The 1,153,433-nt window shown below is 35.8% G+C and overlaps 1 protein-coding gene and 1 long non-coding RNA gene across 2 annotated transcripts; one reads left to right on the top strand and one right to left on the bottom strand.

The window, feature by feature from the left end:
* Window positions 1-412,650: 412,650 nt before the first annotated feature.
* Window positions 412,651-966,254, top strand: CSMD3 (CUB and Sushi multiple domains 3; the record flags this gene model as incomplete). The annotated part of the gene is made up of 71 exons (XM_081116493.1): window positions 412,651-412,828; window positions 480,665-480,887; window positions 491,373-491,485; window positions 524,407-524,601; window positions 545,087-545,294; window positions 570,261-570,373; window positions 601,562-601,873; window positions 616,892-616,969; window positions 624,704-624,791; window positions 632,232-632,356; window positions 652,433-652,554; window positions 665,697-665,800; window positions 668,108-668,220; window positions 713,410-713,592; window positions 718,495-718,821; window positions 721,794-721,988; window positions 727,495-727,633; window positions 732,003-732,190; window positions 738,317-738,505; window positions 741,200-741,316; window positions 742,733-742,948; window positions 743,189-743,377; window positions 770,592-770,761; window positions 778,909-779,065; window positions 787,576-787,767; window positions 792,533-792,659; window positions 795,055-795,257; window positions 803,566-803,757; window positions 809,629-809,767; window positions 812,981-813,168; window positions 818,925-819,119; window positions 835,410-835,526; window positions 865,002-865,115; window positions 865,623-865,718; window positions 867,307-867,510; window positions 873,107-873,231; window positions 877,294-877,390; window positions 878,807-878,911; window positions 888,557-888,675; window positions 889,994-890,063; window positions 892,432-892,548; window positions 894,222-894,431; window positions 896,703-896,891; window positions 897,589-897,766; window positions 898,612-898,757; window positions 904,259-904,339; window positions 904,975-905,088; window positions 907,861-908,049; window positions 908,431-908,577; window positions 910,893-911,081; window positions 915,258-915,443; window positions 916,515-916,709; window positions 919,242-919,415; window positions 924,508-924,681; window positions 927,032-927,205; window positions 928,013-928,198; window positions 930,194-930,367; window positions 931,887-932,069; window positions 934,806-934,982; window positions 940,493-940,672; window positions 942,681-942,854; window positions 943,461-943,634; window positions 945,089-945,162; window positions 948,396-948,507; window positions 950,599-950,778; window positions 951,837-951,902; window positions 954,541-954,699; window positions 957,840-957,952; window positions 960,267-960,354; window positions 962,386-962,521; window positions 964,291-966,254. The coding sequence occupies 71 exons, from the start codon at window positions 412,651-412,653 to the stop codon at window positions 964,448-964,450; spliced, it is 11,124 nt and encodes a 3,707-aa protein (XP_080972619.1). The 3' UTR covers window positions 964,451-966,254.
* Window positions 966,255-1,080,055: 113,801 nt separating this feature from the next.
* Window positions 1,080,056-1,139,380, bottom strand: LOC308547107. Its single transcript, XR_013997447.1, has 5 exons — window positions 1,139,048-1,139,380; window positions 1,113,722-1,113,877; window positions 1,087,147-1,087,303; window positions 1,086,738-1,086,907; window positions 1,080,056-1,081,503 (listed from the first exon to the last, which is right to left on the bottom strand). It is a non-coding gene; the product is annotated as an uncharacterized lncRNA (long non-coding RNA).
* Window positions 1,139,381-1,153,433: the final 14,053 nt, after the last annotated feature.

Raw genomic sequence — 1,153,433 nt, 5'->3', positions numbered from 1 at the left:
TCATAAATATCCACTCCCTAGCCAATCTTCAGGCCAAGATGACCTTGAATATATCCACATAATTGTAAATCACAAAGTTAGTGTCCAAAGCCACTTTTCTGTAATATATTTTTAAAAATCTCCCTCTGCCACCATGATCTTATCCCTTCTGTGAAGAGGGAAGAGGGATTGTTATGCGTGGCCGCACTCACTGTTCTATTATTGATGTACTTTCTGATGCACAGACCTGCGATCCCAGTGCCCATGTTTGCGACCCTGTCTCTTTTCACTATCTGCTTGACTTAAGGTGGTTGTCTCTTAGAAAATCAGAAGACTGGGCTGACAACTTTCAAGCTTTAAATAATCAGAGCGTCTGTCACTCTAATAGCAAAACCAAAAGATATATATTGTGCAGGCTGTCACATTTCCAATCATGCAGAGGAAACTGACCTGAGAAAATCAGGCAGAAAGAAGAGATGAAAGGTGGGGAGCACAGGGTTTTAGAAGTTCCAGTTAGCCACAACACCTAACTAAACAGTAAGCAGTTATTTGAAATTCCCTCGACCTACCAAGAAAATTTCCTTCTCACCTGGCTTTCAGTTATTTGTATTACAGTGTCTTGGCTAATGCAACTTCCTTGATTTCTGGTGACAAAGGTATATTTTCCAGTTAGTTTGAAATATCAATGCTTTTTTCTCGAAGTCTGTTAGACACCCTTTTCAAAAGAATATACCTTGCTAGAATTTAGCTACAGAGCTATTTCATATTTTCTAAGTGTGGAGAAATAGCAATCAATATTTTGTTTATGGGCAATGACTATTTCACCTCATGGCAATTCACCTCAGCTCTTGGTCAGCAGAAATGCTTTATTTCTTAAAAATGATTCCTGTTAGTATGTGCTCTGCTATTCTATAAACATCTAAAAAGATTTTGTAATGTCATACAAATAAAATGATGGCAATAATATGTTTATATTAAAAATACTGAGAATAGTGAAGAAAATAACAAGCTTAGTCTGAAGCTCTGACATTGTCTGCCAGTCCTGATCCCAGCACATTTATGCTTTGAGAAAGCCACCTAACCCCTGGTACTGCATTGCCTCCTTTGTAAGGAAGGAACAGATGTATGATTTATATGGATAATAAATGAAGCTTGTGTAAGAATTGCTTGCAGAGAGAGTACCCCTTTTTATTGAGGGGGTGTATGATAAGGTTACTTCAGGTTCATGTGCAAGAGTTTGAGGATGACCCTTGATTCAGAATTTTATGGAGTCATTTAAATGCTTCACTCATTATTTAAACAAGAAAATTTAATTGTACAAGGAGATGAATTCCATTAAATAGTGTTTTAAATATAAAATCTAAGAATAGATTGGAAAATGAGGCATTATAAAAATAGCTATACACATGTATAATGGACTATACCAGCCAATGTACTATGGTATAATTCTAAACATAGAAAATTATTGCCACATAAGCACAAGCGAGACAGTCCTAGTATAACACTGTTTAGTGTCTTTATCGCCTGCGTTTCCTTTTATCTTCCCACCTTAGAGGATTTCCTACCACTATTGGTGCTGCTTTCTCTTGTGAGGAAGGAAATCACCGAGCTAACTTTGCTTCACACCAACAGGTTAGTTACGTTTTTTTCTTTCCCAGGACTATTTCTTTTTAAAAAGAAGACTTTAGGGATGGCACGACATTTTTCACAAAGGCTAAAATACAAGGAAGGGTAGCATGTCAGCTATTAGCCATAAATAAAGGGAGAAATATTTCTGCTGTCGGCCCCATCATTTGTTTCCCCTTAAATTGCCCTTTAGAGGCAACCATACATTCTGCCTTTTCAAAGATACCTATCAACATAAAAAATATGCAGACTTCTCCCATAGAAATGTGTCAGTTCTTTCCCCTCTGTTTTCTCCTCAGCCCTGGATGGCAATTCCCTGCTGTTCTCTCCCGCTTCGATGCATCTGGCGCGGGAGGCGCTGGCTCTCCCTGCTTTGGGCTGTCTTTTCCAGGCTGTTTACGTGGCACACGGTTCAGGGAGACAGAGGCGGCTTCTCATCTGGTGCAAGGGTCAGGTGGGCTTACATCTTTCAGAGACACAGAGTCGTCCTCTAGGCCAAAGGGGCAGCATCCTTACTGGCCCTTAAAAAGGACTCAGATTCCCTAAGCTCAGATTCCCTTCCCTGCCATGTCAATCACTGCATGTTCATGTGACATCTGGCTTTCTTTATAATGCCTTTTAGGAACTAGAGCTCAGGGAACCGGGGCAAAAATGTTAGTAATCTGCCTATTGCTATTGCTGTGAGTAATAAACCATCTTTCGTCTCTGACTAGTCAGAATCCATGTATTCCACTAGCCACCGTGACCTTCTGAGTTGTTAGCTTGTAAGTAGGCTGCAAGAATTTTTAAAACATGCAATACCTGACTATTTAGTAAGGGACACTGACCTCTTTTCCAAAAATGACAATAGCAAACACAATAACTGTTCAGTATGAATGAATCAAAATTATACTTTTTAACAGATGGACAAAGAGTATACATATATTTTGGTGTGCTGCAGAATTTCAGTAATTTATGTGCACCATGAGATGAAATAGGTTGAAAATCACTGTCCTTATATCAGGGCCTTTGCACACGTAGCTTCATCTGCACGAAGCCCTCTTTCTCTGTCTCAGTCCAGGTGACTCCTGTGTGTTCTTCAGCTCCCTGTGTGTCAGGGCCAGTGTTTGTACTGAGTAACTGCAATACATCTAAATACCGCCTTCCTGTTAAAATGTATCACGATGAAAATTCCTCCCCAAAGTGTTAATTGCCAAATTATATTTTCTCAGACATTTTTCTTTCTTCACTCGTATATGTTACAATTGCAATAGAATTTCTAAACTCAACTATAATATTATTACCTACTATATTTAATTCCAGATACTTCAGAAGAGACCTTCATATTGGACAATGAAAAACAGTGAGTGTGTTTTGGGGTAATATTCTTACAGCATATTTGACTTATGCTCATACTGAGAAAATTACCTGATTAAAGTTCTGAACATGTCCTGGGATTTTCATTAAAAGGAAGCCAATGAAGGTGGAAAAAATGATGCATGGGAGACAGAGTGAAAATCAAATCTGTTCATTGCTGGAAATCTTTTAAAATATTTTTATATGATAGAGACTCAATATTTGCCTCTTTTCCTATAATGTATTAGCCCATAAAATGTATTGCACTATAATTAAAATGTTATATAGAACAAATAAGAGTGCTATCTATATATTTTTTTGTTTTCAGTCCATGGATACACCTTATAGTTTGGGAATAATTTTCTTCCAAGTCTCTCAATCACTAGAAGATTTAATAAATGTTAAGTTTATTTTATAATATTTTTTATTTCTCCGTTGCCTTGTAACATATTTTTTATGATGTCAGTATTAACATTTAAAAAAAAAAAAGCATTTGGTTTTGCTTTTCTTTATCTCTTCTGACAAGACATGAAAACACATTTTAAGTATGTCTTTATATTCTCAAAATGCTCGTATCTTCAGCTGCAGTATATCCCATGTGAACTGAGCTATATTTAAACTACTGCTCTTTGAAAACATGAATTTTATTATCAGTTCATAATTAAGATTAGCATTTATTCAAGGTCACTGATGGATTGAAAGCTTTCTGGAAAATGTAGTAAATCTCAGAAAGGATAGAACTATACACATCAAGCCTATTGAACCTAGGAAGATAGGGCTAATTAAGCATTTTGAACTACTTATCACTTTCCTAAACTTGAAGTTGCATGTGCACCAAGGGTTTCAATGAATACTGTAGGTGACCTCAAATACATTTCATCACTGTATACAGTAGTAAGCTTCCTACCAATCATATATTACTGTGATCTTACAGAGTAGGGCAGACATTGCTGGGTTGACTCTCCAGGGAAGAGCACTGTTGTTTCATAAGTAGCTCTATTAGTCATATCAGTATATTGGAGTCTTGGCTAAGGAAAACATTCTATTTCACTACAATTCTTAATGACTTAGAAATATATTTCTGTCTTCCTATCACTCTATTGCCTCCTGCAAACTTATTATTGACAATATTCCTTATGCTGAATACTGCATCCCCGCAATTTATTTATTTTATAACTGGAACTTGTTCCTCTTACTTCCCTTCACCTCTTTACCCATCTCCCCACAACCCTTCTGGCAAACATCCGCTTGTTCTCTGTACCAATGAGCATGTTTTTGTATTGTTTTATTTGTTCATTTGCTTGCTTTCTTTTTAGGTTCCATATGTAAGTAAAATCATATGGTATTTGTCTTTTTCTCAATGACTTATTTCACTTAGTGTCATACCATCTACTTCAATCCATGTTGTTGCAAATGAAAAGATTTCATTCTTTTTTATTGCTGTGTAATATTTCATTGTTGTATATAAAATATGCCAAATTTTCTTTATCCACTGATCTATCAATGGAAACCTAGATTGTTTCCCTATCTTGGCTACTGTAAATAATGCTGCAAATAGAGGTGCATATATCTTTTTGAGTTAGTGTTTGATATATTTTAAATGTTTGCCTTGACAAGTGAAAACATTTAGTCATATAAAAGTTATATGATTATATTGGTTATATGCAACTTACATTTATTGGAAAATTAGCAAAAACTTTTGATTTGCATAAAATCATCATCTGTATTTTATTTGAAATACTTTTACAGTTGTAAGTTTAATAATAATAGTATACCTATTGAAAAATAGACAACAGAGAATCTTAGAAAAATATAAAAAGTAAAAGTAATGCAAAGGAAGTTTGAGCAAAACAACATGAAAACCAAACTTGGAAAATATAAAGTGCTCTCCATTTCATAATGTTGAAAATTTTTGCTGTGGAACAAAAGAAACCAAATTCAGAATTCTAATTTCAATGTGATAACTCACACGGTATGTTTTTTAGAATAATAAACTAAAAATTCACAGACATTTTCAGCATTCTTCAACACATTCAGCTGAAATATATCAAATATTCAGTAACTGGATAGCATGATATATCTTTACTGAAATAGGTGGCATTATTTCATGCCGAATTCTCCTTAGTGATTATTTTTAAATTTTTTAATGTACTGTGTACATAATGCTCAAAATCCTGAGAAATAATATCAGAAAAAAACCTTTAACAGATCATGGGGAGCATTATTTTCAAATCAGCTAGCTCAGTTTTACAGCAAATATTTCAGTCCTAACCTCATTAAACAATTAATTTGTATAATATGAAAATGATTCATATGATATGAATATATGACAATATGTTCTAATTATTCTTTCAAATATTTTGTTTGCTCTCTGTAACAAAGTTTGGAAAAAACAACAACCTTTTATTTTACACTTGTGGGTGTGAGTGTGTGTGCTGTCATTTCAGCTGCACTTTCACTTTAACTTCTAAATGTATAAAGTGATTTGCCATTTCTGTAATTCGTTTTATTTAAAATGGAATTTTAACCTATATGACACATTTTTTATAACTTGAAAGATCTTTTAAAAATCTTTAAAAAATTAATGTTGGTCCTGTCTTTAATATTGCATCTGATTAAAAGCATTACTTTTGCAGAATATTGATTTGGAAAAGTAAAGCCTACGCAAGTGAAGATAGAGTGTCTATGAAAGAAAATGTTCACATAAGAAAAAGATTAAGCCATAACATGTAATGATGAATGATCAAAAGGGACCTTGAAATTTAATTTTATTTTAAGAAAGAAAAAAAAGAAAGAAAGAAAAAAGAAAAGTAGGAATTGACTTCCCTTAATCACTCTGAAATATTTTTAGGCCTTTAGCCTAATCACCAATGGGAGACCCCTGGAGATTTCCAGAAGTTATATACATAGAAAAAAGAAAACAGCAAAAACTCAAGGAAAGAATGAAATAATTCAGTGAGTAAATGAAGCAAAATCAGTCCAATGCCTTCTTCAAAAGCGCAATGACTATAAGCAAAGTAAACAGGTATAAAAGGTCTTTTCAGCCCAGCTCATGCTGAGTGGTTGCCGAGTTCTTTGCATCGAGAGTACAATAGGAGGTCAGTGTCTGCATTCTACACACACACATGCATGCACATGCACATGCACACACACGCACATGCACACACACACACATGCATGCACATGCACACACACGCACACACACGCACGCAAGTAAAATAGGAAATCCTGAAGGCTGAACTCCAAGTGACCCCTGGGGGAAATTACCTTTATTTATTCAGGTTGGCCTGGTCCTTGTTTACATCTATTTTTATGGAGTTTCGTTTTTGGAGAAGGTGAGGATAGGCCAATAGAAGCAACAAAATGAAGTTTTGCCTTTTATTTGTCAGTGAAATCCAAGTGGGTGCTCAGTGGGCAATTTAAGTACCTGCAGGCACTGGGGTGGCCCGAGAGAGGCGGGTGGGGAAGGCACAACCCTTGCCTGCCCTGAGCGGGCTGTGGGAAGTCAGAAAAAGTAAATCGAAAGTAAATAACTTTTGTGTGTGACTATGATGCTAAAGGGTGCTTTGCAAACCCATTGGAGGTTTGCTTGATGATGGGACAAGAACAGAAGAGTCACATTCTTGTCCTAAGGGAGAAAATGGGCTAAAATTTGTGTTTTTTTCAGTATTATAAGAAAGTAAATTGTGTAAGTTTCATATTATATGTTATATACATAGTAGGATATAAGTATGTACATTATAAAATATAGGATATATATGATATAAATGATATAAAATACAAGATACTATTAAATTTTATACGTGTGTGTCTGCGTATGCATGTGTGTGTTAAGACAGAAAGGAGACAGAAGACTCCAGATGTGCGACACTCTAAGGGCTTTTAACTGAAGCGAAGGGAGTTACTGATAAGATTGGGGGCAAAAAAAAAATAAGATATTTATTATTTCGAGAGCCCAGGGGTAACTCTCAGAATTGATTAAAAATGAACACATTATAAAAAAGGAGATAAGAATGTTGCTGTAAGGCAGGTAAGCAAGGGTGAGGGAAAGATGCATCATTTGTTAAAACAATAGGAAGTGTGCAGAGTAACCAAGGAGCAGGGAGGGGTGGGCAGAGGCCTTGCCTGGGGCGATGGGACGATGCAGTGTGCAGGTGACGTTTTACTGAGCCTCACACCTGAAACCTGTACGGTTTTGTGAGCTAATGTTACCCCCATAAAGTCAATAAAAAAAGAAGTGAACTCGAAAGACAAGGAGGTGCTCGGAGGGGCATCGCTGTTTTTCTCAGGAAAGAAACAAAGCTGTTTTACTCATGGAGGAAAAGATGCAAAGAAGGTCCCACTTACAGCAACTACAGATTCGTTTCTAATGCTCATGAAAGATTTTTTATAATACCTTCTGCTCAGCAGGTTAGAGCCTCATAATTAAATGGTCCTTTGTGAACCAATTGGTATGTAAATAGGAAAGTAGATGCTGAAGACAATCAGGTTGTTTCCTGAAAAATTAACCATTAAACATGGTATATAATTAACATGAATATAGTCCAAGTAATAAAATGCTGGCAATGGAAAAGTTTCAAATTAGTCAGAGCCTGTGAAGCTGAATGAAAAGAATTTTTCAAAAGCCCATGAGCAAGATAGAAGGTGGCCAAACCCTTGGAAAACAGTTTTGCTATAAACTCTTTCCATCACCTCTTTTCTAGCATGTACGGTAAAATATTATACATGGCTTGCAACCTTTTTGATCCATTGAAACCTCTGGGCACACTGGGTAGGTCCTCACCTCTGTCTTGGCATGGGGTACACAGAGTTATCCATTTGAATATGTAGCACAGTTAATTCGTAGGTTACACTTGCTGCTGTTCTTATATATCTACTCTCCCAGCCTCAACTGTCCCTTCAATTTTCTCTGTGAGAATCTCTTATCTAAGGCTATAAACACAGCCAAATATCATTTTTTAGTCTATTTCCTGTCTTGTGTAGTATTCAGATTTGTGGTTCCACCGAACTCACTAGAAAAAAAATGTATGGATGTTATATAATTAATATCAATATAGTCCAAGTAATAAAATGCCAGCAATGGAAACGTTTCAAATGTTATAGGATAGGAAAAGTTTGGCCACTGCAAACTTCCTGCCACTACCAAATTATATATCCCCTCAGAACTAATTAAAATTAATCTCTCCTATCATATTCACACAGAGAATTTAATATCCAAAAATAAAATCACGATCTGCATTTCTGCATATTCTCTTGCTCCTTTGTTGCAGCCAAAGTGGCTTCCTCAGGAGTGTCTGACCAGAATAGGTTTCCTCGCCATCAGAGGCAGCCTGCAGCTTTTTTCCTAGAGCCATTCCTTAAGCCATTTCCAACTGGGATAGCTCTATGTCCTGTGTCCTTTCTTCAAAAATTTTCAGAAGAGAAATAGCACACAAAACAATATAAAGAACCACTTTCACCAAATTCGGAAAACAGAACCAGGTCCTCAAACCAAATGTGGCTACTGCATTATCATGTCAGCAATTGTCTTATATGACAATATTTCACTAACAAAAGAGGGGCTTTCAAAGTTAAATGTGTAAATTGCATCCTTGCACTCTGGGCCTAGATCGCTGTTGAGACTGTAGTCAAGATTGTTAGAGAAACATGAAGGAAAGAGAATAAAAACTGTAGGGCATACAAATCCTATGAGACATATAATGAGAGAGAGAGAGAGAGAGAGAGAGAGAGAGAGGGAGGGAGGGAGGGAGGGAGGGAGGGAGGGAGAGAGAGAGAGAAAGTGGAAAAACAGAAATGTCCCAGCTTGACTCTACCATGAGTGTATTTAAAGCTCATTAGAGAGAAATTCCCTCTCAAGGGGGTAATTATCTCCCTGAGATTGCCACACCTTAGGCAACAAAAAACCCACACACAACTCTTCTTAGGAGCTAATATAAAGCAATCTTACCTTGGGTACTTCTGCTAATTATAAACTTGCAACTAGTAGATAAATAAGTTCCGGAGATCTGATGCACGGCATGGTGATTAGTCAACAATGCTATATTTATATTTTTCAAAATTGCTAAGAGACTAGATCTTGACTGTTCTCACCACAAAAGAAAGAAATAATTGCATGAGGAGATAGAAGTGTTAAACTAAAGCTGCGGTGGTAATCACATTGCCATCCATAAATGTATCAAATCGATACGTTGTATACTTTAAACTTGCCTAATGATATATGTTAATGATGTGAAACATTCAGAAATAGCAGAAGTAAAACCACTGGATCACTAAAACCGTAATTAGTCCAAGTTTATTGTGCACATAAAAAACAGTTTGCAAACCGGGAGCTCTCAGATCAACAGCGGGAATGAGGCTCAGAGGTATCCTGCTGTAAAACAGTTTGTACAGTGAGAAGGCAGAGGCTGTTTATTCTTTATAGTGATTGGACAAAGGATTAGAGCCTCCCTAGTGATGGAGGATTGTTTAAAAGTGGTTACCTCATGTCAGTTTGGGGGAACAGTTTGTTTTGTTTACGATTTTCAGAGGTATTTACAAGAAGCAGCCCAAGTTCAGTTTTGCTTGCTTTGCAGTATAAGCGAAGATTTGCTTGTAGGGCTTAATTGGTTTTGGCTGCTCAGGGAATTTTCAAGTCTGGTCACCATTTTGTGTTTGATTTTAACAATTATATAACAATTTTAAAAAAAGGTTCATCTCTGATCCTTGGACTTTTCTGGAGGCTTACTTCTTTACACACACACACGTTTTTACTGATTTTAGAGAGAGAGGAAAGGAGAGGGAGAGAGAGAAACATCGATCAGTTTCTGATTTTTCTTTGTCATTTGTCCAAACCATGAACATCACATCATCAAAAATATATATTTCCCAATTTATGATATGCTTCCTCCAAAGCCAAACCAATAATATTGTTTACATTCTGATAACTGGAAACATTTCACTCACTGTCTGCCTTTGAGCAAACACGATGTCTAGAATTTTAGAGATAGAAGCATGGATTAGTTTTACTTTTTAATTAGACAGTGGATTTATGATAATGCCATTAGGTGTGTTCTTTACTACAGCCCAAGAAATTAAAACATCCCCATAATACTAGGCTTCCCCATTCCTTTTATCTATTTCATTGTTTCTTTATTTTAAACATTATAATTTCTAATACTTTTGGGGTGTTAAAGCATGTGCATGAACTAGATAGGATTCAATCCCTAACATTAAACCGGCACACTTTATTATTTACAAAAATTTATTTATGGATCTTGAAAAAAAAGCACTTATTAGCAATTTTGCATTAATGGTGTGTATATAGTAGAAGTAAAGTGGCTAAAAGGAAATAACCTCATTCTTTCATTAACTTTATTTTCTTAACAAGAATTACAAAATGGTTTAGTCATCTAAAAATTCATAAAGAATCGTATAATGAATATCTGTGTAATGATGACCTAGTATAAAAAAGAAATGAAAAATGCAACAGAAACTATGGGTGTTTCTCTTCCTACAAATTATTGTCTGCCCACCTAGTTCACAACTTGCACATATCTGTTCTCTTGAATTGTGTGTTTGCTGTGATATCTTAAAACTTTTATGTACACTGTGTGTGTATACATTGTATATGTGTATATATATAATATATTGTGATATATGCACATAAATGTATACATGTATATATGCATGCCTATTTGCAGCCTTCATTTTATATTATAGCGTGGGACCATAATAAGGACTATACAGGTTAAACCCATGCCGAACAATTTGAATGATCAGTGGAAACAATGACAATTTTCCAAGACCTTTAACTTTTTTTTTAAAGTCTTAAAGTCTTTCTTACTCTCAGTGACAATATACAGGAAAATAAAATAAACAGTAAAACAAATATTTACTTAGTGTCTTGTTATCTAAAATATTAGAAACATTGGCCATGAAAGTGCTTTATTTCTTCGTGGGAACAACAGCAGTAGGGTTGAACAGCTCTTGCCTTCTCCTGTCGTGTGGCTTCTGATACCGATGGGGCGCCTTTGCCGTCCTCACAATTGTCACACTCCTAAGTTTCAGCCAGTTATCGGAGCTTTCAGCACTCACCCTTTGTGCTTTTACTGTTGTGAGTTGTCTACAGCCAGGCCTTTACAGCGGACGCTTTCGCGGGGTCCCTCCTCGGGGCACCGTCATTCTTTCCCTCACAGCCATGAGTTCGTGAAGATCAGGCTCCCCTGCCTTTCAGAAAGGTCCCCTCGGCCAGGCGCCTCCGGCTGCGTTTCCCGGCCCTCTCCAAGGCGACAGTGCCAGCAGCTATTTCGTTATAACTCTATTGCCATTAGTTTGCATTCCACTTCCAGCGTTATCACATTTTATGTCTTTGCTGCACTTTAATCGTATTTGGCCAATTTCTTTATTCAATTACCCATTCAAATAATATATCATGTGGGTTTCTCACTGGGAGACAGAAGGACAACCGAGCTTGCACTTCGCCGCCCTGCATGAGCCGAGTAACAGGTGTGCAGCGACCAGCAGGGGACAGGCCTTGAGCGAAGCGACCCGGCTGGTCGCTGATGGTGACGCTGGTCGGTGGTGGATTCTGAGCAGCAGAGCTGGCGCGAAGCTTGTGCTTTGCATAGTGACTCACAGATAATATATGACGGTGACTAAAATTTGAATTGTGTTGTTGGGTGACTGATTTTTTTTAAACTAATTTATGTTTACTGAATTTCATGCATATTTGAACCATGCAACGTGAGTATTCTACATATTTTAAATGTTTGTAAATAATATTATATTCAGTATTCCTTTACAATTTAGGTTATCCTTATGAATGTTCGTATGCCTATATGTGTACCACTAGTTCATTATTTTTTATAGCTCTATTTAATGCAATTAAATAAATAAAATATGCCTTTAAGTTTAGTCATATATTGATAGTCAATTATATTTCCTCAAATATTTTGTCATTATTTACAGCGCAATTGGCCTTTTATACCCAAGGGTGGCTTCAACCAGCCAAATACTAAAAATATTTTAAAATGTTACATTGTTGCTGTTATGTGCTATGTAGCTAGGCCTAGGAGAGTTGTCTATCCTGATCACGTACAGACAATTTTCCCCTAGAAAATACAGCATAACAACTATTTAGATAGCGCTTACATTGTATTAAGAATTACAGTATTATATCCTTGATACTCATTAGCAGAAACAGTGTTACAATTTCCCACACTTGACTGAAAGTTCTAGGGTAGAGAAATTGAGGTTGACAGTTATTTCCTCTCAACTTTGAAGATATTATATCTTGGCTTTCTGGCATATAGTATTGCATTTGGAAAGTCTGCTGACAGTTTAATTACAATTGCTTCATAAGTAATCTGTCTTTTCTTCCCAGCTGTTTTCATTTAGTTGTCTTTGGTGTTTTGCTGAATCATGTGTCTAAGCCTGGACATCTTTTTACGTATTTTGTTTGGTATACATTGTGCTTATCAAGTTGAATACATATCCCTTTCAATAATTCTACAGAATCCTTAGTCTCTATATCTTCAGATGTTACTGCTAAATCTTTCCTTCTAGAACTCTGGTGGGATGAATATTAGTTGTATTCTATCTTCCAGATTCCTTTACCTCTAATTAATAACTTTGCGTCTTGCTTAGTTATGAAGCAAGGCTTCATAGGACTAATTTATTCACATCTCTCTCATAATTATTAGTTCTCCTTAAGCAATTTCTATAATGTTGCTTAAGCTCTCCATTGAATTTCTAATTTCAATGTCATACTCTTTATTTTTAGGAGTTCATTTATTTGTTTTTTATTTTGAATATTTTGATAAATGGTATCTTATGTTCTTCTATTTTGAGTAATTTCTTTACTTCTTAAATGTATTAAACATGCTTACATTATATCCTGCACCTGATAATTTTAACATCTGAAAATCTTTCCATCATAATTTTCTTGTTTTTTGTTGCTCTGTTACTAATTGTTTGCTAGAATGTTTTATAATTTGAGGATGTGAGTTTATGCTTATATGGTTAGTGTTTTATCTAGTTTAAGATACAAATCCAGCAGGAAATTGTTTTCGTTTTGACCTTGTATCTAATGACATCCCCAAATAGAACCATTTTACAGCAATTTATTAGGTTAGCTTTTCTGAACTATTTTGGTAGACGGCATATAAATCCCAAACCCTGTGAAATTGTCTGTCTTCTGAGTGGAGTTTTAAAATTTTAACACCATTCTCAGCCACATATGTTTTCTTGTCTGTTTTTGCCATTGCCATTTTTTATTTTATTTTTTAGTTCATTTCTTTTCTCCCAGTAAAAGCATTGAGGACGTTGGTTATGTGCGGCATTCTCAGTTACATCTCTCTATTTTGTTTGGGCTCATGGCCCTGAATCTTTTCTCTGGGAAATTAAAATGCAAGGCTCTTTGATAATGGGATAGTCAAATGCCAATAAATCAAACGAATCTTTAGTTTTATTTTACCCCTTTAACGCCATGTTATGGACTGGATCCTGTCTCTGAATGTCACATGTTGAAGTTCTAACCCTCAAAGTGACTATACTTGGAGATAGGGCCTTTATGGAGGTAATTAGGGTTAGATGAGGTCATCAGTGTGGGGTCCTAATCCAATAGGACCAGTGTCCTTATAAGAAGAGGAAGAGACACCTGAGATGTGGGCACAGAGAGTACAGGGTGAGAAGATAGCCTTCTGCGAGTCAAGAAGAGAGACTTCAGGAGAAACCAAACCTGCCAACCTCTTGATCTTGAACTTCCAGCCTTCAGAACTGTGAAAAAATAAATTTTCATTGTGTAAGCCACCCAGTCTGTGACTTTTACTATGACAGTTCTAGAAAACTAATATACCATTTATAGTTGGTTGTTTTTGTGGGTTTTTTTGGAGGAGGTGGTCACTGGGAACGATCACTTATCTTGTATGAGTTTAATTACCTATTTGAAATATTAAGAAAAAATAACAAAAACTTGGAAATAGCCAAAAGAATTTACTTAGTTTTATGTAGTGTCTTACTGATGATATCTCTTTTTCTAGGGTTATACAGTTCATTTGACATTTTATTTACTGTTGATTAGGATATTTTACAACTAAGTGTAGAGGGTCACTTGTGAAAGACGTGTTGCTATGTAAATTGTTCTTGTCTGAGACCAATGTAAATGACCACTGTCCTGTTAAAAAGATAATCTCAAAGGTTATCCTTTATTGTCCCAAAGAACATTTTCCATTTTGTATCTCATTTGGCAATCTTAATCCGCTGTTTATATAAAGTTTCTTCTGGAATATAAAACCTCTGCTCACAAATGCCTTTGAACCAGCTTTGTCATTTTACTGGTTCCCTCGTTAGTAAGTTATTTAACAAGTCTTTGACATGCACTAATTTTACATGTGTTGGAGTATCATGTTTCTAGCTTTTTGAATATTACACTTTAAACATTTTGGGGCCTTCCACTAAGATTCCCATGGGGACTAACCAGCCAGGGACAGTTAGCATGTGGCCCAAGTGGAACAAGAATATCCCCTGTGCGGCCCAATCCCAGGCAGGGCTGCTCTTGGCTCCCTGAGTGATTCCTGAGAGAGGCTGATAGCTTTTGCTGTTCTGGTTTTGATTGTTTGTGGTTCTTGGTTAAGTTTCATTCTGGTTCTGGTTTGTTTTTGATCTTTTGCTCCTTAGTGGCAGCAGCTATTGGAAATTTGGTTTTACGATCTGACCATCTGGTTATCTCTGCTAGTAGAAATGGGAATCTATTCTATGTTGAGTGAGAAAAGAAATAGGTTTTTCTCTATTTTTGTTATTGTTTGTATCATGTTTATCTTTTTTTTTTTTTTTAGCTCAAAGCAGTTAAGAAAAGATGTCAAGACTATTAAAAAGAACAAACCTTTAGAATTAGGCATTTTATTAATAAACTAGTGCTTCTTCCTATGTTCTGATTATTGCCTGAAAACTCTGCTGTATACTATAAGGTAAAAATTGGATATTCTGGAAAAATAATGATTAATAATTGATGCTTTAAATACTAGTTTTAGATACAGGCATGCATACTGACTTCTCTTAGAAAATTATCAGAGTATACTAAGAAACTGAATCATGATTTCTGCATTTCTTTTTGTCTAGACATAGACAACTTCATTAGCTGATTGCTGACCCAAGACTCAACAAAACAACAAATAATTATTTATAGTTTATAAAACACTGTATAAACTGATTAGAAAACTGTATTTGTACTTAATTGTTTTGCAAAATTGTTATTATATTTTTGTTATTATCTTAATAGTCCGTTTTCTGATGAGTAAATGAGGAAGTAGTTTATCTTTTTTATCTTTAATATACAAATTAGTAGACTGTGCTTTTACAAACTGAAATTTTAAAACCTAATACTGCATGTGACTCTCACTGACCACTCAAAATTCAAAATTAAATATTTTTACTGAGCTTTCTTCATTTTCATGACAATATAATTATACAATTTGTTTCAATGAGAAGATGTCTTCTCTTTAACAGGATATAATTGGACAGTACATTGTGTAACCAAGGCCATGAGTGTCATATTTGAGAATACAATTTATGTAATCAGGTATGTTAAGCCCACAATTAAGGATCAAGTGCTGTACTTTATATGTGCAGCAAATGCCAACATAGCCCTCAGAGAAAGCTGGCATGCTGCCTGCTTTATGACCCGTGGAGCCGAGCCTCATAGTAAAAAGTAACTTCCTAGAAGGCCAGGAACCTTGGCATATTTTGGGGACCTCAACAAGAGGTGATGGCATCTTTTTTGGTTTTGGTGCCTAGCCTGAGCCTCGTATAGAAGAGCAAATAATATATCCTCTTGAAAATAAAACCCTAGATTTCTTATATAAACTCCAGATGGACATTAATTTTCTGGTCTAATATTAGCTGAACACCAAATGGCTCTACATTTGCTGACCAATATAAGGAGATTTATACATGTTAATTAATCCTTCCCATGCCTGTACAAATGAATCAGGCCCAAGAATAATGAGGCCATCCTTCTACGATGAGTAATAATTCTTGAGAATTATTTATGATTACAAGGGTGAACACTATTAAGAAAAATATCTAAAACTTGGTAATCGACAAATGGACTAGTGGGGTATTTTTCATTATAGTGCTAGGCATTGTGTAGCAGGAATTACCTGTTTCTCTAATGTTACGTACATGTGTCAGGCATTCTATTTATTATTGATTAAAATATTTTACAACTCTGTAAGGATAGAGGGTAACTTACAGAAAATCAAAAGTAATAAAGAGAATTCTTGTCATGTAGCAATAAAAATAACTTCTGTTCAGCAGACTAGATAACCCCAAGGGCTATAATTTATTATTACATAGTATTTTAATTTTGTATGCCATGCTAGCAATGTTTAAAAAAATTCCTGTTGGAATATATAAATCATTCTTTCTAAAGTGTTCTTTGAACAATTACCAATTTACTACATCACTCAATCTGTTAGTTAATAAATTGTTGATGCCTGTTCATTTTATATATTTATTAGAGTTCTACTTTTACCTTTGGAAAATGTTTTAACAGAAAGGATTGTGTCCCTTGCTAGTCAGCATTTAAAAAAAAATAATTTCTCAAAATGTGTGGCGTTTCATGCTATCTAATCTTTCCTATTTCCAGGAATAGATGTTTTCCTTCTGTCTTTGGACTCCATTAACTTTTCTGTACAGTGTGTTGGAGTTGAAAGAGATGTGCATTTTCAGATTTCTGATTAATTTTGGAGTTCCTTTAGAAGTACTTTTCTTAGACACTGGCAGGGGAGAGTAAAGGGATTCTGAGGCCAGTAAGACACTAAAATAGTTTACTTGATTTTCTGAGGTTTTTGACTTAGGATGAAGGGCAAGAAATTTTCTGTGGACTAAGAGAAACAACAGATCTTTGATCAAGGTTCGAGAAAATGTGCTAAACCTCCTTATTCCAAATGTATTCACATAGCCTCATGGATTCCAGACACTGTGATGGTCCTATTACTCAGCCTCACAAAATGGAAATCCCGTCATTTGCAACAATGGGGATGAACTTGGAGGGCACTCTGCTAAGTGAAATAAGCCAGGCAGAGAAAGACAAATACTGTATGCTGTTACTTATATGTACATAGAATCTCAAAGGAAAAAAAAGTCCAACTCTTAGAAACAGAGGGTAAAATGGTACTTGTAGGAGCTGGGAGTAGGGGAAATGTGGAGAGGTTGGTGAAAGGGTATAAATGTTCAGTGATAACATGAATAATGTCTGAGGATCTAAAACACAGCCTGGCGACTATAGTTGATACACTACCCTGTATAATCGAAATGAAATGTGCTAACAGAGAAAATCTTAAGTGCTCACCCCCCCCCCACAAAAAAAGGTAAATAGATAGATGGATTATTTAACTCTAGTACGGGAATCCTTTTACATGGGTATATCTGCCTATATCTATATCTATCTATATCTCCATATATCAAATCATCACATTTTATACTTTATATCTGTTACAATTTTATTTCTCAAAAATACCTCAATAAATCTTTTTTTTTTTTACAATTTTTGAGGTAAAATTATAGATAATAAACCACACATTTTTAACACTATTCTTTTAAATCTTTGCTTAATTTATCAAAAATGATGTCTCATTGATTGTCTCATCGATTTCATTCACATTTCTTTCATTACAAGTCAGACTGACCTTTAAATAAAAGTCAATGGTACTGTATGATAATTAAAACAAGATTTTAAAAATTTAAAAAATAAACAGAAACTTCTAAGTATTAGTGGGAACAAGTATTTTAAAAATAAACATCCCCTGAAACCAATTTATTGCCTAAGTTATTTCTCCAAGCACTTAATATATCAGAAATATGTTTGCCCAGCTCAAAGTAGATTTTTTAAAGTAGAAAAAATATTTATTTGTTAATTACTCAGACCATTTTTATTTAAGACTTATATGGTTCCAGGCACTGGAAGAGATGTGGAAATCAGTGTTGAATAAAGTAGACAGATTTTCAAGTATAAAGATACGCAGAGGGACCATAACAACAGAGTGCTATCAAAGCGAAGGCAAAGGGGGGTTGCAATGTGTTATGGTACACACAGGATGATGGCAAATCCAAAATTTGGGGGTCAGAGAAGAATCCCAGGGGAAGGAATTGTTATCCGTGTATATTAAAGAATAATACAAAAGAAGGGGTAATGAGACATATGTCTTTAGAAATACAGAGAGTAAAGATCACACAAAGCTTCATAGGCCATGATAAATATTTCTAATTTTATCCTAATTATAATGACAGTCCACTAAAGTGTTTTAAAGAGGAGCACGACAGAACACAATCCAGATTTTCAAAGATTTATTTACCTGGCAATAGTTTAATGAACATCTTTGAGACAGTAGGACTAAAAACAAATATTATTGCAGTTGAGAGATTATAGCTTACACTGGTGAAATGAAAGTTGGAGTTATATAAAATAGTTGAATTAGATAAGTATGAAGTAGACTTACAGGAATTAGTGATGTGAAAGTCCAAAGAGAACCTGGGACACAATGTTAAATTTTTTGACTATACAACCAGGTAGATACAATGCATAACAATCTAATGTATTCATTTAATTATACCACCTTGCATTTTCTTTAGAGAAATTGCTGTGTTCTTTGAAGTCCTTTATACCTGGTTTTATTTAAAATAATAGATGTTGCACTGAAAAACTATTCTTTGGTATTTTATTTAGTTTTATAACAGTAGACAGGTTGCCTTATTATTAAAATATCTGAGTCATCGATTATATATGGCAGCAAAATGCTGCAAAAGCTATGATATTTAATGAAGTCTATTTGATAAAAAATTTAGAAGCTGGGACTTGTCAAATGGAATAGCAAATGAAAATTACAGTACAGATGACCTGATTTATGCAGTTGTCCTGTTAAGTACTTTTAAGAAAATACAAAGTGCAAACACTTTCAAATATGCTGATATTATTTTACATAACAATTTTATATGCAAATATCAAAGAAAAATAATATGCAATGATATGCAATGATATGTCCTTATTGTGCTAAAAAGCAATTTGTGTCTTTTTCCTATTTAAAGATAGATCTAGTAAAATTGGAAATATCAATATACTTTGAATTAGAGATCCTCCAGTTACAAAGAAGAGACAACCATTCAAACTAACTCAACTCTAGAGAATTTCTTCTATGATCTAGCAGGCAATATTATGAGTGGAAGTATTGAATTATATGCTTGTGTAATGAGAACTGGAGTCAGGGAGCCTCCAGGAAGAAAAAGAAAAGCTGCCCTGTATTCCTGTCTTCAGGGCCTCGTGATCTCTTATCTCAGCCATTCTACAATTTTCATTCCTATTCTTTCAAAGGGCTTCTTCGCGTCCATGCCCTGACACCGATGTTATCCCTGAGACTACCTGTTACAATTACAACATTATCAGCCACCGCTTGACTAACACATGTATTAGCACAGATTTTGGAGATAGACTGTCTCTGATTTCAGAATGGTCTCAGTTCAGGTGTACAAGTTAGCAATCTCTGGCCAGGGACACAAATCGTGTACTGTAAGTCATCAAACTTATGACTATGGTAATTTTAAGCCTCTTCACGGTTTTGTGTCTAAAAAAGAAAGAAAGTACTACTTACATGTAAGATGCAATGGGTTATATGGTGAATCCCAATCTCAGAAACAATAAATGCGATAGAATATGCACTTTAGAATCATTGACTAATGGTGGGACACGCTTCACTCTTTTAACAAAGGCTGGGAGAAGCAATTTCTAGAGAAGAAAAAATATGTGTGTTCAGGTCTCTCGCTCACCTTTGACCAGTCCTGCGCTTAGGACTTAGTTGTTTCTATAAGACTTTTAAAAAATTCTTTAATTAATAGAATCTGATCTGAAAGGCAGTCGGCCCTTCGTTGGGTCACAACCCTGTCCAGGAGCTGCCCGAGTATAATCTGAAACCAGCCCCGAAAAGGAGGGCAGGGAGAGACCTAAGAAAAAGGGAAAGCTCTCCAGATTAAGCTTTTGTTTACTACCAGAGCCTGTATTCCATCTACATTAAAAATACATAAATCTCTAACTTAATTTACCTCTGGCACATGTTCATCATCATAAGAAGCCTGCAGACACCCCCGTGTGGGTCAGTTCTGTGTTCCTGTTCTGCTGAGGCCCTTCACAGTGTGGAATAAGCACTCTAACGGGGAAGCCAGACAGGTCTGATGGGGTAGGAGAGGTTTTTAATACATTAGAACAAGTGCAAGTTTTCTTCAAGACCTACTCTACCGAGCAGATGCCACAGAAATGAATACTGGGAGGTGTTAAATTGAGGTGTGGGCATAAATTTAGAAATACCTCTGTACTTATTGAAAGTAGATAAAGCATTATATAACGAGGTAAAGAATACATAATTATAGCACAAAGCACAATGTAATCAAAACACAGAATATATCAGAATAACTTATCAGAGACCCAAAGCTTCATGAAGAAGTATCTGGAAGATTTAAAGAGAACTTTGATTTTTATATTTCACTTATGGTACATGAATCAGGAACATTTTAATAAATCTTTGTCTAATTAGAAATGTAAATAGTAATTACATTTTTACATATAATTTTCTTGATTGTAGAGAAAGTACATTGAAAATACTATTAAGCCCTTTTTTTTTTTTTTTTAAAACATGGTGCTAACAAAGAAAAAAATTCATACCCTTATAATCACAAACACACCACTGCTACTGCTTGTATTTATGACAGGATAAGATTGCATTTTTGAAATCATTCAAACACAGTGAAGGATAAATGAAAAATAAAGCACATGGTCAGATTGTCACAGGCAAGCTGACACTTGGGAAAGAAGGTTATTGGAGTCTAGAATGTGGACATGAGCTCCTAAGGGGACCAAGCAGAGCTTGCCCTGTGTCACACACATGCTTCAGCTGTCTGTCTCCCTCACCATAAAAAGATCTTGAGACCAAGGTTGTAAGTAGACTAATAAAAGCATTTTGCAATAGTAAAAGTTCATTTTGATCAATATTTTGCTTTTGCAAAGGTATATATATATATATGTGTGTGTATATATATATATAATTTGTCTGTTTTGTTATGATATCTGTTAGATCTTTGAAATGCTGATAAAATTACTTAAAAAAAAACATTAAAAAATCCACACCCAAATCACTCTACAGTCAAAAACACTGGCACATAAAAAAATGGATAGGATTAACTTCAGATGTTTTTATTATGGAAAGATGTCTGTGTACTAAGATTACATAGAAGCTCCAGATTCATTCAACTCCTAGGAGGCGGTGACTACAGAAAGGGAATGAACTTAAGCATTCAAAATTTAATACAACCATATTGAATTGGAAATGCAGTGTGTCATTACTGTCACTAGAGGGAAATCTGAGAGGGACTTAGGAGGAAGAAAGTTTATTGTTATGACTCTAGGTTGAATAAAAGATCCTGTGTGAATAAATTTTCTTAACAGCATGCTTACTTCAGGGAAAAATGAAGCGTAGGATGTCTGAGGAAAAGCCATATTGTCAAGCTATGTTGGAATAATTGTTTCTCAGCAAGGAACAAGATCTGTTAGATGCCCATGTTTAGGCTCCAGTACTCTATTGCCATATGTTTCCATAAAATGCATGAGATTTTATCAAATAGGAGAAAAATATCAATTAAAATCAGTGTTTTAAGGCAGATATCACATGATGAATAATGCTTTCTTAAAACCCAATGAAACAAACAAACAACAAACAACAAAAAAGCAGTATTGCCGTGGGTCAGTGTTCAACCCCAGAGTTAGGGCACAATGTGGTTCAGGCTGCTAAAAAGCGACCGTTTTCCTCCCATTATTGTTAGAATGAATACATGGAGAAATTGTTCTAATTATGAACAGTGGTAATTTCAATGACAAAGCATTCAGTTTAGCAGAAAAGAACATTGGGAGCGATAAAGGGAAGTTTAGGCGTCGTCCTATTACGATATCTCTTTTCTTTACCGAATGCTAAACGCCGGTCTTCTCGTCCAGGTAAATTGTCACTGTCTGGCTCTGTTCCCTTATGGAATTTTAAAAGTATTTGCTACTCAGTTTATTTAGAAGTTCCACAACATTTATTCCTGTTTGCGCTTGTTTTTTCTTTTCACATTGTGGCACACCACCAAGGAATGTATTAACCGGCTGTATATTTTAGGGTAAAGAAATAATTCAGTCATATATGGCTCTGATCATAAAGATTTTCATTGGAGAGTATCTTCTATATTTAAAAATAATTATACAACTCAGAAGTGTATGAGATGCCTATGAGCTCAGTACCCTTTTCTCACAAGGTAATCCTTTTCGATTTTTTTCTTTCTTTCTCAATGACATGTCGCATAAGTTATCCACTTATGCAATTTAGAAATCTGGAAATTAACCCAAACTCCTTCACTCCCATGAACAGCCTATCACTAAGTCTAGTAAATTCTATCACCCTATCACGCATCGAATCCATTTTCTTCTCTTTAGGTCTACACTGCAAGCCTGGTGTAAGCCTCCTTTCTATCTCACCTGGAATAACCTAGTTGGCTCCCACTGGCCTACCTGCCCTCACTCTCACTGAGATATAATCTCCTTTCCCTGATGCAGCCAAAGCAGCACTTCCAAACTGCAGATCTATTTGTCTTTCTTCCAAGCTTATAATCCTTCAGGAGCTTTTCAGTCTTTTGAAATTAAACCAAAGCTCCTTACCAGGGACTCTAAGGCTCTGTAAGCTGGATTCCCCTATGGAGCAACGTCTTTGCCCCACACTCACCTATTTTTCCTGTCCTCTGGTTATACTGGCCTTTGAGTCTCTCCCACATCAACTCTCTTCTCATGTTCTTTCTTCTCCCTTCTTTGGTTAATGATTATCATTCATTAGTTTCTCAAATCCATCTTTCATTCCTCCAGAAAATATTCGCTTAACCACCCCCTACAAAGGCAAATCACTCTTTTATAGTTCTTATAGTTTTCATACTTACTCATTACCTTTTCAAAAGTTACATTTTAAGATTTTTATTTGTGTCCCTTCTTGGCTGTCACATGGGATATTTTGCCCATTCTAACCACACCAAGTAAATAACTGTTGGGTAAATGAATGAATAAAATCTTGCGTGGACAAATAAACAAATTATCACTTCAAATAGAGTTTAAAGCAATTATTGGAGATTTCATGATCAGTAGAGAAAGATATATAGCCAAAAAGCTGGAGAAAGCTAAGTGAGAATGAACTAATTGCTGAGATGACCATGTATATCAATTACAGTGATTGCTTATGTTGAATAGCAATTAATTGCAAAATCTTAGTGGTTTAAAACATTTATATGTTCTCCCATTTGTGCTATATATTGATTATGAATTGGCTAAGATTCTGTTTCACATTGTTTGCTCTTTGGGACGCAAGCTGACAGAGCGACCACTGTCGGGGGTATTTCTTGTTTGCTGTGGCAAATAAACTGAGGTGGTGTCGCAAATGAAGCACCGGTTTATAAAGTTTCCACTCATAAGTGACATGCAATGCTTCCTCCACACTTCACTGACCAAAGCAAGTCACACTATCAATGCGAAGTGAACTTTTAACATGGACCAAGGAGTGGGAAGAATCAGGGAAATCTCTGATGAGACATAGGAAATACTTCCATGAAGGACAACATTTTCCTGAGACAAAATAATTTTAGAATTCAAGGATTAGGAAAGAACAAGTTCTGGTCATTAGGCAGCTATATAAATAAAAATATTGAAGTTAATAAAGATGAAGTAACAAGTAGGAAAATACATTAGCAGGTCGTTAGAAATATGTTAGGTGGGGCTCCATCAGAAATCCACTTTGGAACAGGGATGCCAGTGGAAGTTGCTTGGGGGCAGTGATCTCAGAAAAATGGGAAGGAGCCGAGGAGTGAGGCAGGGAAGCGAAGGCAGCTTGTACTATGGAGCAGGTGTCCTTTGCAAACCTCTGGGAAACCGTGTAGACCATGCCTCTGCGTCTTCTCAGCCGTGGGGGTGGTAAGCTAGAGTATCTGTTCATCAACTCTCAGTTCACCAGGGCTTAAAGGTTACATGGGGGCCTTAACTCAGCCATGCTCCACGCAGCAACACACTGGCAGGTGGAGGCACAGGCGTTCCCATAGAGAATAGGACAGGACACTCATAGCATCTGCAACAGGGGGTAAATTAAGGTTTTCAAAACTAAGACGTAAGGAAACATTGTGATTATGTCTGGATTAAAACCAGGTAAAGTGATTTTTTTTAAGTAAAACATGGCTATTTTTTCCCACTTCTGTTGGCCTTGCATGAAACACAAATTTCTTTTTAAACAGTAGGCAAGTTAGTCTGACTATTAATTTTTAATAAGGTTGATTTTAGAATTTTGAAAGTAATAGAAACTGAGATACAACCCTGAACGCTTTTGAAACCAAAAATCTCTCCAATTCTGAAAAAAATCAAGCAGCAGATATAAGCAAAGAACCCAGAGCTCCTGAAATGTAGCTTTATACTTTTACCAAAAACATTATTTTTAATTTAAAATCAAATTTTATTGATCATAAAAATATTTGCCTTGAGTTTGTTTCAAAATTTCAAAGGTGAAACTATTTTATCTGGAGAAGTTTGCCTCCCCTATTGGCTTCTCTTTTCTGTCATAGTTTAGACATTTTGACTTTTATTACAGCATTTTACATCTTTTATTAAATACATAAACCATTTTTATTTGTGAATTTTGAAAGGTCTGAATGAACCTGTAGATTGCTCTTTGAGGCATTCATAAGTAGAAATTTTTTCTTGCTTATGTTTGGCTTACTGACATTTTATTTCTATTTATTTTTAAAAATATTTTTACTGATTTTTAGAGAGTGAGGAGAGAAGAGGGAGAGAGAAACATTGATGTGAGAGCATGATATTGACGGCTGCCTCCTGCACGACCCCTCGAGCCTGCAACCCAGGCATGTTCCCTGACCAGGAATCAAACAGGCAACTTTTTGGTGCACAGGACAATTCCCAAACAACTAAGCCCCACTGGCCAGGGCTGCTTACTGACCTTTTAAATCAAAGATCAATATACCTATGATGGATTACATCATCGATGTTTATAACGTTTACTTAAAAAGACAAAATCGAATCAACAAACAGAACCAACAAATGACACAGACACAACACTAGGGTGGTTACCAGTCATAAAGCTGTAATGCAAACTAGTACTTTAAGTTCAAGTGTTTGTTCTTAAGGTTGATGCTGAAGCGAACACTCACTCTGTCTCTTCCAGGAATTGGATATTATTTAGGTATGTAACAGTGGGTGCCAGTGGCTGCTATATTGCTATGATCACATAGGTTTGTGTGTTTGTTTTTGTTTATTTATTTGGTACTCCATTACTCTGTTATCCAAAATGGTAAATAAACTTCTCTGGCTTTAGTAAGTTACGGGGGAAAAATCATGTAACCTATTACAAAACTAAAATTTTAGCTATAAATTGGGCAAATTATTGAATTTTATCAGTCATAAAAATCTACTCATCAAAAGACAACATTAAGAAAATTAACGAAAAGCCACAAAATGGCTGAATTTTGTGTGTGTGTGCATCTAGTTGTGAAAATTTATATCCAAAATAAATAAAAAGTCTCCTGAAAGTCAGTAATAAAGTAACAGACTAATATTTTTTTAAAGGAAAAAAACCCATGATGGAGTAAATAGGGCTGATTTTAACCTCAAGTAAAAAATAATTAGAACACTGAACAAAATATAGGCAAGAGCTGTTTTAAGACTTTCGAGAAAAGGTAGCACAAAATGAAAACAAAATGAACTCTGCAGTTGTCCTGGCTTTGTCTGGAAGGACGGCTTGGACTCCAGGTGCCGGAGGGGAACCCGAAAGAAAACCCTGGACTCCCTGACTGAGCATAATGAGGCTGGAATTTCCAGAGGCAGACATGGCTGTAAAACTGGAGAAAAGAACTCATCTACATGAAGAAGATACTAATTTTTGAAATAATATTCAATGTAATTTTAGGCAACAAATTTAGATAAGAAACAATTTCACCCTCAAAGTGCTTCAAGTAAATGTTCTGCCTGAGTCAATTTAGTAAATCTAAGCTGCCCATCTAGAGTGTCAGAATATATAATTAAGATCAATTTCCTCATTGAAGACAACTACAAATGCATAACAATACTTAAGAAAATCTTCTTCAAATATTTGAAAGCTAAAAGTAAAGATAAGGCTCACTAGGTCAATTGGATACAACTAAAAATACACAGATGTAAGTTGTGCCTTGGGAGCTCATTTTGTCCTGGGACTTTGCCAATTCTGAAAAAGGGCCAGGGAGTATGTGCATTGTTTTGGGTAGGTTTGTAGGAAATGAGAGAAAAAATAGGAGTCCAGGGTACACTAAGAGTACAGGATACAGGGATCTGCCCTGAGAGTAAGATATTCAAGAAATAAACCAGCCCTCCTTTGAACTGCTGTCTAGCTTCAAGCTCTCTTCAGTGGCCCCTCACAAAAATCTCCTACTCCGAAATTGGATTAAAATGATTTTAGAGAGTAAGTGCCCCATGCATCTGGCAGAAGCAAACATCTTGAGAAAAATAACATTATCCTTGGATTGAAAATATTTCTATAAATAGCGTTTACATACAAAGTCCATCACATAATTAAAGGTAATCAGCCCCATAAAGAGATAAGACAGTAGGAATTAAAAACATACAGAAATCACAAACTACAGAAAAGTCTGCACAGAGCCTCAGAGAGTGGAATTATCAGAGACAGATGGTTAAAACTAGGCTTAACGTGTTCAAAGAGATCAAATCAAGCTTGAAAATTTGGGCTGAGAACTGGAAAGAATAAGTGACTTAGTTGATGAGAAAATAAGGTTAGAAATGAAATTCTAAAATTAAAAATACAGTAATCGCATCATTATTTCAAAGGATGTGTTTAACAGCAAACCAGACACAGCTAAAGAGAGAATTAGTAAATTAACTAAGTCAAAATATTCATTAAGAAATTTGGAGAAACAAAAGAATTCAAGTAGATAGATGGTATAAGGTCAGAAGGTATGTGGTAGACTGTATTATTTTTTACAGTTAATTTACATATCTCCCTTTGATTAGGTTATTAACCTGCTGATGTAAACTTGGTTATGTGACTGGCTATGTGACCTTCACCTTTTTTTTCATGAACTCATCTGTGGGTGTGTGTAGACCTATGCAATTTTATTGCACTTGTCAATTGGTGTGACCACCACCACAGTGTAGATACAGAACAGTTCTCTCTCTACTCCCCACCCCTGCCATGCCTAACAACTACTAATCTGTTCTCCATGTCTGTAATTTTGTCATTTCAAAAACGCTGTATAAGTGGAATCATAGATTATGCAATATTTTGAGATATTTCTCACTCAGCTTAAATTCCTTGACATCTATCCAAGTTGTTTGCATCAATATTTTAATTTTTTTATTTCCAAATAGGATTTCAGTGTATGGATGTAGCACAGTTAGCTTGAACATTTATAAACTGAAGGGCATTGGGTGCTCATGGCTTGAGGTTATAATGAATAAAGTGGTTTGGATATTTGTGCACAGGTTTTTGTGTGAACTAAGTTTCAACTTCTCTGGGTTAAATGCCCAAGAATTTGCTGCATTCTAGGCTAAGTGTATGTTTAGTTTCTATAAGAAACTGCACACTTTTTTCTTAAGTGGCTGTTTCATTTAACATTCCCACCAGCAATGTATGAATGATTCTGTTACTTCGTAACTTTGGCAGCATTAGGTGTTCAAACAAAGCTTTAAGAAAACCATCATAACAACAAACCTGAGGGACTGCTCAGAAGAAAACTGTCAATGTTAATAAAATATTGTGTTGAAAAGACACTAGATATTCACAGAGAAAATATCACCGATATTTTACATTTAATCTTTAATTCATCATATTCTGTTCTCCACACTTTCCCCTTATATCACAAAGTTCCTGCAGGTTTTAATTGACAGTGTATTAGTCGCTGTTTTCAATTTTGGCCATTCTAGTAGGTGTATAGTGGTGTCTCACTTGCAGTCCTGTGATATGTGAGTTGAACATCTTTTATATCCTTACTTGCCATCTGTATGTCTTCTTTAATGAGGTGATTGTTCAGGTCTTATGCCCATTTTTTAATGGCGTTGTTTGTTTACCTATTGTTGAGTTTTCAGAATCCTTTGTGTCAGATGTGTCTTGTGCAGATATTTCCTCCCAAGTGGCTTATTTTAATATATATTCCAAAGTTTTAAACTCCATCCTATTGAAATTCTCAAATCCACTTGATTACCAAGAAACTATACTTTCATTTTTCTCTACCTCTCCATTCTTTTCTCAGTATTAAATCAGCTCCTTTACTTTTGCCTGTTTCTAAATTTGGTAATCATTTGTTCTCTGAACATTTGTAGATATATGAATCCTAAATTTGTGTGAGGCATCGTGATGGGAGCTAGACATCAAAATGAAAAATGCAGAATACCGGCCTATAGCTTCCCAAGAAAGTCACCCTTTTTTCTTCTAGAAAGATTTGGTCTGCTAAGTTTATCGCATTTATACTTTTGATTTTAAATACCGCATAAATGTTAATGATTTCTATCATCTGTATCTCCACTCTCATAATTCTTACTATCAATTGGACTTCATTGGGTTTCCTAATTGATTGAATTATCCATATTATATTTCATGTTAGTAAACTTCAACGTTACTTCATTTCTCTGACATAAAACTTTCAGTCATCGTAACACTGATGTAGTGCACTTCTAACTAGATTTTGCATATGTCCCTTTTCTCTATCACAATTTGTTCCTTTATTTACTATCCCTTGAGTTTTTAAGAATAGTTTTCTGTCTGATCTCCTGCTCCTTTTACTGAGACCCCATTTTATATAAAATCTTGTATATATTTTTAATTGTTTGTTGTTTAAAAAATGATTTTAAACCTATGGTATGCATATATATGATATTGGATATATACATATACTATAAATTTAACTATCTAATTTCTTTGCACTTAAATTTTGGAAAGAGGAATGAATAGTTATGGGTTCTGAACCTGTTAAATTATAACTGCACAATAGCTTGCAGATATTAGAAGGATTTACAAGTCATCCCATTCTGTTCAGATGATTTTATGAGTGAGACATGAGCAGCCTGCTTTCAACAGTATTTACCCTTCCTTATTAATGGATTTTTATTTTATTATTCAGCAGGAATGTATTTCACTTCTCCTGACACCTGTAATGTATTCATATATTAGCAGTAACTCCCGACTTTTGCTATGAAAGACATAAATCAGCGAAGGAAGTGTGCATAAACAAAGGGCTGCAGGCATCACTGCGTCGTTCCCCTCTTCTGTCTCAATTAAGAGAGAAGGCGCTTCTTTCCCCCTGTTTCGTGAATGTTGACAAATGGCTCACACCGCAGATTTGCCTTCTCAGTGATAAGAGGGTCCATATGTTTTCGAAAATTACTTTTATTTGAATTATTTATGCTAACACTGATGGCATAGAAGTGATCGTCTATGAAAAATATTTTTCATGTCTTTGGATTTTTATTTTTTACACATTTATTTTTCCCCCCTTTCATAATGTTTAGAGAATGTGGGGATAAGAAAAGGCAGGAGGATTTTTCATGTTAAGGAAGCATATCTGAGTGGTAATAAAGATCACCTTGAGAAATTCCAGCTGGTTTTTTTTCGGAGAGTTCCAAAGGCAATCTGACTTTGTGGGGGGAAAAATGTTTGCATAGATAACTGAAAATAGAAAACTGTGGGTATTAAATAAACAAGTAAAAAATATATAGTGTTGAAAAATGAGATGCTACTGAATTTTTACTCAGGAGACCTGGATATAAATTCAACTTTTACTATCAACCACAGAAGTCCTGATGGAAATGTCACATCCAGTAAATTATTTGATCCATATAAGCTTTATCCCCCCCCCCCCCCAAATGTGTAAAGTGGTTTATCTGACATCTGATTATCTTCTAGTTTGGTAATTTTTAACTTTAAGACTTACCACTTTTTTTATATTGTTAGTGTATAATAGACAGTGACAATATACTATTTCATTCCATACTTAAAATAAGTCTATAGGTGGGCACTATTTGAGTTAAATCTAAAAAAATAAATAAGTTTGAAGAGAGTAAGTAATGTGTCCAAAATCTCAAGGTCAGGAAATATCACCTGAATGCAAGGGCTCATGTTCTTTAGGTAATAAAAATGGCTTTGCATTTTAAAATATAATAGATTGTAGCAGTTAGGAACCTCTCTCCTTCGCTCTTCTTTGCAATTAACAAATTGTCATTCAAATTAGCTAAGGCTCTAAGAAAATTATTATTTTTATTGTCTTACCATTCACACTCTCATTCATCAAATGTACATTTAATACAAAATTTTGAGATTATTTTGAAATCATTCAGAGCTATAACCAAGATTACCGGTTCTATCTTGAAAACAGATGACTCTAGATTTCACCAAAGTGAATACTTTTGAGCAGTGCAGACTGTTTATTAATTCATGATACCAATATATTTGTTACTTTTTGAGTAATAAGAAACTTCACTAATCCAGAGAGTGACTTTTCTTCATTCTTCTAGAATAGTGTAAAATCCTGCCTAATGATTTACTTTAAGACAGACTTGCATATATGAATGTAAATCTGAAATAAAATTGCTTTAAATATTTCTTGATGCTACTGCACAATTTTCCAGCTTTAGGAGAGCCAAATACTTAAATGCTTTAAAGGAATTACAAGTCCTCTGTAATACATAAAGTCATGAAGAATATAATTGTTAAAAGTTGTGCTACTGTTTTTTTAAACTAGCTGAGGGGTGAGTTATTCTGTAAAAATCAAACACCTCTATCACATCTCCTTGCACTATTGGAACTGGCGCAATAAGATTTTTTTAAAAAGTTCAGGTATCGATTTCTAGATTTGTATGTTGAAAGCCTAATGTTCCTTAAGGAAATTAAATGACACAAGATAGTTAGGGAGATGTCGGTGCCTCTAGCCCTTTAGGAAGCTGGGAAGGAACCTTCTCAGACATCTTACATGCTAGCATGATGCTACCATCTGATCCAAAGCCAAAATGCAAGGCGAGTATAGCCCACAGTCCCATTTCTCGATTCTTCCCGATCGTCTCTCCATCTCAGGATTGGTGCATATCTCACTGTGAGTCCTGCAGGGAATTTCTGTATGTCAAAATTTGCTCAGTCCCTACGTCTTCATTCCTGGTGACTGTTTCTCTCTGCCAGTTACCCACCTTAGGAAGATTGTCTATACTGTGCCCCCCGCCCCCCACCTTTACCCCACCCCCCGAGAGCAGGAGAGGGGTGGGATCCTTCCCTGAATCTCTGTGCAGTTACAGACCACGTTTGCTACAGCATTTCCCTGAGTCCCAGCCCCCAAACCGCTCGAGTCCACTCCATGGTTTTCCTTGTTCTCGAATTCTTTGTGTCAGATTCAAAGTGTGTCCTGCCTTAGACCTAATTATGCTGACTTGCCACAGGTACCTTTTTAAATTTTATTTTAACAAGGGAATTTTTTGCCCTTAAGTTGTTTTCTTAGCTGCTTTTGTCTTGCAACAGCAGCCACTCAAATCTAAAATCACTTCATGTCTGGAAAAGACTGCTTTAAGACACTTTCTTTCATGTGTTTCCAGCTTTTTTTCCCCTTTCTTTCCTGAAAATGTTGACATTAACACATTTTATTCAAAACAATTAAGTGAGAGAATTTAGGATTCCATTCAAATGAGACTTTCTTTCTCATTACATAAGAACTTACATTCATAGAGAAGGTACTTTTTTGAGATATTAATGTCTGTTTTGTGTTCACCGTTGTTGGAAAGTAAGAGATAATGAACATTTTTATGTCTGTGATGTGTTGTTCTGTTTTTAGTTTCTATCTCATTTCTCTCATCCAAGAAATGAGATTATCATTTTGCTCAGTCACTTTATCACTTAGGGGACATTTTCAGAGAGTTCATAATTATAAACAAGAGAGACCCACTATAGCTAGTTTTAGCAGAAAATAAATATATGAACAAATATTTATAACTTTTAATCTTCTAAAAGCCCAACGACCAGAGTTGGAAGTTATATAGCTAGAATTGTCCAATCCAGAGCACGTAACCTCTTCAGCAATGACAATTGTACCATCATCATTGGGCACAGATACCACAGTTAATACTGTCTTCTGGACACTTTCTAAAACCTCTGATATTTTTAGAGTGGGCATCTTCTAAAAGCTTCTGGGCAGTTGAATTTGACATTACCTTCACCAGAGGAGATTCAACTACTAGCCTGCTTCTTTGAGTTCTTGCATCTCTTTTGAAGTTGGTATAAACAATTTGAATTGATGGAAATCACATCAATTTAAAAGGTGGGGAAAAGGGGGAACCTACAATTATGTCAACAATAAAAAAAAAAACTTAATAAAAAAAAAAAAGGCAGGGAAAGTACATTTCTGACTTCAAACAAAGGAAGACACTGTAATAAGATCTACACACTATTTATACTTGCACAAGGTGTTTCAAGAGTGTAGACAGCTAAAAACTATGAAAAATATATCCTATGCTCCACCATTTTGATGCTTCACATCAACATACACCTTATTCCATCTTCAAATATCCAAGCTACAAAAAACAATAATAATAGCAACAGCAGTGCCTCTGCCTAATACCATATAAAAATCTCTTTTGTAATTAAACATATCCTAATTCTGCCCAAAATGAGGACCACAGTTTCATGCAATTTCTTAATGAGCTCAAAGCCTACAATCTCTGGATGATGTTACTTCTTCAGAAAATTATCTAATTCTGTCTCACTATTCTGTAATCTATGGACTAAATTGCAAAATCAAATAGTTAATATATACAAACATATGAATAGCACCACATAGATAAAAATGAATAAATATTACATTCCTCCTTTTTGCAATTGATTTTGAGATTTTGTATCTATTACTTGTTTTTCCCACCACCTTCCTTGTTTCTTGTTTCTCTTACTGTTTGTTTCATCTCAGTTGATTTCTTTCTTTGCTTTTCTGTGTGTGTTTTTGTCTTTTTGTTTTTATGCTGAGGATGGACCCAACCTCTCCTAGGGGATCCAAGCCTTTGAAGATCTACTGTGTGACATTTCAGGCCCCTTGGTTCCTTACTTGCTTTCTGCTCTATTTTGTAGCATCCACTCTACTTCCTCAAGAAGTTCAGGCTCATACACCTACCACAACTCTAGTTTCTCTTCTTTTTTAATTCCTATCTTGTTCTTCCAATGGCCCAATAAGTACAAAAGTGGAATGGGATCATCTCAGCTTCTAATACAATGATAACATTCCTGGGTCCCGTGCTGGAAACATTCTCTTTCGAGTACTGAGATCTCAAACTCAGCAGAGCTCAGAACCATGAGGACAGAAAGAACCATGTTTGCTAGTGGTTCGTTATATACAGGGTGGGGCAGACGTAGGTTTACAATTGCTCTTATGAAAAATAATACAATAATTAACAAATATAAGAATGAACTCTGTGTTTCATGTACTCACAATTGTAAACCTACATTTGTCCCACCCTGTAGAATAGTGAGAGAAACCACTCTCAATTCTACCACGTTAGCCAAAAAGAGCTACTTTCATTTCCTAATTTCCCTGAGCATGAATAATTATCATCGTAGTCACTGATTCAGAGCATCCCGTAGTAAACACAGGACAAAGCTAAAGAAATAAAAACTATGTAATATACCCCTTTAAAATAACAATTTTCTACCCTTAAAACTGAGCTAAGTTTTTAACTTGTTTAAATAAAGAATCTTGAATTAATTCAGTCTCAGACAAGCTCAAAACTTTTTATGCTTTTATAGTCCTTGTAATTATTGTGCTGTTTTGTTTAATGCTAAAAAAATAAAATAAAAGAACTTGCTTTTTGTGTGTGTAATTATTTTACTTTTGGAGTTGTTATTACCCAACTTCACTTGAAACCCTCAAATGTGGGTGAATTGGTGGCATGTCTTAGATAATTTTGGGAATTCATGAAACTCAACTATATTGCAAGTAGTAATAATTCAGAATTTGTACTTATTGTTAATCTCTTTACTTGCACCTGAACTTACAGTGAACTCCCTGAGTTCTCAGTCTAGAGCTGCATTTGCTTTTCATATATGCTATAAAAACCTCAGTGTAATTTCTAGTTTTTGAAGAGCAACCTATTTTTCATGTCCTCTTTTTGATGTTTAATAAAAGTGCTTCTGACAGTTTCAAAATTTAAAACACGGGGAAGGATTTTGTTTAGTTTTCAATCCCTTTCTATACATGTGCATCTATTATCACATGTTTGCATTGTTTTAGACATTTTTTACATGTTTAGCAGAAGGTGAAGCCTAATAGGGGCTGGGTTCAGAGAGGAATATTCTTCCCTCTTCTCCACATGGGCACGCACAACATTTTTAATTGCATTTTCAGTAGGAGTTTGCTTGGTAACCATTTGGAACCCACAGAGGGCAAAGAAGGTGTATGCAGCAGAACTCTGGGCTCAGATGAAAAGAGAGATGGAAAGATGTGGTTCCTCTTTCCATGTCTGTGGAAATGAAATATACATCCAGCAGCAGAGTCCTTATTTATCAAAGAACCTTATACGGACTGTGCTGTGTCGAGGTCAAGGTGGCAAGATTCAACACTGACTGAGAAAAGGGACAGTAACCTCCTGTCTTTAGAGGACACACTGGAACACATGCTAGAGTGTGTGAACCAGAGGAAATGCAGACGCTGTCGCTAGGGCAGAAAGACCGTGTCCACAGAGGCACCTGCCACAGAGGCTGAGGGGCAGTGTGCAGGGTGTGTCCACACAAGGACGCTGAAGCAGATGGATGCGGGCGACACTCGGAGCAGCCAGGCCGGGATAACTTGGAAGCGTTCTGGGGATGATACTGTGTTACTGTGGAAGGACTAACCTGGCAGAACAGTTTGGATATGAAAGGTGAAAGACGTTTCATATTTGTACTCACAGGCTGATATAGCTTCAAGCCACTCCAGGTACATTTGGATCTTTTTTACACTAATTGGTGAAATAAAATTAGACAAATATAGGGAGTACAGGGATTTGAACTTTCCCTCCCGCTGATTATAGAGCCTATATGTTTAGCCAAATATAAGGTGTTAGTCATTATGACTATCATGAGAAAAGTCTAAGTCAATTTTCCTCTTTGCTGTTTCTGTTGTATTAGCAAGTTCCAAAGTTTGTACAGTGCACATGCATCACTCTTAAAATCAGAACATCTCTGTGTTCAAAAACTCGACATGCAATCATTTTGATCCAATACTCTATGAGCTTTTGACATACAGGACCAAGAAAAGCAAAGATTTGGGATCAAATCTGCAGTTCAGCTGAAAGCTTTTGTTAAAGGGGCCTGATTTCAATACAGGGAGCAGATGTTGGGTATTAAATTTTTGCATCATATTTTTGATGTTTTAAGTTCTTACTTCAGTGACTACATGCATCATCTATAGTGTTTCCATAGGGAAACGCTCTACAATCATTTGTGACTAATCAGAAAAATTCTCGTTAGAAAAACAGAGTCATTTAGCAAGAAAGTCATTTTGTATACTTTTTTTACGTCTGAGTTCAATTTTGCTCTCCTTTGGAAAGGTTTTTTGGATGCTTCTGTCTAGCTTGATGTCCCTCCCCCATGCTCTAGATTTTTTAGCACCTGTATGATTTACCTCTCACTATACACTAGTCATTGCTTTATTTCTTTGCCTCTTCAGTAAATCATAAAATTTGGGGTGGGTCTAGTATGTTGGCGTCCACAATACCTAGATCTGTGTCCGTCACATATGACAAACAACCCATGAGTATTTAACACATTAATAGAGTGAATTTTTTTTAGTACTCTAATTTGATTACTATGTAATAATGACCTTTTGCATCTAACTTCTGATGAAAGAACTATGCTTGGAAATACCTTAATCTTTGAATTTTATGTGTTTGGAAACAGAATATTAAGCTGCCCTTCATTTGTCCACATAGAAACAGGGCTTATAAAAAGTAAAATTGAGAGGTGGGTAATATAGAGACCATTTGTTACTTATTGTGTATGCTATTAAGGTGTCTAGAAATATTACTACAATACTATGTCTCAATAATAGCTCCTGGAGTGAATATCACTGTGGGGTCAATTGGATTGCGGGTGTAATTGAGAGACTTATCACAATTCTTCCCTTCGCTTTCATAAACATGGCTGGTGAGTTTGCTGAATTTGCCCATCTGACATAAACAAATAAAAATTAAGTGTTTTACAAATTATGCATAAGGATGAAGTTTCCTGATGAGACTGAGTTTTATTCAATATTGTGAAAGTCTTGATTAAATTTACCATATTCAAAGCAACAGATAGAAAATCCAAATTTTCTAATTCCCATGTTAAACATTTCTCATACAACAATACTTCTAGGTTTTACAAACAGTTTGTACCTGTCTGCATTTAGAAATAGAATTAACTTAAATTGCATCCAATGCAGTGAATTCACTTTGCCTTTTATAAAGAAGTCAATTATATAAATATATAATTGTCTAATATATCTATAATTTTCTCATCACCTGACTCCAATTTCCACTATAATATTTTCAGGGACCAATTTCCTCTATTACTGTGATTTTTATTAAAATCTATTATTACTGGAGAAAATCTCTGCTAATCAACCTTATATCTTCTGATCCTCTAACTTTATAACCTGTATACAAGGTATAACTCTTCTCATATTATTCCTTTATGAATGTTCAATACAAATGACAACAGAGATGATAATTCAGCAACAGCAAATATTTACGCAGCACCTATTATATATCAAGCACTGTGCTAGGTTTCATGTGTCTGCTGTGAGCTTATGTGAAGTCAGTGTTTTACATCAAATCTTGGTATAACTCCTTTAATAGCAAATAGATCTATAGTAAATATATCAAAGGTTCTTAAAATGTATGCTATAGCTAGTTCTGCTTTTTCTGAGTTTATAGGAAATTATTTAAGGTGTTCATCATGATACAATTCTTTCATGCTTTTTCTATTATGAGGTAGGAACTATGTACTCACCCCTTGATTCTCTCACTACTCTAACCAGTACTGTAAAGGTAATGCTAGGTGATTCCTGAAGCTAGGGAAGAAAAGGCCAGCAGTTTATCTGGTTGCCTTGGGGCACTTGCTTATGTAAGATGTCTGTAGGAAGTCTTTGCTGTAAGAAGTCAGAATACTCTAAAGTTAATATGCTGTGAGACAAGGCCACAGAAAGAGGCTATGGATTAGTATTCTGTTCAACAACCTCAGCTGAAGTTCCAGCCGACCTCTAGCATCAACCACAAGATGTGCGAGGAAAGATACCTACATAATTATTTCCATGCATCAAGTCTACCAAGTAGAGTCCTCAACATCAGGTAGATGGGGCAAGTCAAAGAATTACTGAAATTAATATATTTTTCATGCCACTGAGTTTTTGGATGGTTTGTTATGAAGCATTAGCAACTGGCAAAGATTTAGATTCAGAGGATCATATGAAAGAGATGGACAAAATGACTACTCTTTTGATGCCAGCAACTTCTTTCAATTGTCTTCATGTCTTTGCACAATGAACTCAAGAACAATGTGACCATGGTGGCAGGGATGGAGTTTATGAACTAAGCATGAACTAAGCAACCTGAGCATTAAACCAAGTACAGGTGAGGCCCTGTGCAACTGCGCAGTTCACACGTCCATGAAGCCAGCCTGATCACACTCTATGACAGAGTCAATATATTGTACTAGTTGAGTATGTAAGAAATTTTTAAATGTGTAATAGGCATATAAAAAGTAATAGATGCTCTAATAATTAAAACAAATAAGTTCTGCTATAAGGATGAATATATAAATCTCTAAGTCACATCGTACACAAAAACAAATTTAAAATTATTTAAAGGAAATCTTTATACATGTCTCCGTTTCTCTCCTTATATGTGCCCATCATGTGCTCTTATTTGTATTCCACTGAATTACATAAATAATAATACACACTGAGGAAGAAAAAAAAAAACACAAGAGAGGAAAATGAAAAATCAAGTGGAAAGAAAATACAATAATTGGGAGTCAGGAAAACCCCAGTGGAAACATGAAACAAGAATATTTTCTTTACCAGCAGTCAACCGTTTCCTGTCAATTGTTCGTTTTAGACTGATGTGCTTTGATTCTCTGAGTTGCTACTGAGGCAATTGTCTGACCAATTACATTTGAAAAATCTATCTGCAGATTGAGGATATGTTGCCAGAATATATTGCCGTCTGCCAGCCAGGAGGGGGCAGCCTTGCATAGCTTTCAAAGTGATGGTGTGGTTTATGCTTGGCCATTTAGAGGGGTGATTACACCAGAAAAGGAAAGCCTCACCACCTTACCAAGAAGCCATTGTATGTGCCGGATGGAATAGGGCTATATCAATGCTATCTCTTTGTATTTTAAACAGTAAGCATTTTGTATTTTAGCGACATTAACCCTTTATTAAACAGCTTCTTAATATGTGAATTGCATACGAAACAGAATATGAAAAGAGAAGCCAATAGAAATATGAGAGGGTTTACGAGAAGGCAATGTATGCAAGACAGGGAGTGCTCAACAAATAAATGAAAGTATGCTTTATATCACATATTTGGGATGTGATGCATGTTAAGATTTTAAAAATGGGCTATATTTTATGAATCCCTAAGCAAAAGTATTGATAGCATCCTATACTTTTTACAAATATACAAATACAAAAGTGATCTATGTTGATATTTCAAACATGCATATTCCTGGTAGGACTGGGGACTATATAGCCTTAAACACTCATTTGAAGAAATCGTTTCGAAAGCTGAATCGTATATACACACATACACCCATTTGAAAGAATGACCATGCTGTCATAAAATTAAGCAATTAGTAGAGGCCAAAACCTCAGTGAAACAGGGGTCCTGGAGGTAACTTAGCTCAAATCAGTTTTTACTTTGAGGATATGAGCCAAATCCTAGTAACTGAAAGCTTCTATTTTAACTGCTGTATATAATGTGAGAGGTAGGAAATACTCAGACTCACCCAAGAGGAAGAGTTTTAAATCAGGGATCCATGCATAATAATAGTGTCTCAAGGGGCCCCACCTTCAGAGAAAGAAAAATAAGCAACAAACCTGATACACAGGTGGAATTAATAAGAAAATTATAGAAGCTGGATCACAATGGGGTTGTGATAGGTGATCTTTGAGAACTGAAGTAAGTTGCCTGTCACTTTTGCATGAGTTTACCTTACCTCTGTGGTTCCAAAGCGAGTAAAGAAGATAGAGTAATTAATTTAGTCACAGGGCGCCATACTGATAATGCCAAGGCACTGATGGAAGCGTGGACAAACCATCTGGAGAAATCCCTTCGCACTAAAGCTCCAGTGACTTCCCACAGAAAATGTAGAGGTCCCAAGGAAAGCGAAAATTTTAGTTATTAAAAAGGGGATAAAAGTTTTGAGTGTAAAAGACGGGAATAAAAAACAATAACAGCAGAATCATATGCACCAAGGCTCCCTCTACTATAATCTTTGACACTAAATATATCTATATTTAAAATATTTAAAGAAATAAATAGAACCTTAAATATAATTAACAATAACGGGTGAGAAGATTGTACTGGAAAGAAATCTGAAATTAAAACTAGATACATTAAAAAAAAAAGATTAGAAATAGCTGGATAGAGAAATGATGAATTGGAAGATGGGATTCCAAAGAAATATCTAAAATGCATCACAGAGAGTGAAAAAAATAATAATACAAAGGAGGGATTAAGATAGGATTAGGAAGAGAGGATAGATTATGAAGGGTTAGCATCTGTCTGAATGGAATTTCAGAAGAAGTTAATAGATAGTGAAAAGATATAATAATCATATACTTAAACATAGACAATAAACACAATCAAAATATAAACAACACCCATTCAAAAATACTTCAGAGGACAAGCCTCTTACAAAGTAAACAAGCGAAAAAACAAAAACAAAACAAAAACTAGAGAAGGCAACAAACAATGTTAGAAATAAAAAAACATTTATAAAAATAAATGCTACAGAGTTATTCAGATAATGGGAAAATATTATGCTACTTCTTGTTAATAAATTACAAATTTTAGAAGAAATAGATAAATCTATATAAATCATTACAAATAAGTTAGGAAATAAATAAATCTATGTAAATCATTAGAAGTAAGTTGGGAAGAAATAGGTCCAACGGGGTGTGTGTCACCTGGCCGCTTTTGTTTCGGTGCCATCCTAAGGGAGGAAAGATAGGGCAGGGAGGTAACACCTTAGCTCATCCTGTTTTACCTGCCTATGCAAGTAACAGACTGGACCCAACAAGGAATCATTGTTTCTTTGCTGGTCAACTGCCAGCCTTATATGACAACTTTGTTATTACTAATTAGTGTTAGTACTACTACTAATTTTTATATTTATTAGAAGGGAGAGATGACTCATATTTTATAAAGTATTTTAAAATTTGTCCTCTTACACAACATTATTTTTTCTTTCTTATAATCACAAAAAAACACACCCAGGATCACTAGTCTCATAAATATGTAAAAATATCTAAATATAAAAGATTTTGGATACCACGAGATTCCAAATCCTATGAGAATTAATACTGTCAGAATTAAATGCTAACTATAGACAAGATAACAGACTCTCCCATAGTACTTTGGTAAACCTATTTCTTTATCATCATTGTCTGTAACTGGTTCAAACTGACTCTCTAGAAGTTTCCTTTTATTTGTAGGTCTCATGACCTACACAAAAAGCATATAACTGAAAAGATGCCCCCAAACTGTACAACTTTATTTTTATTTTTTTTATAACTAAAAAAGCACATAACAGAAAAGATGCTCAAACATGGTCTTTCTAATATTCCATCAACATAAAAGATAATAGTTGTTTGAAATATAAAAATTATATGCTGGCAATATCACTAATATAGTACTAAAAGTCCTGCAATTAAACACATCATGATATGAGATCTGTCCTATCCTGCCCTGAGTTGCAGAAGTTATAATTATAGATACCAAGAGTTCTTTGAAATTCAAGCGTCACATGCTTTTATTTGTAAAATTTGAGGAGCAAAAAGAAATGCTGCCGAAATCAATTTTATTGAAAGCAAGCAAAGTGGAGAACTTGTACTGTTGGTGCCTTGACTGACATTCATCATGCTGATAACTAGGAGCATCCTCTGCGCCAAGCGGGTGTGGAGAGAGCACATGCCATGCGTTTCAGAAGGAGGGGCTGCTTATAAGAGTATTTGCAGTCTAAGGGAGCGCGCATAAAAGGTAAGGTAACTCAAATATTAGAAGCTGCAGGAGGTCATTATCAACTTTTGAGACCAAACGAATAAAAACAGATGATTAACAGCAGTAACTGCACTTGCTGCGTGTACTGCTGGAGATGGCTGCTGCTGTTTAATCTCTGTTTGAACCGCTGATGTTTTGGGGACCTAGATCTTCCACAAGTCATTATCAAGTCATTGTTTGTTATCTTGAAAAGAATCACTGAGGCCTCTGGAGACCTAGCCACCTGTTTTTGCCAGCGATTCTTTGAGATAAAGAGATGAAAAGCAGTGTTTGGATCCCATCTTCTGCGTACTAATCCCTTCTTGATGCCATCCATTAATCCAACTAAACTGAAATCCAGTTGGCAACTGAACTTTATAGTTTTCGTGGTTCCAGGCCTTGCAGTACAGGACAAGAATGGACTTGAGAAACAATAAGTAAAGAATTGGCGTACCCTAAAGTTTTTCTTTGAGATTATGGCCATTGTGTACAGCCCAAGAACTCTAGATAGTGTTGCATTACTCATTCCTGCCATGGTGATTGGCTCAGAGGTGAGCACACACACTAAGAAAGGTTAATTATAATAAATGTCAGAACTTTTTCAAGAAGTATGAAACGTGCTTCACCTTTCTCTCTATTTGAACCTAAAAGTCTGTGGAATAAGAGTTGCTGTAGCTGAAGTTTTCCACATGCAGCCTGCTAAAGATGCCCAAACAGAAGTCCAGCCAAGAGATTGAGAAAAATAAATTCTTAATGAATTGGTTTGACTTTTGAAAATAATATTTGAATCTGGATTGTCCAGATACATGAAAACTGATTTTTAAAATACTGATTGATCTTTTTCTTAAAAGTTTAAAAAAATTATAGCTCAAATATTTCTAGCTGACACACCTGAGGAAGATGTTTTCAGAGGTCCCATAACTTGAAGATAATGAACAGAAATGATGGATGGTGACAACCTTTACGTACAGAAAAAAGAGTGGAGTGCATTTATACACATGTTTAGGACATTTCCCCGAATCTCACAGGGGGATTACAACCACATGCCTTTTTATAGCAAATCCCTCATTTAATGGGCTTTTTCTGGTGACTGCTATTATGTCCCCAGCAAATTTCTTTCTTTGACCACCAGGAAAGCTGTGCCGAATGAAAATATAAAACCCCTTTTTCAAAAAAGCAGGAAAAAAGTACCATTAATATTATTAAAATATAAAACTTTTCCTTCTCTTCCATGGTCTCTCTTGACTTTTCATGGTTTGTGTTTTGTTTTGTTTTTTAATTTTCTCTTTAATATACTTCTAAGTAAAAATAAGAACAATTTTAAATTATTTGCATGAATTTTATCTTCTGTATTTCTGTGGTTTAATGCCAGTTTTAAATACAAGTACAAGAGTATTTAATTAATGAGCAGAATTACCCAAACTATACAATTTTTATTTCTTGGCTTGTATATGCCTGTGTATTCCAATTGGATAGGAATGCTGATGAAAACAAACATTATTGATACTCACCCTTTATACCCACACTCCTTAATTTTCACTTGGTCATGGGTAAGAAATGACTGGAAGGAAAAGGAACTAGGGGTTGATCTATCTTTCCTTTTCTTCTGTGTCACCATTTTCGGCATAGGTGATTGGCTAACAGGAGTAAGAATATGATAGAGTTTCTTGTTTTGTGTTTGTAAAAGGTCATTGCTTTCTTTTGGAACTTTGAGCAAGTTTTGGTTCAAAGGGAAAGTGTGATCTCCCAGGGCTGTATGAGGCAGCACATTGCCCACCTCATGGATTTTTGTGGGTTTGCCTTAGCTATTTTCACATGTTTTTGGTTACTCAGTGTGTTCACTGCTGGTTGTGAAATTCAATCTTTCAGCCTCATCATGTAGCTCTTATCAAGAAGCTTAGAAATTTCACCTAAGTTGACTGTTGTTTTTTTTCCTGTTGACTCCACTAAACTTCTAGCAGTTTTTAGAGCTGCTTATCTCAAACAGTGATTGCCTCTTGTCCCTGGCAACAGCTGGGCTTCTCCTCATGCAATCTCCCCCAAATTTATCCATTCAACTTACAAATTACTGCTGAGTACCTACTGTGTGCCAGGGACTAAAAATTAAATTCTAGTAAAGGGAGACAATAAACAAGAAACATAGTAATTAACTACATAGTATGTTAGAATGAAAGGAGCTTTATTTCAAAAAACAGAGAGAGAGAGATAAAGAGAGGAAAAGGTATATGGAATGTCAGAGATGAGTATGTGATGAAACTTTTTGCAATTTTAAATAGGAAAATTAGGACAGGACTCATTGAGAATGTTAGAGTTGAATAAAGAGCCAAAAGAAATGAGAGAGTTAAGAATGCTGAAATTTAGAGAATTTCAGAAGAGCTGGCACGAAGGTCCTAAGCCAGAAGAATTTCTTGCATGTTGGCCAACCAGTACTAATGCTGGCCTAACTAGAGGGGAATGAGTGAAGAGGGCAGATCTGAGAGTTAATGGGTAGTGGGGCAGGTCACATGGGTCTTGTAGCCATTGAGAAGATTGCAGCTTTTGTGCTAAGTAAAATGGGAGGGAATATCCAGCTTTGAGAGGACCAGTAACATGATATGATTTACTTCTAAAAATTCACTCTGCTTTTTGTGTTGAAGATCCTCCATGTTATATAAAGGTAGAAGCAGGAAGGCAATTTAGAAGATAATTGTCCTGCTCCAGGTAGGAGATGGTGATGGCTTGAACCAGGGTGGTAACAGTGGGAGTGTGGAAAATGCTCAAGTTCTGGATCTATTTACCTACAGAAAGTTCACCTCAAAGTGCCCTTCTTTTTGTGGGGAGGCAGGAGTCACCAACCTATTCTTATCCTTTCCACATCTCTGTCTTCTCTTTCCTCATCTAGAGCTTTGCAAATTCATATATAAATCTGTCCCTTCCAAAATTATAGTGAATTATCTTGAGGGTATTTCAGCAAATGATAGTGACCAGTCTATACGTGCCCCAATCCTTTATGATGGGACATAGATAACATTTATTGTTCACTTAGCTGTGACTGCACTGGTTTATTTTTCACATTAGTCTATTTTTCTTTTAATAGTTTAAAATTGATTTTAGAGAGAGAGAGAGAAAGTGGCGGGGGACAGAGAAACATGTTTGTCATTCCACTTATTTGTGCATTCATTGGTTGATTCCTGTATGTGCCCTGATTGGGGATCAAACCCCCAACCATGGTGTATTGGGGTGACATTCTAACCAACTGAGCTACAGGCCAGGGTTACACTGGTGTGTTTTATTAACAGGTTCATGATACCACACTATGCTTTAAATTCCACATGAGAGTCCTGTAGGCTTTGGTCACCACACTATAAAAACCATGTTAAGACAATTGTAACAATGCAGACATTGGTGTTAAGAATGATTAAATAATCTGGGGAAATGCATATTATGAAAATGTAGAATGAGAGGGAACATTTAAATTTAGAAAAGGATTGTTACTTTCAGATAAAAACCATAAAATGAAGTTTTTATTAGTAGAAACTTGAGAAGGCATTTCAAAAATAATTATTATTGAATTAAGCACACATTTAAATAGGAGAGATTAAAGTCAAATAATGCTGAGCATTGTGAATTTCATAAATATGAAGATTATAAAAGTGTTGACCCTAGAAATCACCAGCAAGAGAGCAGCCATCAATTTTGTTGTTTAGATACTCATCTTATACCCACAAGGGTTTTGTTGGTCCCTTGAGGTTTTTTAGCTCTGGTTCAGTGATCCATGCTTAGTCAATAATTCATTTCAAGGCTCCTGAACTGATGTGTTTGGGTTTGTATTCTACAGGGCTTAAGTCAATGATATTAAAATTGCATTTACATGGAGAAAATTCAGAAGGTCCACAATACCTGATTAAAATTTCATTTAAATAATTTTCTTGTTAAAAATTACAACTGAAAACAAGTACACTTAATTGTACTAGTTGTACCGAATTTTAGGACATGAATGATTAAGAATTTTTTTTTTTTCAGTTATGAAATTAGCTCAATGCATTTGTGTGCTTATATTGGACTTAAACATTCCCCTGCCAACACTGGGCATATATTTAAGTCTTTCACTTTCATAAATAAGTACTTGACTATGGAGCTGATAGTTTTGTATTAACTTTTTAAAAATTCAAACAGGCGCAAAATTTCATGTAAAAGTGTATATAGTACACAGTCTGATAACACATACTGTCATAATCTACAATTCTTCAAAATGACTACAAACACTTCAGATCATTTGACTGATTTTTAAAACCTTGAGTGATGTAAGATTTAGATAAAATATTTCAGTTCATAATGATTTAATAGTAAGCTTTGCAAAATAAGCTTAAGCATAATAGAACATGGTATTACAATACACAGATTTATTGCTTCGTGTAAGTTTTGAATGAAACATATTAGTAGATATCTATAAAAATTGTTTAAATATTAGCATTATTAAATTCTATTCATGATCTTAGTTTGAATAAATGTTTTGCTGCTTGTTTCCCCAAGATTTTAGAATAATTTAATTGAAGAGGATCATGAATCACAATGTGAACTGTCAAAAAGATATTTAGCCCTGCGCAGTGCTGCTCAGTGGGTTGGGTATCGGCCAATGCACCGAGAGGTTGCCGGTTTCATTCCTGGTCAAGGCAGTGTTTTATGAACACCTTGATTCCAGTGCACATTCCAGTATAATTATCCCATCATTAATTTACCAAGACGGCTCTCAACGATTCACCAATTAGCAACACCATAAACTTCATTCTCATCTCAGGAGTACAAAGTGATCAGACACATCCGAGACTGAACCCAGCTAAGGAGTTAAATTCGGCCCCAATCCATTGGTTCCCTCCAGTCCAATGGGGTATATATATTCCACTGAAACCACAGAGCTCAAAAGTGACTTTAGCCTTAGCCATTCCAAATTTAAGAGACTCTACCAAGTGTAAATTTGTAACTGTAGTAACAGAGGAGAGGAATTGGAAGTATTTAGTGCCTATTATTTTGTGACTGAGCATTTTTAGGAAAGGGCAGGAGATGAGATGCTGCACTTGCACCACTGTATGTCCGAGCGTTTGCACACAGGCACCCCCCAAAACCAACTACCACTGCTCCCCACTCCCGAGGACCCCTCTGTTTCATCACTGCTCCAAGCAGCAAGCAGCCTGCACCCAGGCCTTAGGCCTTCGGAGGCGCAGCAGCCCTGACAGCCCGCAGCCTGCAGCCAGGCCAGCGAAGGGAGATGAGAGAGCCGCTGCCTCTCAACTGGAGTGTGCGAGAACTCGTCAGGATCTTTTTTCTGATGTTTTAGATATGTCCTTTTGCAAAAACAGAAAGCCACTGAACTGCAGCCAGTCAAAAAAAGTATTAGCTTTGAATTATGACACTGTTCACCTATAACAACCAACAAACTCTGACATTTGAAAGAGGAAGGGACTTAGGCATTCTGAAGCCAGTGTTGAAGAAAAAGGGTAGTACCCTGAAAATCAGTGTAAAAAGTCATGTAAACAAAGCAATAGGGCAACTTCTACACAGCATTTTCTTTAAACTTTTTCTCATTTTTTTTCTTGAGATTGGAAAAAGGTCTTTTCCTCTCATTGTTTCTTACCAACCACTGTATTTTGCATCCCCCCCCCCCCCCAGAAATGAAAACAGTTATCATTGAATCAATGAGGCTATGATTTTGCTTTCAAAAGAGTTACCTCAACAAATTAAAAATGGCAATTCCGAGCTGGCGGTGGGTGAAGTGGGAACTGCACTGACCAGCTAACCAGTGTTAACAAAAGCAGCCTTCTACCCTTTCCACCCTTCCTCTGAGGTGGAGTCCCGCCCTCACTAAGCTCGCACATGTTTTGTGCATCTTTAACTTCACATTGAACACCTTGATCTTCCCCAAACTCTGTACTTCTAATTTATTCCTTCTGAAAATTGCTATTGTCACTATGTTTCCATTAAAAAAAAAAAAGTGACAAATATTAGCCAGATTCAGTAGGTCACTGGCATAGTTCTCGCGGTGGCCTCCCCTCCAGGGCATCAACTTGTGTAGCATCAGCTTCGTGATGCCTTGTGGCTTAGGAATTGACTCCAAACCTGCCCCGCAGGGTGTCCGCTCGCCACAGGTTCCCTGGGCACCTGAGATAGGGCTGAAGCTGCCCTGGCTTCCCATCGCTCCCTTGTAAAAACCAGCATTGATTTAATAATTTGTGCTAGCTGTGTATGTCGCCTGGGCCCCTTCTTCAAGGAGGGTGGTCAAAAAGAGCAAAAGCAGAGAGATCCTTGGCTGAGATGTTCCCAACTGTCCCCCCTCCTCTTCTTACACCTACTGTGGGCCTTTTGCCTGCCAGTCATATAGAAACAGCCTTGATATTAATCAATATACAGTTGGGGGAAAACAAAATAAATAAGCTTAATATATCATTCTGGGAGCTGGTTAAAGCTAGTTATATTCATACTCAAATGTTAAGTCGATTTTCACCCCAGAGTAGCAATTTATAGACTTCTGCTCAGTGGCCTAAAAAAATAGCAAAACAGCCTACTTTTTGTTTTATGTCCAAGGCATAACCTTTAGGGTTAGGGTTATAATTTATGGGTGGAATATTGAACATAATTACATTTATATTCAATAAGGATTCTTTTTAGAAAATCACTGCTTGGAATTCAGTTCTATAAATGTTGTATCTCGAGCCAAATTAAACATGGAAAATGCCAAGTTCTCAATCTAAGGAAAAACGTTCCCATCTGCTATAATTATGTAGACTGAGAAAGATAGTGAATGTGTTCCCATTTAGTGAACACAAAAGAGACGCTTATTTTAAAACAAATTGTTGGGCTTTGTTGGTCCCGTTAGTGCTGTTTTCGCCCAAGCAGAATAATTTGTACGTTTACTCGGTGTTAAGTATGAGGAAGTTAACTATACTTACATTTTACTAAAACCTTGCAAATGCTTTTAGGCCAGAGGGAGGCTGCAAGGGGATATGGTTCTCTCTGTCATCGGTTAGAAATATCCAAACTGACGGTTTGCTTGGGTGACAGCTTAATGGAATTTAAACATTTCTCCAATGAGGTATAAAAGTAGTTTTGTTCAACTCACAATTTATACTTAAAGAATTTATATTTAAATTAAAAATACTGACACAGTTCCCCAACATCCCTTAAGTTCTGGAATTATATAGGCCGTGCACCTTTTTGTAAAATCTTCCAAAATGTCTTTGATAGACAATCTGTGCTCCCATCAAAATAGAAGAAATATACTATGATCAGATTCAAACCTGAATTTTGTTTACTTAGCCATAAACAAAAAAGTTATATCCAAAACTTTGCTAAAATAAGGAATAAAACAAAAAGAAAGGCGATGTTTATCATCGCGGAGGGAGTGCTCCCATTTACACATCTGTATCAAAATCAAGTGTGGATCTCGGCAAATCCACTCTGTTCTCGGCGCTACTGGGCATTTCTCACAGCAACCTTAGCTGCCTTCAGTAAGTTGTTTTTTCTGCAACATACACTTCTCTCTTTCATACTATAAAATGCATTATTTATGTGTATGACTAATTCTGTTATTGGAGAAAGTAAGTTAATCTCTAGAGTTATTGACTTTACTTTGTCAAACATATGTTGTTCTCTGTTTGTGACTAAAACAGAAAGACACATGAAAGAAACAAAAAATTCAATATTTCTTTTTAAACTATGTTACTTAAAAATTACATTTGGTTCAGAGAAATTCAGGAAATGAGGTAGAATTCCATGGAAACCTAATGTTCTGGGCTCCTTTCTCCAAGCACCTTTCCCTAATCACCTCCACCCTGCTTCTCTCTATTAAGTAACACGTACTTGTGCACTTCAATTTTACATTGTATTACACTTACCATTTATTCTAATTATTAGTGTGCATGTTGTTCCCATCAATTTTGGTAGCTTATTAAAATATTAGATTGTAATATTTATCTTAAAACGTGCTGCCCTGAGCATAAAAGAGAATACATTGCTCATTGCATCTGGGATAAACTTACTTTAAGGAGCAAAGGGCTAAATTGTTTTAGTTTCTCATATTGACCCACTGCTTTTCTGCATGAAGTTTGAGTTGTAGGAGTTCTTCCCCGTACCTGAGTGTAGAAGAGAAGGCTTTAGAAAGACTAGAGAGGGTTATAGAAACAAATATGTGGAATACACAACATGTGTAGGTCTGATGTAGGCCAAGGAATCGATCACAAAAGGTTAACAGCAATATTAATAATAAAAACTCCTATTTATTAGGTGCTACCATGAACCAAATACCTATGACATCTATTTCAAGTGATGCTAATGACAACCTTCTTAAGTAGGTGCTTTAAGGCTGAGAGCCCATCCTCACCACTCTTTTCACTCCTTCAGCAGAATCTGACATTTACTTGTTGTTTGTTTTTGTTTTTTTAATCTCTGGGACCTGTTCAATTTCTCCCTGCAGAAAACCCACCCAGATTCTCACTTGCTTTGTGCAAGGTCTAGAGTTCTGGGGCAGAGGGAATAAGTTTAATTCAGGGGAAAAGTTAGCATCTGCTGCATTGGGCTCAAGACTTTGAAAAACCTCCAAGGAAAGGGACTTGGTAGCTAAATAAGAATGGAAACTTCTGGTGGAGTCTTGATCAAGTGAGTTTAAATTTTGGTGATGATTTAATAAAAGTAGACAATGTAGATTTTTCACTTTGGTGGTTTGCAAGGCCAGCCCTGTGCCATGCTGCCCATTTTTCAAGTCATGCTTTAGTCTTAACTGTTATAGTCTTGATAGGTGACTCTAACAAATGAGACCTTGTCCACAGGTGAGAAGTTATTTTTATACAGGTGAATGGCCATTTTATAAGGTATTGGGGCAAAAGAGCAAATTAATTCAGGGGGAGAGTTAGCATCTGGTGCATTGGCCTCCAAATGCTAACATGTGAACTTCATCAAAAGCACTAGTTTGTAACTTGCTGCATCTTGACTTTGAACTGTTTATGTATAGTCATTAAATTGTATATGTGAATGCTAAGAGTTTTTTAGTAAGCATGCAATTCTGGGAAAGATTTAAAATATTATGAAAAAAAAGAGAGACTTTTCATATTTACAACTTTTAGGAATATCAGAAAATGGAATAGCTATTTGCTACTTTTATTGTGGTTTTCAACCCAATTTGCAGTCAGGTAGATTAAAGGGTTTGTGTTTTCCAGGGCATTAGTTTGTGAGGTTCTGGATTTCAGATAGCAGACAGCGCTTGAGCAGCTGAGTGAAAATTCCTTTCATTATTTGTAACCAAATTGGGGCAATTTGAGGAGTTATCCTTAGATTCAAGTAGTTTGTCCATTGGCTCAAGAGACATCTATACTCTCACCATATGGTAAAGTTAGCCTTGGGTAGTTCAGTTTTATATATTTGGACCCCTGACCACCTATACAGGTGGTCAAACTGTAACTTGGTTGTGTTAGTGGCTCACCAAGTGTCACTCACCTTTCCTTTCTCTAAATTTTGGATTATATAAATTGTATAAATTCTAAAGTGACATTCTGTCATAATAAGTAGAAGAGAGTGATTTCCAAGCCAAAGCATAAAAGTGAACACATGTGTGTATCTTTTAGATGAAATCTTTAAAAAACAAAACAAAACCTAAATCTACAGCAAGAACATCTCATCTATAAAAAATATTAAGTTGGATATTTTGTTCCTGACAAAATTCATATATTCTCCTTTGGTTAAGCAGATGGTTCTGCCTTCTTTTTTCTCTGCTTTTATACAAACTTTCTTTTATTATACAGACTAATGGAGGAATTAATCAGCATTTAAAAAAATCTTACCACTGCATAGCATTTACCTGTATTTCCTAAGAGCTTTCTTATCAAGAGTTTCATTCTTACTACTGGCAATAAAATATTACTTTAAAAAATTAATTTATCTAATTACTTTCACTCTTAGAAGATAACTCCTTGTTTTTATTTCCAGTAAATGTCAATATTTTAGTTACCAAAAACTTGGGGAGATTTTTCTTAAAGTTTAACTCACTGCTTCTGATCTATTCATCTGAAAATTCTCAGTCTGATAAACATGACAACTATCATTAAAAGAATTTCCAAGCATCGTTGGAACACAATATTTTAGGGAATTTATATGTTACTTGCTTTGAAGAAAGTTGTAGAAGATATTTCTTCCAGGGTTATGCCTGTATAAGACCCAAAAGACATTTATGGTGAAAGTTCTTAAAATCTTCCTTGGAAGAGAAAGCAAACATTTGCTTAGTTGAAGCTGTCAGTAGTAGTTCAATTGACTGAATAAAATTTTAAAGGGATTAAAGATTAATTAAGCTCATTGGGAGGAGAAAATAAGGGAAAGACGCAGGTGCTTATTTGGATGGGTGCAAAACAATTTGACTTGGGATAGTATTAGAATCACTTAATCTTTCCCCCCCCAGAAAGAAAGCATTACGTAAACCTAAACACTGTAGTACACTCTTGAGAACTCTGCTGGGAATTTCCCATCAATTGGGAAGAAGTGATCAACGAAGTAGATCTCATTTAAACATGTGCATATATTTAAAAGTTAGAATTCTTTAAAGAATCTTCTCTTTAATTGGTCCTTTAATTTTAATTCAGTGAGTGGTTATTTCTCTTTTTAAAATTAATTCACTTAAAAATAATTATTGAGCATCTTCTATATTCAAGCCCTGTTTTCTGGGTATGTGCAGATAGATTATGCAACCATTATTTCAAGAAATTCACAGCCAGTGGTGAAAATGGCTGAATAATACCTACAATACATTAATTACCTAGCCCTCATTGCTTTTTAAAAATCTCTCTGTGTCACTTTGCTTGTGAAGTAGTGGCCGCAGCGACCGTATGTAGAGTTTCCTAACCCCTTCGGTGCTCGTTTATATTGTAGACCCAGTTTCATGTTATTTATCCTACCCTCACTTAATGAGGAAGACCTTTCCCATCCACTGATTCCTGTAAGACCTTTGAGACATTTTCTTCACCAATGCTCTAGCCTCAATTTGATAAAGATTGGCAAGCACCAAAGAAATGGGGAAAATCTCTAAAAGAAAGCAAAGTCCATTGGGCCTCATTGTCCAAACATACAAATTTGGCAGGGATGCTGCTGGGAGGAATGGAGAAATCCTGTGGAAGGGTTAGCTTATGTGGAATCTGAGGGCAGGAGTAAACGCTTTCCAACCAGAAGAGGAGTTTGGGCAAGAGCAAGGAGATCTGAGCAAAGAATGAGCTTGAAATGCTGAGAATATGGCTAAAAGTTGGAGTGCCCGGGGTCACAGGTCATAGGAAAATGAAAAGCATAATAACAGGGGTTTAATTTATTTGGGGAATGCTTTATATAACTATCCAAGGCAACATGTCTGGAAAAAAGTTGAAACAAAATATAGAGCTAATCCAGTGAAACAGATGTATTGTCAATAATCAAATTCAATATACAGAACAAGTATATATCAGTTTTTGATTCTTATTATAAAAAGTCTAAGTGTAATAAATTCACTGAAATATATTTCCTAAGCAACAAAGAGAAACAGTTCTATACGGAGTAAAATAGTGGCATGTCAGTTTGCTAGCATCTATTAAAATATTTAGACCTGTGTCAGGGAGTCTTCATTTCTGAGTGTTATATGGGGGATAGAATATTTAAAAATTTACCCTCTTATCTTTTGCTAGTAAATTTTTCAGAGCATGCCATCTGTACATCTGAGCAGAGAAAAGGAGTTCTGCCATAAGGATATGTTACTGTGTACATGTTTGGCTAGAAAATAAAAGGTAGTAAAGATAAATAGAAGAGAAAAATATTCAACATTAACCAGCAAAACGCATCAGGGCAACAAAGAAGAATGAAAAACAACAACAAAACAGAACAGTTTGATTATGAAAGAAAATCAGAGGGTCAGACATAAGAAGAAAATTTTAAAAAAGCCTATCCCTTCATTTAATTTGCAATTAACGAGTCGTTTACTTAAATGAAACTACACAGAGGGAAACAGTGATGAAATACAGAAAACTGCTGGTATCTTTCTTAAATGTCCACTGCAAAACAAGTAAGTATTTTAAAAAACCTTGCCCTATGGATCTCTTACGTTTCATGGGTTTTGTTATCATGGCCCGAGAGTGCATTCAGTTTCTATTCTTTTTAAGAAACGTTTTACCACACCGCTAATTGCAAAGGGCACCGTGCAGGCTAAGGGGTGAGTGCAGCTAAAATACCCCGCCTGTTTCAAAGATCTCATTAAAATGCACCTACGCTGTTTCTCTGAGTAGCTATTTTATAACTAAGCGTATTTTGCATTAGCGGGAGCACAGCAGGGGTTGGGAAGAGTGACAGAGGCTGAGGAGATGTCTGATTTCTTTGTTCCTTCTGCCTGGCGGAGGTGCCCAGGGCACTGCGGGGAGCAGAGCTGCGCTAGGAGGGAAACCGAGTCTCCAGAGGCCGCGGCAGGGCCCTCGCCACCGCACGTCTGCACCCGCCGCCCCGAATCCTGTTCCTGCCGGGCGGCCTCCTCTGCTCTTTGCCCAGGTCAGTCACTCTCAGACTTTCTCTGTACTTAGGTAGACTTTCATCAACTGATCATTTTGAAGACATGATAATAGTGTCTGTTTTTATTATTTGGGGGATTTTGTGCATTTAATGGTATGATGGCTGGGGTTTGTTTTTGTCTTAAAGGAAGAGCGGGATGCATGGTGAATATCTTGAGCTAACCTAATGAGGATCTATCTATTCCAGTGCTACCTGCATTGATTTCTCTATAAATGGGATTGAACAAATAGTTTCCAACTCAGACGGGGCAAATTTTGCCTGTTGAATTTACGAATGACAGACATGCAGGTGTACAACTGAAAGGAGCAAAAGATGAGACTCTGATGTGCAGCTGGGCAAATTAATATAAATAAATACTGAGTCTGAATAAAGTGTATCAGGTGTAAGACTCAAAATCATTCAAATATAATGCTCAGTGACAATACTAACTACCAGTTGTGTGTGTGTGTGATGTTTTGCAACACACAGAACTAACACAACATTACTGGGATATATGGCCTGAAACAATAAAAATCTTAGAAGGAAGCATGGGCGGCAAGCTTTTTGACATCAGCCTTGGTGATGATTTTTTGGATTCAACACCAAAAGCACAAAGAACAGAAGCAAAAATCAGTAAGTGGGACTACATCAAACTAAAAAGCTCTGCACAGCAAACTATCAACAAAATGAAAAGGCAACCTACTGAAAATGAGAAAATATTTGAAAATCATTTACCTGATAAGCGTTAAATTGCAAAATAAAGTTAATAAACTCATACAACCCAAGACCAAAAAAAAAAAAGGAAAGAAAAAACTGATTAAAGTATGTGCAGAGAATCTGAATAAACATTTTTCCAAAGAAGACATACAGATGGCCCATATGCACATGGAAAGTTGTTCAACATCAGTAATTATCAGGGAAATGCAAATAAAAGAAAATGAAACCCACAATGATAGATCACCTCACACTTACTAGAACGGCTATTATTAAAAAGACAAGAAACAACAAGTGCTGACAAAGATGTAGAGAAAAGGGAGCATTTGTGCACTGTTGGTGGGAATATAAATTGGTGCAGCCACTGTGCAAAACAGTATGAAGCTTCCTCAAAAAATTAAAAATTAAACTATCATATGATCCAGCAATTTCACTTCTGTGTTTTTCTGAAGAATATGAAAACACTAACCTGAGAAGATATATGCAGACACATGTTCAATGAAGTATTATTCAAAACAGCCAAGATGTGGAAACAACGTAAATGTCCATCAATGGATGAATGAGTAAAGAAAAGAAAAAATATATATATACACAAGGGAATATTATTTAGCCATAGAAAAGAAAGAAAGAAATCTTGCCATTTGCTACAAAATGGGTGGACCTTAGGGCATTACACTAAGTGAAATAAGTTAGACAGAGAAAGACAAATACAGTATGATCTCACTTATATGTGTAATCTTAAAAAAGTAAAATAAAACTTCCCTAAAACAAAAAATGAGCTCACAGATACAGAGAACAAATTGGTGGTTTCCAGAGGCAGGGGGAAGAAGTGGGGCAAAATGCGTGAAGGGGCTCAAAGGGTACAAACTTTCAATTATAAAATAAAGAGTCATGGGGACGTAATGTATGGCATGATGACTATAGTTAATAATACCATATAGCATATTCAAAAGATGCTAAGAAGGTAAATCTTAAAAGTTCTTATCACAAGAAAAATATTTTAAACTACATATGGTGACAGATGTTAACTGGACTTCTTGTGGTGATCATTTCACAATATGTGCAAATATTGAATTGTGTTATACACCTGAAATTAATACAATGTTAAATGTCAGTAATACCTCAAAAAAGACAAGAGGTTTTCAGTCAAAATGGGAATACTGAGAAATGATCACAGATTGAAGAAAAGTAAGAGAACAAAAGGAGTAAGTGGCAGTGTTGGTTTCTTGGTTTTGATAAATGCATCACGGTTGGGTAAATTAGGAGAAGGGAGGGGAAGGGTATGCAGAAACTCTGTACCACCTTCACAATCTCTAAATTATTTCAAACTAAAAATTTTTTAAGTGATCATTTTCAATATTCAAATAACCTATAAACTTGTGAAAGGTCAAAGTTACTAGTAAATAAAGCACATAGGAGGAAAACTGACCTGTGACCTATTCAGTAATTCCTAATTACCGTCTCCCCAGACACAGCCTTAGCCGGTCTAACACTTCAGGCTCAAATTAGTATTCTTTTTGTTTGTGGAAAATATCGATCATCCTCATGAAAGAGGAAAAGAGAATAATGAAAGCCGGTGATACATTTATTCCCCTTAAACCACCATCATCAAAATTAATTAAAACTTTGAATTCGTTTTATAAGATGTTTGAGTAAATGTGAATAATTGATGCTTGTTTTAAAATAATCATTATCTTTTTATTACATAATTAATGGATGTTCATTAGAAAGGTTTAGATAATAACAAATGTAATGATGGGAAAATCATAGAATATCCCTTTGAAGAAAGCTATTGGCAATTTTTTATTGTTTATTTTTTCTCAGTAATTTTTTTCTTTATGACCAAAAATGTTGGTATTCATGTATGTGCATCTTAAAGATTGTATTTATTTCCATTAGCTATTTTTAAAAAGACCATATTTCTGGGTTTTCCTTTTTATTATAGAACATTTCACAGTAGTTCTTTTAACACAGTTCCATAGGAATATATGGATCTCCACTGAGAAGTTTCTTATCACTTTAAATGTTTTATCTGGTTGGCAATCTTTTTAAGTTATTCTCTTTGCATTTGTTGTTTAGAAGTATCCCCAAAAGGTCCATATGTTAATTTATGTGTATTCTTTTTCTTGCTATTCATTGACCTTCCTGAATAAAATCTGGAACCTTGGTTCTCATTATATCTTTGAATAGCATGTTTCACTCAGCCTCTCTCTTCCCGTGAATGTCCTATCAGATGAATTTCAAATCTTGCATTCTCTCCTGATTGTTTTTCATAGTTTCTGCCTCCCAGGGGATGCCAGTGCTGCTGGTCCACAGATCATACTTTGAGTAATAAAGTTCAATATTATCTTCTGTCTTTAGCTTTTATAATTATTAGTGGGATTTTTTAAAGGCAAGTGACACGCTAATTGTTTTCACCAAAACTGTTCGACCTCCTATAAACCCTATTAATGGAATTGTCATGTGAGTGAACTTTCACTCAAGTGGCTCATGAAATCAACAAGTTATACTGAGAATATCTCCCAAAGAATTTAACGTATTTTTCTATTTTCTTCACTCCCATTCATACTACATTGTCAATCCTTTATACTTTCATGGTTTTTTTTTCTCACTGAAATAGCCTCTTAATTGCCCCTATACTTTTACTCTAACCCCCTTCTAATGCAGCTTTGTCAATAGTGTGAATTTGCAACAATATATGATTTTACCAATGCTTAAAACTATCTCATGTTTCCCATTATTTACAAGGTCAACAACAATAAAATAATATGTCTTGCTTTCTACACTATTTTGGGTTAAGCTGCTCAGATTACCTCTATAACAGCTACTGTCAAAAAATAATAAACTGAACAAAATGTCATTTCACTTGAAGTTCTTTACCCATGCCAAATGTATACAAATAATTATCTTCAGGTGCGGGGAACAGAATGTCTTTAATGAGAACCACTGAAGGAACAGAGTTTTGCAAAAAGAGTATGCCACTGAAAATTAAGAATTTATTTTTGGTTTGCATATATGAATGTGCTTGTAGAAAAAGTTTCAGAATATCCTTACTTCTGCTGCTTGCATGGTTTATTACAGGATTTCCACATTTAAAAGTACAGCTAATTATAAAATTATCTTAATGAATCATGACTAAATAATCTATATAGCTGTGGGTGATTTTAACATCTTATCTATAATGCAATTAATAAATTGAAACGGTACTCTCAGAGAAAAACCCTCTGACTATAAGCTCAGAGCTGAGATCTACTCTGCTCATCTTCATTAAGCCAATTCAGCTCAGAAAATATCTTATCCTGAACTAATTTCTTATTACCGTGAAAGGGATTTCATATGTTGATCAAATCTAAAAGGGTGCATAGAGTAAAACTCATTATATGACTACTCATTCCCCAAACAAACTCACCTTGGAAATATTTCTTATATGGTTGTATTTATTACTTCTGTTGGCTAATTGTACTAGAGGGTTTAGTCTGTTGCTTTTTTCCTTTGATGTCTTGAATTTGGCTGAAGAACACCCCTCAGCGATCTCTACTTTGGTACTCCCTGTAATGATCACACTGAAATAGAATGTGAAGGGAGCCAAGAGACATTGAGACGTTGTACTTAGACGGGATACAGTGAATAAAGATTAAGGGCACAGTAAACACATAGAAAATCATAGCGCATTGTCCCAGGAAAGAGAGAGGCACAGGTGGGTGGTGAAGAGTGAGCGTGTGTTTGTTTTGCTATTTCAGAGGAGATTGATTTGGGTAGAGAGCCGAGCAAAGTGCTTTTTAACGTTCATTCCTGAAATAGGTCTCTAGGAAGCCATGCGCATCTCGCTCTTTATTAATAAATTGTTTTTTTAAGCATTATTAGAGATTTGTTTTTCAGGAGGTCCCTCGCACTCAGTCCGCAGCAGGCAATCTTTTCCTTTTAGCACTGACACCTTTTAGATCCCCCCGCCCGAGTTTCTCACGGGAATGATGTTAAAAACGTGTTCTCGCCCAGCCTGAATCCATGGTTCGCCCCGACGTCAGCGCCACGTTTCACAGACAGCCGTCCAGCCGTCCAGCTCCTGCAGCTCAGGCCTCCGGCAGTCGCCTTACAGAGAGGACAGTGTCCAAACTTCCCGACCTGTGCTTAGGGCTCCCCGCTGCTTGGCCTAACCTATGCTTTCGTCCTTGTCCTGCCACCTCTCCGCTCTGTCCCAGCAGTGACCTTCTCACTGCGCTCTGATGATTCTGCCCAGGCCCATCTCTCTTTTTTCAGTGCACTTATTTTCTCTGCTTAAGGTGCTTTTTCGCTTCCCTTCTCCTTCATCATTTGAAATCCAGTTCAAATGTCATCTCCCCTCCACCGTGTGTTACTAGTGTGCGAGATGGCAAAGGAGAGCACGCTTGCTTTCTGCTTCCCCTGCATGCTTAGGTATCTCTCTTGGTCTCTCCTCTGCCTCTCTCTCTTTACACACGTCGAATTAAAAATCTAGACTTCAATGCAATGTCAAACATTATTGAATTATGTAAAATGTAACTTTCCTTTAAAATATTATGGAAGGTTCCCTGTGTTTTATTTTTTATCACAACAATAGGAAAATATGCTTTGTGCTATACAATTTTAAACAACTATAAATTGATTTAAGTTAATTAATTTTGTTTCATCTTATGATTTGAATAATTAGTGCAACTTCTTAGATTCAAATATGAAACATCATGTAGTATATATGTATGAGATGTAGGAAATTTATAGCGATGACATCTTTCCAACATTAAAGCAAGTCATGGAATCCTCAATTTTCCCCTTAATATACATGAGTTTCTTGAGATTATATCTATTTCTTAATAATACCTGTATCTAGGTGTTAAAATAAAGTGACTATTAAAGTATCCGACATATGGTAAAAGTCAGTAAACATACATTGAATTTAGCTGAATTAATCTCCCCTAAAGAACCAGTGACAATTTGCAGACAAATATAAATATAGCAGAAAGTAATCACCCCTTCAAAATGCATGATTTGGGAAGATTTACTGCCCAAATATATATATATTTGGGCTTATTAGAACATATCTTTGATTTCATAATCAAAGTCAAAAGCCAAAAGAAAATTGGATTCACTAAAGAGCAAATTGTACATTTTAAAAAACATTAAAGAAACCAGGTATTTGCTAAGGGACAGCTAATTCTGACATTTCAGGATGTTCTTTGGATTTCTTCAGACTTGCATATTAATTATTTTCACCATCCTTGCAGCAAAGTAATAACAGTAAATTTGCAGTATAAGACAGAGAAAAACATTCTAGTTAGTCATTTCTTTTGCAGCTCCTCCAAACTCTTTTTTATAATTAAGTGTAATTTTGCATTGTATTTTTTTTCTGCATTCCCATATCTTTTTTTGATGGAGAAAGGGAAACTAGACTGATGCTTATTTATGCTCTAAGAGGTTCTATCCTTGGAGCTCAGTGAGTTCTTACAAGAAATTTCACTGTAAGAATTATCATCCCTATTTCATAGATGAGAAAACTGAGGATCGAAAAAGTAATTTCAGTTCAATAACCACGATATCTAGTATTTGATAACTTTAGTTTTTCCTTTTGCTTGCTTCCCCTTTCAGTCATTCAAAACTTCTAAATCAAACACAGAGAATCATTTATATTTATTTTTAAATGTGCATTTATATGAGCGTGGTGGTGGGCTCTTTTTCTCTCTTTCATGTGTATGTGCATTGAAAACCATCTGAGAATTTTTGTTGAAGAATGGAGATACTTCCTCCCCATCACCACCTACTGTATGTGGGCATATTGTGCAGAACTGTCTTAACAGGCTGTGCCATATTCTGCTGGCCTGGTTAAAGGTGGCTGCATTTGCACAAAAACCAACACCGCTTCCAGTTTTCTGTGTTCATATTTTTACAGATCCACCCACCTCTATGTAAGAACACCTCAGAAGGGGCTTTTGCACAAGGCCGACTCCATAAAACATCACAGAAGCTACGTGCCAGGCCATGACGAGGCATATTTTATTTATATTTTTTGAATTATCAACGTAATACTTCATTTCTCCATTCTTTCAAATATCAGTAAGCATAAATGATCGTGTGCTGGTTTTTTCGTTCCCTCTAGAAGTCTCTTTAAGCCTTGAGGGCCCAAGTGCTGACTTGACCTACTCTTTGGAACGTTTGCTGTTGATAACAGCATCAGGATTTATATGCTTTCTGGACAGTGAGTGGGATTCACAAATCACCGTTAGGTTCCTTTCGTGATAGGCAAACTGTTAGTGCATTTTCTGTCTTGACATCAACAATTGGCTGATGCCAATATCCCGTTGCCTCCTTGTAAATTAAATTCTGAATTTTGTGCCGCCACGTGGAACCACTTTAGCGAAAGAGAGGCTGTGCGAGATGCTGCGCGGGGCTGCCATTGGATGAAGCAGCTGGAGGATGGTTTGAATGCAGATGAAAGGACTTGCTTGCTTTGGTGAGGTTTCTTTCCAAGTAAATACAGAATAGCTTAAAACAGGATTTAAAATCTTGATAATGCTTTCTTTAAAAAAATTTTCCCCAAGCACTAAAAAGTCAGAGAAATATTGGCAACCTAAGCAATATTTTAATGTGGTTTTAAAAGTGGCATTATGAAATATTACCTTTCTGGAATCTAATATTTCAAAGAGCTAGTATGATTCAAAATTGTAATCAGGTGTTTAGAGCCAGTTTCCTTAGGATTTTTGCCTAATAAAATAAAAATCATTGGAACATGCTAGAAAATAAAGTTTGTTTTATTTTTTTAAGGACTCTACATTTCCCCTCCTCTGTTTTCAAAGTGAAGCTTCTACTACACATGCACGTGATAGAAGGGTGGTGATAGTTGTTAATCTTCTTAGTTAGAAAGAGAGAAAAATAGACCATTGAATGACTATTATAGAATTTAAATTTTTTTAATGCACAGAAATGAGAGTGGGTCATTATCTCATTCAATTCAGCATTGTAATTAAAAGTATCATTTAAAAATAAATGACTTTGGAATAGAGAGATGGCTTTATGTAAATTAAAAATCTTCATTTTCCAGGAAGTGTATCCCAGTTAATTCCTGGGTCAGGGTCTCCTTTATCTAAATGTCTGGTTGGATCCCAACTTCACAGTCCAGCACTAGAAGAAGCTCACTTTGATGGAAAGGTGATAGGTGAGAGTACAAGCTCACTGGGTGCCTGTACACAACGAGAGAGAAGACAGAATGCCAGAAGCGAAGCAAAGCATCAGAAACAGGCAGAAAGCGTCAGGGAAGTCGAACAGAGATTACAGGGCCCTGACCTGCAGACTCTTGACTAAAGGGAGTTTGAGGGAATTGGCTAGAGCAAGTCAGATCTTACCCTAATAATTAGCAATAGCAGCAGCAACGGCACAGGTGATGGCAGTGATTGTGACTACCATTAAGAGGATAAGGGACTCGACATGGCATTTACATTTAACTCTCACACTGCTCTTGAGACACAGGCTTGATCAACAGATAAAGGAACAGGGGCTCTCAGAGGTGAAATATCCTGTCCAACCGCACAGCTGATAATCAGGGAAGCTGGTGTCTCACTACTTTGTTTTGTCCCTGAGAAAATGCCAAGAGTATTGTTAATTGGATTAGACTACAAACTGGGGATTGACTCTCAGAATCTGAAGCAGAAAGATTAGATTTCCCCTGTAGGAAGAGATGAAAAGACTGGAGGTACCTCGGTTTATGGCAAAATGGTATTCCAAGTGTCACTCTTTAGGAAACTTTTGTCTTTCTCCCTGTCTCTCTCCCTCCCTCCCTCCCTCCCTCCCTCCCTCCCTCCCTCCCTCCTTCCCATCCTTCCTTCCTTTTTTAAAAAAAAATTCAAAAATATAGTTGGCATACAATATTCTATTAGTATAATATAGTATATTAGTATATTATTTTCAAATATGCAACAAAGTAATTCAATTTTTTATACCTTATGATGTGATGACCAAACTTTAGACTTTGCTCCAGAATTCACATAATGACTAGTGATTCAGCACTAACGTGGTCCAGAAATATATTAGTGTGTGTACATGTATGCACAAGAGTACTTCTTTCTTCTATTTTCACACAATAACTTCTAATTTCTTTTATAATCTCCATTCTGCTAAGGTAGCAGAACTTTTCTCTGTTATTGCATCAAAATTCTGAGATGATTAATGCTCAGTCAAGCGGGAGAGGATTTCCCATGGTGACTGACATCATTCAGACACACTGGCATTCACTGAGATGTACCCTGTCATGTCTGGTTTCCTGTGTTTTGTTTGTCTATAGATGTTCCTTGACTTATGATGGGGTTCATCCTGATAACCCTATCATAAACTGAAAATTTGTAAACCAGAAATGCATTTAATACACCTAACCTACAGAACACCGTAGCTTAGTCTAGCCTATCTTAAGCATGCTCAGAACACTTAACGTTAGCCTGTAGTTAGGCAAAATCATCTAACACAAAGCCTATTTTATAATAAAATTTGAATATCTTGTGTAATTTATTATGTATATTGACTTTCATCATCATCCAGTCCAAAAATCATTAAGTCAAACCATTGCAAGTTTGGGACAGTCTGTAGCTCATTCTTTATCCTTTCTTAACCAGCCTTCACTACTCTAGAAACAAAGGAAATTCTATTATGAAACCCCATGTTACTCTGTCAGGTTTTTAACTACTTCTTCCCCCCCCCCCCCCACTATATCTTCATTGATTTCGGAGAGAGGAAGGGAGAGGGAGAGAGAGAGAGAAACATCAATGATGAGAGAGCCACTGATCAGCTGCCTCCTGCAGGCCCTTGACCGGGGATCGAGCCCGCAACCCGGGCATGTGCCCTGACCAGGAATAGAACCCCTATCACCTGGATCCTAGGTTGATGCTCAACTGCTGAGCCATGCCGGTCAGGCTTTACTACTCTTAAGTAAGTAAGTGAAATTACTGGTGTTTTATCTGCTGTGGCTCAACAGAATTTTATAAAATAATTGTCAAAAATTCTATTTAGATATACTATGTAGTAATTTCTTCCTGTATTTTTGTAACCCATATTCTGATTCTTCAGGGAATGAGGCACACATATTCTTTTGTTCTTAGATCCCAGGTTACATGGTTCGATGGGAAAATTCTTTCTTTTTGTTAGTTTGTTAGTTTTAGCTTTCACCTCGCCTGCCCCAGGCTCAGCCTTTCCATCTCTGCACCTTTTCACAATGGACTGATTTTCTAGTCTCAGTAAGAGACTTTGCCATTTCTCACAGGGATTGTTTTATACACCAAGTATCTATAATGCCAACCTATTTGAGACTCATAATGTTTTTTGCTTTCTACTTCATCACCCCTTTCCTGAGGCAACAAGCACAGGAAGCTTTGTTCACTAAACAGTGGAAGTACCAATTGTACAAAGAAATATAAGTTTGAAAGAGACATATGATTAATATTTGAAAGTACTATCTTCCCTGACAGAGAATAGAAAAAACAACACTGGTCATGAGCATAAAAAAATTGTCTTTTATATCTATCACTAAAAATGAAACTTGCATGATGTTAACCTAAAGATTCCTATCTCGGAAATAGACATACTCATCTCTTTGTTCTGTCCAGCTAATTTATTTAAAATATTATTCTCTATTTTTTTCCCCCTCAAGCACTTATTTCCTGCAAAACATTTATTAAAACTATAATCATTTTATATATTTTTCTACCACTTTTTTTATTTCTCCCATTCTACTCTAATTTAAGTTTAATGAGGGTAGAAAAGTTATTTGTCTTCCTCATTTCAATGATCCCAGTGTTTAAAAAGTTCCCAGGAAGGTGATCAGAAGTGGTTTTTCAATGTGAAAATAATACATTTCCCCCTCATAGATACAGTCTTCAAAGTCGGAGAAATTTATGTCTTCTCTGGATACTTTACCCGGCTGCTTGTTTTTTTAGGTTCCTTTCCTTTCCTGGTCTCCTCTCTACCCTTCTTCAGAGCGCTCTGTCCAGTGGACTTCATCAGTGTGGTCACATCAACAGATTCCCTGTCCGCCTGGCTTCTGAGTGGGTCCAGCCAATGAAAGACTTCACAAGAGATTTAAAGTTGTATGAAGAGTGAAGTCAGAGTTTTAATTCTGTGAGCTCCTTTTCAGTCGTGTTGTTGGGATTTTGCTGCACGCCCCCAATCAACAGCCACAGTTTCATTAGGTGGCTCATTCCACTGAGATACCTTTTCCAGATTCTGGTACTATGAGCATCTTTAATTTCTTAGGTCTAGGATAGAAACTGTTTTTTTCTGTAACAAACCCTGAGAGTCTGTGCTCTCCCTTGTAGTTTCTACCTTCATCTTTGAAAACAAATCCTTTATTAAAGTGCCCTCAAATTATCCAATTTGAGCACATCTCATATTCCCTGGCAGATCTTAAATATATTACTGAATTTCAGGTTTCCATCTAATGAATATTGAGCCTCAGAACCTTCTAACTCAAGGGGTAGAGAAGGTGTCAACCAACCTAAGGACACACAGGTATAAACCAGAAAACAAATGGGGTTCCAATACTAGCTTATGAAAAATAAAATTATGGTAGCCACACACTCATCGGTAAGTAATTCCATAAATTATAAGACAGAAGTAAGACCAGGAGCAAAACCTGTCAAATGATTAGCCATATTGAATCTACAAATTATTCTGGATAAACAAGAACTACCTAGGGGTTAATCTGAGTCTTTCACTGGAGTATTATTTCAATGGCCAAGTTATTGTTATTATATTTATCTACCAGTTATTTATTTCATATCAGTATTGGTATCTGGAAGACATTTAATTTTTCATAACTTTTAAATAATCTTTCATAATTTTGTACCTTTGAGTTTTTCTTGCTGCTCTAATAATATTCACTTTAATTTCCACTTATCAAATAAAAAATTATTGGTAGGCTCAAATGTATATATATTTCAAAGACACAGAAAAATATATTCTATACATTAAAAAATAGGTTCTGGGTCTGTGAACTAAACAGATTTAAGAAATGTTTTATTAGCAATATTAAATCATATGTGTGCAAATTATTTCATAGTGTCAAAAATGTAATGCTGGGAAATTTTTAAAGAATATTCTATAAGTAATCATCTTCTAAAATATTTAATAAAGGCACCCAGGTAATCCTTTCCAGGTCCACTTCCTTCCTTATGACTTTATGATTCTGTTCATCAACTACACTGACTCTCTTCAATTCAAATTCCTGTGTTCAAAACTCTGATTTTTTTATTCATCATATTTCTTGGGAAATATAGTAAACTACTAGTCAGACTAGAGATACTGAAGAGAAAGAAAAGTAAAACAAAACAATACAAAATCTTCCCCTGAGAATTCAGTGTCAAAAGCCCATTCCATGGAAGCATACCATCCAGTTTGGAATATCTCTGAGCTCGGGGGAAAAAAAAGTTTTTTTTTGAGTGATCATTTGTTGTTAGTGCTCACAGATAACATGCAAAAAGTTACTATCAACATTTCCTTGGCAAAACAGCTTAAATTCAGGACTCAGGAAATTTTCACAGCCACCATTCCAATGGACAAATAAAAATACAACGAGAAAGAGCTACTGGGAACAACATACAGCCCAATGAGATCCATAAATACATCATAATGGGGTGTAGGGCCCATTAAGGGGAGCAGAGCTGAGTGAATGAATGCTGAGAATAATAGTAAACCTAAAATAAACAGGCCTCTCAGGGACTTGAGTGCCTGGTTCAAGCTGTTCAACTCTGATTGGATCAAGGTGATCTAAGGCTGCTGCTGCACATGGCCTAGGTCACGGACCTGTGCAAAGGTGAGTTCTTTCTGGAAAGAACAGAACTTGATCTGGATGTTATGCTTGCTTCGTCTGCAGTGTATATGGCCTGTGTGGGTAAAGATGCCGAAGGAGCTGCACACTGTTCAGCTTTTCGGTCTCCTGATGGGATAAAGAATCTGTACCTGTTGTAAATCCGACCTGGCGTCCATCTGTGAAGCTACATAAATATAGGATTTGGTCAAAACCTCATTGTGTCTGATGAACGTGATGGCAATCTCAAACCCCAAACTAGAACCGTGCTGCTGCTGTTTTTACAGCAGGTTAAAAAGAGGCGAACTTAGAATTAGTGATAGATGTGTGAAAGAATGTAGAACATAGCACAGAGAAGAAAAAGAGAAAAGTTTTTTTTTAAAAGTCATGAGCTATGGGAAATACAAAGGGTCTAAAATTTATCTAAATAAAGTTCCAAAGGAGATAAAGAGGAAGATATTATTGTGGCTTATTCCTTCAGCTGGGTGCCGGGCAAAAGGTGTCCATCTTAATGTTACTCTTTAAAGTGTGAATATCACTTACACATATATTTATAGCTATTCAATCTATAAAGATAATAATAAAGATTTAAGGTAATTTTCATCTGGTAAGTCACATAACCTAAGATAGAGTTTCTTGTTTAAACTTTGTGATTGTTTTTATCATGTTTATGAGCCTGTGTATCTCCACAGGAAAAAGCATACTCCTTAAACCCAACATTTTAAACATAACTTAGGAGGTTTATGTTCTGAACATCTCATGGAACAATGTATACAAAATGGCACTATTGAGTTTAGTGTTGGAGAAAGGTGAAAATTGGTGATAGGATATCATGGCAGTCTCTTGATGAATTTGACCTTGAAGAGTAAATAGTAGTTGCCACGTATATAAAGTAGAAAAATGCCCTTAAGTTATCAGATATATTCTATAAGTTTGTGTCTGTGTATAAATCATATCAAATACATTGACAGTTGACACAAAAGCTTATTACACCTAAATATGTATATATCGCCTCATTTCCAAAATCAGAAGAATATGTATTTAGAATTAATATCATCCAAGCATCCTTGCACAGTGTGCCAAAATTGCTATATTCCTAATACATTAAATTTTAAATATATTTATTTTATATAACTTCTCATTAGCTACAATCTAAAATGTACTTCTTTCCAGTCTTCTTGCTTTGGTACTTTGGAATACAATTACCCTGGAGCTACTAATGAAGTCTGTATTAAAGCACAAAAATATGATACTTAGGGTTTCCACTTCACATGAGAACTCATTAAGAATTCTTTCAACAAGTTATCTAATTAACATTCTCTAAAAATTAGTTGAAAGGTAGAAGAGCATACTTATCTATCTCTTCAGCAATGATATATTCCTTGATTTTTTGTTATGCCAAATGCCCTGGGCATTATAGTAGATGTGACAAAAGCTAGAATTGCTATCTGTAACATAAGAGCTAAATTAATTAGTTTGGAAACTTGTTTATTTTACTCATCAGCATAACTAAGGGCCTGTCAAACTATTTATTCTTTCATCTCCTCGGTGATGACATATCTTTCCCTCCGTTTTTACTTAGTGACGTCCATTGTGTATAGGAAAGTCGAAAAGGGAAGGGCAATTACACATACCAAGGTTCATTAAAAAAGATAGTTTCTTTCACGAACTCGAAGGATGAGCGTGATTTGATTGCATTGACTGCAGAATAGAGAATTATTGATTAGATTTTTAGCACAGTTCGGCAGATTTCCACCTTGTTTGCATGACTAACTCTGCACTAATAGATATTTGCTATAATACTGTGTTAAACTCATTTGCTTGCATATCTGTCCATCCTACTGAAATGCTAAGCCCTGGGTTGATTCGGCTGCAGCTTGTTCCCTAACACTAGAATATCACCCTTCACACAGCATCAGCCAAAGGTGTCAGGAAGGAAAACTCCTGCAATTCATCAACTTGGCAATGATAGGGCCAGGTGGTGATTGGTTTTCCAAGAAAACAGACACTCTGGAGGAAGAGAATGATTTTTTTTTTTTTAAGTTAGATTTTACACAGGGAAATCATTCATTTGCCTCCTAATGAGACAGTTCTCCTGGGAAGTATTTTCATGACACCCTGGAAATATTCTCAACTGTGTTGCAATTATTGTTAATGTTTATACACAGTGAGTTCACACTGTCTCTTTGCCCCCGATCCTCACTTTTGTCCACAGGATTGCCTCCTTCTGGAAGAAGCTTTACTTCCTGCTCTGTAAAGCTGAGTTTAGGCAGGAGAATTGCTATTCAACCCACTGCTCACTGAGGGAAGCTTAAACAAAGAACTGCCTTTTAAAATCAATAAAATATATCAAATGGAGTCTCATGTTTGCTTGGGCTAAAGTGGTGGAGATGTTCTATATGTCTTCTTGATAATTGCCCACCAGTTTACATTTAAATATCTGATTTGGATTATTTGTTTGAATCCTGTTATTTAGTCTGCTATGCTAAATCTATACCATACAGTCTCTTGGATTTCAATGCGGGATGCAGTATAGTAAATAAAACAATAAAAATATACCTTATTAGCTTCCCTAATGAATGGTGTTCTAACAATAACAACAAATCCATATTGCTAATTTCTTTGAATTAATTTGATTTTTGACAGTGCTTTAATTTTCTATAATTAAATTATCTATAAATGAAGGGGGAAGTTTTCACTTTTTTTCTGTATCCTAATATGAAACAATGAGGTTCTATGAATTGTTACGATAAAAAAAAAACATGAACAATTTTACTACCCAATTAAATTGAGTATTGGCTACAGGATATAGAAAGACTAAGGATTTTGCCACTGCTCAAAACTATCCTTAACTCCTGCTTTATAATTTCTTTTTGATCTAGTTTATAGCCACACTGATGTGATGGTGGTGATAGTGGTGGTGGAGATGGTTTGTGTGTTAAAAAGCCCCACACTGTTACTTTCCTAACAGAATATTTCTGAAACTGAATGTTGTTTTCTTGTGTATATGTCTTTTTCATACCAACCAATGCTCCAGCTCTCCTGATGACAGCAACCAGGTGTACCTACAATTCACTTCTGACAATAACTCTCTGGAGTTAGAACAGACTCCACAATTTAAGGGCTCAGTCTCACAAGACTGCCTCCCGCTTCAGACATCAATTGCAAGTAGTGGGTCCCCAGCCTAATCTCACTCACATCTGCTGGACTTGGCTGCAAGTTTGATAATTTGTGGCTCAGAACTCAGGGAAACATTTTAATTATTATTGCTGGTTTATAATTAAAAAATGGACAAATAATCTGAATAAATATTTCTTCCAAGAAGATATAAAAATAGCCAATAACCATATCAAAAGATTTTCAATCTCATTAGTGTTTATTGAAATGCAAATTAAACTTTTTTGAACCAACTAGAATGGCTATAATAATAAGAACAATAGCAGGAGTTGATGAGGACATGGAGAAATTGGAAGCTTCATTCATTACTCTTGGGATATAAAATGGTGCCTCTGCTGTGAAAATATTAATTGTGGAACTCAGTAAGTCAAACAGCGATTTCTCAGATGAAACAGTAATTTCATACCTTGGTATGTACCCTAGAGAAGTGACAACCTATGTCCACACAAAAACATGCATGTGAATATTTATAGAGGTATTATTCATAATAGCCAACAAGTAAATGTAACCCACATTTCCATCAGCTGTTGAATGATTAAACAAATGTGGTGTATCCATACAATGGAATATTGTTCAGCCATAAAAAAGAATAAAATACTGATACATTTAACATGGATGGACACTGAAAAGAGTAGGCTAAGTAAAAGAAGCCAGACAGGGCAAGTCACATACTGTATGATTCCATTTATGTAAAATGTCCAGAAGGGGTTCAGAGTAGTGAGCAATAGGGACTGACAGCCCGTGGGTATAGGATTTGTTCTAAGGTGACAAAAAATGTTCTGCAATTTGATAGTGGTAATGATTGCACAACCTTGTGTGTTAAACGTCACCAAAGAATACATTTTAAAATGATAAAATTGTAATGTGACATGTCTCAAAACAAAACTAAAGAAAAAGACTATGGAAGATAAAAGACTGTCATGTTGAAGAATTTGAAAACTGACCCTTGTTCATAAGGAGGAAATGTCACAAGGAAAATTTTGTAGTGATAACTAAGAGGTCACATAGGGTGCTGTAAAGTATATTGAGGAGTTGTGTGTGTGTGTTTTAATTTAATTAGAAGATATCTAACCGACTCATGCAGAGGAGAGAGAGGAGTGACTTGATGCCTGTGCAGATTATGCTGGCTCCCCTCTGGAGGAAAAATGGGAGGGAGGCAGTTTGGAAGTGGAGAGACCGTTTCGGAGAACCACCTGAGTGGTACAGGCGAGGCCACTGATACTGGTGACTAGACTGGAGGCGCAGGAGAGAGAAGGTGTGTTTGGGGCATGTTCTGGAGGCAGAAGTGACAAGGAGTTGGATGTGGAAGTGAAGGAGACAGAGGAATCAAGGATGATTCCTAAATCTCTGGCATGAGAGGCATCGCGGATTTTGTTATTTTTAACTAGGATACAGAAAACTGAGGGTTTTGAAGATTTTCTGAATTTCAATAAAGAAAGTCCAATGTGACCTTCTCAGTGTGCTGTGAAAATGTTCTAGTCCTATTCCTTTTTTAAAAACATCTCTTTATTTCCCCCCCAGTATTATTGGGATATAAATGACACATAACATTCTGTAAGTTTAAGGTGTACAACCTGATGATTTGATGCATCTATGTATTACAAAATGATTACTGGCCCTATTTCTTTTGATGTTGACAAAGGCCAAATGGGAAATCTATTAATAACTGGAAGTGTACTGTTTACCTGGGCACCTCACGAATACTGTGATGTATTCTTTACCTGCGCAGCTCACAAATAAGACTCTGTAAATTTATATATAGATTTCTGAACCTAAGTATGATTCAATATGTGTATAGCAGCTGTGAAATCTCTAAAGATAAACTTAATGAAAGCAGACCATTCTGTCAACATTGCTATACAAATTGTGCCATTAAAACTGGTGACAGTGATATAGGGGATTTAACAGTTTCATTCATTTAACAATTACTTTCTGAAGTCTACTATATGCCAAAAATTTTGCTAGGTGCCAGGAATTTAGTGTTGAATGAGAAATAGGCATTGCTTTAATAGGATCATTATTTAACGGGAGAGACAAATGCAAACAAATACAGCACAGTGAGGTAAGTGTTAAAATGAAGGATTGCATGAGGTGCCATGGAGGCACAGAGGAGGGACAACCACACTCTGCTTGCTTTTTGAAGGGAAGAAAATCATAAATTTAGCTTAATAATGTTCATAAGGCCTTTTTGAAGCTAGGGAGGGATTAATGAATGAAGACAGAAGCATGACTCATGTTTTAAGATAATTACAGAATGCTATGAGGCTTAAATGAAGACACATTGTATGAAAGGCATGGCCTATAGGTCTATAGGCATAAACATAATTTATACATGAGTAGTATTGCTTTTCCAATGTAGAACAATGACTGGAAGACAAAGGTAGAGGTAAATTACATGAACAGTGATCAATTTGAATGATAGGCTGAACTATCTGTGGCTTTTATGCCACAGAATAAAAGTTAATTTTCTCCTGTTACTATATTTTGGTCTCAATACGTTTAAACCCAATATAATCTATATCAATCTTCAGAAAAATGGTTTTACTTATTGCTTATCATTGCCTATAACCAAAAAATGTCTATCAATGCATTTTTGGTTGCTTGAACATATTTTCATTTATCTTACAAATGCACAGACATAAGAAAAAAGAGAATGGTGCACACCAAAATTGTAATATAAATTATTTCTTATTTGGATCATACATGACTTTTTTTCCTTTGTACTTTTTCTGTCCTATTTTTTTTTTTTTTTTGGTAATTAACATAAGTTGTTTTTATGACCAGGAAAAAATAAAACTTTTAGTAAGAAGTAAAAGTGGGTCATCAAAATTTAAACTGGGCTGTCAAAATGTTACACATTTCTATATAGAGTGCTAAATGGATATGACACATAATTAAAATCTATGTAAATGATTAGATAATTATTATGTTTCTACATGTTAAGCCTTTCTAACTTTTTAGAACTTTGGATTTATGTCAGGCCCAGGGAATGCTTCTCCTCACTAACACCTCTAAAGATTAGGTGATAGTAGGGTCAATTTCACTCTGACACTCTATTATGGGTTGAATGTTTGTGTCCCCATAGTTTTCGTTCCATGAAATGCTTACCTCCAATGTGATAGTACTGTGAGGTTGGACTTTTAGAAGATGATTAGGTCATGAAAATAGACCCTCAAAAATGGGGTTAATGCCCTTATAAAAAGAGGCGTGAGAGCTGTTTGCTTGCTCTGTCCCACCGCATAAGGATACCACGAGAAGATGTCCATCTATGAACCAGGGTGTGGGCTCTCACCAGATAAGATTTGCAGTCACCTTGATCTTGGACTGCCTAGTCTTCAGAACTGTGAGACATAAATGTTTGTTGGTTAAGTTACTTAGTCTACGGCATTTAGTTACAGTACCACAAACTAGCTAACACAGACTCCAAAGAAGTGTTAGCAGCCACATAAATCCTTTCTTCCAAGACAGTAAGACTATGCACCCAGCTAAGTTTCATTCAGAAGAAACATATTTTTATAAATAGATTGTAAGGGCTATAAAATAATATATTATAGAATTTCCTTTGGTCTCCCTTTATAGTATTCCCCTTCCAAAATTTGGTCATGCCATATTACAAAATTATAGGAAGAAAGCTTTCCAATGTATAATTCCAAGATACCTGGACTTATTATTCTAAGAAATTCAACCATGTAATTATTACTATCATTAAAAGTTGGTTCTAATCAGCACTAATCAGTACTTAGTTCAGAAACACAGAAAAAAATAAAAGGAGGCCATTAAATATTACTGGTCACTAAGACATATGCCCTTCTAGGAATCTTTTGTAATTACAGAAAATAGTGGCAGATTCAAAATCTTATTTGAATTATTTTTACTTTCAAGCACATTTATTATAATTAATGATGAAGAATTTTTAAGAATTAATGTTTCTGTTTTTGTGCTTTGTCTTTGTTGCTGTTTTTATCTTTGGAGAATTTATAGCTTCAACTTTTTTCCTTTCTATTTTAATATAATTAATTTTTGTTTTTTCCAAGATTAGCCTAATAAAGTTTTCTATTTTTTTTGAACTGTGCTAAATTGACTTATTTGTTATAACAGTTTTTTAAAGAGAATGTTTTAAATTCTATGTAAGCAAACATAACTGCAAACTGTCAATTTTATTTCTTCCTTATATTTATAACTTTTAGTTATTCTTTTACCTTATTGTGCTGACTCATCTGTCTAGTACAATGTGATAAAGTTAATTTTTATATCTAGACCCACAAAATGGTCTGGTGACCTGGCCTGCGTCACATATCTGAACCAAAATCAGCCTGCACTTACAGGAAACACCTGTCAAGGAACCTAAGGTACCTCAACCACAATCCTCCAATTCAACTTTAGCTAACCTCACCTTACCTGAGAAAACAGGACCAGGTAGCCTCATAAGGAAATCCCTACCTCTGAGACGATCACACCCTGTTTCCAAGTTGCCTCTTCTAATGCTCTATAAAACTCTCTTGCACCCCAAAAACCTCTTGGGAACAGTACCTTACTGCTTGTGAAACACTCTGCTTCCTCAATTCATGGATCCTTGTTTTCTCTTCAACAAACAACATCACACTTGCTACTAAATTGCCTTAGTTTTGTCATTTGACAAATGCTTAGTAGTAAAAGTGATGAGTTATCCTTGCCACACTCCTAATTTTAGAGGAATATAACTCAATTTTTTACCATTAAGTGTAATGTTGTAAGATTTTTTAGATGTCTTCAGAATGTTTGAGAATGTATTCTACTTTTTATAGTGTTGAATTCAATGTTAATATTTTATTAAGGGTCTTATGTCTATGTTTATGATATGTATACATATACACACACATATATGTTTATACCTATATATGTATACATATATTATACCTTGTTATATATTCACTTTTGTTACAATGACTTCATAAAATAAATCGTTCTCCCTGTCTTTTCTATACTATTTACTACTTCAACAACTCTCCACTGTGTTTCTACAATTTTTTCCATTTACTTATTTTTCTTTTTCGAGTTTTCCTTTTCCTGTGATATTTTATATTTAAAAGAACCCAAGAGGCTCCTAATGGTATTTTCCAAGAGATCGGAGGTTCTAGAGAAGGATCTGCCAAGGAAATTTTTTCCCCCGTCTCAAATTTTAATTAATCTAGACCCTTTTTCTAGTGGTAACACCACGTTCCTAAACCTTATCCTGAAGCAGAAGTCTTATTCACCTTCACTCTCAATCTCTTTTTTCTTTCACATTTTTATTTTTCCTTTCCCTCACTGAGTTTAAATTAATTACATCAGAAATATCCTAGTTTACAAATCATCACTTCTGTGGTATGTATTCTAAATTTTAATTCATCCAATACATTTGTTTTTCAACTACTAAACTTGTCATTGTTTTGTCCTGTGCACCAACTGTGGCTTGCTCCCAGAGTGAACAAATAAAATGTCTTTCTCATATTAAGCAATTTCATTTTGTAAAGTATAAATATCACCTCCAAAATTTGTCTCCTTTTGTTCACAACATGGAGCCTTCAGATTATTATTTTTTAAAACTTCGGAATTTATAGTCATCATGTGAGAAAGGGTTAGATCTATTAGGAGCTAGTCAGCCATAACAAAGGTCATGCGATAGTTATTTGAAATAACTTTGAAAGTATTTTTAGTGATATTTTGTCTAATAAAATGTATTTCTAGGACTAGATATCCTAGAGTGATCTTGAAAGGTTAAATTATTCTACTCACCATAGACTGATTTTCATTTAAATCTCATTATTGAGCACATTAGCTATATCATTTTAGATCTCAGGGACTCTATTAGCAGAGTTAGTTGATAATCTGGTGGTATTTTAAGGTAGTCCAGAAAGTTGATGAATGTCACTGTTCTCCGAGATGTGTTGGCTAAATTTCTAGATAAGAACTGTAAATTAGAGAGTCATTGGGGGTAAGGGATATCGATATATCTGTGGTAATTTAATAAAAATAAATGCTCATAGAGAATATCCAGCTCTACATGTAAAGTTTTGCTAAGAATAAAATATATCATCATATTTAATTTAATGAATATTCTGATATACAGAAATACAGATTCTTAGATACACTTTTTTAAAATCTTAACGTTATTAGGTGAACTACTTCAATCTACGTCTAGGATTAAAATAAATTACAATGTCTCTCAGATTATCTGTGGATAATTTCAAAAACAATAAAAGACCAAATTCTTTATAACAAATTTTCTAACCAAACTTGTATTGGGTTATTAAGATAATTAAAACTAGACTTATGAAAGGGCTGATATATTACAAATATTAATTCAAAAATAATGAGAGAGTACTCTGAAATTTATAATGCAATATAAAGTTCTTAATGAAGAGACAGTCTTTACTAAAAAGTAGCATAAAATACAACATTCCTCACTATGGTGTTAGCTTTCTAAGTTGAATGGAAATAACTTGATAACGGTTTAACATTCTTTAATTTTTGAAAAGAATAATTACAATGTTTAATTCTGTAGTATTTTGAGTTTATACAGAGAGGGGCAAAAGTAGGTTTACAGCTGCTTATATGGAAATAATAAAATAATTAATAAGAATAATACAAGAATAAACTCTGTGTTTGGCATAGTCACAACTGTAGACCAACTTTTTCCCCACACTATATGTGTTACTTGTGTTATTTTTATCATTTATATATACAAGAATAAATCAGAATGATCATTTTTACTTCCCAAGACTTCTTAAATAAAAATGCTTTTACTGTTTTTCCCACTAAAACATATGTTTTAGTGTTGTTCTACATAAAACATATTTAAAAATATTTAAATTAGGAAATTATTGCTACCTAAATGGAAACTAGTGATAAAAGGACTATTGTTTGGTGATCATGTTTATGAAGGTGATTTATATCACAGGAAGACTACTGACAAATCCCAGTATCTTTTCCATCGTTCTAATAAGACAAAATAGGAACCAAGTAAAAGTGTCATAAAGTAAAGGAATCATCCTTAAAGAAATAAAAACAAAAACAAAACTCTGACAACTCCCAAACTGCACAAGTAGATTTACTCTCTTATGTAATAATACTTCCTGCCACGATCCGTTCAGGCGGCTGTAAGAAAATGTCACTGAGTGGTTTGTAAACAGAAATCTGTTTCGCACAGTTCTGAAGGCTGAGGGGGTCCAGATGAAGGTGCCAGTGTGCAGGGTCCCCATTCTCGTTCACAGCTGGCACCTCCCCACTGTGCCCTCAGGTGGTGGAGGGGGCTGGGGGTCTCTCCGGGGCCTCTTATGTAAGGCCCTAGTCTCAGTCATGAGAGCTCTACCCTTATGGCATTATCCTACTTATTAATATTGTCGCACTGGGCATTAATATTTCAACATATAAACTTGGGGACAACACAAACATTCAGACCATAACACTTAAAAATTGTTTTTTCTTTAGAATTTAAAATTCATTTAAGACACATTGACATGTGCTTAGTATTTTCAATGAATGGTTTCACTGGCTTTTACAAATAATAACCCACTTAAACTTCCTAACAGCTCAGTGAATTAAATATTATTCTTACCCCAGTTTTGGAGATTGGGAAATTGGAACTCGGAGAAGTAAAATAATTGCCCAAGATCTCATAGTTACTAGATGGGAAAACGAAGATTTAAAGCAAATGGTTTGTCTTTAGAATTGTTTTTTAACCCTAGTGCCATACTGAAAATTCTTTTTATTTTCCTGTGAGTCATGGAGATGTCAGTCTATGGAAATGTTATGAACCACCTTCGTGCTAGTTGTTACACTCATTGCCATTACCCACAGGTGGTCAGCAGTGGAAACAGTGAAAACAGATTTTATTTAGGAAAACATAGTGCACTAGGGAAAAGAAGACCTCTGTAGAGAACGGGACTCAATTTCAAATGCAGCATGGGCAAGTGGGAATTTCTAGCCAAGGAGTAGGGTGAGGCGCAGTGGATGGAAATTATTAGGAGAAAATATCAGCGGTAAGGAAGAATTCTGGCTAAACTGACCTAGTAGGATTTTTGATGAAGGCAGGCCAGGAAGATCAGACATCAACTGGGAAATGGCGAAGGGTGAGGAACCCAATTAGATACTGAGAGCAATCAATTATGGAGGAAAATTGGGGATTCTGGCTAAACGGACTTAGCGGGATTCTTGCTAAAACTGGACGATGCAGAGATGAACACAAAAGCCTGACAGTCAGGCCTAGTTGAAAAAGAACTGAGGTGCCTCAGTAGAGTCTGGGAAAGGAGAGAATCTTTGCCACCATCTATCTCCCTGATTAACTACATCACCGTAACTATATTACTGAGGTGATTAAGATATTCCCATAGTTTCCCAACAAGGACAGAGATAAATTCAAACTCTTTAGCAGGCAAAATTCATGCTCAGTGGTAAAAGTAAAGTTTTAAAAATAATTTACAGCTCCCCACATTATCTGGTTGTTAATAAGCCATTCTGAATGAACAAATAAATGAGTGAATAAATGAATAGAAATATTTTATTTATTTCCTTTTTTCATGAATATGTAAAATAAATCTCAGTCAGGCATTTGAGCTTATAGTCGAAAGAGATTCATGTTCAACATTAGGAGGATAGCCTAACAAGTTCTGCTGCATAAGCAATTAAAATAATTTAGAAGGATGTCTGAATAATTGCAAGATATTCGTTAGACTTTGTATTTGAGTCTTGCAGAAATGTACTTTGCTGTTACTTGATTTCCTGGCATTGATTTTCACTACCCTCTGATTCTCATTGATAACCTATGAAGTTTTGGGTCACAGACTATGTTCCCATATTAGAGGGGAGCATGTAGCCTTCTATTTACAGAAAGAACACAGTAACCTTCCGATTAATTATCCCACATGCCTTTCTTAAGCAGTTTTGACATTCTAACATCGCTAAATTTCTAAGGTACTTTCTGTTCTTCTGCTTTCTCATATATTTGCTGGTTCATCTTTCATAAAGTTCCCTAAATTTCCATATGTGGTGCATATCACTTTCTCCCATTGATTAGATTATCTTGATGTCTGTGTCTCCTGTTATTACTCTCTCTAGGCTCTTGATGTGGTTTCTATCTGCTTCTTTCTGTTGATCAGTGTTTTTAGGTCCAGGTATGATAAAAACTGAAGCTGGAAAACTGAGGAAGCCGTCATGGTCAAGGATTCATAACTACTCTTTCTGATACCACGAATAATCCCTTCTATCTACAATCTGTACCAACAGAACCGTTGTTCTCTCTTCCAAGTTCTATGCCCCCAAGGCAAGTTACCAAACACCGGTACCTCTCCTTATGTTCATAAAAAAGAACCTAGTATCTTACCTGAGAAACAGAAGAAACACCTTAAAGGAACCTCCCACCACTATGAAAATGTCTCATCATTAAAAAAACTGCCTGGAGGCTCAAGTACTTTCCTTTTTTCCTTAAATTTTTTCTGTGTGCTACTTGAATTATTTACAATGAACACATAATACACCAAAAGTATGAAGTTATTTAAAATTCAGATAAAAGACCAGTATTTTATTTTAAAGCACACTTGTAAGATTTGTGTCTCGGGGTCATAATTCAATTGTACGATTACTACAATAAATCATTCTGACCTTTGCAAAAGTGAAACATCTTAAATAACCTCCTTAAAATTAGTTCCAGGTCATCTCATCAGGCCCCAGTAGAGTGCCACTGAATCTACTATTTATACTACAACAAAAGTAAAATTATGTTTGGGGGAAGTTTCTTCTCTCGCCGGAAAGAATTATTTGTTAATTTATGAAGACAAGTTAAAATTTTTTCCAAATAACGGGCAGATGTCATATTTACATAGGAGAACATTAGATATTTATGTGGACTGGCAAATCTGCCTCCTTTTTATGTAAAAATCACGCAGAAAATAAGTAGTGTGACTATTCAGTAAAAATAATTGCAATAACATTGATTATTTAATGACTGTAATAACCAATCATTAAAATTCACAGAGACTGTTTTTAAATATTTGAATATATTTTTGTCTCAAATGGTGCTGTTTTATTTTCTGTATGAACATTGGCACTTAGTATTTAAATTTTTTTTTTCTTAAAACTCCTGCTGCCATATAAAATACTGAGCATAATTCATAAAGCAACTCATTTCCTCTTCCTTCCTCCCTTTATTTTTTTTTCTGTTATTCATGAATGATTGGGCAAAACCTATGGGATTAGGTACAGTGTTTCTATAAAATGAAATGCAAAAGAGAGAGTGGCAAATATGAGGCTAGAAAGTTGAGCAAGAACCAGGTTGTGGAAGATATTGTGTTTTGTGACAGTAATGCTTTATTTTATGACAACGGGGAGTGTTTTATTTGTAGAGTTTAGCCCAAGTGAGGGCATTTTATATCAGCATTTTAGATAAATATATGTATCTATTAAAGAGGGGAAAATAAAGCAAGTAAGTTTGGGGGAGGATTTTGTAGTATACAATGCAAAAGTGAATTAGAACTTTGAACAGTAGAACATACCAAACAAATTTAAAGAATGAAATGTTTCAAGAGGAAGGAAATAAGGGAGTTAATGGTGAAATTTAATCACTGACTTGGATGTGGAGTATTGAAAATGAGAGGAGTCAAATGTGAGTGCTGGGGGAAATGGAGAGAGGAGTAGTGACATAGGTTAAAATGGAAAATATAGGTGCTCAGGGTTCCCAGGAAAAATAAAAGTACAGTAGAATGCTGTTATTTAAACGAATGATCTATCTTATTGAATATACTCTTCAGTATGCTAATACAGAGAGTGAAATTCTGAAAATCAGATTCACACAAAAAGGGTTTATTTATTTTTTCTTTTGTTTTGCTATTTTGATAAAAGTAAGCTATAACTTGTAAAGTTTTATGTTGCCGGGAGTAGTGATGCATTAATTAGCTTAAAGAAGTTCACAGATAAATGTTTATATAGTCCACATAGTTGCCTCAAGGAATCATACGGACGAGGCTAAGAACTGTGGACTGAAACATCGGAAAGGAGCAGAAACAGATGAGAGAGAAATGGATTGAAAGTGTTCTCAATTCCTGGTATTTTTTTGGACTGACGAAAGTAAAAAATTGTCAATTAATATTAGTCCTTTTAATCAAAGAAGGCCATTTTGGGTTTTAGAAACTTAATATACACAAGAAAAAATGGAAAGCTGAAAAAATCATCAAGACATGAGAAAGTGGGCACATATAGAAAGTGGAACAAATTAAAAGCACATTATAAATGAGAAATTATATTAAGTGTAAGTTTATTAAATGTTCTAAATATAATTAGGTTGCTAAACAAATAACACCCAAATGTATGCTACGTACAATAAATATATTTAACTTGAGGGTAAAATAATTGAAACTGATGTTTATAACTATGCTCTCCAAAACACAGCTGATATGTTCATGTTATAACATAGAAGAGATACCAAGGAAATTTTATTCCTAGAAATAAAGATGATTATTTGTAATGTTGAAAGGTCAGTTCATATATTCTAAATATTCTACACTTAATAGTATGGTTTCTAAATGTATAATTTTAAAAAACAACAAACATTTTTAAAAAGTAAAAACAAAAAAAGAAAGAAAACCATCACATAGGGTGATTAAACACAATTTTACCAGAGGTACACAAAATATGAAGACAAAATATGAGTAAAAATATAAAGAATTTGACAACAGTACCAATAAAATTCCCTTTATTTTTATATACAAAACTCCAAAACCCAAATATGCAGTTATGCATATATTTCATTCTTCTTAAAGTAGAAAGTCATCCTATTTCCTCTCATTATTCCACAATTGCTAAAATAAAGTGACTTTATTGAGTTACATTTAATATATTTGAGCTATCAAGTAAAGTACAGGTTCTAAGACATCAATAACTTTCAGGTGGGTTATAAAAAATATTTTGATAAAATTAAATTATTGCATTTTAATATTTTCAAGAGAGTAAAATTAGATAAATTTAATGCTGGAATATTTAGAATTGAATTACAGTAGTGAACAGAAATGTAGGCTCTAGCAAATCTTATTTTATAATAAAAGTACATTTTCCACTATGCTCTTTAGAATGTGCTCATGTAATAGGATTGCAATGAGTAAAAACTAATATGTGTTAGCAGTCCAGATTAGCTCCATAAACTTGAGTTAGAACTGACTTCTCTTTATAAGCTCTATTTTCAATATCTGTCTAGAAAGCATGACAAAATTGAACAATAAGTATAACTGTCACAGGTGTCTTGCCAAATAAATCAAGGAATGTTACTTCTCATTCCAGACAATTTAAATTCATTTTCAGAGAAAATAAAATAATTTGAGTAAAAGTAGACAGCTGCTGAATGAGTAAGCTACATGTCTATATTCTAGTTTCCTTGGCCTAATATAGATTTCTTAAAATGACACTTTTTTTTTCTTGTCATTCATTCATCAAATAATTATGGCACTTCCACTAAGTGCAAGGCCCTGTTCTGGGCAGTCACATTAATGAACAAGACTGACAAGAATCCCTGCTTTCATAAAGTTTACATTCTAGTGGGGAAAACTGAGAGAGAAAAGCAGCATAATTCCCAAGAAAATCATACAGTATATTGGAAAGTGATAATTGACATGGAAAAAATATATAGCAAATCAGAAATAGTTAGGGATGGAATCGGGCAGCTGGATGGCAACACTCCCTTGGGAAAGGAAAATTATATAGTGTGTTCAATAATTCTTAAAACAGCAACCAATATACGGTGCTATTTTCCCCTGTACTCAGCATATGAGAATTCAGGAAGCAAGTTTCCAACCAAGGTTGGAAACAGAAGCGTGATATGTGTGAGGAAATAAAAGGAGACAAAGGTGAATGAAGTTTTATAGGAGATGAAGAATAGAGGTGGACATGGGTAGATGTCAAATTGTGTTGACCTTACAAGAATAAAGACACTGTGGTTTGGTGTGGAATACCAAGATAAATATTTAGTTTTAGGTTAATTTGGGATTTCAAATGGAGATATTACTTAGATGTCTAGGAGATCAGCGATCTTACAGAGATACAATTTTGACTGTAACACACATAAAAGCATTTTTACGTTTTAACATATGGGCATGAACAGAGAGCCAACAATGAGGCTGAAAATTCCTTCATCCTGAAATTAAGTAGAGGACTTCAAAATAAACCAAAAAGCTTTCCTGAGGTGAAGATGCAGGTCAAGAGGAAAAGAAGGTGGGGGGAGAAGAAACGTGAAATAATGTAAAGTGGTCATATGTTTACTTCCTGAGCGTTTCAGTAAGAATCATTGGAAATGACATATATCGTTGATGATTCAATGACACAGGTCATCACTAATTTTAACAAAGGCATTTTCAGAGGACTTGTTTGGAGCCAGAGCCAGACTGAGGTAGATTGAATTATAAATGGGAAGTGAAGAAGGACATTATATCTTTAGACACTTTTTAAAGAAGTTTGGTAATTTATAAGGAGAAATATAGTGGCAATTAGGAGAGAATCTGGGGTAAAGAAATGATAACATTTGGGCTCTTGCTACAATACATTGCTACCTGAGAAACTTTATTCACAGTATGTTTGACAGAGAAGAATGTATAGTTGCTAAGTGTAAGGAGTTAGACAGCTGAGCCAGATTTCACATATTTTACCAGCTAGCTGCGAGATCTTGAACAAGGCACTTAACCACCCTAAAACTCAGGAGGTCTTTATCAATCATGTGTGTGCATATATATGTGTTTATATATAGACCTCACAGTCTCTTGTGAGGATTAAGTGAAAAAATGCATGTGGAATATTTAGCACAGTTCCTGATACGCAGCAAATGCTCACTAAAGTTTGCTTGTCTTTTTCATCTTTTAAAATACATATTATAATTTTATCCCTTCAATTTAAGATGGCCAACTAACTGGTGAAACCAACATACAACCCAGGGTAAATTTAGAAGAATCTGTGATAAAATTAACTTTTTATGATATTCTCCGAAAACATACAATTATTTTCTATGTGATTTTTTTGCCTACAGAATGTTTTCCACATTTCTTAACCCTGGCAGGCAGGATTTGGGACAATTGTTTTCAACGTAGGATGTTTGGGTCTTGAAATAAGAGTAATGTAATTCTACAGATTACCACCAGAGGACAGAAGAGAGTCAGGCAACACGTGAGAAGAAATACCCAGGGACCAGTTGTCCTTATTTCTAGGACAGGCTTCCCTACTGTGAGAAACTCAGACTTCAGAGCCAGATAATTGTTTTGATTAAGCTCATTATTTTTAAGTTAAATAATGGAGCATACATCTTTTCCAAAGTCCTTTTGCATTTCAAAGGTAGCAAAGAGACAATTTTCATTTTATCATTGTGTATTTCTATTTCTATTATAACTCTCACTTAATTATGCATTATATTATTTTTATTTTTTCCATGCTTGTCATCAAGTACCACTATGTGTACAGTTTTTAAAGGCCGGTCCCATGTCTCATTTGGGCACTTCTTTTGCTTAGTAGACTCTAGTGTTTCAGTATCAACATTCATCTTCATCGTGGTACAGAGAGGCAATAACAAGATATTCTTGGATTAATGATGAGGGAAACTGAGCCACAGATAAGGGGAATCACATTCCTTCATACATTTGATAGGCTCGGGTGTGCTGAAGGCCAAGATCAATGACAGAAAAATCAGTGAGTGGGCACTTAAGGTGTATTCTCTTGATAAAGAGTTGCTAAGGAAATATTTCTCCAATGTATAGTGTACATTAGTGTTACACACTTTGATGTGCTTTATTTCATTTATTTCTCTCAACAATTCTGTCAGATAGTCTTTTCTCCACTATGGCTGGCATATATCTGCAGCAAATAGATAATAATTTATATGTAGAAGTGGTTTACAGGGGGGATGGGTGAATCCAAGGTATTTGTGATTGTCACCAGCTGTCAACTTAATCAGTTTTGAAGACACTAATATGAATGGCAAAGATCAAGTCAGTTGTAATTGGAAGATATTTTTACAATTATATTATTTAAAATAATTACCATCCAGTTAATGTGTCTATAAAACTGCATAAGTAATATTCAGTTAAATCACAAACAAATATTAAATTGTGAAACTTTTATCTGCTTTCAATAAATGCGTATTTCTCATTACTAAATGATAAATAACTATGGATAAATAACAGCACCTTTTAAAAATATTTTACTTAGGCAAGGCAAATTTACATCTAGAGTGTATAAAAGTCAATATTCATATATATTGAGATAAAAAAGGAAATGCCCAGTAAACCAAAATATCATAATATATGTACAAAAATCTTGAGAACAACTTATCAAATAATCACTTCTTATGGTTTGAATTCTTTAGAAATTAATGTTAAATTTATTTCATTTCATGGTCTAATGAGAAAGCCTTTGCCTTTCTTGCTGTTTTGGCTTTTTCAGCCTCAGTAAGCTTTCTGTTGAGCACACTGTGAATTGACAAACACTCTATTTTCTGATCATGTTAAATGCATTGAGTCATCAAAACGAACGAACGCCTTTCATTCATTATGCTTTCACACAGCAAATGCCTCGGTGCACCGTGAACATCCACTTCTCACACTTTTACTGAATGGTTTTAACCTTTTGTTTAATAATATAGTCTTAAAACACACAGATAATCTTTATTCTTGTCTATCTCTACTGTGCCATTTTATTGCCTTCACTCACTAGAGGGTAAAATAGAAATGTCTGAGTTGATTTTAAATATACCAAAGGGTTATTATGACATATATAATGTACTTCTGATTAAAACAAACTAAATTGTGTTTTTTATTAACTTTTTGTTTGATGTAACATCTTGTTTTTTAATATAATTTATATGCAAAATATCCATTTAATTCACACAGGTTGTACTACAAACAGTCCTTTCTTTTTAAAATAATTTAATTTACTTTTTCCCATCACAGTTTATCCCCTCTACGCCCTCTCCCACCCCCGCAATCACCTCTGCTGTCCCTGTCCATGAGCTCTTTCTTTCTTTTTTTTCTTTTTTGCTCAATACCCCCCCCCCAATTACCCCCCTCCTCCCCCAGCTGTCTGCCTCTGTGCGTCTATTTTTCTTGGTAGTTCAGTTTGTTCATTAAATTCCACATATGAGTGAAATCATGGTACTTGTCTTTCTCTGACTGGCTTATTTTGCTTAGCATAATGTTCTCTTTCTGAGATAGATACTTAAATAATCAGTTTCAGTTGTTCATTTTATAATAGATACTATTCAAGTAAAAAAAAATCTCCAAGAATAGCATAGCATTACTTGCATCCTGAAAGGTTTAATATGTACTATTTATGGCATTAAGTTTAAAATGTTTTCAAATTGCAATTGCAATTTCTGCTTTGGCCCAGTGATAATTTTAAAGTGGATAGCTTAATTTCCAAGATTTCAGCATTTCCTAGTATATCATTATTAATATTTTATTATTATTCATTTTTTACTTATTTCTACTCAGATTAGAGAATATAGTCTAAATTACTGTTAAAACTTGTTGAGGCTCATAACTTGGCCCAGCATATGAACACTTTTGGTAAACATGTACACTTTAAAATTTGAAGTTTATGAATATATACACATTTATATATATAGTTAAATTGTTAAGAATTTTTAGTCAAATCATCCATGAACTTACTGATATTTTTCTCTGCTTATTTTATCAGCTAATGAGAGAGGCAGTGTGTGTGAAAGTTTCTTGCTATAATTTGAGGTATACATATGTGTTTTAATTACTTTTCAATTTTATGAATTTGTATTATATATTTTGAAGCTGTGTTACTAGGGAATACAAATTTAGAGTGATTATTTAGTGGAATAATTATGTAATCCTTTTATGGCGTTTTTCTTTATTGAAGACTTCTTCATATGTCTCCTTTGACATGTGTAAAACTATACAACCTTTCTTATATTAGAGTTTGTATGGTACACTTTTGTCCATTCTTTTACTTATTATCTATCATAGTTTATATAATTATATGTGTCCCCTGACATATTATGTAGTGTGTTTAAAATTTTGAATTGAATGTGTTACTTCTCATGCAGATAAAAATATTTAAATTCTTTCTATTTATGTTTTTTTTTCACTTTTTCTTTTACAATCTAATTGTGTTTTGTTTTTATTTGCTTCATCTTAAATATTTATGTCTGACCATACTTTCAGTTATTAGTCCTGTTTTCTGTTGTGTCCAATTTAATACCAACCTCATATTCTGAGACTCAAATTTTATTCATTGCATTTTCAAATTCTATAATTTTTATTTTATATAGTTTTATTGATCCTAGTTCCTTAGTACATTATATATCTTACCATTTGTTTTTTTTAAAAAATATCAGTCAGATGTTTTACAGTACATTTTCAGATAGCTGCTACAATGGGCCATTTTATTACCATTTTCTGTTGGTTATCATTTCTTTATTTCTTGATATTTGTGGTGGAGTTTGTTTGAATGATGGACATTTTGTATAAGAAAATATTTTAGAAGTTCTGAATGATGTAATTTACTTTACTCACAGTTAGATAGAGTAATGTCAGATTAATCGATAAGTAACTCACTTGAGATGAAATGAATGTTTATGCAATGCCCTGTCTACCTCTGATGCACCCTGATTTTTTTCTATAGCCTTTTAAAGTTCCATGTGGGATTCCAGGGGTACTAATCAGAGCACCCCCCTGTGGGCATGTCTTAAATGTAATATTTATCTTCTCATGAACAAGAGACTGAAGATACCCCAGTGTCTTTCTATGTCTTTCTGCTCCGCTCTTTATCATTATGCCTAGTTTACGTAAATACATTTATTCTCTAGGAGAAAAACCAACATAAGAATGGGATTAATTGCTAGTCACCAAAAAAAAAAAATGGTATCCCCAAATTTCTGTCTTCTTTAGCAATTCAAAACTCCAATATTGTACTTCATTTCTATCCATCATATATGACTCTTTATCAGGGGTTCTCCGGGACCTACACCTCTTTCTATTAAGAACTGGTAAGTCCTATGAAGTGCAACATTCCTCAAGGATATAAGCTTTCCTTTGCCTTCAAATATACTTTTAATTTATCGAGTTTCCTAGTCATTCATGGGAAAACTTCTGCCAGAATGAAAATTATAATCACATGTTTTAAATCTTATTTGGGTCAAACAAAGTGAGAGTTGAAGTGTGCTTTTGGAATTAGTAACAGGAATTTTTAAAGTGACAAGCAAGCACCATTTTAATGGTACCACAGTGTACTATGGAATAAATGACCAGTAAGTGTGGAAATAGCATGTGCAAAAATAATGTTTTGAAATGTTTGGGTGAAAAAGAGTGGGTGGGGAGCATGAGGGATATAAGAGGCCAGAGCTTTGGTTAAATTGCATATTTTGGTGTTAAAATCACTTTGGATAGACCAGGTGTGATATCTTCAATAAGTTAAGGTGTCAGAAATCAAGAGTAAGAGAGTGGTGCTGCCAGCTAATATTAACCTCAGCTTTCAATGGTTTTACAAGAAGGTGGACAAATAATGACCTGTATGTGGCACGGGGATCGGACAAAAACGGTTAGAAGTTTGGAAACAGGTTGAAACAAGCATTAATTGGATATGAGTGTCCCACTCTAACCAGGAGGAAGAAATATCACCTATGTCATAGAATTAGAACAAAAGTGGTGCACTAACAGGAAATTAATTAAGATTATGGGAAGACAGTGAGGGATAGGATTTCAACGTGTGAATTTTGGGGGAAACACTCATTTAGTCCATACTTGGATGGAGATACAAAGATGAATAAGAAAGGCTCGTGTGAAGCATTCACCGTAGGGTTTGACTAACTGCCCATCAAGAAAAACAATGCACAGAGGTAATAATAGCAATAATTTAACTGAGTAATCATCATCAATTCTCATAAATAATGAAATGACAAACAAATGAATTTATACAAACTGAATAATTAACATTCCCCTGGATTTGCCAATACTACATTTTAATACCTGGAGTCCTTTGGAAGAATATGTACATTTAAGTAATAAAAAATTGTGTCTGGAAGTTACTTAGCACAAAAAACTTCTATATTATTAAGTGAACATAATTGTATTTTTTTGCTCAAATGACTTTGCCACAGAACCAAGCGACCTCGTGTTATTCTGCGTGACTTCCCTGCGCCTCGGAGACAAGGGAAGCCTGAGGGGGCAGGTGGAGTGAGCGTGTCAGCTGCTAACCAGGGGGACCCTTGTCTCACCTGGACTGTCCCGCCTCCTCCACAGCACAGTGCCCTGGTGTCACTCCTTGCGGTCACACACCGCCCTTTGACTGTTTTCTCCACTTACTTAACAATACTATGCTTGTACAACACTTTCTTGGTCAGAAGTTGACTTCTGCAAATAGCATTTAGCACTTTTCTAACAAATCAGATACTTTGGGGCAAATATTATACATTAGCAAACTCAAATATCTTATGTATAAATGCATGTGTCTAAAATTTCCAAGGATGAACAGCAGGTTCTCACTTGATCAGAACACTTGATACAAAACTTAACATGACATTTTAATACAATCACAGAAAAGGCCCAAACTATTTAAATTTAGTCATCTTTATTTTATTGTGTGGATCTACAAGCATTTGTCAAAAGTAATATAAAGTATTGTAGAAATTGTGAGAGTAAATTTGAAATGATGCGATATACAAGCTAGAAAGAAAAGAGCTAGCCACTGAAAAAAAGAAAGCAATAAAAGTATAAGTTTTTGAAAAGGGAGAACAGTGTCTCTATAAGGAGAATGTAAATAAAAATTGATTATTAGTTTTGGCTTATCAATGAAACGATCCACGAGGTCAAAATAAGCATGTATCTCTCACCAAAGATTAATGAACTTATTTTAAAAATATTCATTGGGTATGCTCTAAGTGTTAGAGATAAAGACAGGCACTAGAGATACAATAATAAACGAAACCATAAGACCCATAATGAAGAGCAATAAAAGACAATAATTAGAGAAAAAATTAAGTAATTATCATGTATACTTAAGAAGAGAAGTATTGATTATTGTATAATTTTAGGACTAGATGCTTGTCCTAGTTGAGTGGTCAAAGACAGATTATCTTTGTAAGAAACACAGAAAATGGAAGTTTAAGGAATAGGAAGAATAATTGGAAAAAGTGTGACAAGTGAGCTCTTTCCAGGCAGATTATTTGAACAGGCCTAGACCTGCTAGATCAATTAAATTAACAATTAATACCCTTCTGCATAATGAAAAGAGGGGGTATTTGAATAGGCACTTCATCTAAAAAAGACAAAAATAGAAAATACAAGAAGCAAGTTCTTGCACACAAATTTTCATGTTTTATCTGTAATAATAAAAAAATAAAACAAACACAATGTCCGTCAATAAGTAAGTGGATAAACTGTAATATATACATACAATGAAATATCACTTAAAAAGGAAATGACTAAATAATTTGGACATTAGAAAATATAATTATTCTGAGTAAAAGAACTCAGACAAAAGTGCATATTTTGTTAGTCCATATATACAAATCTTTAAGTATATAATGACAAAAAGGTCAGCAATTGCCTCAACGTAAGGTATTCGGGTAAGATGTGGGAGAAGATTATAAAAGGGCCATAGGGAACTTTCTGGAGTGATGCATATATTCAATATTTTGATTGTGGTGATGGATGGTGTTATGGATGCATATGGATGTCAAAATTCAGAATAGTATTTACTTGAAATTTGCGCAATTTATTATTTTTTGTTTTTAAGTATGTTTTTATTGACTTTTATAGGAAAGCAAGGGAGAGGGAGAGAGAGATAGAAACACTGATGAGAGAAACATCAATTGGCTGCCTCCCGCCTGCCCCCCCCCAGGGGATCCAGCCCACCCGGGGGCATGCGCCCCGACTGGGAATCGAGCCAGCAGTCTCCTGGTGCCCGGGACAACGCTCAATCCACTGGGCCACACCATCCAGGTGCAATTTATTGCTTAACATTTATACCTATAACAATATAGCTATAATTGAAAAGCTAAACCTCTCGCCATTTACTCACGATGTGACATTTTGAAAGAACAGCATGCACAAAAATAAATTATCTGTAGCTGCTAAGGTTTATGAAACCACAGAATAAATCAGTACTGGCAAATGTACCTTGTCTCTTAATAAAAAATAAGCTTGCTTTTCTGGCTGGGGAAATAATAATAGGTAGTGTATAAAGTATGTGGTGACAATTCTCCTTACAAGATTTCCATATATAAAATTCAGTGAGCCTTTTGGTCATTCGGCAAAGATGACCACAAAACGCATGGCGCCAGGCTAGAGTAAGCCACACGAAATGACTCAGGCAGCAATCTGCCTTCAGGGAGATCTATGACTGACGAGAAAGACAAGACACAGGGAAAAATCACAGTACAGCGCAGTAGGTGCCATGACAGAGGAGTGATCGAGGGACAGTCACCGTCAGGGGTTTTGGAAACACAGAGGAGAGAGTACCCTTGGCCTCCCCGTGATGCTGGATGGTGCTTGCTGGGAAAGGTGGCATCGATGTTGGGCCTTAAAAGATTGGGATCAGAGTTGCCTGTGGTGGGGTAGTTGGCAGTGATTCTAAACAAAGGAAATGCTACAGGGAAACCAACACAAACATGAAATGTGTTGTTTATTTTAATGGATTCGTTGTTTAGACGCTGCGACGTACAATATCTTCTTTGTTACTGAAAGTATAATTTCATCCGTGGAATAAGAAGCACACTGGTAATATGTATTGTATTTTCAATTAAATGCAAGCCTGATTAAGTATAAGTTAGGATAGACTTGAATTAACATTTTGGATGCTGATTTAAACTTATAGTGTACACTAGCCTATTACGAATCATTAAAGTACGACAGAAATGTAAAAGGATGCCTAATTAGACAGTTTCAAGGAAAGGTTGAATGGGATATATTTTCTGATGAATATAGTTATATGTAGGTAAGATTTTACTATTCAATTCAATTCAATTTCTTACACTTAGCTACCATTATATGTGACTATGAACTACCTTCTAATAAATACCCTGATTTACACAAATATCTGGATATTACTAAGAGAACATTTTTGCTAACTAGTGCTGCTAAATGAAGACTAAAGTACATGCTGTTCCGATCCCTGCTGTTTTATGATTTTTATAATTGTACTTGTGCATAAAGATTTAAAGGAAGTATTTAACTGTATGATAATTAGCAATATAAAATTTTCCTTGATAAAACTTTATTGCATTCTAGTTCAGTATTTAATATTTTAAAGTATAACCTCAATAACAAGTAGGGTTAAAAATGTTTCGGTATGTGAAAGCAAAACTAATATTATTTCATCTTCCACTTAAACAAAATTAAAAATTGCCTTAATATTTATGCTTAAAATATGTTTGTTATTAAGTTATTCTTTGCATTTAACTCTCTCGATATTGCAATATAATTCCTTCAATATTGTAATTAAACAGCAGGATCTTCCACTATATCTATTTCTTAATAACTATAATAACTGACTCAAAACACCTGTAAGATAATTGATGTTGTTTTTGTTATTTCTATTTTTATCAACACTAGTATTTGTAATAGCAATGCTATTATATATTAGGCATATTAAGAATATGCCCTAGCCAGTATAGCCCTAGACAGTTTTGCTCAGTGGTTAAAGCATCGGCCCAAGACTGAGGGGTCCTGGATTTGATTCCAGCCAAGGGCACTTACCGAAGTTGCAGGCTCTGCCCTGCTGGGGCTCATGCGGGAGGCAACCAATCGATGTGCTTCTTTCACATGAATGTTTCTCTCTCTCCTCCTCTCTCTCTCTCTCTCTCTCTCTCTCTCTCTTTCTCTCTCTCTCTCTCTCTCTCCCCCTTCCACTCTTTCTGAAAAGCAATGGAAAAAACATCCTCAGGTGGGGATTAAAAAAAAAAAGAACCGTATAGTTAGGTCTAGTACGTATTAAGTAATTCAGTTAGCTTATTTATCCAAGGATGTACAATGACAAAACTTACTTCAAAGAAGCATGTGTCCTGAATGAAGAATTCCTTCACGTTGATCAGTTTGGCAATTTGCTCGGCATGAATATGCAGGATAATCTTTTCACACATCGAAGAATGAAGAGGAAGCTTTCATGAAAATAATTATAGTATAAGGCCTTTATATAACATCTGGCATTACTATTATGCTTATGTCACCAAAAAGGTGTCAGTGTTAAAAACCACAATAACAGCACCTCTCATGCTGACTTTGATCTTATGTTCCAACATCCCATACGGAATGAATGAGAAAGAAAAATTACCAAATAGAAAAATTATTAATGTCAGAGTGGTCAATCTATTTACTGAAAAACGTATTATTTATATGTCTAAAGTCTGTTTTAATGAAATTATTATACATTTAAACCATATATGATACTGATTTTTACCTATCAGATTAGAAAATATACTTTGCTAATTATCTAGTATAAAGAGAAAACTTGCAGTCACCCATTTATATTACTGATGGGAATTAATATTTGTTTAATCAATTAAGAAGATAAATTTTATATTGTCTATCAAAATTGGTAATGCTTATTATTAAGATAAATTTGATTTCTGGAGATTTATCTTTTAGATAAATAGTTAAGGTTATTTATATTGGCAAATAAATGATGGTACATTCATAAATGAATGAGTGTCTAATTATGTACCAATCTCAAAACACGATGTGTAATGCATTTTAATAAAGAATAAATAATCTGATGAACACATTATACTTTTAATTCAAGACACTTTCTTAAATTTAAAGATATGCACTTTTTAAATAAATAAATAAGATGGAGTGACCTTGGTATATAATTATAAATGAATACAGAAGGATTTATTATATTTTTAAATATGTTTTTATTGATTTTAGAGAGAGAGAAAGAGAGAGAAACATCAGTGTGAGAGCAACATCCACTGGCTGCCTCCTGCATGCCCCCTATTGGGGATGGAGCGCACAACCTGAGCGTGTGCCCTGGCTGGGAATCCGATGGGTGACATTTTGGTGCATGGGATGATGCTCATCCAACTGAGCCACACCAGCTGGGACTAGAAGATTTTTTTAAAGATACCGCTGCATAAAAAAAGTAAAAGATGCTGTACCTCATGCAGAATGCTCTGTATGTTTTCATGTAAAACAAGAGTATGTATATATAGCTGTATAATTGTAAAATACTTTGTAACGTGCATAAATACTTTTTTCATTACTTTGAAATGTTTTAAATTTCATTAACATGTATGCAGAACATTGTGCAAAAATCATGAAGAGCTCAATGCATTGATGCAAAATAAACATTTCTACACTCATCCGTGTCACAAATCAGATGTTATCAAAACTAAGCAATGTCCATGTCTATTTTCATAATTACCCTCACCTTTCTTTCCAGATATAATAACTTTTGAAGTTAACATAAGAAAACAATGCCATGGAAAATGGTATGTTACCTAGATAAACTGGGATTTTAAAAAAACAGATTTCTGATAAAAAGCTTCATCAGCCAAAGGTCAAAGGAGTAACATCTTAGATGTGCCTGCTTTGAATATAGTATATTAAAATTAATGTAGTAAGTATCACTATGTATTGGCTACTATGGGCACTTTTCAAGTTAGCTATAGTTCATATAATATAGCAGATTGATGCTTGGAAAAACAATTTAATTTTTCTTTTTACTTGTATTGAAATTGTCTTAATGAAACAGAAACTGCATCAAATGTTCACTATAATCAAATGAGTAATTAACTTTAATTGAAAGTCTGGGTACCAAAAACTACTTTATGATAGAAAGCTACACATTGGACAAAAAAATTACAATTTTTATTTATTACATTGTAACTCAGATCTAAAATTAAACCAATTGAAAACCTATTCACATTCTCTTTGTTTACTATCTAGAATTGAATTAGGTGGGTTAGAATACAGATAAATTGGGTCATATTATCTCATATTTGAAAGGAATAAAATGCACACTTTTATCAGTCTGAAATAATATTTAAAAGTTTTCATTGTCCCTTTTTCTAAGTATTTACAGCTGTGGATGTTTTTCTCAAAATAGTATATTTGTCAAGCACTTAAGAGGACATAGAATTTGGAAAAATTAAAAAAAAAAAGCATTGAAATTAAATTATATTTAACATAACATAATGCCATCAATCTATTAGGGGAATGTTGTGTTTGCTTTGGTTTTGTTTTCTTTTATCCTTTAGCCTTAATAGTTGGCATTCATCCTAGATAATATCTTAGGCTCAATTTAGATTTAGATACTGATGAGTCAATGTGTTGATTTATAAAATAATAAAGTAATATTTCATGTTACATTAGCTTTCCACAAAGATTAAGTGCATACATAAATATAAACATATATGCATATAAATAAATGAAATACATATACATATAAATAGAGTGCATTTATATTGCTTAAAGCCATTCATGTAGTAAGCATTCAATAAATATCATCACCATCATCATCATCATTATCATTTTTATTGGAACAGCTATCTGCTAATTGCTCTGTATGTAAAGTAGAGTAAAAGGAATTCAGTGGGAGCTAGGCAATATTTTCAGTAGTTCAGTTCTAGGTAAACTTTATTCTTAATTGTAGCAAGAACATTTAACATGAGATCTACCCTTTAAAAATCATTTATGTATAGAACAAAGTTGTGCAACAGATCTCTAAAACTGATTTATCTGAGTAACTGAAACTTCATACCCATTGAATAGCAACTTGATCTATAATTTAATTCTGCCACTGGGTTTTGCTTGGGTGAATGGAAATCCCTACACTCCTCTGTGTGTGTGTGTGTGTGTGTGTGTGTGTGTGTGTGTGTGTGTGTTTTCCTTTTTCATTCATTCTGTGGTCCTTGATGTCAGTTCATAGGCTCTGTTTAAGAAAATTACTATTTCCAAATCAACCTCCTTTCTTGTTGCTGATATCTAAAGGCAGAAACTCTTCTCAAAATCTTGATTCCAGTTTGTCGAGCCTACATATGCATTTTTGAATTGAATCCTCAGATTGCTGTCTGATGATTGACATGCCCCCTCCCCCAAGGAGTTTCATCAACTTTACCTCCATTCCAATTGCCATATTATATTTCTAAAGTAAGTATCCATACCTGATTTCTATATTTCACTTTCTTTACTTGACAAGACCTGATGTGATAATGTGAAATGCTAGATATAAGTTCAGTGGACAATGTCAACTAAATAAGACTTTTACTATGTCATAAAAGAAAATCCATTAATTTTCACTGTAATGAGGGTTATCTACCATCTGTAGATGAACATTTCCAGATGAAAGTCTGGGATCCATTCATTAACAAATGCCAACATTAATTTATTGATTAATCAAGTTACCAGAGTCCACATTTCTCAGAATGCAGGGTTGTTGTGTGTTGTTTTTTTAATTTATCATTATTTTTGAAAGTATTATAGATGTTCCATTTTTTCCCCATTGACCCCCCTCCATCCCACCCCCTCCCTAGGCCTTCACTGCACTATTGTCTGTGTCCATGGGTTATGCATATATTCTTATAAGTTCTTTGCATTGACCCACAGGAGAGCTAATGCATTTTAAGGCCAACTTCTTGACTGTATTAATGTGCACTGAAATTGGCCCATGTGCCCTGATTTTGGAAAACTTTCTTAAAAGTTATGGATCATCGTTATAAAAAATGATTATTATAGAATTTTTAAATATAGATACAGAATATTCATTTGTACTTAAACAACGTAACCAGTTATCATCACCCCTTCATTTTAATAATATTCTGAATTTTCAAAAGGAGCCTTTCAATTGTCTGTTAGGAATTTAAAAAAGTAATATCAAGGAAACGTTTGATTTTTATAAAAGATAGTTATTTTGTAAAAACATTCTGACAGAACATAAGTATGCAATCAGTGCATTCTATGCTTTTAAATTGGCAGGTAGCAATTTCATTTTCAAACTTTGGATATTACCATAATGCATGGTGATAAGAATAATGTTTCAAGGCCTTCTTCATATAACTGAGAAGCTTAAAATACCCTTTTATATGAATTGTCACTTAACGAAAAAATATCTTAGAGTGCTTTAAGAAATGGAGAAGAAAAGCAATGTAAAATACATATTAATTTAAATCACGATCAATCACATGGCAACATGATAAAATAGGGAAATTTGAATTTTAGAACTGAACAAGAAGAGTGATTTATAAAAGTTTAATACACAGAAGAAAAATAAGTCTTGAGAATAAACTTATATTTAAAATGCTAGTGTTCTCTCAATGTTCTGAGTCAGATTTCTCAAACTTTAATCATTCCTGCTGTGAACGTGCAGCTCCTACATATCATTTCCCCACCTTGGCCATATCTTAACCACACTACTATCTAAAAAATGTATTTCTTTAATTGGTACACATATTTATTTAAATGCAATGATATGATAAACTTTGTATTATCAATTTTAAGGGCAAACCAGCATCACATATTATAATAAAGATAAAAAGTGATAAAATTAATACTACCAAAAATACAAATATTGAGAAGCATATCATATTAAATCTATTCAATTTTCATAAATTTATAATTGAGGAAAGGTAACTTAGTGTAAATAATGGAGTATTTTTTATTATAGTCAGTAATATGAAGACATTTGGCTTGATATAGTTATGTTAAATGAAAAGAGTCAGTACTAAGGCTGTGATTTCATGCCTTAGATTTGATGCTATAAAATATCAGTATTCCAACATATTTGGGAACATATATGTAAAATACAAAACATATTACATGGGACTGTGAATTTAATATCCTAATCCAAATTATTTAAATAACTTTTATTTAAGAAATCTCTGGAATAGACTCTTCTGAAAGTGTCAGGGTATTTGGTAATATTTTCAAACTAATGGAAATATAAAAACAATTATTTATTAACCACTGTCCTGTGGCTTGGGAAATATTTATAAACCACTTTTTGTTTTTTATTTCTAAAGAAGTATGTTGATCTCAATTTAAAAAGAAAAGAACAGTTATATTTTTATTGGATGCAAATGATATGCTAATCTGCAGAGCCAGGACCAATTATGCTTATGTCTAAGTAACTGAACTGCTGTTCTAGAAATTGCTAAAGTTCATCTCACAATTCAATTAAAAGGATGAATCATGTTAATTGAAAACCAAAGACTTTCTTGATTAAAAAAATGTTAATTAGACAATGCCTTCAGAGGATGGATAATTGTTCAAAATTCAGTGACCGCACTGACCTATGTAACAATTTTAACAAATCTGTTATATATTTCTTTTAAATTTTTATGCACACAGTAGTAAGTATTGTAACAAGATAGCGGGAAGCTAGGAACATTCCTGGGAAAGTGGAATAGAGAAACTGAGACAAGAAAATTAAACAAGGCCAAACAGTTTAGGTAGCTTGCAGCAAGACCTTATCTTCCCCGCCAAGGACACTTGAGAACAAATGGTTAATTCCTCTCTTCCCTGACCAGAGAATACAGAGCTTCAATCACCCTGGAACTGCTAAGGCAGGAGGAGGGAAGGGGGAAGGGAAGAAGGGAGGACTTTATCTCACCCACTGAACAAAGACGTCAGCAGTCTTAGGACTTGCCAAGATGATCAGGTGTATGTACAAACATCCTAAGAAAAGCCACAACCAAGTAAGACGGGGGCTTTGTGCTGCTGTCTGGTGTCACTTGTTTGAAATCTTTTCTATGAGACTGACAAGAACTGAGCAGCAGACAGCCCTTTCCCTCTGAGTCAGCCAGCTGTCTGAAAACATCCTATCTGGTGTTTCTGGTGCCCTGTAACAGTATGTTGTGATTATAATTTGTAGAGTTTGCTGCTGGTGTAATGGCTTGTGTTCACTGAGAGGACTCATTTACTGAACCTGTGATTATTATTATGGTAGGCCTATAATTATTGCTTTCAAATTATATTAATTTGGTATCTCCTATATATGGGATCTCAAAGGAATGACTGAGGAAAATAGACTAAGTAAAATGTTTTATTGGGCAATATAAATATTAGCAAAATTGGCAGTATTAGTAAATATCTCAATTTGGCTTAAAAAGTAATGATTTTTGCCATACTCTAGTTAATCATTTTTGCTCATGTTACTGACAAATATCCATGCTGCTATGATAATCTGTGTTAGCCCTAGTGAACAACAGCAAGAGGAAGCCCACCCCAGAGAGCTGGCTGCAAACTCGCAGAGGCAATAATCTTGCCTTGACTTGTACACCAGGCGTCTTTGTGCTTCCACTCCAATAGATGGACATGCCGAGCTTCCTGCAAATTCTGACATGTTAATAATATCAGGTATGGTACTGATTTTTTCTGATCCTCTTTGGGCTTTTCCTTACCACCTCCCACAATGTTGTAAAGCTTAATACCTATAATAAAATTCATATTCCTAAAGGCTTCCCTTCAGTCTTACTGATACAACAAGCATATGTAATTTAAAAACTGTGTAGAAAAGAAAGGATATAATGAACCTAAATTAAGGTTTGTGGTTACTCCTGAGAAGGAAGGAAGGAAGGAAGGAAGGAAGGAAGGAAGGAAGGAAGGAAGGAAGGAAGGAAGGAAGGAAGGAAGGAAGGAAGGAAGGAAGGGTGCCATTGGGAGAGGCACATGGAAGGCTTTGGATATAACATCAAACTCAATGTCTTGGCCTGGAGAGCAGATATTTTGCATCATTTGTGTTTTTATTAATGTTTTAAAAGCACACGTATTTTTACATGACCTTTTTATGATATGCCTTACAATTCGCTGTGCAATATATTTAGTGGATTCTTGTGGCTTATTATTTGGGGGGGGGGGAATTTAATGGCCCAGTATGAAAAAATGACATATAAGTAACAACAATGAAAAGAAACATCAAAATGAATAACAGAAGCAAGTTGAAACTTTTATTCCTGCTGGATCCCTGGCTCTGGTCTAGGGGGTGGGGAAGGCAGCCCGTCGATGTCTCTCTCACACTGATGTTTCTCTCTCTCTCCCCCTCTCTCTGTTTCTCTCTCTCCCTTCTGCTCTCTCTGAAAAGCAGTGGAAAAGATGGAAAAAAAGAAAGAAATACAAACTGTGGCTTATTTTTCTGCTTTGACTAAGTATTCATAACAGCTCTCATGTTGAAACTACGTCTCCTATATTTACCTTAGAGGTACTGGGGCGATGAGCCACTGACGCAGCAGCCTCGGCTCTGCTCACCCTTTACTGCCCAGGCCCGCTCGTGTTTACCCAAGTCCCCTAAAGGCTTCTGGTCCTCCCAGCGGATTTCCTGAGTTTTCCTGCAAAGAGCAGGAATGGTAAGGAGTAAAGACGAAACAAATACGGGGAATGAGGAAAATTAAGTCTTTCCCTCGGCTCGTCTTGTTTCAAAATATTCATTAGGGATTCTCATGACAAGTCTGTAGGACATTTAAACCAAAACCTTTTCAAACTTTGGCATCCTTCCACACCGGTTTTGACACTCATTTTTAGGTCACTATTGCCTTTTATGGAAATTTTAAGAAAGGTACAGCATTCCCAAGTTGCTACAATTAACAATATAGCTTCCATTAAAAAGACCTTGGGAAGGAAAAGTCATATAATAAATCTCAAGAAACATTTGAAAGTTGATGGGTATAGTGCATTCTGTGTAATTTTGGTAAAAACAGAACAAACAAAAACAAATGAACAAAACTTTTGGTTTAATTCTAATGTCATTTGTCTCATATCCTGCTTCCTCTTTATTACTCTGGGAGATCAGAAATTATGTTTTCTTTGCCCATGCAACTGTAAAATGTGTCTGCATCTGTATTTTCTTACAAAAGTATATTTTACAAATAAAAACTATGTTTTCAAGCAAAACTTATATATTGTTAGTGGAGTTTCCCTTACTAAGTGTGTTTACCTCTGGCCTTATTATAAGACATAAAATACCATCAGGGACATCAGGTGGAAAACGATTCTTTCAATTGCCTCCACTAACAATTTCAAACACAATGACTGCGTTCTGTTCAAATTGTTTCGATCTGAAGCATCCTGAATCGAATGGCATGCAAAAGAGATGAGCCATAAATGTTCAAAGACTTTTCAAAGTTACTGCTACTACAGTATCTGACTTGGATATTGTCGTATTGATTACAGCTATACAATGAAACATACCACAAGCAATCAGATGTTTTTGAGTTGACAACTTACTTTGTAAGCTTCCCTTCCCTTTCATATAGTATTCAAATTTCTATATTTTCTCACCTATTTTAATAGCCTAGTATATTAAGACTTCGTTTCAAAAACTTTGATTAGTAAGTGCTATTTTAAGTAGTGACTTGTAATAAATATCATACTGCACCTTTGCATTTACTACAGTTTAAAATATATTGTGATAAAAAGCATAAAAGCATTACATAATGCTATAGAGAGCATAGCAGAACTGCAACATCACCCTCCAGTGCTTATAACCATTTAAAAAATTTAGTTTGAACTAAAAAATACTGTGAATCTACTATATAATATTTTGAATACATTAAAGTTATTCCCCATTTTACCAATAAATATAAAGATTACTTTTGTCATTTTTGTCTGCATGTCCCTATGTTTGCTTCTACTGCAAGAGATAACATAAAATAAAGATTGCCCAGCCAGTGTGGCTCAGTTGGTTGAGCATTCACCCATGCAGGAGAGGTCACCAGTTTGATTCCCGCACATAAGGGGAAAATTATGTAGTTATAAGAACTCCAGTAAGATTTATTTTGAAAATCAAGAATTAAAGGGGGTCCTTGGAAAAATAAGAAACTCTAGAATATTGTTGCAAAGTGGACTTCATATCCATTTTAGGAGAAAATCCACTGTAAGATAAAACAAGTTTTATTTTGCAATCATATTTTTTCAAAAAACTATTCAAGAAAGTATCAGCCTGTGACTTATCATTCTTCTGTTATAGCAAATTTATTAATTATATTAGTGGTATTTATGTATATATATGTATATATGCACACATATAAGAGATATTGAGCAATAAGTCTCTTTACAGAAATACTAATTTTATGAAAAATATATCAAAGAATTTATACACATATTTTTATGATAATAATACCTCTTAACTATATGCATTAAAATATATATGTATATGTTATATATAATGTATATACTATGTCTATAAAATACATCTATGGGTTTGTGCATCATATTTTCCACAGTATTAAAAATAATTATAAATGTGTAATACATACTAGGTGAATACATTTTTGTTAATTTGAAATATAATGTAGCAGAGGGGAGTAGAATGCTGAACTGTAGTTAATACAATTTAATTTCCTGTCAATCATTGTTATTGATTACTGTTCTCAGTTGCGAAGGCAAGAATCTGTATGCAGATACTCCATATATTTCATGTAGGATACAACTCTCACGTGTTATCTCCCAGCATATTTGCACTGCATTTTAGAAACTCAGATTCTTTTTTCAGAAATAGATTCACATATCAAATCATGCTCTTTTTTTGCATTCATTGTATATACCAGGTTTAGCTCAAGATATTTTTGCCTGCTCACTTTATCAATTTTTCCCTTGATCTATAAGATCAGTATGCAAGGCTATGACACTTTTCTATTGCACATTAATAATCTAAGAGTAGTTTTTTATGTGGGAGGTGTGTCAGGGCAATTTGACAAACAGTGCTTTGACGGATCATGACCTTGGAGGTCTCTAGCAAGCTAATTTTGAATTTGAAGAGGCTGTCCAATTGAATTTCAATGAACAGTATATTAATGTTCGTGATTAAGACTGGAGATGGCCGATGCAACAGTTTTTATTTTTTTAAAATTAGATTATAATTAGGTAACAAGGTCCATACACAACCAATTAGAATCAAATTGTCTAATGAAAGGCACATGGTGTGCAGAATATTATATATTTGTTCCTTTGATTACAAGTGTGTTTTTATGCGAGTGTTGGAAAAACCACAGATATGGTTCAGTTTTCACCCAGTTCAGTTTTATAAAATGATTGAAAAAGTTTATGGATATGTTATTCAAATCACAAGCCTTGCTACTGCAGAAGGTGAAGATGTGTGACAGGAACAGTTAAAGCTGAGAGTATTAGCTTAATCTTTTAGGATCAGACGCAAGCAATCTTAATTTCCTGCAACAGAAATGATAGTAAGATCAGTGTATGGTAAAGACATTGTGTTATAACTTCACAGTTAACATGAACAGTATTATTATAATTTATCAGTTTAAGGTAACTACTAGAAAATCTCTTGGATTACTTTAAAAATTACTCATTTTATTTTCAGAAAGATGAAAGAACGTTTTAGGCGGGCATGACAAGACTTCCAAATATCAGAGCTTCAAAAAAAAGTATGCCTACAGGGCATTTAAAACTGTTTTGACAATAGATTGGTAAAATAAATTTAGTATTTCTGATCATGGCTATATTCCCACTGAAATAGAGCGTGGGGAGTTGGGCAAGTCAGGGTGCACTTTGGCTGGATCGTCCTGCGTGAGAACAGAGGCGGGAAGGACGGGAAAGAGCCGGGATCGTCTATGGGGAGCATCATCAGCCGCAGGGAAACATTTGAACTTTATTCCCAGGGCAGTGCGCACGTCTTTACAACATTACATGATGTAAAGATTCAAAATGGAAATCTTCTGAGAGCCATCTTCAAAGAAAGCATGGAACAGTGTTGGGACACAGTGGAACAGTGGAACACTGAGCACGGCGATGAGCTGCTTACACTTTTGGGTCTGAGTGGTAAGGGAAGTTAGGAAGATTCACTTTGTAGTATGTGAGTCTTCCACAGACTACTTAATATTTTAAGAGAACCATAAGGTTGCTTCCTTTTAGTTCACTTGTCCCTTGAATAGGGCAGAATCTTCAACTAAACTGGGAACTTTGGATATTTTCTGGGCCACCTCCTTTCGAAGTTCATGGTGTGATATTATATTCCTTTCCTGGTTTATTTGTAGCTTGTAGTTTTTCTCTAGTTTTAATTACATTTTGTTGAGATTGTGTGATCATCTCAAGTTCCTCAAATAATTTAATGCATTTTCTTATATAGTAACTTAGTGACTATACGTCTTAAGACTATACAAATACTCCATTATGTATTTATTCAGTTTCTTATGGTCGTGCTATAGAATTTCCAGTGACTTTCCATCATAAGTAATTTTACAAAGAATGTTTTTTTTTAAAATCATATTTTAAGTTGAAAGAATAATATCAATTTATACTTCTATAAGTAACTTATGCAAAATCCCATCTCATTATAGTATATTGATATGCATACATAAGTAAGGAGGGAGGGAGGGAGGGAGGGAGGGAGGGAGAGAGGGAGGGAGGGAGGGAGGGAGGGAGGGAGGGAGGGAGGGAGGGAGGGAGATATATGTACATTTACAATATTGCAACTAAAATATTTCATTATTGTTTAAATTTGCATTTCCTTGCTAATAACTGAGATAAAATCTTGCCCATGCTAATTAATCATTAGTACTTTATTATCTATAAATTGTCAGGTCGTTCCTGTTGTCCAAACATTTAGGTATTTATACAGTATATCTTTTAGGTCTGTGTGAATTAATTATGCAAGCTGTATTTTTATAAAAGCATGATAACCACCGTCAAACTGTCTTCTTTACCCCTGTTTTCGTACATTTGTAACGGCCCCTTTTCCAAGACAATTACTGCGGGTCCCCCTCTGAGGGTCCCCCTCTTTCACACTGTGAGCATCCTTTGTACCCCTTCTTCCTCAGCTGATGACCTCACTTTGCACTCCACAGGGAACAGCCCGTGAATGGTAATTTCCTCAAATTTCTAACGTGACAGAAGCAAACAAATACTATTTTGCCCACCTTTACCTTACCCTCCTTTTCAGCAGCAAGGGCATGTTCCCTCGTCTGAGAGGTCAGCCCTCTCCCGCGTCCTCAAGCCCCCACACATTCCCGCTGCACCCGCTCCCTTTTGCTTCCATCCCCTCAGGCCGCCAGAGACCCCGATGGCCTTCATGTTGCTAATGTCAACGATCATATTTTGTAGTGCTGTAATTTTATTTTATTAGCTTTCAAAAACAAGCTTTCACTTTTACTTGCATTGATTTCCTTACTTCTTTTCCTCACATTTCTTTGGAAGAGTCTTATCTTATTCATATCTCAAATAAACACTTTATAACAATACATTATGATGTTTTAGATTAATTTCACTTAATAGGAGAGGTCCACATTCATCACCTGGATAAATGTTTACCTTATTTAGGTCTGGATGGCATGTAATCCTATTATAAATGTGTTCCTAAATTTATGCAGGTTGATTACTATCTCCCTGGAGATAGTGAAGTATCCTGAAGTATTTCACTTGTAAGCCTAATGTCACTGGACAAAATTTCACATAAATTAAATCAATACTAGTATCTTTTAAATAATGTAATGCACAAAATTAATGCTATTAATAATAATAGCATTTAATGATTGTAGGCTTTTAAGCTTCTTTACTATTGTGAATTACATTTTTATTGAATTCTAGTACATCAAAAGCACAGACTTCTTTACCAAAATAGCTTCAAGTTGATAACAGAGTTGCCAAAGGGAGCTGATTGTGGTCAGGGCCTGCTTTTTGTATTTGTCATATATTTTGCCGATACAAGATTATTTTAAAAGTATAAGAAGTTATGCTATGTAAGAACAAAGTAGAAATTTAAAAATCACCTATGTTTTGTAACTAAAAGGATATGTAACACATTTAGCATGTGCAGTGATTCAATTAATGCCTGGTTTATGGGGAAAATAAAATAAGATCAAATTATTTTATGTATAAATATAACTATCCAAATACATATTATATAGTTATATAACTATAAAATATGTATAATATACACCTACTCTGAATCCAACTATATATATTTAACATCTTAAGGTAGCACATAAACCTAGTAATACACAAATGACATATATTCAAATATATCCTTACTTTTCTCTATAAACTATAAAAACATTCTGACTTTTGAGAAAAATTATAAACATTTAAATTTTTTCTATATATTAAAACTTAAATTTTCCCATGGGCAACCAACATTTGAAATCCGTCCTGTTCATTTATTGTCTTCCTTGTTTGCCCTGTTTCCATAGAAATGTAGATGGGATGGGTTAGAATAAGAGAATATATTTTTTGAAAAGAAGGCGATGCTTCAAATTCTTGCTTTCCGATACTGAACTGCCAGTATCTACTTTCCCTGAAAGAAAATAAAAATCAAACTGAAAAAATGCCCCTGTGCTTCTGCAATACTTAAAGATTTCCATGATTGCCAGCCTTGCGGGGAGCATAAGAAGGTCTTTTGAGCAGGATCTGTCCCGATATTTGGACTTTTAGGGTGCCTATAATATAAAAGCAAAAAGAAGAGCAGTTTGTTCTGTACTTATGGGTATAAAACTCTTCAGCCTTCCCAATTATGGGAGGAAAAGAATATTGCTGAGTGAATATGTGCTATCATTACTGTGTTCACTGTGAAATGTGATCCCCCCCTTTAAACCTGGAGTAACTGGTTAAGTCATCATCTACTCTATAATTATCATACTTAATAATTATTTACTTCAGTAATTGAGAATGTGAATGTATTTTTTTTGAGAGTTGGCAGTGCAGGAAAATCTGTTTTTAAAGCTAACTGATTTTCAGTAGAAACACAGAAGAATCAACAGTGTTGTAACTAGTCTGGTAAAAGCCACAGGGGGAGAATCTAGGATACACATAAAAAGTAGTCCACTCCTTCCTGAAGATTCTCCTTAAAGCCTGTGAGTAATATTACTTCTAAGCAATCTTTCCTTGCTTTAAAAAATGACTTTCAAAAATCTTTTCTGTGTGTGTCTTCTTATTCCAATATTCTCTTCTTTAGAACTTATTCAGCCAATTCATGGCAATGATTTTGATGAAAAAATCCCAAAGACAGTTATATAACTATTGAGATTGGGTTCTTAAATCACTCTTGTTTTGTAACAGTTTCTTTTTAAAAAAAGGTATTCTGAAGAAAAGGGAATCCTTAACCCAAAGGAATGGATCTTTGATGATAGAGGGAATCATATGGCATAAAAATGTTGTTTGATAAACTATAAAAAATGTAAGAAATATTGAGTCAGGTGGAACTGGCTTTAAATAATTCCTCTACCACAAATGTAAGTTATTAAAGAAAGTTCATAATCTCTTTCAGCCCAATTTATCACTTTCTAATATTAATATAATAATAGTGTGTCATTAAATTTTTATTTAAGTATATGTGAAAAATCAAAGATGGACAACTTTATGTGGCAAACCTACCATCCCTTGAGATTGATTGTTGTTAAGGTCATAACAGAATCTTATACAAAGCATTGGCCAAAATGGAAACCCATTAAATTTGCTAGGCTCCTTAAGATCTAAAAGTGATTTTAGGTTTCTCAGTTTACCTGGTGTTAGCTGCTATCTTCTCATGACAGAAATGCTGCTTCTCAAGGAGAAGTAATTTTAAAGATGTGAATGAAAGCATCAAGACATCATGCTGCTCTCAAAGCAAACGAAAAATAAACAACATTTAAACGGAAGGAAAATGAAAATCTTGTTAGTAATATTTTAAAGAAATATTAAAATATCAGGACCAAGTATAGTTTGTACTTCAAAACAGTTTGTTTTGAACAACACAGCAATTTGTTTAGTTAAATTTTTTCCCTAATCTATTCTTCTGCGCTGTGCATTCATGCTATCTGGGCAGACTGAGAAGAGCATTATTTATTTTATGGATAAACATCCGAAGAAACCAAGATACACGGCTGCTGCACACGTCAGTTTCCATCATTTATGACAGTCACATAATGCCCATTATGTGCTGTCCTCAGAGGGGCAGGATGCAAGCGTTGCTCTCCTAGCGATAATACAGGGACATTGTAGGGGCTCCAGAGGAGGCATTCTGCTGATCATGACGGCATCCTCTACCTCAATTATGCACTATATTTGCATTATTGAGAGCACGATTGATGCCAAGGAACTGTTATGATGTCACTACAAATACACCGATATTATGCTGTTTCAGCATTGTTCAAAAACAAGATCCTTACCATGCAATATTTGATTAAAAAGGCAGTAAGATATATATTTGACATAAATTAAATGTGTACGCTTAAAGTTTGCTAAAAAAATTTAAATAGTTTCTTAAGTTTGGTAAAGAGGTAATATACATGCAGATTTTTTCCTGTACTGAAAGATATTTATTTTGAAACATATGAAATTGCTAATATTCAACATCTGTGACCACAAAAATGGCAATTTCATATGATTCTACCTACTTAAAAAATGGCTACTGAATTGCCTGTGTCCTGAAATACTGTATCTGAGAGCTGATATATTTGTTTATTGAATTTTATACCACTTGTTTATTTTTTTTAAATTTTTTAATTTTTTTAAAACATTGGTATGTCTTCAACCTCTTCTGTAGAAGTTTCTTTTTTTTTAAATTTTTTTTTTAATATACCTTTATTGATTTCAGAGAGAGGAAAGGAGAGGGAGAGAGAGAGATAGAAACATCAATAATGAGAGAGTCTTTGATGGAGCCCGCAACCCAGGCATGTGCCCTGACCGGGAATCGAACCATGATCACCTGGATCCTAGATCGATGCTCAACCGCTGAGCCACGCCCGGCCGGGCTATATCACTTGTTTAGAAATAAAAACAAAATGTAGGTTCTTAAGAAGACTTCAAATTTACATGAATTCCTTAAGTCTTTCAAGTTTATACATACCTCATTGCTACGTCACCCATATAAAACATATGCCTTGCCATAAAGCTAAATAATCCTTTAAATCACTCACACATTCAGCAGTCATTTTACTAAATACTTTCTATATTCAGAAACTGTATTAAGTAATATAAAAACAAACAGACAAAAAAAATCTCTTATTGATAAAACTGCAGGCTAGAGGACAAGACAAATATGTAAATTGATATAGCATGATGAGAGTCATTTCCAAAGCAGGAATATAAATAAAATTTTATATAGAGACAGACAGAGAGACAGCAAGACAGAGAGACAGAGAGAAATTAAAGAAATGGCTAGACTGAGGGATCTCAGAGGGAAGGTGGGAGTGGGGGAGTGGATGGAGAGATTAATCAAAGAACTTATATATTATACGCATAACCCATGGTCACAGACATTGGTATGGGGAAGGCCTGGGGCTGGGGTGGATGCGGGATGGAGGGGATCAATGGGGGTAAAAAGGGGACATCTGTAATATTTTCAACAATAAGGATAAAGAAATATAAAATAAATAAAATAAAATAATAAAATAAAATAAAATAATAAAATATAAAATAAAATAAAATAATAAAATAAAATAAAATAAACCACTGGCGGGGTGGGGGAGGGAAGAAATGGGGTAAACTTAGTTGACGCAATGATATTTGAACTGGGTTTTAAAGAATGATAGAAACTGATCAGGAAACAAGGGTAAGAATACTAGGAGAGAAATACAGTGCCTCAGAGGAAGGAGCCACTGGTCAGGCTAGCAAGTCACATCGTAAATAGATCAATGTAGAAAGGCTCACCCACACCCGTAATAAGAATGAAGTAGGAGGGGTGCAAAGGAGCTGCAGGTGGAAGGTGGGATGGGAATTTCTAGTCATGTAAGTCAGGGGCTCATTCAAGGACTTCAGTTTTACACTGCAGCCGCAGGGCTCTAGGGGAGCCTGGAGGCCAGGGAGTGCCGTGCCCACCACAGGGGCCTTCTGCTCTGGGGCACGGCTGAGCCACCTCACAATGAAGACTCAAACATCTTGCTTCGTCTCTTAAATGAGAACACGGAAAATGTCAGCCATGTGCCTATGGAGGTGGCAGGACGCAGTCACCACCTAGGCCCCGAGAGGCACGTGGCTGGTGCTGGAGGCAGGGGCAGCAAGGCGCTGGCCCACCTCCCCCTTCTGCCCCGGCTCTCAGGTGTCGCTGTGTCTGAAAATCCCACCTCGACGCCCTCTCCCCTTCTCCCCCAGTGTTCTCCCTAGGTCTGTGTTTTATCACAGAGAGGCCTGAGAACAGGGGTTACGAAATCAACTTAATGGGTAAGGAGCAGCTTATTTTTGGGTTAATGAAACAAAATAAGAACTGAATTGAAAATATCAGTGACCCTCACACACAGAAAGTGCATGAAATAAAATTATTTGACAATTAGACTGGGGCAGCTCTATGCTTTTATCTAAGAATGCCTGGGCTCTCCTATGAACTCTAGGTCAAGATCAGAACGAGTTTTAATAACTAGTTTTGCTTTTTAAGGGTGGGAATTCCTTGAAAGCATCCAGGACAAGCTTAGTTATGTTATTTACCAACATACAAATTGATAGCTTTCACTTGGCTTGACTTCTTACACAGTCTGTCTTGGGAATGTAACAGTGAGGTATGAGAGATGCCTGCGAATGGAAACTATTTCCTGGGCTCTGTTAAAATAAAGATTCCCTGTGCATGTCTTGGTGGTTCATAAACTAAAGATGAACTGCATCCTGTGTAGCTCTGAAAGGACGCTGGGGAGCTGTGCTGAGAAATCTCTCAGGCCACCAATAATTGCCTGTTATACTTCTTCCTGTTGTACTGCATGTTTTAACTTTATTAAAGCTTTAATGAATATCCAAGTCTTGTGAGTCCTTTCAAATATTCAGTCCTGCATAATATCAATGCAATTAATTTTGTGAAATTATTATTTCAGCATTTTTTACATGAATATGGGTTAAGAAGTAAAATGCTTTCTATTGTGGATGAAGAAAAGCTTGACAGGCATTGCCTTAGGTCTTTGTATCTAGTCTTATGATTTTAAATACCATTTAATATGTGGTGATTCCCACTTGTACAGTTCTAACTGCTTCCCCAAATTCTAGATTGGCATAGCACTCCGCATTTGACCTTGGATATATATTAGTCATCTCAGCTATGACATATCCTATAGTAAAATTCCCATTTCCTCTATCAACTCTTGTTTTCTGCTATTTTCCCATATTACTATATTACATCATTATGTTCAGTTGTTCAGGAACAAGACAGAAGGAAGGAAAAACTAGAAGTCACTCTTGTCTCTTTTCTCTAGCCACTCTCCCAAATCTATCAGCAAATTTGTTAGGTTAGAATTGGGTTAAAAATGTCTGAAATTTAACAGAGAGGGAAATTTATGTGGAAGGAATTTATTAGTTCTGAGGAAAACTTTAGTAAAAGGGAAAGAAAACAGGACCAGAATGGGAATGAGCCAAGCCAGGAAATAATACCAGAGAGGGTGCTCCATGGTTCAACTGTGCAGGAGTGCTCTGGAAATGGTACAGGTCATACCTTGGCATTGCCCCAGTCATTACAAAGGGATCTGAAATGTTAATAATGTCCACTCACATCTCAGTTATAATCTTTAGTTGTACTCTGCCACTTGTGATAGACATTCCTGGTCACAGGTGAGAAACACACACACGCAGTGCACACTGGCAGCCCTTCCTACAGACAGGGAGGGACAAACTCAGAGAAGTGCAAGGATAAAGGGTTTGAGAGTATATGGGTGGCGTCCTCTATAATGGGGTTTTTGAATAGAAGATTAAAAAGACATAAAGAGCCAGTTTTTCTTAACCAAACTGATAAATCAAATTCACTTCAAAGCCTATCAAAAACTGCAGTGTGGGACTAATGCAGATGTAAAGTTTAAAAATGAAACAATACTGATAAACATGGCCCAGCTACACAGGGCAATTTTATTCATGGTATAGATGGTGATTAACCAGCTGGAGGGAAAGGTTTCCTTTAATAAATGTAATTAGAAACAAGGAAGAGCCATATGGAACAAAAGATAAGCTTTGGTCACATGGGGGTAGCATTTACATGACCTCTATTGGACCGACAGGCATATGGACCTGTTTCCAAGGCACAGGACAAATATGCCACAATATTATTTCAAGCTAGAGCAAAGACAAAATATTAAAATATAAGACTAACATCAATGTACTAGTAGAAAGTGTGAAGACATGGTAATCTAAGATTGTAGTGCCTTTACTACACATATCACAAAAACTATATATATGAAATGTGACATTAAATTATAAATAATTTACATAAAATTAGAACCAAAACAACAAAAATTACAGTGACTACAAATTAAGAGTTGAAGGCATCTCATTGAGACACTTAAAGGTTCATTAATCCAAAGCAAGTTATTTATATGTAACTTATAGTACGTTATCTTCTCTTCCTTGAGAAAAATAAGGCGAGTCTACATTTGATATATTCCATTTTGTTCCCTTTTAGAAGTTTTCAAAACACAGCAAATTAAGTTTTCACTGGTGTTTGTTATAAAAAAGAAATATATCATGGCCTGTTCAAAAGATCCTACAAATGACATCTAGTTCCCTTCCTGAAAAATACCTTTTCCCCAACATTTTCATATTTTCTAGATTGCATATGCACATTGTAATTTATACACATGCATATACATCACTGTAAATTAAAAATTAAGGATGCCACAGAGGAATAGTTAAAGGCAATGAAAAAATGTTAATTAAAAAGGAGGGGCCTATGGGGCAAAACAATTATATGCAAATATCTGAAGGTTAGAAATGTTAAAAAGGCAATTGTCTTGCTCTAGGTGTCATAGAGAATTGTTTTAATTGACAGAACACAAATTACAAGTAAATGATTATTTTAAAGAAATAGTTTCACTACAAAGTAGAAGTAATTTCTTTTCTTATATATCTCCTTTTTTATAATAGCTGTGGACTGTTATTTCACATCTATTGCCAAAACAACATTAGTAAAAGAAAATATTATATCGATATCTATATAGGAATAGCTCATTACCCTTATATGCACATAATCATGATACTTGTATTAATAAAGTGTTTTAGTATTGTGAAATTTATTCCCAAACATTTTTTCCCTAACTATATCTGTGCCAAATTAGTATTGGACTGATAGCAAATTCCAACTAATTATTGAATTCTGTTCACATCTTTTTCAAAGCCACATCCAGAGAAAGAAGCTTCAACAACCATTTAGTAAACAAGCTAAATAAAATTTGAAAGGACCCCACCAGTTTAGAAATAGATAGTGTTCCCATCCATGACTCCTTCTATCTTTGCTGATAACAAATCTTTTAATTTGTGAGTGGGGGGAAAAAAAGCAACAAAATTGGGTGCATAACAAAGCAAAACAAACCTGAAGGGAAGTTAAAAGAAAACTACTCTAAATTAAGAAAGAACATGTGAACCTTACAAGATAATAATAACCAAAAAAGGACAATTCCATGTGTAACTTTGAATGTATAAGAAATGTTAAACAAATAAAAAGGGGAACAAACAACGACAGAAAATAATTCAAACTTTATCTAATCCATATGAATTTCTATTCCTGGATCTCATCAGTGGACAGATCAATATTAAGGGGGTAAAAAGGATTTCATCATAACTTCATTCCAGGGCAAATTTTATAAATAAATATATATCAGACAAGCAATCCATGTTTTAATATAGCAAAATATTACTGGGACTTATTTGTATACCTTTATCAATACTATTTCTGTTTCATAAACCTAGGTATTCTATAGTTTATAATGCGGAATACTGGAATAAACAAAATTGCTGTGGACGAAGGTGCTTTAAGGAGTAACATTCTGTGAAATGCTTCGGGAGCGCTCACTCTCTGGCTCCCTAGTGATATACTACCCAGCGAAACCAGGGGCGCTTCAATATATAACTTTAATTAGAATGCAGATGCATGAGCGTGCGGCTGAGAAACGCTGGGAGTCTGGAGGAAAATAAAATACCAAGCACTGCAATGAAAAACAAAGAAGCAGCGGAAAATCATAAATCTTACGGATAACAAGGGACGTGACCAAAAATGCTCGGCCTGCATGAAAAGACAAAAGAGAGTAAGTTGAAAGGGACAGCGACACGGGTGAGTTCAAAGGCTGAGCTCGGAAGGAACGGGTCAGGGGTGCCAGGCCAGATCAGGGAGTGAGCTAAACTCGGGGATGAGAAAAAGAGATGGCAGGGCGCAGGACGTGCGTGGTTAAAAATGCCATTAGACAGTAAACATATTATTTAAGTAAAGTCATGTTCAGTTCCCTTGAAGAGGAAAAGAGATCATGCCTGATCACACGTGGGTAGCATTGACATGGCCTCTATTGGACAGACAGGCAGGTAGACCTGCTTCTAAGGCACAGGACAGTTCGCAAGCTATTGTGCAGCACTTCTATTGAAAAGTGCTTCTTGTTTACAGAAAGACCCTTCTATGTTAAACTAAGAAGAAAAATGGACATAAAACCTGACCAATGCTTTATCAGTAAGCTAGTTGTAGAAACACAAGAAGAGACAGAGGCTCATAAGTATTAATTTTAATGAAATTCTATCACATTGCTTGAAGTGGTTTATCATAAATGCAAATCAATTTCCCATGTTCTTGCATATGCATGCATCTTATGTTTTAAGTTAAAAAAACATTTACAACAATATCTCTTAATGAGAATTAAGCCTAAAAGATTTTTTAGTAATTTCAGCCAAAGAAAAGTGTTCGAAGATTATTTACAATTAGAAATCAAGATCTTTTTGCTTGATTTTATCAGATATTCAAATTAAGCTTATTTCTTCTTTATACACAAAAGATTTTCATGGTCATATATGTTTTAATGTAGTCAGCATTCACTTCATTTCACTCAGTTATTAGGTTTGTACATACTACTTCATATTTTATGTGCTCAATTCTGTTTTAAGATTTTAAGATAAAATTGGTATGTGCTTTACAATGCTTTGTAGCTGTTTATATTATAGACATATTTTGCTTCATTTGGTGATATTTAAAATAATAAGTCTGCCTCTTTCTAAGCCAGGCATATTATATTGAAATTAATAACAGAAGAGAATATTGTTAACATGCTAAAATTTGCATTGATAATCAATTTGTAAAATAAATTACTTAATTTGTTTAGTTGCGCTTTGGAGAAAATGCACTTTAAACACCCACACTAAGAAAGGCAATTGTTAAATGGACAATTCACTACGCTAGTAAAACAGTAAAGCAGAACAAATGATAAGAGGAAAGGAAAAATACATAAACAGAAGGATAGTGCAACTAATAGTAAGTTAGTTTAAAAAATCAATCTTTATATAGCAGGATGTGTGAGTGTTAGGAGGGTAAATGTGCTACCACACAAAACTGAGGATTCTAAACGCAAAACGCTCACAGAAACAAAGGGAATTAAAATACCATGAGAAGCTGACAACGATTATGCAAAAAATGTATTAGTAATTTGGAAGTCTATATAATTAGTATGAAGATAGGATAAAATGATTCATTTTCTCAGAAAATATAACTTTCCATTAGAATTGGAAAAGTTGAAGTGACACATTTATATTTTAATTGATGTGTGACTTCATACTGCTGACAACTGTTCAACATCACAGCCCCTCCAGCCCCCACTCTCTTATTCTGACCCACATCTGGATATGCTGATAAGAAACCTTCTGGGCTCTCTGGTCTTGGTGGGTGGTTCAAACCACAGAAGCTCCTTCCTGTGTGCATGAGAGGGGTGGTTGGAGGGGTTCTACCCTAATCACAATAAAACACTCAAGCCAGCGTCCTTTTTCTGCCTCTCTCAAATCTTCTTCACACCTGCCGGCAGGTCACCCTACTCTCTCCAGAAAGCTTCCTTATGTTGTTAGTAATAAACTAGTGAAAGATATTTTTTCTCAGTTTTAGCTCATGTACAGTGTCATAAGTCTGGGGTTCTGAATTGCATTTTGGGTGGGAGTTCATCTGGTTTCTGCAGGTGGCCTCCTTATACAGTACATACATGCATTTGAATGTGTGTATTTGCATGGCACATATCATATTGCTCCCAACTATAATCTTTTTTAATGGAGAGACATCAAAGAGTTATGGCTAATGTCAGAAACAAAAATGTAACTATCATATGATCCAGCAATTTCACTTCTGATTATGTATTCAAAGAAAATGGGAACATTAATTCAACAAGATATATGTACCCCTATGTTCATTGCATTATTTACAATATTCTAGATATGGAAGGAACCTAAGTGTTCATTAATAGATCAATAGATAGAGATGTTGAGGTTATACACATATATAAAATAGAACATTACTCAGCCATAAAAAATAATGAAATCTTGCCATTTGCCACAGCATGGATGAGTCTTAAGGGCACTGTGCTAAGTGAAATAAGTCAAACAGAGAAAGACAAATACCATATAATTTCACTTATTCACTTAACATAGAATCTAAAAAAAACCCAAATAAACAAAATAAAAATAAACAAAACTGGAGTCATAGATATAGACTGATGGTTGCCAGAGGAGAGGGACTTTAGGTGGTGGGCAAAATGGGTAAGGTTCATAAAGAGGTACAAACTTCCAGATATAAAACAAAATGATTATATTGATATTTACAAATTGATCCTAAAATTTATATACAAAGACGAAAGACCTGAGTAGTCAACACAAGGCTGCTGAAAAAGACGAAAGTTATTGGATTGACGCTGCTTGATATCAAGATTTACTCTGTATCAACAACAATCAATAGAATATTATTGGCAAAAGAACAGACTCACACATGAATTGAACAAAATAAACCAATACAAATATAGTCAATTGTTTTTTCTACTTGATGCAAAAGGAAAATTCAATGGAGAAACAATAGACTTTGTACAAAATAGTGAGAACACAACAGAATGCCCATATAAAAAATAAATTAAGCCAGACTCAGATCTAACACATTATACAATAACTATCTCAAAATGGATCATGGATCTAAATATAGAACGCTAACCTTTACAATTTCTAGAAGTAATCATGGCAAAAAAAGCTGTATGATCTTGGTTTTGGTGATGAGTTTTTAGATATAAGACCAAAAGCACAACCCATGAGAGCAAATAATTTATGAGTTGATGTTGTTAAAATTCAAAACGATTTCTTTTTAAAGACACTGTGCAGAGAATGAAAAGAGTATCAGGAGCTCAGCTGAGATGGAAGAGAGATCTCAACTTCCAGGTGATGGGGTAGCAAGTTAAAACAATGAGTCAAAAAATGAAAGCCTTCAGCCTTTAATCATTTACTCTGATGGTGTAAGTAAGAGTCTAAAACCAGAGGAAGCACCGACTGCCCCTGTTCCATTTTCCCCGCGGAAGGGGACACCAGTAGAAGTCTGGAAAATCAGCACCGAAGCCAGGATCCTCCACTGCCGAGGGAGCCCCGAGCAAATGGCCCAGGCAGTTTGAATGACCCAGGGATGGGCGCCTGATGAGGGGTAGTGCTCGGAGTGGAAATGTACTAAGTGCTGAGTTAGGGTGAGGAAAAGTGTCTTTAAGGTTTTCTCCTCGCATACTGAGGTCTCAGCAAGTGCAAACATGCGAAGAAAAGGCTCGGGGGACCTGAGTCCTTGCTACAGCACACTTCAGAGGCCCTAATGCATTGGCTGTGGACCGAGTGGGGTGTGGAAAGGGCCACTTTCCCAGGGAGTCTGCCAGGTAAAGCCTTTGTAATTGCCTATGGTGAGGCCTGAAAAAGAACACACAGGTTTTTAAACAGGAACGGGACTCTTTAACCCAAAACTAAGGAAATCTGAACACAGTATGAACTTTAGTCAATAATTATGAATCAATATTAGTTCATTAATTATACCATACTGATTTAAGATGCTAATGAGAGCAAAACTGAGTGTGGAGTGTATTGAAAGTTTCTGTATTATCTCTATAACTTTCCTGTAGTTCTAAAGCAACTGCAAAATTAAAATATAATAAATGTTTAAAAATTTTTCAGAGAATACTCAGGTAGTATGTAAAATGCTTATTTCAAATGAAAAGTATCTAAATCACAGAGATAATTATTTGACTCCATTTAATCCAAGACTAAAGGATTCCACTCAATATTTTATTTTTGGTTAAACAAAACAATATGGTAGAAGGTTCTTCATGGGAAAAGATACTCTATATTCTGAAATATTTTCCAGGCTCAAGCACCTACTTCCCATAAAATATGTAAGATGTAAATAGTAACTGAAATTTGTTGGGATGGTTACTAGGTTACTATCATCAAAAGGGAACATAAATATGTATCTTGTATGTTTTCCAGGGCTCCCTTTGGCATCCTATAAAAGGATGTCCTTGAAGAAAGATGTTAAAACTTTCAATGACATTTTCAAAGCAGGATACTTGAAGTCGCCTCTCTGAGTGACAGCTGAACACAAATTTCTGACTATTAGAAGAGGAGTCATGTTCGCAGTACATAAATATTCACAGAGATGGTACCTTTAAATATAACTTGCAAATAGTCTGACAGCAAAATGTATTTTTATGTCCCCCTGTGGAATTATGGTGAAATTTTCTTCTTTCCATTTTCTTTTAGTTAATTTTTAAAAAGTTGCTTCCAATTACACTTCTATTATGTTGGTTTACATTTTCAAAGAAATTGCTTGGTAGTTTCAATCAGTTTTATGTTGGCCTTTACCAGATGGATTAAATTTATAATATGTTTAAAATCAGAACATATTTTTCTTTGCCCTTTTACATTCTATACACATACGCATGTATATATGTAAAACCCAGTGACATTGGTTAAGTAGTGATATACAAAAATATTGATTAATTATAATAGTACCTGGAATACTAGTACATCACTGGTATGGTAAGCCTGGATCATTATCAACTGTTCTTCTGTCTTACATCCCTCACAAATACAAGAATCTGAAACAGCTGGTGCCTCGACATTTAGTTCTTAATGTTACAAATAAAAGAGCATTTCTACTTCAGGACAATGTAGAATAAGAGAGATCAGATTTATCTTCTTAAATAAGCTACGGACTATCCTGGCAAAATATTAAAAATAAAATATCTTCAGTTTTCATACTTTAGATAGTAGGCAAGGCAGGAACTGATTCCTGGGATGGAGCAGAGGAATGGGATCGGCCCTATGATCCTCTAGCATAAGACCCTGGAATGTGTTTCTAGGCTGAAGCACAGGGAAAGGGAATTCATGTGGAGCCCAGGCATCTTACTAGTTCAGGAGATAAAGCTGAGTCTGGAAAGTCCAAGGTATATAGGTCTTGTAGGAAATCATACTGGAAAAAAGTAAGGTACAGAAAGAAGAAAGTGAGAGAGTGGCACCTCTCAAGATGTAGGTAAGGACTGGTTGGTATCTGAGTGTGAGAAAAAAACAAAAACAAAACACTACACAAGACCAGGAAAATAATCAGCTAAAAGAAGCAGAAGAAATGATCCCAGATGCTCACAAAAAGTGGAGAAGATTTACTGTTTCTATTACTTAGAGTGGAAAACTATAAATCACAGGGCATTGGATAGAGTACTCAGAAGGATATTGACTCAGTCATGGCAAAAATGAGCAACAAACTGATAGCTGCCTGGGTCCCAAAAGAAGCTTAAAAACAAGCCTTGAAAGAAACTAACTGTCTCTAAGAAATTTAGTGTGCCTCAGAACGAAACTCAATTATAATTCAGGAAATACACAAACATCTAGCAGCCAGTAGGGTAAAATTCAAAAATTCACAATATCTGACCCCTAATCAAAATGAACCAGGTATTCACACAGCAGAGAAACATAAACCTTAATGAGTAGAAGACTCAGGAGAATCATACCTAGAAATAACACCACAGACTTAGTTGACAAACACATTCGAATATTTATTATAATTAAACTCCTTACGTTCAACAAGGTAGATAAAAAATTAAGCATATTAATAAATATTAAAAATATTAAAGGTCAATAAAATTAAGTTTCTAGAGAGAAAAAAATGCAAGATCTGAGAAGCACACTGTCTGAAAGAAACTGGATTAGAAACAGGAAACAAAACGCAGTAATATCAGTGAAGTTGAAGTCAAGCAATAGAAAGTATCTAAAATGAAATACAGAGAGAAAAGAGGCTGAACATGAATAAACAGACTGTTAGTGAGCTGTGGGACTTTAAATGATCAAATATACGTATAATTTAGATTTCCAAAGGATAATAAAATAAAGAGTAAAACAAATTTGAAGAATTAATGGTGGGCATCATTTCATATTTTATTGAAACCGTAAAGCAACAAAACAAATTTAGCCAAACTCAAGTACAATAAACCACACTATGTCACATAAAAGTTAATTTCCTTAAAAACAGTGATAAATTGAGAATGTTAAAAGCAACGAGAGTAAAAAGGAATATTACATAGAGAAACAAACAAACAAAAAAAGGAATTAAATCAGACATCTTTTGGAATCAGTATAAGAAGACAGTAAATTGACCTATGTCGATTACTAAATAATAAAACTGTCATACTCGATTGCTATAACCAGCGAACATGTCTCTTAAAAGTAGCGGAGAGACTTTTTCAGATACACAAATGCTGAAAGAAATAATGAACTGTAGACCAGTACTATGTGAAGTCCTTCAGGAAAAACACATGATACTGTATGGAAATCGCTATCTATTCAAAAGAAATGAATATAACTGGAAATGCTAAATCTCTGTGCAATTATAAATATTATATTACTTAAAAGTGTTTAAAGGGAATTAACTAATACATGAATAATGGCAATATATTTTATGATTTATTACATGTGTAGCAGTATAATTTATGATAGCAACAAAGGCTGGAAGGCAGTTTAGGAGAATTTAATTGGGAGATTCTTATTCTACACATGAAGAGGTAAAATATTCAATAATCCAGATGCTTATTTATTTATTGCTTATGTCACTGACTACAGAATCTGTCCATTATAATGTTGAAGACAAGTGGTGAGAACAGACACCTTGACTTGCTGATACCATTAAAAGAGAAACTTTTAGTTCAAGATTGTGACGTTAGCCAGAGATTTCTTTAAAATGCCTCAAATTGAGGGAATTCCAAAATACTACTAGTTTACTGAGGGTTTTTATGAAAGGTGTATATTGGATTTGCCAGTTGTTATTCTACATCTTTGCAATGATTTTAGTTGTAGTTGCGGGGTTTTTTGGGGGGGGTTACCATAAAAGTTTGTTAAATATAGCAACTTACATTGATTCTCAAAGGTTAGAACAACCTTACTTTTCTGGAATAAGTACCATTATCATGTACGTGGAAAACCCTATAATTCTAGAGAAAAAAAAGAAAAGTTCCTAGACCTAATAATCTATTTCATTTGGTAGCAGTGTATAAAATGAATAAACAAAACCAATGTATGTTGTATATTCAAAATAAATACTCATTAAAATTAAACAACCACTTACAATAGTGATTGAAGTTAAAATTCTTAGGGACAAAAATATAAAAATTTATACAAGACCTACATATTGAAAACTATAAGATGCCACTGACAAATTTAAAGAGACAAAATAAATGGGAAGGAAAAACTAGATGCAAATTATAGAGGGAATAGTCTTTCAATTTGTTATGTATTTTGCACACAAAACCATGGACACAGATGAAGCCATCAATAAAAATACCAATCATAAGAAGGAAATAACATGTGCATATCACTCATCATGATGTTTTCAGGTCAATATTTCTTATAGGTTAGTATTATTTGTACCTCAACATTTCTATATATTCTGTTCCTCTATTTATATCATGATTAAGTACTTCAGAATAAAATAATGAATAAAATATAAGCTCCCCAGGAGATATAATCACAAATTTCTCAGGTTATTTATGCAATGACTTTGCATTGCAGCAACAGTCCCACCTCTGTAAATTCACTTCCTCTTTCTATAATGAATGCTCATCTCTTTTCAATCATTATGGGCTCCTTATTGTTTGTTCAAAAATCTAAGCCATGCACAAGCCTTCCTCTTGGCCTTTGCTCACTTTTTCTTTTAGTAATTACACCCTTTCTCCATTTACCTGCATGGATCACTTCCTCACTCCCTGCTCAAATGACACATTATGAAGGAATTACTCCTGGGTCTCATTCAAGTGGCAACTGCCTACCCCGATGTTCACTATCCACTCACCCTCTTTTATTTTCCCCCGCACCATTTATCAATGCATTTAAAAAAAAAATCACTGGTTTAGTTTTTAACTAAAAAGTAAGTTCATAAAAGCCAGGCAAGAAACTCATCTGTTTAAATCCTTACACTAATTCCAACCCTTAGGCAGTGCCATGCATATCTCCAGTGCTTGACATATAGCTGTTGGAACTGTTTGGAGAATGGGAAATAATGAAGGTCATATATTCATACATATTTTCTTCCTAAAACTCGATGCCTTAATATGTAATATTCATTTTCACATCTCTTTGAAATACTTCCATGATAAAAAATTTCCAGATAAAAATGATGAATTTTGATTATTGATTCCAGAATTTTTTCTGAGTTAAGCACACAACACTGCTCCAGAAGGCAGAACAAGCTGCCTTGATCTGCTAACCATTTGCACAAAGGGGCCTTCAATTTACAAGCAACTCAAACATGTGGAGTTTAACCGCCAAGTAGGAAGGATGATAAAGTATAACCTGAGTTTCCCTTAGAGATGGAAATTGTAGCATCAGTTTAATGTGTCCTGTAGAGGAGAAGATTTGATATTCCAGGTACAGAGTCTGAAGGACAATTAGATTTCCAACATATTTCAGCCTGGTTGTTTCCTCCAAAAATACATTTGCATCCCTATTATGTTTTCTCTCTTTCTTTAAACTAAGAGTTCCATGGGGACAAAAAGTGTTGTCTTAGAAATTCTGCCAAAATTATAGCAATTACCTAAAAAAGACTTGGCAAAACTTAAGGGCCAAGAATTTGAAAGGTAGATAAAAAGGCATATTCTAAATTATAGTAATTATTAAACATTTGTATAAGTATTTCAAAGTATGTGCATATATACATATCTATCTATACTCCATTATATGTAAGTTATATATATATAATTTTTATCTTTATAAAATCCCATGATTGAGAGGCAGGCAGAGTAGGAGTTTTTAGACTCAGTGAAATTCTCTTTTCTTTAACACATATGCTTATGGAATTTAAAAAAAAAAAAAAAATTTGAATGGGTTGCTCAGTTTTCATTTTCCTGTTATGCTTATTTTTATTGCACTTAAAACAAAGTTATGATCATTGATTGCTGTGGGGTGGTGTAACTACTTTACTTTGGTTGGATGGAGAGAAAATTGATCTCTGCGGAGGTGACACTGGAGATGAGATTTAATGAAGCTATCTGTCCCAGTTTGCCTGGGACTAGAAGAAATCACTTTTGGTTTTAGAACTGAGCAAGTTAGGGGCAAACCAGAAAAAGCTATGACCTGACTGAGAAGGGCCTAGAAAGGCAAAATTCTGATGGGCAAGGATTGCAGGCAGAGATAACAGGATCAACACCACAGTCAGCTCTCTGGAGCACACTTACTGTAACATTGGAGGCCAAAGCCATAACATAGAGGCTTATTGGTAAAATAAAAAATTGAGGCTATTATAAAACTATTAAGTAAGACAACAGAAAGAGAAATGGAAACAAAGATACCTGTTACTCGCAGATCTCTCTTTTGACAAGATTTCAGGATGAATCATCCTGACTCCCTTTTAGTCTTCCCACACGCCACCACCTTTTTAAGGCGTGCAACCTAATTAACAAGCAGATCTAGATGGATATAGGAGGGTATGTGCCTTTTTCTAATAAAAAATAAAGGTCTGAGAGCATGTTCGGCTCGGCCTCTGTGGGACGTTTGAAGGTATTGTGGAAAGCCACCTCCTCACAACCCTCCCGCACGACCCCATGGAGCACGAGAACAGCTGCGTTAAACGACTTGGCCAGCTGCTCTGTCTGCTCTGGAAGTGGCTTGCACATTCTTTTCTCAGTTTTCATTTCCCAAGCGATCCGTTTATCCATCTGTGCACCTTAGAACCATAATTTAACTTATCATCAGTTTCTCATTTGCAAAAGGAATGCCATGATAAAAACACATGTGGATAGTGTCAGCATAGGTGGAGTGAGTTAAATGGAATGAAGACACTAAAGCTTTCTTTTGAATGTTCGAAACAGGGATTACACAACATAGGAAAGAACTGCTCACATGCATGTGTATGAATTATTTTTCTACATTGTATAATCTTCATTTGAGCCATGGGGTAGGCGGGACATACATGCCTCTTCCCACCCCCACATGACACTTATCCTTGTATGATTTTCTCCCCTTAAGTGCAGGAAGACTTGTAATATGATGGGCTATTATTACTCTTGTGGTTCAATATCAACAAAATTTTTCTGAATGTAATTTGGGTTATTAAGTTCACTTGAGTATTTGAAAGGGGAGATTATACAGGTGGACCTGATCTAATCTCATGAGCTCTTCAAGTCTTGTTCTAGAAGACAGAGACAGAAGAAGAAAACATTTATTTAAACCCAAGAAGGATCTGACTTCCCATTGTTGGCTTTGAAGATGTCGGGACCTACATGTCATGGAACAGCTGACAGCTTCTAGGACCTGAGATGACCCCTAGCAGAGTGGATTCTGCCAATGACCTGAAAGAGCTTGAAGGACATGCTTCCCCAGAGCCTCCAGAGAAATGCCCACCCAGGTGTGATCTTGTGTGTGGGACGTTCAGCAGAGAATCCAGGTGAACCACACCTGGGCTTGTGACATGCAGGAATATGAGATCACAAATGGGTGTTGGTTTACATTTGTGGTATTTTTTTTTACATTACAAAACTAATCAAAGTGAAATTTTAAGTGCCAAGTTCTGGAGCTCCATGACATAGATAGAAGTATAATGTTCATCCATAACTCAAGGTGGTGTTGTTAAGGGTCTAGAACAGTGCTATGCAAAAGAAATAACATATGAAGTACAGATTTAAGATACATGTAGTTTTAATTTCTCTAATAATAACATTAAAAATAGTGAAAATAAACAGGTAAAATTAAGTATAACAATATATCTTATTTAACCAAATATGTCCAAAATATCACCACCACAGAACACAACAAAGGTAAACCTTAATGGGTTACTATAAATTCTGTCAGGCTTTTGTATTGTCCTCAAAATCCAATGTGCATGTGGCATTCACAGGGCATCACAATTTGCACTAGCTACATTATAAATGTTCAACAACAGCCCTCAAGTGGCTAGAAGCTACCTTACTGGGCAACACCAACCTAAAACCTATGAGAATCTCTCTCAAGTTCCTCATTCTTGTACATGTCTTCCTCTCCATCAACATAGTACACAGGAGTAAAAGACAACCTTATGTGTGCCAAGTATGTGTTTTATTTTTATGAACATAAACTCATTATGAAATAATGAGAGAGCATGGTACAGTAAGAGTACAGGGGAGCTCTGTGAAAAGTTCAGTTGCTCACACAAGTTAGCAGTCAAAACACAGAAGAATGAAGGGTTTGTGTGTATGTATTTGTTTAATTACTTTCTTTTTTTAATCTAGTAGGATATCTGAAAAAGGTTACAGAAATTCCTTGACTTTAATGATCAGATAGCTATTATTTCGGGATGTTGGATGTGATTCTTTCAGAGACTAGTTATATAAGATCCACTTGGTAATACAAGATTCATGACTCATGGAATTATGAAGTGGAGTTTTGCATATGACAACTTTCATTTCCCCAGTGGTGCTGACTAGTATGAAATGGTAAATTGGGGGGAATAGAGTACTACCAGTATTACTTAGTAATCAACAATAAGAAAATTTTGAGAGATAGAGAAATAGTGAGATAGATAGACAGATGATAGGTTTGCTAGATATCAAGTGCTGTGTTAACACAAATGTTGAATTGTCAAGTCAAATCACACATCGCAGATGCAGTACATTCCCCTTAAGACTCAAAGTCATATAGACAATATCTTCTTTAAGTGTTTAAGTCTATCAGATGCAGTTTCCAACAAAACATCTTTTGTGGTCTCTGCATAAGGACACATTATGGGTTATGTTTAATAGAATTTATCGTAGTTTTCGGTTATCTTTTTAAAGTACCTACTATATAATATATGTTTCATGTCTGTAGTTTTTAATACTAAGAACAAACATGAAAGGCTCAAAGAAGCTTATTAACATGCTCAAGGCCACTGAGAAAATGGTGATAGAGGATCTAGATCCCGGTCATCTGCCAACAAAAGTTTATTAAATGGAGCAATTTTAGTTCAAGTACTGTTCCATTTTATACACTGTTAATTACCAACTAGAACATGTATATGTGGCTACCTTCCACTCTTTAACCAGCAGTGCCCCTCCAGTACATAGATTCTAGCTCCCTTACAGCAATCGATTTAATCTGACCAGGAAGATCCTGTGATGTTATTTTATAGACGGGAACCCCCTTTTCTACTAGTAAATGCCATTGACATGTTTACAAAGAGGTTTACTTAGACAATTTCATGAAAGTCTCATTGATGTCATTTACTCAACTAGCCATCCACCAAACAGTGCTAGAGTGAGTTGCTTGTTAACTCTTACTCCTCCTTAACTCCATCTTTCTTAGGTATTATAGTCCAATTTTTGGCAATAGTTAATATATTTTTGTAGAGGCTTAAATATATGTTTATAAGTTATAAATGTAAATGAAAATATTCTGTGCTATTGAAATAGTAACCAAAATGATTAATAATCTGAAAACTTTGATTATAGATAATAGTTTTCATATAATTTATAATTTATTTAATTTTATATAATATGTTATGAACCTTAGTACTATGCACTGACAAATATTCCCTCATTAGATGTTCACAGCCACTATATAAATAAGAGTTTTTTATCCCTAATTCACAGATGAGGAACACAAGGCTCAGAGTTATTAAGTAATTTATCCACAGTCTCAAAGAGAGTGAATGGCAATACTGGTATCTAAACTGACTTTTATCGCACTCTAGTATTACTTACACTATATGTGTGTCTGTGAGAGAGGCTAGAGAAAGACAGAGACTGAGTAGACAATGAGATGAGAGAGAGAAAATATAAATAGTAAGCAAAAATTAATAAGCTAGCAGACTGCAAACAACTGCTTGAAAGATCAGCTACAGCATTTTGTAGGCAAACCACATGCAAGTACTAGCTGCTTTAAAATGTGTTTTGTTCACTTCAGAGAAAAATAAACCAAATCGATGCCATCCATTCTCATACTAAATGAGTGCTAATGTGTGTGTAGGACAGAATTGTACAGCAAGCGTCAGGGGGCAGAAATGAGCTGGGCATTTTCATGGCAAGAGAGAAAACCAATCTGGCTCAGGGCAATCTTTTGCTCTACTTATTTATGTGATCAAAATATGATTTAAAAAAAGAAATGGAAATAGCCAGAGCCTGTATTCTATTACTATGACAAGTTTAAAATGTAAGGAGTACAAGGTTTGGGCTCAAAAATGCCTAGCTGTTTAAGTTTGATAGCCTTGAAATGGAATTTTATGAAATTTTTCAGTGGAGAGTACTGAAAAAAACGTGAGCTCGAATGCTGAGTAAGATCTTATCCGTTGGTTTACTTGACTGATTCTGTGTAACTAAACATCTGAAGTTCGGTTGTTGTCTAAAGATTTTCTAAGTTTAATGCATAAAAAGAGACAAAGAGGAAGGAACATCAAATCATCTGGCTATTTGACCATAAAAGTAAATAAAATGTATATGTTACTGGCTAACAGGTATTTATTACTTACACTCTGAAAATTGCTGGAGCTGTACTGAATATTCCCCCTGTACCCATCTCATTTATTTTAATGAAAGCAGATGTACTGGTAGGTGTATTAGTGATGTAGAGATATTTATATTAAAGTGAAAACAATCACATTGCAATAATTATGATCATGTAATAATCACATCAGAAAAATACAGCTGTTAAATATAAAAACATTTTATGTTTCTAGGACAAAGAGGGGAATTTTCTTTTCTACTAAAATAGAAAATTTTCTACACAGACTATTCAACCAACACAAAGTTAATTTATGACGAAACATGGATTATGCTGGTTAAATTTTAATGAAATAAACATGAGGATTTTAAGGACATGAACAATCTACCCAAAATAAACCTCCCCAGGCATGAAATGAAAACATTTAATAATGTGTTGGGTTCATATAAAATTTCCCTTTATTTAATTTGTTGTACTTAAATTAAATTTTATATATCTAAAAAATTTAATTATATTTGCTTTGACTCTATACATTAAAAAATATAGCTTGGAAGTGTTATGGGTAAACTAGTACCACTAAGATTTTTACAAGCATTTTATTTTCCTTTAAAAAAAGAGAGAGAGAGAGAGAGAAGTTAATTCACATTAGCAATGAGAACAAAAAAATTGGCATATATACTAACCTCAACATACAATTCCTAGTAAGAGTTTAAACACACACACACAGTTAGATTTATATTTTAGTGCTGACTGAGCTCCTGGTGGTTAAAAGCTCCCGATCAGACCATGTGAGACCAGAATCCATCTCTGCATTTAATAGCTGTGTAGTCATGGACACCTTATTTCACCTCACTATCTGAATGGGTTTTGTTGTTTGGATTTAATGAGATCACATAAAGCACTTAAAAACTACCTGGCACATTGTCAAGATTTAATACATATTGGTTGTTATTACCTTTTAACAGTCTTTTTACATAGTGGCACAACCTTTCATAAAACTCATACCACTTCCAGATAGCATTGTAAAATTAAATTGGTCAAATTCAAATACTAAGAGAGAAGAAAAGGAATTTATAATAAATACCAGACTTTATGATGGAAGCTGTATATATAGTGAATCATATTTAGTTTTCAAAAGAAAACTTTTGAGATAATTTTTTTTTCTAACTTCCATATAATACTGAGGTCTAATAAGTTTAAGTAAATCAGCTAAAGTCACACAGCTAATGTATGTTGTTGACAAAAGTTCACATTCAGAGGTAGGAGGAATGAATGGGACAATGATAAAGGAATAAGGGTTTAAAAATATATGAACACTTTAAAATGCATTTTGTTATATAAAGCACTTAGCAGCTCATGGTATATATTCAGGGCTTTGTTCATTTTCTTGGTGTCTTTCTTAATCTTTTCACTGATCCTCGGTTGGTTTCTTGAACTATTTCTTCCCTCACTCTGCAACTATTTACTTCATATTTTCAGTGATCTACAAGAAATTCCACATATTCCTCTAAAGAGTTACTGTGTCAGAAGTTATAGACATATTAGAATAGGTACTGATTATCTATTGGCCTGTATTGGCACTCCGGTATTTTGGAAGATACCAGCTTGTGAATATACAGCTGTCTCATTGTTTATGGGTGACACACAGAGGCAGAGGGGGTAAAATGATGATGATGATGATAAAATCTTCCGCCACTGGGAATGGAGGGTGTGAAATTTATATCTATATGTTTTATCTATAACTCTAGATAGAGCTTGGAAAATGGTCTAACTCATTTCTGACCCTAGTCTAATAGCAGGCTGGTTGAAATGCTTTGTCTACAGGAAAAATAGTATTTTCCTGAAGGGAGAGAGAGAGAGAAACATCAATGATGAGAGTCATTGATCGGCTGCCTCCTGCACGCCCCCGAGTGGGGATCGAGCCCGCAACCCGGGCCTGTGCCCTGACCGGGAATCGAACCCTGACCTCCTGGTTCAGAGGTTGACACTCAACCACTGAGCCACGCCGGCTGGGCTGTTCTTTTATATTTTCATATATATGTTCACATATTTAGACACGTATACATGCATGTACACAGACACACAAGTATAGGACATAGTAATTGAGAAATTGTTGACTGTATAATAGGTTCCTCATCCTGGAATCCCTTTTATTCTGCCCAATAAGCTCCTCTGCCTTCAAAGCTAATCACTTGTCAGACTTGGAGACTCAGTTTAAGTGTCACTTTCTATCGATCCACCTGTTCCCATTGCCCACATCCATTCTTCATAACACGCGATGTTTTCGTACTTACTTAACAGGTGCATTCATTTAATAAGTATTTATGTCTGTGCTCTGTATGTTGGGATAAAGTATGATTTAACTAGATGATGTCCATGCCCTTATGGAGTTTGGTGTCTAATGGAGAAACTCTCATTAAATTTTCTGTGAAAATTCTAAGGGGTCCAGAGTTCTATGAAGGCTCATAAATCGAGAACCTTATCTAGTCTGCAAAGACGGCAAAAGTAACAGAGAATAATTTTATGATATAAATTTTCTCTAATAATTCAAATGCTTACAGGGAAGAGGGAACAATATCTAAGGGTTTGACATTCAGATATGTAATTTATGACTGAAGATATGATAACTTGTCATTTTGAGCTTTTTGCACATACTACTTCCAAATCTCTTCCCATGCTATCTACGTTTTTTTTACAAAACTTGCTTTTGTACAATAGGTGAGCAAAATAAACATGGGGGTGATTCTATGAAGGTTGTCTCTATCGTATCTTTAATTTTACTTATTAATTTGCTTTTTACCTTTTGCATTATGGGTAATTTTCACTAACTTTGCAATACAGCTTGAAATGACTCTCAGATAAAATTATTTAGAGATTAATAAAAAATAGAAGAAAGTGGAACCCACTCATTCAAATGTTAGGCCATTTTGAACTAAGGTTTGCAGGGGCTCAAGGCTGCTTTGTGACGCTCAGATGCAGATGTCCTCAGCATGAGGCCTGGGCTTGCTATGACTTCCACCAAAGAACTGGTGACTTGAAAAGATGAGAATGGTTTTATTTTAGGGAGATTTCTGAGGCCTTTCCCAGCTAGTGAAGCAAAACCATTTGAAACTCCAGTACTAGAAAGGCTTTTATTTTAGGAGAGCTGTCAGATTTTAACATTATAGTTACATAATCAGTTTATTCTGTAATGCATGCCAGAAAAGAATAGCTGGGAATTAAAGAGTGGATTCAATGGCTCAGTTTCTCTGGTTGTGGGCAGCTCTGCCAAGTCTAGGCTGTGCCCTCCCTATTCATTCATTGCAAAAATGAGACTTCTATATATTTTATCTAATATGATCATTTGTATATCTTTTTGTATTGCAGTGTTTTAAGCAGAGGTATTTCTCCCAGTTTATTTTTTATTGCCCTTAGTTTCATCTAAATTTGGGTAATCACTGTTTTCCGAGCATGCCACATGCACACCTGCTTCCTTTATTGTCATGCTGTTTTATTCTTCGGAACACTTTAATACTTATTCTCTGAATATTTTTTTCCAGTGGCACCTGGTCTCCATGGCCCAGCTCAAGTTCCTCTACTAAGCACTTATGGTGCTTTCTTCCCACATTTCTTCTACCACTGTCACCGCCACTGAGCAGTTATACAGCAAACATTATACAGAGCATGTAGAGTCTTATTAAATTGATGCAAGTATTTGGCAGGAGGTTCTACAACAGCATAGAATATTGTATATATGTACATATACATATGCATGAGTTTCAGACATATGACATACAGAAAAAATATAAACAGAGTACAAAAAGTGTCCAAAGCATTCAAAGCCAGAAAATTTAATTCAGTCTGAATCTTATAGCAATAGCTCAATGGTAAAAGCTAGCTTATATATGAAATTATTTTAAACTTGTTCATATCTTTTGCTTTATTAATTAAATTATCTCCCTAAGGGAACAAGTGTTATGTATCTACCGCCTATCCATAATTTCTAGACAAAGTTTTCTACAGATTCAACCAAAGTTATTATATATGTACTATAAGTAGAGTTATTCTAGGCAATTTCACAAACATTATGTTTTTTTAATTTTTTAAAATATTTTTTTATTGAATTTTACAGAGAAAGGAAGGGAGAGGGAGACAGAAACATCAGTGAGAGAGAAACATCAATCAGCTGCCTCCTGCACGCCCCCTACTGGGGATCGAGCCCACAACACGGGCATGTGCCCTGACCGGGAATCAAACCATGACCTCTTGGTTCATAGGTTGACACTCAGCCACTCAGCCACACCAGCTGGGCTAATTTTATTTTTTATTAAAGCATAGTTGGCACACAATATTATTTTAGTTTCAGGTGCACAATATCATGATTTGACATTTATATAACTTATGATGTGATCACCACACTAAGCTCAGTATCATCCGTCACTATGCAAAGTTAAAATGCTTATCACTCACTAAGTTCCCCTTCACCTTTTCTTTCCTGTCTATCTGCCCACCACTCCTCTGGCACAAGCACTCAATACATACTTGATTATAGTAATTTCAGTTTTTTCAGATTTTGCACAGAAATTGATTTTCTGTTTATACAAGGAGTTTTTATATCTTTGTAAATTGTACATGTAGTCATTATCTGCTATGCTCCTCCAATGTGTTTTAAACAAGTATACATGTAAATAGATCACTGAAAGTTAATTCTTGTCAAAAATTCTTCACAGAAAAATGCACTTATTTTTTGAGATTGTCGTACAATGAATTCTGAGAAACACAAAAGAATAATAAAGAGTTCAAGTTGGATTTTAAACTTGCTAATTAATCCATCAAAAATGCCTAATGCCACAAAATTTCTCAATTCTTATTAGAGTGATTCTGCTTTGTTTTAAACTTTAATCATTTAATTTTAGATTATTAAACTTTCCCAAGTTCCTTTAAAATTAGAGGGTATAAGTTGTTAAAATTTTTTTAAATACAATAATGACTAAATGTTAAATTGAATATTATAATTCTAAAGTTACGCCCATGAACTGAAATGTTTCCAAACAATAAGAAAATCATTGGGGTTTAATTAGAATTTTTCTGAACTGTTTCAAATCTCTTGTGGGAAAATAAATTTTATTTCACCTTATCTGTAATAAGTAACATTTTATCTATTTCTGTGTCACCAATAACTAAAAATAAATGTCTCCTTTTAATGTATGAGAATAGTGTTCTTATTTGTTTAAAAAACGCAATGGTAATGAGTGTTAACATCCATTCTGCTACATTTCAGAGTCCCTGGTAATCTGGCCTTTGAGACAAAATGATTGAGATTAAGTGAATCTGAGGAATCTGGTGCCTCAACCAGCTGTCATCTTAGGTATTTATAAAGATAACCAGATCATGGATTATTAACATTCTCACTGAGCTAACTTATTGAAAATTCTTACACCTTTAAAAATAGTAGTCAAAATCTTGAGAATTATCTAAGATTGGCAAATATTCATACGAGTTTAAAGACCATATTTGGGTTTGTTTTCTTACATCCTTGAGAAATTGTCAAATACTTAATGCTCAATATAATTAATGACTAATGTAGAAACTTGTTACATGACATTGATTCTAATTTCAATTCAATTTATATCCATAGAAAGTGTATTGTACAGCTTGTAGAAAAATCTGATGAGAATAGTTTATGAGAGTTCTACCCATACTTAAAAAATATTGGCATATGCAGGGTGTGGTAATAATTGCTAGGAAAGACCATACCGACTGATTGACCAGGCACCCTCCAGCAATTTTCTGATTGAGGGTAAGAATATGTAATTAAACTTTGTGTTTTGCAATCATTTCATATTTGTATTTTGAAATAAACTTGAAGAAAAAAAAAGAGGAGTTAAAATTGCAAAATAAAAATGAATTCGTGTCAATGAGAGGGATAAATGTATTTAATAATGAACTCTTTTCTATGTATTTGGCACTTCCTTTATAGTTTCAACCAGATTCACATAAATTTTAATTGAGAAATCTATATTGGAGAGTTTAACCCCCTGTTTAGTAACATTTAAACGCATGCAGTGGAATAAGAATATATAGGCTTTAGGTTCATTTTCTCAAATTTTATGAGTAAAATGAGAAATATTGCATGGACCGGCCCATTCATTTTTATTTAATTTTAATTTTATTTTATTATTTCTTTTCAAATTCCTTTTCACATATTACTATGTTTGGCAAATGATTGTGTATTGATTTTATTTCTGAAGAATTATCTGCTGGTGACACATTTGGAGTTCATTCAAATTTTAGTTTCATTTCAGTTAAAGAAGAGTATGTTATGGTCTAATCAGAAACAATGGTTAAGGCAAGTTTGATAGTTTTAATGAAATCAGTTTCTCTCTTAGTGACCTTGAGGGTGTCCTAAATTACTCTTCTCGATGGTGCCTGTCAATAGTAATAAAAGCAATAATTGTGCTTGACTGTCCACTTCCTTGTAGCTTCAACAAGGATTTACCCTGAGACTTAAAGGTCTTTTTATTGCTCTCAGTGAAATCAATAAACAAATTAATCCTTTCTTTCTGTATCTTCACTCACTTTCAGAAACAGGTTGCATTTGCTGAGTAAAGATTTCCCTGAGCTCAGTGTCGCCTAACAAAATAGCATTTGACAAGGGTCAAGCATAGTACCTAATATATATTAGTTACTCCATAAATACCTTTTCTTCTCATTAATTTCTATTTCTTTTTCTACAATGAGCAAAGGAATTTTAGAGAATTACATTTATAGAAAGAAGCACCTGGTTATCCACAGAATGAGTAATATAAAATTCATGTAGACTCTGATTATAGAGTGTCAGATTTTCATATACTTTCTGTGGAACTTGTTAAGTGAACTTTGCTAGAATTAGAATAAAGGTTAGAGATAGTAGATTTTAAACAACAAGTTCTGGGCTGTTTGTTTATTTGTTTGTTTGTTTTATAATCACAAATAGCTGCTAAAAAAAAGTGAGGCATCATTCAATCGTCAATAAATGTATAATTGACGATCTGGCAGGAAACAGAAGGGAATAAAGAATGATGACTGAGGAAAATTTAATTAAGCTTAATTTTGCAGAGATGTGAGCAGTGTTAATGAAAATTACTAATCTGAGATCATGAAGGGCCCAGGGCTAATCATAGTTAGGAGGCATTACCTCTGCTATGCCAAAATTTGCAAGAGAATAGTGATTATTAGAAAATAGACTGAACTTGTTTCTGTTTGGAGAAAGCAACCTGTTAAGAGCTGGTTGCCTCTGATTAGGAATATAGCTACCCTACCGCGGCACGAGGGGGAAAATCTCTACAGAAAATAAATAACTTTGCTCTTTTTTAACCTATTTTGCATATATTTTAGTTAGTTAAGAAAATGACCTGTTAAGAGTAACTTGACAGTTTGCTTTTTGAGATATGAAATAGATGTAAATGTAGAATTTATGCTAAGTGAAATAAGTCATATAGAGAAAGACAAATACTGTATAATTTTATTTATATGTGGAATCTCCAGGTGGGGTTGGGGGAAGGGGGAACTGAAGGAAAGTAGCCTAAGGATACAAACTTTCAGTTATAAGAGAAATAAGTACTAGGGATGCAATATACAGCATGACCACTATAGTGAAAATTGTTGGGTGATATATAAGAAAGTTAAGGAAGTATATCCTGAGAGTTCTCATCAAAAGTAACTTAAAAATTTTATTTTTATCATGTCTATATGAAATGATAGATGCTAACTAAACTTACTGCAGTAAATAATATTATATTTAAGTCAAACTAGTATACTGTAGATCTTAAACTTATACAGTGATGGTACATCAATTATATTTCAATAAATCTAGAAAACAAAGAATATATGCTACTTAACTTGCTTAAATAGTAAATTTGCAGTAAGAGGTTACTATTACCTATCATCATGTTTTTCTAGATTGTATATATTTATGTAGCCTGTTAAATATGTAGGTATTTAGCTTGTTAAAATGGTTATTTTATTTTCTCCCTATTTTATGTCTTAATTAAGATAGAAGCTAAATAACCAAACATTGGGGATCTTCAATGTGTCTTTGAGGAATCTACCCTCACAGGGCCATCCTCACTCTATGACTTTGACCTATTTTGGCACATAAATGTACATAGCTTTTTATTGGTACACATTTTTGAGTGATTTCCTGGCCTATCTTTGGAAGAACATACCTTTAACACAGTGAGACAGGATCTTGATTTCAGATTTACCAGGTTAACTTAAACAATAAAGATAAATTTAAAAAAACACACACACAAACAAAAAACCAGACTCTCACACATTACGGATTAAGTAGGGCAAGGAATAGCAGAGACTAAAAATGACTATTATCACAGCAGGATTTAATACACTGTTTAAACATTACTGGTTATTATTACATAACCAGTAATGCAAATCCCTTTGTTTGCAAAGCAAATCCCTTTGTTTTTATTCAAGTTGTCAGTAAGAATCTCTAATTGCTAATCTGATACTTCCTCAAATAATGAAAGATTTGTCAGCATGAGAACTATTGTAAAACTATACTACCAGTACCAAGTTAATCAAGTTAACATTGTCAGGCAAAAAGACCATCATTAGTTCATGAAACCACAGTGTTTTATAAGCCTAAGATATTTCACATTATTTTTAGAGTGTTTCTTCAGGGTATTTTGGGGTTCACTCTTTTTAAACATGATATTCATGTATTTATTTATCCTGTATATAAATATTCAGCACCTCCCATGTGCCCAGCACTGGCCTAATGCTACAGCTATAAATAGTAAGAAACTGCCCATGTCATGTATAAGAGTGAAAGGGGCAAGGAGAGATGGCTAAATATATAATTAAAATGCAAGGCAGTAATATCAATACCCAGGCTATGAAAACATTATGTGGGCCTACAGAAAAAATCAAATGCTTCCTTGATACATTTACACTTGAACAACTAATATCCTCCTTGTTCAAAATCAGGAGAAAAAAAAGTGTTATTAAAATAAAGGTATTATCTTTCCTTCTCTGTCAGCCTCTCAACTTGTCATGTTTTTGTTAATGTCACTCTAAGTAAACAATAATTTAAAATTTTAAATATCACTTAAGTTTTACTGTCCATTTTTATATTCTGAACGCCAGTTTCAATGCTAAGGTAACAACATTTAAATCATGTGCAGAAACACTGAAATGACACAATTGCTAGTGTATAGTCTGTGCATGTGGAAATGTTTCCTTCTTAGGGAATCATGGAAACTGCAGAAAATTGTATCAACTGTTCATTTCGCTTCTAGATTTGCTCTCGTTCTACTAACACTCCCTCCCTTCAGCTTTCCCCTGAGCAAGGAGGGACTAAAGAGAAAGGAGCTGTTGGTCGGCCTAGTTTTCTCTCCATTTAGGCCGTGGTTGCCAGGGAGTCGACGGCTAATACAGGGAGATAAATGCCTAAAACGGGCACGACGGGATTAGGAGGTTTCCTGCGATGTGCAGAACATTTTCTTTCTACATTCAAAGCAAGTTCTAATCTGAGAAGAAGGCCCAGCGCCTCCAAGCTGTCAGCGCCCCACTCGCTAAGTCAGGTGTCTCACGCTGCCTGAGCTCTGCCCTGAGCCCCGCTGCAAGCCCACGTCTTGGTGGCAGTCCCCTGGGATTCTGCCCTCGTGGGACGTTGTAAATGCTGCTCCTGGATGTGGCTGCAGGGACCAGGGATGTGCATGCTACAGGCATCTCTTCCCTCTCACAGGCTCCTTCCATTTCCCAGCAGACTTCACTTACAAGCCCAAGTTCAACAGCAAAGTTGGTACAATGTCAAAACAGGCAACATCGCAGCATTAACCCAAGGCCTGGGCTCTGGTGAAACGGGCTTCACGCACTGTGCCCTCCCCTCACGCACTGGGCCAGCAGCTGGGCTTGCTCACCACACCCGCTTACACCAGCTCCTCTTTGCCTCGGGTGTCCTCTCTCCCAGCCTTACTGCACCGTCACCTCAGCCTCCTCCCTCCTGACTGTCTTTCTCAGCATCGCATCTGCCTTCACCTCTTTCCATGATTACCTTTGCTTTTGCCTTATGAAGGGCCCTTATTTGCATCTAGCACACTGTGCCTTTTGTCTGTTGATCTTGTTATCTGGCTCTCTTGCTAGGATGTAAGTTCCCCAGAGTGAGGGAGACCTGCTTGTTTTTCTATTTGCTCTTTCTCCAGGGTCCAGAATTGTAAGCAGCAAATATAAAATGTCCCATAATTATTTAAAAAAATGAAGTCACGTCTCATATTTGGGTCAGTGCTAAAGTGGAATTAAAGCAAATAAATATTAAAAACACCAAGTCAGAAACAAGATAGGAGTGGGGATCAGACATTCAGCAATAGAAGTTTCAAGCAAGAGAGAGCAAAGGCAAATTTAGGCTCCTGGCCTTAGACACTGGCCGCTGGGACCCCCGCCTCATACTCCATGCCACAGTGGGTCCCAGCATGTGCTACATTTTTTTTCAAGCGTTTCTATGACCTGCCTTTTTCTGATTGCTGCCTCTCCCTTTGAGAAGTGTGGACCCCAGCTCCAGGAAACAGCCTACCCAGTGGAGATCTCCTGCTGGCAGTGTGGCATCTCTTTCATGAGACTGCATGAGAACAGACCACCAGAATGTTGTTTACGCACTGTTTTGAATCTCTCACTCATGTTAGATGCAGGAAAAACTCAGAGCTGTGGGTTACCAATGATCCAAAGCAACCACTGAATTTGAGCTCCACACACAGACCCACCCCCACCTGTCAATGTTCTGATTGTTGTGCCAACTCCAGCCCACAATACTCCAAAGTGGTTCAGGTGGTGGCAGGCATCATTTACCCTGAAACCCCACAGCCAACACCTGGGATAGACACCTAAGCTCTTTTTTTAACAATCTGTACCGTATCTCAGGCAGTAGCCCAGGATGACCATAGAATTTCTTATGAGAGCTTTGCAATATCAATGGACTATTCCAATCAACACTCGCTTTTTTACAATTTATGTTAATTTGTGTTTTCTGAGGTTGGTCTTATGCCATGCCAGGTGAGTTGCAGGCAGAATATAACCGCTCTTCTTGCTTGTCCCATCATCTAACCTTTCCACCCGTGGTGGTATATGGAAGTTTGGTATGCCATCAACTTTAAAGGAGATTAAATTCTGGAAACAACAATTATATCCTAAAGATTTCAAGAGAAATCTTGGTTGGAATGTGTGTCATTCTACCTTTATGTTACAAAAGTTAGAAGAGTATTTTTTTAATCTTTATTGTTGAGTATTACATATGCCCCCCCCCCCTTTATTTTAACATGACCAGAAAACAACATATTACATTTTCTTGCATTATGGTCATCTTCAATGATGCAGAGTAACAACCTTTGAGAAAGTCAAGGGAAATCAGAATTCCCAGGCAGCAGGATGAAAGATGCAGCATTATAAGTAATGATATAAGTGCAATTAAATAAATGGTACTAGGGAACTACAGAAGCAAAAACATTTACCTTGTTTCAGTACAGATAGGTTCTGAAAAGCCATGGCATTGTGAGTAGTAAGATCACTGTTCATTTTTTAGTGGAATAAATTAACGAGGAAGGGCATATTTAACAATAAAAACATGTTTCCTGGACTCCTGAAGAGGAGGGAATGGTGCCTGACCACTGAAGAATCTTCACATGCACTGAGTGGATAGTAAACAACCACGTAAGTATCTCTTCTCTACTCATTACTCCAAAACTTTATTAATACATCACTACACCTCAGATAACCCCATGACCTTTGTAATACATTTTTAATCAAACTGCTTATGTGAACAGAGGTTCCATAAGTAATGTTTGCCTGGAGATGCACACACTCTAGGGATGGCCTTTCTTTTGGAAACTTGCGGGCTTCATGGGAAGGAAATAGACTTCCCACATAAAGTGGATCAAGGCACTAAGTTTCAAGACACGGGGTACCCCAACTGACGTCTAGGATAGACAATCATGAGTTTTGTGCAAGAGGGTATGTCAGAAATATAACACCGGACACAGGCAATAGTGTGGCGAAGGCCTGGGGTGGGGAGTGGGTGCAGGGTGGGAGGGGTCAAAGGGGAAAAAAGGGGACATGTGCAATATTTTCAACAACTAAAGGTAAATTTAAAAAAAGAAAAGAAATATAACATTGCATCCATTCACTCCCTGTGCGTAAACTCTGCAAATTATTTAAATTCTCTTCACTTATGTGCTCCCACTTATAAAACTGGTTCATTGGATTAAATGAACAGTAAGATCCTGCCTGAGGTTGAGCCTTATTTCTTGCATTTCGCTTGACTCACCCTTGGAGTGCACTGCTGCCTCCGTTTCTTGAACCATATACTGGGAATGTACGTCCAATATACTTCCGTAGGACTCTGCAGAAAGCAGCTATTAATTTTGACACATGAGGTTTCTTTAGGCACAGAGATGACTAGGAAACAGTCTTTTTGAAAATTACGCACAAGTATTTATTCCCCCCCCCAATGTGTGGTTACGTGATGTTGTTAGTAAAAGAGAGGTTAATTTGGCTTGGCTTTAAATAGCCCTAAGAGGGTGCAAAGTCAATATCTAAAAAAAGGAACCTATTAAAAACACATATAGAGGGAAATTGCAGTCAAGCAGCTCCGCCGTCTGGGTCACACGCAATGAGACGTGGCGAGGGGCTGGCCCGCAGGCGCGTGTGGCCTCAGGGACGGAGGCGCCCCGCAGGCCTCCCGCCGACTTGCTGCAGGGAAGCTGTTTCGCTGCATCGTTGCCTCGGCTTTGCTTACAGGGTGGCAGGTTCACTCTAGCGTGGGCCTTGCTACTAACTGTTGTGACTAAATGAAGCAAAGCTCATGGACAAAGGTGCCAAGGACATCTGGTGGCTCTGAATCAGAATCAGTGTAGATAAACACTCCACCTGCCTTCTCCTCGGGGACAGTCATAGTCAGGGTGCTGCCACTGACCCAACACGACAGACGTGACCCACGGGACTACTCTGTCAGGCAGAAGACGTATTTATTTTACAGCTTTAAATGATGATTTCTGTCCTATTTTCAGGATCGTTTCTAAAGTCACTGAAACCCTTTTTTTAAAAAAAATCTGTTCTTTTCCAGTAGATTGTTTTTGTATCCCTGACCCCTCGGCTGTCTCAAACTTGGCCAGATAGTTTTATTTTCTTACAGTCCCGTCTTACACATAGGCATGTTAAAATAAAATTCATTAAATGCATTTTGAAGCATTGCAATATGTTTTGCCTATAAATTTCTGCATCCATTTGACAATTAACAGAACGTATTATCCTTAAAATTCAGAAGTCGATATTTAAAATTAAGGGAATTAAGAAGAACAAACTGCCAGCTGCATAATAAGTCATGGGGTGTAATGACCATTCCTGTAATGAATTTAGTCAATAATATTGCAATAACTATGTATGATGTAGTAGACTTGTGGTGATGACTTTGTAAGGTATATACATGTCTAATCACTATGTTGTACACCTGAATCCAAAATAATATTGGATGTTAATGATAATTAAACATAGTTTAAAAAAATGCTTAGGCACATGGGTACTTGGGCACTAGCTCCATGCTAAAACTCATCTATTTATAGCTGAACAGCAATTAGATATTTTGATAAAGAGAATAGCCTCCATATAAACGTATAATTTTTAGTACTTAAAAATATCAGTCACTTGTTGGGAATGACAAACAATGTTTGAATAAATACTCTGCTACTCTGAGCTCTGGCATGGATGTAATAAGGTTCTTTTAGGTTGGTATTCAATATAACCTAGTTCCAAAATATCCCCCTTACTATAATTTCACTGAGATAGAACTTACCATTACTGTTAGATTCTGCTACTTATTGATTCCTGAATATACCAAGGCATTTTTGTGCAAATTACCAAAAGACACATGAATTACAGGCCTCACGCTTTTCTCAGGGTTAGGGTATAGTTTTTGATAAATTAATCTCAGGTAAGAAGTCAGCCCCCAGCCTGCCAAGTCTTTGTATAGTGCATATCCTGAAAAGGTGTAGATGGGAGATTCCCTGATAAAATTTTATAAGATTTGTGGAGACCTGGGTCAAAAACAAAAATTATAGGCTGAGAGACAATAACTAAAACTTTAAAATCTTTTGTATATTTACAGATGATAGATAGATGATAGATAGATGGATTAAAATCTGCAATAAAAAGTATTTTTTCCTTCTGCCTTGGCCAATGGAGCATTAAAATATATACATACAGGTTTCATTACAAAGTGAGGATGTCGAATGAAAGACAATATTGACTCTTATTGGAAAAATAGTATGCAAACACAAATACTATTGGGTTTTCAAATAAAATATGTAATTCAATATTATTGTTCTTATAATTTTATTTTCCATTTAGAGAAACTTTGCACAATGCAAATTTTAGTGTACTGAAAATGTTATTTAAAAAATGAACACCTAGACATGGTCAGTGTGGCTCAGTTGGTTGAGCTTTGTCCCAGACACTGAGTGGTCAGCAGTTCGATTCCTGGTCAGGGCACATGCCCAAGCTGAGGGCTCCGTTCCCAGTAGGGGGTGTGCAAGAGGCAGCCGATCAATTTTTCTCTCTCATAAATGTGAAGAGCCCTTAAACCTATGACTGAAATTGTAAAGAACAAATACAGTGATATGTTATGAAGATAAGACAAGGTTCTATCTGACCCACTATACTTAGAGACAGATTTTTTTAAAAAAATGTTTCTATACTAAAATAAATTCTTTTTTATAGTTTCCATTTTTTTAAAATTTATCTTTATTGTTGAAAGTATTACAGATGTTCCCCCTTTTCCCTCACTGACTCCTCCCACCCTGTACCCACTCCCCGCCCCAGGCCTTCACCACACCATTGTCTATGTCCATGGGTTATGCATATATGCATATAAGTTCTTCTGTTAATCTCTTCCTGTCCCCCACCCCTTTCCCTCTGCTATAAGTCAGTCTGTTGCATGCTTCAATGTCTAAAAAATAAAAAATAAAAAAAATTCTTAGCTGTGACTTTTTTGTCTTCTTTCCTTCCTTTGTTGGTTTTATAAATGAAATTAAAGTGTGCCTAACTCTATAGCCACATACACAATCATTATATAATAAAATTGTTCATTCCCAGGCTACTGTATTGAACTAAAATTTATCTGATTCTTCTAATCCGAGTTTGCTCTACCTTGGGAATTTCAAAGGCTCAAAGTAGGTCAAATTTATAGGAAACTCAAAATAAAAAGAATATTTTGTGAACTACCACAGTGGTCAACCATATAGGCATTTCTCTGAAATTGTGTGCATGCTGATTGTGTGCAGTCTACATGTAATTTTATTGCTTAAATTGAACCTAGTTAATTCAAAGAAAAAAACTACATATTAATTGTAATAATTCAGAGAAAATTTAAAGTTCACAGATAGTTCAGGACATCTCCAACATGTGGCAATGCAAGATTAAGTGATTTCAACAATATTGACCGATGTGCCCATTTACTATTATAGCTGGAACCAAAACAATCTCTTTTCTCCTAGTATTCTGCTTTGGAAAGTAGTTCCTAAAATAAAGAACTGCTTTTCCATGGCAAACGTGTTGTGTTGCTTGGTTAGCTGGCGCTTTAAAAAACCCTGGGACTATCCTTTACACATTGTACATTTATGGACGCTTGTCAAAGATCAGTTGGTCATAGGTGCATGAATTTATTTCTATTTTTTTCTGTTTTGTTCCATTGGCCCATACGTTTATGTTTACTCCAGTATTATACTGTTTTGTTACTATAGTTTTGTAACATAATTTGAAATAAAGATGCCTTGAGTTTTGTCCTGTTTCAAGATTGCTTTGGCTCTTCAGTGTCTTTTGTGGTTTCATACAAATTTGAGGGTGGTTGTTTTTTTCTATTTCTGTGAAAAATACCATTGGAATTTTGATAGATCTTATATCGAATCTATAGATTATTTTGGGAGGTATGGACATTTTATCAATATTAATTCTTCTAATCCATGAACACAAAATATCTATTTATGTGACACATGGGTGAACCTGGAGGGCATTATGCTAAATGAATTAAATCTGATAAGAAAGACAAATACTGTATGATTTTATTTATATTCAGAATCTGAAATAGTCAAGTAGTCTCTCTCATAGAAGTAAAGAGTGGCTGCCCACACCTGGGGGAGAGGAATTGAGGAGGTAATGGTCAAAGAATGCAAAGTGTCAGTTTTTTAAGATAAATAATTATGGAAACCTACTATAGAACATAATGTCTACAGCTAATAATACTGTATTATATACTTAAAACTGCTAAGAGGGTAGATCTATTTTGTGTCCTTACCACAGAACATAGTAATAATACTAATAAAGGGGGCAGGAGGAAATTTAGAGAGGCAATATGTACATGCATGACCTTGATGTGGGTGGGTGATGGTTTTATGAGTGTAAACTTATCTCTAAACTCATCAGGTTGTACACATGAAATAATTACAGCTTTAAGAATAATACAAGGAAAAACCCTAAGAAATCCTTGCTTTTAAATTCACAGATTTTTCTCAACCCCTCTCATAACTTTAACGCTGTATATATATTCTGATGTGAAACTCTGAGCTTCTTTTCCCATAATTATACTCTTTCTCTCACTGTCTGTCTGTCTCTCTCTTAAATCAGAACAGTTTATTGTTTTTACCACCTGAAGTACATTTTAAAGCAGCAATCTAGAGAGAACATAAGATGTATAATGGCACACTTTAGTTTACTTGGATTCATTCGCAATGAATATAATTTAGGAAAAAAGTCTCTAGTGTTGAAAAAACCATCACAATTTTAATCAGATCTGCACAATTAAAGAAAAATGCAGAGCTGTGCTCAGGCAAATAGACTGGTTCCATCTCTGTATGCAAAACTGTTTTCTACCATATGTCCTCAGGAATGTGCAATAGTCAACTATAATAGATTCACCAGACATTCTTATTTGCAACATAAGTTTTCTATTTGCAAAAATCAACTTCAATGTTTCCATCAAACTTCTTAGTGCATTTTGACATATATCAGTTTAGTGCTGGATTCAAAATATAAAAATAAAATAACTTGAAAAAAGGAAAGAAATGCCTTTCTAACAGAATAATCTCAAGTTGAGAATAAACCAAATATTTTAAATAAAAATATATAACTTAATGATACAGACACATGCCTGCTTGGTAGATTTAACAGTATACTACAATAGTATCTTATTGGATTAAAATATACTACATTTGACTTCTATATATAAACATTGTACTAACTTTTAAGTTGCTACTGTTATCCTTAAGGGAATTTGACAGTACAATTATTGAATAAATAATTCCTAAGTAATTGATAATATAAATTTTATTTTATATCTTAAATGATAACTCATTGTAAATAATAAACTAATTGCTAATCAAGTAGTGACATTAATTAGATCAGTATAATAAGGATTGACATGTAATAGATCAGATATATTCATGTTAATTTAGGTAATAAATACACAAGTGGTTATTGTGATTGTTTTATTTGCAGAATCGGTAATAGTGTAGAAGCAATATTAGAGAAATAACATTATTTAGTGCTTTCTCTGCCCTGTTCATTATTTATTATGTCAGATTACCCTCATATCGCTGCCACAGATACATGAAAATGAGAGTTACATTAAATTACTTGAGATAAATAACATGCCTAAGATCCTAAAGTTAAACAGTTACAGAGCTGAGATCCGTAAGGAATCTAGCTAAATCCAGAACCCATGTGCCTTATTTCTAGTCTAAAGCATACGGCCACTTACATACATGCTCCTTTACATCTGTGTCTTACGATGAAGTTTACCTTCTATTTACTTGCTCAAGTATGTTTGTCTTTTAAAAGTAATTTTTAACAAACTTCCATGAATTGCTACCTTGAGAAAGGAATGGCTGTGCTAGGCTGCACCGGTAACTCATAGATGCCTCTTGGGGCTACTTAAACGCATCTTCATTTTTCAGATTTCAGGCACGTGTCTGAAATCCAGCCTCTCTGTGTAAGGGGAGGAAGCCTAACATTCCCCAGGGCCCGGCCGGGATTCCAGGGGACACGGGTCTGTAATTCATGGTGGCTGCCACTAGATGGTGAGCTTGTCATTATTCCCAAAGGACAATAATCGGGGACATTAAAAGAAATGTTAAATGACAAAATCACAGCATTTTAATTTTTATTGCAAAACGTATTTTATACAAAAATCACAGTTTTTCACTGCTTTCTATTACCTGGAATTACTGAAAATGTAAAACAGAATATATCATACTCTATGCTTTTATGGAGTGCTTACTATTTGCCCCTGTGCTGAGTGCTTGAACGTATTCTCATTTATCCTCTGAAATAAATATGAGGTGAATGCTAATATCAGCAAGTATATGTGGGGCCTACTGCAAGTTATAGAGCCCAAATAGTAATATAAATATTCCAGTCCAAGCCCAGATGTAAGTCAGCTTCCTCTGCTGTGTATATAAATGTTTGGGGGTTGTTAAAAACATTTTAATAACAAATATAAAGATGTTATTTGGCAATATATTTAGATTTCTTTTGTAAATGTCCTCATCACATGATAAATTTTTATGAACAGTAAATTTTATTTTAAATTGTTCCTTTGACAGTAAAGTGTCTGAAACTTTGTAGGAGCCTCATAATTATTTTAATATCTTCCCTAGAACACAGATCCTGCACACATTCAAAGAGGTGGAATATACATCTCTATTAGCCACCTTAACAATGCTTAGCAAGGCACTGTAGAAAAGACTTGAAATTTTCTGAGAGAACAGATCACAAGTGTTCTCACACATGTACAAAAAAATGTGAGGTGATGGGTATGTTAATTAGCTTGATTGGGGTAATAATTTCACATGTAGATGTATATCAAAACATCGCCTTGTACACTTCCACTACACACAGTTCCTGCCCACCATTTCTCAATAAAGCTGTGGATAAAAATTATTTAGGAATTTGAAATTTGTCTTTATTTAGTTATGATACTTGGTCTCAAGTGTACCTGACACCCTTTATAGTCCTATCTGCCAACCATTAAGTGAGAATTTGTATAGTCAGGAAAGAGTCCTCTTACTGTTTCAGGGAAGCGTGTGCATATTTCATTCCACTGTCTAAGAGTGGGAAAGAAACCTAATATGTAAATATCTTCAACGGATTCTAAGGAATCTCAAAAGCTATAAAACAAAATGTCTAAAGATAAGATATCATTGTGTTATCCTATAAAGGGAAGTCGTTTTTTTCTTTCCCAGTGTTTGGTAAAATAACAACAGTGTATTGTATAATCATTGGCATCCTGGGTCAGCGAACTAGGTCATGTCATGACCAAAATAAACCCAGGTGGCAAGTTAAACTCTTACCCTTTCTCTGACTCAAGGGGGGGGGGAACCTCTATGAGGAAGTAATAATATTCCAAAGATCCTTATAACAAGAAAGGTCTGATACGTGTAACTGCGGAGGCCCGATGTTGTCACAGGTGGAGCATGAAGAACAGCTTAAGGACTTTATGAAGAGAGGAGGGGGCATAAGCTCTGCCTGGGAGGCAGGCAGAGGCCAGATCAGTTCCACCAACGAAAGCGACGCGAAGGAGTCGGGGTTTCTTTCTATGTGATATGAAGAGACCTGAAAGTTTTCAAAAATCCAAATACCGTAGAACTGTGGGTGCCATTTTAAGAGTTTACTTCCATTATGAAACTAAGTGTTTCATTAATAAGAAAACACACAAAACTTTGCATCAAAGGAGAAGCGCGTGGATAATGTAAAAGCAAATCTTTCTAACCATCCTTCTCAAGCAAAATGAGTTGCCGTGTTTTGCTTCCATTTCCATTCCCTAAGGAATTTTTGATGAGGTTCTTTATAAAAACCTTACGTCAAAACAAATGGGACTGAATTTAATATCATGGTTTTTATTATTTTAAAGATAGGAAATTACAGGTAGTTACTCATGAGAAAATGTAAAAATCTGCTCACAGGTGTTTTAAACATTTTCCTAGTTGGTTAAACTATTTCCAGTGATTTTCTTTCTTTCATGCTTTAGGTCTCCACAACATTCAGATCCACCTCATCTATTAGCTACACACTCTGGAAATAAAAATACAACCAGTCCCATCTCCTCATAAAATCAAAATCAAAATAAAGTTTACTTTGCATTGAGCTACAAAATCGGCTTGAGTCCAGCCACAGACTTATAACACTGGGGAAATGGAGTTTGGTTTAAATTAAAGCTGAGAGAGGGGTGGCCCATGAACATATCTACTTTGGACACTGAAACAGGGGTGCACAAGGTGCATTCTTTTTTTACATTTTTTTGTTTTGTTTTCCCGGTGTGGTAAAGTGAACTTCCTGCAAAGACTTTAGGGTTGAAAACACTATAATATTATGAGATTGAAACAAAAAATTTAAATATCTGATAGTATAACACATAGAAACTCATATTATGATGGGATTCTAAATTTTAAAAGCACTTTAAAAAATTTGGCAATTTCTAGTAAATTTTGAAGCCATGTAGGAATATGTATGGAGAATCTATTAGCAATCCCCGCTGTCCCTACCTCCCCTCTCCTTACACTGAAGATACTGTGACTCACAGGAGGTTCGTTCCCCAGCGCTCAGGGCAGGGATATCCCTTCCCTGCAAAGGGGACTCCAGTCTAGTAAACTTTTCAGTTAATATCAGCAACAGCAAAGAGCACAGCAGGGTCAGTTGCCAGACCCCTGCCTGACTGGGCCAAGCCCCTTAGTAAGAAATTGGAAAATTCCCATATGACTTCTTCACTCTCTGGACACTCTTCTTATTCTTTCCCACAATCCTCCGAGTCAGAAAAACAGCAGATAATAATAATAAGGATGATTTATTATTTATTGTGGGTGTTTAGTTTTTCCTTTTGAGAAAGAGGAAAGCAGCCCCTCACACCCAGAAACGGGTCTGGTTTCATAGTGTTAGGAGCTGGCCTGGTGCTCACAGATAGGCCTTGGTGCTTTCCTATTGAAAAAAAGTCACAGGACACATCATATATTCTGTGACCAGAATAAAGTGAGACCAAAACAGCAAACAAACAAACAGACAAAAACAACAAAGCAAAACAAAACAAAAACAGACCTCTTCTCAATCTTTTCTAAGCACAGACAAAAACAAGATCATTGTGCAGAACAAACAAAAATTCCAAATACGTCCCATTCTGGCCAATATAAATGACTGCAGCTTCTCTTCCAATTACAGTTTTAGCCTCAGTCTATTTTCCCTCCTCTAGATAAGATCCATTAAGATACATAAAATTACGCTTGTTTCCTGACAGCATCCAATGCTGGCTAAAACCATGCTCCCTTAAGCCCTTCCAATATCGCCAAACAAAATCCCAATCCTGTAAATCCTTTCTACGACTCTTACTGAATCACCCAATTACCCAAGCACACATTTTCCCTCACTGCAAGAAATAATGGAACTAGCTTGTTCAATTAAAGGGGTACCCTGGGTAATCTCTGTCTAAAGGGCATTGGCATATTGCATATATCATTCAAGCTAAAATATTCACAGTAAAAACATGGCTCTCATACAAATTAGAATAAACATGTCAAATATATTAACTCAATCCATTAATAAACAAGAGAATTAGTAGATAATAGAGCTGATTAAAAAGAAAACATTTTGAGGAACTGGTTCTTTATACTCATTTTGGGGGGGAAAAGGAATTGTTAGAAAAAAAAATCTAATATAATACCTGCTCAATCAATGTAAAAATACTATAAGAAAAAATAAAGTATTAGTCCTATTTTTTACACAAAATGTTTAAAAACCCTTATATAGCTTAAACATATGTTCTAATAATATTTTACAGCACCAATTTCTTTGAAAATGGCTGTTTCCGTAGAATGAGCAAAGTTTAGGGATGTAGACACCTGTACCCTTTCAAAACTAAAACTAAAAGAAAAATGTTAGAACTCATTACCTATCTAAATTATGATAAACTCCAAATTATTGTCCCTCAAATAAAAGAGGTTTGACAGGATTTAGTTGTCTGGCGTATGGACGAAAAAAATCTGTTGGTATAAAAGCTTAAGGAAACTAAGTCTTCTACGTTCCATGAGAAGTAAATTCATCCACTAGGCCCTATAATATTCATCTTATTTTTCAAGAGAAGATGGAGTGAGTAAAAAGGATTTTTAAAAATAAAAACTAACAAATATTTTAGTTATATTTATGAGAAAAATAAGACTATTACCAAAATAATATGCCTTCCAGGACCACGCTAAGAATCAAATCTGGTTCATAACAACTCTGCAATCAATAGTAGAGTATAAGGTTGTTTCTCCTTGTTTTTTGGCAGCAGAAATTGCTGTGACCTTAACTCCCATTTAAAACACTAATCTTCCCGAGCAATATAGATAGCACTAAATAATTACATTTCTTCCCTTCATGCCACTGGGTTGGCAGCTGCATGGACAGTCCACAGAGGCAGCATGGCAGCAATTCTAAAGCAAAATAATCTTCCCTAATAAAATAAGTTCAATTTTTGCCAAGCGATGCAGTGCCAATCTATACATGCTTATTAATGAAATATGCCTATTCCTGCAGTTCACTGATTTGAAGGATGCATGCAATCAATAAACAAAAAAACCCACCGAAGACCTACATACTGGTAGATATTGATCAATTTGGGATTTTAGAATTTGCCATCACAAGCCCTTTTCATGGAAAGGTGGACCTGGAGAGCATTATGTTAAGTGAAATAGCTGGTGAGAGAAAGCCAAGTACCCTATGATTTCACGCGTACGTGGAATCTGATGAACAAAGTAAACTAACAAACAGCATTGAAAGAGACTCAGGGAGAACAGACTGGTGACTGTCAGAGGGGAGGGGTGTTGTGGGGTGAGTGAAAAATGTGAAGGGATTCAGCAGAAAATAAAAATAAATAACTCATAGACACCCACAAAAGAGAAGTAGGGGAGTTAAAACAAAGGTGTCTGGAGAATACTTGGCATTCAGCACGTTTAATACCAAGTTATGATTTAATGAATATAAACATAGATACATTCTGAAATATAACTTGGTAGATGTAGCATCTCTTTTATCTCTTTCACTGTTGCCTGAGTATTGCCATTCAGGCAACAGTCCTTATAGTTGTCCCATTTTTGTTGGCCACAAGGACATTTTTACAAGCTGGACAATGTACCAGAGTACTATGCCAATGGGTGAACTATGGTTAGGCCCCCTCTCCTTTAAAATTGGAGAAGAGCCCGGACAGCTTGGCTCAGCGGTTGAGCGTTGACCTAGGATTCAGGAGATCGAGGTTTGATTCCCGGTCAGGGCACATGCCCGGGCTGAGGGCTCGATCCCCAATGACTCTCTCGTCATTGATGTTTCTGTCTGTCTCTCTCTCCCTCTTCTTTCCTCTCTCTGAAATCAATAAAGATATATTTAAAACTGGGGAAGAAAATGTGGCCACAGGTACATTCTCTGGAAGATCTCTTTCAGCATATAATAGAGATAGATTTTGTAAATCTAAGAATTGGTTAACTTAAAATTATTTAGGAAAAATTTGGAGCACCTCTGGGCCATGGATAAGCCAGTTTGAAGGTCACTAACATAGAGAACTATCAAACTAGAAATGGCAGTCATTATTGATATCTCTACCCCTTCACACAGCTTCCCAGCTTTTCTCTACATCTAATTAATCTGACATAGAAATTATCCCATCAATTTTATATTTAAATGTTTGTCCTTTCATATACATGGATGAATAGATACATACATACCTACACAGAAGCATGCATACAAGTGCAAGGGAGACAGAGCAGGAGGCAGGGAGAGAGCAAATATAAACCTAAAGGTACATAAGTACCATTTCACCAGGTAAGTATAATTTAAGCAAAACCCCATAGATTTCTATTTACATGTTTATTTCATCAAGAATGCTTATATGTCATTGCCTAAAGTCTCAATTACTCTGTATAAACACTGAAATAAATACCTTATCTACTAATTTCACATGTAAAAATGTCTCATCCATTATCAAGCTATAATTCTTATATTACTTTGTACTCCTAATGAGTAAAAATTAAAAATAATCATTAGTAATATCTTAATAATTTATACTGCAGTAAGATTGCAATTTTACCATAAATGTATAATAATGAAATCATTTTAATGCATCTACTTACAGGAGAAAGCAAAATGACCTGCAGCTTCAGACCAATTATAGAGAAATAAATGGTTGTAATGAGTGGTTTTACTGAAAACAGCACATTTGCACCTTTGGGTTCATATTTGTTAATACAAATTTTCTTTAAAAATATCTATTATATAGATTTTGCTTTTATGACTAATAATCAAAAAATAAATATTCACCTGTATCAGCATTTACTGAAGAAAAAAATATATCCACCCATGTACAATAGGTTTTCAAAACAAATAAAATGCCATTGAAACAACATGATCAACTGGTCTGATGCACAGTGAGCCAGAGCAATGTGCTATGAACGGATCATGGAAGAATTATCTTCGAGTTAACTAAAACCACAGAGAAGAACATTGTTTAGGAATAATCATAAATTCTGTTTTCACAAGCGAAATGCACTGCCCCCCACCTAAATCTCACAAGTATTACTGCAGCATTATCTCACTTGCAATCTAAGAAACGTAAAATAAGGGGGATGGAGAGTTCCTGGCAGTGACATTTCTCATAGCATTTAAGAAGTGAATTATTTGAATATAAAGAAACCCCAAGCAAACATTTTACTCAGGTTAATGATCAGTGATACGCTGCTACGAAAAAATCCAGGGAAAATGCTGACACAGACCATGCATAATCCAGAAATGCCTTGAAAGTGAAAGTCACAAATATCCTCAAACACAAATGCTAATGAAAAATGCGCCGGGCGGGAACCTCTACACTGGACTTATTCAATTGTAAATGGCATTTTGGCAAAAGTCATTTCTATACATGAAATTCTTGTTTACAGTGGAGCAGTACATAGAAGATAGCACAGAAATCCAAGTGGAAAGTAATGAGAGTTGTTGGAGGGCTTTAGGTTTTTATCTCCCAGAAAGATAGAATTTGCGTTTGTTTTTCCTCTGCACAAAAATTTCCCTCCATTAATTTCTCCCTCCCTCCCTCCCTCCTCCCTCCCTCCCTCCTTTCCCTCCCCCTTTCTTTTTCATTTCCTCCACCTAAGTGCTACGCATCTTTAGCCATGAGCATGTAACAACCAATGCAGTTAAAACACATTTTTTGAAAACCTAGAAGATTCTAACATTAGCTTGCTTGCCCATTAAGCAAGCATCTAATGAGAACAATTATGAAAGAAAATATGAAACCTGGCAGTGAAATTATGAATAGAAATGTCTTCAGTGTGCAGGAAGCTTACAGGCTCTGATCTTGTCCTGAATGAGTAATTCTAGAAAAGCTGTCAAAGGCACTAGCAAACATGGTTTTAGGGTCCAGTCCTAGCACAATATTACAAAGAAACAACTGGCAACTCCCTCTGAGGATGTTGAGAAAATACAATAGGAATATTGTATTCACAAGGTGAGCAGGTCATTCCAAGATGAATATAAGCAAAAAAGAGAGGTTTGGAACATTGTGGTACACTAACGCCCAGCTATAGTAGGTCATTTCAGATTATTAGAGTAGTAATCTATAAATCGAGTTAGCCAGCCAAGCAAGTGCCTGATTAAAGAAGACTTTAATTTTAAGTGCCTGTGCTTCAGACTATAGAAAATCAGAACCAATGGATAATTAAAACATGGGGGTTAGAAAAATCGCATCTTTCTATAGAATTCCCAATAATGTTATTCCTCTCTTCTTGAGATGGGGCTGGACTAGTGACCGGCTTCCATATAAGAGAGGATAGGAAAGGAAAAGAGCAGTAACTTTACACTAGAAAAAAACTGGCAGATATGACCTTAATAAAGGTTAACATCACCAGTGATAATTCATATTAATATTATTTACGTTCTGATACGTGCTAATGAGAAGGCCACTTTACTTCTGCGTTAGCGTTCTCCCAAATGTACCCAAGTCTTGTCAAGAGAAAATATTTTTAAAAAAGATGAACATGCTGCAAAATACTTCACCAGTGTAGTTTAAATCTGTTACTATCATCATAAAAAATAAAAGTCTGAGACATTGCCACAAACGAGTGGAGATTAAGGAACTTGATAGCTAAATGCAATGTAGTGTTCTGAATGGGATCCTAGAACAGAAAGATGATATTAATAAAATAACTTATGAAATCCTAATAAAATGTTCAGTTAATAGCAATATGCCAGTATTAATTTATTAATTTTAGCTAAGATATTATGTGTTATGACTATGTAAATAGTTGGCATTAGGGGAAGCTAGGTGAAGGGTATAAGAGTGCTCTTGGAACTATCTTTGTAGCTGCTGTGTAAAGCTAAAATTATCCCAAAATTAGACTTTACAAAGAAAAGAAAAAAAAGCAAAAAAGAAACTATGGAAGCCAAACCAACAGCAAATGGACTGGTAGCTTGGTAGCAAGTTAGAAAAGTTTTAAGGTTTTACTAGGCCATGGATGGGGGAATGGATACATGAGTGAGAAGATGTGAGAAATATCCATGATATAGCACTTGGAGCCTGATAAAGTGTGATAAAGTGTGGAGGGTGAAGGTTCAAAATTAATCTTTGATCACATTGAATCAACCTCTGGTTGTCCGAGCAAGGTACCTAATAGAGGAGGGGAGTCATCTGGGACAGTAGGCGATAACCATTTCCATTTTAGACACAATTTTTCTTTCTGTATGATATCCATCCAAAGCTCTCCAGGAGATATCTTTAAATATAATTCTGAAGTTTAGACGATATAGGTTGTCAACTAATCTACAAAAGCAAGTCCAATGCCCCAAGAACTGGATGATGAGCTCACTCAGGAATGTGACTAAAAAGATATGAAAGCCAAGACATATACCCTCGTGACCACCACTAGTAAGAGAAAGAATGTAAGAGACCCCAAATCTATCACCTGGAAGGCAGTAGACAACCTACGATAAAACTGATATTATACAAACATAGAAAGAATTAATTATGCATTATTCCTTGATATACAAAAAGGCATGAGAGGTGGATTTACGGTAGTGAAATTCGGGGATTGAATTTGAAAACAGGTCAAGGGGCTAAAATAATATGACATTTCTTTTTATTAAATAATACATAAAACCAAGACCTGGCTTCAAGGAATCAATAATCTAAAGTGTATGGGCATAATCATGATTTCAAGTAAAATTAAATACATTTTATGAAAGTAATAATGTGCTAATAAATATCAATTAATCCTTTAAAAGGGGAGAATTCAAGTCTAATTTGAGTGGTTAAGGAATATTTTATGGCATTTGCTACATCTTGAAAAGGTAAGGAAACAATATGCTCAGAAAATAAAATTAAATAAGCAAAGAGAGAAATTGAAAATATAAATCTAGGAGTGCTCTTTCTCTCTCTTGAGCACACCCACACTTCCCCCTCTCCTTCTCCCAGGTGACTTCTCTCCGTCTTTGTTTATCCTAAGCTCTAAGGGCCCTCCTTTCGCCTTTGTAACTTGTTTCCTGAGCCCATGCAGACTAGCTGGCTCACTTCTTGCATGGCTCATTTCTTCTACCTCTATGACTTTCTAAATAAATTTTTGTTTATAAAAATGAAAAAAAGAAAAGAAAAAAGAAATTTAATTATAGTGAAAGTTCAGGGTATTTGAAAGTGATCAAAAGAATAGCACACCAGAAAAAATATTCAGGTAAAATTGTTAGAAAATCAAAAGATGTATTAGGTAGACTGTATTTTGCTGAAACTATAAACACAAGCTAAATACTGAGTTAACATTAATTTTGGTAAAATCTATGACTATAAAGTAAACTATGTTTTAGACCCATTTTAACTTTACATAATTTTGAGATGTAGAGGATACAAGAAACCACACAATGCACAAAACATGTTATTCGATAATTCATTTAAATTAGACTATGAAAACATGTTGTGAGGCAAATAATCACTGAAACTAAAGTTAAAACTAGAAAACTTAATGAGTACATAAGAATTAACCTTTAAACTCAGTGAATATAAGTCTTAAACTTTAGTGAAAATTACCTAGCAGGTCATCAATCTTAAAATAATTCTCATTAATTTTTAATGACAGTATTTCAATAAGATTTTTAAAGTTTCTAAAAGGTAATTATAAAGCAAGCCAATTTTTAGGAAAATGACACTACTAATGGATTATTAACTGAAATTATCAAAAATAGGAGAAATATTATACTTTTGCCGTTTTTTATTTTGTACTTATTTTCTATTGACTGCTATGTATTGAGTTGTTTAAAGAATAAATCTTGTGAGTGCATAATAAACATATGATGTTAGGCTAACTTGACTAAACAGTACAGAAATAAATTGAAAGCTTTAATGCATGCATAGAGTCCCTAACCAGCAACACATTTGTCTTTACTGTAGATTTATATATTTTCAAGTTTCTTCCTTCTCTAATACAATCTTATCCAAATGTAAATACATACTTTCCAAAACTTAATTACTTGTAATAATTTAAGGTTTTCCTTTTTTTAGTTTTAAAATCTAGACAAGCCAATTTTTAAAAAATCAGTATTTTCCTGCAAGAATAATTTTTTATTTTCAGTGCACCAAAAGATATAAATTAAGGAAAGTGCAACTATAAGATATAATAAATTTATCCAAACTTAGAAGTCCATGTTATTACTACTCAAAATTTCCATGGACAACTATTTTTATCATAACCCCAAAATCATGGTGACGTATAGTCAGATTATAAACTTTGCAATCAGGTAATATTAGAATTGGTAGCATATAATTTTCACAATATATTTTAAAACATATTCATATTTTCCATTGATCTCCCTCATATATGATGACACAATACAATTTAAATGTGGAATTAGAATTTCAAGTCATATTGTTTGGCATGTAACTCACCACAAAGTTCAGTATCAGAAATATAATACTACATCAAAACAACTGCTTTCCCGATGCTTAGTTGTCCCACAACCAACTTTATAAGTAAATCTGAGTATAATTAATATTCCTTGGGGATATCACCTAAGAAACATTGCTAAGCAACTTTTAATCATTTATAATTTGTATTTATTAAAGGAGATGGATATCTGCAATCATGTTATTTGTTTAATAATTACTTTATGTAATCCCAAGTGTTAGTATAATTTACATGTAGTGGTAATAAAAAAGTTGTTGAATTGCTGAAGAGAGCAGAAGCTTAATAAAGCTATAATTTTAGCACAATATCCATGTTTGACTCACCCATTGGTTCTGAAAATGTAAAAGTGGTGGAGGTACTGAAGTCATGGAAATAATAGAAAAATCAATAAATATGTACTATTCTAAGTGATCCAACAGCACAAATAGGATTTTTAACTGAAAGTTATTTTGTATCAGTGAAAGTCACTTGAGCAGCTTAAATCCAAAGTTAATGAGTCCTTAGATAATGGAATAGAGAGATAAAATAATTAGTAAAAGCCCATTATAGCCAATCGATGTGGCTGATTTTTCATGTCGCCAAGACTGCCCAAGAAGATAAAAACAACATGCAATTGTGAGGTAATTGATATTTTGGTAAGATTAATTCAGAATGTCCCTTTAAGCAACCCAAGGTAATCATTGTGCTGACCTCTAAAGTCATCAAATATTTGACAGTTTGGGACATTATGTAATGAAAGGGAAGAATATGTATATTTTAGTCCTCGCGTCATTTACTTAATATTATGTTTGTAAGATTCATGCATTTTATGTAAAAGCATTTTAATTAACTCAACATATCCTGGTTTATTAATGTAGTATACTATTAAACATTTGCACTATTTCCTGTTTTAAAGAAAAATTCTGGTGTTAAAAAATATTGTTATATACATTTTCTGGTGCACGTATGTTCTCACTTCTTTACTTTTATACAGGGTGGGGAAAAGGTAGGTTTACAGCTGTGAGTATGTGAAACAGGTTTTATTCTTGTATTATTATATATTAATTATTGTATTATTTTCCATACAAAGAACTGTAAACCTACTTTGGCCCCACCCTGTATCCATGCAGCCATATTGAGGTGCAATTGACACAAAAATAAACATTTCTAGTGCTCTTCATTCATGTTTCTATTTGGTATAACTTTCATCTGCTTTAATGACTTCCTTTAATGTTACTTGTAGTGCTTCTCTTACTAATTCTTATTCTTTCAACTTCTAAAGTCTGACTGTCTTTATTTCATCATTGTTTTTGAAGATATTTTGGCTTGGTTTAACTCTATACCTGGAGAATTTTTCTTTCCTTTCTTAATTTCAAATGTTGCTCCCCAGTCTCTTGGCTTGTATTGTGTCCGACCAGAGGTTTGCTGTCAACATCATATTAGAATCTTTGTAACGTGCTTTTTTTCTCTGGCTGCTTTTGATATTGGTTTTGAGTATTTTAATTACAGTGAGACTTATTTCTTTGTGCTTCTTGTGAGTGAGATTTGTTGGTCTTCCTGGATTTAGTTTTAATTAAAATTTGAAAATTCTCAGTTTTTTAAAAAAATAATAATTTTATGTCCCACCTCTCGTTTGCAGGGACTCCAGTTGCATGAATATGAGACTGACAGATATCCCATTGCTGATGATAATCTGTCTTCTTTCTCCTTAGGTTTCAGTTTGAATAGCTCCTGCTGTCGTCTCAAGTTCACTGTCTTTTCTGCAGTATGAGAATATGCTATTACTCTGAGTCAGTGATTTTTTTTTTTATTTCATATATTGTATATTTATTCTCTAGAAGCTTAATTTGGGTATGCTTTTATATCTTTCACCCTCTACTAATCATATTAATCTTCCTACTACTTACATAAAACAATTATAGTAATATAGTTATTATTATATCTTAATTATTATATTATTATAAATCTGAACCCTTTTAGAAACTAAATATCTTAACTTCTGTTGGAAAGATTAAGTTGAAAGTTATATGTGCAGCAATAAGGAGATTTCTTTTTATGTTCTAAGTGCTTTTTATACAGATCTTTTTAAAAATTGTCTACTTGTGTTTTCGTGTAACTCATTGAGCTTCCTTAAGATGATTATATCTCTCTTTTTAAAAAAATCAATGAATGCATTGGTTAATAAAATTATGTTTCAGGTGTACAATTCTACAATGCATCATCTGTATGTACATTGTATCGTGTGTTCACCACCCCAGGTCGCGTCTCCTTCCATCACCATGTACCCTCCCTTCACCCTCCTCTTCCTCCCCCACCCCCTTCCCCTGGTCATCACCTTACTGTTGTCTGTCTCTATGAGGTTGTTATTGTTTTTGTTGTTGTTTGGCTTAATCTTTTCATCTTTTTCACCCAGCCCCCCAAACACCGTCCCCTCTGAAAGTTGTCAGTCTGTTCTCTGCATCTATGAGTCTGTTTCTATTTTGTTCATCAGTTTATTTTGTTCATTAGATTCCACATATAAGTGAAATCATATGCTACTTGTCTTTCTGTGACTGGCTTATTTCACTTAGCATAATACTTTCCAGACCCATGCATTCTGTTGCAAAAGGTAAGATTTCCTTCCCTTTTTACAGCTGAGTAGTATTCCATTGAGTAAATCTACTACAGCTTTTTTATTACTCTTCTTCTGATGGGCACTTGGGCTGCTTCCAGTTCCTGGCTGTTGTAAATAATGCTGCAATAAACATAGGGGCGCATATATTCTTTCAAATTAGTGTTTCTGGTTTCTTCAGATATACTCCCAGAAGTGGAATTGCTGCGTCATAAGACAGGTTTTGAATTTCTTTGTCAGGCTACTTGTTGATATTTATTTCTTTAGAATTTGTTACTCAAGATGTATTTTGTTCCTTTCATTTCACCGTATTTTCCAGATTATTCATGTTTCTTGTAGCTGTGCATTGGTATTTGTGCACTAGAAGAAACAGCCACCTCTTCTGGTCTTTAAGGACTGACTTTAATAGAAAAAGATCTTCACCAATTAACTGAGCTAGTGATTTTAGATGCCCTTAAAACTTTTTTTATGAATGTTTGTTTTCCACTCCCCTCCCTCCTTCCTGGGGCAGAAGTCTCTGGTTTTTGCACCTTCTGCCAATCTTGCAGAGCTGAACTAGCCTTAGCAAGCCACCGACCCACATTTTCGCCAGGGTAGTGAACCTCCAGGGCAGGACTTTGGACGTGTGTTGAGCTCCCCCCGCTCCCTCCTGGGGTGAAGCTGCAGGACTGTGCCTGTCCCCAATCTTGCAATGCTGTGCCAGCCACAGTGAACTGCCTGGCCCTCTTCCGTAGGGCGGTGTGTGAAAGCAGGAACTTGGCGCATGTTTCACTCTTTTCCTTCTCTCTTGGGGGAGGTGATTCAGGGTAATGAGCTTTCTCCTAATCTCAAAGAACCAAGGCTGCACAGTAACCTGCCCCCCTCGCTTTCTTAGCTGCCTCCGGGCTTTCAGCTGATAGTTCCCTCCCCTCAGCAGGCCAGCAGAGGCAAAGAGGGGAGCAGCCTTTTGGGCAGCACCTCCAAAGGCCAGGGACCTTGGGTGCAAGTTGCATTTTCTCTTTCTCCAGAGAGAGACGTTTTTGGCCAATGCAATCTCTTTTGGCTCCGGGTTATGCCTGCTTGGTGGAACGGTTGACATGGGTAAAGTAAAATTGCTCTTACACATTTCAATGCGGCTAGTCTTAGCTTTGAGTGCATCTGAGCACTGCTATTTCTTAACTGGATTCTGTACTTCTCAAAATGTATTTGGGTCCATATTGTAGTTAACTGGGTGTTTTTATGAAGAGATGAGAGCTGGGACTCTCTATTCGACCATCTTGCTGATGCCAATCGTGATGCAGTTTTAAAAGGACATGGATATAAATGTAAATGCTCAACTCACCCTGTATAACTAGAAGACTCTTGTTTATTTATATTTTCACCACAAGGGCAATGCCTAGTACAAATGTGGCTCAATGAAGATTATAGCCAGTCAGAGAAATACAAATACCATATGATCTCACTCATATGTGGAATCTAATGAACAAAATAAACTGACGAACAAAATAGAAACAGAGGCACAGATACATGGGGCAGACTACAGCTGTGGGGGGGGGGGGAAGGGGAAGAAAGAATAAAAGAAGGTGAAGGGATTAGCCAAAGAACATATGTGCAGGACACAGGGACAGACACAACAGAGTGGTGATGACCCAAAGGAAGGGCAGGCAGGGGCTGGGTGGCAGTGGGCAAAGAGGGGGTGGTGGCGAGCCATGGGGACATCTGTAATAGTGTCAAAAATAAAAATAAAGTTAAAAAAGATTTTAGTTGACCCAGCTGTACTCAATTAAATTTAATAAAATCACAATGATTATGATTAGGGTAGGCAGTCAGAAATTTAGTCTGAGAATTATTTGTGGTTCTTCTGTCTACTGAATTATTCTTAGGCTATTTGGTAGTTTTAACACAGAAAAGCAATAAAACAATTGTGTTAATTAACATTTCACAAATTTTAAATATATGATAAATTATAACTTTTAGTGAAATGTCATGATTCCCTTACTAAACATCAGGGTAAAACTTATTCATTCATTATATGAATAAAAATTGTTCATTTTTATCTACTAATATTTAATGAGCATAACTTTTTTTACATTAGATCACATGCTTTTCTATTTGCGTTATATTTAAGCTGTTATATTTTCAGGTTTTATTCCTATACCTGAGCTGTAATAAAATTAGGTCAATGTTTTATAAATTATTATAAGGGGGTAAAATAATGATGAAAGTAAATAAAACATAATTCAAGATGATAGTATTTAATTAAGGAGAAAACAAAACTTTAATATAAAACTTTTTATCTTGAGTGGGGAGATAAGTGAATCTGTGAATGCATTGCTTTTGAACAAGTAACCAAAACAAAACAAAAGAAGTGAGAACTGAAAGTGTGATGATGAATATCTGAAATATGAAATTTATTGGACTTAAATTATTCTATTCCCCAGTAAGTTGTCTTTTATGAATCTTCAAATAGCAACATGAAGCGTCAACAATGTGAATCTTTTCTTTTTTAAAAACAAAGCAAAAAATATTACAGGAAACAGTGTATTTTCAGAATAAAACCAAAGTAAGGTTCACCCATACAAAATTGATTAATTTTGTTGCTAAAGGCAAGAATGTGCCCCAGAGCAGAAACATCATTCAAAGTTGTCCCACTTGTAGCAAAAACATGCCCAAGTCTAACTTCTTTTAAGGAGTTAGCAAAATCAGATATAATATTAATGAGAATATTATTCTCACAGAGAATGCAGAAAAAGCTTTCGGCAAAATTCCTTCATCAAATGACATTTAGGCTTCATATAAAATTAATGTATCTACTGTGGAAAAGCAATTATTATATATGCATGCTAGAAGATTGTTGAATTTTGCATTTGGACAAAATCACTGATTTAGAGACTATAAATTAGCTCTTGCCATGTGAGTAGTTCATGTAAAAAGAAAATGTGCTTAGATTTTTTTTCTTTGTCCTAAATGCAATGCTAGTCATGCGATTTTTACTTAAAGGCTATTTTGTGCACCACGATTTAGACTGTAAAATGATTAGTCTTTATGAAGTACAATCTCTATGCTTGACAAGGATGGGCTTTCCTAAAGTGCTGATATATATTTGCTTAGGCACAAAAAATGTCTGCTGCCAACAATGTTCTATTGTTATTCATTCAACTTGAAAAAAAAAAAAAAAGAGTAATATGAACACTGTTATTGAGTTTCAACATGGTTTATGAAGAAATGAGTTGAGTAAAAGCCCCCGCTTTGACATAATAAATTACATTAATTATTAAATAGAATGGTGCTCACATGATTAGCTGAAGTGAGAAATTAAAGGCAAACATTTATGACACAGATTATGCCAGAATAGACTTTTTAATGATAAGTGATTTTTTTTCAAGCTATAGGATATTATTAGAACCTTCAGTGAATTGAGCTTCTCATTTTATGATACAAATATAATGATTATTTCAAGATAATCTATGATGATTACAGCAAACAGCTTCACTGATGAAAGTTTGAAAGTTAACTAACACTTGATGTGTACTTGTTTTCATTCGTTAGATAAAGGGAATACTAGCATGTTATTTGGTATATTTTAAACCATGCTCAAATATTACAAAAAATTGTGAAGTTTTGTTTTCCAGGGCTGGATGCATCCAGAAAGAATTGAGAATACACAAACTTCAATTTCTAGCAAAGAAATTCAGTCTTGTAGTACTGGAGTGCAATATATTGGAGCGCAGGAAATATTCTTTGATGAAAAGCCTCACATGTTTGAGATCCCAAAACTACAGTAGACACCAGCTACTTGCTACCTTCCCAGATAACCTTTCATTGCATTGATATTTTTATATTTGTGTTATAAAGTAACCAAACCTTCCAAACAATTTCACGATTAAATTTATTCTAATTATTTTAACAAATATTTATTGGGCCTGTGAAGGAAAATGGATCTTGGAGCATAAGTGTGAGTTATTATGATAATATGACTTAACCATTTCATTAGTATTGTGGTCATGATGTGGCTTAACCATTTGGCGAATCTACTTGCAGCTTCTGTTCCAGATGTGGTTTCATTGTTTGAACAAAGTAACCTATCTCCTCAATAGCTGCCCAGCTATTGAGGTGCTTTTTCTCTAGATACCTGTTAGTAAGCGTGGCCAGAAGCAGTTTGATTTTAGCTGGCAAGGCCAGCGGCACACTCTCACTGTCCTACATCAGAGGTATATAAACTGCTCATTCCTGTGTCACGGTTTAGTCCACAGGGGGTTTGACTACCTTTTCCTTCCCTAGTACATCAGGTTGCTTTAATCCTTTGGTGATGTGCCCCAATTAAAGCTCATGGAAAACTGCAACCCAATCTAGGCAGGATTGCTATGGTACAGACCTGTCAGGAATAAGCTATGGATTAAACCACCAAAGAGCCATGCACGAGCAGAGGAGGTGCTCGCTGAGAGCAAAGGGGCTATTGAATGGGTAGTGGAGAAAGGTAGCTCTAAATACTAGGAATGACCATGTGACCAGTTGCAGAATGGTCTTTCATTACTATGAGTAACTCTTTCTTATTTGTTATAAAAATGCATTCAATTTGTTACAAATGCACTTATAAACTGTTTTCTTCCTTCTTTCATCATCTCATCACCGAAAATAAGTTGTGTTAATAATAGTTAAGTTTACACCACATTATTTCATTTACAGGACATGGAAGATTGCCTACAACCACCAGGGGCAAGGAACAGCTTCCCCAGTAGGGCTCTGGGAAGGAACAAGCCTTGCTGACACCTTGATTTCAAACTTCTCTACATCCTCTGACCTTGGTCTTGAACTCCTCCAAATCATCCTGCGTACCTTTGGCAGACTAATTCTCTTAAAACACTCTTTGCCAGACTTTTGGCCGAAAGTAATCAAATAAGCCAATATAAAATAACATTTTCATTATTTTACTTTCCAAAAGCCTCTCATGCAATTTAATTGCCATGAGGGTTATTTCCAAACCTTCTAGTTAATACTTAAACATTTCATGAGTCGGCCTCAATTTGCTTAAACATCATTGTTTTGCAATACAGTGAAAAGAACATAATTAGGAGTAAGAACACAGAAATTCTAGTATTGATTGTGTTCCCCTCCAGCTTTGTGACCTTAGTCAAAGTATAGAAACCCTCTGTAAATAAATATTCATGCATGCAATAAGGTAAAATAGGGACATTTACCTCGTTTACCACAAGGTATATGAGAGGAAAAGCATGAGATTTGATGTCAGTGGATCTGAGCTGGGATTCTAATACATAATTTACATCATTTATAGGCCATGGCTGTCATCAGTTACCCAACCTCTGTAATTTTATTTTCTTCATCTCTAAAATGCGCTATTAAAATTCCCATCTCAGAAAATTTTTGTAAGTATTAACTAAATAAATAGATGATAATAGATCCTTCTAAATATTAAAGTGTGCTTCAATTATTAGTTACTATTTTGTACTCTAAGCACATTCTGCACATAAAACAGTGAGGGAAAAGTAAAAAGTAAAAAAGTACCTCTCTCAATTTAAGAATTTCAAAAGTACATCCTGGGTCAAAAATATAAGTGAAGGAGTTTATTTTGGATTTAACCCCTCGAAACATTGCTAGGGAATAGGAAAGTAAGAGAGAAAAAGAAAGTAAAACTGGGTGCACTTTTAAAAAAGTGACTACTGTTGACAACTGGGCCTTAATGTTGTTGGGAAACCTGGGAAATGATTAGAACACATTTGTTACTTGTCTTCCATCAGATGTATTAGGAAGCTTCTTTTTTTTAATACACCAATTCTTTTATTCATTAGTTGAAGTCTGCTGTGGTTCTCTGGAGTGTTAATTCTCTGGCACTTCCTGCCCATACTGTACACTAATTTAACACATTTGGAAAGGCAAAAAATATCCTCAAGCAAATAGATGAAGTTTTGACAGTCCCATCAGCACATTCTCAAATGATAATAAACATCCCACCTACTTCTCATAGCCTGTGTATAGGTTAATTACAAGGCAAAAGGCACTTTGCAAACGTAATTTATTTATGAAGATTAAAATAGAGAGATTATCTATTTGGGTCCAATATAATTACATGAAACCTTTCAAAGCAATGCATGGTCTCAGTCTGGGGCCAGGATGGGAAGTCAAGGAGACTCAAGTTGTGAGAGCTTACTCCACCACTGATGACTATAAAAATGAATGGAACCATAAACAAAGAAATGCAGGAGACATCAAGGAGCTCAGAGAGGCTCCTAGGCAATAGTCAGCAAGGAACAGGGAGCTCAGCCCTACCACAGGAACCGCCAACAACCTCAAAAAGCTGGGAAGGAGATTCTCTCCCAGAGCATCCAGATGAGAACCCAAGCACCCAATGCTTTGATTTTGGCCTTGGAAGACATGAAGCAGAGAAATCAGTTGTGCCCACCTGGATTTATGGATAAGCGGGGAGATACCATGTAATTTTAAGATGCTAAATATATGGTGATCTGCTTTGGAAGTAATGGAAAACTAACACCACCGGACACAATAAGACACTCACAAAAAACACACACAGATATTTTTCTTAAATTATTCATCTTATAACATCCACTTCATTTCTTTCCAACATCCAAACACCAGGGCCTGTTCAGAGCCTCTCTTAAATTCCAATGTTGAAGCTGTCCCTCTCTTAACTCAAACAGCATTTACAGTAAGAGCTACAGAGTTTAGAATTCGGTCATGTTCTCTCTTGAATATTTCTGAGCTTCTGTATTGGAAAGTTGTCTTTCAGTAAGATTATGCATTCCTCCTGGGCATGGATACCCTCAATCTATAGAACTTTCTTTTTTATATACCTCAGAAAGATACAAAAGAGTAAATATTGAGAAAGACAATAAAATATTCATCAAGTCACTCCTGGGATACTAGTACCACCGTATATCCACAATTCATTTTGTATAATTTTTCCATCTATAATCATTAAAAGTAGCCTCAAAGACAAATACCATATGATTTCACTTATATATAGAATCTAAAAAACAAAATGAAAACAGAAACAGACACATAGATGCCTGCACGGGGATGTAAAGTACGGTCTAGGAGATATAGTCAATAACATTGTAATAACTACGTGTGGTGTCAGATGGGTACTAGACTTACTGGGGTGATTACTTCATAAGTTATACAAATGTCTAATCACTATGTTTTACACCTGAAACTAATATAATATTGTAGGTCAAATATAATTGAAATTTTTAAAAAAAAAACGTAAAAAAATATTTTTAAAAAAAAAAAAAAGAGTAGCGTCTACATGAAGAAACTTGAAATGACTCCCCTGAATCTTCCTCCCTTGTACTGTGGCTTTATTTCTCATTTTGCTTTGTGATTTCCTATTGCCACAGGGCAGCCCAGCTCTATTTGTTCAATCCTGTTTAAGAACATTTTCTCTTTTCATACTGTGGATTCACCAAGTTTTCCCTCCTTCCTGTTTACATATTTTTTTACATCAGGCATGATTTTTTCCGGATTCCACACCAAGAATGGTTGCCTCTGATTTCTATTTAAAAGTAATGGATAACTCCCAAAATAGAGACAAATTTTATCTGATTTGCACATTTCAAGTCAAATTTTGGCATAACAGGATTATTGCGAGGCTATCTGTTCTAAGAGAATTCTGATGATAGTTATTTAGCTTGTTGTTTATATTTGTGGGGGTATACCATTACTGTGATAAAGGAAGTAGCAGAAGGAAGAATGAATAAATAAAAAGATGAAACTAATAACAATTTTAAAAATTGAATACTTACAGCCTAACAATTGTTGAAAGTCTATATTGAAAGCATTGTTATAAAATATTTATTATTCACATTAAATGGCAACAAAGATACTTTTTAATTAATAAATGAGTTTTACTAGTTTGCTTGTTACCTAGGGGTTTTTACATATTAATTTAAAAGGCCACAGTTAATTCCCCAAAGACCCCCTGAATTATAAATTAATGACATAAAAATTTTCCTTTTAACTTTAGTTCTTTTCATTCCCTCATTTGCCATATATATTGTTGCAATATATTAAATCATCTGTCAATCTAAAATTATTTTAATATAATTAATTTCTTGGAAAGTTCTTAGATATAAAAGAAAAGTAATACTATTCAAAAACAATCCTTTTTCATAAAAACATGAAAAGTAGACCAATCTTAAAATAAATGCAGTGACTAAAACAATTCTGCCTCTAGCTAAATTTACCCTAAGTGAGATACTTGTGATGTGTGTTCTCTCAATGTTTTGTTGATATCATACTTACAAAAACAACCAAAAGTATAAATAAACAAATTATACATGTTAAATTAGATCATATGACAACTCTACAGACTTAACACTCACATGTATTTTTTTATATGAGCTATATATCATTTTGATAAAATTACTCATATAAAATCTGCAAGATAATAACAGTATTAGGAAAATAATCTTCACAAAGTGAACTGGGAGATTATCCTAATATGATCCAGTCCTCAGAAAGTGTAATAGATTAAATAAGGGAGAGAAAAAAAGAAGGGAGAAGAGAGAAAAACTGCCAGTGCAAACTGGTAGGGAAATATTTTTATCTGTAATACGTAACTTTTGTTCAAGAAATTACCAACTATGTGTTAAGATTCATGGCTGGTTTTCATCTGATATAAGATATCTTTATTAATTTTATAAGGAAATACAATCATGGTTCTATGAAATAAAGAGAAAAGTACTTTGGACATTAGTGACAGAATAATTTATTTTTTTTTCCTACAGAATGAACTTAATGGCCACCAGTGCCAACTGCAATTAATTTGTAATAATGATGATAAAGAGAAAATGGTAGCTAAAACTTCATAGGGAAATACCTTCCATAGAGTTTTTAAAAACTGTAAGTGCTGGTTAATATCCCAGCTAAAAAAACCATTATATTAAATGTTATTAGTACTGAGAGATACTTCATTTCAGTTGAGATTTTTTTTAAATCTCACCAATCATGGAAGTAGGAAATGAATGAGCTTTTTCAAATCATTTGTGAAGAGTGTGTTGAGATGAGACTAGAAAGGTGGTTTGGAAGCTGAGAGGGAAGATATTTAGCTGGATTTCAATCAATTTTCTTCCTGTACTAGAGAGACATTTCTGAGAAATTCTTGGGATAATCATGTTGGTGAAAACAGTAGTCTGTAAATTAATTTTTAGCAGCAAAATACATCTCATTGGAACAGGAGTCAGAATGGGCTGAAGAATTTTTGTGTATAGAGCAGGGTTTGGGATATTATTACACATCCAAAAGGCCCTTTGAAAAGGTGGGATGACATATAGGAAGCTGGATTCATATAGTTCTAACTTGGTGAAAAGCCTGCAGTTTAGCCTATACAACCAATGAATCTATCAATCATTTCCTAATTATCTTTCACCACAACTTTTACTGCATCTGGGAGCACCTTTATGTTGAACTTTCCACACTCTTGCAGATGAAGTCAATGCCTCAGGGGAGAGAGGCTGTCTTTGTTCCACAGTCTCTTACTCTCCTGGGGGGAAAAAAAAAATCTCTGAGTCACAGCTCTGCTGTGGTGGTAGGAATAATGATTTGCTTCTATTTGAGTGATAGCCCTCTTTAGGAGTTCAGCTCTCAGTGGTTGGTGGTACAACTAGCACAAGGCCTCTCCCGCTTTCCTCTCTTGGTGTGAAAGCCCCAACTCACAAGCCAAGGCAAAGAAAAAACAGCCCCCAGTATTGTCAGTGACATGGCACCTAAGGTAGAGCCTCTGTCCCATGACTGGGGGCTCTGAGGAAGAATGAAGCCCCCACCTCTCTGCTGCATGTGGATAAGAGGCTAAATGCGTGTGTCCTACCTTCTCAGGGAGACGGCCTCCCACCGGGACCTGGGGGCAGAGTGTGAGAAGCTGGTGTCTCAGCTGTCCCTCTCTAAGATGGAACTTCCATCTCATGGGGGCAGGGATGGGGGATACACATTGATTCAAATTCCACAGAATCTCATAGTTTTTCACCAAGTTTTAGTAGATTTTATTAAATAAACGTTTCTTCATTGGCTATAAGCTCGTAGGGCTATTTCTAGAGATTTTAAATGGTTGTTTTGGGTTTGCTTTTGAAAACTTTTCACCAGTTTCACTGACAATCAGGAGGACCAAGCTCCTTACACTTTCATGCCCCCCCACTATAATCTTGAACTCAAACCTCAGTTTTCAAATATATTTTACAAATAACTCAGGTCTTAGGGGCTATAAGATGTTTCCCCAGTCATAAAGTACTATATTTATCTATCTATTTGAATATTGTTTCATGATGAGTGTTTCTCTGAACATCTGAAAGGGGGAAAAGTGGTAAACAGGAGAGTTATACTACCAAAAGTCCATCATAATACGCAATATTTAAAGGACACCATGACTAGAAGACATAATAGCACTGATATTTACGGGCATCCGGGCAATACAAACCACAGAAGTGTAAAGAAAGCTTATGGGTTAAGTATATTGGAAACCCCAACTTTAACTTTTCCGCGATAGACACTAATGGAGAATCTATGAAGTTCCCTCATGACATTTATTCTAGCCAGGAGACTAGTCGCAAAGCATTTTCACAATTTCCCCAAATTGGTTGATCTATATATTCTCCTTGTGGGAAGAGAAACGGGAGCATCACGGGAACACTGTACTTTTAGAATGTGAATCAATTTCCCTGTTGCATCAAGGTCACACTCTATGCAATATACGTAAGGATTTTTAAAACCATATCTTCTATATTTCTGATTTAGATCTGAGTGGTTAGGCAAGCTACATAGAAACCACATTAGCTAGTTTACATTACTAAAACCCTATTTAATGAGTTATTATACTAAATAAATGCCTCAATGACAGTACACTGTATTATATAAGGGATACTATTTTTTAACATTTTTTAACTGGCCTAATAAATTTAATGTTCTTTTCCAAGAACAAAATTAATCCTGCAGAGATATGGTTCTTATTAACATCCAAATTCAATTTGATATAAAAAATTTTGGCAGTGAAACATCAGAATTAAGTACACTGTAAAGAATATACTCTAAATATCAAGTATGTCTTCCATAACAAAATAAAACTTGCATGGGGCACAGAGAAAACCCTGAAAGTTATTACTGCCATGTAAATTATATTGGTATTGGTGAGGTAATTTTTAAAACTTTTTACATAGAGCTCCAAATCATGTTTTCACTCCCATTAGTAATATCTTGCACTTTAACTCAAACTAGGTAATTAATGAAAACAACAACAACATAACAAATCAATTTTAAGAAGATGAATTTTCTAAGACTTTTATGAGGAATAATGGTATATGAAATCTAATTATCCATATTTTATTTGGCAAAAAAGTATGAAGTTATGATTTAAAGGCTGCTGAATGTTTATATTTTTTTCTCTTATAATGCCAAGTATATGTGAATCCCATTTTATTTCTTCAAAACTATAGCCCAGTGGTAAAAATCAATCATATATCTCTAATATTAAATTATAAATAACAGGAATAAGGTTTTTTCTCTCATCTTTAGAGTCCAGGATTTAATATTTTACAAGATTTGTATTGCATTAAGTTTTCAGAATTTGCTTCTGAGATAAAATTGTAATTTTCTGTGCTTCTCCTATTTTATGTTTTCTTAATGTCAGTTATTTTAAGTGATATATCAGAGTAATGAATATTAGCCAATTTTAGGTGTACAGTTCCTCTATAGCTTACAAATGAAAAATGTTAAATGACAGTTTTATGGGGAAGTCATCATCTTAATATATAAAAACAATTACAATTGACAACTGTACTTGCTTATTTAAAGTGGACTAATTTAATAAAGTGGTAAGTCCAACTCATTCAGTAAATATTGTGATTTAGGAAAGTACAATATTTTTTCTCAAAACCTCACGTCAACCTCATCATTAGAAGCTGTCATTTTTAATAACGTGTAAAATGAAAGAATTCAAGAGGCTAATATAGAATGGTAGCAAACATGGGTACAGGAGGAATAATAAATATATATGTCACATAAAATAAAACCGCTTGTTAGAATAGCATGTTATTTTATAATTTTGTTTAGATTCCTTAATGTATTTTATCATAAAACACTGAGGAAGGAATTTTGTCTTTATTTTAAATATAAGAATATTAAAGCAAAGTATTTAATACTACTTTGTCCAATGTCACAATTTGGTTTACACAGGGTTTCTCCTAGAAACCCAGGAGACCAGAGTTCTAATTTTATTGTCACTGCTCCATGTTGTGTTCTAAGCAGTATTTGGTAAAAAGCACAACTGTTGACACAGTAAATGCATTTGACAGTCTTCATGTCAGTCTGCTAAAATGTCTTCCTTAAGAGACCTATGTATTTTGATCATTTAAACAAAATTATTTATTTTACTGTAGAGCTAAAATATTAAAGTAATTATTCTTTAAATTGCCTATATTAACTCTGATAACAATAGAAAATATTGTACTATTGTTCATTATGTTTTCTGTACTATGACAAGAAATATTTTGGTCATTTTTTTTAATTCTTATGCAAGGACTCTGTTGTGATGGAGGAAGAGTAGTTCAGTAGTAATTGTGGGTTTTTTTTAATCATTGAAATAAGCCTACAACTTTTATTGAAGGAAATACAATTAAGGATGAAATAACTCTGAGTCTCTCATTTTGAAAGAATAAAATAAGCAACAGAAAATGGGGAGGGAGAAATAATGTATGTGGAATATGTTAGGCAATTGAGCTTAAAATGTCAGTGTGCTGTTTGGCTAGTAATGTGTGCGTGTGTGTGTGTGTGTGTGTGTGTGTGTGTGTGTGTGTCACTCAGACATGACTGCCTCTATAAGAACTTGGAAAAAGAAAAAACAGTGGCCATTTAAGTTTAGAGATGCACATCTGGAAAAATCAAAGCAAAAGAAATTATAGCTAAAGAGCATATTTTGTACACTCTTTAAATCTTTCTCAAGAAATAGGTTCCCTTTTCTATTCTGTCTTTCTCCTGCATTACCAATAGTTTCTTCTTTACTAAGTACTTCCAGTTAGCTTTATAAAAAATGTAATATCTAATGGAATCCCTTGCAGCATCAAAGACATATTTATGTCTCAATTGTTCTAACAATTATTACATACTTGGTAGATATACAGATTACATATTTATACATTAAACTCTCATTCTCCTCTGAACTGCTTTATATTTGCAATGTTTGCATATCTTTACCCTCCTGCACTCTTTAATTTTTCCTGATTTCTGAACCCACATTTTCAGGAAAGCTTCTACTACCATGATTATTTCTGACTTCCAAGTGGTAAGTCCAAGGGGCTCATTTTTCATTTTTTGTATGCATCTTGGCTTCTCTGACACGAGTGTCCTGATATTTATCCCTTTTTTAATCTCCTTCAGCAATTCCACCTCCTTCACAAACACCCAATTTATATCTCCATCTCGATCCTATCTACATATCTGTCTTGATATTCCACAAACTTGCTTTTCCTTTTATGCACCTCTCCTTTTAAAAGGTGCTGTTATATTTCATCAGCCCAGCCGCCGTGCTCCTAGCTCAGGAGAGAGCGTTACATCAAAATGTCAGAAAAGATGCTCCACAACTATTTCACTGTACTGATGTGCCCGCTGCTTCTCTCCACCGCAGCGGGCAGGTCCACTCCAGGCCTGCCCCGGGGTTGATGCTTCAACACTCCGTGTCTCCATGAATAAGTTAGAAGCTCAGGCTAATGTCTTGGCTTCTTGCAGGAAGCCTGGCTCCTTCCCATTTTAAAACTGGAGAACTCAGCCTGTGCATGAAATGACAGTATTCTTACAGCCGATGAAATTGGCATTTTGTGATATTCTGAGACTTAAAATATAACCTGTTCAGCCTTTTTGTGTTTTTAATATAAGCAGCGTTGAATAATCCCAGGTCGTTCAAGGAGAGCCTTCAGGTCTCAATACCACAAATGTGGTCTGGAGCATTCCTAAGAGAAGTGACTTAGGATCCTGAGTTCTAGGACCAGACATGGCTGAAACTGATTGTAAATAAAGTCTTGTCCACTAATACTACAGACTGTTGTTCCATTGTTAAGCAATCTTTTATTCCCCAAATCCTTTAAAATGATGGCCAATGTAATCCTTTTGTGCAGTCACATTGCTGCATTCATAAACCACTTCAAATTTACATGGCATTGCCATCCCACTTGGCTGCCGTCCCTAGATAATTACAGAAGGCCTCAATGTCTACTCTCTTTATTGCATGCACTTGGAAAATCTTTGTAAACTACCCCACAACAGCAGCAATGATGAGCTGCTATGTCAGAGGTCATAACCCTGAAAGTTAGGACAGGGGTTCAGACCAAAATTATGCATTCGGGCTGCCAGTAGAAGAATAATTTTTGAGTTCTCAAAATGCAGAACTTCCTCCTTTGTCAATAAGTGTCATGTAAGCCAAGTAAACACAAGGCACATAATAGTGTTTGTTTCAGCTTTCATAGATATTGTTTCTAAAACTAAATTCACAATTACAGTTATGCCATGTTTTTCTTTAAAATAGACATGAAAATTGCACACACACACACAAATAGAAAGACCACAACTGCCTTTAAGTTTTAGAAATTGTGGCATTTTAAATGCAAGTCAATCACAGTCCCATAATTTACAAATAGATTGACAACATATATTTCCCTTAGATCTTTTCTTAGAGAGAGAGCCTTTTCCAGTAATGTTAAATTATGCTTAGAAAGTAATAATTTGTTTTAAAAATAGCATCTGATACAGCCCTGTAACTTCCAAGAGAATTATGAACTCAGAGAAAAAGGGAGAAAGCACATAATGCAATATTTGGCCGAGACATACCAAATCTTTGCATCCATCTGGAAGGAGAAATTTTACTTAATGCAGGGACATAGGAACATTACTGAAAGAAGCAATTGATCACTCCCTGTGCTGCATGGCGTGGCATAAAGCAAACGCCTTGGCAGGGAAGTAGATTAGCAGGACAATTTGTCTATCTTCGCTTTCTATGGGCCTGTGGGGAAAATCTTACCACTGTCTTTTTTTCCAGTGTGGGTGCTGCGTTTTCAAGTAGCCACTGACAATATCTGTCCTCTTTGCTATCAGAACTTTAGATATAACAGGCTGAAGGCTGGAACATCTAGATAATGTCAGGTATAAAATAAATCTGGCCTTGGGTCAAAAGTAGCAGTAGGGGAATAACAATGAAATATTTCACATAGGTAGTAAAACTCCCATAATTAAAGCACAAAAACAAGTTGGGAAAAAGAGCTCTGAGAGTAAAATAGAGATTGCAATGGTTTATGTTTTTGACTTTTTTCAAATACAAAATCAAGCAACAGTGTTAGAAGACATCCTCAACTAAAGTTAGCAGAATCGAATGAAATAAATTGAGACACTGAACACATGGTTAACCACAGACATTAACACCCTTCAGGCAAGAGGGAAGGGATCAACCTGTGTTAAGTGTACAGAGCAAGGCCAAAGGACATGACCCGCCTGGCTACTAGTAGTCATTCCAATATGCTGGGGGACCAAACCAGAACACCACAAGGAAGGAAAATTTGCACTACAACCTCAAATTTATAGCACAAATCCTTACAGGGTTTCTCAAGTTAAATCGAAGACAGTTTAAGGAGCTCAATTGTCTAATAGATTCCACATACATTATTCCCTCTTGCCATTTTATGTTGCTTATTTAATTCTTTCAAAAGGGAAGAATCAGGGCTATTTCATCCTTAATTGTGTTTCCTTCAATAAATGTTTTAGAATTATTTCGATGATTTAAAAAAAAAAAACAAACTATGGAAAGTTTTCAATTCCTCCCTCTCAATAGAGTCCTTGCATTAGAACAAAAAATGACTAAAATACTTCTTGTAATAGTGCAGAAAAAATAATCCACAGTAGCACATTACTATTCTATTTTTTATCAGGGTTGATATAGGCAATTTAAAGAATAATGGCCTTAATATTTTAATTCTACAGAAAAATAAATGATTATAAAAATTATTCTCTATATTATATTGGTTAATGCAATTTGAAGTAGGAATATATTTATTTCATATATAATAATTTTTACCAACACTATTTATTGAAGAGATTACCATTTTATCCTACATTTGAACTTGCAATTTTATTTATCAAATTCCTTAAATGTTTCTTTTATGGTTTGATTCCACTTGTGTGAAATATATGTTATATTTGTTAGAATTGACATTTTACAATCCCGAGTTTTCTCATTCAGTAATATGAGTTTGTACTCAATAGTTCATCATTTTTATGCTCTATTACAATACATACTTTTAGGAGTCCAATGCAGACTGCAGATTTACACTTTGGTATTTCACAGGTTTAATATTAGTTAAAAATAAGTTATTCAAATATATTTTTTACTACTATTTGTAATAAATCTTTCATTTAAAATTTTAGCATAATATAAATTTGACCCCCTCATTAATTCTAGAATCCTTCCATTGTCTTCCCTTGGATATTCTAGGTAGAGTGTCATATTAACTATTAATAATGGCTGTTTAAGATCTTCCTTTCCAAAATACATTTTATATTGTTAGTGAAAGATTTTATCCTTACCTTGCTTTTGGTTTTAGAAGGGAGTCTTCTAATATTTCATGATTATGTTATTTTAGAAACAATCTATCAGGGCAGAAAATACTTAATAAATTATGACAATATTTTATTATAGTTTTGATTCATCTTGTAATGTTTGTATAAAAGACTCATGATGTAACATTAAATAGAAAATTTAGGTATGATTCCACTTCTGTAAAATATATTAAGTATATAAATAAAAAATGATTATATTTGTGGGGGAGTGTGTACAATTCATCAAACTATCATTGAAAACTACTAGTTAGAAAGATTTGATAATTAAAGTTTTCTTAGCACAGTTCACTCTTTTGACATCTTATGAAATGACTAACATACCATTTTATAATAAAAAAGAGGGTAGGCATTATTTTACTTAATATTCACTATAGAATAAAGATAAATGTCCAACTATCATATATTAATATTATTTATATATTATAAATTACATGTCTATTTCTAAATATATATTTTATATCTTTAAGAGGCCATGAAAATGACATAAAGCATACTTCTTTGCTAAGTGATTATCCTAAGTCACCCAATGCAAATTTCTTCTATAAATTTGTTATTTAGAAATAATATCATTACACCTAGCTTATTAAAGAGATTAAGAGAGTAGCATTTGGAGTGACATGGACTTAGGTTTTTGTTTGGCTTTACTATTTTGTATCCAGCTGCTCTTGGGCAAAAGATTTAACATTTCAAAGTCTGGGGCTCCTCTGTTTTAAAATGGAGATGAATGTGCCATGCTTCAGAACGATACTATAAGAACTAAACACAGTTCAAGGAAGAACCTAGCACTCAGTAAAAGTTCGTATACTGTTATGTGTATTATTATATTTATGGTTGTTATTATTGTGATTAGCATTACCATTGCTTTTGTTTTTAGGAAAATGCTAATCTCTGTTGATTCATTTTTCCCTCATCACCAACCCGAATCAAATAACTTTAAATATCGAGTGCCCCAAATGAGAATTCCCATTCTCCTAATCAGAAATAAAATGAAAACAAGGCTTTATTTAATGTTTTGTTATTTTGCTCATTGCATTGTAGTAAGTGGCAGGCCTTTGGCTGAGTATTTTGGAGGGAGGTAAATTTGGCACTATGATTTATGACATTTCTATACTTCATATATTTTTGAGCAAGAACAAAATCAGATTTACATATACCTCCCTTAATGCCGCCCAACACAGACAGAGGCATTTTAAAGCTACTCTTTTCCAAAATAACTATAGTATATTAGTATTCCCATTTTGTTTACATTCTCCGTATTATTATATCCTCGGAGGCAATGAGATTTGGCTGTCAGAATCTATGGCAGCTGTCACAGAAGGCTCAAGGGCTGGGATCTTTCGTATGCAAATGCTCCCAGCCAATGCACTATTCTGAGCTGACTGCATAATGTTTACTACAGCTTCTCTAACTTCCATTTAACTTGCACTCCAGCGGATAGCATAAGCCACAGTACCAAAGACGGGCAAATGTGATATCGCTGGACCTTCCACACCAACACAGGGAAAGAAAGGATCATGCTGTTAACTAAGGTGCAAGGTTTTTGTCTTGTCAGGACACCTCCACGGGGAAATAGGTCTAGCATTCTCAGGGTAAACATCAGCTGACAGTTAGGGATTAACTGAAGGTCCAAAGAAACACCTAAGTCACCTGAGATGACTAAAATGTGTGTAATGAGCAGCTGGCAGAAACAACTGCCAGAAGCTCGCTGCGGCTTCAGAACATTGAAGAGGTTGGGAAACACCCAAATCATCTGTATGTGGACCATGCAGTGATAACCCACAGTCCATGCAAGTTCCCATTTCCCAAAACACTTCCACCGCTCTCAATAACGGATGTTCTGGTAATAAAGGCCCTGATACAGGAAGCAATCTTCCAGCTCTGACCAACACAGAGAAGAATCACACAGCAAATGCAGAAAGGAACCTGAGAATCTTGAAAACATAACAGTGGAATCTAGCTCGAACCAATCAAGCAGTATTTCTCTTAACCATCACCTGTTTAAAGCTTTCAGGATTTTCTTAAGGAGGACAAGAGTACAAAAACATGTCAGAAGCCCATAACATATTATCTTTTTTACATAATTATGTTTAAAATGATGGTATAGGCCAATAATAAACGGATATTTAGCATCATAGGTTCAGTCATTTTCAATGAGACATTCCTTTGTCTTTATAACATTTCAATCTAAACAATATCTTGAAATTTATTTATTTTTGGTAAATAAATATCTGATGATCAAGCTTGTGGTGTCCAGAAGAGAGAGACTGTAAGCACTAGTGACCTACCTTCATGATTCAGAAAGTTACTTTAACAAGGCTTCTTTTTCGTTGAGGTAGGTTTACCTGCTACATGTCATAACAGTTTAATGGAATTGTAGGAAATTTCTCTTTACCTTCAGTTCTGCGTACCTCAGAATGTCCCAGCTATGGGGATCTTTGATTTACAACTCCTGCTCCATATATTCCTGCCCTGAATCCATTTTTTAAAATGTTCATACTGTGAGTTGTTTTATATGGAAAACATATGGGTTCCCCTTCCATGTATGGGTGCCTGCTTAATTTACTATGTAATAGCTCCATAGCATTTAAACTGAAAGGCAAAATAGCATTCATAAAAGGGGCATTTTTGATCAAACTACAGAGAGAGCTGAAAGTAAGTGATTACCAGGGATTGGGGTTGGCACAGAAGAGGGAGGGATGAATTGGTGGAGCACAGCAGATTTTTTAGGGCAGTGAAGCTACTTATATAATTCCACAAGGGTAGATAAATGGCAAAATTCATAGAGCTATACACACAGGAAATGATTCTAATGTAAACTTCTGATTTTAGTTGATAACTATCAATATTGTCCCATCAATAGTAACAAATGTACCATCCCGACGCAGACATCAATAATAGGGAAACTGAAGGAGGTAGGATAGATTGTGTGTGAGAACTCTGTATTTTCTGTTCAATGTTTCTGTAAACCTAAAGCTGCTCTTAGAAATACACCCTATTAATTTTTAAAAGAGGGGATGGGCTTTTCCGCACTGATAATGGACAATCCATTCAGTAAGGAATTCTAGTCATAACACCTGGCAGATGCGATTCAAGCACAGTTTAGAAACACGAAGGGGCTCAGTCTCTCAGAACTGGCTAATTTTCTTTTCCACGTATCTGACCACGTGTACTTCATTTCCCTGCCTTCATTAGGGTTGTGCATACAGGAAAGCTTCTGTAAGATTCCCTTCGAACTAAATAAATAGTGGAGCAAGATCTAAGTCAATGTGTGACCTCCTTTCAGACATACGCTTCTCTTAGGCTATGTAAATGTGCTCTTTCTCAAAAGGTCTCTAAGCTGAAATTTTAAAAGTGCTTATGTCGCAACATGATGCTTTGCATTCCAAAACAAATATATGTTAACAGAGAAAGACGTTAACAAAGCAAGTACGTAAGTGCGCAGGTGCAAATGTTTTGTATGTTTGCAACCAAGTTTTGCATTTGGTGAGCATGGTAATGTTGAACGATAAAAATGGAGTAATTTTCGTAGAAAGGTGCATTGTACTGAATACTGCATCCGAAGTTCCTATCATCCTATTAATCCTCTTATTTTGCCATTTACTGAAAAAAATCAGGAAGAAGCAATCACAACTACAGTGTGAATGATCTCTCTTGGGATCATATCACATTTGTGCAGCTTGCCCAGTCTTATTATGCTATATTGTCTTATTTTTTCCAAATGACTAAGTTCAGCTCTATCCAAAAATCTTCCCTCATATTAGACAGTACTTGCTCACTTAGGAAAGAGCACTGTTAGTTCCTTCGGACCTCTAAGGAACAATTCATTTTCTTTATTCATATCAAAATCTACTACTGCTTCATTTATTATTATTTGTTTGGTTTTTTTAAAAATATATCTTTATTGATTTCAGAGAGAAAGGGAGAGGGAGAGAGAGAGATAGAAACATTATTGATTGAGCCCGCAACCCGGGCATGTGCCCTGACCAGGAATCGAACTGCGATCGCCTGGATCCTAAGTCGACGCTCAACCGCTGAGCCACACTGGCTGGCCATTTATTATTTTTAATTACAGCTCAGTGCTTGCCCAGATCCAATAGAATCATACCTTTAAAGCTATAGTTCCACAATTATTCAAACTTGAGTTTAACTTTTGGTAAAAACTTAAAGAAAAGCAACCAATTCATTTAAAAGTTCTAATACAAAGGATACAATGATATGCATTTAGATATGTTCAGAAAATACTGGTCTTGTTTTATTAAATTCTAATTCAGTGAGTTCATAAAGCAGCCCACAGCATGCTTTTCTTTAAAATGGATTCAAAATATATCTATGTTTATGTCTTTTTCGTGCAACTTCATGGAAAATATGGCAATGAAATTTATTTAAAATATAGAAATTATAATTGAGTACCATTACATAAAAATAAAAGTGTCATATTTGATAGTCTGTGATTTTAAGATTAGGACATAAATACTTTTATAAAAATATAAAATTTCATTTTCAAAGGCATGTTACTTTTAAATTACTATTGTGTGCTTTCTTCCATTTTCATTGCTTAATTTCCCAATTTATCTTAATTTTAATTCTTTAACACTTTCACTTTTCAAGCTATTTTGTATACAAATCTGCATTAATAAAAGATTTACCAATATTCATGCCCTTAGTAAGAAAATATCAGTTAAATACATTTTTTTCTTATCTATACATGAGAAATTTTCATAGGCTTCTAAAGCTGAACAAGATTCCAGAGCCCACATTGCAATTACTCTCAGGGACATGCATTTTTATTCTGCGGCAATGACTGTGAGGGAATAGGTTTGTAAGGGTTAGGAATGTCTTATAAGCTGGGAACTGGAACATTTTCCTATGTCGTCTCCTAACACATACAATTTTTATTCCACTAACATTTATTTATTTTAAGATGTAACAAAAAAACTACTTACCGTTTTTTCTCATGTGTTTAGCAACATCATTCATATATGTGTGTGTGTGTGTGTGTGTGTGTGTGTATGTTGACTAAGTAATAAACATATAATGTTATAATACGTAACAAATTAAAACGATCCTGATTAACACATTCTTATCAATTATTGACTTTCAAAGATAAAGGAAACATTCCTTAATGGAGAACTTACCAATGAAATGAGGAAAATATCAGGTTTTCTTCAAGGCAGCAGAAAAAGCTGCAAGGAAATGGAACGATATTTGTCAGACTTTGAGAGAATAATTCGAGCCAGAAAATTATACCTAGTCAAATTGTCATTCGAGTATAAGGCGACTTTAAGACATTTTCAAAATCATAGCAGTCCCAGAATATAGCCACATTGAGCACTTTTAGAAAGAACTACTTAGTCTTGATACCCAACTAAGCAAGGGTTGGATTAAAACAAACTAAAACGAAACAAAACAAAAAGCTGCCACTGCTATAGTAAAATTAAGTCCCAGTTAATTATGGTAAGCTAGAGAGGTGTGAATGCATACAAGAAAGATAATCTTATTTATAGTTGAGTAATGGGAGTGTCTATTAAAGGAACAACTATTAATACAAAAATAAAGCAATGTAATAATCCCAAATAACATCCTACATTAATTCCAAGTGAATCTTTAAAACAAACATATTTTTAAAGAAATGCTTTCAATTTCAGTATTGTTCTACTTTATAAATCTTCCACTCTTAAACTCTCCAGCAGTTAAGTAGTATAATATAGAGTGAACCCTGATAATTTGAAAAACTCTTCCAAGAAGTAGTTTGGAGAAAGGATGCTGTTTTGCAATCTTGGGAGTTTGCTGATGAAATCAGAAACTGGGCCCCACACATAAAGGGCCAGGAGAAAGGGGAGAAAGAGGCACACAGCTCCAGATTGGTAGATGGCAGCTTTAATAATCAGTAATACAGGTAATACAAGGGGTAAAAATGTTTTAAAGGACACTAAGTTAATACAATAAACAGAGATCACATTTTAGAAAATGCTATTAGAAAATAACCTATACATTTCAAACAAATATTTTAAAAATAAAAAAAACCAACAATATCATTTTTATAAAGAAGAAAAGATAATCTATAGCTTAATGTGAATTTTATAACCTAATTTGTATCTTGATTCAAAGTATAAAGGGAATTGTGAAAGGATTAGGAATATTCATCGCTTGATGCTTGATAAATGATGTTAGGTAAATAATAACATTGAGTAATTAATGGTGATTTTGAAAATGTGATGATGTAATGTTTAAAAACATTTTCATTTCTAGATATAAACTGAAATATAGATGCATAAAATAACATGATATCTGGAATTTCCTATCTGGAAGATAGTAAAACCATTTGGGAAAGCCCTTGGTGGGACAATGTTTCATTGATTTTGAGGAATTAGAGGTAAATTGTACTATAGTCTCAACTATGAATTACTTTTAAATTTCTCCATAATGAAAGGTACAAAAGACAAGAAAAGGCAAACTGATGAATGAAGATAAACTCCATACATTTCTTGATGTAAGGGCTTACACACATAGCAGCCATAGAGAAATGAAGAGATAAGTCAATTTGTAATTATTGAAAACAGTTAGAGAATACAATTTGTGAAAACTAACTTTTGCTATTTTTATAATTTACTTTGTGACTTGGTGTTTTATATACTGATTATAAGCCCCTTAAATATTCGAAAGTAATTTTCCCTATGTAAAAATGTATTATGCTATTGTTTGTTTTAGTTTTTATTAAAATTCAACTTACTCCTTTGGTAATTTATTTATAAATGGGTTACTATCACTCTCTTATATTAGATAATAGGCTTTGTGAAGGACATGTCAGACTTCACGCACCATTTTCTCAATGCAAAGCCTAATGTCAGGTGGTGATGGCTGCTTAATAAATCTTTTAAGAATGAATTTGTAACACAAATTGCTCTAGAAAAGACATTAATGGGCAAAATGTTCTTAAGAGGCAAAGTTACTTTCTCATTAAGAGGATTGAGTTTTCATATATTTTGTAATTCTACTAAATCTTATGTACAAAGTTTATAAACTCCAATAAGAGTCTCCATTCAAGAAAATTAAGATAACATCAAGCAGTTCAATGAATAAGCTGATGCAGTTCATGGGTATGGTAATGAGGTTGAAGAGCGGACAAGGGCCATTTAAATTGAGTCATCATGTACATAGGAGAAACAATAAGAATGCATCAAGAAAGCACACAAACATAAATATCAGTTGCAGAATTAGAAATATGTAAATAGGACTAACCAAAGGCAAAGAAACAAATAAAAAGAATTAGATAGTTAGTATATGTGTATGTCTGTGTGTCTGTACGTATCTTTGTGCATTGAAAAGTAAATGTCCCATAAGATTATGTGGAGAATGGTTGAGCCCAAGAAACTGGACTGAAGGAGATAGTATATAATATTTAAGAGAGTATTTAACACAAGGGTGCTCAGCAGTGATAAAGAGAAAGCATAAACTCATAAAAGCATAAATCAATGATTTGAAGAAGAACACTTTAAGCCTCAAAAGTACAATCTAGTGTTCAGATGAGTAAGTGATCAATTTGGTTTTGATACACACAAGAAATGTTGTATTGGACACTTGCTGAGTTTTCTCTCTCTGTTCTTTCTAGTGTAAAAACTGTCCTTCCCTCACTCACACAAATCCACATGGACACAAAAGTGGATGTTGTGAATGTTCTACAACTGTTTGTGTAACTGTCATCCTACTTCCAGCCTACTTTTGTTGTTCCAGATTTTACAATTGACCCAGTATGGCCAATAAAGGCCTAATCGTAAGCAATTGAGAGTTGATGAATAAGTGTTCTCATTGTTATTTATCAGCAAAGTGCAGAGGTTTTCATGAAGAGATGCCAACAAAAATAATGAAATTATTCAGACTGTCTTACGTTTTTGTTCTAGAATTCTTTGAATCAATAATTCTAATGGAAATTATTTTTCTCTTAAGGACATTATACATGTGACTGAAAGAATGTGAATATATCATGAATGCCTATCTGGCAGGCATTCTTAATATCTTTGGGGGAATGAATAATTTGATTGACACTATGTGCCATCTTCTCAGAAATAAAAGGTATACACACTAAGTACTCCATAGCATTTAAAAGACATTAAATACCTTAAAATGAGTCAATGTACCCTAGGTTAAAAACTCAAATTCTATTGTGTGTCAATATATGTGTCAACATGTTTATTTGACAGAAAGCAAATAGGAATGGGAAAACTACTAAACATTAAAATAGGCCAATTCATAAACTGGAAGGGTCTTTAATTTTTTTCTAATTGACAGTCATGTGCAAAATTAAGATATAAGCAACATCTCCTACATAAGTAGTTAGAAAGGGTGTACCATCTCTCTGAAGCAAAAATGATTTGAGCTAAAATTATTTTATTTAACAAATTTAAGAAATAAATATGATCTTGGAGTGAGAATACTGTATTGCCTATGTTAGTTATATAGATACTTTGGCATTTTCTGTATTTTAGAAGGAAATGTACCAAAGATACAAGAGCCTAAAGAGAGAGCTCAAGAACTAAGGGATATGATGTAAAAACCTAGTAGTAATTTGCATGGCATATTAAATAATACATATTTTAGAGAGTCAATTCTTGTTGTGTTTTTCAGATGTACTAAATGAATACTTTAGTACTTTATTTCTTAGATGAAAGCCTTTTCCTTCAAAAAACTAGTGCAGTATCCTTAGCTACGGAATACGTAATATTCCACAAGTTTATCAGAAAGGTGATCTTCATGGTTTTCTCTGTTATCCTCTCCCACCATTCTGAATAAAAGAATTAATTTTATAGCAGTTTAAAAGGATCTGCTTTGGAAATAATCATCCAAAGAGTTAGAGCCTGTGGAGTGACCACCTCTACACTTTACTGGTCACAAGTAATTTTAAAGCAACTAGATCCATTGAAAGCCAATCTGACAGGTATGCCTCTCTGTGTAATCCCCAGGGGAGGGTGGGAAGTTAGTCATAAGCCTAGTGAAAGAACTGCCTGCCAGACAAGTCCATAGATAAATAGTCCCCAAAGGACCTTGAGGAAAAGGAAAGTCAGTCTATATATTACAGAGAGAAGCCCATTTTGCCTCAGAACGACTACATATTTTACACACTTTGGAGTTTTCTGTTCATTTAATAATTATATATGTACTTGCCTGAGCACTTCTCTTGTTTGAAAAATACATATTTTACCTCAACACTCCTCTAGCATTTGTTTAAAGCTCTTCTGATGACAACCCTTAAAAGAAAGAAGTATCTTGTCTCTCCTGCTTATGGAATCACTTACAGCAGGAGGCAGAGAGGCTGGAAATATCAGGAATGGAACAATGACTGACAGATGAATACAGCAGGAAACAGCAAAATCCATGAGATAACTGGGATTTGCTGGGCAACCATGTGTTTGAGAAGGAAGGTAGGGCTCACACAGCGAGTACCATATATGAATCACGGCGGGCTGTGCCGAAAACCCAAAGACAGCTTTCAAGACATGAACGGCACATTCAGTCACGTTGTCACTTTCCTTTCATCTTGGTGGCTCATCTACAGCTCTAGGAGTTAAAAAAGAAAAATCATGTGTCTTCCCCAGTTTCTCCCCAGTGATACAGTTTGACATGGTGTGACACTTTTTAAGTTCTTGTACTTTTCAAGATAAATAAAGTGGGATGGAAGACAGGAAGGAGGCAAAATTTCTGATGAAAATAATTCTCAAAAGAAGCATTTTTGTACTTAGAGTCTTTCTTTTATAATTGTTGAAGTTGTTGGAAACATTAATGATTTGTTTTGACATATCCTTGCAATGTAGTTTGCTAATCATCTTAATCAGAGTATTCGGAGCATAACTCACATTTCTCTTCTAACTGAGGCCTCCATAAGACTACCAATTAGCGTACTGCGCTAAGAGAGTAATGCCTTAAAGGACCATTAAGAGGTGGAGCCCGACTTGCCCTCATCTAAGTGGTGCCAGATGGCTGTCTAATTAGTTACTTTGCTGGATCTACATTTCTCTTCAGAGCTGCTATCTCCTGTGCAGAATTTTAGTTAATAGACCTGATTCGTTAGTTTTCATTTGTTTGACCTAGTGATTTTATAGTCTAAGAAGAAATAAAATTACAAAATTGATTGCATTTTGAGACCTAATTATTTTGATTAATGCAAAAGTCTGTCTTCAGTCTCACCCAAGGTGTAAAATGTTATATGAATATGACATTTTTGTGTGTATTTGTGTGTGCTTGTACCCACAATCTTATTAATGTACCTCAGAAACTGGAAGCTGATGTTTTTAGGGTTTAAATTTGCAATCCTGGTATGTTAATGAATATTTTCTTATGTATATATCTGGGCACTTTATATCAAATTTTAGTATATAGCTCACTCTTACATCCACAAGAAAGCTACACTATATATATTTTCAAGATACTGCTATTAAAGTAGGTAAAATCATTCATACTATATTCATACTGGTGTTACACTATGATGTTGCCTTTGTGAGTTTTAACAAAATGAGACGTGTGCAGAGTATACAGATCCCAATCGAGTACCCTCCTGAGCATAATAACCATGTTAAAATAGTCACTTATATTTTTCTTATAAAATGTCCTGAGATGAATTAGCAGTAGTCTCTTTTTATAACTGACGTAATGTGACTTTTACATCTGATGAAGATCTCACTCATACAACTTGAAGAAAAAAATCAAATCCTCAATAGGAGTAGAGATAGAAAGGAATGGTAAAATTCACATGAGAGGAAGGAGAGTTAGGTTTAACAGATACATTCTGTTCAGATGACTGTGGATGTACTAAAAGTTGCACGTGCATCTGACTTTGTCGTTCACTTCAGTTTGACTAATTAATTAGTTCACAGCACCACTATATATCCTCAATATCAAAGACTTGCTAGAGATGAAATGGAATTTTCCTGATCGCTTTATTTGGAGAGCATAGATGGTGATCAACACCTTCAAAGGATCTAGTGAAAATTATGAATATTGTTAAAGCATTGAGATGGAGGCAAATCTTCTCTGGTTCATGAGAAAAAAAATGAGCAGGTAATTCAAGGCTCTATTTTATTAATATGCAGTTTGTTCTTTATTGAGTAAAAATGTACTCACACAAAATTTTGATAAGAAGAATGAGATTTTTTTAAAAACCTACAAATTTCTTTGTCACACTGATGAAAGTCAAGACTATTTCTATATTTTAAAGTGTGTTGCTCAGGTAGTGTATTTAACAAAAGAGTCAGGATCCAGAATAGATTTAACATTTCGTTTCATGGCTGAAGGTTGTTTTTTTTGTTTTTTTAATTTTGCTCATATAATCAAGATGTTTGTTAAATGGCTCAAGAGCTTGTTGATTTTATAATAAAAAATATTTTTTTATTGATTGCTTTTGGGGGGGAGGGGGAGGGGAGACCGATTTGTTATTCCACATTGTTATGCATTCATTGGTGGCTTTTTACATGAGCCCTGACCAGGGATGGAACCCGCAACCTTGGCATATGGGGCCAATGCCCTAACGAACTGATCTAACCAACTGATCTACTTGTCCAGGGCCCAATTTTATAGTTTTTGAGGTTTTTTTTTTTCATTCACTACAGAGAGAAAGTCATGATATATGAATGGACACATTTCAAAGAAAAAATGCTAATACAAGTGTTTGATTAGTAATTTTGTTCACTAGTAATATTTAAAGCATCCATTTCTCCAAGTTTGTTTGTTTCATTGTTTACTTAAAAAGTAACTAAATCTTCATCAATAGTTTACCAGAATATCAGTATCAACATAAGCTTGCTTGCTATTGTCCCTGATGCCATTTGAGTTATTTTTTCCTAATTCAGCAGAATAAAGAACAAATTATATATGTATATAGTTTTAAAAAATCTAAAACAACACACAATCAATTGACCAAAATATTGCTCTGGAGTCAGTTGGTGTGAGTGGATACTCTTTAGGTTCCTATATATAAAGCTCATGTCACTGTGTGATTTAATTTAGCAATAAATATTTTGCTTCCCTGATTGTAATTAGATATTTGTATTTGAGAGGTTCTACATACTGAGACTGATCTACACACCAGAAAGAAGATATAAATGTCAATGCTTTAATACCCAAATCACTGCTGTGGAAGAGAGAGTTTGGAGAGCTTATTTAGTTGCACCAAGTTTTCCACTGGGTGAACTGATCTCTCCTCCAAGGCGGTAACGCTGTCTCCTTCCATTTCACAGAGGGGGACTTTCAATGTCAGCATCGCCTACTGTTTCTCTGACAAGGATCTGAGAAGAACAGGCTTTTCAAGCTGTAGTTACTCAACCAGGTTAATGTGCCTAACACGGAACTGATCCCAAATAAATATTATATGAGTCACGGAATAAAAGGTGGACGGGATGAAACAGAGTGAGCCTGTAGCATTCGTCCAAGTCAACGGTTTCCTCGCCGGCATCACTTTTGTGAAAATTCAGCAGGCTTAAGGAGAATCTTGCTCTACCTTTCACTGTGTGTGTGTGTGTGTGTGTGTGTGTGTGTGTGTGTGTGTGTGTGTTTGCCACTTCCTTTCATTTAGTGTAGGACAAAGTAGGATGTCTATTCATGTCCTAACCTCTCATGCATTTTGGTGAAGAGAAACAGAGCCAGAAATCAGAGTCCGTGATTGGGATGTCGAAGGGACTTGGGTGACTGCATGGCGAGGCAATGCTAAGCATTCCTAAGCCTGGGGGAAAGAAGTGTCACAACAGGAGGTGATGTTTCCTCCGGAGCAGAGACAACTGGTGAATGCATGACAAGCTCTTCTAACCTAAATCTGACTTAAGATGGATCCGAACCACCATTATTGGATCCCTCTCCAGGGCTTCTTGCTGTGGTACAGAGAAGACAAGATGTATTTTGGGGACTACTGGAGCCACGCCCCATTCAGTGAAGTGTTAATATTCAAACCATTTTCATAACGACAATAATTGAGTAATATTGTACCTTTCTAATACAAACTGTTTATCTAAAACAAACCCTAATTATAAATAGTTTATCATGTGTATAGGTTTTATAGTTTGCAAACCATTGGAGTTCCTTGCCACAAATAGCATGCCAAAAACAATGCTGATTTAATGGTAATAAAGTTACAATTTTAAAGCAGCTGGCATACATTCTAGGATTTGTTGTTACCTAATCTTTATTTATGTCTTTGCAACTGTCAGCCATCAAGGGGTGTAACTGCACTATGCAGATATGACTGCAACTATAATGCAGCCCTGCATCGTAGGTTTCTAATGGACAATAAACTTGATATATTAAACAAACTCTATTAATGTTACATCAGGGATAAAGTGATTATGAAGCTCTTTATATTGTTAGAATTTATAATTATCATTTCTTCCTTTAAAAAGAGCTATCTCTTTCTAGAATAGTCACTAGGCTCTGACACAGTGGGCTCTGTAAAACGGATAATGAGTTGAAAATGAAGACTGTCAACAGTATGTTCCGATACACAAGCAATTTGAATGGAGACAATAATAAAAACATTCTTCTCTTTTTTTCAGAAAGAAGTTGCTATTTAAATCTCTAGAATATATATATTCCTACAAATAGTGTGAACCAATGAAAGCACAAGGACTTTTAAACTTGAGGTTTAAAATAAATGCATAAAGTAAGTGTCAAGGATTTAAAAATCAACAATATAATAGACACTAAACAATTTTAACAATGCGGAAGACAATAAGAAAATATTTTTTAGAACCATGGAAAACCAAAATCTTTCATTTATAGCTCATCTCATCATATTCCTTTCTAGGGAATAAATTAAATAAAGATTGGAGAAATAATATGTGCATGGTTGAAATTATTTAATATAAATACACACTTATATATAATATTTTACAAGCTTTATTCTTTTACAGATTTATTGGGAAAGCACAGCAAAGGCAACCATTAACATGTCTATCGGTGCATTTAAAAATTTTTTTTTTGAACTTGATGAGCTCACATTGTTTTCTGTATACTCGGAGAAAAAGTTTGCTAAGAAAACCAAGTTTCTTTCCACTTTGTGATATAAGAAATCTTCCTTCCTTCATGCAACATATTTAGTTTAAAGAGTTTTGTTGACACTACCCTTTTTTATACACGGGGTTGGGTCCATGGACAAGGGCTGACCAAACAGATTTACTCCACCCTGCTTGTAATATTGGATGTGTGATTGTTGGATGTTACCCCAAACTGGCCAATTAACATTATCCTCTAGATATTATCAAATGTCGTTGGGATGCAAAATAGCCCCTGCGTGAGAAACACAGCTCTCACATAAGAGACCACACAAACACTCAGGGAGTTTTAATTATTTTCCTCAACCAACGTCTTGTTAGACTACATGATGAAGCTAGAACAAAAACCAAGGTTCATCTCACTCTAAAGGTGATATATTTTTCCATGAAACCTGTTATGGTTGGTAGGATTACAATTGGAAGAGGAAATGTGGTTAGAATGGGGCCCAGGGGTGAATGACTAGGACTAAAATGTACCTGAGAACATCTACCCTGATTCAGAGGCACTGTTTATAAAGCACTTCATACTACATCTCACATATAGTCTGAACTTAATAAAAATATACTGAATGATTAAATACCCCAAAGTACCATCCTAGTAAAATGCCATAAGAGGAAACAAAGAATCTATAAAACTAAAATGATTGAGAGATTACAAAATAAGCAGTTATCTGTGTCATGAATAGGACAGAAAATATTGAGCTTCTGGTACAAGGGAATAAATTAGCTAGAAAAAGATTTTTTAAAAAAAACTATCCACATTTTGCTGTCCAATCGAGTCTATCAATGTTTCTATATACATCTTAATGAACTGTTGGGAGTTCAGAATTGAAAGGATCCTGCTAAGGCAAAAATAAAGAAAGCTGACCAATGGTATTTATCTAGCAGTGTCAGCTTGGCTCCTTTTTGTCCCCCCCAAACATTTTAATGTTAATTTGTTAGAAAACAGTCTAGTATTCAAAGGACTGCAATAATTTTAATTATGTTTGGCCTGCAGCACATAGCTGCACAGTGAGTGGGAGTAAGCATTTCTAAAATTTCCCAATGAGTATGAAAACTGTATTGTAAAAAAATACATGTGAAAATCTGAAATTTAAGAAGGCCCAATACCAATACAAAAATGAAATATGTTTTTTAAAAATGCTTTGGAGACATAAAGAGCAGAGCAGAAAGAATTTATGGTCAAATGTGGGAGGGAAAAGTGACACAGGCAAGAGATAAGTTTACGAGTTGATAAAAAAAAAAAGTGCAGATTTCTGGGACTACTGCTATAGAGCCAAAGAGATGAACTCTGGTTTAATTGTGTATTGAAATAAAATAGTAGACGTGAAACAACGTGGATGAACCTAGAGGGTATTATGCTAAGTGAAAAAGTCAGAGAAAAATACCACATTATTTCACTTATATGTGGAATCTAAAAAACAAAACAAAATAAATAAATAAACAAACAATAAACAGATTCACAGAAACAGAGACAAAAGGATGGTTACCAGAGAGGAGGGATGTGGGGAGATGGGTGAAAAAGGTGAAGGAAAATATAGTCAATAATATTGTAATAACTTTGCATGGTGACAAACAATTACTAGACTTAGTGTGGTGATCACATCATAAGGTACATAAATGTCAAATCACAGTATTATACACCTGAAACTAATAAAATAGTCTATACCAACAAAACTTATATAAATAAAAATAATTTAATAGTAGACAATATTTCTACTATGTTTATACTTTGAAATTAAGATAGATGAATTTCTCACTTGGAACTCACCATTTAAAAAGTTTGTACTGTTACATTTAAAAAATATAAAGGCATTTTTTTCCATTCAACTTTGGTTACTTGGGAAAGAAAAATCTTGAGAATATCAACTTGTGTCTTAAGATAAAGTCTTTAATATTCATTGATCACTTGTGGTCATTCGTATCCTATAAAATTTCACCAGATTAAAAGTAAATATTGTTCTATTTCTAATAATAGCCTTATGAACATAATGGCTTGTTTAAAGCGGAAGTAATTTAGCTCAAAGACAAACAAAATGGAATAATCAGCTTGTTGAGGCTTTCAATTTTGAGTGTCCCACTATAAATTGCCATATTTTGTTGTGCTCCTATTTCATGATATAATGTCTTTTCTAACCCTTGTCAAAATGTCTAATTAAAACAATTGTTTTTCCTGGAATTAGATGACACATTAATAATCTCATGATAGATCTTTTAAATTCTTTTTGCAGAATATATGCTTTAAATTATTGGTGATCTTTGTCTATGAGAAAACTTATGAATAGTGTTTGACTAATTTTTTTCTCCTCTAATTCTAGCTTGGAGTATTTTTTAACTTTAATATTTCAATACCAAAGGAAAGCCAATTCTTGTTAATCCCACAAAATATTTTAATAAACTTTATTTAGAAGAGTTTAATTTGCATATATATCACTCAGAGTTTCCCTTATTATTAACATCTTATTACTATGGTACATTTTTCACAGTTAATGAACCATACTGATATGTTAGTATTAACTAAAGCCCATATCTCATTCAGATTTAACTATTTTTTACCTAATGTCCTCTCTTTTTGTTCCAGGATCCCATTCAGTTTACATTTTACCTAGTCTTCATGTGTCATTAGGCTCTCCTTGGCTGTGACATTTGCACATACTTTCCATGTTTTTGATGACCTTGACAATTTTGAGGACTATTGGTCATATATTTTATAGAAAAATGGACACTTGGGATTTGTGTAATATTTTTATCAAGATTATTTTAAAGTTATGGGTTCTGGAGAGGAAGACCATAGCAATAAAGTGTAATTCCCATTACATCCTATCAAGGTACATACTATCGATGTGACTTATCAATGTTCCATTATATGAGCCAGAAAATGAATTATTTTTTGTCACTAATGTCACAGCATTACAGTTTAGTCATCAATGTTATTATGAAAAAGTTAAAAGAATCACCATTGTTAACAATGTTGTATAATATTTCATCTATAAAAGAGAGCCTAACATATGTTGATTTATAAATTGGTAATCCCTACAGACTTGAATGTCTCTAAGAAAAGAATAGAGCCTGGCTGGGCGTGGCTCAGTGGTTGAGCATCGACCTAGGATCCAGGAGATCTCGGTTCCATTCCGGGTCGGGGCACATGCCTGAGTTGTGGGCTCCATCCCCAGTCAGGGGCAGGCAGGAGGCAGCAGATCAATGACTCTTTCATCATTGATGTTTCTGTGCCTCTCCCTCTCCCTCTCCCTCTCCCTCTCCCTCTCCCTCTCCCTCTCCCTCTCCCTCTCCCTCTCCCTCTCCCTCTCCCTCTCCCTCTCCCTCTCCCTCTCCCTCTCCCTCTCCCTCTCCCTTCCTCTCTCTGAAATAAATAAAGATACAAAAGAAAAAAGAAAAGAATAGTAGAGTGCTATTCCAAAAGGCTTATTTTCTAGAAGATTATTTCCGAACAATCTTCTTGAAAATGCTGGCAAATTTTCTTTCACCTTGACTTTTCCATTTACATCCAGGAGTAAGGTAATTTTAATCAAAACCATCTGGAAACTATGTCTAATAGCCCACAGACAGAACTGGGGGCTACTGATAGAATTAAAGTTAAAATATTTGAGTACATGCTGCTGTTTTATTTTATTTTACCTATATTAATATACCACACATTATTATTAATATTACTTAGCATAGTCTTCTCATATTATGATGGGGTCCAAATATACACACAAGTGCAAATTGTCACATTACTCATGACTCTTTGCCCATGCCTACTCTTTTTTTTTTTAAATATGTTTTTATTGATTTCAGAGAGAGGAAAGGAGAGGGAAAGAGAGATAGTAACATCAGTGATGAGAGAGTCATTGATTAGCCAGAAATAAACCCATGTGTACATGGGCAAATAATTTTCAACAAAGGACTCAAAAACATACAAGGGAGGAAGGAAAGCCTCTTCAATAAATGGTGCTGAAAAAATTGGAAAGCCACACACAAAAGAATGAAACTAGACTGCTGTTTGTTCCCATGTACAAAAATTAACTCAAAATGCATCAAAGACCTAAATGTAAGACCTGAAACAATAAATTTCATAGAAGAAAACATAGGGACTAAATTTATGGACCTTGTTCTTAGAGAACATTTTGTGAATTTGACCCTAAGTGCAAGGAAAGCAAAGGCAAAAATAAATGAATGGAACTATAACAAACTAAAAAGCTTCTGCACAACAAAAGAAACCATGAACAAAACAAAATGGTAACAAACTGAATGGGAGAAGATATATGCAAACAACACTTCGTTCATATCTTTTCTCATATAATGTAACAACAAAATATTTTTTTAAACACATACACATTTAAAGGCAATTTCCATGTATAGACATGGAGTTTACACATGTTGAAAGCATTGTTCATGTTTTTAAGGATTTTTTTTAGTAAAATAAAACTGATTACTTGTGGGACACGTTGATTAAAATTGTCATAGTTCTGGTCATACAAATATAATCTGAGATTAGACCAGGGATCCTAATAATATTAAGAGGTCAAGGTAGGCTTAAATCTCAGAAAGACTGTGGTTCTGAATGAGTTGTAAAGACAGGAAATGCAAATTGGTCACAGATGCTGTAACAACCCAGGAAAACATTTAATAGAACTCCAAATTTATAATATTATTCAGAGAGAGTGGAAGGGGGAGAGAGAGAGGGAAACATCAATGTGAGAGAGACACATCGATTGGTTGCATCCCACAGGCGCCCTGACCCAGAACAGGGATGGAGCCTGCATCCAAGGTACATGCCCTTGACCAGAATCAAACCAAGATCCTTCTTCCTGCTACGGGCCGACGCACTAACCACAGAAGTTAATATTTTATAGTGCTAATCATAATAGCTTCAACTGCCTCTTTATCTTCTGTTAGCATCATATACTGAGCTTCCCACTTTACATTTATCATTTTATGTAATTCTCCCTAAACCCTACAATGTAGCATTAGTATATCTTTTCCCGAGGAGGACTGTGGAGTTTATCAGTTTAATTATTCTACCAGGTACGGCTGGTAATTAAATGCCTTCATTTCTGGTGCTGAGCTCAGACTCTGCCATGGTTAATTGGCAATGACTGCTCCCTGAAAGAATGGGGACATCGGACTAGAGCAGCGTGAATTGATTGAGCACCAGGTCCCCCTAAGGGCTCCTGGCAGGAGTTAAGGACGGGCTCAAGGGAACAGCGGAGGCCGAGCCTCCGGACAGGGCCAGGCCCTCTCACCTGGAAGCAGGCAGGGTGCCTGGGTCAGGTCATCTGAAGGGCGGACGCAAGCAGAAGGGCAGTGAAACCAGAGTCAGCCACAGGCTAAGCTGCGGGAACAAACAGGCTTAGCCAGGGCGCTCGCTCAAGTCCAAATTTCAAAAAAGCTACCAGGAGTTTGAGGAAATGGACTCTGCTGGAGGTAGAGAGCTGAGTACCAAGAAGATCAAGTGTGAGATATATGAAAGCTGGATTTGACATGTGCAAAAGCATTTTGAAGCATTATTTTTTGTTTCTATAATGAGTTGTACATTCTTCTGATGATTAAAAAAAGCCATGAGGAGTAAATGTAATGTGGTATCCTGGATGGGATCCTGGCCCAGAAATAAGGCTTCAGGTAAAATCTAAAAAAATATGAATAAATTATGGGCCTTTGTTAATAAAAATATATCCTTATTGGTTCACTAATTGTGACAAATGTACTTTACTAATGTAAGATAATAATAATAAAGGAACAATGGGGTTTGCGATATATAGGATCCCGCTATACTTTATTAGCATTTTTCCTGTAAATCTAAAACTACTTAAAAGAAAATTGTTCATTTTAAAAAAACAACTTGTTTATTATGTCATCCCTGTTAGATTCTGTGATCTCTGAAGGTCAGACTGTGTCTGTTTTAATCACCTCTCTAGCCTCAGTGCACAGCACACAAAGGATGTGATAAATAATTGTGGAATGAGTGACTGAATGAATGAATGAATAACTGACTATAAAAAAACACCATAATTCCCCAAAGAAACTTCTATTTATATATGTAAGTAGCATTTCTTCAAACCATCAGTCAGGATGCAAATGAATGCCATCTGCCTCTAGCTCTCCCACAACCTCTTGCTCTTGGGTCTCTGCAGTTATTTTCCCTGAATGACTGCCCTAAATATCTGTTTGTTCCCAGAAGAATCCCCGTGCCCCTGAACTATCAGCATCTTTTGCTTTCTGTGCCAAGCTCGGTAGACAACTCTGTGAAAACCAGGAAGAGCTTAGGGAGGCCCCTCTAGGAACAGACGTTCGAAGAGCCTGGGCTGCTTTTCATGCTCTAATGCCAATAAATGACTCTCCTAAGACTCCTTGGCCACGGTCCTATTGTTGATATTAGCGTGTACGAAATATTAATATTTAGAGAGTCAATGTACTGACTAGAAGTTCTTTTGTTTTTAAGGGAAAATACCCCTGGATGGTTTAAGAGTTTAAAATCCCTCCTGCTTTTACCATGAATTAATTTTAGGCATATAGTTTTCTAAGATCTGCCTCGTGGAAATGATGTTTTTGGTCTGGGAGGGAGATAAGAAATGTAATCTGGAGACTGAAGCACTCTGGGGCCTACAGGGGATTTGCTATCACAGCAGATAGAGGGGGCACTGCCAGGGTATTGGTTTGTTGACAACTTGACAAAAGGTACCATAAGAAGTGTGAGGGGTTTGACCTTGGAGAGGAAACCAAGTCAAAGACTAGAGTCATACTCAGTAATAACAAGAAGATGAAGAAGAGAAAGGAGGCGGGAAAAGAGGGGTAGGACTCGGAACCGAGATCAATGCCATTGTTAGGATAATCAAGCAATGTCACCGAATACACTGGCTTTTGAGAGTTTTGGAAAATAAAAATACAGAGATTTACAATGTTACTTTTATGGAAAAATATTCCATATTCTATAAAACTAATTCAGAGGAGAAAGTGCACTGACAAGTTCAAGGCTGGTTAAGTTTTTTTAAAGTAAGCTACAACCAAACCTAAACAAGCCCCTTAGTGGACCAGACCAAATAATGATTAATGTAAATAATTTACATATGTGACATTCTTATTAATGCTTTTAATCCTATGTAAAGGTCAGACGACCTAATGATTAAAATATTGTTTCATGAGTCTGGCTGGACTAATTCGAGGACTCGCTATAAATTACTGGATTCCATTCACTGTGCTAAGTGCTCAGTCTGTGTCTTCCCATTAAATCTGACACCATCACAATGCGCCAGGATTAAAAATGGTGATGTGTTTCAGATGAAGAAATGTCTGCTCAGTGAAGTGACATGGCAGAGCTAAAATTTACACTTAATTCAGTTTGATTCTAAAGCTTGAGATTTTATACTCCACAATGAATAGACATGCCTTTCAAAAAGTAACACATATAATATCACAAATAAAATTTAGCAGATACCCAGGTATTTTTCACTAAAACGGGCATCATTCTGAATGTATACTGAAATTTTGTGATGGAGATGCATATCTAATCAGTGTTTTTTTAAGTGGCCAAATAGGCCAATCATTCACATATCATTCCTCTTTTTTATTAATTTCAAAAACCCATCTTACAAATTATAAATTAAGTGGCAGAAGTAGACATTCTTTATGTGATGAAATTATATTTCATGTGAAAAATAATGACTTAAGTTCATCCTTCTACTAAACACCAAATTATATAAAGCGAGTTCCTTGTCAGCTGGATGTTTCTATCTGTTCCCATTGCTTCCCACCCTGCTAAGAATCCACAGAATTCGAGACTGTCACGAGCCAAATGCTCACCACGGGGAGCTCAGTCCTGCTGGCAGTGAAGCAGTCTCACATCAGAGGAGCTCAGCTTACCTTCACATTCATGACATGATCAGATGATGCTTTTAACACTTACCAGAATATTCCAACTTGAAACTAAATAAAATATGTAATATGGCAACCCTTAACCTGAAAACAAATTATCTTGAGAATGAACCGTTTAACATGAAAGGAATATTTTGCTTTACAGGGAAAAATATTTAAATACAAATCACCTTTGTACTGTTTTAGGTTTGACAAAGCATTTGTATTAAAAGTGAATTGTCTTCTAGCTCATTTTCTAAAACAGAATTACACATTTCTGAATGAGTTAATTATAAATCGATAGATCATAATGAGCAATTTTGCACATTTTTTTCACTTTACAACATGTGCAAGTATTTATGAATAGAATTATTGTGATTTGGCAAATCTTTTAAGCAAATGTTATAATCCATGCAGCTATATAACAATCTAACATTAAATATTATAAATTTTAAAGGCTTTTTTACTATAGAAATTGATATATAAAATGTCCTAGACAAATGGATTAATGCCACGCATATAGGTGACCTGAAAACTTGTACTGTAGCAGAATCAGTGAGTGTGGCCTACTGTGAGGGTCCATAATATTTTCTAAAGTCCTTGCATAATACAATTTGTAGCAACAAACGAGTAAGTGAAATACAGTATATGAATCTCAGAGCTAAAAAAATATCCTTAGAAATACATTTGATCCAATTCTTATTCTTATATAAGACATGATTTTTAAACACATTTTAGTGCAACCCATAAAAGTTAGGAACCCAAATAAGGTTACAGAACTAGGGTCAATGTGAATTAATAAGAGGATATGTGCTTTGTGACAAACAGGTTATCTTAGTTTCTTGATAGAAAATAGGCCTGTTAGAGTTTTTTTAGTTAGTTATTTCTGCTTACTTTTGATTTGGTGACAATTCCATTGGAAGGGTAACGGTAGGAGGAGAGATAATGCGCTGAAAACATAATCTCACAAAAACCTACGGCGGTTCTAGGAACAATCTGAGCACGAAGGCTCACATGTCTTCTTAGTCTGTTAGGGTATGTGAGTGTCCTTAGCTGGGCAGGAAATATTTCTACCAGAAACGAGGACTTTGTGAAGGAGGAAATATTTATGTGTCTGGAAATACAAAAAATAATGCAGGGAGACAAGTTTTGGGAGAAAAAAAAAGCTGACAGACATCAGAATTATGTCAATGGTAAGAAGCCCAGGACCAGACGTGAGCAGAACCTCATGTAAGGATTGAATGAGGGAACCACACGCCTGATAAGAGAATGTGTGACATGCAAAATATACACTCAGAAAACAGACTACGAGAAGTGTTAAAAATTGGCTGAGGGGGTCCATGGGGGAGAAAAGGGGGACATCTGACTTTGAACAATAAAGATAAAAAACACTTTATTAAGAGAGAAAAAGGCTTGTCCTTCTTAGATGGACTAGAGCATTTTCTTATGAGCAAAGCTGCCTCCATTCAAGCCTTGTACCTTCTATTCAAAATAATCCTGCCCTCTGCTTACACCTCGGTAAAAATTAAAATAAAAAAATTGAACAATTCATACAATAATCATTTTATGATTTACTGTCATTTACAGTAAACATTCTTAAATTATTTCTCACACAATTCTATAGAGTATAGCCAATGAAATTTAGGATAACAAACAAACTTAAAATCATGTTTTCCACATACTGACTGTGAACCTTAGGCAAATTGTATAATCTTCCTCAGCCTCAATTCAATATATTTTTCATGTCACGAAGTATCACTAAATTGTTCATAAGAGTTGTTCTGACATTCCAGCAGCAATTTATGAGCATTTTCTTTGCTCTGTTTTTTCACCAATATTTGTGTTTTCAGGTTTCTAAATTTATGCCAACCCGATGAGTGAGCACAATTGTGTATTGTTGTGCTAATTTGTTTTTATAATTTACTGGCCCATTGGATTTCCTTTCATATTGTTTGCCCTTTACATATTAGGCTCTTTATCTTTTCTTGCTAAATTTTAGGATTTTTTTTATGTTCTGGAGAATAATTCATTAGAAGTTAGAGGCATTGAAAATGTTTCTTCTAATCGAATTTTCAAAAAAATGTTTGTCATGTAGGAAAGTAAATTTTAATTGTAATGTAGCAAAATGCATCCATTTATGTACAGTTTGCAGGCCTGTGTTTTGAGAAACCTTTCCTGGTGAAGACTATGATACTGTGCAATCTAATACTTTTGCAGTTTCTTTAACTCTTACTATTGTGTTCAGATTTTATAAATGTAGCATTATTCTTTTTTCCCTTTACTTTATATTTTAATATATATTTTTATCTTATTTTTGTCCATCACCATTTATCCCCCGTATACCCTCCTCCACCTTTACCCACACCCTTCCCCCCCCACAATCGCTACACTGTTGTCCATGAGTTCTCTCTCTCTCTCTCTTTCTTTCTTTTTTTATTTCTTACTTGACACCATTTTTTTAATAAACACTTGCAATTTTCACTTGCCTGAAAATATCTTTATTTTCCCCCTATTCTTCTATAATGGCTTATTTTTTACATACTGCATTCACAGTTATTTGCCCTAGAACTTTTTATATATTCTATTACATCTTTGTTCTCAAACTAGAATGTAATACGTTTCATGAGGGCAGGATTTCTATTTTGTTTATAGCTCTCTCTAGGGCATGAATACCAGTGTCAGGCAAACAGTAGAAAAATGATATTTGAATAGTAGATACATGAAATGTATTGCTAGTCATGCATCTGCTTCAGTCTACTTGCAGTTTTTTTGTAAATAATCTGCTCTAAGTAGTTTTTAGATTTTTCTCTTGTATGTGTTTTTTCCTGTTTATCTATGGAGTGGGCTGGTGTGGATTTAGTTTTTTCTGCACTTGAAATTCATTCCTCTCTCTCTTTTTTAAATTCTGCTAAACTCTTGGTAATCACTTCTTTAAACATTGTAACGCTGATGTTCCTTACACGCTTCAAAAAGCGTGTAAGTTCCTTACACTCATATCTGAAAAAATGCAGGCACAGTCCAGTCTCTGTTTCTCTTATCTTTTAATATATTTGATTTTTATCTCTTTGTGGAATTTTGAGTTAATTACTCAATATTATATTTTAATTAAATTCACAGGCAACCCAAATAAAAATAATTTTTCTATTAAATAATGATTTCATTGTTTATTTTTTTCATTCCTAACTGTTCTTCTTTCATATCTGCCTGTATTAGTTGCACCATTTATTTTTAATTACTTTAATAATCAATTTGAGCTTCTTAAATATGTGTATTTTAAATATTTTCCAGGTTGTTTTCTACACATTAAATGCATTTGAAATGAATTTGTCTCATGTTGATTTTGCAGGTTATATATGTAGCACTGTATTCCTTCATGTGCTATGTAATTTTTGGTTTGCAGATTCATTTCGAGTAGGAAGTGTTATTTATTGTTCTGTTTTGCTTTTATTGTTGTTATTTATATGTTTTCTTCATTTCCTTCCTGATAGCTGTGTTATATTTTTCTATCTGGCAAATCCCCAATCTAGAATAAAGTCTTATATATTTGTAGCCATTGGAGATCATCATGTAGTAGGAACTATTTAAACTCTTCTTTCAGGTCTGTTTTTGCCTTTCTCTGCTTGTCCTACATTATCTTATATTCACAGCTTCTGATAAAGTCAAAGCCCTAGGTGATAGCTGTCCTTTTCACCGTCACCCATGAGACCTTCTACTGCCATTTGCCTAAAGCAGTGAGTCTGGGTCCCCTATCCCATGTCTTATCTGCGGTACACTCTGCATATCTCCTGGCCCCACTGAGGGTCTCCAGCTCCGAGCCCTGCAGAGCATCACTTTCAGACCCATTCATTTCCTCTGGTTTCTGTTTTTACTTCTGGATCATAGAGATGCTTATCTTGCTTTTGAGCATATAACTGTCTCTTTGATTTTCTATTTTTATATTTCTTTTTACATTGCTTTGGTTTGAGCACACAGTATAATAAAATGGGAGGTGACTTCTCTGCCTTGGACATAAATGCTATGGCTTACTTTGTGTTACCTGAAACTATTGCATTAGAGACTCTATAAAACTTCCCAAGAAAAACTAAAATTTTCTGAGTATTTATTATATGGTTTGCATGTTCGAACTATTTCACACTTAAGAAATTCAATACCTAAAACAACCCAATGAGGTAGACACCATCAGCCCCATTTTCCTGAAGAGAGAACTGAATGATACAGTAATTAAGGAACTTGCCCAAAGTCACAAAATTGTAAGTTTTTTTGTTTTGTTTTTTACTTAAGATCAGAACTCTGATTCCAGAGCCAATGTATTTAACCACTTGGTTTAGCAAAGTGTTTAACCACCAGTTGAAAATCGCTGGTTTATGACACTGGCAGGTAACTCAGTATTCCTGATACACCAAGGCTGCAGGTTCGATCTCCAGTCAGGCACATATATGAACCAACCAATGCATGCATAAATAAGTGGAACCAAAAAAATCAATCTCTCTCTCTCTCTCTCTCTCTCTCTCTCTCTCTCTCTCTCTCTCTCCTTCTTTCTCTCTCCTCCTTCCTCTTTCTGAAAATCAGTAAATAAAATAATAAAACAAGAAGATTGCTCGTTTGCACCATAGCTTATGCCACCATCTCTAAGGCCCCTTAACAGTAGATGAAACACGGAGAAAGCAAGTCTGTCATGCCTAGGGGAAAATAATCTCTTTCTACTTAACTTCATCTCCTGATGCACATTACTTGTGGGTTGGCTGGTTGTTAGAAAGAACAAATTCTTCTTCCCGCTTTGTGAATCCATCTAAAGGATGCCTGGAGGTGAAGGTGAGTTATGCAGCGTATTCTGAAAGCCTAATACTTTGAACAGCTGCATTTTTGACATGCGCGGGTTCGACAGCCTAAGAGTTCATGTATTAAACATGGAGACACAGCCTCCAGTCCTAGTAACGATTGCTGGGTGAATGACAGCCATAAACACATTGCCTATCACAGACTTTCATAAAGTTTATTATGAGACATTTTCAAGGTAGGTATCTCAGCCTATATGTGGTCTATGAGCTTTCTAAATTCTGGGGTTGATTCACTTAAGAAGAACAGTTATTTTAAATTTATGCCTCTAAGACTGCACTGCAATATAAACTTGTATTTAAAAGAGAAAAGAGCCCTGCTGGGCGTGGCTCAGCAGTTGAGCATCGACCTAGGATCCAGGCGATCCGGGTTTGATTCCCGGTCAGGGCACATGCCCGGGTTGCGGGCTCCATCCCCAGTGGAGGGCGTGCAGGAGGCAGCCGATCAATGACTCTCTCATCATTGATGTTTCTCTCTCTCTTTCCCCCTCTCCTTTCCTCTCTCTGAAATCAATAAAGATATATTTTAAAAATAAATAAATGAAATAAAAGAGAAAAGAATGTAAGTCAGGAAAAATATTTTACAATTTTAACTTTGCCTACTAATTAACTATTTGGCCTTGGATGTATCACTACATATCTCTGAGATTCCTTTTTATTTGTAAATTACAGTGTTTTGACGTAGATCTCATTCAGAAATACTTAGGTAAGAATTCTATGCTCAACAAAAGCAGTCATTGAAGAGTAGATTAAGGTTTTCACAGTTACAAAATTCAAAATTATAGTACATTTTATTTCAGGTTTTTATGGCAATGTCTAACAAATATTCAAATCTACAATATGCAATACTATTTCCTTTCTTATTTTGAATGTTGGCTGACTTCTTGGTTGTAATCTCTAATCAATTCTAATAAGGAAAGAAAAAATAATGTATGCTGAGGTTGCTAAGATCTACGCTAAGAATGGATCCTCTGTCCTTGAAATTGTGAAGAAAGTAAAAGAAATGCATGCTAGTTTGCACCTCAAACTGCAAAAGTTATGGCCTCAGAGCATGAAAAGTGCTTAGTTATGATGGAAAAGGCATTGGATTTGTGGGTGTAAGACATGAACAGAAAATGTGTTCTGTTGACATTTTTGATTGACAGCAAAATGTTGTGCTGGAAAGCATTGGGCCTATACAAAGACTTCAGTTCAGCAGGGATCCCCTAAAATGAGTGACACTAAGCCACTTACTGCTAGTAAGGGATGGTTACATAGATTCAGGAATAAATTTGGACCGAAAAACAAATATTCTGAAGAGAGAGAGACATAGTTATATAATTTTATCACAGCATATTGTTATAATTGTTCTATTTTATTACTAGTTGTTAATCTCTTATTGTGCCTAATTTATAAATTAAACTTCATTACAGGCATGTAGTGTAGAAATAAAACAATATATATAGGGTTTCAGGCATTCACTTGGGGTCTTGGAATGTACCCTCCACCAATAAGGGGAGCTACTGTACATATGAATTATTCTAATTTATATAATTGAGGACAGTAAAGCAGATAGGACTTAAATTAAACAATTTGAAATGAACTCACTATGATCTATCACAGAAATGTGTTGCTCTTCTCCAAACCCACAATACCCTCTTCGCTTTTGAACATGCTGTGGCCTCTAAAAACCACCCATGCCTTGAATGCAAAGCACTTGTATACTTTAAAGTATAAAGTTTATACTTTATGACCAAGCGAATATACTTTTCCCTAACCTTCCCATGTTCTTCCTATAACAGAGCTTCAGCCTGTTCCTCCTCTCGCTTCCTTAACACCCTTCACACGACTCTCATAGAGCCCATATTGTTTTATTTGAACATGGCAGTTCTCTCCCAGGTTGCGTGAGTTTTTGAGCACATAAAATTTATTTCATTTATTGCCATATCCTTCGGCTTCTGAAGAGTTCTGGCATCTACTATAATATGTATTAATATTGGTGGCAATGGGTAGGTAATACTTCTGAACTAGGTTCACATTCAAATAGCCATTTCTGTTAGAGATGAAATGATATAAACAGACTAATGTTCTCAGTTACCAACTATACGTAGCTGAGATTTTTGATGCAGAGAGAATTATAAATAATAGAAATAAGTGCTGTTATTATCTTTTCACAGGAGAGGTCAGGTGTTAAATAACAGCTATAACAGACAAAAAATCCTAAACTAAAATTAAAATTAAAAAATAACCTATGATGTCAGTTGATAAAATTCCTTATGACAAGCATAGTAGTAAATTAATTTGCTAAAACTGTAATTTTCTATTGAAAATGTGAGATATATATTAATCACATGCTTTACATTTTTAATAGTGTGCATCTGAGGGTTTTAGTTTGAAACCTACTATTCAAGTCGACATTGGAGTTTATTGGAGTTATTTTGTGTTGGGTTGAATTGGCAGAATCTTTTTTCTTTTACACTTAAACCCTGCTGCCAGCAAACTGTCCAGCATATGACACAACATTACCCAACCAGCATTGCATTTTAGGATCTTGCTAGTTACAGGTAAGAGAAAAGTTGGTACATTGTGAGCTAGTCAATAAATGAGTTTAAGTCTTCCAAAGAGCAAATAGGCTCCCTATTCTTGACAATCATTTCTTCTCTGATAATCAAGGCACCATTAACATTTTAAGAATGCATCCCTGACAGTGAGCCTTCCTGTGTTACAGCAAGCCCATGAGTGCAGTCATTTTGGGTATGCAGATAGGAGATACAGGGGTACAGGAGATGAGAGGAAGAGGTGATTGAGACAGAAGGGTCTTAGAATTTAGAACTTTTGACAATTCTTTGAAAGCAGCTGGTTTTGAAGTTTAATCTTGCTCACCTTTGAGTTAAAATACAGTCTCATGGTATTTCAGACCTTTATTTTTTTCACTAAAAAAAAGTGAGAATCAGATTATTATTTTGCAGGGATAGGTAATACAGTATTGCAAGAAATGTGATATTTTCATTTTGATTGGAAAATCACAACTAAAGCCTAACAGCTCTTAGCATACTAGGGGGCGTGATTTGGAGTAGGGTATTGGGCCTTGGCTTTGAGCTATTTCCATCAGCTCTGTCGTCTCCATTTTCCTCTTTTGTCTGTTTAATAACTCATTTAATAATATCATCAAAAAGAAAACCCTTTCAAATATCTATGGGACACAATAGTGTTATTCAAATGTCTTTGTTATATAAGCTGTGTTTATAGATGAGTGATGGAAAAGAAACTTCTTTTTAGTTCCTTAAACCTTACGCCATTATTTTGTGCCATTAAACTCCCTGCAAGAAAAACTAATCTTGGGATGGCCTCATTGAATGAATAAATCAGATGATGAATAGAATTAAGGCGCCAAATATTTATTTCTATGTATATCACCTGTTTATAGATCTCTTTACAAGTAACTTTAGTGTCTCAAAATTACTCAGAAAAGCACTGTTGAAAGTTATTTCCAAAGATGCTTAATAGTTTTCAGAGAGATATTTTAGTTTTAGTATTCATGACTTTCAGTCACTTGAAACATGATAATTAAATGGCATAAAATATTGTCATCAGGAATAAAAGGAGAGAAGATCATGGATACAACAGCACAAATATCTCGGCTATGTTTAATTTCTTTTCCACGTGCTGTTTTGACGGTTTCTTTCTATCTGTCAGAGCTCTGTATCTCACTTTTCCTTTTCACCTTGAGGTTTTTGAGAGGAAATGAAATGCCTTACACTCTGCAGAGTGTTCAGTGGAAAATCCCGATAATCAGCCAGGGCCACTTGAGAGACAACTTCTTTCTAACACAGCTGCTGAATCATTTCACCAAGAGCTGTGTGAATGAGGTGTGATGTTTATCTCAGCTTCATCTAAAGAATATATGCTTTGTGCTTGGCCATGCATTATCTTTGTGAATACTGATGAACAATCCTCTTGCAGTTTAATATAAAGTCTGTGGGACTAGTATCTAATACTTAATATAAATACATATTGGTCCAAATTAGAAAACATTATATTTTATATTAATTTTTATATTAAAATATCCCCAAATGGGTAAGATGATGAAGTATGCCAACTAGATAAATTTCCATAAAAGTTTTATAATTTTCACAATTGAAATCAAATGCTTGTTGAGCATTAATTACCCACAAAACATTTTTCTTTATTAAAACAAACATGTAACCATGGAAGTCCCTGCCTTTTAGCATGGTAAAAATAATATATTATAAATTATAGTTAAAAACTGTATATTGCTTTTATAAATAAAACAAAATCTTGTATTTTACTTTCCAGAATCACTTTGGTACTTGTTCTAATGTGATATCACTGCACAGGACACAGACAGAAAAGCGAAAGCTCAGGGAAATTAATGAATTCTATGCCCAACTTTTCATTTTGTGAAAAGAATAAACTCTGTTCTTTTTGTGTGTTTTTTTTTCCCTTTTCTATATCAGAGGATATTATTAAACATTTAAAGTGAACTGCTCAAATGTATGTTGACATTTCATGCTTCTAATGTTCTAATTTTATGCCCAAATGGCAAAATAATTGCACATCATAGAAAATTGTGTAGTAGAAAAATGCTAAGTTACGGAATTGGAAGCTTGTTTTTGATTGGTCAATTACACAAGGGTTATCATGTTGTTGAAACATCGCTGACTTAAATAAGATTTAATTAAGACCTATTTAAAATTAGAAGCACGGACATACATATAGACATTGCACCATTTTCTGGTTGTTAGCAATTTCTGATAACCTTAGGAAGACCTTGATTTGATTCCCGGAAATTAATGTTTCCTCTTGGCAGGCTCTGGCATCCCTGGTGAGACTTTAGGGAAAGTGCAATGACACATTTGCTGACACCAGAAATAAAAACACTCATAAAAATTAGAGATAGTTAAGACCATGGTAAAGGGGACTGTCAGAAAATTGTTTCCTGACTTGTTACAATCAGTAATTCACCATAAACACACTATAGATTTTAAGAGATGACATTATAGTAACTTCAAAGTCTTTTCCTACCTTGTTAAAATGGATTTTAAAAAGTTATAATTATAATCAGAAAGATGGCACTGCTTGAAATAATGCTAATCTAATGTGAATATTATTTTATTATTTAAAGCATACATCATAATTTTTGAAAAAAAATCTTTGTTATATCACTGAAACACAGTAAGTGTTTTTAGCTCTATGTAACTGAAGAAAATATTTATAAGGGTTTTCAAATATTAGTGTGTCTCACTGTTCATATGCTAATAACAGCCCTGAATTATAAGAATCTCACATACAGAATGGTAGCCTGTCCATAAGTCTCGTGGAAAAAGTCCTTTAATAAAATAGATGGTTCTATAATGTGTTTTCTTTTGAGGGATTGTGAGAAAATTATTTGAAATGCTTTTTATATTATCATCACAGTAAAGATAATAGCAATTACCATCACAATAAAAATGTACCTATTAACTTAAGGTTTTACTCAAATTCCAGGAAATAGTTTGAAAACTTAACTTTATATGAATGTTATTATTTAATTTTCCCAGTAATCTCAGAGGTAAGTAACACAATTTAGTTTCTTTTTGCAGAAAAGGAATCGGAGGCATAGAACTAGTAGGTGTATAGCTCAAAATCACACACATAAAACTTGAAGATCAGCACATAACAAAAGGAAATATGTTTGTGCTTTCCCAGATATCAAGAACATGAACGTGCATCCATGCTCACACACACGTATGAGTATATAATAATTTATCCAGAATAAATGTACCAAGAAATTGGAAGAGTAATCATTTTTAGAAAGGAAACTGAAAAGCAAACATAAAAAGAAAAGATCTATTTTTTGTATTACTTACAATTGTTACTAAGTAAATTCAAATATATATCTATATATCTAAATATGTTATACATAAATATATTATATATATTTAAGAAATATCAAAAACAAGCTTCTAATTCCATAACAGCATTCTTCTACTACACAATTTTTAATATGTGCAATTATTTTACCATTTGGGCATAAAATTAGAACACTCAAAGCATGAAATGGCAACATACACCTGAGCAACTAATCTTAAATGTTTACTAATATCCTCTAATATAGAAAAGGAAAATATTGTATATATTATATATTTTAGAAATACTCTACTCACATCCTCTATTGATAATATATACATAAATATTATATATGAAATGTAACACTATACTAACATATAGCATACAGTGTGCATGTAAGAGAGAGGGAGAGAAGGGGGAGAAAGGTGAGAGGAAAGAGAGAGAACTACCTCACTAAGGAACTAGAGGGTTACATGAGTTAATGGTTATCAAAGCTTAGAACAGTCTCATAAAGAGTAAGTACTAAGTAAGCACTAGCTGTTACTGCTATTACCCAGATGGTAGAAATCCATCTGTGTCTTCATAGTCAGGTACATGTCTGGCTACCTTCTACTCATTTACACTATATTTCAATAACTACCTTTGTCCTATACAAAATGTATTTTATTGGGCTTTGTTACTTTCTTATTGAGCATTAGCATTTTAAAATTCCTAATGAGCAATGAGCTGACTCACTCGAAAATTCTAATACTCTTGGCCATTTAAACAGAAGTTGGTGTTTACGGGGAATGATCTGGAAGTTTTGCAGCCCCTGAAGATACGAGGGAATCTTTTTTAAGAGACTAACCACTAGATGGCAGTGTTCTCAGTGGACCCTTTGATTCCACATGGCCACTGGGCCTCCCCTCTGAAAACAAACAATTACATCAAAATGTGATTCCGTCGGACAGTGATATAGAGAAGAATTTGCCATAAAAACATATAATCTTTTCATGAAGGGTAATCAAATATTTGATTATTTAGGAAAAAATGGCTACCGGAAATTAAGAAATAAAGGAAACCGTAGTACTGTAATGCGGAATAATTCACATAGAGTGAAAACAGAAAACATCATAACTTATTTATAATTTATTCTGGATGAGTAAAATAATTAGAAGAGCTGATAAGAGAAACTGAGGAGATGACTGAGTGGCAGAGAGGACAGGCAATCTTTCAAGTAATGTTTTCCCCAACTTACACAAGAGCACATAATTGTCAAGTATTCAGATTCCATACATGTTGTAACTTTTAGTTAACAATTAAAACTGTTTGATAATTCACCAAACAGTTAAATATTAGTTTTCATTATTTAAAACCACTTCACTCCATACCCATGTTAATAACGTTTCTTTCTTTCACCCACATTATAACAATCTTCACAGAACAAATCTAAATGTAATTTCAAATGGAAAATACCTACTTTCATATTTATAAGAGGCCTGAGGCATTCTGTAACTTTTGTCTTTAATTTTACTCTTTCCTTCTTCCCTTCTGTTGGATAACGGACTTAAGGAGTTTCTCAGCTGACTTTCATGATAATGCCTGTTTGCTGTCTTCCTTTCACCCAGCCTTCATTTTCCCCACAGCCTTTTTTTCTGCTCATGAGGCATTAAGCCTCTGCCTCAGACTTCTCCATGTAGCAGCAAACTCACACCAGCACGACAGAGGACAGCCAGTCCCGCAGCCAGTAAGACGTTTTGGTCAGTGACAGACAACACATATGACAGTGTCCCTGTAAAATTATAATGGAGCTGCATGTGCTATAAGGAATGGAAGGGCATGTGGTTCAGGCAGGTACTTCTCTAATAGGAACAATATCTGAGGGGCTTGGCAATGGACTCCCTCTCAGTCCCAGCACCTCAATAATGAGTTTGCAGATGACACCCCAAGCAGTCAGCCACTGACCGGTTTCAGCGCAGAGGAGTCTGTCCCCCGAGTGCTACCGAGTCAGAGGGCAGTGCAGCCTTCCCAGATCTAGCCTGGCGAGCTGCAGAGCCCAGCGCTATAAATTCTTGAAGACCTAAGATCCTGCACAAGAACACAAGTCCATAAGCGCTACCTTAACAGGCATTAAGTGCCCCTGCCACAACAATAAAAGCTTTCTGTAGTAGTGTAGAGCCAGCCTGTCCCTGTGCTTTTAAAATATGTTCAGGTTTAATGATGTAAAGCATAGACGAGTTTTATTTCTTCCATCAATTCAATGCCAGAGAGAGCCCTTTTTTTGCCAGATCAGGTCAAAGGAACCAAAAACTAAATACTGAGTCCTCGGTTCTATAGCCTCTCCATGTTAAACTTTTTTTTTTTCATGAATACCAAAAAGTTTCTTAATCTGATCACTTCTCCAGCATGCAATAGCCAAAACCCCGCTGCCATGACAAGCCCTGTACAGTGGCGCACAGCAATGTCCTCGGCCTTCGCGTTCGCTCTCCTCTCAGTCACTGACTCACCCAAAGCAACTTTCAGGTCTGCAAGCTCCGTTCATGGTGAGGGCCCTCACGGGTGTACCATTTACATTTTTTAACCTGTACTTTTATTGTACCTTTTTTATGTTTAGATATATGTAGATACACAAGTGCTTACCACTGTGTTTTAATTGCCTGCAGTATTTAATACAGTATCTTGTACAGATATGTAGCCTAGGAGCACCAAGCTATACCATATAGCCTAGGTGTGTAGCAGGCTATGCCATCTAGGTTTGCATAAGTGCAATCGATGATGTTTGCACAACATCAAAATCTCCTAATGATGCATTTCTCAGAATATAGCCCCATTGTTAAGCAATGATGACTGCATAAATAATACAGGCACACCTTAGAGATATTGACCACTGCAATAAAGCAAGCTACATATTTTTTTTAATTTTCCACTTAACATAATAGTTATATTTACACTGTACTGTAGTCTATTAACTGTGCAGTAGGACTGTCTAGAAAAGCAATGTACATACCTTAAATAAAAGTAAGTTATTGCTAAAAAATGCTAACCATCACCTGAGCCTACTGGAAAAATGGAACCCATAAACTTGTTTGAGGCAGCATTGCCACAAACCTTCAATATGTAAAACAAAAATGCAGTAACAATCTACAAAGTGCAATAAAGTGAAGCACGGTAAAACACGAATGCCTGTAGCTGACCGGTTTAGTTGTTTTTTTGAAACCCTCCCAACTCAGTGGTCGACTCGACCACACACAGAGAGATAACTTGCTAAATGCAGTTGGCATTACATTTGAAAATATTATCAAATTCCTTCTCTTTTGTTCTGACATTTTTATACATCAGATATAATTTCCACTCAGTCAACTACAACAAGCTCCTAAAACTAGCCCTTCTATATCCACTTTCTAGCTGACACTTTCTACTAAATTGCTACTAAAGTTTTACTTCAGCAACTCAGCAACACGCATTCATCCAGCTGGCACTTTTGAGTGCTTACAATTTGCCAACCATGCAGCACTGTAAGAACATTACATGCTCCCTGTCTTCGTGGACATTAATCAAAACACATTAGATCATATCACATTATTCTTCAAATATTCTTAATCTGATTTTGTATTTTAATAAATGATGGTGTCTTTCATTAAAACACTGAGTCCTAAAATGTAGATACCCAGCTAGTGACCATTGATCTTAGTATACAACAGGGGCTCTAGCTCACTCCCTTGCAAATAATGTACACAATTTATTTTATGTAAAAGATTTTAAAATTATTTAGTTAGCTTTAATTTTACACTGGCAAATTCGAAGCACATGATTTTGAAGAACGCAATATTAATATTTTTATTTCTTCAGTTTAAAACAGATAATAATTTTTTAAATTTACTACTGTTGGGCTTATGCGAAAATTAAATATAGAGAGTTGTCATGTATTGCTTTTAAAAATAAACTGACCAATAAAATAGAAAGAGAGGCATGGATACTTGGAATAGACTGACAGCTGTCAGAGGACAGTGGGGAGAGGGGACTGGATGAAAGCAGGTGAAGGGATTAGCCTAAGGACAACCCATAGACTCAGGCAACAGTGTGGTGTTGGCCAGAGGGAAGGGGCAGGAGCTGGGTGGAGGCGGGCAAAGGGTGGGGAATGGGGACATCTGTAATAGTGTAAACAATAAAAGTAAAGTTCAAAAAAACAGAAAAAATGAAAAACACAAATAATAAATTTTTATATTGGACTCATATCAATTTTAAAATCAAACTGAAGAAGTCTAAAGAAATAATAAAAGTAGGAAGAAACAATTCACATGTTTTGGAGAATTAATAGAAAATTTGAGTCATGACCTTGTCTTCCTTTTCAGCCTATGGTGTAAGGCAAATTGAAATCACACTCAGAATTTTATAGTTTAAGTAGATGAAAGTGAAGATGCTGTTGGGGAAAAAAAAAAAAATCCCAGGAACTTTGCTGCAATACACAGGTGATCTATCATACAGTTGTACACTTGAAACCTATATTAATTTTATTAATGAATGTCACCTCAGTAAATTTAATTCAAAATACAATAAAAATAAACTCATAGAAATGGGCAAAACACACACACAACATTTGTCTAGGGGAAACTTGGCATGAGAAGTAAGTGATTAGCTTTCTGGGGGGAGTTGGCAGGGACTGGTGGGTGGGCGAATATTTTCAGCTGCAAATGAACCCGCCATAGTTGATATTTTTACTGTCTAGGCAGAACCATTAAGACAAACATTCTAAATACCACGGTAAAGGTTTTAGTTATTCAAAAGATAATACAGAAGCTTTTGTGAATGGGATATCATTTTGTTCATGAGAATACTTTTAAATGCCTCGTTTGATTGTCTGATTGTGTATACTTGCATAGTTGTTTAAATATAAATAACTGTAATTAAGATTCTTAAGCAGGGATAAGTGGCTAACAAGCAACGCTTTCAAAAAGAAGAGAAAGAAAAAATAAACTATGCAATTCCCTCCTGATGGTGATGCCAGCCACAGGATGACTCAGGGCCAAATTAAAAGAAATAAAGGGATCTGGATCTTTTTCCGATAATTAGAAGAGTCCTGAGAGGCATCAAAGTTCCATTCAAGATTATTAGACCTGGAAGCAAAGAGCCTGCTCTCAAAGTGAGGCTTCTGTTTGCTTGTTTTGATGGGTGAAGTGATATTGCAGGAGCCAATTTGTCTCTCTGGCTGGTGTCCCTGGCCTTACGTGGAGGACACGTTTGGTTATATCAGGAAGAGATGTTTGTGATAATGATGTATGTGAAAATATGTGATGATCCATTAAAGGCTATTAGTGATGGAAAATATGTTAGAGATAAGTTGAACAAGTTTTTGGATTGTTCACATTTCTGAAAATCAGTACCAGCAAAGACTATGACGCATCCCACCCCCGATTCTCATCCCTCCTCTGGTTTTAATAACATCAGTAGTCTCTTTAAGCTACAATATTGTGTGAAGCATCCCTGATGCTAGTTGTCATCATGCATCTGCAGCTCTCCAGAGAAAGGAGCATCCCAGTCATTTCTTATTAAGTTGGTTTTTGATTATCCAAGGTAGTGTCTGCCCCACTTATTAGAGATATAAAAGCTCTCTTATAATGGAAGAAAAAATGACCCAGTGAATCTCACTGTTTCATTTTTTTCTAAAATATTACATAGTCATTCCTTAAAACCTTTTTTAATTTTGACATTAGTTAAAAATAGAGCTCATGAAAATGAAACGTTTTAAATCAAAAGGAAAACTTGAAGAGGTAATTTTTAAAACCTATAATAATTTTAATAGTATTAAAAGAGGAACCTGAAAGTGTCCTATTGTGTAAGTTGAGAATCTACAAATGGAGAATCTAATACAACTTGCACACTTTATGGGAACAAGGACTGTGGGTAACTTACTAAAAATGAAATGGCAATTAAATAGAAGCAAAATCCAGATATTTCTTCATTATGAACTTCCCTTCTCAGTGTGTTTCTTGCCTTATTTTAATCTGTGGTAAGTCATTTCAAAAGTGATAGCATCAGAATGTCACTAACACATTATTTATTCGGTTTTGAGGTTACTGATATTCAATTAATGTTAAATCATTCATACAGATACTGAGATGACTGGCATTAAATCTTAATCAAATATTAAGTGCTTGGAAGAAAATTAACACTACTAGGAAAATTTACATGTTAAAAGTTTCATTAAGCTACAATTTGTGTTTTATTTTTTAAAAAGCCTTAACAATTTTTTTGCTTAATTTTTTTTTTAATTGAGAAAAAATACAAATTGACAAACAGGACAATTTGGTAAAATTTATGAAAATTTTTCATTAAGTGTATGTGTGTATATCTGTGTGTGTGTGTGTGTGTGTAACAGCATTTTCTAACTCTTCATCTTCAAGTACTATGCTCATTTTAAAGAATTTTGGAAATTTCACACTATATTTATTGCCTTTGCTTTTAATTCATTTGTAGCTAAATATTTTCTGATATTACCCTTTTTATCCTAAGTGTTCTGAAAACTTGAATGATTAAAAAGAAAACTATAAATAGTGAATGTTCAATGAAGAAAATTATTTGGAGTAGACTGATATTTGACAGAAATGGTGAGAAGGCACATTGGGCTTTACATGTATTCAGGAAAAGACCTATTTAAAAATTCAAATCCTTCTCATTTATTTTATGTATTATTTGGTTCTTTTATTACTTTTACAAAACAATGTCTTCTTTTATACAAAATTATAAAATTCATTTAAAAGGAATTGTCTCCCTGGGATATGTTATGAACTTTTTATTCCTGAAAGACCCTGACAAAGTAAAAATGTCCAGCAAAACCCTTGGGTACCCTTGGTCCCCAAACTATTCTTACCCACCTTCCACCTTTTTTGCTAAACCCAAATTGCAAATCAACAGCTGCTAAATTACAAGAACAGCCTGTCCCTCTTCTGAGAACTGTTTTTGAACAAGGATTATAAATACTGGCTGAACTCCAGCTGACCTACCTAGCTGAAGTCTCCCTTCTTCTCAAAGGCAGACCAATCTTTCTGGGTTGTTGTTAGCCCATGGAATTCTTGATAAAAGCATATGCTTAGGGGTGCTCTGGTTAATATGCTTCTACAGCTTTCCATGTGACTAGGAGGAGACTGTATCTGCTGCCTCTAAGCTTGATTACTTTTTCAAAGCTGGAGTGCACAGGACATGTAGCCTTATCTTCCTTCCTCATTGGTCATTCCATGACACTCCCACTGATTAGTCAGCATCATGCATGTACAAATGTTATGGCACCACAGCTCTTACAGGAATTCACTGACAATTTAGAATTTTTAGTGAAGACTTTGGGAAATTTCAGATGTTAATAAAGCAATTTACCTAAGTCATATCTTACATTTACAGTGTCACAGGCTCCAAGTATTCTATGGACAACATTATCTTTTGATATGAAGAAGCCTCTAAAAGACAGAAACGTTCTAAAATTGCTTCCCTGAAGGACACCTAATAAAAGGCTAATAAAAATATAAATTCAAAACTCAAACTCTCCTCTCCCTCTCTGACTGATCCCCAGCCTGCCCACCCACCACACCCACTGTACTTTGCCATTCATGTTAATTTTCCTCCCACTGTGTAACAACTTACCACACACTTCCCAGCTTCACACAAGACCCATTCAATATGTCACTGACATGGAGGTAAGAAGTACATGTGGGCTCAGTTGGTTCCTTGGTTTGCAGTCTCACAAAGCCAAAGTCAAGTTGTCTGCCAGGCTGCACTTCTGTTTGAAATCTTTAGGGAAGAATTCATTTCCAAGCTCATTCAGGCTATGGCAGAATTTGGTTCCTTAAAGTTGTAGAAATGAGATCCCCACTTGGTTGCTGTTTGTTATTACTGGGTGCTGCTTTTAGCTTCTAAAGGCTGCCTACATTCCTTTCTCAATGTGCCTTCCATTTCCAACTGAGCAATGGCACATCCATTTTCTCTCATGCTTCGAGTCTCTGACTTCCCCTTTGGTCACTGCCCCCCCCCCAAAAATTGTCTCTTTTACAAGGGCTCATATAATTAGGTTAGGCCCACCCTAATACTCTCCCTATCTTAAAGTCAACTGATTAGCAACCTAAATACATTTACAAAATTCCTTTTGCCAGGTAAAATAATGTAACCCCAGAGGTAAAGCCAGGAAGTCATGTGGGTCACCTAGAATTCTGCCCTCTACACTATAACTCCTGATCCTTCAGCACTTTCACCAAAAGATCTTCCTCTTCCTCCCCCCTCTCATTGGACAGTATCCTCTCTGTCTTATAATGTTGTCAGAGATGATGATCCACCTTGCTTGTCTTATAACATTAAATATTGGTTAAAATTAGATTTGTATAATTTAGCTAAGAACTTTCCAAACCCTCATGAGGAAGAATAGAAGTTCACAGGAGAATATAGAATTGTCCTAGCAGCTTATAAAAAAAAATTTTAAACTGAATTCATCATTGTATAGAGACAAGAATTAGGGGTGGGGGGAATTGTTATAAAAGGCAGGCTGGATTAAAAACCAGAATGACATCAAATATATATTTCAAAATTTGACCAAAGATAAATGTAAAAAGAGTATAAATGTAGAAGACCTCTTAGTATCTGACACTGAGATTTTTGCTGTCAATATTGATTGATCAATATTCAGTACTGTAAAGGGGGGAACGTAGCTCCCAGATTATAGAGGCCATCTCACTTCCATCCTCAGAATATTTCTCTCTCATTCAGGGAGGAATTATTACAAAAGGCCTATCTACTTTCTTTGTTGATGGTCTTAATCGTGACAAGAGATTCCTGAGTACTTTCAAGATACTTTAATTTAGAAAAAAAAGAAATATTAAACTCTACTTTAGAGCTCTTCTGTTTAAGCCTTTAGATAAACTCATGTACATGTCTAAATCAGTATAATCAAATATACCTCTAGTTATTGTAAAAACATCGTCATTGAAAGAACAATTATCCTGCCTTACCTTGAAAGACAAAGTAGAACAAACTTTGTCTGACAGAATGACACCCCTCTGAGGAATTAGCTGTTCTGATCAACCCATAATTTCCTTTAATAAAATAGAGAGACATTTCTGGGAAACTGCAAATACAAAATGTTCTATTTCTCTCTGATGCTGTGTCTACGTTCTCTACCATAAACCTATTGCTTTTCCATCATTTGTCCTTCGAATAGCAAACAGGTTTAGGTTTTAGAGCTAGAACTCTCAAATGACCCTCAGACTCAGCCATTCCTGCTTCCCTGGTTTCTGATTCATTCATATGCCTTATTCTCTGCTGAATCTTTTTAGAATAGGCCTATTTTTCATAATAGTGCACTACTATTAAATTTGGACCAGAAGGCCTCTTTCAGGATCATCCAGGGAAAGAATCCCTAGACTACAATTTGATAATATCACAGACTGATTATTTACTATCTGTTGCTTCCCCTATAATATCTCAGCATTTAAGTCTGACCATGATAGTATCAGAGCCTAAGGAAAAAATGTGTGAGGTATATAAGGGACAGTGAGCCCTTAAGGATTTCAACTAATGTATTTCTTTGCTGAAAATGGCCTAATGCTCATTTAAGAAAAGACTATTGAAGGACTGGAACCCGTTGCCTACGCCTCTCTCTGCCATACACATTATCTATTGGAGTTTTTCTTTTTGTTCAAAGATTGGATGCTTTTCTTGACATTTCCTGGCTAATTACCAAAAAATATCTTAGAGAATTGCTCAGTCTTAAAAGAGACTATTGACTTCTGATTTCTAACTTTTCTGAATTGGCTACGATCTGACAAAAAATGTCATAACCAAGGGTTTTCCCTGGACAGACTTATTAAAGATTGTATTCTGTAACACAAAATACTTCTTTTTAAAAACGCCTTACTGTTGAACTTTCCCATTGCCATGAGTCTTTCTTCCTATTTGTACATGAAAGATCATGATAATATTTGGTGTTTTATCTTATAGGACAATAAACATCAGAGACCATTGCTTATTGACCTCGTGGCAAAATCTATCCTGTTTATGTACAATTGCAGCAACTTCCCAGTTAACTGAGACTTCTGCCAACTAAATTCTTAAGATGTCCATATAACCTCTTAGTTTCTCATATCATTCAGACGTTTTCCTGCTACAAGACTGAACTCCTACAAATGCTTGTTAAATCACCATTCATGTTTCTATCCATTGCTGTAAGGTTCTGAACTTGACCAACCATTTTTCTCTCCTACTGGCAGACACCTGGGACAGTCAATGCATTTGTCAAGAAATTTTCTGGCTTCTAACCTCCTTGAACTCTCTTTATAAAACCCAGATTTAGAACTTATATTTGATGGCTTCTACTTGAAAGTTAAAAAAAGAGGGTTTTAAGCTAGATTTGCAAGTCCAACCCATTTAAATTGTTTGAATCTAGCCTTGCAGAGGCTACATCTAAATCATGTAGAAAGTTTAAATTTGCCAGATTGTATCTTTTACTATGATCATGATTTAGAATGCAGAGAGAAAATGTCTATACAGACATCAGATATCCCTTTCAAGTACAGAATGATTGTGGTATGTTTTGGAAGCAACACAGCCTCTTAATTGCAGCTGATATCCTTATTAAATATAACACCACATAAAACCCTACTAGATGCTTTTTCCAAGATCATTGACTATAATAAGTGGGAGGCACATAATAAATCAACAACTTTTTTAAAAAATTAACTTCCCCACTGAATTAGTTGACTTAAGAATTTTTATTGCTAAAGTGAGATGTTAAAAGTTTTTTTTTCATCTCAATTCTTGGGGTAAATCAAGAGAATAACCAAAGTTTTTGCAAATCAGTAAATATCAAAGTATCCTTCCCTATAGACTGAGGGTGGGGACAAGAATTGCTTCCCTACCTAATACCAACAGTAGCATGACTTTGGCTAAGAGCTGTTGTCCAAGACTTTCTGGTAATTCTAAAGTTAATACTTGTTTATTCTACTGTTAGCTTTAGAGTCTTCTCCGGAGGCTTAAATGCTTCTAGCCACCCACTGATACATGATTGAAATGCAACTGCAAAGAAAATAGTCACAAGAAGCCATGATGGTCGTCATCACCTCGTCATCACCAATGAGTTCTAGATGGCCATCAGCAATCTAGAGTTTTGAACAAACCTAAGTAAAATTGAGTGATGAGACTCAGTCTCCCTGTTAACCAAAGGAGATATCCCTGTGGCCCTCACATTCCCTTGCCCTCTGTACCTGCTCCTTCCCGTTCTTCTTGCACAGGACCCTAACTGTTGCAACTCCTTTGCCCCAAATCTCTCAATAAAGTCAAATTGCACAATCACCGCTGAATCCCAACAAGAATTTCTCATCTTCCAAAAACATTTGACAAGCTATTCCCAATATTAGCCAAATTCTTCCAAAAGCTTTAGAAAAGTTCTTTTTTACCCATGGTAGAACACTCCTTAAGAGTTTCAAAATTGCAGCACTCTAAATGAAGGCTTATGCTTAGCGCTGCTTTTGAAATCGTTCCTCGTACTAGTCATTCAGGAGTTTAATCAGATTATTATTTCACTCCTTAGCCATGATGTCTCTGATGATTTGCATTCTCTATACTTATTTATTTACCTCAAAAATGACTTTGGAATTAACTGATTTCTCTATTCTGTCTCCCTTATACTGCTGGGGTTCTGTATAGTGCAAAGAACATAACCTGCCCTATTAGTCATGCTATACACGCTAAATCAGCAATCTGCACATGAAGCCATTTATTGACTACAAAGCATGAATTTGAGAAACAAGAATCGTGCAGAATAGGACTTTCTTCATTCTTCTGTTTCTAGATGAGAATTAACAATGCGAGTGCCCTATTTTTGATCCATTACTGATTTGCTGAAACAGACCTATGTGGGATCATGGTAGAATTAAAAAATAGAATGACCTTTTCTGAGAACTTGTTAAAGCAATGGAACCACTCTTCAGAAAAATACACATAAGCATTTATTTATATCTAGAAATTATGCAGTTTTAGAGAATTCACAGTCTTGAAGTTAGGTTACGTATGCCTAGGTAAACACAAGAGTTTACTCTTATTTTTCCTAGAAGAGCCTCTAAGTATTCTTTCATGCACTGTGCTTCCATTTTGTAGTTGTCTTGTAAGCCTATTTTTTTTTAAATCCTGGGTTGACAGTAAATGAATAGTTTAAGCAAGTAACACCAGGAAATGCCCTATGTGTGTTCACTTCAAATGACTCAATTAATATTGCAATGAATATTTATTGATTCTCCCCAGAATTCATGGTGCTATCGCATAAAGGCTATTTGTCCTAGTACTCTCCTGTGCACATTTGGGCAGAGATTGATGAGAGACTTTAGTTAATTCAAGCAAAGCTTTTTTCTTCTTTTTTTTATAAACCCTTCCTGCAAAACTAGAAGTATGCACATTTCGAAGTCCACATTAACTAATTAAATCGTATGGCAAGTTTGAGATAATCTGACGGGTGATATTTCCAAATCTGCTTTGTAGATAAGGAAATATTTGAATAAGAGAAGTTCACACTGAGCCCCACTCACTTATCTTTGTCATTTTTTAATTATCTTTGTCATGTTTCTCTATTCTGACTATGCCAATTATAAAAACTGGTACAAGAAAGTGAGTCTAGCCAAAAGCACAACAGCGGATGGCACCTTGGCAGCTATTGTTCTGAATATATGAAATGTATTTAGATTCTCAGTTTAAACCCAAACTATATACTGTTATAATCCTACTTGTTGATTTGATAGTGAGAAGGCCAGTGTCTAAATGAGTAAGGGTCTGGATAGATAATTAGGAGAAAACTATCACATGGGTAGAGATAAGAGCACACATATCTTAGTTCAGCATGAATTTTGTATTCACAAAATTTAAGTATATTAGACATTTTAATTTCTTTTTTTGAGGGAGAGTTAATGCTTTTCATTAGTTGTGGGTGGATATGAGATCCAAAGATATATAGTTTATTAATTACATATATACAGCATGACACTTACTAGTTGTACAGATTTTGAAAAGCAACTTAAATTATCTGACCCTCACTTTTCTTATGGGTATAGTAATTTCACATAAGGTTGGTGTGGAATTAAATAAAATTGTAAATGTGACAGGAAATATATTTATTTATTTTGCCTTGTAAGAAGGTGAATCTTGGTACCTGAAATATATATATATATATATATATATATGTATATATATATAATGCCTAGATGCATTACTTAGGTGCCTGTACCTAACATACCACCTAGTGTGTAATAGCTACAAAGTAAATATATGTTGAATAAATGACTAAATAAGTCATTCATTGACTTAATAAGATTCTGCCTTTAATGAATTGTTAATAACTCACTATGGGTTTTCTTTTGAGGAGAATAAATTGAGAACTCTGCCATGCTTTTTAAATGAATGAGTTAATAAGTCATTCATTTAGCATATATTTACTTTGCAGCTATTATGCATTAGGTAGTGTGATAGTTACAGGCTGTGTTTTTTGTTGCTTTGTTTGCTTTTTTTTAAAGATGGGTAAGACTCTATTCTCCTGGATACTGTCATCTAGGATAGAGTCTGATGTTATGTAAGTGCAAAATATTCACCTTTAATTAATTAAATTCTATGACCATGATTCAGCATCCAGCTATAATATAACGGGTAGTGATTTGTCTTCCCATTATAAATAACTAGAAAACGGTTTGCACATATTGGAGATGTACCAGAGGATTTTGGTCCCCAAAAGAAGGGAAATAAACAAAGTAAGTACCAACTTTGCCACAGCTTATAGACTGGACGCGGACACAAGTACATAGAGAGAAAAACCAAGCAGAGTTCATCATGTGCTCTGAGCTGCTCACTGAGATGAAGAGACAGAGATCAAAGGGCATGTACTGAGTGTCTGGTGAAGATTTTGTCTTTAATGAATGGCTAAGTTAATAACTCTCTATGGGTTTTCTGTTGAGGAGAATAAATTGAGAACTCTGCCATGCTTTTTAAATAAAGTAGGATCCACAGAGGCATGAAATAGGAGATAGAGTTTCAAGTGAGAGTTGACAACCTTTGATCTTCTCCCTCAGTATATGCTTTGGAATTGTTTTAATTTTCCAGCTATTTTCCCCTAAATATGTTCCATTTTGTTATATTCCTCTTAAAACTTGGAATTTTAGCAGAAAATAGTGATTTAGTTTTGCTTAATTTTGCTATGCACAGTAGTTTGTTCCACAGTAGTTCCTAGGTACATGTTTTCTGATTTTAAAGGTTAAATACTCTTGGTTTAGAGTAACATAAGGGGATAGTTTAGACAGCAGTCAGTCTAGCACTAGGTAGGATGGAAGGTAAGTAAGCGATCACCTCCAATATGCTAGTCATTCCCACATAAGGGCTTTACCGCTGTGAGAGCAGATCTACATATTATTTATAACTTGCTGACAATATCAACCACCTATCCATTACATTGCTTGAATGGAGCAGATACTCTCTGAGGCCATGAAGGGAAGGGTATACAATTAAGAAAGCATGAGAGCAGCTCTTCTGGGTCATTTGGAAGAAACAGAAACATAAATACGTAAAAATAATAGAAATCGGTGCAGACGTCATTCAAGATATACGCAACTATATTTGAAATTACTGAGGAACTTTATAAAGGAACTTGAAATGATGTTGTAGAAGTGACAAATGAGCTGAAAAGTAATATGCTGAAATCAGAAAGTCCAAAAGCATAAATACGTGAGCAATCATGAAAGGATTACATTTTAGAACTGTCATGGGTGTGAGAGGTTTATAGAAAAAATAGAAAGGGCCAACAAAAAACTCTAAATACCACTAATTTAAAGTTTAGGAAGACAGAGAAAAGAGATTTTGAGAATAAGAGGTGAGATAGAGGAGTGTAGTACAGAGTGTAAATAAAATAAAGGATATATGTTTTCCAGAGAACATTTAAAAAGTTTTTCACTCTTTTCTCTAGGAAGAGAAGAAAAAACAAATAAACAAACAAAAAACTAATGATGGGCCAGAAGGCACACTAGACTAAACAACAGCCCAGATTAAACTCTGTAACATAGTATTTTGTAAAAAAGAGTCCCATTGGAAATGATTCACGTTTAGAGACTGCATTTGGTTCAAAAGCAAAGAAACAATAATAAATACATATTTCATGTCAACATGCACACATATGAGCTAAATCTATAGAAGAAATGTTAGCAAGGAAATAATAAAGATAAAATTTGAATAGCGGTTTCCATGAGAGATGCAAGGAGATGGTACAGGTGAGCACACAAGTACACATAAATGATTGGTCATACTTCAGTTTGGGGGACATAGGTGTTCGTTTTAGTATCAAAAAGAAAAGAAAAAATAAAACACATTGAAATATAACAAAATAACACCATTTATGGAAAATGAAGATTTCTTTCAGAAGAAGGAATTTTAATTAAGCCAATTTTGTACACCTGAAGTCCTTCAAAAGCAAATTTAAAAAGTACCGTGCAGGTTTTGTAAATTGGATTCTGAGTGGTTTTCTTTCCACAATTGATGTTTCCCAATACTCTAATGAATACCTGCTATAACAACAGGGAAATACTGCCTGATTACTTTAATTAAAATATTCCCTTTAATATTGAAATGAAAACTTAGTTCCATTGGAAGTCATCTTTGGCAAAGTGGACTAGGAAGGAGAAATACTCACTGCACCATAGTAGATTTATATCAGCTTGGGGTATTACAAACCTTAAAAGAGTGAACCGAGAAAAGTGCTTCAAAACCTAATGATCATTTACTAAGTTTCAGTGATAAAGTCTAAGGTTTTATATAGTGCAATACTGGATCAGGTGGAAACACAGATTCTAATACAGTTCTCCAAACCTTAACATGGGTTGATTTTTTTACTAAACCTTGATTCATGAATGTAAATATTTACACAGTTGACCTCTTGGCTAAGCTTTTAAAATAAGCTCCTTAGTAGAATTTTCAGATTGTCCTGATATGAAGGTGCCCAGCTGACATTTCTTGTGTCCCACCCTGTATCTCTTCCATATAATGAGCCTGTAAAACAGCCCTGGAGAAGGGCATGCATGAAAGTGATGCCAGTAAGCATTCTTGACCACCTCTCCTTTTGTAATTTTACCCTGGAGCCAGATCAGAATTGTATATATTATTCTGGTTGTAAAGTTTGGCTAATAGTGTATTTGGAGAGAGTTTTATTAAATGAGACTGAGAATAATAACGTAGAGCATAGTCATTCTACTTTGAAGTCAGTTGGACCTTCGTTAAAACGTGGGCATTCCCTATTACTGGCTGTATGCCTTCAGAAGTACCACTTAATCACTCTCAGCCTCAGTCTGTATTTCTGTCAAATGAAATATTAATCATTTATACCTCTTATGACTGTTGAAAAATCAATATACGTACAATAAAGCATTTACCTTAATAGGCAGCAGAAAATAATTAATGTCTGTTTTGTTATTACTATTTTATCAAAACCAGCTGACTAAACCTTTCATCATCAGTGTTCGGATTCTTGTCAGCTTAAGTGGTCAAGGAAGATATTAAGAGGGACATAGGGTGAATTCTAAGATCAGCAAATACAAATGAATTTCAATGAAACCTATTTATTATAAACAAATTAAACAATTTAACAAAATACTTAATATATTCAATTGTTAGTGCAAAACTGGACTGAACTTTTAAGAATGCTTGTATAGTTTGATCTGTTGCTCTGAGAATTAAAAATTATTCTAGGAGGCATTGAATTTTATTTCCCTGTAGAAACATCATGTACTCTTTCTCTACAAAGCACTCTAGCCTGCATAGAAATATTTTTACATCTTTATTTTAATTACTAATTTAGTTGTAAATCTTACATTAAATCTTTAAAATTCTGACAAATAATCAAAGTAGTATAAAGGTTGTAGAGACTATTTGCTTGGTCCCCCATCTATGTGGCTATATTTTCACAGCAATGAGAATATAGAGTTTTTAGAAGATGTTTTTTATGATCTTTTTACAACTCATTGGAATGAGTTACAAGGACTCTCACAGTAAGGAATGCCTTCCTTTTAGCTATCCTTTATTCTTCTTACTTCTTTTGAGTTTGTATTTATTTTGTCGATCCTCAGTAGACATGGAAAACAGATGGTCATCTCTTTCAGCTCAGTTTTATACACATCCACTTGAACCGTTAAAAAGTGAAAACTCAATAAAATCACCATTATTTTTGTCTCTTAATGGCCAGTTTGTCTTTTTTCACAACTTGAATAAGTAGAAGTTTATGTGGCTGAATTCAATTATGTGATTGCTTTTACGTAGTTATTTAACTATTCACAACCACCCTTGGACTCCTTTATTCTAGGTTGAATAGTTAAAATTCCATTAACTTTTTCCTCACAGAGATCTTATTTTCAGACCACTGAATCATGCCTGTGAATGGTCTATAAATTAAAAATATAAAATATCCTCTTGTCACTTGCAGTTATATTAATTCATCTTACCAATGTTTAGCGACTACCATGAGCTAGGTATACTGAATTTGTAGAATAAATTGCTGAACCAAAATAAGACACATTTTCTAGTCTTGAGATATTTGCATCTATTGCAAGAATATAATAATAAAAGTAATAGTTAAACGTAATATGCATTTAGTATATGCTATTCTGAGCATGCAGTTTACATTAACTAATTTATTCTTCCCGACAACCCAATAGGGTTGATATTATTATGTGTACTGAAGACAATAAACAGATACAGTAATTACAAATATTAAGACCTATGAAGAAAACAAAACAAGGGTTGGAGTGGGGGCTCTCCTATTTGGCTGACCTGAGACAGTGGCGCTACTGAGGAGGCTGTTGCCATAACACACAAATTAATGAAAAGGCCAACTCCTCCAGCTATGTGGGGCCTGTCCCAGAGCCACAGGTTCTCTACGGAGGGAAAGAGTGTCCCTCCTGTGAGAAAGTGAATCAAGGCCTGTGTGCCTTCACCTGGGAAAGGGTGAATGATGGAATACTGTTTTATTATTTCCTTTACCCCCAAAACATCTCTCTCCAGCCCAATCTTTTATCTATAATCCATTTGTATTAATATATACATGATTATATTTTCTCTCTTATCTTTAACTAAACAATATGAAATGTTTTAAATTTTATATATTCTTGCTTTTACACATCCTTTTACTAATTTTATTATTCATTTTTCTTATGTGTCACTGGTATAGACTCTTGTTACTATCCTTTAGGATTTCAGTAGACCCTACAGATGAAAAGTTATTTGACAGTTTTTTGTTAATTAATTCTCCCGACACAAATTATATTTTAATAAGAGTGGAGGCGGTTTTTATAATGGGGAACTGAAATGTAAAAAGCTTTAGTGATACCCAGAGCTAAAAAATAAAAATCTTTAACAAAACTTGATTAAGACTTGTAAATACCTAGCTTCAAATTTTAGTACTTACTGAAATCATAAGATTATCACATAACATTATTCCTCCTTTTAAATTTCACATTTTAGAAGAAAAAAACTCACTCATGAAAGGTGATAATAAATTCATGTCTTATTGGAGAATTTTGTGGAAACTAGCTCAGCTGCAGGCCAAGTATGAAGACATCTATAGGTTCTGTGAAGGTGAAGCTGGAATGCAGCAGTTGTTCTCACCATTTTTGTTCTTAGGAATCCTTTATACTCTTGAAATTTTTTGAGGACCTCAAAGAGAATTTTGTCTGTGGGTATATCTGTTGATATTATATTAGAAACTAAAAATGATTTAAAATATCAATTTATGACTTATTAAATATAATAATAAAACCATTATATTTTTGTAACTTTTAAAATGTCTAGCTTAATAGAAAGTAATTGGTTTATCATAAACATGTCTCATCTCATTACGTGATGATGTATTTTTGGAATGAAATATATGAAAATAATCTGGCTTCATATAGACAGGTAGTAGAAAAAGGAGGTGTATTATATTTTAAAGATAATTATCAAAAGTTCTCTTTGATACTATACCAACTAAATTCACTTAAGTGCAAATTTATTAAAGGTTTATTGCAATGTGGAATCCCAAATCATAAATATGATGGAAAATCTTGTCTTCCCCAACATTATATTTTACACTTTGACTGTGATGTCATGAATTGGTCATATGGAAAATATTGCTTCATTAAGTTATGCAGATCTTTCATATTTTAACACAATTCATTGTATCAAAAAATCACAATCATTATTATCACCACTGCTCTCATCAAAAGAGACTGTAAATATTGGAAAGTAGCCAATCTCCCAGTGACAAAAGTTTCACCAAAATCTAATTTTCTCTTGAAAGCTTGAATCTTATTGTTGGCAATAAATATCATAATTTGTTTTTCACAATAGGCTCATTTTTTTCACTTTTTTTTCAAAAAAAGTCAGTCGAATACCCAAGTCTGAATAATTACAGCTTGTCTGCAATTGTTTTCTAAAATAAAAATGGTGTTCTTTCAAAAATGGCTAATTCAGCTCACAAGTCTCACAATCACAGGAAAACTTTTATTCCAGACAACCATCATTCTTATCTATGATCAGAAATGCTTTATATGGACTTGCCCTTTTGTCACACAGAATACTGAAGAGAAAAAAAAAAACATTTACTCAAGGGTTGAGAATAAGTGCAACTGTTTTTCCTGTTTCCAAGGACATTCTTAATTAGAGTAAATGAAAAATTGTGTTCTGGCACAGGAAAGAAAACATGAACAAAATGTAAATTTCAATTAATTAACGTTTGCTTAAGTGGTCATTTTGTTAACATGAAGAATTTTTCAACATTGAAAACCCATCTTTATTGTTTTGCCAAAACTAACTTATTTAACTTTAGATTATCACTTAATCTTGATTAGAATTTTTCAAAGTAGAATCTCACAGTCCTTAAACAATGCCCTGAATATCCAGCCCCTCAACTTCCTCTCTCTCACACAGAGTTCTCTGAAAGACTGGATCTGGAACATGAATGGCATAGCAGCTATAAATATGACAAAGCTCTAGCTAGAGTTGAAGTGTATTGTATTATTTTATCCACATGCCAGTAACCTTTATTGCACGAAATGGAACACTACCTAATTAGAATACTTGTAGAGAATATTTTGTGCAAGCTTGTTTCTTCTAACTAACTAGCAAAGTCCCAGTAGAAATATCCAGATCCCTGTACAATTCGTCTTATAAACAATCACCAGATGGTGGATGACTGCAGTGCTTTCTTATTTAGCATGAGCTTTTTAGAGATATGTGCTATCAAATTTTATGCTTTGGTCTGTGGAACTTGTTTATTTCAGTATTTAAAATAAAAATCCTGCTTTTCATTTCATATCTTGAAATTTTTCCTAACCACATCATTGTTTTAAAATATTTTAATTCTTTGTTAATTTATATTATCCTATTATAATGTTGAACATGTTCCACGATGTGGGATTCAAACTATTTTGGCATGAAGTTTTAAATATATTTTATTCAATAAGTATAGTAGTAGGTAGTAGATAGTTTTTATATCATGTATGCTCTGACAGACACTATGGTTTAGGTGAGGATATTGAGGGTTTTTTTAAATTTTCAATTCCATTTGATATTCAATATCATATTACTTTCAGGTGTACACCATAGCGATTAGACATTTATACACCTTACCAAGTAAACATATATATCATCACCTTACTACTGCGAGTAATGTCTACAACAGCTATCACACTCTTATGGAGATTATCTGTTTTTCTTCCTAAAATAAAGCCAAATAAACAGTTGAGAGAAACAGGCTGTCCAATTTAGCTCCTCCAACATAACATGTCTAGGGCTTAAGGAATAAATGCGTGTTGATTTGAAACCATAATATCTAAGATAGGAAAGAAAAGGGGTATTTTAATTTTTTTAAATTTATTGGGGTGACATTAATAAAACTATACAGGATTCAGGTAAACAATGCTGCAATACATCACCTGTATATTGTATTGTGTGTTCACTGCACCAAGTTGAGTCTCCTTCCATCACCATTTATCCCCCCTTTTACCCTCTTCTACCTCCCTCACCCCCTTTCCCTCTGGTCATCACCACACTGTTGTTGTCTGTGTCTATGAGTATGAGGTTGTTTTTGTTTTGTTTTATTGTTTTTTGCTTAATCCCTTCAACTTTTTCACTCAGCCACCCAACCCCCTCTCCTCTGACAGCTGTCAGTCTGTTTTCTGTTACTATGAGTCTGTTACTATTTTATTTGTTAGTTTATTTTGTTCATTAGATTCCACATACAAGTGAAATCATATGGTACTTGTCTTTCTCTGACTGGCTTATTTCACTTAGCATAATACTCTCAGGTCCATCCATGCTGTTGTAAAGGGTAAGATTTCCTTCTTTTTTATGGCTGAGTAGTATTCTACCGTGTAAATGTACCACAGCCTTTTATCCACTCATCTGCTGATGGGCAGTTGGGCTGCTTCCAAATCTTGGCTACTGAAAACAATGCTGCAATGAACATAAGGGTGCATATACTCTTTCAAATTAGTGTTTAGGGTTTCTTTGGATACATTCCCAGAACTAGAATTGCTGGGCAGCTCCATTTTTAATTATTTGAGGAAACCCCATACTGTTTTCCACAGTGGTTGCACCAGTCTGCATTCCCACCAGCAGTGCAGGAGGGCTCCCTTTCCCCACACCCTCGCCAGCACTTGTTTATTGACGTGTTGATGGAGCCATTCTGACAGGTGTGAGGTGATACCTCATTGTGGTTTTAATCTGCTTCTCTCTGATGATTAGTGACTTTGAGCATCTTTTTATATGTCTATTGTCCATCTGTATGTTCTCTTTGGATAAGGGTCTGTGTAGGTCCTTTTCTCATTTTTTAATTCAATTGTTTGGTGTTTTTTTGGTGGGTGTTTAGTTGTAAACATTCTTTATGAATGTTAGACATTCATCTGTTATCAGGTGTATCATTGGTGAATATGTTCTCCCATTTAGTAGGTTGTCTTTTCATTTTGTTGATGATTTCTTTTGCTGTGCAAAAACTTATTAGTTTGATGTAGTCCCATTTGTTTATTTTTTCATTTCCCTTGCCTGAGGAAATATATCAGAAAACATATTGGTAAGAAAAATCTCTGTGATTTTACTGTATATGTTTTCTTCTATGATTTTTATGGTTTTGATTTCAACATGTAAGTCTTAAATCCATTTTGAATTTATTCTTGTGTATGGTGTAAGAAGGTGGTCCAGTTTCATTTTTTTGCACATATCTGTCCAATTTTCCAACACCATTTATTGAATAGACTATCTTTACCCCATTAAATGCTCCCTGTCCAAATATCAATAAGAGAACATTCAAAAATTATGTTGCTTAACTTTAATCGACCCCAAGAGTCATTTATCCTGAAAGTTTATAGCTATCACTTGCTGAATTATATGCTTTATGTTAGAACAAAAGGGTCAAAATGGATATGATACAGCTAGACATAGACATTAATTTTAAAAGTATGAGAGGTACTATATAATGTAATAGGAATAAAATGTACAACCAGAACTTATCATAATCCAACCTAAAACTTGTAGTTTGAGCCTTGGTACTTGTAGAATCCCAGAAAATATTTAAAAAATATATACAGAAAAGATTCCATTTGAAATGTATGGATTATGTCTTTAAATATATGATAATTTCTGGCATTAATTTCATTGTACTTTTCTGTCTTCTCAATTAACTTTTAGAAATTTGGAATGGTGTAATACTGATATATTAATATTATATGTATCCAATGGCTTTTAAAAGCTGTAATAAAAAGTGACCTTGTTGCCAGTATTTAAAAATAAATAGACATAAATCAACTGAGAATTTAGGCAAACATCAAATATTTGCACCTGTATATGTTGTCCCTTTCATTGTTCTTTTCTATTACTGTTAAGTGATTGCTATTCTTTGTAATTCTTTTATAGGGAATTTTGTTTTTCTAGGTGGGTAATTGATGCTGAAAATGATGCTAATGAGGGGTGTAATTAAACTATATTTTGGAGTCACCCTAATATTCTTGAACCAAGGGTCAAAAGGGGAAAATAATATACAGACTTTGGTTTATTTATTAAACTACGTTTTCTTAAGCGAGTAATTCAAGTAATCATTGTAATAGTGGTTTTGGCTCATGTCTGATTTATCAAAGTTATTTTTTCAAGAACAGACAAAACACCTAAACCTACTAAATCAAACCTACTTCCTAAACCTGCTAAATGGACACCACAATAATACTAAGATTAAATTTTAGGAATAAACTTAGAATAAATAGCCTAACTTATGTGACTGCTTGTGATACAGTGACCTTGAAAATGGACCTGTCTCCAAGTAAGCACTTAGACATGTTTACCTCTCATGTGTACCTGATGGGAAGCAAGAACATAACCCGAACCTCTAGAACCATCTTGAAGTGTCAAAAAGGACTGAGACTTTATGGGACTAGAAAAGGTAATTTCTCAACAAACCTAACAAAGTTGAAATAAATCAGCCAGATGGATATTACGGGGACTGGAGTCAAAGTAGATTCCCTCTCACTGACAATGCTATTGTATGTAATTCCTTTTCTGTAGATCCATTTTCATGCTGCTAAATTTTTATAGGGTTTACCTCCAGTACAGGAATTAGCATCCTGTGACTTCGCCTGCTGACATCCCTCTTACAACCCTATCCTTGTAACTGCTGTACAATGCTGTGTTCTCATTGCTTCTAATTATTTATATATTCTATCTCTTTATAACTTTAGCTAACCTTCACCACTCATGGCCTAAGATCTGCTTCAAGGTTCCTATGTGTGCATATTTTAGCACCAATACCCATTGCTAATTAATTCATCCAATTAACGTTTTCCATTTAAATCTTTGCAAAAGAAAAAAAAATTTTAGCAGATTCTCATTCCTCAACAGGTCATCACATATATTTCACTATATTAAATATTTTTCTATGTATTATAAGAAGTAGCTTCTCCAATATTTTATACTGTTTCAAGTTTAATATGCTGGAAATACTATCAGAGAAATGTCATTGCAAAGAGGCTGCAATAAGAATGGTTACCATGCATGACATATCTAATTCATTTGGATAACTGTGGGAAAGACTGCAAAATACTCCTGCAATCATAAATTGAGGCCAAAGATCCAATGACTCTGAATTTCATACTAAATCGAAATGGCTTTGCTTCATAGTCAAATTTGTGATATAAATACTGTGATCAGAACTGTGCTTTAATGAAGATAACCTGATGTAGATGTGATGGAAAGAAATTGAGGAAAGAGAAATCCAGTTATCACATGTCCAAAAGAAATCATAAAGTGTCGAATTAGAGAGGAAGTGCCTGGATTAGAGAGCTGTGTACTTAGAAGTGAGATTGATCTCATAAATTTGGCAATGGTATAGCTTGAGAGAGCAATCTGTGAACTATAGGAAACATGCTTTATGTGTTTATTGTTCATTCTAGATCTGTCTTCTTTACCTCTAGAAAGTGGCTGTATTTTCTGCTGATCCACATATCATACTAAATTAGACACTTCCCTATATTAAATATGAGTCCATCCATATTCAGACAAAATCCTAATAAGAAAGTGCTTAATTTATCCAGATTTCTTGATAAAGGCATGTTCCCAAACAATTGTATCTCATAAAATTTCCTTTTAGAGAGGTGCAAGTATTGAATCAAAATTGAGTCATAGTCCTACTTTCCTCAAAAGTCCTAGACCTCTCTACACATAATTGAAAAACTAATGACCCTATCCTTATCTTTAAATTAGCAGTACCCTTTAAATGACAGAAGTACCTATGCCACAATTAATGTGTACTTTGGGAAACAATCCACTGTTTAAATTGCATGATGCTAATTAAGTTACATTTTATTTTTTTAACTTTATCTTGCCAGTTAACAACGTCACCCTGTCTTCCAAAGATGTTTAAAAATTCTGTCTTATATAAGAAAGATGTTTTTAAAAAATCCAATTTAAGTTCTAAATTGTGGTGAACATTTTGTTGAACCTTGTGGATGACATTGTCACATCTCTGTGATCTTAGTTCATGAAAGAAAAAGGCAGAGCAGAATGCTTTATCAGCTAATCCTCACATTTTCCTTTCACACTCATGGGAAATATTTTCATTTGAGATGACAGCTGTAAATTTTTATAATCACCCTGTGATATCTAGTCCTTGCAGTTTGCTGGCCACTTTGTCAGCTGTATTGACATTTGATAGCCAGGATATACCTAAAAGGACTTTTCAGGGAGAATGGTACCTTTTTTACTTATTGACTTGAAGCAGTCCTCTGGTAGGACACTCAGATTCTGCAGAGCAAGCAGACTGAGCCTTGTCAAGAGAATTTCCATTGCAATCCATTTCACCTGTCAACAAGGACATTAGAGTATGACCCATGCGTGGTAAGCAATGCACATCATTTTCACAGAAATATTGTGTTAAACAGGGTCCATAGAAAATTGGAGCTCGCAAAAAATATTTTACATTTTCTTTCATAAATTATGTAATACCAAATCTAACTTTCTTCTTTTCATTTCTAGAATAATTTGCCCTCCTTGACACCAAAGAGGAAGAAGAATATTCCTATTAGTCAACTTTCAAGTTTCATTTCAACAGGCATTTTCAAACTCACTGTGTACTATTTATAATTAGGTATTTTTTAGATGTAGTATGAGAAAAAGATACAAATATAATTCCTTCTTTAAAAAATATTAGAATAACTTGCAAATATTTCTCCCAGACTCATTTTTTCATCCTCTTACCAAAATTCATGAGTCATGATTTTAGTGTCAAGTCTAAGAATTTTTTTGTCTACTCCAAGTCCTAAAGGTTTTCTCCTATGTGTTTCTCTTCTAAACATTTCACTTAGACTTTATATTTAACATTATGAACCATCTGAATTAATTATTTTATGAAGTATGAGATTTAGGTTGACATTATTATTTTTTTTTCATACAGAATGTCCAGTTGCTCCAGAACAATTTGGTAAGTCCATCCCTTTCGCATTAAATTCCCTTGTACCTTTGTCTATTGGACATATTTTTGTGAGTTTATTTCTGAATTCTCTATTCTGTTCTGTTAATCTATATATCTATCACTCTGCAACTACCACACTGTCTTGACTTGTATCTGTAATGTTTAAAAAACTCCCCCAAACAAAATTAAATAAAACAATAATCCAATTAAAAATGAGAAAAATATGAACATACACAGCGTCTGAGAGAACACACCAATGGCAAATAAACACTAGGAAAGATGTCCCACATCGTTAATCATTATGAAAATGTTAATTAAAGCCTCAATACAAGTCAAATTACAACCACACATATCAGAATGAGGGTGGAGCCCCTTTGATGGCATCAGTGTCCTTACAAGAAAAAGAGAGACCGAAGTTTTCTCTCTCTCTCTCTCCCTCCCTCCCTCCTTCAGTATAGATTTGTAGATATATAAATATCTGCAGTGTGAAGACACAGCCAAAAGGTAGCTGGCAGCATGCCACAAAGAGTGCCCTCACCAGAAACCAAATCAGCTGGTACTTTGATTTAGACTTGCCAGCCTCCATATATTTGAGAAAATAAATGTAAGTTTTTGAGTCACACAGCCTATGGTATTTTGTTATAGCAGCCTGAACTGACTATGACAGAGAAAATAACCTCTCAGAGAATGTCCCCATACTGTTCTCAGAAGACTTCCTAAAAATTTATCAGTCTAGGCATAACAAAGGATAATAAAATAGACTCTGCAATCAGGGTTTATCTGATTGGAAAAGGAAATATGTACACAAGTAATATTAGGGCATGAAAGGGGAGGAAATAGGATTTTGAGAAAGGTTCGTCTGTGAAGCTTTATATAAATTCAATGTTTCCTATTAATGGCCCTGCTTTTAAATCTCTGAACAATTGCAAGGTCAGTTGTTGAGAGGCTTTATTTCAGAACGGGGAAGGAGAGAACACCACAAAGGGTGTGAACTCTTTCATTGTTTTTTTTTACACAGTACAGACCTTGGACTGAGAATTCATAAATCCAAATGCATTATTTACTTAACTACCAGAACTTGAGCCAGTTTTCTCACAAATAAAATGTGAATTACAATGGCTACTTCAATATTGATACTATATTGATAAAAATAAAACAATAGATTTCAAGGCCATTGTGAACTCTAAGCTATACCACTATACAGCATCATCATCACCATCATGTTTTCTTAGGTCAGGGCTAAGATATATGTCTCTAAGTAGTATAGAAAACCCTTGATCAAATTCTTCTTTTGGGCCTGAAGCTTTCTCTCATTTGTATTTAATACTGCCTTACTTCTTTGCAGATGAACATAGAAATCATGACTTTTGACAATTATTTTTATGGAGTCACATCAAGATCCTTGTGTATTTATTTCAGAAAAATGAACATTTTTGTAAGATAAAGGTCAAGTAAAAATTTCGGAGTTCCTGTGAAAGACCTCTCTTCTCACAAAAACAGAAAGGAATATACCCAGGAAACTTATATCATATGAGATGGAATTGTGATTGGACCTCATTTCTAATCATCACTGCCCTAGCTGACCTTATAGAAAAAGTTTTAATACCACTCTCTTCTCTAAGAGATCCTAAAGTACTAGGGAGACACTTTGGGTCTGCTACCAAAAAATGTGAGTGACTTAGATCTGTTCAGAAATCCGGGGAGCGGGAAAAAAAGTCACACAAGAAGAATTTTGAGCACTCTGGCAAAATCTAATTCTGCACAATATTGTTTGGTGTGAAACACAAAGGGACTATAAAATTAGCCCTTTAAATGGTCTTTCACACTTCATGTGTTCTGAAAATTTCTTGTTTCTTATCCTGCAAAAAACTAAATGTATACTTCTTACACTAATGACATTAATTATCTTACATTAGACTACTGGATGTATGTTTCACATTAAAAATTATTCATGGTAATTACATTATGTATAATTATAATGCACTTATTTATTTAATGAATAGAATAAGTGCATTTTCTAGGCCTAATGTGTAGTCATCACTATAATTTTTAAACAAAAATTATCTCTGACTTTCAAATACTTGTGTTCTACAGTTCATTAATATGTTGAGGAAGCTTATAGAGATAAAATTCCATTACCATGAAAGGCAGTGCTTCTGTCTTGCTGTTATAGGCTTATCTTATAATGAATCTTTTATTTGATATGAAATTTTCTGTCAGCAGAATTAGACTAAAATTTGAATTGATGCCCAGTTTTTCTAATTCATTAGAATAGGAGAAAATAAAAATGAGTTTACTGTCATCCCAATGCAGTAAATGGAGGCTCTCTTTGCTACAGTTTCCATCTCATTCCCCTTCTCTCTTTTTTCAATTTTCCCCTCTCCTTCCTTACCACTTACCACTTTCTTTCCTGCTCTCTTTGGGCAAGATCCTGGACTTTTAGTTGGAATAAATGAGTGGTTTTAAGGTTGTAGGAAGCCTTTGGGGGATGAGAATGAAAATATTTAAGATTCAGGGCAATGAAAGTTAATGGAGAATTTTTTAGAAAGTTAATGAAATCTTTGCTCCAACTTCTTTTCTCTCAACATTTCTGAGCTTGGACCCATATGACTCACTCTGAGAATGCAAATTACACTTATATTTGGTTTTGAAAGTGGCTGCTGCTGAGTTAGAGACCATAGGAGTCATCCACAGCATAATTTGATTCATTGTAGAGGGTTCAATGCAATCCCATTATTGGAGTTCACTCAGTGTTGGCCATCTGCCCTTGGTCAAAATAACTTGGTTTAAAGGAACATTTCTCTGTAATGCTGTTTGCTACAAATGGGTTTCGGGAGGGAAGAGCACTCTTAATTATTGATGTGCTTGTTCAATATTTGGTTGTTCTTTGTGTCCTTAATGACGGGGATCATGCATCTAAAATGATGCTAAGCTAACCGACGTGCTTAAGTAGTTTGCTATTTGTTTATAGTGTTATTGGAGATGATGCTAATGGACATAATGATAATGATAACATGATAATAATGAAGATGATAACGAAGAAAAATAAAAGCAACTCAAACATACGAGGAAAAACGGACTCAAGGACCAGCTTTTAACTAATGAAAAACATAGTAACTCTCTATGGTTCTGTCTAAATTGGAAAACCCTGATTCTATATGTAGATTGTTTACTAATTAGAGTTTGTGTCAATTTGCAAATTGAAATGATTATTTTTTCCAAAATGCCAGTTCTAATTTTCTTAATTTGTATATTATTTTCCCAGGGCTTCTAGAGCAAAGTACTACAAATGTAAAATAACATAAACTTTTCTCTCACGATTCAGGAGGCCAAAAGTCTGAAACCAAGGTATCACTGTGGCTGATTTTTTCCAGAGGCTTAAGGGACAATTGGTTCGATGTCTCTCTTCTACCTTCTGGCGATTGCCAGAAATCCTTGGATTCCCTTGAATAGCAGTCTCATCACTGTAATCTCTGCCTCCATCATCACATGGCATTTCCCTGTGTGTCTCTCTGTGTTTTCACATAGCCTTTTTATAAGAACACTAGTCATTGAATTCAGAGCCTGCTCCAATCCAGCATGACCTCATCCTAGCTAGTTACATCTAAAGTTCCTATTGCCAAATAAGATCATATTTGGAGGTTCCTGGTGGTGAACATGAATTCCTTGAGATTCTCATATCCCTTAGATCTCCCCTTTGGAGAGATGACCTAGTTATTAATGATTTTTTAAATAAGATAATTAATAACAACTTTCAATGTTCTAATGTACATCTATACACTATTGATTTTATAGTAATATGTAAAATAGCTGAAATAGTAATAATTTTGACCGCTTTTTATTATATTTTGTAATTTTTCTTTTTTATATACAAATTTATTTTTCTGTTTGGTAAAACCAACCTTTATTAATTTAGTGGACATTAATAAGCCTACTAGGTTCCATTCACACTTCTAGATGCTTTGAAACATAGCTATATGTTAGTTATGGTTTATTGATTTTAACATTCTTAAAATAAGAATGATGTACTTTTCAACTTTATCAAAATAAATGCTACTTACCTTACACCAAAGAGTTTTGGTTAACTGTTTGGTTCAGCGAGACATTTATATCAGCCCAAAGACCATTAAAAGTGATGCCAATACTAATGTGTAAGGAAGGTTGTAACTCTCAAAAATTGCTAGAATATTCTAAAATCGAAATCTCAAATAATTGTTTTTCCAGACTAGGGGAAAAAGTTGAAAACCTGGTAAGTCCAACAGAAACAGGAAATAAAATCTCAGGAAAAGTCTGCTCTCTCTAGTAAAACACCCAGGAATGGGGCAGCCTAGAAATATGGGCAACTTTTACCTGGGGATGCAAACTCAGCTGAAATCAAACAGAACAACAATCAGGATTCTAAAACACAATAAGTCACTGAAATTACAAACAAATAAATGTACAAAGCCAGTGAAACGAAGAGACGGTTCATGGAAAAAAATCAACTAAATTGTAAGAGCAAGCAAACCAAGTTAAACATTAGTAAAGACATCAAGAAACAGTTCGGCAAAGAAGATATGCAGACGGTGGCGATTAAGTACATGAAAAATAAACACGAGGGAAATACAAATAAAGCTACACATGAGATACCACTATATACCTATAAGAATTGCTGCAATAAAAAATAGCGACAACATTAAAGGCTAGAGACAGTGGAGAAGCATCTCTCATACATTGCTGGTGGGAATGTCAAACGGCACAGCCAGCCCTGCTCTTGTGCCCATCTGCCGTCCTTGCTCAAGCACCTTCCTCCAGAGGCCTCTTTACCTGGAGCCTTCTGCCAAGGCCCCCCCGGGAGACTCTGGGGACACTGTCACACTGGGAGAAAGGGGGGAGCCTGAAGACACTTTCCCCCGTTCCGCTCAATAGACTTAATGCCTTTCCACTGTGCTGCTTTGCCTGACCCTTGCTCTAAACTCCTTCCCTGTTCCATTTTCCCCGTGAAATGCTGTGGAAGGCTGATTTATGGGAGAACATGGAACAGGGGAGGAGGTTAGCTTCTCCCTTAAAGATCACAGTAAGTGATTAAAGATTTGATTTTTACTTTCATTTTGGCTTCTGTTAATTGGCCACTCTCACACCTGGCAGCTCTGCTCTCTCTTAGCTCAGCAGAGCTCCTGCTAAGATTGTTCCACTTTATTCCAGTCAGGATAATTATCTATCCCAGTTTAGGATAAACTTTAAATGTCTGGGTCTTACCACTTTAAATTGCTTTAAAATATATTGTAATCCTCTAGCTCCAACATAGGTTATATTTTATTACTTGACTTATTATCATAATAAATAATACATTTTCTGCCTCCATCATTATGCCGCTATAATATGCCTTACTTATTATTTCTAATGTATAGTAGAACCTTTTAGAATATTGGCTTTGAAATGAATAGTTGTCAAAGTTTTATGAGTTATACACAAACACCATCTAGAAAGCCATAAAAAATAATGAATATCATTTTTACATATTAATACCAAGTTCTTTTTGTGGGATGGTTGTTAGAAATTTGTTTAAGAAAATCTCAAATATATTACAAATTTTTTCAGTAAACTCTTTGGCCCATGACAAAAGGGCACAAGGTGTTACATGGACTATTTAGTTTATTTTATTGGCTAAATATTTTGGAACCAAAGAAATATCATTAGATCCAAATATGTCCCATATGCTTATATGTCTAATGAGAGATGGTTTTCTCTCCACTACCCTAAGTGGGAAGGAATTAGGCCTTTAAATAAATGATTCATATAATTAAGAATTTATAACATTAACATTCTTTCCTTCAATAGAAGGCATTTTATCTCAGTTTTTCAGATACTTAATATATTGCTTGGCAAAATGTAGGTCATGGATAAATATAGATTAAAGAAAATAATTTAAGATAACTGAATTTATATACTGATTATATCTCCTAGGAGACTCAAAGCAATAGGTAAGGTAGATGTTAGAATCTTGGAATCTATAAGAAAAATTATAAAACAAAGTTATAATTCTGGCATTGAAATTCTAAATCCTGTACAGAGATATAATTATGTACTATAGTCTGGTCTGTACAACTCTTCATTGTTCTGAGTTAGAATGCTAGTGATTAGTGACAGTAATGGTACTAAAAATTACTAGTATTAGCAGTATTAAATTAGTCGTACTAAATAGTTTGCCTATAAGTACTAATGCTAGTGCCCACCTTGTTGGGAAGCCTCCTCTACTAGAGCACCCATGTTAGCTTTGGATACCGTACATAGGAGCAATATTTTAGGTGAATCTATCCTAAAGGTCTCCTCCTCTTGTGATGTGGTTATTGAAGGGCAGGGGACAGACAGATGATGGTTTTCTTAAACTAATTGCAAGAAATACTAAATTCTGTAGCTGTTGTTGGAGCTTGCTGCAAGACCACTTTAAGTACAGTCTTTATAAATTTTAGATTTGACACAATGTGTTTCCACAAATACCCTTTGCCAGATTCATTCATCTATCCAGGTGCTATTAACCCCAGTAATGGATTCCTTTTCCTCCGACACAGCTCTTCAGTTTTGTTTTCTCTCTCTGACCTTGTCTGAACACATTCTGACCACTCTCTTAATATGAAAATTGTAATTTTTTTTTCTTCTGTTGGATGAAAGAAAACTTTCCATGTTAATTTATTTTGATAAAATTTCTTCTATTCAGCAAAACAATGAGTCCACTTATGAAAAACTAGTAAGCATGTTGTCTTACAGCATTTGCAGGTTTTCTGTTTAATAACTTAGTTTGTAACAACATGGAGGCCACAGCAGTTAGAAAAGTGATAAGTCCTACCTTTTATTGAGTGTTAACTCAAAAGTGTTTGTGCCTAACACTTGATTGGCATTTCTTCAATTTGAAGTACAAAATATAAACTGTTTGGAAAACCTGTTAATTTTGATGGTGTGGTGGTTACAAAGAAAAAAATAAAGAAAAGGTAAAAATGAGGAAATTTAATGGACATATTAAGTTTGAGATTTTGTATTTCCATTTGAAATAACTTACAGTCCAGGCTGTATGAATGTATGTCAGATCTGAAAGTACATCAATTTTAGTTGAACACATTAGAATATTACTTAAAATTGTAAAATTGCAATTAGTACAAACATTCTGTTTAAGAAAATAAAGTAAATGCATTCTGAGAAAAAATGTTTTTCACAAAAATTAAAGAAAGGAATCAAAACTTGAAGAGATAACAGATACCTAAGAAGCACTGTCTATATTTCTGCCTCTTCTCTTCAGTCCTTCCTTGGCATCTGCTAAACTGCTCCTTGATCTATTCATCAGCTTTTTCTGCCTCTCCATCTCTCCTGTCAGAATTTAATAACCTACATTATCAAAATTTGCCTCTCACTGTTCTGGAAGAAAACAAAAGCTAACTCGCTGCCTCTCATCTCTGTCTTAATTTTGCTGAGAGAGAGATTGTTCCAACTGGGATGGATACACAATTTTGATCTAAGTAAACATGGCAAAGACGAGTGAACAAGGACATAGCTCTTCTTGAGGGCAGTAGGGGAGAAAAAAGTAGATTTCAAAGCTGAGATGTCTAAGGAGTTGGGTGGATACACTACTCCAATGAGAATATAATCACTGAGAAAAAGAGCAAAGGGTAAAAGTGGCAGTAATGATGGCAGCGGAAAATGAAAAGAGATTGGCAAGTAGTGAGCATTAGCAGCCAGTGATGGAAGTTTCAGTGGAATGGGGTGTGGGCAGTTGTTGGATGGGTATGACTTAGGAAGAAGATTCTAGCAATGGAAGTAGAACACAGTCTCCAGAAGGTGGCAGTTAAAAATAAAAATTAAAAAAAGTCTATGTATTGAGAGTTTAACAATATTCACATTTTGCACAACTCTAGTCCCTTCATTGGGTGGGGGCAAAAAAGATAAAAAGCAGCCCAGTGGTCGAGAGGAATTGCTGGTAAGGAGAGTACAACAAATATAATTTATTTGTGTGTTTACATTTGTTGAGTCTCTTTTTGGAACTCTGATTTGAAAAACATCAGAGTTAGCTGAATATCACTTAAACACCTTAAAACTATAGATTATTTGTACCTCACACTGCGTGCTTTATTATACATTATGTCACTTGATCATCAAAACTATGATTTAACTGTGATTGATTCCGTAGTTAGAGATAGCAGAAATACAAGTAAATCAAAGTGACTTGCTCAGGACACTTGATAATAAATGGCTCACAGGAACACACCCAGAGCTCTTCAGTCATATTTCAATTTTCCTTCTTTAGGACACAAAATAAAAGAAACCCCAGGCAACACAAATATTAACAGGTTGGGGATAAGCACCCTCTTTGAGCTCTCTGCGGATGGAAACAGTGTGCTACCCCAATCACCAAATTTAGCTCTAATGAAAAGAGCACGTGATTGGAATTCGAACAGGCCTGCGCCTCACCACTTTGTGCATGTGTGGCCTCAACCAAAGCATCCTATGCCTACCAACTTCAGTTTATTCATCTGCAAAATGGAATCCTGGTACTTATCTGCCAAGATTGGCAATAGAAAGCCTCTAACACACACTGGGCATATTGTTGTACCGAACAAAAGCGCAAATCGCCAAAACAGGAAAGTGTCTTGCATGCGTTACACTCAAGTGCCAATGATGCTAAGAAAAAATTGCTCTGAGATATTAGGAAGGTGAAAATGTGAAAAGAATGTGAAGCTCACGCAGCTTTTTAATCACTCCATGTATCCTACTCTGCAGGTGACAAGCTAAACAAGGCGCAGGTGTTGGCTTTAATAAAACGGGAGTTAATGGTATATCCCTGAGTGCGGAATGTACTCTGTAAGCAGACAGGAGTTAGCCAAGTCTTTCACAAGTAGTTAAAGAAAGGAAACAGAAGTGCATCCCGGTGCCCTGGAGACTCAGTGCTGCGCAGAAACTTATCAAGATGGCAATACCAAAATGGGATTTAAAAAAAGGCACCTAGAATCTACACGGTTTATCGAAAGTCACAGCTGCGCAACCTCATTGTTATTTATGCTTCAATGTCTTTATTTCATTCACCTGCAAAATGTTTCTACTCACCTTTCTCACAGGCTTTGAGAAACATAGTGCTCTGAACAATGCTTTGGAAACCCATAATAATGATAATAATCTGGCAGCAGTATCAGAACGAAAGTTAAAAATAAAAGTGTGGTGAGGCTGGAATATGCAGTAAGAACAGAGAATAATGTTGGAGTCTGGCTATGAAATGTAGCTGTTCAAGAGTTTTTCCTGGGAGTCGTCATATCAAGTTTGGTATCTATTTTTACTGTTTTAGTAAACAATTTTCATTTTCTGAGAGTTACTTGTCCACATTTAATATATATTATATACATTTATCAGTTATATTCTCTCAGACATGTCCTGAGGGGATGTCAATCTTTCAGAGTTAGTTGCATGCCTTAACTGATTTTACAAATGCTAAATACTAAAACCCTTGAAAAAAACAAAATCCAATAGCACAAATCTCTTTGCCACGATCATGCACCGCACCTATTCTTGCTTTTCCACATATGTAAACTTTGCAATGTGATCTCCTTCCTTCTGGAGCACGCTTCCCTTTCCTGTGTGGCCTTCTCACCTTTCAAGGCCTTGTTCAAGTGTGAAGCTTTATGTTAATCCTCAGAGCATAATTAATAACTCTTTCCTTTGTAATCCAATTTATTTTACTTATAGCTCTATCTGTTTTACGTAATCCATTTTTTCTGATATTACCTGTCTGTTTCTCTGACTGCCTAATAAACTCAGGGAGAAGATGGAATATTTCCATTCATCTTTACATCCAGTTGACTTCTGGGGCACAGGTTTGATGAAAGAGCAATAATATTTTACGGAAGAATCTCGCGTCATTCTTATGACAAATGTGTATAAATCCCATCTTTATGGGCTCCCAAAGGAGGGAAGAATAAAATCAGTCTTCTGGTGTTTTTGTTTTTTGTTTTGCTTTGTTGTTTATTAAAAATGGGCTAGCTCTAAGCAGGAGAGAATGAATTTCTTGAACAGGCTTGCACATAATAGGCGGCCTATAAAGATATCTTCTGAATCAGGATTTTAAGATAAATGAGCAAGGATTAAAGTTTTAGTGACTTTCATTCATGACTATATAAAAATCATTAAAATATATAATTTAATTTGTATCTTATATTTGTAAAGGGATTCTAGGAATAATTCTTTTAAAATAGTTATGGATTTTCATTTTTAAATATTTTATTTTCATAGAACTATCAGAAAAATCTTGGAAACAGTAAAGATAACTATAATCCCTAATTTTGCATAAGCAAAGCAAATTGATTTAAGTATATAAATAACTAAAATTATGTCCCACTAAACAAAAAAGTAGAATGGTCAGTAATGAATAGCTTATAACCCTAAAGTTATTAACTGGTGTTTGTTTTGTACATGAAAATAATGTTACATAACTAGTATTTATTAAAATGTTTGTTGGAAACTTCAAAATCTAGGAAGACTGTTCAGTCGTTTCCCTTTTTAAAGATGCAATAAAATCCTTAAGTCCATTTGTAGCCTTTACGTGTCATAGCTCTGTTCTGGTAGAAATATAATTTCAGTATTGAATCTCCTAGCAAATGTTTTTATTCTATATCTCTGACACCAAAAAATGTCTTATCATAAAATTATTGTAAATGTTTTGTAGAATTCACGTAAAGGCAAGACATATAATTAAGTTGCACTAGGGGGCCATATCTGGACTCTTTACTTGTGTATTATGCATCCCCACACAGGTGGCACAGCTAGTTGGGGACTTCATCATAGTACAATAAGCTTATGAAATGCAGTGAGAGATATTTGGCAGCCACAGAAGTTTCATTATCTCTGAAACATATTGACATTTTTAGTAGCGGCCCTGAGATTTACTGGTGTCACTTCCAATAAAATATTATTTGGTAAACTCAATTGAATTATTAACATAAATGATGAGACATCTTAATCCATTGTTTAAATGATTGATCTTAGTGGATTATGCTGTCAAAATTTTGAGTTTCACAAAGACATATATGCTAAATGCTTTTTAACTCAGTGAGATATAAATCTGATGTGACTTGCCCCATTCCTTCAGTATATTTATCAGGTTTTGCTTATGTTTTCTACAAATAGTTTCAAATCTAATTATATTTTCTTCAATATATTATCCCGATTTGTTTCTCTCAAAAATTCAACTCTTCTACAGGACATTATTTCACAATATTTTCCTCATGCACTCACTTTTCTTAGCAAAGATACCTCAAAATAAACAGACATCCTTTTCATTCAAATGAGTAAACATTTAATGGTGTCTCAAGCAGTGGGACAGGGGCTTCATGTATGTCCCCTCCCTTGCAGACACACACCCAGGCATGTGGAGGCCTAATGAAATCTGTAGTTGATTGATGATTCAAACAAAGAAATATATTGTATAAAAACTTAACACATTTAGAAGATACAATAGATATTCTCAGTATTTGGAAATTTCATGGTAGTTGATCTTACCCATATGTTCTAGGGCAGATTTGCACTTATTTCGCTGCTACCTCCTGTGCCTTTCTTATTCTATCTAATAAGCACAATAATCTGCCTCCTCTGTCAGGCTTTTCAGGAATAGATTGACTTTATTTACCCATTTTTTCTTCCTTAACAGGCAGACAAGCACATCATTAGACAATGACTGGGGACAAGTCCTTAGGGTCAGGCTTCAGATCCATTTTCTAATTTCATTTTGGTACACTGTTAGTTTTCTCTTGGTATTGTATCAGTCCACTGCTTTGTTTTGCCAAAAGGGCTATGTCTTTTTTTCTACACTTCAAGAGCATGGTCATTAGCATATAGTGGTTTTTTATGATTTTTCTCAATGACCTAAACTTGTGTCCAGACAGTTGTAAAATAGGTGTTCCAGTCATTTGACAGGGTCTTGGATGTACATATTAGAAACAGTTTCTAACCTTCGCAGGAAAATACATTTAATTTACAGTATCTACAAGATAATTGGAGAACTAATCAGGAACACAGGTAGTGCTACTTCTGACACCCCTGTCTTTATCTGGACACACATGTGCTGATAAGGACAGCACTGCCCTCCCCACACCACCCATGAAGATCCTAATTTCACTTTCCCTTAATCTTGAGTCATGTGTTGAAGATTCAAAATCCTTGGTAGGTGTATCTCACTGACCAAACCCAGATAATTTGTTCTCATTCTTGCTGCCAAACGATAAGGACACGGTCTGTTTCTTACAGGTGTCCCCCTTTTTATCCTCCTTTGCCCACCTCCATCCACTCCTGCCACCCTCTCCCTTTGCCTTCACTAAACTATTGTCCTTGTCCACAGGACAATATATGTTCTTTAGCTAATCCCTTCACTTTCTTTATATAGTCACTCTCACCCCCATTCTACTCAGGCACCAGCCAGTCTGTTCCATGCATGCATGATTCTGGTTCCATTTTGTTCATCACTTTATTTTGTTCATTAGATTCCAATTATTAGTGAGATCATATGATAAATAATTTTATTGATTTTTAGAGAGAGGAAGGGAGGGAGGAGAGAGAGAAACATAGATGTGAGACCAAAACATCTATTGGCTGCCTCCTGCACACGCCCTACCGGGAAGGATCCAGCACACAACCCAGGCAAGTGCCCCGACCAGGAATTGAACCAGCAACCTTTCCTTGCACAGAACCATGCCCAACCAACTCAGCCACACTAGTCAGGGCTCTCAATTTCTTTCTAAAGAGAAATATTTTTACCACTTCAAAGACCATGGAAATATGGATTTCTCAAAACTATCAAAGGGATTCAGATGCTGGGCATTTTGACTTAAAAGAATCTACTAATAAAACCCAGAAACATATTTAGTCATTAACATTCATAAATATTATATTCCAAGCAGAAAATACAATTTAATAAACCTGTACCTACTGTGTAGTCACATTCTACTATGCAGTTTATAATAAGTCAGACAAAGTATATGACTTACTCGTTATAAATTCATGAAAGACTGGATTTTGATAACTTTTTAAAACTGCCAAGCTAGTAGCTGCCATAATGGAGTTCCATATTAATTATTTGTATTCATTAGACTAGTAAACAAATCATAATTCTTCATACTATTTCCTATGCTTTTATCTAATTTACAAGAAAGAAAATGCTTATTATAAATAAGGGATATCTTTCATTTTTCAGTTATTCTATTTAGCAATAGGAAATTCAGAAGAACCTGCATAAGATCTGCCAACAATCATTTTTTAAGCTGTATTCTCAACTTAAATTTCATACATTTCAAATTATGTTTCTTTAAGTTTAGCACTGAGCTCGCAATGTCCTGTTTTATTCATTAGAAGAGTATACCATGGTAAACTATTAGACATTTACTTGAAACTGATATTCACATTTTAAATTCTGGATAAAAACATGATCTGTTATTAGGATGGATTGCCTAGCTACTTATATGCCAGAGAAATCCTTTGTCACTATAAATTCAAAACGGGTTCCAGCATTATTTCCCGTTAGTCGTATTCTAACATCAGTGAATAGTGTTGAACTTTCCCACTGTTAGTTATTTACTCTTGAAAACCTTGAACATTATTTAAGATACTTCTCAATTTCAAGAGCTAAAGTTATTTACTAAACTGATTGGAAACACTAGCAAATATAGACATTTGGCTTGAGAATGTAAAATGTGGTTTTAAGCTAATGGAGAACATGTCTGTGTTTAATTGAGGAGAATGTCACAGAAATAAAAGCAAAACTCTCAATTTGGATTAATTGAATTAGAACCAGCTCTGCCACACATGGGCTCTGTGGTCATTGGCAAATTACCTAACAATTCTAAGATTCAATTCTCACTTACCCAAAATAAGGATAATTGTGCTATTTAAATCATTGGGTTGCTGTGATGATTGAGCAAATTGATATATTTGAAGCATCTAGCATAGGTCCTGACATATAAGATCATGATATAACTCTACTGACATAAAATCTTCAGTTTTCATTGAAAAAAAAATGAACTGTTCATGTATATTACAGTAACCCAAGTGAGATGTACCCCAGAGTACACTGAGCCTGGTTCAGTACAGTATCAACTGTATCATGTCCTTAACCCTAATCTGTGCAGTGACCCCTCAAGGTGTCCTACAGCTAGACGAACACAAGTGTATTCAGAAATAAGCGCAAGAATTTGGAAGTTATGGCTTCAAGAAGGTGAATTTGTCTTCATAAAACATCAAGATGTATTCTATATAATTTAGTCCATGTTTTTAGAATTAGAGTATGCTACATTTCAGGGGAAAAGAGTTTTGTTTTTTTTATTAAGTATATCTTTTTTATTTCAGAGAGAGGAAGGGAGAGGGAGATAGAAACATCAATGAGAGAGTCCTTGATCGGCTGCCTCCTACACGTGCCACACTGAGGGAGAAGCCCGCAACCCGGGCACATTCTCTGACTGGGAATCAAACCGCAATCTCCTGGATCATAGGTCAATGCTCAACCACTGAGCCTGGAAGGGGGAAAATAGTTTTAATAAAATTTTTGGTTTAAGACATTTGAATCATGTCATTTTCTAGTTGTATGATTCTATTATTTTGTTGTTGTTTTGAGGTAAAATTTATATACAATAAAATGCACAGATCTCAAGTGTACAATCTGATGTGTTTTGGGAAATGCAAAAGCACCTGGAATAAACATGTAAATCAAGATATGGAAACTTGCTGTTACTTCATCACCCCAGAAACTTCCCTCTTTTTATTTTCCAGTCAATTCTCCCCAGCAAGGGGAAAACTTTTGCTAAGGGGCTGATACAGGCACACACATGAGCTAATAAATTTATAGGTACAGAGATGAATAAAGTCCAGTCCATAGGATTAAAATGCTGAGAGATAAATAGAGAACAGAGAAATGTGTACAGATACTTGCTATGAAATAACTGAGCTCCTATCAAAAGATTTGGGGATCTAGAAGACAAAACATCTCATGCAGATCTTTGCTATGAATTGTCCTCCTAAGTGGGAGGTAGCTGGGATTAGGTGAGGTCATGAGCATGGATGGGGATCTCATGATAGGATTAATGCCCTTATAAGAAGAGACACAAGAAAGCTAACTCTCCTCTTGACGACACAAAGGAGAGGTCATGTGATGAAGGCCTCTGCAAGCCAGGAGCAGAGTCTTAACCAAAACCCAACCATCCTGGCACTCTGATCTTGAACTTGCAGCCTCCAGAACTGAGAAAATAAATTTATATTGTCCAACTCACCCAGCCTATAGTATTTTGTTATATCAACCTCAGCTGCCTAAGACAATCATTATCAAAAATTGTATCATAAATATTATTGTTGAATTTGGGATATGAAAACCTAGAGATTCATAAATCCTGTAAATAACCTCTCTCTTTGTTACCTTTAGGTCCATTAATTACAGATCTGTTCCTTACAGCTCTAATTACTCACCAGTCCAAACAAATATTTCCTAGAATCTCAGACCTATAAAATGCTTAACCATTCACCTGCTTCTAGTTTCTCCAGTGTTTCTCAAATCTGGGATTTTTGCTCTCTGCTCCTCCCAAGAGCACTGTTTCCAGGTTTCTACTAATTGATGCCTCACTTCCTTTACCGAGAAACCAAGAGCTCCATCTCAGCACACATTTCTCAGGATGAAGAAAATCTCTTAGTTACTTGTCAGAATTGCAGCTGCTTCCCATTCTTTTTATTAAACTTTTTTTTTTTAAGAACAAGAGAACCATCACTCTCTGAAATAAAGATCCAAATACTACTTCTTCCATCTCTTACATTCAGTCCTAAAATCAGAGCCACATTCTCTCTTATATTTGGTGTAGTTATCAACACAAGTCACTAGTATTTAGAGGTCTCATTGTCCCCCTTGTCAACATTTGGCTGTCCAGACAAAGTAATAATATATATAACAGAGCAGAAAACCATAATATACATCATGTACTACATACTTCAGCAAGGCACAAAGTTATAAGATAAAAAAAAATAACATATTTTTATGTGTTGCAATTTCCTAGAACTTAAATCAAGAGAAGTGTATAATGGATGATCCCCAACCCCCATGTCTGAGATAATTAGAGCCTCTAGATTTTGAAGTAGGAGCCCAATCTTTAAAGACCCAAAACTACAATATATCGGGAGGGGGGCGGGAGCAGGGAATGAGCCTGTGGTTAGGAGGGTACTGCACACTGCAAGTGTGAATGTTATATTGCAGTGGGCTGTATTTTACTTAGGAGTACAAATTATAAGTCATCATACTTAGGAAGATGATAAGCTGTCTTGATTTTCTAACACCTACAGTTTGCTGGCTTTCTACATGTCAAATCTTAGACTTAGTTTTTATTGCCTGTATTGTCATTGTATTTTAGATCAGTGCCCTTGTTTGATTATTACAATATTATATCCATAGACTCTCTAAACATTTTATATCAATTCTACCTAATCTATCCTGTTCAAGTCATTATCTTTATTTACACTATATTCCATATTTAGTTATAGTATTTTCTTACTGATGGTGAAATATATATCTGTTATAACCTTCTATTCTTAACATAAAGAGCTGCCTTGTTACTGGGATGCAAAAGCTGGTGAGCCACAAGCAATATGCCTTTTTCTTCCTTAAATGAAATAAGGTCATCAGAATCAGAAAATATATAAGTGAAAATTATCTCCATACAATCTCCAATTTTATCCAATTATCTCCAATTTTATTGGCTGATTGAGATATTTAATTTATATGTTTAAGACAATATAGGGCATTCTGGGTCATGTACCCAGGTTTCAGGTTCAAACCCTGGTCCCAGTTGGGGCAGAGGCAGTCAATTGATGTGTCTCTCTCACCTCTCTCACATCGATGTTTCTCTCCCCCCCATCCTTTCCTCCCTCCCTTCTACTGTCTCTAAAACTCAATGGAATAAACATCCTTGGATGAGGATTTGCAAAACACAAACAACAACAACAAAAACTAATATTAGTTAAAAGTATAACTAAAATTAGTAAAATTATCTATATTTAATGTTTTACAACCTACAAAACTTTAGATAAACCCTTTTTAAAATGTGTTCTTCCAAGCGCTTTATCAAATTAAGTTAAAAATAATAGTATTCATAAATGAAAATAAGCATCTTATTATATAAGTTACTATTATTTTAACTGATTTACATATAGTATACATCATTGCCTACAAATTGGACCAAATATAGTACTTGCTACTTCAAGTTTCATTCTTATTATTGGAGAGTGCTAAAGAAATAACATATTGTTAATAGCATGCAATTTCATTTAAAAAATCTATGACATAAAATTATTTCATGCAATTTTTTTCCCCCAGAGTTTGATTCTGAGAGAGTAAACTATTTGAAAATTTGTGACTAGCTTATCTCATAGAATAAATATCAAGAATAAAAATAGGCAAAGTACAGAAATACTAGTTAATTAAAATTCATTAGTGATATAGAAATATATAAACATTATCCATATTCCCTTATAAGACATTCAGAGTACTATCTTAAAGTACTGTTTTCCTAATTTCCAAGGCAGAAATCTTAACTTGTTTAAAAATAATCTAACCCTATTAATGAGTGTTCATCTTGTTTTCACCTCCTCTAGATTGAAAGCTATTATATACTATGCCTTTGAGTGGGATTGAAAATATATAGTGTAACAGTTACTAAATATGATGAAAAATTGAGAAAATACTTGGCCAACTCTTTCCCTCTAAAAGGTAATAACATAAATAGGTTGGCAAAAATTGCTTTCTTTCATTGTTCTGATATCTGCAGGCTTATACCATACACTCTGTAAAACATTACAACCCACAATCTATGCCTCAAAACAAAAAGGTAGGGGACAACTTAATATTATATTACAAAAAAGTAATGGGAACAATGTAAAAATCTCATGTGTTTCCAAAAATCTCATTTTTAGATGTTAGTTTTATATTTTACATTCCATTTCATTCTGTTCAAAATGAATTCTGTTGTAATATGTTGGTTTCTCATTCTTAATGTTCAAAATCTTATTAAACTAAAAGCCAGCACAGAAGCAAAACAAGTTGCTATGCAAAAAATTCATATATAATTTGAAAAGAATCATATGTATATTCATGAAATTTTATTCAGAATGTTGTCAAAATGAAACAATTCAAAAAATAGAATACAACATTTTTTTTTCCCCATTAGGGGGTTCAATCTACTACATGGATGTAAATGAAAAAAATCTGGGTAGTTGTATTTTGATCTATAAGTGGTGTTGATCTATCTAGTATAAGTGAACACTCTCTGAAAAAATGTATTTGAATATATTCAATTAAATTCGTAGTTGTTTTATATAGATTTAAAAGTAGAGGCCTATTGGCTGCAGCCAAGACTGTTTTTGTGGGTTTGATTTTTCCTGGGCTCAGACAGAGTTAATTTTTTAAAAATAAATGTCTTTATTTTAAAGAATTGATTAAAATTAATTATAACTAACTAAAATGAATAGCCTCTACTATTCCTTATTGTTTAATATCCAGCCTGAGTCACATATTAACTTTTTCTACCTGGACCTTAAGTCAACCAAATCAAGTTAAAATAAATTTCACCAACACTTAATATAGGTAAGAATTCATACATTATTAGTATTTTCGTTCACTATGTATTTTTGGTGACCATTGTTTTTTCAATCAGTTTTCAGTGGTAAGTAGGCATCAGCCTCTTCAGCCCACATCTATCCTGATCGCCTCCACTTACTTAGGAGGAAAAAGTGTCTTCCACTCCAACGCCGACCTTTCCGCGGGACTGGCCTGTCACTGTATCCTGTCCTGTCTTCTCCAGGGCTTTCTCGCTCCATGACTGGTCTTTCTTCCTAGTCAACTTTCTCTCTCCACTGACTCTGTTTTCTTTCTTTTCCTTATTTTTCATTTATTTAACTTTTTCCATCACCATTTATCCCCTCTATGCCCTCTCCTGCCTCCCCCACCCCGCAGCCACTGTGCTGTTATCCATGTCCACAAGTTCTCTCTCTCTTTTCCTTTCCTGCTCAACCCCTCCACCCCATGTTCATTGCAGCATTATTTACAGTAGTCAAGATCTGACATTTGTTTTCATAATATAAGCTTAACTGTATGTTCGCCATCTTATAAACTCCTTAGGCTCTGAATTTCCCTTTACTTTGACTTTTCTCTCTGCTTACCTAACAGCTAATCTTTAAATAACATTTTGTAATCTGTACAAAAATGCATGTGTTACTTAATAAATTCCTCAGAAAGACTCAAAAAAGAAAACTATGAATATTCATAGTTCCCCCAATAATAGCCACTTAACATTTACCACATATAAACATATTCTATTCCTGCCTATGTGCCTAAACAAATAAATATTTTAACATAAATGGGACCATACCATACACACTGTTTGAAACAGTTACTATATCACATAACATAAAATATTATTTGGCAACAGCAGAAAATTTCTACAGCATACACAACAATCTGGATTTTGTAAACAATGTGCCAGTGAAATGATTCTTACAATGTCTCCACTGCTTTTCTAACTTCCCAATAGAGGGGACACTTTTAAGAATTTCCATCAGTAGCTTGTTTTTATGATTCAATTAGGGGACTTAAATCTACATGGATGTAAATAGAAAGATCCGGCAGTCATACATCAATTAAGTGGTGTTGATGTATCCAGTATCATCTGAAAAAATATATATTTGTATACATTTAATTAATTTAGTAGTTGTTTTTCCTACATTAATTTAAGAGTTGTTTTTCATAGGTTGAAAAGTAGAGGCCTATCTATTGGTTGTCTACTTTGGTAGGGCCCCACCTCTCTCTTCTTAATTCTATATCCTCCCCTCCCCCTATGCTGTGCCCCCAGCCCCCACATACCTGCATGATGCCATCCATGTTCATGGCTGCCATTACCTTTTAACAGTGATTGCTCCCAGATGGATCTCTTACCCAGCTTTGATTATCAATGAATGTTTGTGTGTGTGTCTGTGTGTGTGTGTCTGCCTGTCCGTCTAAGTATGCAACTAAGTGTTTAACAGACCAGGCAACTGAGACTCAATCTAGAAAAAAAACCCACCCATCTCTTCCTACTTACAAAAATGCTTTCCTGGAGGTTTCAGGCCACACTTCTGGGTGCCATTCAAAGCTCAGTTCACTCTGATTTTACTATGTGTTATTTGGATTAGATTCTCTTTCATAGTATGCTTATATTTATTCCCTTTTCTTTGTTTTATACAGGTCAGCAACATATCTTATGGGATCATGGCAAAATCCACCCACGTCACCTATTTACAGCTTGTATTTTCATATCCATATTCACTGTAGGTACCTCCTTGACAAAGCAGCCATACCTTAGTCTTCCTGATCTTATCTTCATTTCTTCCCTGCCCCATCTCAGGCCACTTCTGTGCTGTGAAACCTACCCTTTAGCTGCCCTTGAGTCTCCTCTGAGATCTCGTCCGAGTTTACATATTCTATTCTTTCTACCTGGAATAGCCTTCCCATTTTTATCACCTAGTGATTGCCAAATATTCAAGCTTTATCCAAAATCTTCCCATTCACAATAGTTTCTTTTATTTTTATTGTTTTACCTTTTTAAAATTAAATTTATTAGAGTGACATTGGTTAATAAGATTAGGTAGGCTTTGCCAGGGCCCGTGTTGCTCAGTGGTTAGAGCACCGGCCCATCTACTGAAGAGTCAAGGGTCCAGTTTCTGGACAAGGACATGTACTTGGGTTGCAGGGTTCAGTCCCTGGACCTGGTTAGAACATATCCAGGAGCAAACAATAGATCTGTCTCTCTCACACTGATGCTTCTCTCTCTCTTTCTCCCTCCCTCCTTCCCTCCCTCCCACTCTTTCTAAAAGTCAATGGAAAAATACCCTTGGGTGAGAATCTAAAACAAAGATTATGTAGGTTTCAGGTGAAAAGACAATAAGGCATGTCTACTCAGTTCCCTTTATTGATTTGTTCTCCCTTATCAGTATTTTGAATTCTCGCATTATCTCATATTTATTTAACAAATAAAATGAAGTACAGTTAAACAAAACATCATTCATGTAGTTAAACACTAATGCTAACTACAGAATACAGAAATTGAAACAACGTTCAAGTGATTCTTAAGTGTAGAGAGTCTATCAATGTGGTTGACAGATAGATGGTTTGCGGATAGTTTTTTAAAACACATTTAATCATGTAGAATTAATCAGGTAATTCTGAATTGATTCTACTATAGTTTAATAAGCATTAGTTTGGTCTCACAGTGGAAATCTCAATTTCTTAAAAGGAGAGTTCATGGCTTAATTCTTATACAGAGCCTATTATAGTCCTGTTCAATGTGCATCCAGCAAATCTCAATATTAATATGGAACTGTGCAATACATATCAATTGACAACTCAGTTAAAGCATTTGAGGAAATAATAGCTTATTCCAAATATACATAAAACAATTACATTTTGCATCTTATAAACTGTAATTTCCATGTTAAATTTTGAATAGTGTATACAGTATGTTTATTTTAGTGAATGTATAAAAACAGTATTAAGTTATTCTTGTATAATTATTCAATATCAAGTTCAAAATATGTTAGCTTTGTTTGATCCACATATTTAAGAGTGCTTAGAAAAAGGGCAAAGCATCAATTAGCAGAGAGTTGCAAAGCTTATAAAATATTTCTAAAAGCTACTGGGAGTTCCAACCTCCATAAAGAAAGCCAATTCAATGTTAATGAAGCTATTCCTAGGAAAGTCCTACAAAATGTAATGGGGGGAAAAACGCATAAAATATATAATATGACTTGCCAAATTAGTAACTCAGTCACTCATAAATGCCATGGGGTGGGACAAAGCTCATTCAGAAGTAGCTTTCCACAATCTTTTTTCCCCCTCGCCTTAGAAGAAAAGACAACCAAATATAAGCCTAATAGGAATTCAAGACACTTTATCTTCCTCCATGCTGCATTTAATAGAAAACACTTTCTGTACAAGCTCTAGGCTGTATCATTACAGTATACATTTATGTCAAGCCTTGATGCCCAAAGGAAACATCTCACGCAAATTCAGAGGTCTTTTAGCAAGAGTGCAGCTCACCAAGAATTATGCCATGGATCTGAGTCCAAAGAGCTGATAATCTGTTACTTTAAAAGCCTGAAGTCTTTTATAAATTTTGGATATTAACCCCTTATCAGGTGTATCATTGGCAAATATGTTCTCCCATTCGGTGGGCTATCTTTTTGTTTTGCTGATGGTTTCTTTGCTGTGCAAAAGTTTTTAGTTTGATGTAATCCCATTTGTTTTTTTTTTCTTTTGTTTCCCTTACCTGAGGAGATATATCAGAAAAAATATTTGTATAAGAAATATTCAAGATTTTACTGCCTATGTTTTCTCCTAGGATTTTTATGATTTTGTGTCTAACATTTAAGTCTTTAATCCATTTTGAGTTTATTCTTGTGTATGGTGGAAGAAGATGGTCTGGTTTTATTTTTTTGCATGTATTTGTCCATTTTTTTCCAACACCATTTATTGAATAGATCATCTACACCCCACTGTATGCTCTTGCTTCCTTTGTCAGATATTAATTGACCATAAAGTTGTGGGATAATTTCTGGGCTCTCTATTCTGTTCCATTGATCTATATGTCTGTTTTTATGCCAGTACAATTTTGATTACTATGGCCTTGTAATATAGTTTGATATTGGATAGCCTAATTTCTCTAACTTAAAAAAAAAATTACCTACTTTATTTTAATCATAGAATTTTAATTCCGATTTTTTTCATGGGTTTGTTTTCATTTGTATACTTATCAATTTCAATTCACTAAATTAGAAAATCCTGTCGAACCTCAATGAAACTTTATCCCTAGCTTATACAATGGTGGTAAACATTGAAATCAGACTTAATAAGACATTCCACCTCATATGATTGTTATGAATATTAAGTAATTGTTTATAAAGTACTTGAATATATGCACATAACAGTTTTTGCAAGTTTTGTTATTATTGTTGTTATTATTACTGAAATTAAAAACATGGGCTTTATTGTCCATTTGTTCTTCAGATAGTGGAGGAGGTATAGATAAATCTATTAATATGGATTAGAAGAATTTCAGAGCTATAACTATTTTTATTTATATTAGCATTTAGCAATAAAGGCAGTGATAGTTGTTCAATAAGTGATACACTGCTAACAATATAAATGACTGATCTATGTCTGTGTTTGTTGTTTTCCAAATCATTTAAGTAATTGTATTAACTTAAAGAACAAATAACATTTTTTTCATTAGGACTCCAGATTCAGAGTTTCATTAGTACTTTGATTTTTTTAACTTCTTACTAATGAAAAGAGCTCCTCATGCTTCATTATTTTTATAACCACGGTGTGATGGAAGAGTCAAAAGGAGTGGGCATTGTGAATCACTCAGTTCCAACTGTAATGTAAAACAAAGGAGTGCATTAGCAGCAAGAAGGTATTCTATCTGTCAAAAGAATAATACACTAGTTTAAGCTACTATGTGTTTCTTTTCATTAGTTGATGGTTCCATTTCATCAAAGGAGTAAAGATGAAAAAAAATTAGGAACAAAATATAAAATGATGACTTACTAACCCATTGGCTATTATATTAAAATGTTCACATTCACCATATGCATACACACACTAATTTGTCTACACTATTAAATTTTCATGGTTTTGTTTCTGAATAATACATCACACTTACATGGGATCCAACAATAATAATAACAACAACAATGAATATCTTCTATTAAGATTTCCTATGCCTCCACCTACAAAGGACCACTCAGTGTTGCAGTAAAACACTTTAGGAGCCAATACATTATCTTGCTATTGATGAAATCTGCATTCAAGAATCTCCAGACGTCTTAACATTTTCCATGTGTCTTATAAAAATATTTACCTATATCTACATTATTTCATGCAGAATGATTTTGTATTTATATCATAACATTTAATATCATGGATTATTTTCAAGTAGTCAACTTATGTATGGATTTTTTCAATAAATATATACATTATTGTAAATGTATTTTATCTTCTTTATGATTTTTTTAATAACATGTTCTCTTCTCTAACTTACATTATTGTAAGAATATGGTATTCTTGTTATAATACTTATAACACAAAACATGTGTTAATAGACTGTTTATGTTATTGGTAAGGCTTCTGGTCTACAGTAGGCTATTAGTAGCTAAGTATTTGGAAAGTCAAATGTTATAAGCAGATTCCAACTTCAGGGATGCAGGGGTGTCAGCACCCCTAACCACTGCATTGTTTAAGGGTCAATTGTAATACAAATTCTAATCTTGAACAGAGTGGCTCAAACTTTGCAGAAAGCTTTCTTTCAAAAACCCAATTCCTAAAGTAAAGCATGTTGAGGGCTTTGTTTCTGAGTGCATCTTCAGCACCTAGAATAGGCCTTAGCATATATACACACACAACTGTCACTGAATATGCTTTTTAATTGTAATTTAGTAACCAGTCCCATAGAACATCTCACTATTCAGGTATGACAAGCTTCTAATTTAGAATGGGATGGGGGATAGTAAGCAAACTCTTTCTTTCATTTATTCAGTCAAAGTGAAAAATACCTACTGAGAACAGCAACACACCTACTATACACCAAGCTTAGTATTAGGCAGTGAGAATACAGAAGAGAGAATTACTGGAGAGCTGGTTACTGCTTTTATGGACTTGTAAGTATAGCAGGAATGAAATCACCATTAGCTCTTGATCATAAAAGTGATTTCTATCTCAGGTTTATCTACAACCCGACCCAAGCAACATTAATACTTCTGCAAAGTTTGAATAAGGGGGAGAGAGGAGAGTAGAAATCTATTTATAGTCTTTAATATTTTTAAGAAGCAACTAATTTGGTGAGGGACTCTTGTATTTGACTACACTATGTCAAAAAGTAAAAAGTCTAATAAAATATTAATGCAATATATAGAGAGTCTAAATTTGATTTATTTAACTTCTATCTTCTGAGCCATTCTTTTTTTATCCATTTCTGTTTGTAATTTTGCACAATAAGTTATATAGCCAAAGACATTGATAACATTTGCTAACCTCAAACCTAAGGATGTTCTTTGAATGCTATTAACTTGGGTTAATTAGCCTCAGTAAGTTGCATTTTAGTGCTTAAAATAATGCTGATCTCACTACTACAATGTGCTTCCCATTCCCATAAGTACTTGTCCTGATAGAATTATACCACGGGGAGACCCATAATTGTTTGTCTCTTTAATGAAATTGCCATAAGCACTGCCATGCTTGGAACATTGAGAGGATCACTTCAGAACATGTTGGCCTCAATGGTTGAAGGGTCTGTGTAGTCTGTTACTATATCTTCACCACTCTATAATTTGACTCAGGTGTGAAAATATAAGAAGGCATGTAGGAGATGTGTAAAAATTGCTGGACAAGCATTAGCAAAATAAAACCTAGTTAAGATATTATTGAGAGAGAGAGAGAAATATCACTTCAATGTGAGAGAAACACATCAGTTGATTGCCTCCCCCTTGGGTTGCAACCAACTGGGGCCGGGGACGGAGTCTGCAACCAATGTATGTGCCCTTGCCGGAATCAAAACCTGGACACTTCAGTCCACAGGCTGATGCTCTAACCACTGAGAAAACTGGCTAGGGCCCAAGTACATTTTTATATAAGATAAATTTATTAAATGAGACCAAGATAGGTTACTATAAAATGACAAATAAAATCCAAAATGAGGATTAAAATCCCATGAGCCCTTAAAAACTAAATTATTATTGTATAGGAAATACAAAAGCAAAGTCCATAGAAATAGAAACTAACTTTCTTCTATAAGTTTGTGTTAAAGAATGTACCTGAAAGTAAGAGAAAGATGTTGAAGAATTAAATGAGGTTTAACAGTGTAGGTTTACAAAATATACTGAATCTGTGTTCTGAAAAGACAAAACTCCCTACAAATTCTCATGGAACATTTAAAATTTTTGGTTGTATGTTATTATGCAAAGGAAATATCAATAAAAGTTCAATAAATGTGATATAATGGAGTCCACATACTTTAACTATTTTAAATGTACTAAAAAAATGAGAGAAAATTTTTAAAAAATAGAAAAAATCAATGGAAAATAATTTTAGTGAGAAAAATGGAAATTACAACCAAAGTTGATAAATATCTAGAAAAATGTTTTTATATAAAAATACATATCTAAACTTATGGATATTCAAAATTGTACTTAGTGAAAAAATCAGTATTAACCTGTTTCAATGTTAAAGACAAAATAAAATTGAATCAATCATATACTTTCAGAATTTAGACACAATATAAAAGCAGAAAAAGGGATTTAGGTAATAGGGAATGAGTTGAATGATAAATATATATGAGAAACTATTCTATCTAAAAATAATATATTCTAAAAAAGGAAGACAGAAATAACTATATATGGACTGAAATAATTAGAAAAGTCTTAACATATGTAAACTGGGTCAAAGAGTACTTTGTAAAACTCTTGCAAAAATTTGAAGTAGTAAAATATAAAATACAAATTTTTAAAATATCATTATGTGATGGAAAACTTAACCACTTAAATACCTTGGAAGAAACTGGCAAACTGTCAGAGTAATATCATCAATAAAACTAACATTTACTGAATGCCTAACATTCTAAGCTCTGACTAAAGAGGTTTACATGACTTATTGCATTTGCTTCTGATGGGGTTTCTTTGAGGAAATTTTATGACTTTTTTTCAAGTTGTAATGAAGGAAATAATATATAATGTTTAATATTATAAAAAAGGAAGAAAACTTTCCTATTTATTTTGCAAATTAACTAATGTGGCATTAATACTAAATCTAAGAAAGATTTTTTTAAAAGACTGAAAATTGACAATTGGTTTAACTGGAAAATGTCTATATAAAAACTAGAAGTATTAGCTTATTAAATTCATTAGTATATTGCATACCTATATATTTCTGGTAAATGAGATTTCTTTGTGGGTTGCAGTCTCATTTCAAGGCTTGACTGGGGAAGATGGAAATTATAATCTTACGAAGCATAATAATGAAAAAGCCATTCCATTACCTGTGAAATGTGCTATTAGTCAGAAACAAGTCATAGATCCCACCTACAGTAAAGGAGAGGAAACTACAAAGTATGTAAATACCAGAGGATGGAGGTCATTGGTGGGGACGTCTTACCACTTTCCATCAGAATTGAACAGCAATTTTAAAGCAATGTTTACCGGTTAAAGTAATAAACATTTATGACTATTAATTCTCCTAAAATCACTAATATTTTAGACTTAATTTCAATTAAAATAACCTTTTCTTTTTTCCGTGGAAATTTACAAAATTATACGAAATATTGCCTGGAAATTAAGCACATAAGAAGAATCAGGAAATAGTTGGGATAAAAGAAAATAAGAGTAAAAATGGGCTGGCCAGGTACCAGTGACTAAAACATTTATTATTATAGACAAAAAAAAAAGAGTTTTTCAGTAGAGAGAAGAGTCTAAATATGGTCCCAAAGACGTACTAGGTTTTTCCTAGGTGATTAAGATGAAATTTCAATACCAACATAAATTCCAGGCAGCTAAAAGATTTATATTGAAAATATAACAGGAAACATAAACTATTAGAAGAAAGCTTGCTCAATAAGTTTAAAACTTGAAGTACAGATGGCCTTTGTAAGCTTGGCATAAAACCAGGAGACCATAAAGTAAAGGCTGAATAATTAGATGCTATAAGATTTTTATAACTATTTATTAAAAATATTTTATAAAACTGCTATTAACAAAAAAAACCTAGCAAACCAAAAGAAATGTTTGCAAAACATGATCATTGAAGCCCTCATTTTCTTAAGTAGCAATAGTTTCATAGGAATCAAAGAGTAAGCAAGGAACAAACATAACCGGTGAGAGAACAAAATGTGAAATGTATGGTTGAAAAGATTCCAAATGCAAACATAATTTAAGACATGCAAACTAGCCAGCAGCAACCACAGCAAAGGTGAATTTGAATACGCCATTAACATAGCTGACATCCAGAGTATGTAAAACAAACCTAAATAAAAAACCTTACGTTGTTCAAGATAATATAAACTTTGTTATTCCTAAACTCTAATGAGATGATTTTCTACTGTTCCCAACTTATTACTATGTAGGGTCTAAATGTACCCAGGGAGCTACAAACAGATGTGAATGCCTGTTTGCCAGTCAGAGAGATTCAGTAAAAAGCAGGTTCACTGAATGTTTTAACTGGTAAAATCTCATAGGAACAAGTCAACAGGAGTTCTGAAAGGAAAAACGTGCCTAATACCACTTGAGTAAGTTCTTGAATTGATAAATAATGATGCAGTGAATAAAAAATAATGAATAAAAATTTGTAGATTTTTAAAAAGAATTATGACAGCGTATTGGGCATATCTTTTTATTTTCTGTAATTTTGATGCTCTCACATCTGGGGCCTAGCTGGCACTAGAGGAACTGCCACTCCGGGGTTGGTTAATTTTTTAGAGTAAAAGACTTGCCTGTGTGCCTGACTTCCATCTGCAAACCAACCAATTCGGAGCCCACACCCCAACCACCTACACTTTAGGGCTCCCACACTCGGGGTTACTCTTTCTCTGTCCCCACTAGAGGCAGGTACTAGAGACCTCTGAAATTATTCAAACTGGCCAATCCTAGATCTGCTTACCCTGTCCTGCCATCTCTCTTTAATCTATCTAAGAAATTAGTGGAGCTCTGCCAGTGTGGCTCATCAGTTGAGCGTCGACCTAGGATCCAGGAGATCGGGGTTTGATTCCTGGTCAGGGCACCTGCCCGGGTTGCGGGCTCCATCCCCAGTGGAGGGTGCGCAGGAGGCAGCCGATTAATGACTCTCTCATCATTGATGTTCCTCTCTCTCTCCCTCTCTCTGAAATCTATAAAGATATATTTTTTAAAAATTAGTGGAAGTGGAACCATTAAAATACTAATAACACTCCTTAACTCAGGGAGAAAGGATGAAGATGAATTTGAGGACAAGTTTTAGTTTGGGCAGGAAATCCTTCTCTACTTTCTTACATCTAGAGACCAAATATTATAAGCACTCATATTATACAATCAAATATATATTATGACCCTCATCCCTACCATCCCAAAAAGGGAAAACTTCTCACAGACTAAAGATTCATGTTTAACTAAACTTGACAATTAAAAACCACATGACAAGTTTATATATCACTTTGGAGAGCCTCAAGTGCATTTCACAAACTGTAGAAATGATCCCTGGAAGTATAGTCTTTCAAGTGCATTTCACCAACTTCCTACTGGCTCCTTTTCTTTTAAATTCCAGCAAAGGGTAGGTGATCACATTTTTAGCATCTGGAGTGGCTTTCTAGAAGCTTTAAATTATTGGGTATTGCTAACCCACAGAGTTCACAACACGCACGGTCCACTTGGTGGGCAGACTAATAAGGATGTCCTCAGGATCTGCATCCCCAGCAGCTCCAGCTGAGTTCTGCTCCACGGGATCTTTAAAGCAATGTGCCGTTTAAATGGATTTTTTATGTGTTTCTGTCCAGGATCTTTCTTAGAAGTAACTTCACTTTAAATTTGACATTAAAATGACAATTATAACCTTCTCAAATTAGCTAATCAAAATGGGAATAAAGTTCATGCAACATCAATTACTTAAATGATGACATTAGAGCTATTTTAGAGCAAGATTCAGGAAAATTATGTAAACTTGGAATTTTAACCTAAGATCTCCAGGCTGAGAATTTTAATTGAATAAAATGTGTATTTTACTGATAAATCCCCATATAACAATGTTTCACTTTTAGCGCTTATTAATATCTATATAACACAGTTATATAGTATTATTTGCATTAACTGCTATAAAACTTCAATAATTCAATAGCAGTAGCAATATCACTATAGAGCCATCTATAAAATTCAGCATGTAACTGCGTGAGCTTAATTTTCTACATGTCTTAACAGGTGCTGTGGTATTACAATAACAGTCAGATAAGAAGGTGGCCCTGGAAAATGCAGCCACATCAAAGAGCAAGATAAATGAGAATATCCAATAATTCCTGATAGTGTTATTTAATAATTTAGCATTCGAAAGTATGATTTTAACTATGGTTTAAAGAATCACAACACTGACTTTGGATATCAAGGGGAAATATTATTATTGTATGCACTGATAATTGCTATTTGCTCTCTATTGATTAGATTTTAAAAGATATATTGTCTCATTAATAATTACTTTTTAATGCCCCCAGAGAATTACAAAGGGTATTATAAAACTGCAGAAATAATTTTAAGCAACCAAGTTTAAGAACAAGCTTAGAATAGAAAAATAATATAAAAGTATTCTAAATGCTTTTTGTCTGTTTTCCAGTTCTAAGATCTATAAACAAAAGACAGCCTACTGCCTTCTCAAAAATAAATCTTGGGTTTCTCATCTCTTTTATAGAGAGTAACTAATTGAATGCCACAAAATTAGGTGGATGAGTTTATGGATTATTTTAGGGGAGTCAGGAATAGGGCAGATGAGGCTTTTTAAAAAAACGAGTTTCACATTTTATAATGCCTAACAATAGACTTCAGGATCAATGCATTACCACATCAATTGTATTTTGAGTAAAAATATCCCTAGAAGATTTGGAAGAACACAGAGTATTAAAAAGAAAGATTGTTGAACTTGGAATCAGGAGATCTGGATTTCACTCCAAATTGGCGTGAAAGGTATTTAAACTTACTCACAGTTTTGATAATTGTTAATAGAAATAATTGAATCCCAGACAATTAGGGATATTTTTAAATTTTTTGAACTAACTTTAGACTTAAAGGATAGTTGAATGATTGTACAAAGAGTGTTTATATATCCCTCCTCTAGCTTTTTCTAATATTTCCATTTTATATAACCATAATGAAATTGTTGGAACCAAGAAATTACGTTTTTACATTACTATACAAGACTTTATTCAAATTTTACCAGTTTTTCCAATAATTTTCTCTTTTTGTTCCAAGACCAAATCCAGGAACCCACATTACATTTAGTTTTTATTTCTCCTTTGTCTCTTTTAGTCTGTAAGTTTCTCAGACTTTCCTTGTCTTTCTTGACCTTGACACTTTCAAAGAATAATTTACTTTGTCTAAATGTAAGTTGGTTGAGTCTGAGACATCTTCATGACTAGACTGAGGTTAAGTATTTTTGTCAAAAATATCACAAAGCTGATGATGAGTTCTTAAAGCATCACATCACAGGATTCATAATCTGCTGTCTTACTACTGGTAATGTTGACCTTCCTGGTTTCTCCACAGTAACATTGTCTTTCCTCTGTGATTAAAATATGTTAAGATAAGTATTTATTTACATATTTATGGATTCACTATTATTTTGATTCTCTGGGTTATAATCCAGTACTATTGTATTTATTTTGTTGCCCAAATAGGTAATTGTAATTTCAGTTTAACACATGTGTTTTATAACAAGCCTGCATCTTTTTCTGACCATGACTTTTTTGGTATTGAAAAAAAGATAAACCAGAAACTAAAGCAGCATTGTTAACAACATAGAAGAGAGTAGGAGGGAGTGACATCTCTCATTATCTCTTATATATTCAAACTGCTAGAATCATAGTAATATTTCACATACTTCAAAGACAAATCAACAATCAAAATCAGCCAGGATGTGGGAAAATTAAAAATGGAATACAAACTCTATGAACACGCTGATGGGTGCAAAGAAAAGAACTGTTTTAAGTAACTTCAGAAAAAAGTACCTTGACTAGATATTGTTATATATATATAACAAGTATGTCTCATGCAGAGATCTGGGTAGCAATTCTAAAACTGCTTTGTATGTATATTGTAATAATCAAGCGAATAAATATATAGCAGCTAATAAGAATCATGTTTCTCACTGTTGGAGAAATAATTTATAAATACAGAAGAGGCAGTTTAAATTTGTCTGTGGTGCCTGCGGGCATGGCTCAGTGGTTGAACTTTGACCTATGAACCAGGAGGTCACAGTTCAATCCCTGGTAAGGGGGTGGCTGATCAAGAGAGATGGCTCTTTCTCATTATTAATGTTTTTCTCTCTCTTTCCCTCTCCCTTCCTCTCTCTGAAATCAATAAAAACATTTAAAAAAATGATCTGTGGTATTGGATTGAAGTTTAACTTATTAGTGCAATTATGGTATATGCATTTATGTCATTCACAAAATACATTGAATATATATAAATAATTAGATACATAAATATAGATATGTTTATTTTCATGATTATACATACTTATATTCCCTAGCTCTGTGCATTGAGAAGAGCAAAAAGCAATGGCACCTCAGTAGTAAAAAGCACACCCAGAACCCAGATCTTGGGTTCTAAATACCATTGTCCATTTAGGTATAGTTAGAAAGCACCAAGATTCCTTGTGGATTCAGGGTTGTGGTGGGAAAAAAAATCAGTTAAAGCTATTTTAATATTCTAGCTCTAAATTACTCAGTTTTGTTCACTAGGGTAAGAGCATCAGTACATCAAGCAAATACTCTTCTATTAATGTTAAAGAAATTGAAGAAGGCATCTCCTTAATATCAGTTCTTAGAGTAGAGGTTTTTCTAATCATATTAAAAAGAAAATACTTGATGTTGATGGCAAGCCAAAAAAAAACTAAGGAGCCCTCAAGCCTGCAAGCCAATGATTCCAAGACTAGTTTGTAATGTGTGTAAGTTACACCTAAACTTGTTCTAATAATAAATGATTTATTTCCTCACCCTATCCCTCTATTAAAGCAATAATAGGTTTTTATTTTTGATTAGGATTCCCAAACACATTATTTAATAAACATGTTTCTTCATCATAAAATTATCTATGGAATATGCATAATAAGCAATATCTAGCTTCTAAAAACAGAATAGTGAGGTAAGTATGCCACAAGCCACACTTCACAGGCGTCCTCCAGTGGTCGATACATGATGAACACACAGATAGTTATGACACAGGTATAATCTCTCAGTTACAAAATGATAAAAAGGCTCTGTTCTGGGAAACAGTATAAGTTGATAAATAAATTCTGATAGGAGGCCATTTTCAGAGAAACAAGTTATATGGTCAGGCCCAGAATCAAAGAGCAGGGAATGTTACTTTGCCCTTTTAAGTAATGGATAGAGAGTGAATACTTTCAAAAAATAATCTTGTACCAAGAACATGTTATTATTAGTTTTCTTTCAACAAAATATCCCCTCTGCATTCTACAAAAATTCTTATGGTTTTCTCGTTACTTGAATGTTTCTGAATTAAGGAACAATGAATAATTTATATTTTTGCACCAGTTATCACAACCTACTACCTTGACTTTTAACATTTTAGCAGCTCATGGAGCAGACATTTATAATAATTAAAGTTTACTATATTTACAATAATTCAAAACAGTATATCAAGTGCTCATTTTGGCAGCACATTTACTAAAATTGGAATAATACAGAGATTAGCATGACCTCTGCACAAACGTGACATGTAAATTCATGAAGAGCTCTGTATTTTCCTGTATTTCTTGTATTTTCAACTAGTAAATAAGTCATAGAGATCCAACACACAGTACAATAAATATAGACAGCACTGTACTACAATAATACAACATGATAAATATTGCTTCAATGGCAATCATATAACAATATATATCATAGTAACTTGCTGTACTCTTTAAATTTACAAAATGTAACATTTCAAATTTAATAATTAAAAAGACAGTCCATAAAGTTATACATTTCATTGCATTTATTATTGATTTTTAAATGTTTGCCACAGAACTGAAACTGTATTATAAATGAGAGAAATATAAATGGTACAATTGATTTAAATGGTTCATTTTAGCTAGAAAATACTATGATAGCTATATATGGTTTTAAAAAACATTTTCCCCTCAGTTTTTAGAGAAAACTGAATCTTTAATTAAACATATACCTGAAAAATTCTTTTTAATATATTGGTAACCAGTCCAATTTTAGCGTATCTAATACCTTGAGGCATGGGAATATGTATTTTCTAAGAAGAACTTCTGTATACCAAAGTGAATGTCTAGTGGAAGGATTTCAAACTTGATGTCTAGTTATTGATACTCAGTAAATCTTCATGTGCCATTGATAGGGACTTCTAGCTTTTGCAGCATGAAAATAATTCCATATGTACTACCATGTTCTTCTTAGGGAAAATATTAAGTTTAAAAATGTGGTATGCTTTTTACATTCACACCATGGAATACTACACAGCTGTAAAAAAGAAGGATCTCGCCTGGCCGGGCATGCCTCAGCGGTTGAGCGTCGACCTAGGATCCAGGCAATCGGGTTTGATTCCCTGTCAGGGCACATGCCCAGGCTGCGGTCTGCAGCCGATCAATGACTCTCTCATCATTGATGTTTCTATCTTTCTCTCTCCCCCTCCATTCCCCTCTCTGAAATCAATAAAGATATATTAAAAAAAAAAAAAAGAAGGATCTCTTACCCTTTGGGACAGTGTGTATGGACCTGGAGAGGAGTATGCTAAGTGCAATAAATCAGTCAGAGAAAGACAAGTCTCCATGATCTCACTCATATGTGGAATCTAATGAACAAAATAAACCGATAAACAAAATAGATCCAGAGACAGAATGAGGAATCTCAGAGGGAAGGCAAGGGTGGGTGGGGAGAGATTAATCAAATTACTTATATGCATACATGCATAACCCATGGACACAGACAATAGTGTGGAGAAGGCCTGTGCGGGGGGGGGGGGGGGGGGGGTGCCGGGGGAGGGGAACAATGGGGATAAAAAGGGGGACATCCGTAATACTGTCAACAATAAATATAAGTTTTTAAAAATGTGGTATGCTAAAATACATTGCATTGATGCGAAAGTTCATCTTTCTGTTGTGTTGCCTTTATTGTTCAGCAGAGTTCAGATGCTAATATAAGGTGCTTTGAACTGTGGGTCTCCAGCTTTTTTACAAGTTACTTTAAGTTTTTTAAAATCTATAGTACAGGGAAGGCATATTTATGTATTTTCAAAGTTTTTAACTTTTAAGATCTGGGAGATTAAACTATCTCACAGAAATCCTATAAGAAAAGTACTGTATCTGGCTATCAAAATGTGTAAATAGTGGAAACCATCAATCTCTCTATACGAAGTTATGTTTTCAAATAACTACTAGAATGTGTTTTTAGAGTTGATCCTCTGGTTTTTACCTGTGGTCAATGAAACTGTCCCTAACTTACTACCTTACAGCAAGAAATATACAAATATATATATAACAACTAGTGAAAGATCTGAGAACTTTAAGTACACAAATGATTTTAGATTTGTATGTATGATCTTCTTAAGACTGAATAAATATTAAACTCATAGATGATATATGTCAGTAATAGTTATTTTGAATGTGGACATTTATCTTCTGTCTGTATTTCAGTGGTGTTCAAAGTTTTTCTCATTTAATATGAGATTGTACTATATAAATTTCAGGAGCAAGATTATGTAAATTTGTTTTTCTGAAAAAGTATGTAACATCTGCCTTAAAATATGACTTTCCCTCACCATATTCCTTTGCTCAGAAAAAAATAAAATATAACCAATTAAAAATTAAGAATTCACCAATTATCAATTTATATGCAAATCTTATCAGTGTTTCTATGACAATCATGTCTAATTACACAGTCAGTGGCCCAGGGTGGAATATGTGCATTTCTACGAGTTCGCGAATTGTGCTTTTTAAATGACTGCTGACCACTGGATACTATGACCATACTTTAGAATGCAGAAGGAAAATATAGCACATAACACATTGATTGTTTCTTGTTGACAATGTAATATCTTTACTACCTAAATTTAAGTATTACAAAATCATGCATGGAGTAAAAGTCCAACATTCAAAGTAAAATGTTACATTTTGAGCCACTGAATTATTATTTTATTTGAGTACAGCTCTTATTGAAATTTCTGGTGTGTCCAGGGTATGCAAAATACTTAAATATTCTCCTTGTTACCTGAACACTGGGATTATTTTGCCCACTATTAAAACTGTTTTCCTCAGTACCTCCATGAACTCATGTTAGATCTAATATCATAGCTGTGATTCCTGAAAGTCAATAAATATTGATTGCTCTCTAACTTTTAGAGTATTGGTTTTAAGCAGAAGAGTTTGTTGAAAATTGTCCAGCAATATATACTAAAATATTACCTCTTATGAATACAAAATTGGTTGAATTTCACCAAAAACAGCCTCTCTTATAAATAGGTCTTATTTTCTTCCTTATGTAATTCTGACTTCTCTGAGAATAACATCTGGGTGTCTCCTCAACCCTAATCTCAAATCCTCTTAAACACTTTGAGGATGAATGGATGCTGTCATGGTTACTTAGATCCAGACATGGTGATAGTAGAGAGAGTAGACGCAAGTTTCTCTTCATGGAAACAGCCACATTGCAATCATCAGTCGGATTTCCCAAAGTGAAATATTTATCTCCAATATGCCTATGCCCCACAGAGTTAGAAATCTGAATTTAATGGCACTTCTTTTCTTTCCTCCTTTCTTTTTTTTTTTTTTTAAGAATAGTTTATTGATATTGTAAAGAGAGGAAGGCAGAGCAAGAAACAACATTGTGAGAGCGCAACATGAATCCACGGCCTCCTGCACCCCCTACAGGGATCACCAGTGACCCTGGCAAGTGACCCGACAGGGAATCAAAGCAGTAACTTGTGGGTGAGCTGGATGAGACTCAACCAACTGAGCCACACCTTTAAGGGCTAACATCACTTTTCTTTATGAAATACTTTTGTTGTAGGTGAGGCAATAAATAGCTCTCTGGGTGATAGCAGTCACATTCAGTGGGCTCTGACTTCTCATGTGTGCGCTTGCTAGGGGTCCTTTGGAAACAAGAACCAAAGAGCTTTGTTTCTTTACAAATTGAGGCCTAATTCACACCAACATTGCATCTGGACTTCAAGGTTTCTGTTTTAAGAGGGTGAAGCAACACCTTTCATTTTGTGATTGAAGAAAAAGCTTTCCCCACATATCTCCCCCATCCCCATTTCCCCATCCTTTCTTTTCCAAACCATTCTTTTTCTTAATGCAAAATAAAAGTATTAACATATTAAGCCATCTTAATCATGGAATGTACTAAAAGTTGTTTTTGTTCCATTTAGCTATTCATTCATTTAGTTCATATCTACCTTGAACTTAAATAATTGTAGGCACTTAATGTAATGTGTGGAGTGAGCAAGACAATCCTAGTCCTTGCTCTCATGGAGCCTATGTTGTAAGCTTAAATATTAGCACTATCTTCCGTCTTCAGAATTACCAGTTAAGTAGTCTTACTGGTTTACCATTCCAGCATGCATTAGTCCAGGTAATCAGATAGCAGATTAACTCTCTAGATGGATCTGTCTTATGACATTTGGGTTGGCAGTTTGCCCAGCAATGTTGGTTCTCTCATGGATCAAAGAAAACTCACTGATTTTCAGTTGGTCCAGCCTTTTCATATTATAAGAACTGGTGTAAAAACTTCTAAACTTTTCTTCATGGAACTGAAATCTGACCTCTATATTTTTAACTAATGAGATTGGGGGAAAGCATAAAAGATATTAAGAAGTTACTGGCTTGTCTAACGGTACATATGAATTTGATGAGAGCACAAGAACATCATAATTGATACTATTTTATATAAGTGTATTTAATAAATATTGACTTATATATATTTTTTAACTAAATGCTTTAGCTCTTACAACACCTATGGTTTTAAATTCTGCAACAAATCCGTATCTACCACATTCTCTTGCCTTTAGTGCCTATGTGCTATCCCCTCACCTGTAACTTCCTTTCATTATCATATCCATGACTTGCCAAAAAGTTAATATAACTCAATAGACAGTGCCAGATTGGCAGAGGGGTGTCCACCAAAGCTATTCATCTACTTCTTTTTAAATTAATTTGCAAATCAATTTAATAAGTTCTTAAAACCTCTGCCATCTGTAGAGTAACACTTGGTTTGGGATGACACATATACATTCTCATTTTATTACATTTTGATCTGTGGGCCCACTTCCAGCTCAGAAAGAAGAGAATCTGACCTTTGACCTGGATCTGGCACTTTAATCCACTTTGGCAAAGGCTGAAACCTACTGGGAAGAGCCAACTGACAGATTTGCTGCTAAGTAACCGGTTAGTGCCCATGGAAAATAAAAATATGCCTTGTGAAATTATGCTTACACAATTTTTGGGGGGTCTTTAGAAGGATTTTTACCCATCAAAATTTATTTGAATATAAGGAAAGAGAGAGAGAAACCCAGAAAATAAATGTTAGCAAAGCAATAAAAGATCTCTTTGTAGGAAATGGCTTGCCCTAAGAGAAAGAACCACATCAAACCCAGTAAAAGGCCAACATCCACCTTTCTGTTTGCTCCAGTGAGTCCATCTGCAAGAGGCAGACATTTGGGATTTTGAGGTGATGGCCAGGAAAACAGATTTATGAAGCTAGGTCTGCTCTACAAATTGACCAAATGCTGTATTTAGACATGAAAACTTGATTTAATTCTTATTAGAAAAGCCAACGTACACTGGATAAAGAAAAAAATCGAGACAAGCAAGATTCTAAATATATATATATATATATTATATATATATAGTTTTCACAACAACCATAATTATTAACTAGAAAGCATTTTAAACAAAGCCAAACAGTACAACCAAAAACAGTTGCAGGCATGGCCCAAACCATCTGCTTTAAAAGTCTCAAGGGCCCATGATTCCAGCACATTTGGGTGAAAATAAATTTTCCTGAACCTTTTATGTATCTTTCAGGACAGGGAAAAATCTTTATTTTAATTATACACTTTTGCTTTCCTTTTTTAAAATAGCATTTTTTTTTTTACTTTTATGTTCCTCAATATCCTTCAGTATTATTGAATTCTCACCATTCATCACAGTCTCATAATATATAATTCATATAATTGAAAAACAGGAAACTAAGGATAGTTGATAAGATCAGGCTTTTGTTAAGTTTCTAGGAGTTTATTTCATAATACAAAATTCCTAATTGGTCATAAAGCTAAGGGATTTTAAATTAGCATTTATAAAGAAAAGGGGAAAAATAGATATTCCTTAGCATGAAATAAATTTCTGGGTGGGATTTATGGTGAAAAGGGCACAAAATTATTTTAAGTCACAGTTAAGACCCCAAGACCTGAAGAATGGAGATAATGTGCTTTGCTATCACAGCCAATAAGTTACATATTAATAACTCAAATCCACATCTGTTGACTCTCAATTCAGTGTTCCTGTTGTCTTAAAACTGTGGTATATTTTCCACCTTCTTTGGCCATCTGTTTTTCCTTTCTGCCTTTAATTACCTGTCCTTTAACTGAAGCTCAGGACGTTGAACGCAATGAACCGATCACTATATTCCCCTGTTTATTTTGCATGGTTGTATCTGAAATTAGTTCACTTGAAAATTACAAACTGTAACACTTTGTTCACATCATAAAATTGAACTTGAAGTTTTCCAATTTCCCCCCACAGATCCTATATGTCCTAATACAAGAATATGATTTAGCTCACTGAGTCAGCAACTATTCAGAATACATTACCCTTCCTTTCTCTGCACTCTGCTGAGATTTCTTGGTTTTCCCCCAATCTGTGCATCAGAAGAGGCTACGCAGAGTAGAGCATGCCCATGTCGGGCTGCAGGGAAAGAGAACTTGGGAGGCACTGAATTGTTCTGAAATTAAATTAGCCAATCACTTTGAAACAGAGTCTATGATATATATTTTTAAAATTCATTTGAAATGTCACTGCCTTCCACTAAGTTCTCACTATGCCAAATTCTAGTTTGGTGCTGATTTTTACAACCAAGTCATAAAGTTTTTGAAAATGAAGTTTGCATTGAAAATGCCAACAAACATTTAATTACAAAATATCACTGGGTGCCTGAGCAGTAGAGAAGATATATTTCCATAAATTATCCTTGTGTTTTTTTAAGAGTAGGGATCTTAGGTGATTGCTTATATATGATACAGTAGCTTTGACTCATTTTCCTTCAAAGATGTTATTAGATACAAAAATTACTAAAATAAATGTATTAACATCACATTTTTGTGCATTATAGTTCAATGAGGATAATTGCTGGAAACTGGATCTTTTTTTCTGGCCTCCGGGCTACTTGTCACTAGAACACAAAAATTCCAAATATCTTTTCACTCTTTCTTTCTTGTAATGCCTTTTAAAAAGAAACAGGGATAGCTAGATCGTGTGTACTATCCAAAACCTTCCTGTACCTAATTGATTTCCACATACAAAGTGGCAGAAGTTTTAAGCAGCAGAATTGCCTCATAGATACCAGCACAATGCAATGGATTATTTTTAGCTCTCCTCTCTTCTCTGTTAGAGCATGTTCTATCCACAATAGCAAAGTCTCAAAGTGAGATGTTCATTATGTGACTTTCAAACTGCACACTGCTGGAGTCTCTGTATCCTGAAGTACCATGTCACCTATCCTAGGCGATTGTTTATATTTTCCCAGTCCTTTTTGCTTTTCAATCTGGCCTGTTTCCAAGTAAGAGAGTAGAGCACAATTAAAGCATGAGTCCCTGTTTTACTGATCAAGAGGTGGTAGGTTGGAATTTCCCTTCTACATCTGTCTGTAAATCAATGCCTTAAAAAAATCGGGCATGTTAACAACGGTTCACTATCCAATGAAGCAGAGATTGTTACTGCACAGGAGGAAAGAAGTTGAGAGGTTTGGAGACAGCAATTGATTCAGCAAAGGAATTAATCCTGAAAATAACAAAGGGAACCTCAGCTTGCTGCATATTTGAATACTATATTAAGCGTACTGGAAGAGCAAATGTAATGAGTATGAACTATAATCTTCATTTGTTCTTTACTATTCATTGGAGGAACTTCTCTTTGGGATCACAAGGCCAATAAAACAGAAAGAAAAAATCAATCATTAAGTAGTACAGAGATATAAAATCAAACCCATTGGGACTTGTAATAACTAAAACATGAACATTTTTAGTTATAAAGACAATGTTTACTTTTATACTTTGATCATTTTTATATTTTTGGAGGATTTGTAGCTCTATTGGCTCAAGACTTGCACTCTCCCAATATAATTATGGGGCAACACTGTAATTGCTGTAAGTAAATATAACTCAGGATCTGAGTCATAGAAGACCAGAGATGTTTAAATGTTGTCAAGGCTGGTTGGTATGCTAATGTCAGGCATAATTTGTAAAACCTGGAACCCTTAAATGTGTGGTGGTGTATTTCCACCTAGATCCCTGAGGACTTCTGGTGTGCACAGCACTCAGAGATTGAAGAGGTGAGCCATCTCTGTGTAGTACAATGTAGCCCGCCCCAGTACCGGAAGATATATAAGGCCTTTTCTCTATAAGGCAACAGATGACTCTCCCAGGAGCTACTCTCCTAACTATGAGGTCCAAAACAAGAGTTATACCATCATTAGCAGGCTGGGAACATGTTGAACCTGATAAGGGTGGAGAGTAATAACAGCCAGAAGGAACTGCAAGATTTGGCCAGCATATGTATCCATTATGAGTCAGCAAGTGTCCCTAAAATTCTATTTGAGGGTTCAAGGGGATTATAGCATACCTGAATAAATAAGAATTAATTATCATAGGTATTTTCTTGGAAGAGAAAATAATAATAGCTAGGCAAGGAGCTCAAGGGACTTTTTGCTATGGTGGCCCTTAGAAACCTGGAGAAAGTAATGGCCCAAGTCAAGCAAAGTGTAAATGCCTGCGTTGCCCTGACAAATAGTAAGGGTGATATCAAAAAGGTCAGGTAGGTGAGTCTGCTGACTGGTTATACGAGCACATGTTTTACCAAGGCCTCCAATGTACTATTTGTATGATATCATCAATTCAATGCACCAGTGATAGCCCGTGAGATATTCAGTCTAAATCTCTTTGGCTAATAAGAAAAGGAGCCACAGAGTTATAGCCCTGGGCAAACTGTAACTATATGCTGTTATCTCTTCCAAGTGAATGTGAGCTTACTCTGATTCTCTCTCTGATTAGAGATGTAAACAAATGAATTTGATAAATCTATGGCCTCATATCATGTATCTGTGATCATGTTAATTTTCTCTAGCACAGATACCTCACCTGGTAGAGCGTCTGAAATGAAAGCCTCCACTTGCTTGAGATAATGGAATTTAATTTTCGTGCTACACATCCTGTCTCATTTTTTCAGGATCTGGACTTGTGAATTAAAGTGAGATATAGTAGGGCTCCGGCATCTATTAGTTTATTTATTTATTTATCCTCACTTGAAAATATATTTTTTACTGATTTTCTGGGGATTGAATCCACAAGTCCCATAGAGTCCTTCCTCCTGAGTACCTAAACTTTAGCTCAGTCAATTTTCTCTGAGTCAGAAAACTAACTTAGGTTTAGAAAGTGAGCAAAGCATCATGATATTTTATTGGGGCAACTGCCCCTAAAGTCACACTCATCCATTGTTGATATCTTTGAATTGTACAAAGTTAGAATAATCCTTATTGACTGCCCACATATTTTGCCCTTATGATACTGCATGCTGCTAAATATTCCATAATACTCTTTAGCTCTTGGCTGTCATTCAGACATTGTTGTTCATTATGATAATTTAACACACGGTATTTGATGGCTAAGCACTGACACCTGGTCTATATAGTTTGGCAGTTCTAATGTCCCCATTGTTATCAATGAGCCCAGTATTATAACAGAATCTTACTAAGGTCTGCTCTGGCTTTCAGAGGAAAATCGCCAGTGAGCTGCCTAGATGCTGGTGTCTACCCCACTCACCAGTGCACCCCACATCCCTTTGATAAATAGAGTGACCTCCAAACCTTCCCCTGGAACATGCTCATCTTGTGGGTTTTGCAGAGTGGATAATGCATTCGCATTAACATGCTCAGTGCAAGCATCTCCACTTCAATCAGTACCGATTATTGCTTGTTTTATAATTCTAGGAGCCATCATTGCAGCACGTCTGTACTATCTCCAGGGATAAAAAGTAAATATAGTTGCATTTTTAAAAAGATTAATTAAGCTAATAAACTCCCTGCAAGAAAAATCAAGAAGACAGAAAACACAAATTAACAATATCAGCAGTGAAAGAGTAGACAACCGCACAGTGAAAGAGTAGACAACTGCACAAAAAATATGTATAGTGAACAACATTATGCCAATAGTTTGAAAACTTAAAATCAAACACAAATTTGTTTTAAGAAAAACAAAATTAAAACAAAATCCAATTTACCTAAACTAGCTTAAATGAAAATAGCTCTATGTCAATAAACATGAAAACACAATTTAAAAAAATAAAGAAAGAAAACCTATGAGAAAACTCTAGGCCTAGATGGCTTCACTGGTCAAGTTTTTTTGAGCCTTTAAAAAAAATTACAAACATCTTATATAAACTCTTTTAGAAAATCCAGCAGATTAAAACAATTTCCAACTCATTTTATGAAGCCAATGTAATCTGACATGGAAATCTGATGACAATATATATTTTAATGACAAAAATTTCTCACCATATGTGCAAAATTCCTTAACAAAATATTAGCAAATTGTATCCAGCGATATACAAAAAGGGTGATGCCTCATGAGCAAATGAAAGTTTCAATAGTGGAAAACTAATTTTTCATTTGGAAATTAATTTACTACATTAACAATATCATGGAGAAAAGTGTGTGATCATCTCAGTAAATGCAGAAAAAAACTTTTCATAATATTCAACATTCTTTTCTTTTAAATAATCAACTTAGGAATAAATATCATACTTCCTAATAAAGGGAAACTTAAAAGTAAAAATATATATAATATTAATACATAAAAAAGCATTATATTGAACAAAAAAATCAGATTCAAAGTATATTTACTCATAATCCATTATTTTACTTGTATGAAACCTCAAGAAAAGCAAAATAAACAATGGTGATATAAATCAGAAAGTGGTTTTCTCAGGTGGTAGGAGTGCATAGGACTGGAAATTGACCAAAAAGAAACATTTTAGAACTTTCCATGATAATGGAACTATTCCATAATTTTGGATGGTGGTAGACAGGCATGCATGATTTTAAAACTCATCCAAATAAAAATGTAAAAACTTCATTTTATTATATGTAAAGTATACCATAAATATTAAATAGAATATTAGATTTACTTATATTTTCTTTTTATAAGTGGAATCTGAAGCCAATTAAATGGGCTTGATTGTTTTGGTTTTGCTGGCAGTATGCAAACATGACTCATGATAACTGACTAATGATTTACTGTCTTGTTTATAGTATGTCTAATTTATATTTAAGGGCCTTGGTGATAAAACTGTAAAAGGAGCATTTATTAATGGACCCATTTCATGGGTTTTCACACCAAATTAACCTACTGGCAGCCAATAATGTTTGTGTAAAGTGTTTAATACAACAAATATTTATTGAATGTCTATCATGTGCCCACCATGCTTATAGGAGCTCAGGATATATTAATAAACTAAACAGAAACAATTTTATCTGCTTTTGCGGAGCTCACAGTCTTCCATTTTCTCTGCTAAGTATGGTTAGCCACCTTTACGCTACTAGCTTTTCTTCTTAAACTCTAAAAGTTAGCCTTATTCAGAACTCTTTCTTGGATATCTTTACTATCTACATTTATTCTCCTGGTAATAATATTTTCCTTGTGGTTTTATACATCATTCATTCACTAATGACTTCCAAAATCATATCTCCATCTCATCTCCCTACTAAGCACTATGCTCCTTTATCCAACTCCCAACTTGACTTCTACAACTGAATATCTAATAAACATCTCAAATAAATAAGCCAGTGGGACTGTAGGTCCCAGTTTAGCCAGAACAATGTACATTTACATTTATAGTCATTGTCTTTGCATAATTTTGTAATACATTTCTTTTCCATCTCAAAGGGATCTTGATTTGGGGATATTCTATCCAAACAGACCTCTTGAATCCACTTCCCAATTTAGTTTTATCCATGGTAATAACAGCAAATCAATTCACCTAAGCACTTAGTCTAAAATAATGTTTCATTCTTGACTACACTTCTTTGCTTATACTCCATCTGCCAGAAACTCCTATCATTTATGATTTCAAAACATATTGAATCTAACCAATGCCACAATCATTTCAGATTTATAATACTTTCATTTCCTTAGAGGGTACTTTTTCCTCAAATTTTACAACCACATAGCATCCAGGGTGAAGTTACTAAAATCTAAATTAAATCTTGTCATTCCATTACTCAAACCTTTAAATAGCTTTGCATGACTCTCAGCATGAGGTCTACATTAAAACTGATAATAAATATTCTATATAATTTTGCCTATGCCTATCTCCCTGAGTTAATTTTCTACCACTATATGCTTTATTTACTCTGCTTTTGTCAAATGTAACATCTCATTGTTTCTCTTATGTGCCATTTTATGTGACTCCAGAGCTTGAAATTTATTGGCCTCACATCCTGGAGCATACTTTTTCAGGTTTTCTGGTGCTAGCTTCCTCTCTTTAATTCAAATGTCTGCTCAGGAGTTCTTTTAGTTGGAAGAAGCAAATGTCAATGACTCTCTCACATCTCTTCATGCCTAGATATTCAAAGCATATTTACTGTGAAAGCAGATCTTTTAAACTATTATGAACTGAAGAATTAAATACATGGGATGGTTGGCACAACTAAATACATGATGCAGAGAAGACAGAATTTCAAATATTTAGAACACTATTATGCATTCAAAATAAAAATCAATATAATGATCTTGTTTTTACACACATATACTTATTAAATAATACCATATTTAAAACAACTCTTCATTATAGTTATAAAACATTTGAGTCTTCATTAGATTTCAAGTACAAGTGAGATCATGTGGTACATGAATTTCTCTAACTGGTTTATTTCATTTAGCACAAAATTCTCCAGATCCATCTGAAACCTATATAATTTAATTAACTAATAGTCGCCCCGATAAATTCAATAAAAATTTTAAAAAATACTCGATTCTTTAAATGGCTAAGCTTTGTAAGCGTAGAATCAGTCATGTTCTTTAGTCTGACCCTGGGATAAACTCTGTTATAATGCTCCTTTGTGACCCATTGAAATGATATGGGATCTTAAAAACCATTTATCCTTACACATTGTGGGTTAAATCAATACCAATGAAGAAACTAAGGTTCCTATAATATAGCTACATAAAAATGATGGGGAAAAAGAAAATTGAGTCATTTGAGTTTTGTTTTTTCTAGTGCCCAGCCAGAATAGAAATAAAGTTAATATTTTCATTCAGTCATGCATGTATACAGTCATTCCAAAAACCATTTTTTGAGCCTATGAAACACAATAAGAGAAAAAAATCCTTTATTTTATATAAAATAAAAGGAATAGCAAGATGGTGGGGGGGGGATTTGAACTGCCCCAGCTTTAGTTTTTTCAGTGTTCAGAGAACTCGATCTTAGTTTGAGGAAATAATCACACATTTTAGGTTCTAGAACAGGAATTAGCAAACTATAGCCCAAACGCCTAGTGTGGTCTTTGGCCTGTTTTTATTTTATATGGTAACTAAGAAAGTATTTTTACTCCTAATTTTTTTGTTTTTTTTAAAATCAAAATTATATAATTGTGTGACACATGAAAAGTATAGGAAGTCAAACTTTAGTGTATGTAGATAAGGCTTTTTTTTTTTTTTTTTAAATACGAGGGTGTTCATTCTTCCATGTATTGTCTATGGTTGCTTTTGCACTACAAGAATGGATTTGCATAGTTATGAAAGACAGCATGGACTGCAAAGGCCAAAATATTTGTATTGGTATCTTTAGAGAAATGTTTATTGCCCCTCACATATACAACCCTTATATGAAACATTTACTGAGAAATTATCTTGCCATGTGAATGGAGCCACTCGCATTGAAATAATCTTTTTCTGAATAACTCTGTTCACTCATCACTAAAAGTTAAGAGGCTGCTCTTATTGAACTGTGATGGTGGTGGATTATCTCAATCTTCATTTAAAAATATAATAAGTAATGTTTCTGTTTTTCCAATACAGGGTATTGTGTATTACACATAATATTAATCTATTTAGTTAAGATACTCATTTTTTTAAAACTTGAACATTTAAATAGGAAGAAATTATTATGTGTCAGCACATGGATGTCATTGCTTTTTATAAAAGTCTCTAATGTTAGAATAGATTAATGTTGGAAATGAAGCTAATATTGGGTGATTTTTACTATACACCAGATTTTTCAAAGGCAGTTTTTTAACCTCTGATTAAATTTTTAAAAATCTCTTGGCTTGTTTTCTAAGCAATTTTATTTTCTTGCAGCTAACATTATTAAAGATTAAATTCATATTGATGACCTTAATTAAAATAGATGATTATCCCCAGGTAAGCTGTTCTGCAATATGAGTGATAACTTTGGATTCTATCTTATTGGAACACAGCCCTTTCTCCAGACTTATTTTTCCATCAGAAAATGTTTTGGATTGACTATATAAAATTTTTATTAGTCCTACAGTTAAGATACATACCTAAGAAAGAGTGGGATATCATTCATACATTAGTGTGAATAACATCATTCACTGACTATTCTTGTAAACTGTAATTTGACTTGGGATATTGATAAATTGTCTATTCATCTATTCAATTGTTCACAAATCCTAGAGTAGCCTGAACTATCTTCTCACTAAATTTTAATTTCTAAGGACCTCTTTATACCCATAGTTTCTTTTATCACTTTTATAGGCCTTTGGCTATCCAAAATCTGCACTGCAGCTCCAAATTCCTCTTGAGCACCAAACCTGTGTCTCCAAGTGTCTGTTGAATATCACCTGGTATGTTTCATGGACAAATTAAATCTCATGTCCAAATCTGAATAATCTAGTTTTCCTTCCCTTTCCAACTTCACTTCATGGTCATCATTCTTAATTTCAGTGAATGGTATCAGTGTTCTCTCACTTTTCTGAAGCCAAAATATCAGCATTAGTCTAAACATTTTTCTTACCATTTCTCCTCATTCCACACACTGAAACAACTGGAGATCAATATTTAGAAATGTTAGCTTCTAGGTATTTCTCTATCTAAGTATCTCAGTATTCTATCCTCTCCATTTCAACAGTAACATCCTTAGTTTGGGTTATCATTCCTTAGGCTCTTGATTTTTATATTAGTGTCTTTATTAGATGCCTTGCCTAAATTATTTCATAAACTATCCATCCTCTGTAAAGCTTATAAAAATGGTTTAACAAACCTTCTTTTAATAATTCAGCCCACATTGCTCAAATTAAGTCCAAATATTGTGTTATGGCATAAGGAGCTCTGAGTCTCCATCCTATCTCCTCTAAAATTCATGTATTTCTACTTTTAATTATACCTATAAGTCAGCTGTGCTGAACTAGGGGCATTTTCTAGCACACAGACCAGTCTCCTTGTGTTTTGGTGCCTTTTGACCCAATACTCTCTCTACCTGGTTTGTTCTCTTACCTTTTCCACCTGACTAATTCCTATTGGTTCTTTCAAACCCAGCTTAGTTGTAACATCACCTTAAATATTTTATAATGTTGTCAGTGAAAATGGCAAAGGAATCCAAAAGTTCATCCTTCCATAAAGTCAATGAAGAACTTGTCAGAAAAAAAACAACAAACCAAAAACTCAGAATAAACTCTTTTGGAACTCTGGAAACTCACCAAAAGTTTGCAGCAATGAGGGTAATGCTTAAGTAAGAAAAGCCATCTAAAACCTCAGTAAAAACAGAGAGCTTTGTGGTGTTTTAAGTTACCTCATTTCCATTTCACATTCCCTAGTTATGCAATGCCTTTGAAGATAGCAACCAATAGCCCTTGTACTGGCACCAGAGCCAGAGGGAGCAGAACATAGCTTATTTGCAAAGAATGGTGATTGATTGTTTTGACCTGTCTAGTGGATTCCTGGAAGACCAGCTCCAAAGGGTTTGCCTTTATCTTGCCTAAATAGGAACTCCTGTGGTGCTGAGGCAGCTATCTAGGGTATTTGTCAAAAACATGTACAGAGAAAGACAAATATCACATGATCTCACTTATATGTGGAATCTAATGTACAAAATAAACTGACAAACAAAATAGATCCAAACCATGGAAGCATACAACAGACTGATGAATCTCAGAGAGAAGGCTGAGAGGGAAGAGATTAACCAAAGAATTTATATGCATATATGTATAACCCATGGACACAGACAATAGTGCAGTGAATGCCTGGGGAGGGGGCAGAGTGGGGAGAGGGGGTCAATGGGAGAACAAAAGGGGACATCTGTAATACTTTCAACAATAAAGATAAATAAATTAAAAAGCATGTATAGGGAGATGTGTTAGCCATTGCTCTCTGGGACAGTGGATATTCTTTGGAACACATCATCAGCTTGCTAAAAAGCTTGGGAGGAAAAGCTAGGGAATAAGATGCTTCAGGGTAATAAGCATTTTTAAAAGCTCCACCACATTCTCAGGAATCTAGAAGGCCAGGTGAAGTCTCAGAGCAGGGCATATGCTCAAGAAAGAACAAGGGCAGCCCTCAGCTCTCACTTCTGGCTGATCTTCAGGTGCTGCACTGAGAGGAATTAAAGGTGAAGGCAGAGTTGTAAACTGGCTGGCTGAGTGTTGAAGGCATGCCCAACATGGACACAGAGGCCAGCAGCAAAGCCTGGGAGTTTATTGTTTCCAGGTTAAGCAAATCTCTTTCCAGTCTCTATTTCACCACTAAACTAACAGAACAGAGACATTAGTGGCAACACATGATAAAGAATAGAGAATCTACAAAATTAGTTGAGAAAAGTCAGGAAAATAAGCAATAGCAATGACTACCAGAGCAACAGCAAACCTGGGGAGGGGGAATAACTGATTTCCAGAGATGCAATTTTTCCAAACTTAATATTATCATATTTAAAATGTTCACTTTTCAACAAACAGTATGATGATACAAATAAACAAAAAAGTATGGCCCATGAACAAAAAGGGAATAAAAGCAACATGTAGAAATTGTCTCTAGGTTATATCCAACATTGAACTTACTAGACAAAGATTAATCTACTTGTGTGTTTGTATTGATATGAAATGTACAGAATAGGCAAATCCATTATGACAAAAAATAGATTAGTAGTTTCCTGGAGGTAGGAGCAGGGGAAAATGAAGAATAACTCCTTCATGGAAACAGAGTTTCTTTGAGGGGGGGAGGGGTGTTTAAATTTTTCTTAAATTAGAGAGTGGTGATGGTTGCAAACTATTTTGACTATACTGCACCTGACTGCATTGTAAATTTTAAATAATTAAGGTGGTGGATTTTATGTTATGTAAATTTATCTCAATAAAAATTATTCTCTCCTCTCTCACCCCCCAAAAAGACTTTCAAGGCTTCTCCACGCTGAGTATGATACTCTATATAGGCATCATAGCACCCATTACAATTTCAGATTCTCTTGAAATTGCTGTTTTCTTTCTTATCTTTTCTACTTGACTGCAAGTTCACAGGGATTAGTGATAATGTACCTCAGCCTAATAGCTAGAACTGTGCTTGATGTACATGTCAACTACACTGGTAAAACTTAGAACCTTGTAGATGCCTACTAGGGATTTCTTTGTGATCACAAGGCTGCTTCAAAAGAATGGTAATTTCCCTGAAATGAAGTGTCAAGAAGTAATACGGTAAATGGAAAATGCTGCAGGTATTTACCTTTCAGAGGTGGCTAGTGAGAGCCTTCATCTGAGATATCAAGGAGCTCACTGTGTCTCTGATGCAAGATGGCAAGCCCAAGTGAAATGCTTCAACTAAAACACAAAATTTATAAAATACAAATGCAGGAGATTATATGCGTTAAAAGATATCAGAAAAAAGTAAAAAATCCAAGTGAATGCTATCGGAAGAGCTAATGGGGAACTTGGGAATGGATCTGAACCAGAATAATGGTTATTTAAACCTTCCTTGGGGAAGTGACTCCCCACCTCCCCATCTGTACACTGAGTTCTACCCTGTTCAGTTGGGTTGTTATCAAAATGAATGTGGTTAGCAGATGTCCTCAAAGCCTAAGACAATTAATTGTATATTATGAGGCAAGAAAACATTTGAAAAGTATCCTGTGTTTGCGAGATTTGAAGGCTAGAAATATTGTAATGCCTCTAATAGAATGAGGAAGCCAAAAGGGGGCAATTTATTTTGAGTGAAAAATGGTGACCTTAGGATTGGACTTGTTATGTTTGAAGACTACATGGAACATAGATATAAAAATGTCAGAATTCAGGGGCAAGAAATCTTTCTTAATATAAACCCACAGCTTTTACAAATAAATAAAAGTAGATGTTCTTCAAATTTACATTTGGGTCTTGTTGCTTTAAATAAAATACAGAAATTTATGTAAAAAATAACAAACATTTTTTTAGCAAATTATCTTTTAATTCATATTTCTAATCCTTGATGCAATGATTGGTCTATTAATCCACTTAATCAATATTAATCAAGGCCCTAATATATGCTAAGGACAGATGCTGAGGATAGATTGTTAAGCACTATCTACAAAGTCCCTGCACTTATGGAGCATACATCATAGTAAAGTTCAGCATATGTCAGTCAAGAAAGGTCTTAATGATTGATTTTAAAATGTCAGTCTGCATGTACGTTGCATAGCTGTCATCACAAAGTTTATCCCCCTTCCTCGTCCTCAGTAGATTAATTCACTGTTATTATTAACTTCATGGCAAGCCCCATGTGCAGCTGCGAAGTGGAAGCATTTTACTAGGCTTCAATTCTGAGTGGTCCATACAGCTTCCTTAATTTGTTTTGTATTGTGTACCAAAGACATACTCAGTAAAAATAAGTGCTTATCTCTGGGGTACAGCTGAGAAGACAAGTATACCAAGGGATATCTTATGGTAGCCCTATACCCGAAAGATTTTACAGTCTAGAGAATGAAGTAAAAAGGTATACAAGTATGAAATTATTAAAGTACAGGATAAGATGTGTAGATTATTAGCTATATATATCAAACTGGTCAAACTCAATGTTTTCATCAGAATTATGATATGTTAAAAGTTAACTACCGCCTGGCTGGGCATGCCTCAGTGGTTGAGCATCGACCTAGGATCCAGGTGATTGGGGTTCAATTCCTGGTCAGGGCACATGCCCGGGTTGTGGGCTCGATCCCCAGTTGGTTGCATGCAGGAGGCAGCCGATCAATGACTCTCATCATTGATGTTTCTCTCTCTCTCTCTCTTTCTCTCTCTCTCTCTGAAATCAGTAAAGATATATTTATAAAAAAAAGTTAAGTACCAGTATCCCAGGATCATGGTCAGTATCAGAATATCTGAATCACCAAACTGAGAGGAGGTATTTTGCATCCTGTACCACTAGCCTAGTGTATAGTAAACTATCCATTTGCAAAAGTCAAAATGGCACCATTTTGCTGGATTAAAACCATATATCTGTATATATACACTTTAAATATGTTTTTATTGATTTTTTTTAGAGAGAGAGGAAGGGAGAGGGATAGAGAGATAGAAACATCAATGAGAGAACATTGATTGTGATCCTACACACTCCCTACTGGGGATGGAGCCCACAACCCAGGCATGTGCCCTGACCAGGAATCAAACAGGTGACTTCTTGGTTCACGGGTTGATGCTCAACCACTGAGAATACCAGATAAAACTATATTTATAATCACACATTCATTTCTCCATATTTCAAATTTTAACCCTTTAAAAATATCAACATTAGAAATATTTTTAAAGTTTAAGTGACAATTGATAAGTTTACATCAGAACTAAAATCCTATAAACAGTTCTCAAAGTAATTAAGAAGTACTTTTGAAGAAGCCTACGGCCAGAATATATACTCATTTCAAATAAGCTGGTAGGAATTGTCGAAAATGATCATGTACTAAGCCACAGAGACATTTTTACTAAGTTCCATAAGAGGAATTAATTTGCATGACTGAGGTAAAATTATTCTAGAAATTTATTTTGAATTTTTGAGCAAAGACATTCTGGTGACAGGCCACTTCAACTCTTATCATTGAAGAGTGGATATGAAGTAGATATAAAAAGTCAAGGAAAAATATACATAAGGAAGTACACTGCAGTGGAAGAAACATAGAGCCAAATACAGAAGTCAAATATAAGTCATGAGTTTAGATGGCATAGAGGTTCACTTGGCCAGAATTTAATGATTATGAAGGATATACTGGGAAAAGGCAGTAGACCCAAATATTTAGTCTCTATAAGCTAGGAGTCTTTTATTAGCAAAACACATATTTCCTATGCAACTACAGGATTCTAGAATGTACAGCTTATTAGAGACAGTTTATAAATAGCTGGATAGAAAAAATATAACAATATATTCAAAATTTTGCTCTTCCCAGGCAGCATGATAACTGGCATAAAAGGTTTAGTAAATAATATTTTATCTGCTGTATCAGAAATATCTTAAAAAGAATTTTGATTGACTTGGCTTAATTCATATTCCATCTCCAAATCAAATTTTTTGAGCTCAGGGACCTAAGTTATGTAACCACCACCACACCTACTGTCAAAATTATTCACATGGCTCATTTTTGTTTTCTACTGCTGAATAACAAATTACCACAAATGTAGAAGCTTAAACTAACACACAGTTAGTCTCTCACATTTTCCATGGTCATCTCAGAAGGCCAATATCAAGGATTCAGCCAGGCTGCATTTCATCTGTGATGAAGAGTTCAGCTAATCTACCTAATATTATCACCTCAGTATCCATGTGTGGACAAGTTCCTTGAACTGACACTAACCCTTTGTTAGAGCTCATGCCCTAGATAACAGTCTCCAGAGTCCCAAGTAAATATATTACTGATAAGAGTCCTCCAACCTCCCTTGTGATAAGCCCTGTACCCTACCTCCTAGGGCCTTTCTCTGGGCATACATATAAGGTGCAGAGGACACAGAGAGTAAATGTCCCTTTTAATGTGAACAGTCGTGATTGAGAATGGATTTATTGGAAACCTCTGATATGATGATTCTTTTTAAAGAAAATAGAAGCATACAAGGTATTTAAAAGTAGAAGGGCCCTGCCAGTTGGCTCTGTTGGTTGGAGCATCATCCTGTACACCAAAAAGGTTGCAGGTTTGATCCCAGGTGGGGCACATACGGGAGGCAACCAATTGATGTTTCTTTCTCTCTCTCTCTCTCTCTCTCCCTCCCTTTCTCTTTCTCTCTCCCTCTCTCATCAATAAGAACATATCCTTAGGTGAAGACTAAAAACAAAAAGCTAACCAGAGGAAGTTATGAAAGATCATGGGATTTTCAGAAAACTAGTATACATTCATATTGTTTTAGTGGAAAGTGACTTAGGAATAAAAATAGTAAGATATGATACTGAACAGATAGATAGTTTGGTAAATAGAAGGTTTGATAAAGAGAATATGGCCTTAAGTTTAAAGCCCAAAATTCTTTCATTAAAATTTTAACTCCACCATTTATTAAACGTGTTAACTTGAGAAAGTTACTTACTTTCTCTAAACCTCATTTTAAAAATTAAAGGTGTAAAGCGATGCATACCTATTACGCATTATGTGTGTAATGAGCCTAGCATAGGATATGACAATAAGTGCTAAATAAATGTGAGCTATTGGTATGGAAGAATTTAAGCAGGAAAAAGACAAATGTTAAACTTGTTACCTTGCTACGGATCATGTATCACCCTCAAATGATTTTAAATTACAAAGTAAATTGTAGGGCAAATACATTCTGAACCATCTAAACTCAGCTTTATTTTCTTTGAAAAAATTAAAATAACTGCTATTAGCACTTGATCAAAGATCCATTTTCAAAATGTCCTATATTTATTTTGTATCATTTTTCTATCTTGGTGCCTTATTTCTATTACATAACTTAGCATCGAGATTGTTACTCTTTGAAAATAAAGTTTCTAAAAAGACTTTAGTTTTAAAAGGTGCTCTTTCATGTTAGTCAGATTGCTCCCAGGTAACATTCATAATTTTTAAATACTACACACTGAGTAGCCTCTTCCTCCATTTAATTTCCTGAAAATAGGAGTAATAAAAACACAAAAGAGTGCTTGTTAAATTTAGTGTAATAAATAGACATTTAGCTAATCAAAGGTAGCAAGAATGCTAATTTCATTTAGCTGATGCTGTGGTGAAAATCTATCCATCCTTTCTTATGGAGTCGCCTATAGGTGTTTTGGATTTAATGTACCAAAATAGCTGCAGCATTACAGTAGATCTTACTTTCAATAATTCATCTTTTTTTTCCTAATACTTGGCAGGGTGGAAAATTCCAATAGTACACCAAATAGTATATAAGAAATATAAATATCTAAAGCTTTTAAATATTTAATTAGACGACTGTTGACTATATAGCTAAGGAAAGCTTCATCATTGTTTGCTTCTCTATGAAGAAAGGAAAACCATGCTTCCTGCTTTAAATACATATATATAATTTGACTATAAGTCCTGCAACAATATATTAAAAGGGTAGATACAGAGAATAAATAATAGTTTAATTTATTCACACGGATAGTATTTTTTAATAGCTACAAATTGTCAAGAACTATGTTAGGTATTTGCACTACAGACATAATCTCTCCTGAAATATTGCATAGTCTATTGAAATACAAAAATAAGACAGAGCAGATAAATAAATGTAAAGAAATGAAAGGGGTACTGCAGTTGAGAATAAGAGTCTATAAGATATATGTAACTATTTGATGGTATATAACTAAAATTTTGAGAAGTCTCAGAATAAGGCAATAACAACCTGAAATTTCAAAAATCAGGTAAATAATGTGCCTTAACCTGCCAGATCTTCCTTTGTTTGGAATTCTGTTCACTCGCAGTCTCGTCCACCCTGCCTCACCCTGCCTCAGGATTTGCTATAATGAACGGAATCTGGTTTAGCTGTTGCCTCTTTTCATTTATCTGTTTATAATTTACAAATGAAAGACTCATATTTCCTATGATCTAATCCAATCAAACCATGTACTGAACATCAGTGCTTATTATATTTCATTGTGAATTTTTTCTTCAGTCACAGGGGTTGACCTGTTTCAATACACATTTTAAGTAGGGCAAGCTCGTGATCTTAAGCTGATTTATTCCTCACTACTTCTAGCAGGTATTCTTTTACCTAAAACTGCTTATGCCTGCCAGGGTACAATTCTAGAGTGAACCGTTCTCCATGTCCCCTCCATCACTTAGTACTCCATAATAACAACTGCTTCAAACAGTTACATGTCATTTAACTGGAAAACTACCTTACAGTGCTCCCAGAAAGTACACAAAGCAGCAGTGGTTGAGATTGGCAGAGCAGAATTATAAATATGGGCATGAGGCTCTGGTTTCTTCCCAGAATGGCAGTTAAAAGAGTAGTTGGTTGTAATGCTAACCCGTAAGCCCAACATACTCTGCAATCTACCGACTGATCTTTAGATTGACTTAGTAAGCAAGTGTAACCTAGAGTTTAGTGAGCACCTCTCTCAGAGCTCCTGATTGAATTGGCCAAGGATGGACACAGGTAATGGTGTATTTTAAAATACACTAAAGAGGATTCTAAGATGCTGCTGTATTTGAGGACCATTGTTAGTATAAAAAACTGAAGAATGTAAAATGGAATCCATTCTCCTTTCCTCATTTTTTCAATCTATTTCCACTATTTTTAGCCATTTACGAATACTATACTTCCTCTGTATAAGAAAGGTGTGACCTACGTGATTAGGGAATTAAAATGAGGAAATTAACAAATCTTAATGCATCCCCTGCTGCATTTTCTCATCTTTTAAATATATCTTCAGAATTCACAAGTTCTCTGATATTCTATGTGAAAAATTGCAGGGGCAAGCCTTATTCTTTAAGTGGTCTCTGCGTAGAAGAGGGGAAGAAAAAATGGAGTTATAGATGTGACTATATGGAGAAAGCTGTAGTAGAACTATTTCATCATGGGTCCTGTAGCAGATACTGTGGCTCACCACACAGATACTCCCTTCAGGATTGGAAGTGTTGCCTACTGATGCCCACAGATGAATCTCTGCAAATGTTCTTAGGGAAAGAGTGTTGCTTGCCCAAATTTCTTCTTCCTATGCAGGGATGATCTTCTTCCATGACTGTTTCATGCAAGGGTGCAAAGCATCCCCCATCTCCTACCCATCAGATGCAATTCAGGATATTGCTGAAGAGCTACTCTAGTTTCAGATCAATTTGTGGGACTGGTTGAGAGCTTTGTTGCAGCTACATTTCAGGTCAAGTTTTCCCTCTGCCCTGTCCTGCTTCCTTCAGCCACTGAAAGGGATTGTTTTCTAAAGCATTCCCTAATATCCCTAAGTCTCAGTTTTCTACAGATTCAGACTATTGACAGACGATGTCAGGAGGAAGAAGCAGTCCCTAAGAATGGGATTTGGAGATGAGTTATTCATTGGCTGTTTGACAACGAGGACCCTTTTACTGGAGTAGGTGGAGTACTGATAGTTTCTGGCATGAGATAGCAGTGTAATTGTTAACACTTTCACAAATGGTGAACTGGAATGGGATACCAGTGAAAGGAATGCACTGAAGTATCAATATCTTGGGTAGTTGAGAGGTGCAGGGGAAATAGTAATTATGAGAAACATAATTGCTAGAAGTGTTTCTAGAAGTGATCAATAAATTGGAGAAAGACAGCAAAAGCCTGAGTTAATGCATCACCAAATTAAGACTATGTTTCGAAGCCATAGTGCCTCCTTGGCAACACAGATAAAGAATTTTACCTCCTGAAGCTGGAAAGCAGAAAGCAGAGGCTCAAGGTCAGCACTTAGTAATAATAATGAAGCTCCAGAGAAGACTTGTTCCTCAACCCTAGCAATCCCATTACACCTGATCAGGGCCCTACATTGGAATAAGTGAGCCTTTCACACTTGGGATTGGGACATGTGCGCCAATGCACATGAACATGTGAAATATCCATATTCTCCTGAACTCAGACTACAGAATCTCCTAAATCCTTGGGGACTTTTAGTGCTCCCCAGAATCCTCTGGGATATCTCCATGTTAAAATCTTGCATGAAACTTGTTCAAGGAAATCTACCAAGCACTGCCTTAGAAGATAATGTGTCTGCCAGAGAATCTCCACCTCCCTTCCTATTTTGTCCATGAGAGCAATAGCCAAGGTTAAGTGACAACATAACTCAGCTGGGAGGCACCTGATCTACGAAGGGAGTAAAGGGACCATAACTTACAGGGCTACATAGCCTTGACAAATATATTAACAGGAATCAGGGCCCATGTAATGAACTGGAGCAGAAAGTCTGGTATTAAGGGCATCAGGACATAAAGTTAGATAAGGGAAAGTTTATAAAATTGGGAACAATCTCCTATAAAACTGGATTTAAAACTCTGTCAAGGACACAGGGAGTAGTGCTAACCTTATAGGGTGACAGTTGAAAGCCTGGAGAGGAATGTCCCCTACTAAGTGAAAAACAGAAGTCATAACTATCAGAGCAGGCAATGTAAAAAGGGATTGAGAAGCTCAGAAAATGGAATGTTGAAATGGACACCTATTATGTAAGGCTGGAAACCACGAGTCAACCATATTTTAAAGGAGGCCTGAAGGACACTCCATTTACCCAGTTAATAAGGCTTGCACTGAGGCACTGAGCAGTAGTTACTCTGTAAGACTCTCTAGTCCAGGAGTGACAGTTGGAAAGGCTGCTACGGAACTGGGCTCCTTGATAGCAACGGGAATGGGAATGAGAGCTTCCTGACGAAAGACGACCAGGTGATGGATCTTACAATTCTTAACTGTCAAAAACAAGGTGTGTTTGCTGTTGCTGTTTTTTGGCACTATTGTCATAAGCATCAACATCATAGTAAAACCAGGGTGGAATCTGACATCCAGACAGATTTTTAATGGGATATGGCATCCTGGGGGGAAAGATATTTAGGGCACGATGGCTCCATCTGCATCGTCAATTTGAACCATCAAGATGAAATAAGGATGGTTTATCAGGAGGCTCAGGATGGCCTGGGGCAGGAAAGAGTACATTTGGTATTTATGGGATCTAGATAACCTACTGTGTGTCTATTACTCCCCTAAAGTTTAGATGGGGAAGAGCAGTGGTCACAGAGGTGGCAGCTAAAGGTGGGAAGGCAGGCGAGGCAGGCGAGGAGCAAGGTGACTTATGTAAGTTGGTGCCCCAAAACCAGCTACATTGTCAGGGACTGGAATTTATTCCATTAACTTTATTTTTTATAAGTTTTCCCAGGAAAAAAAAGAACAATCAGAAGCCCCATTCCCAAAAGATATGACCTTATTACATATGCCAAATGGATGAGATGTACAAAAAAAAGCTTTTTCCCAGCATCTCAAAATATTCCTTGCTAACAATATTTGGCCCTTGGCCAAACATGTTTAATTTTCTCAACTTTTCAGGCTGTCCTTGAAGAGAATCCTGCACCCAATCTAGGTTGGGTACAGAGGTTAGCTTAGGTCTAGGGTGGGTACAGAGGCCCAACTCCCCTGCGTCAACTAGAAACATTGTCAAAGTGTTACCTGAACTTCGGAGGTCCTCATGGAATTGTATGGATCTCTGTCGCAACTGCTCTTTCCCAACGTACTTTTCGCAGCTTTTAGGTAAATGAACTGCAAGTCAATCTTCACCTCAGAGTCTTTTCCTATAACCAGACCTACAGCATTTCTAAAGCATAATCTCCAATCCAGACAGACAATATAACTAGTGAAAACAACCCAACCTCAGAGGAAAATCAGCTGCTGTGTGCACTGCACGAGCCACAGTCATTGATGAGATGGACCATATAAAAGGTACATGCAGAGAAATACCCAGTAACGTATCAAATAGGATTTTGAGAGCCAATGTGAGAAGTCTGGTTTGGACATTAAATACCATAAAAGCAGAGGATTTTACTGAGGTGAGTGATGTAGTCTAATTTTCCTTTTGAAAGGATCACTTTTGCTGTTATGTGGAAATGGATCATAGGTAAATAAAAGCAAAAATATCCTTTAAATGCTTATTGTAATAGTTCAAAAATAAAGTTGTCTGAAATTTGTATATGATGTTTTAGTGGAGTTGGAGAAGTGTGAATATGTTTGGGTAAAATCCACAAGACTTGCTATTTCATTGAATCATGGTATGATTTACTAAAATGAAGATTCTTAGAAATCAGGTTAGAGGGATAAAAACACTGGATATGTTTATACAATGACTCTAACATAAATTTTCTATTTTCTACAATTAAAACTTTTTATGAGATTTAGTTCCCTTCCTTGATTATGTAAAATTTATCAAAATCTTATTCCAAAGGTCTCATTTAAAAATTACTGTCTTACCCCTGGCCAGTGTGGCTCAGTGGTTAGAGTGTCAGCCTGTGCATGAAGGGTCATGGGGTCAATTCCTGGTTGAGGACTGGTAGCTGGATTGCAGGTTTGACCCCTGGCCCTGGTCGGGGCATGTTCAGAGGCAACCAATAGATGTGAGGTCCATCTCTCTCTCTCTGTCTCTCTGTCTCTCTGTCTCTCTGTCTCTCTGTCTCTCTGTCTCCTGCTCTCTCTAAAAAAAAAAAAAAAAAAAAAAATCATTGGAAAAAATATCCTCCATTAACGATTATCAAATAAATAAATCAATAAATAATTACTGACTTCAATATATAAATTAGAATAAATTACACTTTTTTATCATCCACAAATTTCAGTCACAGTACTTTGGTAAAACAGGGTTAGCTTAGAAACTAGAGGCAATAAACACTATTTTGGGCAGAATTGGTTGATTTTAAAAATATATACTAGAGAAAGGCAGTTTTTCTTTTTCTGAGTAATCTGAAAAATCTTAAACATAAAACCTCAAATTATTTTGCAATCTTCATTTATTAGAATCTTGCATAGCTAGATGATTTTCTTTGATTTGTCTCACAAGTGACCTGATATAATGTACATAGAGCAATTATGCAGGTGCCTAAGTGTAGCAAAGACTTGGTATCCTAGGTAACCCTGCAAGGATATGAAAACTCTCCCAACTAGAAAATGGGTTGGGTCGATGTTCAATTTATGCTTAAGGTTAAAAAGTAAAGAAGCAATCTCTATTTTCCAAAAACAAAATCCCTTCCAGATCCTTTGGTTTCTCTAAATGTCTTTGATGGATTAGCTTTGGCAAAGTAATTGCTAAAGCTGACCATTATTTTATATTTAGACTATGAGGATTAAAGCGAGATCAAGTAGGTACAGGAGGAAAATGATCACAATTAGGCAGTGATGCTTACATTTATTTTAATTAACTCCTCTTTAGACTTTCTATCCTTGAGAGCTTTCCAGATAAATTTCATGGCTGAACCTCTTATTCAACAACTAAGCACATCCATCTCTATTTTCTCTCCACATTGATCTACTCTTTCCTCTTTCAGACCTTTAACTGTCATCCTGTAAAAAAGAAGTGTTGAACATATGTTTCTCTTAAAGATTTATTTCTGAGAATGAGAACAATTCACTCATGAGTAAAATTAGAGTAGGCCATTAGATTTCCAAATAATACCCTGAAACTATGCCAGATATCTTTTAAGATAAACCTATGATACCATTATGCATAATAATATAAAGGGAAACTGTGAATTTTACAGAAACCTAACAAAATGCATGTTATCATTACTGTCACATTGCAGAGTACTAACCACTATACAATCAATTAAAATAAAACCACATTTATTCTTTTAATCCTAGAAAAGGAGAGAAAAGGAAAGGAAATTAGGGTCACTTAAGTGGCATTGTGGTCTGGTCAAATTCTATGCTTTTCTTTAACTATAACAATCAATATTCTCCCTCATCATCTGTGGCTACAAATATTCCATAATGTCAAAAGATTACTTATTGCCCTGCTGGGCGTGGCTCAGCAGTTGAGTGTCGACCTAGGATCCAGGCGATCAGGGTTCGATTCCCGGTCAGGGCACATGCCCGGGTGGCGGGCTCGATCAAGGACTCTCTCATCATTGATGTTTCTGTCTCTCTCTCTCCCTCTCTCGTTTCCTCTCTCTGAAATCAGTAAGAATTTTTAAAAAAGATTACTTATTGCTCACCCCAATCCCATTTTTAAAAAGTAAATATTTTGACAGTTTTTGTCATGTCTTTCAAGAGGAAGAACTTGAGAGATTTCTAGCTACCATATATATAACTCTAAGCATAACACTTATCTTTAAAATTTACAGGTATAAACACAGGCATATTTATGTTTTCAATATTGGTTGTTATAAATTGTTCAGCATAATTGTTTTTGCACACTCACTGTTGGTCCAGGAAACATGATTTGAAAAGAGTTCACATTCTCCACAGAACCACTTTTCTATGGGTCAGGACATGTATCTTCTTCTACATTCAACATATACAGCTCCTTTTTTGTGGACAGGGTACTATTTTTTTTTTTTAAACCATGGAAAATCCTTTCTACTAAAAGAACATGATGTCCTCAGGATAAAATTTTATGTAAAAACTAAGAAGTTTATTAAGCAAGAAACTTTACATAAATTATTTTTCATTCTCAAAATTCTGTGAGGTACAGACAGGAAAACTGGAGCCATGGAGAGGTTAACATGCCTAAATTCCACAGTTTACAGAAGTCAAGGTAAAAATAAACCAAGGCTTTCTAACTGCAAAACCTGTGTTCTCTGTTCATTGTTTTCTAAAGGTCTCCAGATAGAAAAAGTTACTTCTGAGCAATGATAATTCATCCTTCTGTGTAAAATTTTCCTGACCATTTAATGTTATGGCCTTCTTGCAGGAGCTTTCCATACTGAAAATGTATCTGGTAAATCTTTTCCTAAGTACCACCTACAGCTCAGCCTTAAGTATATCTGCATGTATATTTCTTTTTTAGCAAAAATTATGATGTTCCAAGCTCCATGTATGGAGTTGAGTATGATCTAAGAAAGGAAATGTTCCTACTGTTAGAGAATTCAGTATTTAGTTAGAACACATACATACATAAGCAATTTAAAGTTAAAATTTTGCCATAGCAAGAGAAGAGAAAAAGACAAATATTTAATGGGTGCTTTCTTTGTACTATTCTTCTTCTTTCCTGTTGTCATTTAGCTCTACAATGTTAGTATCAGGGTCCTCTTGGTATTGATCAGAGGTCTGATCATCTACTTAGAGATACATGAATATGTTAGAGGAGCAGTTGAAAGTATGTGAATTCTAAAATATAGGCAATTTCATTTCTATCTTACAGCTTCCTATAAAATTTATGTAGTTCAGAAATGTTGAGAGCTGGAGGTATCATTTCTACACTGACAACAAGGAAAAAGCTGGAGCCCAGCAAGGATGGCTCAGTAGTTGAGCATCAACCTATGATCCAAGTTACTGAGGTTCGATTCCCAGTCAGGGCACATGCCCAGGTTGCTGGCTCTATCCCCAGTGAGGGGCATGCAGAAGGCAGCCGATCAATGGCTCATCATTGATGTTTCTATATCTTTCTCTCCCTCTCCCTTTCTCTCTCTGAAATCAATAAAGACATATTTTTTTTAAAAAAGTTTGCTTTACCTGAGGAAATTGAGATTTCATGTTAAAGAATATACAATTATGCTAAAATACATTTTTAAAAAAACAACAACAGTTGACTAAAGAGAGGAACAGGGCCCAGGCACTTGCTTACTTGGGACAGAAGTTTCCAAATGTCACAAAAGCCAGGAAGATGAATCAATTACCTCAGTGTTCTATACAATCTATCAAACTTTCAAAAACAAAACTGAGGCACACAAAAACATTTTTGAACAGTCTCAAGAGATATAATAATCATTGGAACTAATTTCAAATATTGCAAAGATGTTGTAACTCTCAGACAGGAAATTTCATTTAACTATGTTTGACATATTAAATGTTCTCATAAAAAATTAGATAATATGTATAATGGGCAGTCTTAGTGGAGAGAAAGAATCAAAAGGAGATTTTAGAAAAAAGGAAAACACAGTAACAGAGATGAAAAATCAGTAGATGATACAGACAAGGAAAGAATCAGTGAACTTGAAGACAGTCAATAGAAATTATCCAAACTGGGCTACAAAGTAAAAATAAAAACATTATAAAGCATCTAATAGCTGTGGGATAATATTAAAAGGTCAAACAGGTGACTGAAGAAAGAGACAATTGGCAAGAAGAAATACATTTGAAAAAGAATGTAAGTTTATCAAAATTGTCAACAGACACTAAAACACAAATCCAAGATTAAAGAAAACTAAGTATATAATACACATGAGCACCCCAAATTAAAACAAATAATAATATTCTACATATCTCCTATTCAAACCACTGAAAAGCACAAACATAAAATTTTGACAACCTTAAGGGAAAAATGGACATATTCTCTTTAGAGAAAAAAAAGAGAAAATTTACAGCCGACTTCTCATCAAAAACTATGCAAACACATAGAAAATGAGATCACAACTATAAAATTCAGAAAGAAAAATGCTACCTTTCCAGAAGTCTACACCCAGAATAAACATCCATCGAACATTAAGGGGGATGCAAACTCAAGGTGAGACCTCACTGCATAAAAGGAAGGGCTTACTTACCAATCAAAGAAAATAATTTGTCTATGAATTAGCCTGGTCCACTCTCTCAAAAGCTCAAGACTGAATCCAATGAAGCCTCTAAATTTAACTACCAACTTCAAGGATATACAGAAAACAAAACACACAAAAATATATATACCATATAAATACCGTAATAGTAATGTAGTCAACTAAAGACTGAACGTCGGAAACAATAAACCTGAACATCCTTCTACAAATAAACTGCAAGTAAAGACAATTTGAAAAGGGAATGGAAGCTACTAACTACATTGGAGACAAGAGTGTGGTGATGGTTTCATAAGTACAGATATATGTAAAAGTTGATCAAATTGTATACATTAAATATGTGCAACTTAGTGTACCCCAATTATAACTCAATAAATTCAGAAGAAAAATACTTAAAGTAAACAATGACTTTCTCAGGCAAAAATAAAAACTTAGTTTCCACTTGATCTAATCTACAAGAAATGTCCAAAAAGAAGAACTCAGGTCTACAGAAAGAAATATGAAATATTAGAAATTTAAAAAAATATATTTTTCCTAATTTCTTCAAAAATAAATGTTTAAATCATAAAATAGTAACAACAACAACAAAGAAGTAAAAGAGATTCAAAGAACCATTTATTGGTAAGACTTTTGTGTACAGAATAAATTCACAAATAAATTTGAGGTTTGTGCTAAAAAATAGTAGCAATGCATTATGCTTTTATTATATATGTAGAAATAAAATGCATGACACCACCAATAGCAGGGGTAGGTGGAAGGAATTGGGAAAATACTGTTAAAAACTTCTTCATATCATATGAAGTCATATTATGTATTCTGAGGTTGTCCTGAGATTATTTTTAGAAGCATAATATTAACCTTAGGGCAAACACTAAAAAGTTAGAATATTAAAAATACCAGTCAGTAGAAGAAAACAGAATTATAAAATATACTAAATTAAACTAGGAGAAAGCATAAAAATACAAAAAAGAAAGAACATATGAAATAGCTAACAGAGAAATTGCAGATTTTAATTCAACCATATCAACAATCACTTTAAATGAACCAAATCAATTTATTCAGAACTCTGAAAAAGCAGTAAAGGGTTTATAGCAACCAAGCAAATGATAACTCAAAAAAAAAAAAAAAAAAAAGCAACCTAAGAATTGCAGCAAAATTTTAGGGTATCTTTGCTTTTCCTTGCTCTTCCCCTCTCCAAGGCTTGGCAGCAGACTGGAAGACGGTAATCTGTGTTTTTTAGTATCTGTGTGGCCCTGGTAACTGGTTCCAGGGGGAGCAGAGCACACCTCACTTATAGATTATTGTACTTGTCTGCTTTAAATTATCTGGGAGCTACCTGTAGGACTTAAGACACTCATCTCTATTTTGCCTAATTCTACTCACCTGGTTGGCAAAACAGCACAAAATTGTTTAAAAATATTGTGAGGCATACAAAATGCCCCCCGTGATCTGGGGCAAAGGATCACAGTTGTGACATGAGACAGCCTAAAGCCTGGAGGAAAAGCTTAGAAAGTTTCCTTCGGGCATTAGGTATTTTGAAGTGCCCATATATACCTGGGGATTTCAAAAGCCACACACAGCCAAGGAAGGGTGTCGGCGGCAAAATCATGAGGAAATTCTAAATTTTCACTTTTGACTGAAATCTATGCTCAGTACAAGCAGGAGCTGAAGTCTAAGCAACTGAAAAGAATAGAAATCATACAAAGTTTGCTCTTAGACCATTAACAGATTTAAACAAGAAATCAATAACAAAGATAGCTGTACATTACCAAAATACTGACAATTCCTAAATAAAGTGTTGTTTACAAGGGAAATTTAAAATATCAGAAATAAAAAAGGAAACATTAATACTTGTTCCCCAGGCATTAAAGAATAGCAAGGAAATATTGTGAGCAAACATATCCCTATAAATTGAACATTTGGGATGAAATTAACCAGGAAACTGACTTAAGAAACAGATACTTTGAATAGTCTACCTATGAACATCATTAAGAACACAGAGAAAGCTGATGGGTTGTGGAGGAATGGATGTCAAGATAATTGAATTTACTTACGTTTACTTTTAAAATACTAAATACTATTTATCTTGAGAGTGACAGGCTCAAATAGCCAGTTTAGAAATACACCCACCTTAGTTCCCTTTGTTATTACTTCTGGGGGGAAACAAATAAATGAAACTAACGGCTATCTCTTTTTTTCTCTCCTTATTTAGATGCATGTTATAGAAGACATTCCCACGGACATGCTGTAATTTGGTGGTTGTTTATTTGAAACTGTGGGTTGGCCTGTGAGTATGTATACGCTTCTAAGGATCTTATCCTTGCATCTTTTTAAAACAAATGAATCACTCTCACCTGCGCATTATGTTGAGCTATCCGACTGAAAACCAGTAATCAAAAGAAACTATATTATTTTCCCCATGAAAATTTTCAGTCAAATTCACCCTATATGTGTCTTCACAACAACCATTTCATCACCTGTACCTAGCCAACAAATTAAACACAGACATCTCAATCTGGCTTTTAAATCTGTCCACATTATGATCATTACCAACAATTTAAATATTTATATTCCGTTTTTCCTTTTAATGCACCCACACTGCAACCAAACAGGACAGCTTATGGCTCTCCAAGAGAGTTCCCTGCATACCCTGCTAAATTCTTTCAGGTGTGGATCCATCAAACATTTATTGAGTCTAAGCCGTGCATGAGGCACTATGCCTATACCATATCACTGGGAATAAAATGTGTTTTCTGCTTCCTAAAGATGTAGTAATCCAGTAAAGAGAGATTCCAGTGTACCTGCCAGAAACTGAATCTAACTCTCTTAAGCCAAAAAGGGATTTATTGGCAGGATATCAGATTGAACCGAGGCTTAGGAACCTGGCAGAACCCAAAAGGCCCTGAAAGCAAAGGCATTAAGAACCACAGCGGAGGATTCATCTTGCCCACTGTGTGGCTGCTGTGGCAGAGATGAAAGTGGCCTCTAACTAGCTCCATGTTTTTCTAACTCTCCTTTAAGTTTGAAAGTCCTGAAGGAGAGAAGAGATCCATCTTCTATACGGCAATCTGACAATCTTGTGCAACTCTTCAAACCACCTTTCTTTATGCAAGGCACACTATGATGGATTATGTTTTTCCTTCTTAGATTACACATACACAGTAATCATATCTCACCCAGTTTGCAAGGTTTAGAATTTTTTAAGTTCTCATACTCCCATACATGTATCTCCATAAAATCTTTGGTTTGTACCATCTGATGCCTAATTTCACACACTGTGTAGAGTAAACTAGTAGGAGTCTAATTCATTTTTGTCATTTCCAAGTAATGTGGGAGGTCTATCATTACTGTAGCCATTAAGATGTCTAACAAAAAAATTTAAATACAACTAAAAGTTATAAGTTAAGGGACTCTTAATTTGATATATCCATTCCATGGAATGTTATTTATCCAGTAAAATTTTATTTCAAAATATATATTTATTTACATGATATAATGAGACTTTTGAAATCAAATTTAAAATGAAAGTAAAACATAATTATAACTTTGGAAAAGAATATACATATATACCAAAAATTGGAAGAAAATACACTAAAATAATGTGTACTCACACAGATGTGAAGGAGAATAGAGATATCCTTTCTTTATCCTGTCTCTGGATTTCTATTTTTATAAAAAATTATTCACTGGAAATGGTATAGTTTTGTGTAAGGACACACACATGACTGGGTGGTTTGGTATTTCAAGAGTGGGAGGAGGAAATTGGAAAACCCTAAATCACATTTCCAGTTGAAAGTTAAACTAGTTAATATTTCAAATGCATTTCAAGTATCATAAATGACTTTAATAGCACCCATTTAATAACTTGTCAACTTTTTAAAAACCCACCCAATAATTCCATTATTTCACAGAACTTGACTAATCAAAGATTGTTTCTTACTTGACTGTAATAAAATTTCATTTTGTTCAGGCATTTATTTTAAATAGTCTTTAAGGTATATTGTACATATAATAATATTCAGCGATTTTAAGTATATAATTCAAAGAATTATGACAAATGCATACTCATGTTTACATTTCCATTCCCTCAAAATTTCTCTGTCTCATTGAAGTAAATGCCCAGGAAACCACTCTTTTTCTTTCTTTCCTTATATTTTAGCTTTTCCTCTTTTTATTTAATATAGAATCATATCAAACTATTTAATTTAAATGAAATAATATAGTATATTCAATTCTGTATTTAGCTTCTTTAACTTAAAATATTTTTGAGATTCAATTTTGTTGTATGTATCAACACACAAGGTTCAGTATTTTGTTATTGTTGCTGTATAATATTCCATTTTACTGATACACAGAAATATGTTTATCAGTTCACCTATTGATGAAAATTTGAGTTGGAACACAAATTAAGGTAGTGTAAGTTCCATCTTTGTTCTTATTTTTCCTAATTATTTAGACTATTCTAGGTTCATTGCATTTTCATATAAATTTTGTGCCAGCTGGTCAATTTAAAAAGAAAAAAAAAAGCCCACAACCCTGTTACTTTCATGGGGATTTTGTTAAATATAAATTGTAATTTGCAGAGAATAACTTAAAACTGCATTATCAAATGTATGTGCATAATATAATTGTCTAATATTTAGTTGCTCTATAAAGCCTCTGTGCAGTGTTTGGTAGTTTTCATTGTATATTCCCTTCACCTTTCTCAGGCCCACCGCTGTAACCACTATAAAAGTTTGCTAAGGAGATTCTAGAATATCCATTCATTTACTCTAAACCACTACTGCATTCACATTTTAAGTACTCCTTCCAGCCTCACATTAAAACCAGCTCCAGGTGTTCACACAGAATATTGCATTCTATGTCATTGGAGTATGCCTGCAGGTAAACAAGGCCTTACTTTTCCAGCCTTAGATATACTTATCCAGGTAAATACCCTCAGTAGTCACTTCTAGACAGGCTTCTGAGTCTCTGCTGACACATATTTTACCTATTAGCCAGTTCTGAGACTTGTCTGATCAAATAAATTACTTGTCGCAGAGACTGTATTTCCCTTCTTAGACTATACTGACAGTTGAGCATATGTAAAGATTTGAGTCAAATATTAAAGATATAAATGACCGTAAGGGAAAAAATATATCTCAAGGAACTCACCCCAGGTAATTTCTTTGCATTGTCCTCAGTCAAGGGGAGACTGCCATCCAACAGCAGCAACGGTGCTGCTCTCAAAGTCCAGAGATATCAGGAAAATGTGGGGCTGCACCAGTCTCAGGTTAGTCTTTCCCAGCAATCTATCCAGTTCTTCAGTCCCATTATTCAGTATCATGTCTTGATGTCAACAAATCCGCAGAAGCTGAGCATTCCATTTTTTTTTCATTTGTTCAATGCTTATGATTAAATCCTGGACCCACTTTTTTGCTATCTGTCCTCCAGTTGCAGGTAATAAACACTGCAAGAAGGCCTTCTTGATTTTCTAGCAGATCCTGAGTTGAGAGTCGGCTGAACTGAGCCTGCCATTCTTTTACCTCAAGACTTGTGAGGCTACCTCCACAAGCCTTATAAATACCTTGCCCTCATAGCTTTCAGGTGCTAGAGCTATTATTTATACCTGTGTATCTCCTCCCAGCTGAGTCTCATTCAACTCTCCACAGTTGAGTCTTAAAAAATGTGGTGGCAGCCTGGCTGGTTTGGCTCAGTGGTTGAGAGTCGACCTATGAACCTGTAGGTGGCAGTTCCATTCATGCCCGTTTGCAGGCTCAGTCCTCTGGTATGTGTGTGGGGGGGGGGTGCAGGAGACAGCTGATCAATGACTGTCTCATCACTGATGTTTCTCTCTCTCTCCCTCTCCCTTCTCTCTAAAATGAATAAAAACATATTTTTTTTAAATGTGGTGATAAAGCAAATCCAGAGTTTTCAGCACCTCATTTATGACTGGTGATGGGGTCCTTGTTGTCATTTGACCTCTGAGGGAACCAATTTCTGAATCTTGTCTTAATGGGCAACTTTCTATTGCTACTTCCAGTACCAACTGGTTTAGGTTCCTCCCTGAAAGCAGATCCTGAAACAAACACTTGAAAAAAATGTAGGTTTTGGGGGGTGGGAGAGGGGGTGAGAGTAAAGTAACAAAATGAAGAGCTGAAGAGCGTGGGACAATGGGCCAGGTAGAGAGAAAGGCTGCTGATTGAGCAGTCATGAGCTGGTTACTGTTGTGCTCGAGCAATGCGGGTTGAAACCACTCTCAGGGAATCATCTGAGAAAGTATATCGCATCTTACAATTATCCTTCCAGGGAATATGGGGGATGAAACATCTCTCCACTCATCACATTGGTCGAGACTCGGTTGAAGAGCATTAAATTCCCTAGTTCCTAATTCCTCTAATTGTAACTGAGTGGCATTCTAGAGCAGAGAGACATCCAGTGAGCACTTGATGTAGGAAACTGGCAAAGGCATGTGACCATCAATCCCAGCTGAGCGTGCTGAAATCAGATGGGCGAAAAAGATGTCGTGGCATGGAGCAACTGTTTTAACAGCACAGAACCGGTGTTCCTACACAATGCCTGGCACTTAGTAGGAAATCAATAATGATTTTTAATTTATTAAATTTGAATAAATTAATATAGCTAAATTTTAAACCACGTGCTTAAAATATTAATCTAACATAAACTACTAAATTCTTGGGGGGGGGGGCAGTCCTTTGCTAATTATTTCCATAAATGAATGAAAAGCTTTTCTCCCTCCATCGTTTCTTAAGCTATAAAGTCTTGGCAGAGAGGAGCTATCTCCCTTACATCATCAATAAACACTTCCCATCTCTGTGTTGCACCTTCTCAGTCATTGGTTATGCTCTGTGTCCTTTAGTTCAGCAGTGTGTTTGTCAGTAAGGAGAACGTCTGAATTCTGGTGTGCATTAATGTGAAATGCTCACAGTATTTATATCCTTTGGAGGCAAGTGCCTATGATATATCTTTGACGTTGATGTTCTAATATAGCCCATTCATGTCAGATTCCTTTGAATCCCATCTAACTTGGCTGGAAAATCGCTTGAGGAAGGCGGGGGGAGGTGGGGGAATCGTCTTTATGCTTGCTCATGCTGTAATTATTTCAGAGGCTGAGGGAATTTAACAATGTGCTGCACTCTAAGTACTTGGTGATGGTCATCATCTTTGATCAATGTTGTAAAGCTTCGCTGCTGCTAGAAAGGATGAAAAGCAATTAAACAGAATTACTGTTGAATTGTTACTGAAGGTCCATTATGTTTCTCATTCCTTTTCCCCCTCTGCTCTTAAGAAGAATATGTTTTAAAACACTCCGACACAGGCCATCGTATTTTACTTTGAGTGGTAGCAAATCTACTGTCTTCCAAGTGAAGTCATTGATAAAGCATGTAAACGTTGGGTTAAAAGATTTATTCTGAATAGGTTATATTTATCCTCACTGTGAGACTATTTTTTGAATGTGTATGTCTACTATTCCATTTAGATCTGGCTCGAAAATACAATCAACAAGCTCTGAAGTTGTTTTGCCTCACATTGCCATTCATTAGTTGAAATAGAGAAATACATAAATTTTCATTACAGTAGAGCAATGATTTACGGGATGAATATACTGACTTTTCATGTATTCTCAATTAAAAGAATTAAAAACATATTAAACAACAAATATTACATATAGAACCTACATTTGACTGTTAGAGCATAACAGTCTATTTTGAATTAGAAAAATAGCCGAAGATTTAATTTTTAAAACATATTTAAGTATAATAAGTTTTTAACTTTAATACCATACTGAGGTAAAAAATATTTAGTAGTGATTAAAGTAATTTTTGCTATTAGGCATACATAGTGAGTCACAAATACAGTGTGCTCATTCAGAAGTACTGTAACTATTCTTTGGTGACCAATAACATTTAAATTTTATTTGACAAAATTAATTCAACAAATATTTATTGAACACTATATTTGGTGGATAATTTACTAGTCTTTGGAAGTTATAATAAAGAATCTCAAGATGTCTACAGTTCTTATTTTAAATAAATAACTTGACTCCCACCATTCCCTGTCCTAGAATCTATAGAAAAAGAATGTAAAGAAGACTTTAATTTCACTGATTACTTAGATATGTATTTATCCCTTACAAAGAAATTAGCAATTATTTAATATTAAACCATTAAATAGCCCTGGCTGAGTGGCTCAGTTGGTTGAATTGTAGTCCCATACACCAAAAGGTTGTGGGTTTGATTTCAGTCAGGACATAGACCTAAGTTGTGGGTTTGATCCCCAGTTGGGGTGCATATGGGAGGCAACCAATCGATGTTTATCTCTCACAACCATGTTTCTCTCTCTCTTTCTCTCCCCCTCCCTCTCTCTCTAAAAAAAAAAAAAAAAAAATCAATTTAAAAAACCTATTAAATAGCATTTAGAATGCCTCCTTATGCAACATACATACAAAATAGTCACTTAGTGGCACTAAATATCAAATAATTCTGCCCGGTAGAAATAGAAAAGCTTCTTATAAGAGATAACATTTAATTTTATATCAGAGAAGGAGACATTTTTATTACAAGTAGAGAAAACACATAAAAATTATGAAAGTAAATGAAGCATATGAATATATTCAAATTGCTCTTCTGGGAATTAGATTTAAATACAGCATAAGAACTTAGAGATCTGTATGGTTAATCACAATACATGCAATAGTGGATGAAAAATGTAAAGCGCTACTTAAAGTAAATGCATAAAGGAAATTGGAGAAAGTAGAGGAGAGGACACTCCAAAGATAAATTGTCATGGCTGGAAAGACAATTGGGTGCCCAGGGATGGGGGGAAGTAAGAACAAATGACCAGGAATGTATGTACTGGGAATGGTGGGGCAGAAGGACTACAGAAGAATGGAGACCCCCGGGTTTGACATTAGGTGTTCTTTCAACCCCAAATAAATTAAACACGAGGTAGCCCAAAGTCCAGGCTGTACTGTCATATTTTTTGCCATGATTTAAATAGAATACTGAAGACTCATCAAAAAATATCTGAGTGAGAAAGTTTTACTTTTCTTTTTATAAACTTTTAGTTCGATAAATCAGACCAAGTCAAAGAAAATGAAACAGAAGGAATGTATATTTAATACTGAAATTAAGGATATGTCAAGGTCAAAACATTGATTTCTAAAAGAGATTTTAAAGTATGAGAATCGATAACTGTGGAACAGTGGGAAGACTATTTTAGACAATAGATAAAAAAGCTCTACTGTTTTCCATGATTATTTTAAAAGCAGAGACCACAAGGAGCCCTAAGAGGTTGGAAAAAATAAAAGGAATAAAATAAGAGCAATGAAACAGAGTTGGTTTGCTTTCTTATTCATCCATAATAACTATGAGTAAGTTTAAAAGTAAGAAAGCCTCTAAAATGAATCAGACACTGTTAGGACATCTCATAAAATAACAATAATTTGATCATGTTTTTAAATTCAAGAAAGAAAATATTTAGATGAGTTTATTAACCAAAAATTTTAAAGGTTAGGAAGCATGGAAGTACTTCGGAATAAAAAACTTAATAGCCATAAGGTAGACAAGACATATCTAAACAGATAAAAAGTAAAAGCTGGATTTTATTACCCTAACTGGAAAAAAAAAAAAAAATATATATATATATATATATATATATATATATATATATATCTTTTTGTGTGTGGCATCTTTACATTTAATGTCTTGGGTTAGTTAGCCACTAGCTAAACGTTAAGCTCATTTATTTATTAGTTCAGTCATTCACATTTTCACACATTGTTTATGGTCTGTTGTTTCTGGACACTTTAGGCATTGCAAATACTGATAAATCTCTCATATATCATACTTCAGGGTATAATAATGCCGTTCATCCTATGTGAACCCCTTGGTCAACCTCCCATCATGCAATAAACTTTTTCTCCTTTTGTTCTATTAACCCCCCCACTGCATTTATGGGACAAGTGTGAGAACGATAAACTAGAAAGTTTTGCATCTGGATGAATCCCTAACACATGGAATGACCTAACTCAGAGAGTACTCACTGGCCACTCTAAACCCTAAGCAAATATATGGCAAATTCTGAATCCCAGAAAGACATTTTTGGCAAAAATTTAGACTAGGAATTTATGGCAAATGATTTGATTTTCAGATGACATATACCTTTGAAGAATGGAGAACAGAATCTAGATACAAAAATATTATAACAGGCTGAAACTAGAGCTGAGTCTAAAAAGCTGATACTTAATAGGAGTACACAGTACATTCTGCCCTTAGTTTCAAATATCTGGCCAAATAAACTGGCTATAGAGATACTGTGGCTTTGTAACGATATACTTTGAGTTGACTTTTTAATTAATATGAAATAATGTAGCAGCCAAAATGACAAATGAGATATAAAGTTGTATGAATTACTAGAAATATAATATCTTGAGTAACGTGTGAGGCAATATTCATATTATTATGAACCCTTTCTCCCTAGCTTAGAAAATAAGCAATATAAGAGCAGCAGAAATTTTCACTAACAGTAAACTGCTAATGTCTAGATGCTCATTTTTTGAAAGAGAAATACAAAATGATGCCATGAAGAAAATAAAAAATTACAACCACCAAGAAATAATAATATATATTAAATTTGGCATATCTCCCTCTCTACATAATGCTTTTTAACATAAATTCACAGTGGATATTTTACCCTGTGAATTATATCTTTTAGCATAAATAACACTTTACTGATTTTTATCCCATTTATATCCTAAAATATTTTAAAAAGCATTTTTACATTAAACTTACTTAATAAGCATAACCATTTTGTAATAAATATTTATTGCATAACATTCTTTTTAGAGAAATGTGCCATAATGTTAACATTTAGGACTCCTATGCTAACCCACTATTAATCTTCTCAAGAAAATCATCGAGTCAACTTTACTTTTATTTCAAATCATTTGCTTTGCTTTGTTACCAGAAATTGTCAAAGGCAAAAAAAATTGTTTTAATTGTTATACATATTCTCATATTTCCTAATGACTTTCAAGGGGGAAAAAAAATGCATTGGTTTGCTGTCCCAATCACAAGCTAGGAAAGCATCTTTCTTACTCTGCGCTCGTGGCACAAGTTATATCTTCCAGCAGCAGACACTGAGATGAAATTTAAGGGGCAGGATCTTTACTGGGAATCAATAGGTGTGAATGAAAGAAGGTGGATGGAGCAAAAGAAAAAATCAAACTACAGTGCAGGACTGACAAAGCCTCCGCCAACACAGGAAGGAGCCCTGGAGTACGTGTTGCCTGCTAGGATGTCTCATGCCCTGTTGAAACGACAGAACCTTGACTTGCCCACCTGATTTAGTCACTGTAATGGGCTGCACAAGAAGGACGTGACACTGGGGGAGCTGGCTCTCTGAAGCTGAGGCTGGATGACGGGGCTGACAGCTAGACAGCTGGCTGCTCTCCCTGCTGGTGGGCATCCAGGAATTCTTTGAAGCGGAAATTGGGCAGCGCATACCCATGTCTACAACACCTTCCTGTCTAACTGTATCAGGTTCACTTAGTTGAATTCTTTTCAGTTGAGTTAAGTCTTAGACCCCCTCTTTGCAATGCCTTACTCTATTCTTGATGTGGCTATTTTGTAGCAAATTTTCAATCTCCCAACGGGGCTATGTTGTTGAAAGTGGTTATTCCCATTTGCAGCAAGAAAATCCCAAATATGTGTCCACGCTTCATAGTTAGGGCCAGAGTGGAAAATAGCCAGGATAATCAATGTCTTTAATTCGTAAATTAATTATATTACACTATATAATTATCTGCTGTTTTGAGTGGCAGCCACAAGATGAGATCTCCACACCCTCCTGCCAGAATCATAAGAGTTTTTACAGAGGCCCATTAGGGTTCAGGGGTGTGTACCATCCACATGGCCTCAACAACACATTACTCTCTAAAGGCTTTGTCCTTGAAATAGCAACTCTATGGGAATAGTGAATGAAAGGTACACTCAAGAACAGGGGAAGGGGTGAGGAACCTGATTACCCAGGTCCAGCTCAAAGATCAACGTCCTGTTGATGACTTCCTCCATCACCACTATATACAATTTTGAAATGAAGGACTATCCTTTACACAACTCTTAAAGAGTATATGCCAGGCTTAGCAACTTACAACACACATTTATTATCTCACGGTTCTATAGTTCATACATCCAGGCATGGTCTAGCTGGGCTTCCTGTTAAGGGTATAAGGCTGAAATAAACGTGTTGGCCAAACTGAGTTTCTTTCTGGAGAACCTGGAGAAGACTCTGCTTCCAAACGCATTTCGACAGCTGGCAAAACCCAATCCTTAATTACTCCAGTAAAAAACCGTTTAACATACAATATAACATAATCATTGGAGTGATAGCTCATCATGTGAACAGGTTCCACACACACTATATAGGAGGGGCTTATACAAAGGTAAGGGCCATTGAGTGAGAATTAGAATGAGAATCCTACCTACCACACTCTCCTCCTGGGACTTATCAGGGACTCCTCCTAAGTCCATGGAGGCTCACTGAGGTGTTCCTCCAACAATCTGAGTTCTTCTCTTGATAGCAGGATGTGAACGTTTCAGCAGTCTAGCCTTGACTTTAAAGATGATATCTCAGCATACTCATACAATTGGTTACGTAAAAACATCTCTACTATTTCGGGCCCCTGAAAAATCTTTGAAGCTTATCTCCATCACTTTGGTGTACATACATCTCACTAAGGCACCCAGACCACGTCTCACTTCTGTTTACCAGGTTCAATTAGCACGATACCATTAATACAGCATGTTGTTCTAGGCAATGTCAATGTTAACATTCCTGGGAACTAAACTGTGAGTGACAGCAAGAACATGGACAAATGTCCACTGTTTTCCATCTCACATAAAACAGGAAAACTTCTGAACACTTTTCTCAAACAAATTTAGAAGATATTTCTTAGGACACTAGCTACATACCAAATTTTCCAGGTCTGGTGGAGGTCCCCTCAGAGAATTTTGCTCCTTGTACTCTGGTTCAACCCCTTGATTCAGGGGTTCATTGCATATATCTGGGATAAAAATTAAAAGGGGGGTATTTGTCATTCTGTCTGACCCCAAATACTCATTTGCTCTTTGTTGTATATCATGTCTATGTCTCCTCAATTGTATTTGGTCTTTTCCCCTTAGGAGTGAAACAGATTGTCAGTTACATTGCTATTTTCTTTCCATCGTCTCAGAAATTGTTTTATCCAGGTGTAAATATCTATTTACCTGCTGAAGTTGAAGTAGGAAAAGAGAGTTTGTTTTCACTTCCCACTTCTGTACTTCCTTCTTCCTGGAAGTCCAGGGTTCCAGTTCACAGCTATGATTAGCTCCTCCGGGTGTGGCTCAGCAGTTGAGCATCGACCTAGGATCCAGGAGATAAAGGTTCGATTCCCGGTCAGGGCACATGCCCGGGTTGCGAGCTCGATTCCCATTCGGGGGCAGCCAGGAGGCAGCTGATCAATGACTCTCATCATTGATGTTTCTCTCTCCCTCTCCCTCTCCCTTCCTCTCTCTGAAATCAATAAAGACATATATATTTTTTAAAAAGCTATGATTATTGTGCAGACACATCTTTCCCATCAGCATTCCAGCCTGCAACAAGCTCTATGTGATCTTTTCATCTCTAAAAGCCATCGACCGGTCTTAGTAGCAAACTCAACTGCGCTCCCTTTATTTGGCTGCTGCTAAAAAAAATAGCAAATCCATGAAGTGAGGCAAACTTCAGTTTCCAGGGAGGGCTCTGGTGTCCACTTGACTTAGGAAGGTTAGGGGCTCCCTCTCTTCCCATCAGATATCTGTTTAGGGAGACAGCAGTGCCCTCCAGGCTTTGCTCTCCTGCCTAAAGAGACTCAGAGAAGACTGATGGCAGCAAGTCAATGGGAATAGTAAAGAGTTTTTTAGAAAGTAATTTGGAGCTAAGCTAAGCTCGCCTCCTTCACTGTGCATTTGGGAACCCAGAGGCTGTGGTGTGGGGTTGAGACTGATTACCTCAGACCTCGAAAGGACAGCAGTCTCCTAACACGGGCATCCTCACACGGCGGCTTCCTAAGGATACCCCCCTCCTCTCCTCCGTTCCAGATGTTTCTTGTCATCATCCCAGTTTGTCCAGTCCTGACAATTTCCACCCCGTCGGTTTTTTTCATATCCAGTCTGGTGTTTGAATCAGCCACAGAACTCCAGCTGCTGGCAAGCTTCCCGGGAGTTTGGCCCCGAGCTAGCAAACATTAATCTCTCAGACATGCCTGTGATCCAGGAGGGGCCTTTCTAATGCAGCAGGCCCTCTGCAAGCGGAACCGGAGTCCAAGGCAGTGTTATTTGCTTCCTGAGTTCAGCGGCTCTCCTTTCCCCTTCTGATGGGTCTGTCTACTGTTTTCATTAGAAGTGAGGCACCTATGTTAACTACTTTCTGCCGGCATTCACACCATGAGACCAGTATTTAAGTTTCTAGGGACGCCAAATGAATACATGGCGAATCTAGTTGTGTCTCGCACATAGGGGAAAAATATTCTAGCAATTCCTCCAGGGACTGTCGCACATCTATTTGTCCTGAAATGTGCCTGAACGATCCTGGTGTTCTTGGCAATATTAGGATGCTTTAGCATCCCCACTATAGGACAGTGGGATCTTTTTTTTTCTTTCCCCCCTGTACTTAACCTTAAAGCTCATAAAGGACCAGAGACTCAGGAGAGGGGGTGATTGAAACAAGTTACAAGCAGGTTTGTCTCCTTGTAAACAAAAGAAAGTAACTGGTTACTGGTTACTAGCATTTTTCTGTTCCAGGCTCTCATTTCAAGTTGAATGCACCTCACAAGGATGCTTGAGTGATCTCCCATCTGCTGGACACTACCTTCATTCACGGGAAGCTCTGGCATTGCAGGCAAACAATGAAACAACTAGACAACTGCCCCTCCTTACAACCCATGGTCTTCACTCTCTGTGGCCCTGGTGACCCTCAGGCAGGACTATAACCTTCACATCCCCTGAGACCTGTCTTTATACCCAAAGGGTATGTCTTCCTGGCCAAGGTGGACCACCTGACCCAGAGGCTGGGTGGTCAGAAATGAACCTGTATTTCAGAGGCCATTTCTCGTGCGGGGAGAATATGTTCTTTGTGAGAATATAACAATTTTTTAAAAGTATGTTTTTGTCATCTTTCTGAAGTTGTTTCTCAAATATCCAGTACATTTTATTTGTCTTTTTTTTTTAATCCAATGTTCCTGTTTTTACTCTTGGGCTAAACATTATTTCCTTAATCCATGTTTACAAGTACTTGATATTTATGGGTAGATTTCATGTCCCCTGGTAGACTCCGCTCACTCAAGCTCATAAAATTTGAGGTATTTTAATCCATTCTCATTAGTCAATCTATTCACTTTCTTAATCTCTCATATTGCTTCTGCTGTGAGCTCCTGTTTTTCATTTATTTATGTGTTCCTAGGATCAGAATGTCTATAACTGAATGTATTCAAGCCGATGAGTTCACATCAAATAAGGTGAAGGCAAATCATTATTTTCATGCTTGTCTAACCTGACAAAAGCTGCACAAATTAAAACACGCTCCTATATTAATTATTCTTCAACATTTAACTATTATGAAGCATTTATATAGCATGCTATTTGCATGTCACATTTCATCTTTTACATATATACATGCTCCATACTTTTGTCTGTTTAACTTCTCTGTGTTGCTTTAAATCTTTCAATGCCTACTTCTGTACTTAAATCCATATGCCTAAATTCTAAAATATTATTGCTTCTAAAATGTATTAAATATTTGAGCTCTGTCTCTGTTAATATTATGTCAGGGACATAATATTGCCTTAAGGTCCCTGTATGCCTAGTTTTAAAGTCACAGATGTATAGAAAGATGTAGCAGCTACTCTAAAAATGATCAGTTGTAAAAGTTGTGAAGTTACAGAATCATTACAAACAATGACAGGTAAATACCTTTTTAAAGATGAAAATCTCTTCCATTGATGAAAATCTTTTTTTTTTTTTTTAAATCACCATATGAAAATCAATGCATTTAAAACATCTCAAAAGTTTAAGTATGTAATCATGGTATTGGGGGGTTTTGTTTCAGTTTTGGGGAAACCACAGTCATGTGCATCTTTTTAAAACATTAGTACATAGGTCATGACAAAGAGCGAGTGATAATTAGGCTTAATATCAGAAACTGCTCCAGGGTTCCTTTATGTTATGATGACATCAATTAAAAATAATTCTGCCAGTTTATATCAGTTCTATTTCTTAAATTCCATTAAGCATGAAAATCTGACCAGTTTATTTCCCATACATTGTTAGAGAGTTGATGAGCACTTATAGCCTTCACAATCTATAAAACCAAATCAAACTTTTATTGAAAGGAAAAAAGTGTCACTTTTGTTAACCAAGTATGCTCTTTATAATTACTAGCCAACACAGAAAAAGAACATTGTAACAGAAAGCAAAACTATATATTCTGTGGAGTAAGGCTATAAAAATCAGGTCTCAAAATCAAACAGCAACCAAATTGGGGTGTCCAGAAAAATTTATAAGAAGAAAGCATTTTCCACTCACAACTCCGGGAAAGTTTAAAATTAGAAAGTTTGATGAGGAGTTAAAAATAAAAAGAGAGAGCATCTCCAGGCCACTTTATCCAGTCCCAACCTTAGGAAGCATATTCAAGGACACTTTAGAGTTTAACTGAAGACATTCTGACTAACATCAGTTCAATTTTCATTGCAACGGTCACATTACACTAGTATACACAGGAAGACACAGAAAACCATAAATATCAGAATATTGTCATAACCTAGGACTGAGAGATAGCATAATATTGGACTGTAAGAATAAAAGGTAGATAGAACTGAAATGAGGGAAACATTGTCTGGCCCTTCCTTATGGATCCTAATGATCAGCCTCATGAAATTGGCCAGAGGAAAGAAAATATCCCATACCTCCCCTTGTGGGTGCACTTTCATTGTGTCCTGCAGAAATCACACACACACACACACACACACACACACACACACACAGAAAAAAACAAATTTCAAAAGTCCCCAGAAGATGTGGATTTGTTTGTTTTGTTGTTTTGTTTATAAAAGGGGTGCTAGAAGATGAAGAGAATCCGGATTCTGGAGATGCTGGGAGTACCTATTTCAGAACTTCTCTAATCCTCCCAGAAGTAAATCAACTTTCCCTAAATCCTTAGAAGTTTCCAGAGCCCCTGAAATTCCCTCATGGTTTTATCTAATAACAAGTAATGCACCCTATTACAATAATGCCAAGTTGTTACAACAGAGGCTCAGTACAATTTTGTGGAAATCAGTGACAAACAATAAACTTCCCCAAAGGATAGCAACCAAGATTTACTTACAGAGAATGATGAAATAGACTTGTTTCACGGTTCAAACTCTCAAAAAGGCTTTTGCATTCTTCAGTGAGACTACTGTTTATTGCTGCTGTCCATCCTATATATTAATTCTCTTAGATATTACCACAATTATCAACAGTTAAGGAATGTGTATTCACAGTATACAGAAAGTGAAACAAAAGACATTAGGGATTTTATCTGCCCTCAAGAAGTTTTGTACTGCAAGCTCAAAAGACAATAATGATGATAATAATCTCAGATAATGATCTGTGTTTTTATCTCTTTTTTGGCTCAATGAAAACATATTGACACCTCACAGCATCTACTTTGCCATTCCCTATTGGCCATATGATAATCTGACTTGACTAGAATTTAAATCACATTTATTGTGCTCTCTCTATAGCTTGAAGTTATAATGTGACATTTCTCACACACACAAAAAATTATTTCCCTCTATTCTCTACAATCAAAGCTGTATCAGTACATGAAAAATAGTACAATAAGGCTATTTGAAAGATTTTTAAGGCATATTTTACATATTTTACTTCAACTGCTAACATTTTAAATTTGAATATTTTTCCTGATATGAATTATTTAGTTCATGCTTTCATTTTTGTGAATTATTTTCCTTTCTGCTCCCTTTCTTGTATTTTCTATTTTCTAATGTTCTCTACAATCCTTCCTCTCCCTTTCCCTCTCTTCTTTCTTCCTTCTACTCTGTCTCTCCTCCCGCTGTCTTCCTTCCATCTTCTTTCTTCCTTTTTTTCATTTTCTTTATTTTCTTTCTCTTTATTTGCAAGTATAAGGCAAAATTTATGCCATTGGTAGTCTCTTCAGAAATACTGAGGTCAGAAATTATATTTTCTCCCTCATCTGGTTGATCGTGTGTCTGTATGTGTGTATACATGTTCATATGCAATTTTTCCAGGCTAGAAAAAAATGTAGTCACAGTGACTATTTTAATTCTTTAAAGCTAATTAGTAGTGATTTTAAAAAATCAAATCTATGTCTATGTATTGCTTATGTAAAATTATCTTACTGAAAGTAAAAAAAATTGTGCCAATTGAGTACATGTACAAATAAATTTATGAGCTTACAAAGCATTTAAAATTTAATTTAAAAGCATTTTGGTTCTCCAAAGGATTTTGATTAGTTTTGGAATTTCAGAAAGACAACAGATGTCCTTTAGAAGTAGGAAATAAATATACAATGTCCTTTAAAGTTTAATTAGTTTATCATTTTGTTTTCGACGTCCATCAGCATTTTACCAGCACTATCCAAAAATATATGTGCACACACAGATGTTGAAACTGTGTATAAGTCCTAATATTTAAGGAACATGGCTGAATAAATGTGATCACTTACAATATATGTAGCTAGCTTATCTGTAAACTCACATTATTTAGCAATATAGATATCCCACTCATAGATATACAAATTCCAAAATATGTAACTCTTTTATCTAATAAAAGTTAGAATAATGTTTACAGATTACCTCAAGAGCTCCCACCTCTGTGGGATGCTAAATATATAATGATGTTAATAATGATGCTAAAGAGAAATATATTTGGGGGTTATTAAAATTGGGATCTTATAAAACAAAATGGAAAAATAGTTTCTCTATTATTTTCTCACTCAGTTTCCCCAAATAAACTTTTCTCCATGCTCCCATTCCAAATCCCAGTTGGCAAAAAGAAAATTGGGACTAACTTGAGAAGTTGAACTAGAACCTGGATGTTGTTTCCTCTATCTTTATATTTAAGTGTATGTCCAGTGCATAAGTCTGATTTACAAATTTGGAACCAAACACACTTATCAATAGATTACTTGTCACTAATTCCTAAATAATAGTTAGAAAAGTTTTCTCTAAAGTCACCAATGCCTTCCTTTAGCCCTAGAAATAAATACTTTGTACAATCTTCTCCCAACCATTCACATTCTTTCAGTCTTTGGCTCTCTTATTGTGTTCCCTCTCCCAAAGAACATTTGACATTTTGAATGAGCAGGACGTGCAGATTTTCTCCTACATGGGGCTTTTGTTGAATCTGTAGACAAAATAGGGTGTATTTTTACCTTAAGAATAAGCCTTCCAATCCATGAACATGGGAAACCTATTTATCTTTCTTCTTTGTTTCTACAATGTTTTGTAGTTTTCAGTAAAAGTATTGGACTTAATTTGATAAATCTACTTTTATGTATTTTTGATGATATTGTATTTAAATGCAATTATTTACCTAATTTTATGTTTGCTCATGTCTACTAACTAGGAAGCCATTGATATATTTTGCATTGATTTTGCCTCCTGAGAACTTGCTAAACTAACTTTTTAGTTCTCTTATTTCTTGGTGGAATCCTTACATTTTTATATACAAGATCATGTCATACTTTTACTTTTTTCCTTTCCAATCTCAATGTCTTTTATTTTATTTTGTTGCTTAACTTCCCAGAATAAAATCTCCAGTACAATGTTGAACAGAAGTGGGGAGAGTGACATCCTTTTTTTGTTCCTAATGGTGGGAAACCATTAAGTCTTTCATTATTTAGTATGATGTTAGCTGCAGGGTTTTTGTTTTTATCATCTTGAGAATATTCTTTTCTATTCCTAGTTTATTGCATGTCTTTATCATGAGAGGGAGTTGGACTTTGTCAATGTTTTTCCTGCATTAGTTGAGATAAACATGTGTTTTTTGTCCTTTATCCTATTGATATGGGTTATTACATTGATTTTTATATGTTGAAACTACCTTGTATTCCTGTGGTAAATCCCACTTGATTATGGTACATAATCCATTTTATATGATTTAGTACTTGACTTGAAGCAATTTGTTGAAAAATGTGTTTCTATTCATAAGGGATATTGGTCTATAGCTTTCTTTGGTTGTGATGTTCTTGTTTAGTTTCAGTATCAAAGAAATATAAGCTATCCTCATAAAATATGTTAGGAAGTACACCCTTCTCTTCTATTTTTTAAAAGAGTTTGTGAAAGATAAGTGTCATTCCTCTTTAAGCCTTTGCTTGAATTATATTTGCCAGTGAAGACATCTGGTGCTGCTTGGTCTTTATGGGAAATTTTTTATTACTAACTCAATTTTTTATGTGTTATGGGTCTATTCAGAATTTTTATTTCTTCTTCAGTCTGTTTGGTATTTTGTGCTTTCTAGGATTTTGTCCATTTCATGTAGGTTATCTAATTTGTTGTCATATAATTTTTCATAGGACTGTAGTCTCTTAAAATCCCTATTAATTTCTAAAAAGTCAATAAAAACTTTCTTCTTTGATTCCTGATTTTAGTTGAGTCTACAGTCAGCCAAGAGGTTTATAGCTGTGCTTTAGCCTTCACTTCCTGCTTGTGCAATAAGTCAGAAGAGAGAGCTTAGGGAATTCTTAGTCTTTCCTGAGCATGTGCAAAGCCCTATGCCTGTGTGTGCTCCTTTAGATTCCCAAAATATACAGGAGATTTTCAAAGCCCTTAGGGACATCTGGTTACTCAGTTTTTCCTTCTAAGTTTTTTGGTTAGTCAATTGATTGTTCCAACTGTTATCTATCGCCTCACGCAGTCACAATGTCAAAATATTTGATAAATTGCCTCTGACTTCTAGGAAATGCTTTTAACACTGGGTGAGTTTGGGTGAGATCAGATAAAGATGTGTTTTGCTAGCAGAGTCTATCAGAGAACTACTCCACAGTTCAAATGACTATTTTTTGGAACAGGGCTTTGAAAAAGATCTAGCTCTCTTCTGCTCCCACCTGTACCAAGAAGGCAGGCTATTAATTTTGAAGGCTACCACTGTACTAGGGAGTGGAACATGGGACTAAGATAAGTTAAAATGTCACAAAGCTCTCTGTTCTTACAAGGATTAAACCATTTTTCTTGACTAAATGCTTCCTGGGTTGCTGCAAGACTTATGTTGAATTCCAGAATTCTGAAACTATTGAATCTGACTATTTTTGCCAGTTTTTCACAGCTTTTATTTAGGGACAAACTCAGTGGCCTTTACTGTAACTGCCATTTTCATTTGATATACATAATCTGTGCTATTAAGCACACATATATTTAGGATTGTGACAACTTTCTTTTGGATTAACCCCTTTCTTTATATGAATTATCCCTTTATCTCTAGTCATGCTTCTTAAAGTGTATTTTGTTTTAATTCTCACAGCTACATCATTTTGTGGGGATTTTTTTTTGGGGGGGGGTATTACTGTTGATATTTGCCTGTTATATTTTTATGTATCAGTCAATTTTCTGCTTTATTTTAAATGAGTCACTTAAAAATAGCAAATACTTGTTTTTGTAATTGAGTCTGGCTGTCTTAGTCACAATAAAGCATTAAGTTCATTTGTATTTATAATTATAAAACAGGCTTTAATATACCATCTAACTATATTTTTAAATAGGCTCATTTGTTTCTTGTTTATTTTTGTTTGTGTTTTTTATTTTAATCCTTTCTGTTTCATTGGATAAATCATAGGGTTTTCCACTTTTTTTCTGTGTTTTGCTTATTAGTTACTTTCCCTCAGTACTCTTTTAGCAGTTATACTAGATATCATAACTATAATCATTGACATTATAGTGAACATTTATCTTTACCACCTCCAAATATTGTTAGCAATCATTTAAAACATTTATTTTATTTCATATTTTGTGTTATTATTTATATTAATTTGTGTTCTATGTAAATTGTAAACTACACAGGCACTGCTCTTATGGTTTTATAATTTCAATATTCATCTGACATTTTCAGGCTATTTACCATTTCCAATGATTTTTGTTCTCTACCATGGTTTTTTGTTTTTTTCTGCAGATGGAAAAATTCAATATACAGGTGTCCACTAAAAAAAGTATAAGTAAAAATATAAGAACAAAAAATTCAGACTTAAAATACCTTTTAAAAAATCTATAATCCATACAGAGGCTGTTTCCTACACCCAATTGTCTTCTATAATATGTGCCCATAAGCGAACAGCAGCCAATGGCTTAAAGCAAATTTTTATTCTCAAGCCAAGTAGGCAAAAACAACTTAAAACAAAAGAGAGAGAGAGAGAAGTAATTAAATATATTTCATCTATTATTTCATGCTACTTCTACATAGAGGGAAAAGTTAGCTCCTGCCTAGAGCCTGCGTTTGGAGGCCTCAAGCAGCTGCTAATCCCACATGGCTATGGAGAGAGAACCTGGGAATGAATGGGAGGCAGAGGAGGGTAACCCAGTGAGAGAGCGCTCCTCTTTGTTCTCCTGAGATTATATCATCTGGGTTTGGGAAGAACCAGGAGCATTTTCAAAATCGCCAATCACCTTCCCAAGCTCTCCTGGGTCTACCCTCTAGGCAACTGATCCCTTTTCCAGGTTCCACTAACAAGCTTCTATGGCCAAGCACCTCCCCCTGCACTGTTTTGACTTCTCTTGAGCATGTGCTTACTTCCCCAGGCCATCCCCCCAACAATCCTGTACCAGAGGGGGGAACAGAGGGGTGTTCATCTTTGGCGGAGCAGAGCTGTGATCCCCTGGAGTGTGTAATTCCTGGGGAACCAAATGGTCTCACACTCCCTAGATGACCATGCTTAGCAATATCTGACGCCCTTTTGTTTCCTCTGTGAATAACTAGTTAACTGCTTACACTGTCTGCCATTTCTCTTTGGTTAAGTTTCAATCCATGGTAAGTCAACTTCCCTGCACTTTGGTTTGCAACATTCAGAGCTTCTGCCCTTGCTCAGGAAGCCACATCCCAAACTTTATGGAACAGCCCTTCACTAGGAGCATGGGGAGAAAGAGACAGCGGTCAAGAGAGACTACAAAATATAAGGTTTGTTTCCCAATTTTCTGAGGAGAGAAGTTCATGTTCCTTATATATTAAGTCTCACAATGAGCCTGTAGGGTAGGCAATTAATTTTATCCCGTTTTGCAAATGTGTAAGGGATATTCTTCAAGGTCATACAGCTAAAAGTGGTGTAGGCATGGTTCAGATTCAATATTACTTCCTCAAGTGCCCACAGTCATATACAAATGCAGGCTCAATATTCAATTATTATTCTTTAATTAAACAAAAATAATGCTTCTTCAATCAAATAGTATTATACTGCTATACATGGAGCCTGCCATTAGAGTGGTCGTTTGTTTTATCCCATCTTGAAAGCTTGAGTAACTTTTTAATAAAATGTTGCCCTGTGGAATTAGAATGTATTATATATGGAAAATTCATTGGATTTAATTTGGCATTGGTTAGATGAAAGTTATAGTAACATTCATAGGGAAATGTATTCAATTATCTAGGAAAAGTGCAAACGTAAATAGTTCTGGATGCGCAATATGTTTTCTGCCTAATAAAGATTATTATTTTTTTAAGGAACTGGATATAATAAATATTTGATGTTGAGTCAATGTCCTTGTGCATTTTATAGTCATAACCAGCTTCTCCAAGGTTTTGCCCCATATATGAAGCACACATTGCACTCCAAAGCTAAATTATGACCCAGTAGCCTCTGAATACAATCACACCATGATGTATATGAGACAGCAGGTAATTAGAAGTCATTTCTCAGTATTCTGGACATCCATTCTTTTTGTGCCTCTTTAAATAGACTCAGTCCCCCTCTGCAAACTACACTGTAAGTGATACTCACAGCTTAGGCAGCATAATACCAGGTTATGATTTCACTTTTACTGCCAAACCAAATATTATTTATCTAAGATGCTAATTAAAGTCAAGTCTCTTGTTCTAAGTAACTAGAATAGAGGGAATTGAAAACAACAACAGTTTTTGCAATGCTTTTTGTTTGTGCAAACATGTTAATATTTGGATTAGTCGTAATTAAATGAAGGTTCATGACTAGAACTTTGAGTGTATTCTAGTGGCCAGTTTTGCCAATAAGGACATCAGTAATCATCACAATGATTGTAGAGACAAAATACACAATTATAAAAATGCTCCTCTGCCTCTATTTTCTTTTTTACAATTTAATATTCTCTATTTGTTCATCTTTTAGAGGAGTTTAAAGATTTATTTTCACATAAAACAATACTCATTCAAATTTCAGATTTAGTCTTTAATTGTGTGTGTGAATGGTTACAGAAGATAAAACAAATGGAAAACAGTCGGGTTGACGTCAGTAGCTTTACCCTTCTTGGCTTTCAGTTCAGTGACAATCAATTTAAATGATTTTGTTAATATTTATCCATTTATGTGGGATGTTGTAACATTAATTTGAGTTTATTTATTGAGAAGCTGAATCACTGGAAAATAAAGTTAGGTGCTCTAAGAAGTTGAAATTATCTTTCAGTAAGCTAAATTGGATTGTCTCCTTTTTCAAGAGACTGTATTAGTAAAAGAAGAGGCTCTTCCTGCTTACTGTGAATTCTTGTATTTTGCTATGTTCTAAGTACCAGATAAGCTTTACCAATTATACCCTTCTGTTCAGCACTCTAAGTACAACGGGGCAGCTCTAAAATAGACCAGCTCGCAGCTATATAAAATGTGATGGAAGTCTGATCTTTGACTTCAAATGGATTACATATTTTCACTAATTAAATTTTTTTATGGTGCAGTACACTGTGTTACCTTCTTTTTGGAACTTTAAAAAAAATTTTTTACCTAATTTTTCATTTTTCTTCACAAGTATAGGCTTTAAGAAACTCCCTGATTTTGATGGCCTAAATTGAGGAAATGAGATCTATCATTCTTCTGCCTTATATCACCCAAAGGAGCTAGATAATTTTTTCCTGAGGAAAATAATGTTGCTCCATAACATACCAGGTATAAGTGAGGTATCTGAAATCCAGTTGTATTCATTTGAGTGTCTGAGTTTGAGTTTTCTAAATCCTTGACTCTCAGTTTTCTCATTCACAAATGATAACAAAAAAGTAATCAAAGTATAAAGATACCGAATTATAATGTGTACACTTGAAAATTATATTGTTATTAACTAATGTTATTCCAATAAATTTAATCATCAAAAAGAATAGTAATCACTTCAAGGAGCGAATATAATGAATATATTCACTATAATGAATATATAATGAATGTCGTTTTATAGTGAATATAATGTTTGAGTACATTGTTGGTTACTTCATTTTCAATAAATATTAACAAATTATGTTATTTCATGATGCTGATATCAACTTTTAGTTGGCTAGAGCAACATCATTAAAGATAGTTTAAAATTCTGGTTAATGCTTGATATCCTGGAATTAATCTATCTCAGAAAAGCATAGTGGATTTGAGTCCTAAAACATTCTTACCTCTACAAAAGATTTGTTTATTGATAACTGCCACTTACCATAGGAATTGAAGAACAAATTTAACCATTAGTTCTGGATTGCATTAGAAATGAGTGGGTAAAATGCCTGGAACTGCAATCACCAAAAACTGAAATTTTCTTTCTAATCCTCTCCATAGCAGTTCAGTGCAAATTTAGCTCTGCCTTTGAACCAATTAAGAGGGAGTAGACCTGTCATTGACTATAGCATCAATCCAATAACCCTGTCTACAGATAACTGAAAATATTTTCTGCATTAAGAAGCAAAATCATTTATATCAATCAAGAACTGTTGTTCAAAATCTATAAATCGCGTTTCATTGCCTATTCTATAACTAGACAGGCAAAAGTGGTAATGTACAATATGGGAAGCATCCTTAGCCAACAGCCATTCAGGACCGTAAGATTCCAAGTAATTTAGTCCTTAATTTATTCTAAATACTCACAAATTCACGGCATGTCTAGGGCTGTTCTTGGTTCTGGGGAAATTGAGATAAAGAAGACAAGGTCACTATTTAATGAAACTTATCTTCTGGTAAAGGGAGATAGAAAACAAACAAAAATATACTGACATTGATCAGTAGTACTAAATTATATAGTAAAAATATGTTAATTGAAATAAAGAATGGATATTGCATCATTACATTTCCAGGAAAAGCCTTACCCTGGTGATATTCAATACAATACTTCAATGACAAGAAATGAAGTCAGCCAACAGGGCTTGAGTTACTGTCAGGCATTTCTGAATATCATAAGTTTGGATGTTATTCTTAGCTTAATGGGAATCCATTGGATATTTGAACAAAGTATCTTCTGGACCTGAGTATCCAGGGACAGACCATTCTGGTCCAAATACAGGAAATAAATGAATTGATGAACAGAGGCTAAATGGAAAGGGGGTGCATTTTTGCAACAGCATGGATGGACCTGGGGACCATTAGGCTAAGTGAAATCAGGCAGTCATAGAAAGACAAATATGCAAAATCTAACAAACAATATAAACTGATGAACAAAACAGGAACAGAGTCATGGATATATGGAACAGACTGACAGCTATCAGAGGAGAAGGGGCTTGGGGGGCTAGATGAAAGAAGGTGCAAAGAGTAAGCAAAAAACATATGCATATAATACACAGACACAGACAGCACTGTGGTGATAGCCAGAGGGAAAGGGGGGGTGAGGGTAGGAGGGGGTGGGCAAAGGGGGATAAATGGGGATGGAAAGGGACTTTGCTTTGGGCGATGGGGCAAGATGCAGTGTGCAGATGATATTTTGCTGAGTTGTACACTTGAAACCTGTATGGTTTTGTGAACCAATGTCATCACAATAAATTCAATAAATTTTAAAAATTAAATCAAGTATTTAGAAAAAAAAAAGGGCTGAATTTTGAAGAAGGAAAGTTAGGCTAGAATTCTATTCTGCTAATCCTGGAATAGGTCTGATAAATGGATTTATTTAAAGTGGTAGTGGTAGAGACAGGGGATTTGTGATAAGTTTTGTAATTGAAGTCGTTAAAATTTGTCAACATTTTTGCAATAGAAGGATAAGAATAAGACAAGTTATTCTTGAGAAGGTTAAATGTAGGTGTAAAAATCAAGCTTTTTTTTTTTGGATGGTATGCTTGCAACCATTATTATAAATCCAAGGGAGACATGAAGTGGGAAAATAGATATACATGTTTGGAATTCAGGGGAGGAAGGTACTGGGTCTACAACGCTGAGGCTCATCAGCACATCAATACCATTAAAGTACAAGACCTTCGGAAAAATATTGGAGAGAAAAGACAAAGAATTGTAGAACCAGTCTCTGAGACAAAGGCAAGATCCCTCATGCTTGAAAGCTGGAACTTTGGTTTCTAGTAAAGTGAATCTCATCGTTTCCTAACATTAATTTCATTTTCTCATTCACTCGGCTGCTAACAAATTGACTCTTTATGAAATCAGGACTCACTCTCTTTAAGACTAAGCTACCACATCTACTATTAAGGAAGAATAGTTCAGATCTTAAAATGAATTATGTCTGAAGAGAATACTATGTATGTAATTTAGTTTCAAATTTACTTGTGAAAAATAGAAAGCTCCCCCAAATTACACTGACAAAAAATATCTCCGGGAACTCAGTTAACTACTCAGACTTATCCAGAGCATGGGCCTCATCCTCTTGTTTGCATCTGTGCTGAAAGCAACAAGATGGAAAAGAGATAGAAAACAATAGGATCAAGGCCCTAATCAGTCTCTCTTTAGGAAGACCCCTCAGAGGCCATTTACAGACTCTGTTTACAGGCCATTGACAGATTGTAGCCAATAAGCACCCACAATGCAAAGGGGGATGGAGCTGGGTCTTTATTAGAAGTGCCCACAGGTCCAGGTAAGTACCTAGAGAAAGGAGGAAGGACTGAAAGTTATTAATGGTCTCTACGAGTTTCAAATTAACAGCTTATAAAAATGATAATGCTTAAAGATATGATATTAAAAGGAAACCATCAAGTTGACCGTCGTTAACTAACACAATGAAGTAGTCCCACTTTCTCAGAAACTTAAGGACTAGTTACTTTAATTGGTATATGGAATTTTTCACATCAAAATTAATTTCATTAATACATGCACATGATTCTGTATCCTTTTTTTAAAATGTGTTTTTATTGATTTCAGAGAGAGGACTGGAGAGGGAGAGAGAGAGAGAAACATCAAGGATGAGAGTCATGATCGGCTGCCTCCCGCACGCCCCCTAGTGGGGATCGAGCCCACAACCAGGCATGTGCCCTGACCGGAATCGAACCGTGAGCACCTGGTTCATAGGTCAAATGCTCAGCCCTTGAACCACCCTGGCCGAGTTTCTGTACCCTTTTGGAAGTCTGATGTAATATGAAATTAAAGGAGAAAATCTATAAAGTTTAACAATAAAAGCAATAGGAAATTAAAGAGGAAAGTCTGCAAAGTATTAGAACAAAGTAAGGTATTTAAATGGATTTCAAGTGCATGTTTAAATAGAAATGCCATTTCAAGGGTCATGCATGTACTATACTGTGTACAGTGTCGGGGGTATATTCTGACCTCAACAATGCCAGCTAACTCCTCTTTCTGCTGTACTAAAGGCGTAGAAATCTTTGATCATATGAAACAGTATGTAGAACGTCTGAGGAATAGCTTTAGAGAAGAAAACTGATGGGAGGAATTAAAAAAAAAAAAATTCAAGAACTGAAGTGTTCCTTGGATAGCTCTAATCACTGGCATTTTCGTTATCTGGTTCAAAGTTAGGGGAGAGAAATTCTGCTTTTACTGGAAGGAAATAAAACCAGGTTGAAAAGCTTACTCCATGGAGAAAAGAGGGGAGTACTCCTAATTTTAACTGTTGCTTACTTCAGTGATTAATAAAAATTATATGAGCTATCTAAATTAGAGTAAAATAGAAACCTGAATAAAGTCAGTGAATTAATAAGTGAATTTGGAATACTCTTGCATGGGATGGGGTAGACCTGTAAAAGAATCCTAAGAAAATAAATTTTAAAAATTTTTTATTACAGACAGTGCCCTGCAGTACTTTGAGATTTAAGATCCACTCTCCTAAGAGATTTAAACTTAATTAAGTCAGATTACTTTGTGTTTCTTTAATTTTAATTATTCCTTTTTTATCTTCCTGTTATAATTTTATATTCACTTTATAGAAAACACATTTACTTGGGCACATTTACTTATTAAATTAGAGGAGTTTCACCAGCATAAGAATTAAAATGCTGTATTTATCTGTTATATAAGCAAGAAACAATAACAGAAGAGAGATGTTTCATAACAGCTACATGTTTAATCTTTAATTTTGTTACTTAAAATCTCACTAACAAAATACTTCCTATTTTATTATTGTAGGTATCTGAAATGGATTGTAGTGATTCAATTTTTGGTTAACTTAGTATTGTAAAATGTCTTCATTTCAAGAATTCTAAGTGATTTTTCCCCCTTGGGGTCAATATTCTTTGGAATCATGTTTAAGATACAAATCATATTTTTTTCCTAAGATGTATTAATTTTATTCTATTAAATTTGATTCACTGAGTGTTAAACATACATATTTTAGTTGGGTGTCTTTCATTCTTGGCATTAGTTTTCTTTCTAATTATTTCCCTATCTTTTGCAATGGATAATTCTTGTTCCCTAGTGTTTGTTTTATGTGCTTAATTCTGTTGAGTGTATGAAAGGGGTGGGATTATGTTTAAGTTATTATTTCCCTAAAGCATTTCCCTCATCCTTCAGGGCTAACACTGACTGGCAAACCCACCTATGCTACAGCTTTCTACTTAATAACTTTAGCGAATGCCAGAGGGTTCAATACTATTTCTATTAACTCTGGTTTATCTATCCCTCGAAATATTCCTACGGCATCAACCATATATTTTTCCTATTGATTTGAACTCTGGTTTCCCTGGCTGTGTTCTCTCTAGAATCTGAAACTGAAATCACCTTTTTTTAACAACAGAAACTTCTGAAGACTTTTGACACATCGATGGCCCTCCTTCTTGTCTTTATCTGTTATTGTAGCTATGGTCTGAACTCTATTTTGTTGCTCAAACTTTTTATGGGACGTGGGAGTTTACAGCATTGGCGATCTTGACTTTCTCTGCAAGCTGTGTCTGGTGTCCTAGATTTGCTTCTCCGAAGCAAAGTACAATTTCTTTGGAGAATGTGGCTATATTTTCAAGTCTGTTATGGCAATTTTATATCTGCCTATTGTTTCAATGGCTTCCTGCCTGCTTCAGGTGACCTGTGAATTTCATTAGTGTGTTTTCCATGCACCCAACTGAATCACAGATAATGATACTCAACAGGATAATATTAAGAACTAAGCCCTATGCCTCAGTTCAGTTCAAGTTGACACTGAGTTATTAATCAGCATCTTCCTGGTATTCTTCTAGAGAAGCTATTAAACATGCCTAACTATATTATTGGGAAGTTACACATTTTCTACCAATTTCTCAAAAAACAACCAGGTAGCCATGCCAAAATTATTTTACTCTGAATTTTTAGCATTTCATATCTAGTCTCTCAGCTTCCACTGGCCACCAGGCAATTCTCTACAGGATCCAATATAATCTTTCAAATTTGACTAGGACACAGCCCTGATCCCAAGGCTTCATGTCTTTCCTATTAGTCCCTACGTTATCTGAGCTCCAGTTACCTCCTACCAATTTTGTAAAACATGGCCTTTCTTCAGAAATTTTACAACTGCTATTTTCTTACATGAAATGCTTTTCCCTTACACAGGGACATGGCTTTCTCCTTAAGAGTGTACAGGATCTGCTCAAGTGTGATATTCCTTCACTAGTCGTCTAGTAGATGACTTCCTTAATTATTCTCCTTCAAAGAATATGCCCCTCCGTTCATTTTTATCCCCTTATGCTGTTTTAAGGTTTTTCATAGTACTTGTCACTACTTGACATTACATATCATATGTCACACACAGATAGGTAGATTTAAATGTAGGTAGAGGTGCTGGTACAGATATAGATGTAGGTATATAGATATATTTATAGGTATAAATATATACTTATATTAAGCAAAGTCTTTATGCTTTTTCATTTCTTATCAATCAGGAAAGGGCACTTCTGTCTTATTCACAAGCCTACCCCTGTCTTTGGGTGAGCACCTGGCATTGAATAACTATTTGCTGAATAAAAGTCTAAATTACAAAATAAAGGAATCATCTATTTGTCTACCAAAAATAAATGTAATTAAATGGCATGGCTTTTTGCATTTTCATTGACTTTTACAGGTCATTCATTACCTTTCTAAATGCTTATAAATTATCTGTTTGAAAAATGCTTATCAACATTTTCTTGACGTTAGGCTGAAATTCACTTGTCCAAGGTTCTGGAATTTATTTACTCTTAAGAAAATCGTATCTATAATGATTTCTAATCCTCTAGAGCATCTGAAGAGGTAAATATAATAGATAAGTGGCAGAGCATGAACTAAAATAGCCCATCTTATAACAAGTTATGGTCATTATGATTCATTAATTTTCCTTGGTAGAGAGTCAAGACTAGGAAATTAGGGGCAGAACCCTAGGTTGGCTCCTTGGTTCTGCTGCTTAGTCATGTTGCAAATTTCTCAAGTTTCACAATTAGTGTCCTAGGATTTATACTCCAAGAGGTTGTAAATAATATACTTATTATTAACAAGGCCTCAGGTAACAGGAAGGTGATCAGTGAGCCATTTAATATGTTCTTGTACATCTCTAAAGATCAGCTTTCATTTATGATTTATGCTTTTGGAAATTTATTAAGAACTCTACCTAACCCAAGTGCAAAGTATGGCTAGGGTTCATTATTTTTGCGTATTTTTCCCACACCATGTGTTAAAAAGTATTCTACTCTGATAATTTTGTATTAGGCCTGGTTGCGTTTTTTCCACCATCTGACTGTAGGAGATGAAGGTCTCTTTATATGTTTTAAAAATAACACATGACTTTTACAGTTTGGTATTAATTAGTGTCTAATCACCTTCAGTGGTTTTTTGTTTGTTTATTTGTTTGTTTGTTTTTAATGCATTAATTATACCCAGAAAAAAATAAATTCCAAAAATATCTATAATAAGCATATATCTATAATAAATTTCTCAAATGTCTAATATGTTATATTTACATTCTCTCCTACTATTATTTCTTCCCCATTTGATCCTAAATTTTGCTCTAAGACAAAGAACTAGTAAGTAAAGAATAAATAAAATTCTGTTATTTATAAATAACATAATACTATAAATAGAAACTCCAAGAAAAACTTCAGATAATATATCAAACCTTAATAAATACATTTAATAAGGCAACTAGAAACAAGATAAATATGTTAAAACAATTGCATTTCTATTGTTTCACCTTTTTTTTTGTTTTACAAGAAAGAGTATTTGGAAAATAAAGTTAATATCATTACAACTGCATCAAAAATATAAAAGCTAAGAAATCCACTAATGAAAGGTATTCAAGGCCTTTATATTAAATATTACAGTCATATTAGCTTCCTATTGCTGCTGTAACAAATTTTCACAAACTTAGCAGAACGCATATCCATACCTTACAATTCTGTAGATCAGAATTACAAAGTGGGTCAGCAGATTTGACTAACTTACAAGCTTCTACATAATAAAGAATACAAACAATAAAATGAATAGGCAACCTACAGAAAGGGAGGAAATATTTGCAAGCCACAGATCTGATAAGAGGTCAAAATAAAAATATATAAGGAATGCATAAAACTCAATAAAAATGTAACGAACAAAAAATCCCCACACAATCTGATTAAAATATTAGCAACGTACTGAACAGACATTTTTCCAAAGAAGACATTCAAATGGCCAAAACATACATTAAAAGTTGCTCTCCGATCATCAAAGAAATGCAAATCAAAACTATAGTGAGAACAACCATGAATGTTGTACTATGGCATTTATCAAAAAGACAAGTGTTGTGGAAAATGTGGACAAAGGGACCCCTGTAAAGTGTCCTGGGGATGGAGATTAGGACAGCTGTACGGAATCTACGGAGAGTTCTCCAAAAATTAAAAATAGAACAACCACACATTCCCGAACTCCCACTTCTTCATATATCTCTGAATGAAATAAAATCAGTGTTTCAAAAACATCTGCACTCCAATGCTAATTACAGCATTAGTCACAATAGCCAAGACATGCAACAATCTAAGTGTGCCTCATAAGATACATGGATAAAGGAGATGTGATTATTTATATATGCATATATATATATATATATATATATATATGTATATATTGAAAATAAAATGTATTTTAATGAACACTGCCTTTATAATTATTTAAAGTGTGTGTATGCATACATATATATATATATATATATGTGTGTGTATGTATGTGTGTGTGTATATTAGTTATGAGGAATATTAGTTATGAGGAAGAAGGAAATCATTCTGTTCATGAACCTGAAGGACATTATGCTAAGCCAGACAGAGAAAGATAATAAGATCCCATTTATATGTGGAATCTAAAAAAAAAAAAAGCTAAGTGTGGAAAAAAATAGGGAAATGCTGGTTGAACTGGTACAAACTTCCAGTTATAAGATGAGTTAGTTCTGGAAGTAATGTGCACCATGGTCACTATAGTGAATAATATTGTGTTATATACTTAATATGCTAAGAGAGTATTTTACCACACACACAGGAATAAAGGTAAACTATGTGAGGTCAAAGATGTGTTCATTTTACTGTGGTAATCATTTCAAATATAAAAGTATATCAAATCATCTTGTTCTATTTTTTAAGTTAATACAATTATTATTTACTAATTACACCTCAGTAAAGCTGGATAAAAATTAATAGAAAAAAATTTTTAACAAAGTATTTTCTCTGATCCCAAGAAAATAAACTAGAAATTTTAAAAAGATATATGAAAATTCCCCAAAGATACTGAAATTAAATGACTCACTACTAAATAACCCATGAGTAAAAGAGAAAGTGACAAGGAGGATTTAAATAAAATATTTGAATTTATTTTTTTAATGTTAAATAATAAAATATTTTCATCTGAAAAATAAAATAAATAAGTGAACTGTTAAATTTTGGTTCATCAAACAATACAATTAAAGGAGTAAAAAGGCAGGATATAAAGCAGGAGAATTTTGAACAGGAATTTCAAAAGAGTTTGAGGCAAGTTCCCAAAAACATGCAAAAACTTTCTCAACAATACTATTCATCAGATAAATCAAATTCAAGCCAGAATACCACTGTACACCCAACAATACAGATAAACCTAAAAAAAAATAAAAATGATGAAACACCAAGTGGAAACAAGCCTGTAGAGCTACTGGATTACTGAAACACTACTCATGAAAATAGAAATATTATACAACCACTTAGGAAAATTGATCAATGAGATCTATGAAAGCTTACAGAGGCATAGCCTATATAATCCCAGCCATTTCGCTATTGTACAATTAGGCAGGAAAAGACGTGTGCAACAGTGATCATCTCAGCACTGTTCAGAATAGCCCGAATTTGAAACAAACTTCTCCATTTAATTAATGGGGTGCTTTTGACATTTGGATGAGAGTATGTTTCTTACTGTGGTATAATTAGCATCCTCTAGTCTACCAAAAATAGCAGGACTGTTCCCTAGTCATTTTGACAACCAAATGTTTTCAAATGGCCTCTAGAAGAGAGGTACAAATGCTTTCACGAATTACATTACCCAAAGGCCAAAGAAACGATGATACTGCAGAATAATAGATACAGAAATAGGGCGTTGAATGAGGACAGGGAAATAGTTTCAGGGATTTACATTCTTTTTAATGTGCAGAAGGGCAGCCTTTCTCTAAAGGATCGTGAGGAGTTTCAGGAAGAAAGACTTAAAACAGAGTAAATTTAAATTACTTTAGAAAGTAAAAATGTTCACCTTTTTTGGTTGAGTTGGGATATCATTATATAGTTATGCAACCATTAAATGAAAAGCTTTTACTTAGACTTTCAATACCAATGAAATAATCCTGGTAGGGGTGAAGCAACCTGTCTCAAAACTTCCGGTCCTAGTAGAGAGAGGCGGCAGCCCACTGAGTCTGCCATGCTTGAGGTGGATGGAGTTAAAAGGCTGTACCAGAGGGCAAAAGAAGTAAGATCCAAGATGCCCTAGGAAGACATAATACAGAATTTAAAAAAAAGAAAAAAGGAAACATCTCTTTCTCACCATGAGTTTCAAATGAGGAAATCTCACCCTAAGTAGATATCATCAGGAAAATATTTGTTGCGTTCTTTAAGAGAGGGGACAATAAATAGCAGACTCATGTCACCCTAGTCTGAAGGCTAATATATTATCTTTCTTACTAAGGAAGGCTAATGTGTAGGGTGCAGCTTAGTTTAGCATAAAATAGGACCCCTAACTAGGTCTCCAAATGAGACACAGTTGTCCAGTCATTGTCATGTTGGACCTGAAAAGTCCTCCAGTGCGCAAGAACAGGGAAGTATTATGCTCTCTATGGGCTAGTTAGCACCCAAGAGAGAAGGTAGAAGTTGGGCTCAGTATGTCCAGTTATTTTTCTCAAATTTATCAACAGGACAATTTACTACACATTCCTGTGGAGGAGAGGGTAATAGTAGAAAGAGGCCAGGCACTAGAAGAAAGGCTCCCCTAGCCTGTTCTACTTTTCTCCCCTTGACATGCTGGGCTTAACATTGAACCCATGATGAAAGAACTTTATGGTGTTTCCCATGGCTCAAGTGATTAATAGTTTATCTGAATATAGTTCTGTACATTTCATGAGTCCATTTCTACAAATATCTGCAAGTGCTCCTTTGGGTATTTTCCTGAGACAATTGGTATTGAGTTTAGATTAGCCTCCCAAAGATTCTGAGATGAATCAAAGCAATACATTCATTAAACTAACTCTAAAATCACTCTACACTGTCAGCTAAAAAGTCACTTCTTGTTCTATTTTCATGCCAAATTAAGTGCAGCTACATTATTTAATATTCTGTATCTATTAGGACAAGCACAATAAACACAAATAACATCAAGATACTTCGGTAATACGATGTACAGATATACTTCAAAAATAAATACATACCAAATATAGAATGTCATAGCTTAACACAAAGTTTCTATTACTTTTTTAGAGAGAAATTCAAATTCAAAGATTAAACCTCCTTGTAATGATGTTCAATGAATTAAAGTTCAAAATGAAATCCTCTTCTATTGTGAATTGTTGATTAAAATTCTAAAGTCCTAATTTAAATCCTAAAACCATTTTCCCAAGTCTCTTAATCTGTTAATTTTTTGTTGGGATTCGTGATGCCTGGTAAGAGCTAAAAATTATCTGTCTGGAATTCTGTGGTTCCTGCTGAGTCCCAAAATTTGCATTGTTTTTTTCCAAGTGTCATAACCACTACATTTATTCATTAAACAAATATTTATTGTCTCCTCTGTGACAGGCACTTTTCTAAATTCTTAGGACACACTAGTGAATAAAACATATCATATATCCATGCTTTCATGAATTTAAAGAGAACATGACAACAGATAAACAATTAATAATACATAAATAACTTAGGTTATGTAAAATTTTTGAATGTGCTATTGAAAAATATATATATATATATATACAGGATAAAGAGAATAGTGAGTTTGGAGCTAGGAGGTATAGATGTGATAGTTTTAAAGAGAATGGCTGGACTAGGCCTCACTAAAAAGCTACCATTTAAGCATGACTTGAGATAGGTGACTTGGGAGAGTGAGCCATGTTGGCAATGGGGGAAGAACCTTGGAAGGATAAATCAGTCAGAGTTTCTCTAAGTCACATGTCTCAGAGGGTATTGCAACATCTGGGTACAGCTGGACTTCTCCCAGACAGTGCCCTGAAGTCTCTCACTGATATGGGCATAATTCCTTTAGAGCTTCAGAAGTTACCATCATTTGATGCCAAACACATCTAATAAATGTAGTTTACTTTTACTTTCCTGAATTGTATAATTCTAAATAGGAGGTATTTTCTATTCAGCTGGACATCTAATGCAGAAACAGTCTTTCTCTGTCATCCACACCTTTGCTGTGTCTTCTCGTACTTTGGGCATGTTCCCCCAGGGTACAGATAACTATGTCATCAATCCATCTACAATGGCTATTTGTAATACTCAGGCCTTTCTTTCTCAAGTATGTCTAGAGTTTTTAACCTCTAAGCATGTCTGTAATAATTTTTAAGTGGTATTTTTCCAATTGTTATTATCATTCCCCAAACCCTAGCTCTCAGAGGTACCTCTCAATAGTTTCCTGGACATTGATTCTCTTTGGGGAAGTCATTTTCATCTACTCTGGGATATTTTGTTTTTCCCTTTTAAATTTCTTTGGGTGTCCATCACTTTTTCTCAATTGCATTTAAAATACTTCTTTCTTTTAGTGGCCTTTTGAAGAACAGTTATATACCAGTACTTATCAGCTTAGCCTGACCTTCAAGATCTCATCTTCCTCTTAGATATTTCTAATCTGTCCTCTAAGATCTCCACCATTTTCTTAAAAATATCTCTCTTCCTCCAATTCAATCAGTCTCACTTGTTTCATTTTGCTTTTATTTCTGTACTGCTTCTATCCAGATCATTAGACTGAAGCACTCTTCTCAAATCAATTCAGTTTCTTCTTGGTTTTTAAGCAAAGCTGACTCCAAGATTCAAAGTACTCCAGACCCAGAACATTAATGGGGCTTTATTAGTTTGCAATAATTTATTTAACTTGTTTCTCTGCTTAAAGTCATCAAAATGGTATAATATTTTAATATATAGGTTTTCACTAATAATTCTTTTAAAATAAAATATTTGTATGGGTAAACCCACCAGTTTAATCATAGAAAATTAAGCTCTTATCAGAGCTTATGTAATTAAAAAATCCAGTGCCAATTTGGTCTCAAAGAATGGAGAGTAATGTCTAAGAGCTTGTGGGTAAGCCATATGTATCCAGAGTTATCTAGCTACATCATGGTTCCATTGTTTTTTTAAAATTTATTTATTTAGAGAGAGAGGGGAAGGGGTAGAGAGAGAGAGAAACATCGATTTGTTGTTCCCCTTATTTATGCATTCATTGGTTGATTCTTGTATGTGCCCTGACCAGGGATAGAACATGCAACCTTGGCATAACCAACTGAGCTACCCAGCCAGTGCCTTGGTTCCATTCTTTAGCTTGAATGTATAATTGAATTTGAGCCAGCCTATCTAAAACTACCCAAGTATGCCTGGCACAAAGAAGTAGGAGTTAGGGCCTCATTAGTACTCAATAGCAACATGAAGCCCTGTTTGAAAGCTTATCTTAGTTTTATATACTATGTTAAAGAAATTATTTCTGAAGCCAGAGATAATGTGTTTTCATGCCGTGTCCCACAATTACTGACAGGATGATTTTCAACAATTTACCATGTCTATATCTGAGCTGTTCCTCATTTAAAAACTGAAGATACTTGTGATTATTAATATATATAAAAATTAATACATAAAAAGTCAAGTGAACCCTGGCTGGGGTTGTTCAGTGGTTAGAGCATTGGCCGATGGATGGAACAGTCACAGGGTCGATTCCAGATCAAGGGAAAGTACCTGGGTTGCAGGTTCAATCACTTACCCAGTTGGGGAATGTGTGGTAAGCAGCTAATCAATATGTCTCTCTCACATCAATGTCTCTCTCCCTCTCTCTCTTCCCCTCTGGGGGAAAAATATCCTTGGATGTGGATTTTAAAAAACAAAGCCCATTTAACAATATCTTGCATAAAATAAGAGCTAAATAAATGTCAGTTATTTAATGTTATATAAATATACATCTACTGAAAAACATAAAATATTTTTTAGAAATAAATTACAATATAAAGAAGGGAATATCACAGGATTAGAGGACACAGCTCTGTGGAAGGAAAAATGAAGGATACTAGTCATCTAGGGGCCACATGTGACTAATGATGTTAAAGAAAAGGGGATGCGGACCCTACGTGTATCAATGATTGATTTGGAAATACCTTGTCTTTCTCATATGTTATGACTGTCCCTTCCAACAAATCCTAATCAAATATTCTAGACACAGCAATGAAAAGAAAAATCAGTTAGGAATTTGGGGTTATGGAGATGAGAAACCATTTCCCATCACATTCTTAAGCTGAGGGAAATATTTTAGAAATTTTGAGTTTCCCATATTTAATTCCAAGAACTACAGCTTCAGCGGAACAGTAATTAGTGTGCACTGCTTCCTAATACTTGATTTTTCCATCAGAGAGGAAGAGCTTATCATTTGCCACTGCTTCCTGTCACACATCCCCCAGTCATGCAAGTCTCCTCAATGTCTTCTACCTTGTAGTTTGATTAGTTGTGTTTTTGAAGTAACTGATTCTCATTAGTCTCACAAGATGTCTTGTTTTGTTTTGTTTTATTTTGTTTTGTTTTGCTTTGTTTTGTTTTGTTTTGAACTAGCTTTATATCCCTTGATTTTTATAAGTCAATTTCAGTAGGAGAGCCAACATCAGAGAAAGTTTATACAAACTCAAGCTCAATACACACTATATGTCATTTTCTGTCAGCCAAAGTAGCTCTTATGGTCTATCTATCATAATTACCATACTCTGGACTGTATACTTCCTTATGTGATTCCTCCATGGTTCATTCTACTAGCAATCCATGTCTGATGTTTCAAAGAACTTTCTCTCATGGATGAAGAACACTGTGACTAAGCACGTGATTAGGGTCTTTTAACAGATTTGGGTTTTGTGAAAATTTTTCCACTTGATTTACAAACCTTAGAGATTTACTTAAATTGTTTGATTTTTATCTATAGAAGAGGGGAAACACATAATTTCATGCCATTGTTGTACAGATTAAGTTGGATAATATATAATCAGTCCTTAGCATTTAGCAAGTAAGTTCAAAGAATTTAGGCATGATGTGGATGGTGACAGTTGTGCTGGTTGTCTTACATTTTCTCCTAGGAAGCTACTCTGCATTCCTTTCCAGTGTGCTCTCTGCCTTGGGGGGCTGAAGTCTGTAGGGACTATGTCAGTGTTCTCCTTTACCTTCTCAGGCCCTATTGACTTTGGCCAATGGGGAGCACCAGCAGTAGACTGGAAGAAGGAAAAGTGAAGTCTAGCTATGTATTACCTTGGGTCTCTCTCTCTGCGGAACTCAGGGGTCATAACAGCTCTTCTGTTACTAGCCTCAAGGTGCTGCATTAGCCCATGTGGTTTCTCTACAACAGAAGCACTTTCCTGTACACCTTTTGAAAAGAGCTCCTTTATTAAACCTGCCTCAAAATACCCAGCTTGAATGTTGCCTCTGTTTCCTGCCAGGACTTTGGTGCTATTATTAACTATTATGATGATTGCTTTTTGATTATTTATTATCATGATGTTCCTTATTTTTGATGTCACAATGATTTCCGTTAGAGCAAAAATCATGTCTTCTATCCCTTTTCTCCTCAAAGTCCATTCTATTAGAATATAATGCAGATACAAAACCAAAACATTGGGTTCTTCTACTTTAATTTTATTTCTATTAATGTTAATTAATTCATCGAGGTCAATTCATAAGAATCTCTGCACATTACTAAGTGATAACAAGCACATCAAGACAGAAATATTAATGGTAAGCAAACAGGTATATCAGCATTTTAATATTGGGATTTGTAACGCTCCCTTGGAATAGTAATTTATAAAAGAATGTCTCACATTTCACTCTCCTCTAGAATTTTAAAATCTTGAAAAAAATTCCATTAAGCACAACGAATCCTTAACATAAAATTTAAATAGTTGATAAGCTTCTCATATCGAAATTGTTAGCTTTGGGTTCTCAAGAGATTTGGCTCTGAAATCAGATACAATCACTTTTCAGCCAAAGAAAATTACACCAATTTAATGAAACTGTCACAGGCTGGACCAAGCAATATGCACATCAAATAGATCGGTTCTCAAAGATTGGACTTCAAACTTCATGGCTTTTTACTCCAATAGAATACAAAAGTTGCTCACATTCTGGCCATCTTTTTAGTTTAGGGAGCAATTTCTTCTCAATAGTGAAAGGTGCTTTGGGATCTAAAATATTAGGCCTGTAAATTTTATGCGATCATATCATTCGTCACTCTAACTGGGACGCTTTTGTGAGTATCAGGAGGAGTCATTAATAATTACATGAGGCAACAGGTATAAACTGGGACTGTGTGGAGAAAACCACAGGACTCGTTCACTCTAAGTTCGATCTGAATTGAATAAAGGAGGTTTTTTGTTAGATTTACAGGCTCTCCCTGTTCTGTACTAGTGCCAGTCCACAAAATGTCTCACCTTAGAAATACTTTCCATAATTTTTCAGCAGACTTTTTTTGTCCTTTTGTTTTAGAAATTTAAGATTAGCCCCTGGGTCTGCTTAACAATATTCTTGACACTTCTATTACTCTCTTACTCTTCTCAGAAGGCATTAACTGAAAGCAAATAAACAAAAACAAAAATAAAACATATCTTCTGGGAGACCTACATCTATCACTATTTTTAATTTGTGATTACAAATTAGATATTTTCCAAAATGTCTACATTCTAAACAAGGCATTCTACAGACAGGTTTGAATGTTGGTAAAACATTCACTGGAGGTATTTCTTATTTAGTTCAAATCCCTTAGAGAATATCAAAATCAATACCATAATACAGGGAGTGTTCTTTTAAACGAATACATGTAGCTGATTATAAAATATTTAAATTGAAAACTTATCTGTAAAGGAAACACAGGTGACAAAAATGTGATACACACTATTTTCTGTCTGCAGCAGAGTGAACTGATTGAAACAACAACCTTCTATATGACAATCTGTAATGCTAATAAGTACAGAGCCATAACATTGAAAATCATTGGTGCTGCTGATATAAAGTGAATTAAGTATAATAACCTTGTAAATGCTCATATTTCAATCAAGATATGAACATTTTTATGTCATTTCATGGTTCTATTTTGAAGTAATAAATCATTATCTATGTACTGCTTTGCCGTGATTAAAGTTTAAATGGATGAAGTAAATCCCACTGAGCTTTGTAAAACCTTTAAAACTGAATATCGAATAACAGCTCTGAGCAGTTTATAAATAAAAACATTCACATACAAGGCTCTTTCACTACAGCTTAAAGCAGGATTTTGATACATAAAGAACAGTACAATCTATATAACTAACTGGCATATATGCTGATAAGTTTATCAAACATATTCCATTAGGCCTTGATGAATTTGAAGATGTGTCTTTTTTTATTTTATTTTTTTTAGTTAATACAGAAAAACTTTTGGCATTTTGCAAAGTAAAATAGTGTTCAAGTTATAATCACAACTTGGAATTTCCTAAGCATTACTAAAACTTGTGGTGCAAACTCCAGCACTCACTGTACTCAAAGAAACATACCTAACACATGTCACTCATCCAAAACAACCTTACCATTGCAACTACAGTGCATAAACGAATGAGTCAGGTCAACAAGATGATGTAGGATGTCCTGAGAGCACACCTTTTATTGGAGCTGCATCTTAAACTGATAGATAATACATAGACAAGCCTTTTTAGAATAGAGAGGTAAATCTTCCATGCTTTAGTTGCTACTCTAATGGAGTGCAAGGAGTTCTGGTTTGAATAATTAAGTAGTATCTGCAATAGAGAAATAATCAAAGTATATTTTTAAAAGTTCCTATTATTAATTCATTAATACTTCCATTTATTGATTTATCTACTCAACAGACATTCATTGTACCCCTCAGATACAGAAGATATGCACTAAATACTGTAGAAACTCAATTAAGTTAAAACAGAAACTATAGAACCTGCTCGTAGTAGACAGAATAATGGCCACCAAAGATGTCACTTGCTAATCCCTGAAGCCTGTGAACATTTTGCACAGTAAAAAGGACTTTGCAGATGTGGTAACATTAGGATTATGAAATAGAATTGTCCTGGATTATCCAGTTGGTTCCTGTGTAATCACGAGGATCCTTATGAGTGAAAGGAGTCTGAGTCAGAAAAATAAATTTGAAACTATTACTCTGGTGGCTCTGAAGATACAGGACAGGGCCAGGAGGTAAGGAATGCAAGTGGTTTCTGGAAGGTAGAAAAGGCAAGTTCTTCCCTAGGGCATCCAGAAGGAATGCAGCCTTGCCTACCTGGTGCCTTCAGTGTGGTAAGGCCCATTTTGAACTTCTGACCTTCAGAACTATTACATTAGCTTAATAATAATTTATATGATTTAACAAATAATTTATGTTGTTTTTAAGCCAAGGAGTCTGTAGTAACTTGTTTCAGCAGCAATAGATAATCAAAATATTTTATGGTTCAAAGTGTTGTAAATAGCAATCTGGTAGAACACCCCTGTAAAGAATAAATTCCTGCCTGGCTGGCATGGCTCAGTGGCTGAGCATCGACCTAGGATCCAGGAGATCTGGGTTGAATTCATGCTCAGGGCACATGCCTGGGTTCAGGGCTCGATCCCCAGTAGGGGGCGTGCAGGAGGCAGCGGATCAATGACTCTCTCCTCATTGATGAGTAACAGCCTGAGGGAAGTGGGAAGGTGCCTGCCCGTCAATCACACCTGGATATAGGTAATTGGCCAGAATAGGAGTGGCCACGGCAAGCACACAAAAACTAAATATTTAAACTTCCAAACAAAGGAAGTCCCCTTTCTTCTCTCTCTGGCTCTCGGCATTCCTGGCTCTCCGGTGGCAGGGAGATGTGGTCCCCTGCACTCAGGTGGGTCACGGCCTTGTGGACTCCACACAGTAGACTAATGGACTTTAATTAGCTGGGATGCTGAACCACACCGGCTGCAACAAGGGACAGCAGCTCTGGACACTGGCCCTGCTTCTGGCTCTGCCGGAGCCCCAGCTGCACCTCTCCCAGGACCAGCTCAAGGGAAATGGGACTTTGGAAGCCGAGAAGTGTAACTTCAACCAAATAAAGCCTATTTCCACATCTTATCCCCTGTAGGGGCTTCTGAAAATGCTTATTTCAGAGGAACCCCACGTACCTCACTCTCACAAGAGAAGGGGGAGTTTGAGCCTCCTGTAACAGGACAAAGTACAAATATGGGCAACTCTTACGCTTTTTAGAGAGAAACAGGACTAGAATGCATCAAAGAGTACAGGGAACTTAAAATGAGAGAATTAACAGGATCTGAACAGTATGGCATTACTGGAAGAAAAGGGGAAAAATGATTTCAATAAAGATTCTCTTGGTACAAACTAAATTCTGTAGGTAGGTTGCAGGGAATGAAAGGGAAAAAAGTTTGGAGATCACTTTCCCTAAATCCCTGGTTATTTCAAAGGAAACAGCTTCAGAGGAACTCACTGCACAGTCAGAATTCAGATTAAAAAGGGCTGGAGAAATAGGAGAGAAATAATTTGAGTTTTAAATTCATCAAAATTTTAAAGGTGTTAGTGAGATGCTCAAGACAGAAACTTGAAAAGGTAGCAGATTAGGAAATTAGGGGTGGGGGTGGGATTTTGTCCGTTAAGTAGGACCTGAGCATGTTTATTTGCAGGAGGAAATCATTAATAAAAGGCTAACAAGATTCAGTTAGGTCCAAGTGACAGGGGATAAAAGCAGAAAAAGATGAAGATAACCTATAAAAAGTGAAGAAGCAGGGAATGAAGGGGTAAGAAAGACATCTTTGTAGAGATGAGAATGAAAGAGCCTCTGGCTGTGAGAAGCCAAAGACACAGGGTAACACAATTATTCTGGTGGGAGCTGTACTGTGATGGAAAGATCATTGCCTTCAGTCGCTTTGTAGCTACAAACTGGGTAGCTCGGACTTTTTTTTTTTTTTTTTAATATATCTTTATTGATTTCAGACAGAGGAAGGGAGAGGGAGAGAGAGAGGAGCATCAGTGATGGGAGTCATTGGTTGGCTGCCTCCTGCATGCCGCCTGCTGGGGATCGAGCCCACAACCCGGGCCTATGCCCTGACCGGGAATCGAACCTCGATCTCCTGGATCCTAGGTCGATGCTCAACTGCTGAGACACGCCGGCTGGGCTCTAACTTCTTAATCTTAGTTTTCATATTCTTTTTGTGGAAAGTGGCTTGTAGAAGATAAATCTCTTAAAGCAAGTAAAAATTATAATATAGTCACATGCAAAAAAGGGCCACGTGCAATTCCATTGCTTTGTCAAAGAATGTTTTATTCTTTAAGACATGCTGGTCTTTCTCCGATATGCATGACTTTAGGGGTGTATGACTGCGTGCATTTCCTTTGTCCATAGGTGTCCTCAGTGTGGATCCTGGTTGGAGTTTCAGTGAGCTGGAGAGTCCCACTCTTTTCCATCCTGTTCTCTGTGCCCCGGGAAGGCTGATCTTTGTGGGCTTCATCAAAGGCTTCCCTTGCCCGCTTTCTTTCCTTTCTTTGTAATTGGATTTATCGGGGTCACATTGTTGTGCAAGCCATGCAGGTTTCAAGGCACAACTCAACAAAACATCATCTGCACCCTGCATCTTACACATTGCCCCAAGCAAGATCTCTTTCTGTCCCCATTTTCCCACCTCCACCTAGACGCCCCCATTTTTGCTGATTATCACCACGCTGTTGTCTGTATCTATGCATTACGTATATCTTATTTTTGATTAATCCCTTCCCCTTCTTTCATCCAAAGCCCCCTCCCCTCTGACGGTTGCCAGTCTATTCCATGTATCCATGCCTCTGTTTCTATTTTGTTCACCAGTTTATTTTTTTAATTAGATTCCACATAGAAGTGAGACCATATGGTATGTCTTTCTCTGACTGGCTTATTTCACTTACCAGGAAGACAAACAATTCAATTAAAAACTGGGCAAGGGACCTGAATAGACACTTCTCTAAAGAGGACCTACAGATGGCCAACAGACATATAAAAAAATGCTCAATTCCACTAATCATCAGAAAGATGCAAATTAAAACCACAATAATGTAACGCTTCACACCTGCCAGGATGGCTGCCGTCCATAAATCAACAAACAACAAGTGCTGGCGAGGGTGTGGAGAAAGGGGACGCTAGAACACTGCTGGTGGGAATGCAGACTGGGGCAGCAACTGTGGAAACAGTGTGGGCTCTCCTCAAAAAAATTTAAAATGCAACTCCCTTTTGACCAGTGACCCCAGTTCTGGGAATATATTGGAAGAAACACAAAACACTAATTCAAAAGAATATATGCACCCCCATTGCAGCATTATTTACAATAGCGAAGATCTGGAAACAGCCCAAGTGCCCATCAGTAGATGAGTGGATAAAAAAGTTGTGATATATTTACACAGTAGAATACCACTCGGCCATAAAAAAAAAGGAACTCTTACCTTTTGAGACAGCATGGGTGGCCCTCTGTCTTTCAATTTGAGTCTACTAGGAGGAGTAACTATTCAGTGTAGGAAAGAGAATGGTCAGAGCCACAGGTTGACTGCTTCCTTCTACCAAAGGCCCGACTCCTGCAGAACACTCTCTTCTGAACTATTCTCTCTATATTCTGGTCATTGCTCCTTCAGTTTTCTCCTTCAGGCCTTGGCATGACACTAGCTCCACCACACAGTTGCTTGGAAGTGAGTGCTTCGCTATCTCACTGGTTTCCCTGAACTCTGCCAACAACTTTGTAAATAATTGTGTTTTTCCTTAATCAAATTTCTTTCAATTACCCTACTTATGTGTGTCATCTGTTTCCTCCAAGTCCCATGACAGATGCAATTGGTGAATACGTGTGTGCGCATACAGCAGAGCATGTCTACATTTAGACAGGATCCCATTTATTAGCTATGTTATAAGATTATATTTCTTCTTAGTCCATACTGATTTCTCTTTCTCTCACACTGGAAGTGAGTTCTGGTCATGTTAGTTACTTTAGCTCTGGTGAGCTCGTCTAGACTACTATGCTATTTATTTATCTCCTTAATAAAGATGATACAACAGAGGCAGAGAAATAGGGATTTTTGCCCAAGGTCTTATTATTATCTGTGTCACCATGAAAACATTATTTCTTATCTATAAACTGTGGGTAATTATTTCACCTAATTAATAGCTTCAATGAGGAAATTAAATAGGTGATATAAAGGAAGTGTTCTGAACTGGACATAGTATGGAAGTATTAGTTGTTCTTTTGTTTTGTTCTTTTTGTCATTATTATTATTACTCCAATGGGATCAGCCATCCCACAGGAGACGTGAGTTCCTTAGAATCCCCATAACATTCAGTGAAATGCACAGAAAATAGCTTAGACTTATCCCCCGCCATCCTAAGACTCTATCAAGGCTAATTTCATTATTTTCCACATGTCTGTTTACCTCATTCAACACCAAAAACCCTGGCCTTCCAATACATGTTCTATCACCAAGAATATTATTTCTATATCACACTTTATATCTCACAATCTCATTAAATTTTCTTTTCTTTCTTGTCTCAAAAGCTCTTCCCTGAAAAGTTTTTTTCCGTGAAACTCAGTTTATCATCAGCAAATCTGGAAATTCTTCAAGCCTTTTATGTCATCCAGCTCTTCTACAATAGCACTGTTGAAGGCAACCCATTGACCTCACTATATGATCAAATCTATCCCTGTCCCATCTTGTCATATTTTTCTTTACACAACCTAGAGTTCATAACTTATAGGAAGTTCACTATAACTTAAATGAAAGCACCCTATATCAGTCAAAGTTATACCGAAGAGCTAAAACAGTAAGATATTTTTTTAAGATTTTTTAAAATTGATTTTTAGAGAGAGAATAAGGGAGGAGGAGAGAGAGAGAAAAAAAAACATCAATGTGAAAACAAAACATAAATTGGCTGCCTCCTGCCCACAACCCAGGCATGTGTCCTGACCTGGAATCAAACTGGGGACCTCCTAGTACATGGGTTGATATTTAGCCACCAAGTCACACTGGCCAGGTGGGATTCTCTGACTTTTATCATGTCAACACAAAATAGAAAAACTGGAAAATATTTTTTACATTGTTGTTGAAGAGCATAATATATATTAAATCAACATATAAAGAAGGGTTATTTTCATTATTTTATTTGTCAATGATGAATTAAATTTATTAGTTTTACTCATCTGTATATTTCTATTCAATTCATAGTACAAATATTTATGTCCAGTTAATTATTTCAATTTAACATTTAAAAATTAATTGTCATATATTAGGTCTCACTCATTAGGTAACTTCAGAAATTTCAGAAATAAAAAAGAGCTCAATATTTTTATAATTAAAAAAAAGAATGACTAAAAGATCGACAGATTTATAAAAAGAAAAAAGCTGGGATATGAATTACAACTGAATCATCTGATGCCATAATCTCAGATATGTCTGATAATTACAGCAAAATTTTATTAAGGTAATAAAGTAATACATATTAAAGATAAAGTTAAACAAAAGAAAAATAAAAAGTAAAAATTATAACAATGCAGTAAAACTACTATCAATTTCACACTCAGATATTTTTAAAAATCTATTTAAATTATATACATGTAGAAATATTTAGATAGATTGATAGAAGCTTCTTAATACTGTGCATTCTAGCTTGTCAGTTCATTGGTGAACCTAATTAATTTACTATTTAAAAGAAAAACTGATGCTGACAGGATTAGTGTGAGTGATTGTTGTCCAAGTACACACTGGAAACAGTGAGGGACTCCCATTGTGGGCTGCTGTTCTTGTCACACCCCAGGTGGAAACATTTTTCCATCTAGCCTATCATTAAAAACTCCTACACACAAATGAAGGCAGTCTTTGAATAAAGTGCTATCTGATTCTCCCTCTTAAAAAATGAGAAAATGACTTTTTGAGATGAAATGCATTACCATTTTTAGTATAATTTTTATCTTTGTTTGCTTGATTGATCTCCTAATTCACATCTGGGATCAGGATTTTGATATTTGATGAAATATTTACACATTTCCATCACTATTCTCTGTACTAGTTACCATCATTTATAAAACCCTACTTGACAGCAGATTTAATGAGATGGATTGATATTTCCAATAAAAGATGGATGAGTGAGGAAACATATTTATTTTCTATTCCCTTTAAAATACCCTTGAAATGACACAACATGTACAAATAAAAAATAAAATTATAACAATGCTAGCAATGGGACAAGATGCCACTAGTGAATCAGAAATTTGAAGAAAATAAGTAGATGGATGCTAGAGATTGAGAAGAAAAAGGTACAAACCAAAACAAATTTAAAGAAAATCTTTCTAGGATGTGAGCTTAACGTACCTTATTATTAGTCTACACTCCAGGTTTTTCTTCTTTATTGTCTCAGTGATGGGGTTTACCAACCACTCAATACTTTCCCATAAGAACTCTCTGGTGTTAATGCAGGTTCAGTAGTCAGGTCTGGCCCTAGAGGTCAGACTAAGAGACAGGCTAGTGATGATGGCACCGCACAGATCTTCAGGGCTGTGCAAGTGAGGGAACATGCATGACACCCGAGGACCTTGGGGACAGTGAGAAAAGCCCTCCTGTGAAAAGTATGAACACTGATAAAAGGACAGCCTTAATTAATACCCCAAAGAAATACTAATAGGAAACACTTTTTCGAGCAAAATTCAAAATGAAATTAGTTATTTAGAGAAATGTAATTATGAGTTTAAGGGACAAGACGGTAACTAGTGTTTACAAACACCCACCAAAAGAAAGATCATTATACGAAGGCTTTCTTGTAAAAAATCACTAATTGCATCAGCTTTTTTTGTCATGCTCACTCACATTGGATAACATCAAAGGCATGAATCCTGAAACATCAGTACTTCCCCCAGCATAAATAAGATCCAGTCTGAGTTCCTGGTAACAGCTCACAGATGTTAGTTTAAGAGAACTAGAGGTTTTCCATCAAGAATTTTTTCTTGGAACATCTTTCCAGACTTACACAGAACAACTGGACAATTGAATTCTTTCAGAGATAAATCAAGCTTACTAAATTGATTAACCTTGATATTTCTTCTCAGGTAGGCTTTCCACAGCTTAAATATAACCAAAATATTTTGTGAACCATTTTCAACAAGCTCTCCTTCCTAGGGAACTTGTGTACCAGTGACTTTTTAATTTTTATAGATCAATGCTAAATTTTTAAATGGAACAAAAGCTTTTTCAAACAAGGTCAAATTTAGTGATTTCTAAGAGAAGAATTCCTGAATTTCTAAATTCTAATCACCATTCCACCACCACCATCGGTATCATCATAATTACTTAATTTACAAAACCCACAAATCCTATTTGAAAATGTATTAAACATGGGTTCATATTATGTAAAATGAAAATTCTCTTCCTACCTCACCCCTTTTCCTATGCTCATTCTACTGGTATGTTTTACAGTATGTTTTTTCAGGCTATTTTTTGTTACCAAACAGAAAAAAAAAGGGTATTTTTAATTTTTATAATAACAACAGAAATGAATTGATTACTTTTATGAATCTTGCATTGTCGAAATTACATGTATTATCTCTTCTCACTTAATAAACACAACTCCATGATACCACAGTTGTTAATATCCCTATTTTGTTGGTAGGAGTAGAGACATTTTAAGTAAGTTAAATAGAGTAGTATCTATATGTGTATATACATATTAATATTGTGTATTTGTGCAGCATACATTTACATAAATGTGCATATACATATGTATGTGTTTGTGGGCATTGTTTCTGGAAAAGGGAACCTTGAGGATAAATTGTTGGGTCAAACTAGGGTTATTTCATGTTTGGTAGTTATGGAAACACTGTTTTCTATAAAAACTAGAACAAATTTTGCTCTCATCATCCTCTAATCACATATGGAGAAGTCCTTTATCTCACATCTCCAGCAATACTGGAGGGATCTTATCAATCCCTTTTCATATTTTTGAACATGTCCACTATTGTCTGTTACTTGCAGCTTTTTTTCCACTAAGATGTCAGGGATATTAACCCCTAGTTACATATGTTGTAAGTATTTCTTGTCAATCAATTTTGTGTCTATCCTTAAATTGTTTAGATCCAAATCCTCAACATACCAAAATAGTGAATGCAAACACTTAAAATTCATGCCGAGATTTCTTTGACCTCTTTAGAGACCTTAGAAATGGATATGGCTCAGATCTACATTGTTGTTGTTTTTCCTGGGAGACATAGAAGTTCTCTTTGTGTCCTGTTATCTAAGATGGACCTTTAATGGCTCCATAAAAGAAGAGAAACACCCTACCCCGAGGATATACCTCCTGGGCCTTATTATGAAAATTCTGACTTGCATTATCCTGTTAAATATAATATGAACTCATTGAATTTTAATCATTTGACCAAAGGGGCTGTGAAATAAAATATTCACTTGAAAACTTTGATGTAAAAGACAAAACCCATACTTTCTGACCTGATTATTACTGTATTTTTCAAACTATATGGAATGGCAATACCTGTTAAGTCATGTCAACAATATAAAATATGTATGCACAGTATTTAGGTGTCAAGTAAACACTACCATAAATAAATCAAAAGTTTAAAAATCACCTGCATAATAGAGTGTTCATAAATGTACAGCCAGTTACAGGTACAGAGAAGGCTCCGATGTCTGACCATCTGGCAGTTCAGACAGGAGATGTCCTTGAGGCAGATACACCTGTGAAATACTGAGTCTTTACAACCTTTCAAATAAGTGGGTTTAGATGCATAGCTATGAATACAATTACATGTCTTCTCTCTCTGCTAGAAACTTTAAATCATTGTGTTAGTAAAGTAATAGCTAAATCTATTTATATATTCCACTCGTTTCAATGGTTTCTTCCACACACCCTAAGTAGAAAGAATAGCATTCCTAGCTGACTGCCTGTAACAGAGAGTAGTCCTTGGAGTTAGAAAGACTGGTATTGACTCTTAAATATACACAGAAAGGAAAGTTGGGGGAGGGAGATAAAATTTATTAATGTCCTTTTATAAACTAAGAGATGGACACTTCAACACAGAGCTTCAATAATGAGAAAACACAGCCATGAGCACCAAAGTTTTCAAATACTAAGTCTATGGTTATCCCTGCTATGCCATAAAATTCCAGGTAAATTATGAGCATCAAAATTTAAAAATCCATCCATTGAGAGATGAATGGATAAAGAAAATGGGTAATGAAATATATAATTATATATACATATATATAAATATAAAATATTATTCAGGCATTAAAAAAAGAATGAGCCCCGGCCAATGTGGCTCAGTTGGTTGGAGCGTCATGAATACAGGGGAAGGTCGCAGGTTCCATCCCCAGTCAAGACGCAAATGGGAGGCAACAGGTTGATGTTTCTCTCTTACATCAATCTCTCTCTCTCTCTCTTTCTCTCTCTCTCCCTCCCCCTCTCTCTAAATCAATAAAAAATTTAAAAAAGACTGAAATCTTGCCATTTGAAACAACATAGTTGAAACTTGAGAGCATTATGCTAAATTAAATATCAGGCAAAGATAAAAATATCATATGATCTCACTTACATGTAGAATCTAAAAAAATAAAAATAAAAAAGATTATGGATGCAGAAAACAGATTAGTGGTTGCCAGCAGGGTTCGGTGTGCAGGTAGTTAAATGGGTGACGAGAATCCAACGGTCTAAACTCCAGCCATAAAATCGGCAAGTCATAGGGATGTAACGTACAGCACGGGAACTCCAGTTAAGAATATTGTACTGCATTGTTGAAAGTTGCTGAGATTCTGTCTTGGAAGTTCTCATCACAAGACAACTTGTAACTATGTATGATGATGTATATTAACTAGAATTATTGAGACCATTTTGCAATACATTGAAACTTTGAATCATTATGTTGTACCCCTGAAACTAATATAATGTTGTATACCAATCAAACCTCAATTTTGTAAAATAACATTTATATAAAAATAAAAAATTTAAATTTTAGAAAAACTGAAATATGAAAGCTCAATTTATATAATATTTATATGGACTTATATTAGGGTTAGAAATTTAAAAATGCATAAATTAATTGCAATAGTTATATTTTAAGTAAATCAAAACACATCATGGTATTTTGCAAGACAGGGAAAGCAGAAGGAATGCTAAGAGTGAGATGACAAGGAGAACCTTAATTACTTATTTGATGTTTTTAAGGAAATAGTACAGTTAATTTGATTTGTATATTGCTCTCTACATCTAGAATGAGAAAACTGAATGTAACATAGTCCACAGTATCCGTTAAGTTTTGACTGAAATATTTTAAAATAAAATCTAGGTCTAATAAACTGACAAGATTTCTGGGCAGAAATTCTAAACCTGCAAAATACATTACAACTCCTATTAGTTATTTTGCTAACAGACGGGAAAACATTTGAAGCCCTGGAGATTTAAATTCAGCTTTCTTGTTTTGAATCAGTTTCATTTTTCCTAAGGCTGGATATGAGGAATATTTCTTTTTTATGCTATAGCCACGTTACCTCCCTTTTCTCTTGTTAATTCCACTGTTCTCCATTTGTGTACAAACACACATCTGCTATAGCCAAATCTTGCCTAGGGATGTCTCTATGGATGGTAAATTCTTATGAGGATAACTCTTAAAAAGTTAGTATAACTATTATGGATCACATTTTGATATAGTTTATATTAGATATAATTTAACATTTCCTTTAATGTTATATTGTTGTCCCCCCCCCCCCTTGTTTTCTCTCCAGCATTAAGCTACATTCATTTTGAATTTAGGTGAATATTTGATTAGCTACATGAAAAATACAATTTCAACATCATTTCTATTAAAATTCACTTTTGTTTCAGTAAGTGACAAAGTGTAACATCAGATATCTAGAGGGCGGGTTAACATGGAGGTCTCTTGCTTTTCTCTGATCTTGCATGTAACACAGGGGTCCTCAGAGATGCCACACTGAGACCTAGTGACAGAAGGCTCTGTCTGGGAGCTCATGGTTGACTTTGTTATATGATAGCTGACCCAGGAAATCTCTGACTGATGCTTCCCGAAGTGCCTGCTGAAAACAACTCAGCTGGGCAGAACAAGTGCTGAGACTAAATGGCAACAGAGAATCCCAACATCTGCTGTCTGGTGAACTGAAATAGACAACCACAAGCTGAAAAAGGAGATTTTTTTAAAAAATAGACACCAAAACCACACATCTTCAAGAAATTCTGCACTGGATTAGGTATTACGCGGTGCTCAACCTGAGTGAAGATTGTATTCAAAGAATGGTTTAGAGCACAGAACAAACACATCTGTTGAAAATGGAACAGAGACATTTTGGATGTAAGGGGCTGGGTGATTTCAATAATATAAGATGTATACTGGTCTTTACAATAGTCAAGATCTCCCTGCAGCTCTGAATGGCCATATGCCTCCCTAGGGGGTTCCATGGAAACAAAAGCCAAGGCAGAGGGCTTGAGGGATTATCAGGAATCCAAGGTACTAGAACTGTGGGGACAAAGCTGGACCCTGCCCTCTTTCTTTCTTTGTCTCAGTGAATAAGAACTGACATTCCAAAGCCATTTCTGAACTAGGCCATAAAGCACTCAGTTGTTTTCAAGCCAAGTGAAAGCAAAAATCTTCTCTTACAAAGTAGACGTGGGTCTTGTGGTAAGAGTGTAGGTCCAGAAATACAGGGAAGAAACAGATAAGAACAATGGGTATACTGACAACATTTCTGGATTTTTCATTGAAAATAGGAAGAGCAAGGGTGGAGCCAATATGTCAGAGAAAGACTAACAGAAGGAGCTGGTGAACAGCAAGTCCTAATCACGCCACTGGGGCACTTGTCGAGGTTCTGTGAACTGGAAAACGTAGAAACTTCCAACATTGAAAAGAAGGTAAGCAAGAAGCAATTTACCTACTTATGAAAGTTTCTGGAAAAGCTGCTCCCTAAGAGTTCTGCAAAAATATGTATTTCTACTTTTGAAGGGTATATGATATTCTAACTGAATGTCAGTTGTTTTAATTTTTAAAATGTATAGGTTTTTGTGGCAAATTCCATGCATCGTGAAGGGAACTGCCTTTTCTTCATTAAATATCATAATGTAGAATCTGACATTGTGCCTTCCCAAAGATTCCTTTGAGGAACCGGTTGACAGCGGGCTTGGGACAAGTGGTGGGGTAAAGGGTAACCTCACTTGTAACACCAGGAGGATGGTCAGGCTACAACTCCCTACATGTGTTGGGTCTGATAAGAGTCTGCAAGAATTCAAGCTGGAAGAAGTGGAGGTTGTCCCTGATGAATGTGACTCAGAGGCAAATACGTGTACACAGAGGTTTTAAAGGTGGTCGCATCAGCTCCAAAGCCACTGTGGTCTTGCCAAGGAAAATGGCATTTAGAGCCTCAAAGAAAGGAGCCTAGGTTGTCCCCATGGGTAATAGGATCTTTAAACACCAGCCTGAGGAAGGGGACCGTGGGTAACTTCCAAGTGGCAATGAAATTGTTTAGGGCTGCCTTTCTGACTCTTGGAATCCATGAATCCCTCATTCATGTTTTTGTCTCTAAGAGGGTCCAGAGGGCATTAAAAACGAATTTTGTTGTTCCATCGGTAGCATCAGCTTCTGTAGTCTCCATGTAGTACCTCTGATTCTGCATCTGGGCGCACTGTCTACAGTGGGTTATGAGTTGTTGCTCCGCCCTGACATAGAGTAGCTACTACATTGCAGCTACACCTGCGTGGAACTTCATAGGAAAGTTAATTTCTCTACCTGTCCTTGGCTGTGCGCTGGGTCAACCTCTCTCAGGTGGCCTCCTAGGTCAGGGGGCAGAACAAAGCCAGCCTTGTTCCCTTCTCTACTTCTGCTAATACCATGTCTTTCACCAACACTGTCCCTACAAACATGGTACTTTCTGTGCCAGTTTTCAAATAGCCCTTCTGATGCCATAGCCTCTCATACATAGGCTTTGTCCAGATGCCAATTCCCTGCCCAAAGCCAGGTGCTAAAAGGAAGAATGATAATCTCTCTATTGCTCCCCAAATCCCGCAGGCCATTCTGCAGCCAGAAAGGCTCTCTATGTCTGACCTTCCAGACCTAAGTGTTCCAGAATCTCCTGGCTCTTCCCATCGTTTGGCACAGTCTACACCAAAAAGTAAATCTATGGCCACAATCCAAATGTAATATGAATAAAGAAAGAAATTAAATGCCCAATATCTCTATAAGTTGTTTAAAATAAGCCTCAAGGGGACGATAGCATCTCTGTATTTTTTCCTTTGAATCTTATTTCAAGCACTTTGTCATCAAATAAATGAATTTTGAGTTTCTTTACTATAAAACACAAAGTAGCCATTAAAATGAGAGAGAAGGTGCCTATCAAAGGTTCATTCAATGACCAATAGTTGAATGAATGAATGAATGAATGAATGAATGAATGAATGAATGAATACCTATTTAGATTAGAAACATGTGGATGCAATGACCTTAAATTTTCCAAACAAGCCCTAGCCGGTTTTGCTTAGTGGTTAGAGATCCCAGGTTTGGTTCCAGTCAAGGGCATGCGTCTCCATTGCAGGCTCGATCCCTGGGCCCAGTTGGGGTACATGCCAGAGGCAACCAATCGATGTATCTCGCACATCGATGTCTCTCTCTCTCTCTCTCTCCCTTCCACACTCTGAAAAGCTATGGAAAAAATATCCTTGGGTGAGGTTAAAAAATAAAATAAAAGTTTCCAAATACTTTTCATAATGTTCTTAAACTATTTTCACCTAGCTTATATAGTTTTGTCTTTGTATTTCCTTCATATATATGAAATTGAACACATAGATTTAGATGTTTAATATTTCTGTCTAAGAAATTATATTTTCTAAATATCAGAAAATATGCTGTCTTCATTTTATTACACGTGTCTTTGCAAGTCCCTTCCCTTCACATTGGACTTTCATTATAGGAAGAGCCTGATCTGAGGTTCATCACCAAGGGGGGAAAATGAGCTTTGGAAGTAAAATAGATGCTAATGGATGCTGAGACAGGCTTCGTGGTCCTTGATGAATGGGAATGAAAATGATCAGTCAGCCTATGATTCGGCTGGTAAGATGCACATCACCGCTGCCAGGGGATGCCAGCTCCAGTCTGGCCCCCTAAGCTTGCTTGAACGCCGGCCTGCCCCAGGCTTCTGTGTAACAGTAAGAAGATGACCAGCTCTCACGTGTTAAGAAGCTAAGCTGCCCATAATTGTATTGATTCTAAAGCTGATGAATGTTGACTCAGCCTCGCCCCCTGAGCCAGCAGCAAAGTGCTTGGGCCTGGTGAGGAACGGGGTTCGTCCTTCTTGCGCCCCGAGGTTGACCAGGGTTCTGAGGGTGTGGTGCTTGGTGAGATACCTGGACAGTTAAGAGATAAAAAAAGAAAAAGGCTTGTGATCTATAGCCCGAGAGTGGCAGCCACTGGAATTGAATTCCAAGCAGGTGTGGTCACTTGCGAAAGGCAGCTCCAGCTCCCCCACGACAAACATTGTCAAAGGGCATCGGCCCCTAGTGCCCACCTTCCAGGGACCCCTGGTTCTCTTTTTCTCTGATTTTAAAAGGAAAAGTGTTTCTCATATTTCCCACTTATTCTTGTTTTTTCTAAATAATTGTAATAGATACTTTTTAACTGGTTAGGAAGTTTCTTCTTTTCCTAATTGACTAAGTTTTAAAATAAGCTTCTGTCAAATCTTACCAACTTTCTTTTGGGAGCCTATGGAAATGTCTGTGCGCTGTTCCCCTTCAGCAGCTGCGACGCGGGCGCGGCCAGATTCCGTGACAGCCGATGTCACCCGGAGAGCCCCGCTAAGGGCTAGAGATGCTCTAGGGTTGTTGGGGTTTTTTTCCTCCTCAGTAGTCAATTAAACAGTCTATTCTGGCAAAGTTAAGGTTCTTTAGGACCTATATTTAATTTGAATAACATTGCCATGGTTTTGGTTTTTCAACATATTATTCTTAAAAACTTCATCCCCTGGTATCACTATTTTGATGTTTTATGTATTTTTCTCATTTTGGAACAAACATCTCTAGCAAATATCTTCAGGTTTTATGATAATGATAAAATGTAACATATCCAGTGTACAAATGTCTATTTGGTATAGTGTAAAATAAATGACTTAGAGTTACATAAACCCAATATGAATCCCTATTGTACCAATTATTAGCTTTGCAGTATTCTGAAATTCATGCTTCTTTGCATATTACTTTATTTTTCTGTATTAATATAAACACTTTGTTTGGTGATTACTAGAAACCTGGTCTGTATGAAGTGAACAAAATATAATAGGTGTTGATTTTTTTGACACTGCAATTACAATTATTAATATTGTTCTATAACAAACATTAAAAAATAGATAGACATAATACAAAGTGAGATTTTTATAAGAAAACATTTTAGGATAATATATTACATATATAAATAACAAACTTTCAAATACTTTGAGACTGGTAAATGTGAGTACTTAAAAGTAATACCTCCCATTTCTAACATTATAATTTAATTAAGCCTTGGAGTATCCAAATGAAATTCACATTGTCTTATTTTCCTTAAAGGGAGCACTGATTACAACTTACATATTCACAGTATAAAAGGCAGTATGTGTAGATTTAGGCCACCTTTGGGCTGATTCCCGATACAGAATTGTGGACCTAATTCTCTATTTTGAGTACTAGTAAATGCCTGTTTCCATAGATACATGATGACTAATTAGAATAATAAGCTTTTCAAAATTCATTTGTCTCCTGGGAATTCATTTGGCATGCATTATATATAGTTCCTATTTCTTTAAAAATAATGATCTTATTGTGCTTTAAATATCAGTAGGGGTTAATAAATAGAGATAATGTATTATGGAACTTATGTTTTTGGTAATTATTATAGAAAAATAATTTAATAGACCAATTGCACAATTTTTGCAAGAGTATTTTAGAAGGCCTGATTTTACCATCATATATATTATATATAGCCTTGGACTTTATATGCACTCGTTACTTATAAGTTAAACTGTTAAGGGACTTAATGCATTATTTCATACAATACCTATATATCCTGCCAGGCTTTAGATATTCTGGAATATATTTACTTCTCTGATAAAGGTTATATTGTTAAGATCCTTTATTTTCTGATGAGTTAAAACATTGTTATATAGATATTTTTAAATATATCTTTATTGATTTCAGAGAGAGGAAAGGAGAGGGAGAGAGAGAGACAGAAACATCAATGATGAGAGAGTCATTGATCGAGCCCGCAACCCGGGCATGTGCCCTGACCGGGAATCGAACCCCAATCGCCTGGATCCTAGGTCGACGCTCAACCGCTGAGCCATGCCCAGCCTGGCAAAACATTGTTATATTTTAAATATTTTTAAAATGTGTATCTTGCTTCCTTTTATGCATTTAAGGTACCAAAGACATGTATAAGAAAATAATGACATGTAATAAATAAATAACAAGTAAATACTAGGGAGAATTCATAAATGGAAGGCCACTTTAATAGCTTAGATGGGTGTTTCTATAAACCATAGGGCGTCTTTATTAGAACAAACTTTCAGACTTAAATCTGAACTTCCTGACAGTTTGAATGACAACATAGATTGTGTGGTTGCTACTGGACAATAGAGGAAACACATTTTATCTCATGGAATGCAGTAACACTCACCTTTATCTTTAGGAACAATTTAACTAAACATTTTGTTATCAAACATAAATCTAGGTAGATATATTCTACACTCTAAAACTGATGGGGGAAACTGTAGGTTTACCACATTTCCTTGCACACTGTCATTTTTTCCTAAGTTTCATAATATTGTTACTAACAACAGTATCTTATTCTACCATCTTTGAAATTACAGGCTATGACGATTTCTTTTAACTTATAATCATTATTTCTGACCCTTCTTCTGATAGTTAATCTTTCTTTCCTCTGTTTCTGTTAAAATTCTTTTAGAATAATTCACAAATTCAGGTATGTTGGTCTCAATTAATCTACATTTTTTGCCACAAATTAACCAAGATATTTAAAATATCTTAAAATAAGTAAAAGGGAAGAAATATATCACTATAAATAGAAAGCCACTCCATGAAAAAAGATGGGAAATTTGTAACCACTTGTAATTCTGATTAGTTTCACTACATCCTTGAGATTTACAGATTTGATTTGGTCTAATACATCTTTTATGAATATTAAAATCCCCAAAGTAGAATAATAATAATGTGAAAATTAATTTTTTACAAAACAATAAAATATTCACATTGTTATTTAATCATTTTTGAAGTTGAAAATCTTCTTATAATGCCTCTTAGGAATTTTTAGGAATTGTTTAGGATAGTAGATAATAAATATAATTGTTTTTAAAGAAGTGCAAATCACAAACTTTCACAATTACTGAGAGGTGTATAGAGGAAACTTTTTGAAGGAACAGCCCTTCTTTCAAATACTCACATAATTCACTCAGCTGAATCAATTATAGTTTCTCTTATCTACACCTTCACTTTCAGCAGTTTCAGTGGTCTGAAACTATTTAATGCAAAATTGCAGAAATAAACAGCTCACATGTTTGAGCAGCGTAATGAAATCTCGCAACGGCTCCGTCCACCTGGGCTGCGGGTGAGCCCTTTGTCCAGTGGATCCACTCTGCATGGGCTACCCCCCCACTCCTCATTTAGTAGCCCTCTGGGTTATATGTCATGGTGCTGCAGTGCTTGAGTTCAAGTAAATCTTATTTTACTTAATAAAGGCTCCAAAGCACATGACTGACCAAGCTAGAAATTTGGATATGGGAAAGCAAGGCCATAAAGTGCTTCCTTTAAGTGAAAAGGTGAGTATATTACAAGATATTTTGAGAATGAAAGGGACCATATACACATACATTTTATAACATATGTAATACTTCCAACAATAAAGATAATTTTTAAAAAAATATATATTTATCTTTATTGTTGAAAGTATTACAAATGTCCCCTTTTCCCCCATTGTTCCATTCCACCCTGTACCCCTCCTCCGAGGTCTTCACTCCACTATTGTCTGTCCATAGGTTATGCATATAAAGATAATTTTTAGAAAAACATGTGTTTCAGGTGAAGAAAATCTACTAAATTTTTAAAAATTATTTGAAGTAGAAGGCATAGCACAATATATACTTTGTAATTTCTTGCAAATGGCAGCCTAAAATCCCTCTATTTTAATTAATACAATAAAATTTATAATATACTAACCATTTTTCAGCATTTGTTTTTATTTTTGATGTAATAACTCCAAGATATTTTCAATCTTTCTATTTTAAAACCCATATTAATCCAAATAAGTGATATTATAAGGAATTTGTGATTGTCAACAAAAATGTTTTTTCTTGTATAATTTAAGATAAACTGTGATTATCACTTGTTGAATAAAAACAAACCAAATTTATATATTTCTAGTGCACAAGTTAGATGCTTTTGACTACAGCTAACAGAACACACAACTTTGACATTTGTTTCATATTTCACGAAAGCTAGTAACAGGCACCTCTCTGAGTGTCTCTTGGCTTTTTCTCATGACCTTAACATGGCATAGTAGCGAAAGCATTACAATCTTACAGAACACCATCCACAATAAGGAAAAATTCTGAATCCCCTCTCTCCTAGGGGAGAAAATCTTGCCCCAAAGATTTAAACAGATACAATGTCTCTTTGGCCGGTAATCTACCATATGCCTATCCCTAGAAAAGTCATTTGAAAAAGGAGAGTAAGAATGTCAATATAGAATTAAACTCAGAATAACCACCCCCTTGGGCTGGGTGCTGTACTGTAGAAATCTATTAGCAAGTAAAAAAGAGGAGGAATGGCTGTTGGGAAAGCAATCAAATGCATCTAACATACATATAAAAATATAATTAAAGGCTGCATTAAAAGGAACTGTATGATATAATGTTTAGTCACATTAAGTCATAACTGACATGATTTTTTATTTAAAAACAAGTGTTTTTATCATAAACCCTTTGAAAGGGTTTCCTCCCATGGCCTGAATATAGCATTTATGACTTACAAAAACATACACATGTTCTACCTGACATATTATAACGGAAACTAGAAATCAAAGGTGGTCTTAATATTTCAACTGAAAAGGAGCCTAGGCTTAGAAACCAGGCTAAGGGGATTCTAGCTCAGTAGATACTTATTTGATCAGCAGCTCTGTGACAGCACAGTCTTCATTTCATTTCGGCTTCAGTCCTCTATTCTTGGTACAAATTGTTATGATGTGTGAAACCTACAGTAATAAAGATCACTCTTTGCCTATTGACCTAAGTTAAAAACTTCAGGAAGGTTGTTTTCCCTTTTTTGTAAAAAATGTTGAAAATAAATACCTACATACATGAAGGAAACCTGGCTTTACCTCTTTGAGTAAGCTGGCTTTAAGAAAACTTTCAGGTTGCAATTTTCAGTACAGACTATTTTAGTTATTTTCAATAGAGGAGACACGCTTATTTCTTGATGTTCAGCATCCTTTTATAACGTGACCTCAACACCATGTTTTGAGAAACTACCCCTTCCTCACTGAGCGAGTCAAAAGACTGGTACATGATGTGACTGCAAAACCTCCTCAGAATTCAAGTCTCGGGCTTGGAAATAGTTGCAGATGCTAATGATAACATTATTTCAGGGTGTTCTTGTTTAAAACTTCATGATGATTCTACTTCCTTTCCCATGTGCTGCCTGTTGGATTTGAGCCTAGATTGCCAGCCTACAGTCATTTCTGTAAATATCCAATATATTTCCTTTAAAAATAATTCCCTTTTCAGTAAGGGGATAAAGGTTGATTTTTGTTGCTTTTACCCCCCAAAATGTGTCTGATGTTTTTGCCAAAATATTACTTTTGGTTAAAGGATATACAGCCTGTGTATAGGAATTATAAAAGTATGTACCTCCTATGGGATTTATTTGGTAATTTTGTTACTATCTTATCAAATCCTAATGCAAATATTTAACATTTAGGAAAAGCAATAGTTATGTTTGGGGATCAACTTGTAAAAAAGATGAAAGTAGAAATAAATGTTTTGAAAATGTATTTAAAACACTATTTTTCAGAAGCAAAACTTCATAATAAAAGGACACAGATTGTAATACACTAAATCTCAGTTTATTGGATTCCTTCCATCAGTAGTTTCATCAATATTAGGCTTGTGAATATTAATGTCTTACTATGCGTATTATATATGGTAATGCATATTGGATTTCTATCAACTTCTGTCTAAATGTTTTCCAAATACTTTAAATTTCTTGAAGGTACTTGTTAGTAATACAAAAATAATAAGACTCAGGAGAGCCAGCGTGAAGCTTCTCATATTTTAATCTACACATCTATGAGTATAGGTGCAAGATCTGACTTCTGTTACATTCATCAGCCGATACTTTCCCTACTTAGCATGAACTTAAGCAATTTTCTCAGCCTGGAGTCTATAATAATAATTGCCTCCATCAGTCCAATTTTGTCAAACTTCATTTGTAATTCAAATGATAAAAATAATTTTCTTTTTAAAAAGGACATTTCATTAAGAAAACTATCCTTTTTCACAGTCATCTCTAAGATTTCTTTTTCTCATAATTTTAAAGCTTATTAATGATTTATGTTTTCTTCAGTTTTGGCTATTTCTGTTGTATCATAATCATGATTTCAACCCCCATTGGAGCCTGTTGTTTTTATGCAGTAAAAACAAATACTGTGACTGTCCTCCAAAAATAAATGAGCATTGGTTAATGTTATATGTGCTGTCAGTATGTAAAAATTTAGAGCTCAGGGACCATGGACCTGAAGTTTAAGGTTATTTCCACAAGAGAGCACCCTTGCATTTTTGCTACAATAGCCCAACAACTTACACGGTTAAAAAGAAAGTGTTAGAAAACAACAACTTTGCTCCAGTTTCTCCCAGGCAATAATCACATAGCTTTCAATACAACTCCTAAGACAGATATTCTTTTGGAAGCAGTAATATAAAAGACCGCAAGGTCTCAAAATCCCAGCCCAACTTATATTTCCTACATTTCTTAATATTTCCTTTCAATCAAATGTTAGAGTTGAAGTGTGTGGATTCCTTTCTCCCACAGATGGCAATGAACCCAAACTTTCTGCATTGTCCGGTTATTTTAAGAACCACACACCTTGCTGACCAACCGAGTAACACGTGTTTCTGTGGCCCAACGTTGCTGACCGGCCACCAGATAACTGGCTTCTGCACTTCGGTTCAGTTAAGTCACTTTAAACACCCCAATGACCCCTGACAGCGGAAAAGCAGCCAGGGGCAGGGCGAGCTGTGGCTTGAAAGGGCCGCTGGCGAGGTTGCCCTGCCTCTGGGCCCCTGGTTCCTGCTCAATGGAATCCCCAGGTTGCATTGAAAAATTCTCAGGCCCAGGCTTCACTCTCAGGTATTTAATTGTCTGTTTTCAGACCCCTAACAATCATGTTTTTAAAGGCCCACCACCACCACCAATTGATTCTAATGTAAATCCAGGGATAAGAGCCATTGTTCTAAAAGAAGTCCTGAGGGTTATTGATGAAAGATGCGGCCCATGGAAGGAAATCTGAGCCTCAGGTGTTCTAAGCTTGAGCTTCTGTACTGAGAGAACATAATCGTGGTCTCCCTAATTAGTAGCTATTTGTAGCATTGCACAGAAAAATCTTCTACTGAGATTTTTATTTCTCAAAGTTTACTCAGTTGATCCTCAAGAGGGGCAAAGATATTCCAGTCATATTTTCTAATGATCGAAATATTTCTTCACCTTTATTATGCAGATAGTAGCCCACTGTTATTGAAATTCGAGTAAACGGGCACGACCCTTACATTTACAGCTTATTGAATAGGGTGTTTATATTTAATATTTTTCTTCTCTGATCCGCCAATTCTAATATTACACTGATCTAATTTTCTGTATTGACTAAGTTTTCGGTTTTTTTTAAAGACTGGATGGCTCTTGGGAAAATAGCTTTTAAGGAATAGTTTTTTTAATTTTAATCTGACTGTACCAGTACACAGTTTCAAATAAGAACTCACATGTATTGTATTCCACACAGATAATGGAGAATGTGATATAAATAACCATAATAACAGTCATGCTAGGTCAGCTTTTTTCTGTTTTTACATCATCTCTAATCCCTGAAACAATCCTGCAAGAAAGGGACTATAATGTCCCTTCCATAGTTGAAATAACAAAAGTTGTCTAGGTTAGGTTTATATAGTCAGAAAGTACCAGATTAATATAGCTTTTTTAAAGTAGTAGGGACAGATTTTGATGAACCCAAAACCTATAATTCATTCATTATATGGTAATCAATCAATATTCCTGGGGTGGGGGGGTTGTCATTAAAAAGTGGTCAGTAGTATCAACTCATACAGTGTAGAAAAATATCTCTCGTAGGGAAAGAATATACAGAGAACATATGGGCAATAAATGCAATTTTCTAACAGCAGGTAATTATCATACTTATTGGATCCTTAGAACTTTCTCAAAGCTGTTGCTACCTTCCAATTCGTCATTCCCCCATCTCAAAAGTCCCCACACACATAGGCCAGTGAAGGAGAGGGTCAGTAGCTGGTTTCTAACCCAAACCTCCTCCCCTGGGGAGAGACAGGTAAAGAAATAGGGTCTAATCTCCTCCTGATAACTATTGACAGGAAGATAAAAGGAAGACCTTACCTATGGAATACTTTTAGCATGATTTATACGATGTTTAGTTTGTTTATATACACAACTTGGAATTATGGATATCTGGGCATGGAACTTTGGAAAATGTCACATAACATCTATAATCGCTGGAGTGTAAGATTGATCTCTCATGACATAAGTAGCTTCCATTGGCTAAGTGATGCCATGTACGCGCCACCTAGAAATTCACGTTAACTCAGGACTAGAGGGCTGCTCACATGAAGGAAGAAAGTACCAGCGGAGATGCTACGACGTTACTTCAAGTTTCACCCTTTTCAGAAATCTGCATTCTAACTTTGGCATCATTTGAATTAGACAAGTACAATCAGATTATGAAACTTATTTGACAAGCACTGAAAATGAAATAATTAAGATTAAATCTAATAATATTTGTAAACAAAAGATACACTGTGGGAGAATAGCACATCATTTCTGGTGAAAATATAATGGCAACAGTCTCCTGCAATTTACTTCATACATTATGTTACACACAATGGTTTACCCCAATAAGTTATAACAATGTCTCCACTGAATGCCCAGTTTTCTGGCTTGGAGAGGACAGTTTATCTACCTCTTTTGGCTGTACTGGTTCTTAACCACTTTTGTATCACTCCTACAATGCCTTACTCATTAAATATTTTCTGAATATATTTCATTGTCTTATCTTACCATTCCTCTCACAAATAGCATGTTTAATTTTTAAAAAATCTCTGCGGCTTTCTCTTTTTGTTCCAGTAATTCAGTTACACCCAGAAATTGAAGTAATTCAGTTCTTGTGGGTTGATTTGGTAGCTCGGCACCGTCTATAGCATTGCTTCCAAAAAAAAACATATATTCCTGAAATATGAAATGCATTTATAAACAACTTTAGAACATAAATAATTCATAAGTTAGAAGCTTATGAAAAAATAAAATAAGATGAACTTAGTTATTCCGAGAAGTCAGGTGATGGCAGCATTTCATACCCATCTGTTAGCAGTAGTGTGTGTGTGTGTGTGTGTGTGTGTGTGTGTGTGTGTGTGTGTGTGTTGGGTCCATTCTCCATTCCCCATGCCCAAATAATAATAATATGACTATAGGTGTTCCTTAACATTTGACAAAAGGCTACACTTCGAAATAGAAAACAAGAATATATATAGTATTCAGTCTCTGGTTTCTCTATTAGTAAATGATACTTTGCTTAATTCATTATGCTTTTTTAGGGCATTTAAGCTATTCATTAAGTAGTACACTTTGGGAAAATTCTAATCTGAATATTCTAAAGGAAAAAATAGTATCACATTGGATTATTAGCAAGCAATGATTTGATTAAGTAATGTTAAGTTCTATACTTTCCAAATTACATAAAAAATAAAATCAAGTCTATGGCATCCTGTAGCAAACAGAATAGGAAATGAACAATTTCTTCCTTGAGATGAGCCTCTAAGATGCAAATATGAAGCAATGTATTCATATTTGGGATAAAGGGGGAAGATTAGAAATTTCCAGTTTTCTTCACATACTTTGTGACCATGCCAGTACTTTCTAATAATCAGAGCATAATGGAGCTGAAATGGGCTTTAGAGATCATCTTGTCCGGCACCTTTTTATTATAAATTTTTGAATCTCTAAAGAGTGTAAATTCTCTAAACAAATACATTCTAGCAGAGAAAATATCTTTATTCCATATTTTGAAATAGTTGTTTGAAACCCTAATTTGGGTATTAAATCCTGTAGAACTTTTATACTCTGTATAGTTTAGAAGAAACACCATGAGTATTTCTCTGTTGTGTGAATTACATTTAAGAAAAATAAAATACAAAATGTTTGTTTTTCCAATGATCAATTATAAAACCCTTTATTTGAGCTGACATTTAAGTGGTTCTTTTGAAAAATAAAAATTAGTTATCCAAATAGCATATATCAGAAATAGTATTACACTTTTTTCCTGTTATCTTGCAAACTCAGCAATTTCTATTAAGCCATACATGAGAAGAGTCGATTATAGGAGCTAAAAGGGCGAATTCATTTCTGTTAAACACAAAACATGAATTTATAAACCCTATAGGTCTTGGGGTTGTAGCCAAGAACATTTCTATTCAGTTAAGAAAACCCTAGACTCCTTACTGAAAATGTAAATTATATGTTTGTAAGACTCACTTGAGGAGAGGTTGTATAATTTCCTTCTGTAATTCATTTCAGAGTTTTAAAATCCTATTGTCAGAAATGTCTTCTTACCATCTAACCTGCTTCACTCATGTTTCACTTAAATGCATTACTTTTTTTCTCTCTCTCAATATAAATTGAGAACTTCTTAGGTAGAGCTGATGTAGAGATGGAAGAAAGTTAAACTGTTTCCCAGATTACTATGCTTTAGGAGAGAATATTCTAAAAACAGAGCAAGTAGAGTTAAATAGAGGAAATTACCAACCACAAATAAATTTCACTGAAATAATACATAAAATTGTTCAGAATTAGTGGGACTGGTGGTACATTTACTTTCTCTTGGTATCATACTGCCAATTCCTTAGCTAAACGTGGTAAATACTCTCCTACATTAAAAACAACAATAGAGAGATATGTAAGCATGTATTCAGAATTTTCAGGATATACAGAACACTCCCTATAGAGAGAGTTCTACCTATTCTGGAATTTTTATTTTAAAAAGATTGCATCTTAATTCTCTTTGATTTAACCGAGCTTAATAAACAAATACAGCAGTTTCCATTTATATTGTTGAAACTTAGTCTCCAAGTGATTATAGCAACTTAGGAAAGATGAGAAAATCTTGAAATGCAAATCTAGGTGCCAACTTGCTTGAGTATTTTCAAACCAAGTTCACATACTTCACCTTACTAGCACTCCCTAGTTTGATCAGTGGCTTCTTTGCCTATAACTTTCAATCCTTTCAAGGTTAGAGAAACCATGAGAAATCCTTGTCTTTGGAAGAAATGAAACAGGTGGATATAAAGATCTGTCTTTGAGGGAAATGGTACTTTATACTCTGCATAAATCTAGAGATTCCTGGAGTAGCCGTAGTTGACCTGAATGTGTCTATGACCACAAAGAAAAATTAGCCAGGTCACAACAAGCTTGAAACATTTAATCCTTAGAGAAGAAAGCACTCCAAAGAAAGGGGAAAGTCACTTCCAAGAGATTACAATTCAGACAACTTGGGTTAATAAGGGTGTTGACGTTCCAAATCCGTTGTACTTGACAAGACTTTGCAGGTTCAGTGTTGAAAAAAAAGAAACGTATTTAGCTTCCACCACTGTCCTACTTTAAATTGCAAGACTTAGAGGTTTTTCTCTGTAAATTGTTCTCATTTTCAGACTTTTCCCGCCACTGCACCAGTATATTTTATGTAATAAAAATAGTATATATTGCACACTCCCCCTGTCTTTTAGGAAGTTTATTGATTTTTAGAGAGAGAGGAAGGGAGAAGAGAGAAACATCCATGGGCTGCCTCCTGCACACCCCCTACTGAGGGTTCACCACCCGCAACTGAGGCCTTTCAGTGCACAGGATGACACTCAACCAACTGAGCCACAATGGCCAGGGCTAAACTCTTTCAGGCTTTTTTTTTTTTTTTTAGCTTTAATAGAATTCATCTGAAAAGAGAAAGAAAATAAAATGTTTACAGAAATATCTCATACCCATATAAGAAATTGCCACAAGAAAAAAGTGTTCCAAATCCAGTAAAGGGGGAAAACAAACAACAGATAATGCTTAAACCGAGAAATATATTTCCAAACTCATATGAACTCCATAAACTGAAATTAAGTTTTGTTATTATTTTTTAACTTTTTTGTAAATAAGGACTACACCTGAGGTACTAGTTAAAGATACAAGTTTCTGAGGATCAGCCTTGACTTACTAAATCAAAATCTCTGAAGGTGGGCCTTGGAAATTTGCATTTTAAACAAGCTTCTTGTGTGATCACCTGAGTCACTAAAATTTCACAACTACCCTTGTACTGTTTCACAAACATAAAAACAAACAAACGAACAATAGACAATACCTCTTTCAACAAGAAAAACTTTAATGATGTCAGATTTAACTCTCTTTGGACTGATTAGCTTGGTTGAAACAGAGGACCCCTTTCTCTAGCCAGAAAGCCATCTCCTTAACACTGTGTCGGCTAGTAAAAGAGTACAAGGAACCACCCCAATGCAAAATCTCCTTGAGGACAGAAACTATGTGATTCAAGGTTGTGTCCCCAGCATGGAGTAGGCACATAAATACTTGTCAAATGAATGGGTGAACATGATCAGAAAGTTTGCCCTACCACCCAAAGGGCAATCAATTGCCTATTCAAAGCATAGAAAAGTCTTTTCCAAAATGTATCACCAGCTACAACACCTTGAACAATCCAGCTCTGAAATACATTGAAAGCAACGGTGTGTAGGGGAGACTAATGGAAAAATTACCAGCCCAGAATGAAAGCAAGTTGAGTACTTGACCTTCTCCAAACTTTTCCTTTTTACTATGCAATTTGCGCTATTATTGTTTTTATCACTGCTGCTTGTGGTACATTTTGTGAGCAATGTATTGACATACTATTATTTTCTCTGCATCATTCTATTGCATTTCTTCCCTTTAACGTTCAGTGAATTTTTTGGATGCAACTTTTTATTTTGTTTTATTGCAAAAATGGTAAGTAGATACTTAAAATCATAAGAAAGTTAACATTTTACTTATATCTCTTAATGCATTGATTTTAAAGCATTAAACTTCTGGCATAAACTGAGTGCTAGAAAGGGGAAAAATCAATACCTAGAGAATAAATGAAACACTCTAGCAGAAGCTGGTGATTTTATGGTGAACGAAAGCAAAGAGTTTTATGAATAAGAATATAATAGTCTAGAGAATGCATACATATTGAAAAATAAATTTTGCAGTAAAATAGTCCTATAAAATAAAAGTTCACAATCCAACAGTCAGGCAAAATTAAAATAAACCATTTGCTCTATTTATTACAGTTCTGACTTTCTCAAAACTTGGTAAAATAAAGTTCATGATTACTCAGATAAAATATTTTTATTTAAAAAAATGGGAAGTGACCTGGCCAGGCATGGCTCAGTGGTTGAGCATCGACCTAGGATCCAGGAGATTGAGGTTCGATTCCTGGTCAGGGCACATGCCCGGGTTGAGGGCTCGATCCCCAGTTGGGGGCCTGAAGGGGGCAGCGAATCAATGACAATTCTCTCATCATTGATGTTTCTGTCTCTCTCTCTCTTCCCTTCCTCTCTCTCTGAAATCAATAAAGATATAATTAAATAAATATATAAATAATGGGAAGTGAAAATCTAATGGCTGGTTTTAAAACAGGATGAACTTTGTGACAACAGAAAGGGTACAAAATTTACCTACTATCATTTCCAATTTTGTATACACAGCATACATTTCAAGTATTATATAGTATTTATAAATAATATAAGGTACCCATGAAAGTGTAGTATCACCTTCATAAATACATTAATTAATAAAGAATTCATTGGTAAAGTTGTATGTATCATCTTCTAAATGCTAAGCATAATGATCTAGTCTCGGGGAGAAGAAAGATAAAAATATACTATAAAACAAATAATAATGAAAATGTATCAAGAAGCCTGTAAGAAATATTTTACAAATGCAATACCTACCATTTTTAATAAAATTTTTAAATGAAAAAAAAATCAATACTGACAACATGAAAAGATGGGAAGGAATGCATTACAGACTATTTCCAAAGCCCTGAGATTTTCAGGGAATTATCATCAGCCCAAAATAACTTGTGTATGAGGGGAAAGGGAGAATTGTGGAAACTGAACCTATATAATAACTGCCTTGTCCATGACAGGTGAGAGCTTGACCCATTTTTATGATCCATTTTGTTTCAAACCTGAATATTTCATTATCCTACCTGCATGAACCTGTCCAGGTTCAGACACACCTGCCAACAAACTGCCCTACTCATCCCTTTTGCATGTGAAAGAAAATAATGAAACTCTTTTGCCTTTATAATTCTTTTCTTCTGAATCTCTCAGTTGAAAAAGTATAAAGCAAAATTATTATTATTTTTTTTTTGCAGTCTCCACTTTGTTTCATGTTCCTCCCTTCTCTTCTGCTTCCAATTCCTTCACACAGCATAATTATTTTCAATGCCTAGGGGTAGAACAACATTTCAAAGATCCTTAACTCCAGTTAATTATCACACCTAAGAAGAAGATCTATTTCCCAAGCTTGATGGGCCCCTTTAACTTGTGGTTATGTTAGCAGTAAATCACCGTGATCCATGCTTACTTTGCTTGTGTGTGAGTGTCTAGGAATATATTACCATTTGTGCTGAATGAGGCAAATATTTGCAAAGTTGAAAAAAAATAAACAGACTTTAGGAGTTTAAAAATGGTGTACTAATATTCATATCAGAATATTTCATTTTCATAGAATTTTGTATATTTGAATATAAAATATCTGTTTGAAAACTCCATTTCTTTTTTATTTTCTCAAAATATGATTTTATTTATTTTAGAATGAGAGATAGAAACATCCATGCCACACACTCCCTACCAGGGATCAAGCCCACAACCCAGGCATGTGCCCTGACCAGGAATCAAACCAGTGACCTCTTGGAGCATTGGTCCATGCTCAAACAATGGGCAACACCAGCTGGACTGAAAACTCCATTTCAAAGCCTCTTCTAACACTGGCATTCATCATGGTGCATGAAACATTGTTTCCGCCAAGAGTTTGAATGGAAAACCCACAGGCATGTAATCGACATGTATATGATAAAGCATACACAAATAATAGGTCTAAATATTTCTGCACAGTTTACAGAGTTATTGAGCACATATTATCTTATATAATCGTCACATCATTTGTGTGAGTTTCATTGTCACCACATGGTTTTATTTAGAAAGAACTTAAGACCTTTAGATTATTCTTTATTTTAAATTAAGATAGTAACTGTTCACTCTCAGTCTTGGATTAGATTGTATTACTAATCCACGTGTCTCTTGTTAAATTCTTCTCCAGGTGACCAGAATGCCTGGGTAATAAAGCCAAAGTCAAGAGTGACATCACTCCAAAACGTAATTTGATTTATTCTAATCCAAAAATGTATTGCTTTATTTAAACATTAATCAAGTGTCTACCCCCTGGTAAATGCTTGACAGTCATTAGAAAATAAATTGTGGCTAGTTCAGGAGAAATCATACTGGTGGGTAAAACTAATCAACCTTCATATAATTCTGATGGTTCATCAATGTAATTCCAAATGCACGCTTGATTTTCTTTCTTTCTTTCTTTCTTTCTTTCTTTCTTTCTTTCTTTCTTTCTTTCTTTCTTTCTTTCTTTCTTTCTTTCTTCCTATCTGCTTATCTAAATCTATCCCTATTTATAGATATGTAAGTATAAAAATATGAAGTATCAATGTGTGTATAGAAACAACTATTTCTAATTTTTCAACATTTGAGCTATAACATGCCTTCATTAGTATAAATAATTTTTAAAGTACTTTTGAAACAGTTCAACAAATATCAAAATGTTTCACTATTTTTATTTTTTTCTTCCTTCCTCCCTGTAGTTTTACTTAGAATATTGACTCTGAGTTTTAAGCACAATCTAAGATGAAAATTTTCACCTTCAACTTTAACTTACTAAATCTCAATAGGTCTCCAAATCACATCAATCTGCTAAATGACTTCTCAGCAACTTTTTTTTCTAAACCAATATGGATTTGAGATATAAAGATATATCTGGGTTTTCTGCTACTTCTGCCTAAACATTGCCAATGGTCCATGGCCTAACAGTGATTTCTATGTAGTGTATATTCAATAGTGTTTGTAGAATTAAAATAGAAACGTAGGTAGGATGCAGTTTATGTAGGATAAGTGATATTGAGTAGAATGATGGATCTGTCAACTTATAAGCAATTTAAATTCTCAGCATGTGTGTTTCACATCCCCATGTGAATTATTCATTGCTCATAATTTTTCTTCCTCTATTTATAATCAGAAATGAAACAGGGAAGAAAAAAATCAGAAGTAATGATGAGAAAAGATTAAACTTCTAAACTTCATGAAAGTTAAAAGTTTGCAGATATGAAAGTTTGTACTTTTTACATGATCCAGATCATTCATTTCTAATAACTCATTAATGACAATTTCTTTGTAAGTGAATCCCTTCTTATGCATGCTATTTTATATTGATCACAGAGTCCTTTGAAAATATGAAAATTATTCTTGTCTGGCTCTTAATAAACTTGTAGGTTAGAATAGAATTTGGGGGATAATTTGGTTTCCCTTCCATCAGGCTGGAACTATTAGGGTAGTCTTGGGCAGATACACAGGCCAGAGAAACTCTCATCCAGTCCATGTAGCTTTCTTACTGAGATCCCATTAAAGACATGATCTCTGAATAGTCCTGGAATATTACCACCCAAAGCCCATTTTCACGTTGATAAGCCTTTAGATTGTGTTTCACTTCCATACAATCCCCCCCCCCCCAAAGTGCAGGCATTTCAATTCAACACACAGGTAATAGAGCAGCAAACTGCTGGCTTTGTGTGGTTGATTTTTTCCCTTCCTCAGTTCTTGAAAATAAACTAATTCTATTTTTTTGGCAATTTACGTATTCTTTCTTGCAATCATTCACAACATCTTTTGAATGCCTGCTAAGTGCACTGCACTGTGAGAGATGAAATCATCTTATCTCTGCCTTCATACTAGTCGGGGACTCAGACAGGTAAACAAATCATTACACAACACACCAGGATGGGAGCCCCCAGAGAAGCAAATGCAAAGCATATTGGTGGCTAAAGACAATGCTGTTTTCAGAGAAGGGCATGTTGAGCAGGATTGCTTTAGAGAAAAACTGGGCTTGAGAAGCTACAGAAGTGAGAGAAGCTGTTTCAGCCAAAGGGAAAGGCAAAACAGTGTGAACAAGATGAAGCATTTCGAGAACAAATGTGATTAAAAATATACCTCTTTAGAAGAACACGCATATATCAAACTAAAGTGAGGGGTGTATGAAAACCAAGTCTGCTGCTAAGTGTTCAGCTAATTGACTCCAGTGGCTTCAAAGTAAAATGATGGCAGCAAGTTCTCAGAAAGAAGCAGAGGAGAAAAGTATTTCTATTGGATGGAAGCATGGAGTGGAAAACAACGCCAACTGCTATGCAAGGACTCACTAGTTCTACCCTTCCTCTCTTGGCCAACAAATTATAACACTTGGGAAAGGCAGAGCAAACAATATAGAGCAATGCAAAAGAGGGAACATTCTTGATTCCTTTCTTTATATAACTCCTCACACATATTTTATTCATCAACTTGTCCTGGCACTAAACCTCCAAAACATATGCTATAGCAGTTCACTTCTCTAGTTTTCATGAATTTGCACCAATCAGAGCCTTCAGCATCTCGCCTCTGCTACTTAAATCGCCTCCCAACTGATCCACGGCTCGTCAGTGCCGCTTCCATGCCCCCCTACCTGTCATTCTCCATCCAATTTCCAAACAGTCTTTCTGAAATTAAAACAACAACAAAAACAGTTATGCTTTATTTTTTAATTTAATTTTTATTTTTTAAATTTATCTTTACTGTTGAAAGTATTACAGATGTCCCCTTTTCGCCCCACTGATCCCCACCACCGGGCACCTCCCTCCTTGCCCCCCCCCCCATGCTTTAAAGATACTTCTGCTGGCTGCTGAGTAGAGAATCAATGGAAAAGAAGAGAGGGAGAACCAAACTGTTCAGCAGAAATACTGTACCAGTAGCTCAGAACAGGTCCTTATGGTGTTTTGAGCAATATCAGTTAAGATGATGGAAATGGTTGAATTGGAGATATAGTTTGGAGATTGAACAAGTAAGATTTTTCTCTGGAATTAGATGTGATGGCGGAGTATGGCAGGGAAGAAAACAAAGGGATGCATAATTCTGTCCAGTTTTTGGCCAAAGAAACTGTAGAGGGAATGGAGACATTCTCAGTGAGAAATGAAGACCTATTTTGCACTTGCTAAATTTAAGATTCATTTATTACACCTAAGTACTATTGTATAAATCACAATAGGTTTTAATCATACAGGGTGGGGCAAAAGTGGGTTTACAGTTGTCAGTATTCAAAACACAGTTTATTCTTGTATTATTATTTATTAATTATTGTATTATTTTCCATAAGAACAACTGTAGCCCTACTTTTGCCCAACCCTGTATTTAAAAGCATATTATTTTCTCAATTCTCAGCCCAAGTGACACCTCTTGTAGAACTTGTAGATGTCTCCAGGCTTATCTAAATACCTCTTCCCTGTTCTCATATCACTCTGAGTTCACCTCTGCTATTCCTGATAATTATAGATATAGTGCTCCTTTCATGAGCCCTAATAGAGTTTTTACCCTCATATGTATTCAATTAATAGATTTTACATATCTGATGTTTCTTTTTCACATTTTGATTTTTTTAATCATATTTCCCCCGAAGAAGAGCTCTCTACAAGTAATATTTTGAAACTATCCAAGTATCAGACAACCACAGTAAGTTCAAAGGAGCCCAGACAGTAGGGAATGAAAGAGAAAGAGACACATTAAGAGACACACCAAGGAATGAGAGACAATTTTCCTAAAAGAAATGGTCCAAATGCAGGCAATGCAGATGTTCACCTATAGTCCAAAGTGCTGCTTTGATTCCAATAACTTCATAATATTGTGCATTCGTAATATACTTCAGAATCTTTTATATGTAACAATTTATTCTCATCATTTGCCTTCAGTTTTGTATTTTTTGATAGTTTAAAATATGATTCTTTTTTTACACCCATGTCACAAGGATTCATTTAGTTCCCATAGAGATTTTTTTTTTACCTCCCTGATATGAAATTTTGCCAAGATTCCATCTGTATTAATCTCTTTGGATGAATGATCTTTACTTACTAGTTGTCATTAAGCTCACATAAATATTATAGATAAAACTGTCATTTTAAACTGAACATAGCTTTGCCTTTATTATATTATCACAACCAAAGTTGAAACTATTTTTTTTTTTACTCTCAAGGTATATCAACACAAGCAGATTCCAAGGTTTTCTAATACTGATCTTTTCAGCATAATTTTTACTAATATTGTTGATGCAATTAACTGGTGGCAATCAGCTTCTACATTATATAACAGAATAGAGTTTTGCTATGGTTACACAGGATTATTAAAACCCACCAAGTTAAAACAATGCAGCATATATTTTAAAATAATATCTCACATAATAAGGTAATACCATGTAGAAATAATACTTTTACCTTAAATGTCTATTTATACAAAATAGTCATGAATTCAACTACCCAGATATTTCTGTTCACCTCTACACATTTAAAAACAACTTAGCAACAAATGAACAAACCAGAAAAACAAACAAAAACTCATATACACAGATAACAGTGTGGTGGTTACCAGAGGGAGGGGGGTGGCGGGGGGAGTAAAGGGTAAAGGGGGTCAAATATATGGTGATGGAAGATTTGACATTGGGTGGTGGGCACACAATGCAACATACAGATGATGCATCATAGAATTTACACTTGAAACCTATATAATTTTATTAACCAATGTGACCCCAGTACATTTAATGGGGGGAAAAAGACTGCAATAGGTAGAGAGACTTTGTAACCAGCTCATAGGAAACAGGCCTTGGAAAATTAAATAAAAGCCTATGATTGTGAGTAATTTTGGAAATAAATATGGTGATGTTTACATAACATTTTCGAATGCAATTAATGTCACTGAATTGTACACTTAAAAGATGGCTAAAATGGAAACTTTTACGTTATATGTATTTACCACAACAAAAAAGACTATAGTAAAATAATAAATAAAAATAAATACAAAATTTTTACAAAAGTAAAAAGCACAGTCTTCTAAAAAGTCTTCATGGGTTGTTGAATTCAGGAAGTAAATACTGCTTAATATCTGTTCTATTAGGGTTTTTTAATGTATGGACATTTGTGATCTCCTTTGTTTGCAAAGCAGTAGCGTTTAATTAAAAATACTTACAGGACATTTCAGATGGACAGAGGGAGTAATGCAGGAAACATTCAGTCTTGTAACCACAATGGACCTAAAAGGGGCAATTTGCAAAAAACAAAATATTTTGGGTCAATCAAATTACAAAAACTCCAAGTATATTTTACCCACATCAGCAAATGGGCACAGCAAAGGCAGAAGGGGTTAGGAAAGAGAAGCTTGCTTGACCAATTTGCTATGGATACAACACAGCAAAAAGTACTTCACACATAGGTTACGAACTAAACCCTAGATTAGATGCGGTGATATAAAAGAGGCATGGCCATTTTCTTCAAAAATTTACACATTTATTAGGAATAAAGGAAACTACATAATTGACATCAAATTGATAACAAAAATCACAATTACTTAGACATTTTAGTATCATCATTAAGGCTTCAAATAATACCTTCCTTACTAATCATCTTCTGATTGATTTGATTATCAATACCATTATTATCTATAAACATTAAATCAAAATCGCAAAAGTTTAGTAATACTTTGTTTATTTAATGAGATAATTTTGCATAATTTAATATATATATACATGGTTTCACAGAGAAAATGCTTTCTTTATAATAAGTCATCTCTTATTTTTAATATTTTCTTATGAGAGATGTTACTGTTTAAGTGGGTTAAAAGTTCTATTGCTTTTAATCTCATATTGAAATGTAAATCATTTTGTCTCTATCTGGTAATATTTTTTTTTTACTTTATTATTGAAAATATTACAGATGTCCCCTCTTTTTCCCCTTGACCACTTCCACCCCACACCCACTCCCCGCCCCAGACCTTCACCACACTATTGTCCGTGTCCATGGGTTACGCATATATGCATATAAATTTTTTGGCTAATCTCTCCCCACCCACCCCCACCCCCACCTTCCCTCTGAGATTCGTCAGTCTGTTCCAAGCTTGTATGTCACTGAATCTGTTTCCTTCATCAGTTTATTATGTTCTTTAGATTCCATATATAAGTGAGACCATGTGAATATTTTCTTGTTTCTAATTTTAAACTGTTTCACATTCCAACTTTTCTCAAGTGATATATCACATAGTAAATTTGTAGGTTCTTGAGCATCAAAATATCTTATTTTTGAAGTTGTTTATTGAACCAGAATTGAACCCACACTTCTTATATTACATCCAAAGAAATGATTACCTGAAGCATATTATGCATGTACTACAAACTAAAAACACACACACACAATATATTCCTGCTGTGTTAAGAAATTATAAAGTTCTCTTGATAGCTTATAGTTCTTTAAGTGAAAAGGTCAGTTTTCACTGATTCATTTATTTAAATAAACATATATTACAGCTTTTATGAACAAAGCATGGGTTTCTATTATGAAAACTAAACAATTGATTACTCAATAAGAAATTCTATATAAAAACATATTCTAAGCACACAGTTTTATAGATATTTTCTCTGAAATTACTATTTACTCTTCAACAATTTCACACAATGAGGCAACAGAAACAAAGTTATTAAAATGACTTACAATAAGGTCACTAGATTGGGGGCAGGGTCTATGTTTACTATCTTTATTTTGTTTTGTTAGAAGATTTCAATTAAACACTACATGATACTGGAGCTGAAATTTCAGCTCTTTATGCATTTAAAAATTCATATTGGTAGTTAAAATTTAGTGGGGCAGCATGTATGCCTCTTTCTACCAAGGGATATTGTGTAAGCTGCTTATCTTTCAAATATTTAGTCAGCATTGCCCACAGCAAGGACATCATGGGGATATAGAGGAGATAAAAGGAACGAGATAAAAATAACAGTTATGTTTTATGATATGAGGCACTAAACAATAGCAACCGCTCAACCAATGAGAAGTGGCCTCTCAAATTTGGGGTGGAACCTCAGTATTAGGTAAGTCCAGAGTAACACACACACACATGCCCCATCTGATGTAGCCGTTCTAAAAATGTTCCATTGTAATGCAGGTCCAACTCCTGATACTGTGATTGAGGAAAAACCCTCTTAAAGTAATGAAACCTACAGCTTTTAAAACATTCAGCCTGCCTGATACCAGGCGATGCTGTGAGACCATATTTGACTCCCAGGTCGCCAGGAGGAAGTAAGCGAAGTGGGAACTTGGCAGCACCCAAGACCTGGTCTAAGAAGCATCGCCCCCATCACCACTCCATCCATCACTAGCCAGGCATCTGGAAGGAATCCCATGCCTTGGGACCCAGGGTGGAATAATATGAGTACAGGCATTAATTGGCTAATGTGCTATTTTTACTTCACCCCTAATAAATATTCTGTTCCTTGGAAGTCTAGCAAAAATGATTGCTTAATTTGATCACTCCTAGTAGTGGGTCAGAAAGAAACTGGAAATGCTGCTAAAATCCCCACTCCTTTCCTTCTGATTCCCCAGCTCACTCGGAGGCCTTCTAAACAGAGAAGTTAGAAATGTCACCCAAGGTCCAACAAAGTAGCTCTTCACGAGCCACACTTGACCTTCTGCCTAACTTTTAAGCTTGTGCTAGTTGATGCTGACTTATTCATTGAATGTAGCCTGAATTTTCCTTGCCAGTCAGTTTCTAAAGGATCTGCTAGAGGGGCTGAATTCATGTTGCCAAGATGCTTGGGTGGGAAACAAAGATGGACAGAAATATACATGTGCTGTCTCAGTTTTATTAATTCTTTTTTCCTTGCAGCTATATGCCATCTAACTTTATAATGAGTGGCTATTCAATGAATTTCCACTTTGTCATAGACAATAGCTGAAGTCATCACAGATCTTCAGTAAAAACCCTACTGTAATAAAATCACAAGATGGCCATGGAGACATTTCCCAGCACATTGTATAACATGATATAAGAAAATACTAACAAAATAAAGGAAGTGTGATCTCATGCTTTCATTTGGCCACTGGAATTAATGTATGGAATGGGCTGCCAATGAATATAACTACCATCAGTAACCATCAGAAATGGTTTCTCTGAAAAATATTCTATGAAGGAATTACATTAATTAGAAGGCATAAAATGAATAGCACAAAGTAATCTTGGAAATTTTTATTAGTGAATTGGGAAAGGAGAGCATTTGGAATTAATTATTAAAGAAGAAAACTTACTATAATATTCAAAAATGATTAAAACTATGATGCTGAAATAAACTTTGCAATTTTTTTCCAGACCCTTGGCTGGCCTTTCTAATTTATACAGAAGCCCCAAGCTCTCAGAGCTGACCAAAGCAGAACAGGCATCCACTTATCATGCTACTAAGATCTTCCTATAATTTTTTAACATTCTAGGCTTACAAAAGAATATAATCAGTAATCTTTACAGATTGTGAACTGATATGGAAAGTAGTTAATTATATTATCGAGAGCTAAGAAAATGTCTGGAAATTCACAAAGGCAGAAAGTGTCGACAGATTCCAAATATATATCTGGCCATGGGATTTTTAAATCTGTTTTTAAAACAAATACGGGATCTCAGAATTGAGTTAAAGATGAAATTTGTGAAGCTAAGATATCTTAGGGAATTCTGAGCAAATGTGTTCAGATCAAAGTTTTCTCCAAAAACAAAGAAAAAAGTTTGGGAAAAGAAGAATGTTGTTGAAAACATTATATTGTGAAAATAAAACTGCAAGACCTGCATGCTCTGTTTTAAGAGAAATAAAGCAAAGAAAAAGAGGTACATCATGAATATATGTTTATAGTAAAGAAATGTTGCCTGCGGAACATTAAATATTAATCTTAGATTTCCAACTAAAAATGTGCTTATACAATTCAGTCAGATACCAAAGTGAGACCTTGACAAAATAAAATATTTATATATAAATCAAAGCATTCATAAAAGAATTTAAAGTTTACCCTTGAATCTGCCACTCTAACTTTATAATAGCAGATGGTTGTCAATAGAGCATAAGTTTCTTTCCTTGAAAGAAATCATGATTTAAAATCCACAAGAAGTTCTCTGGTAGTAAAACAATACAGCACAGATAAGGGTTTTGTTGTTGTTGTTGTTGTTGATTTAAAACCCTTAAAACATTTACAGAGAATTTTAAGTTATGATTTATAATCATTTATTCATTCAACTATAATTTATTTAGAATTCTAGAAGCTAGCAATCCAAGAGCTAGAAGATATATAAACTCTGTTCTTCTAACTTTCATTCTAGTTGAGATAAAATTGAAATAAAAAAAAAATTAATGATTAAGAACATGACAGAATTTACAGGAAGAAAGCAAACCCAGGATTAACTGAGAAGGAGTTACTTGCATAGGCTACTTAAGAAATCATTTACATGGCAGGGATGGTGTGAGATGTATAGAAACTATACAAAAACCATTGAGTCATAGTCACTTGAACATCTTAGGTCCCAAACTCTAGATTTTATTATAGATGCTGTTTTTTCTTAGAGATCCATTTGGTTTAAATCTTGTCCAAAGTGCATATTATCAATGGTTTAACTTCATTAGAGAGAAACCTCACGAATGTTTCTGAGGTACATGAAATTTCAAAGAGCATAATACCTAATGTTCATTTCAATGAGCCAAATATAGAAATTGGTAATATTGATGTGCTGTATTACTGTTTAATTACTGTGAAACTCTAAGGAATATATTTAAGCAGTAAGAAGTTATGTGCTTTTGATTGGCAAGCAAGGATATCACTTGAATCTACCCATATATCCTGCCCCCATAAAAATGAGAGAGTTCTGGAAAGTGGTAATGGGCTACCCACTCTATTCAGGCAATGACGCTGGGTACTGTTGTGGGGGTTTGAAAGTCACAGCAGCTTGTCCTGTTGACTGAAACTACTATTATTTTCCTGGCTTTGAATAGCCATTTTGTGCATATTGAAAGACCTATGTCATTGAACTGTCTTTGGGCATCTTTCTGGCACCATCCTCATAATGGAAGCCCTGCTGATTGATGCCTGAAATACATTTAATGCAAAGCATCACACTCTGGTATACTGACCTGGGGACATAAAGAAAGTGGCAGGATATGATCCCAGGAAAAACAGGGTCATAGTTTTATCCAGTCTTGGTACCAGACAACAAACCTTAAGTAGCTGAAAAACTGAGAACAGTTGCAAAAGTTTGACTCCAGGCTCTTTGGCCCTTTGACCAACTGGTTAAACACACACACACACACACACACACACACACACACACACACTCAGTAGAATCTGAAGTAAGCAAAATGCACAATTTCCCTGTGGCTTCTAATGGCTCAATAGAAGAGGCACCTGAGGTTTTGCAAAAGAAAACCACCAGATTAGGTGTCTGGCTGGCAAGGAAGCAGATACTAAAACTGTGGTCCCAGTGGCTGGAAAGAAGACAGCTGTAATGGTGGTGCTGTGATTGGCTGAGGTCCTGTGGGCCTTGCAAGACCCAGCCTGGCAGGAAGCAACTTTCTAGCCATGCATTTGCAAACTGCAGAGGTATTAGATATGAAAAAGAGTAAAAAAGGAGCCAAGAAGTGCTTTACCTCACAGCAATTCAGTTCTAACTGCGGGGGGGGGGGGGGGGGGGGGGAGAAAAAATGATGCTCAGATCATAGACAGGGGACAGAATAATTTAAAGTTTTCCTATTACTTTTCATTGCGAGTAACTGTTTTAAGATGTGTGAGCTAATCTTGCTGCTTTTACGGACAGGCTGAAATGAGAGCAGTGACCTTGTAGCACTGTGCTTTGCACAAGCTAATTGGGTTACAAAGAATGGTATTCAGAAGCCTGGGTATCAGAAATAATTTTCTAATTAGAACAGGTGGCCTCCAAGTGCAAATGCAAAAGTACTTAATTGAGACGGAAAACTGCAATTGGTAAAGTATGGTGGGTCTGCGTATGTGACCGGGCCATAAATAAGGTGTATTGCAAATGTGGCACTGTGGACATTCTGAGCGCTACACTTCATTACTGCTCAGAACCAGCCCGCACGTTAGAGGACAATTAGCATCGCAGCTTCCTGCTCATCAAAGGAAGGGCATCATCTTGGGGGCCACAGTCGTTGAGCAAAAGCACTTCCACAGAATTAAATGATGAAAATAAGCTAGAGGATGCACCACCCAGAGGTGTACTTAATAAATATAAACTGACACATTTTTATCTGTTCAAGATTCTAATATATTGAATTAATATGGCCTTGGGACCATGCATATGTCCATTTCTGGCATAATTCAGTGAGACGAAAATGACTCTTTGGGCTGAAGCTAATTAAAATAAGAGGACAAGGGTGGAGATTAGGCTAGAGGTTGAAACGGGGGGAGGGATTGTCAGTGCATTTTAATCTTCCCCAATGTGATGTGTTAAGAAAAAAAGGTATTTTTCCTGTTTCTGTAGATTTTTAAAATTGTGATTTAAAGGTACAGTTTCTATGCTTGCAAGTTTCAGAGTGGGTAAATATATGTACGTTTGTTCAATATAAGATGGCTCAAATCAGGGTGAAATTCCTCAAAAGAGATTCTCGCCCAGCGAGAGCTGACAGATGTAAGCATCTCTGCAGCACCCGGGTGAAAAGAGGAGCTCAAGCGTGACCTGAGAGAGGATGTCAACTTGCTACCAGTGCTAAGCCCTTCGAAGAGGTGAAGGTCAGCGCACGCCAAGGGCAAAATAAGATGATCCATGCCTTTTTGAAATTTGGCAAAACCATGACTACCCACTTTGTACAAATTTCCCCAGATACAGTGACTTTGTGTGCTCCCTCTCTTTGGAAGTTATGCGGTTGGTCCCCGCAGGGTGCAAAATCAAGCATGCGGCTAGGGTATGTCTGCCTTCATGCAAAATGTTGAACATTTGCAACTGATCTTTCCATAAAAATAATTTACTGAATACTTTATGTTTTTAAGTGCATATTAAAACCTCTGGCGATGAGCCTAAAGCGAGATATATATAAAGACTTTGAGAGATATCTAATGCAACAAAAATAAATACGAGACAAATTAATTAGTGTCCTTTATGAAGTGGTCTTGGAAAACATCATAGTATTAGTAAAATGTGGATTTAAGTCATTATTCCACCTAAACTTTGGGATACAGTTTTTTATTTAAATTTTTGATGTTTCTAGATATTAATGCAGTTTTTTTCTGATATTCTAACTTTTTTGAGTTAGGTAAAGACAAACATTTATATTGTCAAAGGTTCCTAGCAATTTGAGTCCAAGAGGAGGTTTATCTGTGATAAAAGTTGAAAAACAGACACGAGTGAGAATGAAAAGGAAAAAAAGATAAAGGAGTTTTAGACTTCAGAAGCTTTTATTTGTCTTCATTGTCCCTTTTCTGGCCCTTGGCTATTAATTGTAGGGATTCTAAGATACTAAACACTGTGTATCTAGAAAGTCTTTAGTCGTCTCTCAAGAAATAATAAGATTTTTTTTCTGAACTCATATTGATTAAAAGATTTCTAGAATTTAGACCCAGTTCTAGAATGCTTGAACTTATGGTCTAAGACAAGAAAAAATTCTTCGTTTGAAGGATCAACTTATAACTTAAATTTCTTCTTTCTTTCTCTTTCTTTCTTTCTTTCTTTCTTTCTTTCTTTCTTTCTTTCTTTCTTTCATTTATTACTGATATTGTTATTATTACTATTATTATTATTGGTCATAGCATATATAGCACGATACATCAAATCAAATGGGAAGAAGAAAACAGACATAAAATTCTCATGTTTAAAAAAATTAAGTGTTAAATAAACTGAAAATTATTGCTGTGGATGCATAATCTTCTGAAAAAGATCACTGTTCTGTCATTTTAGGATGTTACTTTGTGCCACTCTGCTCTTTTTTTTTTTTTAACTGTCATTGAGTAGTTATGTATTATATTAATACTGCTTATAATTTATTTAATTTTCTGTCATATATATGGAATGCATACATACACAGCATAAATATAATGGGTTGAAAAATTCAATTGTTGTTAAGATGTCAATTCTTCAGAACTTATTTGCAGATTCAATCAAAATCCCAGCAAGCTCATTCGAAGATATCGACAAAATTATTCTGAAGTGTATGAAAGGCAGGTTTAGGATAGCCACACGACCCTAAATAAGAGCAAAGCTAGAAGTGCCACGTTGCTCAGTTCCAGTGCTCAGCATAAGCTGCAGCGACCGGGACAGTGCATGTTGGCAGAAGAGGCGCACAGATCAGTGCAGCCGAGTAGGGCCCAGAAACAGGTTCGTGCAAACTTAGTACATTTATCTTCTAAAAAGGATCAAGAGCAACTCAGAGAAGCAACGACAGCCATTTTTAAACAATTAGATGCCCTTATGCAAAAATACAAATCAACTCACAAACCTTATACTTCTCATAAAACATATTGATCATAGACCTAAATGTAAACACAAAATGCTAGAACTCCTAGAAGAAAACATGGGAGGAAGGCTAAGTGACCTTGGCTTTGGTGACCTTTAGATACAATACCAAAAGCACATCTATAAAAGATATAGAATGTTAACTTGTACCTTATTAAAATTTAAAACTTCTGCTCTGTGAGAGAATGAAAACAAAAAAACCCCAGAAGTCGAGAAGAAAGCAGGTAGAAAGGAGAGGTCACTAAAACCAGTTCAATTTACTCAGTATTTATTATATGCTCACTCTGCACCTGGCAGGAAAGGGTAATGTTATTTTACATCATTGTCTTCAAGTTCCTACATTTCTTTTCAAAACATATTATAGTGAAACATAGCATGAGAAATAAGTAATGCTATTATAAACAACATACGTCACTATGGTTTACCTTAGTGCCAAGTCTTCTTGCTTTAATGATCAAATTTTTTTTTTTGCCTGTGCATATAAACACATTTTAAAATATATTTTTGTAACACGTTACCTAGTTTATGGTTAATAATCTAACAAAATACAGCTGTCAAGCGTATACTAGCTATGAAAGTCTTAGAATGAATATAGAGCCTATTATTCTCTTGTCATTCCAAAAGCTGCCACTAAGGGTTAATATCATACAGTGTGTGAGAAAAGCCCCAAATGACTCTGATATGCAATTTATCATCAATTACGCAATGATCCAAAAACTGAAATACCCCTCAGGGGGGGAAAAAGGGAGAAAAAAAACCCTGAATGTTCAGATATCTGAATTTAGTAATTGCTCTTCCCAAATTTCCTCAGTAGGATTTTACCTATTTCACAAAATCTACCTTGAAACCAGATTGCTTCCAATATGAATAATTGATATTGAGGTTCCAAGCCTAATTTAGCAGCTAATACTATACCAAGCATTAATTGAAATATTTTTTGATAAATGCCATTTTGTTGCTCAAAATACACAGTGGACTTTCACTGCCAGCTGTGTGGTGGACTAGACGTTCTGAAATGCCTTAGGCTCTGCAAAATACACAGATGTTGTTTCTACCCTCTTTATTATATACACAAGGAATACTAAACGTCCCTGAAAGACCAGCCCACATATTCTATGTAATCCAGAATGTGTAAAACTCTGCTTTTAATCCTTCAGCTTATGAAGAGGCTAGCTTACGAGCAATTTGTAAAAATATAAGTAAATAAATATTGACTAAAATAATAGTTCAATTTTTTAGTTGTTTGTAAAGGTTTGTATAGTTGGTTATATAGTAAAGGTTCATAAATCTACCGGTTGTATAGATTTCTTGCCTTCATGAAGTTCATTTAAACATGTTAATCACGTTGTTGCTTTTTTATGGATCATCTGCCAAATATGCAAAACAATTCCCCAAACAAAACTGCATTAAAATTTTAAGCAGAAGTTTGCCTTAAGTTTTTTGTTTTTTTTTTAATTTTAATACACTTGCTTAGAGACAAATGCTAAAAATAACCTTTTAGATGTCAGAAAAAGTTATTTTAAAAAACTGGTTTAGCTAGGATAAACTTAAATTATTAACTAATTTTCTCAAAGAGCATAACAACTGTGACAAAGTACATAGAAAAATGATTACATATTGACTTGAATTTAATACAGAATCTGATATTTTATTTAAATACATTTTAAAGTATTTATTTAATTCAGTACAAAATGTTTCTTTTAATGGTATTTTTAAATCATCATGGTTGTACAATGGGTCTATAGCGAGAATATGTTTTTTAAGACTCTAGTGTATTTTTAAATATGTTGAAAAAAGTGTTGCAATCTATCCTTTGTTATATATTAATTAGAGAGGTTAGATATGACAAAACATTTTTTACAACTGTACACATATACATTCCCTTCAGGATTGAAATAAGAATGGTACTGATTCCATTTTCCAATTAGAAAAGTAAAATATCAATATTAATGTTAATTTTTAACAGAGAAGGGTATAATCAGAAAAACAGTATTACTACTATTACTCCTCAAAAGAAAGTATGTCAAAAAATAATAAAGCCCAACATGCACATCACCAAAATTAACTAAGTTAAAATTCAACATGAGTTGTGTCTTTATCAGAAAAGACAACTTGGACACAGAGTGTTACAGAGGGAAGACCATGTGAAGACACAAGGGGAAGACCTATGAGCCAAAGAGAGAGGCCTCAGAAGAAACCAACCCTGATGACACTTGGATCTCAAATCTCTAGACTACAGAATTCCAAGAAAGCAAATTTCTGTTGTTTAGGCCATACAATCTGTGGTACTTTACTATGGCAGCCCTAGCAAACTAATCCACCCAACATAATGTCATATTGTGTATATAACAAATTTATCAAATTAACTAAATTAAATTAATTAAAATTTATGTATTTATTTATTTATATTTATTTATTTATTTATTTATTTATTTATTTATAAGCTGTCAAATTAAATGAAATTCCAAACTTCCTAGAACTTGAAAAAGATTCACCAAAATTGCTGGCTCAAGCAGCAATTGAAACTGCAATATAAAATAAAATAAAACACAAAAGTTCAGCCTATCCACACTTATTAAATGTAAAGCTGTAATCAGAAAAAAACGCTTATATATAAAAGTTTGCATTAATAATCAGAGAAGATAGGAAAATGAAATAGCAAATTATTTAACCAATTTTTTTGAAAAGTAATAATAAAAGTGGTAATGAAAAATTGATGTAAGATGACAAAATTTACAGAAATTGTGGAAAATCTACAGAACTAGTAGTTAAATTACAGAATTGCCTCATTCAAAAATACAATGTAATCACCAATCAGATAAAAAAAATAAAAATGAAAAAATATTAGAAATACAGACAATTTGTGTGATAAATAAACATAACTATAGAAACTAAGTAAATATCCTGTAGAAGTCTATATGGACAAAAAGTAGATCAGTGGTTGCTTAGGGTTGAGAGGGTAGGACAGGGAAATAGGGTCATTATAGTTAATAGATAGAAAATTTCTTGAGGTGAGGGAAATATCCTAAAATTTACTGTGGTGGTGATGGTTGCACTTTTGGGGGGGGGTATTTATTTTTCTAATGAAATTCATTGAGGTGACGTTGGTTAATAAGATTATATACGGTTCCAGTGTACAGTTGTACGCCACATCATCTGTACATCGCACTGTGCCCAGCACCCAAAGTCAGATCTTCCGTCACCATGCATTTGGCCCCCTTTCCCTTTACTACCCCCCACCCCCCTTTGCTCTAGTAACCACCACACTGTTGTCTGTGTCTAGGAGTTTTTGTTTGTTTCTTTTTCTTGTTTCTCTATTTTTTTTCTTTCGGTTTTATGTACGACATGTGAGTGAAATCATACGGTTCTTGCAACAACATGGATGGATCTTGAGAAAATTATGCTAAGTGAAATAAGTTAGAAACAGTCAAGAACCATATTTTTGAATAGGCTAAAAACCACTGGATTGTACGTTTAAAATGAGTGAATTGCATGGTACATGAGTTATATCTCAACAAAGCTGTTAAAAATCAGGTCTGTAAGATTATTTAAATCAAAGGCATGAAATGAATGTACTAATAAAATATCTTCTCTAAAGAATACAAAATCCAAGGCGACATTTCGCTATTCTTCGTTGTCACACCCTGTCCTAGGACAGCCTTCCTTCCTTCACTCCTGCAACAACAAAAAGCTAACTCTCATTACTCTGCAGTCAGTTCCAAGGTCATGTCACTTGACTCTTCCAGGCCACATAGTCGCTAATATGACCTGTGTTTTCACAGCACTGTGCTGATGCTATAATTACAAGCATTACATATGACCATAATTATACATTATCATATCAGTTCCCTCTACCACATCATGAGATTTTTAAAGGCAGGTCTTGCGTCTACATTTCTGTAATATTCACCATTTGACACACTTTACCGCTCATCATAAAAATAAAGGAACACACTAGTTGGCAACAAACTTTCTCTTTCTGTATTTATAAGCTTTATAATGAGAGGCAATTTTCCCTTTAATAATCAGATACACCACCACTTTTGTTCAACATTATTTCATAGCACGAAGGGGAGAAAAGCGGTATGTGAGATAAAACCACTGATGTGTTTTGTTTCTGTTATTGTCATAATTCCTCTTTATACTCAAGGAAAGAGCATCTGCCCATTTATATTATAATGAAAACAAGTTGCCTCCTGGTTACTCAACAGGACAGAAATATACTATGCTGCACCTATAAGATGCTAGTTTAAGTTACTAGGTATATTAATTCAACTTAATACTTAGTTCAGGAAAAGGTTTCATTTTTGTCAGAATCAACTAGTAATTAAAATGAAAATGATTGTTTTGTTTTCTAAATCCACAGACAAGATGAACACACATTTTTATATTTCTTATTTCTTTATATATTTATTACCTACCTAAGAGATATGTACCTTTTGGTTTCATGGTGACTCTCATTTGGCTGAAAGACTTTCCTCTCTGAAAAAAAAAAAAAAATTTGTTCAAAAATGTCAGTGTTAAAAGAAGACATTTTGAGAAGACATGTTCACAAAGTTACAATATGCCTTTTAATGACATCAGGATTTAGATGAATATTAGCACATCTTTGAAGATAAATTTAAAAACTGACACCTTGTACCCAACCACACTTGGAAACGAGGGAAACTCCTCTCTATTCTCTACATGCACTTACTCAGCATGGCCAGGAATACTTTGATGGTGTCTATCTTTTAGAAGCATCTTTAAATGAAAAAGCAGAAAAGAAATGAACATTGGCAGGATGAAGCTGGAGGCTCTTTAAGCTGTCAACTTGTCATTTTTTTAGAGAATTATGTTTAGCTTAAAGTGGCTTTACTTATTTCTAATGCTGTCTTTAATGTTATTTCCCATGAGTTGATTTCACTATACGTACCAGAAGTAAAATATTTCTTATACGATTTATTTTCCCCGGGTATTAGATAAAATATGTTTTTACCCTCTTTAATTTTTCTCCATTACACTCCAGAGTTTACTTAAGAGAGTCCTATCTATGGTGAGACTTAATTTTTAAGGGTTGAGAATATTTTTTATGTCCTAAAGTAAAGTATCTGGTTGACATTCCCTTCATCATTCTGAAGCACTAAGAAGTGGCCTTGGTAAACCCATGAAAATCTGGTTCCTACCATAAAGTGCACTGCCTTCAGTAACTTTCATATTGTGATGAGAAAACTTAAAGCAGAGAAAATATATTTTACTTTTTCGCTCATTATAGTCATAAATCCTATAATTGGCAAGTGGATAGATTTTTTTTTTTGCAACAGCAAATTAGCTAGGAAAGAAGCAGCATGATTTTATATAGATAGAAGAAATACAGAAAGCTCTGCTTTATTCTATAGTCGTTCCATTTTCAGAATGCTAGAAGTCTCTTAAAATCAATGGCATTTATCCATAAAGAGAAATTAAGGAATTTAACTGTTGTCCAGTGAATGGTTCATGCAGTCCATATAGTCAGTATGGGTCGGTATGAGTTACGTTACCTGACCAGAAGAGAAAAGGCCTGGATTCAAATCTCACTTCTTCCCCTCACTAGTTGTGAAATATTGAGCAAAAGGTTTAGCCTCTGAGCCTCTGATTAAGTATCAGGTGCCAGCTTTAAATGAGTTATATTGAAATTTAAGATGTATGTTGCAAAGTTCTCAGCAGAGAGCCTGACTCAAAATCGGTTCTGAGTAAAATGTTTGTTTGTTCTGTATTAAACAGAAAAATGTACAAATGGATTCACCAACGCTGCATTTTTGCCCTGTACCCACCATGAACCTAGTCTTCCCTCTTCTTCGTTGTCCTGCTGTTACCACACTCCCCCTGCACACACACACACACACCAGTTTATGAGCAGCTCAGTCTTTAACATTCATTGCCTTAGGGGAGAGAACTTGGCCATCGCCGGCTGACCAGCCAGCTGGACCCGGGCCATGGGAGGCCCCTCCCCCTTTCCTGTCCTTGAAATGTAGGTTCTGCCCACTATTCCCACAGCCAAGGCCGTTTTCAAGGACACAGCCTTTGAAAGAGCAACGTGTTGCTGAGAAGCCTTGGCATACGTGACTGAACCCCTTTAAGGCCTCCATATAAACACTGAAGATTCTGGCAGGCGCACGGGGAGATCTGCTCTGCTTACAGCCGCACAGAATGAGCCTCTTTGGTCAGTTCCCTTATTTCCGAGCCTGTCACCTACCAGTTGGAGTGGTCTGCCTCTTCCAGGGCCTCCGTCTGCCCCCTGGGTGCAGGGCCAGGTTCTGAGCCAACGGGGAGGCTGACAGAATGAGTCTTGGGCAGGAGGCAGGAGGGGTGGGCATCCCCAGCTGGCCTTAGGCCTCTGCATGAGAACGGTGGCCCCACGCCCCGCGTGCGTGGACAGATGCCCCGATGCCTTGGCGGGTCTGAGGAACTGTGCTGAGCTCATGGAGGCAGAGAAGGGAAGAGGGACTGCAGCAGTGCGCTGGCCTTACCATGGGCCACTCCGCGGCCACCAGTGCCCTCCTAGAGGCTGAGGCTCCCGTCGGAAAGGCGGGAGGAGAGCTGAGGTTAGAGAAGGGAGTGCGGGCTGCCCAACTCTGCGGCCTCGGGTGGCAGGCAGGTGGAGAGGACGGTAGGTAGGGGATCCTAGCCTGCTGCTTTGCAAAGCTAGGAGAGCTCAGACTGGTGACGACGAGGCCCAAGTGCTTGTGATAAAGCCTGATTGGAGCACCGGGAGCTGGAATCCCTGAGAAAGTGAGGAGAGCCCGGGAGGGGATGCTTGGTGATGGGCCGCAAAATAAGGGGATGCCCTGTGCCTTCCAGCCCCCAATGCAAGGAAGACCAAAAGCGCAACAGCAATCCCAGCCAGCGGGGCGCCGGCCCCCACTTCAGGAAATCTTCCTGATGAGAAAATGGACTTCATCTGAGCTGCCAAGTTCCAGCAGAAGTAGACAGGCCTGGTTAATGCAGCTACTGTTTCCGAGATGTGACGGCATTTATGCGGCTGGACAGGAGGCAGAGAAAAGCAGCAAGGTCGCCACACACCCTGCCTTCTGGCAGCGCCTTCATGGCCCCGGGGCTGCATTGGGGAGGCAGGGTCTGGGGTCAGGGTACTCAGTTCATTATTGATTGGGTTATTCTACCCTGCAGGGAGTCTGGGCTGGGTGAGGGGGTTCTCCCTGAGCACATGGGACCCTGGAGATCTATATAGGAGATACAGCCAATTCGTAGGCAGTTGAGAATGAGACAGGCCATCTCTGCCTTTGTCTTTGAAGGCCCTGACCGGGCCACACTCATACAAGAATGAAAGGCGAGATACTCCAGTCCATCCCCAGCACCTGGTATGGGATGCAGGCATCCATGCGGAGCCCAGGTGTGGTGTCACCTGAAAAGGACTGGGACCGAGGTATGTCTGCCCCTTCACTGTCTGGAATGTGTAAACCATTTGCTCCTAAGTGTCCTTGGTTAGGGAAGATAAAACCTTGTGATTCATTACCTGGCTGTAAACTGCTCAACCGTTTAACTCTCTGTCTTGGTTTTCCCATTCCACCTGTTTCTTACTCTCCTGCCCCATTCTCCTCCCAGGGACTTGCATCCCTGAAATATTTTAGGGGTGATGCAGCAGCAGGGTCTGTCTTCAGTGACCACTAACTGCTACAAGGGTCGTAGTCCTTGCCTCTGTAGGGTATGGAAGACCATCCCGGCCTGATCTAAGGGAGACAGGGATTGGAATCCCAGACGTGAACAGAGAGGCTGTTGGCTGGTTCTTCTAAAGCAGGGATGAGCCAGAGTCTGCAAAGCATCGTCCTCTTGACAAGGAATTGCTGTATCCTAGAGGTGATGCATTTGACAAGAAGCCTAAGAAGGCATAGCCAAAAAATGATAAGGAGAATTATAGCAACTAAAGGTCTGAAGAGAGGTAAGAATCAGGTGATAGAGGGAGCAGAATCTTTTGGGCAGGAAAGGGGTGTGTGTGTCAAAGATTCCTTTATTGTCTTTTGCTTCCTAATTAACAGCTTAAAATCAATATCCCAAAAAAGCGGTTTCAAGGTGACAGAACTTTGGTCCCTTCAACCCCGTATATTAAATAATAAAAGTTTTACATTTCAGAAGTGAAGTTGGTAGATTACTCCATATTTCATTGACTCGATTATTTAGTCTTGAAAATAAGTCAGTTCAGTTAAACTGTTGAGTCTCTTTTCAGGAGGTGATGCAGATGGGCTCCCAAAGTGAGAACTATACTGTGTAAGCAAGTTATCAGGTATTTAATAAGGGGCATGCCTATGAAAATAGAAGAAAAAAACAAACAAAGGTTAATGATCAGAGCAATTTATAAACCAGTTTCTGAGTCTGTAAGGCTCCAATTTTACTTTGGAGTGAAAGCAGTTGGTGACTCTGATAGATCTTCCTTGTCTGAAGTTTGAATGTCTCTGATGATCAGTTAACTTCTGCATGATTTACACAGCGCTAGTCACTAAGTTTGTTCAAGCTGTTGTAGCAATTTTTCAAGTTTATATCAAATCCTTTGGCAGTAATTTGCTATTGCAAAACTCAGAAAAAAATATGTTTTAGTTCTTAATAATTCCAAGTCAAAGGATGGGAGCAAAATGAAACATTAGTTTGGAGGGTTGTAGCCAAATATTTAAGAAAAATAGAAAAATTCAGGATCCAGTTCAGTTTGTAGGTGAAAAATAAAACTTTGAAGACAATTAACTGAACTAGAGTCTAATATCCACAATTGGTCATTATGGTTTCTATTGAAACAATTTTTCTCTCTAAAATCTCCATCATTTTGATCAAACATAGCCAAATCAAGATTATTTACTGCACTAAGTCCAGTTTTAATTTGGCCTAATTATTTGCATAAACACAACAAGAAAAGCAATGATCATGTAGGCTCTCTAAATATGCTTTGCTGGAATCTCAAAACAAATCTCCAGATGGAACTTTAATCAGACTCTAAGGAAGAAGCAGCCAAGCCAAACGTTTGTCATCAGGCTTTGCCTGCAGTGCCTACAGGTTTGGGTAAATTCCTCAAGCTCTTGAAGTCAGAAATACATAGAATTTAATAGAAATAAAATAAATACTGGAATGAAAGTCAAAGTTCTGATTTCTAGACCTGATATAAAATAGGTAACTATTTGAATGTTGGCAAATCAGTAAATGTTTGTCAACATTGCTATCGTTGGCAATGTTGAATCAAGAACTAATGGTTGAATTAAAATACCTGAACTTAAATGTTTAAATGGTCAAAATAAATAAATTTAGGCAAAGAATTAGCTTTTGAGAAATAATGTTTTAACAGTGAAAACAGAACTTGGTTCTAAATACTTCTTTTTCCCCCCACAAGTACTGTCAAATTCTTTGTATTGTGTTCTTGAATTACAGAAAATAATATTTTTGTGTTATTATTTGAACCATACTCTGGAAGGCAATATCTACCAAAATAATAAATGAATGCACATTACCACCATTGGCTGTTATCGTAATGTTGATTTATTTTGCAAAAGATGCATAATTAGAAATCTTTAAAGATGAAGAGAAACACATCTGTCTTATTTCACCACTTTCTATCCGCATCCCAGTGAGAATAGTTGGTCTCCGTTCAACATCATAGAAGATCAATGACTTACAATAATAATAACTAAGTGTGCCATTTTCTAAAAAGTTATGTCCACTAACTTTTTTATCACTATATTAAATGGTACAGGGAGAACAACCTAGGAAGAAGATATGATTCATTTTTATTCATGACATGTGGCAATAACCAGTAATGAATACCACTAATTAAGTATAGGAAATCTACTAAATTAAATAATAAATTTTCAGATATGAGTTTCATCTTAGTGATGATTTTTCCTTGCCTATTCACAGCATCTTTACCTCAATTTAATTATGTATATTACTTTTAAAGGAACTAAAGATTGAAAATGGAAACATTTCCTGTAAAAATTGCTCTAACAGAGATTAAGATTATGAATCTAAGAGCTTTCCATTTGTAACATATGACACATGAATATGTTCTTGTAAATTTTTCATATAATAAAGAATTATATTTTCTAAGCAGAGAAAATTTACTATTAAAGCAAATACATAAGTATTTGATGCACATGCCTTCAACATTTCCCTACATATTTAGAAAGATATTCAATTCATGTAAAGGATTTATATTGTATATTTTCTTATTTTACCTAATAATGTGTCTTGGCAATCCCTTCATATCCATTTATAGACATCTACCTCATTTTTTTATTATGATATAGTATGACATTTTTAAAAGTTGCCATATTTTATTTAATCATTTCAATAATGATGCATATTTAGTTGCTTTTAATTTTTCATAACTTCAAAGTTGCACTGAATGTATTTGTCCTAGATGCAATGTATTTGTGAGAGTAATAGATCAAGGGCAGATACCAAAAAGAGAATTACAAGGTAAAGTGTATGAATAATTATGCTTTTGCTAAATTCTACAAAACTGTCTAACTTAAAACGTGTAGCAATTACCATCTCACTAATGTTGTACAAGAGTCCCAGTATTTCCCTACACTGTAACCAACATACATTATTAACAAACTTCTGCCAATCTATTGGAGGCAAAGGGAAGAGACTCCTTTTGAATATGCACATCTAATACCTATTTATAGTTTTTTCATGAAATGTCTGCTCATTATTTATTTAAATAACTATGTTTTTTCTAATAATATTAAAATATTACTAATTTGCTCTTTTATAGCAAATATATCTGTATGGTTAACACTAACTGTTCATGCAAGCTTCCAAATTATGGGGAACTAACAAAATAGAAATGCATCACTTACATAGCAACTTATTTCTTACATGACATGCAACTCATAAAATATATGTGTTCCAGGTTGACCAGTGGTTTTTCATAGATCAGGGTCTCTTCCATCTCATGACTGACATCCTCAGGGCCCTCAAGGTACTATTTTCTCAGCCTTCAAATGGATTAAAATAAAATAAAATGCTCAGAAATGTCCATTTTCCCTCTCTTAAATTCCTATTCTCTCTAACCATCTAAAATTTTCATTTTCATTAATTTGTTATCCTGGCCCCACCATTTATCCACCCAACTTGACATAACAAAATTCTACTCATATTTTAAGTTTCAGATTAATGATATTTTTCTGAGCTTGAAAAATTAATAAAATGTTCTCAAATGTGCTGCATTGAATTTTCTAGTTCCCTGTCATAGCAGCGATAATGCTTTATTGTAATCTTCTGTTGCTGGTTTTTTCTTCCACTGAATTGTAAATTTCCTGTAGGCAAAAACTTTGTTTTAGTTTGTTTATTTGTCCATCTCTCAGATAATAGTATATTGTAGTACATGGAAGTCCTGCCTTAAACCTTTATTTAGGGAATAAATAAATGGAGAAATAAGTAGATTAACTAACCTATGCTGAAAAGCAATGGGAAAAAAATATCCTCTGGTGAGGATTAAAAATATATATATATAATAGTGAATAAATACAATTTAGAGTAAATCACAGATTACGAGCCTTTGGCCAGCATTCTACCTCTAACTTTGCCTTGTTAAATAATTCTTCTGCTCTTGAAGGTTGCCTTAAATGGATACATCTGGTCTTACAAGAAATAAATTCACCCTTTTATACAATTTACGGTAGCTGAGTATTAGATTAATAAAAAAGGCAATAATACCCATTTGAAAGAGTCAGTAAGTTAAGGTTTCAAGGGTAATAAGTCACTGAAAGTCTCAGTTAATGGTATAAAAACGTAAGAGACCAAGGCTTAGAAGATTCAAACAATTTCCGCTGTGCTCGCGGCTGGTCTGGTTTAGCCTCTGGCAGCCCCATGACACCATTCAAATGCTGACACTCCCCCTAGTGGGCTTGGGGAAGCGCCCAGAACTTTTCTGTCTCCCGCAAACTGTCTTTGGGCTTCATTCTGGACACCTGAAAACTGCAGTCCTCCTATTTATGCATAAAGTGAATTATATGAAAAGCTCATGGGGCCTTTTTGAGTTTAAAGTGTATAATTTAATATGGTATTTTTAGCCAAGTGAAATATTTAAAACTCACTTACACTAATTATTTGGTGTCATATGGCCACAAACTCTAAAGTTTTACTTTATTCTATCAGACTCATTCTATAAGCAGACACAGTTCCTAAAAGGGATCTCCAATTCTTTTGAAGTTAGCATTTTTGTTTGTCTTTATTTAATGGCACACAATGTAAACTACATTCTCTCCTGATTTGGTATGGTGGGTTTCAGTTTTACCTAGTTAGTGAAAATGGATTTGTCTTTTTAACATACCTTAATCTATACATTAAAATAAAGTTTCCTAATTTGACTAACAGCGAATGTTTGCTTGTTTGTTTCTAGTACAGCCTAAGGTGGTTAAGATTATAAAATAGCAAATGTTTATTTACAGTGAGATAATTGATTTAGAAATATAAGCAGTAGAAAATAAAACATTCATACAGTCAACTGTATATAACTAGCAGTGTTTATGAGGGACAAAAACATAAGCGCTGAATTCTATGTAAAGCAAATATAAGTACTGTAAATTGTGTAAAAAGATGAATTTATTTCTTGTAAGACCAGATGTATCCATTTAAGGCAACCTTCAAGGGCAGAAGAATCATTTAACAAGGCAAAGTCTGGTGTCAGAGAAAGAATACTGGCCAAAAGCCCATAACCTGTGATTTACTCTAAATTGCATTTATTCACTATTTTATATATATATAGTTTTAATCCTCACCAGAGGATATTTTTTCCATTGCTTTTCAGAGAGAGAAAAAAACATTGATGTGAAAGAGACACATCAGTTGGTTGCCTCCTGCAGGCACCCTGACCAGGGCCAGGGATCAAACCTGCAACCGGGACCCTTCAGTCCAAGGGCTGATGCTCTAGCCACTGAGCCAAACCAGCTAGGGTCCTAGTCACTATTGTAAATCAAGTTGTCCTAGAACTGACCCTGAGACAAGGATTGATCTCAGTTTTCTAACAATGCCCATTAATAGAGAACACAGACACAGGGGCCAAATGACTTGTAAGGGAAGTGTTCCCAGCAGAAACTAGAAAAGGGACTGGGGGTAGCAGGGCTGGCAAGGAGGACCTGGGCGAGTGGGAAGCAAAGTGAGGCACTCACTCAGGTGGCCACGAATCTCGATAATCAAGATAAATTATATTTTAATGCAATACTTCATATAAATAAAAATTAATACAAGAAAAGCCATGAGGAACAAAATGTCAATTTAAAAAGACAGACAGGCTGCTATGCTGTTCTGTTTGGTGCTGAACCCTGTGCTACTGTGCAAAAAGCACAGCATGTCAAGCAGCACCGGGTCCCCAGCCCTCCTGCAAGCAGGCTTGTGACAGTTGACAATAGTGTGCAAAGAGATCGAACAGCACAGGACTAAATAGTGTCATTTTTTAAATATAAAGCTTATACTAGCTTCTTCTACTTGGTTTAAACTCTGGAAAAATATTTTGGTAAGGATGTACATGGGTACACGTTTTTTATTTGCCTCAGGCCCCAATATGGGTCAGCATGGTACAACAAGGAAAGACACGAAGCATGACATTTTAGGTGAAGTCTCGGATGCAGCCCAATCCCTTGAGAAAAACTGGAATATAAATTACACATTTAAAGTTTGTCCATCTTGAGATAAAGGAAGGGAGGTTTTTATCCACTCTTACCAGATAAGCATTGACAATGGGGGACCTCCAGAAGAAGGTGGGACAAAGACCCCCAGGCCTTTCAGGTTTTCCATCCAGACACCCACGGACAATTGTCTCAAGAGATGGCAGATGCAAGTTTTAGCAGCAAAACACACAGGCATGTGGAACAGAAGGATCTGGCCAGGGCAACAATAAAATTTGTTTTACTTTTCCACTAAACGAGTCTGGTGACCATCAGCAAGCAACTTAAACTCCCTAAAGATAATTCTTATTTTGATCATTTTACAGGTTTGGTATAAATTTAAAAAGATAAATTAACTCACCAATCTTAAATTCAATTATCTATCAATGTCCATTAATAGAGAACACAGGCATAGGAGCAACAAATGAGCCTAAAAGGTTCTGAGTAGTGAAATAATCGTATAAATTACTCTCATTGAAATTCACACACTATTCACAGTAGTGGTTCTCATTTATTCTCTGATATCCTATTTTTTATTACATTGAATTGATATTACAGAATTTAGTTGTGTGGATTCCAAGCTCCTGTATAATTAGAATAAATAAATAAGGAGGTGGGAGATAGACTGTTCCAGATAGATCTGCAGACAATGAGACAGCTTGAATGGAGGGAAATGAGGAGTGACCATCTGCCAGAAAAGTGTGAATTATAGAAATGGTAAAAATCATATAAATGGCCCAGTTATCAAATCAATTTGTATTCATTTAATATAAAGATACACAACATGTATGTGTTCATTACCTGCCTCTTCCCCCACCCCAGTCACCACACTGTTGTTCATGTCCATGAGTTCTCTCTCTCCTTTTTTTTTCTTTTTTTGCTCAATCCCTCCCCCCCCAACAACAACCTCCACCCCAAGCTGTCTGCTTGCTCCCTATCTTCGAGTCTGTCTATATTTTGCTTGGTAGTTCATTTTGTTCATTAAATTCCACATATGAGTGAAATCCTATGGTACTTGTCTTTCTCTGACTGGCTTAGGAGAACATTATGCTAAGTGAAAAAATCTTAAACTCAAAGAGAGAACTCTTCAAATCTTAGTTTTATTTACATATTGATTGATTGATTGATTTGTCGTCTTGGCCTTGTAGGCATTAGAGGACTGTTACTATTGTGGGGGTAAGCAATAGAAATCAATTCTGGCTAGCAGATACAAAATGAAAATCATTACAGAGCTCTAGAGGTAGTGGGGTCACTCATGAAATTTAAAAAAGTAGAATAGAAAATTGAAGTACCAGGTAAATAAAAAATTCCATGTAGTAGGAATTAATTTACAACCATGTTTGGTTTTCACCACTGCTAGAAATTAGTTCTAATCATTTTTCAGAATTTGTGAGGCTGTTCAAGATTTAAAGACTCTCAAGTAAATCTCAATGAACAAAGCTAGGTCTGTGCCCATGTATGTCTAGGGATCTTCAGGAAACCCTGACAGACAGCTCTGTAAAGATTACGGGCAAGAAGAGAGGTAAGAACTAGTAAGGACATCAAAGTGCGATTACCAATTAAAAAAGAAAAAAAAAAAAGAAAGTCATGGACATCGGTGTGGTGACTGTGGGGGGAAGGAGGGTGGGCGGAGGTGGAAGATGGTATAGTTAGGATGAATGGTGATGGGGAAAGTCAAATAATATTTACCTTATAATTACAAATAAAAGAGAAAAGAAAAGTTGAGATTATATGGTACAAATAGAAAAACAAAAGCAAAACCCATCAAAAAATTTTAAAAATATTGTTTAAAATGAGTCTCTCAAAAGCTGTGAAGAGCACGTTGGTTAGACAGGAGCCATCCGCGGGCTGGCGCAGTTTCTGAATATTACCCAATGACATCATGTCAGAATCAGGAACGCAGTGAGAGGGAAAGACAAACGGTGATGAGCGTTGAGCTGCAATTTGAATTCAATCTTCTTGTCAACCAAAGCAGAAGAGTCACATCAGAGATCCATATTCCGCCGTATTATAAATTGATGTTAATACCTACTATTTGAGTCCTTAAAACAATTGCTTTAAATATCGAATGTATGTGCTGCATTTTTGAACAATATTTTGAATGACACTTAAACAATTATGCCCTCATATATTTGAAGAATTCTGTGACTCAAAAAGTTTTCCCCATAGTTATGAATAGCTGAGAAAAATAATTGTACCATTGCTTTGATATATGTACAATACTGAAAAATTGCCATGTTAAAATTGCACACATGATCTATAAAAACATTAAGGGTTGATAGAGCTATGCAACTACACACTTAAAAGTGATGTATAAAGGTCAGTGATATTTCAGCACCCTACATTCATTAATTTTCTAATAAATTAATACATTGAAATACTTCCAACTGATGTAAATGCCCATAGCTTTTGACTGCATACCACTTCTGAATTAAAAATGGATTTGCTCCGCAAAGGAAAAAGGAAAGGAAAGTTTACAGGTGCATTAAGCGCTTTTTGTGTGCTATGTATATGAAAATGATCAACTTTAGAATTCTTCTGCATGCAAGGTTTATAAGAATAGCAAAATAACTGATGCAAAACTGTTTGTCTGAGCAGAAGCATAATTTACTTATAAACAACTTAACAACATGCTCTTTCCTGCTAGGGCTCTTTCCTGCCCTAGCTCTCCCAGGGTCTCTGTGTATGTTAGCTGATTAGTATTATTTTCAGATATTATAACAGCATCTCAAGAATCCAATTATATAATTATATAATTTGTATTGAGGAAAATCATATATATATATATATATGAGACACAGTTAAATTAATTGCAATAGCAGGTGTGTGTTTTCTTGTGTTTAATATTTGTTACACCTGTTTTCCATTCATTAAATAGCCCTTGGCACCCAAAAGCTTGCTTGGGTAAACCTGGGTGGGGTTGGGAGATGGCTATTCTCTCCCCTGGTAAAAGTGACCCATGTGAAATTCAGCATCCTCTTTTAACCTCTGCTATAAGGGACATGTTAAAAATGCAGGTTGCCTTGCTCCCATCCCTTTTGATACAGTAGGTTGTCAAGTCATCTTGATGTGCACCAAAATCTGAAAAATTCACCTATGGGTGGCACAGAAATATCCAATTTTACTTCCAGAGAGAAAACCTTTCAACATTATCAGAATTTGACTAATACAAAATCATGTTCTGCCAGAAAAAGCGGTATGTCATAACATCTCTCTCTAGTATTTTGCAGAATGACCAGCAAGCATCTCAAGATGCCATAAATAGGTTCTCAAGGTGACCCCCACAAGAGCAGAAAACTTGCTGTATTTTCCTGCACATTTTCTCAGGACATGTACTATCTTCTTAAATACCCTGAATAGACACTTACACAATGCATTGGTCCCACGAAGCCTCCCATAGTTTTTCCTGCATTTTAGCAGGATGCCCTGAGCATAATATATCTTATTGATGCCGGATCAGACAAATGTCAGAGTAAAGGAAAAGCCAACCGATTGCCTCAGTGCAGAGTAGCAAGTAAAGAGAACCAATCAGCATGGATTCTGTCAATACCAAACTAAATTTAGACCTAAGCAGCCCAAGTGACTCCCTTGGTTGCCCTTATTTCCATTGATTAAAGGTATTTAAAACCTTTAATCAATTAGGGTCAAATTCCTTGAAGATAATTTTAAAACAAAATGAGAAACAAATATGTCTTTAATATGTGTTTTTGTGTCTAATACCAGATTAAAATAACTTTCTTGCCTTCACTTATAAGGGAACCTCTACTTATTCACTATGAATCTCATTCTTTCCTGTCAAGTTCACTAAAGAACTAGTTGTTTAATCATTCCTTCATCCGTTAAATAACTTATCAAATGTCCAATATTGCAGGGTGCTGCACAGGTATTTGAAGCTTTGGAGGAAAAAAATACACTATTAGGACCACAAACATTAGTACAAAAGCTAAACAGGCAAAAATGACAATATGTTACGATAAATTTCTACAGAAACATAAAGGAAGTTCATTTTGTTCAAACCCAGGATAATAAGAAATGGATACTGAGGGAAAAAAGTCACCTGAATTTTGGTTTGAAGTATATTCTGAGGTTTTCCAGGCAAAGTGGGAATAGAAATGGAGTAAGTGTCAGGGGAGAGGAGCAGCAGTGACTGGTAGAAATGCGCAAAGTTTTCAAATGTAGTTCCTCAGTAGACAGTGCATTGAGATGGTCTGTGGTGTGAGGTGCTGAGGGTCTGCACAAAGTCACTGACATGCGATTATGAAAGAGGGGAGGGCCCTGGCCAGTTTGGCCCAGTGGTTAGAGCATCGGCCCTCGGACTGAAGGGCCCCGGGTTCAATTCTGTACCTTGGTTGCAGGCTTGATCCCCAGCCCAGGCTGGGGCATATGCAGGAGGCAACCAATGGATGTGTCTCTCTCACATCAATGTTTCTCCCCCGCCCCACTCTTCCACTCTCTCTGAGAAGCAATGGAAAAAATATCCTCTGTTGAAGATGAGAGAGAGAGAGAGAGAGAGAAAGAAAAGAAGGTGGTGAGGGTAAGAGAGGAATTAGGAATAAATTCTCAGTTTCTCTGCTTTTGTCTGCGGGCTAGGCAATTAGGATTCAAAGGTTCTAGGCTTTAACTGTGAAATAAATAAGAAAATAAATTAAAGAAATATAATAAAAATATAAGAACTATTTCAAATAATAGTATCATTACAATACATAATCTTAAGAAACTATTCCACCTGACTACCTAAAATCGACGTCGGTTTTAGTTCAAAACCCAACCTGGTCGTCAGTAAGGCTAGGTAGATGCTCAGCAATATTGACAAATCAGAATACCACTGTCTGCTACTAATGTGAGAACCAGCAATACGTCCACCAGGACCCCATTACTAAGACCCCGATAGATCCTCCTCACCCTCCATAAATGAGTTATGAATAAAAAAACCAAAGGCTGTTTAAGAGATAACAAGAATTAAAGAATTTGCAGCAGATGGTACCAGCTGTGCGCATTTAATTCCAGCTCAAACAATCTGCCAAACAGACAGAACTGCTTCAGCATGGGAAATTGGAGAGTCTCAGAGCCAAGCAAGGAATCAGAGTAGGCTTTCTGGCATTAGTTATCAAACCTTTTATTACAGTTAATGTTAGTGGACTCGAAACTTTCCTTTCACTGCTTTCTTTGCATGAAGTGTTCTCTCTCTCTCTTTCCCCAACCCCCATAAGCATATACACACCAATGTTTCCATCAATTAAAAAAAGAATAACCTCAAAGAGTTAAATTGTCAAAATGTCATATACTAGGCATTCAGTAACTGTATATTCATTGTAAAGTATAAAAAGGGGGTTATTGAAGACATTTTAAAGATACATGTTAAAATAAGTCCTAAAAAAAAAAAGTCCTAACATATTTCAATATATTTATAAGGACAATAACTGTAAATAACAAAACATAAGTTAAGCAAAGTAGTATAAATGTCACAAGATCATCTATAAACATATATAAAAAAAAGATATGCTTCAAGTCCATTGAAATGGACAAACACCACACACCTGGAGAAAATAAGACCTGAATTCAGAGTTGAAATATGAAATTTGGAGAGGCTAGTAAAATATACACTAAAGACCAAGAGAGCAGCATCAGCAAAGGCCGGAATGCAGAAAGCAGACGTGTTCAGTGTGTGCATCGACCAGAACGTACTCAGGAGAGGGAGGAGTGGGCTTGACTGTGAGCTTTAAGACCATCAGTCCCTCCCTAAGATAATGAAGAGGCCTGAGGTGGTTTGAGAAGGTAGGAGCCCTGATGAAACGGTTATATTTAGTACTGACACAGTGGAGTAGGAGCCGCAAGCCTGAGGACAGTCTGGTAGCTGGGAGGTCCTTGCATTAGCATGTGCCTGAGATCATTATTTCCCAGCTCAGGTGAAGGCAGAAGAATTGATGAAAAGAGACAGAGTGGAGTCTAACATAAAGGAGACATTTTCAGATACAAGTGTTCGACTCTGCTGCAAACCTAAGGAGGAGAGAGGTATTGAAATGAGGTTTTGACTCAGTAGTTGGGATGAAAAGGGCAGTGATCACAGCGAAGCTGAACCAGAGGAAGCAAATTTGGTGGAGAGTCCATGAGGAGCTCGCACACAGGTTGCCTACGCCACGTCTGAGATGCTGGGCAGGGGCCTGAAGGGGCGCCCAAGGCTCCCGCCGGGGCTTCAGAATTCTGGGTCAGAATCAGACATTTATGTCAAACTCATTCTAAAATACGCAAGAGTCATAGAAATGCATAACTATTTTGAAATGAAGGAATATTAATAAATAACTTCTGAGGTCTTAAAATAGTCCAATGAAAAATGCTCCAAATTTACGGAGGTAGAAAGAGCCCATAATGAAATTGAAATCCAGCAGCCATGTCCATAATACTGTAGTTTTCTAGGGCTGTCATAACAAATTGCTATAAACTTGGTGCCCTCAAACAATAGAAATGCATTGCCTCCCAGCTTGAAGTCAAGATGTTGGCAGGATGGGTTCCTGCTCCAGGCTCCGAGGGAGAATTTGTTCCTTGCCTCCTGGGGTCTGCAGGCATTCTTTGGTGTTTCTTGGCTCTTCGACTCAATTTCCATTTCTTCTCCTTTCTTCCCCATTGACTCCTCTTCTGTGTTTCTAGTCTCAAGTCTCTCTTTTTTAAGGACACATCATCAGGTTTAGGGGCCACTGCAAACCCAGGATGAGCTCATCTCAAGTTTCTTATTTTACTTATATTAGTTACATCTGCAAAGATGCTTTTAAAAAACAAACAATAAATAAGGCCACATTCACAGGTTCCCGGGGTTAGGATGTGGAAATACTATTTTGGGAGGCTATGCTATTCAACCAATTAGAGGTACTAGGAAAAGGTAGGGAGTGATAAGGTAGTTTCTTAAGCTATCACACCTGTTGAGAAAATTACTAATGACTCTGTGAAGTAAGCAGTTATTCCCATTTTACAGACAAAAAATTAAGGCTCATTCTGTTATTAAAAAGTGATAGCTTTCTTACCCTAAAGGCATTTTCAATCCTAGTATTTTTATCTTGAAGACATTAATGCATATTGACCCAGACTCGGGAAAGCGTTTATTTTCTTGCTTTTCCTTGGGAAGGGAGCATTTGCCTTCCTCTGCCACATTCCTTCTCTTCCCTACCTTCCATCACTCTGGTGAGCAAGCTGTCTCATCAGGAGTAGAGTTGTTTGTCCCGTCATTGTTGTTCTTGCTGATTGGGTTTTGCTTGCTTCTTTGTTTTTATTAAGAAAAAGGCAAAGCTAATTAGGAGAAATAAAGAGCAAGATTCCTTTTGTCCCAGGAGAAACACCCTCTAAACAATTAAAATGAACTAATTGAGTTGTCATATTGTAATTATTGGATAGCTTAACCTCCTAAGAGATGCTATTACTATTATATCCGGAAATATTATGTAATGCCTTCAATTCATGGTCCATTCCGGCCTACCCTAAATAGGTGAAAGCTCCCCAAATTCAGATTGGTATTAATATCCTGGATAACGAGGTGAATTATGTATGCATTTGCAAAGATGGCATTTGTTCATAGTGTTACTATAAATAAAGAGACAAAAATATTTTAGATCTAATAAGTGATTTATATTATATATTAATATTATATGTTGCATAGTTTGTTACTTGTTATATATTACATTTATATTAAGTTACATCATTTAAAAATTATTGAATCTTATTTAGTGTGTTTATAATAAATGCCTGAGGACTTCAATCAACTGAAAGGCTAAATTGATTCTTTCCATAAACCACAGCAATACAAAATACCAAAACAAATTGATTTGCTTAATTCGATGAAACAATCCATTGATTGAGCCCTTTAAAAAAAAAAAAAAGTGCCACTAGAGGTTTCCTTGAACTGGCCTATCATTATGGTCTACTAAAGAAAAAAACAATGTAGGAGTTATTGGCAAGGAATCATTATTTCCCAGGTCACACTTCTGGCCTCATTTCCCATATCTTTTCTAAAAGTATTACTTAACCTAATTGACTAAATCCTAAATACATTTATAGCATATAAACTTCTAATACTTCTGGAGGACAACCTCCCTCCAAGTTTTTGGGTTTGTTTCCTGTCAAACAAACCTAGATGATTCTAGATGGCTCAAAGGCAGGTCCCTTCCTTGACTTTCCTTCCAATTTCCCCAGCTATAATCTCCCACCGTCTTAGCATTTCACAGGTATTTCTCCTCGAGTGGCTATATTGTATTGACATTCACTATTGTTACTTGAGAATATATTCTATCCCTTCTATTACACTGCAAGCTCCCTTAGGATAATGTGTGATTCTTGTTTATGTTTCCTTGCAATAGGAGGTCAAATGATTTCTCAAATAAATGAATGAACACACAGATGAAAATGATACCTGCTACATGAAGAGTAAAGATGAAATTGAATCCTGTCCCCGTGGGACAGATATTTGTACTTACAGCCCAAATTGGATTATGTGCAGCTAAACCCAAATCGGCTGCATTGATTTTCTTTCCTTGGGTGGCCCCAGTGATCCTTCCGAGTGAAGGTAAACATTCCCTCCCTCTGAAGGAAGGGTGCTTATATTGTTTGGCTTCCTGCACTCTGATTCTGGGAAGCATTTCAATATTTATTAATTGCAGATAAATTTGGAAAGCCAATGAGTTAACAGAGTTGTTTGTGATCATTTGGAAATTTTAAACATTTGGTCAAATTATACAGTAATGATTAGTCATTCTTTTAATAGGGTTCAGACACAAGTGTATATGTACACACATGAACGGATTATGGGCTTCAAATTTGTGAGATTTTGATCAACTTCTGAAATTATAATCAGTTATAATTGGAAAACAAATGCTTTCAACTTTCCAGAGTTAACTTTCAGCTGTAAAATCGCTTACTGCTAGCATTTAGACTCCTCAGCAAAACTTCGTAAAACTTATGCTTAAGTAGACAAGTGAAAAAAAGCATAAACAGATCTCACACATGCCACCTAATCTATGCTAGACTAGAAAGCTGCAAAACAAGATGTATTAGGGGCTTTACTGTATTCTGAATATTTGAAAATACGCATTTATCTCAAGAGTTTATCATCAATTTTGAAGGTTAACAGAGAATATGGGAATGAGAATAAAGTCAGAGTATTAATTTTTAGGAGATAACCATGAGTTTATTAGTAGATAAATTCAGGGCATGAAATCACATATGCATTGCATTTTGATAGTAATTTTGTTAGGTTTGGTATCTTTTGAAATCCACTCTTTTGATTTATGCCCTCTAAATATTTACATATTCTCAAGTGCATGAAGCTGCTACCACATAACTGTATTAGAGTTAAAGATGGTGATAAAAAGATCTGCTACACTGAGAATTGAGATTTCTTCAGATCATCAGCCAAACAACTTTACTACTTATGGAGAGACTTGGGTCATCCTGATTGTTCATTGCAGCTACCATTTGCTTAGCTTTTTATTTCCATTCCTCTACACAGAGACAAGTGGTACACGGCCTAGTGAACAGGAGAGGGAAATACACCACAAGACAAACAGAAATGTCCTTAAACATTTTCTCAGTTCTTACCTCTTTTCTTTTAGGATCATTACCCACGTGTCCCAACTGCTCACCATGTTTCTCTTCTTTCAGGAAAATGTGCTCATATAACTGATAGCAAACTATCTATATATTATATAGTATATTGTCTATATTTTAAAAGGCACTAGTTAATAAAACTTGAATGTTAATGTACTAAATTTATTATGTATGATGCTCATGTCAAAAATAAGTTGGTTTATTTTGGAGGTGTGTGTCAAAGTTTGATTTAATTATATGGGTCTAGCAATAGATACTGTCTTCAGTTTTACTTTTTTTCTGTTCCCCCATTTTTACATTATTACCCTTATGTAACATAGAACATTTATTCTCTGATTTTTCTAATGTTGTTAAAACTTTAAAAGTCCAAATGCCTTCTAAGCCTCACTATTAATGAAGTGCAGAGGAGCCAGGACACAGGAACGCCTAGGAAGGCACACTCAGCGACACTTCCAAGAGGCTGTCTCCAACTTTCAACAATGCTTCCTGATTAACAACAGGACACATGCTCTTATCTGCCTCCATAATGTATCTTTTTAAACATGATTGTTTTAAAAAAGTTTCTTTATTATGAATATTCGACCTCTTTCTTTTCTCTTCAACCAGATAGGAACCATTGCAAATCGAGGAGCTTATAGCCTTGAATTAGAATTCCTTCACGATTCAACATTTACATTCAAAAATTTTATTTCCCAGGAGTTGGAGAGGTCAAGCGAGACAGTTCCGAGGATGGAAATTTATAGGAAAACGGGGGCATAAGTTCCTCTTTTTCTCCTACTCTCCCTGCAACAAATTCTGTGTAAAAAATTCAAGCAAACTGGAAAAAGCCTGCTTGATTATTTGTAGATCATGAACATTTTTATTTTACTCGAACTAAATTTTCCCCACAGACTCACAGGTTTGAATTTGAGCTTTTTAATTAAAATGTGTATCTGCAGTCATTGGACATGGAGCTCCAAAAGGCAGGAACAGTTCGATCACAAAATAAATACTGCATTTAGACAATAATACTCATGTAAACCTGTATCTCCATGGCATTCGCTAAGAAAAAAACACTTTCTGAGTTCTGCACTCTGCCAAATGGATGGATACTTCTTTTAAAAATTAAAAGTAACCTCTTTTCAAGTCTTTGTTGCTTTTCCCTCAGTGTTCTCATTCTGCCTTGGCCCCTTTTCTGTGATGTGGCCCCTGTGATGCTGAACCTTAGCAAATGCAGAGGGAGGATCTGGTTTGATGCAGCAGTTTTTGAAAAGGTGCTTATTTCCTCCCTTTTAAGTGCCCTCTGAGCCCTGTGTAAAGATCATGCTTAATGATGCTACATACATATTTTGGGGAACACTGAAGAGGAATGGAAATCTGGCACTTTCGGCTTACAAATCCTGTCCATTTCTGATCTAGACTCTGTTTAAAAGCTATCAGGGGTACTCAGTCGTTGCGATTGACTTAATGATTCTTGCCAAGTCACTTTTTTTCCTTGACCTGTACGTGAGAAGATCAACAGGTGGCAAGAAGCAGCAGCTAAAGAAAGGCGGAAGGTGGTGGTAGTAACTGACAAATATAAAATAAAAGTTTTCCCTTTATATGTCTACATGCATATTTTAGAACTTGGTCACCTTCAGATACGGATATGTTCACTGTAAGTTATATTTTTTATTAGACTATTTTAGAGCAAGCGTCTTTGGGAGCTAGCAGAGCAGAGCACAGTGCGCCAGCATATAGAGGTAGAAATCGGACAACAGCCGTTCAGATTTCTTCTTAGATAGGTCACCTTGGCAAAGCAAGGTAGCTCATGTCTGCCTGTCTCAATGTCTTCACCTCTACAATGGGGATAACTGCAGTGCTCGTCTCAGCAAGTTGTACTGAGATTGAATAAAATATGCCGTGTAAACCTAACACAATGCGGGCACACAGGAAGCACTTCAGGTTTGCTGTTCCGTCAGCTATTTTTTATCTTGTCTTTCTAAAAGTCTTAACTAAATCTGTGTACCGCTGAGCTGTTTTCCTAAGATCAGCTGAGAGAGATGATATCTGCCTCCCAAATGTCAACACTGTATTTTTCCTTCTGGAGAAGTAGAGGGATTTCTCATGCAGGATGTTGGCAGATAATGCGATGTTTCTGGAATACCTTTGGAAATGCTCCCTTGAAGGGGAGGCTGTTTCGCTTAAAAGACAAGAATGTGACCCAGCACTAAGTGTGTTGGACTAAATGTCCATGCTCCTGACGATGACCTTGGGTAAACATTTGATTTCTCTATACCTTAACTTTTCCCATCTGTAAAATATGATTTTCCATTTGGTCTCAGAAGCTGGAAGATGCAGGTGAAAATGGTTCATGATTTATTATAAGCTACAGAAACTAGAAACTCTAGTATTGTGCAATGTGTTATGAACTACCGGATAAATCGTTTAACAACTTCACGTTGAAATGATAGGCAGGATTCATTTAGGCAAGATAACTAGACTACAGAATTAGCACGTTTGAAAATAAATATCAGCAATTGGTATCTTAGTAGTAGTTATGATGGTCCCATCGTCAAGGCTTATTTTTTAGGGGACAATAATTCCTGTTAAAATATTCCTGACTTTTGAGAAATAAAGTTGTTTTTTGTTTGTCTGTTTAAATAACCATGTGTTCGAGTGGATGACACACGCCCAAGAGTTTTGTTTTCTTTTGGTAAGACGTGAATTCAGTGGAGGTGACTAACGCCTGCCCACCTGGCCGGGCGGGCTTTGTGCAGTGTCCTCACTGAGCCCAAGGACCTGTTTGCGGCTAACTGTAGTCGGGTCCAGCAAAAGCAAGAGCAGCAGCGACGCGCCCTGACACCCTGACTGAGATCAACGCCAGGGCTGCCACCAAGGTGGCTAATGACCCCCCTGGGCGCCAGGCCCAGCCCTGCTGCCGACTCCCCTGGAGATCTGCATGTGCGGAGGTCGGGGAGCGTTACCAGAGGCGCTGCGCCCTCGGTCGGGGTGCCTCCCGGTGTTTAGGGAGGTCAGTTGGGCGCCTGCAGCTTTTGCCTCTTGGTGAGGCTCTACCCAGGAGAGAAATCCTTCGCGCGCGCGCGCACACACACACACACACACACACACACACACACACAGAGACACACACGAAAACACACCTGCATGCACACGCATGTATATAACACACACACGAGAACACACCTGCATGCACTCGCATGTATATTGCACACACGCATGTATATTGCACACACACGAGAACACACCTGCATGCACACGCATGTATATAGCACACACACACACGAGAACACACCTGCATGCACACCCGTGTACATTGCACACACACATGTATATTGCACACACACGAGAACACACCTGCATGCACAGGCATGTATATTGCACACATACACACACGAGAACACACCTGCATGCACTCGCATGTATATTGCACACATACACACACACTTGGGAAAACATCCACGCTTAGAAAAATCACATCTTCCATCATCGTCCATAAACACGCACTCTCACCCTTCACTACAGCACTAAGCGTGCGTGCACACGCGCGCACACACGCGCACACACGCGCACACACGCGCACATGCACGCGCACACGCACTTTCCCTGGGAGAATCACAAAACGCCAGGTACCCGGGAGCTCAGAATCCTTCCCATGCTGCAGATCGAACCCCTCACCACCGAGCCTTGTAGGCGGCTCGCTCGCTCGCAGTGCGCCCTCTTCCCAGAGCCGACCCCCCTCAGGTGCAGCCGCCTCGGTGCCCCCCGCCCCCCGCCCGCGAGCTGGCAGCTCCGCCTTGGAGCCCAGGGACGAAAGGGGCCGGGCTCTTCGCGTGGTGTGCGGGGCGGGAGCCATCATGTGCAGGCAGCGCGGGGAGCTGCGGGCTGAAACTGGACAGTGCCCTATCCTGTAACGAGACGCCCGTCTCCCTGGCTGCCTCCAGCTTGCAAATGGAGCCAGAAGCCCCAGCAACCACTACCCCAGAGCCACTCCTGCGATGGGGTCAGATGCCCTAAAGGGTCGCATCACCCATCAGGCGCCTAGCCTAAGCAACTTGTTGGTTGTAAGATCTAGGACAGGACCAGCTGGGGTCGGTGGGGGAGATTAGGAAATGGACACCCAGCAGCAAACTCGCCGGGCTCGGGCTCGGGCTCAGGGCGCAGCGCGCTCCGCCGGGAGGAGGGAAATCGGTCCCCTGGAGACGCGAGGGAGCCGGCCGCCGACCTCGGCCGGTAGGTGGCGCTAGAGCCCATCCTTCGCGCGGCTTAACCCGTGCGCGGCGCGGGGCCGCCGAGCCCACCGCACACACGCGCGTCGCCCGCTTTGGGAGAAGCCTCCCCGCTGCAGACTCGGGGCCGGTTCCGAAGGAGCACGAACGGGCCTGCGCCGCGTTACCGTCGCAGGCGAGGGGGTTCCCCCGCGGCACACAGCAGCCGGAAAGGGGGTGCGGGCCCCGACAGGGCGAACTGTTGGGGGGAAATGACTCCGACTCCCTCCCCACCCCACCGCACCCCCGCCCAGGTCTCGGGTGGAACCGGCTTTCCCGAATCAAACAAAATTAAAAATTAAAAAACCCGGTTCCCGGTTTGCACGTAGGCATTTGAACGTACAAACGCATGTGCGCGAATAACACCTTCCCCGCGCTCTCCGTTCCCGATTAAACCACTCGGGCACGACCGCGAGGCGCCTGCCTGCGGTTCACCCCGCAACTACTGTAGTAGCACATGTCCCGGTGCCACGGCGCGGCCGCCGCGGGGGGGCGGGTTCGCTCGGGCGCCCCCCCGACGCCGCGCGGGTCCCCGGCCGCCGCCCCCCGGCGCGCGGCCGCCTCGCGGGGGGCTCGCTAACGTGGTATTTCTGGGGCTGCTTTTACAGGCACATCGATCCATTGGGGGAGAGAGAAAAAAAAAAAAAAACCAAAAAAAAAAAAAAAAAAAAAACCCGACCCGAGCCCCTGGATTCCAGACGCTGCGGGGAGTTGGTCGGAGCCGCGCGCGGCGGCCGGAGGCTCGCTCGCGGTTCCCGTCGGGCGCCGGGACTGAGGTCGATTTGGGCGGAGGGAAAAAAAACCGAAAAAAAAAAAGCCCTACGAGCGAAGGCGGGCTCGGGCGCGGGAGCTCGGTGCCCCCGCCGGAGAGATGGTTGAGTCCGCGTCAAGGTTGCCGCGCTCTCCCCGCGCCGCCATTCACTCGGCGCCGTGACCGCGCCGGCAGCAGCGGCGGCTCCGCGCAGGGCGGCGACTGCGAGCTCGCCAGCGGCATGCGGGGGCCCCGCGGCCCCCAGAGCCCCGCCGCGCGGCCCGCGCCCCCGCAGCCCCGCCGCGCGCGCTGCGCCACATGCGGCCGCCCGCACTTCGCCCTCGGGAAGAAAATGGGCACGCAAAGTGGATTTACGTTCTGGAACCTCGTCTTTTTATTGACGGTGTCTTGCGCCAGAGGTAGGTCTGCCTTATATTTTTCTATTTTTATTTTATTTTGGGGGAGGGGGTTCCCCTCTGCTCTGCGTGGAGGCGAGCGGACTTGCGGCCGAGGGAGGCCGGGGGCTCACTTTGTGGTTTGCACGGACGCCCCGAGCACGGTGGTGCTGAAGGAGTTGATTCACGGCCCCCCCGCTCAGCTAGGAAACGCGTTCCGCCTGCCAGAGTCGGCGTTCAATGCGGTGATTGAGCCCGGGCTCAATAAATATTCTTGCGGTTTGCTCCGGCGAGTACGTGAGCGGGTTCTTAGCCTCCCTGACGAGCGGGCGCCCCGGCAGAATTCCTCCGCCAGACTTTTCGGGGCGCCGGGGGTTACCCCGATTTCGGATCGAGCCGGCCGGGCTGGGCGCCTTGGTGGGAATATTTATATGAAAGACACTCCTGTGAATGCTTTTTTTTTCTTTTTCTTTTTTTTAACCCGTTTTAGGTAGGAAAGTTATCGACAGGCTAGGGATGTGGTGGTTTTAAATGCATGAGGGCACAGGGGGTCCCCCAATACCCCCCACCACCAGCACCTACATAAATGAGTGAAAGAAATTCTGTGGGCTCGGACCCATCGCTAAGTGCTGAGGGAGCTTCCCTGCGTCCTGCGCTACGGGTCTGGCTTAGAGCGAGGCTTTCAAACCGTCGGAGACACCTTGAGGTGTAAAGAGCCACCTCTGGGGATGAAGGGAGGTGGGAGGAAAGTCATTAGCTGACGACCAGAAAGAGCCCCCCCCCCCAGCAAGTCTCAGGGTCCAGGCAGGTAGAGCGCGTGCCACATGCCCGGACGCGGGGAGGTGGGGGCGAGATGTAGAATGGATCCCTGGGCAGGAAGGCAAGGGGCAGCGGGGATCCTCGGAAGGGGGACTGTCCTCGGGGGAGAAACCGATCCCCGGCTCTCTTCCACAACTTATCCTGCACCGCGCTGCCCATGAATTGCTGCAAAGAATATTCAGGAGGTGCTTATGACTCCTGCCGTCGTTCCTCAGCAATCACCTCCCCACACTCATGTCGGCTCCAGCGGACACGATGGCTCTCGCTTTCAGTGATGCTAGTTTCAAATCCTGGTCGCCTGGGTGCCAGGGGCAGGCGGGGTGTGTGTGTGGGGAGCAGGGGGGTGGGGGGCCTTGGCCCAGGGGCGCCAAGGCTGTCAACACAAACTGGACGCTTCATCCTTTGTGAAGGGGCGCCTCTCTGAACCGCAATCGGCCCGCGTCTCTATGAAACAGTTTATTGTCCAGCTTGCAGCTGGCTGTCCCCCCACCGAAGGCAGCCCATTTGCATTCAGTGGAAATGATAATTCATGTTTTGGGTGGAGGAAGCTGGAGGGGTTACCTCTCCCTCTATTAGGACCAACGATAGCGGGGGAGGGGGGGCATGTCTCGAATTTTAATTTACATCTCTAAATGCCAAGTAGTCACCCTGGTCTCTTGAGCAGCAACAGCTCTGCAAATCTCGACCGGCTCCTTAAGGCTGGATTCCCCCCCGCCCCCCCCGCCCCCCCCGCCCCCCCGGAACCTCCGCGCAGCTCTGAGCCAAGCCGTGTGCTGTAAGCTGCAGAACTGCACCCACTCGTGCGCAAAAACGCGCCTCGGGTTGCTTACGAGGGGAGTCGTCGCCGGCCCGCGCTCGGTTCGCCTGCCCCTGGGAGTCCCCGGGTAGTGGGTGGCCCTGGGGCTGCCTGCCAGGCGCGCGCGGGGCGCGGGGGGGCGCGGGGAGGTCTCAGGAAGCCTGTCGGGGCGGCTCCTGCTAGAGGGTGACCCGGGGTTAAGCGCGAGTTTCCAAGTGATACCTGTTGAGCCGAAACACATTCGGGGGCAGGTGGGGGAGAGGGAGTCTCCGAGGCAGACAGACTCGCCGGCCTCCCAGACGCGGGGCCCCGCCGCCCGCGGCGCCAGCCCCGCGGCCCGCACCTACCGTATTTCCCCGACAAGGCGCGCCCAGGAAAGGAAGGGCGCCTTCATTTGCTCTTAAGTGGCCCGGGACACGGGACCCCTGTCCTCTGCTCACAACCTGCGGGCTTTGCGCTAAGATAACCGGTCTCCACTGAGTGTATTCCAGTTTGGGGGACATGGGGAGGAAGGAGTGTGTCACACTCGCTTTGGTCCGGTCCAAAACCAATGTTCTACGGAGGACCGTTTAAAAAAAAAACAACAAAAAAAACCCGCTTTCAGTGGTAATAAGGTTCTTTATTGTCACCTGTCTGCCGCTTGGGAGACCTCGCCTGTTTCTTACAACTTGGAACGCTGGCCTCAGGTTCTGAGAAACAAACTTGGGCCATGTGCTCCAACCTGCTGCCTGTGGTCTGGCGGTGCCAGTTGTGACGGCACCTCTCGTCTCTTTATTTTATTTCCATTTCACCCTAGTCGCAAGGCTTCCCCTAAACATGGCACTGCTGAAACGGCACACGTTTCCCGTGGTGCCGATGCCCGCGTTCGTCTCCCACGCGGTTTCTTCTGGACTCTCAGGCCCACGGGAAGGCTCCCGGTGGGAGCCGCTGGAAGCGCTTTGCAGGTCGGGGTCCAGCCAGCTGGGGCTCAGGAGGTCCGGGGACGCGGTCCTCCAAGTGAGCATCTCCCTGCGCCTGGAGGTTTCCCCCTGGCGTGCACTTTCCGCCCCCCGCCCCCCGCGGCTGCCTGCAACAGCAATGACAAAGAGGCTCGGGGAGCAAACACCTCGCGTGCAAGACACAGTGGCCGTGGGTAGTAGGCCGGAGCCTCCAGAGTGGGGCGTTTTATCTCCACTGTCATCATCTGAAATAAAAGGCGGTGCAGGGCAGCAAATTGGGGGGGGGCAGGGCAGGGGCTGCTTAGACCTGCTGCTGGCCCGTTGTTTCCACCTGGAGCCCACACGCACACACATGCTCACACATGCACACACATGCACACAAGCACACGCACACGCAGGCAGGGGTTTCTAGTGCAGCCCGCAGCTGCGGGGTGTCAGCTGAGGTCTCCCTCAGACAGAAACTGTGCATCTCCAAGTCCTGCTTAAACGTCCCGCCCACGTAAACAGACACTCGGGGTGCCTTCCCATATCCCTTCTCCTGGGATCGCGGGGAGAGCACACCCCCATCAGGGAAGGTACAGAGTACACTGACCTCGGTCAACAGCAGGTGGGAGCCAGTGTGCTGGTCCCGGACCCGGCGCCAGGCCGCGCTTCTGGGGCGTCTCTTAGGGCTCCCGACTTCCAGAAGGATCCACGTTCCCGCGTGCCCTGGAATCCAAGGAGGTCTTACTCCCATCCCCAGGCTCTTCTGCAAACTGGGGCTCGCGCCCTCTCCGCAGTTAGTTACCACTGGGAAGGGTCTTGTCCCCAGTGTGCACGTGGTGGGAGCTGCTCCGCCTCGCACCTCTCAAGGAGCCTGGGAATGGCCCAGCCTGGAGTCCAGGTCTCCGGACCGATACCTTCACCCCCCCACCCCCCAAGAGACAGTCTGACCTGGCAGGTCAGGAAAACGGAGCTTTTCAAAGGGGAGCGGGGTGGGTTAATGCCTCGACCAAACAGTAACAGCAACCCCCCCCCCCCCCATCATCACCACCCGAAGCCCTCCCGTGAGGTTTGAGACTGAGACACCAGCTGGGAGGTGACGCCTCTGCGTGAGTTCAGGGATCCCCGCCAGGCCGCAGCTCCGACGGCCTGTCTGTGTCCCCTGGGAGCACTCCTCACTGTCCTTCAGAGGCCGGGCTCCCGCAAATTCCCAGGCCCCGCGCGGGCTGGAACCGGGTGCCTGACTTGGACCTGGGAGCCAGCCTGCGTTCCTGTGTGTGTGTGTGTGTGTGTGTGTGTGAGTGAGTGTGCGCGCGTGGGGGGGTGCGCGTGCATGTGTGCGCGTGCATGTGCGCGCGCGTGTGGGGTGTGTGCGCGTGCGTGTGTGTGCGCGCGTGGGGGATGTGCGCGTGCGCGCGCGTCTGTGTGCGGGTGCATGCGTGTGTGTGCGTGTGTGTGCGCGTGTGTGTGTGCGGGTGCATGCGTGTGTGTGCGTGTGTGTGCGCGTGTGTGTGCGCGTGTGTGCGTGCGGGTGCATGCGTGTGTCTGTGCGTGTGTGTGCGCGTGTGTGTGTGCGGGTGTGTTGCGGGGAGGAAGGAGGCGGTCCCCAGGGATTGGCACGGAGGCCTCTGGGAGGCCTCGAGAGTGAGGGGGAGGGGAGTCCGAGGAGGAAACGCGTGGCGGTGACGGTTGGTGCGTGTCCCCGGGACTCTGCACCGCCCCGCGGTCGCGCCGAGGCACCGGGAGGCTCCTCTGGCCCGCGGACCGCGGCGCTGCGCGCTCTCAGCCTCAACTCTGGCGGGCGCGGGGAGCGGGGGCCTCCCGGGGAACGGGCGGGGGGGCTCCTGCGGCTCTGCGACCACCCGCATCCCCACCGGGCCCGGGCGCCGGAGGCAAGCGGGGGGCGGGGCCCGGGGTTCGAGCTCCGCAGCGGCCCCGCGGGACCCCGGAGGAGCCGCAGGAGACAGGCCGGGGCGCGGGGGCGGCGGGATCGCCGGGTGGTCCCCTCTGGGGCGGGCTGGGGCGGCCAGCCGAGGGTGAGAGCGGGGCGCCCCGGGGACTGCAGCGCCCCGCAGAACAGCCCGGAGCGGGGCGCCCAAGGAAGGTCCCCAAAGGCAGGCGGGAGGCCCGGGGAGGCTGTGCCCCGCCCAGTGGCCAAGCGCACCCGAGGCGCCCCCCGGAGGGGCTGGAACCGCACCCAGGATCCCGAGCCGGACTTGCCCTGGACAGCTACCTTGTTGAAATGGTTCTGAAATGTCATTTTGCATCAGTGTGTTTTCCCGGAATCTTCTGGTGTGGACGCGTTGGGGAGGGGACACACACACACACACACACACACACACACACACACACACTCGCCGCTGGGTGTAGCAAAAGTGTGTGAGCAGAAACAGTTCAGGAGCAGGTTTCAGCCTCTTGGGAGCCTGATACCAGCTCCTCCGAGATCCTTCCGGGAGAAAGGGGGTGCAGTGATTCAACGTGTGAAGTACCCCAGGAGCATCGACTCCGTTACAGGAGTCATCACTGTTCACGATATTAACTAGAGTCACTCTTTGTGGGGTCCTTGAATATATTTGGGGCATGCATGTCTTTTCCCTGAACACACAATTTGGTGTCTACAGAAACAGCGAAGGAATAAAATGAAGCAGTAGCTGGTGGCGTCTATACATGGTTCGAAATACAGTAAAAGTGAAACTCTATTATAAGTGAAATCTGAGAAAACAAAAGCGTGAGAGCCGTCGGACTTTAATAGTGTCCTTGTACTTATGTGGAAACAAACTCTGATGTTCAATGCTTGTCTAAGATCTCAAATCTTAGGGCCTAAACCTTGGTTCCTTAGGCTCCAAATGTACTTCTCCCCATGTCCCAAGAGGTGAAGTCCTTCTATTTATTCATCAGGATCTCCAGAAAGTGCTTCAGGATATCAAATACTTGCAGTGCTTGTCCAATTTGTTAAGTAACTTAGAAGCAACCAATAATATGTCTGGCAAGGAACCTATTACTTTAGGCAACATGACTGTTTGAGAAAATATTCCATCTTGTATTTTGAATTCCGTTGTCTGGGATATTAGAAGTAAAATGCTTGCAAATGAAGAGATTAGGGAACAAAAAAGTGTGAGATGCAAATAAAACATAAGGCCATTTTATTTTTATCTAGAGATACATTAAAACATAACTCCTTTCTTCCATTCCCTCTACTCACAATTCAAAGGGGTCTATAGTTTAGGGATACAATGTCAGTTCTGATTTTGGATTTTGCATGAGGTCCGGTAAGGATGATACAACAGACAACTCTTACCAAATTCATCTTTTCTCTCAGGATGAGCAGGCGGGCGATTCATGTTACGTTCCAGGGAGATTGATCTCCATGTCTGCAAGATTTTCTCAGAATTAGGTCCCTTGTGAGGCTCTCATTCTCATCAGGAATATCACTTTTATCAAAGTCACTGAGAAAAATCAATTTGTTGAATGCCATCCCGTATTCATGGTCTCAGTAGTGATAGTCGCCTTTCTCTCAAGCCTCCAATCTTACGGTCATCAAATGTGCATCAGGCTCTTAGTTAAGCTATTTCTTGCTGCTGGTAGTGAAGTCATAAGGATTACTATTTTCTATGTAATGATGGCTTGTTACCCACAACCCAATTTGAAATCTCCTCTAAAAAACACCTAAATTTACAGCATTACCATAAGGATCACATACTTTGTAACTGGATAACAGGAATATCAATGATCATCGCGTGGCATTGGACATCACAATATTATTCGATTGGCTCTTAAGTGGTTGCACTACAGTGATGTTTAAAGTGTTCCTGAACAAGTAGCATCAGCATCCTCTGGAAATATGTTAGAAATAAGAATTCTCAGATCCCCACCACAGGCCTATTGAATCAGATGCCCTGGTAGTTGGGCACAGGCATTGGTATTTTTAACAAGTCATCCAAGAAATTCTCATGCACTCTACAATTTGAGAACCATTGGAGTAAAGTGGAAAGAGCAAGGGTTCTGGAGCCACCAAGACCTGATGTCAAATAATGATTCTATTATCAACTCAGCTTTCCTTAGCTTCAGTTTCATTATCTATTTTTTTAAAGGAGTTTAGAACATCAGTAGGCCTATAAGGAGATTATAGATGAAACCTATACAGTGCCGGGCACTCGCAATCATCAGTATTATCAAAATACTTTCCATGTGCAAGGCCAGTACGGGCTCTCATGTACTTTATCCCTTACACAAGCAGCCCTAACTTTTCCATAGCAGTAAATGAAAAATGTACCATCTTCTCACTAGCTATTATTGCACTTTGGCTAAGTTCCCAGGCTGTTATCCATTTGAGAAACACTCTGAAATTTCCCCTTATCACCGTTACTCAGTTACTTCAGGTGCTGGCTCCATGAATCAGGGCCAGACCCAGAGCTTTAAAATGTTACCCCTGCTCCTGGGCTCATTTCATCTGTTGCATTTCAATATTGATTTATTTTAATATTGATCAATTAATGAAATTACATGAATTTGTGTATTCATCTTGTACAAAAAATCATGGTGTTTACAGGGCTGGAAGGATTCTTAAATATCAGCTAATTCAGTGCTAATTTTTTATACAATAAATGCATATGCCTAGAAAGGATAAGTGATTTTTACTAAACCTAGTAAAAATGTTCCAGATTATAAAGGCCTTCCTCCTCTCTTTGCTGCATGTTAGTTAATTTTAAAGGAATAGTCATGATTATGTATATTACAGTGATTGTGAGAATTTTAAAAAATATTACATTTAAAAATATGGATGGATACCACTTTGAAAGGAAATTTATAAGTGCAAATAGATTCTGCAGAAGTGGACTTATTAAGTTTTGATAACTTTGAAAAAGCAGGGTTCCTGCCGTAGTTTTCCATCACACAACAAGTTCATCTGGTTGACTCCAGAATGTTCAGATACTTCAGATGTAGAGAGGATATATGGCATTATTATGTTTTGGGAAATGGTATCAGGAGATAATTCTTTATGTCTCTCTTTTTTTTTAAGTGGGAAGCTCTGTGCTAAGCCCGTTATATTGTGTGTCATTTACATCTTAAACAGTGGCTTTCTCATTTCCCCACTTAGAATCCTATCAAGCGTCTTGTGAGATAGCTGTTATCACTTATGTACAGATTGTTATCTCCATTTACAAATTATTCACAGTTTCTTGAGGCCAGAGAAAAAGTAGTATTTTCTACTTTTTAAAGGAATAGTAAGTGAATTAAATGTACAATAACACATCAGTTAAACATGCCAATAAAATACATAAAACTCTTTAGTTCATTAAGTGCAAAAAAACCCAATTCTATTATAACTCTTAGATTCTAACCCATGTCTTGAGTAAAATTTACAATTTATGAATGCAGATTAACTTATGGATTTCACATATAAAATAATATGTGGACATAAAAATTGTTTGCCAATTGTATTTTGATCCTTGGAAAATAAATTTGTTCCTTTTGGTACCTTAATCTTCCATCTGATCGTATAGAATTTTAAGGCTGGGAAAGCTCTTATAACCATTTTTACTGTCTGGTCTAGTGTCGACTAGCCAGGGAATGTACGTTAGATTTATTTGTGGGCCAGGGGAAGGTACTTAAAAAATATCTGTATCCACGTTCCATCTGCACAGTGTACTTCACTGCGTGCGTGCGCCCTGGTCAAATGCTCAGGGGCAGCGGCCTGTCTTCACATGAGAGGAGGCAGGTGAGAGGAAGGCGGCGACTCGCCAGGCCTGAGTGCAAACAGCCTTTCAGTTTCCGTCCAGGGCACGCGTCTCTTTATCGGGTGCTGCTTTAAGAGCCTCCTTATGTTGCTCCTAATTGGTTTATGGGCGTGGAGATGAAAGAACGCTGTGCCTACCCCCAAATCTTGACCAGACTTAAAGCAGTATTTCCTGAAACAGTCGTGTCAGGAGACACACATACACGTATGTAATAATATTGGTAAATGAGACACTTAATATGCAATTTAAAGATTAACCTAAAAATTAAATGGGAGCATTGAAGCATACATTGTCATCTACAAAAGAAAAATACATACATTAAATAGCATTACATTTTCTTGTGAACGTAACCAAGTTTATTTTCGTATGTAACAAAAGCACTGTACTTTTGTCCTTTCTGAACTTCCGACTCTTCCACAATCAACTAGCTTTTTTCTTCTTGCATTATTAAAATATTATGTTTCGTTGGTGTATATTTTAGATTTGTTATTTTTGCCGACGTTTTTAATTTTAAAGCTCAGATACGCTGATACCTTCCTATACACTGTTCGTAGAACATTCTTATTACATTGCACACTTTTTTATGGGACATCCTTATTTTAAGTAGTTTTGCATCTTACAACAGCTAGATGTAGATTTCTCTAAGGCTGGCAAAAGTCAGGGATAAAGGTACATCTACAATCTGTCTCCAAGTCTATTTCCTGCAACTATGAATTTCAAAATTTTGTTTAGTGTTGAAAATTGATTGTCAGTAAAGTTCTCTATTTTAAAATTGACTCTTATTTTTATAATAATTCACTTTATTTTGTTGAAATTTTAAATCAGAAATTGCCTTGACATTTTTTAAAAATCTTTTTTATTGTTGAGAGTATTACAGACATCCCCCATTTTCTCCCCTTTACCCCCTCCCCCATTTCCCACCCCTCCCCAATTCCACATTTTGTTTTGATGATTTTGGTGGTGAGAAGGAGAAGCGAATTGCTAATTAAAATACCTTTTTATAAGCTTGTTCACATTCCCATTAACCACTTGTTTTCCCGTTCAGAGTTACTTAATAAAATTATCAGCTGTGCTTTATTATTTGATATTATTTTAATTTCTCAAATACCTATCTTAGTTTTTTATAGGGACATATCTTTTATATTTTTGTTTGTTTACACTATGAGGGTTGTCTGGTTTGAAATTCTGAAGAAAAAATGTTAATTTTATTTTCTCTTATAATACCACATAATGGGTACCTGCGGTATATTAACTGGATAATTTAAAAAGATAAGTTTAAGCTGTATTTTATTATGAGTATTTTAATATAGAGATGTTAATATGAATCTACTTTGTTGTATTCTATTAAAATATAATACGATACTGTTAATTTCAGGTAATTTGTAATTGTTTGAAATGACTTTGCTTTCAGTCTTTAAATGACATTTTCATGTACAGAAATGTCTCTTCAGAATCTGTTATTGGATGAGTAATTTGAATTTCTCCCAAATGTTGGTAGTGAATTTATGCTGATCTACCTGCGTGTTCTATCCAGCATTGAGCTCTGTGTTGCTAAAAGCTGCATTTTCAAGATAAGGGATCAAAGTTAGGAGAACAGGCAGAATAAATACAACTGAATCTCCTGGAGATGAAACGCTGGCTACCTGGCATGTACTGGCTCTGTGCTCTAAGCAACGGAACTATGTAGTCTAGACAGAATATTCCCTCAGTGTTCACACATAGAGAGAAACCTCGAGTTAAGGGGTTTTGGCTAATGTCTAAATCAAAACAGCCGAACCAATTCAAATTTTTATGTAAACAAATTTGCATTTAGGCTGCTAATTTGTTTCCCAACTTCCAGCTTCATAACTTCTAAAGATGAAAGAGATGATAAAGTCTCTTAAATGAGGTTTGCAATAGAAATGCTGACAGGCCCACGCTTACTTGTATTTAATTCATGTTCAAAGCTCTCTGTTCATGGCTTAAAAAAAACTTCCACCTGAAAATCCTACTGGTACTTGAGTGGTTTTTCATCTCAAATCTTTTTAAAAGAGGTCAAATAGTAACTCTTAAAATCAATTTTCTAGCAAAGTGCCAAGAAATCTTTAATATCTGTGTTAGCTTGGCAGTATTCATTAACATATTAATAGATGAATATCAGAAATGACATTTTGAACTTAATCTTTAAATATTACCAATGTGTAAGACTTTAGAAATCAGCCATTTTTCAAGAATTTGAAGATAACTACTTATTTTTACCTGTCATTGCATAGATTATTGAAATCTCTATTTTATAAACACTGCTTTCTAATTGGGTTAATTCTTTCAAAAGCAAAATCCTCAAAGGTCTTGAAAGAAATTGGAAGATGTTAGTGATACTGGGTTATATCTTGTGCTAGTTCATGTAAATATGATATTAGTTGTTTCTATCATTTTCTTCTGGTTAAAGTCAAGTTTGGGTTATTATGTCTTTTATTAAAATAGTATTATCTTGAATTGAAAATTGTAGCTTTGACACATTTTAAGTCAGGAGTTGTGAAAGGTATAGTGATCAGTAGATTTTATGACTACAGGAAGAACCAGGGGTTTATTTGATCAGTTCTGAGACTCATCAACACATTCCTTCAGCCATCAGTCATGTATGGAAGACCACTGTGTCTGTAAAGCCCTTGCCTGGACTTTGAGAATGTAGATCCCTGGCCAGTGTGGCTCAGTTGGTGGGGTGTCTTCCTATGCACCGAAGGGTTGCCCCTTGATCCCGACCTTGATCGGGGCACAGGCTGGATCCCAGGTGGGGAGCATGAAGGACGCAGCTGACAATACTTCACTCTCCCCTGGTTTGCTCTCACGTGGATGGTTCTCTGTCTCTCTTTCCCTTCCTCTCTCTCTAAAAGAAAAAAAAGAAAAAAAGAAAAGAAAATAGCGATGAATATTTAGCCACTACCCTAAAAGAATGCAGAGTCTTTATTTTGAAGCAGGCTTTCTGTGAACACAATACCAAAGCAATTTGGTTATTGTGAAATTGTTTAGTTCTTTAATGGGATTTTTTATCATCCAATATCGGTGATATACCACCTTTATTTACATGTTTCATATAGTAAGTCTTTATCTTATCATAGGTAAGTATTAACATTCTACAGACAATGTTTGGAACTTTCCAAAGAAATGCATCATTTTGTGACTTAATCTAATTTAATTTCCCTTGTAATTTTCAATTAAAATGTTTATTGACTTCCATCTGTTCAGCCAACTGATATTAACTAGTTTATCCAGTATTAATGACCATCCCACATGTATTTCTGTAACAGTGTTTGTACAGTTATATAATAGTTTGTGATCAGCAAATTGTGCTTCTTACCCGTTTTATTTTTCCATGTTAGTTTCTGCTTCAGAACTCCTCACTGGCTTGCTAATGCTTTCAGATTTAGGTTTAAATTTCTGCTCCTTCATTTAGTGACTCATGAAATGAGCCTTGAGCAAACTTAACCAAGGTCAACACATGTAAAGGGCCAAACAAATAAGTAAGTATAAAATATAACTTTATGTTATGATTTTCTATACCTTATTTTTGGCTTTATTAGAGACTTAAAATAAGTAGATTATATTTCATTTTGCTTTATTTTTAATCTGTAATATAAAGAGCAATAGAAGGATTTATGAATGGGTGTAGGATGAAACACTGGCATTAGATTATTTAACCAATTTTGGTCCATAGGAGTCAACTAGAATGGTCTATCTTTACAAGGGTAGGGCATTCACCAAATTTGATGTAGTATTTTATATTTATTTCATTCCCCCCACACTGATTACTTGGATGATTCATGTTATTTTACTGTATGCACCAACATCCTACTTAATTTCCATCTCCCTAGCCCTTTTCACATTCCATAAGGCTCACTTCTTCATTATTTAATGACAATTTAGTAAGAAACCAGATTTAATGTTTATTAATGCAACAAATGTCGAGAGGCTTTTCAGTTTCTAAGTCTCAAAATCTTGACTATTAATGTAAGATTAAAACCAAACACTCCTATTATCTATGTAAATTGCTATCTTCCCCACTTCCATTACTTCAGCAGGGGAGGAAAGTAAATTTAGAAGCTTGAGATAAAAGCTTTGGATTGTTTTACTTAACGTGGTACAACTAAAGAGAGGAATTTCCTCGTGCACCAAGGTGAGTTTCCAACACTTTCCACAATACATAGGATTAGCTCCATTTATTGAAACCCCAAACTAAGGCATGGGAGACAATCAGCAGGACATGCTGACTTGTTCCTGCAACGTTTCAAAACCAATGTCTGTTTCTTTTCTTTGACATAACAAAGAAAGTGGTCCCTTTACCTTTCACAAAGCTTTATTACACAAATAACCAACTCTGCTCTGCTTTTCCGTTCATTCTGTCTTTTGTTCTCAACTTCTAGCTCTCTTTTCCATTCAACGTATTCCTAACCATTTACATATAATGTCAGTATTATAACCGGGACTGCTTGCTTAAAATGAAGTGGAGCGGTTCTCAAGCTGGCTCTTTGGTTGTTAATACATAAGAGAATCTCAGGAGTCACCTATAAGATGTGCGGCCAGCCTTCATGGAAATTAGAAGGGGTCGTAGATTGGCGGTGTCTGCCTGCTCAGCTAGTTCTAAGAAGGGTGTTTGGATAAAAGAGGCAACTCTGCTACACACGCTTCAAGTACTGTTTAAACTCCAAAATTAAATGCAGTCAATAATAATCACAATGTCTAATAAGTATGTACATTCTTACTAATTGTGTATTTAAGCACAAAATTAGGGCGTCCCAAAAAATGTATACACACTTTAACAGCTGATAACTCACTTAATTTCCACTCCTTTTCAGGTTTAACTGATTTGAAATAATGGGTGAAACCAGACTATGCATTGAACAAAGAAAATTTACCCTAAAGTGCCACTAGACTTTTTTATGGGGGTACGTAAAAGATAAAGTTTATGGTACAAAACTGGCAGCAGTCAATAAATTAAGGGCGCACAAGTACTGAACAAAATGATTCTTGATATTTGCGATTCCATCGCTTCAGGTTATCAGCAGTGACTGGACCAGAACGGTCATCAGTTTGAAAACAGGCATTGACAAAAAAAATATTCATTTCTGTAGATTCTTTTAAATTTTGAAAATGAACTGTAAATAAACACTGACTTTATAATCATTCAAAGTGTGTATCCATTCTTTGGGGATGCCCTGTATTCACACTTTATAAATTCTGTCTCCTATACTTTTACTTAAATTTTTAAAATAGTCAATTTTTCTCTAACGTACTCGTGAAAACATTTTTTTTCTCAGTAATATAAGTCTTTAGGCATTTCTGCTTCTTCGGAATCTTCATTTATTTTCTCATCTTCATGGCAGGAAAAGAAAATGGTTTTCTCTGACCACTGCTGTGGACGGTGAGTGCCTCTCATTTAGGCGTCTCAATTTTGCATGAGAGAGAGAGACTTAGCTCCTTCTTAAATTTGAGGAAATTATTTAGAAAAAGGAAATTAGCTAACAAGTGGAGAAAATAGAGTTCAAATCCAGCTTACCCAACTCAAAACCTTTGCTCTTTTTATCACATTGAACAGGGTTTCATTGACTTTGAGGGGAAAAAAATTCCAGAAATTGAGATGAATTCTTAATTTGTTCACATGTATAAGGTTATTTCCTTTTCGGAGTATTTCTGAACTTAGAACAATTTATTTTATATGCTGCAGAGATGAAAGGAAGGCTATAGAAACAGGAGAATTCAGAAAAGTCAGACTGGTTATGTTACCAGAGGGACAAGCCTCATGTTAGTGCTGGGATATGCTTTGCTGAATCCTTTATTAAGTTACAGTTTGCTGTTAAAAAATATATATCACCTGTATACATATAAATATATAGTGTTATATTATTATAGTTAGGTATTGTATTTAATGCTACCTAATACTGTATTTTTTCTTTTTACAAATTAAAATAGAAAGAAAACCATAACTATAATGTATGTATAAGGTCTCATTTCATATTTACTTATATTCTTCCTATTTTCAATAACCCAGACTTCATGGAAAACTTTCTATGAATTCATTGCTTAGAAATCTAAAATAAATAAAACACGTTTCCTTAATTTATAACTCTACTGAGTAAAAGAAAGTATGTCAAAGATCTTAAATCACCTAGCATGGGATCTCTATACCTAACTTAGTACCTTATAAACAGAGTAGGAACTCATTAAATATTAGGAGAATTGAATTGGATTACAGTTCATTGAATTCATTAATTTAGTTTAAGTCCAACCTGCACTCAGAAAAATCAATGTATATTGCCCCAATCTTTCAGCTGTTATACACTTCAAATGTTTCTAACTCCATTAATAGCAGTTACTGATATCTGTTTGGGTATCCATCGTTTTCTAGGAAATAGAAGTGTTATCGGAGAATCAAATTCCTCCCTTGCTCATGGGAATGGGGTTGATGTTCTTGGAGTACGGGTGAAATAAGTATTTTCGGAAGCCACTGGAGAATGAGGTGTGGTAAAAGGCTTTATTTGCGTGGAGTTACATTCCTCAGCTTGCAAAGTCCCATCCCCCTTAAGCCAGCCCTGAAAAAGGTGCTCTTGGGGTTCCAGCAGTGCCAGAAGAGGGCCAGTGTCCAGAGCTTTTGTTCCACGTTGCAGCCAGATGGAGTTCAGCATCCAAGTTGATTAAAAGTCCATTAGTCCTTTGTGTGGGCCCCGCGTGGCTGTGGGCCACATGGATGCAGGGAGCACAGCCCGTGCCACAGGAGAGCCAGGGGGCCATAGGGCCCAAGGCCAAGAGCAAAGAGCCCGGGCATGAGAAGGTGAGCAAAAACCAGGAGCAGGTGCTACCTTTGTTTGGAAGTTTAGATATTCAGGTTTCCCACTTGCAGTGGCCACTCCTATTCTGGCCACTGACTTACTCCCAGGTGTGACTGACAGACAGGTAGGCACCTTCCCACATCCCTCAGACCTTACTGGGCATGATCCAAACTGCCTCTGTCCAGTCCCTTCCCCCATCGATCAGCAGGGAACAGACTTGGAGAGTGCTAAATTAGCAAAGCTGTATAAATGTCATGCCTGTATTATCTAGTCTTCCCTTTACTCCTTTCCTGTTAAGTAATAACCAGATTATTGCAATGATATCAAAATAATTCATCAAAATTTTGTATATCTATTCAGCATGTAAAGGTATGCATCACCTTTGCTACTTTCACTTTTGAATATGTAATCCAGGTTCTTTTACTTGAACTCTCTGTATTAAACCTCGATTATCATCAGAGTAAGAACTCAAAGAAATACTGAACCCTGATAAATTTCCCTTGTATCAAAAATAATTGTTCATTGTGAGAGCACATTTTCCAATAATAATGTATCATAAAGAAAATTAAGTTGGAAACATTTATTATGATTACCCTCCACCTCTGAGCTAACAGAGTAGAATGTAGGTTCTAGGAACAGTTACATCCTACAGGCCAGTGACCCTAAGTGCCCAGTTTCTTTTAGGCTTAGGTTCCTCATCTTTTACATTCTTTGTAAACTTCGCATAATCCTGATAGAACAGGGCCCAGTGTGAGAAAGTACTTTATGAAGCATGCATTGTCACTAATAATGACTATTGCAACTAAATAACTACGGGACTATTTATTTGAAAGTATCTAAACACACTTCAATTTATTCAGTAACATATTAACTTAGAATGAGATGCCTTTCTCAAAAATTTAATGAGATAATTCAGGTTTTAAATCATCTTTTGTATACATTAGAATAACATGCTAATGCTATTTAAGCTAAGCCTTGAGGTAGGTGCTTTTTTCTGTAAATCAGCAGGCTCCTTGATAAAATGAGTAATCATATCCTAACCCCAAATAATTGGTTTTGTAAATCAACACTAGCTATATTTTGGCATTGCTTAAAGGTAAACCCTTTGCAACAAAGAAGTTAAAAGATGATCTCTGTACCTTTCACAAGTTTTAATTAAAGAATAAATATTAAACTTTATTATTTTCTTGGATATATGTTCCTAATTATACATTTTTAAACTACTTTTCTCTGTTAAAATGGTAAGATATATTAACCAATTCCTGTGGATGGTGACCAGCCTTGCAATCTTGGGATGAACCCTGCATGACCCTAGTCAACAATTCTTTTCACATGTGATTGTATTTTCAATATTTGGTTCATTTTCTCTCTGGATTTATTAATAAACATTTTTTTGTTCTTATAAATTTGGACTATAAAATGCATATTTTATATTATTTTCTATGTTTTCTCTGTGTGTTTTTTTCCCCTAATCATATTCTGTACCAGTTTGAGCATTTTATAATGCTATTTGTATTTATTTCTGTGAATAATATTCATCCAAATGATTTGATAATGTTCACACAAGTTATCATTATACCATTATTTATAGTCCTGATTTTATTTTCAACACCACTTTCTTTTATTGTGGGTTGAAACCATAGTTCAAGAATTTTGTTAATATTTTCTAAGAATATAATTGAAAACAAATACTAAGATTTTTCCCAACATTATTTCTATTTTTAGTTTTATTACCTCAATTTTTGTTTTTCTGGCTTCTGAACTTTTAGCAAGGAAGAGACATTTTATTGTGTTTCTATGTTCCTTTATGTCTTACTATGACACATAAAACATTTTTTTTTCTAAGTAGTCCTTTGAAAACATTACTATTAATCTATGTTAAAAGATTAGTTTTTAAAGTTTTAATTTTTGGTTCTGAATCACCTTTCTCATTTAGTCAGTACACATGAAAATTTATATTATTTTACAAATATATACTTTTTATTATTTGTAATTTTAAAATATATTGTGTTAAGTTTGATATGTGATGTATAACAAAGATTTTTAATTACTATGTGTATCTATACCACTCAGTATATAAACAATTTTTTGAAAACATTTATGTAAAATTAAGATACATTTTAATACAGCCTCTTTTGTTGCCTAACTCTTTGGGATGTCATTATTACTTTTTTATATGCATCATAATATTATCTTAGGTCTCCAACTTATACTATATTTCTTAATCCTAGTCTTCTTACTAGATTTTAAAGTATTTCCTTAGGATGTTATCTGAAATGTAAAAGTATAAATTTTAAGTTTTATGGACACGTTTTGACATTTCCACTTTAATAAGCTTGCACTGAGCTCCTGTTTTCTAATTCCAGTCAGAATGGTGGATTTGAAAGGTGAGAACGACTTGAATAATGGTCTCTCCACACCACCAAAGACTCCGCAATTCATTCTAATGGGAAAGAGAAGCTCAGAACTGAGTCACTTTAGTATATGTTAACAAACACCATTTAAAGGGCCATCAAAGCTTCTGGGAGTCAGAGGGCAGAACAGTGAACCGGCCTGAGAAAGAAGAGGGACACTGTGGGGCAGATCCCTGGTTTGAGCCTTGTGGGGGGTTTTGTGATCGGGAGGCCTGGGAGACAGTGGCCCCGCATACTCAAGGCCTCTAGTGTACATTACCTTTTTTTTTTTTAAGCCTCCCCTGAGGATATGTTTATTGATTTTTAGAGAGAGAAGGGAGGAGAGAAACACTGACATGAGAGGGAAACACGGCTCTGTTGCCTCCTGAATATGCCCTGACCAGGATCGGAAGGCCCTGACCGGGAACCGAGCCTGCAAACTATTGGTGTACTGGACGACTCTACAACCAGCTGAGCCACCCGGCCTGGGCTGTGCGTCATCTTTTCATCTGTAAATCTGCCCCCATCACCAAGGAGAAATTTTGTGCAGGGCAGTCCCTTAGCAGATCACCAAAGGATGTTGCTAGTGACTACGTCTTATACCTCCATGCAGTAAACATTTTAAATGCATTTCTTTGGCTTTCACAATGAAATACACTTAAACTTGACTGCATGACAAGACTATTTTTAAATCGTCCACGTATATAAGATTTTAGATCATGTTTACTCTTTAATACAGTACTCCCTTATTCTCGGTTTTACTCTCGGTGGTCTTAGGCAACTGTGGTCCAAAAAAATTACATGGAAAATTCCAGAAATAACAATTTATGTTTCAAATTGTGCACCTTTCCTAGTAGTGTGATGAAATCTGCCGTTCCGCTGCATCCCAGCGGGGGTGTGAATAATCAGTCCCTTATCCACATCCCTTGGTAACCACCTAAGTGCGGGTTGTCAGATAGACTGTCCTGCTGTATCTATCGCAATGCTAGCGATCAAGTAACCCTCAATTTGCTTCATAATGGCCCCAAAGCAAAGAGCAGTGATGCTGGCAATTTGGGTATGCCCACTCTATCATAGGGATGTATGTGTAGGAAAAACATAGCGTATATAGGGTTTGGAACTCTCTGCCGTTTCAGGCATCCACTGGGGGGGGCATTGTATGAGGAAATCACATTTTACCTCCCTAACAACACAGTATTTTTTAAGAGGGCCCCGAACGTTTAGCAGACACAGTGCTTATGGTGCTAATGTGATTCGCTGTAATTCTCTAACTGGTCGTTTTTAGCCAAATTTCTGTATAAAAGCTCCAAATACACCAACCATGGTTTTCATCTAAATCATTGCCATTCTTCTTTGACCATTGATGTATTTCTGCCTCCTGTTTAATTTCCTGATATTGTTCTTGAAACAAAATTAAATCTGTTAACAACCTGTTGCGGCCGACCCCAGTCTCCCGAGGAAAATGTTTTCTATAACACAGTCTTAGACTTCTTAGTGGTTCAGAAGTATGGGGAGCACTTGGAGGAACCTGCCACCCTGAACAGAATAAAATTCAATTCGTTTACACTTAAGGGTGTAACAGGTAGAATTTAATGCTCTGCGCCTCCTCTAGGTGACCATGGCTCTTTATTACAGTTGTCTTTCGTGAGCATATTTATTTTGCTTTCTCATTCTATATGTGGTATTTCTGGAGCGGATTTTAAATCACTTTGTTTTACACAAAACAGACCTGTTCCCTGGCTTAGAATATATCCTCTACTTTATTGAGATATCATCTCTCCTGCTCAGATTCATTTCTCTGGTGCTCTCGAGTTGAAATTAAACTCTTCTTTCCTCACATCAGCCCTAAATTTTATTTGTATCAGAATTACAGCTGTTACCACAGTCTGCCTTGTATTTAGTAATTTATGCATATTCTACGTCCCTCATGTAATAAGAAATATGGGAGGTCAATGGCTGTGTACTTAGCAGTCCTATTTCTCCAAGGAATCTTGCACAGCGCTCTAGAGGTGGAACCTTAATAAATGCTGGTTGCTTTACAGCACACGGAAACACAAGAGAACATTAAGTGGCCTACCATTTTCTGACATTTTAGATATCACTCTGTATAATATTTAATAATTAATATGTATTAATATTTATCGTTTTCTACCTCCTCTTATCTTTTGTGATAATATGTTAGGTTTCAGTCCTTCATTATTTTCTGTAGTTTGCCATTAGTCCTAATTTTGTGCCATTCAACCTGCCCTTTGTTAGTTTTAATTTTCTTTTGCTTGTCTGTTTTACTTGTTTTAGAATTTGAAATGACTCTTGAAACATTACTTATATTTCAGAACATTTATGGACATATTGTTTCTAGTTTCTTATTTTATAAAAGAAAATAATTGAGATAGCTTAGTACTTATATTATTTCTATTTCTCTTAGATATTCCCACCTCTTTACATCAATTCATTCATAAAATCTCATCTTTATGAGCTTCCACTTTTCTTGAGGTATGAAGCAATGATAGGGTTCAAGATATCTCTGAATTTTACTTACGAAACATGAGAGTGTTTCGTATTTCTATTGACATTACCTTTCAGATCATAAAAGACTATTTTCCAACCATTGTTTCCACATTGTTTTTATTTTACCTGAGTCTTTATTTTATTATATTTAACTTGTGGGAGTTGGGACAGATATTTAAAATCCCATCCATTTTGAAAACTTTGCACCTCTGTGGTACCGTTTCACTCATCAAACGGTTCCTTTCTTTTTTTGTTACAATTTTTATTTTGCAAATTATTTTCCTCAACTTTAAACATTTAAATATGATTTTTATATTACGTGTTTAAATCTTCTTTACTGGGCATGATAATTTTTTGGAAGAAAGTGGTGTTGACAGGCTTTGCTCAGAGAGACACCATTTCCTATTACTAATCTACGTAAAGTTGCTTCACAAAAACCTTTTTAAAAAACCTTTTAAAAAAAAGTTTTTAAATATGTTTTATTGATTTCAGAGGGAGAGAGAGATAGAAACATCAATGATGAGAGAGAATCACCGATTGGCTGCCTCCCTCATGCCTTCTGCTGGGGATCGAGCCCACAACCCAGGGATGTGCCCTGACCCAGAAGGGAACCGAACTCTCACCTCCAGGTTTATAGGTTGGCGCTCAACCACTGAGCCACACCTGCCAGGCCACAAATAGCTTTTTATTTCCTTTTTGTCTCTAGGAAGCCAGTTATATTATTATAATTATCAAAGCTGTTTATCATTCTACAATGTGTTTTTATATTAGCATGTTGTACCTATATTTCTAAAGAGCCAATTGTTTTTAAAAACTGTCTTACTGCCTTCCTGACAGAAGGTGTACAGTAGACATCACTTTCTGTCCATTTGATACTTACGCCATTTTATGATTGTTGGCTTATCTCTTGATTCAGAAAATAATAAAGAAATCAACCGAAAGCATATGAATTCAGATTTATTTAACTTGACTAAATATTTTTAGTAAAAATGATATGACCTCTACCAGGTGAATGGTTACAATAGGCCCATCACATAGCTGAAAAATGCTTTGATATTCAGTTGGGGGTTTGGCCGTCAATGTCCTGTTTTAACTTACGTTTTGGTTAAGCGGGAAGGAAGCAGAAAGTGTGAGAGTGGCTCACTCCAGCAACGTAACTGTACTCCTGCTGCTTCAAATGCACAGGGGAGCTTAGGATTCTAGAACCACCTTTCAGTGCTTGGCAGGATGTAACAGATGAGTGATTATTTGCAAAGCTGACATAGTTTATAGACATAAAATTATAATAGCCTTCCACAGCATGAATGAGTCTGACATTTGTTTTAGGGATGCAATAATTTCCAATGCCAAGTTTTTGACTTTAAAAGTTTAATAGATTATATAGGACTACCTAGTGAAAACGGCTGTTACAATGTAATGTTATTGGCAAGCAGGGTACAATAGCTATAAAAAAATATGACATGTAGGTAGCAAAATTTTGTACACTCTTGTAGCACAACCAACAAAATCCAACAAAATCTAAAACAGAACATTTTCGGATGGTAAGCTTTACATTGAATTTCCCCCCAGTTTTTAAATTTGATCATTCACTGAAAATTAATTGTGGTAAGATTTATTTAAACCATAAAAAGTAAAATATTCTGATAAGTTAATTTACATATCCACTTAACATTCCAGTATAACATAAACAATGTAGGACGTAGTAAAAAGAGAAATAAAGTATTTGAACATATCCTAAATATCTATGCTCCACATTCCTTTCTGTCTTCTTTTTGTATTTTATTATTTAATTTATAGTAATATGAATATTTGCCATGTTACAAGACTTAGAGTTTTGGGAGTATGGGGACTATTAATTTTTTTTTATTTTGAGGGTTTCCCATCAGACCTGGTACAAAGTAGTTGCACAGTGGAGCTTAGTTAACTGTTTAACTATAGATTTTAAATATCTAGACTTATTTTGTGCTGCAGATGAGAAAAATTTGCAGTTACAATAAAATAATGAAAGATTTTCCTTCATTAGACTTTAAAACCAGTGTCATTTGAAAAGTCATTTGTATAGAATGCTGTCATTTTCTGTGAGGTATAATGTTAAATGAAACCATTTAAAAATAGAATCTAATAAAATACAACTGATTTAGATTCCATTCACCTTATAAAATAATTTCGGTTATCAATGGGTTATATATCTTTATAAAGCTATATTTAAAATTATATATTTTTAGTTTCTAACCTTGCTATGTGATAGAAAGTTAATTTCAATATTATTAGGAAGTAATACATCTAAAACCAATCAAAGACCTGTTTGCAATTAAGCCAAAATTTGAGAGCAATTTGAATAAATATAATTTCAAAGCAGCTATGGATGATTTCTATGGAGGTGGTTAATGTATCATGTCCTGTTAATTATACATTATTTATATATTATTGTTACGTATTAATTATATACTGTTGCTTCTTCACCTCTGTTTGTGAGTACCCTGGTCCCCAAGCTGTGATTATGAGCATATATGAGAGATAAACTGACTAGGGATTTTTATTTTCAGACACTTGAGTATGAAAGTTAAAATATGAACTTTCATTATGAACTGGCCTCCCCTTGAGCTTGGATGTTTCAGTTTCTAAAATAGCAAGCAAGTTCAGTGTAACCATAGATTAACAGTTTCAAGTAAAGAATATATTTTATTTCATGAAAAGGAAACCGGCCTATGGGTTGTTGTTCTTGGAGAAATTCAGTTAACCTTGGTCTTCTCAACTTCTTGACTCTCCAAGTCCACCCAGTTCAACTCAGTTCCATCTGGTGAAGAGAAGGTGAAACTGCAGACACAGACCCCTTGAGAAATAAACCCATCTCCTCTATGGATACTGCCCTAAAATTTCAATGCCTGAGTTTATTCTTGTAGAGGATTAAAGTTGGCTCAATGTTGTGTTTCCTAAACTCTTCTTGGCTAATGAAACATGCACAGAGATTGACTTAATAAAAACATTTTGTGCAAAGTGATACTTCCTCTCATGTGTAATAGCAATAATAACATCAAATACTCTACAGGGTTTACTTCTGTGAGCTCAATTTAATCATAACAGCAACGTTGTGGTATATGTATTATAATCACACTTTATAAATATTAATAACTTGCCTGAGCCCACAGCTCATAAATGGTTGAAACGGGATTTTAACCCATACATTTTGACTTCTGAAGTCCATAGTCCTAACCATTACGCTGCAGGCAAGGAACTTTTGAGGTAGTTAGAATTCAAAAAGGAATTTTTTCAACATAAAACTGACCTAACACACTGAGAGGATCTTGCTCTGAAGCTGTGAGTTCCATGCACGTGTTGCCAATGAGGAATTAGTTCAACAGCTCAATTAATATTTAAATTAATATGATTAATTTGGAAATACGTGTTCAGTATTTCTTTTTTGTCTAGCGTGCTATAAAGTCTAGAAGTACAGGGAATGAATCATTAGCTTTAGGCTTTTACATATTTAAGGAAGCATTGTGTCCTAATTTTGCGAAAAGCTAGCTCAGCCGATTCAGTCTCACAAACTAAATTACTTACAGAAGTTTGTGGCTTTAAAATTAGAATCCTGTAATAACCCAGAATTCATACGTGCAATGACATATATATTTTTCTTCATTGAGTTCCAGGAATATACATTTTCTTTTTGAACAAGGGTATTTTATTTTTAAAGAAGACAATCCAGTTATTTGATATGGGGCACAGGTCAGGAAAGACTAAGCAGCACAGAAAATTTAGAGGTGCCACCCAAGCCCTAACTTCACGGTTTCCTAACTGAGGTTACTTCGGCCTTCATGTCTCTTATGGTTGAGTCTTCAGCAGGACATCAGTTGACTCCAGGTATGTGGAGTGGCAGCCACAAGCCATGCTTGCCTGCTTGACAATCAGCAATCTCATAAGCTAAGAATGATTTTTTTTTCTGACACAATGTCTTCCAGTGAAATACCTGTACGGATCACTGCCTCTTTGTGAGAGGTTGGCAAGTGGCTCACTTCCCACTTCACAGACTTCTATTTTTACGTTTTACACATTCAAAACGGTCTTTCCCACTATAAAGGTCTAAAGAACACCAGATAATAGGTGCTCACCTGATTCTGCCTTAACCAGCTGTGTGGACATCAGGGATCCTTAAACTCTCGGAGCCTCGTTTGCTTTCTCTACAAAATGAAGAGGTTGGGCTGGATTGTTCCCTGTGCGATGGGACATATTCTATACTTGACTTAATACAACCTTACACTCTTCATAGATTAAAACTTTTAGGAAGAAAGAGAATTGCCTGTGGAAAATTAGGTTAAAAATGATAATAACAGTGTAATCAGAAGAAGGAACTGGTTATGAGGGAGAGGGGAACTAGATTTTTAAAAGATAGAGTCTGAGATATTAGTAAAACATTTTATTTACTAATTACATTAAAACAATGACATCCAGTAAATGATAGAAAAAGTGTGTTTAGATTTTTCCCGAAAATATAATAGATACCATCTATTGAATGTGTGCTAGGTGCTTCAGAGCTCTTTAAGCATATTGGTTTACTTAATCCTCACAGCAGCCCAGCCTCTGGGAGACTTCTTGGGTGGCGATTATTTTGAATGCCCCTGAGTTGAGGAGTGTAAAGTGTGCAGAAAGAAGAGAGTAAAATGTCGATGCTAGAACCGTGGAGACCGCTCATTTCTAAAGGTAGAAATTAGATACTGACCTAATGAAAGAGACAGAAGGACAATTGCTGGACGTTGGCATATAACGGTGAGGGCTCACCGGTAGGAAACGTAAGGGTATACAAGAAGGCAGGGAAGATGTGCTACACCCAAGGCACTAAATGTTAAAGGGGGGGAAAACTAGGAAGGTTAATTGGATTTGGCCATTGATAAATAACCTCTGACTGAGTTGTCTCGGTAGAGTGGCAGGGGCATAAATAAGTCTGCAATGAATTAAGGAGATAGTAGGCGATGATAAAATGTAGACACACGTACGCAGCTTTCCTAGTGAGCCTGTGATGTGGGCTATTGGGGGGGCGAATGGGACAGCATTTCCCCAAGCCCTGCTCATTAGGATTAAGTACATGAGGCCTATTACAGACCAGGACACAAAACAAGCAATAAGAATCCTCGAGTATCAGTAGTGTCCGTGTTTGTGTGCGAGAATCTGTTGCCCCGCATAGACTGTGGAGGCCCTGCGGGTACCTGTGATGGCGGATAGGAGGCAACGAGTAAATAGAGGAAGAGCCAGGTCAGGTTACTCACCTGTGTGAAGATGAAACTGATGCCAAACCCGCCCTTGAAAGCCAATAATCAAGGGACGGGGCTGGTGGGAGGGAAGTAAAGCGGGGCCTCGGTTTCCCAACGTCTCCGATGAGGACCATTTCGGTTGACCAACGCCTTGAACCCGGAAGGAAATGCTTCGGTTTTCCAACGGCCCCGGAAGTGGAACATGCCCCGCGGCTTTCGCTGAGGGCAGATCCTGAGGCGCAGCTGTGGCCTGGGGATCCCTGGGTTTTCCAACGTTTCAGAACTCCAACGGGCTTCCGGAACAGACTACATTCGAAAACCGAGGGCCACTGTAGGGTTCTTCAAGAGCGGACAGCTTGAGATGATGGCGGACTCATGTCCCAAGGGCCAGCTTAACATCTCAGCGCAGGCAGAGGTCTGTACAGGGCGGGAGGGGCCAACAGAGCAGGGCCCGGGTGGAAAATTCCCCAGACCAGCGCAGGCTGTTCTGGTAAGGACCTCAGAGCCGGCCACCGATGGCCTGGTGGGCGGCATCCTGGTCTTAGCCAACCTGGTCTTACATCATCCTGGTCTTACGTCATTCTGGTCTTACGTCACCCTGGTCTTACGCCATCCTGGTCTTACGTCACCCTGGTCTTACGCCATCCTGGTCTTACATTCGTCATCCTGGTTTTACGGTTGAAGGTCAGCAAATCCCCAAGAGCTGGATTGTCTGAAGGTCAGAGTCTGCATCTTTGGAGGTTAGTTTCTAGACTTCTTAAACAAACGTGCTGTTGATCTGCGAGTTACATATTAGAGTGAGCATTTAAAGAATGTCGAAAGAATGGTAAAGCGTAGTGAAGTGCGTCATAAAACACTTTGGTCATTTTAATTAGAAAAGCTGGCTGTGCATTCTAAGAGATAAGGAGGGCTGTGCTTGGCCCTCTACTTTCAGGCTAGAGATTTCCCCCCTCCTTTTGGTATGCAGAGGAGATCAATTGGCTTTTAGTAACTAAATGTCATCAAGATTAACACTGACAAGAGAGTTCCAGTCTATTAATTCTCACTGAGAATGAGGAGTGTCATGAGGATAAAAATCCCCGCTATCTCTGTGATCATCCCTTGATTAAAAAATGTATAAGTGTTTATTATTTGCCGGGAGCTGTGCTGTGCATAAATATGTGATGCTGACCAAGGTATACTCTTGGGGGATTTCCAGTGCCTCTCTTTTTTGCAGTCAGGCTTCATGACAAACCAATACTTACTTTAATGAAAATGCAGAGGATCTAAAAATGTTCAGATAATGTAACACAATGTCTCATTCAGGGATATTTTTCAGAAAATCACTGTTGGTTTTCCACCTAGAAACATTTGAAATCTTGTTGCAATTATTCTCTCTACATCATGTGGAAATGGGTTCATGCTTCTTTACTCCTTTATTTAATTATCATTTATTATTATTATCGTCATTATTATTGTTATGTCAATACCTTATTTTCTCTTTAGATCAGAAATGCCCTTGTTTATGCAAAAATTATAGAATATAGCTCCACTTGTTTAGAATTACATCTATATTGCCTAATTGAAAGAGATTCTTGAGTCTCCTCTTTTATTTTACTATTTTAGCCTCTAACCCTGTGGGGTCAGCCGACTTCTTTTACTGAATGTTGGCAACTTCATTTATTTAATTTTCAAGTTCATGAGAAAGGTCTTACCACTACCCTCAACTACAAAAACAATTTCCTGTTTGTGGGTTGTTTTTAATTTATGTTTAATTATTTGTAACTATAACATTGTAATGCTGTGCATATAGAATGATAGAAAAATGTCATCAATTAGCATTTTTTCATGCCTGTGCATTAAACTCAATTGAAGAACTATCTAAAATTCTGTTGCCCATATTTTGATATACTGAAATTTGAAAACTTGAGTTAGAGAATTCATTTTCTTGCATATTGTAGAATATTCCTATAGCATTCCTGAAGACAGGTGGCTAATTTCATGTTTGTTTAAAATTTTTTCACTATTTTACAAAATAGCTTTGGTTAGCTGTTTAAAAACAGATTATTTTCTATAACTTTAAATATTTGTCCTAGGTATGGCCCAAAGAGCTGCTTAGAACAAATCGAATCCTTTGTCAATGCGAGACTATTGTAACTATTTAGAAATTGCTAATATTTTACTTATTTTCTAGGCTAGCTACTAATATATTCTCAATCATTTCTCACCATCTCAGACTTATTAATTCAATAGAGTCTATAGGTATCTGTACATTGTGTTTGGTGGGATTATTTAGTGTTAAATTTGTTAGATAATATATGTTTCTTTCTGTAAAATTCCAACTACTTTCTTAACATTTCATAAAAATTATTTCCTGTATAAATACTATTATCACTTTTCTAGATAAAATTAGTGTTATTTTTAGATGCTTCTTAGTTAGCATTTGTATACAAATCTGTCACAGCCCTTATCACACGTCCGCTTTCCCAGGATCCTGGTACGCCAAGAGTATACATTTTATGTTATTTTTTCAGTACCAGACTTGAACACAACATTTTAAAAGAGTAAGTGCCTAGTAGATATTTGCAGACTAGAATTAATATTTCTGTTCTAGACTGTGCTGCTGTTTCGGGTCAAACTCTTATGTTTCTGAAATCTGCTTTCTCCCTTCCTTTGAAGCTGGGCTGTTCTACCAAATACAGCTTCTAACGCCACTTCCTGTCTTTGCGATTTATTAGTTGATGACAATGGTTGAAAGATCATATCGGCAAGTTGTTATATTATCCAGGGACATAATTCAACATAACTCATTTAAAACAGCTTGCTGTCCTCTAAATAATCCTTTCTCCCGTGCTGACCTTCAAGCCACTCTGAATCATGCGCTTCTGTACTCTCTCTGAGAACAAGAGAGAAGAGAAAAAGCGTGGGTCCAATTTATACTCGATGCCTCGGGCCGTAAGCTGATACTTTTCCCCACTCATTCATCAGTTTTGAAGAGAACCTTTTAAAAGAGTTTTTGTTGCTGTTGCCCTGATGTTGGTCATACAGGTTGTGCCGTCTTCATTCATTTTGACCTTGGACGTTGTTACCTCCCTGCCCACCCCGCCTCCCGGATGTGCACATAACTTTTTATGGGAAGCTTCCTCTGAAACTGATTCAGTTTTCTCTTTCCTAATCATTGTGATGATTTATTATGATGATCTCCAGATTTATTTTTATTTTTATAGGACTTAATCCCCTTACTTCATCTTTTCAATTAATAAAAAATGATAGTACACATAATTTTGCAGTTTATAAGGACTTTCGTACGCCATTTAGGCTGATAGAAATTATGATTCACATTTTATTCATGAGAAAGTAAGACATATTAAGAAATTTGCTCAAGTACCTATATCACTCAAATGGCAGAAATGCAATTTACATCCATATCTTCTCATATGAAAACTCATGAATTTCCTAATAGGTAATGCTACCTCTGGTTTCAGGTTTTGGAAGCATATCATTTTTTAGCATTAATTGTATGGAAATAACTTTTCTAATAGTAAGGGTATTTGCATATAGATGTGTGTATGTGTATATATCCGTATCCATCTTTATACTGATAGAGATACTTGTGAAAATTACAATAACAACCCTCATTCTTTTCATGGTTGTTGGCATTAAATATAAAGAAAGCTCCTTTTCGTGCTTTATGAGATTGCTGAGAGCGCATTTGCAGTAACGTATTAAGTGATGTTCATGGGCTCAGATTGAAAATCTGGGTGATTTATATTCACCATTAGTAACAGACACTTCCTTAGGGCAGGGGTTTATTTTGTATTTTGTATAATAAGGACCTAACTTCATATCTTGCACATAACACTTTCATAGCACACACATAAACATACATATTTGATATACTTTACATACAATTTTATCTAACTTATGCATATATAATTTTTTTAAGGAAACAAATGTTTGCCAGCTGGTTTCTTTGGTTTTTAACCTGCAATAGGAATATGTATTCCTAATTCTGGCAACAGTTTAGAATTATAATATAGTTTGTTTCCCTTTTATAATGTGAAATTTCTTAATACATAACACAAGATAGGTATTGAAAACTTGTTAAATCCCAGTCACTAAATTAAATTCTAGATAGAAAAGAGAAAAAAAAAGACATGTCTCGCCTGCCAGGAATTTAAATCTAAATTATCTTGTGATTGAATGAAACTTCTATAGTTTAACATTATGAATAAATATGTTAATTCATGCTTTTAAATTTTTATGTTAGTAAATATGCTTATTCATTGCATGTTTATTAAGGTGTTTTAAACAGCTTGGAGCATGACTAAATTATCAGTGGTTGCTATGTGTCAAGCCATGGTAATAGTAACACATTATTTTGTATCATATTATGTATTTTATTTATTATAAATAAATGGCATTCATTGACATTCATTATTGTTATTCATGGAGCATATGAAAATATGGTCATAGATTTTTAAAATATAGACCATATTTTTTAATCCATTCTTTTAAATTTTGGAAGAAATATGTTGTATGGTAAAAACATTTTAGAAAATCCACAGTACACATTTTTAATTAAGAAATTATTCCAGTGTAACATTTCAAGAAAGTAGTTATTAATGTTTCAAGTCTATATAATTACTTCATTGAGTTGGCTTTGGAAATGCTTTTGGTGGTTGAGTTTTTCCAGTCTTGTTTGCTTGAAATGAAAACTCTTCATTTGACTAGATCAGAAGGCATTACTGTGTCATGCGTGAAACTTCAACCACTACAGTAGTGACCACTGGTTCACTTTTCTGTATGGGGCCAATGAAATTTTTTCTATCATTCAGGGATGAAAAAATCCCTATTTTCAACCAAACACAAGTGTCTGTAATCAGGAAATATGGTTTGATGGATGAGATGAAACTTATCATTACAGTTTCAAAAGAAGTATTTACTTATACAATTGTTATGGGTGAATTTAAAACAGCTGTTCAGGGTTTTTCAGAAGAATTTTTTGCTGTATTAATGCAAAAAATTGCTTTTCCTTTAGAAGTTCATGATCATAGTAAGCAATAATGTTTTATTATTTCTTCCCCCCCCCCCCTTCTATGTCCTCTGAAAAGAAGAAGAGGGGAGAATGGGAAGTTTCCAAGTCTCAGCCTGGTGCTTTTGCCAGATTTTCTATGTATAGTTTCCTTTTTTCCCCTGGATTCTTTATTTATTTGAAGTAATTTTTTTAGACCAGAGACTCTTTTTAGTCAGATCCAAAAATACATCCATAAATGGTACCATAGAAACCGAAAGTAAATATAATTTGAAATATTAGATTCTGCATTAAAAATCCTTGGTTTTTCTTTTACACAAATGTTCTCTGTTGCTCTAGTGATATTATCTTTTCAAGAAGACTTTCAGAAATAGAGCTGTCAAAATTAGTTTCTGGTTGTTTATTCATCGTATTTGTAATACAAACAGTTTCTCATTAGTTAAAATTTTTAAAATTGTGATGAATCCTAGTGAGAAAGCAGTGCTAAAATGGACGCAGCTGTGGGTTTATTAAATCCAATTCAGTCCTAATTTAGTAAGAACTCCCACTGATTCTAAAGATAGTTTTGCCTGGGTATGGACTGAAACATTGGTCTTTATATTCAGAGGGTGCGATTGTATTTAATGCTTCTCTAGTTATCCTATTGTCTTAATGTCAATAGTGCACCTGGTTTATAACTTAATGTTCAGAACCAAAACATGTTCCTGAAAACTGTAAGCTGTAAAACGGGAATCAGCTACTTTAGAGACATACTTTTGACGATGGCACATTGTTGTTTGTTTTATAACAAAACATGTACTAGTTAAATAACATGTTTTACTCAGTACTAATATCGTAGAGTTCCTTTCTATATTTAGTTACTTATATTTGAATATCAGTAACGGATGTATTTATTTAAGGGCTGTCATATGTTTTTAGAGTTAAGATGAAAAACTCTGGCTTTGAAGAAAACTCTGGGATTTCCTCCAAGCTCCACTCTCAGAAAGCATGAGGAAGATGACTGGAACCGTGTATAAGGTTAGGCAGATGTTTCAGCTTGCGTTAATACAGGTCCTCACTAGGTTATTAAATGGTGGGACATTATGTCCTCACAGTCTAACCTGCAGTATTCCTAGAAGGTACGGCCCAGACAGTGTTGCTCAGTGGTTGAGTTGAACCATGAACCAGCAGATCGAGGTTCGGTTCCCGGTCAGGGCACCTGCCCGGGTTGCGGGCTCCATCCCCAGTCGGGGGCGTGCAGGAGGCAGCCGATCAATGACTCTCTCATCATTGATGTTCCTCTCTCTCTCTCTTTCTCTCCCTCTCCTGTCCTTTCTCTGAAATCAGTAGAGACATTTAAAAAACCAGGAAGGTATACAGCAATTCTATTGAGTAGTTTTGAGCTACTTCTCCTGGTACTTAAACCTTGGCCTTACAGCAATCCATGTTTTAAAGAAAATAGAAATCCAGAAATTGTATGTATTTATGTATGTATTAAATTTATTTTACCTTGAAGTATAATATTGGTATTTTGGCAAGGGATTCTAGTTGCTTTCGTGACTGTTTGCTCCATTCCCAAGAGCGTCAGATGTAAATTAATGTCCTCTTACTATACTATGATGGCTAATTTTATTATGATGTGTTAACTTTGGTGATAAGAATTACTAATCCTTAGTCGTGAAGAAAGCTGTCAAATCAGAAAATTAAGGAAACACTGGTTGCCACTCAAAAGATGTTATGAAATGACAAAGCCATTAAGAACTATCTGCCTGAAGCAAAGATGGTCAACTTTTCCAATGGTCTGCAGTGTGCTAGTGGAAACACCCTGCTGTAAAGGCATTAAGATATATAACATATTTTTTCCCTTAATGCTGCCTTTACTAACTTTAACCAAATTTAAAAAATCTATTTAAAGCATTTTCTTCCTTCTTCCTTTTTTGTAAAAATCTTTGTACTTCATTTGAAAGCAATGATTACTTGAAGGACTCAGATGCCCTTTATCTGCTCCCTTATATAATTTATGGATTATCCTGTATCTTGCATTTTTGTCTACTGATTTTTAGTTCCAAACATAGTGCTTCTCTCACTTTTATTGACCCATTTCCCTTGATTTCAGACATTATTAGATACCTCAAAAGCCAGCTTTATCATTGCACCCATGATGTCTCCATCTCTGTGGAACAGTGTCCACATAGTCCAGGCATTCACTACTCTACAAGGCCTTGAACCTGCATTTTCACCATCTCTTTCAACTCCTCCGAGTGGAAACTCCCTTTCAGAGACAGTGGGCACCTCACCTTCTAAAATTAGCTGTGTACTTTGCTTTGCTCACTTAGTTCACCCTAGAATTCTTCCCTTCTTGCTCACCCATTCATATTTTTCAAGGTTTCTGCTTGTATCACATATTCCGCCTTCTTGGATGATGACTTCTGAAATTGACCTCTTTCCACAGAAATAAATATCAGAAAAACCAATTCTTGTCCAAGCCCCGTGACTGCTATTTGAATGACCTCAGCAAAATAATGAATCTGGTATTCTCCATCTGTGAAATTCATCCAAATGAGTGCCCGTTGAGCTTCTTCCAGCTTAAAATTCAGCATATGCCAGTACTCTAAACACCCCTCCGAAGAGCCCTAGGGACATATGCCTAGAACCCTGAGCAAGCAGTAGGGAATATTCAAACAACATTCTCTCTCCTTCCTGTTTACTAAATATCATATGTGAAATATTAATGACCATAATCCATTGAAATGCCACCAAAGGCGACCATTTCCTGATACCTCCTACATGTCAGGCATTGGACCAAGAACTTTACACTCATTTTTTTTCTAAGCTCCACCCCAATTTTGAAAATATTAGAGCCTTTTGAAAAACAGTAAAAAAAAAAAACAATGAGAGAGAGGTTATATCACATGCTAAGAGTTCCAAACAATTCACTTTGGAGTCTGGTAACAAATCCAGTTCTGTGGACTTCAAAGCATATGTTCTCCATGTTATCGAACACTCAAGTTTTCTATTGTGTAACAACTACCTCAACTACAAATCATTTTCCTTCTGTTGTTATTATTATTATTTCTTCTTTATTTGACAGAATTGAGAATTAGAGAATTTAATTTTTCTAAGTACTATTGGTACAGAAAAACACATTTTCTGCTTGGATCGGATGTCTTGCTTCTAGCTTGTGTACTACAGTGATTCTGTTCTGCCCAGGAGCTCATATTTGCCTCCGTCTAGGACTCATGTACCAAACATTTTCTTTTTTTTCCTTCTGGAAGTGGAAAAGCTATGAATTAGTACACTTGTGGATTAGGAGACTTAGGTACAAAACAAAACAAGATACATTTTCCAAACGGGCCGCGAATGGTTTTTCTGCTGCGTGTTTTGTGGCTGATTTCCTAACCTCCCCTGAAAGGCAGTGTCCATGTTTTTTAAACAATACAATGGTGTCTGACAGGATTAAATGAGAAGATACAAGTGCAAATGTTTTGCCAAATGAGATACAAAATAAATTTTTAATTTCCCTTTTCTGAGGAATGATTTTCTGAATTATCTTATACAAACTGGCAAGATTTCTAGATCAACTGATCTTACTGAATTACTCACCATATGAGAATGAGACTGAGGTTTATTTCCATTTTTACCCTTTGCCTTTGTGAATCTACCCCCTATTTATGTCATTTTTTTTCTTTTTTTTAAAATATATTTTTACTGATTTCAGAGAGAGGAAGGGAGAGGGAGAGAGAGAAACATCAATGATGAGAGTCATTGATCGGCTGCCTCCTGCACGCCCCCTGCTGGGGATCGAGCCCGAAACCCGGGCCTGGGCCCTGACCGGGAATCAAACCTTGATCTCCTTGATCCTAGGTTGCTGCTCAACCGCTGAGCCACACCGGCTGGGCTTATGCCATTTTTTCTTCTTTTTTATTTTGGTTTTACTTGCTTTGGTGTATGTGTGCACGTGCATGCATGTCTGAGTGTGTGTGTGTGCGTGTGTGTGTGTGTGCGTGTGCTACTTCTGGGCCAAAGCATTTAATAGGCTGGCGTGAGGGAGAAGAACTCTGTTTCCTATCCTGGAGGAGTTATCGTCCCTGTTCACAGCGGCAGCTGGGTCCTGAGTATCTGTGAGGGAGGGAATCTCATGATGGATGTTGAACATACGAGAAACATATCTGTGTTGTAAGCCACTGGTACTTGGGGATTGTGTGTTATAGAATAACCCAGAATACACTATCTGATAAACATGTTCCCTTTCAACGACCACCCTGCTATTTCAGGTTCATATTTTCCCTTCTGCTATACCTGGAAAAAAAAACACTTCCCAAACCTTTAGCTTGATGAATTCACCTCTGCTTCCTCACCACTGGCAATTTTTATGCTAGAATTGTCTTCTGTAAATATTTCCTCCAAAATATTGATGTTTAAGTTGATTTTACTCACCAATTGTATAAGAATTAATGAGAAAACTATATGACGTTGGGTTTTTGTTTTTGTTTTTTTATTCTCACCGGAGGATATGTATTAGTGTTTGTGAGATTATGACATTAAAATAATGTAATATATACAGTTTTGATGCTGCATTTTGTATTTAGGGCCAGGCACTAACAACCTATGTGTTGAGAATAAAATAGAAAAGAAGACAAGAGCTCTCTTATCACTTTATATTTACACAAGAGAGATAGGCAATGAAAAGCAATAAAATAAATAAATAATTTATTCCTTAGTATTAAGTCTTACAAAAAACAAACTGTGATTTGATAGGAGGTGACTGAACTCCTTTTGTTTTATGTATCAGACAGTTTTATGTGTTAGAATGGATGCTACTGTTACAAAGGGCTTCTTTGGTGCTATTTTAAAGAAAGACTATTCCTATTAATATTCTAATTTGGTATCAATTTACCAGCTGATTCAAAATGTATTCAGAAAGGCATTAGGCTGTAGCCATATAAAGAGACCAACATTTTTAGCACTTGAAGATCTTGCAGTCTATTTGAAAAAATAAAAAATACTGAAGAATTTATTCACTAATCAAGTTTATAGATGTCCAGTGATGAGACTGTGCTAAATAAGTGGATTGTACCTACATTAACTTCCTGTGTACTGCATGGAAGTCAAAAAGTCAGAAGTAATTTTAAACTCAAATCTGCATGAGGTAGTCCTGGTAACTTAGCAACTGATGGGTGGTTCTCTCATGCAATGCTTTATTGCAACTTGCAATTGCTCCCGGACACTTCCTAATGGTACCTGTGTGACCCATAGTTCTCTTATAGAATGAGGGTCCTCTGGGTCACCTAAGAGCGCCGTGGTGTCGCACTGAGTAATCACTTTCTAAATGATTCCCAATGGGAATCTTGTTTTACTACCAGGTCTGAGCACTCTGAGGTGCATTTAAAGCACAATTAAGTCTTTTTCCCAAGTCATCCCTGAGACAGTTATTTAAAAAAGAAATACAGCCTTCTTAATTTAATTAACTATGACATGGTTAGTGGAGTGGACATCGATTGTCACTTGGAGTTCCTCTCCTCACCGATTTTAATTTAGGAAGAAGAAAATCAATTGCTCTTGTTGGCAGGAGGGACCTGATACCCAAGCTGGCTTCTATTCCAGGATCCAGATACCACTAAAGCTGAGTAGAGATTTAAGTAGGAAGAAGCTCCTTCACAGTACAGGAAATTTCTTAACAGAAAGTATTACTAATGAAAGGTAGCTTTGAGTAAAATATCAGAAAGTAAAACTTTATTCAGCAAAGGTACAAGACCAGGGAATGATAATGCTAAAGTAGGGCTCAGTAAGTAGGTTACCTTAAATACTAGGTAATCTAATGTCTGTAAGAACCACATAGAAATAGTTTTTATAATCACACACTTGGTTTAATGCTTCATGCAAATGTTTGATTTTTAAGATAAGGCAGTCAAATTAGTCGTTGATACAAGCAATCACTGAGTCTCATTAAAGCCATTTATTACAAATATGGGGACAGAAAGGTTAATAAATTAAATGGATTGTGTGTTTTTTTAATTCATTGATTTCAGAGAGAGGATGGGAGAAGGAGAGAGGGAGAGAGAGAAACATCAATGTTGAGAGAAAGTCATTGATCGGGTGCCTCCTGCACACCCCCTGCTGGGGACCGAGCCTGCAACCCGGGCATGTGCCCCGACCGGGAATCAAACCTCGATCTCCTGGATCCTAGGCCGACGCTCAGCCACTGAGCCATGTAGCTGGGCTGGGCTGCTTCTTAAAATTAACTTTTTATGGTATTTATATGTGATGTCAAATTTTGTTAGTTTCTTTGCAAAGGCCATAATGATTTCAGAAAACAATTAGGCACTAACGTAGTATCACATTGAATATATTCAAAGGGAACATACATGGTCACTCGGTCATTGCTGGCATTCCTTGAACATATACCATGCCACTTCATGCCTCCATGGTTTTACTCTGTATAATATACCACTTGGTCCCTTCTCAGTTTTCAATTACATGTCATCTATTATGGCCAAACCCAGTCCCATCTCAGGCAAAGCCTCCCGAGACTTCTCCAGTCAATTCTTTATTCCGGTTTTCTTGGCACCTTGTTAACACCTGAACTACACTTCTTAATATATTTAATTCGGTTTTTGTTGGTTTCTTTCAATATACTCAATTCCTTGAAGACAGAGTTTATGCCTTTCATCTATATATTGATATTACCTAGCGATTTTTTTTCACTTGGTAGGCAAGCAAATGTTCATTGACTTGAAGGGCCCAAAGGTGGTTAAGATTGTAGCTTAGTAAATAAGGTTATAAAATATAGCCTGCAGTTTTCCTTTGCTACACTAAAGTGGAAAATGCTTTGGAATCCTGTGTTATTTAGAATTCTAAGGATGTTTCCTCTCTAGCCTACACTTCCATTTCAGAGATATAAATTCAATCCGGATGGATTAAATGACCAATTTAGTGTTTCCTGGTTTTGTCCCAGGGAACATAAACTTAATCGGTGTTCAATGAATAAGGACCTCATACGACAGATTTGTTTTAGATACACTCAATACAATAGTCTTCTTATATTTGGAAATTCACACCGCACATTTGTACATAAAAGATTCTGAATATTTTTGCAAGCGATAATCTTGTTTAACTTGAACTCAGCATTTTCCTGACGCGGTTGACCATGAAACCTTGTATTGTGTGTGTGTGAGATTCATTAAACAATAGTGTTCCTTAGTATCCACTTATAAAAATGCTAGGACATATTTAACATTGCCAGCAAGACATCTGGGGACAAAGTCATCTCCGGAATACATATTCCATACATCCTAAGTGTATTTTAAAACTGCAAAAACCTTTCTTTATAAAATAAAGCATGTAAGTGCTTTACAAAATACTTAAGACTCTGTTATCTCATTTGCTGTTACAAATGTGGGTCTGGGGGCTGCTTTATTTTTCAGACAGATGCAGAGACAAAGGGCTCCCCAAAATTAAAGGTTTATGTTGGATGATTTTTACCAAAATAAAATCGAGGGACAGAACAATCGTTCTCTTGACCTTGAAAGAATCTCCAAACAGGAGTTCTCCCTGTTGTCCACATGTAAGGGAGCTAACAGAAATCCATCTAACAGCTTTTGTTACTTACTGTAATGTGCCCATGATTTCAAGTTCTGTTTGTTATCCTCAGAGCGAAATGAAACTGTACCAACTGTGAAACTGCCTCGCAGCTGTCTCTTTTCTTTTCACTAACAACTTAACAAAAGTTGGTAATCCATAAGCAGTAGTGTTTGTGCACTCTGACCTTGGGAAGACTGCATTCTAATTTCTTCTCCGTATATTGGAGTGGAGATGGTAGGTGCCTGATCGTGAAACGTTTATCATGCCTTCTCCCGCTTCCCCCTGCTTTTCAGGTTCACTACCTCCGTCACTGTAAGGGTGAGGTGAATTTCTTTTAAAGCTTATTTGTTTTCATCTGTCCATTTTTATGTCTTGTGCGTACGTCTTTATGACTTTTTCCGTGAAAATTCCACGCGCCTCCATCATTTCTTGAGTGTGGCGCGATAGAAAGTAGGATCTAAAGGTCGCGTCGGCTAAGCTTTCAAAAGCTGCTTAACAACAGCCTCAGACTGTCCACAGTATTCATCAAACACTGGAGTGTTCAGAAATAAGGTGCAAGACATGCTTTTTGTTCTCAACCGAGAGAGAGGTAAGATGCACGGTTTCAAAGCATGCCCATATGACACGTGGTAACATTGAACATTCTTACACCAAAGTTAATTGTATAACAAGTTGGAAAACGTAGCATGGTAACATATATAAACTAAGGGCAAAGAAGGGAGGGAGGAAAAGTGTGCCATTAAAAAACTGGTTATTATCTGTGCTTTTTTTAGATCACATTTATTGGGGGACATTGGTTAATAAAATTACACAGGCTTCAAGCGTACAAGCCTTTACTGCGTCATCTGGTATAGTGCATTGTGTGATCACCGAGTATTTGGCCCCCTTCACCCTTTCCTGCTGTCGTCTGCCCCCCATTTCTCTCTGGTGACCACCATGCTGTGTCTGTGTCTATGAGTTTTTGTTTATTTTATTTGTTCATTTGTTCCTTTCAGTTTTATATCCCATATGAGTGAAATTATAGGTTCTTGATTTTTCCCCATCTGATTTATTTTGCTTAACATGATATTCTCAAGATCCATCTATGTTGTCGCAAATGGCAATATTTCATCTTTTCATACGGCTGAGTAGTGTTCTCTAACGATGTATTATGTACCCCTGTGTTCATTGCAGCATTATTCATGGTGGCCAAGGTGTGGAAAAGACTGATGTCCTTCGATAGATAATTTAATAAATAAGGTGTGATAGATCTAGATCTAGATCTATCTATCTCTATATCTATCATCTATCTATCTATCTATCTATCTATCTATCTATCTATCTATCATCATCTATCTATCATCTATCTATCATCTATCTATCATCTATCTATCTATCTATCATCTATATGTATCTATCTATCTCTATCTATCTATCATCTATCTATCTATCATCTATCATCTATCTATCTATATCTATCTATCATCATCATCATCTATCATCATCTATCTATCATCTATATCTATCTATCTATCATCTATATCTATCTATCTATCTATCTATCTATCTATCTATCTATCTATCTATCATCTATCATCTATCTATCTCTATCATCTATCATCTATCTATCTATCTATCTATCTATCTATCATCTATCTATCTATCATCTATCTATCTATCTATCTATCTATCTATCTATCTATCTATCTATCTATCTATCTATCTATCTATCATCTATCTATCATCTGTCTATCTATCATCTATCTATCTATCTATCTATCTATCTATCTATCTATCTATCTATCTATCTATCATCTATCTATCTATCATCTATCTATCTATCTATCTATCTATCTATCTATCTATCTATCTATCTATCTATCTATCATCTATCTATCTATCTATCTATATCTATCTATCTATCACCTATCTATCTATCTATCTATCTATCTATCTATCTATCTATCTATCTATCTATCATCTATCTATCTATCTATCTATCTATCTATCTATCTATCTATCTATCTATCATCTATCTATCATCTGTCATCTATCTATCTATCTATCTATCTATCTATCTATCTATCTATCTATCTATCATCTATCCATATAATTAGTTCTCGAGCCTGCAGATTACTTTCTTTCTGAGTTGTTGTCTCCTTTTCAGTGACTTTGTAGATTCCTTGGGAAGATCACCTGAGATAATATATGTGCAAGTGCTTCTTTATCTTTTCTTCTATAAACATGTACAGTATTAGTATCATTAGCTGTAAGTCCAAGAAACATTTCCTGAATATCTGTTGACAAATAAATCATCATAGTGATAAGATCCTGACCTTATTTTATACTCATCTTTAAATAGTTTAGAATTTAGTGATACCATATTATTCTAGAAGTCAGTATATTATTTAGGTTAATGATGTGGCATCCGTACCAGATCTCCTCCTGTTCTAACTTTGACTGTGGTTAAGTTGTTTAATCTCTCTGTGCTCATTTCCTCAGCTATACAGTGAAGATAATAATGTGCCCTATCTCATAGGGTTTTTGTTAAGATTAAATAAAAGTTAGTATAAGCAAAGTCTTCAGAACTGTTCCTGTCGCATGGAATACACTAAAAGTCTGTTAGCTACTCTTGTTGCTGTGATGTTCCAAGATTAGATGCTATTTTAACATCATAAAACTGAGGGACAAAGGAAGCAAACCTCCTAGAATCACACAGTCACACACAGTAGAACCCCTATAGTTACTGGTATCAGGCTAAATTGTGCCTGAATTGTCGTCCCTTTGCTATAACTTATCTAGGACACTCCAGTTCTCTCTATTCCTCCCTCTTATCTTGCCCCACTCTCCTGTCAGCTCCTGAGAAACAGAAGGGAAATGTATCAGCACTCTGTTGATTTGGTATAAGAAACATTTATCTCTTTTACTATCTAATTCTGTATTTTATGTGGGTCGATATTTTTCATTTCAACTGTAATCTAGAAGCCTGTACCTTAGACAAAAGATTCTTTGTACTTTACTCTAAAAATGAATTATAATGTGTTGTTTGTAGAATGATTTCCAGCATGAGTTCCACTGTTGTCTCTGTCAATTTTAGGCATGTGACACGTCTCCATCTATTTTCTTCTGTCTTATCAGTGGTCATAATAAAAGTTTTTAGATTAGATGTGGACCTTTCCTTTAGAACACGTTTCTAAACTTTTCATTAGAAAAAAAGTTTTATACTGTAAAACTTCAGGATTAATCAAGAGATTTATTTACCAACTAAAAGATCCCCCAGCCCAGCCGGCATGGCCCAGTGGTTGACCGTGGACCCATTTCCCAGGAAGTCGATTTCAGGTCAGGGCACACGCCTGGGTTGGTGGCTGGATCCCCAGTAGGGGGCGTGCAGGAGACAGCCGATCAATGACTCTCTTATCCCTGATGTTTCTCTCTCTCCCTCAGCCTTCCCCTCTCTCAAATCAATAAAAACATATATATGTATATAAAAAGATCCCCCAAACTAGTTATAACTTCTCTGAATTTCTTAATGTCATGCATTGCCACAGCTATGACATTGCTTTTCTAATATAAATAAATTACTTCTAAAGTCAGAGAACTCTTTGAGGAATTTATGCCAAGTCTCATGTACAAACTAATTATCCCATGTTACTATCATGGGAAACCAAGTGGAGCATTTATACACATTTGATTTGCTTTCTAATTATTACAATGTTTCATCATAACAAGCCAATTTGAGGAACACTTGGAATATTTGAACACTTAAAATATGCATATGTAGTGTCTATTTTTAGCTGCTATAGCTAGAACAAATTTTGTTTCACTTTGTTATGGATCTTCTACATAGTTTCATAATATTTCCAGATATTTCTGTTGAATATAAATATCTGTTTAACTCTGTATATACTGATCTAATCTATATGATTTTAATGGGATGTCTGAGAAGTTGTCAGCATTTCTTTGACAGTATTCTTTGCATCCATTTGCAGTTTCTATTTCTCTAATGCATAAGGCTTGTCAACTTTAGAGAGAACTAGGTGCTTTCCCAGTTCTATCGCCAATGTAAAAATTATTTTCCTATCTCTCCTAATATGGCACTTCCTTTATAAATGTTATATTTCAGTCATGGGACTGATTTCTTTTAAGATTCCCATGCTTTCAGATATATGAATAGGTCCCAGAGAAGTTCCACAATACATTTTTAGAAATAAAATATTATATATATATATATATGTGTGTGTGTGTGTGTGTGTGCATGTGTGTGTGTACACACATGCACACACACACATATATATACATATATGTATATGACAACCAAAGGATAATGCCCATTTGAGAACATCATTCATACTTTCATTTAGTCATCTATTCATCAAGAATTGTGAGCTCCTTTAAGTGACAGATCCTTGGTTGAACCCAAGTCCATATATAAAAGATAGTAGTACAAGTCATTTTATCCATTAATTTTACCAATCTTTAGAGGAACATTATTTTCCTTAATTACAAAGTATCATGTCAAACTCTCAGGAGGTTCATTCACAACATGGATTGAACTGAATAAATAAATTAATAATTTTTAAATGTGATAAGCTCTGTAATGAAGATAAATAGAGCAGAAAGAGTATTCTGGAACTTAATTAGAAAATGTTCCACAGAGGAAGCGACATTTTTTCCTGGGTCCTAAAGTATAAGAACAATTCTCCAAATTAAGAAGCTGGGAGGGGAAATTATGTAGAAAGGAAATAACATGAGTGAATGAAGTACTGTGTTGAGACCATTTTGGCGTTGTTGCCTTGGGTTTATAGGTGTGTGGGCAGCGACTGATTTGAAAGGTAAGGCAGGTGTAAGAAACCCAGGGGAGAGAAATAAATGAGCTTTGGTTGGAGGCTTATTATTGGTGAGATAACTTGCAATCATTATTTTCTCTAACGTTTGCAGAGATTCAGTGAGGTAGATATAATGACCTACCATTTAAAAATGAAAAATCTAAAACATAGAGGGGTTTAGAATTTCCAAAGGCCACGTAGGTAAGAGACCGTAAACTGTATCCAAAGCCTGGAATAATATCTTCCCACAGAACTTGCCCTGTTCGCACCCCACGTATGGCCTCAAGGAGTTCACTACAGCCTGAAGATAATGGATTGAAAAGAATCTAATATTAAATAATAGATATTTTATTAAATAGAAAGTGTGGAGTCACCACATATTTTTAACATGAGAGTGGTATTATAACTCTAGGTTTTATAAGACAACTATGACAGCTATATGAACAACAGAATACAGCAAGGGAATCTAAGACAAGGGCCACAGAGGAGAAAACAACCAATAAGAATGAATAGTTACTGAACATGAATTATGAGTTAGTAATTATGTTCATAGTCTACAGAGTATCATTCAATACTCAACAAAATCCTTAAAATTGGACAATTTTACTATGCTTACTTTTCAAATATGAAAGGGTGATCAGTTATTCAAGGTCTATATCAATGTTAGTCCTAAAAATCCTGTATTTTAGGAAGTCTTTCAGTCTAGTGCCAACCAAGGTTGTTGGCCGCCCAGGTCTTAAATTGGCTGCGTAATTCACCCAGGATCAAACAACTAGTCTATAGTGAAGACAGAATTTAATTTCAGACAATCCTACCTTGGAAACATATATATCCTTGGGCAACTTACTTAATGTCATTTATGATTTACTTTCTTCAAGGGCAGAGTAAAGATAGCATCAATTTCCCACTCACGGAGTGTTTTAATGATGAAAATAAAATGGCATAATCCATACAAGTGCTGAAGTCAAAAGTGCTCAATATGTGTTAGCTGCTTTACTCGTGACTGCACAAATTTTATATGAATATTATGTAGGAAAGATAGAGAATAAACTGATGGTAGAGAGTAGAGAGAGGGAATTGCTTGAGTGTTTTTTTTTTGGAGGGGTGGTTTTTGTGGTTATTGTTGCTGTTTTTTAGCTTTACAGACCGACTAGGTACCAACTCCATTAATTTAGGAAGAACTTGAAGAGGCATAGATTTACTTGTGAAAAAATAATAAAACTTATGCTTAAAGTAATGAATGTAAGTGTAAAAGGACATTCATTTTGTTCTAGATATGTATTCTTTGTCTATTTCGGCCAGTTAATAATAGGAGTTGGCTGCAGATGGATAGGCCTTCATAAACTTGAGCAACACAAATTTAACATTAATTCCACTGGGCTTTTTCTATTTCATTAACCACTGTGATGTGGTAACTTGCCGCTTTACATGTTGATTTACTTTCATAAATATCACCCAGTAAAGGGGCAGGGGAAGAAAAAGAGAGTGGGAAGAGGAGTGACTACGGCCGCGTAGACAGCGGAAACCAAAAACCCAAGCCCTCAGGTACTCCTGCTATAATTATTTGCCCAGTGCTTTAGAGCTCATGATAAACAGGTATCTTGTCTGATTACCAACTATGTCTCAGGAGCTAATATCTGTGTGCTAAAAATATCTCTGAATTGGAAGTCAATGAAGCTAAAATTATGAAAAGAGCAATTCAGAGCCGAAGATGCCTTTTCTGAAAGGCTTGCATGCGGGTGAATTCAGAACGTGAGCAACCATAATCATGTAATGTTTCTCTTTGGACTGAGTTTCCTTAGTGATAATTTTCTTAGTTTGGTAGTCTGTTTTCAAGACCACAGGACACGTGTTCGATTCAATACAACCACCATGCCTGGGTACCTACTATGTGCCAGACCTTGGTTTAAGTGCTGTGAATTATGTCAGTTTCCTATTCAAACTCAGTCAGATGGTTCAGACAAGGGACCAGATAAGTATAGTTAGATAGGATAACATGCCGTCATAGATCACTAGAAAGTACAAAAGCAAACTAATCATCTTCTATTCAAAATGGCTTTCTTGGGGGATGGCACCACAATTCATTCATTCATTCTCCAAACCCCAAACCTGGTCTCCATCCCTTATTTCCCTCCTTTAATTCATTAATATCCTTTATTTCCTCTGCATCCTGGCGGCACTTTTAACTTCATGCCGGTATCATTGTCCATGATGACAATCATATCTGCCTCTGGCTCATCTCAATCTTGCACATACAATGAAAATGTGATTATGGGTCATCCCCTGCTTAAAATCATGCACTTTAGCTCTGTATGGCCTATACTCCTTAGCATAGCATAGAAACATAATCAAACATTGGTCAATTAACATATGACTGATTGAATGAATGAATGAATGAATGAATGAATGAATGAATTTACTAGCTACTGACCTATCCAGGTTCATCTTTGACCTTCCCCCAAATATCAGGACATCTTGCTTCATAATGTGCCATGCTCTTGTTCTTCTGCATGCCACGGCTCCTCTGCTGGGCTATCCCTTTCAATCACACTCACCTTCCCGTATATATTTTCCCTTCCCTCACCACCTTCAAGAAGATTTAAATCCACCCCCCCCCCCAGTCTACATGCACTTGTCTAATCGCCTCTGTGATTATAGTTATGCTGTTAGTCTTTGGAACTCTTTACCTGACCATGAACACTTGTAGGCCTGCGTTTATCTTGTCTTCTTAACACTAGGCCTCAGGAAGTCTTTGAAACATAGGTTGCTAATATATCTGTTGATTATTAAAGGTATGTCTAACGTGGGCAAGTGATGTAGAAGCACCACTGTATTCCTAAAAGAATATTAACAGCCATTTCTTAGCCCATTACATTTTACAGTTTACAAAATTTTTACAGACATTATCTAACTTCAGCCTCACTGATGTGAGGTCAGTTACTATAAAGGTAAAATGTAACTGTGACTAAATGACAGAAGAAATTGTCTGCTTTTTTTTTTTTTTCCAACTCCTGGATCTTTAACAACTAAACCAGCAAGGATGTGTCCAATGAATGAATGAAAAAGAAGTCTTGAATTTGCTATCCAAGCCATTCTTCATTTATTTTAAATCTTCTTTAAGAGCCACCAGAAATACCTTCTGATACAAAGGAACATTTCCGATTCAAAATAGTCCTTGCCTTTCTGGATCAAGAGGATAATTGACGGTACTTAAAAAGAGTTTCCTTCTTCAGTAGAGATGGGTTTATTTTAATGAAACCCGAGCTTACTTGTCCTGCATTTGCTCAAGCCTCTCAAAGACACAGCAAAGAGCTTAGTAATTTTCTTTTTGTAATTTCAAGTTCTGTTCCTTAAAGTGAATTCCCCAACAGGATAAACTTCAGCCTTAAAAGCCTGGATCTATCTATACTCCTTGAATGTTCTTTATTTTCAAAATTTTCTCTTTCACATACTAATGTCTCATTTTGTACAACCCTCTGTATTTCCAAATATGCTCTATAACTTGGTTTACCCACTTGCACCTTAATTATCCTATGAAAACAATTCAGTTGTGCTCCCCTTTCCACTAGAATCTAGGGCAATGCTTTAGTTTACCTGTAGTGATGAATTCTTATCAGTTGTGCCAAATAAAGAGAAAAATCTCAAAATAATTTGACAACTTTGTTGAAGAGAAACGTCTATTTTTGAAGTCAAGAAATATTGTGCAAACTTGGCATTTATATCCGGAGACAAAAATTTGGATCCCTTCCTTGCTGAAAGCGCTGACTGCTTGGAAAAGGCCTCAGGGAAGAAGTGAGAAGCAATCTTCTGAGACTTGCCTTTTTTTCCTTTTTGGCTTATTAGTTTTACTTCAGACTGTAGGACTTCAAGACGCTGTATTTTGGTCACATCACACCTTTTGCAGAGCGTTTTGTCTCTGAGTAACACACATCAAAGACGTGAGAATATGAAGCATTCCTTGGGGAAGATGGAACTTTTATTTGGTGACTGACTTATACGTGAAAAGTAATCGATTCAAATACCAGTTGTTGGCTTCACAGAATATGGAATGGGTCTGAAGTCACCTTTTGCATTATAAGGTTATTACTGGGGTGCTTTGGTTTTGAAGTTGCACGTGTTAGTAACTTGTGGTTGGTTTTCACAGTCTCCAGGAAACCGGCCACCGTTATTCTTTATTAGCAAGTTGTAGGAGCATCAGACCTGGATTAAGATCTGTTTCCATAAAAGGCCTTTATAGTGATGCCTCCTTTTCTAATTACTATTCCTTTTTCTAAATTAATAAAGAGGAAACAGAAAAGCATTTTTATATGCTAATATTTAAATATAGAGTGGGGCAAAAGGAGGTTTACGATTGTTCCTATGAAAAATAACACAATAATTAATACATAATAGAAGAATAAACTTTGTTTCACATACAAGTGGAAAGCTACTTTTGCCTCATTCTGCATAGTCAGGAGTATAGAGTTCAGAGACAGGATATTCTTTGCAACTATATTTTATTCATGCCCTAGTTTGAGGAATTTAGGGATGTGATGGCAAATAACTTGAACTGAACTAGAAAAACTAGTCTTGTTAAGTTAAAATGTAGTCAGATAAACATGTGGAAAGATAATTTTCCAAGCAAAGGTTAAATTACAACTCCTAAAAATACCAGAATGAACACGCTAATGTTTTTATTTTACGCTAATCAATGAAAGAACCAGATGTATATTGTAAGTGGTTAAAAAGAGAATCGTTCAAAGAATACATGCATTTTTAGAACAGAAATATTGAAATAAATATGCAAATGGAGGCAAACCGGAAAGTCAATTGAACATCTACTGGAAAGGGCCAAATTTGCATTGCTATCAGTTTTCTACAATTTGCATAGTTGTAAAATAGCTTCCAAAGAACAGTAATAAGATAAACTGAAGGGGTGTTTAAATAATGCATAGTTTTCTATTGATGCACAAAATTTCCTATACATACATGAGCACTAAAATATAAAGACATTATTTTCTGTTTTGTAGCTCTAAGATAAATCTAACCTTTGTTCAAATATAATAAAATACACAAAGTTTATATTATTAGAATAATTCTATGGAGACATAGAATTCATTGCAAAACTCTTTCATAACCACATCCTTTCTGGCTTGATTACTGGCACCTGATCTACTGAGATGCTAACGCCCAACTTGGGAAATGTTCCTAACCAGGCCTTCTTCTAAAACCAGACAAGGAATGGGTCCCGGCTGCCTGTCACTACTTGAGCCAATTAAGCAGAGACAGGGTTGAATAGTATATAAGTGTTTTCATTTTCCGATATTGCTGGCACCATGGGAGAGCAGCAGGTCATCCACAAAAATATACTCACTCTCCTTCCGTAAACCAGCTGCTTATGTTGGGTAGAAGGACAAAGATTACAAGTGGAAGTAGGCAAAAGGAATAAAAATGGGTAAAATGGTCACAGATTACAGGGCATTTGGGCTGGGGATTGTAAAGGGCGGAGGCCTCAGTGACTCCATTGTTTCAGCAACAAGATTGTTCATCTTTCCAAGATAGTAGCAGTTCCCGGGATTAGGAGAATGGACCCAATTTTGAGGTTAACTCCCAGGCCCCTGGGCGTACAACTCCCAGCCAGGTCAGAATGTGCTTTCTGTAATTAGGACAAAACAGTCACAATTAACAGACCGTGATTAATATTTCTTATACCTATAGCTAGTCCCCACTATTCTATTCCTCCCTCCCGCCCTTAACACTTCCTTATGTTATGTACACACTAACCTACCAGCCAGTTCTCCTGTCTTTCTTCCTTTACTTGTCTTAAATCCAACCAATTCACTCCATTTTTATTGCCTCCACCGGAGACCAAGCTTGTATCACTTATACTCCTCCTGGACAATTATAATAGCTGCCTTGCTGGCACTCTTGTGGTTGTTCCAATCTCACGCTATTGTATAATCCACAAAATACTCGTAATGTGTGTGTGTCTGTGTGTGTGTTTGTAATTCACAGAAAACTCTTTATTACCAAAAGGGGATATGCAGGTTGAAAGAGAGAGACCTTTTTAAATTGACCCAGTGTTTCCCAGAGTGATAATTTTTAAATGTAAATGAGATCTTATTTTACGCATTTAATGAAACTGAATCGGGCAACTCTCCTAAAAGAGGTGGTATAGATTACTGAAAACCGTATGTCATTCTAGCAAATTCTAAGTTCCTTCTAAGTTTTATTATGTTATTTATATTAAGGAAAGATAAAAATGGAATTGAAATAGAAAAATATTGGGAGACATCGGGTATCATGTCAATAGATTAAAACAGGGGCCAAAATAAGGGACTAATATTATGTTTAAAAAATCAAAGATAACATCACAAATTACTTTATTTTATAATGCATGAATAAAAATATTTTTTCAAATAAATCAACACAGATAAATATTTTATTTTTTCTAGGGCCTCTTTGAATACAGATTTGTAGCAGGTGCTAAGGATGAAGGCACAGAATACAGGAATACCATCTGTGTGTGTCCAATTCTAGCCCAAATGGTCTCTCTCACTGTTACTGAAAGATTAGGGGATTGGACTCTGCTTCAGAGTGGCTGCTGGGACTAGTAGCTAATCCTGGTGATGATAAAATAAAAATGCTAATTTTAAACAGTCAAAAAATTCTGTTATAACATCAGAGAAATTTTACAGTATAATACCTCTCTACATTTTTTACTTTTTACAAACTTGGCATAAATATGCATTATCCATGATTTTTAGGATGGTGTGAAAAAAGCAGCCAGATTTTTTACAATTGTGTGCCAAAATCTAAGGGCTTCTGAAATTCTGGGGATAACATCAGGACTCCCCCTACTGGCTATATGTTTGCTTCGTTTGCATTAAAAGCAGTGTTTAAATCACTCATGAAAAACTAAAAATTTAGCAGAATGATAAATTAAGATCATTCAATCCAGCCCCTCCTGTTTTATATTAGGAGATTTAAGGCCCAAGATATTAACAGATTAATCCTTGCATTCATCCCCTGTGGCCTCAAACATCTAAACTACCTGGAGCCAACCAAGAAAAAATGTATCAAATTAATATGCTAACTACTAAGAATATTAAGAGAACAAAGGATATTAACTGTAGGTTTGTATGCTAATGTGAACGTATTCAAAATAATATTGTTACAGAACTTCATAGAATTTTAAAATTACAAGATTCCTTGAGGAACAAGACTATTTCTTACATAGAAAATCATTTTTCTTCCCAAATACTTACAATACCAGGAAAAATTATAATTGGCCTCGCAGAGTCATAAATCCTGCATGAGCAATTAATCAATGGGTTTAATCATATTGACCTTACCTTAACTTTATTTAACTAGTATAAATCTGTAGACTATAACTAGCTTTTGCCTTATAGTCACACGAGTTTAAAATCCTTTTCATTGTTTTTAAATTCTACTTGCTGTAATTTTGTTCCCATTGAAATACTCCTGTATGAGCACTTTTCTGTAAAAAGTGTTAACTTCTTTCTTTGCTTTTTACTTTATAAGCTAATAACCACAATTCATTCAACTATTTCTCATAGAGCCTGTTTCAGAGTCTTTTAATATTTTTGTTGATCTCTTTGAAATCTCTTAACTGTGTTTACTTCCCTTTCCAAATTGAGTACCTGATACTATCTTTCCTTGCTGAAAGATTTACTTCACAATTCATGTGTCATTAATCTGTGATTCTTTACCTGCATCCAACTATTGCTTGTTGTGATAACCTTCCAGTATCATTAACTCACATTAAGCTTATGGACACTGTTGCTGAGTTTCAGGGCAAAGGTCATCCAAGCAAAGCAAAACATATAATAATAATTATAATTACATTATTATTATATCATTATTATTATTATAAGCTTGATTTACATGAAATATGAATTTGAGAAAACAAATAAAATAGCCTAACAATTCTGTCTCTGTTATGTAGCAAATACTGCTATATTTCATAATTTACAAACACTTGTAATAAAAATTAAAGGCACAATACAAATACTGTCGGCGTTACATAACATTTACTCAAATTTTATTCATATGTTTATTTATACTTTAAAAAGTGTTTTTGAAAACAATGTGGAAATTGATAAAATATTGTCTTTATCCTCAAAAAGGATATAGTTGACAAATATGTATGAAAAGAAAACTACATAAGCAACTAACTATAGTAGACAAATTTCACACTCAAAAATTATCTAAATTGTTGTGATGAAATAACGTGAATTTTATAAAGATTATGCAGAAAAATTATGGACAATTTCCAGTATATGCAAAGTAGAAAGTATAATTAACCTCTATGTACCCATAACCCAGGTTAGACAATTGTAACATCGTGGCCAAGATGAGCTTTTCTTTTTTAGCTTTATAGTTATAATTGACATATGACACTGTATTAATTTAAAGTATACAACATAATTGTATATATTTACTGCAATAAGTTTAGTTAGTATCCATTACCTCACATGTTACAAATTTTTCTTATGATGGGAACTTTTAAGATGGACTCTCTTAGCAACTGGCAAATATACTGTATTGTGTAATTAGCTACAGTGACCATGCTGTCCATTACATTCCCCAAACTTATGTGTCTTAGAACTGGAAGCTTGTACCTTTTGACGCCCTTCATCCCTTTTGTCCTCCCTCCCTCCCTTTGGCGACCACCAATATGTTCTGTTTCTATTAAGTTGAGTTTTTCTGGATTCCACATATAAGTGAGATCATACAGTATTTGTGTTTCTCTGACTTATTTCATTTATCATAATGCCCTCAAGGTCCATTCAGTCAGTGATAAATCGCATAATTTCCTTATTTTTATGGCTGCAGATTCTCTAGGACTGCTATACATTGCTTAATTAAATTAAGGGCGAAATTATTTTCTACCTGAAAACATGATAATGAATGGATAGAGATGAACTATAATAATGATGCCGATACTGACCCCAAGAATAAAACATCATTAATAGTCTCTCTTTGCCTCATTTCCAACTGTTGATCATATTTCTAATTTTTATAATTTATCTTTATTGTTCAAAGTATTACAAATGCCTCCCTTCCCCCCCCATTCATCCCCTCCACCCTTCATCTGCCCCTTCCCAGGCCTTCCCAGTACTGTCGTCTGTGTCTATGGGTTATGCATATAGGCATGGAAGTTCTTTGATTAATCTCTCCCATCCACTCCCCCACCCCCTCCTTCTCGCTGAGACCCCTCAGTCTGTTCCATGCTTCTGAGCCTCTGGATCTATTTTGTTCGTCAGTTTATTTTGTTCATTAGATTCCACATACAAGTGAGATCATGTGACACTTGTCTTTCCCTGCCTGGCGTATTTTGCTAAGGCTAAACATAACACTCTCCAGTCCCATCGGTGCTGTCCCAGAGGGTAAGAGATTACCTATGCAATTTGCCACGGGCTCAACATTCTCATTAAAATATTAAGTGAGACTGCTTCACACTGTCATAGTCTTGTGACCCACACAGCACCAGGGATGGTGACTTTCTAACTATAGGGAAATTGTTCTCAACTTTTATGCAGATTATTTTTATTACGAAAAGTATACTGGAAAGTATCATGTGAAGATCAAACATAATATACTTACTTTTGATCATGGGGGTTATCAAATGAGAAAATTTTTCAGTTTTCCTCTCTGCCTCTTCTCTCTGGCTCATAGAACTAAATGATTTCCATCGCTACAACTATTTAATCATATGTTCCCTTCTGGTCTGTATGGATGTTAAATTTGTGAGTTGTGTTTTGTTTATCTTTGTATGCCCCCAAACTAGCAGAGTTCCTAGCCCATAGTTTTTGTGCAATAGTTTTTGAATAAAAATATTGTCCAGCTAGACTTCTTTGTTCAACTTTAGTTTTAATGTTTCAAATGCATCCATTTCAACTGTTAGCTACAAATTCTGTTTTCCCGGATGCTTTACAGAGATACAGACTCTTCTGGATAACTTATTTATATAGATTGTGGCCAATCAAAGCTTAGGGATATACTTTTAAAAATCTATTTCAATTTCCCTTTGAGATCAGTCTAGTTCTTAATATACACTTGTATGTAAAATTAGAAATAATACTGAACAATTTAATACTTAAATTGGTCAATGAAGCATTATGATTAGTTTGTATTAGGACTATATTTCCTGCTGCTAATGAGCTAGTGATATTGTTTTCTGCTCATGTGATTTATATTATAAATTGTGCTTCATAGCCATGCACGGATACAGTTCCTGTAAAAAGGGGTTGAGCCCACAACCAAGGTATGTGCCCCTGGTTGCAGTTAAACCTGGGACCCTTCAGTCCATGGGCTGACACTCTAATCACTGAGCCAAACCAGGCAGGACCCGCAAAATATTTTTATTTCTCCTGTAAGAACAACTGATGATTCCAATATCAGTCAAGGTATTTAATAAACATTATAAGAAAATATGCTTGTTAAAATATTTAAGGATATTTATACATCCTAAGGTCTTCTTTCATTGCATAATTAATTCCACTACTTTATTGCCTAGTTACAAATGTGCTATGGGTTCAAAATAGAGAGAGGTTTATGTCACAATGCAAGCCTTATTCTGTTAGTCATTTTGTTTATTAATTTATGATCCCCGAATTTGAAATGGAGAACTGTATGATAGCGTGACATTTTTAGTGAATAAAGAAGTAATTATATGCACAATAATTGTTGTGGGGGGGAATCAATTCAGAAAAGGACCATACTAACTGTGAGTTTGCAGTGAAATAAAAAGCCAGCAGATGGAGCTTTTCAGTTACTGTTACATAATCTTTAGTTAAGGCTGTTATCTAAAATAAAATATAGGAAATTTAGAAATTCCATAAGTGTTCATTTTGTAATTAAAACTATTCACTCACTGCATGGAAAAACTAGATTATTTTCAATGAAATGATATTTAAATACCCTAATTGATTTATTATACATGTTTTAGTTTCTGTGAGTCCATGAAGCATCACATTGCTGGTAATACAATGAAATGTTATTGAGACTGAAGTCACTTATCAGTGCTTTCGCATTTAGGTAATAAATGTTTATAATGTAGGCAATTTCCACGTGCCACGGTGTTTATTGATACATCGCCTCAAGCACAAAATGCATACAATATTCCACCATGAGGTCATAGCCAAAATAAATCAATGTCCACAGGCACAGCACAAATTTCTTGATATTTCCTAATTTATCTACAAATCATTTTGACATAAATACTATTATTATACCACTATTTTTATATGTGATAAAATGCAGAATTACAGAGGCTAAGAAACAAGCTCAATATCATATAACTTTGAGGGTCTGAAGTGGAATATAAACCCTGGTCTGCCTGAATCCTTAGCTCATCCTCTGAGTACTGACATGAGGCTGCTTGTATAACTTTTTAACTGCCTCTGCCCCATCCCATTCTCATCTCCTCTATCCTATAGTCCCCAGGAATACATCTTTAGAAGAATTATGTATTGTAGAACAAAACATAAAACATTCAAAATGTACATAAAATTTATTTTAAAAAATATCAAGACCAACAAAGAATTGATCCCTAGGGGCAGATTTTAGGCAAACCTGAAGCAAACCTATAAAACTTGTCATAAAATACTCTATTCATGATTTGCAGAAACATTTTCTTTGTAGCTTTAGCTTGGACTTTCGAACTTAATTTCCAATATTGAGAGTGATAGATATATCTAAGGTAGCCCATTCCACTTTGAAGGTACACCTCTTTGATTTCAGAATCAAGTCTAAATGCTCTTTACGTATGTTAAATAGAATGTATCCTTCCCATGTTAATATATTTATATTGCATAAATATATAGATAGAGAGCCCCTTGGTCTACTGTAGCGTATAGACTATGAACTAAAGACTTTCAATTATTTTCAGGTACATAACCTCTTAAATTTAGGGCACATCATTGCTTCCACAACTACTCTGCGTCATAAGAAATGGCTATCTTAAAAGCAGAGCATAGAAAGATGACTAACTGCTTTCTTTCATTTGGTCACTGCCAGTGTCTAGATACCCATTTACAGTTATCTCCTTTCCACCCCCCTTCTGGATTGCCAGTGCTGCCTGAACTGGTCTTTCCCTGCCTCACTCCCAGCAAACACATTCATTTATTGTGTTCATTTATTAACTATTTATCACCTTGTGTGAGAATAACTAGTATTTACTCTGTTAGTGAGTTTCCAGTATACAATAGATTATCTCTTAATATAATCAATTTTATTATCATATATATTTTTTTAACACAATAGCTTTTTTCATTTTGCTCTGTGGCCATAAATTGCAATTACCAGTTATTGAAAAATTTGCTACATGCCTCACATACAATCTTTTTCTCTTTCCAACTCTTTTTTTTTTTTGTATTTTTACATATTCTGTTTGAACTAATAACTTTTGCCTTTCCACTAGATTCTGCATAAGTAGTAGTTCTTTATTTTAAATTTTAAAATTTGTCCACATTTATTTTTAAACTGCAAAAGTAACTTAATTATATTTTCATTAAAACTAAGTATCTCAACTTTATTACCACTTACAATGTACATAGACATCACTATAATTCATGCTGTCTGCATAAACAATTCAAATATACACATTGAAATATATTGGTGCTTAAAAAAATTATACGAACATTTGATCCATTGACATTCACTAGATCCATGGTGCGTTTGTGTGAAATACTAGAAACATCTCATGCACTTGATATGCATACTCCATTAAGAAAATATTTTAAATAATCAGTGGTAAAGTTTAGTCCTACCAATACAACAGTGTGTTTAATGAAATAATTATTTTACATTTTGTTAGTTTTTAAACTTGAATTGATCAGTCCAAAATAAATTAAACAATGCATCACCTCTTTTACACTGGTTGCAAGTCAAGTGCTGAGTAAAGACAAGTGGCAACTGGCTACCATATTAACCAACCATGGTCTAGAGCATGTCTGGATTCAATGTACAGTTCTACCACTTACTCAGTGTGATCAAAGGAATAGTAATTGTTTAGGCTACTGTATCTACATCTAGAATCAAGGATGAAAAACATAACAGGCTCACAGAATTTTTGAAAAAGCTAAGCAATATTATGCAAAGTGCTTATGACAGGGTTTGAAACATGATTTGAATTAGACATTATGAAAGAAACTCATTTGTTATTTAATAACTACTAGCAATAAATGACATAAGACACCGTAATAGTTTGCTTTTAGCATTGATGTAAGTAAAACATGGCTTTTTGGCTTTATGTTTTTAGTATGCATCCATTGAGACATCTCCCCATGCATTTACACATATATGAACCTACATACATGTGCATATATATGCAAATATATATATATATTCCCTTTTATAGATATTTTAACAATTTTGTTTTCATATAAATTTGGTCTTGATTCATATTTTGCCTATGTTTAGCAGGATCAACCAGTATCATTAATTAATTTAAGTAAGCTTTTCATAATTTAGTCCCATTCCTTAGTCTGTACTACTTTTTCCAGAACTGACATGTTTTAGGCAATTTTCCTTGAAACTTCAAGGAGAGTCCCCAACACAGAGTAAATAAAGTTTGTTGAAACTCTTTCCTCTAACTCACTTAAAAATATTTTTTAGAGTTCATTCAGGCACTCAGACTTAGGAGTGCAAATCTAAATTTACTAATTTTGAAAAGTGCCCTATTGAAATTATTTCATGCTTGAGGAATGAGAGTATTACTGTGTAAAAAGCACAAGTCAATGCGACCTTTGAACTTTTACACAGTGTGCTCTGATTTTACCTGGTATTTAGCTCCTTTTATATACATACAGTGATATTTCATTAATTTAAAAGATTCACATATGTGCAAAGAACAACCTAAGGATATTTATAACATTTGTATTCCTTTATTAAAGATAACAACAAACTAGAAGGTTTTGCTACAAGAAAAGCAGATAATATGAGAAAGCTAGGAGACAAGAGAAACCAGTTAGTGGAGAGTTTTAAAAAGGAAAGTAGGCCACGAAGACAGGCAGAAAAATATGTAATATCTGTTTAAAATGGAGTAATTCTTAAAAGGTATACTCCAGGCAGTGATTTTTTAAAATAGAATAGCTTGACTCAGAATCGCAGAAAACTATTTATAGAGAGAATCATTACATGATTCAGGGAGGGAAAGATGTCCTCTCTAGTAAGTGTGAAACACTGATAAGAAACCTTGCCTAAAGAGTGAATTCACGTTAGGAGAACCCTCATAAGGTCACTGTGTAGGAAAAGCAAAATATTTTCAGGAATGAAATAGAGAAATAGAAAAGGTTTTGAATAAACTCACATTGGATAAAATAATGCCAAATCTGAAACAAATCTAAAAATGTCTTGATGCAGAACATGGTCCTAAAACAGGCACACAGTAAAAGAATGTGAGGTTAACGAATCTGAGGCAATTGAATAATTTAGTGTTTCAGTGTTGTGCATAATTACTAGTCTTTATAGTCAAAGGGATATAAACAGAGCTCAAAAGCAAATTGGTCTTACTAGAAGAGCATTTAGAACAAAAATACATCATCTACCCTTCTCCCCGCAGCCTCTTGTTTCTCACATTCATATGCAATTTATTTTTAATGAGTAGGCCACTGTTATTCATATATACATACATACATATATATATAAATATCTTCCTCTGAGAAGCATTTCCTAACTCTCTCTACTCCAAGTTACTGGCTTTTGTACCCCTCTTTTGTTTTCTGGTGTCTTCGTGGGGGGATTTGATGTTTCACTTTCTTCCTTCCCTCTTCATGTCTACCAGCACAGGGAGAAGGACCTCCACGAAGGGGCTCTAAGACATCTCAATGATCAGTGCTCCCACTGGAAAAATCCGTTTCCTCTCCTAGGTAACTGCAAAAGCCGATTTCCTCATCTGCCTCCTTCCAGCCTTTTGGCTTCCGGTTTGCTCTCCTCATGCCAGATTTAATAGCACCCCGTTACAACACAAATGGGGATCATGCGTTCTTCATCTCGTGTCTCCTTTACACTTACTTGCACACAAAATATGAAATAAATCTATGGCTTTCCATTGAACTGAAAATGCACCCCAAGTTCCTCCATACCCCGTACAAAGCCCTACATGGTCTGGCTTCTTCTTACATCCCCCAAACCACCTAAATTCCTTGTTCCCAACCTACTGCACTTTAGCCACACTGCTCTGCTTTCTGTCCTGCAAACACTCTTTTAAGTTCTTTTTTCGTCTTTGTATTTTCTGTTCCTTCTCGTCATCTTATTGTCTGTTCCCTCCTGTTTGAAATGCTCCTGGTATGATCTTAAATTTCACCCCCTGAAGAGATCATTCACTAACAACTAAGGAATTCAGGTGCGGTTGTTGCCCCAGGCATAGCTTTGCCCTTGACAGGTGTGCAGAAAGGGGAACTAGGTGCTCTGTTCGTTTTCTAGGACTACAATAACAATGACAACATGCCTGGTGGTTTAAAACAACTGAAATTCTTTCTCTGGCAGTTCTGGGGACTAGAAGTATGAAATTAAGGTGTTGGCAGGGCTGAGCTGCCTCCAAAGGCTCTAGGGGAGAGAATCCTTCCTTGCCTCTACCAGACCTGGGATGCAATGCATCGTTCTCTCTGCAACATGATAATCCCCGTCTCTGCCTCCATCTTCAGGCGGCCTCTGCTGTGTCTCTGTGCCTTCTTTTCTCTCTTACAAGGATACCTGCCATTGGATTTAGGGCCCCACCTAATACAGGATGACCTCATCTTGAGAGCCTTACATTAATTTTATCAGCAAATATGCTAATTCCAAATAATGTCACATTTTGAGGGTGGAAATATCTGTTTTAAAGGGACACTGTTCAACCCTCTGCTCAACAATGGTGTTTTATCTCTCATCATTCTCTGGGCTCAGCTGGATGGTTCTTCTCTTGTATGTGGTGTTGCCAGGGGTCACCCTGGTGGTGTCTGGTCTGCCTTACCTAGGATCCCAGCTGGGGCTACAACATCCAAAATGGTTTCATACACATTCCCTGGACCTCTTCTGGGGTTGCTGAAAAGGCTGTGGCTGGTTGTGTCTCTCTTCAGCAAGGAGTTTGGTTTATGATGTGGTGGCCCGAGGCTCCAAGACTGAAATCGGAAACTGTCAGGCTTCCCAAGCACTAGGCCCAGGGCTGGCACAGGCTTACTTCAGCCGTATTCTATAGGAAAAAGCAATTTATACAGCTGCCCTTATTCAAAGAGTAAAAAATAGATTTCCCTTCTTTTATAAAAAGAGTATTATTAATTGATTTTTTTTAGACAGAGGAAGGGAGAGGGTGTGAGAGAGAAACATGGATGTGAGAGTGGAACATCGGTTGGCTGCCTCCAGCAGGCTGCCTACTGGGGACTGAGCCTGCAGCCCAAGCATGTGCCAGGCCTGGAATAGAACCAGTAACCTTTTGGTGCACAGGGCATGGGACAATACCCAACCAACAGAGCCACACCATCCAGGGTAGATTTCACTTCTTGCTGGGGCATGAGGATATAGGGATGAGAGGAATTATTTGGAGACTTTGTACTATACTGCATCATTGGCATTCACCCATTTTACAGATCATCTCCAAGAAGATATTCTCTTTACTCTAATTATGATCTTCTTTGAAGTAGATAATACAAATTTAAGGGTGTAAGGCAACTTATAAATGTTTCATAATCATCCTACCTAGGGAGGAAAAATCTCTTTATAGTCTAATATTTTCCAATTAAAAACATTAAGATGAGTGGTTTATATATGTCCCTTGGGCACATGTGCTGGTCAGTGTTAGAAACTGGTAGATAAAGTAGATAAAACAAACGATGGAAGATGAAGAGTCATTGATTTTGTGAGAGCAGTAAGAAACCCTCTGTGCTAGACCAAAAATTTTAATTGTGAGGCTCCTAGGAGCCTTTTATCTTCGGAGTGGGATAATTATTTTATTTTGGAAGGACTAGAGAAGTCTGTCATTATTCCCTTTTCACTGTTTCCTCATGGTCACTCCAACTTGGCTTCCTATATTCTAAATCAAAGAGTAGTAAACTAGTAACACTATTGAGAATCTGAAATTAATAAATATATTTTACAATTGTATAGAAAAGTACCTATCTGAAGGAGGCAGAATCATATGGAATTTATTCCATCTTGTTTAAGGGTCTTAAAACAAATGTAGTTTAATTTATAAACACAATGAAAAATCTATATGCTATATGTAAGTCTACAATTAAAGAGGGGCCTATTTTAATACACGTAACCCTAAAACACACACACACACACACACACACACACACACACACACAGTACCACCTCACCCTGTGAGCAAAAGACAGGTGAAGGCCTGGACTGGGGTGGGAGTGAGTGGAGAGGGGTAAAGGGGGGAGGGAATGGGGGACATCCGCAATACTCTCCATAATAAAATAAATTTAAAAAGAGCAAAAGCAAGAATTAAAGCACAAACAAACACAAAACCTGTGTCTGAGCATTCTATGACTGATGTTTTTGGTTCAGTTAGGTTACGTACTTAGAAGACTAAGACCTTTTTAACTGAATGTGAGGACAGACTGGGTGTAGCCTTGCGCTGCTCTTCTTGCCAGAAACACCTACCCCTTTGCTGTCCCCACTTGATTTTGTGATTTATGAGCTATCCCTTTTCGTCTCCACCCTTTCCTCTCAAAGCCGTGCGCCCTGGTAAAGAGAGGCACCTCATCCTTTAGAATGACTTCATGTTTTACATGCCTAAGAGCAGGGCCATCGGTTCCCTTTGCCTCTGTTGGATACAAGGTTCTACTACCTAGTAAAGCTGTGGGATCTTGAAAAATTATGTAAACTGTGCTTTTGCTTCCTTTACTGCAAAATGAGGGTAACAATAGTAGGTGCCTCAGTGTGCTGTGACTGAAAACTATAGATGAAGGTTGTGCGTGTTACACAGTTTAGAAGAGCACCAGGCACACACATCAATTAATGATTGCCTTTAACCTTTAAGTTTCCAATGAATAGATATCAGTACAGGTATGTGCTAAATGCATATGATGGGGATGGCACATTAGAATTACCCTCCCTCTTCCTCTTTTCTGATTTTCTTGTGAGAACACCTGAGGTCAAGGTCTTTCTCAGTTGTTCTTACCCGGTTACTTTTGCCATTTTCAGTGAGCTCTCTTACCCGCATGGCGCCTGAACCCAATGCCAGCCTTCTTTCGTAAGGATTTACATGTTTTCTTGGAGACATTCGCTCGCAGGAAATTTAGCTATCTTCCCTTTGCCAACTTAGGCCCTGCTTTGGGCACTCAGATACTCTTTCCCCAGCGTCTGTGGTAAGTATTATTTCTCTGTTTTTCATCAGCCTTTGAAATACTCTTTAGAAAACTGTTCTTTGGTTAACATGAAAGCTTGTATCTTGACAGTAAGTCTCAAATATATCTTCCTGCTAGCAGCCATCTGTCAGCAGGTTGGAGCTGGACTGTCACTACTGTTAAACCAAAATACACTTTCAGCGGAGTGAAAACCCATTCAGCGACAATTTCTCTCTACCTTCTTTTGTTCCCCTGCGCTACGTCATCTGCAGAATCGAGTCCCCCAAAATGGTAATATCATCTTAGCTGTCACTCACACTCTTGCTTTCCAAACAGTGCATGAAAGAAAGGCTGCAAGGGAATTCAGAAGTCCTTGTGATTTGTCTGTTGATGTGCCAAGGGCTGTAACTGCTCTTTGGAATCACAAAAAGCCTGATTTTCACCTTTACATGCTTTTCAGTGAACTATTCCTTCTAAAGTAAATAGTGACTCTAGGCCTAAAGAGCGAGCCACGGAGGTATGGAAAAAGGTGATAAATAGAACAGTTATTATTAGCACTAGGTGAACATGTGTAAGGCAACAATAAGAAGGAAAAAAAGAGGAAAATTCATATTATTGCTGCTGCAGTGAGGAAAAGTAAATGTCAAAAGAAAGGTAAGTTGGAAAATGCAACCCTGAATGCCTTTCAGTTACTTTATTGATATAGAAATATTTTCTCTGCTCTTTCCAGCTCAGCACTTTCTTGCAAAGATTTTTTTTTTTTAATAGAAGTGTTCAGGCAATAAACAAGACAGGCGGCTCATGGATTTTTGTAAAGTATGAGGAGAAGAGAGATTGAATTGACAGTACCCCTAAATATAATAATCTGGAAGAATTTCACTTCCCAGTGTATCTTTATTTAGTCATAAAGAAGAAATGGTGGAAAAGCATGTAAAATGTCACACACTACAAAATATTGTATTTCTCCACTGGTACCCCAAAGCTGTAAATTCACTATAAACAGTAGAGAAAATAACACCTGTTTGTATTCTTAACCACGGAAAGCATAAGATCATTAAAGCAATATTTATTGTCCCATTGCTATAAATTATTTTGTAATTTCTATGCTTTGTGATAATTTTCTTGTGTACATCAAAGTGATGTACAGATTCAATGCAATTTCTAACAAAATCCCAGTGGCATTATTTGTAGAAATGTAAAAGCAATCTTAAAATTCATGTGGAACTACAAAGGGTCTAAAAAAAATCAAAACAATCTTAAGAAAAACAAAGCTGTAGGTCTCACATTTTCTGATTTCAAAATATAACGCATAGCTACAGTAATCAAAATATCATGGCACTAGCATAAAGATAGACATTGATCAATGGAAGGGAATCAAGGACCCAGATGTAAACCCACACATATATGGTCAAACGATCTTCAACAAGGATGCCAAGAATACAGTACAAGGAAAGAACAGTTTCTTCAACAATGGTAGTCCAAAACTGGTTACCCATATGTAAAAGAATGAAATTGAACCCTTACCTTACACTCTACACAAAAATAAACTCAACATAGATTAACTACTTAAACATAAGACCCAGACTGTAGAACCACTAATAGAAAAGATAGGTGTAAAGCTTCTTGACATTGGTTTTGGCAATGGTTTCTTGGATATGACACCAAAAACATAAGCAACAGAAGCAAAAATAAACAAGTGGGCCTACATCAAGCTCAAAACTTTTGTGGAGCATGAGAACAACAGAGTGAAAAGGCAACCTATGGAATAGGAGAAAATATTTGTAAGCCATCTGTCTGATACAGGGTTATCCAAAATATGTAAAGAACGCCTGCAATTCTTAGCTAAAAAGCAATCAGCTCAGTTAAAAATGGGTAAAGGATTTAGACGTTTCTCCAAAAAAGACATACTAAATGGCCAACATGTTGAAGAAAACATGCTGAACATCACTCCTCATCAGGATAATGCAAATTCAATCCACCATGAGATATTGCCTCACATCTGTTGGGATAGCCATCATTCAAAATATCCAAAAAACACAAATGAACATATAAACAAACATAAAATAAGTGCTGGTGGGTATGTGGAGATTTTGAAACCTCTGTGCACTATTGTGAAAGTGCAGAATGATGCAGCTGCTATGAAAAACAATATGGAGTTTCCCCAATAAGTTAAAAGCAAACTACCATATAATCCAGCAAGCCCACTTCTGCGTATTTATCCAAAGGAGCCGAAATCAGGATCTCAAAGAGATAATTGCATTTCCATGTTCATTGAAACATTGTTCAAGAAAGTCAAGAAGTGAGAACAATTTAAGTATCCATCAAAGGATGAATAGATAAAGTAAAAGAGGGATGCATATACAATTGAAATTAGCTTAAAAAAAGAAAAGAAATTCTGTCATATGCCACAACATGGTTGAACCTTGAGGACCTTATGCTAAGTGAAGTAAACCAGTCACAGGAGGGCAACTACTGAATAATTCTGTGTATATAAGGTGTCTCAACTCTTCACATTTATAGAATCAGAAAGTAGAATGGTGGCTGCCAGGAAATAGGTAGATGGGAAAATTAGGAGTTATTGTTCAATGGATATAGCACTTCATTCGTGCAAGATGAAAAAGTTTTAGAGATCCACTGTACAATGTACATATAGTTAATACTGCACGTTTTGAAATTGGTGAGGACAGACTTCATATTATGTGTTGTTTACCAAAATAAAGGGTATTTCCGACTGTTAAGTTTTTTTACTTTATAAGTCTGTATCACACAAGGGCTGTCTCTTTATAAAAAAAAGTGAACTATTTTGATGAATGAAAAGAGCCATGTCAGTGTAATTGGGCACAAAAGCCGACTGTAGTAAATAAACACAGGTGTGGAAACGGTGAAAAGTAAACACAAGTGTAAACGTTGGTCTATTGTGGAACTTGGTTATCACAAAGGAAAACAAAAGAAATTTAAGCACATTGCTTAAAATATTATACAAATGGTCTTTGCATAGTTCTCTACTGTATAGGAAAGGTAACATATGGCATCAAAAAAGAAAAAATTAAAAATCTATATTGTTATTCAAATTCTTGTTGACAGAGTGAACCACTTCATATACACTTCAGTTATTCAAGAATTTTAGTGGACATTAAAAGTTAAGGTGAAAAATACAATGTAAGGCAATCAGAAACTGTTAAGGACTGAATCTATGGAAATTTGCAATGCCAGCTTTTGAGACAGGTTTTCTCTAAACGCATAGTGCTTATCCCAGTCCCGGCACTAACCACGTTCCGTAAATAGTCACAGCCTGCATCTCCCTGCTGCCTCATGTTGTAGTTTGTCAGTTCCACGGAGACACTCTAGGATGCTATCCTTTTTATCATGATACCTGTGGTGAATACGTGAATAAATGTAGAGGGATGGCCATCAAAGGAGATGAGTGGAAAAGGGGATAATGTCTCACATGAACTATAACGAGCAATAAGGAGTTGTGAGTTTATGAGAGCAATGACTTACAAATACTAAGCAGAGTTGTTGCATTCAGAAAAGGGAAACATGATTACCAGTGAATAGCCAGAGACCTAAGTGATTGTGTCCAAAAAGAGAAGTGAGGTTGGTGATGTATCCATTAAAAAATATGTTAAGGCCGTGGAGAGGCAATTTACAAAATAAGAATTATGAATGAAAGAGAAGCCTATGATAAGATATTTGATCCCAACAGGAATCAGAGAAAGGCAAAATAAAATACATAACATTTTTCGTTCCGCAAAGTTTGCCTTGTGAAAAATCGGGTGTTGCCAAAATTGGGACTGGAGGTAGGAAACACTTTACAACCTGCTGATAGCAGTAACATGTTTATATTTATTGAAGATATTTTGGCTATATCAATCTAAATTTAAAATCCAGCACTCCCGTTTCTGGAACTCCACCTGAAAACCATTTCACACAAGCACACAAGAACATACACCCAGGGTTTCTCTTCACAGCTTTGTAAACACAAACAATAAAGCCTTCAATAGGACATCTACCAAGTAAACCCTAGTGCAGGCATGCCATAGGCCATCTAGCTAAGGAGAGTCATTTCAAAGGAATGCAGTAGGAGTACACATGGGGATCCAGAAACGAATCAGTATTTTACAAAAATAAAAAGATTCAGGAAAACATGCATAGTGTAACTTACTCCATTTGTTAAAATTATCCAGCGCATGAAAATATGCACCTGTGTGTGTGCCCAGAGGTGGCCTGGACTGGTAAACACCACGTTATAGCAACGACCAGCCTCATGAAGCGTAGTAAGTGAGAGGAGACTTTATTTTAGTTTTTAAAACTTTATTACTTCTGATTATTTTGGGTTGGAAAAATGTACTTTATTATTATGAATAATGTGATATTCCTCAGACAAACTTTAGATTTTAACAAAAATGAAAGTGAAATGGAGAACACAGATAAGAAAGATTTAAAATAGGTGTAACTCCTAATTTGCCTGGAGAATTAAAACAAAAAAGGGGGAAATAATTGAAATGCATGAATCAACAGGCCCATGAGGAATTAGCGGACAAAGCTGAGCATGTTATTTTAGGACATGTGTCCTTTTTCTAAAACTGTCAGGGTTATGGGGCTTGGGAATGTATAAAACAGCCCGTAGATCAGTTTGCAGATGAAAGGATTCATGCTTGGGTTTTGTTATGAAGTTCAAATTGGAAGCTGTTCAGGCAGAAAACTAATAGAAATGGGTGATAGCTAATTAACCTAAGGCTTCAAAGTAATTGCTCTGCAAGAAGCAATTTAAAAGGGACCTTTCCTTTTTTTTTTTTTTTTTAACTTTGAAAATAATAAAATGCCCTATTTGACATTTGGTGCTTGAGCAAAAGTACATGTATACCCACAAATATTGATTTGTAGAAACTTCTACCTTATCCAACCTTTTAGTAAGTTTTTAAAAGGGCAGAAGAACCAGAAGACCCGTGGTTCACATCACACAGTACTTTGCCATATGGAGAGAACTGGAGTAGATTCCGGAAGTTACTATGGTCAAGGGGGAGAGGATTGTACTGATTCATCCCGTCACCAGCCATAGGCCTCGCCACGAGTCAGTATTGTCAGTGTCTCTGAAGCACACAGCTGTTTGGTAGACAAGAGGCTCTACTAGCAAAAGAAAGTTGGTGCTCTTATGAAGAGAGTGTTGAACTAATGTAAATGCCCAAATCACCACAATCTACAACTCTGGCTTCTCATCTTTCTTGCAAGGTTCTTCACACTTTTATTTTTGTCTATTTCTTTCTTTTTTAATTTTAGTTTACTGGGTTGATATTGGTTATTAGGATTATATAGGTTTTACTGTATTGTGTGCCCACCACACAAAGTCAGTTCATCTTCCGTCACCATATATGTGACCCCCTTTACCTTTACTACCCCCTCCCCTCCTTCCCTCTGGTAACCTCCATACTGGTGTCTGTGAGTTTTTGTTTGTTTGTTTTTCTTGTTTATTCATGTGTTACTTTCAGTTTTATCTCCCGCATATGAGTAAAATCATATGGTTCTTAACTTTTCCTGTCTGAGTTATTTCGCTTAGCGCGATCGTCTCAAGATCCACCCATTTTGTGGTGAGTGGCAGTGTGTCATCTCTTCTTAGGGCTGAGGAGTATTGCGTTGTGTAGAGGCACCATATCTTCTTTATCCAGCCATCTATAGGAGGACACTTAGGTTGTTCCCATGTCTTCACATTTCTAAAAAATACCTATACCTATAAAACATAAACTCATTTCTTCTCAGAGAGAGAAGAGCACCAAGTTTCCTGCATTTTCTACATCTAGCGCCAAACACAGATGCTTCGGGTAGTGTGGCATCCCATATTAGCCAGACTACATGACTAGCACCTTCATGGCACTTAAACTTCATGTATGACCCCAAAATGTGGAAATAATATCTGGGTAAAGAGTTCTCATCAGAACATCTGCAACCATGGCTGCCTGCCTCGAGAGCCAAGATTTAATAGCATACAAAGTAGTTTAGGTACATGCTGAGGACCATCTTCTCTGACCATTACATAAGCCTTAGGGCTCTATGCCACACAGTATGACTACAGCATATTAAATTCTCATAAATCAATCCCTCAAGAAACATGGTAAGTTTTCTAAGTATCTCCAAGAGTCAAGTTTCACTTGTGGTTAAATGTCCATTTTGGACCAATCACTCTGGTTTGAGACAGAGTAATTACATATTTTTCAAAGTCTGAGTCTGCTAGAATCAGGAAGGATAGACTATCCTAATGCACATAGGTAGATGGTAGAGATATGGACACCCCAAAGAGTTATCATGCTTTACCAAGAAAAAGTGATTAATTTTTTTAAAATCCAAAATGCATACTTAAAATCATTAAATTTTATTTTTAAATTTTATTTTTCAATTATACTTTACATTCAATATTATTTTGTATTAGTTTCAGCTGTACAGCATAGTGGTTAGACAATCATATACTTTACAATATGGTCCCCTGATATTTCAAGTATCTACCTGACCCCGTACATAGAGTCTACAATATTATTGACCATATTCTCTATGTTGTACTTAATTCCCTGGGACTATTGTGATTACCAATCTGTAGTTCTTAATCCCTTAACCTTTTTCAGCAGTGTTGTTTGAAAGGCTCTCCTAGCAAAAGAAAGATTGAAATCTGCCTCGGGGAAGGTATCATGTTCTAAAACTCTGTTGAGTCACGTAATAGATGATGAGTGAAATATGTGGGAGATTTCATGCCATCTACTGGTATAAAATGACTAAACACAATATGTATGGTCAATGGCAAGCCTTCTAGCAGTCTGCTAGTTATATTTTACCTTTTTTCAAAAAAAATTAGATAATTTACATAGCTCTAAAATTGTCATTTACAAAATTATTGTAACAGAGGTCTTGGAAAAACAATACTAGATCTCCTGGGTTATTCTTGTTTTATATAATGTTAATGTCTGTTTATTTCTTTTTTGTTGCAGGATTTATTTATACATGTGGTGGCACTTTAAAAGGACTTAATGGCACTATAGAAAGCCCTGGTTTTCCATATGGATATCCAAATGGTGCAAACTGTACATGGGTCATAATAGCAGAAGAAAGAAATAGAATACAAATTGTTTTTCAGTCATTTGCTCTAGAAGAAGAATATGACTACCTGTCCTTATATGACGGACACCCTCATCCTATGAACTTCAGGACAAGGTAAGTGTACTTGAATGGAAGAATGGAGGAAAAATATTTTATGAGTAAAAGCAGCTTATCTTACAAAGGTGCTTTTTTAAAAAAAAATATCTTTATTGTTGAAGGTATTACAGATGTCCCCTTTTTTTCCCTCACATCCACCCCACCCCCAGGCCTTCACCACACTATAATCTGTGACTGTGGGTTATGCATATATGCATATAAATTCTTTGGTTAATCTTTCCCTACCCACCCACCACCTCCACCTATTTTACTGTTAAAAACAAAGTTAGGTTTCCAGGACACTTAATTTTCTAAAGAAATAATTTTTAAAGCTGTCATTGCAAAAGAGGAGGTAGTTATAAACTCATAGTGTAGAAATAGACACAATATAACACTTTCTTAAATAAATTTCTATGAGTTAATAGTGTTAAAAGTAAAAAGATAAGTAAAAATATAATACAGGTAAATATAAATATAAAACACCTTTCATTGGGGAAAGCAGATAATAATAACAAACAGTTGTGATTCAGAAATGAAATCTCGTTGAGGGAGGACAAGTAGTAGAGAGTTTGCAATTTAAATTTTTTTTTAGTTTTGTAGAGATATAATTGACATATAACACCGTGTAAGTTTAAGGTGCACAACACGGTATTTTGATAAACACATGTATATTGTAAGTGACTATCACAGTAAGATTAGTTAACACTTCCAACACCTCACATAATTCCCACTTACTGTGTGTGTGGTGAGAGCACTTATGATTGACGCCCTTAGCAACTTTTAAATATACTGTGTGACCGCACTGTTAACCGCACTGTTAACTGCAGTCATCATGAAGTACATTAGGTGCCCAGAACTTATTTACCTTGTAACTGGAAGCTTGTAACATTTTACCAACATCTTCCCACTCCTTCCACCCCAAGCCCTGACAACCACCGTTCAACTTTTTCTCTGAGTTTGGCTTTTTAAGAATCCACATACAAGTGAGATTATGCAATATTTGTCTTGGTCTGACTTATTGCACTTAGCACAATGCCATGAAAGTACATTTGCATGGTTGAAAATAGCAGGATTTTCTTTTCTATGGCAGAAAAATATTTCATTGTGTGTATATATATACAGTACATTGTATTTTCTTTATCCACTCACCCATCCATGGACACTTAGGTTGTTTTCACATAGTGGCTATTGTGAATAAAGCTGCAGTGAACATGGGAGTGCAGATTTCGCTTTGAGATAATGCCTTCATTTCCTTGGGATATATACTTAGAAGTGGAATTGCTGGACCGCATAGTAATACTATTTTGAATTTTTTGAAGAATCTTCATACCGTTTCCTACACAGCGGGTTGAACCAATTTATATTGCTACATACAGTGCACAAGTCCCTCCTCCTTTTTTTTTTACTTCCCCACCAACACTTGTTATCTCCTGCCTCTCTATAATACTCATTCTCACAGATGTGAGGTGATGCCGCGTTGTGGTTTTGATTTGCGTTCTCGAATGATTAGTGATGCTGAACACCTTCTTACTTACCGGTTGGTCATTTGTGTGTCTTCTTTGGGTAAATTGATATATCTTATGAAGTATGTGTTCAAGTATTTTGCCTGCTTTATAGTTGGGTTGTTTGATTTGTCTTGATATTGAGTTATAAGTGTCTTGATGCAATCTTTATGGCATTTTTGGACAAATATATACATTGTAAATGTGTTCTTCCGACCTGTGTCTTGCTTTTTTCATTTTATTGCACTTTCTTCTGAGGAGCTGAAGTTGTACATTTTAACAAAGTCCAATTAATTAACAGTTTATTTTGTTAGCGCTTTCTGTGTAGTGTGATAAATATTTGCTCATCCAAAGATGGAAAAGATAGTGCCTGTATTTCTGCTGAGACTTTAGAATGTTAGTCTTTATATTTAGGTCTATGGTTGGTTTTGAAGGTGTACAAACATCTAGAGTCATTTTACTTCACTTGGGCATTATAGTGAATAAGAATTGGCATGACCTATGTTTTAAGGAATCGTAGAAATGACAGCTCAAATTATAAGTGTCAGCTGGCTGCTTCTGGACAAAACTACAATTAAGTATATTTTTAAGTAGTCGTTTTTGTTTTTTTTTAATTACTACCTGATGAAGTAAACATTGCTAGAGAAGCTCTTGTCATATATCTTTCCTATTTCTATGATAAAACTACTCTTTACCACTTTAGTTTTCTTACATAGTGATTGCCCATAATCTATTTATACGCTCTTGGTCATAGTTATAAAATACACTTCATTACTGTAGCTAAACTCTGCTTTATTCCCCCCCCCCTTTTAGAATGACAATTATTTAACCACTTTGTTTTCTCAGCACTGTGAAGGATAGATGTAAAAGAGTAATACATTCTGCCATAATTTCTTATTTGATACATTTGCTGGATTCTTGACATTACCATAGAATTCACAAGCCTTAGGGACACAATCAAGGAGCAGCAATTAGAACAAATAAACAACAGTCTGTAGCCTGAATTCCCTCTTGGGTAATTGGTAGACCTCGTCTTCTTCAGGGAATGTTGGCAGGGTGCCCGTAAGTGTTCTTGAGCAGCCACTATAGTTCCCTTCTTACCTAATTAAGCTTGTCTCCTTTCTTCTCTCCATTGTTCCCCGAATTTCCCAAACCGCCTCCTAACGCTCATGTTAAAATCTCTCCTAATTGCTGCTCCTTTTACTGAAACGCAATGACCTGCCTCCTTTCCTGTAGGTAAAACGTTGTGGCAGAAAATGGCTTTCCCACAACGATTGTTTGAAAATATCAAATGGGCTTGATAGACTGCAGGAGGAAGTGGCCAGAGAGCATACTTCGGGCCTCGCGCCCTGGGGCTTTAATACTCCTCCTGGGCCCGTTTCCCTGCCCCTGCGGGCAGACAGGCTGGCCTGGAAACGATGGAACTGTCCGATTTGCTGAAAGTGTCCTTCAGAGTTAGAGCCGGCCCTGTGTCTTCATTATCTCTCCAGTATAAGAAAATGTTTGGGAAATGCAGAGGCTATAAATGCCTGGCCCACTGGCAGGGATGTGTGAGTGAGTGTGTGTGTGTGTGTGTGTGTGTGTGTGAACCCCACATGTGATATTAACTATTAACAACTGTTTACTCAATAAGGGAAACAATACCAGTTTTTTCTTATTTATCTGTTATATTAATGAGTTCCATTTAATGAAACAATATGGATTTTTCTTACTATTAATCCAACTATGACCTTGGTAATAGCCTTATATAGCGTATATAGATTCCATAAATCACAGGAATTGAGGGTAGAAATGTTTTTTTTCTTTTCTGTGGACAAGCTTGAAAAAGATGTATTGTGGTTAGTACCTTCCTTGCCAACATTTAATTTACTGAAGACTTGTATCACCACGGGGCATGCAAGAGAATTAGAAAAAAAGCCAATTAAAATTTTGATGCACCTAAGGCAGTTAATGACTCTTCTCCTTAGATACCATTCTTCACTTTGGAGCCTTCAAATTAATAATTGGAAAGATCTCAAGGATGGGGTTTCTAAACTTTTTGTCAACATAAAAGCTCTTTCACATTTGAGTAAGGCAAGGATTCAGGAGTATTCACAATCATTTGTTGTTTGTACGAGGCATGTTGCCAAAAAGAATGGAGGTAGCTTTTAGTGAAGAAAGAGATTAAATTAAACCATTAAAGCAGGGGTTAAAACATAAAACAAAAGATGTCGGCAAGCACGTTTAAAACACTTTGTTCCATGATTAATATATATATTGTCTTTTACAGTAAATCTGTAAAACATTTACTTTCATTACTCTGCTTTCAGTAAAATAGCCCTGATATCCTAAAAGCAAACTATACATGATGTTAATAAATCACTAACTAGAGCAATTTCTTGAGAAATTCACTCATTGCCCATAAACATTCATTTTTTCACCTGTAAAATGTCACAATCAAAATGCCTGCTTGATTATCTCACAGAGTTACTTGATGTCCTCATAGATATAAATGTTTTAGCAAAAGAAAATTTCATATAGAAATCTCAAACTCTAAAGAGAAATTTTAAATTAGACATCCCAGAATTAACTCCTGTGAATTCTTCTAGATTTGTTAATGTATGGTATTATAAGGGAAGCTACAGTTGCTCTGTATCTGTTTAAAACTAACATTTTCTAATACATGTTTGCTAATATTTATTCAACTTAGTCATCTTCAGTGTTATAAAATGAAAAATTTTACATTGTTTTATCTTGACATTGTAAAAGATTTTAAAAAATGCTTTATATACAGTAAAACATAACAATGTACAAGTACTTTATAATTTAATTTTAACTAGTCCAATTTAAAATGTTTGGATCTGAATTATGATTATTTTAAAATAATAGATTAATGGACTGAATGATTTTGCACTTGACATTAAAAATTTTCATTTGATAACACTAAATTAGTTCATAAATCATGTCTAAGTTCACTAATTAATTAGGTAGACAAATGACTATACATATGTTCTATGTCATTGCATTCTCATATTAATTTTTCTTCATGATATATTCCAGTGAAGAATGATTATAATTTTATTTAACCTGAAATCACTAGAGAAAGTTTACAAAGTGCTGTGCATTCACCAATTGTGTGTATTTTATATATATATATGTATATAGATATAGATATGTACATAGATAGAGGGAAGAGAGAGGGCGATGATAATGTCAAAGTGCAGTCCTGAAAATTTATGAGAAAGTGGTGTTGGGCATAGTGGCTATAATTAATGGCTATGTACATCTTTTAAGAATGATTATGTTCTCAATTGCTTATATCTAATAGCTTTGAAATTTAAAAAATTAACAAACAGAACCAGACTATTCTGAAAAAGTCACCACTTTTCTAAATTTTAGACTATGTTAAATTGTATAGTATCTTTATCATAACATCTTCAATCATTATCAGCATAAAGCTATATTTAAACCTCTGCAATTGCAGTGTTCTCTTTTATGTACCATATAATACTACTTCTTAATGCATGTAGTACTTATATAAATCCATAAAATTGGTGAGTGGCATAGAATCTCAAAACGTTTCTTATAATGATTTTAGGTTGATTAAAATTATAATCTGTCTTCATCACTGGAACATGTCACAAGTAATATAGAACACAAGCATATCACAAAGAATATAGAATACATACATTTATATATATGTGTGTATATAATATAGATATAGATGATATAGATATAGATATAGATATATAGATATAGATATAGATGATTAGATATAGATATAGATATAGATATAGATATAGATATAGATATAGATAGATATAGACACTGAAGTGCAGTCATTTCTTTTTCGAGCATACCCTTTAATGCCTGAAAAACTAGACAAACAAAATTTCATACTTCTAATATTCATGTTTTAAATACATAGATACATAATATTAGTCATGTAAATTGTATGTTTTGCTGATTCTGAGAGATCATGAATATTGCCTTTCTGGGAAATAGAAAGAGCCATTAATTTTGAGTTGAATTCTTATTGAGTGCATTGCAGAAATGGCTCATACATACAATTGTCACTATGGAAGAATGCAAAGTGTACATTTGTAAAGTCATGTGTTTCGTTTTTTTTTCTTACTGAATGTGACTCATTAGGAAATAAAGTAAAATTAACATGATAAGGTGTGCGTAAACTGTCAGTTATATGTCTTTGAAATGTACCAAAAATGATGTCAAGGTTTTGGGAGTTGGGGAGAATCACTTGACTCAGTCTCAGGAATGGTAAATTCCTAAACACACTTTCTCATCTGGTCCCTTCATCTCTTTGTCTCTTCCTCCCTCCTTCTCTCCCTCCCTCTCTCCCTCGCTATCCACTCTCCTCCTCCTCTTCATAATTGAGAAGCTTTATTAATGGTTGGGGGTGTAATAATGCTCTCATCTCTTTCTTGGTCATAGCTTTGCCTTAAAGTTACCTTAAGTAAACAGCATGTAATCAGTCTTTACTAATTTAAATCCACAATAATCAAAAGTCTAGAAATACTAAATTGGAGGAAAGAAAAGAACAATATTGCATAATAGAATATATTTGAAGGATTACATTTGCTCAAATAATCCAAGTTTATTATACATATCAATGATTGGGTGCTACAGGAACAAAATGGTGATAGATGTGTGAAAGAACTTTCTAATTTTCATGTCTGTCATCAAGAGGGGATAACAATAGTAGCAAATACATTTGTAATGCTTTCTAAATGCCATTGTTCCAAGTGACATGCTTGTATTAACTTATTTAAAACTGGCAAGAATTTAAAGCATAGGTTATAAAGATTTTCATCTACGTATTGACAGAAAACAGAATGGGAGGGAAGTAACCTGCCCAATAGTAAAGGCAACATTGAGATTTACTCCCTGTAATTCACCCAACAGTTATCACTTAATGTGTTTATACCATTTAGATAAGTCCTGGGTTGGTTCATTATCAAATTATGGTAGAAATAATATTCAACATGTGCGAGGCACTGTTACATTTTTACAAGCAATGTCTCATTTAATCCTCACTATATTACTATGGGGTGATTTCTAGTATTAAACTCATACTTATTTTATTTGGAATAGTACCTTACCCAACATCAAATTGACGATAAGCAGTAGAATTTATCTTTTCCATTTGTATACTCTAGAACCCAAGCTCATAGTCACTAACTTCAACTGCTTCTTAAAGCCCCCAAACTTTGGAAGTAATATGTTCATTAACAACTGAAGGAATTTTTTGCAAGCTGGGGACACTGTTAAATAGATTTAAATGTCTGACATTGATTAATTGTCCAACACAACTTTTCTGTACTTCATGTTTCTCACTGGTTCAACTAGACTGCCTTTGGAATTATGATCATTTATAGCTTTAAAGATAAATGAATCGATGGAATTTTTAAAAAACATCAGGAAGCAGGGCAGTATTTGCAGCAGATAGAGAAGAAGTTGAAAAGATTGAATTTTGAAGACAATTTCTAGTAATATATTGTATGGCTCCAGGATAAAATGTTGATCTTTAAGATAAAATTTCTACAACACTGGGAAAAATGACTTTTATGTAGATGGAGTGAGTCTAGACATAATGAGTTGGGGATATACTCAAACTGTTTTCTTTATTGAATAGAGGTTTCCTAGCATTTGTGCACCCCTTGGGCTTCAGAGAAAAAAGGAAAAAAATGGAAATACTTAAAGCAGAAGAAGATTTAATAACAAAAATTATGAATTTAAGGATGGGCCACAAATGTCAGGGAGAACCTACACTGACTTTCAGGAAATAAGGAATTTGCAGAAATTTTAGGGAAATACCAGTAATGACATCAATTGTTGGTAGCACCAAAACAATTGTTTAGACAGGAATTCTGGTAAGCCGATGGGAAAACCTCACCTTTAACACACATGGCAGCCCATGCACTTACCTGCCAAGACATAACGATGGCTGACACTTTTAACTTACATTCCAAATATTATGAAAGTGCACGTTCCTTGGCAAAACCTAACAGAAAACACCACTGACAATGAGGGGTATTCTGACTCTTACAGTTCTAAGATTTAAAGGCACTTGAATACTGTGGAAAGAATAGAAAAGAGTGGAAATGGCCCGGCCTGGCATGGCTCAGTGGTTGAGCATCCAGCTAGGACCCAGGAGATGGAGGTTCGATTCCTGGTCAGGGCATATGCCCAGGTTCCAGGCCCAATCCCCAGTCGGGGGCGTGTGGGAGGCATCTGATCAATGACTCTCTCATTATTGATGTTTCTACTTCTCTTTCTCTGAAATCAATAAAGATATATTTTTTTTAAAAAGTGGAAATGAATTCCGGTTGCTTACCTACATACCTATGTTTATTATGTTCATAGTCATATCCACATCTACCCCAATCCCTATTCATATCCATATGTATATCAGCATCTATTCCACTTCCACATCTAGAGCTAAAGATAGCACATGGTGCGAACATTGTGAATTTGCCTTTCTCACACATGATGCCCTCTCCGGGAATTCCGTATCTGATAGAAGCTTCAGATCATTTACTCTCAGCAAATGATATAATTATTCAAATATTGCTACAGCCATCTTTCCTTTTCATAGCACAATTACTGCCATCTTGACATAACCGTGAATTATTTGCTGTGCTTCATGTACCCAGATATCAATAGGGTATGCATGATTTATTCTCACAGAACAGTCATTATTTTAAATATCTACTTGTTCCTGCGGTTTGCTCATTCATTTTGAAATTAAATAGGTTAATAGTTTCAGCAGAGAATTCCCTGTATATCACCTGCATCATTTTTAAGAACTGTATAACCAAAGTAAAATTGTAAGATAATTCAGATCCAAAAATCTTAGTATAAGTCATGATAAATCACTGTGAAAATGCTGGCGTTATAATACAATTTGTCTTAGCCACAGTGTGCCAGATTTCAATGAAAGGGCAGTGGGTTTTGAGTCATAGCACTCATAGCACTAATTAAACTGACTTTTAGTGGCTACTTTTTAGGTCCCAAAGAGGAAGTCACAGCTTGAATAGGTCTCTTGTGGGATGTAGCTTATGCAGCAAAAAGCAAATTTAAAGCTTCAAATGTTTTCGTACTCTAGAGGGACTGCGACATAAGTGTATACCAGTGAACTTTTACAAAGATGTTGATGAAAATACAGGAAATTCTACGCAACCCAAATGTCCATCAACAGTAGAATGAATAAATAAAATGTGGTATATCTATTACAGTGGATTCCCATACAACAGTGGTTCTCAAAATGTGATCCATGGATCCTTGAAGGTCCTGAGACATTTTCAGGGGGTACACTAGATCAAAACTATTTCCATGATAATACTGAGACATTATTTACCTGTTTCACTGTGCTGACCTTTGCTCTCATTTTACAAAAGTAACAATGGGTAAAACTGCTTGTGCATTAAAGAATTTCCATTAGTGACCTCAAACTAGACTAGCACTCACTAGTCACTGAATTCTTTACTACAGCATACCTACAGTGCAAAAAAAAAAAATCAAAATCCAATTGTACTTAAAGTTCCTGTTAAAGCTATAATAATTCTTTTATTAGCTATCCACCCACGAGTACCCTTGTTTTCAATGACCTGTGTGACAAAATAAGTAGTATGCAAAAAATCATTTTTGTGTCTTCCAAAATATGATGGTTGTGTCAAAGAAAACAAGTTATATGATTGAGCTGTCAGCTGAATTAGTGACTTTTTTCATGGAACAAACTTTTTACTTGAAGGAATGACTAATACATAAATCATGATTAGCTGCACTTGAGTATTTGGTATATGTTTTCTTAAAAAAAAGAGGAAAAAAAACCAGACTTGTTTCTTCAAGAAAAACAACTGACAGGATTTGTTGTCAATAATGAAGTCTGAGTTTTAAAATAAAAATTACTTATTGCAGGTGGTTATTTTAAAATGAAATAATAAATGCATATTTAAAAATTTTCTTGGCTTCACTATAAATAGGGTAGATATTGCTAGATCTAGTCTACAAATTCCCTTAGGGATTCTCAATAATATTTTAGACTCTAAGCAGATCTAAAACAAAGTTGAGAACTGCTATACAACAATAAAAATATATGGTAATTTCAGTATAGATTATAATATCAGTAAAAAAAAATAGCAAGTGTATAAAAAATATAATTCCATTGTATACAATTTTTATGTAGTAATTAAAATGAAAAAATAAAACAAAACAAAAAGGCAATACATAGAAATGAAAAATTATGTATTTTCATTAGTTTTAGAAAAATCATATCCCATAAATGTACTTTTTAAAATTTTTTTTATTTAGAAAGTGTCAATTTTAAATTACCTTCTATTTTATTGGGTTCATAATTATATTCAGTACATCATTAGCCAAATAAGTAATAAGTTATGTGTAAAAATTCAAATACTTGTTATGTAAACATATGCAATATTAACCAAAAAGTAATTAAATATAATAGAACTCACTGGAAATTTTAGAAGCTTATAAAAACAAAATCACTTCTCATTTTTAGAAATTTCAGTTTCAAGATTTCATATTTAGATCACATCTCTTACTTCAGTATTAAATTTCACCGAATACTTCCCACTCTTTATATACATTTTTAACTCCCAGGAAAATAATTTATTTGACAAACTTGTAAATGTTTAGTAGTTAAAATCAGCAGCATAAAATATGCATAAACACTCTCACAATTCATTTGCCAATGTTTGAATTAATTGATATTTTCATATAGATGATGAATGTGGTAAATATAATAAGCAGTAATGCACACTTTTACATAAATAATAAATTAATATATTTATATATTTACAGTAATTGCCTTTGATGAGTGAGTTCTAATCAACATGCCATAAATTCATACATATGTGTCTATATATATGTATGTATATAATTATACAAAGCTTGGGGATATAATAAAATTACTTTAATGCTCTTTGAACCCTATTAGGTAAAATTTCTATGACTCTAACAATTAATTCCTTTATGTTTTTAGGTTAACAGGATTCCATCTTCCACCGCCAGTGACAAGTACCAAATCTGTGTTCTCACTACGTTTGACCAGTGATTTTGCAGTTAGTGCTCATGGATTTAAAGTATATTATGAAGGTAAGTGATGGTAAAATAAAAGGACCACTGCACAGTCTAATGTAGTCAAACCAAAATTCTCCAGGGTGGAAATGGAAAAATCACCGGGAAGAAAGATTCTTTTCATCCTTTTATATTAAATCTGCTCCCGGGATTCACTTTGCTATTAATCAGTAATATATAATAAAGTGCTACAATTAATGGGCTTTAATGTTTCATAGCAGTGTGCCTAGACATAGAAAAGTCATTCCTTTAAGTCTTAGGAGATGAGAACATGAAGTCACTATAGGGTTAGAGATTAACAAACTGGAGCAAAATGTGAGGGTAACAGGAAAGTAGGCCTGATCAGAGATTCAGGCATCATGGTCTCCACCCTGTCGTCCTCTGTGCTTTACCTCTGTCAGAAAACAAACTAGTAATCTGTCTTCTCTGCAAGTCAGAGTCAAGAGAAAAAAGTCCACTAAGACACAACAGTTAACATCTTCCATTGTAAACCAGCCTTCCCAGGCCCACAGATCTACAATCCCTGAACACAAGAAAGAGGGAAACTAAAGAGTGCTTGATACTGAAGGTTTTTATCTAGAAGTTTTGGTACAAATGGATTTGGCATCAAAACATGACCTGAACTGATTAGAGAGGACACTTACAATTTTTATTTATCTCACATAGTATGGAATTCATGCATCCATTACAGAAATATTGCTTGGTAATGGGTGGTACCCCAGGGTCTGTCAAGGGTGTTAAAAATGTATGGAATCTGCATGCCCCAACTTCTAGGGGACTGTTTCTTTTTAAAACAAGGATTTGGAAAAGATATGATGAAGTTTCTTTCCATGGTACATCACCTTCCATAGTGCATCTGAGCTATTCACAGCTTATCCACAGCTTATTTATGTAAGTAGCCAACTGTTTGTAGATTTCTTAACCTCCTTCATGTTCTTATTAGTGAAATTAGATTCATTTTCTAGGAAGATCAATGCAATGATCCTCAATATTATTACAAAAGTTTCATTTCTTTAACATTGTAGATTTCAGATGTCATAATTTCTTGAATATCTGCGCCTCAGCCCAGCCCTGGTACTGATGAACTGTGCCCAGAAGCCCAGAAAGTCCCTTGACTTCTGGGTGAGCCCCACTCAGTGCCATTCAAATGCAGCTGTCTGCAATTTATTTTAATAAAAAAATAAACCAGTGGTGGGTATAGTTCCTTCTCCCTGGGGACAAATGTGATGGGTGTGTTTAATTTCATTAACTACAATGTAGCTGACAAGAAAAATGTATAAAATCAGCTTTATACAGCTTAAACACAGGCATTTGAAACAAATCATTATTGCATTAGCTGTCACACTGGTAACTCTAGAATCTAAGAAAAAAATCCATTATTGATGTTTCCATAAACCTTTGCAAATGCACCCATAGAATAATTTGTAATTATTTGAAAATTTGGCTAGTTGCTCAATATTTTCTCTCCTCTGAATAAGACTCCCTATTATTCTATGCACATTTTACATACTGACCCCTGTGCCACTCCCAGCTTTAAACTCTCATCTTTCAAGGTAGAGATAGCGGAGACTGTCTTTAAACAAACTTGATGAGTATGGGGTCACTTTTTCATTCCAGCCTTTCCCTGATCTTGCGGTGGAATATTTGTGCAGTGACAGACTCATCTGAAATACGCATCTGGTCAGAGGTGGGCCCAGAGCCGGTGAGGCAGAGCTCTGAGTGCACCCAGCCTCCCCTCTAGCTCTTCAGGTGGGAGGAGGGCTTAATAAACAAGCAGGGCCCCGCTTGCCCTGCTCACCTCCAAACCCCTGCTCAGGAAAGCCAGGGAACCAGTGACCTGGGTCACAGGCATTCTAAACCTGCAAGGAAAACTCTGCAAAATAAACCTGGTTAGGAAGTTCACCAGACTGGCTCTGCTTCTCTGTGCGTAACACACTTCCAGGAGGGCTGTGAGTCCTCAGTGTGCACCCTGTCTGAGCAGGTCTCTGGGTTCTGAGATGCCCTGTAAGGAGATCTGAGTTGTGCTGCTGAAGACCCTGCAGAGTGGTGGCTGGTGGCAGTTCCCCAGCCTGGAGGTGGAGAGGGAATCCTTTGGCCTAAGCCTGGTGGAGATGACTAATGTGCGTAAAGGCAGGTGCACAATACGCAGCAGCTGAAGGCCCGCTGAAAATGAAAAACTGCTGACGTCATTGATATATGACCGACTTCATCTTGGTGCTTCCTGTGGAAAAGATGAGACGGCCTTCAAGGCTGAATTTACCCTCCAGAAACAGACTGGTTAAACTTAGTAGGAAGTCTCATTTCACATTGGATTTCCTTCTTTATATATGTTGCTAAATGTGTCATATTTGTCAACTGCTATAATTTATCATTTGGATAGGAATACTAGGATTAAGTTTAATTGAGACAGTGATTAATTCAAGATTCTAATTATATGTCAGAGATATTTTGTGTTTCACAGATTCAAAGGCCATACATCGTGATGAGTTGTTGTAATTGATTGTACACAACTCGTGGTTTAAAAGAAAAAGTATAGTATGAGCTTGGTCGAGAAATTAATGTGTGAGTTTATCTTGACTTCTCCACTACCAAAATGTGGTAAATTAGAAAAATTTAATTTTATGTTTATTTGATGGCATAGCACAGAAAATTAAACTTAAAATGGTTTCCTCTTTATTAAAATATGATATTTAACAGGATAACATTTCATAAAAAAGTAAGCATAGCTAAAATAAAATGTGCAAATCAAATATTTCAATAGGAATAATAAATAGTACAATCATTTTGATTCAATTAATATACCTACTGCATTAGATACATTTTTAAAAATCTTCATGGAGAAGTAATTATGTCCTCAGATTCCATTTTCAGTACTTGTTACACAATTCTCAACTTTAAGATGGATTTTTTAGGAATTTTCCCCATACCACATTGGACAACATAATTTACAAAATGTCTTCAATATGTCAATGAAAGTTATATACCTTTTCTATGTAGCGTGATATATTAACTTCTCAAAATATTCTTTAGCTTTTGTATACTCTTTAAATAGAACATTGTAAAAGTGAACCTGTAATGCTAGTGAATGTGCGAGGGTGGTGTTAAAACCTTTCTTAAGGGAATGCCACAGTGAGGAAAGAAGAAAAAGCATATTTTTCAGTTGGTCACAGTTGGAAGATTGGGGGAGGGCAGAGAATAATTTTAGTTCCTGCAAGGTCATAACAGGCTAACATAGATGATCCAAAATCCAAAGGAATGCAAGAAGCTAATCTGAAGCAATATGAATTAACAGCACTCTTTGAACAGCATGTTGATCTTCCTCAGGGACCCAAATGTGAATTGACATCAAGGCGTTGTTTGTGGTACTTTTAGTATTTCAGGTACATTTAGTATTTCAGGTACATGTTCATTCCTCATTGCTCTTATTAAATCTAATTATTACATTAATGATATTATTCCCAGATATGTAGTTAAAATAATTGGCCAGATCATAGTCACTTGGAGCTTGGTTGTGCTGGGAGGTGGGAAATGTGATCTGTATTCAGGATTTTAATGTGCCTAGCTAAAAATTATATTACTATGAAAGAAATAGGGGCCAGTGGGGAACAATAGGCGAGTCTGTCACTGTGTCAGGATAAGAAACGGCGCATATTCATGCAGATCTATCTATTATAGGTTTCAGTCAATTTTTACTTTACTTATTTATGTTTGAGTATCATGGCTTTTAAAATAGGCTGTGAAAGTCCCTAGGATGTATCGCCTGCATTTATAGAGAGAGACACCTTTTCATTTTTCTTCTGAAAAATCATAAATGGTTAGTTAATAAAGGCTTTCGAGAAATCTTGGCATTACATTCTACATATAATCTATGCCCCTGCCCCACAGAAATTTCCAGTTTAGAGAAAATCATGTCTCATACATAGTAGAGTTTTACAAATTGTAAGAAGAAAAGTATGCTTGCAAACATTTCATATTTAAACATTGCATACATGAGATGCATCCCTTTGTTACTACAAATCTGCACCCAAAAATAAATTAATTTTCCTTAAAAATTCAAAAGGGCCTCCAACTTCATTCTGTTACCTAACAATGAGTTCTCACAATAGAGAAGAATTGCTGTTAATGACACAGTGGAAGCAGAACACAGTGTGTTGATTATCTAATCACTTGTCTTTACTGTGGTGTTAACTTGATTTCTGATTTTCAGATCGGTAAACTTCTGCCATTCTGGCAGCTGTCCACAGACATCTTGCTCACTTATTGTAAGTAATTGTTAAAATCCAAGTCACAGAGATAGTACAGAACTGACTGACTCGATTGCAATAAATTGAAAGCATAAAATGTCTCCTCAGCCTCTGAAATGATATCTGATAATATTAGAGAAGCAAAAAGAACTCCATTACACTAACATTTCATTCTGGTCATCAAACTAAAACGTATGTGAGTGAGTACATGTCCCGGGGCTAACTCTAAAAGGTTTTCTTTCCAAACAAGTAACATAAAGCCTTTTAATACATTGACATTGGTTTTCATAATTATTATTTTATTAAACTTTAAATCTTTTTTATTTTCAATTCATACTGCAGTTACTTAATCTTGAGGGAGAATTGTAATGATTTTCTTTTGAATATATGATGGTGTTAATATTTTTAGTATAACCCATAATCTACCTATCTAAAATGGTATAAATATATTGTTATTTTTCACATAAACTGTTACCTTGCTTACCAAATCTAGTGTGCAGGGCACATCAAGACCTATCAGAAAACAAACCAACCAAAAAAACCCCCCAAAAAACCCCACAGCACTTTTCTAGTGTCAGCAAGGATGTTTTTCTGCAAAAGTCAGTGATGTGTGTCAGAGGACAGGATGGAATCCTGCCACTTGAATTATATTTTTTCGTTTTGAAGTGAAATTCATTCTCTGGATTTTCTAATACCTAATGCCTTAGGAGCAACCTCTTTTATTGAAAGATGTTAAAGCGTTTTCCTTTCTGAAACCTGTACTTCACTCCCGTTTTGCAACTTACCCTTTGTGTTGGAGACATTGTTTTTCAGCAGGTTCTAGGCATTCAAATACGTGGCACTTACAAATAGCATTCACAGAATTCACCTGGCCCCGCCCCGTGGCTCAGATGGTTGGAGAAGCATCCCCTACACCAAAACGATGCGGGCTTGATTCCCAGTCAGGGCACATACCCAGGCTGTGGGTTCAATCACATGTCGGGGGCACGTATGAGAGGCAAATACAAGAGGCAACCAAGCGACATTTCTCTCTCACGCTGATGTTTCTCACTCTATCTCTCCCCCTTCCTCTCTCTCTAAAATCGATAAAAACATATCCTCCGGTGCTGATTAAAAAAATAATTCATCTGGATGATTATATATAATCTAGTATTTTTTTGAGTATTTAAGATGATACAAGGTTATTTTGTGAAAAGATACTTGTGATGAAATAGATCTACATAGGCATAATTATTATTTGTCTTTATTTCTTCAGAGGCCCACTGCTAGGGGCCTTATATATCTAACAGGTGTGTATCTCATTCCAGTAGTTGAGGTGTGAAAGAAACGTGACTTTTCTTTCACGATTATTGTCACCGATGTGGCAAAAACTGGATTTAGTGGATAATAGGTGAAATTGACAGTTTCTCCAGCTTTTTTAAAGGATGGCCTTGATATTTTTTCTTCTTGTTACTCTTATTTGATAACAAAAGTCCCAGAGTTTCAGAATATTTTGCTCACCCTTCCTAGAAGCTTTAAAGCGAATACAAACTATTTGAATGAAGAAAAGAAAAAAGGGGGAATACAAGGGGAAAAAGCAAGGCAATATATGCAATATTTTAAAAATATGATTAGACCATATATATTAATTGAAGTGTCCCTCTTAACAATACCTTTTGATATGTTTTATTATCCACCGTTTCCAGTTAGTGAAATAAAGACTGGCAGAGATTCAGTTACTTGTTTGCCGTCTCCAGCAGGGGAGCCTCGGGGTGCTGACGGCCTTACAAGGCCGCGCGGCGTTGCTTCTCCTGTTGTAGCCTCAGGTATCAGGCCACCTGGTCACTGCCTCACTCTGCTGCTTACAAGCCAGCAGCAAGCCTGCCCATATGCAAGCGTTGTCAGGGACAGAGACTTTACCCCTGGGTAAGAGGAGTGCTGGCTAATTTGTGGTCAGTCTGTAGTCTGCTCCCAAATTATTTACATTGCTGCAACGTGCAACATGCACGCCCTCCCTCATAACTCCACAAAAGCCTCCGTTATTACATCATTCGTCTCAAAAGTGATGTCCTCAATCTCAACGTTTAAATTAGATCCTTAAGATGAGGTAAGTCAGAGATCCTTGAGTAAAATCATTCCTCTGGTTCTTGAAAACCCCACCTCCCTCCACACGCTCGGCTTTTCAAGGATGAGGCAAACATCAAATAACACCCCCCTCCTACACACACACACACACACACACCCACCCACACACACCACCCCCCCCACACCCTCCCCCCTGCTAAAAAGCCGGGACAGGGCTTCCTCAGGTGGGCTCACTTGAAGGTCAGGCTGGGCCACCTGTGTGCTGATCTCACTGAAGCCGGCGCTCCGCTAGGGCTGGGCTTGTGGCCGCCAGGAGTGCTGGGCAGGAGGCCCCCAGAGGCTCCAGGTGAGACCTGAGGCCTGCAGTGTCCTCGGACCAGCGTGGGCCATGGGGAAGTGGGGTCTGGGTGAGCAGCACCGAGGCCCAGGGGTCGGGCTGGGTTCCAGGGCGCTCTGGCAGTGAGGGGCAATATCTGAACCCGCGCGGCTTTGGGTGAGGAGCCAGGCCCAGGCCTCACTTCAGGGGTTGGCAGGTGGGTAGCAGATGTCCAAGAGCCCCCCCCCCCCTTAACCTTCGGGAAACCTAATTTCTTCCCATGGCTTGGATTCCAGGGGATTCTCTGGCCTTTCGCTGGTTTTCTGGGAAGTCCAAGAGGCGGGCTGCAGTAACCCCGTAAAGGCCTGGGGTAGAATCAGGCCTGCTCGGTGCCTAGTTAGTGGGAAGGGTGGTCCTGGAACATGAAAGAATATTTAGGGTTGCTGTTATAGACTTAATATGTGAAAATAAACCATCAGGGAGGAGACTGGACCCTAGCACCGTGAAGAGTCAGGAGAGTATATGAGAACACAGGGTGGTTGAATCCTAGTTTTAACATTTTACCAGTTGAGGCATGGGGAGTAATTCTGTCAGAAATTCACAGAGCATTAAAGGCAGGAAACCACCCAAAAGCTGAGGGCAGGTTGCTTTACAGTGGAGGCAACTGAGGCCCAGAGCTTAGGTGACTGGCCCAGGTTCGTGTGATCAGTTTAATGATCGCTTTGGGATTCATTGGCCATCTGTTGCTATGTGAACTTGGACAGCTTACTTACTACCCCTTTGTGCTCCTGTCTCCCCAAATGACAGATATAGTAATACCTGTTGGAGTTGTTTTTAGAATTAAGTTGTGTTGTTTAAAATAGGACAGGCCCTGTCCTATTAACTGCTTGATAAGTAGCGATTGCACATTTTGTTATATTGCAATAACAATTGCAATAAATTGTTATAGTCTAAATATTCTTGCCTGCTATGCTGATATTGTCGTGTGAATTGTTTAAGTCCTGTTTCCCAGGACCTGAAGTCACGTTGGGTTGAAGAAACTGCACCTTGTCAGTAAACTGCTGGGCATGACGCAGTTGATTGCTGGTTGAGGGATGTTAAACTGAGCGGACTAGTAAAAGCGTCCTGAGGACAAAGATAAACCACGTTAACTCTAATTTAGGACATGGAACTTTTGCTTAATTTGGAAATAAGTGGGGTATTTTTTTGTTTTTTTAAGGAAAGAATTGTATTGTTTTTCCAAATCATTCTGTATCAGTCCTTTTTTCGGCTGTGTTTGAGCTTCATGAGTAGGATCACTGGCATGTTGTGCTTTTGCTATAACTATACTGAGAGGAGAGGCAGAGAATTGTGTGGGAGTTCTGTGCACCCAGCCAGGGTGCCCAAGCCAGCAAGCTGGGTACGTGGATCCTGAGAAGGCTAGGATGATCTGCGTTATTAGAGTGAATTTTCAGAACAGTTTTCTAACCTATCTGAAAATGGGTGTCAGCACCCCTCCACATCTGACTAGCTTACCTCAAGAGTTCAATGAGCACATGACCTTCCAAGGACCACTAGGGGTAAAGGATTTGTCAGGAGTTGTTGGTACAGGTTTGGTAGTCATGCAGTTTGCGTCCTTTCACTTACAGAGCTCACCTTGTCCTCCAAGATAGCTTTAGGGGATTAACTGATGGTTGGTAAATATAAATGGAGTCTCAAGAGGCTTGAATTTCAGGCCCAGCAAGAACCACCTTGGTTTCCAGCGAGAAGTCTCCTGGATACCTTACCATTAGGAACTAACAGGAGGGACGAATCAGATGGTGCACCTGAAACTATGAAAGTGGAATGAACTGCAAATAGAAGAGTGGGCAGCTCGTAATTAGTCCTAGGAAATAAAAGTGCTTGAACATAATTGTGACATATATAGCTTCCAGTAGAACTTTGTCAGGAAAGCGTGGGTTGAACGCTTTGCTACTGCAACAAATGCAGTTTTAAATTAAGCCTAACTGTGACTAGTGAACATTATTTGGAGAATTTTGTCTTTAAAGAATTTAGAGAATCCTCGGCAATAGCTTTTGAGTTGATCTCATCTTAAACCTGTTTAGTTTACAGAAAAAAGGCAAGTGCTATGAAAAAATTGATCTCAGTGTCACTGTACATGGAAAACAAAATTCAAAACTATAAATAAGGCAGTATGGATCTATTTTTAAGTGGATGAGCATTTACAATAAAGACCACTTTGTAATTTATGCACTTTTTTCCCTTTTAAATGTTTTTTTTCTTTCCCTTTTTACTAGATTCACATGTCGTAAGACCAGAAGGTACAAAAAGTAGTAGTAAAATGGCTTATCTGTGATAGAATCAAATTTATTTTAAGTGGTTGTATTTTTCAGTGTAAGACTTAACAGTTTCTTATTTGCCTTAGAACTCACCTGTTTTAGAATCATTACAACTTAAATGGCATTACTGGGCAATACCTAGTAATGTAAAAAATCACTGCTAATGAGCACATACTGTAAGCCAGGCACTGTCATAAGCACTATACATGCATTTTGTTTATTCAACAGTCCTAAGAAGTAGAATTTATTATGAGAAGTGTTGTTATTCTCATGTTAGAGATGATGAAACTGAAGCCCAGAAGTTAGTAATTCACCAAATTGCCAATTTATGATAAGTGGCTGAGGAGGAACTTTGACTTTTGAGTTCCTGCTCATAAACTACTACATGCCTATGACCTGGGACAGATTATGTGAATTATCTTAGCCTTAGTTTCCTCCTGTATCAAGTGGGGATGATAGAACCTCCTGGGGTTCTTGCAGGATTATATTAGGCAACCAAGGTGTCTGAAACCCATGAGATTTAAATATTTGAAAGAGTATATTAATAGATGAATGGATAGGCTAAATGAAAGAAACACTGCTTTATTTTTTATTATCCACTACCTATTTTTAAAATCACTTTTTACAAAAACAACTAAGAACAATAGCTAGGTTCATTTCTTTTATTCCTCTTCATAATTTCTCATGGCTTAAAGGAATTAGAGTTGAAATTTTATGACTTGTTTTAAGAGACAAAGTCCCATAAAGAGAAGCCCAGAACCAAATGGCTTCACTGGTGAATTCTAAAGTAGGGAAGAATTAACACCAGTCTTACAGACTCTTCCAGAAATAGAAGACAGGAGAACACGTCCTAATTCATTCTGAGACCAATATTACCCTGATCCCCAAACCAGACAAACTTCACAAGAAAAGAAAACTATGGACCAATATCTCTTGTGAAAATAGACATAAAAATAGACTTAACTTGAAAAGATAAAATGTAAAAATTTAAATTAAAAAAACTTAAAAATAAGTTCAGCGTCCATTTGTTTTAATTTTTTTTCTGAATGGACCCTTATTGAAGATTGTATCTGCCTTTGGGAGGTGATAAATTTAACGTTTACTTAGGTTTGCTCATTCCTAAAGTTGATCCAAATAGTTGTCTAGATTTGCTGAAATCTGATGAGAATATGCCTGCTTCTGTTAAATAGAATGTGTTCAGCTGAAGTTTCATGGATGTTATTAAGTGTGTATAGTAAAAAAATGACTGGTTTTTAAAGAATGTGTAGTTATAATTAAGCTTAAGTACAGCAAAATCTTAGATTTTCCATCATTCTTGACCCTTGCTTTGTCAATAATTGTACATATATCTATTTCTCTTTTTTCATCAATTTTTGCTTTATATATGTATGTGTGTCTATGTTGTTAGGTACACACATATTCTGAAAAGAGGATGATTAAGCCTCCAAGAATTGTGGAAATAACAAGAACTTGTAGGTATCAATAATTAAAATTTATATCTTAACTTTTGTACCTACAAAGTCTAAGTCAACTTTAATCTGACTTTTAAATTTATTGCTGGGGAAGAGAGTAAAGATAAAAAACAAATGTTCCACCTACATAAAAAAAATGTTATGAGACATTAAAAATCTGTCGCAGTTGGAAACACATTTGTGGGAGGAACACTTACAATAGGATTACACATACTGTTTGCTTTTTTTAGTTTAGTTTGATTTTTTTATGAGAGTAATGTTCATAAAAGAGCCAATGAGCCAATAAATGGCACTTATGGATGCTCAAATGCCTTACTGCGGGCAAGGTATTTGATTACCTTAAAAGTTACTGTCTGGCCTGACCAGCCTGGCTCAGCGGTTGAGCATCGACCTGTGATCCAGGAGATAGCGGCTTGATTCCCAGTCAGTGCACTTGCCCGGGTTGCGGGCTCCATCCCCAGCAGGGGGCTTGCAGGGGGCAGCCGATCAATGACTCTCTCCTCGTTGATGTTTCTATCTCTCTCTCTCTCCCTTTCAATCCCTGAAATCAATAACGACATATTAAAAAAAGAGTTACTGTCCAACACATTGGACATTACTCTTATAATGGAAGTTGATGTAGATTTGATAATGGGTACTTTATTTTTTAACCACATGAGAGGTACAAAATTCAAGTTTTTACTTTTAGTTTTACTGCTAGTCTGCCCAATAAATGTAATAAAAAACAAATGGCATAGCTGACATACTTAAAGTTTACAAAGTCTTAAAAATATTAGAGAAGGAAATTTTTTGTAGGAATTATACATTTAAATATGTATTTTTTGTGGCTTTGCCAAATATTGTTTCCTTTTTTCCTCTCTTGATTTACTATTTTATAAATCCTCTGAACTCATGTCTGCCATGTTTCTTAGCAATTTGTCCATGATCTTAGGATATTGTTTGACGTACAGGGGTGGGCAAAAATAGGTTTACAGTTGTGAGTACGGAAAACAGAGATTATTCTTGCATTAGTATTTACTAATCACTGTATTATTTCATTGTATTAGAACTGTAAACCTACTTTAGCCCTCCCCTGTATAGTGGGATCTTAATAAATGAATAAATACTGAGTAGAAAGTGTGATTTTTCACTCAGAGGTAAGAAAGAGAATTAACCTTAAAATTCTCTTTAATTGAACTTTGTCAAGTGTCCACAATGGTGGAAAATTTCAGATAAGCCATTCTTTTGATCTTTACATTCTTCAAGTTATGCCTTAGACTTACGCAGTTGAATCATCTACACATACATGCAGCTGATGGAAAATCCATTTATCTGCCTAATAGGACCTTTTAGGTCAGTGGCCTCCTTGCTTCAGTTCTGTGTTGGATACACACATTTATTCCTTCATCTCATTTACCAAGATGATTTATGCTGCCTCCCAGTCTGTGATCTTGCCTCCTCCTCTGTGGCTCTGCTCAATAACCCCTCACAGTTCTTCTCTACCCAAGATTCATGGGTCTCTCTATTTCAATTCCATAAGACAGCTTACCTGTCTATAGATTACATACTAATTTCTCACCCTATCTTTGCATAGGCGAGTTTGATGGAAGAAAGCTTGGTTAAGATAGATATTCCTTTAGTTCTAGCATAAAACTTACATTAAATATATCTCAATCATACCTTGAGATGGCAATCATTAAATATCATCAGAATCCTGTATCCCTGTAGGTCTAGGTAACAAAACTCATTTTCAAAAAATTTACTTGGGCCCGGCCGGGCGTGGCTCAGCAGTTGAGCATCGACCTGGGATCCAGGCAATCGGGGTTCGATTCCTGGTCGGGGCACATGCCCGGGTTGCGGGCTCGATCAATGACTCTCTCATCATTGATGTTTCTCTCTCTTTCTCCCTCTCCTTTCCTCTCTCTGAAATCACTAAAGATATATTTAAAACAAAAATTTACTTGGGTTTTGACTCATCTCTAAGAGGAACTTATTTCAAACTTATTTATTTAGGCAAAGTGATAGATCATTCAGAAAGATCCACAGTATCTGTTCATATTAGAGGAGTAGAAAACAAGTCAAGTTCCTTCAGTTTATCTTTAAACAAAACTTACATTGGAAACAACATATGAGATATTAACACCTAGAGGATAGATTCACAGCTAGCATGTTGTTTTATACTTTGTATCACTGATTTTTCAAATATAACTGTAATGCCAAATATGACTTCACATATGTTACTGGGACAGAGGAGAAAACTACTGACATGTCTGTCAAATTCTAGGTTCTTATTATTTCTCTCTATTCATCATTTAGAAGATGTTATACAACGCTAGACGAAGGAGATGTGCCATTAATAATGGAGATATAGCCATATAAGAAGAGAGTAGGACATATTTAGGTCTTGAACTTGCTAAATTAAGTGCTTGGTTAAGTGGTGGAGAATCTTCTTTTACTTTTACATGGATGGGTACTCAATCTGTGGAGTAGGAAGAAAATGCCTTGGGACTATATGTATCTATTTAAGTTATTTCTACAGCTTCACTAGAGCAAATATCAAATAATTTTACTATCCTCCTGTAAAGCTGCTTGACTGGAGTTCTTCCAGAATGGCGTTCGCACGTCATTAAGTACTAAATACTCAGCAGCGAGTCGCTTGAATTCTGTCGTAACCTTTAGCGATCTTTGGGAGGCCAGGAGGCAGAGTTCAGTATATCAACCAACAGAATATGTGGCAGGTCTAGAAGGAGGTCAGAGAAGTATATGAACAGTGAACCAACTATGTATTTGGACCACTTATTTTTTCAAAATACATAGCTAAATGTTATATACTTAAAACGTGAATTTCAAATCACCTTTTATGACTCTCTTTGATTATGACATTAGTTTTCTGATACCGGGATTGGGACAAAGCACTCCGTAATCACATTTCATGTTTCTTTTTGTAACTTTAATTATTATCTTTATCAAACTCCTATAATTAGCCATATGGGGATAGGGAAAGGTGGACCTTGAATATGGAACATTAACAAAGATATAATGACAAAATCAAAAGACACCAGAAGTTTTTAAAGAAAATAGGAATGCCCTCTTATTTCAAAAAAATCATACCTTCGTATTCCAAAAAAAATCATGAAGACTATAGCTATAGCTTAGTTTATGATATTAACAACCAATATAAAGATATACCTCCAAAAAAGAGGCAAACCATAACCAGATACGACTGAATCACAGGAGACAGAAGGATGGAATTTAGGAAATGACCTAAAATCATGGGTGAAAAATAATTTTGATGAGGGAGCTTTAATATCTAGTCATCTCCATCGACACATTTTGGAGATATTTGCATTAAGTGCTTGTTCGATTTTCATCATTATTTAACTAGCATTCTATGAGAGTTGCTAGAGAGGATGTGGGTGATATTCATGCCTGATCCTCATAAAGCTTTCTTTTTAATTGGTAAATTTGCATCCTGGTCAATATCTCAGTCTCCTGTGAGTTAGATTAGGGCCACTAATTCCCTGTGCTGCGGCCCACTCTGGCCAGTGGTGAAAAGCCCTAGCATGGACAACCGAGTGCTGTAGAATTCTTGCAGGCCCCGGCCCCCTTCGGCAAGACTCCCTGTTCCTATTCTCACTGTCGTCCTTCTCTATGTCCCCATTTCCTCCCCTCCGCCCCCTTTTATAAGAAGTGGGTGAAATGCAATGAAGGAAAAGAAATGAAAGTTGAAGTGGGCCCTAGCCCGTTTGCTTAGAGCATCGCCCCTTGGACTGAAGTGTTTCTGGTTTGATTCCAGTCAAGGGCACGCACCTCAGTTGCAGGCTCGATCCGCAGCCCCAACCGGGTGCATGTGGGAGGCAACCATTGGATGGATGCTTTCTCTCTCTCTCTCTACATTATTTTCCCAGGAGCATCAAGGAATCCTACTGTCGGGGCAGGGATAGAATTTGTAGGCTCTATAATCATAGAGAGCATGGTCCTTATCTTCTTGCCATTCACTGTTCCCTTCTGAGAATCTAGAACTCATATTTTAAGCAGCAGACTCTATGTTGACAATGAGGAGACCGCATTTGGTCCTCTGTAACAGTCAGTAGTGCATGAGTTAAGTTCCACTGAAGCATCGCAGAGGGCTGTGTGTGCAAGCCAACCCACAGTGGCCGGAGAAACTAGCCTAGAGATGGACCATGTGTGATAGAAATGACTCCAGGTCAAACATCTGCTTTTTCAGACAGACTCATAAACACCATCTGTGGAATTTAATTGCAAGGATAATTTACACTGTATATATGCAATGAAAAATTATATATACTTAAGTAAAGTTATCTAAAAACAGTGATTGTATGTTTTAAATCGCATTGTGGCTCCGTTGATTCCTGTGGATTTTAGTAATGATGAGGGCAGAGATATTAGTTGTTATCCATGCAATATTTTTAAGGGTTTATTTACTTTAAGTTCATCCTTCACTCTAATGAAGAAAATACAATGTAGTTATTGCTCAGAAGGAACAGAAGAGGTGAAACACATATAATGATAGTAACCTGATAAAGTAGTTTTTGTTCAGGGACTCCCAAACACGAAGTCAAAATTCCCTGTCATTCTCTAAGTTTCTTTTTCTGAATTGTATGTTTACTGTAAGTCTGAAACCCCTACCAATTGGTTTCATTGGAATGCTCTCAGAGAAATCTGTCTTCGTAATTAATGGTGCCTTTTTAATATGGTACATTTGCTTAGTCACTTTATCAGAAGTGAACAAAAGTAGACTGTGACTCTTGAAGACCAAACTGCCTTGACTCCTTAGCATGTTTATATTAGTTCTCAATGAGTCTGGCTAAAGGCTCATCAATCTTGTTTATCTTTTCAAAGAACCAGCTCTTGTTTCCTTGATCTTTTGTATTGTTTTTTAGCCTCTATGTCATTTATTTCCACTCTGATCTTTATAATTTCCTTCCGTCTACTTCCTCGGGGCTTTTCTTATTCATTTTCTTTCTAATTCTTTTATTTGTGGTGTTAGATAGCTTATTAGAACATTTTCTTGTTTCTCAACATAGGCCTGTAGTGCTATGACCTTCCCTCTCAGGACTGTTCTTGCTGTGTCCCACAGATTTGGGGTCACTTTGTGTTCATTTTCATCTGTTTCCAGGAAGTTTTTGATTCCTTCCTTGATCTCATTGGTAACCCGTTCATTGTTTAATAACATGCCATTTAGCATCCATGTGTTTGAATGTTTGGGGGTGTTTTTATTGTAGTTGATTTCTAGTTTCATGCCCTTGTGATCTGAGAATATGCTTGGTATGATTTCAGTCTTCTTGAATTTGTACAGACTTGTTTTATGTCCTAACATGTGGTCTGTCTTTGAGAATGTCCCCTACGCACTTGAAAAGAATGTATATTTTCTGCGGCTTTGAAATAAAATATTCTGTAAACCTGTAAACGTCAATTAAGCTCATCCGATCTAGTGTGTTATTTAAAGTCACTGTTTCTTTGTTGACTTTCTGTCTGGAAGATCTATCCAGTGATGGGAGTGGGGTGTTAAAGTCCCTACTATGATTGTATTGCTGTTGATCTCTCCCTTAAAGTCCTATAGAAGTTTGTTTTTTTTAAAATAAATTTGGGGCTCCTATATTGGGTGCATATATGTTTACCAGGGTCGTATCTTCTTGTTGGGTCGACCCCTTTAGTATTATGTAGTAACCTTCATTGTCCCTTGTTATGGCCTTCATTTTGAAGTCTATTTGGTCAGGTATGAGTATTGCTACCCCAGCTTTTTTTTTTTTTTTTTTCTTTCATTTCCATTTGCATGGAAATTTTTCCTCTATCCCTTCACTTTTATCCTGTGTAAGTCTTTTGTTCTGAGGGGAGTATATGGTGAGAGACTAAGTTTTTTAACATTTATTCTTTCATTCTCTTAATTTTTTGAAACTTGCTCAGTTTTTCAAATTACAAAAACTATGTATTTATTATCACAATTTAAAAATTCAAATAAAGTTATTAGAACTCTTGCCAACATTCTTCATACCTCACCCCCGGTTCAAGCTCACCAGTGTTAATGCCATAGCATAAAAGTTTCCTTACCATGTCTCATTGCCATGTGGATATATGTGGATATAAACACAATTAGGTAAGAATTTTTAAAGTTTTTTTTAAAGGTACAAGTTTAATGTACACATAACTAAGCAGATAATTTTATCACTAATAAGTATCTCATGTATCACTTGGTTAATACATATAGATCTATTTCATTGTATGACTGAATCAAAATTGAACTATTGTGGATCAGAATTTTAGATTATTGTGACTATTTAGTAAGCTTTTTATTCTTGTTGCTTTTTCTCTGAATGCTAGATTCCTTAATGTGGGATCGCTGGGTCAGAGTAAAATGCATTTTAATATGTTTTTGAATTACTATCAAAATGTATAAACAATTCTTTTTCACCAGCAATGCATGAAAATGCTAGTTTCTGTGCCTCTTTGTCAAAATAGATTTAGAAGTTGTAAATATCTCCCTTTTACCAAATGTCTTTTGAAAATGTTTACAGAAGGTGAGCTTGATTGAGGTAGAATAAAAGACTGCACCAAGCATTATAAACTGTTTCAAAAATTTATAAATAGCTCACAGATGAATGAGAACATTTGAAATGTTATGTAGTTTAGTAGAGAATGTAGCCACAAAAAATACATAGTACAGAAAAGGAAAGTGAACATAGTAGGGTTTATCAAGGTTTTCTTATTTTTTTACATGTGCTTGTATAATCCCATATAATGTTGGAAATGTAATTTTAGTGTGAAACTGATTTATTATCATATTTACTTGAGAGTAAACAGCTTTCAGAAAAGAAGATTTGCTGTCAAGAGTTAATGACCCAAAGTTGGGCTAAAATTATTTCACCTTCAGTTGAATGTCCATTTAGGAGATAATGATTTTTCCCGAGGTCAGCTGCAATTAATTTGAAGGCACTTCTATCTTGATTAGTAATTTCACTGACATCATTAACAAAAAATGCCCCACCAGCCTGAGAGAGGTTAAATCTGCAAATCTAAAGTACTGAGGAACAACTTGAGCTGTTTTTCTTACAAAAAAATCTATACAAGGTTTCTTTTAAAGTACATACTTACTGCACGATCTATTACAATATTTTATAAAAGAACAATACAAAATTGATCTTTCTCTAGAAAAGTATCTTCTAACATTTAGTGACTGGTCATTATGTAACAGTCACTCTACAAAGTGCTTTCACATAGTTTATCTCACTTCACACATTGAGTCTAGAAAGTAGATGCTGTGATATTGTTATATGGAAGTGTCATTTGATATTTTAGTTATATACATTTGACAAAAATTACTATATAAAAGTGAAAAGAAAAGATCTAGAGAGCATAGAGAGCGTTATAAAAGCACATTTAAAAAATTAAGTGGACAAGGGGGGGGTGACCCCCATAATTGGATCACCAATGACAATTTATCCTTCTGTAATTCCATAAATTGTCCCACATTAGGTTGATTCTAACAAAGTGCCAAATTCCTAGACAATTGCTTTGGTGAAAAGTATATTTATTCTGGAAGCTGATTCAAGTACACTTCTTTAAATTTCATTATAGAGCTACATATTCAGCCTCTATATTACGTGTTAGTATAGTCTACTTATAAATAGGTTGCCGAGTCATTAGTGTCTCATGTTTCCAAATGAAATTCAACTGGATTTGGCAGCTTGAACCAAAGATAAGTCATTCTAAATCAGTCTGTGTGGACGTGTGCCTGAGTCACATCAGGTTCTGAGAATGATGAAAAAACCCGGGCCACCTTGACTTAAGTCCTACGTAAGTATACCAAGTATACTTATTGTTATTTGAGAATTACTTATACTGTTACTTTTGGAGTTTCAGATGGAAATTTTTCAGAATGAAAGGCAACATCAGAGGTCTGTACAGAAATCCGATGCCCAAGGCAGTTCTAAGGTAGTGGCCTCTGGAGAGGAGTATCTTCTGGTCATCATCAGGGTGCCCTCTGGTGGCCTAGTCAAGGAACCCGAGTCCCTTCTCCTAGATACGCAAAGACAATAGAACTTCATTCAGTTTCTAAAGGAGGCTTTTCAGTCACTGGCAGCAACCTCGCAACAGTCATTTGCAAACCCTGCCCTTTATTAAAATTCATTGTTGCTTTCAGAGTTAGAGAACTATAATTTGAGAGATCTGAGCAAGACCAAGAATAAATAACATTTTATATAATCACTTTCAAGAACTGCTATATAATTAAACACATGTGCAATTTTAAGCAAAAACAGCAGCTATCATGCAGTGGAGAGTTGCTTTATAGTAATCCTGGTTTATAGCAACAGAATGGGTATAATGTCAAATGTTACAATTTGGCATGGTTCCAGCAAACTGACAATTTCGTGGATGTACCATCAATAGAGTATTGTTTTTCCTTTACCTTTTCCAGCTTTGTCCCTCTGTCTTAGTAGCAAAACATGTGGCATATTAGTTGTAGAAATCTGGACTATAGCTGTAGGATATGTAATACCAAGAGGGATACATTAAAATGTGCATATTTAGCTATTCCTGTTCCTTGTAAACAGTTTGTTAAATGCATTTTAAAAATGAACTAATCATGCAATAATTTGATTTATATGGGGTAAAATCAAATCCAAACTTTTTGCCATAAAGTTTTAAAGAAAATAAACATAATTTTTATTTCAAAAAGTCACGTGTCTCTGCATGATACTCAAAGTCGAAAGGCAAGGGTCATTTTGAAAATACTATGACAATATGTAACTCTGGTAAAACTACGTTTTAAGCATAGACTCTGTGGGGAATGCACATGTTTGTAATGATGCATTTTCTGGTAATATGCAGTAGTCTTATCAAAGAAAAAAATAAAACAGGCCATCAATCAATTTATTTTTAAGCTCAAGATCTAGTTGATGTTTAATTTAGACCATTCTGGGACACATATGAGCAGAGAAGATTGGTTGATTAAAGCTCAGATCCTAATTTTGAAATTTAATATTTCCACTTTCAATAAACCTATGATAATCAGCTACAAGAGGATTTTGAAATTGTACAATACCTGAAGACAACTGCTAGAAAACGCAAGGGGATGCATTCTCAATTAACTTCACACATTCTTAAAATGATGCCAGTGGAGGTTCAGAAAATGAAGGACTGCAAAACCCAGCTTTGAAATAAGGGTATTTATCAGCAGCTCAGAACCCTTCTAGCAGACCTATGACTGTGGGAAATGATTTGGATCCATAAATAAGCTCCATGCAGTGCCATCTAAATCAAGATAATGCAAGGTCTTTAAATGAAGCTGTCTGTAGAAAGAGCCCTGAGAGAGATAAAAATGGTTTAGATTACTCCCTTTAACCTCATAGTGGATCTGTTTCTCTGTGAACTTTCTACTCTGAACCAATTAATGCAGCTACTGCTTAGCACTCTGTAGATGCCAGGGACTACACAATGCACTGGGAACCATTGGTGAACAAAATAGGCATAGCCTCTAACCCAAAGAGATTTATAGTCTCCATAAATAATAGGTAGCCATCAAGTTCAGTAATTATTTTTGCATAAAGCTACTGAATACCGTATATGTGTGTGTGTGTGTGTGTGTGTGTATGCAGTCTTTGAGTCAGTGCAAGTTTAGGTGAGACTAGAAGGAGGGACTAAGTATAAGTGGATTTGTTTTGTTTCAAAGAAACTGAAAGAAGGACTGTTTAGGCTGTAGTAGTGTGTTTTAGAGCACATGGATGGTGTTATACATGAAATGAGATTTGTTAGAAGGTTTAAACTGGGACTGCCGTGCTGTGCTGTGATTTATCCTTTAAGATTATCACTTGTGCTGTGGAGGCAATTGGATTGCAGGGAGACAAGACTGGGGATAGGCCGACCAGGTGGGAGCCTATCACAGCATCCAGGAAAGAGATCGGTGGTTTGAAATAATGTGGTAGCAGTGGAGATGGAAAGAAGAGAGCAGGCATGATATATATTCTGGGACTAACTATGGTAGAATTTGAAGCTGATTTGAAGAAAAGGTCTGAGGGGAGTCAAAGACATGAGGAGGACTCCTAACTCTCTCCTTTTAACAGCTGAGAAGGTGGCAGTGCTGTTACTAAAGATGGCAAGACTGGGGAGAAAACAGGACACTCATTTTGGACGTGTTAAATTTGAAATGTCCACAAGGCATCTGAATGAAGACGTTCAGTAGGCAGTTGGGTGTATAAATCAAAAGCACAGGGAAGAGGTTGAGGGAGTTGTCAGCATGTAATCAAGCCCTGTTCTCATTGCTCACGTTCTGATAGCCCAGGCCCTTGACCTGAGAGAGCAGCTCCGCAATAGGAAGCGGCATTGTCATCTCTAGATACCTCTCCCCTCTTCTCTAACCTCTAGTACATCATTTCTTTATGTGTTCCATTTTCTCAGCACTTTGTAATGTTACGGGCATTATTATAATTTCCATAGTGATTGTATGCAGCATGGTGTAGTGGGGAAAATCATTCACCTCAACTTGGGCAGGCTGCTTAATGTCTCCGGGCCTCTGTTTACTCACCTTCCATGAAAACAGGCAGCTAAAAATACCCTGTGTACCAACAGAGTAGGTATGTGCCTATTTTGTATTGGGGAATCCAACCTAAAGTATATCACAGTGAAAGAATGGGATGAAGCAATTTTTAACTTAAGGGGCTTATTAACAAGAATTAGGAGTTTAATACCTGACTATGGTTTAAAAGGTTAGGCCACCCAGGTTGTATTTGTATACTGGAAATATACTATATTATATTACTAATACCATGGTAAGTGTGAATTTATTTCTTATTAGCATGCTGACAGTCGTAATTACTGCACAGCATCTATTGCAAATTAAATATTAGAAATAAATGATATATTACAGTCAGAAAATTAAATTGTTGATTTGCCTCTTTAGAAATAAGTAATTTTGTTTCAGAATATCTTTAATATTGGCTCTGTTTAATGATTTTGATAACCATACATATTATTCCAAATGATAATAAACACTAGGTTAAGGACAGAATCAGAGAATACGCTGAAGTTCTGACATGGTCAGCAGAGAGCTTCAGTGAGGCTACTGTGGTTACACTTCCTCAGCTTCTCTGAGGGAGTAATGATTAAATAGTAATAACTAGTCAGGGCACACGCCCAGGTTGCGGGCTTGGTCCCCAGTTGGAGGCTTGCAGGAGGCAGCTGATCAATGACTCTCTCATCAATGATGTTTCTATCTCTCTCTCTCCCTCTCTCTGAAATCAATGAAGATATATTTTAAAAAATAGTAATAACTAAAATTGCAAAATAAGTGAGTTATTTAGCTTATCTAAGAAATGTTCTTAATACTGAATTAAGATGTAGTAATGTGCTTTATTTATGGGGGAAAAACACAAACCTGTCCTGAAAGGAAAGGGTATTTAAAAATATTGGTCAGGGACATTTTGTCAATTTTTTTAAAATAATTTTTTTAAAATATAATTTTATTGATTTCAGAGAGAGGAAGGGAGAGGGAGAGAGAGATAGAAACATCAATGATGAGAGTCATTGATCGCCTCCTGCATGCCCGGACTGGGGACCAAGCCCGCAACCCGGGCATGTGCCCTGACCAGGAATCAAACCTTAACCTCCTGGATCACTGGTCGATGCTCAACCGCTGAGCCACACCGACCGGACATTTTTGTCAGTTTTGTATGTGTATTATGTAGTGGAAAGTTTAACATATTCCCAAAAATAAATATTTTATCTTAATTCAGAGAAGAACTTCAAAAACTATATGAATGCAATCTTTCCTTATATTAGGAAATTAAGACCAATTATAGACTATAATTTGGATAGTTTTCTAAGGGGTAAAATTCAAAGTTTGAATAACAACGTGTGTTTTATCATGATATAATATCTTTAATTAAGATTTTATATATATTTGCTAAGCATATTCATGATAGACACTAAACATACACAAATAAACCAACCTATGTTATGGTTTTTCCACTTACCAATGTAAGAACTGTACATCCCTGCAAATTAAATTTTAAATGTTTTTAAACCTATTGAGTTAATGAATTTATTGTAAAATTTGACCAGAATTATTTGTTTTACATACAGTATTTTATGATATATTTTGGGGATAGATAAGAATCATCCCAGTGTCAGTCACTGAGAGGATGCTGGAGATCTCTCTTGAGATTGTTGGGATTTAACAGGATGATGGCGTATGTGCTAAGTAATTGTGGTAATAATAACTAACAATAACTTATACTCGGTGATTACCATGCATCAGGCCATGTGCTAAGCATGTTATAAGCACAGTACCATCTAATACTCATAAAAACCACATGCCATGATGATTATTACATCCAGTTCACATATAAGAAAATTGGGGCTCATGGAGATGAAGTGACTGACTGAAGGTCACCCAGATGCTAATACATGGCAGAGCTAGAATGGGAGTCCACGCTCACAATTCCAAATCCATGTGGTCACCACGATGCAGTAATGGATTGCAAGTTATGTTGACCTTTCCAGACATATTGTAAAGTAAATTGTATTCATGTATTGATTATTTCAGCATTTATCCATTCATTAATATTATCTGTCCTTTATAATAGAAACAACTATGCTTATTAAGATTCTATATGCTTATCAAATATATGTTTGTGACACCAATGCTGGGTGTTTGTGACACCAATCAATATGTTTTCATTGATTTTTTTTTTTTTTAGAGAGGAAGGGAGAGGGAGAGATAGTAGCATTGACGAAAGTCATTTCTAATTGTATATAATGGCAGAATAAAATAACAAAAAAAATGTTTAAAGCTACAATAAAGATTATGTTTTTAGTGCATACAAATTATTTATATTTTAATCAAATATTCCCAAAACATATATTATCCCAGAAAATAAAACACGATTGATAAAATGAAGCAGAATAAATTATTAATGTTCTCTTATGTGAGTTCATGTGACTTGCTCTAATTTTTCAAAAGGAAAAAAATAATTCTGAGATCTGAGCTATTATTGTCTGACAGTTCTTGCAGGACTCCATTTCATTAACAGCCTTATTATGCAGAGCTCAGTTATTGTCATTCAGAAAGAGTTGAGATATATGCCATTATAGAGTTTGCATGCATAAATAAGCATATTATTAATAATCAGTGGCAATTAGCACACAATGTACTTCCTCTTAAATTTAATTATATGCTGATTAAGAGTGTTTGGGTACTTAATTAAAATAAGAAGGTCCAATGATACTTAATTTTTGCTTATACTCCTATTACAATTCTAATAACTCCAGTCCTCACTCAATCCATGCGTAGCTCCTATTTTAATCAGAAGTATACTTGATCACGGAATAAAGCTTGAAATGCAGTTGGGTAGGTTACATCAGGGGAAATTGTCTGGAGTCTCTCAGTAGACAATGAGGAATCTAGTGCAAGCAAATGAACAGAAAGATAATTGTCATAATTGTTTTCAATTAGTTTTTCATAGCTTTGGTGGAGCAATTTCTATTGTACTATACCATGAGCTATAACCAGTCCCAAAGCTAGTTATCGTGATTACTGTGTGTCAGTGCTGAAAAAGGCAAAATACATTCTTGACCTGGCCGGGTAGCTCAGTTAGTTGGAGCATCATCCTGCACACCAAAAGTTTGGGGGCTTGATTCTCAGTAAGGTTGTGGGTTTGATCCCTGGTCGGGGTGCATATGGGAGGCAACCAATCGATGTTTTTCTCTCAACTGATGTTTCTCTTTCTCTCTCCCTTCCCCCCTTCCCCTCTCTCTAAAAATCAATAAAATCATATCCTCAGGTGGGGATTTAAACAAAATAAAAAAGTAAATATATATTCTAAATGTCAAGATCTTAGTGAAAAATGAACTGAATAGTAATGTAAATGCATTGTTGGGAAATTGTTAAATGTGGTGTGGTTTGAATGCAATGAAATCAGACATATTCAGTGAACTCAAGCCTCATAAATACATATTTTCTGAGGAAAATGAGTTCATGTGCAAACAACCATCTTTTGGAATGACACCAGTGACTGTTATGCACCCCTAAGTTCATTGTAGCCCAAGTACCCATCAGTAGATGAGTGTATATAAAAGCTGTGGTATAGTTACACACTGGAATACTACTCAGCTGTGAAAAATAAGGGAATCTTACCTTTTTCAGTAGCATGGATGGACCTGGAGAGTATTATGCTAAGTGAAATAAGCCAGTCAGAGAAAGATAAGTGCCATATAATTTAACTCCTATGTGGAATCTAGTGAACAAAATAAACAAAATAGAAGCAGATTCACAGATACAGAGAACAGACTAACAGCTGTCAGTGGGTAGGGAGTTTGGGGGCCTGGTGATTACCAGAAGGAAAGGGGGTAGGGAAGGTAGAAGAGGGTAAATGGGGATAAGTGGTTATGGAAGAAGACTTGATCTGGGGTGGTGAACACACAATACAATATACAGATGATGTATTATAGAATTTTACACTTGAAACCTACATAATTTTATTAACCAATGTCATCCCAATAAATTAAATTAAAAATGAACCTCAGATATAGAGATATCAAGAAAGTCACAATGCAGCTAAAATCATAGTGAATTATTATTAATTGGCTTAAGTAGCCCACATTAATTTTGGTAATGCCTGTGGTGCCAAAGAAGAAACTGAAGTATTGAAAGCCACATTGGCCACAAACTAATAAATGGCAGAGATAAGATTCAAAGCCAGAATTTGATTTCATTATATTTCATTTTCTAATGATAAGGTCAACTGCAAGAATGCAGATCAACTAGATCAAGACCTTTCTTGATATTTTAGTGTTTAGTTCTCTTGCACATTTTCAGAGCTAGTCCTATCGGGAGGAAAGGTTGAGCATTATTGTGGAAGAGTTAAATAGTGTGGATTCATTGTACTCCTTGTCGTCTAGGAAACTCTCGAGGCCCTGGTTTCTATTTCCCCACCAATCCTGTCCCCATAAAGTTTATTGTCAATATGGGACTTGGCCCTTTTCTTCCCAGTGGAATTGAATTCTTAAATAGATTTGAAATAATTTGGACTTCTCATATTTTTCTAACTTTCCAGTTGTTCTTGGAATTAAGCTCATTCTGTAACCAAGTAAGTATTAAGAGCCAAGTATATCTGAATTAAAGAGTTTGCACTTTTAAAGATGCACATGAAAAACACAGGATCTGTCACAAGTCAATTGAGTAGACAGTGTTTACACATTATAAGATAGAGAACAATGTAGAATTTTAAAAGAAAAAGAAACAATAAAAGGTGGCAAAATGAAATGTCTAAGACATTTGAATAGTGATCAGTGAATATAATAGAAAATAGAAAAGTTTGTTTCCAGAGCAAAAGTGATCACCATGGACTGAAGTGTTTGGAAAAGCTTTATGCAAAGGGATGGGTTTCAATCTCAAAGTATAGAAACACTTAGAAAAGAAATAGGAGACATTTCAGAATGGTGTGAGTAAACCTATGGAGCAGGAATACATGTGACACTGAGGGGGGGCGGGGGGTGACTATTTGAATGATATAGCTCCTGTGAGTAGGTGAGCATAGGAGATATAGGAAAGTCATGATGGGTATGGTTGTGGAGCATCTTGACAGCCAAGTGAGGGACTGGACCTTCTTCTGTAGGCAGAGTTGGGAGGATTGTCTAGGGGTATTTTGAAGGAATTAACTTATAATCTCTGTAAAAGGGTGAAAGGGGAATACCTGTATATTAGGCAGTTTGATCAGACACTGTCTCTTGATCTCCATGACACTATTTTTCTATCTGAAAGTTTTAGAAAAGAAACAAAATCACATTTCTAAGACTCTTATAGTGGATGTGAATTAAGTTCCACACCTGTGTGTGCCTGTGTGCGGATGAAACATTGAATTTAGGCACAGGCAATTGTCTTGCAGATTCAGTGTTTTACTAGAGCACCTTCCAGCATTTTCTAGCTTCCTGTGGGTAAAATACAGTCCTTGTGTTTGTTGCTTCTTGCTATCACTCCCTTATCCTTAAAATGTAATTTCAGGTGTCTCTTTTCCAGTCTCCTGCTGTTCAGGGGTTGGTGGTGAGATGGCAGTGACTCCAGGTAAACTTAATTTCAGAGGTGGTCTCAAGGTAGCAATCTCCTTATGGAGCTAATTCTGTATTAATCAAGAGGTCCAGCCTAGAACCTGTTCCTAAAAACAATTAAGTTCCTTTATGCTTTAAAAATTGGTTTTTATTTCTGACATTGATGAAGTGTTTGTAGCAGAAGTGGTGCATTGAAAGAAAAACCTGAGATATTTGTGACTGTTTTGTGGTCTGGAACATTAGCAAGCAAACATGTTATCGCAAGTGTGACGAAGTAATTGTTTATGACAGTGTGGATGGCAGACCACTGAAGATTTAGCTCAAAAGAAGGCGGTTATCAAGAATGTTGTTAGGGTGTGCTCCTGCTCCTGGCTGCCTTTGACAAGGCTTTACAACGAAGGTGACAGCTCAGGAATATATTGGCTGTCTTTCAAGGGAAGATGTAAGGAAATAGAGTCTAAAATCCTGGTGACATTGATTGGAAAGGTCAAATGTACCTTAGGGGTAAGAAGGCTTGATAAGTGTCTTGTTTTCTTATGCAAAGGGCATCCCTGGGGCAAAGATCAGATAAAGAATGTTTCTTTCCTGCACATTGCTTCAGAACGCCCCATGGTAGTCCCAGTTGAAAAGAGAGAGATGGTTAAAGCAGGTCATGGGTGGGGCGTGAGTGTTCACTGGCCCATGAAAATAACTGGAAGCAAACAAACCAGTTGCCAAAAAGATTTTAAAGGAAATTTTAGCCAAATACCTTCTGCAACTCATTTGCAAATTCCTTTGGTTGATCAATTCATAAGGCCTCTTTCAAGTACCGAACCTGCGTTAGCTGGATTAGTAGGATATGAGAGCTGTGCACTCTCAAGCCTAGTCTCCCTTCCCACACCCACCTCAAATTTTGCTGCAGAGAATATGAGCGAGGGAGAGCTATTCAATAGGAAGTGCCAGGGGACACCAGAGGGTACCAGAGGAAGGAGCACCTTCTCGGGAACAGGACCAGGGTTTCCCGGGATAGGAGCAGCTTCCCAAGTCCTGTCCAAAAGGATCTCCTCACTTCCGTGACTGTGTTCTTCTCTAACAGGTCACTGATCCATGAGGAAATAGAGTTGGCCTTAATGGCAACAAACAAACAAAAACCAACAAGAAGCTTCTGTGCATCTCCTGGAAACCTTGGGTTTCGGCAGGATGTAGTGAGAAGGGAAGGAAGGGAAAGTTTCTTTCTATGAACGTCCTCTGATTCATCTCCCAGTAGCTTGGATTTCACTGCTTTGATGGTCCAGCTTCACCATGTAAACGCAATGCTCTACAGGGCGATAGAGCAGTAAAATGGGGAGAATCTGCATCCCTGCTGACCTGAGGGCGTAGTCTGACCCATCCTAGCCTAGACCGAAGGAGAGTCACGCACAGGGAATAACTGCTATCTACTTAAACCATTTTATTTTGAGGCCTTTGGCAGTATTAGCATAGCATTGTGACCCTAAAACAGCTAATTTAAAGGCTGTCCAAAGTGTGACGCTAACATGCTTTTCTGAAGTTTCATTCTGTGTTTCCTCATGTGCATGGTGCTCTGCTTAAGCCATTTGTTTTGCATTTTGCCTTGAATACATATTGTACATCTCTCTCTCTCTGGGCCTTTATTCATATAATCTATTTTACTCTTCTCTTGACTCCTCTCCACATAAAACCCCGCTTCTCTCATCTCATACAATATTCCTCCTTTTGTAAAAGTATATAAGTTATTTAATTTTTTTAGCTTATGGAATCAGTTTTATTATTTAAGTGCCAGAAGATCACACTAGGCATGCCTAATGTTTCCAACTGAGTTATAATCTCAAGAAGAACAGAATTGGTGTCCTATTTTTATATCCCTTTTACATTTATACATCAGGCTTCAATAATTATTTGTTGATTAATTAATTGCTGCAATAGAGTGGCATCTCTCACTCATACTGGATGAATATATAATCTAGTAAATTATCCACAATCAGCTTAACACATTTAAAAAAAAATTAAGTTACTTTTATCTAAAAGTCTTAATACAGATACTTGTCCCAATTCTGTCATAAGGAGAGGAGAGTCTATTCATATTTTTTCTCTTATTCTGAATCAAGCTATCAAATGCTACCCATGCCAAATGCAGCATTATTCCACTTTTAGAAATTGTAAAGAGAGGATGGCTGCGAATATGCCTCCATTCTCCACCCCATAGATATATATATATATAATAGTTAATATTATATATATTATATAAATATTATACATATAATGTATATATATAATAGTTAATATTCTGGTAGCTACACAGGATATAGTTAGGTTTAAATAATCATATTTTTTAATATTTCATGACCTTTCCATCCAGCTCTTTTCATACATTGGTAGTTAAATAGTATATAAAACAAATAATATTTTTCATCAGTTCATTTTCTGTGGTAAAATTTGTTTTGCCAAAAAAGGACACAGATATTTGAAATTGAAAGAACATTAATTGCCTCTTCCTCACACATCATAATTGCATATCCAGTAACTGCTTAGTCCTTGGATATTGTGCAATGGAATTGTCTCCATTGTGTCTGACCATTACTCTCTGACTCAAAATTTTTTCTGTATTGCCTGTGGGCTCTACCAACACCCCACTTTCAGACAGAATGCTGTGGCCCAGACAGCACACATTTTATGTGTTTGGTTTGGTTTCACACTGATTCTTCCACTGCTTCACACTTCCTTCACTTGGAAATATATTCAGCCACCTGAAGATTTATCTTAATTTGAAAGAAAAATGTGTAACAATGGACTTTTAATTTTCTACTGCCTGAAATACATTGTAATCTATGTGCATCCTTCCCTCCTCCCACCTAAATCAATCTACAAGCTTTTTTCCTCTTAGGCATACTAGCTAAGATGATGCTGATTTGCTCTCATTTCTCCTCTAGCAACCAATAGCCAGTAGTTTGTTAGAATTCCCTTTCCTTAAGTGGAAATACTAAAAACGGTAATGGACATTTTCCTTTTTGATTGCCAAATATGAGAAACTTTACAAAGTGCCAGTATGGCTTTCACAATGCAAATGTGGCCTAATGTTTGCTCCATCTACAGCATTTCAGTGAAGACTTGTGGTGTAACCGGTAGTTTATGAATTGTGCTCATATTTAGGAACTGTCTTACAGAAGTTAATGTAGTTTCATAAAAAAACATTTGAATGGCACAGTATGTAATTTGACCCATAGGAGATCACACGTTGCCAGTGTGGTCCAGTGCCTATCATGCTACTAGTTTAATTCATGATATGCCTACAGCTCTCTGCTCTTCTACCATTCCACTCTATTTTGTGTCTAAACATTCATTTCTACAAACTCTGTGTGATAATCATCCTTTATATTTTTCTATTAGAGGAAATAACTCAATTAACTGAGCAATCCCTTTTTGCTTGTTAACATACCAGGCAATATGCTAAGTTCTTGAAACACAAAGATGAATTACAACCCCTGTTCTCAAGATGCTCATTGTCTAGTGAGAGAAAAAAAAAATGTATAAAGAAATAAATTTCATTCCGTTAATATATAATGAAATTAAAGTCCATGGGAGCATGATAGATGCAATAACTGATTCAAGAGATTTTCCAAAATATTTGCTCAAAGCAAAGTCTCCAAGTGAATTCTTAAACGACACTATGTATATCCTGCATGAATGGAATGGCTCAGTATCTGTAATAAAAGAATATTTCATACCACTAAAAAAGTTGGAAAAACGTATTAGTTTGTTAAGTGCTTTGAAGTCTCAGGATGAGAGGTTCTAGGTAGTTTAACTTGATGTCATGCTTTCTAAATTATTTTTAATCATTTGGGAAATAAAGCCCTGAAATTAATTTTCTGTAAGAAGTACAAACAACTTGATTTTACTCCCCTTAGTAGATTTAATTTTACAATGTTTTATAGCATTGCTAATTGATCTTAGCAGGATCATGCTTCGTCTGCCTGACTGAATAATTATGCGATTCTGTAGTCATGGTATCCCTTATCCTTTCATTCGGTTTCCATTCCAATTTACTAGGTCAGGTTTTCTTCTTGGTATTTTGCTAAATATCCTGCCTTTTATAATTATCCATGTGCTCCTAACAAATTGGGGACTTTTTAAGAGCCAAGTTTGTTTTAATGTTTTTATTGGTATAAATCACTCTTTCTAAATTGCTTGGTAGAGTTGGTGAATTTCTCCAAGGAAAGCATGATGAAAACACTGTGCTCCTATAGTCCTTTTATATGTTTTCTTTCAGGATTTACATTTGATTTTAAACATTTTTTCTTTTAAAAAAGAAAAACAAAAACAAAACAAAAATGACTGTGGATTTCTTAGGCTGTAGTATCTCAAAGTTATCTTTTTATAATCAGTGCCTGGCATAGGGCTTGATGAATGGTACCAACTAATAGAGGGGATAATGAATGAATTAATGACACCTATAGGGGAGCTTGGTGAATTTGGTTATACAAATCTTCTACCAGGAGTTGAGATGATCCCTTGAATTTTATATATGATTTAGAGGATTAACTCATTTTACCCTTGACTAAATTACTATTTTTTGAATAATATTTAAGACAGCACGTATGACATAACATAGTATATTAGCATTTAATGAAGACATGATCCTACCTCTAGTAGATCATAACTTAATTACACCTAATTTAGATGTCTCAATGCAAAATTAATTATAATAATAATAAAACTGCAATTATTGAGCTAACAATATCTTCCATGTATTGATCATATGAATGAATTGCATATATACTTTGTGTAATCATATTAACAGCCCTGTTTGATATTGTCATATCCAAATAGTATGCATATATTATTTTGGCTACTCATTGTTTTAAAAATTAATTTTGATGATCCTGTTTAAGAATTATTCATATTCAATATTATTCTAGTATTGAATTTCTAACCTCGCACAGTATATATCATACATAGGAAAATCTCTGCTCGTATGTGTATTTAGAATGCATTTCAGTTATTTACTCTCAGTTATTCTGCTCTGAAGAGTTTATAGTATATCCTTCAAAAAACAAACAAACAATTTAATGACATAAATAGTTCCTCTTTCAGTTCATAAGCCTATGCACAGTATATTCACTATATGAACCTATCTTTGGTAACCCTTTTGGAATATTTTCTTCCCCCAATTCAGTTTCTACCCTAACACATTCACAGAAACTATATTCACTACATTGCTAAATCTAATAAATATTATAGTACTTTGGTTTTTATACTTTAAAATTTTGAATATATTGGGTAACTTTTTTTTTTTTTTAAATCCAGCTAACTACTTATCCTATTTCTGATCTCAATTTAAACCTTACTTCATCATGAAAGTATTTTCAGACCTCCTCTTAATCAAGACTATTTCATTTTTCTCAATTAAATACTTCATTATAGCCTATGTTTTTGTCTATTTCACTTGTTACATTATAATTAATGTTCTGTAATCAATTGTTTATTGTGTTTGTCCACACCAGTTTATAAAATCCATGAAGACAGGGCCATGTATGTCATTTGCAAATCTATATCCCATGGTAGCTGCTAAGTAAACATTTGTAGAAAGAGTACAGTATTTGCTTTTCATGGGTAACAACATGCAATTGTAAAACAATCTGAGACTTTTAACTTAGAAACATCTAAGTTTGAACCACAAATCTGCTTATTAGTTGGGTAGCATTGAGAAAGTTACTTAGTCTGCCTGAGTCTCAAGATTCCCCTTCTGTACAATGGAGCCATCATATATGTTGTTGGATAATTTGTCAGATGTAATTGGGAATATGAATGTTTATGTGCAAAAACAGTATGGTTCAGAGCTGACCTCAACAATTAAATTAAGACTATTAACTTTCTTAAATTGTAAATTCTTAGAAAGCAAAGGAGGTTGTGTTGCTTTAACTTGTGCACATCACAGAGCAATGTTAATAGTAACCCCCAAGAGCTTCTAATAAATAAATTAGTTGTATCACTTACAACTAATTATATTTCCTTTTAACTAATATTGATAAGTGTCACTAAACTATAACCTCTATAACACAATTAGATTTATATTTTTCTTGGATCTTTTTCAAGTAATTTTTTGCTGCATCAACAATACTTTACATTTTAGAATAGGTTATGTTGCCAAAATTCCTTCGTATTATTTCCTCATAATTTCAAGACAAGCACAGTGTAGTTATCTTGCATGTACATTTGATGGATTCATGAGAATTTTTTATTTTTTAAAATCTTTATTGTTGAGAGTATTACAAATGTCCCTCCCTTTCCTCCATTGCCCCCCTCCACCCCAATCCTGCCCCACTCCAGGCCTTCACCACCCTGTTTTCTGTGTCCATGTGTAATGAATATATGCATGTAAGTTCTTTGGTTAATCTCTTTCCACAACTGTATATACATTTTTACAAATCTAAAACATTAAAATACGTGTTAAAATAACTGTAAACTCTCCTTTCCCTGTCTTCTACAGAATTGCAGAGTAGCTCTTGTGGAAACCCAGGAGTCCCACCCAAAGGTGTATTATATGGTACAAGATTCGATGTTGGGGACAAGATCCGCTACAGCTGTGTAACTGGATATATCCTCGATGGTCACCCTCAACTCACCTGTATAGCCAATTCAGTTAATACAGCCTCATGGGATTTTCCTGTACCCATCTGTAGAGGTAAGGAGAAATATAATTTTAATTTTTATGCTGATTGAATATTTGACACAATAAAAACATTTAAAAAGTGAGAGTTGTAATCGTAGTATATTTGCAAAACATTGGCATTTGGCAATTGTTCCTTTTATAATATTTGAAGCTTAAAAAATTATATATAGCCCAGCCGGTATGGTTTAGTGGTTGAACATCAACCTGTGAACCAAGAGGTTACCAGTTCAATTCTCAGTCATGGCACATGCCCGGGTCGCAGGCTCTGGTCGCGGGTTTGATCCCCAGTAGGAGGTGTGCAGGAGGCAGCCGATCAAGAATTCTTTCTCATTGATGTTTCTCTCTCTCCCTCTCCTTTCTTCTCTCGGAAATCAATAAAAACATTAAAAAATAAAGAATGCTGTATAGTTTTTTATCAACACTGATGAATATTATTTGTATTTTGGGGAAAGCACAATACTATAATAATATGGACAGAGGTTCAAAGTACAGAGGCTAGAAAATAGAACATGTTCAACAGATGAGTTCATGGGTGAATCGTGCCCACAGAAATACTGGAGAGTGACACCGTTTTCTCTCTGGGCTTCATATTTTCTAACAAACAAAGAGTTGTATCTCATTTATCTTTTGCATATGCTCCTGTAATTCCTCTGCAGATGGGATGTGGGAATGTCCAACTGCTCATCTAAATTATTTTGTAGCTTACTCTCAGACATGTGGTGGCGAATGCATGCAAGAGAAACCCTTGGAAATCAGAGCTGGTTTCTCATCCCAGCTTTGACCTTTACCATGTGAGAAACGTCAGGCAAGTCATCAACTCTGGGAGATTCATCTCACATTTATCTCATTTAACCAGTGAGAGACAGGGAAAAACCCACCTGTTCATTCATTGTGAGGGTTAAATAAGATAGCCTATACCTGCCTTTTAGTAAAATATGTTATAGATGACATTCTTTCAAGGTTAGCGTTCTTTGATGCTGCTGCTTCTAATAGTATTACTACTTCTGTTACTGTTATTACTACTGTTGTTTCTGCTGCTGGTGCTATTTCTATGACGAATATCAGCTACCATTTACTGGGACACTTACAGTGTGCTAAGAAATGATAAACATAATCACTTTTAAATGTCACAGTAAGAAACTGAGGTTCAGGGTTACTCAGCAAATGTCAAAAACTATGAAGACCATGAGATTTTACTTAACATGCAAGCTAAGTTTTTCTGCCACAGTTACTTGAATGGTGATAGAAGGCACAAGACATTTGGGTTGAAACAGAGGAGAGTTCACTATTCACAGACATTAGGAGCTAATGTATCACCACTTGTGTCAGTTCTGCACGCCCCAGTTCTCATGGGATGATATGAAGAGTGTGAGATGCCGTCACATGTGGTCGGTGGTGTTATAGAAGAGGAATCATGAACTTAGGGAAGTTGAATCCTTGTTGTGTAGTATATGATATATGCACACACATATATTTAGGGGTATAAGATCTGCGAGTTCATTTGCCTTCCTGCCACGTATTATCTGAGTGTTGTTTCTTATGTAAAAATTGAATATTTTTACCTATTACAGGAGATTGTGAATGTTAGAGAGGTTAAATGAAATAATGTTTTAAAAAATTGTTTATGTAATGCCTAGCACATGGAAGGTACTCAAAACATGAAAATTAGTTCTAAACATATAAAATAGTAATTTTTAAAGCAATGTAAAAGTTATAGCTATCACTACATTTTACTTAAAATATTTAAAAATACCTATTGACAGTTAAACATGGGCCTAGAGCTTTGAAATAATGGAGACTATAAAATAAAATGACACACCTTGTATGTATGTTTCCCTTTATAAATTCTATTAATTGCCATAAAAACAAACAAATAAAAAACAGGGAAAAAAACAACCACCAAGAGAGTAAACTCTGGAAAGAGTGGACACTGGTCTAGTAAAAGCCTTGGTTTGCTCTATAATTCTGCCACTGAGAAAATATAGAAGCTTTTTCTAGATATTTAATTTTTCAGTTCTGTTTTCTCATTAGTATAATAGGGGAATTCTTCATTACTGTATGTTATGATGAGAATTATATTAGTTAATGCCTATAACAAACCTAATCTATAATATTCAGAAAGTAGTAATTTCTCTTTTATGCTTATTGTCATCACTAAAATAGTTATTTGGAAATTGAGCGCCAGAAAATGGACATATCTAGGTTCTAGAACCACACAGGCAGTGGAATTAATTTTTCTGAGAGTTGTAGTGGCTCAGGAGAACTTGAAACCCCACATTCGCCTAGTAAATTAGGTTGGGATCAGCAAATAATATACACGAGTGGTGAAAATATATTTCCCAAGGTTAACGTAGCATTTCTGAGTCATTTATTTCTGGAAGTACTCATATTTAAGCCTATTCAATAATTAAACTGATGTCTATTAGGAAGTCACTATGCACCGACCACGCTGCTAAAGCACACTGATGGATGAAACGGCTTCAGGCCTCGTGAAACTCACAGTCTGTTAAATATGGGACCTTTTATTTGGAAAGTTATCTATTTGGTGAAGCGGGTTATGCCCAAATGTGTGCCATCTAATTCTGCGCAGGAACAGCCGTATCCCTGCATAAGCAGGAGGTGCTGCCTTCCACGTATTTCTGATACGTAGAAAATAAAATCGGGACCTTCTATTCTTACCACATAATTGGCCTGTGCTCTGCTGCTGCAGCTAGTAGTCAGCCTTGTTTTTAACCTTCAAATCTCACGATACTTTTCCCTCTTGATATTTTGAGTTCGGTCTTGATTCCAGAAGCTGTTTACTGCCCCCCGCCTTTATCCCATATATAAAAATGCAAACATTTTTGTTGCTTAACTCTTAACTCTATTGTCCAAGTTTTTCTGATCCTCCATGTGTCATTTTTTATTTTAAACGAATCCATTTTCTTCGACATTAAAGAGACAGTCATTAGATCTGTAATTTTTTACTATTATATGTTATGATAATGTTTATTTATAGAGGTTTGTATTTTTTCCTTAATAGAATTCTTTCCATTTGTTTCTCTTTCTGAACAATTCCTAGAGAAATGCTGACAATGTATATTTGGAAAATCAAAGACAAAAGTCAGTTTCTTTTTGAGGAAACTGAGTCTTAGTTATTTGTGCTCATTTTGTGTAACTTTGAGCTATATGCTTCTATAGAGGCTTTTGTTTATTTGGAAGATTTTGTTTATTTGTTTGACAAATAAGAATTTAAAGTATTTGTTCCAAATGAAAGATCCAGACTACCTGAGAGAAGTTTATATTTTTGAGGCAGCTATCACAAATATTTTTTTAATGTTGCTCTCCCAAAATAGAAATAGAATTTTATAGGCATTAAGCAATACCCATTTCTAACACTTATCTACATTTTTAAACATGTAGCCAGAAAGAAATTAAATTATCTTTCATTCACATGATTATATGGGACCATGACTTAAATAAAATTAAAAAAAAATTATGGGACATGCTTAGCCAAAAATATATTGATAGCTTCAAAATTCCCTGTGGTGAAATAGACTGTTCGATGCATGATAAGAACCTTGAAAAGCAATCATCTAACTTCCTGCTAGGATGTAAACTCAGTGAACCACAGTAATGACCATCTGGTATTCTGCTGCTCTTTGTAAAGCCACCAGTCTAAAGGTGAGGTCAAATAATTCAGGATAAATGGATGGAGGAAGGGGATGGTAGACCACCAAAGACCTGATGATGCCGTGTGACACATATTTTAATGGCCTACTTCCATATGAGACGCCCTGGTTTTTGTGTGCTAAGAAAGGACAGTAATGCAGATCTTTACAGGAGTCATTCTGTAAGGACACTGCACATTTTTATGTTGAGTTCTTTCTCCTCTGTGACGTTTGATTGGTCACCGCTACCCTTAATAAGTTATGTTAAGTGGATGGTGGAGGAGCCGTTCAGTGATGAAAGATCCCCTGTACAGTTAATAATAATAGATGACAAAATCTAGTGCTGAAACTTGTATGCCTTTAGAAACTCTACTTTCTGGTCTTTTGCTAAATGTGCTTGAAATCTGAAAGTTTTCTATAGTTACTTCCTTAGGCTTTTTCCAACTGCAGATCTGCCCCAAAAGAACCAAGACAATTTTGTTTGTATTGTATAATAATTGTGTGTGCAAAACTGGCAGTAAATATCTTAAAAACAAAAGAGTCTTGAAAAATAACTATTTTGTCTATTATTTTTGTCATTCTTATATTTATGTTACTAATTCCTTGTGGTTTTCACCAAGGAAATTTTCTATTTATTTATTGATACTTATATTTGAGGATGCCATAGCATTCAAACTATGTTGAAATATTAAGGTTACATTACATATTTATATTTAATTTATAACTTACATAAATCAGTTGATGCAGCATGAAAATGACACACATAGCTAATAATGGTCAGAAATTAATGGATGTTGTATGGCATATTGAAGTAGGTCATTCAATGGGGACATTTTATAATTTCACTCCCTAGAAATCTCCAGTAATGTCAAAGGGAAAAATTCAGTTGTATGGGGATAACTTGTCTCCATAAATCCTTCTAAAAGTTAACTAAATTTAACTTTAGAGTAACAAAGTAAATATTACAAGTTACAGTTAATTTTTCTTCAAAAGCTATAGATACACAAAGTCCTAGGAAAATAAATTTGTTTCATGCAATGACATTCTCCTACCAACTATAAAATGTTAGAATTCTTCCTAGTTTAAACTACTATCAACATATAATCCATGGAGCAAGAGTTAAAAATAAGATTAAAGATGAAAAAGAAATAAAAGAATTAGAAAGAGAACATGTGAAAATGCTTAAAATATAGCTGTTAAGTAACTTAGCCATTGATATTTATTGGATCTAACATTTAAGAAAATATATTACTCTTCCAGTTGAATCACTGGATATCATCTAATATGTATCAATTAACCTTGCATTTTAGAAAATTTATTATTGAAGAATATGTTAAAAAACTTGCTATGTCCTTTCTGGATGATTGTAGAAGAAAAAAATTAGTAAGATTATTTCTCATAATTTCTCTTATAATCATGATTATAAATTTCTCAATTATTCCCCAACAAAACTTGTAACCAAATTATATAGATGGATAGCTGAAAGTATTTGACTTCATAACTTTAAATAACATTCATTCTATCAGTTTATGTTTTCAGATATTCCCTTCACCTATAGTTATTTACAAAAATATCAATGACTACATTTTTTTCACTCTCTGACTTACGGTGTTTTTAGTGTTGTTTTTCCTGAGCACAAGTGTTTGATTAGCTTATGGGAGGTTGAGTTTTCATTCTGTGATGCTCTGAATTAGTAGCTTGCAAGAGTGGTGAGCAGAATTCACTTTTCACTTAATTTAATATATAAAAACTGACTAGTGCATGGCATGTATCAGACTAGGCTAGGTCACATGGCAATAACAAATAACCCTACCATCTCAGTAGCTTCGTCAAATGTAGGTTATTTTTTTTCTCAGTCTGCCTATCCAAATGGCATGTGGATTTTGCTTACCATAGTCACCAGCTATCTGAATAACTGCTATGGCAGGGTAAAACAACAACAACAACAAAAACAAATGGCAATTAAGCAGTGCTGCTTAATATTTTGGCCAGGAAGTGCCACAGGGTATGTCCACTTTTATTTCATTGGACAAAAATCACATGGCTACAAATACTTTAAAATGATAGAGAACTACAAGCCTACCACCAACCCAGAAGCAGCAGAACGCCTGTAAACATTCATAGACCACATGGCTTTAAGGAACAGAAATTATATCTGGATTTCCTAACAAGGATGCCACCTTTTCTGAGCTAAAAAGAAATATCAATATTTACTAACAGTCTAAGTTATCTCAGATGCTTGAATAATGGGAAAACTCTTAGGAAAACCTTGCTAATTTTAAGAGACCATCTGACACCACCTTCTTTACTGTCTTCCACCACATGTGGTGAAAAGAGATTACTCCAAATTTAGGATCTTTTTCCTATCATTAGTTTTTTATCCTTTGCCCATTAAAAATATTTATACAACACACGCATAACTAAATCTAGATCTATATACACGCATTTGTAATCAAAATGTTTTCCCATCATATCTTTTCACAGTACCATGCTTTACATGCTGTGTCTAGAGTGAATGCTTCTAAAGACCTTTAAGACTGAATTTGCAGTTTTACTCAGGGAGAGGCACTTTGACTTCTGAAAGGATAAGAGAAAATATTGCTACAGGTTTCAATTTGCTTCAAAAAAAAAAAAAAAAAGACTTTGCTTGGGTGTAGGATGCAGTGTGTGGATGATATTTTATTGAGTTGCAAACTTGAAACCAGTATGGTTTAGTGAACCAATGTCACCCCGATAAATTAAATTTAAAAAAATGTAGTCACTCTAGTGGGTGGGGAAACAAGAAGAATGAAATTGAGTAACTTGCATTTGAAGACTTAGTCGTAATTTTCGGTTCAGTTAGGGGTGATAGCAATATATTGTTTCTGCCTTAGATGTTTGTGAACAAATACATTTTGTGTGAAGTTCCACCCCTCCTTTTACTGCTACTTATGTTTGGGAATTATTTCAAAATTCTTCATCATGAAAGCTGATTTATAAATATATTCTAAAGAATTGAATTTTCCCAGGAACCTCACTAGAGGCGGAAATGTTATGGTTTAAAATTCAGAACAATACTTTATGTAGCATTGTAACTTTCCAAAGAATAGCATAAATTTGATTTCTTTGCTTTTCTCTGCGAGGTAGCCATTTTTACTGCTGTCACAAAATTAGATTTAAATTCAGCATAGGGAAGTTATATATTCATAGAGAGATATGCTTATAAACATATCTCATCCTCTGAAAATTTAACTACCTTTGCATTTTGAGCATCTATTTCTGAAATGCTGAATGCAAATTCAGAAAGCATATGAAATGCACCATTGTTTTCTTCAACTCCATCAATGTCTAATATACAGGGTATCCCCCCAAAAATGTATACACACTTTAACAGCTGATAGGGCAGTTTTGAAAATTAAATGTAGTCTAATAAACACTGCCTTTATAATTATTCAAAGTGTGTGTATACATTTTTGGTAACACCCTATATTTCATGTAAAATTTTGTGAGGAAAATACATCTGAGGACCGTTACTATTAACAGTGCATGAAGCTATTTAAAAAGTTAATTATTTTGACATAAGTAAACTATCAGATGAAACTGCTGCACATTGTAACACACAGACAGTTCCAATATTTTTATGTACTTTGAAGAAATTGAGGAGAAACAAAGGAACAAAAAGAGTATTGTCAACAACTGCTAACTGCTAACGTTTTAAGATTTTGCCTTAGAAGCTAACACATTAGCCTGACACAGTGTTACACATACTGGCAAAAAACCATGAGACTCCAGCGTCAGAGACAAAAGACTTTATTAATTTAAGCACAACAAACATCATGGGCTTCATAGTTAAATCAGTTCATCTTGCATAAGATTCCCTCCGAGAACCACAGGGCAATGGGAACTGTCACAGGTGGATATTGTATGTGCAGTGAGTTTGTGTCATGCTGAGAAACTCCAAACTTAAGAAACCCCAATATGTTTTTATCTTCTCAATAAACTAAATTTATAAATAAAATATATTCCTGTCTATTTCAGCTATATAAATACTATAAAATGTATATATGAACTAGATGATAGGACTACTAGTTATATGCATATATGCATAACACATAGACACAGATAATAGTGGGGTAAAAGCCTGGGGAGAGGGCTGGAGTGGGGAGGAAGAGGGTCAGTGGGGAAAAAAAAGGGACATCTGTAATACTTTCAACAATAAATATAAGTAAGTAAATAAATAAATAAATAAATAATAAAAGACTTAGAAATCTACATGGAATATGAAACCCCAATGCTTTAAATGCAGACTTTTAGCAAACCTGCCTAACATTTGCCGCAAAGGAAGACATTCTGTGTGTGTGTGTGTGTGTGTGTGTGTGTGGTTAATATTTAACAGGTTTTATACTCTTACACATACTGTGTAATTTATTTACAAGTTATTAAGCACCTCACAAGTGGGGGTATCCATGAGAATAGTGCACCCTAAGTAGTAAGACCTGTAAATTTCAAAACATTACTTTCATTATCTTTGCCAGGAAATCTCCCCTCTGTTCCAGAAGGAGACCCTGTCTTTTACCATCCCATGCCGTTTGTTATACTAACATCTTTATAAAGATGGCTTAAAACAAAAGCTTAGTGTTGTGCCCAGCCATATTGGAATCAAAGGATGTAAAAGCGGGGTGTGGTGGGGTGGGGAGAAGAACATGTATCTTGTCTTTACTTAGAATTTTGACATCTTCCTCATCATATAATTTTTGCATTAATTTTTACATTTTTAAAATAAATTATCTTGTATAATGATTTTTTAGCATCTGACATTACTGAGATTATTACACAGTCAGATATACTTCTTTTTATATGTCATTTTGTTTCCTGTTCTCTTGTTTATTTCTTCATAGTAATCCCCCCAAATAATCCATATTTGAAATACTATGTAATAAATAAATAAATATTTTTAAATCTTTCTATTTTAGTTGTCTTTGAGATCTCAAAATTTAGCACATTAAAAAAAAGTTAAGAACTTTCAACAAATCTTTTTTTTCCAGAAGTTGAGTTTTAATTATCTTTAGCTATTTGGTAGGATTTTCTTATTATGTTATAATCGAAAATTTTAGATGATAAGCCCTTTTGGGAAAGGATTTTCTTGTTGACTATTTTTGTTGGTTGGTTGGTTATTTGGTTTGGTCATTTTCAGCTTGTATAGCATTTTTGAGGTTAGAGCTCAGCCTCTTCAGCTCTGGACTGAGAAAAAGACTGAACTGTTGTGTCCTTTGGGGAGAAGGTCTCTGGGTCCAGCTAGGTCTGGGAATCAAATGGCACAGGGCATGAAGCTTTTACGTGCGCACCTCATTAGTAGCATTTAAAGTAGCTATGGTTCTAATAAATCCACTTCCATAGAAAACAGTGGTACCCTCAGAAGCACATCATAATATACACTGGAAACATTAGCATTACATCCTGATAGCCTTTTCCTGGGGACAAGAGAAGCAGATGGTTTTTTTCCCCAGTATTTAACACAGTTGATTGTGCATGACTAATTCTTTTGCTAATCTTGTCTGGTGTCAATCTTTTGGTTTTTAGTGGAGGCTTCCTTTGGGGATTTAGCAGCACACATGGCTGACCTGCATGCTGCTTTATCTTCAGGGCTCTAGTGAAATATTAGCACACAAAGCTAAATTGATTTGGAAACATAAGGCACAAAAAATGCTGGTTTTATGCAAATGTTAACACTGTATAAAAAAGCCCTTGGACATCATTTAAAGTGCAGTTTTACCTCACTAACTGACTCACTGACGTTTGGATGGATGCTAAAATTAACCATTTCGAAAAACTTAAGCTTTACTTTTCCTGTCCCCCTGCAAGTACATGTGGGTGATCTATATCTCTGTTCACTCCCATGTGACTACACAGCCAAGTTTTTTTCATGCCAGGAGAGAAATTATCCGAAAGAGCAGAGTATCCAAAACTCATTTACATTTGGCTCTGATCTTACCTTCCCAGTTACAATGGGTTTGGACTCTATAAAAATTAGATTGCATTCCCTAGCACATGGTAACTGACATCGTGAAAAGGTGACCCAGATCAGCAGTAGGTGGTGAGGTTTTGGATGAAACTTACAGAGCTAAAAATTTATAGGTCAGCTATGGACTAGCTCTAATTTTTAATAAATGTGTATTTGCTATAGAAACTTTTATTGTATTAGAATCAGATTAGTATTTCTTGTAGTATGTTATAAAGATCAGCGTTCATATAGCTACTGAATAAATGAAAAGACTGTTTACTTTTACATGTAGTATAAGTAATTGATTAGAGGTATTCATGTTTTCATTTTATTTCTTCTTAACTTTGAATTTCTTAATTGATTAGGTAAAAATCTGATTTTCATCAACACATTCACATGCAAATAAAAACACTTTGTTTTGAAATAGGAAGTTGTATCACAGCTAAAGAGGATTCAGAAAAATAGTAAAATAATATTGTGCATACTTTCCTATTTGATTCCATCTCATTTAACAGATAATTGTGGATTATACCGTTACCATAAAATACATATATACATACATACATAAATAGAAAGAGAGGACAGAAGAATCATATTAAACTGACATGAAAATAAAATAATCCTGTCCATTGCTGCTCAGAATATACATTTGAGATACAAAAAATACAAATGCTTATTTAGTTTAAAATAAACAATAAAGCAAAGAAAAAAAATCATTACGGGACCAGAACTAAAATTAAATTAGTTCATTTAATTGTAATAAGAATGAATTTTTTATGTACATAGGAAGCCTACAATTTTTAAGTGGAAATATTTCAAGATGTTATAAATTTTGTCAACGTTGCTATAACAAAATCATGAATGTGCATAAGAACATTCTGTGTCATTATAGTGGTATTATTAGGATTAAATTTGATGATCTATTTTAAAGGCTAAGATCAGTACCTTTATGCACACAATGAATGTTAGCAATTATTAAACCCAAATTATCTAATTTATGATTCTTTACACATGTACTTTCTTCTGAATTTGATTGGTTAGAAATAGGCTCCAAAGCAAACTGATATTTAAGTATAGTAAGTTCAGGAACAGATTGAGAGAGAGCCTATTTTTAAGCAATCAGGCACTGTAAATGCTTCAAATTGTACTAAAAGTGCTCTCATAATTTGCCTTTTCATAGGGCTTTTTCACGGACAAAGATTTGCTACTTTTTCACCTTACTTTTTTTTCCCCTTCTTACTACCCTGTTTTGTAGCAGAAAATGACAAACAAGCAGCAGCAGTGAACCTGTCATTTAACTGGTAGAGATGGCAAGAGTGAAATGGAATATGTAGGACTGAGAGTGCCTTCTCTCTCTCCCTGCTGTGACAATTTTGCTAGAGGTAGTAACAAGGCAATTGTGTCATCACCTTGCGGGAATCTTCTCCTCACCAGCAAAAACTAAACCCTTAGGATGCTGATAAAGAAAACAGAAAACATGTTTGTGAGAGATTGCTAGCAACATTTAGGTCAACAGACATGAGTTAGCAAAATAATGATAATTTTACCAATAAGAAACCAGCTTAGAAGTTTAAATAAATTGATTTAGGTCACACAGTTCATTAGCGTCAGGTTTATCCCCAGGTCTCTGTGATTCTAGAGCCCCCACTTTTAAGTTCAACATAACACAGCCTCTCATATAATTGTTCAAGAAATTTCATGGACATACTGGGGAGTAAAATATATATATATATTTTCCCAGATATTATTTGGTACCTTCCATGAGCTAGTCCTCTGTTCTGGGTACTTGGGATAATGCTATGACTAATGTATGAGTAATGTAGTTAAGATGGCATGACAATTATATTCTCAGGCAAATGAGGAAATGACAAAAAAATTACTGAATAGTGATACGATGAATGAAAAAATATATATAGAACATGATGAGCGACAGACACCGACGGGGGCTGTTTTAGCTGGTATAGCGATCGGTCAAGGAAGGCCTCACCGGTTTGAATAGCATCACATAGATCTTGAGAAGGAAGACCCCAGCCTAGGGAGCAGTTATGACAGAGTCCTCAAGGTGGAAAGAACTTTGTTAAATTTAAGGAAATGGAAAGTGAGTAAGTGCTGTGGCTGGACTTTCCTGAGTGCTCTGTGGATTAAGATCCCTTAAGGTCATGGTAAGAACACTGGCTGTATTCCAAATTTAAGAAAAGCTGGTAGAATGTCACAAACAGGGAAGTCTGAGTGACGTCATCTAATTTCCATTAAAAAAATACTTTTGACTTCCACGGAGAGGAAATATTTTAATGGGACAAGTGAAGCAGAAGGGATCAAAGCTGGTAGGATAGTAATTTGGTCCCAGTGAGAGACGACGGAGCATGGGTAAGTAAGTCAGCCAAAAACATAGCGAGAAAAGACAAATATTTATATGTATTTGAAATTGATAGCGTAGTGACTGGCACAAAACAAATACTCAGGTACATTACTGCTATTAGTTGTATTAATCATCTACCTTCAAAGAACTCTATCTGGAAAGATTCGAGAAATATAAACACTCCAATTGTAATGACTATTGTAGTCCTTAGAACAGTTAGATAAGGTTAACATTGTCTCTTTTTTAAAAAAAAAAAAATTTATTGTTGAGAGTACTAGAGATATCCGGCATTTTCTCCCCTCTCCCTCTCCACCCATCTCCACCCCACCCAGGTCTTCACCTGTCTGTTGTCTGTGTCCTTGGGCTGTGCACATGCTAGTAAGCTCTTTGGTCAATCTCTTCCCTCCCTCCTTCCCACCTTCCCCCTGGGATCTGTCAGCCTGTTTCATGCTTCCATGCCTGTGGTTCTGTCTTGTTCCTCAATTTATTTTCTTTCTTAATAAAAGGATTTGCACACACAATTGGAATGACATAATAAAGGAGTCAGTAAGGTTGAATTGAGGAAGGAAATGCTCTAATGTCATAAGAAATCATTCAAAGTCTACATGAAAGTCCTTGATATCCTCCAAAACCATTTTGTTCAGTACCTTTTAAGATAGCTACTTTGGCTACTCATTAATCATCTATCATTAAGTGCCAAACATAATTCTAAGCACTGAAAATACAACAATGAGAAAAACAGACATTGTTTCTTATGTACAGAGTTAAATTCTTGGTCCTTAAATGAAACTTATCTTCAATAAAATAATTTAACAGATGCACTCAAATTTCAAGTTTTCCATTTTCAAGTAAATTGGGCTCAAGTTCTGGATATGGTAAAACACTTCATCAGATTTATAAAAATAAACACAAAACATGATGTCTCTCAAAAATACATCACATTTAAATCTGAAATTGGGAATTCCTTATTTTTGGAAACTAAAAAAATGATTTTTAGTTGGATGGATTTCCATTGTCTATATAACTAATAGTTTATGTTGCAATAATAAACCAATCTTGACATCACAATTATTTAACTCAGTAAACATTCCTCACCCATGTATTATCTATTGTAGGTTTAGTGACCCATCTTGATCTTGTAGCTATTACCATGTTTGTGTTGTTATCTTGAGAGGTCTGTGATAAGATCATTTAAGGCCATGTTAAGGACATTGCTCTTGTTCCAAATTCAAAGAAAGCCATTAAAATCTTACAAACAGGAGAGTATGTGTGGCATGATCTGATTTTCACTTTTAAAAAATAGAATTCACTGTAGAAAACAAATTATAAAGGGATAGGAGAAGATGGGATTAAAGTCATGGCCTTTGTCATTCTAGATACAGAGGAATCTCCAGTCACTTTTGCTCAGTTCCCATTGCACAACCATTAGCTTCCAGGCACCATCCTAACTTTCTGGGTGGTGGTTTAGGCAGTCTTCCTGAGGAAACAGATTAGTAAACACATAACATTGTTTCTGCCTCATAATATTTGCAATCAGAATCTTGGAAGCAGAGATCCCTCATGTCTAAATGATAAACTGTTTCTTCCATTGTATCTCTCCTCAGCCACTTTTACAAACTCCCATAGTTTCTGAGAGCTTATTCTCAAGATGAGAATTAATAACTCCCCCTATGAAATGTATACAATCAATCACTATGAAATGAACAAAGGCTTTGGACAGGGTGATTGCTACCTAAATTAGTTAAATGTTTTATGAATGTTAAAGTTTCCCCTTAGGCAGCTGGATGATGGTGAAGAGGTTGGAGCTAAATGACATCGGTTGAGGAGTCGTCAGTACACCTGGAGGGTCGCTGAAATAAATAGAGTAGAAAATTCCACCTTGGGAGAAAGTCGAGAACTTGGAAGACAGTGGATACTTTTGAAGAATTCTCCTTCTGGTTTAATAATGTTATTATTTAAAATATGACATATATGCAGAAAAGTCACATGTTGTAAGTGTACAGCTAGATGGATTGTCACAGCCCTGTTACTAACACCCAGATCAAGAATAGAATAGTGCTAGAAAGTCAGAAATCTCTCAAATACTTCCTTCCAGTCGCTATCCTGACCTTCCCTGAATGTAAACACCCCTCTGTGTTCTAGCACCATGTATTTTTTGTTGTCTATTTTAAACTGTTATAAAATGGTTATTTTACGTAATTTACTCTTCAGCTAGTAACATTATTTGTGAGATCTATCATGTTGTTGCACGTAGTGATAGTTTTCTCATTTTTCATTGATCGGTAGTGGTACATTATAGGACTAAGCATTATTTATGTGATATCTTTGATGAACATTTGGGTTTTCTCCAGATTTGGTTACTGTAAATGATGTGTCTGTGAACATTCCTGTAAGTATTGCTTGACGTACATCTGAGAAAATGCCTAGTAGTGGAAACATTAAATCATAGAATATGGATAGCTTTATTTGCTGCTAACGAGTTCTCCAAAGTGGCTGTACTGATTTACAGAATTAACGGGTATATTGGAATTCCAGTTGATTTATATCCTTGCTAAGCATTTATGGTTTCGATCTTTGTCATTTTAGACATCCTGGTGTGCGTCTACTGGAGAATCACTGCAGTTTTAATTTGAATTTGGGATGACTAATGAGTTGAGTGCCTTTCTTATATGTCCATTGACAGCTGATCCTCCATTGTAAGATGCCTATTCTAGTCTTTTGTCCATTTTTCTATTGTTCGCCTTTTTCTTGATGATTTATAGGTGTTTGTTATGGATTTTGAATGAGCCTTTATCAGTTATGTGTATTGGAAATATCTTCCACTGTATGCCTGGATTCCCTTAGTGAAATCACTTAAGGAATGGAATTCCTAATTTTGATGTAGTGTGATGTACCTGTTAAGAAAACTTTGGCAATTCTAAGGACATCAAGGTGTTGTCTTATGTTTTAGAAGCTGTCTTGTTTCATGTTTTGCTTTTTATATTTAGATTTATAGTTCATCTGGAATTAACTATTGTGTATGGATAGATGTTCATTTGACCCAGCACCATTTAATAAAAAAGATGTTTTTAAAAATGGTGCTACACCAGGAGTACTATGCAGCTGTGAAACAGAAGGATCTCTTACCCCTTGAGAGAGCATGGAGGGACCTGGAGAGTATTATGCTTAGCCTTAGCAAAATAAGCCAGTCAGAGAAAGACAAGTATCACATGATCTCACTTGTATGTGGAATCTAATGAACAAAATAAACTGATGAACGAAATAGACCCCGAGACATCAAAGCATGGAACAGACTAAGGGATCTCAGAGGTAAAGGGGGGTGAGGAGGGAAAAGATCACCCAAAGAACTTATATGCATTTATGCATAACCCATGGACACAGACAATAGTGGGGTGAAGGCCTGGGGAGGGGATGGGAGTGAGGAGGAGGGAGGTCAATGGAGGAAAAAAAAGGGACATCTATAATACTTTCAACAATAAAGAGCCCAGCTGGGCATGGCTCAGTGGTTGAGCATTGACCTCGGATCCAGGAGATGGCACAGGCCCGGGTTGTGGGATCAATCCCCAGTCAAGGGCGTGCAGGAGGCAGCCGATCAATGATTCTCTCATCATTGATGTTTCTCTCTCTCTCCCTCTCCCTTCTTCTCTATGAAATCAATAAAAATATATTTAAAACAAAAACAAAAAACCAATAAAGATAAATTTACAGAAAGGAATTCCTAAAAATAGACAAAAAAAGGTCAATCCTAAGGAAAGGGGGAAAGAAATGGCATGAAAGTTTCACACCAAATAGCTGTTCCTGAGTAATTTACAGTTGATGCTGGTGTCCTTCTTTTGCTCATTACTAAAAAATGAACTCTTACTTTTTAATTAGAATTAACTGTAGAAAAGTATTTTTTAAAATGGTATATCTATATAATGAAATATTGAAAATAGAATGAAGTTCTGATATATACTACAACATAGATGAATCTTGAAAATCACTGAAAATAATTTAATTGTATGCTTTAAATGGGTGAGCTTTATGGTTTATGAAATATGTCTCCATAAAGATGTTTCTAAAAATAAAAAATGTGCTATTCCCACTCTTGTCAAAAATCTAGCCTTTCCCTCCTCTGTGTGTGTGTGTGTGTGTGTGTGTGTGTGTGTGTGAGAGAGAGAGAGAGAGAGAGAGAGAGAAAGAGAGAGAGATTCTGAAGCTTCTATTTTGTTCAGTTGTTTGGTCTATATTTACTTTTAATTTCTCATTGTTTGGACCAGTGTAGCTTTATAATAAGTCTTAGTACAAGTTATTTAGCTTTATTTTTCCTCCTCATGATTATCTTAATTATGCTTAACTTCTTTGCATTTCTGGATAGATTAAAAAAAAAAATCAGCTTGTAAATTTACATACACATGTAGACACTACATTTTAATTGGGATTCCACTAAAACCATAGATTAATTTTGGGGAGAATTGACATTTTTAGATTTGTAATCTGAGTGCATGGAATATCTATTTATTTTTATAGGTCTGTATTTTCTCTAAAAAAATAGAAGTAGAGATTCACTCAGGGTTTTCATGTTTTATTGTTTTGATTCAAATAGAGTTTAAAAATTATCTTATTAAAAGTGATATTTTAAAATTTATGTTTCTAATTTTTTATTGCTGGCATATTTTTATATGTTGCTCTTGTAGTCAATGATTTTGCTAAATTTATACGTTAAGTTGTATATTTTATCTGGTGAGTCTCTTCTATTCTACATTTTAATTTTCTCTATATGTAATTCTATCATTTACAAATCATGAAGTTGTACTTTATTGAAATTAAATATGGAGACAAGTTTCAAAATTAACTAACTCTCACCTTCTGGATCCTGAATAGCAATAAGCATTTTCCAGTTTTGTTCTCTCCTTTTTTATAAAGCTTTTGACCTGCCGCACACATTTTGCTTATAGAGAGAAAGCCAGACAGTTATAGGGCTTTCCCCATTTGCTCACCTTTTTACTGGGATCACAGTTTTGTATGGCTCTGGGACAGTGTTTGAAAATAATTATCTTTTGCCAAGTTTTTATTTTTTATTTTTGACGAAAAGAATGTACATTTCCTCCCTGTTGCTCTGCTATAGCTTCTTGATATAAAGATATTTTTCAAATATTTAAATTACCATGAACAAATACCTTTATTTTTTATTTGTAGATTCTAAGAGTATTTTAAGCTGAATGTAAAAGTAAACAATCAAACCATAATTCACAGATTTATTACTTTTCAGTGCACTAACTTTCCCTCTCATTTTCTCAACATGCCTCTTAGGAAGATAATTGTAAATTAACATGGGATACTTGCTCAAAAGCATATTTGAGCATTCAGGAATAAACCTTCAATTCTGAGGTGCCATTATTTATAGATTTTTTTCCCCTTTCCATAAGGTGTTCATCTGAATGAATGATGAATGTTTTCCTTTGATTTATAAATCTGTTTCTCAGATGAATTCAATTTCATCTGTTTTAGTATGAAAGGAGCTGGACTGAGAAATGAAGGTGATTAAAACCCTTTAATTTTTCTTCATAATCATAAAAACTCCACTTTTCTTTAAAACTTGGCATAGGCTTATTGGTTGTGCCTTGAAAAATATAAAATAAAACTAACAATCTAGAAGATGTGCAATTTGCCTGGATGCTCAGTTCTCTTCTTTATAAAGCAAAGTTTATTTTTAAACACAAAGATGCAAAAGGCTGAACTATTAAATGTAAACAAGGACAGTTATACAAATGGCACTATTGCCATATGTGTGTGTGTGTGTGTGTGTGTGTGTATGTGTGTGTATATAATATAATATAAGGGACAGTTAATAAGTGGATTATTTAAATAGTTTGTCTAATTAAGAGGCAGACAACAGTGATGCCTGTCTTGGGAAGGAACATAATCCCACATAGATGTCAGCTTTGCTTGAGTGCTAATGGGGCTGATGGAATGTTGAGCTTTAACAAGGGAGATTTGCAGAAAAATTTCCAGTGATAAAGTTGGAGATGGATTGAATGCTTAACATCTGCAATTGGCCAAGTGTACTCATCTGCTTCAATTTATAGTTCTTTCTCTTTTGTGATAAACAAGCCTATTTCCGGTCTCCCTCACCAGCTCCATCCCTAAGCTATTTCACTAGAAACTAATAGGGCAGAGCACAGTAAGAGGTCAGTATCTGAAATTGTGTGTTGCAAAAGAAAAATTGTTCTAGCGGTTTTTGAAACTGTCTTTTTTTCTTTTAATTGCCGTGTTTTGGAGCAGTTCCAGTTTATAATATCTTAAATGTAATGTGTAACCTAAAGACAAAGCAAGGTCAGGTATTTTTGGAATCTAAATAAGTCTAATAGAAATTGAGAGTAAATAAAATTTAATTATAGAAAAAATACATTTTTGAAAAATACTGAAATTGTTTTCTTAATCTTTGCACTTAAGTAAAACTAATTTTGATATTATTTGTGACTTTCTCCCTGATCTATGGTAAAAAATTAAAGAAGATTGTTTACCAAGTTTACATGAATTCATTTATTTTAAAGTATAGAAATAAGAGTTATTTGATGATACACTCACACTATTGTAAACAATTAAAATGAGATTTAATGACATTTGATATTTAACACCCATAGTTTTTATCAATAGATTTGAGTACATTAAGAACTTAAGTGGCAGTTGATAGTATTTCCCCTAGAAAATTGGAATATATCTCACGTCATAAGGATTAGTTTTTAAAATACCCTTATTTTTAAAAGACTGCATTGCTCTCATTGATGCTATTGGCTGACTTGGTTGTTTTCTCTGTATTTTACAACAGACTGACTGACAGTTACTTAGTATGTAGCTTGCCATCATCCAGCTTACATATATGTACATGCATACATAAAAAAGTAACCCACTATACATTTTACCACCTATTCACTTTTCTTAGGACAAGAGTATGTGCATGCATATATCAAGCTTTTTGTGATGCACTATATTTTTTATATGTGAAGTAACTACAACTTGAAGCCATAATAACGCCTAGTTAATGTCAAAAGAAGTCTAAGATATTTAAACACATTGGTTTACCATTTAGGATTTGTGGTTGGGGATGGGGGCAGCCAGACATGTTTATCAGACATGTATTAAGGGAATGCAATGCGTGCTTTGGCAAGAAAATTACTATGTCTCATAGTCTAGACAGAGCCATTAATTTAAATTACTCAAAAAACTTAAAAAAAAAAATGGTAGGACTTGCAGTGAAAATAAATATTTATCATAGTTACACAGCCTATGATTAAATTGAAACACTTTAAAGAGTAATATACTTATGCTTTTTATTTACAGATTGTGGAATTAAATGGCTAAAGAGTGGGACAGAAAGAAACTAATATTATTTGATGCATATGACATAGTAATAAACCTATCCCCAGTACCAAGGCATTTTACTATTCCCTACCCACTGCAGAATTAAATAGGATGCTGCACATCTTTATTTATGAAACTTATAGAGTATTAGCCTTTACATGAAATAATAACTGGTCATTGTAGAGGCAAACATTTGACTTGAATTGGAAGAATTTTCTGAGTGGATCAAGACAACAGCATAAATCTTGAAATAATTTATTGTACAAGTAAACTAGTAACTTATTAACTTGACTGGTCTAAACAATGTTATGACAAGACAGATTTTATAGCTTCGATTTCTTTATGAAACAAGGAGCTTTATCTTATATTTTTAGACTAAACACAGCTGGTCATGTAACCACTCTGTTATACACAAAAGTCGACTCATGGAGAATTTATGACCCCCATTTGGAAAATGAAAACCATAGGTCCAAAAATATAGTTAGTAGGAAATTTATTTATAATAATATATATATGTATATCTTATGCATACCTAGAAAAATATATTTGCATTGATGGACTCATAGGGAATAATATGTTACCAATAATATATTAATTACTCTATTATTTCTCTCTAACTGAACTTTCCTGGATATATGATGTAATTTTATTTTAATTGCATTTCCACAAATTTTTTCAATAGCTTTTGAATCATGCCACTGATAAAAAGTATATTATATTCTCTCTCATATTATTTCTTGATTTTGTACTTAACTACATTAAAAAACAAAAATAAAGACAAAGCTCAACCCTACCATAACCATGCACAAAATGATTAAAGATTTCTCACCACAGACCTTAAGGATGCTGTTTCTTTTATTTTACTCACTTCATCAGCTGCTCAATGAAAAGAAAATCTTGTTTCTATTATCCTGAGATCAATTGGAGTTTCGACTTTTACTTTTATTGCTGTTTCAACCAATGGTTGTAAAATTGTCAAGATATAGTTTATATTTATGTACGTGCTTAAATTTTTTTCATGGACTTTTCATTTTATTTAATCCCTATTAGATAATATGCTCTTGGTATCACAACATCCAGCCAGTTATTTTATTCAAAAGGGTTAAAAGAGTTGCATTTCTCTTAATGATTTATATCTGTGCATCTCATTCTTGTTTTTAACAGCTGAAGATGCGTGTGGAGGAACAATGAGAGGATCCAGCGGCATTATATCAAGCCCTAGTTTTCCTAATGAATACCATAACAACGCTGATTGCACTTGGACCATTGTAGCAGAGCCTGGGGACACGATTTCACTCATATTTACTGATTTCCAAATGGAAGAAAAGTATGATTACTTAGAAATAGAAGGTTCTGAGCCACCTACAATATGGTAAGCAGATAATTTTTATTAACCTAGCGTCGATGTTGTTACCTAAGACAAACTTGGGATCAAAGAACAGTAATATGTGGGCTTTAAAGGTTTAAATATTTGAAAGAACTTACAGTTAACAGGAAAATTATAAGTGGCAGCTGTCAGAGCTAAGGGATATTTTAGAAGATCGGGCCACTGATATGTCAAATAGATTGGAATTTTGAAAGATAGAGCTTTCCATCAGTATTTCCTTATCACTCTATTAATGAAAAGTAATGTGACTTAATCAAAACTTGTGTAAGGAAATTAAAATTGTTCCTAATGTAATCTACAGTTGTGTTCTTTAACATGCCAGTCCATATTTAATGGTTCCTTTCAAATTAATTGCATAGTCTTGGAAGAAATTTGGCTTTATTTTTGTGGTTAGATCTTTGATATATCCTGTTATCTGAAAGCAAAAATTAAACAGGACATTCTGAGTGAGCATAGTTTCTTTCTTTAGAGACTCAAACTTAGGATATAATAGTTTTAAAAGAAAATGTTTTTTTATGTTATTTAAAAAATTTAAATGCACTTATATTATTAAATGGTAAAGTAGATTATGAATCAGTAATTGAGTAAAGAATGATGAGATTAGTGAAGGAAAATATATAAATAATAGACTAGAAAGGGCCTTTTAAACCATTTAAAGGCTTTTATAAGAACAATGGGAATTTATTCAAGTGTTTTTATCAAAGACAATTACATGAAGAGGTCTAAAATCTGAATTTTTCAAATGATTATTCTTACGCTTAAAGATTGATTTTAAGTGGGGCTCGATTAGCTGTGGGAAGACCACTTAAGAGGTGACTGCTGAAACCCAAGAACACATCTTGGTAGCTTGGATTACAGTGGTATTGATGGAGATAAAGAAGTAGAACGAATTGAGAGACATTTAGGAGGTACAGTGAAAAGGACTCTGTAGCGGATTGAGGAGTGATGAAAGAAGAGATAGTGCTCAAATAAAACATAATTTTCTGACTTGTACAAGTTGTTAAAGACATATTGGAAAATGTTGAATGAAGGTTAACTTTGCAGTAGGAATGCTATGAATACTGAAATTTGTTTTAGTTCAAAATATCTTTTAGACATTCTGTCAAAGTCATCTAATAGATAACTATATGTCTGCATGATTCAGGAGCTGTGAATAGAAGCATAACTGATATACAGTTGCTATTGATGGTAATCGAGCCAGTAGACGTCAGTCATGATGGCTAGATAGAGACAGGAGGAAATGGGAAGACAGGAGTGGGGAGCAACATATAAAACCCGCTGAGGAGGGTGACCCGTCAGAGACTGGGGAGGTGCACTGAGAGGGGCAGGAGGAAGTCGAAGGGAACACGGTGTCACAGACAAGAGAAGGGGACTTGCGAGGAGGGAGAACAGGCAGCCTTGTGGACCACTGGTGGGAGGATGTCAGGGGAATGTTTGGTTTTTAACTGTATTCATAGTTGGCGAGGCTTCAGTAAAAATACCAAATGTTTCTATCGTCTTAATAGATAGATAGATACCTTTTAAGAGAAGACAAAAATAAGCCGCTTAGCTATACCCACTTTGGTTTTTGCTTGTTTGTGTTTTCCTCTACGTTTACGCACTCAATACTCAGGGTTATATCATTTTAATTCTTCTCGTGATAATTTCAGGTAGGGTAGCTGAATGGATAAGAAAACATGACCCAAATAAATGCTGTGTACAAGATACCCACTTCAGAACAAAAGACTCACACATGCTGGAAAAAAACTTCTGGAGGACTTTAAGGAAGAGATCGACAGCAATATAGTCATAGTAGGGGACTTTAACACCCAGTGACTTTACTGGATAGGCCTTCCAGGCAAATCAGCAAGGAAACAGTGACTCTAAATGACACATTAGATCAGATGGATTTAACTGACATTTACAGAACATTTCACCCAAGCTGCAGAATATGCATTCTTCTCAAGTGCACATGGGACATTCTCAAAAACAGACAACATGTTAGGACACAAAACAAGTCTCTACAAGTTCAAGGAGACTGAAATCATTTCAAGCATCTTCTCAGACATTTACACCATGGAATACTATGCAGCTATAAAAAGAAGGATCCCTTACCCTTTGAGGCAGCGTGGTGGGACCTGGAGAGTATTATGCTAAGCAAGATAAGCCATTCAGAGAAAGACAAGTATCACATGATCTTACTCAGATGTGGAATCTAATGAACAAAATAAACCGATGAACAAAATAGATCCAGAGACACAGAAGCAGGGAATAGACTGATGAACCTCAGAGGGAAGGTGGTGGGAGTGGGTGGTGGGGGGAGAGATTAACCTAAGAATTTATATGCATATATAAGAACTTATATGCATAACCCAGGGACACAGTCAACAGTACAGTGAATGCCTAGGTGGGGGGTGCAGGGTGGAGGGTTCAATGGGTGAAAAAGAGGGACATTTGAAATATTTTCATCAATAAAGATAAAGTGTAAAAACAATAAATGCAAAGTATTTCATATGAATCCTTAGGTAAATTATGTCCAATCCTATGTTCATCAAATAAAACTTCATCTAGCCTGAGTTTTGTTTCTAGGCGAGGCTTGCTACACCACCAATCGTTTGGCCATACACTGGCCATTTCAGCCTTGAAAATGGATGCCGCTATCAAAAGTGAAATTATGAGAAGTGAGATGCAGTAAATGTTTGAAAACACTATTTTACCATAGTGTTTGAACTATTTAAGCATCAAATATCCCTTAAAGTAATTGCCAAGTATAAAATTATTAATTTTAATATATGAAGGAAATATATTTAATATAATTTGTAGAAAATCATTGGTGACCTTGGAATAGACTTTCCTGGAGAGGTTAGAAATTTATAATGACTTTCTTTTCAGATTAAGTTTGTGACTTAAACACAGGTGTGCGATATTTTTGTGTGTTATAGGCAAACTCCACAGCAATAAAACAAAGTACATAAAGCTATAAGAAGTGTCACAAAGATAATAAACACATGGCCGTGGCCTCCTTAGCTCTGTCATCTACCAAATGTTCTAACTATAACATGTAAGACTATATGATACATAATTTCATTTATTAAACCTCTGATTGGAGAAGGCAAAATAATGCATTCTAATTTCCTAGTTATTCAAGTTTCTGCAAATGAAATACCATTAAAAACCTGATAGAAAGGTATGCCTTAAGGTTACACATCCCATAGCTCTTGGTAATACTCAGTTCCAAATTGAAATAACTTAATTACATTCTCCAAGGATCCATTTTTGGAGTAGGTGCAGCTGTTGCATTTTCTGTTTTAGAAAGACAATTATAATTACAGGCAACTTGCTTAAGATGGAAGTAATAATGTGCTACAATTTTAGGGAAACAGTGAGAGAGCACATGTAAGAAAATCTATCATCAAGTTTATTTTCTAAGAGAGAGTCATTTAGTGTTTGCTACATACCAAGCAGTATACAGGATATGCAGTCAAAACCAGACACACTATTTAGCAAGATCACAATCTGATAAGGAAAACTTCTATAAATAAACACTTCAATGAGACGTGTTCTTATAAAGCATTTCAGGAGCAACATAGGAGGAAAAAACTGGCTCAAGGAATTAAAGGAAACTTCACAGAGGGAGTACATTTCAGCAAAGCCTTAAAGCAAGGCTTATAATGAATCAGGATGACAAGACTAGGTGGCTGGGTGGCCCAGTTGGGTGGAGTGTTGTCCCTTACACCTAAAGGTTGCAGGTTTGATTACACATCAGGACACACCCCTTGGTTTTGGATTCCATCCCCAGTCAGGGCCAGTAGTACTAGAGGCAACCCACTGACGTTTCTCTCATATCAATCTTTTTCTTTCTCTCTCTCTCCTGCTTCCTCTCTCTCTATAATCAATAAAAAAAAATATCCTCAGGTGAGAATTAAAAAAAAGTAAAAAATAAGACTGGATACCGTAGGAACTAAAATTAGCCAATGTTCCCCAGGGAGGACACCTTTAAGAGCTGTAAAGGGCCACAAATTATAACCTACTTGTCAGCTAACAATTTAGCCGGCCACATTTTCACACATGCAGGAGAAGACATAAGACACCTACCTAGGTCATACCCAGCACACTTTATTAATCCTCGCACAGATCCGGGGGCGCTTCAGGTTTGTCAGTTTCTCTTACCCCATTTCCTATAGGGTGGCATGAAGAAGACCAAGTGAGAGTTGCAAGTGCAGTAGGTTCCATTATAATAGAGAAACCTTGAGCTGAAGACACCCGAGTCTGTTACACTGTGCAATAATTGTCTGCCTGTTTCTCTGGAGTAAGGTGCTATATCCTTCAAAGTTATGAGGAAACCTACCCTTTGCTTCAGAGGCATATATTCACTATATATTTCAAGGCTGTTTGTGAAAACACCATAATCTGTAAATAAGGAGGTCAATGCATCTACTTACAAGAGGCACAGAAATGAGACAGAAAATTAAGTGTCTCCCAACAGAAACAACCAAATGTAAAATCCCCAAGAGATCACATAGTATGTTGTGTCTCAAGAATGCTAAGAAGTCTCCTCTGGATAAAAGATAGTGTGCTCTTCATTCCATTAAAAGCAAAAAGCCCAGCCCAGCTGGTTTGGCTCAGTGGTTTAGCATCAACCTAGGATCCAGGAGATCGAGGTTCAATTCCTAGTCAGGGCACATGCCAGGGTTGCGGGCTCCATCCCTAGTAAGGAGTGTGCAGGAGGCAGCCAATCAATGACTCTCATCATTGATGTTTCTCTCTCTCTCTCTCCCTCTCCCATCCCCTCTCTGAAATCAATAAAGATATATATATATATCTTTGGTCAATAGAATTTGGTCAATAGAATTTGTGTTTTGCCTTTTGGGAGAGAAGTTGAAAAAGCATCCTTGGTTAGGATTTTCTTTGGCTATTTCCCCTTCTCCTCCCCTACCTTTTGGCCTGAAATGTGATGATGGCTGAGAGGGTGGCAGTTATCTAACTGCAAGCCTGATGATGAAAGCCATCATTATATATTATCCAGAGTCTAGGCTATGGAGTGAAACAAATTAATCCTGACATTTCAGTGGCTTACTAAACAAAGGTTTATTTCTCACTCAGGCAAAGTCAGTTGTAGTATCATCTCTCTAAGGCAGTGATTTTCAACCCTTTTCATCTCATGACAAAAATAAACTAATTACTAAAATTCTGTGGTACGCAAAAAGTATATGTGTGTGTGTGTGTGTGTGTGTGTGTGTGTGTGTGTGTGTGTGTATTGCTGATTTGACAAAAGTAGGTATAATTTTGATTGATTTATAAAATACTAATAATAGGAACTACACACCTTTTTGCTACAAAGTGATGCTTAAAAAAGTCAGGTACCTATATTTGTGTATAAGGATTTCTGGTACCAAGTATTAACCAATCAGACACAAACTTATTAGGAGCACTGACCAATAAAATGCAACTCTGTTATATGACCTATATGTTTATGGTTCAAGACAGGGTATTCACACCAGACAGCTATTGTTGTGTTGGCTGTTGTTATTTTTTTATTTGACAATCTAAGGGCAAAAAGGTCAGTTCCCTTGACTAAATAGTCAGGTATTGCATCTTTTGTTGTTGTTGTTAATACTCACCCCACGATATTTTTCCCATTCTTTTCAGAGAAAGAGTGGAAGGGGGGGGAGGGGGGATGTAGATGTGAGAGAGAACATACCCTTGGCCGGGAATCTAATACTCGACCCTTTGATGCATGGGTCAGTGCTCTAACTTGCTCTAATATTGAGGCGCACTGGCCAGGGCAGGTATTGCATGTTTTAAAAATTCCTGGGGCACACCAGTTGAAAATCTCTGCTCTAGCGTAACTGTCTTTTAAACAGTAGCTCGGGGAATTTAGTCTGTTACTATCTTGTCTGTGCAGTTACAGCACAGGGCTTCTAAGGCAAGGGAGGGAAGAAGTGAGATCGAAAGTGTCAGGAAAGGGCTTTTAACTGCCTTAGCTTGAAAGTAACACCCGACTTCTGCCCTCAGTTTGTTGGCCTGAACTAGTCCCAGGCCTTGCCTAGCTGCAAGAGGGCAGCAAAGTGCAGTCTTCCAAGTGCTCAAGAAGGGCAGGGGAGCAGGGGGTGTTAGTGATGCAGTCCTCTGAGGCACCTTAAGCAATTTATCAACCCAGTGCTGCCCACCTCTGGGAACCTTGCTATATAAGAAAATGCATTCCTACTTATTAGGGCTACTCTCAGTCGATTTTTGTATCCACAAGCCAAACAGAATTCTAACCGATTTAAGAAATGTTTAATTTGCTTTAAATTAACTCTCAATATATGTTAGTTTACACTCATGCAATTTAAAATGTTAGATATTTTTAGTTCAAATTCTAAACAAAAAAAGACAGGGATAGCACCAGGAGTGAGTGGGGGCTGAAACAGAGAAGGGTGTGTTGTTCCAAGCTCCCGCAGTGGGCACCCAGAGGTGTGCTCTGTTTGCCATTTCCTGCACTGTAAGATAAGAGGGCTTCCTGAAATAAATTAGGCATATATATATATATACTCTAAACTACTAGGTGTCATTTCATTGTAAGTGCATGCCAAGTTTAATAGCTTGTTCTACAGCATAAAATTAAGCACATTTTAAAGTGAATTAGGGAACTTAATAAAATTTATTTTATTTTGTCCTGTGCCAGGAAGGAAGTAAATATATATCAGAAATCTCCTTTGCTTTCTCTACTCTTTTTTATCTGTTTATTCTTTTGTTTGCATGAAACCTTGATTAAGTTGCTTAACTCCCAAGTTACTGTTTCCTTATCTATAAAATAGCATATATATTGAGGCCCACATCATACCTGTCCATGTTTGGGGGCAGGTTTTCTTGCTAGAATTATTCTATTCACATTTTTTCACTTCTGGATTTGCCAGTCACAAAGCCATCAATAGCGGGATCATTAATAGTCAAAGAGAACATCAGTTATGCTATTTTATTAAATTGGGAAGGACCCAGATGCTTTCAGGTCTAATAGAGAGTTTTTCCAGCACAAGAGGCTTAGTTCTAAAAGGCCTGATTCCTGATTGTGCTTCTACAATATGAAATCGCTATTGTGCAGAAGAATGTCAGTGACTTTTCTAGCAAGCCATACAAAGTTGACAGTGGCCTAATCCTAAGGTCCAGATGCGTGTGCCGCTCGGAGATAGGTGGGGAGGGTATGAAGGCTGGTTTTGGACCTTTAAGTCAGTAACCTTACCAAATGTTGAGAAATGGCCCAATAAATGGCTCTGGGTCTCACCAGTCACATTAGTAATATTTCTCTTGTGCAAGAGAACTAAAAATAAGTGGGAGGCAGAGCAAGACATGCGTTATGGGTTGAATTGTATCCCCTCCAAATTCATGTGTTGAAGCCCTAAACGCCAGAGCCTGTGAATGTGAAATTATTTGGAAATAGAGTCTTTGCATGATCAAGTTAAAATGAGGTCATTAAGGTAGACCTTCATCCCTCATGACTGTGTCCTTATAAAAAGGGGTAATTTGGGCACAGACATGCACCTAGGCAGCATGCCATGTGAACGTGAAGGCAGAGATTGGCCTGATGCCTTTCCATGCCAAGGAACACCAAATTCTCAGGAAGCCACTGGAAGCTAGGGCAGAGGCAAGGAACAGATTTTTCTTCACACCCCTAGGAAGGAGCCAGTGCTGCCAACACCTCGACGTTGGCTTCCACCCTATGGAACTGTGAGAAAATAAATTTATTTTGTTCAAGTCATCCAGTGTGGTATTTTTGTGATGGGCACCCTAGTGAACTAGTACAGAAGTTAGGGGAAGTGATTCCTTACCTATGGGCCAAGTAAAAATATGGAGAGGAGAAGGTTTGTTGTATGGATTAGATAAGATACTGTATAAAAACGTGTTTATCAGAGTGTCATGCATAGTAAGCAGGAAATGGTGTTGCCACTGAAATTATTCATATTTTGATTTTTATTTTGTTAATAATTTGATGGTCAAGACCACTGAAACCAAACAATCATGCCATGAATCCCAGCTCCACCCCTTTTTAGCTATTGCCCTCGGACAACTTACTTAAACTTTCTCTACTTTATTTCCCTCTTCTCTAACATGAGCACAATGTTAATGGCCACCTCATGGGAATGTGGAGTTGTACACAGAATTGCTCCGCATGAGCCTGCTTTGAATGACAGCGCATTTTAGCCATATTATTATTTCCAGTTGTACACATATGTCCTTTTGTTACTTGACAGTGCAGATTACATTCACTAAATAAACCTTATCCATAAAGATTCTCTTACTTTCACCCCAAACTTTCCACTTCTGTAAAGTTGGCATTTTTCTAAACAAATAAACTAATTTTAGACAGCACTTTTTTTTGTCTTTTTCCTAGAAATGAGATTTTTACACCAACAGTTTGTTTCAATTTTGGGACACCTCACTGAACAATGATTAAAGTAATGAAATTGCATCAGTGCAGCTAAGTCAGTCTCTTATAATCAATTAGGTGTCTAGAGAAGTGCAATTATGTTTTAAACCACCAGGGCACATTTAAACCACTGAAGAAAAAGGCTGCCCTAGTGAATTTGGGATAGAGCTGTGGGAGATTTACTCAGGCCATTTATCATCTTCAAGTTAAAGGGACATATGAACGCTTTCAAACCATCAGCACATCATTCGTCAGCTAACACCACCCTGCTTTCCTGAGTGCTGAAGTTAGAAGAAAAAGGAAATGAGAAATATTTTGCAGTATATTAGAAAAGCATCAAACTAAATTAGATAATTTCTGAGATTTTCTTTCTACCATAAACTTTTCTGTCAATTTAGAAATATTTTAGTGTCCATTTTGCCTGCTAATAATGCGTCCAACTAAGAAATATTTTGTGTGTTTTAAGGCTTTAAACTATATAAATTTCAGCACTTCAACTTTAAAGACTGGGGGCATTCTTCCTAAAACTATATTCTACAATTTCAGTCAATTCTATATTATTCTGTCTTTATTGTGAATCATTAATATCGATAGCCCTGTGTTTAGTCTTTTGTATGAAAGGATGTACTAAGGACATAGTTGACACTAAGATGAACCAGGGATAAGCACATATTGCTGCTTGTCTGAATAATATTGACCAATCATTTCCCGATAATTGAGTATTCTGGCAGTTAACTGAACTAATAACTTATTCAACTAGCATTATACATTGAGAGACTTTAGAAAATCCTCATTTCTTCATTTCAGAAGGGTTTTAGATATGTTCTCTGTCATCTAACCTATAATTGTCTTCTATAATTTTAGTCAACTTAATACACTTTTGTTCTTAGAAATTATCGATAACATTAGATCACTCTGTTTTCTTAGGAGCAGTTTGTGTATTTGTAGCTCACGGGCTGGTACTGTTTTAGCATGCTATCTATATGCTGCATACTTTTGTCATACGGAGCAGCATTTTGTCTCTGTAATGGAGTCAAAACAGTGTTTTCTAGTAGATATTTGCAGAGGTGGGATAGCTTCAGTGATGTGCTGCCAAACTCCCTCTCCCAAAATAAAGGGAAAAATTGGCCTAATTTGTAGCATGTTTCAGTTCCATGGCCCAAGCCACTAACTTGCTATCACTGAGCATGGAGTGTGTGGAGACCCATAGAATTAGCCTCCCCCGCTGGTCCCGGGAAGCTCCAGCTCACCACTGGTTGGCTTCCTCTTGCTCTTCCATTAATTACCCTCTGTGATTTCTTAATAGCTTAGTTTTATCCCATTATATTATTGATGAGAGTATGAAATGCTTTGGAGAATGAAGTGAGCTTAGATAAATCAATTATAAAAAACATGTCTTTTTAAAGAATCCCAGGTTTCCTCTAACTTGTTTGTTATTATTTACTCGTAGGTTACTTGCTCTGTAAACATGTTAAGTGATTTAGACATTAGATAAAGCAAAAAACCCCAACAATTTGTATGTATCTTTTAACAAAATGGACAAAAATGGGGCATTACTGATGCTTATTAATTGTATTTATACATTTATTTTTAATTTAATCCACCAATCAGAACTATTTAAAGTTAAGTACTTAAGCTACTTAACAATGACTGAAGATGACGTCAAAGCAAGTGGTATAATATAAAATTATTGAAATTATTTAAAAATATTTTGATTTAATAAGCCTCTTCCAATTGTAGTTAAAATGAATACTATGATTTAAAGAATGAATTTAGAGAACTCCTTTAATATATTGCAAAGCATACCAGCACTTAGCCTATTAATATATGATTTTCAATTCATAGTTATTCTAATATTACATTTATTGAGAGTTAGCTATAAAAATCTATAAACATAAACTACACTAAAGCAAGTAGGATATCTTCAACTGAACAAACTCAGGGGAAAAGCGTTTGGTCTGTAGGCAGTTGTTTCCAACAAATAGAGAGGTGAAAATGCTGTGATATGGCTCAGTAGTTTGCAGACTGATTTATTGAGAACAGCAGGTAGCTAACAACCAGACTGATAAGATTGTGTCCCTGAGCAGTATGCTTGTTTCCTAGGTTAGTATTTTAATTTTCAAAGGAAACCAAGTGTATAAGTAGTGAGCCTGACATGGATTGAGTTGCAATTTTATCAGCAAATTAAATATAAATCTGAAATAAAGAAAACAAATAATATATTAAACATTGAGCATGCTACTTTAATAGAAAATGTAATTTCTGTTTTAAATCAATATGGTTTTCAAGTGAATACCCATGAATGGAGGGATATGCTTTGAACAGATAACTTACTGACTCACAGCAATGACAAGGTTAGTTGGACTGGAAGCGTGATGGAGGAAGGATGTTCTGCTTCTGAAGTACAAGCTGAAAGGGTAAAAATTGAAATCTGAATTCTAATCTCTATTGTCACTATGGGATGCAGATATGTTTTTTCTTTTGACTTTTATTTTCTGCTCATATTCCTTGCTAATTAAAATAAAGGGAAATTTTGTTACACTGATTAAAACATTTGAATTACTTCTAAAAAAGGAAAAATGTTTATATAAACAGTTACGATTATTATTCAAATTACTTCTTACTTTTAAATTGCCTTTAATAAAATGACAGTCAGGAATCATTATATCTATAATAAAGTGTAACTCCTATCATACACACATATATGCACCAACCCCAAAAGCAGAAAATATTTTTATGGAGTGTCACCTGAAGTCAGTGATGGTGTAAATATGGCTGTGTAAAACACTCCCAGACCAAAGGTTTGGGAATTAGTTTGAACATGGATGTATGTAACTTGAATAAGCAATGAAAGTTGTTGTATGAAAACGATTTGAATGCTTTGGTAAAACAATAAGGATGAATGACTAAAAATTCCTGTAAATTAGGTATGGATAAGATACCTTTAAAGATAGAAAGGCTCTAACAGAAAATAATAAGAAAAAAATGGAAAATAGTAGAGAATAGAAAAAATAAGAGAGGGATTTAAAAACTGAGATTGTTTAATAGGCATCTTTTGTTCTTATTTAACTTTATAAAGAAATTGTAATGGCAAGAAATTATGCATCATGAATTATATGTAAAGATATCAAGAATTAATTATAACTGAAACTATTAGACATTTATTTATTTAAAGAAAAATTATCTGGTTTATATCAGAAGTTTGGAAAGTGGGTGTGCATCTACATATCTAAAGATAAAGTATTTAAAGAATTTATGTACCTTCTTACAGAGTGTTTGCTACCCTGCCTTAGGTTTTTTATTAGCTTATGTGTCCCAATAACAGAATGAAAGTTTCTACTGTAAAACATGAACATAGTTCTAAAGGTATAAATTATAGCCTTACAGCAATCAAATATTAAAAATACATGGGGAACTAAACTATCTCTTAAAATAAAAACCACTTTATGCCAAACGTTTATTTGAAATACGTTAACAGTGAATTCCATCCATGGCTTTCCTATCATTAATTCCAAAGTGCAGTAGAATACCAGTTTGGGTGTTTTCTCTCAGCTTCATTTCCTTCCCTCCTCTGATCCAGCATCCAAGTCATGTTCCTAGGACCTCACCAAGGACTTAACTCTCCAACTCACCAATTTGCGCTGAATGATGACTCACACAGTTATCTCGGATGACTTTAGTGTGTATGTGGGTGATGTTCCCTCAAGGACTCCGGTACAGTCTGCTTGACACTTACGCTCATTCTCTATAGAAAACTGATGCACAGTAGGTGAGTGGCTAGAAAAGCTGGGGGACATTTACACAATGAAATACAATATGGCTCTAAAAGGGGAGGCTCTCGTACCCTTCGGGACAGCATGGAGGGACCTGGAGAGCATTATGGTAAGCGAAATAAGCCAGGCAGAGAAAGACAAGTATCACATGATCTCACTTATATGTGGAGTCTAATGAACAAAATAAACTGATGAACAAAATAGGTCCAGAGGCACAGACAAAGGAACAGACTGACAGAGGTCAGAGAGGAGGGGAGTAGGGACCGGAAGAGATTAACCAAATAACATATATGCATATGCATAGCCCATGGACACAGGCAGTGAAGGCCTGGAGTGTGGCAGGGGTTGGGTGTAGGGGGGAAAAGGGAAAAAAGGGGGGACATCTGTAATATTGTCAATAATAAAAATAAATTTTTTAAAAAAAGAAAGCTAATGCAGAAAACTTTGAATTAGCTAAGATTTTTCAGGGGGAATGTACCTTGCAGAACACAAGAATCATAGCATGTGCTTTCAAACTAGAGAGCAGAGAAATATGGGATCATAAAGGACCTGAGGAGAAGCAGCCATAGAAATGGAAAGAGGGAGCGGAGTTATGGCCTCATGGAAGAGACAAGAGAGGGGTCTGTTCCAGGGAGCCAACTGCGTAGTTCTGCAATGTCTTCTAATACAACCCCCTTTTCTTCCATAGCTATTTTTTTCTTGAAAATAAATGACATTTCTTTATAATATGTAGTACTTCTTAAGAAATTTATGAATACTATAGCTTACAAGCAAAGATTTTATTTTTTAAAACTTTTTTGGTTTATTTTTTTAAGTTGTCAATTATAGTTAAGATACAATATTATATTAGTTTCAAGCATACAACATAGTGATTAGACATTTATATACCTTACGAAGTAATCACCTAAATAAATCCAGTACCCATCTGGCACCAAACACAATTACAACAATATTTTGGAATATATTCCCTATGCCAAGATTTTAAATAAATACAAATAGAACTGAGAAGTATTACTGTTTTCATTTTTATAGTTAATCGTATTTTGTCACCAATTTGTCAGGTTTACAGTGTTTTGTTCCAAGGCCCTTCAGCTCTCAGAGTCCCACATAAACCTTGGCATGAAAACAAGGCCCTGCAGTCCTTAGAACCTACTGCTAGGTTAATTGCTCTTAATTAACTTGTATATCTTATTAAAAGAAAAAAAGGATTACACTTGGCTCATCTGCTGCTGAGTCTCTGGCTGCTCCCTAGAAACCCCTTCTGCTTTCCTCTGCTATTCCTAGGGTCTACTTTTCCAACCCGAATGTTTCCAATGAAAACCCAGTTGCAAAGATGCCAGTCCATATCTAAATAAACCTCTGTCTTTTTTTCTTCTTTGTTTCCAATAGATAAAACTTACTTTAGAATAACTGATGTTTCAAGTCATTCATGGTTCTGAAACTCAGGTCATTAGCAAATGATATCTGCATCTTCCATACAGCTACAATTGTAGATTCTTTTTAACATTTTAGCCAAAAGACATTTTTGGAATTTATCAACAGACAAAACAATTTTATATACACTTTTTAAACAATAGCTTTATTTCAGTGAATAAGTAGTTAGTGAAATTATGAGCATGAAAAATTGTGTCTGATGTATATTAGCATACAAAGTAGGACAGAAAATGGGTGGGGTAGACTGGAGACTGTGGAAGTAGGATAAAACCATTGAAGGGCAGCTGGTATCAGGGTGCTGTGGCTGGCTAGTTCTAAATAAAGGACACATCTTTCCTTACTTTTCCTCTTGCCATGTGCTAGATTTGTGTCTTGAAACACAAGTCTACTAGGCTTGGTTTTATACAGTGATGAGAATGTAAGTTTTGGGATACATAACCTAACACAAAATCATTCAAATTGCTTTGAGTTGCCTAGAGATGTGAGCCTTTGCATGTATTTTTTACTATCAATTTCTAATATGTTTAGATTTTTATATGTTTTTATTGATTTGAGAGTGAGAGGAAGGGAGGTGGAGAGAGTGTTTAAAACATTGAGGAGAGAGAAACATCAATCGACTGCCTCCTGCACAAACCCCACTGGGGATGGAGCCTGCAAGCTGGGCATGTGCCCGGACCTGGAATCAAACCGGCCACCTCTTGGTGCATGGGAAGACGCTCAACCCACTGAGCCGCACCGCTGGCTGGGCTAAATTGCTTAGATTTTTAACCGTTATGAATATCTCTGGGGAGTCATGAATAGACTCTGTGCTATTTCCAAAATTAATACCTTGGGTATCTGTTCAAAGTATATATGCATTTTAAATCTCTCCCTCGGTTAAAAATAAAGCTTTTCTACAGAGAGAATATATTTTTTCATATTAAAAAGTAAATTATTTTTTTCTGAAAATCTATGTTTGCAAATTTTGCTGCTTTTTAATCTTCAGTTACTCAACTTTATGCATAAAATGAGTTTTATACATAGAATTTTTAAGCAGATGTTTACTGGCTACCAACTATATACATAGCATATAATATAAATATATATTTAAAGAATTTTAAGGTTTCATGAATTAACTTCAGTGAAAATGCTGTATTTGTGATAAGATACTACCAACCACCTTGGCCACTAAACTATACTATAATTTCCTGAAGGTCAGGGATTCATTTGAAATTCGTCACAGTGTTTATAGCACAAGCATATAACAGGTGCTCAGTAAATGGGTGCTGAATTCATTAAATGTCAACACCTAACCTTCAGGAAAAAGTCATCACTTTTTCCAATAAAGGAAAAGAGCAAATGTGACAAGGTGATATGTCAATAACAAACTGCAAAAAGAGAGGATTTTTTGTTACGGACTTCACTCTAAACTTACTTTCATTTGAAGATCAGTTTTTGGTAAATTGTCAAAATTTACTTTGGTTACCTATTAATGAGGTTTGGATATTATGATGGCAAATGTAAATATTCTTCATTGTCATAATTACAAAAGGAGATTTAGGGGGACATTTACCTGAATGACCTTGGAGCAGATTAACAATAGATAAATTGCAGGTATTTTATTTTAAAATTGTATTCTATCATATTCATTTTTATTTTTATATAAATCATTTCATTTAAGTCAAATTATTTATACTTTTATTGGAAGACCCTACAGTTATGCTGTGTTTTTCTCTAGCAACTGCCCTCTTTCATTTCTTTGCTTTTCTTCAAAGGGCCCCTTCTGGAAAGAATTCTTCACACTCAGGGTCTTAATTTCCTCTTCAATGCACTCCCCATAGGCTCCCAACCATTCTACTTTACTTAGATGACTCTAGAGGTGGCCAAGACTATTGCATTAGTAGCCCTTCACCCTGGGACACCTCTTCCGAAATACCTGCCGAGTCTCCCTCATTTCCCCCACACACACCTGTGGGTGTAAGGGCTACTCTCATCACTATATTAGAATTTCATCTCCTTCCTGCATTGACTGTCACCTTTATTATTTTCTTTCAAAAACTTATAACCACATAGTATATTTTATTTTATTTTTAAGATTAATCTTTATTGTGGGAAGTGTTACAGGTGTCCCCTTTTTAATATTTTACTATATTTGTATATCTGTCACACCAAACATCGTGTTTGATTCTCAGTTCCTCTCATCTTCTATAACAGTTTCTTGCAACAAGAAGTCACTAAAGGACTTCAGCCTTGCCCAATTCCCTTCGCATCCTACTGTTATTCGGCCTCTCTGCAGCTCTGTACAATTTACAACGTCTCCTTTGAGAAGCACTTTGTGGCATCCTGTCACTCATCCCACATTCTAGATTTCCTTCTGTTCCATTAGCCTGTCCTTTTTAATGTGATCTACTACCTCCTTTTCTTGTTATAAAATGTTCGGGTGCGGTCTCCTGAGACAGTCATGGGCCACCTTCTTTTCTGAGTATGCACTCAACCCAAGTGATCTCACCAAGTCTCCCGGCATTACATACCCCCACCAAATGCTTAATCACTGTTGCTAGATGTGGAAGCTTCTCTCTTTTGCAGAACTTTGAATTGTTAAAAAGTGAGAATGTATAATTCTTTCTCAAATTATACAGGTAAAAGAATAGGTGACATAAAGTATTTATAAATACAAAGTATTTTGATATTTATCAGACGTTTGGATGGGTTCACATGCCTAATATTTTATACTTAAAATGACTTCATGCATATTTGTTCAAACAAGTCGCCCCTTAGACAACCACATTTGGAGAACAATCAGTACTGGGCACCAGTCGTGAATCTAAAAATGCTCTTATAGATTCAAAAAGCTTAAGATAAATATATAGATAAGTACAAATATATCTGTTTTAAATGTTTCTTTTTTAAGTTTTCAGCCTGCTCCATAAAGCTTGCTATGATGTTATTCTGGCTGTGGCGTGTGGCTTTTTGCCTTGCTGGAGAGTCGGCTAATTTCGTGCCATTTTCTCGTTGAGGACCTGGTAGCCTTTCTGTTCCCGAAACGCTGCCTCTGACCCCGCTGGCAAGCTTATGAGCCAGGTCACCGACCATACAGAATTTATTTCTGTAGGTAACAATGCGCAGTACAGAATACACATCCGTCCTGAACAATATTTTTGTACATCTCAAACTTAAATAGGTTTGCAAGTGTACAGAATAAATCAAGATTCCCGTTGACTGCTTTCTCCCACGTTTCCTCTTTTCGGTCATACACAGCACATGCTGCTGCAGGCAGGCGGGGGCCAGGCCTATATGTTATTCCTCGGATTTATGGCTCCCGAGATGGAGACACCTATGTTACTCCACTTTAGAAATCTCACGGTTTAAATACCTATTTTGATTTTTTAACTTGTATTAGAGTTGAGGTTAATTTTCTTAGTGAAGCATCCTTGTTTTTAACATTTCCTCTAGGCATAGCTGATCGTGTCTACTGTTAAAAAAACAAATCCTCTCATGTGATCGTCATTTGGACGTTAAGAGTTTTCTGTAAGATGATGAGATGTGCTGTGATTTGGACATTATATGAAAATTCTGTAATGTTAAACAGTGTGACCCTTTCTGTGTTGTTTGCCCTGTTATATCATGTGGGCGTGGCATATCATATACCCAGATAATCACTGAAAATACACTCCGAATCACAACTGATGCAGATTCTACACGGGAAAATATTCTAAATGCTTCCTTTAACTTTTACATCCCTTCCCAAGCTCATTTCTAAAGATGCGTTAGCATCAAATCTTTCTCATTTGAAAACCTTTGTACAGTTAAACATGTCAACATAAAAATATATGTAAATGTGCCACAGAATATAGCTTTCCCTTTTATTTCTGTGATCTTCATACTTATTGATCTGCTTTGGTTTTGTGTCTATTGTGTTTATCTGTTTCTTATTCTTAAAAAAAAACAATCATTCTTTTCACTTGGTTTGTCAAAATTATGTAAACACCAATTCTGTACTGAGCAGCGGATGGCTCATGGTTAATATTAGAACAACTGATTCGCAAATTAGAAGCCCCAAGCACTTTGTTTTAGAATAGAGACAATCAGAGAGGACAACTCAGTCATCAGATGTGTTGTGACATAGGCCCCCAAGTGTTTTGCTTGCTGCTTTTACATGCCTCTCTGATTATTAGGGAGAGTTTGGGCATGTACAAAAATCAAAATGCGCATGACTTCTGTCAGAAACTTCTAAATCATTAAATGCTAACAACAATTTTTATAGAGAAAATTCAAACTTGTAGATCCTGAAGATTATTAAATCAACTTGGTTTGAATACTTATGTGACTTCGGTTTGCTTTCAGAAAGTGGAAAGTGAAAGCTAACAAGAACCTTGCCAAATCTTGCATGGTTACATCAATCTACGTTATGATGCATGACCCCCAATTAGGCATCATTTCAGTTGCCTTATTTCCCTAGGAAGTCTCTCTCCTCTTTGGCACACTGGATAAATGTGGCCATGAAAAAAAAAAAAAAGGAGAGGAACTTGAAGCTTTATAAGATGCAAACCTTTTTTCAAAGAAAGGCATGGTAATATTCTGAAACAATATTGTGCAATTACCTGCATCAGTTACGGTCTCTACCACTTGGCTGTGCCTGCTAAGGTGCATGTGATACACACCCAGACCTATGCTGATTATTGATTGAGTTCAATGGACACCACTAAGCAATAATTCGTTATAATTTGTTCCACTATGTTGTAACAGTCACAAGTCATGTCTTTAAGCACTTATGAGTGAAGTGATAAAATATATAAAAATGTTCATGATTTCTGAAATAACTACAAGTCATTTTTCTGGAATACTTACCTTGGTTGATAGCATACCATAGTCACATTTTATATTTTTTTCCTGTTTCTAATTAAGACAATTGGCTAAACATACCACTGTGGGATTTTATTGTTCAATACTCTAGGCTTTTCCCCCTACTTCCCCCTCCACCCAGTCACCCCCCCCACCCCAGGCCTTTACTGTACTATTGTTTGTGTCCTTGGGCTATGCATATAGGACCTGGCTGAGTGCACTTATTACTTCTAGGAGTTTATTTTGTAGATTGCTTGTATTTTCTACGTAAAGAATCATGTCATCTTCAAATTGGAATAGTTTCTTTTTAATGTATATTTCTTTCTTTATTTTTCATTCCTTATTATACTCACTAGACCTTCCAGCACAATGTTGAATAAAAATTATGTGCCATATTCCTGATCTTAATCAAATGCATTATTTAATGTGAAGTTTATGTTAGTTGTAGGATTTTTATATATGCTCTAAAGTTGAGGATGTTCTCTCTATTCCAAATTGCTGAGAGGTGTTTTTTTTTAAAAAAATATGTTTTTATTGATTTCAGGTTGAGGAAGGGAGAGGGAGAGAGGGAGAGAAACATAAATGATGAGAGAAAATCACCGATTAGCTGCCTCCTGCACACCCCCAACTGGCGATAGAGCCCGCAGCACAGGCGTGTGCCCTGACCCAGGCGAGAGTTGTTATCATGAGTGGGTGTCCGATTTTACCAAATGCTTTTTCTGTGTCTGTTAATTTGATCACTTAAATTTTCTTCTATCACCTGTTGATATGGTAGATTACATTGATCGATTTTCAAATGTTGAACCAGCCTTAACTTGGATAGATCTTACTAGGTTCTGGTAAATAATTATTTTTATATGTGGCTACATTTGATTTGCTAATACTTTATTGAGGATTTTTGAATCTAAGATCCTGAGAGATATTGGTCTGTAGTTTCTTTTTCATACTGATATTTCCTGGTTTTATTATTAGAATAATACTAACCTCACACAATGAGTTGAGAAGGGTTTCCTCATCTTCGATATTTTGAAAAAGAATGGGTAAAATTGTTGTTAATTTATCTGTTTAGTTGGTTTCTCTATTAAAAACATCTGGATCTGGAGATATTTTGCAGGCTTTTAAATTACAAATTCATTTTTTTAATGGTTAGACGGCTATTCACATTTTCTGATTCATATTAATTAAATTTTGGTAGTTGAATACACACACATCTTATCTAAAATATAAACAGATTTTCCTGAAGTATGTGTTTTGATAAAAGTAACATTTCTCTGCAGCAGCCAATTTTTATAAGAGAATATGTCTGAAAGATAGATCATGAAAACGAAGGGTAACTGGAAAACCAGAGTGGGGGTACAGATGATGAGAACAAGTGGGTTGTGTGGGTGAAGGTGGAGGGGAGAGAAGGAAATAGAAAATTTAGTATAGCCATTTCTCTCATTTGCTTTGCAAATATTTCATAACATCTGGTTTCAGAATAGTTGGATTGCATCACACAGTGCTTAGCTTCTTAATGCTCTTGTTAAAACCACATAGGATTGTGTGTTCTGCAGTTCACTGACTTTTGCATATCGAACCAAGAGCACAGTCATCCATCCGTGACAAAAAAGCTCAGCCTGGCTGTGGGATATCTGTACTCTCCACACAAGAGTATTCATGATCACATAGCATGAAAGATTAGTGCTTTTAATGTCATCCAAGAAATGGATTAATTTTGCTGCTAAAAATAAATTTCCAACTTCTAATATGCTGTAGAATATAATATAAAGTTTATTAATTTTTTTTACTATTTTTAAGATGCTGTTTTTTTCTTGCAAATATGCAGTGCATTCTTTATTCAAATATGAAGAAATAAATAAAGTTAGTGGTTTCTCAAAAAGTTCTATAAAATAATTGCAGGTTATTTTGTTTTATGGCAAAGCATGGAAATCGGAGAGTGTCTATTGAAATAAATTTAAGAAATTTTGTATTAAAGCACATTTTAAAAAATACAAGGAGAGTATATGGTTATGAAAGAACAATTAAAAACTTTCTGACTGGTGTACCTTTCTGTACCTTTCCCTATCCCCAAAGACAGGTCTGGTGGCTACAATTCAGTAGAACACACTTGGAGAAATCCTGTAATGGGATATTCCATCATTTATTTAGTATCCATTTATTATCTGTAATTTGAAATGTGCTTCAGAAATGAGTTTGGAGATAAATTCAATGTGCATCCTGCTTCCAACTTATTATACACTATTGAATATGTATAATTATACATAATTGAATATCGGTATGATAAGAATAAAGCAGTGATAATGCCACAAAATCGTTTTAACAAGTGATCTTGTTGTTCAGGGAACAGAAGCAGAACCTTCAGCTAATGGAACTGAAGACTTATGAAAGAAATAAAATTTTAGGTGGACCTTAAATAAAGAAAAGGAAGAATAACTAGAGCATTTGATGATGACATGAAATTGAATTAACAGTTTATCAAAAAATGGTATGGGCAGATACATAGACTAAAAGGGCATATGTCCAAAAGCTTATATTCTTATTTTCTTGATAAATAATATCAGTGTACCCCTCAATTTGTCATTGTGCACAGCACCAGGGATGAAATAACCTACCTTCAAAGTAGTGAAGATAGAAACTTTACTACTCTATAAAATAAGAAAAGACATGGTAATAATCTGCAAAGGGGCTCTGTGAGGACAGGGAAAGAGATTAGGCATTTATCTTAACCTTGAGACTTTAAGGCGGCTTCTCTGAGAATGCATAATAGTAAAGTAAATACAGGTACAAAATTATATTTATTCAGCCTTAAAGAGAAGTACATGAGAAGGCCCTGAGTAAGATGAAAGGATGAATTTTAGCAACTAATTGCGGTTCAGTACAGGACAATTCGTCTAACGATTTTGGAGAACAGAGGAGTGTGAGGCATGCATCTCATCCAGCTCAAAGCCACAGGAAGAAGGGAGTCAAAAGAGGTAAAATAGGGGAACGGAGAGCAGGAGTGAAAGCTCACGAGAGCAAGAGAAAGAAGTTAAATTAGGAGAGAGCTGGAGAACTGGAAAGATTAAAACAATTAATGTAAGAGGCACCAAAGGTGACACCTGCTGCTGCAAGTGCAATTTTGAGGAAGTTGAGAATAAGAGATCATTGTGGGACTTGCAACAGCAGGTGCCGTCTTTAAGACGACATAAGAGATTATAGCAACAGGGATTTGACAAGAGATGTATAAACCAGAGGCTAAGCTCAGAATAGGTTTAGGGACTTTAAAAAAAATGGTAAAGACCTTAGGATTCTTACACTTATTTAAAAAACAAAACCAAAAAAACTCTAAGAGTTATAGTCATATTCTCAAAGAGACTTATCTGCAATAGAAAATGTTTCATCTAATTTTTAAAATAATTTATGATTATGCAAAGAGTTATGGCAAGGTGTACTAAATTATTTTCAGTATTTCTACATTAAATATTCAGTGAAATTAGATGTCATTATTAATTTACCATGCTTATTAAATTTATTAATTACTCAAAAGACATGTTTAGAATTTTTCTTGAATACAAAAGTTACAGTAGGTTACAAATGTATGACATTTATCATTATTATAATTTTCTCTGATTTCTTATGAAAGCCAGGTTAGTGATCTAAGATGTAATCATGAGCATGGCTGCTCTGATCATAAACAGTTGGGTCTCACGTCTAGGCGTTCTTTATCATGTTACTCTTATTATTTTTTGCATGTCATTTTCTATCATCTGAATATATGTCAGTCATTTATTTATGTTTTCTTCTTTATTTTCATTTTGTCAAATCATCGATTGGCCTGGCTCGTTACTACTCTGTTTCCAACCCTTAGCATCCACATTTACCATATAGTAAGTGCTCTGTAAATAGCTATTGAATATACTTCACCTCTTCATTTTCTGGTTGATTCTTACTGACTTTACACTAGAATCAACCCATATCTGCTTGCCTTCAAGTGACCATAATGATTTGACATAGAGATAATTAGTTATATTTAAGAAATATCTCCTTTAGCATTTAAGAAATTAATTCTTTGAAATATCTAGTTTAATGGAAACTTTCTAGGTGGCATATATTTTCGATCTTCCATTTCCAAGATATCCTCTGATAATGTGAAATGTGGTGCAAAGATAAGTGGATGCATTTACAAGAGTTCTCCATAAACCATAAATAAAGTCATATTGTGTAAATTGTGTTTAAGTAATGAGACTCGGTGACCACAATTTGGAAAGTCCGTGTAACTCTCTTAGAACCAAGGAAGGTACTGTCTTCTCTCGGGGCAGAGGGGCACCGTGGCCCACTTGCTTTCTAGTTCAGTGTATGGGCTTATCCACAGTTCGGCTTCATGAGCTGAAGCACTGAGGCTGTCAGGGGTGTCTTCTTAGCCCCACCCCTGTAACTGCCATTATTTGGTCCACCTCATGGGTGTTATTCCACTAGCTGTTGCAGTTCTAACATCTTCAGATCCCCCTCTTTCAATTCCTGAAGGTGATTTCAGGCTCCAGCCTATATAGTTCCTTAGTAGCTATTACTTGTCTTTCTTACACTGTGTTGCTGAAACTATCTTTGATGTCCCTGGGAAACATGGGAATTTATTTATTTTTTATTGTCCATCTCACCTTCTTTCCTATCTTACTTTTCTTGATGTCCTTGTCGAGTTGTTTCTAATTTATTGGATCTTCCAAGGACCTCTCTCCAAACTGGACTTGAGTGTACCACAGTCATTCATGTGTCACAGTCTCATTAGCTTTAGAAATGTGTACAGCCTGTCCAAAATAATTCAAACTTTTCTGAATGGATATTTGTGCTAATCAAATCAGGGAACTGAAGAGAACTACTGTAAATCAAAATCTAGCATGGAATTTGCTGCTCTATTGAAAATGAGATGATATCAAATCCAAAATTTTTTTTACTGAATTGCTATTTGAACCAAACCAACCAATAAGCAAACAAAAGTAAACAAAACTTGGGCATTTTCTGAAAGCAATGAAGTGAAATTTTATAGCTGAGTCTTAAATTCATACAGGTGAATTAGATATATTTACTAAAATTCAGATATGAAAAACCAGCCAGTTGGAACAATAAGCAGAAACACCATTATAAAAAGAGAAAATAGGGCACTGATAGAGAAAAGTTAAAGATGCATTCCGCAGCAGGAAGGTAAGTGAGAAATGTACAGAATGAAACCCAGCTCGTTCATGGGAGAATGCAAGAAAATTGGATTACATAGTGATATTTTCAAGCCCATTCTGTGCAGCCATGGGCACAATGCTCTAATAAAGGTGAATTCATATTTCCATGACTTAGCTAGTGGTCGATCACTCTAAGTGTGGCTTAGCTCCCAAACATCCTAGGAGAGGTTGGCTTGGGGAGTAAGGGAGGAGCGTGTTAGATGAGGGGTCGTTGCATCGCCAGCTCTATACCTCACCACTGATTATATGTACAGTGCAGTGACAAATATTCCAGTGTCCCCCTACCGGTCCCCTAGAATGACAGGAAGAAGTGTGATCACCATGAGTGCGCGCGCACACACACACACACACACACACACCTGCTGAAGATAAATAAAAGTGTGAGCTTTGAAGAATGGAAAAGATACATCATATACTGGTTATTAGGAAAATTCAGTCTCAGATCCCCCTTACCTGTGTAATAGTATTTCTTTTGAGAATATTTTACCTTGGCTTTATAACACACACCTAGAAATATCTAGGGCATAGTTTCAAGATTTTGCCTTAAGTGCCTTGCTTTAAGGGGATTATAAAATGGTTTCTTTGTGATTAATGATGTAGCCTAATACAGGGTACCCCAAAATGTATATACACTTTAACAGCTGATAGCTCAATGTTGGAAATGAAATGTATTTTAATGAACACTGCCTTTATAATTATTCAAAGTGTGTGTATCTATTTTTTGGAGACACCCTATATATACACCCAAAATACAATGTTTTCTGTTTATGAATTGGAGCAGACCTCCAGGGCATTATAGAAATATATTTTATAAAGAAAGTTAATTATAAAAAAACTTACAGTGTTGTGAAATTTCATTATAATAGTTCTGTCCTATGAAATGAAATTGTGAAATTTGCCATCACATGTGAAATATTGAGAATATATTAGGTGGAAAATGTATATCTATTGCTTTGAAGTCTTTCTGTTTTGTAACTATTCTGTATCAATACAAACATAGGGAACACAATGACCAGGGCCATCAGCTCAGCTTCCACCATGTTTACTATTATCTATGCAATACATTTGGGTGAACAAAAAGTCATATTCAGGTTACTGTTGATTTTATAAATATATGCATCCTCGTTGGAACAAAACATGTTTGGAATTTCACTATTCTACGATTGACTTTTCTATACATAAAACAACTACTTCATTTTTGATTAAAAAGTTAATGCAAAGTCATGAATATTGTCTACACATAGATAAATTCGGGGGGTCCCAGTTCAGTAAAAATGTTTACTGCTGAAAGGCTTTTTAAATGTTCTTGTTGTTGTCTTCCATAATTCAGGTTGTCTGGAATGAATATACCACCGCCAATTATCAGCAACAAAAACTGGCTCAGACTGCATTTTGTTACAGACAGCAACCACAGATACCGTGGATTTAGTGCTCCGTATCAAGGTATCTTTAATGAATACTTCTGCCCCTTTTGATGTGTCGAGTGATTTTGGTATGCACAACTGCATTTTGTGATAGAAGCAAAATATCTTTAGCATTAATAAATGGTAATTTGAACTAGCAAAAAATGGACATTCTCTTGCTACGGCAATAACGTGATTGTAACTAAATTACAGTCTAAAATTTAGTTGATTTTTAAGGCACACTATTCAGGATAAAGGATATTATGACCTCTGAAAGGTAATAGGCGACAGATGTCATACTTTACTTTCATGAAGGGCTCCAGCAATTGGACATGCCACCTAACGTTTGCATCACAACACACTGCAGAAAACCCGCAGTTGTAAATAGTCTTTTCATCATTGAAATTCGTCTTCATACACAGTGTGTCTGCTATTGCTGGTTTAATTAACCTTTTTGGGTTTATTATCTGCCATTTCTATGAACAGGCATACTTTTGAATAAGTGGGGTGTAATATTTGATGCAGTCACTTGAAAACACTGTTTAGAATAAGATGATTATGAAGACGGAGGGCTAATGAAACTCTAGCTTCTACAGTGCTTAGTGATATTATACGGGGTTAGTGCACTTTATCCCCCGACTGTTATGTAAATAATTCAGTTCATCTCAGTAGCGCATCGGCTGCTGCTCAGGGATAGTGAGCATTGCCACAGTTACCTTTTTCCATTTGTTTGTTTTCTTTTAATGATTTCCTTTTCAGTGGTCTTCAGCTTTAAGTGCTTTGAAAACTTAATATGGTGACTTTAGCCAGCTTAGAGTTAATACCTAAAGTGGTATTTAGCCACAGATTGTTTTCTGGAATACAAATTTCAGCAATCAATTTCTATTTTGAGGACCAGCACCCTCTTTTATTGTCCTATCAGTAAGATTCCTCACAATAATAGCAACAGATTAATGTGGTGGTATTTTGACACTTATAATAGTGTATTTGACATCACTGTAATAAAATTTTCTAAGAGAGTAACTTGAAAGTAAAGGTTTTAGACAGAATCCACTGTAGAAAAATCTAATTTCTATTTCTAAGGTAGTTTATTCAAATAGAAATATGAATGCAAATGTGCTCTTAAAGGTATGCATTTTATTAACATTTCTAAGAATATATTACTCATCTTACAACACTATTTTAAAATTTAAAATTAAATACTCATAGAAAATTTTATTTTTACAAATTATTAAAAATAACCATCAAAATCATAGTAACCTGGACCTTACCATTTTAAACTAGTGTCACTTCTAAATTTGAACAATATTCTGAACTTCCAGTTTTAGTTTCTAAAATGCTTGTGCACTTCAGAATTCAGAGGATTTTTTAAATTGAAAAGCAGCAATTGTTGTGGAGCCTCTTTTTCTCTGGGTTGACCCCTTCCATTGAGTTTTCCAATCATGATTTTATGGCTTTGATTCCCCTCTACCCTGAGTTAAGGCAGATGGCGTTGCAGAAATTCAAAAGACCCATCACCTTTGACTCATGTGGTCATTGAATATTTAAGTCAGATGGCTCCTCTTCTTTATCATAACATAAGTAAAATAAACTTATTTTCTCTTTAAATATAAATTTAAATATTTATAATTAAATATTTTACCTGGAGGAAAAATATCTCTCTCTCAAAAATAAAATGGTACTTCATTCGCTTTATGCAGTATAGTTTCAAGAAACTGGTATCTGTAGAGGCGGTTATTTTGCATTATAAGACAATAGTGCAAAGTTGCCAGTAGATTTGTTTCAATTATATTATTTTCAATATTCTACTTGCTGATCTGAAATTGAATTTTATAGTACTTTCAGGATTCAGTTTTATTTTCTTGCATTGCCTCTCTGGTTTCATCACTGAAAAATAGCATATCAAAGAAATCACTGTAGTAAAATAGAAAAAAAGTATTTTATGGGGTATGAATTATTTCTATTTTCAGCAGAAAAGGAGCTTAAAAGATGATAATTTTGTATATAATTTCTATCTACATAATATAGAAGAAATAAAGTGGCCTAAGAAAATAGAAGCTATGATTTTGTAATAAGATTGAGAAAAAGTTTTATTTCATAAAAATACACCTTTGTATTATATCCTTTTAAACTTTTCCTGATTCAGGCTTGATTTTCTAACTGCATTATCTCCAAATAATAATTTACCTAGGAAACATAAATTCAGTTGGAGAAGTAATTCTTAAAATTACAATAAAATAAATTTGGACTGAAAAACTCTAATAAGCTAACTTAAATAGTCAAAAATAAGAATTTTGACATGTTGAAATGCATGCCCAAGCATGAAGTGGTAACCATGTTTCTTAGATCATCCAGGGGTATCTAAATTAAAACTAATTCAAGATAGAAAATTTGTGGAATATACTCTACGACAGTCACAACCAACGTCTTCATGTAGCAGTTTCTTAGTAACTCAATTTGTATTGAGTAGTTATTATTGATTTATCAATTATTTTAAGCATTTAGTGTTTTAATGGAGCTTAGGTTTTCAAAGACTCATTATTTCCCTTATAGCATTTCTATTTAACCTGTGGCCTTATAAAATTCCATGAAAATGACTGTCCACTAGTAAGAGGTCCTAAATGTCGTTAGCTATTTTTAGAGTTTGTCCCATAATTGATGGAGTAGACAGATAGACACACCAACATGCTTTCCCCAATAGAACCTCATTCAGGTTTGTTAAAGGGTAGCTTCTTTATTGGTTTAGATATAATATATATGGGATTAAGTAGAGGTTGTGGAGAACATGCTACAAATGCTACAAATGTAGTTCTGTTCTAACTCAAAAGTACTAAGAAAAGTATTAAAATGCCTTTGATATGGAAAGTGTTTTCCCTCCCACAGACCTATGTCCACTCCTGTCTAAAATATAAATAAATAAATAAATAAATAAATACCCCCTCCCAGTTTATTTATAATGGAAATCTCTTCTTTTAAAACCCTATTATCTCTTGTGCTTTTAAAATATTTCCTCTTTAATTTTCAACTCTTGCTAATGAAAATCATTTCAGTATCATTTTACTATATTAGTCTTTTTTTTCAGTAATGTTCTTACAGTCAAGTTCCATTTGACCTCTTTCAATGAGAACTTGAATTGTGCTATTTCACACTTAAATACTATAACTTTTCTTTTACTGTGATTTTGGGAGTTATTTATTTGTTGAAATCTATCTATTATTGTCATAATCTTTATTACAAACCTAAAATTTATTTATTTTTCATTTTTATCAATATTTGATCATGTTATCTTTATTTCTAAATTGGAAGAATACTTTCAGATGACAGTTGTCTAATACAGAAAATTTTACCTCTAGATAATGTTTATAAAATTATTATTTGTATCCATAAAGCTCAGCTATTCAAATATGAAATATTATTAGAATATTTTTCATTTTTATTCAACATTTCACTCTTATGTGCAAAGATACTGTAGCTGTAGATAATCACAAAATTAGCTTTCGCATGTAAGTTTAGTAACTGCAGCATTTAATTGATCCCAATTCTAAATTCTATATTGTAGGTTGTCTTCAAAATCTTATACATTTTATCACATTTTGATTTTTAAATTTTTTTCCATTGTTCATGTGATTCTTCTTATGCAAGTTAATACTTTATAGACATTTATTTTAAATTTAACAAAGATACATTAATAATATATACTATTTTCAATTTATGAATAAAAATACTTTATATAGGTTCTCAAAGAAGTTGTAGTAATTTTGGTATCACCTGTGTATCTTTCTGGTAAGAAAACATATTTAATGGACCAAACTTTCAATCATATTGAAAATGCACTGCCATTAACCTCAGTTACACAGAGGCCCTTGGCATTTTAGATGCACAGAATTTATGTGAAAATGATTTTGGGGTTTTACTCCATTTTTACATTTAGAAATATTTTGACAGATTTATGTGCACAGTTATGGAACAAAGATAAATAAGATTACTAGGGATGCACATAGTGTATTAAGGAGTAGGATTTGCCTGGCCAGCCTGGCTCAGTGATTGAGTGTCGACCTGTGAACCAGAGATCATGGTTCAATTCCCAGTCAGGGCACTTGTCCTAGTTGTGGGCTTGATCCCCAGGAGGCAGCCAATCAGTGATGTTTCTATCTCTCTATCCCTCCCCCTTCCTCTCTCTAAAAATCAATTAAAAAAACACATATTTAAAGATAGAGTAGGATTTGGAGTCAGAAATGCGGGTTAAATTATGCAGTTACTATTTGCTATTTGAATTGTCTCAGACTTAGTTTCCCCATCAATTAAAAAAGTCACAATAGCCAGACACTGTTGTGTAAATCAAAAGGTATGAAGGTTTCTGATAGTATAAGTCAGACATGCAGTGAATAAATACGCGTCAGTGGAAAGAGGTAATCGACCACATGGAATGATGAGAAAGACCCTTTCCAACGATGAGGTACAAAGCATTTAAAAATAATGACCAAACATAAAATTTGAATTCAGGAAACAATTAAAAAGGGAAAACAATGGGTTTTGTATTTCTCACTATCACAAATGAGGAAGCCCATATTCTCTAGGGAAAAGCACTTTTCTTTAGACCCAAATTATAAAATAGGATTTATTTTTATAAATAAAAATGAGAAGCAGTTTCATCTGTAAAACTGAACTTTAAAAATCAAACATATAGCCCAAGTTTAAAAATAGAGCATCACATTAAAGCAATCTGTTTAGCTATATATTTTTTCTAATTTTGTTTACACATCAGTTTTTCTTATTGTACCTTTATACATCTGTTGTTAATAAAAGACTGGGAATCCTGTCCTGCCATTCTAATTATAAAACACCTCCTTGAATCTGATAACTATCAACGTGAGTCCTGTTTAGGATTTCAAGGTTGGAGGTGAAAAAGCAACGTGATAAGTGGGCATCAAGACTTTTGGTTCAGAGAACAGGCGTAATTTACTGTCCTGGGAATGGTGGGCGTGGGCAGACAGGCTGGTGTTTTGGTAAAGACTGCGAGCAGGGTTTTGTCAGCACAGTTCAAGAAGTCTCAAGGACTATGTATGTTTTTCATATTATAGTAGGTATTATTTAATTTTTAGTAAGTACATGCTGTGGGAAAATTCATCAATTGTATTGAATCTTTATTTAAAACAATCTTTTTATACATAGAAAAACAGCATTTTTTAGTTTGTGAAGTAAGCTAGTTTTATTTACTGAATTTTGAGAGAATAGGAAGTTGAGTTTCATTGGTGTTTAGTGTTTGAGAATAGTTTCTGGTCTGTACTTTGTTTTACCTTTCCTTCTGATTTTTATTATTGATTACATCATTTTTTTCTTCAAATCTCTCTCAACTTAAAATAATTACTTTCACCTGGAAATTTTTATTTTATTTTATTGTGGGGTTAAAAATAAGAAACTTCTTTTTACTTCTTGCTTCATATACCTGTCTAGTTTATGGGATTCATCATCTTAATTAGTATATCCATCAGAGATAATGAAAATAGCACAGTTAGTAGTCAAATTGTCTGTCTAAGTAAACATTGGTCTGTCTAAAACAGCCATTGGAAACTCCCAATAGCATTCTTTTCTGGGATGCGAGTGTGTATTTTATAGTCATGCGAATATAGAATTTAAGGCCTTTTACCACATTAGTTGATAATAATGATTGAATCAAATTCTTCCATAGCTAACTATACTTATTTCTTCATTCCAATCCTTAAAAATTATTTGCTGGTTTATATATCTTCCAGCTCACAGTTCTGTTCATAAATTGTGGTTGTGTTTGACAATAAGCTGGGTAATTGTCATTTAATTTCAAGTTTCCCTGAAATAGAAATTCCACTGCAAAATACAACCTGGTAATACAACACTGGGTGTTTTATATCAGAAACACAGTGCTAGTGATTTACGTGCTTAATTCTATTCAAACATAATTTCTAGTAAAATACTTTATCTTGCTAAACATTTCAGGAGTTATGAATTAAAATTTAAGTCATGTGACTGCATTTAAAGTTGGAATATAGCTGTATAGTTTATATTTACATATATACACATATATATAATATACATATACATATACATATACATATACATATACATATACATATACATATACATATACATATATATAAAATGAGATTTAGAAATAAAGTAGATTAGGAATAATGTTATTTCCTTTATGTTTCCTTTTTATTCTGGCAATGAGTTAATGTTACATATTAACACTGAGACAACCCTTGAATGATGAACATCATTAATAAGAAAAAGTTATACTTGGAAAAATTAAATTCAGATTATGATAAAGAGGATTGCTTAATATCAGATGATCATGGGTTTCTGAGAAAAGTACAGCAGGAAAGTGTGAAAGAAAAGATTGTTGCACTTAGGAAACAGTCATGGAAATCAGCATATTAAGGAGTAGATGGAGATTCTGTTACAAAATTTTTATTATTTTTGAAGAAACTGAATCAGTCTTCCTTGATAGAAGAATGACTTGGACTAATAGTCAAAAAGGAAAAATAACATGATTGTTATTTTTTTTAAAAAAAGGCCTTTAGTGCTTACTTTACTGTGTTCTTGCATAAGCCAGTGTTTTGTTCTTTAAAAAATACTTAATGCTTAATAAAACATTTAATGTCTGAGAAGTATTCTCCCTTAAGTCAGTGTTTAATATACACACACATACACACACATATATATCTTCTATTGATATACCTTATAAAATGAAAGGCAAGTTATATTACCTATATGTTATGACAGAATTTTTGAGAATCCAGAAACAGTTTAGTAAAATTATTGTTATTTAGATTGCTATCTTCAAATAGAGCAACTATTGTGAATAGGAGATACTATTAAATATCCAGTTGTAATATGGACAATATTTTCTAAAACACATAGTAGTTTTAAAATGTAGCACTTAATAACTGGGAAACTGAATAAAAGTCACTATAAAGCAACATTTTAATTTGGCTCACGCATTCTCCCTGATGATAGAACAAACGTACAACTTGCCAATCTCTTCTGGGACAAAGCCTCTTTTGTGTTAACTCAGCGTTCTTAGGGTAAATGCTCAAGCCTTTAAGATTTAGGTCACTGCCATCTTCCTTCTAAACAAAGCTTCTGGACACAAGTGATATCCTATGAGCCCTAATAGTGACAGAATGAACCCGACTGGTCCATATATAAACCTTTGTTCTTCCTCATAAATATTAGCTGGTTTTAGTAGAGACTTCACGTGTCGGTAACAGAATCCTGCATTTACTCTGGTCTCTACACGGCAACTTGGGGTACGCTCTCAGCAAGGGCTGCTCCATGGCGCCTTTGGCTGGGTCTCCCATCTCCACCTTAGCTAGAGCTCTCTAAGCCACATTTCCTACTGCCCCTTCCCCTTCCCCTTCTCCCACCACGATAGCCCCGTGGCAAGGCCCTAGCGCCTGTGCTCTTACACCTACCTGCCACCGACACCCATCGTTCAACACAGTGGAGGACCAACTTGCTGGCCACATCCTAAGCTAGTGCTCTGCCAGATGCAGGTGTCTTTAAGGGGCTTGCATTTCCCCTCAGTACTGTAAGATTTCAGAACTAAGTCCTGGAGTAAATGGAGTTTAACAAATCTATATAGATGTTTGTAGTCTTCCTTACTCCGTGCTCCATGAGAGTTTTTACGCAAAGGGACAGCTTAGACTTCTTGTTTCTGTTAGATTATGGGAGAGCATCTCTTCGGTTGTGTCCTGAGTTTTCACTGATCATGGCTTTTTGTAAAGGTCTATTAACTGAATCTTCCAGACTTGTCTCTTGAGCTGCAAAAGGAGCCTTTTGAAATTCATATTCCATAATCTCTCTCACCATAGCATGACCCTCAAGACTAGTATCTGGGTATGGACTTGAAAACGTAATTTTCAGTCTAAGTTGTACAAGAACTCTCCCAAACCAGAGTGATCCAAGGGACTCAAAGAATGAGGAAAATCCACAGTGTCAAAACTAATAAGAATGTGAAATACACATGTTTAAAATATTTAAACGGCCCACCTATTTATTAAGTGAGAAATTGATCTACTCAAGGAAATATTTATAGTCTTTCCTCAATAAGCCGAAAACATATTAAGTGTTGATTTAATAATGTTCAAGCTGCACTTATAGCTGCAAATTGCTTTTTAAAAAAATACATAATTCTACAATATTTACTATCTTTATTTTCCCAAATAACTTTGGGTTAGCATTTTCCTATCAGTTAATGAGTTTTCTGTCAAGTATTTTAAGTTATAATGTAATGAATTCATGAATAACACTTTTTTAAGTCTATAATTGTATAAATTTCCTGTATTTAAAGTATATTTGACAGATTACAACACTTGCATTGTTTTATGGTAGTACTTCATGGTGATTCAATATTGTTCCATTTAGTATTCATTTTGCATGTGATACATATGATAGTTTTACTCACATAAGCCTTAGTGGTCACATTTACTGTCTCTAGTGAGGGCACTTTTGTTATATCACCTAAGCATAAGCACATAACAAAAGATAAAAGATTAAGTTGGTGTGTAATAAAGAAAATCCAGTGTTTTATAAATTCTGCTGACATTGTAAACATATTGAACACATAGTTTGTTTTTAGTAATGATTTAGTAATTGCACAAAATGACCTCCAAAGGGCTTCAGTCAAGCGCAGCAGGTACAAGGTGTGAAACACACTGTGCATGACTGACCCTCCGTGTCGGTCTGGGGAATGGGGTCTGAGGCAGTAAGCCGTGGGGACCTTACTTACATGATTTTATAGGCAGTTTCATCATGCCATTGGAAAATGCCATCGTGAAATAAAAATCCCTAGATATTTTAGTTCAAATTCAGTGATACCCAGAAATAGCTAAAGGCAACTTAGGCAAGATTATTCAGATGATAAAGGCGCTAACTTTGCATTTTCCTTAAGTTTAGAGTTGTAGGGTGATGAGTGGTTATACAGGGGTCAATTTTGTGGCCCAAAATTCTTTGGAAACACTGGATTGAATGAATTTAAGCTGAATTGTTTTATTTAAGCAAATAAGCTCTTTCAGCTTACTATGGCACTACTTATTTCCCAGGACATACTTTGGGAAATGATTTTGTAAGGTATGATAGAAAGACTTAGCTTTTTATCTGACAATAAATACATTAGTAGTTAACCTGATCTTTTCTTTAGTTATTTAAATACCCAGAGTTTTATATGAGGCAGGCAAACTGCTAATACTGTTTGCTGAAACTAAAATAATTTTTAAATTAAAACCCCCATTTGAGATCTATTATGGCACATTTATTTGTTCATTTGCCAATCTATCCAATTTTACTTAATAAAAATGTTATTGAGCACTTACTCTGCACAAGATATTGTGCTAGGCTCTGATATTACAGTCTTTGAATTCAGGGAGTTTCTTCTACAGGATGTGAAAAGATGAGTGAACATTGCATTAAAAGAAAAAAATATGAAGTATTAAAATTAAGAAATTATGAGCTCCTGCAGGGAGTGAAAGAGAATGCTTATTTGTCTAATTCACTCAGAGGTTCTATGTGAGCAAACTGTGGTCCTTTCAAAAAAGTGTTAAGCCCAAGATCACATTAGAAAACAGTAGAACCAGGCCTTAACCCTTAGAGTTTTTATCAGTTTGTTGTGTTTTGCTTGTTTGTTTCTTCTAAGACCTATGATAATTTTACTATGAACTCCAAATCTGCCAATTCATAATGGATTTTTTATTGTTAGAAAAGGCTTAAGCTCATTGAGAATGAAATTTAGTGAGTAAAGAAAAAAAATTATGTCAGCGCTTTGTCCTTGATTAAAAGTGATGCGTTAATGAAACAATATCAGTTATAAAATGAGTCAGTCTGGATAAAGCCCTTGAACAGTGTCTGGCGGAGAGTAAGTGCATGAAATGTTAGCTCCTCTTGCTGTCAGCAGCAGCAGTGGCATGGGCACCCTGCTGTTTGCCTACAGCGGACTTGGAAGTGGTCTCAAGCGTAATGTGAGTGATAGCAGCGTTATCTGAAACAGCAATATCCGCCCTCTCACAGGCATTTGTTGGGGACTCATATTTACTTAATAACATAATGTAAGTGCTTGTTTCTTGATTTTTTTTTTAAAGGAATACATTTAATACAGGTTTCAGTACAGTAGATATTGTAAAGAAAATTATTCCTAGTAAAACTATTTAACAGACATATGTCTTAAAAATTAACCATGCGATATATCAGCAAAGTGTATTCCTTGCCCGTTTTATGTGCATAGGATCAAACAAACAATGAAATCATCTGTTCTTACAGGCTTATTTATTCTTTTATTCTGTCAGGTGTGCTGACTGTTACTGGAAAACCCAAGGAGGTGTCTGGAGCTATAAAATAGCTTAAGGGGAAAGAAGCGTAATAACCCTTATCAGGAAAGGCAGTGGTTTCATAATACCCAAGTGCACTTTTGTTTGAAAAGGTCAAATTTAAACATTATGTTATTGATCTAACAAGAAAACAACCTTGTTGCTTTGGGTTGCATCCTTCCTACAGAAAATGTAACAAGCACTACAGTTTCCATAACTAACTCGAGCCTCCGAATTGTGTGGTCATGCATGCACTTCTGTTGAATTTCCAAGCATATATTAATTTTTTCTAGTTTATCAATGGAACAAAAATCCAGTCCACTTTGACACAAGCCAGCTGTTTAAATGATAAATGACAATAGAAACGAATATTGGAAAGGCAGAGGGAGGTCAAGATCCCCTGGAATACATTTTTCTTCACACAAGTATTATTCTGGAAAGAGCACTGACCCAGAAATTGGTAAATTTTGGTACAGACCCCATGCTGTGTATTTGAATGTATCCCTTAACATCTCAGGAGTGTAAGGTTATTAGATAATGGACCAATAGACTTTTTTCCAGGGCTAAATTTTTTGGCTTAATCTGCTCCCAAAGCCAATTACTCACAAAAGTTGGCCTAATGATATAGCTCAGCTTCACAATGTTATGTACACACACACACACACACACACACACACACACACAAATTTTAAATTTTCTTGTAGCCACATAGAATGCAAAAGAAAACAGGCAAAATTAATTTTAATTATATATAACTAACATGCCCCAAATATTAACATTTCAACACTTAATGTAAAAAATGTGACTTTCAGTGAATTATTTGCAGATGACAGAACATTTGATAGCAGGTTTATATTTTAGGTTTTGTTCTAAAATTTGTATGTGTAGTTGTGAGAATACATTTTCAGGAGAGCTGTGTTATTGCTTTTCTCAAAAGGACTTGATTTCTATATGGCCTTAAATTACATTGTTTGTGGTTTATAAGTACATTAACATACAGCATATATCTTCCTGCAATGCCTATTCATTTATATATTTGTTTTTAATAAAGTCTCAGGGAGTATAAACAATGACTGTGTAGCCATAGTTATTTGTTAATTGTGCAATATGGCAGTTGAAGACCTGATAGGGGATATGGGTGATATAACCTTCCTTCTGGTTTATACAATGACTCAATAGTACTTGTGGAGGGGTTTATTTTGACCTTTTCTTTCTCCAGATCTCTGTCTCTCATCAGAATTCCTGGTGTCAACTCTTGTTTTTAATCATTTGTCCCAATATTATGCATTTAAAATTTTTTTTCTTTCTGAAAGAGAGATTACTACATAGATAGATTAGATAGATATCATTATACAAGTTAAATTACTCACCCATGGAAATTTATGCAGGGCACCATGTTCACTCTATCATTATTATAAATATAGTTGAAAATTTTATTATTAAATTATTTATATATATTTTAAAATATTTACTAAATCTTGCCAACCATGATTAATACTTTAATCAATAAATGAAAACTTTGCCCTCTGATTCATTTATCTCCTTTACCAAAATTTTGCATAGGAATTGCTAAAATATCCTGAAGTTATTTTTTGATGTACAGATTTTAATTTGTAACCTTTTCCATTGAGTTGTACTATTGATTTCACAGCTATTCAATTACCTTGAGAAGGAGACACTAACTAAATACAGTGCTAAATGCTCTAAAATGGAATGATCTTCCCACAACGAAGGGAAGGAAAGGAGGTCAGAGTCTCCTTTTAAGACCATATTTTTGCATAAAGAGACCCAATATTTTAAGTCTTTCTCTAGATTGTTCAATAACTCTTCTATTTTCTCTCATGTTTTCTTTTTGGGTGTTGAATGCCTCTTACCATACTTTTGTGTATAGATGACCCTGCACTCTACTCTTATCTTCCTAAGAGAGTTCTTTCTATATAATTTGTAATGTGTTTTCATGCTACATTTCTTTGCTGCTTCTGCTACATGACTTACTTAATAGCTCTGCATAATGCATTCCCGTTTAATTAAATGATAAGTAGGGCTGTAGGCCAAAATCAATCTGAGTCTGAATGGGACCAATTTGTTCTATATCCTAGGAGAAGGGACATTATTCCGAAGGTTTTGGTTTTGTTTGTTTGTTGTTTTATTGTTTTTTGGTAGTTGGAGGATAACATGTTTTAAAGGTGGTACAAGTTCCACTCTTTTAAATTAATAGAAAACTTTCCAATAATGTCTATGCCAAAAGGACTCTTTAATCAAGATGATGTCATCAAAAACCAAAGAGGCAAAAAGTGCTTCCCTTTCAAAATAAATTATATTTTTATAATTTGTTTTTACTGAGCTTTTTTTTTTTTTTTTTTTTTTTGGTGGAGTGGAAAATAAACACTTATATTTGCTGAGACAGTCTTCCCAAAATTATAGAGATATGTTTTTAAGGCTAAACTTATATTGCATGTATATATTTTTAGGATTTAACTTATACATTGCTGAAATACACAGTTTCTCTTGTGATGTAATTTGATGACAATAGCAATACTGCTTTCCACAGCATAGTAGTAAGTAGTGTTTCAGGAATCAGGGTTCTGGAGTCAAATATTGTTTTATTCCATTTTTTTCTAAAATTATGCTTTTTAAAAAAAATTTCTTTTCTAAAAATATTTCACTAAATAATCTATATTGTTTTTTCCTCCCCACTCCCCCAAAAAGCTTGGTTCTATATTCTATTTTCTCAGAGCTTATTATGGTTTTTATTAATCTATAAATTATTGCTGCTAAGGTTAATTATTCTGATATTTTCTTTCAGTTTTTAGATAAAATTATTATCCATGTTTTAGGTTAAGTAACTAGCAAAAAACACACTTATAAAAATTCTGCAGGAAAAAACCCAGTACCAAGGGAAGTATACAATAAAATAGCATAGGTTACTCTGATTTTTATAGGGTGTGAAGTAAAGAATCAATATTTTGAAGAACAGATATATAAAGATTAAATGAGCAAACAACAAAACATTGGTAACTTCAACACAAGTTAATTTCTATATTAAGTTCTTCTTAAGTATAAGAGCAGGTTCATTAAAAAATATGTTTTTATTGATTTTTTTAGAGGGAGGAAGGGGAAGGGAGGAGAGAGAGAAACATCAACATGAGAAACATCATGGGCTGCCCCCTGCACGACCCCCACTGGGATCCACCCGCATCCAGGGCATGCGCCCTGACCAGGAATCAAACCTGAACATCGAACTTTTGGTGCACAGGTCGGCGTTCAACCAACTGAGCCACACCGGCCAGGGCAAGAGCAGGTGCTTAATACCAAGTATTTCTCATAATTACCATGATTTATAACCTCATGGAATTATTTAAACATTTTTCACAAACTAGAAATCCATAGAACATTGAGGTCAGTTGTGGTAAGTGTCAGAAGAGAAATGACATGTTCCCTAGTAAAACAAGTTGACAGGAAAATTTATATCTCTTTATAATAAATGTAAGGAAACAGAGAGAAAATGTGTAGTAATGATAAAAGGTATATCCTAGTCAAATTAAATATTTTTTCAGATCTTTAGCCCAACCTGATTAATGAGCTAATTGAGTCTTTAACTTTCTAAATTCTGACTTCCAGCTTTCTCATCAACACAGCAAAATTGAATTCAGTGTGATCCTTGAGCAAACGCATATACTGAGGTCCACGTGATTATTTCAGACTTTCCTTTACATTCAAGCTGATTGCCTCATTATAGGGCACTCGCATATCTAATTTCACATTTTCCCTTTTCCAAGAGTGAGTGTTTATGTTTTTCTGTTTTCAGTAAAATTGTTTTTGAAAACCATAGTTTAATGAAAGTGAAAAAATAATACATTTATAAAAAAATAAAAATAATTTGTGTGGTGAAGATTTTTATGATTTATTGTTATAAATGCAGCCTCTGGAAAAAGGCCTAGGTTTGAATTCTGTTGTCATTTTTTAGCTACTCTAGGGTCCTCAAACTTTCTCTTTAACTGTAAAATAGAGATGTTAATACTACTTATTTAAAGGACTTTTTGTGTTAAATGAATTGTATACAAGGAAATTAATACACTGGCTCATATACTAAGAACTAGTAAAAAAATGTCAGCTCCTATAGTATAAATTTCTTCCCAACAGGTTGTGCTTCTATAGGCCACTTAAGGGATTTGTCGCATAGTTATTTGTGGGTTCCTCTCTTATTAATGAAGTTCCTTAAGAGGCACGTTCAATTCATTCCCATAGTTCCACTGTGACCTAACCATAGCAGTCATCCACCCATCCATCCATCCATTCCATTCCATTCCATTCCATTCCATTCCATTCCATTCCATTCCATTCCATTCATTCAACAAACATTTATCAAGGATGATCTGTGTACTTTTGTAAGGGTTAGGATGGTAAAGGAGAGGTGCAAAGTCTGTGCCTTCATGACTATTGCAGTGTAGTTGAGGAAACAGTCCAATAAAATTAAATACACACACACACACACATTAAATAAACAAACCAAAAAATTGTAAGTGTAAATGTCTTCTATAAATAAATAAATGAAGGGGCTGGAATAGGGAATAAAATAGGGGGAGTAGGACCTAGGTTAGGTAGGTGCCAGGATACGTATCTTCTTGGTGAAACGGTGTAAAAGGCAAGGAGAAGCCCAGTATGAGAGGCGTGAGGTGGGGCAGAGCCAGGCAGTGGCATCGAGGAGGGGGCCAGCCAGAGTAAACCAGGTTTCTGAAGGAGAAAATGCTTTTAACATGTTGGAAGAACCAAAAATATCCCCTTGTGGCCGAAGCAGCAGAATTAAGTGGGAGTGACCTGAAGCAGTGCTGTAGCATCATGTCGTCAGACAATGGGAAGGGACACGCGTGTTTTGGAGCAGGGCAGAGGGGCACTGTGATTTAATCTTTGAGGAGATTGTTTTTTCTGCGCCAGTGTGGACAGTGTACTGTGGGGGGCAAGGATGAGGGTGGGGAAAGTGACTCGTGTCGTCCTGTCCCGGTGAGAGAAGGGCGCCCGGATTAGCATGGTGAGGAAGGAATGAAGGAAGCAGGGTTAGTGTGAATCTGAATTGAGATGCACAGGGCTTACTGGTTATTTGGAAGTTGATATGGGGGAAACGAAGAAATTATGAATGATTTCTAAAATGTCCTTGGTAAGATACAAAAGACTCTAAGGAGAAAATTTTTATAGTGGAAAGAAAAAAAATGCTCATTGAGGCCTGTTATATTTGCGTAGATTTGTGTTTTTACAGAAATGATCACATAGGTATGTTAACAAAAAAGGCAGATATTTTTGTCTGAAGTTCAAGAAGAGTTCTAAGCTGGAGTTTCATCTGGGATTGAGCCCGTTAAGGGAACATTTAAATCCATGACATTTGATGACTTCCCCCAAAGACACAAAAGTGCAAAGTGAGAAAAGACAACCCAGGATTGCCCTTCCTGTGCCTGTATATCTCCCAGAGCTGCTCAATCATTACACACTTTGAGAATCTCGTTTTTCTTCATACACTTCATTAAATTAGATCCCGAACTTCAGAAGATGGAAGGGCAACCTAAACGGCCCCGTCCCTCAAAGATAAATATTCTTTTTAATTATATCATTTCAACAGCTGCAAATACACCCATTTAATCAGATATAACATAATTCATGGAACAATTACAATTACACTTTACAGTTCAAATCATCTGAATAGAAAACTTCAGTCTGAGAAATGTTATGGATATGAAAACGACAGGCAAGGATTCTCCCTTTCATTTGAATATTTCTGCTTCCATCCTCATGATTTCATAAAATGTTTTATGAATTAAAACTAAATTATGGTTATATCGGTTACTTTTATTATTTAAGTCACCTTAATTATTTATAACTTAAATACTTAAACTCCTCAGTTTCTTAAAATTTCCTAATGTAAATTTCAATTAAATATTCATCACACCTCCAAGTGAGACTAGAGAGAATTAGAAATTGGAGATAAAAGCTGAAAGTTATGACAAGTTAAAATCCTTCAAACAAATCCCTCACACTCTCACTATGGTTTCTGGGTGGCCAAATGCTAACTAACGACTTTAAACTGTTTAATATATTTTACACTACCTTTTATAGATTTCTTCTGTACTAATTCCTCTCCCATTATCTGCACCAAACTCAAACAAATTGTCATTTTCTACCTTTTTTCATACCTCTTCATCCTTGTACACACTTTTCTTTCAACCTCAGTTGCCTCACCCCACAGATGCCTACATCTCTCAAATGCAAGCTCTTCCATATTTTCTCTTATATTGCAATTCAGATATGATTTGTCTCTTTTCCCTCAATTGTAGGTATAAATCCTATAACTTTTTTTAAGGTAAAATATATGCCTTATAATCTTTATATTTCTCTTCAGACTGAGAAGAGTGTCTTGGAAATTATAAATCTAGGTATCTTCTATAGAATGAGTGCATGTAAAAATGTATTAATTTTGGTAAAATATCTTATATCTGTTTCTGGACTCTTACAGATGTATTTTTTCCAGGTGCATGCTTACCACTGGTGATATCTAACTCTATTATCTGTAACTGGCAAGGTCATTACTTTTTCCCATTTATATTCCCTATATCCCATTGCGCTTGGGAAGGAATGAACTGAGTTACTGGTAAAAGTATTCTAATTTCAAAGTAAATAGGGCTTATATGAATGAGGTGAATTGGGCTACACTTATCTGCAGTATAATGTGAAAAAAGGAATGGATATGTAGATGTAGGGTCACCCTAGCTGGTGTTGCTCAGTGATAAGAATATTGGCCTGAGCACCAAAGGGTCCCAGGTTTGATTCCAGGTCAAGGGTACCTGCCTGGGTTGCCTATATCTTAGCGAGATTGACTTTCTTTCTGGAATTCTTTTTCCCAGCCTTCATGTAATTTCAACTCCTTCTTGCCTTTTGGGTCATGGTATAAATGGCCTCTTCTCAAAGAGACCTTCATTGACCAGGCACCAGTCACTCCATTATGCCACTTTAAAAAATTTCTTCAATTCACTGGTGAATGTCTCCATTCTTTGATAATTCATTAGTTTATTGTTCTATTTCCCTTTAAAAACATAAGTTCCTGGAAAAGAAGATCCTCAGTATAATAGTGCCTAGCACATGGTAGGCACTCAATAAATATTTGTTAAATGAATCAAGAATTAACACATCTCATGTCATTCTGTAGAATGCCCAATCTTTTTTTAATGTCCTGTTTTAGCCTGGTCATCCTTCCTGTTCCCACAAACTCCAGAGATGAAAACGTTCTGAATATCATGGATGCAGTTCCCCAGCATGTATTACTGGCTCTAAGGGTCGTGCGAGAGCATTATTCACAGTCACATTTGTGCCTGTTACTGGCGTCTCCCTGCTGCTCACAGCTCCTGTTTCAGGGACTGTGCTCCTCGGCTTTCAGCATCCCCATCACTTCCACTTGTTATTCATTGGAAGCGTCGGTTTTAATGAGCAATTTGGATATTTTGTAAACCTCGGTCCTCACTGTGTGCTCCGCATCATCCCAGGCAGCTCCTCATTCTGCAGGAATCTGCTCGCGGCTCTTAACACGGGGGCTCTGGTCTGATCTATTGATCTTTTCGCTCTTTGCAAATGTACATCCTGCGGCAGAAGCTCTGCAATAGCTATTCTCAAACTTTTTCATCTGTGGGATGCTCTAGTGCGGGAAAGGGCCAGGAAATCAGCCCCACTTTCTTCCACTGCTTCTGTGTCACATACTTCTTGTCAGAGCAGCGAGCTAGGACCATCACCAGCTCCCTGCATACATGCCCATGTACACATGCACAGGCATGCCCACACGTGTGCCTAGACGTGTTACCCACTTACAGCAAAGAGATTTGTTTAAATTTAAATTAGCTCTTCACTCTCCATTGCTTACTTAGAATAAATTAGAAAAAAAAGTCCAAATTTCTTACACTGGCACATAAGTTCCTAATTTCTTAATATGTAGCATTATCTCGCTGCCTTCTTAGACATAACCATTTTTTTTTCTGCCTTAGGCTCATTGTATTTGTTGTTCTCTCTGAGTAGAAAATTAGGCTCTCAAGTCTTCCCATGCCAGGCTTTTTTTTCACCATTCAGGTGGAAGCACAATCATTTCCTTCTCAGGATAAGCCGATAAGAATTAGGCGACCCTCAACAACCTAGGCATTGGCACTCACTACCTCCCGTGTCTGTGCTTTTATAGTACACACATTCCAGCCCAGCTCGAGTGGCCCACCTGTTTGAGTTTTGTCCTGTGCACCAAAAGGCTGCCAGTTCAGTTCCCAATCAGGGCACATACCTGGGTTGTGGGTTTGATCCCAGTCAGAGTGGAAGGCAAGAGATAGATGATCTTCTCTCACATCAGTGTTTTTCTCTCTCTCTCCCTCCCTCTCTCTAAACATGTCCTGGGGTTAGGATTAAAGAAAAATAGTACTAACATTCCTGAAAACACCATGCTTACTTTCTTGGTATCTCCTTTCTTCCTTTAATCAGTTAGCCACATGTAATGCCTGGAGTGTATTATATTCCTAATACAGTTTATAGGGAAGAAAAAAAAGAAAGAGAGAGATGGAGTGGCAAAGGGAGAGCAAGGGGTTCTTGGGGAAGACAAGGCAGCAGACCACATATTAAAATAAAAATATTATTGAAATTAAATTTTCTATTCTCATGGATTTGTAGAGCTGGAATGGACCTTAAACAACTTGTAGCCCAGTAATGCTTTGGGGAATTACCTGAAAGAATAATAATGGTATATTATTTTCTTTATTTCAAAAAGCATAAGTAAAATGTTCCCATTATAAAGTCTCACATGCTAACTAAAATATCAATTTTCTTTGATTAGCACTATAATTAAATTAACCCAGTGGTAGATTGGTTACCTCATGGTGATTAGAAGTACTGATTAGCAGATGCCGTGACTGGTATTTGTAGATGAACATACATTTCTTGCTGTGAAAGTGAATTCGTTTATTTGTAAGATAAAAGTTTTTTCCAGAAAAATAATTTCTTAAAGAAAGGTAATAAAAGTAGCACTTCAAGATGGAACATTTGAGAACCACTAACTCCATCTATACTCTTCACATGATAAATGAGGAAACTAATCACCCACAATTTTATTCCTAGCTTCAGCATTTCAGCATAGCCACCATTGAGCCCAGAATTAATTTCAAACCACTGTTTTTCCTCACATTATGTACAGCTAATGTATGAAGTGGTGCTAAGAATTTATTCTAAATAATTATATTTTGCATTATAAATGTAGTCACATTCAAAATAATCTTTAATTACAATGGATCATTTAAATGAGCTAACTCAAGAAAATACACTATATATAATTGATGTATACGATTTTAGGACTACAGAATAATATTTTCTGTATATCATCCTCTCCTTTTTACAATGCAAACCTGTTTATGTTATTGACTGGCTGGCATATTATTTTTTTATTCCAGTTTATTTCAAGGCATACCATATGCAGTTTCATCTTAATTAAATTTTAGAAGTTATTCACCTGTATATGAAAGTATTCTGCTCCCTGTGCAGAATGGCGGAACTGCACAGATTCTGTGACATTTTATAGCAGAAATTATTTTTTCTGAAAGGAAAATGCAATTTTGAGAACACATTTTGAAATTTAATCACAGTTAAAGATGCACTGGAGCTGACCATTTTTGCAGATAGACTCTGTTGGTGATCATGTGACATGTCTGAGGGCTCTGAGAACCCCTGACATCCATTTCACCTTCTAGTTAGTGACTGGAAATTCACAACATGAGTTCCAAAAGACCACCATTGACCTTGTTGTGAAATATATTTTTAATTCAACAAATAATTCTATCTACCTTTGAAAAAACTGATAAATTAGGTCTTCATTGGTGTGGCTTTGGAAAATAGAAAAATGACAATCAGAGAAATAAATTCAGACATGTCAGACATGTGGGTTAAAGTCAAACATCTTATAATTTTCAATTTTGCTTTAGAGATGACTCCAGGTAACCATACTTAGGAAAAGTTTAATTTCCAGAGTAGTTTTTATGTTTTACATCTGTGGAAAGAGAATTTATCCTATCATGCTACTACTGTTTTTAAGAAACATGTTTGATTCAGGACAGGAATGAGAGAAATATGGTGCTAATAAAGTGAGTGGAATTGAGGGACTGTTTCTGTTGCTTCATGACAAGGTCCAAGTATCTTTTCATGCCTTGTACCATATCTGCTGTATTAAATTCTCATGATATGCACTCTACCTATATTTTCAGCTTAAATTCTTGTGATCTCCTGCTTGCAGACTATGCTTTACCCATATTAAATGGTCTTTAATTCCTGGAACCTAACAAAATGTGTCTTTCCTCATGGCCTTCATGCATAGAGCATGCACTGTCTGGATCAGCTCTTTCCTTTCTCTTCACCTTGGCAATCCAGATGCATCTCTCTGGTTTCAATCTAAAACATTTCCTGAGAAACATTCTCTTTATTAAGTTACCACCAGTACTAGATTCATGCTTCTATTATAATGTTCCTAAAAAACTCTGTATTTCACTCATTGTGCCAATTATTCATGGCCTGCAAAAGCCACCCCAAGACTTAGAGGCTTAAAACAGCAATAGGTATTATTTTTCACAGTTCTGTTCCTTGGCAGGCTGCTCATGTGTGGCTACATTAAGCTGGAGTGTTGACTGACCTTCAGGGCCCGATATGGCCTCACACATAGTGCTGTCAGCTGGGGCACTGCATTTCTCCTCCTTGTGCCTCTCATCTTCTGGTAGGCTGGGCATACTTGCTTCTGGCAGCCTCAGGGAAACATTCCACAGCAAAGTTGAAAGCTATAGGGTTTCTTGCAACTGAGGTTCAAGAACTCAGATGATATCACTGTATTGTACTCTTGGTCATAGCAAGTCACAGGACAGCCCAGATCTAGGGGTGGGGAAACAGACTACCTCTTGATGGAGAGAGTTGCAAAGAATTTGTGACCATGTCTAATCTAACACACCAACATATTGCAATGATATTTTATTTATTTTTTGTTTGTTTGTTTTTCTGCTCACATTACCTCTCTCACTCGTGTCCTAGCATGCAACAGTGGCTAGCAAACAGTAGGATATGTGTGTGTGTGTGTGGGTGTGTGTGTGTGTATGTGTGTGTGTGTGTATATTCATTGAATAAAAATATAGTGATGCTTTTGCTATTTAATTTTTATTCCTGAAATATGAAATTCAAATATTTAAATTTTACTCTCAACATATATTATATTAAATGAAAATATATATTACTTCATAGCACAAGAGACTGTGGAACATAGTTATATAGAAAGTGAAATGCCCAATTCATAACTGCCTGGGAAGCAGGATGTCACCAAGATTAAGAATATGAGCTATGGAATATGACAGTCTGAATAAAAGTGACAGATCTATCAAGTCTTATTCTTTTATGTTTCACTCTTTTATTTTATTAAGGTTTTAGCTCAAATGTCACTTTGCATTTCACAACCAGCTATTATGCTAACTTGCCCGTTCTTTGTCTCTCTCACTTGAGTATAATCTTTTTAGGAAACATACTGTCTGTACTGCTCACCTCTGGATCATTCAGTGCCTGGCGTAGAGTGGGCACGCAATAAATTCTTGTTGAATGAATACAAGAAAGAAAGAAGAAAGGGAGGGAGGGAGGGAGGGAGGGAGGGAGGGAGGGAGGAAGGAAGGAAGGAAGGAAGGAAGGAAGGAAGGAAGGAAGGAAGGAAGGAAGGAAGGAAGGAATTGCCTAAAGCAACAAACACTTGAGTGAATACATCAGTGAATGTCTTTAACCAAGTTATTTACCTTTGACTGTATAAATTATAGCAATGTCTGCTGCATATGAATGTTATGAAGATCAGGTGTAAAATGTTTCCCACGGAACTTGCATTAAGCAAGTAAGTGTTAGAGACAGTGATTCTTAGGACTGTGGATCAGTGGGGAATAGTTGGCGAGGACTGATTAGTTCCTGGGGCAAACATTCTCATAGTAAAGCATCTACTCTCCGTGAGCAGTAGCATTTTTGTTGGATTGAAAAGGAGGATTACTCCCATGACATTTGTTGAAGATTGGAGAAGTCTTTGTAGGTAAAAGTTAAGAAGCAGAAATTTACAGAAGCTTTATTCATGCTAAAAAAGTAAAAAAAAATTCTGATTTAGCAACATAGTAGGAAGCCTCAGGGGTGATAATGTGACTCATGTAACTTGAGCAGTTGATAATTTTCAAAGTGAAATTCGCTTACTAAGAACTGTTTCATGAGAGGAAAAACTGTAATAGTTAAAGGAGGAAACAGAACACAGAGGCCTCCTGTCAAGCCGAAAGGAAATTATTGAAAAAACAAACGAGGCCTAAAAGGGAGTTAAATGCAGATGGTATAAAAGGCCTTCACATACTCAATGTGTCTTCTTTTTATTTTTCTCGTTACAAAAAACAAAACAAAACACACACAGCAAAAACAAACAAAAAAACTTGCATGAATTTGGTCTAGATGTTCCTGTGATGTCATCATACCTACTCTCTGTCATTCCATGAGTTTTCACAGGATCAATCAAAGAACACTTAAATTAGAAGGATCGGTGTTTGTTTATACTTTTTACTTGCTTGGTAGGAAAAAAAGGTTCAGAGTTTGTAAGTCTGAATTACTTTCAAAGCAGGGCTTCCAGATAATAGCGAGAATTCCTAGTTGAATTTGAATTTCAGATAAACAACGGACAATTTTTTATTATAAATGTGTCCCAAGTATTACGTAGGACATACTTATAGAAAAAAGTATTGTTTATCTGACATTCAAATTAACTGAGTGCCCTGTATTTTTATTTGCTAAATCTAGCAGCCTTATTTCAAGGTGCTCATAGTCATGTAGTTGAGTTACCTAAGTGTTTGCCCTGCCTTTAGTTCATGTAGCTCTAATATCTTCTCCATATTGCAGCAGTTACAGTCTCTCTAAAATAACAATCTTGTCATATCAATCTCCTACTTAATATCTGTCAGTGATTCCTCATGTTTCCAAAGGAAGCTGAAATTTTTTGACTTCTAAAGTTTCGGTCCCTGCCCACCTAATCTGCTATGGCTCTTTTAATTCCTGTGAACCAAGTAATTTGCAGTGGCTTGAGCATGTCTTGCCTTTTCTCCTGCTACTCCTTTTTTCTAAACTGTTACCTCTGACTAGGATATTCTTTTTATTCTTTATGCACCGAATCCTTTAAGCTCAAATCCAATACCTCCTCTACTAGAAAGTCTTTCTCCATTTTGAAGCAGAGCTGAAGGGCTATGTGTATTCTTGATTGAACATAGCACGTGGCTCTGAATATTTAAATTCATGACGGTTTACTTGCAAGGGAGGATGAGTGGATGGAGATTATTACCGTGTATAGAATAAAAAGTATTTCAAGGAGTGTATGGTGCAGAAAACTAAGACCTTTTTGGCTTCAGTTTCTTCTTAGGTTGCTCTACTTCAGTCTAATTATGCAGTCACTCACCAGTTGCTCCGCAGCCTTTCCACAGTCAACTATATAATTGTCTTTTCTCTGGAATGTCAGCCCTTCCAGCCTGCCCACACCTCCCTTATAACCCGCCTGTTCATAGTGAACCCGTTTCCAGCCATGTCACAATCCCATGAGATCATGGTAAATGCCTCAACAGTGATCTTACTTCAGCGACTGTACTGCAAGCTTCACACTTCTGCCCAAAACATAGATTTCTCAAACTGTCTCTGTTATTTCTTTAAAATAAACTAATTCAAATTAAATAGTTAGGCAACTGCTGTAGGAGGTAGTTCTCTCAACCAGAAAGGTGTTAGGGTATTTCTCTGATTGTAAGGGAACAATTTTGAAGGGCAATACCTAAGAGAGCATCTTATTTTTTTTTAGTAGCATCTTTGTTCACAGAGGATAGCCCCTTGGTTCCCTTTAAATCATATCACATATATTACTCCAGTGTTCTGTACATTTTATAACTTAAGCATAAAAATGAGGGACATTTACAACTAATGAAAAACGATGAATCCTCTGCCTCCCCCAACTAGAAGGTTATTATAGAATTAAATAGAGGAGAACCTGGACACAGTCAGATGGTCGAGGTGAGCAGGCTCAGGGACAGGGTCCGCTGGGCTCGGAGGAAGCTTTGCCTTGGCTGTCCTTTCCATGATGACTGGTAAAGGGCAACCCCTCCAGTCCTTTCCCCTTCTTTCTATTCTCTCCTCCACCGTATGAAATATTGTCATTATAAAGTGTTTTGCAGGGGAAGAAGTTGCTGGAAATGGAGGAAAAGGGAAATGCTACTCTCATTTGAGAAAACACAAATGGAGTTGCTTCTGTGTTCTTGGATGTTTTTTGCTCTTTTTTTTCTTTACTTTTATTTGACCACCTGAAATATAAATTGCAATTATATTATAATTACATGATTTTATATTGTTCCAACACATCAAGACAGGTTCAGTTTCTTACGGTTATATCCTTAAAAACACGTTTAACACTAAATGTTAATTAAACATAAAATAAAATGTATTTTTGACAAATGAGAGAGAAGTATGTTTAGCCATATCCATTGCTCCCTCATATATTTATGAAACATTCAAGGGGAAGTAGGGATACACATATATAATACATGATCTTTACTCTCAAAAAAATTATTAACACATATTGATTATTGGAGACAGCAAGCTCTGAAAGTAAAGGAGCTCCTGATACAACACTTTGGGATAAAAATATGTAATACCCTTTAAAAAAATAATGCCTTTAAATATTCCATGAAAACTGGCAGCAGTTCCACAAGACTGTGCGTGGAAGGAAATCAATCAAGTGTGTGCGAACCTGTTTTGTTGGATTAGGGGAAATCCAGACACTTCTTAAGCTAAGAGATAAGAGCTGTTGCAAAAAAAACACCCCAAAACGGTCTAAAAATGCAGGATTCTGGGGGATGGCATTAGAAAGGTGTGGAGGGGCTTTCTGCCCCTTTCTCTTTTTCTTATGAAATGTGACAAGGATGCCAGGAACCTCTTCCAAAACCTAGATCTCAACGTCTATTGTCAGTATTGTGACTTTATGGAAGAACATTATGCTCAGTTACAGAATAACATGAAACATAGCATCAAACTTCTGTTTCTATTTTGTGGATAGTTATTTCTGTGAGCAGTGCGTGTGTCTGTGGCTGGGCACATTAAGAAATGACACCTAGGGCCCACCACTACACATAGCCAAGACTTCCAGACTGTATGAGAAAGAGGGATGGGATGCTGAAGCTTGATTCTGCAAGTTCATTTCAATCAGTGAGGTAAAGCAAGACATGATCCTTCATGAGAGAGAGAATATCCTCAAGGCTCCGACAGTCCTCTACTTAAAGTGATTTTCCTTGCCATAGCTGATGTGGCTCAGTTGTTCGGAGCCTTGTCCTGTACACTGAAAGGTGGCAGGTTCGATAACCCGTCAGGCCACACACCCAGGTGGCAGGTTCCATCCCTGGTTGGGGTGCATACGGGAGGCAACCAATTGATGTTTCTCTTTCACTTTGATCTCTCTCTCTCTCTCTCTCTCTCTCTCCCCCCTTCTCTCTCATCTCTCCCAAATCAACAATTCATATCCTTGGGTGAGGGTTAAAAAATAACAATAAAATAAAATAAATTTCCCCTATTATGCTCTTATCCTAAGAAATGAGATGTCTGTTCTCTCACATTTTTATGACAAAATGGTGATGATAATTAATATAACATTCATACATTTACAACATATAGTATATATGTTATATATAGCATATATAACATGTAGTTGCTGCATATATCATATATATGACATGATATGGTTGATATGTGTATATATATATAGTTTTGTCATAGTTGACTAAGACAGTACTCTCCACATGCTTCTTAAAACTTTTGTTTTTTATATTTTACTTAGATAAAGGTATTTATGATTGTTTGGCATGTGGGCTTATCAAAATTTCAAAATTCAGAATATGAGGTTTTATGTTGAATACAAACAACTTGACATTAGTGCATATTTTGTTGAGTAATTTTTATAATCACTTATTTACTCTTAGTAAGTGTGGATTTAGTAAATGCATCATTAAATCTTGCTATCATGTTTCAGCTTAGATTGATTGCAAATATTTATTCTTTCACTTTTTATATTAAATCAGTAAGATCACTTGTACTTGATAAACAATAACAAATCTATTTGCAAAACTTAATATTGGCTTTCCTATTAATGCTTAGAAATTTAATTAGAAATATGTAGCATAAACAGAAACTAAAATATATATTGATACCTCAATTAATTCAGAAAGACAATTTATATTTATCTCTTGGTTCTATTTTTAAATTAGTACATACCTAATTTATTTAATTAAATAATTTTCATAGAAAATCTCTTACTTGTGTTACCGATTTTGTTTTGTTACTCTACAAAGATGAACTATTTTTCACATTTTTACATCTCAGAAATCTGTATGCAGGTGTAAGTATTTTTGCATTGCTATGTCATAGTTTAATTGGGTATCTTATACACATTTAATTAGATATTTTAAGATTATAATCATAGGTAGCTTCAACATCAATTCAGCATTTTAGTTTAAAATCAAAACTTTATAAAATCAATGCAGACCTACGATTTAAAACTAAATTGCAAACCAATTTTTTCAGGATTTGTTCACTTAAAATTCTCCTGGCTAGAGAATTTTCTATTAGTTAACAACTAATCAAAGGTAGATCATTTATATTTTATACTTTAAGGACTACTTTTCATTTCAGTTTACCCATCTCTTCCTAAATTGAATATTCATACTGCATACACTTTCACCAGTTTATACAATTAAATACTGAGCTATACAGATTTTGGGATATTGGAGTTATTAATGTTTAAAATGTAAAATACTTATTTTCCCAACTACAATATGCTTCCCCAAACTTGTAACATGTAACAAAGCAGTGGCTTTGTCTTACTTACTCCCTCATATTTCAATCAGTTTTCAAGAGACCTTACTTATTGACATATTTCTGTAAGTAATATTAAATAAAATAATAAATGCAACATACAAATTAAATTACATGTGCTAAAGTTTATAGGATATTAAAATTATGGCTCAAATAGAATTGTTGCATTAGTCTTATTTAGATTTTATTTTTATATTATTTTGTATATTTTTTCTTTTGCATGCTTCATGTTTAATGTTTTGCATTTCTCTTCATTAAATATAATGCTACAAAGTTATTCACTTAGAATTATTTTGTTAATTAAACTTTCATTTAAATGTTTTGTTTGAAATACTAAAATGGATGGAAAATATAAAATAACATGCCAAACATAAATATCTAAAAGCTACTACTTTGAATATGTAATTATCTTTAACTGTACTTATATAGTTTATATATATATAAATATATATATATATATAACATATATAATATATATATTGGGCCAACCACTTATATCCCCAGCAACATATTCTGTTCTTTACTTCTGTGATGAGTTAGAGAATAATTATAAAGCAAAGTAGCATATTTTAAAAATATTAAAAATCTATAATACTAAAAATTTAATCAAAAAGAAATTCAAAATCAATTATGATATGAGTATTTGGTACACTTTCTAAATGATACACTATAAATGGATTTTCATGAGTTATGGTTAGTCTCTTGCACATATATTGCTGAATAAAATAGCCTTCAAACACATAATTTTATTCATAATGAAATCTAAATTTAATATAGTATTACTATTAAACAAATTTGCCAGTTTACATGTGTAACATATGTCATTTTCCATTATCATAATTCCAAAGATGACATGTAGTTATGATTTCTAGAAGCATGCTTATATATGTAAACCATTTCATTTATTTTTGTTATATTGAGAAATGTTTTGTTAAGGGTATTAATAAAAGTATTTTTAGATATGTGTTTATATTGTAAACATCCAATTTCATATATATATATTAAGCAATTTAATGACAGGATAATGTAATTGCGATAGACTACATCTTGTGTACATGATTTGATTTCAAGTGAAGGAATGGATTTTCTGAGTGTACTTTATTTTTTAAAAATTTTTTGTTGTATATCTTATAACATATGCATTTAATACTGTGTTATTAAAGGTAATGTTTACATAACTGTGTAGCAACCTTAAAAAATTTTAAGCAAAGTAAAATATATTTTTAAAATTTTCAGTTAGATATATTACATATTTAACATTGGATTGTTGTTATACTTAATACTAAGGCTTTTTACAACACTGATAATTATAAAACAATTATATATGCAAAACTGTTGAGTGTTTTAAAATTGTTAAATGGTACATTTTGACAATTTAAAAATCTGTTCTCACATACTTTCAATTTAAAGTGGTACCAAAATCAGTATTCTAAAATGGTCTGCATTTTAAATTAAATGATTATATCATATATGATATAACTATATTATAGAGGATGATTTTATTTCCTTGTAAAGGAAATCAGTGTTATTTCTTTATAGTTCCACTCTGTATATCAAACATATATAACTTAAATTAAATGCACTTATACCTCCTGACCATATAAACTATAACTACTTTTCATTCTAGAAATTTCAACATTCTAAGTAAACCTATTTTACACTAACACTGTTTTGGGAATGATGACAAAAATCTTAAAGTAACTCTTATTACTTATCTACAGATTCCACACTTTTTCAAATTGATGTTTTTGAAAATTAAAAACAAAATTATTCATTTTTCCTATTCTGGGAATTATCCTTGATTCATTATATTGTTTGCAATACTACGTGATCATGTTAAAAAGTATAATCACATTTTATTTGGAAATTTACCCTCTTCATTACTGTTAATATTATTGTAACATTATCATTAAATCAATTCATTAATTATTTCTTTTGAGAAATATTTCTTGAACACCTGTTACGTACCAGGCAGTGTACTCGATGCTGGTGATTCGGCCACGAATAGGCTCCACAGAAAGTCAGCCTTCAGGGAGCTGCCTTCCCTCTAGCGTGGGGAGGAAGGGATATGAACACAAAGTGCAAGTAAAGCGTAAGAACTAGTTAGTAAAATATCTGGTTGAAGTATGTATCTGGTTGGAATGTGGTTATTATAGAGAGGGGGTAGTCAATGTCTTATTCCAACATTACTCCCTGTTGTGCCCTCAGGTTGAGAAAGCAGTGCTGACTCTCCACCCTCGTTGGCCAGGAGAGCTCTGTGCACAAGTATTTTAAGATTGGGATGGCTTGCAAGTTCTAGGTCTAAATACTGCTGAAGTTCAGTTCTGACTCTCAGCTTTGGTCAGGAACTGTATTTATCACCTGGGATCTTCAAGAAAGTGGGCTTGGGCTTGGTCTGTAGCTCTTGAGGATTAGTTATGCAAGCAATCTGGACACACTCCTGAGAATTACCACAGATTTATTGATCTAAGTATGAGAGATCGTTTGGGCCCAGTTGTAATGACCTCAGCGACAGTGTCATATCTATTCAGTTTACCTGTTTGTTGAAGACGGGAACACTGAGGTTTAAGACAGAACACAAATATCAGCACTTTTTATACGCTTAGATTATATATGTCAACATGGTTATAGTTAAATGGTTTCCTTCTTTATACTATTTTTTATTATTTTTAACTTTTTATTATGTAAGCATTATTTGCTACCAAGGACAATCTTATAAAAAGTTTAAGTGAACAGAGAGAAACTTTGATTTGGCATCTTTAAAACATATTTTTAGATTTTAGTGAAATGTTAATAATAAAGTTAAAATGAGGAAAGGTATATATCATTAAATGCTAATGAGATATTTGGAAATTATCAACCATTTTTAAAACTAGTTTTTTAATAATAAATATTCCAAGGTAATATAGTTAATTTTCAATCATTTCTAAATAAAATGATTTGTTTAATATTAATTAGTTGAACATTGGTTGATCTCAAATTTTACTTCAAAATAGAGAAAAATAGCCCTGCCCAGTTTGGCTCAGTGGTTAGAGTGTCGCCCTGCAGGCTGAAGGGTCCCAGGTTCAATTCCTGCCGAGGGCATGCACCTTAGTTGCAGGCTGATCCCCAGCCCCGGTCAGAGCATGTGCAGGAGGCACTCAATCGATGTGTCTCTCTCACATCGACGTTTCTCTTCCTTTCTCTGTTCCTTCCACTCTCTGTGAAAAGCAATGGAGAAAATGTCCTTGGGTGAGGATTTCAAAAATAAATAATAAATAAATATAAATTAGGTAAGTAAGTAAGTAGAGAAAAATATTGCCCAAATTCCAAAAACAACTCACTGAATTCTAAGGTATATATAGCTCATGGCATTGAATATTTTATCATGTTGGCTGCTTTCTGGCAAATGAGGCAAAGATAGATATTTACATAGCACAGTTATTTCAGAGTTTAATTTTTTAAAACCATTTTGTTTTTATTTTTACTTTGATTTTAAATTCCTCTTCATTTGCTCGTCTTAAAATAGATTATTTTGATATTTTTCCCAGAAATTATGAAGAGAGATGGCGCAGACTATTAAAAGCATCCTTTTGAGAAAAGTGTGGTTATAGTTACCCATTCTGTCAAAACTTGTCACTTGCTTGGCATTTGTTGTTAAAATTCATCTGTAGATAAATAACAAAGAAGATAAATTCAGGACCCCATAAAGGGTTTACTGTTTCACCTTGCCCCCCACAATGTGTTACAGTTAAAATGTGGTTTATTTATGTGTACTATCTATTCATAGTTTGATTGATGCAAACCGACCATCTGATCTGGTTGCTTCACATTTTTGTGGTGTGTGCGTGTTTTGCCTCTTAATGTTGATTATCCTTAAGGTAATAGAAGGGAATATAATTTTTTAAACTTATCAGAAAAAGAAATAAAATTTAAAAGAAAAAGTTAGCATCTAGTGCTACTGTGTCCCACAGGTTCTTCTACATTGACCCACACTACCTCCACTGGTGAGTTAGAGGAGCATAACAGGACTGCCACTGGTGCTATTGCTGTTGCTAGCACATCTGCAGATGTTACTGTATCCAGTGTTACAGCTGTCACCATCCATAGACTTTCCGAGGAACAGCGAGTGCAAGTTACGAATCTCAGAAATGCAGGTCTGGACCCCAACACGTCCAAGGACGGGCTCTCTCCTCATCAAGCAGATACACAGAGTACAAGCAGAAGACCAAGAAATGCTGAACAGATAGAAAGAACTAAAGAGCTTGCAGTTGTTACTCATAGAGGTATTGGATGTTATTTTACTTGTGCCCATTTAGTTAACAGCCAAAGTTTATTTTGGTAATGATTCTAATTAGAGAATGAACTGAAAGCCAGGATGTAGGAAGCTCAGGAAAGAGATCTAAGGAGTAGCTGAAAATTATAGATAGTACTGCCAAAACCTGAATAACTTGAAGGCACAGAAAGTAAAATAAAAAAAACAAGTCCAAATGCAATGGAAATGTTAAAGGGGGTGGGGGTAAAGCAGAGAGAAAAGAGTAGTAAAAATTCTCAATTGATATCTATTGCATATTACATACCACTTATGATGGTGAGATAACATGAAATTAAAATAGCCAGTTTCTATTAAAGTGCACATATTTACACATTGATGACTTACCCTATATAGTGATTTTCAGCATTTGCATGAGATTTTTATCTATACAAATAAATGCTAATTGATGATTGAAGACGTAGATAATTTGATTGGGAAAAAATGGAGACATTATGTCTGGTGATTGTTTTGCATAGCTTACTCTTCTGTTTCTAATTACCTATTGCCTGACCCATATGACCGTCCTGAGAACAGATTCTCATTTTGAAAAGGTAACGGGGATTCATTGAGATTGTGGCTCCAAATTTAAATATCCCTTCCTAATTTAATTTTTAGAGAAAATTACCACGAAGCCAAATCATATATTGATAATTTTCTAGTGAATTGATATTAGTTCTCCTACCTTTCACAAAATTAGGGAGCATAGCAAGCATAGTTTTCTGTTTTTTGGTGGCAAGTTTAATTTAACAGTTAAGGAAAAAATCAATGTAGTGTCAAAAAATAAATGGATTTCATTTATATCAATATATGCATCATTGGAAATATTAATTAATTGAACATATTTCAAATACAAAATATCTACTCCAACTCTGTTTTCATTCATTATCATGTATCCTCTAAAATGGCCAGGGTTTATGTAGTGTGGTCAGGCATGGTTTATACAGAGCACGCAATAAGCAATAAGAAACCATTCCATACTTACCACACACTAGAGCCAAATTTCTAAATTGGAATTGGCTGAAGTCAGTGTTCTTTTTAAAGATAATGTCAACTTAACCAGCATACCGGAAATTCCTCCTGAGTACCATGCTCTGATCTATGGGAAATAAAGATAAATAATCCATGACCCCTTCCTCTAGAGACCGATAAAGTGGGCGCCATAGAGAAACCCACCTCTGTGAAACAAGGAAGGTTCCTGAAGCTCATGGCTGAGTAGAGCACTAAAGAAGTTACAGGGGATGCAGGCAGGGAGTCATTTAAGTGACATTTTAAATAATCAGTAAACATAATACAAAACTAATTGCTTAATTCTAGATACTTTAGAGAGAAAAAAATCCTTTTTCCTCTATTATATTCTCCGCAGTGCAGTCAGAATTACCTTTTAAAAAGAGAGTTTAATCGCATCGCTCCACTGCTTGAATGCTTCCAGTGGTTCCCCAACAACCTGACCTTAGGAATGAAATCAAGACTCGGTGACAACCCGCAGGAGCCTCCACGGCCTGGGTTTTGTCCATATCTCCAAAGCTATCTCATGCGACTCTTAGTCACTCTTTTTTTGACGAAACAGATTTTTTTTCAGTTTGTTAAACACCCCGAGTTATTTTCTGCGTGTTACTCTCATAAGCCATTCATTCCTTCTTTCTTGCCACCAAATCGTTCTCATTTCTTTTCCAATTTTAGCTTAAATTGTTACCTCCATGAAGCTTAGGTTTTCCTGTTATGACTCCCCTTGTATCCTGGACTTTCCTTGCTTTTGTAATCAGCAGCCCAAGACTTGTCTTGTAAATCTTAAGTTCTGTGAGGTAAGCTGCATTCCCAGTGCCTAGAACAGCTCCGGACCCATAGTCATATTTAAGTAATGTTTGCTAAACTAATGAATAAATATTTACAATTTTTTTAGCCAGAGCATTCACCTCAATTACTTAAAGACAAAGTTATACTTCAATATAATCAAATATCTACGTATTTCAGAATTAAAGATAACTACTTCTTTTTTCACATTTATAAAAAGACCAGTGTTTTTTATCCCTGTTAAAGGCAAGAACATTCCCGTTAACCCACTATAATACATTGCTTTTATTATATTAGCACTTCAAACTAGATATAAGTACCTTACCCATAGCCCTTACACATTTATAAAGCCAAAGGAAATTTATAATTGAACACAGGAAACCTATAGTTAATGAATTTCATATGAATAAATATTAATGTAATAAAGTGAATGTTATTTTACTATAATTAATTACTCTATATGACAAAACAGTGCAGTAGCCTAAGTTTCTTTGATGACTGCCAACCATAGTTTTTTCCCTTGTGTGATAATTTAGTATTTTTCATCACTTTTCTCTATTCACACTGCACTTAAACTTTGATTTTATGATTTTTTTATTATTAATAATTCCTAATTTATTATTAATCACCCTAGGCAAATAAAGTTCTTACAGTTTCTGTCAATATCACTATGGACACAAAGAAAACCTGGACATGGAAATTCCGTATAGTATTTGTCACTAGTGTGTGAATGTGGACTGAAAATCTATGTATTAATTTATGGCATATTAAATTTTAGATCAGTGTCACTAGTTTATTATAAATAATAGCTGCATAGTTTAATAATCTAAAAAAACTTGGAATATTTATCAAAGATCTTTTCAATTCTCTCTATGGTACTTATTCCAACTAATTTTCTTATTGTACTAGGGTTAAAATAGCACTATTTTTTTTAAAAAAATTATCTTCTTAAAATGTCTGTTTTTTTTTGCTTTCTGCTTATTCTCAGTAAAAGAACACCATTTCCAATTTTCACCATTTAGAGTCTTTTGACATTGAAATAAAATGAATTAAAAGAGGAATTAAAATACTAATAAATAATATTGGTTTAGGTCTTCTTTAAACTGTGTGTTAACACCACACAGCAGTTTCCAATAGTCCTCAGAATGAGAATTTGTTTTTTATTGACTGGATTTTAGTTCACTTTGCCACCTACTATGAGTGAGACCCTGTGCAGGTCACGTGAACTACTGGAGTTCAATTTCCATTTCTGTAAAATAGTATCATAGCAAATCCTTTAAACTCTCAAAGCTGCAAGTTCTAACTAAGAATACGTGTCTCGTAAGTAGTTGTGTGAAAAACTGTAGCATGGATGCTGCCTTGTGTTCAACAAGCACTCATCATTATTATTTTTATTATTATTACCAAGTACCTTTTAACTCGTTGTGAACGTGACACTGTACTGGGTCGCGTGGGTAGAACAATGAACAGTGCAGGCTTTGCCATCCAGAAGTCTATATAACTTTTGAAAAAGAGTAATTACAGATTTACTATGAGAACCTGTCATAGCAGTACCTTTGAACTATTATTGAAGTAAAGTAGAAGGACCGGCTACCTCTAAGTGTAAAGTGAAGGGTGGCTGCACAGAGAATATTTAATTCTTGAAAGGTGAATAAAATGTCAAACTAATAAGTTCCGTCTATGTCGCTAAGAAGCATAAATAATGCTTTGAGTAGGTACCAGTGCTGAATAGAAATAGCATGACTCCACATCAAAATAAACAAAGTACTTAACTATGTGTAAATGAAGATTTATATTCATATAAATACACCTAAAAACGATTATGGTTTTGGTTTACAGGCTATCCAGATATTTACAATTAAATAACATAATATCTAGTGATATTTAAAATTTTATCAGAATAATGTGTTGCCTTAACTATAAGATCTCTTTTGCAATTATTTATTAATATTTACATAAAATGCCTTTTCCAATAATCCCTAAACCTATTACTTCAGTATTATAGCCCTAAGATATTTCAACTCAAAGTTGTCTTAAAATACCAGGCCCTATGTAATAATGTGATTTAAAAATTGTAAGTGCCCTATATTACTAGATTTATATATCTTAGAATTAGATGGAATCTTTCAGATCATCTAACATAACCATTGTTTTATAAAGGAAGTTATGGTCTGGCAGAGTCTTATGAATACTCGGTCTTTAGATTGCTGGACTCGTGTTCATTCATTCTTTCACTTATTCAATGTTAGCAGGGTGAAATGTATGCAAAGCCTTGTATTAGGTGAAATTAAGGTTAAAGTAATATAGGTAATAAGCAAAACGGTTTTCTTCCTCTAGAAGTTTATAGTCATACCATCTCAAAAATAATCATTAAAGTGTGTTTTGCTCCACATAATTTATTTTAACATTGCTTTTCTTGTGCATTGTACTAGAATGCCATTTCTAGTTTTTTAAATGTGTGGACAAGTTCTGTCAGCTGTTAATGAGCAGTCTTGGTAGTTTCTGTTTTCAAGTACAAAAGGTGGACATATTCTTCTGGAAAAGTATATATATAATTATAAACTTTTTATTATTATTTGTAGCGGAAATTTAACTTAGATGACTGTAACAGCTGTGGAGTCCAATATGTGTTATGAGCATTTATAGCCATTGCTGCTGTTTCTTTTGACGTAGCGTAGTCAGTCTGTCCATGTTATATTTAATAGCTAGTGATCATATGCATAGGGTTAAGCAGGGTTTTAGTTTAATTCATGACCTAACATAAAATTATGTTTAACTGAAACTGAACATGATGTAGAACCCACCCCACTACCACCAATAAGGGCAGCTTAAAAGAAAACCTACTTGAATCATCAGTTTTTAAATAGAACTTTTTGTGATTTTCAACCTTATGTAAGAATGGTTAATTCAGCATAGAACTATTTGTTCATTTTAGGCCAGTGATTTTAAACCAGACAAAAGCAGGAAGTTATTTTTGTTTTTGTTTTATTTTTATCATAAACAATATTTTTTGAATAAGTTCATCTGAACATTTACATTGCTCAACAAAAATGGGAAGACAGCAGACTATCAGACACACGTCTATGCTAAATTACCAGTTTATTTCAGAAGGGAAATTCTATCATAGATAAAACTTTGTTAAAAAAAAAAACCAACTGCAATATAAAACAACTTTATTGTGTGGAAGTAACAGTGTTTGGGTGCCTGCTATGTACCTTTCACTGATAGGCTATTTTGGCTACATGCAAAATATATATATATATATATTTTAATATATCTTTATTGATTTTAGAGAGAGGAAAGGAGAGGGAGCGAGAGAGCTAGAAACGTCAATGATGAGAGAGTCATTGATCGGCTGCAGCCCGCAACCCGGGCATGTGCCCTGACTGGGAATCAAACCCTGATTGTCTGGATCCTAGGTCGATGCTTAACCGCTGAGCCATGCCTGGCCGGGCGCAAAATATATTTTTAAATATTTTTAACAGTTTTCAAGAAACTAATACTGTGTTCAAAAATTCCATCAATGCTTCCATAGAGCATTAATTTGTAAGTTCAAAGCTTCTTTTTTAAGTCATCATGAGAAACATGATAATGTGGAAGTTAATTTATGGATGGTCACTTAGTGGCTTCTGATATAGGTATGTTAAGTATCAGGGTTTTATTGAACACAGTATCTTTGTGCTAAGCGTGTGATGAATTCAAAAGAAGTATAAGACATGGTTTCTATTGCAAAAGGAAAAGTTGTAGAGATGAGACTACAGGGGAAATTTGTTGGTCAGTCCTGAGAGAGAGATTGCTGCCGGAGGAGCAGCGATGAGCTCTAAGCAGCGTCTTCGAATGTGTGACGTGGTGTCACAGGTAAGAGGGGTCAGACCTGTTCCTAGTTGTAGAACTTACTGTGTGGAACCGCTGACGACGCAAGTGGTTTACTATAAAGCAGGCTCTTCTCACAGTGAGTTTGGGTCAGATACAGTAAGTTCCTAAATCACTAATGGGATAGTCAAGCATAGCTCGATGGAAAATTTGGGTGTTTAGAAAGCATTTGAGCATCAAAGAATCCTGCAACAATATGATTTTTACCCTACCTTTTTGTTTTGTTTTGTTATGTTAATTCTCACCCAAGGATATTCTTTCCATTGATTTTTAGAGAGTGTGGGGTGGGCAGAGAGAGAGAAAAACATGTATGTGAAAGAGACACATTGATTGATTGCCTCCCACATGTGCCCTGTCTGGGCTGGGGGTTGAACCTGCAACCCAGGTAGTGCCCTTTACTGGAATTGGACCTGAGGCCGCTTGATGTGTGGGCGACGCTCTAACCAGTGAGCCACACTCGCCAGAGCGTTGCTGTACTTTCTATTTTTTGTCCATGAATCTATTCAGAGGTATTGTATATTAATGTATTTATCATCATCTATTTCCTTTTAATGTTTGAGCGGACAAGAACTTATTGTGATTATCTAATTGTATAGCCATTGTTAAAATAAGCATAGAAGTGGCCAATGTTACCATCAAGAAAATGAGAGATTGGCACTCTTCTGACCCCAGTAGATGGGAACTCAGCCACATATATATTTCTCCCAGGGCTCAGTGCCTACATGTGTACCTTAAATTCCCCAAACTCTCCATTTTAGGATCTAATTCTAGCTTGCCTTCCAGGAAGTGTCCAAGACAAGAGGTATTTTCTTTAAGACCTACCACTCCTTTCCTTCCTTCCTTCCTTCCTTCCTTCCTTCCTTCCTTCCTTCCTTCCTTCCTTCCTTCCTTCCTTCCTTCCTTCCTTCCTTCCTTCCTTCCTTCCCTCCCTCCCTCCCTCCCTCCCTCCCTCCCTTTCCTTTTTCTTTCTTTCTGTCCTTATTTTTTCTTCCCTTTCTTTCATTCTGTTTCTTTTCTCCTTCCCCCCTCCTTTCCTTTTCTTACCTTTCTTATTTGTTTATTTCTTCTACAAACATGTGTTGTGTATTTACATGCCAGACTCTCTTCCAATTCTTGACTATAAAACATTGGACAAAATTAGGTAGACCTTGCTAAGTTGAGTTTATGTTAATATGGGGAGAAAAAGACTACAAGAGAATAAACAGGTATCTACCTGATGGTAGCAAGAGCTATGCAGAAAATTAAAACTTGAGTTTTGCTTGAGGAAAAGCAAGACTTGCACTTGGAGCTCAGTGGAATTGGGGAGTGGCAGAGATGAGCTGGGAAACGAGCAGAATCAGACCATGTAGGTAGGCTCTGAGGCCTCGGTAAAGAGCTTCAGCTTGATCTAAATGAGATAGGAAGCCATTGGTGGGCTTTAATAGGGAAGTGATATTATCTAATGCAACTTTTTTAAAGAAGTCATTTTAGCAAGAAATAAAAAAATCAATGATAAGTAATTATAGGCAGGTAGACAAATTGGTAAGGTACACAGACAAGAAATGAAGAGTTGATAGGCACTTGGAGACATAGTCAGACTCTGCTTCTTTCAAACTTCAGTGTGAACACAACCCGCTGGGCTGTCTTACCCAAAGGCAGAGGGTGACTTGCTGGAATTGGGGTGCAATCTGAAATTTTGCATTTCTAACAAGATTAGGGGTTATGCTGGGTAAGAGCATAAATGAGGATGATTAACATGCAGAGTGAGCGATTTGTATCAAACAGGACCTGCTCCCTGCCCGGCTCCCTGAGAACTTGTCCTCTACTGAAATAATCACAATATTGATCAATGATCTCAGCTAATATACTAAAGCTAAACGTTAACTCCCTAAGAATGGGTTGAATGGTAGGAAACTCATGAGTGGAAGGGATATCTTAGGGCAGAAGGATTTTCTTGATTAGCTTTAATAGCAGTAATTAACTCTGTCAATACTTAACACAGAACTGATTATGTTAGTTACAATTTTACTGAAAAAGATAAATGAATATGTGAATAAATGATGTAAACATTCCCAAGTCAAATTTTAACTAATTTATTACTTTTCATTTTCACCCTAAATTCTCTACCTTAAAATTATTTTTTAAATCTATTATCAGATAACAACAAAAAAAAATAAGAATTTCGTTTCCCTTTCCTTACCATGTTTCAAATTTCTAAAAGGCTAACTGTTAGATGGAAGCAAAATATAGTAAAAAAGTAAAATACAAAAATTGATTGCCAAATCAAAACATTTTATTTTTGAATAATTAAAGCATTATCTTCTATTTCATACAAATGGTGAAACTGCATTTGCTTGCTTGATTGAATTCCTGGATCCTTCTTTATAAGACTAACCGATGTACTGATTTTTCATGCATGTTCAGCATAAATATTAACTGAATGGAGGGTTTATAACTTTTTAAAAGTTATCTGGTTCCATATAATTCTTGTAAGATACTCTAATTTATTAAATTAATTGTTAATTTTATGTAGGAACTCTGATGCTGGTAAATACATATTTACTGCATAGGAATATTGACTGTTGCATGCTTTACCAATATCATTTTTTATAGTTCTCATGACTTCTTTCTAACTATGCTATTTTTATGGACAGTTGTGTTCAATGTTGATATCTGTAGTAATTTAAAAATTCATTGTACCAATTTATTATTTAAATACATAATCATTGTTTGAATATCATGCTCATTTTCTATTTTCCTACCATATTTCATCACATTTGTGAAATTGTCAAAATGGTGTCATTAATAACAGTAAATATGTTTTCTAATTTCTAACTATTTTACATTTTGTAGAATAAGTTGCTTTTAGGGAAAAATGACAAAGAAGTGTTAGAATTGACTTGGGAAGATATTTGTGCAATTTTATTTATTTTCTTTCTTTTTTTAATTTTAATTTTTAAATTTTATTTTTGTTTAAAATATTACAGATGTCCATTTTTCTCCCCATATTTGTGAAATTTCAAAAGGTATTAGATAAAAATACTCTGAATGCCTGAGAACCTTTATGACAGTGTTAAGCAATGACAGTTTATTTTTTTCACCAATGACAAATCTGAAGTTAATGATTTTCACATTTTTATCTAATGCTACCTCTCAAGTCATGCTTTTAGGTTACTCCTACATAGAGATTAAGAACTTCTGCTCACCAGTGTTTTTGACTTCCTTTGAGGAGGTCTTAAGGAGCATATATATTTTAACATTAACTGTAACCATCAGCTTAGAAAAATGACCTTATTTCATGAACAATTTTTCAGATTTTCAACCCCATCGCTATGCTCCCCAGTAACCATCAGTCAGATATCTCGGCGGTTTATTCCTTGCTTTAAGGCACCACTTCTCATTCTTTAGAGAATGGGTTAAAAGAAGGGAAATAATAATATGTACAGCATAACTATTTCCACAAATCGTTGCTGGAGTTAATTATTTTACCTTGGAATCAGATGGTCACAGTGAATGTGATGTTTGTGCCTTCTAAATCTTTTCCCTTTTAAAAATATTTTGAAGGGGCCAGACATTCTATTTGTGTTCAAAGCTAGTGCCAAAGCCAACTCCTCTGCCTTTTGGAGTCTGAAGAAATGGTCCTATGTTGGAGACATTTTTATCTTGTTCAGAATTATTTCAGGGCATTTTCACCCACTTTTGCAACAAGCTGCTTCCCTTGCAGATAGTGTTCTAGAGCATATGGCTGCCCTGCTGTGCACTGAGTGAAATCACAATTAAGCTTTAAACTTTTAGGAATAGCAAAGCCTTCATATGAGGCAGAACCGCGTGGTGTGAGATTTGGGGTGCATGGCATAGGACATTTTTCTATTCATAATTAAAACACTGTATTTCTGTGTCTTGGGCTATAGTTTTTTAGGGTTGATGCTTGATTTCTCTTTAAATATTCTTCGAACAACATTTCTTCACAATACAAAATGGGATTAAGATGACAACAATTCCTAGATTGTTTTTATCCAGAGCCCAGGGAGGTTCAAAATTTTTCTTTTATTTGGCTTACATAAAGGAAAAATAGTCATCAACTCTCCTGAACTTTCCCATGAGAAAGAAATGCAAGCAAGGACGATTTACTAAAAAGACTACATAATGATTTGAATTCCATGTAGCAGTTGGCTTTTGCTGAACCTTTTAAGCTCATTTCTTCACACTTTTAAGATAATGTATATAAGCGGCTTCAAGCTGTGGGGTTAAACTTGGCACTGTCTGTCCATAATCAGTGCTTTTATTCAACATTAAATTTAAATAGTAAAACTGGTTCTACTCATATTAAGTAAAACATGCTTAAAGTCAGATATTGTTGATTCCTTAAATTTTGATATTATTAGCTTTGCCTTAAAATAAGAAATGAGGATAAGGTACAGTAACCCATCTATTTGTGGTTTTCTTGGATGTACACTTGGGAGTTCTGATTGAGTATGTGCAGTGCTGGCAGGGAGTGATGTAAATGCTGGGGTTGAAGTTTCGGAGTCAATGAACGAACATGTTTTACTAACATTTGTATATAGGACCTTGAGCTCTACTTATCCGCTCTCTATATCTGTAGAAAGGAGGGAAATAATCCCATTTTGAATACATAGTTTTCATAGAGTACCTGTGCTTTAGAAACATAACCAATAAATGATACTGCCCCCTTGTGGCACTTTTACAACAAAAAAGTATGTTTTAGTTATATAAAAATCTCATAAGGGAAAGGATATGTAAAAAATTAAGAAAACGATTAGCTCCAAATTTTAAATGTCTTAGGTAACTGATTTTCTTAGAAATAAAAATACATAGTTTAATGTGATGTTTATAGAAAGTTGTGGAACTAATATATACAATTCTATCTAGTATGATTTATATTCAATTCATGTATAAGTTTTACCAAAGTAGTGTGTAGCATTCAGTTCATCTCTGGTTTCTGTTAGCCCCATACGTCTTCTTCCCATTTATACCCTTACACAGTTACCCTCCAACTTCAGCACAGCCTACTCACTTGACTTTCCTTTTATCTACTTTTTCCTTGTGAATTCCCTATGCTTCTTGGGGAGATGATTTCTAGAAAGGAGCAAAGATGGGTGATATAGATCTTCAAAACTTTTCCTAGGAAACAAGTAAGCGACCCATGTTAGATTGATGAGCACCAGCCACCTATAATTTTACTTGGATGTAGTCTTTTGAAGATTATAAGAGTGGTTATGGATAAATTAAGAGATGTTTAATATAGTTCCTAAAAACTCAAACTTCTAATGATTCCTATGTACCAGTGGGTATATCCACCGGAGTCCATTAGGAAACCATGGAACAAGGGCTGTTCAAGGAGGGTTTACTTACAAAAGGACTGTTTCTAAACGAGTGATGTAAAGGATCACAAGGGACCATGCTATAACCTCGAGGAGTAGCAGCCAGGCTGTTGCCATTCCCAGCCCATTGGGATGAAGGGGGAGAGGTGTTAGACAGAGAGATATGCATAGTTGGCTGGCTTCAGAGGACGAGTTACCTTCAGTTAAGGCTCCTAGTCAACAGCAGGCCGTGTAATGACGAGGGACACTGTGGAGTAATCTTGGTCTTCCTTCCTTCCCATCCTCCATCCACCTGCTGGGATTCTCCAGGGGTAAGGGAGTCTGTCCATAGAGTCTACTGCTTTCCACACTTAAGTGTTCATAAGAATCACCTGGGGATCTTGTTATGTCATAAATTCTCATTCGGTAGGCCTGGGGAGGGGCTTGATAGTCACCTTTTCCAGCAAGCCCCCAGGGGATGCCCGTGTGCCAGTGCAGTGCCAGTTTGTGTAGCAGGATGTAGCCTATTGAGATGAACCTTGTCTACAAAGAGCAAGGAGGAGAATGGACCTGGAAAGGCAGGTGGCAATATAGAACCCAGGCGGGTTACGACACGCGCTTCGCTGACTTCAGTAGCCATGAATTTAACCCTGCATCAGATACCCCTGTGAGAGCCCATCTGCGTTCTTAAGTAGAATCCAGGTAATGACACCAAGATTCTAGGGAAGAGCTTGAATAAAATAGAATAACCCAAGATCAGAAGGGATGAGGGAATACTGTTATGCATTAAAGTAATTTTTCTGGATTTTCATTTAAAATTACTTAGTGTGACTAATGAAATTTGTAATGGGAGACTATGTTCCATTGCCGTAAGTCTGATGATATTTATTAATGGTGGTCACTATTGTTTAAGCAGTTACTTCCTTCCCAATTAGTGTCTTGCTAGAGACACTATTATAGTGTACATATGTGCTCTCTGAGGTTGAGTTTAAAATGAACATGTGACATACAATTACTTTATTTATCTTGAATAAGAATTTTTAAAAATAGACGTTCAGGTATATTTTTGTTGTGGAGATCATTTGAGAAGCTCTGCCTAATCTTCACATTCCCTAAGGCATCCATGTGAAAATCAGGGCCATACTAAGCATCCCCCCACCAAAAAACGTTAGTAATTTTTCATGTTACATTTTATAGTGAAATTATCTTTGATAAAATTAATTGATAAACAGAAATTATAAGCAAAGCAAACAGAAAACTATTTTTGTTCAAAAGAATATCATATATCAAGACAAAAAGGGCCTAAGGACACAAGTGGAGGGGACCTTCATATTTAACTGCAGGACTAAAGATAATAAAATGTTTATTTGAAAATGTCAGAAAGTGAGAATTAAAACAATAAAATGGAAGTCTGAGATAGTCTTAAAGGTGTTAAAAGTATCCGTGAACCTACCAATGGTAACTCTTGCTATGTAGTAATTTTATTTACTAATTATAAGAATCTGCAAAAAGAATATAAAACCCCCACATTTTTCGTCCTGACACTTCACGGCACACGGTAACTAAGACCTGTTACTCCAAGTATTGCAGGTACATCTTTCAGTATCTACCTAAGTGTTATGGATTCCTGAGCTAGTTTCATTTCTGGGAGAAAAGAAAACCTATATTCAAATTCTAGAGTCTTTATTCAGATACTTGTGTGATTTTCAACTGGTTATTTAGTCCATCCACTTTCTCCTAAATAAAAAGTAACACAGTCAATTCAATCTACATATGGACTTTTCTTCTGTGGGCTTACAGCCTTTTTAAAAAATTTTTATTTATTTTTTAAGACTCACAGATTTGTGTTGAAAGTTCCTTGAAACCTTTAGACTCATTTGTAATACTTAAAATAAAATCTTAAAATTTGTAATACTTAAAATCTTAAAATGCAGCAAAAAGTAGAGGTAGAGTTCCTACTTATAATTCATGTTCAAATAGGGAGAATCTAGAATTATGCTTCAAAATGCAAAATGCAAATTTGGTTAAAAGGTATTTTAAGACAGCCCGAAAATTGACAAGTGGCAGAAACAAAATTTAGAGCAATTGAAAACTCCAGTAGAACTAAACTTTAGGTTACCGTGAGCGTGGGCATGTGAGAGAGAATTGCAACAAAAAGCACAACTTGAGAGTAGTCATTTTTTCACTGTAAATAAGGGTCATAAATAATCTCAAACTTAAAGAGACTGAGCAGTCCTTCAGTCCTAGCTCCTTATTTTAAGAGAACAGACCAAGCCCTGGCAGTGTACTCAATGGTTAGAGCATGGGCCTGAGCACCGAAGGGCCACGGGTGCGATTCCCAGTCAAGGGCACGTATCTGGGCTGCGGGTTTGATCCTGGCCCCGTAGATCCCGGCCTGACCAGAACATGCAGGAGGCAACCAGTTGATGTCTCTGTCTCTCACCCCCAGCCCTGGAAGGGAGCTTCCACTCTCTCTAAACAATCAGTAGAAAAAATATCCTAGGGTGAGGGTTAACAAAAAATAAAAATTATTAAAAAAAAAAAAAAAGAGAGAAGAGACCAAGGTAAAAAGGCAGATTTTTGTTTAAAATCACACAACTGATACTTGCTAAGAATCAGGTCTCTTTAAAATCCTCCTCTAATGACTATTTTGCTTTTTTTTTTTTAAATACGTAGTATGTAAAGATAGTTCTTAACTATATATTCTGGTAAACCATCTCAGACCCTGTATCTACCTTTCTGCTTTTGAAGATATTAACAAGAAAACAAACAAACAAAAAAGCACCATATACTGTTTCAAAACTATTAAAATATCCACTATTGGGTAAAATGACAAGTCGCAATTAGTGAAATGGTCATTGTAAATTGACAAAAAGCAGTGTTGCTTTTCGCTCATTCGTGACGTGAATAAAACCTAATTGCCTATTGTCATAGCCCATTGTCCCACCTGTAAGCCTCATAAAGAGCAGTATGTAAAAACTCTAAGTTATAATTGAGGAAGTAAACAATATCCCTTGCATTCTTGTTCATGATGGGCTTTTTAAAAGAAAATAATTAATATTTAAATATCTCATTAGATAGATTGCATAACTGTGTTAATTAGTGTGGTTTCAATTAAATAGATTTCCTTCATTTTACTTGATGTCATTAAAAATTTAGTGTTCTGAACTATGGTTTATTAGTTTAGAAAAATGATATAGCCGCTTTAGCTATTCAAATAATTTATACTTAAAAGTAAATGTTTCTTTATTTTATCCAAAGTACTTTAAAAAATGCTTTTAAAATATTTTAAGTTACCTCATTGAATTTTTTTAAAGCAAATCCAGTCACATGTATTTTAACACAGTGCACAGTGAATTAGTCCACCCTCTTCTGATATTGATTTCCAATATTATCATATCATAAAGAGTAGTAGATAGCCTAGATAAACTCCAATAGCTGTAATTCACTTTCACAAATTTTTAACAGTAGGGACTGATGATATCAATCATATTGTCAAAAGCAATGACTATGAAAGGAAATGGTTATTGGCAGAAATGTTAAAATGTATTTTAACTTTTCTAGTTATACCATTTTATTAAATGTGTCCTAACATTTCAGGTAGGCTAAATTACCTAAAAAATACATTAGTTTATTTTAAAGACCAAGTTCATTCTTAGTATTTTAATTTTTTCAGTTTAATACATAAAATTTGATGAATTCAAGTGGATTATGATAAAGTGTTAATGCTTTACTCTCATAAAAAAACTTGAAGACTATCAAAAAATACCTACACATATATGCAGGATTCTCCCCATAGAATACTTAAAATCCTTCTTTACTGCTTGATATTTTACTACTTAGTGATTATATTGCTAATTTTTCTTTTTTTAAAATTTCCTTCTGGGTGCCCTATATCAGGCTTAAGAAAGCAGGTTTTTTTTTTTTTTAACTTGCATAAATCCATGCTAACAAAATTTGTTAACTTGAATTTCATTTTAAAGTTGTATATCCTGATACATGTTTTTGTTTGTTTTCTTAACTAGTGAAAAAGGCCATAGATTTTAAATCTAGAGGATTTAAATTGTTTCCAGGGAAAGACAACAGCAACAAGTTTTCTATCTGTGAGTGTACTCTTTTGTTACTTTCTCTAGTGCAAGAGTGAAGTTTGTGATGTCTGTGTTGTTTGTGTGTTTTATAAAATTGTATATTTACCAGATTAACTGCATTAATACTATATAACATGCATGATTATTATTCAATATCTTCTTGTATTTAAATGTGTATTGAATTAATGGATTAATATGGTAAACTCCCAAGCCCAGCTTATTTCAAAAGGTAAACAAACTCTCTTGATTTAGTGATCTGATAATATTCTAGTTTTGTAATTCCAGGATGTAAGGTTAAAAAAAAAGAGTGAAATTCCTCAAGTTGGTGGTTTCTTGTAGGAATTTTTGTTTGAGCATATCTAAATTTCAACATAATTATTTTTTCTAAGGAAAAAAAATTTTAATAGCAACTTTTCATTTAAGCAAAAAAGATATTCTTAATTTGAGTTTAAATATCTAAACCTTTTAACTCAGTAGTCTTTTGTGAATTAATTATTAAGTTTATCCATGAATCCGATTAGAATCACTGAATTAGTGCATTCATCCATATTGTCATACACAAACCTAATATTTTTAGGAGAGGTATGCATTTTTATAATATAATAGCAGTTTGTAGAAATTTCTGACCTGTTCATACAGATAGGTATTGTATATTTTGAAAGAAGCCATTTATGACACATATGACTTGTAAATTAACATGTTGCTAGTAAATAAGATTAGTTCTTGCAAATAATGTTATTTTTAACAAGAGTATATATTTTAGGATTATTTTTTATTTAATTAGAAATCATCCGATAAAATAAGTTGTTTTTTTTTTAATATATCTTTATTGATTTCAGAGAGAGGAAAGGAGAGGGAGAGAGAGGGAGAAACATCAATGATGAGAGTCATTGATCGAGCCCGCAACCCGGGCATGTGCCCTGACCGGGAATCGAACCCCGAGTGCCTGGATCCTAGGTCGATGCTCAACCGCCGACCCACACCTGGCTGGGCTATAACTATTTCTTTAAAAATTCATTTATTGTCCGACTGGGCGTGGCTCATCAGTTGAGCATCGACCTGGGATCCAGGCGATTGGGGTTCGATTCCCCGTCAGGGCACATGCCCGGGTTGCGGGCTGCAGCCAATCAATGACTCTCTCATCAATGATGCTTCTATCTCTCCCTCTCCCTTCCTCTCTCTGAAATCAATAAAGATATATTTAAAAAAATAAATAAATAAAAATTCATTTATTATATCAGAAAAGTATTTTACCTACATGTCCATTGATTTCTTTATATAACATAAAATGACACAAATTGAGCATTTACATTAGCTATCGAGAAACAAATTTGGAGGCCGTATGTTATCAAAAAATTTTAAGTGACATAATTTTAAAATATGATTTTTACATTTTGTTAGATTTGAAAATACTAAACCAAAAATGTCAGATACCTGTTGGAAATTCTTGATCAAACTGGGTTACCTATTTGGAAAGCACTAAACACTTCATTTTAAAGTATTTAGCTCTGTAATTATGATTTCTTGTTATATTTTTTGGTTTAAAACATATTTTCAAGATTGATATGCCAGTTTTTAGGAAAAACAAATAGTGGTACAGTATTTTTCATTAATTCTTTAATACATTTTGGAAATATACTTTTCCTATAGTAGAAAATATAAACAGAAAAAAGTCAGATGCAATTATTCTGACATACTAAATTTCATCATGTCAACAGGAAATAAAGGCTAAATGTTTATAGTCTTAAACATTAGATTTACTACCTTTATTTCTAATATTTTTTCTAGCCAATATAATTATTTTAGAATTGTTGGTGGAATTATAAGCTATGGCTCTTTCACCTTTTCCTCATTTTGGCTGCACTAATGTTATTTTATATGCTGCATGCTTCACACTTTTAGATATCCTAGAAAATTCAGCTATTTATGCTGAAATATATTAGATTTATTAAGGCATTAAGATGTATGTAACTCCCTATACTTGGTGTATTGCCTTAGTGGGCATATGTATTTTGCTCATTGGTTTTGTACGTGGGTTATGAGGGGGATCACAAAAGAAAACAGATATAACAGTGTATCCTGGGGAAGGGGGTAACCTGGATTTAAAAAAAAAAATTGTCTAAAGAATATTTGCTTTAAAATTATCAAGAAAGTTAATAGGCCAAAAAAAGTTACTATGAAAAAAATGTTAATTTTCTTAATAATTTTATAACAGATTTTGCATTTATCTGTTGCATTTTATGTGAGAAGAAAAATTATCTTATACTTATTTATTTTTATTTTTGACTATGAATAATCCCACTTCATTCAAAACAAATTATGGCAATTTTTTCGTAGTCACAAAATTACAAGTCAGCATTATTTTAAATTTATTTTACTACAATTTTTTCTCAAATATTTAATAACTAGTTTCAAAAAATGTTCAATATTGTTATTTAGAGAAAAGGGTTATATCATTTTAATTTTATCATTATTACATACCTATTATCAAATAAGCATTTGGGGCTTCATTTCCTTGAGATCATTTATTTAACACAGGGTCAAATGATTTTAAAAGGAGACATTTTTATCTAACACTCACATTTCAAATGAAAAAACAAGAAATAACAAAGTTTGTGGTCTTTGTGAAAGCAATCAGTCTGCTACTGGAACTGCCAGGAACGAGCATAATTGTGGAGGACTCCAACTGCAGATATTGCCAAAGGCTGTCTTCCCACAATAGCACCTTTGTAGCTTAACTAAGAAACAAATTAATAAGAGATGCAGGAATCTGCAGGTAGTCTTCATGGAGAGCATTTGGTTGTTTAAATGACTCTGATTCTGTTTCTAACTTTAATGAGTGAAATTAAATAGTCTCTATCCATCCTTTGCTATTCTTCATCAAAAAGAGTAGGTTTGCCAAGAAAGGAAAAACATATATATTTTTTAAATTTTAAAATAGTGAAATAAGCCAGTCAGAGAAAGCCAAGTATCACACGATCTCGCTTATATGTGGAATCTAATGAACAAAATAAACTGATGTACAAAACAGATCCAGAGACATTGAAATGTGCAACAGATGGATCCATCGGAGGGAAGGGGGGAGCTGGAAGAGATTAACCAAAGAATTCATATGCATAGATGTATAACCCATGGACAGAGGATCGTGTAGGGAAGGCCTGGGGTGGAGGCAGGAGCAGGGTGGAGGGGAGGAAAGGGGGACATCTGTAATACTTCCAACAATAAAGATTAAACCTATTAAAAAGAGAGAGAAAACAAAGGCTCTCTTCCCCTTTGGAACAGTATGGATGGACCTGGAGAATATTATGCTAAGTGAAATAAGTCAGTCAGAGAAAGACAAACATCACATGATCTCACTCATGTGGAATCTAATAAAAAAAACAAAAGAAAAAACACTAAAAACAAAATTTTGTATTTTAAAATGTTGAACTTAGTGAACTAGAAGTCTTGCCAACTTTTATACTGAGTTCTTCTAGAATATTCGGATGTAATTATAAAGCAAATGTGAGCTTTCCAAAATGTATTTTTTTTCAAATTCCATCTTCTTCAAATCCATGCTTTCATTCATTCATATTATCCATTCATTCCACAATTCTATCTGAGCTCCTTCTCCATGGCAGCACCATGCTAGAAGGTGAAAGAGTGAATGACTAAAGGACAGTCTCAGCTGGCAAGGATCTAAAATTTTACCAGAAGCTAAATGAGTTACAAGGCACCTTTGTGTATAACAAAGCTAGTGTAAAGTAACATTCTGTCAACATCCCTGGTGCTTGAGTTCAGAACAATATTCAAAAGCACTGTTTTTTTATAACAAGGCATACAAAATTTAAACCTAATATTAAAAATGTTTAAGAAATGTAGCAATGTAATTAGTTGGATGAGATATTATGGAGGTGACTTTTAGTCAGAATCTACTTATTTCTCATTTTTAGAGTAGATTATGTGCTAAATAATATTAGAAGACTCAGAAGACTTGCTTATAATAACAATATTATATTTTGATGTTGACTAATTATATAGTGTTTTCAAGCTAGAACATGCAATATATTAAATTAAGATTCCTGTAGCCTATTTTATAAATACATATAATAAAGATACTTCAATGTTATAAGAAATGACAATTTATTTAATTTTTAAAATGCTGTCAGCTTTGCCCTCTCTCTCTTCCACAGATGTCTGGGGGAAAAGACTCATGTTGAAATAATAATAATAATAATAATAACAATATCCTTAAAGATCAGAGCAAAAGGGTATAACTCACAGTGATGCTCTTTTTAAGAGGCAGCAACCTGTCCGTGTATTTGAACTTTTACGCAATGCTGACGTTCGTACCTGTCTGCAGGAAGTAAAAGTGATCAATCTAGTCAGTTGCTTGTAGCATTATGCCCCGGAAGCAGCTGATTAAATGGATGCTGACTTCATTTGAACACCCTGGCATCACTAGCTACAGGTTATGAAATATCTAAATATCAGAGAAATAAGCGATTATACATTTTGTTCTTTATTTTTTTATTTCAAATGTTTTTAATTAATGGACATTAAATACATTTATCATGCAGAAGTCCTCCTGTTATGTTTGCATTTTAAATTGGGAAGTCTTTCCCACATTGTAGATGCCCAAAAATAGTGGTCTAAACAGTTCCAAAAAGACACAAATAATCTGACAATTAAAATCATAAGACCTGGGATTAACTACGTGAAAATGGTGAAAGTAATAACTATGCTCTGCATTTTAAGATAAAATGCCTGGAAAGTGTTTTGAATTTTAATTAATGATGTGGTTTTGACCTGGTGAGATTCTTACACAGGATATAGGGCTCAAGGGTTAAGAAAAGAATTTCTTTAATCAATCTGCTAAGGTTTAAACCTAGACTAAAGCATTAACTATATGATTTTGGAAACAGTTATAACCTCTTCATGCCTCAGTTTTCTCACCTGAAGGAAGTGTATAATAGTAGCTACTCTTAAGATTGTTGTGAAGATTAAATGAGTTGATATGTGTAAATTAGATGTAAAATAGTTTCTGACACATAGTTAGTGTCACGTAGGTGTTAGCTATTGTAAAAATTCATATAACCTAGGCTTACTTTTTGAGGCAATAATGATGAAGAAATGGAAAAAATGTATGTTTCATTATTTTTATTTCTAATAATGTATTGATAAAGTACTTCTAGATTAATCTATAATCTGTTATATATTGTAATATAATAAAGTAGGTAAGTGTACTCATACCATTTATTTTCCTTATCTCGATCCCATGTTAAAAAGGTCACATTTTAATAAAACATACTATAATATTTACAAAAACCATTTAAAGTAGACAAGAAAGTGATTCCCATAGAGAATACTTGACTCATTGAAAACAATATGCAAGGTATAGTCATTAATCAAACAACTGGGACATATTTACAATTACGTTGTTAACTCCTATTTAGGCATTGTGGATATATTAAAATAATTATGTTTTCCCCTTTATCAAGGATATAATACTTTGTACATATGACTATAGAATGTGAAACTACCCTTTTATAATATGATAAAATAATTTTAAAATTAAGTATAAAATTTTCCATGTTATATAAAAAGAGGAATTTGAATAACCTGAAAAAATGAGAGATTGTAGTTTGTAAAAAGTGGTGCTTGAGTTGAGTCTTGAAAATTAAATAGGATTTTGATAAAGTGGAAGAAAGGAAAAACATAGAGACATGGAGAAAACACAAAGCATGGACTGAGCAAGGCTAACCAATAAAATTGCAGAATAATAAAGAATCAGTTGCACTTGAATTATGGATGCCTGTTGATGACTAGTGGAAAATATAATTGATATACTAGAAATCCAGAATAAGAAGAGACTTGAACAGTCATAAAAATTGCATTTGAGGAAGTTTAGTGCTCTAATATTCAAGATGGATTGGAGATGAGTAATAATGGAGTCACAAAAGCATTGTGATTGGGTTGGATTTGAGCATGCACATGAGATGACAATAAGAATTTTGTTGGTTTAGTGAACCACTGAAGGAACAAGTAAGGAACTTGGAAAACATGACAAAACCATAGAGTAGAAGGAAGTCATTAGCGAAGAGGTGATTTTTCAGGCTATGAGGGAAATATGAACTATGGATAACTGTGGGTCAGTGCCTTTGAATTTGTCCACTATCTATGATATCAGCAAAAGTAATAGAATGACCACACACACACAGACACACACCAAGCAAAACACACACACAGTAAGCAAACAAACAGACAGACAGGTAAAATGGAATTAAATAGCAAGTCAGCAGACCAAGGAAAGGATAAATATTACATGCTTTGCATGGACCAGTGAATATGTAATAAAGTCAGCAATAAGAGGGGCTATTGTTGGGGCTATTTTGGAAAGTGATTTTTATAGAATAAAGGGTACAAAAGTAAAATTTAATATCCAATAGAAAATATGACAACTTTATTAGAGCCATGACTGTTGGGTCATCATCTGACAATTATCTTACTATCTGATAAATCAATTTAAACACATCGACTAGCCTGAACTAACCAGGGACCCAGTGGTTCTAAACACTAACTTTACATTAAAATCATTTTGAGATTATTAAAAAAACAAAAGCAAACAAACAAAAACTGATGCACAGGGTCCTGCCATAGACTAAATACTTTAGAATATCTAGAGGTAGAAGTAGGCATCTTTATTATTTAAAGATAGCTCCACAGTGATTCTAATTCATGTGTAAGATGAGAACCATTGCAAGGTTTATATATTTTATTTTCTGAAACTCTTCTCAGATACTATTCTTTTCTTTTTTAAAAAAATTAAATTTATTGGGGTGACACTGGTTAATAAAATTATATAAATTTCAAGGGTACAGTTCTATAGCCCATCATCTGAGTATTGCACTGTGAGTTTACCACCTGAAGCAGAGCAGATAAATTGATGACAAGCAAAATAGAAATCATTCTCCAGTTTACTATACAATTGAATCTGTGAAACAGTAGCTCTCAGATATTGTAGAACTACTTGGTTTAATAATCTTCCAGTTTAAAAATCTATCTTGGGAACTTATTTATCAATGTGATCACATTCACTGAGCATATTAATTAATATTTCATTAACTTGGGGTGCTGAGGAAAATACTGAAAACGTATACAGTGGCTAAGTAAAACATAGTCGTGCAAATTGCTAGAAGGTAAAGTCATTGTTTTGGTTTTCAGGGTTATATCGTAATTCTAGAACATGCTTGGTAACTTGCACCATAGCTTTACTTTGACATTTGTAGACTAAATTGCTTTCTTATAGACCATATACGAGTGCTAATAACCTTAAACGTTTTCCATAGTGTCTTATTTTTCTGTTGCAACTTTAAAAATAACACGTACCCAAATCATACTGTTATAACTGGTGACGACTTCTGACTGCCAATAATTAACGGACACTCTGGCACTGATACCCTGGAAATGCATTTCCAGAGACTTTACAGTTTAATAGTAATTAAAAAAAAAAAAGTATTAACTATTGATGTTTTAATATCACAATTGTATGTCATTGACATATGAACATCAAACTTAATTATTTATAGGTCCACAAGAACATTGTTTTTGTATTCATTACCAGGTTATATAATTAATTTTAAATTTCTATATTTAAACTATAATAACAAAATAAAAAATGTATTTTATGTACATTTTAAAATCAGTATCCTTAATTTTCTAATTATATAGGTTTTGATTCTTTCTCTTTTCTTTTTTCTGTTGTTACAGTAAATGAGGGAGGTATTAAAACAGCTTCCAATTTATGCCCAGATCCAGGTGAACCAGAAAATGGGAAGAGAGTTGGATCAGATTTTAGGTAATATTTTAAATTGCTTATTTCATTATTTTGTTAATGTTTATTTTAATTTAAATTTTAAAAATAACTAATAATATGGAGATGAAGCATGGTGACTTACAACTGTGGCAGCTAGATTCCATTGATGTGTTACTGTTAATAATGTCATTATTTTAAAGTCAAATTAAATAACATCAAAGAGCACTTTTGGAGTTTACATGATTAATTTCTCATCGTGTACTAAGTGAAAATCATAGGATTTGGATTTAAAAGACATGAATTTGAATTTGAATTCTACTGCTTATTAGTTGTCTGATCTTTGGTAAGTCTCACTTAGTTCTGTTTGTTTGAATTTCCCCTCCTGTAACAGGTAAGTCAGATCTATCACATGTGATGGCATGTTTCAAATGAGGTACTGCTTGCATAAACATAACTTGAATATGTTTTATCTCCATCTTAAAAGAGTATTAATTGTATTAGTTTTAAATTAAGTTTACTAACAACCTGGAGAGTGTATATCATCTATATGGTAGCCATTATTTTGCATTACTAATAATAAGTAATATTGTTTAAATCTTGAATTTTCAGTAGTCCTCTATAGCATTTAATAGATAAAAGATATTTAAAAATATATAAAATACTAAATGATGCTGTGACTTATTAAAAATCAATGAAATCTCTTGGCTTTGATATTAAAAGTGATAGTTTATAGACTATAAAATGATAAGCAGTTTACATGTCTTCTTTATTAGAAAGAAGTTGTCATGTATTTATTATTTTGCTCCTCTTTACAAATGAAAAAAATGAAGCTCTGTTTACCCAGCTAATAATTAGATGGGATTTGAATTTGAACTCATTACACTATGTATCTGAAACCTGACCTTTTGATCACTATATTACATTATGCTTTTAAGTCAAACTTCATTCAAATCCCATCCTTGCCATAAACCATCTTGTCTTCTCCAAGAGTTTCTGTCCTCAGATCTGAAAACAAACATAGTGTTTGAGGGGAAGATTACATGAGATAACGTATCCATTCATGGTAGTAATCGTAGAGTTTGAGACAAAATAAGTACTCAATGCTAACTGCTATTATGTATGATATAACATATAAAATGATTTTTATTAATATTAATATTTACTTGGCCCCGCTATTTGCAAAAATATGTGGTTTATTGGAAATAGACTTAATATAAAAGTAATACAGTGAGTTAAATACCATCAACTGTAGTGGGTTTCAAGTCTTAAGATTATCTTTTAATCATGTTTCAAGCACTATGATAGATGTTAGGGCATCTAAAAGCCCAAACCAGACTATGATGCGATATGGTCGTTATCACTTAAGCATGTATGAAATATTATGGCAGCACAGACAAGATATGGGTTTTTGGAGTCTAGGAGATAAGGGTCACAGAATGCTAACGTTGAACTGTGTCCTAAAGCATTACTAGAATCTGATATAGGCAGGAGGAGAAATACAGAAAACATTTATATATTCTTTATCCACATTTAGTTACTGTTTGCCCGTTATGTGCCTGGCCTTGTACTAGAAACTGACAAAACACACACAGGCAGACAGCACATGCCTTCCGTAGTTCTTAGAATTTAAAGGCAGGAAAATAATAAACAATTAAATGAACACGTGCAGATGTAATCACGAATTTAGAAAAATACTTTAAAGTAAAAAATAAAATTAAAAACGTTCTGTTAGAATTAAAATGTCAGGGTGGGAGCTCACCTAATTTTAAAAAAGGTCCCACTCTTATTAAAACATTCTATGTGTCAGTATTTCTATTTTGCTGACAAGTGCACCAGTACACAAGAAGTTTGCATACTTAGCAATGGTAAAGACAGACCCTGAGCCTAGGGCTCATAGCTTGCTACTTGGTCTGCTTTTCTTCTTCTTACACATTTGCATTCTAGCCCTTAAGTTCCTGCTTAATACAGTCCAGACTCAACTATCTGACATTATAATTTAACTCAGCCACATTGTGTTACAGAAAGCCAAACATTCCTCTTACAGAAAATAAGTCATTTCAGTTGTATGATGTGTATTTTTAAAAAGAAATGTAAAAAAATGCTATTCCCTTAAATTAGCCAGTTGCTTAAGGCAAATGGTTTTTCCAAATGCCTTCACTCTTTATATGTCATACAGCATGTGCTGTTCTCTTTGTAGAATACGAACCTGCCAATACTTCCCAGTAACAATCCTATTCGTTCTTCAAGTGGATTTTTACCTTCGTTGGTTTCCCATAATGTGTACTAATGGTCTCCTGGCTCATATAACATAAATGATACTCACTTATGTGGTTCTCTTGTTGCCATCTGGAATTTATTCTATTTCTTGAAGGCAGATATCATATTATTTTTTCATCACCAAGCCAAAAAAGCTTAGGTGCTTAAGAAAAGGTTACTGAGTTGAATTTGGTAAACCTGCCCTGCAACTGTCCTGTTATGTTATGTGTTAAGACCGGTGCAGTTAAGATTTATCATATTGTTATTGACCATATGGAAAGCTTTTTCTGAGCTCCTTAGAAGATTCTTTAAAAGACCTATTACCTACATCTGAAAACAAAGATCAATGAAAGCATAAAGGTGCTGTTGTTGTTTGGGGCTCAGATTGTTGAGGGCAATATTACAATATTAAAACTTGCTCTTATTTTTAAAAAAACATCTATTTTGAGATGTATAACTATATAGAAGCAATAGCAAGACTAGATTTTTGAAAGTTACTCCAATTATGTTATCTAAACTGATAGTACTTTTAGGAAATATGACTTAGGATGAAGTATTTGAGGTATATTTGTTTTGGCAGATTTACTTTAATAAAGAGCAGATTGATTCATGAAATGTTACAGCTATAATGCAACTAGAGATAATCAAATCCAATCTACTTGGAATTTTCCTCAATGGACTGTAATGCTGGTAAGCTAAATGTGAAAAATTGAGTTTATTTTATGTCATAGGCTTAATGTGGCAGTAGCAACTTAATATGCTAAGTTTGCTTTACTAACATTTGCAATAATTTATTATCGATTGTCAGCATCTCTATATAGCTTTGAAGGTATAAATATTGCACGTGGTAGTCAATGTTCAATCTTAGCTGTCCTTCCAATCTGTAACACATTGAACATTTGCCAGCAGTGAGGTAGTTGCTCTGTGTAGTCCTCTTTGCACTTTAAATATTACCCACAAAACACCTTGCGTAGTTTAATTTGTTTGATGACAGAATAAATGATATTCGTAACTGCTGCAAGAGTAGATCATCTATGCCTCTGGAATATCTTTCTACTTTAACTCTTTAAACCTCCACTTCAATTGCTTTATTCCTCTCTGACTAATGTAAATACATTCAGAGAATCATTTGATTTTCAAAGATATTAAACTGGTATTTAGAGGTCATTTTGATGCTTATTTTCTGCATGTTATATATATATATATATATATATATATATATATATATATATATATATTACTTTAAAAATGATTTGCAGATTCCTTAATTTTTAGGTCATTCTTCATTCCTGGGTAATTTCTACTTGTACAGTGATAGTTCTGGAAAATATACATCTGCTTTAGTGAGGAATGTCTGCATCTGTCAGGACATTATCTTCACCTTTAAATAAAACAAAAAACAAAAACTGGAAAAAAAATAATTAAATGCAAATTCACTCTTGACGTCCTGCTTTCAAGATTCCGTGCTCCTTATTTCTTAAGTCTTCTCCTCTAACCCAACGGCCATGATTTGTTCTTCCTATCTCTCTATCAGTTCTTATTTTTTTTTATTTATGTAAATAAAATTATATTAGCTGTCTTGTGTTAAAATAGGTGAAATGTTATAGATTTTGAAAAATTTAAATCTTCATTCACTGAGCTTTGATGCTATAGTGTATTTGTAACAACAAGTTTAGCTTTTAAAAACGATAATGGCACTTAAACAGGCCAGCGTAATCACGGCGAAGATGAACACTTGTTTTCCAAACTGCGTCACTGCACATCATATGCTCGATGATTTGATACTTTTAAATCAAAACTGTGTTCCATCATTTATTTGGGGATGTACTATCAAATTGAGTAACTACTAAAGTGGGAAGTATTTTTTAGCTAGGCGGGGCAGGTGACTCTTCAGAGAAATTACAGTGAGTACAGCTTGTCTTTATTGATACCATAGTATAAGTAAATACATTCCTAAAAATATATATTTTTGACAAAATTTAGTTGTAAGTTTCCTTTAAGTTAGATTCAAATATTAAATTAGAACATGAAAAGAGAAGGAGGCATTTGTTCATGGTCCTCATGTCCTGGATATTATTGAGCCTCAAGTCTCCTGAAAAGACTGGTTCTTTCATTGGTTTTTGTCCCCTCTGTGCTGTTTAGCACTTTTATACTTTTGGTCTAGAATATTTTGAAGTTTAGCTGTGATCCTGGATGGTGGTGCTTGCAGGTCACAAATAAAGCGTCTTTCGATAGTGAGGAATAAATTAATGGCTTTCACAATTTTTTCCTGTTTGAGGGAAATAATTCAGTGTTCAATATGTGTTGAGCCCTGTGTCCTTTATAAATTATATTTCATTATGTGATCATAGCAGATGAGGGAGCTTGGAGAGATTTTTATTTTCTCGGAGCCATAAAGCTGAGGAAGGGAAGAGGTAGGATTTGAAAGATCTCTCTGACTCTGCAGCTCAAACTCTTAACTGCAGTTCTAAACTACTTTCCTAGAGTATTGAATGAAGAAAACATTGTCGAGATTGTTAAACTTCGGGTGGAGGGGAGGGGATTTGAGGCAGATACCTGGCCAGTCTCTGGTGTAGCAGCACTGCACTCAGTTGTCTGTTATTGCCAGTTGTCTGTCTTCAGGGTAAGTGACTTAGTTTGCTATAATCAAAAGAAACAAACAGACACTTGTTACAAGATGCAATTTATTATTTTTAGCAAGAAGAGCCTGGTTAAAGAAAAGTATCATAATCATGTGACAAATAGAGTGACCTTGACAGAATCATTAATTCATTTAGTGAGAAAGTAGTAATGAAAATTACTTCTGTGGAGCAGGCCTATCCTATACTAAGGCTATATATATTAGTTTCTGAAAACTACCTCAGCAGTACAAGTCACCATCATATCTTCTCAATGAGAGTTCACATTACCGCGATAGATTGTTAACCACTCCCCCGGACTCTACCTTTGCCCCCTTCAAGTTTATTCTTTACTCAGCAGCCAATATTATCACTTTGAAACATAAAGTTGCATAATGTGATTCCTTTGGCCCTCGGTCGGTCCTACAATAACTGCCCAATTCCCTCAGAGTAAAGGTTAAAATACTTACCATGGCCTGCAAATTCATAAATGATCTGACCCCAATCTCTAATTGCTTCCTTAACTTAATTTTATACCCCTGTCTTTTTCATTTGCTGTACTCTAATCACATTACTTGCTTTGCTGTTTCTGGAACACAGCAAATGTGTCTGGTGGTGAGAGCTGAGTGCATGTGGATTATAAACCATTTAAATAGCCTTGAGAAGGCAGTTTATCCAAGAATAATTTTGTCCAATTATAGAGATAGGATATTAAAAATAGATATTTTGATTATTATATATATTATAAAGAGCATTTATTCACTTAAAAAATGTATATATGTATACACATACATATTTCACAATTCACTGTATGCAGGATATATTTGAGAGGTTGGGAAACAAAATAGGTAAGTGCTGGGAGTTTTTCTAGTAGGATGAGAGATGCAATCAGTAGACAAATGCACAACATATCAGATCGTGTAAAGGAAATAACATGGCATATTATGGAATAGGAGTAGCTGTTTTATAGAGAGTAGTCAAGGAGTATCTTATGAATAAGGTGACATGTGAAAAAAATGCAGAAATAAGGATGTGACAGAATGGACTGAGCATTTTTCAGACTGATATAAGAGCAATGTAAAGACCCTGAGTAGATGAGTGGATAAAACAGCTGTGGGACTTTTACACCACGGAATACTATGCAGCTGTAAAGAAGAAGGATCTCGTACCCTTTGGGACAGCATGGAGGGACCTGAAGAGTATTATGCTAAGGGAAATAAGCCAGGCAGAGAAATGATCTCACTTATATGTGGAATCTAATAAACACAATGAACTGGTGAACAAAATAGATCCAGAGACATAGAAGCATGGAACAGACTGAGGGGTCTCAGAGGGAAGGTGGGAGGGGGGAGTAGGTGGGGAGAGATTAATCAAAGAACTTATATGTATATATGCATAGCCCATGGACACTGACAATAGTGTGGTGAAGGCCTGGGGCGGGAGTGGGTGCAGGGTGGAGGGCGTCAATGGGGAAAGAAGGGAATATCTGTAATACTTTCAACAATAAAGATAAATTTTAAAAAAGAGACCCTGAGGCAAGTGCATCCTTACTATTTTCAAGCCAGAGCACAGAAGTCAATGGAGCTAAAGAGCAGAGATTGAAGGAGAAAAGAAAGAAACGGGGAAGCGTTAGAAGGTTTGACGCACGGGAATGGCATGCTTTGAGCCATTTTCTAAAACAGATTGCCAAGGATGCTGTTTAAGGATAGATGGCAAGGAATCAAGAACAGAAATGGGAAACTAACACAGAGTGAAGGACTATTGGCAATAACACAAATGAGAAACTGTGGTGGCCCGGCTCATGGTGGTGACGCTATAGGGGTGAGCAATGTTAGGGTCTTGATTTTGAAGGGGTTTCTGACAGGATTTGTTCTATGGGGGTGGATGTGAAAAGTAAGAGAGAAAGACAAGTCAAGAATGACTCCATGGCTTTGGCCTTCAACTAGAAGGATGGATTTTTTCCATTTCCTGAGATGTAGTAAGAAAAGGTAGAGAATTAACCACTGGGTAGAATTTGAAGGCTACTCAGGCTACAGGGTCATCTAAATAAAACGGAGTCATTAAGAAGCAAAATCCAAATTGCAATAGGATAAGTAAAGGGTAGGTTAATTTGATAGAAACAATCAGAAGTTTTGCAGCCCTAAGTGTATATAAACATATATATAATAGATATGAATGTGCAATTACATGCCCTAATCAATACACATATAGATACCTGCTAGAAAATACTCTAGTGTGGTATGAACACAAGCACTGGGACTTGAGTTAGGAAGTCCACTTTTTGCCTCACGTTTACCACCTACTTCAGATGGGACACTTAATTATTTAATCTTGGCTTCTGCAATTAATAACAGATACTTAGGCTTGAGAACTATTTTATACAATTCCTACCAATATCTGCATGTTATCTGTTTCCAATAGATTAATCTGTTTATGACTTTTACTATACGTTTGCTCGAGTCATTTCTTCATACTTTGTTTTCACAGTAGAAAGGTATTTCGTCACTGTGAGGCATTTTTGACATACTGGATGCTGCCAGTAGAAGTGGAGCCTAAGCATTACGTTACAGGCTTCTAATCCCTCTTTTCATCCTGTGTTCAATTTTAGCCTCGGATCAACGGTGCAGTTTTCCTGCGATGAAGATTATGTTCCCCAGGGCGCCCAGAGCATCACCTGCCAACGCATAGCTGACGTCTTTGCGGCTTGGAGCGATCACAGGCCTGTGTGTAAAGGTAAAGAAAAGTCTCTAAAATAAAAATGTTCTCTTATCGCATTTGAATAGTTTGAACTTTGTTCTACTGAGTATAAATTTTAATTAAAGCTTTGAGGTGTAATGCAGTCTTTAAGCAGACATTTGGCTCATATACTTAACAATATTTATTGAAAGTCGGTAATATTTGAACCACCATGTTAGGTTTCCAAGAAGTTTCCAATCTAATAATCACATAGCAACAGATTGGAGCATAAAATGTGTAACACTAGGCATTGGTAACTTTGTTGGCTTTTTTTTTAACCACAAATTACTCTATATAGGCATTGATACGGATGATAGGAATTTTTAACAGTAGTTCTACCTCCACTTGTACGATTTGCCATTTTAATTGCTTATGGTCCAATAGCAGTGATGCTGGTGGCCGTGGATGAGGGGCACAGGTTGCATAGTCAGTTAATTTATCTGAGACAAATAATGAATGTTCTAGCTTTCATATTACCAGTAATTACACATAAAATTTACTCCTGCCACCTCTCTGCAAATTAAATATTTCCATCTAAAAGAAACGAAGCCCCCTTTTTTCTAAACAGTAAGCTGTGTGGGAACAGGCCCGCCTCCTCCAGCCTCCTGGCTCCCGCCTGCCTCTTTGTTGTTGGTGTTTGTAGTCATGGTGCCTCTGGGGGGGGGGGGTCAGTGTCCTAGTCCTCAATTCCCTTAGGTCTTCCTCTGCCTCGGAGAACGTTTCCCCTGACTCCCCACACCCCGTCATTACTCCCCCGTGGACTGAGGGTGACCTCAGAGGGAGAGAGAAAGGACAGTCTGAGAGCTGCTGGCAAGAGGATGGACAGACTAACAGCTGGCTGGACAGGGAGGGAGAACGTGGCAGCCCAGAGCCCAGCAGGAATGCTCTTGCCTCTGAGGCTAGAAACATCTCATGCTGTCAAAAGTGTGAGGGGACTGAAAACCCACTGCTACCCGCTGTTACTACAGCATTGTCGTCTTCAGCACCATTTTTTAGGCGCTTAGTGCATGCGCGTCACTGTTGCCCACTGCATGTGCTCCATCTCATTTAATCCCCAGAACAAGCCGACGGAGGCTTTTCCGTCTCCATTTTAGAAATGAGGAATATAAGGCCTAGAGAGATCCAACTACTTTCCCAAGTTCAAATACCTAGAAAATAGCAAAGTCCTTACTAAGACTGTCTATAGAATGGAGAGAGAAGGCAGGTTTCAGAGCATTAAGGAGGGAGTAGAAAATGATAAAACGGAAGCCCCAAGTACATGCCACTCACTCTAATGAAGGCGACCCAGAGTAAGAAAAATCTAGATTTTTTTATCAGGTTCAAGTAAAACTTTCCATAGGTGTTCATGACCCTTCTGGTTTAGAAAGGCTTACAAAATGAGATATAGTGCAGTAGCGCTAAAAATAAATTCATATTGAAATAGCATAATGAAAAAATAAGGCAAAATAATTGCAAAAGCTTACATACAAGTTCGTAAACAAGGTTTAAGACTGTGTTACAGCCCTGGCTTGTGTGGCTCAGTTGGAGTGTTGCCCCTTGCACCAAAAGATCGCGGGTTCGATTCCAGGGTTGGGGCTCCTGCAGGAGGCAGCCGATCAATATTTTTCTCTCTTGATAAAAATCAATTAAAAAAAAAGAGAATGCTTTACCTATTAGACAAATATGAGAGCTGCCAAACAAATAGGGAGACCTTATCAATCTAAGCAAACTTCTTCCTGGCTTTGGAGTCTGAAATATCTTGCATTGCTCTTTATAAAGTGAACATTGAGTAATAAGCGTTGTGGGAATTACTTTCATCAATATCCCAACAATGAACAGAACAGTAAACTGCATAAGGCTGATTTTTTATGGTGTCCTCCACTTAAGACAAATTATAGTTATCAGGGACAATATATTGAAAATCATGTTCTCAAAATGTTGAGATCCAAGTGTCCTGCTTCATTAGGTGTGTGCATTTTTTTATGGCAAAAAGAACAGGAAAATAGAGATTCAAGAAAAAGAGATTAATGTTAGTGCAGAAACAAAATCTCTCACAAGGCGAGAAGTTACAGCCAGATCATGGAATTTAAGGTCTACGTAAAGTAAGATTGAGACTATAAACCTTCTTCTTTTCATTTAATCCTGTCATTTGAATAAAAAAGAATGAATAATATTTATGATAATTGTAAATTGTTCAAAGGCAGAAATAATGTTACTTTATTTTATTTTTCATAAACTCTATAGCATGAAGAATAGCTCTGTACTGACATAAATCTCAAGAAATATTTGTTGTATGATTGTTTTTCTTCAATTCCAAGATAGAGCATATACTATTTCATTCATTCGACAGCCATCGGTATTAGCTGGGAGGTATCAAATTTGCGTATTCCAGATTTATATATTGATATGTTTTCACCTAAATTTTACTGTTTTCTGGAGATATCAGTCATTTATAAATAGCTTGATGTGTCCGTTGCATGCAAGGCACATGCGCGCGTGGTTTATAAAGTACATTTTGCTATTAGAAATCACTGGCTGTGGTGCTGGAAGTGGTAATGGAGGGAACATGCTGAAATAGTAATTGAAGTTTTGAAATGACTATCTACTGTGAGACTGAACAAAGAATAGTTTTCATGTCTCATGGGTACTCGAACAGAATAAATATGCTTTTCTACACACAGCAGCATAAATAGCAGTATCAGTGCACTGCACCTTTGAGAGGTTATTAATATAGCTGCTGTCTATGTGTTGCATGGTTGAGCAATGAAGAAATGGGGATTTTAAAGGAAATGCAAGTTCACACAAACTGCAAATTATGAATTAAAAGGAAAAGAGCAATTCAGAAATTAATAATAATGGACTTTACACAAACTCAGACAATATTTTTATTCCCTAAATGGGATATATATATGAAATATTTGCCAGTTTACAGTTATGGAAACATTATTGCTTTGTTGAAATTGCAATAGATATCCAAAAGCTGGCACTTATGCAAATAAGGAGACTTATGTACTTGAATGGCATAGAGAATATTCATTTTATTTTTTTAAATTTATCTTTATTGTTGAAAGTGTCACAGACGTCCCCGTTCCCCTCCCCCCATTGATCCACCTTTCATTGTCTTACTCAACTTCCACCTCCTCCCCAAATTCTTTCCTGGCTATTTTAATATCTTTTACCTCCCCTACACTTTCTACCATTACTTCACATTTACTATCCTCACTACACAATTTAGCATTAGCATCAAGTTTTATTTATTTATTTATTTTTGGCACTGGTTTTTAAGCATCTCAGGATGGTAGACTTACTCCTTCAACAAAAACCATCTGACAACACAATACTGACACTTCTAAAATGCTGGAGTTTTCAGCGGATCTGTTTTAGCTGTTGCCAAAAGAGAACAGTTACCAATGTGGTTTATCCATCTATTGCCTTTGATTAAATAGAAAGATGATAATGAGGTTACTTTTTTTTCTTCACATACAAAGTAAAAAATGGGTATACAGTTTACATGACAGGTAATTCCCAGCCAAACCTGAGAGCTATGGCCCTTGTTAACTAGCACTTATTAAGGGGGGTGGTGATCACAGTTTCTAAATTAATTCACATGTAAGTTCCTACTCATGTTTTATTTTCCACAGGGTTTAGCCCAGTGAACCATTATCCCATATTTTTGTTCACATGAGAGTTGCTAAATAAGAAATTTGTATAAATATTTTGGGGAGACTTAATTAATTATGACAAGCAGCTTAGGAAAATAGTAAAGTGCTGGGTTTAACTAGAGAAAGTTGCCCTGCTAGAAGGCTTCCTGTTATGCAAAAGCCATTAGAAAATGTTGCCCAAGAGCAGACTAGGATGTGCTGAAATTTATTAACCAGGAACACATATAGTAGGTGCTTTCTTGCAGTTGTTATTGATGCCTTCTTAGTTTCATGGAATAATGTTACAGATGAGATGATGCATCATAAGGATGCTATTAGCAATTAAAAGAGTGACACATGGTGAAGATAAACAGATGGTCTAGATATGGATATTTAGCATACATTCATATTTCTGGATGGTCTTTTTCTCCTAAAAACAATCATTTGAAATTTATTATATAATATTGATAAGAAAATAAATTTTACTGAGCTCTAATGATGAACATATTTTAATGATACAGTGGCATTCACATGCTGTTTGAAGGAGAAAATAGGGATGCATTTATGTATATCATTTAAAATTTAAAACTAGCTGAACAATCAGAAATTTTGCATTTCAATGATACCCTTCCAACAGGTGTTCAGAAATACATTGCACACATCTTGGCTACTTCACAAATTATTAGAAAAATACCCAAATAGATGGGGGTGCGGCTGTTTCCACAGGTATCAGTGAGAACTTTCTATTTCAATTCACCCATCCTGGGGGTATGGCCTTGCTCACCTTGCTTAACCCTTATTGGACATCAAATTGCTTTCTTGTACATTGATGACCAGCCTCTGCACAAGGTGATTCTTATGGACTTCTTTCAGTTGTAAATTCTAAATATTCTTAAGTAAAATTACTGATTTTATGGATTTGGGGACATTTTTGTTCAGTGTTCATCTTAGTCTACTCTGATAGCTATAATGAAAATACCATAACTATGTGGCTTATAAATAATTTATTTTTTACATTTTGGAGGTTGGGAAGTCCAGGATGATGTCTGGCCAGAACCAGCTTCTTTTTGTAATCTTTAAGCTGTAATCTTACATGGTGGAAAGAGCAAGGGATCTCTATTAGATTTCTTTTATAAGAGCTCTAATCCTATTTATTAAAGCTGCACCCTCATCACCAAATCAGTTCCCAAAGGCCCCACCTCTTAATACTATCACATTAGGCATTAGGATTAGACATATAAATTGGGAGGGGGAAGCATAAATATTCAATTTATAGCAATATTCTTCTTTACCTTTGTAGGCTCAGTATTGTTTCTGATAAACTATTGTTGTGGTACATTTACACAATGGAATACTACTCAGCCATAAAAAAGAAGAAACTCTTAGCTTTTGTGACAGCATGGATATACCTAAAAAGCATTGTGCTAAGTGACATAAGCCAGTCAGAGAAACACAAATACCATATGATCTCACTTATATATGGAATCTAATGAACAAAATTAACTGATGAACAAAATAGAAACAGAAGCCTGGATTCATGGAACAGACTGAGAGGGGAGGGAGGTTGGGGGGTTGGATGAAAGAAGGTGAAGGGATTAAGCCGTATGTATTACATATACTCAGACCACAATGTGGTGCTAGCAAGAGGGAAAGGGGAGTGGGGGTAAGTGGAGGCAGGCAAAGGGGAGGAAAAGGGGGGTGAAATGGGACTTTGCCTCGGGAGGTAGGCACACGATGCTGTGTGCGGATGATTTGTTGAGTTGTACACTTGAAACCTATAGGTTTTGTGAACCAATTTCACCCCAATAAATATAATAAAAAATGAAAAATAAAATATATTTCCAATTTCACATTTCCATTATACAGTTAAGGTCAATATTTATGACTGATTTTTTAATAAGTGCTATTTCACCAGGAAAATATTTTCTTAGTTCTAGCACAATGGAAAAAGAGACATTTTGACTAATTTCATATGTTCCCCATTTTTAAAAATGTTCTGAACCTATTTTAAAGTTCATAAAATTTCATGGTCATTTCTTGGTGTTGGGTAAACTGTTTCAGCCTTTGAAGGATAAATATTCGTGCTTAGCAGGATCTGCAGTTATATATTTATTCTGAAAATAAATACTTTGGGTATTATGACATTGTTACTTTTGATAACCATTAACAGATCTCACATCTCCCTGGAAACGTCTACCAAATTCTAAAGGAGTAAAAGGCCAACAAATCTTTAGACATAAAAAATATAAAGCAAAATAAATGGATGTAACAGCTACACTTTGCAAGGGTTCCTATAAAGTTTTGGTTCTTAGAAAGTTTCTTGCAAATAAGAGTGACTCTCATTTCCAGCCTATATAAGACTTTCACCTGCTTAGGAAGAAACAGCTGTTTTCTGTGCCACCTTAAACCCTCACTTCTGGATTTTGTCCCAATAATTTTTCTGAATTAACTTGTTCCTTTTCTTATTCATCTCCCCTGCGTGGTCCCTTGGAAAAGTTCTCCCTTTAGTCTTAAAACTAAGTTTCTCCCCAAATTCCAAAATATCATTAATCAATTTGGAAGGTAGACACTCACATTTCACCTTTTATTTTCTTCACAAACACTGTGATAAGCATTAGTATACCTAATTATACTTCAATAGCGTACCCTAGGGAGCTTGAGGTTACTGTCAATCCATACAGCAACCAGTTTTGAAATAAATGGGTAATTTTACATGTAGATAGTCAAGTCCTGTGGCCATAATCTGGAAGAATGAAGGGAAATGAAAAGACTACTCAGCGAAGAACCCTGGGAATCATGGTGGTGCCTTTGGTTGCAAGACGTCTGCAACTATGATAGACCCATGGAGGACTGCCTCCTGACAACGCCCACCCATCATCTATACACCATTTAACTTCTGGTGTACTTTCCCATGAGAACCTCCATTATTAGTATGACACTCTGATTAATCTGAATGCCAGAGGCTGGAAACAAATCCATTCAATTTTCATCATACAGCATTTAATTAAGATTATTATCAAAGGGACTCCAAACGACAGAATGAGGCTAACCTCCAGGGACCCAGAGGGAACTAGCAGAACAAATCACATCAACCATCAATGTCTACTTTAGAAAGCAGATGGCTTTCTTCTTTCATTTCTGTATTGATCTTTGCACTGTCCCAAGTCATTAATCTAAGTACTACAGGATCCATTAACAATTGATATGGTCCTCAAGTAGAAATCTTGGGCAATTCTGCCATTTCTAACAACCTGGCTAATAAGTTGAGGTTGATCTGAATGACTTCTGATCTATTTATAGATATGGATATAAATATACAGAGGTGGGCAAAAGTAAGTTAATAATAATAATTAATAATACAATAATTAATAACTAAATAACACTACAAGAATAAACTCTGTGTTTCACATACTCACAACTGTAAACCTACTTTGCCCACCCTTGTATATCAAATAGACAGTTAAGCAAAAATTTGGGTCAGTTGGGAATGGATAAAAATATATATATATTAAGAAATTTTTAGTGAATTCTTTAGAATTTTAAAGAATAAAATGCTTAGAAGTAGTATAGTTTTTAAAAAATATATCAATATGGAAATATAATTTTTTTCAAGGGACATAGAGCAGTATGCTAAATTCATGGTCTAATTCTGGTTAATCAGATTTCTTCAAGAGTAGCGCTAAGAGTGACAGTTTTCTTCTTGACTACTGTCAAAGAGGTGAAAATCCTACCTTTGCGTAGACCAGGACAATTATAAGATTAGTGTTTGGGTTATAAGAAGGTAGATGAGACTGCTGAAGTAGGAATGGACTTGAAGCATATAATGCATTAGAATTAAGGATTCAAAACTTTGGCATCTCAATGATATTTTAAAGAACACTGCATGTTGTGTATGTGTCAAACTTGTAATCTCTATATATATGACATTGAAGTTAAGTTCATTTTTCCTATTCTATTATTGCTCATTTTTAAGAGCAGGTTCTGTTTATCTGAAGAGTTAGTAATCAAAAGCTTGCATGTTACACAATATAATACAAAACATTAAAAACAGTTTTATGTCTTCTTTAATTTCCCACAGTGTTATCCAACAACCAAGGATTTAATGTTTCATGACAGAGAAGAAAATGCAGTCTATCTTCTTACGATGATTGTGTTATCTCATATGTGATGAAAGATTTTTAAAAAGCATATTGTGGTTTTAACAATAAAATACCATTTTTCTGTAATTTTGTAAGCAATTGCCCACTTAATATATATGCATAGGTACATATGCATGAACATGGGCTTATGTACATGTTTCTATTCATACATGCACATGTGTACTTGTATTTTAAATCTCACTCAATTTTATTTTAATGTCACAACAAAATGTCAAGCGTATAACATGTAAAAACAGGCACTGCTAATAATCTTACACATTTTATTGTTACTTCATTAAAGTTAATCATTATTACTCCAATTATGCAGAATCAGAAGTAAAGGAAGTGTGAATATAGGACTTCCTTTTGCTTAAAAGCAAAATAGTTACTAGAGCACTAACATTTAACAAAAGTCTTTTATTCAGAGGTAACATGAAGAGTGGGTTTAAGAACTTATAATGACAAGTGAAAACAATAATGCATGATATGCGATACATTTTATTAATGCAAAAGATCCCCAGAAATACAGTGCCATCAGCAAGTTAAGTATAATTGTGTTGCTGGCAAGAAAACTGAATACTTCCAGTCTGAGAACATTTTCTTAGAAATTGGTCCACCAATATCTCCATTTTCAAACACTAAAAAGGATGTGACTACTATCCTGGATGCCTTTCTCCTGTTAGATTTTATTAGACATTGTAAATTTATGAGGTTATATGAAATTGGAAGGTTGCTTTAAATTTTATTGTAATGTTAATTTGTGTACAGTAGTAAAGGAAAATAATTTATATTTATAAAAATATTTGCTTATGGATAATGATTTGGTGGGCAAGTGTAAGGACAGAAGGTGATATCTATTTTAAACTTGAACTCCTTGATCTTGTTTTTTGTAAATAAATCACTGAAGAGAGGATCACTCAATGTCTGTCCTGTTAGCGTTTTCTTCTTTTATTTTAACCTGGAGATTAGAAAGTAGAAATAAAATTGCCTGCTACATCTACTAATTATCCCTTCTCTGTTGTAGTTAGAGTGTGTTCCCTTTTAACTCTCTTCTGTATTTATTTCCTTTACTCTTTTACCTCTTCTTGCCCACACTTCCCTTACACACACACACAAAGTAATTGTATTATCAGGAATTCTCTGTTAAAATGCCTCTTTTCCTGGCAGATTAACATATCATTGCATTCATACAGATGTTCAAATTAATCTGGGAGATCATTTACCAAAATGACCAATTTATCTCTTTCAAATGTATCCAACAACCAAATTAAGTATTAATAGTTTCTGTGAATCTTATAAATATGCTTTCCTGAATTGTTAGGAACTTTGGGGGCACACTTGAGGTCAAATATAAAGGATTTCTGCCCTTGAGGACTTATCTTTAGATATATCCTCATACAAGACCTTCTGGAGGTGGAACAGGAGGATAGTAGTCAGTAAGATCTCAGCTTACTTGGAGTATTCTAGTTTAAAATTACTTTTTAAAAGGAGTTGATGAGGACTTTATATCTATAATGTATACTTTCTACATACATCTTTTTTTTTTTTTTTGAGGAATTCCAAGTTATTGGTTTCACAGGACCAACATAACGAACACACAGATTCCGCCTACCTGCTCATGAGTCAGTTTGAAGATTTCCCAGGCACCACTGAATCATTGAATAAAGTTTGCAAGGTTCAGCTTAAATGCAAGAAGACAAAAGCCTCTCTTTTCCATAGGTGCTGCCTGGAAATGCCCGGGCAGATTGAGATCTAGAAATAGACTGACGCTAGGCAGGTCTGCGTGAGTCAGTCCATTTGAGAAAGCCCAGACTTCCTCTTTTCCAGTCCCTCGGTATTTCTGGAGCATGCCAGCCAAGTCTCTCTGTCTTTAATGGTCTGGAAGTGTGCCAGCTCATCTCTCCTCCGGACTTGGCTGCTGGAGAGAGCACAGAGGCTCGGTGCCATCTGAGTCCAGAGGAAATGAATGGGCGCAGCTGAATAGCATCAGGGTAATGATGGTATCTCATTGCTTTCTAAATCTATTATTTTGGACAGAAATAGAGCAGGGGATTTTCCTGGCATTTCAATTATAAGAATTAGAAGGAAGATGTGAAAAATATAGGGGCAGCAAGGGGAAAGTTTTGGAGAAAAATTCAGAGTGCATCTAACTTTCTCTTTTCCCATTAGAGAATGCTATATTGCAAACTAGAGATTTGGTTTTAGTTTTAAAAACATTTCTTAAATAATTTAACTTTCTGAAAATATTAAATGGATTTAATGTTTGTTAAATGGTTGCCTTAATATTAGACTTTTAATGAGGAAGCCAATGTTTCCAAATCCTCTGTATAATCTATAAATCCTATCTCATTCCAGTAACTGTTGTGGTGACAGGTCCATTTTTTGCCTGTGTACTCTCTTTCTGCATCTTAGTTTCTAACCTGTGGCCTCTCTGACACCTGGGTCAGGGAGTTTATGAACTGGCTTGGCCTCTACACAGGTTCTACGAGGAATTGCTTTAGGAGTCAGCTCTTGGCCTGCAAGGAGATAGGAGCAAAGGAAATGCATTCTTCCTCCTTTGTCCTGCAGAGTCCTCTGCTATTCTGAGAGGCATTTTACACGTTTCATCAGAAGTTTCTATAGTGCCTAATAACAGTTTATCCATAGTTGTAGCCAGTTGGATAACACATCCTTACATTAACTTTCCTGCATTTCAGGCCTGTTTCCCTCACAGCCCTTCCTCATCTCTGCTCCCTGAGACCATATTGCCAGTGAAACCTCTCACACGCAAGTCCTGTCTCGGGCTTCATTTCTGGGTAACATAGTCTAAGACGTCACCTTATGGGCTCCTCCTTTGGCACCCCTGTGGCTTTCAGTCTCCATCAGATAGCTCCAACCAATCCCTACTTGACCTTTGGCTCTGGGTTATATAATTCAATTATCCATGTTTGGGGAATAATTGGAAATTTATATCCCTAGAGAATGATCCCATAGGACATTTAGGATAGCAAACACCTGTTTCATGCTCCCTTGATTCAGTGGATGGCCCCATTTCCAAAGGGAATTCAGATATTTTTCTAACCCATATGGGCATTGTTTCTGCTGATCTCCAGGGAGTGGTGTAATCACTGGTATGTTTCCAGGGAATAGACATTGAGGTCAATTTCCTCACAAGATTTATAGTTATGTTGTGGGTAGCTTTGGTTTCAGTTTTTTGTTATTGGCTTGTTTTTTTTCTTGGTCTGTGGTTATATGTTTACATATACACACAGGGGGAAATAGCAGTTGGTGAAATAATTTTCTGAGGCTCACTACAGAGTTGAAAATGTCACACAGCTTCCCACCCAGAAGTGCATTATGTACACATTTTGCAGTGATTTACAGGATTGCATTACCAGGTAGAACACTAACTGTTTGAATTGGTTTATGGACTAAATAAATGTGAGTTTATTACTGTCTTCTTTTTGGTGATGGTTTACATGCTGTGGGAAATTCTTGACAATCCTGAGTTCTTGGCTGGGGCAGGCTGTTTTTCTACATAAAGACTTTTAGCAAACAGTGTATTAGGTAATTAACTGTTCATCCTTTGCAGGCCACATGATCTTTAAAATTTTATTAAGTGTACTATCCATATAGTAAAAATAATATGCAGAAAATGTGGAAAGAATTATGCATTACTTATTTATAGCCTTTATTCTTCTAGGATCAGGGGATTAAGAAGTGTTTCTAAGTATTGGTATAAATAGCCTGTATATGTATTAGAAATATTTTCAGGTATTCAAATATGAAAAAATTGACATATATAAATGCACATAAGTAGTGATATAATAGTATATATCAGAATATATTTATATATGCAAATAAAAAAGCTACCGTGGCTAATTGGAATATTTTCTGAATAATATTCTATCATAATTTTATCTCAAAAATAAACCAAAATTGACAAAACTGTAACAAATATTTGTAGCACACTAGATAATAACTTATACTTTGGCATGTAGCTGCTATGAATTCAAATAAACTTGGGGGAGTAATTTAAATTTCTAATGTCAGTTACATTCTTTGTAAAACCCAAATAATAATGGCAAATAATAATTATTATAGTAATAATAAACTCTGTAGAACAGTTATACAGAGCTTATTCTTTGCCAAGGAAACGTACCTCAGTTGTAGGCTCAATCCCCAGCCCTGGTTGGGGCTTGTGGGGGAGGCAACCAATTGATGTGTGTCTCTCATATCGATGTTTCTCCCTCTCTCCCTTCGACTCTCTCTGAAAAGCAATGGAAAAAACATCCTCGGGTAAGGATTAAATGAATAAATAAATAGGGGGAAAAGTACACAACATGACTTTTATTCTTGTCTTCAGGCCTCTAGTTTTTACTTTCTTAAATTCATCCTGTGTTGGACTCCTGGACTGATCGGCTTAAATTTGGTCATGGTTAAGTCAAGTGCCCTTCAATACCCCCAAAGTATCCCTTTAGTTTTAACAAAAAACAAAAATCCAGCAGCCACCATCGTTTATCATATTTGGCTCTCCTTGAATAGTCATTTATTTTTCTGTCCAGCTCCATCTAAAGAATCTCTCCAGCTTCGATCAATTTTAGATGTTTTGGGAATTACAAAATATTCTTACATGCAATATATTATTTAGTGCACATTTTCCCTTTGCCTGGAAGCCCATCCTGAATTTCTACTCTGTGTTTCTGCATCATAGCTATTCAAGAATCAACTCTTACATCATCTCAGAGACACCTTCCCTAAACTCCCAAGTCGTAAAAATGTCCCTTTTTTTCTCCTATGACACCTGCTTACCTTTATCTCAGGATGTATAACACACGATTAAAATAATTTGTTTGTCTAACTCCTCTTTAAGACTTCAAGTTCTTTAAGGATCTTACCTGGTTTCATTTTGACATTGAAACATTCTAAGTCAATGTTTGGTGTTGAATAAATATATTTGTAAAAGAATAATAACAAATCATAAAATATTCGTTTGACCTTCAGCTAGGAGGAAAGATTGTCTAGAGTTACAAATGCTATACAAATTTCCCTGAGATGCTTTTTTGATAAATTGCATTTTTCTTGCTTTATCATTGGAACATTTAAATTGTAGACTTTGACATTTGTTATTTCGTCTGTGTAGGTATATTTCACTTTATTTAGTTATTCATTAATTTTTTTAAGAAAAGTTTTTTGAGCATTTGCAATGTGTTATCCTCAAAGCCAACCTTTTGTCACAAAATGAAAGACTTAGTTGTTGACATAAAGGGACTAAGTAGGTAAACAAATAATTAAAATACTGTATTAATGCTCTAATACAAGTAAGGATGTAGAAGAATAAATTTTAGCTAGCCGGTTAGGAACTAAAAATAATATTTAGGAAGAAGGAAACGGCATGTGAAAAGCTATGGAAGTTAGAGCATGGTGCATTTTGAAATTACAAATTGTCAAATGAAGTCTCCTGCCTTTATAGATGCAGATCAGATGGTCTAACACCCAAGTCTCAGTGCTGGGGAGGTGCACAGCCTTATGAAAGATTTCAGGGTATTTCTTGGGCCAGTAGGTGGAAACTTAATGTCTAATGGTTAATACTGACTCCTAATTCCTGCTTTCTTATTTTCTGTATTATGCATAGATTCAGGTAGCCATTGTTTGCAATTTCACCTAAACACAAGAAAAGTTTTTAAATATACAGGAGGTAACTTGCTCAATTGGGAAAGGATGGTGGTAGTTTACATCAAAGGCAGGCAAACACCTTGCAACTGAATACTGCTCTTATCTGTTAAATCCTTTGTCCAACCAGTTGCTTTAGGTTTATTCATTTATTTATTTTTTTACTCCTGACTTCATTGCACACCATCGCCTGTTCATGCCATCTTCTTTTTTTCTCTTTTTCCTGCTTCCCATTTCTCTTCCACTCACCTTCCCTCTTGAATGGCCCGAAGAGCACTACAGTCTCTCTCTATATCTGCCTGCTAATTTAACTCATTATATGTTACCATGTAATTTGTCTTATTTTCTTACCAACAAACCTATATTAAATTGAGTCTTCTTTTACTTTTATCAAAAGTGTAATGAATCATTAATTCATAGAAATCATTCCTATTACTGATGTAATGCTGTAGGTGCTTTCATCCTAGTACACAAATGCAATGATTCAGTGAAACAAAGAGCAAGCAGAGGGAGTATTATATAAATAAAATGACCTTCATGACTAGGTTAAATTACTAACAGCCAAGAACCAGGGGGGGCGATAAAGAATTCGCTTACTTACCTTTTTTTCTCTTTTTTGCCTCGACAAATCTGTACCTTTTATTTTCTCTTTTTCATAGGAATTGCGTTTGCTGGGTTCTAATCAAATTTATCTGATCACATGCAATCTGCCTTTTGCTGATTTTAATTCTGTCCCTTTCATAGCATCTCCTCTATTTTCCAGTTCCCTGCCTTGGGTTTATTTCATTATTATTCCACATTTATATGCTCCCTATCAGTGAAGACATGGATTAGACTTTCATTCTTATGCAGATGACAGATGTATTTGAAGATTAGTCCTAATTGTTACTCCACTTCTGACATTTTATCAGCTTCTCATGAAGACATAGAGACTAGGATGTTCAATTAAATGTTATTAAACTACTTATTGATAGTTCCAGACATTGATTTAAACAGGTTTTGTTGTTCACTTTCAGACACGTATGTATGTGTGTGTTTCATGACCAATGGTCAACAATCTGAATTTTAATTGATTCAGAGAACAGTTTGTATGCCTGTTTATCTGTAGTATAATAAGAGTTCTTTGATATTTAGGTAAATAATTCAGCATTTTTTCAGGTACCTTAAATTATATACTATATTAAACAATTAAAGCAAAATAAGAACAAAATGAAATTCTAACATATTAGAAGTGTTATGACCATATTTTAAGACATTACTTAAATCTGCATTTTTGCATGTAGTTTGTTATAAATTCTAAGGTAGAATTTGAATTTATAATAGAAATAACTTTGTGTATGACTTTCAAAACTATTAGGAGTTTACTTCCCAGGAAGAAAGACTGGTTGAACATAGTCCTTCAAAACATATGCCAAAGATTAAAATTGTGATTCAGTCCATAAATCTGTATCTCATTTAATGGAATTCTATTTTCTGCGTGAAAACTCCATGGTTCCTACTTATGTCCATTAAGAGAGCAGACACACTCTTTCTGGTGGTGTTCTCACTTGTCCTATTTCCTTTGTCCATTTTGATAATAGATTTCTACCAAATTTTATTAATTTTTTTTACAGCAAATCTTTTCGGATCTGAGTTGAAAATTCCCCAACCCTTTTTCATGTTCTGAGCATTTTTTCCCTTCCTAGATTATTAATCCCTTCATTAAAATGTTTTACTTTAAAATCTAGAAAGTATTTTTCACAACTTTGGAAGTATTTACTTTCTGTTTGAGCTAATAGAGCCTTTGTACCTCCTATAACTTCTGTCTCAGAAATTATTTAATTTTCTAAGCCAATGTATTTTCTCAAAGCGATTTTTTTTACAGTGAACTGTTTTATATTCAAAGCACATACATCTGCCAACACGGAATGGATTTTTTTTCTTAGAATGTTCCCAAAGCATTTCAATTTAGCCATCTCTAATAGTAACAATAACATACTAATTTTAAAAGATAATATCTCATGAAATGTTGCCATGGAAATAGAAACTGGCTTATTGTGTACAAGTTCACCTCAATTTGATTAGATTGTGCTCCTTGTTTATAAGGTTTCTATAAAGGCCACACGAGAAAGACTCCAGAATTCCTCGGGGAGGGGGATGGGCAAGGAGCAAAATGGAAATAAACAATTATTTTTCTATGTAATTCCTACGAATAGCCTTTCCCGATCAGTTATCTACTTCCATAGACTTTCCTGATCTATTTACTCTTATAGCCTCTTATAAATCCAAATTTACTAATTCAGTATTTTTCTTTCCTGCTAGACTATAAAGTCCTTGGGGGCAGGGATCTTACCTTTTTGACCTTGCCCCTTCCAGTGTCCATCATAGTGTTTCAAATAGAAGTTGCACTCATTTAATGTTTGTGAAATATGTAAATTTGCAGAATAAAAGTTTATAGCATTCAACTTTTACAAATGAATCAAACATATATTATCTAATATTGAATAGGTAGAATTTATCAGAAAAAATACATTAAAATATGAACATTCATTTTTTATTCCCAGTGAACAATTTGATTTAATATTTCACTGAGCAAAACTTCTTAACCTTTAGGTCATATTTTTTCCTAAGCATAAAACATATTTGATCGATAAATGATAAAATATTAATTTTGCTTTAGCATCAATTTGGGATTTATCATATATTGCTATAATAGTAGTTTATATCAGCTTATGTCATAACATATGCTATAAAATATATGATAAAACTCAATATCAGTTTATATCATAGACATAGAGAGTTTTAAATGCTAGATTCTTATTGAAGCTTCCAAACTATAATAAGTCTGATTTTCTTAAACAAACAACATTGAATATTTATAGCAGGTAATGTGCTTGTTTCACTAGCCTGGAATACAAAATAAATTCATATTTTTAAAATTATAATTAAGTTTCTGGAAACACTGTTACTACTCTCTTATTTTTCCTTCTGGGCTAACTCAGTCCCACAAGACATTCTTTTGCCTCCTGGAGAGAAAGTAAATAATTAAAAGCAATCCACCAAAATCTCCACTTTGTACTTCAATTGAATGTCATGACAAAAACACAAGCTTGTGGCAGGGGGCGTGTAGGAGGCAGCTGATCAATATTTATGTCTCCCTCTCCCTCTCCCTTGCTCTCCCTGAAACCAATAAAAACATATTTTAAAAAACAACAATAAAACAGACGTGTGTAAAAGCACATACACCTAAAAAAAAAGTCTGCAAAAATAAAACCTAACTTTTTAAGGGGTTGCTCTTTGATTTGGATGGCTGGAACAGACAAGAAGAATAACATAGTTGCAGGTGATATTTGCCTGTCATTTTATGAGTTTCTTTTCTTTATTTTTATATAAAAAAATCATTTTCAAAAGGGAAAAGTTCTCATTCTGAAACACATTGCTAAGGATTCTTTATCGGCATGTAGAGAACACATTTTACAGTCTATTTAAGAGCTGTGCCAAAGAACTTGTATGTTCCTATAGTAAACATTCCTGCCTCATGAAAGCCACTGCAGTAGGAGTTAATGAAAAAAGATGATAACTAAGACCTTATCCTCAAGAGACTGTAAGTGTGTACACATTTTAGAAAACAAAGCATGCCAGAGAATTACCAAGTCTTAAGTGCCACTCAAAACAGCAGTGTCCCATCAGACAATAATGCTGTGAAGGCTGTGGGTCAGGGGGGCAGTTAGCGGGGTGGAGGGAGTCAATGGGGGAGTAAAAGGGGACATCTGTAATACTTTCAACAAAAAAGATAAATTTTTAAAAATCTCAAAAAGGCAAAATATATTAAAAGCATGAAAAAAAGGAAACTAATTCTATTAACTTTAAAGCTGTCATTTGATTGCTCTAAAATTTGTATTGCTATACGTTCTTAAAATATTTATAACTACATTTTCTATCAGAGCACTAGCACCTAAACACCAGTTCAAATAATAAGTTGTGCATACTATTATCCATTACAGACCCTGAGTGGAAGAAATAGGAACAGTTCCTATAGAAAAAGTGGCTCATAGCGTGGCTTTGTTTAAATGAATCAGATTTCTGCAGGCAAATGCAAGATGGAATAACATTTTAGACTTTGAGAACATCATAGCAATTGTAGAAAACAGTAAAGGGTATGGTACATTTAAGGAAAAGCAAGAATTCTTTTCTGGCAGAAGTTGAGCATATGGCTGTATGAAATGGCAGGAAATTATATTGGAAAAGCAATCTAGGTCCTCACAGGAATCATTTTATGTTCTATATGAGCCAGTTTTAATTGATCCTATAGGAAACAGGAGATCAAGACTTTAGGCAATTAAGTAAAATAATCAAATCTGTATTTTAGAAAGAGAAATTTAGTAACACTAATGAAGATGAAACAGAGAAAGCAAATGAAGATAGGAAGGTGTTAAGTAGCTATTCTAGTCCAGGAGAAAGATGATGAAGCAGTGGGTACTGAGAAGAGAGGAAGGCAATCCAGATGTCTCAGAAGGGAGTGCATAGGTCTTTGGGGGTGCTTATGTATGTAGAGGGCTTAGATAAGAGAGGTTTAATTCAAAATGTCTTTAAAACAGTTCATGGTATGTGCAGCAAACAGAAAATTATTCTAGAAGTCAAGAGAGATGGCAAAATTGTTGATGCAGATTTGAGAGCTATCAACGCAGAATGACCATTGTAGAAGTGCATTAGATGAACCATTTAGAGAGATCATTGAACAAAGAGAAAATAGGCCATTCAATCAATTTATAATTATGCTACTTAAGGGTCAGATAAAAGAAACAGAACCAGGACACAGGGTATGGAGCTTAACTAATTTAAACAAATAGACCAAAAATCAAGAGAGTTAAGGGCTGTGCGAGGGAAGGTAGAGAATTTCAACCAAAGTTTATCAATAGTTTCATTACTGTCGGAGATTAAGTATGTGGGGAAAATGAAGAGATGTTATTAGATTTAGCAATTAGGTGATCATTGTTGGCATTGAGAATGCAAATTAGCACTGAAATGGGAGAATTCAGACTGAAATACTATCAAAAGTGAAGGGGAGCCCCGCCTGGGTGGCTCAGCAGTTGAGCGTCGACCTAGGATCCAGGTGATCGGGGTTCGATTCCCGGTCAGGGCACATGCCCGGGTTGCGGGCTCGATCTCCAGTAGGGGCGTGCAGGAGGCAGCCGATCAATGACTCTCTCATCATTGATGTTTCTATCTTTCTCTTCCTCCCCCTTCTCTCTGAAATCAATAAAGATATATATATTTTTTAAAAAGTTATAAAAAAAGTGAAGGGGAGAAGAAAATGGAATAGTGAACATGGATGATGTATAAGAAGTTGTAACAAAGTGATCTCACTTATATGTGAAATCTAAAAAAGAAAAACTCATAGAAACAGTATAAATTGCCAGAGGTGGGGCTGGGGGTGTTAGGAGAATTGGGGAGATGTTTAAAGGGAATACATTTCCGTTATAAGATGAATAGCTTCTGATGATCTACTGTACAGTATGGTGACTATAGTTAATAATACTGCATTAATGTATTGCTAAGAAAGCATAAGAGATCTTAAGTATTCTCATCATATGAACACATACACAAATAATAATTATGTGAAGTGATGGCATTAACTAAGTTTATTATTTCACAATATACATGTATCATAGCATCATGTTGTACACCTTAAACTTACACAAGATTACATTTTAATTTATCTACAAAGCTGGAAAAAAAGAGACAATTGTGAAATATTCAGAATTTTGTGAGGACTTGATAAGCCTTTGGTAGCTTAAAAATCAGCCAAGGTGGGCCTGTTTATATTATGGGAATTAAAAAAAAAAAGTGAATGAAAGAAGACAATGAAACAGCGAGCATGCACGACTATCAAGAATTTAGGCAGTGAACAGAAAATGAAAGATTGGTAATTAATGTCGAAGGAAGAAAAAAACATTATTTTCTTTTGTTACAAAATAATATAATTTTATTGTTTAAAATTTAGAAATCAGACACAAACAAGAGAAAAATTAAAAGTAATCATTAAATCACCAAGAGAGATAAACTCCAACTTAGAGAAAAAGATGGAAGTTAAGTCAGATGCAGTGTCACCGGTGATAAGCTCCTTTGTTATGTACAAGAAAGAAAGGTGAGAGGAAATGCTATAACATTTAGCTTTGTAGAACTTTAAATTATTTCAGTGTAGCTCTTTGTGCAGTCTGAGTGGTCTAATTCACAGTTGTAAGAACTGAAAGCGTAGTTTTAATATTGATGCCTCAATCTTGCTATTATGTCTGTGTCCTAGGGTACTTAATAAATATAAATGAAAATACTACCCTTTCAATTGCTTAATCAATGCAAGGCTTTGCCTCTTTCTCTGTAGATTTTTGTTAACACAGTATTGGATAAATATACCTTCCTCTAATTAACTAACCTATTTACAGTCAGAGGACATTTGAGATGCCTCACGCTTTTGTTCATCACTCGTTTCCCATTGTTGAAAACATTGGGCTCGTGAACCGCAGCGTGTAGAAAACCCACTGTGATAAGGAACATTACAAGCCATATTTCAGTGCAGTTACAATTGTGCAGTTTTGCATTGAAAGTCTATTTGCAAGTTACTTCATTGCCATGATTTTGCAAATGGGATATGCTCATCTTCTAAAGCGCAATTTCTCTTTCAGTGAAGACGTGTGGCTCCAGCCTTCAAGGACCGAGCGGAACCTTTACGTCTCCCAACTTCCCATTCCAGTATGACAGCAACGCCCAGTGCGTCTGGGTCATCACGGCGGTAAATACGAACAAGGTGAGCGTCCGGGCGGGACAGAAGCGTCGCCGCAGGGCCAGGGCCAGGGCCAGGGCCAGGGCGAGATGGCGAGGACAGTGCAGGGAAGAGCATTCATGCCTCAAGTGTGATTTCTGCAGTACGTTCTCCTTCTCTGTTACGTAGGACGTGAACTTATCTGAAAAGTTTGGAAAAAATAAATTTAAAATAATACAGTCTACTCCCAGTTACTAACGTATAATTGGCAACACAGTGACGTTACAAGCGAGTGTTTTCTGAGACATGTTTTGGAAGGTTGTAAGTATAGATTTCCTTTTTCTAAAAGAAGCCACGAACCATGGCTTTTCACTTCACATCTTCGTTGCTTCACGTATTGTTCAGGGATATCATGTTTTTAAATAGAGCTGACTTTCAGTGACATTCTGCCATATGTCACACAGCTATTCTTTATTACAAGTAGTTGATTTTGATGTGCTGTGTGCTAATAGAAGATTCATATTATAACGTTTGAAAGGTTAGGTTGTCTTTCCCTTTCACTAAAAGTGAATAAATAGTACAACCAGATGTGTATGTGCTGCAATATACTTTGAACAAAATTATGACGCTGAGTGAGTGTAAGAGCAGCTGAAAAATTAGCTCGCTGAAAAATTAGCTCGCTTTCCTCTCCTGCTTCTCCTTGTAAAAATATAGACAGGAAATAATTTTAACCACCCAGCCTGTGTCATCAGTTCAGTTCAGTTCAACAAATATTTATTTATTGATTACCTTTTCTGTGCAAATTTTGACTTGTTGAGGAAATAAAAAATCATGAAGTACTTGAGAAATAAACTCGGGTTTATTGAACACTTAGCAGCATGCCAGATAAAATATGCAGCACTCTTTATGAATTGTTTAATCTTCTTAAGTCCCCTGTCCCCCCAGCCCCAGCCATGAGGTAGTTTTATTAACAGAGGAGCTAAATAACTTGCCTACGATAACCTAGGTAGTAAAGGTCAGAGCTGTGTACTTTATAAGATATGTGCTATGTAAGAGGATATATCTCATTCTAAAATGTAAGTATCTTATACTAAGATAAGCATGGAGTGAGTTAATTTTAAAGTACAGAACAAACACATTGTATTAACCTTGCGTGGAGATCTAAATCTTTTTGTGTCGTGGTAATTACCTGTAATTTTCATCAAAATGTGGTAATTATTTTCTAAGATATCTGCTCTGCTAAGTTTAATTTATTCTCATTACTGAGTTACCCGAAGTTTCACAGAGGTCCTCACATCTCTCCTTGTTTATCTTGCCCAATCTGCCAAACTTTTATCTCTTCTTTTTCTCCCTAAAAAAAAAAAAAAAATCCAATTTATTTTCTAAGGAAGACATAATTACTTTCACTTCTTTATACTTTTATCAAATAGCTGACTGAAGACATTAATTTTAATCTGTCCGTTTACTTCCATTTTAAAATAATCTATAGAAATTGGCTTTCAAGCATTTTTAACTGTGACCCACAGTTAGAATTATATTTTACATTGCGTTATTGTATCCCAGATCACACCCACATACATGTACACACAGTGACACAACATAACATTTTCTCTTACTATAAGTGTACTTCTCTATTTTTTATTCTAATTTATTGTAATATATTTATTTTTAAATTATTGTTCATGCCTCACTAAATCAATGTCATGATGCACTAACAAGTTATAACACATGGTTTAAAAAATACTATTTATAGTTTTGCCTCCATAGATAACCACAATAGAAACTCTTTTGGTGAGGCGATTGCTGGCATGAACTGTAGGCACACAGCTCTCCTCATTAACCAGCATTCTTAATTCCTCAAGATCTATAAATTTTTTCAAACATTGCTGCTCATATTTTTCTTTGTGTTTGATAACTTGAAAAGTAGTCATAGTATTCTAAATGTCCAAGACAAACATATGGTAGGTGAAAACAACTCTGAGACTTGAAACTGAGTGAAGCTGGATGGAAGTGCTTTCCAATCTGGGCTTTCCCTCTTGACTAATAATACATTTTAGGCAACCGTGATCCTTGAGTCCTCTGAGCCGTGGTTTTATATGTGTGTGTTTTAATCTTTTAGATATAATAACACTGTATCGTAAAGTTGTTTTACTGATTAGATAAGAAAATGTGAAATGTCTGATTCAAAGTAGGATCACTTTAAATGACATCAGTTAACATTGCCAAAGGTTTCCATTTCATCAAGAAATATGCTGCTTCTCTTCAGTTATTTGTTAGATTTAAACTATGTATTAATGCATAAAAGCATTACTATATACTATTTTCTTCCATATTTGATTATGTGGCTGAATAACATAGATAACTGTGTCTTATACTAAAATATTAAAGATTAATTTATAGTCATTTTTACTGATCAGTCATAACATTGCCATTAAGCTTACTAAAAATAAAATATAATGACTAAGCATTACAATCTTAAAGTATTACATAATTTTAAGGTTACTCTATACCCCTTCCATAAGCTTGTGTATTGGAATATTTTCTGTAATTATAGCATTTCAGTAATGAGTGCAATCGAAGGTTTCTTCGTAACAGTAAGTTAAAATATTAGAGTTGAGATTTTAAATAACCTGATCATTGAATTAATTGTTCTTCTTGCTTTAAGACATGCATTTAACCTTAGCTCCATGTGTGAAATAAGTAATTTTCTGTCTTGAACATTTTCTTGATTTTTGTGGGAATGATCTTCCTGAGTATTACAGGTGGTCTAGTGCATTCGTCTTGGGTAGCCTTGGGATCCAAAAACAATTCCCAAGGTGACCTGAGTGGCCTGCATACCATTTAAGATATTCCACTTTGTAACACTGTGCTGCCTGATGACCCTCTCTGTCTGTCTGTTGGAAATATTTTATTCATTTATTTAATACAACACTTAAGCTCATGGTTGTACTTAGACCCATAAAATACCCACTCAGTGCTCCTCCCCATAAACTCTGCAGGCGTCGGAATACACCCTTGACATCCACCGTAACACTATTATTAGGAGCCTTTCCATATTGTCACTGTTCCATCACTGCAGCCAGACTTTTGCCACTTAATTTAGCTGACCACTTTAGGCACTAGCTCTCTGTGCCAAATGGTTGGAGTTTTGGAATTATGCCAAGCTTCAGCGCCAGGTCTGAGACCTCAGCCAGGCATGGGAGCGCTACTTTTCTGTATAGTGCAGCTGTCTTTCCTGCAAAAAGCATTCCTAAGGTAAGGATTTGTATGCAAGTGATTTATTAAGAAAGTGGTAAGCAAGAGTGCAAGTTCAAGCCAAATCCAAGGTGCAGTCTGATTCCATGCAGTGCAAATAACACCCGAAAATTTATCCAATTGGGAGCAAGGGACCTGAGACCTCTTCCACATGCCTGTGAATATTCACAAGTTTCCTAGATTAAAATATGGTCATCTTGGGGAGGCCAATATTCTGTTTACCACTGGGGGGAAAGAGAAGGGGAGAGGAAATTGGAGAGCAGAGGATTTTTAAGGGACGGTGTCTTCAAATGGGAAACTCTGTCCAGCAAAGGAGACAGAGAACTCTAAGATATAGAAAAATGACAAAGGCAAAGCTAGAAATCTTGACCGTGTTCCACTCTGTCTCTTTTTCTTCATAGAGGAATCCCTTTATCAGTAGACAGATTTAAATATCTTTTAGTTATTGCAAGGTTCCATACCATTTTCATTTCATGCCTGCGCTCTCTACCCCTAGCTCTGAAAGTTTATATTCTACTTAGGGAGAGAGGAAGCATTTATGGGAAACATTTATGTCCAGAGGAGGTCCTTGACCTTTCCTGGTTACCACTTGGGCTGGTAAGCAGACACCCTTCAGTGGTTTAAGAAATGGGAGGTTCTAAGAGCATCAAATGAATTTCCATTAATACAGACAAAGGTAATAGAAGCATTGTTAGTGTAGCGAAGTGTTGTGGGGATCCGGTTAAGGCAATTCTGAGACGCTGCATTTTATGCAGGCAGAACATTCCTTTCCTGCTTCCTGAACTCATCTGCCCATCACAGTGTCTTTAGTGGTGAAAACACAGGCAAAAAGGGAGACGGCTGTAAAATATAGACTAGGTAAAGAAGAACCACTTATGTAAGAGGTACCAAAGCATCTTCAACCTAAACCATATACTTGTTGCATCTGCTAATTAAAAGTCCAGCTCTGTGAATTATCAGTAATCTCAAGTAAGAGTTATGGAATGAGAAGAGTTCTTTCATAATAATGGGAAAGAGAGAGGTTGTTATGAGTTAGAGTGTAGAAAAGTGTCTGGCACACAATAAATATTTAACAAATATTTGAGGTTGATTATTTGGTGTTGATAGCTTGTGTAAATCTATACCTTTCTGTATAAGCAAACATCGTATGCAATTTCATATTATAGAAATCACGTAAGTACAATAATATAATGAATTATAAAACATTTATATTCTTACTTTAGTGAAACAATTCTCAAATATTTATAACTTACTGTGTGCAGACACTGTACTGGCTGTAAAAATGCTTAAGCTGAATTTTTTCATGACTTATGCATGCTTATTGTATAACTTTTTTAACAACTCCTAGTATCGTACAGTTTTTTTTCACATTATATCTTTTTATTTCTATAATTATAACTTTTTAAAATTTGTTTTTCTGCTTATGATTATCATTTTTCCAGCTGATGGCACAGAGAGGTATAAGAAAATAGAACAAAATCTCTCTTCTTTTTATATAGACTATATGTTTATTTTAGAAGCATTGTATTTCACTTATTCTTAAAATGTTATTTTAAGAACACATCATATGCATTTTACTTAATTCCATAATTATATGACCAGTATTCTAGATTGCAATTTTAATAAAGTTAGATGGAGCTTCATTTTACATCATGAAAACTGAAGCAATATAATTTTTTAATAACATGAGAGTTTAATATTTTCAAAAATAACCATTTACTTTCAATATTTTACTTTCTCCTAAGATGAGTCACCACCTACCTGTTACACAGTTTAGAATAAAAATAAAATAGTTATTCTACTTTCTTTCTATGTTTTCTATCCTCAGTGCTAACATTTTGTTATATTCTATAAAATATAAAAATTGCGTTACAAATATACATATTCCATAATCGTATAATGAATCACAGATCACCAAAATCTTAACTTACCTGGGCTTTTGTTTTATCAGTAATAATAATAATGCCTCATAGGTGTTTAGAAAGGATTATATGAGATAATATACACAATACCCTTAGAACACAATCTAGAATAGAGTACTTGTTCAAAAAATGTTAATAATAATAATAATAATAATAAATATTACTACTACTACTGCAACCAGTACCACCACCACCAGCACATTCCCAGAGTGTGCTGAGGCTTCATGCCTCCACCAGTGTTTGAGCTGAACTTTTTCCTGTGCAGATACCATATGCTCTCACCCATTTCAGAACCTGGAATATCCTTGTGGAGACTCCCTGCTGAAATTAGTCATCAGAGCCATCAGCAGATGCTCCTAAGAAGTCACAATAGGCTTCTGCTAAGAGCCTGTAAAAGGAACCAGAGAGAGCTGTGAGCTTTTGCTTCCCAGCCCTGAGATATTTTACTGCAGATTAAAAGGTTATCTTGACGACAACCTTGGAGTTAGTGAGCGCTACAGTCACCGTTCCGGGACGTTGTTTTCTGCTCCAGCTGCCCGTTACCTCAACCACAGCTGCCCCTAGGTAGTGAGATAAGTGCAGTGTTGTGCCTGTGTATACAGCATTTTCCCTTCTTGGAATTGTAGCTCTTTGGTCTTCTAGAATCTCTAACCAGTGTGGAAGAGAGTGGCATAGATGATTTAATTATCCTCATACAGCCAAAGTCACATAGGATCTGTATTATCACAGAATTACTTACCTTCCTTGCGTTTCAGCCCCCTCCTGAGCTAATCGCATAACCACTCACATTGTAGGATGCCGGGGGAAAGGATAGAAGGGAGGGAGCAAAATCTGCAGATACGGAATATAGTAACTGTGCCTAGTCTCCGTTAGGACCTCATCTGTATAAATTCTCTCAGTCTGTTATAAACCCTAGCATGCAAGAGCAACTAGATAAGCGTCATATCTCTTGGACTGGCCAGAAGAACACCGATGTAATAAATCCTAGGAAATCTTACATTTTCACTGAATAGGAAGCTGGGTCTACAATATATTAAAAAATAAAAAGACAGCCCTGACTGGTTGGCTCCATTGGTTGGGGCATTTTCCCATACCCCAAAAGGTTGCAGGTTCGATTCCCTGTCAGGGCACATACCTAGGCTGCCAGTATAACTACCTCTCCCTGCTCTTACCTAACCACTCACCCCAAAGAGAATTTACTTATGAACCAGGAATCTTTCTCCATGGGTCGGTATGAAAGCAATGGATTCAGAGGCAAATAATTCCTCTCGTACCCTAACTTCTTGGGCTCCGGCCTAAATGCTTATTGAGGAAGATATTTTTGGAGTTAAACAAAATCTCTCATAGACGTTAAGTGATAAAATCCCATTACTTAATGACTATACTTGAAGAAGTTATATAAACAAAAATAAAGTTAACAACAAAGACTGTGAATTGAGAAGGGAATCTATCTTTCCTTCTTTTGCTTTGTTGGGAAAAATTGAAGATGGAAATTAGAACCCATTGCATAATTCATTGTATGTAAGCATAGCGATATGTTTAATCATTTTCAACTAATCTCATTTTTAAAGAAAACTTCAAGTTAAAGATTCTCTATACTGTAGATGTGTAATGGAGAAATAAGTAGATATCCTAGATTAGGCCAACCCATAGTAATGAGGGACAAAACCAGCAAAGGCCCTTCTTATAAAACTTATTTTAATAAACCTCATTTTTATTTGTTTTCAAAATGTTTTGGATATGTACAGCCTAAGATGTACAAATTTGTCATGGATATCCTTCTAAAACCAATGGCATTATCTGCAAGCATTTTCTTCAAAAATTTTAAATTCGAGTTGATCAATTACATGTATTATGAAATTTAAATTATATCCCCCAGTTGCTAAGCATGAATAAATGTCAGAAAAGAGCCTGCAGTTTTGTACTGTTGTGCTATAGGTTTAATATTTGATGCTTTTTATATATTTCTGTGGCTTCCTCCCTTCAGCGAAACATTTGTAATGCCATATTTAATGTCATTGTTACATGCCAGCAGTCCCCTGAAGGGGAAGACCAGTGTATAGACAGACACAGAAGCATAGAAAAATAAAACAAAGCTGAAAGCTTTATCATCCTATCAATATATATCTGTGTCTCCAGACTCCCCTCCTCCCCTGTCTCTAATATATGAGCCCTTGTAAAAACTGAAACTATTAACATGATGCTGGCAGCAAAGTGGATGAACCTAGAGAATTGCCTAGGCCAGCACTTCCCATTTTTATATGGTCTGGTTCAGAGTCCTAGAATATATCTTCTGTAATAAAATATCCATGTATACTATTATAGTGTATAATCCTTCTAGAATCTGAGATTTATTCTTATTTTAAAGTGAGATTATTTCCAAATGAACAAATGTTGGATTTGTATGTGTCATATTTAAGCTTTTTTATATCTTACAATATTTATCTATTCCACAAATAGCATGTAAATTTACCTTTGTATATTTCTTTTTACAAAAATAGGCAAATTAAGATGATTACTAATGAAACGGTTATTAAACACTAGTTTTCCATATGCGTATGAAATACATACCACATACAATATGAATTACAAAACAGGCACATTTCAGGATTATTCTGAAATATGTGGTGTTTTTTAACAAACGTACTGCATATTCTGCTCTGCTTTGTCAGGTGCTAGACAGACATTGAGAAACTTCGTTAGCGTTCAGGTCTGTGGCATCGGCCATCTCTGAAGTAGATTTTAGCCATCAGTGTTAGCCAGATAAACTGTGGCAAATGATTTGGGGAAGGTAGTTCTTTAAAATGAAAACTGAATATATCTGTTTATCCACTAGAATGTTTCCAGTTTAAGTATGGGAAATCCTGAATCAAACGGTTTAAATCATAAGGAAATACATTGTTCAGCACAACATACTTCCCCGAGGCACGCAGGCCCCAGGCACAGAGTGAAACATCCAGCCCTTGGCTCTGGGCATCCCCACGGGCCGCCTTGTCCTCCACCGCGTGTAACACGGTGGCTGCATCAGCGCATTCAGATACAGTGCCTTCCAGAGCACCGTGATTCTTTGTTTATCTTGCTTTATTTTTAATTAAATGTATTAGGGTAACACTGGCTAATACCATTACATAAATTTCAGGTGTGCGACTTCATAACAACACCTGCGGGTCCTCCTGTGTGCTCAGCACCAAAGCCCAGTCCCCCGCATCCTCATGTCCTCGGCCCCCTTCGCTTCCTTAGTCCTGCCCCCCCCCCTTCCTGGTACCCGCGATTCTGGTGCCTGTATCCATGGGTTTGGATTTTGTTTGTTTGCTTTGCTTTTTTATTTGCTGATCTTCGTTTCACATCCCACGTCTGAGTAAAAGCACACAGCTCTTGTCCATTTCTGCCCGACTTCTTTCACTGAGCATTTAATTTGAGCACCAATAAATCCTTTCCCAGAAGCCTCCCCTTGGGTTGCTTCTCACTGTTCACGGATCAGAACTAGGTCGCACACTAATATCTGATCTTACCCCTGACATTAAAGTGACGGCTAAGCCTGGCACAGGCTGCTCAGGACCCACTGCAGGACCTCGGCCTGGGCAGGAGCCTGTGAAGCTTGAGGCTGTGCAGAGTGAGGCACGTGGCTGAGCAGAGGAAGGGGGCTGTGGGCAGAGGAAGGGGCTGTGGGCAGAGGAAGGGGCTGTGGGCAGAGAGGAAGGGGCTGTGGGCAGAGCAGCCCATCCTCTCTGCCACCGTGCTCCCCATTGATGATCAGATTTCCACGTAGATGCATCTTCTTCTTCTGCCTCATCTTTGTAAAATCCTACATGAAACATATTTTCTACCTGCGTTAGTGGAGAAACCACAAAATCTCAGCCAGTCACTACGCACAATGAGACTGGAATCTCCCAGCGTTTCACTGGCTTCTCCATTATTTCCAGTGGAGACCTCTGGCCAAAAGACAGGTCACCTTCACATTCCATGTATAATGATAGAGAGAGCAAATGGGATAACATCATAAAAACGCCCGTTCGGAAGAGCAGGGTGTTGAAATTACACTGGCTCATGGAACACTGTTATCCCCGGCTAGACTAGACCCGTGAAGAAAGACGACCTTCTCTGAGCGTGGAAGGAGCTCCTTGATGAGCCTGGGAGGTAGCGGAACTCATTTCATCCTCCTTGTTAGAGTGTGACATGGCTCTGGTTCTGTCTCCTGAGAAGATTGTTTTTCCCAGTTGGACAGTGCTGCTCTAGGACTTGAGCATTGTAACCACTACTGCACGTAAAACTGGGTGTTTCTGCTGCCTTTGCCACCTCCTGCCAGAATCCATAGTTGCTGAAGCTTAGGTCGCATGTCTACACCTGGATATAGCATCTGCTCATATTGGGAAGGATGCTCCCAATTCCTCGAATTCAAGGAGGATATTTAGGTGCTAAGTGGCCAAACTAATGTACAAATATGCACTTCATATAATTTGGGGGTTAAAATAAAGCGATGCATGTGGAATAATGAGCTTAGTGACTTACACATTATAAATATTTGCCAATTTTAAAATTTCATGGGTAACAGATGTAAAGTTTAAAATTAAGTGTGAATTCCACAGGACTTCATAAAATATAATGATGTAGAAATCATGGCTTTCAACCCTCTGCGAATAATGCAGAGGTTGAAAATTATGAGGCATGGGTTTTATACCAGTTTTATCAAAATACCCTAAACAACCTATGTTTTGAGCCTTATGGGAAGTGGATCTATTAAGCATTTTAATGCTATTTATAGATTTCACACTTCTGTAAATTCAATGTTAAAATGCATGAGATTATTCTTAACTGACTACCTTAGTAGCTTCAAAGTTTTAAATAACCCTCAATAAGCAGCAAAATATAAGCAATTTGGAATTACCGCTCTACAAATGGAAGCCAAGAGAACAGCTTAATTGGTTTAAAAAATTCAAGACAATTATAAGTAATTTCTACATTTTATTATCACAACTATGAGCTAAATGCAATTTCCTTTTCTACCCACAAGTGATTAGGAACAAATAAGGCCAAATATATGACATTTCTTTCTCTACTAATAAACATGATATTCTTCCTGTTTCCCTACTAAATATTCCAGCCCTAATACCCATTAAATGTTTAAATAAAGCATTCATATTACATTGATGATGATTTGTTGATTTTTTAACCTTTCTATTTCATTTCCACATTATACCAAGATAAAGGGATGGAAAATGGCTGTTTGGTTAACTCTATTTTACAGTATAATCTGTTAAAAGAAAATTTCACACCACAGTCCTGATATTATTTATTCTATTCTTGAACAAACAAAAGTGTTTTTCTTTATTTTTCCAAATTACTTTTGTATACTCTACTTAATAATGTTTTGTGTATTGAAAGTATCTTAATGTACTATTTTTTAGTTTTATTATAATGCTTTATGTATATTAATATGCCCATTTGAGACAAAGATAGTTCTGTTTCTTTTTTAATGCGTAGATTTTACTTTTAAAGTACTATTCCAGTAGTACTGTTTAACTTAAGCCTCAGTGAATCAAACTGAAAGGAGTGTGTCCTACAAATCAGATTATTCTAGCTTCTCAGTGATTGGGTGTCATTGAAACTGTTTGAAAATTGTAACTCTAAAATTTTAGTGACAGCTCAATGGTTAAGTGCTTATCAGAAAGTCTTTGGATTAGTTGGTAATTAATCCATCACTTAATTGAAAATGAATAGAGTTCTCATTGTAGCATATATACATGCCTGAATCTCAGTTACAATTCAGGCAAAGTAAAATCTACCATTAAATGGGTGTCCAAATTCTTTAGAACATGATTATACAATAATGACTATCAAAGGTTTTGTATAGAATTAGTGATCAGTCAATGAGTCCTTTATTAGACACATATTCTGTATGTACTACCTAGCCTATTAGGCTTTTTAAGCCATTTTAAAAGAGACAGTCCTTATTTTTAAATGCAATGCACTTGTGGATCTGTTGTGAAAAGGTCTAGAGTAAAGTGGATCATGGAATTTCTCTTTTTAATAGGATGGCAGATTAAGTACCCTGAGAGGTTCTTCCACTGAAATACAAAAAACATCTTTTTTTCAGAGCATTGATGGTTTACAAGAAAGCAAAGAAAATAACGAACTCTAATGTACACATGTTGAGCATTTAAATTAGTAAAACAATTTTGGGAAAGAATATGGCACAATATTATATAATTGAATTTTTGCTTTACTATCCAGAAATTGCACCCCTGACTATATAACTTGGGGATATACTTGTATGTTTGAACCAGAAAATGTTTAATATTGCTAGTAATGATGTTGCTTATAATAGCAAAAAAGGAGAAACAACCTAAATCTCTATTGACAGGCAGTCATTAAATGAGAATATTTATATTTAACTCAGGGTAAACTGGGAAGCAATTTTAATTGCGGTCATGTAAAATGTATAATTCAGTGTTTTTTTAATATCTCCTATATTTAAACTTGACTGAACAATTGCTTTAGTCAGTGCTAATATAATTTTTTTTAAATGGTCATAATCACACATTTTTTGTTATATAGCTTTGAAAAGCCAGGTTATGAAATCTCTGTTTTTAGAATTTCTTTTTATGATACCAAAGTTACAAATAGTCAAGATAATTATTTAAGATATTCCTTTTTATTTATTTTCTAGTAATATTGGTAACCTAAAGCATTCATTATCTTTATCTGGTGATGAATAATAGTTTACTATAAATTAATTTTTGCTCAAGAAATGATTGTAAATAGGATGGTATTTATGTAATTTCTTACAGTATTGATTCTCAATTGCATTATTCTTAATATTATATTTCTAATTTAAGAATTGCAATTTAACTACATGTGGGTGTTTGCATAGGAGCATAAACAATATGAATGCATGAGTATGCTTTAGTAAAAAATACTTAATTATTTATCATGATTTAATGTGTCTTCCAAAATATCGTGCTTTGTATTCTAAGCCAGATGTTTTATGGGGCTGCCTCTCTGGTCTAGCCCTTAGGGGTTGGGGCTCCAGATGTTGGACACCAAGCCCTTGCTCCTCAGGGAGAGATGCCTGTCTGGTGAGATCCCTCCCTATTTTTTGTTTGTTTGTTTGTTTGTTTAATATGTTTTTATTGATTTCAGAGAGAGGAAGGGAGAGATAGAAACATCAATGATGGGAAAGAGTCATTGATGGTGCTGCCTCTTGCACGCCTCCTGCTGGGGAGTGAGCCCCCAGCTGGGCATGTGCCCTGACGGGGAATTGAACAGTGACCTCCGAGTTCATGGGTCGACACTCGACCGCTGAGCCACACTGGCTGGGCAACCCTTCCCTATTGTACGTTGCCATGTCAGGAGTGGGTATTTTGCAGGAGGGTGTCTCTGCTTTCCTCCCATCTTATGTGGCCATTTTATCCTTTGTTGTGAGCAACAGTTCTTCTAGATTTCAGATTATTTTCAGGGGGAAATGATTCATATACAGTTGTAAATTTGGTGTATTTGTGGGAGGAGGTGAGTTCAGGATCTTCATGTGCTGCCATCTTGGACTCCGCCCCCGATCCCTTTAAATCTGGTGATGCAGATTCAGATTTAGCTGTAACATTTTTTAAGCTATACTATTTAATGGAAATAGCATACTCTGTGTTTTTTCGTGTTAGCTTTATAAAAATACTTGCAAATGTATGGAATACCACTCTCCACCTACATGTGCTTTTTATAAAGCCTTCTCAAAGTAGATTTGCATTAATCATTCTTCAAATACTTCACATAAAGAGTATTCTATAAACAGAAGCCATGTCATTTCATTGAAAATTATTACAGAAGGTACAACATGGCAAATAAATATTGTGTGATAATTATTATGATCAAACTTTAGCAGCAGTGTGACATGATCTGCCACCATGGTATGAAATGTCTGATATGCATTTTTAAATGTTTTTTCTGCCATTGCTTTCTTTTTGCTTTTATTACATAATGCTATATATATTTGAGATGCTTGTTTCTGTTTATTGCTAGGTTATACAGATAAATTTTGAAGAGTTTGATCTGGAGATTGGCTATGATACTTTGACAATTGGTGATGGGGGTGAAGTTGGAGACCCCAGGACCGTGCTCCAAGTGTAAGTTCTCAATGTTTTACTCTTGACTTTGCCTATCAGGTCTTTTTGAAATTTCTCCCTTATTGTTACTCTTTTTGTGATCTCTCACCACCACCAACAGAAGCATAATACCTTAGTTATCATCAGCCTACATAGAGTGTATTTATTAGCCCTTCTTCGGTGGGAATTAATATACTTAATTGAAACACAGCTTCTGAGAATGTATGGCCAGACAGGAGCCCGTTGGAAACAGAGGCCTGGAGTGAAATTGTAAAGTGATTGACTGGGCCTTATTTTAGAAAATACCTGTGCCTTCACAGAATTTAAAAACAGACTGGGGGAAAAAAGTATAAAATTGACCCCAGAGACTCATACTGATATCAAAGACTGCTCAGTGTTGTTCACTTATTGGTGGCAAGCTCATCTCTAGCTGTGAAGATCTGAAGTTGGGAGTTTACCAGTGGTTTGAAACTTGAAGTGTTTAGCAGTGACACTGGAAGTAGTGGACCAGCAATGAACCTCAGTTATCTCAGAACTGAGATAGTGAAAACGGACCAAATGTGGTTCTTAATGGGAGCTAAAAGAATGGGCTTATGTTGGAAAAGGGGAAATGCTAGGAACTTAGTTATTGCTGGGTCCTTGGGCTATTCGTTCCAGTTATCTACCTCTGAGGATGTCATGAAGAAATGTCACAGGAAAATATATTGTTTACTTCACTATAAACTTCAAACGCTTTCTCTCAGAATTCCTTTCACTACTCTTGATTTGCAATTCAGGCTTTATCAAGCCAGATTTCTCAAAATGGCCTCTTTTGCATCACAATTACCTGGAACACTTTTTAAAATGTAGATTTCTGGACCCCCATACCTGACTTACTGAATCCGTATGCTGGGATTTTTTAATCTATCTTAGCGATGAAAATTAAAAGTTCACATGCCACAACGTTTAAGTGCAAGATGTTTCCAAATGTGTGCATATAGATATATACATACAGATGCACACACATATATTACAAAGGAGTTTGTATCTTTTATGTTATAATAATTTTAAATTTGCTTTGGGAGTGAATAATAAATATAATCTAAATTTTATAGTATCTTATAGGATCTTTAAATCATAATATTCCCAGTTTTTCTCAATATCAAGCATAATCCCATAATTAAATCATGATATTTAGGTGGGTGTCTTTGCAATAGATTCTGTGACATGGTCACTGGCGATGTAATTGTATTGCTCACGCAGGCCACCGATGATGTTTTACAGTTTTGGTGGCTGGCCTGTTGCTGCCATGGGCACTTCAAGGCTGTGCTTCTCCATGCTGCCCTCTCCTGGTCTGATTTCAGAACAGCCTCCATCCAAGAGACTGATGCTCTCTTGGGGTACCCTTTTTATTATGAAGGGAAGCTTTCTGTAAAGTCCTAATGTAATTTTCCAGCAATTCTCATGGGTAGAGCAATAAAGTAGGTAAACGCTTAGAGCAATTTATTCTTCTAAAAGCCTATATTTTTAATATATAATTTGGAATTCCCTGTCTATATGGATATTTTACTCAGCAGTGAATCCTTTTATTTTTTTTCTCTCTCTTCTCCATAGCCCTTTTTCCCCAACATCATATTTGCTTATTTGCCGCCTTCTGTTATATGACCTTTGGCTTTGTTTCAAGTATGTGACTACAATATTATTAATGACAGAGGAAACATGAAGCAATTTTCCTTGATAGGGTTATAAAATTGAGCATTAGTAAATGAGATAATTAATGCATCGATTTAGTGATGCCGTATGAAATTAACAGCATGTCTTTTAAAATAGAAATATTTGCCATAAAACATACCTGACACAGCTAGCCTAACAAAGTGTTGTATTATATTTCTTGACATTTTATTGTTTTGCACGGTGCTTAAATACTTTTTTACAACATTTCTTTAGAACAGAGTTCTGTGAAACTTGAAAGGTTAAAATGAAGTACATTCTTGGTGTTTTTTTGTTTGTATTTTTAAAGCTTAAAGATTTTTGTAGATCTTCTTTTTCTTTTCAGCCCAAAAAGAGAAACGTACGGTTCTCTGACAGTTTAAATTTTGGTATGTGGCATCAGGAATATGACAGGTCTTACCTCGTTAAACACATAAAATGGGACTTGTTTATACTAAATCTTGATCACTGAATTGTGGTGTGTGATCTGTTACATCCGTGCATAGTCTTGTAAGTTTACCTGCCAGTGGCTTTGTCTTTTTTCTAGCCAAGAGTGTACTGAGAAACTCACCTTTCTCATAATGTGCCTGCAGAGGGCGCTTTAACAGCTGTCCCCCCTCTCGGCCCCTCTCTCCTCAGGCTGACGGGAAGCTTTGTGCCCGACCTGATAGTGAGCTTGAGCAGCCAGATGTGGCTGCACCTTCAAACGGACGAGAGCGTGGGCTCTGTCGGCTTCAAGGTTAACTACAAAGGTAATGGCCAGTTGCTAATGGGAAAGACGTTATTTTAATACCACCGGAGAATAAGAATACTTTCACATTCCAGTTTAATTGCATCTATAGAAAAGTTTCCCAGAACACAAGCAAGAATATATTCCAAAAAACGATTTCCTTTTTAAGTTACCTATATATGTTTATTTCACTTTTCTTTACATAAAATAGTTTTTTTTTAATGTGTCTGTTTTGCATACATCATGTCTCCCCTAGTCCACTGCACTATCCCTATGTGTTAGTCACTCTGGACTCCTAGCCCTGCCCCAAATAGTGCAGTTTTATACACATTATAGTGTTTGCCTGGCCAAAAAAAATTCTATATATGTATATGTGTGTATGTGTGTGTGTGTATAATTATTAAGTACTTAGATATCAAGTAAAGGGATTAATTTCTCAAAGAATTTGAGGTATGTTTTTTGTAATCTATTAGTGATTTTCTCAGATCAAATACGTGATCTTAGTGTTTAGATTATTAAATCCTACGTAACTCATGGACCACAAATGTGCGAAATTGTTACCGCCAGTACCTGTGTTGGTAGTGATATAGATTGATGATCAATTACATGTGTATAAAAAAATCGTTTGTTCTGCTTCCATTTATAAGAGATAGATGCAAGCATTGTGAGATCATAAATATCTTTGACACATGATGAACCTTGATTTAAGTTAGAAACAATGGATATATACACACAATCTACATATTAGAAATGCTAATTTGGAATCCTGACTGAAGAAATATGGAAATGTTAATAAATTCAATTAAAATCCATGCTTTAAAAGATGAAAACATAAAAGAGCCCATCAGAACATTATGTTGCTTGAATTTATTATTTCTATTGTGGTAAAAATTATTATTCTCTAGCTTATCAATTAAACAATGGCTGTACAAAAGTCTCTTACTTGCATAATAATACTTTTTAATCAGAGTTTCCTTTTTCAAACATTGGCTTGCCATGCCTTTGTATCCGGACACATGGAAATGAATGCATGATGTTGTCAGGGAGACAGGACACATGCGTTCTGTGTTTTTAATTTGTGGCTAAATTTGGTACTATATTAATTTGAATCGTTCATGAAATCTGTATAAATGTCAGTTTAAAGACGTAAAAAGGTTAGCCTGATTATAATTTAAAATATATGTCTCCTCCATTTAAAATCCACATCTAGCCTCAGTAAATAAAACAATGTTATACAGTTTAAAGAATGATCCCCTCATGTTGAAAGTCTACATCTTGATTTCTCTTGTTTCTTATTTTCCCCTCTAAAGGGCTAATTGAACCTGGCATCGTTATACTCCTCTTGGTTTTATTATTTTCTTCGCCCTATGAAGGAAAACCTATAGTCATTTAACCTTTAGAGACAATGTTAATCATTAATGACAATGCTTCAACACAACACAGCCATTCCAGCTCCTGAGCGGTCAGAGCAGCAGGAGAGTTCTTTCGGTATTTGCAAAGCTCTTCACTCCACCGCAGTTCAGGAGCTAGAAGTACATTGTACAAGAGCACAAAAATTAGCGTTATTTTGTTTTCTTTCTGCTCAGTTTTCAACAAGAGCAATTCAAAAAATATTTCCTAAGGATCTGCTTATGTGCCAGCTACAGAATGAGCTGTCGAATATGGAAGGAACAGCCAGATGTGATCTCTCGGGAAGATCATAATATAGTGACAGAGAAAAAAAGCACCCGAGTATTTGTACACACATATCCACAAAGATGAGATATGTGAAACTAACCTAGGAGATTCTTCGTGAATAATGCCCTATTCTCCCTCCCTCCATCTGCTCTCTTCCCATCTGACCTCCTCTCCCCTCATGGTGATCTCCCGGCAGCAGACAGGTCATCATATCACAATCTTGCCGTGTTTCCATAACTTTCCATTGTCTAGAGTTAAAGTCCAAAACCTCCATAGATCTTATCTTCTAGCTTTCACACTGTTTTTGTCTTTCTCCCTACAATCCATCTTTATCAAATTATCCATAATTCTCTGAGCCCAGCAAGTTGTCTCACACTCTCCTCTGGACATTCAGTAAATTCTACCTGAATCCCTATTCTAGTTTTAATTCAGTCTCACATTGCTCATCCTTCAAGACAAAGTTCAAATATGTTTTCTTCTCTGAAGCTTTCCCGTCACAAAAGGGCACAAAAATATATACATATCTATTTCAATCCTCACCTGAGGATATTTTTCCCATAGTTTTTTCAGGGGGAGAGAGAGACATCGATGTGAGGGAGGCACATCAATTGGCTGCCTCCCACAGGGGATCAACCCTGTGCATGCCCTTGGCCAGAATTGAACCCTGGACCCTTCAGTCCAAGGGCTGATGCTCTAACCATTGAACCAAACTGGCTAAGGCTACACTTCTGCTTTATAAAACCTTTTCATGTATATACTATGTAACCAGATGGCAATCTGTCATATTCATCTTCATTTTTCCAATGACAGTCCCCTGTTTTGTCATCACAGGTGATTAATGATTGTTCAATAAAGCTGAACAAACAATTTGACCTGTGTAACATGATGTAACATAGGGTGAAATACGTCCTCAAAAGTTTGTTTACCGTGATTTATTTTCTACACTGAAAATCTTATTTCTGCATTCTCCATAATTTAAAGCCTGAGCTCAAAGTTGAAGCAGGGTTCATTTTGAGAAGTTTCAAATTTTGATATGCAGATAGCTTCAGCAACTTCACCTACTAAAAATAATTTTCATAATTATCATCCTCTCTGTTAAGTAGTGTGTTGGTTCTAAATGGAGCACCTGCTAAAGTAGCTTTCTAGATTTGATCTAAAGATATCTTCTTTTTTGGTCACCTGTATATTTTGCATGACATAGCATTAAATGTAGCTCTCCTCTAAATTAAACCTATATTGTATTATATATATATGTTCTCTTTTAAATTAAAAATTAATTAAAGGTAGTGACTAAATTATGTAATTTATATATTGTTTTTCAGAATATATTTTAATTCTTCTATTATGCTTTGCTAAATGCCCAAGTCAGTGTTTTTTAATTAAATTTATTGAGGTGACATTGGTTAATACAATTATAGAGGTTTCAAGTGTAAAATTCTGATTCATCAATGTATATTTCATTGTGTGCCCACCACCCAGAGTTAAATATCTGTCACCATATATGTGACTCCATTTAGTCTTTATTACCCCGCCACCCCCTTCCCTCTGGTAATCACCATACTGTTTTCTGTGTCTATGAGGTTTTGTTTGTGTGCTTTTCTTGTTTGTTCATTTGTTGCTCTCAGTTTTTATCCGTATGTAAGTGAAATCATATGGTTCTTGATGTTTTCTGCCTGGCTTATTTCGCTTAGCATGATATCCTCAAGATCCATCCATGTTGTTGCCAGTGGCCGCCTTTCGTCTTTTCTTAGGACTGAGGGGTCTCCCACTGTCTGTAGGCACCACATCTTCTTTCTTCAGTCATCTACGGGAGGACACCAGTTGTTTCTATGTCTTGAATACTATGAATAACGCTGCAATGAGACAGGATGGAGGTTCCTCAAAAAATTAAGAATACAGTTGTCACTTCACCTAGAACTCTCTCTTCTGGGTATCAACCCAAAAAACTTGAAAACATTTATGCACAAAGGTATATGCACCCCTATGTTCATTGCAGCATAAGACAGTTCTGTTCGAAACTCAAGATAGAAAAGGTTAGAAGCTGGAGAGCTCTAGTGTAATGGGTGTGGCAAAGAAGGTCGCCCCTCATCGGTCAGACTGCCCCTCATTCTGTCCAAATGTATGAAGAACCTTAGTGCTTTAGGAAACAACGGTTGAAAATAACTGTTCTAAGACCATACTATTGACTGAGAGACCAAATATTTATCTCTGAATATAAAATGACACATAATTGCCTGAATAAGTTGTCATTCTCTTTAGAACTTAATTCTTAATCTTTGGAAAGATCATTGCTTTTTTTCCTATAGAGTTTGGACAATACCTATCTTAAAATATAAAAAGGAAACACATGTTACAAATCAGGAAAAATAGTCCTTTATTATAAATGTAATTTACTCTCATTCAGTTAGAATGAATGTAATGTTTATTATGTACATGGCAGTGTGCCAATTACTATATGCAGTTGCAAAAATGAACAAAATAACACCAGAATCTTGAGAAGTTTAATGATATTCTTGTTAGAACCAGTAATGTCCCTGTTAGCTATAACGAGACACAGCCACCCCATTTACAGGAGTTTTATGAATTTGCCAGAATTATGATTCAAGATATGACATGAGATGTTCCTGCTAAAAGAGAAAAACAATCTAGCAATGCATCATGCCCTATTTCTCTTAAAGCCATTAATTTTCTTTTTTTTATATTGTCATTATTTCAAATGCATAATCAGAAAGGATGCAAAAATAAGACAGTGGGTTTTTTTTTTTAATGGACACATTAGCACCCATTAACACTGCACTATTTGGGGGGCTATTTTTGTCTTCATCTTAGAAGCCAAAGAAACATTAAAAGAATAATTGATAATTACTAAGAGCCTTACATGTGGTAATTATTTTGCCTGTATTAACTCATTTTATCTTATTAGAAGTCCAAGACATAATAATCATTACTCGTTTTCACAGATCACAAGACTGATTAGGATGTAAACTCCATGATGATAGGAACTTTGGTCTGTTTTGTTCAGTGTTGTACCCCTATTACCTAACACCTTGCATAATACATAGTACGTAGCACTCAATAAATATTTGTGGTATTCATGAGTGAACATGAAGTCAGATACGAACATTACATAGGTCGATTTTGAGGGTTTGGGGAGGCAGAAAGTTCAAAGCATGGAGACAAGCTGGAAGCCCTAATTACCGTTAAAAGCATGAGACCGTTTAACTACTGAGCTCGCATTGTATCATCAGTCACACACACATAACACCTGATTTCAAATGTCTGTACATTTTTTTCCCATATGATTACTTGATATTCTTTAGGAATATTTAGTAAGAGAGCATATAGCAGAGGCCTATAAAGAAAAATCTCTAACCTTTATAGAACTATGAAAGTGATAATCTCTTTTTTTGAAATCAGACATTGTTTGATTAATTTTCAGTTATCTGATAGTATGCGTTTTCAACAACATAGTATTAATAGCAAGCACTTATTGAGTGGTTAGGTACTATTGTAAGCACATGTTTCATCTCAATTAGTCAACTACAACAAACCTACCAGGTAGGTAATATTGTCATCACTGTTGTATGGATGAACTAGCTGAGGCACAGCAAGTTACCTAATTTGTTCAAGATCATACGGCTACTATGTGGCAAATTAAGATATGACTCTGGATTTTATGGTTTTAGAATCCTGCCTTTCAGAAAATTTGTGTTATTTCCATAGATCTTAGCCTGAAGTTAAATTTATTTAGTATATAAATATTAAAATAGCTCTCAACTAAAGTAGATAGCTAGAGTTTAAAATTTTGATGAAGCCATCTGCTTTTATGGGATCACCCAAATTTGTGAAACACAAAATTTTCATGACAGATGATTATTTTTCTTAAATATTGAGAATCACTTATTGTTATGGTTTAAAGTAAATTCAGAGTCCCTTTCCTTTATTGAAGAAAATGAGTATTTTTTTCTCTTTGCTTTGTCACCTCAATAAATTTAATTTAAAAAAATCAGCTGGAAAAAATAACTGAGGAATAAGAATTTCCATTATTTGATCAAATGCAAGTCTTTGGTTAATTAGGACGTATTCCGGAGATACAGTGGATTAATGCCAGAGATTTGACACCATACGTAGTTGTTTCAATATTATTGACTATATTTCCTGTGCTGTAGTTTATTTACATCCCTGTAACTACTTTATTGCTGCCAATTTGTACTTCTTAACCCCTTCACCTTTTCCACCCAGCCCTCTGGTTTCTTTTTATGCTTGTTTCATAAAAGTTTGGGTGTTAGGATTATTGCAGTTTCAAAAAATGACTAAGGAAGTTTGTCAATGCTCTGGGGTAGCCTGAATAACATAAAAGTTACATGTTCTTTGAGAGGAAGAGAGAACTAGCCATAAAACCATTTGGTCATTTTTACTTTAAATATAAACTTAGCAAATTTTAATTTTTCCCCCCTATGACTATTGGTCTCTTTAAATCTCTTCTTGGATTAATGTTTTGTGACAAAATTTTCTAGGCCACAGATAATAATTTTAAAATATATTGACACCTCACATATATTTTGTTTTATTTTTACAAAAAACAGTTTCTAAAATAAATTAATAAAGATATCTTTCCAGGTGCTTTATTTATAATATATATTAATTTCAAGGACTAGATTTTCCTCTCTCTTTGGCTGCATCTGCTTTTTTGCCTACTCTGCAGTCCTTCAGCTTTTTTATAGTAACTGAACTACTCTAGGCTTTGATCAACTTTATCTCTTCTAATTCTGTACAGCTCTATAGGTTTGGGACTGAACTAATCAAAAAGTCCCTTTGATACAGCTATCAGTCTAGAATGTGGGGCAATTGATATAGATTGTGAGTGAAAGAAAATCTGTTGTCTGAGGTTGTAAACTCTAAGGGTCATTTAACTTGGTGCTAAAGGAGGCCAACTTTCCTTACCTTGTATCAATAACCTGCCAACAGAGACAGGGCAGAACCAACAGGTGGAAAGAATGAAAACAGTATTGTGGACATAATTGAAACTTCTACATGCCTGAAGGGAACACCTGCCTTGGTTTTCCAATTGTATGAGACGATAAACTTATCCTTGTTTAAGCCATAGGTAGTTCAACTTCTGTCACTTATAACTAAATGAACCCTGATTAACACACTTGTCATCTCTTTTAATTCTTTCAACATAGAAAAAAAGGGAATATTTATATTATAGTTTAATGCTTTCAGAATCAGATATGTATCTTAATTTTTAAATTGTGTTAGCACTGAAAATCACTATAGATGGGTCTAAGGGAAATGTGCACTCGTGGAGAGGAACAGTTATATTTGAGTGAGTAACATTTAGTACTTTCTTTGCTTTTTCTCAGGAAAGGAAACCGAAATATTAGAGTTCTGTAATTACCTTCTACTAACAGTATACAACCTAGTAGGCAAAATTCTTTATGAATCTTAGCACCTGTCCTCGTTGGTTTTGTCCTCAAATCATATCATGAGATTGATGGAGATGTTTTAAAAGTAGCATCAATTTATTGGTTCTTTCATGATTGATTATGACACTGAAATCATTTTGTGAGGATAATTGGGGAAAATTTTGTGTAAAATGTTTATTATTTTTGCTGCCTTAAGACTTCTGTTATGAATAGTTCAGAAATAGACCTACATATACATGGAAAGTTGATTTTTAACAAAGGTGCTAAAAATTTCAATGGGTGGGGATATCTTTTTTAAAAAAAAAAAAAATAGTACTGAAACAATTGGATAGCCATGTGCCCCCCCAAAAAAATTCTCAACAACCCTTACCTTACACAAAAATTATTTTGAAATGGACTATAGACCTAAATATAAGAACTAAAACTATAAAAGTTTTGAAAGAAAACAAAGAAAAAAGCATAGTTATCTTGTTTTAGGGAAAGTTTTCCCCCAAAATTTGTATGTTGAAACCCTACCCCCAATGTGAGGGATGGTATTTGGAGATGGGGCTTTAAGGAGGTAATTTTGTTTAAATGAGAGGGAGACTTCATGATGGGATTAGTGCCTTTATAAGAAGAGACACCAGCAATCCTGTTCCCTCTCTTCAAGTGCTTGCAATAAGAAAAGGCCATGTGAGTACACAGAGAGAGGGCAGCTGTCTGTAAGCCAGGGTGAGAGTTCTGGCTGGCATCCTGATCTTGGGCATCCCACCCTTCTGAACTCCAAAAAAATAACATTTATGTTGTTTATCTCCCCCAGTATGTTGCGTTTTGTAATGACAGCCCAAACCACCTAAAATATTTTAAAAGAAAATAATTGATAAGTTGACCTTATCAAAATTAAAAACATTTGCTCACCAAAAGACACTATTTTAAGAAAAAGACAAACTATAGACTGGAAGGAAATAATTTCAAATATATATATAATAACAGACTTGCATCCAGAAAATGTAAGGAATTTTAAGAGCTTAATAATAGAATAAAGCAAATAGTCTAATTTAAAATGGATAAAAGAATTGCCAGTCACTTGAAAAATGAAGAGACTCAGGTGGCCAAAAGGCATATGGAAGAAATGCTCACCATCCTTGGCATCAGGGCAATAGAAGGGAAACGACCAGGAGATACCACTATTTTGCCCACTAAAAGGGTGAAGAATACAAAGTATTTACTTGGTGAGGAGAATGTGGAACAACTAGACTTCTCATGCACTGTTGGTGGGAAGATAAAATAATATAACCACTTTCGAGAACATTTTGAGAGTTCCTTAAATATGTGCCTACTATAAACATAGACATTTCACTGCTAGATATTTTCCCAAAGGAAATGAAAACAAATGTCCACACAATCTCCTAAGGCAAGGCAAGCAAAGGGAAACATAGACAAATGGAACTACATCAAACCAAAAACTTCTGCACAGCAAAAGAAGCCACCAACAAAATGAAAAGGGAACCTACTGTATGGGAGAACAGACTCACCAATGATATATTTGATAAGGGATTAATATCCAAAATATATAAAGAAGTTATACAACTCACCACCAGGAGGACAAACAATCCAATTTAAAAATGAGCAAAGAAACAATATGGACTTGCCTCAAAAAATTAAAAATTGAACTGCCTTTTGATCCAGGGATCCCATTTCTGGGAATATATCCTAAGACGCCTGAAACAACAATCAGAATATATGCACCCCTATGTTCATAGGAGCGTCATTTACTGTAGCCAAGATCTGAAAACTGCCCAAGTGCCCATCAGTAGATGAGTGGATAAAAAAACAGTGGTATATTTACACAATGGAATACTATGCAGCTGTGAAAAGGAAAGAACTCGTACTCTTTGGGACAGCATGGATGGACCCAGAAATTACTATGCTAAGCGAAATAATCCAGTCAGAGAAAGACAAATACCATATGATCTCACTTATATGTGGAATCTAATGAACAAAATAAGTTGATAAACAAAATAGTACCAGAGGAACAGACTGACAGGTCTCACAGGAGAGATGGGTGGGGAGTGGGAAGGACTGGAAGAGATTAACCAAAGAAATAAGGTGCATATATGTATAGCCACAGACAATAATGTGGTGAAGGCTGGGGTGGAGGGAATTAAAGGGGGTAGAATTGGGGATATATGTAATAGTGTCAATAATTTAACACTGTCTGTAAATCTCCCCAAACTGGAAACAATCTGAATGTCCATTCATTTGTGAGTATAGAAACAAAGTGGAGTATGTCTACACACTGGAATACTAATCAGTAAAAAAGAGAAAAGTATTATCACATGTAACAACATGAATGGAAAGCAGAACCCTTATGCTTGGTGAGAAAAGCCAGACCAAAACAGAGTACATCCATGTATGTCTATTTACATAAAATTCTAGAAAATGCTAACCAAAGTTTACAGTAACAGAAAGCAGATTATTTGTTTTGGGGCACTAAGATGTATGGAGATATGAATTACCAAGGGAAACTTTTGTGGGTAATATGTCAATTATCTTGACTATGGCAACATTTTCACTGGTGTAACACACATGTTAGAATTTGTGGAACTGTACTCTTTAAATACAGGCAGCTTATTGTTCAACAAGCATACCTCGATGAAGCTGTAAGCAAATTTCTGTGTTAACATTATCAAGTGATGTTTTAAAATGAACCTTAAACTGTTTTTTTTAATGGTATTATTATTTGGAGATAATATAAATATTTGTGAGCAACATGTTTTGACGTTTTTGACAAGAGCAATATTTCATTCAAAATGTTTTTTAAGTGTAAGAGACTAATATATTCTCAGAATTTGTGTTTTAAGTGCTGAAGCGGTTATACCTGCAGAATTTAAGTTTTTATCTTCTTTTTGGTAGGTGAGATTTATGATAAACTAGAGTGTCAATGATGTAATAGACATTATGCTGAGGATAATTTATATCTAAGCAACATATGAAGTGCTGACTATTGCATTTTTCATTTTTCATTAGAACACTCTTAGACTTATGCAGAGTTGTGCAAAGTAAAAATTCATTATAATAAACCATTTATTTGTTAATCTTGGTGGTGCATGCCTAAGAAAACCTAACGTTTTCTTGTGAGGAACTGATTATTATTAAAACTGAAAATATTATTATTTTTTTTATCCAGCTATGTGAGGTTTTTTTTCTTTTCATTTTGGTCCATTTATATGATTTTATAAGCTATTTTTTAGGCTATTTCAACAGAAGTCACCATTTGTAGAATGCCCAAATAAAGCCTCGGTATATTTATGATTAGAGTCAGTTTAAAAAAAAGTCTTCACCATATATTTATATAGTGGAGAAATGATGGTCTATAGCAAAGGTTAATTGCGTATATATTCCTTGTTCTTTTAAATAGTACATTTATACAGAGATCCTGCTTAATCCATCATTGCACACCCACAGTACTTACCACAATTCATATGGACAGTAAAATAAATATATCAAATTTGAATGTGCAAAAGAGATCATTGAGATTAATGTAAAACCAGAATGGCTTTCAGTATTAAGGAATTACTATATTATTAACAGTTGATTCTTAACTTTTTATTTTTTAAAATATAACTTAAGAAATAAAATTAATAAAGAGTAGATAATGAAGATCTTTCAAGACTTTGTTTGAGATTTATGAAGTCCCTTACACTTTCTAGGTACTTAGTTTTCTAGTGCTATAAAGTCAAATTAGTGAAATAAAATTATGTGTGGCATAGTTATGTCAGTGTTTTTTATTTCTACTTCTCCATAGCCTATCCTTTAACTCAAGTGAATTAAATTTAATGAGATCAGAGTCATCTATAGAACATACTTAGATGATTCGAGAACCTCTTAAAAAGCATTCTGTCAATGATAAAAACAATGTTTAATTATATCTAAAATAAAACTGAAGTTTCTAGTTTCTTAGGAACTAAATCATTTATCATATACTAACATAATATTAACATGCTACAGAGATATATTTCAATTTTTGTATAATTAGATTGGAGTCTAAATTCATTTATGTAAATAACTATATTCTTTGAGGATGTGCCTTGTACATCACTGATTCAATAGTTGCAGAAACAACAATTTCCTTATCTTTAAAACAAGGAGCTTGAACTAAAATGTGTCTGCATTCCTTTGAGTTCTAACATTTTCTTATTATATTTGATAACTTAAACACTGACATATTTATTGTACTGTCCAGTAATATTATACTCAATATTCTTTCACTGTAGTAAACTGATATACCTTCAATGGGACGTTTATTGTATGAGTTCCAAGATAAAACACTCCCTCAGAATTAACTCCAGATTCAGTACCTTCCTATCTGGTTGGGGTCTGTTAACAGTGAACCAGTGAGCCCCTTGGACTTTCCCATTACTGCGTCTTTTAAAATATCTCCTCTGTTCAAATCATTTTCATGTTCTTTGCTGAAATCTTGCAATCTCTAAAAATACGTTTCTCTTTCCTAGGAAAAATGACAGCCGCATGTATTTTATGTGGAATTTTCATGACAGAGTTTCATTCTGCCTCTCAGAATAAAGAGGGCTTTTAAGCATGACTCATGAAAACATTGAAATTAGAGTAAGATTTATGCTTTTTATTCTTTTTCTTAGCCAATAGGGTTTAAAAAATTTTTATTTTACATCAAATACATCAAGTTTTTTCAGAAAACGACTGCTCCCAAAATATCCAATTTGACTTGTTTATCTCAGTCTACTTTGAGAGCTAAGCCCTCCGTCTCCACCCCTGAAACGAGAATGCGAGGCGGTGGAACATTAGCAGTGACGCTCTGAAGCGCTCACTGCCTTTCAGCCGCGTGCCAGGCACTGCGGAGAGAGTGGGGCACAGAGCGAAAAACAGGAGACTTAGTCACGGCTCTCAGTCTAGCGGGACAAAGACTGACACTTAACAAATAATTGCAAATGCGATAAGTACCAAGAATGAGAAACAGAATGTGCTGTTGGGGACTGGAACAAAACGCCTAGAGCAGGCGTCAGCCAAAGCTGCCCCGGGAGGTGACCTTGAGCTGAGGCCGAGCGGGAGCTACTAGAGCTGGAAGCTGAGTGCACAGGAGCTGTGCAAGCGGCATGTTCCAGGTGGGGGGTGGGAGAATTCCAGGGTGCATGACACGAATGAAGAGGGCAGGAATGGGGGGCAGTCCCAGAAGAGGCTGGAGAGAGGGAGAAGAGCAGGTCATGCTTTGGTTTAGGAGCCATGTATAAATCCATGATGGAGAAGACCTTTTAAATAAAGAGCTTCGTTCCACGGTCATTAAACAGAAAGGTGTTTTATGAGAATAATTTAAGTTGATATTGATAAAATTATGAGTACATATATAACTGGATAGTCATATGCAAATGGCTTAGACATCTATACAACTGATCCTTGTTAAACATAATGTTAGTCAAAAGAGCCATATTTCTAATGCAGTTAGTAGATAGGATATGCTAACCTTAAAATAAAAGGCCAGAGTGAGAGGCAGCAAGCATTTATTTGAGATCCCAAAGAATAATATAGAGGAAGCACTCGTTGAGACAGAACCCCAAATAGTGTTCCCATTAGGAGGTGAAGGCAAGAGGTATTTATGAGAAATGGAAAGGGAACGATTATATGAATAGAAGGAAGGAATTTTATAGAAGCAGATAAGCCAATGTAGCGATGCTAATTCTAAAAAATGTTTTTAATATTCAGCCCTGCGGTCATGATGTCTGCATCCTGTTAGCTTTGCAAACAATTGTCTGGAATGCAATGCTGCTTTAGGCCCAGTGCAAAGGTTATTTTGTCCAGTTTTAACATTCCAAGGGTTTGAGGAGTCAGGCTTGTGAAGCAGTTACTCTAGGATGGGAGCCCCAACTCCATTTTGAAGTTTCTCCATTTATATTAATTTTACAGGAGCATGAATCTAGTGTTTTACTTATATTAACTATTATTTTAATTCCATACAATTCTAAAGGGGATAGGTATTGTTACTAACCAGGTTTTACAAGATGGGTTAAGTAACTTGTGCATGGCCATATAACTAACACATGTGCCAAGTCAGGATTTGGAACTAGGCATGTGGTTTTGGTGTCCATACCTCTAATCACCAGTCTGTTCCTTTCTAAGGAATTATTGGTCTTTTATTTATTTATTTTTTTACCTGACTATATAAATATATCACCATATATCTCAGTTCTATTGGTTTTGGGGTTTTTTTTTGTGTTGTTGTTTTTTTAATAATATACAATAATATAATTTCCCTTTTATTTGAGTGGTTCTTTTTATATATTTTATTTATTTCTATCCATCACCATTTGTTTGATACATTGTCTTATTTTATGTTGTACACTGTCACACTCCCGTTACGCATTTCCACAACCAAAATTAGCCACACTCCCTCTGTAAGTACCCAATGTCAAATTAGTATAGTATCATTTCTAATATGTCATCTTTTGCTGTCAATTTTTATAAACCTAATTTGCTTCTGTACTCTGCCCTTTCACTTTTTATTCATGTACAGATTCATAATCTCAGCTTTTCTATAAAATTTTTCTTGCACTCTTTTACCTCACTTATTTTTACTTCAGGAATCCCAAACTTTTTTATATAGCAAGTGAATTATCAAAGATCACGCCACCATTTATTGTACATTCCTATGAGGTAAGCCCTAAGTAATTGCCCATTACTCCTGACCTCCCTTGGTCTTTACAAAAGACTTGAAAGCAAAGACATTATTTACATTTTGCGATTATTTTAAATGTTCATTATGTTGCCCAAGGTCACAAATCTAGTAAACTGGGATTTAAAGACCCCAGTTCTAATCCCAGAGTTCTTACCTCCTGCAGTTTGCTGCGCCATTAGAAAAGACGGATCTCCAAATTGAGAACGTAAGTTCTGTCTGTCTGAAACTGCTTGTCCTTTCGCATTAAATTGTCCCTTGGCCATAGCAAAGTGGACAACTATCAAAGGAAATCAGCCTTTCTAACCCTGTGGCCATAAAAAACAGCAAGAGTGCTTTCTCAAGGTTTTGCTTTTACTATTTATTGTCCACTGTGTGATAGTTACATCACTAGTAAAAATGCTGATTTTCAAAAACGGTTGCTTAGCCCCCATTCGATTTTCTCAGGTACGTGTTGCTGAGACATCTTTATTTATAGCTGAAACTTGTTGATATTTTATAAATATACACATATATATTTCATTATCAAAATATATCATATAACTTAGCAAATTCAAGGTCCTGGAAGACACAAAAAGAATAAAAATGCATATGAAAGTCTAAAAGAGAAATTGATTTCTGATTCTGGATGCAGAGAGAGACCCTCTGTTCCACTCTAAGACTTTATATTTTTTCCCTCTGATAATGACTCACCATCTACTCTGTGACCTATTAGAAACTTCAGAATCACCTTCCATTCTACTTCCCATCCATTCTTTTTATGAATTATATGTTAAAATAATGCCTTCTTTCAGAAAGAGGGATATATCCTTATTTCAGCTACTTCTTATTTTTCTTAACTCACTACAGTCTTCTAACTGGTCTCTATCCCTGGTATAAGCCATCTTCATTCTCATTTATCTTTATAAAGCACAAAATTTATCATGTAATCCCTGGCTCCATTAATGCAAACCAGCCAAAAGACAACTGACCAGTTAACAACGACAACAAAACACTTGGATAACTTTGTGTGGATTATATTGCATGGAATCAGTTTAGGAGATTAATTTCATATAACATATAACAAAGTATAAACTTCTTGGTATGGTATAGTAGATCCTTTGTCATTTGCCTAGTATTTATTTCCAGTGTGTTTGCAAAGAAAATGGAAAGCAACAGTGAATCTGGCAATTTAATTAAATGAGAGTCAGGTAAATAGCTCTCCTGAATATTTATTTCCTACCTGCAAGTAGTTAATGGCATTGACAATTCACCTCCATAGCTCCCAGCACATTTAGCATAGTACCATGGTCAAAACAGCTGTTTGATAACATGTTCCAACTCAACCATCTAGTTTAATATCCTTTATTTATAAGTAAAAGTATTTGCCAAAAGTAGATATAAGGACTGAACTAGAATTCTAGTTTCTTACAGCACAGTAGTCTATCTGTTACCTTTTTCTCATAATTAAAAACATGATGTAGGTATTTTGGGGGAAAACAATAAACTAACTTAATAAAGTAATTCTTAGTTCTGAAAGAAGTGTACAGGACCAAAGACTTGAGGATACCATCTGGTGGTAACTTAACCAAAGCAGCTGAATTAAATGACCTCTACTGTTTAAAGAAGGTAAACCAGAAGGTTGGGGTTGGTAATATAACTCGTCAGGCAGAAGATCTATTAAAGGTGAGCAATTCAAAATACACTGTTGTTCACATAGTTCACCTTGTGAACTAAAACATTTGTCTCTAAGATATTCGGCTGCAATCAAGTAGAGTTTCACTGACAATACAATAGATTGATTGTAACTACTACATGCTATATGTACATACAGACATACATGGAACATGATGTATTAATACAGTAGCTTCTGTATACAAGTGATAAATAAATATGGGGACATGCTCAAAACAGTCTCACCAATAGAAGTGTGTAATCAATAACATATTTACATATTATGGTTGTGAACATGTGAACTAAACATAAAAATTTTTAAAAAGGCCCTTCTTATAAGTATGTTTAACAACTTCCTAAATTCCCTTGTATACAGAATTTAAAAATCCAGCCTTTTGATAAATATCAATGTCTTAATTTATACTTGGCTACAAGCGTTAAAGAGATAAGATTAATCATAACAAATATTTCCAGATTTTATCTGTGCTATAGATTTCAGTAGTTAGTTTACTTTGAGGCCTAAGTGTTGTTTGATTCCCAAGTCAGAGAGTAAAAGAGAAAGGGGTAAAAGGTCTAAATTAGCTAAGTGATAAAAAAATATTTTTGCATATATTCATATCTGTTTATATGTTTTGAAACGTTTGTATTATTGAAAATAATAATTTTGCAGTGTATTTCAAGCAAAACCTAGAACTAATTTATTGGAGAATTCCACTGGTGGCCTTCTTTTTGGTGGGCGATAAGGCATTTCTATTCAGCAGCATGTTTAATGAGAAATAAATGAAACTGCAGCATGGTCCTACCACTAAGTAAATCGCGAGTTGTCTCCATGGTAGTAAATAAATTAGAAAAATCGACAAGGTGATTTGAAGGTGCCCCATGGTAAATTGAAACAGAGATTACATCTACTTCTTTAAAAAGGGATATGGAGACCTCTTAATCAATTTTCCACTTTTTTCTTATGAACATTCCTGTACTAGCAAAGCCCATTTGCAAAGGGCACAACTCTGGGGAGAAGTTTATTTGAATAATCACATCTTCATGAAGGAGGATATTGTCCTGTACCGTGGATTTAAATAGAAGAGATTTTTCCGGTAACAGATATGATTAGCAATGCCTCAAAAGACTTTTAAATCAAATCAGAACACATTGAAATTAGGACTCTTGAGGGGTCCACGGAGCATCCCCCTAAAAGAGCAGCACTGGTCTGGCGATTGCTGCTTAAATTGGAAATTAATCCTGGAGATTTTGGAGGAAATAAGACTACAAAAATGTAAAAATGCCTTAAATTACAAAGTGCTTTTAAAACTCAGTGAAATTCAAGGAGAAATGTAATATAGTTACTTCATTTGTACAATATCTTGTTTGGGCCCAAAGCGATAGAGTAGGCACTGTTAGTTTAATGGCTTCAATTTTCATTAGCATATATTTAGATTATTTTTGTTATTACATGATCTATATCTATATATTAGCTTTTAATAGAAATTATAGACTAAGATATTTACTTATTAGTAAGTTAACACTTAGGTGTAGAGGTATGAATAAAAAAAGAGTAAAATTGACATATTTCATGTTTTCCCAACAAATAACTGAAATCAGGTGTCTGCCTGAGATCATCATAATCTATCCTTACAGAAAGGAGTGAGCAATCCTACCCCACTCCACTGACTGCTCTCCCAGACTAAAGACAGATTTATGCGTTTATCTACTTCTGCTAGATAAAAAGTTATCCTCCTGAAAATTTTGACCTAGAATATGCATGTTATATTGGTTATTTGTGGTCATGTCAGTCTCAAATTTTTTAACAAAATTGATGATACAATAGTGCCATACAGTGGAAAATAGGAGGTATTTGTGGAAAAGCAGTGAGAGCAATGATTGAGAGTTTAGTATAGAGTTGGATGGCCTGGGTTGGATTCCAGTATTTATTTGCAGTGTGACATTCACAAATTACTTATGTTGTCTCAGTTTTCTTATCTGTAATATGAGGTTAGTAATAGTACCTCATTGCAAGGCGCGCATTTAAAGTATTTAGAAGAGTGCCTGACACTATATACAATATAAAATAAGCAGTAGCTATTATTCTGAGAACGATAATTATAAGACACAATTTTGCTCAAAAATAAGATTTCTTTCAGTCAAAATTTTATTCTAAGAAAATTACAGTGACTAGTAGAAACATCATTAAGAAGCTGAGCAAATGACAGATTCTATAATAATAGTTTGAAAATACTGTAAAATCAATTTATAGTTTGAAAATTGAATAGCATAAGGCACTCTCTATATTAATCAAATACAGAACAGATATGTTATCATAATATTATGCTCTATCCCCATACGCAATTGTTATTCAACAGTTACCCTTCGAACATTGCCAACAAAGATCTAATCATGTTGTAAGAACCAAATTGAATTTAGAAGATTAGTTCTGTATAATTCAATGTAATGTAAATTTTATAAATTCACCATTAGGACTGTCTAAAACCTGAGTTCTGATCCTAGTCGAGAACCTTTTTAAGACATATTATAACTAATTGCTGTGAAGATACAGCTGACTCTTCTGTAGTGCAGAGAGCTTCTTTCATGATGGGGCATCAAAGACATGTGACATTTCTGGAAAAGGAAATTACTCTGACATTCCATAGGAATGTTATCTTAGAAGCAAAGACAATAGACAGACTCGATTAAGGTAAAGAGCGAATGGCCACCGTGCATGCATGGCACTTATGCATTCTGCTCTGCATTGACACTTAGTCTTGGCCTGCTGTTCACTCTGCACACGCTCTTCCATAAGCTTTTCTTCCTGGTTAACTTACTTTCCTACCCGGTTCAAACACCACATACACCATGAATCTCGACCAGAGTTGCTTAGGGTAAGTGTGTGAGCCACTCCTTTTTGAACTTGTAACGTATTTTTAATAAGTCACTTTCTTATGTTATTAATTATATTTTATTTATGCGTCATCCTCTCTTGACTTCTTAAGGACATTCTGTTTCACCCATCTTTGAATTTTCAGTATCTCAGCGATAAGAAAAGTGTCAGGAAGGTCTGTATAGACGAGGAGTGATTTCCAGGACATGCTGTTTAAGTGAACAAAACAAGGCAGAGATCAAAAGCTTATGTTAGATATAAGAAATGCATTTTCATCCTTATTATCTCTTCATCAAAACAGGTTAAAAGAAGAAAATTTATTAGAAGTGGTAATAAGATGGGTAGTGATAGGCTTGACAGTGCATATTGAAAGGGATCAAGGCATATAAAAATGTCTTTTAATTTTTGTATCATAATTACATACAATGAGAGAGTAGTGCCAAAGGTTCTGAGACTAGAGTTTTGTAAAGATTCAGATATTTGTGTACAGATATTTTAGAAATGCTTAATCTTACCATAGTTCTGTGAACAGTGAAAATTTCTTCCAAGGAATTACCTGTGGCCATTGATATCAGCGTCTGCAAGAATGCTGAATGAGACTCAGGTTGCGTTTTCTCTAATCCAGCTCTTGTGCTGTTTCAGTTTCTACCATACATAGCCATGTGAGAGTTTGGTGGTAATTATATTCAAATGTAATGTAATTATATTCAAATTAAGGGATTAGATTATAAATTGAAGTAGAAAGTACAAAAACACATTTTAAAATTAGATGGTTAACATTTAACATTCAGACATCCAAATAAGTATATATTTATGTTGAGATTATAAATACTATGCATATTACCTTACTACATTTAGGTTTTTTTTCATTTTTTAAATGTGATGATTATAAATGTGCCATAACTTTAGTGATGTACATAGAATCTTAGAACTAGAAAACAATGTCTACTTTTCATCTTTCTGCCCTGCATGTGAGAGACTGATATTCAGAAAGGTTAAGAGACTTTTTGGAGGACACATAGGTTTTAGTGGAATTAGTCTTAAAATACCAAATTGAATTTTTTCTAATTGTACCAGAAATTTTTTCCCTGAACAATTTATGATCTTTAATATGTAAAAATTTAAGAAGTATTGATAAATATGAGTTACAGATATAACTACAAAGCAGAGAATGCAGTGTTCTCATGTTTATGGCCTTAACTAGGAGGGTGGCTGATACTCATTAGTGACTGTAATTGCATGTAGGAAAAAGCAGAAATAAAGTTGATGCCCATTAATAGATGATTGGATAAGAAAGCTGTGGTACGCTTACACCATGGAATACTACACAGCTGTAAAGAGGAAGGATCACATACCCTTTGGCACAGCATGGATGGACCTGGAGAGTATTATGCAAAGTGAAATAAGCCAGTCAGAGAAAGACAAATATCACATGATCTCACTCATATGTAGAATATAATAAACAAAATAAACTGATGAATAAAATAGATTCAGTGACATGGAAGCATGGAACAGACTGAGGGATCTCAGAGGGAAGGCAGGGGTGGGAGAGTGGGTGGGGAGAGATTAACTAAAGAATCTGTATGCACAACCCAGGGACACAGACAATAGTGCAGTTAAGGCCTGGGGAGGGGAGTGGGTTCAGGTGGAAAGGGTCGATGGGGAAAAAAGGGAATGCCTGTAATACTTTGAACAATAAATAAAAAATAAATAAAAACATGAAACTTTTCCTTTTAGAGAAAACCTAAAAAAAAAAAAAGTCAGTGCAGTTTTCATGGAAAACACTTCAGATAGTGAAGCAATATGAAACATGAAATTGTACAGAAAATTACATATGAAAGAATTACAAAACATAAGATATCAGGTATCACATTAAAAATGTTTGTTTATATAAATATAGGATTTCAAGAAGAGTGGGTTTTCCAATGAAAAGTTCTTACTTTAGGTAGCATTCATGGTTTACAAAAAAAAAAAACAACCACAAAACACCTTTCTTAATTTCTTAATTAAGTTAAACTTTTATTCTTACACTGAATATTCTTAGCATGTACTATTTTTATTTGACTTGGATTTGTTTAGGTGAATATCCATAACTTCTTTTTTGAACTAGTTCATGCTTGTTCAGAACTATTTTTAGATAGATATTCAATTAGTATCTATTCAGTAAATGAATTGTGAAATTATAGGAAGTCTTTATACTTGAAGATGATTTTCATTCAAAAAAATCTATTTAAGATGAATCCTTTTAAATCTGACCAAAATTCTGCAATATATGGTGATTGAAAAGAACTACAGAAAACATTATCTTGAAAATAAATAAAAAGTATTGAAATAAATTTATTGCATTCAATTTTAGACAAAATTTAAACTTTACTGCAGTGGTATAATAGATCTTAAAATATGCACAAAAATGAGTCAAGATCTACCCACTTCTTCTGGGCATTTTTAAAAATAATATTAAGTGCAAAACATTATCCTTCATTTCACATAGGACTTGTTTAGCATGATTATAATGAGAGCCATTTTTGAGAAAAATGTTTAGTGATTTCCCCATTTTCCCAAGAGCCTCTCAAATCTTTGAACTTCAGATATTTTTCTTCTGAATTACATAGCTTGTCACCATTCTTTGCAAGAGCTGCAAAATTTAATTGCCGAAAAATTTGCACTAACGCAGCTATTTACTAGTGTTAAATATATTGGGCTTTTTGAGTAATAATAATTACATAAGTGGTCTGTTGACTAGTGAATAAATTCATAATACTATAATGTTTTGTTTTGTAAACATTGCTACTGAACTCTTACATAAGGACTTGCCTGAATAACCGGTTGCAATGATGAAATGGCTGCTTCTTTTGATATCCCATCACTTAAAAAGGATTATTTATCATCCTTTGAGATGCCAACTTCACATTTATAAAGTGGGTGGTTAGCCATTTTAAATATTAGTTGACTTTCTACTTGAAAAATGCCAGACTGACACATAAGCACACTTATGGATCCTGGGACTAATCCCTCTTCCCCCCACTTTCATCTGCAACAGTGACACCACAATCTGTGAACCAAGGTCAGGTTATATCACTGTAAGCTTACATGTTTATTGCTGATCAAGACTATTTTCCATCTAAGCCATCAATCAAACTATCATCAGAACGCAATCACAGCTCTAAGAATAGGAGATGAGTTTAGACAATGATTTGCATTAATAAATAATCTACCTGAGACACCACGTGTTTTTAATTTGCAATAGAGATTTTCACGGGTGGAAATGTAAGCTACAGTAATGAATTCATAAACTCATTACCTGGAAAGGTCAAGAAATGCTTTTTCTTTATTGTTACCACTTTCCTCAGCTGCATAAATGAGATACTCTAGCGGAGCTTCCTTTGGAATGGTAGGTAGCAGTCCTAGGGAATCGGGGTCAGTTATGATGTTTGTGTTTGTTTTCAGCATCCAAACGCTTTGTTACATATCTCATCAGCTCACTTTTCCTTTTTTCTCATTGTTAAGGTAAAAATATAGTTTATTGTTCAAACCAGGACACTTCTCAGAAAGATATGGGAAGCTATTAATAATGACAGTGATATAAAGGCATAAACTGGAGCTGTCCAGGGCAAACCACGACTTATGATAGCCTGTCTTAGGGCTTTTTCCTTTAAAACTTCTGTGCCAAGAGGCTCTGTTCTTTACCTTTCAGGAAAATCTGCCTTTAGCTATGGATCATTTTAAGTGTCAAACACCAGTAGGTAATCAAAATATGAACTCTGTGAAAAGGTTTAGCATTTATAACAAAGACATGCAAGAGGGAGTATGCCCTAAATGGTGCTGATTACATGCTTGCCTCTCCACCTATTACTAATTTGGTATCCTGTCAAGTTCTTAGAAATTTCCAGAAATAATATACTCTTTTATATACAGTCATTTCTTTTATAAACATTTACCCAGTTTTCCTTTCGAGCAAACTGTGTGGGCTACACACAGCCACCTGGTGGCTTATCCAATTAATTTATCCTGCCTTACCTCAAGTCTTATCTCTTCCCTAGATTTTAGTTCCACTGAAGATTCCCTTAACTTTTCTAAAAGTGACCACGAGAGGTAAATGTTAACAATACCGAAGTACTTTCAAAAAAACTCTAAAGAGAAAACAGTTGCAATGTGAAATCAGTGAAATTTTGCAAAGCTGATTCAGTTATTTCTGTGAGCCTATTGTATAAGTCTAGTATCTGTCAGTAAACTAGATACTAGCAAGGATCCAGGGATCCCTCCTCATTCTTTGCTGGAAAAGAAAAATCATTCATTTTTTCATTCATTCATTTATTCATTTCCCTAGTTAGTCAACAGAGTTTACTACAGTCAAGCACTACACTAGAAATACCACATGAAAGTGAACATAATTTCTACCTCACAGTCCAGCAGGGGAGATAAATGCACAACCAAAGAATTACAATATTAGAGAACAGCAAAGCTCTAGAGAACAGCAAAGAGAGCATCGAGGTCTACCGGAAAGGATTAATTCATCTAGGAAAGCTCCGCAGGGTTCATAGACCAGTGGGATCCTGAAGCAGGAGTGAGCATTTGCCAAGCGGAGGAATGGAGAGTGATCCTGCAGCTGAGGGGAGTTCACATGAAGCATGGAAGCCCGCAGGAGGAGGCGTCCTCAGGGAGCCGGGACAGGTGCACGTGTCTAGGACGCAGGGAGCCCGTGGTGTGGCGCAGGTGGGTTGGAGGGTGAGTGGACCCAGGTAGCACAGGAAGGGGTTTTTAAGAGTTCCAGGATCTACCAAAGGCATTTATGAAGAAAGCTAATTTTGTTAACAGTGTAAAAAAGCATTTGTAGAAACATGGGGAAAATATTGATGGCCTAAGAGAAGCCCATCATTGACGACGAGGTTGGCATTTAGCTCCTGCACAAGGCATGAAATCTCATATTCAGTCACTCTGCGTGTAGTTAGACTTATGTGCCCAATACTAGGCGAGCTGGTGAGCAACCAAGCAGTAATTAGGCGGCTAAAGTATTATATAAACAGAAGAGGACTTGAACGCAGCTTCTTTTTTATAAAAAGTGAAAAATGAGATATGACCTGTTTCCTCCTTACCCCAGTCCTTGAGATATATAATTACAATTTTTAGATTTTGTTGATGCAAGAATGAAAATTTGTGTTAAACTCATACATCTTAGCCCACAACTGATTTCTGCCCAAAGAGTTAAAGATTGATAATAAATCAATAAAAATAGGAAAGAGCATTATGTTGTTCTTGGCAGATTTCTCCATAAGGCAAGTGAGAGTATGACAGTGACCAATATCAGACCAGCTGTGCCTGAAACATGTATTTTCCTAAAATGACAGGGACCCAATAGACTGAGACCCCTCATTCAAGGGAGAGCTGACTTCAAGTGGGGAGACCTTTTAGCAACCTGCAGGTTTCATCAAGTATGGGTTCACATACCCTTTCTTTCTCCTGGACTAGGAGATTGGTAGAGTAACTGGGACATTTGGATAGAGGTTATTTTAATTTTTATTTTTCACTCAAGCATTTATTTCAGAGTTGGATACTTTTGTCCGAAAGAATAATTTTTTGTTTGTTTTTCTAAACTGTTTTTATTATTTATTTATTTATTTATTCATTCATTCATTTATTCATGTATGGTCTCTGATGCCACCAGAGGGACTTTTAAAACAAGACAAAAGAGAAGACTTTCCAGTGAGCTGTCCCTTCTGCTTCCTTCCATTTTTATTAATTAGGGGACTTTTCACTGTGTATAGGCGTTTGCTTGGTAAGCTGTAAAAAGTACAGAGGAATGAGTATGATAGAAGGAAGTACTTTATTGAATATATTTTTCTCTTTTATGAAATAAATAGCATGTCACTTGGCATTTATCTTACATAGCATTTATTCTGATTTATTCACATTTCTGTATTTTAATTCTCTCCACTGAACAGTAAACTGCTCTAGACTAACTCATAGTATTTTTTGTTCCTGGTATGTAATCCCACAAATGGCTGGTATAAAGTATTGTTCAACACATACCCAGTGAATGAATTATTTTCTGCTAGTCATAATTTAAAATAGCAAACTACTTCCTCTGGAACAAACAACATTTATATATAATATTGATTGTGTGGGGAAAATGTGTTTCAGGTTTGAAAATAATTTAGAAAACTTCAGTAGCACTCAAACTATGACTTTTTAAAGTATCAGCCAATCACAGTTAATAATTTAATCATAAATTATTTAACATACAAGAGAAAAAATGACATAGCAAGAAATCAGTGCAACTTTACCTTGTGCATTCATTATAATTTCAATAGCAGTAATTCCTAAAAATCTATTGAGCATTTCCTCTCTGCTAAACTTCCTTCTCAGAGGTTTACATGGAAATATTTTCAATAAATCCTCACAAAAATTTTGTGAACTTATCTCTGCCTGGAAAGACTTACATTCTATCATTTCTCTGAGTCAGACAGCTCACTAAATCATTTGATTTCTCAACATCAATCTCAATCTCAATTCTGGTGCATGATTTTTTTTTATTTTGTAGAAATATAACAGTTCTCCAAGCACTTTAGAATTTATAACCTTCTGAATTCATCTTTTAAAAAAATTATTAGTATTTAACAATGACCTTTACCCATCCACACTTCATCCTACTGCTGTCCCCCCAGCTCACCCCCCCACTTCTTTTTATTTTCATGTAAGATACATACATATAAAATCTCTCTGCTCTTCTCTCTCTGTCCATCTCTCTTTCCCCCCCTCCTTCTCTTTCGGGACATTCAGCTTCAAACATATATGGCTTTTCTTTCGGTTAGACTGTAAGTTATGCAGTTCATTTAGTGGCCCCGGTGCCCCCAGGCCGTGACTTTGCCTTTGCTCTGGGTGCCCCTCGAGGGCCGCCTTGTGAGCCACCCGCCCGAGCGGGCTCTTGGCATCTCGGGGCCTGGCCGTCTTCCATCCCGGCTCCTCGGGCAGTGCCCACAGGACTCCTGGGGAGTGACAGTGATGAGATGCCCAGGCTGCCTCTACATTTTCTCATGCCCACAAAACTCTGAGGAAATTCATTAAGCCTCACAGCGCTGCTCTGAGGTTTTATTTGCTGCATTTTGCATGTACAAATCTCAACACAGACACTAACATTTTTGCCCAAAGTCAAAGAAAATTGTCTCACTGGTTTTCTCTGTCACATCTTTCTCTTCCCCCACGAATAGAATTAACATAATTTCATTAGCACATGGCTAAAAGCTCTCTTTATAACATGATGTTTAGAAAAGAAGTACATACTTGTATTATTAGGGTTTTTATTAAATCAGTTATAATTACCATACAGTTTACAAATTTTTCACCTTTTCATTGGTTTCTCAGTTTTCCTTAAAGTTCTTCAATTCATTTTGCATAATTGAGCTTTAGTCTTATTTGCAAGTGTACAGGCTACATTTACAAATACTATGTTCTCTGCTTAGTTTTATTGACATTACACAGAGGATCTTCCTTTATAAAAGACTTTTTACATCAAGTTCATTTTAAAAACAAGCACAGTGTTATTTCTCTTTTTTCAAATTCTAATTTATTTAGCCAACACAGAAATATAAAAGCATGTTTAAATTGTGAAATAGCGCATGCATCAAATTAATGACCTGATCAATTTGGAATGGAACAATTGGAATTATTATTTTTTTTCATTTTTGCTGAATAAGAGGAAGGATAGTCATGTATGATTAGAGGGAGAAGTATTATTATTTTACGAGGACATGATATTATTTACTATGGCTACCTTCCAAATTATTTATAATATGGAGTTAGAGTCACACTTCTAAAGGGCTAATAATAAAATTTAAAAGGTCAAACACATTCTTAACTGAAAGGGGTTAACATAAAAATTATTGGGTATTTTAAAAATACATATTGAAAGAAATCCTACCCTTTCCTTGATCAAATTTGAGTAGAAATAAACTATTCTTTTTATACGAATTTGGTCTGTTGCAAGATAAACATTTGATAGTTGACACCAATGGGTTTTACTATGCCTTTTGATGATCAACTTTTATAAAGTGAACCATTACTGTCTTAAGGGAAGGTTGAATTAAAATAATTTGTGGGAATAATTATCGTTTGACATGCAGGTCTTCTAAAATAGATCCATTGGGACAATGTCTATTCTTGGTACATGTCATCCCAAATTAATCTAAATAAGTTCAGCATTTAAAAAGGAACAAAACCACTAAAATTAGTGGACACCAGCCCCTTTCAGCATATCCCCACTCGCTTCCTATCTTTGTTGAGAGGGAGATCTTAACTGGTTTTGAAGATGGCTCTGTTAAATTAGTTTATGCTGATATAAGTTTATTCTCTTAACATCATGGTGTCAAAAGAATGAATCTTAACTCTGCTGCAAAGGTGTGGTCCCAAGAGCATAGCTAAAAAATTAATGCCACCTGATCAAAGGTGAGCAATGCAGCGTTTCCTTGTTCCTGCTGTTTTCATCACTCCACACAACAGAAAAAGGCTTTGATATTAATCAGCACGACTGGACTTTCCTTGAAATGGCCATGAGTCAGAATTATAGTGGCATTGGCGCAGACAAGGCAACATCCTAGACCATTTCTGCTTGTCTTGTAAATCCATCTGTAACTTCATGGACATGATCTAAACAGGTTTTCCCCCATTAGTCCTGTAATAGCACTGACTACCCCTCCTGTATACCTTTTAAGATTGACAATTTTCTTTCAATAATCTGCCTTGTGGCTTTACTTTATGTTATGTAACTGCTTTAATCCTGATAATTCAAGTCAAAGAACAAATGCTCACGGAGCATGTTACTGCAAATTGTTGACTGAAGTATTAGAACAGGTGTATTTTTTTTTCTGAAGCAAAAAATCCTAGTGAGGATGGCTTAACAAGCTCTAGAATATAGTGAGGATGGCTTAACAAGCTATAGAATATAGCGAGGATGGCTTAACAAGCTCTAAAATATAAATGCAGTGGGGATTGGCATTTGATGTTGCTTTTCAGGACTATAAATTAGCAGGAGAGTACAGAAAGGTTTCTGCAGTTCAGGTTGTAGATGTATATTTAGCAGAATTACAAAATAGGACTAGAACCAGCACACATTTCAAAGATGTGACTCAGCAAGATCTTTTAAAACTTGATTTGTCTAAAATGCTTCCCTAGAAGTGGGATTATTCCTATTTTGTACATCTTGCACAATACATCAAAACAAACAAAAAAAGTTGATAACGTTTAACCCAGAATTTTACTTCTGGAAATATATCCCACAGAAATATTCAGCCTTGAAATAATAAAATATAAGCATTATTTGTAATATAGTAAAATTTTATTTTAGAGTATTATTTGTAATACATAAAAACCCACAAAACTTTTAAATTCTCTCAGTTTGGAAGTACTTAAGATGCAGTGCAAATGAAAAAAGAATGAGGGGAATTTGTACATATGAACATGGAAGAGTGTTCATAATTGTTGAATCAGGCAAGTAGCAAAAGCAGAACTTCACTAGTAGTTTGCTACCACTTGTGTTCAAAACAAAAGAAAAATATATATGCACAGGGCAAGATCTGAAGGAATAAAACAATGTTAACAGTGCTTCCTCAGACTGAACGGAAATATAGGAGGAGTTGGCCTTTGTATATATGTTTGCTTTTAGCAATTAACCTCCATTAACTCCATTATATAAGTATGTAATTTATTTTCAGTTTTTGTTATTTTTAGTAAAATTATTATATGTAGGTAAAATGTATCTAACTCATAGATTGTTTTTCCAGTGTTTTGTAACTTTGTTACCTCTGTTTATTTTTCAGCTTCCCATGCCATTCCTCTGTTACAGTTGCTTATGCTGTTGTGTTGCCCTTGACAGTCTTGAGGGCGCCTTATCTCAGAGGCAGAAAGTTAGGGCTCCAGTTCACAAAGCTCAGTGCTCAGGCGCCATTGCAGTTAGCTTGTTGATAATGGTAGGAAGGGGCGAATGGAAGGCCAGGCATCAGGAGCATGCCGTTTGGGCAGCTTCTCCAGAAGCTGTCATTTCACTCCCCAGGGAACCACCGCCCGTTTCCTGCAGATTCATGGGGGAAAGTCCTGGACAGAGGGGAAGACGGGCGCATGTGCAGTGAATCGGGGTGACATGGGGAAGGCGCTTGCTGCCAGCCAACCCTGGCAGCAGAGATCATTGGCCAGAGGGTGCAGGCCCTCAAAAATTTGGGGATATGTAATCACCTAGACAGAGGAATTCTCTCTCTCTCGTCTCTCTTGGCTCTCTCTTGGCTCTCTGGTTCCTTCGGCTTTGCTCTTGCTCCTGTTCCCTCCATAACCAAGTGGCCATGCAGACCCCACATGCGATGGGCTGATGGACTGCAGCTGGGAACAGAAACTAAGCCGGCCTGATGCTGGATTCACTGCTCCAACATGCAATGGAGACTGGACACTGACTTTGACCTTAGCCCTGCTGAGGGGAAAATGGGACTTCCTCGGCTGAGCCAAGGGAAATGGGACCTGGGAAACTCGGGTTTGATTCCACTGAAATAAAACTTTCTATAGTATCTCGCCCTCCTATGGGGGCCTCCCTGAAATTCTTATTCCAGCAGCACCCCAAGAACCCCACTTCTACCAATAACACTTTCAAATGATCTGCATTTTCTATCACATAACTGTCATCAGTTAACCATTGTTAATGTCATTTGTTTTTTTATGATTAAACAAGAAGAAAATGCTTGTAGGAAAGGAAATTAGTACTACACCAGATAATTCCAAATTGACGCCAACACAGCCCAAGAGTTTACAGTCTGGAAAATATGATAAGTCAGATTTTCAATACTAAGATTTAATTATCTGACTCAAAGTCACATTTTTGCTTAATGAAATGACTTCACATATAGTGAATCCACAATTTAGGTGATTTTAAAATATCATTTGGAATCCAACAGTATTTTGCTGTTGCATTTCATTTTGAATAAGATTGGGGTGAAGTGTGCTTATTTCAGAAAAGTAATATAAAATAGACTCATGCTATATAATCAACTCTAGGTCACAGAAATCATGCCTTGTGAAATAAGAGATATGCAGTGACATTAGCGTAAAAAGGGAAACAATTAGTTTTGATTCTATCCTTTTAATTATATATATTGGCTGATGGTAAGCATTTTTAAAAAGCCAATTTTCAAACTGTGAAGGAAAATTATGCCGTTTCTACCGAAGTCATTAAGAATCTTCAAGCATTATGCAACATCCTCCAAGAACAGTCCTTGGAGTTTAAATGCTCAATCATCCCCTTTGTTAGTTTAATTCAACAGAAAATATCTTGTTCACATGCTAAACAGAGTTGGAAAGAAGCCACAGAAGATTATGATTACTCAATAAAAGAGATCCTTTATGTTTATGTTGCTTTGCTCGGAATCTCATATCTGTAGCACTACAACCAATTAATTACATTCAGTTGGTGGAAAATCAGATACGGGGCACAATTTATCTCTTTGACAAATTGCTGCTGCTGATTTCATATAGGGCCTTAACACAGTGTAAGGAAACTCACTGCGAATAAAACGATCATTCGAGGTAATTATACATTTTTATAGTTTTGGCTTCGATTCAATATAAATTTTGAATTCAGAAAAGAGCGTATTTAATAGCATATGAGACTTCTTAATACTATCTATATTTCTGAGATTTAGAAATACCAAAAGAATGATGCTGAGCAAATTAAGTAACAGTCATCGTGCCTTTAATTCTTTATTTCTTTATTTGATAGTAACCTAAATTAGGGAATAAAGTGAGCTTCGATCAGCTATTTTTCCTTGAATTTTATTCTCATTGGTTCCTGTCTTTTTTTGATGTAGCATCATTTTGTTTCCCAGTGTTATTAAGCATTAAATTCAATACCAGACATCGACTATCAAATCGCTCTTTTCTCTGCATCTTGTGCTTTAATTTAAAGAGGGATCTATAGCCTTTGTATTACTCAGTCACTTTATTGCCTTAACTATGCAAACAATGGTATGGGATAAAGAAGAATTTCAAAATAGTAAAGACTGAAATCCTGTTGGCTGGGTGAGCAATGCTGCCGCTTCCAAAACACAACCTGAATTTAATTAACAGCTAATCAATAAGCACAGGTGTACCCGGCACTCTTCTCAGTGTTGGGCTTAGAGTTAGCCTTATTTTAGTTGCCATGAATTATATGCCACTTCTGTCACTAGATCTACACAGATGTCCACGTTTTTACCTTATTTATGGCGGCTTCCTGACTGTTACTATACATGAAATAACAATGCTTTTATCTAAAGTCTTCCACTAGGACACAAAATCCCAGTGCCTCTTGCTTGCTCCAGAACATTGCTCCAGCCAGTCTTCCCTCTTTCTCTGGCACAATGAAATTTTCTATCTCTATAGACTTATTCCCTTGTTCATACACACATGGCTTTATTTTCCTTTCCTTTAAAAGAGGGGAAAAAGTTGTTTTGATCCCAATTCCCCTGCTAGCTATTACTCCATATCTTTGCTTCTCTTAGCTACAAAATTTCTCAACAGAATTGGTTACTCTTGCTTATCTTTGATTTGCCTTTTCCCATAGTCTCTCTTCTTTTTAATTTATCTTTATTATTGAAAGTATTACAGATGTCCCCTTCTTTCCCCCATGGATCCCCTCCCCCCTGCGTCCACCCCGCCCCCAGGCCTTCCCCATACCAGTGTCTGTGTCCATAGGTTATGCCTCTAAGCATATACGTTCTTTGCTTAATCTCTCCCCACTCACTCCCCCTCCCCGCCTTCCCTTTGTGATCCCTCAGTCTGTTCTATGCTTTTGTGTCTCTGGATCCATTTTGTTCATCAGTTTATTTTATTACATTCCACATATAAGTGAGATCATGTGGTACTTGTCTTTCTCTGACTGGCTCATTTCCCTTAGCATAATGCTCTCCAGGTCCCTCCATGCTGTGCCAAAGGGTAAGAGCTCCTTCTTCTTCACAGCTGCGTAGTATCCATGGTGTGAATGTCCCCAGCTTTTTATCCATCACCTACTGAGGGGCACTGGGCTGTTTCCAGATCTCAGCTATTGTAAACTGCGCTGCTATGAGCATAGGGGCGCATAGATTCTTTCTGATTCGTGTTTCAGGATTCTTAGGATATATTCCTAGGAGTGGGACCACTGGGTCAAAAGGCAGCTCCGTTTTTAATCTTTTGAGGGCCCCCCGCTGCTTCCCAGAGCGGCTGCCCCAGGCTGCGTTCCCACTGGCAGTGCACAGGCGCCCCTGTCCCCACACCCTCGCCGGCACTTGTGGTTCTTTGACTTGTTGATGGAGCCACTCTGACAGGTGGGAAGCGATACCTGGTTGTGCTTTTAGTTTGCATCTCTGATGCTTGGTGACCTTGAGTGTGTTTCCGTGTCTCTCAAATCCATTCTTTCACACAGGCGTCACTACCATGTGGCATTCAAACTTCTCTGCGGGGCAGAAGCCTGCCCGTCGCCGCTTCTCTGCGGCATCTCGCAGCGGGCCCAGCGCCGGGGCTCAGCGGCCTCGCCCTTTCCTCGGTGTCCCCCGAGCGTCGCACCTGGTCCTGTCCTTCCGCCCGCCGCTTCGTGTCCCGTCCTGAGTCTTCTCTTCCCTAACTCGCTCCCTCCGTAATTCCAGAGCGCGGTGTGTCTTAAATGCCACCCATATGTTAACTCACATTTACACCGTCATCTCCTGCTAGAGCCCAGACTTTCAGCTTCTTTCTTGATATTTCCACTTGGATAACTAACAAGTTTTCCAAACTCAACTGATGTTGATTTTCTGCCAAACTTCTGTACCTCCAGTTTTTACCACCTCAATTGATGGAAATTTCACCCTTCCTTATAAGACCAAAACTATTGCAGACACCACTGACTAACCTTCCTCTCATTGTCCCTCCTGATCTCATCTATCAGCAAATCCTATTAGCTCCACTTTGAAAAGAAATCCAGAATCAAATCACTTATCACCACCTTCACTGCTAATAGCCTGGTTGAGACACTGTCATCAATCACCTAGATTACTGCAATAATTTTCTAATTGATTTCTTTGCTTCCACCAGTAAAACTGTAATCCATTTAACTCTCTACAATTCCCCTATTCTCAATTTTTTAACACACAGTACTATCCCCTTCTAATATACTACGAATTATTATTATGTTTACATTGCTTTGTCTTTCTCTGTCTACTAGAATATAAACTCCCCATGGTCCAGTTTTCCTTCCTTCCCCCCTTCCTTCCTTCCTTCCTTCCTTCCTTCCTTCCTTCCTTCCTTCCTTCCTTCCTTCCTTCCTTCCTTCCTTCCCATTCCTTTTTCCTGTTGTCACCAAATTTAAGGGGTCTGTCTGCCTGCCTGCATCAAAGCCCAATAAGAAACAGGTGTGTGCAGCCAAGAACATAAGGATTTATTTGGGAGATGGCGCCATGCCATGAGTCACAGGTAGCTCATGCTCAAAGACCTGGTTCCTCAAACGCTTCCAGGGAATGAATTATACATGGGGGGGGGGGGGGAGGAATCATTGGTCGTGGTGCCTAAAGGCGTTAGGGTCATGGTCTCTGCTGGCTGCTTGGTGCTAGAGCAGGGGGTAATCGGTCACTGCATCTGGTCCTGATGTCAGCCATGGAGCTGTTCTGTCAAACTTTGCATGGATTTGTTCAGTGGGATCGTTCCACTTTTCTGAGTCTGGAGCTAAAACACAGCTGAGGCCAAGATATTATCTTCAGTTGGATTGAAAACTCTGTCTCTGTCATCCATAGACTCAGGACCTTGTTCCTAACACCACTGGATGCTGACCAGAAACTCATGGTCCTGAGGACTTAATGATTAAACAAGGGAGAGGGAGGTGTGAGTCAGGGCACTGGGGGAGGCCAGTTTTAGCCAAAGGAAAACAAATCAAAAGTAAAAAGCCAGGTTAAAGAAAATAAGATTTCTGTGCTGTTTCACTGTTTTGAGGGGAAGGGGAGGGGTTGAGGTTCTCTTTCGTTCATCACAGTGTCCCAAATGCCTAGTGCAATGCCTGGCACAGAATGGGTGTTCCATACATATTTACAGAATAACAGAATTTGTGTGCTTAGTATGTGCCAGGCAATGTGCTGTGTTAATTATGTGATTTAAGCATACAAATAATTCTATGAGGTGGTTATTATTGTGTTCCTTCTGGTAGGGATGACACAACTGAGTCTTTGTTATTTTAAGTAATATATCCAAAGTTACCGAATCTGCAGTAGCAAACATTAGATTTAAACCCAGATAGTTTGACTCCAAAGCCTGTGCTTCTAATCTCCGTTTCCTCCCATGTTAATACCACCTCACTGCTGCACGAAAACCTCTGTAGCAAAGTGGGTTGAACTCAGAAAACAAGGTTCCTGATGATACTCGTGGAGAGTCATACACTTATTTCTTGACAAGAATCAAAAGTCATTGTTGTTGGCATTTGATGTTTAGAATTTATTTTACACTTTAATGAAATATATCAACTAAGCCATTTGCTGCCTTCACGAGTGGGAGTTGTGACATGTCCAATCTGATTTACTCACCACAAGAACTAGCAAATACAGATTGAAATGCTTGTGAGAAATGTACTGAACTGTTTTGACTCACTGATGGCACAGGACAGAATGGTTCCCTTATTAGGAACTAGAGATCGCACATATTCTGTCATTATGGGTGAGAAAATTCATGAGAAAATGAGTGCTCGTCATGTTTAATTAAGAAATCTGTAATATCAGTGCTCCCTTTTCTTACCCTCTGTGTTAATATTTCTTTCAAGCTGAGCAAGTGGTTCAAAATGCTTAAATTAATGATTATTACATTTCTAGATTTTCAGATTTTTAAACTTATAATTTAACTACATTTTATAGATGCGTCAAAAGATAGGCTATTTTTCATCCATCCATAAGTGGTTAATGTGACCTGCTTGTTACTCACAAAAATATGTATCTGAATATTTTTAATCACTAACTTAGGTCTCTATTTTAGCCTATTATGTTCTTCACATAAAATTTGATATAATTAATGTGGTTATAAATCTGATTAATTTGCTATCTGAAAAATGTCTTCATCAAATTTAGAAAGACTTTACACAAATACTTTCTGCTCTATTAAAAGGTATTCAGCCCTGGCCTGTGTGGCTCATTTGGTTGGAACGTCACCTCATACACCATAAGGTGGCAGGTTCAATGCCAGGTCAGGGCGCATACACAGGTTGTGGGTTCAATCCCTGGTCGGGGCACATATGGGAGGCAACTGATCCTTGTTTCTCTCTCACATCAATCTTTCTCTCTCCCTCTCTCCCTCCCTCCCTCTCTCCCTCTCCCTTCTTCCCTCCCTTCCTCTCTCTAAGATCAATTAAAAAAAAAAAAAAGAGTAAGAGATATTCAGTTTTAAAAGTCCTTTTTTTTCAACAGCAAACAACACTAATACTAATCTTATAAGTAGATATACATTTGCCTTTAAGGACTGTTTAAATTGCCTACCGTGTCCCATACACTGTGTTAGGTGATGGTGTTGAAAAGATGAAATAGACAAGGTTTGCATATCTATACACTTGCAGGAAGGTGGGGACAGGGACATCCAAATAGGTCATTTCAATATGTGCTCTTAGCCTTTAGAGCAAACAGAAATGACTTGCTAAGAACGGGGGCACGAGAAAGGCTGCCTGAAATGACACCCTGCATGAGTCTTGAAGAATGAATAGGACTTTTCAAGGTTAAGTAGTTAGAAGTCTGAGTTACAAATATGTAAATGAAATTAAGGTTTGTCCTATAATACATTTCTCTCTTGCACTGCTATATATATAACTGCCACCCTAAGTCACCATGTCCATATGCCTCAAGGGCACTGGGACAGGAATTATTAAGGTAGCAATGCAGAGAGAAGGAAATAGTTCAGCTTTTGTCTACCCAAGTGTGATTTTGAGTTGAGTTGAGAAAATAGTCTTGAAAGCCAGGCTTTGTGAGGAGAAAAATGAATTTTTTAAATGCTTTACTTCCAAAGAATCCTATCAGCACAGAGCATCCTCCACGGTATATAGAGATGCCCTTCTAAGTGTGTGCAACTTAGATTTTCAGGCTCGTGACAATGGAGGGGGAGACTAGGAAGGAGAGCAAATAAAAAGCTCAGAGACAGCGCCACCGTCAGCCTGAGGAATGATGGGAAAACGTAAGACACTAGAGGCTATGCCTCCAGGACAGAGTGATAACCAGCTTGGCCAGTGGTGAGTTGGATGGGGCAGTCTGCAGGCCATAGTGAGGCCAGCTTCCCATTCACTGTGCTATGCGAGAAACGTCAGGCCTTTTTTTTGGGTTCCACAAAGTCTGGGAATGTGCTGGAATGCAGCAACTTCTACCTGCCCTAGTGAATAATAGGAGAGCCCTTTATAATTCTAATGGGCCCTTGGAGGCCCTACTTAAAAAGCCCCAGAGCACAGATACCTTGAGAGCAAATGGGCAGATCCCTTGAATGTCCAATTTCCAGACCAGAATAATTTTACCTGAAGACTCATCAATTAAGATATTAAGCCACCTACTCTACATCAGTGATAACACACAAATCTAAGGACATAGGACAGTTACTGGTTTCCTCTGCCCTGATAGTCTTTTTGATGTCATTTAAGCTACCCCTTTATACAGCCATTTTTGAAGAAAAGCAGAAGGTGAAAGAATTACATAAACCAGCCTATTAAACTGTAGGGAGGTCTGTTTAATAGAAAGTAACTGGGTTTTGCCCTACTGGAGTGGCTCAGCGGTTGAGCATCGACCTAGGATCCAGGAGATCACAGTTCAATTCCGGTCAGGGCACATGCCCGGGTTGTGGGCTTAATCCCCAGCAGGGGGCGTGCAGGAGGCAGCCGATCAGTGACTCTCATCATTGATGTTTCTCTCTCTCTCCCTCTCCCTTCCTCCCTCTGAATCTATAAAGACATATCAAAAAAAAAAAAACAAACCAAAAAACCCAAAACAGAGTTTCCTAAAATGATTACTTAAAATATTGGATCAGAGTACAATTACCAAATGGAACTATAATTGGTTTCCCTTACCAACTTGACAAGGCATTTTTACTGGCTTTTTGTTTGTTTCTTTTTTAATCAGAATAGCAGTATACTGAGAACCCTGCTTTTCTGACAAAGCTACCTTTCAGTTGTCAGTCATTTAAGGTCACAGTTTAAACCCTGAGAATGTCTGGGGTGGTGGATGTGCGTGACACATGCTTTTCTTCATATTTTTTCTATTTTTTCTCTGAAGCCTATGGCATCACTGACTTGTACCCAGAATCACAAATTTTTCTTCTAACCCCAACTTCACTCTCTGAGATCAAAATCTTTCCCAGGGGCCAGCAAAGGTTCAAAAACCAAAGTTTCTCAGTAATTGTTTTCTCTCCTCTCTCCCCTCAGGCCTCTGCACACTATTTTTCTCTCCTTCATCCCTGTTCCCTTATATATCAAGTCCACAGAGGTCCACAGACCACCTGTCACATGGTAGTCACACACGGTGTCCAAAATCAGGTTTTTCTAGAATGCCTTGATATACAAGTAGTAAATAATTATTTTTTAAAAAATGATGGTGATGATATATAAATCAAACTTTTGTTTAAAATGATTCTCTGTAAATCAAATATAGCAATAATTCATAAACCTAGATTACTGTCTTTGGGATTAGTCCAGTTACAACTAATTAGTGTAAACTACAGTTTTTAATGAGGTCCAGCTTTGACTTCTAATTTTCTTACCTCTGATTTCCCTCATGATTCCTGGAAATAAAGAAGAGAAAATAACATATTGGATACTTCCCACTTGCTGCGTCCCAGGCATTTGAAAATAATTTAGAAATGTTTACTGCTCAAGGAGTCCACAGTCCGTTGAACTAGCTCAACTGTTCCTAGTTTTTCCTCTCATATTATTTTTCTGTTTCTTCTACTTTATCACAGCCTTGAATTTTGTGTAAATCTTTTGAGATGTACTCTATTCTCAATGCTGGAGTGGTCTCCACTTAGGGTATTCTGGCTTATTTTAGGGCAATTCAAGGAAAGTCTCTTCAAGAGGGCTGAAATTCACCTGCTAATATTTTTTATTTTTTTATTTTTTTTTTCTATTAAGTTAAAAATTTTTTCAAAGTTAAATTACAGTTGACACACAATATTATATTAGTTTCAGATGTACATCATAGTTATTAGACATTTATGTACCTTATGAAGTGATCACGCCGATAAATCTAGTGCCCATCTGACACCGTACATGGTTATTAAAATATTATTAGCTATATTCCCTATGCAGTACCTTACATTCTTGTGACTATTTTTATAATTGACAAGCTATAGTTCTTAATCTTTAAAATATCTTCTATATCTTACTCAATATTTTTAACTTGTAAAAAGTTACTCAATGATTGAAATTCACAACTTGCAAGAAGATAACTTGGAAAAAATTATATAATGATTCAAATTCAAACTAAAATATGTCTGATTGATATAGGCTCCTCTTCTGAGAACAGATTTTCATTGGGCCCAGAGCCCCTGGGATCTGAAATACAGACAAATACAATGCAGAACTGCTTATCGTAGTAGCCTTGGAAACCTAAATTATGTGAAGAAATTGGATCCAAAGAGCTTATGATATATTTATTTGTTGTTTCTGTATCTATCACTAGTCCTTCAAAAAGCCTGATTAAATGCTGTTTTTATCTTCTTGAGCAAATGCCTAGTCCGGTACATACAGGATCCTTCCCTCCAGCCCCAATGCCTAGCTCAGCACATGTGGTAGCTCAATACCTGTTTCTTAGATTGAAAAAGGTCACAGAACTAGAGCCAGGGCTTGATTCCATCAAGGCTGAATACTGTAGCAGTTACTCTTTTTAAGACAGAAGGCCTATTCTGCTCATTTGTTGCACTCTGGCTTTTCTCCATGTAGTCTTTTTTTTTTTTTTTTTTTTAACAATATGAGGGGTTGATTTTTCTTACTTGCTTTATAGATACATCTTCAAGTAATTATAACTCCTTTTACCACCTGGTAGATGCAGTAAGAGTGATAATGTTTAGAAGTTTTTGATGGCTGCTGTTAGGCTCCTAGCAGTTACTGTTCTTTTGAAAGAAAAATCCATGTACTTTGATTGGTATTATAGTTCAAAAAATATTGATCTCTCCCTGCTTGCAAACTCTTTTAAACAGGTAGCTACAGAGATTTAGACAAAAATCTATATTTCACTTTGTTCTTTCATTTAAGGTACTTCAAAGGAAAATGTTTAAAGAATAGACAGGTTAAGTAAGGTTGCCAGTGAACAGTGCTATGTTGAGTCTTCTTATAAAAAGGTATGCTTCCTGATGCTTTCATTTTTATTGCTCCATTATTAGATTATAAGTCCGTAAGGGAGTAGTTCCTGATTGACTCTGTTATGTTTAGTTCATTTTACACAAGATTGATGTGACTGCTATGTGCGGAGTATTTGTTAAGTGTGCATCGTCGGAATGCTGTAGCAGGGGCTATCTCTGCTTAGAATAAAGTCAGAAGTCCTTAATATGGCACACCAGGGCACCCCCACCTCCCCAACCTAACTTCTTACCTCACTCTCCTTGCACCCAAACTGCAGCGGTAACGAGCTACTTGAATTTCTCCAAATGTGTCATTTTACAGCGTCATCCCTTTGGTCAAACTATTCCCTCTACTTCAAATGTCTGAAACTACCACACACCCTACACCCACCCCCTCAACCACACACATTCCTGAAAATCTGCCCAAATTTATTTCATGTTACAGTTTATAGAATCTTTTTTGCCTTTCCATTCTAAGTGGAATTATTCATTTTCTTCTCAGGTCTCCTATATCTCTTATTCTAAAACTACATTATGTTTAATACTTTTGTGTGTCTGCACACTTATCTTTTCCCAATAAGCAGTAATAGATTAAATCTTAAGTCTACATTCCCAATATTTAGGATATAGTACAATTTCAAGACATTTTTCTTGAATGAAAATATTAACAGATGATTGAATTAATGTATAAATGGGTAAAGTGACTGTACTTGAAAAAAAGAATTGATAATGAAGCTATCATGTAGTTAGCTGGCTTACCCATTGATATCATCAACTGATTTGAGATTTTTACAGTGACAGGTATCCTTGAGCATTTATTCCTGAGTGTCGAAATATTAATCAACCCTCCATAGTGTCCCTTTGCCATGGACACTGTATCCTAGTCCCAAACTGAGGGCAAATGCTAAGGAGGTTGTTTGAAGGACCTTAAGTATACAAACAGTGGATCAAGTTGTAAGGAAAGGACTTCAGGGCAAGTCAGGGAGGAGCCACCTGTCACTTGACATTTCATATTGAAGATATCCTTTAAATCAGAATACATAGGAAGTGCATTTAACTTCTCAAATCATCTTGGATTTGATATTTGAGCTTTAAAACATAGCATAGTTGTTGTTCAGAACATAGTCTGTTCTCTTTCTCTTAAAAATGTGTGCCAAGAAATTGAAAATATCTATCTTTAATGCATCTATTTGGCAGTTCTTATAGACTGTGTTGTTTAAGGGCAGGAATTATGACGTATACCCTTTTGTGGTTATACTTCCTGGAAAAGTTCTTGGTACACAGGACACAGCAGGTCCTTAGTAAATAATGAACTAAAATGAATTAAATACTTTTAAGTTGGTAAAAATAGCCTTTAGAGTCCCTAAACTAAGATACTTTATCATCAGGAAGTGATTTGGGGGATTTTGTTGCTGTTTGTTTTTTAATTCATTTCCACCTGATACCATTAAATTATTTTGGACAGTGGAATACATTTATACACTAGGGTACCAATGGGTTAGCACTAGTTCTTAATTTTTTTTCTTTTTTCTTTTTTTCTTCTTCTTAATTTTCTCTAAGCCCTCCTTAATATAGCCCCACTCTCACTGTCCAATCACATTTTCCACATATCCTTTCAAACACTCATTATTTACATTCCTTCTGCCCAAAAGTCTACATTTTTGCCCACCAGTCAAAATCTGCCCACTTTGTAAAGCTCAGCTTTGAGCCAATATTATGATCACTCCAATTCTCAGTTATGATTCTGAGTATCAGGTGTAACTAGTGTTAGAATAATTTTATTTCACTTACTCATAATTATCCTTATTAGTTCTTATTTTTGGAGTTGTTACATTGTGGTGTATTTTGAACTGATGTGAAATTTTAAGAAATATGGAATGAATAATAATTGAGATACCTACTTTTACACATTATTTATTTATATTTAATTAAGTTAGAAGATACTTAGTGGAACTAAATACCCTAAGCCCCACTCCCCTGTGTTCCAGCATGTTCTCTTGAGAGAGAAAGAGGGTAGAGTTATAATTGTTGAGTAGGGTCTTACATAAAACCCCAGGAAAACTGTGACCAGAGGTCTGATAAACACTGGGTTGGAGGAAAATGCTACATAATCCAAATTCATAGATGCTGTACCTATTGTCTTAGTCCATTTGGGCTGCTATTACAAAATACCACAGACTGGGTAGCTTGTAAAAAGCAGAAATTTATTTCTCACAGTCTGGAGGCTTGAAGCCCAAGATTATGGCACTAGCATGGTGATCTCCTGGTGGGAGTTCTCTTTCTGGTTCATAGCTGGCACCTTCCCGTGTGTCTTCACATGGTTGGAAGAAGAAATGGATCTCTCAAACCTCTTTAATAGGAGCAGTAATCCCATTTATGAGGGTTCTGCCCTCTTGACATAACCTGACTCCTAATACGATCATCTTTGAATTTTGAGGGAGCACATTCAGACTTTGGCACCTACGAAGGCTGGGATACTCCTTGTCTGTATCCACAGACATTAACTGTAGGTCCCTCAGTTAAGATCCAAATTTGAGACTTGGGCACAGAGATGACAGAATATAAATGGTTTGCTATAAATACAATAAGAAACAACTCCAAATGAATGATTTGTCAAATAACATTATATTTAGAACCAATGAAAAGCACAGTTTTTATCAGAAATAAAGAGTTCCTAATTTTATTAAACAACATTACGGTATTCAATGATTTTTAAGTTGAAATATGAGTAAGAATTGAGGTGTTTTTTGCTTGTTTTTGAGTGCCTCTACTTGCTACACCTCTGAAGAGTGTATGATTTCAGTACTGACTGCAGAGGTTTCTTCTGTACCAGTTCTGTGAAAGGGTCAACTTTGGGAGTCTTGTCTCATGGCATATTTACCAGCATTCTAAATTTTGCATATTTTTCATTAAATGGTTATACATAATCTGAAGCTTTTTAAATGTCACTGTTTTCATCATGATTGTAAAACACTTTACACATTTATTATTGCAAATATGTCCTTCATCACTTTGTCTAGGAAGCTATAGACTTCCTTCTCAAAATATCTTTAAATGTTGACTGTGTTCTCATTTGTCTGAAATGCTTGAAGGTGAAATAGAGTTTAGCTCACAAGGTCTTTTCTAGCTGCATGATTCTATATTTCACAACCTTTGTAAGCCCGTTGCTAAGGTAACACAATTCTCAAGAGGCTTCTTAACATTAAGAATCAGCAAAACTGCAAGTTTTACAGATCACTTTCTTTTAACCTACACAGTTTCTCTGTGAAGCATTTGAATTATAGTGTCAACTGTTGTCAAATCAGAGATTGATCAATGAGAATTTCTCTGTCACTTTAAGGCCAGATGTTAGTCTTTGGCTGGAAATCTGATTGAATTTAAAATTAGAGTTTATTACTTTAGACATCAAGGATCAAAGTTACTTGATCACTAAAAAAATAGGTGTTGAAAGAGTCCTGTTGTACAAATTTCAGCCACTGTCATTTAAACCTGTATTTTCAATTTTGTTCTTAATTCACAGCAGGAGAGCCTTCTGGAGTATTCTGTCTATATTTCCTCTCATCTCCCATCCTCACTTATTTTAGCACCTCTTCCTCAGCTTCTGATTTGTTTGCCTCCACAGCAGGGAAGAGAAAGTGCAGAACCAGGTGCTATTCCATGGGTGCCGACCTCTGACTCTGCGAATAGATACTCACTTTGTTCCGTCCAAATTTAGTTGTGAATGGTGCATAGTGTTTACCTGATTCCCAATAGAAACAACATTTGTTAAATTAATCCCAACCCCAATTTACATTCTAAAAAAAAATTAAGATAATAAAATAAAGTATCAGTAGGATGCTAACTAAATTATTTTTGTGTTGTATTTTGGTTTCAATGGTAAATTATATGGTATCAATCAGGGACACTGCAGGTACATGACACCTTCACACTGGGTGTGTGTGGGCAGAGCTTAAGGAAATGAACAAGGGGTGACACAATATTCCTGACTAGTGATAGTGGGGAACACTCATTGCCACAGCTCTCGGCGGGCAGCTCTGCGGAGAGGGCAGCTTGAAATAAACTTGGCTTTCAGTCAAGGGTGATCAGGCAGAGAAGAAATTGGGGGGAAAACACCCCTCCTGCACTTTTCTCCTGACCTTCCGCCAGGGCCACCTCTTTCCTGGCCACCTGTTGCACACAGGAAGTCGGGGAGCAGAGGAGCCTGTTAGGGGCCCCTGTGGGTCAGCCTTTACTCCCACCCTGCAGGAAGGGGACAGAAAGCAGGGCAGAAAAGGGTTCAGAATGGTTCTTGAGGGCACAACAGAAAATGCCCACCACACAAATCCTACAATAATAGTGCAACTATAAACTTTAAATTATTCAAGAGGTGTAACTGCCATTCTGATTTTCTGTCTATGTAGATGGCTTATATTGCTTACTGATAGGACCACACAGCTTTGTAGGCTAATTCTTCATTGCCTTCCTTCCTTCTTTGTATATTCCACAGCTGTTCGTGAATATTAGGCTCTGAGAGAGGGTGTGGTGCTTAAGAACTCATATTCTGGAACCATATCATCTGGGTTCAAATCCAGTTCTGCCACTTAAAATTTGTGTGAGTTTAGGCAGGTTATCTCATCGGGTCCTCATAGGACCGTGTGCAAGAAGCATAGCAGCCCCTCAGGGAAACTGCTCAGGAAGATAAAGCTTCCGGCAACTCTATGGGGTCAAACCTGGCTACTGGAGCTGCTAGAGTTTTTGTTTCAATGGACAAGATCAAGTCGACTGTACTAATGGTTGCTCCATGCTCCAGACCTGCAGGGACTCAGACAACTGGTAGTGTTAGGAGAGAAGCCAAAAGAAGTGGTCATGAGTGTCACTTGTACTACATTTCATTCATTAGAAGCTAGTCTCTAATGCTGACCAATACTCAAAGAGAGGAGAGTCTGACTCCACCTTCAGACAGGAGGAACAGTAAAGAATCTGCAGACATGTTTTAAAACCACCAAAGAGCCATCTGAGGGCAAGATAGAAACATAATTCTCCACCACTCCCAAATACTGTTTGAATTTCACCAAAACAAAGACTCTCACATAACAGCCGTCCAAATTAGAAAATCAGCATTGATACAATACTACCAAATAATTCCTGGATCCCACTCAAATTTCCCTATCCAAAAAGTTCTTTTTCCTTCCTTGTCAGGATTCAATCCACATAACTCCATTGAGTTTACTTGTCATGTCTCTTTCATTACGTTCAGTTTGGATGTGTTTTTCAGTTTTCCCGTCTGTCATGACCATGACAGCTTTAAAAGTACAAGCCTTTCCTCCTGTATATGCCTCTTAATCTGGGTCTACCCAGTCTTTCCTCATGTACAGACTTAGACCATTCATTCTGGGCAGAAATGATGCCATCATTTCAGTGCATCGCACCAGGAGGCAAACAGTGTTAGTATATTCCGCACGGTTGTGGGAGCCTTGACCTCCTAGTAAAATTAGCGTCTCCCAGGTTTTCCCATGGTGATGTCATCATTTTCACCTTTGTGATCGATAGTTTTACAGAGAGGTGATCTGAAACTATGTCAGTATCTTGTTTTTCTTCAAACACTCACCCCAAATCCAAAATCACTATAATGGCTTCCAAAGGTGGATTTTCGTTTTTTAATAATGTTATTATTATTTTTTAAAATATGTCTTTATTGATTTCAGAGAGAAGAAGGGAGGGGAGAGAGAGAGATAAACATCAATGATGAGAGAGTCATTGATTGGCTGCCTCCTGCACGCCCCTGACTGGGGATCAAGCCCGCAACCCGGGCATGTGCCCCGACCGGGAATCGAACCCTGATCGCCTGGATCCTAGGTCGACGCTCAACCGCTGAGCCATGCTGGCCGGGCTCTTTGTTTATATTTTAAACATGAGTTTTCATCAATTCCTCCAATTTTAATTCAGCCTCCTCAGGATTCTTTGTAGCCTTCCTTTTTCCCACAGTCCCTTATTGATAGTGAGAAGTTTGGCTACCCTTATTTTTACTACATTTATGATTTGCACAATGCCCTCATGTATAATTAATTCCCCAGCCTTACTGGCTGCCTCCTTGGCCTTGCTTCCACGTGCTTGGCTCCCAGCTACACCATCACCTACTTGACCTCATGACCTCTTCAACCTCCGGTGCCACATCACTGCTTCTGCTATAGGCTGACCATCTCTGTCTCTCAAAAATTCATATCTTGAAACCTAACCCTCACTGTGTTGGTTTCGTGTGCTCACAACTGTAAACCTACTTTTGCGCCTCCTGTATGCATGTGTGTGTGGATGAGTATTATATGCCCAGTACAGACAGAAAATCTGAATCTTGTCACAACTGTTCTGTTAGGAACACACACAATAGCTCTGATGACATCAGTTTCCCCAAAGGGAGAGAAAAACACTAATTTCCTACAGATCATTTCATCAAATCCAGTCCATAAGAGAAGCATAATAATAATAATAATAGTAATAATATCAGAGAACATTTTCATCTTTTTCTCTGAAATATCTTAGCTAGGGAGAGGTACATATACTAACTTAACTGGATGCATGGATATCAAATGCCTGAAGCCCTTGGAAAGTGACTCTAATCTATTTTTACAGAAATTGAAAAGGAAAGTTGCGGTGATCCTGGTACACCTTTATATGGAATTAGAGAAGGCGATGGATTTTCTAACCGTGACGTTTTAAGGTTCGAATGCCAGTTTGGGTTTGAATTAATTGGAGAAAAATCCATTGTTTGTCAAGAGAATAACCAATGGTCTGCAAACATACCCATCTGTATCTGTGAGTACCAAATGCTTTGCTTCCAGATAGCACATGTTACCCTGTCCTTGCATATAATTGTTTCTGTAATTAATTGCAAAGAGCTGGAACCGTGTAATTATTTTTGAACGAGTAGCACTTTGTGATACTATCCTTAACAAGAGTGCTTATGCCAAATTATAAATTTCATTACAGATTTAAGTAAAGTTAACAAAGTTCACTTGGTAATTGCAAAGTATATATTACATGTGTTCTCGTAACACTTTATTGGTGGCACTTTATACTTTATGGATAGTGTACTTTTATGGAAATTATATATCTGAGCTAATTCTAATAAACTCATTTATTTTCACAAGATAGTATATGCTTAGTTGCAATCAAATACACTTAAAATATTTAAAGCCTGTATTTTATGTATGATGCATTGACTTTTGCTTGTAGCTGCTCACATTAATGCATACTCGCATGCCATTTATTTATATTGCACAGAAAAAATTCATTAATGTTTATGAAATATAGTATGCTTGAACTAAAAGGATACATTTCTTCAAATACCTTAAAACATTCCAATTTAACTGCAACAAAAATATAACCTGTATTATATACTGAGGCACATTTAGGTTCAATTAGATACTATCTTCATTACCAAAAAATACAGCTTGCCAGGTGTGATTGCAATATTCAGAATTTTGAATTTTTGTTTTGAATATTCACAAATGAAAACATATAAGCCAATAATCATGAAAGTAAAAATAATTTTTCTGGTTTTTAAATATGACTTTTCATCTGTATCCAACTTATAATGTTAATGCTTTTTATTTGTGTGTTTGTGAAATCCTGTATTTCCTGCAAAGACATTAGCACAAACCTTACTTTAATATTTCCTGGTTTAAAAAAAAAAAAAAAAAAAGAGGTAGCATTTTTAAAGACCTACATTTTATCTGAATTATAAGCTTCAGTTTCCATTGTTCAAAATGTTGATTAACATTTTAAAATTATTTAACACTTTAGAATATGTAACTGAAATTTTAAAGTGACTAGAGGCCAAACATCTCCTAATATGTATATTGCTTAATAAAAAAAGAGGGTTACAGAAAACAGCAAGTAGGCATTCCTATTTCTCATTGTAGCGCTCTAGATACATGTTGCCATGATAACTTATCTTACATTTCAGCAAAGTGGGTATATTAGAATCTGGCAGAAATGTCCCCAGTTACGGTATATGTTTTTTCATGGGTTCCCCCTAAGTAGAACTCTTTCACTTTAGGGACAGGGTTCATTCCTAACTAAGATCACCTGGGGAAGGTCCTGTTGTGGGAAAGTAAAATACATTAGGAGAGTCTGATCTGATTATGTCAGCATCATCTAATCTAAAGCTTAGTAATACTTCACAAGACTTTACTTGAAGATCTTTAGTTCTAGGTGTTCTTCCAAGGAGACAATGTTGGTGTAATAGCGGAGACTCTCTTAATGTAATATATCCCATAAAAATATTATATCATTTTTTTAAAATATATATTGATTTCAGAGAGAGGAAAGGAGAGGGAGAGAGAGAGATAGAAACATCAATGGTGAGAGAGTCATTGATCGAGCCCACAACCTGGGCATGTGCCCTGACCAGGAATCAAACCCCGATCGCCTGGATCCTAGGTTGACGCTTAACCGCTGAGCCACGCCCGGCCGGGCGATATTATATCATTTTAACAAATGATAAAATGCATTTAATAAGATATTGTAAATAATGCTAATGAAAACAAATTTTAAAACTTTTGAAAAAAGTTTTTTACTATTTTAAAGAAAATTAAATCTTTCATCCTGATATATGTGGCAATTAATAGTTTTCTTATATACAAACAATAGCTAATTTAAAAGTATAATTGAAAGATAATTTATTCACAAAATAAAGTTATTAAACATGGAAGTAATTCTTACACAAAGCCAAATAACTCATAGAAAAAAATTATCAACTTATTAGGAAAGGAAATTATAAGAAAGAGAAATAGACTCCATGTTCCTGAATGAGAAAACTTTATATTAAATATGTGAATTATATAGAAATTGCTTTGAAATTTCAATTAAAATTTCTAATATAATTTTTTGAGGAACTTGACCTAATGTATTGACATACACCTAAATTAAAAAAAATAAAAAACAGGCAAGAATAGATGTCTATGTGGATGCTAAGTTTATGTGGATAATAAAGATGCTTATGTGGATACTAAAGCATTTTATAAACATAAAATCAGTGTGGTGCTCACAGCAATATAACACTGGGTCAAAGGAAGTTACGTAAAAACTGAATCTAATATAATTAAGAATTTTGAGTACAGGAGTCCCCCTTATCTGAGGGGTGATACGTTCCAAGCCCCCCCAGTGGATGCATGAAATCATGGGCTGTATGGAAACCTATATACACTATGTGTGTTTTTTTCCTATACATAAATAGCTGTGATAAAGTTCAAGTGATAAATTAGGCCCAGTAAGAGATGAACAGTAACTAATAATAAAATAGAAAAATTGTAACATATATAACTACATGTGATAAAAGTTATGTGAATGTGGTCTCTCTGTCTCTTTCAAAATATTTAACTGTATTGTCCTCACCTTTTAAGAAGGCCTTTGCGGCTTCTCTTCGCATGTCTGCATCACTACCCTTGGGCCTTGGGGCTGGAATTAAGCAGAATAAGGGGGACTTGAGCACAGACGCTGTGATGCCAACACCCGGGCAGCGTTCCTGATCAGCAGAAGGCACTGAGCGACTCGTGGGTGGGCGGCGTAGGGGACGTGGGCGGCTGGACAGAGGCGATTCCCAGCCCTGGCCGGGTGGACCGCGACTGCCTGAGATGTCATCACGCTGCTCACGATGACCCACAATTCAAAACTTATGGGTTGTTTACTTCTGGAATTTTCCATTTAATATTTTCAAACCAAGATTGACTGCATAATGCAAACCTGGGAAATGAGACCGAGGATACAGGGGGACGACTCTGTGACATAGACACCTACCTGTCTTTCTGAAAAGGGAGATTTTGGACCATTTAGATCAGAGATTGACAAATTAAGGACTGTGGGCTAAATCTAGCCTGAGTCCTAGCTTTGTAAATAAAGTTTTATGGGAACATAACCACTCACTTTCATTTAGCTGCTGTCCGTGGCTGCTTTCCTACAGTGGCGGAGTTAAGTAGTTACAAAGAGACCATGTGGATTGTGTAGGCAAAGCATTTAATATCTGTCCCTTCACCGAAAAACTTTGCTGCTTTGCTGACTGTTAATTTAGATCAAGGGCTGTAGAATCAAATGACTGCAGGATGCGAGCAGGTAGAAGTGTGAAGAGGGAACAGGAACTGATAGGGAACTGTAGTGTCTTAAAGAAGCTAGAAGTGCAGGTTTTTCCCCCTTGAGTGTGAAATATGATGAATTCAAAAGATGATTTAATTTTATTTTTGAGGCATAAGAAAAAAATAAACCAAACACATTTGCAATCTGGATTCAGCCCAATGACTGTCAGTTTCCAAGTCTTGTTTTTAACTTCTAACATCATTTCATACAGAAAAAGCAAATCAAAGTTGGCAAGTATATATAAAAAATGATAAATGTGATAATTTATATATATTTTGATTATTCTTTTTACATATTTTACATATTCTACATATATGTAGATATAACTTAATCTTTGTCCTTCTGTCTTTCTATTTCTGTAGAAAGATAGAAATTGGTCTAATTTTTGAATGTTAATAAAAATCTAAAATTAAAAGCAAGGCAAAAATGCAAAGATTATTTTGATATTCAAGTCAAAACAAATTATACTGAAATATTTTTTAAAATAACAAAATGTATGAATTGTAATAGTTTGTGAATATTGTAAACTAAGAGTTCATAATCTTAAATGTTCAAAGTTCATGAGCAGGTAATTCCCAAATAAGAGAAAATGTAAATGGAAACCAAACACATGAGAAATCTTCAGCTTCACTAGTAGGAACAGAAGTGCAAACTTGTACAATGAGACACCATATTTCTGTCGTCAGATAAGAAAGATAAACACCACACTCTTATGCTGGTAGGGGCATTGTACTTACTAATGTATTTGTTACATTTCAGGATAAATTAATACAGCTTTTCTAGGATAAAAGCAAAATATTTTGAGGCATTAATACCCTTCATAAATAAAATTTGTGCAAAATTGTATGAAATCAGTTTTGTTAAAAGCGTAATAAAAACTGTAAGAAAATACATCATTATTTTAACTGTTTTCCTCTGTGTGATCACTTACTTTTCTATTTTTTTTTATCTTCTGCTTTCTAAATATCCTATGTGAACCTTTAAGTCAGGTGTTTCTATAAGTTAAAAGAAGAAAGCTGGGGGTGGGTGAGTCCTTCGACTTAGGAGGGTGTGAGAGTTCACTTGCTTTTCCAGTGTTAGCCCCAGGGGAGGCAGTTATAAAAGTTAATGCATCTCCTTCTCTGTGTTATAAACTATCAGAGCATCCCACGACCATTTTAGGAATGAAACTCACCGAGTCCCACTCTTACTCCAAGCCTTCTCTGGGCTACATCACCCCATTTCTATCAATAGTCACATATTTTTTGTCTATCATTTCATAAATATTTCTCTAATATTATTTTTAAGCACAGGACTGAAAACTTTGCATAGCACTCTAACACAGACATGAGAAGTATCTAAGTAAATTGCTGTTATTGCTCCAAGTATATTTTTGAGCATATTTGAGCATACAATCATCTAAAATATTAGTTGCCTTTTCTAATATGCAAAATGGTAACTTTTATTTTCTGTCTTATAAGATATTTTAAATGGTTAATATATTTTTTCAAAATGTAATTAATTACCACAATTGTAGGATATGGCAAAAATAAGGTAAAATATGACTTTTGAACATTATTATATTTTATACTCTTATTTTGACAGTTCCTTGCCTCTCTAACTTCACTGCACCAATGGGAACAGTCCTTTCCCCTGATTACCCAGAAGGATATGGAAATAACCTAAACTGCATCTGGACAATAATCTCTGACCCAGGGAGTCGGATACACCTTTCTTTTAATGACTTTGACCTGGAATCTCAGTTTGACTTCCTTGCTGTTAAGGATGGTGACTCTCCAGACTCCCCAATTCTTGGAACCTTTACCGGGGCTGAGGTGCCTTCCCATCTCACTAGCAATAGTCATATTCTGCGGCTAGAATTTCAAGCTGACCACTCAATGTCAGGACGTGGCTTCAACATCACTTACAACAGTAAGTTTATTTTTTCCATAGAGAATGTTTCTACAAAGTAGAGCTAGAAAGGAATCATGCAAACCAGCTCTCCTGTTCCATAGATCAGGAAACTTGCACAAGTAATATACATAATTGTGCCGAGGGTGTTCATTTGGTCCTGATTTCCAACCATATTTTACTCCCTATTGTGTCATTTCTCTTTGTTTATGAGAGGTCCGATATTAAGGAAATATGTTTCAAATATCATTCTATCAGCCAATATGTTAGTTTATTTTATTAAATATTGTAAACATAACCTGGAACCTACTGTATGTCACAGATTTGGCTCTGTTATTATGCAAACATAAAAGGGAGATAGAACTTTCCTTCAAGACATTCAGAAACCAATAAGAGACATTAACAAATAATAGCAGAACAGAGTTATAACTGCAAAGACAAATTCACAAGGCTATGGAAGCATCACAAAGAAGGAAATCATTAATTTAAGGGCAGTAGACCACTGAGCTGATTTAGCAAAGCCACCAAAGGGGGAAAAATACCATAGCGATGAAACTATCAGCTCTAAAGTGAAACTATGCAGCTTCAAGTCTTGGCTTTTCTACATTTTTAGGTTTAATAACTGAGCCTCAGTGCCCTCATTGGTAAAACCATATTGGGTTTCTGTAAGGAGTAAAACAGATGAGGCATGTGAATAATTTAGAGCATATGGTACCTAATAAATTCTCAAAAATACATCAGCCCTTATTGTTTAGTTGGCTTTTGGATTATCACCTTGACATTTGATAGTATATTATTTTGTTTATTATATTGCTCTAGATTTGAGATGTCTTTGGGGCTATTTAGCTATTGTCTGTCACTCATTCTTGTATTTTAAAACAATGGATATTATTTTTCTGAAAAATTAGTGGCATAAATATAGCCAAAGGATTAATTACATAAAGGGAAAACTATCTTAGTAGGCTAATATACTTAGATATTAATGCTTCTGTTTGTAAATGTTTTACCTGAAGCTATAGAATATGAGTGATTTTCCTTGAAACTACCAGTGTCAAATATTGACCAACTTAACAAGTTGATATTTAAGTGTCGGGTAGCAGTAGGATTGTTTGTTGCTCTTAGAAAAGAATTGCACCCCTTACCCACCTCCCTGTCTGTTCCATGCTGAGCTTTGGCAATTAGTAATAAAACATAGTTATTGTCATTTCAAAGTGTCACTACTGGTGAATACTGTCACTAATAAGTGTCAACATGTCATTGCACATCATTAAATTGGTTGTGACATGTGTCATAGAGACTTGCTATTTAAAATTGTTGCTTTATCTGAAAGTCCTTTTTGAAATAAACTAGATATGTAGATAGATAATAGATGATAGATAGATAGATATGCACATATCTACAGGATGTCCCCCAAAATATATATACACTTTAACAGCCAATAGCTCCATTTTGAAAATGAAATGTGTTTTATTAAACACTGCCTTTATAATCATTCAAAGTGTATGTATACATTTTTGGGGACACCCTATATTTATAATTTTCAATTTGTCTTAAATGCATATTTTTAGCTTTTTTAATTTTGGTACCTTTGGGGTATTATGGAAACATGCCTCCTCGTTCCTTATTTTGTTTATCTAGTAAATAATTTAATTAAGCATATGTAAATTCTTAAATTTAATGCTTACTGCTGAAATTCTTATTTTTTTCCTGAAAAAATATCTATCAGGAATTTTGTATAGGAGCAACTAAGCTTAATCAAAATTGTGTTTAAAAGCACAATAGAAAACAGTGATTAGATATATGTACCTAAAAATATATTATATATGTTATATAATTTATTTTAATATTTTATACTGTTTAACTTAAAAATGAGAAGGGATAATAAAATTATGTAATTTATGAACAATATAAAAGTGATGATTCGTGAGAATATTTAAATAACTGCATGTGCTTATGCAGTATGAAAATAATGTGAAATTGTAAATCCTTTATAAAATGTTTTACACATTTAACTTTAGCTACTTTAAATATTCTTCCCTTTATATTATACTAATTTAAAAATGTATAGTGCACATTGGGTCACCCAGATAAATAAGGAGAAAAAGTTTTAGGGCTCATGCAATCTATAATCTGAGAAATTCGGAAAAGCACATTGTCATTCCACTTCTGCTACTTGCTGGGACTGGGCTAAAAAATATACACTGTGGGAGACATGAGGTAAAATATGATAGTGGCTCTGAATTCAAGAACTCATATTCTCTTGAGAGACATAAGACAAATAACCCAAGATACAATAAGTTGTTGAGAAAAAATGAAAAGCCAAACCAGGAGATACATTTCAATCCCACCTCTGTGCTCTGAGGCAAGCTATTTAACTTTTTCTGAATCTCACAAGGTAAGTAGCTGTACTTTGCGCATCAGGCCATTCTAAGTGTTAAATGAGATAATACTATTTCTAAAGCTCCTATCACAGTGCCTAAAACATGGTAATTGCAAAGAGTTATATCTCATTCCTTTTCCTGGCTGGCAGAAAGTAGGTGACATATGGAAAATTATAAAGAAATTGTAAGACCTTCCTGCTAGATTGAAACATTTCACGTTAATTCTCACAATGAGACCATTTCTTCATTCCAGACAGTGGATCATAAGATGTGTTTGCAATGGTATAGAGTTAACCTGCTCTCGTTGGAGTTCTGACTAGTTTTTACTGGAAATTTTTGCATAGACTAAACCTAATACTGTCCATAAATTAGCAGAAACAGTTCCATTTTGAAATCTTGTGAAATTAACATTTTAAAACAATCACACCTCTTACATACCACGGGCAAGTAGGATTGGGCAGAGGAGAGCCTCAGTTTTGTTGTGTGTTTTTTTAAATAAAGGCTTTTCTAGAAATAAACATAACTTTTTAAAAAACATCCCTTTTTCTCACCCCAAATACACAAGTGACCCTCTCCCCTGTTTTTATGTTTTTTTCATTTGCTGTTCTCAAGCATTTGGACATAACGAGTGTCCCGATCCCGGAACACCGATCAATGCCCGGCGCTTTGGGGACAACTTTCAGCTAGGAAGCTCCATCTCAGTTATTTGTGAAGAAGGGTTCATTAAAACCCAGGGAACAGAAACCATTACATGCATCCTCGTGGATGGGAAGGTGATGTGGAGTGGACCAATTCCAAAATGCGGAGGTAAGCCCACAGCTGCGACAAACACACCCTGTCACACGCCTGAGGCCCCGCAGGAGGTGCGCTGCTCTCCCAGCCCTCCTGGGACCTTCCCGAAACTGGGGGCTGTGCAGTAGACATGCGGCAGTTAAAACAGATCACGCTTGTAATCTTCCATGTTGGATGAGTTTTAGAAACCTTTTGCAAGTTTCCTTTAAAAAGAGCTCTTGTAAAAAGATGTACATTGATAAATGGTAAATATCAATTGTGAAAATTCTCTTTAGTATACTTTATAGTTTCAGTTTATTATACTTTATAGTTCCATTCATATTTTTTTGGTATTTTAACCATTCGTGGTATAAACTTACTTAATTTTCAAAAATGTTTTAACTGTTATTAATTACAATAAGTTATGCTAAAGCAGCTGTTATTTAAAATGTATAATTTTTGTAGGCAGAGTTTGCTAATTTCCCCCCCCAATTTAATTGGCCCAATAAAATGTAGTCAAGAAAGTTCAGGACAATATATATGTGTGTTATATATAGTGTTTGGAAGTATATATCTTTGAATATATATACTCATATAAAGTCATAAATTATATTAGTAAGCATGAGGATGGCATAGGTAAAAATAAAATATATCAAGTATATGTGTTAATTTAGGATCTCTAGGAATGTGGGTGGGGGCTTTATTTAAGAATTATCACAGTAGGAATTAACATTCTAAATTCTACTGTTTTCCTTCCACGCTAGTACCTAAAGTTACAAATCTATTTTCTTAAAAAAGATATAGCAGAGCTTTTACTAAGACGTTGATAAACTAGAACCAAGAAACACCTTTTAATAAATCGCTCTATAATGATTAGGTGGTAATTTCAAATGTTTTCTTCTTTTTCTTGCTTTCATCCTGGTACCAGCAATCATCGTCTCCACTCACTTGCTGCAATAGCTTCCTAACTGGTCTCACGGATTCTGTTCTTGTTATTATTCAGTTCTGTAGAAACGGTTTGTTGTTCAGCTCACCTATTGCCATGGATTAATTTCTTCACAGCCGTTTCTCCCCTGGGACTCAGAGGCTCTGATGCATATATACGATCTGCCTCTCTTCTTTTAACTTGGCTCTCTGTCTTTTATGCCCTCTGAACTGTAACCAGCAACGCTCTGTTTGATCTGAAGCAATCCCCTCAACAAAAATGGAAATGAAATATTGGCCTTCTGGATTACATGGTCATGTTCTCGAATATAATTAGGACATAATACATTCATTGGACAGCTTTATAGATAAAGAGGATTACATTTAATGAAATACATTGGAAGAGTTGGATGAATACTATTGGCTCGAAGCTGTTGATTTAATTAAGACACTGAGTTAAGACTAATGAAAGAAAAGTTGCCCCTTCCTGGTAGAAACATAATATTTTGAATATTGTGATCATTGTAACCTTCCTGACAAGACAAACAAAAGGAACAAAATGCATAACAAGGTATAGAGGCAGATTTTCCAGTTGCTTTGGAATTGACAATTTAGACCTCTAGCTAAGGAGAAAAACATTCAATATCTCCCTCCAAAAAATTGAGGTCCAGATAACTGCTTCTTGACTTATTAAGTGGTTTCTAACTGACTTGACTCTCTCAATCATAACCTCAGACATCTGATTCCCAATTTATACAAGCAGCAAAAAAAAAAAGTAAAGAGAGATTGAGATCTATATTAGTGTGTATGTATCGATCTGTAACTTTTGGAGTCAAAATATTTATTTACCTCCCTATCGAAAGAAAGATGCTAGTCTCCTTCTCTTTAGGCCACGTTGAGGAGAAAGGCTGTAAAAGAATCCCTGCTAGAGAATGGAGTTGCCTGTGAGGAAAAGGAGCTAGAATCCACACATGGGTATTGGAGTATACAGTGTACTTGCTGACCTGCCTTCTATGCCCATTGAGCAAGAGAAAGAAAATTGGGGAAAGCTGACAGATTGAAGAGAGTGACAGCAGTTAGTTTAAACCGTGTAGCAAGTCAATGATGTGAGTTTTCTATGCATCAAATGAATACCAATGGTGGTGCCTGGGCTTGGCCCCCATGTGAAAGACACCGAACAACAAGACACCATGGGGTGTCCTGCCAAGGGTGGGAGCAGAGAGGTGAGGCAATTGTCCAGGGAAAGGCCACCCCTTCCCACTCTTTTTTTATGCTATAAGATTATTTTAAAAAATCAAATAAAGTAATGCATATAAAAGCATAGTCTAAACTGGAAAGGCTAATGACTACCTTATTTGGTGTAACAGAAATTGCCAGCTGTTCACCTTTAAGCTCTGTTACCCCGTGCATTATATGGAGTTGTAGGAGAGAAGCAGCTAGGCAGCTGAGGGACTCCATTTTATAGCCTCCTTTGCAGTTAAGTGTGTCCGTGTGAGTAAGCAGAAGTCATAAAAATAACTTCCAGGCCGTGGTCCGTGTGAAACATACACAGAGTGGTCCTCCACGCTCTGTGTCCTTTCCTGCCAGCTGAGATGGAAATGACCACCAAGGCGGCCCAGGCAGCTGCGGTCTGAAAACGGCGGAGGCTTTGCCATCCTGGGCCTCGAGGGACTAGGAGGCAGAAGGCTGTCCTGCCAATAGCTGCACCTCATTGGACTGTTACAAGAATGTGTCGCAGAAACGTTTCACCAAAGTTAAATGGGCAAGGGAGGCTTTATCCAAGACTGTTGGGGTGGGCAAGAGCGACTGAGCTCATCTGCCAAGGGTGGGGGCAGAGGGCAGCTCTGTAAGTGCTGTGAGTTAGTGGGAAAATGCTGGAGGAAGTCAGGCGAGGGGTTTCCAGTCTTGAAGAGAACTGTCTAAAGTTTAGTCAAGCTAAAGGCCATTTTGGTCACATGAGAAATAAACATACTGTTAAGCTACTAAAATCTAGGCATTTATTTATTTTACCAACTAAAATTATCCTAATTCACACAGTTAGGAGAAAGGAAGACCCAGGAGAAATAACCCATCTGAGCCTTTGCCCCAGTTTAGTGATATAATGAGTAGGGCTCAATACCTACTTAATTTTATTAAATTAACATATTTTTCAAAGGGTTGCATCTTAAACCATCTTTTATTTTTATTCCTTCTAAGTACTCACATTTATCTTCTGCCTACGTTGAAAATTTAACATCAGTCTATGTTGAAAATGTCACCTAATATAGCCAAGAGCTCCAGATTCTATTTCTTATTATTTCTTGTGATATTTCACAGACCTTTCAGCCTTAGCACGGAGTCATTATCTTTCTCATAAAACTTACTGATTTGTGTTCCCTATTATGGTGAATGGACTCTCCATCCATCCTGTTGTACATGCCAGGTGCCCAATCATCAGTCTAGGCTTCATCCTGCTCACTCATGGCATGTAATCAATAAGTGCTTTGGAGTGCACCTCCTAAATATCTCTCTTATTTGACCCTTCCCTGTAACTACCGTATTTCAGAATCTGTTATGCCTTCCCTAGATGTCTAACTGATCCCAGCAACCTCAGGTGCACTGTCCCTGGTCCCTGTTACATGCAGCTTACATTTCACACCCTTTTGCGGAGTTGAGGACATATGAAGAATTTTGTCAGAAACTCCATATTTCCAGGACCTTCTCTCACTAAAATACTTTACTCTGTCTTTTAACATACAGTAATTTAAATAAGTATTATGCACATAATTTTATTTTTGAAATCCATAATAACCCTGTAGGAAACCTGATGATGAGTCATTATAACAAAGAGCAAGAAATCTTCATGAACATGGTCTCCTTTAACAGCTTTTTAGGAAACAATTAAATTCTACTAAGGAAGAAAATTTAGCTTTCTATGAAATTTTTTCTCATCCAAATAACAAATTTTAGCAATTTTACATAGAACATATTTTTTTTCAAATGGACATTGTTCAGTAGTGTTTGATTCCTAGGCCAATTTATAAATATTTCTTATTTTATGTGGTTATATAAAATTATTTGAAGAATTAAAAAGAGTACAAAGTAATGTCTGGAGCAATAGGTTTTTATAAATTCTGTAAGGTAAAACATAAAGAAACAACTACAAAAATAAAAACACAGGGGATAGAGTTTAAATGAAAAGACTTAAAGAAAATAAAAATATAACATGTGAAGTCATTGGAATGGTCTCCAATTTTTTGAAAAGCTGATATACACTTGATTTTTTAAATTATTTCTGAATAATTCTCAATAATCCAAATACTCTTTGCTCCATTTTTCCTATGTGTACTTCCTGAAGGTGTAGAGCAGCTAATGTAGCTGGGCTGCAGAGTGAAGGGGAGAAGTTCAGAGTCTAGGCTGGAGAGTGAGCAACAGCTGGATCGTGCGGGGCCTTACTGCCCAACACAGAAAGATGCCACGGAAGGGCACAGTCAGATTTGTAGTTTAAAAAAAATCACTTTGGCTCTAGTATGAAGTACAGCTAATCAATGTGAATGAAGAGATCATTTAGGATGGTCCGTTAGGAGGGTTTACTCCATGGACGAGATTATGGTAATTTAAACTATTATGGCAGCTATAGACTATAGAGATAGGGAAATAAGAGTGGCTTTGGAAAGGATTAGGTAATGGAATAAATGGAAGGAAAATGGAAATATGAAAGATGACTGCCTCTAGCTCTCTGGCTTATGCAACCCCATGGATGATAGTTTCATTAACCAATACTATAGAAAATAATGGTACAGGACCAGTTTTGAGGTTTCATTTGGTAAAAACTGACTTGAAAGTACTTTGGAGATTTTCAAACCTTGTGAACTTTGGCAAGTTGCTCTTCTCAGAACTTGGTTTATTTCTCTCCAAAACGAGGTGTTTACGCTAAAAGACCTAATCAAATAGTTACTGGAATTACAGTACTATCATTACGGTTTCAGTCGTGTGTGAGGTAGGGGAAAGCAGAAGATTGAATCCTTGAGAAGTATTAAATAACCTGGCTGTTAAAAGGAAAGGGGTAATACGCGGTAATGCATGCCTGGGAAAGGGACTGGCATGATGAAACTTAATGTGAATATTCTGGCAGCTGGACTGAAGCAAGAGGGGAATTAGCAGATGGGAAGTCAGAGATCACTGAATCAATGAAGGCCGAAACAGTAGTAGGGACTCTGGAAAAAGGAGAATTAAAGTTTTCGATAGTGTGTAGCATGAATTCACAGTGTTTGAAAACACAAATCAGAAAATGAGAGAGAAACAGGCTAACTTACTTTTTTTTTCAAGCTTTGAAGATGAAGATGACGGAGACACAAGAATATATTTAAGGGATATTACCGGGGCACTTCAGATGATTAGTTTTTTGACATGCTGAGTGTGTAGCTATGCCATATTTTAAAAAGTAATTTACTTTTTTTAAGGACAATAAACATTCAACAATAGAAGGACTGGATGCACTTTTACTTTAAAAATATTATGAACAAGCATTCAATAAGCCCATGCAGAGCTTCACTGTACAAATTATAGTTAGTGTTAAGAATAATTTCTGCGACTTGTTCTGAAAGTTCTGTTTTTGCTCTCTGATTTCGTTCTTCAGCTCCGTGCGGTGGCCACTTTTCAGCTCCAAGTGGACTGATTCTTTCACCAGGATGGCCAGGATACTATAAAGACTCTTTGAATTGTGAGTGGGTGATTGAAGCTGAACCCGGACACTCTATCAAAATTACATTTGAAAGGTCTCTGGAAATAATTTTTTACCTTAAAATAATATTACCTGAAGGAATAGTTGGCTTTCTCCATTTTATTTACCAAATCAATGTATAATTTTACTGCAGTAGTCAAGTTTTGTGCCTTGAATGCTTCAGACGATTTGCCCCCTTTTAACCTTTCAGCCTATTTTCAAGTTGTTTTTTATTTGTTTAATGCTGTATCAGTACCATTGAGATATGTAAAATGGACCTTTAGCTTTAAACATATATGCATATTATGGAGTAATGGACCTGTGACCTTTAAATTAATGACTTCAGTTGTCCTGTATTTTGAAGCCTGTGAACTCTGCTGTGCTAGATTTCAAGAGGCAAAGGTGTCATCACACATTCAAGTCAATACCTTGTTGCAGCTAAGACAGTAACTCACACTACCCATATATCTACACTTACAAGTCCTTCAGAAAAATGACTATCAAATGAATGTGTATAAATGATTGGTTAGGTGAGTTTTTCCTAGAAAAATTAGTATCACGGATATTGAATTAGTATTACAAATTATTTGTATAGTGAAAGATTGGAATATCAATGACTAAAAGAATGAAGCTTCTGATCTGTGATTGGATCACTCTTGAGAAATCCAAACAGAAGGATCAATATAATTTCCCAATTATATTGTTGATTCCATCTCCCAACCTCTTTCTTTAAAAAAAAGAAAGAGAAAAAGAAAGAAACCTCTGTAACCATTGCATTCACATGGTAAGCATGTAACTATATAAATACTGTAGAACTATGCTCTGATGATTTGACAGACATCACACACACACACACACACACACACACACACACACACGCGCGTGCCCATAAGATTCTTGAGTGGAGCTATTTGAAGGGAAAATTATTTAAATATCTTCAATTTCTTCTTTCCTATGACCCTTTAAAGGTATGAGATTTTGCTTTAGGGCTGTCTGCACTCCCATGTACTTTGTCAGAAAACTAGTTCCTTAAAATAATCCACATCTTAAACAGCTGTCACGTGGTTAGTAGTAGCTCAGTAGCAAAGCCAGTTGAAAAATAAATGAGTTTTATCCATTAGGGAGGTGGCATAAAATAGTTACTTTGAAATCAGGCAGATGAAATCTCTCACTTCCTTGCTTTGTGACCTCATAGTATCCTGGTGCTTCATTTTCCCCTTGAGATTGTTTTAAGAAACAAGTTATCTCTGAAGTATATAACAAGAATTATGTTCTTGAAAAAACTTATTTTCTTCTGAATTCCAGCCAAGCTCTTGTAAGGATGCTGCCAACTCTTTAATAGTTCCTCTCATTCTGAGAAAATATATTTTATATAGAATTTGATGCCAAATAATTAATTGTATTTATTACAGTTATATCACTTGCTTTCTAGTACTCATGAATAACTTCAATTAATTTGGTTGGAAATTAAATTTAAAAGTATCAGATAATATAATTAAGATGGTGGCATAGCTATTTGGTTTATTTTTTCCAATATTGTCTAGTGCAGCAATTGGTTAGAATAAATTTACAGAAATAAAACCTAATAAAAACCCCACATTATAAATACGATAATCATTAGTTAGCTTCTTGAGATTGTCTCAAGTAGTTTAAGTCAATGATGTCTTCAGAAATACAATTTTGTATCAAATACAAAACAGAGTAACAATAATGCCAATGAACATATGTGATGTTTTTAGCATTTATCTCTTCCTAACACAGCCAAACACAGTTAACAAGTCTTATCCTTAGATCTGCAGAGACATTTTTCTTTGTCTTCCCACAGTTCCTAAATTTTCTCAATATATGGCAACTCCTAACTGAACTCATCCTAAGCCTGTTTCTTTTCTATTTCTTTCAATTCCTTTTCCTGTCCTCAACTACTTGACCACAAGCTATCAGTATCAATTTTTTTTTTAAGTCAATGAGAAATACCACAATTTCATCAGAATGGGTTTAAATTAACACCAAGAATATTTTTAAAAGATAAAAATTGAGTAAGATTAGATTCAGCTTCATTTTTTAATATCATCTAGAGGTTTTATAACATATATTTATGATAAACAATTTGTTACTGTTGTAAACAAATGAACATTAGATTGAGGCAATTTAAGAGACATTTATACAATTTTAAAACACAAAATGAAATTCAAATTATTGTTTAACCTAATTCCATTTCCTTTGTTAGTTCCTTAGGGCAAATTTGTGATGATTTTTTTATATAAAGTTCACTCCTACTAAACAATGTTCTCTATATCACCAGCTAATGGTCCTGTTTTATTAAGAATTAAGTCTCTTTATGTTTCAGTTCAAAGTAATCCCAGACTCTTCTGTGCATTTTAATTGGGTTATTATCAACTGACTAGCTATCAAAGTGAAGCTCCAATTTCCATACTACAATAGACGGACTACAAAACAACCAGCTATGGATTCACAATGCACAGTTGCCTGATTGTGCATTCTCATACAAATGCTGGTGTTCCTATACATTTCCTATTCTAGGTTATATTGTTGGAAACGTTATTTTAGACAAATACAGTATAGTCCATGTTGCAAAATAAAAAGTGTGATAAACTTACGAAATCCATTTTACTAAGTGTGTTGCTTAACAGAATGTAAGAGTGGTACATATTGAAAGGTATTTCAATTGTACTCCTTAAATAGCATTAAATTACACACTTAATTTTGACTACTAACATGACATGTTCATAATCATATCAGATATTTAATAATGAAAAAATGTTTCTTATTTTTAAATTTTCCATCCAATTTGTTTTGACCAGCTTCTGAGTTTTATTTGTCTGCTTTTGGTTTTTTGAAGAATGATGTAATTTAAACTTGTGATGCTGCAAAGACCGGTAGGTGTGACAGTACAAGTGATTATCTGAAAATTAGTGGGCGTTTTGACTCAAAATTATTCTCTGAAGTATACTAGAGATAACTAGTTACTGAAAATGCATTGGGAGATACGTTTTAAAGGGTGAAAATGCATGGTTAAAACTGCAGTGTCCAAGTTGTTGAGTGCTTTTCTATCAAGTTGGTAGCCCTAGAGAAAAGAAAGATAATTTTGTCATTAAACTACATTGGTTCATTCATTTATATTGATCCAATAAATATTCATTGCCTGTCTGCTGCATGCAAAGCATTGAAAAAACCAACACTGTCTGACCTCGTGAAGTCATAGACTCTTAGAGGAGACAGTTATTAAATAAGCAAACATAACTGTGATTAATGTCACAGAAGGCACAGTACATTGTGGCAATAAGTAGGGGAACTAACCTCCCCTATGAGGTCACTGAAAGGCTTCCTGAGGACATAGTTGAGCTGAATGAATACTGAAAGTTCTGTAGGAAAACCTTGGTGAAGGCAGAAGAATTTCCTGACCTATAGGATCATCTTGGACAAGGAAGGAAGAGCTTCAGTTTTCTATGATTCCATGTGGTTTTTCCACAGCTAAGATTTCTGATCCAGATTTAGAATATGGAATGATCTTGAAGTGCAAGGAAGGAATACAAAGTGCTATTTTATTAGTATATTAAGCATGTTAAAAGGAGCTCTGTATTGATTGTAGTTTATAAAATAATTGTATCATTTTTAAAAATTGGAAAATGATAGGAGCAACAAGTACCAAAAATCTAAAATAAAACCAGTCAGCACGGCATAGTAGTAAGGAAGAGATACTCGGGCTTAAGGCTTAGCTCTATCATTTTAAGAAATGCAGGCCTGAGTTTTCTTACCTGCAGAGTATAACAGTAGGAGCTAATTTAAACGGTTAGTGGAAGGATTAGATAAAATAATATAGATTAAGTATTTAGCAGAGCTTTAGGCACTTAGTAAACATCAACTACATCATCATTATTATTATCTTCTTACAATTAGAACCATTGTTTTGAAATGAAAACTATATAAAACTTAAAGTTCGAAATATTTGTCAAACAAAACCACTATATAAAGCAAGGTCAGATTTGAAATGTAAGTTTGCGATTAAGATGATAATCTGATTTTCTGTTTGAAGATAAATATAAATCATATAGTTTTTTTTCCATAGAAATGAGGAAGGCAAAAGAAATGTGACTCCAAAAACCCCTCATTAGTGAAAAGGCCGTTTATTTACTGAGGACAATCCATAACATTTGAAACTCTTACTTATAAGCAACCAATATAAACACATACCTTTTTAATGATAATTCTCCCTATGAATAAGAGCTTGTAACTTTGATCTTTGAAAATGATGGGAGTCTTAAGTAATATATATTAGACAAACTAAAGCAAATTATAAAATGGTAAAAAATTTTAAATAGTAATTGAAATAACAACCGAAGGTATTATTTGCCTATACAGTGTGATGCTAATAAATATATTTCACATGTATCTCTTATTCTTAGATTTCAGACTGAACTAAATTATGATGTTCTGGAAGTTCATGATGGGCCAAATCTTCTATCACCCTTGCTTGGATCTTACAATGGCACACAAGTGCCCCAGTTTCTATTTAGTAGCAGTAATTTTATATACCTCCTATTTACAACAGACAACAGCCGTTCTAATAATGGTTTCAAGATTCATTATGAAAGTAAGTGTTGCCAAATGTTTTTTGATTTTCCTATTCTGTTGTTCCTATATTTGATTTTACCATTGTATTATTTAGAGAACTAGATTTATTTTTTTTTAAAATCTGAGTTCTCCTTAACCTATAAGAATGCTAATAGTTTACAAGTTGTATATTTTAATAAATTCTGCACTAAATTTTTCAACAATATCTATCTAATATTGTTATGAGAGGAAATATAAGGAAATGTCAGAACTATCAAATAACAAATTTTTTAAAATGAGCTCATGTAATAGTTGTTATAGTCTGAAAAGCTAACAATAGGCAGTAAATGTCACTCTAAGATGTGTATGAACATTGGAAAATTCTTTTAGCACTGATTTCATAAATTCAATGATTCTTTTTTATTTTACTCACAGTAATGCATGCATTTTCCATTTAAAATATTTAATTTTATTACTTTGTTTAAAATATTAAAAATTATATTAACACTGAAAAGTGACATATATACATATATTCAAATATGACTACCATAACTGGTCAAAGGCTATATATAAAAATATTTAATTAAGCTGTAATTTATAGTGTTTGAATCACCTTATAATAATCCCACTTGAAAGGTTATAGTTTTGTTCAAAAAGTCTAAAATAAGCCTTATGTTTTAAAATATTTTCATACTAGTATATACATAGAAACAAGTCCTTGTTTTATTTATAAACATCTGACATACATGTGCGATGTATTGCATATGATGAATAAGTGTGTATATGCATATAAACTTATATATGTACACATTTTCATTTGGAAATACATTGCCAAACATCTTTGCATGAAAAACAGTTTTGGTGAAAGGATCTAACGGCACATTTAAGAGGGTTATTGCAAAATATATTTATATCGAGTGCAAATATTTGTTATATCACTTCTTTTTATATTCAAGTCTCCTATGCCATCTCCCTTCTCAAAAAAAGATTTTCGTATTTGATATTTATAACTTTATATTTCATGTTGGGTGTCTCCACTAGATCTGGGTAATGGGCTTATGAGTTTTTTAAATTATAATTAATATATATCCATTGCTTTTTTTCTCTTTAATCTTTTTATCCACATTATTGTTTAATTATATTAGCTTTCCTTTATTTAGAGCTTTATGGCTTGGAAGTCTATATCCTAAACATTCTAAAACACAAGAGGATTAACACATACTTGGCAATTCAAATGAACCAAAGGACCTCAGTTGCGATCTTTAGTTTAACATGTATTTGTTAAAGCTGAATCAGCATAGTCTGACTTAATTAATTTCAAAATTAATTCTTACTAGTAATTAATTTTTATCAGTATGCTACAGATAGGCAGACACCTTTTCTTTTAGTCCATTGTTATATCCTAAGCCCAATTAATCACACTGAATCCCACAACAGCCAAGGTATGTGGTCTATATCATGTGTCCGACACAGGACTGTTTTAAAGATTTAATGAAGCTACACATGCAGTGTTGTTATAACAGCTAACTTTCAATAAGTGGCTTAAATAATAGCTGTTTCCTATAAAACTAATCATCAAAAATAAAAATGGGAAGTCAAGTTTAAATTTATTCATTTGCTATAAAAGAAGAAATTGTTCATGACACTCGTTAAAGACAGTAAAGCAAACTTATAGTACAATGGGGTTTTGTATCACGGAAGAGGGATTGAGTTCAACTCTGACTACAAGTGGGAATTTATAGCCCAGGAGCAGGATGGGAATCAGTGGGTAGAAATTGCTTAGAAGGAACATCAGGGTAGGGGCATTCTGGCTTGACCTACTGGACAGGCTTTTTGTTGAAAGCAGGCCAGGGTGACAAGATTGAGGGTGAGGGAGGAGGGATTCGATCATCCATCAAGGGAAGGGGATTATCAGTAAACTGATCCAACAGGAGTTTTGTTAAACCTGGACTAAATGGGCCATGGGCAGAGTCTAGGGGTGATGTCTAGTCAAAAGGAGGGCTCAGAGGAGCCTGTCAAAGTTTGATCAAGGCGGAGAGTCTTTGTTACACTCAGCGAGCTTGTCACCGAGAGGCCCCTGGTGACATAGTCAAAGTTATTATTGAGGGCTGGTGCCTAGAAAGGCGAGGCAGAGGCTGAAAGCGAAGAGAAGTTGGTGAGAGACACTGGATGTTGTTCTTGGTCATGTTTGCCCGTAAGCAATAACTTTCTAATGAAATTAGTTTGTAAGAAGTAACTTTTTCTCATCTTTATTCTATTTATTCTGTGGTTTACCTACAATTGTGAAATAGTACCTAGCATTGGAAACACTTTCTTATCAGGGAAACAAACAAAAACCTTTTTCTGTTATCACTTTACTAACACAGTTTTCAAGCTGAAAATAACCAAACTATCTTTTTAAAAGGAACGATTCACAAACCTACAAATCGGTAGAATAAAACTTTAATCATTATACTAATTAAAACTTTAAAAATATATTTGGTGTTTGGTGAATTTCTATTTTTTAAAAGTTAAATCTATTTAAAAGAGAAAACTGGACTTCTCCAGCAGACTAACAGCCTATGGGAAGGAGCTTTTGCAATGCTACACTACTTGCACCCCACACTTCCACTCTATTCCCTTTCTGGGGGCACTTTTTACCCCATTCTGTCTTTCTCTCAAAACAGAGAGATTGCAAAAACTGTGCCAGTAGGGTAAGATTATTTATAGTTTTCAAAACACATTAAAAATAATAACAACATAGAATAGACTTTAGGAAGATAACCCATCTTTTGTTTCTGTATAGTTTTCCCCTCCCCAGGAAAAATCACTTTTGTTGATTATGGTGTACTTCTTGAAACACTAATGTAATTAGCTCTTTGGGATCTGAATATTACATAAAATTGTACATTTATAAATGGGTACAGAACAAATCCATAGCTACAGACCCATCTCTAAAGACATATTTTCATAATGAATAGATATTATTCTCTTTTCCCAACAATGGAAAACAGTAGACATGTAAAAGAATGTACAATTTAAATAGCAGTTGTTATATTTAAAGTCAATAGGAGGGGATAGAGAAACCCAGACTTAAAATGCTTAAATATCTTTATTACATATGTCAAAGTAAGAAAGGTCCAAACCTGTAGAGAATTTTTATGAGTCTTTATTAGTTTGGGTTTCGGAGATGCAGATGGCAATCTGCAACTTCTTTTATGCATTTAGGTGAGGAGGGAAAGTAAGGGAGAAAACCTGGAGGTGGGAGAAAGCGAGGTGGAGACTGGGTTACGGCACAGCTCATAAGATGAGGTGCTCTCTTGAGGGTGCTTAAGCTAATTTCAAAAGGGGTGCAAACTTGTGTGTGAAAACAATGGACAGGGCTTGCTTAAGAGAAAGAGAAGCCTTTTACTAAAAAAGTCAGGTGGTGACTACCCACCACCACCTGCCCAGATAGGAATTTATAATCAGACCAGCCTGGGAGCTTACTTTCCATAGCACCCCTTTTTCGTCCACATACAGATAAGCAGAAAACCTATTTTGAGATTTTACTTTTGTTAAAACAAGTTCTAGAAAATAAAACAAATGAGAAAATGTTAATGACATCCATTATAATGACATGAACTTCTGAAAGTTTTGTATGTTTCCAAAATTTAAGAATCTTCTCAACCTGCTTACCTGGCAATCACATTGTGACCTTGATGATTATTTGTCTATAAGTTCTACTGCCTGTTTATCATGCTCTCTCTGAGTTTCTAAATTTTGCAGCACATCCGTTGCCTTGATTTCTTTGCTTGTGAGTCAATTATGAAACATTCCTTTAGACGCATTCTGTGACTGCTGGCTGTGTGCAGCGCAGTAGGGAACATGAAAGGAACCATCATCTCATTTCATCTATCAGTAGGAACAACAAGGACAAATCCAGTGATTAACCTTAGACTCTTCACTGACCTCTACTCCAAGTAATCTGAAAGAATTAAAATAACTTTTGATTAATTAAATTTGCTTGATCTTGCTTTTTTCATCATTTACATTTTCTCTGACCTCTTCAAACCCCCATTTCCTTTATTTATTTATTTATTTATTTATTTATTTATTTATTTATTTATTTTAATATATTTTCACTGATTTCAGAGAGAGAGGAAGGGCGAGGGAGAGAGAAACATCAATGATGAGAGAGTCATTGACCAGCTGCCTCCTGCACACCCCCTGCCGGGGATGGAGCCCGCAATCCAGGCATGAGCCCTGACTGAAATTGAACCCCGATCTCCTGGATCCTAGGTAGCTGCTCAACCACTGAGCCACGCCGGCCGGGCTTCCCTAATTTCTTAAGATATCCCTACAACATAAGAGTTGTGAATAAAGGGAAGATATATGCGCTGGAGCGCTGGAAGATCAAGACTTCAAGGAGAGGGGATCCGAGATTGTCTGTTAAAGATTGAGACAATTGGGTAAAATAAGGGGAAAATTGAGGGTATTTGTGGCAGAGAAATGAAGTGTAAAACTAATGAGAAGACGTACCTGACAAATGACCGTGGGGAGATAATGGAAGTTAAGGACATTGAGTTCAATTTGGGAGGCTTAAATTTAAGGGTGCTGACTTTGAACTTGGTGCCATTAACAGTAGGGTACAAAGCAATGAAATAACAGGTTTTAGGGATGTATTTGTCCAAAATTGTATATAAAATAGACTGGAGATGACGGATACTGAAATAAAGGCCAAACATGATTGTTTGTGGTATAGACTTGCGGTGATGAAGGCCGTGAGTAGGGTAAGGGAATAAATGACATTACGCTTTCCAATGAGGGTGAATATTTTGTGGAGGAAAAAACATTCTGAGAGGGGTTCAGGATGAATGAGGATCTCAGTCTTGGGTGCCTAGAAGACGAATGGTCACATTTAGAAGAGGAATATCGCAGGTCAAAGTAATTGGGCTGAACATAAATTTTTCTGACACATTTTAGTTTCTCATTAAAAAACAACAACATTCAAATGAAATGAATATGGCTGATAAATATATTTAAAACATACAACTTACCTCTTTAAAATTGAACTTAGGCTTTTAAACATTATTTTACCTTCAGTTTAAAATTGGGTAGTTTATACAAATAAATATGTTCTCATGAGAATGGGATTTAATATGATACATAATTTTTAAAATGCTAATTATTATTTTGGAGAATATAAAGTCAGTTCTTTTTAATTGTCTAAATCTCCCTTTTAGGAACAGTAAGATAATTATTTATTTTACCCTATAAACCAGTTCTCAACTGGGGGCATTTTTGCACCCCAAGGGACATTTGACAATATCTAATGATATCTTTGATTGTCACGACTGCAGGAGTGCTATTGGCATTTAGAAGGCTGAGGCCAGGGATGCTGCTAAACATAATGCAAGCACAATACAGTTCCACAGAAAATAATTATTCAGCCAGAAATGTCAACAGTGCCAAGATTCCAAAACCATGTCTTATGAAAGGGAAAGGCATAGTCATGATATGGTCTCAGCTAGAGATTATAAATCTCAAGGAGGATTATCATCAGGGGACACCAAAGTACACTACAGGTTATTGAAAGTCCCATCAAGTATCCACCAGAGCAGTTGCACAGTTTTACTTAGAAAGATACTGGTGGTCACATTTTCCTATATGGCAACATGCCTCTACTCTTTTTATATATATTTTCTATCAAAATGATAAACTTCCAATTTAAAAGTTGATTAAAAATTTAAAAACACATTATAAATATTAAGTATAATATCGGTTATGGGCAAGGGCTCCAGAGTCAAGTCACCTAATATATGAACTTTTCATGAAAAAATTAATTTCATAGGGTTATTTTAACAACTAAATGAAGCAAATATTATAAAATGTTTAGTGTTGTCCCTGGAATATAATAAACTCAAAAAAAGTTAATTAATGCTATAATTACATATATATATAATTTATAATACAAAGTTTGATAATTATGTATTTTCATAGGGTTCTTATATAACTAAATGACCTGAATTCGGTCTTTGTGGGATGTCAAAGGAAATATCAAAACAAATTTGTTAAGTCAATAGTTGGCTTTAAAATAAAACTATAAACACATTAATTTATTAGTAAAAATCATTCACAATTGTGTGAAGATAGAAATTTATTTCAGCAAATCTGAATCCCATCAAGCTTACTCTTTTTTTCCCAGGTGTTACAGTGAACACCTATTCTTGCTTGGACCCTGGCATACCTGTCCATGGCCGTCGCTATGGTCATGACTTCTCCATCGGATCTACTGTTTCATTTAGTTGTGATCCAGGATACAGGCTGAGCCATGAAGAGCCCCTTCTATGTGAAAAAAACCACTGGTGGAGCCATCCACTTCCAACCTGTGATGGTAAGAATTCATTCGATATGAAAAAGAAGCTGATTTATAAACCAAAAAGAAATCAATATAGTATTTATATAAGATGAGAGTTAACATAACTATAAATATTTTGTATGTTTAAATGAAATCTTGAATTTGGGCAATTTTATATTTTCAAATGATTACTAAAGAAAAGAAAGAATGAATATTGATAATCTGTCAAACATATCTCGGGCATAAGGATGCTATGTGAATTTTTTAAATGTGCTGAGGTAATCATTTTAAGCACATCTTGTGCGTTTGGACCTTTTGACAAAATCGCATTGCAAATGTCAAATTGGTATCAGATGAATGCACTGATGGAGCAGAGCATTTACCCCCTGCCTAGGAAGGCAACATGTACCAATTCAAATGCTACTAACTCCCCAGCACAGTGGCAGTGTACCCAGACTGCCCTGTGGTGGCAAGTTGCTGGTCATGATGAATAGGATACTAATGTCCTTGGTAGTTCTTTGTTTCCACGGAGAGTAAGTCAGAAACACTTCATTGTCAGAAAAGACACGAAACTACAGTGGAAGAAACTGCTTCCTTAAGATTAGGAAGTGCTTTCGTGCTTGCTTTATTATAAAGCACACAATGTAAATCTATGCCCTATTTAGTTCTGGGCTTTAATTTTTATTTATAACACTCTTTCCAGCTTCTATACTTATTTTTTTTTCTAAGTGGAGGATCACATCATTCATTTTATGATTAAATTTTCAAGTGCCATCATTTTTTAGTACTGTCAGTGCCATCATTTTTTAGTAACAGCTTTAGCCCAATTTATTTTTATAAAGAGGTTTGAGAAAAATCATCAGCACATCTTCCCTGTATTCGGTACAGCACCATTTATAATAGTCAGCATTCTTGTGATTGTAGGTGACAGAAACCCAATTCTAACTGTTTTAAAACATAAAAGCAGGATTTGTTGTTCAACTACTCTGATCTTAGAAAGTCAGAGGTGGTGTACTTCTCATAACTAATTACAATCCTGAATTCACACCTCAAGGATCCTAGGCTTTTCTATATATATTCACAATTTCTTTTTCCTTTCAATTGAATTTACTGGGGTGACACTGATTAACAAAATGATACAGGTCTCGGGTGCACAATTCTACAACACGTTATCTGTACACTGTGTTGTGTGTTCATCACCCCACGTCAAGTCTCCGTCCATCAGCATAATTAGTTTCAGTTGCAGGCAGGCTTTGTCCACTCTAGAGACTGGTGGTGGCATGTGCTGTCAGGAAGATGGAAATGTCTAGCCTCATAGTATCAGAATCCGAGAAGGATGAGTTTTCCCTTGTTCTTCCACATAGAAAAATCCCAGGAAAGGTCCCTGAAAGGTCCATACCTGGACCAGTTACTATAGTAAAGGAGAGACATCGACTGCCTTGGACTTGCCCAGGTCATGTGTCCATCCATCCCCGTGGTTGAGGCAAATGATAGAGGTGTGAAGATACTGCATTTGCCAGGCCCTGCTAAAGCCATGTGGTTGGCAAGAGTAAATTCACCACGATAGAAAGGTGTGGAGGCAATGTTATCAGAAAAATCAGAAGTTTAAAAATAATGCCGAAGTATACCAACATGCTTCAACTTTATTAAAAATAAAAGTGAATATACCTAGTATTCCCAGGAGCAACACAGACCCTCATCATCTCTTGTCAGTATGACAACCGTCAACCTTAAATTTGGTTTCCAACTTTTTCACTCCAACCTCTGTCCTTCGCACTGAAGTTGTCCCATGTTATACCCCATGTCAAAAATACTTAGTGGGTTGATGTTGCCTAAGGATGAAATTTTAAATCACTAATCATGGAGCTTTGATCTTCAACCACATGGCTTCCATCCTTTCCACTTCTGGGGGTTTAAACCACATGACCAGTGATATGCTAGGGGAAGAAAGATCACCCTGGGGGCATGTTCCCCCTACAGCACTGATAAAATTATTTGGCGTACCCTATCCACTGCGGTTTGTTGAATGTGGCAGAAGGTGTTGTAAATTCTGATTTGTTCTTGAATAAATGAACATTGAATAAAATTTAAAATTTTTTGACCTCAATTTATAAACCTTTATTTATTTTTATTATCTGGAACACCTACTTAAAATCTATACCTTCTCAAAAAAAATCTATACCTTGTTGTTCATGATATTTCCCAGAGAAATGCAGAATTCCAGAAGCAGCCTTCAAAATTTTCAGTTTACTTCCTGTTTTAAAAGCAATTCTATGAAGAATGACAAATATCCCTTTAGGAATTTAAAATAAATAATTTTCTATAATTAACAATTTGTTCTCTTAAAGCTTAATAAAAGAGGGGCTGCTGAACAATTAATTACTTATGTTTAATTTATGACCAGTTCATGCAAATGTTGCTTATAATTAGAAACGTGTAAGTATGTACTTCAAATTCAAATGTGGCAGGTTGAGCTATATTCTGTTGGGGCCAGTATTAATTCTCCAAGGCTATTGCGCACCTTTTCTTCTCTATTGCCGCTGCAATGGATGGAAATGACTTCCTAGTATTGGAGGACGTCTTTACATACTCCTCTTATTACCAGAAGTAGCTTAAGCTAAGAAAATCAGACTTGTTCTGTTTCAAGGCAGGAGACATGAGGTTTGTTCAGCCTCTGCCTTCCTAGGTATGACTGATAGATAACATGATTGCATTTCTTTGTATTTTCAGCATTATGTGGAGGAGATGTTAGAGGGCCCAGTGGAACCATCTTATCACCTGGTTACCCGGAATTTTATCCAAATTCTCTGAATTGTACCTGGACTGTTGATGTAACCCATGGAAAAGGTAATTTTCCTCATGCAATCTTAATTGGGCTACCCTCTGAATGTTTATTGTATCTATTTTTATTGCATTGTCCTTTATGATGTCATTTTGCATGAGCAAAAACAGATCAGTAGTAAAATATGCTAAAACAAAATTCAATTTGAGTAACTGCAACAGAGGATTATACTTACGTGTCTATAGTATTATAAAAAGCTCATGTTTTTACCAGAATACTGATAAGAAAGACTTACTTTCTTGTGTTAAACTGATGTTATCTGGAATTTGCATATCAACCAAATCTCAGACAGGATAGCTTTTGTCTCTGGCGTAGCGTTAAGAGGTTGATTTCAAAAGTTTAAAAGTTTGTATCAAAAATAGGAAGATGGTTTGAAGTGCTGAGCCAATTGTAAAGCCAAAAGTACATGTTTAAATACACTAGAATATTAAAATGTTTATGATTATTTATTAAAAGTATGTTACCATATAAATTTGTAAACATTCTAGAAATATTTGTGTCTCCAATTTTCTATCAGAACTGCAGATATAACTCACATAATAGGATGGAGTGTACAATTCAGCTGTGCATATGGTGGATGTTAACAAATGTTCTTTGAACAAATAAATAAAAGGCCCTGTGGCACTAAATATGGTTCATTCATGTAACACAACCAAAATAGTAAATTAGCAATAGGAGCAATTAAGAAAATAACTTAACAGTGGGAAAAGGGCCACCCTAATGTATCAAAGCAAAAATAGATTAAATTCTTTACAGAAAATCTGCATGTGCTAATTTTTTTAAAAAAAGAGTTACTTTATTCATTAAAAAATTACTGAAATGACAGAAAAGTTTAATGAAGGGAGCTCTGGGTGTTGGTAATGTATATGTTGATTAGGGTGCATTTACAAAGGTGTGTTCAGTTTGTGAAAATTCAATGAGCATTTTTCAGTACATGTAGAGGTTGAAGTGTGTGAAAAACAGGGAGCCATTATATTCATGCCTGCTTTACATTTCTCTTCAAAATAGAGTTAAGCATTTTTGGAAGTCGGGCACTGTGTTGTTGGATGGCTTTGCAGAAAATTGAAGGAAGCATGTAAAATGTTTACCAGAAAGCTGCACTTCTATTATAAATTAAAAAATATAAATTTCCCTTGAAATGTTCAGAAAACTCGGGTTATTTCTTTTCAGTCACTGATTTTTAAATTTCATTTCCAGAAGTTTTCAAGACATGACTACTGTCTCTCTCATAAGGACACTGATGGGGGAAAAAAGATAATGTTACACTATACACTCAGAAAATTTTGTAGCAGTGCCCCTCATTTCCAGAGAAATAAGTCACTAAGAGGGTCCTGGTTTTTGTTAGCGTGGCTCCTCTGATTAATTGCTTGGTGACTGCGTGTCGCCGATGTGCTTTGTGAGCCTGACTCTCCTTTCCCTAGGCGTGCAGTTCAGCTTCCACACCTTCCACCTGGAGGCCCACCACGACTACCTGCTGATCACCGAGAACGGGAGCTTCGCGCGGCCGCTGGCCCGCCTCACGGGCGCCGAGCTCCCTGCCACCATCAATGCCGGGCTCTACGGAAACTTCAGGGCTCAGCTGCGCTTCATTTCCGATTTTTCAATATCATATGAAGGATTCAATATCACATTCTCTGGTAAGAAAATAACAAATAAAAAAATGTTCTTTTGGCCAAAAAAATCAGGTTTTTTAAAAGGATGAGCATAACTGATGTATGACAAAACACGGAAAGAAAGATAACAGAAAAGAAGAAAAAATAGTAAAGAAATAACTGTCGATACATTTTAAGAAAACTTTGAAACACCTTGAAGAAATAAATGAAATGCCTTAAAAGTGACTGCTATCATTTTCCTTGTTCTCTCCACCTAATTTACAGAATATAACCTGGAACCTTGTGAAGACCCTGGTATTCCTCGGTATGGGAACCGAATTGGGGTCAGCTTTGGGGTTGGTGACACTCTGGCCTTCTCGTGCTCATCAGGTTACCGGCTGGAAGGGACAGCGGAGATCGTCTGTCTTGGTGGCGGCCGACGGGTGTGGAGTGCGCCTCTGCCAAGGTGTGTGGGTACGTGGTCAGCTGCTTCATTTGCTTGTATGTGTAGTCACTGTTCGTGGAGCTGCATGGTTCGACCCCTTCGTTTTCTATAATCTGTTTAATTTCTTCATTTATTTCATATTAGTTATTTCAATTGTTTTTTCTACTTGGCAATCTGATGTACCTCAGTTAACTTCTCAACTGCTCCATACAAGCAACCATCCTTCTAAATTTGTTTTCAAATGGTGGGTATAAGGAATGAATAGATAGATAGAAAATGATAGATGATGATATAGATAGCTAGATAGATAGATAGATAGATGATAGATAGATAGATGATAGATAGATAGATGATAGATAGATAGATAGATAGATAGATAGATAGATAGATAGATAGATAGATGATAGATGATGATGATAGATAGATAATAGATAGATAGATGATAGATAGATGATAGATAGATAGATGATAAATAGAATCATATTTAGAGAACTTACAGAACATTACATTTTTGTATTCTATTGACAGTTGATTTTTTATGACTTCTGACTGAAGTTTTGACTATATTTTATAACTTACAATTAACATCCATGAAAAATGATTACAAGGGAAAATGTGTCAAATAATTGATAATTTAAAGGTGATGAAGGTTTGTATTAACTCAGTTTAAGCGTCTATATAATTACTCTATCATTTAGACTAATTAAGCTGGTAACTTATTTCATGTTGTAAGATACAGAATGGCAATAATGAAAGTTGAGTTACGAAACAAGGGACAAAAAGTAGAACATTTATTGAATCCATGCCCCGGGGGTCATGTCATTGAAGCAATTGCAATGGTGAGGGTCTCACACTAGAAAGAATCACAAAAGTACCAAAGAAACTGGCTTTCTCTACAGTCTCTGAGCGAACCTCTTATCAGTCTTGTGGAGAATATGTCCGAGTTCAGAAATACCTACAGCATGCTCTTCTTTCATCTGCGTCAACCTAGGCACATTGGGAATCATGGTGGAAAGAAAAGGAAACAATTAGAGGTCTAAGTAGTGTTTTAAAGAAAGCTAAATGTAATAACCTAGAGAACGCATGCAATTCATTGACTTTGTCGTTAGAAAAACTAATTTTGTTTTTTAGCCTAATATATCTTTACTTAATTTGAAGGTGACTGGGCCCTAGTACATATTAGTGCCAGAAAAGAAATATTTTACCTGAGGTAGTAATAAAAGCTAATATTTGCAGTGTTTGCTATATGCCTTGTACATGCTCTTATGAGGTTGGAGTAGGCACTCTGAGGCTCAGGAAGGTTAAATAACTTTCCCTGGGAGAATATATTAACTAAGTTTGTATTTGAAATAGGTTAGATGTGAAGCAAATATTTGCTATTTGCAAATAAGAGCCATCAAGAATAAAAGCATTAAATATGCCAGTGTGGTTCTGATATTCTGTACAAATCCCCAAACTGGTTCTTTCTGTTTGTTTGTTTTATTTTTCCCAGCACCATTTATCCCCTCTGTGCCCTCTTTCACCTGAACATGCGTGATCTTGTCTGAGCCCGAACTGGTTCTTGTTTACAACAGTGACATCTGTGGCTCTCAGGAAATACCACCATTTGGCAGCGTAGTTAACTGGAGGAGATAATTAAATGTTATTACTACTTGTAACTGAATTAGTCTCAGGAGAGGGTAGGATTTAATTGAAGTTGAAATAGACCGACAGAACCTAAAAGCCTTTGAAACGGGAGGAAAGGTCATTGTCACATTAGGCAAAAAGGTTTTAAAATTACTACTTCTATGTTTTTATAAAGTTCACGTGTCTGTTTGTTTTTGTATAAGGTATGAGTTGTTGTTTTTTCCATTTCAGTCTCATAATATTGAAAATAATAGCAAAAATTTTGTCTGTCATTAGCACAGAAGTTGATTTCTAATAAATGGTTTTATTGTTTGTCATCTGGTAATGCACTTAGCTAAGATATGTTTAAATGCACCTAGGGCTTTGAAAACAGACAAAAGAACATTGGAATAGACTAGAACTATCAAAAAACAGTGCATTTCACTAAGGAGCCAGTCAGCCTTAAGTTCAGTGGCACTAATGAGGGTAGGTTTATGGTGTGTCCAGGAGAGTAGGAAGGGCTGTGATTATTCTGCCTAGTAAATGCATTCATCGCCTAATCAAGGGTATGTAATAAAACGAATTTCATTTTTTTCATCATTAATTCTGTTTTTAGCTGTTTTCTCTTCAGTTCAAGCTTACCAATTTCAAACTCAGCTCCTTCACTGCAGGATAAAGCAGCTGAAGTCAAACTCCTTCGTTTATTATACCAAGACAGTTGCCATGGAAATAATATAATGTTGTAAAACAAGCATCATAAATTAAATCCAGAACCAAGAAGGGACATATGGGTCAGGTATAAGAGAGTATGTTTATTTAAATAAACAATAGCCTTGGTAATCATAAAAAAATGTCAAGGTAAATTACTGAGAAAACGCAGAGAAAAATGAACATAGAGCTTTAGGGAGTTATTTGCAGAATATAAATATTGCCCTGGAAGCAGGTTTTTGGGTGTTTTTTTTAAGAAAAAGGAGTTAGAAGATTATTAACCCTCCCGCAAACTAAATTTCTGGCTATCAGCCAGTTTTCTATAGCTCTGCATTGTACCCAAGTATTGTCTTCGTAGCCCCCTTGAACCCCAGCTCAGTTATTGGTATGCTCCGTGTGTAGGTAGCGTTTTTCCCCTCATGTGTTTTAATCAGTCTACAAAGACTGCGTTTCCAACAGTGATGGATAGTTTTATTTCATGCACTTCTATACCTTTCTGAATTCGCACCCGTTGATTTTATTATGCTTGGCGGCAGAATTCTGCAGGCGTAAAATATTAACCTTTTCGTATCATGTAAAATGGGATCTCAACCGAATCTGATCTCTGTTTTCTAAAAGAAATCTTGACTTTTGTTCGGGAAAACATTTTATTCTTTTTCCCCCCAGAGATTGCTCTGTTTTTCTGATAATGTACGATCATTTCCCACTCTTTCAGCCGTGGTATTTGAAACCCCTTGGGGTTATTTACCTGTAAAACACTGTATGAGAGCTTCAGCGCCTCATCATTGTCTCCTACCTGTCAAAGGAGAACCAGGTTATGCCTTTCCTACTCGGAAAAACTGTAGAAAGCCTCCTCTTGTTATGCACGATCCAGGCTTCATATGCCACCTTATGCCAAATTCCTTTATTTGTCTAATGCATGTTCACATGATCCTTGGGAGTTCGTTGAAAAGGCATCTCTCCTTCTTCCTTTTAAATGAAGACAAATAAAAACTATTTAGTGAATTTTATAAAACTGCAAACCCCCGCTTTTCTGCTGAGATCATCTCTCTCCTACCCACTTCCAACCCTGAGCATTCTTTCCCAGGAAACAAGGTCACTGCAACAGTCAGCTGTGACCACTAATGACACTGGTATCACCCTAAGGGGTGCGGGGTTAAAACAAAATGTTGCGATCCACTGGTGAAGAGAAAACTGTGCTAGTGAGGTTCCTTACAGTCCACATTTTCTTGTGACCTTGGAAAATATTAACATACTGTTGCAGGCTTTTGTCCTCAGGTACAAGGGATGTGTGACTTATTGGCTCATCAAAACTAAATGCCCTAGATATGGAAATCATATATTTGAAGAATCTTCAGCCTGTTAGTAGTCTGACAAAAAAGCTGTAATGGAGGGAGAGAAGAGTAATGACATTGCCAAGTGCTTCTCATGCACATGGCAGGGCTTCTGATACTACAAGGTTTTCCTCTAATTTACCCTTATCAATAATTTTATTAGGCATCTGTTAATATTCCCACTTTCAATATTGAGGAAGCAGTGTACAGAGAGGTGAAGTGACTCCCATTGTCACAGCTAGTAAATATAGATTTTTATAGCTTCCAAATCTCCATGTACTCACATCATTCTTTGTTTATTTGAATTTTCTCAGAGGTGTAATAGTGACAGATAATTAAGCAGCATGGCATTTTGAGAAACACATTGTCATTTTGTGAATGGCACAAAATTTTCTTCAGGGAGAAATGAGAATAGTTTGGGGACTAAACATAAAATTATGGTGTATGCTAAAGAATTTTTCCTTAAATTTATTAACTTAATTTTCAGGATAAATAGTTCTGTGATACTTCATTCATTCCAAATTTTTGAAGGCTTTTAAGAAACACTGTATTCAAGCTATGGGAGTTGTCCATAGAAATGGGGAATAAAAATAACAGCTGTCAAATTCCAGTGCATATCACGATATGATCTAGTTAGGGTTGGAATGACCATTTTCTTTGTACATGAATGACGATATAACGTTGAACACTTCCAAAAACTTTGTTATCTATTGCTTAGCATTTGTTTTTCTTAGGAATATGTGCCCCTCACTCTCCAAAATAAGTGCTGTTTATTTTGTGGATCAGAATTCTCTCCTTAAGCTCTCTGACATTTTAGCTTTGAAAAACTCTAGACTCAGCCCTCTGAAATGTAGTTTTCATTCATTCATTCATTCATTCATTCATTCATTCATTCATTCATCTAGTCATTAACTTACTACACTTAGTTTGAGTGGCAACATTGTCATGTAGTGCTAGGTGATGGACATATAACAAAGATGAATTAGATATTAGCAATTATTCTATTAGGACAAATTGATAGGTTCAATATATCTACTCTAAAACCCAACAAAAAATTAAATCAATCCAATTTAACAAATATTTTGTGAGTAGTAAGTTGGATGGCAAAGATAAGTATATAAACATACTCTCTCATCAAGGATCTCCTACTCTGCTGTAAGGGGAAATACCTAAGACTCATTATGACATCATGAGATGGGAATGATAAACCCACAATGCAGTAGAAAGGGATAACAATTTTTTTCTGGAAGAATGGGGAGCAGCTTCTCAAAAATGACATATTTGTAAAAATGAGCTGGATTTGCAAATATGAAAGGTGGTGAAAGCATCCTACGCAAAGAATATAACATAAGTCAAGTAGGTAAAATTAATGTGTTTACAGATCTGTTTTGGGTCTGCTCCGTTTTGAGTCCCAGCTCAATTATAGGTGTAGTCAATGTGTAGCTAACGCTTTCTTCTTTCTGTTTTTCAATCAATTCATGAGGGCCACATTTCCTCAAATGATAAATGGTTCTCATTTCACACCTTGTACTGTGTTTTTCAGAAGCCTTTGTATGTGGTTTATTAGAATTGATATATTAATATGTAGCAACTCTGCAATATTTCATATTTCTGGACGTGGGAAAAAGACAGCCTAGGTTTACAATCATGGCTTCACAACTTAGTGGTTGTGGCAAGTTGGACAAGATATTTAACCCCTCCAACTCCCATTTGTAAAATGTAGATACAATTTTTAAAATGTTTAAGTTTATTGAGTTCCTACTATGGTGGGGCATTGTGCTAAATTATTTGCATGCATTAACCCATTCAATTGTCTCAGCAAGTAGGATGCACAAAGTATTAGTATCATCTCCATTTTTCAGATGAGACCAGGAAAAGTTACTTTACTTAAGTAGCTCTGTGCCCAAGATAACACAATGCCTGAGTTTTTACATTGTTGTAAAGAGGCCCTGCTAATTCAGCATGGATGAGCTTAAATTCATTCTTTTACATACAAACCAAATTAGAGGGCTTACTCCGTCTTGGAGAAATCTGAAGCCAAAAACACAGCATTCACTGTGGCTTGGTGCAACAGGACAAAGGGGGAACAAAATACGAGGCAGGAGGAGTTTGAATGATGGAGAATCTTGTATGCTATGCTTAGGCGTAACTGATACCAATCAAGATGTTCAAGCAAACAAATAATATGGTCAAAGTTACATTTTACAAGATCTTTCAGATATTTACATGTATGGGTGATGGATTTGGGTTTCCCTAACTTTCACGTGCTTTACTGAAGTTAGGGAAACCTGTTGGGAAGGAGTTCTAGTATCCTACACAGAAGCTCATGCAGCAGAGCACTAAAATTGGAAAGGAGGGGACAGTTTTAAGAACTGAAGAATATTTGTGCTGGAGAGCTTCGGAATGTTTGATTATAAACTCCTTAACTTGTTCAAGTTACATGCAACAGCAGTTATTGCCAAGGAAGGTCCTGATTCCTGGAATCAACTTAGTAAAACATCTCCAGTTCAGAGGCAGATTCTTGGCTTCCCACACAGAATTCACAGCACTCCTCTTTTATGCTCTTCCCCTGCTTTTATCTCATAGCCAGACCTCAGACCATTCCAAGAACCAACCTCCTCTTGAGTATACCGCATAGAGAACACAAGGAGAAATATTCACTGCTCCCATGGCATGTTCTCCAGGCTTCAGACGGGGAGGGTTCCAACTGAATGCACAGTCTGCAAATCATGGGAGAGGTCCAGGCTGAGAAAAAATTGCAGATTTTCAGCATATCGATGCTACTGAAAGCCACAAAGTTGGATGAGATAAGCACAGAAGTAAGGACAAATTGAGAAGAAGCCAAGCCCTGGGCCTCGCCAATGTTTAGAAATCTGGGAGGTAAAAAAGAGCCAGCAAAGGAGACTGGGAAGGAGAAGCCTGGAAGGCAGGAAAAAAACAAGTAGAGAGTGATGTCTTAGAGGCTAAGGGAAGAGAGTTTGGAGGAAAAACAAGTGATCCCTGCCCGAAAGGCTGCTGACAGCTTAAGTAAGATGAGTGGTCTGAATACAACAGCAGTGCAGAAGGCATGGGGGACTTGACAAATGCAGTTTCAGTGAATGACAGGGTGGAAGTCTGAGAAAAAGGGAGAATCGCAGAGTGAATCCAGACAGCTCTCTTGAGGAGTTTTGCTGAAAATATCTGTGTAATGAAGTGGTAGCTGGAGGGAAATGTCGGATCAAGAGAGTTTTCTTCCCAACCCAACTTTTTATGATACATTTGGAAAAATATACCCCAAAGACAAAAGAATAGGATGTTGATATAGGTACCATCAAGGTTTAACAATTGTTGAAGTTTTTCATATTTGTTTTTACTTTATTTGTTCTGCAGCATTTGAAAGTACATTGTATACATCAGATATTTCACCCCAGAATATTTTAATATTTATTTCTAAACATAATGCCATTCTCCTACATAATTGTAATAGTATTACTACACCTGGAATCCTTTAACATCCAGCCCATATTTAAATTTCCCTAAATATCCCCTAAAAGTCTTTTATAGCTGTTTTTTTGCAAATTAGGACCCAAATCAAGTCTCAAGATATTTGGTTTTGATTCATTAGTCTCTTTTTTCCCTGTAACACCTCTTTTTGAAGAGACTAGGACAGTTGTCACTTAAAATAGTTCTATATTCTAGATTTTTCCAATTGTTTCTTTGATGGGTCATTTAACTTATTCAGTTACACCACTCCCCTACTCCTAACCCCCTTGCTATTTGTCATGTAAACAGCAAGTTAGGTCTAAAGACTTGATTAGTTCCTGATTAAATATTTATTTTTTAAACCATAGTCCTTCATGGGTGATGCTTGTACATCATTAAGTGTTATACAAAAATCTAAATGTCTCACTATCATGGATGCTGTTTGATCACATGATTGAAGGTAGTGTGTTTTTTAAATAAGATAGCAGAAAAATTCAACGTATGTTAATGAAAATGATCCAGTGAGGGGGAGAAATTGATGTTGAGTAAAAATTGATGGTAAATTAATAGAGTGAGGTCATTGCATAAGCAGGACTAATGTACAAGCAGAGGGGCTGTACAATGTACAGTCCTTAGGTACATAGGTGCTCACCAAAGTGATGGATCCCAGGAGAGAAAAGCAGCAGATGTGGGCACAGGCGCAGGAGGCGGGAGGATGTGGTGCTGTGCTAGTAGAAACCTGTAAGATGTTCTCTTTCTCTGCAAAGTAGGAGGCAGACTCAGTAGCTAAGGGGAGGAGACATTGCATCTTTGAGAAGAGAAATGCAGATGTGAAGTAGTCATAAGAGAGTGGGGGAGTGAATGGATTAGGAAATGTTGAAAGCACCAAGAAATAGGATGGTAGTTATGTCTGAGAGTAACAAGGGACCAGGAGTGTAAATTTAGCCAAGAAATATGGGGGGTGTGGTGGAGGGTTGTAATGATTTCAACAAGAGAAGTACAGTCTGGTAAAATGTGATTTGAAGCCTAGAATGAGGGAAGAAATAAGCAACCATGAGTCATAAGCAATCCTACCCCACCTCCAGGCCACGTAAGAATGGAGCACGGGAGGGAAGAGAGCCACTCCCTGAGAAGGCTGCAGAGAAAGCAATGAAATGAATAATATCAGTGCTGAGCACTTAATAATACGCCAAGCACTGATGTAAAATTATACATATATGTCATCCTCGCAGCAATCCTATGTAGGCCCTATTATTATAATCTTCACGTTAGAGATTCAGAAGCTGAGGCACAGGGAGATGAAATAAAATGCCATGCCATTGATAAGTGGATGATCAGAGATCATAGCTCTCAGTCTGATTTGGGGGGCCTGTGAATTACTTTGAGCAGCTGCCTTTTTATGTAAAAATTATCCAAACCCAAATAGAGATCCACATCATAGATTTGAAAGGAACTGAGGCCCAGAAGACCTCGTCGTAAGCTTGACTTCACTATATTAACTGTGATGTATGTAGATGTAATTACAGAACACTTGGGTATTGATACTCCCTTCTAGGATTTTGATAAAAACCTTTAACAACTAGTAGCTTCAGTTATTGCGTTTGTTCTGGCTTGAGTCCCCAACTTTCTCTACTCTCCTGCTTGTCTTGCCAATCCCAGTCATCTGCATCTATACTCCATGGTGGTCCAGACTGGGCTAGTAGCTTTTGGAGACAGATTTAGGTTTTGTAATACCTAAAGCTTAAGCTCTAAGAATTTGGGAGCCCTTCTAAAAAGAATAATGGGAAGTTACAGATATAAAATTAGGCAAAGGGCCTTGGAAGGAACCCGTGAACGTGAGGGTGCCTGAAACTTAAGCCCTGCTGATAAATCTGGTTTGGGATGATTCCTGCTGATATTCGCATAGCAGAAAAGCAGCAGTTTCTCCTTTCTCAAAGAAACAATACTAATTCTTAAAATATAAGCCTTCTGTCTTGACTAGGGCTTAATAATCCTATTTCTATTCCTCTTTCTATTTCTGTTCCTAATTGCTATTTCTCAATTGGAGTTAACTCGAGAGCTCTAGGAAATGGGGGTTTCCTGGGTAATTCCTCCACAGCGTGCAAGTCCTCGGCTTTCACCAACCTTCCTTTCCTATCTGAATCCTATCGTTTGCCATGATATTAGGCAGGAAAATGTGTCTGTCTTTACACTGCTTTTTTTTTTTTTTTTTAAACCCAGAGCACTTTCCTCAGTGGTCTTAACTCTCTCTGTTAGGAGGCCGTTTTTCCTTTTCTTGTACCTAATGAACGTGTGGGCCACTTTCCTGAGTTACTGCTGTTTAATCACGTCAGCTCCTGCCTGTACATAACTGGCCTGGTAGAATGACTGGGATTTCAAGTCCGAGGGTCTGGAGTTAAGTCCTGACTTACTGCTCATTAGCTATGATGTCTTTAACAAGTCACTAGTACTCTGGCCTTAATAACTTGTGTTCGAAATAGGTATAAAGTTAGGGAGAGAAAATTGTATGGAAGAACATGTTGTAAAATAAGAGAGTATGTTTTCCTCTGCATTTGCTAGTTATTTACAAGGAAATTTAAATTAAAATTTACAAGGAAAAATTTGCTGTAAATAAAGTTCCCATAGAGCTGCAGCTTCATTAAACTACTTGGGGGGGGGGGGGTCAAAACCAGCGTCTTGTAGCTGAACCATTTCTTTCTTTGACCTAAGCCTTCCTTCCAATGCCTGCCTTTGTAGACTCAGCCAGAAGCATTTGCAGGTAATCTGGCTGAACCCTCAGTGTGGGAGCTCTTTGGTAATAAGGCATTCCTGATGCACAAGTAACTGCTTTATCCAAGATGAACCCAGTGCTCCAAGGAGCTGAAGCTACATGGGTTTCAGCAGTTGTAGCAGCAGGTGGGGCCCCCATTCAGCACTCCCCTCCGGCCCCTGGCCCACCGCCCTGTCTCCTCCTGACCACATGTTGAGTCTTAGACTTTTTCTCCCTGACCTTTGGCTTCCACCAGGATCACTCCAGTTTTCAGGCTCTTTTTTAGGTGTCAGCCTCAAAGGCAGAGTTAAAATAAAGGGCTGGTGGATATCAGGTTTCATTACCTCTTTTCTCAGGAATTATTTCTGCTCCTATATATAAATACATGGATGCAAAGAAATACACAAAGGAGTGGTCCTGGTCAACCCCACAGGCAGCTGCCATCATGTGTGCTGAAGGAAAGGAAGGATAAATTTCTCTCCACACCTACATTGAGTTGAAGGCCCAGAAACAGCCTGTTAAACACATACATGTATTTAAGTTTCTCAGTGAATTTCTGTTGCATGCATCATTTATGTTATTCTGAAGGTTTGGGAAAGAAAGGAGTCCCCCGTGTACATCGGGATAGATAGTAAGAATCTTAATCGTTGAAGCCAACTGGTCAGTGTAATGGTCCTAGGATTTGACTCATAGGGATCCAGAGAAAGGATAGATAACCTGCACACTTCCTGGCTGTGGAATTTATTTAACATAATCTGAAATTTGAGTTTTCAACCTTCAAGGATCAGTGAAATGTGTTCTTTTAAATAACAGAAGAGAGACTCTTTATTCTGTGAAGTAATTACAGATTTGAAACTCCTGCCTGCTTTACTAATGAGCCCAAATATTTTTAGCTATTGCAAGTTGCTTTTTCTTATGCATATTTACACATAATCTGTGCCACATTGCAAAAGATTTCACCTGCCTTTTAAACCCTAATTCATGCTCTCCCCTACTCTGGTTTAATAATGGTGTAGGACAGAAGTATGCATGTTTAGAGAAGTATTATTTTTTTAATGTGAAGAAAAATGAAATTATCTGGCTTCCTTTTTAGCATAGTGTTAGTATTTTTCCTAAAAAAAAAAAAAAAAGTCTAACTCAATATTCTTTTCTCCTTATGCTCGAACAAGGAATATCAAGCTTATATAGATTGATGTTCATCTACTGCTCCCCTAACTACACATAATCCATATGATTTTGTTGTGAAGATTTTGCGCTGTATTACTCTCAGATCTTTCAAGGAAAACATGCGTGTAAGGAAACAGCTTTACTGTGTAGTGAGTGCCCTGATGAGCTTGCACATGCCAGGAAGGTCATGTGTGTGAGGCCTGTCTGCAGTCTGACCTGCCTCTTGGTCGAATGTGCTGGGGCTCCTTCTGGAATAAGGGGTTGATAAGCAGCCTGGCGAAGTGTTGTAACCAGGCTGTCTCGCCCACGTCCCTAGTTCCAGTTGAGCACACACGACTTCCTGCTGCTCCTCTCTTAGGGCACATTTTCAAGCTTCTGTAGAAGCCTTTGCTGCTTCTTGGCTTTAATTTAGAGGGAGCTCCTGAATGGCATAGTGACCTAAAACCCATGTCTGTCACCTGGCCTCTTTGATTTGGCATCATCCTGTGGGAAAAGGGACATAGGGAGGTGACATTATGCTGATCTTGTGTTTCCTGTCTGTGTGAGTGACGAACTGAATCCATCTGGCTTGCTCTCTCTCATGGAAGGGTGCGAGCCAACCTATCAACTGCAGTAGTGGCTTTGTGGCTTTATCAGCCATCGCACCGCTACTGAGGGGCTGACTGCTTGACCATTTGACAATGACATAACTCAGAACAGTGTTCTGAGTTCAAGCATTCAAGAAATGCTTCCAGTTTACTTATCTTACAGGGTAGGAGCCCTGTGTAGTGCGATGAGAACACTACATGTAATAGGCATTTTCAAGGTACGTATGTTGATGTCATATATTTCCATGTCTTTAAGGCAACCCTAGAAAATATTATACATGAGGTAAAATAACACAATAATAGATATCATTTGTTAAATGTAGGACAGACACAAGGCTCTGTTCCAAATGCATTTCATGGGCTAGCTTCTTTAACCCTCACTAGGACACCGAATTCGGTGCTATAGCCTCACTTCCTAGATAAAGATTCAGGGGACCGGCTTGCCTGGTGTCAGAGCCCAGGTGAGAGCCCGGGTACCCCAACCCGAGATTCGCTCTTAATTCCTGTGTTATAGTGGGCCTCTAGTTAGCGGATGTCATGTTCCCAAACATTACCATTTCAGGGGCAGTTCAAAGAAAGTCCATGGTCACTTTTCATAGAAATGATTCTAAAATTAAATAAGCAGAGAATACATTTTCTTTCCTTAATTCCAGAGGTAATAAGTGGATGGTGCCTTCCAGTGAAAACAAGGCTGGTACTTATTTCACTTTTTCATGGACAGATTTATCTAACAGAATTTATCTAACAGACTATGGTCACTGTTCCTTTGTTAAATTTTGTTTATACTAGCTCCAGCATCCCTAAGGACAACAGATATATGCCCATAACCCTGCCCCAGAATACCAGCAATTTTTCATATAGCTCATAATATATAGGTTACAAATTTGTCTTTCTTTAAGAGCCAGTTTGGTACAGCCTATTATAGATTTTGCAAGCAGTAGTTACATTACTGGTTAAATTTTATGGTAGGGACATTCTATATCTTGTCCAAAGTGACTAAAAATCTTTTATTTGAACCTTTTTGCTTCAGGGTAAGATACTTTTCTGCATGTTTTTAGGCACCAATTACTGTGCTTTCTTAACTATCTGGAAAGATCAACAAACTCTCAATTAAAATTTGCAGGTTCAGTAATTTTATGACTACCTCTATGAGCACTTAAAAAGGTATTTTAGGAGATGTGTTTAGGTTTTATTGGTAGGTTAACTCTTGGGAACATAAGCCCATATTTGTTTGACTTTGTCAAATGCTATATACTGTCATGATTCAAAGCTCTTAAATTAATCTCATCTACTATGGGTTCTGACAGTTCAAGTTCATGTGTTTTATGATAGCATTTGGTATGCTCCATTTTGCATGATAAAAAAGGTTTTACCACTTTTAAATTTCAGCTCCAAATTTTTTGAAACTTGATTTGTTGTAGGTCTTTGCAAAACACATAATTATTATTTTTTGATAAATCAAAATATATCATTCAAAAGAACTTTAAAGTGATAAAAATTATGGCCATCCAAATAATCAGTAAATGACATATTTGTAGTATATTTTATAGAATAGCACGCTTTGAAGTGTTACCTGAATTTTATGCTCAAAAAAACTTAAATAGCCCTCTTCTAATAATAAGCCATCAATTCTCAAATGAAAACATAAAAATCCCACAAATATTTGTGTAATATTATTTTAGTTTAAAATCACTTTTTTATAGAATTTTTAAGTTTTTAAATTTGTTGATTTTAGAGTGAGTGAGGAAGGGGGAGACAGAGAGAGAAAGAGAGAGATTAATTTGTTGTTCCACTTGTTTATGCATTCATTGGTTGATTCTTATATGTGCCCTGACTAGGGATTGAACCTGCAACCTTGGTGTATTGGGATGACACTCTAACCAACTGTGCTACCCGGCCAGGGCTAAAATCACTTTTTTGATTATGATCTTTTAAAGAAATTTGGGACATTAAGTAATCTCTTATGCAAGTTATAAAGTCCTTAATTGTCAAAAGTTATATCTAAATTTAGTTCTTCTGTTCTATACTTGTCAATTTAATTGAAATTATATATGGTGTAAATGACCATTAGCAGGTTAATGCAATATAATATTAGGCTCCAAAGGGCTATTTTCAATTTTTATTCCATTTTTAAATTTCAATTAATTATTTTAATATAGCCTAATTTGCATTGCGTTCTGGTCCTGTCAATGAGTGCTACGTGCTTGACTTCTATAATTCTAATTACAAAACACACTGTAACATATTTAGACAAATTCAGATTACAATTAGAGCAAGGCTGTATTACTACTAAATTACTACTATGATGGCTGCTACTACTACTTGTCATTTATTGAGTAATTACTGTATGCTGAATCTGGTTCTAGACAATTTAAGTTTATAATTTTGTAATTCTCACTACTATAGGAGAGATTTTACTTTGTTCACTGGTAAAGAAACTGAGGCACTAGGGTAAATAATTTGACAAAAGTCACTTGACTTGTAAGCTGCAAAGCCAGATTTTGAAGGCAGGTCAGTTTCAGTCCAAAACCCACTTTCTTTATGTACAGAGTTGTCATGTGAAGAGGCAACTTGGATGAAGCCTCCACGGGAGTCATTTATCTGGTGAAGTCCCCTGATTCAAAACCAGATTGTAGGATATGAACTCAGTTTTGAGAAACCCTTTCAGTGGATTTACACATGCCAGACAAAATTGATTATATAAATGCCTCCATTTATTGGAAGAGGGATATCTTTTATTCCACTGATCACAATATCATGTTTTTCCTGACATCAGGTTTCCAGGGATTCCAAATCAGTCATCAAAGATTGCTTGGCAGCCTAAGGGTCAGAACAAAATTTCCTAGAAGGATATTTCCTCTAGGCCATGATTGTAGTTTCCAATGTCACCTTTCCCAGCTGTCTCATCCCAACACTCACACGTACACAGGGTAACAAAAAGCTTTAGGGCAAGCTGAAAACAGCTGTCACAGAGGCCCTGTGTATCTGTCTGTTCCAGGGACAGCTAAATTCTTTTTTTTAGAATTTCATTTTCAGACTTACAGTTAACTATTTCCTTCTAAAATATTCTATTTCAAACCAAGAGCTATACAAAGTTAGGAATTAGAATTATTTTTAATTTAAACTTCATTTCCTACATGCCTCTTAGGTGTCTGTCACCAGGATTGGAATCTGAGTGTTTCAAAAACCTCTTAAGAACCAATTTAGTACACAAATGGTACCTTTCATACACGGCTGCTAAGTCATTTTCCAAATGCTTATGTTTAAATTTTTTAAGTACGCCACTGTTGTTATTCTCATGGTTCAGCATACAAATTAGTTGTTGGGGTAATTTATTTCCTAAACTTATTTATTATAAATTTTGGATAATTATAAATGTAAAGAGGAAAACATCTCTATTCACATTTACTGGTGTTAGAAAATGACAAATGGCCTTATTAAATATATATTTTTTAAGTTTGAACCTAATTTGAGAAGAATATAGATCCTAATTTAAGATTAGTACTCCAGTGGACTATTTCAGTTAATGCAGATTTACTGAGTGTACATTTAATAATAGCCACTCTGGGCCGAGCTCTGTGCTGGGTAATTGAGATATAGTGTCCTATGTTAATGATAAGTTCCTTGACTTTAGAGAGCTAGCAGTCTGAGAAAGATATAAACAGGTAAACAGGCATTTTTAATAGAGCATGATAAATGCTCTAAAACAGGAGAGGCTTCCCAGAGGAAATGATCTCTAATTGAGACTAAGGGATGAGCAGGCATTAGTTACATGAGGGTTGGGGGGAGAATGTGTGTGAATGGAAGAGAAAATATTCTATTGAGGGGTAACAGCTTCTACAAAGTCCAGTGACAAGAAAAATAATACATTATGTTAGTATAAGTATTGACAAACTTTCTGCTGTTGTTCGCTGAGATAGGGTGCAAAGAGGGCACAGAAGACCGTTGATTGGAAAGATCAAGTAAATAACTTCTGCTTGAAAATTTGAGCTGTGTATAGTGTGTGTATGTGGAGATATGTTATAGACAGCAGGATACAAATCTGGAGCTGGGTAAAGAGAACTAGATTGGAAATACAGATTTAGGAATCATAATTTTTTAAAATTATTTTTCAGTTTCATTTGACATACAATATTAATATTAGTTGCAGGTATACAGCATAGTGATTAGGTATTTACATGCCTTGCAATGTGATCACCTCAGTAAGTCTAGTACCTGTCTGACACCATACATACTTATTACAAAATTATCGACTGTATTTCCTATCTGTACATTGCATCCCTATGATTACTTTTATAACTGGCAATTTGAACTTCTTAATTCCTTCACCTTTTCACCCAGCCCCCCAACCTCCTACCATCTTGGAATCATCAGTTTGCTTTCTGTAACTGTGAGTCTGTTTCTATTTTGTCCGTTCTTTTATTTTGTCCTTTAGATTCCATCCTATTTCTCATGCAAAGCATAGTGTACCAAAGGATGTCAGCTGTTAACAGTTACAACTAAGGGGGAAGGTCATGCAATATCAAAGTAAACATAGATTACAATCTATTTGGCGCACAGCTTTGAAATTAAGAGATTCTTTATCAATTTTAATTGAAATATTTACACATTTTAAAATTTTATATAAAGTGAAGACTTATTAATGGTTGAATTATTAAGATACTTCAAATTTGTGTAATTCTAATGTATATAAAATGAAACTCCATGCACATGACCTGCTACAAGAAGATTTTCTCCCCTTAATTTTGATTACAGAAAAAATTTTTCTTTATTTTTCCATAAAGAAATTTAAGCAGCAAGGAAAGTAACAAAATGGAAGCAAAAACCCTTATCATAATATTAACAGTAGTGGAGAAAGTAGGAATAAGGAAAGAAAGAACATAGTAAACACTAATAAGAGAAAAACAAAGGCACCTTTAGGTGACAATATGCTGGAAAACCACTCAAAGCGTGTTTATAGAGATCATTTTATTTCAGTCAGTTTAGAACACATGGACTTTACAGCTTAAATTTTTGTTCAGTGTTTGTAGTTGGGAATGTCTAAAAATATATACTGCAGGATCGCAATGTGTTAGTCCCTCTTTTATAAATGTTTTCAAAAGAACTCTGATCCACAACTCGGCTCCTAACTCCTCTGCTTTAGAATCAGGACTGTTGCTGTTGAGAACTCAAGAGGAACTAGTCACCACTCTCCAGCTGGTCCGATGATACATAATCTCCGCGAGTTAACCCATACTGCAACCCTTCCTTTAAATTCGTATTATTTCTTAGTTACAACCTATTAAGGTACAAGACAGAGAATGTACAGCTACAGTACAGGGCGAATGATCTTCAAGGACTCTCCAACCCATTCACTGATCCTGAGAAACTGATGTGTTGAAGATCAGGGAAGTGGAATGGAATAGTTTCTTATACACATTCATAGGGGCCTTAGTTCCCTTAAAATAAAAACTCCAGTGTTTATATACCTGTTATACCTGATTACTATGCCTCTTTAGACCATAAGGTACATAACGAGAGATGATATTTCTTAGGAAATCCATTGGTATTTTATGATTGTTTCACCATATTGTGCTTCATGCCTTCAAGACATGATTAAGTTTCACTTTCTCTGTGTGTTTTTCTTAACTTCCACGGGAAAAATTGGTTATACCGTTTACAGTGCTCCCATCAAAGTTGTTCATAATGGTTTTTATAGCACTTAGCACATCACATGGCATTTATCCCTTAATTGATCTATTTCAGTCTTCTCTACTCCCAGCAAATACCCTAGTGCCTGCTATGTACTAGAATTTCTATGCATCCATCATGTTTAAAATGTAATATTTTAATTTAAGGTGCTATATTTTAGATGCTTGGATTTTTGTCACTTAAGGGAAATTTAAATTTCTCGTGACAAATTATCTGTTCTGTATGCTGTCTGGTCGTCCAACAGACTCAAGAAAGCATGTTTGAATTTCATTTTATTAGTTAGAATCCATAATGAGAATATAAATGACTCAACATGTGTTGTTTCCAGCAACAAACACCACACTAGTATCAATGATTCATATCTAGTTTGAATGGAAAAGCTGTCTTCAAAGGCAATATTCTGTTAAGAAACATGCCTTGGAACCAAACATACAGCTGGCACTATCAATACTGAGCTATTTTGCTTCTCATTGTATTATTTTTAAATTTCATTGTGAGTGTGTGTGTGTAATCCTCAGTGCCCATTCCCAAACTGGACTACTCTTTCCCGAAGATATTTTTGTCTGTCTTTTTGCTATTAATATAAAGAAGAGAGTAAGTGATTAGTACATTAAAGTGGGAAAACTCAATATGGTTCGCTTCCTTGGATTAATTTGGTACATTCCATAGAATGTAAATACTCCCCATGATTCATATAAGGAATGCTTGGAAAGGTGTTAAGCAACCAGAAGGAGTACCTGTGGCATGTATGTAATCTAGGGTTGGTACTCTAGCTACTGATTTTTGTGTTCACAGATGTAAAATCAAGGGTTATCTGCATTAAAAGTGGCTTTTCTCAGTGATTCTCTCTCTTCATGAACCTTTAGAATTTGAGCTAAAATTTCCCATTTTGAGGAGTTATTTAAAAATTCTTAAATTGTTAGCATGTTGATTTTGTTTTTCTTAATTTGCATAGTAAATCCTCTGACATCTGAAAAACTCAGAGTAAATCCTATTAACTATTGTTATTGCTTGCATGCCCTTCATATGTGGAGCTTTTCATACATTTGCAGAGTAATTAAATTCTATTAGATGAATTATATCTTGTTCTTGTTTTCTACAATTACTACTTCTCAAATTTTATTCCAAGGATAACTAATTTATTCTTATTACCCCTACTCCCTTTTTATTGAATTAACAGTGTTTATTAAGCTTTCACAGGATCTAAAAATGTACATTCAAATCTTGGGATATAAGAAATATTATTAGATGTTGCCTTACTCTCACTATATTTACGGCTACAATTTGGTTCTTTTCACTGAAGTAGCTCACTGGGAAATATAAAACTGTTCCTACTGGATTATTTTCTCTTGCCTCATAACAATTAATGAAAATATATTTAAAAGGAGTAGCACTATTTGTATACAAACATTTTTGATACAGCATCGATAATTATTATAATACTATTATTTTACCAGTTGAGTTTTTAAAAAGTAGTCAAAGGATAACATATATGCTTTAAAAATCTTATTACAAACCAATTACTGCCTTGGCCTACTACGCAGTCTTCAAAATATTATGAAAATGAAATAATCTATTCTAAGCAATATCACATTTTTTCACTGAATTTTTAAATGAGTTGTCTGAAAACAACTGTAGAATTTGTTGCTATATTCTTGTAGCATGTTTTTCTTACATATATTTTGTTCTATAGTAGAAATCACAGTGTATGTGGAATTTAAATCTGTGTCTTCACTTTTAACATTAAAAATCACAGATTTTCACAAGTTGCGTCTTTATTAGGATACTACATTATTAAGTCTTTAGATTCAGAGATGGATTTTGAAAACCTGCTTAGCGTACATCTCTGAAGTGTTGTAATATAAACATCATCAAATGTATTTAAATTTACAGCTAACCTAAATCAATCAATCAATCAATTATCCAAAAATGTCAATAAAAATCCCTTCCTTCAGCCTTGGCTGGTGTGACTCAGTTGGTTGGAGCATTATACTGTGCACCCAGGGGTGGCAGGTGCCATTCCCAGTCAGGGCACATGCCCAGCTTGTGGGTTTGATCCCCAGTTGGGGCTTGTGCAGCAGGCAACCGATTGATGTTTCTCTCTCACATCCCTCTCTCTCTCTCTCAAACTCAATTAAAAACAAAAAACACTTCCTTCAAACCTGTGTCACCCCTGGTTATCCTTGTATCTCTCTACCTTCGTTTATAGTCAGTATCATTAAAGACACTGGTTTACGTCCTTTCTTCCTCCTGTTATTACCCAAAGCAAAGCACTCTTAGTATTCGTCTTAATTGAACTCCCTCTGACATTTAACACTACGGACAGTTTTGTTTTTTGTTCCTTGAAACTATGGCATCCCTACTCTTCCATGATACCACTTTCTTTGAATGTTCTTTGTCTCCACCTCCATGGATTCTGGTCTTAGTTTGCTGTTCTTCTCAATCCATATGTGTTCTCTGGGTAAATCCTTTGTGGCTTAAAATATTAATCCCATGACTACAAGTATGTCTGGTTACTTAGGCGGACTTTTCAGCATGTACAAAATTAAGTTTATCAACATAACCAAAGTCATGCCTCTGCATTCTTCTCTATCTTTCCCCACCAGCCCCATCCCACATCCAACTAGTCCCCAGGTTCTACAACTTTTACTTTCAGTCTCCTCTCTTTCCATAGTAAGTTCAAGCCCTCACCATCTTCTGTTTGATACACTACAATAATCTTCTCTAGGGTTTTCTTCCTCTAAGAACCCAGGGATATAATCCATCCCCCATACTGCTGCGCTAGGGGTTTCTCAAGTCTGATCTCTTAAAGCTCTTCAGTGGATCTTCAGTATCTAATGGTAAAACCTGAATGACTATTATATATTACTTTTAACATTTTCGTTTTCTTAGAGACATGTAAATCATTAATGCCTCTTACAACCAATGGTGTTTTAATTTGATGAAATACAGTAGAAATTTAATTTGGAACATAATGGGCTCAATCAGCTAGAAAAAAAAACTAGAAAAAAAATCTAAAAAATAGTCAATTTCACATATATGACAGAAAGAAATGGTTAATTTGGATTTGAAAGCTTGAATCCACCCCTCTCCTATATGAACATGATCACATATTACCGTTATTTTTCCATGGGTAAGAATTAAACATATGGAAGATATATTTCTACTTAATGCTACACCTTACTTGACTTAGCATACCATATGTCTAGGTTTGAAAACTAAGTTTTTTGAATAATCCGAGTCAAGTTTATTTTAACTGTTTTTATAAAACAATTTAAAATAACCTGTGGTGCTATGTAAATAACATGAAAGAAGCAATTCAATTGCAATGCAAATTCTTAAAAGTAACTGCGAACTTCACTCATCATAGACATTTTTCAAATTTTCCAACCAAATTACAGAAGAGCATTTTTCCAGTTTATCTGAAAATATATGACCATGTGTAAACAATAGATGCTACCAGATTTTCCTACCCCAGTAATGAAGATTAATGATGCATGGGCTTGCCTGATTTTCAGTACACAAGAAAAAATTGAAATTCAATGGATACTCCCGCTCTCTTGCATTTCTCACTGTAGCAGTGACTCTTATCACCAGATTCCAGTGTACATATCTCCCCTGTTCCAGTCCAACTAAGGCCACATTTATCAACATATTATATTCAACTCAGCAAAGAGTTTCATATTGGTAACTCAAATATATTTCTTAATCTGTTTGTTTAAATGAAAGTATTTTATATGAACATGATTTGTTTTTCACAAAATAAAGGCATCATAACAAACAGAAAAAATATTTATATTTTACAGAGTACTGAAGGCCTATTCTCCAAAAACTATTTTCCTAATACTCTACTAAATTATGTAATATTTTAATATATTATTAATTTCTCTGGTTTAAAGATGACCTCGCCATTCAAATCAGAGAGAACAGACATTATCACCTGTCAATACTTTAACATTGATTATTTTGTAGGAAATCCACATGAATAGCCTTAGGCTTTAAAAGTCAGTGATCAGTTATCAAGAGCATGAAATTCATTCTAGATCAAAGCATGGAGGAAACGGATGCTGAGCTTATGTTCAGGCAGGGGAAAATGTGCTTACCTCACTTCTAGAAAACATGGCAAGCCCTGAAGCAAGAGTTTTCTAACCCAAAATCTCAACAACAACAAAATTATGAATGCACCTCATTGAACCTTCTCTAGTCTTTATCTCCTGCAACCAACTTTTATAAAGATGAAAGTATTTGACCATCACGAGAATAACAACCTGCTTAGACCTAGTGACATCTCCTTTCATATACACCCAAGAAAGACATTTTTTCCCCAACCATACCAGATAAACAACAAAAGAAATCCTCCTCCTGAGAGACCTACCTCTAGCTCAACCTTTGCACAAATAAAGCCTCTCCTACACTGGGTCTTTTTACTTCTCAATGTGTTGCCTCCTACCCCCAAAATAATGTTTTCAGAAATGTCCCTCCTATTTGGGGTATTTCCCCCCCAACCTGTATTCTCCCATCGCCCTTAATTTACTAAGTTCAGTCCTCCAGAGAAGCCTTGACTTCACTCAGAGCAGGTCAGAGCTCCAAGTTATATGTTTTCACAGACCATAGATGTCCCTCAGTTCCCGTGGGGCTTGGTTCTAGGACCCCGAGGATATACAAACCCATGGATGTTGACGCAGTATTTGCATATAACCTCTGCACGTCACCCCATATTACTTTACATAATCTCTGGGCTACTTGCAATACTTAGTGCAATGTAAATGCTGGATAAACAGTTGTTGTACTATATGGTTTAGAGAATTATGACCAAGCAAATGTCTGTGCATGTTCGGTACAGATGCAGCCACCACAGACCTAACTACACAGCACACGTCAGCAACCTTTGCATAAATATTTTCCTCATATTTTCAATGTGAGGTCTGTTGACTCTGTGAGTGTGGAACCAGTGAATACAGAAGACCTACTGTATATGCATATTGGAATGATTATATAGTAAATATGTCTTTGCCTCTGGAAAGTAAATTTTCTGGATGTCAACAGGGTACCTCCCGTGCCCAGTATTTGTTAAATAAATGAATTTATTTTTCCAGTTCAGAGCATGCTGTTATCTCCCTCTAGCCACTTTGACTCTCTTAGTATGCGTTCCTTACCAAGGCATCCTGTTAAGCAAATACATGAATTGTTTATATTAGAATGCCCTGACAGCCTTGTTCTTGTTATGACAGATGTTTCCCACACGTACGTTACTTCATATGTGCAGTTTGCTACAGCACCTCCCTGAGAGCCTGGCACTGCCCTGATGCAGTGAGTCCCAGATTTAGGTCTGTTTAGTTACAGCTCATGCAGTTCATAAATGTCACTATGGCTGGGAGGGGATGACTGTTTTCAATTCACCTTTACCACCTAGATTTCCAGGACTTCCTTTACTCAAATTCCTTTTCCCTGTGTGGCTGATGTTGTTGTATGTCCCTGTATCCCCCTAGTGTCAGCTAACCATCCCTCTCTCTGGGGCTAGCTGTTCCACTGATAGTTCTTTTTCTTGGATAACTTGAACATGTCTTGAGAACATTCGATCACAGTTTGCCCGTAGGCATGTCTCCTCATTTAAGTATGATTTGTGAACACTTGCTCTTCCCTTCATGTCATATACAACGAAAATGTGTAGATGCGGTATTTTTGCTGGACATTCATGAACATTGCAGCCATGACCGTTGTTTGTGAGAATTACCCCTGATATTTCAGTGTGACGTTATGTCATAAACCATCACAGCCACCTGATGCTCAAGAGATGCATAGCAGTATAATTCCATATGAAGTCATTTTTTTTCTTTATTTGGTCCCTGAAATCACATCTCTTGGTATTTGAGGTGGTGTTTACATGCAGAGAAGCATGTACAGAGGCCCAGAGTATGAGACTCTGGCAGAGGGTCCCAGGAGAGAATGATGAATAATAGCTAGAAAGCTAGATTGTGTTCACATGGCAAATAGCCTTGTGTGACACTCCATGCACTCTGACTTGCTGGTGGTGAGTATATTTTAGGCGGCAAGTACAAGATCAGATTTGCATTTGGAAAATATCATTGTGTCATCTTATTACACAACAGAGGAAGAAGCATGTTCCTTGCTAGACTTGGGCATATGGTCAAACTGTGCAAAGTTTGTTGTTAATTTCAACATAGATCTTGTTCAGTTCCAGTTGGCAAGTGAGGTTGCTGTAGCTGAAGTGCAGAAAGAGAGCTCATACAAGGCAAATGTTAGTGCTACACTGGGTACAGGGAAGCCAGTGTTTGCTATATTTTAAAGTCAGAGATAAAATCAAGGATGAGCTTCCACATAAAAATAAATTCTTTATTATCACCTAGCTCCTGGAGTTTGTTTTTGTGGTTAAAAAAGTTCCTCCTTAGACTGTTAGTAGATAATTTATTTTATTAACACCCCTATTGAAAAAAATTAATTTGTTCACTTTCCTGTATATATAAGTAGAACATTATGAACAGATTTTCATTTTTTATGTTTCAAAATCTTCCTTTCAAATGAGATAATCAGTCTGAACATTTACAATTATGTATAATATAGTACAGATTTATGCATTATGTGTGGGGTAAATGCATTCTGACCTCCAGGACATACCCCAGCCCATATAAACTAATCCTCTTGATTTTTAATAGAATGTTTTTAAATAGTGTGTGCAGAAGTTAAAGTAAAAAGAAAAATGTGACCTTGTGCATCAATATATCTGAAATTGTCTCTATTTGTACCAGTTGCACAGGATAATTATTAATAGTGCCTCCTATCACGCTAAAAAAGTATTTAGATTAACACTATGTGCAATGACAGATGTAAATCCTAGCTCTGATACACTCTTTTTGACTTTAGCAAGAAAGCTCACTTTGATGCCTTCATCTATAAAACCCAAGAAAAGAGCTCATTCCTTGCAAAGTTGTGAGGAATAAATGTAGAGTTGTCTTCACAGGTGTGAAACACATGTAGTTATACAGGGCTCCATGCTGAGAAGGTCCCTGGGCTTGGTTTACTCCTCTATTGGTCTCCTGAAATTCTTAAAACATTTCAACAAGGGTCAGTGCATTTTCATTTTGCACTGGGCTCCAAAATTTATAGTCATCCCTGATTAAATGAGAAAGATGCTAATTTAATTCAAGTTTTCTTTCTTAATTCTTTCATTCTGGTTTAAGTCCTGATTTCATTTCACCAAATAGGAAAACCATTTTTAAATGTTTTAAACCAAGTGAAATATTAATATAACAAAAGCAGGTTATTATTCATGTAAAAACAAACCTCCTTAAAATTATACCGTATAAGTATAATACTGTTTATGGCAGAAGATATCACCTGTTCAAATGTTGAGAACTTAACAAAAAGGTATTAGTATATTTTAAAGGGTAGTTGAAATAACTTTTTACTGAGCAAAGTCTCAGTTTATACCAGCTGTCAAAATAATTTAAATATCATAAGTGACTGTCTAAAATTAGAGGAGTCCTCTGGCTTTTCACACATAAATATCTGTCTATACCTGGGGAGTCACATTAGGACAATATAAGTCTCCTAAACTCTTTTTCTGTGTGTATAACGTGATGCCACCATTATTAGTATTTATACTCTCTTCATAATGGTAGCTCTAATTTATTAAGCTGTTGTCGTATGCCAGCATTTTGCTAATGCTCTGTATTTTCAACTCATACACACAAAAACTAAGCATCCATCTGAGGAGGGTATTATTATTTCCATTGTAATAATAATACTGTTGAGGCTTAAGAGAGAGAATAAATAACTTGCCAAAGATACACAGATAAAAGATAGAGCTTAATTTTGAAAACTAAATCTCTGAAGTGTAAAGTTTGAGCTCTTAATATGTCTTTTGCAAGCTGGCATCAAAAACATATTGTCAGGCCCGAGCTGGTGTGGCTCAGTTGGTTGGAGCGCCATCCCATACACCAAAAGGCGGCAGGTTCGATTCTCGGTTAGAGCACATGCCCAGGTTGTAGGTAGGTTCAATCTCCGGTTGGGGCGGGCAGGTATGGGAAGCAACAGATCCATGTTTCTCTCACACTGATGTTTCGCTTCTCCCTAAAAACAAACAAACAAACAACAAAAACATTATCAGAACCCCATGATTCAATACCATCATTTAAAACTGTTTGCATGCTCTAATATTCAAACTGGTAAAAATATATTTGCATTGTGGGTCATCTGTATGATCCACTACATTTGTCTTCATGTCCCCACAAGCACACGAAGATTCTAATGAGCTAGTGAGAAGGAAATGAGGCAGATTTAACATTTAAATGATTCTTCCCACTAAGTGAAGGACACATGGTGTCATGTCACACTGCAGATGAAAGTCTCTCAGCAGTTCAGAGAGGGATAAGATGAGGGAGAATTGAATCATTACACAGCAAAGTATAATTAAAGGCACAGCAAATTCCAAAAGCCAGTCCTCCAGCAGCTGGTTCTTTACCCACATTGCCAAGGGCAATTTAATTTCAGCGAAGCAAAACCTTATGCCACATTGGATACGTGTTGCTATTTTCAGTCTTATTGTTTTTGAGTTTTGCTCCTGTATTTGTAAACTCATTTTGGTATTATAATTGTATACTGCTAAAAGCATAAGGACATAACTATTTTTATGTTTGAACATATTTATGTAACATTTAAATAATTTAAATCAGTATTGGGACTCTGTAAGGTTTTGTTTTGTTTTACTTTTACCTTGAACAGGCTTGGAGGAACTGGGTTGGGCTACACATCTTGGTGTGACTGGTTGACTTGGAGCATTACATCATTAGTTTTTATCATTTTATACTATGTTGATATTCTACTGATTGCGCAATCTTGATCAATTTCATTTCCTCATTAGGCTTTTTTCTTTTGCCTTATTTTTTTAATGTTTAATCATTTAAAAGGTAAAGCGATTCGTTGTTCACTTTGTTGTATACTTCCTGTGACTGTTCACATGAATCATTATTTTTAAAAATCTTATTTCTGGAAAATAGTTAAAATATTTAAAAAATATAAAAAATTTATAACTCTCCTGGCCTATGGTATGGTAATATGAAGCAAGTTATTATATAAGATAGAAAACAGAGTTCATTGAATTTCTGAGACCTAAGGAACGTGTTTGGAGATTATAAGGCCTTGTCTGATATTGCAATACTACTACAAGCTTTTTAAGTAATAAATTGAAATTAAATTTTAAAAAAAATTAAGAAATTTCTAATTCTCTCTAAGTGGTTAGACATGTGCACACATTTTGCAAAACTGGTGCTGGAGAGTTAGCAGTACAATAGACTGATTTTGAGAATGCCTCAATCTATTCTATCATTTAAATGGAAAGGTAATACAATTTCTAAAGATGCCCAATTTGTTACAATTATTGGTCAGTGAGTTTTACTTTTCATATCAGTTTTCAAAGGCAATATAGTACTTATTTACTTTTCAGTTAGTGAAATTCTTGGACGAGGGGAATGCTGATTATTGGGAGAAAAAAGCGTCAAATTCAAAAAAGTCAAAAATAAAAAGATCCAATTAGAATCATTATAAAGCAAACTTGATTTCTCGACATTTTTTATACTTTAAATAATTATAAGTTTAAAAGTAATAAATCAGAGATCTAGAAACTGAAAATCTATTGTGCTAATGGTTCTCTGTCCCCCTCTTCCATGCTGCCCTCTCTGGGTGGGGATGCCCTGAAACTGCTGTGGGTTTCTGCTGGGCTGCAGGGCCCTGTCCTGGGCAGCAGTCCTTCCTGTGTGATCTGAGAGGCAGCGACTCACCTACAAACACAGCCATTCTGTACATTGTTTTCCCGTTAGGCCGTAGTTAAAATGAAATGCATTTGCACATCCATACGTTACATTGCTTAAAAATGACAATGCTTCCTATTAAACTGTACTTCAATATTCTGTTTTGCCTGCAGCTGAGTGTGGTGCATCTGCAACAAATAATGAAGGAATTTTGCTCTCTCCAAATTATCCACTCAACTATGAAAACAACCATGAATGCATTTATAGTATTCAGGTTCAAGCAGGAAAGGGAATCAATATTTCAGCCAGAACATTTCATTTAGCACAAGGAGACGTTCTTAAGGTAGGTGAAATCAGACATTGTGGTTTTCATTGTTTTTAGTCATTGAGTAATACAGTAATACATATATTTGCATATATAATCAACCATCAGCTGATGCAGCCATTCATAGTTTTAAATTGGACATTATTTCCTAGTTTTGTATTATTTTCATTGAGATAAAATATTTTGTTTCCAATGTTTATTTTAATAAGTAACTTTTATTTTGTGATACATAATGTTTAATGTTTCAATAACACCAACATAAAAACACCTTCCTGCCAAACATGTTATATTAAATAACTATTTATATATAAATTATAATAACATGAATGGTCATTTCTTTAGAAATATAGTTATCATGTGTTTTTATTTTGATGTCTATTAAGTAAGTTATTTATTTCTGTTGATAGATGAACAATTCTTTGCATCTATGACTACAAAATCCATATTTTATGAATATATAAAACGAAAAACTTAATATTTATAAATTATTTATGATAAATTAATTTTGTTGATAATAAATATATAGTGTAAAATTAATGATTTGTATTAAAAATTGGAAATAGCTAAATGCCCTATTTCTCTAAAATATATAATTTTAGGCAAATAAATATGTCCATATTGCTGACTTATATTTTTCCAAGTATGATTTTGATAAATATAGTATATATACATGATTAGAATACAAATAAACACTTCTATAAAATCACACTGAAACATTTTAAAAATAACTGCAAACATTATTCCTAAATGTTGATTTTTTTCAAGCCAGGTTAGAAATTCAACATAATTCTGTTTTCACAAATCTTGGGAAAAAATTATGATATCTCATGCTGGCAGGGGATTCTTGTCTAAGCAATGGTTTTAAATTGTTGGTTATTTTCTTCTTTTGAAAAGAATATCATTTTGATAATAACTCATGTTTCTCTAATATGAACAGTTCTATATGCATGTAAGATTTCTATAGACATGGGAAAGATTTCCTGCAGTACACCTAAATATATACAATTTTAGTATTAATTTAGGCCCATCCCTGTGTTTTCCACTTTTCTCCATCAGGCTAACTATGGGGGAAGAATTATAACAAAGCATAGATCAGAAGGGTAAGCCCAGCCCCTAATCTGTATCACACAAGCAGCAGTAATAAGCATGTATTCATGTATTAAAGTCAGGAAATGCTTCCCACCCTTCCTTTATAAAATATCTGTCTGCTCTCTCTGAAATTTATGCATTCCTTTTCCATACTGAATAATGTTTATTATTTGGAGAATTAATTTGAAATAATAGGTGATGCCTTTTGAAATATAATAGCTCTAATGTGCTCCTCAGCTTGCTCTCTGACTGTGTCCTGCTTGTCTGGAGCAAGGTTACGTGCACTGTGACATGTGCTACCTTGAGGAAGAACAGGACCTCAGAAATAAGTGACTGTGTGAGGGAGTGTGATGGTGAGAGATAAAGGAAAGAAAAAAAAACTCAATTTAGTGCATTTTAGTGGATTTTATTAAGTAATAATTTTTCCTTCATTAAGGAAGGATGAAAATTTATATTTCTAGCAATTTTTAAGATTTAAAAAAAAATTCCTAGAATAATTCCCAAAGTCGAAAATATTATATACTAAATATTACAAAAGGAACACACCAATTCCATTATCCCCCACAGTCATCATTGTGTAGTTTAAATACTTATTTCTTCTTTAGAATGTAGACTAAATGGATGATTATGGAAAAGAGCCAGCAAAATAACTCAGAATTGATTTTGAGAGTCCAAATGAAAGGGTTAGGAGAATTAATGCCATATTTATGAAAAAATGTAATATTTGAAGGACTTGATTAATGACATCTTTTAGGGGTATGATAAGAAGGTTATTAATGCGTTGTTATTGTTGTTTTCTAAGATATGTTATTTTCAAGCTTTTTTTTTTTTTTTAAACCTGTGTGTTGGTCTTTGGGAGTGCTACTTGTAAGAGCCTGTTGTTAATTTTTTAATAATTTTGTGAACTGGTTGTTATACATAGCCATTATTAAAAATTAGGTTACAATTGGATTACAATTAAATTAACTTTTATTTAAATTATATTAAAAACAAAGGTAATAAATACAACTTTAATTTTCTAGTTATTTTACTGCGTTTGTCTTTATCTGCACTCTTTAGGTTAGTTATGTATATTGAATCTCTCTGGCGGAAACACGGTGCCAGGGTATGCTTCTCTCCCCAACTCTGCGTTCAGTAATGTTACATTGATAGAGTCACATTGGTCATAGTGTTTTCAGTGAAAGTGAGGTATCCTTTTTCCCACTGAGTGTTCAGGGTCTTTAAGATATCTCGAGAAAAAGAACTTTCTGAGACGTGCACAGGAAGATGAGTGATTTTTATTTGCACGAATTACATTCTTGGATTTCCAAAGTCCTATTTCCCTTAATCCAGTCCTGGAAAATGAGCAGCTGGGCATTGAGTAGAGCTAGAAGCAAAGCCAGTGGCCAAAGTTTCTGTTCCATGGTGGAGCTAGTTCCAGTCCAGCATTAGGCTAGTTGCAGACCATTGGTCCATTGTGTGGGGCCCGCATGGCTCTCAGCCATGTGGGCAGGTGCCGGGGAGGGAGCCAAGAGGGTGCGCTCCCTGCAGCAAGGGTCTCAAGAGCTCCAGGAGCCAAGAGAGAGAACTCCTTTGTTTAGGAGATTAATTTCTCCTATCTTCCCGCACTTGCAGTGGCCACACCTACTCTGACCAATGACCTGTTGGTCCCCGGTGGGACTGACAGACGAGTGCCTTCCCTATTTCACCCAGACATTACTGGGCATGAATCTAAACTGCAGCTTCCAGGCAAAGCTGCGCAAATGAATGTGTATAATATTTGGCCTTCCCTTTGTTCCTTTCTAGTTATTAATAACTGGGTTAAATTACAAAGGTATCAATAGTAGAAGTATTTATACTGAGAAATTGTCAAACACCACAAATCCTGATGATTTATTGTGTTGCTAATTATCTATACTTAATTAGAAATGTGTTCTGTCTGTACAATTGCATCGTGAATAGGACAAAAAATTGAGAAGCCATATTTCCTAATATTTGAAAACTATTTTCAACTTAGAAAAAGTTGCTCACATCACTTAGAAATCAGTTTTGTTTTGATAGGACTTTTTTTTTGATATTTCACTTTTATCTAACTTAACCAAAAAAAAAAAAGCAAGCCTTATTCTACCCTTGTTTCAGTTGCAGTTATAACTTGCAGATAAAATCTTTGGCAAAAACACTGAAAGCATTCTGTGCCAATCAATTAGCTCTATGGGATTTACGATAACGAATATCGTATATTTTATTACTATTTGTAAATTGCATGCAACACATCTCTTAAATCAGGGATTTTCAAATGACAGACTAAGGGACAGATTGGGCCTAAACCTGTTTCTGTAAGCATTTTATTAGGAGAAGGCCACGTTCATTCATCGACACATTGTTTATAGCTCTTTGTGCCGCAATGGCATGGCTGAGGCGATGCAGCGGAGATGTTATGACTCCCTCAGCCTAAAATATTTACTACCTTAATCTTTTCAGAAAAAGGTTTGTCAACTGCTCTTCATATCAGTAAAAATTATTTATTTTTCAATGCTGTGTAGGAATACACGCATTCCTCAGTTTCGTTCGAGAGCCGGTTGGGAAGTATTTTCCAGCCCATCGTGAGCTCTGATGTGCACCCCACACGTCTAGCAGCTCTGCTCGCTGCTCGCTGCTGCTTCACCCCCGCACCCCTCTCATTAGCGCAAAGGGCCCTGCTAGGCCTCGGACCCGCTGCCCTCTCCCAGCCTGAGGATCACAGAAGTGAAGTGATTGGTGACGGGGCCATACAGCTTTGGTGGTGGAGTTGGGACTTCACCTTCACTATGTAACCACAAAGCCCACGCCCCTGAAAAGCTCGCCCTTCCTTGTGCCCCACCTCCCTCACTAGAACATACCGGCTCTTAGAACTGAGGACGCATCATAGAGCTATTTCAGAGGCACAAGTATTTCAGTACAAACAAAAGCTCTCTGCTCTGTTTTATATTACTCTGGGAGAGAACATAATAAGGTTTAGAATATAGTCCTTTTTGATGGACCATTGTAAAGCTTATTTTTTCTTTTTCATTCACACTTTGACATCTTGCTTATCTTGTTAGAAAACAATGTATTTAAGCCCTAGCTGGGTTGGCTCAGTGGTTAGAGTGTCAATCTGTGGACTGAAGGGTCCCGGGTTCCATTCTGGCCAAGGACACACACCTCGGGTGCAGGCTCGGTCCCTGGCCCCGGTTGGGGTGCATGTGGGAGGCAACTAGTGGATTGTCTCTCTCATAGCAAAGTTTCTCTCTCTCTCTCTCTCTCTCTCTCTCTCTGTCTCTCTCCCCCTTCCACTCTCTCTGAAAAGCAATGGAAAAAAGATCCCTGGGTGAGGGTTGAAAACAAAAAGTATATTTAAGTTTACAAATTAACCTATAAAACAAATGACCAAAAATTAAAGTTGTACTGTCCATGAGCAGGAATAGTTTGAAGGTTTGGATACATAAGTGCATGTGTAATTTCTCTCTTTCGATTTTACTTTTTTATGTACTTTCTGCTTTTGGGTTTAGATAACGCCTTTCTTGCTAATTCATTGGAGAAATGAGAATATGCCCTCTAATCATACATTTATTATAAAATTAACAACAGTTGAGTGTGGATAAGCAGTTCATAATAGGGTTTGACCTTTGAGACCTAGGAGTCTACACAATAACTCATTTCAAGCCCTGATCCATTACAAAAGGTTTGATAATTGAAACATGACAATATTAAATTTTAGTCTGTTCTAGTGTTAGACTACCAGATTAATTGTACCCTTTAAACAAATTAATCTTATCAAAGAATTTTATTAACATTATAAAAGTGCCTAATGCCTTTCATAATATTAATTCTTACGTAAACTTGAAATTCTATATTTGGCATAAAAATAAATCTTCATTATCTGAATTAAGTGCTAAGTAACTAAGAATGTTTCTGTGGAGAACACCAAGAATCTGCTCCCTTCCAATTAAAAAGTATAATGTGCCCTGATCATATGCTCAATGGTTGAGCGCCCACCCATGAAGCAGGAGATTATGGTTCAATTCCCAGTCAGGGCACGTGCCTGGGTTCCAGGCTCGATCCCCAGTCGGGGGCGTGCAGGAGGCAGCCGATCAATGAGATCAATGACTCTCTCATCATTGATGTTTCTCTCTCTCCCTCTGCCTTCCTCTCTCTGAAATCAATAAAACATATTTTTAAAAAGTATAATGTTATACAGTTATCTTAATCCTTTTTAGCTTTCTAATTTCTGGGAAAAAAGATATTAAGATATATGCTGAAAATAATAATATACTTTTTAAAAAGGAAAACAGGCTCAAATATATTTAAAATACCCTTAAAGATCCTGATTTTAATAAGAATGGAAGTATGAGAAATAACAATCTCAAATAAAAGTTCTGTGTGGTTCTGATTAGACCAATAGTCACTATGTAAAGTAAATGCACTTTTAAATGAAAGGTGCATGTTGGTTCTTCTACTCTCTCACCTTATGCTTATATTCATGTCTCTCTCTGAACTAATTTGTTTCTGGCCACACTGCGCGGCCCTTCCCAGTCGCCTTTATGCTTCCATATGTATTTGAATGCATTCGGAGGATTTTATTCTCTAGTTAAAAGCAGTGACTTGATTGTTACTATAAAACTCTTCTCTTTTTAAAGACTTCCTAATTGGCACTTGCTTTTCATTGGATTTAATAATTTTATACATGCTTTTAAAATTCGTGGTTGAATGATCACATTTCGTTTTACTTTGTTGATCAGAGTAGTGCTTCTTTAGCGTTTATTTTCTACCTTTTGACTGTACATTGTTAAATAAACTGTAGTTGGTGAGTTTTGATGTGGAATGAGGTCCTCCCAGCTGAGTGTAAGCTAATTCTTTCCCTGTTTTGTTTTGTTTTTAATATTAGTCTTTTTCTTTCAATAATATTCTGAAAATTATTTCTTAAAAAAAATTCCTTTCGAAAAAGAAAAAGTATGCTGCTAGCAAAACAAAACAAAACAAAAACAAAGGCTCAAAATAAATATGTTCAATAACAGAAAATACTGGATTAATTTTTTAAATTTTCTTCGGGTTAAGAATGATGTCTTAAAGTTTGTTTTATTCCCAGTACCTGACACAGTTCATGGAAATATATGTTGACTTACTTTGTTTCTTTTTATATTGTTATATACAGGAATGTTTTATATATTACCATAAAAAATTTGAGAAATAAATTTGTTAGGAGAGACTTAAAAAAACCCCACAAATTTCACCAACCAATTTTTATTTGCTCAGTTATATCAAGTAGTTGTTCAATTTATATTTTCCCTTCAGTGTATCCACACATGAAAACAGAACTAGTTGAATCCAAGAAATGATTATTTATATTTAACATGGGAATCAAATGATATGTTGATGAGCAGTAAGGGGAGTAAAAGGAACCTATTCCTTGGGGTTACCTGGATAACATTAACCGCAAATAAGATCCACTGGAGCAGGGATTTATAAACTCTATCATATATATGGTCATAAAACAAATATATTCAGAACATTTGAAATTCATGGGCACAAAAGCTGTGTTTTCTGATAAGTAATGTTTCCTTGCCTCTGAATTATCTCTGATTAATATTGTTCTTAAATGAAAAGCTGAATCTATGTATTCAAACAAAAAACATTTCTGAGCTAACAAACCTCAACATTACTGTTGAAGACAAACATATTCTTGCTGTTACCTAGAACAGGAACAGATCTGTATGATAAATTAGATTCCACCAGGGGTTCACTATATTTCCATATAATTTTAGGAAATTTGTCCATGCATCCCTCTATCAATCTATAATTCCAATGCTTGTTAAATACTCAGTCCTTTTTTTTTTTAATTGACATAAAGACCTTTTTAAAACAAAGACAGTGACCAGTAAATCATTTATTTGCCTTTAGGAATTAAATGAACATGTTGGTTTGAACACATTTCCACCACCCTTTCGGTGGTAATACAAGTCAGTAAGCTGGCAGAGCTTGGAGGGTGCACATGCGGCTATAGGTCCCCTTAATTACAAAGGAGGGAGCAGGACGGGTTGGTCACTGGGGACTTAAGAGTCTCTGTGCAGAATTTTCACCTCCTTGGAAGTAACCACCACACTGAAAACAGCTGCAAGGAAAACCAGGGTTAACATGCATTGCTGGTAAACCTTCAGTTTCATTACCCTGCACTTTTTGGAAAATAGTCTGGCAATGCGCTAATATTTTAGACCAGAAATCCCATAGCTTGGAAAATGTCTTATTGAAATACAAGTACCAAATAATGAAAGTTTCAATGTAAAAGTGCTTATTTCAGCATTACTTTTAGTGGCAAAAACTTGAGTTCACTAATATGGGAATGACACAGCCAGTCGTGGTAATGTCACTGTGTGAAATATTACATGGCGCTCAAAAGGAAGACTCACTATCTTCTGACCTGAAGAGATGTCTGGAACGTATTGATAAAAGAAAAGCAAGTCAGACTGCAATGAGAATGAGAGTACTAGAGGGATGCTTGGGAGCTTATATCAATTTTGCTTTTATATATTTTTGACTTGTTAAATTAGTTTCTAAAAGCATTTAGTAATGTTTTAACTTAATGTTTTAAAAATGTAAAAATGAGATAAGTTAAAGGACATGGGCAAATTATAGAAATTTCAAAAGAAGCAAGTATATTTTATATTATTTATGTTATTAGAAAACCAGGTGTTTGGTCCCCTTAAGCAAGTTACAGGAAAACAGCCAACCAACCAACCTTAGAAACCAGTCTCTCTGTAGGTATTCTCAATTTTAAGTTGTCTGTCCTAAAAAAAAAAAAAAAAAAAAAAAAAAGCATTGCTTTGATAATAAGAGTAAAAGTTATATAACATGAGTTTGAATATTAGATTCTATTGAGCTTGGAATTTTAAAATTACCCTGTGAATTTTAACGCTTAACCTGATGTTTTACAAATTAATATACATGTATAATCGTCCTTTGGAAACCTAGTAAACTGATTTAGGAAGATTATAATAATTTTCTCTTTTACATAGATATAAATACATCATCTGAGTTGGTCATTATTGGCACATTTACATTTTAATTATAAAAATATTTTGCAGATTTATGATGGAAAAGATAAAACGACTCATCTATTAGGTGCTTTCACTGGCGCATCTATGAGAGGACTGACTCTTAGTAGTACTTCAAATCAGCTCTGGCTAGAATTTAATTCTGACTCTGAAGGGACAGATGAAGGCTTTCAACTTGTCTATACCAGTAAGTATTAAAGTTGTCAAGCATTTATGCTGAGTATTTATTAAATGATTGAGGAACACCAGATGAAGTGAAATTCATTTGATAATCAACTTGCAGTTTGCAACTCCCTTCTATATTATATTGCATTTAACCCTAACAACAATTCCATAAATTATAGGTATTCTGTCGCTGTTTTACATTTGAAACAACTAAGGTTCAAAAGGTTAACTAATCTGTGACTTTGAGCTTGTTTATTTATTTTTAAAATGGCACTCATCTCCCCATTAAATATGTAATAAATATGATTAAACTTTTTAGTAGATAGAAATCTAGTATGTCAGTTCCCACCGGTAACTGCAAAACACACACAATACATGTGTAATAGTTGTAGTTGGACAGTCTTTGATGATAATGATGGTTGATGGTTTTAGGTGATTTTACTCTAAAGAGTAACTAAGTTTTTATTTTGCTTCTGCCTTATTTAAAATAATGTTATACAAATCTATTCTGTGATACTCAAGTCAACTATTTTGACAATTAAACAGTTAGCAGTTCAAAGACTGAAAATCATAGGTAGGGGGGTTACATCAGTTGTTATATGAATTTATTTTATTAGTGCCAACATTTAAGAAACAAACTAATTACATTAATGAACAATAAATTATGTTCAAATAATATATTTATGGAGTTTCTACTCTGTGTGAGACACTTTACTAAGAAGTAAAGCACATGTAAAATTGAAGTGGTTACATGCATTTAATAAATTTACCATCTGTCAAATCAAATCAGTTCTTAGAAGTTCAGAATATTCATTTCATATAGCAAAAATAAATTAAGTAGCAATATTCGGGAGACTTTAGTATTAGAATATTTGAAAAAAAATCTAATGACCCCTATAAATTTTTTTCAAGATGTCAGATGAGTGGAAACTATTGCAGAAACTGGGACATTAAAAAGGTTACAGCATTAAAGGAGTTTACGTGGGATCCTAAAGGAAATCTGAATCAGATGATCGTCTTTGAAAATATGCTTTCTTAATGATATGAGTAGTAGACCAGACAGTGTAATGACTCATTATATTAAAATACCCTGGTGCATAATTCTGAGAGGTTACTCTTGCTCCCTGAGTATTTCAAGGCTTTTTATGCTTATTCCTGTTACATCATAAACATTAAGGAAACATAAATTAACAAAAAGAATGTCGAACGCCTATTTTTAAATCCTGAGATCTGTTGTAGTCAGTGTGGCTTCTTATGGAGTCCTCCTAAAGGTAAGTGAAAGCCCAAGCACTCCGTGTTACGGAGTCTGCTGTGGGATGGCCTAAAAGCCATGGCATCGAGGATTGTTGCTCAAATATAATTGACGCGGTTTCTTCAGGGGGGCCGATATTTTTAAACCTGCCTTCTTCTTCTCCTTCCTCTGCTTTCTCACGGGGCTGCTGACATTTTCCAAGGCATGGTTCAGTGTTTGTATGACGGTCTTTCTTTGTCCTGCACCATCTTACACTTCTCCATGTCAAAAATGTCAATGGGATTATAGAGGAAATCTAGATTTTCTTTTCTGATATTTTAACTCTATGTGACTTGAGGTTATTGATGCAAAGATACTGGGCATTGTAAGACATACCTGGATTTTTTTAATTGAATTTATTGGGGTGACATACCTGGATTTTTAAATTATATGGGTTGCTCAGGTAATTGGAATGAGGAAAGTCATTGACTTTATTGTCATTGGCATGAGCTATTGGATATTTGAAGTCACCCGTCTTTTTTAATCACTCTAGTCATTCATTATAGAATGCATGTCCTAGGAAGATGGGAAGCTAAAGATTCTAGGAAGAAAGTATAAAATCAATTATTTTTAAAGACAGATGTACATCTATAAATATAAGTGTTTATATCTACAACTAATATGAGAGTTACCATACTGTATTGTGGTTATATTCTTTGCAAACATATTGGGCGTAGTTCTTCGGAGGCCATTTCCCTTTTTAACGTCTTTAGTCAGGTTTAGTTCAATTGCATCTTTTCACATATTCTCGGTAAGTTAACATGTGGTCTTAATCCTGAGTTTATAAAATGCCTTTATGATACAGAAGATTCTACTAGGCCACATACTTTAAATATTCATAAAATTCTTAGAAGTGGTAATTAATTTCCTAACAGCAGAGTATTTGCTAGGTGTTCAAACAAGGGAAAAAATCAGGGGGGAAACCCCACATATATTTGTGTTTGAATTCCTGTATCTCCTCATTCCTAAATCCAACTCTACCCCTTCCATTAAGAGATTTAGAGTCAAGAGAGAAGACCTTAGAGTAGGGCAGATCAGGTAGGGATTCGTGAGTTAGGTAGTGTTAAAGGTAGGGTTTGTAGGTCACAGAAAGAAATGGGGAGTATTCCAGGCAAAGGGAATTGGACAGAGAAAGGCACAGGGATTAGAAAGAACATATTAAGCATTAGCAAGGCATATAATGCAATTCAGATTAATCCCACTTACCTGGCTTCTAATAAATCTAGTCGTAGCATAAAGAGGCCTTTTATGACCACCCTTGTCTAATGACACACCGTCTAATGACAGTCCCTTTCTATCTATTATCCATTTTGTTGACTTAATAGCACCTGCTGTTCTGTGGTTATTTTCAGTTTTAGGTAGACAGAATCTCATTTGGCTAGGGCAAAAATAAATATTTTAGAACAGGCCATTAAAGGTTCATTTTATATCAATTGTCTCATTGGTCCATTTGTTACATAATCACAAAGAATAGCAAATGGACTAATGGGAATAGAATAGTGGCTGAGAGACTGCTTTTGGCTTCGAGTAGTGGAAGAACCTAACCATGGCTTAAACAACAAGGAGATTCAATCTAGTCGGTAAGGGTCCTGCCCCTTTCTTGCTGCCGTGGCATCCCCAGTGTTCACCGTTTGTCCTCATGCTTGTGCCATGGTCACAAGGTAGATACACTCAAGGAAGGAGGGGAGAGGGGACAGGCCTTGCCAACCACAGGCATTCCTTTTCTCAGGAATGCACCATCTTCTGTCACACATCCTCTCACCTCTCCTTGTCTAAAACTGGGCCATGTGGTCATGCCTAAATTTTTCAGAAGGCACATGGGAATATGAAGTATTTGGCAGGCTAAATGGATTAGCATTAGACCATCATGATATAGTGCCTGATATGATTCTGTTTCTTCTGGGAACAAGATCAGGGGTGTGTTTTTAGTGGGGAAGAAGAGAAAAGATATTGAAAAGACAATTTTCAGTGTCAACTATGACGTACAGCTGTAACAGATATTCCAAAAAATAACATGTTCAAAGGTATTGTATGAGTGTATGCCCCCATGAATAATGGTGCCATGGAAGCCCAGAGAATCTCGAGTGTTTAGAAAGGAAAGGCATTTGGTTTACCCATTATTAATATCAGCCTTCCTATGCTAAGAAAACAGTGGCTTCTCTCAGTTTCCTCCAACAATAAATAAATTATATAACGACCTAGTATAAAAATGCTGCATCACACTTGAGGGGAGAAAGGGTCACATTATTTTCTAAAGTGAATAAATCCCTTCAGTCTTTATTTTTTAGAATTATCAAGAAGAGTCTTATTTAGTCTTTCGTGGAGATATTCTTTTTCCCCCAAGTAAGTTTCTCAGTCAGCTCGAGTTTGCTTAGACAGTCGGAGCGGGGACAGCCATGCTAACTGAATATAAAATCTCTGCGACGCAAGGTCAGACCTCTACTGCCTCAGGGCGTCCCGCTGCTCTCCCATCCCTTCAGCCTCTCAGAAGTAACTACTTCTTGAGTCAGATCACTCTCCCGTTCTTCTCAAAGTAATGGCCATCAATCCTCTTGCTCTTGAGAAATCTGAAACTCCTCCCAAATAAAGATCTAGATGAAGCATATTTTCAGGTGCTTTATATAATACAAATAAGTTCTAAATTTCCCTGGGACCCATAAAGGCATAGCTGTCTTTCCTAGAGCGTGCAGTGGAGTAAAGTGAGAAAAAATTACCATTCCTTTTGCTAAAGTTGGAAGAACTGGTCAGAAATTAAGGTCTCAACACAGTATCCTGCGAAACCATGGCTCTGCTCTGGACAGCACTATAATGGAATTTGGGAAACCCTCGTAGGATGTCCTGGCCAGACTCTCTCTGCCCCTCAACGCACATTTCAAGAATGCATTTCTAAACCTGGTGTTTTCTATTGTATTTCTCTCTCTGAAGGCACGGTTGTAAAACCGTCATGTTTATTTGGTGACTCCTCTTATCTCCCCTTTTGCTCCTCTACTGGAAATAATTTATTGTTGAAATTATTTATTTGATCATAGGTTTAAATTTTGTCTTCCCCACTGAAATATTTAAGGTCTAAGGATAAAGAAAGCAGTGAAGAAGAACCAAGTCTGTGCCCATATGGAGCCAACGTTTTATTGGGACCAGAAAGAAAATAAAGATATGAACAGGAGATAAGGGCACTGCATTTAGAATTAGTTTATAGCCGGGCAGTGGGGTAGACAGGACAGGAGACGGGGCTCCCGTCCCTCGTCTGCCCAGGGACTCCGCCTCAGATGAAGCGTCCCTGAGTTCATACCTGTATTATAAGAAGGGGAAACCGCATTCAGATCTGGGGGTACAGGGCTCTAGGCAGGTAACCAGTAGGTGCAAAGGCCCGAGAGGGGCCGGAGCCTGAGTTGTGTGCCTGGAGCTGGAGAAGCAAGAGAGGGGCAAAGTTGGAAGGTGGGCAGGGGAGGGGACTATAGCGAGGTGCTTGGGTTTCATTTAAAAGGCACACAGGGACTTTCAACATTATCATGCTAAATATGAGTTTAAGATAATAGCCGACATGTATCTCCCACCTGCTAGACTGAGATGGAATCCGATGAGTGAGGTACTAGCGTATCCGCGAGAAGAGAAGGGAGCCCTCGCTCGCGTCTGAAGGGGACCTAGAAGGACGCACGGCCTTGTTGGGCAGTGACTGGCAACATAAATGCTCATCAGCTGGGCATAAGTGAGGCACTTTTGGGGAAGGCCTCCAGTGGACTTCCACAGAGTAGCTAAAATACATAAAATGTGCGTGTGTCGTGTGTGTGTGTGAATATAAAGGTAAAAAGACCACGCTGGGCAATAAGCGAAGCCTCAGAAGAATTTTTAAAATAATTTTATAATAGTAAAATGTATAAATACTTGCAAAACATACTGTGTATTTTTCATAGACATGTGGACATGCGGTAAAAATATATAAAATATGTGTGATAATGGTAACTGATTCAGAATATTTGCTAGCTCTTGGTAGGGAAAGGCCACAAGGCGATTGAGGAGGGACACAAATGGAACTTTAACTTGTTTTGCAATATTTGTCCTTTTGATGATAATGTCAATGTGAATGTAGTCAGTTCATATGAATGTTAATCTGAAAATGAAGCTGAATTAATATTAACCTGAAGTAACTCTGATTCTAGAATGTGATAGAGTCAGATGGTGAGATTACATTGCCTTTTGTAGGTTTCAAATTATAACTCAAAGCTAAATTAGAAACCCTTAAAGAAATACACAGCTGGCGACGGAAAAGGGATTAGATCTCAGTTTAAGTTATTCAGCAAGTCAAAAGGATTCAGATAATGGGGATTTTTCAGTTACTTTTGTGCTCTAGAAATTTTCATTTTATCAGACTATCAAATTTCACAAGGAATGGGAATATTAATAGCATACGCAATTTTTTATACAGTTATTTAATTGTCAGTTTCAAGTATTTGAGCTTTCCAATGAAAAGGCTGGCAACTGAATGTCTCCATAAAGATAAGACAGTTCTGAATATTTATGAATCAGCAACAATAATTCCACCAAACTGGACTAGATTGCACTGCGCTTTGTAGTTTATGTACTATCATCCCTGCGCATTTCATCTACAATGCAAAGCATTATAAATTATCTTAATTTACAAAGAATATCTCCAGTTTACCTCCTCACAAGCCATCGCCAAGCACATTTACAGAACATGCACATTAAGGAAGGATGAATTTGGTAATAAACCCTGAAAAGAAAGCTTGATTTCCGTTTTTGTTTTGATTAATGATAGACCGTACAACTCAAAAGTGGCTGCATCTTGAATGATACTGAGTATTATGTCTGGTGGAAGGAACGCAACCTTGTAATTTTTGAGCAGGGACAGTTTCAAACTAGTATCAAGTATGCAGATCCATGCAAAGTAATGTGTCCTGAAATTTTAGTTACAACTTCTGCTGTTTCTGCTTCTCTGTTTGAAAGACTGGCTTGTGTATCCTTTATACCTGGATATATATATAATGTCACCATTTGAGTTAATGACTTCTAACCTTTTGTATGGCTCTGTCTCTGAAGCTCTTTGAATTTGCCTTATTTTAACATATTTTCACCCAAATTGGGCTGTCACAAATGGACCCATAAGGGAAATTTCTGAAGATGTATTTTTCAATTGTCTCATAAATTTCAGTTTCTCGTCATCATTATTCCGGTTTCTTTTTAAGTTGTCTCCTAGAGATAATTGCCTCTAAAAATACAAGTTCATTCATGAACATTGGTGAACATCTGCTATGTGCCAGGATTTGTGCTGAGAGGGCGTTGAAGGAAAGAAAATAAAAGTGAAATAATTCCAGTTTGTAAGGAAACAAACAAAATAAGCAAATAATTGTAAGTGAATTAAAATGTGTAGAGTAATTCTATGGGTTAAAGAGGAGGGAATGATTAAGCCCCCCTAAACGAGACTAGGAAAGGATACTCTGTTCTTGACGAGCTAATGTATTCCTCAACATACAGAAATTACAGTACAACCTCATTACTTCCAGCGAACAGGCTCTGGTGATTTTATGTATGTTTTGATACTCCAACAAGGCAATGATGTAAGCTATTGATTTGACATCAGTGAACTAATTCATGCTTTTTTGCTTTCTAGCTCTCATCTAGACTAATTTGGTCAAGGACCTGTGCCTATAAAAGAAATGCAAATATTTTTATTACATGATTTAAAACACAAAAGTTTTTCTTTTCTCCAACATTATTTGTCTTGAAATCACAGATTTCCTTCATGCAGGATGCTATCTAGAATATTCTTTATCATTCTCTAGTCTCAGAAGTCATGACTGGCATGATTTTGCACCTAATTGTCTTTTTAAAAACAAACAAACAAACAAACAAACAAACATTAAAGATAGAAGAACTCCATAGCTAGGGCACTTGCATTTTGATTACTAGTGTTATGTTTGGTTTAAATTATGAAGTATCTTTTCTAGTCGTTTCAGAATCTTAACAGTTTATTATGCTATAATTGTTAGGTTTTTAATACCCTTCATTAATTCTATTCTGAATGTGCATACATGGTCTTCTGGCTTTGAATGATCAAATTAGCATTTGCAAGATCAGAGTATTATTAAGGTAATGTAATAGTAGCAATAATAACCCCATTGGCCCCCCCTTTGACCCAGCCCTTAACCCTGTAGTAACAAGATGAAAATCAGATAGAAAAATCTATACAAGTGGACCGGGACAAGGGATGAAGCAAAATAGGCTTGCTCTGTTTAAAGTGGCTGTCTCCCCTCCTGTCCAGAAAGGAGAGAGTAAATCATTTGCTTCTTTGAGGTGGATAGAAAAGATCCTGGGTTTTTATTCTAACCTCTGTAATGTAAATACATCTCTCCAGAGACCAGATTAGTCTCCTGTGCATCCAGTTTTTGTAATCTGGGGATGTCCTTAAGGTTCAGGCCTCGTTTTACCTTGAAATGTAAACACAAACCTTCTTCAAAGTTAGGTAAACCTCTCTGAAATTCTCTTACTACTGTTACAGTTGTAAAATAATTTATCAAGGGTTGTTCTGGCCCCAGAGTCCCAACTTTCCAGTAAAATTAATGCAGAAAGCCCCAACTCTGCAGAAACACAACATTTTTTTTTTTATCCCCCAGAGTAACAGGAAGAACAATATGTAGGAAAAACAATATGATTTTTTTTTTCCTGTGAGAATTTTTTCAGAGCTGTAAATTTCTGGAGAAGGCAGAATATAACAATTCACAGTTCTTCAACCTTATTACTACTGCTCTATTACTTCTTGATAAAGTATATTTTAAATATAAAACTATTTCATGTTCTTCTAAGACTATAGAAGTCAAGCAGTCTAAATTTATATTTGTAGTGGACATGTGTGTACTTGGACAGTTATGATTTCACATATTTTGTATGAGTTTAAAATTTTTATAATAGTTGTAATCTGTTATTAGCTGCAAACCACTTGAGGAAGGCAAGAATCTTAGTATTATAACAAGCCATGATATAGTCATATAGACCATGGGATATCATTTGAAAAACACAAAACATTCTAGTTTTCAAGAAATGAAAAAGCTCCCTATGGCTGTTGCATACTATCTCAATTAAATATGGCAAGAGTGCTACAACCAGGAAAGAGTGCAGCTTAGGTAAGAGGAACACAACTGTATAAAAATAATAGGAAGAAATGATTTGTCGAGTTTTCAATGTTTCTGTTAAATTTCACCTTTAACAGGCGTATATTCTTCTCACAGGTTTTGAACTTTCCCATTGCGAAGATCCTGGCATTCCACAATTCGGGTACAAGATCAGTGACCAAGGCCACTTTGCCGGTAGCACTATCGTGTATGGGTGCAACCCAGGCTACACTCTCCACGGGAGCAGCCTTCTCAAGTGCATGACAGGGGAGAGAAGGGCGTGGGACTACCCCCTGCCTTCCTGTATTGGTAGGACGCTCCTCTAGTTTTCCTGAGATGCTTCTGTAGAGGCCTTACCAAGGGACGCACCTTCCCGAGGGACTCCATCTGTCTCCGCACAGCTCAGACCTTGAGTCAAGAAGTTAATGTGCGCTCCCCCCTCGAAGTCTCGTCCCCCTCAGTTGCCGTGTACTTGTCCCCCTTCATCCTCTGTGTCGCCCCTTCACCCTCTTTTCTCTTCTGACAACCACCATTCTCTTGTCTGTCTGTATCTATGAGGGTTTTTTTGTTGTTATTTTTAGTTTTTTTGTATGTTTGTTTTTAGTTACTTTGTATGTTTTTAGTTACTTTGTATGTTTGATTTTAGTTTCTTTGTATATTTGTTTTTAGTTACTTTGTATGTTTGTTTTTAATTTCTTTGTATGTTTGTTTTTAGTTTCTTTGTATGTTTGTTTTTAGTTTTTTTGTATATTTGTTTTTAGTTACTTTGTATGTTTGTTTTTAGTGTCTTTGTGTGTTTATTTTTAGTGTTTTTGTATATTTATGATTTTTTTTAGTTTCTTTGTATGTTTCTTTTACTTGTTCATTGGTTGCTTTTTGTTTTATATACCACATATGTGTGAAATAATAGGTTCTTGTCTTTTTTTGCCCCACTTATTTCATAAGCTCCCTCCATAGTGTCATAGAGTATACAGATACACTATAAAGTTGTACACATGAAATTTATGTAAGATTATTAACTAGTGTTACCCCAATAAAGTTAATGAAAATTTTTAAAAATATATTAGTAAGAAATTCACTATTTCAAAACCTTAAAAAAAGAAGTTAATGAACTCAAATTTGTCAGAAGGGAATTAATGGAAAGTGATGAGGTTCTTTTAGTAATTTTATTGATGAGTACTTTTTTGGCACAATATGTAGTCATTTTATTTCTCCTATCTTGATATAAAATTTAATTCACTATAGAAAGATGTTAAGACTCTTAGTCATATACATATATTAAATCACATTGAATAGATTTGTTTTAATATAAAAAAATTGTTGCCTGTCCTGTTATCGAGGTAGATGAAAAACAGTGAACTATTCTCAAAAAATTAAAAAGGCTTTGTTTATATTCTTACCTTTTCAAAAATCTAAGGAAGTACATATGCTTTTTATTAATGTGTATGCAGCATAATATAATTAACCAATTTCCATAAGATGCATATGAGAGTGACATCAGATATCTAGCTTACATGAAGCTAGAGAAGGATCATTTTCTACCATCTGATAGATCAATTAATGAACACTGGGTATGTGTGGGTGAGAGAGTGGATAGAAAAGCGTTGTAAAGACCTCTGCTGTTTTTCTTTTTCCCCCTAAATCAAATAGGTGCCAGGTTGGAATAATAGGGCAACAGAAAAAAACCCAACATTTTAACGAAATAGTAACTCCTTAGTAGGAAACAAACATGCAGTGACTCTTTAGTCGTTCTTATTGGTAATGGCATTAACGGATTCATCCTGTATCAGGCCCATGTGCATTAAATTGACCTAAACCTTTTTTTTAAATAGTTTTATTAAGGTATAATCGATACCCCCAAAACTGCACATATTTAATGTTTACAGATTGAGGAGTTTGGAAACTTGAACCTTTTGATACAAAGTTTAATCGTTGTTAGTTGGCATGGTCAACATGGGAATCTTCACAAAACTTTTAGAATATAATTTTTTAAAAATAGAACTTTAGTAATTAGAGGCCTTGAGACTAATTGCACAGTGTTTTTGATGCCATGAGACCTCGGTTGGATTATTAAAACATAGATTCATGCCGAAAGCAAACATGTTTTTATCTAACCAAAATACAGTTTTAGTCCTTTCTTTTCAGACAGCACTTGAATTTTGGATAGATTATGAGGATAATATGTAAAATACTAATCAACCTAAATTGATAGAGCTTGGGATTCTGGAATATTACCAATAATCAGCCCACTGGCAGTGGTGAGGAGAAAAATATAGCACCGATTAATTCTCTCTGAGGTTATATTCTTTGACGTGTGTAGGAAATATATTTAGAAAATAATTAAAGGATTTTACAATAATAGGAAACTATAAACTTATAAATACCGATTTGCACGCTGTCCCTAAAATTCAAATCACAAAACAAAGATGTTAAAAATCATATATTTGCTGTTCGTGTTGAGCCAAGCTGAAGACATGCTTTATTTTTCGGAAATATTTAATGCAAATGGAAGGACATTTGGTCTGAAATCAGAAGATTTTAATTATGTTTGCAACGAATCAGTGCACTTTATGTTTACACATATCCCAAAACAAACCTAGTGACTTGATACGGCTCAAGATCTCATGAGAAGGGTAACGTTTTTGTTTTGTTTTTTCAATGATGGATGATCAGAAATAACAGCTGAAAAACGGTTGGACACATGGTGTGTCATGCTGATGATTTCCATGACACCAGAAGATGAAATTCTATTTTAGATGGTGTTCTCTACTGGCAACAAGTAATAGTTTTACCACCTGGCCTAAGATTATAATTTTCTATGCTTATTAACCTTAAATATTTATATGGCTATATTTTTGCCTCTGTCAAATAAAAAACTTTTTCTCCAACATATAGATTATTTGTAGATAATTAAGTTTCTGAAGCTTATACATCGATCAAATAAAATTTATCTTTTTAAGCACCATACCTGGAGGGATTGAACCAATATACTTCCTTTAAGCACTATTTCATTTTTATCCTGCAAACATAAGTCTTTTCACAGAAATTAATTCTAGTGCTATGGCATGCCAACCTGGTTCATTTAAAGTCAAAATACCAAGCAATATTTGTAGCAAAGAAATATGGAGGAAAAAAAGAGCTCTGTTTAAATTCAAGATGCAACATAGTGCACATAACTCGAGTTTGGCCTGCAGTTGTTTAAACATTAATCTGGAGAAATAAAGTATCAAATTTGTCTGCATAGTAAGTATATGCCCATAATAGTGATAAGTCATAAGACACGATGAAAATGAATTAACATAGTTATATATTTCTACATTTTCAACAAAGTTGTTAAAAAATAAGAAAAACCACAAGTGATAGTGACATCTCGAATACTGATACCTTCTTATTTACTTAAAAATGACAAATTGTCATAACTTACATTGAATTGTTGCAATACAAAATAAAACTGCTTATTCCTCCGGGGGGGGGGGGGGGCTGCCAGGGGTCTCTAGAAAAACAGGATCAATAGAATACTAGATCTAGATGAACTGATTTTTCTCTATATATCTACCTATCTATAATCTATCTTTCTAAAAAATTTATTTATTTTAGGGAATTGAAGCAGGCAATTGTGGCAGCTGACAAGTCCAAAATCTGTAGGAAAGGCCAAAAAGCTAGAAGGTCGGGCAGAAGCATGTACTGAAGTCTTGAGGGAGAATTTCTTCTTTTCTGGAAAATTCAGTTTTTCCTCAGAAGGCCTTCCGATTCATTGGAGGAGGGCCGGCCACATTATCAAAGGCAACCTCCTTTACTCAAAGTCAACTGATTGTCGATGTTGACCACACTGATGAAAGAACCTCACAGCAACACCGGGGCTAGTGTTCGATTAAATAACTGGGTCCTGAGGCCTAGCCAAGTTACCTCGAAAAACTAACCATCACAGTGCGGCGAAGCATAACATCTAAAATCTTTGAAACAAATATGCCTCTATGAACGGAGCCTGCAAGTTCAAACCATTAGGTTCTCTTACTAGGTCTCTCCCAAATGCTCAAACTTTATCTTTGACCTTTGCTTTAAAAATAAAAACAAAACAAAGCAAAATGCAGGAAGATTAATTCAGCCTTTGAATTTGAGTAAGATAAAAATAGTACAGAGAACAAGAAAAATATGAGTATCTTCAAATATTTAAGCAAATAGTAAACTTTGTTTTAGTTACGTTTTGGTAGGAAATCATCTGGGGAATTTTCGGATTTATAATATGTGAAACAGTGTTTTCCTTGTGTCTAGGGTTTAACGATGTTCACCAATATACTAAATAAAATATTTAGCTCTCTCTCCTTAATGCAGAGTTCGTGAACATCTGCTTACTGAAGTAGGGCCACCCTAGGCATCCCAATATATTAAACAGTGTTAGAATGGAGAGGGAATCCCCCAAAAGATAAAAATTTAATTATGTTTATGACAATACTTACATTTTAATTCAATGAATTTTATAAAAATCAGAGAGCGCATTAAATCATAACCTAACTAGATTTAGCTGAAGTAAGAAATCTAATAAAAATTACGCTTCGTCTTTTGGGAGGTTAGAAGGACAGTGTTTAGAGTGATTTAAAGGGGAATAAAAGGACAGTGAAATGTAGGAGGCCTGGGGGACTGCAGTAAAGTTTAGTTTTTCTCAGAGGTGGGGTAGCAAGGTGATGAATTATTCAGCCTGCAACCAACTAGCAGCGAGCAAGTCACCATCTGTTTGTCTTTTTAAATTGTCATTATTTAATAACATCTTAAAATATTTGGAAGCCTGAACTTAGAGTTTTTGAGTGTGTCTTTTTTTTTTAAATCCCTGATTGCATTCATTTCATTATCTTTTATGTGATCTAACTTGACACTTCTGTTTTATTGTACGGTATGTTTTTCAATTAATACCTTAATCTGAGAAAGCATATACGGATACATACTTTCAAGAAGAAGGGAAATCAATTCTTATTTCCCTTAAGGTTATATATATGCTTGTGAAATTTGTAGACTGCTTTTGAGAAGATTGGCATTAAACTGCGAGTTAAATTTTCATTTTTTTTTTTTTTATTATTAGCTGAATGCGGAGGTCGTTTTAAAGGCGAATCATCAGGGAGAATCTTATCTCCTGGCTACCCCTTTCCATATGACAATAACCTGCGTTGCCTGTGGATGATTGAGGTAGACCCAGGAAACATTGTCAGGTAAATGGATTTCATTTTCTCAAAATTACTAGGGAATCTGGATTTCATGATGAGCCCCTAAGCACAATGTCAGTCAACATCAAGATTTTTCAATATTTGTAACCTTGGTAAGGAAAAACTTGGTGTCTGTCTGTTAAACATATGAAAAAAGTATTATTAAGAAACTTCTCATATTTATAAGAGGGCACAGAGAGTGAGAAATTCTTCTGCTTCTTGGCCACTCTACTCATTTATTATTTACTTCTAATCCCCACCTGAGGACATACATGCCTGGAGAGGAAGGGGGAGAAAGAGAGAGGAACATTGATGTGAGAGACACACATCAATCAGTTGTCTTCCCTACACTTTCCAACTGTGGGTCAAACCCTCAACCCAGGGATGTGCCCCGACCAGGAGTTGGACCAGCAGGAGGCTCAGCCAACTGAGCCACTCTGACCAGGCTACTCATTTAACTCTTGATGACTCGAGACACTGGCTCAAGATCCACCGCCTTGACAGGTATACAGAGTTGTCCAGCTCCCTGGCACAAATTTAGCCTCACAAACATTTAGAAAAAATGAGAAGAGAAGGGAGACCCCACAAGGACTCCCTTCCTTCCGTGGCTTTAGGCATATTCTGGAGCCCTGCTCTGGGCCCCTTTCCCGTGTCTGATTTCCCTTTGCTGCTGAGCACAGTGAGGCGGCTGCCAGTTCCTCACATCGCTGCCCTTTCGATGAGACCAGAGCCACTGCCCCCTAAACAAACAATAACCAGGTTTCCAAGGCTGTCACATGCTCTCCGTCTTAGGTTAAATATTAGGGTTGTGGCTGGGAATAGATTAATAAATGAACAAATCATCCTTGACATGTGAGCTGGTGTGTTTTTACTCACAAAACAAAGATTTTAACCTAGGAATTGATTCTTTATATAAATGGAATTTCAGACAGGCTTCTGAGTGGTGCAAGTGGTTATAGAAAACAAGTATTGTCATTCAAAAAGTTGCTGAAAGGTATACTGAATGTGTTATTGGATGTAAACTGATAAGATGTTGGATGTGAGCTGGTATGTTGTTTTTGCAAGGGAGTTTGCAGAGCTCAAAATAGACTACACTAGATCAATCCTCAGCCTACTTTTATTTAGTATAGATAATGCATTGTTTTATTTAAATGTTAGAATTAGAAAACTTGAAAATTCTGTTTTCAACAGGATTCTGGGATTTTTAAAAAATTAAAGAACAATACTTGATATTAAATTGCAACTCAAATTTAAAGTTGTGACAATTCACATATCAAACATGAATGTGATGTGTATGTAAAAAGAGTTAAGCTGTTGATATAACTGGATTTCTAATTTTTGGCAATAGTCACAAAGAGTGTCAGATACTAATTTTGTCTAGATTAGATATAAAGCAGAATACATTTAATATTAAACATTTTGTTTTTTTTCATTCATTTTTTGGAGGGTGGGTAAACATTATTTTTCATGTTAAGGAAGTTCCCTTTTACTCCTAGATTACTGGGTGTCATTATAATGTTGAATTTTTAAAAATACTTTTTCTCTCTATATTATAGAGATGTTCATATGATTTGCTTTCCTTGTGTCTGCCATTATGATGATACTGATTGGTTTATTCTTGCATTCCTGGAATAAATCTCATCTGATTCTAATAAAACAAAAAAACAGACATGAAACATTGGTAAAAAATATACTATGCAGTCAGAAAACTTTATTTCAGTTGATGACTCTGCCACCCTTTGGCCCATTTTATTTAATCTATCTAAACTCCATTTGGCACATTTATAAAATTGAGATACAAACTGTTTCTGTTTTATAGGGTCATTATAACAATTAACAACAAAAAAATGTAATGCATAGTTTTTATTTCTTTATTGAGTTCAGAGAGAGGGAGAGAGAGAGAGAAACCTCACTGATGAGAGAGTCATCGATCGGCTGCCTCCTGCACGCCCCCTGCTGGGGATGGAGCCCACAACCCCGGCATGTGCCCTGACTGGGAATCGAACCCTCGTCTCCTGGATCATTGGTTGATGCTCAACCCCTGAGCCATGCTGGCCGGGCAGAAATGTAATGCATTTTGTGCAGTGCCTGGCATGTACCAGGTCCTCCATAAGAGTCGCCTGCTATTGCCACAGTTGAAACTCACGGCCACTGAAAAGAATGTCCACCTGAAATTTTGGTAATTTGCATAAGTGATATAATAGCACATTCAATCATATTCTAAAGAAATAAGTTCTACTCTTCAAGAAAAATGTATTAAGGTTAAATACGCTGCTTACATTTTTATCTGCTAGGCTAAAAGGAATAACTAATAAGAGCAAAGATGCATATTTGTTACATTCTTTATTTAAAGTGGAACTTGTACTTAAAGTAATCAAACAAATACATGTTTCTCCCACAGCCTACAGTTTCTTGCTTTCGATACGGAAGCATCACATGATATACTCCGAGTCTGGGATGGTCCACCCGAGAACGAGATGCTTTTAAAGGAAATTAGTGGATCTCTTATTCCTGAAGGAATCCATAGCACCCTCAACATAGTAACCATCCAGTTTGACACAGATTTTTATATCAGCAAATCTGGATTTGCAATTCAGTTTTCAAGTGAGTTGCTATTTTATTTCTTAAATGCAAAATAGAAATGCTATTCAAATAGTTCTGTCAACCTTACTGCTCAAAACTTTAATGATTTTAAATATTCTCATTGAATCTTCCTATTAATCTGCAGTTCAAGTAAAATATATTTGGAAAAGAGAGATGCAGTTAACTTTGAATTAATATATTAATCTTTGGGACTGTCTCTCCAATTGTCAGACCAGTTTTCCTTAAAGTATAGGCGGTGTTGTAATGATTTGGCAAATGAAATAATTACACTGCAAAAGCTTTCAACCTGGATTTACCATAAAACTGTATATTTCAACATGGAAATTTTTGAAGGTAAGGATACTTGCCATTGCAAAAATAAAAGCAACTCCACATTTTTACAAATTTTATTTTTCTTCTGTTGAAATTTTTAATTTTGTATTCACACATCTATTTGACAAAATATTTTAGATCTACTTTTAAATTAAAGATTGCCTATAACAATAAAATGCCATGCATAAGTAATTACCAATGTCCACTGCTCCTTTGTTTTTTTTTTCCCAAGACAGTGATACGTGACTAAATATATATTTTTCTGTCAAAGGAATTTTGTTTTTTGTGGCTGGAGAAAAAGAAATGAAAACTTAAAATTTGTAATTGCTATATTTTACTTTTATTGCCAACATGCATTGTTTCTTTGAGAAAATTATCTAATGGAGCTTCTAATTGCATGTATTTAAAAGATTTTATTAGCTGAAACCTATCCAAATTTCCAAGATCCTCTGTAAGAGTTCAAACCAGTGTTCTTCAAATGATCCTGAACTGAAGTCCTAGCTTCTTCCTAACTGCAGACTTTGGGCTCCTTCCTTCATCACCTGAGGCTGAGTATTCTAATTCACATAGGAATAAAATGCTCACCTTATAAATAAGTTATTAAGATGTAACATGGTTACATGTGCACAATACCTGGTATTGAGTAGATAGTTGGTGCCTGGTGAACTATCATCATTATATGAATACATGTAAAATTGAAATCCTTTGGGAAAAAATGGAAAAAGCATAAAGGAATTTGAAATTTGACTCTCCACAAAATATACCGCTTTAGGTAAGCAACTAGTTAATACAATTAAACAATTGGTGGGCTTTTTGTTCATGGAATGCAGATGTTTGAAATAATTAACTAACAGAAACCAATTGCTTTGTGTTGTATAAGCCAAGCTTGTGTGACAGGTGTAAGTCAGTGTAGAAGAGTCAATGTTTCCAAATTTGCACTTTAAACACATATGTCTTTTGAAAGAAAGTTTGAAAAATAAGAAAGTTGTGTAATTGATGAACATAAATGGCTTTTAATTCTGAAACACTTACCAATCAAACATTTTTCATTTTTATGTCTTCTGCTTTCTACTGTTTATCTCTGTTTTTGTGAAGTTAGGAACAATTTGTCAGAGCACTGCCCATGACTGCTGTCCAATTTCAGTTCTAACTGTAGTTAGGAAGCTAACAGTTCTCCTTTCCTTTACCTGAAGTTAGTAATATGTAATGTTTTACACTTAAATGGTTATTGTGATTAAGTATCTGAAAACACTCCTGTTCAAAAATGCCTGAGGCTGGTGTTTGTGAATGCCAAGTGCATGTGCTTTAGAGAAACAGGCTGCTGCTTATGAGTTTCTGGGAATTTCTAACGCAGATTTTTCTGTAAAATTAGCAATGCATTTTTATATTTATTGTATTTGTCAGGCATATTAAAGTTATTGAAGCAATGTAATACCAGATCTTTACTAAATCTGCCTACATAATATTTTTTGAGATGCATAGAAATTTCTGCTGCTGCTCTGAGACTAAAAACCTACCCATTCAAGTAAAATTCCTCTGAGGGTAAATATATTGTGAATAGCATCCACCTTTTGGTTGGAGAGCTTCTGTAATTCATGCTTACACAGCTTTCCAAGTGCCCAGATTTCAACTTTGAAAATATTATTTCAATGAATGAGTTCTTATTTGTATGTCAAGAACCATGTTAAGTGTTTTATACACATGATCTCATTCATTTCATTTAACCCTCACAAAAGTCATATGAAATGTGATATGTCACCCCCATTTCCCAAAGAATTACTCTACTCTAAGGCTTAGAGAGAGAGTTAATTTGTTCAAGGTCAACTGCCAGCAATGCCTGGAGCTGTGACGCAAACTCACATGTGTTTGGAAGGAGCTCTGCGCCATGTCTGGGGCCTAGCATGTGCTTAGTAGTTATAATTACCATGCTGTCATTATTATTTAGATACATGTATTAATATGCTAGAGGAAACAGGAAGCTTTTAGTTATATATTATTAGTTCCAGTGAAGTTCTACTGTTTAATCAGCTTGTGCTCCTGATTGTGCTCCCAAGAACCACATCTGAGGCCACACTTTGAAAAGCAGGTGATTCATACAAGTGAGGCAGGGAGGAGAAGTGAAGGAAAGCTGGCGTGGACACACCCATTTCAGAGGGACAGTAGCTGTCCCTGGCCACAGTCATTGTATCCTGTAGGAAGGTGGGCTGACTTTAAACTGGAACTTGAAATAAGTACTTTTGTGTAAAGTCATCTAATTGTCAAGGAAAACAACTAAACTTAAAGGGAATGTTACAGACTCTATAGTTCAGTAAACCACTACTTTAGGCCTAATTTGGCTTCTTCAAGTCTCTTCTCTGGCTAAACTTACCTCTTGTCACCCAATCGTTCTCTGTTCATTCGTTCACTTGAGGAGTCTATTAAGGACCACATACTAAATGCTTTTCTCATTGCACCTTCCCATCACTGAGGCAGATCTGTTTCATAAATGCACCCCCCCCACATATGCCGTACATTTCTGTCCCTAAACCTTCCTCCACCGTCCATGTTTTTCTGTCTGCTCCCTTATGCTTCGGTCTTGCTGATTCTTACAGACTCAGCACCAAGACCTCTCCTTATAAGGCGTTTTCTGACCTCTGAATAAAACATTTTTTAATGTTTATAAAATGTCTCTTTATAAAACATTTTCTCACCTTTCTTTATTAAACATATTCTAGCCCATGCCCCAGGCAGCAGCTTCAGTTATTTCCAAAATAAAGATGAAAATAAATGGTTCATCAATTCATTGTCATGGAGATGTTTGAATTGTGTGATCTTTGCTCCCCAAATATATTTTGTGTTCCTTCGTCTCTCTAACGTTTATGAAGAACACAGATTATGTATGGGATGATCACAGAGTTTATTTTACTTCTCTAAGATAAGTTTTGAGAATAAAAGGGGAAACTATTAAAAATTTATCTGGACAACAGGCCTAAAGCAGGACAGTTGTGGCCAAATCGTGACGAGTCGTTTTAAGTGTCCGACTTTGATTCTGTCCCCACCCTCCCCACCGTCACAAGGCGCGTTCCTGTTCTGAGCAAATAGCTGTGGTTTATTGGGTGTCCAATAATAAATAAAAAGAGGAAAAGAGTCAGGCAACAGTCGCAGATCAGTCTTGAGCGACAAAATGCAACCAGCAAAACGTATTTCACTCAACTGGGCGCAAAGTGAACTAGACTGAAATGTAGGTGGCTACCAACCTCGCAGTCGCCGTCGAGCCCCTGCCGCCGCTCGTGCTGCTCCGTGGCCCGCTCGTTCTTCGTAGCCTCCCATTGTGCTTCTCGGGGCTACAGTCCGCAAAGCACTTTTGCTCAATCAGAGCTGCTTACGCCTGACGTTGCGCCTCCTGCCGTCCTGTGTGCCGCCCTGGCCTCTCGGCAGCCAGCCCCTCCATCCCCGGCTTAAACTGTCATCTGCGTGTCTCACTTCAGTGCCACAGGGGGGACATCTGGGCGTCTCATGCTGTCATTTGCCCACAGAATAGTTGATTTTGACAGAGTGCTTTCTGTGCTCTTCAGTTTTTGACCTCTCTGTTAAGGATCCAGCCCTGCTGGGTAATACAAAACACCAAGGCCCGTAGTTTATGCTGTTTAAAACCCCCGAGGAAACGGACCCCTTAGCCACGACACGGGGTGCCTCCCAGCCTCCAAGGACCGCAGTGGCCGGCCTGACCCCGTGCTCCTTCCCCCTGCCTGCGTCGCTGCCTTGGCCAGCCGCCTCCTCCTTAGCGCTCCAGCCAGGCTTCTCCCCACAGTCCCACCCGACTCCTGTTTTAAAAATACGAATCAAACGTCACTCCCCTGTTTAAAATTCTTCAATGGCCACACAGTCATAAGTTCAAAACTTTGGTATTACACAGAAATCCTTCCCAAGCGGCATCCCAGCCACCTGCCAGCCTCATCCCTCACTAGGCATTCACGCACATCGGGCCGTTCACACCACGGCGGCGTGCTTTCTGCCACATTCCTGCTGCTTTGGCAAACTCTCTTCCACATCCCTGGGCCACTTATGTCCACACTCAAAATCTGTGAATTCGTACTCATTTTCCAAGGCCCACTCCTAGGACTGATGCGTTCCTCCCCTGTCACCCCCGCGTCTGCCCTGCTCTGGCACTGTGCGTGTGACCGCAGAGGGTCCCTACGTCCCAGTGCGCCCTGGACACTCCTGCCCACGCCCGTTGTCCTGGCATCCTGACTGGCTTGGCATTTGGCCTGCTTTTTCCGTTTGTCTTAAAAAAACAAAGTATCATTATTAATCGTTCTGTTAAAATAGCTGAAACATACTTGTGTACTTGGAAGCATATTACAACATTGACTCTGAGGTTTCCTTTGCATCCCAGGCACAAGTCCACTCTGTTTCCCTCCCGAGCTGACGGGAATGACTGCCATGCCTCCATCTACTTTAACCTGACTTGCCCGTCATTAGGTGTACCCTTAGAAACATAAGGGAATTCTAAAGATAGCCACATTACTGGGTCGCTGGCAGGGTAGAGGCCTAATAATGATGTTGAACATTCTTTATAAAATTGATGGATCTTGTACAAAGCAAGGGCTCCATCAAGGTCAAAATTCTCCTGGGTGAAATCCACCTCTAGGTTACCATCTGCATTTCAAATATTTTCTGATTGATTTGACTCTGGATGGGATTTCCTTCCAGGTTAAATGTGCCCGTTACCCAACTTGATTTCCTTATAGATAGTGAAGTGAAGGATATGGTGTCATTTCTTAGTCAATGCAAAAATATAAGGTACTAAAATTGGAAGAGGGGAATGTAAGGCCTTGTGGATATCAAATTTGGACTATGACTTTTCAGAAGTCTCCTAATATTGCAAAAATGTATAAAACTACTTCATCTTTAGACAAACTACACAGAGAAGTAAAATCTACTGTTTTTTAAAAAAATTATTTCAAAATTGATATTTTCTTAAAAATTCTAGTTGTTAGACTAGGACTTTAGGGTTTTATCGGATACTAAATCAGGCAGGTAAAATATTACTCTGCCAGTTTTATAGATTAGGCGGCTAAAATTCAGGGAATTTATGCAACCTGGTCAACCTCCCTTTCTTACTACAGTAAAGACTAAAATCTAGTCTCTCTTGCTTTTGATAACATTATTTATTCAATAGTAAGAAATTCAAGATTTTTCTTTTTTGAAAGGTCTTGAAATATAAAAAGTTTATTCCAGAGTCAACTTACTGAACAGGAAGGATCCACAAGAACTAATAAGTGATTTTAATGTATTTATTCTTTGTAATACAAAGTGATGCAATAAAAAAACTGGAATGTTAATTCGCCTAGATTCACCAAGATGATAATTTAGGCATTATCTCTGATTATCTCAAGCTATCATCTATAATTTAGTTGAAACCTATATATACATGCACTAGTTAGGATTGTAAAATCTATGTTAGGTGAAGTGCATATTTCCAATAAAATTACACTCTAAATTAGATAAAAACAAATATAAACTGAGAATTCAGAAGTGTATTTACCATATCAGTGAGTTGTAACAACACTGAGAACTCAGTCATATTCTGTAATTCTTAGTACTGTTTTGTTCTGAAAACATCCTCAGGTTGTCCAGATAGATTAAAGCAAATTAAAATGTAATATTAATGATGTTGCAACATACTTGGAATAAGTGTTTCCTACTGTCAGAAAAATATTGAATTGTAAACAAGTCTTCAGCATCCACTGAAATGTCAAATTATAATTTTGGTCATTCATTCATTTTTTGACTTCACAAATATTTATTTAATGAGCTATTTTTGACTATTGTGAAAGACTCTCTTAATTTTCTTACATATTAGGACAATTTAAAGGACAAAGCTTGATTTTATAACATATTATTTAATAACTGCAATTAACTCTTTCAGTGAATTTACATCATTGGTGAAGATTGGAGGCAATACAAAAAATACTTAGGTAACATTAAGATGTTTTCTCAACTAAAGTAAAAATTCTTTTTTAGTGCATGCTTGAGATACACTTATTAACATAAGAACAGCATATCTTATAAAATTGTTCCTAGTCTATATAATAAGTAGTTATCAAACTGTGTTACTCTGCTTGTCTGTCTGTTTTCACATTCTCAGTCATGAGAATTATTAAGAAAAGTTGCTATAGATATACATTGTTTTGGTAGAATAAAAGGAGTTCCATTTTTAAAACAATGGCAAAAATATACTCGGGTGACGATTAACACACACACACACACACACACACACAGAATATCATTTGGCATATATCTGGCTTAAGTGTGGCCTGTATAAACCTAATTTTATTTTTATTATTCTAATACCTACAAAAATAAGCTTTATCTTTATTTTCTGTTTCCCTTTATGGTGAAATATCAGCAGCAATACTTTTTTGTGTGTAACTGCCCTAAGTAGGTGTGTAACGTTGGGCAAGTTTTTTATACCCTTTAAGCCTCAATTTTCTCATTGGGAAAATATGGATAATAATAGTACCTCAACTTCTCGAGAATCAAATGAGATACAACTCATAGTACAGTGTGTTTTTTTAAGATGGTGCTCAATAAATATTATATATTAACAATATTAACTATTCACATACTCTTCTACTTATGTAACTGTGACCATTGTCATTTCTATGGAGTAATCAGCTAGTGTAAGGAACAGTGCCTGCAGCTGTGAACAGACCACACTTGATGATTCCTCTTGTAGACTAACCAGAATATAAATGGACAGTCCTGTTTTAGGGGAAGGAAAGAAGGAAGGAGAGCTATCTTTTATTACTAATTTCAAAAGGTTTTTTAAGTTAAATTCAAGCTATATTTTGTCACTTCAAGAATGTTACATACATTTAGTCAAACAGTATGTAACCTTTGGGTAGTGTATTTTTTCACTCACAAATTCCCTTCAGACCCATCCAAGTTTTCATGTGTATCATCATTTGTTTTTATTGCTGAGTAATATAGGGGTTGACAAAAGTTAGGTTTGCAGTTGTTCATACGGAAAATACAATAATTAATAAAAAATAATAATACAAGAATAAACTGTGTTTTGTGTGCTCACAACTGTAAACCTACTTATACCCACCTTTGTTCTGTGATATGAATTTGCCACAGTAAGTTTAATTGTTCACCTTTTGAAAGGCATTTGGGTTGTTCCTAGTTTTCAGCTACTACAAATAAAGCTGCTATGAACATCTGTGTTCATGTTTTAATGTGAACATAGGTTTTATTTCTCTAGAGTAAATGTGCAAGTGTGTGATTATTGGATTGTGTGGTAAGCACATGCTTAGCTTTGCAGGAAACTTCCATACTTCTTTTCAGAGTGGCTATACCATTTTATATTCCCACTAGCAATGTATAAGTAATATAATTTTCTCCAGAATCTTGCCAGCACTTGATATTATCTAATTTTTTACTTTAGCCAATCTGATAGGTATGTAGTGATATCTCATTGTGGCTTTAATTTGCATTTTCCTAATGGCTAATGATGCTGAACATCTTTTCATGTGCCATCTGGAATCTTCTTCATTGAAATGCTTTTTGCTTATTTTGTAACTGGATTTTTAAATTTATTTCATCTGCCTTTTTTCTTTTTCATAGCTGAGTTTCAAGAGTTCTTTATGTATTTTAGATACAAGTCCTTTGTGGAATATATTTCATGCAAACCTGTTCTTCCAGCCTGCATCTTTCTTTTCATGCTCTTCACAGTGTCTTTCACAAAGCATCTAATAATTTTGAGTAAATCTATTATTTAGCTACTAGAATGTCATGCCCCTTCTTGAAATAACTTAGCACACAAATTACTTAACAAAAAGTGTTTTTAAAGTGTTTATTGTACAGGCATTAAAAAATTGGCTGAAACATTTTTTAAGTTAATTTTCTAAAAGCACATAGATATGTAGAAGGCTCTAAACAGTAATGCCTGGAATTTCAAAAGTGATTATGGCACCATTAAGACTAAAGGTTTGTTTCTATCTTTTGATAGGTTCTGTAGCCACTGCGTGTCGTGATCCAGGTGTTCCCATGAATGGAACTCGAAATGGGGATGGACGGGAACCTGGGGACACTGTTGTCTTTCAATGTGACCCAGGATATGAGCTTCAAGGAGAGGAAAGGATAACCTGCATTCAGGTAGAAAATCGATACTTCTGGCAGCCCAGCCCACCAGTTTGTATAGGTATGAATTAAAGAACAATTAAAATTTTATGCAAGTATAAAAAATGGTTATAAATGGGCATTGGTATCATTAATTAAGAACAATAGAATAGGTTTTATATGAGAGTATAAGATTTCAGAGGCTAATGAACCTCCAAAAAATGTACAATGACCCTATTTAAATGATCATTATTTTTACCCTGAGGGTCAGTTCCATAATTTTATTAGATTCTCAATGGTTCTAAGATCCTTTAAAGAAAGTTAAGAATTCAAGCTCTTGAAAAATCCTGATCTTTCCTTATCTACTATACAAATGCAGTTATCCACTGCTTTTACTGTTTAAAGAGTGATTTAGACTCTACATTTTAAATGGGCCATGTTGATCTCGCCTCTACAATGGTTATTTCTTATAAGAAAGAAAAGTTTATTGGAACTTATGCCTGACTTTCAAAGCTTTGACTTTTCATTCAATTCATGTATTCTGAAAGAATTTGATGATTTAAGGATTTGTAGCTGCTTTGTTCATACTTCTAACTATCTGCCTTCAGTCGCTATTCTCTGTTCTTGAATCCACAAGTTAGACTCCAGAAAATTGAGATACATATTATTTCTCTACTGGGTCTGAGAAAAAATTAGAAGGATGTACCATCTTTAAATAAAAATAAAAATAGTGAGAAAACCTGCTATCTAATCTTTGTTTCAAAATCACATTGTTAACTTTTTTACATTAGAACTGGTGTCATCTTGAATTTACAATACATTTTGAGCAAGGTATGTTCTCTCTACTCACAATCTTATTTCTTTATATACTCTTCTTCACTACATTGTAAGTAACTTGAGAGAAGATTACATAGCTTGTTCATCACTGTATTTCTTATACTCGGCACAAGCAAATTTAACACACTTAGAAGAGAAAGCCTTATTTTCTTTATTTATATCCAACTCATAAATACATTTAAATAATCATTTTACACTGATTTTTTAAAAATTCACATGGTAATAGGTAAAGAGCATTCCATAAATCAGTCAGAAGTGAACCAATTCAAGGACTCAATTATTTAGATTCATTGTACCCCATCTTGTAACTTCTTATACAAGAGTTTCAAACTCAAAACTTATTAGTCCTTCATTTTGTTGTATTTTCTTAAACATTGAAGATTTAGTAATAAAACATAATAGAGACGTTCCATGTTCTTATGAAACTACTTTCTAATGAAATAAAACTAAAAAAATCAGAACTTTCACATCACATTTTTTGTATTTTATATGTTGGCATTTTAAAAGCACTTATGCACAAAACAAAACACATTCAATAGCTCCTAAGAGCCAGGGAGTAGATAGACAGTTCTAGACTTTTGTGGAAAATGAAACAGATGATAAAAGAAAATCATATTAAAGAGACTTTAAAAGCATAAAATAAGAGCATAGCTTGAACCAGTTCAGATTGCCCCATTTCTCCCTCTAGACTTTATTATTTTCATTTACACCTCTTCATGTACCGCTGCAAGATTCTAAATCATCAAATATCAATTAATTTATGTTTACTGTAACTTAAACTCATAAAAGCAAGGAATAAATATTAAGAAATATTTTTAAAGAAAAAAAATAAAAAGACTGAAATAATGAAGTTTCTGTTTGTTTACTCAGTTGACCTAAAAAAATTCCAATTAATTTAAATTCCACATTCCAATTAATTGGAATTTAACTGGGTATCTCGTAAAGAGAATCTTGTGTAAAGAGTGAATGACAGAAAAATACAGACTTATTGTAGAAATTTTTGCTTCATTGTGACTCTTAGGCTTGGTTAAAGAATGTTGCTTATTAGAATTACTAGAAGGAGTCTATGATATGTTTTTCGGTTTAGAGTTCTAAAATATTGAACAGCTTTTTACTGAAATTCTAGTACACACTAAAATGCAAAACAAAGAAAGAGTTTTGAGATAGGTTATAAAATTCCATTTGTAGACCAGACTTTCGCTAGCAAGTCCTAATTCTAGAGAAAGAAAAAAAAAAGTTGAACACTAAATCACCTTCAAACTGATTGTGGAAAGTTTTTGTATGGATTATGGTTCTGGGTATTATTTTTTTGGTAGGAAAAGATAACTTGAGGAGAAGATATGCATTAGAGCTTCTCTGAGGAAGAAAATAACCTAAAAATAAAATGTCTGAAAAACTGCTAAAGCTGCAGAAAGCTGACCTCTGAAACAGATAAGAGAGAACTCCATGATTGGAAACACTATGCCAAAGATTAAACCCTGAACTTTTTAGAAACTCCATAAGTCTATGTCTCAGCCCCTGGAGCATGAAGCGTTTTGCTTGCATGTAGAAGTAGTCAGCCTTAGAGAAGTACCAAACAGAAGGACGTCTTCTTTCAGAGAGTTAATAGAATTCACCCAGCAAAATGGACAGTGTGACGATTACTTTGACATTGCCAGAGGGAAAGTAGCAGTACCCGATATGAAGGCAAATAACAAAGACATTAGTGTGGGGGCGCTGCTGAGCAGACAGTGAACACAAATATAACTGAGGAGTGAAAAAATTAAGAAGACTGTAAAATAGTAGTTATCAATAGTTTACTGCACATCTGCCTCACAAGAAACTACACTCAGAACAAATTATGAATGTCAGAATTTCATGGAACCTAACTGGAAATTTAAATCATAAATCCATTTGACTTAAGGAGACTCTTATTCTAAATGCTTTATGAGTAGATGCAAAAAAATAAATATGCATTTTTCAGATAGTATTAAAGTTTAGTATATTTAAGGCAAAGAGACTTTTCCTTACTGAGTGTTTGGGAAATACAAATGTCAGATAATGTCAGTGATCGTCTCAATGGCTTAGATTTTCAAAATCAGTTACAGCAATAAAACATATCAGGAAAACCTGGATAAATCATTTAAATAACAGAATTAAAATAATTTTAGAGGATCTTATACACAAATAATAGTGTAATCATGGAACATAGCCAGTAAGATACTTTAAAATGTATGTAATACATTTTTCTATATATTTTCAGAAAGGATACCCATACATAAGTGTATATATGAATGTGTGCATGTGTATAAAATTTCTAACAATAAAAAGGACCAATGTTCTCTGTGAAAAACAAGGAAAATTGAAGCAAACAATGCTCTACCCTGCCCCCCCAAATTACACATAATCCCACCATTTTACCATGTGAAAAGAAACACAAAGAACATTTTGCTATCATTTGTGTCTTTTATCCATATGTATATATACATGTATTTGCTATTATGATGCTGATTTTCCTTTTTTTTTCTTCAAATTCACATAGATTTTACAAGTTCCAAAGGCAAAATATGCTGTTATTTTAATCAAAACACATAGCTACAGATTAGATTTGTACATCCATCCGTAGTCATCTTAACTACCTTCTTAATCAATACAAAGAGCCACTAGCAATTTCACAAATATGTGTGGAATGTATAACATGTACTGAACCTCAGATATAAAGCCACATATAAGATACAGGCTTTATATTATAGATTAGTGGTGAATTCAGACACCTGAAAGGAATATTTAAATAAAATATGGTAAGGGAAATATTGGAGAAAGGCAGAGGTTGCTATGGATACCAAAGTGTGTTGGAGACAGTTTCAGCAGCACCCAGGCTGGAAATTTTCAGGAAAACTTCCTAGAGGCAGAATGAATCAGGCTATATAAATATAGAAGGGGAAAAGACATTTCAGGAAAAACAAATAGTGTGGGCAAAGGCGTGGAAATACCAGGAACTATCAGTAGCTTCGTGATATTTGAGTGTAAATTATGTGCCTAGAGTGGTGATTGAATCAACTGGAAAGATTGCAGGGGTGAGGCTATGAAAGCTGTCCCAGAGCTGAGGCATTATCTTCTAGGCGGCATGAAACAACTGCAGAATTTATGCGTGGGCATAGTATGTTTAATATTTCCACCAGGGGAAAGATGAATTGGAGGCTGCTAGAGGCATGGGAAACAAGGAGCCGTTCTGTAATTCTGGAGGCAGATGGAAAAGCTCAGATCTAGAAATATGGTAGCAGGCAGAGAAAGAAGAGATAGGTTGAAAAATATCTCTGAGGACCTATGAGGTGGGCTGTTGGCACTGCTTTTGGAAGGACTGGATACAAGTACGCGGCGAAGGAAAGGGAAGAACTTTACATCTCTAGCTGGGAACATAGGTGAGTGATGGTGCTGATGGAACAACTTAGGAGCGCAGAAGGAGAGCGGCCTGGGCCGAGGGTTGGATGCATCGGGTGTTCTGCGTTTGATGTACCTCTAGGCTGTCAGGTAGAGATACGCAGCGAGCACTGGGGCGTATGACTTAGAATTAAGCTGAGAAATCGGATGGAAAAGGTAGGAAAAGGGAGTCAACAATTTTTTAGTTTAAAAAAAATAAAAAAGTGAACGTTAGTCATAGGGAACTTTGTTTTATTTTTAGGATGAAAGGGACTTGAGCATGTCTGTGGACAGGGGATGAAGCCAGAGAGTCAAGGAGATACATGAACAGGGGTTCTGGAGAAGAAAGAGGGATTGTGTGAGCAGGTTGGGGGTGCTCCCCTGCTTAATTAGGAGGGTCTCTCTGCCCTGTGCTTGTAGAGAGAAATGTTCAGGAGGCCCTGGAGCTTGAAAAGGGAGGACTGCAGAAAGCTGAGCTAGTCTACGTCGCCCAGTTATTTGTAAGATGCCACGAAAATACACAGGCGGTGAGTGTTCTCCACAGAGCAGGAGCTGAGGTCACCTGTGGCAGCGGGCGCTGAGGCAAGGGGAGCGCGGGGCATGGAGAAAGGTAATAGCGGGCATCCGTACTTTAGACGACAAAAATTGCCAAATTTATCGATAAATTTGCGTAACTAGACTTAGGCAAAATAACAGGGGTCCGCCGTGCTACCAGAAACAGAATTTTCCTCCTTTCCAAACCAGTTTTATGCTGTCGGAAGAATCAGAAATGCCTTACAACTCAATGGTAAAATGTACCCAGGAAAACTAGACTATTAAAGGAAGAAGGCGGGATGTGCTGCTTCTGCGTAGGAAATGCCATGATGTCATGCGAATCAGCTCCCTCTCGTTTAGCTAGGGCCCCACTCCACGCAGGGTCCTCGGGATCTTTATTTCTCTGTCTTTCGGAAGCTGCCAACTCTGTGTATGTATTCTGATCATAAGCCGTGTTTAACAGGCCTCAACAATAATCCCCTGAAGAGTCTGCCCTCAGAATTTCACAAAGAAGTTTTTGAGCCTGTCCATTGAAGTGTTACAGAAACCTTTGGGGCCGCAATAATAATTGTAGCAACTTGTCCATTTTCATTAACGAGTTAGGCAACCGGAATCTAGGAAAATCCTAACACTCAATGTAAGAGTCTTTTATTGTAAAGTGCTGTGGGTTCTCAGACAATTATCCATGCTCACTCATTAACTATATCAAGGGCGCTTCCTCCATAAATATATAAAAAGGTACCATGAGGATGTAAAAATGAGCCAAATGTCGTATATCCTATTATTCCACTTATTATTAGAGGTTTTGTTTTGCCTTGCTTTGTTTCTAACTTTCCTTGTAACCTTCAGATTTTTTTAGTAACCCTGGGGAAACCATCCATACCCCTCTTCTCAATGCTTCTCTTGTACATAGAAAAAAAAATAGAAAGGCATAAATATATATGTAATTTTCCTTGTCTTTTGAAGCCAGTAAAAGGAGCTAAATTCAATATATCCATGTATGTATGTATTTAATATTAGTGTTTTTTCTTGAAAAACAATGCAGCATTCAAGCATTGAGTACCATAAAAAGTCAGACCTATACACAACCTCCTAAACCTTTTTTAAAAAAACTGGTTTCACAAATATTGATAGCTAATAAATTTTGTTAATCACTTAAGGGGTTTTGTTTGTTCATTTAAAGCACCCTGTGGAGGCAATTTAACAGGATCCTCAGGCTTTATTCTTTCGCCAAACTTCCCTCATCCGTATCCCCACAGCAGGGACTGCGACTGGACTGTCACTGTCAACACAGACTATGTCATCTCCTTGGCCTTTATCAGGTGAGTGCCTGCACATTTCCACATTTAAAAAATCATTTTGCCATTTGCTTTGGCATTTGCTTAGACAAATTTTTATTTCTATGCATGACAATTTTATTATTGTTTACTAATTGCAACACTGATACTTTGCAATGGACAGCTTGCAAAACCCTGTATAATAGCAGAGGTGCCAGTGCAGTTCGAGGGCTAGAGGCTGAGCATCTTCCCCAGATTCCACCGTAAAGGAAACACATTCAAGGTCGAGTGGTTTATTGACTCCCCTGAAATGTGATCTCTTTATAACCTTTTCTCCCTCCCTGTACCTGCCATCACTGCTTCAAAAATTCAGTTTTTCCTAAACTTCAAGATGAAAAGGTCAGTACTTCAAGGTGTTTTTTTTTTCTCCCCTGTGGTATCAGCCAAAATCTTTTGAAGCATCTGAAATATCCATGTGCGCAGCAGCAGCACCTCTGGGCTTGGGGAGACAGTCGACTTGCCGCCCTTCCTCAGGGTCTCTCCTTAAGTCCAGCTGACGAAGAAGAACAATGGACCCTCCCCCTATTTCTCAGCAGAATTGTTTCATGACAGGACTTTACGTGGGAGTGTTTTAAAATTCACATTTGTTGTTTATCCCTGGAATTAGATTGCAGGGTTAGCTTAGGACTGAAGCGGTGGAGAAGGTAGCTTCTTGTGAGAAAGGGGGCAGCTGAGTTTGAGCCCCAGCTCTGCCACTGTCGTGGGTGTCACCTTGGGCAAGTTATTTGAATGAGCCTCTGTTTTCTCACATGGAGCCAATAGCTGCGATCACAAAGCCTGGCCTACGTCTTCCTCTTAACATTTCAATGGGAGTATTAGGTATCAGCAAATCCAAACCCTCCTAAGTAGAAATGTTACTAATCTCAGTGTCCCAGACTGATGTTCGTGGGCTCTAGTAACACAACGCCTCCTGCTAATGTGTGAAACCTGCTTGGTGGTTATTATGTGAAACAGCAAGCTTAAGTATGCATTTCTCGAATATGTTGGAGCTAGGTGTTGGTCATTTTAAAAAATCAAGATAGTTTGAATTCATGAAAATTTGAAAAAAGTGTGAATGTATGGAGTTTTTATTTCTATAATTTGTAATGATACTTTGATGATTGGTAGTAACAATCAACAATGATAATGTTACTGTTATGCCAGGACCCAGCTATATGACAACCTGTTATTCCCTTTTTTACAGTTCAGGAAATGGCAGTACTGACATTAAAAGTGATCAAATGTATGACGCAGGGCTTAGTTTACTCATAAAATTATTCTAGTTAGTAAATGAGTGGTAGAAGGCTGTCGTCCATGCAGTGCATGACCTAAATTTGATTTCCAGCTGTTCTTTATTCGACCTTGAGGAGACCACTGACGTTCTTAGTTTACTCACTGGGGAAATGGAAATGATAATCCCTTCCCAGTACCACAGGATTATTGATAAGACCTCGTTAATATTTATGAAGGTGCCTTGTGAGATACAATGGACTACTAGAATGTACTCTCTTTTAAGTTTTTCAGGAAAAACAATCATTATAGCTAAGAGTCAGAGATTTCCTAGAAAAAGACTGTTTTTGTTTTATTTTCATTTTCAAAGAAGTTACAAATCAATATTTTGAAGTTTTGATTTAACCCCAAACTAGAAGTTTAAAAGAAATGTACTGCAATCCATTCTTAAATGGGCTTTTGGCCTTCAAGGGTAGTGCACACCACTGTAATATATAATTTACAAAGCACTTGTTTCTAGTGATGCTCCCAAGAGTGAGATATAGATCAGGAAGTAGTAATTCTCATGAAATCGTAATGTTGAAAGAGATGGAGTTCAGAAAGGTTGTGTTTTACCCCAAAACAAGGGCAGTAAGCAATAAAATAAGGTCCTATTCTCCAATTTATGCAAGATTACAGCAAAAGTTACCAAAATTTAGACCTCATATCTACTGAAAAGTTTTAAGAGCAATTAGTTGAATTAGACTTGCGAAGCTAGTGAATAAATAAACACAAAATATAGCAATGGGGGGGTCCCCTGATTTTCTCCCGGCATAGGGCCCCTTATATAGGGAAAAGTTGGGTCCTCAGCATTATCCCAGCCTTTCTTCCCCAATCTTTACACACAGGTAAGCTGGCTGGATTCCTCTCCCTCACACATGCATACATAAAGAGTTAGAATTGTGGAAACTTAAACTATCTCTCACCTATGAAGTTTCTTATTCAGACACAAGGGTGATAAAACTTTTAAAAATAGTTTATCCACTTATGAGTGATCAACAATGGCAAGCTCTACCGGTTGTATCATGAATTTGTTGGCTTTCTTCAATGACTCAAATCCATTCTTTCTCTGCCACAATAGGAGCTGAGAGAGAGACAAATGATTGTGTATCTTCTGCATCCTAAACATTTGGTTCTATAATAATTATGGGGCAATTCTCATACTTCTGAAGGTTTCTTAGGCAAATTTAATATGCAAATTTTGCAATATTAAAATATTAATTTGAATTATTTACATGCTAAAGTGTTTCTATTTGCACATTACTTAATTTTGACAAATAGTATTGGTTTGATTTCTCCTACATTAAGTTCTAAAAAGAAGAAAATATATTTTCAAGAAAGTACACCTAATACATTGTGCAGTGTTTCATTTGCAAAATTAAAGTGCAAATTTATATATCAAAATTTCCTTTGAATCTGATATGTAGAGTTGACTTTTAAAACAGCATAACTGCTTATAAATTTTGAAATTCAGGGCAAGTAGTACCACAGATAAAGAAAAGAGGTTGAATTTTCTGATACAAAATATCTGAATGGAAAAAAAAATAAAAATAGATATTGTCCTCCACAATTTACTGATATAAAGTAACTTACATAAGGATATATAACTTATCAAGGGCAGAAGCAAGGCTTGAATCTACATCTCTGGCTCCAAATCCTACACCCTTTCATTAGTTAAACTGTTTGCGTTACAATCATTTGTATTCCCTGCAGGCACGATGCCAACTTAGAAATAGTTGAAAATCAAGATGTCTTTTCTGTGTTTCACTGCTGACTTGATATTTATATTCAGTGTGTTGTTGCCAGGCGAATTTTCCAATTAACTTATTTTGACAGGGTTTGTTGTTATTTTTAAAGATATCTACTGAATTCATATGTGATAAGACTTAAGCTTACCATAGTAATAATCATTCCACTTCTCTCTCTTTCTCTCGCTCTCAATTTTTTCAGTTTTAGCATAGAACCAAACTATGACTTCCTGTACATCTATGACGGGCCCGACAGTAATAGCCCCCTAATTGGAAGTTTTCAAGACAGTAAGTTACCCGAGAGGATAGAAAGCAGCTCCAATACCATGCACTTGGCTTTTCGGAGTGATGGATCCGTTAGTTACACTGGATTTCACTTAGAATATAAAGGTAATTGTGAACACTTGATTTTAGCATCATGATTTAAACTGCGAGTATTTTATGCAGAAGGATAATTTTGTTTTGGCCGTTGTCAGTGGTTACTTATCTGTGCATTTCTTAGTGCAGCCTACCTGCAATTCATCTCATAGAAGAGCTCCGGCTTCTATCAGTGAGGAGGAAATTAGCTTTCCCTAATTACCACCAACGGAAATGTATCAGCACACAAATTAGCAATTAGTATAGTCTGAGAGTTGGCTGAAACCACAAAATAATAAGAAAAGTCATTTTTTGGGAAGCTGAAGATTCACTTACATATCTTTTATTCAGAGACTCCTCACAGTGATAAAGGGAACAAAGTATAGTGATAATTATGTTTCAGATAATATCTAAAGAAGTTTAAATATGTCAAAATAATTGAGTCCATAAAGGACATACTGATAATTCATCTCAAGTTATCAATTGAGTTCTCAAAATACATATTTTTGTTTTGTTACTTACCACTTGCTTTTTTTTTCATTATGAAATACTTTCAATAACTGAAAATTACACAGAATAATAAAATAAACTTCAAAATATCTACCATCCAACTTAACAAACCTTAACATCGTGCCGAATTTGCTTCAGATCTATTAATTCTTGTTTTAAGAGATATAATATTGTATATACAATTAAGCACCTTTTACAGTTCCCATGGGAACAGGGGATTGTCTCTTGAGGGCTATCAAAAGAAGTCAGGATAAATTCCACAACTTCACATATCATGGGTTAAAGCAGACTTTTTTAGGGAAAGAAAAAACTTACAAGTCAGTGAGATACAGATCTTGGAGTCCTCCGAGGCCTTCATCATTCCTTGGAAATGCATGCCAGGGTCAAGGTATCTGCTGGATGGACATGGACATGCATTTTTCTGATGCAAAATATCTGAATGATTTTATTCTAATGAGAAAATTGTGCCCTCTATGAGTCTCTCATTTTACAGAGCAAAGTAAGAACATGGCCACGTCACAGGGAGAATAGACAAGCTGCTTGGTACCAGGCAGTGAAGATTTGGGGTGCTAGCTGTTCATTGGGGAAATGCTAACTGCTCCAAACCAGGGGACGAGGGGAAGTTTAGACCTTGTGATTGTGAGCTGGGAAGCATTGGCCTTACAGAGAGCCGAACTTGAGCACTCTGTTGGTCTCTTCAATTGGAAGACGCTCCCCACGCCATGTCTCAGGACCCAGTGAGGTGATGATCCAGGTAAACCATGCTGAGCATCAAGGCCGTTTGAGGCACCTGTAATTTTTTCATGACAGTAGCTTCCTAATCCTGTATTTGGTGCTTACCTTTTCCATGTGTGAATGCTTATACATATTTTTATATTTTCTATCATGTGCACGTCTTTCATCCTATATTCATAATTTTTTTCATTCCATCATGTACATATCCTTGTGAAAAATTTCCTCTTTACATTGCATTTGAGACGTATCAATGACAGAGACATGGAGATTTAGTTCATTTGTTTCTTTATGATCATCCATCATATGACGGTATCACAGTTAATTTATAAATTATTCTGATGGACACTTAGGTTGTTTCAATTTTTCACTATCAGAATTGAATCATGATGAAATGAAGATTCTTTTACATGCTTCTTTCAATATATCCATGAGTGTCTTTCTAAGATAAATATGCATTATCTCTGTCCTTCCCATGAGCAGGGATATTTATAAATTATATGCAATGAAAATATTAACCTAAGAGCACTATGAGATAAGTATTGCTATCTCTCTTTTACAAATGACAAAATTGAGGATCAGATTGTTAAAATGAGTTGCACAAGATGACAAATTATTATTACCAATTGGAGTAAAGGCAAATAAAAATATAAGAGTATAGGCAGAGAAAAATACATAATCATATCTTGAACTACAATCCTTTTTGGACCCAACAATTACTACCCCCGTCATCCTTAGCCACTACACCAATACCCCCTTACACACAATTCCACCATGAGGTCCTTTTTTATTTTTAGTTTTAAATCTAGATGGATTTCTTTACGATGTTAGTACTGAGTTCATACTCCCCAAATCCAACTTAATTTTCTGTACTGGTCCCCAAAACTCATTCATGGGAAAATAGCATTCCCCACTTCTGGGCCTCTAGGGTCTGTCTTTTCTTATCAGCCTCCACTTCCTGTCCTTATTTCAAAACATTGTTACTTCTTTAATTGACTAATTTCTTAAAGTTAATAAACTGGTCCTTATGTTTCATTCTGGCATAGACAGACAAAGATCACAGGATTTTCAAGATAAGATGTACACCCCCAGAATGAACTGACATAAACATGGAGGCCTTCAATAGTAAAACTGTTTCTGTCGTCATTTGTAATACATGTCACATACCTTGACTTAAGCATGTTCATTTCTGTTAGCTGTGAAAAAGTAAAGCATTCAAGTCCTGACTCACTCCAAATAATGCTGGCAGTGGCCTTTAAGTAGAAAGCTATAGGTCCAGCACCCACCTCTATTATAGCTCAAGCCAGAATCTAATTGCCATTGTTTGTGTTCATGTCTATCTTTCCATTTCCCCTTGAAGGTAGACACTAAATCGTAATTTTGTTTGTGTGCAAATACATAATAGTTGTACAAACGAAGCATTTGAACAATGAATGAGTGCTATATCCACACATCAGAAGAACCCAAGCCTGCTAACTTGGATTCTGGAAGAAATATCACTTTATGTTTACATAAAGCAAATGGTAGAAATGCTCCAGTGGTGTTGACAATCATAAATTGGAGCAGAGAAGTAGAAGTGTGGGGTGAGGGGAAAATGTTTCACAGATTTGAAAGCAATGTCCCCAAAGAGTTTAAATTAGGACGAGTCTCCACTTATTTCCTTGTAATTTCAGTGCAGCACAATATTAAGAAATTTACAGTCGAATAAATATGCAGAGTTTAAACAGTACTTTCATTTGCATTGTTTAAATATTAAGAACATTTAGGTCATAATATTAATTCATGTGTCTTAAAAATTATTATAATATTTATGTGAATGTTACTCATAGTAGTGATACTTGTATTCTTATAACAAAATACATTGACATTGATGAAGGAGGGGGGCTGTACACAGTTTTGTGCTACTTGAAGAAGACCTGCTCGCAGCTAGTTGGTGTTTCAGCTGGCAGGGGATGTCAACTTGTAGGCACCAATATGTACAGTGGTAAACTCATGAATGGTTATTTATATGTGGAGTAAATTAGCGAAGCACCTTAACAATATCATGTTACTTTCTTAATTAACCTATCAGTTAAGATATAGAGTCACTTACTACATTTCACCTTCACTCTGAGATATTCTGGGGTCAATCATTTCATTTCCGTTGCAGCAGTGTTTTCCAAAGTAAAAGAGTACGGCTTGTATTTATTCCCACAAAGCACCCGGGAGATAAGGCCCTATGCGAACCCTGGGTTTTCCAGCAGGGAGGGCCCTGGGGACCGGTTCCGATCAGATGGGGGGACAGCAGCGCCTGTACACCCCCAAGCGAGTGTAGCTCTCGGGGCCTGAACTCATTCCCAGTAGTGTGTAAACGTAACAACGAGATAAATGAATCCGCTCAAAGTGATGCTAGCGATGTAAAACTGCCGCACAGGCCATACTTTTAATTTGTTGACCATATTTTTCGTTCCTCAAAAAGGAGGATGTTCGGATGACAGTTCATTGATATGTCACTGAAACTTTTGGGAAAACTTTGAAGAAGAAAACGCAAGCTTTTCAAAAGATGAATATTAGGCTGTTAGACATGTCAAAGAGATTGATCCTTTAAAAAGTGATTTCAATCCCTCCCTTGCCCTCAAGGGATTTAGCTCAATTTCATGAAGGCCGGCTATAAGTGCTAGGTTGCTGTTCTGCCTAAAAATTATGTTGTGTTTTTCTGCTTGTTTAAGGCAGGGCTCAATGGGAGGTTTTAGACTTCAAAATAAACCAACCAACCCTTCCAACACTCAAGCCCCATTCCTGGTGGCGAAATTTAGTACTCACCCTGCTGGATCTTATCTAAAAACAGTGTTGTGTGGATATCTTATCTGGGAAGATATATAGCTTCTTGGATTGGGAAACAATTTTTACTGTGAAGCCTGAATATATATAGTACATGGGGTACAAATTGCGTGTGTGCACACACTCACTTGGGAGATCAAGTTTTTTAGCTTTGGATTGACACTCAGGAATTGGGTTCACTCCATTTGCACAGCCCAGTACACCTTCTCCCCTCCCGGCCCCCCATTTCTCTCTGACCTGGTCACCTCATTATCTCTTAATGTTCAGTTTGTATGTCAGTTCTTCAGAGAGGTTCCTGAATGCCTCCACTTTTGTATTACTCATCGCAATTACTAGCATTTATTTAATGTATTTCTTAATTGACTGTAAGTGCCGTGAGGGTTAGAATGTTTTCTGATTGTCTTCTGCTATATTTCCAGAGTTGGCTGGGTAGTGGGCTCTTAAGTATTCGTTGGAAAGAAAGAAGGAAGGAAAGAAAGTGGCCTTCTTTATTCTTCTGATGTTCTGTTGAAATCATTTAAGTGTTCGGTTCCACCATGTCCTCTTTAGTTGAATTGGGAGAAATCTTGCATAGTGCTCTTCCTAACATACAAATGTGTCATCATTTCCTGTAAATGCTAAAGTAATTTAAACTCTGCAAACTTGAATGAATGGGGGAAAAATGTTTTTACTGTTGCAATTAATTAGATTTGGATATATTGATATCATTTCTGTAGTAGCCAAACACCAAGATATTGTTGACTTAAATTCTAGTGATGCCATGAGTCATATTCAGAGATACACCCACCTCCTGACTTCCTATTAACATAAGATAAACTCTAATGTAAAAAAAAAAAAAAAAAAAATCATCTTTGTTATCCTGAACTTGTGATCCTTATATTGCACATTTCTATATTATTTCTTAAGTAAATAATATTAGAAGAAGAAAATGGAAATATTAAGGTATTACAGATCTTTTTACAACAAATTGTTCTAGTGCCCATTCTCAAAATGTATTCATTAGTCTGTTTCTCTACGTATTTTCCTCTTTAGTTCACTACCTGGGTGCACAGAAAACAGTCCCTTTGTTGTGAATGGACTTCACATGTACAATTGTCTAACACTGTTAGCTTTGAAAGTGCTTCGCTTTGACATAGACTCTCTGGCCAAAACAATATTGGTTCGGATTTTATAAAGATATTGTTACTATTTTATAATAGACAGACCTCTAATAGAAATGTGGGGATGACTAGAGCAGGTAGGTTAAGAGAAATGTTTTCAAGGCAGAAAAAAAGTGTCTTTTACTTTCCTCTTGGCGAAATGAACTGAGCTCGACATAGGCAATGTATAATGGAATGGGTGCACATTAATAAAGGAATATTAAATAAAGAAAAAGTCCTGCTTATTTTTATAAGAAACTCTAAAACCCTATGTTTGAATATATATATATATATATATATATATATATATATATACACACACACACATATATATGTGTGTGTGTGTATATATATAAGATACTAATTTTAATGAGAAAAACAAGAATTGCATTCTCTTACTAATTATTAAAATGTCAGATATGGTTAAGGACTGCTCTGTACTTTGAGCTCTCAGAGGCTGAAAGGGTGTTACTGAAAGGATGCTTGGTGCTTTCCTTCCCATTTAGTGATAATAATGAAGACATCTTAAAGACTGCATAGAAAACGGTATTTTAAAAGACTTCATTATATATCCACATTGTTTTACAGCAAAACTCCGAGAGTCCTGCTTTGATCCAGGCAATATAATGAACGGCACCAGACTTGGAATGGATTATAAATTAGGGTCCACAGTCACCTATTACTGCGATGCTGGTTACGTTCTTCAAGGTTATTCAACACTCACCTGTATCATGGGAGATGATGGAAGACCTGGATGGAATAGAGCCTTACCAAGCTGTCATGGTAAGAAACAGTCCTTTTCTTGCTGAGATTTTATTATTAGAAAGAATCAATAAATGTTTAAAGTTGTTTCTGTACTTTTTAAAAAATCAACCGTTTAACATACAACCTGAAAATATGGCATAGCAATGCTGAGATTTTATCCAAGGTGTTTAAATTGGATTCAATAACGACATGGCTTGGGAAAGTGTTTCTATTCCCAGGTGTCTCTAACGCAGTGTGCGTGTTGCAGTCGGTGAGGTAACAGAGCAGCAGGAGCATGTGTCCTGGGCATTTGTGTTCAGGTTAGAGGCTTGTCTGAAATCATGAGGTGCTCAGAAAACACTGGCTAAGTGAGGAACAAACACAATGAAACTGCCGTTTCCACAGAAGTAGATAAATGTGATAACTTAAATATTATCAAGAATTGGTGATAAATCTTTATAGAAATGGGGACATAGAAGAATATATATTTTTCTTAGGAATTAGTTTGTCTAAAAGCAACAACCAAATTGGAGCTGCTTAGGCCGCTCCAGTAGCATGAGGAAGACTCAGGGATGCAGAAGGATGGAGAAAGACCTGAAACTAGTTTCTGTGACATAATATCAGATAGGAAAGTTGCCAGATCGGCCGCAGCTCGAGTTAGTGCGAGACCAGGGCGTCAGAATCAGTTTGACAAGGGATCAGCCAGTGATTATGTCTAATACTAGACAGAGACTTAGGATGACACAGTCAAGGGGAGGAGACTTCATGCTTTGGATGTTAGGGTAGTTACTGGTCAGAGAGGCACCTGAAACAGATACTACCTTCGCTTGGGGAGTTGAATTTGCTAAGCAGTTAACTGCATTAAATGAACAGCCCTTTGGGAATGGTTTTGAAGAGACCACCCAGTGGACACAAGGGGGCAAACTGTGAAAGTCCCCAGTAAACAGTGAAGCAGGTTTTGATGACCGTGGTTCAGAATTTTATGAATATATTTCTGGATAAATTCCTAAAGGATTTTCCAAAACAAAGACCAGTTCACCACTTTATGGAACTGGTGACTTATGGCCTTTCCAAAAACCCACATCTTAGTGTTAAACAGAAAGTCAAACACAGAATGTTTTAAAATTTATGAAAAAAGGACATTTTAAAGTGACAGAGGAGAGTCTTTTGCAGACCATGGGAATTTTTATTTCAAGCTAAGCTGTTGGAGATGGACATTATAACTAAATAAAATAACCTTATTAGAAAAAAATAATACTGCATGTCCAAAAATTATATATTTATCTATAACTATATTTATGAGGACAGAGATACAGTGGGGGGAAAAAACAGTCAGTAAGGAGAGAGAAAAAGTGATATCACTATGGAAAGTCACCACAGACTCTCTAGTCAGATAAATGATTCTAATGTGTTGTACAGAATTGACCATGGAGATGATCTCATCTAGGGCAAACTTTCCAAACGGTGGGTCACCACCAGTGAGTCATAAATTCAATTCACTGGGTCATGACTAGCATTTTTATAATTTATATAAAATTTAATAAAATAAAATAAGAGGAAAGAGAAATACTGTAATTTAAATAATACAGTAAGGATAAATATTTGCAGAACTTTTTTTTTGGTTATATACAGAAATAAATAAAATGCAATAAATACACATATACTCGTGTGTGTCTGCATGTAGGTATTTATGTTTGCATTGATATAAAGTGTGTTTCTTCTATGAATTTCAGTGGAAAAATACCCTAACAACACTGATCTGGTGGTTAAAAGTATGGATCCTTTGTGTATAATACACATGGTAATTTTTTCTACTTGTGTAATATATTTATATATTAGAGTTATATGTGTATGATTTCTAACTTAAACACAAGTCATCTAACTTCTAGTATATTGGAAGGGAAAAAAATCCCATGTTTTAGAATTAGATATATTTAACTCTTAAAAAAATGGTTTGCAAACAAGGAAAGAAGCTTGTGTCAAGCATGTAATCTTGTTCAATTTGTTTATTTTGTATATCTAAGCATGAGACAATATTGTGTAATTTGTAAGGCTATTGGGAGGATTATGTTAAATAACTTATTTAAAGCATTTGGTCCTGTGGCTGTTGATGTCACACAGTAAGGAGAAATTAATACAGTTTAGTTTTTTGTTGTTTTTTATCAGGGTAACACATATCTATTTGTTTTCCTTCATAGTGATTGTGTAGAAATCCAAAATACACAGGACTGGCTGACCTTCAGATTTATTAATTTAATACTTTAAAAGTCAAAATTAGTGTGTCAAGCATGTGCATTAGAGCAGGAAGGGTTTGATGTTTATAAGAATATATTATTTTTAATTAAGGTAAATGTATTTTTACTACAGTAAAGTATGCATGCAATACCTAAAATATAATACAGACTAGCTTATCATTTAAAGCAATTTAAAGCAACGGTCATCTTCCCTGGCCCCCTCCATTCTCTTATGCCTCAGATAAGTCTTCTAGTAATTTCTATTTCTAGTTGCTCTAATGGGCCAATCCATGACCCTGCATAACGTGTGAAGCTCTGTTTCTTGATTCACCAACTCTAGACAATATATATTGAATATACAGATTTCCTGATATATGAGATAAAGAGTTATGTCACATCCACAGCCCTGTCTTCAGTGTTCCAGAGATATATTATTTTTGGTCATTCTGGTAATTGCCTTTGTCCTGTGTTAATTTGCTTGTGCTCCTATTTCCAATTTCATCAGTGTTTGAGTGCTCCATGGCTAATCTCTGCTGCTTTTCATGCCAAGTCTTTTGGAAATTTTGACTGATTGGTAGGCTTTGCTTTAGACACAAGTAGGGAGTTGGCTATCGGACTGTGATTACTAAGGGCCAAAATAAGGAAATAAGGTTTTTTATTTTTTTAATGAAAATAAACACGACCGTACTCCACAAACTCTAAATGTAGCCACACATATTTTACTTTTTCATATAATATTGCCTTACTTTTACCTTAGTTTCACAACATAAAGTCATGAAGTCTTGGGATACATATTACCTTTTAGCATGAAACACATTAATTTACACAAGAAGGCTTTAAGTAAATATTTTTTAACCTGAACTGCACCCATAAGAATGTGCAGTTTGTCTATTTTAGAATATAGATTTTTTTATCATTGTTTAGGATTAAGTATAAATTTTACATCTTAAGAAAATGTTTTCAAGAGTTTATGTTGGGCACCGGGAGATTATATTTGTCAGAAGTAGACCCAAAATGATAGCATCCTGTGCTAAGTCCTGCTTAGAGATGAGAAACCCTGCTGATGATCTTATAAGATTGTCACATACATTAAATGATAGGAAAACAGGATATCTGTACCTGCAATTCATTTTGTGATAAAAAAAAATGTTTAGAATTTCTTCTCCTGTTATTTTTCATATTTTGAAAAGTATCTGCTGAAACAAAATTATCTTATATTGTTCTTATCCATAATCTGACTCAACATTAGATAAAGGTAATAAAACACAAATAGTGACTGATTCCACTTTTTCCCCTTGATGTTCTTTATTTGATTTATTTCACCTAATGGCATTGCATTTGCTTATATAAATACATCTCTACCCAGATCTAGGGCCCCAGACATATCTTGCCTCTTATCAGCCCTTCCAGCTAGTTTCTTCCCTTCCCCATTTCTCCAGTCTCTTCTGAACACAGCGAAGTAGTCTTGAAAGCGTATGTCAGATTATATCACATATTTACTCAAAGCCCACCGGCAGTTTCCTAAATCTGAATAAATGCCAAAGATCTTATCATGTTCTGCATAATCTGCCTTTTTGCACCCTACGTCCCTACTGTTCTTGCTCTCAGGCCACACTCGTCTTATAATAATAAGACCCTGAGGTCAGATGCATCTGCCTCCATGCTGTGTGCCTCCTTCGTGTTCCTTCAAGGCACCGCTCACAGTTCTGCATCAGGGCTTTTGCACTTGCTGTCCTTTCCGCCTGAATGCTGTTTCCCCAGCTCTCTGGGTGGCTAGCTCTCTGACTTCCTTCAGCCAGGTGACCGCTTTTCTTCTTAGTACAAAAACCACCCCTATTTATTTTGCCTCTGCTCCCTGACGCTCCAAGAGCAGGTTCATATGTATATATCTAAAATGGAAACGATTTTACCCTGGGTAAAGACATCTCTGATGTGTGCAAAAGTCCTAGTTATTTTAGGGCCTTAGAACTTGAAAGGTGAAAATCATTAACCTTGAGAGTACTGGCCACAATGCTAATCAATATATTTTTTAATTGAGCTTGAATTGACGTATAACATCGTATTAGTTTCTTCAGGTGCACAGAATAATGACTTGACGTTTGTATATATTGAGAAATGATTACCACATATGTCTGGCTAACATCCATCACCACACATAGTTACAAAAAAATGTTTTACTTGTGCTGAGGACTTTTAAGATTGACTCCCTACCAGCTTTCAACTATGAATACAGTATTATTAACTATAGTCGCCATGCTCTACATTACAGCCCTGTGACTTATTTATTTTATAACTGAACCAATGCAATATACTTGATTTTTTTTCAGTGCCATAGTATCCAGTGAGCATCCAGTTGATAATTATAATAATAAGACCCTAAGAATAAGTGTATTGGGACTGTTAAATAATTACTAGCTTGCCAATTATTCTAAAGAAGAAATAGTGTCATTCATTCTTTTTTATAGGCATTCAGAAGTACCAATTATCAGCCTGGTCCTGCACTTACTATTAGGGATAAAAACATGAATTCAATATGGTCCTTTCCTGCAGAGAGTTACAATCTGATGAGATGCAGACAGATAAGGTCCATTTCTAGAATAAAAACAAAGTCCTGTGAGCACAGCATGGAGGTGCACCTGACCTAGTTACAAAGAGAGATCAGGGGAGTCTTCTTTATAAAAGTGATACATGAAATGAATCTTAAAATTATAAGTAAGAAGGAACCAGGTGAGTTACAAGACCGGAGGGGGTGCTGTGTTTCACCCATAGGGCTCAGCATATGTGAACACGTGGGAACCCGAGTAAACAGGGAATTTTGTATGGAAATTAATGCAGCTCAGTAGGGCAACCACATAGAGAGATTTCAGTCACTTGTTCAAAGTCACACTTGCCTAACAGTCTTGCTTTGGACTCCATGCTTTTAATCACTGTCCTATAGGTGGGTTGGTTAACTCTTCAAATGACCTTGTATTGAATTTTTTATATCTCTAGAGCCTAAGAGTACCCAGCATATTTTAGTTGACTAGATGTTTCATGAATGGATACATGACTCCAAGAATAAGTAGTGAGATTTAGCCTAAAATCTTCCTCCAGGCTTAGTGTGAGAATTTTTTAAAATGTAAATTCCTACCAATAACTGATAAAGGTATTTATCTGAAGTGCATTTTTTTATTTCATTTAAAATCAACTTGACACAGACTACAAATGCCTTAACAGATATAGTCAGTGTTAACGCAGTTCTTTTGAAAATCTGCAACTTATTTTTAATACCTTTGTCTCACTCATGCTACTGTAAGTCCTGGATTCTTGGGGGAAAAAGAAAAAAATTAAGAAACTCAATCACTGGTGACCCATGAGTCTATCCAAAGTGCATAACCATGAAGATATTACTATTAGATACCCATCATTCTTCATTCAGCTGCCAGTCAGTGACAAATGGAATGATAAAAGCTTAAAAGAAGAGCCCCCTTGCCCTAGCAAATGAAGAGAAAACTTCGAAACAAAAAACTGAAACGTTCATTTTGTATTATAGCTTTACAACTAGTGAGAGTTATTTTCACTAGTGACCTCCTGTGGCCTACCTTTAATTAAATATATCATTAGACTGTACAAAGAAATAAATAACTGAACTTTTATTCCAGATCTTCTGCTTAAGTGGGATAACCTGTCTTGGATTAATTCCTTATTTCAAGTGTCCTTGAAGCATATACATTTTTGAGGTGTGAAACAAATCCAGAGTCCTATTCATTGTAAATGTATATAGAGATAATCTAGTCTAATATACTGAACCCTTAAAATTTTATCTCATTTAAATACATGATATAATTAAACCATGGAGATGAAAAATTCATAAAATAAAGACTTAGTGGTAAATTATTTCTGAGTATCATCAAATATCTGCCTTTCATCAGATACACATAAGAATGTTGTTCATAGACATAATGTACTGATTATGCATCAGAGCCGCGTTCTACGAAGAAGTGTCACATATTTGTACTGAAACAAGTTAAGGTAGTACTGGGATAAGACCACAGCATATTTCGTTTCCATATGATGGGAGAAAAGTATTATTTAAAAGGAAATGGGGAGAGAAGCAGACATTATTGAGTACCTGCTATTCTCCAGGCTCTCTTACTTACATTAACACTCCTGTTGGCCTCCTGTGCTAGTCTAGAGAATCATTAATATTGTTATAAATGAATCCCTGCTGCTGTGGATTCTGGAGCATACTATGTAGAATTGCCCATGTAAAAAGCAACTTGATTGCAAATCAATGGCTATAATTCACAGCGTATTTTCTTGTGACCACTGACTTGGAGCTCATATTTAAACCATTTTTATTTCCCCTGCCTTTGGCATCTGTCATTACTCCATATCTCCACATGGGTAGTCTCATGGCCTCTCATTGTACTAAGATGTTCCCATTCTCTGCGACCATGTAGTCTATTTTTTAGTCAGACTTCAAACATACCTTCCTAATGTGTTGCCAGGTTTTGCAGAAAAACAGAAAATAATTTATACAGAAAGTTGAATTAATGCCCAGGCCAGGTGGCTCAGTTGGTCGGAGCATCGTCTTGTGCACCAAAAGGTTGCTGGTTGATTCCTGGTCAGGGCACATACCTACGTTGTGGGTTTGGTCCTAGTAGGGGCGAGTGTGGGGGGCAACCGATTGATGTTTTTCTCTCACATAAATGTTTCTCTTCCTCTCTCCCCACCCCCCCCCTCTCTTTCTCTCTCTCAAATCAGTTTTTTAAAAAGCATGTCCTCAGGTGAGGATTGAAGAAGAAAAAAAGTAAAAAAAAAAACAAAAAAACAGAAAGTTGAATCAGCCCAGTGATTCTTTCTTCATAGATAAAGAAAATAATGTATATAACAATAACTGTTAGAAGTCATAGTGTGATTCAAATTGTATTATGGAATGGTATTAAGGTAATAAGACAAGAAATCTATGGATAGCCAAGTCTTTACTTTCATTAGGGAAACAAAAACCCTACTAACAAAGATCATTCCACAAAACCTTGAAGAGAAAGAAAGCAGTTTTTTTATTGAATAAGCACATCTGGAATACAATGCACATAGTAGGCAGTTTGTAAAACACACTACAAAGACCAGACAGAGTCTCACGCAAATTTATACAGTAAAAAAAGAACAAATAACACTATCTCCCTGAAAGACCATTTGATGTGCCTTGTTTCTTGTATACCTTGTTAAGAACCCTGAGTTTATTTTAGGATTATATGCTCATATTTCCAAGGTCAGAAGGCCAGCAACCTTGTGCTGTAAAGTGAAAAGGTTGGTCCATCATGTTTTTGAGGAGACACCCTAAAGGAGGAGAGAGGGAAGTTGCTGCTTTCCTCCCCTTTATTAAATACAGAAAAAAAATCCTTTTACACTTACATACATTTCAACCAGTGAGCCATTACTCCAAGGTTCCAACGAATATATATATATATATATATATATATATATATATATATATATATGCCTAAAAGAAGACAGTATAGAACTGTCCAAGTGCAACCTGGAATTTGGTTCCAAGTCCCAAAACGGAAATCTAGTTAGTTATATTGAAACACAATGAGAGTTAGGGAGTAAATATGAACCATATTTAGGCTATGGTTCTAAATAGCCTTAAGCTTTAGCCAATCCTATCACTGGGTATTTCTCCCCAAGTTCCAAATATGAGGTTTAGAAAGTCAGGGGAGAACTGATCTGTCCTGTTAAGAAAAGAGACAAAAGGGCAGGGGGGAAAAATCCTCCAATAAAACTAATATTTTTCAGATCTCCTTAGGCCAAAGCAACAAACTCTGAGGTAAACTCCCATAAGGAAAAGAATAGATGAATCTAGTTAGCACATGGTTTCCTTTTGTGTGTAGGAGGGAAGTCTCATGAACCCAGTGGACCTTAGAACCATTTTTTAAGTGTATAAAATAAAATAAAGCACATAAGCTTGAAAGATAAACTAATTACCAAGTACTTAAAATCTATAATAAAAACACACCACATTTGGTGTAATAATGTGTTGCTTCTTAATTAATGCCTTAATTAAAAGTTATAGCAGCAGGTCTAATAACTACTGCAAATTTTAGTGGTGATGAGCATAAATATTTTGAGGTATCTGCGTCAATTATAATATAATAGAAAAATATATGTGATTTCTCTTGGCGACAAAGTCCCAGTTACTTTTAATGCTACTATGTTGCCTACATTTCAAATGAAAGGAAATGCTAAAATCCAGTTAGAAAAATTCAGTTAGGGTCTAGTATAAATAGAGACATTCCCCCCGGCCCATCTAAAATTCATGGACCGTGACACGCAGCCCTGAAGCAGACGGACAAGAAGCAGATGGGCCAGGTCCTCCTTTTCACTGCTTCCGTTGCTCTGATTTCCCCGGATTGTAAAGAACAGAGGCCACAAGGGTAGAGGGCTGGCCGCTGACACTGGGCACAGGGAAATAGCTGGACTGAAGCTTTGGCTCCTCCAGCTTTGGGGGGAATGCTCAGCTCTTCATCTTCAGGAAAAATCAGAGGAAAGGAAAGGAGGAGCCACGAGCTCCTGCTCGGGGACAGTGTCCTGGGCAGGGGCCTGAGAGGCGCCTCTAGCTCACCCAAGAGAGGGATTTGGCAGAAACACGGGGGAAGGTCCTCCTGCCCCTTCGCTGCCCTGTGAGCGCCTTCTGGATTCGTAAGAGGTTAGTGCACCCTCCTAAGACACTTGTGAAAGCCTCGTTATCTCGCCTCCAAACGATTCGGGGAGGTCAGGAGAGTTTCTGGGTTCATTTGACTTAAGCCCACCTCGTACATCAGACCGAGCAGACACCTCCTGCGCCAGATTTTCCTCTCTTCCCAGGCCACTCGGCCCATAGAGAGTGAAGCTGTCTCCAAATCTCTGGGTTTTATGTGGCATTCTGCTGTTACCCTGAACAAAGAGTTTGGGAGATCCATGAGTTTTACATTCTGTGCATTTAGTCAAAGGCAAGATATCAATATAATTTGTATTTCATTTTTTCTTATATTCATTATTACATTCTTATTAGAAGCTTCTTGCATAAACAGACATTATACTAGGCTCCAGAGCTATAAATTGTATGGGGAGGAAAAAAAGACATGGAAACTTTAATTTAGTAGATCTTGGAATCTAGAGATAGAGACAGGCGTTAATCAGAGAGCCATACAAATAAATATATAATTACAAGTTGTAATCAGTGTCCTAAAATAATGGCTGAAGTGTTGTATTCTGAGGGCTTCTGAAGCAGTCTGGAAGGCAGGAAGCCTTTCCTGAGAAATCGACATTTGTAGGGAGATTAAGTAGGAGGAGCAGTTAATAAATTGTTACAGCAGGCTTTTCCCCTCTGAACTTATTTTCTAATATAGCAACTGTTTTAAGTATTTTTTCAATAATAAAATATTTCAAAACTAAAAATCTATGACTTAGAGAAAACGAAGAATAAACTGATGAAAAAGGATTTGAGTTTTTACAATAATTCAATCAAAATCATTTTAAAAATGTGTCTTCACATACACGGTTTCCATAAAATCATAGACTAGAGATCGCTAGGGACTTGGGAGTGAAGTGAATGAGGTGTGATTGCTAATGAGTACAGGAATTCTTTTTTGGGTGACAAATTCTTAGATGGGTAGTGGGGTTGGTTACACAACCTTGTGAATCTGCTTTTTAAAAAACATTCACTTGTATACTTCAAAAGGGTGAATTTTATGATATATGAATTATATCCTAATCTTGAAAATGATGTAAAAAATGAATGATATACATAATAGACGTGCTCACTACTGCTAGTAGAATTTGTTTATGGTAACATGGAAGACCTATTCAAGGAATACAGCTATTCCTAAGGCTTTGTCATAGAATGACTTTTTTCCTAAGAACATGCCTCTGGTGGAGCACACAGCTCATGGACAGCAAAATCAAATGAATGCATCCAGGCAATCAGTGAGGTGACAGATGTAGAAGCTCATATCCTACTAAGTTGACTTAGTGGGTCATTAAAATGGTTTACAAGCCACTGATTACAACATTGAGATGGATTTTTTTTTTCCAGTGTGAAACAAGAGTGTGGAATTATAACACAAAATTAATTCACAAGTAATAAAGACTGATTTTTGCTATTTTTATTTAGGTGAACGAACAGATGAAGTAATAGAAAACTCATAGCACATAAATGTACATGTATCAAAATAATACAGAGGAAAATGAAGAGAAAAATAAGTTACTTAGAGGAATGGCTTAGAATTAAACTAGTATTTATCCTTATGATAATATGGAGGCTTCTGTTTGAAGGCAGATAAATAAAATGAAGTACAATATGCTTACATGGGAGACGTGAAGAAGAGAATGAAATGAATAGATGAATAATTAGGTATTTTTACTAAGATCAAGGTTTTGAACAAAGGGGGAAAAAGAAGCAATAATAATTTTAATCTCAAAGTCGATGCCGGGAGTAATGGCTGTCTAGCTGTCTGCATTACAAATTCACATCACAGAGTTTAAGGTTATGAAAGTCCTGCTTTAGAAAAAAAGGAAGGACCCCAGGGGAGATCTAGCTTTCAGACACATTCTATACCAGGATTTATGATTTGTGACGTTCCACCAGGCCGTGTCCGGGCATAAGCATTGTGCTAGACCTGCACCGGCGCTTTTGTAAGGTACAGCAGTTCTTTCAAGCTGCAGGAGTCACAGGCCACATCTGGTAAATTATTGATTTAATATATCATATTGCTCTTTTGTGACCTGTAAGAATTCATCACTTTTAAAAGTACTGAACTTGCTTTCTGAGAAAAAACAGATTTATACATTATAGAATAATTTTTATTATACAGCATGCTCAGTAATAAATTATCCATTACACAAGTGAGAAGACAGATCTGAACCTGCAAGTAGCTTAAGGCTCTGTTGCACGTATTATGGCATCTCTGAGATCCGCGGGCATTCAAATAGCATCTCTTTCCTGTAGATGGTTTGGGATTCTTCTGTGTCACTCAGAGGGAAGGCTCCTCCCCTCCCCCTCCAGCCTCTCCTCTCCCCCCCCCCCCCCCAGGACCAGCCACAGGCCGAGTCTTTTCATTGGATGACTAGATGCCTAAAAGCCCGGTGCAGTCCCATCCTCGATTGCTCTGGAAACGCCACACCTGTCTATTCCCTCGCGGCCTCACGGTGCAGCAGGGGAACCAGCATGTAGACTACAGTTAGAGCATGGGCACATTTTACTAATGCAATCGAACCATGCATTTCAGCCAAAAGACTTAAAAAAGCAAACAGAAAAAAGGAGAAGGGAAAGAACGACACATGGTTAAACTGCATGGTTGGTTTCTCTTAGTCCATGAGGGACTACCCCGGAGTGAATAAATGTTGGCCTGGATTTGCTGCTGTGAAGTGGTAGACATGAGTTTGCAGTTTCCTAGTGGAACTCAGCATCCATGTGGCTCTCATATTGTAAAAACCTTACCTTTGGATATATTTGGCATCTTTAAAGGTGCATCATCTTTCACATAATATTGCCTCTACATATAAAGCAGCAATGCTTCCTGGTGATTAAAGAAATAGTGGTGCGCGGCCGGGCGTGGCTCAGCGGTTGAGCGTAGGCCTCGGGTCCTGGAGATCGCGGTTTGATTCCCGGTCAGGGCACAGGCCCGGGTTGCGGGCTCGATCCCCAGTCAGGGATGTACAGGAGGCAGCTGATCAGTGACTACTCTCATAACAGGCTCATTTTGGCGTTTTAAATCTTTAAAATACTTTGGCTCTAAAAAAATTACTTTGGCTCTGTATGTATACATGACACACAGTTCTATAGTGCTGCAAAATCATAATTAATTACAGTCAATAATATAAACGTTAGAATTATTGCCAAAGTGATAGCACATTTTAGAATCATCAATCTGGCATTTTGCAAAGTGTGCCCTGGAGAACATTGGTCCTGGGAGATGTTATACTGGAACAGTCTCCATGATCAAATAATTTGTAAGGAAAAGCATGATATTCCCCAAACTTTACTAAAGTCTCAGTGCAGTCCTATAGTAAAGAACCGTATTTCTTTTATCCATGTATTTACCAAACTTAGTTAACCATAGAACTATTTCTTCCCATAATTCATGTATTCTACAAATATGCTATTAAAATGCAGATTTAAGGTAGTCATAACACCGCAGATGAGTTCTTACATTTAATGCATTCCAATAATAAAGGCTGTTCAGAGAAACAAAAGGCCCACATGTGTAATAAGTCAGATTGCAAAAATAAGCATAGAATTAAAAGCCCTGGCTTCCTTTTATCTTCTACTGATTGTTAACAGAGCCAGAAAGATACAGGCTGCCCTTTTTTCTACTAGCAAATAACATGAAATTAAAACAGGGAGAGAGAATATGAGAAGCTTTTAGAAACCAATATTAGAAGAATTAGTAAAGTTAGCTTGGCTTAGTCATTATTTCATTTAGATTTTAATAAATATAAAACAGATTACAATAAAACTGCATCTCTCAGCTTCGTTAATTTTCCCTTTTTTATGATATTTACATAGTGCATAAAATGTTTTCAGTCACTACAGTATACAACATAATTGAATATAAATTAGGCTATGCTGTAATCATTGACCAGATGAAACATAAAGTTATTGCTACTAGCACAAATAACAGAATCTAACATAATAGTAGTCACCATAAGGACAAGTGACTATATGCAGCCTCATATATATCCATCAGTGGTTTAAAATGAAAGCCTTTATTTTTTATATTTATAAATTACATTTTCAACAAAAGCTAAATGTCCCAATTATGCAAAATAAAATATACAAAACAAATTGAGCCATCAGCTGCACATTAACGTGGAATGGCAGAATATTCATGATTAACTCACAAAGCTAAACTTCAGGTAGGAGCTCTTCTTGCTAGTCATACTTTCAAACTTTAAAAATAAGAGTTTTGTCACATACATTCAAAGTATTGTAATTTTGGAGCACCTTAAAATCAGAAAGGAAGTTACCATGAAGCATGCTACTTACCCTTGAATGGTGCTCCCATGAATAATATTACCCACTGAATAAAGTTATCTGTGCTGAAATAAGAAGACACCTGACTAATTTCAAACAATAATGAGTGATGAGAGCGCTGCGTCTTTGCTTATTAGCATCACTGTCAATTTGCTGTTATTCTGGGGAGTTCTAATTTTGGTATCTTTAAGTCTAACTACTTTTACTTAACAGTAAAAGAAAAAAGGCAGAGCATGTATTAACCACCCATCTCAATACAACATGCTGTTTATGTTTTATGTTGTGTGTGTGTTTAAATATCTTGCTTTCTTTTAAACTCTGGTCAGGAATCGATCATAAGTTTTCGCTATTTCAAACATTCACGACTCTTCTCAAGTCACAGAGTGCACCCCATCCAGTTCTCCTTAAAAGGAAAACCAGGCACTAACTCCAATAAATTGCCAACATAAACCCAAACCTATCTCTCCTTTAGTCCTTTTCTCAGGGACAGAGGAATGTCACTAATGCTTCCTTAACTAGTCACTCCACTTGTGTTAATCTCATCTTTTCCAAGCCTCCAGGTCAGTGCTCCTGATTTTCCCCTTGTAAAGACTCCTTCCTCACAACTAAACAAAACAGCAAAACAAAAACTCATTGAGCTTTGCATTTCCCCCCAACATTCTCCTTCTGTTCATGGTTAAGATTCTGATGACTTTTCAATTTCTTTATACACTACTCACTCACCATCCAAGTACAGTCCAGCTCTCACCTCTCTACTCTATTCAAGGGTTAGCTAACTTTTTCTGTAAAGGGCCAAATGGCATTTGGGGCTTTGCTGGCCATATGTCTGTCACACAGTCTTAGTTTCTGTTTTGGTTATAACTCTTTAAAAATGTAAAAACTTCTCTTGGCTTGGGTTGGATTTGGCTTGCTGGCTATAATTGATAGAAAGCTGCTCTGGTTGAAACTACTGTATTAATAATACAAAAAAGTTCCTATGTGGTGTTTGAGAAGAATCCTGCACAAGTTCAAAGCCAATTAAGAGATGGGCTAAAAGAAATCAAACCATCAGTTTGAATATTGATAAAAGCTGAGGAGCAGTAACATTGGGCTTCCTATGCACTTACAGGTGCCACAACCGTGGCCACCCCCTTACTTACACTGTAGAGACCCCCTTAGCTACCCTAGAGGAGGAATCCAGCCACTGTGCCCTGCAGGCAGGTGGCTCCCAGCTGGCAGTACCCGTCCTGTGCTGAGCTCACCCATCAGGAAGCTCGTCCCACCTCCACAGGGTGCGGGGCAGGCCCAGCGGGCAGCAAAGCCTGCAGGCAAAGCCCCTCAGGGAAACCGTGGGCATAAAGAAGCTCCTTGCTCCTTGATAGTCCAGCTGGACAAATCCACACAGACTCCTTTTTCATTTATTACCATTCTGCAAATCTTAACCTTTTTGAATACTTTCTTTTAATTGAAACTCTCTTTGCCCTTGGCTCCCAAGAACTAATTTCTCTGTAGTACCTCCTATCTGATCCTACCTGGGCATCCCCAGACCTCCTCTTTGGCCATCTTTTCTCATTCTACAGACTTTCTGGGTGATGTCACTTAAAGAATACCAACTGTCTTCTTTATGCTTTGGATTCCTAAATCTCTACTAGTAGCTCAAGTCTCTCTCTGAGTTCCGAAATTACAAATCCTAATGCATTCACATTTCTTGTAAACAACAAAACCATCTTCTACAAATTTGCCAGCAACATTGGCTTCATCCTCAACTTTTTCAGGAACATAGTACACTGGGGGCTGAGGTAGCAAAAAGTCTGCCTCTCTCACCATCAGCACCTCCTCTGATTTAAATGTAAGTTATATAAACAGGTAACGGTTGGTGAGAGAATATTTTATTTAGATGTGTGAATGAATGTATTTGTACAGCCATCCTTGTACCATGTATAGAAATACTTAATTTGGTGACAGCATAATCAGGGTTGATTTTCAGTAGATTGTCAAAGCCTGGCAGGGAAACAATTTCTCACTTGCATATGTAAGTTCTCATCATTAGAAAAGACATGATTATCATTACACTTATCGTAAATGAAAGCAGGCCCACTGTTTCTACCTCTAGAGATAGCACCATTACAACTTGATTATATTACTTTATTTCTGAAAAAAGTAAACCTTGATGTTTAAAATCTTGTTTGTGCACAATTTTTTATTTTTAAAATACTTGACAGTGGGGGGAACTTGTTAAAATATGGAGATACATGATACACCTTAAAATCAACGAGCCATATTTTTATGTTAGTCAAGTACTCATAATATTGTTCCCGGACAGGGGACCTGGCCCTAAGCAGGTGTGCGCAGGGCCTGGGTAGTGTGGGTCCTTGGCTTTGTGCAGGAAAGGTTTCACAACAGGAGCCTAGGTGCCTATGAGGGAACGTTTATTAAAGCTGGGGATAGTGGAACAAGGAAGGGCTTAGACAGAAGAAGCAACAGGAGAGCCGAGGCTGGGCTGCCCTGACTCTCTGGGAATCTAGAGAAAAGGGGGCTTGGAGACAGGTTCAGGGGGTTAGCCCAGGATGTGCCACCACCACCCATTGCTCCCCTCGCTGTGAGTCTCATAGGGTCCCTATGAGTTTAGGAGATGCTTGCCTGTGGGGGAAGAAACGGGGAAAGGAAATGGTGCAGGCTGCTCCCCAGAGGGAGAGAGCACACTGGGCCCTTTGTCTTGGGGGCTTTCTCTTTCTCTTTCAGGCTGGAATCTTAGGGGAGGTCTCAGGGGAGGGTTTCAGCAGAATATTCATCAGTTTTCCAGGTGTGCTCTTTGAGGGTCATGGTCTCTACTGACTCATCAGTGCCAGGGCAGGAGGTCATTAGTCACTGCAGTTGGTCCTGGTGTCGCCCACCTGGGTTTGCTGCTTTTCCAGACCTAAAGCTGAAATACTACTAAGGCCTAAATGTTATCACTAGGGAGGTGACCTTCTGTATGTGGCTGTAAATTGCTCCACCAGTTTGTTCAATTCTCTGTCTCAGTTTCCCTGTTTCACTTGTCCTGGCTTACTGGCCTGTTTCAGTATGATTTTTAATTGTTTTACCTACAATTAATGTTTTATCATTTTTATTTTCTAGCACCATGCGGAAGTCGTTCAACAGGTTCAGAAGGCACTGTTCTATCACCAAACTATCCAAAAAATTACAGTGTGGGACATAATTGTGTTTATTCTATAGCGGTTCCCAAGGAATTTGGTAAGTAAGATTCATCTCACCACGCATTTCATTACAGACGTCTTTATCTTTCACTACGTGCTGTTCACAGATGTTAGTTGTTGTTTATGAAAGTATTCACTATTCATGAAGCACTTTGCTCTGCAGTCCTTTTAGATAGCTTTGTAACATTAACATTTTGAGGTCATTTTATTTAATCTAAGTTTACAGTCAAACACACAGGTGAACAACAACATAAAAATGAAAACAGGATTGTTTTTAATTTTTAAAAATAAGTACATCCAGCAACCTTGCAAGTGCCTTCATATGTGAATGATATAAAATGGGAAATTACCAGAGCATAAAGCAGTCTGCTCTGCAAAATATGCAGAAAGTCAAATATAGAAGCATTATAATAATGACAAAAGTATGTAAATAAACTATCATATAAATTTTATACTTTGCTAACACATAATAATGTGTTAATTTCTGGAAAGAAGTAATTTTGTTTTTAAGCAGCTAGTTCCTGGGACAGCAGTGGATATAAAAAGACAGCAAAGGACATTTCAGCTTGTCTTGTCAACCTGACAATCTGTTCTGCGTTGGCGCTGAGAAGACAGTGCGTCCTTTGCTGCCTTTACATCTCCCTGATCACAAGCCTTAGACATCCCTTACCTGGCTTCTGAAGGTTTTGGGTCTGAGATCCAGTTGGAGCTAACCCAGGTTAAGCTCTGTGTATGGATGGACAGGCAAAGTAAATTTAGTGAGCAGTCAAGTGTGGGAGAGAGGCTGAAAGTTCAGACTTCTAGAATTTAGATTTCTAGCATTGTGCTATATGGTAAAGGATTTGCTATAGCTTTAATGGATGTGTGGGTCTGGGTGACCGGTATTTTAGCAGAAGGACATGGATTTTTATCATATCAAGGTTTCTGGATCACATCTTGACTTAACGTTTCTAATACATAAAATAAGCTGATGCTTCCAGTCCAATTTCTTATAACCAGATACTATCTATATATTCTCCTTTTCTCTCTTCTATAACAAGCCCAAGATTTGTAACCTACTGTGAGAGAACATTTCATGAGAAATGAAGCACTGAGCCTTTTATTTTAACCTTGAATGAGCGGCGGTGCCAGCATTAGCAAGGTGTCTATTTCCATACTCCACAAAACAGTTCTCCTTCCTCGCATTTTGTTCGGTTGAATCAGAGTTGCTCTCTTTGTACAGAGGACAGTAGTTTAGAAAGAAAACATCATCTATTTAATTCTGTTTGTTTTTTGCCTTTCGTGCCCAAGATAGTTCCTTCTTTGCTAGAAGGGTTAGAGTCCCCAGCTACCAAAAATATTACATGGTTGCTGACAGAATCCCAGCAGTGATGGTCCAGAAGACTTCGTGGCTCTCTGAGTCCTCTTGAGAAGCCCTTGATTTGTTTTATTACACTCTGTTCTTGGGGTGCCATGTGGCCACAAGAATGAGAAACAGGAAAAATCGTTATTTTCTTCCCTGACAGGTAGATATGCCGATCACCTGGTGATATTTTACAGTAGCCTACATATGTTGGATTTCATTTGAATTTCAGATATTAGGTTCACTTGGGGAATATTCATTCTGCAGGATTCCAGTTGTTTTTTATGTATTTAGAAAAATAATAATTCTAGGTCAGTTGGATAGCATTTATTGATATTTCACGTTCTTCCATACAATTAAACTATTTCAACTGGATTTGTAGATTAAAAATACTCTACTTTATTAATAAAATATGTTTTAATTTTTCTTCATCTTTCAATTTTTAATAACAGTTTTTTCCTGTTTATACTTTGGTTGTATAAGTCTTCGTGCATTATTTTAAGTGCCAAAAACATGGAGGACAGATTTTATTTTATTTTTAGTTTGGTTTAGATGGGGTGCTTTAGAATATAAGAGAATTGTTGACATTTTTAGAGTTGAAATATTTTTGTTAATAGGTACTTACACCTAGCGTGTAGCAGCCAAAATCAAGTGGCAGGGAGGGAAGAATTAGTAGAATTGGGGAATAAATATTGTTAACTTCTATTTCAACAAGCCTGGCTGGAAAAATAAAAAAGAAAAGAATAGACTAGGATGACAGCCAAAGTAGGGTATAAATCAGAGGCTAATGTTTGTTTTTGTCTGTTTTCTCCTGGAACAGAAGATAATGGAGCTTTTATTTTAGAGAAAGACACAGGGCAGAGGGCAAAATTGAATGGACCAATGGTAAAGCATGATGCTTGAAGCAATTGAAAGAGAAGGGATTTAAAAAATAGAAAGCCTTTTTAAACTAAAATTCAGAAGAAATTATTCATATTTAGTAACATAACACCTGAATTAGTTTCACATGAAATGTTACCTTTTAAAATTATCATCTCTTCCCATTCTCGCAGCCCTGTCTCCCTTTATCACCCTCTTCTTACATTCTTGGGATTATCTGTAAAAGCATATGCAGTCGTGTTCTAGGGCTGTCATAACAAAATACCATAAACTTGGTGGCTTAAAACAACAGAAATGTATTTTCTCAGTTCTGGAGCCTAGACCTCTCAATCAGGGTATCAGTAAGTTCACAGGCCCTAGGGAAGGATCTTTCCTTGCCTTTTTCTAGCTTCTAGTGGCCTCCTGTAATCCTTGACATCCGGTGGTTTATAGCTGCATCACTCTTATCTCTGCCTCTGTCTTCCCAAGACTTTTTTCCCTGTTTCTATGTCCCCTCTGTTCCTGTCTGTATCTCTGCCCCTCTCTTCCAGTAACACCAGTTGTGTTTTTTTTTTTAAATTCAGGACCCACCCTTACCCAGTATCATCTCATCTTAATGTTTAATTACATCTGCAGAGACCCTGTTTCCAAATACAAAGACATTCTGAGCTTTTCGGTGGAAATGAATTGGGGGGGGGGGGGACACTATTCAACCTACTACAGAGAATAAACTGCATTACTAGTTTTATGTAGAAAATCTTAACATAAATTACTCTATGTAAAGCATGTATCAAACATTAGTTGTGTAGAATGCAAACTGACATTCAGATTTCTTAGAGAATTCCAACATATAAATCAGCTTGAGGAGATCTGGGATAATCTGTGGTGACTTAATTTTGTGTTTAACCTCTCAGGTAATTTTACCTACTAAAAGACATATTTGTTGAAACCACAAAGCTTGCTCTTTCCCAAGATTAGCTTTCACCGGTAGAATTTTGGAAGTGTGCATGAAAACCTTTTCAAGTTTTCCTTCTTTTTTTAAAAAATCGAATTTATTGGGGTGATGTTGGTTAATAAAATTATATAGGTTTCAAGTATACAATTCTATAATACATCATCTGTATATTGTATATTGCACTGTTTGTTCACCACCCCAAGTCAATGTGCTCTTTTTCATATTTTGTTATTAGTGTGGGGTCTTGATTGCATAGGTTTCAAATTTAGGAATATCTCAGTAATGCAAAGTTATTGTCACTCTAGTCTACTCTGTACAATGAGTTACTCTATACAATGGCACATAGAGTTACTAAAACCTTTCGTGTGTTGCTGTGGGATAGGCTTTTTTTAATAGGTGTCATCATCTTGAACTTCTTCCACATATTTTATATTTGTTTCTGAGTCACAGCCATTATCTTCCTTACCTCCCATTACAGTATTTTTGTTTTCTCCAGACAGTCCAGAAACACTTTTCTCTATGGCATTGACTATATTATAGGGTTATAATTTGTTTGTTTTTTATTTCAAACATTGCCGTTATATTAAAACACTGATAATGATTAGATAACTATTATATTTATTACATTGAATATTTCCTTCATATCTTATAAGCTTAAATAATTACATAATGGTTGTTAAATGCAATTTATTTTTGCAATATCATATCTTTCACATTTCTGCATAAACTGTTCTTTGTGAAAAGTAGTCTTTAAAAATTTAGATCTCCTTACCTAGAACATACAATGGGCAAAGGAAAGTCTCTTCAACAAATGATGCTGGGAAAACTGGACAGCCACATGCAAAAGAACTAAATTAGACCACCGTCTACACGATACACAAAAATTAACTCAAAATGGATTAAAGGCTTGAATGTAACATCTCAAGTCATAAAATACTTAGAAGAAAACATAGGTGCTATGCCTTTGGATATCAGTTTTAGGGGTGTTTTTGTGGATTTGACTCCAACAGCAAAGGTAGCAAAAACAAAAATAACAAATGGAACTATTTCAAACTAAAAAGCTTCTTTACAACAAAGAAAACCATCAATAAAATTCAAGAGTCATAGAATTACATGGATTTGTGTAATTTCAGTTAATTGTAAAGGTGACTATAAATTTACACAAACTCTGAATCTTTTATGTTCCTTCAAAAGTAAGATAGCAATGATGCGCTACTTTGTTTTTTATTTTCTTTCTCTTTTCCTTCTTTTCTGTGTTTTTTGGTTGCTTGTTTGCTTGTTTGTTGTAATGCATCAGAATATCCTCAGTGCTATCTTTACCTCTGACTCTATCCATGTTCCATAAACATTTTGAGGGCATTTTTTATTTTTTATTCACTACAGAAGTTAGATGACTTTTTTTACTCTACTCCCCTACTGGTATTTAGGTACAAATACTTCCTTAGATAAACTCAAACATTCCTATTCAGGGAGGAAATGTGACCTGCAATTTCACTGTAAAATGGGTGGCCTTCCTTTAAGGACTTGGTATGGGAGAACATTTGAAATAACAAAAAGGAGGGGAAAAACCAATGCATATGTATGCATCACATTTTCTGGAAAAGTTTTTATGGAGAAATCATTAAATAGAGCCTGTTTTAGTGTTTCATTATCCTGTCAAGCAGAATCACATTTGTAATACTTCATAGTGTGACAGATTAATGCTAGAGGATAAATGATTCGTAAAAGCACCCAGCGTGCCACAGGCAGAGCCTTTTGTAAACACGGAATACACATCATTTGTGACACTCTCCCACTGACATTTCAGGATGGCATAATGATCTCTGATTGTTCAACACTGCAATCCAGTGCTGATTACAATTAAAATACAGATGTTTATATTTTTCTGTTTTGGTGACTCATATGATTTAATTCGTCTGCTTTAGGCCTAACAAAACAGAATTTTGAAATAACTCATTTGTTTGAAAATTCAGTGAACAGTATTTCAAATAAATTACAGGACAAAGTGTTTATTGTCTGGTTGGTATACAAGCACATGGTGATTATTACACACTATAGAAGTGTTCCAGCCCCTGAATTAAGAGGGATTTGACTACATTTACAGTTTATACAAACTTGTAATATTTTAACCTTGCTCCTTTTGCTGAGAATGGGAAACTAAAAAAGGTATGTAACTAGAATATTTTCCAAATTCACTAAGTATATGGTTTCTACTAAAATACCAAACTAAATATCAAGTTTCAATGGTCCTATTGCTTCTATTAGCAACATTTTATATAACATTTAAAAAAACATGGTGTAATATTTATTTTATTGGTACAGAGGTTGCCAATTCAAATTCAAATCAAAAGCTTTGACTTAATGGCACATGACATAAATGAGACCAGGATGCGGGCCTAGTCAGTAAGAAATGGCCGTACCGTGGGGAACTAAAGATTCGTGCCCTCTTGAATACAGTTAAATTCCAAAATGTTTAAAACACAACAGGATCCCAACAAAACTCATCTGTGGAATGAATCTGACATCAGTCTAATAGGTTTATTGTGTTTAGTTGAGAGGTTTGGTAACTTAACAACTTCCTTTTCTTTCCCTTATCCCTTTGCTCTTTCCTACCATCTCTAAATTTATAGACATATAATTCTATGAATTCTAACCTCATGGTGGGTAGAGGTTTATATTACATTGCTTGTAAGTGGCAATTTTTCACTAATTGGATCAATTATTTATTCAGACAGTATGTATACTCAGCCTTGAGCTAGAAGCTGAGGACACAGGTTTTGTAAACAGCGGTTCCTGCTCTTTAAGAGATCACAGAAAAGGAATTAGATAATTGAAGAGATTGTTTTAAAAGGATGTGGGACATGCTGTAATAGATGTTTGTGAGGTTAAGGAAAAACAGAGGAGGCAGCCTGGTGACAGGTTTGGGAGATCGGGGTCATAGTCCAGAAATACTCACCTGAAGGGACTGTGTGTGACCTGAGTCTTAGAGAATGAACAGTTATTAGCCACTTGAACAATACTGTAGCCAGAGAGAACACACAGGCATGGCAGAGACATATGGTGCATGGTGTCTGAAAGGGACTGCAGACATAGTTTTCTCTCCGGTGGAAGAGCAAAGCACTATTCAGAAACAAATGTATTTGAAACTGGAGAAGCGGATTAAGGAAGGCTTTATATGCCACATTTAGATCATCTAGAAAATGCTCATTGTCCGGCTGGCGTGGCTCGGTGATGGAGCATCGATCTAGGCGCTGGTCTGTTCCCGGTCCAGGCATATGCCTGGGTTTCGGGCTTGATCCCCAGTAGGGGGCGTGCAGGAGGCAGCCGGTCAGTGACTCTTTCTGAGTGTCACAGGTAAGGGTCAGGGCATTAACTTAGGCAAAAGGAGAAGGGAGGAAACCTCATTGTTTGTAGGGAATATTAGGGATGAACAAAACATACACAGTAATTCATAGTCTCCAAAGAGAAAATGATGGAAGCAGGCATGGGTACAGAGGGCCAAGTGATATCACAGAGGCAGAGACCTGGAGCCAAAGCCACTCGTGGTGTCTGGACTTGAGCCAAGCCATAAGCTTTTCAGATTCAGAAATTTGATGTTGTCAAACTTTAGGAGATTGGTTCCCATCAATAACCACTTAAAAAAACCCCAGAAAATACTGATGTATAAATCACACTGTCCATTAGCTAATTTATTGTGAGAGGATATCCAGCAGGCTTATTTGTCCTTGCTATTTGCCTAAAACCCTCCGTGTCGGTGAAGAAATCTACTGCATGGACAAATGGATATGATTATTTATCAAATTATAGATCAGAAGGTTATTGAATGTTAACAACATCAGAAAGGGAGATTGAGTTACTTACTGGAGATGTACCTCAAACTATTATACTGGAAGAAGTATTCGTACCTACCCTAGGGGAAGGAATTTCTTTCATTAGAATTTGCTACACCAACATTTCCCCAAGTGTCAGGAGGGAACAGTAATACATGGGTTAGAAGGGCAGGGGCAGAAAACTGGAAAAAAATGTTTGTAAACATTGGGTTAAAAAAGTTTGAAAGTCTTTTTGGTTTATTTCCTCTTAACCATTTCAAAATATTTAATATGCTGATATACATATTTATCTGCGTGTGTTTGTGAGTGTGTGTACATACATTTACATATATTTGGTTGGAGCTCTTTTTTATAAGTTGCAAACCAATGATGATATTGCACTAATGTGTAAGATTTTTGTGATCAGAAATTTTATTTTATTGTTGAATTCCAAGAGCTTGACAATCCTTCAGTTTATAAAAGCCCTATTCATACTCTAAGTATGTGACTGATTGGATTAATAAATGAATTAGGTAACCTTTTATCCTGAGTAGGGATGGCACATTCTTTTTTTTTTCCTAGACACTTATCTACCATATTTAGTAACAAAAGGATTAGTATTTCCATCAACCAAATGCATGCTTCATTGATAACTCCTTTATAATATTCACAAAATTAGGCTACACTTAATTTCTTAAGGAAATTCTTATAGTTGATTATTTTAGGAGACAACTCACATTATGTTGTGTTATTGATTCTAACTTGTTTTATTGATCTGCCTTGGCTACCAATTAAAAATTTAAATCAGGTGTTATAATAACCCTGATACACAAAAATTCTAATTTTTTAAATTATAGGAATATTTTAAACTGACAAAACTTTTGTTTTCCTTAGCAGTGTCATTACTAGTCTTTGGATTGTTTTGAAATAGTGACCCTGTGTATTGTTATTGAGAATTTCTAGTGTAAATGAAATTCTAAAAGGACATAATGCTAATTAGAATCCCGAGACATGTTCTGTGACCCATATTTCCTGCTGAAATATTTTAATTAATCTTATGGAGAAATATTCTGTGACACTCTTAAAATATATGAAATGATACAGTTCTCATGTCACAAATTCAAGTGTTCAAGAAATGTAAGCTCCAGTCTCATTCAGTTTGATCTACATGCTTAAAGTTTAGAAAATGCCAGGCCAGAGTAAATATGGGAAGTTTGGGAGCAGGGCAGAGGTAAGGAGGAACTCTGGGAGGTTAAGATGTAGCATTAAGTCCTGTCGTACCCAATAAGGCATCCTCATTTCTTTCTGATCGAAGTGCCAGTACAGCATTTGCTGCTTCTTCCTCTTTATTGTGGCTACAAGGTGCCTCCTTCACTCGATTTCTCCCAGATACACCTGATTACCTATATGAGTAGGCCTAAGCCAAGGACTGATGCTCACCTGAATTTCTTCCAAGAAACAAGGCTCGCTTTGAATATTTTGTGCCAGTCCCTTTGGGCCTGCAACATTTCTGTTGAGAGATCAGCTGACAGTCTTATGGGAGCTCCCTTGTAGGTAACAAACTGCTTTTCTCTTGGTACTTTTAAGATTCTCTCTGCCTTTAATCTTTGGCATTTTAATTATGATGTATCTTTGTGTGGGCCTCTTTGGATTCATCTTGTTTGGGATTCTCTGTGCTTCCTGAACTTGTAAGTCTATTTCTTTCACCAGGTAGGGGAAGTTTTCTGTCATTATTTTTTCAGATATGTTTTTAATTCCTCATTCTCTCTTTTCCTTCTGGCACCTCCGTGATGTGAATGTTGTTACAATTAATGTTGTCCCCAATTCCTCTTAAACTATCTTTTTTTAAAAAATTCTTTTTTGTTTTTGCTGCTCTAATTCAATGTTTTCTGCTATTTTATCTTCCAAATCACTTATTCGACCCTATGCTTCATCTAATCTACAACTGATTTCCTCTAATGTGTTCTTCATTTCTGTTATTGTATTCTTCATATTGGACTTTTTTTTAATGTTTTCTATCTTCATTTTTATGTTTTCTGTCTCTTTGTTTAAGTTCTCACTGGGTACTGAGTTCATTGAGCATCCTTATAACCAGTGTTTGGAACACTGCATCTGGTAGATTGTTTGTTTCCATTTTGTTTAATTCATTTTCTGGATTTTTGTCCTGTTTTTTCATTGGGGTGTGTTTCTTTGTCTCATTATTTTGAGTACATCTTTATATTTGTTTCTATGTATTAGGTAGAGCTCCCAGGTCTCCCAGTCTTAGAGTGGCCTTATGTAGTTAGTAGGTGTCCTTAGGGCACAGTGCCACAGCCTCCCTGGTCACATAAGCCAGGGACTCCAAAATTTTACTAGCCTAGAAAACATGGTTTAATTTTTGTCTGCTCTTAATTTTTAAAACCATATGAATACATTTTCAGAAATGATATAGTGTGTACTTAAAAAATATTTTTAATGTCATCTCTTGTATTCTTTAATTAAAGGTCCTCATGTTTTTAGGAAACTGAGTGTATTGGCATGGTGTACATATTTTAAGTTTCCCTCCTAACAACACATTAAAAACTGGAATTCAGCATTGAAGAATCAAGTATATTTTGTAAACCCCAGATATGTGTTCATTTTATAAATATTTTGATTATTTTATATCAAAAGTACATTTTGTAGTTTGCTAAGATTTAAACAATAAAACATAGGGAAGTTTGGGATGGGCTATATAACTTCACTTTCCATTTAGTTGAGAATCTTGCAGTCTTGATGTCAGTGTTGTCTGGCAGATTGTATATAAACAGACCATAAATCACAGCTGGGGTAGATTTCAGTCACTGGTTCAGTGGTAGAAATATAAGCCAAAGGAGCAGATGCTGTGGGAAAATTAGTGTCTAACCAAGATAATAAATTATCCAAAGACTTGTTAAAAATAATTCTAAACAATGAATATCTTTACATCCAATAAAATGGAAACATCATGAAAATCTAAATTTAAAATTCTATCCTTTAAAGGATTGTTTGTACTTATGTATAGTTGTTAATTTAGTTCACTAAAAATATTCAAAGGCCATATAATTAATCAAACAAACAAACAGGAAGGCACATTTAAGAAAACAGTAGTTTTATTTTTAAATCATATTGAATGCTTTCTACAAGAATAATGCCTCTACTTTTTTTAAAGATGTATCTTTGGACTTATTTTAAATATTGCATACTAATTGTAGAAAAAAATAGAAAACACAAAGAAAGAGTTTGTTTTAAACCATCTACGATGCTACTATCCAGAGATAATCACTGTAAATATTGAAGCATTTTTTTCCTAGTATTTTATATTTCATTTTAATGAAAAAGTAAACATAGAATATATATCATTTTCTATCCAATTTTTAGCCAACTATATTTTGAGTATTTTATCATACTAATCAATACTATTCACCATCATGAGTTTTAATAGTTGCATAATATTTATTTCATCATATATTTGTACCTAAATTTATTTAACCATTTCTACAAGGCTAGGCATTTGGATTGTCTCCCCTCCACACCTCTTTTCATTTACAAATATCATTGTAATAAACATGCTTTATATTAGTCTTCAGCTACATCTCTGATTAATATCTGGACTCGTTTCCAGAAGAGGAATTGCTAAGTCAGAGGGCATGAACTCTTTTTGAAGCTCGTAATGATACATTTTTCTAAATTGCTTTCCAGAAAGGTTTAGCCAGTGTATAATCCACCAAAAAGTGTGAGAAATTGCCTACATCATTGTACTCAATTGCTCTTTGAAACAAAGCTTATGCCATTTAGATAGAAGCTGTAGATCAATCAGCTACAAATTCAAAAGAACTTCTTACTATTAAAACGTCCAAGAAAAAGACATTTAATAGGAGCCTCATGAGATGCTCATACCCAGATGTACTTAATAAATATAGTCCCCAGATTTGCTATTTCCAAATGAAGCCTTGAGAGGCTCTCTAGGGACTCGACGCTCTTCAACCACACTTACAAATACTGATTTATAAACCAGATGACATTTTGTTAGTTTGCACAGAGAAATGTATATGCCAAATATGCCAGAATACTACTTTTAGCAAGCTAATGCATTTTCTTTCTGACTGTAAAGTCTTCTTTAAAAAGTAAATCTGAAGATTACTTTTTAGTGTACAGAATAATTTTATTAAACAAGACAATGATAATAATATTTAATTTTCAAACTATGCCAAGCTTAAATATGCTTCTTTTCTATAGATTATATCCTTACATTACCTGACTTTTATTTTCTTCAGTGCAAATTGGGCATAACCTTTCACTTAAGGCATCTCAGTTTGGCCGTCTATCTTTTTGTAAGTCTATAGTATATCAATTTTTATTAGGTTGGTATTTTAAAATGATTGTGCTCTCATCAGCAAGATTACAAAAACAGTTATAGCTAGGTGTCTACAGCCATCTCAGTTTCTTCAGATCGGTTTTTATTTTCTTAGCTTTCCATTCCAGGAGTGAAATTTTTAGAGCTCTCTTATTTTGGTGGTTCAAACTATTTGTGCTAAGCATCATTCTGTATACTAATTACCATGTAAGAAAATGCAATTTGTCTTGTATTTCCCTTTTCAGAGATCATATTAACCTTTGACAGTGTGGTTTCTTAAATTTGTAGGCAGGCTAATTTTTTTAAATTTTTATTTAAGGATATTTTTTCCATTGCTTTTCAGAGAGAGTGGAAGGGAGAGAGAGAAAGAGAGAGGGAGGGTAAAACACTGATGTGAGAGAGACACATGGATTGGCTGCCTCCCGCACCTGCCCTGACCTGGGGCCGGGGATCGAGCCTGCAACGGAGGTGCATGCCCTTGGCCAGAATCGAACCTGGGACCCTTCTCTCTGAAGGCCAGCACTTAACCACTGAGTCAAACTGGCTAGGGCAGGCAGGCTAATTTTTAAACCTACTTTCCAATTGTTACGGAATTATGACATTGACAGGTTTCTTAACCTCATTGACCTCAGATTCCTCATTTTTAAAATGAAGATAAAAATCTTACAAAGTTTTTAGGAGGATTTTCTGTATAAAGTAATTATATTCAAGTGCCCAGGATACAGAAACTGCTCAGTAAACATGAACTATTATTACTTTACTATCACATAATAGAAATAACCTAGTCTATCTTTTCCCACATGTATGACAAAAACATCTTCAACAATTTAAAAGGGTTTCATATACTTTTAGGAAAAAATAGTATGTAAGAGAAGCTTTCAGAAACATAATATTATTTCACAATCTCTCTGCAGTATTGGGATTTCTGATGCTTATACCTGACTCTTATTTTGTCTTCTTGAAGATTTTCTTTCTTTAATTTAGGAATGATTTCAAATTTAAAGAGAACAGTATATTTATTTTTTTCATATCTATTCTCAATTTACCCAATACATTCTTAGCCAGGTAAGACTATGTTACTAATTGATAAATATGTAGAATGTCCCTGTTACAACTTTAGAACAAAACAAAGATGCCCCGCAAGCATTATTATTTAATCTTATTTTAAGGAATGTGCTAAGATATGAGACAGGTGTATGAATATTGAACAGAAAATGGCAAAATATCATTATTTGCAGATGATATCAATGCACTTTAGAAAATTCAAAGAGATTGAATGAAACTATTAAAAGGTAATAAAACTGACTGAATAAAAGATAAATAAGCATTGACTTGCCCCTACTACAGTAATAACCAGGAGGAAATATAGTTAGATCAGTGCTCACATGATTTGAAGAAGCTTTTGACTAAAAGATTCCCCAAATCTGAGTCATTAAAGCTTTACTTAAAGCTAAATTTTCAGACCTTGTTGCTTATGAATTAATTACAGCAGCTAAAATCATGAGCTTGTCTTTCTTTTTAACAAATGCTGAAACCTTACCAAGGTTCAGTCTTGTCATTTCAGCCAGGGTGCAAGACAGTGAGTAACAGCCAGGACTAGTGTCTCTTCCTTTACCTCTTCCTTCTGAATTCAGTGCCCACTTTGGAAAATATTCAGACAATGCATTCAAAAACTCACTGGGAATGTAATATAAAAGCCTATATTGCAAATATCCTGAGTCAAGGTGTTATTATACTGGTTGTAACTCTTTTTAAATTTATTTAACCAAATTATCTTTTTTGTGAGTCCGTGCTATTGGGGACTAGCTATATCACGACGAATAAAATGTAATCTATGAACCCTCTGCCAATCTAACACTGCCTAGAGAAAAATAGGGATCCCCGTTCATTTATTTAGTAGATTTTTATAAAAATAATATTTAAAAGGTAGTGAATTTTTTCTCTTTACTTTTTTAAAATTAACTGTTACTCTGCTATACCCTGTTACTTTAGATTTCAAAAAGAAAATCCAAGAACGGAGTTAGGAAATTTTTTCTTTTAAGCAATTCTGAAATTAGCACTGTTGACAGCGTTCTGAGAATTCAGGACAGTGCTTGATACCAATGAGATTAATTTAGTCGCTTAAATAGAAAAGTTGAAAGTGAATCCAACAGAAGAGTGCCTTAGTGACTCCAGCAGAAACCCAAATGGTCAGCATTGTAACATGTTAGATTTTGTAATCAGGAGTCAAACTCTGTCTCCAAGAGGTTCTACCTCCTCATCAGCTCTTTTCACTGAGTCATCTCTTAAAAGGGCAACGGCTGGTCCCTTCAATTTCAGTCGGTCAGTTTGCACTTGCATTCCTATTTTTTTGTCACTGTAACTGCTATGGAAGCTTTCATTGTGAATGGGAGGAAAGTGGCAGAATCAAGAAGCAGATAAGAGAGAATTCTCCTGCTCCCAGCGATTGCTTGTGTGTGGGTGGAGAGGTAGGTGAGATGGAGAAATCCAGGTTGCCTTTGGGACTCAGTGATTGAGGACATGATCAATATTGGAGTTGTTTTTGAGGGAAACTCGAGCCTCTGCCCTTCAGGAGTTAATAGTGTGTGGAAGTAGATGAGACACAACAAATATAAAACTAAATGAAAGTATATCATTGTGCTAAATGTTAGCATGGACCTTGAATAATGTCGGAGGCAAAAGGAGAGAGACATCACTGAAATCTGAGTAACTGAGGGTATGTTTGTGGAAGCTAGAGAAGCCCTCTTGGACTTTTATCTAGTCACATGAACTTAGAAAAATTACCTTTTCGCTCTGAACAATGCTACTGTATTTACCATGCTTGTGTCATTGTTGTAAGTTAACATTAATAAAAGTACTGGAAAGCTACAGACTTGTACAATTGTAAAAAACACTAAAATCTAGTAACAGCACAAAGAGTGTTCTGTCAATACAATCAAAGCTTTGCATATCCAATTATATCACTCAGATAATTCAGATTTGTGTAGGTACATAGCCCAAAAAGGGCTCTCTTCCTCTAACAGAGAGGAAAAAAATGTTTTATGGGTGCCTACATTTTATTGACATATTTATTCCTGATGCCAAGGATTCTTCTGTTCATCTGTTCTGTGAACATACACTGAGCTCCCATCATGTCAAAGGCAATATGCAAAGACGACTCCTAATCTGAGATGTTTGCAATCTGTTCTTCTGAAAAAGCATATTCAAATTATAGATAAGCTTTTCCTTTAAATAAGTATACACTAAACTATGGTTTTATTTTCCATTTTGTGGGATATTTAAAATGAATGAAATATAGCAGAACCTGCTTGCTTGTTAGAAATTATAATTGACAGAAATACGTGGAACATGTTGGAAAGAATTAAATCTGCTGATGTTTCAACTGATTGCCACTGTTGATTTTACTCTAAAGGCTAGTCCTTTACAACCTTCTAATGTTGACATAATTCTTCATATCCTTTTGGTTCAGGTGCTAATTCTTTTGGTTCAGGTGCTAAAGCTTATATAAATGCAGTGAATCTCATTATGGGGTAGCCAGAATCTAACTTAATCAGTCTCTAGCTGTGCTCGAATAAGAGCCTGTCACTCTGCCAAGTGTAAAGTCCACATTGGATTAAGACTAGACACAAAACCATGAGGCTTTCCCACTGAGCATCCACAGTTGAGCACTCACAATGACATTCACATTCATTCAAATGCCATATGTCTCTGCTTTGTGTGGGTTTGGAACACATTTTATTTTATCGATATTCTGATTTCATTTCCAATAATATATTTAAAATGCCAGAATTTCAGTAGACTGCTATTACACCAGCATAAAACATCCAGCTTGAACCTAGGGGGAAACATTTATTACTGAATAACAATGCAGGTGGGGGAAAATGTGCCTATGTACACACAATAAAATAAAACTTGTCCTCAGAAATTTTCAAAGCAGAAAACCTACTTTTATAACTGGAAACAGTTTATTCTAGTCAGCAGTACAGGATGTAGTCTATAATACTATAAATAATTTTACATATGGATAAAAGAAGAGGGCCTTTTTTTAGATACTTACGTTTTGTCTCAAAATTTCCCCTTGTAAATGAATGACTACAACAGTGATTTTTTAATCCAAAAAAGATACATAAAGGAGTTAATCTCTTACTTTATAATTTTCTTTATTATACATATTTTAGTATATTTTATATTGCAATTAGTTGTATACATATTTCTTTTGTTGTTAGATCAGTTCCTTGAGGTGAGGACAAGCCATATAATAATCAGTGGAGCACTTCTTTAAAAATGTAGATTTCTTAGTTTCTCTTTCAATGTTATTTATAGCTAAGGTTTCGGGAACAGCTTCTCCATAAATTTCTAAAGCATCCAAGCTGATTCCTGTGTGCACTCTACTGGACAGTCATTGCATTTGAATTGAAACCACTTGAGGGAATGTGTCATGTCATATTTGTCTTTATCTTCTGGTACTCAGCATTGCCACACATGAGTTTTAAATTTAATTGGATTAAAATGGTCTTTATTTTATATATAGGAAATGCATTATGCTTATAAATACCCCCAAAATAAATAAAAGTTTTTCAGGGTATTTGAGACATGGCCAGAGATTATATCTGCAAACTAACAATGACAACACACAGGTAAAAAGAAAAAATGTACATTGTATTCAGTGCATAATGTGTCAGGTACAATTCTGAAATATAAATCACAAATCATTTTTAAGCTGTCTTTAAAAGTACCCAAGTTAAAAAAAATGTGCCCCATCTATTGTTTTTATCTTAGTAAGCACTCTGCTTAACTGCTGTGAAAAATGATTACTTAACAAAAATATTTTAAGTTGTTACATCATGTAACCAAGCCCAGATCCGACTTCATTGAAATGCACCTAAGAAATTTAACCTTAGGAATGAGTTCATGATGAATAAACAAGCTTTTCAACTACTTTCCTACTTTTAAAAGCCAAGATTTTCTTGTTTGGCGTATCCTATATGTGCAGTAGATACAATGGTTTAAAATCAAACAGACTAGGTTCTAGTCCTGTCATGTATTTTACTAGCTGTATGATCATATGACATTATTTAATGCTAAATGTCAATTACCTCATATATGAAACAGGAATAGTAATACCTGCCTCACAACCTAGAGTTTAGAAATAATGTTTATAAAGCATTTAACACTCTGCTTATTGCTGATATGATTGTATTGCTGCTGTTGTTATATTGTTATTATTATTACTATTATTATTGGTATGTTTGATGTTTCAGTGCTACCTCTCCCACAACCAAAGACTATTCTCAATTTTTAAGAAAAATAACTTATCATCTTTCTGTACACTATTTTTCCTGAGTCGAACTTATATTTATGATTATGATTTGACATTGACAGTTCGCAATGCCTCTGGTTTCACTCACTCCTCCAACATCTCAGTGCTGTTTGATTGCCAACTCCGAGTAGCGGCTCTATAGTCTTAAGAGCAGTTGAAACTGTGCATTTCCCTGTTCGCTCAAAGTGTCCGGTTAGTCAAGATACACTGTGGACCTTAAGACCTACTCTGGTGAACTAGTCTTTGAATGTGTTTCAAAAAAATTAGAGCATCAAAGATTTCAAGTAGGAGGCAACTTTACGAATAAATGAACTCGCCAATTTTCATGCGCGGAGGAGGAATGGATGCAGGTTTTGTGTGGCCTAAAGCTGATCGATTCTAGGGAGCCCTCTTTAAGAAAAAGAATACATTACTTTTGCAGAATTGGCCCAACTGCATTATCGTGGTGAATGCACTCATGGTCTTCTCGCAAGGTCTTAGGAGGAAGCTGTGCAGGGCAGGAGCTTGGTTAACTTCACGGTGCACGTACATAATAGCACAGCCTCAAACAGTAGGATGAGGCATAGACTATAAATACTAAGGAGTCCATCAGAGAAAGAAGAATATGCAGCTGTTTGGAAAAGGAGCATGCTTATAAATGTACATACAACAACGATGATGATGATGATAAAGAAATAGATTGGAAGTTTTATTTATAAGTTAAACAACAACCTGATACTAAACAACCAGCTCTGCCACATAAATTGTATGAAAATAAAAGCAATCATCATGATAATGTGCCAGGCATCATGCTAGGAGTTTGCATTTTCATCTTACGTCATCTTTATAACAGTGGCATGAGGTAGGCTTATTTCATTAACTTGCCCCAAATCCTTTTGTTAGCTTTAGTTGGATTTGCAACTCAAGTTATCAGGCTTTACTCATAAGCACCACTTCACACGACCTTCACAAATTCTCGAGAATGCTTAGGCATGGGTGAAGATCTCTAAATTTATTCTGTCAGCAAATGGAAGTAGTCTGGAGTTAGTGTATTTGAAAATCCATCCGGCTCTCTGGCAGCTTCATCCCTTCAATTCCATTTAAGAAACAAAATAGCTACTAGACCATATGCAACATTAGTGGGACTTTGCCAGTAAGTTCAGTACAATTACCATAACAGATTCATACAATAAGTGCAAGAAATAATCAATCCTAACACAAATAATTCACCACTGAAGTTGTTGATTTCCTGCCATCTTTTTAAACTCACTAAATTCAAATGTTAATTATTAACTTGAGTACGCCTGCAGTCATTTGTAAAGAAAAAAAAATTATACAGGTAGATACATAAATATGTTCCTAAGCTTTTCTGCCCAGGAGAACTTATATTCTGTTCCACACAGCTGGTAAAACACATAAAAGGAACATTCTTCATTCTTTCCCTGTTGTAGATCGTTTCTGCCCTTGGGAGGTAGCTGTCTGCAATGCTGAGTTATTTTGTCTTCTTGGAATATGAGTTTACTCTCTTAATTTATTTCTAAATAAACGATGATAGCACTGCTCTCACACAAACTTTTGTTTGAACTGATCAGCCTGTACTTTTGGAATAAGAATTTAATTGGGGCCACAGTTACTTTTCTGTTCCTTTAATTCATGCCAAAATGTGGTTGGATCTCAGTTAACAGTTCTAACAAAAAAAACTGAAGTAAACATATTTCAAGATTAAGTTGTCTTTATGTAGAAACTAATAAATTAGCACCTGATATCATTACAGACTTTCAAACTTGGTGACTAAGACCCACATGGAGAAATGGTTTGCCTCTCAGCTCAGTTCATATTTAGTTTCTCTTTATTTCTGAGATGTCTCTGATCTATTCTGTTCTACTCTACTCCGTATTGCTCCAATTCATTAAAAATGGAATGCCTGTTCTAATCTAATAAATTTACTTTGTAAACTGTTAGAGTCATGACGTTCAGTGTGAACACACTTTTAGAAATCCTTGAGTACGTAACGAAGGGCGATACTGGATGCAGTAGGCATGTTTCTTTAACTCCTGTATGACAGGAATATATTTATTAACTTAGGAATGTTCTTAGCCTTACTCCTTCCCTTGCTTTAGATTATTGCTTTGTTCACTTGTTTTGTTTTTCTGTCCTATGCAGGAAGGTATTTGCAAGTTTGCAGATTATTCAGTAGGGTTGTGTAATGTACAGTCAAGGAAAGGGAGAAACAGAGTCAGAAACAGAAAAGTGAGAGGACAGGAAAAACTTAGGTGCAAAGGGAGGAGAAGTCTCAGAAAGAGAGGAGAGAAAAGTCTTGCACACTGGGTACGGGAGAGGATAAGTTCTTTTGGAAAGGAAAGTGGGTGACACTAAGCATTCTCTCCTCTCTACTCCATTTTTGGTATGTCCATGCTTGTGGTGACTGTTACTCGATACACAGTGCTTCAGGAACGCCTACCATGTAGCCACCAGTCTCTGAAGAGCGACATGTATCTGTAAAGTACAGCAACTTTCACACTCAGGGTGGCAAGTGTGGGTGAGCTCAATTTTTTTTCATTCTATAGAGAGAGTAGATCTTGCAGCTCAAGGTGGCCTTCGTATATTTATTGAGCAGCGCAGTCTACAGAAATCATCCATCATTTCTCTGTTGTTCAAGCTCTGCCTCTCTAAACAAATGAAACAGTAGACACATGCCATACCTCATTCCCATTCATTTTTGTTACTGCCCTTTTCTCAAGTCATTGCTGATGATCTGCAGCTTAAAGTGCACTACTGTGCATTTTAGGTAAAAAATAAGTAAATATACAATGAGAAGCTGTTTCTTCATTAAATTAAAGAAGTCATCACCTCAGCTTTATATTATCAATCAGCTTTAAACAAAAGATTTTTATAAAGTATTGATTTTTTTCAATGATAAAGGCAAAAATTAATTTTTCTGTTTAGAAATAGCATAGGCCTTTTAAACATCAAAACTAAAAGGAAGCACCAGGCGTATGATATTTAGGCATAGTGCAGCCTTCTTTCGCTTTTACTTCTCTATTGTTATTAGATGGCTATATTCGAATGAGGTTTATTAACCTTAACATCTGTGAGGGTAGGGACTGGCTTTCATTACCTTCAGAGCCTGATTTTGGGGCTGAGAGTACTAAGGAATCAATCCACAGAAATAAAAATCTCATCCCTATCTAGAATCCCTGTCTAATTACCTCAAGTGTAAATCTTTCTCCCCCCACCTCCCCTCTCTCTTTCTGCCTAAGAATAAATCCGTGCTGGAGGCTCAAGATGAAGCCATTCTTTTTATGTTTCCATACTAGTAATGCAAAAACATTGTTGTAACTTTTTGTTATCCTCTCACGCCCTGGGGTCATTGTACTCATTTTATATACTTAAAATTTAGCACTTAACGACTTTCTTCTATGCTAGACTGTCAGGTCCATGAGACCTGGGACTGTGCCTATCTTGGTTACTCTCGTGTCCCCAATGCCTAGTGCCGCATGAGTGCCTGCCATCAAGGATTCCTTTTAAATAAGAACAGCACCATGTGCAGAATGAGTGGTGGAGATATTAATAGTCAGGAGTTCAAGTGGGTTAAAAATGTGTGGGGTTGAATGATGGGAATTCAGAGAGGATTCAAGGAAGAGATGAGCCTTGTTTCCTGCTGGCAAAGTGATACGTGTCACACAGGTAGAGGGAACGGGAGAGGCATTCCGGGCAAGGAGCAGCATGAGCGGGACGCTAAAGAAAGAAACTTCACCTCTGAATTTCCCACCCAGGGTAGTAAGTCGGTGTTAAAGTGTCGTCTCCTCCACTAGCCTGTGAGATCCCTGAGGGCATGGACTGTACATTTTCAGCTCCAAGGATATGTATTTATACAATCCCAATACTCAATAAATATTTGTTGAATAATTGGATATTAACCTTCTAATCTGTTCATGAACTTGAAACCAAGTTTCTAGGGTTTTTTTTTTTTCACCCTTTCCCTTTTCCTAAGATTAAATCTCTACTTGGTTGCTTGATATATTCAAGTTTTTACTTTCTATGATGAAAAAGTATTATATCTCTGTTTTGAGAACAACGTTCGTATACACTTAAATTCTTAATATTCTTAGCTTGGCTTTTAGTACTTCCAGATCCCTTTTCCAAAGACTTAATTACATATCAAGACTTTAAAAATTGAAACACAATTGCAATTGTTTAAGTAATAATTATTAACAAAACACTAACGTGGCTTAATGATCTAGAGTTTATATAAGAAAGTGAAAAATTGTGCATGAGTATTTTTCTTGAGTATTTTCCATGGTGATGGGCAGGGATCTAGATAAACTTTAGAAATTAAATGCCAAGGAAACAGTTAAGGGGGGGAAGAATATGAAAATATCAAACTATTCATGTAGCCCATCTGCTCAGTTCCACAGCACAACTGTCTTAGATAGAGAAGTGATATGATCAGATTTGCATTTTAGATTAATGACTTTCATAAAGGTGTGGAGAGTGAAGCAGAGCTGCTCCCGATGGGTACCCAGGGACGTCACAGAGAAGGTTAAAGGAACGTGGGCCTGAATCGAGGAGGAAATAGTGGGAATGGAGCAGAGAGCAGATGGTCGGCTTAGAACCAAGACACATTTAGAAGAGGGTCAGTAGTGACCTGTGCGCTTCTGTAGGTGAGGCTCTCAGGAGGGGGTGCTCCAGGGAACAGCTGGGGGCAGACCCTGTGCCGGGGGCCTAGCACAGGTACAGACCAGGTCACCACAAACATTGTAAATGGGTCGGGTGGCCAGGCACGTATCTTTCTCAAGTGAAGAGAGCTTTGGTAGAGGGACAGGCAGCTTGTTTTTACTTTGCTAGTAGCCTTCTATCTTACCTCCTTAAAAGGACACCAGGCCATCAACCTCAAGTGAACTGAACGAAATCCCCTTATTTTGGTTACCCTTTCTAAGCAACTTATGACAACTCCACTTATGTTTAAGGAAGCTCTGTCAGATATGATTGGTAATTGCTTAAATCATATTGATTGTTTGTAAGACAAAACAAGGAGAGGAATAGGAGAGCCATGCTCACAAAACCATTTTAACACCCAGTAATTGAAATGATTGCAAGGTATCCTAAATACCCCCTTCCTGAAAAAGGGGAAAACATTTCCTCGGTGTTTTTGATCCCCCCCCTTTTTTTTTTCCATGTAACTGAAGTTTCTATATTCATCACACAAATATGTGATGAGTGCCAGGGAAGTAGGTACTGGGATACACAAATAAGTAATCTCAGAGAGTGGAGGAAAAAGACATTTAAAGCAAAATTTCAAGATAACGTGCTAATTTATATGACCAGAATAAGCAGGGGATATTTAAGCAGCGCTCGATCCAATAAATGCGAGGGAGTGGCATCTTCACTGAGCTGAGTCTTCAGAGGTGACTAGACATGAGCTAAGGGAATGAGACAGAGGGTCTAGATTCACAGTCAGAGGAGGCGGGGAGACTGAACAGGAGGCAGAGGCCACAGAGTCCCAGGACTCGCTCACTGATTGGAATAATTCAGCTTCATTAGCTTCATCTATAGCATTTTAAAAAACATTTAAGCTGGATATATAATTCTATTTAGTTCCTTTGATTCAAAGAGTTGTTTGAAAAAATATTATAGGAAGCTCATAATCAATACAATACACGGAGTGAAATGTGTAATTAATTTTTTAAATGATTTTGCCCATACCCACACCCACACACCAATTCACCAATGATATTTTCTTTTACATTGTTATTCTTTTTTTTTTTGCCCTGGACCCACTAGGAACTAAGCAAACACAATCCTTTTTTAGAGTAAGTTTTTAATGATTTGGGATCATCCCAGCTCACTTTGGTTCATGTCTCCAGCTCCATTTACTACTATTTCTTCATTTAAATAGTATCAATATGCTAGAGCAGTGAAAAGCAAAGAAACGGAATTGACTTATTTTAGTTAAGCCATCCTATATAGACACTTGGATTCTTTACTTCTGTCTAAAATTTAAAAGACTGAAATGGACTTCAAACTTCATGAAAATTTGTTTTTTCCTATTTTTCAAAATTATTACTTATATAATTAAAATGTTACCCCCATATACTGGAAACCTATGTGATCCTATTAACCAGTCACCCCAATAAATTTAACTAAAAAATAATTTTAAAAAAATGTTGCTCCATTACATCTTCCCTTTTTGTTCATAACATTTATTTTCTTATTTTGAAATTTTTACTATAATATATATTATACATAATCATATTATTATACAAATATGCATAGTATATTATTCATCATATAACCATTATATTTTTTCTATTTTTACCATTGGTCAGGGCTTTGAACAGTTAACTATTCCTATAAGTAAGTTGGAAAGAGTGAAGGTGATGCTATTTTAGCTCCTTTTGCATTCAGAACCAAAATGATTAATTTGCAACCATTTTTCCATTGAAGACAATCCAAAACACATTTTTCACACAGCTCCTGTTAACAGCTAAATGCTTTATACAGTTCTATGAATAAATTTTGCAAATGTAAGTAAAATGCTTCTTTACAATATAATATGAGCTATTTCCATTGGAATTATAGCTTATTACATAATTTAGATTATTTAGAATGATTCTACACTTCACAGTTTCTGACATACCTAGACAACATGGGACCTTAAATACTTCATCACAAAATATTCCCAAGGACTTTCACCCTGTGATGGTGGGGGCAAGTCGGGGGGTGGGAGGTGTAGACACAGTCTGATGAGAGTAAGGCAGAAAAAGATATGGATGGGACCTCAAAAGTAAATTATTAATTTAAATTAAGAACTCAGATGTAATCATTCTCAGTCTCCACATATGCTTATTTCAATGTGAAGATATTGCAGTTCAGTATAAAGATTACTTTTTCCCATTTCTCCACCTTCACGATCAACTCAGACATCTTCCAGTGGAACAGTGGAGGCGTAGTAAGAATAAGCAATGTTTCCCCTTCATGTCTGCAGGCTCTAAACTCTTCTCCCAGTGAAGTCCCAAATCCGGATGGGATATGTTTCTTGCTATTCTAATGGGAGCTTAAAATGCTTTTTCCTGTATAACTGATGTTACAAATCAATCACTCAGCCCTTTCGAGCCTCAGTTTCCTCATTTGTAGAACAAAGAATTGAACCAGATGATTGTGAAATCTCTTGTCTAGTTAAAATATTCTGTTGTTTTCATGAACTACACTGATTTCAGATCTAATTGATTTTGTGAGTTCATCCCGGCATGTCATTTTACACTGTTTGTGTGAGGATGTGCATTTTAAAATCTTAAGAGCTTGCTGGCAATGTCTTTTGAATGTAACCCATTTATAGTTGTAGGTTGATCTGGTATCAGACCACCTGTTATTAATCACCACTGGCCCTTGTATCACTAATTTTCTATGAGATGTAGTTCTTTGTAAATAAAAGGACACCTCTGAAAAACGGAATTTTACTAGTTCAATGGAAGGTTAGTTTGTTTTAACAGTGCTATCAATTACATGTACACCAAGTGAAGGAAAAAATAATCTTTTTGAATTTCTTTCAGCCTATCTGTTTACCTAAATGAATTTCTAGTCAAAAATATATTTACATAAAAAGCTGAAATATATTTGTATTTATGAGGTCTAGAATTTCCATTTGTTTGTAAATTTCTCAGCAGTTAGTTTAGAGTTTTGCACATGGTAGTAACTAACTTAATAAAGGTATGAGTATTTGCAGTGAAGCTGGATGCATATTAGGTGCTTTTGATAATGATAGTGGTGATAATGTTAAAATTCTGTGTTGAGAACAACAACAGTGCTAGAGAAGGTGTTAAGACAGCAATGCTGAGATGTGTTACTTTAGTTGTATTTAGAAGAAGAGTAGCCCTTTTCCACACTAGATAAATTTTTTTTAATTTTTTTTATTATGAACAATAACAGTTTGAGATTTTTTTCTGAAAAGAAAAATAGAAAAAAAGCCTTTTGGGAAACTGAAACAATAAGACCTTTCTTCTACTAATACAATTCAGTGAGTTCCTTGAATACATATTCTGCAGAATTATTTCGCCAACTCCTTTACACACAATTATGTGTGTATGTACTATTTTGGGAAAGTTACGAACTAAAAAGATATTTATAACATCTGATGATTTGGACTAAATGATAAGGCTTGTATCAAAATTAATAATTTATTATTACTATTGTTTTCATTGTTAAGATTACTACCCACCATTATTGCAAATCATCACATTTGACATAATTTTAAAAAAATGGTTAATTTATTTTATTTATACAACTATATTTTAATTTTAAGTCCTTTAAAAGAAGAGATTTGAAAGGTCACAGGGTATGGAGTATGTTTTTTAGTGTGTGTGTATATATGAGTGATATTTGTGTATGTTGAGTACCTGCTGGGTAAGATGCTTTACAGATTAATATTTATAAAAATTCTATAGCATGTGTATTATTTTACAGATTAGGAAAAATATTCAGAAATGTTTAATAGCTTGGTCAAGGTCATACAACAGTAAGTAGCAAAGCTAGTCAAATCCAGGTTTACAAGATTGTAAATCCCAGGCTCTTTACCATTAACATTTTATTTTGTAATAATTATGACAACAGAAGTTATAGATCTAGCTACTACTCTGAATTCTAAAATCTATTCCTAAAATGTGATAATAGTCTGTAGAACAGATAACACCTTATTTATTAAGAATACATTTTCATATAAATGATATGAGTGCATTTTCAAGATAACAGAAGTTTATTCCTGTATTATTAATGATACTAAATAATATTTTGGCCATTTAGGACAAATGCATTTATAAATATACTATAAAAATATCTCCCCCACCTTTCTCAAAAAAAATTATCTTTTTTCTTTTAGTTCAGAATCTTTATCATGGATCTTATCTGTAGAGCTTTATTGTCTTAAATGTTCCTCAATGACTTTCAAAGCAACATGTTCACTTGTAGACCCCAGACTGCTATTTATGCTCTACAGGGTAAAGGTTAAGAGAAACAGGTTCATGATAAGTCATATTCCACAAATTCAAATCTTAGCTCTTCCCCTTGCTGACTTTGTAATTTTTGATAGTTGCCTTAACTTATTTGTTTCAGCATCTTTCATATTTAAAATGGAAATAATAGTTCCTAACTCAATGTTTTGAGGCTCAATCTAGCTGAAATGTATAAAGAGCTTACTTTAGATCCTTACACATAGTAATGGTTCAATGAATGGTAACTAGTTAATATAATTTTTGCATGTTTTATATATATGTATATGTATATGTATATGTATATGTATATGTATATGTATATGTATATACACACACATATATATGTATATATATATATATGCACACACATACATATATAACTTATTTAGTAAATAAATGAATACACCAGGTATCCCATTTTCTAAATTTCTAGCACCAGCAAATTCTCTCACATTTCTAACAAACACTGGTTCAGGAAAATAAATCTCAGAACATGGTAGAATTACATCTGTAATAAAGCTAAGTAGGCTTGGAATTTATTCTCTTATGAAAATTCCAAGCAGGGCTCTCAATATGGTGAGACTAGAGCCCAAGTTAAAGAAATGACTGGTAATGATTTTATGGAAGAACTGAGAAACTTTCTAAAAATGTTGCCCTGTGACATACCCCTTCATCTGTCATCCTAAAAGAGATGTGAATCCTGCCAATTACAGAGCTCTTAGGCAGAAGAACTTTGGGAGTTGAAGGATCCGAGGTGCTGTGCCTACAGAAAAGACGTGACATGTGTAGGAGGCAATGTACAGAATGTAGTTTAAGGATTTAGTGAAATCAAGAGTTTGAATCCAGGCTCAGTGCTGAATTGTGTGTGAAAGTCCTATAAATGAAACAGAGGGATATTACATTGCTCTGACTGAAATGCGATTTAAGAGGATCAGGAGCCATGTCCTCATAGCAGTCCTCTCACCTCCAGAAGTGTCCTTCAGAAAAAATTACTCGCTTTATAGTAAGTTCATAAAATTAGCTGTCAACAAAAACTAGATGACAGTAAAATTGCGATTAGTTGAGTTTTTATCTTAGTTTAGTGTCCTTGACTTTAAAAGACCCATATTTTTCCATAAGTTTATGATATTAAAAATAAGATGGGGGTCAGGGATTTTATACACTAGAAGACTTTAGCGACACAGCAACCAAATGAAATGTATGGATTTTGTTAGATCAAAGCAACTCTAAAATACTTAGTTGGCTATTCAGAATATTTTACAAGCACAAGGCCTACTGCTATCTGAACATAAGAAAACTAAGTATATTAAGACATTTACAGACAGAATGGCGAAGCAAACACAAGGGTTACTATTCAATTCTCCAGATTTCTGGCTAAGGGGGGATTTGGTTCAGAATTGTAATGCTCAGTAAGACAGTAGTTAACCTGATAAGGTATAAAAAATCAGATCTGGTGTATAAGTGTTCTTGATTCTCCATACTACAAAAGCTTAATAAAAATGTACTTACATGCCCGGCCAGTGTGGCTCAGTGGTTGAGCATCAACCTATGACCCAGGAGATCAAGGCTCGATTTCCAGTCAGGGCACATGCCCAGGTTGCGGGCTCGATCCCTATCGAGGGCATGCAGGAGGCAGCCGATCAATGACTCTCTCATCATTGGTGTTTCTATCTCCCTCTCCCTTCCTCTCTCTGAAGTCAATAAAAACATTTAAAAAAAGTTTTTTTAAAGAAAAGTAGCTTACTGATTGTTTAATAAGGCAGGTTTTAACACTGCCCTCGCTCACCCCTACATTTCTTAATTCTCCCTACCTCACTTCAGAATCACTATAATAAATTATAGGTGCACATTACTCAGAAGGTGTGCTCTACAGTTTTCTTTACCTAACATAATGCAAACAAATAGTGTTAATGGCTATATTGTTAAATGTTATAGTCCACATACCGTACCGTTTACAGGTGGTAAAAAACTTGGGTCTGTTGGTAGAGAAATAACAATTGAGAACAAGAGGCCTACAAACAAGGAAAAAAAAAAAGGGAGGGTTTTTTTTGTTTATTTGTTTTTTGCTTTTCCTTAGAAAAAGCTCTGTGTAGTTTGGTTGTTCTAGATGCTGTTTGTAAATGTAGCAGATTGCTTTGAAATTGGGCATGCTCCCTAATGGAAATTTTGGATATTTAGGCATAAAGAGTAAAGGATGTGGAACTTTAAGGTGTTTTTTTTTTCTTCTAATGACTCCTCAAAAGATATAAAGAAAGAATGTTGTGTCTCATGAGACTTGTTGCACTGGTTACTTGATTTAGGAAAGTCCCCATGATTAGCTCCTGCGTATGGAAAGACAACGGCAAGGTCTGCATTATAATGGAAACTTTTAAAGACACGTATGAAAACAGATCATCCAAACACCAATCTAAGCAAATGGAAAAACAGAAAACAAAACCTGTCTTCATATCTTTTGGAGTATCTTTGAAATAGCTTGGATTGGGTAGACCAACAAAAGAATATTTTAAAAGATCTGAACTGACAATGTTTTAAGTGACTTGCAAACCATTAAAATAATTGACTACGTATATATGATTTGGTAGAAATATAAATTTGTTCTCATGACATCTAGGAAATGCTTTAAAAAGGATTATTTATAAAATTTAGCACCTCAGTGTTCAGGAATTGTTCAAAGCAGCAACCTGTTCATCTTCTTTTACCCCACAAAGAACAGACTGAGATTACCAGCTTATTTTAGCAGGCTCCAAAAATAAGAATAGCTTTGTATACAGTATTAGTGTATGTGTTCATAAGCAAAACTCAGCATGTTTCAAATGAACTAGGCTGTCTCCATAGAACCACCAGAGGATGACCATAACCTTGATTTAAGGTGTAAAAATATATATATAAATATACAATCATGCACTGTATGGTTTAATTATAGTAATGTGATCTTGAATTTATAAAAGTTGCCTTGCTTTTACATTATTAAACTTTTTAAAAATTATGCTCTTTTAAACCCCACAATATTTCTACCTAAGAAATGTCTTAAGGACAATTTTTATTATCCATTTCTTTTTAAAAACGCAAAACACAAGCTGATTTCTGTTCTGGAACAGGATCTTTTAAGTTAGAGTTTGGGTAGTTTCTGCACATAAAGTTAGTATAGAACTTAAGAAAAAGTATAAAATAAAGTATAAAAAAGAGACATTTATAAAGCTCCTTTGGTATGTACTTCAAATGTGTACTTTCCATGGAAAAGCAATCACTTCATAAAATTATGTAATATCTCAATTACTGAGGAATCATAAATAATATGTCTTTACTTTGGCAGAAGTTTAACAATAAATGTTTAGAAATCACTTTAACTTAAAATGTGAATCAAACGCTGTACCTGAAAAGTATCTTGTTGATATTTTTCCAGTGGAACTATTATTCTTAATAATAGTACTTAATAATAGTACTTAATAATAGTACTTTATAGGCAATATTAAAAAAGTTCCCCCAAATTAAAGCTTTATATAAAAGAGGAGAAAAAAAATTAGAAAAAGAGAAGAGAGTCACAAAGTGATAAAAATCAAACTACTCGTGGGAAAAATCAAAAAGTTTTTATAAAGCATTAATCACCAACCGTATGATTTCTGATCTAAATTAAATATTATACCCATTTCATTTATTTTTTTTAAAAAAATAGTCTTCTTAAAATTTTATTGCTTTTAGGCCACGGTCATTATTTTTCTGACCTGAAATAAATGTGTCAGGCGTATCAACCAATTGGCACCTATCCTTTCTTTAAAGGTAGAAAAAAGATGACTATTATATTGTAATACTTTGTTCTCTCTCTCCTCCTCTTTCTATTTTTTTTGTTTTTTGTTTTTGTTTTTGGATGGTTGGTGATTTGTTTGCTTCTCCCGGTTCCTGTTGCTCAGTGGTGTTTGGCCAGTTTGTATTTTTCCAGACATCACTCCACGATGTTGTTGAGGTGTGTGATGGGCCAGCTCAGCAATCTGCTCTGTTATCTTCCCTCTCGGGATCCCATTCAGGTATCCTTTCATAGCACTGCCGCGCATCAGTTATTGATTAAAGACTGACTTTGATTGATATTGTAGTGAACGTTGAGATTTATGTCATCCGTATTCGAGATAAAGTAAACTGAAACTAGAATGACTCATTATTATCTTTTTAAAGAATAGAAACACAATGAATAGTAAGTCATACGCTTGAGAGAAAGAAAACCAACTATTTGCTGGGATTGTAATCAAGTAAATATACTATTTAGTCACTTAGTCTCTGGTGTTTAATGTAATATAAAATATTTAAGGTTTCTTTAAAGAATGAGGCAGTATGTATCAAAATGTAATTAACTGCCAGGAAAAAGTTGCAATTAAAGCTGAACCCGTAGAAAGTATATTGTCAGTGGTAGGATATAGTGAAGTCGTTTGATAGAAACGTAGACTCACGTTTTCAAATTACAGTGTAAATTAATATAACTTGTTAGGTTTACTGAATGAAATTATTTATGATATCTTAGTGTTTGTTTTGTTGAGTAGGAGAATCACTTCCACTGAGTTCAGGTAATCAGATCACAATTCGATTTACTTCAGTTGGACCAATAACAGCTAAGGGATTTCACTTTGTTTATCAAGGTAAGTGACCCGGTAGCCTAGAAACACACTAAGGAATGATTTCAGTTTCCGTGCTGTGTTCAGAGTTATTGAATGATCAGATCCTCATAATCATATAGGAGAAATAAAAGTTCTTTTTCTTTGACCAGTTTTTCCCTGTTCCTTCCCCATCACTACAGCACTATTACCTTGACCAAAGTCAAAAAATACCTATTGCTTCCATTATCATTCTCAAGTTAGTTGTATGAGTTTCCTTTCTTCCAACATACTGTTTTCAAAACACTTTTTTTTTTCTGTAGAAATTCTTCACTTTCTACATATTCTATTTTTCTCATAGTCTAGAACTCTAAATTGAATTGTACAAAATTTTGTGCTGATGTACTTAGCTATGCCAAGGAAATCATTACTCCATTCTAAAATTTTAGTTTCTCATTCTCTAAGGAGAATTCAAACATTCTTCATGGCTACTAAATATTTTTGTGCACTTGAACATCAGTTTACACAGTTTTTCTCACCTTTTATGGACAATCTTCAACATTCCCATTAAAATAAATTGAGCTATCATTTCAAATATTTTGTTTTAGTTATATGTGATCATGTAGTTATTCTCAAACGTATCTGGAACTTTCTAAAAAAATTATAATCATTGTGATTTGATATTTTTATTGAGCCCTCTTATTCCATTTATAATATTGGTTATAATATTATACTGTTTTAATTTTAATAGTATTTCCTCTGTAAGCAATGTGGGGTATTCTGACTTTTAAAAGGCACTATTAAAAGTTGAATTACTTTTACTCAAGTCACATAATAGGAATCAGTCTGGAATTCATCACATCATTTTGGGGCTGTTGTCAAACTCTGTAATCCCATCTGTATGTGTTTTAAAAAGAAAAAACATCCTGTTATCATTCTATTTTACTAAATCAAAAAACAAACAAACAAACAAAACCCTTGTGATTAAAGGACAGAACCATAATTCTAAAAGCAACTTCACATTGGATATTGTATGATTACTAAAAGAGAAACTTCTATTGTTGTTAATCTGTCTGACTTCTGCTTAGCCTGAATATAGTATAGTATTCATCAATAGCAAACATGTTTTGAACAACTAAGTTTGTAAACATGCTATGAAATAATAAAGTGTCGGGTTTGCTTTTTCAAGTCTATGTTTTTAAGTAACAACTACTGAAAAAAATTGTGACCTTACCTCATGTAATATGCCATATGCTTTTGGAGCTCAGTATCCCAGTTTAGAAAGAAAAATATATATATCATTCAGTTATCACCCCATAAATTGAAATATATAACTCAGACTACTTTGCTATATTAATAAGACTTTGGTAAAAAATAGAAAAAAAAAACTTAGTTGATGTTTAATGGACCAAAGAGAAATGTTCTTAACTAAAAAAATCTTGATGACAATATTCATTTTAAGTTGTACTTTATTCTGTATTAATTTTTAAACTTTTAGAAATGTATTCAAAATTTTAATTGAAGTTTTGATAAAAAGTGGAGATTTCTTTGAAATCTTCTTAAATAGCTACATTTTGAAGCCTGTATTTCTCCACCAAATATGAAGTTAAAATCAATAATTGTTTGTATGCAGCTGTTCCTAGAACAAGTTCCACACAGTGCAGTTCTGTGCCTGAACCAAGATTTGGAAGAAGGATTGGCAATGAATTTGCAGTTGGTTCATTGGTTCTTTTTGAATGCAATCCAGGATATATTCTCCATGGATCCGTTGCAATTAGGTGTGAGACAGTGCCCAATTCTTTGGCCCAGTGGAATGATTCCTTACCTACCTGTATTGGTAAGTATGCAAGTTCTCATGCTTTGTCATTGTACATACTTTATATCAAAATTAGTTATCTTACATCTTTTAGTATTTCTATTTCAGATCTAATAGTTATGCATTAATTTATAATGACTTTATTAGTTATAATATACCTAAATTTGCAAATTAGAGTGGACATTTGATGCACTTGGGGTATGCTGCAATTAATGAAAAATAGTGTGCATTGAATTAGCTGGAAAGTTTCCTCACCCATTGATTTATATGGATCAAATATACATCATATTTCCAATAACAGAATTTGAATGACCCTAATAAGTTTTTATTGAAATAAATATGCTGTGCTGATAAAGGGTTTGATATTATTGATTTTTATTTGTTGAAAGGTTGATTTAATAACACTTTAAAGTTATTATATGTAAAACCCATGTTTCACAGAAGATTTTGCATCTTAGAAAGGGCTAAAGCATGGTCTCCTGTCATTCTTTCCAATTCTAACAATTTAGCATTCCTATAATGCAATATTTTCCTTTGCACTTAAGATTTTTAAGAAAGGCTTTGAGGAAATACCATGACAATTCTCTTAGAATTGTTGTAATTATTTATTAGAATAAACTGTTTAGAGAGACTGAAATTTCTTTCCATTCAGTGATGCATTTGAGGACAAATAGTTAAAGAGGAGAGATTTAAAACAATAGGCATGTAATCATGATTTGGTTTGCTTTCATTGTTTGCAAGGGTTAAAAATAGAGTTAAAATTAAAATAACAATCGCTACAGTTCTAATTGGCCTTGAAAATATATATTTAATCAATTATTTAATCAACTGTGTGTTTTTCTGAACCTGAAAAATTCAAACATTACATTATACAAGGAAATTTCTTCTGTGTACAAAGGCCTGATGGTGAGACAGGGTTGGAAAGAGGGCGAAGATAAAGGGGAGAAATGAGCAGACATTAGAGAAAAGAGGGAGAAAACAGAAAAATGAAAGAATATTTTAGGAAGAGGAAAGGAAAATGAGAGAAAAGAGAATATTTTGGGAGCTGGAGAGTAGAGAATAAAAACTCTAAATTATAAACATAAATTATTTTTGTTTAGAGTAAAAGAAAACTTTTCTGTGTGATTATTATAAAACTTTTTTGTATGTCAAATGTGTCTGTTTGTTAATCCCAGGGTTTTTTGCCATTAGAAGGAAAATTCCATGCAAATGAAAGGAAGGCCATGGCATTCAGTAATGGGATCACCTCAGCAAGGACAGGTGCTCCTGCCAGTCAGGAAAGACCATGTAAATCCATGGCTGATTTTCAAATTCAGGGGTAAATGCTGATCTACGGTCCTCAGCCTGGATGGATTTAGCCACAGTGTCTATTTTAAGGGCAACAGATGACATATTCAGGAGCCATTACAATCTCTCTGTCAATAACAAACCCATCTCTTTGTGGGGTCCCTGGGCTTTTTGAGAAACTTGCCATTGCATCAATGGAGAGTCTTTAAACATAGAACAAACTACCTTTTGTTTGCATTGGTTTGAAAGTACATACCTAGAGACAGAAATTGTATCAGGTGACTTACACTTCCTGCCAAAATCACATGAAATGGACATATTACCTTATATCATTTAAAAAAGATTGCTCACCCTACAGAGCAGGTATAAATCCGGAAAACTGAGTATTTAACAGAAGGACATACGGGATCTGTGTGCACAAGTAACAGGAAGGTGCTGATTCTAAATGACAGTGAGATGGCGGCTCAGCCTAGGTTTTACCATTTGGTCCAACTGCTCATCTTTACACAAGTGAAAATATACTTTGCATTCCTATTTTTTAACTATAAATATTTTTAGCTTCAAATGTTCTGACTAGAAATCATCGTCTTAAAATATTCAAAAAAGAAAAGGCTTAGTTCTTAATGATTCAAATATGAGTTGAGTGCAGAGTTATCTTAGGTCTTTATCAAAACATTATCTTTAATTTGTGTTCATTTCAATATCTGTTAATGCGCGAAACATTGACTTCCTCAAGGCTTTGAACTGTCTATTTCTTTTCGGTGGTACATGCATCCTTGAGATTTCTGGGTTTCCTGCATCACTTCATTATTTTCCTTGCACATCCTATCTAAAATAATATTCCGCCATCCATCTTCCATTTGTTCCCTATGTCCTTACCCTGCTTCCCTTTTACAGCAACAAACCACTATATTATATAGTTTAAAATAGAGTCTCTCTTGACCTCCTCTTCCCTGCCCCATATTGTTTTTATGCTCAACCCAAAGAGGATCTGACACATAATAAGTGTTCAATAAACATTTATTTAATGATTGGATTTTAGGAAAGAACTATTATTTCCTGAATTTTTGTTCAGGTCAAACAACTGGTCAACTTCTTGAGTCCAGGCCCCATGCGTTGTAATTTCAGTCTTTCACCACATGGTGATCTTCTTGCTCCCTTTGCTTGCTTATACCTTTACGAACCCTCTGATTTCGAACTACTTTGAGAATCCCTAGGAAAGATACACAGGTAAAACACAAACAATATATTCGTATATTGTATGGGGAATTTTATTCTGAGAGAGAGCACATTCTCTATATTTTATAGTTTAGGTATAATATTTGACAATTTATTGTCAGGATTTTATACATAATGATTGTATTTTCTCTGCCTTTACTGTTCAATGAATGCTCAGTTAACAGCTTAAGTCCAATGAGCATCCATTTGAAATGAAAAGAAAATAGCTTTGTGCATTTTTAATGGTTTCCTTCTCAATTGCATTGTTTCCGTTTCACAGTTCTTATTGCTGCTATCAACACAATCTTTTTTTTCTTTTTCTGTCAAAGTAAAACACAATAAAATGTTCAGTAATATTGCATAAACTAACATACTGGAATTAAGTTGTTGACTGGAAAGCAGCCCATTAGGCATGATATGCAAGCTGTGCTTTTAGTTAAAATGGTCAGATACTAAGTTAAGAGATGTACAAATTTAAATACCAGTATGTAAACAAAATTTAATAATCTTGTACAAATGTGTTATATCAAGCCATTCTTAAGTAAATTACAATAAAGTACAGTAATATTTTGATGAGAACATTGGACTTAGAACAAATGTAAAATTGAAAAACATGCTGAAGACTGCGTTTTCCTCTTCCAAATTTAACCTTGTACACTTCAGATTTCTTAAATGTTTTAGTCTTATAAAACCTCAAGCTCTCATACCTCTGAGATACTGTGATTCAAATAACCCCCTGCAGCCACTAATAGCTCTCAGGATCTATGGCTTTAGGCATAGGTACTTGTGTCCTGGGTGATCCCTTTTGAAAAGTCCCTGAACCTGCCACTTACTAGCCTCAGGCAAAGAGTCTTGAATCAGTGGCTTATTCCATCACCCTTATCTGGGTTTCTTTTTTCAAAGTTCTTTAGAGACTCAGAACTACTTTATTTGTATTGGCTCCATGACAACACCTGTCTGTATATCATCTGTCCATATAGTGGGAGAGAAAGAGATGAAGAAATATCTACAGGATCTGAACCTCCACTCAGATTCATTGATTCATTGATTCATCCATCTGTTCATCCATGAAGAGATGGTTAAATATAATAATAGTAATTATTAGCATTTATATGAAGCACACTATTAAGCATCATCTCATTTAAAATTGACACCAACACCAAAGGTAGATAAAATTTCTCTTTTATAGATAGTAACAGCAGAATTTGGCCTTAAGCAATTCTAAAATTACTAAAGACAAAAGCAGAGTTAGGATTTGAACCCAGGCTTCTTGATTCTAAAGCCTGTTCTCTCTCTCTCTTTATTGATTGACTTTTAAAAAGAGAGGAAGAAAAACACTGATTTTGTGTTCCCCTTATTTATGCATTCATTTGTTGATTCTTTTATGTACCCTGACTGGGGATCACACCCACACCCTTGGCATATCAGGACCATGTTCTAATGAACTGAGCTACCTGGCCAGGTGTCTAAAGGCTCTTCTCTTAATCCATATATAATATAGTATAACACTTGTCAAAAGGGAAATCTGTAATATAGCCTTTTAAAATAGGAAACAAATGCTAGGTTAAGTAATATACATGGGAAGTGAAACTTTGTAAAACATTGGGTGCGTGGTAATGTTTTGGGACTACTTTTACAGTATATTTTGTTGGTAAAACATAAAATGAAGGAAGGAGAAAGGAATGATCCAAGATTGGTAAAGAGTTATCTTATAACCACGAGATATACAGAGATAGACAAGCAGTCGTTCAACATTGTTTTCAATGAACACTTACTGAATGCTTACTAGGTGTCAGGCACTATGCTAGGCACTGGCCACATAGCTTTGAAAAAGACGATCCCTGCTTTATGGAGTCGATATTTTAGTGGAAGGAAATAGGACACATTACCACATTTAGTCTCGTCTTTCAGACAGTAATGAGTACTGTGGAGAAAAAGTAAAGCCGGGGCTGGAGGTTAGAGAAAGACATCCAGGACATGCTGCTGTTTTTACACCCAAATGGAGGGGTTGTATAGAAGTCTGGGAGGTGAGCGAGTGTGTAGACCGTGTGAGGGAGAGAGAGCTTGGCATGTTGATGCCACAGCAAGAATCCTACATGTCTGGAACAGAGTGAACAATGGGACACCGATAGGAGAAGCTTTTGGAAAGGCAAAGAAAAGGCTAAGTCACAGGGAGCCCTAAAGTCTGTGGGGACTTTGAAATTTTTCAAAGTAGTGTGGGAATTTATTGAGCTAGGGAGAGATGTGATCTTAGTTTCCAGAAGATAAAAGTGGCTAGTGTAAGGAGGGGTGGAGCAGAAGCATTAAGATTGACTGGAAGCCCCTTGCAGTGGTGAAGAGGAAAGGTAATGGTGTTTTAGACAGGAAGGCCAAGGTCAGTGATGAGAATTTGTAAGCTTTGAGATACATTTTGAAGATAGAGCTGACAAAGCTTACTGATAGATTGAATATAGATGTAAATGTAAACTTGAATGTAAGAAAGAGAAACTGAGTCCTGCATTTTTGGTGTAAGAACTGGATGAATGGTGGTGACCTTTACTGAGTTGGGGAGTAGTGTGGATGGGAGAGAGTTTCAAAAGTATTGTTTTGACATATTAATTTTGAGATATTTATTAGACATATTATTGCAGAACTCTGGGCAGAAGTGAAAGGCTTAGCATGGATGGAATGATCAACAGTGGGAGATAGTTACTCACAGACTGACTAAAATGCAAAATAAGATCTGCTCATCGCATCACAACCCTTCCACTCTCTAAAAATCAATGGGAAAAAAGTATCCTCAGCTGAGCATTAACAAAAACAACAACAACAACAAATTTGTATCTAGATATGAGAAATTTTTAATGTGAATGTGTCAATGTACTTTTTAGTACTATACTATAAATGAGTTAATTGTAGTATGGTTTTAGATATGAAATTATAAGGCCATCCATTAATGTAGCTAATCATTTTTTAAAGTTTCTGTGGTATACGAAGACTTAATTTTTATTGTTCTTCTGAAGTTAAAAAAAATAGCATGATTTGGTTGTGTTTACAAGTCTAGCTCTGACCTTTTGTCTTTTAATCTTTTGTATTAGAATTAATGTCTTCACTTGAACTGCTTTACTTTTAGTGCCCTGTGGTGGAATTTTAACTAAGCGCAAAGGGACAATTTTGTCTCCTGGGTACCCTGAGCCTTATGACAACAATCTGAATTGTGTATGGAAGATCACAGTGCCAGAGGGAGCTGGCATTCAAGTAAGGATATTTAAATTTCTCTTCTTTTCATTGTGTGTTTGAAATTAATCTTTTCCAAAATGACATGATATACATCATTGCTAAAGGTATAGCCTTTCGACTGACATGGTTGAATTTAATGGAAAGGTACTTATTAAATTTTCACCTGCAAGTAACAGAAAGGCAACTCAAATTGGCCTAACCAATAAGAAAGATGTGTTGCTCCACGTGACGTATAATCTTGGGGTAGGATGATTCAAGGGCTGTTTATTTCAGAGGTTAAGATGTATCATTCTTGACCCAGGTTTTTCTATCTCTCCGCTCTGCCACCAACTGGACATTTTCTGCTAAACTTCTTGCTGACATCTCAGATTCAGCCTGTTCAAAACTAACTTCATGAATGTATTCTCAAAATTGGGGATTTTTTCCAGGGCGCTTTGTCTCAGAATGAGCCCTAAATTCACTCCGTTGCACAAGCCAGAAATCTTGATGAGTTTTCTCTGTCTGCTGCGCTTCACTGTCAACTGTCAGGCCTGTCTTCCACAATCCAGGCCTATTTCTCTCCATCCAGAGAACCTTACCCCTTAAGATTCCATGGTCATCATTCCTTTCACAGGTTCTTACTCCCTGTCAACCTATTCCTCAAAGGGCAAATAGAGTAACCTTCTAAAAATGAAAATGTAACACTATCACTTTCCTGCTTACAGTTACCTGATTGCCTGTCCCCTATGTCCTTAACTCCTTGACACAGTTGATTACGCCTTTGAGCTTTGTCTCCATTTCTTGCCCATTCTATTCACACTGTTTTAGTTCCTTGTAAAAACCTGACTCTCTCTTGCCTCTGGGCCTTTGTGCCTGTTGCCCCCTCTGCCTGCGACACTCTCTACAATCTCCTTTTACTTGGCTTACTTTTAATCATTATTTCTGTCTCAACTAAGGAACAATTTCTGTGGAAGACCTTTCATGGACTTGAGGCAAGACTAAGTCCCCAGGCTATATCTTTTCATAGATTCCTGTATTTTCGTGATTATAACACCTATCGGGTTTTACTGTTATTACTTGTGTGTAAGCTCACCAGGGTAGTAATCGAGTCTGTCCCAGCAGAGAGCACAGTGCTGTTTTGAAAATGAACCAATGAATACCTCTACAATCAGTGAAGTTTTGGGTTATTTTAAGGAGTCAACAGTACATGATGAACTAATAAGAAATCTGCAGAAAAAAGTACATTGTATGCCACTTGTTCTAGTCAAACACTATTCAAAATTGGACACACATAAATGACACTGTAAAATCTTTCACTGAGAAAGCATTTTATTGAATGATTGCACTTTAGAAAACAAATTTGAGTTTTGCAGAGCATTTATCAAACTTATAGAGTGTGAAGCATATTGCCTTATAATTTTAAATACTCCAAAGGACTACCAAGCACTTTTTTCTAATTAACCTCTTATAATATGCTAATTTTATCTATATCACTAAATCATAGGAAATTATATAACAGTTGCATACACACATACATATGTAATACATAACATATTTGAAATTTCACTAACTTCACCTTAAAGCCACCTGGCTAGTAAGGCAGGTTTAAAGCAACACTTCTTTTATTTTTCTCTGTTGGGCTGAATATATGTATGAATAAGGAATTCTATGAATATCCAATGAGTTCTATATCAGATGAAAAGGTATAAACACTTGTGGAAAGAAGAGAAGAAACATTTGAAATGCCGATTGAGCATCTTTTGCAAATAACCTCAAAAAATGGATCAAATTTTCCTATTAATATTATTTGAGAAATTTGAGGGGCGGGGAGGTTATTCATTTATTTGCCTCTTCATTGTAGCAAAGTATATTGAAGGGAGAATTACCAAAAGACTACATTCAACAGTAACCGAGTTACTGGGTACCTCTTTCTACTATTCCTGCCTCCCGCCTACCTGGGTCTCTCGGTGCTTCTCGCAGAGACCACGGCAGTAGACGCTAAAATTGTCTTTGGCCCGGCCGGGCGTAGCTCAGCGGTTGAGCATCGACCTAGGATCCAGGCGATCGGGGTTCGATTCCCGGTCAGGGCACATGCCCGGGTTGCGGGCTCGATCAATGACTCTCATCATTGATGTTTCTATCTCTCTCTCTCCCCCGCCTTTCCTCTCTCTGAAATCAATAAAGATATATTTAAAAAAAAAAAAATTGTCTTTGCACCTTTCTTTCCTTCACCCGGTGCAGCTTCTGTAAAGCACAGTCCTGATGATGCCCCCCTGACCCCTTTCTAAAACCTTCAGCGGAGTACACCACTCAGTTGCATAATTATTTTGGTGAATACAAACTGGGCACTATCCTAAGCTAAACGTTGATTTTTACAACAAATTTATGAATCGGATACCTTGATGGCAGTGACTTACGTAGGTAACCTAAGGCACAGAGTCTGTAACTCTTCTAGGTGACATTGCAGTAAAACCCTAGAGACTCCTGCAAATGCTCCCGAGCAGAGAGAGCCAGGAAGTTGCGAACCCAGGCGTTTTAACTCCAATGTCTCTTTTATTTATCCACTAAGCTCTACTCTAACTTTTCTCTACTTTTTCAAACTTTACATGCATATTCCTTCTTCTGTAAACACCTGCACTGTGGCTCAATTGGATTATTAATGGTTCACTAAATGCACCTCATGGCTTGACTCCTGTACATTTTTACTCACAATAATTTCTTTTGGTGGAAAACCCTGTCAGTACATTTAGCTTATCTCAAATGTCAATTCCTGCAGGAATTCTTTTTTTTAAGCAGAATGTGATCTTTTCTTTTCCTGAATTGAAGGGAAAGAAAATTCAGATAGAATGGATCATTGTGTAAGGCGGTGGTAATTTTGTTACGATCATACAGCTTTCATTCTGGTCTTCTTCTTGTCCTGGAACATTGCCACTGGGCTCCGTGCCTGTCACCCAGGCAGGGTGCCTGTTGCCATGTGGCACTCACCCCTGGAAAGGAGACACTAGCATTCACTTGAATGGAAGAATGGTGATGGACTATTTTGTGGATCAGACATTTTTAATGAATGCAGTTGTTATAATTATTTAGCTAATGTGTTGTGCTTACATTTATACAGATTTTAGCTCAATAAAGTAAATGTGTTTTCATAGAGTTATTCCTTTCCCTCCTCCGAAACTATAAAATATGTGATAAACAAAGAGAAAAATAGGTAACATCCACACTTGTGAGGGTCCTGTGGGTTCTGAAGCTCAAGCTGTGCCAAGTGAAGTGCAGCAAAGTAACACATGTCTCTTTCTTTAAATAAAATTTAAGACATTAGAGAATTATACTCCAGCATTCCCCTTATCAACCTCACAGACTTTCACAGTGATTTAGTTATTACAACTCCATTTGCAAAAATAACCTCTGAAAGATGTACATCTATACTGAGACCTATTAAATGTGTGCATAAGGAATAGTGATGTTAAAATTTGTGTGTTTGGTAAAGTAATTTTGTTCGATGTGTTGTAAGTTCATTTAAAACTTGAAATATCTTCTAGAAGGATGCTGAACAAAAAGAACTGTCATTAAGTTGTTTAATTAACCTAATAAAACAATTTGATGGGGGATTTTTTTCAATAAAAGAAAGACAGGAAATTAAACAAAGGTTATGCAAATAAAGGAAAATATAAGTCTCCAGGATAATCCTGGGAACATTTACACTATAAGGTCCTGTATTCTTGTGGACCACAAATCTGGTCATTTCCTTATAGCTGAAGCAAGTGAGAAAACTCAATCAGTGACAAGAATCTAACACTGCAAAACATAAAAGTTAGCCAATTGTTTGGATCATGCATTGGGATCCTAGCACTGAGTCATTAGATGAACACAAAGCTTTTAATAAAGAGAGTTCTGCGATGGTGGCAAACTCGGCGTTATATCCACAGTGAACACTGCTAGGTGCCCCTAGGTTTTTCTTGTGACAGCTCATAGAGGCCAGCGCCACAATGGCAAAGTTCAGTTCTGTTAAATTTCTTTTATGAAGAGCCACAATGATATGATCCAGGCTTTGAGCTATTTTGTTAGAAATATGTGTTCTTAACAGTAATTACTATTTCACAGGTACAAGTTGTCAGCTTTGCTACAGAACATAATTGGGATTCTCTGGACTTTTATGATGGGGGAGATAACAATGCTCCAAGACTTGGAAGCTATTCAGGTAAATAAGAGAGCTGAGCTTCATTAAAGTACACTTATACTGAGTAATTTTAGAGTCTCTCTCTTTGTAAAAAATGCTCCCTACAACTCCAACTTCATGGTTTTAATTTGCTTTTTATAAACTATATGCAGTGAACTAAATCACAAAGTTAGAGGTTTGAAAGGCCTTAAAGGTAATGAAATAGGAATGGCTGTTTAAAACCTTACTATATTTTTATTATAATTGTGTAATTATTTATTGATGCTTTTATGTTAAAGTTAATATTTTCATTTGTGCTTCAGCAATCGTGTGTGTGCTGTGCCCCTTTACCCTCAAAAAAAAAAAAAAATGAGCAGTAATAGTGAAACATTAGACAGTTCCTGGTAATTATGGTATATCCACTTAACAGAATGTTATGCACCCAATAAATAATTATAGAGACTGTGTAATAACATGGTCAAAGCTACAAGGTACTATTGAGTGGCAATAAAGAGAATATACAATTATTTCTATGAAATGAATAAAATTATATAAAATTAATGTGTACATATGTACCGGCTAGAAGGTTTTAAAATTTGTTGAGATTTTTAAAGGTAATTTATGCAATAATCCAACAGCTTCTTTTAGCATATAAAAGGTGAAATGAAGTTTTACTTTATTTTAAACTATATATTTTACATTAACTTTAATTATACTTTAATTATACTAGAAATATGAACATAGTTTAAACTATTAACTTACACATTTCAGATATACTGAAATAAGTTCGAATGTTTTTAAGTTTCTAATATATATATTTTTAAAGATTTTTAATTGATTTTTAGAGGAGAGGAAGGGAGGAGAGAGAGAAATATTGATATAAGAGCAAAACATCCCTTGGCTGCCTCCTGCACACCCCCTACAGAGGATTGAATCTGAAACCCAGGCCTGTGCTCTGACCAGGAGTTAAACTGGCAACCTTTCGGTGCACAGGATGACGCCCAACCAACTGAGCCACACTTTAATAGATTTTTAAATAGAGTATTGAACCAGTTTTTTAGCATCACCATTGAAGAAAGTAAAGAAGAAATATTTAGAGCAAGACTAATTTGGTTTAGGCATAAAATATATTTTAGATATTTAGTCCACATGAAATTCAAAACATTCATTTTAGGTGACCATAACATTTACTACTCTTATGTTTACCAGCTCTCTTTGTTCCTGTCTATTTTTAGAGAGCCTTCTAAAGTGATTTCAAAGGTCTGTCTCCTTGGAGATAGTCAAGAACAACTGAAAGAGAAATGTGGGAGGGATATTTCTATTAAAAATTCTTTAAAAACATTTGACTAATACATGATTCTAGTGATAACCTACTGGCTGATTAGTAATTAACTTACTAAGTTTTATTATAGTATTTATTATGCGATCAATGACCTGCATTTTCAATTATCATTTCAGGAACAACAATCCCTCATCTTTTGAATAGCACATCTAACAATCTGTATCTCAATTTTCAATCTGACATCAGTGTTTCTGCTGCAGGCTTTCACCTTGAATACACAGGTAAATATAATATCGTGTTACTATTAAGGGAAGTTCAGAACAAGTTTACATTGATTTTTAAATATTAGTTTTCTGAATGTAGAAATTAAATGAAATTTGTCAAAAGAAAACATTAGGCTTATTTATTTCTTTATTTTTTACCTCTCACCTGAGGATATTTTTTCCATTGCTTTTCAGAGAGAGTAGAAGGGGGAGGGAGAGAGAGAGAGAGAGAGAAACATCCATGTATGAAAGGCCCATTGATTGATTGCCACCCACACACGCCCCGACCAGGGCCAGGGATCAAGCCTGCAACCGAGGTACTTGCCCTTGGTCGAAATCAAACCCGGGACCTTTCAGTCCACAGGCTAACCACTGAGCCAAACTGGCCAGGGCTGGGCTTAATTTTTTAAGGTTTTTATGTGTTCCTCCAATTCCGTTGCAAAACTGTATGTATAAAGTTCTGATTTTCATCAGACTTTACAAGCACATTTTCTTAAAACTGTAAGAACACAACGTGAAATCTATGCTCTTAAAATTGTTAAGTGCACAATGCAATAGTATTAACTATAGACACAAATACAGCCGGTCCCTAGGACTTACCTTGCGGACAGAAACTTTATACCTGTTGAGTGGCACCTCCCGTTGCTCCCTCCCCTCGGCCCCTGGAACCAACATTCTACTCCTTGTTCCTGAGGATTCTCCTCTTTGATATTCTGCACATAGTACATGAGGTCATACAATAGTTGTTTTCTCCGTCTGACTTATTTCACTAAGTGTAAAACTCTCAAGGTCCATCCATGTTGTTGCAAATGTCAGGATATCCTTCTTTTGCATGGTTTTAATAACATCCCATTACATATGCATAACACATCTTCATCTCCTCACGTCGGCGGATGCTTAGGGCGTTTCTGTATCCTATCGCTCATAATGCTGCAATGAACACAGAGTACAGTATCTCTTTGGAATCCCCATTCTATTTCCTTTGGATATATACCCAGAGGTAGTACCACTGGATCATGCGATACTTCTGTTTTTAATTTTTGGGGGGATCTTTATTATGACTATTTTTCACCTACTTATGAGCGGAGCTCAAGGGTTCCCTTTTTGCCACATCCTCACCAATATTTGTTATTTTTGTTTGTTTTGATAATAGTCATTCTAACAGGTTTTGGGTGACATCTCTTGTGCTTTTGATTGACTTTTGCTTGATGATTAGCAGTGCTGAGCATCTTTTCATGTACCTATTGGCTATTTATATGTTTTCTTTGGAAAAATATCTTTTAGATCTTTGCCCATCTCTGTTGAGTTATATGAGTTCCTTATATATTTTGAATATCAACGTCCCCATTTTTTTTTAACCTTTATTAGTATTTATCTGATGCTGAATTCACTCCCAGACCATGAGCTTTTGTTTCTTCAGTTTCTTCTGGGATACCTTTTCCTTCTGTGCAACCTCCCCTTCTGGTTTAGGGACAGTCTGCTCTTTTTCAGTAGGACCTTCTCAGTGTGACAGGGAGAGCTCACGTGTGGGTTGATCCGCCCACAAGCTCTGTAAGTTCTGCTCTGAGTCTTTTATTTATTTATAATCTATTAACATTACAGTGATACGTTTATTCTTCATTCAACCAATACATTTTTGAAATACCTACTCTATGTCAGGTACTATGCTCAACATGGGAAAAGCAAAGATAAATATGTCACAGTGTATTTTCTTGATGAGATCACAGCGTAGAAGAAAGAGAGAAAGCAATAACACAGCGGTCTGTGTACAGGGCTGGAGATATTTATGGTAGGCTGTACAAAAGCGATAAGGAATCTGCTCCACTTATGAAGTTCAGGGAATATTTCAAATAGGAGGTGACACTTTGGCTGAGTTTTAACAAACAAGCAGGAGTTTTACAATTAGACAGCAGCGGATATTCTCAGCATGAATACTTCAGGCTCAGACAGTACTGTGATACGTGGCGTGTTAGGATTGCAACTAGTCAGTAGGGCTGAACTAAGTAAGGTTGGAGGAACTAATGCTTACACAGGTAGGACGACTCCTGAAAGTTATAGGATGTCTTAATCAGAAATTTAACTTTATTGTAATCAATGCAGTTCAAAAGCAGCAAATGTTTCAATATTTATTCACTATACAGGCCATTAAGTTATCATAAGCACAGAGAAATGATGGCAACTTTTTTTAAGTCCCTTGTATATGACTTTTGTATTTCTAAAATGTTTTCTTAAATGCCAAAGACGTCCTTTATTTGTAATAAAGTAGATAATATATGATCATTAAAATTTAATGGGATAAATTATCCAATGATCTATAATATTTTTCAAGCCTTTTTTTTTTTTTTTGGTTAGAAACTCTTAACTATATTCAATAAATGAAGGAAATTGAGCCATAGCCTTATCAACAAATAGTAGATGCTAATATACAAAGAATTGAGAGTTTGACTGCTCTTCTTAAGGGAAATCAATGACTACTGGATTTAAATCTCCCAGTTTTTGATCTTGAAAACTAAAATCTTTTGGCTGAAAAGATGTACTGTAAATATAACTTAAGCATCTTTAATCCTGATCTTTAATTTAAGAAGTAAAGCTGAGTACCTAAGTCAAGGAAAGTCTGATTAGAACCATAGAGGGATTAGATTATTAATGAGACAAATCTTTGTCATAATCAACTTTAAACCTTATTATGTAAAATGTAGGGTTTTTTCCTATATTTGTAATTATTCATCCAACTGTATCAAGGCTAGTTATTGCTATAAAATGAGCAGTCAAGGAATGCTAATATTTTCTAAGTCACTTAACTGACCTGAACTCAACAAGGTGGGAAAGGACTCACGATTGCTAATGGGTGAGCATAAGAACAAAGGATGTATCAATGTATTTCGTACACAGTCACTTTAAATGATAAGACTATCAACTCTTCTAACGGTCTAAAGGCTACTCACAGGAAATGGCATTTAATTTTTTAGCTTTCAGTTCACATAATCTCAAGGAAATGTTTACAGAATCGTGCTTTGCATTCAGCCAGATCCCCAGACACTTCCTGAGAACATTAGATACGTGAATTCTCCACCCGAGAGAAAAGCAAGCCAACCAAAAACTAAGCACCCGGTGTAGGTGACGGGATGCTAACTGTAGTTGTCAAAAACCAGAAGCTGGAATATTGTCAGAAGGTGATAAGATGATCACCAGTTTTTTTTTAAACACTGTGTTTAGGGGCCTAAACTAAGACATGAAAATAGTTCCTGAATGTTTCCTTTGAGTTGGAACAAAATTCTAAAAAACTTCCTGGATTAAAGTAAACATAATAAAAAATACCACTTTTACAAAAATCCTGTAGAGTTATATTAAAACTTTTTTTTTTTTTTTATCAAATCATAACTTAGCAAAGAAGTGAAAATATTATCCAGGTATAAAAAGACCTTTCTTTTGGGAGAAATTAAATAAATGCCTTACTAAGTAGACACATTTAGTAATATTGTCATCTAAAAATACTCCCTTTGCATGTGCTGTTTTTAAACAAAGTGAGTGAATTAAAATTAAAATAGGAACTATAAATAAAAAATGAAGAAGTATGAAGAAATCGATGAAAAACAGTTACAGAGCTTGGAAAACGAAAAGCAAGTGGGACAGAGAGACAGAGAAAGAGAAAACAAACGACAGGTTGAGTGGACAGTGGTGAGATCAGCGCCAGAGGCTGCCTAATGTTCTGTTAATTAACTTAAAAGATTTTGGAATGTTCTTCATGTTTTCAAATCTATTGTCTAATTAACATTGACACTAACATAGTAATTACAAAATATTAAGTGAAAGGGAATGGTGGGGGCAGATTTGAAATACAGCTTTACACATTAAAATAACTAATAACTTCTGCTCTAGTCTTTAAGGGCAAATTTATGAAACAAGCACTACAGCATTTTTGGCTGCTTTGCTAATAATAGATTGAAAATTAGCTACCATGCATTTGGTGGAACAAATGCTACATGTAAGAGCTGGGATTTGGGTACACAGTCCAGCAAGGCAAGCTCAAAGGCCATCTGATTACTCAGCGCACACCTCAAGAAACTCCAGAGGATACACCCAAGCATAGTGTCTCTTTTGCAAATAATCCATCTTGTTTGTGTAAAGGGCACTGTAATATCTGTCATGTTTCAAAACACTAATTTCCCTTAGTGGAGAAACATCAATTTGGGTTAATGCAAGAATCTGTTCACTGGTGGAGACAGGTTACATTAACTAGATATAAAAATAAAAATTTTAAAGAACTTCTTTATATAGTCAGAAGCCCCCCAAATTACTGTTTGAAATGTGAGAACACAGTAGCCTCTATAAGAGGAATTGTACTTGTTAATGAATATAAAAGCACTAAAAGGAGAAAAAATAAACTGTGTTTTCATGCTAAGTAAAAGTGAAATGCTCAAGAGTTGCGTTCTGGAAAAAATTAACTTTTCTCCATTGAGATGACACCGATTTCAGTGCACAGCTTTGGTATTTCATTTGCGACAGTCTCTGAGATAGAAGTTCTGTCCACAGGGTAACATGAGGAAGGAATCACAACAGGCAAAAACTGTCTCCTAATCACACTATAAATACCAGCAACAGATGCAGAAGATGTGAAGGTTTGCTGTTAAAAGGACAGATTTCATATGTGTTTTTAAACCAAGAAAGCAAACTCTGTCTTCCTAAAGGAGTATTTTAAATGGTAAAGGTTTCAGGAAACATAACATGTTCTTCTGCCTTGGGAAATGGAAATTTGGATGAAATTCCTTCCAGCGAGTATTTTCCCCTTGTGATATTTCTACTCATTCATGAGGTTTTTCAGGAAACAACAACAAGGACAGCAACAAAACTAGATCTTCTGGTGGCATGGTTACTGGACAGTTACGCCTCGCTTTTTATTTACTTAAAAAGTAAATGCTGACAACTATCTATCTATAGTGCTCTTTTTCTCTTTGAATTTGAGATCATAACATTTTAACTTGGGAATGCCTGCCTGCTACTACTGCTAGTATTATTATTAGTAGTAGTAGTAGTAGTAGTAGTATACAAATCTGATGTTCCTTCTGGCCAATATATTCTTCACATGCCTTGTTCTCATTAATATTCCTAGAGCTCCATTTTGATCATTACATATTTATTGTTTTTCTATTACCTGGGAAAGAAAAGCAACAGTTCATTCCCTCCCTTAATTTTCCACTTAGATATTGCTTCCCAAATGTAAGAACAAACCCAGTTGTTTATCTATCATGTGTTTACTGAATACCTTATTAAATGCTAGCTATCTTTGCTAGGTGTCAACTAGAGAAGACAGGGTCATGTTAAAGAAAGGGAGTTTCTGTGTGGCTACATGACCATAATGAATACGTTTTGCTCTCCTCCCACACCTGAGCTCACTCATGATATCTGCCTCTAGTAAGTTTGTGTAAATCCTGGTGGAAATTTGAAAAATATCTAATTTCAGGTGGTGTAGACAACGTCTTTGTATCCCATGCAGTAGTTGGAAGGTCTGACTACTCCAAAGCATAACAATAGTCGTACAATAGTAAACACCCAGAAATGTACCATTTAACTGGTTTATAAGTAACAAAAGATTCAATACAACACAATAGTTACTTTACTGCTTCCCATCCTTGTGCAATATGCTCACAAGATTATGTATTAGGTCTTTTTAATATATATATATATATATATATATCTTTATTAATTTCAGAGAGAGGAAGGGAGAGGGAGAGAGAGAGAAACATCAATGATGAGAGTCATTGATCAGCTGCCTCCTGCACGCCCCTACTGGGGATCAAGCCCACAGCCTGGGCATGTGCCCTGACCAGGAATTGAACTGCAATCTCCTGAATCCTAGGTCGATACTCAACCAGCGAGCCACGCCCAGCCCAGCCAGGCTGTATTAGGTCTTAATGAGTTTATTTTTATAATCACTAAAAATGATTTCCTCCCTTGGGCTAATTAGATAGTTACTTGAGAAAAATTGTGATTTTAAAATTGATTATATTTTTCTTAGTTTTCTTATTCTAACTAGTTTGTGCATATCATCTCATAAAATAATTGTAGAAACACCTCTTGCCCAAATTAAATTATTAATATTTGTTGTTTCTCATTTGAGTTGCCACTAACTCAGAATATATTACATACAAATACGTATAATTGAGCTTTATAAACCCATTTCACTCATTAACCTTATGAGAACATTACAGTTGTATTATAGTTTGTTTCCTCTTTTCTTTTAATCAAAATTTATTTCATGGTCATTGATCTCATTGACTTTTCACCTCTTTATGCTGTTGTGAGTTAGAGATGGTTTTAGTAAGTTTCTGAATTATAGAAACATCGTGTTTTTGTATTGCTAAACTTTCTCTGGATATATATCCTAAGCTAATAACACTGCTCCTGGTCTCCTAGGTTTTCTGACCATAAAGCCAATAACATTATACCTGTATATAGAAGCTTTTCATTTTGAGTCAATCACAAACTCATTGTACTTAAGTTCTTGACACTTTATATAAAATGTTACCTACTTTCTTTATATCACTAGAATATTTAAGTAAAACCTATTGATCTTAAACATATAGAAATATACTCTCATCACAACAGTAAAAAATACTCTTTATTTAGAATACAAACTGTCAACTTCATTTTCATGTTTAAAACCATGTAATAATAATGTTAGTTAACATTTCTTAAGAACTTACTGTTTTCCTGGCACTATTCTAAGTATTATGCATGATTCTTCGTTAAGCATTACAGTATTCTTCTGAAGCTGGTATTTTTGCATACCATTTATTGGTAAAGGAACTGAGTCATAGGAATCATCTTAGACTTTAGAAAACAAAGCAAGAAACTAGTAGAGCCAGTGTTACAGATCAGAAAAACTATCCATCCGGTGCTGGCAGAGCCAAGCACTAGACAAGAACTGCAGTGGAAAAATATTGGCAATTTTATTATTATTATTTTATTATTATTATTTTATTTTCTATACTACATGGTGCTGGCATAAGCAACCAACACACCTTTTTTTTTCTCTTTTCTTTTTCCCCCCAAAGATATTTTATTGATTTTTAGAGATAGAGGAAGGGAGAAGGAGAGAGAGAGAAACATAGATGTGATGTGAGAGTCACACTTGGATCAGCTGCCTCCTGCATGCCTCGCACTGGGGATGGACCCTGCAACCTGGGCATGTGGCCTGACCTGGAATCGAACCAACAACCTTTAAGTGCGCAGGACAGTGCTCAACCAACTGAGCCACACTGGCCAGGGCAAAATATTGGCTATTTTATTGATGAATGGTGTCAACCAGTAGAATGGGAAGATATAGCTCAAAAGCCCAAACTCCCTGTTGGTCTGTAGGTTACATATTATATAGGGCAAAAATCATAAGACACAGTGTGTTAGGAGTTCGGGATCATGCTGGGAGCTGATTGATTGGAGGTCAGAAAAGGGTAATGAATCATTTCTTCAGATCTTGAGGACAGCTCTGAGCTGTGTTCCATTGTCCCTCGGTTTGGTTTTGTGACAGTCACCTCTCACAGACACCAGAGAAGTGTTATCAGACAGCCCCCGAGTCAGTGGGAGAGGGCTGTTCCCTACCTCGATTCTTGTCTTCTCATATAAGTGATTTTATACTACAGACCTTGATTAAATGTTAACTAAGGTAACATAGGTGAAGTGAGTAAGAAAATGTTAAGGATCAAGGTAAGTGTGAGCGAAGCCTGCACCTGTTCCTAAACCACTGCTCTCTTAGAGATTATTAAATGTCAGAATTCCTCCTTTTAAAAAACTTGTCCACAAACAGTCAAGTTACATGCTAAAAATATGTATTTGGTTAGCAGATTGATTAATTAATTCCAAGGTACATTTTACCAGAAATAAGTCTACAGTTTTCTTCATTCTCAAACTAGACCGGCTCATCTTGAATTCATACTTTGATTATCACTGACGTCTATGTGAGTTTCAAACTGTTGGCTTATGCTGATAAATGTGGAATGCCAGATGATAATTTTAGTACATTCAAGGGCCCTCAAATGTAGCATAAGCATAGAAAGAATAGTTATTTCCTATCTATTATTTAAGAAAAATTTTAAATTGAAAACACACAATCTATTTAAAATAACAAGATCTTCACTTTCACTGAATACAACCTCTAGTGTGAAGACAGGATTCAATTCCTGTTCCTTTCTCACATGAATGCAAATCCAATGTTTTTGGTCTTCATTTTCAATAAATCTATACGTGGGTTGTCATGTGAAATTTATGAAGGAGTTTTTCCTTTTACAAAACAATGTTACTGGGATCTAAGCAGTAATTACACTTTCTACTCCTTCCTGTCTTCCTCTCTCAATGCATTAAGGACTCTTTGAAATCATTGTGAAAAATGAGGAAGTAATATATATGTAATTATTTAATCAGAATTACCTGATACAAATGATATGATTAACAACATTTTCTACTCTAGATTGATTGCCTTGTAAACAGAATTGGAAAGGATAATATTTAGTTATAAATAAATGTTAGAAATATGAACTGAAGTTTAATGTTCCAGTCAGGGAAATTGTCTACAGTAATTTGACAGAGGACATAACTCTGCAATTTGTTATACGGATTTGTCCCTGGATTTGTTTCTGTCTCTTTTGGGCTACAACAGGAGATTAATTGATCCAAATCTCATTAAAGAAAAATTCACAGAGAGCATCTTTGATTGAAAAGCGCATAATTTTACAAAATCTACACTCATGAAGCTAAAAGTGACAATATTTTGATGACCTTGGTTAAACATGAGAGAATACTTTCCAACATTTTTACAAAAATTATTTCTTTGTTGCTGATCCCCACAAATAATGACCTATTGGTTTTGTCACAAAGAAGTAAAAAATAATTCTTAAGGTGTTTTAAAATTATTATTTGATACTCAGAGGTTCATTTGTGTAAGTAAAAAAGTCTCTATAAAATATGAACTGCATGATTTTCAAATATTTGTTTTATTTTCATCAGTACACATAAAAAAAATGGATGAAAAAAAATGAGAGGCCATTAACATATGACTCTCCTGCTGATCTGGTTACCTCTTCACCTTACCTTCTTCCCAGAAACAATCTTATTCAACAGATTAGCTGGTCCAACTCAATTGTTTTTTTAAAAAATAGAAGAGAATATATTTCCTACCCCCAAATTCTCTGCTGGTACTAATTTATCCAATAGACAGGTGATTTTTTTTTTTACTTATACAAATAATTTATGTTCATTATAAAAATTTTGGAAATGCAGGAAAAGGCAAGGAAGGACATACAAATCACGAAAAATCTCATAAGAATAACCACTGCTAATATTTGGAATATTTTATTTTGGCCATTTTTCTTCTCTGCAATTATAGACATATAAGAATTTTTAACTTAAAAAATTGCTGTTGCATAGTTTACGAGAGTTTGTATCACTTTTTTTAAGTTAACATTTTTTCATAAATATTTCCCTATATATGTATTATGTAACAACCTTGCTTAATGTTTTTAAAAATGTTTTGTTCATAGAATATTCTTGTCTCAATATAAAATCTAGTTTTAATGACCCAGATATTCAATTTTGCTAATTTAATATGCATAATTTAAGCAGTCATTATTTGAAAGTTACTTATATTATTATCATTAAATATTTTCTTAGCAATTGGTTTGGATTCCTGTCCTGAACCACAAACTCCCAGCAGTGGAATTAAAATTGGAGACAGATACATGGTTGGTGATGTGGTATCATTTCAGTGTGATCAAGGCTATTCTCTGCAGGTAAGTTTATGTTAAAATCATAGTTTTGATTTTCATTGCCCTTTCAGAATATTTGAACAAACCAGTGATTGCAATCCTCAAGCTTTAAAACTATATTGTTCTTGGGCTTCATAGTTTAGTCTAAAGTCAAAGGTCATGCAGTTTTTCAGTAAAACATATGTTTGAGAGAAATTGCTGGAATGAACTAAATTTGTTTTGATTGCAAGTAATTAAAAATTATATTTGAATCAAAAGTAATTATTCACTTTTTAAAAAATACATTTTTATTGATTTCAGAGAGAGGAAGGGGATTGAGAGAGAGAGAAACATCAATGAGAGAGTCATTGATCGGCTGCCTCCTGCACGCCGCCTACTGGGGATGGAACCCAAAACCAGGGCATGTGCCCTGACCGGGAATCAAAACCATGACCTCCTGGTTCATAGGTCGGCACTCAACCACTGAGCCACACGGTCCAAGCAATTATTCACTTTTCTTATTTACATAGGATGTGACAACTGAACTCCTGGATCTTTAGAATGTGAAAATAAATGAAGTGCTACTTAAAGCATTAAATGAAATTTCCATGATATAATAAATTCCCCAAATTAGTGAATATCAACCACAAATATATTTTGTTAAAGAAGTGGATTTGCAATGTATATTCAGAATTTTTGTATTTATATTGATCCTCTCTTATAGTTTTGAAGGGTCTCAAAATTATGGTCTCATAAAAATCTCCCTAAAGGATAGACTTAAGAAATTAAGAAGAAAAAAAAAAAGAGGCACAAATGATTTCACATGTTAAGTAAATAAATTCCTTAGAGAAAGCTAAATTAAAAATTAATAATTTATAGTCTTTATGGTTCTATCACAAATGATGAGTCTCAGAAGTGTAATCAGATCTTTCTGGACTTTATATTTCAGTTTAAAATTTAATATACTTGAACACTTGTTTTATCTCTTTATGAAATAATTTTATAATTATTTAAACTATCTCACCTTGAATATTACAGCAATTTATAATAAACCACTATTTAAGGCCATTTTACTTGTGTAATCATCATAGTAGAAAATGTTTTGAGAAAAAATGTTAAATACAATTCTAATGTGATATGGAGTCCTAATATTTTTCTAGCTGGATCTTACTTTTTTACATTTTATCACAAGTATATACAATTACCTTTCTTATTCCAAATAATACTAAGATTTCCAGTAAAAGTTAAAAACTTTAAAAATGACAATATATATTTAACCTTGTTTTCATAATAGTCATTCACTACCTTATGTTTGATTTAACATTTAAAAGGTGTTCTGAACTGCATTGTCTTGTATATACAGGGTCATTCTCATATAACATGTATGCCTGGACCTGTGAGAAGATGGAATTACCCAATCCCAATTTGTTTGGGTAAGTTAAAGAACTATAAAACATTTATAAGCTTATCAAATTTTAAAGTTTCACTCTTTATATGATATTGTTCAAACATATAGTTTGCCTTTTGTCGGGTTTTATGGAAATGATACTTTGAGATAAATGTTTGATATCTTTTTTATTTTAAATTTTTACAGGTTTTTTTTGTTTTGTTTTGTTTTTTACCCCAATTCAATATCATTGGATGACTTAAAACTAGAAAACTGAGAAAAGGTGCTAGGTTTCTTGATTCCCCCCAAGAGTTTTTGCAGTATGATATGATAGAAGTACCCAGGATCAGGAAGATAGTAAATATCCTACTGCTTACCACTGAGCCAGATTAGATAAGGGATCTGGAGTCTACCAAAGAGAGAATGACACTCCACAGGATGTCTTCAGTGGTGACAGGCAATCAAGATATGGAATATATATCAAAAGAGCACTTCGGGCTTTGGAAATAGGGGCACAAACTTTTGCCCTAGCTTATTGCTGCTTCCAGTTATTTCTATCCCCCTTTTAATTTCTCTTCCTCATTTCTGGTATCTGTATGCAACCATTAATATACTGGGCTCTACAGAGCATGAAAATATTAAATATTAAAATATCCATTTACCACTGAGAGTGGTAGAAATAAGAGAAATGAAATGAGTAATTTCATATTAAACTGTACCATTGATTACATGATGGAATATAAAGTTTTTGGATCCTACACTATGTGTTTGTTGTTCATATAATCTTCCTCTTCTATAGAGGAAAAACAGAGTATAAACAGGTTATCTGTGAGTACTAGGATTATGAGCATTTTCCTTTCTTTTCTACTCATCCTATTTTGCATTTTATAGTTTTTGGAAAACAAGTTTGTATGATATTTGATAGACAAAAAATTTGAATTGACATCATGGCTACATTATAAGGAAGAACTAAAGGCCTGAGGATGATGCAGAGAGTGTCTTAAAACTCTAGCTACCAGGTAACAAGGTTACAGCCTCGTGAACTGGAAAATAAACAATCTGCCAGATATTTGATGGAAGAAAGGAAAAGTCACTTGAGATTTTTAGATAATAGAGACAAATTAGAAGGAGGAAACAAAGATGATCTTATGTTGGAGGACTATACGGTGTTTGTGTCAATGAAAAGCATTATGGGGCACAAGAGTCTACTGCAAAGCCACTGAAGGATGGAAATGGATACAGGTCTATCTTTAGCTCTCAATGGTAATCACATTCGAAACAAAGCTTTATATGCAAGTTGACTGCAAGATTATATATATCCCCCTAGTAAAATCTGCTTGATACATAATTCATTCAGTTCACATGAAGATAGCAGTGAACTTGTTATTGCTATCCACAGAACACTGATAGAATTTCTACTGATACATAACCTGAAGTTTGAGTATCTATCTATTACTATTCTTAACACGAAATAAATGAGTGCAAGTCAGTGTTTTATACAGGTAAATTTCAGATGTGAAGTCATGAAATTTAATTCTTCAACCCACAATCAACAAATGTGTTTTTTAGTCCTTTTATGACGAAATGATAAAAATGTTTAGAAGAATTAGCTTGCAAAATGCAATTGCTCTTATAATGCATGTTAAATGTAAATAGTTCTATGTAATCATTCAAAAACTAAAGCTTGGGTAATTATCTGTTCTTACAATTGTTCCTGAGCGTATCAATAGTAAATCAGTATAACAGGGATTCTAAAACAAGCACATTGATAAATTATGCCTAAATCCTCAAAGTTGGCTATATCTTTTTACATTTTGGACTTCCCTACTCTTTGTTTAAATTATTTTGGGATAAAGACCATGTCCCATGTGTGATATGTGAATCCCTTACACATTACCAATAGAAACCAATATTTTTCTTAATTTTTATTTATTTATTTAGCCTTCTTACAAAAAGAGTAAAAGGAAGGAAGGGTATGAAAACCGTTCCCCCTTGAACCTGGTACTTAGAACTGATATTGTTGGGTGATTTTATTCTAAATTCTGTCATCTTTGGAGTGCATCAAAACAGGACTAGAAGTACTTAAGGGTGAGAAAGAAACTGCCTGCTGTGGAGAAGGGCACATGCTTCTTGTTTGCTTGTGTCCGGCACGTGAGCTCCTCCTTGCTGCGCTGTAATTGTTTTTACTTGCAGTTGTTGCTGAGAAAGGAAGTATGCTGTCTTTTTATGCATTTTTAGGAAATGCATTGCCAGTAGATTATATTTGATTACTAGCCTGTGGTGAGTGAGAGTTGACAATATTCAAATTTATATCAAACAGTTTTAATTTAAGACTTGAATGGATTTCAATCCTTTTTTAATATATTCCACTATTCCACTACTCTGGCTTACGTGGGGCCTCAATTATCTTGCAGCTCAGTGCGGTGGTGCTATGTCAGATTTCAGTGGGGTGATTCTCAGCCCTGGCTTTCCTGGAAACTACCCCAGCAGTTTAGATTGCACATGGACAATAAAGCTGCCCGTAGGTTTTGGTATGTATATTAAAAACACATGAAAATGTTTTCGATATCACTGAATGCATCCTTGAAAAGAAATATCAATGTCTACTATAAAATATTCAGAAATTATTGTTTAATTTGGATTACATACTGTTAGGTAAATTGAGGAGTGAAATTTGGATAATTGTTGCTTAAGCCAAATTCATTTCAACTAGAATACTTGGATAATTGAAAAAATATGGACACTTTTTAATTTGGCAGATAGATAAGCTTATACTTTTGATTTGATGTGTATGGATGTAGCCTCAATTAGATGTGTGTGGCAATGATAAATTCAACTTAATTTGCATGTATAATTTTTTTGTAAATCTCTTCTATTTGTATCCAAGTAGTACATGGACAAATTATTTTATGGTAATCTATTTAATTCATTTAAGATGCATTGTAAATAAATAAGACCTTACATTTGAAAAGTAGTACAAATTTTTTAATGTTAGGTTTAAATGCCTCTGTGAATAGAATAACTTTTCAATTCTAATATTACAATTCCCAGTGTTTGGGATATATTACATTTAATAAATTATCACTCTTCTATCACTAATATATTCTCTTGTAGCTTCTTCATATCCTGTGAGTCTGTAAATGCATAAATAGAAATGCTAGATTGAGGATAGGCTTGTTAATTAAATCACAGGAGACTAGGATGAGTAGACACTTCTTGAAGCAAAAACCTGGTGGATTTAGAGCAATTAAGAAATTCTGTATGTACTATCTCACTTGTTGAGGACTGAATTTAAGTACCCGATTATCCAAAGCACCTACAGCCTCAGAATACAAATTCATATTTAAATGTTTTACACAAACTCACAGAAACTTATAGTTTTGATAACTCTTTACTGAGTACATATTATACCCCAGGTACTATGCTAAGTACTGGGGATGAAATGCCCAGTACTTAGTAGAATGGACTCTGTATCTTTCCCCAAATAAGTTACAGTCACAACGAGGAGACAGATAGTCACATCTTCTTTTTTATTATTATTAAATTTATTGGGGTGACATTGCTCAATAGGGTCACATAGCTTTAAAGTGTACATTACTGTGATACATGATCTGTATGTCGCATTGTGTGCCCACCATCCATAGTCAAATTATCTTCCGTCACCCTATATTTGCCCCCCTTTACCTTCTACGAAGTATAAGAGAGAGGACAGGGCTGTACTTAGTGTTCAGTTTAGTAAATTCAGAAAAGTCTTGCCTGAGGATGTGATGCCTGAACTGTGGCTCTAAAGTTTAAAGAGACTGCTCTGCAAAGAGGACCAGTCTGTGGGGAATGGGAAAGAAATCCTAGAAAAACAGTGACACAGGGAAAGACGCACATGGGGAAGCCAGAGGAATTCACCACGCCCCAGCCCTGGGTGACGGGACTGAGGTTTTGGGAGAACAGGAAGCCACTGAAAGGAGGGTTCTTAGGGGCTTTCTAATGCGGGTCCTTCTGGCTACAACGTGTACACACCATTTGAAGTAGTCGAGTTTCTGTGGCCATTGGGCAGACAGCAAACCCACGGCCCAGATCCAGAGAGTGCGCCTCGCAACCTAAATGGGAACATATCTAAGTGCATTAGCGTGAGTGTGTGCATTTGTGTGTGTGTGCGTGAAACTTGGTAAAAAAATAAAGCAGTCTCATGTTTGCTTTTCTTCCTTAGGGGTACATCTCCAGTTTGTAAATTTTTCTACAGAAACTATACATGATTATTTGGAAGTAAGAAGCGGAACCTCAGAAACGAGCACTGTTATTGGCCGGCTTAGTGGCCCTCAAATACCATCTTCTTTATTTAGCACAACTCATGAAACCAGCCTGTATTTTCACAGTGACTACTCACAAAACAAACAAGGGTTCCACATTGTATACCAAGGTGAGATGGGCAATAGTTAAAGTTTATATCGTCCCAAATCAGTTCTTAGTAATCTAAAAGTATTTTCTATATTCTGTTTTAGAAATAGAAAGAACCTAAACCAAGGCAAGCTTCAGTTAGCAAGATCTTGTAAATACTGCCATTTTCAGGCAACTATCTAGGGGAAATGATGTCTTTCTGAGGCCTTAGAAAATTATACTACTGAAAAAAGGATAGTTACTCTTAACGCACAGTGAAATGAAGCATGTCGAGGCAAGGCAGTTTAAGCAAGCTGGATAGCAAAGTTTTATCTTGGCTTTTATATCAAAATGAGTGTATTGAAAAGATATTTTGTAGTACCCATCTATTACAGGTAAAATTATTTTCATTTACTTTTAATGATAGAATATGACATTCCTTGATTCTATTTTATAGCCATGGGAATATGAAATAAATATGCAGGCAATCATTATATTAGGCCTATTTCTTTCTTTTTTAAAAATATATCTTTATTGATTTCAGAGAGAGAGGAAGGGAGCGGGAGAGACAGAGATAGAAATATCAATGATGGGAGTCATTGATCGGCTGCCTAGCCCGCAACCCGGGCATGTGCCCTGACCGGGAATCGAACCCCAATCGCCCGGATCCTAGGTTGACGCTCAACCGCTGAGCCACGCCCGGCCAGGATTTTTAATTAATTAATTTATTTTATTTTTTATTTTTTGAGTATATAATATTTTTGTGATTTCCAAGCAAGGATCTGTGTATTGGCCGTTGATGTAGCTCAAGTGCCTAGAACAATAATAGCACCATAAATACTTGCTGAATAAAAGTATATACCCAAAAGGACATTTAAGTATAGTTAAAATAGACATTGTAACATCCAACTACCTGGTGCTAAAATAATTAAAGTGTGTGTTCTATTTGCAGACGTAACTTAAGAGCACTCATCGCTCATCATCTTTTACATAAAATAGGAGTCATTTCTACCACCTCACAGTACAGAATTAGCTATGCTCCCAAAGAATTTAATTATTTGAGAAACAACTGGGCAACAACTGAGTTTCTTCTTTGCTGCTAGAAGATTCAGAGCTATATTGTGGTCCTTCCCTAGCAAGTACAAAGGACCTCATGCCGGCGCTTTGCTATTTAACTGAAACCGGCCTTCATGTTCTTTATCCTGCCCTCGCTTTCCGTGGCCTCTCAAAATAATGTTCTTGTTTGAATGATGTCAAACTGGACATTGAACTTTATTAACTGTATTTTCTAGTCCCTATGTCCTTGAAAATAGATTTTTTATTATTTACATAAGTACATAAAATATATAGAATCTTTACTCTTATTGATCTAATATTAATATTATTGACATGAGCCATAATGTATTATAATCATCACTACATATTATTTGTGAGTTACATTGAATTTTAAAGCTATCTCTTCTTTTACTGCATTGATATCATTAAGCTGATGGCATTTTTGAGAAGCAGGTTAATTTATACGGAGTCGCAGAATGTTATTTTTAAATGACCTTGCACTTAGACTTTAAGAACTTTCTGAATTTTGGAAAAATGCACAGTACACACTGTTTATAGGCTCAAAATTTATTTGGCGGCATTTAGTAAGCTCTTACTACATGAAAGGCAATGGGCGAGGCTTTTAGGATACAATGATAAACAAAACAAATAGCAACTTTGATCTCATGTAGAATGCAGAACAAAAGGAATATGAACAAATGAGCATGTAGTGCCAAAAATACCGTGATGTCTAAAGTACAAAATTTACATTAGGAGGAAATGTGTTTCCTAGCATTTTATATTATTAAATAACTACTTCAGAGAGACTCAACGGTGGCTTCTTTTGGAGAAAAAATAGTAAAAATAAAATTCAAAGAGGCTCAGAATTAAGCTTACATGTGTGTTTATTTTATTCTATGCATGTGCACTGTAACTAGGAAGCACACTCTATATAAAGGAATAAGAATATGTTTGATTAAAATTGTGGTGGTTAGAGTAGTTTACATTTTCATTAAAACTTAGAATTTAGATAGATTACATAAGTGGCTCAAGAAACTGAATGCATTTTTATGAATTGTACTAACATTTAATGTGAAAATTGTAGACATAAGAAGCAATTCATATCATACTCTCATTGATATCATTTATCATAAACCTGAATTGCTATATATAACCAACTACAAGCAGCACTGCATCTATTTTGCAAGATGCGAATAATACCCATCTGTGTCCTTTCAAAATTCAGAAAGCAAAAATGTTTTCCTTTTTCCCTTTGCAGCCTATCAGTTGCAAAGCTGCCCCGATCCACGCCCGTTTCGAAATGGCTTTGTAATTGGCAGTGATTTCACTGTGGGTCAAACCGTTTCATTTGAATGCTTCCCTGGATACACGCTGATTGGAAACTCGGCCCTCACTTGCCTCCATGGCGTGAGCCGGAACTGGAATCACCCGCTTCCCAGGTGTGAAGGTGCGCTCCCTCCGCTCAGTCACTCTTGTCGGGGCATTTCTTTGGCCTTCTCTTCAAACGGCATGCAAAACATACAGCGTCTCTTTCAGATGAATAATTGTAGTTAGTACACAGGTTAAACCCTTAAGGCTCCGTGATGAATAACTGATTTTATTACCGGCAGAAGCCCTACCCTTCGCCATTGCCACTGAAAATAAAGTCAACGCTGTAGAGCTCCTCCTATGTGTGTGTCTGTGTAGGTGTATGTGTGTGTGTTTAATAGTCATTCTTATATAAACCAGTAACCCAGATACTGCTACTGAATTTGGGTTCATTGCCTCTTAAAAAAAAACTTTTAAATAAAAATTCCTTGAACCTCTTATAAAGATATATATATATATATACACATAAATATATATGGTATAAGACAGGAGTTCAGCAGTGTATATATATGGATAAAATATTTGGAAAAAGGCAATGTGATTTACTGATCTAGTGATAGTTAATAATAACTATGTAGCATGCTTCATATAGAAAATAAATAAAAGCTGACAATATTTTGTTCATAGCTTCCAACTTCATTTTATATGCCTAAGAGGTAAAAACATAATACAGATGGATTTCATACTGCTTAAGAAATACGAAATGTTTGCCTCTTTCTCTATAATCGAGTCATTGTTATTTTATTTTAACATTTTGTTTTGTATCTTTTCTGTAGCTCTTTGTGGAGGGAATATAACTGCCATGAATGGCACCATTTACTCTCCTGGGTACCCAGATGAATATCCCAACTTTCAGGACTGTTTCTGGCTTGTGCGAGTCCCCCCTGGGAATGGAATCTACATCAACTTCACTGTCCTCCAAACAGAGCCTGTCTATGACTTCATTACTGTATGGTAAGCCAGGACCATTGGTACTGACGGATTCAACGAGGTGGGAATGAAAATACATCGCAATCCTCTGAAAACAGAAATTGCCATCCGATATTTCAGTCGGTGTGACTGAGGGTGACAGTCTGTGATTGGTAGAATGAGACAGAAATAGATTTAGACTTTTTTGCCCATGAAGTAACTAAACACTTTGAATACAAACTTGATGTGTGGAAAAATATTTTCATTTATTATTAAACTGACAATGCAAAAGCAAGGAATTAATATCAGGGTAAGTTTAAGGTAAGAAACTTGTGTATTTACAAAACTAGTGAAAATTAAAAGCCTATATACAAACACAATTATTTACTATAACTTTTGAATTTCTCTCATAATAGTTATAAATATACATTTGTATTATCCTGTTAATTGAGACATCTTTATTTAAAAATATATTATAAAGAAAATATCTGAATTATAGGCAATTTGTTAATAGAACTACTGTGTGAGTTCTAAGATTCCTTCAAAATGTACTCAAGATTATTTTGAAGAAAATAAAAGGAGGGCAAACCCTAGGCATTTTAGAGACTCTGAATTATAGTCAGGATGCCAAAGATAGTGTAATTAATTACAACCAATATGAGTGCATTTCATTTAGGTAAACATGTGATCTCTTTTATACTTCACATTATTAAATGGTATCCCCTATATAAACATAACGCATACCAATGTGGTTTGGCACTCATCAGTTATTTCATCTACTGTATTTTTATCATCTCTTATGTAATTACCTTTATTAAACTTTATGAAAAACTCACCTAAAAATTTAGTCTTAATCATTCTCCCCTCTCTGCTCTGCCTCTCTCTAACAGGGATGGACCAGATCAAAACTCACCCCAGATTGGGCAGTTCAGTGGCAATACCGCTTTGGAATCAGTCTACAGCACTTCAAATCAGATTCTAATCAAATTCCACAGCGATTTCACAACAAGTGGCTTTTTTGTGCTCAGTTATCATGGTTCGTATTATCTAGGAATTTATATTTTACTTGGTGCTGTTTAAAATTGTCCTGGAAAATTGAATGCAAAATATATTTAACCAATGATTGAAAAGGTATTAAAATTTGACACTTTTTTTTATAACTTCGAATACATTTACTTGCAAAGAATAATCTCTTATAAGCATTTAGGAACATTAAAACCTAAACAAATGGAAACAGGAAATATATCAGTCAGTAATTACCCAGTAGAAAATAATAATTTTTTTCACATGGAAACCAATAAAAGAGAACCAGCTGTTCATATTTTATTGCATGTAACTTTGAGACATTAATAGCTTTTTCAATACAAAATGTTTAATCTATTCAACCTGCTGTGAATCTTTCTAAAACTAGCGTCCAATATCTCTATGCTTTAAATCATATTACTCGTTCATTTATATCTTGTTTCAAAACTGTATCTATTCTAGAATCTTACAGTTTTAAGTGACTATTCCAGATCATTAAGTTTATAGCTTTTATGCTTGTGGAATAATGTATGAAGAGTTGCAATCTTAATTCTTTGTATATGTCTGGGTCTTCTCTTCATAATGGTAACTTTTTTGGGAAAAAAAAAGACATTCAGATTGCATCACAGTTTAATTATTTTTCTTTTATCTCAAACTGATTTTATTTCATTATAAATAAAATGTTACTTTATTTCTAATTATTACATACCTTTATCTGCTATGACCATACTTCCATGAAGCACATTCTGCTTCATATGGCTTTGTTGGACCAATTCCATGAGCATTTCCCAGGATTAATAAACTACTAAATTAAATTTGCAAGTTATATAAAAATTTGCAGTATCAGCATGCTATTTGTCCATGACGTTAATATACGATTTAACATTCTTATTTTTTTCACACAATGTAAAGCTTTGATACTAAAATCTTATATTCCATGAAAAATATGGTAAGTCAAAAATGGTAACGCTCACATTTAAAGCACATCAGGTTTAGATATACTCAGAGCATAGACTAGAAAATGTTTGATTTGCCGAATCTGAGCATTTATCCGCCAGTGGGCAGCGCGCAGTTTGTACTTCTGTGGAGCCCACAGCTGCTAGGGCTGCATGCACGCTCCGGCATAGCCAGTGAGAAAGGGCCATTCGGTTAGATGACTTTTGTTCAGACTTTTTACAAAATAACTCGTTTGCCTTTTATACTGACTTGGATATTGATGCTGGTAATATGTAGATATAATCTAAAACTGTAACAACAGTTTTATTACTTTAATAGATAATTACAACTTGGGAACCATTAAATTAGTAGTTAAAGTTGAAAAATGAATTAGTTGCTGAACTGCATTTTGTGCATTTTCTCTTTCATGGATCCTTGCATAGGTTTTTATTGTTTTGTGTCCTGCCAAAACAAATGACACAGAAGGGACTAATTCCTTGATGGACTACAAATATCAATAAGATGACCTTACAGGGAATGTATGATTCTTGTAAAACTTAGGACACATTTCAAAGGGAAAATATAGTCAGAGAAAAAGATGTCTGTGTATGTGTGTCCATATAGAAAACATTAGGATTACAGAATGTATGTATACACACACAAAACGTGAGTGTGGAATTACACAGACACTTATATGAATGTGTATATATATGTGTGTGTGTGTGTGTGTGTGTGTGTGTATTTTATATATTCAAAATATGTTTCACATCATGTGTAACTAGGTTTTGAGTCATGCATAATAAAAACAGAATTATGTTAGGAATAAGAAGATCAAGTAGATCAAATATTTATTTAGTGCTTAGTTTTCCAGTTGACTTTGGACAAGTTACTCTTTGGTCTTTACTTTTTTTTTTTTGCTATAAAACATCATGGTAGGATTGCTGAGATTAATGACATAATGTTTATGTAGAAATTACTGCAATTACTGGTATAAATTAGATTGAACCATATGAAATTTTTGGCCAAAAGATGCTAAGTATTGGAAATTTTGCATAGCTTTACCCAAATAATTGCTGCCATTATTACTGTTATGAGCATTAGATGGCAGAGGTGATATGAGAATTGGAGACAATGGATAATATACAGTTATTATAGTGCCGGACAGAGGAGATGTTCAGTACATTTTCCTTTCCTTATTATACCTTATCTCACATTTTAGATTCTCTAATAGAGCATTTATTTTTATGCTTTAAATTTCATAATTAAGGCACAATGACCAGAGCCTAGAGAATCCTAACATTCGAATCAACATCTCTGGAAATTTTACCCGAACCTTAAAATGACCTTGAAATTTGGGGAGGTAGCCAGGGCTCATTTTAAAACTGACAGATGCCTTACATTCCAGCAGCTCCCTTTGGGTAATTTCCCGAAGCACTGCTTTCATCCCGACTCACCTTTTCAAGAATGCCTGATGCCCACAGTAAACCAAGTTTAAACCTGCCCTGTAGGCTGGTTCACTGCCTCTTACTCCCCAGTGTCTGTCTGTCCCGACTCCAGGCAGGTTGGGTCTCTTGGCCCCCCTGAGCTTCGGTTCCTAAATGGTTTCTCCCTGGTCCTCAGCTCTGAAAGTGTCCCCATCTTAAGTCCCAGCTCCTCCGTTTCCTGGCCATTCGAGCTCATAGGTGTCACCACCGTCTTCTCGATCATGCACTTCTTTTCACCGACCCTTCGAGAACATGACACTACGGCGTAATGTTTTATAAGCCTGTGAGTTTCACCATAGCGAATGCATTTTTGAGGACGCACCATATCTCTGCCTTGTAACCCTTTTGTATTTTTATTATAGACTGATTATGTTTCAGTCTTACAGTGGGAAGTGTGTTCAGATTCTTTCAAAAAAGTTGTTTAGTTGCCTTTTTTAGCTGTACTAGGGACAATTTTGAGATTACAATCCATAGATATGTGCCTAGTCTCTCTCACAGAAACAAAAAAGATGCCTGTTTGCAAATTAGTCTTAATACAATTAGTACAATTTAACACATCTAAAATATAATATTCATAGTCTGGGCCCGTATTCAGTACCTATAGCTTAGTGCCAAAGTGAACTCTCATAATGATAAAGAAAATTTATGCAAGTTGTTTGGTATTTTTTAAAATAAATAAGCCAGTAGCTAATTTACTATTTAACACTTACTTTAAGCTGGTTGAGTCTAGCTAAGCTTAGAATGGTTTATTCCCCCATTCAGTTTTCTTTAAATTCTCTTATTGATTAAATAGCTCCTTCTGTTTTTCTCTGCCCTCTTAAGTCACAAGTGGTTTTCTTAGGACCTGTGTATTTATTTTATAAATCTGACAGATCAATATCTTCAATTATTTTCTTAAGGCCACATTAATCATTTAAGCTTTATTTATTAAGGTATTACTTAAATGTGTTTGAAAAGAGAAAAAAAAATGTGTTTTTTTCTTTCTCCAACCTGACTTCCTTTTATGAGATCCAGCCAACCATCTGTCTTTTATAAAATATCACTTTCATAAGGCCTTTCATGATCAAAAATAACATTCATAAAAAGCTTTGCAAAATGCAATTTCTGTGCAATGAAGAAATAGGACAGGAGTGAATGTTGAGGCATTTTATCTCAGCTATCACATGTCTTCTGCATCTGAGGAAATGTTTTTGTCTCTCTTTGTATTGCTGAATTTTCTTGTTATCTGCCATGGAGTCAAGGTGGAGTTGGCTTATAATAAATAATAACTATCAGTCCTAACCAGTGACTCTTTGAAAGTAAATTGCAAAAATCTTTGTAACTATACGTTTCTGCAGACACTGACTTTGTACAATGGTCACTATAATAGCCATAGCTGTCATTTACAGAAAACTTAATGTGCCCAGCATTATGCTAGGTATTTTCCATGTATTATTGCTAATTTTTGTAATAACTCTGCAAGATAAGCATTATGACCCCCATTTTAATAATGAAAGAACTGATCGAAAAAATGTGTAACCTACATAAAACCAGAGAACTAATAAATAGAAGGACTGTGTGGAATTCCAAATAGGTCTGTCTGATTCCAAAGAATGACCTCTTTTTAAATAATGACAGCAGCAGCAATAAAATAAGTGCCAGGCAGCGTCCCAAACCAGTATTATCTCATGCATAGATTATATTTAATGGTATATAAACCTAAGTTTTCTTTAAAAATTTAACAAAAATGATTTTCATTTTTAGCAAGATGATAGGTCATCTTATTTTCTAGAAAATGCCCCTCTACTTACAACTTGAAGCTTCACGCTTCTTAGTGCTCCCCCAGGGTCTGCCAGCTAACTGCAATATGTTGGTAGGTTTATTGCAACTTAGTGTGTTTTCTTCATAGTTCCCAAAATGTGCTATGCTTCCTGTGTAAAGAAAAAATAAGTTTTATTGAGGGTCTGACTTATGCCAATCAAAACAACCAGAAGGCTATAGTACAGCCAGAATACATATTTGATATGTCTTTAAAACAGAAAGTATCATTTTAATGTTTAAATCCATTACCCAATTCACCTCTTTTTCTAATATCAGAATATTAGGGTACTTCAATTTACACTCAGAACATTTTTCCTCTTAATTAGAACTAGAAGAGCATTTATTTAAACACCCGAGTCCGCTTTCAAGTGGAGCTGCTTAAACTTATTTTACATAACTTTTGAACCAACACTGCTGTAATTACATAACCGGTCATGTAACTATCAATGAATGCTTTTCCTCCTCCAGATTTCCCCAAATCATGAAATTATCCTACTTGAAGTATTCTGGGTCACCACTGAAGTGCGCCCGTGGTTGTAGAGATCTTAGAGTTTATGAGGGAACAGAGGACATTATTTTTTTCTCTGTAAGAAACGATGCCCTTGCTTGGCTGGAAGGTTGTGCACGTGTGCTTTTTTGGTTTAGAGAAGGAAGGGCAATTCGCCAGTGTTCTGTTTTGTCTTCTTTGAAGAAGCCTTTAATAGCTCAGTTGAACTGAAGTAGATAAATAACAGCATTCTTTTCTGGAATTAGGCTGGGTGTTTCATTACAAAGAAAATAGGAAATTAAAGGTAACCAAAAAAGATTGCCAGATGCAAACCCGAACAAAGTAAAGTGTTTCTAATACTTGCTTGTATAGAGCAAGCGTGGAGTACTTGTTTGCAATTATGACTGCGCCAGGCCCTTCCCTCTGTGCAGGGGATTCTCCGATGACCTTGCGGAAGATGGGCGTTGAGCACATTAAACAGGCATGAGTGTACAATTCCAAATTGTGATTGCTCCAAGAAAAAATAGCAGGTCCTGTGAAGCACATAACAAGAAGGAATCGAACAGGGTAAAAATTAAGGAGCTTAAATGTAAGCATTCTTACCATATGAAAATGTTTTGGCATCTAAGGAATGATTTGTTTTTCCTCAATGTTATAGAATTTTTTAAAATAAAGAAATAATTGTAACACTAAATTCTACCATTTATTTTTATTCTTATATATAATCCTTACATAATTTCCTTTTTCTCACATGTGAGTATATATAGCTTCTCAGAGAAGGCATAAACATATTGTCTGTTTCCTTAGCCTATCAACTAAGAGTGTGCCAACCTCCACCTCCCGTACCCAATGCTGAAATTTTGACAGAAGATGATGAATTCGAAATAGGTAAAGTCTGTTAAATTACTTTCAAAGAAATTACAGTTAACAGAGGACCTTGCTTTAAAAGAAACAAAAATAAAGAATAGAAACAGCCTGTCTTAGACGCCCTTCCAGAGCCTCTTAGGAATGGACAGCAGTGGAAAGAAAAAAGGGAGTTTAGGCAAGAAGAAGGGATTCTGTATTTCCAGGGTGCACAATTAGAAAACAGTGTGAGAGTTTGAACCATATGACTGTATAATGTTACCATAATATTAACGTTTATTATTACACTGTTGATTTTGGTTGAGAAATGCAAGAAAATATCAATGACCAATGCAAGTCTAATCTTACTATAAAAGCAATAACTAGGAATAATTTTAATTGCTTGATGCATTTTTAATGAATGCTTTACCTGTACCAACCAGATTATTTCTTTGCTACTATTGCTTATACCCAACTGGCATGCACCAGTACAGTCTCACCGGTAGTTTACTTAGCTTCAGTTCTGATGGTCAGTGCCCCTGAGGTCCTAGTAGTTCAATATTTGAATATCAGCCCGGCTTACAGTTAACAGGATTTTTATACTGATTAAAAATTAACACGTTTCTATTGCTTTAGAAACATCTGTTAATTTTCACTTTGTTGCTCCTTTTTTTAAACAGGTGATATTATTAGGTACCAGTGCCTTCCAGGATTTACTTTGGTGGGCAATGCAATTCTGACATGCAGATTAGGGGAACGACTCCAGATGGATGGAGCACCTCCAGTTTGTCAAGGTACCAATTATTAGGATTATTTGTTTCTAAATATATATTTTATGTTGAACTCAATACCAGGAATAATTTTAACTATTTAATATTTAACAAGCAGTAATGTTTAAAGTTATACAACTCATTTATGGTATTTTTTAAAAATCCATTTCTCAATTCTAACTTTAAACATTTTGTATTCTTCCAAGTTTTAATATTTCTAATTTATCCCAAGGTCAGTGCAACTTACTTAAATTATTTTTGCTGAGAGGTGGAAAATAAGATAAATCCCTTTAAATAAAGGTTCCATTGTTGATTGCCATAAATTAAGAGTAGTTTCTGATCTAACCACTAGATTCATTAAACTTTATTGAGCACCTGTCAAGTACTAGGAGCTAAGGAAAAACAAACTATCAAAAAACAAGTTATAGATGGTCCCTACTATGAAGTCAACATAGCATAAGGGATACAACAGGGGGCTCTAGAATCATCTAGTGTGTAACTATTTATGGGGCAGGGAAAGCTTGATGGAGGCATTGCTCCCTGAGTCCTGGGTTCCAAATTACAAGGGAGACTAACTCTGTTAGAATAGAGATAGAGATGGTGCAAATGACAGATGTATATGTAGAGACACAGAAGTGAACAACAGTAGGATATGAATGACAAGGAGCTCACTCTGCTGCAAGTGCAAGAGCATGGTGGACCTTGAATGATATGCTAGCACTTGGGTGTTTGGGAATCATGTGTCGTTAATTTGTATAGCTTCTAGGATCCAGAATAATATCTAACACATAGTAACTAATTATAAATGTTGGTTAATTCAAATAAAATTAGAATTGAGTTTATCTCTTTTCAGATTTTCTTGGGTCATTTTCTTCTCTGAGGTTCATTCTGAGGAATGGAAACCTGTTTTCCTGTGCACTTTCTTTACTGTTATTATAAGCCTAAAACAAAAGTTCTGTTTATTATCTAAAATATGCTATACATAGGAATTAACATTTGATTTTCTATGTCATTGGAGTTCTTACAGGAAGAGGGGAGGATTTTCACAGGGGGCTTTTACAGCCGCAAAAAGAAAAACATGTATGGAGGTATAAACCAAAGGTCAGGTTTCTCTTTTTAGACTGAGATTGAACTGATACCATTTACTCAGTTATTTTGTAAAGATCTTAAAATAATATATAAGAAGCAAACATCTCAGATTGAAATAAAAGAATCACAAGTAAAAGCTTCTCCCCCCTCCCCCAAAAAAACAGTTTTTTGATTCAGCTGTGCTATATTCTATAGACAGTTTTTTCAAATACCTATATATTAGTTATGGCAGATTTTATTTTCAAGTTATTAACTTGATTAAAGAGTTGTTGCCATAATTCACTGCTTTACTTACTTTTTTTTATCCCTGTACTACATGGAGACTTTATAACTCAAAATATTTGTCTTTGTACCCAGAAAGTGACACATAAATAAATATATTTGGTGTTTCCAAGCCTAGCTCGTTTGAACAAACATTGGAAAACAAGGATTCTCATTAAGGCGGTGCTCTAATTATTTTGAGATATGACACTATCTAACACCAAGATGGGAGCTGTATGGTAATTGGATTAGAAAATGGCATGGGATGTATATCCAAGTCACTAACCCTCAAAGTTATGTCATCCACCCACCTTGACTCTAGTTGCTTGAATGCCCCTCATAACACTCAAAAATTGTCCCATCCTAAGCTGAAAAACTCTTTAGCCGTGAGTCACATAGGACATTTTGCTGTATGCACTTCCACTGTTCTGACGAGTGAGGGGTTTATTATACTGAGCTGAATCCTGTTTGGTATATGTTGGTTTGCTTCTGCACAATGTGAGTTGTACTGAGCCATTTCAATCATCTTCCCACATTCTACAACCTCAAAGTCTTAATTTAAAAAAAAAAGGATTTGATCATCTTGGTTACACTATCTTTCCAAAGGCAAATTTAAGTAAATGTTTGTATTATTTGTCACAATGCACAATGCTATTGATATTAACAATTAAATTTTACTAGACTTTGGAAGCCATTATATCATAATTATGTTTTTGTCAACATGTAACAAATTTTTTATATTTTGTGTGTGTATATGTATACATATACACAAAGATATACACTCATAGACATACATACACACATATATTTTTGCGGGATGTATGGCAGAGGTATTGTTATGACATAAGAAGAGCTTGTGCTTTGACTTACATTTATGGTCTGGAGATAGCATGAAGAACTGAAAGGCAACTGGTGACCCACAAATTGTGTTAAATCCTCACAATTTGGCTTAAGCACATTTCTGAGACTAGAAGTGGCCTTGCCTGGAGTGAATGCTCTAAGAGAGCAGTTTCCTGTCTGGCCTCACATCCCAAGTGGGTTAAGTTTGAGGAGAAACCACACTGAGCAACGAAGAAAAGGGGAGGGCGGAGACGCAGACGGGAGGCAGAGGGGAGAGGGCGTAGGAGATGAGGGAAGGCAGGGAAAGGGTGGGAAGACATAGAAGGACATGAATGCCGCGTCTTTTAATTATTTATCTATTTATTGTCCAGAAAAGTAAAGCATCTTCCATGTAATAAAAAAAACATGGAAACCAATACCATAAATGTTTAGGTCATTACTCTATTTTTTTGAACTGTAAGCTTAATACAAGTTGTTTCTTCTAACACATAATTCAAGGTATTGTTTCCTTTCTAGTATTGAACATGAGCTGAGTATCCAGAATTTAAAATGACGTTTCCACATAGGCCTAACACACTAACATTATTTAATCTCTCTCTCTGACAGTGCTCTGCCCTGCCAATGAACTACGGCTCGATTCCACAGGAGTCATATTGAGCCCTGGGTATCCTGACAGTTACCCAAATCTTCAGATGTGTGCCTGGAGCATTTCCGTAGAAAAGGGATATAATATCAGCATGTTTGTAGAATTCTTCCAGACGGAAAAGGAATTTGATGTTCTTCAGGTGTATGATGGTAACCATGGGTCATATTTATTGGATATTCATAAATTCAGCCCAAATACTCTATTTATTATGCATGCAGATCTTCAGTATAAAAAACTGCTTATATGATTTTATAGTATAGATATTTTTAGAGTATCAGCATCAAATTTGCTTATATGCCATATAAAATTGTAGTTTACTTGGTTATTATTTTACAAATTGTTGATTTTTTAGCTTTGAAATTAAAATATGTAAAAAAACATTTTATGTTATGTTTTAAGTTATTGTTGATGCGTTAGATTGTTGAGCAATTTTATTATATCTAATACTATTCTAAAGATATAAAAAACTAAAGATAAATTGGAACATAATTATTCAGTTGTATCTAAATTATTTTCTTTTCTTTCCAAAGGACCAAATATTCAAAGTCCAGTGCTTATTTCCCTCAGCGGAGATTATTCATCTGCTTTTAATATAACAAGCAATGGCCATGAAGTATTTCTTCAATGGTCAGCAGATCATGGCAATAACAAAAAAGGCTTCCGGATAAGATATATAGGTATGTGATACTTATAACTTCAGTACAGATCTCTCCTCCACCCTCAGTATGGTTGAGATTAAAAAGCACAGACACCAACAGTAATGAATTAGACGTGAATTTAAATCACAGTTCCTCCATTGATGATTCTTGAACAGTTTATATATCCCCTCTCTGTCTCAGTTTCCTCATTTTAAGGATAGTAATTCCACTGCTTGGTTATATGATTTTTGAAACGATTGAAAGCACTTAGGATATTTATGATTTAAATAAGTTAATTATAAATTAAACTCTGATATTTTTAATGCTTTTTTCCCCAATAGATTTGTTTCTTTTGAACTCTCACAAAATGTTAATAGTGTTGCTCAATTGTGTATATCTGGTCTATTTAAGAACTCTTTTAAATGACAAATTTAGACAAAAGATATACATACAATGGTAAAAATCTTTGTTTTCATTATTAGTCACTGATTTGTGATATTTGCTAAATATATTAAACATTGAAAGAGAAAATGATGAACATATCATTTAAAAACTTTTTTTTGAAAAAATAATGTTTTCTAGTCATTACTACTTTTCATTCAGTAATATTTAGAGAGAAATGGGCTGGAAATACTATCAACATGAAACATATTTTTCTATATGCCTTTCTGTTGATAAGATCTGATACTGAGTCAATAATTTTCTTATTAAGTGTACATAAATAGTTCTTCATTATGGTGAAGGTGGTATTTCCTTTCTTTGCCATCCTAATTCATGTCAGATGCCATGGGTATGTGCTCAATAAACTAATACTTCAGAACCAGTCAGTCATCCCTTTCTGTACAGTGTTAAGATCATGTCTCGCCAAGCCATGGGTCATTACTAATCAGTTTAACTGAAAATCACTTTCATAAACATTTAATAAACAATTGTGACACAACAGCTCTAGCATAGACTTAAATAAGTTTTGAATTTCAGTTATAAAAATATGCTCTCCAATTTCACTCATTAAGATACATTTGCATAAATATGTAATGTACAAATAAAACAATTTTTATCTATTTACTTTGATTTTAAAACCACATGACGATAGTTAGATTTTAATTTATTAACAATTTGTCTTTTACATATTAGAAGTAACTTATCACTAACATCGTTTTACTAATATGTATACAAGTTTTATCCCTCAATAGATTTCTAAAAAATGTTTTTAGGCTTTCAAAGGAGAACTGTTATAAAAAATTGAATATATTATTCAGTCACAATATATGCATCAGTCCTTAAGATTTTTCATTTTTAAATCTATGTTTCTATCATATAAACAATGTAAATGCTTTTTTATTAAAGTTGTGCTCAAAGATGGCATTTAAAAGTCAACACATTAAATTGTATTTTTAAAGACCAGAATAACTTAAAAAGAAACCATTCAAATCAAATAATTATAAACTTAGATTATGTTCTAGACTAAATCCTTATTTATGTTGATATTTATGACAAATTTGGATATGAATATAGTGAGAGCAACACTTTTAACCCCCAAAACAGCTTGACACATTGAATAACTATATATTTTTCCTTTAGAAGTGACAGATTATGACATATATATTCCAAGTCCAATCTATTTCCTACCATTTACCCCTAAAGTCTCATTTTTCTCAGATGAATACATTGAAGTTTCAAAGGTTAAATGGATTCTGCCAGGCTGAATATTCTCAAAGTACATATATATGAAAAAGCCATTTGACATTATCTTGTGACATTTCAGGCTCCAGGAGATGAAAAAAGTTTTTTATTTTATTGGCATTTTTTTTTTATCACAATATGTAAACACTCCTGACAGCATGGAAACTAATAAAATGGGAGAAAGGATTATGGAATGTGAGGGATTTTTTTTAGACATCAACCAAAATTAAAGGCATGATCTAACATGATATAGATGTCTGGAGATAACTTCAAAGTGACATGTAAACAACATGGTCTAAAATATCCCTCTCAAGGCTATGACATGTAGGCCCTTCAAATGACAGGAAATACGGCTTCCAAAATTCACTGAAATATTTGTAGGGCTTTTGAACCCCTAGGGTGTTAAGAAAATATGACATTTTAATTTAGAAGGCATCTTTGGTGACAATAAGAATTAAAGGGAGAAAGGCCAGAGATAGTTATGCCTCATAAAAGTTATGTCAGTAGATTGTCAAGAAGATAGGAAATAAGACAATGTTCATATGAAACAAAATTTGCATAGATGGCCTATTTTTAAGTACCGGTATTCACGTATAGATTTTTATAACTCTGGCTTGTAAAGAATCGCTGATTTGTTGATTATACAGTGATACTTTTTCTCTTTTGGAAAGCTTTCTACTGTAGTACGCCAGAATCCCCACCTCACGGATACATCATCAGCCAGACGGGTGGGCAGCTCAATAGCGTGGTGCGCTGGGCCTGTGACCGAGGATTCCGGCTTGTTGGGAAAAGCAGTGCCGTGTGCAGGAAGTCCGCCTACGGCTACCATGCATGGGACGCCCCTGTCCCTGCTTGTCAAGGTAAAGTACTTGACTCAAGAAAAGATACGCACATTAATAAAAGATTAACCCTTTTTATTTTTTTTATTTGAATCACTGTAATTTCCAAAGATGTGGATATTCAGAAGCATTTTATAGATGCCTCTCATGAAAATAAGGCTTAAAAACATAGAATGATAGCACAGTGGGCATGGCTCAGTGGTGAGCATCCACCTATGAAGCAGAAGGTCAGGGTTAGATTAGGAACTCAGGACACATGCCTGGGTCACATCCCCAGTAGGGGGCGTGCAGGAGGCAGCTGATCAATGATTCTCATCATTGATGTTTCTCTCTCGCTCGCTCTCTCCCTCTTCCTCTCTCTGAAACCAACAAAAAAATATTAAAGAAAAAAAATAGAGTAATAAATTTGAGGAGAATTGGACACATTGTTTTAAATTCTTCATTCGTTGTAATGTGATTTATGCCTTTACTCTATCCACTGTTATACATACTTTGCTCCTACATCTACCATTTCCATTATTTTGCTGTAAGAAAATGATTGACCCTGAGCTGGAGACTGTGTTCCTGTGGAGTCTGCAGAAAGAACAGAGAGGATAGGAGAGGGCAAGTTAACTGAGAGCTTTCACTCTGAGTATGCAAAAATGTACTCTCAGAGCAACAAATTGAAAAGAGGAAAACGTAGCTAAACACCACATTATTTCCTCTTCGCTGTTCAGCTAACTCAACAGAGGCATGTCTTTTCATTTATATTTTGTTAAAAATTGAGGCGCTGTCTGAGCACTGCATCCTGCTATAGCAAACAGAATGACAAGCTACTTAACAAATGACACACTTTCAGAACTTTGGACTAGGTCTTGTTTTAAAAAGTAGTTGAGTCTCTTACTAGGCATAGTCATAAAGACAAATTCAGCATCAAGAAAATCTTATGTGACTAGAATTTGAATATTTTAAAATACTTAACATATCACATTATTTTGTCAATATGAAATTTAATTTTATATTTGATTCAGCCTACCCAGAATGTGAAGGTGTATATCACAACTATGAACCCTCACATTAAAAAAATGCATAGCACTCTTAGTTAATAAATAATGGTTCTTACCCCTAATCTGCTTAAAGAAGGTGATTTTTATAAAATAAATAAAATGTAAAATAGATCAATTAAAATTTAAAATTAAACAACAGCAAGTTAAAATGAGCAGAGAATAGATATTACCTGACGTCCAAAATGGCTTTACATAACAAACTGTGGTTTCTAATTCATGAAAATATAACTCTCATAGCCATGTTTAAATAAATGAGAAATGAAAGAACTATTGTTTCTTTGTTTTATTGATGCAGAAAACATCAACCGCTTATTAGAATTCTGGGAAGTCTCATAACCTTACTGGATTGCAAGCACTGTAGGTGCTGAATTCATGTAGAATATATTTTAATAAATGTGAAAATCTACTTTCCTTTGACCAGTGAACAACAGGAGTATTTACCAATTCTTAGTATTAAATAATTTCTTGGAACTGGTTTGGGAAAAAATCTTTGATCTCATATTATTAGAATCATGGGAATTTAAAATATATATAATAACCTCTAAATCATATATATACTTCCTTGGTTAAATTTATTCCTAGGTACTTTATTATTTTTTGGTGTGACTGTAAATGGTATTGTTTTCTTAGTTTCCCTTTCTGATAGTTCATTATTGGTATATAAAAATGTAACCGATTTCTGGATATTGATTTTGTATTCTTTACAGAATTTATCAGTTCTAGTAGTACGTGGGTGGAGTCTTTAGCGTTCTCTATGTATAGTACCATGTCATCTGCTATTCACATAATGCAAATTTTTGTCTTGTTCCAAGTTTTTTTTTACATTCTTTATTTTTATTCTTCTTGTCTCCTCAGCTTCCTGTACATCCTCACATATAGTTACTTGAGCAACAATGTGAGCACAGTTATAGGTAGAAAATTCAGTCTGCTATCTCTGTTAGGATGTGGCGTGGTGTTCTGCTTCTTTGTGTGCAGGTCAGATAGCCATTCATGGATTCACTGCCCCTCCATTTCAGGAACTGAACCGCTTTCATCTCACTATACAATTCAGTATTACACAGTGTTATGTAGAAACTGTCACTTTGTGCTCCCTGCCTTACTTTTAATTTGTGTTTTTTTTCTGAGAGTTCTGTAGAGAAACTGCTTTGTCAACCACTCAGTGATGATGGTTCTGAACTCGGTTCGTTTTCTTTTTTTTTTTTTTTAGCTGAGAAGTTAAACTGTGAGCTCTCCACAGTCACAGCTGTCTTTTCATTTTAGCATGTTGTCATTTTTTCAGTTCTAAAATGTGCATTGTCCATGAACACAGACAATTGGGTGGTAAAGGCCTGGGGTGAGGTGTGAACCAGGTGGTGGGGGGCAAGGGGGAAAAAAGAGGTACATCTGCAATACTCTCAACAATAAAGATTAAATAAATTAATTAATAAATAAAATAAAAATAATAGAATATAGCCATTTTCTACTAAACATATATACAGAACCTATACTATTTTACCTCTATTTTCTTTTTACTTTGATATAAGTTCAACCTGTACTACTCTACAATGTATGGTTAACTTTTTAAAAGATCAGTTAATATACAATCTTTGGTTTTGAAATTTCCAGAAGTCCTAAGTAGAAATTAAAACATTACTTTAACAGACATCAGGAAAACGTTTATGTTTTTAACACTTATTTTGGAGGTTCTGTATTTACATAGTAGAGATAATATAATTATATAGGATTGCTTATATAATTTAGTCAGTGTTACTGCTTTTCTGTTCATAATTTGTAGGTTATCGAATCGTAAAAGAGCAAACTGTTCACTAGTAGGGAGTCTCCCATTCAGTTTTGAGAATTTCACATAGATTTCACTAAGATTCTTTCACTTTATAGGCAATTCACATGGATTAATTAAAATTAAGCAATTTAGTGGTAGGTTTTATAAGAGAAGTAGAAACAATTTTATGTTGAAATGGTAGATAAATGGAACACAGCATTTGTAAATATTCAAACTCAGCTTATGTCTTTTTGTTTTTCATTTCTTTCGATATGAGAAAAATATAGTTATAAGTCTAGAATTTTTGTGTGAAACCTATAAGAATAGATGTTTCAAAACTCAGACATTTTCTGATTTTATATAGATAATATACAGTAATATACCAAATACTGCATAATAACTTCAGCTGGTCCTGGGGCTATACTCACATCCTATTTTTTTTTTTCTTCAGAGATGTGTATAAATACTTACACATATCTGAATATGATATAAAAGGTACAACTGATCTAACTTTATTTAGGGTATTGCTACCAAATGTATTCTTAGAATAGTTGTGTTTTTGTTCTTTTTGGAGATGCAAATTGTGTACTTGTAGAGCAAAGAAGGAAAACAACTGATCATAGGGCATGTCTTTATACTCATTTTGAGTTAATAAAATGTGAAACTATCTTATATACAATAACTATTTAAATATAAAATTTTAACTGTAATTATTACATCATGATATTTAATTTTCACCTAAATCAGATTTATTATAGATAAAAACCAAGACATGTAAGACATATCAGTGAAATGCAGGAAGGCCCAAACTGGTTTTTAGGACAATAAGTCCTGGCCTTATATTTTTTAAACATGTCTATATGCATGACATTCCAAGCATATAGAGTTTGGCTGGTCCTAAGACAAAGCAATATCCAGCTTCCAGGTAAAATAAATCTATTTGTTTTATTCCTGGCCAAAGCTTCGATGAGTATTGGTTACCATCCCCTTTATAATCTTTAGTAATTATCTGTCCAGTTGCATGGGCCAAACTTGCCATGTGGTGATTATTAATGGGTTAGCACTGGATGCACTCTATGTTTACCTAACTTGCATTATCGTATCATCTATATGAATACTGATAGCCATGCTCATGCAGACAGGAAACTAGGAAACCAGAAATAAAGCATAATAATGTATGGATTCACCAGTTAAAAAACACATCCAATAGGAGTTTTAAATAAATCATTTAAAAAGTTAGGGATCAGAAAGGCATTTTTAGGAGGTATCCTGCAATTTTTTCAGAGGAATTAATGAAATCCCAAATAGTTTTACATGTTTTACTGTTTAAAAGACTTATCTAATAAGTTACTTTTCTGTTTCTATGATTTTGTATCTATGTATTTATTCTAGCAATTTCCTGTGGGATTCCTAAAGCTCCAACAAATGGAGGACTACTCACAACAGACTACTTGGTGGGAACCCGAGTTACCTATTTTTGCCATGATGGATATAGACTGTCATCTAAGGAACTTACCACTGCCGTGTGTCAATCAGACGGAACTTGGAGCAATCATAACAAGACCCCTCGCTGTGTTGGTATGTGTGTTAAGGAAACTTCATCACTTGTATTTCTATTGGCGTCTTACATGATTTGAAATGGTATGTATTGTTTAAATTTTAGAACTAATCCCTGAAATCTTGAAGCGTGGTGTCTAAGAGGAAAAGGTAATTTAGCTATCCTACATAACAGAGTTTCATTTATTTTGTAAAAAGTCATTCATCAATCAACATGAGATTTAATGTGCAGGTCCTTAAAAAAATATTTTAGACTTTCATTAATAAAATTATATTTCAATATGTTCAGCCCTGAGTTTTATAAGGATAGAGAATGTTTGGTTTAAATCAGGTCTTTAATTTGTCTCTATATTAAATTATTTTTCATTTAGTACTAACATTAGCTGTGATTTCATTTAAAATGAGGGTTGTTAAATTATTTTCAACCTTAGCATAGGTGTCTAACAGTGTTTATACTTATGTTGAGCAAGTTTTGAATTAGTCACAGTTTATATCACAACTCTTGCATAAAAAGACCAATTCTCAGAAAACACATTTTCTCAAAATATAGTTCTTCCAAAACTTCTGAAGAAATAAGGGACTAAGATATGTTTCCATGTCTTACCTATTGTGACTAATGCTGCAATGAACATAAAAGTGCAGATATCCCTTTGAGATCCATTTCCTTTGGATATGTACCCAGAAGGGGGGTTGCTGAATCATATGGTAGTTTTGGTTTTAATTTTTTGAGGAAACGCTATACTGGCTGTATGTAAGTATTCCATAATGGCTGTACCCATTTAAATTCTCACCAGCTGCACAAGGCTTCCCTTATTCCACATTCTGCCCATTACACCTCGATAAAGCTGTACAAAGACTTGGAAGCTTGAAATAACAGGATGTGTTCAACTTCCAGTCATACCATCGAGCTGGGGGAGTGGAAAAGATTACATGGAAAGGAAAGAAACAGCGAGTGCTAAAGGACGTTGTGTGGCCCAGTAGTGAATGAATTAAGGCAGTGGTGATGCCGAGGATGGAACAGACATGAGATAAGAGGTAGAATACACATGACTGACTTATTCGCACTGATGTTCTTTCTCGGTTTTTTTATAGTTGTCACCTGTCCAAGCATCAATTCCTTTACCTTGGAACATGGAAGATGGCGAATTGTGAATGGCTCCCACTATGAATACAAAACCAAGGTAGTTTTCAGCTGTGACCCTGGTTATCACGGACTAGGTCCTGCTTCTATCGAATGCCTTCCTAATGGTACCTGGAGTTGGAGAAATGAAAGACCATATTGCCAAAGTAAGTACCCACTCTGCTCAACTTATTTCATAAGCTATCTTTGGTGATTGGTAGTTGCTTGGTGACTTCCTTTTCCAGACACACTAGTGCAACGACATAATAAATTTTAAGAGGTCATTTATTCTCATTACCTTTAACATTTTTCTAACTTATTTTTTATAAGTAAATGCTTATAAAAAAACACTGGCTTTGGATTCAGAAATCTGTGTTTGAACTTGGTCTGTCACTTACTACAACAACTAGAAAATGCTTATTGCATCCTTACAATTTTCTAGGCACTGCTTTTAGCTCCTTATATGTACTATTTTATTCCTTAGTTTCCATACTATAAATTAGTTAATATCATTATATTCATTTTATCAAAAGGAAACTGTGCCCCAGATTTTATCGTTTTACACGAGTCACAAAGCCTCTAAATGGTGGAGAAACAGAACTCAACCCAAGTAGTCTGACTACAACCCTATCTTCTAATCACTGTTATATGATGTTTATTCTTTTTAATGCAATTTTTTAAATTATAAAATTATGATAATGCCTATCTCATAGTTATTATAAAGATTTAATGGTATGATGTCTTCAACTATGTCAGATAGAACTTGATTTACAGCAAGAGCTCAGTAAACATTTATTGAATCAAATTGAACATATTATCTTTCTATTTCCATGCCTTCTTATAATATAAATGGCCAATGTCTAATGTAGATAAACTAACTAAACAGGATATTCAGATGAAATATCTCAAACTCCCTTTGAACTTCCTTCATTACATTTATCATTTACTTAGTGCCAGGAAATATGCTAGGCTGAAAATTCATCCTTTTATTTTGTATCCAACACAACTCTATGCCATCCATGGCACAGACACTGGTAATTTATAAATAAACTGATAAAGGAGTCAGAAGTGTAATGATGAATAAGAAGTTTAACATAGACAACTACCTATGTGTAGTAAGTACACAAGAACATAGTTTTATTCTACTTATTAATATTCTGTTTTGTAATTTATTTTTTTAATCTTCATGTAAACAGGATTTGGAGTTATGCTTTTTATTGATGACTTAAAATCTCAAAAATAGTTATCTAAATTATACTTGATATTCTAAAAGTATGACATTTATATTTGAAAATTCTTGCCCTATTCCTTAGGCTTTTCTCCCAGGATCTTTCTTTGCCTCCACTCTCATTTTTTTTTTTATTGTCATTTCATTAAAAAGGCACATAGCATAGAGATATTTCAAAGAGTAGGAAAAATGATCTACAACAGGAACATTAATCAGACATTCAACAAATGTTTGACTGCTTCGTTTGTGCTCAATCCTCTATGTAGAGGGTTTAATTGATCAATAAAATCAGGTCACTGCCCACACCTACAAATGGGGAGCAGCAACAAGAATCTAAAAAGTGCAATTCATTGAGAAAATGGAAAGTAATAATTTTTCTGGTCTACCGTTTTCTCATCATTTAAATTAAAATAATATATATTAGTATTATTAATATGAATAAATAGTCTAGCCACCTCAAAGGATTATTTGGAGATTAGTTCATACAATCAGTACATTTTAAGTTTTATATGCAGCTATTTAAAGTTTTTAAATTTTCTATTTGTCTATCTAATGACCATCAAAAGCCTGGAGCTGAAAGCCAGAGCTGGAGGCAGAATAAAGCATTAGGGGCTGATGGTTAAATATGGATTTGGAGTTAGACTGCTGGGTTTACATTTTCACTTAGCTATTTACAGGTTGTGTAACCTTATTACTTAATTTTTATGTGCCCATATCCTAATGTGTACAGTTCAGATAATGGCAGCATCTACCTCAGAGTTCTTTTGAGAATTACGTAAGTGAAAAGACTAGTAATAGGGTCTGGTACAAAATAAGGACTCAGTAAACATAATTTATTATTATTTTTTCTAGGAAGAGACTTCATTTGTAGTCTTTAAATATGACACAGTCATAAGAGCTGGGTTCTGAATGACCTACCAAGGCAGTTAATCTCTCCTCTTCAATTTTATAACATACAAACACAATGTGAAACAACATTACATGTAACGGTTCTTGTGAGAACCAAATATTTCACATATAAAGCATTCTTTATCAACTGTAGGACCCTCAGCAAAAATTAACCATAATTACTATCTTAGCATTGTTTAGATGATGAAGAAATTTGGCTCAGGTAAGTCAAAGGCATTGCCCAATGTCACCGGATAAGTCAAAGAAAGATTTTGTGACTTTTTTCCCCCCTCTACATCCTGCTCGAGTTACCAAGTTGGCTGAACAAAAGATGCAAATAAAAGAGCTTCATCACATCTCCCTATAACTTAGAAGAATTTATGGGAACTTAAAGGGGATCAATTTTAAAGTATGTCATCTATTTTCTCTGCATTTTCACATTCATTCAAACGTGGTTTGCAGATGTCCCTTTCAATGTAAATATGTCAAGTCCTAGGGAATTCAAATGTTAAAAGCATGGTTTTGTTACAACTGTATGTCGACTATGTGTTAAAGAGTTTTCGTTGTTTTTATTGTTTTGAAGTTATCTCCTGCGGAGAACTGCCTACACCTCCGAATGGAAATAAGATTGGGACCCAGACCTCGTATGGCTCGACAGCCATCTTCACGTGCGACGCGGGGTTCGTCCTGGTGGGCTCTGCGGTGCGGGAGTGCCTCTCTTCAGGCCTCTGGAGCGGATCTGAGACCAGATGCCTCGGTACACATTTTTAAATCATTTTCACCAAACTTTTTACCTCCCCTCTGGAAAAGAGGAAAGTTTTATTCACTCAGGAAGGATGCTAAAGAAATCAGAAAATTTTTAACTTTAAAAATGTCTCATGGTAGAAAAACTATTAAACAGATGCCTGGGAAAGTTAATCAACTAGTAGGACAAATGAGACTCTCGTCTTTAAGGAGAGATGCATTGTCTGCCAGGCATGGTGACAATAAAAAGGGGAAAACTAATTGCTGAAAGTTCCATGTCTGCAGACTCAGCTGGATTAATCGTAGCAATGAATTCATTCTAAACCATAGTCAGTTCTTTCGCCTATTTGCTTAAGGTAATGACCAAAGAAGAAAAACAATATCCACATTTAAATATCTTTCTGCCTTTTTATTTTACAATTTCAACATGCGTGATATTGCTTTCTATTAAAACTTTCAAAATATATTTTTTTCAAACCTGATTCTAGGGCAAATAGGATTTTTCCCCCCACTAAGTTTCTTTGAATTTATTATAAAAAAAACTGCAGTAAAAGAAAATGGACTAGCCCTGACCAGGTATCTCAGTTGGCTGGAGTGTCGCCCAGTGCACCACAAAGGTCCGAGGTTGGATTCCCACGCTGGGCACATACCTAAGTTTCGGGTTCGACCCCTCATCGAGTCAAGTATGGGGGGCAACCAATAGACGCTTCTCTCACATCGATTTTTCTTTCTCTCTCCTCTGTCTCTCTCCCCCCCCCCCCCTAAAAATCAATAAAAACATATTCTTGGGTGAAGATTAAAACGAAAGAAAGAAAAAAAGACAAGAAGAACGGAGCTATCTATTTATTTTTATAAATTCTCTTTTATTATTAAAATAATATTATGATTTATGCCATGTCTCTTTTTTCAAATATTTCAATAATATTTTTAATATTAAGAGAATGGTATGATTTATACCTTATTTTCTCTAAAATGGCATCAAGACATGACAGCCAGTATTGATTTAGGTATCATAAAGTTCTAATTATTCACTTGTCGGCTAGGAGCATGCATAATCTTTTTGTTTATTAATTTAAAATTGCTGGTTTTTATGAACAGGGTATGGCTAAATTTGTACTATATTTCCTTTGTAAATTTTACTATTTAATAATATGATGCATGGCAGAAACGTCTGCATTTTAGCAATTAAATGCACATCATTTTGCTAATAAACTTGAAAATTATTCATTCTGTTGGGTACATAAAGGTATCTTACAATATTTTAATTTGCATTATGTTGATAACTACTGATGTAGTGCAGTTTCTTGGTCTTATTAGCCATCTGTAAATATCCCTTTGTGAAGTGGTAAAATATATTTTATATTGAATTGCCTTTTATTATGAACTGTAGGAGTTCTCTATTTATTCTCATTGCAAGGTCTTCATCATTATGTGTTTTCTGAATATTTTCTCCCAGCCTGTGACTTGTATGTTCGTTTCACAATGGTATCTTTTGATATACAGAAGTTTTAAGTTTAGATAAAGTTTATCTAATCGTTTTGTTTTTTTCTTTCTGGTTATTGCTTTCTGTATCTTGTTTAGAAAACCTTTGCTCAGCCATAAGTCACAAAGATTTTCTTTCATGTTTCCCTCTAGAAATTTTATAGTTTTGGTCTTACTTTTATATCTATGATTTATTTTTAAGTTGTTGCTGTAGGCATTCCAAAGTAAGGTGGAGGTGGTGTGGGGTGTGTGTGTGTGTGTGTGTGTGTGTGTGTGTTTCCCCAAGAAGGATATTTGGCACTGTTTATAAAATGTATTTTATGTCTTGAAATTTTATATGTCAGTTCTACAAATTTGTTCTTAATTTTCAAGACAACTTTGGATACTCTAGAGCCTCTGTAGTTTCATAAAACTTTTATAATTAGCTTATTAATTTTTATTTTTAAAAATGCCAGGTAGGTTTCAATCAGGATTGTATTGAATCTATAGATCATTTGTGGAGAATTGGCATCTAATTCCCAGATTTATGCATCTTTTTTCTTTCTTTGTATTAATGATTTGCAATGGATAGGGCCAATTAAACAATGTCAAATTGAACTGTTATTGGTGGGGTCACCTCCATGTCCCCACCTGTCACTGGTGGGAGTGGGCTTCTTGTATTGCCACAGGAATAAGAATTTCTTGAGGCCCCATGGTAGGAAGTGGTATCATAGAAAGCTTTTTATCTGTGGAATTAAACCCCTGGGTTTCCAACATCTCACCTCCCTCTGTCCCACCATGGAAAAAGTCCCACTTTTTTTCAGTAGGACTAAGATCAAAGACACTGCCCGGAGCGTCCATTCCGTATTGAAGCACAGTCCAGTGCAGCATCTGGCTTGCCTCGCTTGTGTCCCCAGCTGCAGTCCGTTGCATGTGGGGTCTGCATGGCTATGGGCCATGCCCCTTCTAGGGACACATGGCTATGGAGGGACCATGGGCTAGTGCAAGAAAGCATGAATGAAGCGAGAGAAACAAGAGAGAGGGAATTCCTTTGTCTGGGGATTATGAATTCCCAAATTTTTTCAGGCTTGCATTGACTACACCACTCTGGCCAATGATCTTTGTTCCCAGGTTAGACTGACAGGCAAGCAACTCCCCTAGTCTTTCCGACCTCACTGCACTTGAGCCCATCTCCCCCTTCCCCCAGTGATTGGCAGGGAATGGATAGGCGTTCCCTGGGGAGTGTGAAATTGCAGCTCCCCGGTAAAGCTGTCCATATGACCATGCTTATAATGCCTGGCCTCCCCTTTGCTCCTTTCCTATTATTAATATTAGCTAGCGAGTTATAATGATAACAGAACTGGTAAAAGTGGACATTCTTGTTTTTCCCCCTGTATCATGAGTAAAGAATTCAACATTTCCATAAAAATGATGTTAGCTGGGGGTCTTTTTTTTTTTTTTAAATATATCTTTATTGATTTCAGAGAGAGGAAGGGAGAGGGAGAGAGAGAGAGAAACATTAATAATGAGAGAGTCATTGATCGAGCCCACAACCCGGGCATGTGCCCTGGCTGGGAATCAAACCGCAATCTCCTGGATCCTAGGTCAATGCTCAACCCCTGAGCCACGCCGTCCAGGCTGGAGGTCTTTTTTTAGATGCCTTTTAGTGTTCTGAGATTCAATTTCCAACACCAAGCAATGTTCTAGAGTAGACACTAGTTGAGTGCCCTACTATTCAACTCAATTCTGACACTATCTACCTGGAAATAGCATCAGACCCTACAAGTTAAGGGTTTAGTCCTAGAGGATTGTTCGATATCCCCACTTCAGATGCCAGTCACAATCCCAGGTTATTACTTATGATTCTGAAAGACCAGCTATAGATTGGGGGTTCCAACAACTTCATTCTTGGGTTTGATTAATTTGCTAGAGTGGCTCACAGAACTGAGAAACATTTTACTTGTTAGCTCACCAGTTTGTTATAAAAGGATATAAGTCAGGAACAGCCATAGGGCAAAATATGTGGGAAGGGCTTGGAGCTTCCTTGCGCTCTAGGTTCACCACTCCGCCCTAATCCCTCCTGTTCACCAACCTGGGAAGGAAGCGCTCTGAACCTTGTTTTTTTGTGTGTTTTTATGGAAGCTTTATTGCAAAGGCATTGTAGATTAAATCATTGGCCGTTGGTGATTAATTCAACCTCTAGCCCCTCTCCCCACCCTGGTGAAGGGGGTGGGACTGAAATTTTAAACCCTCTAATCACATGGTAGATTCTACTGGCAACAAGCCAGGCCCTTAGGTGTTGACCAAAAGTCACCTATTTAACAAAACAAAAGATGCCTTTGTTGCTTTCATCTCTCAGATTATTCTAAGGGTTTTAGGAGCTCAGTGCAAGAAAAGGTAACCAATACCAAATATGTATTTACTATATAAGTCACAGTATCACAGATGTCTTTATCAGGTTGAAAATTTTTCTTATATACCTAACTCGTTGTCAGCTTTCATCATGTACGGGTATTGAGTTTTGCCAAATGTTTTTTATTCATCTATTAAAATAATCATGTATTATTTTCTCCTTTACTCTTCAATATGGTATATTACAGTGGTTGATTTTGCATCTTAAACCAACTGTTCATTTCTGGATAAACCCCAGATATGCTGTATTATTTATGTGTGTTTCTAGACTGATGTTCATAAAAGACTTAGTTGTTTTCATGTGTCTTTTCCGGGGTTGTTACTGTAGCTGTGATTGCCTCATAAAACAAGTTAGGGTATGATTCTTTTCTATTTGATTGAATTTACCAGTGAGAATGTCTGAGCCAGTGTTTTTCATGGAAAGGGTTTTAAGGATACAAATTCTTTTAATAGATAAAAGGATTATTCAAATTGTCTATTTTATTTTGGGTTCATTTTGGTATGATGTCATTTTCAAAGAATTTGTCTTCTTCTGAGCTATTAAATGTACTGGCATAACGCTGCTTTTTATAGTTTCTTGTAATTTTATTTTCTGTAAGCTTGCAGGGATATCACTTCATTCATTCCTGGTTTTGGTAAACTTATTCTCTCTAATTTTATGTTGATAGGATTAGCTAGGAGTTTTACAACTTTGTTTCTGTTTATAAGGAAAGAATTTTTAGTTTAGATAAGATACTCTATAGTTTTTTCTGTTTTATTATTTTCTTGATTTCTTTGTCTTTAATATAGTCTTCCATCTACTTACTTTAGCTTTATTTTCTTTTATTTTGCTCCCCATTTTTATCTTCTTAAGGTAGAATCTTAGGTCACTGATTATATATCTTCCTTTCTAATAAAAGTACTTAATGCTATAAATTTCCCCACTGGGCACTGCTTTATCCGTATTTCTCAAATTTTGATGTAAAATTTAAATTTGTATCTAGATTAAAATTCAAATCTCTGCTAGACTCAAGCGCTACTAGAAGTGTTTTCTTTTTGTGTGTGTGTGTTTTTTTTAAATTTCCTATACTTGGCATTTTACTGAGTATCTTATGTCATATAATCATATTTGCATTATATGTGTCATGTTTCTAAGTAAACTTCAAAAATTTAGTAATATTACATATGTATATAGATACACAAATAAAATGTAGATCACAGTATTAAAAATATTACTTTTGGACCCATTTCAGCGGGTCACTGTGGAATTCCAGAGCTTATTGTGAATGGTCAAGTCATTGGAGAAAATTATGGATACAGAGACACAGTTGTTTATCAGTGTAATCCTGGTTTTCGATTGATTGGCTCTTCAGTGAGGATATGTCAACAGGATCACAACTGGTCTGGACAACTCCCATCCTGTGTGCGTAAGTAAGCACAGCAGAAGTAATGAGAGACCTCTGTTCTCCTGCCGTTACCAGTAATTATCAGTAATTTTATATAAGCACACACACACACACACATATGCACGTATGTATATATATAAATATATAGGGTGTCCCAAAAAATATATACACACTTTTTCCTGATAGTTCAATTGATGTTTCTTTCTTTTCAGATTTAACCCATTGGAATTAATAATTATTCAAAGTGTGTATACACTTTTAGGGACACCTATATATACATACATATATTTAAAGACAAAGACATAAACTAAGTTCTCACAATTTATTTTTTTTACTTCTGTGCCCTAATCTTTAAAGTGAGGTATATTCGGAAGTATATAAAGCCATCTATTATGAAAGTGGAAGAAAATAAGAAACTGTCTATTATTTACATTTTATCAGAAAGACAAGAAATTAAATTCTGCTATTCTAGTATTTAATAGAAATATATAATAGATTATAAAATATTTAAAAGTGTGTTATCCAACACACTTTGTGCTATTTTTAAATTCACAGAAAATTATTTAGCCATATGTAATTTTGGAATTGTTTTAATACAATAACTCACTAGTCAACAAATATCTATCTGATCTTTTAAGTTAATTTAGTTATGAATTCACACATGAAGAATAAAATGGATTTTAAAATAATACATTTTTATTATTATTCTTTAAGTATACTTGCTGTGCTTTGCGGTTGCTATATAGCTTTGCCCATTGTGCATTTATTCTGACTATTAAAATCAGAATATGGTTGGATATTGATAATTCTATTACTTTTTGTTACCCCACTGAGTCCCCAGCTGTACATAGTGTTTCCCATCGTAATATATACTGTTTTGGACCTGAGAGTCAATTATCAATGTGTTTCTTATTTTTTCTCCTAATATTTTCATTCCCAATTACACTGACATTTACATTAAAACTGATGTTAGAAAATGAGAATGAACACTGCAAGTATGTTGTAATTATAACATGATAGAATCATACAATAGAGATTTTGGAAGATTCAGATAAATAATGCATGGGACTTCTAGTGTGGGTTCACAGAAAATATTTAATTTATTCTGTAACTAATCATACCCATATGTATAAATTTCATCATTGTCGATTTTTATCCAATCAACAGAAACGCATTGGAATTCTAGTTTCATAAAAAATGCTCTTTTGTGATTAGATTTAATAGGATAATACAGCATATATTTAACAATTAAAATTGCTTTGCTAAGGTGTGTCTGATGACTTATAAACAGCAAAATGATGCTTGGGCCCTGCCTAGATTTTCCCCCCTTTCATTTATATTCAAGCATAGCCAACTAATACCACTGTTTTTCTTGTTGAATAATTGAGACTATAAATGAAAATTGGCGCTTGGGGTAAAACTTTTTCTTTATCGATAATTTTAACAAGACTAAGATGCAGTAAAATTTCCAAATGAGTAGGTTGACATTAGGTACACAGCTGCAGAGTAACTGCTCTCGGGTCCTTTCGAAAATATTCAAAGTGACTATGGTTTTTCACTGCACCCAATTATGAAGGACTGTTATTGGAGTTGCTCTGATTAATAGAGTGAGATGATGTGGTGAAACAGTTCATGGAAATACAGAGTGTTTGGGGAAAGCCAGCACTACATAAAATCAGGAATGGAGCTGTAACACTAAAAGGATCTAAATAATTCATTAATTGATACCATTATTTACAAACATAATTGTGCTAAATTATCAAATATCAATTGTGAAAAAAATAAACCAGTAAGAATTCTAACACAGCATCATTTTTTATGGTTCACATTTTACAGTCACTTTAAATTATTCTTCCAACATACCTTTGCTTATCAATCTATTATTTGTAAAAATTGATTGTATAAATATTAAAACAAATAATTTTATAGTTAAATACAAAAAAAACCCACCTTCAAGTATCTTCCAGTTCTTGAGTGGAAACGGAGAACTGGTTCAGTCCCATTCCTTTCTGCTCCTAACTACTGACATGAACTTCAGGCAGTCCCAGATTTTAAAATTTCAGTATTCTTCCCTAAAAAAAATAGAGAGAATAAAAAGGTACTGTGAAACTATAAACATCTGTGCACCACTTACATAAAGGTATCACAATAATAAATAACAGTCTACTTGTTAATATAATATTCCTCTTACAGTGGATTATTTTGGCATTCTAAATTGCTCCTTTACATTAGTAAAAGTACTTTAGATATATTTTCACATAAAAGTTCTCTTCTTTTTACGTTGCTGGAAATGATTAAGGGTACTTGTCATGTGATTACTGATAACCAGATATTGTTTTGTGCTTCCCCTGCCCCCACTTACTGCTATTAGCTGTCAGCTGTGGTCACCCTGGTAGCCCAATTTATGGCAGAACAAGTGGAAATGGATTCAACTTTAATGATGTGGTGACGTTCTCTTGCAATATCGGGTATCTCATGCAAGGGCCAACAAAGGCACAGTGTCAGGCCAACAGGCAGTGGAGCCATCCTCCACCCGTGTGCAAAGGTAAGAGCCTAACTCTGACCCAGCTTAGAGCATGGTAATAACGCGTCTGGGCAAATGTAGGCGATAACATTTGAAGCAGCTGGGACAGAGCCGTGGAAAGTTTCCAGCTAATAAAACAAAAAAATTTAGTGTTGATGTCATCTCATTAGCAATGCTTTCCACCTTTCTCACTTTTTAACTCATTTTTTAATTTAAAACTGGCAGCTTTCTTCAATTGCTTAACTTTATCATCTTGTACCTATTTTATGACTGCATATAAAAAGTCATTAAGATTGTTTTATCTCCAATTTACTCCATAATTAATAGAATTTGCCTTTGGCATTTATTTTTTTCCATATTTTTAGAAAATGTTTGAGGCCTGAATTATAATGATACCCATACTGGGGGTTAATTTATTGTTTTCTATATAGAAATAGATTAAAGAGAATTTTTTGTTTGTGTTTTTCCATTTTGCAAAGAAGTATGGTATACTTCATATTGTCTGATAAAATACAACCAAATCATTATAATCTTTACATATTTTTATGGTTCAATTATGTTTAAAAGGTATTTTAAAAATCTGTACTCAGCATAATGCTTATAGAGTTGCTATTGTTAAAAAAAATTGCAAAAATAAGTTTTTTTCTATATCTTACAGAAATATTCTATATTTTAACCACACATTTTATTTCATTAGCTTATATAGTCAACATGTTAATTTTATTTCTGTAATCTTTAATTTGCTTAAGTTTACCTTTGAAACTAAATTTCTGAATTTCTTATAGAAATCTATGTGGGTTACCCTTTTAAATTTTTTCATTTGTTTAGTGGTGAACTGTTCTGATCCTGGAATTCCAGCCAATTCCAAAAGAGAAAGTAAAATAGAACATGGGAATTTCACCTATGGGACCGTTGTGTTCTATGACTGCAATCCTGGGTATTTTTTATTTGGATCTTCAGTTTTGATATGCCAACCAACTGGACAGTGGGACAAACCTTTACCAGAATGTATCAGTAAGTAGATAATGTGAATTATTCCTTGAGAAAAGGCCATGTAAGCAACATGGATATTTATTGTCTTATAAAACATCTAGAGCTATATATCAGAAGGATTTTGGTTTTGATTGTTATTTTAATTTTCTTTTTGATGTTATTGTTTCATTGTTTTGAAACTACACTTCCCTATATTGTGCCAATTCAATGCCCAGATGTTATTCTTATTAATATTAATGTGCTCACAATCTTTCTATCAGTCTTTGACTTTGAACTTTGATAGAGCAGATAACATACATCATCTTTCACCTCAATGAACATTTAGTGAGTATTTTGTTAAATGTTATGTTGGAACTGTAGAATATAAATAAGATAAATTATAGCAGATATGCATATCGTTATGTGTAGTGAGAAAATAGTTTAACAGAAATAAATGAAAATTATGTGCGGACATAGGGAAGTGAACATGAATTCAGGAATCCAATCAGTTGATCTCAAATATAGCTACATTCCTCAAAGAGTTGGTGAATCTTGGACATGGTAAGAAGAGAACCTTTGTAGATTGAAGGTGTAGTGTGTCAAGAAATCACTGTGTGAGTAATTTTGGGTTATGCTTAAATTTTGAATTATAAAATTATTTTATGATGATGTTTTATTTAGAGGCCCTTTCTTCACATTCATGGGGTGGGATATTTTGAAAATTCCATGATATCATTCGTGCACTGATGAATAAGCAAAATTTTATGCAATGTCTACTCAATTTCAGATTCGATGCAAATAATTAAGTCAATTATTGATCCTTTGCTTAAAGTGTATTTGACTTTCTTATTGTACACTGACTGGCCTAATAGTTTGACTGATTTAGTTACTTGGCCTTATATGGCTATAACATTAAAGATAAAATATTTTGTAGGACCTGTAAACGTGATTTTCAGATTTTTGTTCTCTCATATACTCTTTTGCCTTTCTTTATTTCATACAGCACTCCCTGGTAGTGTGCTAAATTCTCAAGGGGTTTATTACATTTATGTCCCTTGTGTGCTGTTTAATACTCTAGAGTCTTATTGCATTCAATATTTTTGTTAATCCTCACCTGAGGATATTTTTTCCTTTAGAGAGAGTGAAAGGGAGGGAGGGAGGGGGAGGAAGAGAGATACAGAAACATAGATGTGAGAGAGAAACGTCAGTCGGTTGCCTCCCACACAGGCCCCAACTGGGGCCGAGGATCTAACTTGCAACCCAGGTAAGTGGCCTAGAATCTGGGACCCTGCATTGCATGGGCTGATGGCCTAACCACTGAGCCACACCAGCCAGGCATGTTCAACACTTTTCTCAAGTTACATTTAAAAGGGGGCTCAGTAAGTTCCCAAACTACCTCTAGGTTATAAAGAAAATTCTGCAGCGTATTGACATCTGCTTCTGCTGTGCTCAGCAGTGCCTTGGGTAACAAGCCACTGAGTATTTTCTTTGTAAAGCATAATTGATTTATTAATGACTGGGATGGAATTATTCTAAACTGCATATTAAATTGTGTCACAGACTCACTTTTACTCCTTGACTTTCACCCCCAAAGTTCTTCCCTTTTAATTGCTGTGTGGGTCCACTTTGAATCCTACTGGCATCCTGCGCCCTTAGTTAGCCAGCCCACATGCACTCTTCTCCCTAACTTACACTTCCTTACATAGAAACGTATGTCCTTCAAACCCGTGCACATATGCATATGAACACGCACTCACCACCCCCATCCATGCAGACTCAGTCACTCAGTCACTTACACTCGCTTACAGTGTCCCCCTTAAACTCATGCTCAGCGTGAGTGGCACAAGAGAATTGCTCCTAATACTGCAACTTCCATTTTATTTTTTAAAAAGTCAGGTTTCACGTAGATGTTTGATTTCTGGAGACTGTACATATTTGAACAGATCATTTGCTTTTGGTTTATTTTGTAGACAGTTGGTGCACGTTGTTCGATAGGAGATATAAAAAAATGTTATATTCAATAATTATGTATTGTAGTGGTTGACTGTGGACACCCCGGCGTCCCTCCTAACGCAGTCCTGTCCGGTGAGAAGTACACCTTTGGGTCCACTGTTCACTATTCCTGCACAGGAAGGCGCACCCTGCTGGGCCATTCGTCCAGGACCTGCCAATTGAATGGCCACTGGAGCGGGTCGCAACCTCACTGCTCAGGTACCACCTGGAAAATCCGACAGTGTGTGTTGGAAATTCCATTATTAGCATTATTATTATTATTATTATTAGAAATATGTACACAAGTGATAAAATAATACATTTGTTTTGTAAAAATCTGAGAGAAGCTGTAACATTATTTATACATTTATTGGAATACTTCTTAAGGTAGTATAAATTGAGAGCATAAATTGATACTAATCTTGTAGATGGTAAATTACAGATACATATTTTGAATTGTGTTGTGGCTAATGCAAAGAATGGAGTGGTTCTAGAATTCTGCTTTGCATAAAGTGCTTATTGTGTTCATTAAAGTGGTGAACTACTGAAGTTTATGTAGCTATTCTATTTTAGCAGATTCCAAATAAAATTTTCCCCAGAAGGCGTTGTTATTTCAGTGATTTTCTGTTAGAATTTATGTCCATTAAACTTTCAAAACAATTCATTGCTTAATAGCATACTTTAAAGTAAAGGCTTAAATTTTTAAATTAAATTAATCCAAGTTTTATGAAAGATATTTCTCTTTCCTTTCTTTTTTATTAATAGGCAGCATATAACTTGGGAGTTTCTATAGCCCCTCAGTGCTCTATTATTAATATCTTAGGATAAGTGAATATTAAGGCTATTTTTAATACATAATTTGTTTGCAGTATGTTTAATAAATTTTTTTGAGCTCTTTAACGCTTTTATTCAAAATGTCAGTTAAGTTTTAGATCTGTAATGTCTCTATATCTGATACTATTTATTCTTTTTGTTTCACCCATTAACCAGATAGCAGTGCTTATTTTTCTGCCTGTGTTTTTATTTATATATTTTTCATTATCTTTGTGTTATTTTATATCTGTGCAGAGCATGGCGAACACTTATTAGGAGGTTTTTTTTACATTGTTTTGCATTTACGGGTAAACGTTAAATGGTTACTTATTTCAGAATCTGCTTGTAACTAGTGGTTAATCCTTATGAAGTAATTTTATGGGCCCTCAAATTTAATCTATAAACATTTAAAACTATCAGATGAGTAATTATACATAAAGTCATAAATGTACACACATACACCCCAGTGTATTTGGAAACTGCTACTGAATTGATCGAACAACGAAGAGATTGTCAGTAATTAGAAAATTCAGAGAAGGGAACAGGCAAACCACCAAAACCATTTTTTAAAATTTTAGTTTTATAAACCCATTGTCATACATAGTACTGTGAGTTATAAATTTTCCAATAACCTGATTATCCACCAAGTTCTCAAAATACTAACAAAATGACATTAACATATTTAATAGGTTCAGGTATCACTGATAAGGAAAATAACACCACATCCAGCGACCACTTTCTTTTCAATTTACGCTTTTTCTTATGACTGGACTCAGATGGGACACCTGAATTCTGATTTTACTCAGTCAACTTACCACGCTACAAACAAATGCACAAAACCCACGACTATAAGAACGTTGGATAAAATCATGAGCCTAGTAAATGCTTCTTGAAGGAAATTAACTTGTACTGCACTGAATTACAGGTGATGCTACTGGAACATGTGGGGATCCAGGCACCCCCGGTCATGGTTCTAGGCAGGAGAGCAATTTCAGAACCCAAAGTTCTGTACATTTTGCTTGTGATACTGGTTATATCCTTCATGGCTCAGAAGAAAGAAGATGTTTAGCCAACGGCAGTTGGACTGGAAGGCAGCCAGAATGCAAAGGTAATCTCGAGTAGAAATTAAATATATTGAAATTGCTGGAATTTAATGTGTACCCAAGTTCAATTTGTTAGTACTAGTGAAATTGCCTTACCCATCCTTTTTACCCCCAACCATGGAACAAAAGCAGTAGTATTCCAGTTTTACTGACAGCATCCTATATATGATAGGTAATAATTATAAAGAAATATCTCTCATGGGTCATTTATATACAAACATTGTTCACATCTTAGCAAACATCTGGATTGGAAAGTTAAACATATTTGTAAAAAAGGTTTATTTTTTCCCCCCTTTATCGCAGTACTCCATTGTAGACACTGTCAGGGAAAAAAGTAGGTTGTTCTTACATCAACATTACCTGGAGACCTGTTTTAGTTTTTAGGTTTGTAGAAATGGAAAGACGTAGAAAGATGCCTAACTGTTAACGAGATTTTTATTTAGAGATTACATTGTTTGTAACTAGAATATAATGGGAAAGTATCCAGTTACTGAACTTTATAAAAGAAAGATGCCCTAATTGTTATTTAAGTAAGGAGACTAAGATTATAAAACAGCATGCATAGTGTAGCTCTACTTTTAAAATTGGTAATATTTCACTATTGTGTACTCTTGGCTTTGCACAGTGCCTGAAATAAACATCAAAATGAATATATATTCATATTTATGTATACATAGATGTATAAATATTTTATCAACTTATTTCTTGGTGTACTTATAGAAGATCTTTAATCTCTTCATCATTTATTTTTATCTTTTAAGAGAAGTCACCTTGATAAAAAGAAAAAAAAATGGTACCATAATTTAAAAATATATATTACCTCTAAAAATATATAAGGCAAACATGAAATACTCTTTCTATAATGTGTCAGACACACACACACACAAATCAATCGACAGAAACCTATTTTGTTTAAGCCATTTCCCAGCCTGCGTGGGACCCAGAGCTCTCAGCCTTTGCTGTTGGAATCTCCCGAGGAACTTGCTCTAGGTGGAGATGTGCCGCTGACTAGCTGGGGGCCTTGGACAAGCAGCTTGTTCTCCGTGCGTCAGCTCCCAGCCAGGAAATGGTGTTGATGTTACTATCGGCTAATAGCATCTGTTGGGAGGCTAAAAGCTCCTGGAAAGGTGGTGGCTGCCATAGGGAGTTATCAATGAATGTCCCGTGTCCTTTACGTTAGGGTGGGCCGGCTGACAGCTGAGAAATGACTCTCGCTAGGAGAGTGGCCTTGTCAGCTAACACCAAACACAAGCGGGCTGTGCTCACAGGCACCAAAAAGCCCCTCTTCCCCCAAGTGTCCGCATTACAGAGGCAAAGTCCGCAGCTTCTCTCCAGTGTGTCCACCGAGCTCTCGGCCCTGACTCCTGATGGGTGACGCACTTGCCTCTTGTCATTTAACGTTAATTTCACTTGTGTTTAATTCAAGTAATCCTCTGGGTAAGAAAAACCCGTGTACTAAGTGTGGAGGAATTAGAGACAAGAGGACAGGAGTGACAGCGCGATTTGTCCGTATTGTAAACTACCCGCAGTGGAGTTCTTAATTTTTATTGTGCAAATAAAATGGCCCGAGCCTGGGGTCCCTATTTCAAAATGCAAATCACCTGATGTTGTAAAACCCGATAATACTTTTCAAGTCCTTCTCGGATTCTTTCAAGACTGTGGATCATGACACATAAATAAATATGAACAGATTGTTGTTTTAAGCAGGTGCTAATGAATATAGGAGAGAATCATTACTCTGGACAACAGAAGTAAAACATTTTTAATATATCATAGGTTCTCCTGAAAATATTACCTAGAGTTTGATCATGTTTTAATAGTTTAAAATGTGTAAGTCTCCTGTCTACACACACACACACACACACACACACAGAAACATGCAGCACCACTTTAAAGGAAGGAGAGGCAGAATTAAATATATAAGATGCAGCAAATGATATAGCTGGTACTTTCTGAAACTATAGTTACACTTTATATTCATAAAGGTAGCTTTAAATTCTTGTGTTACAACAAAGTTTAGTAATACATTTGACATCGGCTTGCTTTGAAGATATTTAAAAATTTACTATGATATTGATGGCAAATAGTCAAACAGTGTAGAGGGTAATCATAGAAGGCATTGTGTTTGTGATTCCTGTTTATGACATGTTGAAAACTTAATGAAAATCATTTCCAGAATTTGTTTTTACCCAGCTTATTTTTTGTATGCCTTCAGCCAGAAATAGAGATTATAAAGTTTTAATGCAGAGCAGTTATATACTTAAGTAAATAAAAATGTTCACAAATACTTAAAATATTTAAATTGTTTATTTTATATCTGTCCTCTTAGAAGTATTATTATAATAAATCTCTGTTGCATCTCATTGTTTCATATTTTTCCATTTTACATTGGTTGTTTTTTAGGCAGAGACTCTTGTAATTGTTCCTTGAAAGATTTTGTGGTTCCCAAAGGCAATACTCTTGAGTAATTACTTTACTTTTTATAGTTTTTTTACCATCACTGCTAACAAAAACTTTTTTAAAAATTACTATTATACGCTTTGTATTCCAGTAATTAAACTAATAAAATCAATACAAATTCATCTTTAATTTCAACCATTGTGAAAGATAATGGAATGTTTATTTCAGAGGACATTATAGCTCCTTTGGGTAATTTAAAACAAAAATTCAGTCATTAACTTTTTGTGAGAGGATTTCTAATTACACTATTTTATAAATACTCTTAACTATTTTTTTTATAGCTGTACAGTGTGGTAACCCAGGAACAACAGCCAATGGAAAAGTCTTTCGGATTGATGGCACAACATTTTCTAGTTCGATAGTTTACTCCTGCATGGAGGGCTACATCTTGTCTGGACCTTCGGTTCGACAGTGCACGGCCAATGGCACCTGGTCTGGGACTTTGCCTAACTGTACAAGTACGTTTCTTCTCAAGGGTTTTAAACACCACTAGTTATGTGAAAATATTTGAGTATATTCCCGCATATGTGTACGTTGTAGTTAATCAAACCATGCAAGGTTTTGAATATTTGTATGGTGTTTTAGATGAAAAGATGATAGTGTTATGTGGTTAGAGTTTATACTAGTGACTTTAAGAATCAGTTGGCAGGGGAAAGAGGGATCACAGAAAACCTATGCGGTTAAATGAAATTTAACAGTATTTTAAGAATAGAGATGAATTATCAGCTGTAATCAAGTTTAATACAAAGAAGGCAATTTTATTTTGCCAATCTAACACATATCAATAACTGACTTGGTTTTTTAAAAAGCATACTGATTATTAAGGAGTTCTTGCACTATCATAGGAAGTCCCGGTAGCTGATTTGCTTTCTTAATATGTTAAAAAAAAAAAAATAGATGGTATTTTAGAAAGCCTGTATTATAATAAAATTATTCACTTAAGGAAATTTTTTCAACTTATTTTAAATTTCTACATATAAATTAATTCTTATATATTGAATAAAATAAATTTATTTAACCTATAATACTATAACCATTGGAAAACTATGGTTGCTAATACTTATTTAAAAGAACTTCAGTGACATCATGTAAATCATGGAATTTTTAAAAAGAAGGGCTCTTGAGGGTATGTTTAGAGATCCTAGGAGTCATGAGAAGTTGTTAAGCCTCCACAGGGAAAGAGCCCGGGGAGACAAAGGGGGTGCCTTCTGTATTGCAATTTGGACAGGTTACGTATGCTTTTCTGTGGGGTCCTCCATAAAAGTAGGCCAATTTGACTCTGGCTGGTGTGGCTCAGTTGGTTGGCGCATTGTCCCGTACACAGGAAGGTTGTGGGTTTGATTCCCAGTCAGGGCACACGCCTGGGCTGCAGGTTCGATCCCCAGTAGGGGGCGTGTGGGAGGCAGCTGATCAATGTGCCTCTCCCTCTCCCTTCCTCTCTCTCTCTAAAGTCAATAAAAACATATATATATAAAAGCATGTGTCATGAGATCAAAGTCATGCATCCAAACATCACACACACTTTGACAGAGGAATTAAATATGTTAAGAAATATTCACAGAACTAAACCAACCTGAAAGGAAGGAAGGATCTTTGCCGTAATACCAGGAAACTCATAACAGTGCTCTAATTAGAAAATTTATTTAAGTTCTTTTCTGTGATGTTCATACTGAAAGAAAAGATTTAAAAACGAAGCACAGATAAATACTTATTCCACAATACAGAGTTTTCTTGTGATTGTTTTTTGTTTTCTGGTTTTGTTTTGCCTTGTTTGGCAGCACAGAAAGCCCTCAGGGAATAAATAGCCCTCAGGGTATAAATACTTTGTGCCTCTGACGGGCAGAGCCACCTCCAGTGCCTGGAGCCCTCAGTGCTCATAGTGTTTTGGGAAAAAGACACAGTCTGCGTCGGGACAGGGCTTGTCAAGTGGAGTAACGACTGACTTCCAGGTCTAAAAAGAAATATGTTCATTTATTTATTGGACTTTTTTTTAATCTACCAGCACTTCTTCCAAGATGATCAATGTCCTGCGCCCGGCAGGTCTTGCCGTTGGGGTCCGGGACAGCATACTCTATCAGATCCAGTGACAAATGAACCTAAGGTGTTTGTTACAAATGACCAGGACAGGAATGGTCCTCGCTGGATCTTTGTTACCAACACAAGAATTCTCAAAGTTTTTTGTTTGTTGGTTGTTTTTTGTTTTGGTAGAAGATAGGCCAGGGAGATGGGGATAGTCTCACACAAGAGAAAGCTGAGGGATATCTCAGCATGAACCTGGGTGAAGTGAGGCTAAAAAGTCATCCAAATCCCCTTAAGGAGAGAGGGCTATCGCTAAATGCAGTGGTTCTGAAACAGGGCTATTTTGCTTCCCGGGGGACATTTGATAATGCCCGGGGATATTTTGGGCTGTCGCAGTGCAGGTGAGTGGAGTGTGCTATCCGCATCCAGCAGGCAGAGGTAAATGCTAAACACCTTCAGTGCATGAAGCAGCCTCGCACAACCGAGAATTAATTGATCACAGATGTCCATAGTGCCAAAGTTAAGGTAAAGAAAATCTACCTGAGATCTAAAAAGAAAACCAACTGTTGAATTGAGAGCTCGGAACACCTTTCTGGAACTTCACTCTGCTATAGTAGAATTTTATTCTGGGCTTTCAACCTGGCAAAGCAACCGCGTAACAGAGCAAGTATATATATTGCTACATTGTGTCTAATAGGAAAACAGTGGGATCATTCAAACATCAGGCCGCAGGGCTTTGGCTTCATGAATTATATTGCATGTACAGACATGTAAGAGGATATTATGTCATTAAAATGTTACAGCGATCTATGTGTACACGCAAAAATATCAATTAGATATTGAGTAAAAATGAATTCTGTTATGAAAGTGTGGGTAGTATGACCCTATTTCTTTAAAAATGAATATTTATAATGCTCATTTAAGAACTTAAAGTTTTGAAGTGGCATAGATTAAAATTACTAAATTATGTTTTATTTTTAGCAAAGAAGTTATCTGCTTCAGTTTATCATAAATGATGCCAAATGGGCATCAATTACATGCTAGAAGCTAATGAGAATACCTCCCATAAAAACAAATGTTTTATTTATTTATTTATTCCTTTTTGTTAATTCTCACCCAAGGATATTTTTCCAAAGCTCTAACCGCTGGGCCCACAGTCCAGGACAAAAAACAATTGAAACCTTTATATAATACATGGGTGTTTGTGCATAGGAGCTACTTAATTATTCCTTATATACTCATTCACTGATTTATTCTTTAAACAGTATTTACTTTCTCTCTTATGATGATGTATTAAATGAGGCTGTGAGAATATAGCAGTGTAGAAAAGAGACAAAATATCTGTCTTGGGGGAGTTTATTGCTGTGTGTGTGTGTTTGTGCGCACGCTCACACACTTATGTGTGCACGTAAGTGCTGTGTCCTTGGGGATTTGGGTGACTTTAGAAAAGATTTTCTTGCATTAAACCCCAGCACTCCGTTGTCATGCTCTGGTGTCCCTGAATTTTAAGGTAAAGCTCTAAGGAGCTACTATTCTAAGGTTTTGCTCGAAAAGACCAAAAGCCTCTTTTTGTTGTTGAAAACAAGCCGGTGGTGAATGAATTGACTTGTGGAGCAGGTGCTGTTTACAAAGCTCGTTGCTATTGGAAACGGCCCCTCTGGGCCTGCGCTTCATGAGAAAGTCCCCAGACAAACCCGAGAAGCTGTTGCTGCCCACGCCCCATTCACAATAGGCCCTCTGTCCCCCTTTCGGGGGCCGCGCCTCAGCTCATGGCCTTTGTGCCCCATTAGCCGCCTCCCTTGCCAGGGTTCCAATTCAGCCCTAAAGCGCTGCCCAAAAAATAGCAGTTTGTGGGTGTTCTCTTTAATTTCCATCGTCTTAATTGGAACCTAGGTTAAAAATATAAAATAACATAAGGTAAAATAAAAATGAAATAAATTGAAGGCTATACCCACTTTCATCATAAGTTTTGAAACTGCAAAAAAAATATATATGACATATTTTTGGGAAATAAGCAGGGTTGGTTTTCCTATCCAACTCAGTTATATAATTTCAAAAATCTTTTCCTCATCAATAATAAAAGAACAAAAATCATTCTGTCTGCAAAATTCTTATTAGGAGTCTGATAGGAACACTGAGAGTGTGATTTCAGCAAACCGACTCCGGGGCTCCGAGAGTTAGCAGGTGGAGCGACATGAATATTGTTCTTCAATTTAATTGCCATTATTCATGGTCCTAAAAACTTCTTACACTCAACAGATTAGAATAATATGAAAGAAATGTTGAGATTCATCATTTTTAATGGTAAATTAATAAATACAATGTGACTGAAGTGCTATTAAGGTCTTCTATGATTTAATCTATTTTTGGTCTTTAACTCTAGACTGCCAAATTTCTGTTCGAGTTACTTAAAAATAAAAGTGAGGGAATACAACCCAGATTCACCTGGTATAATTATATACCCTTTTATGAAGGAAACAATTCAAAAGGCAAAAAGGCTACTAAGTGGCCTTTTTATCTCCAGAAAAGGAAAAGTATAACCCACGTTTTTCTTTTTCTCTTAGCAGCAAGAACACTTTTAGCCGATTTATTGCCCAAATCATTGTTTTAATCATGTGCTCAAAACAGCAAGTGCTTTGGTGGCTTATATATAATTTCTGATGTGCCTTATTCTTAAATGTCATATTAGCATTATTTTTTTTTCATGATGCTTTTTGGGTGGCATCATAAGTGATAATATATGTAATCAGAGCCAGCTTAATGGACAAGTGCAGTCCATAGAACCTCATGCTCAAGGGTCCTGTGCTTAGGGTTTAATGCTCTGTGATTGCAGTCTCAAAATCCTCAATGTTATCATCTCTGGATGTGTGTTTTGTAACTGAAGTCCCCTGGGACACTGGAGCATGTGATGGGGTTTGGAGCCTCTGCTCATGCACACTCAGCCTCCCTGCCTCCCTGCCTTCCTAGGATGGGGTGTAGGCCTTTTGCCCCCCACCACCTGGTACCCCCGTCCCTGCATGGCCTTCCCATTCCCACCACTGCTTTGGGGGCCTCCGATGCTTTCCCCTCAGCTGTTCCATCCTGTCGTCAGCAGAGGGAGGCTCCCATTGCAGCTTCCTTCTGCACCCTGTTTGGGGGGCCTGGGTGCAAACATGGGGCAAGTCAGAGTTTGGTGTATTCCTGGAGTCTTGGTGGAGAGTCAGTAGCATGTATCTCTGCCCTTCATTCACTCCCGATGCAGGAAGCAAGCAGGTTCCAGAACAGAGGTTGCCCCTTTTTCCAGGTTGTTCTTTCACTTGGGATGGCAGTGAGTTGGTGGAAATGAGAAAATGATCTCTCTGTCTCTAGCTGTAGCATTTCTATTTTCTACTGAGCCTCACAATTTGTGTATCCCACCCTCTATGTGGTAAATTCACACTAGATAATTTATACACGCTTTTATTTATTCAGTAAAAATTATTCTTTTTGTGCTTCGTATTGTTTTAATTAAAAACTATTACAATATTGAGTTGAGACACTGTGCAGAAAATACTCTCTCAGTCCAGCAAGCCTAATAAATTAGACTTCAATGGCCATATATAAGAATACCAATTGTAAATATTATACTAGAAATCTTGATTCTGTAGGATGGCTTCCTCATGATCACTTAATGCATGGGAAATGAGGTTGTCCCGTCAGAGTTTCCTACAGTACAGTAGTGTATTAACCCAGCCTTTTCAAAGTCTAAACGACAATTCCTGAACCATATGTATAGAATCTGTAATAAGCGCACCTGATCATAATCAAGAATTGCTAGTATGTGGTTTAAATATACTTATGTTTTATTATTCAAAGTGAACACAATAACTAATCTCCCTACGTATATATTAAGTATGCCACATGCTTACTGTTCTCCTCTGTTAAATATGTGCCACATTAACCATCTGCTTTTCTAATCCGACGTGGACAGTAATCAGCTGTGGAGACCCAGGCATACCTGCCAATGGACTGAGATACGGAGATGATTATGTGGTTGGACAAAATGTTTCCTACATGTGCCAGCCAGGCTATACAATGGAACTGAACGGCTCCAGAATCAGGACTTGTACGACTAATGGCACGTGGAGTGGAGTAATGCCAACCTGTAGAGGTAGAAGGATTTCTTAATTATGGATAAGTGATCACCACCACATAGTTTCTTTTTTAATGTGCAAATCTAAAGTAAACTTACATAGTGTTTTATGTATCGTTTCACATTTTTTTAAACTGAAAAATGACTGCTTCGGTTTTTATTTTTAGACCGTATAGATGATAATAATCTATAGGATTTTAAAATACTCCTACAAAAATGTTTTACTTTATTGTGAGTAGTGACATTGAACTTTAATGCAACTAAAACAACAAAAATAGCATATACACTGATATGTAAGCACCACCCTCGTTTATATTAACTGATGAATATTTAAAAGAGAATATAACCTATAACCTTAACGATTTAGAACAGTCATTTTCAACCTTTTTCATCTCCTGGCACACATAAACTGATTACTAAAATTCTGGGCATACCAAAAAATATATTTTTTGTCAATCTGCCAAAAATAGATATAATTTTGATTGATTTGCAAAAACATAATAATAGTAATTGCTCCAAAGTGACTTTCTAGGATATCAGGTGCCTATACTTGTATATAAGGATTTCTGGTCCCAATAATTAACCAACCCAACATGACCAATAAAATGACACTCTGTTATATGACCTATATATTTATGCTTCAAGACAGGGCATTCACACCAGATGGCTATTGTTCTATTGGTTGTTGTCATTTTTTTTATTTGACAATCTAACGGAAAAGATGTCAGTGCCCCTGACTAAATGGGCAGGTATTGCATGTTTTAAAAATTCTTGCGGCGTGCTGGTTTAAAATCACTGTTGGAACTTTAATTTGATGATCCATTTGGGTCAAGTAGTTCATAGGTAAGGAGAAAAACTTTCAGTAGTTTGAGAACAGTCAACCTACAATAAAACTGTAACTTCTCTTGAAGGAGAAACTGTTTATTTAAAGAATGCAATCTAGAGTTAATCTTTTAGTCAATATAGGCATAGATTTGCTACCTTATGCTATTTATTTTTTCATCGGAAATATTTTCACATTTTTCTGCCAGTTTTTCTGATGACTTGTGGAATAGTGTAGATGCATCGTCAGGTAATTTATATTGTATAATAATACCACTGATTTTTTTAATAATTGAGATTTCTCATTGAGGAGTTTTGCTAAACTTCTATAAATTGACAGTTTAGTATCTCCCTGACATCTAACCAAAAAAAATGTAACAAAAAAGAATAATTTCAATGTGTATTTTTCTTATTGATTTTACCGTTTCTTAATCATATCACTGTACAAAGTTCATGAAAATATGTGAACAGACATTTTATATTTTAGAAGTTATTTCTCACACAATTAATTGATCCTGATAATGGCAATATTATACATCTCAAAAAATTATTCAGATATGTTGCTAGCCATCAGAATATAATCATTCCTCATTTTTAGATTTTGTGGTTGATATCCTTCGCCGCCTCAGCCAACCTATCTCTGCCTGAGGACAGCTTAAAACAGTCGTAAGAATAAATGTTTAAAAATCTGATAATAGATTTACAAATTCTACAGTAAATTTTCACCTTTGAATCTAAGTGTTTAATAGAACCAATTTGGATATTTTAATGAGATACATGATTTGTGTTTTCAAAAATGTCACAGAATTGCTACTAAATTCCTTGCCACAGTGCTGATACACTACATATACAGCCCAACAACCAAGCTCTTCAGTCTGTCTAACGGTCATTGGAAAATGATATAAAACCAATAACTGATCAGTCCCAAGACTGGATAGAAGATCACCCTCTAATCGCCTCCCCTTAGATGTCAGGCAGCTTGTTATTTTATAAGAGAACCTCTGACAAGCAGCAGCCTTTGTGTTGCCAAGAAATAGCCCTGTCCTCGGGATGCTTCAGGTGCCCGCCAGCGGAACAGACGTGGCCACGGCGTCGGCCTTCGAAAGGCTGAGCTGGCCCTGGGCCCCTCCTGAGCACCTTTCTTCTTTCTCTCCGCGCCCGCGTCCTCGGCAGCTGTGGCTAATGGCCTGTCCTGTGATTGCAGCTGTCACCTGCGCGACTCCGCCTCAGATCTCTAACGGGAGGCTGGAAGGGACGACCTTCGACTGGGGCTTCAGCATCAGCTACGTGTGCTCCCCGGGCTACGAGCTGTCCTTCCCCGCAGCCCTGACCTGCGTGGGGAACGGCACGTGGAGCGGGGAGGTGCCGCAGTGCTTGCGTGAGTGTCGAGTGACAGCTAAAGTCACCCTTGCCTCCTTTCGCGCCCCTGGAGCTGCTTGGCGGGGTTACGGCTTCTGAGATGAGTGCTCAACAGAAACACAGAAGAGAAGCTCTTCAGAAATAAGGAAAACAAACTATTGCTAAAGCTAAAGTGCCCACTGATAATGATTACCGAGGAAATAGCTGTTGAATTCAAAACGTGCCAGGATAAAAGTAGCAAGACTAGGACCCCGGCCTCGGAGCCCAGGCTTTAATGCTATATTGCTAGAAGCGCCTGCATGCCAAGTAGCACTGAGGTTAACCATATATTTGAAATGCTGAAGATTGGCTTGATTCTGGTTAATATTTTTTTAAAAAACGGCAATTACTAGGCGGAAAATATCTGAATCAGACTAATATTTAAAACATTATACTGAGTTAAACATTCAGTATTCATGTAGACAAAAACTAAAAAAAGTATTCATTGGAATAGATTAACATGGGTAGCATGTCACTTTAGTGCAATATTCCAGGTAGTTGTCACCATTTTTCTAAAGTGTTTACTCTGATGAATCCTAAATCTTTGTTATCATTGTCTTTTTTTTTTTTTTTTTTTTACTTCCAGCAAAGTTTTGTGGTGACCCTGGGACACCTGCCCAGGGAAAGCGAGAAGGCAAAAGCTTTATCTACCAGTCAGAGGTTTCATTCAGCTGCAGCTCCCCTTTCATATTAGTGGGCTCAAGCACCAGAATTTGTCAGGCGGATGGCACTTGGAGTGGCTCGTCACCTCACTGCATAGGTAACATGAGTGGAAGCTTGATCGCACTCAGTAATTCGGGATATGATAGGTTGTGGGGACATTTAATGGGTTCCTTTATCCTATAAACTATAGTTGGCTAAATATGAGAAACAAACGTAAACTATAGAAGCAATTAGAAGACACTGAAAATGAATATTGATTAAAACATGTGATATTGCTTTTAGCATGGAAAACTTCCAGAAGAAACACTTGACATAATTTTTTTTGTTTGTCAATAAAATGAAAAAGAAAAAACTTTAATAGTATTATTAAGGACTAGCATTGATACAGATCTTTAGCATTAATAAAACATATTCAAATGAAATTAAACTTGCGCCAAAAATATACAAAAGATACATTGATTTTAAAATGGCTCTAACTCGCCTGGCCGGGCGTGGCTCAGCGGTTGAGCATCAACCTAGGATCCAGGCGATCGGGGTTCAATTCCCGGTCAGGGCACATGCCCGGGTTCGGGCTCGATCCCCAGCAGGGGGTGTGCAGGAGGCAGCCTATCAATGACTCATTATTGATATTTCTCTCTCTCCCTCTCCCTTCCTCTCTCTGAAATCAATAAAGCTATATTTAAATAAATAAATAAAATGGCTCTACATTTATTTAAAAAAACAAATTTATTTTTTAATTACTTTTAACATACAATATTATATTAGTTTCAGGTGTACAACGAGTGATTAAATATTTATATTCCTCATGAAGCGATCATCCCGATAAGCCTAGTACCCATCTGGCACCATATATAGTTCTTACAATATTACTGACTCTATTCCCTCTGCTTGCTTTACATCCCTGTGACTATTTTTATAACTGTCAGTTTGTCAGAGTACATTTCCATAATTCTAAAACTAAATGCCACACTTGGTAAACTAACCAGATAATCTGTCTTGCCAGCTAGTCAACTCAGAGACGACCAGCCCTAACATTCTTATGTCTGAATCTCCTACAGATATCAGTGAAAAATCCAAATAACTAAGTCCTGTGTCTGGAAAACACTCTTATTTCTTGAGGGTACTATTACTGTACCTGAGATGATGATTTAGCAAAGTCCTTGGGCAAATATTTTATGCACGTGTGTTCCTCTTTCATATCCTTCATTTTTCTTTAAATTTTGATCCACAGAGTTAGTTGCCTGTCAAGTGCTTTGATATTACAAGGTTCCAGAGTTTAAGAATTGCATAATTTATATAAAATGCAGTTTACCTGAATTTCTTGCTGTAGGAGTAGTAGCCTTCTGTCCACAGTGAGATGTTATTAGATTTACACTCTAGTATTACCCAGGGCCATTTCATTAAAGCTGATATCACTTAAAATTGTTTTGTACGAGAGAAATACCCTGTGCAAAAACTGTTTCAGATAAGAAATAAAATGTCCAGTAAAACTGAAAAAAATATATAATAGTAAAGTTTGAAGAAATATTATGTTTTTAATCTTCATTTTAGAACCTACCCGTACTTCATGTGAAAACCCAGGGGTGCCACGGCATGGATCCCAGAACAATTCATTTGGATTTCAAGTGAGTGCTTTCAATAAATGTTTCCGTTTAGTATAAAACTATATCTTACGGCTTCTTCGGTTTGTGTGCATAGAGTCCTGTTGGCACAAACAAGAGAAAAGTTATCCTTATATCTGGATTTAGAAACATATTTTAAAAAGGTAACAGGCAACAGAAAGAGTGGAAGTAAAAGGAAATTAGGAAAAGGGAAATGCGCTTCAAGAGCAATAGCCTAACTGACCGTAAGGATAAAAGCGAAGAAAAATTGGAGATAGCAATGAGCACAGGAAAATACATAAGCAGCCCGCAGTACATAGGGAGGGGAAGTGAGCGAAAGTGAGGGAGGTGTGGGGACTGTGAGAAAGTACAGATGAAACAGGTTAAAAGAGAGACAACTGAGACAGTTAGCTGTTACCTAAAATGGGGTTTCTCAATAAGGCAACAAGACTAAAATATTTTTGTTGTATGATGCATATACAATACTAACATTTTTACACATTGTCATTGATGTGGGAAAGATCTGAAAAATCACTTAACCATGACCTATTGTTGCACAACACATAGTTGGGTTGTTATATTGCCGATCCCGGGCACGCCTAGTCATGTGTGGCTGACTTCCTTGTTTTCTCTTTTTCCAATTTAGATTTTATGTAGAGATGCAGCAAGTTTTTCATTACAGGACCTAAGGGGAGCCAGAGTGCATACTGATTCCGAAAGGAAATTGTCAATTTACACATTACCCAACTGCCTTGTTTTGCAGGGTTTTCTAAACTGTGCTATTTTATGTGAAATTCAGTGTGAACCTGAAGAACATCTATTTCTAAAGAAAGTATTCATCAAAGGTGCCATATTTTTGTTGCTAAAAATAGTTTCCATTTATCTACAGTTCAGGCTCAGTCTGAACATTCATTTGATAGCATTTCCAATTCTTCCAGTTTGCCTCAGTCCTACAAAAGTGTAAAACAGTGTCTCACTCTCTATGGTAGTGATGTTTTTAGAAAACTTTAGATTCTTAGGTACATAAAAGGTTTTATCAGTTGATCTAAATCCTGAAAAATGGGCAACTAGCTAAACAGCATTAGCCTTCATCACATGGACAAAGAAACTGAAACAGGATGTGACTTGGCCTTGATCGCGGGACAAGTCATTGACAACATCCCACCAAGACAGAATTGTGATGTTAGTGTCTGTGCACTAAATTGGGTGACTTTTCTGAAAAATATGAGTCCTTTCTAGTAAATACCCTTTGAGGTAGTGGAAATAGAAATGAGTAAAACTGAGTTTGAAAATATTCATACAATGAAATGAATAGAATTATTAGCTCATTTTAAGAATTCTACTATAATCATTAAACATGTTATGACAAAATTAACCTAACCCCAAATTCATATTATTTGGCTAATAAAAATAGATTATTATATTCTATCTAGGTGAAGATGAATAGACTAGATTTCAAATATGGTAAGGTGTATATATAATTATATTAATCTCTATTATAATTGCAAATGATATATTGAGTATATTAAATTAAAGACATTAACTTTTGTACATGCATGTGGCAGGTATGTGTATGTGTGTGTGTGTTTGTGTGTGTGTGTATATATATATATACATACTATGTTTACTCTATATGTACTAATTATATTTACTAAATCTGTATAGAACCAACAGACTTTTAAAAATTCTAGCTCTAACTAGTATCAATTTATTGGTAGGTTCCAAATGAATACTGTCTTATGGAACTGGAAAGGGCACCTTTATCCATTAAGAAAAGTCCTTGCAAGTAACAGACTGTTTTAAGCTAGACTAAGCTAAAGGCACTACAAGCCATGCTGCAGGTGTGTCTGAGGACACAGAGAGTGTCCTCAAGCCCCGAATTTAGGAACTGGACCACAGTCCTCAGCCTTTTTCGCTATTCTGTGTTCACTTCATTGTCTCCTTCTACAGATTGGTCGTATGGCCGGGGGTGCATCATTTCTACTTACATCTCAGCCACATACAGAAAGTGATTAATTGCCTCCATCTCAGTTCCCAATTTCCAGAGAAAGAATGAGTCTGGTCCAGCTTTCGCATCTACCCCTGGTTTTATCAGGTGGCCAGTAGTGAGTTGAGTAAAATAGCTGTAGGAACCCCACTTCTGGGAGGGACAAGAGAAAGGAGAAAGTTATGAACTGCAGAGGCACTGCAGTCATTTTCTTAATTTTCTCTTTAATGTGTTCATTTGTTCTCTCTTTTTCTTTATAGATTTATAATAGTAGATTTTGGGGGGCATAGGTATAATTATTAACATATAAGAATATATCACCCCTTGATAGAAAAGATGAAAACCCTAGTATTGAAAAATAATACTCAACATAATTTATCTTTTTATCTAAAATATTGAAAATTGGAACAATTTTTTGCTGGAAATAGACTGCCAGTAATGGGAGTAGCTGTCAAAATGATTGATACAACATCTAGATTAATTATGGGATAAATGCCAAACACATATTTCATTAACTGCTGTATCACTCTTTAAATTGAGCTCCGAGCTTTGGGAGAACCATTACTTAGATTTAGGACTCGTTACATAAAGCTATTAATAGACATGAAATGTTTTAAATCTGACTCTTAGATTTTTAACCCCAAGGTAGTTAACACTTAGTTAACCCTACCAAAATAACCACGGTGATTATCTGTGATTTCTAGTTGATAATCAAAATTAGTACCTGAGTTCCTTCAATAAAAGAAACATGTTACTTAGTGTTTATTATCTTTAAAAGATAAATACAACATGAATTTTAAAGCAAAATAACCCATAAGTTTTATTTTTTTAATTAAAATCTTCTGATTATTTTTAATACAAACTCATGAGATACCTTAATATTAAACTTTTTTTTAATCCATTTTCATTTATCTGTCTTTAACCCTCGATCCCTCTGTCTGTCCATATTCAATCATGTATTTATATACAGCTTATTGACCTTTGTGGTACCTATATATCTTCTTCATATCATGGCACAAAATTTGGCACCTGCGTATACTTTGGCTACTCAAATATTTGATGATGATATGTACACAAAGAGATCTAAGGTGGTTTTTTCCCAGCCTTGCCCCCCCCCATTTTATTTTAAAGCAGAGTTCAATTTCTTTTCCCTCCAACGTCTGCCATGGATAATTTATTTTGAAAACATTTTCTCATCCACAGTTCTTTCTGTCTTTTACCATATTTGAAGTTGCCTTGGGACTTTTGTTCTCTCTGTAATTTGCTACAGGTAGGAAGTGTTGTACAGTTTCATTGCAAAAAAGGACACCTTCTCCAGGGGTCTACCACACGTACTTGTCTTCCTGACCTCACATGGAGTGGAGTTCAGCCCGAGTGCATACGTAAGTATTGTGGCTAAGAAATTATACTTCTCACGGAAGAATGTATATGCATTTTTCTCCTTGTTGTGAAAATAAATCCATATCCATATCATAGGTGTATCACATTGGTGTTTTAGACTATTATAAAACATAATTCTTGTATATAATTTATTACTATATCAAATCCTATTCCTTTGGGTAGCATTCCTTCTAAAGAAGTTAGAAAGCATGAGGCACAATTTTGTTCCCTTTGAAAAGCTCTTGTAATTGTGTTCAGTTTAGTCACCGGGTAATTTTAGATGATGATGATTTTTTAGATTTATAGATCTACACTATAAACTTGAAATACTCAGATACAGGAGGCTCCAACATAGTGACTCTTAATCTTATCACTCATGAAACCACCTGAGCATCTGAGAGGTGCTAGAAATATAACCATGGAAGGAAACATGCATGAACACCTTGACCGAATCTTTGAATACTACTTACGGATTTTCTGGAGGCGGTAAATGTGCACTGATCCCAAACTGAGAACGCTTGCTGCGTGAGAACCAAGTCCAAGGTCACTACATAGTCTTTTCTGACTTGCAGTTAGAAATAAATTTTAGCTGGTGAGATCCTTATCTCTTCTTTCCCTCCCGTCTCCTCTTTTTATCTTCTCCATCTTTTTAAATTCTGATCCTCTCAGAGGAAAAACGAAGAATAAACAGGAGGAGAATGGCATATAGCTTTTAGGGTTTGCAGGGAGTTTACTCTGGCCTGTTCAGAGCCACCCGAATAACCGCGGGAGCTGCTGCGGGCCCGCAGGTTCCTGAAAAGCAGCGGAACACTCCCGAGTCACGTCCCCTGCCCGCTCGGTTTATATTTAAATACGGCAAAATCCCTTCAAAGAGAATCCCTCAGTGTGCACTTTGGAACAGCTGTGCAGAATGTGACGAGGTATTTCATAGTAAACCGAGCTCCTCTGATGACCTACATTTGGGGTAGGATGATTTAAATGAAGTTAAACAGCTTCTGTTACTGCAAAGCATCTCAGAATTTTAATATGTGCATAATGTGGGGGTTACAAATCTAGCAGAGACAGATTTCGGTTTATCCTTAGTAATATTCCCCCTATGAGGATTAAATTTCACTAACTGGATTAAATTAAATGTAAACCGTATAGTACAATGTTTATCTCATAGTGTTAAAAAATGTTATTTATAGCTTTGTAAATCTCCATTGGGAAACACATGGAAATTTCTTTTCCAAACAAATTTGTCCGTAGAACTTTTTTTTTCAGAGACCACCTTGAAGGATTTTTTTTACCCATGAACAAATAATCAGAAATGTTGTCTTATTTAGGGGGGAAATTTTCTTGCAGCTTCTGTTTCTGATTGAGAAAGGAATCGTCTTTAAAAGACACAAAACAGGTGAACTGGGGGTCAAGGCCAAGAAGTGCCCTAAGTATAGGTAGAGAGGAGCCAATGTAGAGAATTAGGAGCGAGAGGAAATGAAGAAAATGAGACCAAAAAAATTAAATGAATGAAAAAGCACTGCTAGCAGATAAACCGAAAGTACAGCCAGAAAATTTAGATGTAAAAAATTCTAAATTGCACTTTCTACATTAGGAATTATTAATATTAGAATGACAAAATGAGCTGTGGTTGGATTTAGCTTTAGAAAAAATGTTTTATAATTTAAAGTAAATATAATAAATTTTAAAAATCATAAAATAATATTTCCTAAACTAGTATAGAAAATTTGAGTTTTACAGACTTTAAAAGGTATTTTATTGTAGACCTTTTTGGTCCTTTAAAATGCTAATATGTATTGTGATTCTCTAAAATGATGATATAGTATACATTTATGAGCTCAATTATCCACAGACTTTTTCCCCCTCAGTTTACCTCTTAATATTACGTTCAACAGATAATTGTCTAGGAAATGCTAGTCTATGAAATCAGAATGTGTATTTACATTTCACATTTCCTTTGATTCGTTAGAATAATTATTTTAAAGTGTATTTATATAAAGGCATTGACATACCTTTAAAAATATGTTATGACTCCAGTCTCAAAATTTTCTTAGCATGTCTATAAAAATGAACATTTTTCTCTTTTTTTAATACAGCCCACAGCTGTAAGCAGCCGGAAACTCCTGTTCATGCCAATGTGGTAGGAATGGACCTTCCGTCCCACGGGTATACGCTGATTTATACCTGTCAGCCTGGCTTCTTCCTAGCAGGTGGAACAGAACATAGGGTGTGTAGATCTGATAACACCTGGACTGGAAAAGTCCCTGTTTGTGAAGGTAAGTTTTTTCTATAAAACCTTTTCACAGAAGATATTTTGACCTCTCAGATGCAAGAGACAAAAGATCAACAAATTCAAATTAGCTTAGGAACAAGGGGAAACTTGTTGGCCAACTCTGAGGAAAGGAGTGATGTAGATACTGCTGGACCCAGAGGCACAACCATGTTATTCAGGTCTTCGTAGCTGCTTTTCCATATTCTGTTGGTTTTTTTGTTCTTGCTTTCATTACTTCTAGTTTTCTATTCACGGTAGGTGTACTAGTTCTGTAGGGCTAACCATAGCAAAATACCACAAGGCGAGTGGTTTGAAAGAATATAATCTTATTATCTCACACTTCTGGAGGTCAGAAGACCAAAATCAGTAGGGCCAAGTGTCTCCTGAAGGCTCTAGGGCAGAATCATTCCTGACTTCTGATGGCTTCTGGTGATTCTTGGCATTCCTTGGCCTAGAGCTGCCCCACCTCAACTTCTACTTTCATCTTCACATGGCCTATCCTGTGTACTGTATCTCTGTAAGTCCCCTCTTTTTCTTATAACGACATCAGTCTTTAGATTTAGGGATTATTTCAGGATTATTTCACCTTAAGGGCCCCAACTAATTAATCTTCAAAGACCCTATTTCCAAATGAGGTCATATTCTGAGGTTTCTGGTGAACATACATTTTAGGGATACACTCTTCAACCCACTACAGTAGAAAAATTGCTGCTAGCATTCCTGGGCTCATACACTTCTGGCAGAATAACCCTGGTAAAAAAGTATTTCCCAAAGTTTGGTCATGTTAGATAAGCCTCTAGAATAAGAAACAGTGTCCTATGATATGGCAGCACAAATCTTCCCCCTTGTTTCCCTGGACCATAATAGGGGTAATTACTGAAATTGTTAGCTTTACAACAGGCATGTTGAGTGGGGACAGAGGAGCTTTGATGAACAGGACATTTTGGAGAAAATTATATGATAGATCAGAAAATAAAATTGACATGGGATCACATTTTTTGGTGTGTGTATGTATGAGTTAATTATATTAACTCTTATAAACATGTTTGTTTCTTTTCATAGCTGGTTCCAAAATATTGGTGAAAGATCCCAGACCTGCACTAGGAACTCCCAGCCCAAAGCTAAGTGGTTAGTAACTTTCATTGTTTCTCTAGAAGTCATGATTTCTAAATTAGTAGTAAAGGCTCATAGAGGAGAGCTGCTCTTTTAGTATTAGTCAATGTTTTATTTACCCTGATATAAATGAAAAGCTACTAATAAGATTAAAGACTTAGAGTCTAATCTCTACCTTGGAGATAGATTTGGCCCAGTTGTATTGAGCCAGGAAAAGTGATAGGACCTCATTTCAGTTGGGTTCAGAAATTCTCAGTGTGCATGTTATAAACTGGAGTGCCCACAAAACTCTGAGGCACTGATTCATTCAACACTCAGCAATAGCAGCCGGAATGTCACTAAGGCAGTCACAGAGATGTCAACAAAGGAGAGGAAGGTTAGCAACGGAGTCAGAAAACTGTAATGGTGAATCAATGCACAGAATTTTCCAAGGGAGATGCTTTATTGAGGACCAGATGGGTGCTCTGAATAATAATAACTCCAGCACATCAAGTGTAAACCTGGACTGTCCTGGGCACAGCACTCCAGTGATCACCAATAAGTAAACCAGGCAGACAAAAAATAATAATGGAATAGCTAAATAACATAATAAGTTTGACCGGTATACAATTGTAAAGGTTTCTGCATCAAACAATTATAGAATATATACTTTTCTCAAAGGCACATAGGACAGCTGTAACAGTTGATCATATATTAAGCAATAAATAAATCTACACAAATGTCAAAACAGCCTTTTCTGATCATGATACAACTAAAAGCTAATAAGAAAATGGATACATTTTTAAATTTTCTGATTGTTTGGAAATTAGGAACAAAATTTATGCCTATGAGTAAATCATGAGCTAACGACATAATTAAAATGAAAAATATAACACTAGAGCTTAATTATTTTGAAATCTAAATTTGACAGAGACAGACAGACAGACAGACAGACACCTATTGGTTGCCTCCCTCATGGGCCCCGGATCGAACCTGCAACCAAGGTACATGCCCTTGGTCTGAAGGGAACCTGGGACCCTCAGTCCACCGGCTGACGCTCTAAACACTGAGCCAGACTGGCCAGGGCAACACTTATTTTTCTGTGCCTACCATTTGCCAGAACCTCCCTCTCCCTTGTTCCTCCTGTTATCTTTACAACTAAGAGTCTGTTACTTCCAAATTCCTGATTTTTGTAATATAGGGCAATTTAGCTTGTTACTCCCTCCTACAAATTTGTCCTAGGTACACTTTTTTTTTAATCTGATATTTTTTGATTTTTTTTTTAAATTGATGTTTTTTTAGAGAGAGAGAGGAAGAGAGAGAGAGAAATAATGATTTGTTCTTTCACTTATTTATTCATTTATTGATTGATTCTTGAATGTGTCCTGATCAGGAATTGGATCTGCGACCTTGGTGTATCAGGACAATGTCCTAGCCAACTGAGCTACCCAGCCAAGGCCAGATATACTTTTTTAAAGCTAAAAACTCTTTATGGTGCTTACTAAGTCAAGGGCTTTTTACATATACACTGTATCAAATTTTTAGGCAAAGTTCCCCTATACATACAGAGCATAACTGTGTAGTTTGAGGTTTGGGGAGGAAATGCTACTGGAAGGTTGACTTGGCAAAGTTTACAGAGTCAGGACTATGGATTTTTCATGATACCAACTACATGTCTGCCAAATATATGTTTTATTAGCAACTACGCAGAGCTATAAAATCTAAAGTTTCCATATTTTATCTTCATAATACTAATGATAGAGAACATTAGATGACAAATATGACTATTATAAGGAAATAAAAAAAAGCTTTTCCCTAAATCCATGCCATTCACTCACTCACCCAACTCGGGGGGGGGGGGGGTGCTTTATTATGATGTCTAGGATTAATGGAAACTTCTCTCAGCCTCTTCCCAGGATCTGAGTAGAGTTTGACATACCTAATTTCTCTAACTGTAAATGATGTAACTAATTTTAATAAAAATATTAAGTCTTATTTGGATGTATCTAACATAGAGTGTTTTTTCTTTAGATGGAAGTTTTATAACATTTATAATAGTCTTTGATTCTGCTACAATTTTTCTCTCCCTCAATGACAGACAATTCTAGTGACAATTCTTCATCTATTCTCAAAGCTGTGTGTATGGCAGAGCATCAGTTATTGGGATAACTGAACTAGCATTGTGTACAGGGGACAATGGAGTGTCTCTCCTGAAAGTCTTCCAAGGCTATTTTGCAAGGAGGTGGGGGGTTATCTCTATGATCTTCCTCCAATGAATCTACTCCCACTGCTAGAAGAAAAGCAGTCCTCTTGGGACTGGTATATAGACTGACTTGACTCAATAAAATAATTCTATTTTCCTTCTGAAATAAAGATATTATAGGAGACTAAACATAAGTAAACTTGATATTTAGTTGGACACTAAGTGTAATTAATTGGTGTTTATCTTTTATTGATGACTCAAGTACAAATCTAGGTTGTTACAATTTTGGTTTATTCTACAATAATGGAAACATTTTTATGTGAAGAATTCATTTTATAATACACATTCCACATTATTACATATTTAGTGAATATCACTATCGGATAAACTACCATACATTAATCTACTACTTAAGGCTTGTATTTACAGAACACCATAAAATTAATGTTTGTTTATTCAATCTATTCACAGTTCCCGATGATGTGTTTGCCCAAAATTATATATGGAAAGGCTCTTACAATTTCAAAGGAAGGAAACAACCCATGACCTTGACAGTCACTAGTTTCAACGCTTCCACAGGGAGAGTCAACGCAACACTCAGCAACAGCAACATGGAACTGCTGCTTTCAGGTATTGCATTAAAGAGCAACAAATAATGCCTTCATTCCATCATTTCATCATTTTTCATCACTGTGAAATATGTGTTACTTTTTTATGACATTTATAATTCACTCAGAAACAAGGCTTTCTGGCCCTTTGGATTGATGCATATATATTTCTACACAAATGTAAAACTCTGTGATACTAAAATAAAGCTCCCTATGGAATATTTTTATGTAGCTAGAATGACACATCATAAAATAGAGCAGAACTTTTAATTTGAATATAGCTAAATCTTCCTCTATTCTCATAACACCAAAGAGACTGGATCTGTGATTTGCAATCTATTTTATGGTCACAAAATTATTTCTTCAAATGAAAATGTTTAGGTGGGCACCATAAGTTAAGACAGAAAAGGTAGAACTACACTACTTTAAAAGGGCATAAGAAACTCACACTGCTATCCAGCAGCTCGGCCTTTTCAAGTTTCTGTTTTCTCTGCCTAGTGCACACTACTCTTGCTATCTTTGATTCCTTCTTTTTATGACATTCAGATGTTTTCTCAAATGTCATCTGGTCAACAATAAGCCTGATGACCCTTCTAAAGTAGTCTTCACATTACAAACATAGCCAGACTATATCTCAGAGGTTAGAACAGCATCTGAAACAAAATAGGCTTCAACAAAATTGTCAAAGTAATGAATCTGAATTATTGCTCTCATTAAAAAATATATTTTAAATCTTGGTATTGCACATATGAAATATATATATTTTTAAACATCTTTGCTATGTATAGATTTCAAATACAGTAGCACCCCTCCCAATCTGTGGTTTCACTTTCCATGGTTTTTGTTACCCAAGGTCAGTTGTGGCCCAAAAATATTAAATGGAATATTCCAGAAGTGAACACTTTATGGTTATAAATTGCAAGCTGTCTGTGTAGCATGATGAAATATTGCTCTATATTGCTCCATCCCTCCCAGCTGGAAAGTAATTCATTCTTGGTTTTGTGTATCCATGCTTATGCTACCCACCCTAAGTCACTTAGTATCCATCTCAACAGAAGGTCAGCAGCAACCTCATGCGAAGTCACAATGCCTGCATCACTCACCTCACTTCATCTCACCACATCCTATCATCTCATCTCATGAGCATCTGCAGTAAGATATTTTGAGAGAGGAAGCTCACTTTTATTATAGTATATTATTGTAATTGTTCTGTTTCACAGTTACTGTTGTTAATATCTTATTGTGCCTAATTAGTAATTTAAACTCTATTATAGGTATTTATGTTTAGGGGAAAAAAAACATAATATATAAAGGGTTCTGGACTATCTGCAATTTCAGACATCCACTGGGATATTGGAGGTATACCCCATAAATAGAACTCTCAGCATCATTTAGAATTATCGGATGATCCTGTACTAAACCCCAGAGTAAAAAGTATTAGATGTTAATATATATTGTATTTTTAAAATTATAGATAGTTGAGCCTGGCCAGAGTGGCTCGGTTGGCTGAGCATTGTCCTGTGCTCCAAAAGGCTGTTGGTTCGGTTCCCAATCTGGGCGCATGCCTGAGTTGCGGGTCTGTCCCCCAGTGGGGCCCGCATGGAAGACAACCGATTGATGTTTCTCCATCGATGTCTCTCTCTCTCCCCCTCCCTCCCTCCTCCCTCCCTTCCTCCCCCTTCCCTCTCTCTAAGCATGTCCTCAAGTGAGGATTAAAAAAATTACAGTTGCCTGATCCACCTTGAAAGCAGCTTTATATGAACAAGAGAAATGCCTTTAAATTGTGACGACTGAGTCAATGTAACTTTGAAACAAACCATTTTTAAATTTTCTATAAAAGAGTTAGCACACAATACGTGTGTATTGTTGACCCTTGAACAACACAGATTTGAACCGCGTGGGTCCAGTTATGCGTGGATTTTTCCCAATTGACTTAAGCAGTTCCAACCCGAGTTGTTCAAAAGCCCACTAGCAGTGTCCGCCTGTGCGGAGGGCGGGCTTCAGTCACGCACGGGCTTCCGAGTGGGCGAGGGCGGCCAGGGCCTCCGACGCCCGCGTTCTTCTAGAGGAAACTCCCTCTAATCTAGACATTTTCCAAAACAAATTTTTACAAATACAGAAAAGCAAACCTGAACGATTAGATTAATTTAATTTGCTGTCGCTGTCTCTGTAGACATCACTGACAACATTGCCCAGCACTGTTATTTTTTATTGCTCGTATATTTTTTCTATCCATTGTAATTCACATTATGTCAGGATCTATTTTTTATTATCTTTGTACCCCCAGCATATTCCTGGGATACCTTGTTACACGGGTGAAAGGTTAAGTGAGTGAATGAACGGGTAAAATTTCAACCAGCATTTAATCATCAAACTTTAACTTAGAACTTTATTCATTATTAGTCCACTGGACACATGTACATCCCAGCCTATTTCTACTCTTAAAATAACTACCATTTAAGAAAAAAAAACACCCACATTGTTTATATGTTTTCTTCTCTCTTTTATGCCGTTACCTACATTGACCTTGTTGCACTAAAAATCCTACCTGATTTTTCAAGACCCAGCTCAAAGGCTTTTTTCAAACAAGAATTTCCTGATCACTCCAGTGTGAAATAATCCCTCTCCTTTCTGGGCTTTTATTTCGTATATTCTCTCACGTATTTTAGTTAGTTGTACACCCGACGTATATCTCCTACTTACTGGAAAATGCTTTTAAGCATCGTATCTTTATTATAGGAACAACATATATTCATCTCCGTGGCTCCAGTTGCATCTAGAATATTGTCTTTCACATGGTCGGCACCCAATGTCTTTTAAGAAAAATATATAAATGATTTTAAAATTTGATTCATGTTTTCAAAGATTTTCAGTATCTTTGGGGAAAGAAATAATTTTGTTTGCAATATCACGGAATGATGCTATTAAGAACATTAATACCTAAATTTAATAGCGTAGGTCATTTGAACCCCACAATGAAGATTTAAGTTGAGAACTTCAGCTGAGAGAGAGATCGGATGTTCGTTGCAGGATTTGTGAATAACATCACAGACAAAGCTGGCCTTGACTGGGCCTTGAGTTATTTATTTTTGCTATCATATGTATTATATGAGATATGTAAGGAGTTATAGATAATGAAATGAAGCATTAATGTTTCTACAGGAGTATATAAAAGCCAGGAAGCCCGCCTGATGTTACACATCTATTTTATTAAAGTACCAGCTCATGCTTCTGCTAAGAAAATGAAGGAGGAAAATTGGTCCATGGATGGCTTCGTAAGTATCATTCTTTAAAAGTCTGCCTCTGATTTTTAACAACAAATTTGTGCTTAGGTTTGTCATTAAAATTCCAGAAAAAGGTAATATTCTAAATTTTGCTAATTATGAACACACACACATACGTAAAAAGGGCAAAATTACTATCATGGGTAATTTTTTTAAAAAAACATGGCTGAGTATATTTAGTAATCTAGAGTGGTAAGCCTAGGATTTTTGGATTCTGGGGAGTTTTGCTTACTTTTGTAAAACTTAGGTGTACTTATAGATAGTTTTTTTATGGGTCTCATTGCATGTATTTTGTCTGTAGTCAGTAGTGCGATAAATAAATCTGTATTAAGTATAATCCGGTGTTTGTCTGGAACCACTATTTAAGGCATATGCAACATACCAATAAAAGGCTTCAGAAAAATTAAGTATGCCCATTAATGTTTGTCTATGAACAGGAAGCTGTGTAAACTGCTTCACGTGGGGAGAGGGTTGCGGGAGTCCCCCGCGGGGCCACCCCGTCCTAGTCAGCCACTAATGTGAATGGAGCTTCTCACCTGGGAGTTGCCAGCAAGGTTTAGATTCACATAGTGCGGGAGCCTTTGTTGAAAAGTGAGCGTGAGAGAGAGAAGCTGTGACCCCCCCTCTCCAGGAGCAGGCCTTCTTTCCGAAAGCAGCCCGCAGGGGAGATGTGCGGGAAGCCCTGGGCCTCGGCAAGTCTGGTTCTTGAGGGACAAGTGTCCCTTCTGTTTTCCTGCCTGTGCCACTATTCACGGAGTTGGGGATCAAATCTTGTCTTCAATGCCCTCAGGTTGTTTAATTGTTTTATTTCATCTAGGAGACAAAGTGAATGTATTTAAATATGAGCGTTTAAGCTATTCTTTTAGAAGTATTTCATTTTTAAATACAGCCATACCCAGAGCACGATGTCTGAGGATAAGGGGGGAAAATGTTACCGCTTGTGGCGATCTGTCAGAGTTGTAGGGATCGCTTGGTATGCTATTTTGGTCTGAAGGGGACATGGTCAAGGTTGTTTTTTTTGTTTTGTTTTGTTTTTTACAACTTTTATAATAATACACATGACTTAGGTCGCCATTTGCCGCTAATTAGAACAAACTTCAGGGTTAATCATTATTGCTACTTATCAGGAACACTGAAATGTTTCAATTTCTTTTTTATCTGTGAGATCAAATGGTAAAGTCTTTTAAAAATATATTAGGAGTCAGCATTTGCAGCATCAGACATAGCGAGAAAATCGCAGTCACTGAGCCAGTGTTTGGTTCTGGCTAACGTGCCCGGGCTGGCTGTGGCCTGCTGTGAGTCCGCGCACATTCCCCGGGCTCCCCCGACGCCAGGGTAACGCTCAGAGCTGCTCAGGGTCTGGTTCTGGGGCCCAGGCTGCAGGAGCGGCAGCTACCTGAGGCTTATTTTTGGTCAGGTGAGAGGCACTGAGGGGCATGGTAGAAAACATGCACCCCCCTCTTGGTAACAGCTCTATTGAAATATAACTCACATACCCTACAATTCACCCATTTATAGTGTTGAATTCAGTGGCACTTAGTATATTTGCAAATGTTTAACCATCACTGCAGTTGATTTCAGAATATTTTTATCACCTCAGAAAGAAATTCCATATCCTGTAGCTGTTATCCACCCAGGCTCCCCCATCACCACCCCGGCCCTAGGCAGCCACAAATGTATTTTCGGTCTCTACAGATTTCCCTGTTCTGGACTTTCATATTGTTGGAAGTATAGAATATGTGGCCCTTTGTGCCTGACTGACTTAACTTATTATGACGCCTCTTAAGACCTAGGCTAGGAACTTGCAGTGTCAGTTCCACCCACATCCCATTGGCCAAAGCACGTCTCAGGACCAAACCCAACTCAATGAGAGGGGAAGTACACTCTTCCTATGAAGGCCCATGGGAGTGGGGAGAAGTGCATATATGCTGAGCAGTAATTTAATCTAAAAACATGGTATTTTCATACTTTAATTTTTAATTGAGCATTTGCCTCCTATTTCATCATATCCTTGCCCTTTTCTTTGACAGTTGTTTCCTTGGCCTAAAGGAAATCTATATATCTATATCATAATATTAATAATCAGCCTTCCCTTTCTTAATATAATTCTTTTAAAATGAAAATTTTTATTTTGCTTTTAATGATGGCAGATTTGTACAATGTTCTGTGTTTTATATAGGAGAAAGCTCTAGAGGAAGGGACTTTGCATAATATTCATTTCAGAATAAAACTGAATACTTATTAAGGCAGAGAAAATATAGCTGTGGCCAGTCTTCATATTTAATCAAATTATAAATATTTTTAGGTTTCTGCTGAGCCTGATGGAGCTACTTATGTGTTTCAAGGATTTATTCAGGGCAAAGATTATGGGCAATTTGGACTCCAAAGACTGGGTAACGTATTCATTTTGATTTTCATGTAGTTGATTTATTGCTCCAGACATCATAAGGAAGTAAAGTGGATTTTGCATATTAGGCACACTTACTATATTTTGAATTTTGCATTGTCAGAACTATGCATTGATCCATTTTGATAGCCTTTTAAATAATCCCATTCTTCAAAATATTGGTTCTCTCTGTAACACCTCTGTACATTGTGGTTTTTTCATCATATTTCTAATAAATATGACAAACTGTCTTGCCCTTAAGCAAGTAAAAAGGAGAAAAAGTGATATAGATATAAAGGAAAATATTAAACTGTAAATTACATTATCTTATCTCATGAGAACTGTAATACTTCTCTTCAGTTTGAATATTGTTGCAATTTTCTTACTCCTTTGAAGATGTAGAGGCACTTTGAGAAACTCACGGGGTCTGGAAAGGAGAAATAACTTTGAGAGATGGTCTCTTTTCAGGGCTCTGTGCTCTTCAGATACGTAAATTTGCTGTGTCGGGAGGCACGGGGTTTTGTTCTTATTTCCAATTCCGCTAAAATGTGTGTAAGCATTTAATGGCCTTGCTTGAAATGTATTTATTAACATACCTTTGGGTGTATAACTTCTTGGGGGTGTAACATAGTTTTGGGGTATAGTTTTCTTTTTCTTGGGGGGTACATAATTTTCCTAAGTTATACTGTCTCCCATTGTCTTATTGGGGTGTTGATACATAAAGAATAAATTCAAGCTCTAAAAAATCACTATTTGACATTTTCTTACAAATTTAATTTAAACTTTTATATAAGTATTCTGAGTCCCTGGAAAAAATAGTATAGAATAAGGTTGTAGCTGTTTTAACCTGGCCTAAGATATCACTTAGTTGAATATAACTATTTATCAAAAAGTGAAATTAGCTTTCTCTAAATGAACCATAATAGTATGTTATTTCAGATAATGCCTTCCCTAAAAGTGTGTTCTTTTTAAAAACAGGGTAAAACATTAACATGGTACTGTAACAAGTCGTGCAATTAAATGCACGATGTCGTCATATAATATTTCCAAAGGCATCTCAAACACTGCATGTCTAAAACAGAACCTATAACAAGAGGACTGAAATATAACTCTTAGTTATTTCCTCTTGACAGCCCTGATTTTTCCTCTTGACAACCCTGATTTTTCCTGGTGACAACCCTGATTCTTCTCATTTTCTACCTGCTAATGGCATCGCCATTTCCTCAGCCCCAAGCAAAACGCCCTAAGCCTACGCCTTTCCGCCTCTTTCATGTACACAAACAAGGTCTGAGGATTTTAACTCCAGAGTGCTCCCCTGCACCCACCTCTCCATGCTCTCCCTTTCAGTCCGCGTCTTAATTTTGTTTTATCTGGGTGGTTACTGCACCCTTCCAGCCGCTCTGGCTCCCAGGCCGGGCCCCCTCGAGCCCATCCCCTGCCGCCTTTCCTTCCTGAGCACCTCGTTACCCCTCACTGCGAGTGAGCAGTGAGTCTGAGCTCTCTGGAACAGTTATGCCGTCTCAGAGTGCAGCCCCAGGAAACCATCCTCCTACTCCCACCGCAGTCATTTCTACACATCTGTGCCTGTCGCTTGTCGCATCCTGTGAATATGCCCCTGAGCTTCCCACCCCCGGGTTAATGGTCCAGCTTCCTCCTGCATCCGTTCTCCAGGCTTTCCTCAAGGCCCAGCTCCTATCGCGCACCCTCCAGAGAACACTCCTACAGGCCCGGTGGAAGCACCCTTCCCTCCCTAGGGAACTCTGGCCCTTAATTCAGGCCCCTGCACCCACTTCGCTCTCAGTCTCCTCCAGGTGTAGAAACTCTTCAGTCCAGAGGCTTTGCCTGTTTTGTATCCTGTACCCTTTCCTGAGAAAAGGTCTCCCGCATAGTAGGCATTGTGCAAAACTGGGTGGAAATGAGCGGGAGGAGTTTCGTGACTTGTTTTTTTACGCTATGTACATTTTCAAGAAAGGAAGAAATTAATTGGTTCAGAAAAGTGTGATAAATTGATTATGTATTTATAATTTTTTTTTTATAGGACTGAATATGTCAGAGGGTTTAAATTCTTCAAATCAACCTCATGGTACAAATAGTAGTTCTGTGGCCATTGCTATTCTTGTGCCTTTTTTTGCACTTATATTTGCAGGATTTGGATTTTATCTTTATAAACAAAGGTAAGTTTGTTGATTTTAACTACAGATATTTCCCAAATCTATAGTCATGTTCTTTTTACTACTACACTTTAAATTTTAATTTCCTTTTTTTTTTTTTTCTGGGTTGTGGCAATATCTGTTGCCAAATATCGCCACAGTTGTTGAAAACCTGATTTTCCCTGCCAGCCTCTTCACCGACCCTATCTGCACACAACAAAAATTGCTCTGTTAAGGTTCCCAAGCATCCAACCTAACCCTTTCTTCTCTTGCCTATCAATTTCCTAGTACAAAACTAACTGTACAAGTTATTTTTAAATTATCCATAATGAGACTTTAGAGATACAAAATCGAGGCTAAGTTTTAAATTAAAGAGGTGATATCTGCTTCCAGATTTATTCAGAGAACTAGGAAGAAACTTAGGACCAAAACCCTTAGTTTGCATGACAATTCGGACCAATTTTACCCAGGCAGGCCTTCCATAGAATCCTCTAAGTCTTCCCCAGTTCTTTCTTTTGCTTTAAGAAGATTAGGCAATTCACCCGTTGTATTTGTGACATATTATTATCGGTCCTCATTGACTACACCCATTACAACGTCCTCCTGAGAGGCTTTGCTATGTAATTCTCCACTATTTAAGACCATCCCTTATCAAGAAAAAATGATGTAGGTAACCAGATAATTAAATGAATACTTCCTATGTGGACTTTCCCCCAAACTGATGTTTTTATTATAAATATTAGTCTCCGTATTATATAAGAATGAGTTACATAAATTTGTATTACTTGTGTCTAAGCAGCTATTTAGGCCTTGTCAATATCAGACTTTATGGATGATAAAATCATTATTAAGTGTATTTATAAAGCAAGCTATGACAATCTTTTCTATTACTGTGGTAAGAAACCCACAACAGGACACCATGTACACCTTCCTAGGTGTACGCTTCAGGGACAGGCAGTGCATTCACAATGTCACGGAGCCATCACTGCTAGTTCCACATTTTCATCACCCCAAAATGAAACTCTACCATAAGCAGTCATTCCTCATTCCCCTTACCCCAGCCCAGGCAACTAATCGGCTTTCTGTCTGGGCTGACTTGCCTATTCTGGATATTTCATATAATTGGAATCATACAATACATGATATTTTGTATCTGGCTTCTTAAACTTAACAATGTTTTTAAAGTTTCATCCATGCAACAGCATGCCTCAGTACTTCATTCCTTTATGTGACTGAATAATATCTCATTGTATGTTTCAGTGCGTTCTGTTTGACTGTGTCCATTAAAATCTATATACATGTGTGGTGTGTATGTGTGTGTGTATGTGTATATATATATATACATATATATTTTTTTTAATGCCTAGGATCATGCCTGGCACATCATAGATGCTCAATAAATATTTGGTAAATGAATGAATAAATAGTAATGAGATTTAAATTCATCATCATCATCACAACTTATTTATATTATGCATGCTAATTCGGAATGATAATTTAATATTTCATAAGAAAATTTATGGTCATGGCCATAATATATCACTTATTTATATTTGCATTGCTCATATCGGTGCTATATATAAATATGTATTATATGTAAATAAAGCCACTCGGGATTTAAAAGCGACAGGTAACTTATTCAACTGTAATGTACTGAGTTTATGACTTGTCAGTAGATGCTGTGAAGTTGCCTTATCCGTGAACAATGCTAACTCAGGGATATCGGTCTGAGCCCCCGGCCGCTGTGTCTAGGAGAAAGTGAGCACGTAGCTAACCAGTGTTCTCGTCAACAGGACTGCACCCAAAACGCAGTACACAGGCTGCTCGGTTCACGAAAACAACAACGGCCAGGCGGCGTTCGAGAACCCCATGTACGACACGAGCGCCAAGGCGGCCGAGGGGAAGGCCGTCCGCTTCGACCCCAACCTCAACACGGTCTGCACCATGGTGTAGGCCGCGGGGCGCGGGAGGCCACGCCCGCAACAGCGCACAGGCGCTCACTGCTAAAAAGAATAAAGCACACTTTTCAGGACTTGCTGGCTCACCTTTTGCAGAGGAATGATAGAGAAGAGAGTGTTTTTCATAAACTGGACCACAGCCCTTCTTCATGTTTGCCGTGGAGAGTTTTACAGAAATCCGCTGCACTCTGAGAGTGCTTACTCACAGTTTATTTGCTTTTTTAAAAAAGGAGATTATTCTAAAACATAAACTTATTTGCATATATTGGAGGAGCATCCATATCAGTATTTCTGTGCTTTATAAACTATATTAGAGGGACTGGGTTTTTAAAAAAAAAAAAAGATATAGGGTAGACAATAAGAGCTATACTCACAAGAGTCAGTAGGTCGCTGACGTCTCTGTAACTGTCACGTGCTCCATCACACCCAGATCTGCATTTCACGCCACTCTGCTGGCTGCTTGTTCTCCGTTCTTGTCAATTGAGTCACGGTCTCCCTGGTCTCCCTGGTCTCCCTGGTCTCCCTGCTTGACGGAGACTGAGTGGGGCCCGGCGCGTTTACAGCTGGTGTGTGCCCAGCAGGGGCGGCCGCCGCTCTGGGGTCACGCTTTCTGGTTTTTGTTCCCGGGATCACGCTGCTATTCTTTCTTCACCTGGTCGCCATAGCTCCTGAGAACGGCAAGATCACCGCGCTGTCCTCCGACCCCCGCACCATGTGGCCACGCGTGTTCAGAGCCACGCTGGACACTGTGAACTCCTGGCCTCAGTCAGTCCTGTCGCCCAGAAGCCACTTAAGCTGGCAAAAATTAGCTATGAGGATGACGATTTTGCAGTTATCTGAGACACCAAACTTGCCATCCTTTTCCAAACTTCCCAGTGTTTTCGAAAGACCAGATGAAACCTAGTCACCTATTGTAATTAGTTTATAATACTCACACTTGTTCTCCCAGTTGAGCCTTCAAATCTACTTACCGTTGTTTTGAACTTTTATGTAACAATGAATTAGACATACATTCGGACCAGCCCCTAAACGTAATGACAAAAAATTCTACTCTGTCAAATCACCAATATAATTTTTTGCCCTAAAGCTGTGGATTTACCAAATTTTCGTATACTTTAGATTTTTATACTCTTATTTTTAAGAAGTAGGTTCGGGCATGACAGGTTTCTTTCCTTGTCAAGTTAAGACATGCATTTGCGAGTTATTGGTGGCTCATTTACAACTGCGTCACAGTAATGCCAGCATTTTTATTTAATAGGTCATTGCCTTCCTTTTCTAGCATGTTTTACTTCATTGAATAAATTATGTGCCCAGTGTGAACTCTTTGTTGTCCCTTTCAAGTATGGATAACTCTGTAAACAGTCTTGACTTTCTGTACCATGAGACAGAGTGCCTAAGAGAAATCATTGCACCCTGGAGCGAGCGCTGCTTGCATCTCTCTCTTCATTTAGTGAATTTCTTGTAAACCACCTTGAGATACTTTGTTTTGGAAATTCATACAATTTTCTCAACATTGTACTCTACTGACAGGATGCCGTTTTAAATTTTACGCCATCAGTTATTTATTCTTGTTTATTCAAATGACTGCAATAACAACGATTCATTCATTAATGTTAAGGTTAATACATTTAAGATCTTGTTTAAACAATGTTTCTTCTGCAACTGGCTACTCCTCTTATATTAATGCATACACTTTTGTAAAGAAGTATATTTTTATGGGGAAAAAAAAACTTTGTAAAAGTATGATGTAAATTTTCAGTGCAATGTAAACAAAATAAAAATGGATAATTGCTTTTGTAAAATGTGTGTTCTTTTAAAAATTTGCCTGACAGTATACTGGTCAGTAAAAAGAATGAACGGCCCATATTTCTTTTATATTTCAAGGTTCCAAAAGTTCATATTATGTATATTTAGCTACCTAGCAATGAGATGTAGGTGTTTTTTGTCTTCATATTCTATAGTTCCCCAACAGTGACACTCTTTAGAAGTGTGTAGATTCCCACTTAAAATAATAATATCACAAGAACCTCATCTCTGAATTTTTCTTGAATGTAAACATTTTAATAATACTATTTGAATTTAGGTATACCTGATGATTTCTCATATTTTAGCAGTACATTTTCTCAGAGACACTCATGTTTAGTACGCTTCATAAGTAAGAGCACAGTAACCTCTTGAGTGGCTACGTGAAACTAATGCTGAAAAACACCCCTTCCAGAATGGAGCGTGTGAAGTTTCGTACTCAAGGAAGTTTTCAAGTTTCTATAAAGTGCAAGTCACAAGTTATTTAAGTTCAATTTTATGAGAGAACTCTTTTTCTCACAAAACATAGTGCTGTCTATATTTCAAAACCTCAAACCTCAGCTTTTAAAGTCCATCTCTGGTTATTACACTGTCATTGTAGAAATAAATGCTGCTTGATATAATTTTAGTTTCTTGCTTTATTTTGTTAACTGTATCACCCCAGCTTTCACTCATGTCATGTCTTCTATATTGTCTCTTGTTCTTTGTCATTTTTATTCCTCTCTGGGGTTTTTCCCCCACTTTTTCTTTTCCATTTTCTACTTTTTGTTCTCTCATTTTGGATGCTTTTCTTAATATTTTCTTTGTTTTCCATGTCTTCTTCTTTTTAGCCTTTTATTATTTCTTATATTTTTCTATGCTCTTCATTCTTAACCCTCTCAAAAGTTAGCAATAAGGTTAGTAGAAGTAATTTTATTTTTATTTATTCCCAGCTTTATTGAAGTACAATTAACAAAATTATAAGATTTTTTAAAGTGTAAAACGTGATGATTCGATAAATGTATACTTTTTTGGGGGGAGGGTTAGAAATTTGCCGCTTTCTTAGCAAATTTCAACTAAGGAAGCAGTTTTAAAGAGTCTTCCATACTCCCCTTATATGTAAGAACATTAAAGCTACAGGTTCCACCCAGGATCTTTTGACACTAGAGCCTGATGATAATGATTATGGAAATAGACCCAAGGGTCAGATTTATTTTACCTGTCATTTTCATTTACAAGAGAGGGGGAAAAGGGAACACAACATTGGCAAAGAGAGTCAATAAAATAACTAGGTGATTATCTCTTAAAGAGAATAAGAGAATGAATTGCTTGTCAAAGTATTAATCTGTGAATATACATTTAAAATAAGCTTAGTTAAAGTAAGGTAAAAAAAATCATATAATTATAGAAGCTATTTGTCTAAGGAGTAATTTAGAATGGGTAGTTTGAAATTTAGCTGAAAGTAATATTGATTTGCCGCCGCTTTTTTTTTTTTTTTAGGATGACTTTGGAGGAGAGGGAATATTGAATATTGATCTGAGAAGATATACATGTCATAAAAATCTGAGAAATATTTTTCTGTCATCATTTTCATGAGCTTGATATTCTAAAGTAATTTAAGAGCAGATTTAAAAGCTACTGGGGAGTAGACCACAGGACATCAGATTTCAATCTTTAGGATGCAAAGCAATGGACTTGGTGAACACCTGCCAGATCATTTCCCATCCTTTAATAAGTTCCCATGCGTAATCATTTTATTATTCTTGAAAAAGAAGTATATTCTATAGATTCAAATTTGTAGCTATAAATTGTATTGCAAAACACAATATAAGAAATCTGTGTTTAAACTCTCATCAAAATCTAAACCTTGCTTGTAACTGTTAGCATATCTATGAAAATAGGTATGCGCTTTGGCAGAATAAATGAGATACATAGATGTAGAAAAAATATAAAGCCATCTACATGGTATAAATTTTAAAAGACCAAAGGCCTTCTTCCTGAACAGCATCTTTTTCACACCCTTGAGTTAAGATTTTGCATGTCCTGAAGGAACTTGTTAGAATGAAATATGTTATCTGGAGAATATCATATGATAGCATTGCAATTCCTATAAACAAATTGACATAGTTATTACAGAGCAAGTCAATGGAGCATGAATTCCTAATCTCTTTATTTTTAAGCAAGGCTTTTCCCACACTATGGCACTCTTTAAAGTATGATGTTTTTAAATGCATAAAATGAAACACAAGATGAATTAATCGTAATAAAACTTACAAAAATATTTTTCAAAAATTTAGCATATATACTAGTATACATATATATTAATATGTAAAAATATATAGAGAGATACTAATGTATACATATATATGTACTCTTCTATAGATTCAATAAGCAGCAGAGCTAGTAACTTCTGTAACTTTGAAAAGTATCATAAGCAATATTTTGAGAGTCATAACACTTGACATGAAAATATCTGATTTTTATTGGTGACAAGAGCAGAGATTATTTTTGCCCGACTATTTACTAAAGGAAATACTATATATTTAATTACAAGATTAATGAAGGTGAAAGTATGATTTTTTCCCATCCACATTTACAAACTCTGAATTCTGTCTGCAGACCAGATTAAGAACCTTGCCTTAGAGACCTGAATTTACAGCAAGTACATTGAGATGGGGCAGGAAAGAAAGCATTACTTGCTCTCTTGTGCTATTGGCAATGAAAATATAGTGTTTAATGTGGACTTTGATTACCAAATAACAGCATGAAATCTAAGAAGAAATCCCCAATGTGAAGCAGTGAGTATAAATAGCAAAATGTCACTAATCAATTAATGAAACAATATTTCTGAACATTAAATGTGTGTATACCACTATGTACGAGATATAACGGATATTGGATGAATAAAACTATAAGAAACATATCTTATCCTGAAGTTACTTAGCCTTGTCAAGCTATAAAAAATCCTTAAAGTATATTGAAAAGGTGCCGCACATTAAGTCTGTCATATTCCTGATGAATTGGTAACTAGAGATATTTTCTTTCACCGTATATCACTAGTTACCAATGTCAGCAATACACATGTTCACTGATCTGGGATTGTGCTAGAAATGGCTGTACACGTAAATCTAATTATTAAAAATTATGTTCAAAGTTTAACGATGTGGAAACCTCATTGTTCAAAACAAAAAAGACTGTTTCTTTTTCTCTCCATTTTCCCCCTTTTTCTTTCAAATACGCACAGATGCAGACAAATGTCTTGAAGCAAAGGAATAAAATGTAAATAGTAGATCTGATTACCAGGAGTGCATGTGAATAATTACAGTTTTCTCGTTTTACGTTTTTTCCAGAGTGCATATGCATTAATTTCATTATAAAAATAATAGCTTTAAATGAAACATAGCTTGAAATTTAAAAAGTAGATGTTACTTTGATGATAACTTTGCTTAGACAAATATCCAGATCTAGAAGCAATAATTTAGAAACCTGAGAATAGGATATTCACATATTGACATATTAGGATATCTCAATATGAAGGGGGGAAGAAACAAAAACTCTAAGAACTAAAAGGGATAATGTATATACACAGCAAATTGTTCAAATAAGTTAAAGAAATGCAAAAAATCAATCCATTGAATAATAGATGATTATTCAATCATCTATTTGTTTGAAGTCCATCAAAATTGCCCAGAATATTATTGGATAAACAGGTAATTTTTTTTCCTCATGAAAACTAAATTTCTTCTAAAATTGTAACTACAGTACTGAAAAGAAGCTGAGCTAACATTTTGTGTATGTTCTATGTAGCTTAGAAAATAAGTGCTCCAAATAACTGTAACAGCAGATGTTTTGCCTACGTAACACTTTTTCAGATGTTATAAACCTTAAAAAATACCCGACCAGAAGTTGGCTTTTTTATGATTTTCCCTTTGAGCCTATGGAGTTAATGAATCTCTATTTACTTAAAGCAATTACACTATCCAACCGAATTTTTTGTTTTTACGTTGCATTTCCTATACCCCGGTTTCCCTTCAGAGGGAATAAATCTTTTGCCTTTGACATTGTATAGTCTGTTACTAAGATGTATTTAAAGCCCGTTCAGCTTGAAGAGTGCCATGTGACTAAAGAAGCAGGAACCATGTTATTTACTCAGTAATTTAATAAGTGGTTTCTTTCTTTAAAAGGAAATTTTAGGTCTCCATAAGTTCACCCCTACCCAGAACATGATGCATTTAACGGCAAAATTTGACAGCAATTGATTTGGGAAAGTAATCGTCAATTTTTCACATATAAAGAACCTGATGCAGTATTTTAGTGATGACTTTTTGTTTAAAATTATAATCTCACTTCTATTTCTCAGAATATGACTGACATGTTGATGACAAAGATGTATAAAAATATATAGAAAAAGAGTATATAGGGAATGAAAGTAAAAGTTATGCATAATTAGTATAAAGTGTGGGAAAGTTAACATTAACTCAGAGGCTTTAAAAATCAACAAAGTAAGTTGAGTCATAAAATAAGTTAAATACGTACAAAGTTTTTAAATGGCAAAATTCATAGTTCTATGTCATTTGTTTTGGAAATGTGAATCTGTTCCAACATGATTGATATTTAGGAAACAATTTGAGTGTAAAAGGATTTTGCATTTGGTTACACATGACTCCACCAACCACAGACCACTGGGAACACAGCTGCACCGGCTGAGCTAAGCTGTGCAGTAATACACAGCGCACACGTGCACACACCATGTGCATCTGGTGTCACGACTGTCCACAGGTTCCTCCACCACGTCCAAAACCCACGTCTGGCCCTTTCCAAGGTAGATAACTGGTGATAGAAATGGGTAGGAAAGGGAAGATGCAGGCAGAATAGCAGAAAATGGGAATAACCTAGAGAGTTATGCTAAAATAAAAATTTAAAAGAAATAACCTTACCATGTTGATTTTCTTAAACGTGCCTTTGCCAGACCAAGGCCTACCATCTCACAAAATGATGATATCTATCAATGGCTTGACAGAGAAAATAACTCAGAATCTAATTTCCTCATGTTCGCTCAAAGTAAATTTTATTTACTAAGTGGAAAATGGCCTGATATTTTGAAATCCTGTTGTCTGGATCTATGAGTTTTTGTTTGTTTCTTTTGTTGGTGCAAGCCTGGCCTTTTGTTTTTCACATATGAGGGAAAAGCATATGGTTCTTGCCCTTCTCCATCTGACTTATTTCACCAGCACAATGCTCTCAAGATGAATCCATTTAGTGTCTGCAACATAGTAAAATTGTGGCTCACAACAGTGATTAAGTTGAGTTATAGAATAATAATAAAAGTCATAGTTCTTACGCACTTGGTTTTGCAACCTGAGTTATTTGGTGTATATTAGTCTAACCTTCTGATCCAGATTCTGAACAAAGTAAATTTGGTAAGCCTTACTTTAAATGTGAAACCACCCTGATAAATTTGTGAAAGATTTATTTTAAGGTCCTTCAGCATTATTTCCTCTATCAAGACATTGATATCATTTTGTGAGATGGTAGGCCTTGTTTCGGCAAAGGCACTTTGAAGAAAATCAACATAAGGTTATTCCTTTAAAATTTTCTTTATTGATTTGAGAGACAGAGGAAGGGAGAGAGAAACACTGATTTGTTGTTCCACCTATTCATGCATTCATTGGTTCAGTCTTGTATGTGCCCTGACCTGGGATCGAACCCGCAACCTTGGCATGTCAGGAAGACACTCTAACCAACTAAGCTACCTGGCCAGGATGGAAAGTTTATTTCTTAAAGGTGAATACCTAAGGATGATTTGGTAACGCCAGTTATCTCTTTACCATCACAGTACTATATAAAATGTACGTCTAGAAATGTATTATGTATCTAAAGCAGTGACAACCTTTCTTAGTTATTTACATTAGTGATTGTTTATTTCCTGTTCAGAAGCAGAAATGACCATTTAATCTCCATAGTTATGATTTTAGTGATTCAAATTCACCATTTTCCTCAAAATTAGACGAGCAAAAGTATAAATATTATGAAAATAGAGGTTTTAATAACTTTTTAATTCTTTCCTAAGAAAGACATTTTCTTTAGCTATATATACCAGTTTTTAACAGAATGATACTAATTGTCACTGCCCCTTACCAGAGAAACAGATGATTTATTTTCTATTATTTTGAAGATTACTAGAAAGTATAGGCAATAAAATGCCTTTAATCCTGTATTGTCCGACATGGAATATTTGAGAATCCAACAAAGATTTGAGACCCATCAAGTGTAAGTGTAGCTGTATGTACAGGTGTCATCGGCTACTGTACCCTGCTGTTTGCTTTAAAGATTGTATTAAAATTGTCATAATGGTTTTTACCTCTTGGACTAGCCCTTTTTTGTTTTATGGTGGAACTTAGAATTTGTTTATAACTTGCCCACTACCTAGCCCAGTGCCTGATTCCATCAACCCCCTCTACCTCCCCAAACACATGTAGAGATCATTCCTAAGCCTTGTTTCTTTTTATGTAAAATATTACTTAAAAGTAACTTACGATGATCATGGCAGCAACTTTAACAACATTTTCGTAGGCACATATATAATATATTGTGGACTGAACTAGTTAACAGTAATTCAAATATTCTAATAATCCTTTTTATGTAGTCTACATCTCTCTAATTCTGCTAAAATCAGAACTGAAACTGTTGTCTTGTGGCTGATTTGATTCTGTCCTAAGCAATGTTCAGACAGGCCCGGATCACAGAATATTTTCCTTCCAATTTATATCTAAATAATGTGATCTGACTCTGATTCATTGGCTCTAGGTGCACAGTCACCCCCTTGATTCAGTTAGCAGACATCTACTCACAGCTGACCGACATGCCATAATCACAGAACTAATTCCAGGGTCTATAAAGCGAAATAAATCCACTCCGAACACGCCTACAAGCCGGTAAGCGTTAAAAGGAAAAGACATGAGTATGGCTAGACTAGAAGAAAAATGTTACTGAGGTTAAGGTATAAACGTGTAGCCAAGTAAAATCGGGGTGGTTAGTTTGAAGAAAAGGGAGGAAAACGAATGTGAGATATGTAAAGCTAGGAGGAGAGGCAGAATTAAATCACAGGGGACACCCTTTAGGATCCACAGAAGCCAGTGCCCCACAGAGTTCTTACTGTTCTTACAGCGCACGTCTGTGTGTGCGCGTGTTTTATTTATGACATGGTTACTGATATCTGCCCTTGTTCTAATTGTCCACATGGTTATAAGTACTCTGGCATTTAGGAGTAACTGGGATTATTATCTGGTTATTGCCACAAGGAGAATCTCATGGAATTTCCTTGGACTAACATACTCGGTCAGTACTGTCCAATATTGAAGTAGGTGGCATAATGGCCCTCCCAAGACACCCAGGTGTTAACCCCTGGACCTGTGAATATGTCAGGTTCCCCGGCAGAGGACAGTGCAGGTTACGGATGAAGCTAATGTTGCTAATGAGCAGACTTCAGTGAGAGGAATCAGATTATCCAGGCGCTTCCCGTGGAATCACACGAGGATTTAGAAGTGGAAGAGGGAGGCGGCATCATGAGCGGGTCTGGGCTCAGCGTCACTGAGGACTGAAAGTGGAGAATGGCACCGTGAGCCAAGGTAAGCGGGTAGCCCTGGGACCCGGGCAGGAAAAGGAGAGGAAATCCTCCCAGAGCCTCCAGAGAGTAAGGCGGGCCTGCCTCCATCCTGATTTTAGGATGCTGAGGCCCAGGGCAGTTTTCTCATCTACAGAACAGTAAAATAAAAAATTTGCTGTTTTAAGGTCCAAGAATGAAATAATTTACTACGGCAGGTATAAAAAAATTAATAGAACTACCTTTAATAATCTCTTGAGAACTCCAAGTATATTTTTTGTTAACATCCTCGCTCCCAATCTCTGAAATAACGTAAACAGCACAGGCCTAGCTGGTTCAAATCTAGCTTTGCTTTAATCAGCAGCTATGCCTGGGGCACTTGCTGTCGACTGACAGCCCATCTCTCGAGGAACTCGAAGTCTGATGAGGAAACGGGATTAAAAAGCAAACAATGACCGTTTGACATTAAGTACAACTTAAAAAAGTTCCATGGGCAATAAGCATTTCAAACCAAAGGACTGAGTTGGAGAAGAGTTAGAAGAGTTTCCGAGGAAAACTGTTTTTTAAGTAGTGACCCCAACGTTGACTAAAAATTCCCTGTAAGCAGGGGCTGGTGTGCAGAATTCTGGAAATCGGGCACCGAGTAGAATTCCCTCGTGGGAAGCAGGTCACAAATTTCAGTTCAGGGAGGTGAAAGGGCCCAGACTCTCCTGCAACCCAGCCCTTGAGCTTTCACTAAGATCTTCCCGGGCCAGTGTTTTCTGCCAGTCAGCTTAGAAGGCCTCTGCACCCTCCTAGTCATAATAATTTACCTGCTTTTCCAGGTCCGTAAGAACCCATCTCCTCTCCTATTTCGCAGCTGGACACGACCCTTTCGCCTGCGTCTGCAGCACCTTATCCGCTCCTCTCCTACGGCATTTATCACTCTCTCCATTACGGTGTAGATATTTTTGAGCACGTCTTAGTTCTTGGACTAGGATAGAGATTTTAGCTTTTCAAGGGTTGTTGGAAAGTGAGCGCAGGACGCACCATATGGTGCCACAGCACCGGGCGCGACGCAGGGACCGAGGCTGGAGCGACGCTGGGAAACGTGAGCGCGCTGAGGAGCAGCGGCTGCCTGGAGGCCCCGGTGGCATTTTAGCCTTTTCGGTTTCTCACAAGCCCTGTAGCCACATACGGGTAATGGCTTCTCAGTTAAACAATTGTTATGACTGCTTCTACCGGTCCTCTGCCAACGACTTCAGTCTGGAGAGAAACTACACTGGTCTATTTAGGTAAAATGCATCTGCAGGGTTGGCAGCTCTCTGCCACTGAGCGAGCCGGCACGTTGTAGTCTCAAGCATGTACCTAATGTGAGAACATATGGAAGAAAAGGAAAAAATAGAGTTAACTGCGTTTTTTCGCTGCTCAGCACAGACTATCTGAATATTTGAAAACACTCCCAGATTGCATGTAGATATTTTAGTGATGGGCAAATTCTGAAGTCATACTTATAAAATTCTTCTGGAAGATATTGTACAATATCTCACTATATATGTCAGGATATGTTATGTTGTTATAAAACTAAAAAAAAAAAATCAATTTGAAAGCAATAGAAAAAGATTTCTCACTCTTATTACATATAATTCAAAAGTTGCATGGGGTCTAGTCATAGCCGTGCTCTGGGACCAGGAGATGAGGCCCCACCAGCCAGAGAGAGAACATTGGCCATGGCTGTGGAGAGAAGAGAGCTTGGCGAATACATTTGCAGCACCTGGCAACTGCATCTTAATAACCTAATCTTCTCACTTGCTTAGGTTCTCCTGCGCTTCAAGGAGGCGAGGGATGCAGTCCTCTCAGAAGAAGGATCTCAGAAATACCGGTGAGGGTGAGTAGCAGTATTTACTATGTTATTTCTTGTGTACACTATTGTGACTTCTGAAAAGTGGCAATTAATGGTAAGAATTAAGCCCATCTTCTAACTTTTTAATGAGAACCATATTGGCCACATCTCACTTTTTGATGCGAACCAAAAAGGCCAGAGTTGATGAAGGAAGGCCTTTACACAAGAATGCCAATGAATAATTAGAGAAAGAATATTGCTGGGCACTTGGTAGTTTGCAACACAAATAAAATGATTGATACAAGGAAGGCAGGCAGTGGGTGTTATCACCAGTAGATGAGATGTAGACCGAACCTAGATATTCCCATGAAAAGAGATTTTCACCACACAGATAACTTGCTGCTCACACACTGGAAAAGGTGGCCTCACGGTAGAGAGATGTTTCTGTCTTAACCCTGTCAACAGTCTTATTGCTAACATTAGAAAAAAGCAGATGTCTTCATTTTACAGATTGCCTGTGCATCTTTTTATGCTAAATGTGTTTAACCTGTGCCTAATAGTGTATGTGTTTTTTTTAACTAGTTTTTTTGTATACTGCTGAGAAAATAGAAATAGATGTTAAATGGCAAAAATATACCTCAATAAATAATGAATTTATGTATTTAGATAACTTCAGAAGAGATAGTCTACAAGGTAACTAGCCCAGTCTCAACAAATAAATGTCCTCTGAAAAGTTAAGGGGGAAGGGGTTATTCTAGATGAAAAGATATTTAAGAGATATAATATCGAAATGCAAACTACATGGTCTTTGACTGAATCCTGATATAAGGAAACTGTCTTAGGTAAATAGAGGAAATTCAAATATTCTTTGCTATTGAGTACTTGTTGCTAATTTTTATGTATTATAAGGGTTTAGTGGTTATGTAATAGAAGTAGAGCAAGATTGTTTTATGGGGATATACACTAATATTTTTAGGGATAAAATGCAATGGTGTACTTAATCTATTTAAAAATATTTCAGCAAAACTAAGCAGATGTGGGAAAATGTTAGCAACAATTGTCTACTCCAAGAGGCTTTATGGGTCTTTTGACTAGAAAGATTGAGGAAATTGGCCAAGCTTGATGTCTTGTTTTGCCCTTACTTGAACATGGGATTGGTGGTCAGTCTGGCTGAAAGACATGAACCAAGAGTAAAAGGGGCTTGTTCTTGAAAAGAGTCAGGGCGTGATTACCTGAAGAAATATAAATGGATTCTGGACAGGGAAAATATTATAAACTGGTTTGGGTCAGATTTTTGAGCTGAATAGTTAAATGTGCCATTTACTAGGGTTGGGGAAAGCCACGGGGAGATAATCAGTGACAGAGAAACAAGATTTCTGTTTGGGATGTTAAACCCAAGATAGTCGTCCAAGTCATGGTTCCATAGGCTGTTGGATTTATGTGCCTGACATTCAGGTAGGTGGGCAGAACAAAAGATAGACGTTTCAGCAATCAGTATATGTGGGCTTTCCTGTGTCATTCTTTCAGAAGACTAATTTGCATTTCCTTCACATTGGTTTTGTTGTTTTATTTCAACCTTTGCTTTGTATCTGCATGGCTGCAGGATCAGGTAATATCCCCTCTTTTCACCAATTCAAATCCTGCATAACTCCCAAGAGCTGAAAAATTCTAAGCCCTCTGCCTCATAAATCATCTTTTCTATCCTTTCCTGTGGAGAACAGGATCTGAATACAACTGAAGGGAAAACAGGCATAATATTTGAGAAATAGTTGAGAAATAAATGAATAGTTCATTGCTTGATTGATGAAAAACATCCTCAAATATGAAATGTTAATGTTTGTGTTTTTTTTTAAAAAAATACACCATTGTAAAAATATAGTAAATTCTGTTGATTAAGCTAATATAAACTTAGAAATCACAACATGTGGAGGTTACATTGTCATATTTAAAAGTATTCTTTGTTAGGTTATGGAAACTAATTATTCTTGATTACATGCATTCTTTCCCAAAACTCCTCTGTGACCATTGGGCACATATTGATAAACTGATGTCTATGGTTAGGGATGAAAATTTTAGTTACAAATGGAATAAAGTATTTATTAAGAGTTCAATTTTGAACTCTTTATTTCAGTTATACTTAATAAATGTAAAAAAATGTAACAGATAGTTTAATAGATATTGTATAATCTGTTATCATCCAGGTTCACATCTCTAGGCATGGACAAGAGATTATATTGCTTCTAGAGCTCACTATGTGAGTGTCAAGGCTCATTCAGTAATCCAAGAATGTTTCCTGCACATCTACTCTGGGTTGAATACTGTTTTCAAAATACATCAGGATGAAATCATATCCAAAATCAATTTATTTTTTAGTGACACATTTTGCCCTTCTATCAATCCTATATTAGCCATTTTTATAAAAATATTAAGTAACAAAGCAACTTAAAACCTCTAATACCATGCTTAATAAAAGTATAAAACTCAAAACACCCTGGTTGATGTAGGTAATATTATAATGATTTAAATTTTGCAGATGAGAAAATAAAGTAAAAAGAAAAGTAACTGGTTCAAGGCCTTACAGATAATAAATGACAGAACTAGAATTCCACCTAGTACAATAAAAAAAAAAAAAAATGTTAAATAAGGATTCAAAAATAAACTTTTATTAAGATAGAAAATTCAAGAAAATCTTCAGAAAATTTTAATTTACAAGAAAAGCTCACATTCACCATGGCAGCAAATGTGTACAGTACCTAGGAGCACATATTACAAATTATGTGCAAGACATTTATAAATATTATAAGTTAAATGGAGTAAAAGGTAAACTAAATACATGTAGACAGATACCATGTTAAATGATGCAATGACTTAATTTGTTAAAAAGATAATTCTCTCTTTAAAAATATTCTATAATTGGAATTAAAATAAAAGCAGAATGTGTGTTTACATATATATAACTTGACAAGCTGCTTTTCACAGCTATGCAGAAAGTATATAATAAGAATTTAGGTGATTTTGAATATTAAATATCTTGATATATGGCTTACTCTAAGCAGATACTAAAATATATAATAATACTGTGGTTTTAAAGTAGGGTCGTTTTCACGTGAGATTAACACAAGAGGACCAATGGAAGAAAACAGGGAGAACAGAATAGTCCCACATCAACAGAGGTCATTGGTGTATACAGATCATTTGGAAAGAGGAAATACCGAACTGTTGCATAAATCACGTTGAAATAATTAGCTCTCTTCCTACAAGTCCAATAAATTTGTCTCTTTTTCATACTATAAGCAAAGACAAATTCCATATTGATTAATGACCTAAATGTGAAAAGTACTTCGTTGAAACATTTCTTCACAGAACATAAAATGTGTTCATCATATAGAAAATCAGTCTTATTTAAAATGAAAACTTCTGTATTACAGACACCAGTAGCAATGTAAACACACACACACTCTCTCTCTAAAACAAAGCAACAACAAAAAAGTCATAAAGTGGCAGATGGTTTTAATGCATTTATAAAAGACATGAGACCCAGAATTCCACCGATCAATAAGGAAAAGCAGCCACATTACCATTTCAAAAATTGAGGAAACAGGAATGGCCAAAAATAAATGTGACAATCTTGTTATTACGCATGAAGGGTGGATTTAAATAACTGCAGAGCATTTGACCTTGAACAGATTGATACAGTTTGATGGTGTTAGGATCAAATGCTGCTGAGGACAAGGGGCTAAGAATGCAAACCTGGTACCTGGACACGACTGGATCATGGGTGGCTCCCTCCTGAGGGTATATTTCAGGCAGTCCTCAGGATACACAGAAAACACCATCTAAGTGAATTTACAACTTATTATGTAAATATCCTTTGATTAAAAAAATTCAAAACAGCTATAATTTGTCTATTGAGAGCTTTTCCTGTCATATAAATTTAAAGAGTTTACCTTCCTAGAATCATAATACTTTGTCAAAAACATTAAGAGCATTCCAAGTGAACAGGGAATTATGAACTAAAATGACCAAGCATGCTTCTGATTAGACTATATATATATATATATAAAATCTCATCCCTTCACATTTGATATTCTGTGGCCTGTACTCACCAGATATGCCACCAGTTCACAGTGGCAGGTTCTGTGACCACTGACCAGCCGACCTCCATGTCCTTGAATGTCATTGACCCATAATCTGAGACCTGAGCGATTATGACAGAAGATTAAGGCAGAGAATTTTTCCATAGTTTATGGTCCAATGAACAATTTCTAATCATCTTGTCCCCTCCCCACTCTGGAATAAAAAAAGTATTTTTTATAATTTCTAAAAGACCAAGTTATACAGAAATTCCTCCATCTTAAATTTCTTTTGTGATATTCATTTTGTTTTTTCTAAAGACATATTTCTCTCAGAGTGGAGTTGTATTTGAATGTTTCCATCATAAAATAAATCAAATTATGACAGTAAAGGAGAAAGAACCTATATTGAAAGGATTATAGAAACAGAGTTTCTAAAGTCTTCAGTTAAGTATCTTTAATAATATTGTAATCATATGCCACAAAATATTCCAAGATTATGTATCTGTTAGTTTGGAAGTAGTGTGAGTATATTTTTATAAATTCTATGTTTCACAATGTTATATAAATAAAATTTGAGTATTCCATGTGCCAATTTTTTATTTAAAATATTTTATGAAAATTATATTGGAGTATTTTCATATATAAGAGTTTAGTTCAATCTGCTTCTCTCTAGACTACAACTTGAATACGGAATAAAGTTTTAATGAGGAAAATAATTTATATAACTCATTTCCCCAATGAAACTTTTCTTTATATGTTAGTAACAACCATGTATCTTTTTACATTTTATTCACAGATAAAAATTTGCATATATTTTGTATTCTATCACTCTTAGGGCATATATTAATATTATATGTGTTAGGCAACATCTGTTTTTGAAAATTATAGCTTGTCTTTACAAAAATTCTTAGATTTTTGTCATTTGTGGCATTTTAATGTCTAAGTGTGAAGTATTAAATAAAAACCAACCTGTATGAATAAAGGCTAAATATATTGAACAAAAATTACCAGAACAGATTTTAGTTTGAGATTAAGGCATATACAATAAATAAAAGATTACTTTGATTTTTTTTTCTGCTTTGTCTCTTAATCAAGAAGCTTAAGGACTGATAGAAAACAATGGATGAATAACCCAGGGAGAAATTTCCCAGTATAAAGTAAAATTTTTAAAGTTACTTCAAAAATAAACACTTGAACACCTATAGTAACCAGTACTTCCTGAAATCCCACTGAGTTGTATGAATACATGAAAAGTTTATAAACTGGAGGCACTAGTTAACTGTGAACATAGGTAGGGGGTAGTCTGACTGAGCAGTTAGACCCTGGTAATATCACTCCCAGTCCACTAAACTGGGTGGGCACAGTCTCCTGTTCCAGCAAGGGAAAGGAGGCATGTCACTGGACAACTCGACCCAGTGAGGCTCTGGTCTCATGTCCCCAGGCGCCAGAGAAGGAAGGGTTTTGCTCTTCTACTGAAAAATGAGAGAAAAAATTGAGCCCATCTTGGAATAAGAGTCTCCACCTTCCTTCCCTTCCTTGGCTGTAAGAAGCCTGGCAGCCAAGTTTATCACTGCTGCTCCCACCCCCACCACAAACACACATGTGCAGACACCCCGTGAGCCCAGCACCCCAGCAGAATACCGATGGAACCAGGTCAGGAGACCTGTGTAAAGCCCAAGATAACAACTCATGCTCCCCTAGAGGGCTCTGCCATAGTTTGCTAGGACCACCAGAACAAATTACCACAACTGGGTGGTTTGAGACGACAGTGATTTGTTCTCTCACAATTTTGGACGCTAGAAGTCTGCAAAACTGTGCTACCTCTGAAGGCTCTAGGAAAAGGCCCTCCTTGCCTCCCTTCGCTTCTGGTGGTTTCGGCCATCCTTAGTGCATCGCTCTGACCTCTGCCAGCATCTTCACATGGCCTTCTGTTCTCCATGTGTCTCTGTATCTGAATCGCTCTTAACTTACAAACACACAAGCCACTGGAGTTAGGGCCCACCCTAACCCAGCAGGACCTCATCTGACTTAATTATATTTGAAAAGACTATTTTCAAAGAGTCATATCCTGAGATTTTAGGTAGACATGGATTTTGGAAGGACGTTGTTCAATCCAGTACAAATTCCTTGCACTTTTAATGTGAATAGACATAAGAAGTTACTGGACATTTAAGATACGCATTAAGAGAAACATACACCTGGACAGCCAAAATAAGGGGATTGGGGGGCGTGGGAGGAACTTGAGAAATGCGTAACATAAGAAAATAAGAAAATCTAAACCAATTATTTTAGAGATCCAAGTGAAGATGTTAAAATTTCAAAATAAGAATAGAATACTATTAAGGTACGGAACAAGATCTTGAAATTGTAGATATGAGTAAAAAATATTCTCTTAAAATTAATGTTTAAAAAATAAAGTTGTGAGAATCCCCCAGAAAATAAAATGAAAGGGAGAGGAACAAATAAAATAGTAATAAAAAAAGAAATTCAGATACTCAGTTGTGGTATTTTTAGTATCCGACTAATAGGATTTCCAAAAAGAGATTATAGGCGAAAATTAGTAGGAATATTTGTTTTACAGAAAAAATGAAAAGTCTAGTGAGGGCTCCACATTATTAAAGAGGCATATCAAGGCATATCAGCACAAAATTTTAGAAAAACAAAAACAAAGGCATGATCCTTAAAGATTTAATAGGGGTACAGGGAATAGGACATGTGGTGTGGACTGATCATCAGGATAACAGCAAACGAATTCAGAGCAACACTGGAAGCTAAACAGACATTACATAAATGTTTTTCATATTTTGGGAAAAATAACTTCAGATCTATAATTCTAGACCACCGTGCCATTAATCAAGTGTGAGGGCTGGACTGAGATAGATGTGGATACAAATATGGATATATGTGGATATGATATAGATACTGGTATGAAGATGCAGATACCCATCAATCTATTCTAACATGTATGGTCTCACTATGCATGTGTTCTCAAGAAACTGCTAAAGCTCTCTTCTACCAAAAGAAGGGAAATTATTAATGACTCACATTAATTGATTAAATGTGAAAGAAAACAAAATCATCATTGCTTCAACTAAAGAAAACTTTGAGGTAGACATTTTAGCACAGCTGGATCTCACCGCTAGCTTTTCATAGAAGGCTGTCTCTAAGTGGCTTTGTCAGTTAACTCTGCTTTCCTTCATTTGGCTTCATTCTTGGGCAGACTCCTGTCCACTCAGAAGGGCCCTCCCTCAGTGTCCTCCAGGAAGGACAGTAATTGGTTCCCTTGTTGCCCCATGTCTCCCTGAATCTCTCTGCCTCTCCCCCCCTAAAAAAATCACTGGTGTAAAGATATTAGTTTCTCACAGAATAACTTTTGCTTCTATAAAATTTTATATCTAAAGCATACATTCCCAGCCAATAATAAATACAAAATACTTGCCACAAACATGACTAATGGTCACTAAGATTTGCATTTATCAAAAATTTGTGCCATTTCTCCTTTCTATGAGAAATACAATGTAATGGATAGACTGATTTAAAACCAGAGTGAAAAGTACTTGAAACACATGACTTCAGCAACTTACAAAAACACCTTCCCTCAGCTGTAATATAAAGGTATGCTCTTTATTTATGTATATATTATAGATTTAAGAATTAACTATTCAACAAATTTTGTTTTGAAATCATGCTTGAAAATAGAGCCAAACTGTCATTTAATGTGTGTTTTCATAAGCCTTATTTTATTTTATCCCAGAAAAATATCTAACAAGCAAAAAAAGCAAGTGCACAAGCCATGCTTTGTATTATCATTTATTTTTGAAAAGAAAACAAATATACAGATTTATCTTCCTTTCCATACCTCCTAGAAATCTAAGCTCAAAAACACAATTCATATTTCTGACATTCACTTCATTCCAGTTCTTTCCAATATGACTTGTGTTTTATATTTCAAGGTATTGTTATGCTAGAATGAGTTTATGATGGTATAATGGTTTAAAAAATAGAGTTTTAATATAACTCAGGCTCCTAATACTTTTATACTCTAACAGGTTACTTAACCCCAAGCTTCAGTGTTTTCCTGTGAAAAGACGGGTGGTAATGTCTACCTTACCAGAATATTGTGAGAATTTAATGAGATAATGCAGTTAAAGAATTTAGCACTGTGACAGACATGTCCATTCATTTATTTATTCATACTAATTCTCTAAAACTTATTAAACATATATTACATACCAGTTATCATGTTATCATTTGTAGACACAAAGTTGAATGAACAGATGGAAAATGGAGAACAGATGTAAACTGTGATCTCATGAAGTCAAGGTCATCACATGACTAATGCATAGGATTATAATTCCTAAAACTGTAGCTATGAAGACACAGGCTACTTTAAAAGGACCCACATTGCATAACTTTATTTATAAAATCATGAAACTAAGTTTTATTTGCCTCCTTAATCAGCTTATGTTTATAAACCTCCATACACCCTATAGGTCGTATCTCCATTCGTTGACCTGCACTGTCCTTTGTGCACACACTCATCTTTGAAATCTTGACACGAGCTATTAAATCATGCTGTATCACGATGAGCGATGAAACAGAACAGACGAAAATCCTTCCTGCTGCGACTTCAGCTAGACTGAGACATCCCCTCTCACACACACCCCGCTGCAACATGATTGTGAGTCAGCAGAGACAAGGGTTCGGGCCTATCCTTGAATCCAACAGAGTCATGAACACAGGGTTTCATATTCCAAATGACTATTTTGGGAATTGAAATGAATTACACGGATTGGGTGTTTAGTCACCACTACCACCCTAACTGAGCAAGTCCCGCAATTTTCTGGTTTGCAAAATGAAAAAGTTAAACAAGATGATCTCTCACTTCCTGTCCTGTCCATACCTGTGCTTGATATTTCCCTTTATTGCTGTTCTCATTCTATGCAGTTCTGATAATTCTATATAGTAAAAAAAATCTGATATTTCATTTGTAGTGCCTATTTGATACAGACACCCAGTAAATATTTGTTGAATAAGTAAATAACCTGCATCCTTATTATATTTATAACGCACATTATAGTAATTTAATGCAGTAATTACATCACGCCTTATTTTAATTATTGAATTATACTCATTTTCTCCTAAAGCATTGGGGACTGCATAATGCATGATTGGGGAAATGTAATATTTTTGTGAGGGTGGTTTGATAAATTATTGAGTAGGGATTTTCAGCACACCTGCACAAACTCATTTGAAAGCAGAAGATATAGGGTTGTTTGTCTAGCGGAAAAGTGCCACGGTGATAAAACAGAAAATATCTGCATTCTATTTTATTTCCAGATGGTTCAGTGTTACAAAAGTTGAGTCCCACTAAATTATAGTGGAAATGTGTGTTCTTTAAAAATAGATCTGCATAAATTACTTCTAAGATTCAAGGGACTGAGTTTGCACTATTCAGACAATATAAATTGCACAATTAATAGGGAAGTTCAAATGAAATATCAGTGACTTCTCTTTTCCTTTGGTCATGAAGAAAATTAGGAAAGCTTCACCTGAAAAGAGCAACCTGTTCCGTATATCATCAGTTTTAATTTTCAAGTCAAAGGGACTGAACTGTTTAACCAAAGGAAATGTGTTCAAGAATTCAGAAAGGTTTGTGGATTAAAACAATATCCACCACTTTAAAGAATTATTGAAGAGCACATTTATATGAATATCCAATGAAGTTAGGAAGGCAAAGGCTATATTTTAATGGAAAGAAGTATAGCTTTTCTTTTCTTTGGTATAATACTCATTTACCACCATTGGGTAGTATAGGAGGATTCTAACTGCTGACAAAAATGAGCCCTAAAATTTCAGGGACTTCAGCCAACAGAAGCGTGTTTCTTAATCATGTAACAGTCCAGTTATGAGAAAGCTCCTAGTTTGTGAGTCGCTTTCCACTTCATGGCTGGTTAGGGACTCGGGCTCCTTCTGTTCTGCGATTCTGCAGGGCCCTAGGGTTTCAGAGTATCCTGTATCTAGCTGCCCGAAGGGGTAGGTAGTAGAGGGCACATGATATATACACAAATGGTCCCTTATAGGTCCAAGGGACCTGGACATGCAGTCTCTGGAAAGACAGCTACTTCCAGTGATATTGCTGTACTGTGGAAAGGGGAACACAAATTTATGGTAGAAAATTAATCATCTCTGCTTCATGCATTCAGGGTCACTCTCACATAGGAAATTAAATCATAGTCTTGCTTGTCTCAAAGTAGCACTGCATCATTCTGGCTTGAAACTCCAGAGGAGTGTATTTTGTGGTGGTGGTGTTTTTCTGTGTAATTTGGGGATGGAAAGCTGGTAAAGATAATAAACCACACAAAAATTTTATAAGCAAATAGTTGCTAGGTAAAAATATTTGCATAAATCAGTTGAGATTAGAAACTTCTGATTCATACTCTTTTTTTTTTTTTGTAAAGGAGTTCTCAAAATTTTGTGTGTATTTCATTTCTTATTTTAGCAGCACTTTTTAAAAGTCCAGATTCTGGTAACTTATTTAAACACTAACATTAGACATCTAATTGCACATTTCAAGAAAGCAGTAGGATGGTGTGTGGGATTGAGGACAGGGGTCTAGGCCAGATATGCAATTTGGAAGTCAACACTATCCAGATGGAAATTTAAGCCATAAAACTGAAATTTTTCTTTCACTCTGAAAGGATAAATGCATCAGAAATCTTCATATGTAAATATCATAATCCTCATTTAAATGTATATTAAAAATTACACTTCAATCTGAATCCCCTAACACTGCTTTTGGGACTGTTGTCTATTATAAAGTCTTGATTTTTCATAGTAGAATATTGACTAACCTAGCCTAGATTAACATGCTATGAACACAGACATAAATATCTGGTATAATGAAATTATGTGACCCACTCATTTCATATTTTGCAATATTTAATGGGACTTAGCATTAAGAGTAGCAATTGCCTACATTCTTTTTGTAATTGCACCCTTTAATGCAATATTAGAATGGCTACTAATAGTATTAACCAAAATTCTAATAAGATTAACTAATAGTATTAACCAAAATTCTAATAGTATTAGCTAATATTCATCAAAATTCTGTATTTCATTGCACGAAAAATGCTGAACATAAAAGAAGTTTATACGTACATTCCCAGCTGCTTAGTTTAAAACAAAACAAAACAAAACAAAACACTTCTAGCTGGTGGTTCTGCCAGAAACTCAAATGTACAAAAGACAAAAGACAAAGCACAGTTTTCTATTCCTCTCTCTTTTCACCAAATGTTTCTTCCTCCTTTATGTCCTGTTTCTGCTTTGGAATCAGTTGTTTTTATTTACCTAGCCTTAAAATATTACGATTACTTCAGATGCCCCTCATTTATTTCTTTTGGTCTAAATGACTCCAGATGTCCGGCCTGACTGGCTGACAACTTCTGCAGCAGCTCTTACATCCAGCTCTGCTCTCCTCTCTTTCTGTCCTCAGCATATTCCGACATCCAACTGATTCACTGAATGATTGAAATACGTTTCTTACTAGCGTTTCTGCTCCTGGTCTCTCCGATCTCTAAACTGCCTTATGTAAGGCTCTCAATTTAATCTTTCTAAAGGTCCCTAAACATGTTACTCCTTTGCCTAATAACATGTAATATCTTTCTTATAGTTATTGGAGAAATTTAAATTTCTTAAACTTGCAGCTAAATCTCATCCTACTTTTCTGATCCCATCTTTCCCTTTTCTACTTTAGTGTGGTCTCACCAAATTTAACTTCTCTTTCCCACATATAATATGCCTTTTTTTCTGCTCAGGCCCCTTCCCGAGGAAACTGCTTCCTCTGCACAATTCTTCCTTCTTTCACTTCTGCATATCAAACATGTACTTCAAATGTCACTTGGCCTCATCACTCACATATAAAATCGAGCTGCTGAACTATTTTTGTGCTTAGTTTTAACTTTTTATTATAAAAGAGAGATATAGGGTGTCCCAAAAATGTATGCACACTTTAACAGCTGATAACTCACTTAATTTTGAAAATGAACTGTATGTTAATAAACACTGACTTTATAATCATTCAAAGTGTGTATACATTTTGCAGGGGAAAACCTGTATGTAGATGGTTATAATCCAATCCAATCAATATTCTGTTTTCCACAGCCATTTTCCTTACATTTATTTATTTTGGTGGTTACTTTCACAACTCCAAAGAACATGCTATAATTTTACATCAGTTGTTAATAATCTCTATTAAAATGGAAAATGAAAGGCTTTAATGGGTTTATCTTACAAAATCTACACATCAGATAAACCTTTCTTGGTCGTCGATTGGTTTGTTTGTTTTTCTAGACGACGACTTCCCAGTCTATCGACTGGCTGTTGAACACTCAGTTTCAGATCAGCTTCAATCGGGCCCTGCTCACCTTTGCTGAGGCCTCTATTTCTTTTCCTGCCAGTACTTTGTTCCAAGTTTGAAGAGAGGCCTTTCCCTAGACTCCTTGCACTAATAGTTAATAAAAGCGAAACTTTTAACAAGATCAAAAGTAACAAATTGACTTTTCTAGCACAGAGGATGAGATTTAGCTGCTGCTACTTCTGGTTGCTCTCAGATGAGTCCCACATTTCAAAATGCCCAGGAAATGCCCCTCCCGGCCCAGCTCTTGGTCTGCCTCCTTTGGCTAAAGTCTTGGTCTGCCTCCTTTGGCTTCAGCGGGAATGCCCTCAGACACGTCGGCATTGCTGCAAAAGCCTTGAAGGACAGAGGCAGTGAGGTGTGAGGGAAGGAAAAAGGCTGGTAGAATCCAAGCTGGAAGCTCTGAGCAGCTGCGGCAGGGACGGGAGAGGCAGGGAGCCAGGACAGCAGGTGGGTGTTAACTTAGCGAATCAATGACATGCTTGATGCTTTAGATATAACCCATTAGTAGGTAAATTTGTATTCTATGGAATATTTTTATAATATATATCATATATTGCATATATTATTATATGTAATATGATTAGGATATTCAGGATATAAGAAGTTACCAAGGATATATCGCTTTATCTTATGTCCCATTTGTCACATATCTCAATGATTCAGACTTACTAGCTTCAAATGATACTTTTTCATTTTCTGAGTTTGTTTTTAGTGAAAAAAGTTTGTTATACGCAACCTACCTATATCAAAATAAATTTTGAACAGGCGAATACCATGTCTATTTTGGATGATAAGCTATTATGACAGGCAATGAATGCTAGAGCTAGTGCCTATAAATCTTGAATTTTTGAAAAATCAATTTGTTATTTAATTGAAATGAATACGCATCTCCCCCTCCAACACATATATATATTCTGACACATTCATCAACGTTTGGGAAAGATGACATGCAATCGGATAAGAATGAATACACAGAATTATATTTCTCTCTCTCAGTATGAATTACAATCTAATGACTAAACAACAGACACAGATATTTAGCATTCTGTGTTTTTTTTTCGGTTTTCCATTTTAGATGACTTAATTTATGCACCAAAGCATGCAATTTTCGGATTATTTCTAAATACAGAGGCCATTAAACCTTGCCACATAAATGGTAAATAATAACACCATAAAATAATTCTTTAATATTACTTTATGAATATGTATGGCATTATTATAAGTAATATTCACTTCTCAAAACTTCCTTATAAACAGGGATAAATACATAATAAAATAAGCAGTAGGTACTACAATCGTATTGGTTCTGGACATAATTTCTGTATAATTTATATAAAAATCTTTCAAAAATTTAAAAATTGTTATCCTCTAGATTAGTACTTACTTTTTATGTTTTAGAAAGTTAACTTTGCTATTAAGCAATAGGAAATAAGAAAAATCCTATTGTAGTGTAGGCGAATGATGTCAATTGGAAATTTAACTCCTTTGTCTGTAGTTTTCAGGAATACCGTTGAAAAATCAGAAACAATAGAAATCCCAAACCTGCTGGGTTTTATACTTCAGATCTGGATATAATTAAGTAAGCATTTTATTTTCAGCATTGTGTTCATTTTTAGCTTTAAATCCCAATTATGTTACGAGATTTAGAAGTGTTTCACCGTCAAAGGTATTATACCTTAAAAAGCTGGCTGCATCATGGAAGGTGAATGGTTATAAGCCTTTATGAAGTTTTTTCTCAAAGTCAGTTCATGATTACAATTATTATATGCCTCTTAAATATGTATTTTAAATGCACTAGACATCAATGATAGAAATAGGATTTTAAGTTTACCCCAAAGGCATGGTTCATGAAATTAAATTGTCCAAATCTAGCGGACAGGAATTCCGTAATAGGAGGCAGTTCCTACTCATTGCTATCTACTTTTGGTGATTTTTCATTGATTCTTTATAGTACATTTATTTTGGATGAAATATACGGTTCAATTTTAGTGACAATTAATGGGTTAGAAGTTTTGAAAGAGTCTTATACTCCGCTTTCGTTAACTAATAAATGTAGCTGTTGCAACAAAGGAAATGGTAGGGTAGATTTTAAAATTATTACTTTGTGTAAAGGAAACCTCTACAAAGCAATTACTACCCCTTTTTTGGAAATAGGGGAATACTAGATGTTTTTAAAAGGACATGTATTTTAAGTTCTTTTATCAAGACAAATTTCCTGCTATAATATCTTTTTCAAAGGAGTAAATTTAATGCTTGAGATTTCCATTTAATGCCCAATGGAAGGGTAATAAACAACAACAACAGAGCTGTAAAAATACACATTTGAGTGGATGGCAAATGTGGTGAGAGAAAAGTGCTAAGTGAGGCAAATCTAATTTTAATCTTGGGCTTCAGCGATTACTTGCTTTGTAAATTTGAGAAACTGCTTACCCTTACGGAACTCCAGCTTCTGAGTTGTAAAGTGTAGAACATAATATCAAACGTAAGGGTTGTTCTGGAGACTGGAAGAAAACTACAAAGAGGGCCTGGCGGAGTCCTGGCGCAGGGCCTGGCGGAGTCCTGGCATACAGGGGCGCTCAGCCCACGCTACTGATTTCCATGCGCAGGGTCTCTGAAGTCATCTCATGAACAACTGGAGCTGCCCGTCGACCTCCACGCCTCGGGAGTGGGACGGACTGTGCTTTGCAGCTGAGAAGCGGCCCGAAGATGTCCTTTCCTTCCTAAGACAGGTGGTGACAATCAATCTGGCTAAAAGTGAGCCCCTTTAGAAATCATACTCTCTCGATGAATATAAAATTGCTATTCTAGACAGGTTAAAGAAGTGGCCTTAATGGTGACCATTTTGGAAACAATAAGGAAATTAGTATGGCAGATAAAAGTCTCCATATAATGGTAGAGACAGTTGCTTTTCTGTCCATACATCGCTGCTTATTTTGTATCATGGCTTAATTACTGTGACATTTTATATTACCCTCCCCCCCCCCCAAAAAAAAGAAAAACAAGGCTTAGAAAGATTGTCACTGGCCAAGGTTATTAAACTAGTAATTGGTAGACAGGACTTTATAGCAAACCTATTACAGAATAATATAAATGATATGGTATTATTTATGTACAAGTCAATATTTACTTAACATTTAACACAACACAATACTATCTATTGCTTAGAGATGCATAAACGTGTAGTAAAATATGGGAATAAGCATGGAAAGAATCCAAACCTACTTCAAGGTGTGGCTGTCTTTGGGGAGCTTGGGTGGTATTAGAGGGAGTATTACCGTATCTATTGTTTCAGGATTAAAAAAAAAATTCTGAAGCATGTAAGGTAAATGCTAGCTCTGGCCAGTGCAGCTCAGTTGGTTGGAGTGTCCTCCAGTGCACTGAAGTGTCACAGGCTTGATTCCTGGTCAGGGCACATGCCCAGGCCGCTGGTCTGATCCCTGGTTGGGGCACATACCGGAGAGAACCAATGTTTCTCTCTCACATCCATGTTTCTCTCTTTCTTTGTCTCCCTTCTCTCAAATCAATAAAAAATATATCCTTAGGTAAGGATTAAAAAGAAAAGTGATAAATACTATTTGTTAATTTGGGTAGGAGTACATACATATTAAATTACTATTTTCATTTTTCTCTTTGAAATATGGTATGTATTAGTTACTGATGAATGTTGTAACAAATTAAGACAAATTGGTAGTTTAAATCCATAGATATTTAGTATCTCACATGCTAGAGGCCAGAGGTCTAAAATCAGTTTCATTAGGCCAAAATTCAGGTTTTGACAGGAGCACAATTCCTCTGAGGGTTCTAGGGGAGAATCCACTCCTTGCCTCACCTTACGCTGGTGGCCGGCATTCCTTGGCTTGCAGCCCCATCACTCCATTTTTTGCCTCTGATTTCACATCACCTTCCCTATATATCTGATCTACCTCTGTCTCTCTTACAAGGACACCTCTATGACATTTAGGACCCACAAAAATAATCCAGGGTAATTGTGCAAAAAATTTTCCACATAAGGTAACACGTACCATTTCAGAGACTAGAACCTGAAATCTTTGGGGGCCATCATTCAGTCTGCCACATTTTATAATCAATAAAGGGAAAGAAATCAAACTGAAGAACAGTGTTTTTGTCCTTCCTTTGTTTCCCTTTATTCAACAGATTTTTATTTACAGAAGACCTGTTATATGTTAGGTACTCTTTAAGCTTTGAGGATACAGTGGTAAATAAACAAGGCATCTGACGGAAGAAACCTTTCACTGGAGTGTGAGAGAGGCATACTAGGTCATTATGTAAATAAAATGGAAAGTATGATAAATCCTATAAGGGAAATACATAATGTGTGATAAAAAATATCGAGGGGTACAAGGGCGCTACTTTGTATTATTTTTTCTAGGAAAGGCCTTTCTGATTGGGTGCAATTTAAGTTATTCCTAAGAGGTTGAGAAGAGCTGGTGATACAAAAACTAAGGACAGAGCTTAGGATGTGAAGCAGTGCCTCTGAAACCTGCAGTCATAGAGCCCAGCTCTCTCTGTCCAAATTGTATCTAACAGTTTCAGCCAACTTACTTTGTTGTCTTTGAAAAGAGTAACAATTGAAAAACATGATTCAAACTAAATATTTTGCAGAATGGATTTTATTTTTCCACTTATATGCAACAGAAAAAAAATCCTCTTACTGTTTAATCCAGTCAACTATACAATGTATTTAACAGCAATATGATAGAATTTGGGCAAAATGTGTAGATGCAGTAAGAAGCGATGTGTTTTTCATATGCTTAAAGGGGCCACAGTATTTATTGCCAACGGAAAGAAGAAAAATTCCTACTTGGAAAACCTTGACAATTTATAAGAATTAAAATACTTGAGAGCCACATATATGTATGTCCATGGAGATGATGAAATCTTCATGCCTGCAAGAAATAATAGCAAGGTCACTTGTTGATCAAAATAATCTTGGGGTTAAGAAGGGTGATTTTAGCTAGAGGATAGGAAGAGGGAGAGAGAAAATAAATCAGGAGACATAATCAATAGTTGAAGGGCAGGGGGTCATTAACCACTGGAGATGCTGATATTTTTGTGTGAATTTAAAGTGAAGAATACTTGAGGATCTTTTTTGAAATGTATGCCTTCTAAGTACAATGCTACAGAAGTTAAAATGTTGCAGAGAAACTATTCAGACACAATGAATGTCCAATTTGCAACTGAGTCACTTGGCCTGGAACTATTTCAAGAAATTACCCGGAGGGTCAGAATGTAAGAACTTTGATGAGCTTGTTTGGGCGCAGAGGAGTGTGGCGGCCGCAGTAATAGACTCGTGTTCAATAAAGGACTGAAGACGCAATTCTATCCCGAACTCCCAGAGTTTGCTTCATTTGCATTTGATCTCCAAACAGCAGGGCACCGCTCCGCGCGAGGAAGCCAGTGTTGGTGTGGAGGAGAGCTGCCACCAGGGCGCAGGAAGAAAGGAGTTCATACTCGGCGTGGAAAGAGTCCCTCCCTCAGTCTACCAAACGAGGTATAGTTTATAAAGTTTCCATGTACAAAGCAATTGAGTGTAACTAACTGAAACCAAGAAGAGATGCCTATCAGGCCTCAGCTGGAAAAATACTATCTTTTTTTGTTTTTCTTAAGAGATTTTATTTTTAGAATAGTTTTAGGTTCGCAGCAAAGTTGAGAAGGTACAGAGATTTTCCAAATGCCCTCCACCCCTCCACAGGTAGAATCTTCCCTGTGTTTAATACACCCCATCGGGGTGGTATATTTGTCACAATCGATAAACCTGCACTGACACATCTATCCCCCAGAGTGCATACTTCACAGCAGTGTTCACTCTTGGTGGAGCACCAGGTCTGTGGGGTTGGGTAAATGACATGTACCCCCAATAAGGTGTGATACCCTCTCATACCAGAGCAGTTTCATACCCTAAAAACCTTCTGTGCTCTGCATTTCCACCCCTCCCCCTAAACCCCAGGCGGCTACTGGTTCCTTTACCGTGTCCATAGTTTTGCCCTTTCCAGAATGTCATATAGTTGGAACCGTACAGTGCGTAGTCTTTTTAGATGGGCTCCTTTCACTTAGCAATATTCATGTTAAGTTTCCTCCATGTCTTTTCAGGACATGATAATTTGTTGTTGTTTTGTGAACCACAGTTTATTTACCCATTAATCTACTGTATGACCTCTTGGTGACTTCCAGGTCTTAGCAAAAAAGCTGCTATACAAGTCAGAGAGTATCTTTTAGATAGTATCTTTACGTCTGACTACCAGTCAAAGCCCATTTCAGAAACTACAAATGCCAGCAATGCCCTTGTTCCTGCTCCATTTATTATTTAACATAAATGTGAGTCTTCAGCCTAGCCAGGGGGACCTGGAAGGAAGCGTGCACTTTTGCTACGGCAGGAAAATCTTTCGTTGAAAGGAGAGAAAGGGATGATCCTTCTGTAGATCGTCATGAACACACAGGGTGTATGTGGCTCTGTCCGTATCTGTGATCATGCGGGAGCAAGCCTAAGAATCAGACCAATAATTTTGACAATAGACAGAAAAGGCAGAACAGCCCTGGACCCTTGATTGCATTACTAGTTCCCGAAACGTCTCCCTCCGCATTTGTAGTTATATGCGGTTCTTTGAGTCTCTTTCCATTAGATTTTGTATTCTGTGCATTTAAAAGCACCTTAACCGATATGCACACCTCATCCAATCCATCCATATGTCCTTTCAGAGCAGCTGGGAAAACACGTTTGGAATTGATTTCCTTTGCCTCCCAGTCCCCTAGGGCTGCCTTGGCGCCATCGCCTCTGACTTGGAACCTTCTCAGTGTTTTCCCTGCTTATACTTTCGCTCTCATCAAATCACCACACAACAGCTAGAGCTGTCTTTTTGAAAACATGCACTATTATGGCACCTTTCTGCTTGAAATTCTCCCCAGCTTTCCCATTTCACTCAGGGAAAAACTCTAAACTGTTCGTCCTGGCCAAGGCCTCACGTCATCGGCTCTTGCCAGCTTGTCCACCACCATCTCACAGGGCTCTCTGCTCAGCCTCAGGCACAGCGGGAAATTTGGGTCAATATATTTTCATATTCGGGTTTTACCATGAACACCCCTGACCTAGAAGGCTTGTCCTATTGAGTTTGTAATAACCGAACACTTTCTGACATTCACACCTTAACTTTAAAATGGAACCTCCCCAAGGAAACGGTTCAGGACAACCTAATTTAAATTAGCATCTGATGACCCCCCACAGCACTCATTTAAATTTGAATGGTATTTACCATTTGTAGATATGTTAATTCAGCTTTTTTTTTTTACTCCCCTTAGCAGAATGTAAGCTTCCTGTGAGGAGAAAACCTGAGTATCTTTGATTTCATGTTGCACATCTAGAACATGACGAGGCTCAGAACAGGCCTGCAATTTATATTTGCTCGTTATGAAAAAGTGCTCAGTCTCTTGTCATTTCTCCAATCTTAATAACATTTTATTTATATATCAAATAACTGTCAGTTTCAGTTCTTTCCCTATGTTTTTGTGCTTACCTGGTATAAGTCTCCTCCAGAGAGCTTCAACATGTTTGGATATATTGACCAAATTCAATTTTCAAGCCTAAAAATTAAATACAGAATTTTTAGAATATGGCAAAACATCTTGTGGCTTTTATAGTATTCTACGTAAGTATGCAGCCTTTTTTTTTTTTTTTTTTAAGAACAGCCCACACTTTGGTCCTGAAGATCTTTAAATTTTATCTTGGAGTTTTTTCTATGTACATTCTTTGTGTCCTGACCACCTCTCCATCAAAGTAGCGTGAAAAAATTCTTGATGGTTCCAAAATATTGCTAAAAGATGATTTTCCCCTTTCTGTTTTTGGTGTGTGTAACTGAATATTAATTAAAGTAGACTTTACATCATTTTATTTTCTCATTCTAAACCCTGATTTAATAAAGATATCAAATCACAATGAACATATTGCAGGCATGCTCTTAATTTATTTTTCAATGGAATATCATTCTAATATGATATCATGTACTCTAATTTAATGAGAGAAGCCTCTGAAATCATAACCTGATTTCAGTATTGCTAATAAAACATTACTGCAGGTTCTTTTATGACTCCACTTAAAACTGGAACATGACTTCAGGTTTCAGTGTGTTACCACTTAATTCCAGACTTCATAGAACACCGTCCATTTTTATAAATGCAATGACTTGCAAAGTGTCTGACACCTAAGAAGCATGCAAAAAAATTAGATTAAACTAGGCTATAGTGCTCATGATTTTTGCATTGGTAAGTTGAAAAAATTTTAAAAAAAAAAGGTCTAAAAAAGCATTAAAAAAAAAAAAAAGACAAAGCTATTCTGTAGGTCCATAAACCTTTTAGAAACATATTTTTAATACAAATCTTTATCCTACTAAACACAGCAGGTCCTTGGATAATGTTGTTTAGTTCAATGTCATTTGGTTCTCTAGCAGCCCTCTGAGGACACAGAGCTGTGCCACGCACAGGCCAAGAGCTGCCCCGTGGTGACATTGTCTATAAAATTCAGATTGCCTTCTCAAAACTAAATTACTGCTCAGTAACCTCTCACAACAAGGCACATCATTGGCAACAGCACACAGGAGGCTTCTATTGATAAAACTGAGCCAGGACTTTTGACATTGTTCCTTCCCCCATGTTTTCTTTCTTTGCTACACTCATGGAAACGGAAATTTCATTTCAAGGAAAAATAAGCGAAGCAGATTTCTAATAGGAATCTCCAGGTGCTCCAAGACCGGTCCTCTTCAGTGGTCTCTCCGTCTCCGTCCCGTAAACCACACTGCACAGAGAACTTTTAAGTTGTGTCAACGTCTTGTGCCAGGAGAAGTCATAGGAGCAAGAGTCTTTTTATTTGTGCATCAAAAGTCATCTCGGGAAATAGGGCCCATGTGTCATAAAAGAAGCAAACTAGAGGAAAGTTTACTAGTCGTTTCCCTTTGCCATGTCCATGTCCTCAGGAGTCCTTTGCCTGCCTTTGTGCTACCAGAAGGCAGAAAAGAGCAGCTCCCATCCGGTGTGGGCCAAAGTAGCTCTGAAACATGGTTTGTGCAGGAAAAAGACGTCAGCAGGTGCACCAGGCTCACGGGGCTTTGAGAATCCCGTCATTTCTTAGCTCTGCCGTACACCAAAGGCAGCTGACTCTTGCTGACGGAGACAGCTTTAATCTTGAAAACGCAACAATGTCAGGACAGAGCTACAGATGGTCAAACTGGAGGCCTTTCATCCTAAAACACACTATTCAAGATATATTGGAAAGGGCATAGAGAATACATTGAATTTTGTCTTTCCCCCTTGGTACTCAACAGTTTTGCCAACCAAGGCAATATGTTGTCTAAAAAAAAAAAATCACATTAAAAAACTGGGAAAAGATTGAACATAAAGGGATGAAAACAAACATATCTGGAACATCTAAATCTAAAGAAAATTGGTGTATAAATTAATATTTTAAGGCCATTTTAAGACAAAAACATCAGGTTAAAAAGGAAACTGCAGTAAAAAATAAGAAAATATGAAAGAAATATATATATACACCTAACAATAACTTTCAAACATATAAAGCAACATATTAAAGAATTGCAAAAAAAATAGAAATACAGAGATAAAAGTTTTATTTGGACATTGTGATACTTGTATTGATCAGTGGATTCAAGAGTTAAAACAGCTCACAAATGAGCACATTTTGGTTATGAAAACCCAAATTAAGAAAAATATTACCGGTAGCCCAAAAGCCCTCTTTACGTCCCTTCCAGATGCAAGGCCTTGCCTAAAGTAGTCACTTTTTACACCATGGACAAATTCTGCCCGTTTTGGAATGCATGTGACTGACGCCATACAGTGTGATTTTTTGTGTGCCTGGCTTCCTTACTAAACTTTGTGTTAGGGAGATCCATCCATCCATGTTTTTTGTAAGGACAGTTCATGCATCCTCACTGCCAACTGCGCTCATTGAGTAGATATTCGTCACTACATCCGTCCTAGTGTCCGTGGACCTTTGGTTTGTATCTATCCTGATACTACTACATAAAGTGTTGCTGTGAACATCCTAGTACATATCTTTTTGTGGCCACTTTTATACAATCCTGTTGGTATATACCTAGGAGTAGACTGCTGGGTCGCCAGGTATGCTATGCAGATGTACCAAATAATTTTCCAAAGTAGTCAAACCCATCAATTTTTTTTAACTTAAGGGTTTTCCATTATTGAAGACTATTGTTTACTTAGATAGTAGATTGAATTAATGTTTGTAATTAAGAAATTGTTCATTTTTTTAAGCGCAAGAATGGTATTACTGTTACATAGGTATGTTAATTTTTGGAGTTGTATTTTGAAATATTTAAGTACACAACCGAAACATGTGTTAAAATTCCTTATAAAATAAAATGGCATGAGGATGGATAAAAATAAGGGTGGGAAAATGTATATAATTTTTTATAAGCACCTAGACATTGGTTTTACTCTCTACTTTTGTGCATGTTTGGAAATTTTTATAGCAAATTTCATAAGTTTTATAATTTGCTTCCAATCATATATTCTTTCTGTACTCATTTGAAACTTTCCAGTATATTTACAATTATAACCTTAACCTTAGGGATATCTTTTTAACAAAAAACTTCCATGTGAAAAAAAAAACAAGTACTTGTAAGTACATATTATGATTTCTTTCTTTCTACTAACAGAGTCCTTGTTTTAAAAAGTAAATGAAATTCATATAAGATGCTACTATTGAACTGCCTTTTATTTTGCAATCAAGCTATTATTTTAATATTAGAACATAAAAAGCTTTTATTAACATAAGCAAATATCAAGATGAATTAAAGCAGTATTGACTTCTAAGCCTTATTAACATAGGATTAACTTTCAAAGAATAGATTAATTTAGCAAGCATCGAATCATTTTAACTCAGGGCCAAATTACCCTGTAAAATTATGGTGTATCCAATAATAAAAAAAACACACACTGAAAATTGGCATTTGTTCATTCAATGCACATAAAATATGTAAAATTAAAAAAGAATGAAAGCAATTTAAGTGTAATCAAAGGAGAGTTTGAATGGCTTAGATAGAAAAAGTGCTTTCAGTCTTTTCTTCCATTTATCTTCATGTACTTAGAAAAATATAATTTTACCCCATTTGTCTGCATGAATCTTTAGAGTTCCAATTTCAGAAATCCCAGAAGCTTCAAGGCCAAAAAATACTGGCTTCTTTTACCCTTAGATAGCAGGATGCCCCTGGGTTATTCCTTCTCAACACCTCTTGTTAATCTAACTGGAAGTTGACTCCGCCTAGGACCTTTCAAAGGTCTTCCTGTGATTTCTCCTCAATTCATCGCTTCCTTAAGTTGTTCAGGCTTCTCTGTATCTAAATCAACCCAGGTGACTTCTTCATATTTCTTAATATGTTTTGCACCGTCACACGATATCCCTCATTGTATCCAATATGGTACTGAACATGGGCAGGGAGGGGCTAGAAAATCATGCCCTGCATCTAAAGATTTCTGCTGTCTCTAGGAATCACGTTTGCTCTTCTGGACCGCCAGGCTTCCATTTTATAAACTTATGGAGGGCAGGAATAATAATTTCCCTTTGTTCTTCTGAGTTCTTAGCTGGCACCCTTGTCACACGAGACAAAAATAACGTGAGAAAAACAAAGAGAGGGGTATTGACGTGCACACTCCATGAATATGTAGGACATAACCAGAGACCAATAAGTAACTCCCAGGTGGCTTAGAATTCAGAATTAAATACCATTTTACTACGGAAAGGGGGGGTACAAAATTTTTAGGGAAGATGAATGGGTCCTTAGAAGGATGGGTGAGAGAGATGATAGGTTGTGACAAAGTTAGTCTGGTGTCAACTTCCAGTCTCCTCTCTTGTGATAAGAGCCCATCTTCCCTGGTCAGCAGCACTTCAGGGGGAAGGATGACATTTGAGTTCCATGCTGAGGCTCCGGCTTTACGCAGATAAGGGGAGTTCAGAGAAAGCCTCTCCTTGCATTTGTTGTTTTTCAAGGGCCTACAGCTCAAAAGAATCAACATACCAAAGTGGCATATTTTGGGGGGACATTTCCTGAACTTGTACAACCACATTTTGGGTTGTCATGTTCCACTACCTTCACTTACAAAGTCTGTGATCTCAACATTTGCCTCCTTTTGCTGTGTGTAACTTTGTGGAACTTGAGCTCTGTCTTTTGCCACCCCGGGGCCTGAAGTTCTGTAGTCCTGATAAATACATGTGTGTATCCAGGTGTATGTGCGTTATGTTTTGGACTGCAAGTGCAGGCGGGAGACTTAAATTAATTTGACTCTTCAGATCTTAGCACACTGTTGTCATCAGTGTGTGTCACTCCCTCCTCTGAGTAACTTTTGCTGTCCTATGACACAGTGTGTTTACTTCGCTTGATCTAGAAAAGTTTACTCTTATTTCTTTGCTTCCAATATTTTCTTTCCTCTCCCTCAGATAAACCTACTTTAATATGTTTGGGTTATGCCTGTGGATGTGAAGTATCTTTGAAAAAATATTGGCATAGTGAATATATGTGTCTTATTTAAATAACTCTTATTATGTTATGAATATTCTCTTATTTTCTGCTATAAAATATCCATGTTGTTATGTTTCTCTATCACAGTTGATCTGATTGTCTTGTTTTATGTCAAAGGAAGCCTTGCCACATTTTACTTAATCATTCCTCTAATGGCAGCTAATTAAATTCTGCCGAAGCCCAAATAGTGTGAGAACCTACATGGTTCTATAAGAGATTCCTCTAGGGTGAATATCAGGAGTCAAAATATTTGTCCCTAGAGTTTATGCTTACTTATTTTTTATGTACTATCAGATTGCCCCCAAATGGCAGCAACTGGTTGCACTCCCACCAGAAAAGCGTATGAGAGTGTTTGTTAACTATATCCTAGAGAGTATAGGATAGTGGTATCACATTAGTGTTGACGTTCACATTTTTCTGATTACTAAAAAGGTTGAGCTCATTTTCATAAGCTTATAACCATTCTGTGAATTGCCTATTCAAATTCTTTTTCTATTCTTTTTCTTAAATTTCTTATCTTTTTAATTTGGGAGTTAATTACATATTATATTATTAATTTTCATCAGGTGTAGCTGCTGAAATATCTCCTCCCAGTGTGTTAACATCTACTCGTTAAATGTGTCTATGATTTCCATTGCTGTGAAGAAATACTGTTTGTTTTAGTTTTGATATTTATTTAAATGTGTGAAAGAGAGTGTATGGCTGAATAATTGCTTCATAATGAAAGATGATTTTGTGTGTGGGGGGGGAGGAGGGATAAAACCTCGAATGAGTTGGAAAGAGAAAACATCTTTGTATTAAGCATACATCCTACACCATTCAAATTTTTAATTAGTGACTTTGTCTTACTGGATATTATTGGCAAATCATATTTTTTATAACTTTGCAATAAACTCTTTCATCAGCAATAAACTTAAAAAAAGTGTATGTTTCGTAAGAAATTAGATAAAGAATTTAGATATCTCAAAAAGTTGAAGATAAATGTGTAACCTACCCAAAATATATGTTGGCATTTACTATCCGCCCTGGGGGGCTGTGGTGATATCACTGGCCACATGAAAACCGGAAAACACATATACTGCAAAAGCATCAGATATACTTCACAATTTAGTAGGTATTGAAACACTGCTGTCTGAAAATGGAAATGTAACAGGGCCAGTTGCAGAAGGTTCATTACATAGTACTGCATGTAAAGTAAGACTTCTTAATTATATCAGATGATTTTTCTGCTAAATTAATTTGGCTCATTATTGATATCAAGTTTGTGTGTGTGTTTGCACTTATGAGAAGTGTGATGATAGCTATTGATATGTTAGATCCATTAGCAGGAGAGCTTTGCAAACAGTTCCATGATGCCAATAAGCCAGTATCATCAGATGCTTCAATCAGAAAGTCAGTTACTTCCAGTAACAAAGCATTTGTTCATCCAAATTATGGAACCAAAGAAAACATTTCAGAAGCTCTGTCAGAAGCATCTGACATTTTTGTGAATATTTTAAACTCCACTAAGAGGCTCAATGGTAAATATAGAATTGTCTTTAACATGATAATAAAACTACAAAATGCCACAGCGTAAGCATTGTTCTTACTAACCTAAGACAGTTCTGAGTATAGAAATGTTCTTGGAATTTGGGGGAACTCCACAGTCTCACATTTACTGTGGAATTCTGTTTAGAGCATATTCTAAATCTTTTTTATTGAGATCTAGCCATGAAAGTCTATGTGCAAAGAAGAAAATAATATGGATTCAAAGGGGGAAAAAATGTTTAAAGTAGGAAACTAAGAATGTTTGTTTACTTGGACTGGATGCCCTCCAAGTTGAAAATCAAAAGTACTTAATTAAGATTGGAAACTTCTGTTCATGGGGTGTCAAAAAACAATGTCTCTTGTTTTAAAGATAAATATGTTTTGTGAGTTTCTTGTCCTAGCAACAAAATAAACTCAGGTGAATATTTTGGTTAAATGTTTATGATAATTTATTGACTCAAGGTTAAAATATTTGTGATCCTGCAATTCAAATATTTAATAACAACTTTTTCTCTCTCATGCCTGATTGTGTTTGGCATAGACCTTTCTAGGCTGCAATATGAGGAAAAAGTGAGTGTGCATTGGGCCCTGCCAAGGTGGCATGGCATGAAGCAGGAAAAAAAGAAGGGCTGGGGGGTAAAGTTGGGAAAGTAGATGTGTTGGCTGAACTCTCTATTCCCTTTTTAAAAAGAAAAGGTGAATTATTTTGTGGATGAGAGAGGGAGAGACTATTAAGAGACTATTTTAACCCATGGAAAAGTCAATTAACAGCCAGTTAACAAGGAACAAAAAATCCTGCATGAGGAGCCTGGGAAAGAAGGGGGTGTCCAGTGCGTACACAGTTTAGGGCCTGGCGGGCAGGACCAGCAACTTGCCCAAACCCTCGCCAGGCTGACGTCCTGTAGCATCCCTGTGCGAGGCCTGCGCTTATCCAAGTCCAAAGAGACAACTAAGTGATGGGTTTAAAGTCAATTTGGGGGAAGATGAAGTCGAGCTTCTCTCCTTCTGGTTGAATATAGGAAAATATGAGGAAAGACAGGCTCAGATGAGAAACTGCTCAAATGCAGAGCCTCAGGGGGAAGCAGCTAGCTCTCCCAGAGGCACCATGCAGTGGAGAGGGCAAGGCGTCCGGCCTTTTCCCCAAGAGGAAGCCAGATCTTCCCTGAGCAAGGCAGCGGAAAGGCCCAAGGGTGGGACCCTGAGGGGAATCCAGGTGAATAAGCCCCCTGTCTCTGATTCAATACAGGTACTAATTGAACACGAACAATTAAATCACCTTTTATTATCAGCAGCAATTTAAAGTAATTAAATCTCTGAGGATTTCATGGGCCAGGTTCACTCCTACAAAATCCAGTCCGTTCAAAATAGATTACTAGACCCATTAAGTGATAAAACCAAAGCCAAATGCTCTAGATAGCCAATAAATAAATGCCAACTGCATTAACTTAAATGCCTTTTAAATTTGGGGTGTTCAACACTTGTCACATAAAGTTAGAGTTAAGTAAGAGTCCTAAGCAAAATTACACAGATGTTATTCCTTTCATTGCCATTTTCTATTAACTGTATGAGGTTCTAGTTTTCATATTAGGTCTTTTATGTTTTCATTTTCTCTGATATAACTTGGGGGAGATATTAAAACTCCATCTCTCTTTTAAAATGCTATACTGTGTCTATATGCCATTAGGAGAGAGAGAGAGCGAAACATCAATGAGAGAGTCATTGATTGACTGCCTCCCGCACGCCCCCGACTGGGGATCGAGCCCCGAAACCCGGTCTTGTGCCCTGACCGGGAATTGAACTGTGATGTTCTGGTTCGTGGGCCAATGTTCAACCACTGAGCTACACCAGCCAGGTGGTGATTCTTTTTAAATTAAAACTAAATATACTATTTTTAAAGCCCTTTCTACAAGATATAAAACCTTATTAAGTTACATTGAAAAATTTAAAATGACAATAAAGAGGAAATTTAATTTCACATGCAGAATATTTGCAACAAGCTCTGGCTGGTTGCTTGGTGATTCCTCAGTTTCTTTTTCTCTGTCATGTTCACAGACCCTATTCTATGTCTCATGGGAAATAGAAAACATGTTAACTTCAGATATGTTTTTTGCCCTGAATTAAGGAAAAATTGATATAAATGCCATCTACCAATTGTATGCTTACTTTCACATTAACCAAGTCTATCAGAAAAACAAATTAAGTTACACTATAAAGAAAAATTTAAATCCAGTCTTCACTGTGGTTTGCCTGTTTTAACTGTCAATGACTGACAGACCCATTTCACAGATGAGGTACTTAAACTGATCAGTAAAATTCAATAGACAACAAGTCCTGCACTGCTAACCTACTTTTAGGAGTAGTTGAGAGTGTAAGCACCTCTTATGTATCAAATTAGCCAAACTGTGACAACATATGTTTAAAAACAGTCTGGAACCTCACCATAAACTCTTATGGGTATAAACAGAGGACTAGGAGTAGCCCTTTATAAAAATGTTACAGGAAAGCTTATAGTAAATGCTTAAATCTATTCCATGACCATCCAACATGTAGTTGTAGATACCCAAAGACAAAAATAACCTCACAGTATCAGGATCTTCTAAGTTGTTTCCAAAGGTCAAGCTCAGCTTCTTAGATCTACTTCTCTGTCTCCTGATCATGTTTCAGCCATAAAAAAATATCAGAGAGCTGTTGGTTTAAACAACTTCAGATGTTCTCAGCAGTGCATGTTGCCATAAAGAGCCAGTAAGAAAGAATTAAACACCTGGTTCCCACTGTAGGTCAGTTTTTTATGCAGTGCAGTAGTCGTCTTTTACTGATTATTAAATAAACATACCACCACCACTAAAGCATGGTGCCCACCACTTAAATCTGAACCACCAAAGTGTGCTTGTCTAGACATGGATCCCATCATCTCTTGAAGGAGCAAATGTTTGAAAAGTGCACCGTGTAACTATTGCTCCTGGCAATAATAAGTATATTTTGAGACTGAAATAGCTCTTGAGGTCTATGCTTTAAGTTGAGTAAAGAATTAATGATAAAAGCCTGAAAAACTGCATCATGAAACAGTCCAAACTTAGACTATTTGAGATAGCATGAGAGGGAGTTGAGGCAATGTTATTTTTAAAGCTTTTAATTACCTTCATTTTATTTATCCTCTGGTGGCTCACACAGTCTTGGGTTTCCTGATTAATTGATGGATTGATCTCAATCTGCCCTAGAAACACCCTTTCAGACCCCAGATAAGGGATACAGTCCTGATTTAAGGAGCTATAGTTTCTAGGTAGCGCTTGTCCAGATGAGCCTTGTCCAGAATAAGTATTATTATATTCATCATGTTTAAAAAACCAACTATCCTGGAGCATGTTCTAGTTCACTCATTACTAGAAACCTTACTTTATATATTCTCACTTGACAGGATTCTCCCCAAATCACAAGATTGAGAAAGCAAGCTGATCCAAAGCCACTTGTTTTTGAGTAAAGAATTCTCCACTCCGGCTTTTGGGGGTTAATCACACATGGCTCAACTAGGGAAATGAAAAAGAAAACAGTTAAACAAAGAATCAAAAAATTCAGAGTAAATCTGGGAATGAGCAGGAGTTTAGGTGTTTGCCTTAATCCTGCTTAAAGTTTGAGGTTTAAAAACCATAATCTGTTTTGTTTCACCACCAGATAAAACATTTCTGCTTTAGGAAACTAATCCAATTACTGGGTCTGTGCTCCTGTGGTCCCTTATGGATCATAGCTTAACTCTGATGCTCATTCCTGTCAGACTGTCCTGGAGCAAAAATCCTCTTAGTAGTTATCTAAATATATTATTTTGAACTAACTACATTAGCCTCGTAAATAGCACAGTGTGACCGTGGAGGTGGAAAGTCCATCACTGTGCTCATGTCCCTTAGTTTGTGCAGTCACGAGAGGACTGTGGATTCCAAAACCATCGTTACTGTATGTATCTTGCATGACTTCAGTGCAAGTGTCTAGTCCACCAGTATTGGGTAAAGGGTCCTTTTGAACTTCTGAGTTCTAATTTTCTTTACTCGTCAGCTTAACTAATATCTATTAGCACTTATTAGGACAGACACTGTTCTAGGTGCCGGGGTTTATCAGTGACCAAACCGAATCTGCATCACCTTGGAGATTCTGTTCTCATAGGAAGGAGCCTGTGGGAGCTGGTAAAGAGTACAGCAAAGAAAACAAGGGAAAGGGACCGGGGAGGGGGCACTGTTTTGTACGGGGGGCTCAGAAAGAGATGAAAAGCAGCATTTAAACTTTAGTAATGAGATTTACAGAGTCTAGCAATAGATATTTCTAAGAGTTACTAATGAAGCTAACCTAACAATAGCCATTTAGTAATCGCAAAAGCACAGTTCTTTCAGTTACAATTTTAGCTTTCTCTCCTCTATGAAATGTTTTTATTCTTTGTTCAGATTGAAACTCATCATAATGTGTTTTTTGAAGCTGAATACTTAGTATTGCTAGAATAATTAAGATGAATGTATATAGAATTTTTTTTTCATTGTAAATGGAACAAAACAAGAAATCCATGGTGGTATTTCAAGTGAACGCTAGTCACTTACAGGCATGGCACACTTTATTGCAAAATTTGGGCCTGGTTTCTGTCACTGGGACCTAAATGCCGGCTTTCTGATCAGTGTATAAAATTCCCAACCATGACATCTGGCACCGATATCTGTATGAACTTTTGACCTACATGGGTGCCTCTGCTTGCAGAGCGTATCTCTTTTACATATTTTTTGCTTACTAAATGATGTAGTGTGTTAGACTCTGCTTAAAATTATAGAACATTTCCTGACCATCCTAAGTAAACACAGAACAATATTTACTAATCTGAATGCACTGTGCCTGAGACAGGTGAAGCACTTTAAAACCTGCAAACGGTTCTTTGGACACCTTCTATCTTGTGCTGATCTTAATTGGTAGCGGTTATAAACTCCCTTGAACCTAGCATTGGGAGAGTATACAAAATAGTTTAATTATTTTAGAGGAAAAAAATCTGCCTAATGGACCATAGTATCTTGAAATTCCCTTACTGCATATCTCGTGAACTAGATTTTGCCATGGGTATTTATTTCCATAGCTCTCTTGGATATGACTTTGAAATATCGGAAATTATATAGGTTGCTTGCTAGTCCTACACTTTTCAAACTCTCAATTCTATAGCATTCTTTAACTCAAACGATCATTTGACACACAGTGGCGGGGATATTAATTTACATTTTTATCACGGGCAGCCAACTAGCATGGGCTGTTGTGGGATGCCGTCTCTGAATGGAATACTGGGCATATTACAGAAGTGAGTGAATCTGAAAGGCTTTGGAACCTAAACTAAGGGCAGAAAGGAGATAAATTTGTAGAGGCCAGTGACGGTCGAGTCCAGCGTGAGGTGGAAATGAAAAGAACTGATTCCTAAGAGACGCAGGCGGCTAGGAAAGAATGTGCTCATTCCCACGGGGCAAGCCCAGTGACAGTCGCAGGCACGTATTGTCCACTCAGTACCCGGCAGAGGTGGCACTGCCTGAGTGTCCCCTGCTCTCCGCTTCAGTCCAGACTGTGCACGATTGAAATCCAGAAGGGGGGTTAGAGACTGGGGGGCGGGGGGGTGAGGACTGTTGGCTGGGGGAGCGCCAGGCAGCAAAGGGGGTGAAAGTGAAGGAAAGCTCCCTACAGTTAGCACCAGAGATTCTGCCCCAAGGCTGCCTTTCCCCCTTTAATGTTATATACGGCGAAACAAAAGAAATGGATCTAAGAAAATAACAGTTTTAACTAAGCATAATAAATATCCTCGAAGACATAAAAAGGATAATGGAAACATAAAACAGGAGCGAGAAGTCGTTAAAATAACCAATTTCAGACAGTGAATGCAAACATTTGACATAAATAAGCCAACAGATGGATTGACTCGCAGTATAGATGAACGGAAAAGTGAGTTAGTGAGTCAAAAATCAGACTGAGGGACTCTGCAGAGGGCATTAGGAGGAGATAACCAAATAAAAAGTGTAAAATAAAATAAGTTACAAAAATTGGAAGTTTAAAGCACAAATCTTAACAAATGATACAAGTATGAAAAAGAAAATTACATGAAAAAGGAAGTACTATATGAAAAAGTTATTTAAAATTTCCCCAAATTAATATCACATATAAAATGTGAGAGAATTTTAGACAAAATTCACACTGAACAAAAATATTCACATCTAAATGCAATTGCTTATAAACTTCAAAGCTGAATGATTAGAATAAAGACCCAAGAAAGAAGATTTTATACACACACACACACACACATCTCACATTACTTAGATTCCCCAAAAAAATCACTAAATGAAAGAAAACAGGAAGGTTTTCAAAGATTTGAAAGAAAAATTTTAAAATTTCAATTTTGTATTTATTCTCAGAATATCATTTAATGCAGGACTGAAACTAGCACTGAAAATGGCACAGGAGAGAGATGCAAAGAACTTGTTCATTAACCTGCTGATAATCCTGTGCTACAGGCTCCTCTACCTCTGGATTTCTATTGTATTAAGCCATTCAGCCCTGGGTTTTGTTTGTTACAGCAGTTAGTTAGTATTGCCCTGACTAATACATCCCCATTGTGTGAAGTCTTAGTAAGGGTTGGGGGCAATAGCCTTCTCAGCTTCTTGCTGATGCTTCCATCAAGGTTCGGGTTCCCCCTTCTATCTGTTTCCTGATACAGCCAAGGTTTAAATAGCCAATTAGATACTTGCTCCTGAGAAACTGAATCTAAAATAAGGGGCAAAAATATGTAGGGAAACTAGAGCCAGATGTATAGCAGTGGTAGCAGATATTTGAGAAAAATATTGTGCTGTGGCAAAAAAAAAAAAAAAAAAGACTGAAAGACCCTTCTTTATAAAAGTGGATGTTTTGTCATAAACACACACACACACACTTCAGAATACTCATGAAAGGATTGCTCAAAAAGAAATAAATACAGGAAGATAGAACTAGGATGACAAGGAAAACAAGTTCACGTAGAGAATTTTACTGTGTCACCCATGAAATTACCATCTCTCCCCCCGACTCACTACTCAAACCAAATGAATGGGCTGCTTCAGTATAGTAAACAACTAATTCACGCCTGAATCTTTGGACTGTTCAGTTTCTCTGCAGGGGAGGCTCCCGTTCTCTTGCCTAAAGTCTTAAGCATGGTTGGCAGCCTCTCGTGGATGAGAAGGGCCGCAGTCATCTTATTTAGCGTGAATGTTGACAATAATTTAATTTCTCTATTTTTTTCAATGCGGTGCCTCATTCATTGTCCTTTACCACACCTTCCATTGAAGATTTTCACTCTTAAATATAAGTGAATACCCACGGATCTCTGGACATTTCAGAATGCTCCTTATATCAAATAAAAATAACAAAACAAGCTAAAAATAATTCACAAAGTAAAAACTCCAAAAATTATAATATCTTTAGAGATATAAGAGAAGATATTGAGCTTATAAAGTAAAATAGATTGATATCAAAAGGAACTTTCAAAAAATACAAAGCTATTGGAATGAAACAGGATAGCAGGGGAAAAAAGATGCTAGATGCCATGTGAGTCATGTCTCAGTAAAGCTACGATAATGCTTGATGCTAGATGAAATGTTTGAGAACATCTTTTAAAAAGTACATAGCTGAAATGGAAAAGTAAACAGGCTCCTCAGAGGACAAAAAGGAGCCAGGAGCAGGACTCCAGTTTGTTACGTGTGTTGAATCCACGACTGCCCTAAGGGCACCTGCCTCAAGTGCTCGAGTTGTAATGGTTGCAATGAGAAAAAAAACTAAGACCTATTGTCTGTGCGAGGCAGGGAATCAGAAAAATAGCCCCACACGAAGACCTCTGAAGGTCTACAGTTTCAGTGTTGGAGAAACTAAAAATAATCCATCGTGTAAAAGGGAGGTGTTCAGCAAATTTGCCACAGCTTTGGAGCTTGTTGGTAGAATGAAAGCCACTCCTGAGAATTCATAACAGTCAGCTGCCCTTGTGCAGGCCTGGAGTTTAAATTCCCACTACAAGAAACATCCAACTGGGGAAATTAATTTGAAGAGACCTCAAGCTAGGAGCACCTTGAACATCACAAATCGTCTCTGGAGTGTTGCACCTTTACACCCAGGCTCATAGAATTCTCTTAAATAAACCACCACAGGTGTGTACACACACACACTCACTCACTCACAATCACAGTCACAGAATGGCCCAGTAAATCAGTGGTCTCCCTTTCTTATCCTCAGAGATGATCACTTTCTGTTACTATTTACCATTTTTTTTTTTCATTTTTTGGTTAATCTTCCAGGAGCATAAGAGAGTATGCACTGGATTCAAATTTGTAATGCTTGCATGTCTAAAAATGCCTCTATTCTAGGCAATTACTCAAAGAGAGAAAACTGGAATGACAAATATGCCTTATCAGCAATTCAGACAAATGTGAGAAATATTGTGGCCTGGGAACGGGGATATTTTAGGCTAGTGGATGTCTGAGGCATGTTTAGAGATGTGCATCGTGATCTAAATAGGTTTCTTGCTACTCAGGCCTAATGTGAGTTGGTGTTATTTACAATTGATTAAACTTTAAAATACTTTCTTTTGAGCAGTGTCAAGTACAGAGTGTTAATGCTACCCATAAAGGTGTGATTTTCCAGGTGTTGAGAAGCTTAGACTCTTCATATTAGTGAAAGGCAATGTAACTTTTTATAAAGAAGCATTTTAATTAGGAAACAATACAAAGAAATAACTTGGACCAGACCCATTATTACAAATATGAGCCAGGGTGGCATGCCAATTAAAAGAACGTGTTTGAGCTGTTTAACGTATTAAAAAGCATCCAACTACAAAATAATCATATGTTTTGTGTGTATGTATAAAGATGAAAGAAGAAACACTCCTAGCTTAAAGGATTTTTTTAAAAGTGTAAGGAATAAAAGACTTATTTAGAAATAGTTATAATAGAAGGTGAAAGGTGATGAGCTTAATAAAGATACATTGGTATTTGATTAATGGTGAACTGCTTTTAGCTGAAAGGTTTCACTTTTAGGACTTTGATGAATAAGTTATAAACACACCCAGTTTAAGTTATGAATATCCAAAGTGTAGTTAACTGTTTACAAAGATTCACAGCATTTCAAAACCAAAGAATGTTTTGACAGCTTGAAATATAAGAGGCAGGGGAAAACTTGTACCACTGGCTATCCTTACAGTTTCTGATACTGACTGGACTTGCTGACCATCTTCTGAGTAAATAACAGTTTATAAGATTCATCTCCCCAAATATTTTTGTCATGTTCAGAGGAGGTGAACTGACATAATTGAATATAATCATAAGCAAATTTTATGTTAATTGTACTTGCGTGGGATTATAAAATTATAAGCTAAAAATATAACTTTAACCATACATTTTAAATTTTATTTGGAAGATGAAATGACTTTCTTAGTTATTTTACCAGAAAAATATGTTATATGCAAATGTTTACAAAAGAGAGCAGTTTAATTTTCATCCCTACTAGTGTTTTATTTTAGTTAAATCAAATGTTTTAATACTACACTGCAAATGATTATACCAGTGAATGATGGGTGACTTTGAAATTGTTTCATAAGGTTGAAAATATGCTGTTCTTTACAGTCTTTTTCTCTTTTCTCATTTTGAGGAGTTTACAAGCAGTAATAGTAATTCTGGAGGTGAAAGTTGCCTTTCAAGGGCCACAGTCATAAGGGTGAGAAATGTGGGAAGCTGCTCTTGAGTATTTGGGTGGATGGCATTCCGAAGGAGAAAAGGAGCAGATTATAAGGGCACTTCTTTGTGCTGAGCTCTCTCACTCACAACTTCCACTTTCCAATGATATTTTACAGGTCATTGAGCTCTCACTTAGAATAATATTATGGTTGTCGGAATTTTATTGTTCGGATTATAGGGGGAAACATGCTTACAGTTTCCACGCAAAGATTCTCTCTGGCCCAGCAACAAACTCGCAGTGATGCAATCCATTTGCCATGCCTTAAGTATTTTTTAAGAAATCATTTCTGCTCTTTTTTCTCTATATCACTTGTCACTGGATTACTTAATGTGATTGTATTTTATTCTTTTTGAATGGATTTGGATCAATCCAGGAATGACAAAAAGAGCAGAAGCTCTGAATTGACTGAGATGTGGGTTGAAATCCAGGTCTGCCATTTATCAACTGTTTCTCTTTAAGCAGCTTACTGTACTTCACTTTTCTGAAAAATTGGAATGAAATATCATAGGGCTTATTAACTAATACATGAAATGCCTCAAAGTGTCTAGCATGGCGTCAATGACCTCTACCTCCTCTCTGAAGAAAGAAAAGATTTCAGCATTTCAGTACATGGGCTTAGTACCTCCTTCTAAACGGCACCGCCACCTTTGGTTGCTCACCAGATCCCTATTAGTCAGGTCCATTTACATCTGATTGAATGTCGGTAATAATAAAATGTCTTTTTGGGGGGGGGACTTACTGCAAAACTCCAGCCTTTCCCTTCACTGTCATTTTCTACCTTTATTTGATACTTATTGAATGATTAACTCAGCTCACCACAGAATTTTAAATAGACTAAACTACAAAGATTCTTAATTAGATAGCCTAATTCCTATGCTAAAATGACCATGAATGATTAGGTTGAACCATAATAAATTTCTATTATTAGCCTGTATTTCATCCACAAAAGTGTCAGCTTCATATGGTTCACATTAAACAATTAAAAAAGTAATAATAACATTTGAAAAATGCAAATACTGATTTTTCCATTATAATGAGCTTTACATTAGTTGTTCATTCCTCTGTGTGTGTGTGTGTGTGTTTGTGTATGAGATAAACTGAGAAGTGATAGATAAATCAGGGTTCCTTAGGAGAAAATAGTGCAGAAATGGGTTACATAAATAAAATCGTGAGTGGGGAGGGAAGTATAGTCTGTTAGAGTTAAGAGGTAAATTATGATTTGTAACTGGTTTCTCTAATTTAAATAATTAACCTGAGATGCTTCTTCTTGAATAACTATCAGATATCATGGATTTTGAGGCAGCTTTTATGAAATAAAAACAAGCTTTAATAGCATGCTTGCCTTGCCTCCTTAACTGCCATGGTATTAGCAGACAACTTGAAATTCAAATGTGATTCTGACAAACCTGAACATTTGCAGGTCCATAAATAGAGGCACTGAGGAAGTTCATCAGTGCATTGTGCATCTTCACTTTAGCTAAGAAAATCATCATCCCAGATAAAAATAATTCTCCCCTTAAAATGTCTCCCCACATTTTCAACAGTCACTCAGCAAATTATCGTTTCAGTTCTTTATGTAAGATGATAATGCCACTGGCTAAAATAATGACAATCGATTTCCCACTTTAAAATATTTTAATTGTATTCATTTTTCTTCTAATGGCTAATCCTACTCAGTGTGAAATATGCAAGAAAATTCCTGGATTAATGTCCTAATTATAGTGTTGGCTAATGTTGCTAGGTAGATGATTCTTTAGTTTTGAATATTTTAAAAAGTGGACACATTTTTTCCCCACTCTCTGAGAGGATAGGCAACCTTTAAATGGATGCTCTAGTTTCCTGTGCCCCTGATTAGAGTAGATGAGCTATTTAGGTACAGGGATGGACAGAAGTTATGTATGAATTCAACAATATGGATTTCTTCTCACAAAAGTTACTGTAATATTGAGCTATATTGACTTCCCCTCCTGCCAATAATAAAGGCAATGCTGAGACCCTCAGGTAGCACTCCCAAAGGAGAGAGAGAGAAAACAAAAGAAACAACAAAAAAACACTTCTGTTCCTTTGAGACAGATGGAAAGGATCCTGGATTCTCTCATCCTGGGTCTTACTCTAACCTTTTGGAATGTAAATATGTCTTTTCAGGGGCCACATAAATCCCAGGTGACTGTCTTTTATGACCTAGTGACTTCACCAAAGTCTTGGCTTCAAACCTAGAAAAATAGCTCCCCAGTATTTCTGGCACTTTGGGAGCTTAACCTACGAACCTTGTCTAGGCTGTAACCATTTGAGTGTCTTAGGCAGGTAAGAGAAGTTTCATTAACCTACTAGATCAGAGAAATTAGAGAGATGACTACAAATATAATTCCCAAAGTTTGAGGAGGGTCATGGGAAACTAGGGCTTTATACAGAAGCGCTTAAATACCCAGGGAAGTTTTATTCCCCACAGTAAGTTTAAGTCATTTAATTTTTGATAATGACTGTGCTCAACCACCAATTCACAAAATTCCTAAAAATTTAACAATTGCCCCTCAGGAGCCAGTATGATCAGTTCAGGACAACACTGCACTATTTATCAACGTGTTATACACATGATATGCCCACTAGACAAAGAACTCACTTTAAGGCAAAAGATAATGCAGCAATAGGCTCTCACCCATGGAATTTCCTTATATCATCACAGTCCTAATGATGATGAAATGACTTCTAATAGATTCAATCAGAACTCCATCTGACATATTATTGTTTGATAGGACACAATTAATTCTTTAAAACAGAGGTTTATATATAAGATTGCCTCCCCCACTGACAAAATGTGAGTCCAGAAACCAAGGGGTCCAAGGGGAAGAGATCTCTTACATATTACACTTAAAATCCCAGTCTGGGATTTTTCTTCCCTTACCCATAGCTTTGGACTCAATATATTTGGAGGTCCTAGCGCCCAAGGCAATATTAAGCTAGGAGCGAAGGCCGTTATTTTGACCCACAGTTTTTGATTCCTCGTAACAATAAGTCAATGGGTGAAAAAGAAGTTTGTTCTACTGTCTGGGATATTTAATTCAAATTACCAAGAAAAAATATGGATTGCTGCAATACCATGAACAAAATGAGAAGGTTGAATAGTGGTTTCCCAAAGATGTCCCTAATCCCTGGAACATGTGGACTATGTCACCTTATACAGCAATAGGAACTTTGCAGATGTGACAGGATTAAGCATATTGAGATGGGAAGATAGTCTTCAATGATCTAGTTAGGCCCAATGATGTAATCACAAGAATCCTTATAAAGACAGAATGCAGAAATACAAGACAGAGGGAAGACATCTGAGGTACTACACTGCTAGCTTTGATCAGGAAGAAAGGGGTCATGAGCCAAAGGAGGTGGGCAGCTTTGGAAGCTGGAAAGACAAGGAAACAGATTCTCCCCTAGAGCTTATGGAAAAAAATTCAACCCTGTGAACTCATTTTAGATTCTCAAGTCTCAAACTGCAATAAATGTATGTTGTTTTAATCAGTAAGTTTGTGATAATTGGTTGCAGCAGCAATAGGAAACTCACAGAGGCTGTGTCTAGAAATCTGAGGATTTATTGGAGCAGCTACTAGTATCCATGAGCAGTATCAGAAGCCAGTGAGCAAATATGGGAACCAATAATACAGGCTAACTTGGAACTTGTATATTTGGGTTGCTCCACCAGTTTCAAACCCTCAGTGGGCTGAGCCCAGGTGTGCGAGATGGGAAGCAGAATATGGAAATAGAGATGGAAGCAAGAACTCAACTTAGGCCATATGGTCAGTAGTAAAAATGGTGATTATAGCAGGCATGTTATACAGTAGATAGGACATATGATGTATCGTGAGGCCAATTTGTCATGATACTGACATGTTCTCAGTTTTTTTGTATAATGAATGACATCCGGGAGGAAAAATAGAAGGGATATAAATGTTCTGGTGCATAGCATAGATAGAAGCTGATTCGTTCACTCACTTCAATGTAAATCAGACAAATATGTGTTTATTATATCCAGGGACATCCATTTCCACTTCTTAGTTATGAAATTCTGTTTTGGTTCCAAACCTTTTAGATGCTAGGAAAAAACATACTCATTTTCTCTGCCAAACTATGACCTTTTCAAGTAGAATATCCCATGAGGATGCCTATTTTCATAATGTTCACTTTGGCTTCTTTACAGTAGAGCTATAAAATAGAAATGCTGAAATCTGCCCCTGAATCTGTGCATACGTACACATGCCAAGTAAGTAGCTTGGGTATTTAAAGTTCTTTCTAGTAGGACAAGTAAATGGACTCTTCTCATTTGTCAAGCATAACACATTTTATTAGTACCTAAAAAGGGTTAGGGGAATAGAGGGAAGGAGGTATAATTGTGGGTTATTGTGGAATAAGTCATATTCTAAGTAACTATAATCAAACCACTAATACATTCAATTAGATTTCTTTGGATCTCTTAAACCAAGAAATAGTTCTTGTGACAACCCCTTGCTCTAATTGTGGAGCCCTGAGTCTACCAGTTAACTACTCTAGGACATACCATCCCCATTGTAGTTCATACAAATGGTACCCCTGAAGATGTACACTACATCCCTGACCCATCAGCTACTGGCTTTCATTCGCTTGGATTTCATTTCTCACATCTCTAGAGTGCTAATAGCATTAACCACGGCTCTCATGCACTCAATGCTTCAGAAATTGGAAAAGCTCCTTTTAAGCCATTCCAAAAATGAGCAAAATTAAATAGTAGACATATCTAAGCTTTTGAAACACACTTATTTGGGGGAGGGTGACTGTCTATAGTAAACAGGATGATATCAATTCCCATTATCTTTTTGACCACTCACTTCAAGGGTAGAATATATCTTCTATAAAAACCTGTTCTGTGGACTGAAAACAGAAATAGTGTATGTGATCGTAAATATGATTTTCCAAATCAATCCTGTACAGTAGGTTATAAGCAGTTTCCTGGTCACTTAAGAAAAGTGAAAGAATAGCATCAGGTCGGGGCTGCTTTTGTTTCTAGAAAGGGGAGCCCGTGACAATGAACCTGCCAGCTGAAGTGAGGAACAGAACTCAGATTTTTGAGTATCAGTTTCTCAAAATCAGAGATGAAATTCATTATCTGAAGAGGTTCATTCAAAAGATAAATGAAAGCTATCATATAGGAATGTTCTCATCTTGATGTCATAAAAGTAATCCACCTTCTAGTGCCTCTGCCCTAACTCTCCTCTTTCCCTTTGTTCCTTCAAGTACAGAAGCCGCTCTGCTCCTATCAAGGCCACACCCTCAAATGTGTGCTGTATGTTATGATCTGTCAGTTCTCAAGAACGTTGCTCTTTAATATCACCTCTGCCCTGCATTGCTGAACCCTCCATATCCATTGAATCATCCTCATCGATGCTCAAACATGTTCTTGACGTTCAATCAGGTTTTTGCTTTTTAAATATATGGCTCTTGACCAAAGATCCTCTCTTGCTTCTGGGCTTTCTGTTTTCCATTCACTTCTTGATAGAATGACCCATCTATAGCTGGTGTGTGGATTTGCTCACCTCCCATTCTCTCTCCAACTCTCCAAACCTCAGGTTATTTTTCAATCAGTTTTCAGAGAAGAATTGCCAAGGTCATCAATTACTTAATTTTTATCAACTATAATGATAACTGCTCTGTTTTTGTTTGTTTGCTTGTTTGCTTGTTTGTTTCCAGTTCTCAGCAACATCTGGCACCGTTGTCTACTTCTTGACACTCACAGATTTGAGATATAACGCTCTTGTTTTTCCTTCCACTTCTTTCACCCGTGTGCTTCCCATTTCCTTTTTGTTCCTTCCCTTTGTTTAAACTCTAAATGCTATGGTGTCACATGTTTTCTAACTTGGCACCTCTCCCCTTTTCTTTATAGTCATTTTTCTTAGATGATTTGTTTTAAATTCAGGATTTTAAATACTATCTGTGTGCTGGAGCTCCAAAATCTATATATCCACTCCTGCCTTCCCTCCATAAATCCAGACTTCTTACCCTCAATTCCAAGTGTCACATCTCCAAACAACTGACTACTTGGCATCTCAGATTCTATATGGTCAAGACACAACTATGAATCGCTCTCCTTAACTGCACTCTGTTCTTTTTCCAATCTTCTATATTTCAGTAAATGTGAGTGCTGAGATGTTTGAGCCTAAAATATAGCGTTTGCTCTTCATTTCCTTCTACACCTCACTCCTTTATCATCTAGCCCTATTGTATTTATCTTTAAAACATATTTCAGAACTGTCCCTTTCAATTCATCTGCACTAATAACCACCTTAGCCCAAACCACCACTATCTTTTGTTTGAATTGTTGTCATAGCTTCATAATTGTCCCCTTGCTTTCTCTCTCTCTCTCCTAAAATCTTCCCACACAGCTAGTGAAGTGATATGTTCAGTCTGTTAATTAGAGAATTTCAGTCCTTGATTAAAACCCTTCAAAAGCCGCCTGTCATCACACACATATGACTCACTACTTGTTAAATGAGCTGGACTCAGAATGAATAAAAAATGAAATGTCTCTCTGCTATTTTACCACTGCCATTCAAAATCACTCTTTTGTACTTTTCCTCTCTATTTATGGATGTTTCCTTGAGCTAATTCCATAGATTTTTCCCTAATCTATTCAGGTATTGGTTAGCAGTCTTGTGTTCCAGTATTAGAAATACCAGACCAGTGAAACATCAAAATGCTTCCATCTGTCATACAGTGTAAAGCATCTCCCCACACAGCTCAGGCCTGATCCAGATTTTTAAGACTATAAAATAGCAGAACAAAGAAACATGCTTTTTTTTTTTCTTTTTTCCTTTCTCTGTCAAATCCCTGACTCAATAGTTTTTATTTCTGGGTCCTCTAGAATCTGGTATAGAAGAAAGAGCGAGTCAGAAGAGATGGCAAATTCATGTTCATGCTATTTTATCTGCTGTTGTGTCCTTCTATGGAACAAAAGTCCATAGGCCTGTTTGTGTGCTTGGTTTTTGCTTGTCTTGTATTGAGACCTGCTTGTCTTGTATTGAGACCTGCCACTACGTATTTTTCTGGATCATAACCCAACATTTGGCCACTTATCACTCCCCGTTCAGGGCTTCGCTCTGATACTCCATCCCATGTGGATTTTTCTGATTGTATTACATCACCCAGACATCCTGACAGGCAGAGCTCTTGGTGAGCCTCTGCCACCCATCTCCCTTACCATGCTGAAGACACAAAACACGTGGTAGAGCAGGCGGCTGACTGAAGGCAGGGAAGCTGGCCTTGATACAACTATTAGCCTTCCATTGGTCTATGGAATTCTTACACTGCTTTGATATGGTCTAGACGTCGGTGATGGGGTAAGTGTAACAAAAAAGTTTATATCCACACCCTTAGTAGTAACTCCATCGTTGATAGAGTGCATCATTTGGGAACCTCATGATATTTGCCTTCTATCGTTTCCTGTTTTAGGAAACATGCAACACCTCCCCCACCCCCACCCCCCAAACCCCCCGCAGAGTGATCTCTTTAACAGGCAACCACATGCATTAGGCATCTAGTCTTTTCACTTGTTCACAGGGCCTGACAGGATTTGGCTCTTACCAAATTCTCCTACCACAACATGTATCCCCCGCCCCCTCTCACCTATGCCCGGGCTGCCCTGGCTTTCTTTCAGAGCCTTGCACAGAAGCCTGTTTTGCCAGAAGATGTTTCGTGTGCTGTTCCTTCTTCCTGGAACCATCTGTTTCCAGATATTCACATGGCTGTCCCCTTTGTGTTCCGTGCTTTGGTTAAAACGCCCCCTTCGCCGAGAAGCTTCCCCTCACTTTCCTATCCATAGATGCGACAAAGTCACTGTCACAGCTAACCTACCATATTTTTGTAGAAAATTCCCTCCCCCACTTTCTCGGGCAACTCTTTTACCCCTTCTCTTCTCTCCACAAACACTCAATACTTTTATTTTCTGACCTTTGAGAACCCAGAAGCCATGGTAAGACAACGACATCATCTCTCTGTCACAAAATCTCTCACCCGATTTGTTTCTCTGCTTACCCTCTGCCTTATTTCTACCGGGGAAGGACCCTCTCTGCTCCTGTCACTGTGAGATGCACCTCACCCCCCCTCCCCCGCTGACTTACAACCCTGTTGAACCGCCTCTCACGCTCTGCCCTCGCTCAGTCACACCATCCCCCCAGCAAACATGCCCTGGTGTCTTCTACATAAATAAACCCCTCACCTTGTCCCTCATTCCTCTCTAGATACCATGCCATTTCTCTCTCATTTGTGCTAAGAATCCCTTGAGAAATTTATTTTATATGCTGTCTCCATGTTTTTAAACCATGCGATGGTTTCTCCCAAGTTCACCAAGTTTTATTTCCATCTTCCAGCTGAAACCACTCTTGTAAATGTGATCGATGGTTTTAACTATGACAAAAGCAAGAATCAGTTCTCCCCATCCTTATCATGTTTAGTGTCTCTCAGACCCATTTTCAAGCCGAAGGCTGCAAAATTTAGATATCAATCTGTGATATCTAATCGGTGATTGATCCCAGAGCTCCAGGCCTCTTCTACCAATTCCCAAGGGGACATCTCTGAATCCATGTCTAATAGACTTTCAAACTTTTTATGAACGATAGTAGCTGGCCCGAAATTTGGAAATGACCAAAAAGTACTTGATATTCACATCACAATTTACTTAGCTTTTAAGGATACAAAGCAGAATTATATATCCACAGAGCCAAATAGCTGTCTCATGGTCAGGAGTAGCTTCCAGGCCCCTCAATCCTTCAGTGCTTGGTAGCAAGGGATGGAAGCTACTTGCTCAATTTTTTATCTATAATGCAATAGGTACTTGATAACTATATATTGAATAAATAATTGACCATCTCCTTACTCAGACTGACTGTAGGAAATACAATGGATATTGTCATTGGTGAATTCCATTGCCGGATATCATTAAAACTCATTGATATTTTGAGAAATACTTGGTTCTTCGTGTGGGTTTTAGTAAATGTTCCTATTATTCCTCATGCTTATCCTCAAGATAGCTTTCTTACATGAGACTTTGTCAGCCTATAATTTTGCTAAGCGCACAATCTTTATAATATCTTTGTCATTCTCACACTGTTCACCTGATAAAAATCCCTGGGCTTTTATTATATTTGTCTTGCTCAAGACCGTTAGACATATTGCATTGACAAAAGTCATTCCATGAGTGAAAATACATTGAATAATATTTTACTAATACTGTTCAGTTCACTTATTTTTAAGACAAAGTCATAATTATGGTTAATAAAAAGACATCAAAAAAGGAACCGAAATAATGTCTAGAAAAAGTATCTTATGACTAACTTATACCATGAGTCATCTTGCCTATTTAAACTAATAAGTTATATTTTGTATAATCCCAGCCACTTGAACTCCCATATTCAGGGTTTTATTATTTACTCTAAGTACTACTAAAAACAATTACAAAAACAAGCGAGCATATTAAGTTTAGCTACCCACTAAGAATCTGAATTCTTTTGCAAGAAATTGTGATCATGCTCACTCATTTAAAAGTCCCCTTTGAAGGAAGATAAATGGTCCATGAAAACTCCCTATCAAATTGGTGTCTACCCACATGGCCCAGGACCAGGAGACTGAAAGCTCCTCAGGGCCGCAGTTAGGAAGAGGAATTTAAGCAGTGTATTGCAGAGGTCTTCGTGAGACTACTGGAGAATGCAATATGAAGGAATAGAGACGATGATGAAATTATTTTTTATATCTGCTCCATAACTGAAGCCTGCTATCTAAAGAGATAGTTCGTCTTGTTGATGCTCTACTTTTGTAGTCAAATATAAAATCGGATCTGTATTTCCACCATTGTGCTCTGCCCGTCTAACAAGGTCTTCCTTCACTTATGGGCCTCTGTAAGGCTAATTTTTATTTCAGATGATCACAGATTCTACATATTTCAAATGATGTTCCCTCAAAGCAAAAGCTATGTGTTGTGCCAATTCCTTTCCTCCCTCCCTCCCTCCCTCCCTCCCTCCCTCCCTCCCTCCCTCCCTCCCTCCCTCCCATCCATCCATCCATCCATCCATCCATCCATCCATCCATCCATCCTTCCTTTTCTTCTTTCTTCTTAGCTCCAAATTCACCCTTCACTACACACTGCCTGATAATAAACAGAATCTGCTTTCATGTGAGTGTGATGTTAGATTTTCTCAGTAGAGAACGCTGGAGGGACATTACAGGAGGCAGGCACTTTTCTGCATTTTCTGTGCTTTGGTCAGCAGGTTGGGATGGGGACACCTTACGTAGCTGTGCCCCAGTCCCGCTCACAGAACGCCCCTTGGTGACACTGCAGCTTCAGCTACCACACCAACACCTGCCGGAGGCTTCCCAGCCCCTCTGCATGCTCCCTGCTGTAGCCCATCTCTTCTTCCCCACCTCTGTTCTACAGGGTTGCTGCGCTTAGTACACTTAATGCCACTTAATATGCTAAGTTAATTCATAAAGTAAATAATTAATACCATGTCCTGTGTTCCAACTTGGCTTTCTTCTCATCACTCACTACTAGGTTACTCTCATGGACTCATTTCCAGTGAGCAGGAACACTTACTTTCTGTGTTCCTATAGCATTTTAAGCTGCTTCCCAATTAATCAAATATGTTTCTACTAAGCCTCCTTAACAATCCATTTTTCTCTCATAGTTTAATTAATAAAATTGAGGAAAATCCTGCCTTTTATTTGATTTTTGATGTTAAGTAGCTATTTGATCCTAGCATTTCTTGGCCACACAGGAGTATTAAGGCATAAATCCCTTCTCTGATCCCTATTAAACCCACAGATATTTAGTTTATGCAGTGAGTGGATTTTACCCTTGACATTAAACTTACTCGGTAAGGAACTTTAAAGTTCATTAAACAGAATTCAGGTCTGTTGATACCCAAATGACTTTTCACATATGGCAAAATTTGTGGAATTGCTTGGCAAACAACAATATTTAACACCTGTCATTGTTTAATCACATAAGCGATCCAGGTTTATATATTGGATATGACTTCAGAATATAGACATTTGGAGAGTCACTCTATGGGGGTGGAGTGTTTTACCATAAACTAGGAATGGGTTTTATCTTCTGTGTTTCAAGAGAAATCATTAAAAAATATTTAAAGTTAAGACACTTTGATTAAAAGAGAATAGTAAAAGTGATGCTTTACAACTTTTTAAAGAATTAAATGATCTACATTATCTGAAATGGGAACTTCAGAATAAGGTCAGGATTTCCAAAGCCATTTACACATTTATATTCACACTTTTTAGAAAGCACCTCTTCTACCTAAACCACTCTCCTTGGTGTTCTAGGCATGAAAATGAACAAGATAAAATTTTGTATTCAGCAAAAGGCACAATCTAAGTGGGAGAATATAAAGTGATACAAAAATGTTACAAATTAGGTCACAAGAATGTGAAAAATGTTTGGTATGAGCTAAATATAAAAATAAAACAAAAAACTCCTGGAACTAATAAGCAATTATAGCAAGATTGTAGGATACAAGGTTAATGCATAAAAGCCAATCACCTTTTAATATACTAGCTATGAATAAGTGGAATTTGAAATGAAAAACATATTACCATTACAATAACACTCTCCCAAATGAAATATATAAATCTAATAATAGGTCAACATCTATACGAAAAAAACCTACAAAACTCTGATGAAAGATTTAAAAAAACTAAGTGGAGAAATATTCCATGTTCATGGATAAGAAGACAATGCCTTCAAGATGACAGTTCTTTGCTACGTGATCTGTAGATTCAATATAATCACAATCAAAATTCCATCAACTTATTTAGTGTGTATCTTCAAAATTATTCTGAAGTTTATAGAGAGACAGACACAAAATAGCCAACACAATATTGAAAGAAAAGAACAAAGTTTGAGAACCGACACTACCCACCTTCAAGTATTACTCTAAAGCTATCATAATGAAGACAGGGTGGTGGTGGTGACAGAGTAGATCAGCAGATCAGTGGAAGGGAGTAGAAAGCCCAGAAACAGACCCACATAAACAGAGTCAACTGATGTTTGACAAAGGAGCAAAGGCAATACAAAAAACACCTGAGTATATATAGAGAATTGAACAGAATGATGTTATTTTCTTAATGCTTTTTTCTTCTAAAGTACATTGCAAGTTTAAGATTATTTTGTTTAAATAAGATATTTTCCTGTTATGTTCTTAGTATATTTCAGTTTTCACTGTAAGTTACCTATAGTTTTGTGTGTTTTTTCTTCCAGTATAGGTTTTTAGGGAAAATGTTCTCTGAGTGGTCCTTAAATTTCAAAGGAAATTTTTATGCACAATTTCTCTAGGAACTGTAGCTTAAAAACTAAGGTTTGGAGTAAATTAATACTGGTTTATAATTTATAAGTTATGAATATATAACCTTGACTTTTAGTAAGATCCACAAGGTTCATAAAATAGCTGATAAAAATGTAGGAAACACATAATGGTTGTTATCTGAATTTATAGACTGTTGAACTCATAGGGCTTGCAAAAATGGCATTAGATCTCATAAATTAGACTTGAAGTAAAATGCCATTGTGTGTGTGGAAACTCTATTTAATAAATCTTTTTTTGCCAGAAATGAATTCACACAGTAAGGAAATCTAGTATTAATGTGATAGAATTTTCTCTCTTATTCCAAGTAGATTCTTCTCATGAAACATCTGAGTTAGCCAATAAAGAATACATAAAGAAATTTGCATTTTTTTCCTTAGTGTCAAATAGAATTAATCAGATTCTCTGAAATTTGCAGCAGGACTCTAACCTTCTAACACATCCTGGCAGACTTCTGTAGCTCTCATTTTAGGTAGGCTTCCAATAGTGTTGTGGCATGTACAAGTTTTTATTCCTGAGTGAGTGATCTCCCCATAGAACACATAGGATTTCTGGTTTGAAAATCTTTCCTAAGTAAACTTTCAGGCTTTAGTGAATAAAATAGTACCTGACCATGCCAATTACATTAGCTGAAATTTCATTTTATTTCATGTAAAATGATAGATATTCATGGACTCTCATTGTTCTTCAAGAGGTGCACACAAGCAAAAAATAAAAATAAAATAAAAATAAAGCTATAGAATTTTTTTACTGCTTTTCCAAAGTCTGAATGTGATGAAATGACCAGAAAAAGAAACTGTACACAGTGTGGAAAAAAGGGGCCACATACTAACCCTGACAAACTCAGGTGAGGCCTGCATGGTGAATCTTACAGACTCAGAGGCCAAAAGTAACCACATATGATTGTTTGAACAAAAATTCTTAACAGGAGTCACTGTGGGTAATCACATCTAGACTTGTAGCTTCCTTGACAGTGGTCAACCTTTATCTTAAGTGAATCTGTCTTTTGTCCTTTTGCAGCTAAAATGAGGAACGAACATTTGGAATGTTAATCTACTTTTTCTGATTCCCAGAGGGTACGCCCACCACACCTGAGCAGGAGACCACAACCCCTCATTGTTAACTAGTTCCCTGAATACCATCTCTATTGTGCTATAAATGTTAATTGTTAACTATCCTATATCCACCAATGTATATAAGTATTTGTCTGCTTTACTCTTTATCTAATTTCAGTGATTTCCCCTCTTTGCTTTCTCCTGCCACCTTAATCTACCATCAATAAATTTCATGTAACTTCCCTCCTCATATGACTCTAACATATAAAATAAGCTGCAAAACTGCCAGTCTCCAGAGCATTTTCTCAGTCCATTGAGATTTTGCTTCCCACAGTTGTCATCAGTTTGGCTCAAATACACTCACAAAAATGTTCTACAGGTTTGGACGTACGCCCAACAACAGTAATTTGTACTTATGTGGGATTTTCAGGTGTGTAGTTTTCATATGCTCTGGCTGCATTTTATGATTTTTCTTCAGTTTTGCTTTTACATAACTTAGGGTGAAGTCCTGCAATTTATTTCTGAGATCGAGTCTATGCAGGTATGTAGCTGTAGTACCTCATGTCTAAAAGGCACTTTCTTTGTGGGGGTTTTCTCCTGGTAATCATCATTCAGTGAATGTAAATCACAGTACAAAGACACATTTCCTTCCAAATTATTTCAAGGAGGTTGTTTTTTGAGGGTCAAACTTTCTGAAGTGATTATTTTGTCAAAAATCATTCGTGATCATAAAAAGAAAAAATACAAAATTCATGGAACATTTTGATATAATATGAAAATAATTCTGAATTCATCAAAGTGATTGAAAATCTTTTGAAATACTTCACAAGTGGAACTAAGTCACATGTAAGCAACAAATCTTGCCCTAATCCATTTTTAGACAGATAAAACTTTCTTTTCACCACAAGCAGGGATTTATCACTGTGAGGATTTAAAGGCTCATATCACCTAAATTCTTTTATCTTTCATGTGTAATTTAGGTAAAATATTCCACTTTGGATTCGTAAGATTACTTTTTTATTGTGATTTTTTTTGTGTCCACACAAGCTCTCCTTTACCTTAAAAAGCACAAATTTTAAAGGGGGTGGGGTGGGGTCATAAATATCCACATACTATCCATACAGCCCCTGTCAACCAAAATTGAAAGAAAGACTGTAGACAGCTCAGCCATTGGCCATTGTCGGTGTAAACCTGGTTCATATGAATGGTATGTGCATATTTATTATTTCTCTGATATAAAGTTTATGCCCTTTAAAGGTAAAAGAGAGTTTGTGTGGACACAAAATAATCACAATTAAATAATCTCATAAATCCTAAATAGAAGATATTTTCCTAAATTATACATGAAGGATAAGATTACTATAGTGAGAGTAATTCTAGAAACAAGATCAAATTCATAATTTAATTTGCAAGGTATTTGAGTTACTTGAGATACTTTAAAACATAGAATGGAAATGGAGTATTTATTACCTCTGTATGATCAGGGTTTCCAAATTTAGAATACCTATAGAATGATTGACACAGACAGCTATCTTCTCTTGAAAATAGATGTAAATATAATAGAGCATTTGACTTTGTAAAAGAACTCAGGTCTATTTCTTTATTGTGAATATATAATTTTTTTAATTTCCTGGGACTTCTGTAACTAATTACTACAGATGTGGTAGCTTAAAACAACAGAAATTTATTCTCTCACCATTCTGGAAGCCAGAAATCCAAAATCAGTATCACTCAGCTGTAATCAAGAGGACAGTAGGGCTGTGCTCCCTCTGGAGGTTCTAGAGGAGAATCCCTTCCTTGTCTAGCTCTGGTGGCTGCTGGCACTCCTTGGCTTGTGGCCACATCGCTCCAATCTCTGCCTCTGTGATCACATTGCCTTCTGTCTGTGTCAAATCTCCTTCTGACTGCCTCTTATAAAGACAGATTCATTATCAGGGCCTCCCCTGGAAATCCAGAATAATATCCCAATTTCAATATCCTTAATTTAATCATATCTGCGAAGACCTTTTAAGGTAACATTGACAGGTTCCAGTATTTAGAAGCTGGTATCTTAGAGTGGCCATCATTCAGCTAACTACTGTCATGAATAGTGAAAATATACTTCAAAAATGTTCACTGGACTTGTTTTTCATGGATTTTAAAATGTGCTAATTGTTGATCTTTCAATTTCTTGAGGATATCTTGACATCCTTGCCATTATCAGAGCCCTCTAGCAGAGCAGAAGGCATCTAAGTTTGACATTTTATTGACTCCAGGAAAAGCCAGTGACAGGGACGCAGTGCTCAAAGACCCCAGCCTATAGACTCAAGATAATTTTTTCATATTTTCGGTGTTGCTCTTTTCTCAACAAATGATAGCATTATGATCATTCTACATTTATATAAATAAACTTGTAAAATATCTAAAAATACTCAAGGGAAGAAATAAGTTAGTTTTAGTGTACCATAGAAAGTCCTTTGGCTTAATGTGTATATTGTTTCCTGGGGGATAGCATCCCATCTGAGCTGGTGATTCAACTTCACCTTCAACAAGCTGTTTCCATGCTCTTAGACCACCAGGTTCTGGGTAAAATGAGCGGAGGATTCTATGCAATGTGAGGTCCATGCCACTGGGCAAACATGTCTTAAACTTGCAGAGTGTGGTACTTGCTGGAGCTCTATAGACAGGAAGGGCAAATTTATAGTATTTCTGTGAGGACAAATGTCTGGTCTTTCCTTACACCTGATCCCATGTCTTTTTGTCAAACTTTTTCCCTTTAATCTTCTGGTCTTTTCTTTCTAGGCCTCTGACCACCTGTCAAGCCATTCACTGCTGCACATGATTCCATAAGTAATCTCAACTCAGGGCACTTCTCTTTATTTTATTTTCTAATTTATTAATTTATCTTTATTGTTGAAAGTATTACAGATGTCCCCCTTTTTCCTCCCATTCACCCCTTCCACCTCGCAACCCACCCCAAGCCTACCTCACTATTGTCTGCATCCATGGGTTATGCATATATGCATATAAATTCTTTGGTTAATCTCTTCTCACCCCTCTTCTCTCTGAGATTCCTCAGTCTGTTCCATGCTTCTCAGTCTGTTCCATGCTTCCAAGGCACTTGTTTTTCCACACCAAATAGGTAGCCATTGGAGGGATGCATTTGTCAGTTTGTTTAGTCAATTATTTAAGGCCACATGATTAATGCATTGATAGATTTATCTGTTTTTCATTTTTATCCTAAGTGTTATGAGTTCACAGATAGTTTAGTAATTGACTTAACAGACGGAAAAAAAATGCCAGCAGATAAATGGGATGGTTCCTCTTTTCCTGTGATTAATAATTATGAGTTTCCCTCTCAAGGAAGGATTTTATCTGATCATTATTGCTACGTTGTAAATCATATAAATCACATTCCCTTTTAGTTTGGGAACTGGCAGTGGGAAAACACCTTTCCCATGCTGAGATGTAAATAAGCACCCTTTCCTTACGATGAATTAAGATGGAACGTAATGATAGATTTAATTTTGTCTATGGATGGTTCTTCATGTGTACAAGAACCAAATCATGATGGGCTAATTAAAAAATTAGTAAAACTAGCAAAATCTGTGAAAACATATTAGTCAAGAGGACGAGTGAAACAGAAGGACACAAGTCCAGAGCAGCCATCAGCAGCATAATGACATGGGGACCCACAGACATTATTAAAAGGGCCAGTGCAGCCACTTAATGAGGCTGCCAGGGAGCCAGCTGCTGCTGTGGGAACTGTGGTTCACAGCTGGCATCTGGGTCAGTATTCGCCATATGAAGAGAAAAATGACTGAGGATTTTAATGCGGTAGGGCAAATGGCACCTTTCCATCCCTGCGCAGTCACCTCTAGAAGATGATTTTTAAAAGACTGCTTTCTATCCCTTTGAGAAGAGTTTTTAATAAAATGATGCCAGTACTTCAGAATATTTCAATAGATGAAGACTCAATGAATTAAATATTTTTATTAAAGATATTTTTAAAAAATATTTTGAAAATAAAAATATTTTCAGTATTTCTTTTAACCCATTTTATATACACTTTGAGATGAAAAGTTAAAATTCTTTTATAACTGAAGCAAGTCTCTAAATACTTTGCTTAGCTATCATCATGGTCATTATCAAATATAACCTAAATGTCACGTTTGTGATGCTCCGTTAAAGAGCCAGGCATACTTCCTACTTTTTGAGCAAGAAAATCCAAAACAGAAGAGAAATCTAAAATTCTGGGCCTTGTTCTGGTTCACTATTTTATGTGAACCATTCAACCTCCTTCACTGTTAATTTCTAATTTCCTAAAAATGGGAAAAAAGTTAAGTTCTTTCTAGTTACCAAATATTCTTTAGGTGTTTAGGAAAGTACTCGTACAGCATTTACCTAATTCAAGGAAGACTTTTCTTACTCTTCACAATTAGCTAGGATGTAGACAGACTAATACGTATTCACCATTTTCCAGGTCTCAGCCTAGGAAACTTATTCATCCTGCTTAACATTACACAGTTTTTACAATCCCGGCATCCGGGATTCATCTCTCATCCAGTAGTTTTCCCACTGGTCATGGTGTATCTATTAACTTAGAAATTACTAGAAAATAGGAGATATTACCACTTAAAAAATTATCCAAACTATCCATATGCTGTGTCAATTCTAGAAACCATTTTTTAAGGTAAATTCTACTGAGATTGATGATGTTAGTGTCAGTCACTCCAGGGTGATGGGATAGACAAGGTTCTCAGATAACCAACCTGATAGAAGGACATCTGATTCTGAAAATAAGGCATGTTGTCAAGTTCAGGGAGGTCACCTAAACAAGGGAAACACACATGCAAGAGAAAGAGGAGTAGTGCTGGGGACATGTCCATGGGTCAAGCATGAAGAATCAGGATCCCAGCCTTGGCAATTCATATACCATTTATCAGTGTTCTAGGCAGCACAGCTGGACAAAAGGAGTGTTAAGTTGTTTACATACTTGAAAAAAAGACCCCCGTTCAGAGCTAGAACAATTTCAGCAAGCCCTCAGTCAATAAAAAGTGTTTAATTTTTTTCCTTTTCTTGAAAACCAACAAAAAATGGCCATTTCTTTTATGAAACACTTTTGTGAAATCTGCATAAGAAGCTCTCTCATGTTTTTTTTTACTTCTGACAAACTGCCTGCATGTATCTGTGGTTATATGTAAAAAAAGCGCCATAATGCATGAGTCACTCATCTGAGTGCTAAACAAAGCATATTCAATATGTGTTTCCTGGAAACAAAAATCCAAACTGTTTTCATTTGAAATGTGTTTAACAAAATCTGAAATATCACAATGCACAATTTCTGTATTCTAGGCAGTGAAAACAGTTCAAGGGATTTTGTCTGAGCTTATATTCCCAATCAGAAAATGAATTTAAGGTGTCCATTTCTAAATAACTGGGGGGAAAATTAAATAAGAAGCACGCATGTTACAAAGCACATTGAATTAAGCCATCTTTCATGATCAGCAGCACCATAGTTCCATTTCTAGAAATTAATATATACAAATGTGTATGTGCAAAGATATGTATTCAGAGTTTAGCACTGCAACGTTATAAATAGGAAAAGATAGAAAGCAATGTACCCGAAGTATATATGTATGTGTGTGTGCATGTGTGCGCGCACGTGCGTTTGGGCGTATTTTACACACACACACTGCTGTGGGCCATATATCTCACTATTACACTTTACTGTAGGGACCATATAGTTCACTGTTATGCTTCATAAAGGTCACTCATAAGCACTGCTATTCAGTGGAAAGCAAGCACATGCGCTATGGAGATGAGGTGAGGCTATATTCTTTACTGAGTCACGTGCTAACCCCAAAGCACATAGACCCTCAACTGTTGAGAACCCAACAGAGAGCTCAGGTATCCAGTCTCCTTCACGTAGACTTTGTGTGTCTTCTTGCTCACTGATCTCAGTCGTGATCAGCATTACAATAAATGCTCTAAGAACTGCAGGGAGGGGCTCACGAGTCTCAATCCAGTTCTCTTCCAGGTATCTACTTCATTCCAAATTTTGTAATTTAAAATTGATATGAATTTTCTTTACCCTTCACAGCAGAAGGTATCTGGAGGTGCCAGCCACAGTTGGGCCAAAAACTTGCTTTGTATAGACACATAAAATGAAACATTACCAGCAAACATACTGATTAACATTCTGTAGTGTTTTGTGTTACTGATCCCCAAATTTATTAAGAACATATTTTTTTTCTTGTAGAGCTTGAAAGAAATAATCCAGCAGAAATACAAAATTCTAAACCAGTGTTTTATAGAATCCCATGAGACAAAAATAGTGTCCCACTTTTTTATAGGAAGTTTCAAATAAGCATGCTAAAGCTTATGTTTTATGGAAAATATGATTTATATTATTAAAACTACAATCAAGTAATCGGTATTATTCAGTTTTTCTTCTAAGTGACGTTGATAGTGATGCTTTATAATAATGATGGGCAAAAGATATTTGAAAAACAGAAGGCTGAATTAATATGTATTCCACAGATATAAAGGAAGTTAATACTTTAATCTCAGCTTAACTATATTTCACGGTTTAATTAATCTAAACTTTTTATACTATTTCTGCATTTTACATTTGTTATTGAGCCATTTAAAATACTGATGAACTCTGGGCTAGAATAGATATCATTCTGAACCAATTATCCCATATATTGTCAAACATATGCTATTTTCAAATAACATAAGGTCACCAAAAAGGAAAAAAAAGTATCTATTTTGATTAGGTCACCATTTAATACTAGACTTTTGTATCACTGATAAGAAAATGAATTGTCATCAAAGTATAAATATCAGGACCCTTGCCATTAAAATGTGAAAAAACAAAGATTTATTTTTAATAGTTATTGTCTATTGCTGAGATACACAGGTTATAGAGAAAAAGTCTATTCACTTTTATTAGAATTTGATATAGAGGTGTCTTTTTAGAAAATTATTTCTTATCAGGAGGCATGTTTACATTTACAATGAATGAAAAGTAAATCTCATTCATTAAAATTAATAATGATAAATATCCTCATTTTCTCATTGGAAGTGCATAATCAGATTGATTAATGCTATGAATTAATTAGTCTACACAATTAGGCGTTTGTGGTGATGTCAAGTAGATGTAGGTAAATAAATGAGTGAATGGATAGAGCTAATCAATTTCAATGTGGGATGTCGCCTGAGAGACACAACAATTTCAGTTCTACAGAGAATACCTGGAGGTGGTTCCAAATGATATATTCTGTCTTGGATCATATTGTCATCGGTAGGGATTCTCTCTGTCCCCACCTGTTGCCAGTGGAAGGGGGCTTCTTGGGGTGCCAATGGGAGGGTGAGATATTGTGGAAAGTTTTAGAACGAACTTGCCCTTCAAATAAGGGCAATGACCTTGACTCCCTTCTCACGCTCACTACCAGGGGTGTTTCAGAAAATGAATTAGTCAAAAGCTGAGTCGTATTCCTTAGCACTCCCGGCATCATGTGGTGGCTAATGATTTTTATTACTAATCATTACTAGGCAGGGCTTATTTGGAAGCTTCAGGACAACTTTTAGGCATTATTTTGCTTTAATTGCTGTGAAGAAAAGAAAATGTTATTACGTAATGATCTCTTTGAGTCAGCAAAACAAATGGGTTCCCCTCCGTGTGAATAATAATACTGTGGGAGACACATTTGGGATAATATAAAGGAAAGGAGTTGGCATATTCTTTCTTTTTTCCTGAAGTTCATCAGATAGTTGAAAAGGTAGAGTATAGTCAGGTGAAAGAAATTTCCAGTTCTCTGTGGAGATCTCAAAGAATTACTCTGCAGCATATATATTTTCTTGCTGGAATAGATTTCTAATGAATTATAAAGATCAGAGATTGTATTTAAAGGATGTTAATTAGTGGTTTAAATGACATTAATAAATTGTAAACCTAGTTCAATTTTTCTTGAAATGCGTGTAACCCTAGATTTCTAGGTTTATAATCCAAAGTTTCCAGTGTTTGAGATCAAATTTTAGAGGAATAAATTTTCATAAAGGAGCCAAGCTAAAATTGAAATGTGGGAAAAATTAAAAGAAAACTGGATTTGAGATCAGATAGGGTGTGGTTTGTGAACTGGCTGTACTATTACTTCCCTTGGATTTTTTTTTTTTTTTGTCTATTCCACTTTTTTTCCCCTTCCTTCTTTGAAAAGTGAATTTGGTAATATAGACTCTCCAGGACTATGAGAGGCTTACAGTTGATAGTTGATATTTATATTAAAATCATGACACAAGGCAGAAGTTAAGGAAATCATAGCTCTTATTATTTTTGTGCTGAAATACAGGAAATACGGAAATGTTAACTCAATAACAGATATTTTAAATCATTGACGTCATTGCTTTTAAATGGTTTTTGTTATTACTTCTTGCTTCTGTTTCATCTCTTCATTAATGGATCAGGTCACTGCTTTCAGCCCTATTGCCAACATCCTTCTGAGAATTCTAGAAAATTTGGGCACAACAGCAGATTAAATTTTTGCTTTCTTCTGAATTTGTATTCCAGTTTTCAGAATTTACCTCCTATCTTGCTCTTAACTGCAGTTTAACCTAGCTATTAAGAGCAAGAGCAAGATCTGTGGCCTGAGGGTGTGGCTCAATGGGTGAACATCGACCTAGGATCCAGGAGATCACGGTTCGATTCCCGGTCAGGGCACATGCCTGGGTTGGGGGCTCCATCCCCAGCAGGGGGTGTGCAGGAGACAGCCGATCAATGACTCTCTCATCATTGATGTTTCTCTCTCTCTCTCCCTCTCCCTTCCTCTCTCTGAAATCAATAAAGGTATATTTAAAAACAAAACAAACCCGCAAGATCTGTGGAGGTGATATAATTCATAGAGGGTGGCTTCTTAAGGCACAGGGAGAATGCAGAACTAATGAGAATAGACCTAGAGAGAGAATTAGAGAGTAACAAAACAGTTCTGCCCACCCGCCCTCATTCTTGATAAGAAAATAAGACTGACAGATGCGGAGCATAATATAAACATGAGGTACCTATATTTCAACAAGGCTTTCCAAAATATTTTTCATTAGCAGGAGGATATTCTGACAGAAGTGATATGCAGATAGATTTTATAAGTGGTTTCCTAAACTTATTATTTATTCCCTAAGACCAATATTCTTGTGCAGAGAGTAGAAAATGATGTATGTTCTACTTCCATTGAGTTTAGTAAATGAATTGAGACTAGCACTTTAAGATGCTTGAAGTAAGACAATAGAAATCTGCTGTCTCTCTCTATTTTTAGCTTGAATTAGAAAATAGATACATGCTTTAGACACTCACAGGACCCATTAACCTTAAGAGAATGCTAATGTGTTCATTGACAAAAAAATAAAGCAAAATAAAAATCCCATTCTAGCCATACTATGTTGATTGAATAGAATGATATATTAACTAAAATGTAACTATATAAAATATATATATTTCTCAAACTTCAGTAACATTAATTCATTCTCTTTCCCTGTGTCAGATGCTCTAAATTGGATTGAAAGTATTTGAAATAGAACTTGGTTAAATCTGACAAATTGTGGTTACTTTCTATGTATTGGATTAGCTCCATCATTGGAAAGTTTAAAATTTCTTTAATGCATTTTCCATTAGCACATTGTTGCCCTCATGCTATTTGTGTGAAGTCAGATAAAATTAACTTCCTTTTATGCATGAGAAACTTGACATATACTAAGAGTGGGTGACTTGCCCAGGTTATAGCTACTTTATACAGAAATACGACTAGAATATATTTTTCTACATTTACCCTAAGAATGCCTCTTTATAACAGACTTCTTGGAATTTTGTTCCCCAAGATGTTAATATGAACTTTCTATTTTCTTAGAATAAAATCTATTTTCTTAGAATAAAATAGAAAGTTTCTGTGCATGTTTTCTAACAATTTTTGTTTATAGAAATAGATTCCCTTTCAAACAAAAATTAGACTGTTTAAGAAGTCATTTCAGTCTTGTTCTGCCTATCTAGACATTCAGCCTTTTAAGAGAGTTATTATGTAGAAGCTAAAAACAATGTCCTGAATATTTAAGCTTAGCTTAACCTACAATTTTGGGTGAATATTTTTAAATTTTATACCTAAATACTTTTTAAATTATTCACAAAGTGATAAAAAATTAACAATATAAATTAAACAAACTTTGGAATAATATAAACCAATGAAATGTTATAATTGTACCATCTGCCAAGTAAATATCCTTTTTCTTTGACTTTATGACAAAATGATGGTTGTAAACATTTTAGTAACAAGCATATGCTGCATTCAGAATTAGATGCCTTGTCAAGACAATTGTATGAATTTATGAAGTAAAGCTAACGAGTCACATGCGTCTACCTAGACTATAATATCAAGCTTCAGTATTCTCAATAACAAACATATTTATCATTCACATTATGCACAGTTTTTTACATCCAACGTGGCATATTTATCAGTGAAATTAAAACAATCTACTATCTTTCATTTCATACTGCACAGAGCAATAAAAAGACACCACTTAAAATTTCATTCTTACATCTTGCTCTGTGCCTCTAAAGTAAATTGTATTGCTTAAAGTCATACACTAGTACTCATATAATTTTCATTTATTTATATTAACACGACTCATTTAAAAAATAATACAAAAATAGATTTAAGATTAAAAATATCAAAGTTTACTTGCAAAAGTAGATATTTTGGAAAAGTTGTCTTGGTCATCTTTTGTGTTGTTTGCCTGGGCCCCAAATTTTCAGAGGTGCATTTCCATTTCCATCCATACGGTCGCCCTGGAAAGAATAGTTTTGTAAAATAGATTCTTTCCTTATAAAAAAAAAGTTGACTGATAAAATGGCAGGAATCTAATGTGAGTTCTGTAAATCAGTCTCTCAAGATTTTAGAAGTTGAAATATTGGGCATTTGAACAGAGCATGCTATAGTGTCAGTGTTACATCTGATTGCTAATAAAAGAATGACTATGGTTACTTAAGTAAGTAGAAGCTAATATGTTAAAGAAGCTGGAGGTAGGCACTCCTCTGTTGGTTTGGTGACTTCACGGTCACCAAAGAACTGGCTTCCTTCTGTATTTCTGCTCCGCCATCCTCAACACTAATCTCCAACTTATTGATGTCACCATGCAAGACGGCTGCAGAGTCTTCCTATCACATCTGCATTTCCACCAGTCGGGGGGGAGGGGGTGAAGAAAGGCCTCAATGCTCACTTATGGTTTCTTCCCTGACACATTTTGTGTGTATCTCTTTAGCCACCACTATAAGGAAAGAAGCTATAAAATGTAGTTTTCATTCTGTGAGGCGAGGTAATCATCTGTAAATCATGGTTCAATTATGAAGTTGGAAAAAATGGTATTGGGTTGGTAAGTAGTAATCTCTGTCATCAAAATAAGCCTTAGAGGCTGGTGGTGGTTGTGTTTTGATATTGAACTGAAGAGTAGAAAGCCTTCTGAAAGAAAAATAAAGTGGCAGATATTTAGGGAATGATCAACAGTAAGAAAAAGCACAGATATGTGATAGGTTCCAATGTCACAGAGCACAGCAAATCACTAATGAAATTGCCCGACTCTATGGACTGCAAAAAGTAACAACTGCCTTTGATGTTGCAAATATGTGTAAATAATTTGGATAGAAAGGATAATTCTTCAGTATTTCTATTTAACCATAAGGTAGTGATCACTGTGGGAAGCACTGCTGCCTTCAAGGTGATCTCAAAATTTATTTCTTCGTTTGTGATCTCAACCAAGTGACGTGTTTTCAATGTTCATTGTTCATTTTCTCCTGATTTCTTGTTGTCTTTTAACATTTTTCAACATGTTAAATCTAAACAGGCCGTCTTCCACAGCAGACAGTCCCTCCTGACTTCTCTGTGCGATTAGGACAGAATCACACTCTGTTACGCAGGCCCGATGACCCAGAATCGTTGCTAACAAACATCCCCTTCTTTAGCTCATTAATCCTAATTAGCCGCCAGCTCCTGTGTCTTTCTCTCTGTCCTGTCTCTTGTGAGTGCTCTTTGCTTTCCCTGTTCACGTCTACCATCCTTGTCAGTATATGGAACATATGAACCCATTATTCAGGATTGGCATCCACGGTACTCACAGCAACACATGCTGGGCCCATATTGAAGTAAAATAATCTGGAAAATGCCCAAGTTGAAACTCCTACCTTCCTGTGAGCAAGGGCTCAGAGGATTTCTTTCTATAGGAATTGAGAGAGGACACATTTAGCAAAGTCTCGTATTTTGAAACTTGCACCAATTTTAAAAGCTATTGAGAAAGTTATTACTAAAAAAGGCTGAAACAGTTACAATTTTTAAAGTGGAAGTCATATAGGAAGAAGAGAAATGTGAAGAGATATTAGAAAATTGCCAGGTAATAGGAGGCTGAACACTAAGTCTAAAATGAGAAGGAAATGCAGTAGCTGTATTTCAGTCTTTCTGCCACATTAATCTTCCATTCTATAGCTGTGTAGATCTCTAGTCCTGAAGTGGTTTCTGAAATTTTCTTTATTAAGGTTAGATTTCATGGTTTCATATCCATAAAATTTAACTGTAGATTCCAATTTTATAGGCAGTCTATGTAAGAATAAATCCATTTAATACAAACCAATAAGTAGGAAGAAGAATGCTTTTTCTATAAAAAAAAAAAAAGTGAAGTTCCAAACCATACAACTCACAGTAAATATCTCTGCAGTCAATGCATATGCCAGTTTACATCAAGGACATAATCAATATAATCTACAGGTCAAGGTTGACATTTTGTCAAGTACTGTAGAAAACTATAGTACACGTGGTAACAATTGATGACCGAAACAATGGAAATTTGGATCATGTATTTATTTTACAAAATATACATAGCAAAGGCTTTTAGTTACTGAGTCAGCTAGTTAATTAGTTTATAACTCTTTCCATTTCTCACATTATGCCACAAGGGACCCTTTGACCCATAAATAATACATTTATTTTCTTTCCTCCTCTTTAGTATATATCTACCAATTCCCCTTAATAATTACTGTATCCCTCTACCCTCCCCAGTGGACAGTCTGTCTCTAATTACTTTCAACTTCTCCTTTCTTAAGGATATTATATTTTTAATGATTTTTTTTTCATAGTCTCTTGTATGATCCAGAATCCCAGGAGGAAACAGATGGCACAGTCAAATATAGAGTAATTAAGAAGAGTTTAATAAAGCAGCTAATTTGTAAAGTTGTAGGTGAAGTGAGAGAACCATCAAGGAGAGGTGTGCTACCCCATGGCTGGTACACAAGGCAGAGAACTGTGTGCATGAGTTGTGAGGTGTCCCAGAGGCAATAGACAGCCTGGCCGTCCTCAGCCCGCTCTGTGTCCTGCTGCCTCCCACCAGCTGATAACTAACCAGTGGGTGAAGGAGAAGGGTTGTCTAGTCCACAAAGACGAGCTTCCAGAAATACATTGTAAGAAAGATGAAGCAAACAGAAGTGATCTATCACATACCCACAAATGAACACATTTTTGTTACAGGCCCACTGTATATTTTAGTTCGATGTTTTTTTCATCTGACGAATTGTCCTGTAATCTTAATTTTTGTGCCTTCTCAACTCCGTCCTCCACACTTTTTGTTTTTAAATCAAAATGCATCACGAGTTGAGGAGTTCTTTTAGCTCACTAGTTTACATCTTTCTATGCCATAGAAAGAACATGAATTTGGAGTCAGACAAGACAATGACTTCATTTCTGACTCTTATCTTTGCAAGATAGGTTAATTAGATGGGCCTCATACTCTCCTCTTGAAAAATGGAGATTGTAATGATACCTAATAGTAAGTTTCCAAAGGAAGAGACTAAAAATATTTTTAAATGTTTAATACAGTTCCAGACTTGGGCTGCCACGAAGTCAGAAACCCTTGCATGCAGGAAGCATAAATCAAGACAGGGATGTGAAGGCAGGAAGACTGCCAATACAAGAGTGCATTTTTAAGTTCACCACTGCTATGGGTCACTGGTGTTTGATGATGCCAGTACATTATGAAACAGCTTATTAAATGCATTTTAAACTGATTACCCAGAGGACAAAAGGATGAAATCAATATCCATCAGTTCAAATTCCCTACCGATCGTGGGCTGTCTCGCCAGCGTTCACACCCTGGCATCACAGTTGTCCATGCATGAACGCACATCAGTTCCTGAGGGTACCCCCTGCCAAACCAGTTTCTGCCTGGAACTGGTTGCTGTAGCCGTGGATGGAGTAAGAGCCTGGGATGAGAGGATCTTGAAATGATGGTGCGTAAGAAACATCCGATACAACTCGTGACACGCGGTAGATACGCTATGGGCTATAAATATAATCATAGTATTACCAATTCATCACTGAACATTGTAATAATGCAATCAGCCAGTTCAAGTTAGAAATTACCAATGAATGAGAGAAAAATGTTCTAAAAATTTGAACAGAGCACTATACCAGGCGAAACAGAGCCCAGTTAATAAGTTTGAAATGCATTTCTTATCCAAGTGGGGATACTGGATAGGCATTTGACTATGAGGCTGAAGCTGAAATAAAAAGCCTCGGATGGAGATAAAAATGGGGGAGCGGTCAACAAATAGATGTTACTTGAGATCAGGGAGCTGGATGTGCACAGGGAGTGAGTGTAGATAAAGAACAGAGTAGGTCAACTGAGTGGGCTCTGAGGAATTTCAATGTTTATTTGTTGGACATTTGAGAAATGACCAAAAGAGTGTGAAACAGAGTAACCAGAGAGTTAGGAAGAGAGGGAGACAGATGTGGTATCTTGGAAGCCAGGGGAAGACGCTGCCTCAGTGAGGGAAGCGTAAACAGTGGTGTCAAGCGTTGCTGATAGTTCAAACAAGTAAAGGACTGAGCATTGACCTCCAGCTTCAGACAGTGGAGATAATTTTTCACCTTAATAGGAGCAGCCTGGGTTGAATTCTGGAGAGAAGACTGGATATGAAAAGAGAGGAAATGGAAGGAGAGGAAATGGAGCTAATGCATGTGGATAATTTTTTCAGGACCTTTGATGTATAAAAAAGAGAAATGAGATGGCAGCTAGAAGGGGGTATGCAGAAAAAAATGACTTTTCAAAAATGGAAAATAAAATTGCATGCATGCATTTTTATGGACTCCACTCCAGAGAATGATGATTTAAGAGAAAAAGAAGAAAGTTGCTCAAGAGGTCATTTAAATTGTAAAATACTGAGAAATAGTGTAACACTTCAGATCTGATGGTTGTCTGGCATTGACTGGGCCACTGATTTCAAGTGCAGGTTCTGTTAATTTCAGAGAGATTTGAGCATCCCCCTTTTCATCTATCCTCATGGTTGTGTCTCCTGAAACCACATACTTTATTGAAAAAGGCATCACATTTACCTGACTAAAAAAAAAAATCAACGAATCCCCCTCTCACCCTAAGTATTCATAGTCTGTATATTTAATAATAGACACAGATCTGATCAAAAACTGTACCCCAAATTTTTATTTTGAGACATAATTTATATGTTAGGCCTTTAAGTATTATGCCCATTATATTTCAAAAGTCTCTTGAGAACAAAATTAAGCAGATTGTCTATTTCCCTTTAAGAAAAAAAAATAGGACAGTCTCGGATGAATGTGGGGAAATAAATTGTTTGAATTTAGCAAACCTCCCGAAGAGGACCTGTTCATTTCCATTTCATAGCCATATGGCTGCTTGATTTCCTGTGTTTATTAGTAGATCCAATAAATGACAGGCGCCCAGAATTCACTTTCATTCTTTCCTCTCCCCATCATTTTCTTGCAGCTTCACAAATGCTCAGTGTGGAAAATGTGACCACTGTGTTATTGTGTTCAGTCTTCCTCCTTGTCGTAATCATCCCTCTTCTTTCAAATGACACATTCTCTATATCTGTTATTTATTGTTATGTATTCTCTGTAATCTGTTATTTATTGTACTTTTACAAAATGCCACGAGGCTGCTGCTAGTTTCAGCCCTGCGGATTGCTTTGTCAAAGGGAACAAGTAGGCCTGGTGGATAGCTTTAGAATCCTCTGGGCTCCAGGAACTCAGAGCTGCATGGCCTCTGGGATCAGGCATTGACCAGCATTTTCAAAAGTGAGAGACATTTTTACAAACATGACATCCTTTCTGAATTTTTATTTTAAAGTGTATATATATATATATATTTTTTTTTTTTTTTTTACCATCTTAAGGACTATGTGACACACTTCACAATTGTCTAGTGGCTATAAAATTATGGTGTCACTCCACAAAAAGTCCTTTATAGAAGCTTGTTTCCTACACTACCATATATCATCCTCTGGATGCCACTGGCAGTAATCTCCAACATTTATTTATTCTTGACTTCTGAAAGTAAATGGGCCTGGCTCCTTGGGAAGGCATTGTTCACTTTCCTGAATTCAGAGCCCAAATCCTCTCTACCCCACTCCCTGTTGAAAAGATTGTTGTGTAAAGATAAATTGTATGAAAGTTCTCATCTTTCAACCTGGTATTTTTCCTTCTACTTAGCAGGTCTTCCAACCATTTATGCCTGAGAATCTAACCAAAAATAAAATCTTTCATGGAGAACATCATACATATGATCTCTGTAGTTCAATTCAGAGAATTAAGTTTAAAAACTCCCACCTTAAGGGTGAGGCTTTACTTGATGTATAAGAAAAATTGATCCAGCTGCTTAGTCATATGTAATAAGCAACAGGAACATAAACAAATACAATAAAAAATGCATAAAGTTGTAGTATGGAATCCAAAGCCATGCTCCTACAGAGAACCTTACAAAATATATTATAACTTTTTGGAAATAGCTGTGATTACCCTTGAGAATATTACCTATCACCAAAACAGCATTTTAAGAACTCTCTTTTAAAAAATTACTAAGTGTTCTGAAGGTATGATTTTCACACAGTGATTTTCATATTTCCTAGTTGACATAATGACTAATTAGAAGAAAGATGTTAATTCCTTTCCAATGACTCTCCTAGGTCCTTAATTGTCTGATTACTCAGGTGGCCTTAATATCTCCTCTTTATTGTTATCTCCGATTCCTGTACTTCTGGAAAACCACAATCATATAGAACCTGTGCTTTAACTGACTAATGTAGCATCATGTGCAGATTGGCAACCCGTGAAGGATTTTAATGCTGATAGTTTTATTTTACCATAACCAAAAAACACAGATAAGACCCTTGTATTTTACCCGAAGCCAACCTGACAGATTATCTTACTCCTATTTAATCAAACTGGCTCCCGTACAGGAGCCCCAAGGAAAGGAGAGACTGAAGGAAGGGGCAGACTACTCTATATTGGAAGGTGGTACGTTTAATAAGTAAAGGAACTTACATACTCACAAAATGAGTAGACCTTCAAACCCACCCTCCAGAATCTTAAAAGTTTAGGTAGAGTCCTGTGGGGGAAGTGAAAAGATTTAGGCTTTTTGGCCACCTTCTCCTGGCCAAGGCCCCAGTTATGTAAACATGATGTAGCAGAGTCATAACAGATGTCACGTTAGCTGACTAATGTCTGACCCATCGTTGGTTGAGAGCCACCATTGTCCTGGTTGCTAGAAGACTGGTCCGGTACTTTCAGAGGTATGATTTTGTTCCCCCTGGGCAGTTTGTCCCCTGGGGTGCGGTGTGTCCCTGGTTTATGCCCAGCTGGCCCCACCAGGAGGAGACGGTTTGTTTCTAATGTAGGTTAGCCTGGCCGTCAGCTGAATAAAGGAAATGTCTCATCCTTCTTTGACTCCATGGTTTCCCTTTGGACTTTCTGGATCCAGAATGAACCTCCTTGGCCATGATCTTTAGCACTACAATTGGCATAGTCATTGCCATCACAAGTCCTTAAATGGGTTCAGTCACGTATACTGCCCAGATGGCCTCAGCATCTTACCCTCTCAAGACTGCATCCTTGGAACTGTTCCCACTATGGGAACAATGGGCAGAACATACATTACAAAGAAGGGGCGGGAGTGAGGAGCCTCTGACGTCCTGGGACCAGCTAGCGGGTCAACTAGAGGTGGTGTCTTCTCCATTACCTGCTCTAACACCAATCCTCAAGCTCTCCCAATGGTTTGGGAAAATTGGAGTTTTCAAATAATGGAACAAAGAGATTAAGCAGTCTTCTTTATCAAGAGAAACAATTTTCAACCTTTTTCATCTCATGGCACAAATAAACTAATTACTAAAATTCTGGGACACACCAAAAAATATATTTTTGACCCATCTGACCAAAATAACATGTATAATTTTGATTCATTTACACTGGATGGCTATTGTGTTTGCTGTTGTCATTTTTTTTTTTTTGACAATCTAAGGGAAGTGAGGTCAGTGCCCCTGACTAAATAGTCAGATATTGCATGTTTTAAAAATTCTTGTGGCACACCTGTTGAAAATTGCTGATCTTAAGTATCAGGGAATGGCCTGGGTTGGGTTTGTCTTTGGCTGTGGATGACTGAGAAGAGTGATTACTACACCTGTCAAGAGGAAGGGGAAAAGGCATAGTTTCACCAGAAATACACATCAATTCAGAGCTGCCGCGAATACTCAGGGAGTTTGAGGTCCCCTAGTAATGGATCAGAGAAGCATTAAACATATGTCAAAATAAAGGATTTTTTTCTATGAAGCTAATAAAGGAGTAAGCAGTATTAGTATTCATTTTATGAAGCAGGCCATGTTTCTGTATGCTTTTCTAAAAACTTGTGAATATTTAAAAATGGAAGTCTCGAATTGTAGATTATTGTCATAAGTTCTGATGCATTGCATATTTCCAAGAATCAGTGCAGCTCTTACTCTGACTTGAAAGCCATAAAATTTAATATTAAAGTGAATATAGCATTTCATCTGATAAAAATTATTGAACAAGTCACAGTTAGTTAAATGAGGAAGAACTGAGCCTGTTCCTGAGCACAGATGAATGCACTAGAGGTGCTTACTAAATCCAGGAAATTATTATTATTTTCAACCTTGAACTTTTGAATGAACAAAAAAATATATCAACTACAGAACTAGCAACTGGGTCATATATTTTATATAATAAAGTCACAACTAATATATGTTACCCCTTAAACTATAAAGTCACTATTGATTCATGACTGCTGGGAGATGCAAATAACTAGGAAGCAAAGAAAAGACAAAATGTACAAAGACTTAGAGATACCAGTAGAGTTGGAGAACAAATATAAAAGAGAAATTTTTCTAGTGGGTACAAGAAACAGTGACTTTATGAAGACTTTCTCATAGAGATTCAAGGTTCAGGAGAGGGAATTTAATGTATGATTGTGGGTGTAGAAGCATGGGGTTCGTTCAGTTCAATAAATGTTTATTGAGTGTTAGGCATTGTAACGGTTAACAGAGAAATGATGATAAATGCAATATTACTTTTGAGTTAGAATCAATTTCATTGATTATTGTAATATCACATAAGTGCTATATTCATATATCAATTATAAGTTTAGGGTGCAAGTTGCAATATATTAACCTAAAATTATTTTAAAATATAACTGCACTTGTTAATCTAAAAGAGTGTGGAGACCAGAGGGTTAATATAAAGGCTGGTTAATATAGCAGATTACTGAAATAGGGTTATGAGTTGCCTTGTCTGGGATTCTTCTGTCTTTCCCCTCAGAAGTCAGTCGCCATATAAAATACCACATTGCATGGTAATGTTCAAAATAATAAATTGTTGGGGAGTGTTATGAGCTAACTTGTGCCCTTCCCCTTCATATGTTGAAGCCCCAACCCCTAGTACTTCAGAATATGAATGTATTTGGAGATAGGGCCTTCAAAGTGGAGACTGAAATACAATGAGGCCATTAGAGTGGACTCTACGTCAATCTGACTGGTGTCCTTGTAAGAAGATAAAATTTAAACACACAAAGAGACACCAGGGCACAAAGACACAAAGGTAAAATTAAGTGAATAGAAGATGGTGGCCTTCTAGAAGCTAAGGAGAGAGGTCTCAGAGGAAACCAACCTTGCTGGAACCTTGATCCTGGACTTCCAGCTTCCAGGACAGGAAGATGATAAATTTCTGTTATTTAAGCTGCTCAGTCTGTGATTCTTTGTTATGGTTATCTGCCATAACAAAGGAAACTAATATAGGGAGCATTTGAAGAAATTGATCTTCTGTATCTTTGTCTCTTATTTTACTGAGGAGTAAACACTTTCTCAGTTACCCTCAGAAGAGTTTGAGTCACATGCCCATGGCCTAGGTGTAGCAGAAAAGGCTGCATATGTAAAAATGTAAATGTTTGGAATTTGATCACATAGGAAGTGATGTGGGTTTTTCTGGAAGAAAGAAAGGCTAGAAACTGCTATTGGGGAAGCAACCAACCAACCATGTATGTGAGTGAGGATTCAGGGAGCCCTAGAGGGACATTTGCTCAAATTTTAAAGTTTTTAAGAATTTTTGTTAGTTAGGAAAAAATGTCATGTTTCTTAATTATATTTAATTATGCTTTATGACCATCTACTAGAAGTTTGTTGTTGTAACTAAACATATCTACTCCAACTATAAGTCTATGGTGCTTCTTGGAGTTGTGGTGGCTTTGGTTTCAGGAAACTATGTGTGGAGTACAGAATGTCTGAACTGGGCCATAAGGGATAGGTGGGGATTAGATTAAAAAAACAACAAGCAGCTGGATGGATAAAGATGTGATATATGTGTGTGTGTGTATATGCACTCGCACTCAATGGACTATTATGCAGAAAAAATAAAAGAGTAAAATCTTGCAATTTGTGAAAACATGGATGAACCTAGAGTGTATTATAATAAGTAAAATATGTCTGACAGAAAAAAAAATATTCTAGGGTTTCACTTTTATGTGGAATCTAAAAAAAGAAAAACAAAACATACCAACAAAAAAAACCCCCAAAAAAACAAAAACAGACTCCTAGAAAGAGACAAAGGGATGGTTACCAGAGGGGAAGGGGTGGGAGGAATGGGTGAAAAAATGAAGGGGAATATGGTCCTTAATATTTTGATAAGTTTGCACAGTGACAGATGATGACTAGAATTAATGGGGTGATTGCACTGTAAAGTATGTTAAATAACTATACTGTACACCTGAAACTAATATAATATTATATGTTAACTGTACTTAAATTAAAAAAATAAGAATGGAGTGCATTGTAGCAGAGGACACAAAATGAGCAAGGTCACAGAGACAGAAAATACCTTGGCAAAACTGAGGAAATATAAGCTGTTCTGTTTTATTGCAGCTTGAAACACATGTTAAGGAACAGTGGGGGCTGAAATGGGGGAGGCTGACAGGGGCTGGTCATCACAGAACTGAAATAATGCCAAGTTTTATGGCTTGAGTAGATGCAAATGCCGTGATTAGAATTAATGTACTGGAAGAAACAATACAGAAATAGAAGGTAAAAATGGTTTGGGCATGTTGATTATGACATACTTGTAGAAGCAACTATTGCATAGACTACTGGATTAGATTTGACACAGACATGAGTTCTAATCCTTTGCTCTTTTTTGGCTATAGGACTGTGTGAATACTAAATAACATCACTAAGCCTTAGTTTCATCATATGTGAGACTGATACAGTAATATCTGTAGTTGAATCAAAGGTTTTGTGACTATTAAATACTTAATGTATGTTAGGGTAAATATTAAATAAAGCTATACATGTTAATAAAGTCCATCTACTGTTCTTCACTCTTCCTTCTATTCAATCTTCTCCTCAACTTTCTCTTTATTAAAATAAAGATGCTGGCTTTATTAAAATAAAGATGCTGGGTTACATCTAAAACCCACAAAGTAAGTCAGCTTTAAAGATAAATCAGGGCTAATGTCATAACAAAGTGTTAAAATGGTGAAAGTGGGTGAGGTTCTCTGGACAGCATATCTAGAAAGTCAGAAGAGCAGTGACATTTTACAGAGCCACGGTGAATGCTAATTTTTAAGAAACAAGAGGAGAAAGAAATTTCCACTAACAGGTTTGAGGTTGTTCAGAAAAAAGTAGGCAACTTAAGAAAAAGTTTTTATGTGAGATAAAGATGTGAGGAGTTTCAGGAAGAAATGACTCATTTTTTAAGTACAATGGTTAGATTTGCGTAGATCCTATTGTAGCAGAAACTTAATGATGTTTAAAATGTTTAAAGAGAGGAAAAAAAAAAAGATGAGAATTGTCCATTGAACTTAGCATCTTGGAATTTATTGCCAGAGAAATTTTACTTGATAACTGGGGGTAAAAGGGAAGTGGAGACAGAGGATGTCTACTCTTTTAGACTAAAAACTAGTAAGTACAGTAGTCATGAAACAGTGATATTGTACCAATAGTCAGAACCTTCAAGGGAGTAAGAGTAGCAGGAAGTGAAGTCAGAAAGACAGAGGTGTCGAATCTTATAGAACTTGAAGGCCATTGTAAGACTGTCACCTATAAATAAATGTAATGAAGACAGTGACTGGACATGGTTTCAGAGACCTTTCAAAAAGAATGTTCTGTAAGTCACCGAGCGAAGTCATAAGTTGGGTTGATGAGTCTGCATTTGCAGTTTTCTCGGCCTTCGATGTTCCTCCTCCAGGCATCCTCATGCCCAGCTTCCCTCCCCGCTTCCTTCGGCCCCTGCCCACATGTTCCCGTGTTGGCAAGGCCTTCCATGAAGGGTATTCTGCACCTCTCCCCGCACTAGCACAATTTGTCATCTTTGCCTTGATTTACTTTTCTCCATCGCACTCATTACTATTTGATACATATATTTTTAATGTTTTTCTGCTTTTCTTTCCCCTTGATAATAAAAGTTCTAAACCTCACGAGGGCAAGGTCTTCTCTGTTTTGTTCAGCATTATTTTCCCAGCACTTACTACAGGGTCAGGAATGGTAACATTTTAATGAGTGGGAATGAAAGTTAAGATGGATAAATAGAAATATGAATCAGTTTACATATGTAAATTATTATTAGCAAGAGTAATATCTGTGCCTGTGTATAAGAGTAGAATGAAAGAGGAACAATGGCAATATTTTTCTACCAAATTGCAGGTTAGAGGCATCTCTCTACTAGTCCAAAAGAATCCTGTGCATTTTTAGATAAAGCATCCTTTCTTCAAAACATATTCCTGTCATGCTGCAGGATGACTGTCATGCCAACTATATAAATCTATATTAACTACAATAGAAAAGGTGTATCCTGGAATTGGGCAAAGCACTATGGGGGGGGGGGGGCGGTGAGAGAGAGAGAGAGAGAGGCTCCAGTTAAAATCTTTCAGCTAATTCTGAGCAAAAGAGTTAAATGATGACATATATTGTCATCAACAAGTGTAAGATCCTTTAAACAAGTTTTCATAAGCAAAACAATGACCACTAGAAAAAACACTCTTTTTTTTTTTTTTAATTTATATTTTTGGTGTGTATGAGAAGGGATTTAAAAAAAAATCAAAATTTTGGAATATGATTCATCCATCTATTGGGGAGTAAAAAATGTATTTGATTCCAAAATATATAACTAAGTATATTTTTAAAATGTAATATATGCTTAATGCAGGCACTAAAGCACTGTATTGTGAAGTATTCTAAACCATTAATACCTTAAAGGATCTCAATATTCTTAATATAAGTTAAATTGTCCTTATTGTAAGAGAGCTATCCAGTATTACCAGTTACATAAAATCTCTGCGCATTTTACAATATGACACATGATACTCTTATAAAATTTTATATTAACTCCTTTCCGAAGGAAATAAATACATGTATTTTGAGGTAGAATAGCGGCATGGTAGGGCAGGTTCAAAAGTAATGAATCAGTAATTTTAAACCTTGCCTCTATTTCTCACCTATTGAGAGTGACAGAATCCTAAATTTGAAAGAGGTCTCCAGAGATACACCTATTCTGCACAGTAACTAGAACCGAGTCTCTTAGAGGAAATGGAAATATCATTAATAGAGAAAATCATCTCTAAGAGTGTGCACCAATTTAACACTTCGGTCCCAATCCTGCAGTAAATGCAGATTGCTACATTTATCACTGCTCTTATTTAGGGTCTTGCAATCCAAAGACACGCACCTACTTCTTTGTAAGAAGAATTGCTTTGTAAGTTCTGGAATGTCATTGCAGCTGGGTAATAGTGTGCAAGGCATGTAGCTGGGTAGATAAGGAGATCTTAGGGGTTCCCAGTGCCATATTCAATTCTGAAATGGGACATGACTCTTGCCGCTTAGGTGACAAAGAAAAAAAATCATCCAAACTTTTCAGTATTTTTCCAAGTAAGAGAGATTGACATTGGGTATAGAATGCTGGAATACCTAGAAAATGATTTTAAATATCTAGTAACAGCATTACAATAGTAGTCATTTTTAATGTAGTAATTACAGCTCTTAATACATAATAAGATCCAATCTTTTCCAACATTTTATGTCTTGTTTTTCATTTTATATGAAATTGCATAGCAGATGTAGAGCTGGAAGAAAATGGATTGAAAGATATTCCTAGAAAGTATGAACATAAGTATAAATTCTATGGACAATAAAATGAAAATCAAAACACAAAATGCATTACATTTTAGAAAATAGGGCAAATAATATTTCCCCCCCAAAAAATATATAAAATTCTGAGTCTGAGTGTTTTTTTTGAATTATTGACATTAAAAGAGTGATTTAACTTTGAAGTATGTTACAGTTACTTTACCATAATAATTATTAAGTACAAAAATGTATAAAAGTCTTACTTTGTAATCAGTAAGAGAATTTGTGTACATATATTTATAATTACATTACTTCCACTCAATTTGCCTTAGAGCATGCTTTATTTATTGGGAGAGAAAATATTGAGTTACTACTCATATGTCACAAAAATGAAACAATAGATAGCTGTTGTATCAATTTGTTTTTGCTGTGTCAATTCTAAAAGTCAGTGGCATGCAATAATAAACATGTATTTCTAGTGTCGGCAGCTATCCGCTGTGTCAACAGGATTTTGTTGATCTGGACTGGGCTTGCTCATTTATCTGTTCGTTGGTTCTGCTGTCTTTTATCTTTTTCCCAGGCTCCGTAGACTAGCGTAGAAATATTCATTTCACTGCAATGGCAGAGGCCAAGAAGTGAGCAGAAACACTCGAAGGCCCCTGAGACCTGGGCTATGAGTTGGCCCACAGTCACCTCTGCCTCGTTCTACTGACCAAGCAGTGACATGGCTGAGTCCTAGTCAACTGCCTTTTTAGCTGGAAGAGATTGCTAGTTATATGGTAAAAGGCATGATACAGAGAAGAGTGAAAAATAATTGAAGAATTCTTAAATGAGGAGTGAAAGAGTTGAGTTGAACTGAAAAATTTAAGAATTGAAGCCATTAAAGGAATCAACCATCGTTTCCTAAGTTACTTTTGCACATATGCAAAGAGTCTGAAATGAACATTAACTCTCTTAAAGATGAATCATGAATAATTGATTCAGGTGAGGTTATCATAATTGCCTATACACATGGCTTTACCAATATTGATATAAACTGCATAATAGTGTATGTTTTTATATTAAAAAGGGTAACTGGTCAACCACCTGTTCTGTTTATGTAAATAATATACATTTCTCTTGTTTTGATGTGACCTTATATTTTTAAATGCTTCTGAATCATGTTGGCTGTAACAAAGCTATCTCAGTATCTTTTCTCTGCTCCATATTGTTACACAAATACAGCCATGAATGTTTTATGCTTTTCTCACCTACTGTTTACTAGTCAGCGGTCTCATTTCAGAGGATATTCTCATTATATGATGGACACTCTACAATACAGAACAATATGATAATTATGACCTAGATCAAGGTCATTACAAATATTGTCAAGGCATCACTTCAGGTATTCTGGGATACAGGGTTTTGTTTTAAGGACTGTGTAGATGGCTTGAAGTGTTGTTCTGCATTCTGAATACTTCCATTAAGTTATAAAGAACATAAATGTGACAAAAACTAAGAGAAATGATGATTTTACTTGAGATAAGTAGGGATTCATTAATATGATAAGAATCCAGAGTAATCTTGAAACCATTATACTTAAGGCATAGGAAAAAAATATGAATGTTTTATAGAGAAGCATATCTACATGTCATGTATACAGATGTCTAAATGTTGTAAACAATATAGCTAAATAGTCACATATGTAATTATATTTAATATTTAAAATAAGTCTCGGTAGTATTATAGAATTTTAGAGATGGGATTGAAGTAAAAGCATTGAAGGTCCTGAGCAGATTAAGTAACTGCCCAAGGCCACTTAGCCAGTAAAATAAGAGCCAGCATTTGAACTTTGGTCTCTTAATTCTGAAGCCCTTGATCTTTTAATTTCTATGCTTTATTGCTTTTGGTTAAAAAACCTTTAGAAATATGAATTTCCATTTAAAATCATAGCTTTAACATATAGATTAAAGTTTAGGGCATCTATATTTTTTCTCCTTGATAAGAACATCACCACCTAATATGTGTGTTTTATAAAGAACAGGTCAGAGTGTTATCTAACAGTTATGAAGGACTTGCCATGCACCAAGCTTTTATATGCATTATTTAAGTCAATCTTCACCATAGACTCAGAATATAAATACTATTATTTCCCATGCTTTAAGAATGATGAACCCAAGGATTATGTGGAGATTAACTGCCATAGAAACACTCTGGATTTTATGCTAAACTGAATGAGAAGCCATTGAAGGTTTGAGTAGGATAGTGACATGATCTAAAAGTGTCACTTTGGTGAAGGACTGGATCCTAGAGGGGACCAGAGTCCACAGGGAGGCTAGATAGTAGATGATAGCTGCAGTCCTGGTAGGAGATGGTACTATTCGGACTGGTGGTGACAGTCAAATTCAGAATATATTTCAAAGCCAATTCGAACAGAATTCACTGATGGATTGGATAAGGGTGGGAAAAGAAATATAATTTTGGTTTATCACAAGATCTCTGCCTCAGCAACTGAATAGATGGAGATTCTGAGAGGGTGAACACTGGTGATGAGAAGGTTTGAGGGGAAATGCAAGAGATTAGTTGCAGACACATTTATATTCAGATGAATATCCAAGAAAGCTGAACACATTCTTAAATATTAAACACTCTGCTACACAAGCTGCTTAGGAAGCAGAATCTGTTGGTTAACAAAACATGTAAAAAATGTTTTGCCACTGATGACTGAAAATTGTTTTCCCTTTAAGACACTAATTCTACTATTACCTTTATTTTTTTAGTATTATGACAGAAATGAGGGAAGGGAAATTATACTTGAGAAGGATCAGAATTATGATATTCTGTGTCTTTATGAAAAAACTAGGGAACTCATCTTCTCACTAGCAAAACACTAAAACCCTTATAGTTTCAAAGCTTTGAAATAAACAGGATCTAAAGCCCATCTTACATTAAAGTTACCTAAATGTATATTTCTTATGATAATCTTTTATACAGAGGGATCAAATAAGAGAGAATCACATTTGACTATGCCAAAAATAAAATTGAAATAAAATGCCATTTTGATATTGCAGTGTGGGTGTTACTTTTCAGGGGAAAAAACATCTAGAATTTATTAATGAAAAATTTTGAAGTGCAAATACTTTAATCAAATTTGAAACATACTTTAAAACATATTTTTATAGTGCCATCCTTCTCAAGTGTAATTTTAAAACTAAGCCTTAAAATCCATGTGCCCTGTGTATTTACCCATGAACTCTTTCCTGGAACTTAAGGGATTTGTAATTGAAAGTTACAAGGGTGTTTACCCTAGCACATCTTTAAGAAAAATTTGAAAGTAATATTGGACTTTGAAAATATTTTTCATTCATATTATGAATTGCTATGCCTATAATAAAATTGATTTTGCAGAAATGTATCTCATATATTATGGAAAGACAAATGTTTAACATATATCTGATGAAAATATTAAATGACAAGTTATTTGATTTTATAGAGTTTATTTTTTAAAAAGTAAGCATACCAAAGATGCTCCAAGGATTTATTTATATCAAAATGTTTTGTATGTAGTTGCTGAGCATGCGAGCTTAGGGCAAATGGGATTTTTGTGAGGTTTTCTATACATTCAAATAGTTCTATATTATAAATTAATTTTGCAAAAAAAAAATGTTACTACTTGTGATAGAACGTCATGGTGACAGCACATTAAAGTTGATGTAAAAGGTCTAGGACTTATCCCAGCTCTACAACTGTAATCGGTCTGCCCGAACCTTAGTTCCCTCATTGTAAATAATGTGTCACATAAATCCACGACAAAGTAAAACATGCATGTGAACACTCCATTAAGAAACATTTATTTCTCTTTTCAGCCTTCCAACAATGATTGAGGTAGCTATTTATAGCCACCTTTTCCAGAGGAGGGAGCTAAATTCTATCAAGGTTAATGACTGAGGTTGGCTTCTGTGTTTAACTTTAAAGTCGTGTGACTCAAGAACCTTTGGGTTTCACTCTGCAGTTGGGAGAGGTAAAATGGAATAAAACTATAACTATACTCATTATAGATGCATCAAGGTGAAGGAGCAATTAGAAGACCGGGTCAGGGTTGGAGAGATTAAAACAAGTTTGTTCTTGAGAGCCAAAGGAAGAGAAGGAGCTAAGACAGAGTAAGAGACTGGCTGTCAAGAAATTACTCTGAAAAGATATTTGACTCAATGGCGTTATAGAGAATCTAAGAGTAAAATCAGTTGGAATACTAAGGTGAGATACTAATAGTGAGCTACTCACAAATTAATTTTAAAAATGGGTATGAAAGCCCAGCCAACATGGCTCAGTGGTTGAGCATTGACCTAGGATCCAGGAGATCCTGCGGGTTCGATTCCCGGTCAGGGCACATGCCCTGGTTGTGGGCTCGATCCCCAGTCAGGGGCCTGCAGGAGGCAGCTGATCAATGACTCTCTCATCATTGATGTTTCTGTCTCTCTCTCTCCCTCTCCCTTCTTCTCTCTGAAGTCAATAAAGACATTAAAAAACAACGACAACCACCACCACCATAGGAAGCTAAATTTGAAAAAAATCCATTGTAATGAATAGTTAAACCTCTCATGGCTCTGAGGAACCATGAATTTGAAAACCGGCCATTCTTTTTCTCTGCATTCACTTCTAACCTCTGGGAGGACCTCCCCTCACATCCACTGATTGAAAGACAAGCCTTAATAAAACCTCTCCTTGGCAGAGCGTATGAAACAGAATGACTATGCTCTGTTAAATCAGTGATAGGGGGATCACAAAGCTTTGGGAGGCTGAGTTCCTTCTCCTCACCTGAACTTTCTTTGATGAAGAAATAAGGCTAGGAAACATGAGAAATCCTTGCCTCCTGAGAGATCCATCTCTTGTATTTCTGTCTCTAGCTTTAAAATGTTTTAAAATGTGAAAAATTCCACCACTGTAGTTCTAATCACTATATTTTCTGTTTAAAATTCATTGGAAAAAAACAAAACCCAAATTGTTTATTTTTCTCTTCTCACAACGTTGCCTAATCTTTATAATTTTTAAGATGTACAATACAGAAAAAATACAATATTCTATTCTGACCCTGGGTAGGACAACAAAAGTAACATTGGAACCTCTGCTTGCTCTGTCTGTGGAGCACGCCCACGCCTTTCTCCCTTCTTTCCTTCGGTGTGTATCCTTTGCTTGCTTTCTTTAAGCTCCAAGGGCCCTTCTTTTGCCTCTGGAACTCGTTCCCTTAGTCCATGCAGCCCAGCTGGATTCTTTGCTAAATGAGATGTTTGAATAAAGAATAAAATTAAAAGAGGAAGGAAGAAAGGGAGGGAGGGAGGGAGGGAGGGAGGGAGGGAGGGAGGGAGGGAGGGAGGGAAGGAAGAAAAAGAATTATGTCTCCTACCTAGATTTTCTCTGCCCACCCTTGGAGAAGCATGTCTTTTTCTGAGCCCAACTTCTAACCGCATAGAAATAGGAAATAAACGTTCCTAGTGTAATAGAAATTCCTCTAACATTTGTTATTAACCAATCTATTAATGTGTCAAGCATTGTTCTATAAGTTCTGAGAAATCTTAAAAAATTAAAACCTGTGTTAGTCCATAAAATTTGTAGATTATGTGATAACGGAAAGCATTGTAAATAAGAAAACATTCTAAAAAGTCTTACAAAGCAGCAGATTCTTTTAGTAGCAGTGGGCATAAAGTTTTGAAAGCATGTCAGTAGAAAAGTTTTATGAGGTTAAAGACACGTCTTCATATTTAGAATACCACAGAGAAAAGAATGGCACATTCATTACGTCAACTCTACCCAATATTGTCTTTTTCTATTTCTTAGATATTTACCATTTGTATATTTATAGACAAAACCAAGTCAACCCCATTTCATTCAGGTCCTCTTATTCTTATTATCTGAGATGTACTGAGCCTTCTATGGAGTCCCAGTCACTCTGCATTATGCACGTGGAGCTTAGGATTCCTTTGCATCTTCATGTTTTACTTCCTAAGGTGAAGTGCTACAGCCTCAAGGACTTCCTTCCGATTATAGGCCAATTCCATGTATAATTTTATTGACGTAATACATTACTGTGTTTATTTCTTCAAATATACTTCTTCTAGACTGTAATTCTCTCCACATCAAACACCACAAATTAATAATTTCATATTCTCAAGATATGTTTAAAATTAGTGTGAAAAAATTGTAGGATAATTAGTGTGTCTAGAACTCAAAATCCTAGTGCTTCCTCTCCTTTCCTCAACTCAAATTGCACTGAGTTATTCAGTACATTCAGTTATGAGTTTATATCAGGGGTGAACTTTAGCAAGATTTAAAACACTGCTATTGCTTCCCTCACGTTGAAAATATATGAAGAGAAATGTATATTATGAACAGTAAGAGATTACCCCAGGTTGAGAGGAGAGAGAAAGAAGTCTCCTGTTTCAGAAGGCACAGGGTGCTGGGAAGCCTATATTCCAGAGAGGGAAAATCGGTGCATAGTTTCTCTAACAATTTCTGCAGCAAATAAATGTAAAGGAAATAGATGAAACCCTGACAACTTGAAGGGGTGGTATGTATGTACAGGGATAATACAGCCTCCAGCCCATTTTGCAAGTGAAAGATTGACGGGACCATGTTAAAACTCCACCATCCCCTCTGCCATTTCTCAACAATGCATACAGTGGTAGCAAAACTCTAAAAAGAGATGGGAATGTCCAGAAAATACTTAGTTATTTGTTGCGATTTCAGAAATATTACTCTGCTTGGCCAGACAAATGAGAGCTCAGAGGTACTCATTTTGAACTACATACAAATATAAGATTCCATTTGTTCACAAGTAACTTTGTGAACTGAGTATTAAGCCCACTGCATTTTTTACGAGACTGGTTCAGAGAGGGCCCACAGAAAATACTAATATTGAAATTCTATGTTATTTATAAAAGTGATGATGGTAGACTGGTCCAGAATAATGCAGTAAAATTGGTGTCTTCCAAAATCTGAAAAAAGAAAATCAATCCCAACCAACACAACTTAATATTTCTTTTGGTCCATCACCTTGTTTGTTTGTTCTCATTGTGTATTGGTTGCATAACATTTTATTGTGACCTTTTTTACTTTTCTCTTTCAAAAATTATGTCCATACCACCTACCCTATATTTAATGAGTGAGGTTTCAGATTGCTAACCCATCCGCCATTGGCCTACCAGAAAAGGAAATCCTCCCATACCTGGTATCATTTTCTTGCTGAAAATTCACGATTGAAGACATCCCAAATTCTTAGTTTAGAATGTACCAAGTTGATGCTCTCTGGCTCTTATGAGAAGAGTAAGAAAAACCACGGGTTGTTAAGGAGACTGAATAGTTTGAAAAGAGATTAACCGAAACAAGATTTAATAGAATAAATGTAAAACAAATTAAATATTAAAAAGCAAAGAGGCACTAGTCAGTTCTTAACATTTAAAAAATTATACCAGGATTCCCAGAGGGAAAGGGGTGTGGGAGGAGGTTGAAGAGGGTAGAGGGGGGTAAATGGTGATGGAAGGTAAACACATAATACAGTATACAGGTGATGCATTATAGAATTGTACACCTGAAACCTATATAATTTATTAACCAATGTCACCCCAATAATTTAAACAAAAATTTAAAAAAATTTTTAAAAATTTAAAAATTAGACCAACATTTTTCAATTGGTGCACATACTAGGATATATCTTGATTAGTACTTTACTATTTATGACAGTTATGGTACTTTCAATTTGAAACTTTTCAATTTGACTTCACCTCCATCTGTGGTCTGTACTTCTCAGCTCACATAATAAATGTTGGGCCACTGTGACATTCCTAAGTGGTTACTCACAGCTGAGCAGAAAATGGCATTGCCTTACACTGTGCTGCAGAGCGTAGAATTCTTCAATTATTTTGACATCTTTTCTTTGTCATTGTTTGTTTGTTTTAAATGCATGATCACAGAAAGTCATCACAGATTGTTATTTGGACGGTTCTGGCTGCTGACTCCTAAACAATCTGTGTGCGACTCAATAATGGGTGAATTTTGTATTCTCTCTAGGCTCGAGGGGGCAAGATTTGAATATAGAGGGCAGTTGAAGATAAACAAAGAAATAAAATGGCTCTGAATGTTAATGTAAAGTAATAATCCCATTTTAAGAGAGCTGACCTTGATAATTACGTGGTTTGAATATGTTCCAGTTAGGAAAATGCTTATTTTTCTCCTTGCAGTTTAGACTGTTCTGTCTTAGAGGAACAATAGTTTCCTTATGCGTGTGTGTGTGTGTGTGAGACTGTGGGTGAGTGTACAAGCTTGTGCACATGTATGTGTGATGTATGCTACAGTTACCTATGGACAAGTGGATGAATATGGAAGTATATCTGAGCGGGAGAGCTCCTAGCAGTCTCCACTTGGGGTACCTGCATGCCCCATGCACATTTCTGTGGCAGCCTTCTGTGTGCCCCTTGGGAAATATGAATTTTGTTAAAAATAAATGCAGAGACATAGAAGCGTGGAACAGACTGTCAATCTCAGAGGGAAGGTGGGGGTGGGGGAGTGGGGGGGAGAGATTAATCAAAGAGCTTACATGCATGTATGCGTAACCCATGGACACAGACGACAGTGTGGGGAAGGCCTGGGGGTGCGGGATGGAGGGGGTCAATAGGAAACAAAGGGGGGCATCTGTAATACTTTCAACAATAAAGATACATCTAAAGGAAAGAATATGAATTCTGACTTTGAGAAATTTACTTCTGAGAACAAGGGATGGATCTTAGGATGAGAACAAGTGCTGTGATTTAGTGAGTGCAATTCGAAACATATATTCTTGGATATAAGGTGAAACTATGGATAGATATATAATTATTATTTTAAAGAGTTGAGGACATTGACAAAAGAAAGCCCCTGTGAAGGGTTTTATCTAAGACTTTATTCTTTATTTAATTCCTATAATTACTTGAACCCCTCAGTAAGGACTAACATCTATCATATAACTCCCTCTAAATATCTAAGGGATACGTCTCATTTATCCCCATAGACCTAGTTTCTGCCCCCTGTCCTGTGCCATGCCCTGCGCACCAGGGGCCTGACCGGGGGTCTGGCTCCATTGAGAGGTTCCCTTGTCTTTGCCTTCAGTCTGATGTGGCCGATGGAGAGGCCCAGCGCGAGAATTAATAACATGGAGTGAAGCTGGATTATTTATTCGCCCAGTTCCTTTGCTTTTGGATTACTTCCAGTTGGTTGAATCCTTCAATCTAAATTCCTGTGTAGGTGGCCTTTTGCATGCAACCTTCTTTTCTGGGTTCTGGAAAATGCTCTTTTCCCTGGACTCTTCAGACCTAAGGGTGCTTATCCTTGTGACCACCTGCTGCTAAGGAAGGAGCCACACTAATACCCTGTCTGCAGTTTATTAAACCTTCCTGTGTTACCCAAAATATGCTCTGTTTCCTGCCAGGACTCTGATTGATACAGATAGTAAATAAAGCAAATATGTCCTTGCTGGGACCCATGAAATGGTAACAAGATTGTATTGAAAAGGCCGAATCCCATATTTTGTTTCAATCACATGGTAAAGTAAGAAGGGATTTTTAATAGAACTGGATAAAGCATGTAAGAAGAGATAGATTTGAAAATAAATTGCAGGTGGAAAAATAAAAAGCACATCAAGCTCTATGCTTTAAAAATAAATACTAAAAGAATTTAGTCCTTGACGGCAGAGGATGGGAGTGATATTTGAATCATAATTTGGGATCTTTTTTTTTTTTTTTAAATATATCTTTATTGATTTCAGAGAGAGGAAAGGAGAGGGAGAGAGAGAGAGAGACAGAAACATCAATGATGAGAGAGTCATTGGTCAAGCCCGCAACCCGGGCATGTGCCCTGACCGGGAATTGAACCCTGATCGCCTGGATCCCAGGTCGACACTCAACCGCTGAGCCACGCCCGGCCGGGCATAATTTGGGATCTTGAATCGTGGCTCCTGGGGTATCAGAAATATTCTAGTATCGTGACTTTTCAAATATCACAATATTTATTGTAATAGTTGGTTCTTTCAGATTAATTTTCTTTTTCTCTTTAAAAACGAGTTTCTTTCCTTGTACTCTACAAAATGGTGTCTGTGGATTTTGGGGTTTCTATTATGAGGAGTGTTTGTCTTCACTGCTTAATGTGCCAAATATTTGTTATACATTTATTTTGCTTGGTGTGGACTTAACATCCCTTCAAATTTGGAAGTAAGAGCTGATGTAAGCTCCCATTGTTTAGTGTTATTTACCAGGAGTTCTGCCAAATTTATGTGTTATATTCATTTGGAAAAGACTCCGGGCAACCTTTTTTCTAGATACATTGGATCTTTCTTTATAAATTGTTAACAAAATGTTCTGGCAGCCGGCCATTACTTTTTAATCAAATAAGTGCCCTTTACTGTTATTAAAACTCAAGAAAAATCCATAATATAGTAAGAATCTCTGTACTTTCCTTGAAATAATAAAAGTAAAATTTGGTTTTGAGCTGGACAGAGTAAGTCCTTAGTTATTTCTTTGACTGAGTAAATATGACCAACTTTTACTCTCCTGTGAAATTAGGGAATGTGACTTAAAATTCAGTTTAACTTATACTTTGAAATACCTATCATTTATAACAGATTTTTTATTTTCCTACATCGTGTGGGTATGCAGTGTGAGAACTTAAAAAATAAAAAAACCCCATAACTGGAAGATGTCATTCTTAGTTCAACCTTTCAGCAACTATAGGATGATTAATTATTATATGCATAGGATTGTCTTCCCTGCTGGAAGTTTTCAGCTAATGGAACGATCCATGTATTTTTAGTCAGGTAGAAAGTAATTCTTTATGTTGAGTGAAAGTCTAGTTCGTTACTGAGCCAAATTCTGTCTTTGATGATAGTTCAATACTTTACAAATCTTCCATTTATTTTCCAAATTCTCTTCTCTTTATATCAAGCCTCCATTATTTCCTCTTTATAATGTTTTTTACTCTTCTGCTTTCCATGAATGAACCTGGCATCTTTCTATTGTTTCCCTTCTAGATATCACTCAGATATAAGATTTGATATACTTATATACACCAAAATACTGTAGAAAAATTAACTACTTTAGTCGTCTGTTAATGTTTTCCGTTGCTTCTTTAAATTACAATAATGTATTATAAACAAGGTTTATCTTTTCTTTAACAAGTAGATTTATTGTTCAAAAAATCATTATTTGAGGATTTTATCAGAACAAGATCCTCATTTCATTGTAGCTGTTTTTCTCATTAGATAACAAATTACCTTCCGGGCAAATATTTCAACTCGGTTATGTTTTATTCATAGAGTCTAGTACTCACTGGGCTCTGGATGACTAAGGAATGAACCATCGGTGTCCTAAGGAAGGAGGCTTTGGCCATGTACAAGAAAGGTTCCTCCTCCTAGAACCGCCGCATGATGAAATGGGCTGCCCCTCAGAGCAGCTGGGTCCCTGTGGGAGTCTAAGCGGACACAGCATGACCATCACTGAGGAGCTTTGCAGATTAGTAAGGAGCCTTCTGGAGCAATTCTAGTTTTCAGCTCTGCTCAGTCCTAGGAGTGATAAACTGAAATCCTGACAGACAGGGTTGGGTGTCTATGCAGATCAGAAACAGCAAGGGGGGTGAGGACCTGTCAGGTGATGGGAGACTTGGGTCCAAGTAAGATGTATTACCAGGTAGGGGTAGTATGGAATTTTCAAAGAGTACTTTTGATGAAAAAATAACCAGGATATTTGACCTGAGAAGTCAAATAAAAATTGCATGTTAATAAGTGAAGAATCATATAAGAAATGCTCTACCAAAGGATTGTAAGACTCTCTGAGCCCCTTTCAAAGTGAAAAAATATAGAAGGAAAAAGGCTTTGAATATTTGTAAACAAGTGTGCATGTGCATGCCCCTTTAAGGTGAGGGAATAGTCCTTAATAGAATCCTTAAGAATCCTAGCACGCCTGAGCCTGGACATGCTCCTTCTCTCTGTGCAAACTGAAATTTCAAATGAAGTAGAGAGCTCACGCACAAGTCCCGCAACCTACGCAATGGTGGGTCAGCTTTGCCCTGAAACTCGGGCAGACTTCTTTTGGCTTAATCTCCGGTGCAGATAGCTGTATGTGGGACAAAAAAAATTCAGCTAGACCAAGATGATGCATTTAATTAAATGCATGGTCAAAATTATTCATCACTTACTGTTTAACAATCTCATTTTGGATTTGTTTGGAATCTTTGGTTGAGCCAGTAGACAATATTGATAAACTAAATGCATTGTTTATATTTTATCACGGATAGTTCACATTATAGTTTGGGATAACAATTACGTAAATATAAAGGATATCATGAACATCAAAATAGAAAAAGAAAATTTGACTTACATGAAGTCTAATCAATAATCTCTCTGATGAAGTATCTATTTTTAGTAATAAAAGGTGTTGTAGCTCCTTCAGGGGAGGGGACTTGACTTCCATAGTAACTCTCAGGATATGAGTCTAGCATTATGCCTGACAAACACAATTTAAAATATTTGTTGAATGCATTAGTGAAAGTATAAAAGAGTGTTAAGAATGTTTTCTAATTATGTTTATAACTATTTTGCATTCAAAATATTTTTCTTAGAATTTTATATTTTAAAATATTTAGCTAGATAATTTTTATTATTAAACAGGCTTTGAACACAATTCCTACTCATTTTTAATAAAATCGTGTTGATTTTATTCTTTAGTGTAACCTTTCACATTTTATGGGGCAATGTTGCTCTGTTATAGTTGTGGGTACTAATAAAATTATGCTGACAGTTTAAGAACAAAATAGAGAAGAGAAAAATGATAAGAAAACTGAGAAAAATGAGAATGGTTTAAATTAGATTTCAAGATAGAAAAGCTGAATGTTATGCTGATATTGTCCAGAGAATTAGATATGTTCTCACAATTTTTTTTCTTTAAAAAAAATTTTTTGTATTGAATTTATTTAGGTGACAATGGTTAATAAAATTATATAGGTTTCACAGTTTTAAGTTACATAAAATGAATGGTATATTATTTTAAGTGTTTTATTACTATCAATTATAGAACCTTATCTCCAGGAAGAATAATGTGCCGGTAAAATAATCTCCAAATGATTTCCAATAAAACTGAAGAGATGGCCAGCAAATCACATTAATTAAAATAATTAGCTTCATGATCAGTCAAACTGAATTGATGCCTGAAAATTATATTTTGTAAGCATCAAAGACTTCAAATTATTCATCTGGTAAGGTCATGAAATTAGTAATCATTAAGAATTATTTTTTAGATGATTGCAAATATTTAATACACATTCTATTTGGTATAATTTACTTATAAAAGTCTCTCTGGGACATCAACTCTACAGCATGGTTTACATTCATAAATGTATTAAAATATAGGTATATAAAATAATATTTATAGTAATTAGAAGAAAATTAAACATTTATTATAATAGAAAAACTTTGAAATGGCACTTTCAGAATATGAGGCTTACTGTTTTACAACTTTCTCCATTGCTGCTTTAGATGAATATCAGACTTGTTTTTTATTTTTTCTTAAATAGAATAAAATAAAAACTAAACAAAAACTTTTTTAAAAGATAAGGAATGAAAGTGACTTAAAATATTTGCTACAGTCAGACCTAGGAAGCCCTTGTATGAAGATCATACCCCACTCAGTGTGACTCACAAAGGGCAGTCACAGCCTAAAAGAAGCAATTGGCCCGGCCGGTGTGGCTCAGCGGTTGAGTGTAGACCTGGGATCCAGGCCATCAGGGTTCGATTCCCAGTCAGGGCACAGGCTCGATCCCCAGTCGGGAGTGTGCAGGAGGTGGGCAATCAATGACTCTCTCATCATTGACATTTCTCTCTCTCTCTCTCCCTCTCCTTTCCTCTCTCTGAAATCAATAAAGATATATATATATATATATATATATATATATATATTTATTTATTTTTTCTTCAAAGAAGTGATTGTACTTCAGAAGAAAAGTTCCTGGTGCTCAGTCAAATTCAGACAAGATAAGAGCTTGATGTGGCCTCTCTAAGTACCTTGAGCGCAATATGCAGTGGTTTGGTTTGGGGCCCGTTTCTGTGTGCTCCTATATTTGATTTTTTCAGTATACCCTGTGTTGAGAGTCCTGGGAGCATTTACAGACGCTACACAAACTCAAAAGACACTAAGCAAAAGAACGAATGGTTACAGAAATATTTGCCTAGAATTAAAACGATAAATACCAAACCTTAGAAATCAGATATTTATATTTGCAGTTTATTTATTCTTTCCTTATAGCAGCAGGTACCTGAGAAATCAAGTAAGACAACATTGCTAATATTTATAACAGTTTCCATTTTGTGGAGCATCAGATACATGCATTTACTGCATATGTGCAGGGTTAGTAGGCTGGCATGATCCTTACATAAAGCTTTAGATTAAATATCAGTCCCTTCACTTTGTGGACATGGAAACTGCTAAGAGGGTTAAGCAAATTTACAGTGAATATTTGCAGTGAAATAAAATTTGAACTCAGGGCTGTGTATTTACACAGGCCATGACATTGTCACCGAACTTTGTATTTTCAGATCGGTTGCAATAAAATGCATAATGTGGAATAAATGTACACATAGAAAAAACAAAACAAAAAAACACACAACATTTCCCCATGGAAGCGACAAACCCTGCAGATTCCAAAGAAAAAGTGAGAATAAAACATAATTTCTTCTCGCCTTTACTAGAATGAACAAAATAGGGCGCTTTTCTGTGATAACCAAGGAGAAACCTAATCAGAGATAATTTATTACATTTGTTACTTTGATAAGGCACTTATTGTGGATGAAAACAAACCAAACAACGTTTTACAAAGAAACAGGAATTGCTCTCTTTATAGGAAATGGCAGAGATCTTGCTAAATAAACTAGGAAAATTTTCCTTCTTCAGTTTGGATTTAGGTTAGACCATATCCCACCTGAGTGTTTGTCCTTGAACCATGTCTCTCTGCTTGAGCTAGCAGGTTCACTGATTACGGAAAAATCATGTTTTAACCTCTTACAGGTGAGAATAACAATAAAGATGAATTCACGGCCATTTCCAACGGTGGAGTTCCAGGGTTCATTCCAGCCCGACCACTGTCTTGTCCAGCGCCGCCCCCCGAACTCCCCACTCCTGGAATTGCCGCAGATGAGCCCAGAGGGAAAACTGGATTCTGCAATGTCACCGGCCCCTGTGCGTGCGAGCGGGCTTTCCTCAGAGGTCAGTGGAGATTCCCACAGTGGGATTTAATGAACGATTCGTTTGGAAAACAGACACCTGGTCTCAGGGCAGAGAACCAAGCTAGGCCCTGGATGGGGCAGGCGTAGCACTCACCGTTGGAGTATTTGGAGGGAACTAATTTCAAAGATTTTTTTCCTTGACTTCTGGCAGAAACATTTTGTCAAGAGTTGACTCTTTTCTCTCTTTTATTGTACGTCTTTTTAAAACGTGCCAGTTAGTAATTAAGTAAGTTGTTTTCTGGTTTTAGCCTTGGAGAAGCTTAAGAGATAGAGTAATTTGGGAAAATGTTCTAGTTCTTTCTGCCCGGTGGTGCCCATAAAGATGAAACTCATTCCTCTCTCTTCAAAACAGGCAAAAATAAGCAGGGAAAAGGAAAGATAAGTGGTTATAAGTGAGTAGTCTGAGATTTACTTGCAAGTTTGAGGATGAGATCATGGGGCTAAGTGGCAAGAAGGAAGTTTATTGTGAACGGTGAAGCCTAAGAACTGAGACAGAAAATGGAAAGTGGGTGGAAGCGTTGTGTGGATGGCAGGAGCTCCTAAGAACAGGTGCTCTGGAAAGGCGCTTGGGAATTAGCAGGGTGGAAAGAAGGTGACACAGGCTCCCACTCTGGCCTTTCTGGAACATTGGAAGTGAGAGGAGAAAAGCATGCCTTCAGAAAGAAGCTAGATTTCAGTTTAGCCAGAAGCATGACGGAACGGTCACTGAAAAGCTGATGACACAGGTGTCGTGGGCACAGTAATGGCCCCTGAAAGACGTCCAGGGTTTAATTCTCAGAACCGGTGAATGTTATGTTGCATAAACATTGGGGACTTTGAAGACGTGGTTAAAGTTAATGATCTGGAGATGGGAGAGGAGCCTGGATTATCCAGGTGGGCACAATTCAATTGCGAGCCTAAAAGCAGACAATCTTTCCTGGTTGTGGTCAAAGGAAGATGTGACCCCAGAAGGGTCAGAGAGGAATTGGACTTCGCTGGCTTTGAACATGGAGGAAGGGAACCATGAGCCAGGGTATGTGGGCCACCTTCAAAAGGTGGGAAACACGAGACACAGAGTCTCTCCTGGCTTCCAGGAAGAAGTTCCGTCGGCCGACATCTCGGCTTTAGGACCTCGGACCTTCAGAACCGTAAGCTAATCGATTTTTTTGTTTGTTTTAAACCACTAAGTGTATGGTGTTTATCAGGACAGCCATGGGAAACTAGCACATCAGGGAATGTACTTACCAGGGAAGGGAGGGGGCACTGAGGACAAGGGAGCCCTGGAGTAGGAGAGTCCAGGTCACAAGGCTCTCGTGAGAATTAATGAGATTGAATATCATAAACCACTTAATACAGTTTCTGGAATGTAGGCTTTCAGAACTAGTAGTTAGTATTTAGTTTTTTAGTTGTTGCAGGTGTTATAGATTAAGAAACACGGGAGGCACTGCTGATAAAATGCTAAAAAGTTTCATGGAGCTACTGCCAGGTAGTTCATCCTTGGTTTTCGAAAGCCGTCGATTGGTTCTGGGTAAACAGTTTGGGGTTGAAATTGAAGCTGAGTTGTGGACCTCTTCCCCCCCTTCCCCCTACTTTGCTCTTTGAGACTTGGTTTTCTTATCTATAAAATGGAACTCTCTGGCCTACTGTATAAACCTCTTATAAGAGCTAAATTCTTTACGTGAAAGCAATTAAGTAGAAGCATGCACGGATGTAATGTTTTAATGTGTGCGTTTGGAATGTGTAGTCTGTGGTGAAAAATACGGCAACTGTCTTTGTCCCTGCCCCCGAGGATGCAGCCAGGCTGCTAACAGGGACGCTGGGAGCAGCAGTGTCGCGCGCTTTGCCATGATTAGCGGTGGAGTCTGTTAAGCGACCCACTTATTGGGACTGCCATGGCTTCACCATTAAGGGGAAACACCTTAAGGAAGTGTTTCTTAGTAATTTGTCGGGAATCAATTGAACTGTCCTTTGGCACTCAGCGCTGCTGAGGCCCCGTGAACAGTTCACTTGGAGGAAATTCGAGGAGCAGAGGGAAGAGCAAAACAGGAGAGTCACTGTTCCTCACTCTTCCACTTTCGTCCCCAGGGGGATGCTGTCATGAGCCTCAGTGAAAGGCTGCAACTTGGAAAAAATCCAAAAATAAAAGTAAGGATTCTAATCACCTTATTCAACTACATTCAACACATACTGAGCAAGAACCATGCTGTGTGTACTGTTTGTTTCCAAACAAATGAATTAGGAACCACGTCTACATGGAAGGCTAATAACAAATAGTAGCTGTCATTGCTATAGTGTATTCTAGCCTACAGAACTTGATTTTATGTATTATTTGAAAAGCTAAAACCTACTGCAAGATACAGGAGTGCATGTATAAAACAGACTTTCTTAAGAGTGTAAGGAAATTATGGGAGTTATAAGAGGAATCAGTGATTTTGACTGGACAGTTATCTAAATGGACAAACTACAGATGAAAACTCTGAGTTATCCTATGAATTCTGACTAGAAAGTAACTAGTGAATTTTGTTATGTAGTAAAAAGAAATTGAGTGCTGTTATTCCAAATAACAAAGTTGTAGTGGGCTTATTTAATCAGATTTTCAGTGTGTAACTTGAATATTTCAAAAATTTAGCTAGCAGTTTTCAGTATATAATTCTAGGAGTTTAAAAAGCATGATTAAAATATTTCCACAACTGCATCACGCTTCCCCACCCTCATGTGGTCAGCTTACCCTATGACCCATCGCTGGCCTCTAGCAGCCGTTGCTTTGCTTTCTGACATGACAATTTTACCTTTTCTAGAATGTCACATAAATAAATTATAGTGTTGATAGTCTTATGTCTGACTGCTTTCACTTAATGTGCTCCTTTTGACTTCTATGCGTGCTGTTGGGTGTATTAGTAATTAATCGCTTTTATTGCTGTGAAGATTTCCATTGTAAGGATATAACATTTCCTCTTCAGTGTGTAAGTCGATAAACATAAGGTTTGTTTCCAGCATCTGGATACTACGAATAAAGCTGTTATGCGTATCTAGATACTCTACAAGCTTTTGTGTGAACATATCATTCCACTTACCTTGAATAATCCTTAGGAAGGATTTTCCGGATCTTCTAAGACTGCTAAAACATTTTGCATTCTCACTAATGGCCCTCTTTAATATGTTGATTTCTCAATATTGTATCTCCTTTGTGGCAGTGTCTTTAAATTTTGAAGGTATTTCTTTTTAATTAAGTTTTTGGTCTTTTTCTTATTGAATTGAAAAACATTATATATTTTGGAAAATAGTCCTTTATCCAATATATGTTTTGTGAACATATTCTGCAAACCTGGCTTTCATTTGTTAACATAGTTCGATATTTTTAAAAGATTCTCTTTGAACCAGTTTCGAGGCCCTGGCTCGAGGCAGGTCAGTTCCCCTGTTTGAGCAGCTATTAAGTACTCAGGGCAACCACTTTCCTTATTGGTGTCAGATACATTATGCACCTGCTCTAATCACACCAAAGCCAGGCACCAGACAACTTAGGGGCAGCCCCTCTGCCCTGAGCCTGTGAAATTAGCCAAGCCACAGACGCCAGCAAGATCGAGCTAATAAAACCCTGCTTGGCACCCAGCTCCAGCTTGCTGTTTCACTGTCCCGGGGTGCAAACCTCTGTGTGGCCCTGTTTGGAGCTATAACCAAGAATTCTGCTTCCCAGGTATGCAACTGTCACTGATAAGAAAAAATGAATTGTCATCAAACTATAAATATCAGGAATAAATAAAATGTAAAAAACAAAGGTTTATTTTTAACAGTTATTGTCTATTGCTGAGATACCCAAGTTACAGAAAAAGTCTATTCACTGTTATTAGAATTTGACATAGAGGTGTCTTTTTAGGTGTTTCTACAGGTGTCTTTGGTTATCATTTTTGTAAAAGTTATGCAAAGTGAAACCTGAGCATGGAGATTTTAGGATATGGAGTTTGTTTCCACCTAGTTAGCATGAGAGGCTATCACTGACGGTACTTGAGAAAGGAGACTAGCCAAGAAAATGCATGGGTTAAACTTGGAGGTGAGAATGGTCATGAAGATTAATAACGATGCTGTTTTATTTACGTGGACCCGGGTGAAGGAGGAGTGGAAGGAACCGAGATCCCTGTCCGCCTGCCTCGCAACAGTTCTCCGTTCGCCGAGAGGCAGGATTGCCTTGTGATTAGCACGGGCTGGAGCCATAGGAATGGAAGGAAAGGGCGTCACTTCTGGGAACAGTCCCATGGTCTCTGGGCTGCACCTGTCCGCTCTCTCCCAGGCTTCTGGCTGGATGATGCCATGGCCACCTGCAGTCCTGGTCCCTGACTCGCTGCTTAGAGGAGGACTGTTCAGCCCTGTCGCCTGAGCTGTGTCCAGCTCCTAGATTGAGTGTTTCCCCAGCAAAGCCTGTCCTATGCTGAGTCATGCAGAGAGGCTCTTCCAGGGAGGTCACAGCAGGGCCCCTAAGAGAGCAGTCCAGCGGGGACATCCCCGAGGGCCCTGTGGGACAGGCTGGCTGGCTGAGCACCAGTGATGGGGACAGCCCCTCGCGCCTGCTGCCTCCAGCCTTCGGTGCCGACACCCCACCCTGCTCCTCTTTTTCATTTTGAAGCTGGGTTGTGGTTCTTTCTGCTGTTTTAATTCTTTGTGCGCATCCCAGTAGTGATAGTAGTTGTTCCTGTGTTGACATTCTTGCCACTTCTCCGTCCTTCCTGTTCCCTGACAAGCCTCAGAAATTTGCTTTCGCTCTAAACACGTTTGTCCTTGGCTGTCTGTCCTTCAACAGTGTTCTTCGCATCTGTCCACACGCTAACAAATTATGTGCAAAATGCCTAGGAGGCTGCTCCGAATTCCAGAAGTGATTTCTGACTTTTTATTTTTCAATATTTGATAATAAACTTTTCTTTCAGCGATTAATACATAATATTATAAAAACACAAATAGATAATTGTCACAAAAATGAAGAATTACTTCCCATTATAAAAACGTATAATGCATTTTCTCCTATCGTCATGCTGTGCATGTTTTACAATAGTTACGTCAGTATGTTCGAATTATCATTTAATTTTTTTATTACAAAAGTTAATTTAAATTTAAAAAATTTTAAGTAGGTCAAAATCTTATAATGAGAATTAATTTTAAAGTTCAGAATTCTGTAATGAAAAATAATCACTATGTAGTTGGTTTGAATTCTTAATTTTAATTTTTTCTACTTAATTAAGTTTGTACTGCTGAAAGAATTGCCAGGACAGTAAAACTATTTTTCATGACTCTCAAATTTAAAAATAATATCTAATATTTTTGAGGCTTACTATGTACCAAAATTTTAATAAAAATGTCACTTACAGTTATCTCATTCATATCTCAAAACAGTATAAAGTAGATGTTATTATAGCCCCCTTTTTTTAAGATGAGAAATATGAAGCATAGGAAATTAATAGAGTTTTGGCTCAGGTCTATTTCATGCTGGTTTAGGAAGTTCCTGAACACACCCTATGGTTATTTCCTCAATCCCAGAATGTACTGGTTGAATAAACATATTCAGAATACTTTTTGTTACAAAAGACCATAGGGCCCTGGCTGGTGGCTCAGTTGATTGTAGCATCGCCCTATACACCAGAAGGTTGCAGGTTTGATCCCGATCAGGGCACACACCTAGGATGTGGGTTGGATCCCCACTTGGGCCCATATGGGAGGCAGCCAATTGAAGTTTCCCTCTCACATCTCTCTGTCTCTCTCTTTTTCTCTCTCTCTCAGTGGTTTGGCATATGATCCAGGACTTGGGCTGAACACAATACTGGGAGGCTGAGTATACACATGGACAATGGCCAGGCCATGCATAAAAATAGAACTCTGCCCCACACTCTGAAGTAATATTCCCAGCAAGCCAAGCCCTTATCTATAATAAACAGCCCATAAAATCAGTTGCTATAAGTCACTTACAGGAAACCAGATTGTTATCTTTGGTAACAATCCAGGATTAAAAACTTCTGTAACAGTTGACCCACTATGGTCAGGACTTGATTAATTGGCAACTTTCCTAATTTCTGTCCCTACTTTCAGCTTAGTAACAGCCAGGGAAAGTCAAATATATACCCCCTAACCAATTAGGTGCCCCCTTCTAGTGAACCCACCTATAGCTTCGCTGTACCTCCAATCTGGGTTTACCTGAAGCCTACCATTTTCAGCTTTCCCACTCTTCTGCCTGCCTTTGAGTCTCAGCCACAATACAAGTCATGGTGTCTGAGTCCCTTGCAACAGCAAGCTCAATAAATAAAATAAAATAAAATATAAAATAAAATAAAATAAATAAAGCCTTTGCTTTCTCGTTTGGTTGGCATTTGTTTGTTTCCATAATTCCAACATCGATAACAAGGAGGTCTGGGGAAGAGGTATGTGGATAGAGTTCTCTGCATGGGTGTAGTGTGTGAAGATATGTATGTATTTTTATCTCATAAGAAATACTCAGCCAGGAGCAAGCTCAGAAGAGGAGGAGCTTAGCAACTGGGGGGACAAGATGACTCACTCCGTGGAAATCAGTCGTTCCCTTTCCCTGGCATCCCTGCTCTGGATCATGGCGAATCCCTTTTATCTGAATACTGAGGCTTTTGTCTCCTCCCTTGGTTAAGCTACTTTCACTTTAGTCTGGCTGGTCCCTCCTTTTAGATGTTTCATTGTTTGAAACACATCATTTTTAGGTGTGTTAGTTGGTTTCTACATCTATTTTTTTCTCTCATGTTTCCCATTTTTCTTTTCATTTTTATCTTGAGAGGACTTTTTATATCATTATATAAATTTACACTTTGTCACGTCTATTCTTTGTTGTCACCGCTGTGTGTCAATTCTATCGTTGCATTTTTATTTGTGTATTTTGATTTCCCTTGAATTTTATATATTTGCCGAATTATCTTTTAAATAGTTTGACCTATCATCTTCATAGATATTCCTACTCTTTCTGATAGTGTTTTATAAAAACCATGTCTTCTTGCTAGAGAAAATCTAAATAATTTTTATTTAGTTTTTAGTTGTATTTAAAATATACAACTTTGTTTATGACATCTTTAAACATATACACTTTTACAAATATTATAAAATAAACATATTTACTCTTCCTTTGTAGGCTTTTTTTTTTTAACCCTCACCCGAGAATATTTTTTCCATTGATTTTTAGAGAGTGGAAGGGATGGGGAGAGAGAGAAACAAGATGTATCTGATATGAGAGAAACATTTCCATTGGTTGCCTCTCACATGCACCCTTATGGGGCCTGGGGACAAACCTGAACCCACACACGTGCCCTTTACTGGGAATCGAAACCGAGGCCCTTCAGTGCACTGCCAAGCTCTGTCCACTGAACCACACTGACCAGGGCATCACTTTTTCCTTTTGTACTTTGCCTAGGAATAAATTCCCCATCCTTAGATTATTTTTCTAAAATACTACATTTTTCTTATAGTGTTTCTGTAGGTTTTCTATTTGTAAATACATAATCAATTAGAAATGTATTTGGGGCAAGGATATGATTTATAAACTTAATTTTCCCATCCTTATTTTTATGCAATTGTCCAAATGTTATTTATTGAATTGTATATTATGTACTCACTAAAAAATATCTAATAATTAACTACTTATTAATAATTTAATAATTAACCACATTAAAATAATACAGCAGCATATAATTTCACTGAAACTAAGTATGAATTAATTCAGCTTGCAGTTTAAAGAATAATTTTGTAGAGTGAAAAATAATTAAATTTTAGAGATAAAACAAATGATTTTCAAAACATAAAAATAAAGGAATTTACAGTATTGACTAACAATTTTAACAATCCTGCATTCCTTCTGCTGAATATTGGTGTGAACCTAAGACTGTTCTAAAGAATAATGCCTATTAAAAAAAGTTTGACAATAATTTTAGCTGCATTTTTTGAATGAACCGATCATTAGTAGTTAAGACTTTCCTATTATAAGTAATATCAGAAGAACATTTTTCTTTTTGATTGTGCCTGTTTAGTCTACTATCCATGGTCTTAGAATATTATTCTAAGGTCTTATTCTAAATTATATCAAACTACCTTCATTTCTCTTTTGGATTGTGCCTACTGAGTCTAATATCCTTGGTCTGAGGTATTATTCCAAGGTCTCATTCTAAATACTTGCATTTTTAATACTTAGTATAGTGTCTGGAGTAGAATGGGCACTTAATAATTATTTACTAAACTGCTGAACTTATGGATAATTTAATTCAACTACCTTTACTACCTTTTAAGTGACTAATGACAAATCTAAACACCATTTTGTTAACTACTTAGAGTTCAAAGAAACCAACACTTTTTTCAGAATAGGTATAATCTCAACTATCATGTACAATCCTGGTGCAAGTATGTAGATATTATCAATAAGTAAAATTACATTTAAGGCCATGATTACAAAAGGTGTTTTTTATTGAGCTGTGAGTCCTGTGAGTATGTTTTATGCCCCATTGTTTGTTATTCTGATTATGTGGTTCTAAAACTGTTTTCTTTCCATTGACATCTTTTTGAAGGCAATGGAAATCACTTTCCCAAACTCTGTAATCTCTTTTGCATCAAATTTAAAGCCATGGCCTCAATCAGAATGTCTTAAATGCCTCTGATTATAGCCCTGAATGATAATAGTAAAGTTCGTCCGTGGATCTATATTTACTAACTAGATAATTGGTTCATTATAAATTAATAGCCTTATTAACATATTTTATATTGTTTTAAGTTGTACGGATAAATCTTTTAAAAAGTCAATGCTATCTTTCATTTTCACTTATGCTTATGAGGTTCCAAAAATGAGCAAAGTAAATTTCCTTGAATTATGAGTCAATAATCAAGAATTAGTCATATAAAAAACAAATATGCAAGCATAGCTTATTGTTGATGTGCTTGCATCCAGAGTTATGGGACTTAGTATAAATTGTGATTATTTATAATGAAATCAGAGTAGTACAAATTTTAAATATGATTCCACATTCAGCAAATTGCCAACCACCGAATAAATTTCTCAACTAGTAATTCAATTTCTCTCTACTGAAAACCAGAAAGGAAAAAAAACAAAAGAACGGTAGGAATAGGAAATTAACTCTCTGCAGATTGTTGTAAAAATTCATTATTTCAATTTATCTTCAGTTATAATATTATCTAATTTTATTTTATATTATGCTTAGTGTTCAATTTAAATAGCAAGTGGAAGCAGTTTGCTCTGGTGGAAAGAATAGAGGTCTGAGAAACGATTAATTTGGTTTTAATATAATTTGTTTTTATAGGTTTCTTTAATTTTTTTTATTGTGGTAAGAACAGATAACATGAAATCTACCCTCTTAACAAATGTGTACATATACAGCATTATTGACTATAAGCACAATGTTGCACAGCAGATCCCTAGAACTTATTCATCCTTCATAAGTAAAACATTACAGGCATAATTTTTAATATGCCTTTCATATGTCACAATTTGTGAATTTTAGTTTCTTTATCTGTGAAATGGGGCTAGTAATATGTTAAAATATTTTTTTGTAAAGGGAAATAATGCCACAAATTATTATTTATATATAATAGTTAACCTTTACTAAACACTGTGTACATCGCAAATATAAAGTAATTTAAATTTCCTGACAACTCTTTGAAGTAACTACTATGATCCTCATTTTATAGATAAGACTCCTGAAGCAGAAAGACCTTAAGTCAATTGCTCAGCGCTACGTAGCTAGTAAATGGCGAAGCTGGGTTCAAACGCAGGAAGTTTGACTCCAGAGCCTGTGTTTTCACCACTGTTGCACTCCCCCTTTCATGCTACTTAAATGTTTGGTTAAAACAGAAGTCACCTTGTATAGAAAAATCGCCAGTCCTCTCTCCTTGTGTAGATATACATTTATTTTATAGTAGTTCAAAACTGTTCTGGCTGTCACACTCAAAAACAAATGTTGAGGTCGTTTTCTATAAAGCACAGAATTTGCAGAGAGAGTGGAAGAGCTACATGTATGGCTTTTAAAATGGCCACTGAAAGTGTAAATCTAGCATGGCTGAGCTATGACAGCGGATAAATCAGCACACCAAATAATGTTTCTTTTTTCTCTCATAAATAAGTTTGTTCAGTATATTTTTTCTTAGTTTTGACGCATTAGAATTTCTTTGTGGATCTAGGGAATGGAACATAACATTCTATGTTTCTCCAATAAATTATGATAGACTCATTTTTAAAGGAAAAACAATCATTTAATATAGGCTTCAACACAGAGATGTATAAATACACGGTCAATGCAACCCAAGGTGATGTACAGAGTGAATGCAATCCCTATCAAAATTCCAATAGCCTTTTTTTCACAGACATAAAAGAGCTGATCCTCAAATTCATTTGGAATTGCAAGTGTCCCCCAAAAAGAAATCTTACAAAAGAACAAAGTTGGAGGACTCACACTTTCAAAACTTATTACAAAACTATAGTAATCAACACAGTATAGTACTGGCATAAGGATAGATATACAGACCAATGGAATAGAATTAAGAATCCGGAAATAAACCCACGTATCTATGGGCAACTGATTTATGACAGGGATGCCAAGTCCACTCATTGGGGACAGAACAGTCTTTTCAACAAAAGGTGCTAAAAAAAACTGAATTTCCACGTGAAAAAAAATAAAGTTTCAGCCCTACCGCATGCAATATATAAAAATCATATCAAAATGAACAAAGAAATATAAAAGCTAAACCCATAAAACAGAACAATACTTAGTGGTAACTTTTCATGACTTTTGGGTTGGCAATGGATTCTTACATAGGACAGCAAAGGGGGAAAAGATAGACTGGACTTCATAAAAATTAAAACCTTTTTTGCATCAAAGGACTTTATCAAGGAAGTGAAAAGATAATCTACAGAATGAGAGAAAATATTTACAAGTCATATATCTAATGAGTTTTATGTCCAGTACATATCAAGAACCCCTAAAACTCAAAAACAACCCAATTTAAAATGGGCAGAGGGCTTCAATAGACACTTTTTCAAAGAAGATATAAAATGATTACTAAGTATATGAAAAGATGTTCATCATCATTAGTCATTAGGAAAATACAAATCAAAACCATAATGAGATGCCACCTCATACCTACTAGGATGGCTGTAATTTTAAACAAAACATAACTGTTGGTGGAGATGTAGACAACCTGGAACTCTCATACACGAACGGCCAGAATGTAAAATGGCACAGCTGCTATGGAAAACAGCATGGTGACCCTTCAGAAAGTTAAATATAGAATTATCATACAACTCAGCAGTTTTAATCTAGGCTATACACCCCAAATAATTGAAAGCAGGGATTCAAACTGATATTCGTAGGCCACTGCTTATCGCAGCCTTATTTATACCAGCTATAAGGCAGAAACAACCCAGTGTCCATTGGCAGATAACTGGAATAAACGAAGCCTGGTATCTATGTACAGCAGAATATTATTTAGCCATAAAAAGCAATGGAATTCTGATACCTCCTCCAACAAAAATGAAAACTCAAAACATTATGCTAAGTGAAATAAGCCAGGCATGAAAAGACAAATATTATACGATTTCACTTGTAGGAAATATAAGACTGCAAATGTAGAGACAGAAAGTAGACTAGCAGTTACTGTGGTTGGGGGGGGGGGGCGGTTATTGCTTACTGGTTACTGACTTTCTGTTTTGTATTTCTTCGATGCATGTTTGGAAACATATAGCAGTGATGTTTGTACAACATTGTAAAATTAATTAAACCCACTGACTTATAAACTTTAAAAATGGTTAAAATGGCCAATTGTTGTCGATACATTTATCAAAATTTTAAAAATTAAAAAAGATATTTTTCTCCAGTTATTCAGGCCAAACACATTTCAAAACTTATACTTGATTTATTTTGTATTTCACCTTCAATATCTGGACCCCTGTAGACAAAGTATAGCTGATGCCCTATTTATTGCCATTCCATTTTTCCAGCACTATTTAACACTCATCAGGGATTCAGTGTTTAATGAATCTTATACTTTAATAATACTGAAATGCCTGAAGTTTCCAGAATGTTATTCTTGTCTCTGACTCTGACAGTCTCGTTAAGAAAATCAAATTCCTGATTTCAGAACCTTAAACTATTCTGGAGGCTTTTGCTTTTTCTTCGTTAGACCTCTCACTGATCTTTGCCTTCGAATTCTTTCTTATAATTAGTTATAACTGTATTAAGTCAGATAACCATGGAGCTCCTAACAGATTTTGTACTAACCCACACCGGAATAATTACACAGAACGGGAATAGAACAGTGTTGTTCTGTTTGCCCCTTTAGTTATATGATACTGTTTTCTCCATTTAGAATTGAGAATAATAAAAAATAAACCTTAATAGTATAATTCATTTATAATCATAATGACTCCTAGTGAAAAAATATTGTAAACTTTAAATTTTATATTGATATTAATAATTACTCTTAGGGAGGCTTCCAAAATAGAACCAGGACCCTGTAATTATCATCTATAATTAAAAGTCAGATTTACAAAATATTAGAAAAAAAATAATCCGGTTAAGGCCTCAATTTTAAATGAAAACATATGATAAAATATTGCTATAAGTAATAATAATAAGCTATAGAATCCTACAAAAAAGTTCTGTTGCTCCCCAAAATAATGTAAACACATTTGTTGCATTAACATAAGTTTGTGTATCAGCCAATTCTATAATATTATTTAAATTACTACAGAAGGTTAAAACTCTGAGGAAGTACTTCCCTGATCATTGTTATAGCTCTCATTTTCTCCCTTGTTAACTTTAAGAAGCTATTTGAAATGGAAAGGTAAATGTATACTGCGCTGTCTCCTGAATTCTTCAGGTAGCTTGTGGATTATTTTAGTATAACAAGAAGATGTTTTATGTAGTATCGTTACAATTAGAGTAGACCTTCATCATACTTTTCTTTGGAACAAGACTAATGAGAAAGCAGGAGAACTAACATAAGCACATAAAGAGATGATTTTTCTGCGAGTAACTGAAATTTCAGCGGTGCTTCAGCAGCGAGGTCACAGTAAAAGGTGTGAAGGCTGATGTTACAGTGGGTGACGCGCATCCAGAGTCCAGCTTCCTTCCCTCTGTTTCCTTGTCACCCTCAACATGCTGTTAGGGTGCTTAGGGTTGCGACGTGGTTCTTGCCGTTACAAGCATTGTTTCTTCATAGGAAAATATCCATTGGTGGGAAAGACAATTTCTGTGTTTTATCATGGAGGAAAACCTTTAACAAGTGTAACAGAGGCAGCCTTTTTATACCTAGTGGATGCCACACAAGCCAGTCATTGGTACCAATAAAAGTATTACCTTGATTATCTTGAGAAACTAATATTCACAACCTGTGGGTGGGGAGAGGCAGGCCAGGCTGCCATACCTGGGGGCAATTTGGTTTTCTTAGCCAAGAAAAAGGGTGAATGGCTTCAGAGGCTTGGTCTGAACTGAATTCTGGCCGTGGCCAGTGTGGCTCAGTTGGTTGGAGCTAGAGTAATATCCCAATTGCAGTAAAGAGTCAAGTTCCAAATAAGGTGTCCAACTGAGAGGTTTCACTTTGTGGTTCTCGGGTCATGGCTGACAACAGGTTTACAACAGGAAACCCTCAAATTCATAGGTTCCACATGCTCTCTTCCGAGTGAGTAAAAAATTTATCTTGCATATTTAGTGACAGTAGGTGCTACTGGAATTAACAAAATTCAAATTGTTACCGGAATCATTATAGCTTGGGCTTTAAAACAACTTAATTGAATATGTAGTGATTATCATGTTGGGATCTGTGAACAGTTTTCTACTTGAACAGGCAAGGTGAGGACCACTGGCATGGACACGGTTTAACAGTGACACAGTGGGAGTTTCAAAGTGAAAGCCTAAGCGTTGTCCCCACTGCGCCCTCCTCTGTAGCTTCATGGCTAGAAGCCTCTCAAGATAAATCTTCCTGTGGGATTGAGGCTCTCCCTTAGGTGAGCCACTGGACCCACAGAACTAATGATTTATTCTCCTTCTGAATTGCCACACTGAGTTATAAATCATAATGTGGGTCACCTCTAAATCTCCTAAATGCAGCACAAGTGATAGAGGGCATCTCACCCAATGGATGGCAAATATCCCAAAGCACAAAGTTATTTCTGGGAAATAAATGTGCATTACAGCCAGACTGGTTTAGAGTTTAGACACCTGTGAATTTAAGATTTTCTCAGATTGAGTTTTCAAGATACTCCTACCAGGATCAGGAAAGATAAAGATGACTTTGCCCCGGAGAGAGATGAGAAACACCTTGCAAAGCCTGAAGGATGGGGGTGGGATGGGAACCATGGCTATGATACTGGCAAGTTCTAAAGCAAAGCAGTGCGCTCGCGTGACACAAGCGAAAATTTAAACGTTGGCAAGTTCAGGATACTGGCAATCGCAGGAAGGGAAGCGATGGAAAACGGAGTTACTGCAATGTCGTTTGGAAAAGTAGCTGGAAACCAAACTGCGGTGTGTTTGGATGCCCCCACCTCCCGCTTAAAGGCCTGCTCAAGGGAGTAAGAGCCCCAGCTAGAGGTGGGGCTGTGAAATGGAAAGCGGGAGGAGTTTCTGATGCTATTTCAGGTTCTAGGCCCTGGAGCAAGACTGCTTGGACTGCAATCCTGCATCCCCTCTGCACGCCCATTGGACCGTTACTTGCACTTCTCCTGCCTCAGTTGGCTCGCCTGTCAGAGCAGGAAAATAATGCTTCTACCTTATGAGTGTGTGAGGGTTAAATCACTTAGGAGGCTGTCAGTAAGTGCTCAGTAAATGTTAGATAGTTATTTCTAGCTCCCTTACTTTTAATTTTGAGTTAAGAAACACATGATGAAATCATTCAAAATAGTTTACCTTCTAAAGATACAGCTCAATATTCAAACAAATACATTATCATGTAGTGTATATTATCATGGTTTATTTAATTCAAAATATTTTTGACTAGGTCAGTGTGGGACTGCTATTTTTTTCAAAAGCCGTATAACTACATTATATTAATGTTACGTCACTTTGCAAAGGAAAGGTAATTGCTAAGAGATGGTTCAGTGTATTTTATGCACAGCACATATTTCCCTTCAAATACAATGATACCAGCCAGCAGGGTTAGGGAAATGCCGGACTATACATGCTGCTTAGTTCAACGGACTCACTGAAGGTCCTGCGTTAACAATTTTATGAGCAACCCTATGACAAGTAAAGGATTTAAAATATTAGATGACAACATTCAATGGAATTACTTTCTTCAGGAGGAAGTTCTGAAGTTCCTTTTCCAGAGCTCTTTGTGAGAAAAGGCATGCTGCATATTTTTCTTGACAACTTACATTTGTGCCGAATGAGGCATACATACCTTGTGGCAATGTAATCTGTTCCTAAACATAGTTGTTTTTTTGTTTTAAGTAAGAACAAGGCGCTAAGTAATTATCAATAGATAAAGTGACATTGCTACTCATGTAAGCATGCGATTAACAGGAACTGCATAATGTCATAAATGGCAAAAAAAAAAAAAGTGCATAATAAAAACGCCAGTCACTATCATTACCATTTACTTCCCTGCGAATCTTGCCAGATAATATTCACACGACTTAGACGTAATTAGGGAAAGGAATGGAATGAGCGCCATGTGTAGACTTGCAACTATGTGCCAGGCGCCTGTAACTCTTACATGTGTCAGCTGCTTTAACCCTTGCAGCTACTTATGTTAGGTTTCATTGCTCCATTTTATTGACTTAGAAACTGAGGCTTAAACATCAGGTCTATCTCAATTTAGGGTCTATGTTCTGAAAGGCTATGCTTTCAAAATTACAGTGTAAGGACTTTTGCATCAGAACTCCTAGGGGCACTTGATAAAAATGCATATTCTAGGACCCAAGGCAGAATTAAGTCATAGTCTCTGGAGATAAGCTCAATGTTCATTTGAATATGCTCCTAGGTGATTCTGATATTAAACAAAATCTGACAAACATTGTTTATTGACTAGCAAAATCAATTGCTCCTAACTTTACTTCTAAATCACATAACATTAAAACTATTTTACAGATTAAGAAATTGAGTTTTTCAGATGCCATTAATTTAAAATTTTAGTAATACATAATTTGAAATTATAATACATTAATTGTAATGAAGATCAAATTAATACCTGAATATGTATAAATAACTAATATATTTAGCAAATAAAATACTGATATTTAAGAATGAGTCTCCAAGGACTTATTATGTTAGGACTTATTATTTTATGGTGGTGATGACAGTGATGGGTATTTATAGGAGTGTAAGACATCATTTCTGCCTTCAAGTTTCTTACAAATTGTACTGCCCTTTGCTGGTTCCATAAAAGAGGTCTTCTCTCTGTTCATAAAAAGAAGAGGGAAACAAGTTTTAGTTTCTGCTTTTAGGATATCAGCATTAGTCTTAACCTTTATTTTACATTTAATATTTATCTGAAAGTAGCAAGCATGATCTGCCCCATGCCTGATAAATACTATAATGTATAAAAGTATCAAAAATCATAAAATGTATTATAAGCTTATGAGAAATTCTTTCTGGTGGCTTTAGGAAAACGTTCCTGCTAATATGTTACACGACGGTTTTGGAATTATGACTGCTATTAATTAAACTTCATAAGATATTGGTGGTCGGATGTATTCTAGTGAAAACAGAACAGGGCCGAGGTGCCGGGCTTAAGGCCAGCAGACTCAAGGCCCCGAGCGTTATGCAGAATGAACGCATCACAGAGAGCACGCTGTCCACCTGCCGAGCCCCACAGTGCTGCTCAGGATGTCATTATACGAGCTCTATCTAGTGGCCACATGCAAATATGACACTTGGCAATGTAAGAAGCATGCTCTAATTTAGGGTTATGACTGTTAATTCCTTTTTTGTAAATTGAATGTCAAATGATTTAATTGTCACCCCACCTTATTGGTATTAGGCGTGAGTTGCAGTTATTATTTCAAATGGTGATGAGAACATCGGACGTGATACTGTGTTAACTCAGGTGGAGCATGCAGTACAGCCGCTGGCTGGAGCTGAGGCATCTTGTGGAGCTGAAACACCACGCCTGCAGAACAGGGTCCCCCACCTCCCCTGGCCCTGGGCCTGCACCCACCACTTTACTCTGTTTCTGTGTGTCTCGCTGTGATAGAGCTGATTTTTAAACTAGGCTTAGTTTTTGAGACTTTGATTGTTACACATCAAAATCAATGCTAAGGAAATACCAATCTAAATAATGGAAGAACTTAAAATATTTTAAAAGCTCAAAATAAGCTTACAAAATTCAATACGATTTTAAAACACTATCTTAAAAACATAATATTATGAAGTAATCATGGTCGTAGCGGGGTGTATCGTTTTTGAAAAACTGATGAGAAATATTTCAACCTAGTGGTTCAGCCTAGATTATGTCATCCAACGGAATAAACTTTTATTTGCATTTTATTGTGAGGTATTACACAACATCCATGGCAACACTTGTACTGTTCTTCTTACAAGTAATGGAACATTGTTATCAAAGAACTTTTATATATCACAGGTTACTTCTAACATTTTTTTGTGACAACCTTCCCAATCCATTATTTTCTTTGCTAAAAGCATCAATAGTATTATTTTTAATTGAAAAATAAAGGTGTGATAGAAGTAACAAATGCTAATTTAATGCCCCAATTTTATTTTATTTGTGATGAATTATGGTAAAAAGGTACAGAGGTACAGAATGTGTTGATATGTCTGCTCAATCAAGTCAGTTCCTGAAGTTCTAGTATTTTTTTTGTTCAGTCATCGTATTTTATACCTCCAGAATTTATATTCTTTGTTTCATAACTTTTTCTTTAAATTCTCAGTGGTTTTGTATTGATTTCCTTATTTTGAAAAATTTATTATATGCTTTCTTTTTTTAATTTTAATTCCTTTAACATTCTTTTGCATTTGTTTTATGGTCTGTCCTGTTGAATGTTCCATGCATACTGAGAATAAATGTGGATTCTGCTGTTACTAAGGGGGAGGGTCTTATAAATGGCAAGTATGTTGAGCCAATTGATGCTGCTGTTCTTCTATATCCTTACTGATTTTTTAAATCTTTGTTTTATTGATTATGGAGAGGGGATTGTGAAATATAAAGTTATAATTGAGGATATATTTGTTTATTTCTCCTTTCAGTTCTATCAGTTACTGTTTCATGTATTTTAATTCTCTGTTGATGATACGGAAAACAGTATCACGACTTCTTCCTAATTTACCCCATTATAGCACACGTAATGTCTTCTTGACCCTTGGTAGTATTACTTCTTCTAAAATCTACTTTGATATTAATATAGCCACTTTTGTTCTTTTATTTACATTTGCAAGACTATTTAAAAGTTCTAGCATTCATGTCATTAGCATCCCAGGAGAGGACACAGACAACAGGGCTGGGGAAGTATTAAAAAAATAATGGCTGGCCCGGCCAGGCATGGCTCAGCCGGTGAGCATCGACCTGGGATCCAGGAGATCGCGGTTCGATTCCCGGTCAGGGCACATGCCGGGGTTGTGGGCTCCATCCGCAGTAGGGGTTGTGCAGGAGGCAGCCGATCAATGACTCTCTCATCACTGATGTTTCTATCTCTCTCTCTCTCCCTTCCTCTCTCTGTAATCAATAAAGGTATATTTAAAATAAAAATAAAATATAATGGCTGAGTTTTAGTTTTATAACCCACATGAGTGAAAATACACCTGAAACCTATATGATCTTATTAACCAATGCCACTCCAATAAATTTAATTTAAAAAATGGCTAATCATTTCCATATTTGTCAAACTATAGATACCTAAAGATTCAAATATCTGAGCAACCTCCACACAGGATAAACACATCATATAGTCACACTTCTGAAAATTAAAAATCTTGAGAGCAGTAAGACAGAAATTTCCCTATGGGGACACATAATTTTAAAGACAGATTTCTCATCAGAAACCATGGAGGCTAAGAAAGTGACAGAAAATTTGTCAAGTGCTAAAAGATCCATCATGCCATATCCAGTGAAAATATCCTTCAGAAAAAAAGATATTCTCAGATGAAGAAAAACTGAGAATTTGGTTCCATTTGACTTATCCTAAAAGAATGGTTAAAGGAATTTATCTTTAAGAAAAAGGAAATAATAATAAAAGAATCTTAGACATCTGGAAGGTTGAAAGTTTTTCATTCTTTCACTGAAATAAACACATATCAGAGAAAGAATAAAATATAGATATCCTAAAGAATGTCTTTCAAAATTCTAAGTGATTTTCTCTAGATCTTATAGTTACATGTTTGGTTTTTGTTTTGTTTTTGGTTCTTTGTTTTAAAACATTTCCACTGTTCTGTTTTCTTACAGACTTTTTCAAGCAGTGTACTTTTACAATCAGGCAAAATAGTAAAGCTCTTTTTATTTTGAAAAACAAAAGAATTCTGATATAATAGCTAAAAGCTATTACATCTGATTCAAATACAGGCGCCTTTGTGAATATTTTAAGCCATTGCATCACAGTATTGATTTTTGAGAGGCAAAGGAGACAGAACAAAATAAAGTAAAATTAAGACATGATCACACTGCAAACAACATACATTGGGTCCTTGTACTAAATATACAATTCCTATATACAACGTACTGAAAGGGGCAAAAAATTGAGGGGGCACATATACTTGTTATAGAAATAATTTTGCTTTCAGCAACAAATTGTGTGTGTGTGTGTGTGTGTGTGTATATGTATATATGTATATACAAAATTGTTCTGGGATTTAGCTGCAAAAATCTAAACACAATTTCTTTTATAATGACCCAAGAAAGGGGCAAAATCAATGAAATACAATAAAATATACAAAAAAAGTTAAATTTATAGAACAGGGGAGAGATATTTACTGCTCTGTAGATAAGCGAAACTATAATTGCTGTTTTGTCCAATTGATTTGCAGGTTTTGGAATATTTCCTTTTTGTTTTTCATTGTTTCATAGTAGAAACCTAACAGTTTGCAATTAGAGAGCCATCAATATCAAGCGATGGGGTCTGATTTTTTTTTTTCTTTTAGTTTTCTTGATTTTAATGAGTATTTCTAGAACAGATTCAACAAGATACCTTTGCTGATATTCTAATGGTCTGATGAATTAGACTGATTTTTGTATATTCACAGTAACATACATTCCATTTTCCTTCCAGTCAGGAAAGAAAATTTGATTTTTTGATAATTTGATTCCTTAAAAAATGTATTTTCTCTTTTCCTCCTTTAATAATTATGGTGTTCTACTCCAGAACACTCAATTTACATCTGTTTGTGGGCAAAACAAGCAGTAATATAGTAGTATAGTAGTGAATTCAATCCCACAGTGATTCAGGAAGCAGTTCATATGCTCAGTTCTTACATTGTGTTCAACTATGAGCAATGTTATTTCTTTCTTAAATATTACAGGCTATATTTTAAATATATATTATGTTCCTGTTTATAAAAATATCAGACAAGATCCAATATTTTAGAAATGTTATCATGTAAATAGATTTTCTTTACATTTATTTCTTATGGCATTTTTAACCTATACCTATTGATTATAATTATATCCAGAAGTTTATTCATATGAGCTTTTATCACTGTACCGTTTAATATAACAGTATGTTTTCACATTATAGTCACTTTCCATTATGCCCATTTTTATTTTTAACCTACCTAAAGGAGGAGTATATTTTATAATTTTAAGGATGTGTGATGTCTAACTATGACTCTTGGGATCACATACTAAATGACCTCAAAGGAATTTAAGGAGTTATTATTTTTTTTAGTGCAACAAATATGGTGAGTCTTTTCTAAATTAAAAGAAAGTGATACAAAAGAAGTACTAGAAAGAAAAATCGCCCACTTTTAGAAGCCAGAATAAGAAAATTGCATTCAGCCAGTTTTCAAAGCACTTTTCATATAAATCATACGCACATATCTGCAAAACGCCTGCTCCTATTTTCCTCCCCTATTGTCCTGTAGTTATTAATACTAGTTATGAACAGTGGTGAAGAAGTGGGTTTCAAAATGTTACTGAATAATATGTTGGAAGAAACTGTGTGTCCCATTAGGAATAAAAGCTACTTGTTTTTATACTGACTGAAGAAGAAAAATGTAGTCTTGTCAGTTCAGGACTACAGATGTATGAGATTTATCCACATTAAGAAGCTGTTAAAGCTGCTCACTGATGAGAGGCAGTGGCCATGGACAGAGCAGATGCATCCATTTCAGGTCCTAAGCAAGGACTGTGCATGAGACCAGTTTCTGAAGGGCTGTGAGGGTTTATGAAGCTGAGACCCACTGAGCCTATCAAGTTAACATGACTGTTGTGTACACTGAGTTGGAGGTTAGGCTTGTGAGAGGTTGATCTGAAGCTAATGCCCATGAAAGATAAAAGGGAGGTGATGAGAAGGATATGGCAGGAAAGGCTTTGGGCCCTGCTGCAGATCTGACACCTGCAGAAGGAGAAGACGAGGCGTAGACCATATGCAGACGGGACAAATGCTCAGCCACCCAAGGGAGCTCCAGAGCTGAGACTGCCCATTAGAGGAGCCCTGCATTTGGCAAAACTGCCCAAGCCCTAGTACCTCTGACAGGCTCAGTAATTTGTCCATCTGGCCACCTCCCCGGTGATGTCTTTCTTGACTGAAGGTCTGAGCAGCACAGCTCCATGTGTGGCAGAGCCCATGCTTTGCACCCGACGCATTTTGGCAGCAACTCTTCCAAGGTTCCAATGAACCATTCTTTCTGGGGAAAACTTAAAAGATGAAAGATAGTGACGTGAACAATAATACTTATCAATGCAGGGTGACCTGGTTTGTTACTAGTACTCACCACCACCCTTCACCACTAACCATTCTCGGTCCTCTTTGCCCTTAGTTATTTCCTTCTTTGGTCTCAGTGGCTTACCTGGTGCTATCACTCAAAATCCTCATTCCCAAGGGGACAAAGTTCCTGGAAATCACTCCCTTGTCAGACTGCAGTCGCTACACTTACCCCTTGTAGACACAGTTGAGAAGGAAACACCAGCAGGTTGCCCAGGGTATCACCGGAGTCCTTCTTTCCCCAATTATTTAACAATAGTCTTCCCTCTTCATGCTGATCGGGGTCCATTATTCCTGCTTACGTGGTAACTCCTATTGTCTGTAGATCCCTAGAAAAAAGGAATAAAAGTAAGTGCTCAGGTGACACCCATGACTTATATAGCTCAGTGGGGCCGTCTTGTTACTTGATAAGAGGACCACTAACCCTGTAGAACCCAGAGGTAAAAGGATGGGAAGTGTGAGTGAGTCATGGGGAATTATTGGTAAGTGAGGCAGTCCTCCTTCCATCTCTTGGTCTCAGACCCATGCATTCTTCCTATGGGGGCCATATAGAGTTTTCTAGTATGCACACCTCATCTTGGAGGCTATTGCCACCAAGAAGGCACTGTAGCTGGCCATTCCAATGCCCAGGTCAGTTGCTTCTGGAAGGTACACTATGCAATAAATCCAGTGGATTCCATGGTCTTAAGTCATTTGTAGAGTTAATTTGCAATAAAGTGGTTTCCATGACCAGATGCTATGTTTTGTGGGAGTTTGTGCCTTTGGGTCAGGTAACTAAGATCCAGGATAGTGGTACTGGCTAGGTTCTGCCAGTCAAGCCCCTTTGGTTTTCACTTGAAGAGCCCTTGGCTTCTGGTTTTTCCATGTTGACAACTGCCATCTATTGCTCCACAATCTCCATTGCTATCAATGAGCCAGTCTTTAAGAGCCTCTCCTATCATCAGCACTGTCCTGCAGAGAAGAGCCACCACGGAACTTTTTATTTTTTTCTCTCAACATCACACGCTCAGTGAGCAGTGTTATCTGCATTTCCTACACAACCTGATCCTCTAGTGAGCGTTTTGGCCCCACAAAGTACCACCACTCCAGAATGCCCGATTCCCTGGTTCTTTTACCATCTTTCTCTAGGTTTCTAGAAGACACTACTAATAAAGAGTTTGTACTATGCCTTGGGTTGCTTGTCAGGATATTAAATTCTGTTTCTCAATGTGTGAGCTCATGTCTCCATAGTTTTGCCTTTAAAAAATGTCATATAGTTGCAATCATATAGTATATAGCCTTTCAGATCGGCTCTTTCATATAGTAATGTTCATTTAAGGTTCTTCTATATCTTTTCATGACTTCAATAATATTTCCAGTATCTGGATGTGCCACAGTTTATCCATTCACCTACTGAAGGACATCTTGATTACTTTCAAGTTTTGGCAACTCTGACTAAAATGCTATAAACGGCTGTGTGAAGGTTTTTATGTGGACATACATTTATGTTACAAATGTGCCTTGGCCAACCCAATAGAGAGCTCCAAAGCAAATATTAACTGGCAAAAAGGAGGTGTGTGATGGGCAGAAATGGTCAGGTCCTAGAACTCCTGATGTGCTTAATCATTGGCTGAGAGAGTCAGGAAATAGCACTGCCTCAAATGGAAAACCATGAGAGAAAGGGGGTGTATGCTATGTTTCATGGCCTTGTCATTGAAGGAAATCAGGCAGGAGCCAGTAGGCACCTTATGGGGTGGCTCCTGACATCATTAGCAGCTGGAGGCTGCCAGCAGTTGCAGTCCTTAAAGCTAACCAGCAAGTACTTTCTTGTCTGAGCAGAGTGCACCTCCTTGGCCGGCACATGCGAGGTCATGAACAAAATAGCTGAAAATAGTTAATTGCATCACATACAAAACAACTAAGTTATTTGGTATATATTTTACATTTTTTGTTAAATACTATGGCATTTGCAATCCAGGTTAGGATACTCCGTTAAGAAGTACAGTTTTATTTTGTGACTGTATTTTATACTTATTTAACTATATAAATAAATCATTAAGCACAGAATAATTACCATTTTAATGGATTTAAGGAATCCACACAGGACAAGGAAACATTTGTGGTAGTGGATTACTTATGGCAAAAACAGCAAAACTGGTCCTGGATATTTCAATGTGCTTTTCTAATACCCTGGAATCATTTTTGTGTGTTTACAGCAATCATGCTATTTTAAAAAAAATGTTATACTCTGTATTAGCTTGAAATTGATTATAAAAATGAAAGAGCTCATAGCTTTAAGTGACACTAAAAATAACCTATAACTGAAAGTCAGCATTGACTTTAATAACTTTTTAGTTCATTTTAGCAAGTACTTTCCCAGCTTTTTATGGAATAGGCAGAGTGCTAGGATTGAAGAGTTAAATGAAATCCCTGTCTTCACTGAGACTTCATTCTAAGTCCAGTATGAAAGGTACTTACTGCTATGGGGACTCAGCCAGAGACCAAAGATATCTGAGGGACATGAGACAAGCTTAACAAAGGAGGTGAGATTTGAGAGACAGGATAAATGTATCCTATTTCACTGATGGAAATAAAGATAGAAAGCATGTTTAGAGGAGATGACAAGGACAAGATAATATATAAATTGCAAAAATAAAATCTGCAGTAAACACAAAACATCCTTGTCTTGGATTCTAAAAAGATTTGATGTATAAAACAAAATTAAAGCTTAGGGATTAGAGCATCTTTCCACAGGGCATGCTTAAAGTCATGTGTCTTTGTTTCAAAAACATATTACAAATGTTTTTAAATTCTTTATCTTAAGGCCCCTAAACCCAAATTTTAGCACTACTTGGGTGAAGGGTTCCACCCAAATAAGCATAATAAGCACATTTTTTTTGACACATAAAAAGACTACTGTGTCCCTTCACCTGGTCAGTGTATAGTTACTCAACAGAATAAATGCTAGAGGTTGGGCCAAATTACAGGATAAATCTAGGAGTAGATAATAAAGTTCAGAGTATTCATTTAATAGTATTCATGTAAACTTGGAATGCAATATAAAAACAGGGAAACAAGTTGTGTTTGTACCCGAGGGGGGGAAAAAAGCAACACACAACTAAGAACCACTAGAAATATTAAATTGTGAGAGTACAAGAAAATTACTAATAAAATATGTAAAGTTTTGTTACATATAAAGTCTATTATCACTTATTGGGTTTAAAATACAGTTTCCATAAAAACTTAATTTCCACTACATTGAAATTAATCAAATAATAAAAGGGATATTTCTAAAATGGAAGACGGCAGCAGAACATCCAGAGCAGGATGTGTTCAAAAGCGTGTTAGTGGTAAGGGAAAACTTTTAATTGTAGAATTTTGAAATCCTTTACCACTGCTCCAAAGAAAATATTTTATTTCTTTATAATAGAGTTAGTATTACTTCATTTATTCATGACTGAAATAAGCCTTATCAGTTCGCCTCTATTGCTCATACAAAGCACCAGTGATCACATCCTTATATCTTACAGAAATAAGATTTTAAAAACTATATGTAAGATAGTTTGTCCCTATCTTTAATTGCCCTGAAATTTCAACTACTTCAGGATGAATAGAAAGTCTCAACAGGTTAATCAATCTTAGTTCAACATAGAAAATAGATTAAAACAAATACGATGGTGCGATGAGAGCAATGTTTTACTGGACATTTTCAATTTCCGCCGTTTAATATTTCATGTGGCGTGTCACTGTAGGCATCTCAAAATTAAAGCCCGTCCTTTGTCCTTCAAATAGAGAAGTCGTGTGTATTAAAACCTAGCTGGGCCATGGCAGTCACACAGCAGCGATTTTAAATGACGGAACTGGGGGACTTGGCCGCTGCACCTCCCCAGGCCAGAGGACACTGTGCCCTCGCGGTCACCTGCGGGGGAAAGCCTGCCCACGCCTGTCTGAAAGGCGGAAGGTCGACTGGTTCCCCAGGAGGCAGACAGCAAAAAAGCCACCAGAAATGTGAAAAAGCGAGAAATCCCGACACCATCAAAGCAGCAATCATTCTTCAGGAACTACCCCAAAGGATGGGGCACTACAAGTTACTAGAAAGAGAATTCAATGTAATTTCAAGGACCCTCAGTTAGATTTCAGACAACATATAGACAACCCAACAAACTCCGGAAAATAACACATGAAAGCACAAGAAGTTTAACAGAGATGGGAATCGGACAGTAGGATCACACCGAAATTTCTTGCACTTTGTTCTGCTTGGAACTTGACAAGATTTCAAAAAATCTAGTAAGTTTATGTTTAGGAATTTGGCAAAATTAGAAGTCTAATGGGATGTTCTAAGCCCCAGTAGCTTTCCTACCGATAACCAGAAACATAAACAACCCACAGCTGCCTGAGATGAAACCAACCAAAGGAAAATGACAAAAATAGAAGAAAAACACAAGTTGCTGAGAAGGTTCCCTTGTCTAAGTAACACCCTCCACTCCAATTTCCTTAAAGATGGTTTATCAACCACAACTAAAAATATTAAAAACAGCCATCTGAATAAACTTATTTAAAATGTTATAAATTAATAGGGTTTTTTTGTTGTACCTACCTGCCTCATGCTAAAAAAAAAAAAAAAAATCAATGCAATTATCAGGTCTCTGGTTGTGTCTGTCTATATTATGTCTACCTTTGGAGGAAATTAATAAAATAGTTTATATAAAAGGAGCTCTGTTTAATTAGCTTGAAAAATTAAGTGCTTATATAATTAAAAACATAGCAGAAACTACCCAAATGCTTTTCGATATCATGTGATCAGGAAAATATTTAAACAGACATGGGTTTTTAAAAGTTATCATTTAATATTTTTATTTTATCTGGCTTTACAAAAAAAATAAGTTCATCTTATCCCTACTGCAGGGTTTGTCAACAGAAAAAGAGCTTGATAACTGACTGTCTAATGTCTCTTAAAATTTCTATAGTAATGTAAATAGTATTGGGAATTAAATAGGTGTAAATAAAACAAAAGGTTTTTTTGTCGAAACTTCAGCAATAAATGTTTTATGGTATGGGTACTTAAAAATAGTTTGTAGGAATCTTTTGGTAATTTGAAACCTGAGAGTTTACTAAGCACATCATTTTTTCATCCGTTAATGTTGATGTCTCTTGAAGGGAACCCAGGCTTTGCCACCCTGAGCTGCCATTGAGGACGCAGATTTTCATCTGTTGACGCTGCTGACCGACTATTTCCAGCCAGAACCTGCCCGTCTGCTCCTCACTTTGGTCAGCAAAGTGTTTCAAATGACTTAACTGGTGTCTGCACTCACAGTAATTGATCTCGTGGCCGCTCAGCCAGGTGAAACAGACTCAGGGAGAAACGCTGAGGGTCCCCCTTTCCTGCCCAAGAGGGTCAGGCAGAAAACCTGATTCGAGAAGGAGACCTTAGGATGTCCTCCGAAGTCTGATTTGAATGAGGTGGGGCAAAAGGAAGGATTCGGGCAGGGGCCTGACACACACCCCTCCCCTGCAGTGTGCTATTTATAAGTTGCCCGCAAGAATTTTCCCGCCTGGGAGGCCCCCCTTAGCTTCAGCTACCTGCATACTGCCCACCCTTACTTCTGAAATCTCCTACTGTGCTCCCCCTTTCTCCATTGTCCCCAGATGTCTTGCATACCCAGTGTCGCCTCCACTGTCTTAGGAATTTTCACGCCTATGTGAACTATGTATTAAAATTTTGATTTTCTCCTGTTAATGTGATCATTGCCCCAGCTAGAAGAGCTTAGACGGTAGGAGGAAAATTATTATTTTAGCTCCCACACTATACTATTTCCAAATAACCTAAAATACTGAAACAGTAATTGCTAAATAAATCTAAGCGTATTTGTTTTTGGTTCTTAATACAGAAATAAAAAACCTAAAGATTAATTTGGATCTGCTAATGAATGTATTGTACTTTGTTAGGGAAGCTTATCTGCCAGTCAATAATGTGTTCATAAGTATTTATAAGTTTGCCATTCTAAAGAAAGCTACTTGCTTACTTTTGATTGTCTTTGAAATTAAGGTCTCTAGGGATCAATAATTCTAGTTAATATAGAAGAAATTGATATATATTTTCAGTAAGAGATGGTATCAGGCATAGATGTTACCCGAGGAAACAGGTTCTTCGGCGGTGCTGCGGGACAGGGATTTCGGGGACACTCAGGTGTGGGGTTCACAGTGATGGGGGCAGGATTCACTGGAGCGCAAAGCTGAGGCGCACTGTCCAAGAGGCCGTGCGCAGCGCTGCCCCAGGGCCTTGGCAGGCTCCCGCACAGTCCTTGGGTCTGTGAAAGAGCAGGCTTTCTCCAAACCATCCAGTCCCTTTCCTGGGGTTTCCTGGGCTTGGGTTGGTGCCCTCCCCCTATCCACTCTCTTTTCCCCAAATTTCCCAGGCCAGTCCCCTCCCCTTTTTATGGTCCCTATTTTGGCTCCTACCGCACATGCCTCATAATTCTGCTTCATCACTTGGATTCTTACTAAAAGGAACCCCCCCCCCCCCCGGCCATTTTCTCCCTCCCCAGCTCCTAATCTGGCAGAACTGTCCCTGTCCCCACGCCCTTCCCCTGGCAGCTGGAAAGCTGTCTTTCCTGCCTCGGCCACTAAGCAGGATGTTTTGCTCCCTCCGGCAGAATGATGCTGGTTACTCCTGGGGTGACTGTGCCTTAGCTCCTTCCTCTTGTTAATGTCCAACTGTGCCTACTCTAACAGAGATGCTTCTTAAGGAAATGGAAATAATTTTGTCCTGGTCATTCAGAATTTTACCTTATATATGAAGCTGACTAAAGTTAAACTGCTGTTATAAAGTTTTAAAAATAACTTTTAATGTAAAAAATGTACTTGTACAAAGCTAAAACTGGTTATTTCTTTGCTTAAGAAAACAGCCTAACTTTTCCTGTATTTTTAATAAAAGATTATGAAGCAAAAGCAAAGCTACTATGTTTTATTAAAACTGTTTCCTGTGCTGTCATTAGGTCTTCTAACTGTTTCAGGGCACTGAGTCTTCTTAACATTGGAAAAGCTAAAATTTTGCTTACAACTATGTAAACTTTTGTATTTGTCTTTAAAATATTTTATTGTCATCTTGGTTAAATGAGTAACTGACGTACAGTTCCACAATGACCCATAATTTACTTGGCCAGATATTTTAAAACTTTTGATATACTTGACAAACTTCCCAAGATTCATAAATTGTCCTTTTCTTGACATATGAGGTTTTTAAGAACTTTGAAGTTTTTCAGGAGAATTCCTGAAAAACCTCAAAGACTTGTTCTTTTATAAAAGGGGGGGCATTAATTAATTAGGTTTCTTTGGTGTGTTAAATTACAGGGACAACACTGTCAAATAAATAATGCAAAAATCCTACAGTCTTGCCCTGGCCAGTGTGGCTCAGTTGGTTGGAATGTCATCCCCATAAACCAAAATGTTGCAGGTTCAATTCTCTGGTCAGGGTACATACCTAAGTTGCAGGCTTGATCCCTGGTTGGGGCACAAAAGGGAGGCAACTAAGTGATATTTCTCTCTCTCTCTCTACAGTCTTTCTCTAAGTTGTGACCCTTATCATGACTTTTGGTTAATTTCTGGTTGTTTACATTTAAAACATTGTCCACAGGGAGTATTCTTGCTCCGATACACTAATTTAAATAATGCTTTAACTTAGAACACAGGTCTACACTTAAGTGTCAGAGAGCCAGAGCAGTGAACATACATGAATAAAGGAGGTGCAGTGATGGGATGTGGACAGCTGTCATTAAGCCACAAAATTTGGTATCTACGTGAGAGAGATGCTGTGTAGCACCAAACAAAACTGGTCTGTCAGCACAACTATGGGCTTTGGAATCCCAGCATCATAGATTTCTAGAGTCTTACAAGTGATTGTTTCTCTTTAAAATTGTTTATCTACAAATTTCCTAAAGTTTTTTTTAGAAAGAGTGAATTTCTCATTAGTATCCAAGGATAAAAGTATGAAAGTTACTTTATTGAAATACATTACTCACAAAACCCCTTTCAGAATCTTATTTGTTTCTACATTTACCAAAGTGGCTTTTAGAACACAGGTGAAAAGCCATAAAAAGTATAAAACTATGGTTATATACCACAAAAAGAATACAGATAGAACAACAGGATAGTTATTTTAGAGAAAATGTCATAGAATTCTCATAAAATCAAATCCTGCTCCTCATGGCCTTTGAATATGACGCGCACTTTCCTTTTCTACCTGAGCAAGTCTCTTGAACTCCCAGGTAAAACGTAAGCATGTGATAGGGATTCGTAACCTCCAGGAAATTGTTTGATTGTATCAATAAAAGAAATAAGCTCTAGATACTTTACAGCCTGGAAACCCAGTTTCAGGGGTGTCACTGGATATGTCTTCCCATGTGAGACACTACATAAATTAATATAGCCACAGAAATAGAAAGGCTGAAACATCAGGGTAAAAATCACATTTGTTATTAATTGAAAGGTAAATTCGCCCTGGAAAAAAAGAGGAGTCACATAAGGAAACAAGGCAAATTGATTGTCCAGACTTCGTCACCTCTAAAACAACACTGAAATGGATTCTAATTTTTTTAGGGTTATAGTATGTTAATTGTTCTTAAAAGTAAAAAATTTGGGAGAGGATTTTTCTAAAATTAAAAACAAATTGGTCACCAAATTTTAACTACTTACTAAAGCTGAAGAAATTTTATGTGGCTAAACTAAGCAGGTTATATTTTAATATTAGTAGAAAGCACAAAATAATAGATTAGGAGAGTGAATTCCCTGAGTATTAACGTAGAGATCCTCAAATGACTCCTGATCTTAGCTAGGCAAATAGTGAGAAAAAGCCAAAGGCAGAATTGAGAGGAGGTAAGTGGTCAAATAATAATAATAACCTAGAGAAAAATCAGGGTCTAAAAGAATTGCAATCTAGAAAGATTTAAAATTGTCTCCTCTCTACAAAGTGTGTGTTAACATTTGTTCATTAATTAAATATTGACTGAATAAATGCCATAGCCAAGCACTGTGCCATGCTCCGAGGATATGATGCAAACAAAACACAGTTTCTGGATTCAAGATCATACTTTCAAAGCAGAAATGTGTATTAATAAGTGACTGACGGAGAATGGAAAAGGCTTCATTAATTATATAAAAATCTTAACTTTTCTCTCAGGTTAACCCTGGGTGATTTGAAGGTCAGTTATAAAAAAATATATATATTTTTAAGAAACAAATTTCAAGTATAGTAAAAGGAAACCAAGGATGAAAAACACCTATTGTCCATTCAAGAAGCAAAATAAACTTACTTTGTGCTGAATAAAGAGTATAATTTTTCATATAAATTAATTTTAGAATGAGTCAGGATGATAGTATCACTTACATGTGACATCTTAGCATACGAGGCACTGTCTATATATTGATAATGTGCCTGTTTATGAAGAAATGAAATCTTTCTGGAATTCATTCTACTCTAGGGGCTTAAGATTTGTAAGTTTTTTATAATTAAAAGCTCAGAAAACAGAGGAATTTTTAAATATTCTCTTGCTATATCTCTGAAGTTAATATGCATAGACTGCTTTTGACTTTTGTATTACACACTAGGCAAATATTAAAATGTTCACCAATTTCTTAATGAAGTTAAAGTAAAAATACAGTTTTCTCTGGTGAGTAATTTCAGAATCTATATGAGAAATTGATAAACAGAAATAGAATCATCTCTTAAATTTTATCAAATTTCTCACAGAAACACCACAAATCTACACCTTTTGAAGTTAACTGTATTAACCAGGGGGTCAAAAATTTTCCTCTATAATTCCTAACCACCAATACCAAAGCCACCGTGGTTGCGCACATTCAATTTAGTATCTCAATAAGGTAAGGCAGCCAGTGCATAAAGCAGCACACTGATTCTCGGTTACAAGGACAAGAGACATCCAGTATAGTCTCCTGAAGATACTCTGTAAAACTGACTTTTATAGGACTTTAATATTACAAATAAAATGCTTTCTTCAAGTAATATTATTTGCTAGCTAAATAGGGAGCCAGCAAACCAAACATAAAGGTGAAAAAAGATTGTAAGTAGATGATAATGAATGAAGGCAAATAAATAATGTTTCACAAAGGACAGTGAAAGGGTTGTACGTTTAATACAATAGTCGGCATACCAAAGTGATTTAAGTGAAAATAATAAAGAAAAACCATGTATGTGATATAATCAATGTGTAAAAATTTCATGTAAACAAAGTAATTCATGAAGATAGACATGTTGTTCCACTCTAAAAGCAATTTAAATACAAAAGTTGACTAGAAAAATAGGATTATTATTTCAGAGTAGAGAGAAAAAATCATAAGATGCACTGAAGATTACTGTATAATGATTAAGTCAAATCTAAAATAAAATTTGCATTATTTGAAAGTGACATAAAATAGCCTACTTAAAAATATTTATGAACACATGCTATATTCTAAAAGGAATTAATGATTACTCAATAAACAAAACATCTTGCTCATATATAAGCATTGGACTCAGCTCTTCGTAAATATGAAAAACAGCTCGAAAGAGATTTGGAAGATAAATTTATGATTACAAACAGCGAAGCCCATACCTAAAGACCCAAATACACTAGATAGGCTAATACGAGCACCGAATTTTAAGCAAAACAAAGCATACGGTGTTGCCTTTGCTTCTAGGATGGGCTCTGGGCAAGCTTGTTATTTGTTAAATAAAAATATTTCCTTTTATTAGTCCCTCTGTCCCCCACTTCTTTGGGAGTGACGACACCAACCTTATCCCAGCTTCTCAAGAATTTTACTATGACATCTTTCTGTATCTTCTCTGTCTTTATTAGTCCATGCTCCCTCAGTAACACTGCCTAAGAGCTATATTCTTAAAATCTCTATTCACTGCAGCTGTAGTAAAAATTTTATAAGTCTATTGGATGCTTCATATTATGCTAATCATTATGGGTTATATTGCACTCCCTTAACCTGAAAATATCATGAGTGGGAAAAAGTGATCTAGAGCTCAATTCTTTCAGAATTTTAAGTGATGGTAGTATTAAATGATGATATTTTAAAATTTAATATTTATTTAGCATTGCTGTGTTTTCATCATCGACTAAGAGTTTATTACTCAGTATCTTATATAATACTGACATTAGTCTTATATACAAAGTACAACTGTTATTCCAATTTTATATTTGAGAATTGAGTTTAGAAATATAATTTGTCCAGGGTTACACAGGTATTAGGTTGTAAAGCTGGTTTTTGAAATAGCCTGAGCTTGGAGTTTTAAAAGTTTAACTACAGTACACACTGCCTCCAAGCTAGATAAATATGATATAGGAGATAAGAAAAAGCCCAGAGCACACTAGATTATCAACTCCTTGAATACTCTTAGATATTGTCTTCAACATCCCTGCAAACAGCACATTATCTAGTATACTTACTATTCTATAATTATCCAAAAATGTACGTCATCAATAAAAACTTTTAAAACTTAAATAAAAGAATTTATATATCAAGTAGTTTTAAAAGCCAACATAGAAAATATGAGCCTAAACTTGGAAAAGAAAAATGAACCAAAACCGTTAGCCTAAAATGTATGCACACATTTTAATATGACAACAGAAAATATCTCTAGAATGACCTGGAAAGGGGTGTAGTCGTTAGGTCCCAAGTTTCTCATCTTTTTGTCCCTCCCTCTCTCTTTGTTTTCAAGAATTGTCAAACTACTAAGGATTTGTTCTTGGAAATCAAAGAAAGAGAATTAAAGAGGAAAGTCTTCTAGACTTTGATAATTAAGAATCTAGAATTTGAAACGAATATAAAGAAAAAAGGGCTATGAAAAGAAGGAAGAGAATACCTTTCTTAACGTAGGATGCGGAAACCTGGAAAAAGTGCCAAATTCACTTTAATAACAAAGAAAGGTGGAAAATCTGCAAGATCATACCTTTTATTGAACCCACCAGAGAGCTGAAGTTGCAGGGCAAACAGCTAGACTGATGTCTAAGGAAAGACAAGTGCCACCAAAGACAGGACGTGCGCATGGGCTCACTGGAGTCAGACCATAGGAGGAAAAGACACAGTAAGTCAAATTTAGATGAAATGTTTAATAAATTAGTAAAGGCTGAGTGAAAGCACATAACCCCAAGAGCCACTGATACGTAGCAGGTTCAAACATAAGCACAGCATTTTCTCTACGGGCCTCCAGCAGGAACTCACAAGAATATTTGGGACAAAACTGGAAATCAGGAAAAAACCTTTGTTGGTGAGTTAGGCTTGGAGGAGGGAAGCAGCACCCAAAGGAGAGAGCCCCAAGCCACACTCAGGCCCCTCTCTGCGAAGCGGTGAAAGCGCTGGGCTGCCAGAGGGAGGGTATCAGAACCCTTGTGCTGGCACCAAGGTAAGTTAAAGGAAGGGGAAAGAAAAACCCTGAGGGAGGAGATCAAAAGTGGTGGCAGGTTTAGGATCCTATTTCAATATTATTAGAGACCTCCTGCCAGTGGGGAGGGGGAAGTGTCAGTGAGAAAGCCCAATTCCTGAAGCAGAGCCAGGAAGAAATGGGACAAGGGCCAGGCGAGCAAGCGAGGGGAACCTGCAAAGGGCAGTTTCCAACTGGAGAAGGGACAGTGACCTGCAGAGGCGCTCTGGGGAGAGGCACACAGGTTAGGCTTAAAGCTAAAGGCGGAGCAGGAATATTGAGTAAAATTCTTCAGCGAGCCCGCTCCATCCTTAGGAAAAGGTAATTGGAGAGCAATTTAAAGAAGGTAACCATAGTGATGAGCCCAAACCCCATCTCAGCTCCTGAGCCAGGGGACCCTGCCCTGCACACTGGATGGTTTAGCAGGGCGAGGCATGCCTTCTGCATGCTATTTACCTTGCCATTCCTATCCGAAACATGCCCGCGTTCACTAAAAAATCGAGAGACACCAAAAAAAATATCAACTCATACTCAAAACAAACCACCAGAAAGTGGACAACATGCTTGGACAGCAGGACGAGGGAAGCTCTAAAAAGAATCGGATGAAAATATGACAAATGAAAACCATTCTCTTTCATTTCAAGAGAAATGAAAGCCTTTTACTGGTTCAATAGGAGACTTGGCAGAGCCAGGAAAAGGATCCGTGGACTTGGAATCAGTACAAATTGGCCAGACTGAAAAATAAGTGAAAAAAATCAAAGAGCATCCAGGTGTTGTCCACAACATCAAACTCTGTAACCTGTGAGTGGTTAGCAGCTTAGAACCAGGAGAGAAAGAAAACTGCGCTGAGTATCTGAAGAGACAAGGGCCAAGAGCACCCCGAAAGTGACAGAAGATGCCCAGCTACAGTGGGAGGTAAAACTTGGGTACTAAGAACAGAAGCCGAGGCTTTCTAAGGAATTATTCGTTTCGTGCGTGGGACGCAGGAACGTGAAGGGAAGCAGTAACTGAAAGACTGCTGCTGAGGTCGTCCCCTGGCTCTGATCTTCAACTGAGGCCGGGAGAGCGAAGGTTCCCGCGGCAGAGTCTGGAAGTGGGTCAAGTCATGCTTTGGGCTGCTGACATGAGCGAAAGGGGCAAGAGCGTTCAGTGATCTGAAGCCAGGGACGCTGAGTATTTAGCAACGCACAGGGCAGTTGAACAGTCAAAATGAGCCCCAAGGCCAGTGTGGACCTCAGTGATGAGCATGGAGAGAATGGGCGCCGTGCGGATCCCAGGGCCCTTAGAAGGGACACAAGTGAAAATACGGTCACAGAAAGGAGCTGCTCCAGGTTCACAAATCGAAGCTCGTGTAACATAATTTATATTTTCCTCATGTGGAAGCATCTGTCCTGACTGCTTCGGAAGCAAAATTCACTTAACGTTGTGAAGGAAGTATGGGCTCTGGCCTCATTGCTGGATCACGGTGAATAGGCTTAAGGGTAATGGTTTTAATTGATGCTGTGACTTTTTGGAAAACTGAAGCATGTGTGTGTGCAGGGTGTCTTGAGTGTTTGGGAGAGATTTATATTTGTAATTACACTTTCCTTTGCCTAACCTTAAAACTACTTTGCATACACTAGCACACCCAGGCTAATAAAAAGGCATACTCCAGGAATATTTAGGAGCTGATGAAAGCAGGCATAGTCTTAAAACAATCTCTATAAATAAAGCCCTGGGAAAATTCATAAATACCTGATGTTGTGTATATAACTTTACTTAGTAGCTTATTATATTTAAGAGCAGGTCACAAAATCTCCATTTTCGTAAATGAAAAGTATCGATATTTTATAATGGCTCAGATATATGTTTAAATGCCGCCATTCAAGGATACAAGTTTATAGAACCTGAATTTATGGTCACTGGGTACCATGCATATATTAATGTAACTAAACTATAAAAGCACCTAAACATTCATATGGAATCAAGAGTAGCCAAATTTATAGAAACAAAAAAATAGATTTGTTTTTGTCTGGAGCCAGGCATGGAGTGGGTAGGGGATAGAGAGTATGTGTTTATAGGTTTCTTTTGGGATGAAAATGTTCTAAAATTGTAATAGTTGTGAATATCCTAAAAGCCACTGAACTGTATGCTTTAAGTGGGTGAATTTTGGGTCATGTAAATACCTCAATAAAGGTCTTTTTAAAAGTACATAAGGAAAATTTAATTAAATGTCCAACTGGGTGATGGAACCATTGTTCAGCTATAGCCACAGCTTGAAGATACTTTCAGAGGCTGCTTCTCAACAAATATTCTCCACCTTCTAGATTATTTCTATTCAAGATATGAATCTGGTTTCATAGAAAAAGCTTCTAGAAGAGACCATGAATACCCATATTGTCCATGGGCCAGAACTGGCCGCCCTTTGAGAACAAGAATCAGCACCTCTTCTTGTGGCCACTGGGATCTGGGCAGTTTGCTTTTAACAGGTTTGCGGGCAGCCCCAGAACCTCCAGTTCAAAAGGCTCACAGCACCAGGTGCCCAGCATGTCCTCAGCCCGAGCTGGACCCCTTTGGATTCCCTTCCTCAACCCAAGGGATATCATCCTGGTGGGCCACAGTGCCCTTGAAGGCCAGGAGGTCACTACAACCTCCAAAGTCCTTTTTCTCTTGCTCCTGCCTAGTGCTGGCTTTGGTCCCATCATTCCTTTTGGGAGAGCTCACAGTTGTCCTAGGCAGGGAGGTGGGGACAGGGAGGGATACTCAGTGGTCACTTGGCCTGGCCTCACCCTGCTTTCCTATAGGCCTCTAACGTTGTCCTCTAAATGTTCAACAATGGAAGGATATTTATAATTTTGAACTTCTGCAGCTTTAAAACAAATGGACCTTTTAGCTCAAATTTTAAAAAGGTGATAACTTGTGTAGTGGAGACACACAATAGATACAAATTTCATATTTTCCTATTAAACTTTTGCAATGAGATCATATGCACTTAAACTCTAAAACGATTTAGAGTTTGTCAATGTAAACTTAAGTGTTTAGATTTCATATAAAGAAGAAAATGTTTGCTTTGTTTTGTTACAAACTAGACAAATGAATCCTAGAGGTCATTTGTAAGAATTACTGTGTAAAATACCAAGATATTTTTTGCGGGGGGAAAACAAGTACTTGACATATTGGATATAAAAAACTATAAATGTGAATTAAGAGTCAGTAATGAAACAAGAAAATAATGTTACAGAGTCCAGAAACTACACAGAAAGAAAGAAATCGTATTATAGTTTAATTTAAAACTTTCATTATAAAAAAAACTATAACTGAGCTAGAGGATACAAGACTTTATAAACTTGGATTTTTTTAAAAAAAGCAAGACAAAATATTAACTATCTGGTACAATAATGAAAGGTATAAAATGCACAAAATGGCAGAAATGAACCTCAGAAAAAAACAAAGTTCTTATGTTCATGAACAGAAAAATAGTGAAGCTTAAATTATGAATTTCTGTACGATACCATAAAGAAATTTGAAAAACAAGTACTAAGTTGGAAAAATACTGCCAACACATTAACAAAAATCATGGGGGCAGAGCAAGGATAGCTGGTAAATTCAGTTTTTTCCTCTTTGCTGTTGAACTATTTTCCCAGTGCTAGACATTTCTGAGGAACCAATACATGACATTGATGTTTCATTTAAAAATCAATATCCATGTTCACTTTACAAATTTCAGTGGTGTTTAGATACGCAGCAATAGAGCTGCTTTTTCCTGGGAGCTGGTCAAGATAATAATGGCAGATATAATTGAAATATCGACACTTGGTGACAACCGGGTCTGATCTTCTTTAAATATTCAGTGTATGCCCAACACTTTTCCATGGCTATCATTCATATTTCTGCACTAAGGATAAAAAAATACGTCTCATGGAGTAGCACAAATAACTCTTTAAAACTGCTGAGAAACCCTGTACAGTAGGAAGTAACTTTACAGAAATTGACTTCTGTGTTTTTGTTTTACTTTAAAACTTTACTCTTTTGCGTATATATATATATATATATATATATATATATATGTGAAGAAAGATAGATGGTTGATGGCAGACAGATTGATTCTTACAAATATGTGTTAACTTGTTTAATGTGTGCTATAAAGTGCCTTATTGGGCATTAGTTCCTGGAGCTGACAAGGAAATAAAATACTATTTTTAGTTTCCCAGGGACTTATTTGAGGATATGTAATTATCTCTCATTATAATATAAAAGTTACTAGAAGAGAAAGTAGAGGGGGGGAAAAAGTGGTGCGTCTGTACCAGCCAGAAATTGTTATGCTGTTTCTGATTGTGATCATTTCATTCTCTAACCAGCCATTACTGGGAGAGCAAGAGTTGGCTCATCCCACTTAGAACTGTTGAAAAGTGGTTAGTGTCAGAGCTGAAGGCAGAGCTGAAGCTTCTGAAAATGACACGGCTTTGGGTCAACATCGGGAGAGTTTGCACTTCTCATGCTCATCTAAAATCCCAAGGCGGCTCATGTGCTCGCAGGGAGGCCCCAGTCCTCGGTTCAGGAAAGGGGTCCCCCCCCCATGGCAGCAGCAGAACTAGACGGGGCTGCGTGAAGAGGGCGCTGGGAGGCCCCTCAGCCCCCCAGTCAGCCCAACAGGACCGCACGGCTCAGAGCAAGAGCCCCGCTCCACTGCTGCTCATGAGGCCGGGCTGCAATTCTAAGGCAGCGGGAACCCCCAGAAAGAAACTCTTCCCCTCCTCCTTTCGCCTTATTACAACGACTTCCTCCAATTAGACTGAGTGAGAAATTATTGCCTCATCTGATCCAAGGACTACAAAGTGTTTCTAAAACAAGTTTTCCCACTTACGAGGGTTTTGAAGCCTGCTAACATAAGAATTAAGAAGAAAATGTGGCCATAGTCATCTTGATTTTCTTCACACTTACCAGTGTGGCAGTTAGCAGTGTCGATTCTCTAAGACCTTCCTGCTCTCTGTGCCACCACCCAGCACATCTACTCTTTTAAGATTGTGAAACCTTCCAGAGAAAGCGGCTTCTTAGGCCTCGAAATTCACTATGTACAAAAGTTGTTTTCGGGTTGCAGTAGTTAGAGCAAGTACGGGGCACAATTATGAAAATCACTGAACATTTGAAATGAAAGGACACTTAGAAATCATTATCCACCCATTATATTTCTCCTTCGTTCTACAAATGAGATGCAGAGAAGTTAAAATTATCCGCACACTAGTTTACAGAGAGCTGTTAATGGAGCTCCGTCTTGTGCCTCCTGATTTGGAGTTAATTAGGTTTGTATTTCCATTTTCTTCCCTAATTTCACATTCTTTCCTTCCTTGCATGGTGAGCCCATAGTATCAATAGTTACTGTTTATTAGTTAATAGATATGAATTTAACTCTATATAATTTTTCTATCTTTATTGCTTAAAACAGCCTGTGAAATAGCTGCAATTACTTACCCCCTTTTATAGATGAAGATATTGTGGTCTGGAAAGTTTAGGTGGCTTTTCTAATGTCACACAGTAAATGGTTGTATCAGGAAAATGAACACATATCTGTATGACCTAAGGCCTAAGCTTTTAAGAACAATTGGAAACTGTCTCTGGTAATATTCTGTGCTTGGTTATCCTATCTCCTGAATCAAGATATTTTCACTTCCCTATAAAGGCCATCCAAAGTTAAGCTTTAAAAATACTTTTATTAATTAACTTACCCTAAGGAATGATTAATAATGGTAACAGTGTGTTAATGTTCAGGAGGGGGCAGGGGATATTTGATTTTTATCAAGGGAACAATGTTATAAGCCAAAAAATGTAAAATATTAGTATTGCAAATTCACTCCTCAATGATTTAGGGTCAAGAAAACCTTTGTTTTTTTCCTTGATTTATTGCCTAGGGGAGGATGATAAAAAGAGACCAGGTTTTAGAAATACAGTTTATTTTTAACTCTGACTACAAACTCATTGGATAAAGGATTTGGGGAAGCTTACTTTATATTTTGAGCCCCTTTTTTGCCTATATTTTGAAGATTATAATTTGCTCAATATATAAAATGATTTAATTATATTTAAAAACCATTTTCATTTAATGAATGGGGAGATTAGGGACATTAAGAAGAAAAATTTTCTAAACTAAAAGGGCTCATCTTTTTCTAATTCATAGACATTTAGATTAGGAAAGAACTATACAAACCCTATAGTCTAGTGATGTTAAAGTTTTTCTGGAAAAAACCACCCCTGAAACATGAATCTCTAACTCAGGGAATTTGATGATGCATTGGGAATAGAGGATGGGCAGTGGGCTGGAAATGCCTCTCCCATCTCCATCTACACTTCACTCAGATAAGCTCTCTCTATATATTTCATTCTTACATAAGAATTAACGTCAAGGAAGAAGCCCATGGCTAAAAATAACTTGAAATTCATTGACTTGGGTACACATTCTTTACAGGTAACCAAAATACCTCAAATATTTTCTACACTCTATAATATACCATATTATATAAGATACTTGTTTCAACAACACTTTTCAAAATGGTGTGTTATCAGTGTTTAACCGTGTATTTATATATGTTATTGGAACCTATTCCCTTCCATAGTGTTCAAAATGTGTTAAATTCAGTAAATGGTTTAATAAATTACCAATGTGAACATACACCTTTTTATTTTCTGGCAATAATATATATATGTATTTTTTTCCTCTCCTACTTAAAGGTAAAAACTCTCAAATAAGAATATTTAATATCTATTCATGATTTTCACCTATATAGCCATTTTCTGCTTGCTACCTAAAATGCTTTCTGAATCTTAATCTTTGTTCATGTATTTTTAAATAGTAACTCTTCCTTTTACAAGCTTTTTATAGTTGTAGTTGTAATTTTAAATACTATATTTACATTCATGATTTATATTGTTTTTTGGTCCCAAATATGTTAATGGCACAATTTACATTAAATCTACCGAATCTAAATACCTTGAGTTGTAACTGACCAGATTCAGTTTTAACTGAGCCAGTATTTTACTCTGTTAAATTGGATTTTAATAATATACTAAGAACATTACAAAACTTTAGTTCGGTTATAGGTTTTTCAAATACTTCATAAAATATTCAACGTAAATTTTTTATTACAATCTTTAGGTGGAACAATGAAGAACTAATTTTTTTATATGACAGAAAATCCATATTAGAAAGTTTTATTAGAAAAAGTTATGTAAAACTCTGATATTGTTTGTTTCTTTCTTTTTGGCTGCTTTTATAAAACATGTAATATTCTTAGATATTTTCTTTATATACTTACATTTTACTACATGTAATATTCTGTAGCTTACTACAGTTAGTCTAATATTCATCTGTGCTAATAAAGGCAACTGTAGGATCCCAACTGTACAGTATATTTATACACTCAATTGTTAGTGTATCTTGGTGTTTTTCTGTAAAGAAATAGTAAAATTTTTAAAGATGCTTTGTACATTTTTATACATGTGTCCTGGTACACATGTGTAAAATGTTGCTTACTAGATACCTCAAAATGGAATTAATAAATCAGAGGGTAGACAAATCTCAAAAAAACATAGAAGGCAAATTGTCTTCCAAAGTGCTTCTATCAATTTAGGTTAATGCCAGCAATGCATAACTGTTTCTTTAAGACTATATTCTTCAATTTTTTTGTATATTTTCAGATGCAATTAAGGTTGCTAATCAGCTAATGTTAAATTAGGAAGAATATACTGTATTATTCAGGTGGACCCACTGTAATCACCATGGTCCTTAAATGTGGAAGGCGGATGCAGAAAGTCAGAGTTACAGGGATGTCCAAAGAGGACATACAGGTGGCCAAGAGACATACAAAAAAATGCTCGACGTCACTAATCATCGGAGAGATGCAAATTAAAACCACAATGAGGTATCACTTCACACCTCCCAGAATGGCTGCCATCAACCAATCCACAAACCACAAATGCTGGCTTGCTGAGGGTGTAGAGAAAAGGGAGCCCTAGTGCACTGTTGGTGGGAATGCAGGCGAGTGCATCCGCTGTGCAAAAAAGTATGGAGTTTCCTAAAAAAGTAAATAAAAATAAAAAATGGAACTGCCTTCTGATCCAGCAATCCCACTTCTGAGAATAAATCTTAACCCCAAAACACCAATCAGAATGAATATATGCACCCCTATGCTCATAGCAGCCAACTTCTTACAATAGCCAACCCTGGAAACAGCCCGAGTGCCCATCAGTATGATGAGTGAAATGAAAAACCGCTGTACGTTTACACAGTGGAATCCTACCAGCCGGAAACAAAAGGAACGCTTACCCTTTGCAACAGCGTGGATGGGCCTGGAGATTGTTGTGCTAAGCAAAATAAAGCAGTCAGAGAAAGACAAGTGCCATAGGATCTCACTTGTATATGGAATTTAATGAGCAAAACAAACTGACAAAATAGGACCAGAGGCATAGATACGTAGAATAGACCGACCGCTCTCAGAGGGGAGGTGGCCGGGGGACCCTGGATGAGACAGATGCAGACACGCATAGGTCCTGGTCACAGGCACCAACGTGGTGAAGGCCGGGAGAGGGGCCTGAGGGGAGGCGGTCAGAGGGGGGCAAGTGGGTAACATCTGTAACAGTGTCAACAATAAAAAAATCTAAAATTAGTTAATAAATTCAGGGGAAATACACCTGATTAGATACCTGTAATCAAAATAACTATTTTCTAAGTTTAATGAAAATTTCCATGTTATTCACAGGCTTTGACACTTCCAGATGCCTTTTTTCCCCCCTCTTGCAAACCTTAACAGTTACTTTGTAGAGGATGGTCAGAAAAAGTAGATCTTCTTTCAAAATTCAGCAATTGAGAATCACAAAAAGAGATGGATATTAGAGATTATATTTATACAAATGTTTGGGAAAGTACTAGGCTTTTTTTCAGGACTGTGTCTGTATTCTACACACACACATTATTAAATTCCCATTTGAAATATTTTAAAATGATCTTTTGAAAACAGTTAACATTCTCTGTACATAAACATCTTCAAATCTCTGGCTGAGATAACAAGATAAGCATAGCTGGAATCCTAATATGATTGTGCTTTTATGCTTTCCTTTTGTCCACAGTTCATAAATTGCTATATTATCTGTCAGTGTTCTGATTACACTGAGAAAGAAATAAAATGCTTTTACAGTGAAAAAGAAGATATGCATCCTCAGGTCTTTAAACATATGACATTTGATACAGTTAATGGCATTCTAATACAACAATGTTGTCTTCTCTCTATAAAAGTGACACAGCTGAAATACGCCCAGTAGAGTGGAGCCTATAAATTGCTTTCCCGGAGCAACGCGACGTATGCCATTCCTCACCTACACTCTTTGTTCAGTCCTCTGGAACAAGCACAGCACCCTAGCTATAAGTTTTGTTTTATTTTAGGTGGACCATTCGTGATTTACCTAGACCTATAAAGATGATATCTTAGAGCAGCAGTAGGTTACAAAATATATTTTAGCTGTGGAATTCCACTTCCAAATAAAATCTTAGAGGCACAACATGTAGAGCTCATCAAAGTTGGGTGGCCACAGTTTCAGATGAGATGAACTTCTCCCTCTCCCATTCTCTCCTTCCTATGTATCCCCAGAGAGTGTTCAGCCCAAATCCCTTTGAATCACAATTTCAAACTCCATAAATTAATGCCTCATTAAAAAATATTCAGGGATCAAAGGACCAGACTGTGAAATGCTTAAGGTTCAGAATTGCATTACGGTCACAACAGCAAATACTCTGAGTGATGATTATTTGTGAAACATCACGCTGAGTGTTACAGCTGCTTTTTCCCAGATATTCCTTATCGTCATCTGAAGAGAGACACTATTTCTGAGTACTATTCTTAATCCGTTTTATAAAAAGGAAACAGGTACAGTGTGCTTAAGGTAGACTGCGAGATTTTATATAACTTGCCTGCATGAGGTAATGATGGGTACTGTTTTTTAAAAAAACGTACCAGTTCCAATGAAATTTCTCATACATGTTTTCCACTGAAATCATTGGGGTTCTTTGAACACACTATATAAAGTATTCAGGTATTATATATCATCCTTATGTAATGTTTCTTTACCTCATCACTTATGAGTACACTAAGCAAGGTAACAAATCAACCAAATTAGTTGTATGCCCAAGCAGACACATGCCATGCCCTACAAGCCCTTTACACCCTTTCTGCTACACACAAATGGATTCTCCGTTACTTATGCAAGGAAGCTTATATATAGTCTATCAATGTCAGGGCTGTAGTTTAATTATCATAAATACTTTACTATTAATCATTTTCCCCAGTAATTTGTTTTTCCATTAAAATAGTCATGCTCATTAATCATACTTGTAATCTACAGGTTTTTTAAAGTGAAATCTATATCTATCTTCATATAAAATCCACTTTTCTTAGCATATTACCCACAATTATACTAAGAAAATTCTGTGAGACAAACTTGAAACAACTAGTTTCTTTAAATTTTGTTTCAATATTAATAATGTCTTTGGGCGTATCCATCATTATAATGGATTTTGTCATAACATGACTAAGTGAAGAAGTAATTTGCACTCCTGTAAAATGGCTCTGATTATGAAGGTATCACATATTTCCATCTGGTTCCTTTAATGAGGGTTATGCACATATATATATATATATATACACCCACACCCACACACACATATATATATATATATATATATTCATTGATTTTATTTATTTTTATGATTTTTTCAAATTTATCTTTACTGTTGAAAGTATTACAGATGCCACACACCCCCCCCCCCCATTGACCCTCTGCCCAGCTCCTTATAGAATATCAAAGTGATATATGCATTTATATCCCAATTATGGTTCTTCGGTTTGAATTTATGCATACATGTGGGCATAAACGGATTTGGATAATGATTAATTCTTTTATTCATATATTGAGTATCCACTGAAAGCTAGGAATTGTTAGTGCCGAACAAAGCACACAGGGATGGAGCCTAGAGCACACGGGCAAAGCTGTTTAAGGTATTACAAACAAAATCTTAACAAATGAGTACAAAGGCAGTTACATACTCCGGGTGAAAGAGCGGTGTGAACAGAGGGAACCATTTAGATGACCTGTTCAGCCAGGACCTCTACAAGGTGCTCCTTCTACTGAGGCTTGGAAGGCCAGAAAGATGACAGCAACTGGAAGAAGGGACGCGAAAATAGTGAAGAAATAGCACTTGAAAGCCCTCGGTTTGGAAAAGTGTGTGTTCAAGAAACCTGAACTAAAAAGTAAAGTATTAGATTATTTAGCCTATATTTAAAAACAGTAAAACTGAATATTTCATTATTGTGACGTATTTTTTGCAGAAAGTATTCTGTAAAACATTGACTCACCTAACAGTTTCATACAATTGATACAAAAGCAGCATGTGGCATTGATCCACTACCACCCCGATTAAGGGAAGGGTCCAGGTAGTTATTCACGAACTCAGTCAAGATTATCTTTTAAAGGTTTTAGGCAAAAAATCCCTCTACCTATGAACTTCATTTAATCACTAGTCATTGAGTTAATATGGTATTGTTTCCATTGCAGAAATGATTTGTACAAGTTCATATATCTCAGTGACAAGTATGCTCTCTTTTCTCACCCCCAAAATGAAGTCAGACTTTCATCATGACTTCAACCACAGAGGATATGCGAGTGGAGAGGAAAACAGTGCTTAGAAATGCTGAGAGTTCACTCAAAAGCATGTGTCATTGTTACGCTGTCTGCATTTATTATCTTGCCTGGAATATTGTTTATGAAATTAAACTATTTTTTTGAAGTGCTGTTAAAACAATTTCTACTTTTCTCATCAGAATTTAGATTTTTAAAAACTTTATGGGTCATAATAATATTGAAAGTTTTTCAGTTAAAATACAAAGTTGTAAAATATATAATAGATCTGCGAGCAAACTTACGATACAGAATTTGTAATGATAGTTATTTTACTTCCAGCAGCCAGACTGACCCTCTGGCCGTCAGGTCCTTGCTCACTGGGAAGGCTTCCCGACGCCCCTGCAATGAAGTAACCTCCAGTGCTCTCAGGGCCCAGCATCCCCCTTACCTTCCAGACCTTGTTTTCTGCTCTGTCTTATGCTTCCTGCTCTCTGCATAGGCTGGTCTCCCTGCTGGATTTGGATTCTAGCTGAACTCCCACCCCAGGCCTTCACCCTGTCACCTCAGTCTGCAGGGCTCATCCCCCAAATATCCACACGGCTCACTCTCTCAACCTCCGTGTTAATCCTCAAATGACAGTTTGTCACAGAAGCAATCCTCAAGCAGCATAGATCAATCTGCAGCCTCCATTGCCACACGACTGCATCCTTGCCACACACTAGTTTTCTTATTGTGCCCGATTTTTCCCCATAATACTTTCCATATGTCGTATGTATATGTTCATTTATTTATTGTCCCTACTATGCTCTATGAGAATAGTCTTTTTGTGTATTTCCCTAATTTGATGCCCAATGTTTAGAAAAATTCCATGACCCTAAAAGATAATTAGTGACTACTGAATTAATTTGGGACTTCATTTATTTATTGTTTCACTGGGCAATTTTAAATAATTTACAATTTATGAAAACAAACATTTGAGTTTGTCACAGCTTAAAGGAAATTCTCCAGTGTTCTGTGTTTTTTTGCGTATGTGTTTTTTTGTCTCTTATGGAATAATACTGTTGTTGATTTCTTTTGAAATGTAGATACAAATATATTCAACTAGGTTTAATTCATATGATTTAGTGTTTTCATAATCACACTATTCAAATTTATTTTATAAAATTACAATTTAAGAAATCAGAGGACCAAATCTGTTAATCAAAATGGGTTGGAGCCTAGCCATTGACTTAATAGGCTAGTTTTTAAGCAATGTAATAAGAAAGAGATAACATTCTTTTCTCCCTTTCTTCCAGTCTCACTGATTAGCTGGCCTAGGCCTAGAAAGCCTTCCCTTGTAAAAGGAGAAATGGAAGATGCCTTATACCCAGGGTCAAGAGTAAAGAATCCTTTCCCACCAATGCTGGAGCTCTATGTGAAACTGAAGGGAGACATCCCATTTTTCTGCCCTTTTCACGCTTCGTGTTGCTTGACCTTATTAGTATAAGTCAAGAACCATCTCTCCTAAATCTCAGGCTTATTGATAGTTCTGGTTGATATTCTGTGTAACTTTAAGTCCAACTTGGATGTCCTCTCCATTGCTTCAAATTAATACAAATATGATGTTGCTGTGACATTCAACCTCTTTACTCCAGTAATTTTAATACTTTCCTTTTCTGAAACTGCAATACTTGCATAATCCTTTGTAAAAATATCTACATTAACAAAGAACTGAAGAGAATTAAGGAGGATTGCAAAGACAATTGAAAGTTCAGAACAGAAAAAAAATAGTGAAAAAAGAATATAAGAGTCTCTATGTTCTCTGGGTAGACAGGAGAGAGAAGATGGTGAAATCTGGGTCTTTCTCAGCACTGTGGCTCTTACTTTGATACCTCCTATAGCGACCTGCAGAATATTTGCCCCTAAAATAGGAAGATTGTGTGGATGATGCTGATAGCACTAAACACACAAGTGGATTTTTAACCTATAGTGAGTGTTCAAATAAAAAACAGATGGCCACTTCTTAGCAAGTACATTCCTCCAGAGATAAAGTAGAGCATTAAAAACATTTTAACATTACATTGGAGCAGATAATTAGGGTGATTACAACTCTTTAAAGACACAGGGAATGGGTCTAAGCCAACTTCCTTCAAATTGTAAAAATTATGAAATTCTAAGGGGAACTTCGGCAAAGTAATTACTTCATAAGATGCACTAATATTTACAATAGTGGCATGTGAGCTTGAGTGGGTTGTCTACTTCGATATTATGTTCAAATATCAATGATATAATTAAGGAAGTAAACTCAGGTGGCTTCTACTTCACAGGAAAACTGATAATGTTGGAAAGAAAAGCTGTCACACTAGTTTATAGATACAAAAATAAATAAGTGCACAAACATACACACATATACCAAATAAGCAGAAACACTAAGTGATTTAACTTGATGTGATTTTAGAATGTTTCAGCCCTTCATTATGGATGTCCAGCCCAACTGGGCTTTCAAATGACACTGGCACAAACTACCATCCGACAGCAATGACACGTAAGATGCCAAGCATGAACTGCTCAGCTGCCAAATAAACCCATAAAGTTGTAAGAGAAAATGAAATTGTGTGGTACTGAACCACTAGGCTGTGGAGTGATCTGTCATAGAGCAATAGATAACAGAAAGGCCCCTCATGGCAACATTTCTTGATCAGCTCTAAGTTTGTTTTTTACTCACCGGCAAGATGACTCTGTTGAGACAGCTAGAACGATGAGGGCTGGCTGGGCATCTCAATCTCTCTCTCTACATTTTATCTTCACATGGGTTACTTGGGCTTCCTTACAATATGGTGTCTTCAGGGTAGTCAGACTTCTTACGTGGGGCTCAGGGATCCTAAAGGTACAAAAATTGAAATCATTTTAAAGCTTGGAACTGACACAATTAGTTTACAGCCAATTTGGTAATTAAAATATAGTAGAACCATCTCAGGTTCGCTATAGGATGTGACCAAGTGAGGAAAATGTAAGTAGGCATAATTTACTTGATGGCATTCTTTGGAATCTAGCCACCATACTAGGCTCCTCTACATAGTATAAAAATCAAAACCAAAACCAAATAATAAACATCAAAGTTGAGACCATTGCCAAGTACTAATTTACTTAAGTCAGTATGTTTTACATAGATACATACAAATTAAGTCATTCCTATTTGAAGGTAACATCATTCATTAAAGGGCATAGGTCGTATTGATGGTAAAATAATCCAAGGACTTGACTCAATTGGATTTGAAAATGTTTATGTTTTCTTGACAGGCAACACGTGTTCCTTCCTGTAACTGCATAATACCTTGAGTACAGTGTATTTCTTTTATCTACTGTAGATCTTTTTACTTGCTCACTGGATTGTCAGAGAGGCACAATTTTGAGAACATATTATGCCTGTTACCAATTTAGGTGATTTTAGCATAAGTCCCTGCAATGTATCATAACTATGTCTTTACAGCAATACCTAGATTGTGAGATAATCACTAACTTCTGAGTAGATACGCTGGATTTATTATATTCAGCTCTCTTTTCGGACCCTTGTAAGAAACTCATGAAGAACATACAGTATCATTCCCATCTTCATTGCCATTCACCGTACATAAACCAAACCACAATCTATTTATTTCCTTTCACTGCTATAAGAAAGTACCACACAGTTAGGGAAGTCCTCATATATTTTCCTTTACTTTTTAAAAATTAATTTTCCTTTTATTTGTTTCAGGTTTGTTTTTTTAAAATTCTGAATATAGTAAGCACAAAAACTTGAAGTATATCACAAAGGGTTTTTATGTTTGTTTCACCCATCATGAATTGGAAATCTCTCTTGTAATGAAAATTTCTATTTATTTATTCAGAATAGGGCTTTATAAGTGTATGCAAATAGCAGTGATCTTGGAAACGACAAATACAAAGAAAAATGTCTGAAAGGAGAGGAGACTATTTAGGACTTTGTTCAATTTTAATCAAAGTGAAGATGCTTCTGTCTGGGGCCAAGAAAGTTAAAAAAAAAAAATCCATTATTTGGTGAATAAGGGATACAGCTTTTGATACCATACAATCCTAGTAAAACTGTTTCAGAGGTCTGTTGGCCAAGTAATGGATTTTGAAACAAAGTAATCACAGCAAAGGGAATTTCTGGTCCTCGGCATAGTTTTATGAATAGCCTTACCTACTTTGATAAAATTATAAGTGTTAGCAGAAGTGAAGAATTTTATAAGTAGGGAGGATTTTAAATATCCTCTGTAGATGACTGGAAAAGAATTATGATCAGAATTCCATAACTTTACCCCTCAAACCATGGACATATAGCTTTTTAACTGTATATTAACAGAGTATATAAATTCTATTCTGTTACTGGTAATGAATTTTATGTTTTGGACATTAATTTGAGTAATAAAGCTAATACACCTAATTGGCCTTTAAAAGCAAATTTTGATAAATGTATACGTGTTAGTAAGAAGTGTCTGTCCTCATGTAACATAAATCTTCATTGTATAAAATACAACATCTCCCAGATATTTCTTTTTCAGATAGCGCTTTAAGGAAGGTTTCACTTTCAAGTCTTTGTTTTAAATTTTATATTTTTAAAGTATGTCCTTTTCTGTGGCCAAAGATTTTCTATTTTCTACTATTTTCAATGGTGAATGGAGCTATTACTGTGATTTAATTTGTACCTATTGTTCAAAATATGAAACACTGTCCATGTCAGATTTTGTCTGCTAAACTGGGGCTACCCCTCCACTTTGTTGGTATGTTTTTCTCTTTGTGATACTAAATCATTTCACACTAAACTGTCAAGAATAAAGACTTTGGGGACAGCTTTTACCTCTGGACTACATATGTTGCTTTATCATCTCGTCAGCTTCAGATATTTTATGCCAGGTTATTCAATAATGGAAGAAAATTGTTAAGCTTCTTACAGGTTAGAGTAACGATCTATTCATACTCTAATTTCTGTTCCAGGGCAAGTCAATGCCGGCTTCGCTTCCAGTTAGGCCCCGGAGGCCTAGGCCAGCGCCGCCCGCCGTCTGGGCGAGGAAGGGAAGTGGAGTCGGGCTAATTACTGACAATCGAGGAAATAAACGCCCACATTTTAAAAAGTGGACAAAGGATCTGAATTAACACTTTCCAAAGGAAGACATACAGAGGGCCAACAGATAGATGAAAAGATGCTCAACATCACTGAAGTGAAATGCAAATCCAAACCACGGCGACACTGCCCCTCACGCCTGCTGGAAAGGCTGTTATCAATAAGACAAGAAATACAATGTGCTAGAGGGTGTTAAGAACAGGGAACTCTCGCACTCTTCCATTTGGATTGTAAATTGGTGAAGCCACGATGGAAAACAGATGGAGGTTCCTCCAAAAATTAAGAAAAGAGCCTCTAAATTTATTGCAGCTTATTCACAATAACCGAAACATGAAAACCACCTCCGTGTGCCTCCACGGGCGGCGGGGTGAGATGCGGCGCCTACACGCAACGGAACAGTGTTGAACCATCAGGAAAAATGGGATGCTGCCGTTTGCAACAACCCGGGGGACTCTCGAGCGTTGTGCCAAGTGAACTGTTAGACTGAGAAGGACGGGCCCGTAGCAGAAAGGTTTTACTCACCTGGGATATAAAAAAAGAAACAAGCATACAAAACGTACATACAGACAAGAAAACTAAGTCCTCGACACAACAGAGTGGTGGTTACCGGAGGGTGGGGGGTCAACTACATGGTGACGGAAGGAGAGTGAACTCTGGGTGGTGGGCACACCACACAGCGTGCAGATGTAAGGCCCCAAAGCCGTGCGCCTGGAAGTTCTGTAATCTGATGAATCAATGGCCCCCCAATAAATTTAATAAATTTTTTTTAAATGTAAAAAGGCTTAACTCTCCTGATTGAAAATAAGGGGAGAGAAGAGACTTCTCTCCCCTTATTTTAGAGCATTTACTTTAGAATATTTATAACTGTAGTGCTTTCTCCTTTTGAGATATTCTTGTTAAAGCTGGAGAGGACTTTTGTCAGCTTTAAGACCCAGAAATGTCTTTCTCAAGAACCTGGGAGCCACCCCTTTGAAATGTCAACACCGAGGAAGAGAGCAGCCCTACCTTTCAGATTCTGTGGGAGGGTAGGAGCCTTAATTTGCCCCACGTTTCAAGACTACCTCCTGTCATAATTTATGAGAGGTTTGTTTTTCCTCTGGATTAAGCCAGTTAGCTAATATATTGATCACTACAGTTACCAGGGGGTCTAGGATGAACTGTGCATGACGAATGGCACTGTCACTCCTCTTACTTGAGGATGAGTTATTATTTATCTTGAGAACCTGTATGTAATGGATTGTGTCTGCCTGGCTATATAAAAGGGTAAGGTTTTCTGCAATCTCCTAGGGAACTGGCCTGTTATGCACATCACATTCTGGTTTAATGTTTATTCAATAATAAGCTATTTCAGTACTGCATTTGTGAAGGGGATCTGGATTGGGAGATTTTGTTTTAAATCATATTTCTCCAACAAAGCCACAAAGGGAATAAAACATGGATTGAAAAAATAGACACACACATATTCTTGCTCTCCTTTATTGATCTCTGAATATAGTGGGGTTTTGGGAGACCAGAATTGATTTGTATTAAAAATATTTTAGCCCGGCTGGCGTGGCTCTGTCGACCTATGAACCAAGAGGTCACAGTTCAATTCTGGTCAGGGCACATGCCTGGGTTGTGGGCTCCATCCCCAGTAGGGTCCATGCAGGAGGCAGCCAATCAATGACTCTCATCACTGATGTTTCTCTCTCTCTCCCCCTCTCCCTTTCTCTCTTTGAAATCAATAAAAACATTTAAAAATCAATTTTAGTTTTAGTTTCACCTGTGTTTTAATGCCTTTTACCTGAAAACCAGGAAGAAAGTTAGGCTTGCTTCTTGCAACACCTCTGTATAGTTACTTAGGCCCAGGTGATTATATCCTGGTGTTGGAGTGAACACTACTGCAGAGAAACATATTGAAAGAACTTTATTTTGCTAAATAGGGCTTCGATTCTTACATAGTTCCTTTCATTTAAAATAAGATGTATTGGGAAAGGAAAATACTGGCAGATATGCCCTGGAGAGTAACTCTAACTGAATCTTCTGCCACCTCTGCTTGTCTGCTAAATAAGTCCAGAAATAAAGTTATAAAAATAGTGCAATTGGGCCTGGAAACAGCAAGTTACAAAGTCGAACTTTGCTGATGTCAAGAGCCTTTAGGCAAAATACCCTAAGAGGTTTTCTTCCTCTCCTCTCTTTCTACTCTCCTTTCTCTCTTCTTTCCCAATTCCCTGCCTTTCTTTTATGCGGCATCATCTTTGTGGCTGTTAAAAAGCCAACCCTAAATTAAAGGTTTATTAACTTGCAGCATGTGAGAACTTAACATCAAGGTAGTTTCCTTGAGACTGTTTCCTGTGGTAGGTAACAAAGACTGAATACATTGATTTCAGTCGGGCAGAAAAGGCTGACTCATGCAACTCTGATAAAAGCTTCCCTAACAGAAGTGCAGCCCACTGGGTTTCTACTGTTTTTTTCCTTCACTGTTCCTCTCCGTGTTCAGTCTCTGCTGATACACTGGTTTAACTAATGATTTCCAGCCACTTTTCAAAAATATTTTAACGCATTTTGACTGCTGACAAAACGTTTATGCCATCTTTAAAAACCACAATAAACACAATGCCAAGATCTATACCTAAATCCCTCAGCAATGCCGTACCTGTTTCTATTTTGAAAAGTCAAATGGCAGCATAGGTATTTTCTCAGTTTCATTCGAATCCGACAAGTAATCCCTAGGTATCTTTCAGGGGGGAAAAAAAAAAAGAAAGAAAAAAAGAAAAAGAAAAAGCTAAAATCTCTGCTGGAAATGCCACTCTAAGATTCCTACACTATTAGCATCTCTAGGTCCCAGGTAGAAAGAAAGTTACGGGTTTTGCAATCTAAACTTCAACTGGCATTTGCTACGTTTTGTCAGCCTGATTATTTTTGGTCACCTGAAGGTGAAATTTTCTGTCACAGAGCCTTTGAAGTAGCTTATTTTGCATTTAGCATCTTAAAATAATAGTAGAGTCTGCTTTGAGATGACTTAGCTCATGAGCAAATGTATGAACGCAAGTAGAGATGGTGGGGATTCACTTTCCATCCATTATGGAAGCAATGAGCTATAAAGACAAGCCAGGATACATATGATGCCCAAACGCTCTCAAAAACTAGTCCAGTACTCTGCATTTCTATAGCAGTAATTTTTAGGGTCACATTATTCTTTCCTGTTCAATCTCAGAACCTATCTTGAGTTAAAAGTCCTGAAATGACAGTAAAAATAGCAACGTTATATTCAAAACTCAGCAGTACACCTTCTTTCTTTCTGACTTTACACTTAAGGTACAGGTATAGCAGTATAATGAATTTGAGAGTCTGAAAGGAACTTGAACTTGCTTTAGAACTTAACTGAATGAAAACAGAAGAGTAATTTCTATACGCACTGCGCAAAACCAGAGTAAAGGGAAAGGAATACCTACATGCTGGGCTGCATTTTACCTAATTGGCATAAATCAATGATTTTTTTCCTAAGGTTATCACAACTTTTTTTTTATAAGCCTCACATATTAGTAAAGTTAAAATTAAACCTATATTATTCTTGATTTTTTAAAATCTCATCAGTTGATTTAATAAGTGTAAATCTGACTCCACATGTGTCTGTGTCCAGATTCATAGTAAAACAAAAAAGTATGCCTTTTATTAGTTTTCTCTTGGCTAATTTAATTTTATGGGCCTCATAATTTGTTAAAAACAATTACACACATAACTGTTAAGTGGATAATGGCCAGATGATACCAATATGGGACATTTCTATGTTTGAAATACATTGAAACCCCTATCATATAAGTGCTAAAATTTTCACACTGAAAATAAATATTAATGCAGTATAAAGTAATTTTATTTCAGTTGCTAGTAGGACCATGGCAAGTTTTACTAAAATACAAATATTACCTGTAATTTTGTTGGTTGTAGCTTTGCAATAGCAATGATAGCGGGCTTGCTGAATAGGACTACTACGGTATTTATTTCCAAAAATGGCCTCTGCCCTACTTTTTGACATCATGAAACTGTTCAACTTTCAGGATCTCAAGATTTCAAAAGTAGTACTACAAAGTTTGAGAACCATATAGCTGAAAAGTTGAAACATTATCATTTTTAGCTCCCATTCCCCAATCTGATTTTTCAAAATTTTAAAGTATATTTGAATCTTCTCTCTGAATTTCTCAACTAATAAGAAACATAGATCAGATGTTAGTTGCTGATTTACCCCCAAACTTACTGGTTTAAAACGATGATTTATTATTTATTACATTTCCATGGGTTGGGTGGACGCTACCTCTAGTGGTTTTGCCTGGGCTCATTCATTGCACAGGGAGGTCCAAACGTCCTTCCTCATATGTCGAGCAGTTCATGTGACTGTCAGCTAAGGTTCCATGCTTCTGCTCTATGTGGCAGAATTCCAATAGATTAGACCAAGTTTCTTTCCAAAGGAGCAAGAGTAGTAACTTCAAGCTATCTTAGGGCCCATGATCTGGAAAGCTCAAAAAATATCTTCTTCAATATTCTGTTGGTTAACAGAATATCATCATATCATTGCAGGTATTAAGGCTCCTTTGATATTCAGACATGTATTCACTACAGACTCCTGAGCCAAGTCTAATTAACACAAGCAGAGTATTAACAACCCAACCGCATGCGAGATCTGAGTATTGTTTCTACCAAATGTCCAGTACGTGGCATCCTTGTATATTGCTCTGAGCACATTTATTCCACACTTTCTGTCTTAGTTCTTAGATAGCTTAACAGTTTTTTCTGGGATAAGAATTTTACCATAAACCTAATCCCTTGACTTTGGTACTGAGGAACTTCTTTACTAAGTCCATTTACTGTCATTATTAGCTATTTATCCCCACTAAACAGCATAATATTTTACCACTTTGTATTGATTCCACTGCCTACAGCAAAGTTTGCAAACTTGTAAATTCCAGAAGAAATTCGGTCTACAGTTGTGTTTTGTTTGACCAAAACTGTGTTTAAAAATAACTGCATACTAATAAGAAAAATGTGGAAACTGAAAAAAAGGCAACTGAAATTTAAAAATAAAACACTGTTTACAATCATTTCAGATAAAATACTGAATTATGAACCTAACAGAAATGTACAGGATCTGAATGCTGAATATTATAAATGTTAATGAAAGAAATCAAAGAAGACCTAAATAAACAGACATGTCTGTAGATTTGAAGATTCAGCACAGGAAAAATTTCCCCCAAATTGAATTATAGGCTTCGTACAATTTCTATCAAAATCCCAGAGAGGTTTTGTAGACAGGCTAATTCTAAATCTTATATGGAAAGGCACAAGTCCTAAAATAGTTAAAAGTCTCTTGGGGAAAAAAAGTGGAAGAAATCACCATACCCAATATTAAAGCTAACTATAAAGCTACAGTAATCAAGGCAGTGAGGTATTGGTAGAAGTGTGGTCACATATCAGTGGAACAGAATAGAAAATACAGAGATAGAATCACAAAATATACCCAGCTGACTTTGACAAAGCTGCACAAGCAATTCAATGATGGAATGATGGCTTTTCCAGAGAATGGAGATGGAACAATTAGATAACAGTAGACAGAAAATTAACCGTAAACTAAAGTTAATACTTGCTACAAAAAATTAACTCAAAACGAATCAAGGACTTAAATATAAAAAGTAAAACTATACTTAGAAAAAACATAGAAAATCTTCATGATGTAGGATGGTCTACTTATGGATGTTTGTAATATTTCTTATTAAAATAGCAATTTTTAATGTAAACTCAATACCACCTTTAAACACAAGGTATGCTACATGAGGAAAAATAACAATATTAAAAAGATTTTGTTCTTTATCTGTAAGTTGAATCACTCATATTAAATACAGAATCAAAGGCTCATTTATGAATGCCCTGTTTGTGCTACTGAAGAAGTGGTACACGGTGTGTCATGTGAGCGGATGTGATGAAGCCTGGACAATGTTCAGTGGGGAGGGTGAACATGGGTGAACATGGGTGGGCGTCTCAGGTCAGGAACTAGGAAACCTTCGGGAGGTGCAGTGTGCAGCCATCAGGGCTGTGAGAGGCTGCCAGGAACTTCTGTGATGTTGATTCTGCACAGTTTGGAACTTAGGTTGCCTTTTGCACTAGATAAAAGGTCAAAATCTCACTTAGCCAATACCAGAAGCTCCTAGAGAAAAAAAAATTTTTTTCTGAGAGTAATTATAAAAGTATGTTCTCTAGGAAGCCATTGGTGCACTCTGCTATTGCCCTGAAAAGTAATATTTTCTTGCCTGTGCCTTCTTAGATTCTGTGAATTTATTATATAGCCTTAATTTATAACTCGTTTTCATTATTGATTTGTAGACATTTCAAAAATGATTGATACTAACCTTCAGAAGCTTTAAAAATTAAAGTTCTAGAATATTAACTTCACACAAGTTCATATAGCATCTAATATTTGCATGACATTACGCCTGGTACAAATGTTTTTATATAATATTTAATTTTCTTGACAAAATGACAGCCCAAGATTACAAGCCTAAAAATGTTTACCTGGTATAAGAATTATGTTTAAAATTTTGCTGTGAGAGGCTTTGTGATTAGAGATATGGTTACCACGTAATATATTGTCTAAACTGAGACACTTCATCTCAGAGACAAATTCTGAACCAGATGGGATGCTGCAGCAACAGATGTAAATTAGGACTATTTTGTGCAAACTAGAATGTATATTTACTCCATTGGAGATATTGGAAAACATTAAAAGCTAGACAAATAGGTAAGATTTTAAAAAAATCATCTTTAGCAAAACTGCTAAATTTTTGATATAGTAACTGCACATGGTGCAGTTTAAAGCAAGGGAATATCATATAAATTGCATAGTTTCCTATCCCAGTGCACAATTATGTATCTACTTGCTTAGGTGAAAAAAGATTTCCTGTGCCAAGTCTGCAGGAAAGTGGACTCTCTGACACTCCCCTCTTTAATTGGGATACTACGCTTTCTCTCCAAACACAAGACTATAACTCACTGTTATAACACTGAGGTGGGATGAGGGAATTCTACACGAGAATAAATAGCAATAGATTTAATTCTGAGACATAAAGATCCCTCTTGTGGACAATAATTTTGAGTTATGCATTGTGAGGTTTTTATTTTTACACAAAGCATCCAATCAAGTAACACTCCAAACACTGTGAATACCTGGACTTTTTGGTTTGTTCCTTGTAAGCAGAGAACCACAGAGTGGGAGCAGGAGCAAATCCCACCTAGTTCCTTAGATAAAAACTTCCCAGAAAACATGAATCGGATATAGCCAGGCACCGTCTCCAGCTTTAGGCCTGAAGTAAGGCGACTGAAAATCCCTAACAGTTCATTAGCTTTCTTGACAAACCTAACCCCTAGACTGATCTCCCCGCATCAAGCACTGTGTGAGAAAACAACCCAACAAAGATGATAAAAGAGCCACAGTGACAATGACGAGGCTGCTGCCGGGAAACAGTATCCAGAAAAAGACAGCAAAAGAATATACATTAAATTTTTATTTTGTTTTATTGTATTTTGTCTCAAAAGGACTTAAAAATAGACTTTATTGAGACAGAGTATATTAACTCTATTTTCTCCAGTTCTGTATACTCAACACTCTAGCATTTAAGGCCTGATACTGCAGAGAATGCCTTCCCCCAGGACTAGCTGATTCCTAGAGAAAACAAAGGATTCTCCTGAGAGCACACCTTTGATATGTAAACCTACCAACAGCCCACACCCAGAACCACTTCTTTCATCAAATTCAAATACAAGTCGTGTTCCCCTTGCCCTAAATCACTCCAAGGTCAGGTACTGGACAACTAGGGACCATCACTATAACCCAGATCCCACTGAAATTATTCAAATTATCCAGTCCTAAACTTACTAAGTGAATTTACCCTCTGTCACTCATTTCTTTCCTTGAAAACCCAGTAAGTTCTCTGGGCCGAGCTCTCACCTTGTGCCCCCCTGGACCTTCCCCAGGTAGCTTGGGCCGGCATGGCATGCCTCCTGTGAATATAAACTGCTTCCTTCATGGCAATTATCTCTGTCTGTGTGTCTTATACCTGGTTAAAATAAACCCCAGGTATTTTAACACACCAGGACATAAAAGAACTTAAGTAAGTTTAAAAACACTAAGTTGAAATAAACGGAGAGAAATGGCTGCAAATAAAAAGACAAAATTAAAATATGCATTGAAATCTATCAAAACCATAGTAATACTACATATATTGAATTTGAGACTTTGGCTTTGAAAGTCCAATCTTTAGCATCATATGGCCCATCAATGAGGACCAGATCTACTCTCATTACTTGTATAAATCCCCCATGGATTCACCTCTCTAGCCTCTTCCATAGAATGCTGACCTCATAAGGCTATTATGAAAGTAAATTTAGTTGTATGAATAGATAACTTAGCCAATGCTTGACATACAGCATATGCTCAATACATTACAGCTCTACTATTAAAATAACTTAAAAGGTATGACATAAATGGAAAATCTTCCTGTGAATAGCAACTGGATTTCTGTAGAAGAATTTAGAAAAAAACCTCAAAGCTAGAACAGAATAGTGTTCTAAGATTAAAAATATATCTGAAACTATAAAAGAACTCTGTATTTCAGGAAAATTTATTGAAAAGAAACACATTCTTAGGCTTAGATTTGTGAATTTTTATATTAAGATACAAAAAGTTTCCAACAATTCCATCAGAATAAAATTACATAGAATTTAGAATTATAATTACATTAATTAAAACTTCCTAATACAAATGCCAGAAGACAATAAAAAATTGCCTTTTAGACTTTAAGAGTCTAAGTAGAAAAAAGGTTGTGACTCTCCCCCCCCCCCATGACATATAACTGAATTGTCTTTTGGTAGAAGTGTAGAAAGTTATTATTTGATATAGTATATTAACTCAGAAAATAATTGCTCAGCTATGTTCTTGCAACACTATCTAAAATCATCAATGCTCCAGCAAACAAGAAAAGAACCAGAGCTATAGACATCTCAGGAAACCTAGAAAGTTGTAATTAGGTGGAATGGGATAGATGAAATGACAGTTATAGAATGGTCCCGAGATAGGTTGCTAGCTTTCCTAATTACTGTACCCACAGGGACATGAAAACTTGCATTTAATTCTGTACTTCGATATCAAAAGTCCGATCTGGCATGTGGCGTCAAGCAGAAGTAGTCTTTAGGCGAAAGACTGTGTAAATAAGTGGAATATTCCAGTGTAAGAAATATCAGGAATAACTGTTACCCTAGCAACCTGTATCTTGCATAAAAGGGCAGCTGCAATTTAAATCTAGCCAAATTTGTCAGAAAAGAGTATAGGTGAAGTGTTTCCAAATTTATAATTCTATAACAGTGCAAAAATTCAGATTTTATGTAGAATCTAATTTCCATGTGAAGATTTTATTTTGCTTTAATATTTTAAGAAACTTTTTTATGTCGAGATAAGTGCGGATTCACATACAGTCATTAAGAACTAATACAGAAAGATTCCTTCACCTAGTTTTGTCCAATGATAACATCTTGCAAAACTATAGTGCTTTATCATGACCAGGATATTGGCATTGCTACGGTCAAGATGCTGAACAATTTCATCTCAAGGATCCCTGCCGTTGCCCTTTTATGCACCCACCTCCCTCCCAAGGCCACCCTCCCTCCCAATGTCCCAGACAACCTCTAATCTGTTCTCTATTTCTGTAATTTCAAGAATGCTCTATAGTTATATAATACATGGCCTTTTGGGATTTGCTTTATTGACTCGTAGTTCTCTAGAGATTTATCCTAGTGGTTGTGTGTACCAACAGTTTGTTGCCAGTGCTGAGCAGGATTCCGTGGCATGGATATACTGTGGTTTGTTTTACCTTTCACTTGCTGAAGGACATTTCAACTGTTTCCAGTTTGGGGCTATTATCAATAAAGCTCCTAAGCACCTGTGTGTACAGGTATTTGTGTGACCCGAAGTTTGCATTTCTCTGGGATAAATGCCCAAGAGCACAACTGCTCGGTCACATTGTAGTTGCACACTCAGTGTGTTTTCCAGAGCTGCTGTATTGTTTTCTTTTACATCCCACCTGCTATATCAATAAACTCTCCCCTTCACACAACTTTATGTCCCATATATCTTGATCTAGTACACTCTGAATACAGTTCTAGATGCACTCTCCTGGCTCCTTTCGGTGTATGCTGATTAGGTGCTATCGTTTCTTTGGGGGTAGTAATTATTCCTTACCTCCCTTAGTAAGCCAAGCACTTTTCCACTAGATAATGTTATTTATTTAACTCTGGTACTGACATAGTAGTCAGAAGGAAGGTGAGAGCAGGTTTTGGAAGGACGGGCACATGCTATCTTGCGTGATGACAGTGACTGCATTATCTTAAAGTCCTTTGGAAGGAAGAGTAAACCCTTCTGCAGGGTTGGAGAGTTTGGGGGGATATGGGAATTCAAGAATTTTAAGTGCATCAACCCAGACATCTCCATCGCATTCTGATGGCCTTGTTGTTTCCCAATCAGGGCCCTGATCTTGCTATAGCCAACCTGTTTAGAGCAGGAATTTAAAGCTCTCTGGCACTCGGTACTCTTTATAATTAGTTTTGGTCCTGGCCCTGAGCTTCCTCAGCTCTCCATCCACAAGAGATTGGTATCTCTTTATATACTGCCAAAAGTTCTCTCTGGCTTTCACACATAGCGTTTAACTAATTAGCTTTACATTATCTCTGTCTCAAGCATCAATTAACCCCAATAATAGCTATCTAATTTTAGTATCTTCATAATTGATATTGCCCCCATATTTCTCAAATGCCTGCTACTTTTCACTCACTAGTATGGGTTAAGCGAAGTTTTTCTGTAAAGGGTGAGATAGTGAATATTTTAGGTTTTTGTGGACAGTACAGTTTCTGTAACACCTGTAATCTGCTGTTGTAGGGTGAAAGCAGTCATAGAAATTACGGCAGTTTAATTAAAAGTTTATACACATACACACACGTGTGCACACATTTACACAACCGCTGATGGGCTATAGTTGGATAACCCTGCAGGTCATCAACACTTCCTTTGGTTCATCATAGCAGTTCATGATGTGTGAACGTTTTAACAGAGTCCGTGTCACAGCATGCTAGGGCTCTCGGGTCCTGCATCGCTCACAGCGATCGATGTCTGTTTTCAGCAGGCTGGAAAGTAATCCAGCTCCAACCTCTTGTCTAGCACTAATTATTCAAGCCCCTCTCCTGATGCCAACGCAGGCCCCAGGAAACACACTCTAGGATGGGAGTTAGCATGCAGGGACAGAAGGAAGATCATGCAAAGGGAGAAACTGGGCTGTCACACATTCTCAGAATGCTCAGCCAACCCCTCGGGGTGTTTAAAGCTAGGCTTCTCAGGATTATTCCGAGCTGGAGCAAAGGGGCCAGGTATTTATATCTTCATGCAGACAGGTCATTAAATGAAGGCTGTCCCTGGATGTAGAGCACAACTTTTGGCAAGGGGCTCTCTTCAGCTTAGGGAAATTCTCCAAGGCGGCTTTTAGCTGAGGGCTGTCAGTCAACAGTGGTGTCTGTACCCAGAGGGATATGTCCTAAAGGGGGACCTGGGTAATACAAGGTGGCTTCCACTAAAGATGCAGACTCAGAAATACACAGAAATGCTGAGTTCCAGCTTGTCCTCACTCTCCTTGGTTTCATACCCAGTTCTTGCTTTCTGCAGCCCTACAGAGAGGCAACGATTCCCCATAGATCCCTCTATGTAATTCTACCCCGTGTTCTGCCTTCAGTAACTGGACAATGGACTTCCCAGAATGAAGTTGGAGATTCTTTTTTTGACCCTTTACTTCTAATTTCTAGACCTCTATCAGCTGTGCCAACAATTGTGAAAGGTATCATTTCTATGACATTCTGCTATCCCATATTCCTGACGAAACCTGACTATTGTAGTAGTCAGTGATTTTTCAGTTCTTTCATATAAATACATAGGGCTTCTCTTTCTCTTTTTCCAGTTTCCTCCTTGTTTACATAGATGTTCTAACTGGATAATCTTACACATCTGTACTTACGTTACAGGTAGCAGAAGGGTAGTGTGAACTGTACGTCGCTCCCAGATGGATTCAGGACCACTTGAGACTTTGTGTCTCCACTTTTGAAAAGAGTGTTCATATGTTTTCAGTATAAATTGTATCATGATAGCTGAAAGCACACTTTCTTATTTTATATTAAAGTTAAATATGGTTAAAAGAGGCGTATATAGGTTCCATGTGGAAGTGGACTCTGGTGGACAATGTGTTCGATGACTTGGTAAACTGGGAAATATATTTCCCAGCATCGCTTCACTTCTAAGCCTGTGTTAGAGGGGAAATATGCACATGATCTGCAACGTGGAAGGGAAGGCACCCGCTAGTCTCCTTACACTCGGGAAGCGGCCGTCCACCAGGCTCAGTGCCCAGGGCATCCCATCGCTCCCCACTCTTCTGCTTCTACCTTCTCATAACTGTTGGCTCTACTCACCTGCAGTGTCCTTAAGCCAACTACCAGATGCTCGGCTGTCCTTCCAGAGACAGCACTGGCCTAGCAGCAAGAGCTTCCCATAGACCTCTCCCTCCACCAATCTTCCATCCTGAAGCCGGCCGGATCATGTGTCATCACATGGTGGCAGCAGAGTGCTAACAGGGCGAGGCCCAGTGCCAAGGGCTTAGTAGGCTTGTACCACTCTGCTGACGTTACACTGGCCAGAGCAACTACCACTAAGCTCAGAGTCCCTGTGGGAAGAACACACAAAAAGGCATGGGTGCTGAGAGACGTGATTCACATCTACCTCAGTTGTGTTTTTCATCGACTGTAATCGCATGTGTGTTTAGCTTTCAGTGGACTCTCATCATATATTGCCTATATGTAATCTTTGGTTTACATGCTGATTTTAGAATATATTAATTACAACTCCTCTATCTCCTTAATAGTGATGTCCTCTTGTCTTTTTAGGTTTGTTTGCTTTAGCACAGTATATTGGAACTCAGTGATTTTTTTAAATAGATCATAAAAAATGAATATGCCATAAAAGTTATAAGTGCAACATATATATTTTCCTACCACTCTGTGAAATTGATATATTTACAAGCTACTTTGCCTTTTAAGTATTTAATATATGGAAAAGAAAGTTAATATTACTTCTGTTACACAAATAGAAATATCTCCCCCCACCCCCAATCCCACCTGAGAAAATTTATTCAGAGCTAGACTGATTCTCATATTTTAACATGAGGACTTTGAGATCATTTCTGCAATAGAAGTGCAATTTATAGCTGGAAAATACAGGTGAGATAAAATAAACAATTTCTTAAAATCCTAAATGCCCTATATTGAACAATTAAATCTAAGAGAAATATGTTTAGGGTATTTTGCCATTGCTATCTACAGGGGTCACCATGAAGATGTTTTAGACTCTACTAATAAATATTCAGACTCAAAAGACAAAGACTACACTTAACATCAGTACAATCAAAGGATTTTAGGACAGAAAACACCCCTTGCCAGCAGTACAATGTTGAACATTCTTTTTTTGCCTCAGTACTTGAGTTAGAGTATCCCAGCATCCTACATATATATCAATATCTTTGTAATATCTCTATAGACAGAGCTTCAGGGGACTCACAAGAGGCTTGACCAGTAAAAATAGTAATAGTAACTGTAGTCAGGGATGAATAAAATAGTTTGTACCTATCACATTTTTATAGTTTTCCCAGGCTAGATGCAGTACACAAACCAAATCATTTTTAACCATAAATGATGTTGCCTAGCAATTTAGTTTTCATTTTTTCCTATAGTAGGTTTCCAGGGGAACACGAATTATACACACACACACACACACACACACATATATATAGTGAAAAGTGTTTTGCTAATCCTTTGCCCACACTGTAAAATTTTCCAACCATATTTTATATAAAATACAGAAATCAGTTGCATTTCCATACACTAAAAACTAACTCTATGAAAGAGAAATTAAGGAAGCAATCCCATGTACAATAGCATCAAAAACAATAAAATAATGATGTGGTTGATGCTCTCTGTGGTTAATTTTATGCCAACGTGACTGGGCCACAGGGTACCCAGATATTTGGTCAAACATTCTGGGTATTTCTGTGACAGTATTTTTGAATGAGATTAACATTTTAATTGGTAAAGCAGATTACCCTTTATAATGTGGATGGGTCTCATCCAATCAGTTGAAGGCCTGAGTAGAACAAAAAGACCAGCCCTCCTCTGAGTAAGGGAATTAATTCTCCAGCAGAATGCCTGTGGGCTTCATCTACATCACTGGCTCCCCTTGGTCTCGAGCCTGTTGGCCCACACTGTGGATCTGGATTTGCCAGCTTCCATAACTGCATGAGCCAGTTTCTTATAAATCTCTTTATAGGTGTGCGTGTGTACACACACACACACACACACACACACACACACACACACACACATTCTATTAGTTCCATTTCTCTCAAGAACTGACTAATATGCCTGCCATCCCTCTTGCTGTAAAGTACATTTCTTCCTTGACCAAACCAACCAACCCACATTTGTTATTACTTATTGAGTGACCTCTGGATGCCACAATCATAGGCACTTTCCTCAAAAACATCATCCATTATGGTCGACTGCAATACCTCAGGAAATTCCTGCCCCTTTATAATAAAGAATATATGAACAATGAAATAAATCACCCAAAAGCAAAATGTTGGCAAATAAAATAACTAGGAATTGAACCAAGATCTATCTCACCCCAAACTGTTGTTTTTCTTAGTGACATAAACTGCTGATCATTTAACATCTCTTCAAAATTCGACTATTTATTTATGATTTAAGGAGATTTTAATTTCACAGTTTATTAATTTACTTTGCTACTTATTGACTATAAATCTATGACATAATACAAGCTTACTCAGGCATGCATGAAGATTTGCCATTCCATTTATTTCCTTAATACTGGGGAAGCTTGCCTTTGTGATGTTGGAGCACTATAAATATGGTTGACTTATTAACATTCTAATATGTTAAATGAAAACAAATTTGGGCATGGCAAAGTGAACTCTCAGAGGTCCTGCTGTTACTGAAGGAATGGTATGTAAAATGTGATTTTTAGAATGAAAGATGCTCCTAAAATGTGATTAGTTTGTTTCTTGTTTTCACAGTTCATTATTTGTCTGCATTTTGTGATTCAGAAGAGAGAAAACAACCAATTTATAGGAGCATTGTTTATTTGCATATCTCATTTTAAGCTTTTCTAATTGCCATCGAAAATGAAAATGCCCAGATTGTTTATTAGGCATTTATTTTGTTGAAGAATTTCATTTGCGTAGACATTCTTAATAATAAAACTATCCTCAAAACAGCATACAAAGTATATCAGAAAATCAACAGCATTTACTTTCCATAATGAATTTTCCCAGTTTTGGAAATATATCTCCTGTCATTCTCACACAATTACATGCATTATTCTGCATTATTTTTTAAATATCATAAATGGTAATTAAATGCTGAGTAGTCTTAATAAGATAATCACTTTCAAAAGGAAATAATTCCTTCTTCATCAATGCCCTGTGACCCTTTGTTGTTGTTTTTGTATTAAATAGCACAGTGAGCACATTACAAATGAACATGGAATATGACTATTTATTGAGTTATAAAGTATGTAGTAACCTGGTTAACTTAAATATTCATTTTAAAATCCTATTTTAAATAAATTGGTTAAAGTAGGGGTTTGTTGTTGTTTTTTATAGAACAGTGACTTATGAACTCCCAATCTATTAAAACTCTACCTAAGAACGCAGACCCATCAGTGCAAAAATGTTGACTGGTACCTTATTCTGAAAGTGGTTGCTTGGAAACACATCTGAATATTGTCTTTTTTTTTTTTTTTAATGATAAATAACAAAACAGAACAAAATAGAATGTCACCTACTTGTTACTGTGATAGGAATCTTATTGTCATCAGTCTATATTAAGAAGGGGACTTTCTTACCCTTTGCAAAAGGGGAAGATGTGCTGAAATGAATAGCTCTTTCCTTCTTTAATCTCTTCTCTCCAAGAGTCCAGTTTTTGCCATAATGGTGAAGTTTATTGAGCAACAACTGCCTGTAGAGGCAGGATACTAAAAGGTGCAGTGCAGGCTAATCCCATCATGCCTGTATCTCTAGGTCTCTATGGAACCACAGGAGACCCTAAATGGCCAGAGGCATCACACTTCCTGATTTCAAACTATACTACAAGGCTACAGTAATTAAAACAGTTTGTTACTAGCATAAAAATAGATGCATAAACAAATAGAATAGAGAGCTCAGAATTGAACCCCCACATATATGGTCAACAAATATTCAACAAGAGAGCCAAGAACACCCAATAAAAAAAAAATGATAGACTCTTCAACAAATGATGCTAGGAAAACTGAACAAACATGAGCATAAAAATAAAATTGAGCCCCTATCTTAGACCACTGACAAAAATTAAACATGGATCAAAGACTTAAACATAAGATCTGATACCATAAACCTCTTAGAAGGAAACGTAGGGAAGAATCTCCTCAACATTGGCCTTGGCAATGATTTTTTTTAATGTGACACTAAGTGCACAAGCAACAAAAGCATAAACTGCCAGCTGGGACTACATCTAACTTAAAAGCTTCTGTAGAGAGAGAGAAGAAAAATGAAAAGGTAACCTACAGAATGGGAGAAAAATGTCACAAAGCATGTGTTAAATAGGGGATTAGTATTCAAGATATGTAAAGAACTCATACAACTCAACAATAAAAATGCCACAATCTGATTTAAAAATGGGCAAAGGTACTAAATAGACATTTTCCCAAAGAAGACATACAAGTGGCCAATAGGTACATGAAAATCAGATGCTTAAAATCACTAATCATTAGGGAAATAGAAATCAAAGCCACAGTAAGACTTCACCTCACACCTGTTAAAACTGCTATTAAGAAAGCAAGAAATAACAAGTGTTGATGAGGGTGCTGAGTAAAGGGAACACTTTTACATTGTTGATGGGACTGTAAATTGGTTCAGCCACTATGGAAATCAATGTGGAGGTTCTCAAAAAAAAGATAGATCTACCAAATGATCTAGCAATTTTGGGGGGTATATACCCAAAGGAAATGAAAATAGGATATCAAAGAGATATGTCCGCTCCCCTGTTTATTTCAGCATTATTCATAATAGCCAGGATCTGGAAATAACTTTAGTGCCCATGAATGGATGAACAGACACGAGACATGGATAAGAAGGAACAGAGGCATAGATTCACTGTCTATAGAAGGGGAGGTAGTATCATTCCAAGATTGCTCCGAAGCTCCAGCAGAGAGGGAAACCTGGAATAGGCTGGAAGGAAGACCTGGAGTTCAGGGTTACAATGAAGAAAACACACTTGGGTGGGGCCAGGCGAGGCCTTCAGGGAAGGGATGATGTCATGAACGTGCTGAACAGCTCAGTGACGGGAAGGACTGTGGAGAACCTCAAGGTTGCCTGCTTGTAGGGCTTCTGAATGAGCTGGTGTGGAGGAAGGAAGAAGCCAGGACTCAGGGATGTGTTCATAACTAGTGTTGGGCCAGAAACTCTGACCCTGGACCAGGGCTCAAGGAAAACAGAGTTTGGGTTAAAAGAGTGTAAGTGTCTAGTTGCTCTGCACTGGTTGAAGCCAAACCAGATCTTAGTGAAGCAGGGTTGACTCCTGATTTCTTCTGTGACCCATTGGTTGTTCAGAAATCTGTTGTTTGATTTCACATACTTATGAATTTTCAGCTATTCCTCATGTCATTGATTTCTTTTTCATACTATTGTAGTCAGAAAAGATACTTGGTATAATTTCAAACTTCTTAAATTTGGTAGGACTTGTTTTATGGCCTATCATATGCACTAGACTGAAAAATGTTCCCAATGGACTTGAAGAATGTCTACGCATTCTGCTCCTTTTGGATGGGATATTCTGTATATGTCAGTGAGGCTCATTTAGTTAAAAGTATGGTTCAAGTTCGTTTACTTGTTGATTTTCTGTCTGCATGATTTATCTTTTCGTGAAAGTGGGGTATACTCTTGATGCTGTGTTATAGGGAAGAGTCCTTTCCATCCATTGATTTCTTTTTTTTTTTTTCCTATTCCATGAAATACATCAGTATCCTAGCAATATATTCTTGTCTTTTACTTACTAAGTCCTGGCAGGTTGCAGAGGTACTTAAAGTGAAGGAAGGCAGGTACACACAGTATAAAGGAAAATATTTTATGCTATTTTTGCAATATATATCAAATTAACACTGATTAATATATTTGGAATTCATTCAATCTCACCTGTGTTCAAAAATTCAAATGCAAGAACACTTCTTACACAATTTTAATAGAAAAGAATATAAAAACACCCAGGTAATTGAATATAATGTTCTACTTTAAAATTTTTGAGGTAAATAGATTAAAATATTTAGTTCTAGAACCATATTTATATTTTATTTTTGTGCAAAAATCATCAAGTTGAAAAGTAGTATAATAGTAAGGTTTGGGAAATGGTATCCTTTACTTTTAATATATTGTGTAGTCTTATTTGCATATATTTTTCAGTAGACGAGTCATGCTATAAAATTTTTATTAAGGTTTAATACAAATACACAGAAATGCACAAGACATATAGTCATGTGTTCAATCAATTACCACAAAGTAATTATATCTGTGTCACTAACTAAAATATTACCAGTATTGTAAAAGCCTCCATCCTGCTGATTCCCAATTACTATTCCTTCTCTCATTCCCAAAAGTAATCATAACATCATATGTTTGCTTGTTTTTTTGTTATATAAACTGAATCTTCATTATGCATCATTCTGTGTCTGGCTTCTTTTGTACAGTTTTATCTCTGAGATAAACCCAAGTTGCTGTTTGAAGCTAGAGTTCTTATATCTTATTGCCGAGTAGTATTGCATTGCATGAGATTTCAATGATCAATTTATTCTATTGTTCATGACTATTTGAATTGTTTCTAAGTTTTGGCTTTTAGAAATATGCTGCTATAAACATTCTTGTACATACTATTTGCACATATGCATACATACTTTTTGGATACATATTTAGAAGTAAAACTGATGGATCATATTTTATGCTTATTGTTTAACCATAGAAAATACTGCCAAAACTTTTTCCAAAGTGTGTTGTTTATAAAAATGTATACGTCCATCAGTAATGCAAGAGAGTTCCCTCTGCTCCACTTCCTGTTGTCATTTAGTATTGTCACTCTTCAATTTTTGACATTCCAGGTATGCATTTAGAGGTAGCTAATTACTATTTTACTGTGCATTTCCTTGATAACTAATGAAACTGAGTACTTTTTCTACAAATTAATGACTTTTGGCTATAATCCTATGTGAAATTGCTATTTGAGTCCCATGACAATTTTTTGATTATCTGTCTTTGTTATTATTTGTGGGAATAAATCAGTTACATGCATTACAAATATATTTCCTTATATATGCACTGCTAACAGAATTCTTGTTTGATTTCCTCAAATATTAAACATAATTACTTTAAAATGCAGTTCTGCGTGTCTGAAAACCCCCATTATCTGAAACTTCTATAGGTGTGTTTCTTTTGCCCAATGAGGTAGTTAAGTCTGACTCTGGAGCCTGAGGAAAAGAGAATATTTTAAATAAATAGAGACAAATATAATGAAGGGACAAGATAATGGGATGATTTTTATTCTTTAAACCACAGATATGAAAGAAAACAAAACATAACGAGCAATATGACCAAGTAAAATTAAGGTGTGAGTGAGAAGCTTACTGGGACTGTGCCCTTTTGAATTATCCTGTCAACAGACCACACCCCTCATCCCCTGCCCCTCCTTATGAAATTACAATGATGGGGCTCAGGTGGGGATTGTCCTTAGACTTCTAAATAATTTAAAAATATACATTTATTAATATTCCCTCTTCTGTAAAGCACTGTGGGTTTGAATTCATGCATAGTGTTATATAATTGACTGGTCAGTTAGGTTTGTAGACAAAGACAGAAAAGAAAGTGTATCGCTATTTATAAAGCTGTCCTAACAATTTGAATTGGGCTGTGAATGCATTTAGGGAATTTAGTTTGTATTAGTCCATCAAGTTGTAGGAAAGTATTCTTGACACTGGAATTATTTTAACTTTTTTGTTTGTTTATTGCCCTGTCTCCTAACTCTATAGTTTTAGTTTCTATTTAATTTGGAATTTTTTCTAGTTAAAAGCTTGTTTTACTAGCTAGTACATATGACAAGCCCATAGCTAACATCGTATTCAATAGTTAAAAGTTAAAAGCCTATTTTCTAAGATCAGGAATAAGACAAGAATGCTGACTCTTGTCGATTCTGTTCAGCCCAGTACCGAAAGCCTTAGCCATAGAAAACAGGCAAGAAAAGCAGCCAAATCAGAAACAAAAATGTAAAATCATGTCTGTGTGCAAATGACATGATCTTATATGTAGAAAACTCTATGAAAAATGGTTATAATTTATAAACTCAGTAAAGTTGCAAGGTTCAAAATCAACATATAAATTAGTTGCATTTCTATACACTAAAAGCTACCTACCTGAAAGAGAAATTAAGGAAGCAATGTCATACACAATAGCATCAAAAACAATAAAATAATTAGGAATAAATTTGTAAACCTTTTCAGTAATTGCCACCTTGATATTATATAAATCTTTGTAGTAAACAGAATTCCCAGATATGAATGTATAACTGTATGAGAAACTAAAATACTAATCTAAAAATATGGCAGAATGTCTACATGTTTCCATCCTGATTAAAGTAGTACATTTGAAAATGTAAGCTTTGTAGTATAAAAAATTCAAATTGGAAAGCACTCACATTAAAATATTGCAAGATCAAGAACTGTTTCCCAAAAATCAACACAACTTCATATATTGGAAATATAAATTCTAAAAGCCTCCACAGGCTGTGTTTGAAACTATTTTCAAAATTTTGAATTTCTGTAGGTTTGATTCTTTGAAGTTCTGGTACTTCAAAACATGAATAAGGAGTTGCACATATTTTGATATTTTAATAGTACCACTGTTTAAAAAAAATACCATTTTATTGGTTGACTTAAGGGCTCTCTGCTAATTATGCTTCACTTCTTTTTTACTGCAAATGCTAAAAATAATGTAGCGGGCACTTTATTTGTTCAGACATATAATAAAAATGAAAATTTCTTCCATTTCAGAAAACCTCTCCATCAAGATAAAAGAGAATGAAACAATTTTATCATTAAATAAGCATTAAACCAGACCGCAATGTGCATGGCAGTTAATCTGCTAAGAGATTTTAAAGACAGAAATGTCACCCTTTTCTATAGCCAAGTAATACAACCGGTTACATTATACGTCCTCAAGAGGAACAATAACTTGTCCCCAAGTAAGGTGGCAACACCATTTGTCACACTAAATTTACTTGGTAATTGGGGTGACTGTGTTCGTTAATTGGTTTTACACCAAGGAAAAATATACTTTCTATACATTTATGACAAGAGGAGCTTCTGTAACTTGAAGGGAGGCATCCACTGAAGTTATGTCCCTAACCTCCCACAAACTGAAAGACAGGGATCCTATCTATTGCCAAGAGATGGTTCCCAGGTCTCGAGAAAGGCACTCCTGGGCCTTAAAGCTGGCAAGAGTTCTAATTAGCTTTTAAAAGAATTCATACATTTTAAAAAGGTAAGAATATTACCACTTGGAAGTTTTTAAAAGTAAAAGCTCTAAGAAGGGAGTTTCCTCCCTTATTTGCAACAAGGAGAATTAAGCTTATTATTTTCAATTTGTATTCTTTATTTACACACCTACAAACATAGCAGAGTTAGAGGCAGTGCTGACGCAGTTAACCAGGTGAAGCCAGATTACATAGTTAATGTGGAAGAAAAACTAGAGCCCTCAAATCACCTGATTGCTGTCGTCACTTAATGAGTGCACTAGAAAAGCACTCATCTCTTCAATTAAGTTTGCCTGTGCAAGTCGTGGATTTTTGATGAGCAGTTAGTAAAATTTTTCCAGGAATAATAAAATTTAATTGTTTTAAACTTTTGTTTGCAAAATGTTCTGTTTATATCATGTTGGTATTAACTGTAGTATAATTAACTAATTAAAACTATCCAAGTAAGTAAATTAGCCATACCAAATGCCTAGAACACTATCAATCTGAGCAGACTAGAAATGAACCAACATGCTGTTGATATGGCCGATAAAATTAACCCGCACACAGAAGAAAATAATATTCAGTGAGCCTTAAATTAAGTGATTGTTTGAAAAGGGCCTCTATGGCTTATATTTAATGGTTAATTTAGCTTAATTTACTATTTTAAACCAGGTTTATTTTCATATTTATGTCCCTACTTGATAAAATGTCTGGAGTCTGACCATGGTAATAAAAGTAAAGCCTATGATTTCCCTTTATAATCTTCAAATTAGTAAATATGATAATAAACCTGGCCACACCGTGTGCAATATTTCAGTTAGCAGTAGAGGTGTCCCTTTCTGTGGCCACTCAGTGTGAAAAAGCCTGCCCAGGTAACGCTGCCGTGAGATCTGGAAAAAATCCAAAACATTAAACCAAATATCGCATTAATGGAGGGATAACAAGCATGACAGGTAAGCTAGGAAGTCACCCGTTCAGTACAAGGACAGTTTAAGGCGCGTAATGTCGTTTCCAGAAGTGTATAGAGCACGTCCAGGGACGCCCAGTTTCCAATCCACATGTAAGAAGCTTGGAAGCTACCGTTCTGTTCAAACAAGTAAAAAGCTGACCGGCCTGAGAAGTCAACAACTCTTCTAGGGTCCGCAAGAGAGCGGAGGACACGGAAAAGCTGCTGCCACCAGGAACGGGGGGACAGACGAGCGAGTGCAGGGAGCTGTGACTTACCTTGCTGGAGCAGAGACACGGGCAGAAACCCCCAGGGGGACCAGGAAACCTCCAGGGGAGCCAGCGGCCCGGGAGAAAAGCCTGAGCTGTTACTGGAGAATTTCTGCACACAGTGTGGACGCTCGGAGAGAAAGCTTCAGGGAGCCTGAGTCACAGAGTGGCCTCCACGATTCTGTGAGGTTTACCCCGAGAGGCACAACCAGGTTCTCACAATAGGCACTGGAGAGAGATCTCATGCTTCTGGCGGGGGAGGAGGGAAATATTTGTTCTCCTTAACAAGGCTGTGCTCAGGAGAAGCGAGCTAACCAGACACTGGCCTGCTGGCGTGTTCTCAGGGCCTAACTGACGGGGGAAGGAAAATACCCAACTGCAGCCCATTCGAGCCACACCCTCCCGTGTAAGGAGGGGGCGGGGAGCCTGAGAAACACGTGTGAGTTCACAGAACCAGGCAAGTGCTCCCTAAAAAGCTATGACCTAATTCTTAAACTGTAGGGCACTTGCCCTGACACACCACCTCTACAATACCAGAGGCCTGTTCATAGCAGTTCCTTTTACCCAGTACATTTTTTATGCCTATCAAGGAAACAATTATTAAGACATACCAAAGAGCAAAAAACACAACTTGAAGAGACAGAGCAACATCAGAAGCAGCCATGGCAGGGATGTTGAAAGCATCAGACCTGGCGTATAAAAAAACACACACAATTATGACGAATATGCTCAGGGCTCTAAGGGATGAGCAATAAAGCACGGAGATGAAAAATCTAAGAGAGAGCCAAGAAGATGTCCCAGAGGTAAAGCAGACAGACACTGTGACAGAAGTAAAGATGGGCTTTGATGGGCTTAGTAGTAACCTGGGCACAGCCGGAGGATCTCTGAGCTTGAGGCTAGAGCCTTGGGAAACTTCAACACTGAACATAGAACAGCTCAGCCAAGGGCTGTGGGCCAACAGCAAAGGGTGTGACATGCCTAATGGAAACACCAAAGGGAGCCCGGCCGGGCTGGCTCAGTGGTTGGAGTGTTGGCCCCGGGTTCGATTCCTGCCAAGGGCACGTGCCTCCGGTGCAGGCTCGATCCGAGGCCCTGGTCGGGGTGCGTGTGGGAGGCAGCGAGTCGATGTGTTTCTCTCTCTCTCTCTCCCCCTCCACTCTCTCTGAAAAGCAATGGAAAGGAGTAGCCTCAAGTCGGGGAGGGAGCGAGAAAGGGGAGGGACCAAAAAGAGAAGAATGAGAAAAGAGAACAAAATAAATATTTTAAATAATAATGACAGAATTTTTCTAAATTAACGCCACTCACCAAATGACAGATCCAGAAAGCACAGAGAACACCAAGCAAGAAAATGGCCAAAAAACAAACAGCAAGGAAAAAACTATACCTAGACATATCATTTTTAAATTATAGAAAATAAAATATAAAGAAGCAATTTTGAAAGAAGCTGGGGTGGGGAGCACCTTACTTATAGAGAAATAAACATTAGAGTGAGATGTACCATATCCTCAGAAACCAGGCAAACAAGAGGAGAGAGGAGAGACATATTTAATGTTGAGAGGAAAGAAAACGCCCACCTAAGATTCTGTAGCCTACAAAATTATCCTTCAAAAATAAAGGAGAAATAAAGACTTTCTCAGATCAACAAAAATTAGGGGCTTTGTTGCCCGTATAACTGCCTTGCAAGAAATGTTAATAGAAGTTCTTAAGAGAAGGAAAATGGCACATGCCAGAGACGCCAATCTACATAATAAAAGGAAAAGCAATGAAGAAGGAATATCTAAGGTAAAATAAAAACTTCTATTTTGAATACTTAATTGATTTAAGAGATAACCATTTGTTCAAAATAATAATCCAACAATGTATTAGAATTTTTTTAAAAAATATATCTTTATTGATTTCAGAGAGAGGAAAGGAGAGGGAGAGAGAGATAGAAACATCATTGATGAGAGAGTCATTGATCAGCTGCAGCCCACAACCCGGGCATGTGCCCTGACCGGGAATCGAACCCCGACCGCCTGGATCCTGGGTCGACGCTCAACAGCTGAGTCAGGCCCAGCCGGGCCAATGTATTAGAATATTAACCATGAAGTAGTATAGTGTTAAAGAAGATGATTTGTTAACAGTACTATAAGTAGAACTGGATAATCAAAGAACTTAATTTCCTTTGATGTCTCCATCAGGGAGAAACTATCAACCTGAAAGGGCAATACTCAGGCATTATGTATAAATCAGTTTTCTATTATATATTCAGATTTCCTACTTAACAAGAGTGATCTGAAAAACTGAAGACCCAGTTTCCCAATAATTTGTAATTAAAAAACTGTAAAAGTACAGGTAAAATATTATAGACTTAGTAAAATACAGAAAGATGTATACTTGAGCAAGCAAATTTAAGCAAATGAAGTTCTTTTCTAAAATGATACTTTGTTAAACATCAGGAATTATCTCAAATTACAATGCAAAAGATATATTTGATTGCTGAGTAGTCATCACAAATATTTCAAGGAACCCTTCAGCATGCCTTGTGTTTAAGAGTACAAGTCGTTTAAGAATCCTTTGTTTTTAGGAGTTAATTTTTATTCTAAGTAATTAGAAATCCAACTTCATTTTTGCTGAGTAGACAATCTCCTTTAGAAGGAAATACAAAACCACACCTCTGACAATTGAAAGACTCTTCAGTACCTTTCCAAGCAGGATTATTATTACAGTGTCATCAAAAATTTGATTAATTGTACTCTGTAAACCCAAAATTCTCCTACAAGTCCAATTGTTTTTGACATTATTTTTTTCACCACCCCATTATATAAATAGGCTGCTAATGAAAAGCAATGAAACAGTTCATTCTCCCATATAGAAAAATGAACAAATGCTGTCAGAAGAATACATTCTCATTTTATGTTTGAATGTGTGAAAAATGAACAATGAACCAGCTCATTTCACAGTTTATTAAAGAAAACAAATATAGAAACTGGTTATTTAAGGAGTCCAACAGCTCAAGTCTCACATACAGAAGTATAGAACAGCATACTCAGTTCCTAACTATCAAAAAAGGGGCTCAGGTGGCCATAGGGTAGGTAAACACAGAGAAATTCAGAACTCTACAGTTAGCATGGCATGGGCTGAAAGGCTGAAAATGCATGAAAGGGGTTGAGTCAGCTATGATGATCCAATGAGACTCTGAGAATTAAATTAGCTTTCTTTTCTCACTAAAATTAAGCTCCATAAGAGCAAGATTGATTTTTGTTTTTTCTATAGTTCAGTGACCAGAACAGTGCCTGACACAGAACAGACACTCAGTAAATATCTGCTGAAGGAATTAATAAATAGATGAATGAATTTGTGTGATTAATCTACAGAGATTTAAAAAAAAAAAAGTTGATGTACTATATTTGTGAAAGGTCAGGCTACGTTTGCAAAGGGTAGCTATCCAAATAACAGTGGAAGAGATAATCAGAAGCTTAAAGTATAAGAAATGGCATAGCAGAGGGGTATGAGGTTGAAAATACCAGGACCGGAAGAACCTAAATATCAAATTACAGAATTAGAACTTCATTTAGGATCAATTTGGTAACCAAAGTGTTTTTATATGAATTATTACATGACCAAATTTATGGGGGAGCAGTTCAGGCCAATATTACAGAATCATGGAATTCAAAATTGAGGTGTATTAGTATTAGGGGATGTTAGAAACATTAAGGAGATTATTGCAGTTGTACAGAAGAGAAATAAAATGAATGATAGTTGACATAGAAAAATGGAGAGCAGTGGTTTATTCAGGAGGTGTTTCAGATTTAGAAACAATCGGATTTTGTGATAAATTACAAAGAAAAATTTAGGCTGAGTAACTTGAGAGACTGATGGATGGTGATGCCAATATTTAAAACTGGAAACAGCATTGAGGTAGAAAACTCAGTAAGTGGAAACAATGTGTTTTGAGAATGTGAAAGCTTAATATCTTAGACATCTCTTTTTATTGTGCCACAAATAGTGGGGAGCTTTTGGGGCTCAGGAGATTGATGAGGCTTAAATTGTTGATATGGCTGTTATCCCCATGCAAGGCAGTAAACTGGAAGTAGATTAGATGAAATATAAAGTAGTCCGAGAAATACAATGGCTGAGGAACAAACCCTTCATAATAGCTATGCTTTACAGGATACATGATGTCAGTCGCTACAATTTTACATACAGAATAAACTGATAAACAAGTAAATAAAAAGTGCATGTGAAATAATGAATGAAGTGCTTAATCAAACTTCATTGCATAGTGTGGATTTCTTGAAGGCCAAACACAAATTGGTTCCCAACATGATTGAGTTGTATACATTCAATATTTACAGCTTTTTACATGCCAATCATACCTCAATAATGGGGTATAAATAAAATAAAATTAGAAAACACAATTGTGAAGAATTGGTGCAGTGTTTGTTGGCCACACTTACATGCTGTAATATAAGTTTAAGTAAATGAATTCGACATAGTATAGGGAGGAACTATATTTATTAAAAACAGTAAACATATCTAGGGGACAATAGGAAAAGTATGCGAATATTTGGCCTAAGACAAGGCTCATATAGTAACTACACTTTATTGATTCTAATAGTTGCCAAGCATTGTGCAAAAATTTTCCTATATACAGAAACACACATGCAGGTATAAGTGAATGTGTTTATGTAATCTGTATATACTATACACATAATATGTGTACTCTCATTTTATATATGATGTCTTAAGGATCAATTTGCTGTTGAATAAAAATTTGTAAAAGAAGTATGAAAACCAAGCGTTTTACACTCTATAGCTTCTGTTTACAAATCTTATAATGCCAAGTGACTCCAACTAGAAGGAAATGCATTCTGTTTTTTGATAATGAATTGCTTACTCACTCAACAAAATTTACATTGGAAAGAAAAAGTCACAAATATTTAAGAGAGTACTGTTTCCCCTTCATAAAAAGAGGAAATACCAAATAAATTTACCTGTAATTAATTTACCCATAAATAAGCCAACCCTCAGAAAATATAACTTGAGTTCCTCCCACAATGCAAAGTCCTGTGCTAGGTGTTCATGAGAGTAAAATGAATTAGACAAGGTCTTTGTTGTCAAAATGTTCGCAGTCTAATACAATGGAAGGAAATTACATTCATGACTATAATACATGGTGTAGCCTAATAAATTCTAACATATATTTAAAATTACTACAGTTATTCAGGAAAATAAGAACAGTAGTGGGAAAAAATGTGTTTCCTGCATCATTCAGACTCTTGGGAAAAAGATGGGTGTGTGCAAATTAATTTGAAAAGAATGTATTAATGGCTCTATTTAACAAAGTGTGAGAAAAATCGGAGAGAAAGTGCAGGTGCTGGGGATGGTGTGAATGGTGCATCACTGACCCTCTTATGACTGCAGGGGGGAGAGGAGGGATCACTTCCCAGACCATAAAAAGAGTATAGTGGTAGAGGCTCTGGCTTTAGGTGGTAAAGCCACCCTTGATGACGACCCTAGAGAAGGAGCCGAGGGAATAAATAGCCCAATTTCGGTTTCCCCTATTTTGATACCTTGCTAGTGCCCATCATTAGTCAAACTCAACAGGCACCTAGTGGCAAGATTGCTGGTGAGGTGCACAGCTATCCTAAGCTCTCCACAGGGGGAAGAGTAGGAAATGAACGTGACATGCCAAGAAAAAAGAGTCCCCACACTCCCATGTCTCCATCATAGTATATAGGGCCTGGGGTTTTTCTTCTTAAAGCAGAAACAAAACCACCCCATTACAACAAAGACGGTATTTCCAGAAAAGAAAAAAAAAAAGCTAAAATATCAACTAAAACAAAAATCAATGGATGTTTTCTATAAAAGAAATTTTTGAAGTAAATTTTTAGATCAAGGTGGAATGGGGTGAGGGCGTGTCTTACAAGATCAACTTACTCTTCTGAATCGAAAATCAGATATGTGGTGAATTATTAAATAAATATGGAAACTTAGACTAAAGCTGTGTTTCTACTAAAATATAGCTGTGACCTCCACACTGAATAAGTACCTATTGGTTTCCCTGATTGAGCAGCGTCTCTTTTTCAGAATAGGGCATTATCTCAGTATTACAGCAGGATGTCACTCTCATCTTTCTAAAGAGGAAAATATTTGTTCAGAAACATTTTCATTGGGCATAAAGCTCTGTGAGCAGGATCCATGTTAATGAAGTGAATGCAAAGTCGAGTGGAAATAAAGGGTAATGAAGTTTGGAGATTAAATCTATTTTTTATTTGTTTGTTTCAGCAATTTTCTAGAATTAAGGAATCAGAGTGGGGAAGTGCATCATTTGTCTCTCATTTCTCCCCCTATTTACAGCTCCAGGGACATCAATTAGCCACAGTGGTCCCATGAAAAACAAACTACCAATTAGCACCAGGAGAGTTTCCTCTAAGCCTCTGTGGAGCATTGCCCAGGGAGCCCAGCTGGTTTCTGATAAATCTTGCCAGCATTTATTTGAACACACTCAGGACAAAAACAATGCTGAAGAAAAAAAAACAACTATGAAATTTATAACTATTTTTAAAGGATTTATTTAAAAATTTAAAAATGATTAACTAGATAAATTAACTTACTACATTGAAGTGCTCTATATTATTTTTATAGTTTATACTAAATGCATAACACCTTGCCCAGCCTGGCATGGCTCAGGGGTTGAGCATCAACCTAGGATTCAGGAGATCATGGTTCAGTTCCCAGTCAGGGCACATGCCCAGGCTGCGGGCTCCATCCCTAGTTGGGGGTGTGCAAGAGGCAGCTGATCTATGACTATGCTCTCATCATTGATATTCTATCTCTCTCTCTCCCTCTCCCTTCCTCTCTCTGAAATCAACAAAGGTATATTTTAAATAAATAAATAAATGCATAACACCTTGATTATGAATAAAATATATCTATATTTAAGCCAATATTCAAAACACTATATGAAATCAGTTTAATACAACCTCCTAAATCCCAATAAGCCACCTCTGAAGTAAAGAGAAAGACTTAATTTGACATTGCAATGCAGTAATTTCTGTTTCAAAAGACAACAAATTATTTCACTTTCCTATTTTCTTCAGAAATATCATAATTAATGGATGATTTCATCAGTAAAATATTTCAAACTATCCAGTTAAGTGTATAAACAAATTCAATATGATATGTTTTGTCAATACAATAAATGTAATAGATACAGCTTTCAACAATACCATATAACATTCCTAAATGTATTATGCTATTGTAAATAACTATTCATATTATCAGCCCACTACAGAGCCTCACATAGTGTATTTAGTTTAAGGACATCATTTATTTGAAACCTCAAGTGGTATTTATTGACAATAATGTGTATAATAAAAATGTATGAAGAAGCTAACATCCATAAATTAAGAACTATTTCTGTCAATTCTCCTGGCATGATATTCAATGCACTAATTTATGGAGGAAAGATGAATTGTCAAGTTAAATTTCTTAGCCAATTTAATTTGCTCCAGGACTTATATTATGACAAATATATTTAGTCTCTAGTTATAAAGTGTTATTATATTGCTCATGTTGTTTATATGATTTTGGTTATGGCACTGATTAACCATACTGCAAGGAAAATATCAATTTCAATTTTAATTTTGTACCTGTGGAGAATCATAGATAATGATTGTACATTTCTGGACATGTAATTTTTCTCTTTTTTTGTTTTTAGGGCCAGGTTTTTTTCATTATCATTAATTTATCTTTATTGTTGAAAGTATTACAGATTTTTTATTGTTCTTTTATTTGACCTTCTCCACTAAAATGTAAGCAAAATAAGAAGAGTTTGATTCACCCCTGCAACCCTGGCTCTGAGAAATGTGTGGGGAACATTGTACAGACTCAGTAATGTTTGTTACACGAAGAATGCCGCTATTTGTTGATTGCTTTAAACATATTAAGTCATATATGGAATATATTCCCTTCTTTAATACAGTCTCTTTACCAACACTTAGTGAATATCCTATCCAACATCAAAGCCCAAGGTAAATATAATTTTATTTTAAAAGCTATCCCTAATTCTTTTCCAGTTCTTCCAGACCACCTGGAAGTAATCGTCTTGCCTTTTTCGCTACCTCTTGAGAACTCTGCTGTTCATATGGTAATCGCCTCTGACATTTTTATCATAAGTATATACATATATATTATATCTCTCCCAATAGGGTTCAGATTTCTGAAGATAAAAGTAGGCATTTTCTTCCTTGCATTTAAAAAGTTTGCCAATATAAGGCATAACACAGCAAGCATTCCTATAATTTGTTTGCCATTTTTACTCATCGACACACTCACTCGTTCATGTATGTCTTATTTTTGACCATTTGCCAGCCACTAAATTAAGTGATTTAGGGTTATATAAAAAATAATAATCTATCTTCTAGGTTTGGCGTTGAAACCTCTATTGTTCTAATCCCCACACTAATGTAAACATTAACACTCATGGCAGTCCCATCTTTCCTATCCTTTTCAGTTAAGCTCTGAAAAAAAGTGTTTATTTTTATTTTCTTTCTAAATATTATGCATTGGACATCTATTTTCATTAGGTTGGCTTCCCTTAGAAGAACAAAAAAGGAGCCTCCCCCCCATGTCAACTTGTCTCACTTTCCTTGCTGCAGTGTGGGGAGATAGGTTAGCTAATAAAAATTAGTTTTAGAAACTGGTATGGATGCTGGAAGAGAGAGGCCTCATCTTTTTTATTCTGGGGACAAGCGCTGGTGGTAAAGGTTACAAAACCCTCAACCACCAGAGCCACCTCCAGTGACGCATGGAGAAAGGATGCTTGAGAATAAGAGAAACAGTAATAAAGCAGAGAGGACAGATGGTCAGTAAAAATATAAATATTACTTGTTAAAAGGAGGAAAATGAAGCTAATTCATAGCTACAGAAAATGAACATTCGTCTCTTAAAAGTTCTGTATATTTTTAGTGCACCGCTATGTAATTGCTTATGAAACTTTTTAAACTACTTGATTGTTGCTTCTAGACTTCTTTATCAGTTTTCAGTATTCAGCCAAAGGCTATTCAACCATTCACAGTGGATTTTACATCAAATATAAACTTGCCTGCTTATTTTCAAATTATTCCTCTCAGCCCAGCCGGGCGTGACTCAGCGGTTGAGCATCGACCTAGGATCCAGGAGATCGAGGTTCTATTCCCGGTCAGGGCACATGCCCGGGTTTCAGTTTTGGGCTCAATCCCCAGTGGGGGGCCTGCAAGAGGCAGCCCATCAATGACTCTCTCATCATTGATGTTTCAGCTCTCTCCCTCTCCCTTCCTCTCTCTGAAATCAATAAAGACATATTTTTAAAAATATATATTCCTATCAGCTTTTTGGCACCTATGAAGTCAATGACAGTAAATACTTAGTTATTTTCCTCCATTATACCACAGACACACTTTAAAGAATCAGTGCTTGTTGAGTAATTAGCATAAATACCTGGATAATATTTTGGGAAAAATACTGATTTTATACAATTAATAAATTGAAAAATATTAAGAGAACCAAATTTGATGGGAAGCTCTGATTCTATCAAATTCCCCGTGAAGTCATGGCCTCACTTCATCTGTGATAAGGTCTTGATTTGCTAAAGCCAACGCAGAGGATGGATAAGGGGCGGGGGGGGGAGAACAAACATCCAGGCCTTTGATTGCAGTTCTGTGCGTAGGTACATAAACTCCCTATAATAACTTTCTATCCAAAACATTATAGTATGCTTGGCATGCACCTTTATAGAAATTATATTCAGTAAGTGACAGAATAAACCATGTTCATCTCCTCTGACTTAAAGTGAAGGCAGAAGGAAAATAAACATAAACTAAATTGCACAAATTTCTAACTCAGGATGCCTTCCCATAAGAAAATGACTTATAAAAATAGTTCCCTAATCACTCTCTTCTCAATGAAAACATGTTCTGATGATTTGCATGAGCATTGGGGACTCATAACATTCCTGCTGACTAGTGCCATGTGAACATAACTTCTGTTTTATTTGGTAAAAGTAATATTTCTACAAAATATGATAGCTTTGGGAAATCTTTTCATTCTCTAAGTACTCAAATTGAGTTTATATTTATGATTCCTCCAGTACATGAATTCTTGGCTTTTTAAAAAATATTTTGATCTAGAAGATTAAGAACTTTTTTTAAGATTGCATAGATTGTATAATAAAATATAAAGATGTAGATAATAGGTGCTTTAATTTTTCTTCAGAGATTCATAAAATATTTCCTAAACTCTTCATAATATGATTCACAACAATATGTAATACCATGATGGCACAGGAATGAATGATACAGTTTTGTTGTAGAAATGTGAATGAGAATATTGCTAAATGTTATGGTTTAATAGCCTTACTCAGATATATTTAGAAATATAGACATATGACATGTAAAACATAATGAAAAATATATTAAAGCTGTTAACCAAGGATTACAGACCAAATCTGGTTTGCTAGGCAAACAGAAGTTTAACTCTTTCTTACGTATACTGTAGGCTTACTTTAATCTTTTCTAAGAGGAATTGTCTAACACAGAAAAGTAAGTTGTCTCTGAATAGTTTATAGAATTCCACATCATTTTTTAAATTTCATTTACGTATAAAGGCACATATATAATAGGCCATTATATCTTAGAATATCTGCGTGTAAAACTTTTTGTGACTAGTTTAACAATAACTGCAAATTAAATTAATCACGTCTTTTAATATTTTAGATTAGAAATGGCTTTAAGCAAAGCTTTTTCTAAGAAGCACTGATATGTATATATGCATTTATTTCCATTAGTGCATTTTTTAAATTAATAATTTCAACAATAAATAACTAGGTATATCAAATATACTTAAAGGGACATCCTGGCTATTTCTGTGTTCCAGTTTTTATATATGGCTTCCTTAAAAGTAAATACCTAGTCTCTCTTTGAATGTGTTATTAGAATAATGACTGCTATAGTGTTTCCAAAATGAAATTATTCCTTTTTTTTTCTTGAAATTATTCTTAAACATCAGAGATTTGAATGGGCTTATAAAAGGTAAATATATATTATGTGTTCCTATTAATTTAGTAATACTTTAATAAAATGACAGTAAAATTGTATGTAATTCTTTTCTTTGAGTGTGTGTATTAGCATAAAATATTACCTGCCTAAATATTAACAGAGAACAGTCATTTGTTATGAAAATCTTTCCTTTATAGGTAGTATACCTACCATAGATTAGCATTCCAATAATGTTAAAGCCAATCGACAGCCTTATAATCCACCATCTTATAAAACATTTGGTCTAAAAAACCTTTTTGTATTTTTTCTTCTATGGAAGTTCAGAGAGTCAAATATGTGATTTATGTTTTATAATGTGGAATAATTTCCAGAAGTTTGTCTTAGGGCAATAATGAATTCGACATGAGGAAGTAAAGCCTATGTATTTCTACTTTTATTTTATTATCTATTTATTTATGTATTTATTTATCTTTAATCCTCACCTGAGGATAATTTATCCATTGCTTTTCAGAGAGAGAGGAAGGGAGAGAGAGAGACATGTCAGTGTGAGAGACACATCGACTGGTTGCCTCCCTCTCTCGCCCGACCAGGGCCGGGGTCGTAGGCTCCCTACAGCCGAGGCGCGTGCCCTTGGCTGGGATCAAGGCCGGGACCCTCCAGGCTGTGGGCCGATGCTCCAACCACTGAGCCCAACCGGCCAGGGCCACTTTGAGTTTATTCTTGTGCGTGATGCTCAACGTCACTAACCATCGGAGATGCAGATTAGAACCACAATGGGGTGTCACCTCACACCTGTCAGAGTGGCTCCATCAACATGTCAATAAACAAGTGCAGGCGAGGGTGTGGGGAAAGGGAGCCCTCCTGCACTGCCGTGGGAAGGCAGACTGGGGGTTCCTCGAGTCATTAGAAATGGAGCTAACTGCCTTATGACCCAGCGATTCCACTTCTGGGAATATATCCAAAGAAACCTGAAACGCTAATTCAAAAGAATATATGAACCCCAGTGTTCACTGCAGTGTTATTTACAATAGTGGAGATTTGGAAGCAGCCCAAAGGTCCATTAGTATGTGATTGAATAAAGGAGCCGGGTACATTTACACAGTGGAATTCTACTTGGCCCTAAAGAGAAGGAACTCTTACCCTTTGGGACAGCATGGATGGACCTGGAGAGCATTATGCTAAGCGAAATAAGCCAGTCAGAGGAAGACAAGTGCCATATGATTTCACTCATATGTGGAATCTAATGAATAAAATAAACTAACAAACAAAATAGAAACAGAGCTATCTCACAGAGAACAGACTGACAGCTGTCAGAGGGGAGGAGCGTTGTGTGTTGTGTGCCTGGGTGAAAAAGGTGAACAGATTAAGCAAAAAACAAACAAAATAAAACAAAACAAAAAACTCATAGACACAGACAACAATATGGTGATGACCAGAGGGAAAGAGGGGTTGGGAGAGGTGGAAGAGGGGATTGAGGGGATAAATGGTGATGGAGGAGACTTGGGGTGGTGAACTCACAATACAGTGTACAGATGATGCATTATTGAATTGTACACCTGAAACCTATATAATTTTATTAACCAATGTCACCCCAATAAATTCAATGAAAAATAAATAAAATATAAGTTGATACTTTCATATAGAAGTAGAAAAATTAGTTTATCTATTCTTGACTGAAGTCTCAGATATTCATTATATCAGACACTGTACTACACTTCATTCTAACCTGGCATTTCTGCTATTGCACTTGATAACCTACTTATGCTGTTATTTTTTCTTTTATTTCCTGTCAGTCTTAAGATGCAGGAAGTTTCTGATTTACTTCTTAAACCTCAGCTACAGTACGGTTTATTTTCTCATCCTAGGGGTTGTTGCTTATATCTGTGTATTAGTCAGGATTTGAGATGACGTGATTTTGTGTGCTATTTTGGAACACAAATGTGTTCTTCAGATGCCCTCTGCCTGTGAACGCCCTTGGCAAGTTGCCTGATATTGCTGCAGATGGGCATTTGGGAAGGTGGTGGAGTTAATGAACGTGCCGGCCTTTAAATGACTAAAAAAGTAATCTAACAGATGGATTATTGCATATAGAAGAACATGACTCAGACGCCCTCTCATCTTCAGTTGTTTTCTGAATCTCAAAATTTAAAGCATACACTCCTCTTAATATTGCCCCCCTTCCCACTTACCATGTGTCTACCCCTCACCCTCAGTAAATCTGCTATTTGCAGCCCCACAGTTTCCCCTGTAAGGTTACACAATTTAATGCTCACGTCATGTGGATTATAACACACTGTGATGATCCTTATTGGAATGTTGTGCTTGGAAGCATTCTATATGACACAGTAGAACTTTTTGGTTTAACCATGTATCAAAACAGATAGGAATTCCTGAAATAATTAAATCATTCTCCATCTGTGAGTTAGTGATTACATCACTGTAATCCAGATGTCAGTGTTTCCCTTTTCTAAACTCACTTCCCTCAAATGCACTAGAGGCTGGTCCGTGCAATGCCTGAATTGCTCCTAAACTGCAGCTTCACTGGGATTCTTAAGCTCAGTGGTAGATACCGTTCACCTTGGCGATGGTCATAAACTGAACCTTCAGGATCTACTTTCTATATGGATCAAAGGGTTTTACATCAGCATGGGCATCAGAAATGTCCGCTTACTGCCTTACTACTTTAAGCCCCAAGTCACTACAATTGTGTCGGACTTATTGAGTGTTCAGAGAACCAGAGTTTACACTACAGGAAATGCAGCAAAGTGATATAGCACATTAGGTTTCTCCACTCTCGCAATACCTGTGGCCACACCATCTCTGGGAAGTAAATATGGCCAAAGCCCTCGACCTATTGGCTCTTACCTCCTTACATATTCCCCACATCTCACTCTCATATCTACCCACCCCCTACACACACACACACACTCACACACACACACACTTTCCTGTGCCCTGTCATTCCTCACCTAAGTGCAAATGCCTCACACAGTGCGCTAACTCCTTTGGGTTCACAATTTTCTTTCATTCAATATTCTCAGCACCTCGTCTTCCATCTGCATTTGCTTACCAACATGTCATAAACAATGGCAATCCCTCTCCTGAATCAGAGCTCTATTTTTCATCTGTTAAAATAATGCATTTTCCAACTTCCTGCTTCACTCATGTCAAGTTGTCACTATTCATTATGATTATGACTATATATTCATGTAACAGTTTATACGTGTACGAGAGAATGTGGGCTATACAATATCCAGGAGTACAGACTCTGGGCACACCTAGATTAGTGACAGTGTAGGCACAATTAGGGTATTTGTTGATGATCTGCTGCATCTGTTTTATTCCTTTAGGTTTCACACCTAACGATCATGAGC

This window comes from Miniopterus schreibersii, assembly GCF_964146895.1.
Source record: "Miniopterus schreibersii genome assembly, chromosome: 17".
Lineage (NCBI taxonomy): Eukaryota > Metazoa > Chordata > Mammalia > Chiroptera > Miniopteridae > Miniopterus > Miniopterus schreibersii.
This window is presented reverse-complemented; position numbering and strand designations above follow the sequence as displayed.